Here is a 1,153,433-nt window from a genome sequence, read left to right on the forward strand (position 1 = left end):
AATTTGTGAAAAAATTGCTCCTAGAGAAATTTTTATAGAAAATTTTTGTAAAAATTTTATTTCAATAGAAAATGTCCTCAAAATTTTATTTCTGTACAAAATGTTGTCAAACTCATATTTCTATAGAAACATTTGTCAAGCATTTATTCCTAAAAAATTTTTATCAAACGAGTATTTGTTCAGAAAATTTTGTCGAAATTTTATTTCTAAAGAAAATTTGTGAAGTACTTAGTAGAAAAAATTGTCAAATTTTATTTTTATAGAAAATTTTGTCAAAATTTTATTTCTTTAGAAAATTTTGTCAAAACTTTATTTCTATAGAAAATTTTATCAAAATTTTATTTCTATAGAAAATTTGTGAAAAAATTGCTCCTAGAGAAATTTTTATAGAAAATTTTCTCAAAATTTTATTTCAATATAAAATGTCCTCAAAATTTTATTTCTGTACAAAATGTTGTCAAAATCTTATTTCTATAGAAACATTTGTCAAGCATTTATTCCTAAAAAAATTTTGTCAAACCAGTATTTGTTTAGAAAATTTTGTCGAAATTTTATTTATAAAGAAAATTTGTGAAGTACCTATTAGAGAAAATTGTCAAAATTTTATTTTTATAGAAAATTTTGTCAAAATTTTATTTCTTTAGAAAATTTTATCAAAATTTTAATTCAATAGAGAATTTGTGAAAAAATTGCTCCTAGAGAAATTTTTATAGAAAATTTTGTCAAAATTTTATTTCTATAGAAAATTTTGTCAAACTTTTATTTCAATACAAAAATTTATCAAAATTTTATTTTTTTAGAAAATTTGTCAAAATTTTAATTTTATAGAAAATTTTGTCAAAATTTTATTTCTTTAGAAAATTTTGTCAAAATGTTATTTCTTTAGAAAATTTGTGAAAATATTGCTCTTTGAAAATATTATGTCAATCAAAATTTTATTTCTATAGAATTTTTTGTCAAAATTTTTTTTCTATAGAAAATTTTGTGAAAATATTGTTTCTACAGAAAATTTGTCAAAATCTTCTTTCTATAAAAAATTTTGTCAAAATTTTATTTCTATGAAAATTTTTGTCAAATTTTTATTTCTATAGAAAATTTTGTGAACATTTTGTTTCTACAGAAAATTTGTCAAAATTTTCTTTCTATAGAAAAATTTGTCAAAATTTTCTTTCTACAGAAAAATTTTTCAAAATTTTATTTCTATGGAAATTTTTGTCAAAATTTTATTTCTATAGAAAATTTTGTCAAGATTTTATTTCTATAGAAAATTTTGCCGAAATTTTATTTCTGTAGCAAATTTTGTCTAAATTTTATTTCTGTGGACAATTTTGTGAAAATTTTATTCCTAGAAATTGTCAAAATTTTATTTCTACAGAAAATTTTGTCAAAATTTTATTTCTATAGAAATTTTTGTCAAAATTTTATTTCCATAGAAAATTTTGTCAAGATTTCATTTCTATAAAGAATTTTGTCAAAATTTTAATTCTATAGAAAATTTTGTCAAAATTTTAATTCTATAGAAAATTTTGTCAAAATTTTATTTCTATAAAAATTTTTCTCAAAATTTTATTTCGATAGAAAATTTTGTCAAAATTTTATACCTAGAGAAAATTTTATTGTTAATGAAAATTTTACCAAAAGTGTACTTGTCAAAATTTTATTTCTAGATAAAATTTCGTCAAAATTTTATTCCTATAGAAAATTTTCTCAAAATTTTATTTCCGTGGACAAAATTTTATTTCTATAGAAAATTTTGTTAGGTTATTATTTCTAGAGAAAATTTTGTTAAAATATTATTTCTAGAGAATTTTGCCAAGATTTTATTTCTAGATAAAATTTTATTCCAAGTGAAAATTTCGTCAAAATTTTATTTCTATAGAAAATTTTGTCAAAATTTTATTGCTGTGGACAAAATTTTATTTCTATAGAAAATTTTGCTAAGATATTATCTTTAGAGAAAATTTTGTTAAAATGTTATTTCTAGAGAAAATGTTGACAAGATTTTATTTCTAGATAAAATTTTATTGTTAGAGAAAATTTTGTCAAAAGAGTATTTGTCAAAATTTTATTTCAAGTGAAAATTTCGTTAAAATTTTATTTCTATAGAAAATTTAGTCATAATTTTATTTCTATAGAAAATTTTGTCATAATTTTATTTCTATAGAAAATTTTATCAAACTTTTATTTCTACACAAAACATTGTCCAAATATTATTCCCAAAGACAATTTTGTCAAAATTTTATTCCTATAGAAAATTTTCGTCTAAATTTTATTTCTATAGAAAATTTTATCAAATTTTATTTCTATACAAAACTTTGTCAAAATATTATTCCCAAAGAAAATTTTGTCAAAATTTTATTTCTATCGAAAATTTTCTCAAAATATTATTTCAATAGAAAATTTCTCAAAATTTTATTTTTATACAAAATTTTATTTTTATACAAAATTTTTAAAAATTTTATTTCTTTAGAAAATTTTCTCAAAATTTTATTTCTATAGAAAATTTGTCAAAATATTGCTCCTAGATTTCTCTAAGAGTCCAAATTTTTTTTTCTGTAGAAAATTTTATTTCTATATAAAATTATGTCGAAATTTTATTTAAATAGAATTTTTGTCAACCTTTTATTTCTATAGAAAATTTTGTCCAAATATTATTTCTATAGGAAATTTTGTAAAAATTTTATTTCCGTGGACAATTTGGTCAAAGTTTTATTTCTATAGAAAATTTTATCAAAATTTTATTTCTATAGAAATTTTTGTCAAAATTTTATTTCTAGATAAATTTTTATTGTTAAAGAAAATTTTGTCAAAAGTGTATTTGTCAAAATTATATTTCTAGATTAAATTTTGTCAACATTTTATTCCTAGTGAAAATTTTGTCGAAATTTTATTTCTATAGAAAATTTGTGAAGTACCTTTTAGGTAGAATATTTTGAAGGTATTTTGCAAAATCCAAAACATCAAGAATACTACCAATCTATACAAACAGCAAAAAATTTACCATTTTTGATAGAATTCTAACAAATGTGGTATTACAATGTACTGAATAGTCTAAAATATCGAGCTGCCACTAACCTCACTTAACGGTTGTTCTTCTACGTCCCCATTTTATGAACTGGTCGATTTTATTGGCTTTCCACTATTATTCGATGAATACAAAATTGTGGTTTTTGGGTTCATGTAACATAGTAACGACATTGCCAACTTTAATCTTAGATCAAAGTGGTGACAAGTGAACTCCCAAAGAAATTACCTATTTGAGACACTCTAAGGCAACCGTAAGTAAGAGGTATGATAATCTGAGGATTATTCATGGATAAGTTAGATTTCCAGGTTTTTTTATCCTAAGTAACATCCCTTCGAGCCTTCAAACTTCCTTCCTAGCTTTTATTCCAATTGAAAACTCTTGACAATTAGCATTCCTAAGATCATTTTAAGTTCAGCAAGAATAGATGTAGCATTAATGCAATCCTCACATTTTCATGTAATAAACCCCTGCAGCAAATTCCATAACATCGCAAGAAGGTTTCTCTTGGCCACATAAAATTCAATGTATTCACAACATTTTCTTCCCTATTTTCATGGAGGTTATATTTCATACAAAAACTTTCACATCATTACCATCAATTTCAAACATTTAAATACACTTTCTTCCTTGAATGCACAATCGATGTTGAAGTATCCACTACTATTGATAAAGTTCCCTCACCACCACCATTGTCTTGTGGCATTGTATGCCAAAGAAGTTTATCTATCCTGTTGCACTTTAACATCCTTTTGCCATTTAACTTGACAAAGGCATTCCAAGGACATATCGTTTGATACCTAAAGTATTCTTGCTAGCCCCATTGTCAGTTTGGTGTGGATGGTTGGCCAAGCTGAACTGAACTCAGCTGGGCTGAGAACTAAACGAAAAGTGTTGAGAGGGGTTTTGATTGTTAGCATAGCTCCCAAGATCCCAATGTGACCAGTATCACCACTGTCAGAACATAATTTTTCAATACGTTTCTTTTGCATTATTAAACCACTTAAAGTGAAACATGCGTACGTTTGTTTCTATTCCTTTCCTTGGAGAACATTTCATCATCATTACCTTCAGTTTGGTTTTAGCTCCATTTGTGGATCTTCTCAAAGTACATTTTGTGAAATGATGTTTGTTAGTTGGAAACATTTTCCGCACAGTCCACAGTTATACCCTACAGCATTGCTATTGAACAGGATATCGAACGAAGTTTTGTATATTTTCTATGCTCCATGCTAACAAGAAACTGTCTAAGCAGTGTTGCCAGGGAAAAGGAAAAATTTCCCTACTTTCCCCTACATTCCCAAAAAAAATTTCCCTACAATGTTTTTCGTTTCGTAGATTGGTAAAATTCTTGATGTTTTGGTAGATTAAACCTCTATAGAAATACATTTTTGGAAAAAGTTTCTACACTTTTTTTTTTAATTTTTCTATAGAAATGAAATTTTTAGAAAAAATTATATAAAAATAAAAATTTGGCAAAATTTTATATAGAACTAAAGTTTTGACAAAATTTTCTAAAGAACTCAAATTTTGACAAAATTTTCTATAAAACTAAAATTTTGCCAAAATTTTCTATATAAATAAAATTTTGACAAAATCTTCTACAGAACTAAATTTTTGACAAAATTTTCTATAGAAATACAATTTTGCAAAATTTTCTATAGAACTAAAATTTTGACAAAATCTTCTACAGAACTAAATTTTTGACAAAATTTTCTATAGAAATACAATTTTGCAAAATTTTCTATAGAAATAAAATTTTAAGAAAAATTTTCCATAGAAATAAAATTTTGACAAAATTTTCTATAGAAGTTAAATTTTGACAAAACTTTCTATAGAAATAAATTTTGACAAAATTTTCTATAGAACTAAAGTTTTGACAAAATTTAATATAGAACAAAAATTTTGACACATTTTTCTATAGAAATAAATTTTGACAAAATTTTGTATAGAACTAAATATTCACAAAATTTTCTATTAAACTAAAATTTTGACAAAATTTTCTATAGAACTAAGAAGTTGACAAAATTTTCTATAGAACTAAAATTTTGACAAAATTTTCTATAAAAATAAAATTTTGACAAAATTTTCTATATAAATAAAATTTTGACAAAATGTTTAAAGGGTGATACGGTCAAAATTGGGTCAATATAAACTTGACGTATTTCTTTCAATTTTGCATTTGAAAAAACCTGAACAACCCTCAGGTGTGCGTGTGTAGAATGTTGCTCCTATTTTGATTTTGGAATTCATTCTTCAGTTGTCAAAATGCCGTCCAAGCAAGAAGTGCAGCGTATCAAAATTTTGCTTGCGCATCGCGAAAATCCGAGCTACTCGCACGCAAAGCTGGCAAAATCGCTAACAGTTGCTAAATCAAACGTTACAAATGTAATTAAAGCCTTTGGGGAACGTTTGTCGACAGCCAGGAAGTCTGGATCGGGGGGAAATCGAAAACCGGAAGCCGCTGAGACGACAAAGAGAGTTGCCGGTAGTTTCAAGCGAAACCCTAACCTCTCTCTCCGAGATGCCGCTAATAAGCTGGGGTCTACAACCGTGCATCGAGCCAAAAAACGAGCCGGACTATCGATTTACAAGAAGGTAGTGACTCCAAATAGCGATGATAAACAAAATACGACGGCCAAAGCGCGATCCCGGAGGCTGTACACGACGATGCTGACGAAGTTTGACTGCGTGGTAATGGACGACGAAACCTACGTCAAAGCCGACTACAAGCAGCTTCCGGCACAGGAGTTTTATACGGCAAAAGGAAGGGGAAACGTAGCAGATATTTTCAAGCACATAAAACTGTCAAAGTTCGCAAAGAAATATCTGGTTTGGCAAGCCATCTGTACCTGTGGCTTGAAAAGCAGCATTTTCAAAGCTTCCGGGACTGTCAACCAAGAAATTTACGTGAAAGAGTGTTTGAATAAACGTCTGCCGCCTTTCCTGAAGAAACACGGTTGTTCCGTACTGTTTTGGCCGGATTTGGCATCTTGCCATTACGGTAAAAAGGCCATGGGGAGGTACGCCGCCGACAACGTGCAGGTGGTTCCCAAGGAGAAGAACCCTCCCAGAGCTCCGCCCAATTGAGAAATACTGGGCTATTGTCAAGCGGAACCTAAAGAAGACCAAAAAACTGCTAAGGACGAGCAGCAGTTCAAGGCAAACTGGCTTTCTGCGGCGAAGAAGGTGGACAAGGTGGCTGTACAAAATCTGATGGCAGGTGTCAAGCGTGAGGCCCGGCAATTGGGATTTGGAAAAGCGAAAGCCTAACTGACTATTTTTCCTGAATTTTATACTAATTGAACTTGAAAAAGTATATACGGCCGTAAGTTCGGCCAGGCCGAAGCTTATGTACCCTCCATCATGGATTGCGTAGAAACTTCATCTAAACACTGCCATCCACAATCGAATTACTTAAGTTGCGGTAACGCTTGCCGATGGCAAGGTATCTTAAAACCTCCTAACACCATCTTCTAAATTGTATGTAAGTCCATACGTGGTATATATTAAATCAAAAAAGATGGATCCAATAGGTATATAATTCAGTTTGACAAAGTAGACATAAAATTTTGACAAAATTTTCTACAGAAATAAAATTTTAACAAAATTTTCTATAGAAATAAAATTTTCACAAAATGTTCTATAGAAATAAAATTTTCACAAAATGTTCTATAGAAATAAAAATTTTAAGAAAATTTTGTACATAACTAAAATTTTCTATAGAAATAAAATTTTGACAAAATTTTCTATAGAAGTAAAATTTTGACAAATTTTTTTATAGAAATAAAATTTTGACAAAATTTTTTATAGAAATAAAATGTTGACAAAATTTTCTATATAAATAAAATTTTAAGAAAATTTTGTACATAACTAAAATTTTCTATAGAAATAAAATTTTGACAAAATTTTCTATAGAACTAAAATTTTGACAAAATTTTTTATAGAAATAAAATGTTTAGAAAAAAATTCTATAGAAATAAAATTTTGACAAAATTTTCTATAGAACTAAATTTTTGACAAAATTGTGACAAATTTTTCTATAGAAATAAAATTTTGACAAAATTTTCTATAGAAATAAAATGTTGACAAAATTTTCTATAGAAATACGATTTTGACAAAATTTTCTACAAAAATACAATTTCGACAAAATTTTCTATAAAAATACAATTTCGACAAAATTTTCTATAGAACTAAAATTTTGACAAAATTTTCTATAGAAATAAAATCTTGACAAAATTTTGTATAGAACTAAAATTTTGACAAAATATTCTATAGAAATAAAATTTTGTGAAAAAATTCTATTGAAATAAAATTTTAAGAAAAATTCCATAGAAACAAAATTTTGACAAAATTTTCTATAGAAATAAAATTGTGACAAAATTTTCTATAGAAATAAAATTTTGACAACATTTTGTATATAACTAAAATTTGACAAAATTTTCTATAGATAAAAATTTTGATAACAATTCTTTTTTGTTTTACAAAATTTTCAATAGAAATAAAATTTTGACAAAAATTTCTATTGAAATAATATTTTGACAAAACTTTCTATAGAAAAAAAATCTTGACAAAATTTTTTATAGAACTAAAATTATGACAAAATTTTCTATAGAACTAAAATTTTGACTAAATTTTCTATAGAAATAAAATGTTGACAAAATTTTCTATAGAAATAAAAATTTGTGGCAAAAATCTATTGAAATAAAATTTTAAGAAAACATTCCGTAGCAACAAAATTTTTACAAAATTTTCGATAGAAATACAATTTTGACTAAACTTTCTATAGAAATAAAATTTTGCAAAACATTTTGTATAGAACTAAAATTTTGACAAAATTTTCTATAAAAATAAAATTTTGATAACAATTCTTTTTTACAAAATTTTCTATAGAAATAAAATTGTGACGAAATTTTCTATAGAAATAAAATTTTACTAAATTTTCTATAGATATAAAATTTTGACAAAATTTTCTATAGACATAAAATTTAAAAAAAAATTTTCTATAGAAATAAAATTTTGACTACATTTTCTATAGAGTTAAATTTTGACAAAATTTTCTATAGAAATCCAATTTTGACAAAATTTTCAATAGAAATAAAATTTTGACAAAAAATTTCAATAGAAATAAAATTTTGAGAAAATATTCAATACAAATTAAATTTTGACTAAATTTTCTATAGAAATAAAATTTTTACAAAATTTTCAATACAAATAAAATTTTGACAAAATTTTCTTGAAATACAATTTTGACAAAATTTTCTATAGCAAAAAAAAAATTGACAAACTTTCTATTGCAATAAAATTTTGACTAATTTTCTATAGAACTAAAATTTTGATAACAATTCTTTTTTTTACAAAATTTTCTATAGAAATTAAATTTTGACAAAATTGTCTATAGAAATATAATTTTCACAAAATTTTCTATCAAAATAAAATTTTGACAAAATTGTGTATAGACATAAAATTTTTTTTGTAGAACTAAAATTTTGACAAAATTTTCTATAGAACTAAAATTTTGACAAAATTTTGTATAGAAATAAAATTTTGTTAAAAAATTCTATTTAAATAAAATTTTAAGAAAAAATTCATAGAAATAAAATTTTGGACAAAATTTTCAATAGAAATAACATTTTGTGAAAAAATTCTATTGAAATAAAATTTTAAGAAACAAATTCCATAGAAATAAAATTTTGACAAAATTTTCTATAGAAATAAAATTTTGACAAAATTTTGTGCAGAACTAACATTTTGACAAATCTTTCTACAGAAATAAAATTGTGACAGAATTTTCTATACAACTACAATTTTGACAACAGTTCCTATAGAAATAAAATTTTGACAGAATTTTCTATAGAAATACAATTTTGACAAAATTTTCAATAGAGGTAAAATTTTGACAAAATTTTCTATATAAATACAATTTTGACAAAATTGTCTATAACAAAAAAAAAATGAGAAACTTTCTATAGCAATAAAATTTTGACAAAATTTTCTAGAAAAATGAAATTTTAACAAAATTTTCTAGAGAAATGAAATTTTAACAAAATTTTCTAGAGAAATGAAATTTTGTGAAAAAATTCTATTGAAATAAACTTTTGAGGAAAAAATTCCATACAAATAAAAATTGTGTTAAGTGAAAAATTCGCTACATTTTGCTTCAACGTCCCTAAGCAACACTGCGTCTAAGCAATAAGAGCACACTTAGAAGCTTAAGAATTCTGGAGAACTAAATTTTCATTAAAACCTGTGATATGAATTCAAAATTTTGTAGGCTTTCCTATCGATAAGGCATTAGTCCTTATAAAACATAAATGAAATAAGTTTTCGTATAATTTCAATAAAAATTACTACAAGTTCTCTACCAAAATTTCATGGAAAAATTAATTATATTTCTTTCAAAAATAAATTGTTCGCAGTTACCACTAACCCGTGGACGTTTTTAAAGTGAAGACTAAAATGCAAAGGGCAAAAATTATTCGACCATTACAAAAACTCTTTTTTTTTTTTAGTTTTACCTATTCGCTTACCAAATGGCATTTTATTTTTTATACCTCAATACTTTTCAATACTTCTTGAAAATAAAAAAAATATATATTATCACTTATTGAGCATTTCTGTTCTTGTTGCCATTTTAACTTCAGGGAACAATCACCAGCTTTGATTTCAGCTGAAAGATTTTTTCTTTTATTTGATTCTCTTCGAATTCTTAGTATAAAAATTTTATTCAATCTTAAACTTCACCTTGCAAAGGTTGTATGAATGTGGTTGTGGGAAAACTGATAACACACCAAGCAACACAATAAATTTATATTATTTTATTTTTTTATACCCACCACCATATAATGGTGACGGGGGTGTTATAAGTTTGTCATTCCGTTTGTAACACATCGAAATATCGATATATATTCTCGATCAGGGAGAAATTCTTAGACGATATAACCATGTCCGTCTGGCTGTCTGTCTGTCTGCTGTAATCACGCTACAGTCTTCAATAATGAAGCAATCGTGCTGAAATTTTGCACAAACTCGTCTTTTGTCTGCAGGCAGGTCAAGTTCGAAGATATCGGTCCAGATTTTGATATAGTCCCCATATAAACCGACCTCCCGATTTGGGGTCTTGGGCTTATAGAAATCGTAGTTTTTATCCAATTTGCCGAAAATTTGAAATCTAGATGTATTTTATGACCATAAAGAGGTGTGCCAAAAATGGTGAGTATCGGTCCATGTTTTGGTATAGCCCTCATATAGACCGATCTCCCGATTTTACTTCTTGGCCTTATAAAAACCGCAGTTTTTATTCAATTTACCTGAAATTGGAAATCTAGAGGTATTGTAGGACCACAAATACGTGTGTCAAAAATGGTGAGTATCGGTCCATGTTTTGGTATAGCCCTCATATAGACCGATCTCCCGATTTTATTTCTTGGCCTTATAAAAACCGCAGTTTTTATTCAATTTACCTGAAATTGGAAATCTAGAGGTATTGTAGGACCACAAATACGTGTGCCAAAAATTGTGAGTATCGGTCCATATTTTGGTATAGCCCCCATATAGACCGATCTTCCGATTTTACTTCTTGGGCTTATAGAAACCGCAGTTTTTATCCAATTTACCTGAAATTGGAAATCGAGAAGTACTTTAAAACCGTAAAGATGTGTGCCAAAAATGGTGAGCATCGGCCCATGTTTTGGTATGGTCCCCCTATAAATCGACCTGCCGATTTGGGGTTTTGGGCTTATAGAAACCGTAGTTTTTATCCAATTTGCCTGAAATTGAAAATCTAGAGGTACTTAAGGACCATCAAAACGTGTGCCGAAAATGGTCCGTATCGTTCCATGTTTTGTTATAGCCCCCATATAGACCGATCTCCCGATTTTACATCTTGGATTTATAGAATCCCTAGTTTATTTGCCTGAAATTGGAAATCTAGAGGTATTTTAGGACCATAAAGAGGTGTGCCGAAAATGGTGAGTATCGGTCCATATTTTGGTATAGCCCCCATATAGACCGATTTCCCGATTTTGCTTCTTGGGCTTCTAGAATCCGAAGTTTTTATCCTATTTGCCTGAAATTGGAAATCTAGAGGTATTTTTGGGTCATAAAGAAGTGTGCCGAAAACGGTGAGTATCGGTACATATTTTAGTATAGCCCCCATAAGAACGATCTCCCGATTTAACTCTTTGGGTTTCTAGAAACCGTAGTTTTTATCCGATTTGCCTGAAATTGTAAATATTCTGGTATTTTAGGCTCACAAAAACGTGTATCGGATTAAGTTTTTATCGGCCTCTATATAGACCGACTTCACTTCTTGAGGGTATAGAAGGCGCGCTGATCATGAAAATGGCTTGAAACTCAATGTAAAATTTCCAGATTTTACTTCTCGGGTGAAAATCTACAGATTTAAGATTTCAAAGCAAGACGTTATTTTATAATTTTCTTGCACACTTACAGGAGATTTTAATGATTCCTCTAAAACTCAAACACAAATGGTTCTTATAAATCCAGAATCTGATATAGTCCTCATAGGTTAAATCTTTAAATTTAACTTCGCGAAGTGTCCTCAAGTCCTCAAGCCCTCCTGAAATTTCAAAGGAAACCCGAATATTTGGTTCATGGTGGTGGGTATTTAAGATTCGGCCCGGCCGAACTTACCGCTGTATATACATGTTCTCGGTCCATTTGGTAAGACCTCCATATAGACCGATATCCACCATAGGATGGGGTATATTAACTTTGTCATTCCGTTTGTAACACATCGAAATATTGCTCTAAGACCTCATAAAGTATATATATTCTGGGTCGTGGTGAAATTCTGAGTCGATCTAAGCATGTCCGCCCGTCTGTTGAAATCACGCTAACTTCCGAACGAAACAAGCTATCGACTTGAAACTTGGCACAAGTAGTTGTTATTGATGTAGGTCGGATGGTATTGGCCATATCGGTCCACATTTACGTATAGCCCCCATATAAACGGACCTCCTAATTTGGCTTGTGAGGCCTCTAAGAGAAGCAAATTTCATCCGATCCGGCTGAAATTTGGTACATGGTGTTAGTATATGGTCTCTAACAACCATGCAAAAATTGGTCCACATCGGTCCATAATTATATATAGCCCCTATATAAACCGATCCCCCGATCTGGATTGCGAGGCCTCTAAGAGAAGCAAATTCCATCCGATCCGGCTGAAATTTGGTACATGGTGTTAGTATATGGTCTCTAACAACCATGCAAAAATTGGTCCACATCGGTCCATGATTATATATAGCCCCCATATAAACCGATCACCAGATTTGACCTCCGGATCCTCTTGGAAGACCAAAATTCATCTGATTCAGTTGAAATTTGGTACGTGATGTTAGTATATGGTCGCTAACAACCACGCATGAATTGGTCGAAATCGGTCCATAATTACATATAGCCCCCATATAAACCGATCCCCAGATTTGACCTCCGGAGCCCATTGAAAGAGCAAAATTCATCCGATTCGGTTGAAATTTGGTACGTGATGTTAGTATATGGTCTCTAACAACCATGCATGAATTGGTCCATATTGGTCCATAATTCTATATAGCCCCCATATAAACCGGTCCCCAGATTTGACCTCCGGTGCCTTTTGGAGAAGCAAAATTCATCCGATCTGATTGAAATTCAGTACGTGGTGTTAGTATATGGTCTCTAACGACCATGCAGGAATTTTCGATATCAGTCCATAATTATATAACATATCTTTCAAGCAGAAATTTTCTTCAATCACAAAAGCAGATGAGAAGCTGTTTGTTAGGCAAAAGAGATATCAGCTCCTGCATCAACAATCAAGAAGCCATGGGCACTGAGGAATAGTGGGAAATGATGAAGCATATGTTCTGGTTAAGGAGGGTGGATTCTGAACCCAGAAGTTACGGAAGACTTGTACTCCTTCCAGGCATAGTCAAATTTGGTATGCAGAAAATGTAATTCTTGGCATTTTTAGGGAAATATTTCACAAAATTGTAAATAAATCAAATTCAATTGAATTTGTTACATTAGTCTGCCTTTATTTATTTTGTTTTTGTATAACAATATAATATAATTTGTATATCAAGGCACGAAATTGTTTTCCTCATTTGCATTTCAACATGGAATTCAAAGTGAAATGTTTTGGTGTCTAAAGCATTACATTCAATTACAGTAAAATCATTGAAGCATATGAATCCGTTAAACATGTATTCAGACATGTATACACTTTCTCCACCATGGTATAAGCGCTTACACTAGAGGACAAAATTGCGTGGGGTTTAAATTATAACAAAAATTTTCATCTGAAATTTTAAATATTTGAGGCGAACTTAGAACTTAGAATATTCTGTCAATTGAGATACCAAACATAACATTGCGAAGTTATCTCTTATTACTCGTAGTTCTCTGACTAGGGACCTCCTTTTGTAGCTGTTTCATTTTGCTAATAAGGTTTTCGGGAGATCTGCTTATATGAGGAATTGGGAGGTTGAGGGAAACATTAAAACTTGACCTGCATGCAGATAAAAATGAATTTGTACGAAATTTCAGAACGGGCTGATTCCAACAGACAGATGGACTAGTGTCTACAACGTCGTCTTAGAATTTTTCATTAATCGAGAAAACATTCACTTTGTATAGTCCGACACAGGGCTGTGGAGCCGGAGTCGGAGTCTTGGAGTCGGAGTCTGAAGATTTTGCTGAGTCGGAGTCGTAAAAATTTTGCTCGACTAAACCTAAACAAATTTTTTAAAACACTTTACATTTTTGTAACTAAGCAAGTTTTTACGCAAATTAGTTTCCATTGCGTTATTCGTTCGATCAATGTACATCATGATTGTAAATGAAAATCAACTTCCAATTACGGCTATCTTTTTATGTTTCCTAGAATGTTATACTAGCAGATAGGCTGGATCGATCCATTTTAATGTCCATATCAATTTATTTGAAATATTTCGAACAATTTTTCATTTTTAGGCAAAAAAAAAATGTTTTGTCAAAATTTTATTTCTACAGCAAATTTTGTCAAAATTTTATTTCTATACAAAATTTATTCAAAATTTTATTACTATAGAAATATTTTTTCTATAGAAAATTTAGTCAAAATTTTATTTCTGTAGAAATTGAGTCAAAATTTTGTTTCTATAAAATATTTTGCAAAGTTTTATTTCTATAGAAAATTTAGCAAAATTTTGTTTGTTACACAAAAATTTTTTTCACAATTTTATTTCTATTGATAATTTTATTTCTATAAAAATTTAAGTCAAAATTTTATTTCTATAGAAAATTTTGCCAAAATTTTATAGTAATAGATTTTTTTATTAGAAAATTTGGTAAAAATTTTATTTCTATAGAAAATTTTGCCAAAATTTTATGGTAATAGATTTTTTTAATAGGAAATTTGGTCAAAATTTTATATCTATAAAAAATTTTGTCAAAATTTTATTTCTATATTCAATTCAAGTGTTCTTTATTTCTTTTAGCATTACAAAAATACATATTAGTGTATACAATTAATAAGCCTTATTAAGTAAAATAAAAGAACAATACAGCATGGATTTTTAAAACCCGTCTGCCGGAAAAATGAGTTTTACGAATAGTATTAATAATTGAATTCATTTATCAAAAATTTTCTATAATTTAAAGCTTCCTTTAAAAACTTATACAAATCTAACCAGCAAAAATCTTCACCTCCATTTAGACAATGAATTATGTCATTGTGAGATAATATAGATTGATTGAAGTATTTCAAGCGTATCACATTTAGTACTGGCCATCTGCCTATGATATGATTAATAGTTTCGATTTCTCCCAAGTTACATAACGAGCATCGTTGATCTTGTGATGTAACATGTGTATTTCCGTTCAACCAAAATAGGTCCCCTCTGGCTTTCATTATATAAGTAATTTGATCGAGAGTAAAATTTTCGTTACAATACATGACACCAACGTTGAGATCTAAATGTCTATAAAATCGAGTTTCGCTTTCCTGAGCTTTTTGTAAGTTTGCATTATAAGAATGTGCAGTAATTTTATTAAGAATTTCCTGGCATGCATACAACCAATTGACTTTATTAGACGTTACGTTATTTGTGGAAATGTTATGGTTAAGAAGTTGTCTTCTAAAATCCTTAAACCAGCTTATATTTAATTCAAGGAGCTTTGATGCAAGGGTATGTGGTAATCTGCGGTCGTCAAGGTCAAACAACAGTTTTCCTAAGTATGACAAATGTCGATTGTATGTATAAATATAACCCGGTTCGTAGCCAGTTTCCAGAGATATTATATAATTTGGTGTATTTTCTGGTAACTTTAAAATTCTTTTAATAAAATAGCGGTAGAGTTTTTCTACTTCCTCAAAATAGGAATTTCCCCAAATCTCAGCACCATAACTATGTATTGACCGGCATACCGATAGAAACAGCTTCCATTTCGCCTTCAGAGGGACTGATGATTTTACAATGAAGTTACTCCATGTTGAATTTATAGACAATTTGGCTGCAACATTTTTCATGTCAAGGTGTTTTTTAAAAGTCATTTTGGGCGTCAGAATGAGTCCAAGGTATTTATATTCATTTACTATTCTAATAGATTCTCCCATAAATGACCATTTTTCGTTGTTTGCCAGACGACCTCCTTTCCTAAAGACCATGATCTCTGATTTGGCTTGATTAACTTCCATGCCCCATTTTAAACAATATGTTTGTAGGTTGTTTATCATCTGTTGCAATGTACTTGGGTCTTCTGCCAGTATTACTAAAGGGTGATTCTTTTGAGGTTAGGATTTTCATGCATTAGTATTTGACAGATCACGTGGGATTTCAGACATGGTGTCAAAGAGAAAGATGCTCAGTATGCTTTGACATTTCATCATGAATAGACTTACTAACGAGCCACAACGTCGAATTTTCAGTGAATGGGCCCTAGAAAAGTTGGCAGAAAATCCGCTTTTTTATCGACAAATTTTGTTCAGCGATGAGGCTCATTTCTGGTTGAATGGCTACGTAAATAAGCAAAATTGCCGCATTTGGAGTGAAGAGCAACCAGAAGCCGTTCAAGAACTGCCCATGCATCCCGAAAAATGCACTGTTTGGTGTGGTTTGTACGCTGGTGGAATCATTGGACCGTATTTTTTCAAAGATGCTGTTGGACGCAACGTTACGGTGAATGGCGATCGCTATCGTTCGATGCTAACAAACTTTTTGTTGCCAAAAATGGAAGAACTGAACTTGGTTGACATGTGGTTTCAACAAGATGGCGCTACATGCCACACAGCTCGCGATTCTATGGCCATTTTGAGGGAAAACTTCGGAGAACAATTCATCTCAAGAAATGGACCGGTAAGTTGGCCACCAAGATCATGCGATTTGACGCCTTTAGACTATTTTTTGTGGGGCTACGTCAAGTCTAAAGTCTACAGAAATAAGCCAGCAACTATTCCAGCTTTGGAAGACAACATTTCCGAAGAAATTCGGGCTATTCCGGCCGAAATGCTCGAAAAAGTTGCCCAAAATTGGACTTTCCGAATGGACCACCTAAGACGCAGCCGCGGTCAACATTTAAATGAAATTATCTTCAAAAAGTAAATGTCATGGACCAATCTAACGTTTCAAATAAAGAACCGATGAGATTTTGCAAATTTTACGCGTTTTTTTTTTTTTTAAAGTTATCAAGCTCTTAACAAATCACCCTTTATATCGTCCGCATACATAAGGAGACGTATATTGATGTTGTCTATGAAGAGACCTGCTTCGAGTTGGTCATGTAGATCATTCAGGTATAAAGCAAACAGAATTGGTGACAGTAAACAGCCTTGTTTAACTCCTGTGACAGTTGCGAAGTACTCTGTGCCTGTCCACACAGCCGACTTCGTACTTGCATATATCTGTTCCAGAAATCTTATAATTTTTGAAGAGAGGTCAATCTCGTGTAATTTATATATCAATAGATGTCGAGGAACTCTATCGAAAGCAGACTTAAAATCAACAAAATATGCGTAAACCTTTTTGTTCTCGTTCATCGTAATACTAATTATTGCCATCAGGTTGAAGATATTGTCTATCGTCGAGTACCCTTTTCTGAAACCAGCTTGAAATTCGTTTAAAACATGGTATCTATTCACCCATTCTGTAACTCTATCATTGATCATGCCAATCATTAATTTTCCGACACAGTTCATAAAAGTGATACCTCTATAATTGTTAACATCATTTATATTTCCTTTTTTATGTATTGGAAAAATTACTCCAGAACGAAATGATTCGTAATCATCACAGCCATTTAGAATTTGTGTAAAGCGAAGGCATAGTGTTTCTAAAAACTCGTCGGTGGCGTGTATGAAGAATTCGTAGGGAATCCGATCCTCTCCGGGCGCTTTATTTGAGCTTAGTTTTCTGAACAGATCTTTTATTTCTGTAGGCGTAAAATCTCTATCCAACAGGCTATCAACTCTCATAATGGGTGCATAATGAATGTGAACAAAGTTACATATCGGATTTAGCAACGATTCAAAGTGACTTCTTAAGGAAGCTGCGGAGATACCACAACCAAAACAAGCTTCAGTTTGTCTAATTTCATTGGCCAATTTCCACCATGCTTTGCTATCCGAAACCGTATCTAACCTCTGCTCAATTATCTTGTAATAGTCGACTTTTTTCTGTCTACATAGCCTTCCGTATAAAACTTTTTGTTCAATATACATTGATCTGTCAGCTATTCTACCTGATTTTCGGAAGGATTTTAACCTTTTCATAGTTTTTTCTCTTTCTTTCAAACACTCTTTGTCGAACCATTTGCTTTTGTAACAGGCATTTCTTACTACACTTATCGGGCATGAATCTTGTATACATTTAATAATGTCTAAAAGACATGGATTTACAGGCAGATTAGTTAAACCCATATTTAGTGAGTTTTGGTAAGCATTTTTATTTGTATTTTTCCATTTCAGTTTTGGCAATAGGCCAATTCTTTTGTCTTTGTTGTGAGTTTCAGAAGGGACTTTTAGCGTAAGCACTATAGGAAAATGATCTGACCAGATTTTGTCTTCCACTTCGAAGCTGTATATATATTTCATCATATGCATTGAGGCGACACGTAAGTCTATTACAGAATTGCCATTAGTATTTGCAAACGTAAATAAAATATTTCTATAGAAGATTTAGTCAAAATTTTTTTCAGTAGAATATTTTGCAGAATTTTATTTACTACACAAAAATTTTTCTAAAATTGTATTTTTATTGATAATTTTTTTCAAAATTTTATTTCTATAAGAAAAAATTTTCAAATTTTATTTCTATAAGAAAAAATTGTCAAATTTTATTTCTATAAGAAAAAATTGTCAAATTTTATTTCTTACTGATGCTCACTGATACTCACTGCTATAAAAAATGTATTCAAAATTTTATTACTATAGAAATATTTTTTTCTATATAAAATTTAGTCAAAATTTTATTTTTGTACAAAATTTAGTCAAAATTTTGTTTCTATAGAAAATTTTACAAAATTTTGTTTGCTACACAATTTTTATTTTAATTGTATTTCTATTGTTAATTTTTTCAAACTTTTATTTCTATAAAAAAATTTTGCCAAATCTTATTTCTATAAAAATTTTATTCAAAATTTTATTTCTATATGTTTGGTCAAAATTTGATTTCTATAGAAAATTTTCCAAACATTTTATTTCTATAGAAAATTTAGTCAAAATTTTATTTACTAGACAAAAACTTTTCCAAAATTTTATGCTCACTGATACTCACTGCTAAGTCGAAAACTTGTAAAGGGTGATTTGTTAAGAGCTTGATAACTTTAAAAAAAAAAAAAAACGCATAAAATTTGCAAAATCTCATCGGTTCTTTATTTGAAACGTTAGATTGGTCCATGACATTTACTTTTTGAAGATAATTTCATTTAAATGTTGACCGCGGCTGCGTCTTAGGTGGTCCATTCGGAAAGTCCAATTTTGGGCAACTTTTTCGAGCATTTCGGCCGGAATAGCCCGAATTTCTTCGGAAATGTTGTCTTCCAAAGCTGGAATAGTTGCTGGCTTATTTCTGTAGACTTTAGACTTGACGTAGCCCCACAAAAAATAGTCTAAAGGCGTCAAATCGCATGATCTTGGTGGCCAACTTACCGGTCCATTTCTTGAGATGAATTGTTCTCCGAAGTTTTCCCTCAAAATGGCCATAGAATCGCGAGCTGTGTGGCATGTAGCGCCATCTTGTTGAAACCACATGTCAACCAAGTTCAGTTCTTCCATTTTTGGCAACAAAAAGTTTGTTAGCATCGAACGATAGCGATCGCCATTCACCGTAACGTTGCGTCCAACAGCATCTTTGAAAAAATACGGTCCAATGATTCCACCAGCGTACAAACCACACCAAACAGTGCATTTTTCGGGATGCATGGGCAGTTCTTGAACGGCTTCTGGTTGCTCTTCACTCCAAATGCGGCAATTTTGCTTATTTACGTAGCCATTCAACCAGAAATGAGCCTCATCGCTGAACAAAATTTGTCGATAAAAAAGCGGATTTTCTGCCACTGATTTTGGTAATAAAATTCAATGATTTGCAAGCGTTGCTCGTTAGTAAGTCTATTCATGATGAAATGTCAAAGCATACTGAGCATCTTTCTCTTTGACACCATGTCTGAAATCCCACGTGATCTGTCAAATACTAATGCATGAAAATCCTAACCTCAAAAGAATCACCCTATAGAAATGACTCAAATTTTCAAATTTTTCAATGAAATAATCATAAATGCATGTTTGCGAAATTGTCTAAACAATTATAAATATTTCCCAAATATTGCCCAAGATTTTGTAGAAGTCTGATTTGAGATTTTATCAAAATGTAGATCTAAATACAAAGTTGTGCAGAGTATATTATAATCGGCCCGCCCGACTTTAGACTTTCCTTGCATTTTTATTTTTTGTTAAAATTGTGTTACGTCCCATAACGTTAGATTTAAATTTTAAGTATATAGATTTTATATAGATTTATAGATTTTGTAGAAGTATATACAATTTTGTCTAAATCGATTCAGATTCAAATTCATGCATATGGGAATATAAACCTTTATATAGCTGGAAACAAATTTAAAGAATTTGAGATAGTATCAATAATTTTGGTCCACAAATACATATACTGTTGGTATCTTCTCATATTATGATGGGAATTTATATTATTATTTTATTTATTAAACATTGCCCTAAATTTGAAATATAGAGTTCAATTGGCATCTAATGTGAAATTAAGACCTTTTTTGCACACATAAATAAATACGATACTTTATATCGATCCACTTACGGTACCCCCACAATAGAACTACAAATTGGTGGTATTAAAATGAGATTTAGTTATATTATCCGTAGTCGACTCCGGAGTCGGAGTCGGAGTCGAGCTGATGAAAAATGCTTGAGTCGGAGTCGAGCCAATTTTGCTCGACTCCGACTCAAGCATCTGGTCCGACATAGATATTTTGATGTGTTACGAACGGAATGGCAATCTTATTATACCCCCTACACCATAGGATAGCATAAAAGTTGGGTTTAAATTTGAAGATTTAATGTAAACGAGGCCTAAATTTTCTTTTTATATTTTAGCTAGAAACCATTTCTTCAATTTTGCCTTCCTGTATTCTTGGGTACTTGCATGAAAACGAATTCATTGTAGCATCTGAAAATAAAATAAAAATCTTTTAACGCCATCACTGATGTTGCCATTGTGGTAGGGTTAAGTTAAAATAGGTGTGCATGTTTAACCTTTAAGCTTCTTAAGAGCTTTTGAGCATTCTCAACACCCCGTTCCCCCTCCCTATGGTACTCATAGCCCATTTACAAATACGTATATTTGTTCTGACACTTATGCGTGAAACTGGAAGTCATAGTTAAAAAATGGGAAGTGAGAGAGGAAAGCAAAAAAAAAAATATAAAGGAATCACGAATACAACTAACTCTATAATGTCATTTTGACAGGAATTTTGAACGTTAAACTTGTAAACTGTGTAAAATGCTTCAAATAGCTAAGAACTGTATGTATGCCATACATATACAATATTTGTGATGTATATACATGCACATACACACTCACTCATGCAATGTCACTCACTCACAAAGCTGACAATGACATTTATACTTTCTCACACAGCAATTGAAGATTTTAGAAAAGTATTTGTCAATGGGGAAATTTATTATTTGGTGTTGGATTAGCTATAGAGAACAAGTATATACGGCCGTAAGTTCGGCCAGGCCGAATCTTATGTACCCTCTACCATGGATTGCGTAGAAACTTCTACTAAATACTGTCATCCACAATCGAATTATTTGGGTTGCGGTAACACTTGCCGATGGCAAGGTATCTTAAGACTTCCTAACACCGTCTTCTAAATTGTTATTTCGTCCATACGTGGTATATATTAAACTAAAAAAAAGACCGATTAAATACGTATATAATTCAGTTTGACAAAATTTTCTATGGAAATAAAATTTTGACAAAATTTTCTGTATAAATAAAATTTTGACAAAATTTCTATAGAAATAAAATTTTTACAAAATTTTCTATAGAAATAAAATTTTTACAAAATTTTCTATGGAAATAAAATTTTGACAAAATTTTCTATAGAAATAAAATTTAGATAAAATTTTCTATAGAAATAAATTTTGACACAATTTTCTATAGAAAACAAGTAAGTAAAGTAGAAAGTCGGGCGGGGCCGACTATATCATACCCTAAACCACCATTATAGAATTAGTAATCATAAGCATTTGTGGGGTAACTTGCATATTTAAGAAAATTAAGGGGTACATGTCTATGGATGCTTTGTGTCAATCTGACTATGGCTCATGGTTAGGTTAGGTTAGGTTATGTGGCAGCCCGATATATCAGGCTCACTTAGACTATTCAGTCCATTGTGATACCACAGTGGTGAACTTCTCTCTTATCACTGAGTGCTGCCCGATTCCATGTTAAGCTCAATGACAAGGGACCTCCTTTTTATAGCCGAGTCCGAACGGCGTTCCACATTCTAGTGAAACCACTTAGAGAAGCTTTGAAACCCTCAGAAATGTCACCAGCATTACTGAGGTGGGATAATCCACCGCTGAAAAACTTTTTGGTGTTCGGTCGTAGTAGGAATCGAACCCACGACCTTGTGTATGCAAGGCGGGCATGCTAACCATTGCACCACTATGGCTCATAGTCAATGTTGCCAGGGAAAATGTTCGGTTTACCCTGCAACGACAAAAAAAGTTCCCTACTTTCCCATACATTCCCTAACAAATTTTCCTACTATATTTTTCGTTAAATTTAAAAAATTTTACAAAACAAAAATGGTTCTAAGTACTTTATTATCTTAAAACATGAATATACAACGTATAGAACTTAGAATATAAATTTGTATTACCACCACGGTTGCCACAGTTGGTAGAATTCTACCCAAATTAGTAATCTTTTTTGTTAAATCTCTATAAAAATAAAATTTTAGAAAAAGTTTCTATAAGCAAATTTTTGTGAGAAATTTTTCTATAGAAATAAAATTTTAACAATAAATTTTATAGAAATAAAATTTTGAGAAAAAATTCCACAGAAATAAAATTTTGAGAAAATTTTTTATAGAAATAATATTTTGAATAAAATTACTATAGAAATACAATTTTGACAAAATATTCGATAGAAATAAAATGTTGACAAAATTTTCTACAGGAATAAAGTTTACCACACATTGTTAAAGATCAAGCCTTGCCGGCTTCTAATTTCCTCCTCTAGAGCCACCAAAATGTAAAAAATTATTACAAATTGTTTTGAGTGAAAATGTCCTACATTGTGGCCCTACGTCCCTACAAGACGCTAAATATTAGAAAACCCCTACATATAGGGAATTTCCCCTACTTAAAGCAACACTGGCTGTGTTGATATTGCGCCTACGGAGTTAGTATGCCACTAATATTGAGCCCATTATTAAAAAAGAGAAAATCGTTAAATTAGTGTGGGTAATAAATACAAATTTGTAAAAAATCGAGCAATATTCTTATGTTAGAGCTATAAGTATGTATAAGTACGATCGGCTAGTATATCAAAATTTGAAATTTGAGTAACATTGGTAACGATTGGGAAAATCGAGCGATGCATATATATGGAAGCTATATCTAAATCTGAACCAATTTGCATAATATTTTGCGGGATTGATTAATACCACAAAAGGTTACCTTGTGTAAGATTTGAGTAAGATCAGTTAAGAAATGAGGCCTGTATGGTCAAACATAAGGTTATTAGGTCTGAAATCGATGAAATTTTGTACATATAGTTAGTACTATAGAGGACTGGATCTAGCCAACTTTTAGAGTAAGATCGGTTAATAAATAAGGGTTCTATGGCCAAATTTGGGAAAATCGGGCTAAACATATATATGGGAGCTTTATCTAAATCTGAACCGATTTCAATGATTTTTGGCACATATAGTTAGTGCTACAGAAGACTACATTTAGCCAAATTTGGGTAAGATCGGTTGATAAATAAGGGTTTTATGGTCAAATTTAGAAAAATCGGGCGGTACATATATATGGGAGCTATAGCTAAATCTGAACCGATTTCGATGATTTTTTGCACATATAATTAGTGCTATAGAAGATTATATTTAGCCAACTTTGAGTAAGATCGGTTGATAAATAAAGGTTTTGTGGCCATATTTGGAAAAATCGGGCGATACATATATGTGAGAGCTATATCTAAATCTGAACCGATTTGGATGAAATTTTGCAGAATTGAAGGGCGATGGAAAAGATTACCTTTTGCCAAATTTGGTGACGATCCGTTTGAAAAATCGCGCAACGTGACCCCATTTGTCGAAATCGGGCGATACATATATATGGGAGCTATATCTAAATTTGATCCAATTTCTCCCAAATTCAATACCGCTCGTCTTTGTGCCCAAAAAACTCCCTGTACCAAATTTCATCAAAATCGGTTAATAATTGCGACCGGAATCCTGCGAACAACAAATACATAGACAGACGGACGGACACCACGCGCTAGATCGACTCAGGAGGTGATTCTGAGTCGATCGGTATATATTTTATGGGGTCTAAAATCAATATTTCTGGTAGGCACATTTTTTGGCCGATCAAACTTATTATTACTATGTGGTTTAGGGTATAAAAATTTTGACAAAATTTTTTATAGATATAAAATCTTGACGAAATTTTCTATAGAAACAAAATTTTGACAAAATTTTCTATAGTAATAAAATGTTGACAAAATTTTCTATAGAAATAAAATTATTATTTTTGGTTGGAGTGGAAATCATGATTGTGAACCGATATGGACCAATTTTTGTGTGATGGGGGATCGGCTATATATATAACTATAGATCATATACCAACATTCGATGTGTTACAAATTTCGATGTGTTACAAACGGAATGTTGAAGTTAATATACCCCCCCCTGTATGGTGGAGGGTATAAAAATACTATAAAAGAACCCAGTCTTGCTACATTTTTCTTTCGAAATAGTGGGATGGGTTGATAATTGAAACTAGACGTTGGATGCAAAAACCTTTTTGGCCAATTTTATACCCCACAAAAACTGGACAACCACATGCGATTCCTTCAGTCGATAAGCTTTTCAATGAATGCATTTATCCTTATAGTTGGAGATTCGACTTTAATATTGGTATCCTCACATAAAAGAAAATTCTATTGAACTGAGGTAGGTTAGGTTAGATGGTTGGATGGACTCACGTTTCGGAATTACCACATTCCTCATCAGCATCCTCTACTTGCAGCAAAACTTTCAACCAATTATCAGAACAAATTCTGGTAGTTCATCAAACCCAAAGTTAACAAGTGAACACTTGAACCTTTCGAACAAAGATTTATGATAGTCGGCTTTTGCCGAAAAAAATCTTTGTACAAACATTTCTCTTTTCCTTTGATATCTTCAAATCATCGATTTGAGTGCAGTTGGCAGGGATTATTTTGGGCATGCTTCCTCTTACAAGGTCTTGCAGTCTATAGGGCTTTGCCCAAATAAATTTGACATATAAGGTGTGTTCCTTTACTTTACTCGTAGTAAAAAGTAGTAAAAGAGAGAAATATTGAAAATCCTCTCAGATTTCTATAGTAAAAATTGTAAAAATGTCAAATAAAAAACAAAAGAAGCATTGTGATTTGAATAAATATTTTCAAAACATGTAGGTAAATTAAATACTTTTATATCGAAATTTTTTTGACAAATGGCAGATTTTTTGCAGGAAACTTTGAAATCCTTATTACGATAGAAAGAAGCTATGGTTTTTACTTTGTTATAAAAAGTACTCCTTTTGCAAAATTTTTAATCAAAGTAAAACTCTGGCTTCTGGGCCATAAAGTAGAGTAATAGCGCATATTATCAGTATATTATAAGGTGGGGTTTTTCCTTCCGTTTGTAACACATACAAATAACGAATTCTAACTATATAAAGTATATATAGTCTTGATCAGGGAGAAATTATAAGACGATGTCTCTCTGTCTGGCTATCTGTTGTAATCAGGCTACTTCCTTCAATAATGAACCTATAGTGCTGAAATTTTAACAGACACGTTTTTCTTCTACATGCAGGTCAATTTTGAAGATGGGACTACTTCGGCCTAAGTTTCGATTTTGCTTCCATATGAACCGACCCCGAATTGGGGTCTGCATGACATAGACATTAAAACTTTTATCCGATTTGCATGAAATTCAAAACGTAGAGGTACTTTTGGTCCATTAAAGGGTGTGCCGAATTTGGTGTGAGTCGGTCAATGTTTTGGTACTTTTTTCGAAGCAAGTGGTATTGGTTCGGCATTGTTTTGAAATTCCAAATTGTGGAGTCTACACGTTAAATCTAAAGCACAAAGGTGCACAAAATTTTCCTCCAGAATACGTAGAATTTTATAAGGAATGTATTCCTTCTAGACTCAAAATACAGACCCCACTTTGTTCAAATTTTGCAAAAAAATAAATTGTAAGGCCCTATCTCGCAAATATTAGATATATTCGCACACATACACAATCTTTTTATGGTAGTTTATAAGTTCTATCCAGCAAAGCAAAAATGATGAAAATCGGTGCATAATTGCGCGTTTGCCAAGTAACACTAAATTGCATACATCCGAGGTGTCCAACTTCCAACGTCTATAGACCAGCCCGTGAATCCACTAGGGACCTACAAACCTCTAAATATAGAGAAAAACATTTCAGCTTTGGCACAAAGAAAAAATTATGATGATATCTTAATCCATTAAAATGTTACAGATTTATTTTCAAAAAAAAAAGCGATTTGGAACTACTTTAGTTTGGAAAATTTGAAAACAAATAATTATTTTTGTCATGACATATCTACAACTTTTACTCGAAAGAATTTGTCGAGTAACTTGTAGTAAAAAAATTTTAAAAGAGACATGCATTTTGACATTGTTCTCTTAAAATTGTTTACTACTTTTACTATTTTTTGGGGTTGAGGAACGGTTTCTAGTAAAAACTAGTAAAAGTAGTAACTAGTAGTACGTAAAGGAACACAACTATAGTCTTTTCCTCTGCTGATTAAGCTACTCTTGTAGTTTAGTCAACGCAATGGTTTTTAAGCTGAGATCAAAACAACAAATATAATTGAAGTGCAAACCAACAATAACAAAACGAAATAAAATTTTGAGAAAATTTTCTATAGAAATAAAATTTTGACAACATTTTCTGTAGAAATAAAAATTTGACAAAATTTTTCTATAGAAATAAAATTTTGACGAAATTTTCTGTAGAAATAAAATGTTGATAAAATTTTCTATAGAAATAAAATTTTGACGAAATTTTCTGTAGAAATAAAATTTTGAGAAAATTTTCTAAACAAATAAAATTTTAACAAAATTTTCTATAGAAATAAAATTTTGAAAATATTTTCTATAGAAAAAAAATTCTATAGAAATAAAATTTTGACAAAATTTTCCATAGAAATAAAACTTTAAGAAAATTTTCTGTAGAAATAAAATTTTGACAAAATTTTTCTATAGAAGTAAAATTTTGAAAAAATTTTCTATAGAAATAAAATTTTGAAAGAATTTTCTATAGAAATAAAATTTTGACAAAATTTTCTATAGAAATAAAATTTTGACAAAATTTTTCTATAGAAATTAAATTTTGACAAAATTTTCTATAGAAACAAAATTTTGACAAAATTTTCTATAGAAACAAAATTTTGAGAAAATTTTCTATATAAATAAAATTTTGAAAAATTTTTCTATAGAACTAAAATTTTTAGAAAAATTTTCTATAGAAATAAAATTTTTAAAAATTTTTCTTTAGATATAAAATTTTGACAAAATTTTCGATAGAAATAAAATTTTGAAGAAATTTTCTATAATATAAAATTTTGAGAAAATTTTCTATAGAAATAAAATTTTGACGAAATTTTCTATAGAAATAAAATTTTGACAAATTTTTTCTATAGAAATAAAATTTTGAAAAAAATTTCTGTAGAAATAAAATTATTCTATAGAAATAAAATGTTGGGAAAATTTTCTATAGAAATACAATTTTGAAAAAAGTTTCTATAGAAATAAAATTTTGAGAAAATTTTCTATAGAAATAAAGTTTTGACAAAATTTTCCTATATAAATTAAATTTTGACAAAATTTTCTATAGAAACAAAATTTTGACAAAATTTTCTATAGAAACAAAATTTTGAGAAATTTTTCTATATAAATAAAATTTTGAAAAATTTTTCTATAGAACTAAAATTTTTAGAAAAATTTTCTATAGAAATAAAATTTTTAAAAATTTTTCTTTAGATATAAAATTTTGACAAAATTTTCGATAGAAATAAAATTTTGAAGAAATTTTCTATAATATAAAATTTTGAGAAAATTTTCTATAGAAAAAAAATTTGGAAAAAATTTTCATTCGTTTTGTTTGTTATTGTTGGCTTCTCTTCAATCTTTATTTTTGATCTCAGCTTAAAGCCATGCATTGACTAAACTACAAGTGTAGCTTAACCAACAGAGGAAAAGTATGCTTGTCAAATTTATTTGGGCAAAGCCCACAGAAATAAAATTTTGACGAACTTTTCTATAGAAATAAAATTTTGATGAAATTTTCTATAGAAATAAAATTTTGAACAATTTTCTGTAGAAATAAAATTATTCTATAGAAATAAGATGTTGGGAAAATTTTCTATAGAAATAAAATTTTGAGAAACTTTTCTATAGAAACAAAATTTTGAAAAAAATTTCTATATAAATAAAATTTTGAAAATTTTTTCTATAGAAATAAAATTTTGACAAAATTTTCGATAGAAATAAAACTTTGGGAAATTTTCTATAGAAATAAAATTTTGACAAAATTTTTCTATTGAAATAAAATTTTGTAAAAATGTCTATAGAAATAAAATTTTGAAAGAATTTTCTATAGAAATAAAATTTTGAGAATATTTTCTATAGAAATAAATTTTTGGGAAAATTTTCTATAGAAATAAAATTTTGACAAAATTTTCTATAGAAATAAATTTTTGAGAAAATTTTCTATAGAAATAAAATTTTGGTAAAAATCATTAAGCCGATTGTCGAAAAAATCCCCAAATTTATGGAAACTCCCCACCAAATCCCCAAGTCCCCGACTCAGAAATTTCGTCTCCGTTCACGAAAAAATATCCCCATTTTGGGGAAAATTCCATATGCTAGTAACACTGAGTGTAAAGACAAAATATTTGGAACAGGGCATGCTTTTTTTCAGAAAAGGCACAAAAAATGGTTATGTATCGTAAATATTTGTTCTTCTGTTGCAGACCCTCCACGTATATACTCTACATAATCGAAAAAAGCGTTACAGGCGTAATGGCAAACCTAATACAGACTTCATTTTAAAATAATGTTTTTTTTTTGTTTCTTAAGATTTAAAATCTCGTAATATTTATTTTTTATCTCCGTAAAATAGGTACCTCCAAAAGCATAACACATAGCCTCAACAAACCCAACGGTGTGTAACACAAAAACATCTTTACTATGAAGCAATTTTTTTGTATAAAATATACAGGTATTTGAAAACCGGCATGCTAAAACAAAACAACTCATGACATTGATTTTCTGCGCACAAAAAAAATCTTAAAATCATTTTATTTTCACATTTATTTTATATTCTCCGATATCCAAGATCTTTATCTTAAGCATATTGTTATCATTTGTCTAAACTTTCCTGCTGCATCATCCCAAAAGAGGGATATACGAAACCACATCAAATTAACATTATGATGATAATCACAAAAAAATATTATAGACCCTCCCCCAACCACTACTAACTTGCTATAAAATATGAAGTCCCATTTTATCGCCCTAATCATATATTCGAATGATATATCATCTACCTACCCCTTAAATCATCTAACCAACATCGATTTTGAAAATTTTTAACTGTCATTTAGTACCTTTTGAATGTTATCACCCATATCCTACATAGGCTGATTATGCCAGAGAAAGAAAATAAGAGAGACACGGAGGGGCATTATTCGTCGTTGTCATTGTCATTGTCATTGACATCGTCATCATCTCATAATTTATCATAAAAAATAAAGACAAGAACGAGCTTATCACTTTTAATATGAACGTAAACTTGTGATTTTCCCATTAATTTTGTGTTTAAAAAATGTCGTTGGTAATGCATAAAAGCCCCTATCTGTCTGTCTGTCTATTTGAGGCAAGCATATGCATTGAAGGAGAAAGAGGGGTAATACAAGAGCTGAGAGCATCGTTGTCCTCCTTTAGCCCTTGGCTATGATATCAGAATGACACACATATCTCTTAGCTTATCCAAAAAACAAAACACTCAGTGAGAAATAACTTGAGAGTTAAGAGATAGTAGAGGGTTTATCAATTCCGGTTAAACAACCGTTACATGGGTAGAAAAGGATTCGTAAAATTTTGACAAAATTTAAAAATAAAAATTTGATAAAATTTCCTATAAAAATAAAATTTTCTATAAAAAATACAATTTTCTACAAAAATAAAATTTTCTATAAAAATACAATTTTGACAAATTTTTTTATCGAAATAACTTTTTGAGAAATTTGTCTATAAAAATAAAATTTTTACAAAATTTTCACCAAATTGTCTATTAAAATAAGAGATTTAAAAAAACAACAAATTTCGAAAAAAAATCCATAGAAATAAAATATTGACAAAATTTTCTATAAAACTAAAATTTGGACAAAATTTTAATATTTGCACAAAAACTAAAATTTTGACAAAATTTTCTATCGAAATAGCATTCTGAGAAAATTTTCTATAAAAATAAAATTTCCACTAAATTGTCTTAAATAAGAGTTTTAAAAAATTCTCTTACAATAAAATTTCGAAAAAAAAGTTCCATAGAAATAAAATGTTGACAAAATTTTCTATAAAAATAAAATTTGGACAAAATTTTTTATAAAAATAGAATTTAGAAAAATTTCCTATCGAAACAACTTTTTGAAAATTTCTATAGAAATAAAATTTTCACAAAATTTTCTATGAAATTAATATTTTAACAAAATTTTCAAAAATCAAATTCTGACAAAATTTTATAAAACAAAATCTTGTAAAAATTTTCTAATCCATTTTCTATGATCATTTTTTACTAAAAATAAAATTTTGAAAAAAAAATTCTATAAATATCAAATTTGCACAAAGTTTTCTGTAAATAAAAAAATTTAAAAAATTTTCTTTAATAAAAAAAAATTAAGAATTTTCTATAAATAAAAAATTTTGAAAATATGTTATATAATGTAAAATCTTGACAAAATTTTCTATAACAATAAAATTTTAACAACATTTTCTGAATAAAATTTATACAAAAATATTTTGTGGAAATCGAATTTTGACAAAATGTTCTATAAATAAAATTTTTTTTCTTTAGGTCGAAAACCTTAGTTGTTAGTACCTTAATTTTTTGTATTTATTTTCATAATTTATTATGATTTTAAATAACCTAATAATAATAATAATTTGATAAAATTTTCTGTAGCAATAACATTTTGCCAATAATTTTCTATAGAAATAAATTTTTGACAAAATTTTCTACAACAATAAAATTTTGACAAAATTTTCTACGACAATGAAATTTTGCCAACGTTTTCTATAAAAATACAGTTTTCACAAAATTTTTTATAAAAATAAAATTTTGACAACGCTTTTGATAGGAATAAAATAATGACATAATTTGCTATAGAAATAAAATTATGACAACAGTTTTTATACAAATAAAATTTTGACAAAATGTTCGATAGAACATTTTGAGAAAATTTTCTATAAAAATAAAATTTTCACCAAATTGTCTATTAAAATAAGAGTTTAAAAAAATGTTCTTACAATAAAATTTCGGAAAAAAGTTCCATCGAAATAAAATGTTGACAAAATTTTCTATAAAAATAAAATTTGGAAAAAAAAATTTTATAAAAATAAAATTTAAAAAAAAATCCTATCGAAAATTTCTATAGAAATAAAATTTTCACAAAATTTTCAAAAAAAAAATTAAAATTCTGACAACATTTTATAAAACAAAATTTTTGAAAAATTTTCTAACAAATAAACTTTTGACCATTTTTTACCAAAAATAATATTTTGAAAAAAAATTCTATAAATATAAAATTTGACAAAGTTTTCTATAAATATAAAATTTGCACAAAATTTTCTGTAAATAAAAAAAATTTTAAAAATTTTTCTGTAAATAAAAAAAAAATTAAAAATTTTCTATAAATGAACAATTTTGAAAATATGTTCTATAATGTCAAATCTTGACAAAATTTTCTATAACGATAAAATTTTAACAACATTTTTTAAATACAATTTATACAAAAATATTTTATGGAAATCGAATTTTGACAAAATGTTCTATAAAAATAAAATTTTGACAAAATTTTCTGTAGAAATAAAATTTTGCCAATAATTTTCTATAGAAATAAATTTTTGACAACATTTTCTACAACAATAACAGTTTGACAAAATTTTCTACGACAATGAAATTTTGCCAAAGTTTTCTATAAAAATACAGTTTTGACAAAAATTTTTACAGAAATAAAATTTTGACAACATTTTTGATAGGAGTAAAATAATGACATAATTTGCTACAGAAATAAAATTATTTTTTATACATATAAAATGTTGACAAAATTTTCTATAAAAATAAAATTTGGAAAAAAATTTTTTATAAAAATAAAATTAAAAAAAAATCCTATCGAAAATTTCTATAGAAATAAAATTTTCACAAAATTTTCTATGAAAATAATATTTTAACAAAATTTTCAAAAAAAAAAAAAATAAATAAAATTCTGACAAAATTTTATAAAACAAAATTTTTGAAAAATTTTCTAACAAATAAACTTTTGACCATTTTTTACCAAAAATAATATTTTGAAAAAAAATTCTATAAATATAAAATTTGACAAAGTTTTCTATAAATATAAAATTTGCACAAAATTTTCTGTAAATAAAAAAAATTAAAAAATTTTTCTGTAAATAAAAAAAAAATTAATAATTTTCTATAAATGAACAATTTTGAAAATATGTTCTATAATGTCAAATCTTGACAAAATTTTCTATAACGATAAAATTTTAACAACATTTTTTAAATACAATTTATACAAAAATATTTTATAGAAATCGAATTTTGACAAAATGTTCTATATAAATAAAATTTTGACAAAATTTTCTGTAGAAATAAAATTTTGCCAATAATTTTCTCTAGAAATAAATTTTTGACAACATTTTCTACAACAATAACAGTTTGACAAAATTTTCTACGACAATGAAATTGTGCCAACGTTTTCTATAAAAATACAGTTTTGACAAAAATTTTTACAGAAATAAAATTTTGACAACATTTTTGATAGGAGTAAAATAATGACATAATTTGCTACAGAAATAAAATTATTTTTTATACATATAAAATGTTGACAAAATTTTCTATAAAAATAAAATTTGGAAAAAAATTTTTTATAAAAATAAAATTTAAAAAAAAATCCTATCGAAAATTTCTATAGAAATAAAATTTTCACAAAATTTTCTATGAAAATAATATTTTAACAAAATTTTCAAAAAAAAAAATAAATAAAATTCTGACAAAATTTTATAAAACAGTTTTGACAAAAATTTTTACAGAAATAAAATTTTGACAACATTTTTGATATGAGTAAAATAATGACATAATTTGCTACAGAAATAAAATTATTTTTTATACATATAAAATATTGACAAAATTTTCTATAAAAAATTTTCTTTTTTTCCATTCGTTGACAAAATCTTCTAAAAAAATAAAATTTTGACAAAATTCTCTAGAAATATAAAATTTTGACGAAATTTCCATTAAATATAAAATTTTGACAAAATTTCTTGTGAATGTAAAAGTTTGACAAGATTTACTAGAAATAAATAATTTTGATAAAATTTTCTAGAAATATAAAATTTTTGACTAAATTTCCTGTGAATGTAATATTTTGACAAAAAGTTTTATATATATACAATTTTTACAAAATTTTTTATATATGTATACAATTTTAAAGAAATTTTTTATAGAAATAAAATTTTACTCACATTTACTATAAATGTAAAATTTTGACAACATTTTCTATAAATATAAAATTTTGATAAAATTTTATATAAATATAAAATTTTGACAAAATTTTCCATAAATATAACATTTTGACAAAATTTTCCATAAATATAAAATTTTGACAAAATTTCCAATAAATATAAAATTTTGAAAAAATTTCTTGTGAATGTTAAAGTTTGACAAGATTTCCTAGAAATTTAAAATTTTGATAAAATTTTCTGGAAATATAAAATTTTTGACAAAATTTCCTATGAATGTAATATTTTGACAAAAATGTTTATATATAAAATTTTTACAAAATTTTATATATATAAAATTTTAACGATATTTTTTATAGAAATAAAATTGTAATCACATTTACTATAACTGTAAAATCTTGACAAAATTGTCTATAACGATAAATTGTTGACAACATTTTCCATAAAAATAAAATTTTGACAAAATTTTCCATAAATATAAAATTTTGACAAAATTTTCCATCAATATAAAATTTTGATAAAATTTCCAATAAATATAAAATGTTGACTAAATTTTCCATAAATATAAAATTGTGACAAAATTTCCAATATATATAAAATTTTGAAAAAATTTCTTGTGAATGTTAAAGTTTGACAAGATTTCCTAGAAATTTAAAATTTTGATAAAATTTTCTGGAAATATAAAATTTTTGACAAAATTTCCTGTGAATGTAACATTTTGACAAAAAATTTTATATATATAAAATTTTAACAAAATTTTTTATATATAAAATTTTAACGAAATTTTCTATAGAAATAAAATTTTAATCACATTTACTACAAATGTAAAATCTTAAAAAAATTTTCTATAACAAAAAATGTTGACAACATTTTCTATAAATATAAAATTTTGACAATATTTTCCATAAATATAAAATGTTGACAAAATTTTCTATAAATATAAAATTTTGACAAAATTTTCCATAAATATAAAATGTTGACAAAATTTTCTATAAATATAAAATTTTGACAAAATTTCCAATAAATATAAAATTTTGACAAAATTTCCTGTGAATATAAAATTTGATAAATATAAATAAAATTTTCTGTTTATGTAAAATTACAACAAAATTTTCTATAAAAATAAAATTTTTAAAAAATTTTCTATAAAATAAAATTTTGTCCTTGGTTGATTTTTGATTGACTTTTTTTTAAATATAGAAAATAAGTTTTTTTTCTTGCTGGTTTCTCAAACCGATCAATCCTCGTTAGCCACAAAAAGCCAGAATAAAGACTAAGTACTTTTGTAATGCTAAAAGCATTTGGGGGTTTCATAAAAATCCAAATGATATACAATAAAAAGTACTGAAGTAGCAAAAGGATGTGGAACACCGGCATGGGTGACAACAACAGAAACAACAAAAAATAAAGCAGAACACACACATATGGTCATTAATCATCGATATTGAAGGCATAAATCACGATTTCATACAAGCTCCCATTGATGGCAGACTCATATCCTAAAATAGGTAGATTTGCCTTTTCATGTGGCTAAAGCCAAAATCATAGAATGGATAAAAAGTCCTTTGCTTGAGATTTTTTTTTATTATCATGATTGAATGATAAGAATGACAACAATAACTAAATTGCTATTAAAAATCACAATAACAATCAAATCAAAGAATATCGTATCAAAATAAATGAAAGAGAAAAATGATTTTGGATGTTAAAGAGAAAATGAAAACTTCTTCCGAACAGTATAGATTATCAGGCAATGATCAAGTACTAATAAAGGATTTCCAACAAAAGAGAGATCATTTTGGCATTCAAAAAGATACTATCTTGAGATAAATGATTTCGTAATAAATAGGAAGATAGTTTATCAAAATGGATACCAACCACGGTTGCCACTCGAGCTAAAAGCCAACAACCAAAATATGGGGAAAATTATACCAAAATATTTTATTTCTATAGATTTTTTTTTTCAAAATTTCATTTGTATAGAAAATTTTGTCAAAATCTTATTTCTATAGATTTTTTCGAAATTTCATTTCTATAGACAATTTTGACAAAATCTTATTTCTATAGAAAATTTTGTCAAATTTAAATTTTTATAGAAAATGTTGTCAAAACTTCATTTTTATATAAAATGTTGTCCAAATTCCATTTCTATAGAATATGTTGTCAAAATTCCACTTCTATAGAATATTTTGTCAAAATTTAATTTCTATAAAAAATTTTGTCAAAATTTTATTTCTATAGAAAATTTTGTCAAAATTTCATTCCTACATAAAATTTTATTTTTATGGAAAATTTTGTCGAAATTTCATTTCAATAGAATTTTTTTTTTCAAAATTTTATTTCTATAGAAATTTTGTCAATTTTTATTTCTAAAGAAAATTTGGCAAAATTTTATTTCTATAGAAATTTTGACAAAAATTCATTTTATATAAAATTTTGTCAAAATTTTATTTGTATAGAAAATTTTGCCAAAAATTCATTTTATAGAAAATTTTGTCAAAATTGTATTTCTATATAAAATTTTGTCAAAATTTCATTTCTACATAAAATTCTTGTCAATTTTTTTTTCTATGGAAAATTTTGTCAAAATTTTTTTCTATAGAAAATTTTGTCAACTTTTTATTTCTACTGAAAAATTTGTCGAAATTTCGTTTTTATAGAAAATTTTGTTAAAAATTCATTATATAGAAAAATTTGTCAACATTGTATTTCTATAGATTTTTTCGAAATTTTATTTCTATAGACAATTTTGTCAAAATCTTATTTCTATAGAAAATTTTGTCATATCCTTTTCGATGAAATATGTTGTCAAAACTCCACTTCTATAGAATATTTTGTCAAAATTTCATATCTATAAAAAAATGTTGTCTAAATTTAATTTCTATAGAAAATTTTGTCAAAATTTCATTTCTATAGAAAATTTCGTCAAAATTGTATTTCTATAGAAAATTTTGTCAAAATTCAATTTCTATAGAAAATTTTTGTCAACATTTTATTTCTATAGAATATTTTGTCAAAATTTCATTTCTATAGAACATTTTTCAAAATTTCATTTCTATAGAATATTTTGTCAAAATTTTATTTCTATAGAATATTTTGTCCAAATTCCACTTCTATGGAATATTTTGTCAAAATTTAATTTCTAAAGAAAATTTTGTCTAAATTTTATTTCTATAGAAAATTTTGTCAAATATTCATTTCTGTAAGAAATTTTGTCAAAATTTCATTTCTATAGAAAGTTTTGTCAAAATTTCATTTCTATAGAAAATTTTGTCAACATTGTATTTCTATAGAAAATTTTGCCAAAATTCTATTTCTACAGAAAATTTTTGTCAAATTTTTATTTCTATAAAATATTTTGTCAAAATTTCATTTCTATAGAACATTTTGTCAAAATTTTATTTCTATAGAAAATTTTGTCAAAATTTTATTTCTATAGAATATTTTGTCCAAATTCCACTTCTATGGAATATTTTTGCAAAATTTAATTTCTAAAGAAAATTTTGTCTAAATTTTATTTCTATAGAAAATTTTGTCAAACATTCATTTCTATAGAATATTTTGTCAAAATTTCATTTCTATAGAACATTTTGTCAATATTTTAATTCTATAGAAAATTTTGTCAACATTGTATTTCTATAGAAAATTTTGCCAAAATTCTATTTCTACAGAAAATTTTTGTCAAAATTTTATTTCTATAGAATATTTTGTCAAAATTTCATTTCTATAGAACATTTTGTCAAAATTTTATTTCTATAGAAAATTTTGTCAAAATTTTATTTCTATAGAATATTTTGAACAAATTCCACTTCTATGAAATATTTTTTCAAAATTTAATTTCTAAAGAAAGTTTTGTCAATATTTTAATTCTATAGAAAATTTTGTCAACATTGTATTTCTAATGAAAATTTTGTTTAAATTTTATTTCTATAGAAAATTTTGTCAAATATTCATTTCTATAGAATATTTTGTCAAAATTTCATTTCTATAGAATATTTTGTCAATATTTTAATTCTATAGAAAATTTCGTCAACATTGTATTTCTATAGAAAATTTTGCCAAAATTCTATTTCTACAGAAAATTTTTGTCAAAATTTTATTTCTATAGAATATTTTGTCAAAATTTCATTTCTATAGAACATTTTGTCTAAATTTTATTTCTATAGAAAATTTTGTCAAATATTCATTTCTATAGGAAATTTTGTCAAAATTTCATTTCTATAGAAAGTTTTGTCAAAATTTTAATTCTATGGAAAATTTTGTCAAAATTTCATTCCTACAGAAGATTTTGTCAATTTTTTTTTTCTATAGAAAATTTTTTCAAAATGTTTTTCTATAAAAAATTTTGTCAACTTTTTATTTCTAAAGAAAATTTTGTCGAAATTTCATTTCAATAGAATTTTTTTCAAAATTTTAATTCTATAAAAATGTTGTCAATTTTTATTTCTAAAGAAAATTTGGAAAAATTTTATTTGTATAAAAAATTTGACAAAAATTCATTTTATATAAAATTTTGTCAAAATTTTATTTGTATAGAAAATTTTGCCAAAAATTCATTTTATAGAAAATTTTGTCAAAATTGTATTTCTATATGAAATTTAGTCAAAATTTCATTTCTACATAAAATTCTTGTCAATTTTTTTTTCTATAGAAAATTTTTTTAAAATGTTTTTCTATAGAAAATTTTGCCAACATTTTATTTCTAAAGAAAATTTTGTCAAAATTTAATTTTTATAGAAAATTTTGTTAAAAATTCATTTTATAGAAAATTTTGTCAACATTGTATTTCTATAGAAAATTTGGTCGAAATTTCCTTTCTATCAAAAATTTTGTCAAAATTTCATTTTTATAGAATTTTTTGTTCAAAATTTAATTCTTATAGGAAATTTGTCCAAAATTCGTTTTTTAGAACATTTTGTCAAAATTGTATTTCTATGAAAAATTTTTGTCAAAATTTCATTTCGACATAAAATTTGGCAAAAATTTTATTTCTAGAGAAATTTTGTCAAAATTTTTTTATAGAAAATTTGCCAAAAATTCATTTTATAGAACATTTTGTCAAAATTTTGTTTGTATAGAAAATGTTGTCAAAAATTCATTTTATAGAAAATTTTGTCAAAAATTCATTTTATAGAAAATTGTGCCAAAAATTCATTTTATAGAAAATTTTGTCAAAATTGTATTTCCATATAAAATTTTGTCAAAATTTCATTTCTACATAAAATTTTGTCAATTTTTTTTTATAGAAAATTTTGTCAAAATTTTTATTTCTAAAGAAAGTTTTGTAGGAATTTAATTTCTATCGAAAATTTTGTCAACGTTTTATCACTATAGAAAATTTTGTCAAAATTTTATTTCTAGAGAAATTTTGTCAAAATTGTATTTCTATAGAAATTTTGTCAAAATTGTATTTCTATAGAAAATTTTGTCCAAATTTCATTTTTATAGATTTTTTTTTTCTAAATTTAATTTTTATAGAAAATTTTGTCAAAAATTCGTTTTATAGAAAATTTTGTCAGAATTTCATTTCGCCATAAAATATAGTCAAAATTTTATTTCTAGAGAAATTTTGTCAAAATTTTGTTTGTATAGAAAATTTGCCAAAAATTCATTTTATAGAAAATTTTGTCAAAATTTTATTTGTATAGAAAATTTTGTCAAAAATTCATTTTATAGAAAATTTTGTCAAAATTTTTTTCTATAGAAAATTTTGTCGAAATTTAATTTCTATCGAAAATTTTGTCAACGTTTTATTACTATAAAAAATTTTGTCAAAATTTTATTTCTAGAGAAATCTTGTCAAAATTGTATTTCTATAGAAAAGTTTGTCAAAATTTCATTTTTATAGAAAATTTTTTAAAAATTTCATTTTTACAGAAAATTTTGTCAAAAATTCGTTTTGTAGAAAATTTTGTCAGAATTGTATTTCTATAGCAAATTTTGTCGAAATTTTATTTCGACATAAAATTTAGTCAACAATTTATTTCTAGAGAAATTTTGTCAAAATTTTGGTTGTACATAAAATTTGCCAAAAATTCATTTTATAGAAAATTTTGTCAAAATTTTATTTGTATAGAAAATTTTGTCAAAATTGTATTTCTATAGAAAATTTTGTCAAAATTTCATTTTTATAGAATTTTTTTTTTTAAATTTAATTTTTATAGAAAATTTTGTCAAAAATTCGTTTTATAGAAAATTTTGTCAGAATTGTATTTCTATAGAAAATTTTGTCGAAGTTTCATTTCTATCGAAAATTTTGTCAAAATTTTATTTCTAGAGAAATTTTGTCAAAATTTTATTTCTATAGAAAATGTTGTCAAAATTGTATTCCTATAGAAAATTTTGTCAAAATATCATTCCTACAGAAAATTTTGTCAAAATTCTATTTCTATAGAAAAATTTGTCAAAATTTTATTTCTACAGAAAATGTTGTCAAAATTGCATTTTATAGAATTTTTTTTTTCCAAAATTTCATTTCTATAGAAAATTTTTATTGCTGTAAATTTATCAAGTACCTCTTAGTTGTAGAGGAATATTTTGCAAAATCTACCAAAACATCAAGAAGTCTACCAAAGAGTAAAAAAATGTACCATTTTTGGTAGAATTGTAACAACTGTTGGCATCACAACCAGGGATCCGGAGCGGAGCGGAGCGGAGCGTGGAGCGGAGCGGAGCAAGCCCTTTTTTTGCCGGAGCGGGAGCGGAGCGGGAGCGGCATTTCTAAAATCCGGAGCGGAGCGGGAGCGGAGCGGTTTCCAAATGAAAAACCGCTCCGCTCCGAATAAAATATTACTTGAATGAAATGTGTAACTTTGAAATTACACTGTGTAGGTAATTTCAAATTTAGCTAGTACTTAGCGTAGTGTGAGTAAACGTTTAAAATGTACGATATGTATTTTTGTACGTACGTACATTGGGGAAAACACAACGTGTTTTTTAGTAATTGTTTTCAAAAACGGCAAATGTCAAAATATATATCTAGTATGTGTTGTAAAAGTAACAACAGTACTTTCGATCAATTTCATCCCGTATTACTACAAAGATGTTTGTAATGAACGTCAAATAAATGCAATTAAACGATCTTATTTATATTTAATTTTTTAGTTTTCTACACTGAAAAAAATATTGTCGTGAAGTCAAAGATTCCATGTCCTTAGAATAAGAATGAAAATTTTGCTTAACATGGAAGACGCATTTCTCTAAAATAAAGTTTTTTATACCCATCACCATAGAATGGTGACGGGGGTATAATAAGTTTGTCATTCCGTTTGTAACACATCGAAATATCGATTTCCGACTATATAAAGTATATATATTCTTGATCACGGAGAAATTCTAAGACGATATAACGATGTCCGTCTGTCCGTCTGTCTGTCCGTCTGTCTGTCTGTCTGTTGTAATCACGCTACAGTCTTCAATAATGAAGCAAGCGTGCTGAAATTTTGCACAACCTCGTCTTTTGTCTGCAGGCGGGTCAAGTTCGAAGATGGGTTATATCGGTCCAGGTTTTGATATAGTCCCCATATAAACCGACCTCCCGATTTGGGGTCTTGGGTTTATATAAATCGTATTTTTTATCCAATTTGCCTGAAATTTGAAATCTGGATGTATTTTATGACCGTAAAGAGGTGCGCCAAAAATAGTGAGTATCGGTCCATGTTTTGGTATAGCCCCCATATAGACCGATCTCCCGATTTTACTTCTTGGGCTTATAGAAACCGCAGTTTTTATTCAATTTACCTGAAATTGGAAATCTAGAGGTATTGTAGGACCACAAATACGTGTGCCAAAAATTGTGAGTATCGGTCCATGTTTTGGTATGGTCCCCATATAAAACGACCTCCCGATTTGGGGTCTTGGGCTTATAGAAAGCGTATTTTTTATCCAATTTGTCTGAAATTGGAAATCTAGGGGTATTTTCGGACCATAAAGAGGTGTGCTGAAAATGGTGAGTAGCGGTCCATGTTTTAGTATATCCCCCATAAGAACGATCTCCCGATTTAACTCCTTGGGTTTCTAGAAACCGTAATTTTTATCTGATTTGCCTGAAATTGTAAATATTCTGGTATTTTAGGCTCGGTCCATTTGGTAATGCCTCCATATAGACCGACTTCACTTGAATTGCTTGAAACTCAATGTAAAATTTCCAGATTTTACTTCTACATATTTAAGATTTCAAATCAAGACGCTATTTTATAATTTTCTTGCACACTTACAAGAGATGTTAATGATTCCTCTAAAACTCAAACAAAAATGGTTCTTATAAATCCAGAATCTGATATAGTCCTCATAGGTGAAATCTTTAAATTTATCTTCGGGAAGTGTCCTCAAGTCCTCAAGCCCTCCTAAAATTTCAAAGGAAACCCTAATATTTGGTTCATGGTGGTGGGTATTTAAGGTTCGGCCCGGCCGAACTTAGTGCTGTATATACTTGTTTTCTTGTCCAAAAGGCAATTGAATGAAGTTGTAATGTCCTTATAATTAAGTGATTTTACTTAAAAATGTGTATCATAACATGAAAGATAAAATTTTTGAGGTAAGGTCAACGTGACTTTAATAATTAAGAAAAATTCTTTAAAATTAATAAAATTGTCTTTAAATTTGTTTCCTTTTTGCATCTTGCCTACAAAGCAAAAAATCGTTAAAAAATAAGACATGTTTTTCAACACTTTATTTTAAAGACGTTTTTTACTTGAAACATAGCATAATTTCTACTGGAAGTCGAGTCTTAATATGGAAAAAAAATAACTCGTTAACTCGTTTTTAAAGGACTTTGATAACAACTGACGAAAAAAAATCTAAAAAAAATGAAAAATTAACATATGCTTCCTAGAATGCTTCCTTTAATGAAGTCAAAATGGATTTAATATTTCTGAAAAAATCTTCAAAATTAATAAAATATTTCAACACATTGTTTTAAAGTCATTATACCCTAAACCACATAGTGGTTAGGGTATAACAAGTTTGATCTGCCAAAAATGTGCCTACAAGAAATATTGATTTTAGACCCCATAAAATATATACCGATCGACTCAGAATCACCTCCTGAGTCGATCTAGCGCTTGGCGTCCGTCCGTCCGTCCGTCCATCCGTCCGTCTGTCCATGTATTTGTTGTTCACAGGATTTCGGTCGCAATTATTAACCGATTTTTTTTTCTCCGGAGCGGGAGCGGAGCGGAGCGAAAAAAATGGACCGCTCCGGATCCCTGATCACAACACCACATTTTTTCCATATAACCTCGATCGTTGGTTTATATTAAACGAAAAGCCAAGCGTCTTCATATTTTATCAAATTCTAAAATTTTAAAAAGTCCAGGAACATGTGGTAGGAAACCTATGAGGGCAATACATCCACAGTCATCTTACTGAAATGCTTCAAGCGGAAATTTACAAAAGGCGATACCAGCTTAGATATGTGTGTGTGTATGTGTGTGCAAGTGAAAAGTTAATTCTAGATGAAAAAGGATAGGATGCGCAACATTAGCCAAGGGCTATTCAGTGATTCAGTCACTGTCATTTCAACTCCTAAAGGAGTATGGTAGGGTAGGGTGGGTGGAATTTTTATCTTTTGTAACTTCTCTAGTGCTTAAGGCATTTTATGGTGTATGAAAGAAGATACAATTACTTTATGGAATCAGATCTGCAACATAAGGATACTCATGCATTTGTGGAATTCATTTCATTTTATGAACTGAATTAACAACAACATTTGGCAAGGCATGAACATACGCAGACACACACACACATGAGAGATGAATATACTCATCACCAACATCAACAACATTGCTGAGAGCTTCAAATGCCAAAATATGCTGTCTTTATGACCTGAACGTGATGTCAATGCTTACGATTGTATTGAGGATAATTCTGAATATCTCATACATACACAATAGAAATTTATACACATACATACATGTGCATGCATGAAGTTCAATAATAGTTGCGCATGTTTGAAGTAAGAGCAAGCAGACCTTTAGAGAGACCAGAGTGGGGTTTGAAGACACACAATTCCTCTTTCACATTTACTTTTAAGTGGAAAGGGAAATCAAAGCCTTTTCGTATAATCCCTCTCAAAAAGGCCTTCCAGATCTGACATTTTCTGATATTTTATATAGAAAAAAAATGAAATATTTTAGTATTTATTTTATATTGTGTTCTTTTGAACGCATTTGGAAAGCGATCATTTTTGGTATGAGAGCCACCGTGGTGAAATGGCCAGCATGTGTGCTTTACATACAAAAGGTAGTGAGTTCAATCCGAATTTCGACCAAACCTCATTTAAGCGCTGGATTATCCCCTCAGTAATCATGGTGAGTGAGAATCTGAGTGTTTCAAAGCTTCTCCAAGTGGTGCCACCGTAAAGTGAAATCCTGTTCGGAGTCAGCTATAAAACGGAGGTTCCTTTTCACTGAATAGGACAGCACCCATTGATAAGACAGAAGTTCACTACAACATGTGATATCACATTTTGTCAAAATTTTATTTCTATAGAAAAGTTTGTCAAAATTTTATTTCTATAGAAAAGTTTGTCAAAATTTTATTTCTATAGCAAATTTTTATTTTCTAGAAAAAAATTTTTTCATTATTTCTATAGAAAATTTTGTCAAAATTTTATTTCTATAGAAAATTTTGTCAAAAAAAAGAATTGTTACCAAAATTATAGTTCTATAGAAAATTTGTCAATTTTTTCAATAGAAAATTTTGTCAAAATGTTATTACTGTAGATATATTTGTCAAATTTTTATTTTCTATAGAAAATTTTGTCAAAATTTTTTTAGATAGAAAATTTTGCCAAAATTTTATTTCTATAGATAATTTTGTCAAAATTGTATTTCTAAATAAAATTTTGTAAAAACAGTATTTCTATACAAAATTTTGTCAAAATTTCATTTTTATCGAAAATTCTGTCAAAATTTTATTTCTAGAGAAATTTTGTCAAAATTTTATTTCTATAGAAAATTTGTCAAAATTTTATTTCGATAGAAAATTTTGCCAAAAGTTTATTTCTATAGATAAAAGTTGTCAAAATTTTATTTCTATAGAAAATTTTGTCAAAATTTGTTTATATGTAAAATTTTGCCAACAAATTTTTCTGTAGAAAATTTAGTCAAAATTTTATAGTTGTAGAAAATCTTGTCAACATTTTATTTCTATAAAAAATTTTGTCAAAATGTTACCTTAATAAAAATTTTGTCAAAATTTTATTTAAATAAAAAATTTTGTCAAAATTTTATTTCCATAGGAAATTTTGTCAACGTTTTATTCTTAAATAATTTTTTCAACATTTTATTTCGAAAGAAATTTTTGTCAAAATTTTATTTCTATAGAAATTTATTTAAATAAAAAATTTTATTTAAATAAAAAAATTTGTCAAAATTTTATTTCCATAGGAAATTTTGTCAACGTTTTATTCTTAAATAATTTTTTCAACATTTTATTTCGAAAGAAATTTTTGTCAAAATTTTATTTCTATAGAAAATTTTATCAACGTTTTATTCTTAAATAATTTTGTCACACTTTTATTTCGAAGGAAATTTTTGTCAAAATTTTATTTCTATAGAAAATTTTATCAACGTTTTATTCTTAAGAATAATTTTGTTAAAATTTTATTTCTATAGAAAATGTTGTCAAAATTTTATTCCTATAGAAAATTTTGCAAAAAGTTTATTTCTATAAAAAAAAAGTTGTCAAAATTTTATTCTATAGAAAATTTTGTCAAAATTTGTTTATATGTAAAATTTTGCCAACAAATTTTTCTATAGAAAATTAAGTCAAAATTTTATTGTTGTAGAAAATCTTGTCAAAATTTTATTTTTATAGAATATTTTGTCAAAATTTTACCTTAATAAAAATGTTGTCAAAATTTTATTTAAATAAAAAATTTTGTCAAAATTTTATTTCCATAGGAAATTTTGTCAACGTTTTATTCATAAATAATTTTTTCAAAATTTTATTTCGAAAGAAATTTTTGTCAAAATTTTATTTCTATAGAAAATTTTATCAACGTTTTATTTTTAAGAATAATTTTGTTAAAATTTTATTTCCTTAAAACTTTAGTCAAAATTTTATTTCTATAGAAAATTTTGTTAAAATTTTATTTCTATGGAAAATTTTGTCAAGGTTTTATTCTTAAGAATAATTTTGTTAAAATGTTATTTCCTTAGTAACTTTCTTCAACATTTTATTTCCAAAAAATTTTTGTCAAAATTTTATTTCTATAGAAAGTTTTATCAAAATTTTATTTCTATAGGAAATGTAGTCAAAATTTTAGTTCTGTAGAAAATTTTGTCGAAATTTTATTTCCATACAAAAGTTTGTTTTATTCTTAAAAATGGTTTTGTTAAAATTTTGTCAAAATTTTACTTCATTAGAAATTTTTATCAAAATTTTATTTCTATAGAAAATTTTGTCAAAATTTTACTTCATAAGAAAGTTTTATCAAAATTTTATTTCTATAGAAAATTTTGTCAACATTTTTTTCTATAGAAAATTTTATCAAAAGTTTGTTTCTATAGAAAATTTTGTCAAAATTTTATTTCTATAGAAAAATTTGTCAAAATTTTATTTCCATAAAAAATGTTATCAGAATTTTATTTCTATCAGCTATAAAATGGAGGTTCCTTTCCACTGAATAGGACAGCACTCATTGATAAGACAGAAGTTCACTACTTGTGATATCACATTTTGTCAAAATTTTATTTCTATAGAAAAGTTTGTCAAAGTTTTATATCTATAGCATATTTTTATTTTCTATAGAAAAATTTTGTCATTATTTCTATAGAAAATTTTGACAAAATTTTATTTCTATAGAAAATATTGCCAAAATATTATTTCTATAGAAAATTTTGTCAACATTTTATTTCTGTAGAAAATTTTGGCAAAAAAAAAATGTTACCAAAATTTTAGTTCTATAGAAAATTTGTAAATTTTTTTCTATATAAATTTTTGTCCAAATGTTATTACTGTAGATAATTTCGTCAAAATTTTTTTTCTATAGAATATTTTGTCAAAATTTTATTTCTATAGAAAATATTGTCAAAACATTATTTCTACAGAAAATTTTGTCAACATTTTACTTCATTAGCAATTTTCATCAAAATTTTACTTCTATAGAAAATGTTGTCCAAATATTATTTCTATAGCATGTTTTGTCAAAATGTTATTTCTATAGAAAATTTTGTCAAAATTTTATTTCTATCGAAAATGTTGTCAAAAAGTTATTTCTATAGAAAATTTTGTCAAAATGTTATAGTTGTAGAAAATCTTGTCAAAATTTGATTTCTATAGAAAATTTTGTCAAAATTTTACCTTAATAAAAATTTTGTCAGAATTTTATTTCTGTAGAAAATTTTGTTGAATTTTTTTCCATACAAAATTTTGTCAAAATTTAATTTCCATGAAAAATTTTGTCAACGTTTTATTTTTAAGAATAATTTTGTTAAGATTTTGTCAAAATTTTACTTCATGTGAATTTTTTATCAAAATTTTATTTCTATAGAAAATTTTTTCAAAATTTTATTTCTATAAAATGTTTTGTCAAAATGTTATTTCTATAGAAAATTTTGTCAAAATGTTATAGTTGTAGAAAATATCGTCAAAATTTTATTTCTATAGAAAATTTTGTCAAAATTTTATTTCTATTGAAAATTTTGTCTAAATTGTGTTTCTATAGAAAATTTTGTAAAAATTTCTATAGAAAATTTTGTCACGAATTTAATTTTTATAAAAAATGTTGTCAAAGTTTTACTTTAATAAAAATATTGTCAAAATTTTATTTCTATAGAAAATTTTGTTGAAATTTTATTTTCATAAAAATTTTGTCAAAATGTATTTCCATAGAAAAATTGGCAACGTTTTATTCTTAAGAATAATGTTGTTAAAATTTTACTTCATTAGCAATTTTTATCAAAATTTTACTTCTATAGAAAATTTTGTCAAAACTTTATTTCTATAGAATGTTTTGTCAAAATGTTATTTCTATAGAAAATTTTGTCAAAATTTTATTTCTATGGAAAATTTTGTCAAAATTTTATTTCTATAGAAAATTTTGTCAACATTTAATTTACATAGTAAATTTTTTCAACGTTTTTTTCTTAAGAATAATTTTGTTGAAATTTTATTTCCAAAGAAATTTTTGTCAAAATTTTATTTCTATAGAAAGTTTTGTCAAAATTTTATTTCTATAGAAAATTTTGTCAACATTGTATTCCTATAGAAAATATTGTCAAAATTTTATGTTTGGTGGAAATTTGTGATGTGATTCTTAGTAGAGGAGGAATATTTTGCAAAATCTACAAAAACATCAAGAATTTTACCACAATTTAACAACCAGTAAAAATCGACCATTTTTGGTAGAATTCTACCAACTGTGGTAACCGTGATTTATACAAAAACACAGACTAATAAAAAAATTGCCACATCTATGAATGGACCAAAATGTCCTATGGATCTCCTATTTTAGGCAAATCGAACAAAAACTGCTAAAGAATGTAAATCGAGAGGTTGGTATATATGGGAACTATATCAAAAACTGAACCTAACACCTCTTCTTAATTGATCTGCTGGCAGACAAAAAACAAATCTGGGTCAAATTTCAGCAGTATATGCTGTAGACTGACAAACGGATAGACGGACATCGTTAAAGCGTCTTAGAAATTCACCCTGATCAGAAATCTATATTTGGAGAGGTTGGTATAACAAGCCGTATATTCGAATTTCTCTAAATTCGGAAGAGTCGACAATTTGAAAATATTGTATTTCAACTTTGTTGTAATAGAGAAATTGACTTTTCTACTACTCGATTTTTCCAAATATGAAACGGCCGATTTTTCCATTATTTTAATATTTAAAAAGTCTTCTTTGGCGATTTTTATACCCACCACCATAGGATGGGGGGTATATTAACTTTGTCATTCCGTTTGTAACACATCGAAATATTGCTCTAAGACCCCATAAAGTATATATATTCTGGGTCGTGGTGAAATTCTGAGTCGATCTGAGCATGTCCGTCCGTCCATCCGTCCGTCCGTCTGTTGAAATCACGCTAACTTCCGAACGAAACAAGCTATCGACTTGAAACTTGGCACAAGTAGTTGTTATTGATGTAGGTCGGATGGTATTGCAAATGGTCCATATCGGTCCACTTTTACGTATAGCCCCCATAAAAACGGACCCCAAAATTTGGCTTGCGAGGCCTCTAAGAGAAGCAAATTTCATCCGATCCGGCTGAAATTTTGTACATGGTGTTAGTATATGGTCTCTAACAACCATTCAAAAATCGGTCCACATCGGTCCATAATTATATATAGCCCCCATATAAACCGATCCCCCGATTTGGCTTGCGAGGCCTCTAAGAGAAGCAAGTTTCATCCCATTCCGGCTGAAATTTGCTACATGGTGTTAGTATATGGTCTCTAACAACCATGCAAAAATTGGTCGACATCGGTCCATAATTATATATAGCCCCCATATAAACCGATCCCTCGATTTGGCTTGCAAGGCCTCTAAGAGAAGCAAATTTCATCCGATCCGGCTGAAATTTGCTACATGGTGTAAGTATATGGTCTCTAACAACCATGCAAAAATTGGTCGACATCGGTGCATAATTATATATAGCCCCCATATAAACCGATCCCCCGATTTGGCTTGCGAGGCCTCTAAGAGAAGCAAATTTCATCCGATCCGGCTGAAATTTGCTACATGGTGTTAGTATATGGTCTCTACCAACCATGCAAAAATTGGTCGACATCGGTCCATAATTATATATAGCCCCCATATAAACCGATCCCCCGATTTGGCTTGCGAGGCCTCTAAGAGAAGCAAATTTCATCCGATCCGGCTGAAATTTGCTACATGGTGTTAGTATATGGTCTCTAACAACCATGCAAAAATTGGTCGACATCGGTGCATAATTATATATAGCCCCCATATAAACCGATCCCCCGATTTGGCTTGCGAGGCCTCTAAGAGAAGCAAATTTCATCCGATCCGGCTGAAATTTGCTACATGGTGTTAGTATATGGTCTCTAACAACCATGCTAAAATTGGTCGACATCGGTCCATAATTATATATAGCCCCCATATAAACCGATCCCCCGATTTGGCTTGCGAGGCCTCTAAGAGAAGCAAATTTCATCCGATCCGGCTGAAATTTGCTACATGGTGTTAGTATATGGTCTCTAACAACCATGCAAAAATTGGTCGACATCGGTGCATAATTATATATAGCCCCCATATAAACCGATCCCCCGATTTGGCTTGCGAGGCCTCTAAGAGAAGCAAATTTCATCCGATCCGGCTGAAATTTGCTACATGGTGTAAGTATATGGTCTCTAACAACCATGTAAAAATTGGTCGACATCGGTGCATAATTATATATAGCCCCCATATAAACCGATCCCCCGATTTGGCTTGCGAGGCCTCTAAGAGAAGCAAATTTCATCCGCTCCGGCTGAAATTTGCTACATGGTGTAAGTATATGGTCTCTAACAACCATGCAAAAATTGGTCGACATCGGTGCATAATTATATATAGCCCCCATATAAACCGATCCCCCGATTTGGCTTGCGAGGCCTCTAAGAGAAGCAAATTTCATCCGATCCGGCTGAAATTTGCTACATGGTGTTAGTATATGGTCTCTACCAACCATGCAAAAATTGGTCGACATCGGTCCATAATTATATATAGCCCCCATATAAACCGATCCCCCGATTTGGCTTGCGAGGCCTCTAAGTGAAGCAAATTTCATCCGATCCGGCTGAAATTTGCTACATGGTGTTAGTATATGGTCTCTAACAACCATGCAAAAATTGGTCGACATCGGTGCATAATTATATATAGCCCCCATATAAACCGATCCCCCGATTTGGCTTGCGAGGCCTCTAAGAGAAGCAAATTTCATCCGATCCGGCTGAAATTTGCTACATGGTGTTAGTATATGGTCTCTAACAACCATGCAAAAATTGGTCGACATCGGTCCATAATTATATATAGCCCCCATATAAACCGATCCCCCGATTTGGCTTGCGAGGCCTCTAAGAGAAGCAAATTTCATCCGATCCGGCGGAAATTTGGTACGTGATGTTAGCATATGGTCTCTAACAACCATGCAAAAATTGGTCCACATCGGTTCATAATTATATATAGCCTCCATATAAACCGATCACCAGATTTGATCTCCGGAACCTCTTGGAAGACCAAAATTCATCTGATTCAGTTGAAATTTGGTATGTGGTGTTAATATATGACCTCAAACTCCCATGCAAAAATTGGTCGATATCGGTCCATAATTATATATAGGCCCCATATAAACCGATCCCCAGATGTGACCTCCAGAGCCCCTTGGAAGAGCAAAATTCTTGCCATTCGGTTGAAATTTGGTACGTGATGTTAGTATATGGTATCCAACAACCATGCAGGAATTGGTTCCTATCAGTCCATAATTATATATAGCTCCCATATAAACCGATCCCCAGATTTGACCTCCGGTGCCTTTTGGAGAAGCAAAATTCATCCGTTCTGCTTGAAATTTGGTACGTGGTGGTAGTATATGATATTTAACAACCATGCCAAAAGTGGTCCATATCAGTCCATAATCGTGCATAGCCCCATATAAACCGATCCCGTGATTTGGTTTTGGAACCTCTTGGAGAAGCAAATTTCATCCGAGTGAGTTGAAATTTGGTACATTGTGCTAGTATATGGTCGTTAACAACCATGCCTAACTAGGTCCATATCGGTCTATAGTTATATATGGCCCTCAGATAAATCGATCCCCAATCACACAAAAATTGGTCCATATCAAGTTCATAATTGTATATAGCCCCCATATAAGCGACCCCCATATTTCAATTCTGGCTTTCTACGTACAAAAATTCCATATCGATTCGTAATTATTTGTAGACTTAACTATACATAACTTTTTTGTCTAATATATACCATGTATGGACTAAATCACAGTCTTTCGTAGAAGTTTCTACGCAATCCGTGGTGGTGGGTACATAAGATTCGGCCTGGCCGAACTTGCGGCCGTATGTACTTGTTAAAAATTCGTCTTTTGACTACACAAATTTGGATTTTTAGATGAGCTATTTAGTAAAGTATTGTTCTTGGCGCCTTTACACAGAATACGATTAGATCTAAAGCTAGAGGGCCTGTAGAAATTACCGTCTGGGAAGCTATGCTCTTTCATATGAGTATGTATGTATGTGATGGAATGTGAATTTTTGTCGAATATCCTTCATATGCCCATATTTTGGTTTTGTCGTTTGTTTGCCATTTATTTCGCCAGATGTCTTTTTGCGGTAATCCGATAGGAAGATAGCCTGCTTTCAAGGGAGATATCTTTTGAGGATGGCAAAAAGGCTCTAACAAATTACCCGACTATTTTTAAATTTCTTTGTTCTTTATTTTAAAGCATTACATTTTAGATATTTTGTCAAATTGTTGCTCATACGCACATTACTATAGTCTTGAATTACACACAAAAAAATCTGTAGTCAGACCAAGTAATTTTAATTTCTTGTTAAAGTTGTCTTCTTATAGACAAATAAATCTTTATGGGATCCGCTGCCACGATAGTCCCCAATTGTCTGGCCTGAAATAAACGTTTCAATAAAAACTTCGTGGGTTCGTTTCCAAGGAAGGAAATTATTTTTTTTTTGAGTGTATCAATCCAATAATAAAGGGTAAAATATTCCAAGGATTTGAATCCTAAGAGGATATTCCTGATTTGGTTTAGCCTTGTCCATCCACCTGCCTCTTTGATACGAATTTTTAATTTATGATTGTTAATTTCCCCAATACTCAAACTTAAAGTGATTTTCTCTCCTTTGTCTATTAAAAGAATTTTCTTTTGCAATTATTTTTTTTTATTTCTCCACCAAAATCCTTTTATACCACATGAACTTCAACATATGTATGAGTCATTTTCAGTGCTGAATATTTGTGATGGAAATCATCATTTCATTTTTGCTTTATCCCAACAAAAAGGAAAGGGAATTCCTTATCCTTCGTTCTTCTTTATACATCGTGAGAATCATGCCTTATTGAAAATATCTCATGCAAATAGGGTATGCTGTTCATGCTCATTTCCACGCAGCTGGTAAGCCTTTTGTGGAGAAATCATGAAAATAAGATATTTTCCATACAATCGCATGCTCAAGGATTTCAAAAAGGTGGCGAAAGAAAAAAAAATATGAAACTTTTCTTTTTTTACACAATCACTGAACGAGGATTCCGTTCGATAATCCTGCCATACATGATTTTCTTATAATGAAGTCATTTAGGATTATCCTCTTAGAGTATTCATGGCAATTGTGTAGCTAAAGTATGATGATTTCAAATGTGTGTTCGCTATTATTCAATGAGAACTGCGGTAAAAGTTTAACGTTTTTTTTATGGCCATCTTCATAGATTGGTGAGGGGGTTATAATAAGTTATTCCTTCATTCTGTAACTCATCGATTCCAACTATATAGAGTACATATATCTTTGATAATTAGAACTGATCCATAAAATCACATTTTGACAACATTTTCCATAAAATAAAATTTTGATAAAATTTTCTATAGAAACAAAATTTTGACAATATTTTCGATATAATGACATTTTGACAAAACTTTCCATAACATAATTTTCGATAAAATTTCCTATATAAATAATACTTTGACAAAATTCCCTATATAAATAAAATTTTGACAAAATTTTCTATAGATATAAAATTATGAAACAATTTTCTATAGAAATAAAATGTTGAGAAGATTTTCAATAGAAACAAGTAAGGAAAGTCTAAATCGGGCAGGGCCGACTATATTATATCCTGCAGCACTTTGTAAATCCACATTATCGATACTATATCCCAACAAAAAATGGAGCACTATTTCAGCAGAATTATAAGGGAGAGAGGCAGTACCAACTGCTTACAAAACAACCGAATTAGCGCCGATTTTTGTGGGCGATGTCCCGATTTAGAGCAGCTTTTACATAGCGCTGATATAATTGCTCATTTTAATTGAAATATTGCTTAGAAGTGATATATAATCTTGAGTATAGCATTGTTGGCGTGAAGGAACACATCAGTAACATACCTTTCATGCATCTATACTGCATGAATTGGTTTCAATAACTTAAACGAATGATCATAAACTAGTTTGATTACTCGTTTACCTTATTGCCACCGATTTATGCAGTGTGGATGCACTGCCTACTTTATTGTATATAAAATTTCTATTGAAATAACATTTTGACAACATCTATATATATAAAATTCAATTTATGTTTGTTTGTTTGTTTGTATGTTCCGAGTTGGCTCCGAAACGGCTGAACCGATTTACTTGAAACTTTCTGAGATCGTAGGGGGCGTTCATGTGGTGAAAATAGGGTACCTCATTTTTTGACACCTGGTCGCGGAGAGGGACCTCCCCTTTGTCGGACTTTTTGAAAATTGGACCAAAGTTGACCGATTTGGTTGAAATTTTCGTTGAAGATTGGGGTTGGCATCTAGACAAAGATCCGCTACTTTTTATTTCGATATTTGGTGGCGGAGGGGGCCTCTCCTTTGTTCGACTTTTTTAAAGTACACTGAAAAAACTAAAATTCTCTAAATTATCTGAGTTTTACAGAGAACATGTGGTGAGGTTATGGAATTAATATGGGGTACCCGATGATTTCATATGTGGATGGGGAGGGGGACCTCCCCCTTGCCCTACTTTTTGAAACTTGGAACAAAATTATGCGATTTGCTTGAAATGATCATTGAATGTTGGGGTTGGCATGTAGACAAAAATCCGCTACATTATTTTCCGATATTTGGTCGGGGAGGGGGACCACCCCTTTGCCCAAATTTTGTTTTTTTTTTTTTTTTTGAAAGTTCAAACAAAACTAAACTCCCCCGACTGAAATTTTACAGAAAAAATGGGTTACGAAATTTATATCAGGTTCCTGATTTTTTAATAAAAATAAAAGGGCATAGGGAGACATCCGATTCTCTTAAGTACATACAGAGAAACAATTAAACTTTACCGAGTTACTTGAAATTTACAGAGGACTGGGGAGAGATCGCAACCTCCGTCAACCGTAATAGTTGATACCTGATTTTGTGATATTTGGACGGAAGAGAGGCCGCCCCTTTAGGCTTATAATTTGCTTGACATTTTCTGGGACGGGGAGGAGGTCCTCCTCTAAAACTACGAAAAAATTGAAGTTTTCTTGAAATTTACAAAAGCAGTTGGGGAAGGTTATGAACGAAGAGGCAACCTTCCTTGCCCCACACTTGAAGGAAAGTTTCAAGAATTTTCAGGGAAGGTTAGGGGTGTCGATATTGTATCGGGGAAAGTGACGTCCCTTTAAAACAATAGAGCAAAATTTAAACATCTCCGATCTATTTGAAATTTACAGGGACGTGGCAGGAGGTGATTAAATTTATACATAATTTTTAACTTAGTATATGATTTTTCGATATCTGGTTGGGGAAGGGGAAAATTGAAATAAACTTTATCGATTTACTTCGATAGAATTTATAGGGACCATTGAGTAGTTGCGAAATTAATATAGGGTACGTGATAGTCCGATATCAGGTCGGGGTGGAGCGAAGGTGGGGAGAGGGTTCCCTTTTGTCCGTTTTTTTTTTTTTTCTTAAATTGAAAGTAGAGGGTTGTCCGTAAATGGGAACTCGGTACATAATTTTATGATTTTTGTACAGGCTTCTGCCAGACTTCTTTTTAGTAAAGAACTTAAATTTACATGAAAGTGGCAGCCAACGTAGAGGGTGCATCATTTTCCAACATTTTAGCAAATGTTAATGTGGTAAAATTGTTTACTATTTTTGCTTTTTCCGATTTATTGGATGGGAAACAGTAATTCTTTGTACGTTATTATAATATAGTGCTTAATTTTCAGATATGTTGAGGAGAAGGATACTTTTCCTTGACAAACCACACTTAAAATTCACAAGAAATATAGAAGAAGGTACACCCTCTCCCGCCGTATTTGTACCTATAAACAAAAAATCATGTAGTCCAATTTGTTTAAAAGAATTCAAATCTTTTCGAATTTGTTTTCAGCACGAAGGATATAGTTGACTAAGTTAACGCAAAATATTTCTCCAAATACGCATCGGAAGGCGCAGCGAAGCGGGCCGGGTTACGCTAGTAAATAATATTTTGACAAAATTCCCTATATAAATAAAATTTTGACAAAATTTTCTTTTGATATAAAATTATGAAACAATTTTCTATAGAAATAAAATTTTGACAAGATTGTCATACAAGTAAGGAAAGTCTAAAGTCGGGCGGGCCGACTATTTTAAACCCTGCGCCACTTTGTGAATCTATATTCTCGATACTATATCCCAGCAAAAAATGGAGCAAGGTCGTGGGTTCGATTCCTGCTACGACCGAACACCAAAGTTTTTCAAAGGTGGATTATCCCACCTCAGTAATGCTGGTGACATTTCTGAGGGTTTCAAAGCTTCTCTAAGTGGTTTCACTGCAATGTGGAACGCCGTTCGGACTCGGCTCTAAAAAGGAGGTCCCTTGTCATTGAGCTTAACATGGAATCGGGCAGCACTCAGTGATAAGAGAGAAGTTCACCACTGTGGTATCACAATGGACTGAATAGTCTAAGTGAGCCTGATACATCGGGCTGCCACCTAACCTAACCTAACCTAACTAAATTTTTACTGCAGAAATATTTTTTGCTGGGTATCAAATCCGTCAAATGTGTTGGGTGCTATATATAAAGGTTTTTATCCCAAAATACATACATTTAAATCTGACTCCAACTGAACTAAATTTATTATCTATAGACTTAAAATATAAGTCGGCTAATGCCCTAGGATGGTACACTATGTTAGTACGATTTTAACCAAATTTACATTTACCGATACTATTAAACGTACTCATTGTGCAAAATTTGAAGCAATTCTGGGCAAAATCTGGTTTTTGAGGCCATATGAGTCTAAATCGGACTAAAGATATATATGGGAGCTATATCTAAATCTGAACCGATTTGGATAATATTTTACAAGTTTTTCGAGACTCATAAAATATTCGGATGTACGGAATTTGAAGAACATCGGTTGATAAATACGCCAATTATAACCAGATCGGGGATAAATATATATGCCAGCTATATCTAAATCTGAACCGATTTTTTTCCAAAATCAATAGCGATCGTCTTTGTTTCCCAAAACGACCCTGTGCCAAATTTGAGGACGATCGGACTTAAACTGCGACCTGTACTTTGCGCACAAAAATACATGAACAGACAGACAGACAAACGGACGGACAGACAGGCGGACATCTCTAAATCGACTCAGAATTTAATTCTAAGACGATCGGTATACTAAACGATGGGTCTCAGACTTTTCCTTCTTGGCGTTACATACAAATGCACAAACTTATTATACCCTGTGTCACAGTAGTGGTGAAGGGTATAATAAAATTTTGACAAAATTTTCTATAAAAATAAAATTTTGGCACAATTTTCTATAGAAATTAAAGTTTGACAAAATTTTCTATAGAAATTAAATTTTGACGAAATTTTCTATAAAAATAAAATTTTGTCAAAATTTTCTAAATAAATTAAATTTTATTGTTGTTTTTGATCTCAGCTTAAAACCATGCATTGACTAAACTACAAGTGTAGCTTAAATAAAATTGAAATAAAATTTTGTCAAATTTTTCTATAGAAATGAATTTTTGACAAAATTTTCTATAGAAATAAAATTGACAAATTTTCTATAGAAATAAATTTTTGGCAAAATTTTCTATAGAAACAAAATTGACAAATTTTCTATAGAACTAAAATTTTGGTAACATTTTCTACAGAAATAAAATTAAAAAAAAAAAATCTATAGGAATACAATTTTTACAAAATTTTCTATAGGAATAAAATTTTGACAAAATTTTCTACAGAAATAAAATTTTGACAAAATTTTCTACAGAAATAAAATTTTGACAAAATTTTCTATAGAAATAAAATATCGAAAAATTTTCTATAGAAACAAAATTGACAAAATTTTCTATAGAAACAAATTTTGACTAAATTTTCTATAGAAATAAAATTTTGATAAAATTCTCCATAGAAATGAAAATTTTAACAAAATTTTCTATAGAAAAAAGTTTTGACAAAATTTTCTACAGAAATAAAATTTTGACAAAATTTTCAATAGAAATAAAATTTTGACAAAATTTTCTATAAAAATAAAATTTTGACAAAACTTTCTATAGAAATAAAATTTTGACAAAACTTTCTATAGAAATAAAATTTTGACAAAATTTTCTATAGAAATAAAATTTTGACAAAATTTTCTATAAAAATAAAATGTTGACAAAATTTTCTATAAAAATAAAATCTTGAATGGAAAAGTTTTAAAACGTTAATTGCGCATAATTTACTCTTTTTCAAATTACTGAAGTTGAAACCATAGCAAAAAACTTCTTTTCGTCTGTAAAACTGCACAAACAAACTCATCCTATTTATACATGGTAGTTCTCCACATAGACGGGTGGGAGAATACTCATAATTTCATTAGTATTAAAGCCTTGGATGTACTTCCTACACATCTACAAAAGCCACCTAAGTAGCTGTCCTGAGGCTTCGTTAGTTCCCGCTTATATCTGTTTGATCTTCCAAATAAGCAATGTATCGATATTTATTCCTTAATTCATTGCATTCATATTTATTTCAATTGTTATGGTTTATTTGATGTTTTCACAATAAATAATTCAAAATTTCAATCATTCGTCTGTCATATGAGGAATTCACAAGCTGATAAACTCAATTTCTCAATATATACACATGGCCATGTTACAAATTCCCATGACTGATGGTCATCGTGGCGTTGTCGATAGCCTCAATTGGCTATCGCAGTCAGCAATATTGTGGATGTTGGTATTAATTTCACGAGATTATACATCAGGCGGAAGAGTATGATGCAGTCTTCTCCCATCAGACATATACAAAAATCAACATTAATTATTTTAAAATGTGAGTTCATTGCGAAAATTGCTTGAGAATATTGGACAGCTGAACATCTTAATAGGATATTGAATATGTGTACTTGGAAATGCTACAGGCTATGGTTCTGAAATGAAAATTTGTTAAAAGCACACACAAAGAAAAGCGATAAGAAAGCAAAGATTTAAAAAAATGCGCATTATTAAAGTTAATCAATTCAATTGGATTTATTATTACAAGGCCTAAGGATAACAAAATGTTCATCAAAATTCTAAATTAACATGCACTGTAACAGATAAGCTTAATGGGGATGTTGGGAATATGGGTATTATGATAGATAATTGTTGTATGATATCGGAAAACAAATACATCAATTTATTAACTTTTTCATAATCACACTCAGAACCACACTCTTTCTCTCTCTCTCTCCCTCACACTCTCCAACCATTTCCTCTTGTTGGCATTAGCAACTTAATGTATACATGTACTCATGTACTCGTATGTGCCTCTCTGTTTTCTCTCTCTCTCTCTCTCTCTCTCTCTCTCTCTAGATAGCCTCAAGTATTTTTGTAAATGCAGTAATTATGCCTGTATCTTTATTAAGCTCATTTTAATTTTATGTCATAACATTTGAGCTACAGATATGAAAATATTACTTTTGTTTGCGTAAAAGTAGTTGGCGTTGTTTGGCATCACAGTCCACAGTCACACAGGAAATTTTAATCGTTTAGCCTTTGGCTATTTAGTTGCAGTAAAATGACATTCATTTCCTTTGATCATATCACAATGTCATGCAATTAATAATTGTCTCAAATATCCACAGAGAGATAATCTATATGACTGGTTGGTTAATGCCTGTCATTGTGATTTTGTTAACCAGCTACAGGCTGTAAATAAAGTAAACTTAATTGGTTGGTGTTATGGAGTAAATTAATGTGGGTAGTAGAGAATTTTTTTTAGTCCTTAATCAAACAGTGGAATAATAAATCATCTAATCTGACAAAAAAGCATGTCCGGTTGCAAACATTTTGTCTTTATACTAATAATTTTGGGATTGATTCCGAGCCAAATATGCGGAGAATTGAAGTAAGGATACCTTTATTATACAATTCTCTTTTACAGTTGAGTTTTGTGTACTTCTTTCTTTATCACTAAAAATCACTATTTATTTGACTGGAAAACCATAAGTGCCCGAGTAAAAATTGAGATATCGGATTTGATTTGATTTAGTTTAGATATTAGTAGATCCGAAAACTAGCAAGAGCTAATCATATCCAAGTATTATGGAATTAGATCAATATTGGCTTAGATCTAATGTCTAATAAGATCCCCCATCCAGCAAAAAAATTGGGAAGTACTTCTAAAGGCACAACTTTAAAAAATAGCGAAATTTTGAAAATATTTGAGGTCAAGGTTTTAGACAAGCGTTAGATTGCATTGAAAATCATAAAAAAAAAAAACAAGTATATACGGCCGTAAGTTCGGCCAGGCCGAAACTTATGTACCCTCCACCATGGATTGCATAGAAACTTCTAATGAAAACTGTCGTCCACACTCGAAATACCTGGGTTGCGGTAACACTTGCTGATGGCAAGGTATCTTAAAACCTCCTAACACAGTCTCATAAATTGCAAGGTAGTCCATGCGTGGTATATATTAAATTAAAGAAGGCCAACTAAAGACGTATATAATTAAGTTTGACAAAATTTTTTATAGAAATAAAATTTTGACTAAAGTTTCTGTAGAAATAAAATTTTGACAAAATAAAATTTGACAACATTTTCTATAGAAGTAAAATTTGGAGAACATTTTCTATAGAAGTAAAATTTGGACAAAATTTTCTATAGAAATAAAATTTTGACAAAATTTTTTAAAGAAATAAAATTTTAACAAAATTTTCTATATAACAAAAATTTTGACAAAATTTTTTATAGTAATAAAATTTTGACAAAATTTTCTATACTAATAACATTTTGACAAAATTTTCTATAGTAATAAAATTTTGACAAATTTTTCTATAGTAATAAAAATTTGACAAAATTTTCTATAGTAATACAAATTTGACAAAATTTTCTATAGTAATAAAATTTTGGTAGATTATTTTTGGCTCGAGTGGCAACCATGACTATGAACCGATATGGACCAATTTTTGTGTGATTGAGGATCGGCTATATATAACTTTAGACCGATATGGACAAATTCCTGCATGGGTTTTAGAGACCATATACTAACACCACGTACCAAATTTCAACCGGATCGGATGAATTTTGCTCCTGCAAAAGGCTCCGGAGGTCAAATCTGGGGATCGCTTTTTATGGGGGCTATATATAATTATGGGCCGATATGGACCAATTTGTGCATGGTAGTTAGAGACTATATACTTATACCATGTACCAAATTTCAGCCGGATCGGATGAAATTTGCTTATCTTAGAGGCCCCGCAAGCCAAATCGGGGAATCGGTTTATATGGGGGTATACGTAAATATGGTCCGATATGGCCCATCAATACCATCCGGCCTATATCAATAACAACTACTTGTGCCAAGTTTCGTTGATAACTTGTTTTGTTCGGAAGTTAGCGTGATTTCAACATACCTACGGACGGACGGACATGCTTAGATCGACTCAGAATTTCACCTCGACCGATCCTATGGGGGGTATATTAAACTTGTCAAAATTTTCTTTCTATAAAAAATTTTGTCAACATTTTATTTCTATAGGAAATTTTGTTAAAAATTTAATTTCTATAAAAATTTTTGTCAAAATTTTATTTGTATAAAAAATTTTGTCAAAATTTTATTTGTATAGAAAATTTTGTCAAAATTTTATTTGTATAGAAAATTTTGTCAAAATTTTATTTCTATAGAAAATTTTGTCAAAAATTTAATTTTTATAGAAAATTTTGCCAAATTTGTATTTCTATAGAATATTTTGCCAAAATTTTATTTCTATAGAAAATTTTGTAAAAATTTTATTTCTATAGAAAATTTTGTGAAAATTTTATTTCTATAGAATATTTTGCCAAAATTTTATTTCAATAGAAAATTTTGTCAAAAATTTAATTTCTATAGAAAATTTTGTGAAAATTTTATTTCTATCGAATATTTTGCCAAAATTTTATTTCTATAGAAAATTTTGTCAAGATTGTATTACTATAGAAAAATTTGTCGAAATTTTATTTCTATAGAAAATTCAGACAAAATTTTATTTTTATAGAAAATTCTGCAAATATTTTATTTCTATGGAAGATTTTGTCAAAACTTAATTTCTATTGAAAATGTTGTCAAAATTTTATTTCTATGGAAATTTTGTCAAAATTTAATTTCTATTGAAAATGTTGTCAAAATTTTATTTCTATGGAAAGTTTTGTCAAAAATTTAATTTCTAGAGATAATTTTGTCAAAATTTTCTTTCTATTAAAAATTTTGTCAAAATTTTATTTCTATAGAAAATTTTGTTAAAAATTTAATTTCTATAAAAAATTTTGTCAAAGTTTTATTTCTATAGAAAATGTTGTCAAGATTGTATTACTATAGAAAAATTTTTCAAAATTTTATTTCTATAGAAAATGTTGTCAAAATTGTATTACTATAGAAAATTTTGTCAAAATTTTATTTCTATAAAAATATTGTCAAAATTTTATTTCTATGGAACATTTTGTCAAAATTTTATTTCTATAGAAAATTTTGTCAAAATTGTATTTCTATAAAAAATTTTGCCAAAATTTTATTTCTATAGAAAATTTTGTCAAAAACTTAATTTCTATTGAAAATGTTGTCAAAATTTTATTTCTATGGAAAGTTTTGTCAAAAATTTAATTTCTAGAGATAATTTTGTCAAAATTTTTTTTCTATTAAAAATTTTGTCAAAATTTTAGTTCTATAGAAAATTTTGTTAAAAATTTAATTTCTATAAAAAATTTTGTCAAAGTTTTATTTCTATAGAAAATTTTGTCAAGATTGTATTACTATAGAAAAATTTTTCAAAATTTTATTTCTATCGAAAATGTTGTCAAAATTGTATTACTATAGAAAATTTTGTCAAAATTTTATTTCTATAAAAAATTTTGTCAAAATTTTATTTCTATGGAACATTTTGTCAAAATTTTATTTCTATAGAAAATTTTGTCAAAATTGTATTTCTATAAAAAATTTTGCCAAAATTTTATTTCTATAGAAAATTTTGTCAAAAACTTAATTTCTATGAAAAATTTTGTTAAAAATTTAATTTCTATCAAAAATTTTGTCAAAATTTTATTTCTATCGAAAATTTTGTCTAAAAATTAGATTTCTATAGAAAATGTTCTCAAAATTTTATTTCTATAAAAAATTTTGTCAAAAATTCTATAGAAAGTATTTTAGAAATTTTATTTCTATAGAAAATTTTGTCAAAATTTTCTTTCTATAAAAATTTTTGCCAAAATTTTATTTCTATAGAAAATTTTGTTAAAAATTTTATTTCTATAAAAAATTTTGTCAAAATTTTATTTCTATAGAAAATTCTGTCAAAATTTTATTTCTATAGAAAATTATGTCAAAAATTTAATTTCCATAGAAAATTGTGTCAAAATTTTATTTCTATGGAAAATGTTGTCAACATTTTAGTTCTATGGAAAATGTTGTCAAAATTTTCTATAGAAAAGTTTGTCAAAATTTTATTTCTATAGAAAATTTATTCAAAATTTCATTTCTATAGAAAGATTTGTCAAAATTTCATTTCTATAGAATATTTAGTCCCATTTTTTTGTGAGGATTTTATTTCTATAGAAAATTTAGTCAAACTTATTTGTCATAAATTTATTTCTTTAGAAAATTTTTTCAAAATTTTTTTTCTATAGAAATAAAATTTTCTCAAAATTTTATTTCTATAGAAAATTTTACTTCTGTAAATTTTGCTCCACTTCCAGATCCAAAACGAACATTTGCATTTCTTCTTTTACTGGGTTCTTATGGTGTTGGTTAAAAAAAAATCGCCATCAAAAATCGCATAAAATGCACCACAAAACTTTTATCTTAATTTTTATCTCATTTTCCTCTTCAAGTAGCACATGCACACACACACACCCACTCCACCTCACACTCTATGTAATCTATTCATCCTGTTTTGTTGAAAACACAAAATTACAAGGAGATTATCGTTAAGCTTTTCCCTGGTATATTCAAAAATCTTTGGTACTGTGTCACTATATGTTATAAGGATTTTATTTTTTTTTGCACTATCCCTGTAGAATCATGACAGCTTATATACTTTGTACTGGATAATTTCTCTGGGTAATGGAGCTTTTGTCCCTAATACTTTAGAATGCAGTGAAATCCTGAACTTTGTATTCCAGCATTCATTCATTTTAGTCCCCCCCCTTTTATGATATCTCTGTAGCAGGAATCCTTCTCCTTGTGACAACAGAAATGACCAACGCTACATGGTAAGTTTTGTGGTTACATTGCCAATCGTGCTAATGAGTACCAACAACCTGTTGCTCTCTTCTACCTTCTCATGCTGGTGCTAGCTAGGTTCATGTGATTATACTGCACACTTCGTCTATCGTTGTCCCTAATGGATGGATGGTAGATCCTTGGCCATTTGGATAGCAGTTTGTGAATTTAACTGCTTCTTCGTTGCTTCGCTTTGGATTTTTATGTGAAAAAGTTGTAAATTTTATTACATTCAAGTGCAGCCACAATAGACAACGCATTTTTGTGGTTGTCTCTTGTCATATCTTTTGTTCCCTACCCCGCCGGGGTGGCGGCCATGATCTCTTACATTTTCCCCATAAATATTCCATGTCAGCCTTTGAGATTTAGTGATGTCGAAAGCGAATGCTGTGCCACCAGTGAGTTCGGGATGAAAAAAAAACATGTTTTATTGTGAATTTTATGGGTTTTTAATGTTTCATATTTTCATCCTTTATGACAGTTCATCCTTTTATGGCTCTTTATGCCCCAAAGTATTAGCCATGACCAGGAATATCAAGAATTAAGGAAATTATAAGAAATTGTTTAGTTCCGAAATTTTATTTTCAAAATGAGATCTAAAAAGATTATTGTTCACATTTTACGATTGTTCGCGAAAGAAGTTATCTTTTACAAGGATTGATTTAAAGTGAAGGGAGGGGGTATGGATAAGCCACCCAAGTGATTGTTTAATGCCCATATTGAAAGTTATGGGAGTGAAGTGGTATGTATGGCAGCTTTATCCTTATTTCCAATGAAGTAAAACAGAATTATAAAGTGTTTTAACAAGGCTTTCCAATGTGGTTTCACGCCCTTTAGACTCTGCAATAGGAAAAAGGTCCTTATCATTAAGCCAAAGAGAGAATAAAATGGAACCATTAGATCAAGGTGCAATTCCGAAAGTGGCATACAAATAAACGTTGAGAGACTATACACATCAAAGGATGTATAAAATTTTCTATAGAAATAAAATAAAAATTTATAAAATTTACTTCTATAGAAATAACATTTTGACAAAATTTTCTATAGCAAAAAAATGTTTACAAAATTTTCTATAGAAATAAAATTTTCTAAAGAAATAAAATTTTAACACTAATTTTTTTTTATAAAATAATGTTTTTAGAAAAATATTCTATAGAAATCAAATTTTACCACAATTTCCTATAGAAATAAAATGTTGACAGAATTTTCTATGGAAACAAAATTTTTAAAAGGTTTTTACAAAATTTTCTATATATGTTAAATAAAGTTTTGGCAAGATTTTCTATAGAAATAAAATTTTCTATAGAAATAAAATCTTCACAAAATTTTCTACAGAAATAACATTTTGACAACATTTTCTATACAAATAAAATTTTGAGAAAATTTTCTATAAAAATAAAATTTTGACAAAATTTTCTTTAGAGATAAAATTTTGACAAAATATTCTATAGGGATAAAATTTTGACAAAAATTGAATTAAAATTTTTACAAAATTTTTATATAGAAATAAAATTTTCACAAAATTTTCTATAGAAATAACATTTTGAAAAAAATTTCTATAGAAATAAAATTTGTTTATTTTTGTTAGTTGACCTTTGGAATTTTACAATTTTGGGATTATTCGTTTGGCTTGAGGTCATGGACTAACGAAAAATGCTGGTGTTGTTGTTTTTCATTACTTTATTGAAATGTTGCTGTTCTCGGATATTTCGATACACCAACGGTGATCATCTTCAGCGAGATATTACAATTTATAGATTAATTTTCTATAGAAATATAATTTTGACAAAATTTTCTATAGAAATAAAATTTTAACAAAATTTTCTATAGAAATAAAATTTTAACAAAATTATCTATAGAAATAAAATTTTAAAAAAATTTTCTATAGAAATAATATTTTAAAAAAAATTTCTATAGGAATAAAATTTTTACAACATTTTCAATAGAAATAAATTTTTGACAAAATTTTCTATAGTTGGTTAGGTTAGGTTAGGTGGCAGCCCGATATATCAGGCTCACTTAGACTATTCAGTCCACAGTGGGAACTCCTCGCTTATCACTGAGTGCTGCCCGATTCCATGTTAAGCTCAATGACTATAGAAATAAAATTTTGACAAAATTTCCTATAGAAATAAAATGTAGATAAACTTTTTTTTAGAAATAAAATTTTGACAAAAAAATCTATAGAAATAAAATGTTAACAAAACTTTCTATAGAAATAATTTTTTGACAAACTTTTCTATAGGAATAAAGTTTTGACAAAATTTTCTGTATAAATAAATTTTTGCTAAAAAGAAATATATATTTTCATATTTATGTATAGAAATAAATTTTGCAGAAATTTTCTATAGAAATAGAATTTTGCAAAAAAAGTTTTCATTTTTAAATTTGTTCGAATTTGGTCCATTTTTATCAAATTGGCCTTTCAAAATGTTCTAAGACATTTGTTTTGGTGGTCATCCTTTTCTTTTTTAAAATGAAACAAAAATATTTCTTTTTTTTGTTTCAAATGACAAAATTTTCTATAGAAATAAAATGTTGATAAAATTTCCTACAGAAATAAAATGTAGATAAATTTTTTTTTTATAAATACAATGTTGACAAACATTTCTATAGAAATAAAATTTCGACAAAATTTTCTATAGAAATAAAATTTTAACAAAATTTTCTATAGAGATAAAATATCGACAAAATGTTCTATAGAAAACAAATTTTAACAAAAGTTTCTATAAGCATTGTTGTTGTTGTTTTTTATTGCAGCTTAAAACCATACATGACTAAACTACAAGTGTAGCTTAACCAACAGACGAAAATAATGTTTGTCAAATTTATTTGGGGCAAAGCCATATAGACTGCAAGATGGTTGGATGGACGCACGTTTCGGAATCACCACATTCCTCATCAGCATCCAAACATCAGCAGCAAAACTATCAACCAACACTCAAAAAAAGTGAACTCTCTATTTCACTAAAGCCAATTTAACTTTATTTTAGTTCATGGAATTATTATGTTTAGAGAAAGTTTTCTTTACTCTAATAATTTTTTGTGTACGTTAGTTAAATTAACTAAACCCGAGGAAAAAAATATACTCCAATGAAGCATAAAGATGAACTAAATTCGTGTCTTCCACAAAATAGTTCAGAATTTCTTTAAATTTGTAAATTTTACCAAAAATGCGTCCATCATGAACTTCGTATGTCACTAAAGACATTCTTGCAATTTTTAACACCAAGTTTTTCCTTCAAACTGCAAAATTTTCTTTAACAAGTGAAAAAACTTAGTTATGTCCAATAAATTTTCTTCAATTTGTCGAAAAATATGTACTTATTTTTATGACATCGGCATGATGCCAACGTTTGTAATACTGTTTAGTGAAAATTTTCTACAAATATTCAAAATTTTCTAAAATTAACCGAAAGTGTTCTTCCTGGTGGGTTCACTGTAATGTCCAATGAATTATCAGAATAAATTCAGGCAGTCCATTAAACCCAACAATGAACCACACTCGAACCTTCCGAAAGAAGGTTTTGCATGATAGCTTATGCCACCGTGGTGCAATGGTTAGCATGCCAGCCTTGCATACACAAGGTCGTGGGTTCGATTCCTGCTTCGACCGAACACCAAAAAATTTTTCAGCGGTGGATTATCCCACCTCAGTAATGCTTGTGACATTTCTGAGGGTTTCAAAGTTTCTATAAATGGTTTCACTGGAATGTGGAACGCCGTTCGGACTCGGCTATAAAAAGGAGGTCCCTTGTCATTGAGCTTAACATGGAACCGGGCAGCACTCAGTGATAAGAGAGAAGTTCACCAATGTGGTATCACAATGGACTGAATAGTCTATGCTAACTTAACCTATGCCGAAATAAATTTGTACAAACATATCTCTTTTCCTATGCCACTGTCAAATCACCGATTTGAGTGCAGTTGGCTGGGTTTATTTTGAACGTGCAAAATTTGACAAACATTCTTTTCCCCTGTTGGTTAAGCTACACTTGTAGCTTAGTCAATGCATGGTTTTAAGCTGAAATCAACAAACAACAACAATGCTTAAAGAACAAAACCAATAATAACAAAACAAAACGAATGAAATAAAATGTTGACTAAATAAAATAAATAAAAATAAATAATAAAAATAAAGTTTTGACAAATTTTCCTATAGAAATAAAATTTCGCCAAATTTTCTATAGAAATAAAATTTTGGCAAAATTTTCTTTAGAAAAAAATTTGACAAATATTTCTTAGAATAAAATTTTGAAAACATTTTCTATAGAAATAAAATTTTGCCAAATTTTCTATAGAAAAAAATTTGACAAATATTTCCTAGAAATAAAATTTTGACAAAATTTTCTATAAACGTCAAATTTTGACAAAAAATTCTATAGAAATAAAATTTTGAAAACATTTTCTATAGAAATACAATTTTCGCAAAATTTTCTATAGGCATAACATTTTGACAAAATTTTTTATACAAATAAAATTTCAACAAAATTTTCTATAGAAATAAAATTTTCACAAAATTTTCTATAGAAACAACCTTTTGACAAAATTTTCTATAGAAATTAAATTTTGACAAAATTTTCTATAGAAATAAATTTTAGACAACATTTTCCATAGAAATAAAATTTTTGACAAAATTTTCTATAGAAATAAAATTTTGAGAAACATTTTGAAAATTTTTTCTATAGAAAAAAAAATTTTGACAAAATTTTCTATAGAAATTAAATTTTGACAAAATTTCTATAGAAATAAAATTTTGACAAAATTTTCTATAGAAATAAAATTTTGACAAAATTTTCGATAGAAATAAAATTTTGAAAAAATTTGCTATAGAAATAAAATTTTGAAAAAATTTGCTATAGAAATAAAACGTTGACAAAATTTTCTATAGAAACAAAATTTTGACAAAATTTTCTATAAAAATAAAATTTTTACAAAATTTTCTATAAAATAAAATTTTTACAAAATTTTCTATGTAAATAAAATTTTCACAAAATTTTCTATAGAAATAACATGTTGACAAAATTTTCTAAAGAAATAAAATTTTGACAAAATTTTCTATAGAAATAAAATTTTGACAAAATTTTGTGTAGAAATAAAATTTTGACAAAATTTTCTATAGAAATAAAATTTTAGACAAAAATTTCTACAGAAATAAAATTTTCTAAACAAATAAAATTTTGATAAAACATACTATAGAAATAAAATAGAAATAAAATTTAGACAAAATTTTCTGTAGACATAAAATTTTGACAAAATTTTCTGTAGATATAAAATTTTGACAAAATTTTCTATAGAATAAAATATTGAAAAAATTTTCTATAGAAATAAAATTTTCACAAAATTTTCTATAGAAATAAAATTTTCACAAAATTTTCTATAGAAATAAAATTTTCACAAAATCTTCTATAGAAATAAAATTTTCACAAAATTTTTATAGAAATAAAATTGTGACAAAATTTTCTATAGAAATAAAATTTTAGACAAAATTTTCTATATAAATAAAATTTTCACAAAATTTTCTATAGAAATAAAATTGTGACAAAATTTTCTATAGAAATAAAATTTTCACAAAATTTTCTATAGAAATAAAATTTTCAAAAAATTTTTTATAGAAATAACATTTTGACAAAATTTTCTATAGAAATAAAATTTTGAGAAAATTTTCTATAGAAATAAAATTTTCAAAAAATTTTCTATAGAAATAAAATTTTCAAAAAATTTTCTATAGAAATAAAATTTTCACAACATTTTTTATAGAAATAAAATTTTCACAAAATTTTCTATTGACATAAAATTTTGACAAAATTTTCTATAGAATAAAATATTGACAAAATTTTCTATAGAAATAAAATTTTCACAAAATTTTCTATAGAAATAAAATTTTCATAAAATTTTCTATAGAAATAAAATTTTCACAAAATTTTCTATAGAAATAAAATTTTCACAAAATTTTCTATAGAAATAAAATTTTCACAAAATTTTCTATAGAAATAAAATTTTCACAAAATTTTCTATAGAAATAAAATTTTCACAAAATTTTCTATAGAAATAAAATTTTCACAAAATTTTCTATAGAAATAAAATTTTGACAAAATTTTCTATAGAAATAAAATTTTAGACAAAATTTTCTATAGAAATAAAATTTTGACAAAATTTTCTATAGAAATAAAATTTTCACAAAATTTTCTATAGAAATAACATTTTGATAAAATTTTCTATAGAAATAAAATTTTTGAGAAAATGTTCGATAGAAATAAAATTTTAGAAAACATTTTCTACAGAAATAAAATTTTCTAAACAAATAAAATTTTGTTAAAACTTACTATAGAAATAAAATGTTGACAAAATTTTCTATAAAAATAAACTTTGAACAAAATTTTCAATAAAATAAAAATTTTGACAACATTTACTATGAAATTGAAATTTTGACAAATTTTTCTATAGAAAAAAAATTTTGATAGAAATAAAGTTTTGACACGATTTTCTATAGAAATAAAATTTTACAAAATTTCCTGTAGAAATAAAATGTAGATAAAACTTTTTTTAGAAATAAAATTTTGACAAAATTTTTTATAGAAATTGAAATTAATTTGCCTCACTTCTTTAGGTGTGATCCGAATTCAATGTTTTGGATGTAAATTACAAAAATTCTGTAATATTTTGTCTAATAAATGACTTTTATAATTTTTATAATTTTTAATGGATTCTAACGCTTCTCGGAAACGTTTGACCTCAAATATTTTCAACAAATTCACAATTTGTTCAGATTGAATTTAGCATTTTTTTCGACAAAATTTAAATGATTTTTACCATTTTATGATTTCTTACTCTTTTTTTAACCTATTTGAAACCAAAAATGTTAAAATTACCCATTAAAAGTATGAAAAAAACAAGTTATAAAAAATTTAATAAAATAACTTCCTGTGTAGTTGAAATGAAGAACATCTTTGGGAGTACATTTTTTGAAAGGGCTTTTAAAGTTGTGCTTTTGGAGGAACTTCCAAAATTTTTTGCTTAGATAGAAATAAAATATTGACATCATTTTCAATAGAAATAAATTTTTTGACAAAATTTTCTATAGGAATAAAGTTTTGACAAAATTTTCTATATAAATAGAATTTTGCATAAAAAAAAAATATTTATTCTCATATTTAAGTAGAGAAATAAATTTTGCAGAAATTTTCTATAGGAATAAAATTTTGCAAAAAGTTTTCTTTTTTAAATTTGTTTGAATTTGATCCACTATTATCAAATTGGCTTTTCAAAATTTTCTAAGACCATAACGACAAGACTTCTAACCTAGGAAAAATTCATGTCAATTTCATTGCTTCTGAACCAATTTGTACCATATTTTCCTTGGTTTTATGTGACACTTGTTTTGGTGGTCATCTTTTTCTTTTTTAAAATGAAACAAAAATAGTTTTTTTCGCCTGCCTACACTTTGATGCAATTATTAATTCGGTAAATAAATGCAGCGGCAAAATCATATAAACAAATTTCATATTAAACATTGAAATACTAAATGAAAAAGCAAGCATACCAAAAAATATAAAAAATAAATCAATTGAATCATAAAACCAATTCTAATAATAAAATGATGCCCACTTGTATCCACACTTCTTATAAATTTACCTCCCCAGAAATGATTGTTATCATTATTTATAATGGACAAAATAAACTGCCAAATGTTTTTTCTTCTTCATCGTTTTTTGTTTTAATTAATTAACATTTATTGATTTTTCACTTTCCTTTTCAACATTGTGTACAGATAGAAATGCTGCTGCCGATGATGATGATGATGGTGTTTGGCAAAATTCCATTAATGCGTTTCGTTCATATTTCAACACGTTTTTATTTCATCCATGCAACAAAAAGTCATACCAGGATGGAAGAGTGTAACATTCTCTCAACAGAAAATCAAAAGCAAAAAAAAATATCCAACTAAATTTATGGGTCTTTTTTTATGGGCACTTAATTTCAAATGATTTTATTTAGGCGGTAAGTGAAATTTTACATACGCAAATATGAATGAAATCAATTTCGTTCATTTCGAAATGAATAACTACAATCGCATAGAATTGATTTATACCCATCCAATTGAGAATTTGTTTATTTTTTTACACCGTCTACCCCTCGTGAAAACATCTCGTCGGGAGGGGAAATAGTGTTTGCTCATTTAGAATTATTTGATGGTATTTATTTTTCTTTCTGCCACAGACCAATGGCCACCAAGCAAGCCATTATCGATATTACCCTCAACTTGCTTTCATTCCATCATCGCCATCATCAATACGACTAGGACATGTTCATCATCATTTAGATTCGTTTAGTCAATCATCACCCAAACAATCGACCACAGCAGATAGCCACAAAACGATGGTTTTGTGGCTATTGGAAATTATTACACATGGCATTATATTTTACCAATCTCCCATGTATATGCGTCTATGACATATTGCTAGTAATTAATAAAAATGTATTCACTATTTTCATAGTAAATATTGATTTTGGTTTATAGCCTATGTGGTTTTTCTAATTTTGTAAAATTTCATTTGCCCACTGAATCGAAATATTTTGAAAATGATGGTAGTGTGGTAATGGCAGTTATGTCACTAATGGCAGGATTAAAACCAGCAGAATTTTGCCACATGAAATTTTTATCGCTTTTACCTTTTTTTTTTGCCAATGGCTGAGCTATTGCACTGTATAATAGTTTGCAATCGCAACGAAATTTTCAACACTTATAAAATTTTGACAAAATTTCCTATAGATATAAAATTATGACAAAATTTTCCAATGAAATAAAATTTTTACAAAATTTTCTATAGAAATAAAATTTTGACAAAATTGTCTATAGAAATAAAATTTTGATAAAATATTCTATAGAAATAAAATTTTTATAAAATGTTCATAGATATAAAATTTTGGAAAAAAATTCTTTAAAATAAATTTTTTACAAAATTTTTTACAGAAATAAAATTTTGATAAAATTTTCTATAGAAACAAAATTTTGAAAACACTTTTTGTAGAAATAAAATTTTGACAAACTTTTCTATAAATTAAATTCTATAAATAAAAATTTCTATAGCATTAAATTTTGATAAAATTTTCTGTAGAAATAAAATAAATTAAATTCTATAAATAAAAATTTCTATAGAAATAAAATTTTGATAAAATTTTCTGTAGAAATAAAATTGTGATAAAATTTTCTGTAGAAATGAAATTTTGACAAAATTTTCTTTAGAAATAAAATTTTGACAAAATTTTCTATAGAAAAAAATTTTGATAAAATTTTCTGTAGAAATAAAATTTTGATAAAATTTTCTGTAGAAATGAAATTTTGACAAAATTTTCTTTAGAAATAAAATTTTGACAATGTTTTCTATAGAAAAAAATTTTTACAAAATTGTCCATAGAAATAAAATTTTGAGAGAAGTTTCTATGAAAAAAAAAGTTGACAAAATTTTTTACAGAAATAAAATTTTGGCTAAATTTTCTACAGTTATAAAATTTGTACAAAATTTCCACAAAAAATAAAACGTTGAAAAAATTTTTTATTGAAATAAAATTTTGACAAAATTTCCTATAGAAATAAATTTTTTACGTAAACTGTAGGTGTACATTTTTTTATGTGAAATAAAAGTTTTGGACCAAAATGTTTTTCTAGATTCCGACTAAAAATCCCACTTGATGGAAAATGATGGTAGTGTGGTAATGGCAGTTATGTCACTAATGGCAGGATTAAAACCAGCAGAATTTTGCCACATGAAATTTTTATCGCTTTTACCTTTTTTTTGCCAATGACTGAGCTATTGCACTGTATAATAGTTTGCAATCGCAACGAAATTTTCAACACTTATAAAATCTTGACAAAATTTCCTATAGATATAAAATTTTGACAAAATTTTCCAAAGAAATAAAATTTTGACAAAATTTTCTACAGATATAAAATTTTGACAAAATTGTCTATAGAAATAAAATTTTGATAAAATATTCTATATAAATAAAATTTTTATAAAATGTTCTATAGAAATAAAATTTTGGAAAAAAATGCTTTAAAATAATTTTTTTAGAAAATTTTTTACAGAAATAAAATTTTGATATAATTTTCTATAGAAACAAAATTTTGAAAACACTTTTTGTAGAAATAAAATTTTGACAAACTTTTCTATAAATTAAATTCTATAAATAAAAATTTCTATAGAATTAAATTTTGATAAAATTTTCTGTAGAAATAAAATAAATTAAATTCTATCAATAAAAATTTCTATAGAAATAAAATTTTGATAAAATTTTCTGTAGAAATAAAATTTTGATAAAATTTTCTGTAGAAATGAAATTTTGACAAAATTTTCTTTAGAAATAAAATTTTGACAAAATTTTCTATAGAAAAAAATTTTGATAAAATTTTCTGTAGAAATAAAATTTTGATAAAATTTTCTGTAGAAATGAAATTTTGACAAAATTTTCTTTAGAAATAAAATTTTGACAAAATTTTCTATAGAAAAAATTTTTACAAAATTGTCTATAGAAATAAAATTTTGAGAAAAGTTTCTATGAAAAAAAACGTTGACAAAATTTTTTACAGAAATAAAATTTTGGCTAAATTTTCTACAGTTATAAAATTTGTACAAAATTTTCCAAAAAAAAAAAAAAATAAAATGTTGAAAAAATTTTCTATAGAAATAAAATTTTACAAAATTTCCTATAGAAATAAAATTTTTACGTAAACTGTAGGTGTAATTTTTTTTTATGTGAAATAAAAGTTTTGGACCAAAATGTTTTTCTAAATTCCGACTAAAAATCCCACTTGCGGACCATTTTTTAAATTTCAAAAAATATCAATAATTATATGGCTCCATATTACCCGATCTCTGATGTTTAAATAATATAATATATTTAAATAATATAATATATAAACTTATTTCATCCAGTTGAAGTTAAGCATATGTTTACGTACTCTAATAATCATAAACCATTCGGTCCACATCAGCAGTGCTGCCAGTATTTCTCTATCCCTTGTCCCAAAATTAGGACGCTTTCGACCCCAGAAATCCCCACTTTAAATAAGAGTTTCGAATAAATTTTCTTTATTTTGGCATAAAACAAAACAAAAAAAGACTCGGCTGTAGAAAATCAATAATAATTTAAAAATTGAAAAATTACAACCGTTGTCATACCGCTTAGCGGGCTGCAATAAGACCGAGATTACGAAACGAAAAATCAGGGGAGTGGTGATAGTCTTCCAAATTCTCGTGAAATGAAAATTAGAGTGCATTCAATATAATACAAAAGTAATCAAATTGGGTTGTAGACACGGTCGCCACACTAGCCAAAAATAATCTACCAAGATTTGAAGAAAATTTTACCAAAAAAACTACTTGTATAAAAAATTTGGAGAAAATTTTATCAAAAAATTATCAAACAAAAAATCTAACTTTATAGAATTGTATTTATATAAAAATTTTTTCTCAAAATGTATCAAAAATGTATTTCTATAGAAAATTTCGTCAAAATTGGAAAATTTTGTCAAAATTTTTCAAAATTGGAAAATTTTGTCAAAATTTTATTTCTATAGAAAATTTTGCCAAATTTTATTTCTAGAAAAAATTTTGTCAAAATGTTATTTCTAGAGAAAGTTTTGTAAAAATTTTATTAATAGAGAACATTTTGTCAAAATTTTATTTCTAGAGAAAATTTTTTCAAAATTTTGTTTCTAGAGAGAATTTTGTCAAAAGAGAAAATTTTGTCAAAATTTTACTTCTAGAGAAAATTTTGTCAAAATTTTCTTTCTAGAGAAAATTTTGTCAAAATTTTATTTCTATAGAAAATTTGGCAAAATTTTATTTCTGTAGCAAATTTTATCAAAATTTTATTTCTATAGAAAATTTTATCAAAATTTTATTTCTATAGACAATTTTGGCAAAATTTTATTTCTATACATAATTTTATCAATATTTTATTTCTATAGAAAATTTTATCAAAATTTTATTTCTGTTGCTTTTTTTGAATTCAGCTTAAAACTATGCATTGACTAAACAACAAGTGTAGCTTAACCAACAGAGGAAAATAATGTTTGTCAAATTTATTTGGGCAATGCCCAATAGAATTACCACATTCCTCATCAGCATCCTCTACTTGCAGCAAAACTATCAACCAATTATCAGAATAAATTCAGGCAGTTCATTAAGCCCAACAATGAACCACACTTGAACCTTCCGAAAAAAGGTTTTGTATGATAGCCGGCTTATGCCGAAATAAATTCGTACAAACATATCTCTTTTCCTTTGCCACCGTCAAATCATCGATTTGAGTGCAGTTGGCTGGGTTTATTTTGAACGTGCATCATGTAAAACCTTTTTTCGGAATGTTACAGTGTGGTTATGTCGTGGAATAAGGAGAAGCAAAGTTTTCTCTTGTTACGAATAGGATTTTTCTAAACTTTGCTTTATTTAATTTAGTTTCTGTTAATTTTAAATTTCAAATTGCAACGATCAAATTTCGTCATCACTTGTTACGGTATGGTCACACTGGGCAAACATTTGACAGAAATAAAAAAGAAATCATTAAACTAGCAAACATTTTTAGGTCATATTGAATATATAACATCACGAAAGGGGTATTTTTAAAAACAGTATCCAGAGTTTGCAAAAATGGTCGTGGAAAAAAGTTTGGCACTCATTTTGATCAAATATTTAGCCAGTGTGACCATACCCTTAGAATAATCGAGTATTTTCTTGAATTTGTTATGCTCTCTTGCTTTGTTTATTTTCATACAGGGATGGAAAATGAAATTTTTAAGAAAGTACAAACAAGGTATCTTTTTGAGCGAAAAAGTACTTTTCACTAAATTTCAACAAAATTTCCATTGGAAGATTATTGTCAAGAGCTCTTTTAGACTACATTTTGATTTCCAACTCCACAATTTTAAATATTTTTTTTTAGTTTTATATCCGCTTACAAAGACTACAGTAGTATTGTATTCGCGGTTGTCACATTTTTGACACAAATTTCTATAGAATAAAATTTTGACACAATTTTCTATAGAATAAAATTTTGACAAAATTCCTATAGAAATGAAATTTTAACAAATTTTTCTATATAAATAAAATTTTGACAAAATTTTCGATAGAAATAAAATTTTAACAAAATTTTCGATAGAAATAAAATTTTAACAAATTTTTCTATAGAAATAAAATTTTGACAAAATTTTCTGTAGAAATAAAATTTTGACAAAATTTTCTATAGAAATAAAATTTTGACAAAATTTTCTATACAAATAAAATTTTGACAAAATTTTCTATCGAAATAAAATTTTAACAAAATTTTCGATAGAAATAAAATTTTAACAAATTTTTCTATAGAAATAAAATTTTGACAAAATTTTCTGTAGAAATAAAATTTTGACAAAATTTTCTATAGAAATAAAATTTTGACAAAATTTTCTATAGAATTAAAATTTTGACAAAATTTTCTATAGAAATAAAAATTTAACAAAATTTTCTATAGAAATTAAATTTTGACAAAATTTTCTATAGAAATAAAATTTTGACAAAACTTTCTATAGAAATAAAATTTTGAAAAAATTTGCTATAGAAATAAAATTTGGACAAAATTTTCTATAGAAATAAAATTTTGACAAAATTTTCTATAGAAATAAAATTTTGACAAAATTTTCTATAGAATTAAAATTTTGACAAAATTTTCTATAGAAATAAAAATTTAACAAAATTTTCTATAGAAATTAAATTTTGACAAAATTTTCTATAGAAATAAAATTTTGACAAAACTTTCTATAGAAATAAAATTTGGACAAAATTTGCTATAGAAATAAAATTTGGACAAAATTTGCTATAGAAATAAAATTTGGACAAAATTTGCTATAGAAATAAAATTTTGACAAAATTTTCTATAGAAATAAAATTTTGACAAAACTTTCTATAGAAATAAAATTTTGAAAAAATTTGCTATAGAAATAAAATTTGGACAAAATTTGCTATAGAAATAAAATTTTGACAAAATTGTCTATAGAAATAAAATTTTGATAAAATATTCTATATAAATAAAATTTTTATAAAATGTTCTATAGAAATAAAATTTTGGAAAAAAATGCTTTAAAATAATTTTTTTAGAAAATTTTTTACAGAAATAAAATTTTGATAAAATTTTCTATAGAAACAAAATTTTGAAAACACTTTTTGTAGAAATAAAATTTTGACAAACTTTTCTATAAATTAAATTCTATAAATAAAAATTTCTATAGAATTAAATTTTGATAAAATTTTCTGTAGAAATAAAATAAATTAAATTCTATCAATAAAAATTTCTATAGAAATAAAATTTTGATAAAATTTTCTGTAGAAATAAAATTTTGATAAAATTTTCTGTAGAAATGAAATTTTGACAAAATTTTCTTTAGAAATAAAATTTTGACAAAATTTTCTATAGAAAAAAATTTTGATAAAATTTTCTGTAGAAATAAAATTTTGATAAAATTTTCTGTAGAAATGAAATTTTGACAAAATTTTCTTTAGAAATAAAATTTTGACAAAGTTTTCTATAGAAAAAATTTTTACAAAATTGTCTATAGAAATAAAATTTTGAGAAAAGTTTCTATGAAAAAAAACGTTGACAAAATTTTTTACAGAAATAAAATTTTGGCTAAATTTTCTACAGTTATAAAATTTGTACAAAATTTTCCAAAAAAAAAAATAAAATGTTAAAAAAATTTTCTATAGAAATAAAATTTTGACAAAATTTCCTATAGAAATAAAATTTTTACGTAAACTGTAGGTGTAATTTTTTTTTTTATGTGAAATAAAAGTTTTGGACCAAAATGTTTTTCTAAATTCCGACTAAAAATCCCACTTGCGGACCATTTTTCCAATTTCAAAAAATATCAATAATTATATGGCTCCATACTAACCGATCTCTGATGTTTAAATAATATAATATATTTAAATAATATAATATATAAACTTATTTCATCCAGTTGAAGTTCAGCATATGTTTACGTACTCTAATAATCATAAACCAGTTGGTCCACATCAGCAGTGCTGCCACTATTTCTCTGTCCCTTGTCCCAAAATTAGGACGCTTTCGACCCCAGAAATCTCCACTTTAAATAAGAGTTTCGAATAAATTTTCTTTATTTTGGCATAAAACAAAACAAAAAAAAACTCGGCTGTAGAAAAGCAATAATAATTTAAAAATTGAAAAATTATAACCTTTGTCATACCGCCTAGCGGAACGCAATAAAACCGAGTATACGAAACGAAAATCCAGGAGAGTGGTGATCGTCTTCAAAATGCTCATGGAATGAGAATTAGAGTGCAATCAATATAATACAAAACTAATCAAATTGGTTTGTAGACACGATTGCCACTCTAGCCAAAAATAATCTACCAAGATTTGAAGAAAATTTTATCAAAAAACTAACAAATAAAAAAATCTTATTTTGGAAAATTTTATTTGTATAGAAAATTTGGAGAAAATTTTATAAAAAAATTACCAAACAAAAAAATCTAATTTTATAGAATTGTATTTATATAAAAAATTTTCTCAACATATAAATTTTGTCAAAAATGTATTTCTATAGAAAATTTCGTCAAAAATTTATTTCTATAAAAAATTTTATTTCTATAGAAAATTTTATCAAAATTTTATATCTGTACAAAATTTAATTTCTATAGAAAATTTTGTCAAATTTTATTTCTATAAAAAAATTTTGTCAAAATTTTATTTGCAAAGAAAATTTTGTCAAAATTTCTATAGACAATTTTGTCAAAATTTCTATAGACAATTTTGTCAAAATTTTCTATAGACAATTTTGTCAAAATTTTCTATAGACAATTTTGTTAAAATTTTATTCTATAGAAATTTTTGTCAAAATTTTATTTCTAGAGAAAATTTGGCAAAATTTTATTTCTGTAGAAAATTTTATCAAAATTTTATTTCTGTAGAAAATTTTATCAAAATTTTATTTCTATTGGAAATTTTGTCAAAATTTTATGTCTATAGAAAATTTTGTCAACATTTTATTTGTATAGAAAATGTTGACAACATTTTATTTCTAAAAAAAATTTTGTCAAAATTTTCTATAGACAATTTCGTCGAAATTTTATTTCTATAGAAAAATTTGTCAAAATTTTATTTCTAAAGAAAATTTTGTCAAATTTTTATTTCTACAGAAAATTTTTCAACATTTTATTTCTATAGAAAATTTTGTCAACATTTTATTTCTATAGAGAATTTTGTCAAAATTTTATTTCTATAGAAAATCTTGTCAAAATTTTATTTCTATAGAAAATTTTGTCACAATTTTATTTCTGTAGAAATTTTTGTGAAAATTTTATCTCTAGTCCTTATGCTTTTGTTGTTGAAAACTTTTAGTTCACATCAAAAGGTTTGCGCCTCCAGTTTACGTCAAAATTTTATATCTGTAGAAAATGTTGTCAAAAATTTATTTCTATGGAAAATTTTGTCAAAATTTTATTCTTATAGAAAATTTTGTCAAAATTTTATTTCTATAGACAACTTTGTCAATAATTTTTTTATACAGCAAATTTTGTTAAAATTGTATTTATACAGAAAATTTTGTCAAAATTTTATTTCTAGAGAAAATTTTGTCAAAATTTTATTTTTTAGAGAAAGTGTTGTCAAAATTTTATTTCTGTAGAAAATTTTATTTCTATAGAAAATTTTGTCAAAATTTTATTTCTAGAGAAAATTTTGTCAAAATTTTATTTCTAGGGAAAATTTTGTCAAAATTTTATTTCTAGAGAATATTTTGTCAAAATTTTATTTCTATAGAAAATTTTGGCAAAATTTTATTTCTATAGATAATTTTATCAATATTTTATTTCAAATTTATTTGGGCAATGCGCAATAGAATTACCACATCCCTCATCAGCATCCTCTACTTGCAGCAAAACTATCAACAAATTATCAGAATAAATACAGGCAGTTCATTAAACCCAACAATGTACCACACTTGAACCTTCCGAAAAAAGGTTTTGTATGATAGCCGGCTTATGCCGAAATAAATTCGTACAAACATATCTCTTTTCCTTTGCCACCGTCAAATCATCAATTTGAGTGCAGTTGGCTGGGTTTATTTTGAACGTGCATCATGTAAAACCTTTTTTCGGAAGGTTACAGTGTGGTTATGTCGTGGAATAAGGAGAAGCAAAGTTTTCTCTTCTTAGGAATAGGATTTTTCTAGACTTTGCTTTATTTAATTTAGTTTCTGTTAATTTTAAATTTAAAATTTTAACGATCAAATTTCGTCATCACGTTTTACGGTATGGTCACACTGGGCAAATATTTGACAGAAATAAAAAAAGATATCATCAAACCAGCAAACCGTTTTAGGTCATATTGAATATATAACATCACGAAAGGGGTATTTTTAAAAACAGTATCCAGAGTTTGCAAAAATGGTCGTGGAAAAAAGTTTGGCACTCATTTTGATCAAATATTTAGCCAGTGTGACCATACCCTTAGAATAATCGAGTATTTTCTTGAATTTGTTATGCTCTCTTGCTTTGTTTATTTTCATACAGGGATGGAAAATGAAATTTTTAAGAAAGTACAAACAAGGTATCTTTTTGAGCGAAAAAGTACTTTTCACTAAATTTCAACAAAATTTCCATTGGAAGATTATTGTCAAGAGCTCTTTTAGACTACATTTTGATTTCCAACTCCACAATTTTAAATATTTTTTTTAGTTTTATATCCGCTTACAAAGACTACAGTAGTATTGTAATCGCGGTTGTCACAGTTGGTAGAATTCTTCCAAAAATGGTACTTCACAAATTTATAAATAAAAATAAATTTTTGACACAAATTTCTATAGAATAAAATTTTGACACAATTTTCTATAGAATAAAATTTTGACAAAATTCCTATAGAAATGAAATTTTAACAAATTTTTCTATACAAATAAAATTTTCGATAGAAATAAAATTTTAACAAAATTTTCGATAGAAATAAAATTTTAACAAAATTTTTCTATAGAAATAAAATTTTGACAAAATTTTCTGTAGAAATAAAATTTTGACAAAATTTTCTATAGAAATAAAATTTTGACAAAATTTTCTATAGAAATAAAATTTTGACAAAATTTTCTATAGAAATAAAATTTTAACAAAATTTTCTATAGAAATTAAATTTTGACAAAATTTTCTATAGAAATAAAATGTTGACAAAATTTTCTGTAGAAATAAAATTTTGACAAAATTTTCTATAGAAATAAAATTTTGACAAAATTTTCTATAGAAATAAAATTTTGACAAAATTTTCTATAGAAATAAAATTTTGACAAAATTTTCTAAAGAAATAAAATTTTGACAAAATTTTCTATAGAAATAATATTTTGACAATTTTTTTTTTTATAGAAATAAAATTTTGAAAATTTTTTATAGAAAATCGTTTTTTTACTCTGGCTTTTACAAAATCGAGATTGTCTTACCGCATAAACTTGCTTGTTTTGACAAATTCGTAAAAGGCAATTAGTAAATAAGTTTGTTAAAGACTTTCTCAAAATATTAAAATATTTTGTCAAAACCATTGTTCCATAAATCTAATATCGAAACTGTATACACAAAAGGTACTAAATCATTCGCGGGGGTACCACGGTACTGACCAAGGTGAAAAAGTATTGGAAAAAGTATTGGAAAAAGTACTATAGTACTGCGTTTTCCATCCCTGTTTTCATAACGAAATGTTTGTCTCTCGCTCTCTCTCACTCTCTCAAACACTTGCTCTTAACAGCCCCTTTTGTTTCTTTATTTTGTTATTCTCATTGCCTACTGTGTTATTGTTGTTGTTGTAGTAATACGAGCAGAACGACATACAGTCAGCAAAAAAAGTTGTACGCCAATCAATGTGAAATATATTGTGAAATAATATGGGAAATATACAGAGTTGAGGTCTAAAAATATATTAAACATTTTTTTTAATAGTACTTGATGTTTTTTTGTGAGTGTATGAATAACGGCATACCAATAAACCAAAGAATTTGGTAGCAGCCAGTATGCTTTTTATATTAACTGACGAGCAAAGCATTGCAACTCATGGAAAAAACAACCCCTAATTCATTGCTTTACCAATGTAGCTGTTCTGCTATTGTATGGATATGTGCTCCTACATCTGAGAATTATTCTTCACTCTCTCAATTGTTAGCTTTAGCTATTCCTAGCAAGTACTAGTGTCAGCTTAACTGTTGCTCATAGTACGAGATGCGATGTGTGTGTCATCTAATATGAGAAGAGTTGAATATAACTTTAGGTGAGTAGGATGAGTGTCAGTATGCATTGTTATCATACACCCCTCGTCATGCGTTTGGTGTGTATACCTAAACCGGTTTGTGATCTCTGACACACACACATACACAAACCAAAAACAAACTAATGGTGATGGTTTAGTATGTTAACTAAACACGTGTTTTTTAAAGCTTCACTAGTGTAGAGATGAAAATGAATTATGTAGATTATATCATCAAGGCCAATGGAGTAAGTACAGCAAATGTGGTACAGGCTGGTAATGTGGTATAGTTTTTTTATAGCTTTTTTCTCTATCTAACAACATACGTATTACTAAATCAAGCTGAATAGATTGTGGCTGTCAGAGAATGAAGCAATCAAAGATCAGTTTGAGTTTTGCAACACTTTCTTTGCGCCAATTGAAAAAAATCAAATTTACCTGTGCTCGAATGTTTTTGGTGGTTCTTAATCATTTCGTTTTGTGTGAAGCAGTGTTGCCAGGTTGGGGGGTTTCCCCCCAAATTTAGGGGTTTTTTACACGTTTAGGGGGATTTTTAGGGGTAAAATTTATTTGGGGGGATTTTTGGGGGTAAAAAATTATTTTAAACCCTATAAAGTGGGACAATTCTCAACAAAATTGGGAACAATTCTGGCATGAATTTTGAAAAAAATGAGGGAAGTCAACCCATGTTCTTAAATACAAGCAAGTAAGCAATGGCATTCTGTTTTAAACGCATCTGTTGAAGGGGCATTTTTAATATTTGATACAATTAAAAACAAATTAAGAAATGGTATTGTAATATTAAATTATTGGTCTCATAATTTCACGCCTACAATTTTGGCGAATAATGTATATATTTACTGAATTTTAATTTTTTTTTTATTATATTATTATACCCATAGAAAAATTACTTTCCTCAGGAACGAAATTTTAGACAAATAAACCCGAATTTGTGAAAAGTGGTATAATGATATTATCTACTGATTTTTATTTACTTCAAAAGAAATTTTGTTCTTCAGAAAAAAAATCTTTCAGTATATATATTTGTGTTAAATTTAATTTGTAAAGTGTATCACTGCACGATTTTTTTAACGAAATTTGGGACACCTTTTTGACTTATTAACATTCTTAAATTTTTTGGGGGTTTTTGAAAAAAGTCTAGACCAATTTAGGGGTTTTTTTCTTAAGATTTGGGGGGAAGAATCAAAAATCACCTGGCAACACTGGTGTGAAGGTATATTTTCAATTTATTAATTTTAGGATGTAAATAACTGACGAGTACTAAATAAGCATAAAATGTATGCAATTGCGATATATGCATTTATTTAAACAAAAACTACATTATGGTGTACCACATTACCCACACATTTTATAAATTCGTGCTTAATGAGTTTGTTTTAATAACTTCGCAAATATATCTGAAATTATATTATTTATTATTTTTCGCTCATAGTTGCGTGAATGGCTAACACTAGTAAAATGAATGTGGTAAAATCTTCGGAAAAACAACAAAAAATTGACTATCGAAAAACAAAGGGGCATGCCACATTTGCTGCACCTACTCAACTTGAGAGTAATGTCGAGCAAATTATGAGAAGTTTTCGTACCAGAGATGATAAATGATGTTGACGAAAAAGTACTAAAAATGTATTAAAATTGTACTTTTAAGTCAAAAGCTGCTAACATTACATAATATCAAATTTAAAGACAATTATAAAAGTATACGTATATTTAAATCTAGACCGATTTAGACAATTTTTGTTTAGATTTTCTAAAAAATCTTATTTTGCAAAATTTTATTTCTACAGAAAATTTTGTCAAAATTTTATTTCTGCAGAAAATTTTAAAAAAATTTTATTCCTACAGAAAATTTTGTCAAAATTTTATTTCTACAGAAAATTTTGTCAAAATTTTATTTGTACAGAAAATTTTGTAAACATTTTATTTCTGCAGAAAATTTTGTCAAAATTTTATTTCTATAGAAAATTTGATCAAAATTTTATTTCTATAGAAAAATTTTTCAAAATTTTATTTCTATAGAAAAATTTGTCAAAATTTTATTTCTATAGAAAAATTTGTCACAATTTTATTTCTATAGAAAAGTTTGTCTAAATTCAATTTCTATAGAAAATTTTGTCAAGATTTTATTTCTATAGAAAATTTTGTCAAAATTTTATTTCTATAGGAAATTTTGTTAAAATTTTATTTCTATAGAAAAATTTGTCAAAATTTTATTTCTATAGCAAATTTCGTTTAAATTTTATTTCTATAGAAAATTTTGTCAACATTTTATTTCTATAGGAAATTTTGTTAAAATTTTATTTCTATAGAAAAATTTGTAAAAATATTATTTCTATAGAAAAATTTGCCAATTTTATATCTCAAGAAGAATTTGTCAAAATTTTATTTCTATAGAAAAGTGTGTCTGAATTCAATTTCTATAGAAAATTTTGTCAAAATTTTATTTCGATAGTAAATTTTTCCAATTTTTTATACCCTCCACCATAGAATGGGGGTATATTAACTTTGTCATTCCGTGTGTAACACATCGAAATATTGCTCTAAGACCCTATAAAGTATATATATTCTGGGTCGTGGTGAAATTCTGAGTCGATCTGAGCATGTCCGTCCGTCCGTCTGTTGAAATCACGCTAACTTCCGAACGAAACAAGCTATCGTCTTGAAACTTGGCACAAGTAGTTGTTATTGATGTAGGTCGGATGGTATTGCAAACGGGCCATATCGGTCCACTTTTACGTATAGCCCCCATATAAACGGACCCCCAAAAATTGGCTTGCGATTGCTCTAAGAGAAGCAAATTTCATCCGATCCGGCTGAAATTTGGTACATGGTGTTAGAATATGGTCTCTGACAACCATGCAAACATTGGTCGATATCGGTCCACTTTTACGTATAGCCCCCATATAAACGGACCCCCAAAATTGGCTTGCGATTGCTCTAAGAGAAGCAAATTTCATCCGATCCGGCTGAAATTTGGTACATGGTGTTAGTATATGGTACCTAACACACATGCAAAAATTGGTCCATATCGGTCCATAATTACATATAGCCCCCATATAAACCGATCCCCCGATTTGGCTTGCGGAGCCTCTAAGAGAAGCAAATTTCATCCGATCCGGCTGAAATTTGGTACGTGGTATTAGTATATGGCATCTAACAAGCATGCCAAAATTGGTCCATAATTATATATAGCCCCCATATAAATCGATCTCCAGATTTGTCCTCCGGAGCCTCTTGGAGGAGCAAAATTCATCCGATCCGGTTGAAATTTGGAACATGGTGTTAGAATGTGGTCTCTAACAAATACGCAAGAATTGGTCCATATCGGTACATAATTATATAAAGCCCCCATATAAACCGTTCCCAGATTTGATTTCCGAAGTTTCTTGGAGGAGCAAAATTCATCCGGTTGAAATTTGCAACGTGGTGTTAGTAAAGGGTGATTCTTTTGAGGTTAGGATTTTCATGCATTAGTATTTGACAGATCACGTGGGATTTCAGACATGGTGTCAAAGAGAAAGATGCTCAGTATGCTTTGACATTTCATCATGAATAGACTTACTAACGAGCAACGCTTGCAAATCATTGAATTTTATTACCAAAATCAGTGTTCGGTTCGAAATGTGTTTCGCGCTTTACGTCCGATTTATGGTCTACATAATCGACCAAGTGAGCAAACAATTAATGCGATTGTGACAAAGTTTCGCACTCAGTTTACTTTATTGGACATTAAACCAACCACACGAATGCGTACAGTGCGTACAGAAGAGAATATTGCGTCTGTTTCTGAGAGTGTTGCTGAAGACCGTGAAATGTCGATTCGTCGCCGTTCGCAGCAATTGGGTTTGTGTTATTCGACCACATGGAAGATTTTACGCAAAGATCTTGGTGTAAAACCGTATAAAATACAGCTCGTGCAAGAACTGAAGCCGAACGATCTGCCACAACGTCGAATTTTCAGTGAATGGGCCCTAGAAAAGTTGGCAGAAAATCCGCTTTTTTATCGACAAATTTTGTTCAACGATGAGGCTCATTTCTGGTTGAATGGCTACGTAAATAAGCAAAATTGCCGCATTTGGAGTGAAGAGCAACCAGAAGCCGTTCAAGAACTGCCCATGCATCCCGAAAAATGCACTGTTTGGTGTGGTTTGTACGCTGGTGGAATCATTGGACCGTATTTTTTCAAAGATGCTGTTGGACGCAACGTTACGGTGAATGGCGATCGCTATCGGTCGATGCTAACAAACTTTTTGTTGCCAAAAATTGAAGAACTGAACTTGGTTGACATGTGGTTTCAACAAGATGGCGCTACATGCCACACAGCTCGCGATTCTATGGCCATTTTGAGGGAAAACTTCGGAGAACAATTCATCTCAAGAAATGGACCGGTAAGTTGGCCACCAAGATCATGCGATTTGACGCCTTTAGACTATTTTTTGTGGGGCTACGTCAAGTCTAAAGTCTACGGAAATAAGCCAGCAACTATTCCAGCTTTGGAAGACAACATTTCCGAAGAAATTCGGGCTATTCCGGCCGAAATGCTCGAAAAAGTTGCCCAAAATTGGACTTTCCGAATGGACCACCTAAGACGCAGCCGCGGTCAACATTTAAATGAAATTATCTTCAAAAAGTAAATGTCATGGACCAATCTAACGTTTCAAATAAAGAACCGATGAGATTTTGCACATTTTATGCGTTTTTTTTAAAAAAAAAGTTATCAAGCTCTTAACAAATCACCCTTTATAAGGCCGCTAATCAGACGTTATATTGGTCCATATCGGTTCATAATCATGGTTGCCACTCGAGCCAAAAATAATCTACCAGTAGAAGTTTCTACGCAATGCATGGTGGAGGGTACATAAGCTTCGGGCTAGCTGAACTTAACGCCGTATATACTAGTTTTCTATAGTAAATTTTGTCAAAATTTTATTTCATTGTTTTTGTTTTGTTTTTATTCAGTCTGTTTGTTTCAAAATGCATTGATCAGCTATGATGCGCGCATTCGATACTGTTGTTGTACGAGAAGTTTGAGATACCTATAAAACTCGATCTAAAATTGTTCATTTAAAGTCAAAATCTTAGTCCCCAAATAAGGTCGGATTTAACTTTGGGAACCGATTTTCATTTGTTTCATCAAATTCATCTCAAATTCTTTGACTTTCGAAACAAAAAATAATTTTTTGTAATGTCCATTATTAGAAGAATATATGGACTTTACTAAATAATAGTATATTAAAAATTGCTCCCCGAATTTTGGACCATCCTCATTCGAACTAAACTATTAAATATGATTTATGTTATTGCTATTTACACATAACAATGATTCCCAAAGTACATATTATCCTCTGTATTCAGAAATTTATTATAATTACGAATGCTGTTTACCCAATAAAATCATTTTATTGGCTCCATAGGAAAATGGAGCCAAGCTTTTAGTATTGAAGCATTAGCTACAGCAGCAGCAGCAGATGTTTTTCTATGCCATTATATCGCATTATTACATTTACTATTGTTAGTAACCTCCAACTATTTGCGTAGGGGATAAATTACTAGCTCGCTTAAACCAACTAAAATAAACTAACAAATTCAAAGATAATTGCTAATGAAATTTACGATTGGATAATAAAATTGGCAAAAAAAGGAAACTAAATATTATTGTGGTTAACAGAGATAAGGGAAATTTGTTGAATATTTTCATAGAGAAAAAAAAAAAACAATCTAATAGAAGGGACATGGTTTATTAGAAATTTAGTGTTTTGAAAGGCACTAAAAAGGCAATTTGGTGATTTTTGGAAATCAGAAAGCACTAAATTTGGTGCTAAAATTGGCATCACTGGTTTGTAAATTCTGTTTGTAAAAGCAATATCTATTAAATCAAATATTATTTTTAGATATATTTCACAAAAATATAAAATGGAAGAGAATCAGAGAAAGTGTATACAATCTTAACTAAGTTTGAGTGTATGTTAAGGAAAATACAACCATCTACTTTATTCATATTTAATGGGTGATTTTAACGCAAGGATGGGTGCTGAACAGATATTGGATAGGGATTTTTTAAGGGAATGTCCCCATATTTCAAGCTGTAGGCGGTCTAGGGACATTACTTTTAACACACAAGGAAGACAGCTACTAAATATTATTGAGGACGTCGGTGGCATCATCCTCAATGGTAGAACTGAAGGGGATATGGACGGGCAATACAGTTTTTGCGGAGCATCATGGGATTTAATACAATATATTGAAGGGCTTCAGATTCCTCCGAAACCGTATTCAGACCACATCAACGGTGCCAACTCTGACGATTTTTCGTCATTTTGACGATTTTTGATGGTAAATTTGGCCTCTGACGATTTGACGACGCTTTTAAACAACTTAGTTATGAGATGACGATTTTTTAAAATGCTCGACTCAAGTGTTTCCTTTTAAGGGTTTTTATGTTGATTTGACGATTTTTCAACGTGATGTAGTTATAAGTTGACGATTTTCATAAGTTGTAATGTAAACAAGCTATTTTGGATCTCAATAATATGACAATTTATATGTAGCTTGCTCCCAGCCGTCTCCAATGTAGAAAGAAATTCAAAGCAATCAATATAAATAAACCTAAAATTCGGAATCCCTTTCAAAAATTAAACATTGTAAGGTATTCTTTTGTCTAAAAACTATTTAAAGCAAAATAATTCTGATCGCTATGAAGCCAGTTTAGTTAAATTCACTTTATTTAGTTTTTCATTACCGATAATAGTAATCATAAGAAGTATATACGGCCGTAAGTTCGGCCAGGCCGAAGCTTATGTACCCTCCACCATGGATTGCGTAGAAACTTCTACTGAAGTCGATGGCAAGGTATCTTAAAACTTCCTAATACCGTAATATATACTACATAGTCCATACGTGGTATATATTAAACTAGAAAAGGCTGATTAAATACGTATATAATTAAGTTTAAAGTTTCTATAGAAATAAAATTTTGACGAAATAAAATTTTGACGAAATAAAATTTTGGCAACATTTTCTATAGAAGTAAAATTTGGAAATAAAATCTATAGAAATAAATTTTCTATAGAAATAAAATTTTGATAAAATTTTCTATAGAAATAAAATTTTGGCAAAATTTTCTATAGAAATAATATTTTGACAAAATTTTCTATAGAAATAAAATTTGGAAAAAATTTTCTATAGAAATAAAATTTTGACAAAATTTTCTATAGAAATAACATTTTGACAATATTTTCTATAAAAATAAAATTTTGGTAGATTATTTTTGACTCGAGTGGCAACCATGATTATGAACCGATATGGACCAATTTTTGTGTGATTGGGGATCGGCTATATATAACTCTAGACCGATATGGACCAATTTTGGCATGGTTATTAGCGACCTTATACTAACACCACGTTGCAAATTTCAACTGGATCGGATGAATTTTGCTCCTCCAAGAGGCTCCGGAGATCAAATCTGGGGAACGGTTTATATGGGGGCTATATATAATTATGGATCGATATCGACCAATTCTTGCATGGTTGTTAAAGACCATATACTAACACCACGTACCAAATTTCAACCGGATCGGATGAATTTTGCTCCTCTAAGAGGCTCCGGAGGTCAAATCTGGGGATCGGCTTATATGGGGGCTATATATAGTTATGGACCGATATCGACCAATTTTTGCATGGTCATTAGAGAACATATACCAACACCATGTACCAAATTTCAGCCGGATCGGATGAAATTTGCTTCTCTTAGAGGCTCCGCAAGCCAAATCGGGGGATCGGTTTATATGGGGGCTATATATAATTATGGATCGATGTGGACCAATTTTTGCATGGTTGTTAGAGACCACATACTAACACCATATACCAAATTTCAGCCGGATCGGATGAAATTTGCTTCTCTTAGAGGCCTCGCAAGCCAAATTTGGGGGTCCGTTTATATGGGGGCTATACGTAAAAGTGAACCGATATGGACCAATTTTTGCATGGTTGTTAGAGACCATATACTAACACCATGTAACAAATTTCAGCCTGATCGAATGAAATTTGCTTTTCTTAGAGGCCTCGCAAGCCAAATCGGGGGATCGGTTTATATGGGGTCTATATACAATTTTGAACTGATGTGGACCAATTTTTGCATGGTTGTTAGAGACCATATACTAACACCATGTACCAAATTTCAGCCGGATCGGATGAAATTTGCTTCTCTTAGAGGCCTCGCAAGCCAAATTTGGGGGTCCGTTTATATGGGGGCTATACGTAAAAGTGAACCGATATGGCCCATTTGCAATACCATCCGACCTACATCAATAGCAACTACTTGTGCCAAGTTTCAAGTCGATAGCTTGTTTCGTTCGGAAGTTAGCGTGATTTCAACAGACGGACGGACGGACGGACGGACATGCTTAGATCGACTCAGAATTTCACCACGACCCAGAATATATATACTTTATGGACTCTTAGAGCAATATTTCGATGTGTTACAAACGGAATGACAAAGTTAATATACCCCCCCCCCCCATCATATGGTGGATGGTATAAAAAAACAATTTGCTTAAATAAAAAGCTGTCAAATGTCAATTAATTAAAATAAATAAAAGACTTACCCAAATGTTTGCTCTAGGCTTTATCTAACACATGTGCAATATATATCAATATGTTGTTATTGCATTCCCACTAGTATCGTGTGCAATACGTTCTTTGTAAAATATACAACGGCTATTACCATTTAACTAATATCCCGATGTTTTTATCTTTACCACTATTCTTATTTATGAATAATGGTATTTAAACACAACAACAATATGAGCTTAACAACAAAAACCACATAATTGTTTTTTTTTCACTTAAACTCAAAATATTAAAATACATTAACTATGAATTTTCATATTTCCTCAATAACAATATCCCTTTTGCCACTCAAATTTAAAACATTTCACCGATCGCTAACGCATGAGTAAACCGAACAATGCAAAACACCGTACTGACAATGCATTTACATTTTTCGTTATTGGATACCACGAAAAACCCCTCCAACATATTAAAAACAGGGAGAGAGAAAGGGCACACAAATATGTCTTTTCTCCAAAAACCCCTTCCCCAAATGGCGATTGTGACCAGTGTTGCCAATTTGGTGCTTTTAGCACCAAATTTAGTGCTTTTTGATTTCTAAAAACCACCAAATTGCCTTTTTGGTGCCTTTTCAAAAAAAGCACCAACTTGGTGCTTTCTGGCATTTTCATTTAGTGCTTTTGGTGCTTTTTTATTTTGAACAGTATTAAGTTTAATTGATACAAAAATTTTGATTAGACTTTCAAGAGCCGAAGAAACTCAAATTTATTGCCAAATATAGAATTTGATTGTTATGAAGTTGGTATTGATTATTATACCCTCCATCATAGGATGGGGGTATATTAACTTTGTCATTCCGTTTGTAACACATCTAAATATTGCTCTAAGACCCCATAAAGTATATATATTCTGGGTCGTGGTGAAATTCTGAGTCGATCTAAGCATGTCCGTCCGTCCGTCTGTTGAAATCACGCTAACTTCCGAACGAAACAAGCTATCGACTTGAAACTTGGCACAAGTAGTTTTTATCGATGTAGGTCGGATGGTATTGAAAATGGGCCATATCGGTCCACTTTTAAGTATAGCCCCCATATAAAGGGACCCTCAGATTTGGCTTGTGGAGCCTCTAACAGAAGCATATTTCATCCGATCCGGCTGAAATTTGGTATATGGTGTTGGTATATGGTCCCTAACAATCATGCAAAAATTGGACCACATCGGTCCATAATTATATATAGCCCCCATATAAACCGATCCCCAGATTTGGCTTGTGGAGCCTCTAACAGGAACATATTTCATCCGATCCGGCTGAAATTTGGTACATGATGTTGGTATATGGTCTCTAACAACCGTGCAAAAATTGGTCCATATCGGTCCTTAATTATATATAGCCCCCATATAAACCGATCCCCAGATTTGGCTTGTGGAGCCTCTAAGAAAAGCATATTTCATCCGATCCGGCTTAAACTTGGTACATGGTGTTGGTATATGGTCTCTAACAATCATGCAAAAATTGGTCCACATCGGTCAATAATTATATATAGCCCCCATATAAACCGATCCCCAGATTTGGCTTGCGGAGCCTCAAAGAGAAGCAGATTTAATCCGATCCGGCTGAAATTTGGTACATGATGTTGGTATATGGTCTCTAACAACCATGCAATAATTGGTCCAAATCGGTCCATAATTATATATAGACCCCATATAAACCGATCTCCAGATTTGGCTTGCGAAGCCTCAAAGAGGAGCAAGTTTCATCCGATCCGGCTGAAATTTGGTACATGGTATTGGTATATGGTCTCTAACAACCGTGCAAAAATTGGTCCACATCGGTCCATAATTATATATGGCGCCCATATAAACCGATCCCCAGATTTGGGTTGCGGAGCCTCAAAGAGAAGCAAATTTCATCCGATCCGCCTGAAATTTGGTACATGATACTGGTGTATGGTCTCTAACAACCATGCAAAAATTGGTCCACATCGGTTCATAATAATATATTCATCCGATCCGGCTGAAATTTGGTACATGGTATTGGTATATGGTCTCTAACAACCGTGCAAAAATTGGTCCACATCGGTTCATAATAATATATAGCCCCCATATGAACCGATCCCCAGATTTGGCTTGCGAAGTCTCCAAGAGAAGCAAATTTCATCCAATCCGGTTGTAATTTGGAACATGGTGTTAGTATATGACCTTTAACAACCGTGCCAGAATTGGTCCATATCGGTCCATAATTATATATAGCCCCCATAAAAAACATTCTCCAGATTTGACCTCCGGAGCCTCTTGGAGGAGCAAAATTCATCCGATCCGGTTCAAATTAGGCACGTGGTGTTAGTATATGGTCGCTAACAACCATACCAAAATTGGTCCAATCACACAAAAATTGGTCCATATCGGTTCATAATCATGGTTGCCACTAGAGCCAAAAATAATCTACCAAAATTTTATTTCTATAGAAAATTTTGTCAAAATTTTATTTCTAGAGAAAATTTTGTTAAAATTTTATTCGGTTCATAATAAAATTTTCATCATTGTCAAAATTTTATTTCTATAGAAAATTTTGTCAAAATTTTATTTCTATAGAAAATTTTGTTCAAATTTTATTCGGTTCATAATCATGGTTGCCACTCGAGCCAAAAATAACCTACCAAGATTTTATTTCTATAGAAAATGTTGTCAAAAGTTTATTTCTATGGAAAATTTTGTTAAAATTTTATTTCTGTAGAAATTTTTGTCAAAATTTTCTTTTTATAGAAAATTTGTCAAAATTTTTATTTCTATAGAAAATTTTGTGAAAATTTTATTTCTATAGCAAAATTTTGTTAAATTTTTATTTCTGTAGAAAATTTTGTCAAAATTTTATGTCTACTTTGTCAAACTGAATTATATACGTATTGGATCGATCTTTTTTGATTTAATATATACCGCGTATGGACTTACATACAATTTAGAAGATGGTGTTAGGAGGTTCTAAGATACCTTGCCATCGGCAAGCGTTACCGCAACTTAAGTAATTCGATTGTGGATGGCAGTGTTTAGATGAAGTTTGTACGCAATCCATGATGGAGGGTACATAAGCTTCGGCCTGGCCGAACTTACGGCCGTATATACTTGTTATACCCTTCACCACTACTGTGGTACAGGGTATAATAAGTTTGTGCATTTGTATGTAACGCCAAGAAGGAGTAATCATAGACCAACCTTTTAGTATACGGATCGGCTTAGAATTAAATTCTGAGTCGATTTAGCGATGTCCGTCTGTCTGTCTGTCCGTCTGTCTGTCCGTCTGTCTGTCCGTCTGTCTGTCTGTCTGTCTGTCTGTCTGTTGATGTATTTTTGTGTGCAAAGTACAGCTCGCAGTTTTAGTCCGATTGTCCTAAAATTTGGTATAGGGTCCTGTTTCGGCTCAAAGACGATCCCTATTGATTTTGGAAAAAATCGGTTCAGATTTAGATATAGCTGCCATATATATTTTTCACCGATCTGGTCATAATTGGCGTGTATATCAACCGATCTTCCTCAAATTCCGTACATCCGAATATTTCATGAGTCTCGAAAAACTTGCAAAATATCAGCTAAATCGGTTCAGATTTAGATATAGCTCCCATATATAGCTTTCGCCCGATTTACACTCATTTGCCCACAGAGGCCAATTTTTTGCTCCGATTTAGTTGAAATTTTGCACAGGGAGTAGAATTAGCGTTGTAACTATGCGTGCCAAATTTGCTTGAAATCGGTTCAGATTTGGATATATCTCCCATATAAAGCTTTCGCCCGATTTACACTCATATGACCACAGAGACCAATTTTTAACTCCGATTTAGTTGAAATTTTGCACAGGGAGTAGAATTAGCATTGTAACTATGCGTGCCAAATTTGGTTGAAATCGGTTCAGATTTAGATATAGCTCCCATATATATGTTTTTCCGATTTCCACAAAAATGGTCAAAATACCAACATTTTCCTTGTAAAATCGCCACTGCTTAGTCGAAAAGCTGTAAAAATGAATCTAATTTTCCTAAACTTCTAATACATATATATCGAGCGATAAATCATAAATAAACTTTTTCGAAGTTTCCTTAAAATTGCTTCAGATTTAAACGTTTCCCATATTTTTTTTACTAACATTGTGTTCCACCCTAGTGCATTAGCCGACTTAAATTTTGAGTCTATAGATTTTGTAGAAGTCTATCAAATTCTTCCAGATCGAGTGATATTTCAATGTATGTATTTGGGACAGACCTTTATATATAGCCCCCAACACATTTGACGGATGTGATATGGTATCGAAAATTTAGATCTACAAAGTGGTGCAGGGTATAATATAGTCGGCCCCGCCCGACTTTAGACTTTCCTTACTGGTTTTTTAATTAATATTGTTATTTAAGGTATTCTGTAGGAAAGTCGAGCGATGAGTGTCGAATTTTTGAATTTGGTAAAGATGTCATTAAAAACGTTTGTATTAAATTCACAAAAGCACGCACAACTGAAATAAGCAATAGACTCCTTCCATATATTAATATTTTGAAAGTTGAAAAACATCACTGAGCAAAATGTTCGAGTTTTGCTGCTAAAGTGAAAACTGTATCAGTAAAAAAGCCATAAAATTATGCATATTTGCTGCAAATTTTATTATAACTCAATGGGGAATACCCAAAAGCAAATTTTCACAAAGTTTGTATTCCTTAAAATGAATTATTAAAGAAAAGTAATTGTGAAAATATGATTATTTTAGCAGCTAACCTCGATCTTAATACCCACCTTAACTTCTTTAATTTTCGATTTTGTGGTGGAAAGTGGTAGAATTTATAATATATGGAATTTATAATATATTTTTGGTGCTTTTCGGCCTTGGGGAGTTGGCAACACTGATTGTGACCACTTGCTCTCTCTTTACTTTGCAGATTGGCCATTTCATGGTATCCAATAGCCAAAAATTCTTTGCATCGTCAGTCCGAGTTTTTAGATTGCGATGTTCGGTTTACTTGTGCCGTGGTGATCCGTGAAAGGTTTTCATATTTGAGTTTAAGTGCCAAAAGGGATATTGTTATTGAACAAATGTAATGTTCAAACTCTCGTAATATTTTTAACGAAAGAGTGTGAGCGAGAGTTTCCGTGTTTATTATTTCAATTGATTGAGATTGTGATCCCCTCTCCCTCTTCTCTATTATGTCACACAACGATTTTGGCACACGTACACTGTTAGTTTTATATTGTATGTTTATGCTATACATGTGTTTATGTTTATGCTTACACACATTCCAACACAAATATGATTTTCGCTTAAAACAAGTCTAGTGCATTGTGGACAATTTAAGAAACTGTACTCGCTAAGGTGAAAAAGTTATTTTTTATTTGTATCGAATTTTAATCCATGAAAAGCAGTGACTTTTAAATGTGCGTATGGATATTTGCGGCGCATGATATTCGTTGGTATACATATTTACTATTAGAAATTGCTGAAGCATGTTTTTGATTATTTACCATTGGTGAACGGCTATAGTCATTGCATTGAGCCCAAATTTAAGTAAGTCTTTGATTTGTTTTAATTTGTTTTATTTGAATAAATTTATGTGTGTGTCCTTTTAATACTCTGACTTAGTACCGCTTTTTTCCCTGTTCTCCTATGAAACTCACTGTTGTTGTAGTATTTAAGCATATTGTTTTTATTGTTATACAAAATGATTGTCCAACTAAAACCAAATGCAATTTTATTCAACACAGTACGAAATTCTCCTATTCCAATTTGTATTTCTACGTTATATCTACAATGTTGAAATTTAATGTTAAATTATAATAAAACAATAACTAACTCTGTATATTGTCAAGTGAGGGAGAGATAGAGGGGTTTTTGCACGTTTATTGATTGCTTGGACCTCCCTTCCCTTTTACCTGTTGTTGTTATATACACCCACAATGTCACAAAGTTGATGCTGTTAGTTGTGGGGAGAGTGGAAGTTGGTACATTCGCAATTGTGTAAGGAATATTAGGGGAAAATAACATTTCATTCATTTAAGATTGTATGCACTTCCTCCAGCTCTGTTGTAAATTATATTTCTAATAAAAATATGTAAAAATGTATATATTTATGAAACATTACTAAAAAGTTAAAACAGGTTAATGAAATGAATTGTTTCTGCAAATATAATTTTCAAACTCTCCTAAAACTTATTTGTTGAGATCGGACCAAAATTGATCCAAAATATTATTAATTTTTAAATTTGGTCTGATGGTCGGACCAAGGTTAGGTTAGGTTAAAGTGGCAGCCCGATTAAGATTCAGGCTCACTTAGACTATTCAGTCCATTGTGATGAAGGTTAGGTTAGGTTAGGTGGCAGCCCGATGTATCAGGCTTACTTGGACTATTCAGTCCATTGTGATACCACATTGTAGAACTTCTCTTTCATCACTGAGCGCTGCCCGATTCCATGTTAAGCTCAATGACAAGGGACCTCCTTTTTATAGCCGCGTCCGAACGTCGTTCCACATTGCAGTAAAACCACTTAGAGAAGCTTTGAAACCCTCATAAATGTCACCAGCAATAATGAGATGGGATAATCCACCGCTGAAAAACTTTTTGGTATCCGGTCGAATCAGGAATCGAACCCACGACCTTGTGTATGCAAGGCGGGCATGCTAACCATTGCACCACGGTGGCTCCCTGGTCGGACCAAAAAGAATTTGATTGAGTTTGGTCCATTTTCGTCACATCGGTATTTTTTCCAAACTTTCTATAGAAATAAAATTTTAACAATATTTTCCATAGAAATAAAATTTTGTCAAAATTTTGTACAGAAATAAACTTTAATATATTTTTATATAGATGCAAAATTATGCAAAAATTTTGTATAGGAAGAAAATTTGTGTTTTTTATAGAAATAAAATTTTGCGACAACTACCTATAGAAATAAAATTTTCACAAAATTGTCTATAGAAATAAAATTTTGACAAAATTTTCTATAGAAATAAAATTTTGATAAAATTTTCTATAGAAATAAAATTTTGACAAAATTTTCTATAGAAATAAAATTGTGACAAAATTTTCTATAGAAGAAAAATTTTGACAAAAATTTCTATAGAAATAAAAGATCGACGAGATTTTCTATAGAAGCAAAATTTTGACAAAAATTTCTATTGAAATAAAATTTTGACAAAATTTTCTACAGAAATAAAATTTTGAAAAATTTTTCTACAGAAATTAAATTTTGACAAAATGTTCTATAAAAACAAAATTTTGAAAAAATTTTCTACAGAAATAACATTTTGACAAAATTTTCTATAGAAACAAAATTTTGACAAAATTTTCTACTGAAATAAAATTTTGACAAAATTTTCTATAGCAATAAAATTTGTATATTTTATTTCTATAGAAATAAAATTTAGCGACATTTTCTATTGAAGTAAAATTTTGACAAAATGTTCTATAGAAATAAAATTTAGAAAAACTATTCTACAGAAATAAACTTTAAACATTTTATATAGAAACAAAATGTTGACAACATTTTCTATAGCAATAAAATTTTGAGAAAATTTTTATATAAATAAAATTTAGACAATATTTTTTATAGAGAAAATTTTGACAAAAAATTCTATAGAAATAATATCATACAAAACTTTTTTTCGGGAGGTTCAAATGTGGTTCATTGTTGGGTTTAATGAACTGCCTGAATTTATTCTGATAATTGGTTGATAGTTTTGCTGCAAGTAGAGGATGCTGATTAGGAATGTGGTAATTCCGAAACGTGCGTCCATCCAACCATCTTGCAGTCTATAGGGCTTTGCCCAAATAAATTTGACAAACATTCTTTTCCTCTGTTGGTTAAGCTACACTTGTAGTTTAGTCAATGTATGGTTTTAAGCTGCAATAAAAACAACAACAATGAAATACAATTTTAACAAAATTTTCTACAGAAATGAAATTTTGACAAACTTTTCTGATGAACTAAACTTCTAATAAAGTTTTTTACATATATAAAATTTTAACAAATTTTTCTACAGATATAAAATTTTGACAGACATTTTCTACAGAAATAAAATTTTGACGACATTTCCTATTGCAGTAAAATTTTGACAAAATGTTCTATAAAAACAAAATTTTGAAAAAAAAATTCTATTGAAATAAAATTTTGACAAAATTTTCTATAGAAACAAAATTTTGAAAAAAATTCTATTGAAATAAAATTTTGACAAAATTTTCTATAGAAACAAAATTTTGACAAAAATTTCTATTGAAATAAAATTTTGACAAAATTTTCTATAGAAATAAAATTTTGAAAAAATTTTCTACAGAAATAAAATTTTGAAAAAATTTTCTATAGAAATCAAATTTTCACAAAAATTTCTACTGACAAAAAACTTTCTATAGAAATAAAATTTATATATTTTATTTCTATAGAAATAAAATTTGGCGACATTTTCTATTGAAGTAAAATTTTGACAAAATTTTCTATAGAAATAAAATTTAGAAAAGCTATTCCACAGAAATAAACTTTAAAAATTTTCTATATAAATAAAATTTTGAGAAAATTTTCTATGACAAAATTTTTTTATAGAGAAAATTTTGACAAAAATTTCTATAGGAAATTAAATTTTGACAAATTGTTTTACAGAAATAAAATTTGAACAAACTTTTCTATATAAATAAATAGAAACAAAAATTTGACAAAATATTCTATCGATGTAAAATTTTGGATACATTTTTACTTTTAAATGATATTAATTTAATTTTGAAAAATGGTCTGCTGCTACGATTTGGGGTCCAATTTTGGAAAAATATTGGTCCAAAATAAAATTTCATTGTGGCAACGATGATTGCCTTTACCTCTTCTGTAATGCCGTGATGCCAACTCCCGAAGGGCAAAAAGCACCAAAAATAAATTCTAACATAGCAGTTCCCATCACAAAAACTACTCCAGCCAGCAAAAATTCAATGTACCACTAAAAAAATAAACTTCCAAATATTGAAAAAAAAAAAACAACACCAAAAGCACAAAATGAAAACGCCAGAAAGCACCAAGTTCGTGCTGTTTTTGAAAAGGAGCTCAAAAAGGATATTTGGTTCTTTTTGGACATCAAAAAGCACTAAATTTGGTGTTAAAAGCAGTAAAGCAAAACAAAAAAAGTGTTGCCGGAAATGGAAAATTGGTGCAGAAGCGATGAATTTACCATGAGCTTGTCATAGGACGGATGTCCATCATCATCAGCCGTTGCACTGAATTTCCTTCTCTGCTTATGGTGTGATCCGAAATCAGTGTTTTGGAATGAATTAAAAATGCTTGTGATATTTTGACAAATAAATAATTTTTGTAAGAAATTAATTAGATTTGTGATAGACTTGAGATTCGAATACTATCCGGTGCGTTTAAAACCAATATCGATACTAACATATTGACTGATAATAAAATGACGGTATATCATAAATATGTAATGATTTCTATTTAAATTAGTTTAACCTGGAAAATAATTTTTCGTAAGAAAATCATTAAAATATTGGGACTTTATTTTCTACTGACATCAACCGATTATAACTCGAACTTAACCACTGACAAGATGTCAGAGAGAATGAAAACACAAGAGGACGAAAATTTCTCTTCTACAAAAACAACAAATGTAAACCGTATAGATGTCGCACAATGCCTGCAGCTTTGGTATAACCGATGTTGCGGCCGAAGCGCTGTTTTGATAAATTGTTTATAAAGGCATCGGTAGTTATAATTTCAAATTATCTGCCAAAAAATTTAATGATTTAATTTAATAATTTAAACGAAAACATTTTTAAAAAAGAATATTTGGTACTACATAGTAGGTTTTAAAACCTATTTTCTTTACGTTTCGTAAAGTCGGCAGAGATCTGAACTGGGTGACGCCGATGCAAACTGTATGATATTTGAGAGAAGCGCCGACAAAAACTGCATGATATTAGAGAAATTTTCCTCATGACTGCACGCAAAGAAAAAAAACGTTTGGAAAACGTGTACCAAAAATGTTTTTCTTTTGTTAGAGTTTTTTGAATTGCTTCGAAAATTTTAAACTTTTATCACCAAAAAAATTCGTTTGTTACAACATTTTTATTTCTTCAATAAAAAAAGTTATTTTTGAAACAACAACACAGTCCATTTCGTTTATATCACACACTGTTCTTTTCTGACTTTAGGTCTTTAATAAGACACATTTTGCAATTCAAAATTTAATATACTACAATGTAATGTTGAAAATTTTTTCGGAATCTTCCGAACATATCTGGAATATATGTAAAAAAAAAAACAAAAAAACTTTGGTCGAAGCAGGGATCGAACCCACGACCCTTGGCATGCAAGTCGGACGTAGCAACCACTGCTCCACGGTGCCAAACTAAATGTTTGTTTCTGTTAAATAAACTTTGTTTATTCGGTTCGTGGGCGCCGCAAGCTATGCTATATAAATATAACTTATACGGATATTTATCTATTGATGACCATAACAGGTACATAGCTCAGTGGTTAGTGTGTTGGCTTACAAAGTGCATGGTCCGCGGTTCGATTCTCCGTCCAGGCGAAAGGTAAAAAAATTTTAAAAATTTATAAAATCGTATAATTTCTTCTACATTGTTGGTATTACACGAAAAGGTGTTAAAAACTAAAAAAAGCTCGCTGATGTGAGAAAGATGTGAAGGAAAATGCAATTAGCAAGAAAACAATGTTTTTCTTTTGAGTTTGTCTTTATGAAATTGTTTTTACATCCTGGAAAAGAATAAACGTTTATCACAAAAAGTATATACTTTTCTTCCAAATACACTTCCTTACAGCGAAAAGCAAATGAGAAGCGAACTTTGTTTGTCTAAAATTTCGTTTGGGAGGAAAGAATTATTTTTTGCGTGTGTTACCTACTGACGCAGATTCCCTTCACAGTTTCGTCCGCTTGTCTGTTTATTCTCTCTGAAGATGTAGCGACATGTGTTGCCACCTGATCACTAAGAACCTATGGTAACTATATAAGGGCTTTTAATGATTTCACTTCGATCAACAATATACCTTATAGGGCCTCAATCTAATATCTGGATTTACTGAAAGTCAATATACACCCTATCCTATGGTGGATGCTATAAAAATGTCTAACTATTTATGGGTAGCCACCCATGAATAGTTAGACATTTACATTACTTACCAAAAATTTGATGTGCAAGTCTAATAAATAATTCAGTTAACTTGCCGACAACAAAAAAATATATAAATGATTTTTCTTTTGTTGAAATGAGAGCAATATATTTCATGCAAATAAATTGAATTAATACACAAGAACTACCAGCACCACCTACATTCTGTATTACCTCAATTGCATATGAAAATAGCAACTTTTTACTACCGTCTGCCTTGTATAAGTATAGAATTTTCTTAGAAGTCACATACAAAAGCTGCTATTAATTTGTGGTGCAAAGTTCGTTGATTTGGTTTAGTATGTACGGCTTTAGGACAATAACAACTACTTCACATCTTGATTCACAGGCGAAATAATTGAATTTGGTAATAAATTGTTGCAAAAACCAAAAAACAACACACACAGAACAAAGAATTGCAATAGCAAAAAAAAAATAGAACAAATGGGAGAACACAACAACAGGCCAATGAATTTCTCAAAAACCAAAACACGTTTGTTTCCCAACCAAAATTGGGATAACGTACAAAAAACATAATTCAAAGTGAAACGGTTGTGAGGTGAGTGTGTTTGTATATTCACCCCCCAAACAAGGTGAAATTGTATGTTCACCATTACTAAGGAAAGTGAAAGCAATTGTTGAATTTTTGTTCACCACTATTGACAAGTTTTCGAAAATTTTAGATAAAAGCAACAACAAGTGGTCTTTCTATGGTGTGTAGAGATATTCGTTTATTTATCTTTTGTTCATTTGTACAGATTTTCTCTTGCATTCAAATTTAAGAGAGAAAAAGTTAATTCAAAAAGCTTTTTTAAGATATTCGAAATTGTTTTTCATCAAAACTTTTAACGAATGCCAGCCATATACAACATAAACAATATTTGGTGTGTTGTGTGTTAGGCCCAAGAGAGTCACTATGCTTTACTTTGTGTATAGTTTGTTACAAGGTAATACATTGTGAGTGGTAGAGAGAGAGAGAGAGAGAGAGGGAGTACTCTTTATTTTCAGGAAGCTGGTATCTAACCATGACAATGATGACGACAATGACGAAGGCCTTTTACTTGTTTTACCACTATTGCTTTTTCTAATACAAAAATAAAGCAAAATATTTTAGGGTCCTTGTTCTTAAATCACTTCATCTCTTGCTTAACATAAATATCTATACTCTCTTTTATATTGTAATTGGAGTTTTGTTCTTTTATTTCGAATATCATACAAAAAACTGTGAATTCTTGAGATAAAAACACAGCTTATAAAGCCTTCGTTCATTCTTCGTTCCTTGCTACGCTCTCTCTGCCCCTCTCGGGAGGAGACGAAATTTAACGAATACAATCCCAAAAAGAGTGTAACAAAGAAATAACCGTAACAAAAGGGAATACCAAGAATCACAGTTCTGATGTAAAGCCACTGTGTGTGTGGTGTGTGTTGTTGCTGCTGCCTCTGCCGATGCTGCTGCGGCTGCTAATGCTTAGCTGACAAGGAGTTCAGTTAGCAGCATTTCACTTAATGCCGATAAACATTCGGAGTTTATCATCAGTATGCCGAATGGACTACGCGTATTTAGACGTGAATTTTCCCAAGTACTCCGGTATACGCGTTGGTCGCGTGAAACTTGATTCCCTCGAAAATAAAACGCAAAGGATTTAAAGGCGAAGTGAAAAATAAAATGTGAAAAAAAAAATAAAAATTTGTCAAAAAGAAAATTATAAAAATTATAATTTTTCAAGTGTTACACATTACTTGATAAAAATAAAATTTAAAAAAAAATATATAATATGTGAAAAGTATTAAAAAAAATTATCAAGTGCTAAAGTGTGTGTGAAATGTTTTAAAATCTAAAGATTTCCTTATACCTCTAAACCATCATTACAGAATCCTTAATAACCAACCACAAAAATAAGGTGAATTTCTTATTAAATTTCAAAGTGAGAGTTTAGCAAAAGTGAAATATACAAACAAACCAAATAACCTTATTACCCCCCCCAAAAAATGTAAAATGTTCATCATCAACATTATTCACATTCAATTGTTGCTTTAAATTTTTGTTCTGCTGTAAGTCCTCACCATCCACACACATTGTTAGAAAAAGTTCCTACATTAGTTTGGCCAACAATGAATGAAAAAGGAAGAATACAACCTGGTAAAAGATTGGGTGCCGGGCTCGTTTTGCTTGTGTGACATGTGTCCGTCTTTCTTTTTGTTAATACAGCTATCCCCTAATAAAGAAGCTGGGTAGTAGAAAAATTTTTGATGTGGAATTTCTTTGAATTCAAACTTTGATTATAATCTTCAAAGTTGCTTGCTGCCCTCTTGGCTTTTTTTTGCAATTTGTATGAATAGATAAGCCCCACTCGCTCCCCCCTTCAATTCATCAACTCAATACAAAATATATGTAAGTTAATGTATGTGTGTGTGTCTATAAAAAAGCCAGAGCATGGGTTTGTTGAGTGTGAACCAAGAATGAGTGAATTGTGAATGATTGTTGTTGCTTTGATGGTGTTAGAGATGAGGCCGATGATGATGTTGATATTCGCCCATTATGTGTTCTTAACTCGTGCTTTAGTTGTTGTTGCTATTGCTCTTGTAATGGTCGGGGTAGCCCTTGTCTTTTTATATGTTTAGTTGTGGGAGAAGAGAATAGTTTACCAAAGCTATTCCTTTCTCCCTAAATTAAATTAGAGCGAAAGGTGGGTGGAGGGGGTTTATTTTTTAGATGAAAATCCCTTCTACAATTAGTTAAGTGAGGGGGAAATCTAAAGATATTAACCAGATGTTGCTACTTAAAGCAATTAAGAGAAATTCTTTTGGATCTCTAACATTGACTGAAGTTGTTTTTTTTTTAATACGAGGAGTTTAAAGAGAACTATTGTGATGTTATGTTTAATGGAACTGGAATCCATTTGCTAATCAAAACTAATTTGATCATAAGTATTTTAATTCAAATTATAAAATTGCTGAAAGTATTTTTTTTTTAAGTGAAAAAAAAAAAATAATAATAATAAATTGTAGTAACTAAGACAATTAACTGAAAAAACTTAATTTCCCTAATTATTAAAAGCGAATATGTGAAAATGTCCCTTAATAAATCCGATTTACTTAGATTAAACAGAATTCTATGCAAACTCTACACGCAAAAAAATTATATTTGTTTCTACACAGAAAAAATGAATCTGTTTTATAGGAAGAATGAACTACCTTGTACGAAAATTTTACTTCACATTTTTAGATATCTACAAATCGTTGGTAAAACCAGGATCATTCAATGTCCTGGTGAACTTTTTAACTGTAAATTAAGAAATTACATCCTCGCATAGAAGAAGAAGAAATGAACTATAAGTAAAGAAGAAAATCATTGGAGCCAAATAATGACAGTTTTAATCATAGAGAAGTTTATTACAATTTTTGGGAATCTTACGAAAACTTTATCCTGCTTTATTTCATATCGAACTAATGTGTACGGTCATTGAACTTTATACCCACGTTAAGCTCATAAAATATTTGAGACATAATTAAAACGAAGAAAATTTCATTGGGCTGTGGAAAATTAAAAAAAAAAAAAAAAAAATAAATTTTAACTACAAACAAATAATTGTTTGCACTAAAAATACGTAAAAACTAGCCTTTGCTTTCAGTGTATAAATACAATTTTGTAAAAAGTTCCTTGGAAACTTTTTTGCAGAAACTTCAAATTGTACGTTCAAACTCGACTTTAAGTACAAATAGATTCATGCTTCAGTTAAAAATTATATTTAAAATAAAGTCTTGAAAGAAGTCTCCTATTTTTTTGCTTTTTATCTTCATAAAAAAAAATCGTCGCATTTAAGGACAATTTTTATGATATCTAAGACTTGTTGGTTATCTATTAAATTCAAAGCGACCTCAGTTTAAAAGAGTTTTAAGATATCCATTTAGGGTTGTATTGTTTAAATCTAAGGATTTGCGTACTTGAAACAAGGAAAATCTTAATTTATTCGTATGTTTCAGTTTTATTTTTCATAAAGAAACACGGTTGCCACTTGAGACAAAAATAATCTACCAAAATTTTTAGAAAATTTTACACAAAAATTACCAAACAAAATAATCTTATTTCGCAAAATTTTATTTCCAAAGAAAATTTTGTAAAAAAATTTTATTTCTGTAGCAAATTTTGTCAAAAAAATTTTATTTCTGTAGCAAATTTTGTCAATTTTTTTTCTATAGAAAATTGTGTCATTTTTTTTCTATAGAAGAATTTGTCAAAATTTTATTTCTATAAAAAAATTTGTTAAAATTTTATTTCTATAGAAAATGTTGTCAAAATTTTATTTCTATAAACAAATTTGTCAAAATTTTGTTTCTATAGAATATTTTGTCAACATTTGTTTTCTATAGCAAATTTTGTCAAAATTTTATTTTTATAGAAAATTTTGTCAAAATTTTATTTTTATAGAAAATTTTGTCAAACTTTTATTTCTATAGAACATTATATCGAAATTTTATTTCTATAAAAAAAAATTGTCAAAATTTTATTTCTATAGAAAATTTAGCCAAATTTTTATTTCTATAGAAAATTTTGTCAACATTTTTTTTCTATAGAAAATTTTGTCAAATTTTTATTTCTATAGAAAATTTTGTCAAAATTTTATTTCTAAAAACATTATTTTCAAAATTTTATTTCTATGAAAAAATTTTGTAAAAATTTTATTTCTATAAAAATTTTTTGTAGAAATTTTATTTCTATAAATTTTTTTTTAAAACTTTATTTCTATAGAAAATTTTATCAAAATTTTTTTTCTATAGAAAATTTTGTCAAAATTTTATTTCTATAAACAAAAATTGTTAAAATTTTATTTCTATAGAAAATTTTGTCAAAATTTTATTTCAATAGAATATTTGGTCAAAATTTTATTTCAATAGATAATTTTGTCAAAATTTTATTTTTATAGAAAATTTGGTCAAAATTTTATTTCTATAGAAAATTTTGTCAAAATTTTATTTCTATAGAAAATTTTGTCAAAATTTGTTTTCTATGGAAAATTTTGTCAACGTTTTATTTCGATAGAAAATTTTATTTCTATAAAATGTTAAAATTTTATTTTTATAGAAACTTTTGTCAAAATTTTATTTCTATAGAAAATTTTGTCAAAATTTTATTTCTATAGAAAATTTTGTCAAAATTTTATTTCTATAAACAAATTTGTCAAAATTTTATTTCTACAGAAAATTTTGTCAAAATTTTATTTCTATAAACAAATTTGTCAAAATTTTATTTCCATAGAAAATTTGTCAAAATTTTATTTCTGTAGAAAATTTTATAGAAATTTTATTTTTATAAAAAAAAATTGTTAACATTTTATTTCTATGGAAAATTATGTCAAAATTTTATTTGTATAGGAACTTTAGTCAAAATTTTATTTCGATAGATAATTTTGTCAAAATTTTATTTCTATAAAAAATGTTGTCAAAATTTTATTTCTATAGAAAATTTTGTCAAAATTTTATTTCTACAGAAAATTTTGTCAAAATTTTATTTCTATAGAAAATTTTGCCAAAATTTGTTTTCTATGGAAAATTTTGTCAACGTTTTATTTCTATAGAAAATATTATCAAAATTGTATTTCTATAAAAAAAAATTGTTAAAAGTTTATTTTTATAAAAAATTGTTATCAAAATGTTATTTCTATAGAAAATTTTGTCAAAATTTTATTTCAATAGAACATTTTGTCAAAATTTTATTTCAACGGAAAATATATTCAAAATTTTATTTCTGTAGAGAATTTTGTCAAAATTTAATTTTTATAGAAAAGTTTGTCAAAATTTTATTTCTATAGAAAATTTACGTTAGGGTGGAATATTTTGCAAAATACCAATCTACCAATGTACCAATCTACCATAACATACAGTAAAAATATCTGTAATTTTTGGTAGAATTCTACCAACTGTGCCAACCGTCTAAAGAAATAGTTTCAAATTACTTTATAAACTTGTTAGCCGAAACTTTTAATTTAATGGAGTAAATAATCCAACTTAATTTCAAGTACAAATTATCCCATGTCTGAAGTAAACAGTCTCCTTAGAGTGTATTGGAGGGACGCATTGTGGTAGAATGGTTAACATGCCCGGTGTGCATACAAAGGTTCGTGAGTTCAATCCCAAGTTTGACCGAAAATGAAAAAAAGTTTTTCGACGGTGGTTTATTTCGTCTCAGTAAAACTGATGAGATTTCTGAGTGTATCAAACTTCTCTAAACAGGTTTCACTACAATACTTCACATATGTGAAACGCCATTTGGATTCGGCTATTAAAAGGAGGTCCTTTGTCAGCGAGCTTAACATTGAATCGGGCAGAACTCATTGATAAGAGAGAAGTTCACCACTTGTGGTGGCACAACTGCCTATTACAATTTTTTATCAATATAACCTAGCACAAGTTTATATAAGATTTAGTTCTTTTTTGTGTTAGGATGACATAAATAAATAAACCTGAAGCATCGGGCTGTCACTATACCTAACCTAATATATCTATTAGAGCCAAGGTGATTTCACTTCAAAAGAGTTTTCTTTCATGTTAAGACAATCTTCTTTAGTTCGTATCACTTAAATCTAAGTACAACATACAATTAATGAATTTCATTGATTGATCGTCTTTTGGTAAAATAAAATATCTTTGTATCAAAGAAAAACGCCTTCTTTGCTACGCATATGTGGCATGAAATCTTTGGGCTTACGTCAATAATTTTTTCAGTGTATGGTACAACAATAATATATTTCTTTTTTTCCCTCGTAAACTAACATTCCAAAGAAGCACTGAGTCAGCTTAAAATCTAACATAATTTTATGCATTACACTGCCAACTGATCCATGTTCAACGTACGCTTCTGGGTGCTGAACTATGGTCTTAGTATTCCTGACAGAATTGTCTTCCGCATTCTTGTTGATATCACCGTTCTTGTTATTACGAATTCACAATGTCCTTTTCGGTTGTCCTGGATATAACTTTATGAGTTTATTTTTCTATTATAAACGCACACAAACACACACTATCCCACTGTGTGTGTATGTTTGGTAGAGTTTTTCGCTTTTATTGCTACTACGGATGATGCTGTTTGTATGGACAATCGGTATACGTTTTATAAAAGGAATCTAATATCATCTTTAATTTAGAGCATTTGTCTCTTCACCAAGCTTAGTTGGTGGTGCACAAATATGATGACAACGACCATAAGAAGCAGATGGGAGGGAGGGATAAAGATTTGCTTTTCACTAGGAAAAATTTTGGTCGTATTCAAGCTGAATTTTTCGATTTTTTTGTATGTTTGTGCCTTGTGTGTGTTCTTGTGATTCTAGCTAGTATTTATAGTTTTGTGATTTTACGGTGGTGCTTCCATTAAATCACATTAAATCCTTTTTGAATGCCAGGGTCCCTTTTCAAGAAATGAAATCATCTGAATTTAAGTTTGAGTCAAAAGGATCATTGTGGCAGCGCAGCACATTGTTAGCTACTGTGACAATGACAGCATGATTTTTAAAATCTGAGACCATTAACGGGAATTATAAGAGAATTTTTGGTGTGGTTTTGTTATGTTAACAACAACAGCAACAACCACAGCAACAACAACTTTAAGAATAAACACATGTTATCCTGTAGCTTCATTTTTGAGACCCAACAAATATAGAAATTTTTTCTTTCCCCAAAACTCCCTCAGGATATATATGGAGTGGATAGACAAAAGTTAACCATAAATATGTTAATTTTTTCTTTTGTGAATGCTCCGGTTTTTTCCTTCTTTCTTTGGGTTTGTGACCCCATACTTTAAAGAGAATTTAAACAATGTTTTCAAGCGTTTTTTGTATTAAAGAACAATTGTTTGATATTTAATTGAATTATAGCCAGATGACTGAACGGTAATTGTCCTTCTTGAGAGGGGTTAGTTTGAATGTGCATATTATAGAAACTAAAATTAAGGCGTAAATTCCTATAGAAGTTGTAACATGTTAATTTAAAAATATATAAAAAAGAAAATAGTTTCGTTGTAGAAATTCATTATGATAAAAAGGTGAAAAAACAGGCCAAAGTATTTATGATTAAAATAAAAAAAAACAATCACAATAGATTAATTGATTTTAGAGCTCATATCAATTGTTTTTAAATCGTTCGACGTTCGACTTGTTCGAATTGCTAAAGTCAACTTCTCCAATTTGGGAATAGTAGAATATATACGACTTTTTAAATGTCTGAAAAATACGTATTTTGGGACTATGGAAATCTCGTATTTGAACATTACGAATTTTGATATTGTAACCAATTATCTGTATAAAAAGCTCGAGATCACGTTTATCTTTCAGATCAATTTTTGAAATTTCAATTTTTTTCTTTAAATGTCGATTAATTATGTTGGCCAACACTACAATCCGACAGAGGTTAATTAAATTTTAAATGGTGCAATGGTTAGCATGCCCGCCTTGCACACACAGAAGTTCCTCAGTTCAATTCCTCCTTCGAGTGAACACTAACAAAATTTTTAGCGGTGGATTATCACTTCTCAGTGATACTGGTGACATTTCTGAGTGCTTCAAAGCTTATCTGAATGGTTTCACCGCAATGTGGAACGACGTTTGGATTCGGCTATAAAAAGAAGGTCCCTTGTCATTGTGGTATTACAATGGACCTGAATAGTTTAAGTTAGCCTGATACATCGGACTGCCACTATACCTATGCTTAATTCATCTAATTAATTTTTTATTGAAATTTTGTTGAATAACAGAAATTATAGTTTCAGCCAACTAAGCCAATTAAAACAAGTATATACGGCCGGAAGTTCGACCAGGCCGAAGCTTATGTACCCTCCACCATGGATTGCGTAGAAACTTCTACTGAAGACTGTCATCCACAATCGAATTACTTGGGTTGCGGTAACACTTGCCGATGGCAAGGTATCTTAAAACTTCCTAACACCGTCTTCTAAATTGCAAAGTACTCCATACGTGGTAAATATTAAACTAAACAAGTATATACGGCCGTAAGTTCGGCCAGGCCGAAGCTTATGTACCCTCCATCATGGATTGCGTAGAAACTTCTGCCATCCACAATCGAATTACTTAAGTTGCGGTAACGCTTGCCGATGGCAAGGTATCTTAAAACCTCCTAACGAAATTTTCTATAGAAATAAAATTTTCACAAAATTTTCTATAGAAATAAAAATTTTGACAAAATTTTCTATAGAAAGAAAATTTTGACAAAAATTTCTACAGAAATAAAATTTTAACAAAATTTTCTATAGAAATAAACTTTTGACAAAATATTCTATAGAAATAAAATCTTGGTAGATTATTTTTGGCTCGAGTGGCAATCATGATTATGAACCGAATAAAATTTGAACAAAATTTTCTATAGAAATAAAGTTTTGACAAAATTTTCTATAGAAATAAAATTTTGACAATGATGAAAATTTTATTATGAACCGAATAAAATTTTAACAAAATTTTCTATAGAAATAAAATTTTGACAAAATTTTCTATAGAAATAAAATTTTGACAAAATTTTTTATATAAATAAAATTTTGGTAGATTATTTTTGGCTCTAGTGGCAACAATAAGCGATATGGACCAATTTTTGTGTGATTGGACCAATTTTGGTATGGTTGTTAGCGACCATATACTAACACCACGTTCCTAATTTGAACCGAATCGGATGAATTTTGTTCCACCAAGAGGCTCCGGAGGTCAAATCTGGAGAACGTTTTATATGGGGGCTATATATAATTATGGAGCGATATGGGCCAATTTCTGCATGGTTGTGAGAGACCATATACCAACACCATATACAAAATTGCAGCCGGATCGGATGAAATATGCTTCTGGTAGAGGCTCCACAAGCCAAATCTGAGGGTCCCTTTATATGAAGGCTATACGTAAAAGTGGACCGATATGTCCCATTTTCAATATCATCCGACCTACATCGATAACAACTACTTGTGCCAAGTTTCAAGTCGATAGCTTGTTTCGTTTGGAAGTTAGCGTGATTTAAATAGACGGACGGACGGACATGCTTAGTTCGACTCAGAATTTCACCACGACCCAGAATATATATACTTTATGTGGTCTGAGAGCAATATTTCGATGTGTTACAAACGGAATGACAAAGTTAATATACCCCCATCCTATGATGGAGGGTATAAAAAGGCCGATTAAATACGTATATAATTAAGTTTGACAACATTTTTTTACAGAAATAAAATTTTGACAAAAGTTTCTATAGAAATAAAATTTTGACAAAACAAAATTTTGACAACATTCTCTACAGAAATAAAACTTTGACAAAATTTTCTATATCAATAAAATTTTGACAAAAATTTTTTTATAGAAATAAAATTTTGACAAAATTTTCAATACAAATAAACTTTTGACAAAATTTTCTATAGAACAAAAGTGTTGACAAAATTTTTCTATAGAAATAAAATGTTGACCAAATTTTCTATAGAACAAAAATTTTGACCAAATTTTCTATAGACATAAAAATTTGACAAAATTTTCTACAGTAATAAAATTTTGGTAGATTATTTTTGGCTCGAGTGGCAACCATGATTATGCACCGATATGGACCAATTTTTGTATGATTGGGGATCGGCTGTATAAAACTATAGACCGATATGGACCAATTTTGGCATGGTTGTTATAGGCCATATACTAACACCACGCTTCGAATTTCAACCGGATCGAATGAATTTTGCTCCCCCAAAAGGCTCCGGAGGACAAATCTGGGTACCGGGTTACAAGGGGGCTATATATAATTATGGACCGATATGGACCAATTCTTGCACATATTAATACCACGTACCAAATTTCAACTGGATCGGATGAATTTTGTTCCTGTAAGCGGCTCCGGAGGTCAAATCTGGGGATCGCTTTATATGGGGACTATATATAATTATGGAGCGATATGGACCAATTTCTGCATGGTTGTTGGAGACCATATACGTATACCATGTATCAAATTTCAGCCGGATCGGATGAAATTTGCTTCTCTTAGAGGTTCCGCAAGCCAAATCGGGAGATCGGTTTATATGGAGGCTACATATAATTATGGACCAATGTGGACCAATTTTTGCATGGTTGTTAGAGACAACTTACTAATACCATGTACCAAATTTCAGCCGGGTCGGATGAAATTTGCTTCTCTTAGAGGTTCCGCAAGCCAAATCGGGAGATCGGTTTGTATGGGGGCTATATGTAATTATGGACCGATATGGACCAATTTTTGCATGGTTGTTAGAGACCATATACTAACATCATGTACCAAATTTCAGCCGGATCGGATGAAATTTGCATCTCTTAGAGCAATCGAAAGCCAAATTTGAGGGTCCGTTTATATGGGGGCTATACGTAAAAGTGGGCCGATATGGACCAATTTTTGCACGGTTGTTAGAGACCATATACTAGGTTAGGTTAGGTTATGTGGCAGCCCGATGTATCAGGCCCACTTAGACTATGCAGTCCATTGTGATACCACAGTGGTGAACTTCTCTCTTATCACTGAGTGCTGCCCGATTCCATGTTAAACTCAATGACATGGGACCTCCTTTTTATAGCCGAGTCCGAACGGCGTTCCACATTCCAGTGAAACCACTTGGAGAAGCTTTGAAACCCTCAGAAATGTCACCAGCATTACTGAGGTTGGATAATCCATTACTGAGGTTGGTGTTCGGTCATAGCAGGAATCGAACCCACGACCTTGTGTATGCAAGGCGGGCATGTAACCATTGCACCACGGCGGCTCCCGACCATATACTAACATTATGTACCAAATTTCAGCCGGATTGGATGAAATTTGCTTCTCTTAGAGCAATCGCAAGCCAAATTTGGGGGTCCGTTTATATGGGGGCTGTACGTAAAAGTGGACCGATATGGCCCATTTGCAATACCATCCGACCTACATCAATAACAACTACTTGTGCCAAGTTTCAAGTCGATAGCTTGTTTCGTTCGGAAGTTAGCGTGATTTCAACAGACGGACGGACGGACATGCTCAGATCGACTCAGAATTTCACCACGACCGAATATATATATTTTATGGGGTCTTAGAGCAATATTTCGATGTGTTACAAACGGAATGACAAAGTTAATATACCCCCCATCTTAAAAAAAGAGAAATTTTGAAGTCAGATATACTTTACACGGTGAAGTAGATGACAAATAATTTTAATAGATATATTTTCATGCTGGTCAAAATTTTGTTCATCTGTCACTGATAATAGCGTATATCAAGTGGTGTCGAACCATGAAAGAGCTTACTTTACTTTTGATACCAATGATAAAATTTTTTAACATAGGCAATCATTTGCCAACATAAGTTCTTCTACATAAAAAAAGATGGTCTGTTTTTTTATATTACTACATATTGTCAAAGAAGATCTAATTGGATTAACAATAACATATGTACAAATTACAATTTTATTCGATTAGCATATGTACATTTACGGAGAACATCAATTATTACTGTTCAAACATTAATGTGACATCAATCATTTCCCATGACATTTTTATTTCCATGCCACTTTTAATGATGGTAATTCATTTTCATACCTACATACATATACAAAATGTTAAAACATGAAAATGATATATATAATTATGATACGAATTAATAATGAGTATTATCAGACAATTGAAAAAAAAAACAAAAATAATTATTACAAAAAAAAAAAAAAATACAAAAACAATTACAAGATTTTCGAAATAGTTTTATGTTAAATCACATATGATAACGAATTTGACATACATTGTTCAAAAACACAAAACTATCGGAAATAACGTCAACTTTTAGAAACAGTTTAGATTTGTATGAATTGGCTACATTTGGCATGTATTATGGCCGACAAATCCAGCAAACGATGCACGAAAGTGGCTCTGCGGTATCTTGGCCCGCTTGAAATTATCGACACTTTGGTAGTTTTTACTGACACCCGGTGTAAAATTTCAACTGATTGAAGTCTGGAGGATTTGGTAACCATTGTAGCGTACTGAGTCCTGCAATCGTTTATGTGTCTGTCGAGGGTTTGAATACTGCTTTTATACAGAAAAAAATTTTACGAAAAGTTTTCCAATTAAAATTTTAATTGAATTTTAAAATATATTCAATTAAAAATTTAGTTGATTCCGCGATTTTTTTTCATTGAAACAAAAATCAATCACAAAAATTAATAGTATCAATTAGTTTTTTAATTGACCTTCAATTAATTTATTTAATTGATATTATCATTTCTGTGATTGAAGAGATTTCAATAAAAAATTAATTGGATCAATTAATTTCGTGATTGAATCAGAACAAAAATTTTTTTGTGTAGGCTATTTTTCCGATATTAATCTGCATTTATTTTGAACCAAAATGCAAAATCCCCAACAAAAGTAAAGGCTGGTTAAAATTTCAAGGGCCGATGTTGATTTTGAATAAAACACAAACTATTAAGGAAATTATTGTAATTTTATTTTATTATGATATATTGCTATTACTCAATTATGTATGGAACAAAATATCGGCCAAATGGGCGCCGCGACCTCGGTGGCACACCTTCATCCGATGGTCCAAATTGTCGATAACGCTCAGGCATAATGGATGTTCTATGCCGTTAAGGTGCCCAATTATCTCATCCTTTAGCTCTTGAATTGTTGCTGGCTTATCGACGTACACCTTTTCTTTCAAATAACCCCAAAGAAAAAAGTCCAACGGTGTCAAATCACATGATCTTGGCGGCCAATTGACATCGCCATTACGTGAGATAACACGGCCATTGAATTTGTTGCGCAACAGAGCCATTGTTTCGTTAGCTGTGTGGCAATTGGCACCGTCCTGCTGAAACCACATATCGTCCACATCCATATCTTCCAATTCGGGCCATAAAAAGTTCGTTATCATCTCACGATAGCGAACACCATTCACAGTAACTGCCTGTCCGGCTCATTTTGGAAAAAATACGGCCCGATGATGCCGCCAGCCCATAGATCGCACGAAACAGTCACTATTTGTGGGTGCATTGGTTTTTCGACAATCACTCTTGGATTCTCATTCGCCCAAATGCGGCAATTCTGTTTATTGACGAATCCACTGAAGTGAAAATGTGCCTCATCACTGAAGATGAAGGTGCACGATATGCATTTTGATTTCAACGCCCATCCTCATAATAAGTCTGGATAACTTTAACATGTTGTTGGATTGTGTATCTCTCCATCAAATTGAGTTCAAATTGAGTAAGTCTGAAATAGAGAAATGTCAAATAAAATCCCCAGATTTGGCTTGCGGAGCCTCTAAGAGAAGCAAATTGCATCCTATCCGGCTGAAATTTGGTACATGGTGTTAGCATATGGTCTCTAATGACCATGCAAAAATTGGTCCACATCGGTCCATAATTATATATAGTCCCCATATAAACCGATCACCAGATTTGAGCTCCGGAGTCTCTTGGAAGAGCAAAGTTCATCTGATTCAGTTGAAATATGGCTTCAAACACCCATGCAAAAATTGGTCGAAATCGGTCAATAATTATAGATATAGGCCCCATATAAACCGATCCCCAGATTTGACATCCGGAGCCCTTTGGGAGAGCAAAATTCATCCGATTCGGTTGACATTTGGTACGTGATGTTAGTATATGGTATCCAACAACCATGCAGGAATTGATTCATATCAGTCCATAGTTATATATAGCCCCTATATCAACCGATCCTCAGATTTGACCTCCGGTGCCTTTTGGAGAAGCAAAATTCATCCGATCTGGTTGAAATTTGGTACGTGATGGTAGTATATGTTATTTAACAACCATGCCAAAAGTGGTCCATATCAGTCCATAATCATATATGGCCCCCATATAAACCGATCCCGTGATTTGGTTTTGGAGCCACTTGGAGGAGCAAATTTCATTCGAGTCAGTTGAAATTTGGTATATTGTACTATTATATGGCCGTTAGCAACCATGCCTAACTAGGTCCATATCAGTCAATAGTTATATACTCTGTTTTTAACATACTTGAAAAAAAAAATTAAAATTACCCATTAAAAGTATGAAAAAACTAAGTTATAAAAAATTGAATTAAAATAACTTCCTGGGTAGTTAAAATAAAGAACATCATTGAGAACGCATCTTCTGGAAGTGCTTTTAAAGTTGTGTCTTTGGAAGAAGTTAGCATATAAGAGAAATCTCCCCCGACATGATTATGACGATGATACATGTGTCCAGTCAGGCTTGTGTAGGTTGGTATCTGGCATTTTCTTTTCAATAATTTCATAATACCAATGCCTTAATCTTCATGTCCAATTAGTTCGTATGAAAATTTTAATAACATGTAGAACATGATTTCGATTTCACTGAATTGGTGAATTGATTTATTTTTCCAATTAAAAAATTAATAGATACAATTAACTCTTTAATCAAACTCGGAAGACTAAGTCAGTTGAAAACAAGTATATACGGCCGTAAGTTCGGCCAGGCCGAATCTTATGTACCCTCCACCATGGATTGCGTAGAAGCTTCTACTAAAGACGGTCATCCACACGCAAAGAAAAGAAAAACGTTTGGAAAACGTGTATCGAAAACGTTTTTCTTTTGTTAGAGTTTTTTGAATTGCTTCGAAAATTTTAAACTTTTATCACAAAAAAAAAATCGTTTATTACAAAATTTTTATTTTTTCAATAAAAAAAGTTAGTTTTGAAACAACAACACAGTCCATTTCGTTTATATCAAACACTGTTCTTTTCTGACTTTAGGTCTTTAATAAGACACATTTTACAGTTCAAAATTTAATATACTACAATGTAATGTTGAACATTTTTTCGGAATCTTCCGAACATATCTGGAATATATGTAAAAAAAAAAAACAAAAACAAAAAAACTTTGGTCGAAGCAGGGATCGAACCCACGACCCTTGGCATGCAAGTCGGACGTAGCAACCACTGCTCCACGGTGCCAAACTAAATGTTTGTTTCTGTTAAATAAACTTTGTTCATTCGGTTCGTGGGCGCCGCAAGCTATGCTATACAAATATAACTTATATGGATATTTATCTATTGATGACAATAACAGGTACATAGCTCAGTGGTTAGTGTATTGGCTTACAAATTGCATGGTCCGCGGTTCGATTCTCCGTCCAGGCGAAAGGTAAAAAAAAATTTTTTAATTTATAAAATCGTATAATTTCTTCTACATTGTTTGTACTACAGGAAAAGGTGTTAAGAACTAAAAAACCTAGTGGATATGAGAAAGATGTGAAGGAAAATGCAATTAGCAAGAAAACAATGTTTTTCTATATAACATAGAATTGTGAACACGAGTCTACCACAAATGGCAGATTTTTAACTGTTTGGTAGATTGGAAGAATTCTTGATGTTTTGAAAGATTTTGTAAAATATTCTTCTCCAACTAAGAGGCGTTTCATAAATTTTCAATAGAAATAACATTTTAATAAAATTTTCTACAGAAATAAAATTTTGACAAAATTGTCTATAGAAATAAAATTTTGACTACATTTTCTATAGAAATAAATTTTTGACAAAATTCTCTGTAGAAATTATATTTTGAAAAAATTTTCTATAGAAATATAACATTTTGACAAAAATTTCCATGCAAATAAATTATTATGGTAGATTATTTTTGGCTCGAGTGGCAATCGTGTTTTTTCTGTGATTGGCGATCGGTTTATCTGGGGGCTATATATAACTATAGATCGATACGGACCAATTTTTGCATGGTTGTTATCGGCCATAGAGTAGAGCAATGTACCAAATTTAGCCGGATCGGATGAAATTTGGCTCCTTCAAGAGGCTCGGGAGGTCAAATCTGGGGATCGGTTTATATGGGGGCTATACGTAATTATGGACCGATGTGGACCAATTTTTGCAGTGGTTGTTAGAGACCATATACCAACACCATGTACCTAATTTCAGCCGGAGAGGATGACATTTGATTCTCTTTGAGGCTCCGCAAGCCAAATCTGGGGATCGGTTTATATGGGGGCTATATGTAATTATGGACCGATGTGGACCAATTCTGGCATGGTTGTTAGAGACCATATGCTAACACCACGTACCAAATTTCAAATGGATCGGGTGAATTTTGCTCCTCCAAGAGGCTCCGCAAGCTAAATCTGATCGGTTTATATGGGGGCTATATGTAATTATGGACCGATGTGGACCAATTTTTTTCTTAATTCTTGGAGACCATATACTAACACCACGTACCAAACCTGATCGTATGAAATTTGCTTCTTTTAGAGGCTCCGGAGGTCATATCTGGGGATCGTTTTATACGGGGACTATATATACTCATGAACCGATGTGAACCAATTTTTGCATGGTTGTTAGAGACCATATACCAGCACAATGTACCTAATTTCAGCCGGATCAGATGAAATTTGCTTCTCTTTGGGGATCCGCAAGCCAAATCTTGGAACCGGTTTATATGGGCGTTATATATAATTATGGGCCGATATTGGCTAATTTTTGCATGCTTGTTGGATACCATATACTAGCCGAATCGGATAAAATTTACTTCTCTTTGAGGCTCCGCAAAGCAAATCTGGGGATCGGTTAATATGGGGGCTATATATGATTATGGACCGATGTGGACCAATTTTTGCATGATTGTTAAATACCATATACCAACACCATGTACCAAATTTCATACGGATCGGATGAAATATGCTTCTGTTGGAGGCTCCGAAAGCCAAATCCGGGGGTCCGTTTATATAGGACCTATACGTAAAAGTGGACCGATATGGCCCATTTGCAATACCATCCGACCTACATCAATAACAACTACTTGTGTCAAGTTTCAAGTCGATAGCTCAAATAAATTTTTATTTAAAAATGTAATTATTTTCATTTACTTTTTTAACTGACTTACGGCCATTTTCATGAAGCTCTGTTAGTGCTACGTTAGCTAACGAACTTTTAAACCGTGAAATCTACATATCTGTCATCTTGCGTATATATTCCATATATCAGTTAGAAACTTAACTTCTAAAGATATTTCCATTTTTCTTTCTGTTAACTGGTAGTTAAAGCCTAACGGAGCTACATGAAAATGGCCGGAAATCAGTTAAGAAAGTAAATGAAAATAATTACGTTTTTATATAAAAATTTATTTGAGTTTTTTCATCATCGTCATCAATTATATTTTCTATTGAATCAATTAAAAAATTAATTAAAATTTTCTAATGAAATCAATTAATTTTTTAATCAAGTATATTTTTTATGCCCAACTAAAATTATTATAGTATTCATGATTGAAAACATTTCAATTAAAAAATTAATTGGATCAATTAACTTCGTGATTGAGTCAGAAAAAATTTTTGTGTGTACGTAAAGGGCCAACATTTTCAAAACAACTTCCTGTTATTCAAAATCTAATTTATCGACCAATATATTCCAATCCCATTAACATCTGTTAGGCTTTTTCTTTTTTGGCGCTTTAATCTCTCTATTAAAACATGACCAATATTAGCAATAAATTAACATATAATTGTATTTATAGATGAAAACATTGTTTATGTTCTATTTTATTTCAACCAACAGACATCAACAAATATTAAATCTTCCATATAATTACTAAAGTATTATCAAAGAAACCGAGATGAAAGATTCAATAGCAAAAATCATTCATAAGTTATGGACCATAATATGAATTATGGTCTATTTTATCAAATGTATGTGTATGAGTGTATGTGTGTGTGTTTCTGTTATTAAATTGATTGAGGGTGTGTTAGTCTTAATGGCATTCGACTATGCGTTTTATTTGGGTCGAGAGCAATGTCAGAAAGAACCTTGCGCTTGAGGCAGCCACACATGTCTATTTATAAAATTTGCTTTATGACTTTGTTTTCATTGGAACATGTCGAGTTATTGACCAAAGTTTAGTAATTGTCCGTCCATCCGTCCGTCCATCCATCCGTATAGCTGTCTGTCTGCCTCTTTATGGTATGTTCTGTACATTCATGTACCCGCCTTGCTTTATATCTTTATTTGACTTTAGGCAAAACAAAGCAAAAAAATTGTATATGAAAATATATTTATGTAATGCCCGAAATATGCGGATACATAAAAATAAATAATATTATTTTGTTTTTGTTATTTTTATATTTATACGTATATGGTCCAAATGATCTGGTTTGCAATTGTGTCAACATCAGCATTCTTTAATGTTCGGAGACAACTTCAATTAGAATGATGTGCATTAGATTTGTTCTTAACTAGGGGGTTTTTGTGTGGTTCTTCGGGGGTGTGTGAGTGTGTCCTGTACAATGGAAAAAAAGTTTCACAAGGAAATATAATATCCTTCAAATTGGAAATTCTTAACTTAAAATCACCATAGGCTACATCTTGTCGTTGACAAGGCCTATTGAAGCGGTCTGTGTACTGTCTTGGTCTTAAGGTTTGAATACAATCAGTTTGTGTGTGACTACGAAACAAGGATTCAGAGAGCCAGAAGAATGGCGAGAATTTTTGAGGCCGACTTCAATTGTGTTAATTTTTTTGGAAATGGATCATGTTCCATTCGATTTAACTGAATTGGCGATTTCATTCTAAAATCATATAAAACTGTTGCGATTTCGGTTCAGTAACGAATCGGGTGCGGTATGTCTTAAAATACAAGAATACAAGTATTCACAGATTCTAGATTATATTCACGATTCAGTTCAGAACAGAGTTTAGAACAGTTTTTTTTTGTTACTTTCTGTTCATGGAGCACAATGTATTGAAAGTTAAGGGGATTAACAGCAGGATTCAAAATTGTAGAAATCTTTTCCTATTTGGTCATGCGAGAGAAAATCGGACAAATATATAGGAACCAAATTTGAACCGATTTTCTTCTGTGGTCATATGTTATGAGTGTTAATCGTTCAAAAGATATATATGTGAGCTATATCTAAATATGAATTGCTTTCAACCAAATGTGACTTGCATAGCTAGGAGTTTTATTCTACTCCCTGTGCAAATTTTCACCTTAACCGGAGTAAAACGTTTGCCTCAGTGGTCGTATGAGTGTAAACTATGCAAAAGGTTTACAATGAAGGAGCAAAACCGAGTACATGTTTTCACGTTTTACAGTATTTATTAAATAGAAAGTGTCTTGTTAGTGTTGTTATTGGGCCGTACATAACTTGAAATAAATTATATGGTCAGATGAAACAAAAAATATACCATGGAAAGCAGATGCTTAAGAATATTACCTGGTAACGACAAAGTCTATAAAAACCACTACGTCAAGCAAACCGTTAGAAATAGAAGGGGGAAGCCTCATGGTATGAGGATCAGTGCTACCGTTTGAAATTTGAGGAGTCACCGTGGTGCAATAATTAGCATGCCCGCCTTGCATACACAAGGTCGTGGGTTCGATTCCTGTTTCGACCGAACTCCAAAAAGTTTTTCAGCGGTGGATTATCCCACCTCAGTAGTGCTGGTGACATTTCTGAGGGTTTCGAAGCTTCTCTAAGTAGTTACACTGCAATGTGGAACGCCGTTCGGACTCGGCTATAAAAAGGAGGTCCATTGTCATTGAGTTTAACATGGAATCGGGCAGCACTCAGCGATAAGAGAGAAGTTCACCAATGTGGTATCACAAGGGACTGAATAGCCTAAGTGAGCCTGATACATAGGGCTGCCACCTAACCTAACCTAACCTAACCGTTTGAAATTTAGAAAAAGGCGCAAAAATACTAGCATTCTCTTAAAAAAGTCGAACGCAAGATCTGCTTTTATAGGCAAGGCCTTCCAAACATCTTTTTATTATATAAACAATCCCCTAATATATCAAGTAAAAAGAAAGTTCATTAGATAGAATTGAGTAAACCATAAATTCATATAATTTGTTAGTTTAATTTCTTTAAAATTTATTTTTACTTGAAAGGCTATCTCCTATATCCATATCCAATAAATTTTGGGCTTATATCCACGGTTGATACAGTTTGTTGAATTCTACCAAAAAGAGGTACTTCACAAATTTCCAATATAAATAATATTTTCCAATATAAATAATTTTCCTTAGAAATAAAATTTTGACAACATTTTCTATAAAAATAAAATTTTGCTCACATTTTCTATAGAAATAAAATTTTGACAAATTTTCCAACGAAATAAAATTTTGACAAAAATCTCTATAGAAATAAAATGTTGATGACAAATTGACAAAATTTTCTATAGAATTAAAATTTCGAGAAAATTTTGCTAAAGCATTAAAATTTTGATCACATTTTCTAGAAATAAAATTTTGACAAATTGTCCAACGAAATAAAATTTTGACAAAATTTTCTACAGAAATAAAATTTTTACAAAATTCTCTATAGAAATAAGATGTTGAAAAAATTTTCTATAGAAATGAAATTTTGGCAAAATTTTCTATAGAAATAAAATTTTGACAAAATTTTCTACAGAAATAAAATTTTGACAAAATTTTCTTTAGAAATAAATTTTTGAAAAAATTTTCTTTAGAAATAAATTTTTGAAAAAATTTTCTATAGATATAAAATTTTGAAAAAAAAAAATTCTATGGATATAAAATTTTATTAAAATTTTCTATAGAAATAAAACAAGTAAGGAAATTCTAAAGTCGGTTGGGCCGACTCTATTATACCCTGCACCACTTTGTATATCTAAATTTACGATACCATATTACATTCGTCAAATGTGTTGTGGGCTATATATAAAGGTTTGTCCCAAATACATACATTTAAATATCTCTCTATCTGGACAGAATTTGATAGACTTCTGCAAAATCGATAGACTCAAAATTTAAGTCGGCTAATGCACTAGGGTGGAACATAATGTTAGTAAAAAAATATGGGAAACATTTAAATCTGAAGCAATTTTAAGGAAACTTCGCAAAAGTTTATTTATGATTTATCGCTCGATATATATGTATTAGAAGTTTAGGAAAATTAGAATCATTTTTACAACTTTTCGACTAAGCAGTGGCGATTTTACAAGGAAAATGTTGGTATTTTGACCATTTTTGTCGAAATCAGAAAAACATATATATGGGAGCTATATCTAAATATGAACCGATTTCAACCAAATTTTGCACGCATAGCTACAATGCTAGTTCTACTCCCTGTGCAAAATTTCAACTAAATCGGAGTTAAAAATTGGCCTCTGTGGTCATATGAGTGTAAATTTTCTATAGAAATAAAATTTTGACAAACTTTTCTATAGAAATAAAATTTTGACAAATTCTAATGAAATATAATTTTTAGAAAATTTTCTATAGAAAAAAATTGACTAAATTTTATATATAAAAATGAAATTTTGACAAAATTTTCTATAGAAATAATATTTTGTAGAAAATTTATATAATAATTTTCTACAGAAATAATATTTTATAGAAATAAATTTTTTATAAAATTTTCTATAGAAATAAGATTATGACAAAATTTTCTATAGAAATAAAATGTTTACACAATTTTCTATAGAAATAAGATTAGACAAAAATTTGATCACAGCCTTCATTTTGTAAATATTATATGGAAACAAAATTTTGAGAAAATTTTCTATAGAATTACAATTGTGAAAAAAAAAATCTATTGAAACAAAATTTTGACAAAATTTCTATAGAAACATAATTTTGACAAAAAATTTATCGAAACCTACATTTTTTAAATTTGGTATGATTTTAAATCTTGTAGTAAATAAATAAATAAATTGGGTAAATTTTTGGATTTTTTTTTTAATTTTTAGCACGAATGGCAACAGTGCCACAAACCATATTTAAAATAAACAAAATTTATTTAAAAAATTCATAACCCAATGAAATATTGGGTCATATTGTCACTGATTTGATAAAAAATGGTGCTCTTACACCATAGTAAATTAGAGGTTTGGAGAGGTTTAATTTTGTTGATAAAATGGTTCGCTAGTTAGGATCGTAACTGTTGAAAAGTTACCTGGAAAGAAGTTATTTCCAAATTTTCATTTTGCTAACTGGCAGTTAAGCCCGTTAAAGTAAATTTAAATTCCTAGTAATAGCCAAATGTTTGGAAAATCTTACTTCCACTTGAACTTAATTACATTATTCACATCTTTAAAAATTTAATTAAGTAAAAATTCTTCAAAATTATAACTTTCATAGCAAAGAATCCCCTTTTTGAAATAATAGAAAACTGGGTAAAGAGTTGTGTTTTTTTTTTCATTTCATACAAAATATTGCCAAAAAGAGATCCTTTTCCTTATTCATTAGTTTTTCATCAGTTGAATATTTCAGACATAAAATTAATTTATCATAGCTTGAATAGCAAGCAAAAAAAAAAGGTATAAAATCATACTCTTGAATACAAAAAGCCCCAACATCATCCACCATTTAAAGTTAAAGGTCAACTAAGCTAATGAAGTTGAATTGTGATTGGCTAAGAGGATATGAGAATGCTTGGGAGTGAGTGTGAAAATTGTCTGAACTTTGTTGCCTCTCTCTCTCTCTCTATACATCCTTAAAATTTTAGCCAGTAATTTGAAGGTCAAAGGTGTGTTCAAGTATCTTTCGCCAAGGAAACTGGCCGAAATTCATCTATGGATGAGGTGTCTATGAAATTTGGATTGTTGGTGTTTTATTTTTATTTTTTTAATTTCAATAAATGCCATGGAAATAAAACTTCAAACGAGTTCTTCTTTTATCTCAATCATGAGATTTTGAGCAAATTAAGTAAACATCTAATTAGTAATTTTTATCATTTTGTTTAAATTAAGTTTAAAGTCAACACCTCCAAATAAAACAAATAAATTAAGGAAGATGGCAAAAAATTATGTTGAACATATTTTTTGATATTACAAGTGTATCTAATAACGTCCTAATTTGTCTATAGTCATTTCGAATAGCTATAAAAAATAGAAATTACTTTTATGAAAAGGCATCACTTTTTACAGAGTATTTTTCTAAAGCTGTGTACATAAAAAAAAATATGTTTATGTTGACGATGGAAAATTTTTCATAATTTTTGATTTCGAAGACAAATGGAAATTGGATGGACATTGACAGGAAATTGAAATGGCAACAATATTTTAGAATAGAATAAAGTTATCATGTAAATTAAATTCGGTGCTATGATGAGCTCGGAATAAACTCGTATTTATTGTCAAAATATTGGTATGTATAAAAATATACTAAAATTAAAAAAAAAAAAACTAAAAAAAAAAACAAATCACTGGCGCCAAATCGTTAACCTATCAATCACGCTGTAGTTCATTCTGTATGAATATTGTCGGTTAGTTCATACAACGTTAGAGACATACTTGGAATAAAGTAAATTCCATTAGGCTGGACAAAAAAGTTCTTAATTTTTTTGTTTAATAAACTAACAAAAACTTTTTTGTTGGCAATAAAAATTGAGCTTATTTTGAGTATAACTGTAATACCGAATGCAAAGCAGCATGACAACTTTAGTCTCTTCTATGAAAACAGTTTAGAATAAAATAAAGTTTTCATGCCTGTTTTCGTTCGGTGTTCCACAAATTTTAGAACCTCTTTATACCCACCACCATACGATAGGTGATAGAGGTATAAAAAGTTTGCCATTCCGTTTGTTACCCATCGAAACATCGATTTCCGACTATATAAGACACACATTATTGATAAGGGAGAAAGATATAACGGTGTCCGTCTGTCCATCTGACTTCCCGACTGGTTGTCTGCCTGTTGTAATCACGTTAGAGACTTCAATAGTGAAAGTATCCTACAGAAATTTTTATTATTTTAGGTAAAAAGCTTTGCTTAATTTCTTATATATTGGTCTAAATTTTGATATAGTCCCCACATAGACCGATTTCCTGATGTGACTTCATGAAGGCATGGAAGCACGGTTGCCACTCGAGACAAAAATAATCTACCAAAATTTGAAGAAAATTTTATTAAAAAACTATCAAATAAAAACACTTGTTTTGTCGAGTTTCATCAAGAAATGTTTTTTCACAAGAAGTGTTTTATTATATTATTTTAGAAAATTATTTATTATTTTTTGATCACTCCTCATAGCGACAATTTATTTAAGTGTATAAATATCCCTTGGGACTTTGATAGTATGGCCTAAAACAAAAATTAAAATTTTTAATCTTATTTATAGAAAATGTGTATATTTATAGAAAATTTTGTTAAAATTTTGTCAAAATTTTATTTCCATAAAAATTTTATCAAAATCTTGTTACTAGAGATTTTTTTTTCAAAATTATATTTTTATAGAAAATTTTGTCAAAATTTATTCTCATAAAAAATTTTATCAACATTTTATTTACATAGAAAATTTAGTGAAAATTTAATTTTCGTAGAAAAGTTTGTCAAAATTTTATTTCCATTGAAAATTTTGTCAACATTTTATTTTTAAGAATAATTTTGTCAAAATTTTATTTCTATAGAAAATTTTGTCAAAATTTTATTTTGTCAAAATTTTATTTCTATAGAAAATTTTGTCAAAATTTTATTTCTATAGAACATTTTGTCAAAATTTTATTTCTATACAAAATTGTGTCAAAATTTTATTTCCATAGAAAATTTTGTCAAAATTTTATTCCCATAACATAGAAAATTTTGTCGAAAATTTATTTCTATAGAAAATTTTGTTACAAAATTTATTTCTATAAAACGTTTTGCAAAAATGTATTTCTATAAAAAATTTTGTCAACATTTTATTTCCATTGAAAATTTTATCAAAATTTTATTTTTATAGAACATTTTATCAAAATTTTATTTCTATAGAAAACTTTTTGTCAAAATTGTATTTCTATAGAAAATTTTGTCAAAATTTTATTTCCATATAAAATTGTGTTAAAAATTTAATTCTGTAGAAAATTTTGTTAAAAAATGTATTTCTATAGAAAATTTTGTTAAAAATTTAGTTATATAGAAAATTTTGTTAAAAAATGTATTTCTATAGAAAATTTTGCCAAAATCTATTTTCATAAAAAAATGTTATCAAAATTTTATTTACATAGAAAATTTTGTCAAAATTTTATTTCTTCAGAAAATGTTGTCAAAATTTTATTTCTATATAAAATTTTGTCAAAATTTTATTTCTTTAGAAAATTTTATCAAAATTTTATTTCTATAGAAAATTTTTTGTCAAAATTGTATTTCTATAGACAATTTTGTCAAAACTTTATTTCTATAGAAAATTTTATCAAAATTTTATTTCTATAGAAAATTTTATCAAAATTTTATTTCCATAGAAAATTTTATCAAATTTTTTTGCAAAGAAAATTTTGTGAAAATTTAATTTTCTTAGAAAAGTTTGTCAAAATTGCATTTCTATAGAAAATTTTATTTCCATAGAGACTTTTATAAAAATTTTATTTCCATAGAAAATTTTGTGAAAATTTAATTTTCGTTTTGTCAGCATTTTATTCTTAAGAATAATTTTGTCAAAATTTCCATTGAAAATTTTATCAAAATTTTATTTCCATAGAAAATTTTATCAACATTTTATTTCTACAGAAAATTTTATCAAATTTTTTTTCAAAAGAAAATTTTGTGAAAGTTTAATTTTCGTAGAAAAGTTTGTCAACATTTTATTTCTATAGGAAATTTTATTTCCATAGAGACTTTTATCAAAATTTTATTTCCATAGAAAATTTTGCGAAAATTTAATTTTCGTTTTCTCAGCATTTTATTCTTAAGAATAATTTTGACAAAATTTTATTTCTATAGAAAATTTTGTCAAAATTTTATTTTTATAGAAAATTTTGTCAAAATTTTATTTCTATAGAAAATTTTGTCAAAATTTTATTTCTATAGAAAATTTTGTCAAAATTTTATTTCTATAGAAAATTTTGTCAAAATTTTATTTCTATAGAAAATTTTGTCAAAATTTTATTTCTGTAGAAAATTTTGTCAAAATTTTATTTCTAAAGAAAATTTTGTCAAAATTTTATTTCCATAGAAAATTTTGTCAAAATTTTATTTCCATAGAAAATTTTGTCAAAATTTTATTCCCATAACATAGAAAATTTTGTCGAAAATTTATTTCTATAGAAAATTTTGTTACAAAATTTATTTCTATAAAACGTTTTGCAAAAATGTATTTTTATAAAAAATTTTGTCAAAATTTTATTTCCATTGAAAATTTTATCAAAATTTTATTTCTATAGAACATTTTATCAAAATTTTATTTCCATAGAAAATTTTTTGTCAAAATTGTATTTCTATAGAAAATTTTGTCAAAATTTTATTTCCATATAAAATTGTGTTAAAAATTTAATTCTGTAGAAAATTTTGTTAAAAAATGTATTTCTATAGAAAATTTTGTTAAAAATTTAGTTCTATAGAAAATTTTGTAAAAAAATGTATTTCTATAGAAAATTTTGCCAAAATCTATTTTCATAAAAAAATTTTATCAAAATTTTATTTACATAGAAAATTTTGTCAAAATTTTATTTCTTCAGAAAATGTTGTCAAAATTTTATTTCTATATAAAATTTTGTCAAAATTTTATTTCTTTAGAAAATTTTATCAAAATTTTATTTCTATAGAAAATTTTTTGTCAAAATTGTATTTCTATAGACAATTTTGTCAAAACTTTATTTCTATAGAAAATTTTGTTAAAAATTTTTTTCTATAGAAAATTTTATCAAAATTTTATTTCTATAGAAAATTTTATCAAAATTTTATTTCCATAGAAAATTTTATCAAATTTTTTTTCAAAAGAAAATTTTGTGAAAATTTAATTTTCGTAGAAAAGTTTGTCAACATTTTATTTCTATAGGAAATTTTATTTCCATAGAGACTTTTATCAAAATTTTATTTCCATAGAAAATTTTGTGAAAATTTAATTTTCGTTTTCTCAGCATTTTATTCTTAAGAATAATTTTGACAAAATTTTATTTCTATAGAAAATTTTGTCAAAATTTTATTTTTATAGAAAATTTTGTCAAAATTTTATTTCTATAGAAAATTTTTTCAAAATTTTATTTCTATAGAAAATTTTGTCAAAATTTTATTTCTATAGAAAATTTTGTCAAAATTTTATTTCTATAGAAAATTTTGTCAAAATTTTATTTCTGTAGAAAATTTTGTCAAAATTTTATTTCTATAGAAAATTTTGTCAAAATTTTATTTCCATAGAAAATTTTGTCAAAATTTTATTTCCATAGAAAATTTTGTCAAAATTTTATTCCCATAACATAGAAAATTTTGTCGAAAATTTATTTCTATAGAAAATTTTGTTACAAAATTTATTTCTATAAAACGTTTTGCAAAAATGTATTTTTATAAAAAATTTTGTCAAAATTTTATTTCCATTGAAAATTTTATCAAAATTTTATTTCTATAGAACATTTTATCAAAATTTTATTTCCATAGAAAATTTTTTGTCAAAATTGTATTTCTATAGAAAATTTTGTCAAAATGTTATTTCCATATAAAATTGTGTTAAAAATTTAATTCTGTAGAAAATTTTGTTAAAAAATGTATTTCTATAGAAAATTTTGTTAAAAATTTAGTTCTATAGAAAATTTTGTTAAAAAATGTATTTCTATAGAAAATTTTGCCAAAATCTATTTTCATAAAAAAATTTTATCAAAATTTTATTTACATAGAAAATTTTGTCAAAATTTTATTTCTTCAGAAAATGTTGTCAAAATTTTATTTCTATATAAAATTTTGTCAAAATTTTATTTCTTTAGAAAATTTTATCAAAAATTTATTTCTATAGAAAATTTTTTGTCAAAATTGTATTTCTATAGACAATTTTGTCAAAACATTATTTCTATAGAAAATTTTGTTAAAAATTTTTTTCTATAGAAAATTTTATCAAAATTTTATTTCTATAGAAAATTTTATCAAAATTTTATTTCCATAGAAAATTTTATCAAATTTTTTTTTCAAAAGAAAATTTTGTGAAAATTTAATTTTCGTAGAAAAGTTTGTCAACATTTTATTTCTATAGGAAATTTTATTTCCATAGAGACTTTTATAAAAATTTTATTTCCAGAGAAAATTTTGTGAAAATTTAATTTTCGTTTTGTCAGCATTTTATTCTTAAGAATAATTTTGACAAAATTTTATTTCTATAGAAAATTTTGTCAAAATTTTATTTTTATAGAAAATTTTGTCAAAATTTTATTTCTATAGAAAATTTTGTCAAAATTTTATTTCTATAGAAAATTTTGTCAAAATTTTATTTCTATAGAAAATTTTGTCATAATTTTATTTCTATAGAAAATTGTGTCAAAATTTTATTTCTATAGAAAATTTTGTCAAAAATTTATTTCTATAGAAAATTTAAAAAAGAGATCCTTTTCCTTATTCATTAATTTTTCATCAGTTGAATATTTCAGACATAAAATTAATTTATCATAGGTTGAATAGCAAGCAAAAAATAAAAAGATATAAAACCATGCTCTTGAATACAAAAAGCCTCAACATCATTCACCATTTCAAGTTAAAGGTCAACTATGCTAATGAGTTGAATTGTGTTTGGCTAACAGAATATGAGAATTTTATTTCCATAGAAAATTTTGTTAAAAATTTATTTCTATAGAAAATTTTGATAAAAAATTTATTTCTATAAACGTTTTGTCAAAATTGCATTTCTATAGAAAATTTTGTCAAAATTGTATTTCTATAGAAAATTTTGTTAAAAATTTATTTCTATAGAATATTTTGTTAAAAAAATTATTTCTATAAAACGTTATGTCAAAATTGTATTTCTATAGAAAATTTTGTCAAAATTTTATTTCTATAGACAATTTTGTCAAAATTTTATTTCTATAGGAAATTTTGTCAAAGTTTTACTTCTATAGAAAAATTAGTCAATATTTTATTTCTATAGAAAATGTTGTTAAAATTTTATTGCTTTAGACAATTTTATCGTTACCTGATATACATATCACCCACCCTGTATATGTGTGGTCTAAATTACTCTGGCATCAGAAATACGTGGCTCACTAGTTATCGGACCAACCACGTTTTTAATTTTGTCCAACACGTTGTATCATTAAGTAACTGGCCATCGTACAATGACCTACAATTTTTGCATATGTTCACTTATATACACTATTGCACTCAGATTGTTTCCATGAATATTTGCTTAAATTCATTCACTTCAATACCATGAAAATTTTAAATTTCATCTTCGAATTTTACGTCATCCTGTTGCAGAGATTTATATGTGTGTGAGTGTACTTGGTGGACAAATGTTTATGCTACGCCACGGGAATATTTACTCAATGGAGAACCCATTTATACCCCATAGTCAATAGCACACGTACTCACTCGTATACCTCGCACTACACCGTCATCCAACATCCAGATGAATGTGAGATAAAAGTGTATAGGAAAGCATAGCATATCCACTTCCGTTCCACTCACTCTACCTGCCACTATACTATTGTAGTGTTTTGCGATTTCTTTTGTTATTGTTGCGAATGATAAATGCTTTTACTAGCTAGACATACTCACACAAACATTTACTCACTTTTTCCCCCGCTCTCAGTGGCTCTCACATAGCCATATGCCACCAAACTAAAACCATATTCATTTATTTTTATTACACTCTCATATGTGCACTAAACTCAAATGCCCATACACAAACCCTCCCACACATACAAACACACGCATATTAATATATATACGAGGAACATGTGTTTTGGCAAATGTTTGGAGACTTTCTTTATATGACTAGCAAATATGTAGTATAGGAATGTGGGAGGGGGAGGCGGGTGGTATACATATGGGATGACTTAACTCATATGACCATGAGTAACATCATTGGTATGGGCTTGGAGATGTGTATACGGTTCTCACTGTATGTCCTGCTGCTCAATGATATTTTTTGCTTTTTTTCTCGGTTGACTGTGGACCGGATATATAAATGTCTATGCGTGAGTGTCCATAATAGTTTTTGTTGCTCTCAGGAGACACTCGATGTGTACAAAGGCTCTTTCAAAATGTTTGCATGTTTAGAGAGCATCTCTTCGATTTGTAAATTAAATGCATACATTTAGTCATTATTTCATACCATAGCACACCAACCATTACATTTTTAGATATTTCCATAACTATAATTCTCATTATATCTTTGCGAAATAAATTGAATAAGGGAAAAATGTATGATAACGTACGCAATGATAACAAAGAATTGCCTGAATATTTGCCATTAGTTTGCATCTAGCAATGCTTGAATAATGTAGCAATCGTTCGTGAATAATAAAAATACATTTTCATGAATAATACAAGGAAAACGGAAATAAAAAAACTGAATCTTTATGTTTTTAAGTAATTGGTAACTAAACGGCAATTGTATCTGGGGAATAAGGAATTTGTGAAAATTTTCAAACATTCGGCAAGACCGAATCTTATGTACCCTACACCATAGATTGCATAGAAAGTTCTACTAAAGACTGTTATCAGCAATCGAATTACTTGAATTTTACCATATTGTTTGTTTTTTTTTATTTTTTAACAAAATTTTTAACAACATTTTTTATAGAAATAAAATTTTTAACAAACTTTTGTATATAAATAAAATGTTGACATCATTTTCTATAGAAATGAAATTTTGACCAAATTTTCCATAGAAATAAAATGTTGACAAACATTTTTATAGAAATAAAATTTTTACACAATTTGATATAGAAATAAAAATGTGCGAAATTTTTTTTTGGAGCACCAAATTTATAAAAAATTTTCTATATAAATAAAATTTTCACAAAATTTTCTATAGAAATATAATTTTGCTTTTTTTGTGAATACAATTGTTAACAAAGCTTTCAATAGAATTGTGACAAAATTTTCTATAGAAATAAAATATTGAAAAAATATCTATAGAAATAAAATAATGGGTTGACAAATTTTTCTATAGATATGAAATTTTGACAACATGTTCTATAGAAATAAAATGGCGAACAAATTTTCTATAGAAATAAAATTTTGACAAAATTTTCAATAGAAATAAAATATTGAAAAAAATATCTATAGAAATAAAATAATGGGTTGACAAATTTTTCTATAGAAAAAAATTGACAACATTTTCTATAGAAAGAAAATGTTGACAATGTTTTCTAAAGAAGTAAAAATTTGAAACAAATTTCTATAGAAATACAATTTTGACAAAATTTTCTATAGAAATGAAATTTTGCCAAATTTTCCTATGGAAATAAAATTTTACCAAAATTTTCGATAGAAATAAAATTTTGACAATATTTTCTATAGGAATGAAATATTGAAAAATTTATCTATAGAAATAAAATAAAGTGTTGACTAATTTTTTTATAGAAATAAAATTTTGACAAAATTTTCTATAGAAATACAATTTTAACAAAATTTTCTCTAGAAATAAAATTTTGTTTTTTTTTTTCTTTTTTAATAAAATTTTTAACAACATTTTCTACAGAAATAAAATTTTTAACAAAATTCCCTATAGAAATTAAATGTTGACAAAATCTTCTATAGAAATGAAATTTTTACAAAATCTTTTATAGAAATAAAATGTTGTCAAACTTTTTTATAGAAAAAAAAATTTTACAAAATTTTCTATAGAAATAAAAATGTGCCAAATTTTTTTTTGTTGAAATAAAATTTTTAATAAAATTTTCTATATGAATAAAATTTTGACAAAATTTTCTATAGAAATTAAATTTTTTGTTTTTGAAATAAATTTTTTATCAATACTTTCAATAGAAATACTTTTCAATAGAATACTGTTTGTCAAAATGTTATTTTTTATAGAAATAACATTTTGACAAACAGTTCTATAGAAATGAAATTTTGACATTATGTTTATTAGAGATAAGATGTCGGAAAAAAAATTTCTAGAGAAATAAAATATTGCCAAAATTATCTATAGAAATAAAATAAAGTGTTGACAAATTGTGACAAAATTTTCTATATAATAAAATTTTTACAATATTTTCTATAGAAGTAAAAAAATTTGAAAAAATTTTCTATAGAAATACAACTTTTACTAAATTTTCTATAGAAATAAAGACTTGATAAATTTTTTATAGAAATACAATTTTTAACAAAATAACGAAATAAAGTGTTGACAAAACTTTCTATGGAAATTAAATTTTGACAATATGTTCTATAGAAATTAAATGTCGAAAAAAATTTCTATAGAAATAAAATATTGACAAAATTTGCTATAGAAATAAAATATTGACAAAATTATCTATAGAAATAAAATAATGTGTTGACAAATTTTTCTATAGAAAAAAAATTATGACAAAATTTTCAATAGAAATAAAATTTTGACAATATGTTCAATAACATAGAAATACAAATTTGACCAAATTTTCTATAGAAATACAATTTTAACAAAATTTTCTCTAGAAATAAAATTTTGCTATTTCGTTGGTTTTTTTCTTTTTGAATAAAATTTTTAACAACATTTTCTACAGAAATACAATTTTTAACAAAATTCCCTATAGAAATAAAATGTTGACAAAATCTTCTATAGAAATTAAAATTTTAAAAAATTTTTTATAGAAATAAAATATTGACAAACTTTTTTATAGAAATAAAATTTTTACAAAATTTTCTATAGAAATAAAAATGTGCCAATTTTTTTTTTGTTGAAATAAAATTCTTAATAAAATTTTCTATATGAATAAAATTTTGACAAAATTTGCTATAGAAATAAAATTTTCCATTTTTGTTTTTGAAATAAATTTTTTATCCAAACTTTCAATAGAAGTAAATTTTTACCAAAATTTTTTTATAGAAATAACATTTTGACAAACAGTCTATAGAATTGAAATTTTGACATTATGTTCTCTAGAAATAAAATTTTAACAAAATTATCTATAGAAATAAAATAAAGTGTTGACAAAATTTTACAATTTTTTCAATATAAATAAAATAGAAATAAAATTTTTACTAAATTTTCTATAGAAATACAATTTTTAACAAAATTTTCTATAAAAATAAAATTTTAACGAAATTTTCTATAGAAATAAAGTGTTGACAAAATTTTCCATAGAAATACAATTTTAACACAACTTTCTTTATGAAATAAAATTTTGACACAACTTTCTATAGAAATAAAATTTTGACAAAAATTTCTATAGAAATAAAATTGTGACAAAATTTTCCATAGAAATAAAATTTTGACAAAATTTCTTATAGAAATAACATTTTGACAAATTTTTCTATAGAAATAAAATCTAGAGAAAAATTTCTATAGAAATAAAATCTTGACAAAATTTCCTATAGAAATAAAATTTTGTTAGAATTTACTATAAAAATAAATTTACTATAAAATTTTTCTATAGAAATAACATTTCAAATTTCAAAATACGTTTCATTAGGTTCGTAGATTTTGGGTAACATTTTCTAAAATTTTGGTAGATTATTTATGGCACGAGAGGCAACCGTAGCTGCAATATCGCCTTGAAGTACATAATCGGCAATAGCAATATTCGGTGCAAACGCATCAATTGAATTTGATACGAGACTCAAGCAGAAGACACCAAATACATAGAATTAAAATCTTTCAATGGATATTCGAATTTGCAATTGATGTTGAAGCATAAACCGGTTAGCCATTTGACTTTTTCTCTTAGGATTATCGTAGTGAATCAACTTTTCAGTATCGAAGTGACGGAAAAAACCCTTTCTTTTGTTGCCTTTGAAGCAGCTTTTGGCAAACTTCCCGTAAATGCTATGTGTGGGCATGAATCTTGACATATTGAAAGGCAAACAAAAAAAAAACAAACAAAAAAAAATTGTTGCTGATATTCCGAAAAATGAAATGAACGATTTGGATTGTGATCATGACATAAATAAGATTTTATTATTGTCTGATGCGTTTATTTCAAACTACACCATCTGTTGTCAACTTAAAATTACTAATTTGGATATTTTTGACTTTATTACTTGCTGGTATAGTAATATTTTATAGAAAATATTGCAAAAAAAAAATCCTTTAATTTTCGCACTTAATTTACGGAAGCGAAAATGTGATAAAATACCAGGAATTCCCAGGATCCCATTCCCCGAATAAATACTCAATCCCGAATACAATATCAGTAGGAATGATATGGGAGATATATGCAAGGCTTTTGTTGTGCCTGCCGACAGCTAGCAACTGCAGAGCTTCCCACTATACCAGTGAGGAATATTGCTTCAAGAGTCTGGTTAGTGAACATCCAAGAAAACAAGAATTACGTCAGTAGCAAAATCACCATACTTATCCAACTTCGGTACAGGTTCATATTAGGCATCGTATGAGTAGTTTTTGTTGATACACATGTTCATCATACGCTCAAGAGAACCCCCTGCTTACATTAATATTACTTATACGCAATACCTAACTAATACAAACAAACTATAAATGTTAAATTTTTATTCTTTTTTTTTAAAGAGTATAAAACTTGTCTTTATCTTCTATATCAATAAACACAAACAATGTCGATTTATATATATTCAATAGTATAGTCTAAGTCCAAGTATTCCAATTTAATTGCAAGGGTAAAATTTGTTTTGCAACATTTGGAATTAATTTTGTAGATTTTAATTTAGTCTTATTAGTTTTGGTTTTTGTTTATTTTCAAAAAACAAAAATCAATATTTTCCGCTTGAGCAACCTTAACAAAACATTGAAAATATTTCCTATATTATTCTAATAAGTTTCAACTTTAATATTGTTATTCTTTGTCTCAGCAACAGCAATACAGCTCTAAGAAATAATATTTTCCAAGAATCTGCATAATTTATGTTCAATCAAAATTTACATAAAATGTCAATAAACAACAAATATTTGAGTACATTTCTCGAAAAATGTTCCAATACAAAAAAGTTTTGGGTTTTTCTTTTCGTTTGCGGTCTGTTGACATCGTCAATAGCTTTTACCAATAATTTTTTGTTGCAAAATTTTACTAAAATAATTCAACAAATATGACAAAGTTTCTTTCATTGACTTACCACAAATATCCTTTATCCTGACGGAAAACTTTGGACCCAAATACATACTCGCTAAAAAAAGTTAAATATTCAAAAAATATGCTTATGATGAAACTTTTGATCGTTGGTATGAGGTTTGATAGAGGTTTATATTGTATTGAAAGGAGGAGCGAGAGACGGAGGCAGAGTTTCTTAGGAAGAGTATTAAATTTTCTTTTATAGCAGTTTGATTGATTTCAAAACTAACAAAATTATTTTTTATTTTATTTCATAATATGCAAATTTCTTAGAAATAAATACACGTGTTTTTGTCATTCTCAGTGGGCGTAAAAAAAGTTTTTTTTTGGATAAGGGCTTTCCTATAGAAAATGCTGTCAAAATTTTATTTCTATATAAACATTTTTTTATAGAAGATTTTGTTAAATGTTTTTAAAGAAGATTTTACTAAAACTTATCTTAAAATTTTACTTATATAGACACCTCTGTCAAAAATTTTTTTCTATTGAAAATGTTGCCAAAATTTTATTTCTATAGAAAATTTTGTCAAAATTTAGCAATAAATATTTTTCTAAAGAAATACTTGTCAAAATTTTATTCCTATATAAAATTTTTTCAAAAATTTAATTTCTTTAGGATATATTTTCTTTTTCTTCTTCTTTATTGCATATTCGAATATTTAGTCCGAATTTTATTTATCTAAAAAACTTTGTCAAGATTGTTTCTCTATAAAATTTTCTTTTTTCAAAATTTTATTTCTATAGAAAATTGTGTCAAAATTTTATTTCAATAGAAAATTTTGTCAAAATTGTATATCTTTAGAAGATTTTGTCAAAATTTAGCCATAAATATATTTCTAAAGAAATATTTGTCAAAATTTTATTCCTATATAAAATTTTGTAAAAGATTTAATTTCTATAGAATATGTTTTTTTTTCTTCATCTTTATTGCATATTCGAATATTTAGTCCGAATTTTATTTATATAAAAAACTTTGTCAAGATTGTTTCTCTATAAAATTTTCTTTTGTTTTTTCAAAATTTTACTTCAATAGAAAATTTTGTCAAAATTTTATTTCTATAGAAAATTTTGTCAAAATTTTATTTCTATAGAAAATTTTGTCGAAATTTTATTTCTATAGAAAATTTGGTCAAAATTTTATTTCCATAGAAAATTTTGTCAAAATTTTATTTCTATAGAAAAGTTTGTCAACATTTTATTTCTATAGAAAATTTTGTCAACGTTTGATTTCTGTAGAAAATTTTATCAAAATTTTATTTCTATAAATAATTTTGTCAAAATTTTATTTCCATATAAATTTTTGCCAAAATTGTATGTCTATAGAAAATTTTGTCAAAATTTTATTTCAATAGAAAATTTTGTCAAAATTTTATTTCTATAATAAATTTTATCAAAATTTTATTTCTATAGAAGATGTTGTCAACATTTTATTTCTATAGGAAATTTTGGCAAAATTTTATTTTAATAGAAAATTATTTCTATAGAAAATTTTGTCAAAATTTTATTTCCATAGAAAATTTTGCCAAAATTGTATGTCTATAGAAAATTTTGGCAAAATTTTATTTCAATAGAAAATTTTGTCAAAATTTTATTTCTATAGAAAATTATATCAAAGTTTTATTTCTATAGAAAATGTTGTCAAAATTTTATTTCTATAGAAAATTTTGTCAACATTTTATTTCTATAGAAAATTTTGTCAACATTTTATTTCTATAGAAAATTTTATCAAAATTTTACTTCTATAGAAAATTTTGTCAAATTTTATTTCTATAGAAAATTATATCAAAGTTTTATTTCTATAGAAAATTTTGTCAAAATTTTATTTCTATAGAAAATTCTATCAAAGTTTTATTTCTATAGAAAATTTTGTCAAAATTTTATTTCTATAGAAAATTTTGTCAAAATTTTATTTCTATAGAAAATTTTGTCAAAATTTTATTTCTATAGAAAATTTTGTCAACATTTTATTTTTATAGAAAATTTTGTCAGCATTTTATTTTTATAGAAAATTTTGTCAGCATTTTATTTCTGTAGAAAATTTTATCAAAATTTTATTTCTATATAAAATTTTGTCAAAATTTTATTTCCATAGAAAATTTTGCCAAAATTGTATGTCTATAGAAAATTTTGGCAAAATTTTATTTTAATAGAAAATTTTGTCAAAATTTTATTTCTATAGAAAAGTATATCAAAGTTTTATTTCTATAGAAAATTTTGTCAAAATTTTATTTCTATAGAAAATTTTGTCAAAATTTTATTTCCATAGAAAATTTAGTCAGCATTTTATTTCCATAGAAAATGTTGCCATAATTGTATGTCTATAGAAAATTTTGTCAATCTTGTCAACATTTTATTTCCGTAGAAAATTTTGTCAAAATTTTATTTCCATAGAAAATTGTGTCAAAATTTTATTTTTATAGAAAATTTTGTCAACATTTTATTTTTATAGAAAATTTTGTCAGCATTTTATTTCTGTAGAAAATTTTATCAAAATTTTATTTCTATATAAAATTTTGTCAAAATTTTATTTCCATAGAAAATTTTGCCAAAATTGTATGTCTATAGAAAATTTTGGCAAAATTTTATTTTAATAGAAAATTTTGTCAAAATTTTATTTCTATAGAAAAGTATATCAAAGTTTTATTTCTATAGAAAATTTTGTCAAAATTTTATTTCTATAGAAAATTTTGTCAAAATTTTATTTCTATAGAAAATTTTGTCAAAATTTTATTTGTATAGAAAATTTTGTCAAAATTTTATTTCTATAGAAAATTTTGTCAAAATTTTATTTCCATTGAAAATTTAGTCAACATTTTATTTCCATAGAAAATGTTGCCAAGATTGTATGTCTATAGAAAATTTTGTCAATCTTGTCAACATTTTATTTCCGTAGAAAATTTTGTCAAAATTTTATTTCCATAGAAAATTGTGTCAAAATTTTATTTCAATAGAATGTTTTACCAAAATATTGTTTCCATACCAAATATTGCCAAGATTTTATTTCCATAGTAAATTTTGCCAAAATTGTATTTCTATAGAATATTTTTAATATTTTATTTCTATTAAAAATGTTGTCATATTTTATTTCTATAGCAAATTTTACCAACATTTAATTCCTCAATGTTTTATTTCTGTGGAAAATTTTGTCAAAATTTATTTCTGTAGAAAATTTTGTTAAAATTTTATTTCTATAGAAAATTTTTTCAAAATTTTATTTCTATAGAAAATTTTATCAAAATTTTATTTCTATAGAAGATGTTGTCAACATTTTTTTCCATAGAAAATTTTGCCAAAATTGTATGTCTATAGAACATTATGTCAATATTTTATTTCAATAGAAAATTTTGTCAATCTTGTCAAAATTTTAGTTTCTTAGAAAATTTTGTAAAAATTTTATTTCTATAGAAAACGTTGTCAAAATTTTATTTTTATAGAATTTGTTATCAAAATATTATTTCCATACCAAATATTGTCAATATTTCATTTCTATAGAAAAAGGTGTCATAATTTTGTTTCTATAGAAAAATTTGTCATAATTTTATTATTTATAGAAAATTTTATCAACATTTAATTCCATAGATTTTTTTTTAATTTTAGTTCTATAGGAAATATATAAAATTTCTCAATATTTTATTTCTGTGGAAAAATTTGTCAAAATTTTATTTCTGTAGAAAATTTTGTCAAAATTGTATTTCTATAGAAAATTTTGTCATAATATGTTCTATAGAATTTTTTTTTAACATTTATTTCTATAATTTTATTTGTGAAAACTTAATTTCTATAGAAAATTTTGTCAAAATGTTATTTCTATAGAAAATTTTGTCAAAATTTTATTTCTATAGAAAATTTTGTCAAAATTTTATTCTATAGAAAATTTTGTCAAAATTTCATTCTATAGAAAATTTTGTCAAAAATTTAGTTCTATAGAAAATTGTTCTAAATTGGTCATTTGTCAAATTTTAATTTCTATAGAAATTTTGTCAAAATTTAATTTCTATAGAAAATTTTGTCAAAATTTTATTTCAATAGAAAATTTTGTCAACATTTTATTTCTATAAAAAATTTTGTCAAAATTTTATTTCAATAGAAAATTTTGTCAAAATTTTATTTCTAAAAAAATACCTCACTAGATACATTTCCTATTGACTACACTAACGAACTCTGTAACTTTTCATAACTGACATTAGAAAGTCTAGACACATGGGAACATTTGAAGACAAATAAATAAAGAAGAGCCTACACAAACAATAAATAAACTCTGAGCACAATCATCAAAGGACTATTGAACAGAGGTACGAAACGGCCATCGCCACCACCAATCAAATGTCATAAAGCAACAGTGGTGGCATATTTCCTACACATGAAAAACTAATAAATCATGTAAAGAGATCAAATAGAATAATCAATAATTCCCTTGAAATACGAATATCTAGTAACTGTGTATAGGCTGAGTTTTTAACAAAATTGTGGGACCATGGATATGCCAAAGCATAGACATTTCACTTGTGGCACTTAAAGTTGCTCAAGGATTATTTGATAAAATCAATGGAAGAAAATATGAATATATCTTTAAAAATACAGTATAAAAAAAAACTTTTATTTACAATTGATAGAAGTGTTTGAATTTGAGGATGTTTGATTTTTGTTTTATGAAATTTATGAATATTTTTCTACGAAATATTTGAGAGAGAAAGTTAAGTGGAATAGCTCTGAATTCTGGCGAAGCTTTTGTTCCCTTTGTTAGGGATAATAATATCAGTTTTGAGAAGTGAGATCATGTTTGCATATATATATCAAAAACCTCTAGATTTAGAAGTTCAGCAAATCGGATAATAAAAATGTGGTTATCGGCTAATATAGAGGAACTTTATCAAAAACCTTCGAACTCCAGACAAAGAAAAAAATCTGTGCCGAATTTCAGAACAGGATAGCATCATTATTGCATGGTGTAGCGTGATTGCAACATATAGCCATCCGGAAAGACGGACATGGTTATATCGTCTCAGAATTTGTCTCTGATCATAAATACATATATTTTATATAGCCGAAAAACTATATTTCCATATTTTACAGTTTGAATGGCAAACTTATTATACACCTATCATCATTCTATGGTGGTGGGTATACAAATCAAAGATCAGTGTAGTTCGACGATGTGTTGGCGACATCGACTTTTTGGAAACTGTCTACTCAGATTCGAAACTATAGCAAGGCAATGACAGGCATAAGGCTGCAACAGATAGTGGATTGCTTATCAGCTCTTAACTAAATTCGTGAATTTTAATAATATGGAGGCGTGTGTTGACCTGATGATAACCTACATTCATCTTCTTCTCCAAGTGAGGCTGGTATTTCTTCAATTCACCATCCAATTGAACCCCAAATTCCCAGCGTATAGGCCGTTTTATAATTTGGTTCTTCAGGTAGTCGATATGCATTTAGAGGGTGTGAATTCCACAAATCGATGGTCAATTTTCGTTGAAATTATTACACCAATAAATGACTTGAGTACTTCGAAATAGACCTGTAGGTTTTTCACACACAAAATATGACCAAAATATACCAAAAAGAGAAAGTATTCCACACACAGTTGCCAATCGTGCCAATAACAAATCTACCAAATTTTTAACAAAATTTTGCCAAAAAACTACCCAATTAAAAAATCTTATTTTTCAGTGTTTTATCAAATTTTTGTGATTTCGCCAAATTTTTATTTCTATAAAAAATTTTGCAAAATTTTATTTCTATAGAAAATTTTATCAAAATTTTATTTCTAAAGAAAATTTTGTTATATAAAAATTTTTTTCTATGGAAAATTTTGTCAAAATTTTATTTTTATAGGAAATTTTGTCAATATTTTATTTCTATACAAAATTTTGTCAAAATTGTATTTCTATAAAAATTTTTCTCAAAATTTTATTTCTATAGAAGATTTTGTCAACATATTATTCCTATAGAATATTTTGTCAAAATATTTTTTCTATAGAAAATTTTGTCAAAATTTTATTTCTATAGAAAATTTTGTCAACATGTTATTTCTATAGAAAATTTTGTCAAAATTTTATTCTATAGAGACTTTTGTCAAAATTTTATTTGTATAGAAAATTATATCAAAGTTTTATTTCTATAGAAAATTTTGTCCAAATTCTATAAAAATGTTTCTCAAAATTTTATTTCTATAGAAGATTTTGTCAACATATTATTCCTATAGAAATTTTTGTCAAAATATTTTTTCTATATACAATTTTGTCAAAATTTTATTTCTATAGAAAATTTTGTCAAAATGTTATTTTTATAGAAAATTTTGTCAAAATTGTATTCTATAGAGACTTTTGTCAATATTTTATTTGTATAGAAAATTATATCAAAGTTTTATTTCTATAGAAAATTTTGTCCAAATTTTATTTCTATAGAAAAATTTGTCAAAATTGCCAACCCAGCAAGAATTCTACCAATCTACCAAATAATAAAAAAAAATTACCATTTTTGGTACAATTCTACGTTCTCTCTTGTGCCAAAAAAAATCTACCAAAATTTAAAGAAAAAATAGAAAAAAATTGTATTTCTATAGAAAATTTTATTTTTATAGAAAATTTTATTTTTATAGAAAATTTTTTCAAAATTTTATTTCTATAGAAAATTTTGTCAAAATTTTATTTCTATAGAAAATTTTGTTAAAATTTTATTTCTATAGAAAATTTTGTCAAAATTTTATTTCTATAAAAAATTTTGTCAAAATTTTATTTCTATAGAAAATTTTGTCAAAATTTTATTTCTATAGAAAATTATATCAAAGTTTTATTTCTATAGAAAATTTTCTCAAAATTTTATTTCTATAGAAAATTATGTCAACGTTTTATTTCTATAGAAAATTTTGTCAAAATTTTATTTCTATACAAAATTATATCAAAGTTTTATTTCTATAGAAAATTTTCTCAAAATTTTATTTCTACAGAAAATTTTGTCAAAATTTTATTTCTATAGAAAATTTTGTGAACTCTTTATTTCTAAAGAAAATTTGTCAAAACTTTTTTTTCTTTAGAAAATTTTGTAAAAATTTTATTTCTCTAGAAAAGTATATAAAAGTTTTATTTCTACAGAAAATTTTGTCAAAATTGTATTTCTATAGAAAATCTTGTCAACATTTTATTTCTATAGAATTTTTTTCAACATTTTTATACCTTGCTCCACACTGTGGAACAGGGTATTATAAGTTAGTGCATATGTTTGCAACACCCAGAAGGAGACGAGATAGACACATGGTGTCTTTGGCAAAAATGCTCAGGGTGGGCTCTCGAGTCGATATAGCGATGTCCGTCTGTCCGTCTGTCCGTGAACACATTTTTGTAATCAAAGTCTAGGTCGCAGTTTTAGTCCAATCGACTTCAAATTTGGCACAAGTATGTGTTTTGGCTCAGAATAGATCCCTATTGATTTGGGAAGAAATCGGTTCAGATTTAGATATAGCTCCCATATATATATATATATATATATATATATATATATATATATATATATATATATATGTATATATATGTATATATATATATATATATATATATATATATATATATATATATATATATATATATATATATATATATATATATATATATATATATATATATATATATATATATATATATATATATATATATATTTCGCCCGATGTGGACTTATATGGCCCAGAAGCCAGAGTTTTACCCTAATTTGCTTAAAATTTTGCACAAGAAGAACAATTAGTACTATAGTCAAGTGTGCCAAATTTTATTGAAATCGGTTCAGATTTAGATATAGCTCCCATATATATCTTTCGCCCGATATGGACTAATACTTTCTCAGAAGCCAGAGTTTTACCCCAATTTGGTTGAAATTTTGCACAGGGAGTAGAATTAGCATTGTAGCTATGCGTGCCAAATTTTGTTGAAATCGGTTCAGATTTAGATATAGCTCTCATATATAGCTTTCGCCCGATTTACACTCATATGACCACAGAGACCAATTTTTTGGTCCGATTTAGTTGAAGTTTTGCACAGGGAGTAGAATAAGCATTGTTGCTATGCGTGCCAAATTTGGTTGAAATCGGTTCAGATTTAGATATAGCTCCCATATATATGTTTTTCTGATTTCGACAAAAATGGTCAAAATACAAAATACATTTTCCTTGTAAAATCGACACTGCTTAGTCGAAAAGTTGTAAAAATGACTCTAATTTTCCTAAACTTCTAATACATATATATCGAGCGATAAATCATAAATAAACTTTTTCGAAGTTTCCTTAAAATTGCTTCAGATTTAAACGTTTCCCATATTTTTTACTAACATTGTGTTCCACCCTAGTGCATTAGCCGACTTAAATTTTGAGTCTATAGATTTTGTAGAAGTCTATCAAATTCTTCCAGATCGAGTGATATTTAAATGTATGTATTTGGGACAAATCTTTATTTATAGACTCCAACACATTTGACGGATGTGATATGGTATCGAAAATTTAGATCTACAAAGTGGTGCAGGGTATAATATAGTCGGCACCGCCCGACTTTAGACTTTCCTTACTTGTTTTCTTTAAAACTTTTTGTCAATATTTGATTTGTATAGAAAATTGTTCCAAATGTAGATATTTGTTTCATTTTTGGTAGAATTCTACCAACTGTGGCAACCGTGTATCCGACGGTTGCACCTCGTGCTAAGAAATTTGCCAAACTTTGAAGAAAATTTTACCAAAAATCTACGAAATTAAAAAAAATTTTAGAATTTTAAATGCTAGGGTGCACCAAATAAGGAAAGTTACCACTTCTACAAAAAATTTTATTTCTATAGAAAATTTTCTCAAAATTTTATTTCTATAGAAAATTTTGTCGAAATTTTATTTGTATAGAAAATTTTGTCAAAACTTTATTTCTATAGAAATTTTGTTCAAAATTTTAATTCTATAGAAAATGTTCTCAAAATTTGAATTCTATAGAAAATTTAGTAATTTCTGTAGCAAATTTTGAAATTTTGTTTACCAAATAGTAAAAAATCTAGCAATTTTGCTAGAATTCTACCAACTGTGATCTCAACCCATTTATTGATATAAAATTTAATATTTGGCATAATCGCAATCTTCAAATACATCACTTTTTTTATTTTATTTATTTACAAAATTAGACTTATAGTAAAATATAAGAATAATATTAGAATAGTAGCATTGGCTACAGAGGCCATCAGCTAACTAACATAAAATAACACATCACTTTTAAATCTCTGAAAGCTTGAATAAAGCCAATAAATTTTTCTCTAATCTGTGTACCCGCACTTACCCATGCCTACTTGTTAGTTGTTCAGTGGCAATTAGATGTTTTTTTCTAGATTCATTTAATTTAACATTTTCTTCAACTTTTAATCTCTTTGCAGAGAGGAGGTCATGAACAGATAGATAATTAAAAGAGATTCAATGTTATTTTTTCTACTCCACTCCACTAAGAGAATTAAAATGGACAAACATTTTTACTCCATTTACGCCATAGCATCGTACATTGTTCGGAGCTAAGCTGTTGGTAGGTAGTTCCTATGTGTGTTTGCAAGAGAAGTTGTAATTGTACACTCTCTCATACATATGAGTATATGTTGCATACATGTAAGTAAGTATATGGACTTTCTTCAACTCCCATGTCTCTAAGATACTTAAGCTGAACAAAATCCTTGTAATGCGGTTTGTAGTCAGACTGTCAGTTTGGCATAAAAAGCAATTAAGCAGATACTAACTACACTCTTAATACCGGCACATTGCCTCACTTGGATCCTCTTAGGTAGTGCACGAGAGTGTGTATGAGTGTCTGTGTGTGACATTTTATAGTTCTTGTGTTTTTTTTTTCTCTCTCCACAAATATTTTTGTGGTGAACAGGTCTACCCTCCCCCCATTCGCTAAAAGAAGAGCTGTTTTGGTAAAATGGGGCCAGGAAAAAATCTTAAAGACATCGAGGGAATTTTGTTATTTTATTGAGCTATAATACTGCAACATGCTTCTGGGTATTATCGAAGCACTTAAAACCAATGCGAATTTCATGAAAAAGTCCACGTGGCTTTATTTTTATGATACTGCAGTCAATGCAGAATGTTCTGAACAATATTCGAGAAATTTATTGAATCTTCTTTGGTTTTTTGTTTCACTTAATTTTCTTCACAGGCATTCGACTACAAGTGCCCCATGGACATGAAATATACATTTCAGATGTTGTGCTCTTATTGCATTGCTGTGTTTTTATTTTGGATGGTCGTTATTTTCCTATTTTGTTGCATGCAAATGAAATCTTTAACATTAAGGAATTGTGTTTTTTTTTTTATTTATATATCAAAGATTCTTTAGCCTCGAAGAAAAATATTGACTATTTAAAAAATCACCAAAACCATTGTTTCTTGGTTTTATATTGAATTTATATTACTCAATTTATATTGCAAAATAATATACTTTTTGTATATTTAAGACAACAGTTTAGACTGATCCTACTATGGCAAGCTAATTTAGTTCATCATGGTTTCAATTCTAGTTTCAGAAAAAACCTCAAATCATTGTTTTTAATGGTATCTTGGTGATATTTCGAGTATGTCTTTGAACTTGGCTATCAGAAAGGACCATTGTCATTAAAATAATCATTAAGTCGATTTGTGTTGGTCGCACTTCTGCCCACTACCTAACTTGTTCAAATTACTTTTTTTTGGTTTTTAATTTTTAAATATAATTTTTATTGTTGCATTTTCTCTCTTGTGAGTTTTAGTCTTGCTTGCTTAAAATTGATTTGTTCGATATGTTTTTTTTTTTCACAAGGGGTATATATTGGCATATTAGATATTTCCAATATGTTTGAGGCTATAAAAATATTTGTGCGTGTGTGTGTTTTTTTTTTGCCAATATCATATGTTGATTTATGTTTACTTTAGTTTAATGAGATCGTTAATTAAATTTCATATTGCCAGAAGCATAAAATGAAAATTCATTGGATATTAAAAGTAAAATACATAATAAAAATGGGATTTCATAATTCCATGAAATTAAATTTACATGCCATTTAAGGGCAAGATGTATGACTTTACGTTACTTCAAATATGAAATAAGTATGGTAATAAGCCAAATTGCCAATGTTTATAAGGTAGTCTAAAAGATTTATGGTAACTGGTATAGGCGTAAGCCATATTTAAAGAGGCCCAGGAAAAATTTTTTTTCTAAAGGAACAACTTTAGAATATGTTAGGTTAGGTTAGGTGGCAGCCCGATGTATCAGGCTCACTTAGACTATTCAGTCCATTGTGATACCACATTGGTGAACTTCACTCTTATCACTGAGTGCTGCCCGATTCCATGTTAAGCTCAATGACAAGGGACCTCCTCTCTATAGCCGAGTCCGAACGGCGTTCCACATTGTAGTGAAACCACTTAGAGAAGCTTTGATACACTCAGAAATGTCACCAGCATTACTGAGGTGGGATAACCCACCGCTGAAAAACTTTTTGGTGTTCGGTCGAAGCAGGAATCGAACCCACGACCTTGTGTATGAAAGATGGGCATGCTAACCATTGCACCACGGTGGCCCCCAACTTTAGAATAACTTCTAAAGATGTTCTTTATTCTAACTACTCAGGACGTTCTTTTCAATTTTTTTTATAACTTGTTTTTTTTTTTTTGTCACATTTTTAAACTGTGATTTTATTCTTCGTTTAAAATAGATTGGAAATGCAGTAATGATTAATAAAATAGTAAAATTTTTTTAAATTTTGTCGAAAAAGTATGCTAAATCCATTTTAGAAAAATTGCGAAAATTTTGAAAATATTTGAAGTCAATCGTTTCAGACAATCGTTGCATAAAAAAATCACAAACAAAAAATATTTATTTATCAAAATCACACAATTTTTTTTTGAAATTTTAGTAAAAATTTTAAATCTATAGAAAATTTTGTCAAAAATTTATTTCTATGGAAAATTTTGTCCAAATTTTATTTCTATAGAAAATTTTGTCAAAATTTCATCTCTATAGAAAATTTTGTCAAAATTTTATTTCTATTGAAATTTTGTCAAAATTTCATTTCTATGGAAAATTTTGTCAAGATTTTATATCTATAGAAAATTTTGTCAAAAATTTATTTCTATGGAAAATTTTTGTCAAAATTTTGTTTCTATAGAAAATTTTGTCAAAATTTTATTTCTATTGAAATTTTTGTCAAAATTTTATTTCTATAGAAAGTTTTTGTTAAAATTTCATTTCTGTAGAAAGTTTATATCAAAATTTTATTTCTATAGATAATATTGTCGAAATTTCATTTCTATAGAAAATTTTGTCAAAACTCTTTTTCTATAGAAAATTGTGTCAAAATTTCATTTCTATAGAAAGTTTTTTTTTTTAATTTCATTTCTATAGAAAGTTTCTGTCAAAATTCCATTTCTATAGGAAAATTTTTCAATATTGTTCTTCTTTTGAAAATTTTGTCAAAATTTCATATCAATAGAAAATTTTGTCTACATTTCATTTCTACCGAAAATTTTGTCAACATTTTATTTCTATGGAAAATTTTGTCCAAAAATTTGCTGCAAGTAGAGGATGCTGATGAGGAATGTGGTAATTCCGAAACAGCTGTACATCCAACCATCTTTCAGTCTATAGAGCTTTGCCCAAATAAATTTGACAAGCATACTTTTCCTCTGTTGGTTAAGCTACACTTGTAGTTTAGTCAATGCATGGCTTTAGGCTGAGATCAAAAACAACAATAACGATTGAAGAGAAGCCAACAATAACAAACAAAACAAAATCCATTTCTATAGAAAATTTTTTCAAAATTTTGTTTCTATAGATAATTTTGTCAAAATCTTATTTCTATTAAAGAAAGTTTTTGTTAAATTTTCATTTCTATTAAAAATTTTGTCCAAATTTTACTTCTATAGAAAATGTTATCAAAATTTCAGCTCAATAGAAAATTTTGTCAAAATTTTATTTCTATAGAAAATTTTGTCAAAATTTCATCTCTATAGAAAATATTGTCAAAATTTTATTTCTATAGAAAATTTTTTCAAAATTTCGTCTCTATAGAAAAGTTTGTCAAGTTTTTATTTCCATAGAAAATGTTGTCAAATTTTTTTTCTATAGATAGTTTTTGTCAAAATTTCATTTCCATTGAAAATTTTATAAAAACTTTATTTCTATTGAAAATTTTGTAAAAATTTTGTCAAAATTTCATGTCTATTGCAAAATTTTGTAAAAAGGTTATTTCTATAGAAAATTTTGTCAAAATTTCATTTCTATAGAAAACTTTTTCAAAATTTTATTTCTATTGAAAATGTTGTCCAAATTTCATTTCTGTGGAAAATTTTGTCAATATTTAATATCTATAGAAAATTTTGTCGAATTGTTATTTCTATTGAAATTTTTAGTCATTTCTATAGAAAATTTTGTCAAAATTTTATTTCCATAGAAAATTTTGTCATAAATTTATTTCTATACAAAATTTTGTCAAAATTTTTTTCTACAGAAAATTTTTTCAAAACTTTATTTCTATTGAAAATTTTGTCAAAATTTTATTTCTATAGAAAATTTTGTCATAAATTTATTTCTATACAAAATTTTGTTAAATTTTTTTTCTACAGAAAATTTTGTCGAAACTTTATTTCTATTGAAAATTTTGTCAAAATTTTATTCCTATGGAAAATTTTTTCCAAATTTCATTTCTATATAAATTTTATTGCTATTTAAAATTTTGTCAAAATTTTATTTCTGTAGAAAATGTCGCCATTTTATTTTTATTGAAATTATTGTCAACATTTTATTTCTATGGAAGATTTTCTCAAAATTTCATCGCTATAGAAAATTTTGTCAAAGCTGTATTTCTGTAGAAAATTTTGTCCATATTTTATTCCTATAGAAAATTTTGTCAAAAGTTTGTCTAATTTTTATCTGTGTAGGAAATTTTGTCAAACTTTTATTTCTATTGAAATTTTTGTCAAAATTTTATTTCCATTGAAAATTTTGTCAAAATTTTATTTCTATAGAAAGTTTTTGTTAAAAATTTCATTTCTATAGAAAGTTTTTGTTGAAATTTCATTTCTATAGAAAGTTTCTGTCAAAATTCCATTTCTATAGAAAATTTTGTCAAAATTTTATTTCTGTAGAACATTTTGTCCAAATTTCATTTCTATGGAAAATTTTGCCCAAATTTAATTTCTATAAAAAATGTTAACAAAATTTCATCTCAATAGAATATTTTTGTCAATATTTAATTTCAATAGAAATTTTTTTTCAAAATTTCATCTCAATAGAAAATTTTGTCAAAATTTTATTTTTATAGAAAATGTTGTCAAAATTTTATTTCTGTAGAAAGTTTTGTCGCAATTTTATTTCTATTGAAATTGTTGTCAAAATGTTATGTCTATTGAAATTTTTGTCCAAATTTAATTTCTATAGAAAATTTTGTCAAAATGTCATCTCTATAGAAAATGTTGTCAAAATTTTATTTCTATACTAGCGTAACCCGGCCCGCTTCGCTGCGCCTTCCGAAGCATATTTGGAGGAATATTTTGCGTTAACTTAGTCAACTATATCCTTTGTGCTGAAAACAAATTCGAAAAGATTTGAATTCTTTTAAACAAATCGGACTACTTGATTTTTCGTTTATAGGTACAAATACGGCGGGAGAGGGTGTACCTTCTTCTATATTTCTTGTGAATTTTAAGTGTGGTTTGTGAAAGAAAGGTGTCTTTCTCCTCAACATATCTAAAAATTAAGCACTATATTATAATGACATACAAAGAATTACTGTTTCCCATCCAACAAATTGGAAAAAGTAAAAATAGTAAAAAATTTTACCACATTAACATTTCCTAAAATGTTGGAAAATGATGCACCCTCTACGTTGGCTGCCAATTTCATGTAAATTGAAGTTCTTTACTAAAAAGAAGTCTGGCAGAAGCCTGTGCAAAAATCATAAAATTCCCATTTACGGACAACCCTCTACTTTCAATTTAAGAAAAAAAAACGGACGAAAGGGAACCCTCCCCCCACCTTCGCTCCACTCCGACCTGATATCGGACTATCACGTACCCTATATAAATTTCGCAACTACTCAATGGTCCCTATAAATTCTATCGAAGTAAATCGAGAAAGTTTATTTCAATTTTCCCCTTCCCCAACCAGATATCGAAAAATCATATACTAATTTAAAAATCATGTATAAATTTAATCACCTCCTCCCACGTTCAAGTAGATCGGCAATGTTTAAATTTTGCTTTATTGTTTTAAAGGGACGTCACTTTCCCCGATACAATATCAACAAACACCGTAGTGAATAGCACCCCTAACCTCCCCTGAAAATTCTTGAAACTTTCCTTCAAGTGTGGGGCAAGGAAATTTGCCTCTTCGTTCATAACCTTCCCGCACTGTCTATGTAAATTTCAAGAAAACTTAAGAATTGTTTTTTGCCAGTTTTGGAGGAGGACCTCCTCCCCGACTAAATATTGAAAAGTGATGTAGCGTATCTTTTGTAAACGTCCCAGAAAATGTCAAGCAAATTATAAGCCTAAAGGGGCGGCCTCTCTTCCGTCCAAATATCACAAAATCAGGTATCAACTATTAATATCGTAACCTCTCCCCAGTCCTCAAGTAACTCGGTAAAGTTTAATTGTTTCTCTGTATGTACTTAAGAGAAGCGGATGCCTCCCTATGCCCTTTTATTTTTATTAAAAAATCAAGAACCTGCTATAAATTTCATAACCAATTTTTTCCGTAAAATTTCAGTCTGGGGAGTTTAGTTTTGTTTGTACTTTCAAACAAAAAAATGATGGCAAAGGGGTTGTCCCCCTCCCCGATCAAATATCGAAAAATAATGTAGCGGATTTTTGTCTAGATGCCAACCCCAACATTCAATGAAAATTTCAAGCAAATCGCATAATTTTGTTCCAAGTTTCAAAAAGTAGGGCAAGGGGGAGGTCCCCCACGCCATCCACATATGAAATCATCGGGTACCCCATATTAATTCCATAACCTCAAAACATGTTCTCTGTAAATCTCAGATAATTTAGAAAATTTTAGTTTTCTCACTGTACTTAAAAAAAGTCGAACAAAGGGGAGGCCCCCCTCCGCCGCCAAATATCGAAATAAAAAGTACCGGATCTTTGTTTAGATGCCAACCCCAATCTTCAATGAAAATTTCAAGCAAATCGGTCAACTTTGGTCCAATTTTCAAAAAGTCCGACGAAGGGGAGGTCCCCCTCCGCGACCAGGTGTCAAAAAATGAGGTACCCTATTTTCACTACATGAACGCCCCCTACGATCTCTGAAAGTTTCAAGTAAATCGGTTCAGCCGTTTCGGAGCCAACTCGGAACATACAAACAAACAAATAAACAAATAAACAAACATAGATTGAATTTTATATATATAGATAAATTATATTGCTATTAAAAATTATGTCAAAATTTTATTTCTGTAGAAAAGTTTGCCAAGATTTTAATTATATAGAAAATTTTGTCAATACTTTATTTCTATTGAAAATTTTTTCAAAATTATGTTTCTATGGAAAATTTTGTCCAAATTTCATTTCTATATAAATTACATAGCTATTAAAAATTTTGTCAAAATTATTTTTTCTGTAATAAAGCTTGTCGCAATTTTATTTCTATTGAAATTATTGCCAAAATTTTATTTCTATGGATTCAAAATTTCATCTCTATAGAAAATTTTGTCAAAGCTGTATTTCTATGGAAAATTTTGTCAAATTTTTTTCTATAGAAAAGTTTGTCTAATTTTTATCTCTTTAGAAAATTTTGTCAAAATTTTATTTCTACGACGCTTTTTTTGCCGGGGTGTTATAAAATAATTTTTAGAGTTTTATATAGTTCTTGTTTTTATTAATATTTTGTTTTTTTAATGGATGTGGACCCACAAATAGATCGTAAAATTGCCCTTTCACTTAAACCATTAAATAATTTGCTTTAAATACTTGTTGCCTTTTGATGTTAAATTAATGGAAATATTATTTATCCTTTTTTGCCATCATTTGGTGCACCTGTCGATAACAAATATTAAACTTTGGCCATTGTATTTTATTTATTTTTTTTTTTGGCTAATTTGTTTTTGTTTTTGATTTTATTTTATTTTGATTTGAGTTGATGACAAACACTTACTCTGCACAAAGCAACAATTACCAATTTGAACAATTTCAATGGATTTCATTGAAAATATTTTATTCTTTGTAGAGATGCATTTGAACTGATGTTGAAAATTAGAGCAAGTACTTTTAGTTTTCAAAAGCCATTTAAAAGTTAATTGTATTTAAACAAAGTTGTGTGTGTGTGTGTGTGATTCTATTGCAAAGTAAAATGTCGAAAAATTTATTAGAGCACGTATGAGCAATGCCAATTTCATTGCATTCACATCAATCATACGCCACAGCCATAGGAGCCAAACAAACAGAGCAAAGCAAAGCAAACCAACCATCATTCCATCCATTCATTCATTCATTCATTCATTCTATCCATCTAGCACATGCAATAAATCACACACTCTACCAGCTCTCGAATATTGCTTTTCTAACATTTGAATTTAAAACTTTTTTTTGGGGGAACTTTTCTGGATATAATAGCACATAAAATGAGTTCACAAATAAAAAACAAAAAATTGTAACGAAAGTAAATGGGTAGAGATTGTAATGTAATTCCCTATCCACCCACCCCACGAAATCATTAGGATCTAGACCACCCTGATTTTATTCTCGTCAAAGTTGTGAAACAAATGTCTAAAATTGACGCTTTCAAGTTTTCTTTGTGTTTCTTTTTTTTTTGCTTGGTTTTATTCGACACAAAACAAAAATCACCAATAATACAATCACACAGTGCAAACCCTTAAAAGGGGAATTTTCGAAAAAAAAAAATATTTTGCGAGTTTCAAGAATTATACCATCCTAGCCCCGTCGACATTGTTTGGGAAAACATTGCTTGCAAAGATTTATGCATTTCAAATTACGGCCAAACTTATCAAAATGTTAATTTCCTTAAATGTTTTCGACGGATGGAAATTTTATGAGACCTCTACCCTCCTCAACCACTTGCACCGTAAAACCATGAAGGCGCACGGGTAAAAAAAGAGATGAAAAATTAAATATGGACAAAAGTTTAGCAAACAATCACAAAAATTTATTTATTCAGAAATGAAATTTGTCATGACCGACCGTCTACCGGTCTAATAAGAAAACCGAGATTTTTTTCCCTCGCTGTCCTAACAGCAGCTGACTTTTCATGAATATTTTCTTGGTTTTAAAAGCGCTGGAAAGGTGACATGATGTATAACCTTTTCTTGTACAATAATATTGTAAGAATATAGCGTGAGACCAACAATATGGCAATGCTAAATAGTGTGGTGTTGGGAAATTTTTCATAAAAATTGAAATCAATTTTCAAAATGTCACAATTCTGCTAAGCTAGATATGGGAGGGGGTGGAATTTTGTCAAAATTTTATTTCTATAGGAAATTTTGTCAAAATTTTATTTGTATAGAAAATTTTGTCAAAATTATATGTGTATAGGAGGTTACGTTAGGTATAGTGACAGCCCGATATTTCAGGCTCATTACGACTATTCAGTCCCTTGTGATACCACAGTGGTGAACTTCTCTCTTATCACTAAGTGCTGCCCGATCCCATATAAAGTTCATTAACAAGGGACCTCCTTTTTATAGCCGAGTCCGAACGGCGTTCCACATCGCAGTGAAACCACTTAGAGAAGCTTTGAAAACTTCAGAAATGTCACCAGCATTACTGAGGTGGGATAATCCACCGATGAAAAACTTTTTTGATGTTTGGTCGAAACTGGGTACTGGGTAGCATGCAAGGCGGGTATGTTAACCATTGCACTACGGTGGCTCCCATTTCTATAGAAAATTTTGTGAAAATTTGAAAATTTGGAAATTTTGTCGAAATTTTATTTCTATTGAAATATTATCAAACTGTTATTTTTATAGAAGATTTTGTCAAAATTTTATTTCTATGGAAAATTTCGTCAAAACTTTATTTCCAATGAAAATTTTGTAAAACTTTTATTTCGTTAGAAAATTTAGCCAGAATTTTAGTTCCACAGAAAATTTTGTCAAACTCTTATTTTAAAGGCAATTTTATTTCTATAGAAAATTTTATGTCTTTAGAAAATTTTATTTCTATAGAAAATTTTGTCAGAATTTTATTTCTATAGAAAATTTTGTCAAAATTTTATTTCTGTGGAAAATTTTGTCAAATTTTTATTTCTATGGAAAATTTTGTCAAATTTTTATTTCGATAGAAAATTTAGCCAGAATTTTAGTTCCATAAAGCATTTTGTCAAAATTTTATTTCCATTAAATATTTTGTCACAGTTTTTTTCCTATAGAATATTTTGTCAAAATTTTATCTCTACCGAAAATTTAGTCAAAATTTTATTTCCACAGAAAATTTTGTCAAACTGTTATTTTAAAGGCAATTTTATTTCTATAGAAAATTTTGTGTCTTTAGAAAATTTTGTCAAAATTTTATTTCTTTAGAAAATTTTGTAAAAATTTTATATTTTTAGAAAATTTTGTCAAAACTTTATTTCTATAGAAAATTTTGTCAGAATTTTATTTCTATAGAAAATTTTGTTAGAATTTTATTTCTATAGAAGATTTTGTCAAAACTTTATTTCTTTAGAAAATTTTATCAAAACTTTAATTGTATAGAAAATTTTCTTAATTTTTTTTTCTATAGAAAATTTTGTCAGAATTTTATATTTTTAGAAAATTTTGTCAAAATTTTATATTTTTAGAAAATTTTGTCAAAATTTTATATTTTTAGAAAATTTTGTCAGAATTTTATTTCTATAGAAAATTTTGTTAGAATTTTATTTCTATAGAAGATTTTGTCAAAATTTTATTTCTTTAGAAAATTTTATCAAAACTTTACTTGTATAGAAAATTTTCTTAAATTTTTTTTCTATAGAAAATTTTGTCAGAATTTTATATTTTTAGAAAATTTTGTCAAAATTTTATATTTTTAGAAAATTTTGTCAAAATTTTATATTTTAAGAAAATTTTGTCAAAATTTTATATTTTTAGAAAATTTTGTCAAAACTTTATTTCTATAGAAAATTTTGTCAGCATTTTATTTCTATAGAAAATTTTGTCAGAATTTTATTTCTATAGAAGATTTTGTCAAAATTTTATTTCGTTAGAAATTTTGTCAAAATTTTATTTTTTCAGAAAAATTTTGTCAAAACTTTATTTCTATAGAAAATTTTGTCAAAACTTTATTTCTATAGAAAATTTTGTCAGAATTTTATTTCTATGGAAGATTTTGTCAAAATTTTATTTCTTTAGAAAATTTTCCCAAAACTTTACTTGTATAGAAAATTTTCTCAAAATTTTATTTCTATAGAAAATTTTGTTAAAATTTTATTTTTATAGAAAATGTTGTTAGAATTTTATTTTTATAGAAAATTTTATTTCTATAGAAAATTTTGTCAAAATTTTATTTCTATAGAAGATTTTGTCAAATTGCTATTTATAGGAAATTTTATGTCTATAGAAAATTTTGTCAAAATTTTATTTCCTTAGAAAATTTTGTCAAATTTTTATTTCGATAGAAAATTTAGCTAGAATTTTAGTTCCATAAAGCATTTTGTCAAAATTTTATTTCCATTAAATATTTTGTCACAGTTTTTTTTCCTATAGAATATTTTGTCAAAATTTTATCTCTACCGAAAATTTAGTCAAAATTTTATTTCCACAGAAAATTTTGTCAACATTTTATTTCCACAGAAAAAATTTCCTTTAAATACCAGTTTATTTAAAGGAAATTTTATTTCTATAGAAAATTTTATGTCTTTAGAAAATTTTGTCAAAATTTTATTTCTTTACAAAATTTTGTCAAAATTTTATATTTTTAGAAAATTTTGTCAAAATTTTATGTTTTTAGAAAATTTTGTCAAAATTTTATATTTTTAGAAAATTTTGTCAAAATTTTATATTTTTAGAAAATTTTGTCAGAATTTTATTTCTGTAGAAGATTTTGTCAAAATTTTATTTCTTTAGAAAATTTTATCAAAACTTTACTTGTATAGAAAAATTTCTCAAAATTTTATTTCTATAGAAAATTTTGTCAGAATTTTATTTCTATAGAAAGTTTTGTTAGAATTTTATTTTTATAGAAAATCTTATTTCTATAGAAAATTTTGGAAAAATTTTATTTCTATAAAAAAATTTGTCAAAATTTCATTTCTATAGAAAATTTTGTCAAATTGCTATTTATAGAAAATTTTATGTCTATATAAAATTTTGTCAAATTGTTATTTCCTTAGAACATTTTGTCAAAATTTTATTTCCATAGAAAATTTTGTCAAAATTTTATTTCCGTAGAAAATTTTGTCAAAATTTTATTTTTATAGGAAATTTTGTCAATATTTTTTTTTATAAAGAAAATTTTGTTAACATTTTATTTCTATAGTAAATTTTGCCAGAATTTTGCTTCCATAAAGCATAGTGTCAAAATTTTATTTCCATAAAATACTTTGTCAAAGTTTTTTTTCCTATAGAATATTTTGTAAAAAATTGATTTCAATAGACATTTTTTTTTAAATTTCATTTCTGTAAAAAAAAATTTGTAAAAATTTTATTTCTATAAATAACTTCGTTAAAATTTAATTTCTATAGAATATTTTGTCAAAATTTTATTTTTATAGAACATTTTGTCAAATTTTTATACCCTTCACCACTACTGTGGTACAGGGTATAATAATTTTGTGCATTTGTATGTAACGCCAACAAGGAGTAATCATAGATCAACCTTTTAGTATACGGTTCGGTTTAGAATTATATTCTGAGTCGATTTAGCTATGTCCGTCTGTCTGTCTGTCTGTCTGTTGATGTATTTTTGTGTGCAAAGTACAGCTCGCAGTTTTAGTCCGATTGTCGTAAAATTTGGTATAGGGTCCTGTTTCGGCTCAAAGACGATCCCTATTGATTTTGGAAAAAATCGGTTCAGTTTTAGATATAGCTGCCATATATATTTTTCACCGATCTGGTCATAATTAGCGTGTATATCAACCGATCTTCCTCAAATTCCGTACATCCGAATATTTTATGAGTCTCGAAAAACTTGCAAAATATCAGCAAAATCGGTTCAGATTTAGATATAGCTCCCATATATAGCTTTCGCCCGATTTACACTCATTTGCCCACAGAGGCCAATTTTTTGCTCCGATTTAGTTGAAATTTTGCATAGGGAGTAGAATTAGCATTATAGCTATGCGTGCCAAATTTGCTTGAAATCGGTTCAGATTTGGATATATCTCCCATATATAGCTTTCGCCCGATTTACACTCATATGACCACAGAGGCCAATTTTTAACTCCGATTTAGTTGAAATTTTGCACAGGGAGTAGAATTAGCATTGTAACTACGCGTGCCACATTTGGTTAAAATCGGTTCAGATTTGGACATATCTCCCATATATAGATTTCTTCCGATTTACACTCATATGACCACAGAGGCCAATTTTTTGCACCGATTTAGTTGAAATTTTGCACAGAGAGTAGAACTAGCATTGTTGTTATGCGTGCCAAATTTGGTTGAAATCGGTTCAGATTTAGATATAGCTCCCATATATATGTTTTTCTGATTTCGACAAAAATGGTCAAAATACCAACATTTTCCTTGTAAAATCGCCACTGCTTAGTCCAAAAGTTGTAAAAATGACTCTAATTTTCCTAAACTTCTAATACATATATATCGAGCGATAAATCATAAATAAACTTTTTCGAAGTTTCCTTAAAATTGCTTCAGATTTAAATGTTTCCCATATTTTTTTTACTAACATTGTGTTCCACCCTAGTGCATTAGCCGACTTAAATTCTGAGTCTATAGATTTGTAGAAGTCTATCAAATTCTATCCAGATCGAGTGATATTTAAATGTATGTATTTGGGACAAACCTTTATATATAGCCCCCAACACATTTGACGGATGTGATATGGAATCGAAAATTTAGATCTACAAAGTGGTGCAGGGTATAATATAGTCGGCCCCGCCCGACTTTAGACTTTCCTTACTTGTTATTTTTATAGAAAATTTTGTCAAAATTTTATTTCTATAGAAACTTTTGTCCAAATTTTATTTCTATAGAAAAATTTGTCAAAACTTTATTTCTGTATAAAATTGTGTCAACATTTTATTTCTATAGAAAATTTAGCCAGAATTTTATTATAGTCAATATTTCATTTCCATAAAATACTTTGTTAAAGTTTTTTTCCTATAGAATGTTTTGTAAAAAATTGATTTCTATAGAAATTTTTTTCAAAATTTTATTTCTGTAAAAAAAAAATTTTAAAAATTTTATGTCTATAAAAAACTTAAATAAAATTAAAAATTTGTCAAAAGTTTATTTTTATATAAATTTCTGGCAAAATTTTATTTCTATAGAAATATTTGTCCATGTTTTATTGCTAAATAAAATTTTGGCAAAATTTTATTTCTATAGAAAATGTTGTCATAATTTTATTTCTACAGAAAATTTTGTCATAATTTTATTTCTATAGAAAATTTTGTCATAATTTTATTTCTATAGACAATTTTGTCAAAATTTTATTTCTATAGAAAAATTTGTCAAAATTTTATTTCTATAGAAAATTTTGCCATAATTTTATTTCTATAGAAAATTTTGGCAAAATTTTATTTCTATAGAAAATTTTGTCAAAATTTTATTTTTATAGAAAATCTTGTCACAATTTTATTTCTATAGAAAATTTTGTCAAAATTTTATTTCGTTAAAAATTTTGTCAAAATTTTATTTCTTTAGAAAATTTTCTCAAAATGTTACTTCTATAGAAAATTTTGTCAAATTTTATTTCTATTGCAATTGTTGTCAACATTTTACTTCTATAGAAAATTTTGTCAAATAGAACATTTTGTCAATATTTTAGTTTCTTAGAAAATGTTGTCAAAATTTTATTTCTATAGAAATTTTTGTTAAAATTTTATTTCTATAGAAAATTTTGGCAAAATTTTATTTCTATAGAAAATTTTGTCATAGTTTTATTTTATAGAAAATTTTGTCATAATTTTATTTCTATTGAAAATTTTGTCAAAATTTTATTTCTATAGAAATTTTTGTTAAAATTTTATTTCTATAGAAAATTTTGGCAAAATTTTATTTCTATAGAAAATTTTGTCATAATTTTATTTTATAGAAAATTTTGTCATAATTTTATTTCTATTGAAAATTTTGTCAAAATTTTATTTTTATAGAAAATCTTGTCACAATTTTATTTCTATAGAAAATTTTGTCAAAATTTTATTTCGTTAAAAATTTTGTCAAAATTTTATTTCTTTAGAAAATTTTCTCAAAATGTTACTTCTATAGAAAATTTTGTCAAATTTTATTTCTATTGCAATTGTTGTCAACATTTTACTTCTATAGAAAATTTTGTCAAATTTTATTTCTATAGAAAATTTTGTCAAATTTTATTTCTATAGAAAATTTTGTCAAAATTTTATTTTTATAGAAAATCTTGTCACAATTTTATTTCTATAGAAAATTTTGTCAAAATTTTATTTCGTTAAAAATTTTGTCAAAATTTTATTTCTATAGAAAAATTTGTAAAAATTTAATTTCTATATAAAATTTTGACAAAATGTTATTTCTATAGAAAATTTTGGCAAAATTTTATTTCTATAGAAAATTTTGTCAAAATTTTATTTTTATAGAAAATCTTGTCACAATTTTATTTCTATAGAAAATTTTGTCAAAATTTTATTTCGTTAAAAATTTTGTCAAAATTTTATTTCTATAGAAAATTTTCTCAAAATGTTACTTCTATAGAAAATTTTGTCAAATTTTATTTCTATTGCAATTGTTGTCAACATTTTACTTCTATGGAAAATTTTGTCAAATTTTATTTCTATAGAAAATTTTGTCAAATTTTATTTCTATAGAAAATTTTGTCAAAATTTTATTTTTATAGAAAATCTTGTCACAATTTTATTTCTATAGAAAATTTTGTCAAAATTTTATTTCGTTAAAAATTTTGTCAAAATTTTATTTCTATAGAAAAATTTGTAAAAATTTAATTTCTATATAAAATTTTGACAAAATGTTATTTCTATAGAAAATTTTGGCAAAATTTTATTTCTATAGAAAATTTTGTCAAAATTTTATTTTTATAGAAAATCTTGTCACAATTTTATTTCTATAGAAAATTTTGTCAAAATTTTGTTTCGTTAAAAATTTTGTCAAAATTTTATTTCTATAGAAAATTTTCTCAAAATGTTACTTCTATAGAAAATTTTGTCAAATTTTATTTCTATTGCAATTGTTGTCAACATTTTACTTCTATAGAAAATTTTGTCAAATTTTATTTCTATAGAAAATTTTGTCAAAATTTTATTTTTATAGAACATTTTGTCAACATTTTAGTTTCTTAGAAAATGTTGTCAAAATTTTATTTCTATAGAAATTTGTGTTAAAATTTTATTTCTATAGAAAATTTTGGCAAAATTTTATTTCTATAGAAAATTTTGTCATAATTTTATTTTATAGAAAATTTTGTCATAATTTTATTTCTATTGAAAATTTTGTCAAAATTTTATTTCTATAGAAAAATTTTGTCAAAATTATATTTCTATAAAAAAAATTTTGTCAAAAAATTTATTTATATAGAAAAATTTGTAAATTTTTTTTTTATAGAAATTTTCTAATTATTCCACAGTGGCTGCTGCATCTTTAATCCAAATTTATTTGGACCTTTATCATAAAGAACATATAGCCGAAAGCCTAACTTTAAAATAAGCCAAACGGATTTATTGGCTGTACTTAACTGCTTTACAAATTGCTTGATGGATTTCGATGGATTTCATTATGGAAACAATTTTCACTTGCCCATTTTAGTGCTCTTTTTCCGCTGGTGTTATTTTTCTCAAAAAATTCATTATCACGCCCATCATCTTAGTTGCCTAAAAGCAATTGCTTATCTAACGTTATTTAGGGGGCTTTTAGCCAGATGTTACCTATCGGCGACCTCGATGTTCAGGTGAAATATGTTTGTCAACATTTTGGGGCAATTAATGGCTACACCCGTTTAATAATGCCACGCTCTTGCTCTATGTCATAAATATGCATAAGCGTTTTCACGAAACGCAAGTCGTTAAAAGCTCAACTCTTTCGAGCGTTTGTCTTTGATGAGCATAGGGAGCGGTTTAGATATAAATTTATGCAAAATCACGATTTCCTGCCAAAAAAGAAGGAAATAATGGTCATAGTTTCTTTGATGACGTTCAAAGGCAGATGGTGGTGGAGCCACCACCACTCAAACCCATAAAAGGTGAGCGTAGCTTGCGTAAAACTTCCTCAATAAAGAAGCTTTGTTTTGATCACCTTTTTTGAAGGCAAAACAATTTTGAGGAAAAATGAGAAAAATAAAATCTAAGCGACAATAAGAAAAAAAAAAACAAAAATGTATTTACTTAATTTTCATTGTCTTATATTTTTTGTTTTCGTTGGGAAAACAGTCATCTGTGAACTGTGTAATTTTCTTTGCCACCATGTAACTAAGGTTATACGATACGGCAGTCGAGGACAAAATTCAAGTAGCACACAAGTAATTATATGTCATACCTTTCCTCTGTTGGATTTCTTTCTTATTTTTCATTTCTTTCTTTTATTTCTTGTTATTTTTGAGGATTAGAAAAGATTAATGTTGAATGTTGAGCCCAACAAAAAAAAAAAAAAAAAAGAAAATGAAAACAAATTCCAGAATTTTTAGAATTTCCTCAACTTTCACAAACAAACTCACATTTTGCTCTCTTTAAGTTGAAGTGAAGAGAACTTTTCTTTATTTTTTTTTATTTAGAGCTTCTATTTTGTCTTTGTTTATTATTGGGATTAAATTCTTTTTTTGTTTTTGAAATATCCTGGCTATTTCAATGAAACAAACAAGAAAATATGTTCTACAACAAATAATGACTGTGATTTTGTGATTATGATTCCGTTTCCTGTTGCCTCAATAGCACAAAATTTGTTTTGACCAAATAGTCATTATTTTTGTAGCTTTTTGGCTTTTCAAGTTATGAGAAGAATATGAGAATTATAAGATCATTGTTTATCACAATCTTCTACGATAAAAATGTGATAGAGAAAAAAGAGATTTGCAATCCATGTAGGATCTAAGTACTTGTATTAATACAATTTGATAGTAAATGTCGTGACTTTTCGTCCGTCCGTCTCTTTATATAAGGTTGGTTCTTCCACTTTTTCAAATTTTTAAAAAAGTTGCCTTTGAGCTTTTCGATTGTTGCAAACGGGAATTTTCGATTATTTTCAACTTGGAAACGTAGGATTTTTTAAAAATTTTGAAAGTGCCTACTTTCATGTAATTCAAACAAGTATTAAAAATTCAACTTTCTGACTTTTCAAAAATAACTTTTAGACTGATTTTTTCCTAATTTGTTGAATACTTTTTTTTTTTTTACTTAATCTTAAGTACCAAATATCATGAATCAAATATCAAAGTTTCTTTTGAAAACTCTTGGTCGTACCGTTAAACTTGGAAATGTTTAGAATTAAAGGGGGATTTGATGATAGATACTCTCCGAAGCATATCGTTTCAAATAGTAGGAAGATAAATTTAAAGTTTCTTCATGGAAACTACATCTCATTTTGAATTTATAACAATTATTTTGGTTTGAGTTTTAGAGCAATCTTAAACAGTTAGTTCACGAGTGTAGGAAAATTCGACGAATAACCAAACACAAAAGTTTCTATTGAAATAAAATTTTGACAAAATTTTCTATTGAAATAAAATTTTGACAAAATTTTCTATTGAAATAAAATTTTGACAAAATTTTCTATTGAAATAAAATTTTGAAAAAATTTTCTATAGAAATAATATTTTGACAAAGAAGAAGTTTTCCATTGAAATAATATTTTGACAAAATTTTCTATAGAAATAACATTTTGACAAAATTTTCTATAGAGAAAAAATTTTGACAAAATTGTCTACATGAATAAAAATTTGAGATTTAATTTTTTTATAAATAAAATTTTGTATAGAGATAAAATTTTGCGAAAATTTTCTGAAGACACAAAAAAACATTACAACATTTTCAAAAGAAATAAAATTTTGACAAAATTTTCTTAAATTTCATAAAGAGTCAAGTCGCTAGACCATATATGACCCAAAAACTACACAATTCTTTGAATAATTTAATAAGGAAGCTTTTAGTAAAACACAACTTATGACAACAAAAATGGGCAAAATAAAAAGAAAACTTATTTGAAACCATTCAAAAGGCTTTGCAGCATATGCTGAATTTTATGGTATACATTTTTCTTGCTTAGTTCTCTTGCTTTTGTGTCGTTAACATTGAAATTTTAATCAGCTGGCAAAAAAAAAATTGGGGCATTAGAGGGTTAAAGAAATAAAAGTTTGACACAACTTTTTTGTAGAAATAAAATTTGACAAAATTTTCTTATACATATAAAATTTTAACAAAATTTTCTTATAGAAATAAAATTACTCTATAAATAAAATTTTCTATAGAAATAAAATTTAGAGAAATAAAATTTTGATAAAATATTCTAACGAAAAAAAAAATGTTGACAAAATTTTCTATAAAAATAAATTTTTTGACTAAATTTCCTATAGAAATAAAATTTTGACAAAATTTCCTATAGAAGTAAAATTTTGAGAAATTTTTCTATAGAAATACAAATTTGACAAAATTTTCTATGGAAACAAAATTATGACAAAATTTTCTATAGAAATAAAATTTTGAAATAAATTTCTGTAGAAATAAAATAGAAATAAAATTTTGACAATTTTTTCTATAGAAATATAATTTTGATAAAATTTTCTACAGAAATAAAATTTTGAAAATATTCTGTACAGAAATAAATGTTGACAATAAATATAAAATCTTTACAAAATATTTAATAGAAATAAAATTCCGACATTTTATTCTTAAGAATTAAATGTTCACAAATTTTTCTATAAAAATAAAATTGTGACAAAATTTTCTATAGAAATAAAATTTTGACAAATTTTTCTATAAAAATACAATTTTGACAAAATTTTCTATAGAAATAAATTTTTTGACTAAATTTTCTATAGAAATATAATTGTGACAAGATTTTTCTATAGAAATAAAATTGTGACAAAATTTTCTATAGACATAAAATTTTGACAAAATTTTCTATAGAACTAAAATTTTGATAAAATTTTCTATAGAAATAAAATTTTGATAAAATTTTCTATAGAAATAAAATTTTGACAAAAAATTTCTATAGAAGTAAAATTTTGAGAAAATTTTCTACAGAAATAAAATTTTGACAAAATTTTCTAAAGAAATAAAACATTGACAAAATTTTCTATAGAAGTAAAATTTTGAGAAAATTTTCTACAGGAATAAAATTTTGACAAAATTTTCTAACGAAATAAAACATTGACAAAATTTTCTATAGAGATGAAATTTTGACAATAATTTCTAAAGAAATAAAATTTTGACAAAATTTTCTACAGAAATAAAATTTTAACAAAAGTTTCTAGAGAAATAAAATTTTGACATTTTCTAAAGAAATAAAACTTTGACAAAATTTTCTATAGAGATGAAATTTTGACAAGATTTTCTAAAGAAATAAAACTTTGACAAAATTTTATATAGAAATAAAATTTTGCCAAAAATTTCTATAGAAATAAAATTTTGACAAAATTTTCTATAAAAATAAAATGTTGATAAAATGTTCTATGAAAATAAAATTTTGACAAAATTTTCTATAGAAATAAAATTTGACAAAATTTTCTATAGAAATAAAATGTTGACAACAATTTCTATAGAAATAAAATTTTGACAAAAATTTCTATAGAAATAACATTTTGTCAAAATTTTATATAGAAATAAAATTTTGCCAAAAATTTCTATAGAAATAAAATTTTGCCAAAAATTTCTATAGAAATAAAATTTTGACAAAATTTTCTATTTATTTTATTTTTATTTTTATTTTTTTATTTATTTATTTGATAAACCAGCACAACAAGATTTATATCTTATAAGTGACAGTGCTAGTTTCAAGTTGTGATACAGAAAGTAATTTTGTGATAAGACAGCGTAAAATAATGTTAAATTAACAAAAATAAATGTATATATATATATAAAAACAAGTATAAAAAAATATATAAAAAATAAATATTAACAAATTAACAAAAAAATAATATAAAAAGATAAAAAATAAAAGTGTTTTATTTACGGAGAGTTCAAGAAATCATTTAATTTTATTTTGAAAGTGTTAGCATTGCTAATTGTTTGCAAATTCGATGGTAGAGAGTTCCACAGACGGATGCTGAATATGAAAAATTGTCGTTCCGATAAAAGAGTTTTTATTCTTTGGGGTATGATTTTCATTCCTCTATTTGATCTGGCGAAACGAATATGATTATACAGGTGTGCAGGCTCCTTAGTATATATTATTTTGTGAAGAAGCAGTAAGCATTTGCTTTTAATGAGATCTTCAAATGATAAGTTGGGAATGCTGTGCGCAAAAGAAGATATGCTGTCTCGACGACGTCTCTTATACACATACCGGGCAATATTGTTATAAGCAACATTTAATTTTGAGAAGTCTCTGCTGTCACAGTTACCAAATATTTCACATCCGTATAGCATGGTTGGTATTAAGTAAGTCTTTGCTAGCAGGAGTCGGATGTGTTGAGGTGTAGAAGATTGGACTATAGAAATAAAATTTTGACAAATTTTTCTATAAAGATACAATAGTGACAAAACTTTCTATAAAAATACATTTTTTTACTAAATTTTCTATAGAAATAAAATGGTGACAAGATTTTTTATAGAAATAACGTTTTGACAAAATTGTCTATAGAAATAAAATTTTGAGAAAATTGTCTATAGAAATAAAATTTTGAGAAAATTTTCTATAGAAATAAAATTTTGACAAAATTTTCTATAGAAATAAAATTTTGGCAAAATTTTCTATAGAAATAAAATTTTGCCAAAAATTTCTATAGAAATAAAATTTTAAAAAAATTTTCTATAAAAATAAAATGTTGACAAAATGTTCTATAAAAATAAAATTTTGACAACATTTTCTAAAAAAATAAAATGTTGACAAGATGTTCTATAAAAATAAAATGTTGACAAAATTTTCTATAGAAATAAAATGTTGACAAAATTTCCTATAGAAATAAAATTTGACAAAATTTTCTATAGAAATAAAATGTTTGCAAAAATTTCTATAGAAATAAAATTTTGACAACATTTTCTATAGAAATAAAATTTTGACAAATTTTTCTATAAAAATATTTTTTTTTACTAAATTTTCAATAGAAATAAAATTGTGATCAGATTTTTTATAGAAATAACGTTTTGACAAAATTGTCTATAGAAATAAAATTTTGAGAAATTTTTTTATAGAAATAAAATTTTGACAAAAACTTCTATAGAAGTAAAATTTTGAAAAAATTTTCTATAAAAATAAAATTTTGAAAAAATTGTTTATAGAAATAAAATTGTGACAAAATTTTCTATAGAAATAAAATTTTGACAAAATTTTCTATAAAAATAAAATGTTGACAAAATGTTTTATAAAAATAAAATTTTGACAACATTTTCTAAAAAAATAAAATGTTGACAAAATGTTCTATAAAAATAAAATGTTGACAAAATTTTCTATAGAAATAAAATTTGACAAAATTTTCTATAGAAGAAAAATGTTGGCAAAAATTTCTATAGAAATTAAATTGTAACAAAATTTTCTATAGAAATAAAATTTTGACAAATTTTTCTATAAAAATACAATTTTGACAATATTTTCTATAGAAATAAAATTTTGCCAAAATTTTCTATAGAAATAACATTTTGACAAAATTTTCCAAAAAAATACAATTTTGACAAATTTTTCTATAAAAATAAAATTTTTGACTAAATTTTCTATAGAAATAAAGTTTTGACAAAATTTTCTATAGAAATAACATTGTGACAAAATTTCCTATAGAAATAAAATTGTAACAAAATTTTCTACAGAAATAAAATTTTGACAAAATTTTCTATAGAAATAAAATTTTGACAAAATATTCTATAGAAATAAAATTTTGAAAATATTTCTACAGAAATAAAATTTTGAGAAAATTTTGTACAGAAATAAATGTTGACAATAGATATAAAATTTTTACCAAATATTTAATAGAAATAAAATTCTAACAAATTTTTTTTTTAGAAATATGATGTTAACAACATTTTCCTTAAGAACAAAATGTTCACAATCTTTTCTACAGAAATAAAATATTGACATAATATTCTATAGAAATAAAATTTTTGCTCAATAGCAAATTGAAGTAAAATTTAGAGAAACTTTTCTATAGAAATAAAATTTTAAGAAAATTTTCTATAGAAATAAAATTTTGACAAAATTTTCTATAGAAATAAAATTTTGACAAAAATTTCTATCGAAGTAAAATGTTGAGAAAATTTTCTATAGAATTAAAATTTTAAGAAATTTTTCTATAGAAATAAAATTTTGACAAAATTTTCTATAGAAATAAAAATTTGCCAAAATTTTCTATAGAAATAAAAATTTGACAAAATTTTCTATAGAAATAAAATTTTGACAAAATTTTCTATAGAAATAAAATTTTGAAAAAATTTTCTATAGAAATAAAATTTTGAAAATATTTTCTATAGAAATAAAATCTTGACAAAATTTTCTATAGAAATTGTGAAGATTACAAATAGTAAACTTCGGCTTTTTTACCAAAACCACCAAGGCTAATGTATTGCTCTGGCTGTCCGTCCATCCGTCAAGTTGTTGAAAGAAAAAAGTCGCAATTTTTATTTGATGCTTTTTATCCACTTTCGATGTTTTTCTTACTATAAAACGTTGAATTAAATTTGCATAAAAGGTGACCCAGGAGTTTGATTGAATTTACCAGAGTTGGTAAGATAACCACTCTAACCCATCTCCTCTTGAAATCTGTAATATCTTCAATATAAATTTTTCTTGACTTTTAAGTTAAAGCCAAAAAGTTAATAAATTTTCTGTGATGCCATTGTTTGATACTAAATACATGGCGATACCATACAAAAAGTTTGACATTAAGTCTTCCCCAAAGACAGTCGCCGTGGCTTTGCCTTACACCTCTCACCCTGGATCCCTATCATTTTGATAGAAACCAATTTAGACATCATTAAAAACTTTTCTGTAACCATTTGCAACCCAGAAATGATTGAGAGAGAGAGATTCCAGCCATCCATTAATTTTGCCAAAACATGTGACATTCAAATGCTGACACAAAGGGCTCAATACGTTTTTTTACCCATCTTCCTAGTCTGCGGTTGTTTGGAAAGATTTCTATTCTAGTTAAATCCTTGGCAACAAAAAAAAAAAAAAAACAAAACAAACTGAAAACCGCTAAAGTTTTAAGTAAAAGCTGTCATTTTCGTGTAAAGATTTTTTTTTTTCACAAAAAATAAGTAAATGGACTAGAAGTGAGCCAAACAAAGCTCTCAGGGAATACATACAACATAGCAACAACATTGTAGCAGAATACAATAAGAGGCTATTTTGGCCAATGTACCATTTATCTTGGCCTTCAATTGGGATTTTCTTTTGTGGGCTATTTTGGGGGAATTTCTTTTAGGATTCTTGCTTTTATTTCTTGGGCATGTCTTAGGCAACAGGGAACCAACAAAAGGTGAGTTGCTTATTGCCAGTCGTACCATTATCAATGTCAGTCTTGTGGAAAAATACGACAATGAAAATAGTTTTGCATTCGAATTTACGCGAGATGAAGTTTGATGGGTTTTGTCATACTATTTGTTCCAATCTATGGATTCACCATAATGGATAATTGAAAATTCAGATGAGAAGACCGGTATCAGTTTCTTTTCACTTTAATCACAAATTTGTTTCCTTGTTTAAGCCATGATGGGTTTTTGTTACGTTTTTGTTTTACCACTAAATGCCATAGTTTTTGTTATATTGTGGCACTTATTTGTCATTTTGACATTTTATCACACCCATTGATTTGACCTGACAGTGTCAGAGGCAAATTTTCGCTCGGGCCCCAAAATAAAATTCTGAATACATTTCTGGATTAACACCGTTTTTATACCCTTCACCACTACTGTGGTACAGGGTATAATAAGTTAGTGCATTTCTATGTAACGCCAAGAAGGAGTAATCATAGACCAACCTTTTAGTATACGGATCGGCTTAGAATTAAACTCTGAGTCGATTTAGCGATGTCCGTCTGTCTGCCTGTCTGTCTGTCCGTCTGTCTGTCTGTCTGTTGATGTATTTTTGTGTGCAAAGTACAGCTCGCAGTTTTAGTCCGATTGTCCTAAAATTTGGTATAGGGTCCTGTTTCGGCTCAAAGACGATCCCTATTGATTTTGGAAAAAAATCGGTTCAGATTTAGATATAGCTGCCATATATATTTTTCACCGATCTGGTCATAATTGGCGTGTATATCAACCGATCTTCCTCAAATTCCGTACATCCGAATATTTTACGGGTCTCGAAAAACTTGCAAAATATCAGCCAAATCGGTTCAGATTTAGATATAGCTCCCATATATAGCTTTCGCCCGATTTACACTCATTTGCCCACAGAGGCCAATTTTTAACTCCGATTTAGTTGAAATTTTGCACAGGGAATAGAATTAGCATTGTAACTATGCGTACCAAATTTGGTTGAAATCGGTTCAGATTTGGATATATCTCCCATATATAGCTTTCGCCCGATTTACACTCATATGACCACAGAGGCCAATTTTTAACTCCGATTTAGTTGAAATTTTGCACAGGGAGTAGAATTAGCATTGTAACTATGCGTGCCAAATTTGGTTGAAATCGGTTCAGATTTGGATATATCTCCCATATATAGCTTTCGCCCGATTTACACTCATATGACCCCAGAGGCAAATTTTTAACTCCGATTTAGTTGAAATTTTCCACAGGGAGTAGAATTAGCATTGCAACTATGCGTGCCAAATTTGGGTGAAATCGGTTCAGATTTGGATATATCTCCCATATATAGCTTTCGCCCGATTTACACTCATATGACCACAGAGGCCAATTTTTTGCTCCGATTTAGTTGAAATTTTGCACAGAGAGTAGAATTAGCATTGTTGCTATGCGTGCCAAATTTGGTTGAAATCGGTTCAGATTTAGATTTAGCTCCCATATATATGTTTTTCTGAGTTCGACAAAAATGGTCAAAATACCAAAATTTTCCTTGTAAAATCGCCACTGCTTAGTCGAAAAGTTGTAAAAATGACTCTTATTTTCCTAAACTTCTAATACATATATATCGAGCGATAAATCATAAATAAACTTTTGCGAAGTTTCCTTAAAATTGCTTCCCATATTTTTTTTTTACCAACATTGTGTTCCACCCTAGTGCATTAGCCGACTTACATTTTGAGTCTATAGATTTTGTATTGTATTTGGGACAAAATATATAGCCCCCAACACATTTGACGGATGTGATATGGTATCGAAAATTTAGATCTACAAAGTGGTGCAGGGTATAATATAGTCGGCCCCGCCCGACTTTAGACTTTCCTTACTTGTTTTTACCTATTTATATTCAACCATGAGATGGGTCTAACGGTTGCCACTCGAGCCAAAAATAATCTACAAAAGTTTGAAGAAAATTTTACCAAAAAATATTTGCTATTATTATGAAAAATATGTTTCTTTGAATGAAATAATTTATTATTTTATTTTAGTGGTTTATTTATTATTTTATGTTCACTCTTAATAGTGACAATTTATTTGGTTGTACAAAAATCCCTGGAATTATAAATGTGTCGAAGTTGTGAATATGTTTAGCTTACTTACCCACACTGAACTTTGATAGTATAACCAACAACGAGAATTAAAATTTTTAAAGATTTTGACTTTTATATTGACATTATAGAAAATTTTATTTTATAAAATTTATCTAAATTTTATTCGTATGGAAAAATTTGTCAAAATTTCATGTCTATATAAAAACTCTTTTTAGGAAATTTCTTACAAAATTTAATTTCTATTGAAAAATTTGTCAAAATTTTATTTCTTTAGAAATTTGTTCACAAAATTTTTTTCTTTAGGAAACTTTGTCAAAATTTTATTTATACAGAAAATTTTGTCAAAATTTTATTTCTATAGAAAATTTTGTAAAAAAAATTTATAGACAATTTTGTCAAAATTTTTGTTTCTATAGAAAATTTTGTCAAATTTTATTTCTATAGAAAATTTTGTAAAAAAAATTTTATAGAAAATTTTGTCAAAATTTTATTTCTATAGGAAATTTTGTAAAAAAAAAATTATAGAAGATTTTGTCAAAATTTTATTTTAATAGAAAATTTTGTCAAAATTTTACTTCTATGGAAAAATTTGTCAACATTTTATTCTTAGAGAAAATTTTGTCAAAATTTTATTTCTATAGAAAAATTTGTCAACATTTTATTTTTATACCCACCACCCACGGAATGGTGATGGGGGTATAATAAGTTTGTCTTTCTGTTTGTAACACATCGAAATATCGATTTCCCAATGTATAAAGTATATATATTCTTGATCAGGGAAAAGAAAGACGATATAACCATGTCCGTTCGTCTGTCTGGCTGTCTTTCTGTTGTAATGACGCTACAGTCTACCATAATGAAGCAAAAATTTCAGATTTTGTCTGCAGGCAGGTCAAGCTCGAAAATGGGCTATATGGGTCCAATTTTTGTCAAAATTTCATTTCTATAGAATATTTTTTCAATAATTTAATCCTATAAAAATATTAGTAAACATTTTATTTTTATTGGCAATTTTGTCAACATTTTTATACCCTACACCATTGGGTATATTAACTTTGTCATTCTGATTGCAACAAATCGAAATATTGCTCTAAGACCCCATAAAGTATATATATTCCAAGTCGTGGTGAAATTCTGAATCGATCTAAGCATGTCCGTCCGTCTGTTGAAATCACGTTAACTTCCGAACGACACAAGCTATCGACTTGGCACAAGTAGTTGTTATTGACGTAGGTCCGATGGTATTGAAAATGGGCCATATCGAACCACTTTTACGTATAGCCCCCATATAAACCGATCCCCAGATTTGGCTTGCCGACCCTCTAAGAGAAGCAACTTTCATTTGATCCGGCTGAAATTTGGTACATGGTGTAAGTATATGGTCTCTAAGAACTGTGCAAAAATTGGTCCACATCGGTCCATAATTATATATAGCCCCCCATATAAAACGATCACCAGATTTGGCTTGCGGAGCCTCTAAGAGAAGCAAATTTCATCCGATCCGGCTGAAATTTGGTACATGTTATAAGTATATAGTCTCTAACAACCATGCAAAAATTGGTCCATATATAGCCCCCATATAAAGCGATCCCCAGATTTGACCTCTGGAGCCTCTTGCAGGAACAAAATTCATCCGATCCGTTTGAAATTTGGTACGTGGTGTTATTATATGGTCTCTAACAACCATGCAAAAATTGGTCCATATCGGTCCATAATTATATATAGCCCCCATATAAAGCGATCCCCAGATTTGACCTCCGGAGCCTCTTGCAGGAACAAAATTCATCCGATCCGGTTGAAATTTGGAACGTGGTATTATTATATGGTCTCTAAGAACTATGCAAAAATTGGTCCATATCGGTCCATAATTATATATAGCCCCCATATACACCGTTCCCCAGATTTGTCCTCCGGAGCCTCTTGGAGAAGCAAAATTCATCCGGTCCGTTTGAAATTTGGTACGTGGTGTTATTATATGGTCTCTAACTACCATGCAAAAATTGGTCCATATCGGTCCATAATTATATATAGCCCCCATATAAACCGTTCCCCACATTTGATCTCCGGACCCTCTTGGAGAAGCAAAATTCATCCGATCCGGTTGAAATTTGGAACGTGGTGTTAGTATATGGCCTATAACAACCATGCCAAAATTGGTCCATATCGGTCTATAGTTATCTATAGCCGATCCCCAATCACACAAAAATTGCCGATATGGACCAATTTTTGTGTGATTGGGGATCATAATCATGGTTGCCACTCGAAAGCCAAAAATAATCTACCAAAATTTTATTACTATAGAAAATTTTGTAAAAATTTGTGTTCTATAGAAAATTTTGTCAAAATTTTTGTTCTATAGAAAAGTTTGTCAAAATTTTATTTCTATAAAAAATTTTGTCAAAATTTTATTTCTATAGAAAATTTTGTCAACATTTTATTTCTATAGAGAATTTTGTCCAAATTTTACTTCTATAGAAAATGTTGTCAAAATTTTATTTTGTCAAAATTTTATTTCTATAGAAACTTTTGTCAAAATTTAAAAAAAATTTTGTCAAACTTAATCATATACGTATGGACTACCTTGCAATTTAGAAGACGGTGTTAGGAAGTTTTAAGATACCATACCATCGGCAAGTGTTACCGCAACCCAATTAATTCGATTTTGGATGACAGTCTTCAATAGAAGTTTCTACGCAATCCATGGTGGAGGGTAAATAAGCTTCGGCCTGGCCGAACTTACGGCCGTGTATACTTGTTTTGTATAGAAAATTTCGTCACGATTTTATCCTAGAAAAAAAAAGACTTGTCAAAATTGTATTTCTAGAGAATTTGTCATAATTTTATACTTTGAGAAAATTTTATTTTAATAGAACATTTTGTCAAAATTTTATGTCTATAGAAAATTTTGTCAAAATTTCATATCATTAGAAAATTTTGTCAAAATTGAATTTGTATAAAAAATTTTGTCAAAATTTTATTTCTAAAGAAGATTTTCCCAAAAGAAATTTCTTCTACAAAAAATTTTGACAAAATTTTATACCGAAAGAAAATTTTGGCAAAATTGAATTTGTATAAAAAATTTTGTTAACATTTTATTTCTGAATAAGATTTTGTCAAAATTTTATTTGTAAAGAAAATTTTGTCAAAATTTTATTTCTATAGAAGAATTGTGTGAAAATTTTATTTCTATAGAAAATTTTGCCAAAATTTTTATTCTACAAAATGTTGTTAAAATGTTATTTCTATAGAAAATGTTGTCAAAATTTTATTCTTGAGCAAAACTTTGTCAAGGTTTTATGTTTAGAGAAAATTAGTGTAGTAGCTTTTAGGTGAGGAGATAAATTTGTTTGTAAAATCTACCAAAACATTAAGAATTCTACCATTCTATCAAACAAATTACCATGGAGTTATTGTTCCGATTGGTCTAATATTTCGCCCCTTAGATAGTGATGGTGGTGGTGCAATGGTTATCATGCCCGCCTTGCATAATGCTGGTGCTCCGTAATTCTGGTCACAAAAAAACTCCTACTCCTATTTTCTGTGTTCTCTGTGTGTCTTGCAGGATATTACCGACGTACGGGACTGTATTTGATCCATACTTCTGTATGGCAGACCTAGAAAACTCGGTTAGTAATGCAAATATTGTACGGACAATCCTTACGGAGGAAGATAGATGGTGATAAAAAGAAGAGAAACAACTACGAGGAATCACAATAGACCAATACGGTCTAATTGGATGCAATTCGTTTTCTACGGATTGGTGTCATCCTCCATAATCTAAGCTAACCTAACGAAACTGTGAATGGTGAGGTCTATAGTGAAATGATATCCAAATTTTTGTTTACCCAATGGGTAATTTCTTTAAGAAATTAGCATAGAAATCCCAAAATGAATCATAGCTCACGGCCAGAGCTACACTAAAAGGCTATGGGAATTTGAGTTAGCCAAGCTTTTGTCAGGCGAATTATATTCAAGCTTGTGTAGATTGATTTCTGGCAAATTCTTTTCAATAACTTAATATTATCAATTCTCTTAATCTTCTTGTACAATAAGATCGAAGAAATTTTATAATAATTTAATTATTTAATAATTTAAACTATTTAAACCAGCCTGCATTGATATCAGCCTAAAGTAAAAATAGTTTCTAAATATTTTTTTTTTTAATTGCGAATTTAATAAAACTCTTGCAGTACATTTCGTACATTTTTTTGGTATTGTAATATGTCATATTTCTGTGGTTAGTTTTCTTATTGGGACTGTCATTGTCAGTTTCGTTTTTCTTTTTTTGTTATGAATCTCACATCTATCATTCGCTCAAATAGTAATTCACACTGTGTTAGCAAACAAAAGGATACACCGTAGGGTAAAATTCGTAAACAAAAACCACATAACAAAAAAAGGAATCTTTGTCCATTCAAAAGCAAGCAAGCCTTTCAGTTTATCACAGTGATGATGGCTATGTATGGGTGGTATGGGTATTTGATGTACAGTTGTTTACTTGTATTGTGATATTGTCTCTGTTTGAAAATGTCTCCAAATAGCCATGAATTTCCTTGTTTTTTTTTGCTTATTCACATTACACAATGATGAGCAAAGATCTACAGGCGATAAAAAATTGAGTGAAGAAAGATATATAAAAATTGGCGTAAAGTCACAATGATTTTGATTTTGAACATTTTTTATACATTTTTTATACAATTTTTATACCCTTCACCACTACTGTGGTACAGGGTATAATAAGTTTGTGCATTTGTATGTAACGCCAAGAAGGAGTAATCATAGACCAACCTTTTGGTATACGGATCGGCTTAGAATTAAATTCTGAGTCGATTTAGCGATGTCCGTCTGTCTGTCTGTCCGTCTGTCTGTCTGTCTGTCTGTTGATGTATTTTTGTGTGCAAAGTACAGCTCGCAGTTTTAGTCCGATTGTTCTAAAATTTGGTATAGGGTCCTGTTTCGGCTCAAAGACGATCCCTATTGATTTTGGTAAAAATCGGTTCAGATTTAGATATAGCTGCCATATATATTTTTCACCGATCTGGTCATAATTGGCGTGTATATCAAGCGATCTTCCTCAAATTCCGTACATCCGAATATTTTATGAGTCTCGAAAAACTTGCAAAATATCAGCAAAATCGGTTCAGATTTAGATATAGCTCCCATATATAGCTTTCGCCCGATTTACACTCATTTGCCCACAGAGGCCAATTTTTTGCTCCGATTTAGTTGAAATTTTGCATAGGGAGTAGAATTAGCATTGTAACTATGCGTGCCAAATTTGCTTGTAATCGGTTCAGATTTGGATATATCTCCCATATAAAGCTTTCGGACGATTTACACTCATATGACCACACGGTTGAAAAAGACTGTTTTTCATATGTTTGGCTATAAACATTATATGTTTGGAACACAAATTTTTAAACACAATATTTTTGAGTGCAAGCATATAATGTTCATAAACTAGCATAACATGTTTGGGACATATATGTTAATATGTTAGAACATATTATGTTTGGGACATGAAATGTTTGTAAATATAATATGCTTGAATGCAAACATATATTAATTTAGAAATAGCCTATAAACATATATGTGTTTAGTAGCTTGGAGCGCTATTTAACAGGGAGCGATATTGAATTAAGTTGGTGGTTGTTGCTTGTTATTACAAAATTAACATTTTATTTTTCCTTGGGCAATTGATCAGCTACTTCTTTGATCCTTACAAACTGTGTGGTCCGCTGTTCGAATCCCCGTCCGGCAAAAGGTAAAATTAAAATAAAAAAAATCATAAAATTGAATAATTTCTTCTACAATGTTTGTATTACAGAAAAAGGTGCTAAGAACTAAAAAATCTCGTGGAAGTGAGAAAGATGTCGGGGAATATACAATTGGGCAGAAACAAAATTTTGAGCATTCAGGTCGAAAACCTATGTTGTTAGAACCTATATTACCTGTTTATTTTCATAATTCATTATGATTGTAAATATATAAATAAATAAGTAAAATTTTGAGCACAATATTGTTTGGGAGAATTTTTTTAAGCATATAATATTTTTGGGTGCAAAATGCTTCCAAACATATTATATGATCACATAATAACATATTGTTTTTTGGGAGACAACATTATTGAATTTGGATGCAAAAATACAAAATGTTTGGAACTTAGACTACCCAAACATATATTGTTTAGACCAATATGCTTTCAAACATATTATATATTGGTAGAGATCAAACATATAAATGTTTGGGCAATACCCAAAAATATATATGCTTGAAGCAAAATATGTTTGGGAGTATATGTTACAGAATCGATTTTTTGTGAGCGTGCACAGAGGCCAATTGTTAACTCCGATTTAGTTGAAATTTTGCACAGGGAGTAGAATTAGCATTGTAGCTATGTGTGCCAAATTTGGTTGAAATCGGTTCAGATTTAGATATAGCTCCCATATATATGTTTTTCTGATTTCGACAAAAATGGTCAAAATACCAACATTTTCCTTGTAAAATCGCCACTGCTTAGTCGAAAATTGTAAAAATGACTCTAATACATATATATCGAGCGATAAATCATAAATAAACTTTTTCGAAGTTTCCTTAAAATTGCTTCAGATTTAAACGTTTCCCATATTTTTTTACTAACATTGTGTTCCACCCTAGTGCATTAGCCGACTTAAATTTTGAGTCTATAGATTTTGTAGAAGTCTATCAAATTCTTCCAGATCGAGTGATATTTATACCCTGCTCCACACTGTGGAACAGGGTATTATAAGTTAGTGCATATGTTTGCAACACCCAGAAGGAGACGAGATAGACACATGGTGTCTTTGGCAAAAATGCTCAGGGTGGGTTCCTGAGTCGATATAGCGATGTCCGTCTGTCCGTCTGTCCGTCTGTCCGTGAACACATTTTTGTAATCAAAGTCTAGGTCGCAGTTTTAGTCCAATCGACTTCAAATTTGGCAAAAGTATGTGTTTTGGCTCAGAATAGATCCCTATTGATTTTGGAAGAAATCGGTTCAGATTTAGATATAGCTCCCATATATATATTTCGCCCGATATGGACTTATATGGCCCCAGAAGCCAGAGTCTTACCCTAATTTGCTTAAAATTTTGCACAAGAAGAACAATTAGTACTATTGTCAAGTGTGCCAAATTTTATTGAAATCGGTTCAGATTTAGATATAGCTCCCATATATATCTTTCGCCCGATATGCACTAATATGGACCCAGCAGCCAGAGTTTTATACCGATTTGCTTGAAATATTGTATTAACATAACACTTAGTCGTGTAGTCAAGTGTGCAAAATTTGATTGAAATCGGTTCAGATTTAGATATAGCTCCCATATATATCTTTCGCCCGATATGGACTTATATGGCCCCAGAAGCCAGATTTTTGGCCGAATTTGGTTAAAATTTTGCACTAGGAGTACAATTAGTAGTATAGTCAAGTGTGCAAAATTTGATTGAAATCGGTTCAGATTTAGATATAGCTCCCATATATATCTTTCGCCCGATAGGGACTAATATGGTCCTAAAAGCTAGAGTTTTGACCCAATTTGGTTGAAATTTTGCACAGGGAGTAGATTTAGCATTGTAGCTATGTATGCCAAATTTGGTTGAAGTCGATTCAGATTTAGATATAGCTCCCATATATATCTTTCGCCCGATATGCACTTATATGGACCCAGAAGCCAGAGTTTTATCCCGATTAGCTTGAAATTTTGCACAAGGAGTACAATTGGTAGTATAGTCATGTGTGCCAAATTTGATTGAAATCGGTTCAGATTTAGATATAGCTTCCATATATATTTTTCGCTCGATATGGACTTATATGGCCCCAGAAGCCCGAGTTTTGGCCCAATTTGGTTGAAATTTTGCACAGGGAGTAGATTTAGCATTCTAGCTATGCGTGCCAAATTTGATTGAAATCGGTTCAGATTTATATATAGCTCCCATATATAGCTTTCGCCCGATTTACACTCATATGACCACAGAGGCCAATGTTTTGCTCCGATTTAGTTGAAATTTTGCACATGGAGTAGAATTAGCATTGTAGCTATGTCTGCCAAATTTGGTTGAAATCGGTTCAGATTTAGATATAGCTCCCATATATATGTTCTTCTGATTTCGACAAAAATGGTCAAAATACCAACATTTTCCTTGTAAAATCGCCACTGCTTAGTCGAAAAGTTGTAAAACTGACTCTGATTTTCCTAAACTTGTAATACATATATACGAAGCGATAAATCATAAATAAACTTTTGCGAAGTTTCCTTAAAATTGCTTCAGATTTAAATGTTTCCCATATTTTTTTACTAAAATTGTGTTCCACCCTAGTGCATTAGCCAACTTAAATTTTGAGTCTATAGATTTTGTAAAAGTCTATCAAATTCTGTCCAAATCGAATGATATTTAAATGTATGTATTTGGGACAAATCCTTGTATATAGCACCCAACACATTTGACGGATGTGATATGGTAACGAAAATTTAGATCTACAAAGTGGTGCAGGGTATAATATAGTCGGCCCCGCCCGACTTTAGACTTTCCTTACTTGTTAAATGTATGTATTTGGGACAAACCTTTATATATAGCCCCCAATACATTTGACGGATGTGATATGGTATCGAAAATTTAGATCTACAAAGTGGTGCAGGGTATAATATAGTCGGCCCCGGCCGACTTTAGACTTTCCTTACTGGTTACATTTAAAAAATGTACCTTCAAAAATGAGGCCGCAATTGTTAATCAATGGATTAGGCTCTTTTTTCAAAAAAGGCAATGACGTAGAAAAGTCTGATATAAAAACGTTTTCTGTATGAAAACTGTCGCACCATTTCAACATCAGAGTGCCACTTACGACCAAGGTTGTGGCTGTTGGTAGAATTCTGCCAAAAATGGTAGATTTTGTACTGTTTGGTAGAATTATTGACAAATAAAATTTTTTTGCAAAAACTTTATTTCTATAGAAAATTTGTGAAGTGCCTCTTAGTTGGAGAGGAATACTCTGCAAATTCTACCAAAGTTGCAGAGTATTCCTCTCCAACTAAGAGTCACTTCACAAATTTTCTATAGAAATAAAGTTTTTGCAAAAAATTTGCCACAATTTTGATAAAATTTTCAATAGAAAATTTCCTATGTAAATAAAATTTTGACAAAATTTTCTATAGAAATAAATTTTTGGCAAAATTTTCTATAGGAATAAAAATGTTGACAAAATTTTCTATAGAAATAAAATTGTGGCAAAATTTTTTATAAAAATAAAGTTTTGACATTTTTTTTTATCGCAATAAAATTTTGACACATTTTCTATAGAAATAAAATTTTGACAAAATTTTCTAAAGCAATAGCAATTTGACAACATTTTCTAAAGGGATAATATGTTGTCAAAATTTTCTATTTAAATAGAATTTGACCAAATTTTCTATATAAATAAAATTTTGACAAAATTTTCTATAGAAATAAAATTTGACAAAATATTCTCTATAGAAATAAAATTTTGACTAAATTTTCAATAGAAATAAAATTTTGCCAAAATTTTCTATTTCAATAAAATTTAACCAAATTTTTTATATAAATAAAATATTGACAAACTTTTCTATAGAAATAAAATTTTCTATAGAAATAAAATTTCCATAGAAATAAAATTTTGAAAAATTTTCTCTACAAATTTGGTTGACAAATTTTTTACAAAATATTCTATAGAAATAAAGTTTTGACAAAATTTTGTAAAGAAATAACAATTTGAAAAAATTTTCTAAAGTAATAACATTTTGAAAAAATTTTCTATAGAAAGAAAATTTACACAAAATATTCTATAGAAATAAAATTTTGACTGAATTTTCTATAGAAATAAAATTTTGACAAAATTTTCTATAGAAATAAAATTTTGACCAAATTTTCCATAGAAATAAAATTTTGACAACATTTTCGATAGAAATAAAATTTTAGCAAAACTTTTTATACAGATAACATTTTGACAAAATTTTCTAAAGGAATAATATTTTGAAAAAAAAAAAAAAAATACTATAGAAATAAAATTTTGACAAAATTTTCTATTTAAATAATATTTGACCAAATTTTCTCTAGAAATAAAATTTAACATCATTTTCTATAGAAATAATATTTTGACTAAATTTTCAATAGAAATAAAATTGTTACAAAATTTTCTATAGAAATAAAATTTTGACCAAATTTTCTATAGAAATAAAATTTACACAACATTTTCTATAGAAATAAAATTTTGACCAAATTTTCCATAAAAATAAAATTTTGACAACATTTTCGATAGAAATAAAATTTTGACAAAATTTTCTGTAGAAATAAAATTTGAGCAAATTTTTTGTAAAATAAAAATTTTCACTAAATTTTCCATAGAAATAAAATTTTTTAAAAATTTTCTATAGAAATAAAATTTTGGCAAAATTTTCTATAGGAATAAAAATGTTGACAAAATTTTCTATAGAAATATAATTGTGGCAAAATTTTTTATAAAAATAAAGTTTGACAATTTTTTTTATCGCAATAAAATTTTGACAACATTTTCTACAGAAATAAAATTGTGACAAAATTTTCTAAAGAAATAACAATTTGACAAAATTTTCTAAAGGAATAAAATTTTGAAAAAATTTTCTATAGAAATAAAATTTTGACAAAATATTCTATAGAAAAACAATTTTCTATAGAAATAAAATTTTGACTAAATTTTCAATAGAAATAAAATTTTTGCAAAATTTTCTATTTAAATAAAATTTGACCAAATTTTCTATATAAATAAAATTTTGACAAAATTTTTATAGAAATAAAATTTTGACAAAAATTTCTATAGAAATAAAATTTCCATATAAATAAAATTTTTATAGCATTTTCGATAGAAATAAAATTTTGACAAAATTTGCTATACAAATTAAATGTTGACAAAATGTTCTATAGAAATGAAATTTTAAGAAAATGTTCTATAGAAATGAAATTTTAAGAAAATTTTCTATACAAATAAAATTTTGACTAAATGTTCTATAGAAATAAAATTTTGACAAAATATTCTATAGAAATAAAATTTTGACCAAATTTTCCATAGAAATAAAAAAAAAGTTTTAACAAAATTGTCCGTACAAATAAAATTTTGACAAAATTTTCTATAGAAATAAAGTTTTGACAAAATTTTCTAAAGAAATAACAATTTGAAAAAATTGTCTAAGGGAACATTTTGAAAAAAAATTTTAATAGAAATAAAATTTACACAAAATATTCTAAAGAAATAAAATTTTGACTGCATTTTCAGTAGAAATAAAATTTTGACAAAATTTTCCACACAAATAAAATTTTAACCAAATCTTCCATAGAAATAAAATTTTGACAACATTTTCTATCGAAAAAAAAAAAATAACATTTTGACAAAATTTTCCAAAGGAATAACATTTTGAAAAAAATTTCTATAGAAATAAAATTTTGACAACATATATTATGGAAATAAAATTTTGACAAAATTTTCTATTTAAATAATAGTTGACCAAATTTTCTATAGAAATAAAATTTTCACAACATTTTCTATAGAAATAAAATTTTGACCAAATTTTCCATAAAAATAAAATTTTGAACAAATTTTCTATAGAAATAAAATTTTGACAAAATATTCTATAGAAATAAAATTTTGCCAAAATTTTCTACAGGAATAAAATTTTGCAAAAATTATCTATAGAAACAAAATTTTGGCAAAATTTTCTATAAAAATAACATTTTGACCAAATTTTCCATAGAAATAAAATTTTGACAAAATTTTCTGTAGAAATAAAATTTTGACAAAATTTTGTATAGAAATAAAATTTTGCCAAAATTTTCTATAGGAATAAAATTTTGACAAAATTTTCTATAGAAATAAAATCTTGGCAATAATTTCTATACAAATAAAATTTTGCCAAAATTTTTTATTTAAATAAAATTTGACCAAATTTTCTATAGAAATAAAATATAGAATAGAAATAAAATTTTTCCAAAATTTTCTGTAGAAATAAAATTTTGACAAAATTTTGTATAGAAATAAAATTTTGACCAATTTTTCCATAAAAATAAAATTGTTACAAAGTTATCTATAGAAATAAAATTTTGCCAAAATTGTCTACAGGAATAAAATTTTGACACAATTTTCTATAGAAATAAAAGTTTGACAAAATTTTCTATAGAAATAAAATGTTGACAAATAACTTTTTTTTTGTAGATTATTTATGGCTCGAGTGGCAACGGTGCTTCGCGAGTGATACTTTTGTGACGCTCTTTAAAAATTTTCAAAGTTAACACTCCAAATCAAGAATTTTAATTCTTAACGTCAAACACAAATGTAACCTCTTTGCAAAAGCTAGAATTCAGTATCATCTTGGAAGATCATTATGATCATTAATACTGTCACTTTTTCTGGATGGATTGGTAATTTGTACGTACCCATTGAGACGAAAATGAGCTTCGTCGCTGAAGAAAAGTTTTCGATAAAACAAATGTGGATCTTCGATCAAACGGCGATGAATCTGTGATTAATAGTCACCATTAACACATTATACCAGTGTTGCTAAAAATATAATTGATAAAAAAAATTCACCCATTATTTTAGAACCACAAATGTGTATACAGTGTTGCCAGTATTTTACATATGTTCGAGAAAAGGAAATGGGAGTTGAATGCATATTTTAGAATGTGTTTTTTCTATTGGTGTACTTCATGGATGTGTTTATTTAAGATGCGGTACTATCAACTTTAATAGCCAGCGATTAGTTTTTATTCCCTAGGAGATGAAAAAATTTACTCCGAGCACCAATATTAATAAGATGCAACATCCTTAATACCTAAATATGTAATTATTATAGATTTTCGTTTTTACCTTCATTACAGACAAACAACTATGAACGGAAACTGATGTTAAAGGCTTTGATTTGCTGCATACCGTGTCGGTCTTTGTATCAGCAAACAAATAATTTAAACGACATCGTTTTACTCAATTGACATTGGACCAGCCAACAACACACATCGATGATACATCAGAGACAGACTATTAAAAGGAAATCAAAATAAACAGAGATGCAAAACAAAATATTTGAATACATGAAAGCCTCTTCACGCTTAGATTACACTTCTGCCTATCAATTGCAACAAAGAGCTCTTTGCTATTGACGGCAATTCCGTGTTTGCATTAAACAAAGCTCCATGATTCAATTGTGGTGCGTCAAGTGTTTTTATGTGTTTACCTAAGGTGAAGGTGTAGTGCAGAACATTCATCATTCGAGGCCTCAAGAACTACATCTCTTTTGTTGGATGTGCTCTCTATTTGTTCTCTCGATATCAAAGAACATTTGCCAGTGTATGAATAAGGTGAGTGAAGCACACAAAGCTATAGATATAGATGCTGGTTATTAATTAAATGAATTTATGGGTTTTTGAGAATTTGTTTCTCTTTCTAACAGTTTTTGGATCGATATGGCAAGAGAAGGTTTTTGAGACAGTACTAAAGAGATTCCATTAGAGAGTGTAGAATAAAAAAATGTATAATAGAGCTAGCTTGAAATGACGAGATAAACACCATGTAGCGCTATATAAAATTTTATATTTAATATAAGAAGAAATTACTCTTGACCAAGGAAATCAAATATGCCTATGCTTAAACAAGCTCTCTGGGTGGTCTTCGTTAAAACATAAAACTTTAATTAGCGAAAATCGCTTTATTGCTTTCACAATAGTCCCCATTAAGATCTACACACCTTCCCAGCAAACAAGTGTCGCCAAAAAAGTAGTGAATCTATTCTTTTTGGATGTGGAAGTAGTGCAAAATTGCAAAATTGAAATCATAGGACGGATGTACACCATTTCAACAGCGGTTGCAATGAATTTGCATCATTTCTTTATGTGTGATCCGAATTCAGTGTTTTGGATATGACTTACAAAATTTTATCATATTTTGCAAAATAAATAATTTTTTATAATCATCCTAACGCCTGTCTGAAATTTTTCTAGTGTGGATTTAGCATTTTTTCGACAAAATTAAATGTTTGTACCATTTTATTAATTCTTCTATTTGAGACAAAAACATTAAATTTTTCCATTAAATATATGAAAAATGGGAATTATAAAAAAATTTAATTAAAAGAATCTCCTGTGTAATCAAAACAAAGAACATCTTTGTGAAAAGTATATTTTAAATTGTGTATTTAAAACAACTTCCAATTTTTTTTTGTTGGGCAGTTTTAAGTTTAGAGACACAACGACTTCATGTCCGCCTGTCTATGAACACATTTTTGTGATCCAAGTCTAGGTCGCAGTTTTAGTCCAATCGACTTCAAATTTCGATTGGGTCGGATCCTAGAATCCTATTGATTTTCGAAGAAATCGGTTCAGATTTAGATATAGTTCCCATATACACTTTTCGCACTTATAAGGCCCCACAATTTTACCAGGATTTTACTTGCTTTAAATTTTTGTCGTAAATTGTGCCAAATTGTAAATTGATTGAAATCGGTTATGGTTTAGATATTGCTCTCATATTTATCTTTCACCCGTTTTACACTTCAATGGCTGAGATCGGTTTTGTAAGGTAAGGTTAAAGTGACAGCGCGATTTATCTTAGGCTCAACCGTGGTAATATATACTTTATATATTACCACGGTTGTCACAATTGTCTATAGAAATAAAATTTTGACAAAATTTTCTATAGAAATAAAATTTTGACAAAATTTACTATAAATATAAAATTTTGGTAAAATTTTCTATAGAAATAAAATTATCAATAGAAATAACATTTTGACAAATATTTCTATAGAAATAAAGGTTAGCTTAAATAGGTGTAGTGCCAGCCCTATTTTTCATGCTCACTTATACTATTTAGTCCATTGTGATACCGCAGTGGTGAACTTCTCTCTTATCACTGAGTGCTGCCCGATTCTATGTTAAGCTCAATGACAAGGACCTCCTTTTCACAGCCGAGTCAAAACGGCGTTCCACATTGCAGTAAAACCACTTGGCAAAATTTTCTATAGAAATAAAATTTTGACAAAATTTTTCTATGGAAATGTAATTTTGACAAAATTTTTCTATGGAAATGTAATTTTGACTAAATTTTCTATAGAAATAAAATTTAGACAAAATTTTCTATAGAAATAAAATTTTAACAAAATTTTCTATAGAAATAAAATTTTGAAAAAAATTCTATAGGAATAAAATGTTTCCAAAATTTTCTATAGAAATAAAATTTTGACAAAATTTTCTAGAAAAATAAAATTTTGAAAAAATTCTATTGAAATAAAATTTTGACAAAATTTTCTATAGAAATAAAATTTTGACAAAATTTTCTATGGAAAAAAAATTGACAAAGTTTACTGTAGAATTAAAATTTTGACAAAATTTTCTAGAGAATTAGAATTTGGACCAAATGGTCCATAGAACTAAAATTTCGACAAAATTTTCTATACAAGTAGAATTTTCACAAAATTTTCTATCGAAATAAAAGTTTGACGAAAAATATCTATAGAAATAATAGAAATAAGTTTTCTGTAGACAAAAATTTGAAATAATTTTCTTTAGAAATAAAATTTTGTCATAATTTTCTATAGATATAACATTTTGTCAAACTTTCTATCGAAATAAAATGTTGACAAATTTTCTATACAATTAAAATTTTAAGATTTGTTTTAAAAACATTAGCAGACTGGTTAAATTAACATTTTCCAGGTCCGCCAGTAATCTAAATATATATACCCCGTAAAAATTCGCTGGTGCCTTTCACAAAGGATATTTACATATAGACGTGTTTAATTGTGTCATTTTCCTTCGCATCATGACAGCTCATATAGTAGTCATTATATTTCACGCCAATATATAGCAGATATCAGGAGGGATATCTGACGTCGCGGTGTCACTAGCATATCTAGTGTACGGTCTAAGAAAGAAAAACACATTTTTGTCAAAATTCATTTTTATTATTCAACATAGTTCCCTTCTAGAGCGATACAATGATTATAACGACCTTCCATTTTTTTGATAACATTGTAGAATGTTGCTCCTATTTTGATTTTGGAATTCACTCTTCAGTTGTCAAAATGCCGTCCAAGCAAGAAGAGCAGCGTATCAAAATTTTGCTCGCGCATCGCGAAAATCCGAGCTACTCGCACGCAAAGCTGGCAAAATTGCTAAAAGTTACCAAATCAACCGTTACAAATGTAATTAAAGTGTTTGGGGAACGTTTGTTGACAGCCAGGAAGTCTGGATCGGGGGGAAATCGAAAACCGGAAGCCGCTGAGACGACAAAGAGAGTTGCCGGTAGTTTCAAGCGAAACCCTAAACTCTCTCTCCGAGATGCCGCAAATAAGCTGGGTGTATCGTCTACAACCGCGCATCGAGCCAAAAAAACGAGCAGGACTATCGACTTACAAGAAGGTAGTGACTCCAAATCGCGATGATAAACAAAATACGACGGCCAAAGCGCGATCCCGGAGGCTGTACACGACGATGCTGACGAAGTTTGACTGCGTGGTAATGGACGACGAAACCTACGTCAAAGCCGACTACAAGCAACTTCCGGGACAGGAGTTTTATACGGCAAAAGGAAGGGGAAAGGTAGCAGATATTTGCAAGCACATAAAACTGTCAAAGTTCGCAAAGAAATATCTGGTTTGGCAAGCCATCTGTACCTGTGACTTGAAAAGCAGCATTTTCATAGCTTCCGGGACTGTCAACCAAGAAATTTACGTGAAAGAGTGTTTGAATAAACGTCTGCTGCCTTTCCTGAAGAAACACGGTTGTTCCGTACTGTTTTGGCCGGATTTGGCATCTTGCCATTACGGTAAAAAGGCCATGGAGTGGTACGCCGCCAACAACGTGCAGGTGGTTCCCAAGGACAAGAACCCTCCCAACACGCCAGAGCTCCGCCCAATTGAGAAATACTGGGCTATTGTCAAGCGGAACCTAAAGAAGACCAAAAACCTGCTAAGGACGAGCAGCAGTTCAAGGCATACTGGCTTTCTGCGGCGAAGAAGGTGGACAAGGTGTCTGTACAAAATCTGATGGCAGGTGTCAAGCGTGAGGCCCGGCAATTCGGATATGGAAAAGCGAAAGCCTAACTGAATATTTTTGCTGAATTTTATACTAATTGAACTTAAAAAAGAAATTTAATTTGATTTTTTAAATAAACGATTTCACCGATTTACACGCGTTTTCCCTTGACCAAATTTTGACCGTATCACCTTTTACTTGTCACTTCGTATTAACAATACCCAACCAAATATGATCCAAAGACAAACCAAAACCCGCTCCTTCCCAAGATTTATTTTTATTGAATTTCTTTGCGAAATTTGTTAAAATATTTATCTAGTTTCTTGTTACCCATATTTATTACTTTACAGTCTAGTGAAAGGCTTTCACATGAACGCATCTGCAAAAAATTGTCAACGCAAGCTTAATGTGTGTGGCCTTATGGTGATATAAATAAATTGATACATTTACACGTATATTGAAATTATCGATGTATGTGTAGACATGTTTATAGTCCTTTCGATGGACTTTCCCCTTCAAAAGGGGGATATTTTTTTTTGTAAAGAAAAAACTTTGCCTACGTCCCATTTTGTTTCGTATTAATGACTACGTGATTGGGTTACAAAATTGCTGTAAAAGGTAGCTCAAATGCCTGCCAAAAGGGAGAGGGTCTCTACAGTTACAAAAGTTTCCAAAGGGTGTTGGCATTTAATGTTGGGGAGATTCTAAAATCTTTATTAGATTGAAAGTATGTTACCATATTTGCTTTTCGGTTTTTTTCGAAGACACTCTTGTATATTGGTGCATAAAGATAGAAAATCGTATTTTATTTGATTTCTCACCACCAATTCCAGTAGCACATTTGTCTGCTAATGTTTTCGCATGTCCTAAAAAATCAAATCAATATTCAGAATGTCCTTTATATTCCTAATATGGATATCCAACATATGGTAACAAATCTTCTCTGACAAATTACCAACGTTAAAGGTCATTTTATTTCGTTTTCGTTGTTTCTTATTTGTCTAGAACTTTTGAAGCGAAAGAAAACTTGTAATGAAATTAAAAGTTGCCCAACAGCAGAGAGAAATTTATTTAGTAAAGTATTGGTGTGATGTGAAAAATATGTATGATTCTTGATTTTGAGATTGCTCCAAATGTTGGGACATAGTATAAATTCAGCATGAACATTGACCCAAAATCAAAATCTATGGCTAATGCTTACTAAAGATTTTGATCTAAGATCATGTGAAAATGACTGAAAAGTGAACCCATATCATATTGGTGCGCTTTACTCCACTTTGACTTTATCCCTACAATCTTAAAGCCTAGCTCGAGACCAATCGCCCTTATAATTTTAATTTTGCCTTAATCCACTATGAAGTTCTATGTAAAAGAGAGTCTCCTTCCGGAGAATGCGAAAACAGGCCCCAATCCAACAAAACCCACAATTGGGGTCGAATTTCAAGTGACATTTTGGGGTTCATTTCCATAATGCCCATAGCATTGGCGCTATGGACTCCACGAAAATCAGCCCCAAACTCTAAATCAATCAGGAACCCAAAAATTATATGGAAACAATAACATTTTTATTTTTATTGGGGAGTAACTTCATTTTATTTTTGGGGCACGTTTTCATTCCCAGCAAAGAAAAGCGTCGCCAAAAAAGTAATGAAAATATTCTTTTTGGATCCGAAAGTGGTGCAAAATTGACGCAGAAGCGATGAATTTAACATGGGCTTGTCATAGCACGGAAGTCCTCCATTTCAACAGTCGTTGCACTGAATTTGCATCACTTCTTTAGGTGGAATCCGAATTCAATGTTTTGGATTTGAATTAAGAAATTTTGTAATATTTTAAAAAATAAATAATTTTTAAAATTAAATTAAATTACGCTTATGTGGAAGGTTTGACATCAAATATTTTAATAAATTCGCAATTTTTCAGATTGGACTTAGCATTTTCTTTTCGACAAAATTTAAATGATTTGTACCATTTTATGAATTCCAACTCTATTTTTAACCTATTTGAAACAAAAAAGTTAAATTTACCCATTAAAAGTATGAAAAAACCAAGTTATAAAAAATAGAATTAAAATAACTTCCAGGGTACTTAAAATAAAGAACATCATTGGGAGTGCATCTTCTGGAAGTGCTTATAAAGTTGTGCCTTTGGAAGAACTTCCAAAATTTTTTGCTGGGTTATGAAAATAGACCCCATATTTCAAATGAAAATGAACCCCAATTTTCCATTTGAGATTAGCGTCATGGTTGCAACTCATGGCAAAATTAATTTACCAAACTTTGAAGATAATTTTAACAAAAATCTACCAAAACTTAAAATATTTTGTGGTTAGTATATACAAAGAGATTTTTCGTCAAAAAAAAAAAAATGTTTTTTAAATGTTTTAGCGACCTTTTTTGGGTAATTGTAAATTTGTGGAATTTTAAAATGTTTTACAGATTTTAGAATCTATAGAAAAATTTTGTCAACTTACTTTTACTTTTATAGAAAATTTTTCTAAAAATTTTATTTCTACGGAAAATTTTCTCAAAATTTTATTTTTATAGAAAAATTGTCAAAATTTTATTTCTATATAAAACTTTCCAAAATTGTTTCTAAAAATTTTTCTCAAAATATTATTTGTCTATAAAAATTTTCTCAAAATTTTATTTTTCTTACTTTTATTTTTATAGAAAATTTTTCTAAAAATTTTATTTCTACAGAAAATTTTCTCAAAATTTTATTTCTATAGAAAATGTTGTCAACGTTTTATTGCTATAGCAATTTTTTTCTTTATGGGACATTTTGTCAAAATTTTATTTTTCTAGAAAATTATGTCAAAATTTTATTTTTCTAGAAAATTTTGTCAAAATTTTATTTCTATCGACAAAATTTTGTCAAAATTTAATTTGTATAGAAAATTTTGTCAATGTTGTATTTCTATATATAAATTTGTCAAAATTTTATTTTCCTTCAAAATTTTATTTCTATAGAAAATTTTCTCAAAATTTTTGTGTCTACAGAATTTTTCTCAAAATTTTATTTCTATAGAAAATGTTGTCAACGTTTTATCGCTATAGAAATTTTTTTCTTTATGGAACATATTATCTAAATTTTATTTTTCTAGAAAATTTGACAAAATGTTATTTCTCTAGAAAATTTTCTCAAAATTTTATTTCTGTAGAAAATTTTGTCAAAATTTTACTTCTCTAGAAAATGTTCTCAAAATTTTATTTCTGTAGAAAATTTTGTCAAACATTTTTTTTCTAAAAAAATGTTGTCAATTTTTTATTTCTAAACAAAATTTTGTCAAAATTTAATTTGTATTGAAAATGTTGTCAATGTTTTATTTCTATATATAAATTTGTCAAAATTTTATTTTCCTACAAAATTTTGTTGCTATAGAAACTTTTCTCAAAATTTTATGTCTATAGAAAATTTTCTCAAAATTTTATTTCTATAGAAAATGTTGTCAACCTTTTATTGCTATAGCAATTTTTTTCTTTATGGAATGTCAAAATTTTATTTTTCTAGAAAATTTTCTCAAAATTTTATTTCTCAAAAAAAAATTCTCAAAATTTTATTTCTGTAGAAAATTTTCTCAAATATTTTTCTATAAAAAATGTTGTCAAAATTTTATTTCTAGACAAAATTTTGTCAAAATTTAATTTGTATACAAAATTTTGTCAATGTTTTATTTCTATATATAAATTTGTCAAAATTTTATTTTCATAAAAAATTTTATTTCTAAAGAAAATTTTCTCAAAATTTTATGTCTTTAGAAAATTTTCTCAAAATTTTATTTCTATAGGAAATGTTGTCAAAGTTTTATTGCTAAAGCAATTTTTTTCTTTATGGAACATTTTGTCAAAATTTTATTTTTCTAGAAAATTTTGTCAAAATTTTATTATTCTAGAAAATTTTGTCAAAATTTTATTTTTCTAGAAAATTTTCTCAAAATTTTATTTTTCTAGAAAATTTTCTCACAATTTTATTTCTGTAGAAAATTTTGTCAAAATTTTATTTCTCAAAATTTTATTTCTGTAGAAAATTGTGTCATTTTTTTTCTATAAAAAATGTTGTCAAAATTTTATTTCTCAAAAAAATTGTCTCAAAATTTTATTTCTGTAGAAATTTTTGTCATTTTTTTTTCTATAAAAAATGTTGTCAAAATTTTATTTCTAGACAAAATTTTGTCAAAATTTAATTTCTAGACAAAATTTTGTCAAAATTTAATTTGTATAGAAAATTTTGTCAATGTTTTATTTCTATATATAAATTTGTTAAAATTTTATTTCTATAGAGCATTTTGTAAAAATTTTATTTCTATAGAAAATTTTGCCAAAATTTTATTTCTAAGAAAATTTTTGTCAAAATTTTATTTCTATAGAAAATTTTGTAAAAATTTTATTTCTATTGAAAATTTTTCTCAAAATTTTGTATCTATTAAACATTTTGTCAACATTTTATTTCTTTATAAAACATTCCAAAATTTTATTTCTCTAGAAATATTTCGAAAATTTTATTTTCCCAGAGAAATTTTCTCAAAATTTTATTTCTCTAGAAAATTTTTTCAAAATTTTATTTCTCTAGAACTCAAAAAACTCTCAAAATGTTAGTCATATTTTATTTTATTTTTATTTTTTTTTATAGAAAATTTTGTCAACATTTTATTTCTATAGAAATTTTATTTCTATAGAAAATTTTCTCAAAAATTTTGTGTCTATAGAAAATGTTCTCAAAATTTTATTTCTATAGAAAATGTTGTCAACGTTTTATTGCTACAGCAATTTTTTTCTTTATGGAACATTTTGTCAAAATTTTATTTTTCTAGAAAATTTTGTCAAAATTTTATTTTTCTAAAAAATTTTCTCAAAATTTTATTTCTGTAGAAAATTTTGTCAAAATTTTATTTCTCAAAATTTTATTTCTGTAGAAAATTTTGTCAATTTTTTTTTTTCTATAAAAAATGTTGTAAAAATTTTATCTCTAGACAACATTTTGTCAAAATTTAATTTGTATAGAAAATTTTGTCAATGTTTTATTTCTATATATAAATTTGTTAAAATTTTATTTCTATAGAGCATTTTGTAAAATTTTTATTTCTATAGAAAATTTTGCCAAAATTTTATTTCTAAGAAAATTTTTGTCAAAATTTTATTTCTATAGAAAATTTTGTAAAAATTTTATTTCTATTGAAAATTTTTGTCAAAATTTTATTTCTATTAAACATTTTGTCAACATTTTATTTCTTTATAAAACATTCCAAAATTTTATTTCTCTAGAAATATTTCGAAAATTTTATTTTCCCAGAGAAATTTTCTCAAAATTTTATTTCTCTAGAACTTTTTTTCACAATTTTATTTCTATAGAAAATGTTGTCAAAATGTTAGTCATATTTTATTTTATTTTTTTTTTTATAGAAAATTTTGTCAACATTTTATTTTTATTAGAAATTTTGTCAACATTTTATTTCTCTAGAAAATTTTTCTACAATTTTAGTTCTATAGAAAATTATTTTAAAAAAATTGTGTTTCTGTAAAAACTTTTGTATAAATGTTACTTCTCTAGCAATTTCTTTTTAACATTTAATTTCTATATAAAATTTTGTAAAAAATACATTTCTATAGAAAATATTGTTAAAATTTTAATTCTATAGAAAATTTTGACAATTTTTTTTCTCTAGAAAAATTTTCCACAATTTTAGTTCTATAGAACATTTTCTAAAAAAAAAAAAATTCTCTATTTTATTTCTTACAAAATTTTCTCGAAATTTTATTTCTTATAAAATTTTGTCAAAATTTTATTTCTATGCCAGATTTTGTCAACATTTTATTTCTATTGAAAATTTGGCAAAATTTTATTTCTGTAGAAAATTTTTTCACCATATTAGTTCTTTAACAAATTTTGTCAAAATTTTACTTCTATAGAAAATTTGGTCAAAATTTAATATCTCTAGAAAATGTTTTCAAAATATTATTTCTACTGAAAATTTTGCCAAAATTGTATTCCTATAGAAATTTTTGTCAAAATTGTATTTCTATAGAAAATTTTGTCAATATTTTATTTCTATAGAAAAAATGTTATTTCTCTAAAAAATTTTATTTTCCTAGAGAAATTTTCTCAAAATTTTCTATAGAAATAAAATTTTTTTAAAAATTTTTTCTATAGAAAATGTTGTCAAAATTTTAGTCATAATTTTTTTTTATAGAAAATTTTCTCAAAATTTTATTTCTATAGAAAATTTTGTCATAATTTTATTTCTATAGAAATTTTTCGCAAAATTTTATTTTGACATAAAAGTTGGTCAAAACTTTAGATTTTATAGAAAATTGAAGTACAGTAATTTTCATGTTGCATTTACATTTCATTGGGGCTCATTTTCATGAAGTTCATACTCATTATAAGTCTCATGAAAATATCGTCGCCCCACATGTCTGGCCCTGTTTCGTTTAGGTTTTGGAGCTCATTTTCCTGGGACCCCATTTTCATACCGCTCCTAGCTTTAGCTGCTACGTAAGCGTGTTGGTGATTTTAATATCTCACAATGTAAATTTGGTGCGAAATTTATTCATACCTATATAAGTCCCTTCAGTTTTTAATCGATTTATACAGAAGAGCATAAATGATATGAATCAATTTTCACATGACAATTAGAGTGCCACATTTCAACTGGATCGAATGAATCTTGCTCGTCCAAGAGGCTCAGGAAGTCAAATCTGAGGATCGGCTTATATGAGGGCTATAGCTAAAAGTGTGCTGATATAACTTAACCATCCATCCGACCTACTTGGACCAAGTTTCAAATCGTTAGCTAATTTCCTTTATAAGTGAGCGTGATTTCACAGAGAGACGGACGGATGGACGGCCATCACTAGGTCGTCTCAGAATTTCGCCACGACCGACAATATAAATATAGACTTTATGGGGTCTGAGACCAATATTTACGTGTGTCACAAACGGATTGACAAAGTCTGCATATCCCCATGCTATGGTGCAGGGTATAATGAAAAAATATACGGCATTACTTAGCAACCACACTGTATATAGGCAATCACTGTTTGTTACAAACCCTATGACAAAATTATTATACCTCCTCCATAATATAGAGAATTTTATATCCAAATGAGTGATGGTTAAATGCTCAGCGATTGACATATCGCTAGCACGGATGATGGCCTGCCTGGCATCCCTCGAGACAGCAACATTTCATCATTCTCATTCTCATCATCATCAACATCAAGCATTCATTGTAGCCACAATGCCCCCGCTGTTGAAAAACTTTGGTTGATTTCTAGACTCCATTGTGGCTGTGTTGAAAGGTTGGGCGCCAATGTCACAGCATGATATTATAATCTCGATATGGATATGGAATGTGTACACTTTTGGAAACTGTTTTAAAATTAAATTTTGTTTCGAAATTTGACTTATGCTCGAATACAAGCAGTGGGCGGGGGGAGGGGCGGGGAGGTGTGAGCTTGTGAGTGTAGTTGCATGGTTTCGGGAACTCCTGGTGGCGCCATCAAAAAATTATTTTTACTACGAAATTTCACATATTGCCAACAACGACAATGTCAACAATGAATGACATCGCCGCACAACCACCCCCCTCCTCCACCAAATTGTCCATGGAATTCTCAATTTAGTTCATAATCCGAAATGCAGACAGGGGAGAAAATATCAACGATACTTTGTAGCAGATCTATGTGGGCGGAAGGCCCACAAGGGGTTGGTAGCGACACTGGCGTTTAAAGTGTCACTTTTGGGGAAATTTTCATTTGCCTTTAATGTTTTGTTTTTAATTAATGATATCCTCAAAAGTTGAATTGACGCAATGCCCCCATATGCTGTTATTAACGATGGAGCATATAAGAAACTTTGGTTCGTCATTGATTCTTTTTCAATTTTTTTATTAAGCTATTTTCAAACTATATGCTGCATTTCATGCTGAGGAAAACTTTCATGTTGAGGAAAACTTCTTTAAACTGTGGAACATTTTTTTTTCGCAAATTTAATGCTCCCAGATTATGTTAGGTGATAATTACAGGACCTTTACTATGGAAATTAAAAGACTGGAGTCACTACACCATCGAAAATGAACGAAAAGGCTTTACGAAGGTACTGTAATTTAGCAAATATTGACCGTTTAGTAAGAAAGGTTTCTGAACAGATAAGCAAACAAACAGAGATATTTAAATATTTGAAAAAGTCGACGTTCGATTTTTATACCCTCCACCATATGATGGGATGTATAGTAACTTTGTCACTCCGTTTGTAACAAAGCAAACATATTCTGAGTCGATCTAGCGACTCAGAAATAAAAGTTTCACAAAATTTTCTTTATAAATAAAATTTTGATAAAATTTTCTATACGAATAAAATTTTGATAAAATCTTCTATAGGACTAAAATTTTAAAAAATTTTCTATAGAAATAAAATTTTGACAAAATTTTCTACAGAAATAAAATTTTGACAAAATTTTCTATAGAAATAAAATTTTTACGAAATTTCCATTGAAATAAAATTTTGACAAAATTTTCTATAGTAATAAAATTTTGACAAAATATTCCATAGAAATAAAATGTTGACAAAATTTTCTATGCAAAAAAAAAGTTTGACAAAAATTTCTATGGAAATAAAATTTTGACAAAATTTTCTAAAGAAAAAAAATTTTGACAAAATTTTCCATAGAAATACATTTTTGGCAATATTTTCTAAATAAATAAAATTTTGACAAAACTTTCTATAGAAATAAAATTTTGCCCAATTTTCCAAAGAAATATATATTCTGAGTCGTTGTAAAATTCTGAGTCGATCTAACGACTCAGAAATAAAAGTTTGACAAAATTTTCTGTAGAAATAAAATTTTGATAAAATTTTCTATAGGAAAAAAAATTTTGATAAAATTTTCTATAGGAATAAAATTTTGAAAAATTTTCCAAAGAAATAAAATTTGGACAAAATTTTCCATAGAAATAAATTTTTGGTAAAATTTTCTATAGAAATAAAATCTTGACAAAAATTTTATGTAGAAATAAAGTTTTGGCAAAATTTTCTATGGAAAACAAAGTTTGACAAAATGGTAAGTTTGAATCTATGGAAATAAAATATTGACAAAATTTTCCATAGAAATAAATTTTTGAGAAAATTTTCTATAGAAATAATATTTTGAGAAAATTTTCCAAAGAAATAAAATTTTGACAAAATTTTCCAAAAAATAAATTTTCTATAAAAATAAAATTTTGACAAAATTAAAAAAGAAAATAAAAATTTGAGAAAATTTTCTATAGAAATAACATTTTGAGAAAATTTTCTATAGAAATAAAATTTGGACAAAATTTACTATAGAAATAAAATTTGGACAAAATTTTCTACAGAAATAAAATTTTGAGAAAATTTTCTATAGAAATAAAATTTTGACAAAAGTTTGATTAAATTTTCTATAGTGTTCATGAATATCAAGTTCTGCATTTTACCTACAAATCTATTAATAATATTGGCCATCACACAATTAAATTTGTTCAGAATCAAAACTATTTTAATACAAGAAATCAACAAAATCTGAGAGTACCTCGATGTAGGTTTGAAAAATGCAAACAAAGAATAGATTACTCAGGTTGTTTAAAGTACAATGAGCTACCACAATGTATAAAGTCGATCTGTACTATTTCAAGATTCAAGAAGGCATGTAAAGAGTTTCTAAGTAACAAGCTAAAAAAGAATTTTTAGATTAATATAAAATTAATTATATAACACAAAAATTATATTCACTTTGTAAATAATTTACAGTAAGAATATTAATTGGTGTCACATGCCTCTACAATGTCCTTATGGCGCTGAGGCCTAAATATTAATTTAAGTAAATAAACTATAAATAAAAAAAATAAAATTTTGAGAAAATTTTGCATAGAAATAAAATTTTGAGAAAAATTTCTATAGAAGTAAAATTTTGACAAAATTTTCCAAAGAAATAAAATTTTGACAAAATTTTCTATAGAAATAAAATTTTGAGAAAATGTTCTCTAGACATAACATTTTGAGAAAATGTTCTATAGAAATAAATTTTTTACAAAATTTTGTATAGAAATAAAATTTTGAGAAAAATTTCCATAGAAATACAGTTTTGGGAAAAATTTCTATAGAAATAAAATTTTGACAAAATTTTCCATAGAAATAAAATTTTGACAAAATTTTCTATAGAAATAAATTTTTGGCGACATTTTCTAAAGAAATAAAATTTTGACAAAATTTTATATAGCAATGAAATTTTGCCAAACTTTCCAAAGAAATAAATTTTTGACAAAATTTTCTTTAAAAATTACATTTTGACAACAATTTCTATAGAAATAAAATATTCGCAACATTTTCTGTAGAAATAAAATATTGACAAAATTTTATATAGAAATAAAATTTTGAGAAAATTTTCAATTGAAATAAAATTTTGACACAGTTTTCTATAGAAATAAAATTTTGACACAGTTTTCTATTGGAATAAAATTTTGACACAGTTTTCTATAGATATAAAATTTTGACATAATTTTCTATAGAAATAAAATTTTGACAAAATTTTCCATAGAAATAAAATTTTTATGAAACATTCCATAGAAATAAAATTTTTGACAAATTTTGACACAGTTTTCTATAGATATAAAGTTTTGACAAAATTTTCTGTAAAAATAAAATTTTGAGAAAAATTTCTATAGAAATAAAACTTTGACAAAATTTTCCAAAGAAATAAAATTTTGACAAAATTTTCTAAAAAAATTAAATTTTGACAAAATTTTCTACAGAAATACAATTTTAACAAAATTTTCTAAAAAAAATTAAATTTTGACAAAATTTTCTATAGAAATAAAATTTTGACAAAATTTTCTATAGAAATACAATTTTAGCAAAATGTTTTATAGAAATAAAATTTTGACAACACTTTCTATAGATACAAAATTTTGACAAAATTTTCTAAAAAAAAATTGAACTTTGACAAAATTCTCTACAGATATAAAATTTTGACAAAATTTTCTATAGAAATAAAATTTTGAGAAGAAATTCTATAGAAATAAAATTTGTACAAAATTTTCCAAAAAAATAAAATTTTGACAAAATTTTCCAAAAAAATAAAATTTTGACAACATTTTCTAAAAAACAATGTTGACAAAATTTTCTATAGAAATAAAATTTGGACAAAATTTTCTATAAAAATAAAATTTTGACAAAATTTTCTACAGAAATAAAAATTGGACAAAATTTTCTATAGAAATAAAATTTTGAGAAAATTTTCTATAGAAATAACAATTTGAGAAAATTGTCTACAGGAATAAAATTTTGACAAATTTTCTATAGAAATAAAATTTTGACACAGTTTTCTATTAATATAAAATTTTGACAACATTTTCTATAGAAGTAAAATTTTGACAAAATTTTTCATAGAAATAAAATTTTTATGAAGTTATCCATAGAAATTAAATTTTAACAAAATGTTTTATAGAAATAAAATTTTCTATAGAAATAAAATGTTGACCAAATATTCTATAGAAATAAAATTTTGAGAAAATTTTCTATAGAAATAATATTTTGAGAAAATTTTCTATAGAAATAAAATTTGGACAAAATTTTCTATAGAACTAAAATTTTGAGAAAATTTTATATAGAAATAAAATTTTATTATATTTCATGTTATGCGAACTTTCGACCATATATTTGCTTAAGCTGAATTTTTCACATTTCGAAAAAAATGACTTTTTACATTTTGAAAAATTAATAATAAAAAGTTCCTTTTTGCCATTCCGTTTGTAACACATTGAAATATTGCTCTAAGACCCCATAAAGTATATATATTCTGGGTCGTGGTGAAATTCTGAGTCGATCTAAGCATGTCCGTCGGTCTGTTGAAATCACGCTAACTTCCGAACGACACAAGCTATCCACTTGAAATTTGGCACAAGTAGATGTTATTGATCTAGGTTGGATGGTATTGCGAATGGGCCATATCGGACCACTTTTACGTATAGCCGCCATATCAAGCGACGCTCAGATTTGGCTTGCGGAGCCTCTAGGAGGAGCAAAATACATCCGATCCGGACAAATTTGGTACATGGTGTTAGTATATGGTCTCTAAAAACCATGCCAAAAGTTGGGCCACATCGGTCCATAATTATATATAACCCCCATATAAACCGATCCCCCGATTTGGTTGCGGAGCCTCTAAGAGAAGCACATTTCATCCGATCCGGTTGAAATTAGGTACATGGTCTTAGTATATGGTCTCTAATAACCATACCAATAACAAATTTGTCCACATCGGTACATAATTATGTATAGCCCCCATATAAACCGATCCAGAGATTTGACCTCCCGAGCCTCATGGATGAGCAAAATTCATCCGATCCGGTTTAAATTTGGTACCTGGTGAAATTTGGTACATTGCGCTAGTATATGGCCGCTTACAACCATGCCAAAATTGGTCCATAGCGGTCTATAGTTATATATAGCCAATCCCCAAAAATAATCTACCAAAATTTTATTTTTATAGAAAATGTTGTTAAAATTTTATTACTATACAAAATTTTGTCAAGATTTAATTTCTATAGAAAATTGTGTCAAAATTTTATTACTATACAAAATTTTGTCAAGATTTTATTGCTATAGAAAATTTTGTCAAAATGTTATTGCTATAGAAAACTGTATAGCCCCCATATAAACCGATCCAGAGATTTGACCTCCCGAGCCTCATGGATGAGCAAAATTCATCCGATCCGGTTTAAATTTGGTACCTGGTGAAATTTGGTACATTGCGCTAGTATATGGCCGCTTACAACCATGCCAAAATTGGTCCATAGCGGTCTATAGTTATATATAGCCAATCCCCAAAAATAATCTACCAAAATTTTATTTCTATAGAAAATGTTGTTAAAATTTTATTACTATACAAAATTTTGTCAAGATTTAATTTCTATAGAAAATTGTGTCAAAATTTTATTACTATACAAAATTTTGTCAAGATTTTATTGCTATAGAAAATTTTGTCAAAATGTTATTGCTATAGAAAACTTTTTATACCCTCCACCATAGGATGGGGGTATATTAACTTTGTCATTCCGTTTGTAACACATCGAAATATTGCTCTAAGACCCCATAAAGTATATATATTCTGGGTCGTGGTGAAATTCTGAGTCGATCTAAGCATGTCCGTCCGTCCGTCCGTCTGTCCGTCTGTCCGTCCGTCCGTCTGTCCGGCTGTCCGTCCGTCTGTGGAAATCACGCTAACTTCCGAACGAAACAAGCTATCGACTTGAAACTTGGCACAAGTAGTTGTTATTGATGTAGGTCGGATGGTATTGAAAATGGGTCATATCGGACCACGTTTACGTATAGCCCCCATATAAACCGATCCCCAAATTTGGCTTGGGGAGCCTCCCGGCGCAGCAAAATTCATCCGATCCGGTTGAAATTTGGTACGAGGTCTTAGTATACGGTCTCTAACAACCATGCAAAAATTGGTCCATATCGGTCCATAATTATATATAGCCCCCATATAAACCGATCCCCAGATTTGACCTCCGGAGCCTCTTGGAGGGGCAAAATTCATCCGATCCGATTGATATTTGGTACCTGATGTTAGTATATGGTCTCTAACAACCGTGCAAAAATTGGTCCATATCGGTCCATAATTATATATAGCCCCCATATAAACCGATCCCCAGATTTGACCTCCGGAGACTTTTGGAGGGCCAAAATTCATCCGATCCGGTTGAAATTTGGTACCTGATGTTAGTATACGGCCTCTAACAACCATACAAAAATTGGTCCATATCGGTCCATAATTATATATAGCTCCCACATAAACCGATCCCCAGATTTGACCACCGGAGCCTCTTGGAGGAGCAAAATTCATCCGATCCGGTTGAAATTTGGTACCTGATGTTAGTTTACGGCCTCTCATAACTATGCACAAATTGGTCCATATCGGTCCATAATTATATATAGACCCCATATAAACCGATCCCCAGATTTGAACTCCGGAGCCTCTTGGAAGAGCAAAATTCATCCGATCCAGTTGAAATTTGGTACATGGTGTTAGTATATGGTCTCTAACAACCATGCAAAAATTGGTCCATATCGGTCCATAATTATATATAGTTCCCATATAAACCGTCCCCATATTTGACGTCCGGAACCTCTTGGAGGAGCAAAAGTCATCCGATACGGTTGAAATTTGGTACATTTTGTCAATATATGGCCTCTAACAGCCATGTAAAAGTTGGTCTTTAGTTATATATAGCCGATGACTTATTACACAAAAATTGGTCCATATCGCCAAAAATAATCTACCAAAACTTTATTTCCATAGAAAATTTTGTCAAATTTTATTACTATAGAAAGTTTTGTCAAAATTTCATTTCTATAGAAAGTTTTGTCAAAAGTTTATTTCTATACAAATGTTTGTCAAAATTTTATTTCCATAGAAAATTTTGTCAAAATTTTATTTCTATAGAAAATTTTGTAATCTACCAAAACTTTATTTCCATAGAAAATTTTGTCAAATTTTATTACTATAGAAAGTTTTGTTAAAATTTCATTTCTACAGAAAGTTTTGTCAAAAGTTTATTTCTATAGAAATGTTTGTCAAAATTTTATTTCTATAGAAAATTTTGTAAAAAATTTATTTCTGTAGAAAATTTTGTCAACATTTTATTTCTATACAAAATTTTGTCAAAATTTTATTTCTATACAATATTTTGTCAACATTTTATTTCTATAGAAATTTTTGTCAAAATTGTGTTGCTATAGAAAATTTTGTCAACATTTTACTTCCATAGAAAATTTTGTCAACATTTTATTTGTATAGAAAATTTTGTCAAGTTTTTATTTCTATAGAAAATTTTGTCAAATTTTTATTTCTATAGAAAATTTTGTCAAAATTTTATTTCTATAGAAAATTTTGTCAAGGTTTCATTTCTATAGAAAATTTTGTCAAAATTTTATTTCTATAGAAAATTTTGTCAAACTAGATTATATACGTATTTAATCGGCCTTTTTTTGTTTAATATATACCCCGTATGGGCTAACTTACAATTTAGAAGACAGTGTTAAAAAGTTTTACGATACCTTTCCATCGGCAAGTGTTATCGCAACCCAAGTAATTCGATTGTGGATGACAGCCTTTAGTAGAAGTTCCTACGCAATCCATGGTGGAGGGTACATAAGATTCGGCCTGGCCGAACTTACGGCCGTATATACTTGTTTTTGTTTAATATATACCTGGTATGGACTAAGTTACAATTGCGAAGACGGTGTTGAGAAGTTTTAAGAACCTTGCCATCGGCAAGTGTTACCGCAACCCAAGTAATTCGATTGTGGATGACAGTCTTTAGTACAAGTTTCTATGCAATCCATGGTGGAAGATACATAACATTCGGCCTGGCCCAACTTACGGCCCTATATACTTGTTGTTTCTATATATGTATCTGTTCTGCAACATTATTACAAAACAAGCAAATCAATATCGTTATTTTGCAGTGAAAGTAGTTATTGCGAATTATCTAAGTGAAAGCGATAACCTCAGATATTTGCGGAATTTTGTGAGCTAAAGTCAAGTACAACTGAAATCCAGCTCCTTCTTCAAGCTACACCGTCACATTTAGTATAAAGGATATGCTCAAATTGTTTTGTTCCTACTTTTTTATGACAACCATATGTAGGCAATATTTCTTCCATAATTGCTTCTAACAATGTTACACACTTTCTTTTGTTATACTAGAAAACTCAATTCTTAAACATTCAAGGACATTTAGGTGGACACCTTGTTGGACCGTATTTGCAAAAAAATATTTTTTTTGTTTCATTTTTCTATGAACATTAAAGCTACTGAATAAAGGACATGACATTTGGTGATTTATTATAGTCATTATGTCCTTTTTTTATTATATGCTAAATTAAATATAGGACTTGTTTGAGGAGAGAGCGAGGATAGAGAGCGAATACTGGGAAAAACAAAATCTTGTCCTCCCACAAAATATGGTGGCACATGGCATACCATGCGTAGAAGATGTCAGCCCATTAAATCAGCTAAAGGCATAAAAGTCTCAGGAAAAATGGGCCATGGAATAGCATCACATCCACATCTTCATCATCATTATTATCGTCGTCATCGTCGCCACCGTCGTCATTGTCATCTTCTTCATGTCCCTTATAAATGCTTAAATAATCACAGAATAATTAAAAACAATTAACACACAATTAACCTTTGTTGTCACTTTGGCAGCTACTAATGGTGGTTTGTCCTATCTGTCACAACCTCCATTGCCAACCTATCTAGGGCTTCAAGCCTAGGGCGTGTATGACGCCCTATTATATCCTAACATCGCTGGTGGTCTTGTTTGTGGCATCGTTTCATCATTTGTAATGGGCATAAGTATGTGAGATTCCATCCATCCATCCACCCATACATCATTTATTGTTTGGTTGGTTGTCTTAGGAAATTCTTTGCATGTGATGGGTTTAATGACAACATTCCTCCTGCAGGAAATTCATACAATCAAGTGATTATTGTCAAGCATAACAGCCTCTGGACTCTCTGGGGATGACGTTAACCACCTATTTATGATTTCTTCCTCAAAACTGCCCAGGCAAAAATGCATCCATCATAGTTTGCCAATAAATGGTTGGTTGATGATTATGTAGTAAGCCGTGATAATTGTCTCTTAGTATTTGTGAGTGGGCACTCGGGTTTCAATTCCTTGTCAACTTTGTAAATGTAGCAAGATTTTCAAAGGAACGTCTGAATGGCTTTGTACAACCGCTTGATAATTCACAAATTTTCGTTTACACATTAATTGCATCTCTAACAATTGCTATATAAAGAGCTTATAGTCGAGAGAAGTTCTGAGAAATGAAATTTGAAATTGTATCCAGAATAGGAAGAGGTAAATACTCTAGAATTCTTATTATTTAAAATCTTTACTAAGAAAAGAAATATTTCAAATATCTGTCTTACCAAGAAGAAAATTAAACAAAGAATAAATTCAGGCCCTTCGAATTTTAAATATCCTTCCACAAGGATTGCGAAAACAAAATTTTCCATGGGGCAGTAAACATATTGACATCTTGATGTCTATACTCAAGACATATTGAATGTAGAAAATTTAGTTTCTATTCTGTATGGGCTATTTAGCGTATGGACAATTTCAGCATAAGGAAAATAGAATTCGAAGACATTTGATTTTTTGAAAATTCATTTTCGCACAATTTTGTCAAAAAATTTATTTCTAACATTTTGTCAAAAATTTATTTCTAAAATTATGTCAACATTTTACTTCTATAGAAAATTTTGTCAAAATTTTATTTTTATACCAAATTTTGTCAAAAATTTATTTCTATAGAAATTTTTTTTCAAAAATTTATTTCTATTGAAAATTTTCTCAACATTTTATTTCTATAGAAAATTTTCTCAAAATGTTATTTCTATAGAATATTTTGTCAAAATTTTATTTCTATACAAAATTTTGTCAAAATTTTATTTCTATACAAAATTTTCCCAAAATTTTATTTCTACAGAAAATTTGCTCAAAATTTTATTTCTATAGAAAATTTTCTCAAAATGTTATTTCTATAGAAAATTTTCTCAAAATTGTATTTCTATAGAAAATTTTGTCAAAATGTTATTTCTATAGAATATTTTGTCAAAATTTTATTTCTATACAAAATTTTGTCAAAATTTTATTTCTATACAAAATTTTCCCAAAATTTTATTTCTACAGAAAATTTGCTCAAAATTTTATTTCTATAGAAAATTTTGTCCAAATTTTATTTCTATAGAAAATTTTGTTAAAATTTTATTTCTATAGAAAATTTTGTCCAAATTTTATTTCTATAGAAAATTTTCTCAAAATTTTATTTCTATAGAAAATTTTCTCAAAATTTTATTTCTATAGAAAATTTTGTTAACATTTTATTTCTATGGAAAATTTTATCAAAATTTTATTTCTATAGAAAATTTTGTCAAAATTTTATTTTTTTAGAAATTTTTGTCAAAATTTTATTTCTATAAAACATTTTGTTAAAATTTTATTTCTATAGAAAATTTTGTCAAAATTTTATTTCTATAGAAACTTTTGTCAAACTTTTATTTTTTCGAATATTTTGTCAAAATTGTATTTCTAGAGAAAATTTTTTTAAAATTTAATTTTTTTTTTTTAGAAAATTTTGTCAAAATTCTATTTCCATAGAAATTTTTCTCAAAATTTTATTTCTATGGAAAATTTTCTCAAATTTTTTTTTTCTAGAGAAAATTTTGTAAAAACTGTTTTTGTTGTTTTCGTTCAGTCGTTTTGTTTTTAAATGCATATATCATCTGTGATGCACATTTCGACTGATTGTCTGTACGAGGTACACATAGTGTACCGTAGTACATGTAATGATGTATTGGCATTATTTATTAGCCTATAATTACCGGTTATTTTTATGGTGTATGGAAACGTGAAAATGTTGTCCAAAATGGTTGGGAAGACAGCTGTTTCGGATTTCCACATCCTCATCAGTTCCCTTTATTGGACGATCTACTGATCTCAATTATTAAATTATGTTGGTAAGTCATTCTTCTATTGCAAAGAACGAGCTTAAGCAATTCCAACATGTCCAAAAAATAGGTAATTGGAAGGTGAAAATGTTTTCTACTGCATTTCTTTTTTTGGACATGTTGGATTTGCTTAAGCTCGTTCTTTGCAATAGAAGAATGACTTACCAACATAGTTTAATAATTGAGATCAGTAGATCGTCCAACAAAGGGAACTGATGAGGATGTGGAAATCCGAAACAGCTGTCTTCCCAACCATTTTGGACAACATTTTCACGTTTCCATACACCATAAAAATAACCGGTAATGGTAGGCAAATAAATAATGCCATTATACACAGAAAAAAAAATTCACGAAAAATTTTCCAATTAAAAATTTAATTGCGTTTTAAAAAATATTCAATTAAAAATTTAATTGAATCAACAATTTTTTTAATTGAAACAAAAATCAATCACAAAAATTAATAGTATCAATTAATTTTTTAATTGGACCAATTAATTTTTTAATTGACCTTCAATTATTTTTTAATTGATACTATCATTTCTGAAGACATTTCAATTAAAAAATTAATTGGATCAATTAATTTCGTGATTGAATCAGAAAATTTTTTTTTGTGTGTATCATTACATGTACTACGGTACACTATGTGTACCTCGTACAGACAATCAGTCTAAATGCGCATCACAGATGATATATGCATTTTGTCAAAACTTTATTTCTATAGAAAATTTTGTCCAAATTTTATTTCTATGGAAATTTTTTTCCAAATTTTATTTCTATAGCAAATTTTGTCAAAATTTTATATCTATAGAAAACTGTGTCAAAATTTTATTTCTATAGAAAGCTGTGTCAAAATTTTATTTCAATTGAAAATTTTCGCAAAATTTTATTTCAATAGAAAATTTGCTCAAAATTTTATTTCAATAGAAAATTTGCTCAAAATTTTATGTCTATAGAAAATTTTGTCAAAATTTTATTTCTATAAAAAATGTTGTCAACATTGTATTTCTATAGAATATGTTGTCAAGAGTTTATTTCAATGAAAAATTTTGTCACAATTGTATTTCAATGAAAAATTTTGTCAAAATTGTATTTCAATGAAAAATTTTGTCAAAATTGTATTTCTAAAGAAAATTTTGTCAAAATTTAGTTCTATAAAAATTTTATCAAAATTTGATCCTATAGTTGTTGTTGTCAAAATTTTATTTCGTTGGAAAATTTTATAAAAATTGTATAGCTGCAGAAAATTATGTCATAATTGTATTTCTATAGAAAATTTTGTCAAAATTGTATTTCTATAGAAAATGTTGTCAAAATTTTATTTCTATAAAAATTTTGTCAAAATGTTATTTCTATAGAAAATTTTGTCAAAATTTTCAAAATTTTATTTATATAGAAATTTTTGTAAAAATTTTATTTATATAGACATTTTTGTAAAAATTTTATTTCTATAGAAAAAATAGAAAATTTTGTCAAAGTTTTATTTCTATAGAAAATTTTGTCAAAATTTTATTTCTATAGAAAATTTTGTCAAAATTTTATTTCTATAGAATATATTGTTAACATTTTATTTCTATGGAAAATTGTATCAAAATATTATTTCTATAAAATATTTTGTTAAAATTTTATTTCTATAGAAAATTTTGTCAAAATTTTATTTCTATAGAAAATTTTGTCAGAATTTTATTTCTATAGAAATTTTTGTCAAACTTTTTTTTTTCAAAATTGTATTTCTAGAGAAAATTTTGTTAGAATTTTATTTTTAGAAAATTTTGTCAAAATTCTATTTCCATAGAAATTTTTCTCAAAGTTTTATTTCTAAGGAAAATTTTCTCAAAATTTTATTTCTATAGAAAATTTTGTCAAAACTTTATTTCTATAGAAAACATTGTCAAAATTTTATTTCTATGGAAAATTTCATAAAAATTTTATTTCTATGGAAAATGTTGTGAAAATTTTATTTCTATAGCAAATTTTGTCAAAATTTTATATTTATAGAAAACTGTGTCAAAATTGTATTTCTATAGAAAACTGTGTCAAAATTTTATTTCAATTGAACATTTTCTCAAAAATTTATTTCAATTGAAAATTTGCTTAAAATTTTATTTTAGATTAGATTAGATGTATGTTTATTGATATATATTATTTACAATTTGGTTAACCACTATATGTACAATTCAAAGAGTTTAAGGTTTTTTTTATACTTTTTCTACTTAAACATAGCACTGGAATTAATGAATTAACTTAATGAGATTAATATTTTAATTGAAGGGAAAAATTTACAAAAACCTATACAAATTTTGTTAGTTAAAAATCTTATAAACTAGGCTCATATCTTAGGAGACTAGCTCGGAGATATGATTATATTCAGAATATGAACATTTGACATTAAAACGTTCTATTAAATCGTTTATTTTGACATGTACAAGTTCGATTCCATAAAAAATGTTGTCACAATTGTATTTCTACAGAATATGTTGTCAAAGTTTTATTTCGATGAAAAATGTTGTCAAAATTATATTTCTATAGAAAATTTTGTCAAAAATTAATTTCTAAAGAAAATTTTGTCAAAATTTAGTTCTATAAAAATTTTATCAAAATTTGATTCAATAGAAAATGTTGTCAATATTTTATTTCATTGGAAAATGTTATAAACATTTTACAGCTGTAGAAAATTTTGTCAAAATTGTATTTCTATAGAAAATTTTGTCAAAATTTTATTTCTATAGAAAATTTTGTCAAAATGTTATTTCTATAGAAAATGTTGTCAAAATTTTCAAAATTTTATTTATATAGAAATTTTTGTAAAAATTTTATTTCTATAGAAAAAATAGAAAATTTTTTTATTTCTATAGAATATTTGGTTCGTTTTTTCTTAAGATTGTTATTCCTTAGAAAATGTTTTCAAAATTTTATTTCTGTAGAAAATTTTGTAAAAATTTTATTTCATTGGAAAATTTGTCAAAATTTTATTTCTATAGAAAATGTGGTCAAAATTTTAATGATATAGCAAAATTTTCTCACAATATTAATTGTATAGAAAATTTTGTCAAAATTTTATTTCTATAGAAAATTTTGTCAAAATTTTATTTCTATAGAAAATTTTGTCAAAATTTTATTTCTATAGAAAATTTTGTCTAAATTTTATTCCTATAGAAAATTTAGTCAAAATTTTATTTCTATAGAAAATTTTGTCAAAATTTTATTTCTATAGAAAAATTTTGTTAAAATTTTATTTCTATAGAAAATTTTGTCAAAATATTAAGTCTTAGGTGGAGAGGAATAGTTTACAAAATCTATCAAAACTTCAAGAATTCATTCAATCTACCAAACAGTAAAAAATCTACCATTTGCCTAAGAATTTGGACTTGGAAATCTCAAAAAGTGGAACAAAATTTTAATTCAAGTTTTCACGAGGTAGTTAATTTTATATAAAGGTCAGTTTTGAATGTTTCACTTAATAATTTTTGATTTTCTTCTCCCACACATCGTGGCTGTAGTGGAAGTTATGAGACAGCAATAATCATTTTGGCATTTTTTCGAAACAGTGACCTTCATTTTGGTTTATAGCTCAACTGCAGTTACAGGCTAATGATGTAAAGTTTGTCAATGTCCCAGATGTGTTCTTGGTTTTTGTTTTCACTTTTTAAATTGCAGAGCATGTGATGGTAGTTTTATTTTAGCGTTTGACCAGATCTCTCTCTCTTTGTACTCTAACATCATTTGCTCCACAAATAACAACCGAGACGACACCAAACATTAGCAGCGTTGTCGTCATAATTCTTCGATATTTGAACGTCACGCACGACAAGCATTGCCAAACGTTTGTCCTTGTGCTCTGCAGTCATCGACGACGTTGATGATAATAATGATGAAGCTAATGACGATTACTTACACACCCACACACACACACATACAGTATGCTGCTTATGAATTATGACCATTGAGATCGGCATACCTCACATATATTCACACATACTTTGGGGAGGCCTAAAAAGTTTCACAAACTTTTGTTTTATTTTCATAAATTATGTTTGGTGTTGTTACTGTGATTTAAGACATGCCTTTATGATGACTTTGCTATAATAAAACCAAAAACAAAACACCACCGTGAGAGAGGGAGAGTGGGAGAGAGCTTGAGCGAGTTGGCTAGAAAGCATTAGAGTTAGGGGGCCATACATAGAGGCCAATGAAATTTATATGAGTGACTTTTAATGTCATTACAAAATGACTCGTGGAAAATCATAAATGGCTTTTTTAAATCACCAAACATGGCACGAAAAAGGGGACGGGAAAAATAAGGGACAAAAAACAAAAATGTCATCACAACATGCGGATGTTGTGTTTTTTTTAATATTAAATTTTTGTAATTTGACAAATCATATAAACGACTTTAGGGACATACTATAGAAATAAGTATCAAGATTTTTCTAGAATATTTAAATTTATATAAATTATTAATATATATTTTTTTTTGCTCTATTAAGCTCATTTTATAGGGCAGTTTTCTTTGCGATTAATTGGCCATCCAATTTACTATTAACAATGGATTCTCTCAGAGCATTACAATGATTTAGTATATACATCTAAAGCAATGTGATTAAGGAAGTTAGTAGCCTTCCTTTAGTATGAACTGAATTATAGGAAAACATTGGAGGGCATCTAGATGTCGTCTTCTGGCTGGTTAGATAACATTGGGGGAAATGGTAGACATATATGGAAATCAGATTTCTACCATCAGTTAGTGCCAATCGATCATCTACTGACTGGGAAAATTTAACAAAATATAGAATAAAAATGAGCTTTAAGAAGCTTTGAATCATTTTGGGTACCTCGGATCGTATGGAATTGTGTTGCAAATTAAATAAATTAACCAAAGGTTGCGGCGTCAACAGTCGAAAGATGACTTTTAAAATTTTGAAAAATTCAAAAAGTCGAAAATCGACTTTTTCAAACTTGGATAAAGTCGGGAAGATGAAAAGTCGTATAGACAAAAGTCGACATTTATAAATTTTGAAAACTTTGAAAAATTAAAAAAAAAAAAAAACAAACAGTATATACGGCCGTAAGTTCGGCCAGGCCGAATCTTATCTACCTTCCACCATGGATTGCATAGAAACTTGTTCTAAAGACTGTCATCCACAATAGAATTACTTGTGTTGCGGTAACACTTGCCATGGTATCTTAAAACTTCTTGACACCGTCTTCTCAATTGAAAGTTAGTCCATACGGGGTATATACGAGTATTACACGAAAAAGTCCGATTAAATACGTATATAATTCAGTTTGACAAAATTTTCTATAGAAATAAAATTTTGACAAAATTTTCTATAGAAATAAAATTTTGACAAAATTTTCTATAGAAATAAAATTTTGGCAAAATTTTCTATAGAAATAAAATTTTGACAAAATATTCTATAGAAATAAAATTTTGACAAAATTTTCTATAGAAATAAAATTTTGACAAAATTTTCTATAGAAATAAAATGTTTACACAATTTTCTATAGAAATAAAATTTTTACAATTTGAAATAAAATATTGGAAAAAAATTTGTATTGTATTAAAACTTTGACAACATTTTCTATACAAATAAAATGTAGGAAAATTTTTCTATAGAAATAAAATTTTGACAAAATTGTCTATTGTAATAACATTTTGACAAAATTTTCTATAGAAATAAAATTTTGAAAAATATTTCTATAGAAATAAAATTTTTAAAAAATTTTCTATAAAATAAAATTTTTAAAAAATTTTCTATAAAAATAAAACCTTGACAAAATTTTCTATAGAAATAAAATTTTGACAAAATTTTCTATAGAAATAACATCTTGACAAAATTTTGTACAGTAATAAAATTTTGACAAAATTTTCTATAGAAATAAAATTTTTAAAAAATTTTCTATAGAAATAAAATTTTTAAAAAAATTTCTATAGAAATAAAACCTTGACAAAATTTTCTATAGAAATAAAATTTTGACAAAATTTTCTATAGAAATGAAATCTTGACAAAATTTTGTACAGTAATAAAATTTTGAAAAAATTTTCTATAGAGAAAAAATTTTGACAATTTGAAATAAAATCTTGAAAAAAATTTGTATTGTATTAAAATTTTGACAACATTTTCTATACAAATAAAATTTTGATAAAATTTTCTATAGAAATAAAATGTTGACTAAATTATCTATTGTAATAACATTTTGACAAAATTTTCTATAGAAATAAAATTTTTACAAAAGTTTCTATTGAAATAAAATCTTGACAAAATTTTGTATGGTAATAAAATTTTGACAAAATTTTCTATAGAAGTAAAATTTGGTAAATTTTTTTTGGGAATCGGCTATATATAACTATAGACCGCTATGGTCCAAGTTTGGCATGGTTGTTAGTGGCCATATACTAGCGCAATGTACCAAATTTCACAACGACCGGATCTGGTGAATTTTGCTCTTCCAAGAGGCTCCGGAGGTCAAATCTGGGGATCGGTTAATGTGGGGGCTCTATATAAATATGAACCGATATGGACTAATATTTGCATGGTTCTTAGAAACCATATACTAACACCACGTACTAAGTTTCAACCAGATCGGATGAATTTTGCTCCTCCAAGAGGCTCCGGAGGTCAAATCTGGCCATCGTTTTATACGAGGGGTATGTATAATTATGGACCGATGTGGACCAATTTTTGCATAGTTGTTAGAGATCACCATATACCAAATTTCAACCGGATCGGATGAAATTAGCTTCTCTTTGAGGCTCCGTAAGCCAAATCTGGGGATCGGTATATATGGGGCCAATATATATTCAACAAAAAAAGGCCGATTAAATACGTATATAATTCAATTTGACAAAATTTTCTATAGAAATAACATTTTGACAAAATTTTCTATAGAAATAAAATTTTGACAAAATTTTCTATTGAAATAAAATTTAGACAAAATTTTCTATAGCAATAAAATTTTTACAAAATTTCTATAGACATAAAATTTTGACAATTTGAAACAAAATCTTGAAAAAATTTTGTATTGTATTAAAATTTTGACAAAATTTTCTATACAAATAAAATTTTGATAAAATTTTCTATAGAAATAAAAGTTTGGCAAAATTTTGTATAGAAATAAAAGTTTGACAAAATTTTCTATGAAAATAAAATTTTGACAAAATTTTCTATGAAAATAAAATTTTGACAAAATTTTCTATAGAAATAAAATTTTCGTAGATTTTTTTTTGGGAATCGGCTATATGTAACTATAGACCGATATGGACCAAGTTTGACATGGTTGTTAGCGGCCATATACTAGCACGATGTCCCAAATTTCACAACGTACCTAATTTCAACCGGATCGGATGAATTTTGCTCCTCCAAGAGCTCCGGAGGTCAAATCTGGGGATCGGTGTCAGCTTGATCGGGTGCATTTTCCTCTTCCAAGGGGCTCCGGAGGTCAAATCTGGGGATCGGTTAATATGGGGGCTCTATATAAATATGAACCGATATGGACCAATTATTGCATGGATGTTAGACACCATATACTTACACCACTTACCAAATTTCAACCGGATCGGATGAATTTTGCTCCTTCAAGACTCCGGAGGTCAAATCTGGGGATCGGTTTAAATGGGGGCTACATAGAATTATTGACCGTTATGGACCAACTCTGGCATGGTTGTTAGAGACCATATACTAACACCACGTACCAAATTTCAACCGAATCGGATGAAATTTGCTTCTCTTTGAGGCTCCGCAAGCCAAATCTGGGGATCGGTTTATATGGGGGCTATATATAATTATGGACCGATGTGGACCAATTTTGGCATAGTTGTTAGAGACCATATACCAACACCATGCACCAAATTTCAGCCAGATCGAATGAAATATGCATCTCTTAGAGGCTCGGCAAGCCATATATGGGGGTCCGTTTATATGGGGGCTATACGTAAAAGTGAACCGATATGGCCCATTTACAATACAGTCGGACCTACATCAATAACAACTACTTGTGCCAAGTTTCTGGTCGATAGTTTGTTTCGTTCGGAAGTTAGCGTGATTTCAACAGACGGACGGACGGACATGCTTATATCGACTGAGAATTTCACCAAGACACAGAATATATATACTTTGTCTTAGAGCAATATTTCGATGTGTTACAAACGGATTGACAATGTTAATATACCCCCCATCCTATGGTGGAGGGTATAAAAATGTGTAATACTTGCAAATAAAAATTTCGTTACTGGCACGAAAAACTGACCAAATCTTTGTAATTTCAAACTATATCAGAGTACACCACTTTAAGTAAAATTTTTAACTAATTTTAAAGAGTGGCGTGAAATGCAAAAGGGTTAAAAATAATAATTATTACGAGATTTTCATAAAATTCTTGGAATTTGAACTTCCTGTGTACCTGGGCGCTTAACTAAATTGACGTTCAAAATTTGTCATAACTTACCAGCTACTTTTTTTCTGCGTACTTTATAGTTATAGTCAATATAGGTCCTTGATCCAATGTAATACAAAAGATAAACATTTGCGATTATTTTTAATACACGTCCACATTCATATTCGAATTTTAGTTATTCGAGGCAAGTATCTAAAATATCAATTTATAGTAAAGGTTACATCGACCTTTCGCTTTGAGACAGTAAAAAATCCCTAAGGACAATCATGAGATATTTAATACAAACAAAATATATTTTAATTTGCTTATCCAAAGCACTATCAACACAGTCTGTATATGAAAAAGGTAACATTGAATTTATCAAACTGCATCCAGCTTAAAAGCTTTTACTAGATTTGTTTTTCTTTAAAGCTGTTCACCGAGCTCCTCCCCAACAAAATGTGATATTAAGTTACTTCATTGAAATAAATGAGAAAATTGAATTTATCCATGTGTGCTTAGATTTTTTTTAAGGTGAGTGCATTTCACAATATGAGCTATTTCACCCGCACATAGATTAGGTTGAAAAGAAGAATCAGGTTTCTCTGTTTCATGTCGGCTGACATAAAATCGAAGCCAGTATTTTGCTTGCGCTCTAATTTATTCTTCCCATCGTACTCTCCTTTTCCATCCAGAAACTATGTGTTCTAAACAAGTTCCCTGATGTGTTTCGAGCCCTGTTTCATAGCTGGGCAAGGTCCAAATCACATCTTCACCGATATCTTTAAGTCTCTTCCAAGTAAAGACGGAGCAGTGACAAAGGTAGTGTTACAAGGTCTAATCACCCTCAAAAACGATCTACATGCACCATCCTCTGCTGCTCTTATGTGGTGCAGATGTCCTTCCAATTCTAGAAGCCCGGTCATTATTGCCCCGACTCTTCTGACTTTCGTCCTAATCTCCTTGAGTAGTTCCCCAATCTTTTTCTTATCTTAATCACAGTCGCCCTTCCAACCGTTACATAGTTTGTATGTCTCCATGTCCATTCATCAATCTCGGCAGGCATTGCCTTTGCGATATTTATGTGTTCTATCTCTTATCGGCAGTTCATTTGCATATACGTTTCTTCATACTTCAATATGTCCCAACACCCATATGATGCGGATCCTGCCGTATTCTGAGTATTCGTTGATGATGCTTTTGCATTTCAATGCGGTTCGCAATCGAACCGTAATGTCTGCTATTGCCCTCCGGCAATATATGTTCACGTTTCATGGTCTCATGTTTTTTTGCGAGCCTTTTAACAAATTCCTGAAGGATTGTCTGTCGTCGGGTAATCGGAATATGATCTCGTAGACTGGATCCTCCACATGGTAGGTAGGTGGGTATAGTGGCAGCCCGATATTTCAGGCTCACTTAGACTATTCAGTCCAAAGTGGTGAACTTCTCTTTTATCACTGAGTGCTGCCCGATTCTATGTTAAGCTCAATGACAAGGGACCACCTTTTTATAGCCGAGTCCGAACTGCGTTCCACATTGCAGAGAAGCTTTGAAACAGTTAGAAATGCCACCAGCATTACTGAGGTGGGATAATCCACCGCTGAGAAACTTTTTGGTGTTTGGTTGAAACTGGGTTCAAACCCATGACCCTGTGTATGGTAGGCGGGTATGCTAACCATTGCACCACGGTGGCTCTGGGGGAATATATGGATCCTCCACATATACCCGCAGTTCCGTGGGAGACACCGTGGTGCTATGGTTAGCATGCCCGCATTAAATACAAAGGGTCGTGGGTTCAACGCCGAAGACGCTATTAACATTTCGTGTTTCAAAGCGTCTCTAAGTGGTTTCACCGCAATGTGGAACGCCGTTCGGAGTCGGCTATGAAAAGGGAGGTCTCTTGTTATTGAACTAAGCATAGGGTGGCACTCAGTATTAAGAGAAAAGTTCATCAAGTTGCCATTGTACCTAACCTAACCTATGTCCGCTCCCGTCCTCTCACCCATATTCCATCCATCGTTGCAGCAGCTATTTTCCTCTGGTATCTGTTCTGTGGTCCCATTCTCCCATGACCATCTTACTCACGTTAGAATGCCACACTCAGTAGATGATCCGTTGTAAAATTTCTTTGTTGCTTTCCTCTCCATCGATGTCCTCCCGACTATCGACGCGTATATCAGGAATGGCCTAATTACGTTCTCATTTATTCATTGCTTAACCTTTGGATTTAGACACAAGTTAGAGCGCACCGCTCTTCCGCACCCCTGTAGCCTTGTGGCCTGGTAATTTAAATAGGATTTCGATGACTAGGTCCTGCACATATACGTCCAGTCCGGTGCTCTCACACTTCTTTGATCCATCGTTGCAGCAGCCATTTGTCTTTGGTATATCTCCTGGGTTTCAATTCTCCCAGGACCATCTTACTGGAGTTAGCTATGGTAGCTATGGCCACTTCAGGTATGCGATCATGGACGGTTGCCGCATTACCTATTATTCTTTGATGGTTCGACATATATCGTGTTTTCGTCTTTTCTCCCAACATCTTTGATTTCATCTCAGCCATGAAGGCAATGCTTTTTAACTGAACCTCCAGTATCGTCTCTAAGACTCTGATTGACGTGGCATTCATTGTCCTATATATGTGAAGAAAACACGTCTGTTGTAAAATGTCTATGTTACACTTCCTCTCCATCGATGTCCACCAGACTATCGACGTGTATGTAATGATTGACCTAATTACGTTCTCATATATCCAGTACGTAACATTTGGATTCATGCCCCATTTATAGCCAACTGCTCTTCTGCACAGGGCCCAAAATCTGTTGGCTTTTTCAGTCCTCTTTTTGGTGTGGCTCTTCCACTTCACTTTCCTGTGTAAAGTTACTCCTAAGTACTTTTTTTGATCAGACACTGATATCATGCCTGCAGGATTGTGTTGCGGTCCGGTAATCGAAATAGGATTTCGCTGACTGGGTCTTCCACATATACGTCCTGTTCTCTCACCTATCTTCGATCCGTTGGTGTAGTAGCCATTTCCCTCCGGTATATCTTCTAGGGTCCCATTCTTCCATGACCATCTTACTGGCGTTAGAATCTCACTCTCAGGTAGGCGATCATGGATTGTTGTGGCACCCACTATTACTCGCACCGTCTCCCCTATTATCCTTTGATGTTTCGTGTTTTTCTTTCATTCTCTTAAGAGCTTTAATTTCATCGCAGTCTTCTCACCAATCTGAACTTCTATAGGTCCAGTATCTATTGGTCTTAAGTCCAGCTCATCCACCATCTGTCCTACTATGCTTAGATGGTTCGTGTTTCCGTCCATTCTCCCAACATCTTCATATCTTATCGCAGTCATGGCGGCTTTGATTTTGATCTGAACCTCTATAAGTCTTAAGTCCAATATCTCTTCGCTTTTTCAGTCCTATTTTTGGTGTGGTTCTTCCAATTCACTTTCCTGTAAAAAGTTACTCCTAAATCTTTTATTTGATCAGGCACTGATGTCATGCCCGCAGGCTTATGTTGTGTAATCGGAATTTCGGTGACTGGGTTCTCCACATATATGTCCTGTCCTCTCACCTATCTTCGATCCGTTGGTGTAGAAGCCATTTCCCTCCGGTATGTGTTCTAGGGTCCAATTCTCCCATGACCATCTTATTGGCGTTAGAATCTCACTGTCAGTAGGTATGGTCACCTCAGGTAAACGATCATGGATTGCTGCGGCACCCATCATTAAACGCACCGTCTCCCCTATTATCCTTTGATAGTTCGTCATGTTTCGTGTTTCCACTCATTCTCTTAAGAGCTTTAATCTCATCGCAGTCCTCTCACCAACCTGTACCTCCATAGCTGCTAAGTCCAGTATCTATAGGTCTTAAGTCCAGTCCATCCACCGTCTCTCCTACTATCCTTTGATAGTTCGTGCTTCCGTCCGTTCTCCCAACATCTTTAAATTCATCGCACTCCTGGCGGCTTCGATTTTGATCTGAACCTCTATAAGTCTTAAGTCCAGTGTCGTCTATAACAGGTTGGCTGATAAGTTTGTATTATTCAACATAGTTCCCTTCAAGAGCGATACAACGATTATACCGAACTTCCAATTTTTTGATACCATTTTGGTAGTACTCCTTCGGTTTTGCCTCAAAATAGGCCTCAGTTCGGCGATCACCTCCTCATTGCAGCCAATTTTTTTCCCTGCGAGCATCCTCTTAAGGTCTGAGAACAAGATAAAGTCGCTGGGGGCCAGATTTGCAGAATTTGGTGGGTGGGGAAGCAATTCGAAGCCAATTACCATTGTTCTCAATGACTTGTGGCACGGTGCGTTGTCTTGGTGGAACAACACTTTTTTTCTTCTTCATATGGGGCCGTTTTGCCGCGATTTCGACCTTAAAAAGCTCCAATAACGCCATATAATAGTCACTGTTGATGGTTTTTCCCTTCTCAAGATAATCGATAAAAATTATTCCATGCGCATCCCAAAATTTACTTTGCCAGCGGACTTTTGACTCTTTCCACGTTTCGGAGACGGTTCACCGGTCGCTGTCCACTCAGCCGGCTGTCGATTGGACCCAGGAGTGTAGTGATGGAGCCATGTTTCATCCATGTTTCATCTATCGACGGAAAAACTCGGGTGTATTACGAGTTAACAGCTGCAAACACCGCTCAGAATCATCAACACGTTGTTGTTTTTGGTCAAATGTGAGCTCGCGCGGCACCCATTTTGCACAGAGCTTCCGCATATCCAAATATTGATGAATAATATGACCAACACTTTCCTTTGATATCTTTAAGGCCTCTACTATTTCGATCAACTTCATTTTACGGTCATTCAAAATCATTTTGTGGATTTTTTTGATGTTTTCGTCGGTAACCACCTCTTTCGGGCGTCCACTGCGTTCACCCTCCCCCGTGCTCATTTCACCACGCTTGAATTTTGCATACCTATCAATTATTGTTGATTTCCCTGGGGCAGGTTTTACTATATAAAAAATAATATGCATTTAATACTAGCGAAGCCATCTATGTGTCAGACCGGGGATAACATGGTCTTCATTGCCTCAGTTATGCAAAGACAACACGTCCGTTGTGAAATTTCTATGTTCCACTTCCTCTCCTTCGATGTCCTTCAGACTATCGACCTATATGTCAAGATTGGCCTAATTACGCTCTCATATATCCAGAGCGTAACCTTTGGATGCAGGCCCAACTTAAATCTGACTGCTTTTCTGCATAGAGTCCAACATGTGCAGCTTTTCTCCGGCCATCTTACAGGCGTCAGAATGTGACACTCAGGAACTATGGCCACTTCACGTAGACGATCATGGATTGTTCCGTCCATTTCTTTGACTTGCACTAACCGTCTTCCTTATAAGCCTTTAATGGTTCGTCAAGTTTCTTGTTGCCTCCATTCCCTCAACATCATTAATCTCATCGCAGGCTCTAAGGACCTGGTTTTCATTGCCCCAGTTATTCCAAGAGAATATGTCCGTTGAACACGTTATAAAATGTCTATGTTGCACTAATTACACTCTCCTATATCCAGTGCGTAACCTTTGAATTCAGGCCCAATAGTCTTCAGAACAGAGCAGGCCGGTGAAGTAATTGGTAATTGGTATTAAGTTACTGCAACAAATATGCTAGGTACGAGTCTACACAAGGCTACCTATACATGTTTCCTAGTCAGCTAAATCGAATTTCCATAGCCTTAAGTACAGATCTGGCTAACGGATATCACTTTTTTTGGGTCTTATATAAAACTTTCAAGTGAAATAATATAGGTATAGTGGCAGCCCGATATTTCAGGCTCACTTAGACTATGCAGTCCATTGTAATATGGAAGAATTTAGGAGAATTATTGTTCTCAAATTATTTTATTTGGGATATTAAATATTACTGCAACACGCCTAGATCTCTAAACGTCAAAAATCCTTTGGTCCTCAATACTCAAGTGAAGCTACTCTAAAACATCCTGCTTTCTTGGAATTTCTCAAAAGCTCAAGTCCACTTCTTTTTATTTCACACAGACAATGCTATTTAACATGGAATGCATGTCATGTTAGTACACGGAATTCCACTCTTCACTTGCTGCAGTTGGAGTGGGTTGAATTTTGTTTTCTTGTATTGTGCTTAACGTATTATCCTTAATGTCAATGAATACTTACGAATACTAAAGTGCACAATCTCGTTGTACGGTTTCTGCCCCCATAGATCTGCCTTTTTCCCCCCCACATTTCCTTGCACCATATCTCCATTTCGACCCTCATCTGCTGGGAAAAATATGAATTTACTCCTTGTCATTTGGATAGTCATCATTCGTACCCCTTTTCGTTAAGAGTTGTTCCACATGCCACCACCATCACCACCACCGTTGTTAGCTGGGCTTGTTTTATTATATTTGCTGCGAAGACAATAAAGTGAATAAACAAATACAGCTAAAGATCCTCGAACCTTGAATCCATAAGATTTAAATTTTCATAGTTAGGGAAATCATTCTCCCTGTTGTATGTAGCGCTACATAAGGAAGTAGGTTAGGTTAGGTGGCAGCCCGATGTATCAGGCTCACTTAGACTATTCAGTCCATTGTGATACCACATTGGTGAACTTCTCTCTTATCACTGAGTGCTGCCCGATTCCACGTTAAGCTCAATGACAAGGGATCTCCTTTTTATAGCCGAGTCCGAACGGCGTTCCACATTGCAGTGAAACCACTTTGAGCAGTTTTGAAACCCTCAGAAATGTCACCAGCATTATTGAGGTGGGATAATTCACCGCTGAAAAACTTTTTGGTGTTCGGTCGAAGCAGGAATCGAACCCACGACCTTGTGTATGCAAGGCGGCCATGCTAACCATTGCACCACGGTGGCTCCATAAGGAAGTAAGAAAGGTGTCATAATTAGGAACTGCAAGAAAATATCTCTACCGAAATTATTCAGATTCCACTCTCTACATCAATCTAATATAAATTGCCAGCTAATCTGGATTTATTTGTCCATCCAACGTTCGTCCTTTCTTAATAAGTCTATCTGTACTTATTTGTCCATCCATCTTTCCAACTTCTACTAAGTCAATCAATATCTGTGCGTCCGTTAATTCGTCTATCTATCATTCATCCTTTCTTCTTAGGTTAATCTGTACCAATTTGTCCTCTGGAATATATGTATCGTTATTGTAGGGTATACGATTTTCGTATATACTCGTCTTCAACTCTTTTTTACTTGCTCCAGCCTTTTCACTCCCACAATCCGTTTTTTCGCTCTGCACATTTGAATTTGGGATAAAGTGAAAGATGTAGAGTACATTTGCGTGCGTATGTGGGTGTGTCTTTGTATATATGTGGTGTATAATTGTGTGCATAAGGATAAAGCAAAATATACTTGAAACAGCAGCTTTGAAGATGGTGTGTGGATAATAATAAAAACATTAAATAAAAAGAGCTTGTGAAAAAGGACTGCCAGAACCCCCAACTGAAAGGATGAAATGAGAAATAATAAAGAGAATGCAATATGTGTTGCCGAATGAATGCCATACATGTAAATAAATATAAATCGTCCATATACAGTCGCTTTCGAAGAATCTAGCCTTATGGAAAATAAGTGGAAATAAGAACATAGAGTTGTTGAGAAACTACAAGACGGCTTCTTAAATATCTACCACCAAGGATCAAACCACTCGACTCGTAGAGGGCTAATTGTAATTTCAGGTGACTTTGATAAAACATATTCCCTTAAGAAGATTGATTCAAATGGTACTGATCCTGAAGTTAAATTTATAATCTCTGTAGAGTCTCCATATAGACTATATCAGATCCTGGTATATATAAGAACCATTTTTGTTTGAATTTAAGAGGACTCTTAAGCTTTTCACCTAAGAGTGCAGGAAAATTTTTTATTATACAACGCCTTTTAACTAATTTGAAATCTAATTTGTGTAGATTTTTACCCCCATTCCAGACACCTAAAATGTCAGATCGGTGGATCGATTTATATGGGGCCTATGACAAAATAGAGACCAATAGGTGGCAGGCCGATATTTCAGGCTCACTTAATTAGACTATTCAATCCATTCTGATACCACAGAAGCCAATACACATCATATTCAGCACATCTATTTGTGGACCCAAAATATATCTGGATTTCAATTTCACAGAAAGCGGATAAAAATAACGGTGTCTACAGGCTCAAGGAAACAATTTCGAGGGTTGCCATTTTGGTCACATCGGACCAAAACTGATTAAAAACAAGTATATACGGCCGCAAGTTCGGCCAGGCCGAATCTTATGTACCCACCACCATGGATTGCGTAGAAACTTCTACGAAAGACTATCATCCACAATCGAATTACTTGGGTTGTGGTATCTTAAAACTTCTTAACATCGTTTTCTAAATTGTGATTTAGTCCATACAAGGTATATATTAGACAAAAAAGTTATGTATAGTTAAGTCTACGAATAATTACGAATCGATATGGACTTTTTGTACGTAGAGATCCAGAATTGAAATATGGGGGTCGCTTATACACGCTCACAAAAAATCGCTTCTGTAACATATACTCCCAAACATATTTTGCTTCAAGCGTATACATTTTTGGGTATTGCCCAAACATTTATATGTTTGATCTCTTCCAATATATAATATGTTTGAAAGCATATTGGTCTAAACAATATATGTTTGGGTAGTATAAGTTCCAAACATTTTGTATTTTTGCATCCAAATTCAATAATGTTGTCTTCCAAAAAACAATATGTTATTATGTGACCATATAATATGTTTGGAAGCATTTTGCACCCAAAAATATTATATGCTTAAAAAAAATTCTCCAAAACAATATTGTGCTCAAAATTTTATTTATTTATTTATATATTTACAATCATAATGAATTATGAAAATAAACAGGTAATATAGGTGCTAACAACATAGGTTTTCGACCTGAATGCTCAAAATTTTGTTTCTGCCCAATTGTATATTCCCCGACATCTTTCTCACTTCCACGAGATTTTTTAGTTCTTAGCACCTTTTTCTGTAATACAAACATTGTAGAAGAAATTAATCAATTTTATGATTTTTTTTATTTTAATTTTACCTTTTGCCGGACGGGGACTCGAACAGCGGACCACACAGTTTGTAAGGATCAAAGAAGTAGCTGATCAATTGCCCAAGGAAAAATAAAATGTTAATTTTGTAATAACAAGCAACAACCACCAACTTAATTCAATATCGCTCCCTGTTAAATAGCGCTCCAAGCTGCTAAACACATATATGTTAATAGGCTATTTCTAAATTAATATATGTTTGCATTCAAGCATATTATATTTACAAACATTTTATGTCCCAAACATAATATGTTCTAACATATTAACATATATGTCCCAAACATGTTATGCTAGTTTATGAACATTATATGCTTGCACTCAAAAATATTGTGTTAAAAAATTTGTGTTCCAAACATATAATGTTTATAGCCAAACATATGAAAAACAGTCTTTTTCAACCGTGTATGGGGGCTATATACAATTATGAACTTGATATGGACCAATTTTTGTGTGATTGGGGATCGATTTATCTGAGGGCCATATATAACTATATCTGAGGGCCATATATAACTATGGACCTAGTTATGCATGGTTGTTAACGACCATATACTAGCACAATGTACCAAATTTCAACTCACTCGGATGAAATTTGCTCCTCCAAGAGGTTCCAAAACCAAATCTCGGGATCGGTTTATATGGGGCTATGGACCACTTTTGGCATGGTTGTTAAATATCATATACTACCACCACGTACAAAATTTCAAGCAGATCGGATGAATTTTGCTTCTCCAAAAGGCACCGGAGGTCAAATCTGGGGATCGGTTTATATGGGAGCTATATATAATTATGGACTTATAGGAACCAATCCCTGCATGGTTGGTGGATACCATATACTAACTCACGTACCAAATTCCAACGGAATGGGAAGCATTTTGCTCTTCCAAGGGGCTCTGGAGGTCAAATCTGGGGATCGGTTTATATGGGGCCTATATATAATTATGGACCGATATCGACCAATTTTTGCATGGGAGTTTGAGGCCATATATTAACACCACGTACCAAATTTCAACTGAATCAGATGAATTTTGGTCTTCCAAGAGGTTCCGGAGGTCAAATCTGGTGATCGGTTTATATGGGGGCTATATATAATTATGAACCGATGTGGACCAATTTTTGCATCGTTGTTAGAGACCATATACTAACATCACGTACCAAATGTCCGCCGGATCGGATGAAATTTGCTTCTCTTAGAGGCCTCGCAAGCCAAATCGGGGGATCGGTTTATATGGGGGCTATATATAATTATGGACCGATGTGGACCAATTTTTGCAAGGTGTTTAGAGACCATATACTAACACCATGTACCAAATTTTAGCCGGATCGGATGAAATTTGCTTCTCTTAGAGGCCTCGCAAGCCAAATCGGGGGATCGGTTTATGTGGGGGCTATATATAATTATGGACCGATGTCGACCAATTTTTGCATGGTTGTTAAAGACCATATACTAACACCATGTACAAAATTTCAGCCGGATCGGATGAAATTTGCTTCTCTGAGAAACCTCGCAAGCCAAATCGGGGGATCGGTTTATATGGGGGCTATATATAATTATGGACCGATGTGGACCAATTTTTGCATGGTTGTTAGAGACCATATACTGCCACCATGTACCAAATTTCAGCCGGATCGGATGAAATTTGCTTCTCTTAGAGGCCTCGCAAGCCAAATCGGGGGATCGGTTTATATGGGGGCTATATATAATTATGGACCGATGTGGACCAATTTTTGCATGGTTGTTAGAGACCATATACCAACACCATGTACCAAATTTCAGCCGGATCGGATGAAATTTGCTTCTCTTAGAGGCCTCGCAAACCAAATTTTGGGGTCCGTTTATATGGGGGCTATACGTAAAAGTGGACCGATATGGCCCATTTGCAATACCATCCGACCTACATCAATTACAACTACATGTGCCAAGTTTCAAGTCGATAGGTTGTTTCGTTCGGAAGTTAGCGTGATTTCAACAGACGGACGGACGGACGGACGGACATGCTCAGATCGACTCAGAATTTCACCACGACCCAGAATATATATACTTTATGGGGTCTTAGAGCAATATTTCGATGTGTTACAAACGGAATGACAAAGTTAATATACCCCCCATCCTATGGTGGTGGGTATAAAAATTTAATTAATTTTTACACATGGTTCGCTGGTTTTGACAAAATTTTCTATAAAAACACAATTTAGACAAGTTTTTATACCCACCACCATAGAATGGTGACGGTGGTATAATAAGTTTATCATTCCGTTTGTAACACATCGAAATATCGTTTTCCGACTATATAAAGTATATATATTCTTGATCAGGGAGAAATTCTAAGACGATATAACGATGTCCGTCTGTCTGTCTGTCTGTTGTAATCACGCTACAGTCTTCAATAATGAAGCAATCGTGCTGAAATTTTGCACAAACTCGTCTTTTATCTGCAGGCAGGTCAAGTTCGAAGATGGGCTATATCGGTCCAGGTTTTGATATAGTCCCCATATAAAACGACCTTCCGATTTGGGGTCTTGGGCTTATAGAAACCGTAGTTTTTATCCAATTTAGAGGTATTTTATGACCATAAAGAAGTGTGCCAAAAATTGTGAGTATCGGTCCATGTTTTCGTATTGCCCACATATAGACCGATCTCCCGATTTTACTTCTTGGGCTTATAGAAACCGCAGTTTTTATTCAATTAACCTGAAATTGGAAATCTAGAGGTATTGTAGGACCACAAATACGTGTGCCAAAAATGGAGAGTATCGGTCCATATTTTGGTATAGCCCCCATATAGACCGATCTCCCGATTTTACTTCTTGGGCTTATAGAAACCGCAGTTTTTATCCAATTTACCTGAAATTGGAAATCGAGAGGTACTTTAGAACCGTAACGAGTTGTGCCAAAAATGGTGAGCATCGGTCCATGTTTTGGTATGGTCCCCATATAAACCGACCTCCCGATTTGGGGTCTTGGGCTTATAGAAACCGTAGTTTTTATCCAATTTGGCTGAAATTGAAAATCTAGAGGTACTTGAAGACCATCAAAAGGTGTGCCGAAAATGGTCCGTATCGTTCCATGTTTTGGTATAGCCCCCACATAGACCGATCTCCCGATTTTACATCTTGGGTTTATAGAATCCGTAGTTTATATACAATTTATCTGAAATTGGAAATTTGTAGGTATTTTAGAACCATAAAGAGGTGTGCCACAAATGGTGAGTATCGGTCCATGTTTTGGTACAGCCCCCATATAGACCGATATCCCGATTTTACTTCTTGGGCTTATAGAAACCGCAGTTTTTATCCAATTTACCTGAAATTGGAAATCTAAAGGTATTTTCGGGCCATAAAGAGGTGTGCCGAAAACGGTGAGTATCGGTCCATATTTTAGTATAGCCCCCATAAGAACGATCTCCCGATTTAACTCCTTGGGTTTCTAGAAACCTTAGTTTTTATCCGATTTTCCTGAAATTGTAAATATTCTGATATTTTAGGCTAACAAAAACGTGTATAGGATTAAGTTTTTATCGGTCCATTTGGTAATGCCTCCATATAGACCGACTTCACTTCTTGAGGGTATAGAAAGTGCACTGATCATGAAAATTGCTTGAAACTCAATGTAAATTTTCAACATTTTACTTCTCGGGTGAAAATCTACAGATTTAAGTTTTCAAATCAAGACGTTATTTTATAATTTTCTTGCACACTTACAAGAGATGTTAATGATTCCTCTAAAACTCAAACCAAAATGGTTCTTATAAATCCAGAATCTGATATAGTCCTCATAGGTGAAATGTTTAAATTTATCTTCGGGAAGTGTCCTCAAGTCGTCAAGCCCTCCTGAAATTTCAAAGGAAACCCTAATATTTGGTTCATGGTGGTGGGTATTTAAGATTCGGCCCGGACGAACTTAAAATGTTCCCAAAATTTTCTATGGAAATACAAATTTGCTAAAATTTTCTATAGCACTAAACTTTGCCAAAAAATTTCTAAAGGAATACAATTTTACAAACATTTTCATAGAAATAAACTTTTGCAAAAATTTTCTATAGAAATAAAACTTTGCAAATTAAATAGAAATAAAACTTTGCAAATTAAATTTGCAAACATGTTCTCTAGAAATAAAATTTTGCAAATATTTCATATAGAAATAAAGTTAGCAAATATTTTCTATAGAAATAAAAATAAAATAAAAATTTAGCAAAAATTTTCTATCGAAATAAACATTGCAAAAATTGTCTATTGAAAGAAAATTTTGCACAAATTTTTAATTTGATCAATTTTGATCGCTCTTCATCAAACTGGTATTTTGTTTTTTTAAATTTTCTGTAAAAAATAAATTTCGAAAAATGTCTACGAAAAAAATTTCACCAACATTTTCTAGGGAAATAAAATTTTCTATAGAAATAAAATTTTGCCAACAATTTCTATAGAACTAAAATGTTGACAAAATTTTGCTATGGAAACAAAATTTTGTAAAAATTCGTCCGAAGGCCGAACCAAATGGAATTTGGTCGATTTTGGTCCATTTTCGTCAAACTGGTATTATTTCAAATTTTCTTTTAAAATAAAATTTTAACAAAATTTTACATGGAAATAAAATTTTGTAAAAATTTTCCATTGAAATAAAATTTGGCAAAAATTTTCTATAGAACTAAAATTTCTCAAAAAATTTCTATAGAAATAAAATTTTGCAAAAATTGTCTATAGAAATAAAATTTTGCAAAAATTTTCTATAGAGAAAAGTTTGACAAAAATTTCTATAGAAATAACATTTTGAAAAAATTTCGCATAGAAATAAAATTAACAAAAATTTTGCTGACATTTTCTGTAAATGTCTTACAAAAATTTTCTATAGCAATAAATTTTTACAAAAAAAAAAATCTATAGAAATACAATTGTGGCAAAATTTTTATAGAAATAAAATCTTACAAAAATTTTCTATAGAAATAAAATTTTGACAAAATTTTCTATAGAAATAACATTTTGACAAAATTTTTTATGTAGAAATGAAATGTTGACAACATTTTTCTATCATTTAAACTACAAACTATTACAATCTTTATTCGAGCTTATTGGACAGGAAGATAAAGACAATTGATACTATTAAGTTACTGAAAAGAAAATGCCAGATACCAATCTCGCAAACCTTACTATACATATGTTTCGATGTTGGCCACTAAACATTTCCATAATCTTTAGTAAGATCTGGCAGGGTGAGATGATTAAATTTGGTCTTTTATGTTAATTCCTTATGAAATTCAAAATAATAGAGATTGAACCATTTTTTCATCATTTTTCTATGAAAATAAAATTTGGGCAAAATTTTCTATGGCAACAAAATTTTACCAAAATTTTCTATGGAAATAAAATTTTGCAAAAATTTTTCTATAGAAGAAAAATTTGCAAACATTTTCTATAGAAATAAAATATTGGCAAAAATTTTTTTATGAAAATAAAATTTGGGCAATATTTTCTATAGAAATAAAATTTTATAAAAATTTTCTATGGAAATAAAATTTTGCAAAAATTCTCTATATAAAGAAAATTTTCCACAAATGTCTGTAGAACTAAAATTTTGCAAAAATTTTCTATAGAAATTAAATATCGACAAAATTTTTCTAAGAATGTAAAATTTGGGCAAAATTGATAAAAATAATATTTGGGCAACATTTATTTTATAGAAATAAAATGTTATAGAAATTTTTTATAGAAATAAAATTTTTACAAAATTTTTTTATAGAAATAAACTTTTTACAAATTTTTCCAAAGAAATAAAATGTTTACAAAATTTTGCATAGAAATAAAATTTTTACAAAAATATGCATAGAAATAAAATTTTAACAAAATTTTGCATAGAAATAAAATTTTAACAAAATTTTGCATAGAAATAAAATTACGCAAAATTTTCTATAGTAATAAAATTTAAAAAACAATTTTTTGATAAATAATTTACATGTCATGATTAAAATTATCAAATCATTTTAATTGTAGATCTACTCCTGATGAAGCAATTCAATGTAATTGCGAAATATTGAAGAATAAAGAAACCAATACATACAAAAAAAAACGATCTCAAGCTTGAATAATTAGGTTAGGTTATGTGGCAGCCCGATGTATCAGGCTCACTTAGACTATTCAGTCCATTGTGATACCACAGTGGTGAACTTCTCTCTTATCACTGAGTGCTGCCCGATTCCATGTTAAGCTCAATAACAAGGGACCTCCTTTTTATAGCCGAGTCCGAACGGCGTTCCACATTCCAGTGAAACCACTTAGAGAAGCTTGAAACCCTCAGAAATGTCACCAGCATTACTGAGGTGGGATAATCCACCGCTGAAAAACTTTTTGGCGTTCGGTCGTAGCAAGAATCGAACCCACGACCTTGTGTATGCAAGGCGGGCATGCTAACCATTGCACCACGGTGGCTCCCAGCTTGAATAATTATTTTCTATTTAATAAAGGAAAGATCGAATAAAATCAAAATTTCTAGTAATAAAATTTTACAAAAATTTTATTTAGAAATAAAATTAGCAAACATTTCATATAAAAAAAAAAATTAGAACAATTTTGCAAAATCCAATTTGTGGAACGATTTTTATGGATTGGCATGGAGAAATTTAAATGTAACTGCTGGTGATATATAAAAATATATAATTTGGATAGCATTTGGGAATTTTGGGAATTGATCGAATGATCACCCCGCAGTAGTTTATATCGTTTATCGATATTGAATATTAATATCACGTACCACGTATTTGTACAATTAAATTTTAAATGCCATTTCCTTGACTTTCTGTCTGGAAACGAGGCCCTTCACAGATTTCTATTTTTGTTCTTCGATTTAATAGAATTTCCAGAAACGATTGCAGTTAGTTGCCCTACGAAAATTGCTGCCTTTTTTATTGAAAACATATTAGACCAACTTAAATTACTCGGTATAGCTTAAACAGCCAGTAAAGTAGGATAGTTGATATCTGTATGTATAATAAGATTGCCAGTACAAAAGTTCTATCTCCCACATTTTAAAGCAGTTTCAAAGATATTAAGTGGCCTATATAAATACAATTTTGTTTTTGTGGTATGGCAATCCTATTTCTTATTCAAATATATCCTTGTAAATCTGTTCACATCTTTTTACTTTTTTTACTTTATACTTTTACAAACACTTTACCCTCTCTTCAGTAAATAAACATATGTATTATCATACATTCATATATGTACACATTCATATATCTTACTCTTGTCTACACTCGTACACATACACACATATACAAATAAACTTACAAAATTATGTGCTCCCATCCGCATATCCTTTAATATCCTGCTCAAAATTTGTGAAAATTGACTTTGGCTAGAGAGCAGCTTTATAGTGTGTATTCACTTACTTACTACTTGACTGGATGAATGGCTGGAATGATTGGTGGGCCGAATGCATGGATGGGTGAATGAATATACTTTTCAATGGATTGCATTAAAATTTATAATAATAATACTTGTATTCTGGGAGGCTCTGATAAGTCAATGGGGGGCTTATGTGAAATCAGTGGTTTTAAAGTAAAAATAAAAGAATTTCCTGCTCTTGAAGTTTGCTCAGGGGTTATGAGATATAAAAATCGGAGAAAATCATCCATACACTGAAAAAAATATTTCCTCAGTTACATAGATATATTGGCCTTAACAGACGAATGTGGTTCTTACGTACCAAAGAAAATTGAATGCTTTTCTTACTTGATAAAAAGTCAACATTTTCTAGAGTAAATTTTGCCAAATACTATTTCTATAGAAAATTTTGTCGAAATTTTATGTCTATACAAAATTTTGTCAAAATTTTATTTCTATAGAAGATTTTGTAAAAATGTTATATATTTCTATAGAAAATTTGGTCAACATTTTATTTCTATCGAAAATTTTGTCAAAATTTTATTTCTATAGAAAATTTTGTCAAAATTTTGTCAAAATTTTGTCAAAATTTTATTTCTGTAGAAAATTTTGCCAAAATTTTATTTCTATAGAAAATTTTGTCAAAATTTTATTCCTATAGAAAATGTTGTCAAAATTTTATTTCTCTAGAAAATTTTGCCAAAGTTTTATTTCTATAGAAAATTTTGTCAAAAGTGTATTTCTACAGGAAATTTTGTCAAATATTTATTTCTATAGAAAATTTTGTCAAAATTTCATTTCTATAGAAAATTTTGTCAAAATTTTATTTCTATAGAAAATTTTATTTGTATAGAACATTTTGTCAAAATTTTATTTCTATAGAAAATTTTGTCAAAATTTTATTTCTATAGAAAATTTTGTCAAAATTTTATTTCTATAGAAAATTTTATTTGTATAGAACATTTTGCCAAAATTTTATTTCTATAGAAAATGTTGTTAAAATTTTATTTTTATAGAAAATTTTGTCAAAATTTTGTTAACATTTTATTTCTATAGACAATTTTGTCAAAGTTTATTTCTATAGAAAATTTTGTCAAAATTTTATTTTTATAGAAAATTTTGTCAAAATTTTATTTCTATAGAAAATTTTGTCAAAAATTTATTTCTACGGAAAATTTTGTCAACATTTTATTTCTATAAAAAATTTGGTCGAAATTTTGTTTCTATAGAAAATTTTGTCAAAATTTTATTTCTAAAGAAGATTTTGTCAAAATTTTATTTCTAAAGAAAATTTTGTTAAAATTTTATTTCTATAGAAGAATTTTGTCAAGATTTTATCAAAATTTTATTTCTATAAATAATTTTGTCAAAATTTTATTTCTATAGAAAATTTTGTCAAAATTTTATTTTTATAGAAAATTTTGTCAAAATTTTATTTCTATAGAAAATTTTGTCAAAAATTTATTTCTATGGAAAATTTTGTCAACATTTTATTTCTATAGAAAATGATGTCCAAGTTTTATTTCTATAGTAAATTTTGTCAAAATTATATTTCTATAAAAAATTTGGTCGAAATTTTATTTCTATAGAAAATTTTATCAAAATTTTATTTCAATAGAAAATTTTGTCAAAATTTAATTTATATAGAAAATCTTGTCAAACTTTCATTTCTATAAAGAATTTTGTCCAAATTTTATTTCTATAGAAAAATTTTCCTTCTATAGAAAATTTTGTAAATTTTTTTTCTCATTCTGTTCATTGGTTGATAGTTTTGCTGCAAGTAGGGAATGCTAATGAGGAATGTGGCAATTCCGAAACAGATGTCCATCCAACCATCTTGCAGTCCATAGGACTTTGTCCAAAAAAAAAAATCTTATTTCTAGTCAAATTTTTATTTCTATAGAAAATTTTGTCAAAATTTTTTTCTATAGAAAATTTTGCCAAGATTTTATTTCTATAGAAAATTTTGAAAAATTTTATTTCTATAGAAATTTTGTCAAAATTTTATTTCTATAGAAATTTTTGTCAAAATTTTATTTCTATAAAAATTTTTGTCAAAATTTTATTTCTATAGAAAATTTTGTGAAAATTTTATTTTTATAGAAAATGTTGTCTTATTTCCATAGAAATTTTGTCAAAATTTTATTTCTATAGAAAGTTTTGTCAAAATTTTATTTCGATTATTATTATTTCTATAGAAAATTGTGTCAAAATAGAAAAAAATATTAAATTTTGTTTCTACAGAAAATTTTGTCAAAATTTTGTTTCTTTTTGTTTTGTTATTTTTGGTCTTGTTCTTTAAGGATTGTTGTTGTTTTTTTTTTATTTCAGCTTAAAACAATACATTGACTAAACTACAAGTGTAGCTTAACCAACAGAGGAAACGAATGTTTGTCAAATTTATTTGGGCAAAGCCCTATAGACTGCAAGATGGTTGGATGGACGCACATTTCGGAATTACCACATTCCTCATCAGCATACTCTACTTGCAGCAAAACTATCAACCGATTATCGAATAAATTCAGGCAGTTCATTAAACCCAACAATGAGCCACACTTGAACCTTCCGAAAAAAGGTTTTGTATGATAGCCGGCTTATGCGAAACAACAAATTCGAAACAAACATATATCTTTTCCTATGCCACTGTCAAATCATCGATTTGAGTGCAGTTGGCTGGGTTTATTTTGAGCGTGCTTGCTCTTCTTTTTCCATTCGTTTTGTTATTGTTGGTTTTGTTCTTTTGTTTCTATAGAAAATTTTGTCAAAATCTTATTTCTATAGAAAATTTTGTTAAAATTTTATTTCTATAGAAAATTTCGTCAAATTGTTTTTTTTTCTATAGAAGATTTTTTCAAAATTTTCTTTTCATAGAAAATTTTTATTTCAATAGAAAATTTTGTCCAAAAATTTTTTGTCAAAATTTAATTTTGTCAAAATTTTATGTCTTAGAAAAATTTTGTCAAAATTAAATTTATTAGACAAATTTGTCAAAATTTTATTTCTATAGAAAATTTTGTTACAATTTTATTTCTTTTGAAAATTTTGTCAAAATTTTGTTTTATAGAAAATTTTGTTACAATTTTAGTTCTTTCGAAAATTTTGTTACAATTTTAGTTCTTTTGAAAATTTTGTCAGCATTTTATTTCTATTGAAAATTTTGTCAACATCGTATATATCTAATAGATTCCATAATGAAAATTATTGTCTTCAGATCTTTGATGGTTAATAATGCTCGGGAGCCACCGTGGTGCAATGGTTAGCATGCCCGCCTTGCATACACAAGGTCGTGGGTTCGATTCCTGCTACGACCGAACACCAAAAAGTTTTTCAGCGGTGGATTATCCCACCTCAGTAATGCTGGTGATATTTCTGAGGGTTTCAAAGATTCTCTAAGTGGTTTCACTGGAATGTGGAACGCCGTCCGGACTCGGCTATAAAAAGGAGGTCCCTTGTCATTGAGCTTAACATGGAATCGTGCAGCACTCAGTGATAAGAGAGAAGTTCACCACTGTGGTATCACAATGGACTGAATAGTCTAAGTGAACCTGATACATCGGGCTGCCACAAAACCAAACCAAAATAATGCTCATATTACAAATAAATATTTTGGACAATTGAATTAGTTTAATAAATATCTAATTTGGTCATTATCTCCTTTTGTGGCAATGCATTTCTCCCTTATTATATTTGGCTCTCCCCATTTCTACAAAATTACACATATCCACTACATGCTTATTTGTTGGAATGAGACATCTTTAGCATTAACACCGGCATGCATTGGCTCTTAAACAGAGAAGATTCTTGTGGTTCCTATGGAAACATCATTCTCACAAAGAACGAGGATTTTTTATAAGGCAAAATGGCCTTCATATTATCAACGGAAGCCATTATAAGCTTTTAATTAAGTTTTTTCTCTTCCTCTCCCACTCTCTCTATCTTGATTTTCTGCACTATAATTTCGTTTTATGTGGTATTTGCTTTGTATTCAAATGGCTTAGCATGCAACTGAATTTTCGTACAGGCACTTAGTGAATGGAATGGAAAATGATAATATGGGAAAAAGTTAATGACTTATTAAATTTTTGTTGCAAGTAAATTGCAGTTTTTATAAGCAATTAAACAAAGCATCCTTAAAAGAAGATTACTATGGGATAAAAGTCAACTGCTATGAACGTTTTGTGCTGGTTTCTTTGTTGGTAAAAATATTCTGAGTATTAAGAGTTTCTTTTTCCATTTCCTTGAAAGCTTTTACTTTTGAAAAAAATAATTTTTTTTTGCTTAGTTCTACAAGGCACATTAATTGAATTAATTCCTTGGGCCAATTATAAAAATGATCGATTAATCGAATTTCAAGATTACAAGAAACCGATTTAATTTCTTGTTGACAAAGTTGATTTTATTGAAAATTCGATTTGCGACTTTTGTATCCCAAGGGTATTAATGAATGGAACTTTTTTTTCAAGGACGGTGAAAGTTAAAAAAAAAAAAAAACAACAAACTTTCTTAACATCACAGATTCAGTTTTCGATGAATACAGTGAATAGCATTAACAGATAACTTTTTCTTTCACTTTTCTTTTTTATTTATAATTTGGAAATGTATTCGTTTGCTCTATGTGACAATATATGAAAGTATTCGCCTACAAAAAAAAAATATATTTTTTCACACGTATCCTTATTCCAGCGGCGAATTTGGTAACTTCCCTCAAAATTATACATCGCATCCATCGTTCAACTAAACGATTTTATTGAGGGGAATATGCCATGCCAGACGGCTTCGTTGACTCAGATATGGAAAGAACTCTGTTATCATAGTTTTTTAAATTGCTAAAAATTACAAGTAAATGCGGCCTTGCCGAATCCTAAATAACCACCGCCATGAATAATAATATAAATAATAAAATTGTTTCCTTTGAAAACTCTTCGTCGGATTACTTAAACATATAAGAATTTCAGTTGGATTTGATGACATATGCCAAGCAAACCTATATACCAAGATGGAAATCAGCATACATAATACATGGAGGCTATACCACAACATGGACCGATCCACACTGTATTCAGAACTAAAATACCTCTAGGTTTCCAATTTGAGGCAAATATAAATAAAATCCGGAGGTCGCGCTACACCAAAACATGGACCGATACCCAAAATACTTCTATAATTTGATTTTCATCAAATCGGATAAACATAAGGATATAAGATCGGGCTACATGGGAGCTGTATCAAAACGTTGACTGATATGCACCATATTCGGCGTACTTATGTGCGAAGCTAAAATACCTCCATATTTTGAATTTCAGGCATAAAGATGCCCAATAAGTCACATAGGGAGATCGGGATATATGGGAGGTACGAGTATACGAAAACATGGACCGATACACACCATAACATATTCGGAGCATTTATTTATGAACCGTAAATACCTCTACATTTTGACGCTCAAGAATTCAAATCAGGAGATTGGGCTATATGGGGGCTACATTAAAATGTGGACAAAATCACACCATATTCGGCACGCTTATTTATGTACCTAAAATACTTTTAGGTTTTGAAAAGCAGGCAAATCGTATACAAATTTCGATGTCTACCATGCTTGCCACAGTTGGTAGAATTCTACCAAAAATGGTAGATTTTTACAGTTTGGTAGATTTTGCAAAATATTCCTGTCCAACTAAGATGTACTTTGACAAAATTTTCTATAGAAATAAAATTTAGATTTTTTTTTACAAAATTTTCTATAGAAATAAAATTTTGACAAAATTTTCTATAGAAATAAAATTTTCACAAAATTTTCTACAGAAATAAAATGTTGACAAAATTTTCTACAGAAATAACATTTTGAAAAAATTTTCTTCAGCAATAAAATTTTGACAAAATATTCTATAGAAATTAAATTTTGAAAAAATTATCTATAGAAATTAAATTTTGAAAAAATTATCTATAGAAATAAAATTTTGACAAAATTTTCTATAGAAATAAAATTTTGACAAAATTTTCTTTAGAAAAAAAATTTTGACAAAATTTTCTTTAGAAATAAAATTTTTACAAAATTTTCTTTAGAAATAAAATTTTGACAACATTTTCTATAGAAATAAAATTTTGTCACAATTTTCTGTAAAAATAAAATTTTGTCACAATTTTCTGTAAAAATAAAATTTTGACAAAATTTTTATAGAAATAAAATTTTGACAAAATTTTCTTTAGACATAAAATTTTGACAAAATTTTCTCTAGAAATAAAATTTTGACAAAATTTTCTATAGAAATAAAATTTTGACAAAATTTTCTATAGAAATTAAATGTTGAAAAATTTGTTTTTTCGACAAATTTTTCTATAGAAATAAAATTTTGACAAATTTTCCATAGAAATAAAATTTTGAGAAAATTTTGTATAGAAATAAAATTTTGACAAAATTTTCTATAGAAACAAAATTAATTTTGACAAAATTTTCTTTAGAAATAAAATTTTCTTTAGAAATAAAATTTTGACAAAATTTTCTATAGAAATAAAATTTTGACAAAATTTTCTATAGAAATTAAATGTTGACGAAATTTTCTATAGAAATAAAATTTTGACAAAATTTTGTGTAGAAATACAATTTTGACAAAATTTTCTGTAGAAATAAAATTTTGACAACATCTGCTATAGAAATAAAATTTTGACAAAATTTTCTATAGAAATAAAATTTTGACAAATTTTTCTATAGAAATTACATTTTCTATAGAAATAAAATAGAAGTAAAATTTTGACAAAATTTTCTTTAGAAATAAAATTTTGACAAATATTTCTGTAGAAATAAAATTTTGACAAAATTTTCTATAGACATAATATTTTGACAAAATTTTCTGTAGAAATAAAATTTTGACAAAACTTTCTGTAGAAATAAAATGTTGACAACATTTTCTTTAGAAATAAAATTTTGACAAAATTTTCTTTAGAAATAAAATTTTGACAAAATTTTCTATAGAAATTAAATTTTGACAAAATTTTCTATAGAAATAAAATTTTTAAAAAATTTTCTGTAGATATAAAATTTTTAAAAATTTTTCTGTAGATATAAAATTTTGACAAAATTTTCTATAGAAATAAAATGTAGACAAAATTTTCTACAGAAATAAAATTTTTAGCAAAAGATAACAGGCTACAGATTTACTTATTTTTTAGTGCTTGGTAGGTTGGTAGATTTCTTGAAGTTTTGGTAGATTTTGCAAAATAGTCCTCTCCAACTAAGACGTACTTAAAATTTCTATAGAAATAAAATTTTGACAAAATTTTCTATAGAAATGAAATTTTGACAAAATATTCTATAGAAATAAAATTTTGACAAAATTTTCTTTTGAAATAAAATTTTGACAAAATTTTCTTTAGAAATAAAATTTTGACAAAATTTTCTATAAAAATAAAATTTTGACAAAATTTTCTGTAAAAATAAAATTTTGACAAAATTTTTTATAGAAATAAAATTTTGACAAAAATTTTCTATAGAAATAAAATTTTGACAACATTTTCTATAGAAATGAAATTTTGACAAAATATTCAATAGAAATAAAATTTTGACAAAATTTTTTATAGAAATAAAATTTTGACAAAATTTTCTGTAAAAATAAAATTTTGTTGTTTTTGATTTCAGCTTAAAACCATGCATTGACTAAACTACAAGTGTAGCTTAACCAACAGAGGAAAAGTACTCTTGTCAAATTTATTTGGGCAAAGCCCTATATACTGCAAAATGGTGGGATGTACAGCTGTTTCGGAATTACCACAGCCCTCATCAGCATCCTCTACTTGCAGCAAAACTATCAACCAATTATCAGAATAAATTCGGGTAATTCATTCAACCCAAAGTGAACTACACTTGAACCTTCCGAAGAAAGGTTTGATGGTCGGCTACTATCTAAACAAATTTGCAAGCATTTGACAAAATTTTCTATAGAAGTAAAATTTTGACAAAATTTTCTATAGAAATAAAATTTTGTCACAATTTTCTGTAGAAATAAAAATTTGACAAAATTTTATATAGAAATAATATTTTGACAAAATTTTCTATAGAAATTAATTTTTTTGAAAATTTTCTATAGAAATAAAATTTTGATTAAATTAAATTTTGATAAAATTAAATTTTGATAAAATTTTTTAGATTTAACTAAGCAAAGAATATCATTTGTCGGTCCTACTGAATTCAAAAACTTGTCAAGCTGATTAGAAAACATTTCTATTATATATTGATTTAAAACTGAACTGAAGTCATACTTATTGGGTAATTTGACCATGCTTTTGTAATTTAAATATTATGTAAATTATGTAGAATACTTTTGTTAAATCATTGGACATTTAAAGTTGCCATGGTTTGGTCTCTTTAAAGCCTTAAGGCGATGAGACCTCAAGATGTACATAATGTCAATTTAAAATATGAAATAAAATGATTTAAAAAAACAAATTTTTGGCAAAATCTTCTAAAGAAATTAAAATTTGACAAAATTTAGAAATAAAATTTTAGCAACATTTTTAGCAAAAAAAAACAGGCTGCCAATGTACCTAGCCTAAAAGAGGAGATAGGAGAACTAAATAATGTACTACAAATTAAAATTTTTAAAAATATAGACAATTTTGACAATATTTTATTTCTATAGAAGATGTTATCAAAATTTTACTTCTTTAGAAATGTTTGTTAAAATTAAATTAATCTATTAGGCCTACATTAGAAATGCTTTCCATCGCTAGTGGTTAGCACAACCCTTACAATGATACCTTGTGCACTTAAAAAAGGCCTCCTTAGAAGAATTCTCAGCCACTGGAATACCATTAGAATGTAAGTAGAATTATGTGCCTACATTTGTGAGAGAGCAATAGAGGGAGTGAAAGTATTTTGGATGGGTTGAGGAGTATGTGTTTGCTCATGTATCACTTTTAATTCTTTGTTTATTTATTTATTTGTCTCTTTTTCCCTTTTAATGGACATCTATAGGTATTATGATGTGTATGGTGGGTGTACGAGAGTGTGTGCATCTGTGTAGTGAATGTGCGTGCTACTCTCATTAAGAGTGTGTGTGTGCCTGTGAGTTTTGGCTTAGAGAGCCGTCTCTTAAGAGTAGGCATCAACAAAAAAGTTTGTTTAACTTTGACATTTATTCATCTTACTTTCTGTTCTAATTGATGTCATCATTTATCCGAATTGTAAATAAAAGCAAATCAAAGAAAGCCTTCTTCCCTATATATATATACCAACAAAGTTATGGAACAAAGTAAAATTATATATTACAAGATAAGAGTCCTCGCATAATTTGTTTGATAAAAAAAAACGGGGTAAATAAAGCCATAAGTAGACTCATAATAATATTTTTTTGTTTGCACTTGTGGTTGTGTGAGTATATTCAAGTGGTTTAATGTTTAAAATATTTAAAAAAATATAAAATTCTTTTGAGAACCTAATGCTATTGATACTTGAAGTATGCACTGATACACCCATAAGTGCGCAATAATTATTTAATAGCTCAAATATCATATAAATATATTGACAAACAAAAAAAAAGGAATTTTATATCTCTACCATATAATGGATGGTATTAAAAATATTCAATTTCTTTTTTATAACTTTGAAAAAATGCGTAAGAGGTTCTATAAAACAACACTCTGAGAAAAGAAGTATTCCATGGACGTGAAAGTGGGGTATTTCCAGGCATGTTAAATTTCCCTAATAATCCTTTTCGATCACAAATAGCGTTAAGATATGATTGAATTCCTACAAAATAATCGAGCTCAGCAGTCGGTTATTATATTTGCGAGCAATTTATCCTTTTTACCTTAATAAGGTCAGTGTATATTTTTACAGCCTAAATGTATGCAATGAAATACGGTTAATGTTCTGAATATTAAATGTCACAGATTTTCAAATAAATGTAGATAAAGTTAAGGTTAGAATAGTTAAGATCAATATAAAAACAGTTTTTTTCATTACGCTTGATAATACACTGCTATGAATGCATTTAATTGTTAAATGTTCTTTATGAATAAAAGTGTCACTTTTTGAGCCACTTTTTTAAAATGCATGTGCTTTTTTAAAATGCATGTGTCAATCGTGGTCACACGGTTTGTGACCACGATTGGGAGAATTCTACCACTAAATGCTAGATTTGTTATTGCTTAGTAGACTGGTAAAATTCTTGATGTTTTGGAAGATTTTGCAAAATATTTCTCTCCAACCAACTAAGGGTTACTTAGAAATAAAATTTTGACAAAATTTTCTATGGAAATTAAATTATGACAAAATTTTCTGTGGAAATAAAATTTTGACAAAATTTTCTATGGAATAAAATTTTGGCAAAATTTTCTTTGGAAACAAAATTTTCTATGGAAACAAAATTTTCTATGGAAATAAAATGTTGACAAAATTTGCAATGGAAATAAAATTTTGACAAAATTTTCTATGGAAATAAAATGTTGACAAAATTTGCAATGGAAATAAAATTTTGACAAAATTTTCTATGGAAATAAAATTTCGACAAACTTTTCTATAGAAATAAAATTCTGACAACATTTTCTATAGAAATAAAATTTTGACAAAATTTTCTATAAAAATAAAATGTTGAAAAAATTTCTATGGAAATAAAATTTTGACAAAATTTTCTATAGAAATAAAATTTTTGTTGTTGTTTTTGATTTCAGCTTAAAACCATGCATTGACTAAACTACAAATGTAGCTTAACCAGCAGAGGAAGAGAAATAAAATGTTGACAAAAATTTTCTATAGAAATAACATTTTGACAAAAATTTTCTCTGAAAATAAAATTTTGACAAAATTTTCTATAGAAATAAAATTTTTACAAAATTTTTTATAAAAATAATAATTTTACAAAATGTTTTATAGAAATAAAATTTCTTTTTCATGTTAGCCTGATACCGAAACAGGCAATTAACGTCCAAATGTACAAAATTACAACAAAATTTTCTACGGAAATAAAATATTGACAAAATTTTCTTTGGAAACAAAATTTTGACAAAATTTTCTATGGTAACAAAATTCTGACAAAATTTACTATGGAAACACAATTTTTACAAAATTTTCTATGGAAATAAAATTTAGACAAAATTTTCTATGAAAATAAAATTTTGACAAAACTTTCTATAGAAATAAAATTTTGACTAAATTTTCTATAGAAATAAAATTTTGACTAAATTTTCTATAGAAATAAAATTTTGAAAAGATTTTCTGTAAAGACGAAATTTTAACAAAATTTTCAATGGAAATAAAAATTTTAAAAAAATTTCCTTGGAAATAAAATTTCGACAAAATTTGATATGGCAATAAAATTTTGTATGGAAATGAAATTCTGACAATATAGAAATAATATTTTGACAACATTTTCTATAGAAATAAAATTTTTACAAAATTTCTATGGAAATAAAATTTTGACGACATTTTCTATGGAAATAACATTGTGACAAAATTTTCTACGAAAATTAAATTATGACAAAATTTTCTATGGAAATAAAATTTCGTCAAAAATTTCTGTAGTAATAAAATTCTGACAACATTTTCTATAGAAATAAAATTTTGACAAAATTTTCAATGGAAATAAAATGTTGACAAAATTTTCTACGAAACAAAATGTTGACAAAATTTACCGTGAACATTGATAAATTTTCTATAGAATATTTTCTATAGAAATAAAAGTTTGACAAAATTTTCTGTAGAAATAAATATCTGTAAATAAAATTTTGAAATAAAATCTTCTATAGAAATAAAATTTTTACAAAATTTTCTGTACAAATAATATTTTTACAAAATTTTTATATAAATAAAATTTCTATTTTTCATGTTAACCTTGTACCGAAACAGGCAATTAAAGAGCAAATATACAAAATTTCGAAAAAAATTTCTATGGTAATAAAATTTTAACATGATTTTCTTTGGAAACAAAATTTTGACAAAATTTTCTATGGAAACAAAATTTACTATGGAAACACAATTTTAACAAAAATTTCTATGGAAATAAGATTTAGACAAAATTTTCTATCAAATAAAATAAAATTTTCACAAAAAAAATTTTTTTTTGACAAAATTTTCTAAGGAAATAAAATTTTGACAAAATTTTCTATAGAAATAAAATTTTGACCAATGTTTTTGTAGAACTAGAATTTTGAAAAAATTCTCTGTAGAAATTAAATTTTGACAAAATTTTCCATGGAAATAAAATTTCGACAAAATTTTCTATGGAAATAAAAATTTCGACAAAATTTGATATGGAAATAAAATTTCGACAAACTTTGATATAGAAATAAAATTTTATATGGAAATAAAATTTTGACAAAATTTTCTTTGGAAACTAAATTTTGACAAAATTTTCTATGGAAACAAAATTTTTATAAAATTTTCTATGGAAATAAAATTTAGACAAAGTTTTCTATCAAATAAAATAAATTTTTCACAAAATTTTTTATGGAAAAAAAATGTTGACAAAATTTTCGATCAAATAAAATAAAATTTTGAAAAATTTTCTATGGAAATAAAATGTTGACAAAATTTTCTATGGAAATAAAATTTTTACAACATTTCTATGGAAATTAAATTTTGACGACAGTTTCTGTGGAAATAAAATTTTGAGAAAATTTTTCAATGGAAATAAAATTTTGACAAAATTTTCAATGAAAATAAAAATTTCGACAAAATTTGATATGGAAATAAAATTTTGTATGGAAATAAAATTCTGACAACATAGAAATAAAATTTTGACAAAATTTTCTATGGAAATAAATTTTTTACAACATTTCTATGGAAATAAAATTTTGACGACATTTTCTATGGAAATAAAATTTCGACAAAATTTTCTATGGAAATAAAATTTTGGAAAAAAATTTTCTTTGGAAACAAAATTTTGACAAAATTTTCTATGGAAATAAAATTTTGACAAAATTTTCTTTGGAAGCAAAATTTTCAATGGAAATAAAATTTTGACAAAATTTTCTATGCAAATAAAATTTTGACAACATTTTCTATGGTAATAAAATTTCGACAAAATTTTCTATGGGAATGAAATTTTGATAAATTTTCTATAGAATATTTTCTATAGAAATAAAAGTTTGACAAAATTTTCTGTAGAAATAAAAATCTGTAAATAAAATTTTGAAAAAAAAATCGCTATAGAAATAAAATTCATTGAATTCAGAACAAAAGTTTTGTTAGGTTATTTACGGTGGCAGCCCGATATTTCAGGCTCTCATGGGGTAGGTTGAAAAGAGCATTCGTGTTGCCTTGTCTCATGTCGGGCGACATATGTACATCTAAGCCAGTTCTCTTTTGCTCTCTGACTTCTTTTTGTCCGTCGTACCTTTCTTTTATTCCATGAGCTCTGTGTCCTTAAAGATTTCTCCAATTTGTTCCACAATTCAGTCTATTGTGATACTGGACCTCCTCTTTGTAGCCTAGGTCTCGGCTTTCAAGAGCAAAATATTTGTTTTTTTTTTGAATGGTGAACATGAAACATTTTCGTAGCAAAGGTGTTGCTTTCTCGGCAAACATATACATGGTTTCCGAAATTTTCGAGAAAATAACTTGATTGCAACAAACATATTCAATGTTCACCGTCCAAAAAAATATTTTGCTCTTGATACAGGTTTGGTATGATCTTATTCCTTCTGTGTGTGTGTGTGTGTTGGATTTGTCCTGGCAATATACGCAGCTTCTTTTTGCAGATTATTTCTGGCAATTCGACCGTTTTTTCGTCTATTCCTTCTCTGGGGGTATATTGAAAAATGAACTTGGACTAAAGCTATTGAAGTTCCATCCCCGGTTGGACACCAGAACTCAAATCACTTGTAATATACAGAAGTTAATTCGGTTTGTCTTAAATTTGTTTCCTGAGGAAAGTTTTTTTTTCTTCGTGTGTATTTTATTAAAAAAAAAAAAAATAAAATTAATTTACATTTACAAAATAATATAAACTATCCAATCAACACTAATTAATGGCCTATTTAACTAAATTAATATTTTGTTATCTTTTATTTTCAGGTAAAACAATACGTTTAAACAAATAAGAAAATCAGTGATTAAAATTGAATTTTAAAGTAATCGATAGGTAAGAATTTGTTTTGTTCTACGCATTTATCTGATATAAAGTTTTGTTCCTTATCGAAAAGTTTATAAATTTTTCAATGAAATGTTTGTCTTTATAGTTATTTGTTTCGACTTAAAAATGTGTATCTTTATATAAGAAAAAATTTTGTTGGACTAAGATCAACTTGGCTTTGAGGAATTTGAAAATTTCTTCAAAATATTTAAAACAGAATTGTGTCTTAAAAGTAACCCTTCTTCAATTCTTCGCTTCTTTGGCAATAGCAAATTATTTAGTATCAAGACAATATATTTGGAACCTGCCAAACTTTCAGTGTACCATGTGTACCACTTTAAGTATATATACTTTTTTTAGTACACATATTAAAATTTTTCTTTAGCTCTTCGATACCTTTATCACCAAGGACTGAATTTCAAGTCTTTGCCAAAAAAAAAAAAACGAAATAAGATTTAAATTTCACTCTTTTAGAATGTCTTTTTCATTTAGCAAACTACAATATGTACAGATCTCTGCTATCCTTTGGCAATTTTCCCACCTTCCTACATGATAAAATTACATTTGGTCACAATTCTTCATAGTTGACTTAGATATTTTCAACTTTCATTTCGTTTGAAGTAACATTTGTTATTGGTTTTTCGTTTTTAGTTTTTTTTTTCTCTTTTGGTACTTGATGATGATCATGTCCCTATCCACTCATCAAACAAGGTTCATATCAAAACTTCAATTTCAATTCAGTTTACATTTGACACAATAAGTCAAGTTCTACGGCCCCTTTTTATACCATCCACCATATGATGCGGAATACACAATATGGTCATACAGTTGGTAACACATGGACAGAGTGGTATTCGAAAAACTATGTTTACATTTTTAATCAATTGCGTTGGTGGGTATAAACCAGAACCTTACCTTATATATAAATCTTTGATTTTGATCAGGGAGAATATCTAGGATGATCAAATGTTACCCGTCTGTCTGGCTGGCTGTCCATCTGTTTGTTGTAATCCCGCTATAGTCTAAAGGTATTCAAAGTCCTTAAAGATATATTTCAAATGCTTTTCATTTTTCGTTATATCCCTCATATAGACAAATCTCTCGATTTGACTTCTCCAACTGTATTATCCATGATGGTGGGTATTTAAAATTCGGCCCTGCCGAATATACAACCTTATAATCTGTTTGATGTTTTTCTTCGAGTAGATATGTTTTCTCCACCTATGCGACTAACACGGATCATCAATACAAGTTCGTTAGCAATCAAAGTTGCATTTGTTGATTCATCCTTAAAACTCATGCTAAGTGGGTGTGTGTTGGTGGGTATATCTGCGTATGTGTGTAGTTGCTGCACTTCGAGTGTTGTATGCTGCCTTTGCTCTTTTCTGTAATTTTGTTCGAGTAAAAGTTTCGAAAATCAACTTATATTACATACAGGCAAAAGGCAACAAAAAAGCCAACATATTTCAGTTGAAGCACATAATCATATTAGGGGAAATGGGTTTGTTGCAAAAACTACAACAGCATCGAAAAAAACCCCAAAAAATAAAGGGTGAGAGAGAGTGCGATTTAATAGGGAGCAAAAAAGGTGTGAGGTATCAAATTTGTGTAAAACTTTGGGATTTCTTTTTTTGTTGCTCTTAGTTGAATTCAGTGCATGATTTGAAAATAAATCATGTAGTAAATTAATTTATCTCTTGTAATTGAAGGTAAGCGACAGCATGGTGCTAATTTTAGAGAGAAGCTAAACTTTAAAAAAATATACAGCAAAGAAAAAACCACAAGAAATTGAAGTTCGTCCTACCTACCTGCTGTTCCAGAGATAAACTTCATTTTCACTTCACAATTAAGGTTACAAAAATTGAAAATCTACTTTTTGTCACTAAAAATTGTATAACAAAATAAAACATGTATATACGGCCGTAAATTCGGCCAGGCCGAAGCTTATGTACCCTCCAACATGGATTCCGTAGAAACTTATACTGAAGACTGTCATCCACAGTCGAACTACTTGGGCTGCGGTAACACTTATCGATGGCAAGGTATCTTAAAACTTCTTAACACCGTAATATACACCACATAGTCCATACGTGGTATATATGAAACTAAAAAAGACCGATTAAATACGTATATAATTAAGTTTAAAGTTTCTATAGAAATAAAATTTTGACAAAATTTTCTATAAAAATAAAGTTTTGACAAAATTTTCTACAGAAATAAAATTTTAACAAAATTTTCTATAGAAATAAAATTTTCACAAAATTTTCTATCGAAATAAAATTTTAACAAAATTTTCTATAAAAAAATAAATTTTGACAACATTTTCTATAGAAATAAAATTTTGACAAATTTTTCTATAGTAATAAAATTTTAACAAAATTTTCTATAGAAATAAAATTTTGACAAAATTTTCTATAGAAATAAAATTTTAACAAAATTTTCTATAGAAATAAAATTTTCACAAAATTTTCTATAGAAATAAAATTTTGACAAAATTTTCTATAGAAATAAAATGTTAACAAAACTTTCTATATTAAAATATTTTAACAAAATTTTCGATAGAAATAAAATTTTGACAAAATTTTCTTTAGAAATAACATTTTGACAAAATTTTCTATAAAAATAAAATTTTGGTAGATTATTTTTGGCTCGAGTGGCAACCATGATTATGAACCGATATGGACCAATTTTTGTGTGATTGGGGATCGGCTATATATAACTACAGACCGATATGGACCAATTTTGGCATGGTTATTAGCGGCCCTATACTAACAACACGTTCCCAATTTCAAACGGATCGGATGAATTTTGCTCCTCCAAGAGGCTCCGGAGGACAATTCTGGGGATCGATTTATATGGGGGCTATATATAATTATGGACCGATATGGACCCACTCTTGAATGGTTGTTAGAGACCATATACTAACACCACGTACCAAATTTCAACCGGATCGAATGACGCTCCGGATGTCAAATCGGGGGATCGTTTAATATGGGGGCTATTTATAATTATGGACCGATGTGGACCAATTTTTGCATAGTTGTTAAAGACCATATACTTATACCATGTACCAAATTTCAGCCGGATGGTATGAATTTTGCTTCTCTTAAAGGATCCGCAAGCCAAATCTGTATATCGGTTAATATGTGGGCTATATAATATATATATAGTCAACATTTTATTTCTATGGAAAATTTTGTCAAAATTTTATTTCTATAGAAAATTTTGTCAAAATTTTATTTCTATTGAAAATTTTGTCAAAATGTTATTTCTATAGAAGATATTCTAAAGTGTATTCCTATAGAAAATTTACTTCCAAAAAAAAAAAAATTTGATAAAATTTTATTTCATTAGAAAATTTTGCCATCAAAATTTTTTATCTATAGAATATCTTGTCAAAAGTTTATTTCTAAATAAATTTTTTTTTCAAAATTTTATTTTTATAGAAAATTTTGTTAATATTTTAGTTCTGAAAAAATGTTGTCAAAATTTTATTTCTATAGAAAATTTTGTCAATATTTTATTTCTATAGAACATTTTGTCAAAATTTAATTCTATAGAAAATTTTGGAAAATTTTTATTTCTATAGAAACTTTTGTCAAAATTTGATTTCTATAGAAAATTTTGTCAAAATTTGATTTTTATACAGAATTTTGTCAAAATTTTAATTCTATAGAATATTATGTCAACATTTTATTTCTATGGAAAATTTTGTCAAAATTGTATTTCTATAGAAAATTTTTTATTTATAGAATATCTTGTTAAGAGTTTATTTCTATAGAAAATTTTGTCAAAATTTTATTTCTATAGAAAATGTTGTCAAAATTTTAATTCTATAGAAAATTTTGTCAAAATTTTATTTCTATAGAATATCTTGTCAATATTTTATTTCTATAGAAAATTTATTAAAAATTTTATTTTTATAGAAAATTTTGTCAAAATTTTATTTCTATAGAAAATGTTGTCAAAATTTTAATTCTATAAAAAAATTTTGTCAAAATTTTATTTCTATAGAATATCTTGTCAATATTTTATTTCTATAGAAAATTTATTAAAAATGTTATTTCTATAGAAAATTTTGTCAAAATTTTATTTCTATAGAAAATTTTGTCAAAATTTGATTTCTATAGAATATCTTGTCAATATTTTATTTCTATAGAAAATTTTGCCAAAATTTTAATTCTATAGAAAATTTTGTCAAAATTTTATTTCAATAGAAAATTTTGTCAAAATTATATTTCTATAGAAAATTTTGTCAAAATTTGATTTCTATAGAAAATTTTGTCAAAATTTGATTTCTATACAGAATTTTGTCAAAATTTTAATTCTATAGAATATAATGTCAACATTTTATTTCTATGGAAAATTTTGTCAAAATTTTATTTCGTTATTGTTGTTTTTGATCTCAGCTTAAAGCCATGCATTGACTAAACTACAAGTGTAGCTTAACCAACAGAGGAAAAGTATGCTTGTCAAATTTATATGGGCAAAGCCCTATAGACTGCAAGATGGTTGGATGTACTGCTGTTTCGGAATTACCACATTCCTCATCAGCATCCTCTACTTGCAGCAAAACTATTAACCAATTATCAGAATAAATTCGGGTAATTCACTCGGGAGGTTCAAGTGTAGTTCACTTTGGGTTGAGTGAATTACCCGAATTTATTCTGATAATTGGTTGATAGTTTTGCTGCAAGTAGAGGATGCTGATGAGGAATGTGGTAATTCCGAAACAGCTGTACATCCAACCATCTTGCAGTCTATAGGGCTTTGCCCAAATAAATTTGACAAGCATACTTTTCCTCTGTTGGTTAAGCTACACTTGTAGTTTAGTCAATGCATGGCTTTAATCTGAGATCAAAAACAACAATAACGATTGAAGAGAAGCCAACAATAACAAACAAAACGAAAACTTTATTTCTATAGAAAATTTTTTATTTATAGAATATCTTGTTAAAAGTTTATTTTCATAGAAAATTTTGTCAAAATTTTATTTCTATAGAAAATGTTGTCAAAATTTTAATTCTATAGAAAATTTTGTCAAAATTTTATTTCTATAGAAATTTTTCACAAAAATTTATTTCTAGAGAAAATTTTGTCAAAATTTAATTTCCATAGAAAATTTTGTCAAAATTTTTTCTCTATAGAATATCTTGGCAAAAATTTATTTCTATAGAAATTTTTTCAAAATTTTATTTTTATAGAAAATATTTTCAAAATTCTATCGTTATAGTCAATTTTGTCAAAATTTTATTTCTATAGAAAATTTTGTTAAAATTTTATTTCTGAAAAAATTTTGTTAAAATTTTATTTCTGAAAAAATTTTATTTCTATAGCAAATTTTGTCAAAATTTTATTTCTATAGAATATCTTGTCAATTTAATTCCTATAGAAATGTTTGTCAAAATTTAATTTCTATAGAAAATTTTGCAAAAATTGTATTTCTATAGAAAATTTTGTCAAAATTTTATTTCTATAGAATATTATGTCAAAATGTTATTTCTTTATAAAATTTTGTCAAAATTTTATTTCTATAGAAAATTTTGCCACAATTTTAATTCTATAGAAAATTTTGTCAAAAAGTTTTTTCTATAGAATATCCTGTCAAAATTTAATTCCTATAGAAATGTTTGTCAAAATTTAATTTCTATAGAAAATTTTGATAAATTTTATTTCTATAGAAAATTTTGTCAAAATTTTATTTCTATAGAATATTATGTCAAAATGTTATTTCTTTATAAAATTTTGTCAAAATTTTATTTCTATAGAAAATTTTGTCAAAATTTTATTTCTATAGAAAATGTTGTCAAAATTTTAATTCTATAGAAAATTTTGTCAAAACTTATCTCTATAGAAAATTATGTCACAATTTTAATTCTATAGACAATTTTGTCAAAACTTTATTTCTATAGAATATTATGTCAACATTTTATTTCTATAGAATATTATGTGATCATTTTATTTCTATAGAAAATTTTGTTAAAATTTTATTTCCATAGAAAATTTTGTCAAACTTTTGTGTCTATAGAAAATTTTGTCAAAATTTTATTTCTATAGAAAAATTTTGCCAAAATTTTATTTCTAGAGAAAGGTTGGTCAAAATTTTATTTCTATAGAATATTTTGTCAAAATTTTATTTCTATATAAAATTTTGTCAAAATTTTAATTCTATAGAAAATTTTGTCAAAATTTTATTTCTATATAAAATTTTGTCAAAATTTTATTTCTATAGAAAAATTTTGCCAAAATTTTATTTCTATAGAAAAGTTTGTCAAAATTTTATTTCTCAAAAAAAATTTTGTCAAAATTTGATTTCTAAAAAAATTTCGTCAAAATGTATTTCTATAAAAATCTGAAGAACTACTTAATTGGAGAGGAATGTTTTTGCAACCGTGGTCATAATAGAACCCGGTTAATTTTAGCAGAAATCGGTTCAGATTTATATATAACTTCCTTATATATCATACGCCCGATGTCCACTTATATTGCCGCAAAAGCGAGAGTTCTATCCTTATTTGGCTTAAATTTTATACAGAGCGTGATTGTGTCGTAAAATGCTCCAAATTTGGTTGAAATCGATTCAAATTTTTATGTAGCTCCCATATATATCGTTCACCCGATGTATACTCATATGACCACACACGTCAAAATTTTAGTCCGATTTACGTGAAATTTTGCACAGGGAGTAGAACTAACATGCTTACTATGCACACCAAATTTGTTCGAAACGTTTACATAGTTCCTTAAATATTGAAGAATTTTAGATGATGTTAAAAATTTTGGCCTACAAGGTGGTAAAGGTATTTCAGAGTAACACAATGAAAAATATATCGACCTCTCTGTTTTACTGATTTCACATATGTAGCTCGGAATCAATTTGGTAAAGATGTGGGAATGTCAAAATCTTTCAATCCACATTCAGCATTTATTAAAATTTGTAAATTTTACCAAAAATGCGCCCTTCTTGAACTTCGTATTGCGTTAAAAATATTCTTGCAAACTACAGATAATTAAATTTAGAAGTAAATTAATCCACATTTTTCTTAATGGTGGATTTACGGCTTTTTTTTAGGTGCATGTAAACTGTATTTATGGGTACTATATAGGCAAGTCAAATGTTCGCTCTATACCGTATATTATTAAGAAATAATTGTCTCGGAATCACACTTAAACTTTACTCCAATTTTTCCACTTCTCCGAAAATTTAACTTTCTTAGTAATTTTAAAAACCTTGGTGGTATGTAATTCACAAAAAAAAAAAAAAAAAAAAAAATCACTTAGAAATTACTGCTATATGTTTATATCCTTCATTCCTTATTTTTACATGAAGTGACCCATGGTAACTTTACATACTAGAGATTTACCAAAAAACAAAACAACAAAATGTCTCTTACTTTGATTCTTCAACTGGGGATGTCACTTCGAGGACACTAATCTGTCATTTGTTGTAGAAGAAAATAATACACATAGACAAGGACCTTGTAGAACAGTCCCTGTCATTGCACTATGTTGGTAAGGACATGTGTGTAATTTGAAGGATGTGTAAAAAAATTACTTGTTCCAAATTAGAAACTTCAGAATCAAAATTAACAAAATGGCCAAGAGTGTGAAAACAAGAATGAAATGCCAAATGAAAAGATATATTGAATGTAAAAACAAGTATGACCATAAGTTGGGTCAGGACGAGTCTTCAATAACAACCACCATGGGTTAAATATAAAAATTTCTTTCGTACAGTCTATGATAGTTTTCCAACTAAATAATTTTTATAATTTCTTACAACTTTTAATGCATTTTAACGCTTCTTTGAAAGGGTTGACCTCAAATATTTTCTAAAATTTGCAATTTTTCTATTATTTTATTAGTGTTTTTTCGACAAAACTTAAATACCATTTTGTACCATTTTAGTAATTCTTACTCCCTTTTTAACCTATTTGAAAAATTTTAAATTACCCATTAAAAAAAAAACATTTTATAAAAAATTTAGTTAAAAACACTTCCTATGTAGTTACAAACAAGAACATTTTTGGAAGTGCTTTTAAGGTTGAGTCTTTAGAACAACTTTTAATTTCTCCCTGATCATATATATTATACTGTCGGAAATCGGGTTTTCGAAGTGCTAAAGACAGAAGTTTTCCTTATTGCACTCCCATCATCATCCTTGATGGTGGGTAGAAAAAGGAGTCACCTCCAGGCCTTATTAAAACTGCATGAATCTCTTTTCCGTACAAAAAAAAAAAAAAAGAATACCCCTGCCCGTTCCCTTGGATTTTATTTAGATAGTAGATAGGGACAGTAGGAATCTCGTTTGATTATGGACTTTTTTGAGCCGAGCATAACCCAGCTAACCCTAGAAACTTTAAAGAGGAATAGAAAAGAGGAATAAAAATATGTCCCTAGCCCGTTCCCTTGGATTTTATTTAGATAGTAGATAGGGACAGTAGGAATCTCGTTTGATTATGGACCTTTTTGAGCCCAGTATTAACCAGCTAACCATAGAAACTTTAAAGCGGAATAGAAAAACTTAATCTCTGGTAAAAGCACTTAACCTAAACTAGGACACTCTAGCAAAAAACATAATGACAAACTTATTGTGCTCCCAGCACCATCCTATGATGTTGGATAGAAAAATGAGTCACCTCCAGTCCATATTAAAACTGCATGAATCTCTTTTACGTACAAACAAATATTGCAAGCCCGTTCCCTTGGATTATATATATATTATACTGTCGGAAATCGGGTTTTGGAAGTGCTAAAGACAGAAAGGAAAACTTATTGCACTCCGATCATCATCCTATGATGGTGGGTAGAAAAAGGAGTCACCTCCAGGCCTTATTAAAACTGCATGAATCTCTTTTCCGTACAAAAAAAAAAAAAAATACCCCTGCCCGTTCCCTTGGATTTTATTTAGATTGTAGATAGGAACAGTAGGAATCTCGTTTGATTATGGACCTTTTTGAGCCGAGTATAATCCAGATAACCCTAGAAACTTTAAAAAGGAGTTGAAAACAGGAATAAAAAAATATTCCTAGCCCGTTCTTGGATTTTATTTAGATAGTAGATAGGGACAGTAGGAATCTCGTTTGATTATGGACCTTTTTGAGCCCAGTATAAACCAGCTAACCATAGAAACTATAAAGCGGAATAGAAAAACTTACTCTCTGGTAAAAGCACTTAACCTAAACTAGGACACTCTAGCAAAAAACATAATGACAAACTTATTGTGCTCCCAGCACCATCCTATGATGTTGGATAGAAAAATAAGGCACCTCCAGTCCATATTAAAACTGCATGAATCTCTTTTCCGTACAAACAAATATTTCAAGCCCGTTCCCTTGGATTTTATTTAGATAGTAGATAGAAACAGTAGGAATCTCGTTTATAGAATTATGAGCTGGAACTTTATGAGTTGAGCACAAACCAGCTAACCCTAGAAACTATAAAGCGAAATGGAAAAACTTACTCTCTGGTAAACGTACTTAACTCTAGCAGCCAGCTACTATATAGATCTCTTACAATGCAGTCTATATATGCTAAAAACTTAATGGCAAACTTATTGTACTCCCATCACCATCCACCACGGTGGTGGATATAAAAAGAAGTTACCTAATATGAACATTTTATTAGATTGTGATTATGGTATGCTATATTAAAATTGTATGAATTTCTTTTCTCCATACAAACAAAATTCCAAGCTTCGTTGCCTTGGCTTTGATTTACATAGTAGATAGGGACAGTAGGAATCTCGTTTGATTATGTAGTTCTATGAGCCGAAGAAAAACCAACTTTCCCTGGATATTTTAAGGCGGTATGGGAAAAGCGACTCTATTAGACGCACTTAATCTAACATAGGACACTCCAAATATATAAATCAGTTACAATGGTGTCAATATCCAACTCTTGTCCGATGTTTTGGATGTTATATACATAAGGGAGCTATATAAAAATTAGATCAATTTTTTTGTCTGGGGTTTTGCATTGAAATTTTACCCGATATTGGCGTCTGTGTGTGAATCCTTTTTTGAATAAAGTAAAATAAAAAAACATATTAAAGTAAAATTTTAAATTTAAATATAGCTCCCATATATGCATATCACATTAACCTATTGCCCTATGTTGTTAAGTTTTCACCTATGCAGTTTCTTAAACACATAAAAAATGAATCGGGCCCAATTTTTTTTTAAAAAATATGACCCACAAATATAAACAAATCTCATAAAATTTAAGAGTTTGGAATAGTAGAAGACAAACTTGCATGGATTACGTTGAAGGGCTTAACATCGTTTTTCCTGTTCGACTTTTTGCCCCTTATATCTGTTTTTATATAAAAATCTTCTTTATAATACCAAGTACTCTTATATGGATTATACTTTAGAAAGTAAGAATATAAAACTTTATTATGTCGTGCCATAGTTCATACCTTAATCTTTTTTTTGTTCGACTTATTGCAGAACAAAGCAACAAATTTGTATGCCACAGATTATGGAACATAAATCACCAATCTGAAAAACTAAGCACTTTATTGGCAAAATCCAAGTAACCATGAACCAAGAAAATCTTGCTCATGACATTCTTTGCTGAGAAATATTGTAAATGTGAAGCTTTAATTTATTGTAAAGTAAATCCCCAAAATATATATCCATACAATGCGAATATAAATATCCTAGAGATACTCAAAAATTCTTGTTTTATACAAATGTCTTTCTGAAATACATGTTAAAATATTTATGCCTTTTCAAAGTCATTCATTTCAAAATATTCTGTTCGATATTCTCATCCATAGAACAATCCTTGATGTAATATATGACATATGGAAAAAACAAACTACCCTATATCGATGTGATTATGTGAATGAATAAAAGTCACATTCTAGAATTTTGAGTATAGTTTGATTGCCATAATAAGACTCCATGACACATGATGCTATTCTAGCGAAATCTAAAGGTCAATGTGAAAAAAAACATTTGTGTTTTTTTTTATTAACAGTCTTCTGCTGGGTCCCTAGAAAACTAGATGTTGTTTTCCCTCTTACATATTTTATTCTTGAAGCTTTCACTAATACACAACAGTCATCTATTACATCTATAATTCCAAGGGAATAGATATATTTTTATGTTCAGCTTCTTTAGCTTTTGTTACGATATTCATCATTATTACGCCAGTCTTTTTTCGTTCATCGGTATTTGGGGCAAAAATCCCTAACCTTGGGAAAAAATAGCTTTAGAAGTCAAAACATTAAATGGGAACAATATCATCATAATATGCGATGATGGCTATGACTACTAGGGTACCCAAACGCATCACTCATAAATAGAAGCGTTTTTAGTTTTTTCTTTATATTTTGATAAATATTGGGTAGCAAAAGAAATTTTGTCGTATTTCAGAAAAAAAAATTAAAAAATAAATCCACAATAGTATGGAGGGTATATTAACTTTGGGAGCCAGCGTGGTGCAATGGTTAGCATGCCCGTCGTGGGTTCAACATTTTTTCTCGCTGAGAATGTTTGATAAAATTTTCTATAAAAATAAAATGTTGACAAAATTTTCTATGGAAATAAAATTTTTACAAAATTTTCTATAGAAATAAAATTTTGAAAAATTTTTCTATAGAAATACAATTTTGACAACATTTTCTATAAAAATAAAATTTTCACAAAATTTTTTATCGAAATACAATTTTGACAAAATTATCTATAGGAATAAAATTATGAGAAAATTCTCAATAGAAGTAAAATTTTGACAAAATTTTCTATAGAATTAAAATTTTGATAAAATTTTCCATAGAAATAAAATTTTGACAAAATTTTCTGTAGGAATAAAATTTTAGCAAAATTTTCTATAAAAATAAAATTTTCACAATTTGTTTTTTTTTTATCCAAATACAATTTTGACAAAATTTTCTAAAGAAATAAAATTATGAGAAAATTCTCTATAGAAGTAAAATTTTGACAAAATTTTCTGTAGAAATAAAATTTTGACAAAATGTTCTATATAAATAAAATTTTGACAAAATTTTCTATAGAAAGAAAACTTTGACAACATTTTCTATAGAACTAAAATTTTGAAAAAATTTTCCATAAAAATAAAATTTTCACAATTTTTTTTTATCGAAATACAATTTTGGCAAAAATTTCTGAAGGAATAAAATTATGAGAAAATTCTCTATAGAAGTAAAATTTTGACAAAATTTTCTATAGAACTAAAATTTTGAAAAAAATTTCTATAGAAATAAAATTTTGACAAAATTTTCTGTAGAAATAAAATTTGAACAAAATTTTCTACTGAAAAAAAAATTGCAAAATTTAATGGGAACAATAACATATCATCATAGTATGCGATGATGGCTATGACTACTAGCGTACTCTAACGCTTCATTCATAAATAGAATCGTTTTTAGTTCTCTCTTTATATTTTAAAAAATATTGGGTAGCAGAAGATATTTAGTCGTATTTCAGAATAAATTTAAAAAATAAATCCAGAATAAGTGCAATGGGTTGCATGTCCGCCTTGCCCGTCATCGGTTCAAATTTTTTCGCTGAGAAATACAATTTTTATAAAAATTTTCTGTATAAATAAAATTTTGAGTAAATTTTCTAGAGAAATAAAATTAAAACAAATAATAAAATAAATAAACAAATAATAAACAAAAATCTACAGACAAAAAAAACATTTGACAAAAATTTCTATTGAAATTAAATTTTGACAAAATTTTCTAAAGAAATAAAATTTTGAGAAAAAATTTCTATAAAAAACAAAAATTTTGACAAAATTTGCTACAGAACAAACAAAATTGATAAAATGTTCTATAGAAAAAATAAAATTGACAAAATTTTCTATAGAAGACAAAATTGACAAAATTTTCTATAGAAAAAACAAAAATGACAAAATTTTCTATAGAAATAAAATTTTGAAAAAATTTTCTATGGAAATAAAATTTAAAGAAAATTTTCTATAGAAATAAAATTTTAAGAAAATTTTCTACTGAAAAAAAATTTACAATATTTTGTATAGAAATAAAATTTTGACAAAATTCTCTATAGAAATAAAATTTTTAAATAATTTCTATATAAACAAAATGTTCACAAAAAATTCTATAGAGATAAAATTTTTACAAAATATTCTATAGAAATCACTTTTTGGAAAGAAATTCCATAGAGATATAATTCTTTTTTATCTTTTCTATAGAAATAAAATTTTAAGAACATTTTCTATAAGCATAAAATTTTGACTAAATTTTCTATGAAAATAAAATTTTGACAAAATTTTTATAGAAATAAAATGTTCACAAAATTTTCCAAAGAGATAAAATTTTGACAAAATCTACAGAAATAAATTTTTGACAAAATTTTCTATAGAAATAAAATTTGACAAAATTTTCTATAGAATAAAAATTTGACAGAATTTTCTATAGAAAAAAAATTTGACAAAATTTTCTTAGAAATAAAATTTTGGCAAAATTTTCTTAGAAATAATTTTTTTTTTTAAAATTTGCTATAGAAAAAAAAACTGAAAAAATTTCCTTTAGAAAAAACAAAACTGACAAATTTTTCTATAGAAAAAAAAAAACAAAATTAACAAAATTTGCTACAGAAAAAAACAAAATTGACAAAATGTTCTATAGAAAAAATAAAATTGACAAAATTTTCTAAAGAAAAGACAAAATTGACAAAATTTTCTATAGAAAAAACAAAAATGACAAAATTTTCTATAGAAATAAAATTTTGAAAAAATTTCTATAGTAATAAAATTTTAAAAAAATTTTCTATAGAAATAAAATTTTAAGAAAATTTTCTACTGAAAAAAAATTGACAATATTTTGTATAGAAATAAAATTTTGACAAAATTCTCTATAGAAATAAAATTTTTAAATAATTTCTATATAAATAAAATGTTCACAAAAAAATCTATAGACATAAAATTTTGACAAAATATTCTATAGAAATCACTTTTTGGAAAAAAATTCCGTGGAGGTATAATTCTTTTTTATCTTTTCTATAGAAATAAAATTTTAAGAACATTTTCTATAAGCATAAAATTTTGACTAAATTTTCTATGAAAATAAAATTTTGACAACATTTTGACAAAATCTTCTACAGAAATAAATTTTTGACAAAATTTTCTATAGAAATTAAATTTGACAAAATTTTCTATAGCAAAAAATTTGACAGAATTTTCTATAGAAAAAAAATTTTGACAAAATTTTCTTAGAAATAAAATTTTGGCAAAATTTTCTTAGAAATAAAATTTTGACAAAATTTTTTATAGAAATAAAATTTTGGCAAAATTTGCTATAGAAATAAAAATTTGTTTTAAAAATTTGCTATAGAAAAAAAACTGAAAAAATTTCCTTTAGAAAAAACATAACTGACAAATTTTTCTATAGAAAAAAAAAACAAAATTAACAAAATTTTCTATAGAAATAAAATTTTCACTACATTTTCTATAGAAATAAAATTTTTACAAAATTTTCTATAGAAACAAAATTTGTTTAGAAATAAAATTTTGAGAAAATTTTTTAGAAATCAAATTTTGACAAAATTTTCTATAGAAATAAAATTTTGACAAAATTTTCTATAGAAATAATGTTTTTTATTTTGGTTAAATGAAACTTAAAGTGTCATCTTTCCTATATCAAGTCATACGTATGACTGATAACTTAATGTAATTAGTAGCTCTAAAGGTAAACGATTCCAACGACATCTATTGATAAAATATGAAAAACAGACTTTTTCAGCTACCTAATATAATGCGCATTTCTACATTCTATAGAAATAAAATTTTGACAAAATTTGCTGTAGAAATAAAATTTTTTAAAAAATTTAAAATATTTTTTCTATATAAAAAAAAAATTGACAAAATTTTCTATAGAAAAACCAAAACTGACAAATTTTTCTATAGAAAAAACAATATTGACAAAATTTTCTATAAAAAAAAAAACAAAATTAACAAAATTTTCTATAGAAATAAAATTTTCACTAAATTTTCTATAGAAAAAAATTGACAAAATTTTCTATAGAAATAAAATTTTGACAAAATTTTCTATAGAAACAAAATTTTGACAAAATTTGCTATAGAAAAAATTGACAAATTTTTCTATAGAAAAAACAAAATTGAAAAAATTTTCTATAGAAAAAACAAAATTAACAAAATTTTCTAGAGAAATAAAATTTTCACTAACTTTTCTATAGAAATAAAATTTTTACAAAATTTTCTTTAGAAATAAAATTTTGACAAAATTTTCTATAGAAATAAAATTTTGACAACATTTTCTATAGAAATAAAATTTTAAGAAAATTTTCTATAGACATAAAATGTTGACTAAATTTTCTATGAAAATAAAATTTTGACAAAATTTTTTATAGAAAATTTTTCTATGGAAATAAAAATTTGACAAAATTTTCTATAGAAATAAAATTTTTACAAATTTTTCTACAGAAATAAAATGTTGACAAAATTTTCTATAGAAATATTTTGTTTTTATTTAGTTAAATGAAACCTAAAGTGTCATCTTTCCTATATCAAATCATACGTATGACTGATAACTTAATGTAATTAGTAGCTCTAAAGATAACCGATTCCAACGACATATATTGATAAAATATGAAAAACAGACTTTTTCAGCTACCTAATATAATGCGCATTTCCACATTCCCATAAAATCCCCAACAGCAAAGTAAAAGCCGTTTCCCAAATGACACAAAATTCAAACCTTCCCCAATTGTATCCTTTTCTCTTATCCTTGATAGGATTCCGTGTGGCCATTGCAAGCTTCACACTTTGCGTGCCATTACATTCGAGCAGAGAACACAATATTTGTTGGCTTTCTTTACGTGCTCCTTTTTGAGGGATCAAAATCAAAAATTCATAACCCAACCACGTATAACATAGTCATGTTGTAAAAGGCATACCAAGAAACTTTAGCCATAGGGGGAGAAAGTTGTTGGGTTTTGTTGATTTTCTCTTCATCTTGGAAACTGACATCAACATCATCAGCAGCAGCATCACCACACACCGATACGATAAAGAACTCATGTGAGTATCACATCAGTACTCAAGGGAAAATATTTACAGCAATTAGGTTAACTAATTGCAGTTAAAAAGCCTGTAAAACTAACACAAAGGCCTTTGAATGGCTGGAAGATGTAGCAATTTTCGTATTTTCAAATTTTCCCTTGATGTACATTTCATTGACAGGACTTAGATCAATTAGTAATGGGGTGAAATTCTGGGAAATAAAAATTATGATTTGCTAATGGAAATAGTGAGTCAAATGACATCAAAGTATTTTCAAAAATGAAAAATTTCATTTGAATTTCCAATACAGATGCAAATTAACACGACACTGAATTCGACTGAAATGAAGCTCACCCAGAAATACAAGTAAATTGGTTTTATGTCTTCGAACGAAAAGTTAATTAAATGCTATTCCATGCTGACAATGCGTTGTTAAAACAAGGAACTTGTACAAATTTGCTATTCTATTTAACTGGCATTTACAAAATTTTTTCTTATCATAAAAGAAAAACAAAAAGTTCATCTTATGTATTTGTTGAATCAATTAAAAGTTTAATTGAATATTTTTAAAAACTCAATTAAGATTTTAATTGGAAAAATTTTCATGGAATTTTTTTCTGTGCATTTAAACGGACCACCCAATTTGACTTCTGGAATCTCATACAGGAACAAATTTCATCCGATCCGGTTGAAATTTAGCTGTCTAGTTACCATACGGAAATTGAATCATATCGATTCACTACTATTTATAGAATCTTCTATATAATCCCATTAAGGGGTGAATTTGCCTATATAAGTACTTAACCTGCCGTTTTTTTTTATACCCTCCACCATAGGATGGGGGGTATATTCACTTTGTCACTCCGATTGTAACACATCGAAATATTACTCTCAGACGTCATAAAGTATTTGCTTGCGGAGCCTCTACGATAAGCATGTTTCATCCGATCTGGCTGAAATTTGGTACGTGGTGTACTAACCATAAAAAAATTGGTCCACATCGGTCCATAATTATATATAGCCCCATATAGACCGATCCCCAGATTTGGCTTGCGGAGCCTGCAAGAGAAGCAAATTTCATCCGATTCGGTTGAAATTTGGTACGTGGTATTAGTATATGGTCTCTAATAACCATGCAAAAATTGGTCCAAATCGGTCCATAATTATATATAGCCCCCACATAAACCGATCCTCAGATTTGACCTCCGGAGCTCTTGGAGAAGCAAAATTCATCCGATCAAGTTGAAATTGGTACGTGGTGAAATTTGGTACATTGCGCTAGTATATGGGCGCTATGGGCCGATCCCCAAAAATAATCTACCAAAATTTTATTTCTATAGAAATTTTTGTCAAAATTTTATTTCTATAGAAATTTTTGTCAAAATTTTATTACTATAGAAAATTTTGTCAAAATTTTATTTCTATTGACAATTTTGTCAAAATTTTATTTCTATAGACAATTTTGTAAAAATTTTATTTCCATAGAAAATTTTGTCAACATTTTATTTCTATAGAAAAATTTTGTCAAAATTTTATTTCTATAGGAAAATTAGTGAACATTTTAATTCTATAGGAAAATGTGTCAACACTTTATTTCTATAGAAAATTTTGTCCAAATTTTATTTCAATTGAAAATTTTGTCAAAATTTTATTTCTACAGAAAATTTTTGTAAAAATTTTATTTATATAGAAAATTTTTGTCAAAATTTTATTTCTATAGAAAAATTTGTCAAAATTTTATTTCTATAGAAAATTTTGACCAAATTTTACTTCTGTATAAAATTTTGTCAAAATTTTATTTCTACAGAAAATTTTGTCAAAATTGCATTTCTATAGAAAATTTTGTCCAAACTTTATTTCTATAGAAAATTTTGTCAAAATTGTATTTCTATAAAAAATTTTGTCAAAAATTTATTGCTATACCAAATTGTGTGAAAATTTTATATCTATAGAAAATTTTGTCAAACTGAATTATATTACGTATACCGCTCCTAATTGTATATAACATCCACTTAGACCCGATCCCCAGATTTGACCTCCGGAGCTGTTGAAGAGCAAAATTCATCCGATCCAGTTGAAATTTGGTACGTGGTGAAATTTGGTACATTGCGCTAGTATATGGCCGCTAACAACCAAGCCAAAATTGGTCCATATCGGTCTATAGTTATATATATAGCCGATCCCCAAAACCAATCTACCAAAATGTTATTTCTATAGAAAATTTTGTCAAAATTGTATTACTATAAAAAGTTTTGTCAAAAAAAAAAATTTTTTTTTTCGATAAAAAATTTTGTCAACATTTTATTTCTATAGAAAATTTTGTCAAAATTTTATTTCTATAGAAAATTTTGTCAAAATTTTATTTCTATAGAAAATTTTGTCAATATTTTATTTCTATAGAAAATTGTGTAAAAATTTTATTTCTATAGAAAATTGTGTAAAAATTTTATTTCTATAGAAAATTTTGTCAAAATTTTATTTCTATAGAAAAATTTGTAGTTGTTGTTTTTTTATTTCAGCTTAAAACCATACATTGACTAAACATTCCTTCCCAACAGAGGGAAGGAATGTTTGTCAAATTTATTTGGGCAAAGCCCTATAGACTGCAAGATGGTTGGATGCACGCACGTTTCGGAATTACCACATTCCTCATCAGCAGGCTATCAATGTAAAACCTTTTTTTGGAATGTTCAAGTGTGGTTCATGGTTTGGTTTAATGAACTGCCTGAATATATTCTGATAATTGGTTGATAGTTTTGCTGCAAGTAGAGGATGCTGATGAGGAATGTGGTAATTCCGAAACGTGCGTCCATCCAACCATCTTGCAGTCTATAGGGCTTTGCCCAAATAAATTTGACAAACATTCTTTTCCTCTGTTGGTTAAGCTACACTTGTAGTTTAGTCAATGTATGGTTTTAAGCTTAAATAAAAAGCACAACAACAACAATGATTAAAGAACAAAACCAACAATAACAAAACAAAACGAATATAGAAAATTTTGTCAAAATTTTATTTCTATAGAAAATATTGTCAAAACTTTATTTCTATAGAAAATTTTGTTAAAATTTTATTTCTATAGAAAATTTTTGTCAAAATTTTATTTCTATAGAAAATTTTTGTCAAAATTTTATTTCTATAGAAAATTTTTGTCAACATTTTATTTCTATAGAAAATTTTTGTCAAAATTTTATTTCTATAGAAAAATTTGTCAAAATTCTATTTCTATAGAAAATTTTGTCAAAACTTTATTTCTATAGAAAATTTTGTCAAAATTTTATTTCTATAGAAAATTTGTGTCAAAATTTTATTTCTATAGAAAATTTTGTCAAAATTTTATTTCTATAGAAAATTTTGTCAAAATTTTATTTCTATAGAAAGTTTTGTCAAAATTTTATTTCTATAGAAAATTTTGTCAGAATTTTATTTCTATAGAAAATTTTGTCAAAATTTTATTTCTATAGAAAATTTTGTCAAAATTTTATTTCTATAGAAAATTTTGTCAAAATTTTATTTCTATAGAAAATTTTGTCAAAATTTTATTTCTATAGAAAATTTTGTCAAAATTTTATTTCTATAGAAAATTTTGTCCAAATTTTATTTCTATAGAAAATTTTGTCCAAATTTTATTTCTATAGAAAATTTTGTCCAAATTTTATTTCTATAGAAAGTTTTGTCAAAATTTTATTTCTATAGAAAATTTTGTCAAAATTTTATTTCTATAGAAAATTTTTGCACAGGGTGTAGAATGAAAATACTAAGTATGCATGTCAAATTTGGTTGAAATCTGTTCAGATTTCTATATAGATTCCATATATATGCTTTTCCGATTTGGGCAAAATACCCACATTTTCCTTATAAAATCGCCACTGCTAAGTAGAAAACTTGTAAGAGTGACTTAAATTTTCCTTTATTTCTCATACATATCTATCGACCGATAAATAATAAATACTCTTTTGCGAAGTTGCCTCAAAATTGGTTCAGATTAAAATGTTTCCCATATTTTTTTATATCCACCACCATAGAATGGTGACGGGGGTATAATAAGTTTGTCATTCCGTTTGTAACGCATCGAAATATCGATTTCCGACTATATAAAGTATATATATTCTTGATCAGGGAGAAATTCTAAGACGATATAACGATGTCCGTCTGTCCGTCTGTCTGTCTGTCTGTCTGTCTGTCTGTCTGTCTGTTGTAATCACGCTACAGTCTTCAATAATGAAGCAATCGCGCTGAAATTTTGCACAATCTCGTCTTTTGTCTGCAGGCAGGTCAAGTTCGAAGATGGGCTATATCGGTCCAGGTTTTGATATAGTCCCCATATAAACCGACCTCCCGATTTGGGGTCTTGGGCTTATAGAAATCGTAGTTTTTATCCAATTTGCCTGAAATTAGAAATGTAGAGGTATTTTATGACCATAAAGGGGTGTGCCAAAAATGGTGAGTATCGGTCCATGTTTTGGTATAGCCCCCATATAGACCGATCTCCCGATTTTACTTCTTGGGCTTATAGAAACCGCAGTTTTTATTCAATTTACCTGAAATTGGAAATCTAGAGGTATTGTAAGACCACAAATACGTGTGCCAAAAATTGTGAGTATCGGAAAATATTTTGGTATAGCCCCCATATAGACCGATCTCCCGATTTTACTTCTTGGGCTTATAGAAACCGCAGTTTTTATTCAATTTACCTGAAATTGGAAATCTAGAAGTATTGTAGGACCACAAATACGTATGCCAAAAATTGTGAGTATCGGTTCATGTTTTGGTAGGGTCCCCATATAAAAGGACCTCCCGATTTGGGGTCTTGGGCTTATAGAAACCGTAGTTTTTATCCAATTTGTCTGAAATTGGAAATCTAGTGGTATTTTAGGACCATAAAGAGGTGTGCCGAAAATGGTAAGTATCGGTCCATATTTGGTATAGCCCCCATGTAGACCGATTTCCCGATTTTAATTCTTGGGCTTCTAGAATCCGAAGTTTTTATCCTATTTGCCTGAAATTGGAAATCTAGTGGTATTTTAGGACCATAAAGAGGTGTGCCGAAAATGGTGAGTATCGGTCCATATTTTGGTATAGCCCCCATTTAGACCGATCTCCCGATTTTACTTCTTGGGCTTATAGAAACCGCAGTTTTTATTCAATTTACCTGAAATTGGAAATCTAGAGGTATTGTAGGACCACAAATACGTGTGCCAAAAATTGTGAGTATCGGTCCATGTTTTGGTATGGTCCCCATATAAAACGACCTCCCGATTTGGGGTCTTCGGCTTATAGAATCCGTAGTTTAAATACAATTTGTCTGAAATTGGAAATGTATAGGTATTTGAGGACCATAAAGAGGTGTGCCACAAATGGTGAGTATCGGTCCATGTTTTGGTATAGCCCCCATATAGACCGATATCCCGATTTTACTTCTTGGGTTTCTAGAATCCGTAGTTTTTATGCGATTTGCCTGAAATTGTAAATATTATTTTAGGCTCCCAAAAACGTGTATCGGATTAAGTTTTTATCGGTCCTTTTGGTAATGCCTCCATATAGACCGACTTCATTTCTTGAGGGTATAGAAGGCGCACTGATCATTGCTTGAAACTCAATGTAAAATTTTCAGATTTCAGATACTTCTCGGGTGAAAATCTACAGATTTAAGATTTCAAAGCAAGACGTTATTTTATAATTTTCTTGCACACTTACAAGAGATGTTAATGATTCCTCTAAAACTCAAACAAAAATGGTTCTTATAAATCCAGAATCTGATATAGACTTAATAGGTGAAATCTTTAAATTTATCTTCGGGAAGTGTCCTCAAGTCCTCAATCCCTCCTGAAATTTCAAAGGAAACCCTAATATTTGGTTCATGGTGGTGGGTATTTAAGATTCGGCCCGGCCGAACTTAGTGCTGTATATACTTGTTTTTACTAACATAGTGTACCACCCCAGGGCATTAGCCGACTTAAATTTTACGTCTATAAATTATAAAGTTTGTGCTGGAGTCAGATTTAAATGTATGTATTTGGGACAAAAACCTTTATATATGCAGCCAACACATTTGACGGATTTGATATAGTATCGAAAATGTGGATTTACAAAGTGGTGCAGTGTATATTCTAGTCGGCCCCGCCCGGCTTTAGACTTTCCTTACTTGTTGTTTGTTTTTCTAACGTAGACACCATGGTGTAGGTTTCAGCGTGACCGAACATATGGCCCTATAAACTTGTTTCTGTGTAACACCAACAAGAGAAACAATTAATAATCCTCACATGAGCACATCTAGAATTTCTATATTTGCATTTTCCTCATTTGTTTTTCTTAGAAATGTAAATGGAAAAATATTTGAAAATAAATTTCCATTAACTTAATTCAGCTGAAGCCATGAGCAATTTTTGATACTTGGCGTTATTTTCGTTATTGTTAAAATTCTATTAGTGACAGCATATTTATTTCTTTTTGTTCACATTCTAAATAATAAATACTTGTAAAAGTTCTCTTCCCTGCAAAAAGTAAAAAAAATTGATATACAATTCGATTTAAAAATGAAAGGCAATTAATGTTTTGGCATGACAAATAAATAACAATAATCCACAAAAGTTGTTCGAGATTAAATGCCACAAAAAGAAGGAGTCGGAAGAATCACAACAAATCCACAATAACTTTCAAATTTTATTTATGAGATTTCACATTAAAAATCTACAATTTCAAATTTTTTCGATTATTTTTCTTAAAAGTCCAACCACAAAGGAAGATCTTAAACCACCCATAGCCCTTAAAAAACAAAATTCGATAAAGCTCTATTACATTTTGTAACTCATGCTGAGTAGAAGATGGGTCCACCTCTCCACTTTCCACTCAGCACTAACTAAAATTTCTTTTTTGTTTTGTCCATTGTTAAAAATAACAAATCAAAATGTCAAAATGATTTAGGTAATTCGCTTTGAAATTGTTTTCTTTTTTTTTAAGAATCAATAGAATATTTGAGAAAATAAACAACAAAGAAAATGGGACGACCATATAACTTTCATACTTGTAAATGCTTTTGTTGAATTTGTGATTGATATTCCAATTGTTTGTTTTTATTTTTAAGTAAAGCGGATTTCGGTTATAGTGAAGCTGTAAAAGTACACTGAAAAATCAAACATTTTTATACCCTCCACCATAGGAGGGGGTATATTAATTTTGTCATTCCGTGTGTAACACATCAAAATATTGGTCGCCCCCATAAAGTTTATATGTTCTGGGTCGTGGTGAAATTCTGAGTTGATAAATATATATAGCCCCCATATAAACCGATCCCCAGATTTGACCACCGGAGCAAATTTGATCCGATCCGCTTGAATTTCGTCACGTGATGTTAGTATATGTCATCTAAAAAGCATGCACATATTAGTTCATATCGGTCCATAAATATATATAGTCCCCATATAAACTGATCCCCATATTTACCATACGGAGGCTCCTGAAAGAGCAAATTTTATTGTTGGCAACATACGGATTCCGGACCCATAACAGACAAAAAACAAGTAAGGAAAGTCTAAAGTCGGTCGGGGCCGACTATATTATACCCTGCACCACTTTGTAGATCTAAATTTTCGATACCAAATCACATCCGTCAAATGTGTTGGGGGCTATATATAAAGGTTTGTCCCAAACACATACATTTAAATATCACTCGATCTGGACAGAATTTGATAGACTTCTACATAATCTATAGACTCAAAATTTAAGTCGGCTAACACAATGTTAGTAAAAAACCAGCAAGGAAAGTCTAAAGTCGGGCGGGGCCGACTATATTATACCCTGCACCACTTTGTAGATCTAAATTTTCGATACCATATCACATCCGTCAAATGTGTTGGGGGCTATATATATAGGTTTGTCCCAAATACATACATTTAAATATCACTCGATATGGAAGAATTTGATAGACTTCTACAAAATCTATAGACTCAAAATTTAAGTCGGCTAATGCACTAGGGTGGAACACAATGTTAATAAAAACCAGTAAGGAAAGTCTAAAGTCGGGCGGGGCCGACTATATTATACCCTGCACCACTTTGTAGATCTAAATTTTCGATACCATATCACATCCGTCAAATGTGTTGGGGGCTATATATAAAGGTTTGTCCCAAATACATACATTTAAATATCACTCGATCTGGAAGAATTTGATAGACTTCTACAAAATCTATAGACTCAAAATTTAAGTCGGCTAATGCACTAGGGTGGAACACAATGTTAGTAAAAAATATGGGAAACATTTAAATCTGAAGCAATTTTAAGGTAACTTTGCAAAAATTTATTTATGATTTATCGCTCGATATATATGTATTAGAAGTTTAGGAAAATTAGAGTCATTTTTACAACTTTGCGACTACGCAGTGGCGATTTTACAAGGAAGTTGTTGGTATTTTGACCATTTTTGTCGAAATCAGAAAAACATATATATGGGAGCTATATCTAAATCTGAACCGATTTCAACCAAATTTGGCACGCATAGCAACAATGCTAATTCTACTCTCTGTGCAAAATTTCAACTAAATCGGAGTTAAAAATTGGCCTCTGTGGTCATATGAGTGTAAATCGGGCGAAAGCTATATATGGGAGATATATCCAAATCTGAACCGATTTCAACCAAATTTGGCAAGCATAGTTACAACGCTAATTCTACTCCATATGCAAAATTTCGACTAAATCGGAGCAACAAATTGGCCTCTGTGGTCATTTGAGTGTAAATCGGGCGAAAGCTATATATGGGAGCTATATCTAAATCTGAACCGATTTCAACCAAATTTGGCACACATAGCTACAATTCTAGTTCTACTCCCTGTGCAAAATTTCAACTAAATCGGAGAAAAAAATTGGTCTCTGTGGGCAAATAAGTGTAAATCGGGCGAAAGCTATATATGGGAGCTATATCTAAATCTGAACCGATTTGGCTGATATTTTGCAAGTTTTTCGAGACTCATAAAATATTCGCATGTACGGAATTTGAGGAAGATCGGTTGATATACACGCCAATTATGACCAGATCGGTGAAAAATATATATGGCGGCTATATCTAAATCTGAACCGATTTTTTCCAAAATTAATAGGGATCGTCTTTGAGCCGAAACAGGACCCTATACCAAATTTTAGGACAATCGGACTAAAACTGCGAGCTGTACTTTGCACACAAAAATACATCAACAGACAGACAGACAGACAGACAGACGGACAGACAGACGGACAGACAGACGGACAGACAGACAGACGGACATCGCTAAATCGACTCAGAATTTAATTCTAAGCCGATCCGTATACTAAAAGGTTGGTCTATGATTACTCCTTCTTGGCGTTACATACAAATGCACAAACTTATTATACCCTGTACCACAGTAGTGGTGAAGGGTATAAAAAATATGGGAATCGTTTAAATCTGAAGCAATTCTAAGGAAACTTCGCAAAAGTTTATTTATGATTTATCGCTCGATATGTATGTATTAGAAGTTTAGGAAAATTAGAGTCATTTTTACAACTTTTCGACTAAGGAGTGGCGACTTAACAAGGAAAATGTTGGTATTTTGACCATTTTTGTCGAAATCAGAAAACCATATATATGGGAGCTATATATAAATCTGAACCGATTTCAACCAAATTTGGCACGCATAGTTACAATGCTAATTCTACTCCCTGTGCAAAATTTCAACTAAATCGGAGTTAAAAATTGGCCTCTGTGGTCATATGAGTATAAATCGGGCGAAAGCTTTATATGGGAGATATATCCAAATCTGAACCGATTTCAAGCAAATTTGGCACGCATAGTTACAACGCTAATTCTACTCCCTGTGCAAAATTTCAACTAAATCGGAGCAAAAAAATGGCCTCTGTGGGCAAATGAGTGTAAATCGGGCGAAAGCTATATATGGGAGCTATATCTAAATCTGAACCGATTTGGCTGATATTTTGCAAGTTTTTCGAGACTCATAAAATATTCGGGTGTACGGAATTTGAGGAAGATCGGTTGATATACACGCCAATTATGACCAGATCGGTGAAAAATATATATGGCAGCTATATCTAAATCTGAACCGATTTTTTCCAAAATCAATAGGGATCGTCTTTGAGCCGAAACAGGACCCTATACCAAATTTTAGGACAATCGGACTAAAACTGCGAGCTGTACTTTGCACACAAAAATACATCAACAGACCGACGGACAGACAGACGGACAGACAGACATACAGACAGACAGACAGACAGACAGACAGACAGACATCGCTAAATCGACTCAGAATTTAATTCTAAGCCGATCCGAATACTAAAAGGTTGGTCTATGATTACTCCTTCTTGGCGTTACATACAAATGCACAAACTTATTATACCCTGTACCACAGTATTGGTGAAGGGTATAATAACAGAGAAAAGCATGAATTATATATCATCTAGAATTTTCAGAATATTCAAAACAAGAATTTTATGCAAATACTATTTACAACTTTCCCCCCAAACAACTCTTAACTAGAATTTAGTTATAATTGTACAAAAAAAAAAAAAAAGACAAAAACCGTCAGTCAGTCAGTGACACAATATGCCAAGATAGCAACTTGTAACTGGTATCACTTTCTCCCTCATTCTTTCAAAATACTCATGTGAAAAACCCCATGGAAAACTTAACAGTAGCTCACGAGGAATGACAGAATTCTATGATGATTATAATACCAATGGGGTTGTATTGCAAATGCTTATGGTGCTGATTATTGTCGACATTGATGATGAGGATGACTTTTGATTAAAACGAAAAGCAAAATATCCCACGAATAGTAATTTTGTATTCCCTTTGAAGTTGAATGAATTTTCTATGATCTCCGTTTGTTTCGTTTTTTTTTTTCTTCTAAAAAGTTGTCATCTACAAAATATAACAAAAAAAAACTATAGAGTATATAAAACAACTAGATTTTCATGGACAACAAAATGTATTAGTTAAATACACTCAAGAAAAAATTAAAAATTGAGAAAATTGAGAAAACAAATTCGAAGGCGTCCATTTTTTTTTTTTTTTTTTGAAACCTGAGTTCCCACCGCTGAATATTTTCAATGATTTAAGGGAGGTATAAAAAGTTGAACTGGTAAATTTGCGGATCGAAAAAGGTGGAATTGATGTATTTTGGAGATGCAAATAGTACTCGTAATGGATTGTAATATATAGTTATAGATAATAGATGTTCTAAAATCAGTGTTTCAAAGTAGCAATTATATCAGCGCTATGTAGGAGCTGCTCCAAATCGGGATATAGCCCACAAAAAACAACGCTGATTCGGTTGTTCGGTAAGCATTTGTTACTTCCTCTCCCCCTTACAATCGTGCTGAAATGGTGCTCCATTTTTTGCTGGGAAATAAGGATATAACATTATACACAAATGAAGCATAATGATTTATTGAATCCGTATATCCCACAAAATAGTTCAGGATTTCTTAAACTTCGTATGGTAATAAAGACATTTTTGCAATTTTTAACTCCAATTTTTTATACCCTCCACCATAGGATGTCATTCCTTTTGTAACACATCGAAATATTGCTCTAAGGCCCCATAAAGTATATATATATATATATATATATATATATATATATATATATATTGCGGGTCGTGGTAAAATTCTGAGTCGATCTAATCATGTCCGTCCGTCCGTCTGTTGAAATCACGTTAGCTTCCGAACGAATCAAGCTATCGACTTGATACTTGGCATAAGTAGTTGTTATTGATGTAGGTCGGATGATATTCAGAGATGGTCTGTATCAAACTCTTTTAGGTTTGCGACTGTCGCAAAGTTGTAAACGTCGTAAACGTCACATACGCGTCGTAAATGTAGAAAAAGTAACAAAAGTCGCAAACTGAAAATACTTTAGTCGCGTCAGCTAGGCAGCGAATTCGATGATATCCAAGACGATGGTATGTGCGAAGAAGTTTCAATTCTTAGTTCACAATTTTCGGTTTTAGTCCCCACATTTTCCCTATTGCCTTTTGCACGAGTTCAGGGTAACCGTGGACTTTCTCGTACTTTCTTAGCTTTAAGTTCAGTCTCCTGTCGAATATAACCCCAAGGTATTTTGCACACTCACCAACGGGAATTTCGATACCACCTAAGAAAATAGGCTTGATCATGGGAAAACTTTCACAAATTTCGGCAGAAACTCACAGCGAATGCTGTCAAACTAAATTAAAAAATGTTCAGGATTTCTTCTATTCAAAATTTGGTTTTCTACAGCAGGTTTACGACTTTTGCGACATACGTATTATACCGTCGCAAATGTATGTCGCAAAAGTCACAGTTTGTGACAGGCCAACCCTGATGGTTTGCAAATGGGCCATATCGGTCCACTTTTACGTATAGCCCCCATATAAACCGAGCCACAGATTTGGCTTGCGGAGGCTCTTAGAGAAGCAAATTTCATCAGATCCGGTTGAAATTTGGCCAGTGGTATTAGTATATGGTCTCTAACAACCATGCAAAAATTGGTCCATATCGGTCCATAATTATATATAGCCCCCATATAAACCGATCCCTGGATTTGGCTTGCGGACCCTCTTGGAGGAGCCAAGTTCATCCGATCCGGTTGAAATTTAGTACGTACGTGGTGTAAGTATATAGTTTCTAACAACCATGCAAAAATTGGTCCATAATTATATATATCCCCCATATAAACCTATCCCCAGAATTTACCTCTGGAGCCTCTTGGAGGAGCAAAATTCATCCGATCCGGTTGAAATTTGGTGCGTGGTGTTGGTATATGGTCTCTAACAACTATGCATAAATTGGTCCATATCGGTCCATAATTATATACAGCCCCCACAATAAACCGATCCCAGATTTGACCTTCCGGAGCCTCTTGCAGGAGCAAAATTCATTTGATCCGGTGAAAATTTGGTCCGTGGTGTTGGTATATGGTCTCTAACAACCATGCAAAAATTGGTCCTTATCGGTCCATAAATATGTATAGCGCCCATATAAACCGATCCCCAGAATTGACCTCCGGAGCCTCTTGGAGGAGAAAAATTACATTTTCTATAGAAATAAAATTTTGACAAAATTTTCTATAGAAATAATTTTTTTTAGAAATTTTTCTGTAGAGAGAAAATTTTGACAAAATTTTCTATAGAAGTAAAATTTTGATTAAATTTTTTATAAAAATAAAATTTTCTATAGAAATAAAATTTTTTAAAGAAATAGAATTTTGAGAACATATTTCATATAAATAACTTTTTTAGAAAATTATCTATAGAAATAAAATTTTGACAGAATTTTCTATAGAAATAAAATTTTGAGGAAATTTTCTATAGATATAAAATTTTGAAAAAAATTTTTATAGAAATTAATTTTTTAAAAAATTTTCTATAGAAAGAAAATTTTGATAAAATTTTTATATAAATAAAATTTTGACAAAATTTTCTATAGAATACAAATTTTCGCAAAATTTTTTACAGAAATAAAATAATGGCAAAATTTTCTATAAAAGTCTAATTTTTATTAAATTTTCTATAGAAATAACAATTTAACAGAATTTTCTTTAAAAAAAATTGACAAAATTTTCTATAGAAATAATATTTTGAAAAAATTTTCTATAGAAATAAAATTTTGAAAAAAATTTCTATCGAATTAAAATTTTGAGGAAATTTTCTATAGAAATAAAATTTTGACAACAATTTTCATAGAAATAAATTTTTTAGAAAATTTTCTATAGAAAGAAAATGTTGATCAAATTTTTTATATAAATAAAATTTTCTATAGTAATAAGAGTTTGAAAAACATTTTTATAGAAGTAAAATTTTTACAAAATTTTCTATAGAAATAAAATTTCGACAAAATTTTCTATAGAAATAAATTTTTTAGAAAATTTTCTATAGAACGAAAATTTTGATAAAATTTTTTATATAAATAAAATTTTGACAAAATTTTCTATAGAATTAAAATTTTCGCAAAAAATTTTTACAGAAATAAAATAATGACAAAATTATCTATAGAAATAAAATTTTTATTAAATATTCTATAGAAATAACATTTTGACAGAATTTTCATTAAAAAACAAAATTGACAAAATTTTCTGTAGAAATCAAATTTTGAAAAAATTTTCTATAGAAATAAAATTTTGAAAAAATTTTCTATCGAATTAACATTTTGAGGAAGTTTTCTATAGAAATAAAATTTTGACAACAATTTCTATAGAAATAAATTTTTTAGAAAATGTTCTATAGAAAGAAAATGTTGATCAAATTTTTTATATAAATAAAATTTTCTATAGAAATAAAAGTTTGAAAAACATTTCTATAGAAGTAAAATTGTTACAAAATTTTTTTTATAGAAATAAAATTTCGACAAAATTTTCTATAGAAATAAATTTTTTAAGAAATTTTCTATAGAACGAAAATTTTGATAAAATTTTTTATATAAATAAAATTTTGACAAAATTTTTTATAGAATTAAAATTTTCGCAAAATTTTTTGACAGAAATAAAATAACAAAATTATCTATAGAAGTAAAATTTTTATTAAATTTTCTATAGAAATAAAACTTTGACAGAATTTTCATTAAAAAACAAAATTGACAAAATTTTATATAGAAATAAAATTTTGAAAAAATTTTCTATGGAAATAAAATTTTGAAAAAATTTTCTATCGAATTAACATTTTGAGGAAGTTTTCTATAGAAATAAAATTTTGACAAAAATTTTTATATTAGTAAAATTTTCACAAAGTTTTCGATAGACGTAAAATTTGACATAATTTCCTATTGGAAAAATTTTGGAAAAATTTGTTATAGAAATAAACTGTTGAAGAAAATCTTTGATTACATTTTCTATAGAAATAAAATGTTGACAAAATTTTCAATAGTAATAAATTTTTATAAATTTTTTAGAAAATTTTCTATAGAAAGAAAATGTTGATCAAATTTTTTATATAAATAAAATTTTCTATAGAAATAAAATTTTTAAAAACTTTTCCACAGATGTAAAAGTTTTACAAAATTTTCTATAGAAATAAAATTTCGACAAAATTTTCTATAGAAATAAATTTTTTAGAAAATTTTCTATAGAACGAAAATTTTGATAAAATTTTGTATATAAATAAATTTTTGACAAAATTTTCTATAGAATTAAAATTTTCGCAAAATTTTTTACAGAAATAAAATAATGACAAAATTATCTATAGAAGTAAAATTTTTATTAAATTTTCTGTAGAAATAAAATTTTGACAGAATTTTCATTAAAGAAAATAAAATTTTGAAAAAAATTCTATCGAATTAAAATTTTGAGGAAGTTTTCTATAGAAATAAAATTTTAACAAAAATTTTTATATTAGTAAAATTTTTTACAAAATTTGCTATAGACGTAAAATTTTGACATAATTTCCTATAGAAAAAAATAAAATTTTGGCAAAAATTTGTTATAGAAATAAAATGCTGACAAAATTTTCTATAGAAGTAAAATTTTAATTAATTTTTCTATAGAAATAAAATTTTGATTAAATTTTCTATAGAAATAAAAATTTGACAAAAATTTCTTAGAAATAAAATTTTGAGGAAATTTTCTATAGAAATAAAATTTTGAAAAAATTTTCTATAGAAATAAATTTTTTAGAAAATTTTCTGTAGAAGTAAAATTTTGACAAAATTTCCTATAGAAAGAAATTTTGGCAAAATTTCTTATATAATGTTGACAAAATTGTCTATAGCAATAAAATTAGAGAAGCTTTGAAATACTATGAAATATAATCTTTATATCATCTTGGAATTTCTCTTGTTATTCAGAGAGTTTATTTCCCCATATTCTTTTTTCATGTACAAACAAGATTTTTGCTTGAGTTTAATACATCTAACAGACCTTTTGCTTAAAGTATTGTTATACACTCAAACAACCATTTAAATAACAAATTTCAAAAACGAAGCAATTCAAATGAATTTGTTTGTTGTCAGTTTGTCCATTTTTTGTTTTGTTTTGTGATTGTTTCTCTTTCACATTCAAATCAGTGTCATTGCAACTTTGTTAGCTCTATGACCTTTATCATTTTTATTATAATGCACAGCAGCTAACCCGAGGACCGAGTTTAGTGAGCTCTTTGACCTTCTAGCCACCGTTGTCATGATCAAACACAACCAAAACAGGAGAAATTAATACGTGGCATATAAAAGCTGAAAAAAAAACAGAAAATCATGAAATATATCTTCTTTTATTTTCCGTTTTTACGTATCAAGTCTTTTGCCGCTGACATCAGCAGCTTAAGGCAAAATATTGCATAAAATAGAAATTGCCTTTTAAGATGAATATGACTGCGAAGAACACTGATGGCATCTATGTCATCTTAAGAATCTTGCTGTTGGAGAGTGCGTGTGCCATAGTGAATTTGTTTTATGTTTACAATAAAATTGCATATCTGATTTATTTTATTGTCCTTTGTGGATGATTACGTTTTGTATTTTGCGCAATCATGATTCGCATTTCACAGTGAGACAGAGTTAAATGTAAAATGGTGAGGACTTTTTAGAGATTTCGTAAAAAATATAATATAAGGTTTGGGCGGAATAATTTAAATACTCTTCTTGCCTTTTTTAATATCCTTGTCATAGAGCTAAGTAGAGAGTCAGGCAGCTTTCATCGATAAGAGGAAAGTTCACCATATGTGACATCATAATTTATAGATGGTTCAAATAACAAATTTAAGATTTCCACTGTCAAGTCAACAATGTAATGTGAAATGTATAAAATGTAGTAAACGTCACTATCCTTTACAGGAGACGTTATCTGCCTACATCCTATATGGATTAGAAACCCAACTGGTCACCTAACTTGGCGAGATCTCGCTCATTTCCAAGTAACATTGCCATTGTCAACATGCCTCAAATTTATTTATACCTCTAATTCATATGTGTCTTCCGATAAATCATAAATTCTCTTTTGAAAAATAGCATAAAATGGCTTTAGATTCTGCTCCATCTCAGGGCATTAGCAGGTTTAAATTTAAAGTCTAGAAATTTTACTGAAATGTAAATTTTTCCAAATCGGTTCAAATTACAATATAAGGTAACGGGAATAAAAGCTATTCATACTTCTTCTAAAACAAAGAAAAAAAATATCCTTTTTATCAAAATTTGATTGTTCTAAAAAATTTGGCAACATTGTAGCTATATGAGAAGATGATGCATTCAAATTGGCAGAAATGATTCTCGTATGTAATTTCCATAAGAAATTAGTATATAAGACTTAAATTGAATCATCTCACCCAGCCAGATCTTACTAGAGACTATGGAAATGTGGATTAGCCAACACTGAAACATATGTATAGTCAGGCTTGTAAGATGGGTATCTGGCATTTTCTTTTCAATAGCATAATAACACCAATTCCTTAATATTCATGTCCAATTAGCTCGCATTTAAAATTGTAATTAATGTAAAGTAATTGATTTGGACGAAAAACCAGCCTGCGTTGATATCAGGCTAACATAAAAATAACATTTTATTACTCTACAAAATTTTGTCCAAATTTTATTTCTCTAGAAAATCTTACCAAAATTTTATTTATCTAGAAAATTTTATCAAAATTTTAGAACTCTAGAAAATTTTGCCAAAATTTTATTTATGTAGAAAATTTTGCCAAAATTTTATTTATGTAGAAAATTTTGCCAAAATTTTATTTATATAGAGAAATTTGCCAAAATTTTTTTTTATATAGAGAAATTTTCCAAAATGTTAATTCTCTGGCAAATTTTGCCAAAATTTTATTTCTATTGAAAATATTATCGAAATTTTATTTCTATAGCAAATATTGTCAAAATTTTATTTCTATAGCAAATATTGTCAAAATTTTATTTCTATAGAAAATATTGTCAAAATTTTATTTCTATAGAAAATTTTCTCAAAATTTTATATCTATAGGAAATTTTGCCAAAATTTTATTTCTGTAGAAAATTTTGTCAACGTTTTATTTCTATAGAAAATTTTGTCAAAATTTTATTTCCTTAGAAAATTTTGTCAAAATTTTAATTTTATAGAAAATTTTGTCAAAATTTTAATTTTATAGAAAATTTTGCCAAAATTTTATTTCTATAAAAATTTTGTCAAAATTTTATTTCTATAGAAAATGTTGTCAACATTTTATTTATATAGAAAATTTTGTAAAAATTTTATTTCTATAGAAAATTTTGCCAAAATTTTATCTCTATAGAAAAATTTCTTAAAATTTTATTTCCTTAGAAAATTTTGTCAAAATGTTATTTCCATAGACAATTTTGTCAAAATTTTATATCTATAGGAAATTTTGCCAAAATGTTATTTCTGTAGAAAATTTTGTCAAAGTTTTATTTATATAGAAAATTTTGTCAAAATTTTATTTCTTTAATAAATTTTGTTAAAATTTTAGTCCTATAGAAAATTTTCTCAAAATTTTATTTCCTTAGAAAATTTTCTCAAAATTTTATTTCCTTAGAAAATTTTCTCAAAATTTTATTTCCTTAGAAAATGTTCTCAAAATTTTATTTCCTTAGAAAATTTGGTCAAAATATTATATCTATTTTATTTATATAGATTTTATTTATATAGAGAAATTTGCAAAAATTTTAATTCTCTGGCAAATTTTGCCAAAATTTTATTTCTATTGAAAATATTATACAAATTTTATTTCTGTAGAAAATATTGTCAAAATTTTATTTCTATAGAAATTTTCTCAAAATTTTATTTCCTTAGAAAATTTTGTCAAAATGTTATTTCCATAGACAATTTTGTCAAATTTTTATTTCTATAGAAAATTTTGTCAAAATTTTATTTCTATAGAAAATTTTGTCAAAATTTTGCCAAAACTTTAATTCTCTGCCAAATTTTGCCAAAATTTCATTTCTACAGAAAATATTGTCGAAATTTTATTTCTATAGAAAATATTGTCGAAATTTTATTTCTATAGAAAATATTGTCAAAATTTTATCTCTATAGAAAATTTTCTCAAAATTTTATTTCCATAGACAATTTTGTCAAAATGTTATATCTATAGGAAATTTTGCCAAATTTTATTGCCAAAGTTTTATTTATATAGAAAATTTTGTCAAAATTTTATTTCTTTAATAAATTTTGTTAAAATTTTAGTCCTATAGAAAATTTTCTCAAAATTTTATTTCCTTTGAAAATTTTCTCAAAATTTTATTTTCTTAGAAAATTTGGTCAAAATATTATTTCCATAGACAATTTTGTCAAAATTTTATATCTACAGGAAATTTTGCCAAAATTTTATTTCTGTAGAAAATTTTGTCAAAATTTTATTTGTATAGAAAATTTTGTCAAAATTTTAATTTTATAGAAAATTTTGTCAAAAGTTTTTGTCCTTAGAAAGTTTTGTCCAATTTTTTTATCTATAAAGAATTTTGCCAAAATTTTATTTCCTTAGAAAATTTTCTCAAAATGTTATTTTCTTAAAAAATTTTGTCAAAATATTATTTCCATAGAAAAATTTGCCAAAATTTTATTTCTATAGAAAATTTTATCAAAATTTTATTTCTACGGAAAATGTTGTCACAATTTTATTTCTATAGAAAATTTTGTCAAAATTTTATTTCTATAGAAAATTTTGTCAAAATTTTATTTCTATCAAAACTTTGCCAAAATGTTATTTCTATATAAAATTTTGTCAAAATTTTATTTCTATAGAAAATTTAACCAAATATTTAATTCTATGGAAAATTTTGTTAAAATTTTATTCCTACAGAAAATTTTTATAGAAAATTTTGTCAAAATTTTATTTCTATAGAAAATTTTGTCAAAATTTTATTTCCTTAAAAAGCTTTGTCAAATTTTTTTATCTATAGAAAATTTTGGCAAAATTTTATTTATATAAAATATTTTCTCAAAATTTTATATCTATAGACAATTTTCTCGAAATGTTATTTCCTTAAAAAATTTTGTCAAAATGTTATTTCCATAGAAAATTTTGCCAAAATTTTATTTCTATAGAAAATTTTGCCAAAATTTTATTTCTATCAAAACTTTGCCAAAATGTTATTTCTATATAAAATTTTGTCAAAATTTTATTTCTATAGAAAATTTAACCAAATATTTAATTCTATGGAAAATTTTGTTAACATTTTATTCCTACAGAAAATTTTTATAGAAAATTTTGTCAAAATTTTATTTCTATAGAAAATTTTGTCAAAATTTTATTTCTATAGAAAATTTTGTCAAAATTTTATTTCCTTAGAAAGCTTTGTCAAATTTTTTATCTATAGAAAATTTTGGCAAAATTTTATTTATATAAAATATTTTCTCAAAATTTTATATCTATAGACAATTTTGCCAAACTTTTATTTCTATAGAAAATTTTGGCAAAATTTTATTTCTATAGAAAATTTTGTCAAAATTTTGTTTCTATAGAAAATTTTGCCAAAATTTTAATTCTGTAGAAATTTTTATCAAAATTTTTATTTCTACAGAAAATTTTGTCACAATTTTAGTTCTATAGAAAATTTTGTCAAAATTTTATTTCTATAGAACATACTGTCGAAAATTTATTTCTATCAAAATTTTGCCAAAATTATGTTTCTCTAGAAAATTTCCTCAAAATTTTATTTCTAAAAAAAATTTTGTCAAAATGTCATTTCCATAGAAAATTTTGTCAAAATTTTATTTCTATAGAAAACAACATTTTATTTCAAAAACATTTTATTTCAAAAAAAATGTTGTCAACATTTTATTTCTATAGAAAATTTTGTTTTCAAATTTTCGCTTTTCACAAATACTTTTCTAATGAAGACTTTTGTGATTATGAAATCTGAGCTCAAGCCCTTTCCATTGAGCCTAGTCTGTATATCGCACGTGGCTTAGTTTTGGCACAGTGGGCTCCGTTGTAAAAATTTGTTGAAAAAGCATTTTCAAATTTCCGCTTTTCACAAATACTTTTCTAATGAAGGCTTTTGTGATTATGAAAGCTGAGCTCAAGCCCTTTCCAATGAGCCTACTCTATATATCGCACGCGGCTTTGTTTTTAAACAATAAGCCAAATACTAAAAATCCAAATTCGAATTTGAAATCCTAAATTCGAATTTGAAAAATATTTTTGGTGTTGGTTTGTGTCTCGGCTAAGTTTTTGCTGCAAATTTCAAATTCGAATTTATCTTCACACACATCCCTTGAGTCGATCTCGCCTTGTCCGTCCGTCTGTCCGTGAACACATTGGTGTGATCAAAGTCTAGGTCGCAATTTTAGTATTGATTTTGGAAGAAATCGGTTCAGATTAAGATATAGCTTCCATATATATTCGATATGCTTTTATATGGCCCCAGAAGCCATAGTTTTACCCTGGTTTGCTTCAAATATTGTACAAGGAGTACAATTGATAGTGCCGTAAAGTATGCGAAATTTGGTTGAAATCGGTTCTGATTGAGATATAGCTCCCATATATAGCCTTTGGCCGATTTACACTGACATCAACCCAGACGCCACAGTTTTACTCCGAATTTTTGCACAAGGAGTTGAATTAACCTTCCGACTATACATGCCAAATTTGGTTGAAATCAGTTCAGATTGAGATATAGCTCCCACATATATATCTTTCACCCGATTTAGACACATATGACATCACAGGCCCCAGTTTAAATCCGATTTAGTAGAAAGAACATTCTTACTGTGCATGCTAAATAATTTAAAATTTATTTATTAAATAAATAAAAAAATATAATAAATATGCATACTAGGTTTGATCGAAATGGATTCAGATTTAAAAATAGCTCGCTTATATGTCTTTCACCCGATATTTCACTTATAAGACCCCAGAAGTCAGAGTTTTACTCCGATTTATTTCAAATGTTGCAAAGAAAGTAGAATTCACATTCTTACTATACTTGCCAAATTTGGTTGAAATTAACACAGATTTAGATATAGATCCCATATATATCATTCGCCCGATTTAGACTCGTGTGACCACCGGAAGTCATAATTTCATTCCGATTAACTTAATTTTTTTATACCCTCCACCATAGGATGGGGGGTATATTAACTTTGTCATTCCGTTTGTAACACATCGAAATATTGGTCTAAGACCCCATAAAGTATATATATTCTGGGTCGTGGTGAAATTCTGAGTCGATCTGAGCATGTCCGTCCGTCCGTCTGTTGAAATCACGCTAACTTCCGAACGAAACAAGCTATCGACTTGAAACTTGGCACAAGTAGTTGTTATTGATGTAGGTCGGATGGTATTGCAAATGGGCCATATCGGTCCACTTTTACGTATAGCCCCCATATAAACGGACCCCAAAATTTGGCTTGCGAGGCCTCTAAGAGAAGCAACTTTCATCCGATCCGGCTGAAATTTGGTACATGGTGTTAGTATATGGAAAAAATTGGTCCACATCGGTCCATAATTATATATAGCCCCCATATAAACCGATCCGCCGATTTGGCTTGCGAGGCCTCTAAGAGAAGCAAATTTCATCCGATCCGGCAGAAATTTGGTACATGGTGTTAGTATATGGCCTCTAACAACCATACAAAAATTGGTCCACATCGGTCCATAATTATATATAGCCCCCATATAAACCGATCCCCCGATTTGGCTTGCGAGGCCGCTAAGAGATGCAAATTTCATCCGATCCGGCTGAAATTTTGTACGTGATGTTAGTATATAGTCTCTAACAACCATGCAAAAATTGGTCCACATCGGTCCATTATTATATATAGGCCCCATATAAACCGATCCCCAGATTTGACTTGCGAGGCCTCTAAGAGAAGCAAATTTCATCCGATCCGGCTGAAATTTGGTACATGGTGTCAGTATATGGCCTCTAACAACCATGCAAAAATTGGTCCACATCGGTCCATAATTATATATAGCCCCCATATAAACCGATCCCCCGATTTGGCTTGCGAGGCCGCTAAGAGATGCAAATTTCTTCCCATTCGGTTGAAATTTGGTACATAGTGTTAGTATATGGTCTCTAACAACCATGCAAAAATTGGTCCACATCGGTCCATAATTATATATAGCCCCCATATAAACCGATCCCCCGATTTGGCTTGCGAGGCCGCTAAGAGATGCAAATTTCATCCGATCCGGCTGAAATTTGGTACGTGATGTTAGTATATAGTCTCTAACAACCATGCAAAAATTGGTCCACATCGGTCTATTATTATATATAGGCCCCATATAAACCGATCCCCAGATTTGATCTCCAGAGCCCCTTGGAAGAGCAAAATTCTTCCCATTCGGTTGAAATTTGGTACGTGATGTTAGTATATGGTATGTTAGTATATGGTAACAACCATGCAGGAATTGGTTCCTATCAGTCCATAGTTATATATAGCTCCCATATAAACCGATCCCCAGACTTGACCTCTGGTGCCTTTTGGAGAAGCAAAATTCATCCGATCTGCTTGAAATTTGGTACGTGGTGGTAGTATATGATATTTAACAACCATACCAAAAGTGGTCCATATCAGTCCATAATCATAAATAGTCCCCATATAAACCGATCCCGAGATTTGGTTTTGGAGCCTCTTGGAGGAGCAAATTTCATCCGAGTCAGTTGAAATTTCGTACATTGTGCTAGTATATGGCCGTTAACAACCATGTCTAACAAAGTCCATATCAAGTTCATAATTCTATATAGCCTCGGTATAAGCGACCCCCATATTTCAATTCTGGCTCTCTACGTACCGTGCAAAAGTCCATGTCGATTCGTATTTATTTGTAGACTTACCTATACATAACTTTTTTGTCTAATATATACCACGTATGGACTAACTCACAATTTAGAAAACTATGTTCAGAAGTTTTAAGATACCACAACCCAAGTAATTCGATTGTGGATGACGTCTTTCGTAGAAGTTTCTACGCATTCCACGGTGGAGGGTACATAAGATTCGGCCTGGCCGAACTTACGGCCGTATATACTTGTTTCACATAGAGTACTGGTAAAATCTTACTAATGTGTAGCAATTTTGGCTCAAGTTTAGGCAAAGTCCCCATTTATATGTTCCTTCAATTTGAGCAAATATGGCCTAAATACCCACATTTTCCTTGTAAAATCGCCATAGCCAAAAAAAAAATAAAATAAAATATACCTATAATAACAGACAGAAAAAATTTAGTTAATTTTAGAAATCTTTAACTAAACAGTATTACAGACGCTGACGCCACGCCGATATCACAAAACTAAGGAAATATTTTTTGACAAATTCAAGAAAATTTATTTAAATTTATCGCTTAAAAAAATTGTAGTTTGAAAGAAAAAATTGCAGTACAAAATTGCAAAAATGTCTTTAGTGTCATACGAAGTTCAAGATGGGCGTATTTGTAGTAAAAATTTGAAGGATTTCTAGATCTACAAATTGGTGCAGAGTATAATATAGTTGGTCGCGCCTGACTTTAGACTTTCCTTACTTGTTAAATTTATAATTTTGTTTCTCGAAAAACAAACAAAAACATCTATTTCCACTTCAGAAACCTTTGAAGCTTTAAGTTTTCTTTACTTGATTTTCATACCACAACATTTCTTTTATTGTGGTCCTTGTTATTTTGGTTTACTATCAAACCAATAGATCTACCAGCTTAACAAAGTTCATACCTGTGTATCCACCTGTTGTGGTCACCCACGTATTCTTAAAAGTTATTTCATATAGAAAGCTAAATTTAGATAACTTCGTTTTTATGTTGTCCGCATTTTTTTGTAGAATATATATGCCAAAGTTGTGTATGCATTTTTCTTGTCTGTTTTACGTAGAATCTTTTTTTATTTTATTAGAGAAACTTTTCCAAGACATTTTTTTTAACTCTTCTTTCTATTTTAGTTGCACATGAAAGTTTGTCAATTTGTTGACACTTTATTGTAAATGTATACATAAATGAAATTTATTTTTAGGAAAAATAAGATCAAGACAACCAACCATTGCTTATATAGAGAAAAATCATAACGAACTGCTGCAAACATTTTTTTACAATAATCAGAGGATGGTAAAAAGAAACGTGTATATTGCCAAATTGTAAATACCCAATACCATGGATCATCCGGAGACGAATAAGTGATGTCCATCTGTCAGTGAAGACAATTTTTGTAATGAAAATCAAGATTGCAGTTTAAGTATTTAAATTTGATCAGATTCGATTTTTCTTTGGAAATCCGATGCAGATTTAGATGTAGCTCCCATGAACACCTTTCGCTCCTTTTTCATTTCTATGGCATGAGTTTCACCTTAATTTGTTAAAATTTTTTAACAGGAAGACATTCAATAGTGTCCTCAAATATGCCAAAGTTGGATGAAATCAATTCAGGGTTAGATATAGGTCCCATATGTATCTTTCGCCTGATTTATACTCATATGCCCACTAATGTCATAAAGGGTGATACGGTCAAAATTTGGTCAAGGGAAAACGCGTGTAAATCGGTGAAATCGTTTATTTAAAAAATCAAATTAAATTTCTTTTTCAAGTTCAATTAGTATAAAATTCAGGAAAAATATTCAGTTAGGCTTTCGATTTTCCAAATCCGAATTGCCGGGCCTCACGCTTGACACCTGCCATCAGATTTTGTACAGCCACCTTGTCCACCTTCTTCGCCGCAGAAAGCCAGTTTGCCTTGAACTGCTGCTCGTCCTTAGCAGTTTTTTGGTCTTCTTTAGGTTCCGCTGGACAATAGCCCAGTATTTCTCAATTGGGCGGAGCTCTGGCGTGTTGGGAGGGTTCTTGTCCTTGGGAACCACCTGCACGTTGTTGGCGGCGTACCACTCCATGGCCTTTTTACCGTAATGGCAAGATGCCAAATCCGGCCAAAACAGTACGGAACAACCGTGTTTCTTCAGGAAAGGCAGCAGACGTTTATTCAAACACTCTTTCACGTAAATTTCTTGGTTGACAGTCCCGGAAGCTATGAAAATGCTGCTTTTCAAGCCACAGGTACAGATGGCTTGCCAAACCAGATATTTCTTTGCGAACTTTGACAGTTTTATGTACTTGAAAATATCTGCTACCTTTCCCCTTCCTTTTGCCGTGTAAAACTCCTGTCCCGGAAGCTGCTTGTAGTCGGCTTTGACGTAGGTTTCGTCGTCCATTACCACGCAGTCAAACTTCGTCAGCATCGTCGTGTACAGCCTCCGGGATCGCGCTTTGGCCGTCGTATTTTGTTTATCATCGCGATTTGGAGTCACTACCTTCTTGTAAGTCGATAGTCCGGCTCGTTTTTGGCTCGATGCACGGTTGTAGACGATACACCCAGCTTATTTGCGGCATCTCGGAGAGAGAGGTTAGGGTTTCGCTTGAAACTACCGGCAACTCTCTTTGTCGTCTCAGCGGCTTCCAGTTTTCGATTTCCCCCCGATCCAGCCATCCTGGCTGTCGACAAACGTTCCCCAAACACTTTAAATACATTTGTAACGGTTGATTTTGCAACTTTTAGCGATTTTGCCAGCTTTGCGTACGAGTAGCTCGGATTTTCGCGATGCGCGAGCAAAATTTTGATACGCTGCTCTTCTTGCTTGGACGGCATTTTGACAACTGAAGAGTGAATTCCAAAATCAAAATAGGAGCAACATTCTACACACACACACACCTTCACAATGAGGGGTGTTCAGGTTTTTAAATGCAAAATTGAAAGAAATACGTCAAGTTTATATAGACCAAATTTTGACCGTATCACCCTTTATGACTATGAATCATAAATCATTTTTGATACCATCCATCCTATGGTAGAAATCCTCCACTGAAGCATGTAACAATTAATTGAGATCTCGTTAGCAATACGAAAAGATTTTCTAATTTAAGCCAATATGAAGAAAATATTCCTTAATAGAATTTGTGATCTATATTTTATCAGAAATAGTTGTTCTCGTAGCCATAAAAATTTCATTGTTATTTAATATAATTTCTTATTTTCTTTGCAGGTAAAGAACAAAAAAAAAAGTTTCATAATTTTTGATTTTAAAAAAATCGGTAAGTTTATACAAAAGCCTATATACTAATATCCGAACAGTACCAAAACTGATAACTTTTTATTACTTCCACTCTAGGATGGAAATATAGAATATTTTATCTCTATAGAAAATTTGTCAAAACTTTTTTTTATAGAAAATGTTTTCCAAATTTTATTTCTATAGAAAATTTTGTCAAAATTTTATCTTTATAGAAAATTTTGCTAAAATTTTATTTCTACAGAAAAATTTGCCAAAATTTTATCTTTAAAGAAAATTTTATCAAAATTTTATCTCCATAGAAAATTTTGTCAAAATTTTATCTTTATAAAAAATTTTGCTAAAATTTTATTTCTACAGAAAAATTTTATCAAAATTTTATCTCCATAGAAAATTTTGTCAAAATTTTATCTCTATAGAAAATTTTGTCAAAATTTTATCTCTTTAGAAAATTTTGTCAAAATTTTATCTCTTTAGAAAATTTTGTCACAAATTTATTTTTGTGGAAAAATTTGTCAAAATTTTATTTCTTTAGAATATTTTGTTAAAGTTTTATCTCTATAGAAAAATTTGTTAAAATGTTATCTCTATAGAACAATTTGTTAAAATATTATCTCTATAGAAAATTTTGTCAAAATTTTATCTTTATACAAAATGTTGTCACAAATTTATTTCTGTGAAAAATTTTGTCAACATTTTATTTCTATAGACAATTTTCTCAAAATTTTATTTCTAAAGATTATTTTGTCAAAATTTTATTTTTATAGAAAATTTTGTTAAAACTTTATCTTTATAAAAAATGTTGTCACGAATTTATTTCTGTGGAAAATTTTGTCAACATTTTATTTCTATAGAAAATTTTCTCAAAATTTTATCTCTTTAGAAAATTTTCTCACAATTTTATTTCTAAAGATTATTTTGTCAAAATTTTATTTTTATAGAAAATTTTGTTAAAACTTTATCTCTATAGAAAATTTTGTTAAAATTTTATCTCTACAGAAAATTTTGTCAAAATTTTATCTTTATGCAAAATGTCACAAATTTATTTCTGTGGAAAATTTTGTCAACATTTTATATCTATAGAAAATTTTCTCAAAATTTTATCTCTTTAGAAAATTTTCTCAAAATTTTATTTCTAAACATAATTTTGCCAAGATTTTATTTTTAAAGATAATTTTGTCAAGATTTTATTTCTAAAGATAATTTTGTCAAGATTTTATCTCTATAAAAAATTTTGTCAAAATTTTATCTCTTTAGAAAATTTTGTCACAAATTTATTTCTGTGGAAAAATTTTTCAACATTTTATTTCTGTGGAAAATTTTGTTAAAATCTTATCTCTATAGATTTTTTTTTAATTTTATCTCTATAGAAAATTTTGTTAAAATTTTATCTCCATAGAAAATTTTGTTAAAATTTAATCTCTACAGAAAATTTTGTCAAAATTTTATCTTTATAGAAAATGTTGTCACAAATTTATTTCTGTGGAAAATTTTGTCATCATTTTATTTCTATAGAAAATTTTCTCAAAATTTTATCTCTTTAAAACATTTTCTCAAAATTTTATTTCTAAAGATAATTTTGTCAACATTTTATTTCTAAAGATAATTTTGTCAAAATTTTATTTCTATAGAAAATTTTGTCACAATTTTATCACGTTAGAAAATTTTGTTGCAAATTTATTGCTATGGAAAAATTTGTCACCATTTTATTTCTACAGAAAATTTTGTTAAAATTTTATCTCTATAGAAAATTTTGTCAAAATTTTATCTCTACAGAAAATTTTTTCAAAATTTTATTTCTAAAGATAATTTTGTCAAAAATTGATTTATATAGAAAATTTTGTCAAAATTTTATCTCCTTAGAAAATTTTGTCACAAATTTATTTCTGTGAAAAAAATTGTCAACTTTTTATTTCTACAGAAAATTTTGTTAAAATGTTACTCTATAGAACATTTTCTCAAAATTTTATTTCTTACGATAATTGTGTCAAAATTTTATCTGTATAGAAACCTTTCGGGAAATTGGTGCCAATTGCCACTGACGGACCCATCACAAAAATGGTACCGTTGCTCAAGTTAGTTGCAATTTTTAAATAGTCATAATTTATTGATTTCTGTACTCGCTTGATATTAAAATCTTTTTGGATCTGTACATTTAGTGAAACAAAATTATCAGAATAACCTGTTTTTCGACATATTTCAAATATATTCAAATATTCGACATATTATCAAATATTGGAACGCGACTAAGAGTTTGTCCGAGTGTGGGTCCTGAGAAACTGTCTATGGAGTGCTCCTGCTAAATTGTCCCAGAACATGTCCTTTGAAATGTGACGTGTCCTAATGTGTAAATTTACACCGTCAATGGCAAACCCATGTTAAAGTGACCGGTCCTTTCCATACATTTTGAACAAAACTGGGACCGGTCCATACACACCAGGGACTATTCCTGTATCGGTCCTGTGGTTGTTCCATTTCTCGTAGAGAAATTTTGTCAAAATTTTATTTCTATAGAAAATTGTGTCAAAATTGTATTTCTATAATAAATTTTGTCAAAATTTTATCTCTCAATGAAAATTTTGTCAATAATTTATTTCTATAGAAAATTTTGTTAAAATTGTATTTCTGTGGAAAATTTTATCCAAATTTTATTTCTATAGAAAATTTTGTTCAAATTTTATTTTTCTATAGAAAATTTTGTTAACATTTTATTGCTATAGAAAATTTTGTCAAAATTTTATTTCTGTACAAAATTTTGTCCAAATTATATTTCATTTGTTTTGTTTTGTTATTGTTGGTTTTGTTCTTTAAGCATTGTTGTTTTTTTTTTTTTTTTTTTTTTTATTTCAGCTTAAAACCATACATTGACTAAACTACAAGAGTAGCTTAACCAACAGAGGAAAAAAATGTTTGTCAAATTTATTTGGGCAAAGCCCTATAGACTGCAAGATGGTTGGATGGACGCACGTTTCGGAATTACCACATTCCTCATCAGCATCCTCTACTTGCAGCAAAACTATCAACCAATTATCAGAATAAATTCAGGCAGTTTATTAAACCCAACAAAAACCACACTTGAACCCTCCGAAAAAAGGTTTTACATTGATAGCCGGCTTATGCCGAAATAAATTCGAAACAAACATATCTCTTTTCCTATGCCACTGTCAAATCATCGATTTGAATTCACATGGCTGGGTTTATTTTGAGCGTGCCTCCTCTTCTTTTTCATTTGTTTTGTTTTGTTATTGTTGGTTTTGTTCTTTAAGCATTGTTGTTGTTTTTTTTTTTTTTTTTTTTTTTTTATTTCAGCTTATATTTCTATAGAAAATTTCGTCCAAATTTTATTTCTATAGAAAATTTTGTTAACATTTTATTGCTATAGAAAATTTTTGTCCAAATTTTATTTCTATAGAAAATTTTGTCAAAATTTTGTCTCTATAGAAAATAAAATAAAAAGAATGAAAGAAAGAAGAGGAAGCACGCTCAAAATAAAACCCAGCCAACTTCACTCAAATCGATGATTTGATGGTGGCAAAGGAAAAAAGAGATGTTTGTACGAATTTATTTCGGCATAAGCCGGCTATCAATGTAAAGCCATTTTTCGGAAGGTTCAAGTGTGATTTATTGTTGGGTTTAATGAACTGCCTGAATTTATTCTGATAATTGGTTGATAGTTTTGCTGCAAGTAGAGGATGCTGATGAGGAATGTGGTAATTCCAAAACGTGCATCCATCCAACCATCTTGCAGTCTATAGGGCTTTGCCCAAATAAATTTGACAAACATTCTTTTCCTCTGTTGGTTAAGCTACACTTGTAGTTTAGTCAATGTATGGTTTTAAGCTGAATTCAAAAAAACAACAACAATGATTAAAGAACTGAAATCAAATTTATTTGACAAACATTCTTTTCCTCTGTTGGTTAAGCTACTCTTGTAGTTTAGTCAATGTATGGTTTTAAGCTGAAATAAAAAAAAAAAAACAACAACAATGCTTAAAGAACAAAACCAACAATAACAAAACAAAAAAAATTTTATTTCTATAGAAAATTTTTGTCCAAATTTTATTTCTATAGAAAATTTTGTGTCTATAGAAAATTTTGTTAAAATTTTATTTCTATAGAAAATTTTGTCCAAATTATATTTCTATAGAAAATTTTGACAAAATTTTGTCTCTGTAGAACATTTTGTAAACTTTTTATTTCTATAGAAAATTTTATCAAAATTTTGTCAATATTTTATTTCTATAGAAAATTTAGTCATAATTAATTTGTTTTTATGGAAAATTTTGTCTCTATAGAAAATATTGTCAAAATTTTATTTCTTTAGAAAATTTTATCAAAATTTTGTTAAAATTTTATTTCTATAGAAAATTTAGTCATAATTAATTTATTTTTGTAGAAAATTTTGCCAAATTAGAGAAATACTCTGGCTTCTGGAGCCACATAAGTGCATATGGGTCGAAAGATATATATGGGAGCTATGCCTAAATCTGAACCGAATTCTTCCAAAATCAATTGGAATTCAAATAAGACAATAGATACTTGTGCTAAATTTGAAGTTGATTCGACTAAAACTACAATCTAGACTTTGATTTCAGAAAATGTGTTCACAGATAGAGGGACATGCAGCAATAACATATTGCAAAAGACACCATGTCTCAATCTCGTGTCCTTCTGGGTTTTCCGCCGAATGGTTCAGAATATAAAAAAAAAACTTTGATTAATATAAATATATCTCAAATCTGTAGGGATTATAGCTTTCCGTAGGAAACGAAAAATTACAGCTTTTCAACTGTTAAAAAAAAATTGGGAGTTGGTTATACATTGGGGCCATATAGCAACAAAATACCATATCTATTGGTGGATCAAAAATACTTATCCGCGAGCGAAAAACAAATCCATATCAATTTGATGGCAGTATACCTTCATTATAGAAGAATGTTGCGTGTTTATAGCACACAAATAAACGGACGGACGGACAAATAGACAGATGGTCTGAGAATTGTTTTCTTATCTAGAATGTTATGAATACGGTCAGAGACCTACTTTTGATATGCTTTACATGGAATTTTAATATTATTTGTACAATGATCCTGATCCTGTGCAATGCTTAACAAAATCATATCCTTAAATTTAACCATGGTGTGTAATAGCTTACATGCGAGGTAACAATCTCTCTCATATGAGCACTGGTGAAGGGTACAAAATTTTCATCCCAGGCAAATTTAATACAATTTTAAATTTTTGTGTGTTTGTTTTTTTTTTTACTTATTTCTTGTTTTATTTTTTTTTTTTGTTATCCTTACATGTAGATATAAAGTTCAAGTATTTTTTCACGTATGCCTTTTTAGCCTTGAGATTATTTTTGTTAAAATTTTTTTTTTGCACACGTGCTATTGTTAAGCAAAGATTTCACGTCCGTGGAATTAGCAAATAATGATGATGAAACACGCAGTGAATTTAAGTTAATTGAAAATAAGAAAGATAAGCACTGTTAAAGATGTAGCGAAAAATAAATACACTTTAGGATATTTGAATAACTGTCTGTGTATAAGCGTGTTCGTTATTTTTTGCACTTAATGGAAAGACATTAAAATTTAAAAAGTGCAAAAAAGAAATGATTTAGGTAAATTTAATGTGGAAAATAAAATAGGTATTTGATAACAGCAATTTATTAAAATTTGACAAACATGTGAGAGAGACAAAAATTTTATGAAGAAACACTGAATAAATTCAGGCAAAATATATATCTACAAACAAAAAAAAATATCACCAGAACTTTTCCAATTAAAATTTTAATTGAATTTTAAAAAATATTCAATTAAACATTTAAATGACTCAACAATTTTTTTTAATTGAAGAAAAAATCAACACGTATATACGGCCGTAAGTTCGGCCAGGCCGAAGCTTATGTACCCTCCATCATGGATTGCGTAGCAACTTCTTCTAAACACTGCCATCCACAATCGAATTACTTAAGTTGCGGTAACGCTTGCCGATGGCAAGGTATCTTAAAACCTCCTAACACCATCTTCTAAATTGTATGTAAGTCTATACGTGGTATATATTAAATCAAAAAAGATCGATCCAATACGTATATAATTCAGTTTGACAAAGTAGATATAAAATTTTGACAAAATTTTATCTAGAAATAAAATTTTGACAAAATTTTCAATAGAAATAAAATTTTGACAAAATTTTCTATAGAAATAAAAATTTTGACAAAATTTTCTATAGAAATAAAATTTTGACAAAAATTTCTTAAAGAAATGAAATTTTAACAAAATTTTCTATAGAAATAAACTTTTGACAAAATTTTCCATAGAAATAAAATTTTGGTAGATTATTTTTGGCTCTAGTGGCAACCATGATTATGAACCGAATAAAATTTGAACAAAAATTTTCTATAGAAATAAAATTTTGACAAAATTTTCTATAGAAATCAAATTTTGACAATGATGAAAATTTTATTATGAACCGAATAAAATTTTAACAAAATTTTCTCTAGAAATAAAATTTTGACAAAATTTTCTCTAGAAATAAAATTTTGACAAAATTTTCTATAGAAATAAACCTTTGACAAAATTTTCCATAGAAATAAAATTTTGGTAGATTATTTTTGGCTCTAGTGGCAACCATGATTATGAACCGATATGGACCAATTTTTGTGTGATTGGATCAATTTTGGTATGGTTGTTAGCGACCATATACTAACACTACGTTCCTAATTTGAACCGGATCGAATGAATTTTGCTCCACCAAGAGGCTCCGGAGGTCAAATCTGGAGAACGTTTTATATGGGGGCTATATATAATTATGGACCGATATAGACCAATTCTGGCACGGTTGTTAAAGATCATATACTTACACCATGTTCCAAATTACAACCGGATTGGATGAAATTTGCTTCTCTTGGAGACTTCGCAAGCCAAATCTGGGGATCGGTTTATATGGGGGCTATATATAATTATGAACCGATGTGGACCAATTTTTGCATGGTTGTTAGAGACCATATACCAATATCATGTACCAAATTTCAGGCGGATCGGATGAAATTTGCTTCTCTTTGAGACTCCGCAACCAAAATCTGGTGATCGGTTTATATGAGCGCTATATATAATTATGGACCGATGTAGACCAATTTTTGCACGGTTGTTAGAGACCATATACCAACACCATGTACCAAATTTCAGCCGGATCGGATGAAATATGCCTCCCTTAGAGGCTCCACAAGCCAAATCTGGGGATCGGTTTATATGGGGGCTATATATAATTAAGGACCGATATGGACCAATTTTTGCATGGTTGTTTGAGACCATATACCAACATCATGTACGAAATTTCAGCCGGATCGGATGCAATTTGCTTCTCTTTGAGGCTTCGCAAGCCAAATCTGGAGATCGGTTTATATGGGGGTTATATATAATTATGGACCGATGTGGACCAATTTTTGCATGGATGTTAGAGACCATATACCAACACCATGTACCAAATTTCAGCCGGATCGGATGAAATATGCCTCCCTTAGAGGCTCCACAAGCCAAATCTGGGGATCGGTTTATATGGGGGCTATATATAATTAAGGACCGATATGGACCAATTTTTGCATGGTTGTTAAAGACCATATACCAACATCATGTACCAAATTTTAGCCGGATCGGATGAAATTTTCTTCTCTTTGAGGCTCTGCAAGCCAAATCTGGGGATCGGTTTATATGGGGGCTATATATAATTATGGACCGATGTGGACCAATTTTTGCATGGTTGTTACAGACCATATAGCAACACCATGTACCAAATTTCAGCCGGATCGGTTTATATGGGGGCTATATATAATTACGGACCGATGTGGACCAATTTTTGCATGGTTGTTAGAGACCATATACCAACACCATATACCAAATTTCAGCCGGATCGGATAAAATATGCTTCTGTTAGAGGCTCCACAAGCCAAATCTGAGGGTCCATTTATATGGGGGCTATACGTAAAAGTGGACCGATATAGCCCATTTTCAATACCATCCGACCTACATCGATAACAACTACTTGTGCCAAGTTTCAAGTCGATAGCTTGTTTCGTTCGGAAGATAGCGTGATTTCAACAGACGGACGGACGGACGGACGGACATGCTCAGATCGACTCAGAATTTCACCACGACCCAGAATATATATACTTTATTTCGATGTGTTACGAACGGAATGACAAAGTTAATATACCCCCATCCTATGATGGAGGGTATAATAACAAAATTAATTGTATCAATTAATTTTTTTATTGGATCAATAAAATGTTTAATTGACTTTGGCGATTAATACTATAATTTCCGTGATTGAAGGCATTCCATTTAGAAATTAATTGGAACAATTAATTTGGTGATTGAAGACAACAACATATTTTTTCTGTGTATTAAACAAAAATTTTTAAATTACAATTTTCAATAAGAGATATTATTTTGCTATTCAAAGAAATAGAAAAATAATGGAGATTAAAGATGAAATGAGAGCCATGGAAACCACTCGTTGAATAAACACTTGTCTGGTTTTTGCTTTTGTTATCAAGGTATTTTCTGAGGGCACGTGTACAGCCTAAAAGTATACACCGAAAATATTCTATAGTAGATAATCCTAGTTAATCTACTGTATATTAAATTCCATGAAATGATTTTCTATGTAATAAAAATATGATGATTGCTGCTTAGTAGGAGATAAATTAAAAAAAAAAAAAAACTTTTTTCATAATTCTATATAAAACACTAATAAAAATGCGTCTAGCTGTTACTTTTATGTTAGTGCATATGTTTGCAACACCCAGAAGGATACGAACTAGATAGTATGATCTTACACTATAATTCAAATTGTTGTCGAAATTTTATTTCTAGAGAAAATTTTCTCAAATTTTTATTTCTATAGAAAATTTTCTCAAAATTTTATTTCTATAGGAAAACTTGTTAATTTTTATTTCTATAATAAATTTTGTCATTTTATTGTTAAAGAAAAATGTGTCTAAATTGTATTTCTTAGAAAGTTTTATTTCTATAGGAAATTGTGTAAAATGTTATTTCAATAAAAAATCAAAATTTTATTTCTATAGAAAATATTTTCAAATTTTAATTTCTATAGCAAATTGTATTAAAATTTTATTTCTAAAGAAAATTGTGTAAAATGTTATTTCAATAAAAAATCAAATTTTATTTCTATACGAAATATTGTCAAATCTTAATTTCTATAGAAAATTGTATCAAAATTTTATTTCTATAGGAAAGTTTGTCAAAATTGTATTTATTTAGAAAATTTTGTCAAAATTTTATCTATGTAGAAAATTTTGTCAAAATTGTATTTCTATAGAAAATTGAGCAAAATGTTTACTTCTATAGAAAATTTTGCGAAAAATTTTATTTCTATGGAAAGTTTTGTCAAAATTGTATTTTTATTGAAAATTTTGTCAAAATCTTATTTCTGTAGAAAATTTTGTCAAAATTTTATTTCTAGAGGAAATTTTGTCAAAATTTTATTTCTAGAGTAAATTTTGTCAATATTTTATTTCTATTTTTGTCAAAATTTTATTTCTATATATAATTTTTCAAAATTTTATTTTTATAGAATATTTGGTCAAAATTTTATTTCTATAGCAAATATTGTTACAATTTTATTTCTATAGAAAATTTTATCAACATTTTATTTCTATATAAAACTTGGTCAAAATTTTATTTCTATAGAAAACTTTCTCACAATTTTATTTCTATATATAATTTTGTCAAAATTTTATTTCTGTAGAATATTTGATCAAAATTTTATTTCTATAGAAAATATTGTTACAATTTCATTTCTATAGAAAATTTTGTCAAAATTTTATTTCTATAGAAAATATTGTTACACTTTTATTTCTATAGAAAATTTTGTCAACATTTTATTTCTATATAAAATTTGGTCATCATTTTATTTCTATAGAAAATTTTGTCAAAATCTTAATTCTATAGAAATTTTTTTTCAAAATCTTATTTCTGTAGAAAATTGTGTCAAAATTTTATTTCTATAGAAAATTTTGTCAAAATTTTATTTCTAGAGAAAATTTTGTCAACATTTTATTTCTAGAGAAAAATTTGTCAAAATTTTATTTCCATAGAAAATTTTGCCAAAATTTTATTTCTATGGAAAATTTTGCCAAAATTTTATTTCTATAGAACATTTTTCGTGTTCAATTGGGATGCCCAAATTGAAACAGATTTCTAAGAGTTTGTCCGAGACTGGTTCCTGAGGACCTGTCTATGGGGTGCTCCTGCTAAATTGTCCCAGGACGTGTCCTCTGGGATAAGCCCAAGACGCGTCCTAAAATGTAAATGTACCCCGTCAATGACAAACCCATGTTAAAGTGACTGGTCGCTTCCATAGGTTTTGGCCAGAACTGGGACTGGTCCATACACACCAGGGACTAGTCCTGTACCGGTTCTGTAATTGATCCATTTCCCGTAGCGTGTTGTCAAAAATTTATTTCTATAGAACATTTTTACAAAATTTTATTTCTATAGACAATTTTGCCAAAATCTTATTTCTGTAGAAAATTTTGTCTCTGTAAAAAGTGTTGTCAAAATTTGTTTTCTATAGGAAATTTTGTCAATATTTTATTTCTATTGAAAATTTTGTCAAAATTTTATTTCTGTAGAAAATTTTGTCAACATTTTATATCTAGAGAAAGTTCTGTCATAGTTTTATTCCTATAGAAAATTTTATCGAAATTTTATTTCTATAGGGAATTTTGTCAAAATTTTATTTTAATAGGAAATTTTGTCAAAATTTTATTTCTATAGGAAATTTTGTCAAAATTTTATTTCTAGAGAAATTTTTTTTTCAAAATTTTATTTCTATAGGAAACTTTATCAAAATTTTACTTCAATAGAAATTTTTGTCAAAATTTAATTTCTGTAGAAAATTTTTCAAAAATTTTATTTCTATAGACAATTTTTCCAACATTTTATATCTGTAGACAATTTTGTCAAAATTTTATTTCTATAGAACATTTTGTCAAAATTTTATTTCTATAGGAAATTTTATCAAAATTTTACTTCAATAGAAATTTTTGTCAAAATTTAATTTCTGTAGAAAATTTTGCAAAAATTTTATTTCTATAGACAATTTTACCAAAATTTTACTTCTGTAGAAAATTTTGTCAAAATTTTATCTCTGTAGAAAATTGTATGAATTTTTTTTTTCTATAGGAAATTTTGTCAAAATTTTGTTTCTAGAGAAAATTTTGTCAAAATTTTATTTCTATAGGAATTTTTTTCAAAATTTTATTTCTATAGAAAATTTTTCCAAAATTTTATTTCTATATAAAATTTTGTACAAATTTTATTTCAAACGAACATTTTATCAAATTTTTACTTCTATAGAAAATTTTGTCAAAATTTAATTTCTGTAGAAAATTTTGCAAAGATTTTATTTCTATGGAAAGTTTTGTCAACATTTTATTTCTATTGAAAATTTTGTCAAAATTTTATTTCTATTGAAAATTTTATCAAAATTTTATTTCTATTGAAAATTTTGTCAAAATTTTATTTCTATAGAAAATTTTGTCAAAATTTTAGTTCTATAGAAAATTCTTCCAAAATTTTATTTCTATTGAAAATTTTATCAAGATTTTATTTCTATTGAAAATTTTGTCAAAATTTTATTTCTATACAAAATTTTATTTCTATAGTTGCAGGAATACCGGGAAATTCATAATGATACCTGTTATTCGAAACCATCTTATTGCAAAAAATATATGAACATTGTTCTTTTTATACCCTCCACCATAGGATGGGGAGTATATTAACTTTGTCATTCCGTTTGTAACACATCGAAATATTGCTCTAAGACCCCATAAAGTATATATATACTGGGTCCTGGTGAAATTCTGAGTCGACCTAAGCATGTCCGTCCGTCTGTTGAAATCACGCTAACTTCCGAGCGAAACAAGCTATCGACTTGAAACTTGGCACAAGTTGTTGTTATTGATGTAGGTCGGATGGTATTGCAAATGGGCCATATCGGTCCACTTTTACGTATAGCCCCCATATAAACCGACCCCCAGATTTGACCTCCGTAGCCTCTTGGAGGAGCAAATTTCATCTGATCCGGTTGAAATTTGGTATTTGGTGTTAGTATATGGTCTCTAATAACCACTCAAAAATTGGTCCATATCGGTCCATAAATATACAGCTCCCTTATAAACCGATCCCCGGAATTGACCTCCGGAGCCTCTTGGAGGAGCAAATTTCATCCGATCCGGATGAAATTTGGTATGTGGGACACGTATATAGTCTTTAACATTCATGCAAAAATTGGTCCGTATCGGTCCATAATTTTATATATATAACCCCCATATGAACCGATCCCCAGATTTGACCTCTGTAGGCTCTTGAAGGAGTAAAATTCATCTGATCCCGTTAAAATTTGGTATGTGGTGTTAGTATATGGCCTCTAACAACCATGCAAAAATTGGCTCATATGGGTTCATAATTATATATAGACATCCCCCCCCCCCATAAACTGATCCCCAGATTTGACCTCCTGAGCCACTTGGAAGAGCAAATTTCATCCGATCCGGCTGAAATTTCATATGTGGTGTTAGTATATGGTCTCTAAAAACCATGCATAAATTGTCCATATCGGTCCATAATTATATATAGCCCTCCTATAAACCGATCCCAATATTTTGTTTTGGAGCCTATTGGAGGAGAAAATTTAACCCAATTAGTAGAGATTTGGTACATTGTGCTACTATATGGCCGCTAACAACCATGCCTAACTAGGACCATATCGGTCTATAGTTATATATAGCCCTCAGATAAACCGATCCCCAATCACACAAAAATTGGTCTATATCGGTGCATAATTGTATATAGCCCCCATATAAATCGTCCCCATATTTCAATTCTGGCTCTCTAATTATCACGCAAAAGTTCATACCGATTCGTAATTATTTGTAGACTTTCCTATATATAGCGGTCAATAACTGTATTTTATACGTATTTAATCTGCCTTTTTTGTCTATACCACATATGGACTAACTTACAATTTAGATGACGATGTCAAGAAGAATTAAGATACCTTGCCATCGGTAAGTATTACCACAACCCAAGTAATTCGATTGTGGATGACAGTCTTTCGTAGAAGTTTCTACGCAATTCATGGTGGAGGGTATATAAGATTCGGCCTGGCCGACGTTACGGTCAATTAAGCATTTTATTTACAGATTAAAATTTATTCATATACCAAAAAGCAAAACAGCTTACAAAAAAGTTTAAAATTTATATTGGGGCGAAACAAAGAAATGGCGAAAAAAAAAAAGAAAATTCCAAAAGTGAACAAAAATCCATTCCCAAAAGGTTTAATAATAAAATTATACTCGACGTTGTGTTTATCCTAAGCTTTCAAGCTATTTTAAATGTGATAAAAAAAATTAAATTAAATTATATCTATTTATATGAACCTTCACAATATTATCTAAAAACGACTTTCTCGTTTTGAGCTCCGAATATAAATAAATATGAGCTTTTTACCTTTGCCTATAAATCAATACCCAGCATATTTTCTCATTGACTTCTAGGTATATTTTATGCAAAAATATACATTCAAATTCCCATTAATAAAATTAATTGGAATTTTATTTGCCTTCGATTGAAATGGAAAGAGCTCCTTTTTATGGTTTCAAGGCTATTCTTTACGTTGGGTTATCCTCTAGGGAGAATGCCTGCAATCGATCATTCTTTTCATATTTCAATGCACTCACTCACTTATTCACGCACAGATTCCCCTGGATAATATTGTATTTTTCTGCTTTCTTTTCGAGTTAATATGATGAATGTCATATACGAAAAATTATGTGCTAGCTAAATTGAAAAGCCATAAGCATTTGACACTATGGGTAAATGATTGCTAGTTAGGAGTGAAGCGGAGAAAGAGTAGAAATCGTTAGCCATGCTCCATAAGTAATTTTAAAACAAATCTCTAGCAAATATAAAAAAAATCTTAAAAACTCTTTAAAAATTTTTAAAAAATGTTCTCCCACCCACTTGCTACTTTTTTTTTTGGTTTTTATAGAGACCAAAATCCATTGGCATTTTTATAAAGCATATTTGGTTAATGCCATTCATATATACAACAGTGATTTCCGGCCAGATTAATAGGGTGATTCAATAAAAACAAAAATTTATTTACTACCGTCACCAGTCATCAACAAAAATTCTATGGGAAATATCGATTTTCTATCAATTGCCTGTTTATCCATCATCATCATCACCATCATCACTAGCCCCATTATGTACTCCCTCGTCTATATGAACATATTTTCCAGTGATTATAGTATATGGAAATTGCCAGAAGGAAGAAGGTTATATTCTAACCAACGATGATGGCTTACATAAATATTTTCGTAGATTAAAAGTGTCAGAGGACTTTTTGCCCCCATTCTAGAGAGAGAGAGTGTATGTCGCATAATAGTGAATTTTATTAGAGTTCAATCAAGCGTTTTAAGCCTTAGCAAAAATTCCATTTAAAACGGCGCATATTATGGTTTTTTGTTGTCTTCTAGCTATACAAACACACGCACACACATACAGTGTTTATGAGCTGATGTAATTTGTTCTAATGGATCGAGGTATAGATTGTAAAGTTTCCGGAAAAAATTCAACGGTTTTTAAATTGAATAAAAATAATTTCAAAAAGTGATGGCACATTTATGCAATAAGTTTTTAAAAAAAATTACAAATTGTTTTATTTGGAAAGAAAAAAAAAATGTGAAAAATTCCCATAAGAAGCATATAAGTGAAAAACAAGTATATACGGCCGTAAGTTCAGCCAGGCCGAATCTTATGTACTCTCCACCATGGGATTGCATAGAAACTTCTACGAAAGACTGTCATCCACAATCGAATTACTTGGGTTGTGGTATCTTTAAAACTTCTTAACATCGCTTTCTAAATTGTGAGTTAGTCCATACGTGGTATATATTAGACAAAAAAGTTATGTATAGTTAAGTCTACAAATAATTACGAATCGATATGGACTTTTTGCACGGTACGTAGAGAGTCAGAATTGAAATATGCGGGTCGCTTATATGGGGGCTATATACAATTATGAACTTGATATGGACCAATTTTTGTGTGATTGGGGATCGATTTATCTGAGGGCTATATATAACTATAGACCGATATGGACTTAGTTAGGCATGGTTGTTAACGACCACATACTTGCACAATGTACCAAATTTCGACTCACTCGGATGATTTGGCTTGGTACATTGGCTCCTCCAAGAGGCTCCAAAACCAAATCTCGGGATCGGTTTATATGGGGCTATATATGATTATGGACTGATATGGACCACATTTGGCATGGTTGTTAAATATCATATACTATCACCACGTACCAAATTTCAAGCAGATCGGATGAATTTTACTTCTCCAAAAGGCACCGGAGGTCAAATCTGGGGATCGGTTTATATGGGAACTATATATATAATTATGGACTGATAGGAACCAACTCCTGCATGGTTGTTGGATACCATATACTAACATCACGTACCTAATTTCATCCGAATGGGAAGAATTTTGCTCATCCAACGGGCTCTGGAGGTCAAATCTGGTGATCGGTTTATATGGGGCCTATATATAATTATGGACCGATACCGACCAATTTTTGCATGGGAGTTTGAGGCCATATATTAACACCACGTACCAAATTTCAACTGAATCAGATGAATTTTGGTTTTCCGGAGGTCAAATCTAGTGATCGGTTTATATGGGGCCTATATATAATTATGGACCGATACCGACCAATTTTTGCATGGGAGTTTGAGGCCATATATTAAGACCACGTACCAAATTTCAACTGAATCAGATGAATTTTGGTCTTCCGGAGGTCACATCTAATGATCGGTTTATATGGGGGCTATATATAATTATGGACCGATGTGGACCAATTTTTGCATGGATGTTAGAGACCATATACTAACACCATGTACCAAATTTTAGCCGGATCGGATGAAATTTGCTTCTCTTAGAGGCTTCGCAAGCCAAATCGGGGGATCGGTTTATATGGGGGCTATATATAATTATGGACCGATGTGAACCAATTTTTGCATGGTTGTTAGAGACCATATACTAATACCATGTACCAAATTTCAGCCGGATCGAATGCAATTTGTTTCACTTAGAGGCTCTGCAAGCCAAATCGGGGGATCGGTTTATATGGGGGCTATATATAATTATGGACCGATGTGAACCAATTTTTGCATGGTTGTTAGAGACCATATACTAACACCACGTACCAAATTTCAGCCGGATCGAATTCAATTTGTTTCACTTAGAGGCTTTGCAAGCCAAATCGGGGGATCGGTTTATATGGGGGCTATATATAATTATGGACCGATATGAACCAATTTTTGCATGGTTGTTAGAGACCATATAGTAACACTATGTACCAAATTTCAGCCGGGTCGGATGAAATTTGCTTCTCTTAGAGGCCTCGCAAACCAAATTTGGGGGTCCGTTTATATGGGGGCTATACGTAAAAGTGGACCGATATGGCCCATTTGCAATACCATCTGACCTACATCAATAACAACTACTTGTGCCAAGTCGTTCGGAAGTTAGCGTTATTTCTTTCGGAAGTTAGCGTGATTTCAACAGACGGACGGACGGACATGCTCAGATCGACTCAGAATTTCACCACGACCCAGAATATATATACTTTATGGAGTCTTAGAGCAATATTTCGATGTGTTACAAACGGAATGACAAAGTTAATATACCCCCATCCTATGGTGGAGGGTATAAAAAATCTATAGATTTCAAAGATCAGGCAATTTGGAAAAAAAACTACGGTTTCTAGAAGCTGAAGAAGTAAAAACGGGAGATCGGTCTATATGGGCTCTATAGCAACCTAAATATAGACCGATACACACCACATTCGGTACACCTATTAACGGTGCTAAAATACTTCTAGATTTCCAAATTCAGGGAAATCGAATAGAAACTATGGTCTCTAGAAGCCCAAGAAATAAAGTCGGGAGATTGGTCTATATGGGGGCTATATCAAAATTTGAACCCATACTCACCATTTTCGTCACACCTGTAACGTGGTTTACTTCGTGGGCTGAGGTAGGCCAGAGGCCGTCCAGGATTACCTTTTAAGGATCCACAAACCTTAAATAATAACACACTACTTTTACTCTTTTGCGGGTTTTATTAACAATTTATTTATATAAAATACAGTTTTGGGTAAGGGCAATGAGTGGGCTGAATGGGCGGCGATGACGGTCGTGGCTATGAAAGGTAGGTTAAGCTGGGTCAGTCGATGTCGTAGACTCGGACAGTGCTGTTTGACGAATGGGCGATGTTGCCTGATGACGATGATGAAACGGTGTGGGTGAATTGACTGGACACAATGAGGAACGGTATCGGTGAGTTGACTGGATACGATGCTGAACGGTGTCGGTGAACTAACTGGATACAATGATGAACGGTGCCGGTGAATTGACTGGATACGATGGTTAATTGAATGGATACGACGATGAACGGTGTCGGTGAATTGATTGGATACGATGCTGACGGTGGGGTCGGGCCAACGATGGTCGTGTACGGTGATGACGGTGATATTGGGCCGACGGTGTTCGTATACGAAGTTGACGATGGCCGACGGTGTTCGTGCACGGTGATGACGATGATGTCGGGCCGACGGTGTACGGTGATGTCGGTTCTGTCCCTATAACGATAAGAGGGAAAGGGAAGGGAGGATTCGGCTATACTAGCACTAGGTGAAGCGGACGAACCGCTGAAGCGAACGAATCGCGGAAGCGGACGAACCGTTGAAGCGAACGAATCGCGGAAGCGGAACAACCGCGGAAGCGGAAGAACCGCTGAAGCGGACCAACCGCGGAAGCGGACGAACCTCATTGTGAGAGTGTTAGTATAGCCTGGTGGAAAAAAAAGGTAGGGAAGGAGGCGGTGGGGTGTGCTAATCTACTTCACAGTTATGATGCGAACGGATCGCGTTACAAGTATTGATGCGAACGAATCGCGTTACGATGAATCGGTTCTGCTCTCGGAAGTTCGGCAGCGGTCGTGCCACTCGCTTTACTAATCGTCCAGCTTCGGGTGATTCATGCCATCGTCGCCGAAAACCCACATTCTTAAGTCGGCCGAGACATCAACCCAATGAGAATTACCAAAGTGTATTATCAACAATGTTGGGTGATGAAAGCAGGTTTCCCTTTGATACCACTTGTACCACAAGCAAGAAAATGAACCCACAAGCAAGAAAATGGGTACTGTGGCGCACAGCTACCAAGTGGGTACAGTGGTGCGAAGGGAAAAAAGTGGCGATAATAGAAATTAAATAAATTCAAAGTATGTACGAGTAATTGGTTCGTTACACACCTCATTGTGGTCTTAAAATACATCAAGATTTTTAATTTCAGGAGCCACCGTGGTGCAATGGTTAGCATGCCCGCCTTGCATACACAAGGTCGTGGGTTCGATTCCTGCTACGACCGAACACCAAAAAGTTTTTCAGCGGTGGATTATCCCACCTCAGTAATGCTGGTGACATTTCTGAGGGTTTCAAAGCTTCTCTAAGTGGTTTCACTGGAATGTGGAACGCCGTTCGGACTCGGCTATAAAAAGGAGGTCCCTTGTCATTGAGCTTAACATGGAGTCGGGCAGCACTCAGTGATAAGAGAGAAGTTCACCACTGTGGTATCACAATGGACTGAATAGTCTAAGTGAGCCTGATACATCGGGCTGCCACATAACCTAACCTAATTTCAGACAAATTGGATAAAAACTACGGATTTTAGAAGCCCAAGAAATTAAATTGGGAGATCTGTATATATGGGGGATATATCAGAACATGAGCCGATACTCACCATTTTCGGCACACCCCATTGTGGTCTTAAAATACCTCTAGATTTTTTAATTTCAGACAAATTGGATAAAAACTACGGTTTCTATAAGCCCTGGACCCCAAATCGGGAGGTCGGATTATATGGGGACTATATCAAAACCTGAACCGATATGGCCCATCTTCGAACTTCACCTGCCTGCAGACAAAAAACGGAAATCGATATTTCGATGTGTTAAAAACGGAATGACGAACTTATTATACCTCCATCACCATTCTATTGTGGTTGGTATAAAAAAAGATTAAATACGTATACAATTCAGTTATTGACCCGTATATATATATGGAAGTCTGCTAATAATTACCAACTGATATGAAATTGTTCGCGGTAATTAGAGATTCAGAATTGAAGTAGGGGAGTCTCTTTATATGGGGGCTGTACATAATTATGGACCGATATGGACAGATTTTTGTGTAATTGGGGATCGTTTTATTATGAGGTCCATAACTATAGACCGATATGGACTAAGTTTGACATGGTTGTTAGATACCACTGCGGTGCAATGGTTAGCATGCCCGCCTGGCATACACAAGGTCGTGGGTTCGATACCTGCTTCGACCGAACACCAAAGAGTTTTTCAGCGGTGGATTATCCGACCTCAGTAATGCTGGTGACATTTCTGAGGGTTTCAAAACTTCTCTAAGTGGTTTCACTGGAATGTGGAACGCCGTTCGGACTCGGCTATAAAAAGGAGGTCCCTTGTCATTGAGCTTAACATGGAATCGGCCAGCACTCAGAGATAAGAGAGAAGTTCACCAATGTGGTATCACAATGGACTGAATAGTCAAAGGGAGCCTGATACATCGGGCTGCCACCTAACCTAACCTAGATACCATATACTTACACCACGAACCAAATTTCAACCGGATCGGACGAATTTTGCTCCTCAAAGATTCCCCGGAGGTCAAATCTGGGGATCGGTTTATATGAGGGCTATACATAATTATGGATCGATATGGACCAAATGCTTGCATGGTTATTAGAGACCATATAATAACACCACGTTCCAAATTTCAACCGGAGGCTCCGCAAGCCAAATCTATATATAATTATGGACCGATATGAAAAAAATTTTGCATGGTTGTTAGATACCATATACTTACACCACGATCCAAATTTCAGCCGGATCGGACGAATTTTGCTTCTCAAAGATTCCCCGGAGGCCAAATATGAGGATCGGTTTATATATAATTATAAACCGATATGGACCAAATGCTTGCATGGATGTTAGAGATCATATACTAACATCACATACCAAATTTCAACCGGATTAGTCGAAATTTTCTCCTCCATGGGGCTCCGGAGGTCAAATCTGGTTATCGGTTTATATGGGGGCTATATATAATTATGGACCGATATGGACCAAATTCTTGTATGGTTGTTAGAGACCATATATTAACACCACGTACCAAATTTCAACCGTATCAGTTGACATTTTCTCCTCCAAGAGACTCCGGAGGTCAAATCTGGGTATCGGTTTATATGGGGGCTATATATATAATTATGGACGGATATGAAAAATTTTTGCATGGTTGTTAGATACCTTATACTAACACCACGTACCAAATTTCAACCGGATCGGACGAATTTTGCTCCTCAAATATTCTCCGGAGGCCAAATCTGGGGATCGGTTTATATACATAATTATGGACCGATATGGATCAATTTTTGTATGGTTGGTAAATATCATTAAATAAATTAAAAATTTTATAAATGGAAAAAATTTATCACAATCCTAAAATTTCCGCACTTTTTTCATTTATTCCATACCATTTATTCCTCAGTACTGAACACAAGTCGCTTTCATTTGCGTCGAAAAAGAAAGTCCCTTTTTGACCTATCCTCGCATTGAAATGTTCATGCAATATTCATTCTATTGATACGCAATCACTTGACATTGCTAGCTTCAGTAGGAACAAAAAAACAAAAATTGCTTTGTGGTAGTACCGATGATCATAAAAGCTTTTTTCCCCCATTTTTACCATATCGTCGTATCTGCCCTTGGTGTTGAATATACCGCGACATTAAAATTTATGAACCATACTTGGCTCTGGCAAACTATCGTATCATTTGTTTTTTTTTTTGCCTATAATTCTTTACGCTTTTGATCCTGAGCCACCATGCTAACCAAGAAAGGAGACAACTTCGACTACCCTCACGCACATGATGTTCTCTGCAGGCTGGCTAAGCAAAAGGACCTATAGTATAAGAAACAGACAACTACCCGAAATTATTTCATGTATGACAGCCATTGCCATGGAGCATGAAGACGAAGTTTAAGGAGTACGAAAGTATACAAGAGACAAATTTTTTAAGAAGTCTATTTTGTATCTTAACTTTACTACAGTGACAGTGGAAATTTATTTAGTTTTTGTTTGCTCGGAGGCTGGCTATGTGCTCTACATCTTCACAGGTGTCTTTAATATGGTTTGGCTGGCCTCGTTATTAAAGTCAGCTGGAATACAATTTTGCGTTGCCAAAACAACGGCTAAAATTGTTGCTGTTTTGGTGATGCTGCTGCTTGTATTTTTTTGCCATAACCTTTTTTCTTTGTGCCGGTCTCATTTTACCTTAGCACCAAAATTACCAAAAACACTTACACTCCCACGCATCCAATTACACACGTACACATACCCTAAAATGGTATGGCAACACCAAAAACCACTCATTCACACTTTCACCTAACAGTTGATATTGTGAACCATAAGAGAAGTGCTCCGCTAACTTGAGTTTCTCTTTTTTGGTCGCTTTATTATTGTTGTTGTTTTTCTATTCTTTGTGTGTATTTCCAAGAACTCTTGTGCTTTCCTCTTTCAGAGGCTACAATATAATTTGTTGGTCTTGCTTGGTTTTGTTGTTGTTGGTTTGCTGTGTTTACTCACTGAGAAAACAAAGGTAATGTTGTTGTGGGTCTCATTGTTTTTTTTTGGGTTTGCTTAGCTAGCTAGGTGTCAATGAGAATTTTTGTTTTGTTTTTTGCCTATAAGAATGACAACAATTTTAACAAGACTCCTTTGTAGCAATGATGTTGTCAGAGATCACCAGGACTTGGAGACAAACGACTATGGTAACTAGTATGTCAGGAATAGGTTCGTAGTAGTCAGTGAACTGAAACTTTTAGATGTCACCTTGAAGTTAGAACAACAGGTTACTTTTAAATGAGAACCAGCGTTAGTGTCATTGAATCAAATGTTTGCCAATTTAAAGCAAAATAGAAAAAGAATCTGCATCGACAATTGAAAATGGTGGAAACATTAACGTTGAGTTGTAATTTAAATAGGAAGACACATGCATGGCCTCAATGCAAAAGAGAACTTGTAAACATGGAATGGAAATAGCTCATCATATGTGGCCACGGTATACAAAAATTTAATGCGGATTTGTCCATTTAATGTAATGAAAATTTTATTAAAATTATAGACACTTTTCATTTCATTTACATAATTCAAAGTCTTGTTGATGGTAATGAAAGTTCTCATTAAAGGTGAGTATTAAGTTCGAGTTTAGCCGCTAAAATCGCAATATTTTCACGATTACTTTTCTATAATAATACTTTTTAAGGAATACAAACTTTGTGAAAACTTGCTTTGGGCTATTCCCCATCAAGTTATAATAAAATCTACAACAAATATGTATAATTTTATTCCTTTTTTTACTGATTTAGTTTTCATTTTAGTGAAAAAACTCGAACTTAATACCCACCTTAATAGTCTGAAATTTTTCATTATTAAATAGAAAATACAACACAATAATGAAGATATTCATTGTATTTATAAAATTATTGTGTTGACTAAATTTTAATGACAATATTGTGTAATATTATAAATCTTATAAAGGACCTACCAATTTATACACCCTCCACCGCAGGGTGGCCATATCTCTTTATATATGTCCTAGGAGGTTAATTTGCAATCCCCCCAAAAAAATCACAATTTCGATGAAAGTCCTTCAAAAACAAAAAAAAAAAACAGATTTTTATATGAAAAACTTAATTTGGCCATATCTTCGTCCTAGAGCGAAAAGAAGGTTATTTCGTGATCACCCCAAAAAAAATCGAAATTTTTATGAAAATCTTCAAAAAAATATTTTTTTTTTATTATAAAAAAACCTAAATTGGCCATATCTCCTTAAATTTGCGTCCTAGACGAAAAGAGGGTTAATTCGTGACCATCCCCAATAATCAAAATTTTGATAAAAATCCTGAAAAATTCAAATTTTTTATATAAAAAAATTTAAGCAATATATGCGTCCTAGAGTGAAAAAAAGGTTAATTCGTGACCACCTCCAAAAAAATAAAAATTTCGATGACAACCCTCAAAAAATACTTTTTTTTATATGAAAAACTTAAATTAGCCATATCTCTTTAGATATACGTCCTAGAGCGAAAAGAAGGTTATTTCGTGATCACCCGAAAAATCACAATTTTTATGAAAATTCTCATCACAAATTCAAATTTGATTTCAATTCAAAAACTTTTTTTGTAAATTTTATTTCTATAGAAAATTTTGTCCATAGTTTAGTTCTATAGCAAATGTTCTCAAAATTTTATTTCTATAGAAAATGTTGTCAAAATTTTATTTCTATAGAAAATTTTGTCAAAATTTAATTTCTACACAAAATTTTATCAAAATTTTATTTCTTTAGAAAATTTTGTCAAAATGTTATTTCTATAGAAAATGTTGTCAAAATTTTATTTCTATAGAAATTTTTGTCAAAATTTTATTTCTATAGAAAATTTTCTCAAAATTTTATTTCTATAAAAAATTTTGTCAAAATTTTATTTCTATAGAAAATTTTGTTAATATTTTATTTCTATGCAAAATGTTGTCCAAAGATTAGTTCTATAGAAAATGCTCTCAAAATTTTATTTCTATAGAAAATGTTCTCAAAATTTTATTTTATACAAAATTTTGTCAAAATGTTATTTTTATAGAAAATTTTGTCAATATGTTATTTTTGTAGAAAATTTTGTCAAAATTTTATTTCTATGGAAAATTTTGTTAAAATTTTATTTTTATAAAAAATTTTGTCAATATTTTATTTCTATAACAAATTTTGCTAAAATTTTATTTCTATAAACAGTTTTGCCAAAATTTTTTTCTATAGAAAATTTTGTCAGAATTTTATTTCTACAGAAAATTTTCTCAAAATTTTATTTCTATAGAAAATTTTCTCAAAATTTTGTTTCTACAGAAAATTTTTTTCAAATTTTTATTTCTATACAAATTTTTTTCAAAATTTTATTTCTATACAAAATTTTGTTAAATTGTAAATTTTATAAAAAATTTTCTCAATATTTCATTTCTATAGAAAATTTTCTCAAAATTTTATTTCTGTAGTACATTTTTTCAAGTTTTTATTTCTATAGAAAATTTTGTCAAAATTTGATTTGTAACTTGACCTGCTCGATAACACACAACCTAGCTAATCACCGAGTATTTTCGTTCATGAACAAACCAAAACCTGGGTGGATTCGCGGATTGAATCAATAGCAAAGTCGTTTGTTTGTCGCGGTATCCGTATGTTGCCAGAAGATTGGAAGAAGTAGTGACCAGCAATGGACACACACTTCGATTGGTCAGTCATTTAAAACTTTTTTTGGAATAAATTCTAAAATTGGAAAAATTTTGCATTTTTAATTAGTTACAATATTTTTTCTGTGGGTGCATCTTAAATGCGAGTTATTTTTCCCAGAAAAGTCTTTAAATAATAAATTAAAATAATTATATTATTTTGCTGTAACAATACCGCAAAATTAGTAACAGATATTTATTTTTTTTAATTCAATAGAATTTACTTAATTACAAGGCTTTATTGTTTTTCCCTCTTGGAAAATATTATCGTGGAAATATTATCACTTAATTGAAAAAGTAATTGAAGATTTATATCATCATGGAGAACCTCAATATTTTCTTATATATTCTCTTTTTTTGTAATTTGCATGTGGCAATAGAATTAATGAGATCGAGATAAATCCATGGCGTTAAAAAGGTTTGCTTTGAATTGAGAGTTTGCACCAGGTTTTTGATTTGATAATGAAAATCAAATGAATTTATGTAATAAAAAAATAAACAGCAGAAACAGATACTTATAACCGATATGAAGGCAAATGGGAAGAATGTTTCCTCTTCTGGAGACTTTCAATATCACATTCTTCAAGGCGACATCCTTCACTTGTCAGCAATCGGCACTCGATTTAATATCACATGTAAACTCGGTCAATCATCATATGTGGAATTTCATTAAAACAAAGGCAATTAACAAAAGCTTTCACACATACAACTTAAAATATATATCAAAGAGCTTATACTCAAAAAACAAAAAAAAAATTGTTTAAACAGAACAATTCCATGGAATCTTAACATTTTTTTGTATTCCTCTTGGCAATTAATTCGAAATACTTTGATTGGTATTATAGGCGATTTTAAACTGGATATACATAAGCTTCAAGCAACGATCCAATTCACATACACATATAGACAATGTCTTTTGCTGAAAGCAAGGAAGATTCATTGATTCAATGGAATTTACCATAAAAGAAAAAAAGAGAAAAACATCACGGCACTCGTATTTACTTGCCTCGTATCTAAGTGGTTGAGTGGTGGTACTAGAAGCGTATTTCTGCCAAGAGCATTTTTCAATTACAAATAGTAGTTAATATGTAATGCAGCTTGGCAGATATGTAATGAAACCAAATTATGAGCTATATTCTGATAATTTTGTTGCTCAAAAGCACAAAATAACGCAAATACAATAAAAGTATAGAATCACTTAGATTGGTTCGAATTGGCTAGATTTACAAAGAACTAAGGCATGCAACCGGATGACAAAGCCATTACACGCTACTAGGAATTACTACGGCGGAATTTATAGAAACTATTGTAAACATTGTAGATCAATAGGAAATGTTGTCAACGTTTTATTTCTATAGAAAATTTTTGTCAATTTTGTCAACTATAGAAAATTTTCTCAAAATTTTATTTCTGTAGAAAACTTTGACAAAACTTTATTTCTATAGAACATTTTGACAAAATTGTATTTCTATACAAAATTTTGACAAAATGTTATACCTATAGAAAATTTTGTAAAAATTTTATTTCTATGGAAAATTTTCTTTCTATAGCAAGTTTTGTCAAAATTTTATTTCTATAGAAAATTTTGACAAAATTTTATTCCTATAGAAACTTTTATCTAAATTTGATTTCTATAAAAAATTTTCTCAAAATTTTGTTGCTGTAGAAAATTTTCTCAATTCCATTTGTATACAAAATTTTGCCAAAATATTAATTCTATAGAAAATTTTGCCAACATTTTATTTCTAAGAAAATTTTGCAAAATTTTGGTTATATAGAAAATTTTGTCAACATTTTTTTCTACAGAAAGTGTTGTCAAAATTTTATTTCTATAGAAAATGCTGTCATTATTTTATTTCCATAGAAAAATTTGTCATAATTTTAGTTCCATAGAAAATTTTATTTCTAAAGAAATTGTCAAAATTTTACTTCTATACAAAATTTGGACAAAGTTTTATTTTTGTATAAAAATTTATATATTTTTGGAAAATTTTGTTTTTCTGTTTTTGTTTTTTCTTTAGAAAAAAGGTTCATTTCTATAGAAAATATTGCCAACATTTTATTTTTGTAGAAAAGTTTGCCAAAATTTTATTTCTATAGAAAATTTTTGTCAAAATTTTATTTCTATAAAAATTTTTGACAATTTTTTTTTTTGTTTTAATACAAGATTTTGTCAAAATTTTATTTCTATAGAAATTTTCTTACAAATTATATTTCTGCAGAAAATTTACTCAAATTTTTATTTCTATAGAAAATTTAATCAAAATTTTATTTCTATTTAAAATTTTGTCAAAATTTTACTTTTAAACAAAATTTTTATTTCTATAGAAAATGGAATAACGGTGTTCTGTGGCCGAAATATTTGTTTGTCCTGAGGTTCAATACTGCACGAAGAGAAGTAATATGATCACCTTAAATATATTTCAAGTTAATATGGGGGTATATAGTGGAGGGTAGAAAAATACATTTCAAACTCTTATTTCATATTAAACAGCTACGATGAAAATATACATCATAAACCCTATACTTAACGCAACAAATTCCTTACTTTTGAAATTTTCAATGAGTATGTTTTTTCTCTTTTATTTTTGCGGATCTCAAACAGTTGGTGTAAACTCTGACGTTAATATCGCAAAATTCATACGAAAAGTTACTTAAATGTAAAAAATTTCACTTCATATGCTGCTATCAGCTGAATTTCATGCTAACTTTTGAAAAACAAAAAAGTTGTTTACTTAAGAGAGGGTTTGTGCGAGTGCGAGTAAATCAACCACAATTCCTTATAGCAGCTTGTATATGCGCCCATGGAGGTTTGGATATGTTAAAGGACCTCCATATCTCTCTCTAAAAAATAAAAAACAAATCATTTGAAAAAGTCACACACACACATGAGAAATATTAACCAGTTTGTGATTAGTCTTTTAAGGCTCATCTTTAATACACTTGTCTTTTGATAAACCTGTCCTTGGACCATACAAGTAAATTGGCGGGGGAATCAAGGCCAATGTTTTGGCAACGGGTATAGGGAAATTGAATTAACTCTTAGGGACATGGAAACAAAAATAACTAAGAAAGTCTAAAATCGGGAGAGCCCACTATATTATGTTATATACTGCCCCATTCAGTAGACCAGTATCTTCGATATCAGCTTAAGTATTGCAAATTTTGTTTTATATACCAATATACGTATGGTTAGTTATAGTGGCAGTCCGTTATTTCACGATCACTGAATGATGATCATTTGGATGATGATAATGTTCATTCGATAGAGTTACATAGGATATGTTATGTAACAAAGTAGAGCGCGATATTTTTTTTAAATTTTTTTCTTTAAAATATAAAATAAAATCTATAAAATAAATATTAATAAAATAAATATTCAATAAAATATTGTTCAAAAGCAAAAAATGTCAGAAGTAACGTCAAGTTTTTTTGAATCACTTTTGATTTGTTCTAATTATCTACCATTGGCTGGAATTACGGCATTCAAATGACCGAAGAAGCCATCACACGCTGCACGAAGGTCACTTTGCGTTATTTTGGCTTATTCTCAAAGAAGTGCCGTTTTGAAATGATCGACACTTTGATAGGTTTTCGTGTCAACATTACTCTCCAACGGATTGAGATCTGGATGTTTTGGTGGCCATTGTGTGGTAGAAATGAAGCGAGGAACCTCTTTTTTAGGCCTTGTTTGGTTGACTCGTGTAGGATGCAATTCTGATGAATCTGGAGGAACGTCGGTCCAGAGCTTCAATACAAGCTTTAGGATATTTTCTAGAAAATATTCGCCATTTATTTTGACTTCACGGACGAATACGATCGAAAAGCTACTATGGACTGCACACCATTAGCATCAGGGCGCTTGAGGTGTAAATTTTAAGCTGAACTCTATGGCAAATAAACTCTATCACTTTCTGTGTTCAAAAACTGGAATGGATGCTAATCGACTATGTGCTCCCTTTGTAAAAATTAAAGCAAATCGAGGTGAACCACTCGCTGATGGGGCCAAATAAATGCATATCTAGTGAATGGTATATATATGGGAGATATATGATAAGGTTCAATTTTGATCTAAAACACATACATATGCCAAATGTGAACTAAACCTGGGACCTAGGTTAGGTTAGGTATAATGGCAGCCCGATATTTCAGGCCTATTTAGACTATTCAGGCCATTGCCATACGATAGTGATGAATTTGTCTTTGACCCCTGAGTGCTGTCCGTTTCTATGGTTAACTCAATGACAAATGAGTCCGATCGTCGTTACACATTGCAGTGAAACCACTTAGAGAAGCTTTGAAACACTCAGAAATGTCACCACCATTAGTAAGAGGCGATTATACACCGCCGAAAAAATTTTTGGTGTTTGGTCTGTATTGGTAAAATTTTGACAAACATTTCCAAAGAAATAAAATTTTGAGAACAATTTCTATAGAAATAAAATTTTGACAAAATTTTCTATAGAAAAAATATTTTGAGGAACTTTTCTATAGAAATAAAATTTTGAGGAAATTTTCTATAGAAATAAAATTTTGAGAAAATTTTCTATAGAAATAAAATTTTGAGGAAATTTTCTATGGAAAGAAAATTTTGATAAAAGTTTTTATATAAATAAAATTTTGGCAAAATTTTCTATAGAAATAAAATTTTGAGGAACTTTTCTATAGAAATAAAATTTTGAGAAAATTTTCTATAGAAATAAAATGTTGAGGAAATTTTCTATTGAAGGAAAATTTTGATAAAATTTTTTATATAAATAAAATTTTGACAAAATTTTCTATAGAAATAAAATTTTGAGGAACTTTTCTATAGAAATAAAATTTTGAGGAAATTTTCTATAGAAATAAAATTTTGAGAAAATTTTCTATAGAAATAAAATTTTGAGGAAATTTTCTATGGAAAGAAAATTTTGATAAAATTTTTTATATAAATAAAATTTTGACAAAATTTTCTATAGAAATAAAATTTTGAGGAACTTTTCTATAGAAATAAAATTTTGAGAAAATTTTCTATAGAAATAAAATGTCGAGGAAATTTTCTATGGAAAGAAAATTTTGATAAAATTTGTTATATAAATAAAATTTTGACAAAATTTTCTATAGAAGTACAATTTTGACAAAATTTTCTATAGAAATAAAATTTTGAGGAAATTTTCTATGGAAAGAAAATGTTGATAAATTTTTTTATATAAATAAAATTTTGACAAAATTTTCTATAGAAGTAAAATGTTGACAAAATTTCCCATAGGAGTAAAATTTTGATAAAATTTCCTATAGAAGAAACATTTTGGAAAATTTTTTAGAAATAAAATTTTGATGAAATTTTCTATAGAAATAAAATTTTGAGAAAATTTTCGATAGAAATAAAATTTTGAGAAAATTTTCGATAGAAATAAAATTTTGAGAAAATTTTCGATAGAAATAAAATTTTGAGAAAATTTTCTATGGAAAGAAAATTTTCTTTAGAAATAAGATTTTGAGAAAATTTTCTATAGAAATAACATTTTGAGGAAATTTTCTATGGAAAGAAAATGTTGATAAAATTTTTTATATAAATAAAATTTTGACAAAATTTTCATAGAAGTAAAATGTTGACAAAATTTCCCATAGGAGTAAATTTTGATAAAATTTCCTATAGAAGAAAAATTTTGGAAAATTTTTTAGAAATAAAGTTTTGATGAAATTTTCTATAGAAATAAAATTTTGAGAGAATTTTCTATAGAAATAAAATTTTCTATGGAAAGAAAATTTAGAGAAAATTTTCTTTAGAAATAAGATTTTGAGAAAATTTTCTATAGAAATAAAATTTTGAGGAAATTTTCTATGGGAAGAAAATTTTGATAAAATTTTTTATTTAAATAAAATTTTGACAAAATTTTCTATAGAAGTAAAATTTTGAGAAAATTTTCTATGGAAAGAAAATTTTGATAAAATTTTTTATATAAATAAAATTTTGACAAAATTTTCTATAGAAGTAAAATGTTGACAAAATTTCCCATAGAAGTAAAATTTTGATAAAATTTTCTATAGAAGAAAAATTTTGGGAAATTTTTTTTAGAAATAAAATTTTGAGAAAATTTCCTATAGAAGAAAAATTTTGGCAAATTTTTTTAGAAATAAAATTTTGAGAAAATTTTTCGATAGAAATAAAATTATGACAAAATTTTCTATAGAAATAAAATTTTGAGGAAATTTTCTGTAGGAATAAAATTGTGAGAAAATTTTCTATAGAAATAAAATTTTGAGGAAATTTTCTATGGAAAGAAAATTTTGATAACATTTTTTATATAAATAAAATTTTGACAAAATTTTCTATAGAAATCAAAATTTTGATAAAGTTTCCTATAGAAGAAAAATTTTGGCAATTTTTTTTTTTAGAAATAAAATTTTGCAAAATTTTGTATAGAAATATAATGTTGACAAAATTTTCTAAAGAAATAAAATTTGGCAAAATTTCTACTAGAAATAAAATTTTAACAAAATTTTCAATAGAAATAAAATTTTGACTAAATAGAAATAAAATTTTGGCAAAATTTGTAGAAATCAAATGTTGACAAAGTTTTCTATGGAAAGAAAGTTTTTTTTATATAAATAAAAGTTTTACAAAATTTCATATGGAAAAAATTTTTTCAAAATTTTTTATAGAAATAAAATTTTGCCGAAATTTTTTTATAGATATAAAATTTTATCAAAATTTTTTATAGAAATAAAATTTTGGCAAAATTTTTTTTATAGAAATAAAATTTGGCAACACAACAAATAAAATTTGTCGAAATTTCTAATAGAAATAAAATTTTAATAAAATTTTGAATAGAAATAAAATTTTAATAACATTTTGTATAGAAATAAAATTTTGGCAAAATTTGTTATAGAAATAAAATGGTGACAAAATTTCCTATAGAAAAAAATTTGGAAAATTTTTTTATAGAAATAAAATTTTGACATAATTTTCTATAGAAGTAAAAATATTGAGAAAATTTTCGATAGAAAGAACATTTTGTGTATGAAGAAAATTTTGATAAAATTTTTTATATAAATAAAATATTGACAAAATTTTCTATAGAAGTAAAATTTTAGCGAAATTTCTTAAAGAAAAAAAAATTGGCAATATTTATTATAGACAAAAAAATTGACAAAATATATTATAGAAATAAAATTTTGGCAAAATTTCTAATAGAAAAAAATTTTATAAAATTTTCTATAGAAATAAAATTTTAATAAAATTTTCTGTAGAAATAAAATTTGGCAAAATTTCTAACAGAAATAAAATTTTAATAAAATCTTGAATAGAAATAAAATATTGGCAACATTTGTTATAGAAATAAAATGTTGACAAAATTTCCTATAGAAAAAAAATTTTGAAACTTTTTTTATGTAAACAAAATTTTGACAAAATTTTCTATAGAAGTAAAAATATTGAGAAAATTTTCGATAGAAAGAACATTTTGTGTATGAAGAAAATTTTGATAAAATTGTTTATATAAATAAAAAATTTTATCAAAAAAAAAGAAAAAAAGTGGCAATATTTATTATAGAAAAAAAAATTGACAAAATTTATTATAGAAATAAAATTTTGGCAAAATTTCTAATAGAAAAAAAAATTTTAATAAAATTTTCTATAGAAATAAAATTTTAATAAAATTTTTTATAGAAATAAACTTTGGCAAAATTTCTAATAGAAATAAAATTTTAACAAAATTTTCAATAGAAATAAAATTTTGACTAAATAGAAATAAAATTTTGGCAAATTTGTTATAGAAATCAAATGTTGACAAAATTTTTTATAAGAGGAAAATTTTGATAATTTTTTTTTATAAATAAAATTATGACAAAATTTTTAATAGAAATAAAATTTGGCAAATTTCCTTATAGAATTAAATTTTTGACAAAATTTTCTATAGAAATAAAATGTTGACAACATTTTCTATAGAATTAAAATTTTTCCAAAATCTTCTATAGAAATGGTTAGGTTAGGTCTAGTGGTAGCCCGATATTTCAGGCTCACTTAGACTATTCAGTCAATTGTGATGCCACAGTGGTGAACTTCTCTCTTATCACTGAGTGCTGCCCTATTCTATGTTAAGCTCAATGACAAGGGATCTCCTTCTTATAGCCGCATCTTTCATGCAGCAAACTGTGAAAGTCCTTTAAATGACATAAACTTTAGATACATGCAAGGAAAATCCTTTTTAAAGTCCACGATATCAACAAAATAACACCTAATTCAAACACCAATGGCTGTTGTATTTCTAACTCATTGCCTAACGGTATTAGGTCTCAAGCCTCTAAAAACTTGTCACATATTCATTTCGATGTGTTTTCACACACAATTTTCCACGCTATAATAATTCGGTGATACAGTTTTTTGATGAAATTCCTCCTCCACTTTAGCAATGAATGTCACAAAATTGGCTATAGAGTATGCGTATGTGAGTGTGTGTGTGTGTCGTTGAGCAAATGTATTTCATATTCAAGCATCCATTCACCACACTCACTCTTCTCACTATGGTGTGTTAGCTTATGCAAATGAGAATATTGTTAACTCATAGGTGGAGGTGAGAGTGAGTAGTGAATACTCACTATAGTGAACGTATATGTGTGTGTTGGTGTCTTTATGGTAATCCTTCGCAGCAGCATCAGTATGGGAGCTTGTTTTTTTCTGTTTGTATAGCTATGAGCTTTGGATTTCTCGTTTTTTTGGTGGGACGTAATCATATGTCTGTGTGTGTGTGTGAGTGTATGTAACACGACGTGTTTATTATAACCACCTTTATCTTTAGGTGTTTTTAGCTTGAGTTGTTTGTGACTATCAGAAGGGATGACCTATTTTTTTTTTGTTTGTTTATAAAGTAGCGAGATCCCGCAGCCTTTTGCCACCGCCAATGTATTTTAGGCATCACGATTTTTTAACATCATCACAAAACAAAGAACATGAATCATATGAAGCAACCATAAAATACTTTTTTAATGCCAACGAAACACACCAATCATTTGGCAACTTTTTCTTCGAAACATTCTTTTGGAACTAAGGCGAACAATGTTGTACGATGAGCTTTAAAACTTTGTCTGGATTTTCTTAAAAGGATTTTCAAAAAGATCATATTTTTTTAAGTATTTAATATTAATTAATTTGAGCTAAGATATTAGAGAAGCCATTAACATATGAAGGCAGGAAACTCAAATAACAAAAGGTGGCGCAAATCATTCATAAGCCTTACGAAATTAGCTAAATACATTGAGCTCCACGGAAAAAAATAATGTGTATCCAGTTCCAAAGATTTTGATTTGTATGAGCGCTATTCGGCACGCTTGTTTATAGACATTTAAATACCTCTAAATTTTGAATTTAATGCAAATCGGACAAAAATTCGTATATCTAGACGCGCAAGAAGTTAAATTGGATGATCAGTCTAAATGGGGGCTATACCAAGTTAGAGACCGATACACACCATATTTAGCTTATGTTACTTATGTATGGATTGCCGATGTCAAGCAAATCAGATAAAAATATCGTTGTCTAGAAGCCGAAGAAGTCAAATCGGGAAAACGGTCCATATGGAGGCAGTAATGCAACATGTCCCAATACTCACCATATTCAGAAAACTTGTTTATGGACCTAAAATACGTCTAGATTTTCAATTTTAGGCCAATCGGTCTATATGGGGGCTGTATCAAATCACGGTTCGATTCACATCATATTCTACACACATATTACAAATTTTAAATACTTCTAGATTTAGATTTTCAAGGCCCAATTTATATGGGGGCTATATCAAAACCTGGACCGATATAGCCCATTTTCGAAATTTCAACCACGGTTGCCTCTCGATCCAAAAAAAATCTACCAAAATTTGGAGAAAATTTTATTAAAAACCAACCAAACAAAAAATTGTTAGTTTGAAAAATATTATTTCTAACGAAAATTTTGTCAACATTTTTATTTCAATAAGAAATGGTGTCAAATTTTTTTCTACAGGAAATGTTGTCAAAATTTTATTTCTATACAATTTTTTTTTTCAAAATTTTAGTTTTATCGAAATTTTTTTCAAAACTTTATTTCTATAGAAAATTTTGTCAACATTTTATTTCAATAACATATTTTTTCAAAATTTTATTTCTATAGAAAGATTTATTTCTATAGAAAATTCTGTCAAAATTTTATTTCTATAGAAAATTTTGTCAAAATTTTATTTCTATAGAAAATTTGTCAAAATTTTATTTCTATAGATTTTTTTTTCAAAATTTTACCGAAATTTTATTTTTATAGAAAATTTTGTCCAAAAGTTTTTTCTATTTTTCTATAAAAAATTTTGTCAAAATTTTATTTCTACAAAAAATTTTGTCCAAATTCTATTTCTATAGAAACATTTTTCAAAATTTTATTTCTATGGAAATTTTTCCCAAAACTTTTATTAAAGTTTTATTTCTATAGAAAATTTTGTCCACATTCTATTTCTATAGAAAATTTTTTTCAAAATTTTATTTCTATGGAAAGTTTTGTCTAAACTTTTATTAAAGTTTTATTTCTATGGAAAATTTTGTTATAGAAAGTTTTGTCAAAATTTCATTTTTGTCGAACATTTTTTCAAAATTTTAAACATAGAATGTCTTGTCAAAATTTTATTTCTATAGAAAATTTTATCAAAATTTTAGTTCTATCGAATATTTTTTCAAAACTTTATCTCTATAGAAAATTTTGTCAAAATTTTATTTCTATGGAAATTTTTCTCAAAACTTTTATTAAAGTTTTATTTCTATAGAAAATTTTGTCCAAATTCTATTTCTATAGAAATTTTCGTTCAAAATTTTATTTCTATAGAAAATTTTGTCAAAATTTTATTTCTATAGAAATATTGTCAAAATTTTATTTCTATAAATTTTTTTTTTTTAATTTTATTTCTATGGAAATTTTTGTCAAAACTTTTATTAAAGTTTTATTTCTATAGAAAATTTTGTCAAAATTTTATTTCAATAAAAAATTTTGTCAAAACTTTATTTCTATAGAAAATTTTGTCAAAATTTGATTTCTATAGAAAATTTTGTCAACATTTTATTTCAAAAACAAATTTTGTAAAAATTTTATTTTTATGGAAAATTTTGTAAATATTTTATATCTATAGAAAATTCTCTCAAAATTTTATTTCTATGAAAATTTTATCAAAATTTTATTTATATCGAAAATTTTTTCAAAATTTTATTTCTATGGAAAATTTTGTAAAAATGTAATTGCTATAGAAAATGTTTTAAAAGTTTTATTTCTATAGAAAATTTTGTCAAGATTTTAGTTTTAAAGAAAATTTTATCAAAATTTTATTCCTATAGAAAATTTTGTCAAAAGTGTATTTCTATAGAAAATTTTGTCAAAATTTTTTTTCTATAGAAAATTTTGTCAAAATTTTATTTCTATAGACAATTTTGTCAAAATTTTATTTCTATAAAAAATTTTGTCAAAATTTTATTTCTATAGAAAATTTTGTCAAAATATTATTTCTATAGAAAATTTTGTCAAAATTTTATTTCTATAGATTTTTTTTTCAAAATTTTACCGAAATTTTATTTTTATAGAAAATTTTGTCCAAAAGTTTATTTCTAAACAAATTTGCCAAAATTTGATTTTTAAAGAAAATTTTGTCAAAATTTTATTTCTATAGAAAATGTTGTCAAAATTTTATTTCTATAAAAAATTTTGCCAAAATTTGATTTCTAAAGAAAATTTTGTCAAAATTTTATTTCTATAGAAAATGTTGTCAAAATTTTTTTTCTATAAAAAATTTTGCCAAAATTTGACTTCTATAGGAAATTTTATCAAAATTTTATTTCTATAGATACTTTTGTCAAACTTTGTGTCTATAGAACATTATCTCAAAAGTTCATTTCTATGGAAATTTTTCTCAAAACTTTTATTAAAGTTTTATTTCTATAGAACATTTTGTCCAAATTCTATTTCTATAGAAATTTTCTTTCAAAATTTTATTTCTATAGAAAATTTTGTCAAAATTTTATTTCTATAGAAATATTGTCAAAATTTTATTTCTATAATTTTTTTTTTAATTTTATTTCTATGGAAATTTTTGTCAAAACTTTTATTAAAGTTTTATTTCTATGGAAAATTTTGTCAAAATTTTATTTCAATAAAAAATTTTGTCAAAACTTTATTTCTATAGAAAATTTTGTCAAAATTTGATTTCTATAGAAAATTTTGTCAACATTTTATTTCAAAAACAAATTTTGCAAAAATTTTATTTTTATGGGAAATTTTGTAAATATTTTATATCTATAGAAAATTCTCTCAAAATTTTATTTCTATGAAAATTTTATCAAAATTTTATTTATATCGAAAATTTTTTCAAAATTTTATTTCTATGGAAAATTTTGTGACAATGTAATTGCTATAGAAAATGTTTTAAAAGTTTTATTTCTATAGAAAATTTTGTCAAGATTTTAGTTTTAAAATTTTAAAATTTTATTGCTGTAGACAATTTTGTCAAAATTTTATTTCTATAGAAAATTTTGTCAAAATTTTATTTCTATAGATTTTTTTTTTTTCAAAATTTTACCGAAATTTTATTTTTATAGAAAATTTTGTCCAAAAGTTTATTTCTAAACAAATTTGCCAAATTTGATTTTTAAAGAAAATTTTATCAAAATTTTATTTCTATAGAAAATGTTGTCAAAATTTTATTTTTATAAAAAATTTTGCCAAAATTTGATTTCTAAAGAAAATTTTGTCAAAATTTTATTTCTATAGAAAATGTTGTCAAAATTTTATTTCTATAAAAAATTTTGCCAAAATTTGATTTCTAAAGAAAATTTTGTCAAAATTTTATTTATATAGGAAATTGTGTCAAAATTTTATTTCTATAGAAAATTTTGTCAAAATTTTATTTCTACAGAAAACATTGTCAAAATTTTATTGCCGTAGAAAATTTTTTTCAAAATTTTATTTCTATAGAAAATATAGTCAAAATTTTATCTTTATAGAAAATTTTGTTAACATTTGTTATCTATAGAAATTGTTGTAAAAAATTTATTTCTAAAGAAAATTTTGTTAAAATTTGTCAGATATCAGTCTGAAATTTTGTTTTTTGTTTGCATACAGGTCAAGTTCGGTGAGCCTAAGAAGGTGTGTATCGCATAACCTCTATATAGACCGAACTCGCGATTTGGGTTCAAGATTTTCTGTAAACAACAATTTTTATCAGATTTACTTGAAAGTGTAAATCTTGGAATATATTATCTAATTTGAATTAAAAAATTAAAACATTAAAATAAAATTTAACTATAAAAAATATTTATTTGCAATATTGAGCGTAAACTACGAATTTTCACGTTGTACCTGTCCTGGTATACCGGATTTTGATCAATTTCCCGTAGGGATATTTGATCCATGTGGGCGAGTATTTACGATTCGGTCTGGCCTATCTTACTGCCATATATACTTGCTGTAGTTGATTTTTAAATTTTACTTTTTTAGCTATTGGAAATTACAATATGATGGATTAGTGGTGATTCTTTATACTTTAATTGTTCGTTTAAAATGTTTCAAAATTCAAGCTTAAATTACTAAGAAAAAAAATATTATTGAGAAGCCAAAGTCTAAACATATTTAATATTCACCCTGGCTGTCTCTATTAGCCAGGTAGGAATTGCAAAAATTTCATATAAATCAAATTGGCTTTCATGTCAGATACATAAGTGATTTGTTTAAAATTCAATTGAATTTCAACTAAACCGAATACAAAAGCATACAAGTCAAAAATACATGCCAAAAACCCTATGTTATAGGAATAGTATAATTCGAAAAAGAAAAGATAAAAAATATAATAAATTAAAAATTTGTCATTAATATTTTTTAATTAATTTTTTTAATATATTGATTTTTAAGAAAAATATTATTTTTCTTAGTTCACATTTTTTTCTATTATTTATTTAATTTTTATTTACGTCATTTTTAAATATAGGAATTTTATTTAACTGACATGTATCCATATACATTTCTATTCAATTCAGTATTGGATTAGTTTCATCAAATACTTTTCAGATATTTAATGCTCCATGGGTTTGATGCATCTCATGTTTCCAGCAGTATTAGCCATTTTCTAATGGTCGTTTACTATTAAACCCTCTGATGGTCTATGCACCGCCATTGCATGGCCACATTGCTTACCAAGTCAATGGCTGGAACTAATACTAGGTTTTTATAAAAGTTTGTAGTCCATATAGGAATCTATTTTATTATAAAGCAAAAACAAAAATCAAACATGAAAAAATTCGTATATGTTATTTTACTATATGAAAATAATAAAAAAAAACTATAAAGGCTTAGAGTTGACTGAGGACGTAGAAAAAAAAAGAAATTCAAATTGAATATTTCAAATTTTATCGTAAAAACTTTCATCAAACCAAACATTTATATAAAACATTCAGCCTGAATGCCTGTGGTTTTAGTTATATAGAAAAATAATTGTTTTAGCAATGTGATGTGATGTAAAAGTTGTAGCATTTTGATCTATTGCATGCAAAAATAGAGTTCGTGGTGGTATTCAGTCGTGATAGTGTGATTGTTTTCTATTTAGACGGAAAATAACAAGTGACTATAGTTAGGGCTCTTCAACATTTAAATGTCAATAAGAAGAAGTAAGAAGGATTTCATAAATTTTCTATAGAAATAGTATTTTGACGAATTTTTCAATAGAAATAATATTTTACAAAATTTTCTATAGAAATAAAATTTTTACAAAATTTTTTTATAGAAATAAAATTTTGTCAAAATTTTCGATAGAAATAAAATTTTGATAAAAACTTTTCTAGAGATATAAAATTTTACAAAATTTTCTATAGAAATACAATTTTGACAAAGTTTTCTATAGTAATAAAATGTTGACAAAATTTTCTATAGAAATAATATTTTGACAAAATTTTCTTTAGAAATAAAATTTTGCTAAAATGTTTGTATAGAAATAATATTTTGACAAAATTTTCTTTAGAAATGAATTTTTGATAAAAATGTTCTAGAGAAATAAAAATTTTACAAATTTTATTTTAAATTTTACAAAATTTTCTATAGAAATAAAATTTTGGCAAAGTTTTCGACAGAAATAACATTTTGACAAAATTGTCTATTGGCATAAAATTTTGACAAAATTCTCTATAAAAATACATCTTTAACAAAATTTTCTACCGAAATAAAATGTTGACAAAATTTTCTATAGAAATAAAATTTTGTCAAAATTTTCGATAGAAATAAAATTTTAACAAAATTTTCTATACAAATAAAATTTTGACAAAATTTTCTACAGCAATAAAATTTTAACAAAATATTCTTTAGAAATAAAATTTTAACAAAATTTCCTACAAAAATAATGTTTTGATCAAATTTTCTATAGAAATAAATTTTTAACAAAATTTTCTTTAGAAATCAAATTTTGACAAAATTTTCTTTAAAAATAAAATTTTGATAAAATTTTTATAGAAATAATATTTTGACAAAATTTTCTTTAGAAATAATATTTTGACAAAATTTTCGTTAGAAATAAAATTTTGCTAAAATTTTTGTATAGAAATAATATTTTGAAAAAAATTTCTTTAGAAATAAAATTTTGATAAAAATTTTCTAGAGCAATAAAAATTTTACAAATTTTATTTCAAATTTTACAAAATTTTCTATAAAAATACACCTTTAACAAAATTTTCTACAGAAATAAAATTTTGACAAAATTTTCTATAGAAATAAAATTTTGACAAAATTTTCTGTAGAAATAAAATTTTGACAAAATTTTCTAAAGAACTAAAGTTTTGTCAAAATTTTCGATAGAAATAAAATTTTGCCAAAATTTTTTATGATATAATGTTTTGACAAAATTTTCTATAGAAATAATGGTTTGACAAAATGTTCTTTAGAAATAAAATTTTAACAAAATTATCTTTAGAAATAAAAATTGGATAATAATTTCTATAGCAATAAAATTTTGACAACAGTTTTTATAGAAATATTTTGACAAAATTTTCAATAGAAATAAAATTTTGATAAAAATACCTATAGCAATAACATTTTGACAAAATTTTTTATAGAAATAAGACAAGATTTTCTAGAGAAATAAAATTCTGACAAAATTTTCAATAGAAATAATATTTTGAGAAAATTTTCTATAAAAATAAAATTGTGACAAAATTTTCTAGAGAAATAAAATTTTGACAAAATTTTCTATAGAAATAAAATTTTGACAAAATTTTCAGTAGAAATAGTATTTTGACAAAATTTTCTATAAAAATAAAATTGTGACAAAATTTTCTAGAGATATAAAATTTTGACAAAATTTTCTATAGAAATAAAATTTTGACAAAATTTTCTATAGCAATAAAATTTTTACAAAATTGTTTATAAAAAAAATTTTGTCAAAATATTATGACAAAATTTTTTTTAGAAATTAAATTTTGATAAAAGTGTTCTAGAGAAATAAAATTTTGACAACGTTTTCTATAGAAATAAAATTTTGGCAACATTTTCTATAGAAATAAAATTTTGACAAAATTTTCCATAGAAATAAAATTTTGACAAAGTTTTCTATAGAAATAACATTTTGATAAAATTTTCTAGAGAAATAATATTTTGACAATATTTTCTAGAGAAATACAATTTTGACTACATTTTCTAGAGAAATAAAATTGTGACAAAATTTTCAATAGAAATAGAATTGTGACAAAATTTTCTATAGAAAAAATATTTTGACAAAATTTTCTATAGAAATACTATTTTGACAAAATTTTCTAGAGAAATAAAATTTTGACAAAAATTTCTATAGAAATAAAGTTTTGACAAAATTTTCCATATCAATAAAATTTTAACAAAATTTTTTATAGAAATAATATTTTGACAAAATTTTCTTTAGAAATGAAATTTTGACAAAGTTTTCTATAGAAATAAAATTTTGACAAAATTTTCTATAGGAATAAAATTTTGACAAAATATTATTGTGACAAAATTTTCAATAGAAATAGAATTGTGACAAAATTTTCTATAGAAAAAATATTTTGACAAAATTTTCTATAGAAATAATATTTTGACAAAATTTTCTATAGAAATAAAATTTTGACAACATTTTCTATAGAAATAAAATTTTGACAAAATTTTCTATAGAAAAAATATTTTGACAAAATTTTCTTTAGAAATGAAATTTTGACAAAGTTTTCTATAGAAATAAAATTTTGAGAAAATTTTCTATAGAAATAAAATTTTAAGAAAATTTTTTATAAAAATAAAATTTTGAAATAAAATTAAAATTTTGTTCTATAGAAATAAACATTTTTTAAAGAATTAAAATATGGAGACAATTTTTAAAAGACATAAAACTTTGGAAAAAATTTTGTATGAAAATAAAATTTTCTATAGAAGTAACATTTTGAGACATTTTTCGATAGAAATAAAATTTTGACTACATTTTCTAGAGAAATAAAATTGTGACAAAATTTTCAATAGAAATAGAATTGTGACAAAATTTTCTATAGAAATAATATTTTGACAAAATTTTCTAGAGAAATAAAATTCTGACAAAAATTTCCGTAGAAGTAATATTTTGACAAAATTTTCTATAAAAATAAAATTTTGACAAAGTTTTCTATCGAAATAAAATTTTGACAAAGTTTTCTATCGAAATAAAATTTTGACAAAGTTTTCTATCGAAATAAAATTTTGACAAAATTTTTTATATAAAAATAAATCTATGACAAATTTTTCTATAAAAATAAATCTATGACAAAATTTTCTACAGAAATAACATTTTGACACAATTTTCTATTGAAATAAAATTTTAACAAAATTTTCTTTAGAAATTAAATTTTAATGAAGTTTTCTATAGAAATTAGTTTTTTACAAAATTTTAAAAATAACATTTTGACAAAATTTTCTTTAGAAATAAAATGTTTTCAAAATATCCTATAGAAAAACAAGTAAGTAAAGTCTAAAGTCGGGCGCGGACGACTATATTATACCCTTCACCACTATGTAGGCCAAAATTTGTGTTATCATCTCAACTACTTCACATTTGCTGGAAGCTATATAAAGGAGACAATTTGTTTAGTTCTACAAAATCTCTAGAATTAAAATTTAAATCGGCTAACGCTATCCACTTAATTGGAAGAAATTTCCATTGAAAATGGGTCTACCATATTTCTCCAACTCTGGTGTACGTATATATGGGAGCTATATATAATCTGAATTTTGACTAAATTTGAAATGTATATTTAGAATAATAATTCTGCTATCTATGCGAAATTTCACGTAAATGGGAGTATAACGTTGGCCCCCCTGGTCATATGAGTGCAAATCGGACGGAAGATATATATGGGAGCCATATCTTAATCTGAACCGATTTCAACCAAATTTGGCACAATTACCGATACTACTAAACGTACTCCTTGTGCGAAATTTGAAGCAAATCACGGCAAAACCCTGGATTTTATGGCCATATAAGTTCAAATCGGACGAAAGATATATATGGGAGCTATATCTAAATTTCAACCGATTTCAATCAAATTTCCCAAACTTTGGTAGAATGTCAATTCTACCCTCTGTTCAAAATTTCACGAAGATCGGTAGTAAACTTTGGCCTCTGTGGTCATATGAGTCCAAATCGGACGAAAGATATATATGGGAGCTATATCTAAATCTGAATCGATTTTGACCATATTTGGCACATACAATAGTATCGTTAAAAGTACCGCTTGTGCAAAATCTGAAGTAAGTCAGGGCAAAACTCTGGCTTTTGAGACCATATAAGTCCAAATCGGGCGAAAGATATATATGTGAGCTATATATAAATCTGAACCGATTTTAACAAAATTTGACACACATAACGATACTATTAAACGTACCCCTTGTGCAAAATTTGAAGCAAATTACGGCAAAACTCTGGCTTTTGTAGCCATATAAGTTCAAATCGGACGAAAGATATATATGGGAGCTATATCTAAATTTCAACCGATTTCAATCAATTTTCCCAAACGTTGGTAGAATGTCAATTCTACCCTCTGTGCAAAATTTCACGAAGATCGGTAGTAAACTTTGGCCTCTGTGGTCATATGAGTCTAAATCGGACGAAATATATATATGGGAGCTATATCTAAATCTGAACCGATTTGGGTGATATTTTGCAAGATTTTCGAGATTCATAAAATATTTGGATGTACGGTATTTCAAGAAAATCGGTTGATAAACACGCTAACTATGACCAAATCGGGGATAAATATATATGGCAGATATATCTAAATCTGAACCGATTTTTTCCAAAACCTATAGCGATTGTCTCTGTCCCACGAAACGGCCCTATGCCAAATTTGAGGACGATCGGACTGAAACTGCGAGCTGTACTTTGTGCACAAAATCACATATACAGACAGACGGACGGACAGACAGACAGACGGACATCGCTAAATCGACTCAGAATTTAATTCTAAGCCGATCGGTATACTAAAAGATGGGTCTATGACCACTATTTCGTGGTGTTACATACAAATGCATAAACTTATTATACCCTGTACCACAGTAGTGGTGAAGTGTATAAAAAATTCACAAAATTTTCTATAGAAAGAAAATTGTAACAAAATTTTCTAAAATTTTATAATTTACTTAATCCTGAAATTGCGCAAAGGCAATCCTCGTAGATTCCATTAACATTCTTTTTCTAGCCATATACAAATATATAGCTACTTGTTGTTTGTCAAACATTGTGCCGCAAAGCACCTCTTCTTCATTACCCCAAAAACAAATACTTTGTTTAATGTCACTGCTAGAACTACCTCAATATTATACGCTACTCTAGCAACGAAAAGTCTATGCAAATTTATTGCTGTTATGCAGTTTTAATTCTAATTACAAAACAAACAAATGGAAAAGAAAAGCAATATCATACGCTCCAGTGACCCATATGCATATGTATGAGTACATAGAAGTACTCAAATATTTTGTCTTAGAGAGTGGATGGGTGATACTGAGAGGGAGAGCGAAGCAGAGCACCCTATTGGTGAAAGAATGGCAAGCATGAAATGCCTGCATTTGATTATAAATGTATGAGTAAAAAATATTTGTATATTGTTTATTATATGGCTTTTTCTATTTGCAGTGCATATCTTGAAATTTATGTGAATTGTCAATTTGAACAAAACTTATTCAAGACTTTTTCAAGTCCCTGCACACACACACACACACACTCTTTATATACTATGACAAATGACGGCCTGTGAGTAATATAAACTTTGAAAATTGTATGCAGAAATGTGTGTTTGTGTGTGTGTGTGAGAGAGAAATTATAGCAATTATAATTGCAAACACATTTGCCCCCGACTACAAGAAGTGTACTAACTTTTGCTTTAGTTATTCATGACATGGCTTGGGTATTTGCTTGTTTGTTTGCTGTGCGCGAGTGTGTGTGTGTGTGCGTGTTTGTATTGTGCATGCAATAAACTCATTTTAAAGCACATTGCCTATATGTGTGCATTTGTTCAACACTCATAGACATTATGTATATGTTAGATTTATATGAAGTAATTGGAGAGCATTTTGTGGTTTAATAGCAACTAAAACTGAATACGGAATAATTTAAAACTAAAGAGGAGAATTTTTATACAAATTGTTTATACCTAATAAACATTTTAGTTGTATATAAAATGTATTTAATGATCATTTAAAATAAATATAATATACATTTTACACATATGAATATTTTATAAATGGGAGAGCATGTTACTCGCAAGCTGTTTAAACACAGAATTGAGTGAATAGCCAACAATTGCAGGGGAAATGGACATGACATTAATTAATCTACGTATGTATATATAAAATCCGAGTTTCTATGTTCCATGTAAGCTCGGAAACTGCATAACTGATTCACTTGAGATTTTCATGGAACGCAAATGAAGTTGGTATGAAAAAAATGTTTATTTTTATACCCTCCACCATAGGATGGGGGTATATTAACTTTGTCATTCCGTTTGTAACACATCGAAATATTGCTCTAAGACCCCATAAAGTATATATATTCTGGATCGTGGTGAAATTCTGAGCCGATCTGAGCATGTCCGTCCGTCCGTCTGTTGAAATCACGCTAACTTCCGAACGAAACAAGCTATCTACTTGAAACTTGGCACAAGTAGTTGTTATTGATGTAGGTCGGATGGTATTGCAAATGGGCCATATCGGTCCACTTTTACGTATAGCCCCCATATAAACGGACCCCCAAATTTGGCTTGCGATTGCTCTAAGAGAAGCAAATTTCATCCGATCCGGTTGAAATTTGGTACATCGTGTTAGTATATGGTCTCTAACAACCATGCAAAAATTGGTCCATATTGGTCCATAATTATATATAGCCCCCATATAAGCCGATTCCCAGATTTGACCTCCGGAGCTTCTTAGAGGAGCAAAATTCATCCGATCCGGTTGAAATTTGGTACGTGGTGTCGGTCTCTAACACCATAGCAACAATGCCAAAATTGGTCCATATCGGTCCATAACTATATATAGCCCCCATATAAATCGATCCCCAGATTTGTCCTCAGAAGCCTCTTGGAGGAGCAACATTCATCCGATCGGGTTGAAATTTGGAGCCCCCATATAAACGGACCCCCAGATTTGGCTTGCGGAGCCTATAAGAGTAGCATATTTCATCCGATCCGGCTGAAATTTGGTACATGGTGTAAGTATATGTTCTCTAACAACCACGCAAAAATTGGTCCATATCGGTCCATAATTATATATAGCCCCCATATAAACCGATCCCCAAATTTGAACTCCGGACCCTCTTTGAGGAGCAAAATTCATCCGATCCGGTTGAAATTGGGTACGTGGCGTAAGTACATGGTCTCTAACAACCACGCCTAAATTGGTCCATATCGGTCCATAATTATATATAGCCCCCATATAAATCGATCCCCAGATTTGGTTTGCGGATCCTCTACGAGAAGCAAATTTCATCCGATTCGGCTAAAATTTGGTGCATGGTATTAGTATATGGTCTCTAACTACCATTCAAAAATTGTTCCATATCGGTCCATAATTATATATAGCCCCCATATAAACCGATTCCCAGATATGACCTCCGGAGCCTCTTAGAGGAGCAAAATTCATCCAATCCGGTTGAAATTTGATACGTGGTGCTAGTATATGGTCTCTAACAACCATGCCAAAATTGGTCCATATCGGTCCATAATTCTATATAGCCCCCATATAAACCGATTCCCAGATTTGACCTCCGGTGCCTTTTGGAGGAGCGAAATTCATCCGATCCGGTTGAAATTTGCAACGTGGTGTTAGTCACAGGTTGGCTGATAAGTCCCCGGTCTGACACATAGATGGCGTCGCTAGTATTAAATGCATATTATTTTTATATAGTACCAACCTTCAAATCAATTAGTTTGTGAGATAGAGCGTCTTTTGTGAGCAACTTTTGTTATTGTGAAAAAAAAAATGGAAAAAAAAGGAATTTCGTGTTTTGATAAAATACTGTTTTCTGAAGGGGAAAAATACAGTGGAAGCAAAAACTTGGCGTGATAATGATGATTATGAAATTCAATTGTGATTCATGTCATTTGAAATGTAATTCCCCTAGGAGTAATAGGGGATTTATTGGCTAAACCCACTTTCGATAATAGATTTAAAAACCCATTTCCAATAGTGCTATTTGGAAAACACAATATCTTGTGGGAAAACTTATATATAGCTAGTAGGTCTGAGAAGTTTTTGGGGTCTATACCTAAAAACATTAAAATATTGGGTAATTGAAAAATTCATTTCGTATTTTGGCAATAGATGTCGTTGGAGTCGCCTAAGTAGTACACATAAAAAAATCTTTCCTCCCAAATGGGGACAAAAATTTGTATGTAAGAAAAGTGTGTTATAGTTGCAATAAACATCGACGTCTTTTAAAGGATGTAAAAACAATTAAATAGAGCCTAGATCAATTTTTTCCGGATTTTCCGCCTAGTTTGATTTATGCTTTATTTAGCATTCAACAAAATCTTCTGTAATGCAAATAATGTAGAAGCACACATCAAATTTCATAATTTTGTATACCCTCCACCATACTAACATTAGAATTCCGTTTTTAACGCATCTGAAACCACCTCATAATGTACAAGGTGGCTGATATCTAATGTAACAAAGTAAAGCAATATATAACAGGTTGGCTGATAAGTCCCTGGTCTGACACATAGATGGAGTCGCTAGTATTAAAAGCATATTATTATTATTTATATAGTACCAACCTTCAAATGATTCGTGTCAAAATTTGACGTCTGTAAGTCAATTAGTTTGTGAGATAGAGCGTCTTTTGTGAAGCAACAAAACCAAAAAATGGAAAAAAAGGAATTTCGTGTTTTGATAAAATACTGTTTTCTGAAGGGAAAAAATATGGTGGAAGCAAAAACTTGGTTTGATAATGAGTTTCCGGACTCTGCCCCAGAGAAATCAACAATAATTGATTGGTATGCAAAATTCAAGCGTGGTGAAATGAGCACGGAGGACGGTGAACGCAGTGGACGCCCGAAAGAGGTGGTTACAGACGAAAACATCAAAAAAATCCACAAAATGATTTTGAATGACCGTAAAATGAAGTTGATCGAGATAGCAGAGGCCTCAAAGATATCAAAGGAACGTGTTGGTCATATCATCCATCAATATTTGGATATGCGGAAGCTCTGTGCAAAATGGGTGCCACGCGAGCTCACATTTGACCAAAAACAACTACGTGTTGATGATTCTGAACGGTGTTTGCAGCTGTTAACTCGTAATACACCCTACTTTTTCCGTCGATATGTGACAATGGATGAAACATGGCTCCATTACTACACTCCTGAGTCCAATCGACAGTCGGCTGAGTGGACAGCGACCGGTGAACCGTCTCCGAACCGTGGAAAGACTCAAAAGTCCGCTGGCAAAGTAATGGCCTCTGTTTTTTGGGATGCGCATGGAATAATTTTTATCGATTATCTTGAGAAGGGAAAAACCATCAACAGTGACTATTATATGGCGTTATTGGAGCGTTTGAAGGTCGAAATCGCGGCAAAACGGCCCCATGTGATGAAGAAAAAAGTGTTGTTCCACCAAGACAACGCACCGTGCCACAAGTCATTGAGAACGATGGCAAAAATTCATGAATTGGGCTTCTAATTGCTTCCCCACCCACCGTATTCTCCAGATCTGGCCCCCAGTGACTTTTTCTTGTTCTCAGACCTCAAAAAGATGCTCGCAGGGAAAAAAGTTGGCTGCAATGAAAAGGTGATCGCCGAAACTGAGGCCTATTTTGAGGCAAAACCGAAGGAGTACTACCAAAATGGTATCAAAAAATTGGAAGGTCGTTATAATCGTTGTATCGCTCTTGAAGGGAACTATGTTGAATAATAAAAACGATTTTGACAAAAAAATGTGTTTTTCTTTGTTAGACCGGGGACTTATCAGCCAACCTGTTATATGGGCTCTAACAACCATGCCAAAATTGGTCCATATCGGTCCATAATTATACATAGCCCCCATAAAAACCGTTCCCCAGATTTGATCTCCGAAGCCTCTTAGAGAAGCAAAATTCATCCGATCCGGTTGAAATTTGTAACGTGGTGTTAGTATAAGGCCGCTAATAACTATGCCAAAATTGGTCCATATCGCTGTATAGTTATATATAGCCGATCCCCAATCACACAAAAATTGGTCCATATCGGTTGATAATCATGGTTGCCACTCGAGCCAAAAATAATCTACCAAAATTTAATTTTTATAGAAAATTTTGTCAAAAATTTATTTCTATAGAAAATTTTGCCAAAAATAATCTACCAAAATTTAATTTTTATAGAAAATTTTGTCAAAAATTTATTTCTATAGAAAATTTTGTTAATTTTTTTTTTTTCTATAGAAGAATTTTTTCCAAATTTTACTTCTATAGAATTATTAGATGAATGGCTTTGTAAGATTTTGAGAAGGGAAAAAGTCAATATGATTTTTTGGTTCAATTCAATATATTCAACTTTTTTGAAGTGATTATTTTTTATAAATAATTTCATATTGTTAAATAATCTAAATTTTCTAAAATTAACCAAAATTTTTTTTGTACCTGCTGGGTTCACTGTTTTTTCAGTGCTCTTCTTTTTTGAAACTCCTTTGTAATTGAATGCCACAGTTTCATTTATTTGTTCTCTTTCTAATAGTAAAAATCATAAATTCATATCACATTTCTATTTTTATTTACAGGTAAATGCTGTCGTCTAATATGAAAGACATTCATACTACGAACTTTTAAATATTTCTATTAATTAAGCAATAATATGATATATATGCTAGTAGCTAATCAAGTGCAACATACAGCGATAAATTTAATTGATGATTATCAAAGCAAAGCATTTATTGCGCTTTCTAACCATATCAATAAATTCTTGCTAATTCACATTGATTGACATTTTCAAAATGGTAAGTAGGATATCAATATACATATCATGAATAGATGGAATATATAGAACAAAAAAACATTAAAATAAAAAACAATAAATTTAAAATGAGTATAGAATGAATACAAACATTAAATTTAAAAAATTCATCTGTATAGCATTGAATATTAAGTATGTACGGCCAGACCGAATTTTATCGCTAAATCTACTCATAATTTCACCACGAAACATATACACTTTATATATACACTTTAAGGGAATATATACACTTTAAGGGGTCTGAGACCAATATTTCGATGTGTTACATAAGGAATGACAAACTTAGTCTACCCTCCATCCTATAGTGGAGGGTTTAAAAACAAAATTTTTAACGCAATAATATTTAATTTAACTGAAATTTGGATTGAAGGTAAAGTAGCCCCAAATATAGGCGATGACTTATTGTGAAGATTTGGCATATTTGGTTTAAAGTTTTTTTAATAATAAACAAATCTATATGGCCGTAAGTTCGGCCAGGCCGAATCTTATGTACCCTCCACCATGGATTGCAATCGAATTACTTGGGTTACGGTAAAACTTGCCGATGGCAAGGTATCTTAAAACTTCTTAACACCGTCTTCTCAATTGTAAGTTAGTCCATACGGGGTATATATTAAACACAAATATATGGCAGCTATATCTAAATCTGAACCGATTTTTTCCAAAATCAATAGGGATCGTCTTTGAGCCGAAACAGGACCCTATACCAAATTTTAGGACAATCGGACTAAAACTGTGAGCTGTACTTTGCACACAAAAATACATCAACAGACAGACGGACAGACAGACAGACGGACATCGCTAAATGGACTCAGAATTTAATTCTACGACGATCGGTATACTAAACGATGGGTCTCAGACTTTTCCTTCTTGGCGTTACATACAAATGCACAAACTTATTATACCCTGTACCACAGTAGTGGTGAAGGGTATAAAAAGGCCGATTAAGTACGTATATAATTCAGTTTGACATAATATTGTATAGAAATTAAATTTTGACAAAATTTTCTATAGAAATAAAATTTGGACAAAATTTTCTATAGAAATAAAATTTGGACAAAATTTTCTATATAAATAAAATTTTGACAAAATTTTCTATAGAAATAAAATTTTGACAAAATTTTCTATAGAAATAAAATTTTGACAATTTCTTTGTAGAATATCGGCTATATATCACTATAAACCGATATGGACCAATTTTGGCATGGTTGTTAGCAGCCATATACTAGTACAATGTATCAAATTTCACCACGTACCAAATTTTAACCAGATCGGATGAATTTTGCTCCTCCAAGAGCTCCGGAAGTCAAATCTGGGGATCGGTTTAAATGGGGGTTATATAAAATTAACACCGGTATTGACCAATTCCTGTATGGTTGTTAGAGACCATATACTAACATGACGTACCAAATTTCAACCGAATCGGATGAATTTTGCCCATCCATGAGGCTCCGGAGGTCAAATCTGGGGATCGGTTTATATGAGGGCTATATACAATTATGGTCCGATGTGGACCAATTTTTGCATGGTTGTTAGATATGCTACCATATACCATATACACCATGTACCAAATTTCAGCCCGATCGGATGGATTTTGCTTCTCTTAGAGGCTCCGCAAGCCAAATCGGAGGATCGGTTTATATAGGAGGCTATATATAATTATTTACCGATGTGGACCAATTTTTGCGTAGTTGTTAGAGACCATATACCAACACCATGTACCAAATTTCAACCGGATCGGATGAAATTTGCTTCTCTTAGAGGCTCCGCAAGCCAAATCGAAGGATCGGTTTATATGAGGGCTATATACAATTGTGGTTCGATGTGGACCAATTTTTACATGGTTGTTAGACATGCTACCATATACTTACACCATGTACCAAATTTCAGCCCGATCGGATGAATTTTGCTTCTCTTAGAGGCTCCGCAAGCCAAATCGGAGGATCGGTTTATATAGGAGGCTATATATAATTATTTACCGATGTGGACCAATTTTTGCATGGTTGTTAGAAACCATATACTTACACCATGTACCAAATTTCAACCCGATCGGATGAATTTTGCTTCTCTTAGAGGCTCCGCAAGCCAAATCGAATGATCGGTTTATATGGGGGCTATATACAATTATGGACCGATGTGGACCAATTTTTGCATAGTTGTTAAAGACCATATACCAACACCATGTACCAAATTTCAGCCGGATCGGATGAAACTTGCTTCTCTTAGAGGCTCCGCAAGCCAAATCAGGGATCGGCTTATATGGGGGCTATATATAATTATGGACCGATGTGGACCAATTTTTGCGTAGTTGTTAGAGACCATATACCAACACCATGTACCAAATTTCAGCCGGATCGGATGAAGTTTGCTTCTCTTAGAGGCTCCGCAAACCAAATCGGGGGATCACCACTACTGTGGTACAGGGTATAAAAAATGTGTGCATTTGTATGTAACGCCAAGAAGGAGTAATCATAGACCAACCTTTTAATATACGGATCGGCTTAGAATTAATTTCTGAGTCGATTTAGCGACGTCCGTCTGTCTGTCTGTCCGTCTGTCTGTCTGTTGATGTATTTTTGTGTGCAAAGTACAGCTCGAAGTTTTTGTCCGATTGTCCTAAAATTTGGTATAGGGTCCTGTTTCGGCTCAAAGACGATCCCTATTGATTTTGGAAAAAATCGGCTCAGATTTAGATATAGCTGCCATATATATTTTTCACCGATCTGGTCATAATTGGCGTGTATATCAACTGATCTTCCTCAAATTCCGTACATCCGAATATTTTATGGGTCTCGAAAAACTTGCAAAATATCAGCCAAATCGGTTCCCATATATAGCTTTCGCCCGATTTACACTCATTTGCCCACAGAGGCCAATTTTTAACTCCGATTTTGTTGAAATTTTGCACAGGGAGTAGAATTGGCATTGTACCCATGCGTACCAAATTTGATTGAAATCGGTTCAGATTTAGATATATCTCCCATATATAGCTTTCGCCCGATTTACACTCATATGACCACAGAGGCCAATTTTTAACTCCGATTTAGTTGAAATTTTGCACAGGGAGTAGAATTAGCATTGTAGCCATGCGTGCCAAATTTGGTTGCAATCGGTTCAGATTTAGATATATCTCCCATATATAGCTTTCGCCCGATTTACACTCATTTGCCCACAGAGGCCAATTTTTAACTCCGATTTTGTTGAAATTTTGCACAGGGAGTAGAATTGTCATTGTACCCATGCGTACCAAATTTGATTGAAATCGGTTCAGATTTAGATATATCTCCCATATATAGCTTTCGCCCGATATACACTCATATGACCACAGAGGCCAATTTTTAACTCCGATTTAGTTGAAATTTTGCACAGGGAGTAGAATTGGCATTGTAGCCATGCGTGCCAAATGTGGTTGAAATCGGTTCAGATTTAGATATATCTTCCATATATAGCTTTCGCCCGATTTTCACTCATATGACTACAGAGGCCAATTTTTTTGCTCCAATTTAGTTGAAATTTTGCACAGGGAGTAGAATTAGCATTGTAGCTATGCGTGCCAAATTTGGTTGAAATCGGTTCAGATTTAGATATAGCTCCCATATATATGTTTTTCTGATTTCGACAAAAATGTTCAAAATACCAACAGTTTCCGTGTAAAATCGCCACTGCTTAGTCCAAAAGTTGTAAAAATGACTCTAATGTTCCTAAACTTCTAATACATATATATCGAGCGATAAATCGTAAATAAACTTTTGCGAAGTTTCCTTAAAATTGCTTCAGATTTAAATGTTTCACATATTTTTTTACTAATATTGTGTTCCACCCTAGTGCATTAGCCGACTTAAATTTTGAGTCTATAGATTTTGTAGAAGTCTATCAAATTCTGTCCAGATCGAGTGATATCTAAATGTATGTATTTGGGACAAACCTCTATATAGTCAGCACCCAACACATTTGACGGATGTGATATGGTATCGAAAATTTAGATCTACAATGTGGTGCAGGGTATAATATAGTCGGCCCCGCCCGACTTTAGACTTTCCTTACTTGTTATTTATTTTATTCTATTAAATTTTATTTTTGCAAAGTTTTATTCTAGAGACAATTTTTACAAAATCCCTAACCAACTACCAATTCGAAACAAAATCATTTAACTGAGTACTATTATAATTAATTTGTTAGAAAAGTTTGTAATTTTTTTTAGAAAAATTTTAAAAAATTACCAATGTGATGAAAATGGACCAAAATCTATCAAATGTAAAACTTAAAACTTAAACCACTTTTGGTACGATCGGACCAAAATGTCATCCCGAGACTCACCGAACCTGCTAGCCTTTAGCCCTGTGGAGCATTTCATCTCTTTGGATAGTTGATTTTTTCCCCATTTGCAGAAATGCAACAAAGAATAACCGCTAGGCTGACTAAAATGAAATATGAACAATTAATGTGTTAAGTGCTCTTTTAATTACACTTTCAACAGGCGTATTTAATTATGAGAAACAAATAGCCTTAACCGCTGTTTGGCTCACTCACTCTCTATTGCTCTCTCTCTCTATATCTGCCTCTCTGTGTGCTTCATTCTCATCGTCACTTGTAAATTGAATTAAAAATTAAATGCAGCAATGTTGGTAAACAACAGCCTCATAGTGAGTATGGAAAAGAAAAAACAACAATAACAGCGACAACGATTGTTGCAACCATAGTTGCCATTTTGGTCCGTTCGGACCAAAATTTGTCCAAAAAATTATTAATTTTTAAATCCGATGGTCCGATGGTCGGATCCAATGGAATTTGATTGGTTTTGGTCCATCTTCGTCAAATCGGTATTTTTATTTTTTTCAAAATTTTCTATAGAAATAGAATTTCGACAAAATTTTCTTTAGATATAAAATTTTAACAAAATTTTCTATAAAACAAAAATTTTGCGATAACTTTCTGTAGAAATAAAAGTTTGACAAAATATTGACAAAATTTTGTATAGAACTAAAATTTTGCCTAATTTTCTATAGAAATACAAGCTTGACTAAATTTTTTATAGAAATGAAATGTTGCAAAATTTCCTAAAGAAATGAAATTTTGCAAAAATTTCCTAATGAAATGAAATTGTGACAAAATTTTCTAAAGAAATAAAATTTTGGCTAATTTTTCTATAAAAATAAAATTTTGACAATTTTTTCTATAAAATTAAATTATTGACAAAATTTTCAAACAAACTGAAATTTTGACAAAATTTTCTCTAGAAAAAAAATTTTGACAAAATTTTCTCTAGAAATAAAATTTTGACAAAATTTTCTAGAGAAATAAAATTTTAACAAAATGTTCTTTAGAAATAACATTTTAAAAAAATTTTCTTTAGAAATTATATTTTGATGAAGTTTTCTATAGAAATTAAATTTTTACAAAACTTAAAAAAAAAATTTGACAAAATTTTCTATAAAAAATTTTTTTTTCACAAAATTTTCTATAAATTTTTTTTTTGACAAAATTTTCTATATAAGTAAAATGTTGATAATATTTTCTATAGAAATAATATTTTGACAAAATTTTCAAAGGAACTAAAATTTTAACAATGTTTTCTAAAGAAATAAAATTTTGACAAAATTGTCTATGGAAATAAAATAATGACAACATTTTATATGGAATTTTGACAAAATTGTGTATATAAATAAAATTTTTACAAAACATTCTATAAAAAGAAAATTTTGACTAATTTTTCTATTGAAATGAAATTTGACAAAATTTTCTATTAAAATAAAATTATGAAAAAATTTTCTATAGAAAACAAATTTTGACAAATTTTTCGATATAAATAATTTTCTATAGAAATAAAGTTTTAACAAAATGTTCTTTAGAAATAAAATTTTCATAAAATTTTCTATAGAAATAAAATTTTGACAAAATTTTCTATAGAAATAAAATGTTGAAAATATTTTCTATAGAAATAACATTTTGACTAAATTTTCAAAGAAACTAAAATTTTAACAACGTTTCTAAAGAAATAAAATTTTGACAAAATTTTCAATGGAAATAAAATAATGACAATATTTTATATTGAATTTTAACAAAATTGTGTATATAAATAAAATGTTTAGAAAATATTCTATAAAAAGAAAATGTTGACTAATTTTTCTATTGAAATAAAATTTGACAAAATTTTCTATTAAAAAAAAATTTTGAAAAAAATTTCTATAGAAAAAACATTTTGACAAATTTTTCGATATAAATAAAATGTTGACAAAATGTTCTGTAGAAATATAGTTCTGACTAAAATTTTCTATAGAAATAACATTTTGACAAAATTTTGTTTAGAAATAAAATTTTAACAACATTTTCTATAGAAATAAAATGTTGACAAAATTTTTTGTGGAATTTTGACAAAATTATCGATATGAATGCAAAGCATTCTATAAAAAGGATTTTTTTTAATTTTCTATTGAAATAAAATTTGATAAAATTTTCTATAGAATTAAAATTTTTAGAAAATTTTCTATAGAAATAAACCATTCTATAAAAAGAAAATTTTTGCTAAATTTTCTATTGAAATAAAATTTTCTGTAGAATTAAAATTTTTGGAAAATTTCCTATAGAAATAAAATTTTTAGAAAATTTTCCAAATAAATAAAATTTTGACAAACTTTTCTCTAGAAATAGAATTTTGACAAAATTGTCTAATGAACTAAAATTTTAAGAATGTTTTCTAAAGAAATAAAATTTTGACAAAATTTTCTATGAAAATAAAAATTTTGACAAAATTTTCTCTGGAAATAAAATTTTGACAAAATTTTCTATAGAAGTAAAATTTTGACAAAATTTTCTGTAGAAATAAAATTTTAACAAAATGGTTTTTAGAAATAAAATTTTCACAAAATTTTCTCTAGAAATAAAATTTTGACAAAATTATCTCTAGAAATAAAATTTTACAAAATTTTCTATAGAAATAAAATTTTTAAACAATTTTCTATACAAATAAATTTTTGATAATAATTTTATATAGAAATAAAATTTTGACAAAATTTTCCCCAGAAATAAAATTTTGACAAAATTTTCTCTAGAAATAAAATTTTGACAAAATTTTCTATAGAAATAAAATTTTAACAAAATGTTCTTTACAAATAAAATTTTCACAAAATGTTCTCTAGAAATAAAATTTTGACAAAATTTTCTCTTGATATAAAATTTTGAGAATATTTTCTATAGAAAAAAATTTTTACAAAATTTTCTATAGAAATAAAATTTTAACAAAGTGTTCTTTAGAAATAACATTTTAACAAAATTTTCTGTAGAAATTAAATTTTGATGAAGTTTTCTATCGAAATCAAATTTTTACAAAACTTTAAAAATAAAATTTTGACAAAATTTTCTATAGAAAACAATTTTTGACAAAATTTTCTAATGAACTAATAAACTATGTGTTCTAAAGAAATAAAATTTTGACAAAATTTTCTATCGAAATAAAATTATGACAACATTTTATATGGAATTTTGACAAAATTGTCTATATAAATAAAATTTTTGCAAAACATTCTATAAAAAGAAAATTTTGAATAAATTTTTTATTGAAATAAAATTTTCTATAGAAAAAAAAATTGACAAATTTTCCTATAGAAATCAAATGTTGACAAAATTTTCTATGGAATTTTGACAAAATTGTCTATATAAATAAAATTTTTCCAATGCATTCTATAAAAAGAAAAAGTTGACTAATTTTTCTATTGAAATAAAGTTTGAGAAAATTTTCTATAGAATTAAAATTTTTAGAAAACTTTATATAGAAATAAAATTTTTACACAGTTTTCTATAGAAATAAATTTTTGACAAAATTTTCAATAGAAATAAATTTTGACAAAATTTTCTATAGAAATAAAATGTTGACAAAATTTTCTATAGAACTAAAATTTTGACAAAATTTTCAATAGAAATAAAATTTTGACAAAAATTTTTTTATAGAAATAAAATTTTGACAAAAGTTTCTATAGAAATAAAATTTTGACAAAATTTTCCCTAGAAATAAAATTTTGACAAAATTTTCTCTAGAAATAAAATTTTGACAAAATTTTCTATAGAAATAAAATTTTGACAAAATTTTCTATAGAAATAAAATTTTAACAAAATGTTCTTTACAAATAAAATTTTCACAAAATTTTCTCTAGAAATAAAATTTTGACAAAATTTTCTCTAGATATAAAATTTTGAGAATATTTTCTATAGAAATAAAATTTTGACAAAATTTTCTATAGAAATAAAATTTTAACAAAGTGTTCTTTAGAAATAACATTTTAACAAAATTTTCTTTAGAAATTAAATTTTGATGAAGTTTTCTATCGAAATCAAATTTTTACAAAACTTTAAAAATAAAATTTTGACAAAATTTTCTATAGAAAAAAATTTTTGACAAAATTTTCTAATAAACTAATAAACTATGTTTTCTAAAGAAATAAAATTTTGACAAAATTTTCTATCGAAATAAAATTACGACAACATTTTATATGGAATTTTGACAAAATTGTTTATATAAATAAAAACATTCTATAAAAAGAAAAATTTGACTAAATTTTCTATTGAAATAAAGTTTGAGAAAATTTTCTATAGAATTAAAATTTTTAGAAAATTTTATATAGAAATAAAATTTTTACACAGTTTTCTATAGAAATACATTTTTGACAAAATTGTCTATAGAAATAAAATGCTGACAAAATTTTCAATAGAAATAAATTTTGACAAAATTTTCTATAGAAATAAAATATTGACAAAATTTTCTATAGAAATAAAATTTTGACAAAATTTTCTATAGAAATAAAATTTTAACAAAATTTTCTAATGAACTAAAATTAAAAAAAAAGAATTCTATAGAAATAAAATGTTGACAAAATGTTGTGTAGAAATAAAATGTGGGCAAAATGTTCTTAGAAATAAAATGTTGACAAAATTTTTCGATGGAAATAAAATTTTGACAAAATTTTCTATATAAATAAAATTTTTGCTAAATATTCTATAAAAAGAAAAATTTGACTAAATTTTCTATTGAAATAAAATATGAGAACATTTTCTATAGAAATAAAATTTTTAGACAATTTTGTATAGAAATAAAATTTTGACAAAGTTTTCTATAGAAATAAAATTTTGACGATGTTTTCTATAGAAATAAAATGTTGATAAAATTTTCTATAGAAATAAAAATTTTGAATAGAAATAAAAATTTCACAAAATTTTCTATTGAAGTAAAATTTTGCAAGAATTTTAACTTTTAAGTGATATTAACTTAATTTGGAAAAATGGTCCGCTGGTACTAATTTTTGTCCAGTTTTGGCAAAATATTGGTCCAAAATAAAGAATCATTGTGGCAACTCTGGTTGCAACACACAAAAGAAGCCCACTCAAAGTGAATAGCAAATGTTATGTTGCTTGCGGCTTTACTCGCTATTTAATAAAATCACGAGACAAAAAGGACATTTGACAAATTATATCTTGTGTTTAACGATATGAGAATTAGCTTTGTGACGAAACTTTAAAGACGAATTTTTTTAAAGTTACTTGACTTTCAAAAACATTATCGTAAACTTTAAAATGTAATCAATAAGTTTATGTAAATATGGGCTTTAAGGTTAAAATTTTTTTTTTTTTTGAAATAATACATTTTTTGAAGTGTTGATTTTTCTGTCCTTAAAATTCGAAATCGAAAAAAAAACAAATTAAAATAAACTGGAAATTTTGGGCTAGAGCACAAAACGTAGAACCCTGGAGGGCAGAAAGATTTACACATTGAAATCTTAATGACTTATATGCATGGGCTTTTGCCCCTACTGTTTGTAGCTTCATTTTCCTTCGTTTGTAAACTAAAGCTTAGCTATCTAATACTCATAAATTCACAATGTTTTCTGTCAAGCTTCTTATGCTAACATTCACACTAGCTATAATGGAAAAAATTACACGGCGGAAGTTCACTTTGTTGACATATCCTGCGTAAGATTTCTTGTGTTTTTGGGGTCACAAAAGAAAGCAAATTGTTTACATTTTTAATAAACATCATCTAAAAGTGCCAAGGATAACAATGCCCAAGTCAAAAAATATCTATGATAAGATTGCAGATAAAGCTACACATTATTGTGTTGTTTGTGATGAAGGCACAATGACCTAGAGCTGGATGTACGTACGTATGGCTTAAAGGCAATTTTCTAGGAATGAATTTTTGTGTTTGTTCTATTACTATAAACGCTTTTGACTATGAGATATTTCCGGTCTTAATGTAGTGTCGCAAACAGGAAATGGATATATAAGAGTGGGAGATAGAGAGTGAGTGATTTCGTGTTTGTATGCATTTGATGTGTATGACTAGGGGAGTTTATATACTCATACAGGAATGTTCATAAATTTTTATCTGATGGCATACAAAATTAGTTTTTTCCTGATCTATATCCTGCATCTATACCAAATATTTTATAGCTATCAAAGGCGTTCATTGGTTATGGCAATTGTGGTTTGTTGTTGCTGTGTGATATACACATTTTAACAAAAATCCATCAAAATAATAGGTGGTCTATTTATGATCTCAAACGATGAGTTCAAAAGTATTGTAATAAAAATTTATTAATATTATATTTATATATTAAATAATATATTAAATTTATTTTTTTGGTAAATGGCGAAAAGCATGGCCTTCAGGAGATAGGGTTAGATCCACAGAACTATCAGCCGATATTTTAGTTGTTATAAATACCATTAAACCTTATCCTGTACTAGTGGGTCAAAATTGGCCAAACCAATTTTTTTATAAGAATTTTATTCTAAAGAACTAGTTGAGTTTAAAGCTCTGTTTGGTTGAGCCCTATAAAAAAAAGTTCCAAAACAATGTTTAAAATACATATATATGAATAAATGTATATTAGGCAAATTTTACCCACTAATACAATATGTGGTATTTTTTTAAGTACAGAATAAGGGTTAAGCATTGCTAAAGAGGCAAGTGAAAATTTAAAAAATATCAAAATTTATTTATTCTAAATTCTCAATAGTTTTCTTTTATTCTTCTTAATTTACTTTTTTGCAATTTTGCTATGTTGATTATGTTTTTTTTTTTCATTAAAATTTTAATTAAAAACTAATATATGGTGACATTTTTATAACCCATACACTAATTTAGTACTCTACTATTTGGGATACTTGCATATTTGCAACCAAACTATCATCGCGTACCAATTTTGCCTTTTGGCAATTTTGCCTTCAGTATTGGTTTCTTGTGATGTGGAAATCATAAATAACACCAACTAGAACACTTGTGCGCTAACACCACTGCCACGATTACTAATATATATATCGAGAATATTACTTCGTCCCTGAATATCCAGCAGGAAATTTGTTTAACAACTGCTTTAGGAAATATTAAGGGTTGGATTAGAGTGGGTATGCTAAAGCAAAAATTTTAATTCTACAAAAGACGGTAGACCCCAACCGACTGGATTGTAACTGTTGCCGATGGCAAAGTAAATTTCATCCTGAGCAGGTGAAATTTTTTTTACCATCAGCCTCAAGAAGTAGAAAATTTTGTCAAAAATGTAATTCTATAGAAAATTTTGTCAAAAATTTAATTCTACAGAAAATTTTGTCAAAATTGTATTTCTATAGAAAATTTCAAAATTTTATTCTACAGAAATAAAAAGAAATTTTAGTTCTTTAAAAAACCTAAAAGTTTCAAATTGTCAAAATCTTCTATAAAAATAAAATTTTGGCAAAATCTTCTATGGAAATAAAATTTTGACAACATTTTCTATAGAAAGAAAAATTTTACAAAATTTTCTATGGAAATAAAATTTAACAAATTTTTCTACAGAAATAACATTTTGACCAAAGTTTCTATAGAAATAAAATTTTGACAACATTTTCTATAGAAATAAAATTTTAACAAAATTTTTGCAGAAATAAAACTTTGACAAAATTTTCAATAGAAATAGAAATTTGACAAAATTTGCTATAGATATAAAAATTTGACAAAATTTTCTATGGAAAAAAAAAATTGACAAAATTTTCTATAGAAATAAAAATTTTACAAAATTTTCTATAGAGCAGGTGAATTTTTTTTAACATCAGCCTCTAGAAGTCACACTTGCGAATCGGTTTACATAATTTTATTACTGTAGAAAGGTTTGTCAAAAATTTTATTTCTATAGAGAATTTTGTCAAAAAATTTTGACAAAATTTTCTTTAGAAATAAAATTTTGACAAAATTTTCTTTAGAAATAAAATTTTGACAAAATTTTCTATGGAAATAAAATTTTGACAAAATTTTCTATGGAAATAAAATTTTGACAAAATTTTCTATGGAAATAAAATTTTGACAAAATTTTCTATGGAAATAAAATTTTGACAAAATGTTTCTATAGAAATAAAATTTTTACAAAATTTTTGCAGAAATAAAATTTTGAGAAAATTTTCTATACAAATAAAATTTTGACAAAATTTTCTATAGAAATAAAGTTTTGACAAAATTTTGTATAGAAATAAAATTTTGACAAAATTTTCTATACAAATAAAATTTTGAGAAAATTTTCTATAGAAATAAAATTTTGACAAAATTTTCTATAGAAACAAAATTTTGATAAAATTTTCTATAGAAATAAAATTTTGACAAAATTTTCTATAAAAATAAAATTTTGACAAAATTTTCTATAAAAATAAAATATTGACAAAATTTTCAATTGAAATCAAATTTTGACAAAATTTTCTATAGAAATAAAATTTTGACAAAATTTTCTATAGAAATAAAACTTTAGTAAATTTTCGATAAAAATAAAACTTTGATAAAACTTCCTATAGAAATAAAATTTTGAAAACATAGAAAATAAAATGTTCACAAAATTTTCGATAGATATCAAATTTTGACAAAATTTTCTACGAAAATAAAATTTTGACAAAATTTTCTATAAAAATAAAATATTGACAAAATTTTCAATTGAAATCAAATTTTGACAACATTTTCTGTAGAAATAAAATTTTGACAAAATTTCGATAGATATAAAATTTTGACAAAATTTTCTATAGAAAAAAAATTTTGACAAAATTTTCTATAAAAATAAAATTTTGACAAAATTTTCTATAGAAATAAAATTTTAACCAAATTTTCTATACAAATAAAATATTGACAAAATTTTCTATAGAAATAAAATTTTGACAAAATTTTCTATAGAAATAAAATTTTGAAAAAATTTTCTATAGAAATAAAATTTTGACAAAATTTTCCTTAGAAATAAAATTTTGACAAAATTTTCTATAAAAATAAAACTTTGATAAAGCTTCCTATAGAAATAAAATTTTGAAAATATAAAAGATAAAATATTGACAAAATTTTCGATAGATATCAAAGTTTGACAAAATTTTCTATAGAAATAAAATTTTGACAAAATTTTCTATAGAAATAAAATTTTGACAAAATTTTCTATAGAAATAAAATTTTGACAAAAATTTCTATAAAAATAAAATTGTGCCAAAATTTTCTATAGAAATAAAATTTTGACAAAATTTTCTATAAAAATAAAAGCTTGACAAAATTTTCTATAGAAATAAAATTTTGACAAAATTTTCTATAGAAATAAAATTTTGACAAAATTTTCTATAGAAATAAAATTTTGACAAAATTTTCTAAAGGAATAAAATTTTAAAAAATTTTCTATAGAAATGAAATTTTGACAAAATTTTCTATAGAAATAAAATTTTGAAAAAATTTTCTATAGAAATAAAGTTTTGACAAAAGTTTCTATAGAAATAAAATTTTGACAAAATTTTCTGTAGAAATAAAATTTTGACAAAATTTTCTATAGAAATAAAATTTTGACAAAATTTTCTATAAAAATAAAATTTTGACAAATTTTTCTATAGAAATAAAATTTTGACAAAATTTTCTATAGAAATAAAATTTTGACAAAATTTTCTATAGAAATAAAATTTTGACAAAATTTTCTATAGAAATAAAATTTTGACAAAATTTTCTATAGAAATAAAGAAACCAAATTTTGACAAAATGTTCGATAAAACTAAAACTTTGACAAAATTTTCTATAAAAATAAAATTTTGGCAAAATTTTCTATAAAAATAAAATTTTGGCAAAATTTTCTATAGAAATAAAATTTTGACAAAATTTTCTACAGAAATAAAATTTTGACACAATTTTCTATAGAAATAAAATTTTGACAAAATTTTCAATAGAAATAAAATTTTGACAAAATTTAGTATAGAAATAAAATTATGACAAAATTTTCTATAGAAATAAAATTTTGGTAGATTATTTTTGGCTCGAGTGGCAGCAATCATTATGAACCAATATGGACCAATTTTTTTGTGATTGGGGATCGGCTATATATGACTATAGATTGATATGGACCAATTTTGGCATGGTTATTAGCGGCCTTATACTAACACCATGTACCAAATTTCAACCGGATCATATGAATTTTGCTCCTCCAAGAGGCTCCGGGGATTAAATCTGTGGATGGGTTTAAATGGAGGTCAAATATAATTATGGACCGATATGGACCAATTTCTTCATGGCCAGATGGGATGAAATATGCTTCTCTTAGATTCTCCGCAAGCCAAATCTGGGGATCGGTTTATATGGGGGCTATATATAATTATGGATCGATATGGACCAATTTTTGCATGGTTATTGGATACCATATACTAATTTCATGTACCAAATTTCAGCCGGATCGGATGAAATATATACTAACACCATGTACCAAATTTCATCCAGATGGGATAAAATATGCTTCTCTTAGAGGCTCCGCCAGCCAAATCTGGGGGTCCGTTTATATGCACCCTCAAAAAATCGCTTCTGTATCATATACCGCAAACACATTTTGCTTCAAGCATATATATTTTCAGGATTGGTGCAAACAAATTATTGTTTGTATTGTTCAAACATTTTATGTTTCACCTTAGGACATACACTGGTAGTAAAAATTTTAATGAAATGCACTTTGTGTGGATATATTTTTAAGGCGTCAATTGATTACTTCCATTATTTTACTTGCAGCATACTCTTCTCTTCTCTCTTTCTAAACACATATATGTTTATAGGCTTTTTCCAAATTTATATATATTTGCATCTAAGCATATTATATTTACAAACATTTTATGTCCCAAACATAATATGTTGTAACATATTAACATATATGTCCAAAACATATGCTAGTTTATGAACATTATATGCTTGCACTTAAAAATATTGTGTTAAAAAATTTGAGTTCCAAATATATAATTTTTACACACAAACATATGAAAAACAGTCATTTTCGTCCGTGTTGGGGCTATATGTAAAAGTGGACCGATATGGTCCATTTGCAATACCGTCTGACCTACATCAATAACAACTACTTGTGCCAAGTTTCAAGTCGAAAGCTTGTTTCGTTCGGAAGTTAGCGTGATTTCAACAGACGGACGGACGGACATGCTCACATCGTCTCAGAGTTTCACCACGACCCAGAATATATATACTTTATGGGGTCTTAGAGCAATATTTCGATGTGTTACAAACGGAATGACAAAGTTAATATACCGCCCATCCTATGGTGGAGGGTATACAAAAAAAGTATATACAGGCGCAAGTTTGGCCAGTCCAAAACTTAAATCCCTGCCATGATGGATCCAACATAATAGTTACCTTTGAAAAACCCTTCGCGTGGGTGGAAGGAAATACTCTTCCTTCAGAAGATCGATTCAATATCCGGAAATCAATATTTCGATGTATTACAAAAGCTTACTATACCCTCAACACCAACTATCAACGTATTAATTCGTATGAAATTTCAACTAAATTATATTTCCTACATTAAGATTTGCACAAAGCGTTATTAAAACAAGGAAAATAAAACAACCTTGTATACTATTTAACTACCATTCAAGAAATTACTCTTTCTCCTGAAAGAAAAAAGTGAACAGCAATAGATAGGAAATTGTTACAAAACTTTAGCATAAAATTTCTTTGTTTTTTGTGTAAATTTCGAAAAGAAATGTATAACACTATAAACTTTAATTAATTTTTTCTTATGTTTCTTTTCCACGAATTTTTATTCTCATACAATTGTAGTTTTCTTTTTTTTTATATTACAGCTTATTGCCAACATTATTTACCAATTTTACACCTAATTGATTTTGGTCATAAACATAAATTCCTTGATTCTTTCATTGCTGTTGCTACAGAAAAAATTCCGTTTTTTTCTCTTGCTATAAGGAAAAATCATAAAAATACCAGATTCATTTTCTATTGAATTGAATTCAATTGAATGAGTAAACATTTGTATTTATTGATTTGTCAAATATTATCCTGATTTCTGCTATGTTATTCTCTTCTTAGGTGTGAATGTTTGCCAGTACCGTCACACACTTAAGCGGAGGAAACACATATAGGCAGTTAAAGTGCAAAATGTCTTAAAAACTATTTTCATTTTTTCTATATTTTCTTAAAAGTGTTTGTATTATAAAGAAAAAGTATTTGAAAGCATACTATATATACATCGACGGACAGCATGAGTATATCTGATCTCCCCTATTCTGAACAAAGTAAATATACATATATTACTTCGGTACTTCGGCAGAGCGGAATACTATATTCCTGCCACCATGGGTCAAATATAATAGTTTTCTTTGAAACCTCATCGCGGATTTGCAATTTCCGAAAAATCAGATAAAATTTGGACCGATTCACACATCTATTTATGGCCATAAATTACTTCTATGTTTGCAATTTCAGGGAAATCAGATGCCATTTTCGGTGTTTGGAGGTTCATAAAACTATTTCTGGGGGTGGATTAGTATTTATTTACATGGCTAATAGCAGACGGGACATTACAAAATATAACATTTCAATTAATTACAATTCTATATTCCAAGTGGGCCAGAATAGACCTTTTAGGTCGGTAAGGACCACAGCGAGTCAGAAGGAACTCCTAAGTTAGTTATTCGAGATGGGTCAGTAGGGACCCCGTTGAGCCAGTAGGGGCTCAAATATATGACGTCTATATCAAAACCTGTACCTGCTTGCAGACAAACATGAAATCTGTGACACGGTTGCCACTCGAGCCAAAAATAATCTACTAAACTTTGTAAAAAAATTTTACAAAAATCTACCAAATATAAAAAATCTTACTATGAAATTATTGATAATTTTGATTTTGATTAGTACGAAAAAAATGTATTTTTCCTCCAAAAGAAACGTTTTATTATTTTATTTTTGAAGTTTATTTCAGTATTTGAAATATTATATATTATGATCATTCTATTAGCGAAATTCTTCGGGTTTATAAATATACCTAGAATTGTAAATGTGTCGAGTTTTACATATATTAAAATTTTGTCAAAATATTATTCCTAAAGAAATTTTTTAAATTTTTTTTCTATGGAAATTTTTTTAAATATTTTACTTCTATGGAAAATTTTGTCAAAATTTTATTTTTATAGAAAATTTGGTCGAAATTTTATTTCTATAAAAAATTTTGTCAAAATTTTAGTTCTATAAAAAATTTTGTCATAATTTTATTTGTATATAAAATATTGTTAAAATTTTATTTCTTTATAAAATTTTGTCAAATTTTTTTTCTATGGAAAATTTTGACACAATTTTATTTCTATAGAAAATTTTGTCAAAATTTTATTTCCATAGAAAATCTTGTCTGTAGAAAATTTTGTCAAAATTTTATTTCTATAGAAAATTTTTTCATAATTTAATGCTATAGAAAATTTTGTCAAGATTTATTTCTATAGAAAAATTCGTCAAAATTTACTGCTATAGAAAATTTTGTCAAAATTGTATTTCTATAGAAAATTTTGTCAATATTTTATTTTTATAGAAAATTTCGTCAAAATTTTATTTCTATAAAAAATGTTGTCAAGATTTTATTTCATTAGAAAATTTTGTCAAAATTTTATTTCTATAAAGAATTTTGTCAAGATTTTATTTCTTTAGAACATTTTGTCAAAATTTAATGATATAGAAATTTTTTGTTAAAATTTTATTTTTATAGAAAATTTTGTCAGTATGTTATTTTTATAGATTTTGAATTTTGTCATAATTTTAGATCTATAGAAGATTTTGTCAAGATTTGATTTCTATAGAAAATTTGTCAAAATTTTAGTTCATAGAAAATTTTACGAAACTTTTATTTCTATATAAAATTTTGACAAAAATTTTTTCCAAATTTTATTTCTATGGAAAATTTTGTCATAATTTTATTTCTATATAAAATTTTGTTAAAATGTTATTTCTTTATAAAATTTTGTCAAAATTTTATTTCTGTAAAAAATTTTGTCAAAATTTTATTTCAATTAAAAATTTTGTCAATATTTTATTTTTATAGAAAATTTTGTCAAGATTTTATTTGAATAGAAAATTTTGTCAAAATTTAATGCTATAGAAAATTTTGTCAAGATTTTTCCAAATTTTATTTCTATGGAAAATTTTGTCATAATTTTATTTCTATATAAAATTTTGTTAAAATGTTATTTCTTTATAAAATTTTGTCAAAATTTTATTTCTGTAAAAAATTTTGTCAAGATTTTATTTCTATAGAAAATTTTGTCAAGATTTTATTTGAATAGAAAATTTTGTCAAAATTTAATGCTATAGAAAATTTTGTCAAGATTTTATTTCTATAGAAAATTTTGTCAAAATTTAATTCTATATAAAAATTTGTCAAAATGTTATTTCTATAGAAAATTTTGTCATAATTTAATGGTATAGAAAATTTTGTCAAGATTGTATTTCTATAGAAAATTCTGTCAATATTTTATTTTTATAGAAGATTTTGTCAAGATTTTATTTGTATAGAAAATTCTGTCAATATTTTATTTTTATAGAAAATTTTGTCAAAATATAGTGCTATAGAAAATTTTGGCAAAATTTTATTTCTATAGAAAATTTAGTCAACATTTTAGTTCTATAGAAAATTTTGTCATAATTTTATTTCTATAGAAAATGTTGTCCAAATTTTATTTCTATAGAAAATTTTGTCAAATTTAATTTCTATAGAAAATTTTGTCAAAATTTTATTTCTATAGAAAATTTTGTCATAATTTAATGCTAAAAAATTTTGTCAAGATTTTATTTCTATAGAAAATTCTGTCAATATTTTATTTTTATAGAAAATTTTGTCAAAATATAATGCTATAGAAAATTTTGTCAAAATTTTATTTCTATAGAAAATTTTGTAAAAATTTTATTTTTATAGAAAATTTCGTCAATATTTTATTTTTATAGAAAATTTTGTCAAAATTTTATTTCTCTAGAAAATTTTATCAAACTTTTATTTCTATAGAAAATTTTGTCAAATTTTTATTTCTATAGAAAATTTTGTCATAATTTTAGTTCTATAGACAATTTTGTCAAAATTGTATTTCCATAGACAATTTTGTCTAAATGGCAACCATGATCGGTTAACAATTTCAGCACCATGGCGTCGTTGATTGTAACAAATAGGCAAATAAGCGGACAAACGGACATAGATATAGCTCCCATATAACCTTCACCCGATTTATACTCTATGGCCACCGAGGGTCAAAATTTCACTCCGAGTTAGATACGATTTAGATACAGCTCCCATATATAACTCTCGTCCGATGTGACCGCTGTAGCTCAAAATTGCACTTCGATTTACGTGGAATTTTCCACAGAGAGAAAAATCGAAATTTGCCAAATGTGTGCCAAATTTGGTTAAAATCGGTTCAAAATTTTAAAAATCTCTCATAAGTATATATGTTCTTCCAATTTGGTCAAATACCCTTGCATCCATCGACCGATATATCCTAAATGCATTTTTGCCCTAAAATGGCTTTAGATTAAAATATTTCCCATATTTTTATTTATTTTTTTTTTTTCTGTGTGTATGTTGAAATCAGATTTAGATATATTGAACGGTTCTAAAAATGTAGATGTACAAAGTGGTGCAAGGTATAATATAGTCGGTTACGCCCGACTTTAGACTTCACTTATTTGTATTATTTTACATAATTTCATTCTCAACAAAAGGCTGTTTAAGTCATTTTGTATTCCATTTAGTAAGCTAAGGAAATAATTTGGGGAAGCAACTTTGAACAACTTAAAGAAAAATTCAATTAAATCGAATGCCATTTAATGTTGCACTATAAAAATGTTTCAAATTCCATTATTTTCCCTCATCTTGGTTTTGGTTTTGTCGAATATATACATTTCCAAGATAAGAGCTTTCCAAATTGGTGGGTACACAATTGAAACGGTGTGAAATTCATACGAAAATGAAATACAAAATGTACATCAATACATTGAATCAAAATGGGTGAAATTGAAGAGAAAAAAAATCAAACAAAATTTTTTCTTATTGAATTTCATCTGTTGGAAAATTAAATTTTAAATAAGTCCATCAAAAAAAAAAAACATAAGAGCTCAACAAAGGTTTCGCAAATAAATAAACTGAAAGAAAAAAACACATACACACACACAAAAACAATGCTACAAAACAACGAGAACAAAATTCAAACCAAAATAATTGTATTGGGTTATATGTGTACATCTATATGGGCAAGGACAATGTATGATGGAAAATTTATATGTGTCCCCCTCTATGTTTTTTGCCAATTTTATGAAAATGCTACGCACAAAACCATAGGGTCACACAATCGCGCTCCACTTCTTCCCCCAGTACAATATATTGATATACCCTCATATCAATTCACAAACACACACAAACATATTCTGATTTGTTCTTGTGTCGTTTAACAATGAAGGCCATGGTCTTACAAATGCCACCAGATTGCCAGCCCATAGTCAACCTGAAACTCTGTTATACGCTTCAATAACCTCCATGTGATATTGCATAAATATGACCAACCATCATGGCTTTAGTTTTAATTTCGTTCACTTTGCTTCTCACTCTCTCCCTCTCTCTGTATCATATTACCTTCACCTTATCGTTGGTTTAGTATAAAAACAGTGGTGGGAACTTTTAATGCGGTATAATAAAGGTAAAATGCTTTTAACCTACCAGTCACTCAGCCATTCATTCATCCATCCATCCATTCATTTAGCCATGCATTCCCTTTGGCAAGCATTACCACATATATTCTCCCAAAGTCCCCCCAGCCACAAATTCCATAAGTCTTTCGAACTAACCTGTAGTCTGTTTATTCACTGTCGCATATGCAATGAGTTGTCCAAACGGAAATTTACCATAGTTTGTCTTTGGGTTTTTATGTCCTTAAGGGTCTGTCCATCACTCTAATGGGTATAGCAATGTTCGTAATGATAGCAAATCTGAAGAAGGAATAAAAAAAGACGAAAACTCAGGAAAACCAATCTCTTCTTAAACATAGAAAATTTTCTCACAATTTTATTTCTATAGGAAATTTTGTCAAAATTAGATTTCTATAGAAAATTTTGTGAAAATTTTATTTCCATAGAAAATTTTGTCAAAATTAGATTTCTACAGAAAAAATCGATGATTTGACAGTGGCATAGGAAAAGAGATATGTTTGTTTCGAATTTATTTCGGCATAAGCCGGCTATCAATGTAAAACCTTTTTTCGGAGGGTTCAAGTGTGGTTTTTGTTGGGTTTAATAAACTGCCTGAATTTATTCTGATAATTGGTTGATAGTTTTGCTGCAAGTAGAGGATGCTGATGAGGAATGTGGTAATTCCGAAACGTGCGTCCATCCAACCATCTTGCAGTCTATAGGGCTTTGCCCAAAGAAATTTGACAAACATTCTTTTCCTCTGTTGGTTAAGCTACTCTTGTAGTTTAGTCAATGTATGGTTTTAAGCTGAAATAAAAAACAACAACAATGCTTAAAGAACAAAACCAACAATAACAAAACAAAAAAAGTTTATTCCTATAGAAAATTTTATCAAAATTGTATTTCTATCGAAAATTTTGTGAAATTTTTATTTTTATAGAAAATTTTATTAAAATATTATTTCTATAGAAAATTTTGTCAACATTTTATTCCTATAGAAAATTTTATCAAAAATTTATTTCTATAGAAAATTTTGTCAAAATTTTATTTCTATAGAAAATTTTATGAAATTTTTATTTCTATAGAAAATTTTGTGAAATTTTTATTTTTGTAAAAAGTTTTGTCAAAATATTAATTCTATAAAAAATATTGTCACAATTTTATTCCTATAGAAAATTTTATCAACATTTTATTTCTATAGAAAATTTTTTCAAAATTTTATTTCTATAGAAAATTTTGTCAAAATATTATTTCTATAAAAAATTTTGTCACAATTGTATTCCTATAGAACATTTTATCAAAAATTTATTTCTATAGAAAATGTTTTCAAAATTTTATTTCTGTAGAAAATTTTGTCAAAATATTATTTCTATAGAAAACTTTGTCTATATCATATTTCTATGGAAAGTTTTGTCACAATTTTATTACTATAACATTTCTATTCTATTCCTATAGAAAATTTTGTCAAAATTTCTTTTCTATAGGAAATTTTGCCAAAATTTCATTTCTATAGGAAATTTTGTCAAAATTTCATTCCTATAGGAATTTTGCCAAAATTTCATTTCTATAGGAAATTTTCTCAAAATTTTATTTCTATACAAAATTTTCTCAAAATTTTATTTCTGTACAAAATATTGTTAAAATTTATTTGTATAGAAAATTTTGTCAAAGTTTATTTCTATAGAAAATTTTGTCATAATTTTATTTCTATAGAAAATTTTGTAAACATTTTATTTCTCTTTAGTTTTACAGAAAATATTGCCAACATTTTATTTCTATAGAAAATTTTGCCAAAATTTCATTTCTATAGGAAATTTTCTCAAAATATTATTTCTATAGAGAATATGCAACAATATTATTTCTATAGAAAACTTTGTCTAAATTTTATTTCTATAGGAAATTTTCTCAAATTTTTATTTCTATAGAAAATTTTGTTAAAATTTTACTTCTGTAGAAAATTTTGTCAAAATTTTATTTCTATAGAAAATTTTGTCAAAATATTATTTCTATAAAAAATTTTGTCACAATTTTATTCCTATAGAAATTTTTATCAAAAATTCATTTCTATAGAAAATGTTTTCAAAATTTTATTTCTATAGAAAATTTTGTCAAAATTTTATTTCTGTAGAAAATTTTGTCAAAATTTTATTTCTATTTTATTTCTATAGTAAGTTCTATCAAAATTGTATTTTTTAGAAAATTTTATTTCTGTAGAAAATTTTGTCTAAAATTTTCTCAAAATTGTATTTCTATAGAAAATTTTGTCAAAATGTTATTTCTATAGAACATTTTGTGGAAATTTTATTTATATAGAAAATTTTGTCAAAGCTAGATTTCTATAGAAAATTTTGTGAAAATTTTATTTTCATAGAAAATTTTGTCAAAATTTTATTTCTATAGAAAATTTTGTCAAAATTTTATTTTTATAGAAAATTTTGTCAAAATTTTATTTCTATAGAAAATTTTGTCAAAATTTTATTTCTATAGAAAATTTTGTCATAATTTCATTTCTATAGGAAATTTTGTCAAAATTTCATTTCTATAGGAATTTTACCAAAATTTCATTTCTATAGGAAATTTTCTCAACATATTATTTCTATACAAAATTTTGTTAAAATTTATTTGTATAGAAAATTTTGTCAAAATTTATTTCTATAGAAAATTTTGTCAAAACTTTATTTCTATAGAAAGTTTTGTAAAAATTTTATTTCTCTTTAGTTTTACAGAAAATATTGCCAACATTTTAATTCTGTAGAAAATTTTGCCAAAATGTCATTTCTATAGGAAATTTTCTTAAAATTTTATTTCTATAGAAAATTTTGTCTAAATTTCATTTCTATAGAAAATTTTCTCAAAATTTTATTTCTATAGAAAATTTTGTTAAACTCTTATTTTTATAGAAAATTTTGTCAAAATTTTATTTTTATAGAAAATTTTGTCAAACTTTTATTTCTATAGAAAATTTTGTCGAAATTTTATTTCTATAGAAAATTTTGTCATAATTTCATTTCTATAGGAAATTTTGTCAAAATTTCATTTCTATAGGAATTTTACCAAAATTTCGTTTCTATAGGAAATTTTCTCAACATATTATTTCTATACAAAATTTTGTTAAAATTTATTTGTATAGAAAATTTTGTCAAAATTTATTTGTATAGAAAATTTTGTCAAAACTTTATTTCTATAGAAAGTTTTGTAAAAATTTTATTTCTCTTTAGTTTTACAGAAAATATTGCCAACATTTTATTTCTGTAGAAAATTTTGCCAAAATGTCATTTCTATAGGAAATTTTCTTAAAATTTTATTTCTATAGAAAATTTTGTCTAAATTTCATTTCTATAGGAAATTTTCTCAAAATTTTATTTCTATAGAAAATTTTGTTAAAATTTTACTTCTGTAGAAAATTTTGCCAAAATTTCATTTCTATAGAAAATTTTGTCAAAATATTATTTCTATAAAAAATTTTGTCACAATTTTATTCCTATAGAAATTTTTATCAAAAATTTATTTCTATAGAAAATGTTTTCAAAATTTTATTTCTATAGAAAATTTCGTCAAAATTTTATTTCTGTAGAAAATTTTGTCAAAATTTTATTTCTATTTTATTTCTAAAGTAAGTTCTATCAAAATTGTATTTTTTAGAAAATTTTGTTTCTATAGAAAATTTTGTCTAAAATTTTCTCAAAATTGTATTTCTATAGAAAATTTTGTCAAAATGTTTTTTCGTTGTTTTAATTAGTTGACCTTTAAACTTTTAATTATATTTGCTTAGTTCGGCTTGAGGTCATGTGAATAAAAACAGATGTTGTTGTTTTTTGAGTTGTATTTTTATATTTAAAATTTTCCAATATTTCGAGACATCTCCGATGCTCGGGAGTATATTTATTTCAGTTGTAAATATACTCCCTTGTAAAGAAGTTCACTGTTCTTTAAATTTAAATTAATTTCCCTGAAGACGAGCATCGGAGATGTCTCGAAATATTGGAAAATTTTAAATATAAAAATACAACTCAAAAAACAACAACATCTGTTTTTATTCACATGACCTCAAGCCGAACTAAGCAAATATAATTAAAATGTTATTTCTATAGAACATTTTGTGGAAATTTTATTTCTATAGAAAATTTTGTCAAAACTAGATTTCTATAGAAAATTTTGTGAAAATTTTATTTTCATAGAAAATTTTGTCAAAATTTTATTTCTATAGAAAATTTTGTCAAAATTTTATTTTTATAGAAGATTTTGTCAAAATTTTATTTCTATAGAAAATTTTGTCAAAATTTTATTTCTATACAAAATTTCCTCAAAATTTTATTTCTGCACAAAATTTTGTCAAAATTTATTTGTATAGAAAATACTGTCAAAATTTATTTCTATAAAAAATGTTGTCAATATTTTATTTCTCTTTAGTTTTACAGAAAATATTGCCAACAGTTTATTTCTACAGAAAATTTTGCAAAAATTTCATTTCTATAGGAAATTTTCTCAAAATATTATTTCTATAGAGAATTTGTCACAATATTATTTCTATTGGAAACTTTGTCTAAATTTCATTTCTATAGGAAATTTTCTCAAAATTTTATTTTTGCAGAAAATTTTTTCAAAATTTTATTTCAAAAATTTTGTCAAAATTTTATTTCTATAGAAAATTTTTTCAAATTTTTATTTCTATAGAAAATTTTGTCAAAATTTTATTTCTATAGAAAATTTTGTCAAAATTTTATTTCTATAGAAAAAATTGTGAAGATTTTTTTCTACAGAAAAACTTGTCTAGATCTTATTTGTATGGAAAATGTTGTCATAATTTTATTACTATAGAATATATCTAGTCTATTCCTATAGGAGATTTTGCCAAAATTTCATTTCTATAGGAAATTTTGTCAAAATTTCATTTCTATAGGAAATTTTGTCAAAATTTCATTTCTATGGGAAATTTTCTCAAAATTTTATTTCTATACAAAATTTTCTCAAAATTTTATTTCTATACAAAATTTTCTCAAAATTTTATTTCTATATTTTCTCAAAATTTTATTTCTATAGAAAATTTTGTCAAAATTTTACTTCTGTAGAAAATTTTGTCAAAATTTTACTTCTATAGAAAATTTTGTCAACATTTTATTTGTATAGAAAATTTTGTTAAAATTTTATTTCTATAGAAAATTTTGTCAAAAATTTATTTCTACAGAAAATTTTGTCAAAATTTTATTTTTATAGAAAATTTTGTCAAAATTTCGTTACTATAGAACATTTATTTTCTGTTTCTATAAAAAAAAATTGTCAAAATTTTATTTCCATAGAAACTTTTGTCAAAATTTTATTTCTATATCCAATATTCCCAAAATTTTATTTCTATAGACAATTTTCCCAAAATTTTATTTCTATAGAAAATTTTGTCAAAATGTTATTTCAATAAAAAAATTTGTCAAACTTTTATTTGTATAGAAAATTTTCTCAAAATTCTATTTCTATAGAAAATTTTATCAAAATTTTATTTTTATAGAAAATTTTATCAAAAATTTATTTCTATAGAAAATTTTGTCAAAATTTTACTTCTACCGAAAATTTTGTCAAAAATTTATTTCTTTAGAAAATTTTGTCACAATGTTACTTTTATAAAATATTTGAACAAAATTTTATTTCTATAAAAAATTTTGTCGAAATTTCATTTTTATAAGAAATTTTGTCAAAATTTCATTTATATAGAATATTTTTGTAAAATTTTATTTCTATAGAATATTTTGTAATATTTAATTTTATAGAAAATTATGTCAACAATTTATTTCTTTAGAAAATTCTACTTCTATAGAAAGTTTTTTTCTTCAAAATTTTATTTCTATAGACAGAAAATTTTGTCACAATTGTATTTCTATAGAAAATTTTGTCAAAATTTTATTTTTAAAGAAAATTTTATAAAAAATTTATTTCTATAGAAAATTTTGTCAAAATTTGAGTTCGATAGTAAATTTTATCAAAATTTTATTTCTATAGAAAATTGTGTTAAAATTTTATTTCTACATAAATATAGTTAGTCTGAGAATGGTGTAGGGTATAATATACTTGGTAAAATTCCTATAGAAATGAAATTTTGAGAAAATTTCCTATAGAAATGAAATTTTGACAAAATTTCCTATAGAAAATGAAATTTTGACAAAATATCCTATAGGAATATACTAGATATGTTCTATAGTAAGATCTAGACAAAATTTTCTATAGAAAAAAATTTTAACAATTTTTTCTATAGAAATAAAATTTTGACAAAATTTTCTATAGAAATAAAATTTTGACAAAACTTTCTATAGAAATAAAAGTTTGACAAAATTTTCTATAGAAATAAAATTTTGACAAAATTTTCTATTGAAATAAAATTTTTACAAAATTTATAAAAAAATTATTTCTATAGAAAATTTTGTCAAAATTTGAGGTCTATAGTAAATTTTATCAAAATTTTATTTCTATAGAAAATTGTATTAAACTTTTATTTCTACAGAAATATAGTTAGTCTGAGTGTTTCCACCTTATTTTTACTAAATGTGTGCTAAAATTCCAAACACACATGTTACAACAACCATGAAACTATAACTCTATCCTGACAACACCTGAGTTTCAATAATACCAGGACAAAGACTCTTATGCGTTTTCGACATAGCCTACATTTCTATTCCTGTGTGGATGTGTATGTGTGTGTGCCCAATATTTATGAGCTAATAAAATCACAGAAATGACCTTCACACTTTTAAACAAACGAACGCATCCATATTCAACGCAAACACACACATAGCTAACAATCCTTTAAACACACATACACTAGCATTAAATAACACCAACAACAGAAAAAGGAACTGCCATGTGCAAGCACAAGGTAAGGTCATGATTATCAGAATGTAAGGGAGGAACTAAAAGAAATTTATTATTTCCACTAGACTGATTGGAAAATCACTTCCACATTTTTTCATTTTCGCACTTGGTGTAAAGGATATATGGACACACATACTCACACACACACAGACGTACACATTGACACTTACTGAAAATTCAGATCTATGGTGATGATAGGGATGGTGATAGTATGGCTTGTGTGGATAGATGTGTGTGTGAATGTTATCATACAGATTGATATACCTACTAACTTTGGTTTATATATGAAAATGAAAGTTAAAGCAAAAAGTCTTTTTTGGGAAATCAACCAACCCTTTTTCTCTGAATCACTGGCACTCAAGCACAATATTTTATTTGATGAATTCTGTGGAAAAAGGATCTGAAATGGTCAACCAATTATGGCCTTTAAAGGTGAACAGGAAATCAAGGCAGGAAAGTATGAAGGCTTGGCTCTTCAACATACATAAATGTGTCTGTTTATATGTGCAGTCTTATTCTTATTTTCTTTTTTATTTTGATAACCGAACATATTGATAGAAGTTTTTACTTCAATGGTCAAATCATTGATATATATGGATGCGTATGAGTGATATGGGTTTCTTTAAACTGCATTGGAATCTGAATCTGATCTTTCGATGGAAATCGATATATTTTTTAAGGATTTTAAATGAATTTCTATGAAGTTAATTACTAAATATTAAAGAATATTGGTCAACAGGTCTGGTAATAGATATTTTAAAAGTTTTTGTTTTTTATAACCTTAACATAGGTTAAAATATCCATACTTTCAGTGACCCTTTTCCTTCCATAATTACCATCAAAAATTTATTGGACGAGTCTCGTTGTAGTCACAGCTCGAGCCAATAGGAATTTTAAATTTGTTGGTACCATGTAGCACCTGCGATAGCGTAGTCTTTTCTGACTTCAGGCTCTTCTAGACATCCAGCCAAAAATAGAATTGAGGATATTGAATCATATTGTTGATAGATTTGCAACAATTATCAATGCCCGTGTACAATTTAACAAACGCGGCAAATGCGGAAAATTTTCTATAGACGAAATCTGGCAACGCCATGAGCGAATAGTTGATTTTATTGTGTAGCTCTGCAATAAATTAAATAAAAACGATAAAACCGAGCTTAAACAATATTAACGTGTGTTATTATAACTGATTCTTGTGCTTTGGCTATTGGTGTAGCTGTCTTTATTGGAGTTCGAGTCAACAGTTCCTGCTATTTTCTTCAACTTACGTTTTAAGCTGATCAAAGTGCATTTGTTGCTGCTGTCAGTTTTATTTCTCGCACGTGTCTCTAGCTATGGCTCCGTCAAAAGATCCCCAAATTAAATGCCCAATGTGTGACAAGAACGTTAACAACAAAAAAGGCTCAGTACAATGCTTTAATTGCTCGCTGTGGGTGCATCTTGACTGTGCTGATATAACTGACCGACATCTTGCAGCCCTGCGTGAGTCCGCGTCATTGTTTTTTAAATGTGATGGGTGTGTGGAGAGTAACACCAGAGATAATGGAGTAACAGGTGGTGACGTTACACTACATTCTAAAATTGATAAGATTCTGTCTGTGATGGAAGCTGACAAGCTGAGCTTAAATATGAAAATTGACTCTATGGTTGCTGAAATTCGAAAAGAGTTGTCTGTGGCTATTACTGACCTTCGTAAAGAAGTGGATGGTTGTAAAAATGATGTCGGTAAACTTAATGCTGTTTGTGGGAAAAAATTTGCAATGTGGTCAGTTGAAAGCAATTCTTTGCATCGGAAGATGAATAGACATGATATCAAAATTAATGGACTACCAGTTGGGCTGGAAAATCTTGCTGATTGTGTTGTTGCTATTGGGCGTTTTTATGACGTCTCTCTTGAGAAGAAGGATATGGCCAACGTTTTTTACATCAATAAAGGTCAGTCTGTGATTGTAAAGTTCCACTCAGTCCTTGTTCGAGATGAAATTATGTCTAAATACTTCAAATCAAAGGACCTAAAAGTTAAAGATGTTATTGGTGGTGAGCTTTGTAGCCGTGTTTACTTAGGTGATCACTTGACACCAGCAGCTAATCGTTTGAGCTTTTTATGTCGTCGAATTCTTAAAGAGAACAAAATATCTAAGTTTCTACTGCTGCACTCTGATGATCCTAAGGCGAAGTTGACTTTCATTGATGGTTCTGTCTCTGTTTGTGGCTATGAAGACTGTGTGAAAATACTTAACCAGTAGACCGTTTGGAGATGTTGCTTGGTATTACACTATGTACTTATGATCCCATAATATTGTTTTGTTACTATTCTATTAGTTTCTTTATACATTTTATTTAATTTTATGTGAGCTGCATTAGTTTTAATGAATATTATGAATTTTTATTTAATTTTTTTCTATAATTTAATAACTTTATTATGTTTTATAACATGGCTCCCCAAATTTTTTATGCATTTTGATGGATCTTGAGATAAATCTCGGCCCTTTGATCAGTAGCTCGGCCTATCTTAACAGGAAATTGAGGAATCATAGACACAATTTCACATTCGGACATCTCAATTGCCAAAGCATTCGTCCCTCTAGCTATAGTGTCACAATTGATGAGCTTAAAAACATTCTTGTTGATAGTGGAATTGATGCTTTCGGTATATCAGAGACATGGTTGAAGTCTAGTGTTTCAACTAAATCTGTATCTATTAATGGTTACTCATTTATTCGTAATGACCGTCCTGTGACCAGGGGAGGCGGCGTTGGCATTTTTATATCTAGAAAGCTTAAATACAAGACTGTTTTTAAATCTGATAGCTTTGGTGACTGTGAGTCTTTGTTTCTTGAAATTCAACGAGGACCTGCTAGATTATTGTTTGGTGTCGTGTACCTACCTCATGGCAATCTTGATGAATTTGTCAATACGCATACTGATTTAATGTCGAGGTATTCGGAAATAGTTATTGTTGGTGATTTTAATCGTAACATGTTCAATATCTCTCAGTCCAATATTATGAGAAATGTCAGTCATGGCTTAGGCTTGTCGGTATCGCATAATTGTTTGCCAACGCACTATGATGTTGCCCACAACACATGCTCTTTAATTGACTTCTTTCTATTGAGTAATCCAGCTAAGCTGAAACTTTCTTCTCAGGGTCAGTGCGCTTCTATTTCGCATCATGCGCTGATTTTTGGATCTTATGATTTCGATATTACATATTTGAGTACATATGTTGGATTTCGTGACTATAGGCGTATTAACTGGGATGGTATTATGAATTATTTGACTTCATTTGATTCTACTTCGTTATATGCTTCAATGGACGTTGATTTTCAGCTTTCTGTTATCAATGATCTCATTTCAAGTCTTTTCACTTTTGTTCCTTTTGTTCGTAGAAGTGTATCTCATGTGAGGGATCCCTGGTTGAGCTCGAGGGAGGTTGTAGTCTCTAGGTCTTTAATGGACCTTGCTCATAGGGAGTATAGACAACATCCATCCGAGGATAATTTGCGTATTTTTAGACTTTATAGAAATAGGGCGAAGTCCATCATGAGGAAAATGCGAAGGGAGTATTGTATGCGTGATTTTGACCATATGTCTAATGCGCAGATGTGGAGTACGCTACGCTCTTATGGTTGTTTTGCGGAGGATGCTGTGCCAGAGACAGATGTTGAAACTTTGAATGAGTTTTTTGTTGGCGACTCGGTTTCTAATTCCTTCAGTGATGATAGTATTGATGTGAGTGAACGTTTTGATGAGTTCTCGTTCGATTGTATTTATGAGGATGATATTTATGATGCGGTTCAACGTGTTAGGTCTGGATCTGTAGGTGTCGATGGTATTCCAATTAAGTTTATCAGGATTATTTTGCCCTATATTTTGAGATATATTTTATACTTATTCAATACTATCGTTACTACATCTGTTTACCCAATGGCTTGGAAACTAGCTAGGGTGGTTCCCGTACCTAAGACGGCTAGATCTGGTAATATTGATAACTTTCGCCCCATAAGCATCTTGCCTGAACTATCTAAAATTTTTGAAAGTATAATATTGAAGACTACTCTGAACTTTGTTAATGATTGTGATATGATTAGTTCTCATCAGTATGGGTTCCGAAATGGATACAGTACCACCTCCAACCTTCTGCATATGACTGATGCTATAAGAAGTGCTACTGATATTGGGTTATGTAGTAGTTTGGTTACATTAGATTTGTCTAAGGCTTTTGACCGCATTGACCACCATAAACTAATACGGAAACTAGCCACTAACTATCGATTTTCTATTACAGCATGTAGGCTTTTCAAATCCTATATTTCAGGCCGCAGTCAATATGTTTGCATTAGTGGAGTGAATTCGTCTATACGTTCTGTTACCTCTGGAGTACCCCAGGGGTCCATACTTGGACCTCTTCTGTTCGTTCTTTTTATAAATGATGTTGTTAATCACATTGATAACTCGCATTGCATACCATTTTTATACGCTGACGATATTCATCTACTCTTTAGTTGTACTAGTGTTGAAGGGTTACAGAGTCAGGTCAATCGTACTATGGACGTCATTAAATGTTGGCTGGATGATAATGGTTTGCATATTAATGCTCATAAGAGCAAAGCATTGTGCTTCGGTTCCCAATGGGCTACACATCCTGAGTTTGTTATCTGTTATGATGGTGCAAGGATTGACATTGTTGAGAGCATGAGATGTCTTGGTGTTACAATTGATAATAGACTTGATTTTTCTGCCCATTTTAATTTACTTACATCCAGGATCATATTACTGCTTCGTAGACTATATTCCACGAATTCTTATTTTCCCTGCAATATTAGGAAGAGGATAGCGTTAGGGTTGCTTATGCCTCATGTGTACTATGGATTGGAAGTGACATCTGGTACATCTGCATCTAACTTCTCTCGAGTTCGCCAACTTGTACATACTATTGTTCGCTATGTAAAGGGTGATTTGTTAAGAGCTTGATAACTTTTTTTTTAAAAAAAACGCATAAAATTTGCAAAATCTCATCGGTTCTTTATTTGAAACGTTAGATTGGTCCATGACATTTACTTTTTGAAGATAATTTCATTTAAATGTTGACCGCGGCTGTGTCTTAGGTGGTCCATTCGGAAAGTCCAATTTTGGGCAACTTTTTCGAGCATTTCGGCCGGAATAGCCCGAATTTCTTCGGAAATGTTGTCTTCCAAAGCTGGAATAGTTGCTGGCTTATTTCTGTAGACTTTAGACTTGACGTAGCCCCACAAAAAATAGTCTAAAGGCGTCAAATCGCATGATCTTGGTGGCCAACTTACCGGTCCATTTCTTGAGATGAATTGTTCTCCGAAGTTTTCCCTCAAAATGGCCATAGAATCGCGAGCTGTGTGGCATGTAGCGCCATCTTGTTGAAACCACATGTCAACCAAGTTCAGTTCTTCCATTTTTGGCAACAAAAAGTTTGTTAGCATCGAACGATAGCGATCGCCATTCACCGTAACGTTGCGTCCAACAGCATCTTTGAAAAAATACGGTCCAATGATTCCACCAGCGTACAAACCACACCAAACAGTGCATTTTTCGGGATGCATGGGCAGTTCTTGAACGGCTTCTGGTTGCTCTTCACTCCAAATGCGGCAATTTTGCTTATTTACGTAGCCATTCAACCAGAAATGAGCCTCATCGCTGAACAAAATTTGTCGATAAACACATTTCGAACCGAACACTGATTTTGGTAATAAAATTCAATGATTTGCAAGCGTTGCTCGTTAGTAAGTCTATTCATGATGAAATGTCAAAGCATACTGAGCATCTTTCTCTTTGACACCATGTCTGAAATCCCACGTGATCTGTCAAATACTAATGCATGAAAATCCTAACCTCAAAAGAATCACCCTTTATATAGACTTCGACGCCATGACCATGTGTCTCGTTTTGTATCATCATTTTTGGGGTTTCCATTTGATTCACTGGTTGATGTTAAGTTGTTGACCCTTTTTTACGGGATTATTAAGTCTGGATTGCCACCCCTTTTAAGAAGTTATTTTGTTTTTACCAGGACAAGTAGGAACCCCCAGATTCTGATTCCTAATATGCACAGTCAATTTTATGAACGATCATTTTTAGTGAGAGTTGCGCGTTTGTGGAATCGACTGCCACTATTTTTGCGCAATTTTTCTTTTTCAAAGAGGGTATTTAAAATTAAGCTTATTGACCACATTAACAGTGGGCAATAGTCTGTTACTACTGATTGGGCTATGAATTTTGTTTTTTGAATTTTATTGATTTCGTTAATATTGCGGCTGGGGAGCCGTGGCTATTTCTATATATACTTATATATCTAATAATGGATTTGTGATATTATTATATGTTTATTATTGTTATTATGCATATCAACTATTGATGACTTGTAATATAGTTTATTGGCCCGTTGGGCTTATTGTATTACAGTGTGAAATAAATGAAATGAAATGAAATGAAATGAAATAAAATTTTGACAAAATTTTCTATAGAAATAAAATTTTGAGAAAATTTTGTATAGAAATACAATTTGGACAAAATTGTCTATCTACCCAAAATGGTAGATTTTTTTCAGTTTGGTAGATTGGTAGGATTCCTGATGTTTTGAAAAATATTTGACAAAATTTTCTATAGAAATAACATTGTGAAAGTTTTTTCTGTAGTAATAAAATTTTGGCAAAATTTTCTATAGAAATAAAACTTTGACAAAATTTTCTATAGAAATAAAATTTTGAAAAATTTTCTATAGAAATAAGCTTTTGAGAAAATTTTCTATAGAAATGAAATTTTGAGAAAATTTTCTACAGATATAAAATTTTGACAAAATTTCTTATAGAAATAAAATGTTGAAAAAAGAGTTTTATAGGAATAAAATTTTGACAAAATTTTCTTTAGAAATACAATTTTGACAAACTTTTCTACAGAAATAAAATTTTGACAAACTTTTCTATAGAAATAAAATTTTGACAAAATGTTCTATATAAAAAAAAATTTGACAAAATTTTCTATATAAATAAAATTTTAACTAAATTTTCTTTAGAAATAGAAATTTAATAAAATTTCTATTTCTAAAGAAATAGAAACTTCTATTGAAATATATTTTTATCAAGATTTTCTATGGAAACTAAATTTTAACAAAATTTTCTATAGCAATAAGATTTTATCAAAATTTTCTGTAGAAAGAGAAATTTAACAAAGTTTTCTATAGAAATAACATTTTGACAAAATTCTCTGTAGAGCTAAAATCTCGACAAAATTTTCTACAGAAATAAAGTTTTGAAACAATGTTATATAGAAATAAAATTTTTACAAAATTTTTAATTGAAATACAATTTTGAGAAAATTTCCTATAAAAATAAAATTTTGACAACATTTTCTATAGAAATAAAATTTTGACAAAATTTTCTATATAAATAAAATTTTGACTAAATTTTCTTTAGAAATAGAAATTTAATAAAATTGTCTATAGAAATAATATTTTGACAACAACTTCTATAGAAATACATTTTTATCAAGATTTTCTATGGAAACTAAATTTTAACAAAATTTTCTATAGCAATAACATTTTATCAAAATTTTCTGTAGAAAGAGAAATTTAACAAAGTTTTCTATAGAAATAACATTTTGACAAAATTTTCTGTAGAACTAAAATTTCGACAAAATTTTCTATAGAAATAAAGTTTTGAAAAAAATTTATATAGAAATAAAATTTTTACAAAATTTTTAATTGAAATACAATTTTGAGAAAATTTCCTATAAAAATAAAATTTTGACAACATTTTCTATAGAAATAAAATTTTGATAACCTTTTCTATAGAAATAAAATTTGGTAGATTGGTAGGATTCCTGATGTTTTGGAAGATTTTGCATAATACTTGACAATAGAAATAAAAAATTAAAATTTTGACAAAATTTTCTATAGAAATAAGATTTTGAGAAAATGTTCTATAGAAATGAAATTTTGAGAAAATTTTCTATAGAAATAAAATTTTTACAAATTTTTTTATAGATATAAAATCTTGACAAAAATAAAATTTTACCAAAATTTTCTATATAAATAAATTTTTGACAAAATTTTCTATAGAAATAAAATTTTGACAAAATTTCTTATAGAAATAAAATTTTGACAAAATTTTTTTATAGGAATAAAATTTTGACAAAATTTTCTTTAGGAATAGAAATTTAATAAAATTTTCTATAGAAATAAAATTTTGACAACATTTTCTAAAGAAATAAAATTTTATCAAAATTTTCAATAGAAATAAAATTTTGACAAAATTTTCAATAGAAATAAAATTTTGACAAAATTTTCAATAGAAATAAAATTTTGACACAATTTCCTATAGAAATAAAATTTTGACAAAATTTCCTATAGAAATAAAATATTGACAAAATTTTCTAGATAAATAAAATTTTGAGAAAATTTTCAATAGAAATAAAATGTTAACAAACTTTTCTATAGAAATAAAATTTCGATAAACTTTTCTGTATAAATAAAATTTTGACAAAATTTTCTATATAAATAAAATTTGGACAAAATTTTCTATAGAAATAAAATTTTGACATTTTTTTAGGAATAAAATTTTCTATAAAAATAAAATTTTAAGATTAAGCAGATTTACTTAGATGATGAGACAAAATTAGATATAATTATATATAATTCCACATATGACGAGATCTAACATCAGATCCAGTTATATATAGGGATAGAAATAATCAAAAAAAAAAAATTCTGACAAATTTTCTAAATACTTGACAAAGTTTCCTATAGAAATAAAAAATTAAAATTTTGACAAAATATTCTATAGAAATAAGATTTTAAAAAAATGTTCTATAGATTATCATTTTTACACAAATTTGTCTATAAATATAAAATTTTGGCAAACTTTTTTTTATAGAAATAAAAGTTTGACAAAATTTTGTATACAAATACAATTTTTATCAAAATTTCTATAGAATCCAAAATTTAACAAAATTTTGTATAGAAATAATATTTTATCAAAATTTTCTGTAGAAATAGGAATTTAACAAAATTTTGTATAGAAATAAAATTTTGTCACATTTTTCTATATAAATAAAATTTTGAAAAAATTTTCTATAGAAATAAAATTTTGACAAAACTTCTTATAGAATTAAAATTTTGACAAAATTTTTTTATGAGAATAAAATTTTGACAAAATTTTCTTTAGAAATAAAATTTTGACAAACTCTTCTTCAGAAAGAAAATTTTGACAAACTTTTCTTTGGAAATAAAATTTTGACAACATTTTCTATATAAATAAAATTTTGAAAATTTTTTTTTATAAGAATGAAATTTTGACAAAATTTTTTTATAAGAATAAAATTTTGACAAAATTTTCTTTAGAAATAGAAATTTAACAAAATTGTCTATAGAAATAATATTTTGACAACAACTTCTATAGAAATATAATTTTATCAAGATTTTCTATAGAAACTAAATTTTAACTAAATTTTCTATAGAAATAAGATTTATAGAATAAGATTTTTATTTTCTGTAGAAAGAGAAATTTAACAAAGTTTTCTGTAGAAATAAAATTTTGACAAAATTTTCTATAGAAATATTTTTTTTGTTTTGTTATTGTTTGTTTTTTTTCCTTTAATCATTGTTGTTTTTTTTTGTTGATTTCAGCTTAAAACAATGCATTGACTAAACTACAAGTGTAGCTTAACCAACAGAGGACAAGAATGTTTGTCAAATTTTTTGGGCAAAGCCCTATAGACTGCAATATGGTTGGATGGACGCACGTTTCGGAATTACCACATTCCTCATCAGCATCCTCTACTTGCATCAAAACTATCAACCAATTATCAGAATAAATTCAAGCAGTTCATCAAACCCAACAATGAACCACACTTGAACCTTCCGAAAAAAGGTTTTACATGATAGCCGGCTTATGCCGAAATAAATTCGTACAAACATATCTCTTTTCCTCTGCCACCGTCAAATCATCGATTTGAGTGCAGTTGATAATTGGTTGATAGTTTTGCTGCAAGTAGAAGATGCTGATGAGGAATGTGGTAATTCCGAAACGTTCGTCCATCCCACCATCTTGCAGTCCATAGGGCTTTACCCAAATAAATTTAACAAACATTCTTGTCCTCTGTTTGTTAAGCTACACCTGTAGCTTAGTTAATGCATGGTTTTAAGCTGAAATCAAAAAAACGACAACAATGATTAAAGGAAAAAAAACAACAATATCAAAACAAAACAAAGTAATAAAATTTTGACAAAATTTTCTATAGAAATTAAATGTTGACAAAATTTTCTATAGAAATGAAATTTTGACAAGATTTTCTATAGAAATACAATTTTGACAAATATTTCTATAGAAATAATATTTTGACAAAACTTTCTATAGAAATAAAATTTTGACAAAATTTTCTATCGAAATAAAATTTTGTTGTTTTTGATGTCAGCTTAAAACCATGCATTGACTAAACTACAAGTGTAGCTTAACCAACAGAGGAAAAGTATGCTTGTCAAATTTGTTTGGGCAAAGCCCTATAGACTGCAAGATGGTTGGATGGACGCACGTTTCGGAATTACCACATTCCTCATCAGCATCCTCTACTTGCTGCAAAATTTTATAACAATTTTCTAGAAACTAAATTTTTACAATATTTTCTATAGAAATAAGATTTTATCAAAATTTTCTGTAGAAATAGAAATTTAACAAAGTTTTCTATAAAAATAAAATTTTGACAAAATTTTCTATAGAAATAAAATTTTGATAAACTTTTCTATAGAAATAAAATTTTGAGAAAATTTTCGATAGAAATAAAATTTTATCAAAATTTTCTATAGAAACTAAATTTTAACGAAATTTTTTATAGAAGTAAGATTTTATTAAAAATTTTCTGTAGAAATAGAAATTTAACACAGTTTTCTATAGAAATAAAATTTTGACAACATTTTATATAGAATTAAAATTTTGACAAAATTTTCAATTGAAATAAAATTTTGAAGCAATTTTCTATAGAAATAAAATTTTGAAGAAATTTTCTATAGAAATAAAATTTTGAGAAAATTTTCTATAGAAATAAAATTTTGAGAAAATTTTCTACAGAAATAAAATTTTGAGAAAATTTTCTTAGAAATAAAATTTTGAGAAAATTTTCTATAGAAATAAAATTTAGAATGTAGAAATGAAATTTTGATAAACTTTTCTACAGAAATAAAATTGTGACAAAATTTTCTATAGACATAAAATGTTGACAAAATTTTCTATAGACATAAAATTTTGACAAAATTTTCTATAGAAATAAAATTTTGACAAAATTTTCTATAAAAATGAAATTTTGACAAAATTTTCTATATCCGTGTAAAAATTGGGGGATCTAATTAGATATGGTTAGATCTCAAAATTGGCCACTTTAGATCTAAGCAGATTTACCTAGATGATGATGATGAGACAAAATTAGATATAATTATATATAATTCCACATATGACGAGATCTAGCATCAGATCCAATTATATATAGGGATAGAAATAATCATATCTAAGACATTAGATCTAGGTCAATATTGAGATCTGATCAGATATAATCCCATAGTAATTAGATATTATTAGATATTACCATTTTCCGGATCTACTCATATGTAATTGTATCAAATTAGATCTCCCAAGTTTTAGTGGGGTAGAGAAAAACTTCTGACTATATTTTCTATAGGAATAAAATTTTGACACAATTTTCTATAGAAATAAAATTTTTTGAAAAATAAGATTTTTTTGTTTGTAGTTTTTAGTAAAATTTTGGTTGATTATTTTTGGCTTCCTTGCTAGTAACGCAAAACCGTTTACTGAATTTGGTAACTTAATCAGACATCGATGAATGGGGTCCCAATTTGGGATAAGCAATTCATAAAAGACATCTATTATGGTAATAGGGAAATGATATTCCGATTCTTGAAAATTGGCTAGTTCAGCTTGATAGTTGTATGACGCTATATTTGATCTTCTTGAGTATAATTTTGAGATCAACAATTTGTAAATTCTATAAATTCATATCCACCACAATTTTCTACGTCATATTTAATTTCAGTATATATTTCCTTACCATTAAAACCTATGGAAATTTTCTAGGGTCATTAGTTACCGTTAGTGATTTAAACTGAAATTCATCCAGAGTGTTCAATGGAAAAGGGCATCTATAAATAAGTGAGCGATTGAAAAAAGATTGAAAATGGTGGCCACCATTTTTCGCACATTACTCGTAGGTACTATGACCATCGCACCAACTCATCACGTTGCAGTAATAAATAGCGATTTCAATGTCATCACTTATTGCAGAATAGTTCCCAGGTATTTTATGGCAAACTATGGGGCTATTGATACTATCATCAGTGGAGCCATCATCATCAACAACGGAGATTGCCAAGAACATTTGGTTCTAGCTGTTCTGGCTCTTCGACGTCATAGGTTTTACCATTTTGTAGGTACCATTTTGAACAGCAACAATATTTTTTCACATCTATTCATTTACCTCAAGCCAGTGGAATAAAAGTCCTGTCATTGATGTTACCATTTTTTGTTGTTAGGGGTGGTGCTTTGGTCTTTAGACGGAAGTCCAAAGCTTTATGGTGCTCAGTCGCCCTATTAAAGTCTATACAAAGGAAACGGAAGTTACGCGATTACTAACGGACAGAATACACCTGTTTGAGGGAGAGCCAGTGCGAGAGAGAGAGAGAAGAAATGAGAGGAGGGAAAACCTATCCCACAACCACTACACGAATGGGAGATTTTAATGGAAGTCTTTCAACACACACACACGCGCGGACACATATAAAAGTCAACCTCACTCGCATTGCTTCTATATTATTAAATAGAGTCCTTTGGTATGTATGCACATATATAATGAGACGATTTGTTGGTTCTGTTGAATAAATCAGCAATTATTCCCTCTCTCTCTCATACTTCGCTGTGGCTTTCGCACTAACCCATCATGCCAAAGAAAACATCAATTTCGTTTTAGTTGTTTATCGACAGCATTAGAACGATTCTTTCTCTCGAAGTCGTCCTTGTCATTTATCTCTTAACGTTTGGTCCGTTTCTATTTTGTGGTTGTCTATTTACATTAACTTTCAATATTATCACACCATCAATGCCACCACTATCAGTTGATAGAGCAGTGGAGTTAGATTTTTTTTGTAAGAAGGACCCTAGCACCTTAAGTTGACTTTTTACTGTTGTGGCATTGTTGTCTTTGGTTATGTACTTTTCTTCCTTGTCTACTATTTAACTTAAACTGTTGCAATATCTATGAATGAATTCACAAGCCAAATAGTGGAAAGTGTATTATTAGTAACCCAGCAAATAAATGTTGTGGTAGGAAATTGTTGAATAAATTATTTCTTTTGATTACATTCACTTAGATATCGTAAAAGTCATGACTCATGAAGCCCACAATGCTACACAATGGACTGAATAGTCTAAGTGAGCCTGAAATATCGGGTTGCCGGTCTACCATACCTATCCTAAGCGCGGTTGTCAAAAATGATAGATTTTTTACTGCTTGGTAGTTTGGTAGAATTCTTGATGTTTTGGTAGAATTTGCCAAATATTCCTCTCCAACTAAGTGTTACTCAATAAATTTTCTATAGAAATAAGATGTTGACAAAATTTTCTATAAAAATAAAATTTTGACAACATTTTCTATAGAAATAAAATGACATGACGAGATCTAACATCTGATCCCATTATATATAGGGATAGAAATAATCATATCTAAGACATAAGATCTAGGCCAATATTGAGATCTGATCAGATCTATGATATTTACAAAATTTTCTATAGAGATAACATTTTTACAAAAATTTCTATAGAAATAAAATTTTGATAAACTTTTCTATAGAAATAAAATTTAGAATATAGAAATGACATTTTGATAATATTTTCTACAAAAATAAAATTTTGACAAAATTTTCTATAGAAATAAAATATTGAAAAAATTTTCTATAGAAATAAAATTTTGAGAAAATTTTTTATAGAAATAAAATTTAGAATGTAGAAATGACATTTTGATAAAATTTTCTATATAAATAAAATTTTGACAACATTTTCTATAGAAATAAAATTTTGACAACATTTTCTATAGAAACAAAATTGTGGCAAAATATTCTATTAAAATAAAATTTTGGCTAAATTTTCAATAGAATTTAAATTTTGGAAAATTTTTCTATAGAAGTAAAATTTTGACAAAATTTTCTAAAGAAATAAAATGCTGACGAAATTTTCTGTAGAAATGAAACTTTGATAAAATTTTCTTTAGAAATAAATTTTGACAAAATTTTCTAAAGAAATAAAATTTTTATAATTTTTTTTAATAAAATTTTAAAAAATTTTCTATAGATATAAAATTTTGACAAAATTTTCTATGGAAATATAGTTTTGACAAAATTTTCTATAGAAATGAAATTTTGAAAAAAATTTCGATATGAATAAAATTTTGACACAATTTTCTATAGCTCAAAATTTTTGACAAAATTTAAAAAAAAATCATTACAAAATTTTCTATCGAAATAAAATTTTAACAAATTTTTCTATAGAAATAAAATTTTGACAAAATTTTCTATAGAAATGTAATGTTGACAAAATTTTCTGTAGAAATAAAATTTTGACAAAATTTTCTAAAAAAAAAATAAAATGTTGACAAAATTTTCTGTAGAAATGAAACCGTGACAAAATTTTCTTTAGAAGTAGAATTTTGACAAAATTTTCTAAAGAAATAAAATGTTGACAACATTTTCTATAGAACTAAAATTTTGAAAAATTTTTATATAGAAATAAAATTTTGACAGAATTTTCGATAGAAATGAAATTTTGACAAAATTTTCTGTAGAATTAAAATTTTGACAAAATTTTCTATAGAAATAAAATTTTGACAAAATTTTTTAAACAAATGAAACTTATACAAAATTTTCTTTAGAAATTTTGACAAAATTTTCTGTAGAAATAAAATTTTGACAAAATTATATATAGAAATAAAATTTTTACAAAATTTTCTATAGAAATAAAATTTTGAAAAAATTTTATATAGAAATAAAATTTTGACAAAATTTTCTATGGCAATAAAAGTTTGACAAAACTGTCTGTACAAAGAAATTTTTGTTAAAATTTTCTGTAGAAATAAAATTTTGACAAGATTTTCTATAGAAATTAAATTTTTATATTTTTTTTTTTAATAAAATTTTAGCAAATTTTCTATAGAAATAAAATGTTTATAATTGTTTTTTTTTTTTTGTTTTGAGAAAAAAAAACAAATTTTACCAATTTTCTAAAGAAATAAACATTAGACTAAATTTTCCATAGGAAAAAATTTTTGATAAAATCTTCAATAGAAATAAAATTTTGTAAATAGAAATAAAATTTTGACAACATTTTCTATAGAAATAAAACTTTGATAAAATTTTCTGTAGAAATAAAATATTGATAAAATTTTCTGTAGAAATACAATTTTGACAAAATTTTCTATAGAAGTAACATTTTGACAAAATTTTCTAAAGAAATAAAATGTCGACAAAATTTTCTGTAGAAATGAAAAAAGAAATAAACATTAGACTAAATTTTCCATAGGAAAAAATTTTTGATAAAATTTTAATAGAAATAAAATTTTGTAAATAGAAATAAAATTTTGACAACATTTTCTATAGAAATAAAATTTTAATAAAATTTTCTGTAGAAATAAAATTTTGATGAAATTTTCTGTAGAAATACAATTTTGACAAATATTTCTATAGAAGTAAAATTTTGACACAATTTTCTAAAGAAATAAAATGTCGACAAAATTTTCTGTAGAAATGAAACATAGACAAAATTTTCTTTAGGAATACAATTTTGACAAAATTTTCTAAAGAAATAAAATTTTGATACAATTTTCTGTAGAAATAAAACTTTGACAAAATTTTCTATAGAAATAAAATTTTGACAAAATTTTATATAGAAATAAAATTTTGTAAAAATTTCAATATAGAAATAAATATTTCTCAAAATTTTTATAGAAATAGGATTTTATCAACATTTTCTCTTGAAATTGAAATTTAACAAAATTTTCTATAGAAATAAAACTTTGAAAAATTTTCTATAGAAATAAGATTTTGGCAAAAATTTTTATGTAAATAAAATTGTGACTAAATTTTCTGTAGAAATAAAATTTTGACAAAATTTTCTAAGGAAATGAAAATTTGAAAAATTTTTTAAGGAAATGAAAATTTGAAAAATTTTTTAAGGAAATGAAAATTTGAAAAATTTTCTGTAGAAATAAAATTTTGAAAAAATTTTCTATATAAAGAAAATTTTGCAACATTTTTTAAAAAAATAAAGTTTTGACAAAATTTTTTTTGGAAATTAAATTTTGACAAAATTTTCTGTAGAAATAAAATGTTGACAAAATTTTTATAGAGATAAAATGTTTACAAAATTTTCTATAGAAATAAAATTTTAACAAAATATTCTGAAGATATGAAATTCTGACAAAATTTTCTATGGAAATGAAACCTTGACAAAATTTTCTATAGAAATAAAATGTTGTCAAAAATTTCTATATAGAAATAAACTTTTCTCAAAATTTTCTATAGAAATAAAATTTTGGCAACATTTTCTATAGAAACAACAACTTTGACAAAATTTTCGTTAGAAATAAAACTTTAACAAAATATTCTTTAAAAAAAAATTTTGACAAATTTTTCTAAAGAAATAAAATCTTGACAGTTTTTTTTTTATATAGCAATAACATTTTGACAAAATTTTCTATATAAAGAAAAGTTTTGCAAAATTTTTTATAAAACTAAAATGTTGCCAAAATTTTCTTGGGAAGTAAATTTTTGACAAATTTTTCTATAGAAATAATATTTTGAAGAAATTTTCTATAGAAATAAAATTTTGAAGAAATTTGCTATAGAAATAAAATTCTGACAAAATTTTTAATAGAAATAAAATTTTGAAAATTTTTTATTTTTCTTCAATTTCTTCGTCATTACAAATTTTTGACTGGGTTTCAACGATCACATGAAATACTATGTCCGTGCAACTATGGAAGCCAGTCGTAATATTGGTTGAACATTTACACCTTAATGGGCCAGCCTTTTGCGCCACTAAAAGTCCACCAGCCAACATGGCTATTAAATCTGTTATCATTTTGAGTTTTCCAGGGGGAGGGAGAATTGTAGCATTAAAGTGTTGGCCATTTACGTTTCGATGTGTTTGTGCATTAAATCAAACTCACCCATACACCGACACACACACTCTCATCCTTCAAACGTAAGCATAAAATCCATAGTAAAGGTAAGACACTCAAGAATTGCAATTTACGATAATGAACCATCATTTGCTGTGTGTTTGTTGGAATATTTGTATTTTCTTTTATGCCAGAGGAGGACTACATTTCCTTTTCTTTGACTGGAGATATGTATGCCCCGCTCTCCTTTCGCTACCTCTCTCTTTCTCTTTGTTGCTTTACCACTTACTTATTTCTTTCTCTTCCCTCTATCATCAAAAGCTCACCGCCATAAAGACCGGATGTTCAAACGCCCTGTTTATGGGGGATTTCCTTTGAGCTGAATATTTATTGGACTTGCCTACGTAGGCCATGCGTACGGTAGTCCTTGAGTCAAGTGCTTTTAGGCTACTTCAATGCGAGTTTAATTAAAACTAAAAGGGTGTCAGCAATAAGCAGAAATGGAATTACCTTTAGTGGACATCCTTAACATCCCCTCTTGCAGCTGCATCAGCATAAAAATCCAAATGCCATTATATTGATATGATGACCAGACAGAGAGGCGGAAAATTTTGTAAACAGGAATGACTGTTACGAGGGTAGTCTTGTATATTGCGGGAATGACCATCAAAAAGAAATATTAATCATAAAAAATCGATTTATTGTTTTTCAAAATATTCCCCATTATAACATATAAACTTTTACATGCGTTTGAACCCATTTTCGAAGAAAATTTGCCACTCCGATTTGGGTATCTCCAAAACATTCATTCCGAAGGCATCAACAGCTTCTTCGGGTGTCGAAAAACGTCAAATAAAACGAAGTCAATCGGTGCAGGTCGGTACTATACTGAGGATGAGCCATCAAATCGATGTTTTGAGTACTCAAAAGTGCAGTTGTTTGAGCTGATGTGTGAGAGCTCGCATTGTCGTGGTGAAGAGTGATCTTCCTTTGTTAGTTTTACAGATTTCTTGGAAGAAAATTGACAAACAAATGGTTGTATATTACAGAATTGAATGTTCTGCGGTGTTGTGATGGTGCGATAGCAACATGTCCACTTTTTCCGACAGGCCATCATTTTTTTGGAAGTGCCTGAGAATGTTTTCTATAGAATAGAAATCTTGACAAAATTTTCTATAGAAATAAAATTTGACAAAAATTTTCTATAGAAATAAAATTTTGACAAAATTTTCTATAGATATTAAACTTTAAAAAAATTTCTATAGAAATAAAATTTTACAAAAATTTTCTATAGAAATAAAGTGTACAAAGTTTTCTATAGAAATAAATTTTCCAAAGAAATAAAAATTTCACAATTTTCTATAGAAATAAAATTTTGACCAAATTTTCTATAGAAATAAAATTTTCTATAGAAATAAAAATTTGACAAAATTTTCTATAGAAATAAAAATTTGACAAAGTTTTCTATAGAAATAAAATTTTGACAACATTTTCTATAGAAATACAATCTTGACAAAATGTTCTATAGAAATAAAACTTTGACCAAATTTTCTATAGAAATAACATTTTGACAAAATTTTCTATAAGAACAAGATTTCCTATAGAAATAAAATTTGACAAAAGATTTCTATAGAAATTAAATTTTTACAAAATTTTCTATATAAATAAAATTCTGACAAAATTTTCAATAGAAATACAATTTTGACAAAATTTTCTGTAGAAATTAAAATTTGACAAATTTCTATGGAATACAATTTTCACAAAATTTTCAATAGAAATAAAACGTTGATAAATTTTTTTCTAGAAACAAAATTTTGAAAAACGAAATCTTTAGAAATAAAATTTAAAAAAAAATTCTACAAAAATAAAATTTTTACAAAATTTTCTATACAAATAAAATGTTGACTAGATTTTCTACAAAAACAAATCTTAACAAAAATTTTTATAAAAATAAAATTTTGACAAAATTTTCGATGAAAATAAAACTTAGACAAAATTTTCGATGAAAATAAAATTTAGACAAAATTTTCGATCAGAATAAAATTTTGACAAAATTTTCTATAGAAATAAAATTTTGACAAAATTTTCTATACAAATAAAATTTGACAAAAGTTTCTCTACAAATAAAATTACGACAAAATTTTCTATAAAAATAATATTTTGACAAAATTTTCTATAGAAATAAAATTTTGACAAAATTTTCTATAGAAATAAAATTTGACAAAAGTTTCTCTACAAATAAAATTTCGACAAAATTTTCTACAGAAATAAAATGTTGACAAAATTTTGTATAGAAACAAAGCTTTGACAAAATTTTCTGTAGAAATAAAATTTTGATAAAATTGTCTATAGAAATACAAATTTGACAAAATTTCCTATAGAAATAAAAATTTGACAAAATTTTCTATACAAATAAAAATTTAGAAAATTTTTCTATAGAAATAAAATCTTACCAAAATTTCCTATAAAAATAAAATTTGGACAAAATTTTCTATTAGAATAAAATTTCGACAAAATTTTCTACACAAATAAAATTTGACAAAATTTGTTATAGAAATAAAATTTTGACAAAATTTTGTATACAAAATTTTCTATAGAAATAAAATTTTTGAAAATTTTCTAAAGAAAAAAAATTTGATAAAATTTTCTATAGAAATAAAATTTTGAGAAAATTTTCTATAGAAATTAAAATTTAGAAAAATTTTCTATAGAAATAAAAATTTAGAAAAATTTTCTATAGAAATAAAATTTTAGAAAATTTTTCTATAGAAATAAAATCTTAGCAAAATTTCCTATAAAAACAAAATTTAGACAAAATTTTCTATAAAAATAAAATTTTGACAATATTTTCTATAGAAATAAAATTTTGACAATATTTTCTATAGAAATAAAATTTTGACAAAATTTTCTATAGAAAGAAAATTTTGGCAAAATTTTCTATCAAATTAAAATTTGACAAAATTTTCTATACAAATAAAAATTTAGAAAAATTTTCTATAGCAATAAAGTCTTACCAAAATTTCCTATAAAAATAAAACATAGACAAAATTTTCTATCAGAATAAAATTTTGGCAAAATTTTCTATAGGAATAAAATTTTGACAAAAGTATATCTACAAATAAAATTTCGACAAAATTTTCTACACAAATAAGATTTGACAAAATTTAGTTTAGAAATAAAACTTTTACAAAATTGTGTATAGAAATAAAATTTTGACAAAATTTTATATAGAAATAAAATTTTGACAAAATTTTCTATAGAAATTAAAATTTAGAAAAATATTCTATAGAAGTAAAAATGTAGAAAATTTTTCAATAGAAATAAAATAAAAAAAATCTTAGCAAAATTTCCTATAAAGGTAAAATTTAGACAACATTTTCTATAAAAATAAAATTTTGACAAAAATTTTCGGTCAAATTAAAATTTTATAGAAATAAAATTTTGACAAAATTTTGTATAGAAACAAAATTTTGACAAAATTTTGTATAGAAAAAAAATTTTGTATAGAAATAAAATTTTGTATATAAATAAAATATTGACAAAATTTTATATAGAAATAAAATTATGACAAAATTTTGTATAGAAATAAAATGTTGACAAAATTTTGTATAAAAATAAAATTTTGACAAAATTTTCTATAGAAATAAAATTTTGACAAAATTTTGTATAGAAATAAAATTTTGACAAAATTTTATATAGAAATAAAATTTTGTATATAAATAAAATATTGACAAAATTTTATATAGAAATAAAATTTTGTCAACATTTTGTATAGAAATAAAATGTTGACAAAATTTTGTATAAAAATAAAATTTTGACAAAATTTTGTATAGGAATAAAATTTTGACAAAATTTTATATAGAAATAAAATTTTGACAAAATTTTGTATAGAAATAAAATCTTAGAAATTTTTTTTTGTTAGAAATAAAATCTTAGCAAAATTTCCTATAAAAATAAAAATTTTCTACACAAATAAAATTTGACAAAATTTTGTATAGAAATAAAATTTTGACAAAATTTTGTATAGTAATAAAATTTTGACAAAATTTTAGATAGAAATAAAATTTTGACAAAATTTTGTATAGAAATAAAATTTTGACAAAATTTTGTATAACAATAAAATTTTAGAAAAATTTTCTATAGATATAAAACTTTAGAAAATTTTTTTTAGAAATAAAATCTTTACAAAATTTAGACAAGATTTCCTATAAAAATAAAATTTTGACAAAATTTTCGGCCAAAATAAATTTTCTAACAAAATAGAAATAGAAATCAAATTTTGGCAAAAGTTTCTCTACAAATAAAATTTCGACAAAATTTTCTATGGAAATAAAATTTTGACAAAAGTTTGTATAAAAATAAAATTTTGACAAAATTTTGTATAGAAATAAAATTTTGAAAAAATTTTCTATAGAAATACAATAAAATATTTGACAAAATTTTCTATAAAAATAAAAATTTTGCCAAAATATTCTATAGAAATAAAATTTTTCCAAAATACATCAGGCTCAAAAGTCCAATGGATAAAGATCTGGAGATTTTGATGACCATTGTGTATAGAAATGAAACGAAGAAGCTCCGTTTTAAGTCATTCTTGGTTGAAGCGTGCTGAATGCGATGGTGCTGAGTCCTTTTGGAATGTCCGTGGTCTGCGGGCGAAATATTTGTGTGATCAGGGCTTTAATACTTTCTTTAGTACATTTTCCCTATAATATAGATTGTTACCCCAATTTTGTTTCATGATCCTTTAAAAATCCAAAATTGTTTTATGGTGCAAACTATTTTGGGGTGAACGGTTTACCATTTATCTGAGCATAATATCAGGGTCGAACGATAGCTCTTTCAACGAAACTCTACTTGATTAAATTCATATTTTTAAAGAAAATAAGTGCGCTTACGTTTAAAATCACTCCTAGCGATATCAACGTCTATTTATAGGTCTACAAAACAATTCAAGAAGTTTTTTGTTCTTACCCCAAAAAATTAACAAGAAAACGCTCTTCACTGAAAGCAATCAATCGAATTAATTATGCTCAAAATGTCTTCCATATAACCATAGCAAAAAAAAGCAAGACCTTCCCTTCGAAATAAATAATTACAATTTTGACTTTCACCTAAGTACGGAGGCATAGCGTTAATTAAGGACTGTTGTTTTTTTTTTTGTTTTTGTTTCACATCACCCAAAGAAACTTCAGGGATTCATTGGGGCAGCTATCACAAAATAACAACACCACAATTCGTAATTGAAGAAAGGAACCGAAACCGAACAATTTATAATGTGAACACTTCTAATGAGCGCGTGAACGAAAGCATAAAAAAATGGGAATGAAATCCATATTTTAATTGGGACGGTAAAACCTTTGGGTAACCCAACATCAATTAGAACCCAAACAAAAAAACAAGCACAACAAACAAGGCGAGAAAAGTGGTCATTAGAAGTATTTTTCATTTGCTGTGGGTTGCAGAAGGAAGGTAATCCCTTCCTTATCATAACACCAGCAATGAGAGTAGTAAATACCATGAAAGTATCAAAGTGTGAACAAGGACCATTCTCAAGTAACCAAAGCAAACAAAACCAGAAAATGAAAATAAGCCATAATTAAAAATCTTTAGCTGCCTGTTGAATTTGTATTCACTTCGATTTTCCATAATCCCTGAACCGTGGAATTTTTGTAAAAAACAAAAATATTAGAATTTGTTTTCATGCTCGTGCCAACATTGGTGGGGTCACCATCGAAATAAATGAACTTGGGGTAAAAGAGGATTTTCGTGTTAAAAGTATAATACTTTTGGTTTTGATCAAAACTGGTATTACAAACTGGGAATTATATGCTTTTAATTACCCAAAGAGCCGAAAATTCTCATTTCCTCCTATCTTTACTATGCTCTTTTCAAGCAAAGGGTGCAAGAAATATATACAAATAGCATGAAACCTGTAAGGTTAGTATTTATAAAATTTTTAAAAACCTGAAACTATGAAAAGAATTATGACCGACAAATAAGAAATTTTAGTACAAATTAATGTGACTTCTATAGGAAATTTGGTGAAAATTACATTTTTATACCAAAGTTTCTTTTAAAAATTTAATTTCTATAAAAAATTTTGTCAAAATTTCATTTCTATAGGAATTTTTTTCGAAATAGGAAATTTTGTCATCATTTTATTTGTATAGGAATTTTGTCAAAATTTCATTTCTAAAGGAAATTTTGTCAAATTTTGATTTCTACAGGAAATTTTGTCAAAATTTCATTTCTAGAGAAAATTTTGTCACAATTTGCTTTTTAGAGGAAATTTTGTCAAAATTTCAATTTTATACCAAAATTTCTTAAAATTTAATTGGTATAAAAAATTTTGTCAAATATACATAGGATTTTTTTTCGAAATAGGAAATTTTGTCATCATTTTATTTCTATAGAAATTTTGTCAAAATTTCATTTCTATAGGAATTTTATCAAAAAAAAATTTATAGAAAATTTTGTCAAAATTTTATTTCTACAGAAAATTTTGTTAAAATTCTATTTCTATAGGATATTTTGTTTGTTTTTTATTGCTACAGAAAACTTTGTCCAAATTTTATTTCTACATGAATTTTGTCGAAATTTCATTTCTATGGGAAATTTTATCAAAATTTCATTGCTATACAAAATTTTGCAAAATTTTATTTCTATAGAAAAATTTGTCAAGATTTTATTTCTATAGGAAATTTTCTTAAAATTTTATTTCTATAGGAAATTTTGTCAAAACTTTATTTCTATAGGAAATTTTGTCAAAATTTCATTTCTATAGGAAATTTTGTACAGATTTCATTTCTTTAGAAAATTTTGTAAAAATTTTGTCAAGATTTTATTTCTATAGGAAATTTTGTCAAAATTTCATTTCTATAGGAAATTTTGTCACAATTTCATTTCTATAGGAAATTTTGTCAAAATTTCATTACTATAGGAAATTTTTTCAAAATTTCATTTCTATAGCATATTTTGCCAAAATTTCATTCCTATAGGACATTTTGCGAAAATTTTATTTGTATAGGTAATTTTGTCAAAATTTTATTTGTATAGAAAATTTCGTCAAGATATTAATTTCTATAGGAAATTTTATAAAAATTTCATTTGTATAAGAAATTTTGTAACAATTTCATTTCTATAGGAAATTTTGTCAAAACTTCATTTCTATAGAAAATTTTGTCCAAATTTCATTTCTATATTTGTATAGGAAATTTTGTAACAATTTCATTTCTATAGGAAATTTTGTCAAAATTTCATTTCTATAGGAAATTTTGTAAACATTTCATTTCTATAGGAAATTTTGTCAAAATTTCATTTCTATAGGAAATTTTGTAAACATTTCATTTCTATAGGAAATTTTGTCAAAATTTCATTTCTATAGGAAATTTTGTCAAAATTTCATTTCTATAGGAAACGTTGTCAAAATTTTATTTGTATAGGAAATTTTGTCAAAATTTTATTTGTATAGGAAATTTTGTCAAAATTTCATTTGTATAGGAAATTTTGTCAAAATTCTATTTCCATTGGATATTTTGTTTGTTTTTTATAGTTATAGAAAATTTTTGTCAAAATTTCAACTCTATAGGATTTTTTTTTCCAAATAGGAACTTTGGTAAACATTTCATTTCTAAAGGAAATTTTGTCAAAATTTCATTGCTCTAAGAAATTTTGTCAAAATTTCATTTCTATAGGAAATTAAGTCAAAATTTCATTTCTATAGAAAATTTTGTCAAAATTTAATTTCTATAGAAATTTTATCACAATTTTATTCATATACAAAATTTTCTAAAAATATCGTTTCTACAGGAAATTTTGTCAAAAATTCAATTATATAGAAAATTTTTGTCAAAATTTCAACTCTATAGGAATTTTTTTTCCAAATAGGAACTTTTGTAAACATTTCATTTCTAAAGGAAATTTTGTCAAAATTTCATTGCTCTAAGAAATTTTGTCAAAATTTCATTTCTATAGGAAATTAAGTCAAAATTTCATTTCTATAGAAAATTTTGTCAAAATTTAATTTCTATAGAAATTTTATCACAATTTTATTCATATACAAAATTTTCTAAAAATATCGTTTCTATAGGAAATTTTTTCAAAAATTCAATTCTATAAAAAAAAAATTTCAAAATTTCATTTCTATACAAAATTTTGTCAAAATTTCATTTCAATACAAAATTTTGTCAAAAATTCACTTCTATACCATATTTTACCAAAATTTCATTTCTGTAGGACATTTCGCCAAAGTTTCATTTCTATAGGAATTTTATCAAAAAATTTTTATTTCTATAGAAAATTTTGTAAAAATTTTGTTTCTATAGAACATTTTGTAAAAATTTTATTTCTACAGAAAGTTTTGTCAAAATTCTATTTCTATAGGATATTTTGTTTGTTTTTTTTATTGCTATAGATAATTTTGTCAAGATTTTATTCCTATTGAAAATTTTGTCAACATTTTATTTCTATTGAAAATTTTGTCAACATTTTATTTCTATAGGAAAGTTTGTCAAAATTTTATTTCTTTAGAAAATTTTGTCAAAATTTTGTTTCTATAGAATACTTTACTTCTATAGAAAATTTCATCAAATTTTATTTCTATAGAAAATTTTGTCAAAATTTTGTTTCTATAGAAAATTTTGTCAAAATATAGAACATTTTATTTCTTTAGAAAATATTGTTTCTATAGGAAATTATGTCAGCTAATTTTTGTCAAAATTTCATTTCTATAGGAAATTTTTTAAAAATTTTATTTTTTGTCAAAATTTTATTTCTATCGAAAACTTATTCAACATTTTATTTCTATAAATAATTTTGTGAAAATTCTATTTCTATTTTTTTACCAAAATTTAATTTTAGTAGGAAGTTTTGTCAAATTTTTTACCCCAAATTTTCTTAAAATTTCATTTCTTTAAGAAATTTTGTCATAATTTCATTTCTATAAGAAATTTTGCCAAAATTTCAAATCCATAGGAAATTATATCAATATGTAATTTCTATAGGAAATTTTGTCAAAATTTAACTTCTATAGGACATTTTGTCAAAATTTCATTTCTATTGGAATTTTGTCAAAATTTCATTTTTATAGAAAATTTCAAAAATTAATTTTTACACCAAATTTTCTTAAAATTTCCTTGCTATAGGAAATTTTTCAAAAATTTCAATTCTATAGGAAATTTGGCAAAATTTTTAATTTTATAGGAAATTTTGTCAAATGTCATTTTTAATGTTTATTTTATTTAATTATTTTTTTTTATTTTATTTATTTTATTAATTATTATTTTAATGTTTCTCCATCCTATGGTGTTGGGTTTAAAAATTGAATTTCATATTATATAAAAATATCCTTTAAATTTCTATTTTCTTATTACTAATGTTCCATATCACACATCATCGTATTCAACTTAACACGTGTATGGCATGGAATCTTTTTTTTTTTTTGTTAAATTTAGTATGAATTATGAAAAGACATTGTTGGAGATGGAAAAAAATAATCTAAAAAGAATAAACGATGACACGCATCAAGGATGGCATCACGACATCCACACAAAATTGTGCATTTGAAAATGCAACCAAACCGTATTCTTTCTCTCTCTCCCTGTTCCTTATTCACTCATTCACTTCTTTGAATATTTTTTGTATTAAATATCACTTTTTCTTCGTTTATTTTATTATACTCTTATTTTTGTATTCTCGCGTGTGTGTAGCAGAGTGTTCGTGAGTTCAAGTGTGCGTGAAGACCAGAATGTATTGTCATCTGTTTTAATATAATTTTGCTTAAACGAGCATTTTATTCATCATCAACAGATTTTACATTCATTTTTCCGCCAACTGGAATAAAACTGAAATTTTTACACTTGCTTTACGTTTAATCCCACTGGCGACAATGCGAAAGGAGATAAAAGCAATTTTGTAAAAAATTTAACAAAACATATTTCGATAATGGAATAGTTTAAGATTTCGATAGATATATATAATATATCGAATATATCATCGAACTGAGACATAAACATGGAAGATAAAATTGTGCAGTAAAGCTGGTTAGAAACAAAACAATAATAATTAATCAGAAAATTAAAAAAGGCTGTTTGCACTGGTCTTTAACTGTAATAGACATCGACACATATCACATGACCAACATTTTCTTCCCACAAAAAAAAAAAAAAATTGAAAATAATGTTCGTTGGTCTAGAAAGAAAGACTTATCTCCTCGCGTGTAGTTTTTATGTTGTTCTCTTAATCCCTCAAAGTACATTATTTTATAATGCCTTCAAAAAAAGTTGTGCAAATCACAAAAAAACATAAGTCTTATTACAACCTAATAGTATTTATTCCATAACTATAAGAAATAAGATTTAAATGATGTTGCCGCATTGCTGACACCACAATTCCAATGCAGCGAAAACCCAAAATTCAAATCTCCAAAAAGATTTGCAAAGAGCATCACCTGCGGGGCAAAAGCCGCTCAGTAACAGCAAACCAAAAATGACTGCAAAGAGTTGCGTAAATTACAGATGTTAACAAAGGCAATAAAACGAGATTACTTTTCAGCATTGTGGCTTAAGCGCAACAAAACTCGTTACATTCACATTTCATTCGAAAGTTGGGCACAAAAAAAAAACAAAAGGAAAAGCGCAAATCTTCTTCATAAATCCTAGAAGAAGTCATACACAAAATATCCTGCAGTTATAAAGGCCTTCGAACAAAAAAAAGGAAAAAATTCACTAACAAACAACAGAAACCGCAACCAACAGGAGGCTGTTTAATGCCAGCGGGTTTCTTTATTTTCGTTCGTTTTTCATAGCTTCTCATTTTCATTTCTCATTTTGCAGCTGCTTTTGTTATTGCTTGTTTTCCATTGGTACCTGTTTTTCAAGAATTTGGGCTGTCTTGTGTTTCGTTGTGTGTTTCAATTCGTCGTACTCTTTAGTTTTATGAATATGGGCATATTTCCGTTTTGTTCTCATTGCCACTCATTTCCGCAGAATTTAAATTTATACCAGAATTTTATGGCATACAAAACTGCGGAAACGCATAAAATACCCCAAAGCAAGTCAGAAAACTTTAATAAAACATTTTTCTCTTTGTTTGTATGGTATGGTACGAAGCAAAATTGAATATTCTTCTACTTAGATTTTTCCATATCTACATGAACATAGTTGGAAAATATTCTAATATGATGATGCAGGAAAGGAAAACCCATGAGATAGCACGTGCTAGCGCAAACAAACCCATTGAATTGTAGTGAAAAAAAAAGAAGTGTGAGCATTCGTATTTGATAAAAAGAAAAGTTTTGACGCATCAGCAAAAAGATTTGAAATATTTGGTATTCCATTCATACCAATAAGTCTCAGTGATATAACAGAAATGAGAAAGTAAGGAAGAAACTTGGATTTTTTAAGGTATTTCAATAAAGTCGGACTGGATCGACTTTATTATACCTTTGTGACACTCTGAACAAGCGAAAACTTCTCTCCTCTAGAGTTGGGTAGTTCGCGAAGCAACTAAAGGGTGATACGGTCAAAATTTAGTCAAGGGAAAACGCGTGTAAATCGGTGAAATCGTTTATTATACCCTCCATCATAGGATGGGAGTATATTAACTTTGTCATTCCGTTTGTAACACATCGAAATATTGCTCTAAAACCCCATAAAGTATATATATTCTGGGTCGTGGTGAAATTCTGAGTCGATCTAAGCATGTCCGTCCGTCCGTCCGTCTGTTGAAATCACGCTAACTTCCGAACGAAACAAGCTATCGACTTGAAACTTGGCACAAGTAGTTGTTATCGATGTAGGTCGGATGGTATTGAAAATGGGCCATATCGGTCCACTTTTACGTATAGCCCCCATATAAAGGGACCCTCAGATTTGGCTTGTGGAGCCTCTAACAGAAGCATATTTCATCCGATCCGGCTGAAATTTGGTACATGATGTTGGTATATAGTTTCTAACAACCATCCAAAAATTGGTCCACATCAGTCCATAATTATATATAACCCCCATATAAACCGATCCCCAGATTTGGCTAGCGGAGCCTAAAAGAGAAGCAAATTTCATCCGATCCGGCTGAAATTTAGTACATGGTGTTGGTATATGGTCTCTAACAACCATGCAAAAATTGGTCCACATCGGTCCATAATTATATATAGCCCCCATATAAACCGATCCCCAGATTTGGCTTGCGGAGCCTCAAAGAGAAGAAAATTTCATCCGATCCGGCTGAAATTTGGTACATGGTGTTGGTATATGGTCTCTAACAATCACGCAAAAATTGGTACACATCGGTCCATAATTATATATAGCCCCCATATAAACCGATCCCCAGATTTGGCTTGCGGAGCCTCAAAGAGAAGCAAATTTCATCCGATCCGGCCGAAATTTGGTACATGATGTTGGTATATGGTCTCTAACAACCGTGCGAAAATCGGTCCACATCGGTCCATAATTATATATAGCGCCCATATAAACCGATCCCCAGATTTGGGTTGCGGAGTCTCAAAGAGAAGCAAATTTCATCCGATCAGCCTGAAATTTGGTACATGATATTGGTATATGGTCTCCAACAACCATGCAAAAATTGGTCCACATCGGTTCATAATTATATAGCGCCCATATTTACCGATCCCCAGATTTGGCTTGCGGAGCCTCAAAGAGAAGCAAATTTCATCCGATCCGCCTGAAATTTGGTACATGATATTGGTATATGGTCTCCAACAACCATGCAAAAATTGGTCCACATCGGTTCATAATTATATATAGCCCCCATATAAACCGATCCCCAGATTTGGCTTGCGAAGTCTCCAAGACAAGCAAATTTCATCCAATCCGGTTGTAATTTTGAACATGGTGTTAGTATATGATCTTTAACAACCGTGCCAGAATTGGTCCATATCGGTCCATAATTATATATATCCCCTATATAAAACGTTCTGCAGATTTGACCTCCGGATACTCTTGGAGGAGCAAAATTCATCCGATCCGGTTCAAATTAGGAACGTGGTGTTAGTATATGGTCGCTAACAACCATACCAAAATTGATCCAATCACACAAAAATTGGTCCATATCGGTTCATAATCATGGTTGCCATTAGAGCCAAAAATAATCTACCAAAATTTTATTTCTATAGAAAATTTTGTCAAAATTTTATTTCTAGAGAAAATTTTGTCAAAATTTTATTTCTAGAGAAAATTTTGTTAAAATTTTATTCGGTTCATAATAAAATTTTCATCATTGTCAAAATTTTATTTCTATAGAAAATTTTGTCAAAATTTTATTTCTATAGAAAATTTTGTTCAAATTTTATTCGGTTCATAATCATGGTTGCCACTCGAGCCAAAAATAATCTACCAAGATTTTATTTCTATAGAAAATTTTGTCAAAAGTTTATTTCTATAGAAAATTTTGTTAAAATTTTATTTCTGTAAAATTTTTTGTCAAAATTTTCTTTCTATAGAAAATTTTGTCAAAATTTTTATTTCTATAGAAAATTTTGTGAAAATTTTATTTCTATAGAAAATTTTGTTAAAATTTTATTTTTGTAGAAAATTTTGTCAAAATTTTATATCTACTTTATCAAACTGAATTATATTGGATCGATCTTTTGTGATTTAATATATACCACGTATGGACTTACATAAAATTTAGAAGATGGTGTTAGTAGGTGTTAAGATACCTTGCCATCGGCAAGCGTTACCGCAACTTAAGTAATTCGATTCTGGATGGCAGTGTTTAGAAGAAGTTTCTACGCAATCCATGATGGAGGGTACATAAGCTTCGGCCTGGCCGAACTTACGGCCGTATATACTTGTTTAAAAAATCAAATTAAATTTCTTTTTCAAGTTCACTTAGTATAAAATTCAGAAAAAATATTCAGTTAGGCTTTCGCTTTTCCAAATCCGAATTGCCGGGCTTCACGCTTGACACCTGCCATCAGATTTTGTACAGCCACCTTGTCCACCTTCTTCGCCGCAGAAAGCCAGTTTGCCTTGAACTGCTGTCGTCCTTAGCAGTTTTTTTGGTCTTCTTTAAGTTCCGCTTGACAATAGCCCAGTATTTCTCAATTGGGCGGTGCTCTGGCGTGTGGGGAGGGTTCTTGTCCATGGGAACCAACTGCACGTTGTTGGCGGCGTACCAAATGCCAAATCCGGCCAAAACAGTACGGAACAACCGTGTTTCTTCAGGAAAGGCAGCAGACGTTTATTCAAACACTCTTTCACGTAAATTTCTTGGTTGACAACCCCGGAAGCTATGAAAATGCTGCTTTTCAAGCCACAGGTACAGATGGCTTGCCAAACCAGATATTTCTTTGCGAACTTTGACAGTTTTATGTGCTTGAAAATATCTGCTACCTTTCCCCTTCCTTTTGCCGTATAAAACTCCTGTCCCGGAAGCTGCTTGTAGTCGGCTTTGACGTAGGTTTCGTCGTCCATTACCACGCAGTCAAACTTTGTCAGCATCGTCGTGTACAGTCTCCGGGACCGCGCTTTGGCCGTCGCATTTTGTTTATCATGGCGATTTGGAGTCACTACCTTCTTGTATGTCGATAGTCCGGCTCGTTTTTTGGCTCGATGCACGGTTGTAGACGATACACCCAGCTTATTTGCGGCATCTCGGAGAGAGAGGTTAGGGTTTCGCTTGAAACTACCGGCAACTCTCTTTGTCGTCTCAGCGGCTTCCGTTTTTCGATTTTCCCCCCGATCCATACTTCCTGGCTGTCGACAAACGTTCCCCAAACACTTTAATTACATTTGTAACGGTTGATTTGGCAACTTTTAGCGATTTTGCCAGCTTTGCGTGCGAGTAGCTCGGATTTTCGCGATGCGCGAGCAAAATGTTGATACGCTGCTCTTCTTGCTTGGACGGCATTTTGACAACTGAAGAGTGAATTCCAAAATCAGTGGATAGGAGCAACATTCTACACACACACACCTTCAAAATGAGGGGTGTTCAGGTTTTTTAAATGCAAAATTGAAAGAAATACGTCAAGTTTATATTGACCAAATTTTGACCGTATCACCCTTTAGTTCAATTGAACGGATCACTGAAATAAACGGGCTGAACTTATTCTCATCAATCGCTACATGTCAGTTTAGCTAACTAAGCACATTGGATCACTTTGTTCGCTCAGTAATATTCGCTTTCCTTCGCAATGTCACAATTATCATTCTTTAAACTCATATTGCTTTTTTTTGACAAATAAATTATTTGGAATAAATTTTGTAGGTTTTTTTTTAGGCTATAGAAAAATCCATGCAAAGATAATACTTGTAATATATGATGAACTTGACAGGGAGCCACAAACGAACTTGACTGATAATAAACTAGTGAACTAACTGAACAAACTAGTTCACTGATCAGAAAAGAGCTAAGGAGAGCGATCATTTCATTGAACTAAATGGTGATACGGTCAAAATTTGGTCAATACAAACTTGACGTATTTCTTTCAATTTTGCATTTAATAAACCTGAACACCCCTCATTTTGAAGGTGTGTGTGTAGAATGTTGCTCCTATTTTGATTTTGGAATTCACTCTTCAGTTGTCAAAATGCCGTCCAAGCAAGAAGAGCAGCGTATCAAAATTTTGTTCGCGCATCGCGAAAATCCGAGCTACTCGCACGCAAAGCTGGCAAAATTGCTAAAAGTTGCCAAATCAACCGTTACAAATGTAATTAAAGTGTTTGGGGAACGTTTTTCGACAGCCAGGAAGTCTGGATCGGGGGGAAATCGAAAATCGAAAGCCGCTGAGACGACAAAGAGGGTTGCCGCTAGTTTCAAGCGAAACCCTAACCTCTCTCTCCGAGATGCCGCAAATAAGCTGGATGTATCGTCTACAACCGTGCATCGAGCCAAAAAACGAGCCGGACTATCGACTTACAAGAAGGTAGCGACTCCAAATCGCGATGATAAACAAAATACGACGGCCAAAGCGCGATCCCGGAGGCTGTACACGACGATGCTGACGAAGTTTGACTGCGTGGTAATGGACGACGAAACCTACGTCAAAGCCGACTACAAGCAGCTTCCGGGACAGGAGTTTTATACGGCAAAAGGAAGGGGAAAGGTAGCAGATATTTTCAAGCACATAAAACTGTCAAAGTTCGCAAAGAAATATCTGGTTTGGCAAGCCATCTGTACCTGTGGCAGCATTTTCATAGCTTCCGGGACTGTCAACCAAGAAATTTACGTGAAAGAGTGTTTGAATAAACGTCTGCTGCCTTTCCTGAAGAAACACGGTTGTTCCGTACTGTTTTGGCCGGATTTGGCATCTTGCCATTACGGTAAAAAGGCCATGGAGTGGTACGCCGCCAACAACGTGCAGGTGGCTCCCAAGGACAAGAACCCTCCCAACACGCCAGAGCTCCGCCGAATTGAGAAATACTGGGCTATTGTCAAGCGGAACCTAAAGAAGACCAAAAAAACTGCTAAGGACGACAGCAGTTCAAGGCAAACTGGCTTTCTGCGGCGAAGAAGGTGGACAAGGTGGCTGTACAAAATCTGATGGCAGGTGTCAAGCGTGAGGCCCGGCAATTCGGATTTGGAAAAGCGAAAGCCTAACTGAATATTTTTCCTGAATTTTATACTAATTGAACTTGAAAAAGAAATTTAATTTGATTTTTTAAATAAACGATTTCACCGATTTACACGCGTTTTCCCTTGACCAATTTTTGACCGTATCACCCTTTAGTCGACGACAACGCCAGGCCACAATTCGTCAAAACAGCACTCGAAGATCTCGAATAGGAGGATCTTAAGTATCCATCGTATTCTACGGATCTTGCACCTATCAACCTATCACCTGTTTGGCTTTCTATCATACTAATTGAGCGGTGTTACTTTCGTTAGCGAAAAGGTCATAAAATCTGGCTAAACAACCTCCTCGACACCAGACCTGCTGGGTTTTGGTCAACATCCGCATCAGCAAAATGGTTCAGAGGTGGGAGGAGGTCGGACAATTAATCGTAGAATAACTCACTGTATTTATTGTTTTGTGCTCAAATAAATCTTTATAAAAAAAAAAACTACGAGAATACAGTGTCAATAAAAACCAAACTCATTGACTCAATCTTAAGAAAATTTCATTTATGTATTGTGATCTGAATACAATTTCAAAATGTATAGAATTTGCCCTCTGCAATATATTTCAATTTATATTTGAGCGACTTTTAAAGTCAAAGTGCATTGCATTGAATTTCATTTATTTTTACAATCGACCTTAACATGAACTTGCTGGGGCCTTTTATCAGTTGTCAAAGTCAAAGCTTAAATGACCTTCTAAACACATCCGTATTTACTACACCACATAGGGCTCATATTCTCTAGTCTATTGCTGAGGTTCAAGTACACAACAACAACAAACACAGGGGTGAATGTGTCAGAAGGTCAACACTTGGGCCATTTACTTCTGTCATATTCAAGCACATTCGTGAATGAATTTTTCCCTTTAGGAAATTTTGAAGAACGTTGCATGGTGTAGTGATTATGTGCATTGTATATGAGAACATTCGTTGTGTGTTTGTAGGAGGATTTTTATATATGCATGTGTGTGGGTGTGTGGAAGCACTTATATATGTCCACCATGGACTACTTCACATTGTAGCTGATACCTAGTGATGTGATATTGCTATTGTGGTGGTGCTGGTGATGATGGTGTAATGTTCATGTTTTGCATGTAAACGCGAAAACGTTTTGGCCCAATGGCTTTGATGAAGGATATTAAAAGTTCTCCCGTGTCTCTTGACTCTGTATATGCCGATGTCAATAACTGAGAAGCACACGAAAGCACATCCAAATGCTTTTCAGACAGACGGATGGCGTCTGTACATTGCTGCCTTGTCAATTAACTGAACACCTTTATGTTAAAGAATAAACACTGACACTGTTGCTCGGCTAACCGATACTTTCGCCGAGTCTGTTGTAAACATTTGCTATAAGACCGGATATTGTCAATGAACATGATGTCCAAAACAAAACGAAGCTTAGTCGCAACTATGCAACATATTTAAGGATATTTTGTGTCACAATATATATGTATGACAACATAGAATTTTGTGTTAACGTTTATTAGAGGGTACTTGGATATGTATGGGCTTTTCAAAAAGAGGTGTGTTGTTTTTATACCCACCACCATAGAATGGTGACAGGGGTATAATAAGTTTGTCATTCCGTTTGTAACACATCGAAATATCGATTTCCGATTATATAAAGTATATATATTCTTGATCAGGGAGAAATTCTAAGACGATATAACAATGTCCGTCTGTCTGTCTGTCTGTCTGTCTGTTGTAATCACGCTACAGTCTTCAATAATGAAGCAATCGTGCTGAAATTTTGCACAATCTCGTCTTTTGTCTGCAGGCAGGTCAAGTTCGAATATGGGCTATATCGGTCCAGGTTTTGATATAGTCCCCATATAAACCGACCTCCCGATTTGGGGTCTTGGGCTTATAGAAATCGTATTTTTTATCCAATTTGCCTGAAATTTGAAATCTGGAGGTATTTTATGACCATAAAGAGGTGTGCCAAAAATGGTGAGTATCGGTCCACGTTTTGGTATAGCCCCCATATAGACCGATCTCCCGATTTTACTTCTTGGGCTTATAGAAACCGCAGTTTTTATTCAATTTGCCTGAAATTGGAAATCTAGAGGTATTGTAGGACCACAAATACGTGTGCCAAAAATTGTGAGTATCGGTCCATATTTTGGTATAGCCCCCATATAGACCGATCTCCCGATTTTATTTCTTGGGCTTATAGAAACCGCAGTTTTTATTCAATTTGCCTGAAATTGGAAATCTAGAGGTATTGTAGGACCACAAATACGTGTGCCAAAAATTGTGAGTATCGGTCCATATTTTGGTATAGCCCCCATATAGACCGATCTCCCGATTTTATTTCTTGGGCTTATAGAAAACGCAGTTTTTATTCAATTTACCTGAAATTGGAAATCTAGAGGTATTGTAGGACCACAAATACGTGTGCCAAAAATTGTGAGTATCGGTCCATATTTTGGTATAGCCCCCATATAGACCGATCTCCCGATTTTACTTCTTGGGCTTATAGAAACCGCAGTTTTTATCCAATTTGTCTGAAATTGGAAATCTAGAGGTATTTTAGGACCATAAAGAGGTGTGCTGAAAATGGTGAGTATCGGTCCATATTTTGGTATAGCCCCCATATAGACCGATTTCCCAATTTTACTTCTTGGGCTTCTAGAATCCGAAGTTTTTATCTGATATGCCTGCAATTGTAAATATTCTGGTATTTTAAGTTAAGTTTTTATCGGTCCAATTGGTAATGCCTCCATATAGACCGACTACACTTCTTGAGGGTGTAGAAGGCGCACTGATCATGAAAATTGCTTGAAACTCAATGTAAAATTTCCAGATTTTACATCTACAGATTTAAGATTTCAAATCAAGACGTTATTTTATAATTTTCTTGCACACTTACAAGAGATGTTAATGATTCCTCTAAAACTCAAACAAAAATGATTCTTATAAATCCAGAATCTGATATAGTCCTCATAGGTGAAATCTTTAAATTTATCTTCGGGAAGTGTCCTCAAGTCCTCAAGCCCTCCTGAAATTTCAAAGGAAACCCTAATATTTGGTTCATGGTGGTGGGTATTTAAGATTCGGCCCGGCCGAACTTACTGCTGTATATACTTGTTGATTTTGGTATTCAAAAAATATTTTTGTTTTAGAAATAAATGGTCGTGTTCCATTACACAAATGATAAAAAAAATAATTTTATTCTAGACGGCCACAAAGGAAACTCCCATTTGCTCATTCAAGAGTAAATAAACTCCCATTTATGATAAACGATGCTCTTTAATCTTTATACCCTGAACTCTGTGGAACATGGCATTATAAGTTAGTGCATATGTTTGCAATACTCAGAAGGAGCCGAGATAGACACATTGTGTCCTTGGCAATACTGCTCAGGGCCTGTCCCTGAGTCGATCTAGCAGTGTCCGCCTGTCTGTGAACACATTTTTGTAATCAAAGTCTAGGTCCCAATTTTAGTCCAATCGACTTTGAACTCCATTGTACACAAGAATCTAGCATCGGTCGTTACGGCGCCTCATACGATCCATCATCGGCGACACTTGAGATCTGGTGGCCAATCGAGTTTGTAAATTTTTAGCTGTCCTCTTTTTGAAATAAACTCGATCATTTTGTTTCTTCATAAACAGCTCCATGCGGAATGGCCTCTCATAGGAAAAAACCAACTTCGGTAACTGACCACTTTCGCAACCCCTTGGCTCTTTCCAAACTAACTTTTTTGTGGATCGGTGATCTCTTGTCTTTGTATACACACCACCATAGAATGGTGATGGTGGTATAATAAGTTTGTCACTTCGTTTGTAACACATCGAAATATATATTTCCGACTATATTCTAATATATAACAAGTAAGGAAAGTCTAAAGTCGGGCGGGGCCGACTATATTATACCCTGCACCACTTTGTAGGTCTAACTTTTCGATACAATATCACATCCGTCAGATTTGTTGGGGGCTATATATAAAGGTTTGTCCCAAATACATACATTTAAATGTCACTCGATCTGGACAGAATTTGATAGACTTCTACAAAATCAAAAATCTACTCAAAATTTAAGTTGACTAATGCACTAGGGTGGAACACAATGTTAGTAAAAAACAAGTAAGGAAAGTCTAAAGTCGGGCGGGGCCGACTATATTATACCCTGCACCACTTTGTAGATCTAAATTTTCGATACAATATCACATCCGTCAAATGTTTTGGGGGCTATATATAAAGGTTTGTCCCAAATGCATACATTTAAATATCACTCGATCTGGACAGAATTTGATAGACTTCTACAAAATCAAAAATCTACTCAAAATTTAAGTTGGCTAATGCACTAGGGTGGAACAAAATGTTAGTAAAAAAAAAATATGGGAAACATTTAAATCTGAAGCAATTTTAAGGAAACTTCAAAAAAGTTTATTTATGATTTATCGCTCGATATATATTTAGTAGAAGTTTAGGAAAATAAGAGGCATTTTTACAACCTTTCGACTAAGCAGTGGCGATTTTACAAGGAAAATGTTGGTATTTTGACCATTTTTGTCGAAATCAGAAAAACATATATATGGAAGCTATATCTAAATCTGAACCGATTTCAACCAAATTTGGCACACATAGCTACAATGCTAATTCTAATCCCTGTGCAAAATTTCAACTAAATCGGAGTTAAAAATTGGCCTCTGTGGTCATATGAGTGTAAATCGGGCGAAAGCTATATATATATGGGAGATATATCCAAATCTGAACCGATTTCCACCAAATTTGGCACGCATAGTAACAATGCTAATTCTACTCCCTGTGCAAAATTTCAACTAAATCGGAGTTAAAAATTGGCCTCTGTGGACATATGAGTGTAAATCGGACGAAAGCTATATATGGGAGATATATCTAAATCTGAACCGATTTCAACCAAATTTGGCACGCATAGCAACAATGCTAATTCTACTCTCTGTACAAAATTTCAACTAAATCGGAGTTAAAAATTGGCCTCTGTGGACATATGAGTGTAAATCGGGCGAAAGGTATAAAGGGTGATTTGTTAAGAGCTTGATAACTTTAAAAAAAAAAAAACGCATAAAATTTGCAAAATCTCATCGGTTCTTTATTTGAAACGTTAGATTGGTCCATGACATTTACTTTTTGAAGATAATTTCATTTAAATGTTGACCGCGGCTGCGTCTTAGGTGGTCCATTCGGAAAGTCCAATTTTGGGCAACTTTTTCGAGCATTTCGGCCGGAATAGCCCGAATTTCTTCGGAAATGTTGTCTTCCAAAGCTGGAATAGTTGCTGGCTTATTTCTGTAGACTTTAGACTTGACGTAGCCCCACAAAAAATAGTCTAAAGGCGTCAAATCGCATGATCTTGGTGGCCAACTTACCGGTCCATTTCTTGAGATGAATTGTTCTCCGAAGTTTTCCCTCAAAATGGCCATAGAATCGCGAGCTGTGTGGCATGTAGCGCCATCTTGTTGAAACCACATGTCAACCAAGTTCAGTTCTTCCATTTTTGACAACAAAAAGTTTGTTAGCATCGAACGATAGCGATCGCCATTCACCGTAACGTTGCGTCCAACAGCATCTTTGAAAAAATACGGTCCAATGATTCCACCAGCGTACAAACCACACCAAACAGTGCATTTTTCGGGATGCATGGGCAGTTCTTGAACGGCTTCTGGTTGCTCTTCACTCCAAATGCGGCAATTTTGCTTATTTACGTAGCCATTCAACCAGAAATGAGCCTCATTGCTGAACAAAATTTGTCGATAAAAAAGCGGATTTTCTGCCAACTTTTCTGGGGCCCATTCACTGAAAATTCGACGTTGTGGCAGATCGTTCGGCTTCAGTTCTTGCACGAGCTGTATTTTATACGGTTTTACACCAAGATCTTTGCGTAAAATCTTCCATGTGGTCGAATAACACAAACCCAATTGCTGCGAACGGCGACGAATCGACATTTCACGGTCTTCAGCAACACTCTCAGAAACAGACGCAATATTCTCTTCTGTACGCACTGTACGCATTCGTGTGGTTGGTTTAATGTCCAATAAAGTAAACTGAGTGCGAAACTTGGTCACAATCGCATTAATTGTTTGCTCACTTGGTCGATTATGTAGACCATAAATCGGACGTAAAGCGCGAAACACATTTCGAACCGAACACTGATTTTGGTAATAAAATTCAATGATTTGCAAGCGTTGCTCGTTAGTAAGTCTATTCATGATGAAATGTCAAAGCATACTGAGCATCTTTCTCTTTGACACCATGTCTGAAATCCCACGTGATCTGTCAAATACTAATGCATGAAAATCCTAACCTCAAAAGAATCACCCTTTATATGGGAGATATATTTAAATCTGAACCGATTTCAACCAAATTTGGCACGCATGGCTACAATGCTAATTCTACTCCCTGTGCAAAATTTCAACTAAATCGGAGTTAAAAATTGGCCTCTGTGGTCATATGAGTGTAAATCGGGCGAAAGCTATATATGGGAGCTATATCTAAATCTGAACCGATTTTGCTGATATTTTGCAAGTTTTTCGATACTCATAAAATATTCGGATGTACGGAATTTGAGGAAGATCGGTTGATATACACGCCAATTATGACCAGATCGGTGAAAAATATATATGGCAGCTATATCTAAATCTGAACCGATTTTTTCCAAAATCAATATGGATCGTCTTTGAGCCGAAACAGGACCCTATACCAAATTTTAGGATAATCGGACTAAAACTGCGAGCTGTACTTTGCAAACAAAAATACATCAACAGACAGACAGACAGACGGACAGACGGACAGACAGACGGACAGACAGACAGACAGACAGACGGACAGACAGACAGACGGCCATCGCTAAATCGACTCAGAATTTAATTTTAAGCCGATCCGTATACTAAAAGGTTGGTCTATGATTACTCCTTCTTGGCGTTATATACAAATGCACAAACTTATTATACCCTGTACCACAGTAGTGGTGAAGGGTATAAAAATATGGGAAACATTTAAATCTGAAGCAATTTTAAGGAAACTTCGCAAAAGTTTATTTATGATTTATCGCTCGATATATATGTATTAGAAGTTTAGGAAAATTAGAGTAATTTTTACAACTTTTCGACTAAGCAGTGGCGATTTTCAAAGGAAAATGTTGGTATTTTGAGCATTTTTGTCGAAATCAGAAAAAAATATATATATGGGAGCTATATCTAAATCTGAACTGATTTCAACCAAATTTTGCACGCATAGCAACAATGCTAATTCTACTCTCTGTGCAAAATTTCAACTAAATCGGAGCACAAAATTGGCCTCTATGGTCATGTGAGTGTAACTCGGCCGAAAGCTATATATGGGAGCTATATCTAAATCTGAACCAATTTCAACCAAATTTGGCACGCATAGCTACAATGCTAGTTCTACTCCCTGTGCAAAATTTCAATTAAATCGGAGTAAAAGATTGGCCACTGTGGTCATATGAGTGTAAATCGGGCGAACGATATATATAGGAGCTATATCTAAATCTAAACCGATTTCAATAAAATTTGGCACACTTGACTATAGTACTAATTTTTCTCCTTGTGCAAAATTTTAAGCAAATTAGGGTAAAACGCTGGCTTATGGGGCCATATAAGTCCATATCGGGCGAAATATATATATATGGGAGCTATATCTAAATCTGAACCGATTTCTTCCGAAATCAATAGGGTTCTATTCTGAGCAAAAACACATACTTGTGCCAAATTTGAAGTCGATTGGACTAAAACTGCGACCTAGACTTTGATTACAAAAATGTGTTCACGTACGGACGGACAGACGGACATGGCTATATCGACTCAGGAGCACACCCTGAGCATTTTTGCCAAAGACACCATGTGTCTATCTCGTCTCCTTATGGGCGTTGCAAACATATGCACTAACTTATAATACCCTGTTCCACAGTGTGACGCAGGGTATACAAATATTTTTTATAAATCCAGAATCTGGTCTAGTTTTCATAGGTAGAATTTTTAAATGTATCTTCTGATCTGATTCATGGTGGTGGGTATTTAAGATTCGGCCCGGTTGTAACTTCAGTGGTTCTGAATGTTTAAAATCTTCTCTAAGTAGTTTCATCACAATGTGTAACGCCGTTCGAACCCGGCCGTGAATACGAAGTCCATAAAATCATGGAGTGATAATGATATGAGAGATGTGCACCGCTTTTGGTAACCCTAACCCAACGTAATCTAAATCTGGTTGTAATACATATCAGCCACACTGTTTATCTATCTTTGCAGCACTTACTTCTAAAGCGTTCGTTTTCTTTTCATTCTTCTTGCACTAATTATTTGTCCTCATTCAGAGTTCGCTTATTAGCCCCTGTATTTTTAGATGAATTTTTAAAATGGATAATGTATTTGCCACTGAGATCAGATTCATGGCATCGAACGCTAATTTAAGGTAACTATATTTTTAGCTATATTGTTATGATATTTAAACGTTCCTCTCAAAGTGCAGAACAAAACTTCTCTAATATATGGGACATTGCAATTTTAAAACTACCTTCCAATTTTTTCTTTATTTTTCGAGTTGTCCTTATACCAGTTCTCCTGTTTCCAATTTACTGCAAACAAATCTAAACCACATGGATATAGGAATATGTTTATAAAATCAAAATCTCTCATCTATCAGAACAAAGTGGATATTTGTTGCATAGGTGATAAGTGTTTTGGGAATATGGGAAATAAATTTATTTATTCACAGACCCCAGTAATATCATAGAATGCAAAAAAGGCAACCAAAACAAGAAATTCCTACTACCTATATATTCATGTATCGCCACCACATATTGCCAAAGATATCTTGAACAATTTCTTTTTCCTTTATTCCCATTTTGCCGTATCAGCTACACAATATAAAAAAAAAACACCACAAATGTCTATGATGCCAAATGAGGCACAAAAAAATGCACATTCTCTAGAGGGAAAGCTCTTGTAACACATGATGAGACATGAATTCTAGTGTTATTCTTGTTATTACTCTTCTTGTTTTGTTTTGTATGCATGGCTTTCATTTGCCTTCGAGTGGAATAAATATAGATCATGTTAAGTAGTCTATTACAATTCCAATCCAAGGAATTGGACATGGCAATATCTGAAGTAGAATTCATAGGCGTGAATATCATAAACTCAAGATGGATTTAGTGGATTTAATATTATGGTCAACATTTTTTGTTTTTTTTTTCTTTATTTTTTCTTTCTGACCATATCCTATATCATTCGATCACTATTGAAGCAAAATTAACTTTGCTCAAGGCCACTCAGTTATCAATGTATGCTGAAAAAATATTTTATTTCAATGTATGCTGAAAAAATATTTTCTTGTCTTCAATCACGAAATTACTTGATTCCATTAATTTTTAATTTAAATGTCTTCAATCACAGAAATTATAGTATCAGTCAATTACGTAAATTAAACAGTTAATTGCTCCAATTAAAAAATTAATTGATACAACTAAAGACTGTGATTGATTTTTATTTCAATTAAAAAACTTGTTGAACCAATTAAAGTTTTTATTGAATATTTTTTTTTAATTCAATTAATAATTTAGTAAAAAAAATGTTGATGATATTTTTTTCTATGTAATTAAAACTACATGAAATACAAGTCAAAAACAAGGTTTTTGGACTTTTTATATGCTATACTACTAATGGTAATAGAGAATGGAACTCTAGTATTTGGGACAAACCTTTATATATATCACCCAATACATTTGACGGATGTGATATGGTATCGAAATTTAGATCTATAAAGTGGTGCAGGGTATAATATAGTCGGCCCCGCCCGACTTTAGACGTTCCTTACTTGTTTATAGCAGAATCAGACATAATTTCTTACCACAGTGCTGAAATTCTTTCTTGTCAGCGAGTGAGTGCTTTATTTCTATAGAAAATTTTGTCAAATTCTTATTTCTATAAAAACTTTTGTCAAAATTTTAGTTCTACAGAAAATATTGTCCAAATTTTATTTCTATAGAAAATTTGGTCAAAATTTTATTCTTATAGAAAATTTTATCAAAACTTTATTTCTTAAAAAATGTTATCAAAATTTAATTTCTTTAGAAAATTTTATCAAAAGTTTATTTCTATAGAACATTTTGTCAAAATTTTATTTCTATAGAAAATTTTATCTAAATTAAATTTCTATAGAAAATTTTGTCAAAATTTTATTTCTATAGAAAATTTTGTCAAAATTTTATTTCTAGAGAAAATTTTGTCAAAATTTTATTTCTACATACAATTTTGTCAAAATTTTATTTCTATGGAAAATTTCGTCAAAATTTTATTTATATAGAAAATTTTGTCAAAATGTAATTTCTATAGAAAATCTTATCAAAATTTAATTTCTATAGAAAATTTGGTCAACATTTTATTTCTAAAGAAAATTTTGTTAGAATGTAATTTCTATAGAAAATTTTGTTAAACTTTTATTTCTATAGAAAGTTTTGTCAAAATTGTATTTCTTTAGAAAATTTTGTCAAAATTTTATTTCTATAGAAAATTTGGTCAAAATTTTATTCTTATAGCAAATTTTATCAAAATTTTAATTCAATCGAAAATTTTATAAAAATTTTATTACTATCAAAAATATTGTAAAAATTTTATCTCTTAAGAAAATTTTGTCCAAATTTTATTTCTATAGAAAATTTGGTCAAAATTTTATTCTTATAGAAAATTTTATCAAAACTTTATTTCTTAAAAAATTTTATCAATATTTAATTTCTTTAGAAAATTTTATCAAAAGTTTATTTCTATAGAACATTTTGTCAAAATTTTATTTCTATAGACAATTTTGTCAAAATTTTATTTCTATAGAAGATTTTATCAAAATTTAATTTCTATAGAAAATTTTGTCAAAATTTTATCTCTATAGAAAATTTTGTCAAAATTTTGTTTCTATAGAAAAGTTTGCCAAAATTTTATTTTTATAGAAAATTTTGCCAAAATTGTTTATTTCTATAAAAAATTTTGTTCTATAGAAATTTTATTCTTGTATAAAATTTTGTCAAAATTTTATTTCTATAGAAAATTTTATCAAAATTTTATTTCTATAGAAAATGTTGTCAAAATTTTTATCTATAGAAAATTTTGTCAAATTTTTATTTCTAAAGGAAATTTTTTCAAAATTTTATTTCTATAGAAAATTTTGTCAAAAGTTTATTTCTACAGAAAAATTTTGTCAACATTTTATTTCTACAGAAGGGAGCCACCGTGGGCAATGGTTAGCATGCCCGCCGTGCAGACACAAGGTCGTGGGTTCGTTTCCTGCTACGACCGAACACCAAAAAGTTTTTCAGCGGTGGATTATCCCACCTCAGTAATGCTGGTGATATTCCTGAGGGTTTCAAAGCTTCTCTAAGTGGTTTTCATTGGAATATGGAATGCCGTTCGGACTCGGCTATAAAAAGGAGGTCCCTTGTCATTGAGCTTAACATGGAATCGGGCAGCACTCAGTGATAAGAGAGAATTTCACCGCTGTGATATCACAATGGACTGAATAGTCTAAGTGAGCCTGATACATCGGGCTGCAACATAACCTAACCTAACCTAAACTTATTTCTACAGAAAATTTTGTCAAAATATTATTCTGGTAGAAAATTTTGTCAACATTCTATTTCTATAGAAAATGTTGTCAATTTGTTTTTTCTATAGAGAATTTTGTCAAAATTTTACTTCTATAGAAAAGTTTGTCAAAATTTTATTTCTATAGAAAATTTTGTCAAAATTTTATATCTCTAGAAAATTTGTCAAAATTTTATTTCTAAGAAAATTTTGTCAAAATTTTATTTCTAAAGAAAATTTTGTTAAAATTTAATTTCTGTAGAAAATTTTGTCAATTTTTTTCTATAGAAATTTTTTCCAAAATTTTATTTCTAAAAAAAATTTACTTCTGTAGAAAATGTTGTCAATTTTTTTTTTTGCTATATAAAATTTGGTCGAATTTTAATTCTTATAGAATATTTTTTCAAAATTTTATTTCTATAGAAAATTTGGTCAAAATGGTATTCTGGAAGAACATTTTGGTATAATTTTCTATAAAAAAATATGGTCAACATTTTTTTCTATAGAAAATTTTGCCAAATTTTTATTTCTATAAAGAAATATTTCTATAGAAAACTTTGTCTTTATTGTATTGCTATAAAAAATTTTGTCGAAATTTTATAAAAAAGTTTTATAGAATACTTTTGTCAAAATTTTATTTCTATAGAAAATATTCCCAAAATTTTATTTCTATAGAAAATTTTGTCAAAATTTTGTTTCTATATGAAATTTTGTCAAAATTGTATTTCTATAGAAAATTTTATTAAAATGTTATTTCTATGGAAATTTCTTTCAAAATTTTATTTCTATAGAATTTTTTTCAAAACTTTATTTCTATAGAAAATTCGTGAAGTACCTCTTAGTTGGAAAGGAATATTCTGCAAAATCTACCAAAGCATCAAGAATTCCACTAATTTACCAAACAGTAAAAATTCTGTTTTGGTACAATTCTACCAACTGTGGCAACCGTGGTTGCATCCATTCTCACGATATTTTCAACACACGAGCAAATTTTATAGCACTAGAGCATCAATTTCGATAAAATGGGGCCTTCACTTTTTGGATCATTTTTGGTGATATTACGGCTTCTTTTCGGCCACGATTTGGACGTGATGAAACACTGTCAGTATCGCGGTAACGAGCAATGGTATACGAAACAAAAGATGGATCTAATGGTAGTCATTTTGGGTTTTCCAGCCAAATAGAATCCGACGGGAAATGGATCCACCCCTGAACTGGTTAAAACGTATGGAAAGGACCGGTCACCTCAACATGGGGTTGTCATTGGCAAGATAAATTTACACTTCTGTGACACGTCTTGGACCCATTCCACAAGGTAACATCTTGTTACACGTTTGTAGGACCAAAACATAGACAGGTCCTCATGAAAAAGTTCGGGACAAATCGCACCAGAAAGGAAATAAACTTTTGGAAAATGTTGAACAATAGACAACTTTATTTCAATAAATGCGTACACCCATAGAACAAATCATGAACGGCGTGCACGTTCAAAAACGATCCGTTCATGAAAGGGAATTAGCACACATGTGGTGTCAAACGGGGAATAGACAGTGTCAATCTGACAACGATAAAATGGCACCATGCGTTGTTAAAACAACAACCAGCGTTCATAATCTGAAAACCTAATGGTTACGAATTTTTAAAAAAATAAGTAAGGAAAGTCTAAAGTCGGGCGGGGCCGACTATATTATACCCTGCACCACTTTGTAGATCTAAATTTTCGTTACCATATCACATCCGTCAAATGTGTTGGGTGCTATATACAAGGATTTGTCCCTAATACATACATTTAAATATCATTCGATTTGGACAGAATTTGATAGACTTTTACAAAATCTATAGACTCAAAATTTAAGTTGGCTAATGCACTAGGGTGGAACACAATTTTAGTAAAAAAATATGGGAAACATTTAAATCTGAAGCAATTTTAAGGAAACTTCGCAAAAGTTTATTTATGATTTATCGCTCGATATATATGTATTACAAGTTTAGGAAAATTATAGTCAGTTTTACAACTTTTCGACTAAACAGTGGCGATTTTACAAGGAAAATGTTGGTATTTTGACCATTTTTGTCGAAATCAGAAGAACATATATATGGGAGCTATATCTAAATCTGAACCGATTTCAACCAAATTTGGAAGACATAGCTACAATGCTAATTCTACTCCATGTGCAAAATTTCAACTAAATCGGAGCAAAACATTGGCCTCTGTGGTCATATGAGTGTAAATCGGGCGAAAGCTATATATGGGAGCTATATATAAATCTGAACCGATTTCAATCAAATTTGGCACGCATAGCTAGAATGCTAAATCTACTTCCTGTGCAAAATTTCAAACAAATTGGGCCAAAACTCGGGCTTCTGGGGCCATATAAGTCCATATCGGGCGAAAAATATATATGGAAGCTATATCTAAATCTGAACCGATTTCAATCAAATTCGGCACACATGACTATACTACCAATTGTACTCCTTGCGCAAAATTTCAAGCTAATCGGGATAAAAGTCTGGCTTCTGGGTCCATATAAGTGCATATCGGGCGAAAGATATATATGGGAGCTATATCTAAATCTGAATCGACTTCAACCAAATTTGGCATACATAGCTACAATGCTAAATCTACTCCCTGTGCAAAATTTCAACCAAATTGGGTCAAAACTCTAGCTTTTAGGACCATATTAGTCCATATCGGGCGAAAGATATATATGGGAGCTATATCTAAATCTGAACCGATTTCAATCAAATTTTGCACACTTGACTATACTACTAACTGTACTCCTAGTGCAAAATTTCAACTAAATTCGGCCAAAAATCTGGCTTCTGGGGCCATATAAGTCCATATCGGGCGAAAGATATATATGGGAGCTATATCTAAATCTGAACCGATTTCAATCAAATTTTGCACACTTGACTATACGACTAAGTGTTATGTTAATACAATATTTCAAGCAAATCGGTATAAAACTCTGGCTGCTGGGTCCATATTAGTGCATATCGGGCGAAAGATATATATGGGAGCTATATCTAAATCTGAACCGATTTCAATAAAATTTGGCACACTTGACTATAGTACTAATTGTTCTTCTTGTGCAAAATTTTAAGCAAATTAGGGTAAGACTCTGGCTTCTGGGGCCATATAAGTCCATATCGGGCGAAATATATATATGGGAGCTATATCTAAATCTGAACCGATTTCTTCCAAAATCAATAGGGATCTATTCTGAGCCAAGACACATTCTTGTGCCAAATTTGAAGTCGATTGGACTAAAACTGCGACCTAGACTTTGATTGCAAAAATGTGTTCACGGACAGACGGACAGACGGACATCACTATATCGACTCAGGAACCCACCCTGAGCATTTTTGCCAAAGACACCATGTGTCTATCTCGTCTCCTTCTGGGTGTTGCAAACATATGCACTAACTTATAATACCCTGTTCCACAGTGTGGAGCAGGGTATAAAAATCCTCTACCGTGACTCGAACTTGGATTGTCTTCTTCATACGCATTAACTTTCGCCTTGGCGCATTGCACCACCGACGGAGTTGCAATAAGAATGTCTAACGAATATTTTTTCATGGCCAAAGTAAAATGAAAGCCGTCCATGAAATCGTGAACGTCCGTGGACGAAACCATGAACATTCTGTTTTGAGTTTTCGTGAATGTTTCCGTTTCATTTCGTTATCGTCCGTTCACAATTTGGGAACGTAATTTTTTCTATTTTTAACTGAAACACCGGTCACGGCCCTGTAATAGCTCTTTCAGTAATAATTTGCATCAATTCTCCGTAGGGATAGTAAACACGCTTAAATTCCATGAAGAATAACTTTATTTCTCAATGCTATAGATCAAAATACTTTCAAAAGGTTGTTACTGATAAAATTAACTGTCATTGGTATAAATCGGTCAGCTATTAGACGAGAGGTCAGCCTGAAGTTGGATACAATACATATCAACCACGCTGTGTATTACGATAGTTCCCATACATTACGTTTCCTTCACATAATGAGATTAGGAAGACGCTTTCCTAAGTCTCCTAAAAATGCATAATATTTTGCCTCAATTGGGCACACAACGCAAACATAATTATTTCGACAAAATTTCATTAACTTCGAAAATAAACAAAAATTTCTTTTGTTGGGATATTTTGATGAGTTTGGTCTTTTGACAAAACATCATTTATTAGATTGTCCTAGGGCAATCTAATATAATTTAATTTTTCATTAAATTTTATATGAAGTTTATTTTCAAATATTTTTGTGTTGGTTTGTAAAAAAAAAAAAAAATGACGCCTCAAAGTAATTTAATTTTGTCTTTGTTTTCGTTTTACAGATATTTTTCCAATGAATGGCAATTCTGGAAATTCTATCGCCTGTTTTTTTTTCGCTCGCTCTCTCACAATAACATGCATTTGTCTGGTATTAAAATACTTTTACACCGAAAATCCCCTAAGCCAAGTCACACAATCATTTGCCATTGACTATAACGGATATTAGTGGGAGGCTACCACCAACAAACCAGTCAATAAATAAGGTTAACTTGAAATGAAGTGCGGGTACTTGGAAGCTTTGAGTTTGAACAAAATTTAATGAAATTGAGATAAAATCAAAGAAAACAAGCCCCACAGCAAACGGAAACGGATGATGAAGGAAGACTGAAGAAAACAACAACAGCAGCAGCAGTAGCTGCAATGAGAGAGCGAAGAACAAATATTATTAAGAGGCGGGCGAGAAGTAATCTACAAAAATCAATAAAGGCCAGAGGGTGAAGACCAAGTGAACACCAATGGTGGGTGGGGGGTTCAGAGGAAAAGCAACAGTGGCATTTCGTTTGAAGCTGTAAAATCAACAAAAGCATGTTTGAAAATAAAACAAAACAACCATCAGCACTACCGCCACCGAAAACAACAACACCATTACTATTAGTAACCTTAATGCCAAAAACCGCGACATTAACAACAAGACTACGACGAGGAGCCCTAAGAGCATTTCACCTTACTCAAAATTTAGAAACTACCAGGCTTTCACGTTATCCTGATAGTAGCTAACAAGCAACAAGAGAGCACCACTTAAAAAGTCATTAGATTAAGAATTGTTACCGTTACACATCCGTATCCGTTTCCTGTGTAAGCTCTGACTGAGTTTGAAATTCATGCACTCACACACCCACCCTCACACATTCTCTTGTTTATGTAAAGAGAACCATAACCACAATTAAATATTCCCTCTCTCTCTCGCTGTAGCTCTGGTTAACAATCAATGCTGCTAACCCCAAAACAAGGTCATTGGAAAAACGCGCCAAATTTCTGTTGAATGTGAAGGTAAAGCCATACCACCAATAAATCTTCGAGAGACACCACATTCCTAATACTCAAATACAAAAAAAAAAAAAAAACAACAGAGAGAAAAAAGAGAGCAAATCAAACACAAAGGCCATTATAGACAGACAGCAAGACAACCAAATTAAATAAAAAAAAAAAAAAAACAATAACAACAACAAAAGCTGTGACTTTCTTTTCCCTCTCTTGTTTTCTATCGGTAACAAAGAACTGCTGAATTTAAGGTTGTCCAAGTCCCCCTGCATTAACGTATTTCCATGATGAATAATCGAATAAGAGCCTTTAGAAAATTGAAAAATTATTTTACCATGTAAATCACATTTCTCATTGGTTTTCCATCGCGATTATCAGTATCACGAATTTTTAGCTGTTTCCGCGGTTTCCCACCAACACAAAAACAAACAAAGTTGAGCTAAAAAAAAAACAGTACCCGCAATATTCCGTGACGATTGTTTGTTTCGTTTTGTTGTCTTCATTGGTTTTTATTTCTTATCGGATATCGCGTGTCCTACCGCGCGCAAATGTGTGTGTGTGTTTGTTTACATCGCTCGCCAACAAACTCTACTACGTGATATTTTTCGTTCGTTTTTTCATACGCTTGCTTATTTTCTCACATCCCGGAAGTTGTGTGCTGTAATCCCATTTCCGGCTCATGTTTAATATGGCACGTAAACCTAAATTTGATGGTAAGTTATCACCTATTCAATCATTTTAATGCTTCATTCTATTTCCATACATAACAAAACTACACTTCAATCAGCATTTTATGAAACCATAATGGGGCGGGTGTGTGTTTTTGTTTCCACCGACTATTTTTTTAAGATAATCTCTGTGCCAGGTGTGTTTTTGTCGCCCATAATAGTTACGATTGTCAGTTTTGTTGTTGTCCCCACCCAATAAATTACATGAATTCAACATAAGATGTAACATGCAAAGGTCAACAAAAAACAATAATGTCCACGGCTATAAATTGGTAACGTTTTATTTGTTTTGATATAGTTTGTTGTTGGCTTATATTTACAAATTATTATTTTATATGTATCACAGGGAATTCCCATAATCTCTCACCTAATATAAACACACAAATTTTTATAGCCTACGTCATAGTATGGGAGGGACCACATTGATTTGGTTAATCTGTGTGCAACGCATAGCAATATTGGTATCTGACACCATGAAATGTATATATTCTTTAAATACTATATATTTTTCAAATTTTATATAGAAATAACATTTTGAAAAAAATTAAAAAAAAAAATTGACCAAATTGTCTATAGAAATAAAATTTTGACAAAATTTTCCATATAAATAAAATTTTGACAAAATTCGGTATAGATATAAAATTTTGATAAAATTTTCTATACAAATAAAATTTTGACAAAATTTTCCATACAAATAAAATTTTGAGAAAATTTTCTATAGAAATAAAATTTTGAGAAAATTTTTTATAAAAATAAAATTTTGAAATAAAATTAAAATTTTGTTCTATAGAAAAAAACATTTTTTAAAGAATTAAAATATGGAGACAATTTTTAAAAGACATAAAACTTTGGAAAAAATTTTGTATGAAAATAAAATTTTCTATAGAAGTAACATTTTGAGACATTTTTCGATAGAAATAAAATTTTGACAAAATTTTCTATAGAAATAAAATTTTGACAAAAATTTCTATAGAAATACAATTTTGATAAAATTTTCTATAGAAATATAATTTTGACAAAATTTTCTATAGAAATAAGATTTTGACAAAATTTTATATAGAAATACAATTTTGACAAAATTTTCTATAGAAATACAATTTTGACAAAATTTTCTATAGAAATAAAAATTGGAAACATTGTTTTTAGTAATAAAATTTTGAAAAAAAAAAATTCTACAGCAATAAAATTTTGACAAAATTTTCTATAGAAATAAAGTCTTGACAAAATTTTCTATAGAAATAAAATTTTGCCAAAATTTTCTATAGAACTTTTTTTATAAAATATTGACAAAATTTTCTATAGAAATAAAATTTTGACAAAAATTTCTATAGAAATACAATTTTGACAAAATTTTCTATAGAAATAAAACTTGGAAACATTGTTTTTAGTAATAAAATTTTGACAAAATTTTTTATAGAAATAAAATTTTCAGAAAATTTTCTGTAGAAATAAAGCTTTGAGAAAATTTTTAATAGAAATAAATGTTGACAACATTTTCTATAGAAATAAAATTTTGCCAAAATTTTCTATAAAAATAAAATTTTGAGAAAATATTCTATAGAAATAAAATTTTAACAAAATTTTCTATAGAAATAAAATTTTGACAAAATTTTCTATAGAAATAAAATTTTGAAAAAAAATTCTATTGAAATAAAATTGTGACAAAATTTTCCATAGAAATAAAATTGTGACAAAATTTTCTATAGAAATAAAATTTTGACAAATATTTCTATAGAACTAAAATTTTGAGAAAAATTCTATAGAAATAAAATGTCTAAAAAAAATTTCTAAATTTTCCAAGAAATAAAATTTTGACATAGTTTCTATAGAAATAAAATTTTGGCAATATATTCTATAGAATTAAAATTTTGAAAAAAATTTCTATAAAAATAAAATTTTGAGAAAATATTTTATAGAATTAAAATTTTATTTGTTGTTTTGATCTCAGCTAAACTACAAGAGTAGCTTAACCAACAGAGGAAAATAATAGTTGTCAAATTTATTTGGGCAAAGCCATAATGTTGCAACGGTTACCATGCCCACAAGGTTCGACTCCTGCTTCGACCGAAAACCAAAAAGTTTTTCGACGGTGGATTATCCCACCTCAGTATTGATGGTGACATTTCTGATGGTTTGAACGCTTTTCTAAGTGGTTTCACTGCAATGTGGAACGCCGTTCGGACTCGTCTATAAAAAGGAGGTCCCTAGTCATTGAGCTTAACATGGAATCGGGCAGCACTCAGTGATAAGAGAGAGGTTCACCACTGTGGTATCACAATGGACTAAATAGTCTAAGACTGTGGTCCAACTAGGCAAATATTTGACCAAAACGAGTGTCAAACTTTTTTCCAGGAACATTTACGAAATATGTGGATACCATTTTGGAAAACACTTCTCTCGTGACGTTAAATATCCAATATGAACTAAAAATGTTTTCTGGTTTGAATGTGGCGAGGAATTCTTTTTTTATTTCTGTCACATATTTGCTCAGTGTGACCGTACCGTAAGTGAGCCTGATACATCGGGCTGCCACATAACCTAGCCTAACCTAACCTTTGGGCAAAGCCCTATAGACTGCAAGATGGTTGGATGGACGCGCGATTCGGAATTACCACATTCCTCATCAGTATCCTCTACTTGCAGCAAAACTATCAACCAATTATCAGAACGAATTCGGGTAGTTCACTAAACCCAAAGTGAACCACACTTGAACTTTCCGAAAAAAGGTTTATGATAGTCGGCGTTTGTCCAAATAAATCATTGTACATAATTTTGATAGAAATAAAACTTTCCATAGAAGTAAAATTTTGACTAAATTGTCTACAGAAATAAAATTTTGAAAAAAAAAATTCTATAGAAATAACATTTTGAGAAAAATTTCTATAGAAATAAAATTTTAAAAAATGTTTACAAAATTTTCTATAGAAATAAAATTTGGATAAAATTTTCTATAGAAATAAAATTTTGACAAAATTTTCGAGAGAAATAAAATTTTGAGAAAATTTTCTATAGAAATAAAATTTCGAGAAAATTTTCTATAGAATTTTTTTTTTTGAAATAAAATTTTGACAAAACTTTTTATAGAAATAAAATTTTGACAAAATTTTCTATGGAAATAAAATTTCGAGAAAATTTTCTATAGAAATAAAATGTTGACAAAATTTTCTATAGAAATAAAATTTTGGCAACATTTGCTATAAAAAAATTTTTTTGACAAAAGTTTTTATAAGAATAAAATTTTGACAAAATTTTCTATAGAAATAAATTTTTCTATAAAAATAACATGTTGACAAAATTTTGTATAGAAATAAAATTTTGTGAAAATTTTCTTTAGAAATTGCATTTTTACAACTTTTTCTATAGAAGTAAAATTGTGACAACATTTTCTATAGAAATAAAATTTCGAGAAAATTTTCTATAGAAATAAAATATAGAAATAAAATTTCGAGAAAATTTTCTATAGAAATAAAATTTCGAGAAAATGTTCTATAGAAATAAAATTTCGAGAAAATTTTCTATAGAAATAAAATTTTGACAAAATTTTTACACAATTTGCTATAGAAATAAAATTTTGACAAAATTTGCTATAAAATTAAAATTTTGACAAAATTTTCTATGGAAATATAATTTTAACAAAATTTTTTATAAAAATAAAATTTTGAGAAAATTTTCTATAAAAATAAAATGTTGACAAAATTTTTTATAGAAATAAAATTTTGAGAAAATTTTCTATAAAAATTAAATTTTTACAACTTTTTCTATAGAAATAAAATTTTGAGAAAATTTTCTATAGAAGTAAAATTTTGACAAAATTTTCTATAGAAGTAAAATTTTTACACAATTTTCTATAGAAATAAAATTTTGACAAAATTTGCTATAAAATTAAAATTTTGACAAAATTTTCTTTAGAAATATAATTTTGAATAAATTTTCTATAGAAATAAAATGTTGACAACATTTTCTATAGAAATAAAATTTTGGCAACATTTGCTATAAAAATAAAATTTTGACAAAATTTTTCATAAAAATAAAATTTTGAGAAAATTTTCTATAGAAATAAAATTTTCTATAAAAATAAAATGTTGACAAAATTTTGTATAGAAATAAAATTTTGAGAAATTCTTCTATAGAAATTAAATTTGTACAACTTTTTCTATAGAAATTTTTGAGAAAATTTTCTATAGAAGTAAAATTTTTACAAAATTTTTTATAGAAAAAAAAATTTCGAGAAAATTTTCTATAGAAATAACATTTCGGGAAATTTTTTTATAGAAATAAAATTTTGACAATTTTTTTTTATAGAAATAAAATTTTGAGAAAATTTTCTATAGAAATAAAATTTTAAGAAAATTTTCTATAGAAATAAAATTTTGATAAAATTTTTTATAGAAATAAAATTTTGACAAAATTTTTTATAGAAATAAAATTTTGACAAAATTTTCTATAGAAATAAAATTTTGACAAAATTTTCTATAGAAATAAAATTTGACAAAATTTGCTATAGAAGTAAAATGTTTACACAATTTTCTATAAAATTAAAATTTTAAAATTAAAATATAGAAATACAATTTTGAGAAAAATTGATATAGAAATAAAATTTTGACAAAATTTTCTATAGAAATATAATTTTGAAAAAAATTTCTATAGAAATAAAATGTTGACAAAATTTTCCATAAAAATAAAATTTTAACAAAATTTTCTATACCAATAAAATTTTGACATTTTTTTAAAGTATGATTTTTTTTAATTGGTAGTTTTTAGGTAAAATTCTATCCAAACGTTGGTAGATTATTTTTGGTTCCAAGGGCAACCGTAGTAGCAGCCCGCTACTTAAAGTTCATTTAGACGTTTCAACCTATTGTGATAACACAATAGTGAACTTCTATCTTATCACTGCGATCTGCCCGATTCTATGTTTAGCTCAATGAGAGAAGTGTCACCAGCATTACTGAGAAGGGATAATCCACCGCTGAAAGTCTTTATGGTATTCGTTGGAATCTGAAATTTTTACCAAATTTGTGAAGCTGTGTCCTCTGGGCCAACTAAATCGATATTGGTTAAAAATTTTATATATGGAACCTGAGACGATTTCAACCAAATTTGGCACTAATTGCTAAAATGCTACTCTAGGGTTTTTACAAGTGAGGCATTTTGGAGCTAAAGGATGACACTTACATGTTCCAATGTGTCAATCATCTTCAGACGGGATTTCGCCAAAAATGGTCCAACATACCGCAGAGGCATTTGCGTGTAAGGTGTTATGGCTTTGCTGGCCGTTTGAAGATCATAATTCGTGGAAAAGTTAACCAATACCAACAAATCTAAACTGATTCTAAATTTTAAGGTTATTCAAAGACACATGCACTTATACTTTGTTGCATTACATACATTCAGCCACCCTTTGTATACAGAATATGAATGTGCACAATTATCCTCTTAAAGTTCATCTTAAAATTTTTTAAAAAGTCTATTTTTAAAATTTTGAGGTGACCTTAATTTTTTTCCAATTTAAAAAAAATCGAATGGTCTAAAATTCGAATTTTGCAAATTTTGAAATATTCGAAAATTGTTTTCTAAATTTTCAAAAAAATCGATAAATCGATTTTTGTGATTTCAATCTCTACTAAAAAAAATAACATTGGTCCATATAAGCGGATCCCCATGTTTGACATTTTGAGCCACTCCGACCAAAAGTTTTTATACAATCCGTCAAAAATTTGACATATGATGTCACCATAAAACAATTTAGTAATTTACAGATAGATAAGAATTCATTCATATCGAATGAATGGGGTTTTCTAGGTCCCATTTACCAATTTTTATGTGGAGCAAAATCTTTATCTGAACCAACTTTTATTAAAAATCACTTGTTCAATAAAGACAGTGGAATCCACACAGTTTTTTTGTCATGGTTACTATCAATCAATCATCCTTTATGCATTACCGATTGCGGATAATTGAAAGTTTAAAACTCCCATTTTTTTGCTCTCCATTTTCTCTTCCCATACAGATGCTTTGGATTACATATTCATTGCCAATGATAAAAATCCCAATACCTATGTCATATCACCAGCCCACACGCCCGGTATTCTATTGGCCACAACGACAACAGCAGCAACAACAACAACCAGGACAATGCCATCAATCGGCCATAGCAATAACGATAATAGCAGCAACCGTTTTGTGAATGCCCTCACGGGGGTTGCCGCATTAACTGCTGTATCCGTCACTGCCACATCTGCTGTCATGGACTCAAGCATTAGCTCGAACAGCAATAGCAACTACAATCGACTACCTGCAATCAACACTTTCCCATCCGAATCGCTTATAGCCCATAGTGATAATAATATCGGCAACACCATGCAGTATAGTAGTGTGGCGGTCGATTTAGGTTCGCTGCTCCTTAATGGTTCACTGATGAATGATTCCAGTCTGCTGGCAGACATAATCAATGGCAACGATACTATGGGCAACGCAACCAGTAGCAATATGACCCATCCTGAGGATGTGGGAGAACTGATACGAATGGCAGCAACATCCGTGATCCTGGGTCTGATGATCTTAATAACCATTATAGGTAAGTGATTGAAGTCTCGATATGTAGATATATAGGGGGACAGTAAGAGTTAAAGGGGAAGGGGAACATTTACTTGGATCCAAAGATTAGGGACTTTGGATTGATTCAGAGCTAAATATCGGCAGCTGCCTAGCTTTAAATCTAGGTTCTATAAAATTAAAATTAGGATATCGGTCTCATTTATCGATATATTAACAGCGTTTTCGATATATTAGCAGTCGAAAATTTCATAGAAATTTTGTCTTTCGATAAAATTTCATACAAATTTTGAGAAAAAAATTTCATAGACATTTTGTCTTTAGAGCAAATTTTATAGAAATTTAGTTTTTAAATAAAATGTCATAGAAATTTTGTCTTTAGATAAAATATAACAGACATTTTTTCTTTAAATAAAATGTCACAGAAATTTTGTCTCTATAAAATTTTATAGAAATTTTGTCTTGACTTTAGATAAAATTTCATAGAAATCTTGCCTTTAGAGAACATTTCATAGAAATTTTGTATTTAGATAAAATTTCATAGAAATTTTGTCTTTAGATAAAATTTAATAGACATTTTGTTTTTAGATAAAATTTTATAGAAATTTTGTCTTTTGATAAAATTTTATAGAAATTGCGTCTTTTGATAAAATTTCATACAAAATTTGTCTTTAGATAAAATTTCATAGAAAATACATAGAAATTTTGACTTTGCATAAAATTTCATAGAAATTTTGTCTTTAGAGAAAATTTCATATAAATTTTATCTTTAGATAAATTTCATAGATTTTGTCTTCAACTAAAATTTTACAAAAATTTTGTATTCAAATTAACTTTCATTGAAATGGTGTCTTTAAATAAAAGTTCATAGAAATTTTGACTTTAGAGAAAATTTCATAGAAATCTTGTCTTTTGATAAAATTTCAAAGAAATCTTATCTTTATTTATTTATTTATAGAAATTTTCTCTTTCGATAAAAATTTCATAAAAAAATTTTAAGACCAAATTACATACAATTTTTGTTTTTCGATAAAATTTTATACACATTTTGTCATTATATAAAATTTCACAGTATTTAAATAATCTTTAATAGAAATGTTGCCGTTAGATAAAATTTCATTGAAAATTTCATAGAAATTTTGTCTTTCGATAAAATTTCATACAAATTTTGAGAAAAAATTTCATAGACATTTTGTCTTTAGAGCAAATTTTATAGAAATTTATTTTTAAATAAAATTTCATAGAAATTTTGTCTTTAGATAAAATATAACAGTTTTTTTTTTTAATAAAATATCACAGAAATTTTGTCTCGATAAAATTTTATAGAAATTTTGTTTTCATATAAAATTTCGCAGAATTTTTTTCTTTAAATAAACTTCCATAGAAATTTTGTCTTTAGATAAAATTTCATAGAATCGTGACTTTAGATAAAATTTCATAGATTTTTTTTTAATAAAATTTCATAAGATAACATTTTATAGAAATTTGTTCTTTAGATAAAATTTCATAGAATCGTGACTTTAGATAAAATTTCATAGAAATCTTGCCTTTAGAGAACATTTCATAGAAATTTTGTATTTAGATAAAATTTCATAGAAATTTTGTCTTTAGATAAAATTTAATAGAAATTTTTTCTTTAGATAAAATTTCATAGAAAAACTTTTAGACAAAATTGCATAGAAATTTTTGCATTGAAATTTTGTCTTTCAATTAAATTTCGTAGAAATTTTGACCTTAGAGAAAATTTCATAGAATATATATAAATATAAAATTTCATAGAAATTTTGTCGATAGATAACATTTCATAGAAATTTTGTCTTTATGTAAAATTTCATAGAAATTTTATCTTTATATAAAATTTCATAGAAATTTTATCTTTATATAAAATTTAATAGAAATTTTGTCTTTATATAAAATTTAATAGAAATTTTGTCTTTAGATAAAATTTAATAGAAATTTTGTCTTCAGATAAAATTTCATAGAAATTTTGTAGAAAAAATTTCATAGAAATTTTGTCATTAAATAAAACTTCATAGAATTTTGTCTTTAGATATAATTTCTTAAAAATTTTGTCTTTAAATAAAATTTCATAGAAATTTTATCTTTAGATAAAATTTCATAGAAAAACTTTTAGACGAAATTGCATAGACATTATTTCATTGAAATTTTGTGTTTCAATTAAATTTCGTAGTAATTTTGTCTTTAAATAAAATTTCATAGAAATATTGTCTTAAGATAAAATTTCATAGAAATTTAAGATAAAATTTCATAGAAATTTTGTCTTTAGAGAAAATTTCATAGAAATTTTGTCTTTAGGGAAAATTTCATAGAAATTTTGTCTTTAGAGAAAATTTCATAACAAAATTTGTCTTTAAATTAAATTTTATAGTCATCACATAAAATTTCGTAGCAATTTTGTCTTTAAATAAAATTTCATAGAAATTTTGTCGTAAGATAAAATTTCATAGTCATCAAATAAAAATTCATAGAAATTTCGTCTTTAGATAAAATTTAATAGAAATTTTGTCGTTAGATAAAATTTCATAAAAATTTTGTCTGTAAATTATAGAAATTTTGTCTTTAGGGAAAATTTCATAGAAATTTTGTCTTTCGATAAAATTTCATACAAATTTTGAGAAAAAATTTCATAGACATTTTGTCTTTAGAGCAAATTTTATAGAAATTTATTTTTAAATAAAATTTCATAGAAATTTTGTCTTTAGATAAAATATAACAGATTTTTTTTTTTAAATAAAATATCACAGAAATTTTGTCTCGATAAAATTTTATAGAAATTTTGTTTTCATATAAAATTTCACAGAATTTTTTTCTTTAAATAAACTTTCATAGAAATTTTGTCTTTAGATAAAATTTCATAGAATCGTGACTTTAGATAAAATTTCATAGATTTTTTTTAATAAAATCTCATAAGATAACATTTTATAGAAATTTGTTCTTTAGATAAAATTTCATAGAATCGTGACTTTAGATAAAATTTCATAGAAATCTTGCCTTTAGAGAACATTTCATAGACATTTTGTATTTAGATAAAATTTCATAGAAATTTTGTCTTTAGATAAAATTTAATACAAATTTTTTCTTTAGATAAAATTTCATAGAAAAATTTTTAGACAAAATTGCATAGAAATTTTTTCATTGAAATTTTGTCTTTCAATTAAATTTCGTAGAAATTTTGACTTTAGAGAAAATTTCATAGAATATATATAAATATAAAATTTCATAGAAATTTTGTCGATAGATAACATTTCATAGAAATTTTGTCTTTATATAAAATTTCATAGAAATTTTGTCTTTATATAAAATTTCATAGAAATTTTGTTTTTATATAAAATTTAATAGAAATTTTGTCTTTAGATAAAATTTAATAGAAATTTTGTCTTCAGATAAAATTTCATAGAAATTTTTTAGAATAAATTTCATAGAAATTTTGTCATTAAATAAAACTTCATAGAATTTTGTCTTTAGATAAAATTTCTTAAAAATTTTGACTTTAAATAAAATTTCATAGAAATTTTGTCTTTAGATAAAATTTCATAAAATTTTTTTTCTGTTGTTGTTTGATAGTTGACCTTTAAACTGTTAATTATATTTGTTTAGTTTGGCTTGAGGCAAAACTAAATAAAACTTCATAGAAATTTCGTCTTTAGATAAAATTTCATAGAATTTTTGTCTTTAACTAAAATTTCATAGAAATTTTGTCTTTAGATAAAATTTCATAGAAAAACTTTTAGACAAAATTGCATAGAAATTTTTTCATTTAAATTTTGTCTTTCAATTAAATTTCGAAGAAATTTTGACTTTAGAGAAACTTTTATAGAATATATATAAATATAAAATTTCATAGAAATTTTGTCAATAGATAACATTTCATACAGTTTTTGTCTTTGTATAAAATTTCATAGAAACTTTGTATTTAGATAAAATTTTATAGAAATTTTTTTTAGAAGAAATTTCATAGAAATTTTGTCATTAAATAAAACTTCATAGAAATTTTGTCTTTAGATAAAATCCCATAGATATTTTGTCTATAGATGACATTTCATAGAAATTTTTTCTTTCGATAAAATTTCAATCATTTTGTTTCTTTAAATAAAATTTCATAAAAATTTGGTCTTTAGATAAAATTTCATAGACATTTTTTTCTTTAAATAAAATTTCATAAGAATTTTGTCTTGCGATAAAATTTCATAGAATGTTTGTCTTTACATAAAATTTCATAGAAATTTTGTCTTTAAATAAAATGTCAAAGAAAGTTTGCTTTCGATAACATTTCGATTAAATTTCGTAGAAATTTTGACTTTAGAGAAAATTTCATAGAATATATATATAAATATAAAATTTCATAGACATTTTGTCTATAGATAACATTTCATAGAAATTTTGTCTTTATATAAAATTTAATTTTAAATTTTGTCTTAAGATAAAATTTAATAGAAAATGTCAAAAGTTTCATAGATTGTCTTTAAATAAAATTTCATAGAAATTTTTCTTTAAAAAAAAATCACCGAAATTTTGTCTTTCAATAAAATTTTATGGAAATTTTGTCTTTAAATATAATTTAAAAAAAAAATAATTTAAATTCAACAAAAATTGTTAATTTTCGTAATTTGTAAAAATTTCCAAAAAAACGAAGTTCAACTTTAAGCAGCCACATAGCATAATTTCTATAGATAGTCGAAAGGAACTCAATTGTAAGCGGTAAAAATTATTAGAAGACATCCGAATGCATTTAAATAGATTTTTTTACACTCCATCTTTCGATTTTTAGTATTATATTAGACTAAAGCGGTATAGTATAAGCGGCATATTTTTATTTCAGCCAGTTTAAAACTTGGAATCTGAGATGGTTGACATTGTCGTAATTTTCAAAATTATATATCAAAATTAGGATATATGAAGAGCCTTTCTTATTTAGATACCCAGATACCCACCAAAAGGCCCCATATGAACGCTTTTTCTTCACTACTCCAATGCTGGATATATATTTAAGTGATGTGAATATAATTTCATGTATACATCCCTATTAACGATTATAAATTTTTCATATATTTCATATCCTTTGGCCATTACTGATTAACACAGAAGCAACTTAAAAACAATTATAATTGCATAAAAATTTGTTAAATCCAGAATAACTATGGCAATGTAAAAGGACAATATAATCACAATATGAAAGGATATTGCTCAATATTATATGCAAATGATAATTAAGAATAATACTATAGTGGAATGAATACTATAGTGGAAAGAGAGAGAGAGAGAGAGAGAGATCTGAATTAAGTCCTTTATAATTTACATTACGAATAATATTAAATTAATTCAACTTAAATTTAAAATTTTGAGCTTTTTTTTTAAATTTGACTTTATATTAAATTCTTTCAAATTGAGTATTTTTAATAAAAAATTAAATGTAAATATTGATTAGAATGGCCACATCATTATTACAAAATAAAATTACTTTATCCTATGCCAATTTCACCTGTATTTTCTATCTCATTTTTTATATTTCCCATAATTGGGTATCTTATACTAAAATAGAAAGTTATACCCTGGAACTTCTTTACTAATATGGGTTTATATAACCAAAAATAATAACAATTCTTTTTCATATCATTACATTTCAATCTGTAATTAGCAGCATTAGGACAAATGGAGTAAACGAAGTCGAAAATGTAAGCATATTTGAATAAAATTAAACACTAAAGTAGGTCGATGGACAATTGTGAAAGTAAAATTATAACCAAAAATTGTAATTGGAGGCAATTCAATTTTTTTATTCCTATAGTTGTCAAATGTTGTCAAAATTTTATTTCTATAAAATACTTGGTCTAAGTTTTATTTCTATGGAAAATTTTCTAAAAATTGCATTCATATAGAAAATTTTGTAAAAACTTTATTTCTGAAGAAAATTTTGTGAAAATACTATTTATATAGAAAATTTTGTCATAATTTTATTTCTATAGAAAATATTGTCAAAATTTTATCTTTATAGAAAAATTTGTCAAAATTTTATTTCTATAAAATATTTTCTCCAAATTTTATTTGTATAGAAAATTATGTCGAGATTTTATTTTTATAGAAAATTTTGTCAAATTTTTATTTCTATAGAAAATTTTGTCAAATTTTTATTTCTATAGAAAATTTTTTCAAAATTTTATTTCTGTAGAAAATTTTGTCAAAATTTTATTTCTATAGAAAATTTTGTCAAAATTTTATTTCTATAAAATATTTTATCCAAATTTTATTTCTATAGAAAATTTTGTCATAATTGTATTTGACAGAAAATTTTGTCAAGATTTTATTTATATATAGAAGATTTTGTCAAAATTTTCTTTATATAGAAAATTTTGTCAAAATTTTATTTCCGTAGAAAATTTTGTCAAAATTTCATTTCTATAGAAAATTTTGTCAAGATTTCATTTCTATAGAAAACGTTGTCAAAATTTCATTTCTACAGAAAATTTTGTCAAAATTTCATTTCTATTGAAAATTTTCTCAAAATTTTATTTGCATAGAAAATTTTGTCGAAATTTTATATATATAGACAATTTTTTAAACATTTTATTTCTAAAGAAAATTTTGTCACAATTTTATTTCTATAAAATATTTTATCCAAATTTTATTTCTATAGAAAATTTTGCTATAATTGTATTTTTATAGAAAATTTCGTCAACCTTTTATTTCTATATAGAACATTTTGTCAAAATTTTATTTCTATAGAATATTTTGCCACAATTGTATTTTGATAGAAAATTTTGTCAAGTTTTTATTTTTATATAGAAGATTTTGTCAAAATTTCATTTCTATAGAAAACGTTGTCATAATTTTGTTTCTATAGCAAATTTTGTCAAAATTTAATTTCTGTAGAAGATTTTGTCAAAATTTTATTTCTATTGAAAATTTTCTCAAAATTTTATTTGTATAGAAAATTTTGTCGAAATTTTATATTTATAGAAAATTTTTTCAACATTTTATTTCTATAGAAAATTTTGCCACAATTTTATTTCTATAAAATATTTTATCCAAATTTTATTTCTATAGAAAATTTTGCTATAATTGTATTTTTATAGAAAATTTCGTCAACCTTTTATTTCTATATAGAACATTTTATTTCTATAGAAAATTTTGTCAAAATTTAATTTCTATGGAAAATTTTGTCAAAATTTTATTTCTATGGAATATTTTGTAAAAATTTTATTTCTATAGAATATTTTGTCATAATTTTATTTTTATAGAAAATGTTGACAAAATTTTATTTCTATAGAAAATTTTGTCAAAATTTTATTTCTATAGAAAAGTTTCTCAAATTTTATTTCTATAGAAAATTTTGTCATAATTGTATTTTGATAGAAAATTTTGTCAAGTTTTTATTTTTATATAGAAGATTTTGTCAAAATTTTCTTTTTATAGAAAATTTTGTCAAAATTTTATTTCTATAGAAAATTTTGTCAAAATTTCATTTCTATAGAAAATTTTTCAAGATTTCATTTCTATAGAAAACGTTGTCATAATTTTATTTCTATAGAAAATGTTGTCAAAATTTCATTTCTATAGAAAATTTTGTCAAATTTTATCTCTATTGAAAATTTTCTCAAAATTTTGTCGAAATTTTATATTTATAAAAAATTTTGTCAACATTTTATATCTATAGAAAATTTTGTCACAATTTTATTTCTATAAAATATTTTATCCAAATTTTATTTCTATAGAAAATTTTGCTATAATTGTATTTTTATAGAAAATTTCGTCAACATTTTATTTCTATATAGAACATTTTGTCAAAATTTTATTTCTATAGAATATTTTGCCATAATTGTATTTTGATAGAAAATTTTATCAACATTTTATTTCTATAGACAAGTTTGTCAAAATTTTATGTTTATAGAAAATTCTGCCACAATTTTATTTTATAGAAAATTTGGACAAAATTTTATTTCTATAGAAAATTTTGTTAAAATTTTATTTCTATAGAAAATTTTGTCAAAATTTTATTTCTATAGAAAATATTGTCATAATTATATTTTTATAGAAAATTTTGTCAAGATTTTTTTTATATAGAAAATTTTGTCAAAATTTTATTTCTATAGAAAATTTTGTAAAATTTTATTTCTATAGAAAATTTTGTCAAAATTTCATTTCTATAGAAAATTTTATCAAAATTTCATTTCTATAGAAAACGTTTCATAATTTTGTTTCTATAGCAAATTTTGTCAAAATTTCATTTCAATAGAAAATTTTGTCAAAATTATATTTCTATTGAAAATTTTCTCAAAATTTTATTTGTATAGAAAATTTTGTCGAAATTTTATTTTTACAGAAAAATTTGTCAAAATGTTATGTCTATAGAAAATATTGTCAAAATTTTATTTCTGTAGAACATTTTGTCAAAATTTTATTTCTATAAAATATTTTATCCAAATTTTATTTCTATAGAAAATTTTGTCAACATTTTATTTCTATATAGAAAATTTTGTCAAAATTTTATTTCTAGGGAATATTTTGTCAAAATTTTATTTCTATAGAAAATTTTGTCAAAATTTTATTTCAATAGAAAATTTTGTCAAAATTTTATTTCTATAGAAAATTTTGTCAAAATTTTATTTCTATAGAAAATTTTATCAAAATTTTATTTCTATAGAAAATTTGCTCAAATTTTATTTCTATAGAAAATTTTGTCAAAATTTTATTTCTATAGAAAATTTTCTCAAATTTTATTTCTATAGAAAATTTTGTCAAAATTTTATTTCTATAGAAAATTTTGTCAAAATTGTATTTCTATAGAAAATGTTGTCAAAATTTTAGTTTTATAGAAAATTTTGTCAAAAAATTTTTTTTTTATAGAAAATTTTGCCAAAATTGCAAATTGGCGTTTAATACATCTCTCATGAAAACACCACCTTAGTGTAACCTTCTTATATTTAAATCGGATATTTCATCAAAATACTTATAACGAGCTATTCATATTTAGCTTTTATTCTTCATAGAGACATAGACAGTACCATCATCATCATTCACATCGACAGCCAGCAACGAATGAAACGGAGCACAATAATAGTATTAAGTTATTAAATTCTATCTCGTTTCGTTTTTTCATCGCCTTCTGTTGCTGTTGAGTGATGAATACCATCCAAATGAAGTTAAGAATATGAAAAAAGCTTTAGGGGTATGCCAGAGTTATAGAACTCTTAGACATTGATGAGTTCATACCTTATTGTGTTATTAACTCCTGACTGTTGATATTACTTAGGTGGGAGGAGGAGGCGCTGTGAAGCGGGGACAATTGATGTAAAAGTAATTTGATTAAATTGTTTCATATTTGAAACTTGAAAATTACCTTAATTATTTCACTGGCGTACAAATTGTTTGAAATAAATTTTGATGGAGGACAGATGGCGGGTGGATGATGGAGATTTCCATTATGTTGCAATATCATATGGTGATTGTCATCTTTTATTTGATTAAAATTGTATTGTCAAATCCAATTGTCTATTATAAATTTACATTGCTGCTATTGCAAAATGGAAGTGAAACCGAAATAGTCGGCTTATCATCTATCCTAGGTTAGGTTAGGTTAGGTTAGGTGGCAGCCCGATGTATCAGGCTCACTCAGATTATTCAGTCCATTGTGATACCACAGTCTATATCTATCCTATGGTATAATTTTACAGTTTTTTTTTTTTTGGAGCAATCACTAATTTCAGATTAATTAGATAAGGTTTTGAAAAAAATTATAAACATATTTAAATTCTATGTTAAGTAATATTGGACATCAGACGAGAAGAGTTACAACATTGTAGACTACCCAGCAAAATAAAATTTTGGAAGCTGTTGTAAAGGCACAACTTTAAGGAACTTCCAAAAATGTTCTCCCGAATAAGTTCCCTATGGGTAATTGGTGCAAATTGACACTAACGGATATAATTTAACAAATTTTAAATTTATCTTCAGCAACTCTACCCTGCGAACTGATTATCTTATGCGAGGGGTATGTTGTATCAAATTTGCCTGAAATTATACAAAATTGTTGAACCCAAATGTCCATGTCAAAATCCTTAAATGTCTTTAATTTACTACATACCCCATATAAACCGATTTTTTTAATCCGTCATTAAAATTACAAGGACGCGTCTTTAAAGGAGGCATGCGTTCCATGTCGGTGGGTATATAAAATACGGCCCATCACAACTTGCAGTCAATTTTATCATCCAGGCGGTATTCAGCCTACATCGTACTACTGATACATAGTATTTTGATTCAACTTCACATAGCTCGCAATTATAAATTTACCATAGAATTAACAGAAGTTTTAAACAAACCTCAGCCATATAGAACGATGTCAATTATTTCGTGGTTGCCCCCTCCCCCCTCTCTCAGATACTCACGCACACAAAAACAAAGTTAATCGTTGTCCTTGCGGATCATGTACAAGCCAAGCAATTATTTTTTATTGATTTTTAATTGGTCTTTTGATATAATGCCAATTAAAAGACATCGACTTATTTCCATGTAGTTTATGATAAATCGTGAAGTAGTTAATTGGAAAAAGTAAAACAAAAAAAAATCGCTTATGATTCCAATGATTTCATTTCACTATACTATTTCATTTGAACTCAATTACAACGAAGTATTATGGTATTACACGAAATATGAGTTCCTTAAAAATGTTGTAAAAAACTCAATAATATAATTTTTGGGGGTAGCCCAATAAGCACTAAGCTTTAAAAAACAGCCAACGCACTAAATTTGATTGCGAGCTTCCAAATTCATATTTTTTAATTTGGTAGATTTTTTTGATAATTTTGGTAGATAATTCTACTCACGAGTGGTAACCTTTTTTATATTCCACAAAAAGGGTTTACTGGCATAAAATAAACACATTTTATTTTTGTGCAATACAACATCAATTGATAGATAGAACAACACTATTTACGTATGTGGATTTCAAATTAATCCAATCAATTTATTTTATTCAACAAAACGAAACAAACAAAAGAAATTTCTTTGTACAGCCAATTGGGTCGTCCCTACGAAAGATAATAGTGCCATATGAGAAACCATCGAGAGGTTTAGCCATTTAAAATGTAATCAATTTAAGAAAATTGCAAAATAGAAAATTAATCAAGACAACCACAACCCATTGGCATTTGCTAAATTACAATTCAATTGGATATAGATTGCAATGTGTTCTATCGATAACTTCATAACACTTTTTACTGAATTAAATAAAAAAACAACAAGCGAAGTAGAAAGTCGGGCGGGGCCGAGTATATGATATCCTAAACCACTCCTACTAAATTTGTAAACTTAAGTAGAATTCTACCAAAAATTGTAGATTTTTTACTGCTTGGTAGATTGGTAGAATTATTGATGTTTTAGTAGATTTTGCTAAATATTCCACCTCAACTAAGAAATACTTCACCCATTTCATCTAGAAATACAATTTTGACGAAATTTTCTATAGAATTAAAATTTTGATAAAATTTTCTATAGAATTAAAATTTTGATAAAATCTTCTAAAGAAATAAAATTGTGACAACATTTTCTACAGAAATAAAATTTTGACATGATATTCTATAGAAAAAAAATTTTGACAAAATTTCCCATAGAAATAAAATTTTGACATAATGTTCTATAGAAATAAAATTTTGACAAAGTTTCCCATAGAAATAAAATTTTGACAAATCTTCTATAGAAACAAAAATTTTGAGAAAATGTTTATAGAAATAAAATTTCAAAAAAATTTTCTATAGAAATAAAATTTAAAAAAAAAAATTTCTATAGAAATAAAATTTTGGAAACATTTTCTATAGAAATAAAATTTTGGAAACATTTTCTATAGAAATAAAATTTTGACAAAATTTTCTATAGAACAAAAATTTTTCAAAATTTTTTATAGAAATAAAATATCGACAAATTTTCTATAGAAATAAAATTTTGGCAATGTTTTTTTTATAGAACTAAAATTTATACAAATTTTTCTGTAGAAATAAAATATTGACAAAATTTTCTATAGAAATAAATTTTTGACAAAATTTTTTATAAAAATAAAATTTTGACAAAATTTTCTATAAAAATAAAATTTTGACAAAATTTTCTAAGAAAAAAAGTGTTGACAAAATATTCTATAGAAATAAAATTTCGACAAAATTTTCTATAGAAATATAATTTTGACAAAATTTTAAACAGAGTTAAAATTTTTACAAATTTTTCTGTAGAAATAAAATGTTGGCCACATTTTCTATAGAAGTAAAATTTTAACAAAATTTTCTATAGAAATAAAATTTTGACAAAATTTTCTATAAATATACAATTTTGACAAAATTTTATATAGAAATAGCATTTTGGCAAAATTTTCTATAAAAATAAAATTTTGACAAAATTTTCTAAGAAAAACAATGTTGACAACATTTTCTATAGAAATAAAATTTCGACGAGATTTTCTATAGCACTATAATTTTGACAAAATTTTAAACAACATTTTCTATAGAAATAAAATTTCGACAAGATTTTCTATAGCACTATAATTTTGACAAAATTTTAAACAGAATTAAAAATTTTACAAATTTTTCTGCAGAAATAAAATATTGACAACATTTTCTATAGAAAAAAAAAAATTGATAAAATTTTCTATAGAAATAAAATTTGTTCTAAAGAATAAAATTTTGACAAAATATTCTACAGAAATTAAATTTTGACAAGATATTCTACAGAAATAAAGTTTTGACAAAATTTCCCATAGAAAAAAAAATTTTTGACTAATGTTCCATAGAAATAAAATTTTGAAAAGTTTTTCAATAGAAATAAATTTTTGACAAAATGTCCCATAGAAATGAAATTTTAGCAAAATTTTCTAAAGAAATAAAATTTTTGGAAACATTTTCTATAAAATAAAATTTTGGAAACATTTTCAATAGAAATAAAATTTTGACAACATTTTTTATAGAAAAAAAATTTGACAAAATTTTATATAGAAATAAAATGTTGTCAAAATTTACTATAAAAATAAAATTTTGACAAAATTTTCTAAGAAAAAAAAATGTTAGCAACATTTTCTATAGAAGTAAAATTTCGACAAAATTTTCTATAGCAATATAATTTTGACAAAATTTTAAACAGAATTAAGAATGATACCCATTTTTCTGTAGAAATAAAATATTGACAAAATTTTCTATAGAAATAAAATTTTGAGAAAATTTTCTATAGAAATAAAATTGTGAGAAAATTTTCTATAGAAATAAAATTTTGACAAAATTTTCTTCAGAAATAAAATTTTGGCAAAATATTCTACAGAAATTAAATTTTGACAAGATATTCTATAGAAATAAAATTTTGACAAAATTTCTCATAGAAATAAAATTTTGACATAATATTCTAAAGAAATAAAATTTTGCAAAAATTTTCAATAGAAATACATTTTTGACAAAATGTCCCATAGAAATGAAATTTTAGCAAAATTTTCTAAAGAAATAAAATTTTGACAAAAATTTTCTATAGAAATAAAATGTTGACAAAAAATTTCTATAGAAATGAAATTTTGCAAAACTTTTCAATAGAAATAAATTTTTGGCAAAATTTTCTACAGAAATAAAATTTTGGAAACATTTTCTATAGAAATAAAATTTTGACAAAATTCTCTATAGAAAAAAAATTAGACAAATTTTTCTTTAGAAATAAAATTGTGAGAAAAATTTCTATAGAAATAAAATTTTGACAAAATTTTCTTCAGAAATAAAATTTTGGCAAAATATTCTACAGAAATTAAATTTTGACAAGATATTCTATAGAAATAAAATTTTGACAAAATTTCTCATAGAAATAAAATTTTGACATAATGTTCTAAAGAAATAAAATTTTGCAAAAATTTTCAATAGAAATACATTTTTGACAAAATGTACCATAGAAATGAAATTTGAGCAAAATTTTCTAAAGAAATAAAATTTTGACAAAATTTTCTATAGAAATAAAATTTTGACAAAAATTTTCTATAGAAATAAAATTTTGCAAAACTTTTCAATAGAAATAAATTTTTGGCAAAATTTTCTACAGAAATAAAATTTGGGAAACATTTTCTATAGAAATAAAATTTTGACAAAATTTTCTATAGAAAAAAATTTTGACAAATGTTTCTTTAGAAATAAAATTGTGGCAACAGTTTCTATAGAACTAAAGTTTTTACAAATGTTTCTGTTGAAATAAAATATTGACAAAATTTTCCATAGAAATACAATTTTGGCCAAATTTTCGATAGAAGTAAAATTTTAACAAAATTTTCTATAGAATCAAAATTTTGACAAAATTTTCTATAAAAATACAATTTTGACAAAATTTTATATAAAGGGTGATTCTTTTGAGGTTAGGATTTTCATGCATTAGTATTTGACAGATCACGTGGGATTTCAGACATGGTGTCAAAGAGAAAGATGCTCAGTATGCTTTGACATTTCATCATGAATAGACGAACGATCTGCCACAACGTCGAATTTTCAGTGAATGGGCCCTAGAAAAGTTGGCAGAAAATCCGCTTTTTTATCGACAAATTTTGTTCAGCGATGAGGCTCATTTCTGGTTGAATGGCTACGTAAATAAGCAAAATTGCCGCATTTGGAGTGAAGAGCAACCAGAAGCCGTTCAAGAACTGCCCATGCATCCCGAAAAATGCACTGTTTGGTGTGGTTTGTACGCTGGTGGAATCATTGGACCGTATTTTTTCAAAGATGCTGTTGGACGCAACGTTACGGTGAATGGCGATCGCTATCGTTCGATGCTAACAAACTTTTTGTTGCCAAAAATGGAAGAACTGAACTTGGTTGACATGTGGTTTCAACAAGATGGCCCAAAATTGGACCTTCCGAATGGACCACCTAAGACGCAGCCGCGGTCAACATTTAAATGAAATTATCTTCAAAAAGTAAATGTCATGGACCAATCTAACGTTTCAAATAAAGTACCGATGAGATTTTGCAAATTTTATGCGTTTTTTTTAAAAAAAAAGTTATCAAGCTCTTAACAAATCACCCTTTAGATATAAAATTTTGGTAAAATTTTCTATAAAAATAAAAGTTTGACAAAATTTTCTAAGAAAAAGAATGTGGACAACATTTTCTATAGAAATAAAATTTCGACAAAATTTTCTATAGAGATATAATTTTGAATAAATTTTAAACGGAACTAAAATTTTGACAAATTTTTCTGTAGACATCAAATATTGACAAAATTTTCTGTAGAAATAAAATCTTTACAAAATTTTCTATAGAAATAAAATTTAAAAAAAAAATCTATAGAAATAAAATTTTTAAAAAATTTTCTATAGAAATAAAATTTTTACAAAATTTTCTATAGAAATAAAATTTTTACAAAATTTTCTATAGAAATAAAATTTTGAAAGTTTTTGCAAAAAATCGATAGAAAAAAAATTTGATAAAAGTTTCTATAGAAATAAAAATTTGACAAAATTTTCTATGAAAATAAAATTTTGACAAAATATTCGATAGAAATAAAATTACGAATTACGAAAAATTTTGTATAGAAATAAAATTTTGATAAATTTTTTTACAAAAATAAAGTTTTGACAACAGAAATAAAATTTAAAAAAAAATCTATACAAATAAAAATTGAAATAAAATTTTTACAAAATTTCCTATAGAAACAAAATTTTGACAAAATTTACAAATAAAATTTTGAGAAAAGTCTCTATGGAAATAAAATTTGAACAAAATTTTCTTTAAATTCTTTTTTTTATTTTAATTTTCGTGCAAGATCGTGTAAAACATTTAAAATTCGACACATTTACAATTCAAGTGATATTTGTACGCCCAAAAAATGTTTGCATTTAGAAGGGATCATAATATATAATTTTACAAATTCGGAAGGAATTTGCAATATTTTTATAGAAATTTTAAAATAAACTAATAAAAAATTTCTTTGGAAGAGAAAACATTGTTTCAAATTTTTGACCAAAAATTTCAAAAAAGGATTTTTTAAATTTGGTAGAATTTTGGTAAAATTTTCTTTGAAGTTTAGTAGATTAATTTTGGCACGAGTGGCAACCGTGGCCCTTAGTAGATATAACATATGTGTGTATGTCTGTCTGTCTTGGAACGCATTTTGGTAATCAAAGTCGAGGTCGCACTTTTAGTTTAATCGACTTAAAATTTGACACAACTATATGCTTTGGGTTAGAATAGAACCCTATTGAGTTTCGAAGACATGGGTTGAGATATAAATATATTTCCCATATATATATATATATTTTTCCAGATTTAGAGGCCAAAATATCACTCCGAAAGTTTTTAACAAAGAGTGCAATGTAAAAATCGGCACAGGTTTATGCAAAGCTCCTATATAATATTTGTTCTCCGGAATTTGTTGTTCTCCGGAATAAGTCAAAACATTGTAAAAATTACCCAAATTTTCTTATAACTCAAATACATATCTTTTAATATTTTCTAATTTTTTTTCGCATATCAAAGTTATTATACCAGAATTTTTATTTTCTGAAAAAAATTAAACTTATATTACCATGATTCTTTGATGAAAGTATATTCGCCAAAAAAACTAGATGTGTATGGATCCATTATTTCATAAAGCTCCCATAAGAAGCAATTGCTTCTTTTCCACCAGTATCCTTAAACTCTTAATTTTTTGTGGCTTAAAATCTTAGGCTCAAAAGCTCTTATATAGAGGGATAAATTCTACTGAAGCTATGGAATAAACTGCCCAATACGAACATGAAACAAAACGAAATAATAAATTATTCACAATGAGGCATCCATAGACGAAATACAATGCAAGTCAAATGGCAAGAAAAGGAAAAACAAAAAACAATACCAAACAGAGAGTATAAATAGCTTCATTATTTCGGGCTAGAAAGACTAAGCCAGAATTCCAGCACTCTTGCCATTATGTGGTTCTCCTTGGAAGGTAGTTTTTTGTGGCATTTCATTTCAAATAACTTTTTTCCTAGGCTTTTTTTTTCTCCTAAAGACAAAAAACAATGCTAAAATGGCTCATAGATGGGCAGCAATTGGTGCCGTGGGTGATTCAGTTCGTTTTGTTTTTGTTTCTAAAATACACGTACTCGGATTTAAATACACTCAAAAAAGACATCATCTAAAAGTCTTAAAAAAATTCTTTAAAAAATAAAAAGAAACATTTTTAATTTTTTATCAATAATTTAAAAAAAAATTCTCAACTAAAAAAAAATAATTTATATTTTTTAAAAGGTATTGACAGTATTCTCAGAATATTTAAAAGCCTAAAAGCATAAAATAAAGAATTTAAGTTTTAATTTGTTAAAAGAATTCTTAGAAAATAAAAATAAAAATAAAAGTAAAAATTTTAAGTTTAATTTTTTATCAACAATTTCAAATAAATGTATTTTTCAAACAAAAAAAAAAAAGAGATATGTTTGTTTCGAATTTATTTCGGCATAAGCCAGCTTTCATGTAAAACCTTTTTTGACAAAAATTTCTACAGAAATAAAATTTTTATAAAATTTTCTAAAAAATAAAATTTTTACCAAATTTTTTATAGAAATAAACTTAATATTTTATAGAAATAAAATTTTGACAAATTTTTTTTAGAAATAAAATCTTTATAAAAATGTTATATAACAAGTATATAATGCAGTAAATTCGGCCGGGCCGAATTTTAAATACCCACCACCATGAATCAAATATGATAGTTTACTTTGAAAACTTTTCGTCGTAGTGGGTACCATTTGCCACTCACATATTTGTGATCTTAAAATACCTCCAGATTTTCAAACAAATCGGTTAGAAAACATAGTCTCTAGACGCCCAAGAAGTAAAAATCGAGAGATCAGTCTATATGGGGGTTATACCAAAAAATGGGCCGATATACCTCAATTTCGGCACACTTATTTGTGGTCTAAAAATACCTCTAGATTTCGAATTTCAGCAAATCGGGTAATAAATACAGTTTATAGAAGCTCAAGAAATTCAGGCAAAGCGGATGGTAAATATTGTTTCTAGAAGCCCAAGAAGCAAAATCGGGAGATCGGTCTATATGGGGGCTATACCAAAAAATTGACCGATGGGCACCATTTTCGGCACACCTTTTTATGGTCCCAAAATACCTCTAGATTTCCAATTTGAGGTAAATCGGATGGTAAATATAGTTTCTAGACGCCCAAGAAGCAAAATCTGGAGATCGGTCTATATGGGGGCTATATCAAAACATGGACCGATAAAGACAATTTTCGACACACCTCCTTATGGTCCTAAAATACCTCTAGATTTTAAATTTCAGACAAATCTGATAAAAACTACGGTTTCTATAAGCCCAAGACACCAAATCGGGAGGTCGTTTTATATGGAGACCATACCAAAACATGAACCGATACTCACAATTTTTGGCACACGTATTTGCGGTCCTACAATACCTCTAGATTTCCAATTTCAGGTAAATTGAATAAAAACTACGGTTCCTATAAGCCCAAGAAGCAAAATCGGGAGATCGGTCTATATGGGGGCTATACCAAAACATGGACCGATACGGCCCATTTTCGACACACCTCTTTATGGTCCAAAAATACCTCTAGATTTCCAATTTCAGGCAAATCTGATAAAAACTACGGTTTTTATAGGCCCAAGACCCCAAATCGGGAGGTTGGTTTATATGGGGACTATATCAAAACTTAAACCGATATAGCCCATCTTCGAACTTGACCTGCCTGCAAACAAAAAACTAATCTGTGCCAAATTTGGGGACGATAGCGCCATTATTGAAGGCTGTAGCGTGATTACAACAGACAGACAGACAGACAGACGGACATGCTTATATCGTCTTAGAATTTCTCCCTGATCAAGAATATATATACTTTATATAGTCGGAAATCGATATTTCGATGTGTTACAAACGGAATGACAAACTTATTATACCCCCGTCACCATTTTATGGTGGTGGGTATATAAAGACTATATAAAGTATACATATTCTTGATCAGGGAGAAATTCTAAGACGATATGACCATGTCCGTCTGTCTGTCTGATTGCCCGTATGTCTGTCTGTTGTAATCACGCTACAGTCTTCAATAATGAAGCAATCGTGCTGAAATTTTGCACAAACTCGTCTTTTGTCTGCAGGCAAGTCAAGTTCGAAGATGGGCTATATCGGTCAAGGTTTTGATATAGTCCCCATATAAACCGACCTCCCGATTTGGGGTCTTGGGCTTATAGAAATCGTAGTTTTTATCCAATTTGCCTTATATTTTAAATCTAGAGGTATTTTATGACCATAAAGAGGTGTGTCAAAAATGGTGAGTATCGGTCCATGTTTTGGTATAGCCTCCATATAGACCGATCTCTCGATTTTACTTCGTGGGCTTATAGAAATCGTAGTTTTTATTCAATTTGCCTGAAATTGAAAATCTATAGGTATTTTAGGACCATAAAGAGGTGTACCTCAAATGGGGTGTATCGGTCCATGTTTTGGTATAGCCCCCATATAGACCGATCTCTCGATTTTATTTCTTGGGCTTATAGAAACCGTAGTTTTTATCCAATTTGCCTGAAATGGAAAATCTAGAGGTATTTTAGGACCATAAAGAGGTGTGCCAAAATTGTTGAGTATCGGTCCATGTTTTGGTATTAGCCCCATATATACCGATCTCCCGATTTTACTTCTTGGGCTTAAAGAAACCGCAGTTTTTATTCAATTTACCTGAAATTGGAAATCTAGAGGTATTGTAGGACCACAAATACGTGTGCCAAAAATTGTGAGTATCGGTCCATAGTTTGGTATGGTCCCCATATAAAACGGCCTCCCGATTTAGGGTCTTAGGCTTATAGAGACCGTAGTTTTTATCCAATTTGTCTGAAATTGGAAATCTAGAGATATTTTAGGACCATAAAGAGGTGTGCTGAAAATGGTGAGTATCGGTCCATAGTTTGGTATAGTCCCCATATAGACCGATTTCCCGATTTTACTTCTTGGGCTTCTAGAAGCCGAAGTTTTTATCCTATTTGCCAGAAATGGGAAATCTAGAGGTATTTTCGGGTCAGAGATGTACCGAAAACGGTGAGTATCGGTCCATATTTTAGTATAGCCCCATAAGAACGATCTCCCGATTAAACTCCTTGGGTTTCTAGAAACCGTAGTTTTTATCTGATTTGCCTGAAATTGTAAATATTCTGGTATTTTAGGCTCACAAAAACGTGTATCGGATTAAGTTTTTATCGGTCCATTTGGTAATGCCTCCATATATACCGACTTCACTTCTTGAGGGTGTAGAAGGCGAACTGATCATGAAAATTGCTTGAAACTCAATGTAAAATTTCCAGATTTTACTTCTACAGATTTAAGATTTCAAATCAAGATGTTATTTTATAATTTTCTTGCACACTTACAAGAGATGTTAATGATTCCTCTAAAACTCAAACAAAAATGGTTCTTATAAATCCAGAATCTGATATAGTCCTCATAGGTGAAATCTTTAAATTTATCTTCGGGAAGTGTCCTCAAGTCCTCCTGAAATTTCAAAGGAAACCCTAATATTTGGTTAAGGCCGAATCTTAAATACCCACCACGTATTTAAGATTCGTCCCGGCCGAACTTACTGCTGTATATACTTGTTTTTTACTAACATGGATTCCACCCTAGTGCATTAGCCGACTTATATTTTGAGTCTATAAATTTTGTAGAAGTCTATCAAATTCTGTCCAGATCGAGTGATATTTAAATGTGTGTATTTGGAACAAATCTTTATATATAGCACCCAACTCATTTGACGGATATGATATGGTATCGAAAATTTTGATCTACAAAGTGGTCCATAATTATATCGAGTCCCCATATAGTCCCAGATTTGACTTCCGGAGCCTATTGGAGAAGCCAAATTCATCCGATCAGGTTAAAATTGTGTACAAGGTGTTAGTATATGGTCTCTAACAGCCATGCAAAATTTGGTCCATATCGGTCTATAAATATATATAGCCTCCGTATAAACCGATCCCCAGATTTGAACTCCGGAGCCTCTTGGAGGAGCAAAATACATCCGATCCGATTGGAGAAGCCAAATACATCCGATCCGGTTAAACTAGTGTACGAGGTGTTAGTATATGGTCTCTAACAACCATGCAAATTGGTCCATGTCGGTCCATAATTATATATAGCCCCCATATAATACGATCCAGAGATTTGGTTTGCGGATCCTCTAAGAGAAGCAAATTTCATCCGATCCGGTGGAAATTTGGTACGTGGTGTAAGTATATAATCTCCGCTAACAACCATGCCAAACTTGGTCGAAATCTGTCTATAGTCATATATAGCCCCCAGATAAACCGATCCCCAAACACACAAAAATAGATCCATATCGGTTCATTAGTGTATATATCTAACACGACTCCATATTTCAATTCTGTTTCTCTAATTACCGTGCAAAAGTTCATATCAGATTGTAATTATTTCTAGACTTCCCTATATATCGACCAAGAATTGAAACCCAAGTAATTCGATTTTTGATGACAATATTTATTAGAAGTTTCTACGCAATCCATTGTGGAGAGTACATAAGATTCGGCCTGTTGTTGTTGTAACAGTTTTTAATGTAGTTTCATCCATTTTGTTCTATGCCTGTGTAGCCAGCTGGTAGCCAGATCAAGGAACTCTGCGACAAGGATCGGGTGTGTCCAGAGTGATCTGGTAGTGAGGCGGGTAGGCTTAGCAGAGCAAGCAAAAAGGTGACCAATGTCATGTGGCCCTTGATTACAGATGGGACCCACGTCAGCTACGCAGCTATTAATCACTGATAAGTATGAATTGAGGCGGCTACATTTGCCTGACTTCGGCCGGCCCGATCTTACGGCCGTATATGCTTATTTTGCAAATAGTAAAAACTATATTTTTATAAAGTACTTATAGAGCATTACAAAAACTTAAAACATAAAAAAATAATTTTTAACTTTTATCAAAAATTTGTAAAACGAAAAAAATTAAGTTTTAATTTTTTATTAAGAATTTCATAAAAAAAACCTTATAAAATAAAAGAAACTATTTTTATATATTCATATAAAATTCATACAAAAACAAGTAAGGAAAGTCTAAAGTCGGGCGGGGCCGACTATATTATATTATATATATGCACCATTTTGTAGATCTAAATTGTCGATACCATATCACATCCGTCAAATGTGTTGGGGGCTATATATAAAGGTTTGTCCCAAATACATACATTTAAATATCACTCGATCTGGACAGAATTTGATAGACTTCTACAAAATCTATAGACTCAAAATTTAAGTCGGCTAATGCACTGGGGTAGAACACAATGTTAGTAAAAAAATATGGGAAACATTTAAATCTGAAGCAATTTTAGGGAAACTTCGCAAAAGTTTATTTATGATTTATCGCTCGATATACTTGTATTAGAAGTTTAGGAAAATTAGATTCATTTTCGGCTTTTCGGCTAAGCAGTGGCGATTTTGCAAGGAAAATTTTGGTATTTTGACCATTTTTGTCGAAATCAACAAAACATATATATGGGAGCTATATCGAAATCTGAACCGATTTCAACCAAATTTGGCACGCATAGCTACAATTCTAATTCTACTCCCTGTGCAAAATTTCAACTAAATCGAAGTTAAAAATTGGCCTCAGTGGTCATATGAGTGTAAATCGGACGAAAGCTATATATGGGAGCTATATCGAAATCTGAACCGATTTCAACCAAATTTGGCACGCATAGTAACAACGCTAATTCTACTCCCTGTGCAAAATTTCAACTAAGTCGGAGCAAAAAATTGGCCTCTGTGGTCATATGAGTGTAAATCGGGCGAACGATATATATGGGAGCTATATCTAAATCTGAACCGATTTCAATCAAATTTGGCACACATGACTATACTACTAATTGTACTCCTAGTGCAAAATTTCAACCAAATTGGGCCAAAACTCTGGTTTCTGGGGCCATATAAGTGTATATCGGGCGAAAGATATATACGGGAGCTATATCTAAATCTGAACCGATTTCTTCCAAAATCAATAGGGTTCTATTCTGACCCAAAAAAGTAACACTTGCCAAATTTGAAGGCGATTGGACTTATATTGCGACCTAGACTTTGATCACAAAAATGTGTTCACAGACAGACGGACGGACAGACGGATATAGTTATATCGACTCAGGGAACCACCCTGAGCATTATTGCCAAAGACACCATATGTCTACCTCGTCTTCTTCTGGGTATTACAAACATATGCACTAATATCGTAACCTCTCCTCAGTCCTCTGTAAATTTCAAGTAACTCGGTAAAGTTTAATTGTTTCTCTGTATGTACTTAAGAGAAGGGGATGTCTCCCTATGCCCTTTTATTTTTATTAAAAAATCAGGAACCTGATATAAATTTCATAACCTCACCCATTTTTTTCGTAAAATTTCACCCATTTTTTTCGTAAAAAATTTTGTTTTCACTGTACTTTAAAAAAAAAGTTGGGCAAAGGGGTGCACCACGTCCCCGACCAAGTACCGAAAAATAGTGTAGCGGATTTTTGTCTAGATGCCAACCCCAACATTCAATGAAAATTTCAAGCAAATCGCATAATTTTGTTCCAAGTTTAAAAAAGTAGGGCAAGGGGGAGGTCCCCCTCCCCGTCCACATATGAAATCATCAGGTACCCCATATAAATTCCAAAACCTCACCGCATGTTCTCTGTAAATCTTAGATAATTTAGAGAATTTTAGTTTTTTCACTGTACTTTAAAAAAAGTCAAACAAAGGGGAGGCCCCCTTCCGCCACCAAATATCGAAATATAGCATAAAGTAGCAGATATTTTTAACTTTTATCAAAAATGTTTAAAAGGAAACAAACTAAGTTTTAATTTTTTATTAACAATTTCATAAAAAAACCTTATAAAATAAAAGAAAATATTTTTATATATTCATATTAAAAAAAAAAATCTTGAAATATAAAAGAAAAAATTAAAATTTTAATTTTTTTTATCAAATATTTCAAAATAATAAATATTTTATATTTTTTATGAATTTTTATACATTTGTTCTTATCAGTGTATATAAGCAAAACTTCCTTTTCTTGGCCATTATAAAGGCTCCCCCATAGTTTTTCGTTTTTATACCCACCACCATAAAATGGTGACGGGGGTATAATAAGTTTGTCATTCCGTTTGTAACACATCGAAATATCGATTTCCGACTATACAAAGTATATATATTCTTGATCAGGGAGAAATTCTAAGACGATATAAGCATGTCCGTCTGTCTGTCTGTCTGTTGTAATCACGCTACAGCCTTCAATAATGGCGCTATCGTCCCGAAATTTGGCACAGATTAGTTTTTTGTTTGCAGGCAGGTCAAGTTCGAAGATGGGCTATATCGGTCCAAGTTTTGATATAGTCCCCATATAAACCGACCTCCCGATTTGGGGTATTGGGCCTATAAAAACCATAGTTTTTACCAGATTTGCTTGAAATTGAACATCTAGAGGTATTTTGGGACCATAAAGAGGTGTGTCGAAAATGGTCCGTATCGGTCCATGTTTTAGTATAGCCCCCATATAGACCGATCTCCCGATTTTGCTTCTTATGCGTCTATAAACAGTATTTTCTATCCGATTTGTCTGAAATTGAAAATATAGAGGTATTTTAGGACCATAAGGAGGTGTGTCGAAAATCGTTCGTATGGGTCCATGTTTTGATATAGCCCCCATATAGACCGATCTGCCGATTTTGCTTCTTGGGCGTCTAGAAACTATATTTACCATCCGATTTGCCTGAAATTGGAAATCTAGAGGTATTGTGAGACTATAAAGAGGTGTGTCGAAAATGGTCCATATCGGTCCATATTTTGGTATAGCCCCCATATAGACCGATCTCCCGATTTTGCTTCTTACGCGTCTAGAAACAGTATTTTCTATCCGATTTGTATGAAATTGAAAATCTAAAGGTATTTTGGGACCATAAAGAGGTGTGTCGAAAATGGTCCGCATAGGTCCATGTTTTGATACAGCCCCCATATAAACCAATCTCTCGATTTGGAGTCTTGGGCCTATAAAAACCGTAGTTTTTATCCAATTTGCCTGAAATTGAAAATATAGAGGTATTTGAGGACCATAAAAGGTGTGCCGAAAATGGTGCTCATCGGTCCATGTTTTGATATAGCCCCCATAGAGACTGATTTCCCGATTTTGCTTCTTGGGCTTCTAGAAACTATATTTTCTATCCGATTTTCCTGAAATTGAAAATGTAGAGTTCTTTTCGGACCATAAAAAGGTGTGCCGAAAATGGTGCCCATCGGTCCATTTTTTGGTATAGCCCCCATATAGACCGATCTCCCATTTTGCTTCTTGGGCTTCTAGAAACTATATTTAACATCCGCTTTGCCTGAAATTCTTCAGCTACAATAAACTGTATTTATTACATGAATTGCCTGAAATTCGAAATCTAGAGGGATTTTTAGACCACATATAAGAGTGCCGAAATTGAGGGATATCAGTTCATTTTTTGGTATATAGACTGATCTCTCGATTTTTACTTCTTGGGAGTCTAGAGACTATATTTTCTGGCCGATTTGTTTGAAATTTAAAATCTGGAGGTATTTTAAGATCACAAATATGTGAGTAGCAAATGGTGCCTATCGGTCCATGTTTTGGTATAGCCTCCATATACACCGATCTCCCGGCTTTATTTCTTGGGCTTCTAGAATCCGTAGTGTTTATCCGATTTGCTGGAAATTAGTAATCTATAATAAAATTTTAGACAAACGAAATTTCTTTTTCTTATAAAGTGTTTTCGTTTATTCAACGATTGTCTCTAAAATTTGTGTCAAAAGAAAACTTTGCTTGTCTAAAATTACGTTTCTCAAAAAAGAAAACACTTCTTTCAGGGTAAAGCAGGCGCACTGATCATGAAAATTGCTTCAAACTGAAAGTAAAAGTTCCAGATTTTACTCATCGTATTTAAATAAATGCGGAAAAATCTACAGATTTAAGATTTTAAGTCAAAGCGTAATTTCAACATATACACGATATGTTTATATTTTCTCTAAAACTCAAATAAAATTGGTTCTCATAAATCCAGAATCTTATCTGGCCTTCATAGGTAGAATCTTTAAAGTTTGTCTTCGGGAGCTGGCTCGTTTGGGAGAAGATTTGTCATCAAACCCCCTACAATTCTATATATTATCAAGTAACCCACTACGACGAAAAGTTTTCATAGTAAACTATTATACTTGATTCATGGTGGTGGGTATTAAAAATTCGGCCCGGCCGAATTTACTGCTGTATATACTTGTTTTTTTTTTTCTCTCTTTTTTGTTTCTAATACCCAAGGCGCACCGACAGCAATGCCAACGACCGAGCACAGAATATCTGGAGGCTCTATGTTTGCCTAAGTTGGTGATTAAAGCTGGATTACCTTTTGCATGTTTACACACTCGGCTTTTGTAGCAAGATTAGAGCTCATTAAGGATGTACAAAGAAGATATGCCACTATAATGGTATGTGAATATTCACGTATGTCTGTCATATGGCCCCGAAACTCAACTTAAGGTTAAGCAAATTGCGGCACATTGTAAAGCATGTGAAATAAGTAACTCAAATGATGACTATGATGACTGTGATGAGTATGCGATGTGGAATCCCATGGTTTAAGACATCACTCCAATCGTATGTTTAGTGAATATTTGAGAATGACATGAAACATAGCCACTTTACATTTAAAAAGACCCACATATTTCGCCTCCTACTACTTCTCGTCCTCCTCCTCCTCCCCCTATGGAAGAAAGATGCCTACATTTTCCAGACAACCCTTCTAGAGTCGAAACATTTGGCTATTAAGCTAAGAAACGTGTATTTTATTTTAAGTATCCCCAAACTAATTTGGCAGCAAGACATGTGTTATATATGTGGTTGTGGGTGGGTTGTGTGCGTATATATACGTGTGTCTTTTTTTTTGTGTGTAAATGACTGAGGCCATTTCATTGTTATCCTTGATGCTCTAATGCTAATTTACAGTTACCATACTAATACCTAAAGTTTTACCAATTCTTAATGTTTTGCGGTAAGTGAATATGGTCATAGCTTAGAAATGACCCAATTATTACCAAGTTGCTTATGAGCCCAAGTTACTTACAAACTAAGGCAATACACTTTTATGTGAGTTTTCTGAAAATGTAGTGAAATTAGGTGAAAGCTAGTTTGAGAGAAAATTTTTTCGCATCCATAGAAAGAATTCTTGAGTAAACAGAGTCGAGACTAAATTTTTAAACTTGAACTGCTGGCTGGCAAAAAATAAAATCCAATAGACTCGTCATTGTTGGCTGTAGCGTGATTACAAGAGACAGAGAGCTATGTGGATATTAGTAGGTCGCTTTTTAATTTCTTTTAAAATTTTGCATTATTTTGCTTGTTTCTTACAATTCAGAAAATTTATTGCGAATCCTGAGTATAACAAGAATTTTTATGTATCACCTCAAACGAACTTCATGTGAAGTGGAAATTAGTCCATTTTTAGAAGATTATTTTTAGATTTCAATGTACCTATATTGAAAGTAATGCCTCAGGTAGAACTTCCAAATTATTTTGCTGCTAGTGTGATCCCTTGAATTATTTTTTCTGTACCCAGCACAATCCATTATGGTATCAAATTAAATGTCTTCTGTATACCAATTTAATATTTCATAACGATATTCCTTTAATGTCATTGCCATTAATGTTTCTGCACATTTCGCACAATTTCGTTCATTTGCGATAGCCTTATTGTAATGAGCAACGATGGCAAGCAATTAAATTAAGACAATTCATAAATAAATTCATATAAGCAATGTGATATCGACTGCATCGAATACAATTCATTTTATTTATCTCTGAAACTCCAATAAATATTCGAATATTGGCAACTAATGGCTTGGGTTGTGATGCGGTATGTATGTATGTGTTTGGGTGTGGGTGTGTGTATGTTTAATTGCTTCTTGTATGGTAAATATTGATTATTTGTCTTGTATTTATATGTAAATGAGTGGTGTATAAATGTATTTCGCTTCAATTTCAATATTATCTTTTATTTAAAACACATAAGTTCGAGCTGGTCGAATCTATATATACCATATATCTATAGAAATTTTTGTCAAAATTTTATTTCTATAGACAATTTTGTCAATATTTTATTTCTATGGAAAGTTTTGTCAAATTTTTATTTCTATAGAAAATTTTGTCAAAACTTTATTTCTATAGAAAATTTTGTGTAAATTTTATTTCTATAGAAAATTTTGTCAAAATTTTATTTCTATAGAAAACTTTGTCAAATTTTTGTCAAAATTTTATTTCTAAAAAATTTTGTCAAAATTTTATTTCTATAGAAAATTTTGTCAACATTTTATTTTATTTCTATGGAAAATTTTGTCAAAATTTTATTTCTATAGAAAATTTTGTCAACATTTTATTTCTATAGAAAATTTTGTCAAAATTTTATTTCTATAGAAAATTTTGTCAACATTTTATTTTATTTCTATAGAAAATTTTGTCAAAGTTTCATTTCTATTGAAAATTTTGTTAAGATTGTATTTCTATAGAAAATTTTGTCAAAATTTTAGTTCTATGGAAATTTTTGTCAAAATTTTATTTCTATAGAAAATTTTGTCAAAATTTTATTTCTATGGCAATTTTTGTCAAAATTTTATTTCAAAAGAAAATTTTGTCAAAATTTTATTTAAAAAAAATTTTGTCAAAATTTTATTTAAAAAAAATTTTGTCAAAATATTATTTCTGTAGAAAATTTTGTTAAAATTTTATTTCTATAGGAACATGTTGTCAAAACGTTATTTCTATAGAAAATTTTGTAAACATTTTATTTCCATAGGAAAATTTTGTCAAAATTTTAATTCTATAGAAAATTTTGTCAAAATTTTACTTCTATAGAAAATTTTGTCAAAATTTTATTTTTATAGGAAAAGTTTGTCAAAATTTTATTTCCATAGGAAAAATTTGTCAAAATTTTATTTTTATGGAAAATGTTGTCAAAACTTTATATCTACATAAAATTTTATCAAAATTTTATTTCTATAGAAAATTTCGTCAAAATCTCATTTCAATAGAAAATTTTATCAAAATGTTATTTCTGTAGAAAATTTTGTCAAAACGTTATTTCTATAGAAAATTTTGTCAAAATTTTATTTCTATAGAAAATTTTGTCAAAATTTTATTTCTGTAGAAAATTTTGTCAAAATATTACTTCCATAGGACAATTTTGTAAAAATTTTATTTCCATAGGAAAATTTTGTCAAAATTTTATTTCTATGGAAAATGTTGTCAAAACTTTATGTCTACATAAAATTTTATCAAAATTTTATTGCTATAGAAAATTTTGTCAAAATTTTATTTCTATAGAAAATTTTGTCAAAATCTCATTTCTTTTGAAAATTTTGTCAAAATTTTATTTCTATAGAAAATTTTGTCAAAATTTATTTCTACAGAACATTTTGTAAAAATGTTATTTCCATAGGAAAATTTTGTCAAAATTGTATTCCTATAGACAATTTTGTCAAAATTTTATTTCCATAGAATATTTTGTCAAAATTGTATTTCTATAGAAAATATTGTCAAAATTGTACTTCTATAGAAAATTTTGTCAAATTTTTATTTCTATAGAAAATATTGTCAAAATTGTACTTCTATAGAAAATTTTGTCAAAATTTTATTTCTATAGAATACTTTGTAAAAATTTTATTTCTATAGAAAATTTTGTCAAAATTTTATTTCTATAGAAATTATTGTCAAAATTGTACTTCTATAGAAAATTTTGTAAAAATTTTATTTCTATAGAAAATTTTGTCAAAATTTTATTTCCATAGGAAAGTTTTGTCAAAATTTTGTTTTTGTAGAAAATTTGTCAAATTTTTATTTCTATAGAAAATTTTCTCAAAATTGTATTTCTATAGAAAATATTGTCAAAATTGTACTTCTATAGAAAATTTTATCAAAACTTTATTTTCTATAGAAGATTTTGTCAAAATTTTATTTCTATAGAAAATTTTGTCAAAATCTCATTTCTTTTGAAAATGTCGTCAAAATGTTATTTCTATAGAAAATTTTGTCAAAATTTATTTCTACAGAACATTTTGTAAAAATTTTATTTCCGTAGGAAAATTTTGTCAAAATTGTATTTCTATAGACAATTTTATCAAAATTTTATTTCTATAGAATATTTTGTAAACATTTTATTTCCATAGAAAAATTTTGTCAAAATTTTATTTCTATAGAAAATTTTGTCAAAATTTTATTTCAATAGAAAATTTTGTCAAAATTGTATTTCTATCGAAAATATTGTCAAAATTGTACTTCTATAGAAAATGTTGTCAAATTTTTATTTTTATACAAAATATTGTCAAAATTGTACTTCTATAGAAAATGTTGTGAAAATTTTATTTCTATAGAATATTTTGTAAAAATTTTATTTCTATAGAAAATTTTGTCAAAATTTTATTTCTATAGACAATTTTGTCAAAATTTTATTTCTATAGAATATTTTGTAAAAATTTTATTTCCATAGGAAAATTTTGTCAACTTTTTATTTCCATAGGAAAGTTTTGTCAAAATTTTATTTTTATAGAAAATTTTGTCAAATTTTTATTTCTATAGAAAATTTTCTCAAAATTTTATTTCTATAAAAAATATTGTCAAATTTGTACTTCTATAGAAAATTTTATCAAAACATTATTTTCTATAGAAAATTTTGTCAAAATTTTATTTCTATAGAAAATTTTGTCAATTTTTTATTTCTGTAGAAAATTTTATCAAAACTTCATTTCTTTATTCATTGTTGTTGTTTTTGATTTCAGCTTAAAACCTTGCATTGACTAAACTACAAGTGTAGCTTAACCAACAGATGAAAAATATGCTTGTCAAATTTATTTAGGCAAAGCCCTATAGACTGCAAGATGATTGGATGTACAGCTGTTTCGGAATTACCACATTCCTCATTAGCATCCTCTACTTGCAGCAAAACTATCAACCAATTATCAGAATAAATTCGGGTAATTCACTCAACCCAAAGTGAACTACTCTTGAACCTTCCGAAAAAAGGTTTGATAGTCGGCTACTGTCTAAACAGAATTCCTTAAGCGCATTTTAAGGAATCGCTTTGTTTAGCCAACAGCGTGCTTGGGTCGACTGATCCTAATTTCTTTACCTCCGTTTGATGCAGTTACCTTGGAAAAGGTTCGACTTGTCAAAGTGTCGCCACTTGTCGACCCGTCTAAATACAGGTCGACTAATTGGGCCTAACTCATTGACCAAATTTATAACTCCATTCGATACCCGTCCCCAGGGCCCTGAAGTTAGCAATCCAGTGGATGTCTTTGAATTTCGCTGCATGGTGGCTTAATATCCCACCACACTTTAAATTCGTAGTAGGTACTTATTACGATGAGTTTATCCGCTATTAAAAAACACGTCCGTTCCGTTTTACGGTTGAATGAAATACTAGAGATATGCTTGCAAATTTGTTTATGCAGTAGCCGACTATCAAACCTTTTTTGCGAAAGGTTCAAGTGTGGTTCACTTTGGGTTGAGTGAATTACCCGAATTTATTCTGATAATTGGTTGATAGTTTTGCTGCAAGTAGAAAATGCTGATGAGGAATGTGGTAATTTTGAAACAGCTGTACATCCAATCATCTTGCAGTTTTTAGGGCTTTGCCCAAAAAAATTTGACAAGCATACTTTTCCTCTGTTGGTTAAGCTACACTTGTAGTTTATTCAATGCATAGTTTTAAGCTGAAACCAAAAACAACAACAATGATTAAAGGAAAAAAAAATAAAACCAACAATAACAAAACAAAAAAAAACAGTATTTCTATAGGAAATTTTTTCTAAACTTTATTTCTATAGAAAATTTGTCAAAATTTTATTTCAAAAGAAAATTTTGTCAAAATTTTATTTCAAAAGAAAATTTTGTCAAAATTTTATTTCTATGGAAAACATTGTCAAAACGTTATTTCTATAGAAAGTTATGTCAAAATATTATTTCTATAGAACATTTTTGTCAAAATTTTATTTTTATAGAAAATTTTGTCAAAATTTTATTTCTATAGAAAATGTTGTCATATTTTTATTTCTATAGAAAATTTTCTCAAAATTTTATTTCTATGGAAAATTTTGTCAAAATTTTATTTCTATCGAAAATTTCGTCAACATTTTATTTCTAGTGAAAACTTTGTCAAATTTTTATTTCATTTGAATATTTTTTCTAAATTGTATTTCTATAGAAAATTTGTCAAAATTTTATTTCAAAAGAAAATTTTGTCAAAATTTTATTTCAAAAGAAAATTTTGTCAAAATTTCATTTCTATAGAAAATGTTGTCAAAACGTTATTTCTATAGAAAGTTTTGTCAAAATTTTACTACTATAGAACATTTTTCTATAGAAAATTTTGTCAACATGTTATTTCTATAGAAAATTTTGTCAAAATTTTATTTCTGTAGAAAATTTTGTCAAAATTTTATTTCTATAGAAAATTTTGTCAAATTGTTATTTCTATAGAAAATTTTCTCAAAATGTTATTTCTATGGAAAATTTTGTCAAAATTTTATTTCTATAGAAAATGTTGTCAAAATTTTATTTCTATATAAAATTTTATCAAAATTTTATTTCTATTGAAAATTTTGTCAAAACTTTATGTCTACATAAAATTTTATCAAAACTTTATGTCTACATAAAATTTTATCAAAATTTTATTTCTATGGAAAATTTCGTCAAAATCTCATTTCTATTGAAAATTTTGTCAAAATTTTATTTCTATAAAAATTTTTGTCAAAATTTTATTTCCATAGAAAATTTTGTCAAAATTTTATTTCCATAGAAAATTTTGTCAAAATTTAATTTCCATAGAAAATTTTGACAAAATTTTATTTCCATAGAAAATTTTGTCAAAATTTTATTTCCATAGAAAATTTTGTCAAAATTTTATTTCCATAGAAAATTTTGTCAAAATTTTATTTCCATAGAAAATTTTGTCAAAATTTTATTTCCATAGAAAATTTTGTCAAAATTTTATTTCTTTAGAAAATTTTGTCAAAATTTTATTTCTATAGTTTATTTTGTCAAAAATTTAATTCTATAGCAAAAAATTCATTCATGTAAAATTCATTGGCTTTGAACCAATTGTGCACCACATCCGCATCCAAAAACAATCTTTTTCCCTGCTTTTTTGGATATGCTCTTTTTCGCTGAGGCTCAATTCCACAAAGAACTGCAATTGTAATTTTATATCACATTTATAGTTTCAAAGCAAACAAAGAAACCCCTATTTTATTCTCCAAAGATTCCCTTAAATTTAGTTGAAAAATTAAAAGTTTTTCTTTTTTCTCTTAACAATTTCGATTAGGTATTCAGCTGTTTTTCAATTAACGCGAACAAATTTTCCATCGTAAAAACCATTTAGGAAAATATTTTTGCTTAAGGCAATAAGCATTCACTGCCGCCACTATTACCAATGGCTATTCCCCAATCCATCGTCACATTCAATTTATCCAAAATGTGCGAAAATGTCTTGCGAGGCATTCGTAGTTGCCTTCATGCTGCTGCTGCTGCTGCTGTTGCTCACACTCTCTATGGAACATGGAACTGAATTCTTCTATAAACATTTAAGTTTCCTCTTTGCGGAATTAAGTTGTAAAAGTTTGTTGCTTCTGTTACACTGGGATGATGATTGCAATGTTGGTGAAACGGGCATATTAAACTTTTATGTCATTTCACTTCAATCCCCAGCAAGAGGCAAAGAAATTTTATTCGTCTCTTGCGTCAAGAAACAATTTTTTCGTAGTTTTCAGCGAAAAACGAAAGTTCACCAAGATGGATAGCCAGCCAGAGTGTTTGGCATAAAACATGACAGCTCTGAATGTTTGTCAAGTTAGTGGAATGGGGAGGGGGGATGTATGGTGGAGCGGTCGGTGATTGTAGGAATAAATTTTGATGGCAGTCGGAATATGAAAGCTTTACGATTATTCTGATTTCAAATGGAATTGCAACGAATCAGCGTTTTCTGAAGCATCCCACTCTGTATTCTAAATGGGTAGAGCTAAAGAAGTGATTACCATTCGAGAACACTTTATGAAAATTGAAATGAATGAAGTTTTCTTATTATTTCAATGCGAGCTTTGTCTTTGCAAGAATATTAAACGAAAACTTTTGTAGTGTGAGTTAGCATGGAAATCAGTATTGGGAAACCAATTGCAATCGTAATGAATTGGAAGAGAACTCGGTGAAAATTGTATTGAAGTGAAAAAAAATCACAATACATATGTAAAAGTTTTGACTTGAAAATTTTAATAAGTTGAAGAGAAAAATTGAGCCGCAAGTGGAAAAACATAAAAAAATAAGTGGGGTTGGCCAGGCCGAATCTTATGTATCATTCACCATGTATTGCATAGTTCCACAAAAGACTATCATCCACAATCGAATCACTTGGGATATGGTAAATTTTGTCGATGGCAACGTATCTTAATACCTCTTAAAAAAGCCAGAAACTGCCTATATAAGCCCATTCTTGAAACATTTTCTATAGAAATAAAATTTTAACAACATTTTCTATAGAAATAAAATGTTCATTCATTTTGTTTTGTTATTGTTGGCTTTTTTCTTTAATCATTGTTGTTGTTTTTGATTTCAGCTTAAAACCATGCATTGACTAAACTACAAGTGTAGCTTAACCAACAGAGGGAAGGAATGTTTGTCAAATTTATTTGGGCAAAGCCCTATAGACTGCAAGATGGTTGGATGGACGCACGTTTCGGAATTACCACATTCCTCATCAGCATCCTCTACTTGCAGAAAAACTATCAACCAATTATCAGAATAAATTCAGGCAGTTCACTAAACCCAAAAGTAAATCACACTTGAACCTTCTGAAAAAGGTTTACATGATAGCCGGCTTATGCTGAAATAAATTCTTTTCCTCCGTTGGTTAAGCTACACTTGTAGTTTAGTCAATGCATGGTTTTAAGCTGAAATCAAAAACAAACCCAATAAATAAAATTTTGACAAAATTTTCTATAAAAATAAAATTTTAACAAAATTTTCTATACAAATAAAATTTTGAAAAAATTTTCTATAGAAATAAAATGTTGACAAAATTTTCTATAGAAGTACAATTTTGACAATATTTTCTATCGAAATAAAATTGAGAAAATTTTCTATAGAAATAAAAATTTGACAAAATTTTCTATATTAATAAAATTTTGACAAAATTTTCCTATGGAAATAAATTTTTGAGAAAATGTTATTTAGAAATAAAATTTTGACAATATTTTCTATAGAAATAAAATTTTGACAAAATTTTCTAACGAAATAAAATTTTGATAAAATTTTTTATAGAAATAAAATTTGGCAAAATTTTCTATAGAAATAAAATTTTGACCAAATGTCTTTCGATACAAAATTTTAACAAAATTTTCTTTAGAAATAAAGTTTTGACAAAATTTTCTATAGAAATAAATTTTCGATTTTTTCTGTATAAATGTAATTTTGACAAACTTTTGTATAGAAATAAAATTTTCAAAAACTTTTCTATAGAAATAAAATTTTAAAAATATTTTCTATAAAAATAAAAATTTGAGACAAAATAAAAATTTGTGACAATTTTCTATAGAAATAAAATTTTGATCAAATGTCTTTCTATAAAAAAAATTAACAAAATTTTCTTTAAAAATAAAATTTTTACAAAATTTTTTAAAGAAATAAATTTTCGATATTTTCTATAGAAATGTAATTTTGACAAAAATTTCCATAGAAATAAAATTTTAACAAAACTTTCTATAGAAATAAAATTTTGGCAAAATTTTTTATAGAAATAAAATTTTGACCAAATTTTCTATGGAAATAAAAATTTTGACAAAATTTTCTATAGAATAAATTTTTGAAAAAATTTTCTATAGAAATAAAATTTTGACAAAATTTTTGATAGAAATAAAATTTTTACAAAATTTTTATAGAAATAAAAGTTTTACAAAGTTTTCTACAGACATAAAATTTTGACAAAATTTTCTATAGACATAAAATTTTGATAATAGTTTCTATAAAAATAAAATTTTGACAAAATTTTCTAAAGGGTGATACGGTCAAAATTTGGTCAAGGGAAAACGCGTGTAAATCGGTGAAATCGTTTATTTAAAAAATCAAATTATATTTCTTTTTCAAGTTCAATTAGTATAAAATTCAGGAAAAATATTCAGTTAGGCTTTCGCTTTTCCAAATCCGAATTGCCGGGCCTCACGCTTGACACCTGCCATCAGATTTAGTACAGCCACCTTGTCCACCTTCTTCGCCGCAGAAAGCCAGTTTGCCTTGAACTGCTGCTCGTCCTTAGCAGTTTTTTTGGTCTTCTTTACGTTCCGCTTGACAATAGCCCAGTATTTCTCAATTGTGCGGAGCTCTGGCGTGTTGGGAGGGTTCTTGTCCTTGGGAACCACCTGCACGTTGTTGGCGGCGTACCACTCCATGGCCTTTTTACCGTAATGGCAAGATGCCAAATCCGGCCAAAACAGTACGGAACAACCGTGTTTCTTCAGGAAAGGCAGCAGACGTTTATTCAAACACTCTTTAACGTAAATTTCTTGGTTGACAGTCCCGGAAGCTATGAAAATGCTGTTTTTCAAGCCACAGGTACAGATGGCTTGCCAAACCAGATATTTCTTTGCGAACTTTGACAGTTTTAGGTGCTTGAAAATATCTGCTACCTTTCCCCTTCCTTTTGCCGTATAAAACTGCTGTCCTGAAAGTTGCTTGTAGTCGGCTTTGACGTAGGTTTCGTCGTCCATTATCAAACTTCGTCAGCAACGTCGAGTACAGCCACCGGGATCGCGCTTTGGCCGTCGTATTTTGTTTATCATCGCGATTTGGTGTCACTACCTTCTTGTAAGTCGATTATCCGGCTCGTTTTTTTGGCTCGATGCACGGTTGTAGACGATACACCCAGCTTATTTGCGGCATCTCGGAGAGACAGGTTAGGGTTTCGCTTGAAACTACCGGCAACTCTCTTTGTCGTCTCAGCGGCTTCCGGTTTTCGATTTCCCCCCGATCCAGACTTCCTGGCTGTCGATAAACGTTCCCCAAATACTTTAATTACATTTGTAACGGTTGATTTGGCAACTTTTAGCGATTTTGCCAGCTTTGCGTGCGAGTAGCTCGGATTTTCGCGATGCGCGAGCAAAAATTTTTGATACGCTACTCTTCTTGCTTGGACGGCATTTTGACAATTGAAGAGTGAATTTCAAAAATCAAAATAGGAGCAACATTCTACACACACACCTTCAAAATGAGGGGTGTTCAGGTTTTTAAATGCAAAATTGAAAGAAATACGTCAAGTTTATATTGACCAAATTTTGACCATATCATCCTTTAAAGAAATAAAATTTTGACAACATTTTCTATAGAAATAAAATTTTGACAAAAACTTCTATAGAAATAAAATTTTGACAAAATGTCTTCCGATAAAAAATTTTGACAAAATTTTCTATAGAGATAAATTTTCGATATTTTCTATAGAAATGTAATTTTGAGAAAATTATCTATAGAAATAAAATTTTGACAAAATTTTCTATAGAAATAAAATTTTGACAAAATTTTCTATAGAAATAAAATTTTGATAAAACTTTCTATAGAAATAAAATGTTGACAACATTTTCTGTAGAAATAAAATTTTGACAAAATTTTCTATAGAAATAAAATTTTGACACAATTTTTATTTTAAAATAAATTATAGAAATATAGAAATAACATTTTGACAAAATTTTCTATAGAAAGAAAATGTTGACGAAATTTTCTATAGAAATAAAATTTTGACAAAATCTTCTATAGATAAAAATTTAGACAAAATTTTCTATAGCAATAAAATTTTGACAAAATTTTCTAATGAAATAAAATTTTTAAAAAAATTTCTATAGAAATAAAATTTTGAAAAAATTTTCTATAAAAAATTTTTTGACAAATGTCTTTCGATAAAAAAAGAGTTTTGACAAAAATTTCTTTAGAAATAAAGTGTTGACAAAATTTTCTAAAGAAATAAAATTTTTGAATGTTTGTCAAATTTATTTGGGCAAAGCCTATAGACTGCAAGATGGTTGGATGGACGCACGTTTTGGAATTACCACATTCCTCATCAGCATCCTCTACTTGCAGCAAAACTATCAACCAATTATCAGAATAATTGCAGGCAGTTCATTAAATTATTTAATAAATTTTTTATAGAAATAAAATTTTGACAAAATTCTCTATAGAAATACAATTGTGACAAAGTTTTCTATAGAAATAAAATATTGACAAAATTTTTTATAGAAATAAAATTTTGACAAAATTTTCTATAGAAATAAAATTTTGACAAAATTTTTTATAGAATTAAAATTTTGACAAAATTTTCTATAGAGATAAAATTTTAATAAATTTTTATTGAAATAAAATTTTTACAAAATTCTCTATAGAAATAAAATTTTGACAAAATTTTCTATAGAAATAAAATAATGACAAAATTTTTTATAGAAATAAAATTTTGACAAAATTTTCTATAGAAATAAAATTTTGACAAAATTTTTTATAGAAATAAAATTTTTACAAAATTTTCTATAGAAATAAAATTTTGACAAAATTTTCTATAGAAATAAAATTTTGACAAATGAACGGGCGATAAGACCCAGGACACATGGGGATGTGAACATAGAGAACGCAAACTCCATAGACACAACATGGGCCGAGTTAGATGGATGAACAGGGGAGAAACATAAAGCGATGTGGACCAATGCAACCTTTCTAAATTTGTAATTTTGCTTTTAAAATAAGATTTATGCGCATACTACAAGTCGACTTAGAAAATTTTGTATATCGAAGTAAGGCATTCGAAAGGTGATCTAAATGACTTAGTCCACCACGCGTACGCTCTTTGTCCCATTCAACGCTCCATTTCTTTACTTCAGTGAATACGAATTCAAACCCATTGTGTAGTGTATATAAGCTTCACCTTGACCGAACTCAAGGCAAGACGCTCTCACATTTTGTATTATTTTCTGTTGTGTTTTCTTTTCAATTTCAATTACATGAAATGAAATTTCTTTCATCTATCTTTTCACTTGGCATAAGGATAGTCATGGCCACAATTCCCACTGCCGATTAAAATTAATTTCTCCAAGTTTGCAGCGAGTCAATTTGTGCAATTAAACATTGTAATGATTTGGAAAAGTTTATTGAAAATGGCAGCTGTTATTACTGATACTGTAAGCAGTTACGACAACTGTGCCATGATGATGAGGGCGATGACGATGACGGAAATGGAGGCAAAGGTAGAGGTTCGAGGAATCTAGCCGATGGAATTGTTGCTTCTGCCACATTTTGCCATTGATACTTACTCGTATCATTCTGTGGAATGATTTCGCTATAGAAATTCTCGACCTGTTTAAAACACTTCCTTCAACTTTTGGTTAAATTATACAACTGCTGAGGAAATGAACAAAGTTTGATGAATTAAAAATAAAATGAACAAAAAACAACATAAACCTTGAGAATTATGAAACAAGTAATAATTGAAATATGGTCAGCAAAAAAAAACAGCAAAACGCTAAATGAAAAACTTCATCATCAGAGTAAATTAATTAAGTCCGTTGTTTGCTATTATTCTTATTTTTTACTACCATGGGCCAACAACAATTTGCCCATCGTTGTTAAAACCTCTCTCAATGGTACTTTATTTAATTGCTATTGGTTCATCCATCTTTAAGCTTAAATGTTTGATTAACACTTCAACATTTTAATGGCAGTTTGCGATAACAGCCTATAAAGAACACATTTTCTACAGGGTTTTTGTATGAAAATAGCAGTTGAGTTTTAATGGAGTATAGTAAACTTGGTAAATATTTATTTTATATTGTCAATTCATTTGGAATTCATTACTTTGCCTGCTATGTATTTTTAATACTATGGGCAATGGCTACTGACAAATGTATAGCAAATAAATTTGTCATTAGCAATCAGGAGATTTAAGAGGAAATAGAATTGGATTTTATAGATACGAGATTCGTATACCATTCTACATCGATACTCTGCACTAATACTATTACAATATAAAACATATGTTTGAATGCAGGATGTTACGGGAAATGTGTACCACTTCCTGTGCTGGATACTGGCATTATCCTCTCGACGAAACATCTGGCCGTCTGTTGTAATCACGCTACAGCCTTCAATAATGAGACTATCGTTATCGAAGTTTGGCAGATATCAGTGTTTTGTCTGGACGCAGGTTAAAATCGAAGATAGACTTTATCGGTCCGGGTTTTTTAAATAACCCCCATATATACCGATCCTCTGATTTGGTCTCTTGAGTGTCTAGCAATTTCAATACGATATGCCTTAAATTGGAAATCTAGAGCTATTTTAGGTTCACAAAAGAGAGTGATATAAATATGGTGTATATCGGTGCATGGTTTTGTATAACCCCCGACCTCCTTATATGATTTCTTAGGCTTCTAGATATCCTCATTTGTATCCACTGTGGCTGAAATTCAAAATGTAGAGGTATTTTAAGGCCACTCAGAGGTATGCCACATATGATGTGTATCGGTCCATGTCTTGGTATAACTGCCATATAGACCGATTTCCTTATTTGAGATCTTTAGCATCTAGACAACGGAATTTTCATTATATTGCCATTAAATTGGAAATATAGAACAAGTTTAGGGCCACAAAGATTTATGCCAAATATGGTGTATATTGGTCCATGGTTTCATATAGTCCGATTTCCCTTATATCCAAAATGTAGAGGTGTTTTAGTTTCACAAAGAGGTATGCCGAATATTGTGTGTATCGGTCCTTGTGCTGGTATAACCAACACCTGTGTTAAGTTAGGGTTTTATCGGGCAACCTTTTGGTAAAGACCCCATACACAGATTTTCCCAATTTGACTTTCTGGGCTAAAAGACATTGAAAGTTTTCATCAATTTGCCTGAAAATCGTTCGAAATCTAGACATATTTAAGGTCCACGAAAATATGTGTTGAATTTCGTTTACAACGGTCCATGTTTTGGCAAGTCCCCCGACCGACCGAAATCCCGTTTTGAATTCTTGGGCATCTAGACACCGTATCGGTAATCGGAAAAATATTCTACAGAAATAAAATTTCTTCTAAAGAAATAGAAAATTTTTTCTATAGAAATAAAAATTTAACAAACTTTTCTATAGAAATAACATGTTGATAACATTTTCTGTAGAAATAAAATTTTCTATAAAAATAAAATTTTGCCAAAATTTTGTATAGAAATAAAATTTTGACAAAATTTTCTATAGAAATAAATTTTTAACAACATTATCTATGGAAAAAAATTTTGACAAAATTTTCTATAGAAATAAAATGTTGACAAAATTTTCTACAGAAATGAAATTTTGACAAAATTTTCTATAGAAATAAAATTTTGACAAAATGTTCTATAGAAATAAAATTTTGACAAAATTTTCTATAAAAATATAATTTTGACAAAATTTTCTAGAGAAGTAAAATTTTGAGAAAATTTTCTACAGAAATAAATTTTGAGAAAATTTTCTATAGACCTAAAATTTTGACCAAATTTTCTATAGAAATAAAATTTTGATAATATTTTCTATAGAAAAAAATTTTAACTAATTTTTCTATAGAAAAAAAAATTGACAATATTTTCCACAGAAATAAAATTTTAACAAAATCTTCTATAGAATTAAAATTTTGAAAAAAAATTCTATAGAAATAAGATTTTGACACAATGTTCAATAGAAATAACATATAACATATTACATAAATTTTCTATAGAAATAAAATTTTGTCAAAATTTTCTGTAGAAATAAAATATTGACAAAATTTTCTATAGAATTTTTTGACAAAATTTCCTATAGAAATTTAATTTTGACAAAATTTTCTGAAGAAATAAAATTTGGCAAAATTTTCTAAAAAAAAAAATGTTGACAAAATTATTTATAAAAATAAAATATTGACAAAATTTTCTATAAAACTATATTTTTGACAAAATTTTCTAGAGAAGTAAAATTTTGAGAAAATTTTCTACCGAAATAAAATTTTGAGAAAATTTTATATAGAAATAAAATGTTGATACAATTTTCTATAGAAATAAAATTTTGACAAAATTTACTATACAAATAAAATTTTGACAAAATTTTCTATAGAACTAAAATGTTGACAAAATTTTCTATAGAAATAAAATGTTGACAAAATTTTCTATAGAAATAAAATTTTGACAAAATTTACTATACAAATAAAATTTTGACAACATTTCTTATAGAAATAAAAATTTTTACAAAATTTTCTATAGAAATAAAATTTTGACAAAATTTTCTATAGAAATAAAATTTTGATAATATTTTCCATAGAAATAAAATTTTGACTAATGTTTATATAGAAAAAAAAATTTGATAATATTTTCCATTGAAATAAAATTTTAACAAAGTTTTCTATAGAATTAAAATTTTGACAAAAATTTCTATAGAAATAAGATTTTGACAAAATGTTCAATAGAAATAACATATAACATATTACATAAATTTTCTATAGAAATAAAATTTTGCTAAAATTTTCTATAGAAATAAAATATTGACAAAATTTTCTGTAGAAATAAAATATTGACAAAATTTTCTATAGAATTTTTTGACATAATTTCCTATAGAAATATAGTTTTGACAAAATTTTCTGTAGAAATAAAATTTGGCAAAATTTTCTAAAAAAATGTTGACAAAATTTTCTAGAGAAGTAAAATTTTGAGAAAATTATCTACAGAAGTACAATTTTGACAAAATTTTCTATAGAAATGAAATTTTGACAAAATTTACTATACATATAAAATTTAGACAACATTTTTTATAGAAATAAAATATTAAAACAATTTTCTATAGAAATAAAATTTTGACAAAATTTTCTATAGAAAAAAAATGTTGACAAAATTTTCTATAAAAATAAAATTTTGATAAATCTCTCTATAGAAATAAAATTTTGACAAAATTTTCTATAGAAATAAAATATTGATAATATTATTCATAGAAATAAAATTTTGACTAATTTTTCTATAGAAAAAAATTTTGATAATATTTTCTATAGAAATAAAATTTTAACAAAATTTTCTGTAGAATTAAAATTTTGACAAAATTTTCTATCGAAATAAAATTTTGACAAAATTTTCTATCGAAATAAAATTTTGACAAAATTTTATAAAATTTTGAGAAAACTTGCTATAGAAATAAATTTTTGACATTTTCTATAGAAATAAAATTTTTATAATATTTTCCAAAAATTTTTATAATATTTCGACAAAATTTTCTATGGAAATAAAATTTTGACAAAATTTTCTATAGAAATAAAATTTTGACAACATTTTCTATAGAAATAAAAATTTAACAAGCTGTTCTATAGAAATAACATGTTGATAACATTTTCCGTAGAAATAAAATTTTCTACAAAAATAACATTTTTCCAAAATTTTGTATAGAAATAAAATTTTAACAAAATTTTCTATAGAAATAAATTTTTAACAACATTTTCTATAGAAAAAATTTTGACAAAATTTTCTATAGAAATAAAATGTTGACAAAATTTTCATCAGAAATGAAATTTTGACAAAATTTTCTATAGAAATAAAATTTTGACAAAATGTTCTATAGAAATAAAATTTTGACAAAATTTTCTATAAAAATAAAATTTTGACAAAATTTTCTAGAGAAGTAAAATTTTGAGGAAATTTTCTACAGAAATAAATTTTGAGAAAATTTTCTATAGAACTAAAATTTTGACAAAATTTTCTATAGAAATAAAATTTTCTATAGAAAAAAATTTTAACTAATTTTTCTATAGAAAAAAAATTTGACAATATTTTCCACAGAAATAAAATTTTAACAAAATCTTCTATAGAATTAAAATTTTGAAAAAAATTTCTATAGAAATAAGATTTTGACACAATGTTCAATAGAAATAACATATAACATATTACATAAATTTTCTATAGAAATAAAATTTTGTCAAAATTTTCTGTAGAAATAAAATATTGACAAAATTTTCTATAGAATTTTTTGACAAAATTTCCTATAGAAATTTAATTTTGACAAAATTTTCTGAAGAAATAAAATTTGGCAAAATTTTCTAAAAAAAAATGTTGACAAAATTATTTATAAAAATAAAATATTGACAAAATTTTCTATAAAACTATATTTTTGACAAAATTTTCTAGAGAAGTAAAATTTTGAGAAAATTTTCTACCGAAATAAAATTTTGAGAAAATTTTATATAGAAATAAAATGTTGATACAATTTTCTATAGAAAAAAATTTTAACTAATTTTTCTATAGAAAAAAAAATTGACAATATTTTCCATAGATAAATAAAATTTTAACAAAATTTTCTATAGAATTAAAATTTTGACAAAATTTTCTATAGAAATAAGATTTTGACAAAATGTTCAATAGAAATAACATATAACATATTACATAAATTTTCTGTAGAAATAAAATTTCGACAACATTTTCTATAGAAATAAAATTTTGACAAAATATTCTATAGAAATAAAATTTTGATAAAACTCTCTATAGAATAAAAATTTTGACAAACTTTTCTATAGAAATAAAATTTGGACAAAATGTTCTATCGAAATAAAATTTTTACAAAATTTTCTATAGAAATAAAATTTTGACAAACTTTTCTAAGGAAATAAAATTTTCACAAAATTTTCTATAGAAATAAAATTTTTATAACATTTTCTATAGAAATAAAATTTTGACAAAATTTTCTATAGAAATAAAATTTTGATAATATTTTCCATAGAAATAAAAATTTAACAAAATTTTCTATAGAAAATAAAATTTTGACAAAATTTTCTATAGAAATAAAATTTTGACAAAATTTTCTATAGAAATAAATGTTTGACAAAATTTTCTATAGAAATAAAATTGTGACAAAAATTTCCATAGGAATAATATTTTTACAAAATTTTCTACAGAAATAACAATTGTGACAAAATTTTATATAAAAAAAAATTTTCTATAGAATTAAAATGTTGACAAAATTTTTTATAGAAATAAAATTTTGACTAATTTTTCTATAGAAAAAAAATTTTGATAATATTTACCATAGAAATAAAATGTTAACAAAATTTTCTATAGAATTTAAATTTCACAAAATTTTCTATAGAAATAAGGTTTTGACAAAATGTTCAATAGAAATAACATATAGCATAAATTTTCTATAGAAATAAAATATTGACAAAATTTTCTGTATAAATAAAATATTGACAAAATTTTCTATAGAATTTTTTGACATAATTTCCTATAGAAATATAATTTGGCAAAATTTTCTGTAGAAATTAAATTTGGCTAAATTTTCTAAAAAAATGTTGACAAAATTTTTTATAAAAATAAAATTTTGACAAAATTTTCTATAAAAATATAATTTTGACAAAATTTTCTAGTGAAGTAAAATTTTGAGAAAATTATTTACAGAAATAAAATTTTGAGAAAATTTTCTATAGAAATAAAATTTTGATAATATTTTCTATAGAAATAAAATTTTGAAAAAATTTTCTTCTATAGAATTAAAGTTCTGAGAAAATTTTCTATAGAATTAAAATTGACGGTATTTTCTATAGAAATAACATATTGACAAAATATTCTATAGAAATAACATTTTTACAAAATTTTCTATAGAAATAAAACTGTGATAAAATTTTCTATAGAAATAAAATTTTGATAAAAAATTTTAACAAAATCTTCTATAGAATTAAAATTTTGAAAAAAACTTCTATAGAAATAAGATTTTGACACAATGTTCAATAGAAATAACATATAACATATTACATAAATTTTCTATAGAAATAAAATTTTGTCAAAATTTTCTGTAGAAATAAAATATTGACAAAATTTTCTATAGAATTTTTTGACAAAATTTCCTATAGAAATTTAATTTTGACAAAATTTTCTGAAGAAATAAAATTTGGCAAAATTTTCTAAAAAAAATGTTGACAAAATTATTTATAAAAATAAAATATTGACAAAATTTTCTATAAAACTATATTTTTGACAAAATTTTCTAGAGAAGTAAAATTTTGAGAAAATTTTCTACCGAAATAAAATTTTGAGAAAATTTTATATAGAAATAAAATGTTGATACAATTTTCTATAGAAAAAAATTTTAACTAATTTTTCTATAGAAAAAAAAATTGACAATATTTGCCATAGATAAATAAAATTTTAACAAAATTTTCTATAGAATTAAAATTTTGACAACATTTTCTATAGAAATAAGATTTTGACAAAATGTTCAATAGAAATAACATATAACATATTACATAAATTTTCTGTAGAAATAAAATTTTAACAAAATTTTCTATAGAATTTAAATTTCACAAAATTTTCTATAGAAATAAGGTTTTGACAAAATGTTCAATAGAAATAACATATAGCATAAATTTTCTATAGAAATAAAATATTGACAAAATTTTCTGTAGAAATAAAATATTGACAAAATTTTCTATAGAATTTTTTGACATAATTTCCTATAGAAATATAATTTGGCAAAATTTTCTGTAGAAATTAAATTTGGCTAAATTTTCTAAAAAAATGTTGACAAAATTTTTTATAAAAATAAAATTTTGACAAAATTTTCTATAAAAATATAATTTTGACAAAATTTTCTAGTGAAGTAAAATTTTGAGAAAATTATTTACAGAAATAAAATTTTGAGAAAATTTTCTATAGAAATAAAATTTTGATAATATTTTCTATAGAAATAAAATTTTGAAAAAAATTTCTTCTATAGAATTAAAGTTCTGAGAAAATTTTCTATAGAATTAAAATTGACGGTATTTTCTATAGAAATAACATATTGACAAAATATTCTATAGAAATAACATTTTTACAAAATTTTCTATAGAAATAAAACTGTGATAAAATTTTCTATAGAAATAAAATTTTGATAAAATTTTCTATAGAAATAAAATTTTGACAAAATTTACTAAACAAATAAATTTTTCACAACATTTTTTATAGAAATAAAATTTTGACAAAATTTTCTATAGAAATAAAATTGTGACAAAATTTTCTATAGAAATAAAATGTTGACAAAATTTTCAATCGAAATAAAATTTTGACAAAATTTTATAAAATTTTGATAAAACTTTCTATAGAAATAAAATTTTGACAACATTTTCTATAGAAATAAAATTTTGATAATATTTTCCATAGAATTAAAATTTTGGCAAAATTTTTTGTAGAAATATAATTTTGACAACATTTTCTATAGAAATAAAATTTTAACAAAATTTTCTATAGAAATAAAATTTGACAAAATTTCTATAGAAATAAAATTTTGACAGAATTTGCTATAGAAATAAAATTTTGACAAAATCTATATATATAAAATTCAATCTATGTTTGTTTATTTGTTTGTATGTTCCGAGTTGGCTCCGAAACGGCTGAACCGATTTACTTGAAACTTTCAGAGATCGTAGGGGGCGTTCATGTGGTGAAAATAGGGTACCTTATTTTTTGACACCTGGTCGAGGAGGGGGACCTACCCTTTGTCGGACTTTTTGAAAATTGAACCAAAGTTGACCGATTTGCTTGAAATTTTCATTGAAGGTTGAGGTTGGCATCTAGATAAAGATCCGCTACTTTATATTTCGATATTTGGTGGCGGAGGGGGACCACCCCTTTGTTCGACTTTTTTTAAAGTACAGTAAAAAACTAAAATTCTCTAAATTTTCTGAGATTTACAGAGAACATACGGTGAGGTTATGGAATTAATATGGGGTACCTGATGATTTCATATGTGGACGGGGAGGGGGACCTACCCCTTGCCCTACTTTTAGAAACTTGGAACAAAATTATGCGATTTGCTTGAAATTTTCATTGAATGTTGGGGTTGGCATCTAGACAAAAATCCGCTACACTATTTTTCGGTATTTGGTCGGGGACGTGGTCCACCCCTTTGCCCGACTTTTTTCAAAATTACAGTGAAAACAAAACTAAACTTCCCCGACTGAAATTTTACGGAAAAAATGGCTGAGGTTATGAAATTTATATCAGGTTCCTGATTTTTTAATAAAAAGAAAAGGGCATAGGGAGACATCCTTCCCCGACTAAAATTTTACGGTAAAAATGGGTGAGGTTATGAAATTTATATCAGGTTCCTCATTTTTTAATAAAAAGAAAAGGGCATAGGGAGACATCCGCTTCTCTTAAGTACATACAGTGAAATAATTAAACTTTACCGAGTTACTTGAAATTTACAGAGGACTGGGGAGAGGTTACGATATTAATAGTTGATACCTGATATTTGAATGAAAGAGAGGTCGCCCCTTTAGGCTTATAATTTGCTTGACATTTTCTGGGACGTTTACAAAAGATACGCTTCATCACTTTTCGATATTTGGTCGGGGAGGAGGTCCTCCTCTAAAACTGCAAAAAAAAACAACAATTCTTAAGTTTTCTTGAAATTTACATAGGCAGTGGGGGAAGTTTATGAACGAAGTGGCAACCTTCCTTGCCCCATACTTGAAGGAAAGTTTCAAGAACTTTCAGGGAAGGTTATGAGTGCTATTCACTATGGGGTTTGTCGATATTGTATCGGGGAAAGTGACGTCCCTTTAAAACAATAGAGCAAAATTTAAACATCGCCGATCTACTTGAAATTTACAGGGAACGTGGGAGGAGGTGATTAAATTTATACATGATTTTTAAATTAGTATATGATTTTTCTAAATCTGATTGGGGAAAGAGAAAATTGAAAGAGGGTTATCCGTAAATGGGAACTCGGTACATAATTTTAAGATTTTTCCCCAGGCTTCCGCCAGGCTTCTTTTTAGTAAAGATCTTAAATTTACATGAAATTGGAAGCCAACGTAGAGGGTGCTTCATTTTCACACATTTTAGCAAATCTTAATGTGGTAAAATTTTTTACTACTTTTGCTTTTTCCGATTTATTGGATGGGAAACAGTAAACTTTGTATGCTATTATAATACAGTGCTTAATATTCAGATATGTTGAGGAGGAGGATACCTTTCCTTGACAAACCACACTTAAAATTCACAAGAAATATAGAAGATTGTCCAACTACTTGAATACAGGGTACACCCTCTCCCCGACATTTTTTAAGACGAACCGTTTTAACATAAATATGCATATTCGCCGTATTTTTACCTATAAACGAAAAAGCAAGTAGTCCGATTGGTTTGAAAGAATTCAAATCTTTTCGAATTTGTTTTCAGCACGATGGATATGGTTGACTAAGTTAAAATGTTCCTAAAATACGTTTCGGAAGGCGCAGCGAAGCGGGCCGGGTTACGCTAGTATCTAATATAAATCATATCCCCCGTTATGGAAATGATGAAACTTCTATAGTTAGGCATGTATAGATTGGTATCTGGCATTTTCTTTTTAGAAAATTTAATCAAATGCTCAATTTTCTTTGTTCAGGAAACATTGTAACATATATAATTTTAATATATAGTTATAGAAGCTGATCTTTTTCTATCAAATAATATTGTATAACTAAAGTATAAATGTTAGAAAATTTATAATTTTAATTTGTCTTCCACCCATAACCTTCTAGGGAATTTTCCCAAATTAAATTCTTTATGGTGACAAAAACTTGTAAAGTTCATTGATTTGGAAAATAGAGTAAATGTCAAGCACATTAAAGAGATTATCTTCTATACAAAGATGACTTTTATATTTCAATGACATTTATTTCATACATATTTTTATAATGAAAAACAACAAAAAATAAATAAATAAATAAATAATGTTTCTCATTGCCTTAATTTGTGTGTTTTCTCTTCTCTTTTTTGGTCATCAACATTACAAACATTCCGGATGTGCTTTATGTTCGTATTCTATCTGCTTGTGTATGACCATACTTTTCTATGGCATCTGTTGATTGCATGATGACTTTATTAAAACAAAACTTCAATTATCATTCTCGAATGCTTGCGTGTATGGGTGTGTTTGTGTGGGTAAATGTCCTTTGGCAACATCTTCGTCATGTATGTTTGTCAACGACAATGATGCCGACTATGATATGAACAACTGCATTGCTTTAACAAAACTGCTGCTGAAACATATACAACTGTATAAATAACAACAAACATACACACGCGCACACACTATCATGGTATTTATGTTGACGTCATGCATTCTATAAACCGAACTCTGCTTTTAATACTGGCTTTGGGGGCCCATCTGATTCGCCACCACCACCTGCTCAACTTACGAATCTCAATGCTACCACATCGTACTATTACCACTGAATTATTACCCAAACATATTTTTCACACATTGCCCCAATCCGGACAAATGCTATTGCTCTGTGTGCGTGTGTGTGTTCGTCTTTCACATTGTCAATGTTGCCATCAACATCATGCTCTGCTGCCAAATGATAACTTTCTCAATGTCTGTCCATGGGCAAATGCTTGAATGAACAATTACGAATGTACTCAAAAATATGCCATGCACACTCGCACACACACACATGCATACACAAATCTACGATTCACCAAACATACGCCGACCATGTCTCATTCTCTCTCAAATGAATAAATGAAAATCGTATTGCACATTCTCACAACTTGTTGTACGATGGTGTGTATATGGCATGCAACTGTCTTTCTTCGACTATCTGGTGAACTCATTGCATTGGTGAACGCTTATGCGTGTGTGCGTATATATATGTTTGTGTACATTTTTATGGATATGCTTGTTGTTCTTCTTCTTCTTCTACCCGGCAACAGGCAATGTTTTTGTGATAGCCGCCATCATTCTGGAACGACATTTGCAGAATGTTGCTAATTACTTGGTAGCATCCTTGGCCGTTGCAGATCTCTTCGTAGCATGCCTTGTCATGCCATTGGGAGCAGTTTATGAGGTAAGTACAACTATTCGCATTGTTATGCATTGATTTGGTTTACATGAAATGGTTACCTTTGCTTCCTGGGCAATAGCACAATTGCGATTTTGGGCAGCAAATTGACGATTGCATTAGAGATTGTAGTCGGAATCAATAAAGCGACATTTAATTTTTACACCCACCATCATCGAATGGTGATGGGGGTACAATAAGTTTGTCATTCCGTTTGTAACACATCGAAGTATCTATTTCCGACTATATAAAGTATATAAAGGGTGGTAAAAATTTCAAGGGCCGATGTTGATTTTGAATAAAACACAAACTATTTAGGAAATTATTGTAATTTTATTTTATTATTATATATTGGTATTACTCAATTATGTATGGAACAAAATATCGGCCAAATGGGCGCCGCGACCTCGGTGGCACACCTTCATCCGATGGTCCAAATTTTCGATGACGCTGAGGTATAATGGAGGTTCTATGCCGTTAATGTGCCGAATTATCTTATCCTTTAGCTCCTGAATTGTTGCTGGCTTATCGACGTACACCTTTTCTTTCAAATAACCCCAAAGAAAAAAGTCTAATGGTGTCAAATTAGACGTGTGCACGTGACACGAAATTGTCGTGACTCACGAACATTTTCGTGATTCGTGCGTGAGTCGTGAGTCACGCTCATGACAATAGCGTGAGTGTGCGTGAGCGTGATTAACAAACCAAATTGTCGTGCGTGAGCGTGAGTCACGAAAATAATATCTTCGTGAGTGTGCGTGAGTAAAGAATTACACTCACGAAAATATTCCTGCTCTCCAACATAAAACGCTTAAGAGTTAAATTCAATTAAAATTTTAGTGACACCTGGGATGTTAAGAGTTTAATAACACTCTCGATTTTAATAATGCTCATGTTTTCAGACACTTCGGTAAGGTAAATTAATCATAAAATTATTCGTGAGTCACGATATTTTTCGTGAGTCACGATATTTTTCGTGAGTCACGGTATTTTTCATGAGTCACGACGTTTACGTGCGTGAGTGTGCGTGAGTACAAATTTTCTTTTCGTGAGTGTGCGTGAGCGTGAGTCCTACAAAAAAATATCGTGCGTGAGTGTGCGTGAGTATGATTTTTCAGTCGTGAGTGTGCGTGAGCGTGAGTAAACTATTACTCACGTGCATGTGTAAAATCGTATTTTTTTCATGAGTCACGACGTTTTCGTGCGTGAGTGTGCGTGAGTACAAATTTTCTTTTCGTGAGTGTGCGTGAGTCCTACAAAAAAATAACGTGCGTGAGTATGATTTTTCAGTCGTGAGTGTGCGTGAGCGTGAGTAAACTATTACTCACGTGCACACCTCTATGTCAAATCTCATGATCTTGGCGGCCAATTGACATCGCCATTACGTGAGATAACACGGCCATTGAATTTGTTGCGCAACAGAGCCATTGTTTCGTTAGCAGTGTGGCAAGTGCCACCGTCCTGCTGAAACCACATATCGTCCACATCCATATCTTCCAATTCGGGCCATAAAAAGTTCGTTATCATCTCACGATAGCGAACACCATTCACAGTAACTGCCTGACATTTTTTCCAAAATGAGGCCGGTCTTTGTGGGTGCATTGGTTTTCGACAATCACTCTTCTCATTCGCCAAATGCGGTAATTCTGTTTATTGACGAATCCACTGAGGTGAAAATGTGCCTCATCACTCAAGAGGATTTTCTTCGAAAATTGATCATCCACTGTTGCCATTTCTTGGAACCATTTAACACGTAGTTGGATTGTGTATCTCTCCATGGTTCAAATTGAGTAAGTCTGAAATAGAGAAATGTCAAATAAAATTCGGAAAAAAGCTTGGCGTTTAGGTGTGGTTCAAATTCAATATCGGCCCTTACAATTTAACCACCCTTTATATTCTTGATAAGGGAGAAATTCTAAGACGATATAAGCATGTCCGTCTGTCTGTTGTAATCACGTTACAATCTTCAATAAAGGAGCTATCATTCTGAAATTTGATACAGATTCGTCTTTTGTCTTCACGCAGGCCAAGTTCGAAGATGGGCTATATCGGTTCAGGTTTTGATATAGCTCCCATATAAATCGATCACCCGATTTGGGGCCTTGGGCTTATAGATACCGTAGTTTTTATCCAATTTGCCTGAAATTGGGAATCTAAAGGTATTTTAGGACCATAAAGAGGTGTGCCAAAAATGGTGAATAGCGGACCATGTTTTTATATAGCCCCCATATAGACCGATCTCCCAATTTTATTTCCTGGGCTTCTAGAATCCGTAGTTTTTATCCAATTTGCCCGAAATTGGAAATCTAGAGGTATTCTTGGACCATAAAGAGGAGTGCCGAAAATGGTGAATATCGGACCATGTTTTGATACAGCCCCCATATAGACCGATCTCCCGATTTTACTTCTTGGGCTTCTAGAATCCGTAGTTTTTACCCAATTTGCCTGAAATTGGAAATTTAGAGGTATTCTAGGACCATAAAGAGGAGTGCCGAAAATGGTGAATATCGGACCATGTTTTGATACAGCCCCCATATAGACCGATCTCCCGATTTTACTTCCTGGGCTTCTAGAATCCGTAGTTTTTACCCAATTTGCCTGAAATTGGATAGGACCATAAAGAGGAAAGGCGAAAATGGTGAATATCGGACCATGTTTTGATACAGCCCCCATATAGACCGATCTCCCGATTTTACTTCCTGGGCTCCTAGAATCCTTAGTTTTTATCCAATTTGCATGAAATTGGAAATCTAGAGGTATTCTTGGACCGTAAATTAGTGTGCCGAAAATGGTGAGTATTGGTCTATGTTTTTATATAGCCCCCATATAGACCGATCTCCCGATTTTACTTCCTGGGCATCTAGAATCCGTAGTTTTTATCCAATTTGCCTGAAATTGGAAATTTAGAGGTATTCTAGGGCCATAAAGAGGTGTGCCGAAAATGGTGAGTATCGGTCCTTATGTTGATATAGCCCCCATATAGACCGATCACTCGATTTTACTTCTTGGGCTTTGAAATCCGTAGTTTTTATCCAATTTGTCTGAAATTGGAAATCTTTAGGTATTCTTGGACCATAAAGAGGTGTGCCGAAAATGGTGAGTATCGGTCTATGTGTTGGTATAGCCCCCATATAGACCGATCTCCCAATTTTACTTCTTGGGCTTTGAAATCCGTAGTTTTATCCAATTTGTCTGTAATTGGAAATCTAGAGGTATTTTAGGACCATAAAAAGGTGTGGCGAAAATGGTGAGTATCGGTCAATGTTTTTATATAGCCCCCATATAGACCGATCTCCCGATTTTACTTCTTGGACTTCTAGAATCCGTAGTTTTTATCCAATTTGTCTGAAATTTGAAATTTAGAGGTATTCTAGGGCCATAAAGAGGAGTGCTGAAAATCGTGAGTATGGGTCCATGTGTTGGTATAGCCCCCATATAGACCGGTCTCCCGATTTTACTTCCTGGGCTTCTAGAATCCGTAGTTTTTATCCAATTTGACTGAAATTGGAAATTTAGAGGTATTCTTGGACCATGAAGAAGTGTGCCGAAAATGGTGAGTATCGGTCCATATTTTGATATAGCCCCCATATAGACCGATCTCCCGATTTTACTTCCTGGGCTTCTAGAATTCGTAGTTTTTATTCAATTTGCCTGAAATTTGAAATTTAGAGGTAGTTTAGGACCATAAAGAGGAGTGGCGAAAATGGTGAGTATCGGTCCATATTTTGATATAGCCCCCATATAGACCGATCTCCCGATTTTACTTCCTGGGCTTCTAGAATCCGTAGTTTTTATTCAATTTGCCTGAAATTGGAAATTTAGGGGTATTCTAGGGCCATAAAGAGGAGTGCCGAAAATGGTGAGTATCGGACCATGTTTTTATATAGCCCCCATATAGACCGATCTCCCGATTTTACTTCCTGGGCCTCTAGAATCCGTAGTAGCAACTTGGATACATTTGCCTGAAATTGGAAATCTAGAGGTATTCTAGGAACATGAAGAGGTGTGTCGAATATATTGTGTATCGCTACAGTTTTTGATATAGCTCCGTTATAAACTGGTCCTCCGATTTTGGGTCTAGATTCTAGAACTAGAACTACAGATTTTAGATTTCAAATCAAGGCGTTATTTCATCATTTTCTTCCACACTTACAAGAGATGTTTATGATTCCTCTAAAACTCGTACTGGGAAGCGTACTGGTTGAACTGATATCCTTGGGAAAATATCTGTCATCAAACCCCCCTTGAAATTTTCAAAAGAAACTATTATATTTGAATCATGGTTGTGGGTATTTAAGATTCCGGGTATAATAACTTTGAGCTGCCAAAAAATGTGCCTACCAGAAATATTGACTTTAGACCCCATAAAATATATACCAATTGACTCGCCATCACCTCCTGAGTCGATCTAGCGCTTGGTGTCCGTCCGTCCATGTATTTGTTGGTCGCAGAATTCCGGTCGCAATTATTAACCGATTTTGATAAAATGTTTTATGTGGCGTTTTTTTTTGGTACGAGGACGACCGCTATTGAATTTGGTAAAAATCGGATCAAATTTAGATATAGCTCCCATATATATGTATCGCCCGATTTCGATAAATGAAGTCAGATTGCGTTCATTTACTAACCGATCGGCGTCAAATTTGCCACAAAGTAATCCAATAGACCGACCTTTAAGTCTGCCAAATTTCATTGAAATCGGTTCAGAATTAGATATAGCTCCCATATATATGTATCGCCCGATTTTCCCAAATTTGGCCATAAGTCCCTTATTTATCAACCGATCTGACTTAAAATTGGACAAATCTAATTTTCTATAACACTTACTATATTTGCAAAAAATCGTCGAAACCGGTTCAGATTTAGCTATAGCTCCCATATATATGTATCGCCCGATTTTGAGAAATTTGGCCATAAAACCCTTATTTATCTACCGATCATACTCAAATTTGGCTTACTATAATGTTCTATAGTACTGACTATATGTGCAAAATATCATCCAAATCGGTTCAGATTTAAATATAGCTCTCATATATATGTAGCGCCCAATTTTCAAAAATTTGCCCCTTATAACTTTTTGACCGTAGTGGCCTCATTTATAAACCGAATTTACTCAAATTTAGCACAAGGTAATCTCCTGTAATATCAAAACCTGCAAAATATCATCCAAATCGGTTCAAATTTAGATATAGCTCCCATATATATGTATTGCCCGTTTTTAAAAAAAATACCCCTTATTTCTGATCATAATAGCCTTATTTAGTACCCGATCTTACTCTAATTTAGCACAAGGTAACCTTCTGTGGTATCAATCAAATCTGGTAAATATCATCGAAATCGGTTTAGATTTAGATATAGCTCCAATATATATGCATCGATCGATTTTTCCAATTTTGGCCATAATACTCTTATTTATAAATATTTAATAAATTAAATAATATTAATTAATTAATATTTATTAACCAATGTTGCTCAAATTTCAACTGTACATGTATGAGCTGATCGTTTTTAGGCGTACATGTAGCTCGTACATAAATCTATTATCCTATTTTCAGAAATTTGGCTTTATTACCCACACTAATTGAGCGATTTCATTTTTTTTAATAATGGACTCAATATTAGTGGCATAGTAAACCTGTAGGGTCAGAAACAACTATCGCTCTTAATATCAGACATTTCTGTTCAGATTGCGATAAAACTCCCATGTACCTCTTAGTGTTCTTAAATGCGGGTTTTCCCCAAACCTATACCATTGATACCCCACAAACAATGTCTACTAATTCAGTAGGGGTGGTTTAGGGTATGATATAGTCGGCCCCGCCCGACTTTCTGCTTTACTCACGTCTTTCAATTTAAATATAACCACTATTAGTCAATGTGATTATATATAAATATATAATAAATATTTTATATAACTTATTCCTCTTTACTTCTTTTTTTATTTTCTTCATGATACATGATTTGCGGTCTTCATTCATTGATAACCAAAGATAAGTCAAGGTTGGATATTGGGTCCGGAATTATGTGACATCTGGACTTCGATAGATGTTCTGTGTTGCACAGCATCGATATTGCATCTGGTGGCCATTGCTGTAGATCGGTAAGTTCAATTAACAAATAAATATATTAGAACTATTTCAAAATTATTAAAACAAATCGTTGTTAACATTTAATGGAATAATAAAGATTCAAAAATTCAATCATTTCTCAACCTAAAAAAAATCGCAAATTCACGCTTTTGATTTAAACATGACGTACTTCTCATCCACGAGTCACGTGAGTTCTCGTGAAACACCACAATCTGGTGTCACTTGCATATTTTACTGGAAGGTGTAAACATTATGCCCAAGTCAACATCAAAATACCACCTAAGCGTATGAGTTGTGGAAATTATCGGTCTGACGTACAATACGTATCCGCCACAATGGTCATTGGCATTGAAATATCACATGCTGAAATCTTTACGACCTTTGGAGTAGGTTTGAAAAAGTTGACACTTTTGTACTTTTTCGACACTATTTGAGTTGAATAAGTACCATGGTATCCTCGAGACATATTTACCTTTAATTTTTCTCATCTTTCTTCAAATTCATAAATTAAAATATGAACTCTAGTCAAAATCAATTTATCTTTACAATCAGCTGGGACATTCTCTGAAATCTAATAGATATTTTCATTTGCGAATGCCTAGAGTCTGTTGTCGATGATTGTCTATGCAGAGAATATAAAATATAACGATGATAAATACGGAATGATATAGAACCTAAGGTCATACATTGTTTTAAATTATCATCTTCGGCTTAGTCGGCCAGGCCTTCAGTACACGGTTACCACAGTTGGTAGAATTCTACCAAAAATGGTAGATTTTTCACTGTTTGCGTAAAATTTCTCTCCAACTAAGAGGTACGTTAATTGTTCTATTGAAATAAAATTTTGAGAAAATTTTATATAGAAATAAAATTTTGATAAATGTTTCAAGAGAAATAAAATTATGGAAAAAATTGCTATAGAAATACAATTTTCTATAGAAATACAATTTGAAAAAAATTTTCTATAGAAATAAAATTTTTTTCAAGAAAAAGTAAAAGGTTAAAAAATTTTTTTCTATTCGAATAAAATTTTGAAATTTATTTACGAATAGCATTTTTGAGAAAATTTGCTATAGAAAAAAATTAAGAAAATTTTCCTTAGAAATAAAATTTTCAGAACATTTTCAATAGGAATAAAATTTTAACAAAATTTTCTATAAAAATAAAATTTTGATAAAAGTTTCAAGAGAAATATTTTAAAAAATTTTGCTATAGAAAAAAAATATTAAGAAAATTTTCTATAGAAATAACATTTCAAAAAAGTTTTCTATAGAAATAACATTTTGAGAAAATTTGCTATAGAAATAAAATTTTGAAAATATTTTATATGGAAATAAAATTTTGAGAAAATTTGCTATAGAAATAAAATTTTGATAAAATTATATATAGAAATAAAATTTTGAGGAAATTTTCTATAGAAATAAAATTTTAATGAAATTTTCTATAGAAATAAAACTTTGAGGAAATTTTCTATAGAAATAAAACTTTCTATAAGTAAGCAAAATTTTGAAAAAAATTTCTTGAGAAAAAAGTTTGAATGTTCGTTTCGAATAAAATGTTGAAATAAATTTATATACCAATAACATTTTTGAGAAAATTTGCTATAGAAAAAATTAAGAAAATTTTCTATAGAAATAAAATTTTGATAAAAGTTTCAAGAGAAATAAAATTTTGAGAAAATTTGCTATAGAAATAAAATTTTAAGAAAATTTTCGATGGAAATAAAATTTTAACCAAATTTTCTATAAAATAAAATTTTGAGAAAATTTGCTATAGAAATAAAATTTTGAGAAAATTTTCTATAGAAATAAAATTTTGACAAAATTTTCTATAGAAATAAAATTTTGAGGCAATTTTCTATAGAAATAAAATTTTCAGGAAATTTTCTACAGAAATAAAATTTTGAGGAACTTTTCTATAGAAATAAAATTTTCTATAAGTAAGCAAAATTTTGAAAAAATTTTCTTGAGGAAAAAAGTTTGAAAAATGTTCTATTCGAATAAAATGTTGAAATAAATTTATATACGAATAACATTTTTGAGAAAATTTGCTATAGAAAAAAAATTAAGAAGATTTTTTTTTGGAAAAATAAAATTTTAAGAAAATTTTCAATAGAAATAAAAATGTAAAAAAATTTTCTATAGAAATAAAATTTTGATAAAAGTTTCAAGAGAAATAAAAATTTAAGAAAATTTTCTATAAAATAAAATGTTGAGAAAATTTGCTATAGAAATAAAATTTTGAACAAATTTTATATTGAAATAAAATTTTGAGAAAATTTTATATAAAAAAAAATTTGATAAAAGTTTCAAGAGAAATAAATTTTTGAGAAAATTTGCTATAGAAATAAAATTTTAAGAACATTTTCTATAAAAAAAAAATTTAAGGAAATTTTGTATATAAATGAAATTTTAAGAAAATTTTCAATAGAAATAATATTTTAACAAAATTTTCTATAGAAATAAAATTTTGATAAAAGTTTCAAGAGAAATAAAATTTTGAGAAAATTTGCTATAGAAATAAAATTTTAAGAAAATTTTCTATAGAAATAAAATTTTAACCAAATTTTCTATAAAATAAAATTTTGAGAAAATTTGCTATAGAAATAAAATTTTGACAAAATTTTCTATAGAAATATAGAAAAAATATATTTTATATAGAAATAAAATTTTGGCAAAATTATATATAGAAATAAAATTTTGAGGAAATTTTCTATATAAATAAAAATTTGAGGAAATTTTCAATAGAAATAAAAATGTAACAAAATTTTCTATAGAAATAAAATTTTGATAAAAATTTCAAGAGAAATAAAATTTTGAGAAAATTTGCTATAGAAATAAAATTTTGAGGAAATTTTTTATAGAAATAAAATTTTCTATAAGTAAGCAAAATTTTGAAAAAAATTTCTTGAGAAAAAAAGTTTGAAAAAATGTTACATTCGAATAAAATGTTGAAATAAATTTATATACGAATAACATTTTTGAGAAATTTTGCTATAGAAAAAAATTAAGAAAATTTTCTATAGAAATAAAATTTTAAGAAAATTTTCAATAGAAATAAAAATGTAACAACATTTTCTATAGAAATAAAATTTTGATAAAAGTTTCAAGAGAAATAACATTTTGAGAAAATTTTCTATAAAAAAAATTTAACAAAATTTTCTATAAAATAAAATTTTGAGAAAATTTGCTATAGAAATAAAATTGTGAACAAATTTTATATCGAAATAAAATTTTGAGAAAATTTTATATAGAAAAAAATTTTGATAAAAGTTTCAAGAGAAATAAAATTTTGAGAAAATTTGCTATAGAAATAAAATTTTAAGAACATTTTCTATAAAAATAAAATTTTAAGGAAATTTTGTATAGAAACGAAATTTTAAGAAAATTTTCTATAGAAATAACATTTTAAGAAAATTTTTTATAGAAATAAAATTTTGACTAAATTCTCTATAAGTAAGCAAAATTTTGAAAAAAATTTCTGGAGAAAAAAGTTTGAAAAAATGTTCTATACGAATAAAATATTGAAATAAATTTATATACGAATAAAATTTTGTACAAATTTTATATAGAAATAAAATTTTGAGAAAATTTTACAAAGGAACAAAATTTGAAAAAATGTTCTATACGAATAAAATTTTGTAAAAATTTTCTATACGAATAACATTTTGTGAAAATTTTTTATAGAAATAAATTTTTGAGAAAATTTTCTATAAGTAAACAAAATGCAAGAAAATTTTCTATATAAATAAATTTTTGAGAAAATTTTCTATATAAATTAAAGTATGAGGAAATTTGTTATAGAAATAAAATTTTGAGGAAATTTTCTATAGAAATATAAGTTTGAGAAAATTTTCTAGAGGAATAAAATTTGACAAAATGTTCTATTTGAATAAAATTTTGAAAAAATTCTATACGACTAAAATTTTGAAAAAAAGTCTCTATAGAAATAACATTTTGAAAAAATTTTCTATAGAAATAAAATTTTGAAAAAATTTTCTATATGTAAATATTTTTTTTTTTATATAGAAATAAAATTTAGCTAAACTTGTTAAAACGTATAAAATTGAAAAAATTCATTTCAAAAAATTGTGGCTTATAGGAGGGATTATTCATCCATTCGAAGAAAAAAATATATATTTTTTTACAAACTTATTTTTATTGTATTCGACCTGTATTTGATTTTTCCAATTAATGTATTATTTTTTAATGAAAAACTTCAAAATTGTTTAAATTTGGTTAGGTTAAAGAGGCAGCCCGATTAAGGCTCACTTAGACTATTCAGTCCATTGTGATATAAACTTTGTAGATTGTGGTAAATTTTTTTTCAAATATTCGTAGATTATATTTGGCACGAGCTTGAGTGGTTCCAGCCTTTACCTGGTGCAATCAATATAACCAAATAAAAATAAATATTTTCCACATTATATTCGAGGTCCGTATTTGGCTCACATGAACAATATATTAATTTCAGCATTATTTTATAAATTAACAATTTCAATTTGTATAGTAGGCGGGTATTATAGTGGATAGTTTTCTCAACAACGGCTTGAGGTCTGCATCTAAATAAAAAGTACATTTTGATGTAGAAAAGTATTCTTCCAAAGCGGACTCAGTACAATTTCAAGAATACTATTTGCCACCCATGCTTAGGGGTATGAAGCCATAGTCAATGATGAAAGGACCTCAATAATCCATTGATTTGTATTCGATATTGTATTGCTGCTCACTGTAGATATAGATGTTTTTTTGTGACTTTCATAATAAATTGCTTCTTTGTGGTTTTATTTATAATTCCGCTTATATATCACAATCTCTTTCACCACTTAATTTTATATGTTATTCAAAAAAATAAAAAAACAGTAATATAAATTGGAAAAATAAATCCAACATTTGATGGTCCATAAAATCATTATGTTTCGATATTTATCCAAATCGTATAACAGCCAACAAAAAAACTCGCATATATGACACCCAACCTCAAAAACGTGTGTCTGCCATTATAATGAACATATTTTAAATTGATGGAGCATATGTTGTTTCCGGCAAAAAAAAAGAGAGAAGAAAAAATAAATTATATACTTTGAAGCACTACTGTGAAACAAGGGTATTATAGGCAAATGCCTGTGTTGGTAACATTTAGATTTTAGGACATTTTCGACTCATAAAGTCTTATGAAAAAAAACGATCTTGGATACTGTGCTAGTACGATACGAAGTTTCTACAAAATTAACTTCGGAAGCCTCACGGAGAAAAAAAAACATTCGTATGAAATTTGGGCATCTATTTGCCAAGTGGAAATTGTTTCATAGCTCTTCGTAATTATTTATGGAATCATCTAAAGGGGCTTATATTGAGATTTATTCTGCCTTTTTACCTAATATAGACTCTGCAGAAAAAATGGAAGTTGTTCCACAAACATTTCTCGTTAAGACCATCGCCGGATCCTGATCAGTACAAATCGCGTCGGTGTTGCCAGATTGCGTTTTGATAAAGTGACGCTTTTTAGATTCACAATAGCAATTTTTTTAACGAATAACTTAAAAACGAATAACTTGAGATTCAAAGAGGTACAGTATCATAAATAGTCGAAGCAGTAAATATTTATTACTATTTAAGCATTCCATACATAAACGAGTATATACGGCCGTAAGTTCGGCCATGCCGAATCTTATGTACCCTCCACCATGGATTGCGTAGAAACTTCAACGAAAGACCGTCAACCACAATCGAATTACTTGGTTTGTGGTAATACGTTCCGATGGCAAGGTATCTTAATTCTTCTTGACATCGTCTTCTAAATTGTAAGTTAGTCCTTACGTGGTATATATTAGACAAAAAATAGGCAGATTAAATACGTATAAAATACAGTTATTGACCGCTATATATAGGAAAGTTCACAAATAATTACGAACCGGTATGAACTTTTGCGTGATAATTAGAGAGCCAGAATTGAAATATGCGAGACGATTTATATGGGGGCCATATACAATTATGAACCGATATGAACCAATTTTTGTGTGATTCGGGATTGGTTTATATGAGGGCTATATATAACTACAGACTGATATGGACCTAGTTAGGTATGGTTGTTAGCGGCCATATAAAGGGTGATACGGTTAAAATTTGGTCAAGGGAAAACGCGTGTAAATCGGTGAAATCGTTTATTTAAAAAATCAAATTAAATTTCTTTTTCAAGTTCAATTAGTATAAAATTCAGGAAAAATATTCAGTTAGGCTTTCGCTTTTCCAAATCCGAATTGCCGGGCCTCACGCTTGACACCTGCCATCAGATTTTGTACAGCCACCTTGTCCACCTTCTTCGCCGCAGAAAGCCAGTTTACCTTGAACTGCTGCTCGTCCTTAGCAGTTTTTTGGTCTTCTTTAGGTTCCGCTTGACAATAGCCCAGTATTTCTCAATTGGGCGGAGCTCTGGCGTGTTGGGAGAGTTTTTGTCCTTGGGAACCACCTGCACGTTGTTGGCGGCGTACCACTCCATGGCCTTTTTACCGTAATGACAAGATGCCAAATCCGGCCAAAACAGTACGGAACAACCGTGTTTCTTCAGGAAAGGCAGCAGACGTTTATTCAAACACTCTTTCACGTAAATTTCTTGGTTGACAGTCCCGGAAGCTATGAAAATGCTGCTTTTTAAGCCACAGGTACAGATGGCTTGCCAAACCAGTTATTTCTTTGCGAACTTTGACAGTTTTATGTGCTTGAAAATATCTGCTAGCTTTCACCTTCCTTTTGCCGTATAAAACTCCTGTCCCGGAAGCTGCATGTAGTCGGCTTTGACGTAGGTTTCGTCGTCCATTACCACGCAGTCAAACTTCGTCAGCATAGTCGTGTATAGCCTCCAGGATCGCGCTTTGGCCGTCTTATTTTGTTTATCATCGCGATTTGGAGTCACTACCTTCTTGTAAGTCGATAGTCCGGCACGTTTTTTGGCTCGATGCACGGTTGTAGTCGATACACCCAGCTTATTTGCGGCATCTCGGAGAGAGAGGTTAGGGTTTCGCTTGAAACTACTGGCAACTCTCTTTGTCGTCTCAGCGGCTTCCGGTTTTCGATTTCCCCCCGATCCAGACTTCCTGGCTGTCGACAAACGTTCCCCAAACACTTTAATTACATTTGTAACGGAGCCACCGTGGTGCAATGGTTAGCATGCCCGCCTTGTATACACAAGGTCGTGGGTTCGATTGCTGCTTTGACCGAACACCAAAAAGTTTTTCAGCGGTGGATTATCCCACCTCAGTAATGCTGGTGACATTTCTGAGGGTTTCAAAACTTCTCTAAGTGGTTTCACTGCAATGTGGAACGCCGTTCGGACTCGGCTATAAAAAGGAGGTCCCTTGTCATTGAGCTTAACATGGAATCGGGCAGCACTCAGTGATAAGAGAGAAGTTCACCAATGTGGTATCACAATGGACTGAATAGTCTAAGTGAGCCTGATACATCGGGCTGCCACCTAACCTAACCTAACCTAACGGTTGATTTGCCAACTTTTAGCGATTTTGCCAGCTTTGCGTGCGAGTAGCTCGGATTTTCGCGATGCGCGAGCAAAATTTTGATACGCTGCTCTTCTTGCTTGGACGGCATTTTGACAACTGAAGGGTGAATTCCAAAATCAAAATAAGAGCAACATTCTACACACACACACACCTTCAAAATGAGGGGTGTTCAGGTTTTTTTAAATGCAAAATTGAAATAAATACGTCAAGTTTATATTGACCAAATTTTGACCGTATCACTTTTTATGAACCGATATGAACCAATTTTTGTGTGATTGGGGATCGGTTTATCTGAGGGCTATATATAACTATAGACCGATATGGACCTAATTAGACATGGCTGTTAGCGACCATATACTAGCACAATGTACCAAATCTCAACTAATTGGGTTAAATTTGCTCCTCCAAGAGGCTCCAATACCAAATCTGGGGATCGGTTTATATGGGGACTATAAATGATTATGGACCAATTTTAGCATGGTTGTTAAAGACCATATACATGCTCCTCCAAGAGGCTCCCGAGATCAAATCTGGGGATCGGTTCATATGGGGGCTATATATAATTATGGACCGATATGAACCAATTTTTCCATGGTTGTTAGAGACCATATACCAACATCATGTACCAAATTCCAGCCGGATCGGATGAAGTTTGCTCCTCTAAGAGGCTCCCGAGGTCAAATCTGGGGATCGGTTAATATGGGGGCTATATATAATTATGGACCGATACGGACCAATTTTTGCACGGTTGTTAGATACCATATACTAACTCCACGTACCAAATTGTAACCGGATCGGATGAATTTTGCTCCTCCAAGAGTCTCAGGAGATCAAATCTGGAGATCGGTCTAAATGGGGGCTATATATAATTATGGACCGCTATAAACCAATTTTTGCATGGTTGTTAGATACCATATACTAACACCACGTACCAAATTGCAACCGGATCGGATGAATTTTGCTCCTCCAAGAGGCTCAGGAGATCAAATCTGGGGATCGGTCTAAATGGGGGCTATATATAATTATGGACCGCTATAAACCAATTTTTCCATGGTTGTTAGAGACCATATACTAACATCATGTACCAAATTCCAGCCGGATCGGATGAATTTTGCTCCTCTAAGAGGCTCCGGAGGTCAAATCTGGGGATCGGTTTATATGGGGGATATATATAATTACGAACCGATATGAACCAATTTTTCCATGGTTGTTAGAGACCATATACTAACACCATGTACCAAATTTCAGCCAGATCGGATGAAATATGCTACTCTCAGAGGCTCCGCAAGCTAAATCTTGGGGTTCGTTTATATGGGGGCTATATATAATTATGGACCGATACGGACCAATTTTTCCATGGTTGTTAGATACGATATGGGAGCCACTGTGGTGCACTGGTTAGCATGCCGCCTTGCATACACAAGGTCGTGGGTTCGATTCCTGCTACGACCGAACACCAAAAAGTTTTTCAGCGGTGGATTATCTCACCTCAGTAATGCTGGTGAGATTTCTGAGGGTTTCAAAGCTTCTCTAAGTGGTTTCACTGGAATGTGGAACGCCGTTCGGACTCGGCTATAAAAAGGAGGTCCCTTGTCATTGAGCTTAACATGAAATCGGGCAGCACTCAGTGATAAGAGAGAAGTTCACCACTGTGGTATCTCAATGGACTGAATAGTCTAAGTGAGCCTAATACATCGGGCTGCCACATAACCTAACCTAACCTAACCTAGATACCATATACTAACACCATATACCAAATTCCAGCCGGATCGGATGAAATTAGCTTCACTTAGAGTCTCCGCAAGGTAAATCTGGGGATCGGTTTATATGGGGGCTATATATAATGATGGACCAATATGAACCAATTTTTCCATGGTTGTTAGAGACCATATATTACCACCATGTACCAAATTCCAGCGGGATCTGATGAAATAAGCTTCACTTAGAGGCTCCGCAAGGTAAATCTGGGGATCGGTTTATATGGGGGCTATATATAATTATGGACCGATATGAACCAATTTTTCCATGGTTATTAGAGACCATATACTAACACCATGTACCAAATTTCAGCCAGATCGAATGAAATATGCTACTCTTAGAGGCTCCGCAAGCAAAATCTGGGGGTCTGTTTATATGGTTGCTATACGTAAAAGTGGACCGATATGACCCATTTGTAATGCCATCCGACCTACATCAATAACAACTACTTGTGCCAAGTTTCAAGTCGATAGCTTGTTTCGTTCGGAAGTTTGCGTGATTTCAACAGACGGACGGACATGCTTAGATCGACTCAGAATTTCACCACGACCCAGAATATATATTTATGGGGTCTTACAGCAATATTTCGATGTGTTACAAACAGAATGACAAAGTTAATATACCCCCCATCCTATGGTGGAGGGTATAAAAATTAAAACTATGTCTTGTCATTGGCAACAGTTACCACAACCCTCCCCCCAAAGCAATTCGATTGTGGATGACAGTTTTTAGTAGAACTTTGTATGCAATCCATTAGCATGCCCGCCTTGCATACACAAGGTCGTGGGTTCGATTCCTGCTACGACCGAACACCAAAAAGTTTTTCAGCGGTGGATTATCTCACCTCAGTAATGCTGGTGACATTTCTGAGGGTTTCAAAGCTTCTCTAAGTGGTTTCACTGGAATGTGGAACGCCGTTCGGACTCGGCTATAAAAAGGAGGTCCCTTGTCATTGAGCTTAACATGAAATCGGGCAGCACTCAGTGATAAGAGAGAAGTTCACCACTGTGGTATCACAATGGACTGAATAGTCTAAGTGAGCCTGATACATCGGGCTGCCACCTAACCTATTGTATAGGGTATGAAAGCTTCGTCCTGACCGAACTTTCCGCCTGTATATATAGATGTTTTTTATACTAAAACAACACATGCTTATGCGTTGTTAATGTATTTGGGCATTTGTAATGCTTATGCGGGTATGTGTTCACAGACGCATACGCACGCACTCACTCACTGATACGAGTATCTATGATTTTACCATCATCATTAATCATTTTGTTTTATATAGAGTTGTCATTTGGAGAATTTTCAATTTTTCTAAAATTTCTTTCCGCAAAGAAATAAAGAAGAAACAAGAAATTCTCCATCAATTATTTAACAAACTGCCAATGATGGTGTACGCTTGCATGTGTCGAAAGTGATGATTTCAAAATCACAAATCAATAAAGCTCTTGTTTATCACAACAAGTCTATGAAATATTTATGTATGAAGTGTTACGTGGAAAAGAATTGTAGTATATAGAAAATAAAAAATAATGTAGATCCAGATCTAAAGAAGGCAAATAGAGACTTAAATTTATACATGCATCACATACATGTTATTATTTCAAAGTCAGTTGTGAGGTCTGTGGGTTAAGGTATAGTGGCAGCCCGTTATTTTAGGCTCACTTAAATTATTCAGTCCACAAGTGGTATAATAAGGAGTCTGAAAATCAATGAATCTAAACAAGTAAATATGACCGAATTTTCGACCAGGCACGATTGTTAGAGGACATAGACTAACATCACGTACCAAATTGCAAGCAGATCAGATGAGATTTGCCCTTCTAGGTGTCTCCGTAAGGCAAATCTGGAAATCGGTTTATACGAGGGCCAATATGGTCCATTTGCATTACCATCCGACATTCAAGTTGATAGCTTGTATCGTTCAGAACTTGGAGTGATTTTCACAGACGGACGGATATCGTAACATAACGTAAATAAAGAAATTATCGATTTTAGGATAAAGATCAGCTAGAAGTATGGCGAAAGCTAGCAATGTATGAGAGACGAGTTCTGATTTATTTCATATTCAGGACCAGAGATTGAAGCCGAACCATTTTCGTTGGCGGAGACGACTTGATGGCTACGTCTATTCGGCGGCGGACAATTATTTATTTAAAAAAAAAAAACAATTTGATTACCTAATGGTTATCGACTTAATTGTACAACCAATAGTAAATAGCAAATGTACATTTCATTAAAATTTTGTGAGCAACATTTCTCAATATGATTATAGCAACCCAGCAAAAAAATTGAAAGTTCTTCCAAAGGCACAACTTTAAAAGCACTTCCAGAAGATGCAATCCCAATGGAAGTTCTTTTAATTTAATTTGTTATAACTTAGTTTTTTCATAGTCTTAATAAGTAATTTTATCTTTTTATACCCTCCACCATAGGATGGGGGTATATTAACTTTGTCATTCCGTTTGTAACACATAGAAATATTGCTCTAAGATCCCATAAAGTATATATATTCAAGATCGTGGTGAAATTCTAAGTCGATCTAAGCATGTCCGTCCGTCCGTCTGTTGAAATCACGCTAACTTCCGAACGAAACAAGCTATAGACTTCAAACTTGGCACATGTAGTTGTTATTGATGTTGGTCGGATGATATTGCAAATGGCCAATATCGGTCCACTTTTACGTATAGCTCCCATATAAACGGATCCCCAAATTTGACTTGCGAAGCCTATAAGTGTAGCATGTTTCATCCGATCTGGCTGAAATTTAGTACATGGTGTAAGAATATGGTCGTTAACAACCATGCAAAAATTGGTCCATATCGGTCCATAATTATATATAGCCCCCATATAAACCGATCCCCAGATTTGACCTCCGGAGCCTCTTAGAGGAGCAAAACTTATCCGATCCGGTTGAAATTTGGTACGTGGTGTTAGTATATGAGCTCTAACAACCATGCACAAATTGGTCTACATAAGTCCATACTTATATATAGTCCCCATATAAACCGATTCCCAGATTTGACCTCCGGAGCCTCTTGCAGGAGCAATATTTATCCGATCCAGTTGAAATTTGATACGTGGTGTTAGTATATGGTCTCTAACAACCATGCAAAAATTGGTCCATATCGGTTCATAATCATGGTTGCCACTCGAGCCAAAAATAAACTACCAAAATTTTATTTCTATAGTAAATTTTGTCAAATTTTTTTTTTTTATGGAAAATTTTGTCAAAATTTTATTTCTATAGAAAATGGTGTCAACATTTTATTTTTTCAAAATTTTATTTCTATAGAAACTTTTATCAAAATTTTATTTCTATAGAAAATTTTGTCAAACTTAATTATATACGTATTTATTCGGCCTTTTTATACCCTCCACCATAGGATGGGGGGTATATTAACTTTGTCATTCCGTTCGTAACATATCGAAATATTGCTCTAAGACCTCATAAAGTATATATATTCTGGGTCGTGGTGAAATTCTGAGTCGATCTGAGCATGTCCGTCCGTACGTCCGTCTGTTGAAATCACGATACCTTCCGCACGAAACAAGCTATCGACTTCAAACCTGGCACATGTAGTTGTTATATCTGTAGGTCGGATGGTATTGCAAATGGGCCATATCGATCCACTTTTACGTACTGCCCCCATATAAACGGACCCCCAGATTTGACTTGCGAAGCCTGTAAGTGTAGCATATTTCATCGGATCTGGCTGAAATTTGGTACATGATGTAGTATATGGTCTTTAACAACCATGCAAAAGTTGGTCCATATCGGTCTATAATTATATATAGGCCCCATACAAACCGATCCCCAGATTTGAATTCCGGTGCCTCTTAGAGGAGCAAAATTCATCTGATCCGGTTGAAATTTGGTACGTGGTGTTAGTATATGAGCTCTAACAACCATGCAAAAATTGGTCCATATCGGTCCATAATTATATATAGTCCCCATATAAACCGATCCCCAGATTTGACCTCCGGAGACTCTTGGAGGAGCAAAAGTCATCCGATCGGGTTGAAATTTGGAACGTGGTGTAAGTATATGAGCTCTAACAACCATGCAAAAATTGGTCCATATCGGTCCATAATTATATATAGCCCCATATAAACTGATCCCCAGATGTGACCTCCGGAGCCTCTTGCAGGAGCAAAATTTATCCGATCCGGTTGAAATTTGGTACGTGGTGTTAGTATATGGTCTCTAACAACCATGCAAAAATTGGTCCATATCGGTTCATAATCATGGTTGCCACTCGAGCCAAAAATAAACTACCAAAATTTTATTTCTATAGAAAATTTTGTCAAAATTTTATTTTTATGGAAAATTTTGTCAAAATTTTATTTCTATAGAAAATGTTGTCAAAATTTTATTTCTATTGAAAATTTTATCAAATTTTATTTCTATAGAAAATTTTGGCAAAATTTTATTTCTATTGAAAATTTTGTCAAATTTTATTTCTATAGAAAATTTTGGCAAAATTTTATTTCTATAGAAAATTTGGTCAATATTTTATTTCTATAGAAAATTTTGACAAAATTTTGTGTATATTGAAAATTTTGACAAAATTTTGTTTCTATAGAAAATTTTGTCAAATTTTATTTCTCTAGAAAACTTTGGCAAAATTTTATTTCTACAGAAAATTTTGTCAATATTTTATTTCTATAGAAAATTTTGACAAAATTTTATTTCTATAGAAAATTTTGTCAATATTATATTTCTATAGAAAATTTTGACAAAATTTTGTTTATATAGAAAATTTTGACAAAATTTTGTTTTTACAGAAAATTTTGTCAAATTTTATTTCTATAGAAAATTTTGTCAATATTTTATTACTATAGAAAATTTTGACAAAATTTTGTTTCTATAGAAAATTTTGTTAAAATTGTATTTCTATAGAAAATTTTCTCCAAATTTTACTTCTATAGAAAATATTGTCAAAATTTTATTTTTTTTAAATTTTTATTTCTATAGAAACTTTTACAAAATTTTATTTCTATAGAAAATTATCCAATCCTAAATCCAATTTGAAAAAATTGTAATAGTATATAATTGTATAAGTACATGGTCTTTAACAACCATGCAAAAATTGGTGCATATCGGTCCATAATTATATATAGCCCCCATATAAACCGATCCCCAGATTTGACCTCCGGAGCCTCTTAGAGGAGCAAAATTCATCCGATCCGTTTGAAATTTGATACGTGGTGTTAGTATATGGTCTCTAACAACCTTGCAAGAATAGGTCTATTTGTTATATATAGCCTATTCCCCAATCACACAAAAATTGGTCCATATCGGTTCATATTCATGGTTGCCACTCGAGCCAAAAATAAACTACCAAAATTTTATTTCTATAGAAAATTTTGGCAAAATTTTATTTCTATAAAAAATGTTGTCAACATTTTATTTCTATTGAAAATTTTGTCAAAATTTTATTTCTATTAAAAATTTTGTCAAAATTTTATTTCTATAGAAAATTTTGTCAAAATTTTATTTCTATAGAAAATTTTGACAAAATTTTATTTCTGAAAATTTTCTCTAAATTTTCTTCTATAGAAAATGTTGTCAAAAAAAAATTTTTTTTTCAAAATTTTATTTCTATAGAAACTTTTATCAACATTTTATTTCTATAGAAAATTATCCAATCCTAAATCCGATTTGAAAAAATTGTGAGTTTTTGCAAATAATTGATGTCAAAAGTTTCAGACAAGCGTTAAAATCTATTAAAAATAATAAAAAATTATAAAAATTATTTATTTGACCAAATATCACAGAATTTTATTTCTATAAAAAATTTTGTCAAATTTTACTTCTATAGAAAATTTTGTCAATATTTTATTTCTATAGAATATTTTGACAAAATTTTATTTCTATAGAAAATTTTGCCAATATTTTATTTCTATAGAAAATTTTGACAAAATTTTGTTTCTATAGAAAATTTTGTTAAAATTTTATTTCTGAAAATTTTCTCCAAATTTTACTTCTATAGCAAATGTTGTCAAAATTTTATTTTTCAAAATTTTATTTCTATTTCCAATTTCCAAAAATGGTGAATTTTAGAAAATATTTGATGTCAAACGTTTCGGACAAGCGTTAAAATCCATTAAAAATGATAAAAAATTATAAAAATTATTTATTTGACAAAATATCACAGAATTTTTTTAATTTACATCGAAAACATTGAATTCGGATCACACCTTAAGAAGTGATGCAAATTCAGTGCACAGGCTGTTGAAATGGAGGACTTCCGCCCTATGACAAGCCCATATTAAATTCATCGCTTCTGTGTCAATTATGCACCACTTCCGGATCCAAAAAGAAAATTTTCATTACTTTTTTCGACGTTTTTTTGATGGGCAACAAAAAAGCTTTACCAAAAACTCGGATGAAATTTGCTCCACCAAGAGGCTCCAAAACCAAATCTCGGGATCGGTTTATATGGGGGATATATATGATTATGGACTGATATGGACCACTTTTGGCATTGCTGTTAAATATCATATACTACCATCACGTACCAAATTTCAACCAGATCGGATGAATTTTGCTTCTCCAAAAGGTACCGGAGGTAAAATCTGGGGATCGGTTTACATGGGGGCTACATATAATTATGGACTGATATGAACCAATTCCTGCATGGTTGTTGGATACCATATACTAACATCACGTACCAAATTTCAACCGAATCGGATGAATTTGCTCTTCCAAGGGGCTCCGGAGGTCAAATCTGGGGATCGTTTTATATGGGGGCTGTATATAATTATGGACCGATTTCGACCAATTTTGGCATGGGTGTTTGAGGCCATATATTAACACCACGTACCAAATTTCATTTGAATCAGATGAAGTTTGGTCTTCCAAGAGGCTCCGGAGGTTAAATCTGGTGATCGGTTTATATGGACCGATGTGGACCATTTTTTGCATGGTCATTAGAGACCATATACTAACACCATGTTCCAAATTTCAGCCGGATCGGATGAAATTTTCTTTTCTTAAAGGCTCCGCAAGCCAAATCAGGGGATCGATTTATATGGGGGCTATATATAATTATTAACCGATGTGGACCAATTTTTGCATAGTTGTTAGAGACCATATACTTACACCATCTACCAAATTTCAGCCTGATCGGATGAAATTTGCTTCTCTTAGAGGCTCCGCAAGACAAATCGGGGGATCGGTTTATATGAGGGCTATATATAATTATAGACCGATGTGGACCAATTTTGGCACGGTTGTTATAGATCATATGCTGACACCATGTACCAAATTTCAGCTGGATCGGATGAAATTTGCTTCTCTTAGAGTCCCCGCAAGACAAATCGGGGGATCGGTTTATATGGGGGCTATACATAAAAGTAGACCGATATGGCCCATTTGCAATACCATCCGACCTACATCAATAGCAACTACTTGTGCCAAGTTTCAAGACGATAGCTTGTTTCGTTCGGAAGTTAGCGTGATTTCAACAGACGGACGGACGAACATGCTCAGATCGACTCAGAATTTCACCACGACCCAGAATATATATACTTAATGGGGTCTTAGAGCAATATTTCGATGTGTTACAAACGGAATGATAAAGTTAATATACCCCCATCCTATGGTGGAGGGCATAAAAAAGCGAGTTATAAAAAATTGACTCAAATGAACTTCCTGTGCAGTTATAATAAAGAACATCGTTGGGAGAACATTTTTGTATGTGCTTCTAAAGTAAAGCCTGTAGAAGAACTTCCAGATAATTTTTTCTCTGGGTAATTATAAAGCCATCTCTGTAGAATCTAAAACCACTTAACTTAAATAATTTATTATGACACCGCAAAATCGATTGATGACAGGTGGCTAAATGTGGTTGCAAAACTGTGACACAAACCCATTATAATTACCCTCATGTACTACCACCAGATGCTTAAGCACATGATTGTTGGTAAACCTGCCAATAATTTACAATTTGATTATCGAAATATTCACATAACAATAATTACAGTCATTAGTGCTATATTACCTATAAAACTCTCTATTATAATTCATTTATAAAGTTTTTCAAAACTAATTTTTACGATTTAATTGAAATTTTTCTATTGATATCGCCATGCTGTCAAATGGGGGGAGGATAAATATTTAGATGATATTGTAAAATTTTGATATGTTATGAGAATCAAAGGGTTGTGTAGGTCAATGAATTTCAATGATTCAGGTCAATGGCCGGCCCAAATATCCTATTACTTCAATGGTAGGTTATTTACGTATTTATACATAAAATGTTTGGAGCTAATTTTATAATGACGACAATAGAATTTAAGTTATGAACAATTTTGATGTATGTCAACAAATCCTTTTTTGGACCCATCTAAGGTATATTCTAATAAACCCCCTCATTAAAATTGTTCCTTCAAAAATTGTTCCTTATCTGAATAGTCACAAAAATTAGTTCACAATTTATTAGACTTTTTACAATTTGTACGATGTTGCATGAATTACAAGAACAAACTATGTAGTCTAATTAGATGTTATTGTTATTTTATGATCAATTTAAAACACAAGCACTTTGGTTAAGTATGTGTGCGTGTGTATGTTTATGACCAAATATTACCGACAAATGCGTTTAATGATAGGGAAGACCACACATGCTCAATCGCATAGTTGGACAAAAGGCATTTGAATAATTTTTTTTTCTGAAGTAGCCATTATGTAGTAACAATGTGTTCTCGTAATTAAAGCAAAGTTCTTTAATTGCTCTTTAATGACTAGAAGCATAATAGATAAGGACCATTGGTTTGGGAAAAAAGTACCAGAGAATACACGTTGAAAAGAATTTAAAATTAAATTTTATACCCTCCGCCATAGGATGGGGGTATATTAACTTTGTCATTCCGTTTGTAACACATAGAAATAGTGCTCTAAGACCCCATAAAGTATATATAATGTGGATCGTGGTGAAATTCTGAGTCGATCTGAGCATGTCCGTCCGTCTGTTGAAATCACGCTAACTTCCGAACGAAACAAGCTATCGACTCGAAACTTGGCACAAATAGTTTTTTACTGATGTAGGTCAGATGGTATTGCAAATGGGCCATATCGGTCCACTTTTACGTATAGCCCCCATATAAACGGACCCCCAAATTTGGCTTGCGATTGCTCTAAGAGAAGCTAATTTCATCCGATCCGGCTGAAATTTTGTACATGGTGTTAGTATATGGTCTCTAACAACCATGCAAAATTTGGTCCATATCGGTCACTTTTACGTATAGCCCCCATATAAACGGACCCCCCAAATTTGGCTTGCGATTGCTCTGAGAGACGCAAATTTGGTACATGGTGTTAGTATATGGTCTCTAACAACCGTGCAAAAATTGGTCCACATCGGTCCATAATTATATATAGCCCCATATAAACCGATCCCCCCAATTTGGCTTGCGGAGCCTCTAAGAGAAGCAAATTTCATCCAATCCGTCTGAAATTTGGTACATGGTGTTGGTATATGTTCCCTAATGACCATGCCCTCATATAAACCGATCCCCAGATTTGACCTCCGGAGCCTCTTAGAGGAGCAAAAGTCATCCGATCCGATTGACATTTGGTACGTGGTGTTAGTATATTGTGTCTAACATCCATGCCAAAATTGGTCCATATCGGTCCATAATTATATATAGCCCCCATATTAGCCGATCCCCAGATTTGATTTCCGGAGCCTCTTAGAGGAGAAAAATTCATCCGATCCGGTTGAAATTTGGTACGTGGTGTTAGTATATGGTCTCTAACAACCATGCAAGAATTGGTCCATATCGGTTCATAATTATATATAGCCCCCATATAAATCGATCCCCAGATGTGTCCTCCGGAGCCTCTTGGAGGAGCAAATTCATCCGATCCGGTTGAAATTTGAAACATGGTGTTAGAATGTGGTGTCTAACAAACACGCAAGAATTGGTCCATATCGGTTCATAACTATATATATCCCCCATATAAACCGATCCCCAGATTTGATCTCCGGAGCCTCTTGGAGGAGCAAAATTCATCCGATCCGGTTGAAATTTGCAACGTGTTAGTATAAGGCCGCAACTAACCATGCCAAAATTGCTCCATATCGGTCTATAGTTATATATAGCCGATCCCCAATCACACAAAAATTGGTTCATATCGGTTCATAATCATGGTTGCCACACGAGCTAAAAATAATCTACCAAAATTTTATATTTATAGAAAACATTGTCAAAATTTTGTCAAAAATTTATTTCTATAGAAAATGTTGTCAAAATTTTATTTCTATAGAAAATGTTATTTCTATAGAAAATTTTGTCAAAATTTTATTTCTATAGAAAATTTTTTGTAAAGATTTTATTTCTATAGAAAATTTTTTGTCAAAATTTTATTTCTATAGAAAATTTTATCAAAATTTTATTTGTATAGAAAATTTTTTCCAAATTTTATTCTATAGAAAATTTTTTTCCATATTTTACTTCTATAGAAAATGTTGTCAAAATTTTATTTCTATAGAAACTTTAAACTTAATTATATACGTATTTAATCGGCCTTTTTAGTTTAATATATACTACGTATGGATTATGTGGTATATATTACCGTGTTAGGAAGTTTTAAGATACCTTGCCATCGGCACGTGTTACCGCAACCCAAGTAATTCGATTGTGGATGACAGTCTTCAGTAGAAGTTTCTACGCAATCCATGGTGGAGGGTACATAAGCTTTCGTAGAAGTTTCTACGCAATCCACCATGAAACTTATACGAAAGACTGACATACACAATCGAATTACTAGGATTGTGGTAATACAAGGTATCTTAATTCTTCTCAACATCGTATTCTAAATTGTAAGTTAGTCCATACGTGGTATATATTAGACAAAAAAAATACGTATAAAATACACTTTTTGACCGCTATATATAGAAAAGTCCACAAATAATTACGAACCGGTATGAACCTTGCGTGATAATTTGAGAGCCAGAATTGGGCAAAATTCCAATCTGGGCAAAATTTGTTAGACTTTTACAAAATCTATAGACTTAAAATTGAACTTGTTCAATGCCCTGGAGTGCATCACAATGTTAGTGACAAAATATGGGAAACATTTATATCTGAGCCAAGTTTGATGCAAATTCGTAAAAGTGTATTTATGATTTATCGGTCGACAGATATGTATTACAAATATAGAAAAAATGGAGTCATTTTTACAAGTTTTCGTCTTATTATTGGAGATTTACAAGGAAAATGTGGATATTTTGGCCACTTTTTTCCCAAATCGGAAAAACATATACATGGAAGCTATATCTAAATCTGAGCCGATTTCAACCAAAATTGACATACCTAGTAACTATGTTAATTTTATTCCCTGTGCAAAATTTCACGTAAATCGGATGACAACATTGGCCACTGTGGTCATATTAATGTAAATCGGGTAAAATATATATTTGGGAGCTATATCTAAATCTAAACCGATTTCAATAAAATTTAGCACACTTGACTATACTTTTAATTTTACTCCTTATGCAAAATGTCAAGCTAATCAGGGTAAAACTGTGGCGTCTGGGGTCATATACATAAGTGCACATCGGTGCGAAAGATATATATGGGAGTTATACGAAATTTTTCTTTTGCGTTAGTTTACCCTGCTAATATTGTACCTTTTCCACTTGCTCTTAGCATTCAGTGAGAAGTTTCTTAAAATAGATTAAGTATCCCACATATCGACAGTGTGAAATCGAATCCCCACATATAAATTAATATCAACATGAAAAGGATATACATACATTGTCTATTTTCCTCCAATTAGGAAAACTCATTGTAAAAATGAGCACAATGTAACAATAGCAACAAAATTCATTTCATTCATTTCTTAATTTGATATTGACTTAATTAGAAGACTTGTTGAAATTTAATTTCACAACAAATACAAAGAATTTGCCATTCTAGTTTGTCACTGAGATCAGTCAATCGTAAATGAACATAAACTTTAATGAGGTCTCAATTTTACTGCTATTGATGCCAGAATATTTGGTTACAAAGGATTATCGAGGCATTATTTAGTTAAGGAGACAATGAAAATCAATAGAATTTCAATTGATTTCTGTTGAAATCTTAATTAAGAATATACATATATGGAGGAAGGTGCCAATTACTAAATAAGAATATTTAGCATATATATATACATTTGTATGGAAATTAATTTTGAATTATTTATTAGTAAAAATGTAAACAAAAGATAAATAATTAAGCCATATGAATAATCCAAATATTTTCCTTTGTTTTATTTAAAAGGAATTTTTATAATTATATACATATGTCAATAGATGGAAATGTGACATTTTATGCTTCATTCCCAATTTTATAAAATTTAATAACAAACACCAATATCTCATACATAAAAATATTTGTAGTTATTGTATCTTGGTTTAAGAAAATATGGACTGAACTGAGAAAAAACAAGTATATACGGCCGTAAGTTCGGCCAGCCCGAATCGTATGTACCCTCCACCATGGATTGCGTAGAAACTTCTACGAACGACTGTCATCCACAATCGAATTAACTTGGGTTGCGGTATCACTTGCCGATGGCAAGGTATCTTAAAACTCCTAACACCGTCTTCTAAATTGCAAGGTAGTCCATATGTGGTATATATTAAACTAAAAAAGGCCGATTAAGTTGACAAAATTTTATATACAAATAAAAGTCAAAATAAAATTTTGACAACATTTTCTATATAAATAAAATTTTAACAAAATTTTCTATAGAAATAAAATTTTGTCAAAATTTTATAGAGAAGCAAAATTTTGACAAAATTTTCTATAGAAATAACACCACGTACGAAATTTTGACAAAATTCTCTATAGAAATAAAATTTTCACAACATTTTCTATAGAAATAAAATTTTGCCAAATTTTCTATAGAAATAAAATTTTGCCAAATTTTCTATAGAAATAAAATTTGACAAAATTTCTATAGGAATAAAATTTTGACAAAGTTTTCCATAAAAATAAAACTTTGACAAATTTCTATAAAAATAAAATTTTGTCAAAATTTTCTATAGAAATAAAATTTTGACAAAATTTTCTATAGAAATAAAATTTTAACAAAATTTTCTATTGAAATAACATTTTAACAAAATTTTCTATAGAAATAAAATGTTCACAACATTTTCTATTGAAACAACATTTTGACAAAATTTTCTATAGAAATAAAATTTTCACAACATTTTCTGTAGAAATAAAATTTTGCCAAATTTTCTATAGAAATAAAATTTGACAAAATTTCTATAGGAATAAAATTTTGACAACATTTTCTATAGAAATAACATTTTGACAAAATTTTCTATAGAAATAAAATTTTCACAACATTTTCTATAGAAATAAAATTTTGCCAAATTTTCTATAGAAATAAAATTTGACAAAATTTCTATAGGAATAAAATTTTGACAAAATTTTCCATAAAAATAAAATTTTGTCAAAATTTTCTATAGAAATAAAATTTTGTCAAAATTTTCTATAGAAATAAAATTTTGACAAAATTTTCTATAGAAATAAAATTTTGACAAAATTGTCTATTGAAATAACATTTTGACAAAATTTTCTATAGAAATAAAATTTTCACAACATTTTCTATAGAAATAAAATTTTACCAAATTTTCTATAAAAATAAAATTTTGCCAAAATTTTTCATAAAAATAAAATTTAAAAAAAATTTTCTATAAAAATAAAATTTTGGTAGATTATTTTTGGCTCGAGTGGCAACCATGATTATCCGTTATGGACCAATTTTTGTGTGACTGGGGATCGGCTATATATAACTATAGACCTATATAAACCAATTTTGGTATGGTTATTAGCGGCCATATACTAACACCACGTTGCAAATTTCAATCGAATCGGATGTATTTTGCTTCTCCAAGAGGCTCCGGAAATCAAACGGTTTATATGGGGGCTATATATAATTATGGACCGATATGGACCAATTCTTGCGTGTTTGTTAGAGACGATAGTCCACATCCAATTTTTGCATGGTTCATCCGATTCCGTTGAAATTTGGTAACACCACGTTGCAAATTTCAATCGAATCGGATGTATTTATAATTTTGCTCCTCCAAGAGTTTCCGGAGGTCAAATCTGGGGATCGATTTATATGGGGGCTATATATAATTATGGACCGATATGGACCAATTCTAGCGCGTTTGTTAGAGACCATATACTAACACCACGTTCCAAATTTCAAACGGATCGGATGCGTTTTGACCCTCCAAGAGGCTCCGGAGGACAAATCTGAGGATCGCTTTATATGGGGGCTATATAATTATAGACCGATATGGACCAATTCTTGCGCGTTTGTTAGAGACCATATACTAACACCACGTACCAAATTTCAACCGGATCAGATAAATTTTGCTCCTGCAAGAGGCGCCGGAGGCCAAATCTGGGGATCGGTTTATATGGGGGCTATATATAATTATGGACCGATATGGACCAATTTTTGCATGGTTGTTGGATACCATATACTAACACCACGTTCACAATTTAAAACGGAGCGGATGCGTTTTGACCCTCCAAGAGGCTCCGGAGGACAAATCTGGGGATCGGTTTATAATGGGGCTATATATAATTATGGCCCGATATAGACCAATTCGTGCATGGTTGTTAGAGACCATATACTAACACCACGTTGCAAATTTCAACCGGATCGGATGAATTTTGCTCCTCCAAGAGTTTCCGGAGGTCAAATCTGAGGATCGATTTACGCGTTTGTTAGAGACCATTTACTAACACCACGTTCCAAATTTCAAACGGATCGGATGCGTTGTGACCCTCCAAGAGGCTCCGGAGGACAAATCTATGGATCGGTTTATATGGGGGATTATATAATTATGGACCGATATGGACCAAGTCGTGCAAGGTTGTTAGAGACCATATACTAACACCACGTACCAAATTTCAACCGGATCGGATGAATTTTGCTCCTCTAAGAGGAACCGCAAGCCAAATCGGGAATCGGTTTATATGGGGGCTATATATAATTATGGACCGATATCGACCAATTTTTGCATGGTTGATAGAGACTACATACTAACACCATGTACCAAATTTCAACCGGATCGGATGAAATTTGCTTCTCTTAGAGGCTCCGCAAGCCAAATCGGGGGATCAGTTTATATGGGGGCTATATGTAATTATGGACCGATGTGAACCAATTTTTGCATGGTTATTAGAGACCATATACTAACACCATGTACTAAATTTCAGCCGGATCGGAATAAAATTGCTTCTCTTAGAGCTTTCGCAAGCCAAATTTGGGGGTCCGTTTATATGGGGACTCTACGTAAAAGTGGACCGATATGGCCTATTTGCAATACCATCCGACCTACATCAATAACAACTATTTGTGCCAAGTTTCAAGTCGATAGCTTGTTTCGTTCGGAAGTTAGCGTGATTTCAACAGGCGGACGGACGGACATGCTTAGATTGACTCAGATTTCACCATGACCCAGAATATATATACTTTATGGGGTCTTAGAGCAATATTTCGATGTGTTACAAACGGAATGACAAAGTTAATATACCCCCCACCCTATGGTGGGGGGTATAAAAAGATACGAATATAATTCAGTTTGACAAAATTTTCTATAGAAATAAAATTTTGACAACATTTTCTATAGAAGCAAAATTTGGACAAATTTTTCTATAGAAATAAAATTTTAACAAAATTTTCTATAGAAATAAAATTCTAACAAAATTTTCTATAGAAATAAAAATTTCTATAGAAATAAAATTTTAACAAAATTTTCTATAGAAATAAAATTTGACATAATTTTCTATAGGAATAAAATTTTAACAAAATTTTCCATAAAAATAAAATTTTGACAAAATTTTCTATAGAAATAAAATTTAAATAAATTTTTAAGGGGACTATTGCCAATAGGTCATAAACGGCAAACTTATTGAATTATGCCATCCTATAGCAAAAAAGTTATGTTTTAACAAGACAATATGGAATGGCCCTCATATTCACTCAATCTCAAACCATATAAACCATTTAAGATGTGTGTCTCTAGGCTACCATAGTAGTTAAATTCCCAATTCGGTCTTTCATAAATACAACTGAATGCGTGAGCCACACATGCCCCACAAGCTTTTCCCTGGTAATTCCATATAAAAATGTCAAGGTGTTATGAACGGTCACTTGTATATCACTTGTATATCACTTCAAGAGATACCAAAGAATATGAAATTCTACTAAAGTGCATGTGTGGTCAAGCGAGTTAATAGGATTTGAGGAATGTATAAAACAAACAAGAAAATGTCTCTCACAATGGAGATTCTAAAGCAGAGAAGCAATACTAAATTCAAATTTAAGCTGCTTAGGTAGATTTAAAATTATGACCATTTAGATGAACTTTATGATGTTTTGGACATTTAAATTAAACATGAGTTTAGTTCTTTAAATCTTTGGCATAGGATTTTGTATCATGTAGTCAACAAAGTATTGTCGTATTTCTAATTAAACTTGAAAAAAAAAATTGGTATACCCACCATTATAGAATGGTATAATCAGTTTTTCATTCCATTTGTAACACATCAAAAAGTGAATGTACGATTTTATAAAGTGTAGTGGCTGATATGTATTGCAAGCAAGCCAAGCCATGAATGGCTTCAACCGGAGATTTCTCGCGTCATTTCTACCGCGTAATAGCCACCAAAATTCCCTGATCTCAATCCGTAGATTTTTTGCGCTTGGGACATTTTGGAGTATAAGGTTGGCACCTGAGATGGTTCAAGTAGCATGTTTTTGGGTTCTCTACTGACAAAAAGTTGTAAACGTCGAAAACGTCATATATTTGTATAAAACGTAAAAAAACGTAATAAATGTCATAAATACTTACAGAATACTTAGATTTGATTTCTAACTATTTTTATACCCTCCACCATAGGATGGGGGGTATATTAGCTTTGTCATTCCGTTTGTAACACATCGAAATATTGCTCTAAGACCCCACAAAGTATACATATTCTGGGTCGTGGTGAGATTCTGAGTCGATCTGAGCATGTCCGTCCATCCGTCCGTCTGTTGAAATCATGCTAACTTCCGAACGAAACAAGCTATCGACTTGAAACTTGGCACAAGTAGTTGCTATTGATGTAGGTCGGACGGTATTGCCAATGAGCCATATTGGACCACTTTTACGTATAGCCCCCATATAAACCGACCCCCATATTTGGCTTGCAGACCCTCTAAGAGAAGCAAATTTCATCCGATCCGGCTGAAATTTGGTACATGGTGTCAGCATATGATCTGTAACAACCATACAAAAATTGGTCCACATCGGTTCATAATTATATATAGCCTCCATATAAACCGATCCCCCGATTTGGCTTGCGGAGCCTCTAAGAGAAGCAAATTTCATCCGATCCGGTTGAAATTTGGTACATGGTGTTAGTATAAGGTCTCTAACAACCATGCACAAAATGGTCCATATCGGTCCACTTTTACGTATAGCCCCCATATAAACGGACCCCCAAATTTGGCTTGCGATTGCTCTAAGAGAAGCAAATTTCATACGATCCAGCTGAAATTTGGTACATGGTGTGAGTATATGGTTTCTAACAACCATGCAAAAATTGGTCCACATCGGTCCATAATTATATATAGCCCCCATATAAACCGATCCCCCGATTTGGTTTGTGGAGACTCTAAGAGAAGAAAATTTCATCCGATCCGGCTGAAATTTGGTACATGGTGTTACTATATGGTCTCTAACAACCATGCAAAAATTGGTCCACCTCGGTCCATAATTATATATAGCCCCCATATAAACCGATCCCCTGATTTGTTTTGCGGAGCCTCTTAGAGAAGCAAATTTCATCCGATCCGGTTGAAATTTGGTACATGGTGTTACTATATGGTTTCTAACAACCATGCAAAAATTGGTCCACATCGGTCCCTAATTATATAAAGCCCCCATATAAACCAATCACCAGATTTGACCTCCGGAGCCTCTTGGAAGACAAAAATTCATCTGATTCAGTTGAAATTTGGTACGTGGTGTTAATATAAGGCCACAAACATCCATGCAAAAATTGGTCGAAATCAATCAATAATTATATATATGCCCCGTATAAACCGATCCCCAGATTTGGCGTGCGGAGCCTCTAATAAACGAAAATTTCATCCGATCCGGCTGAAATTTGGTACTTGGTTTTGGTATATGTTCTCTAATGACCATGCAAAAATTGGTCCATACCGGTCCGTAAGTATATATAGGCCCCATATAAATCGATCCCCAGATTTGTCCTCCGGAGCCTCTTGGAGGAGCAAAATTCATCCGATCCGGTTGAGATTTGGAATATGGTGTTAGAATGTGGTCTCTAACAAACACGCAAGAATTGGTCCATATCGGTCCATAATTACATATAGCCCCCATATAAACCGTTCTCCAGATTTGATCTCAGGAGCCTCTTGGAGGAGCAAAATTCATCCGATCCGGTTGAAATTTACAACGTGGTGTTAGTATAAGGCCGCTAATATCCATGCCAAAATTGGTACATATCGGTCTATAGTTATATATAGCCGATCCCCAATCACACAAAAATTGATCCATATCGGTTCATATTCATGGTTGCCACTCGAGCCAAAAATAATCTATCAAAATTTTATTGTTATGGAAAACATTGTAAAAATTTTATTTCTATAGAAAATTTTGTAAAAATTTTATTTCTATAGAAAATTTTTTCCAAGTGTTACCGCAACCCAAGTAATTCCATTGTGGGTGACAGTCTTCAGTTGAAGTTTCTACGCAATCCATGGTGGAGGGTACATAAGCTTCGCCATGGCCGAACTTACGGCCGTATATATTTGTTTTTTATTAAACCCTAGAAAATGCCATATGGAAGATTTTTTTCTAATATTTTGAATTTTTTATTCAAAAGTAATTTGCAATTTTTCTTCCAAAGAACCCGGAAATGCAACGCAACCATAGAATGGTGATGGGGGTATAATAAGTTTGAAGATGAGCTATATCTGTCCAAGTTTTGATATAGTCCCCATATAAACCGACTTCCCGATTTGGGGTCATGGGCTTAATGAAACCATATTTTTTATCCAATTTGCCTGAAATTGAAAATCTAGAGGAAATTGAGGACCACAAAAAGGTGTGCCGAAAATTGTGACCATCGGTCCATGCTTTGGTATGGCCCCCATATAGACCGATCTCCCAATTTTTATTCTTGGGCTTTTATAAACTGTATTTTCTATCCGATTTGCCTGAAATCGGAAAACGAGAGGTATTCTGGGACTATAAAGAGGTGTGTCGAAAATGGTCCGTATCGGTCCATGTTTTGGTATAGCCCCCCATATAGACCGATCTCCCGATTTTACTTCTTGGGCGTCTAGAGACTATATTTTCTAGCCGATTTGCCTGAAATTGAAAATCTAGAGGAACTTGAGGACCATAAAAAGGTGTGCCGAAAATGGTGCCATGTCTTTGTATAGCCGCCATATAGACCGATCTCCCAATTTTTATTCTTGGGCTTTTATAAACTGCATTTTCTATCCGATTTGCCTCAAATTGGAAAACGAGAGGTATTCTGGGACCATAAAGAGGTGTGGCGAAAATGGTCCGTATCGGTCCATGTTTTGGTATAGTCCCCATATAGACCGATCTCCCGATTTTACATCTTGGGCGTCTATAGACTATATTTTCTAGCCGATTTGCTTGAAATTGAAAATATAGAGGTATTTTAAGATCACAAATAGGTGTGTCGCATATGGTGCCTATCGGTTCATGTTTTGGTATAGCCCCCATATAGACCTATCTCTCGGCTTTATTCCTTGGGCTTCTAGAATCCGTAGTTTTTATCCAATTTGCCGGAAATGAGAAATCTAGACGTGTTTTAGGACCATATAGAGGTGTGTCGAAAATGGTCCGTATCGGTCCATGTTTTGGTATAGCCCCTATATAGACTGATCTCCCGATTTTATTTCTTGGGCTTCTAGAATTCGAAGTTTTCACCCAATTCGTCTGAAAGTGGAATTCTAGACGTATTTGAGGAACATTAAGAGGTGGTGAGTATTGGGCCATGTTTATTCTAGGATTTCTGGTGTCGACCCATGTTTTAATATAGCATCCACATAGACCGATCTCCAGATTTAACTCCTTGGGCTTCTACATGGACGAAAAAAACTGTTTTTCATATGTTTGGGTGTAAAAATTATATGTTTGGAACTCAAATTTGTTAACACAATATTTTTAAGTGCAAGCATATGTTAGAACATCCCAGCAAAAAAAGAGCTTCCAAAAAAGTTGTTTGGAACCCCAATCTGTGATCCGGAAGTAGTGCAAACTTGGATCATCTCCAATGAATTTTACATGAGCTTGTCATAGGACGGAAGTACTCCCTTTTTGGATCCTTTGCATTGCTTTAGAAGTTGTGCCCTGGAAGTTAATTTGAATGAAGAAATTTAAAAAGCGAAAAAAAATTTTTTTTTCAACCAATTTCACTTTTTTTCATCCATATGTTTTATTACACAATTATTTTCCTATTATCTAATTTTTACAATTTGAAAAACTTTTTCGCTCCGACAGGGGTTGAACCTGGGTTTGCTGGCACGATAACAGAACGCCTTAACACACTCAGCCACAAACGCCATTGCACATAACGCGTCGAAAGGTCAATTCAAATGTTTATGATATGATCGTAATACGACACCAAGGAATAACATTTTAATTGCTTCTCAAGATGTTCTTTATTAGTATGAACGAAAAAATAAGAAACACAGGTTCAAATCTCACCAGCGGCAATTTTTTTAACAAATATTTTTCTAAAAAATTATTTTTCTATGTCATGCATCGTTTTTATTTTTTATTTTCGGCATATATTTTCGTATTTTTTCCATTAAAAATCAACAAAAAAATTAAAAATTCTCGTAATTTGCAAAACCTTCTCAAAAGAACTTCCATGGAAGCGAAAAAGTCAAACGGCACAGATTCAAATCCCAGCGCGGATGAAATTTTTTTTATTTATTTTTTTTGATTATTTCTTTACTTTTTTTATTAATGTCTATTTTTTTAGTTTTTTTATCAGTTTTCTATTTTTATGTAAAATTTAATAGTACAAAATTTGCACTTAAAATAGCCTGATTGCGTTCTTTCTAATACTTGTCCAGAAGGACTGCATCGGAAGTAGAAAAAATCATTGGGGGATCCCAAGACGCGCCTTAGAAGAAATGTTTGTGCACTTGTCCAAAAGGACTGCATCGGAAGTGGAAAAAAATTGTTGGGGGATCCCACGATGCGCTTTAGAAGAAATGTTTGTGGACTTGTCCAAAAGGACTGCATCGGAAGTTTGAAAAAACTCGATGGGGGATTCTGGGATGGGCTTTAAAAGAAATGTTTGTGAAACAACTTCCAATTTTTTTTTTGCTGGGATATTATGTTTGGGACATAAAATCTTTGTACATATAATATGTTTGGATGCAAACATATATTAATTTAGAAATGGCATATAAACATATATGTGTTTAGAAAATAAATAGAAAATAATGGAAGTAAACAACTGGCGCCTTAAAAATATATCTACACAAAGAAAATTTCATTAAATTTTTTTTCTACCAGTGTATGCCCCAAGGTGAAACATAATATATTTGAACAATACAAACTATATTTTGTTTGGACCAATCCTGAAAATATATATGCTTGAAGAATAATGTGTTTGGGGTATATGTTACAGAAGCGATTTTCTTTGAGGGTGTAGAAACCGTAGTTTTTATCCGATTTGATAACTTCTTGAGGGTATACCCAAAACAAACAAAAAAAATATTTTCCTCTGGAATGAAATTTTAGACAAACGAAATATTCCTGTCGTATCAAGTATTTTCGTTTAGAGCAAACTAAGCCGAATTTTTGATAAGCGGAAGGAAATTTGTCATCAAACCCCCTAAATTCTATATATTATCCAGAAACTCGCTACGACAAAGAGTTTTCAAAGTAAACTATTATATTTGATTCATGGTGGTGGGTATTTAAGATTCGGCCCGGCCGAACTTACTGCTATATATACTTGTTTTTTATACCGCTATTACAAATTTAGTGACAGATTCATATCAACATTTGATACGATGGACACCAGAAAAACACATCCCCGCATCTATTGATAAAAACAATAATTTCCCACTACAGATACCCGAATCTGTAAAAACAATTTCAAAATGCCATTCCATTCAAACTTTTGTCAATGTTTACAAAATTCTTGGCCATTTAGTCGTACAATAATTTGACCATGTTTTTTTGTTTCTTATTCATTGTGGATTTCCATGAGCGTTCGCAAATGTAAAGGCCACCAAACAAAGTCCACAAACCATGACCAAGAACACTAACACACCGCAGGTGATTTTGGGGAAATAGTAAAATGAGAATACTACAAAAACTCGGATTAAAGTCGAATTTTGGGGTAGTGGTTATTTCTTTAAGATTTTTTTTTTTTTTGTTTTCTCATTCCCATTGAGCTCATTCGAGAGCTTAAACTGTTAATGTGGGGACAAACAGAAGAATGCATAACACATATCCCCACTCAAACCCCTCTTCAACCAACATTGTGTTTTAGATTCCTAAATTGTATGGTTTTTATGGCTGGTTTGCAAAGAGAAACGAATGCGTTTTTCGTGAGCACTAGTATATGATGTGATATTCGCATCATGTTCTCCATGCTGACCACCATAAAAACCATTGCCTTCAGGCAAACACAGAGCACAGGAATCATCAAAAAAACAATGTCTCTCATATTCACACTAAACACACACATACCTTCGTATGCTTAAACTTGACTGTCCCCACCATGTTCTTGCTGTTTACAACCAAGCACACATCATAAAAGTTTTTACTATAAGAAAAAAAAAACTTCCTATAAGGTAGTGAAATTTTATTATAATGTCAGTAGTGTGGTTAGCTGAATGACATAGTAATGAAATGCAAGCCCATGTATTAGAGTGGGCACATAATTTTCATTAGATCCTCATATGTATGGTTTAAAATTTCATCTTTTTTTGAAAAATGTCATCACTAAGGGAAATTTTTGAAAATGTTCATCCCTACAGGAAATTTTTTGAAAAATGTCATCTCTATAGGAAATTTTTGAAAAATTTCATCTCTATTGGAAAGTTTGGAAAAATTTCATCTCTATAGGAAATTTTTGAAAAATTTCATCTCTATAGAAAATTTTTGAAAAATTTCATCTCTATAGAAAATTTTTCAAAAATTTCATCTCTTTAGGAAATTTTTCAAAAATTTCATTTCTATAGGAAATTTTTCAAAAATTTCATCTCTATATGAAATTTTTCAAAAATTTCATCTCTATAGGAAATTTTTTAAAAATTTCATCTCTATAGGAAATTTTTGAAAAATTTCATTTCTATAGGACATTTTTTAAAAATTTCATCTCTATAGGAAATTTTGGAAAAATTTCATTTCTCTAGGAAATTTTTGAAAAATTTCATCTATATAGGAAATTTTTGAAAAATTTCATCTCTATAGGAAATTTTGAAAACGTTCATATTTATAGGAAATTTTTCAAAAATTTTATCTCTATAGGAAGTTTTTCAAAAATTTCATCTCTATAAGAAATTTTTCATAAATTTCATCTCTCTAGGAAATTTTTGAAAAATTTCATCTCTCTAGGAAATTTTTGAAAAATTTCATCTCTATAGGAAATTTTTGAAAAATTTCATCTCTATAGGAAATTTTTGAAAAATTTCATCTCTATAGGAAATTTTTCAAAAGTTTCATCTCTATAGGAAATTTTTTAAAAATTTCATCTCTATAGGAAATTTTCCAAAAATTACACCTCTATAGGAAATTTTCCAAAACTTCATCTCTATAGGAAATTTTCCAAAAATTTCATATCTATAGGAAATTTTTGAAAAATTTTCATCTCTGTAGGAAATTTTTGAAAAATTTCATCTCTATAGGAAATTTTTTGAAAAATTTCATCCCTAGGAAATTTTGAAAAAAATTTTCAAAAATATCATCTCTTTAGGAAATTTTGGAAAAATTTCATTTCTATAGGAAATTTTTCAAAAATATCATCCCTATAGGAATTTTTTGAAAAATCTCATCCCTATAGGAAATTTTTGAAACATTTCATATATATAGGAAATTTTTGAAAAATTTCATCTCTATAGAAAATTTGTGAAAAATTTCATCTCTATAGGAAGTTTTTCAAAAATTTCATCTCTATAAGAAATTTTTCATAAATTTCATCTCTCTAGGAAATTTTTGAAAAATTTCATCTCTATAGGAAATTTTTGAAAAATTTCATCTCTATAGGAAATTTTTGAAAAATTTCATCTCTATAGGAAATTTTCCAAAAATTACACCTCTATAGGAAATTTTTGAAAAATTTCATCTCTATAAGAAATTTTTGACAAATTTCATCTCTATAGGAAATTTTCCAAAAATTACACCTCTATAGGAAATTTTCCAAAAACTTCATCTCTATAGGAATTTTTTTAAAAAGCTCATCTCTATAGGAAATTTTTGAAAAATTTCATCTCTATAGGAAATTTTTGAAAAATTTCATCTTTATAACAAATTTTTCAAAAATTTCATCTCTATAGGAAATTTTTCAAAAATTTCATCTCTATAGGAAATTCTTCAAAAATTTGATCTCTATAGGAAATTTTTGAAAAATTTCATCCCTAGGAAATTTTTGAAAAAAATTTTCAAAAATATCATCTCTATAGGAAATTTTGGAAAAATTTCATTTCTATAGGAAATTTTTCAAAAATATCATCCCTATAGGAATTTTTTGAAAAATCTCATCCCTATTGGAAATTTTTGAAACATATCATATCTATAGGAAATTTTTGAAAAATTTACTCTATAGGAAATTCCGAGTCGATCTCAGAATGTCCGTTCGTGTGTTGAAATCACGCTAACTTCTGAACGAAACAAGCTATCGACTTGAAACTTGGCACAAGTAGTTGCTATTGATGTAGGTCGGATGGTATTGCAAATGGGCCACTTTTATCGGTCCACTTTTACGTACAGCCCCCATATAAACGGACCCACAAATTTAGCTTGCAGACCCTCTAAGAGAAGCAAATTTCATCCGATCCGGCTGAAATTTGGTACATGCAGTTAGTATATGGTCCTTAACAACTATTCAAAAATTGGTCCACATCGGTCCATAATTATATATATAGCCCCCATATGAACCGATCCCCAGATTTGGCTTGCGGAGCCTCAAAGAGAAGCAAATTTCATCCGATCCAGTTGAAATTTGGAACATGGTGTCAGTATATGGTCTCTAACAACCGTGCCAGAAATGGTCCATATCGGTCCATAATTATATATAGCCCCCATATAAACCGTTCTCCAGATTTGACCTGAGGAGCCTCTTGGAAGAGCAAAATTCATCCGATCCGGTTTAAATGTGGAAAGTGGTGTTAGTATATTGTCTCTAACATCCCCGCAAAAATTGGTCCACATCGGTTCACAATTATATATAGCCCGCATATAAACCGATCCCAAGATTTGACCTCCGGAGCTTCTTGGAGGAGCAAAATTCATCCGATCCGGTTCAAATTTGGAACGTGGTGTTAGTATATGGCCGCTAACAACCATACAAAAATTGGTCCATATGGGTCTATAGTTATATAGAGCAAATCTCCAATCACACAAAAATTGGTCCATGTTGGTTCATAATCATGGTTGCAACTCGAGCCAAAAATAATCTACCAAAATTTTATTTCTATAGAAGACGGTGTTAGGAGGTTTATATACCTTGCCATCGACAAGCGTTACTGCAACTCAAGTAATTCGATTGTAGATGGCAGTGTTTAGAATAAGTTTCTACGCAATCCATGGTGGAGGGTACATAAGCTTCGGCCAGGCCGAACTTACGGCCGTATATACTTGTTTTTTTTTTTTTTTTGATTTTCAAAAAATTTAATCTCTATAGGAATTTTTTGAAAAATTTTATCTCCATTGCAAATTTTTCAAAAATAACATCTCTATAAAAAATTTTTTCAAAAATTTCTTTTCTCTAGGAAATTTTTCAAAAATATCATCGCTATAGATTTTTTTTAAATCTCATCTCTATAGAAAATTTTTAAAAAATTTCATCCCTATAGATTTTTTTTTTTAAATTTCATCTCTATAAGAAATTTTTCAAAAATTTCATCTCTATACGAAATATTTCAAAATTTTATCTCTATAAGAAATTTTGGAAAAATGTCACTTCTCTAGGAAAATTTTCAAAAATATCCCTATTGGATGTTTTTTTTTAATTTTCAAAAAATTTTATCTCTATAGGAAATTTTTGGAAAATTTCATCTCTATAGGGAATTTTGAAAAAATTTCATCTCTATAGGAAATTTTGGAAAAATTTCATTTCTCTAGGAATTTTTTCAAAAATAGATTTTTAGATTTTTTTTGTAATTTCATCACTATAGGAAATTTTTCAAAAATTTCATCCCTATAGATTTTTTTTTTAATTTCGTCTCTATAAGAAATTTTTCTAAAATTTCATCTCTATAGGGAGTTTTTCAAAAATTTCATCTCTATACGAAATTTTTCAAAAATTTCGTCTCTATAGGAAATTATTCAAAAATTTCATCTCAATACGAATTTTAAACATTTTATCTCTACAGGGAATTTTTGATAAATTTCATCTCAGTTGGATTTTTTGTTTTGAAACTTGTCATCTCCATAGCAAATTTTTTTAAAAATTTCATCTATTTATGATTTTTTTAAATTGCATATCATATTTTTTTTTTTTGTCTTTATAGGATAGGAAATTTCTTCAAATTGTTACTGTATTGGAAATTTTCATAAAATCTCATATTTTTAAAAATTTATATTTTTAGAAAAAATTTTAAAAGTCCTTTTCATAGGAAATTTGGCACTAGAAATTTTTTAAACGTAGTTTTTAAAGGAAATTTAAAAATTTCATCACTTTACGTTTTTCTTTTTTTTAGATTAAAAGTTAGGTTAAAGTGGCAGCCCGATTTGGTTTCAGGTTCACATAGGTTAGGTTAGGTTAGGTGGCAGCCCGATGTATCAGGCTCACTTAGACTATTCAGTCCATTGTGATACCACATTGGTGAACTTCTCTCTTATCACTGATTGCTGCCCGATTCCATGTTAAGCTCAATGACAAGGGACCTGCTTTTTATAGCTGAGTCCGAACGGCTTTCCATATTGCAGTGAAACCACTTAGAGAAGCTTTGAAACCCTCAGAAATGTCACCAGCATTACTGAGGTGGGCTCACTTAGACTATTCAGTCAATTTTTTTTTAGTTTTTATCTGTTGGAAATCTTTTTAAAAATACATTTTTGAAAGGTTTTTTTTTTTTGTAATTACATCTTTATACGAAAATTTTTAAAAATTAATCTCTTTAAGATTTTTGTTTTAATTTCGTCTCTTTAAGATTTTGTATTATTCCGTCACTTTACGAATTTTTTCCTTAGGTGTAGGTGTTGGCAAGTGACAAATCAAGTTTTTACTTCTCTTGGCTTCAACTTGTAGGGTACTCACTTTCCTTGCTTTTGAATCATTCCCAATAGTTTCAATCGTTTGTAACTTTGAACGATTTGGCAAATTTGGTTTTCTACGATTCGTAATCGAGTTTGCCTCCAATACAACTTCTTCAGATGTCCTGGAAAATTCTTAGTCTTCCACATCAAAATCACCATATCTAAAATGCACAAATCATTACTTCAAATGGACAGATAGTCACACAACTTGCAATCGAACTCAATCATACCATAAGGATCTATAAAACTGCCTTACTCTTGGTCTTCTCTGTCTTTATTTCGTCACGCCAGTCACCCTAGAACAAACATGTCCTTACACCCTAGTGTTACAGCGAAGGATTCAATTTTCACTTCAATGTTGGTATTTGATAAAGACTGACCATTAGTATGGCTGTAGTCGATAGACCGAAATTGAAAAAATCTACTTAGACATACAAAGTAGTACCTCCGATGTTTTGACAAAATTACTGGACACCAATGATTTGGAGTACTCTTAGTACCTATGCTGCAGTTGTGGTTAATTTGTGGCCTAGTTAGGAATGTGTTTGATGGCGTAAGCTATGTCGTCGTGTCCCATAATTCCACCAATATCATTGTTTGTTTCGAAATGATGGTCATTGCGATTAGAAAACTCTGTCGTTAATGAGGTTTTTTCGCACCTATACAAGTTTGATAAAACCACACACACACACATACACACGCATGACAATAATGTCGACTGGTACAAGTACGGCTTGTCATTATCTCCAATGCTATTGCTGTTCACCTTGTGGCATTTTCATATGGAATTGTGCGATTTGTTTGTGATGTTCCTCGAGTAATTGGGCACTAGTACAAGTGAAACACTAAAGCTGGCCACAAAGGGATTTTCTCATTTTAATTAATCGACACCCGTGTGTTTTTCTACGAAACTATGGTATTGAAAAACATGTCGTTAGGGATTACGAATGTGGTTTCTAATTGAAACTATGCTTAATTATGTTGTATATGGCCCCATTACAAATGGATCAAATGATGGTGGGGGGGGGGGGGCTGTTAATGTGGTGACTATTTTAGGAAAATTGAGGTAAAAAGTACCGTCATTTTTACAAAAATGTTGTATGGGGAAATATATAGTTAAAAAAAGATTTAATTTTATTATTATAATTATTACTTATTTTTAAAAACCATAATACTATTAAGTTTTCAATTTTCTTTTAATTTGAAATTTTCAACATATTTATGTTATACAAAATACACAAGATATTTTATATCATATTCCCTATCTCTTTTTTACTTACAGGTAAGTCAATGAAACTAGTTTTCCAAAATTAATAAGTAAGTAAAAATAAAATAATATATATTTTTTTTCAAGCAAATCAATGGTGATGTATTCTCCAAACTAATACTTATTGTAGAGCTATACAGCCTATTAGATTAATTTTATTACGTCAACCATATATTGGACTACAACTTTATCCAAGCACATGAACCTGTTTGTAATGTAATCACTGTGAATAATTTACAACTCGTGCATTATAAATAATTATTAATGTTGAAATAAGTTTATATTAATTGTTTACATATCATTGTTTGTCAACCTACTGGCATTCAGGAAAAATGTTTAACCATAGAAAAGAATTATACCGAAACTAAAACTTTTCATTTCTGGAAAATCATAATTGATTCTAAAATTTTTACCAAAATTTATACAAAAACCAGTAAGGAAAGTCTAAAGTCGGGCGGGGCCGACTATATTATACCCTGCACCACTTTGTAGATCTAAATTTTCGATACCATATCACATCCGTCAAATGTGTTGGGGGCTATATATAAAGGTTTGTCCCAAATACATACATTTAAATATCACTCGATCTGGACAGAATTTGATAGACTCTACAAAATCTATAGACTTAAAATTTAAGTCGGCTAATGCACTAGGGTGGAACACAATGTTAGTAAAAAATATGGGAAACATATAAATCTGAAGCAATTTTAAGGAAATTTCGCAAAAGTTTATTTATGATTTATCGCTCGATATATATGTATAAGAAGTTTAAGAAAATTAGGGTCATTTTTTCAACTATTCGACTAAGCAGTGGCGATTTTACAAGGAAAATGTTGGTATTTTGACAATTTTTGTCGAAATCAGAAAAACATATATATGGGAGCTATATCTAAATCTGAACCGATTCCAATCAAATTTGGCACGCATAGCAACAATGCTAATTCTACTCCCTGTGCAAAATTTCAACCAAATCGGAGCAAAAAATTAGCCTCTGTGGTCATATGAGTGTAAATCGGGCGAAAGCTATATATGGGAGCTATATAAAAATCTGAACCGATTTCCACCAAATTTGACACACATAGCTATAATGCTAATTCTACTCCCTGTGCAAAATTTCATCTAAATCGGAGCAAAAAATTTGCCTCTGTGGACAAAGGAGTGTAAATCGGGCGAAAGCTATATATGGGAGGTATATCTAAATCTGAACCGATTTGGATGATATTTTGCAAGTTTTTCGAGACTCATAAAATATTGAGATGTACGGAATTTGAGGAAGATCGGTTGATATACACGCCAATTATGACCAGATCGGTGAAAAATATATATGGCAGCTATATCTAAATCTGAACCGATTTTTTCCAAAATCAATAGGGATCGTCTTTGAGCCGAAACAGGACCCCATACCAAATTTTAGGACAATCGGACTAAAACTGCGAGCTGTACTTTGCACACAAAAATACATCAACAGACAGACAGGCAGACAGACGGACAGACAGACAGACAGACGGACATCGCTAAATCGACTCAGAATTTAATTCTAAGACGATCGGTATACTAAACGATGGGTCTCAGACTTTTCCTTCTTGGCGTTACATACAAATGCACAAACTTATTATACCCTGTACCACAGTACTGGTGAAGGGTATAAAAACCAAAATAAATACGTATAAAAATTAAATTTTGAAAAAATTTCCTATAGAGATGAAAATTTTAAAACATTTCCAAACATTTTAAGAGAACTTAAAAAAATCTAATAGAGAAGAAAGTTAAAACAAAATCTTAGTGAATTCTATAGGCTTCTTTTTTTGAAATTAAAATAAAAAAAAAAATCCTATAGAGATGAAATAATTAAGAAAATTCTACAGAGAAAAAATTTTTCATAGAGTTGAAAGTTTAAAAAAAATTCAGTAGTTATAAAATTTAAAGAAAAAGGCATATAAAGATGAATATATCCTAGTGAATCCATGTAGGGATGACATTTTTCAAAATTCCCTGTAGAGATGAAGTTTTTCAAAAAAAAAAAAAAAACATCCTACAGATATGAAATGTTTCAATCAAAAAAAAAAAAAAAAAAAATCCTACGCTAAAAAAACAGTTACCCCACCAGGAAAGAAAAATATCAAGCCGATATCACAAAAATTTTTCGACAAATTCAAGAAAATTTTTTAGACATAATTTTTTTCACTTTTTAAAGAAAATCTTGTAGTTTGAAAAAAAAATTGGAGTTCAAAATTGCAAGGATGCTTTTAGTGTCATACAAAGTTCAAGATTTACAAAATTTAAACAAATAATGAAATAATGAGAAGTACGAATTTTTAGTGACTAAAGTACACAAAAAATTATTAGAGTACAGGAAACTTTAAAATATAATAATTCCATGAACTAAAATAAAGTTATAGTGGCATTAGTGAAGTAGAGGGTTCACTTTTTGTTGAGTGTTGTGAATTCTACAGGTTTCTTTTTTTTTTTTTTAATTAAAATTTATAAAAATTTCCTATGGAGATGAAATATTAAAACAAATATATAGAGAAGAAATTTTTTACATACTTCCTATATAGAGAAGATTTTTTTCTAAAATTTCATATAGAAAACAAATGTTTCATAAATTTTCTTAAAGATGATTTTTAATGTGAATTCTACAAGTTTTGTTTTTTTTTTTTGGAAATTAATTTATAAAAATTTCTTATGGAGATGAAATATTAAAAAATATTTATAGAGAAGAATTTTTTCTATAATTTCATATCGAAAATAAATGTTTCATAAATTTCCTTAAAGATGATTTTTAATGTGAATTCTACAAGTTTCTTTTTTTTTTTGGAAATGAATTTATAAAAATTTCCTATGGAGATGAAATATTAAAACAAATCTATAGAGAAGAACTTGTTTACAAACTTTCTATATAAAGAAGATTTTTTTCTATAATTTCATATAGAAAATAAATGTTTCATAAATTTCCTTAAAGATGATTTTTAATGTGAATTCTACAGGTTTTTTTTTTTTGAAATGAATTTATAAAAATTTCTTATGGAGATGAAATATTAAAACAAATCTATAGAGAAGAAATTTTTTACATAGTTCCTATATAGAGAAGAAATTTTTCTTAAATTTCATATAGAAAATTAATGTTTCATAAATTTCCTCAAAGATGATTTTTATTATTTTTTTACAGATAATTTTTAAAAAAATTCTTGTAGAAATAAATTTTTTGAAAAATTTCTTGTAGAGATTAACGTTTGAAAATAAAATCCTACTACATTTATTATTTCCTATGGAGATAAAATTTTTCAAAAAATTCTTATAGAGATGAAATTTTTAAAAATTTCTTATAGATATGAAAATTTTCAAAAATTTTAATTAAAAAAAAATTAAAATTTTCAAAAATTTTCTATTAAGATGGAATTGTTACAAAGTTACCTACAGAGCAAAATTTTTGAGATGACATTTTTCAAAAAAATTCCTAGAGATGTAATTTATCAAAAAATTTCCTAGAGATGTCATTTTGCAAAAATTCCCTATAGCGATGAAATTATTGAAAAATTTCCTATAGAGATAAATTTTTGAAAAATTTCCTATCGAGATGAAATTTTTCAAAAATTCCCTATGGCGATGGAATTATTGAAAAACTTCTTATAAAGATGAAACTTTTAAAAACTTACCTAGAGAGATGAAATTTTTGAAAAATTTCTTATAGAGATGAAATTTTTGAAAACTTTCTTAGAGAGACGATATTTTTAAAAAATTTCCTTTAGAGATGAAATTTTTTAAAAAAAAAATCCTACTATATTTATTATTGAAAAATTTTCCTATAGAGATAAAATTTTTCAAAAAATTCTTATAGAGATGAAATTTTTAAAAATTTCTTATAGATATGAAAATGTTCAAAAATTTTAATATAAAAAAAATTGAAAATTTTCAAAATATTTTTATTGAGATGGAATTGTTGAAACGTTACCTACAGAGCAAAATTTTTGAGATGAAATTTTTCCTAGAGATGTCATTTTTTAAAAATTCCCTATAGCGATGAAATTATTGAAAAATTTCCTATAGAGATAAATTTTTGAAAAATTTCCTATCGAGATGAAATTTTTCAAAAATTCCCTATGTCGATGAAATTATTGGAAAATTTCCTATAGAGATGAAATTTTTTAAAAATTTCCTATCGAGATGAAATTTTTCAAAAATTTCCTATCGAGATGAAATTTTTCAAAAATTCCCTATGGCGATGAAATTTTTTGAAAACTTTCGTAGAGAGATGAATTTTTTAAAAAATTTCCTTTAGAGATGACATTGCTTAAAATTTTCGCATAGAGATGAAATTATTGAAAAACTCTTATAAAGATGAAACTTTTGAAAACTTTCCTAGAGAGATGAAATTTTTGAAAAACTTCTTATAGAGATGAAATTTTTGAAAACTTTCGTAGAGAGATGAAATTTTTAAAAAATTTCCTTTAGAGATGACATTTTTTAAAAATTTCCCATAGAGATGAAATTTTTGAAAAACTTCTTATAAAGATGAAATTTTTGAAAACTTTCCTTTAGAGATTAAATTTTTGAAAAATTTCTTATGGAGATTAAATTTTTGAAAAATTTCTTATGGAGATGAAATTTTTGAAAAATTTCCTTTAGAGATGAAATTTTTGAAAAATATCCCATAGAGACGAAATTTTTGAAAAACTTCTTATAAGGATGAAATTTTTGAATAACTTCTTATAAAGATGAGATTAAATCTTTGAAAAATTTCTTATGGAGATTAAATTTTTAAAAAATTTCCTATAAAGATGAAGTTTTTTTAAAAATTTCCTATAGAGATGAAATTTTTCAAAAATTTTCTATAAGATGCAATTTTTCAAAAAATTTTCTAGAGATGTCAGTTTTCAAAAATTCCCTATAGCGATGGAATTATTGAAAAATTTCCTATAGAGATAAATTTTTGAAAATTTTTTTTGTAGATATTAACTTTTTGAAAAAAAATCCTACTATATTTATTATTGAAAAATTTTCCTATAGAGAAAAAATTTTTCAAAAAATTCTTGTAGAGATGAAATTTTTAAAAATTTCTTATAGGTATGAAAATTTTCAAAAATTTTAATTTAAAAAAAAATTAAAATTTTCTATTGAGATGGAATTGTTGAAAAGTTACCAACAGAGACGAAATTTTTGAAAAATTTTCTATAGAGATGAAAATTTTCAAAAAATTTCCTAGATATGTAATTTTTCAAAAATTCCATATAGCGATGAAATTATGGAAAAGTTTCCTATAGAGATAAATTTTTGAAAAATTTCCTGTCGAGATGAAATTTTTCAAAAATTTCCTATGGCGATGAAATTATTGAACAATTTCCTATAGAGATGAAACTTTTGAAAAATTTCCTAGAGAGACGACATTTTTAAAAAATTTCCTTTAGAGATGAAATTTTTTAAAAATTTCCCATAGAGATGAAATTTTTGAAAACTTTCTTAGAGAGATGAAATTTTTGAAAAATTTCTTATAGAGATGCAATTTTTGAAAACTTTCCTAGAAAGATGACCTTTTTAAAAATTTTTTTTAAAAATTTCGTATAGAGATGAAGTTTATTTAAAAATTTCCTATAAGATGAAATTTTTCAAAAATTTTCTATAGAGATGAAATTTTTCAAAAAATTTTCTAGAGATGTCATTTTTCAAAAATTCCCTATAGCGATGAAAATTTTCCTATAGAGATAAATTTTTGAAAAATTTCCTATCGAGATGAAATTTTTCAAAAATTTTCTTTAGAGATGAAATTTTTGAAAAACTTCTTATAAAGATGAAATTTTTGAAAAATTTCCTATAGAAGTGAAATATGTGAAAACTTTCCTACGAAGATGAAAATTTTCAAACAATTTCTTATAGAGGTGAAATTTTGAAAATTTTCGTATAGAGATGCCATTTTTCAAAAAATGTCCTATAGAGATGAAGTTTTTCAAAAATTCCCTACAGAGATGTAATTATTGAAAAATTCCCTATAGAGATGAAATTTTTCAAAAAAACTATAGAGGCGAACTTTTTCAAGAATCCCTATAGGGATGAAATTATTGAAAAGTTTCCTATAGAGATAATTTTTTTTAAAAATTTCCTATAGAGATGAAATTTTCGAAAACTTTCCTATAGATATGATTTGTTTAAAAAATTTCCTACAAAGGTGAAATTTTTGAAAAATTTCCTATAGAGATTAATTTTTTTTTTAAATTTCCTACAGAGATGAACATTTTGGAAAATTTCCTATGGAAATTAAATTTTTAACAAAATTCCAATAGAGATGAATTTCTTCACAAATTCCTTAGAGATGCACTTTTGTTATTGTTTTTTTTTTCATTTTACACAATTTTATTATTTAAATATGAACTTATTTAGTCTTTAAATGTAAAATGAACTCGATACGAATCGCAAACGCATCCACTTATTTCCGCTTATTAAAAATGTCATAAATTAATAGCATACGTATATTAAATTCATGAATTGAATTCAATATGTTGATTGACATATGTTTAACATACGGAATTTTCTTATCAATAAACCTTCGAACGCACACTCTGTAGCAGTCAGTGAGAGAACAAAGTGTTTCTTATGTAGCGAATATACATGATGTATGTTTGCTATTAGTATGGAATATAAAGATATGACATTTTGGCAAATGTGTTACTGTATACATACTATACTTATGTTAATAACATATAATACATAATAAATGAACATTGATCCATGGAACGTATGGCGGCATCCCAAAACAAAAACTAAACAAAGAAAATGTCCCTTGTCCTTGATTCCAGGAACAACACTATGCCAATAAATGGTATATTGATAATCTTATCAGTAATCACAAAAGAAGTGGCATGTGAAATCACTAAAAATAAATGTCCCCTGAAAAACACATTTTTTTTGCAAGAAAACAAAAACTCAAAAAATACATGCAGCCTGTCCCACAAAATCAATTCGATTTTTTTCAACACAAAGGAGAAAGCTACAAATTATTTATATGATAAGAAAATATTGAATAAATATAGGGCAAAAAACGAATATTACATGTCATCATTCCTGATTGACAAAATACCCATAGAAATGAAGTTTGAGAAAATTTTCTATAGAAATGAAATTTTGACAAAAATTTTCTATAGGAATGAAATTTGAAAAAAATTTCGTTAAGAAATGAAATTTTGACAAAAATTTTCTATAGGAATGAGCTTTTGAAAATTAAATTTCTATTAAATTAATTTTATTAAATTTAATAGAAATTAAATTTCTATTAAAATTAAATTTTGACAAAATTTTCTATAGAAATGAAATTTTGACAAAATTTGCTAAGAAATGAAATTTTGACAAAATTTCCTATAGAAATGAAAAGAATTCTTATAGAAATGAAATTTGGAAAAATTTACTTAAAAAATGAAATTTTGACAAAATTCTCTATAGGAATGAACTTTTGAAAAAAAAAATTCTATTAAAACTACATTTTGAAAAAATTTACTATTAAAATTAAATTTTGACAAAATTTTCTATAGAAATGAAATTTTGACAAAATTTGCTATAGAAATGAAATTTGACAAAATTTCCTCTAGAAATGGAAAAAATTCTTATAGAAATGAAATTTTGCCAAATTCTCTATAGGAATAAACTTTTGAAAAATTTTCTATTGAAATTACATTTTGCCAAAATTTCTATTAAAATAAAATTTTGACAAAATTTTCTATAGGAATGAAATTTTGACAAAATTTGCTATAGAAATGAAATTTTGACAAAATTTCCTATAGAAATGGAAAAAATTCTTATAGAAATGAAATTTGGAAAAAATTCCTTAAAAAATGAAATTTTGACAAAATTCTCTATAGGAATGAACTTTTGAAAAATTTTCTATTGAAATTACATTTTGACAAAATTTCTATTAAAATAAAATTTTGACAAAATTTCCTATAGAAATGAAATTTTGAAAAAATTTGCTATAGAAATTAAATTTTGACAAAATTTCCTATAGAAATGAAATTTTAGCAAAATTTCTTACAGAAATGAAATTTTGAAAAATTCTTATAGAAATGAAATTTGGAAAAATTTACTTAAAAAATGAAATTTTGACAAAATTCTCTATAGGAATGAACTTTTGAAAAAAAAATCTATTAAAACTACATTTTGAAAAAATTTACTATTAAAATTAAATTTTGACAAAATTTTCTATAGAAATGAAATTTGACAAAATTTCCTCTAGAAATGGAAAAAATTCTTATAGAAATGAAATTTTGCCAAATTCTCTATAGGAATAAACTTTTGAAAAATTTTCTATTGAAATTACATTTTGACAAAATTTCTATTAAAATAAAATTTTGACAAAATTTTCTATAGAAATGAAATTTTGACAAAATTTGCTATAGAAATGAAATTTTGACAAAATTTCCTATAGAAATGGAAAAAATTCTTATAGAAATGAAATTTGGAAAAAATTCCTTAAAAAATGAAATTTTGACAAAATTCTCTATAGGACTGAACTTTTGAAAAATTTTCTATTGAAATTACATTTTGACAAAATTTCTATTAAAATAAAATTTTGACAAAATTTCCTATAGAAATGAAATTTTGACAAAATTTGCTATAGAAATGAAATTTTGACAAAATTTCCTATAGAAATGAAATTTTAGCAAAATTTCTTACAGAAATGAAATTTTGAAAAATTCTTATAGAAATGAAATTTGAAAAAAATTCCCTAAGAAATTAAATTTTAACAAAATTTTCTATAGGAATGAACTTTTGAAAAAATTTCTATTGAAATTAAATTTTTAAAATTAAATTTTGACAAAATTTTTTGAAAAATTTTCTATTGAAATTACATTTTGACAAAATTTCTATTAAAATAAAGTGTTGACATCATTTTCTGGAGCAATGAACTTTTGAGTTTCCTATAGAAATTAAATTTGGACGGAGTTTCCTATAGAAATGAAATTTGGACAGAGTTTCCTATAGAAGTGAAATTTTGACAAAATTTGCTATAGAAATGAAATTTTGACAAAATTTCCTATAGACAAGTAATTTTGACAAATTTTCCTATAGGCAAGAATTTTTGACAAAATTTCATATAGGCAAGAAATTTTGACAAACTGTCCTACAGATAAAAATTTTGACAAAATTTCCTATAGAAATTAAATTTGGACAAAAATTCCAATAAAAATTAAATTTTGACAAAATTTTCTATAGGAATGAACTTTTGAAAAAATTTTTATTGAAATTAAATTTTGACAAAATTTTCTATTAAAATTAAATTATGACAAAATTTCTATTAAAACAAAATGTTGACATAATTTTCTATAGGAATGAAATTTTGACAGAGTTTCCTATAGAAACGAAATTTGGACGGAGTTTCCTATAGAAATGAAATTTGGATAGAGTTTCCTATAGAAATGAAATTTTGACAAAATTTGATATAGAAATGAAATTTTGACAAAATTTCCTACAGAAATGAAATTTTGGCAAAATTTCCTATAGACAAGAAATTTTGGCAAAATTTCCTATGGAAATGAAATCTTGACAAAATTTTCTATGGAAATGAATTTTGACAAAATTTCCTATGGAAATGAAATCTTGATAAAATTTTCTATAGACAAGAAATTTTGACAAATTTTCCTATAGACAAGAATTTTTGACAAAATTTTCATATAGGCACGAAATTTTGACAAAATTTACTATAGAAATTAAAGATGGACAAAAATTCCAATGGAAATATAATTTTGACAAAATTTCCAATGGAAATTAAATTTTGACAAAAATTCCTATCGAAATGAAATTATGACAAAATTTTCTATGTAACTTAAAATTTCCTAGAGAAATGAAATTTTGACAAAATTTCCTATGGAAATTAAATCTTGACAAAATTTCCTATGGAAATTAATTTTGACAACATCTCCTATTGAAATTAAATTTTGACAAAGTTTCCTGTCCTACAGATAAAAATTTTGATAAAATTTCCTATAGAAATTAAATTTGGACAAAAATTCCAATAAAAATTAAATTTTGACAAAATTTTCTATAGGAATGAACTTTTGAAAAAATTTTTATTGAAATTAAATTTTGACAAAATTTTCTATTAAAATTAAATTTTGACAAAATTTCTATTAAAACAAAATGTTGACATAATTTTCTATAGGAATGAAATTTTGACAGAGTTTCCTATTGAAACGAAATTTGGACGGAGTTTCCTATAGAAATGAAATTTGGACAGAGTTTCCTATAGAAATGAAATTTTGACAAAATTTGATATAGAAATGAAATTTTGACAAAATTTCCTACAGAAATGAAATTTTGGCAAAATTTCCTATAGACAAGAAATTTTGGCAAAATTTCCTATGGAAATGAAATCTTGACAAAATTTTCTATGGAAATGAATTTTGACAAAATTTCCTATGGAAATGAAATCTTGATAAAATTTTCTATAGACAAGAAATTTTGACAAATTTTCCTATAGACAAGAATTTTTGACAAAATTTTCATATAGGCACGAAATTTTGACAAAATTTTCTTTAGAAATTAAATTTGGACAAAAATTCCAAAGGAAATATAAGTTTGACAAAATTTCCAATGGAAATTAAATTTTGACAAAAATTCCAATCGAAATGAAATTATGACAAATTTTCTATGTAAATTAAAATTTCCTAGAGAAATGAAATTTTGACAAAATTTCCTATGGAAATGAAATCTTGACAAAATTTCCTATGGAAATTAATTTTGACTAAATTTCCTACTGAAATGAAATTGTGACAAATTTTCCTATAGACAAGAATTTTTGACAAAATTTCCTATAGGCAAGAAATTTTGACAAACTGTCCTATAGATATTAAATTTTGCCAAAATTTTCTTTAGAAATTAAATTTGGACAAAAATTCCAAAGGAAATATAAGTTTGACAAAATTTCAAATGGAAATGAAATTTTGACAAAAACTCCTACAGAAATGAAATCTTGACAAAATTTCCTATGGAAATTAATATTGACAAAATTTCCTATTGAAATGAAATTTTGATAAAGTCTCCTATAGCAATGAAATTTTGACAACATTTCCTACTAAAATGAAATTTTGACAAAATTTCCTATAGGCACGAAATTTTGACAAACTGTCCTAAAGATACAAAATTTTGACAAACTGTCCTAAAGATACAAAATTTTGACAAAATTTTTTATGGAAATGACATTTTGACAAAATTTCCTATAACAATGAAATTTTGACAAAATTTTCGCCAAATTGCTATGTCTGTCTGTTATTGCCTATTGATTCTTTTTCGATTATGTTTAGTGATAGTGTATTTGGTTTGCATCTACCAAAAGCTTAAGCATAAGGTTGATATAAACGAAAATATATTAAAATGTCATTGCCATTATTTTTTATGGATTTTATATGTTGATGAATTTGAATGCCATCATACGAATCTGTTATATCACAAACAAATACCAAGATATCATCAGAATAAAAACTAGACACAAAACTCAAATAGCTAAGGACATCACAAGACATAGAAATATTCGTAAAACTTACCGAAAAGACAGAAGCGCCCACTCACGCATTTGAAGACAAAACAAAAAAACCTAAGACATCTCTTCGTTGTAGTTAACTTATCTCCGTTACAATGTTGCATGTTAACGATTTGATAATGGCAATGATGTAGATGACGATGGTGGCAATGATGGTGATGGCAAGAATTATTGTGTGCCATAGATAAAATTCCCATATCTCCTCTTGCCATATTACTCTACTTAAACGCACACTTTTCTTGATAAGGATGTTGAGTATATCTTGTTGACAGGAAATGACAAACAATGTTTGTTCTATGTCTTGTGTGATGTATTATCGCACGTGCGGGAATTTGTAGTTAGGTACTTGTGCATGGCTCAGTGTTTCGTGTGTGTGTGTGTAGCAGGAAACAAAACAGAATTGTCCTAGTTGGTGTTTAGGCAATGTTCGAAATTTGGCCAAAAGTTTAAGTTTGAAATTTGTTTTTAAACAAGCTTGTTCTAAGGATAATATAATATAATAATTTTCCTTAAAATATCAAACAAATGGAATAATTAATTACAGAAGAATCCACAAAAATCGGAAGTAGCGAAAAAGATAAAATCCCCAAGCAACGTATGTATAGAATTTTTTACCGCGTGACTATGTAAACTCAGTAATGCTGGTGACATTGCTGAGGGTTTCAAAGCTTCTCTAAGTGGTTTCACTGCAATGTAGAACGCCGTTCGGACTCGGCTATAAAAAGGAGGTCCCTTGTCATTGAGCTTAACATGGAATCGGGCAGCACTCAGCGATAAGAGAGAAGTTCACCAATGTGGCATTACAATGGACTGAATAGTCTAAGTGAGCCTGATACATCGGGCTGCCACCTAACCTAACCTAAGCTATGTAAACTGCATATATAACGTTGTTTGTTCAAAAAGTTGGATACAAGGAGGTTTATTATTTTGTTAAAATTTTCTCTAGGAATAACATTTTGACAAAACTTTGTATAGAAATTAAATTTACTTTGTAAAATATAATATCTCGTTGAAGATAATCACCGATGGTGTATCGATATATCCGAGAACAGCAATATTTCAATAAAAAGTAATGAAAAATATTACCACCAGCATTTTTCATTAGTCCATGACCTCAAGCCAAAGAAATAATCCCAAAATTGTGAAATTTAATTTTGACAAAATTTAGTATAGAAATAAAAATCAAAATTTTCAATAGAAATAAAATTTTTGGCAAAGTTTTCTATAGAAATAAAAATTTGACAAAATTTTCTATCGAATCAAAATATTGGGAAAATTTTCTATAGAAATAAAATTTTGACAAAATTTACTATAGAAATAAAATTGTGACAAAATTTTCTACAGAAATAAAATATTGGCAAAATTTTCTACAGAAATAAAATTTTGCACAATTTTCTATAGGAATAAAATTTCGACAAAATTTTCTATAGAAATTAAATTTCTACAAAAGTTTCTATAAAAATAAAATTTTGACAAAATTTTCTATGGAAATAAAATTTTGACAAAATTTTCTATGGAAATAAAATTTTGACAAAATTTTCTATAGAACTAAAATTTTGACAAAATTTTCTATAGAACTAAAATTTTGACAAAATTTTCTATAGAAACTAATTTTTTTCTGTAGATATAACATTTTGTAAACAGTTTCCATAGAAATAAAATTTTGACAAACTTTTCTATAGAAAAAAAAAATTTAACAACATTTTCTATGGAAATAAAATTTTGCCAAACTTTTCTATAAAAATAAAATTTTGTCAAAATTTTATTTCCATAGAAAATTTTGTAAACATTTTATTTCTATAGAAACTGTTTAAACAATTTTATATCTACAGAAAAAAACAATTTAGTTTCAATTAGAAATTTTGATGTTATTCGATCTGTTTTTTATCCAATAGAGTGCAATAAAAGTAATAGACGAACGTAGTGATACTACTCTAGTTTTAAGCTTTATGTGTTGTTGTTGTGTTACACTTGAATGTTTTGCATACATCGACTCCTGATGAAGCAATTCAATGTAATTGCGAAATATTGAAAAATAAAGAAACCAATACATACAAAAAACGATCTCAAGCTTGATTAATTATTTTCTATTTTTATACCCTCCACCATAGGATGGGGGTATATTAACTTTGTCATTCCGTTTGTAACACATCGAAATATTGCTCTAAGACCCCATAAAGTATATATATTCTGGGTCGTGGTGAAATTCTGAGTCGATCTGAGCATGTCCGTCCGTCCGTCCGTCCGTCTGTTGAAATCACGCTAACTTCCGAACGAATGAAGCTATCGACTTGAAACTTGGCACAAGTAGTTGTTATTGATGTAGGTCGGATGGTATTGCAAATGGGCCATATCGGTCCACTTTTACGTATAGCCCCCATATAAACGGACCCCAAAATTTGGCTTGCGAGGCCTCTAAGAGAAGCAAATTTCATCCGATCCGGCTGAAATTTGGTACATGGTGTTAGTATATGGTCTCTAACAACCATGCAAAAATTGGTCCACATCGGTCCATAATTATATATAGCCCCCATATAAACCGATCCCCCGATTTGGCTTGCGAGGCCTCTAAGAGTAGCAAATTTCATCCGATCCGGCTGAAATTTGGTACATTGTGTCAGTATATGGTCTCTAGCAACCATGCAAAAATTGGTCCACATCGGTCCTAATTATATATAGCCCCCATATAAACCGATCCCCCGATTTGACTTGCGAGGCCTCTAAGAGAAGCAAATTTCATCCGATCCTGCAGAAATTTGGTACATGGTGTTAGTATATGGCCTCTAACAACCATGCAAAAATTGGTCCACATCGGTCCATAATTATATATAGCCCCCATATAAACCGATCCCCCGATTTGGGTTGCGAGGCCTCTAAGAGAAGCAAATTTCATCCGATCCTGCAGAAATTCGGTACGTGATGTTAGTATATAGTCTCTAACAACCATGCAAAAATTGGTCCACATCGGTCCATAATTATATATAGCCCCCATATAAACCGATCACCAGATTTGACCTCCGGAGCCTCTTGGAAGACCAAAATTCATCTGATTCAGTTGAAATTTGGTACGTGGTGTTAATATATGGCCTCAAACTCCCATGTAAAAATTGGTCGATATCGGTCCATAATTATATATAGGCCCCATATAAACCGATCCCCAGATTTGATCTCCAGAGCCCCTTGGAAGAGCAAAATTCTTCCCATTCGGTTGAAATTTGGTACATGATGTTAGTATATGGTATCCAACAACCATGCAGGAATTGGTTCCTATCAGTCCATAATTATATATAGCTCCCATATAAACCGATCCCCAGATTTGACCTCTGGTGCCTTTTGGAGAAGCAAAATTCATCCGATCTGCTTGAAATTTGGTACTTGGTGGTCCATATCAGTCCATAATCATATATAGTCACCATATAAACCGATCCCGAGATTTGGTTTTGGAGCCTCTTGGAGGAGCAACTTTCATCCGAGTCAGTTGAAATTTCGTACATTGTGCTAGTATATGGCCGTTAACAAACATGCCTAACTAGGTCCATATCGGTCTATAGTTATATATCGCCCTCAGATAAATCGATCCCCAATCACACATAAATTGGTCCATATCAGTAATTGTATATGGCCCCCATATAAGCGACCCCCATATTTCAATTCTGGCTCCCTACGTACTGTGCAAAAGTCCATATCGATTCGTAATTATTTGTATTATTTTGTATCACGTATGGACTAACTCACAATTTAGAAAACGATTTAAGATACCACAACCCAAATAATTCGATTGTGGATGACAGTCTTTCGTAGAAGTTTCTACGCAATCCATGGTGGAGGGTACATAAGATTCGGCCTGGCCGAACTTACGGCCGTTTATACTTGTTCAATTTAGTTTCTATATAAAATTTTGTCAAAATTTTAGTTCTGTAGAAAATGTTGTCAAAATTTTATTTCCATAAAAAATTTTGTCACAATTTTATTTTTATAGAAAATTTTGTAAAAATTTAATTTCTATAAAAATTTTGTCAAAATTTTATTTCTAAATAAAAGTTTGTCGAAATTTTATTTTTATACAAAATTTTGCAAAATTTTGATTTGACAGTGGCATAGAAAAAGAGATATGTTTGTTTTGAATTTATTTCGGCATACGCCGGCTATCATACAAAACCTTTTTTCGGAGGGTTCAAGTGTGGTTCATTGTTGGGTTTAATGAACTGCTTGAATTTATTCTGATAATTGGTTGATAGTTTTGCTGCAAGTAGTGGATGCTGATGAGGAATGTGGTAATTCCGAAACGTGCGTCCATCCAACCATCTTGCAGTCTATAGGGCTTTGCCCTATTAAATTTGACAAACATTCTTTTCCTCTGTTGGTTAAGCTACACTTGTAGTTTAGTCAATGTATGGTTTTAAGCTGCAATAAAAAAACAACAATGCTTAAAGAACAAAACCAACAATAACAAAACAAAATTTTACTTCTGTAGAAAATTTTGTCAATATTTTATTTCTGTAGAAAATTTTATTTCTATAGAAAATTTTGTCAAAATTTTATTTTGCTAGAAAATTTTGTCAAAATTTTATTCCTATAGAAACTTTTGTCAAAAATTTATTTCTATAGAAAATTTTGTAAAAATTTTATGTCTATGGTAAATTTTGTCTAAATTTTATCTATAGAAATGAAATTTTTGTTTTCTATAGAAATAAAATTTTGTATAGAAATACAATTTTGACAAAATTTTCTATAGAAATAAAATTTTTGTACAATTTTCTACAAAAATAAAATTTTGACAAAAGTTCCTATAGAATTAAAATTTTGACAAAATTGTCTATAGAAATAAAATTTTGACAAATTTTTCTATAGAAATAAATTTTTGAAAAAATTTTCTATAGAAATAACATTTTGAAAACATTTTCGATAGCGATAAAATTTTGACAAAATTTTATATAGAAATAAAATTTTGATAAAATTTTCTCTAGAAATAAAATGTTGACAAAATTTTCCATAGAAATTAAATTTTGACAAAATTTTCTATAGAAATATATTTTTTGACAACATTTGCTATAAAATTAAAATGTTTGATAAAATTTTCTATAAAATAAAAATAAAATTTTGACAAAATTTTCTACAGAAATAAAATTTTGACGCAAGTTTGTATAGGAATAAAATTTTGACAAAATTTTCTATAGAAATAAAATTTTGACAAAATTTTCTATAAAAATAACGCACAATACAATGGACCAATGCTATTGGAAAACAAAATTAAAAGTTAAAAAGGAGGACAAATCAAATTTAGTATACCAAATAAAATGTAATGGAGACGGGTCCGACATATGCCAAAAGGTATATGTTGGTACTACAGGAACTAAATTAAAGACGAGAATTTCATCCCACAAATCTGACCACAAGGCTAGAGATAAGCCATTGGATCAAAAGACGGCACTCGCAACCCACTGTACACAAACTGGACACAGCCCGAATTTTGACGATGTAGATGTATTAGTGCAAGAGAGTAATCCGTTCCGACGATATACCTTAGAGATGCTTTATATCACCGACGTTCCCAGCGAGAAGAGATTAAACTTTAAAACAGACACAGACAAATGTTCTCAAATGTATAGATACATCATAAAAAACACGGACGCAGACATATTTAGTTGGCAATCAAATTTTCTAAAAAGCAGACATAATCACTCTCTACAATTTTTTGATTATTTCCTAAAAATACTTTAATGTTAATATAAATTGTTTGTGTTACTCGTACATTGTGTACTAATATTTGTTATTTATGTAGATCCCCGTCGAAGACTAACGATGTTAGTCGAAATATTGGAGAATAAAGTTAACAAGTAATCAAAAATCGTAAAAAGGATTTTTTTTAAAAGGACCTCAAGCCGAAATAATAAAATAAAATAAAAATAAAATTTCGACAAAATTTTCTATAGAAATAAAATTTGGACAAAATTTTCTATAGAAATAAAAGTTTGACAAATTTTTCCATAGAAATAAATTTTCGACAAAATTTTCTATAGAAATATAATTTCGACAAAATTTTCTATAGAAATAAAATTTTGACAAAATTTTCCATAGAAATAAAACTTTCATAAAATTTTCTATAGAAATTAAATTTTGACAGAATTTTCTATAGAAATAAAATTTTTGACAACATTTTGTATAGAAATACAATTTTGAAGAAATTTTCTACAGAAATAAAATTTAGATACAATTTTCTATAGAATAAAAATTTCGTCAAAAATGTTTCAAAAATTTTCTATAGAAATAAAATTTTGGCAAAATTTTCTAAAGAAATAAAATTTTGGCAAAATTTTCTAAAGAAATCAAATTTTGACAAAATTTTGACAAATTTTTCTATAGAAATAAAATTTTGACAAAATTTGCTGAGGTATGAAATTTGGGAAAAATTTTCTATAGAAATTACATTTTGACAAAATTTTCTATAGAAAATAAAATTTTGTCAAATTTTTCTATAAAAATAAAATTTTCACAAAATTTTCTAAAGAAATAAATTTTGGACAAAATTTTCTATAGAAATAAAACTTTGACAAAATTTTCTATAAAAATACAATTTTGCAAAATTTTCTGTAGAACTAAAATGTTGACTATGGTCAACTATAGAAATAAAATTTTGATAAAATTTTCCATAAAAATACAAATTTGAGAAAATTTTCTATAGAAATAAAATTTTAATAAAAATTTCCATAGAAACAAAATTTTTCTCTGTTGGTTAAGCTACACTTGTAGTTTAGTCAATGTATGGTTTTAAGCTGAGATCAAAAACAACAATAATGTTTGAAAAGAAACCAACAATAACAAACAAAACGAAACAAAATTTTGACAAAATTTTCTATAGAAATAAATTCTTGACAAAATTTTCTATGGAAAGAAAATTTAAAAAAAAAATGTCTATAGAAATAAAATTTTAACAACGTTTTCTACAGAAATAAAACTTTGTAAAAAAAAATTTTTAGTTGATAGTTTTTTTTTGTAAAATTTTGGTATATTATTTTTGGCTCGATTGGAAACCTTGTTCGTAACATAAATCAAATTCCTCATTTTCATCCCCAATATAAATATGTATAAGGTTCTTTTATTCGAAAAAATTATTTAACTTACTTTTTCAACAACAAAAATAAATAAATAAATAAATAAATAAAAATTTTCCTATTTGTGTATAGTCCATATCGAACAATACAAATTATATCAAAAAGCTTTAAACTCTTTATTGTCCAAATATTGATAAAAATGAATAAAATTTTCATTTTACTGACTTATAACGAAGGCAAACAAATTCTCATTTAAATTGAGGACATTTTAAATTGCTATTTGGCTGAGGGCTTTATCGATACAGTAGCATATTGTTTTGTGTTTTACCCTCTTATTTCTCCATTTAATATGACTTATATATTTTTTTCTTTTTTTTTCAATTTTCTCCCCCTCACAATTCACATTGATGTTGTCCAATGGTATTTTTTTTTTTAGGTCGCCTTTTTTTGTTTTTTGTTGTTCCTTTCTATAAAGCCCTTAGGACAATAAAAGAATTTTCATATTTTCCTATTCACAATAATACCCCAGCAATGATGTGTCTCGCGCAAAACCAAAACCAAACACTCACCCATACAAAACCACAACAGTGAGTGAAGTGAGATGCGGTCTATATAAAAAAATTATGAGGGTATTTCATTCATCTACGGCGGTTAAGGATTAGATGATGATGATACCATACCGTGGAATTGAAGTAGAGTACAATAGATTATCTCCATAGAGCCCATGACTTTGCTGGGATTACATAGAAAATGAGACAAACATAGAAGAGCATTTGACGGAATAATTTTCTATAGGCAAATTAATGTCTTCAATCATATAACATAACTCTGCTGATATAAAATTCTTTTGTTGGTATTAAAATTATTTGATCTCATTTTTTTCGAAAGACTATTTTTTTCTTATTTGTAATTGTAAAGGGTGATTCTTTTGAGGTTAGGATTTTCATGCATTAGTATTTGACAGATCACGTGGGATTTCAGACATGGTGTCAAAGAGAAAGATGCTCAGTATGCTTTGACATTTCATCATGAATAGACTTACTAACGAGCCACAACGTCGAATTTTCAGTGAATGGGCCCTAGAAAAGTTGGCAGAAAATCCGCTTTTTTATCGACAAATTTTGTTCAGCAATGAGGCTCATTTCTGGTTGAATGGCTACGTAAATAAGCAAAATTGCCGCATTTGGAGTGAAGAGCAGCCAGAAGCCGTTCAAGAACTGCCCATGCATCCCGAAAAATGCACTGTTTGGTGTGGTTTGTACGCTGGTGGAATCATTGGACCGTATTTTTTCAAAGATGCTGTTGGACGCAACGTTACGGTGAATGGCTATCGTTCGATGCTAACAAACTTTTTGTTGCCAAAAATGGAAGAACTGAACTTGGTTGACATGTGGTTTCAACAAGATGGCGCTACATGCCACACAGCTCGCGATTCTATGGCCATTTTGAGGGAAAACTTCGGAGAACAATTCATCTCAAGAAATGGACCGGTAAGTTGGCCACCAAGATCATGCGATTTGACGCCTTTAGACTATTTTTTGTGGGGCTACGTCAAGTCTAAAGTCTACAGAAATAAGCCAGCAACTATTCCAGCTTTGGAAGACAACATTTCCGAAGAAATTCGGGCTATTCCGGCCGAAATGCTCGAAAAAGTTGCCCAAAATTGGACTTTCCGAATGGACCACCTAAGACGCAGCCGCGGTCAACATTTAAATGAAATTATCTTCAAAAAGTAAATGTCATGGACCAATCTAACGTTTCAAATAAAGAACCGATGAGATTTTGCAAATTTTATGCGTTTTTTTTTAAAAAAAGTTATCAAGCTCTTAACAAATCACCCTTTATTAAAAATTTTCACTTTTGCTCATCATAATGTTTGAAAATTTATTAATTTTGCTTTGTACCACTAACACCACAATTATAAAAATAAAATTCTGAAGGTGCTACACTATATCAAATAAATAAATAACAAGTATATACAGCAGTAAGTTCGGCCGGGCCGAACCTTAAATACCCACCACCATGAACCAAATATTAGGGTTTCCTTTGAAATTTCAGGAGGGCTTGAGGACTTGGGGACACTTCCCGAAGATAAATTTAAAGATTTCACCTATGAGGACTATATCAGATTCTGGATTTATAAGAACCATTTTTGTTTGAGTTTTAGAGGAATCATTAACATCTCTTGTAAGTGTGCAAGAAAATTATAAAATAACGTCTTGATTTGAAATCTTAAATCTGTAGAAGTAAAATCTGGAAATTTTACATTGAGTTTCAAGCAATTTTCATGATCAGTGCGCCTTCTATACCCTCAAGAAGTTAAGTCGGTCTATATGGAGGCATTACCAAATGGACCGATAAAAACTTAATCCGATACACGTTTTTGTGAGTCTAAAATACCAGAATATTTCCAATTTCAGGCAAATCGGATAAAAACTACGGTTTCTAGAAACCCAAGGAGTTAAATCGGGAGATCTTTCTTAGGAGGCTTTACTAAAATATGGACCGATACTCACCGTTTTCGGCACACTTCTTTATGGCCCGAAAATACCTCTAGATTTCCAATTTCAGGCAAATTGGATAAAAACTTCAGATTCTAGAAGCCCAAGAAGTAAAATCGGGATATCGGTCTATATGGGGGTTATACCAAAACATGGATCGATACTCACCATTTGTGGCACACCTCTTTTTATAGTCCTAAAATACCTATAAATTTCCAATTTCAGCCAAATTGTATATAAACTACGGATTCTAGAAGCCCAAGAAGAAAAATCGGGAAATCGGTCTATATGGGGGCTATACCAAAATATGGACCGATACTCACCATTTTCGGCACACCTCTTTATGGTCCTAAAATACCTCTAGATTTCTAATTTTGGACAAATTGGATAAAAACTACGATTTCTATAAGCCCAAGACCCCAAATCGGGATGTCGTTTTATATGGTGACCATACCAAAACATGGGCCGATACTCACAATTTTTGGCACACATATTTGTGGTCCTACAACACCTCTAGATTTCCAATTTCAGGTAAATTGAATAAAAACTGCGGTTTCTATAAGCCCAAGAAGTAAAATCGGGAGATCGGTCTATATGGGGGCTATACCAAAATATGGACCGATACTCACAATTTTTGGCAGACGTATTAGTGGTCCTACAATACCTCTAGATTTCCAATTTCAAGTAAATTGAATTAAAACTGCGGTTTCTATAAGCCCAAGAAGTAAAATCGGGAGATCGGTCTATATGGGGGCTATACCAAAACATGGACCGATATTCACCATTTTTGGCACACCTCTTTATGGTCATAAAATACCTCTAGATTTCAAATTTCAGGCAAATTGGAGAAAAACTACGATTTCTATAAGCCCAAGACCCCAAATCGGGAGGTCGGTTTATGTGGGGACTATATCAAAACCTGGACCGATGTAGCCCATCTTCGAACTTGACCTGCCTGCAGACAAAAGACGAGTTTGTGCAAAATTTCAGCTCGATTGCTTCATTATTGAAGACTGTAGCGTGATTACAACAGACAGACAGACAGACAGACAGACAGACAGACAGACAGACGGACAGACGGACATGCTTATATCGTCTTAGAATTTCTCCCTGATCAAGAATATATATACTTTATATAGTCGGAAATCGATATTTCGATGTGTTACAAACGGAATGACAAACTTATTATACCCCCGTCACCATTCTATGGTGGTGGGTATAAAAATATAAAATAAACGGTATGGTATCACCTATCTTTATTATTGATGTAGGTCCTATGGTATTGGACCACTTTTAGGTATAGTCGCAATATAAATCGACCATCAGATTTGAATTCCGAATAGTCTTGGAAGATTCGATCCCCAGATTTGCATTCCGAACCCTCTTTGGAGTTCAAATATCATTGGATTCGTGTACAAATTGGTCCATATGGGTCCATAAGTGCTATATATACCCATCATCCAATTCGCGATGTTAATAGAGGTCCTCCAACAACCATGTAAAAATTGGTCCCTATCGATCAGTAATTAGATATGCCCCCCAGATTTTCTCCGAAGAGCATGGTAACTTTCATGCAATCCAAACGAAATTTAAATTTTTTGAAATTTTGATTCATATAGGGTACATACGATTCGGTCTGGGCAAGTATAAAACAATCACACTATCACGAGTAAAATTATTTCCTAATGCAAAGAAAATCCTTTTATAATATTTCTAAAAATTATAACAAACTGAAATTGGTTGCAATACATACCAGCCACTCTGTATGAATTATTGCATGAATTAAACTTAAAAATAAATGCCTTTTATAGAAAACATCGGTCTGATATTTAATGACTAGTTCCCTACTGATGTTGTTTATCGCCTTTGTCTATTTTTTACCTCAGTCAATGTCAGCTAACTGGCAATGCCCAACAAGGACGAAAATCAATGAAGGGACAAAGGGTGGTGATGGTTTTGTTGAAGGTCTTTCAAAAAAAAACTCTTTTATTTATGGTTAAGCTTGTAATGTCACTAACAACAAATATTCATTTAAAATGAAATACAAATCGGTAGGGGATGCTAAAGCTGTTTGAACAAAAAGGAAACCACAGTGTAACCAACCGATTTTCCATAGGACAGCAAAAATATAGGGACATAGAAATCAGACCATAGTAAACAAAAAAACCAAAACTTTTTTCTGGCATATTCTCTGTTTTTTTATTTTATTTTAGCAAAACAAAAGTCCGAATCGGACATACACAAGAACAATGGCAGTAAAGCCCTCATTTTTTTAGTCCTGATAGTAGCCACACACACAAATCCTTTTGTCTTTCTTTAGGCAGTGTCGAAGCAGTACCATTTCTAATGCTTACGTATACACACATACACTCTTACAAACCATGGACATTCTTCTCGCACCCAATGTTGATGCCAATGAGCCGATTTAATGAAGTTATTTGTATGGTGTTGCCATGCTTATTGCTGGGTTTATGTGGTTACCCATTCGGATGTTTAGATTTTCATTTCATATTTCGAATATTAAAATTGTGAATATGTACGAGTATTTGTATGATGGTGTCCTTTATGTTTGTTTGTTTGTTTGTTTGTTTGTTTTGATTGTTGAACATTTCTATGCTATTGTTTATATTTATCTTGGGACTTAAATCCTGTTTACCATGTCCTTTGTTTAGATAGCTGCCTTCGACAATTGTGTTTTCTCATACTGAACAGTTTTTCCTGACTTATATCTCAGCTTGTATGGTTCGATATTAAATATGAACTTGACATTTTATAAGTACATTTTATACATTCCAAAAGTTTGAGAATTTATTCGGATAATAATTATATGTTCTATAGAAATAAAATTTTGAGCAAATTTTCTATAGAAAAAAAAATTGAGAACATTTTCTGTAGAAATAAAATTTTGAAAAAATTTGCAATAGAAATAAAATTTTGAGAAAATTTTCTACACAAATAAAATTCTGATAAAATTTTCTATAGAAACAAAATTTTGACAAAATTTTCTATAGAAATAGAATTTTGAGAAAAAGTTCAATAAAAATAAAATTTTGACAACATTTTCTATAGAAATAACATTTTGACACACTTTTATATAGAAATAAAATTTTGATACAATTTGATATAGAAACAAAATTTTGACACAAATTTCTATAGAAATAGAATTTTGAGAAAAATTTCAATAAAAATAGAATTTTGACAACATTTTCTATAGAAATAAAATTTTGACAAAATTTTCTATACAAGTAAAATTTTGACACAATTTTATATAGAAAAAAAAAAAATGTTTATACAACTTTATATAGAAATAAAATTTTGACACAAATTTCTATAGAAGTAAAATTTTAGCTAAATTTTCTATAGAAATAAAATTTTCTATAGAAATTTGAAATCTAAATTTTGACAAAATTTTCTATGGAAATTTAATTTTAACATTCATTTGGTCTATAGAAATAAAATTTTGACAAAATTTTCGTTAGAAATAAAATTTTGACAAAATTTTCGTTAGAAATAAAATTTTGACAAAATTTTTTTTAGAAAGAAAATTTTGAGAAAATTTTCTATAGAAATAAAATTTTGAGAAAATTTTCTATACAAATAAAGTTTTGACAAAATTTTCTATAGAAATAAAATTTTGACAAAACTTTCTATAGAAATAGAATTTTGAGAAAAAGTTCAATAAAAATAAAATTTTGACAACATTTTCTATAGAAATAAAATTTTGACAAAATTTTTTATACAAATAAAATTTTGACAAAATTTTCTATACAAATAAAATTTTGACAAAATTTTCTATAGAAATAACATTTTGACACACTTTTATATAGAAATAAAATTTTGATACAATTTTATATAGAAATAAAATTTTGACACAAATTTCTATAGAAATAGAATTTTGAGAAAAATTTCAACAAAAATAGAATTTTGACAACATTTTCTATAGAAATAAAATTTTGACAAAATTTTCTATACAAGTAAAATTTTGACACAATTTTATATAGAAATAGAATTTTGAGAAAAAGTTCAATAAAAATAAAATTTTTACAACATTTTCTATAGAAATAACATTTTGACACACTTTTATATAGAAATAAAATTTTGATACAATTTTATATAGAAACAAAATTTTGACACAAATTTCTATAGAAATAGAATTTTGAGAAAAATTTCAATAAAAATAGAATTTTGACAACATTTTCTATAGAAATAAAATTTTGACAAAATTTTCTATACAAGTAAAATTTTGACACAATTTTATATAGAAAAAAAATGTTTATACAACTTTATATAGACATAAAATTTTGACACAAATTTCTATAGAAGTAAAATTTTAGCTAAATTTTCTATAAAAATAAAATTTTCTATAGAAATTTGAAATCTAAATTTTGACCAAATTTTCTATGGAAATTTAATTTTAACATTCATTTGGTCTATAGAAATAAAATTTTGAGAAAATTTTCTATAGAAATAAAATTTTGAGAAAATTTTCTATACAAATAAAGTTTTGACAAAATTTTCTATAGAAATAAAATTTTTACAAAACTTTCTATAGAAATAGAATTTTGAGAAAAAGTTCAATAAAAATAAAATTTTGACAACATTTTCTATAGAAATAAAATTTTGACAAAATTTTCTATACAAATAAAATTTTGACAAAATTTTCTATACAAATAAAATTTTGACAAAATTTTCTATAGAAATAACATTTTGACACACTTTTATATAGAAATAAAATTTTGATACAATTTTATATAGAAATAAAATTTTGACACAGATTTCTATAGAAATAGAATTTTGAGAAAAATTTCAATAAAAATAGAATTTTGACAGCATTTTCTATAGAAATAAAATTTTGACAAAATTTTCTATACAAGTAAAATTTTGACACAATTTTATATAGAAAAAAAATGTTGATACAACTTTATATAGAAATAAAATTTTGACACAAATTTCTATAGAAGTAAAATTTTAGCTAAATTTTCTATAAAAATAAAATTTTCTATAGAAATTTGAAATCTAAATTTTGACAAAATTTTCTATGGAAATTCAATTTTAACATTCATTTGGTCTATAGAAATAAAATTTTGACAAAATTTTCGTTAGAAATAAAATTTTGACAAAATTTTTTTTAGAAAGAAAATTTTGAGAAAATTTTCTATAGAAATAAAATTTTGAGAAAATTTTCTATAGAAATAAAATTTTGAAAAAATTTTCTATACAAATAAAGTTTTGACAAAATTTTCTATAGAAATAAAATTTTGACAAAACTTTCATAGAAATAGAATTTTGAGAAAAAGTTCAATAAAAATAAAGTTTTGACAACATTTTCTATAGAAATAAAATTTTGACAAAATTTTCTATACAAATAAAATTTTGACAAAATTTTCTATAGAAATAACATTTTGACACACTTTTATATAGAAATAAAATTTTGATACAATTTTATATAGAAATAAAATTTTGACACAAATTTCTATAGAAATAAAATTTTGACAACATTTTCTATACAAATAAAATTTTGACAAAACTTTCTATAGAAATAGAATTTTGAGAAAAATTTCAATAAAAATAGAATTTTGACAACATTCTCTATAGAAATAAAATTTTGACACAATTTTATATAGAAATAAAATTTTGATACAATTTTATATAGAAATAAAATTTTGACACAAATTTCTATAGAAGTAAAATTTTAGCAAAATTGTCTATAGAAATAAAATTTTGATGCAATTTAATATAGAAAAAAAACTTTGACAAAACTTTTTATAGAAATAAAATTTTGACAAAATTTTCTATAGAAATTTGAAATCTAAATTTTGAAAATTTTTCTATGGAAATTTAATTTTAACATTCATTTGGTCTATAGAAATAAAATTTTGACAACATTTTTTTTAGAAAGAAAATTTTTACACAATTTTCTAGAGGTATAAGTTTTTGTCAAAACTTTCTATAGAATTAAAATTTTTACAGAACTTTCTAAGAAATTGAAATTTTGACAACATTTTCTATAGAAATAGGGAGCCACCATGGTGCAATAGTTAGCATGCCCGCCTTGCATACACAAGGTCGTGTGTTCGATTCCAGCTTCGACCGAACACCAAAAAGTTTTTCATCGGTGGATTATCCCACCTCAGTAATGCTGGTGACATTTCTGAGGGTTTCAAAGCTTCTCTAAGTGGTTTCACTGCAATGTGGAACGCCGTTTGGACTCGGCTATAAAAAGGAGGTCCCTTGTCATTGAGCTTAACATGGAATCGGGCAGCACTCAGTGATAAGAGAGAAGTTCACCAATGTGGTATCACAATGGACTGAATAGTCTAAGTGAGTCTGATACATCGGGCTGCCACCTAACCTAACCTAACCTAACCTTCTATAGAAATAAAATTTTGACAAAATTTTCTTTAGAAATAAAATTTTGACAAAATTTTCTGTAGAAATAAAATTATGACAAAATTTTATGTAAAAATAAAAATTTGACAAACTTTTCTGTAGTATTAAAATTTTTACGAAATTTTCTATACAAATAAAATTTTGCGGAAATTTTTTATGGAAATAAAATTTTGACATATTTTTCTATAGAAATCAATTTATGACAAAATTTTCTATGGAAATTCAATTTTAACATTCATTTGTTCTATAGAAATAAAATTTTGACACAATTTTCTATAGAAATAAAATTTTGACAAAACTTTCAATAGAAATAAAAGTTTGACAAAATTTTCTATAGAAATAAAAGATTGACAAAATTTTCTATAGAAATACAATTTTGACAAAATTTTCTTTAGAAATAAAATTTTGACAAACTTTTCTGTGGAATTAAAATTTTTACAAAATATTCTATAGAAATAAAATTTTGAGGAAGGCTTCTATAGAAATAACATTTTGCCAAATTTTTCTATAGAAATTAAATTTTGATAAAACTTTCTATGGAAATAAAATTTTGAGAAAATTTAATGTAGAAATAATATTTTTACAAAATTTTCTATAGAAATAACATTTTGACAAACCTTTCTGTAGAAATAAAATATTGACAAAATTTTCTATAGGAATAAAATATTGACAAAATTTTCTATGTAAATAAAATTTTGACACAATTTTCAATAGAAATAAAATTTTGATATAATTTCCGATAGAAATAAAATTTTGACAAAACTTTCTATAGAAATAAAATTTTGACACAAATTGCTATAGAAATAAAATTTTGTTGTTTTGATCTCAGCTGTAAAACCATTGCGTTGACTAAACTACAAGAGTAGCTTAACCAACAGAGGAAAAGAGATATGTTTGTACAAAGATTTAATTCGGCAAAATCCCACTATCATAAACCCTTTTTCGGAAGGTTCAAGTGTGGTTCACTTTGGGTTTGGTGGACTTCCAGAATTTGTTCTGATAGTTTTGCTGCAAGTAGAGGATGCTGATGAGGAATGTGGTAATTCCGAAACGTGCGTCCATCCAACCATCTTGCAGTCTATAGGGCTTTGCCCAAATAAATTTGACAAACATTATTTTCTCTGCTGGTTAAACTACTCTTGTAGTTTACTCAACGCAATGGTTTTAAAGCTGAGATTAAAACAACAAATATGATTAAAGTACAAACCAACAATAAAAAAAATAAATAACAGTTTGATTAAAATTTTCTATAAAATTAAAATGTTGGCAAAATAAATAAAATTTTGATACAATTTTATATAGAAATATCACAATGGACTGAATAGTCTAAGTGAGCCTGAATCTTAATCGGGCTGCCACTTTAACCTATAGAAATAAAATTTTGACAAAATTTTCTATTGAAATAAAATTTCGAGAAAATTTTCTATACACAAAAAATTTTGACAAAATTGTCTATAGACACAAATTTCTTTAGAAATAAAATTTTGAGAAAAATCTTCTATGAAATTAAAATTTTGACAAAATTTTCTATAGAAATAAAATGTTGACACAATTTTATATAGAAATAAAATTATCACAAAATTTTCTATAGAAATAAAATTTTGAGAAAATTTTCTATAGAAATAAAATTTTGACAAAATTTTCTATAGAAAAAAAATTTGAAAAAATTTTCTATAGAAATAAAATGTTAACACAAATTTCTATAGAAATAAAATATTGATAAAATTTTCTATAAAATTAAAATTTTGACACAATTTGTTAGAGAAAAAAATGTTGACATAATTTTTTTATGGAAATAAAACTTTGACACAAATTTCTATAGAAATAAAATTTTGATACAATTTTCTAGAGAAATAAAATTCTGACAAAATTTTCGATAGAAATGGAATTTTGACAAAATTTGCTATAGAAATAAAATTTTTTATACAAATAAAATTTTGACAACATTTTCTATGGAAAGAAAATTTTGACAAAATTTTCTATAGAAATAAAATTTGACAAAATTTTCTTGAGAAATTAAATTTTGACAAAATTAGCTATGGAAATACAATTTTAACAAAATTTGCTATAAAATAAAGTTTTGACAAAATTTTCTAGAGAAATTTGCCAACCACCCTTATGTCTTTGAAGTAAAGCAAATTTTCCTTAAAGTAAAACATTATAGGTAAAGCTAGGTTAAGTGAGGTATAGTGGCAGCCCATAATTTTACGCTCACTGTGATTGTTCCTTCCATTGTGGTACCAAATTGGTGAACTTCTCTTTTATCCGTAATTGCTGCTCGATTCTATGTTTAGCTCAATGACAAGGGAACTCCTTTTTATATCCGAGGTCGAATGAGAGAAGCTTTGCAACACTCAGAAATGTCACCAGCAGTACTGAATTTTTTTTTTTGTTCTGGCAAAACTGGGATTGAAGCCAGGACCCTTTGTAGGCAAGTCGGGCATGCTAGCCATTACATCACGATGACTGCGACCTCGTTCCACCGGCTGATTTCTTTATGCCCCTTCGTCGAAAATTGCACGGTCTGGTGTTGACGACTTTGTTGAACAATACTTTAAGGACATCTTTGCTATTAAAGGCGACATCAGTCATTTGGTTTGACATTTCCCTTTCAACCGGATAAGATAACCCAGCAAAAAAAATGTGTCGCCATAAAAGTAATGAAAATGTTCGTTTTGGATCCGGAAGTAGTGCAAAATTGGCGCAGAAGCGATGAATTTACCATGGGCTTGTCATAGGACGGATGTCCACCATTTCAAGAGCCATTGCACTGAATTTGCATCACTTCTTACGCTGTGATTCGAATTCAGTGTTTTGGATGTGAATTAAAAAATGTTGTCATATTTTGCCAAATAAAAAATTTTGATAATTTTTGTATGATTTTTAATGCATTCTAACGCTTAGGTGAAACGTTTGAATTAAAATATTTCGTAAAATTCGCAATATTTCTTGAAGGGATTTAGATGTTTTTGGACAAATTTTCAATAATTTGTACCATTTTGTTAATGCTTACTCAGTTTTTAACTTTTTTGATAACAAAAAAAAAATTAAATTTACCCATTAAAAATAAGAAAAAAGCGAGTTATAAATAATTGAATTAAAAGAACTTCCTGTGTAGTTAAAATAAAGAACATCTTTGGGAGTACATTTTTTGGAATTGTGCCTTTGGAAGAACTTCCAAGTTTTTTTTTTTTTTTTGCTGGGAATTTAGACGGTTCACTTCGACATAGCAGAGCTCCTTGTTGGCAATTAAATTATCCAAAGAGGAGAATATATATTGGAATATATACACTTTCCTAAGATTAGAATATATTCAAGTCAATTTCGTCTAATACAATACTAAATGGCTAAAATTAAGTATGTACTGTTTGAACCATGGGTCGTATAATCAATATTGTAACCGATAATATTCCACATACAACCCACTGGCTAACATTTCAATTGAACAAAATCGCTCGGTATAAATAAATTCGTATTCATTCGTAATGTCTTAATTTCTACACTATAAAAATATGTACGTGATATAAAAGACTACACAATCTAAATTTTAGGAGGCGCACTTCACAAAATATTTAGGAAAATTTTTTTTTAAATAATGAAATTTTAGTTTAAAAAAGTGTATAATTTTTGCTTCACAAATTTCCTTCATTAAATTTAGGACACCAATTTTGAAAATTTTCGTCATTCCATTAAAGTTGCATGTCCCATGTTGAAGGCCATAATTCATGCCAAAGGTAGTTAATTGGAACAAATCGGAAGCGATTTTAAAATTTTATGTAATTTTCGATATTTTTCGACAATGAACAATAAAATTGAAAAAAATATACGGCTTTACTTTGTTTCATTACATATCAGTGTTATCGAAATATTTTTAAAATAATTCACCAATTTGCTACATCATTTCGTCCAACTCCAAAGTATACTCGTATGTAAAAATAATAGAGAATAAGGGTCATATAAATATTTAAAACTCTATTTAATGACATCATGTCAATGATAAATTAATAAATTTTAATTTTCACTATTTATCGTTATCTGGTTATTATTGTAACACCAATATAACAACCACACAAAGCATAGCCATCACTAACGCAACCAAGGACAGGGCTTTGTTCGGACTTTGGTCTCAAATACAACAGAAAATTATAAAAATCATTTTACCATTTAAATTTTAATGATATTCAAGAATTTAATACCCATCAAAAATATAAAAATTACTCATATAGACTATCACAAACACCCAGACACACTCACAAATAATAATGTGAAAAATATTAAAAATGGCATTATGAGATTTTCATGAAAATGCAATAATGCTCAGAAAAATAAAACAAACCCACACAACACAAATAAAATGCTGACCATTCCAAATATCCATAGTCACTCACAGAAAATTTTAATAAAAATTGTTTTTAAAGGTCATTTCGTTGTTTCATGAAAATTTATAATTTAAATGTCTCACTCGAAGGAGAACCAAACAAAGACTTTACAAGGGCATCAACATGACAATTCCTCTATGGAAGCTGACAAGGCAATGAATGAATGAATGTGAAGATGAAGATGGTGTCCCAGCGTAAGTCCTCATATTGTCTTTGGTTAAATTTGTGACCTCATCTTCTCCTCAGCTGCATGACACTTTGCAGTCTTTTGCAAATTCGTTCGTTCTCCTTTTTTCGATTTCGTTGCCTTTCGTTTTCATGTCAAATTTTTAAAATTTGTTCATCAGCAAGAAGGATGTTTCGCAGAGAACAATTTTCATTTCAGGAAATTTTCATTTATATGGGAAAATGGTAAACCACCATGTTGCTTCCATGTTGATGACAAGACAATTATTTTGTGCTCATCCAAGAGAAATTAATTGATTTGAAAGACTCGATGGAGGCATTAGCAACGATGGGATCCAAAAATTATGCATATGTTTCTTAAAAAAAAGAAGACATGGACAATGTGGCTTGGCCGAAGCTCATATGAAGTGTATTGGCACAAAAATGGTTATCTTCGATACAATGACCACTATGAAACAGTTTTGAAGAGTAACTAAATAAAATTTGTTTATATGTCAGATAATATTTTAAAATAAGAAGAAAGGCACTGATATCGGCGTGTTCGAAGCCCGTATATTTTTGTGCAACTAAAATATAACGATCAAAATGTGATTTCACAATAATCGTAATTTAAGGCAAACCGGATTACAAATCCGGTTTGTCGAATGCCAAAAAGTCAAATTGGGAGATCAGTAAAAATGAAGGCTTTAGCAACACAATAATCGTTACATAACTAATTCGAGAGAAATGTTTGTGAACCCAAAGTAGGTTTCCAATTTGCAGGAAATCGGATAAAAATTCCGCTGTGTCGAAGCCTAAGAAATCAAATCGGGATATTGGTCTATATGGGGACTATACCAAAACATGAACCGATATACACTAAATTCCAGATAGATTTTTTGGACCTAAAATCTAGAATACCTATTGCTGGCAAATCGAATAAAAATTCCGTTGCATCAAAGCCGGCTTTTAGCAAAATATGAACTGATATAAACCAAAAGCGAGGCAGACCTTTGTGGACCCAAAATACCATTAGGTAAGGTTAGGTTAGGTGGCAGCCCGATGTATCAGGCTCACTTAGACTTAGACTTCTCTCTTATCACTGAGTGCTGCCCGATTCCATGTTAAGTTCAATGACAATGGACCTCCTTTTTATAGCCGAGTCCGAACGGCATTCCACATTGCAGTGAAACCACTTAGAGAAGTTTTGAAACCCTCAGCAATGTCACCAGCATTACTGAGGTGGGATAATCCACCGCTGAAAAACTGGTTGGTGTTCGGTCGAAAATTTTATTTCTATAGAAAATTTTGTCAAAATTTTATTTCTATTAAAAATTTTGTCAAAATTTTATTTCTATAGAAAATTTTGTCAAAATTTGATTTCTTTCGAAAATTTTGTCAAAATTTTATTTCTTTAGTAAATTTTGTCAAAATTTTTTTTTCTAAAGAAAATTTTGTCAAAATTTATTTCTATAGAAAATTTAGTCAAAATTTTATTAAAATTGTATTTCTATAGAAAATTTTATTTCTATAAAAAATTTTGTCAAAATTTTATTTTTATAAAAAAAATTAAAATTGTATTTCTATAGAAAATTTTGTCCAAATTTTATTTCTATAGAAAATTTTGTCAAAGATTATATTTCTATAGAAAATTTCGTCAAAATTTTATTTTATTTCTATCGAAAATTTTGTCAAAATTTTATTTCTATAGAAAATTTTGTCCAAATTTAATTTCTATAGAACATTTTGTCAAAATTTTATTTCTATAGAAGATTTTGTTAAAATTTTATATCTATAGAAAATTTTGTCCAAATTTTATTTCTATATAGAATTTTGTCAAAATTTTATTTTAATAGCGATTTTTGTCAAAAATTAATTTCTATAAAAAATGTTGTCAAAATTTTATTTCTATAGAAAATTTTGTCAAAAATTTTATTTCTATAGACAATTTTGTCAAAAATTTTATTTCTATAGAAATTTTTGTCAAAAATTTTATTTCTATAGATAATTTTGTCAAAATTTTATTTTATTTCTATAGAAAATTTTGTCAAAATTTTATTTCTATAGAAATTTTTTTCAAAATTTTATTTCTAAAGAAAATTTTGTCAAAATTTTATTTCTACAGGAAATATTGTCATAATTTTATTTCTATATAAAATTTTGTCAAATATTTTTATTCTCGCGAAATTTTTTTCAAAATTGTATTTCTATAGAAAATTTTGTCAACATTTTATTTCTATAGAAAATTTTGTCAAAATTTTATTGCATAGAAAATTTTGTCCAAATTTTATTTCTATAGAGAATTTTTTTCAAAATTTTATTTTTGTCAAAATTTAATTTCTATAAAAAATTTTGTCCAAATTTTATTTCTATAGAAAAGTTTGTCCAAATTTTATTTCCATAGAAAATTTTGTCAAAATTTTATTTCTATAGAAAATTTTTTCAAAATTTTATTTCTAAAGAAAATTTGTCAAAATTTTGTCAAAATTTTATTTCTAAAGAAAATTTTGTCAAAATTATATTTCTATAGAAAATTTTATTAAAATTGTATTTCTATAAAAAATTTTTTCAAATTTTTATTTCTATAGAAAATTTTGTCAAAATTTTATTTCTATAGAAAATTTTGTCAAAATTTTATTTCTATACAAAATTTTGTCAAAATTTTATTTCTAAAGAAAATTTTATTAAAATTGTATTTCTATAGAAAATTTTGTCAAAATTTTATTTCTATATAAAATATTTGTCAAAATTTTATTTCTATATAAAATGTTGTCAACATTTTATTTCTATAGAAAATTTTGTCCAGATTTTATTTCTTAAAGCCATGCATTGACTAAACTACAAGTGTAGCTTAACCAACAGAGGAAAAGTATGCTTGTCAAATTTATTTGGGCAAAGCCCTATAGACTGCAAGATGGTTGGATGTACAGCTGTTTCGGAATTACCACATTCCTCATCAGCATCCTCTACTTGCAGCAAAACTATCAACCAATTATCAGAATAAATTCGGGTAATTCACTCAACCCAAAGTGAACTACACGTGAACCTCCCGAAAAAGGGTTTGATAGTCGGCTACTGCCGAGGAATGTGGTAATTCCAACCATCTTGCAGTCTATAGGGCTTTGCCCAAATAAATTTGACAAGCATACTTTTCCTCTGTTGGTTAAGCTACACTGGTAGTTTAGTCAATGCATGGCTTTAAGCTGAGATCAAAAACAACAATAACGATTGAAGAGAAGCCAACAATAACAAACAAAACGAATACAGATTTTATTTCTGTGGAAAATTTTGTCAAAAATTTTGTTTCTATAGAAAATTTTGTCAAAATTTTATTTCTATAGAAAACTTTTTCATAATTTTATTTCTAAAGAAAATTTGTCAAAATTTTGTTTCTAAAGAAAATTTTGTCAAAATTTTATTTTTAAAGAAAATTTTGTCAAAATTATATTTCTATAGAAAATTTTATTAAAATTGTATTTCTATAGAAAATTTTATTAAAATTGTATTTCTATTGAAAATTTTATCCAAATTTTATTTCTATAAAAAATTTTTTCAAAATTTTATTTCTATAAAAAAATTGTCAAAATTTTATTTCTATAAAAAAAATTGTCAAAATTTTATTTCTATAAAAAAATGTGTCAAAATTTTATTTCTATAGGAAATTTTGTCAACATTTTATTTCTATAGAAAATTTTGTCAAAAATTTATTTCTATAGAAAAATTTTGTCCAATTTATTTTTTCTATAGAAAATTTTGTCAACATTTTATTTCTATAGAAAATCTTGTCAAAATTTAATTTTGTCAAAATTTTATTTCTATAGAAAATTTTGTCAAAATTTTAGTTCTATAGAAAATGTTACCAAAAAATTATTTCTATAGAAAATTTTGCCAAAAATTTATTTCAATAGAAAAATTTGTCAAAATTTTATTTCTGTAGGAAATTTTGTCAAAATAGTCGAAAATGGATATTTCGATGTCAACGGAATGACAATTTTATTATACCTCCATCACCATTCTAAAGTGGTGGGTATAAAAATTAAAAAAGATTTTACAAATATATTGAGCCGGTTTTTGGAATTTTAAGTAGTACAGAAAATTTTTCGAGGAAAGGTAAAAAACACTAACCCACTACATTTCATTTTTGTTTATATACGGGGGGTCGTGACCATGTTGCAAAACTGGGTTTCATAAATGTTTTGTCATAAATTCTATATATGAATATACTAAAAGTATAACATAAATTTGGTAGTATTTTTATCTGTCAATCTTTCGATCAACGCGAAGTTTCTTAATTAAAATACAAAATGTAACTTTCTCTTTTTGTCAACGTCAGCCGAAGTATCAACATCGCTCAAAGGATGGTAAAATAAATTGTACTTATAAAACTGAACTTGGTCTCGCTTTATTTTTCTCCCCGCTATAGGTAATCATTTCCTACAGTGCTCGATAGGATTTGAATTAGATTTCTACTCTCTGAAATCTACGCGCCTAAGAAGTCATTAGCTATGACTTCTCCCTTTTATTTTGTTAAAAGAAAGTGATCTGCCACTTTCTGCCAAGGTTTTAGTTTTCTATTGTTTACAGAAAGTCTCATACTACTTTCTTCATTTCTCATTTATGTATTAACACCTACGTATTGCAATAGTGAAAAAGTGCATATATGATAAAAAGTGTATGACAAATATTTCTTAAGAAAAACAAAATCTGTCTATAAAGTGTCGATCACAGTTCCAACATATACTTCTGTTTTTCAAATTGAAGAAAAATTGGCTGGGTGATTCCCTATGGCTTAACAATATTTTCGTGGAAAATGATATGTTAAATTTCGCTAAGTGATTGTGCTGAAATATTAAATTCTCTAAGCCATGCAAAAGCTCATTTCACTCTTGCTTAATTTCAACAAGATAATTATAAAGGAGTTCTTCTCAGTAACCAAAGTTTCCTATAAATCATCCTTTTCAGTAGCCATGAATTGTTACATTCCAGTGTTAGCTAAGTGGTGAAACATTGGATTCACGATTTTTTATGCTGATGTTCAACTCCAGCAATTCGCAAATCAATTGTTGGTGCCATTCCAAAAGTCACCAATATATTTCAATATGTTAAACCTTGTTTAACAATAATATATATGATACGCTGCATTTAGTTTAAACTCTTATATACTAAAAGTATAACATAAATTTGGTAGTATTTTTATCTGTCAATCTTTCGATCAACGCGAAGTTTCTTAATTAAAATACAAAATGTAACTTTCTTTTTTTGTCAACGTCAGCCGAAGTATCAACATCGCTCAAAGGATGGTAAAATAAATTGTACTTATAAAACTGAACTTGGTCTCGCTTGCCCGCTATAGGTAATCATTTCCTACATTGCTCGATAGGATTTGTAGTAGATTTCTACTCTCTGAAATCTACGCGCCTAAGAAGTCATTAGCTATGACTTCTCCCTTTTATTTTGTTAAAAGAAAGTGATCTGCCACTTTCTGCCAAGGTTTTAGTTTTCTCTTTTTTACAGAAAGTCTCATACTACTTTCTTCATGGTCCATTCGAGCCTCCTTTGAAACAGCCTTCTGGATTTCATCTCAATTCGCGCTGACGGAGACAAAGAGCACAAAATATCCAAGTTGGTATTTTGTTTTCACCGCTAAAAATTATACAGTCCACTCTACTCTCAATACGCTCATATTTACGCTCTCAAATCATAAAAGCAAGTATTAAATTATCTCTCAAATAATTTAATCACACTCTTTAAATTAATCGTTCAATTTAATTGTGCAAACTTAACACATCTTCAACATCAAACAGCAAAATTTGGTTCTCTCAGAACACTATGTGCTGTCACAAACATATGCGCGCAATACCATTCGGTTTTCGCATATGTTCCCATCTCATTTATGTTGTAACATCTACACAAAATTGTGAAAAAGTGCATGTATGATAAATAAAAGTGAATGTGAAAAGTTCCTTTTATAAATTGTATATAATGTTTCAAACACAATTCCAACATATATTCCTGTGATTTACAAAAACCAAAAAAAAATGCTGGATGATTCGCTAATGCTACAAAAATTGTCGTGGAAAATAATGTGTCAAATGTGGCTATGTGATTACTAAATCAAAATCTTCTTCCACTCTTTCTTAATTTCAAGAATATATGTATGAAACAGATCCTCGTATTAAACAAGGTTCCCTCTAATTAATCCTCCTTAATAGCCATGAATGGATACGTTCCAGTATTAGCTAAGTGCTTAAACATTGTATTCATGAATTTTTATGCTCATGTTCAATTCCAGTAATTCCCAAATCAATTTTTGTTGCCATTCCAAAATTCACTTATATATTTCAAATTAAAATTTTGCCCTTCCCATGGAAAAAAAAAATCAAATTAAGTATTATTTTAAAATAATTGATTTTGTGATCACTCTTTCACTCATTTCCAGCCGAACAAATATTGGAAAAAATATTGGTATTTGTGAATACATGATATTGCATGTAAAACATAATAACCTTCTTCTATCGAACCCACTTCTAGTGAAGCTAGATGAAACTATGTGCTTGTGGTGTACAGCAAGCAACAGTGGCTCACAATACAGAGAACTCAAGTTCAATCCCGGCTCCATTAAAAGTATACATTTTTATTTCGAACATTTTATTTAATTTCACTGTTGCAATTAAAATAACCCATCTCAGTGTTAGCATATATTGGTAAAATATATCCCAACGGTCAATGATACGCCATGCAATGACTAATCGAACCCACTTCCTATTTAGCTAACTGGGTACAATATTCCTCCGTAGCCTAGAGCGTACGCATTTGACTCACAACTCTGATGACCTGGGTTCAACTCCGCTGATCGTCAACAATTTTTTTTCAACTAATTTTTTTTTATTTTATTTTATTCACTATTTCATTCAACTTAACTTAAAATTGTCATATCCCATCTCAAAATGCGTATACATAAACCCACTTGCGGCTAACGAACTCATAAACTTGTATTGGCTACAGGTGTGTAATGATGTTGATAGCTCGAACGATTCACCTCGAACTCTCGTTCAGAAGGTTCTATCCCTACCACGGAAGAAGTTTTTTCTTCACTCAAAAAATTTAAGGAGTAATTATATTGACTTATTTGTTTATCATCGGCTTGTAATTTACATCCATCACATCAAATATCAACAATGTTTATTATTTCTAATACAATTACAACGCTATAAATAAAACACCATAAACCAACGTTAATCGATGAACGGCAGTGGCTCGGCGTATGAACGTTCAACTCCCATGACATACGTCCCGGGTTCAACTCCTACTTTTACCCAATAAATTACACGAAATTTTTATATCTATTCTTACAGAAGGATAAGAATACATTGACTCAAATACATGAAATTATAAATACAGCATAACTTTTCTTCGCCCCGGGGAAGCCTTTGCATAAAGCAAATGGCATATATTTGACGCTCTTTGTTATATGGACATTACCTGGAGCTGTTGTTGTCGTAAGCTATAAATAACCCCTTAATAAATAATATTTCTCCATAATCACACGGGAAAAGGTAATCATCGGATCCGAATGACTCGCAAGCCTTTGTAGGTGGCTTTTCTACACTCTGGGAAGCTACGCACCTTTCAAGGAAGTTGTTACTCGCTATGACTTCAATGTGACGAATGGAGTTAACGAACTAATTGTTTCTTTCTTTTAGAAGTCCATCTACACACACAGTTCAGTAGCCCAGATGATGCATCTCCAACCCATAAACGAAGAGACATAGGTTCAACTCCCACTCCGGTCGAAGAAGTTTTTTTCAGTTGGTCATATCATCCTCCACATCATCTCTTTCTCTTTGAAGGACATTAACACCGAAGAAATGAACAGCCCGAGCCCCGCACTAACCGATTCGGTCAACCAAACTACTACAATCACATTCATCATCATCTTCTCTCTTCATTGGCCTTTTCAGGCCAAGGGGGGGAGTATGTTAAACCTTGTTTAACAATAATATATATGATACGCTGCATTTAGTTTAAACTCTTATATACTAAAAGTATAACATAAATTTGGTAGTATTTTTATCTGTCAATCTTTCGATCAACGCGAAGTTTCTTAATTAAAATACAAAATGTAACTTTCTTATATACTAAAAGTATAACATAAATTTGGTAGTATTTTTATCTGTCAATCTTTCGATCAACGCGAAGTTTCTTAATTAAAATACAAAATGTAACTTTCTTTTTTTGTCAACGTCAGCCGAAGTATCAACATCGCTCAAGGGATGGTAAAATAAATTATACTTATAAAACTGAACTTGGTCTCGCTTTATTTTTCTGCCCGCTATAGGTAATCATTTCCTACATTGCTCGATAGGATTTGTAGTAGATTTCTACTCTCTGAAATCTACGCGCCTAAGAAGTCATTAGCTATGACTTCTCCCTTTTATTTTGTTAAAAGAAAGTGATCTGCCACTTTCTGCCAAGGTTTTAGTTTTCTCTTTTTTACAGAAAGTCTCATATTTCTTTCTCTATATATATATATATATATATATATATATATATATATATATATATATATATATATATATATATATATATATATATATATATATATATATATATATATATATATATATATATATATATATATATATATATATATATATATATATATATATATATATATATATATATATATATATATATATATATATATATATATATATATATATATATATATATATATATATTCTTGGTGTATGTGTAAGATGATCGAAGGGAATTTTATAAATTTAATGTATTGACAAGAACGAGTTTGACAACTTATTCTTCTTCTTTCAGAGGTCTTCACTTTAAAATTAAATTTCTTCAAGCAAAACATTTTGCTGTTGGCCTTAACTTTTCAAAAACAGAAATTGTGAATAAAATATGATTTCAAATCTATAATTTAACAGACAAGTCAGTTTAGACATTTTGTCTCTCTGCAAAAGGATTGTAAACATCAACTGATATTCTTCTCCTTTTGCAGGATGTCAAGGACCAATCCATTTTCTCCATTTTTTCTTCAAATGTTGAAAAAAAGGAATCTTATTAATGCTCAGCATGGGAGGGAGGGAGTAGGTCATATTTAATGAATATCACAAAGAAGGAATATTGCCATCAACGGCAAATAAAACCAGCATCTCAACAAACAAAAATTACATTTTTATCATGCTACATGGATGGAATGGTCCTTCTACAAAAATAAGGATGTAGTGAACAGTGTGTGTGTTTGTATTATGACCATCAAGTTTAAAGTTCCATTCAGTTTTTGTTTGTTTCTGTTTTTTGCTGTATAATGGTCCTGGTTATGTTTTAAAATTCATTTTTTTTTTGTTTTTGTTCACTGAGTCACTAAACGAAGCGCAAAATCTCGAAAAAGAGGGCCAAACATTAACATAATATAATTAACTGATAGAATGGTTGGCGGCCGGTCGGCCAGTCGTGCTAAATGACTGAGTGAAGTTGCTGAAAGCTACCATGAAGCGTGAGTCCAAAAGAGATCCATAAAACCCCAGCGACATTTGTGTTGACAACATCAATGTGGGGGGCCTGTAATCAACAACAACAACAATAGAAATGGCCCTTTAAGTCGCCAAAGATTTTCTCAGCGGGTTATATTTAGTCTTTTTGTCCTTCAAAGCGGTAGATAACAAAAAAACAAGGAAATGACATTTTATTTTACATTTTCTTTTCACAACCATTCCCCACCAAATGCCTGTTACACTAAAATGATAATACATTTAAAATGAACATTTTATAGAGTGTCGTTTTTAATTTTTTCCCGTTTTCTTTTAAGAAAATGTCGATAATGTTGGTTGAAGTTATGAAAAAGCAATAACAACGACGCGGTAGTCTTTTTTGAATAGCCTCATGGTTATGTCCATAAACATTAACTAGGAAAAGGACATAGGAAATCTGTTTATGTAAAAAGTTTTGCATGTTTTAATAGCCTTTGTGGTAAAGTCAACGAAATCATATTTTCTTAAGCGTTTTTTTTCTGTCCACTCTAACAAACAGTGATCCCAGCTTTAAGATTTATAGTAAATTTGAAAAAAAAAAATTAAAATAATGATTTAATTCAATTTCATCCTTATACTGCAATTTTTAAGAAGCAGGAATATTTGAGCATTATTTTAAACATTGCAGGAAATTTCAAGGGAGAAAATATTAAAAAAACTAAAGTTTTGACAAAATTTTCTACAGAAATAAAGTTTTTACAAAATTTTCTATTGAAATAAAGATATGACAAAATTTTCTATAAAACTAAAATTTTGACAAAATTCTCTATAGAAACAAAATTTGGACAACAATTTCTATAGAAATAAAATTTTCACAAAATTTTTTATAGAAATTAAATTTTCCCAAAAATCTCTATAAAAATAAAATCTTGACAAAATTCTTTATAGGAATAAAATTTGGACAAAATTTTCTATAGAAATAAAATTTTGACAAAATGTTCTATAGAAATAAAATTGTGATAATATTTTCTATAGAAATAAAATTTTGACACAATTTTCTATAGAAATACAATTTTGAAAAAAATTTGTATAGAAATAAAATTTTGACAATGTTTTCTATAGAGATAAAATTTTGACAAATACTTTTTAGAAATAAAATTTTGACAAAATTTCCTATAGAAATAAAATTCTGACAAAATATTTTTTAGAAATAAAATTTTGACAAAAATTTTTGTAGAAATAAAATTTTGACAAAATTTTCTATCGAATAAAATTTTGACAAAATTTTTTATAGAAATTAAATTTTGACAAAAATCTCTATAAAAATAAAATTTGGACAAAATTTCCTATAGAAATAAAATTTTGACAAAATTTTCTATAGAAATAAAATTTTGAAACAATGTTCTATAAAAATAAAATTTTGACAACATTTTCTATAGATAAAAATTTTGCCATAATCTTCTATAGAAATAACATTTTGACAAAATTTTCTATAGATATAAAATTTTGACAAAATCTTCTATAAAAACAAAATATAGATATAAAATTTTGACAATTTTTTTTATTGAAATAAAACTTTTGAAAAAATTGTCTATAGAAATAAAATGTTTAAAAAATTTTCTATAGAATTAAATTTTGACAAAATTTTTTATAGAAATAAAATTTTGAAAAAAAATTTCTATAGAAATAAAATTTTGAGAAAATTTTCTATAGAAATAAAATTTTGACAAAATTTTCTATAGAAATAAAATTTTGACAAAATTTTCTATAGAAATAAAATTTTGGTAATATTTTCTATAGAGATAAAATTTTGACAAAATTTTTGTTAGAAATAAAATTTTGACAAAAATTTTTGTAGAAATAAAATGTTGACAAAAATTTCTATCAAATAAAATTTTGACAGAATTTTTTAAAAAATATAAATTTTGACAAAAATCTCTATAAAAATAAAATTTTGACAAAATTCTCAATAGAAATAAAATTTGGACAAAATTTTCTATAGAAATAAAATTTTGACAAAATTTTTTATAGAATAACATTTGACAAAATTTTCTATAGAAGTAAAATTTTGACAGCATTTTCTATAGATATAAAATGTTGACAAAATCTTCTATAGAAACAAAATTTTGACAAAATTTTCTATAGAAATAAAATTTTGAGAAAATTTTTTATAGAAAAAAAATTTTGACAATTTTTTTATTGAAATAAAACTTTTGACAAAATTGTCTATAGAAATAAAATTTTGAAAAAATTTTCTATAGAATTAAATTTTGACAAAATTTTCTATAGAAATAAAAATTTGAAATAAAAATTCTATAGAAATAAAATTTTGACAAAATTTTCTATAGAAATAAAAATATGATAATATTTTCTATAGATTTAAAATGTTGACAAAATTGTCTATAGGAATAACATTTTGAAAAAATTTTCTATAGAAATAAAATTTTGACAATATTTTCTATAGAGATAAAATTTTGACAAAATTTTCTATAGAAATAAAATTTTGAAAAAATTTTCTATAGAAATAAAACTATGCCAATATTTTCTATAGAGATAAAATTTTGACATTTTTTTTATAGAAATAAAATTTTTGACAAAATTTTCTATAGAAATACAATTTTGACAAAATTTTCTATAGAAATTAAATTTTAAAAAAATTTTCTATAGAAATAAAATTTTGACAAAATGTTGTATAGAAATAAAATTTTTAAAAAATTTTCTATAGAAATAAAATTTTGACAAAATGTTGTATAGAAATAAAATTTTGAAAAATTTTTTTTATTTTTTTATTTCTATAGAAATAAAAATTGGACAAAATTTTCTATACAAATAAATTGTTGACAAAATTTTCTATAGAAAAAAAATTTTAGAAAAATTTTTTTTATAGAAATAAAATTTTGACAAAACTTTCTATAGAAATAAAATTTTGAAAAAATGTTCTGTACAAATAAAATTTTGACAACATTTACTATTGAAATGAAATTTTCGCAAAATTTTGTATAGAAATAAAATTTGGACAAAATTTTCTATAGAAATAAAATTTTGATAATATTTTCTATAGAAATAAAATAATAACAAAATTTTCTATAGAAATAAAATTTGGACAAAATTTTCTATAAAAATAAAATTTTGTCATAATTTTCTATAGAAATAAAATTTTGACAATTTTTTTTTATAGAAATAAAATTTTGACAAAATTTTTTATAGAAATAAAATTTTGACAAAATTTTCTATAGAAATAAAATTTGGACAAAATTTTCTATAGAAATAAAATTTTGACAAAATTTTCTATAGAAATAAAATGTTGAAAAAATTTTTTATAGAAATAAAAATTTTTTATGGGGGTTATATATAATTATGGACCGATATGGACCAATTTTGGCATGGTTGTTAGAGACCATATAGTAGCATAATGTACCAAATTTCAGCCGGATCGGATGAAAGTTGCTTCTCTTAGAGGATTCGCAAACCAAATTTGGGGGTCCGTTTATATGGGGGCTATACGTAAAAGTGGACAGATATTACCCATTTGCAATACCATCCGACCTACATCAATACATTTGCAATACCATCCGACCTACATCAGCCACAGTGGTGCAATGGTTAGCATGCCCGCCTTGCACACACAAGGTCGTGGGTTCGATTCCTGCTACGACCGAACACCAAAAAGTTTTTCAGCGGTGGATTATCCCACCTCAGTAATGCTGGTGACATTTCTGAGGGTTACAAAGCTTCTCTAAGTGGTTTCACTGAAATGTGGAACGCCGTTCAGACTCGGCTATAAAAAGAAGGTCCCTTGTCATTGAGCTTAACATGGAATCGGGCAGCACTCAGTGATAAGAGAGAAGTTCACCACTGTGGTATCACAATGGACTGAATAGTCTAAGTGAGCCTTATACATCGGGCTGCCACATAACCTAACCTAACCTACATCAATAACAAATACTTGTGCCAAGTCGATAGCTTTTTTCGTTCGGAAGTTAGCGTGATTTCAACAGACGGACGAACGGACATGCTCAGATCAACTCAGAATTTCACCACGACCCAGAATATATATACTTTATGGGGTCTTAGAGCAATATTTCGATGTGTTACAAACGGAATTACAAAGTTAATATACTCCCCATCTTTTGGTGGAAGGTATAAAAAAATAATAATGGTTCAGCAAAAAAAAATTGGAAATTGTTCTGAAGAGACAACTTTAAAAGCACTTCCAAAAATGTCCTTTATTTTAAATACACAGGAAATTCTTTAGATTTAATTTTTTATAATACGCTTTTTTAATATTTTTAATGGGTAGTTTTAACTTTTTTTGTAGATTAAAAAGTAAGAATTAATAAAATTGTAGAAATTATTTAAGTTTTGTCGAAAAAACTGCATAAATTATTAAAAAAATACGAATTTTTGAAAATATTTGTTGTCAAAGGTTTCGGGCAAGGTCTAGAATGCATTAGAAATCATACAAAATTATACAAATTATTTATTTGATAAAATATCACAATATTGTTTAATTCACATCCAAAGCACTGAATTTGGTTGCTTTGACAAGCTCATCACTTCTTCGCCAATTTTGCACCACTTCCGGATCAAAAAAGAGCATTTGCACTAGTTTTTTTTTGCGTTGCTTTTTTGCTGGAAATTAAATTAAAAATGAAAATCACGGTTTAATTTATAGCACCAAAAGCGTTTTGCAATCATATCTTATCTCCGTTCATCAGTTTCTGCAAACGTTAAATGTTTGTTGCCATTTATTAAGTTTAATTGAATTCTACCAGCTCTACATAAATCTAAACAGATTTATTTTGTATAACACAGAGAGCGAGTAAAAAAAGTTTACAAATCTATTTGTGTGTACGTGTATCCTTGTAGTAAAGCTTGCACACACACATATCCAGTTAAATTTAAATTGAAATGAAACTGAAATTTTTTCGGTTATGTCTTCTTCGTTTTAGAACAAAACAGAGGATATTTTTTATCCAAGTGAAATTTATGGATTTTCTTAACAATCATGTCTTGCTACTTGTTCTCGTACAACATCCGGCAATGCTGCTTCCAAAAATAAAGGGTATATGTTACTTAAACGGAAAAGGATTTATGTCTATATTAGATTACAACAAGTATATACGGCCGTAAGTTCGGCCAGGCCGAATTTTATGTACCCTCCACCATGGATTGCGTAGAGACTTATACTAAAGACGGTCATCCGTCTTGGGTTGCGGCCGATGGCAAGGCATTTGAAAACTTCTTAACATAATCTTCTAAATTGTAAGTTAGTCCATGCGGGATATATAGTAGACAAAAGAAAAGTAGATTAAATACGTATATATTCAGTTCTTGACCGGTATATATAGGGAAGAAATAATTAAAGGGTGATACGGTCAAAATTTGGTCAATATAAACTTGACGTATTTCTTTCAATTTTGCATTTAAAAAACCTGAACACCCCTCATTTTGAAGGTGTGTGTGTGTGTAGAATGTTGCTCCTATTTTGATTTTGGAATTCACTCTTCAGTTGTCAAAATGCCGTCCAAGCAAGAAGAGCAGCGTATCAAAATTTTGCTCGCGCATCGCGCAAATCCGAGCTACTCGCACTCAAAGCTGGCAAAATCGCTAAAAGTTGCCAAATCAACTGTTACAAATGTAATTAGAGTATTTGGGGAACGTTTGTCGACAGCCAGGAAGTCTGGATCAGGGGGAAATCGAAAACCGGAAGCCGCTGAGACGACAAAGAGAGTTGCCGGTAGTTTCAAACGAAATCCTAACCTCTCTCTCCGAGATGCCACAAATAAGCTGGGTGTATCGTCAACAACCGTGCATCGAGCCAAAAAACGAGCCGGACTATCGACTTACAAGAAGGTATTGACTCCAAATCGCGATGATAAACAAAATACGATGGCCAAAGCGCGATCCCGGAGGCTGTACACGACGATGCTGACGAAGTTTGACTGCGTGGTAATGGACGACGAAACCTACGTCAAAGCCGACTACAAGCATCTTCCGGGACAGGAGTTTTATACGGCAAAAGGAAGGGGAAAGGTAGCAGATATTTTCAAGCACATAAAACTGTCAAAGTTCCCAAAGAAATATCTGGTTTGGCAAGCCATCTGTACCTGTGGCTTGAAAAGCAGCATTCTCATAGCTTCCGGGACTGTCAACCAAGAAATTTACGTGAAAGAGTGTTTGAATAAACGTCTGCTGCCTTTCCTGAAGAAACACGGTTGTTCCGTACTGCTTTGGCCGGATTTGGCATCTTGCAATTACGGTAAAAAGGCCATGGAGTGGTACACCGCCAACAACGTGCAGGTGGTTCCCAAGGACAAGAACCCTCCCAACACGCCAGAGCTCCGCCCAATTGAGAAATACTCGGCTATTGCCAAGCGGAATCTAAAGAAGACCAAAAAAACTGCTAAGGACGAGCAGCAGTTCAAGGTAAACTGGCTTTCTGCGGCGAAGAAGGTGGACAAGGTGGCTGTACAAAATCTGATGGCAGGGGTCAAGCGTGAGGCCCGGCAATTCGGATTTGGAAAAGCGAAAGCCTTACTGAATATTTTTCCTGAATTTTATACTAATTGAACTTGAAAAAGAAATTTAATTTGATTTTTTAAATAAACGATTTCACCGATTTACACGCGTTTTCCTTGGCCAAATTTTGACCGTATCACCCTTTACGAACCGATATGAACTTTTGTGCGGTAATTATAGAGCCAGAATTGAAATATGGGGGTCGCTTTATATGGGGGCTGTATACAATTATGAACACGATTCTACCAAAAATGGTAGATTTTTTACTGTTTGGTACACTGAAAAAAGCATACCCGGTTCCAAAGATGTTGTCTTTACTTCTGAGCCAAACATGCGGAGAATACAAGTAAGGATACTTTTAAGACACAATTCTCTTTTAAATTTTGGTTTTGTGTACTTGCTGCTGGGAAGCAAATTTAAATATTTCGCTTTTTTAGCTTTTTTTCCTTCATATGCTATCAAAGTCCTTTAAAAACGAGTTAACGATAACCTTATTTTCCAAATTAAGACTCGACTTCCAGTAAAAATTATGCTATGTTTCAAGTAAAAAACGTCTTTAAAATAAAGTGTCCTATATTTGAACGATGTTTTGCTTTGTAGTCAAGATGTAAAAAGACAACAAAGACAATTTCATTAAATTTAAAGAATTTTTCTGTATTATTAAAGTCAAGTTGACCTTAGCCCAAACATTTTTTCTTTCATGTTATTATACCCATTTTAAGTGAAATCACTTAATTATAAGGACAATACGACTTCATTGAAAAGTTTATCGACTGGACAAGGAAAACAACGTTATATTAGAGAGATGCGTCTTCTATGCTAAGCAAAATTTGCATTCGTATTTGACCACACGACAACATTTGTTTCAGTATAGATTGTTAAAATTCTTGATGTTTTGGAAGATTTTGAACAATATTCCTCTCCAACTACGAGGTGCTTCATAAATTTTCTATAGAAATACAATTTTGACAAAATTTTCTATAGAAATAAAATGTTGACAACATTTTCTATGGCAATAAAATTTGGGTAGATTATTTTTGGCTCGAGTGGCAATCGTGATTTTTTCGTGATTGGGGATCGGTTTATTTGGGGGCTATATATAATATAGATCGATACGGACCAATTTTGGCATGGTTGTTATCGGCCATACACTAGCGAAATGTACCAAATTTCAACCGGATCGGATGAATTTTGTTCCTTCAACAGTCTCCGGAGGTCAAATATGGGGGTCGGTTTATATGGGGGCTACAAATAATTATGAACCGATATGGACCAATTCTGGCATGGTTGTTAGAGACCATATACTAACACCACGTGTTGAAGTTTCAACCGGATTGGATGAATTTTACTCCTTCAAGAGGCTCCGCAAGCCAAATCTGGGGATCGGTTTGTATAAGGGTTATATATAAATATGGACCGATAGGGACCAATTCTGGCATGGTTATTAGAGACCATATACTAACACCACGTACTAAGTTTCAACCGGATCGGATGAATTTTGCTTCTTCAAGAGGCTCCGGAGGTCAAATATGGGGATCGGTATATAAGAGCGATATATACCCAGCAAAAAAAGCGTCATATATACCCAGCAAAAAAAGCAGTGGTGCAAAATTTACTCAGAACATGGGCTTGTCATAAGATGGAAGTCATCCATTTCAACAGACGTTGCACTGAATTTGCATCACTTCTTTAGGTGTGATCCGAATTCAATGTTTTGGATGTAAATTAAAAAATTCTGTGATATTTTGTCAAATAAATAATTTTTATAACTTTATATAATTTTTAATAGATTCTAAAGCTTGTCGGAAACGTTTGACCTTAAATATTTTCAAAAATTCACATTTTTTTCAGATTGGATTTAGCATTTTTTTCCACAAAATTTAAATGATTTGTACCATTTTATGAATTCTTACTCAGTTTTTAAAGTATTTGAAACAAAAAAGTTAAAATTACCCATTAAAAGTATGAAAAAATCAAGTTATAAAAAATTGAATTAAAAGAACTTCCTGGGTAGTTAAAATAAAGAACATCATTGGGAGTGCATCTTCTGGAAGTGCTTTTAAAGTTGTGCCTTTGGAAGAACTTCCAATTTTTTTTGCCGGGATAATTATGGACCAATTCTGGCATGTTTGTTAACGACTTATACCAACAGCATGTACCAAATTTCAGCCGGATCGGATGAAATTTGCTTCTCTTAGAGGCTCCGCAAACCACATCTGGGGATCGGTTTAAATGGGGCTATATATAATTATGGACCGATGTGGACCAATTTGTGCATGGTTGTTAGAGGCCATATACCTACTACATGTACCAAATTTCAGCCGCATCGGATGAAATTTGCTTCTCTTATGGCCCATTTGCAATACCATCTGACCTAACATACATCAATAACAACTACTTGTGCCAAATTTCAAGTCGATAGCTTGTTTCGGTCGGAAGTTAGCGAGATTTCAACAAACGGACGGACGGACGGACGATCATGCTTATATCGACTCAGAATTTCACCACGACCCAGAATATATATACTCTATGGGGTCTTAGAGCAATATTTCGATGTGTTACAAACGGCATGACAAAGTTATGGTGGAAGGTATAAAAAAAACTAGAATTAACTCTATTGAGGATGAGAAGTTCATTTCGAATATCAAACAATTTCTACGATAATAATAGAATAATCAAATAAATATTATTATGACTTTTAATTATATGAAGAATGTTGAATTCCCCAGTATGTTAAACAAAAACAAGTAAGGAAAGTCTAAAGTCGGGCGGGGCCGACTATATTATACCCTGCACCACATAGTAGATCTAAATTTCGATACCATATCACATCCGTCAAACGTGTTGGGGGCTATATATAAAGGTTTGTCCCAAATACATACATTTAAATATCACTCGATCTGAACAGAATTTGATAGACTTCTACCAAATCTATAGACTCAAAATTTAAGTTGGCTAATGCACTAGGGTGGAACACAACGTTAGTAAAAAGGTATTTGAAACAATTAAATCTGAAACAATTTTAAGGAAACTTCGCAAAAGTTTATTTATGATTTATCGCTCGATATATATGTATTCGCAGTTTAGGAAAATTAGAGTCATTTTTACAACTTTTCGACTAAGCAGTGGCGATTTAACAAGGAAAATGTTGGTGTTTTGACCATTTTTGTCGAAATCAGAAAAACATATATATGGGAGCTATATCTAAATCTGAACCGATTTCAATCAAATTTGGCACACATGACTATATTACTAATTGTACTCCTAGTGCCAAATTTCAACCAAATTGGGCCAAAACTCTAGCTTCTGGGGCCATATAGATCCATATCGGGCGAAAAATATATATGGAAGCTATATCTAAATCTGAACCGATTTCAATCAAATTTGGCATACATGACTATACTACCAATTGTACTCCTTGTGCAAATTTTCAAGCTAATCGGGATAAAACACTTGCTTCTGGGTCCATATAAGTGCATATCGGGCGAAAGATATATATGGGAGCTATATCTAAATCTCGACTGATTTCAACCAAATTTGGCAGGCATAGCTACAATGCTAAATCTACTCCCTGTGCAAAATTTCAACCAAATTGGACCAAAACTCTGGCTTTTAGGACCATATTAGTCCATATCGGGCGAAAGATATATATGGGAGCTATATCTAAATCTGAATCGATTTCAATCAAATTTTGCACACTTGACTATACTACTAATTGTACTCCTAGTGCAAAATTTCAACCAAATTCGGCCCAAAATCTAGCTTCTGGGGCCATATAAGTCCATATCGGGCGAAAGATATATATGGGAGCTATATCTAAATCTGAACCGATTTCAATCAAATTTTGCACACTTGACTATACGACTAAGTGTTATGTTTGTACAAAATTTCAAGCAAATCGGTATAAAACTCTGGCTGCTGGGTCCATATTAGTGCATATCGGGCGAAAGATATATATGGGAGCTATATCTAAATCTGAACCGATTTCTTCCAAAATCAATAGAGTTCTATTCTGACCCAAATTAGGAACATGTGCCAAATTTTAAGGCGATAGGACTTAAATTGCGACCTAGACTTTGATCACAAAAATGTGTTCACAGACAGACGGACGGACGGAGGGACGGACGGACGGACGGACAGACGGACATGGTTATATCGACTCAGAGACCCACCCTGAGCATTATTGCCAAAGACACCATGTGTCTATCTCGTTTCCGTCTGGGTGTTACAAACATATGCACTAACTTATAATACCCTGTTCCACAGTGTGGCACAGGGTATAAAAAGTAGACCATTTCGCCTGACAGTGCTTTCAAAATTGTTCTTCTTCAATTTACCAAACTTACCTTTGCCTTCAAGTTCTCTCATTTTAAATATCTGATTCCTTATTACATTGCACAATTTATCAAATGCTCTATGTTTGATATGATTATTAATGTATTCACTTGGCACTTTTAAATATTTACAATGTTTAGATATTTCATCCACAGAATTTGAATATGTAACAATAACCAATTCATTATTAGTAGTATAGCTTTTGTCTATTTGACAAAGCCAAAGGTAAATTACTGCATAAATCAAATTTGATAAAAATCAATTTATACAAAATGATTTATGTTACATTCCTTATTGATGTACAAAAAGGCAATTAAGTAAATTTTCAACAGGATGTTTGTTTACATTGTTGCCCAAATTTAACATGGGCATCCTCATCAGCATCATCGAGAGTATCAGAATCAACACCACATATCTTATCGTAGTCCTTGAAATCATTATCAATATCATCTCGAGCAAGTGAAGTGGCACTATCATCACATCTCATGAATATACAAATATTTACGATGTCATTTTTCACAAAGGTATGAGCAACAACAACAACAACAACGACAATCACAATTTACTTGACAACGATACGATTATGAATATCGATATCATTAGGATTTTTCAAATGATGTCATGGTCATGTTGAACAATATATCATTGATAATCTTAATGTTTGAAATAAATCACCACAAGAGCAAATCTAAAATGTTCTATGGTAAATATTCAACTTAATTGTAGGATGTCTTGGGAAAAGTTAATCAAAATAATTGAATGAGATGGGATGAGGTATTCCGTACAGGAGCCTGATGTACACTGATGTTCATAAGCACAAAGCTTCCTTGTCCTTAAATTACAGGAACCCTTCCATTATTCATCAGGTCTATAAATACTTACTTACTCGATACTTCGGTCAGAAGATTCATTTTTAAATACTGGAGCGATGTTGCTAGGGGAATTTTATCATGTAACATTTTTTGGCACAATGCATATATCGGAGAGCAATGTTTAATTTTCAGTTTTCGATAACTTTGGTCTGAATACAAAAAATAGTTACTCATTACTAAGTTTTATAAAAATCTACGAGACACGAGCAAATAGCAATACCGACGGATTGACGGACGGATATCCGGTGCTAGCTAGTCTTATGAGGTTATTCCGAAAAAAATGGATATACATCAACATACAACAACTATATATGGTCGAATATTCGGCCAGCCGAATTTTATGTACCCTCCACCATGGATTAAAAAAGGATACAAAAGGCCTATTAAACTCCTATATAAGACTCTTTAGTTCTTTATCAGTTTATATTGAGGAGCCTATAATAATTATGAGTCAATATGAACTAACTTTCACATGGGCCAAATTTCAATCGCCTCGGATGAAATTTGTTCCTTCATGTGGCTTTAACTAGAAGTTAATCTTTGGAGTTCGGTTTATATGGGGGCTATATATAATTATACACCAATATGGACCAATTTGTACACGATTATTGGAAGACATATACTAAGATTATGTACCGAATTTCAATTAGATCGAATGAAATGTAATCCTCCCACAGGGTCCGGTGGTGAAATCTGGGGATATGTTTGTATGGTGGCTAAACCTAACAATAGTCATATATATCACATTTGCAATGGCATCCGATCTACATTGTGTTGTTGTTTAGAATTTCACCACGACCCAGACTATACAATTTTTATGGTGCCTGAAAATTATATTTCGATGTGCATGTCAAAATTTTATTTCTATAGAAAATTTTGTCAAAGTTTGAGTTCTATAGAAAATTATGCCAAATTCCGATATTTCTAGAAAATTTTGTCAAAATTTTATTTCTATAGAAAATTTTATCAAAATTTCATTTCTATAGAAAATTTTATCAAAATTTCATTTCTATAGAAAAGTTTGTCAAAATTTCATTTCTATAGAAAATTTTGTCAAAATTTTATTTTTCTAGAAAATTTTGTCAAAATTCTATTTTTCTAGAAAATTTTGTCAAAATTTTATTTCTATAGAAAATTTTATCAAAATTTCATTTCTATAGAAAAGTTTGTTAAAATTTAATTTCTATAGAAAATTTTGTCAAAATTTTATTTCTTTAGAAAATTTTTTGAAAATTTTATTTCTATAGAAAATTTTTTGAAAATTTTATTTCTATAGAAAATTTTCTCAAAATTTTATTTCTATAGAAAATTTTTTCAAAATTTTATTTTTATAGAAAATTTTCTAATTATTTTTGTCTAAACTTTATTTCTATAGAAAAGTTTGTCAAAATTTTATTACTATAGACATTTTTCCAAAAATGTATTTCTGTAGAATATTTTATAAAAATCTTATTTCTATAGAAAATTTTGTCAAAATTTCAATTATGCCAAAATCTTATTTCTTTAAAAAATTTTGTCAAAATTTTATTTCTAAAGAAAATTTTGTCAAAATTTTATTTCTATAGGAAATTTTGTCAAAATTTTATTTCCATAGAAAATTTTATCAAAATTTCATTTCTATAGAAAAGTTTGTCAAAATTTTATTTCTAAAGAAAATTTTATCAAAATTTTATTTTTCTAGAAAATTTTGTCAAAATTTTATTTCTATAGAAAATTTTATCAAAATTTCATTTCTATAGAAAAGTTTGTCAAAATTTTATTTCTATAGCAGATTTTGTCGAAATTTTATTTCTCTGGAAAATTTTTTGAAAATTTTATTTCTATAGAAAATTTTCTCAAAATTTTATTTCTATAGAAAATTTTCTCAACATTTTATTTCTATAGAAAATGTTCTCTTTTTTTTGTCTACATTTTATTTCTATTGAAAAGTTTGTCAAAATTTTATTACTATAGACATTTTTGCCAAAAATGTATTTCTGTAGAATATTTTATCAAAATTTTATTTCTATAGAAAATTTTGTCAAAATTTCAATTCTATAGAAAGTTGTGGCAAAATCTTATTTCTTTAAAAAATTTTGTCAAAATTTTATTTCTATAGAAAATTTTGTCAAAATTTTATTTCTATAGAAAATTTTGTCAAAATTTATTTCTATAGAAAATTTTATCAAAATTTCATTTCTATAGAAAAGATTGTCAAAATTTTATCTCTAAAGAAAATTTTGTCAAAATTTAATTTTTCTAGAAAATTTTGTCAAAATTTTATTTCTATAGAAAATTTTATCAAAATTTCATTTCTATAGAAAATTTTTTCAAAATTTTATTTTTATAGAAAATTTTCTAATTATTTTTGTCTAAACTTTATTTCTATAGAAAAGTTTGTCAAAATTTTATTACTATAGACATTTTTCCAAAAATGTATTTCTGTAGAATATTTTATAAAAATCTTATTTCTATAGAAAATTTTGTCAAAATTTCAATTCTATAGCCAATTATGCCAAAATCTTATTTCTTTAAAAAATTTTGTCAAAATTTTATTTCTAAAGAAAATTTTGTCAAAATTTTATTTCTATAGGAAATTTTGTCAAAATTTTATTTCCATAGAAAATTTTATCAAAATTTCATTTCTATAGAAAAGTTTGTCAAAATTTTATTTCTAAAGAAAATTTTATCAAAATTTTATTTTTCTAGAAAATTTTGTCAAAATTTTATTTCTATAGAAAATTTTATCAAAATTTCATTTCTATAGAAAAGTTTGTCAAAATTTTATTTCTATAGCAGATTTTGTCGAAATTTTATTTCTCTGGAAAATTTTTTGAAAATTTTATTTCTATAGAAAATTTTCTCAAAATTTTATTTCTATAGAAAATTTTCTCAACATTTTATTTCTATAGAAAATGTTCTCTTTTTTTTTGTCTACATTTTATTTCTATAGAAAAGTTTGTCAAAATTTTATTACTATAGACATTTTTGCCAAAAATGTATTTCTGTAGAATATTTTATCAAAATTTTATTTCTATAGAATATTTTGTCAAAATTTCAATTCTATAGAAAGTTGTGGCAAAATCTTATTTCTTTAAAAAATTTTGTCAAAATTTTATTTCTATAGAAAATTTTGTCAAAATTTTATTTCTATAGAAAATTTTGTCAAAATTTTATTTCTATAGAAAATTTTATCAAAATTTCATTTCTATAGAAAAGATTGTCAAAATTTTATCTCTAAAGAAAATTTTGTCAAAATTTAATTTTTCTAGAAAATTTTGTCAAAATTTTATTTCTATAGAAAATTTTATCAAAATTTCATTTCTATAGAAAATTTTATCAAAATTTCATTTCTATATAAAAGTTTGTCAAAATTTTATTTCTATAGCAGATTTTATCGAAATTTTATTTCTATAGAAAATTTCGTCAAAATTTTATTTCTCTAGAAAATTTTTTGAAAATTTTATTTCTCTAGAAAATTTTTTGAAAATTGTATTTCTATAGAAAATTTTCTCAAAATTTTATTTCTACAGAAAATTGTCTCATTTTTTTGACTAAATTTTGTTTCTATAGAAAAGTTTGTCAAAATTTTATTACTATAGACATTTTTGCCAAAAATGTATTTCTGTAGAATATTTTATCAAAATTTTATTTCTACAGAAAATTTTGTCAAAATTTTATTTCTATAGAAAATTTTGTCAAAATTTTATTTCTATGAAAAATTTTGTCAAAATTTTCTTTCTATAGAAAAATTTGCCCAATTTTATTTCTATAGAAAATTTTATCAAAATTTAATTTCTATTGAAAAATTTGTCAAAATTTTATTTCTATAGAAAATTTTCTCAATCTTTCATACCCTGCGCCACACTGTGGAACAGTTAAGTTAAGTAAGTTAGTTCATATGTGTGCAACACCCAGAAGGAAACGAGATAGACACGAGACACGAGATAGGTGTAGTTGGCAATAATGCTCAGGGCGGATCCCTGTGTCGATTTAGCCATGTCCGTCAGTCTGTCCGTCCGTCTGTCTGTGAACACATTTTTGTGATCAAAGTCTAGGTCGCAGTTTCTATAGAAAACTTTGTCAAAATTTTATTTCCATAGAAAATTTTATCAAAATTTCATTTCTACAGAAAAATTTGTCAAAATTTTATTTCTAAAGAAAATTTTGTCAAAATTTTATTTTTCTAGAAAATTTTCTCAAAATTTTATTTCTATAGAAAATTTTATCAAAATTTCATTTCATTTCATAGAAAAGTTTGTCAAAATTTTATTTCTATAGAAAAGTTTATCAAAATTTCATTTCTATTGAAAAGTTTGTCAAAATTTTATTTCTATAGCAGATTTTGTCAACATTTTTTTCTGTAGAAAATTTTGTCAAAAGTTTACATTTTTTGTCAAAAATGTATATGTTATCAAAATTTTATTTCTATAGAAAATTTTGCAAAAATGTTGTTTCTATAGAAAATTTTGTCAAAATTTTATTTCTATAGAAAATGTTGTCAAAATTTTATTTCTATAGAAAATTTAGTTAAAATTTTATTTCTGTAAAAAATTTTGTCAAAATTTTACCACTGTAGAAATTTTTGTGAAAATTTTATTTCTATAGAAAATGGTTTTTCAAAATTTTATTTCTATAGAAATTTTTTTTTTCAAAATTTTATTTCTATAGAAAATTTTGTCAACATTTTATTTCTATAGAAAATTTTGTCGAAATTTTATTTCTATAGAAAATTTTGTCAAAATTTTATTTCCCTATAGAATATTTTATCAAAATTTTATTTCTATAGAAAATTTTGTCACAATTTTATTTCTCTAGAAAATTTTATCAACTTTTTATTTCTATAGAAAAATTTTTTGAGGGTGTACCAACCGTGGCAACTGTGGTTGTAACCTTTTTTCCGCTACTTTTTGAAGGCAATGCAACACTGCCAGTATCGCGTTCCAGTATCAGTTGAACCATAGTGCTGTGGCCCTTCTTAACAAATTGGGCGAATCTAATCCTGAACGGGATTTCACTCCTACCAAATATCAAATATGGTGTACCTCTACGATTATCAAATTAGAGTCTCTATTCTCTTTTCTCCAGAACTCCCTCAAGTTATATGAGTGTTTCAAGTGATTCTATACAGTTAAATTAATTAAAAAAGCTTGGAACTAACTAATAGGGAATCGTAATCACAAAACCTTTTTACAATTCCGACTTGCTTAAAATTTGGAAATGTCGACTTCCTGACTTTTCTCAATTTTCTCAAAAACCTGTAAAACTTCTTAACACTTTCAATTAAAATTTATTAGGCAACATTCAGCATTGTCATAACTGCCATCAAATATGACCACCCGGCTTTGGCTCATTCTGTCATACTTTTCTAATTAAAAACAATAACTAATTTCGTTATGGAGTTGAAAAATGTCAGCTAAGTCCAACTTTCAAAGTGTCAAAAATATTAAATTTATCCAAAAAATGCATAAAATACCACAAACAATTGTGACAGTGAAACAACTTTTTTGGCAGTACAAAATAACAAAACCATGAAACGCATTTGGGAATGCAAATCGAGAGAATGTTCATGATAGTTGGAAAACCACTAAACGGTGATTATGTTCTGTTTTGAGCCAAAAAAAAAACCCCGTCCTAGTCCGTTAAACGCAAATTTCAAAATAAACCATGATTAATGTTGCCGCATAATGCGCAATGGCCAATTGATGTTTTTGCCAATGTGCTTGACATTGTCTGCAGCCGATATCAAAAAATACAAATGACAAGCTTGTGCAGAAAAATATTGGACATAAATGCTGCATTCATATCCTCACAAAAACAAAATCCCGTCGAATTTGTAGAGAGGGTTTTGCCAACGGCATTTAGTCAACCGAGAGACGAATGTTGCTTAAGCAAAAATCCAATAAATGATGGACATATATGCCAATAGCGAACAAACCTTATGGATGAAATTCGTATGAATAAAATGTTCACGGAAGCATTCCAGTGGCCGAAATCCAATAGTCACACACCCGTTCGGCCGAAAGCATAATCCATGGATATGAAACAATCGAATTCCAATGGACTAAAGAGTAATGGTCTAAAGTCAAATTGATAAAAAACAAACCACCTCCACTTAACAAAAGGTCACAAACGAAAGGCCAACACAAGTATGAACTAAGATTTCCATTGCAGGTTCATTGAAAGCAATCTCTGGAGAATATTATAGGCACACAACTCCAATGGAGAAAAATCCAAAAATTAATAATCTACTGCAAAAAATTCCAATGCCATATGGAGGCCAAATATATTAAAGGTGAATGAAATCTCAGGTCTATCTCATTTGGTTAAAAAGTAGTGAGCAAATTGTTCGAAGAATATCAAGAAACCTAGCTACTTATCAGATAAACAAAATTGTAGCAAATCAATTTGACGCGAAGCCCTTTGAAGATAGTCCTTATGGAAGTCAAAACACTTATGTTCAATGTGTACAATTCCATTGACATTGAAAAGTCTATTGAACAGTATTCTAAAGTCCAATGGATTGAAGTCGAACGAATGGAATCCTAATGGAAAGTGTTCTAATGGTCATATGTCTATTGGACAGATGTACAATAAACAGGACTCCAATGGATAGATGCCCAATTGGCAGAAGTTAAATGGACAGAAGTTTAGACTAAAGTCGTGGTTTCGATTCCTGCTTTCACCGAACACCAAAAAGTTTTTACCACGGTGGATTATCCCACCTCAGTAATAATGGTGACATTTCTGAGGGTTTCAAAGCTTCTCTGAGTGGCTTCACTGCAATGTGGAACGCCGTTCGCACCCGGCTATAAAAAGGAGGTCCCTTGTCATTGAGCTTAACATGGAATCGGGCAGCACTTAGTGATAAGAAGAAGTTCACCAATGTGGTATTACAGTGGACTGAATAGTCTAAGTGAGCCTGATACATCGGACTGCCACCTAACCTAACCTAGACTAAAGTCGAATATATTGTCTTGTTGTACTGGAAGTACTTTTGACAACATTAATGGACAGAAGTCGAATGAAATAAAATCCAACGGACAAAAGACCAATGGACCTGAATTCAATGGCAAGGAGTCCAGCGGACAATTGTCCAGTGGATAAAATTCCAAAGGACGGAATATCAATGGTCACGGGTCCCATGGACGGGAGACAGGAGACAGTGGACAGAAGTCTAATGGTCAGTATTACAAAGTACCGAAGTCTAATCGTAAGGAGTCAATTCGACAAAATTCTAATGGACAGAAGTCTCATGGATAGAACTCTACTGAACGGTTGCCGAATTGACCCAAGTCTAATGGACTCGAGGCCTATGGAAACAAGTCCAATGGTCGAAGGGAATGAAGTCCAATTGACCTGAATTCAGTGGAAAGTAGCCCGACGGACAATATTCTAGTGGAAAAAACTACAATGGACATAAGTTCAATGGACTGGAATGCAGTAAACAGAAGACAGTTGACAGGAGTCCAGTGGCCAGTATCACAAAATATCAAAGTCAAATGGTCAGAAGGTAATTATATAAAATTCTAAAGGACAGAAGTCGAATGGATAGAACTCTAATAAACAGATGACCAATCGACCCAAGTCTAATGGACTCGAGGCCAATGGAAAGAAGTCCAATGATCGAAGGGATGGAAATCCAACGGACAGAAATCCAATTGGCCTGAATCCAATTGAAAGGAATCCGACGAACAATATTCCAGTGGAAAAAGTCCGATGAACAGAAATTCAATAGTAACGAGACCTATGGACAAGATTGCAGTGAATAGGAGACATTGGACAGAAGTCCAGCTGATAGTATTAAAAAAGATCCACGTTCAATGATCAGTAGTCTCGTGAGTAGAGTCTATGCGATAAAATTCTAATGGACAGAATTAACATACTACTATGGACAGATATCTAGTGGACAGAAGCTCAATGAATAGAAATCTGGACATAAGTCATATGGATAAAAGTTCAACTGCCAGAATTCGACAGTTAAGTACCACAATGAACGTAAATCCCGAGAACACATATGTAGCCGAAGTCTGAATACTAAGTCGAATGAGCATGACTCGAATAAGTCCAATAAGGATAAGTTCAGGTGACAGATGTGTAATTGATAGAAATCAAATCGACATTAGTCCAATGGAGAAAATACAAAAGGATACAATTCCAATGGATACAATTCATATGACAGAAGTCTAATAGACCGAAGTCCAATGGACATAATCACAAAAGTTTAGGGCCACTAAAGTAAACATCTAACTGCCACGAGTCCAATGGACATAGCCTAGTGAACAAAAGGCACCACTCTGAAAATTGCGAAATGTTGGTTGACATCATCGAGAATATAAAGAAATTGTAGTTTTCTTATCCTCCTCTTCCATGGTAAACAACCCCACTACACTAAGGGGAATTAAATATTTCACTCAAGAAAATGAAACTCTAAAGTGTTTGGAAAATTACTTAGCAACTTGTCAACAATTCTGTGGCTCGTTCTCTCTCTCTCGTTTTACTTAGCTTTGTTAGTGCAGTCGTTAATACCATTTAAATAGTTGGCACTTCATTGGTACCCCTTTGCCTTCTCTAGTATTTAGCATCAGAAGACCTAGAGCTTTGGTGACCTTTCTATGCTATTTTGCTATTCACTGACATAGAAAAGAAAGGACATCACTGAGAAATGTTACCGTGTTGCAAATGAATTCTGAAGGTTTTGCGAGAGCTTGTTCTCTTCCACTCTACGGTATTTAAGCATAAAACTAATGACTATGTATCACCGATTTGTTTTCTTGTTCGTGCATAGAAAAATATTTCCCTACCTTTACTTGTAGCCAGCACAACAACTACAGCTATAGTCTAAGACAGACAGGCCAATGTCTCATCAAAGACGATGTTGGTAATGATGATGATGGTGATGCGAACCAATGTTGTTGGCCATTAGCAAAAGTGTTTGTAACTATTTATCATCCGGCGGATGTCAGTAGTAAAATGCTTGATTCTTCTCCTGGATTAAACAGCATTAGAGAAAATATAAGCAGCCTCTGAAGGATGTTGGGCGATGGGGAGGGAGAGCTCAAATGATACCAGCTTGGCCTTTGTTTTTATTTTTTTGCCTAACTTAATTTTTTTTCTATTTTGTTCGAACTACAAATTTGATTTAGTTAATGCATCACCAATCATTAATAACAAAATCGTTAGCTAAAGCTTTTAAGCATTTTCACACTCTTTTTAATTGACAGGGCGTATTAGGGAAACGTAAATTATTTACAGGAAACTTGCCAAGGGTATTGGAACATAAAGGGAATTAAGCTTTTCTCTAAGTAAATAATGGTGTGAACACTTAACTATGAGAGGAGATAAGATAAGACGGGTGTCAGCTCACATAAAGACATGAGGAAATATTTTTCGAGGGGCTTTATCTGAACACTAGGGAAAGAATTTGATCAGTTTTTTTATACAGTTTAAAGCCTTAGATCGAAGTAGATTACTACCACCGGTTTCATGCATCAAATTTGTATGAATATTAACAAGTAGCAAATAAATTTATTTTATCCTATCCACGATTACAATTTACATCTTGGTTTGCTAAAAAAAAAGTACTTTCCTTATAACACAAATCCTTGCGAAAGTGAACAAGAACAAGATGGCTCACTTAGACTATTCGGTCCATTGTGATACCACAGTGGTGAGCTTCTCTCTTATCACTGAGTGCTGCCCGATTCCATGTTAAGCTCAATGACAAGTGATCCCCTTTTTACAGCCGAGTCCGAACGGCGTTCAACATTGCAGTGAAAACACTTGGAGAAACTTTGAAACACTCAGAAATGTCACCAGCATTACTGACGTGGGATAAGCCACGGGTGGAAAATTGTTTGGGGTTTGGTCGGAGCAGGAATCGAACCCACGACCTTGTGTCTGCATGGCGAACATGCTAACCATTGCACCACGGTGGTGGGATCTACTGTTCCCACTGAGTTCTTCGCATCTACAGTAGCACCACTGAGCTATTCACAGACTTAATCAAAACTATAGTTGCTCCTACTTAAGTTTTCGAACTTATAATTTCCCCTTTGAGTTATTGGAGTGTATAGCTCTGCGGATCTACCGTTCCATCACTGAGTTGTTAGGCTCTACAGTTCCACCATGGAGTTCTCTAAAACTGCAGTTCTCCCCCACTGAATCATTCGGATCAATAACTTCCCATTACAAGTTTTTCTAATGTACAGCGATCGAGTTCGACGGATCTACAGTTCTACCACCGGATTGGAACAGTTTCCCTTTTCGAGTTTTTCTGATGTACAGCTCTAGAGTTCAGCAGATTTATAGTTCTACCACTTAGCTGTTGGGATCTACAGTTCTCTTTTTCAGTTCATGGATTTTACAGCTCTTAATACAGTTCCACAGATCTGCAGTTCCATCACAGATTTTTGTTAGGAATCTGCAGCACCAGCACTGAGTTCTTCGAATTTACAATACCACAACTAAGTCTTTTAGACTTACATTTCCCTAACCAAGTTCTTCGCATATATAATTTTTCGTATCTACAGTTCCATCGCTGAGTTCTTCGAAACTGCGGTCCCACCACTGGTTTATTCGGATCTATAACTCCACGATTGAGTTCATTCGAGCTATAGTCCCCCCACTGAGTTCTTCAGATCTATAGTAGCATCACAGTGATCTTCGCAGAGCATGAGTTTTTCGGATCTAAATTTTCCCTCGGATATACAGTTCCGCTTTTGAGATCTTCGGATCTACAGTTCCTTCACTGAGTTCTTTGGATCTATGATTCCCCACTGATTTCATCGGATCTACAATAGCACCACTGAGTTCTTCACAGATTTCATTGAAACTATAGTTAATCCCGCTGAAGTCGTTCTACAGTTCCCTTTTTGAGTTCTTCGTATGTACAGCTCCTGAGTTCTGCGGATCTACACCTCGACCACTGGGTTGTTAGAAGTTACAGGTCCACCACTGTCTTGTAAGGAAATACATTTCTTAGTTTCTACAGTTTCCCTTTTTAGATCTTGGGATCTAAAATTCCCCTTTTGAATGCTTCGGCTGAACATCTCCTTAGTTCTGCGAACCTACAGTTCCACTTGTGAGTTATTAAGATCTCAATATCCACCATGGAGTTTTTCGAAACTACAGTTCTACGTTATTGAATTATTCGTATCTCCTATTCCCCTTTTGCGTTCTTTGGATGTACAGCCCTCGAGATCCGCCGATCGATGATGAGAACTTGGTCTTCATCACGGAGTTTTTCGGATCTACAGTACCACCACTGAGAGCTTCAATTGTATGCAATCACCACTGAGTTTTTCAGACCAACATTTCCATAACAGAGTTCTTCACATATAAAGTTTTTCGGATATACAGTTCCATCACTGAGATCTTCGAAAGTGTACTTCCACTACTGATTTCTTCGGATCTGTAGTTCCCGTACTGTATTCTTCAGATCTATAGTAGTACCCTGACATATTCACCGAGTTCACCGAAACTATAATTTCCGCTACTGAATTCTTCGATTCTCTTACTGAGTGCTTCCGTTTCAACAGTTTCATCACTGATTTCTTGGGATCTACAGCACCATAATTGGGATCTACAGCAATCTACAATTCCTTGACGAAGTTTTTCGGATCGAATTTTCCCCCTACAAAGATGTTAGGATCTATTTCTATTTTTCGCATCTACAGTACCACCACAGAGGTCTTCGGATCTACACTACCACCATTGATTTCTACGAATACACAATACTGTCACTGAGTTCTGCCGACCTCTATTCCATAATTGAGTTCTTTGGATCGACAGTTTGGATCTACATGCCTACATTAATACTAAAACCGACCGCACCAGCGACTCAAAGCTATTACAGGTATTACCGATCCCAAAGATAGAACTAGCAAGTTCGGCAATCTAAGAGGAAGAAACAAAAACAAACTGAAGTTCTCCGGTTTTACAAATCACCTGGAAACTAACCAACAATTGGCCAACTCGAATACCAGGAACACAAAGGGCTCCTCACCTTTGCATAAAGGTAAAGACAGTCCGTCCAATGAAGGACTAAGTAGAATTGATCTAATATTATAATCACATTAAGATTAGCAATATATAAAGTCACAGTTAAACAATGTTTAGCAAGACAGCCTTGTATGCAAAACGGTCAAGGATTCAATGGCCGATCTCTATATATCTGAGTTTTTCAAAGCTTCTTTATATGGTTTCACCGCTATGTAAAATGCGATCAAACTCCGCTCCTTGTTATTTAGCCATTCATGGAAGCAGATAGCACTCAGTCATAAAGGGTAATACGGTCAAAATTTGGTCAATGTAAACTTGACGTATTTCTTTCAATTTTGCATTTAAAAACACCCCTCATTTTGAAGGTGTGTGTGTGTAGAATGTTGCTCCTATTTTGATTTTGGAATTCACTCTTCAGTTGTCAAAATGCCGTCCAAGCAAGAAGAGCAGCGTAACAAAATTTTGCTCGCGCATCGCATAAATCCGAGCTACTCGCACGCAAAGCTGGCAAAATCGCTAAAAGTTGCCAAATCAACCGTTACAAATGTAATTAAAGTATTTGGGGAACGTTTGTCGACAGCCAGGAAGTCTGGATCGGGTAGAAATCGAAAACCGGAAGCCGCTGAGACGACAAAGAGAGTTGCCGGTAGTTTCAAGCGAAACCCTAAACTCTCTCTCTCCGAGATGCCGCAAATAAGCTGGGTGTATCGTCTACAACCGTGCATCGAGCCAAAAAACGAGCCGGACTATCGACTTACAAGAAGGTAGTGACTTCAAATCGCGATGATAAACAAAATACGACGGCCAAAGCGCGATCCCGGAGGCTGTACACGACGATGCTGACGAAGTTTGACTGCGTGGTAATGGACGACGAAACCTACGTCAAAGCCGACTACAAGCAGCTTTCGGGACAGGAGTTTTATACGGCAAAAGGAAGGGGAAAGGTAGCTGATATTTTCAAGTTCATAAAACTGTCAAAGTTCGCAAAGAAATATCTGGTTTGGCAAGCCATCTGTACCTGTGGCTTGAAAAGCAGCATTTTCATAGCTTCCGGGACTGTCAACCAAGAAATTTACGTGAAAGAGTGTTTGAATAAACGTCTGCTGCCTTTCCTGAAGAAACCCGGTTGTTCCGTACTGTTTTGGCGGGATTTGGCATCTTGCCATTACGGTAAATAGGTCATGGAGCGGTACGCCGCCAACAATGTGCAGATGGTTCCCCAGGACAAGAACCCTCCCAACACGCCAGAGCTCCGCCCAATTGAAAAATACAGGGCTATTGTCAAGCGGAACCTAAAGAAGACCAAAAAAACTGCTAAGGGCGAGCAGCAGTTCAAGGTGGCTGTACAAAATCTGATGGCAGGTGTCAAGCGTGAGGCCCGGCAATTCGGATTTGGACAAGCGAAAGCCTAACTGAATATTTTTCCTGAATTTTATACTAATTGAACTTGAAAAAGAAATTTAATTTGATTTTTTAAATAAACGATTTCACCGATTTACACGCGTTTTCCCTTGACCAAATTTTGACCGTATCACCCTTTAAGAGGGAAGTTTTGTTAGCGCAATGTGCTCAATACTCTAAGTGAGCCAAAAAAGGGCTTCCACTATACTTAACGTAACTGAACCTACCATATATAGTGAAACTCTTATTAAAGAAAGCTATATTTTGTTCAACGACAGAGGATCTAATATTTATGGTCAATACCAGACATCACATCAAATTAGGTGAGAAAAAAAAATTAAAAGAATCATTGAAACTCACTTTAATTGAGGTTCCGGCCGGCTTCACTTCCCCCACCCCTCATCCTAAATACTTACATTCTAGATTCTAAGTTAGTAAATAAAAAAAATAAATGTAGAATAAATTTACCTATTGTTTTACATCCCATACCCTTGAAAATTTCTAAACGATCCCCTTTATAAACATAAATCTCTAAACGCAACACAAAATTATGATGGTGGTGGTGGGATACTTAATAAAATAAAATTCGAAAAAAAAACTCTAATTTATGTTTAGAAAAGTCAGATTAAAATAAATGCAAATGAACAACGAACTCATTATGCGAATCACCGAACTATAAACAAACTAAATTATTTAGAACAAAAGGACTAAAGTTGGTTTAGCAAAATTTGTGGTTACGCGCGTACATATGCAGCATCCACAACACAAATATCTAATGCCAAAATTGGAGGATAAAGGAAATTGTTTTACAACAACGACTATGTCAAACCACACCAAATAGTAATGGCCGCATTTATATGAACAAATTAGTTTATTGTTTAAAAACTAATTGAACTTTATGTTGCTAAAATATTTCAATTATTCTTAAATGGATGTGTATTAGAATATTATTACAGATTTTTTATTTATCGCAGAAAAAAATGATGATGATTAGGAAATAGGAAATGGCATGTGAAATTTCCATTTATGAGTTATGGTAAATGTGTGTGTGTATGTGTGTGAGTTACAACATCAATATTATCAAAATTTTATTTCTATAGAAAAAAATTTTCAAAATTTTATTTCCATAGAACATTTTCTCAAAATTTCATTTCTATAGAAAATTTTGTCAAAATTTTATTTCTATAGAAAATTTTGTCAAAATTTTATTTCTATAGAAAATTTTGTCAACATTTTATTTCTATAAAAACTTTTGTCAAAGTTTTATTTCCATAAAAAATTTTGTAAAAATTTTATTTCTATAGAAAATTTGGTCAATATTTTATTTCTATAGAAAATTTGGTCAAAATTTTATTTCTATAGAAAATTTTGTCAAAATTTTATTTCTATAGAAATTTTTGTTAAAATTTTATTTCTTTAGAAAATTTTGTCAAAATTTTATTTCTATAGATTTTTTTTTTTTTATTTTTTTCTATAAAAAATTTTGTCAAAATTTTATTTCTATAGAAAATTTTGTCAACATTTTACTTGTATAGAAAATTTTGTCACAATTTTTTTTCTATAGAAAATTTTGTCATAGTTTTTATTTTCTATAGAAAATTTTGTCAAAATTTTATTTCTATAGAAAATTATGTCAAAATTTTATTTTTTCTTTTTATTTCTATAGAAAATTTTATCAAAATTTTATTTCTAGAATTTTTTTCCAAAATTTTTTTGAAACTAATTTCGTTTGAGGTTCCTGCAGGCTGCACTTTCATCCAAAAGTATTTATATTCTGGATTCTAAAATTATAAAATTTTATTTCTATAGAGTTTTTTTCTTTTTATTTCTATAGAATTTTTTCAGAATTTTATTTCTATAAAAAATTTTGTCAAAATTTTATTTCCATATAAAATTTTGTCAAATTTTTATTGCTATAGAAAATTTTGTCAATATTTTATTTCTATAGAAAATTTTGACAAAATTTTACTTTTATAGAAAATTTTGACAAATTTTTATTTCTATAGATTTTTTTTTAATTTTATTTCTATAAAAAATTTTGTCAAAATTTTATATCTATAGAAAATTTTGTCAAAATATTATTTCAACAGAAAATTTTGTCAAAATTTTATTTCTATAGAAAATTTTGTCAAAATTTTATTTGTATAGAAAATTTTGTCACAATTTTGTTTTCTATAGAAAATTTTGTCACAGTTTTTATTTCCTATAGAAAATTTTGTCAAGATTTTATTTCTATAGAAAATTTTGTCAAAATTTTATTTCTTTAGAAAAGTTTGTCAAAATTTTATTTCTATAGAAAATTTTGTCAAAACTTTGTTTGTATATAAAATTTTATATAAATTTTATTTCTATAGAAAATTTTTTAAAAATATTATTTCTATGGAATTTTTTGAAACTAATTTCGTTTGAGGTTCCGGCCGGCTTCACTTTCCCCACCCCGTATCCAAAAGTATTTATATTCTGGATTCTAAAATTATAAAATGTTGACAAAATTTTATTTCTATAGAAAATTTGGTCAACATTTTATTTCTATAAAAAAATTTTGTCAAAATTTTATTTCTATAGAAAATTTTGTCAAAATTTTATTTCTATAGAAAATTTTGTCAAAATTTTATTTGTATAGAAAATTTTGTCACAATTTTTTTTCTATAGAAAATTTTGTCACAGTTTTTATTTCCTATAGAAAATTTTGTCAAGATTTTATTTCTATAGAAAATTTTGTCAAAATTTTATTTCTTTAGAAAAGTTTGTCAAAATTTTATTTCTATAGAAAATTTTGTCAAAACTTTGTTTGTATATAAAATTTTATATAAATTTTATTTCTATAGAAATTTTTTTCAAAATATTATTTCTATGGAATTTTTTTAAACTAATTTCGTTTGAGGTTCCGGCCGGCTTCACTTTCCCCACCCCGTATCCAAAAGTATTTATATTCTGGATTCTAAAAAAAAATTATAAAATGTTGTCAAAATTTTATTTCTACAGATTTTTTTTTCAATTTTTTTTTCTGTAGAAACTTTTGTCAAAATTTTATTTCTATATAATTTTTTTCAACATTTTTTCACTTTCCCCACCCCGTATCCAGAAGTATTTAAATTCTGGATTCTAAAATTATAAAATGTTATCAAAATTTTATTTCTATAGAATTTTTTTTTTAAATTTTTTTTTCTCTAGAAACTTAACTAATTATAATTAATAATTTAATTAATACACAATTTCCTTTCGAGTGGGTTCCCTACTTTTAGATTAGAGTTTAAAAATAAAAATAAAAAAAATATTTTCCTAAGATTTACAATTACACATGCATATGGCAAAATTGTCAAATATTTGCAAACAAAATCTGAAATGGCTACAAACCTCTATTACTCTTCACGAAACCGATTTAGCTCCGTGGGACAGACAAACCAAAAATTATTCACATAGCTCTTTTCTCGCTCTCTCTCTCTCTCTCTCAACCAAAAGCTGATAAATCATTCGCTATTACCAATGTCGTCGCAGAGCAAACAATGTGTCACAATGCGCTCGTTTATTTGCAAAACGGACAAATTTGAATCAATTGAATTTCAATTCAATTTAATCTTTTGCCATCATGTCCAATGACAAAAGGGGGAAAATGGGAAAACCACCAATATTTTTATTTATTAAATTTTCGTTTTTTTTTTTTTTTGTGGCAAGTGGATTGACATAAATTAAATCTTTGCTCTTCTATGGTAGCAACAATTTTTTGGGATATCTATAGGCTAACACTTTCTGTGGGGATCCAACAAACGCACTATACTTCTTAGTGGCCTTTAGAAAATGTCAGTTCAATGTTGGCTGAAACTAAACCTGCAAAGGCAAATGTGAAATACCTAAAAAAAAATTCTACAAAAAATGAAAATAACAGAAAAGAAGACTAAAAAACCAGCAAACCGAACAAGCTTTACTAAAAACTGACAACCAATGGTTTTTTGTAAAGGGAAGATACTTTTTCATATTGGAAAGCACTTTTCTCTCTGCGTTTTTTTATTATTTTTTTTTTTTTTTTTTTGAAATGGTGGCCAGTTGTTGTGGTCAACATCTGTGGCATTGTTCTTAACCACAGCCGAAAAACAAAAATACAACAAACAAATTTCCAACTCGAAATTGTTTTTCCATTACTATGAATAGCATTTTTCACTCATCTCCCTCCCCTACGTAGACCATATGGATACTGTGAATTCCCAAAAAGTAGGGACAAAAAGACAGAGAGCATTCACAGCCACTAGTGTCACCTGCAACTGTCCCCAAACAACAAAAGGCTCCAAAGCCTATATTTTCCCGTTATCAATTTTTGAGGATGGATTATTGTTTTTTGTCTATGTGCCCCAAAAATGTGAACCCAAATGCAGTGGTCTGTCCACGGTGACACGGGGATTAAAAGATACTCTCGTCAAGATAAAGTTAATGGGTATGACAACTTTAAGTGTGGTCCTCACAACGGTAGATTGTGGTATGATTGAAAAAAAGGAAAACAATGAACCAAAGAGGTGGTAAAACGAAAAGTATAAAAGCAATGGTCAAACTTTTTTGTAAAATGATCAAAATTTACTATTTTGATGGTATAGAGTAAACATCCGTAAGCACTATATTTTTTTCTAACACCATAACCAATATATGATCAGGCTATAACTGTCAGAAATATTAGTCTTTGAGCTAGCCTATGCATTGGGCATTATAAAGTTGGTACCATTGTACTAAATTTGGACAAAATTACCTATTTGGTACAATGCGAGTAACTCAGTGCGACTTCAAAATTCCAAAAAATTGTATTGAAATTGACCATCAGTTTATGCTTGAGAAAAAAGCTTGCCTGGTTCCAGAGATGTTGTCTGTGCACTAACTAACTAATTTTGATATTGATTCCGAACCAAAGAAGGCGAGAATTGAAGTAAGGATATTTTTTGGATACAATTCGGTTGTTCCTCCATCCGTCTTATTCTAACAGACGGACGGACGAAGATCTCTCGACCGACTCAGAATTTCACCACGACACAGTATATTTCACGACGACACAGTATATACGATATAATAATGAGGCTTGAAAGCTATCGTGGTGCAATGGTTAGCATGTCCGCCGTGCATTCTTAGGGTCATGGGTTCAATCCCAGTTTCGACCAAAAACAAAAAAGTTTTTCATGTTTGAATGTTTCAGGACAGTTTCTAAGCTTCTCTATGTGGTTTCACCGTAATGTGGAACGCCATTCGTACTTGACCATAAAAAAAGATCGCTTCTCTTTGAGCTAAAGACAGAATCGGGCTGTCCTCAATGATATAAGAGAAGTTCATCACTGTGGTATCAAAATAGTCTGAATTGTGAAAGTCAGTCGGCTGCCACTATACCTAACATATCCTAACCATGGTGTCTGAGACCAATATTTCGATGTGTAACAAACCGAACACCCCATTTCGATGATGGAGGTTATAAAAATGATCTATCTCTTGTTGCCCGTTCCTCGCAACAAAGGGAAGAAATTTGAAAAAAAATAAAATAAAATAAAATAAAATAATAACAAGTATATACAGCACTAAGTTCGGCCGGGCCGAATCTTAAATACCCACCACCATGAACCAAATATTAGGGGTTCTTTTGAAATTTCAGGAGGGCTTGAGGACTTGAGGACACTTCCCGAAGATAAATTTAAAGATTTCACCTATGAGGACTATATCAGATTCTGGATTTATAAGAACCATTTTTGTTTGAGTTTTAGAGGAATCATCAACATCTCTTGTGAGTGTGCAAGAAAATTATAAAATAATGTCTTGATTTGAAATCTTAAATCTGTAGAAGTAAAATGTGGAAACTTTACATTGAGTTTCAAGCAATTTTCATGATCAGTGCGCCTTCTACACCCTCAAGAAGTGAAGTCGGTCTATATGAAGGCATTACCAAATGGGCCGATAAAAACTTAATCCCATACACGTTTTTGTGAGCCTAAAATACCAGAATATTTACAATTTCAGGCAAATCAGATAAAAACTACGGTTTCTAGAAACCCAAGGAGTTAAATAGGGAGATCGTTCTTATGGGGGCTATACTAAAATATGGACCGATACTCACCGTTTTCGGCACACCTCTTTATGACCCGAAAATACCTCTAGATTTCCAATTTCAGGCAAATAGGATAAAAACTTCGGATTCTAGAAGCCCAAGAAATAAAATCGGGAAATCGGTCTATATGGGGGCTACACGAAAATATGGACCGATACTCACCGTTTTTGGCACACCTCTTTATGACCCGAAAATACCTCTAGATTTCCAATTTCAGGCAAATTGGATAAAAATTACGGATTCTAGAAGCCCAAGAAGTAAAATCGGGAGATCGGTCTATATGGGGGCTATACCAAAACATGGACCGATACTCACCATTTTTGGTACACCTTTTTATGGTCTTAAAACACCTCCAGATTTTAAATTTCGTGCATATTGGATAAAAACTACGGTTTTTATAAGCCAAAGAAATAAAATCGGGAGATCGGTCTATATGGGGGCTATACCAAACCATGGACCGATACTCACCATTTTTAGCACACCTCTTTGTGGTCTTAAAACACCTCTAGGTTTTAAATTTCAGGCAAATTGGATAAAAATTACGGATTCTGGAAGCCCAAGAAATAAAATCGGGAGATCAGTCTATATGGGGGCTATGCCAAAACATGGACCGATACTCACCATTTTGGGCACACCTTTTTATAGTCCTAAAATACTTCCAGATTTTAAATTTCAGGCAAATTGGATGAAAACTACGGTTTCTATAAGCCAAAGACCCCAAATTGGGAGGTCGGTTTATATGGGGACTATATCAAAACCTGGACCGATATAGCCCATCTTCGAACTTGACCTGCCTGCAGACAAAAGACGAGTTTGTGCAAAATTTCAGCACGATTGCTTCATTATTGAAGAATGTAGAGTGATTACAACAGACAGACAGACAGACAGACAGACAGACAGACAGACGGACATGCTTATATCGTCTTAGAATTTCTCCCTGATGAAGAATATATATACTTTATATAGTCGGAAATCGATATTTCAATGCGTTACAAACGGAATGACAAACTTATTATACCCCCGTCACCATTCTATGGTGGTGGGTATAAAAACCTAATCCGATACACGTTATTGTGAGCCTAAAATACCAGAATATTTACAATTTCAGGCAAATCAGATAAAAACTACGGTTTCTAGAAACCCAAGGAGTTAAATCGGGAGATCGTTCTTATGGGGGCTATACTGAAATATGGACCGATACTCACCGTTTTCGGCACACCTCTTTATGACCCGAAAATACCTCTAGATTTCCAATTTCAGGCAAATAGGATAAAAACTTCGGATTCTAGAAGCCCAAGAAGTAAAATCGGGAAATCAGTCTATATGGGGGCTATACCAAAATATGGACCGATCCTCACCATTTTCGGCACACTTCTTTATGGTCCTAAAATACCTCTAGATTTCCAATTTCAGACAAATTGGATAAAAAATAAGGTTTCTATAAGCCCAAGACCCCAAATCGGGAGGTCGTTTTATATGGGGAACATACCAAAACATGGACCGATACTCACAATTTTTGGCACACGTATTTGTGGTCCTACAATACCTCTAGAATTCCAATTTCCGGTAAATTGAATAAAAACTGCGATTTCTATAAGCCAAAGAAGTAAAATCGGGAGATGGGTCTTTATGGGGGCTATACCAAAATATGGACCGATACTCACAATTTTTGGCACACGTATTTGTGGTCCTACAATACCTCTAGATTTCCAATTTCCGGTAAATTGAATAAAAACTGCGATTTCTATAAGCCAAAGAATTAAATCGGGAGATGGGTCTATATGGGGGCTATACCAAAATATGGACCAATACTCACAATTTTCGGCACACGTATTTGTGGTCCGACAATACCTCTAGATTTCCAATTTCAGGTAAATTGAATAAAAACTGCGGCTTCTATAAGCCCAAGAAGTAAAATCGGGAGATCGGTCTATATGGGGGCTATGCCAAAACGTGGACCGATACTCACCATTTTTGGCACACCTCTTTATGGTCACAAAATACCTCCAGATTTCAAATTTCAGGCAAATTGGATAAAAACTACGGTTTCTATAAGCCCAAGACCCCAAATCGGGAGGTCGGTTTATATGGGGACTATATCAAAACCTGGACCGATACAGCCCATCTTCGAACTTGACCTGCCTGCAGACAAAAGACGAGTTTGTGCAAAATTTCAGCACGATTGCTTCATTATTGAAGACTGTAGCGTGATTACAACAGACAGACAGACAGACAGACGGACAGACGGACATCGCTATATCGTCTTAGAATTTCTCCCTGATCAAGAATATATATACTTTATATAGTCGGAAATCGATATTTCGATGCGTTACAAACGGAATGACAAACTTATTATACCCCCGTCACCATTCTATGGTGGTGGGTATAAAAATTCACCAATATGTGTATTAGAAAAAATGAAATTTTAACAAGTATATAGGGCCGCAAGTTCGGCCAGGCCGAATCTTATGTACCCACCACCATGGATTGCGTAGAAACTTCTACGAAAGACTGTCATCCACAATCGAATTACTTGGGTTGTGGTATCTTAAAACTTCTTATTCCTGCATGGTTGTTGGATACCATATACAAACATCACGTACCAAATTTCAACCGAATGGGAAGTATTTTGCTCTTCCAAGGGGCTCTGGAGGTCAAATCTGGGGATCGGTTTATATGGGGCCTATATATAATTATGGACCGATATCGACCAATTTTTGCATGGGAGTTTGAGGCCATATATTAACACCACGTACCAAATTTCAACTGAATCAGATGAATTTTGGTCTTCCAAGAGGTTCCGGAGGTCAAATCTGGTGATCGGTTTATATGGGGGCTATATATAATTATGAGCCGATGTGGACCAATTTTTGCATGGTAGATAGAGACCATATACTAACATCACGTACCAAATTTCAGCCATATCGGATGAAATTTGCTTCTCTTAGAGGCCTCGCAAGCCAAATCGGGGGATCGGTTTATATGGGGGCTATATATAATTATGGACCGATGTGGACCAATTTTTGCATGGTTGTTCGAGACCATATACTAACACCATGTACCAAATTTCAGCCGGATCGGATGAAATTTGCTTCTCTTAGAGGCCTCGCAAGCCAAATCGGGGGATCGGTTTATATGGGGGCTATATATAATTATGGACCGATGTGGACCAATTTTTGCATGGTTGTTAGAGACCATATACTGACACCATGTACCAAATTTCAGCCGGATCGGATGAAATTTGCTTCTCTTAGTGGCCTCGAAAGCCAAATCGGGGGATCGGTTTATATGGGGGCTATATATAATTATGGACCGATGTGGACCAATTTTTGCATGGTTGTTAGAGACCATATACTAACACTATGTACCAAATTTCAGCCGGATCGGATGAAATTTGCTTCTCTTAGGGGCCTCGCAAGCCAAATCGGGGGATCGGTTTATATGGGGGCTATATATAATTATGGACCGATGTGGACCAATTTTTGCATGGTTGTTAGAGACCATATACTAACACCATGTACCAAATTTCAGCCGGATCGGATGAAATTTGCTTCTCTTAGAGGCCTCGCAAGCCAAATTTTGGGGTCCGTTTATATGGGGGCTATACGTAAAAGTGGACCGATATGGCCCATTTGCAATACCATCCGACCTACATCAATAACAACTACTTGTGCCAAGTTTCAAGTCGATAGCTTGCTTCGTTCGGAAGTTAGCGTGATTTCAACAGACGGACGGACGGACGGACGGACGGACGGACGGACATGCTCAGATCGACTCAGAATTTCACCACGACCCAGAATATATATACTTTATGGGGTCTTAGAGCAATATTTCGATGTGTTACAAACGGAATGACAAAGTTAATATACCCCCCATCCTATGGTGGTGGGTATAAAAATGTTAAGCTGAACAATCCAGTAAAACCTCTGGTGAATTTTCAGCAGCTTTGCAAGGGCGATTTTTCAAGTGAATCGACAAATCTTTAATAAATATTATTTTTGTTTTTTGGTTTGTTTTTTGGAAATGTAAATTAGCTTGAAAAAGCAAATATTTTTAAAGCCCAAAAATGTAGTGTAGAAAGTTAGTAATGGGAACGCAATAGTATATATAACAGCTATGACAAATTTCTGAAATGACCAACTTTGGGGCCTTTGGGAACCTGCCAATAGACTGTTGGATCATCATACTATTTGGAGCATAATTTGGTTCAGATATAAATATACAAGAGAGATCTGTGATTCGATTCCAATTCTAATTCTCATAAAGCGCTCACCTCAGCCAAATAGCGTTTGGATGTGGTATCAAAGTTGCCACAGTTGGTAGAATTTTAACATAAATGGTACATTTTTTACTGTTTGGTAGATTGATAGAATTCTTGGTTGTTTTGGTAGATTTTGCAAAATATTCCTCGCCCTCTAAGAGATACTACAATTTTGTAGAGAAATAAAATTTTGGTAAAATTTTCTATAGAAATAAAATTTTGACAAAATTTTTTATAGAAATAAAATATTGGCAAAATTTCCTATAGAAATAAAATTTTTACAAAATTTTCTATAGAAATAAAATTTTGATAAAATTTTCTATAGAAATTAAATTTTGACAAAATTTTCTATAGAAATTAAATTTTGACAAAGTTTTCCATAGAAATAAAATTTTGACAAAATTTTCTATAGAAATAAAATGTTGGCTAAATTTTCTATAGAAATAAAACTTTGACAAAATTTTCTAGAGGTATAGAAATTACATTTTGACAAAATTTTCTATAGAATTAAAATTTTGGCAAATTTTTCTATAGAAATAAAATTTTGGCAAAATTTTCTATAGAAATACAATTTTTACAAAATTTTCAATAGAAATAAAATTTTGACAAAATTTTCTAGAGATATGAAAAATAAAATTTTGGAAAAATTTCCTTTAGAAATTAAATTTTGATAAAATTTTCCATAGAAATAAAATTTTGACTAAATTTTCTATAGAAATAAAATCTTGAGAACATTATCTAGATATATGAAATTTGGGAAAAATTTCCTATAGAAATGAAATGTTGACAAAATTTCTAGAGATATGAAATTTGCGAAAAAAAATTTCTATAGAAATGAAATTTTGACAAATTTTTTATAGAAATAAAATTTTGTAAAAATTTTCTATAGAAATAAAATTTAGGCAAAGTTTTCTGTAGATACAAAATTTTGGTAAAATTTTATAGAAATAAAATTTTTGCAAAATTTTCTATAGAAATAAAATTTTAAAAATATTTTTGAGTGTTGTTGACCTATTTTATGTTTATTCTGATTATTAATTTTGTTCGGCTTGAGGTCATAGAAACAATCGATTATTGATTTGTTTTAATATTTATTTCCAATATTTCGGTTAGTGCCACTAACCATCTTCTGGGATTTTGTATGTGAGTTCGTGTGATGCTGTTCGTTCTGCAAGCCACCGTACAGTGTACGGTGGCTTGCAGAACGAACAGCATCACACGAACTCACATACAAAATCCCAGAAGATGGTTAGTGGCACTAACCGAAATATTGGAAATAAATATTAAAACAAATCAATAATCGATTGTTTCTATGACCTCAAGCCGAACAAAATTAATAATCGAAATAAAATTTTGGCGAAATTTCTATAGAAATAAAATTTTGACAAAATTTTCTAGAGTTATGAAATTTGGGTAAAATTTTCTATAGAAATTACATTTTGACAAAATTTTCTATAGAAATAAAATTTTGGAAAAATTTCCTTGAAATTAAATTTTGATAAAATTTTCCATAGAAATAAAATCTTGACAAAATTTTCGAGAGATATGAAATTTGGAAAAAATTTTCTATAGAAATGAAATGTTGACAAAATTTCTAGAGATATTAAATTTGGAAAAAAATTTCTATAAAAATAAAATTTTGGCAAAATTTTCTATAGAAATTAAATTTTGACAAAATTTTCCATAGAAATACAATTTTGACTAAATTTTCTATAGAAATAAAATGTTGGCTAAATTTTCTATAGAAATAAAATTTTGACAAAATTTTCTATAAAAATAAAATTTTGGCGAAATTTCCAATAGAAATAAAATTTTGACAAAATTTTGTATAGAAATGAAACATCGGCAAAATGTTCTATAAAATAAAATTTTGGCAAAATTTTCAATAGAAGTGACACTTTGACAAAATTTTCCAAAGAAATTAAATTTTGACAACACTTTCTATAGAAATAAAATTTTGTCAAAATTTTCTAGAGATATGAAATTTTGACAAAATTTTCTAGAGATATGAAATTTTGACAAAATTTTTTAAAGATATGAAATTTGGGAAAAATATTCTATAGAAATTAACTCTTGACAAAATTTTCTATAGAAATAAAATTTTGACAAAATTTTCTATAGAAATAAAATTTTGTCAAAATTTCTAGAGATATGAAATTTGGGATAATTTTTCTGTTGAAATGAAATTGTGACAAGATTTTCTATGGAAATAAAATTTTGGCTAAATTTTCTATAGAAATGAAATTTTGACAAAATTTTTCATAGAACTTAAATGTTGACAAAATTTTCTATGGAAAAAAAAAATTGACAACATTTTCTACAGAAATAAATTTTTGACAAAATTATCTATAAAAATAAAATGTCTGACAAATTTTTCTATAGAAATGACATTTTAACAAAATTTTCCATAGAAATAAAATTTTCACAAAATTTTCCATAGAAATAAAATGTTGGCTAATTTTTCTATAGAAATAAAATTTTTACAAAATTTTCTATAGAAATAAAATTTTGACGAAATTTTCAATAGAAATAAAATTTTAATACCAATTTTCTATAGCAATAACATTTTAACAAAATTGTCTACAGCAATAAAATTTGAGCTAAAAGAGCTACAAGTACGTATTTATACGTACTTGTAGCTCTTACATAAGAATATTGCTCGATTTTTACAAATTTGGATTTATTACCCGCACCAATTCAACGATTTTCTCTTTTTTAATAGTGGGCTCAATATTAGTGGCGTACTAACTCCGTAGGTGCAATATCAACACAGCCAGTATTGCTAGAAGTAGGGGAAATTCCCTATATGTAGGTTTATTCTAATATTTAGCGTCTTGTAGGGACGTAGGGCCACAAAGTAAGGACATTTTCACCCAACACAATTTGTAATAATTTTTACATTTTGGTGGCTTTAGAGGAGGAAATTAGAAGCCGGCAAGGCTTGATCTTTAAATATGTGTGGTATCAACAGTAACCACTCGTGCCAAAAAAATTCTAACAAAATTTGAAAATTACCACAAATCTACCCAACAAATATTTCTACAGAAATTCATGTCAAAACTTTATTCCTGTAGAAAATTTTGTCAACATTTTATTTCTATAAAAAATTATGTCAAAATTGTATTTCTATAGAATTTTTTTCAAAATTTTATTTCTCTAAAAAATTTTCTCAAAATTTTATTTCTATGGAATTTTTTCTCAAAATTTTATTTCTATAGAATTTATATCAAAATTTTATTTCTATAGAAAAATTTCTCAAAAAAAAAAAATTTTATAGAAACTTTTCCAATATTTTATTTCTATAGAGATTAAAAAAAATACTATTTTTGGTAGAATTCTACCAACTGTGGCAACCGTGTTGGTAATACAAATTTATGTTCTAGGTTATATACGTTGCATTTTCATGTTTTAAGATAATAAAGTACTTAGAACCATTTTTGTTTTGTAAAATTTATTAAATTTAACGAAAAATATAGTAGGGAAAATTGTTTGTATGTATGGGAAAGTAGGCAACTTTTTTCGTCCTTGTAGGGTAAACCGAACATTTTCCCTGGCAACACTGACTAGAGCTATAGTCAGATTGAGACAAAGCACCCATAAACATGTACCCCTTAATTTTCTTAAATATGCAACTGCGGTTTATCTCCCAGACCTATAACAATGTTACCCCACAAATGCTTATGATTACCAATTCAGTAAGGGTGGTTTAGGTATGATATAGTCGGCCCCGCCCGACTTTCTACTTTACTTCCTTGTTTAATCTAACATAGGCTCCATATGGACTAACATACACTTTAGAAGACAATTTTAAGAAGGTTTAATATACTGTGTTTACAACCCAAGTTATTCGATTATTGATGACAGCCTGTAGTAAAATTTTGTAGGCAATTGATGGTGGAGCGGAAATAAAATTGGGACTGGCCGAACTTTCTACCGTATATACTTTTTTATAATTCTGGCTTTTGAACGACGAGAGTTTTGTTTTTTTTTTTTCCTTAAAAATATCTCTGGGGAATACATTATCGTTAATCGCAGCTTGGCTTGTTAAAAACAAAACTCTTACTTCTCCTGTTAAAACTTTTGTATAATAAAATAGATTTTTGGTTGCGATTTGGATTTGTACCAAAAATACAACAATAAAATTTAATTATACTACTTACTCAATTCAAAGGTTTCGAAAATTGATATGGATAGAATAACATAGTTGACATTTCAAGGTTGAAATACTCCTAGTTGATTATTCCATTGTTTAAAAGTAAATGTATCCTATTATTTATTCGATATTATCCTATTTTCATATGCAAACATATTTCAATAGATTTCGCAGAATACACATTCAATCGAACTCTATGTGACCACCATCATAACAAAATTTGATATCTATGGTTATGTGCCATACAAATAATTTCCAGCTTGAAAATTGGTTTCATTTTTCAAGCCGCTTTAAATGGCTTATCATAATGCGATCAATACATGAGACCACTACCAGAACAATGTGCAAAAAATGGGCGTTTTTTTTTCAAGCATTTAAACTATAATCCGAGAGGCGTTTCCCACACACACAGACATGCTCGAACAATAGGCGTTAATAGTTGTGTGTGTGTCTGTCATGTGAAGTGTTATAAATGCAAGAGTAGTGGTAATTGAAATAAATTGCCGTTGTTGGTGTTGGCAATGATTGTGGTATTGGTTATGGTTGTGGTTGTCAAACAATTTAACTTATGTGGGTAAATGGACAAATGCACACACACCCATGTGTGTTTGTCTTTAATCTTTTGCATATATATATAAAGCATAACAAAATCGCTTAATTATTTGACAGAGATATTTGATCACTTGTCCACTATATTCCTAATTGGCCAGATTTGAAGAGAAATCAAGTAGGGAAAGTCTACAGTCGGGCGAGGCCGACTATACCATACCCTTCACCACACTGTACATCACCAGATCATGCGTCAACGATCGAAACAAGTGGTAATCGGAGGATGAAATATCGGCGACTGGGGTATAACTCCCCATTTGCAAATTAGTTTTTAAGTGTTTTGCAACAAGTAGCCGAACCATAGGTTAGGTTAGGTTAGGTGGCACCCCGATGTATCAGGCTCACTTAGACTATTCAGTCCATTGTGATACCACAGTGGTGAACTTCTTTCTTAACACTGAGTGCTGCCCGATTCCATGTTAAGCTCAAACTTTTTGGTGTTCGGTCGAAGCAGGAATCGAACCCACGACCTTATGTATGCAAGGCGGGCATGCTAACCATTGCACCACGGTGGCTCCCTAGGTGCCGAACCATGCTGCAAAATCACCTTGTCGTGCCTTTCCAAATATTGTAGCCTTTTATCGCGATCTGCTCTGTTCAAACGCATCAATTGAGTTCTACACAAAGGTATTATGATCGTTTCTCTCGGTTACAGTAGCACCCACCAAATACACAGCATAAGCTTCTTATCATGGATATTCGGCGATGCAATCATTTGATGCTTTTCTCTTGGGATTGGGATGCAGGGCTGTGGAGTCGGAGTCTTGGAGTCGGAGTCTTGAAGTCGGAGTCGTAAAACTTTTGCTCGACTCTGGCTAAACTAAATTTTTTAAAATACTTCACATTTTTCTAACTAAACAAGTTTTTACGCAAATTACCGTCCGTTTTGTCACTTATTCGATCAATGTTCCTTATGACTGTAAATGAAACGCAACTTCCAATTATGAAGATCATTTTATGTTTCCTAGAATGTTAGACTAGCAGATGGGCTGAATCGATCAATTTCAATGCCCACAGCCATAACAATTTATTTGAAATATTTCGAAAAATCGATTTTAGTTTTTTAATTTTATTTTAAGAAAATGTTGTCAATATTTTATTTCTAAAGTAAATTTTGTCAACATTTTGTTTCTTTAGAAAATTTTGTCAAAATTTTATTTCTATGGAAAATTTTGTCAAAATTTTATTTCTTTAGAAAATTTTTTCAAAATCTTATTTCTATAGAAAATTTTCTAAAAATTTCAATTCTATAGAAAATTTTCTAAAAATTTTAATTCTATAGAAAATTTTCTAAATATTTTATTTCTAGAGAAAATTTTTAAAAAAATTTTATTTCTATAGAAAATTTTTTAAAAATTTTATTTCTATACAATTTTTTTTTTTCAAAATTTTATTTCTTAGAAAAAATTTTTCAAAATTTTATTTCCATAGAAAATTGTATCAATATTTTATTTCTATAGAAACGTTTGTCAACATCTTATTTCTATTGAAAATTTTGTCAAAACTTTAGTTCCATAGAAAATTTTATTAAAATTTTATTTCTATAGAAAATTTTGCAAAATTTTATTTATATAGAAAATTTAGTCAAATTTTAGGAAATTTTGTCAAAATTTAATTTCTATAAAAAATTTTGTCAAAATTTAATTTCTACAAAAAATTTTGTCAAAATTTTATTTCTATTGAAAATTTTGTCAAAATTTTAATTCTATAGAAAATTATATTAAAATTTTATTTCTATAGAAAATGTTGTCAAAATTTTATTTCTATAGAAAATTTTGTTATATTTTTTTTGTTATAATATATTCCTATAGAAAATTTTGTTATTATTTTATTTCTGTAGAAAATTTTGTCCATATTTTATTTCTATAGAAGATTTTGTCAAAATTATATTTGTATAGTAAATTTTGTCAAAATTTTATTTTTATAGACAATTTTGTCAAAATGTTAGTTCTATAAAAAATTTCTTTTTTGATTTCAGCTTAAAACCATGCATTGACTAAACTACACGTATAGCTTAATTAACAGAGGAAAACAATGTTTTGTCAAATTTATTTGGGCAAAGCTCTGCAGACTGCAAGATGGTTGGATGGACGCCTGTTTCGGAATTACCTCATTCCTCATCAGCATCCTCTACTTGCAGCAAAACTATCAACCAATTATCAGAATAACTTCAGGCAGTTCACTAAACCCAAAGTGAAGCGTACTTGAATCTACCGAAAAAAGGTTTATGATAGCCGGCCTTTGCCGAAATAAATTTGTACAAACATATATTCTTCAAAGTTTAATTTCTATAGAAAAAATTGTCTGTACAAAATTGTCTGAAATTGTTCTATACAAATTTCTTTCAAAATTTTATTTCTATAGAATTTTTTCAAAATTTTGATTCCATAGAAAATTTTATCAATATTTTATTTCTATAGAAAATTTGGTCAAAATTTTATTTTATAGAAAATTTAGCCAAAATTTAGGAAATTTTGTCAAAATTTTATTTCTATCGAAAATTTTGTCAAGAGTTTAGTTCTATAGAAAATTTTGTCAAAAATTTATTTTATAAGGAATTTTGTCAAAATTTTATTTCAAAAATTTTCTAAAAATTTTATTTCTTTACTAAATTTTGTTAAAATTTTATTTCTATAGAAAATTTTATTAAAAATTTAGTTCTATAGAAAATGTTGTCAAAATTTTATTTCTATAAAAAATTTTGTTATAATTTTATTTCTATAGAAAATTTTGTCAAAATTTTATTTGTATAGAAAATTTTGTCAAAATTTTATTTCTATAAAAAATTTTGTTATAATTTTATTTCTATAGAAAATGTTGTCAAAATTTTATTTGTATAGAAAATTTTGTCAAAATTTGAGTTCTATAGAAAATTTTAGTTCTATAGAATTTTTTTTTTTTCAAAATTTTAGTTCTATAGAAATTTTTTTTTTCAAAATTTTATTTTTACAGAAAATTTTCTATAGACAATTTCGTCAAAATTTTGTTTCTTTAGAACATTTTGTTAAAATTTTATTTCTATAGAAAATTTTGCTAAAATTTTATTTTTATAGAAAAATTTGTCAAAATTTCATTTCTATAGAAAATTTTGTAAAAATTTTATTTATATAGGTAATTTTATCAAAATTTGGTTTCCTTAGAAAATTTTGTAAAAATTTTACTTTTATAGAAAATTTTGTCAAATTTTATTTTCGAAGGTAAATTTTGTCAAAATGTTAGTTCTATAGATTTTTTTTCAAAATTTTATTTCTATAGAAAATTTTGTCAAAATTTTATTTCTATAGCAAATTTTGTTTCTTTAGAAAATTTAGTTTCTATAGAAAGTTTTCTAAAACTTTTATTTCTATAGAATTTTTTTTCAAAATTTTTTTTCTATATAAACATTTTTTCAAAATTTTACTTCCATAGAAAATTTTGTCAAAATTTTATTTCGTTGAAAAAAATTTTCAAAATTTTATTGCTATACAAAATTTTGTCAATATGTTATTTCTATAGAAAATTTTGTCAAAATTTTATTTCTGTAGAAAATTTTGCAAAATTTTATTTCTATAGAAAATTTAGCCAAAATTAAGTAAATTTTGTCAAAATTTTATTTCTGTAAAAAATTTTGTCAAATTTTTATTTCTATTGAAAATTTTGTCAAAAATTCATTTCTATTGAAAATTTTGTCAATATTTTAGTTCTATAGAAAATGTTGTCAATATTTTATTTCGTTGAAAAAAATTTTCAAAATTTTATTTCTATACAAAATTTTGTCAATATGTTATTTCTATAGAATATTTTTTCAAAATTTTAGTTCTATAGAAAATTTTGTCAATATGTTATTTCTATAGAATATTTTGTCAAAATTTTAGTTCTATAGAAAATTTTGTCACAATTTTAGTTCTATAGAAATTTTTTTCAAAATTTTGTTTTTATAGAAAATGTTCGATAGACAATTTTGCCAAAATTTTGTTTCTGTAGAAAATTTTGTTAAAATTTTATTTCTATAGAAAATTTTGCTAAAATTTTATTTTTATAGAAAAGTTTGTCAAAATTTCATTTCTATAGAAAATGTTATCAAAATTTTATTTCTATAGAAAATTTTGTCAACATGTTATTTCTATAGGTAATTTTGTCAAAATTTTGTTTCTTTAGAAAATTTTGTAAAAATTTTATTTCTATAGATATTTTGGTCAAAATTTTACTTTTATAGAAAATTTTGTCAAAATTTTATTTCTATAAAAAAATTTGTCAAAATTGTATTTCTATAGAAAATTTTGTCAAAATGTTAGTTCTATAGAAATTTTTATAAAATTTTATTTCTATAGAAAATTTTGTCAAAATTCTATTTCTAAAAAAAATTTTGTGAAAATTTTTTTTCTAAAGAAAATTTTGTCAACATTTTATTTCTTTAGTAAATTTTGTCAAAATTTTGTTTCTTTAGAAAATTTTGTTGAAATGTTATTTCTATAGAAAAATTTTGTCAAAATTGTATTTGTCAAAAATTTATTTTATAAGGAATTTTGTCAAAATTTTATTTCAAAAATTTTCAAAAAATTTTATTTCTATACTAAATTTTGTTAAAATTTTATTTCTATAGAAAATTTTATTAAAAATTTAGTTCTATAGAAAATGTTGTCAAAATTTTATTTCTATAAAAAATTTTGTTATAATTTTATTTCTATAGAAAATTTTGTCAAAATTTTATTTCTATAAAAAATTTTGTTATAATTTTATTTCTATAGAAATTTTTGTCAAAATTTTATTTGTATAGAAAATTTTGTCAAAATTTGAGTTCTATAGATTTATTTTTCAAAATTTATAGAAAATTTTGTCAAAATGTTAGTTTATAGAAATTTTTATAAAATTTTATTTCTATAGAAAATTTTGTCAAAATTCTATTTCTAAAAAAAATTTTGTGAAAATTTTTTTTCTAAAGAAAATTTTGTCAAAATTTTATTTCTATAGTAAATTTTGTCAAAATTTTGTTTCTTTAGAAAATTTTGTTGAAATGTTATTTCTATAGAAAAATTTTGTCAAAATTGTATTTCTATAGAAAATTTTCTAAAAATTTTATTTCTATAGTTGTATTGATCAAAATTTTATTGCTATAGTAAAAACGTTATTTCTATAGGAAATGTTTGTCAAAATGTTATTTTTATAGATATTTTGGTCTAAATTTTATTAAATTTTGTCAATATTTTATTTCTATAGAATTTTGTGTCAAATTTTTATTTTTATAGCAAATTTTCTCAAAATTTTATTTCTTACTCATGCTCACTGATACTCAGTCGAAAACTAGTAAAAATGACTCAAATTTTCCTATACCTCTAATACATATTTATCGACTAAAAATTTATAAGAATTTCCTATATTTATATCCTGCTCCACGCTGTGCCCAAGACATTAGCCATGCTCAAGATTTTGTAGAAGTCTGACAACATTTTGTCCAAATCGGGTCAGTTTTCCCATTAGCCAATATTTGCTAATGGGAAGATATCCTTTTATATAAAGCACTTAAAAATTTGAAGGATTAGAAATTTTATCGAAATATAGATCTAAATACAGTTGTGCAGGGTATATTATAGTCGGCCCCGCCTGACTTTAGACTTTCTTTACTTGGTTTTACTAAAATTTTGTTTCGTTCCATAACGATAGATTTAAATTTTAAGTACGGAGATTTTAATTTTTAAACTATTTTATCTAAATCGATTCAAATTCAAATTCATTCATAGGGGAATATAAACCTTTATATAGCTCGCAAAATATTTAAAGGATTTGAGATGGTATCAATAATTTTGTTTCACAATGTGTTGAAGGGTATAATACAATGAGCCCCGTCCAACTTTGAACTTTCTTTACTTGTTTATAAATACATACAATGAAGACAGTTGGTATCTGCTACGATTGTGATGGGTATTTACATCATTATTTTATTTATTAAACATAGGACCGACATTGCCTTAAATGCCTTGAAATATAGAGTTCACAATAGAGCTACAAATTAGTGGTATTAAAATGAGATTTAATTATATTACCCGGAGTCTACTCGGGAGTAGGAGTAGAGGCTGATGAAAAATGCTGGAGTCAGAGTCGAGCAAAATTGGCTCGACTCTACAGCCCTGCCATTAACGATGCGATGCAAAAAAACCTTTCCTTTGTTGCCTTTTGCGCATCTGTTCGGTACCACCCAATTTTAGGCATTCCCTTCTTACCTAACCTCCTTATTTGTTTTTATTACATCATCGCCAGAATTAAATTAATAATTTTAATTTTCATCAATTGTGCTGGTGAAAACCTATTAACAATTATTGAAGTGAAAACTTAAAAGCGATAAAAAACCCGCCGTTTATTATATCTATTTTTAGAGAATTTAATACGTTTATTTATATGAAAAGATGACATTGAAAAAAAAACGTTTGTTTTTTGCGCTTAAAGTTATCAACATTTCAAATTCAAATTGTGTATTTATTTCAATTATACGGACGGTGAACATAAAAAACCCTTATTTCCCAAACAAATTTATAGTTTATTGTATCAGTTTTTTTTATCTAATGGAAATGGAAAAGTTTTTCAGCTATATGGTTTTGTATATGATAGGGATTGTAATCAAAATTACAAAGAGAATTTTTCGATGTTTGCAAAATTTAACCGAGTCCACTTTTGCAAAAGATATCTTCTTGATCTGTTCGCAATTATGAGAATTCGCTTTTTCGACTAATTAATATTTTAGAAAGTCGACTTAAGCTGTTATTGACTTCTCATTTCGATTTTTTTTTGGAAAATTTTGTTTCCTTACAAAATTTTGTTAAAATTTTATTTCTATAGAAAATTTTGCTAAAATTTTATTTTTGTAGAAAATATTGTCAAAATTTTATTTCTATAGAAAATTTTGTCAATATTTTGTTTCTTTTGAAAATTTTGTTGAAATTTTATTTCTATAGATATTTTGGTCAAAATTGTACTTTTATAGAAAATTTTGTCAAAATTTTACTCAGAATTACAAAGTCAATTTTTCGATGTTTTCAAAATTTAACCGAGTCCACTTTCGACCTTTCGAATTTTCTTTTCTTTGAAAGGATAATTTTTGTCTTTCTATTTATCAGTACGAAGAAAGTTTTGACGTTTCGACTTTTGACTTTTTTTATATGTCGTCAATATTAAAACACTACATACTCCCCTCTTTCACTTCAAGCTCAACTTTTTGCTTCTTCGATAAAAGTCATTCAGTCGATTTTGGTCACTATAGAAGTAATTAAGCCTATTGTAATGAGAATCAAAACGTTATTAAAAAAATATGGGAAACGTTTAAATCTGAAGCAATTTTAAGGAAACTTCGAAAAAGTTTATTTATGATTTATCGCTCGATATATATGTATTAGAAGTTTAGGAAAATTAGAGTCATTTTTACAACTTTTCGACTAAGCAGTGGCGATTTTACAAGGAAATTGTTGGTATTTTGACCATTTTTGTCGAAATCAGAAAAACATATATATGGGAGCTATATCTAAATCTGAACCGATTTCAACCAAATTTGGCACGCATAGCAACAACGCTAATTCTGCTCCCTGTGCACAATTTCAACTAAATCGGAGCAAAAAATTGGCCTCTGTGGTCATATGAGTGTAAATCGGGCGAAAGCTATATATGGGAGCTATATATAAATCTGAACCGATTTCAACCAAATTTTGAACGCATAGCTACAATGCTAATTCTACTCCCTGTGCAAAATTTCAACCAAATTGGGGTAAAACTCTGGCTTCTGGGACCGTATTAGTCCATATCGGGTGAAAGATATATATAGGAGCTATATCTAAATCTGAACCGATTTCAATAAAATTTAGCACACTTGACTATAGTACTAATTGTTCTTCTTGTGCAAAATTTTAAGCAAATTAGGGTAAAACTCTGGCTTCTGGGGTCATATAAGTCCATATCGGGCGAAATATATATATGGGAGCTATATCTAAATCTGAACCGATTTCTTCCAAAATCAATAGGGATCTATTCTGAGCCAAAACACATACTTGTGCCAAATTTGATTGGACTAAAACTGCGACCTAGACTTTGATTACAAAAATGTGTTCACGGACAGACGGACATCGCTATATCGACTCAAGAGCCCACCCTGAGCATTTTTGCCAAAGACACCATGTGTCTATCTCGTCTCCTTCTAGGTGTTGCAAACATATGCACTAACTTATAATACCCTGTTCCACAGTGTGGAGCAGGGTATAAAAATTTGACAAAATTGTCTATAGAAATAAAATTTTGACAAAATTTTCTATAGAAATAACATTCTGACAATGTTTTCTATAAAAATAAAATTTTGGTAGATTATTTTTGGCTCGAGTGGCAACCATGATTATGAACCGATATGGACCACTTTTTGTGTGAATGGGGATCGGCTATATATAACTATAGACCGATACGGACCAATTTTGGCGTGGTTATTAGCGGCCTTATACTAACACAACGTTGCAAATTTCAGCCGGATCGGATGAATTTTGTTCCTCCAAGAGGCTCCGGAGATCAAATCTGGGCAACGGTTTATATGGGGGCTATACATAATTATGGACCGATATGGTTCAATTCTTGCGTGTTTCTTAGAGACCACATTATAACACCATGTTCCAAATTTCAACCGGATCGGATGAATTTTGGTCCTCCAAGAGGGAGCCACCGTGGTGCAATGGTTAGCATGCCCGCCTTGCATACACAAGGTCGTGGGTTCGATTCCTGCTACGACCGAACACCAAAAAGTTTTTCAGCGGTGGATTATCCCACCTCAGTAATGCTGGTGACATTTCTGAGGGTTTCAAAGCTTCTCTAAGTGGTTTCACTGGAATGTGGAACGCCGTTCGGACTCGGCTATAAAAAGGAGGTCCCTTGTCATTGAGCTTAACATGGAATCGGGCAGCACTCAGTGATAAGAGAGAAGTTCACCACTGTGGTATCACAATGGACTGAATAGTCTAAGTGAGCCTGATACATCGGGCTGCCACATAACCTAACCTAACCTAAGAGGCTCCGGAGGTCAAATTAGGGGATCGGTTTATATGGGGGCTATATGTAATTATGGACCGATATGGGCCAATTTTTGCATGGTTGTTAGAGACCATATACTAACACCACGTACCAAATTTCAACCGGAACGGATGAATTTTGCTTCTCTTAGAGACTCCGCAAGCCAAATCTGGGGATCGATTTATATGGGGGCTATATATAATTATGGACCGATATGGACCAATTCTTGCATGGTTGTTAGAGACCATATACTAACACCACGTTTTGCATGATGTATGGTTGCATGGTTGTTAGAAACCATATACTAACACCATGTACCAAATTTCAGCCGGATCGGATGAAATTTGCTTCTCTTAGAGCAATCGTAAGCCAAATTTGGGGGTCCGTTTATATGGGGGCTATACGTAAAAGTGGACCGATATGGACCAATTTTTGCATGGTTGTTAGAGACCATATACTAGCACCATGTACCAAATTTCAGCCGGATCGGATGAAATTTGCTTCTCTTAGAGCAATCGCAAGCCAAATTTGGGGGTCCGTATATATGGGGGCTATACGTAAAAGTGGACCGATATGGCCCATTTGCAATACCATCCGACCTACATCAATAACAACTACTTGTGCCAAATTTCAAGTCGAAAGCTTGTTTCGTTTGGAAGTGAGCGTGATTTCAACAGACGGACGGACGGACGGACATGCTCAGATCGACTCAGAATTTCACCACGACCCAGAACATATATATATTATGGGGACTTAGAGCAATATTTCGTTGTGTTACAAACGGAATGAGGGTATAAAAAGGCGGACTTCAAGTTTTTATCCCTATTTTGGCTGACATAATTTTGGATTGGCCGATTTGGTTCAATTGTCAAAAAAAAAAACCAAAAGTCGATTTATCAAATTTAAAAATTTCGATTTTTATACCCTCCACCATAGGATGGGGGTATATTAACTTTGTCATTCCGTTTGTAACACATCGAAATATTGCTCTAAGACCCCATAAAGTATATATATTCTGGGTCGAGGTGAAATTCTGAGTCGATCTGAGCATGTCCGTCCGTCCGTCCGTCTGTTGAAATCACGCTAACTTCCGAACGAAATAAGCTATCGACTTGAAACTTGGCACAAGTAGTTGTTATTGATGTAGGTCATATGGTTTTGCAAATGGGCCATATCGATCCACTTTTACGTATAGCCCCCATATAAACGGACCCCCAAATTTGGCTTGTGATTGCTCTAAGAGAAGCAAATTTCATCCGATCCGGCTGAAATTTGGTACATGGTGTTAGTATATGGTCTCTACCAACCATGCAAAAATTGGTCCATATCGGTCTACTTTTACGTATAGCCCCTATATAAACGGACCCCCAAATTTGGATTGCGATCGCTCTAAGAAAAGCAAATTTCATCCGATCCGGCTGAAATTTGGTACATGGTGTTAGTATATGGTTTCTAACAACCATGCAAGAATTGGTCCACATCGGTCCATAATTATATATAGCCCCCATATAAACCGATCCCCCTATTTGGCTTGCGGAGCCTCTAAGAGAAGCAAATTTCATCCGATCCGTCTGAAATTTCGTACATGCTATTGGTATATGTTCTCTAACAACCATGCAAAAAGTGGTCTACATCGGTCCATAATTATATATAGCCCCATACAAACCGATCCCCCGATTTGGCTTGCGGAACCTCTAAGAAACGAAAATTTCATCCGATACGGCTGAAATTTGGTACATGGTGTTGGTATATGTTCTCTAATGACCATGCAAAAATTGGTCCATATCGGTCCATAATTATATATAGTCCCCATATAAACCGTTTACCAGATTTGATCTCCGGAGCCTCTTGGAGGAGCAAAATTCATCCGATCCGGTTGAAATTTACAACGTGGTGTTAGTATAAGGCCGCTAATATCCATGCCAAAATTGGTCCATATCGGTCTATAGTTATATATAGCCAATCCCCAATCACACAAAAATTGGTCCATATCGGTTCATATTCATGGTTGCCCCTCGAGCCAAAACTAATCTACCAAAATTTTATTTTTATGGAAAACATTGTCAAAATGTTATTTCTATAGAAAATTTTGTAAAAATTTTATTTCTATAGAAAATTTTGTAAAAATTTTATTTCTATAGAAAATTTTGTAAAAATTTTATTTCTATAGAAAATTTTGTCAAAATTTTATTTCTATAGAAAATTTTGTCAAAATTTTATTTCTATAGAAAGTTTTGTCAAAATTTTATGTCTATCGAAATTTTTTTCCAAATTTTATTTCTATAGAAAATTTTTTCCAAAAGTTACTTCTATAGAAAATGTTGTCAAAATTTTATTTTGTCAAAATTTTATTTCTATAGAAACTGTAAACTTAATTATATACGTATATAATCGACCTTTCTTAGTTTAATATATACTACGTATGGACTACCTTGTAATTTAGAAGACGATGTTAGGAAGTTTTAAGATACCTTGCCATAGGCAAGTGTTACCGCAACCCAAGTAATTCGATTGTGGATGACAGTCTTAAGTAGAAGTTTCTACGCAATCCATGGTGGAGGGTACATAAGCTTCGGCCTGGCCGAACTTACGGCCGTATATACTTGTTTTATCTCTATTTCGGCCAACATAAAAATTGGCTTAGTCAATTTGGGTTATTGTTAAAAAAATCCAATAGTCGATTTTGAAGATTACGAAATATCGCTTTCGATTTTGTATCCTTATTTAAATTTGGTCGATTTGTATTGTTTTTCACAAAATCCCAATGTCGAACAGATGAATTTGAAAATTATAAAAAAAATCGATGTACAATATTTGTATCTCTATGTTAGCTAGCATAAAAGTTAGATTAGTCCATTTGATTCGTTATGCGACAAATGCAAAAAGTCGATTTACAACTTTTACATCCCTAGTACGTTCCTATTGGGTTTATAGGAAATCGTTGTATTTCAGTATTGGTTTTATTTAGCAAAAACGAACATTACAAATTTTTTTCTCAATAATCATAGAGTATCTGTTTTGCAATTGTTGTCATCTGTAAATTTCCATGAAAAACAATTGTAAAGAACCAATTTGTGGCAAATTCCCGGAATTGCATTTCAGTTCTTGGAAAAACTGTTTAATCTGTTTAAATTATTGGTTTTAAGTTTTTGTTTATACTCCTTTGTGATGACAACTGGGTAGAATTTTTATGAGGAGATTTAATTTAAAAAAAAAAATGAACGCATTTGTTTATAACAAACTTTATTTAAAAATTTTTTTATACATAAGCACATCTTTTAATTTATCGTGAATTTTTTGAGGCTATAAACTTGATGTTTCTTCACAATATTGATTTTATATTGATTTTTTTTTTTTTAGTTTTTGTTATTTATTACAATTAATTTTTGTAATTTATTATGAAAATTGCTGCATAAGGCGTTGATATCCTGTTATTAATTACTAGCATACCCAAATATATTTTCCTAATCTTTTCCATAATAATTTGCATTGAAATTGTTTTTCTTACTACTCGTATCTCATTGCAATAGATTTTAATTGAAAACACAATCATCTCATATATGTTGCATTTGTACAAATAACAAAACAAAAAAAAACAAGAAACAGAAAAACATTTTTTTTTACATTTTTTTGTATGCTCTTCTGTAATTCATAGCCGCAATTATGTTCTATGTAAATCCCAAAAGCCGGCTTGAAATTGTGTGGGTTCTTTTTTTGTGTATGTTTTACAGTGTCTGGTAGATTATGATAAAATTCTACGATCTCAATACAAATCCCAATTCACAAAGCAATCAATCTAAAACAAACGCTAACTCTCTAACGCCAAGAAAAATATAGAGTGAAGATGAAATTGTTGGAGAGCTACTAGCGTGCTCTTTTTAATTTAGTATCAAGGAGATAATTTCATTTTTTTTCGCTTTTATTAAAAACTGAGCATGGTAATATTTACGATGTCATTCAGAGAACAATATTTTATACATCAAGCCAACAAGACTCTGAGAAAGGCGAAGACGAAGCTCATCTAGAAACTCCCCGGAAAAAAGTAAATTGAAAATGAACTAGCTCGAGCGAAACTTGAACTAAATTATATGCCGCTTTATGACATTTCCACAATGCATTATTGAAATAAGGAAAATGTTTTAGCAACGCCTCTAAAGATTTTACAATGTCTCATAAACGAAAAAAGTAACTATGTTAAAAGAAGAGAAAATATCATTGACGACAAATCATGACCACATTCGCAGCCCATATGTTCATTCTTACTATTTTTGAACATTAAACGAAAATGTTTATCTGCTATAGTTTATATTGAATTTTTTATGCCACCATTTAATTTCATAATTTAGTCGTTTAGTCTATAGATTTCTTGAGGGCAAGGAAAATTGCATTGGGCTGTGGAAAATTAAAAAATAATAATAGATTTTACTAAAAGCAAATATTGTATTATTATTATCATTTTTTATACCCTCCACCATAGGATGGGGGTTATATTAACTTTGTCATTCCGTTTGCAACCCATCGAAATATTGCTCTAAGACCTCATAAAGTATATATATTCTGGGTCGTGGTGAAATTCTGAGTCGATCCAAGCATGTCCGTCCGTCCGTCCGTCAGTTGAAATCACGCTAACTTCCGAACGAAACAAGTTATCGACTTGAAATTTGGCATAAGTAGTTGCTATTGATGTAGGTCGGATGGTATTGCAAATGGGCCATATCGGTCCACTTTTACGTATAGCCCCCATATAAATGGGGGCTATAAGAGTTGTTGTTGTTGTTACAGTTTATTGTGATTTCATCCATTTTTATGTTATACGCTTTGGTACTTCAGCTTGTGGCCAGATCGAAGAACTCTGCGACTAAGGTGGGATGCGACCAGAGTGACCTGGCGGTAAGTCGGGTTGGTTTAGCTGGGCAAGAGAAAAGATGACGCGTGTCGTGTGGCCCTTGGTTGCAAATTGGACATACGTCAGCTATGCTGCTATCAATCACTGATAAATAGGAATTGAGGCGGCTGCACTTGCCTGATCTTAACTGGGCTAAAACTACCCTAGTCTGCCGTGGGAGGTCTCTTTCCTCCGGTGCTATGGGCGGTGGGCGTACTCCGAGAGCAGGATTAACCTTGCAGCTTCTCACCGCTTCAGCTACAGTATCCTCATGAATCCTGTTCAAACCTGCCTGTTACGCTGCTTGATCTAGAGGTTCTCTTTTGTAGCGCTGGATCTCGCGCTCTAGATTATGTATATCAACCCTTACGTTCCTGGGTGGTGGTTGTGCATCCATGAGATGGTGGTTTGGATGATTACTGCGATAACAACCCAGGAGATACTGCTTTGACAACATGTAGTTGTGTCTTCGCACAGGGATGATCTTTGTCTCCACATAAAGGTGATCCAGGGGTGTGCTGCGGAGACATCCAGTCGCAGTTCTAAGGGCAGCGTTCTGACAGGTTTGAATGTTATTCCACTGCGTATCACTAGTCTGCGGTGTCCACACTGGCGCTGCATAGTTTACCACTGACCGGCCAATTGCCTTATAGGTAGTTAACAAGGTTTCTTTGTCCGCACCCCAAGTACTGCCGGCAAGTGACTTGAGGACCTTGTTTCTACCACGGAGCTTATTACAAATTGCAGTGGCATGGGCAGACGAACTGAAAAGACTGTCGAATGTGACCCCAAGAATTTTGGGGTAATTTGTGGTCGGAATTATTTCGCCATCGACACTAATATTCAACTGCCTGGGCACTTCTGCCGTCCTTGTAGTGAATAGTGTGGCTGAGGATTTGGTGGGGAAATCCTCAAGTTTCTCGAAGTGAAATAACTGGTAAGATTAGCTAAGTAGACATTTAAACGATCGCATATGTCATCAACATTGGGCCCAGATACCAAGATCGTACAGTCATCCCCCATATAAACCGATCCCAGATTTGACCTCCGGAGCCTCTGGCAGGAGAAAAATTCATCCGATCCGGTTGAAATTTGGTACATGGGGTTAGTATATGGTCTCTAACAACCATGCCAAAATTGGTCCATATCTGTTCATAATTATATATAGCCCCCATATAAACCGATCCACAGATTTGGTTTGCGGATCCTCTAAGAGAAGCAAATTTCATCCGATCCGGCTGAAATTTGGTACATGGTGTAAGTATATGGTCTCCAACTACCGTGCAAAAATTGGTCCATATCGGTCCATAATTATATATAGCCCCCATATAAACCGATCCCCAGATTTGACCTCCGGAGCCTCTTAGAGGAGCAAAATTCATCCGATCCGGTTGAAATTTGGTACGCGGTGTTAGTATAAGGCCGCTAATAACCATGCCAAAATTGGTCCATATCGGTTTATAGTTAAATATAGCCGATCCCCAATCATACAAAAATCACATCGGTTCGTAATCATGGTCGCCACTCGAGCCAAAAATAATCTACCAAAATTTTATTTTTATAGAAAGTTTTGTTAAAATTTTATTTCTATAGAAAATTTTGTCAAAATTGTATTTCTATAGAAAATTTTGTAAACATTTTATTTCTATAGAAAATTTTGTCAGAATTTTATTTCTATAGAAAATTTTATCCAAATTTTATTTCTATAGAAAATTTTTTCCAAATTTTACTTCTATAGCAAATATTGTCAAAATTTTATTTTGTCAAAATTTTATTTCTATAGAAACTTTAAACTTAATTATATACGTATTCAATCGGACTTTTTTAGTTTAATATATACCACGTATGGACTATGTGGTATATATTATGGAGTTAGGAAGTTTTAAGATACCTTGCCATCGGCAAGTGTTACCGCAACCCAAGTAATTCGATTGTGGATGACAGTCTTCAGTAGAAGTTTCTACGCAATCCATGGTGGAGGGTACGAACTTACGGTCGCATATACTTGTTTTTTTCAATAAAAATCTGGCCTCTGGTCTTTTATCTTTGGGGATTCTAATCTGAAGCAAAACATCTTCTTCTCGATCTTTCGAACGTTTCAAAATTTAGAAATAGTCGACGTAAAGACTTTGCGACATTTTCAAAATCTGTAAAATTATATTTTCAGCCTTTCGACTTTTGTAAAATTTGGATATATCTATCCACTGACTATGGGGAGCCGAAGCTCATAAAATCCTACACTAGGGATTGCAATCAGATGCAAAAGGAGATTTTTTCACATCGACTTTCGAGTTGTTTAAAAAAAATTGGAAAAATCGACTTTTCGATCTCTACACAGAAAGAAAAGTTTTCTTTTCTGAGAAATGAAATTTTGGATAAGCAGAGTTTTCTTTTGACGCTAAAAAAATTTCTTTTAAGGCAAATAAAAAATATCAGAGACAATCGTTGAATCGCTTATCACAAATTCGGCTTTATTTGCTCGAAAAGACAATACATTATAACAAAGGGGAACTTGGTTTGTCTAAAATTTCATTCCGGGGGAAAGTATTTTTTCTTTGGATGTAGGTCATTTAAATGTTTTGAACAGAAGACCTTTTCGCATTTTGGAAAAGTCGAAAAATCGACTGAGTGTGGGGAGCAAGAAGATCATCTAGCCTCCAATAAATTTACAATCAGATGTAAAGAGTCAAGTTTTCGGCCATTGAAAAGTTTAGAAAAGCAGACTTTTCTTTGAAAATTTGGAAAAGCCAGCTTTTCGTCCATTTTTTGACTGTTTAAAAATTTGGAAAAATCGACTGCGACCGGTATGTCGACGCTCATATACCTTCCACTAGGGATTATAATCAGATACAAAATGTCGAGATTTCAAACATTCGGTCATAGAAAAGTTTAAAAAAGTCGACTTTTTGAAAATTTGGAAAAGTCGCCATTTTGAAAATATCGTACAATCGACTTTTTGGAAAAAACGACTTTTTGGAAAAATCGGCTTTTTGGAAAAATCGGCAAAATTTGGAAAAAATCGGCTGAGTACAGGCAGGCCGTAGCTCGTGTAGCCTGCTCTAGGGTTTGTTTTCAGATACAGAAAGCCGACTCTTAACCATTCGCTTATTTTAAAGTTATTTAGAAAAGTGGACTTTACAAATCGATTTTTCGAGTTATCGAATTTTTTATTTTTTAAAAATGTTCTATCATTTCAAAATCTGGAAAATAAGACTATTCTACCATTTTGTACCATGTCTATATTTGAAGAACTCGACTGAGTACAGGACGAAGCCCGTTTAGAGATTGCAATCTTATGTAAAGCGTCGACTTTTTCGACCATTCATTCGGTCATATAAAAATTTGGAAAAGTCGATTTTTTAATCATTTTTTTTTTTACTTAAAAGCTTCGATGGGTTGGTCGACGCTTATATAGCCCCCAGTAGGGTTTGTCATTTTCCAACTTTTTTTGATTTCGGAAAAAATCGATTGAGTACGGGGAGACCGCAGCTCATCTAGCCTCCATTCCAGAAATTCTAATCAGATGAAAAAAGTCGAATCTTCGAGTTTTTGACTTTTTTGAAATTTTTTCGACTGAGTACGGGAAGACCAAAGCTCGTGTAGCTTCCACTAGGGATTATAATCAGATACAAGCCGTCGACTTATAGGGTAATTAAAAATTTGTTAAAGTAAATTTTTCGGTCAGTTTTTGATTTTTCAAAATTTGGCAAAATTGACTGAGTACGGGGAGAACGAAACCCATATAGCTCCACTATGGATTTTAATCACATGTAAAATGTAAAATTTTTGAGTTTTCGATATTTTCAAAATTGGGAAAATTTCTGAGGATACGACTGAGTACCGGAAGGCCAAAGCTCATCTAGTATCCTCTAGAAATTGTAATCAAATGCAAAATCTGGAATTTTTGGGTTATTTAAATATTTGGAAATTAGATTTTTTACTTTTAGACCATTTTTTAACTTATTTACAAATTGGGAGAAATCGACTGAGTTAGCCTTCACTAGAGATTGTACACATATGTCAAAAGTTAACTTTTTGGGACATTTAAAAAAAAGTCGACCTTTCGACTATTTTTTGACTTTTGATATTTGCAAAAATCGACTGAGTACGAGAAGGCCAAGTACATCTAGCCTCCAAGAGGGATTGTAAAAAATATCTAAAAGAACGGAAATGTCGACTTTTTTTCTTATTAAAAATTTGGAAATATCGACTGTCTGAGAATTTGCCTTCTGCTTTTAATAGTATAGACATGAACATTTCCAAATTTTGAAAAAGCTAAATAATTGCCACATAAGGGAGTGGGCATGAACATTAGCACAACCCTATTTTAAACCATTTCGTGTTTTAGTGAAAATGTGATTTCATTTCAGTAATCAAAGTCTGCGGTTGGTTATTTAATATTTTTAAAAATTTACTAAAAACCATAAAGAATTTAATATTTAAAATATACGACAATTTACTCAAAATTCTTCTCCATCATTCATAAAGCTTTACACCTGCCAAAGTTTCGAAACGTGAGTGATATTTTTCTTTCAGTTTTTTTTTTTGCGGTAAGCCCCAAAAAGAATTTCTACCGTAGAATACCAAACAAAAACCGAACAAAAAACATGCACATCTGAAATGAAAAGTAGAACAGCAAACAAATGAAACGGATACACGGAAGCAAGTCAACCAACCATTCCATAAAAAAAAGTGGAGTAGACCAAAGTAAAGTAAAATGATATGCATTTTGGTCCATTGCATTGGCATTTTTTTGTGAAAGTGAAATGGCAAAACCATCATTTTGCTGTGCCATTATTTCGAAGGAACTCAAGCATTTTCCTAGGAAATCTTAGTCGGAGGTTGTTCGAATTTCCATATGTATGAATACTGATGTAGTGTGTCTGGTACTCTCTTACCTCTCTCTCTCTCTCTGTCTGTGTTTGGATTGAACAAACGATAGGAATTTTTACTTTTTTGTTTCCTTGCCGATTTGTGATGATTTAAAACTGCCAAGAGTTTTGTTTTTGTGTTAGTATAATGTGATTATAACTTATAACATACAAGGATGAATGCTTAAGAAGCTGATTATGATTAGTTATTTCGAATTTGTGTTATGGCACATTACCACAGAACAAGGGATACAAACTCCGAAAATTTACTTTTCAAGAAAAAAATCGAAGTCGAAAAGTGAAGTCGACTTTTTGTAAATCAATTTTTTTTCATCTTGTTGGAAAAGTATTTAAAAGGATCGAAAAGAACAAAAATATTTTGACACATTTCCAGCGAGATTATAGACACGTTGAAATTTTTGACAACCTTAATCTCCATAATGCCGCAGGTGCAAAAATCCCACGGATTAAAATCCGTAGATTTTATTGGCCACTGAGCGTTAGAAATTAAGCGAGGATTCTCCATTTCAAGCCGTTCCTGGTTGACACGTGATGAGCACGGCTGCCATTCGAGTCAAAAATAATTTACCAAAATTTGGAGAAAATTCTACCACAACTACAGTTACCAAACAAAAAAAATCTTCTATAGAAAATTTTGTCAAAATTTTATTTCTATAGAAAATTTTGTCAAAATTTTATTTCTATAGAAAATTTTGTCAAAATTTTATTTCTATAGAAAATTTTGTCAAAATGTTATTTCTATAGAAAATAATGTCAAAATTTTATTTTTATAGAAAATTTTATCAAAAGTTTATTTCTATAGAAAATTTTGTCAAAATTTTATTTCTATAGAAAATAATGTCAAAATTTTATTTCTATAGAAAATTTTATCAAAAGTTTATTTCTATAGAAAATTTTGTCAAAATGTTATTTCTATAGAAAATAATGTCAAAATTTTATTTCAATGGAAAATTTTGTTAAAATTTTATTTCTATAGAAAATTTTGTCAAAATTTTATTTCTATAGAAAATTTTGTCAAAATTTTAGTTCAATAGAAAATTTTGTCAAAATTTTATTTTTATAGAAAATTTTGTAAAAATTTTAGTTCAATAGAAAATTTTGTCAAAATTTTATTTCTATAGAAAATTTTGTCAAAATTTTATTTCAATGGAAAATTTTGTTAAAATTGTATTTCTATAGAAAATTGTGTCGAAATTTTATTTCTATAGAAAATTTTGTCAAAATTTTATTTCTAGAGATTATTTTGTCAAAATTTTATTTCTATAGAAAATTTTGTCAAAATTTTAGTTATATAGAATATTTTGTAAAAATTTTAGTTCAATTGAAAATTTTGTGAAAATTTTATTTCTATAGAAAATTTTGTCAAAATTTTATTTCTATAGAAAATTTTGTCAAAATTTTATTTCTATAGAAAATTTTGTCAAAATTTTATTTCTATAGAAAAGTTTGTCAAAATTTTATTTCTATAGAAAATTTTATCAAAATTTTATTTCTTTAGAAAATTTTATCAAGATTTTATTTCTTTAGAAAATGTTGTCAAAATTTTATTTCTATAGAAAATTTTGTCACAATTTTATTGCTATAGAAAATTTTGTCACAATTTTATTTCTATAGAAAATTTTGCCAAAAATTTATTTTTATAGAAAATGTTGTCAAAATTTTATTTTTATAGAAAATTTTATTAAAATTTTATTTCTATAGAAAATGTTGTCACATATTTATTTCTATAGAAAATTTTGTCAAAGTTTTATTTCTATAGAAGATTTTTTCAAACTTTTAGTTATATAGAAAATTTTGTAAAAATTTTAGTTCAATAGAAAATTTTGTAAAAATTTTAGTTATATAGAAAATTTTGTAAAAATTTTAGTTCAATAGAAAATTTTGTCAAAATTTTATTTCTATAGAAAATTTTGTCAAAATTTGATTTCAATAAAAATTTTTGTCAAAATTTTATTTCTATAGAAAATTTTGTCAAAATTTTATTTCTATAGAAAATATTATCAACATTTTATTTCTATAGAAAATTTTGTCAAAATTGTATTTCTATAGAAAATTTTATCAAAATTTTATTTGTATAGAAAATTTTGTCTAAATTTTTATTTCTATAGAAAATTTTGTCTAAATTTTTATTTCTATAGAAAATTTTGTCAAAATTGTATTTCTTTAGAAATTTTTTTCAAAATTTTATATTTATAGAAAATTTTGTCAAAATTGTATTTCTACAGAAAATTTTGTCAAAATTTTATTTCTTTAAGAATTATTTTTCATAGTTTCGGCTATAGGTCGATTAAAAAACGTAGATATGATGTTTTTCTTTTATTTTTATTTCCAATATTTCGGTTGACTTCGTCAAAACCGTTTTCAAGGATTTGTTCTGGTGTACACAGCTTCACACTCTGTTTTATAATTATCGATAATTATCCAGAAAAAAAAAATTATTTCTATAGAAAATTTTGTCAAAATTTTATTTCTATAGAAATTTTTGTCAACATTTTATTTCTAGAGAAAATTTTGTCAAAATTTTATTTCTAGAGAAAATTTTGTCAAGATTTTATTTCTAGAGAAAATTTTGTCAAAATTTTATTTCTAGAGAAAATTTTGTCAGAATTTTATTTCTTGAGAAAATGTTGTCAAAATTTTATTTCTATAAAAAATTTTGTCAAAATTTTATTTCTATAGAAAATTTTGTCTAAATTTTTATTTCTATAGAAAATTTTGTCAAAATTTTGTTTCTTTAGAAAATTTTCCAAAATTTTATTTCTAGAGAAAATTTTGTCAAAATTTTACTTCTAGGGAAAATTTTGTCAAACTTTTATTTCTATAGAAAATTTTGTCAAAATTTTATTTCTATAGAAAATTTTGTCAAAATTTTATTTCTATAGAAAATTTTATCAAAATTTTATTTCTATAGAAAATTTTGTCAAAATTTTATTTCTATCGACAATTTTGTCAAAATTTTATTTCTATAGAAAATTTTATCAAAATTTTATTTCTATAGAAAATGTTATCAAAATTTTATTTCTATCGAAAATTTTGTCAAAATTTTTTTTCTACAGAAAATTTTATCAACATTTTATTTCTATATAAAATAATGTCAAAATTTTATTTCTATAGACAATTTTGTCAAAATTTTATTTCTATAGAAAATCTTCAAAGTCCACCAAAAGATCTAGAATTCTACCAATCTACCAAACATTAAAAAATCTACCATTTTTGGTAGAATTCTACCAACTTTGGCAACCGTGGTGATGAGTCATTTGGAATGTCCATATGTGCCCATATATGTTCGAATTTAATAGATCAACATGATTTTGTTGAAATTAACTGGCTCTCAGGACAACAACCTGAAGTTGGTTGCAACACATATCGTCCACATTGAAGAGACATGCACTGAATATGAAATTATTCGGTTTAGCCGTAGCTCAATTTTTTTGTTTTTTTTAAATTTCGAAATTTCGATTTTCTGCATATTTATAAAAAGTCTAAAATCGAAAATTCGATCGAAAAGTCGACTTGTCAAATTCTAAGAAAAAATTTACCTTTTGGTTTTGTATTACAATCCCTACTCAGAACATGCAGAGAATGAATATGATCACTGCCTAAAGCAAAATATAATTTTTGGATTAGGAACATGGAACATTTGTGTAGAAAAAATGTTGTTTTCTCGCCAGACTTAAAATGTTCGCGAAATCAAATATATAATGTTCGAGAAAATAATAAAAATAACATTTTGCTCGAGGAGGTGATAATATTCCTTCTCTGGGTGACAAGAGGAATAAATTTCTCAAAAATTCTAAAAAGTCGTAATATCGAATTTTCCAGTTCTTGATAAAGTCGATTTTTTTATTCCAATCACTACTTCAAATGTGCTTCATTTCAACAGCAGCTGATTTACGAAGAAAACATAATTTAATATTATTTAAAAACATTAAACAAAAAAAAAATGCAAACCTAATTCCTTATATAGCTCTTATAAATTACTCTAGCAAATTAAATTTTGAAATACCATCATCATCAACTTTAGCATTTAAAGCTGTAAAAACACTCAACGCACACACACACACCATCACCACCTTAGATTTTCATATAGCTCCAGTAAAATGTTACGATTTGAAAACAACTTTCAAAGAAGAACCATAAATCATTTAACATTAATGTAATACGAATTACTATTTGAAAGAACAATTGTTGTAGACATTCGCAACAACGAAAAGATCATGACAATATTACAAAATTACATTACTCAAGGTATTCCTAATAAAATTAACTTCTACATTCCATTTTACATGCCGCCACGAATACCAATGGGGGCAAAAAGAAATGCATACACGCACAAGAGACAGTCCTCGAAAATCTTGATATGTGATATGCATAGAAATTAATTTTATTTATGATGCTTTTAATATGCAAAGACATATTTGTATTTCGAGTGAATGTTTTTTCTTGGGGGGGAAATTATGTTTATTTACATTTAGGTATATTAGAATGTAATGTCGAGAAAAATTTTAAGAAAATGAAAACAAATAAGATAGCAGCACTAGTCAATCAAGAATAACATTTTGACAAAATTTTCTATAGAAATAAAATTTTGACAAAATTTTCCCTAGAAATAAAATTTTGAGAAAATTTTCAATAGAAGTAAAATTTTGACAAAATTTTCTATAGAAGTAAAAGCTTGACAAAATTTTCTATAGAAATAAGATTTTGACAAAATTTTATATAAAAATATAATTTTGACAAAATTTTCTATAAAAATAAAATTTTGACAAAATTTTCTATAAAAATAAAATTTTGGCAAAATTTTTTATAGAAATGAAATTTTGACAAAATTTTCAATAAAAATAAAACTTTGACAAAATTTTCTACAGAAATAAAATTTTGACAAAATTTTCTATAGATATAAAATTTCAATAAAATTTTCTATGTAGCATCTATAACACATTTCAACAAAATTTTATATGAAATTTAAATTTTGTAAAAATTTTCTAAAGAAATAAAATTTTGACAAAATTTTCTCCATAAATAAAATTTTGAACATATTCTAAATATAGAAATAAAATTTTGACAAAATTTCATTTCTATAGAAAATTTCATATAGAAATAAAATTTTGACAAAATTTTCTATAGAAATTAAATTTTGACAAAATTTTCTATAGAAATAAAATTTTGACAAAATCTTCTACAGAAATAAAATTTTGACAAAATTTTATATAAAAATAAAATTTTGTAAAATTTTTTATAGAAATGAAATTTTGACAACATTTTGTATAGATATAATATTTTGATACAAAACACTCAACGCACACACAAACACCACCACCACAACTTTAGATTGTCAAATATTTATTTTTATAGAAAAAATAAAATTTTGACAAAATTGTCTATAAAAATAAAATTTTGACAAAATTTTCTACAGAAATACAATTTTGACAAAATTTTCTATAGATATAAAATTTCAACAAAATTTTCTATGTAACATATATAACACATTTCAACAAAATTTTATATGGAATTAAAATTTTGTAAAAATTATCTAAAGAAATAAAATTTTGACAGAATTTTCTTCATAAATAAAATTTTGAACATTTTCAAAATATAGAAATAAAATTTTGACAAAATTTTATTTCTATAGAAAATTTTCTCTAGAACTAAAATTTTGACAAAATTTTCTCTAGAAATAAAATTTTAACAAAATGTTCTATAGAAGTAAAATTTTGACAAAATTTTCTATAGAAATAAAATTTTGACAAAATTTTCTATAGAAATAAAATTTTGACAAAATTTTCTATAGAAACAAAATTTTTACAAAATTTTATATAAAAATAAAATTTTGACAAAATTTTCTATAGCAATAAAATTTTGACAAAATTTTCGACAGAAATAAAATGTTGACAAAATTTTTAATAGAAATGAAACATTGGCAAAATTTTCCATAAAAATAAAATTTTGGCATTTTTTTTTTAAATGAAATTTTGACAAAATTTTCTATAAAAATAAATTATTTTATAGATATGAAACATTGGCAAAATTTTCTTTAAAATTAAAATTTTGGCAAAATTTTTTATAGAAATGAAATTTTGACAAAATTTTCTATAAAAATAAAATTTTGACAAAAATTTCTATAAAAATAAAATTTTGACACAATTTTCTATAAAAATAAAATTTTGACAAAATTTTCTATAAAAATAAAATTTTGACAAAATTTTCTACAGAAATAAAATTTTGACAAAATTTTCTATAAATATAAAATTTCATCAAAATTTTCCATGTATAAACATATTTCAAAAAAATTTTATATGGAATTTAAATTTTGACAAAATTTTCTATAGAAATAGAATTTTGACAAAATTTTCTACAGAAATAAAATTTTGACAAAATTTTCTATAGATATAAAATTTTAACAAAATTTTCTATGTATATAACACATTCCAACAAAATTTTAAATGGAAGTTAAATTTTGTCAAAATTTTCTATAGAAATAAAATTTTGACAAAATTTTCTCCATAAATAAAATTTTGACAAAATTTTCTTCATAAAAAAATTTTGACAAAATTTTCTATAGAAATAGTATTTTGACAAAATTTTCTATAGAAATAAAACTTTGACAAAATTTTCTATAGAAATAAAATTTTGACAAAATTTTCTCTAGAAATAAAATTTTGACATAATTTTGTTTAGAAATAAAATTTTTACAAAATTTTGTATAGAAATAAAATTTTCGCAAAATTTTCTATAGGAACAAAATTTTGACAAAATTTTGTATAGAAATAAAATTTTCGCCAAATTTTCTATAGAAATAAAATTTTGACAAAAATTTCAACAGAAATAAAATTTTGAAAAAAATTTTCTTTAGAAATAACATTTTGATAATATTTTCTATGGGAATAAAATATTGACAAAATTTTCTATAGAAAAAAAATTATGACAAAATTTTATATAGGAATAAAATTTTGACCAAATTTTCTATAGAAATAAAATGTTGACAAAATTGTTTATAGAAAACAGATATTGACAAAATTATCTATAGCAATACAATTTTGACCAAATTTTCTATAGAAATTAAATTTTGACTAAATTTACAGAAAACACAAATTTTACAAAATTTCCTATAGAAATACAATTTTGACAAAATTTTCTATAGATATAAAATTTCAACAAAATTTTCTATAGAAAAAAAATTTGACAAAATTTTCTATAGGAATAAAATTTTGACCAAATTTTTTATAGAAATAAAATTTTGACAAAATTTTCTTTGTAAAAAAAATTTGTTAAAATAAAATGAAATAAAATTTTGAGAACATGTACAACATTTTGACAAATTCTTCACTAGAAATAAAACTTTGACAAAATGTTCTCAAGAAATAAAATTTTCACAAAATTTTCTATAGAAATAAAATTTCTACAAAATTTTCTATAAAATTCCAATGAATTAGAACTATAAAGCTGAGAATAAATAAACGTATTTTTTATAGTAACTTGTTATAAATATTTAATATTATAAATATTTAACTTGTTTTTTTTCAATTCTTTACAGATATTGGGCTGTTACAAATATCAACTATATGCATTCACGGACAAGTAAACGTGTCCTTCTTATGATATTTTTTGTATGGACTGCCGCTGTTATAGTCTCTTTAGCACCACAATTTGGTTGGAAAGATCCAGATTATTTGCAACGCATAGAACAACAAAAATGTATGGTATCACAAGATGTCTCGTATCAGGTAAGTGAAGATGAAAATAAGCTTTAAGTAACCCAAGGGAAAAGTGGCTACCGCCACCATAGAATGGAGATGGGGATAGAAAAAATTTGCCATTCCATTTGCAACACATCGGAAAATCGATTTCCGCATATATAAAGAATATATTCTCGACTGAGATTCCATCATCGCTTTCAGCGGCCTCGAGAGGACTCTTACGGCAAGTTCCAGGTTCATCTGTGTGTGCCTTCGCTTCTGCTGGGAAGGTAGGCTTTCCCTTGGCAATTCGACCAAGGTGTATAAATCGAAGGTCTGCTGCGTTGATGATGTCTCGGAACAACTTCTGGGCAACATGGACATATGAGTGGTGCTGGAGCTCAAGCAGTGATCAGTGTATTCTCTAAAACTGTCCCATTTTTCTTTCTTATTGTTGATAAACGTTCGGCAATCACAGCTTATGAAATAGGAAGTTCGGCCAATGATGAGAATAATGGGGAAGTGGTATGAACGCAGTGCAATGACGGCTTGCCATTTATGAGACAGTGAACCGCTAAAGATATATCGGGCGAACTGCTGCTGTTTTGAGGCATATCTTCAAGGTCAGAGTCGTTAGTTTGAATTGAGCGAACCATACTTAGTCACACTGAAGACACATTTTCTGCAGATAATAAAAATGTCCGAAACGGCTTCGTCTGTTTTTTAACCTGGATGAGAGACAAGAAAAAATGCTGGATATTTTTCTGAGCCTGATATTGGCCAACCAAAAACACACAAATAAAAGCTCTTCCACATTAACGAATAAACTTCGCTAAATACCAAAATAAATCGTTTTAAAATAAATGTAACGCAAAACGAACTTATGTAATAACTCAATAAAAAATATTACTTAAAATTTCCATATAATTTTGCATATCATATGTAAACAAATTTATTGCATTACAAATTAAATTGAAAATAAATGCGTTTACACATGAGAGAGACTAGTGAAAATCAATTTCATATGAATACTCCATTAAAAACATATGCTCTTTGAAAAAATATAAATGTTTTGTAAATAAATAAAGACTTCGATATTAACTCACACAAAGACACACACTCGCAAAAGAATACTGGCCATGGCCAATGACAACACCATGTGGTCCAATTGGGTATCATCAATTGATTGAATGTATTGGTCATTTATTTTTCCCACACATGTATAGAAGTGGAAACACATAAACACTCTAGTGCAGAAATGATTGTAGACGTATCTGGTCACATTAAAGCTCATTTTTTTATCATCAACCATAGAATATGGGATATAATAAAGTTGTTTTTTTTTTTTTTTTTGCAAAAATTGGAAATAATAGTCCGACCGATAGTAACTCTTTTTCCTTCGTTTGTTTTGCCCGTATTTACTTTCTGAACATCAATTGCCGCAATTTTCGTTGAAATCGAAGTCGCAATTTCTATCAAAGATACTTAAATTATTTTTATTTTGTTTTATTTTGGATCTATAAAGAGATACGTCATGTTCGGATCTTAGATTGATAAAACCCTCTAATAGCCCGATCTGCTGAGTTTACTAACTGCAAATCTCCAAGTCGGAATTTTCATTCGATTTGGCTGAAATTCAAATCTAGTTTTATTAAGCAGCATATGGCACACGCAACCTTTAGAAATTCCAAAAAAATATCGTCGCTTTTTGTCAAATTCTCTATTGCGACCATAATGAAATTCTCTAAGCCAATTGATATCGATAGTGATGTGAAGGGGCAAAGTCACAATACATAGCATACGCTATGTAGAAGACGATACTGGACTTAGTAACTATAGAGGTTCAGATAAAAAGCGTAGATTGAAGGTGTTAAGAGAATGGACTTAAACACAAAATATTATGAACCATCGAAGGATAATAGGAGAGATAATCTATAGCAAATTTTATCAAAAAAAAATTTTATAGAAAAGTTTGTTAAAATTATATATCTATAGAAAATCTTGTCAATATTTTATTTCTACAGAAAATTTTGTCAAAATTTTATTTTTATAGAAAATGTTGTTAAAATTTTATGACTGTAAAAAATTTTGTCAATAATGTCTTTTTATAGAAAATTTTGCCAACATTTTATTTCTAAACAAAATATGCACAAAATTTTATTTCTATAGAAAATTTTGTCAACATTTTTATTTCTATAAAAAATTTTGTCAAAATTTCATTTCTATAGAAAATTTTGTCAAAATTGTATTTCTATAGAAAATTTTGTAAAAATTTTATTTCTATAGAAAATTTTGTCAAAATTTTATTTCTATAGAAAATGTTGTCAAAATTTTGTTTTTATAGAAAAATGTTGCTAAAATTTTATGACTGTAAAAAATTTTGTCAATAATGTGTTTCTATAGAAAATTTTGCCAAAATTTTATTTCTTAACAAAATATGCACAAAATTTTATTTCTATAGAAAATTTCGTCAACATTTTTATTTCTATAGAAAATTTTGTCAAAATTTTATTTCTATTGAAAATTTTGTCAAAATTTTATTTCTATAGAAAATTTTGTCAAAATTTTATTTCTATATACAATTTTTTCAAAATTTTATTTCTATAGGAAATTTTATCTAAATTTTATTTCTATAGAAAATTTTGTCAAATTTTATTTTTATAGAAAATTTTGTCAAAATTTTATTTCTATAGAAAGTTTTGTCAAAATTTTATTTTTATAGAAAATGTTGTTAAAATTGTATGACTGTAAAAAATTTTGTCAATAAAGTATTTCTATAGAAAATTTTGCCAACATTTTATTTCTAAACAAAACATGCACAAAATTTTATTTCTATAGAAAATTTTGTCAACATTTTTATTTTTATAGAAAATTTTGTCAAAATTTTATTTCTATAGAAATTTTTGTCAAAATTTTATTTCTATAGAAAAGTTTGTCAAAATTTTATTTCTATATTTTGTCAAAACTTTATTTCTATAGAAAATTTTGTGAAAATTTGATTTGTATGGAAAATTTTGTGAAAATTTTATTTTTATCGAAAATGTTGTCAAACTTTTATGACTGTAAAAAATTTTGTCAATAATGTATTTCTATAGAAAATTTTGCCAAAATTTTATTTCTAAACAAAACTTGCACAAAATTTTATTTCTATAGAAAATTTTGCCAAAATTTTATTTGTATATAAAATTTTGTCTAAATTTTAATTCTATAGAAAATTTATCAACATTTTAGTCCTATAGATTTTTTTTCAAAATTTTATTTCTATAGAAAATTTTGTAAAAATTGTAGTTCTATAGAAAATTTTAGTTCTATAGAAAATTTTTTGAAAATTTTATTTCGATACAAAATTTTGTCAAAATTGTATTTCTATAGATGTTTTTTTTTCAAAATTTTATTTCTATACAAAATTTTGTCAAAATTGTATTTCTATAGATGTTTTTTTTTCAAAATTTTATTTCTATAGAAAATTTTGTCAAAATTTTGTTTCTATAGAAAATTTTGTCAAAATTTTATTTGTATGGAAAATTTTGTCAAAATTTTATTTTTATAGATGGTTAGGTTAGGTTAGGTGGCAGCCCGATGTAACAGGTTCACTTAAACTATTCAGTCCATTGTGATACCACATTGGTGAACTTCTCTCTTATCACTGAGTGCTGCCCGATTCCATGTTAAGCTCCATGACAAGTCACCTCCTTTTTATAGCTGAGTCCGAACGGCGTTCTACATTGCAGTGAAACCACTTAGAGAAGCTCTGAAACCCTCAGAAATGTCACCAGCATTACTGAGGTGGGATAATCCATCGCTAAAAAACTTTTTGGTGTTCGGTCGAAGCAGCAATCGAACCCACGACCTTGTGTATGCAAGGCGGGTATGCTGACCATTGCACCACGGTGGCTCCCATTTATAGATAATGTTGTCAAAATTTTATGTCTGTAAAAAATTTTGTCAATAATGTATTTCTATAGAAAATTTTGCCAAATTTTATTTCTAAACAAATTTGGACAAAATTTTATTTTATATAGAAAATTTTGTCTAAATTTTAGTTCTATAGAAAATTTATCAAAATTTTAGCTCTATAGAATTTTTTTTTTTCAAAATTTTATTTCAATAGAAAATTTATCAAAATTTTAGTTCTATAGATTTTTGTTCAAAATTTTATTTCTATAGAAAATATTGTCGAAATTTTATGTGTATAAAAAATTTTGTCAAAATTTTATTTCTATAGAAAATTTTGTCAAAATTTTATTTCTATAGAAAATTTTGTCAAAATTGTAGTTCTATAGGAAATTTTGTCAAAATTTTATTTCGATTGAAAATTTATCAAAATTTTATTTCTATGGAAATGGAAATTTTGTCAAAATGTTATTTCTATAGAAAATTTTGTCAAAATTTTACTTCTATAGAAAATTTTGTCAAAATTGTATTTCTATAGAAAATTTTGTCAAAATTTTATGACTGTAAAAAATTTTATCAATAATGTATTTTTATAGTCAATTTTGCCAAAATGTTATTTCTAAACAAAATTTGCACAAAATTGTATTTCTATAGAAAATTTTGCCAAAATTTTATTTGTATAGAAAATTTTGTCAAAATTTTAGTTCTATAGAAATGTTTTTCAAAATTTTATTTCTATAGACAATTTTGTTAATAAATTTATTTCTATAGAAAATTTGCACAAAATTTTATTTCTATAGAAAATTTTGCCAAAATTTTATTTCTATAGAAAATTTTGTCTAAAGTTTAGTTCTACAGAAAATTTTGTCTAAATTTTAGTTCTACAGAAAATTTTGTCATAATGTTATTTCTATAGAAAATTTTGTCACAATGTTATTTCTATAGAAAATTTTATCAAAATTTTATTTCTATAAAAAATTTTGTCAAAATTGTAGTTCTATAGAAAATTTTGTAAAAATTTTAGTTTTATAGAAAATTTTGCAAAATTTTTTTTATAAAAAATTTTATCAAAATTTTAGTTCTATGGGAAACTTTCCTAAATTTTATTTCTTGTTGTTTTTTTATTGCAACTTAAAACCATACATTGACTAAACTACAAGTGTAGCTTAACCAACTGAGGAAAAGAATGTTTGTCAAATTTATTTGGGCAAGATGGTTGGATGGACGCACGTTTCGGAATTACCACATTCCTCATCAGCATCCTGATGAATATTAGTGCTAATGTTAAATATTTTATTTTATTTTTTCTCATTTTTTTAATAAAATTCAATTCTTTTGTCCGCAGGTCTTTGCCACTTGTTGCACATTCTACGTGCCACTGTTGGTCATATTGGTCTTGTATTGGAAAATCTATCAGACAGCACGAAAACGCATACATCGACGCCGGCCAAAGCCCATCGATGTAACTGGCAATAACAATCAGGTATGTATTGAAATATTTATGTGTAATGGTAAAAATAAATGTGACCGGATCAAAACGATATCCCCCTTCAAACAATGGAGAGCATTGTAATGCAAAATGTCCGTAGGGTGTGAATTAACATTCATTGAATCTGGTCAATTGCAATGTCTTTTATATTCACATGGCTTTTGATTAGAAATTTTCCATGCCAACAGGGCAATAGGAAACAGTGAAATTCTATACATAGAAAATAATCGACAATTCAATTTTATGCCATAGATGTAGAAGGAATATTATACATAAAATCGAGTTTTATATATGGCAGATCATTGGAACTAAAGAGTTTTCCAATAAGAGGTGCTATTTTGGTATGTAATGGGGGAAAACATGTTTAAGATAAACGACCGAATATAAATTCCATATTGTTAAAAATGCAATATCAGCTAAGTGGTCATCTTTAGTCTTGTTTAAACAAGTAAGTAAAGTAGAAAGTCGGGCGGGGCCGACTATATCATACCCTAAACCACCATTACAGAATTAGTAATCATAAGCATTTGTGGGGTAACATATAGGTCTGGGAGATAAACCGCAGTTGCATATTTAAGAAAATTAAGGAGTACATGTCTATGGGTACTTTATGTCAATCTGACTATAGCTCATAGTCAATGTTGCCAGGGAAAATGTTCGGTTTAACCTACAAGGACAAAAAAAAGTTCCCTACTTTCCCATACATTCAAAAACAATTTTCCCTACTATATTTTTCGTTAAATTTAAAAAAAAATTACAAAACAAAAATGGTTCTAAGTACTTTATTATCTTAAAACATGAATATGCAACGTATATAACTTGGAATATAAATTTGTATTACCACCACGGTTACCACAGTTGGTAGAATTTTACCCAAATTAGTAATCTTTTTTGTTAAATCTCTATAAAAATAAAATTGTGGAAAACGTTTCTATAAACAAATTTTTGTGATTAATTTTTCTATAGAAATAAAATTTTGACAATAAATTCTATAGAAATAAAATTTTTAGAAAAAATTCCACAGAAATAAAATTTTGAGAAATTTTTTTTGAAATAATATTTTGAACAAAAATTTCTATAGAAATACAATTTTGACAAAATGTTCTATAGAAATAAAATGTTGACAAAATTTTCTACAGGAATAAAGTTTACCACATATTGTTAAAGATCAAGCCTTGCCGGCTTCTAATTTCCTCCTCTAGAGCCACCAAAATGTAAAAATTATTACAAATTGTGTTGAGTGAAAATGTGGCCCTACACTGTGGCCCTACGTCCCTACAAGACGCTAAATATTAGAAAAACCCTACATATAGGGAATTTCCCCTACTTCTAGCAACACTGGCTGTGTTGATATTGCACCTACGGAGTTAGTATGCCACTAATATTGAGCCTATTATTAAACAAGTATATACGACCGTAAGTTCGGCCAGGCCGAAGCTTATGTACCCTCCATCATGGATTGCGTAGAAACTTCTTCTAAACACTGTCATCCACAATCGAATTACTTAAGTTGCGGTAACGCTTGCCGATGGCAAGGTATCTTAAAACCTCCTAACACCATCTTCTAAATTGTATGTAAGTCCATACGTGGTATATATTAAATCAAAAAAGATCGATCCAATACGTATATAATTCAGTTTGACAAAGTAGACATACAATTTTTACAAAATTTTCTACAGAAATAAAATTTTAACAAAATTTTCTATAGAAATAAAATTTTCACAAAATTTTCTATAGAAATAAAAATTTTGACAAAATTTTCTATAGAAAGAAAATTTTGACAAAAATTTCTACAGAAATAAAATTTTAACAAAATTTTCTATAGAAATAAACTTTTGACAAAATTTTCTATAGAAATAAAATCTTGGTAGATTATTTTTGGCAACCATGATTATGAACCGAAGAAAATTTGAACAAAATGTTCTATAGAAATAAAATGTTGACAAAATTTTCTATAGAAATAAAATTCTGACAATGATGAAAATTTTATTATGAACCGAATAAAATTTTTACATAATTTTCTCTAGAAATAAAATTTTGACAAAATTTTCTATAGAAATAAAATGTTGGTAGATTATTTTTGGCTCTAGTGGCAACCATGATTATGAACTGATATGGACCAATTTGTGTGTGATTGGACCAATTTTGGTATGGTTGTTAGCGACCATATACTAACACCACGTTCCTAATTTGAACCGGATCGGATGAATTTTGATTTTCCAAGAGGCTCCGGAGGTCAAATCTGGAGAACGTTTTATATGGGGGCTATGGAACAATTGGACCGATATGGACCACTTCTGCCACGGTTGTTAAAGATCATGTTCCAAATTACAGCCGGATTGGATGAAATTTGCTTCTCTTGGAGACTTCGCAAGCCAAATCTGGGGATCGGTTTATATGGGGGCTATATATAATTATGAACCGATGTGGACCAATTTTTGCATGGTTGTTAGAGACCATATACCAATATCATGTACCAAATTTCAGGCGGATCGGATGAAATTTGCTTCTCTTTGAGGCTCAGCAACCCAAATCTGGGGATCGGTTTATATGGGCGCTATATATAATTATGGACCGATGTGGACCAATTTTCGCACGGTCGTTAGAGACCATATACCAATACCATGTACCAAATTTCAGCCGGATCGGTTGAAATTTGCTTCTCTTTGAGGCTTCGCAAGCCAAATCTGGAGATCGGTTTATATGGGGTCTATATATAATTATGGACCGATGCGGACCAATTTTTGCATGGTTGTTAGAGACCATATACCAACATCATTTCAGCCGGATCGGATGAAATTTGCTTCTCTTTTAGGCTCCGCAAGCCAAATCTGGGGATCGGTTTATATGGGGGCTATATATAATTATGGACCGATGTGGACCAATTTTTGCATGGTTGTTAGAGACCATATACCAACACCATATACCAAATTTCAGCCGGATCGGATGAAATATGCTTCTGTTAGAGGCTCCACAAGCCAAATCTGAGGGTCCCTTTATATGGGGGCTATACGTAAAAGTGGACCGATATGGCCCATTTTCAATACCATCCGACCTACATCGATAGCAACTACTTGTGCCAAGTTTCAAGTCGATAGCTTGTTTCGTTCGGAAATTAGCGTGATTTCAACAGACGGACGGACGGACGGACATGCTTAGATCGACTCAGAATTTCACCACGACCCAGAATATATATACTTTATGGGGTCTTAGAGCAATATTTCGATGTGTTACAAACGGAATGACAAAGTTAATATACCCCCATCCTATGATGGAGGGTATAAAAAGAGAAAATCGTTGAATTAGTGTGGGTAATAAATACAAATTTGTAAAAATCGAGCAATATTCTTATGTAAGAGCTACAAGTACGTATAAGTACGATCGGCTAGTACATCAAAATTTGAAAATTATAAATCTAGAAGTATTTTACGTCCACAAATAGAGAGTATTTTGGTACATGATTTGGTTATCTCTACAGAACAATGTTTCTCCGATTTTTCTGAATTTGGAAATGTATTGGTATTTTAGGTTCATTAAGCGATATATCAAATTTGGTTTATATACACTGGTCATCCGATTACTTTGTCATCCAAATTGCCTGAAATTCGAAATAAAAATTACCTATTTTACTTTTCGCACTCATTCGAGTGATAGGAATTACTGCAGAATCGTCATTTGCAAGTCTCTAGTCAACCACGGTTTGCACACAAATTTTTGAAGTTCAATCCACTGTCCAGTAGTAACAATTTTTGTATTTTTTTTTTTGCAGACATTGATGATGTATTTCGCAATGAATGAATGAAATTAACTGAAGTGGACGATGATGAAGTTTTAATATTGATGGGTGAATGAATGATAAATTATTTCAGTGTTCGTTAGTTAAGTGTTTACATGATAAACAAACCTTTCTATCCATTTAGGATTTGATTATGCCAGAACTGATGGACACATGGACTCATAGCAAAAAAAAAAACAACACACACGTACACTAAGAGGGGGGAAATCGACAGTATGTTTTCCATTAGAAATTTACGTTGTATGGTATTCCATTCGATATAATAAAAAATTGAATTCCAAGAACCAAATTTCCGTAAGGCTCCACAAATAATATATGAGGATCGTTCGATATAGACCAATTTTTGCATATACTAACATTACGTATCTCTCACCTCTTCTTTTGAATGTTGCTATAAACAACTTTCTGGTTTCCCTAGAAAAAGAAAGGATAAAAGTGGTGGCATACGCAGACGATGTGGCTCTAGCAGTCAGGGGAAAATTCCCATCCACAATCAGAGATGCCATACAGAGAGCCCTCCAGATGACTGAGAAATGGGCGGAGGAGAATGGTCTTGGAGTAAATCCTGCAAAGACGGAATTTGTCAAGAACTGCAAAGATCGAAAAACTCCCACGGTTACGCCCATATCCTTAGGGGGTATTGAAATTCCCTTTGTGCAAAATACCTTGACGTTATTCTGGAAAGGAAGCTGAACTTTACGCTTAATATTGAAGAAAGAGCGGGAAAGCGACGATAGCTTTGTACTCGTGCAAAAAGGCAATAGGAAACCAGTAAGGAAAGTCTAAAGTCGGGCGGGGCCGACTATATTATACCCTGCACCACTTTGTAGATCTAAATTTTCGATACCTTATCACATCCGTCAAATGTGTTGGGGGCTATATATAAAGGTTTGTCCCAAATACATACATTTAAATATCACTCGATCTGGAAGAATTTGATAGACTTCTACAAAATCTATAGACTCAAAATTTAAGTCGGCTAATGCACTAGGGTGGAACACAATGTTAGTAAAAAATATGGGAAACGTTTAAATCTGAACCAATTTTAAGGAAACTTCGAAAAAGTTTATTTATGATTTATCGCTCGATATATATGTATTAGAAGTTTAGGAAAATTAGAGTCATTCTTACAACTTTTCGACTAAGCAGTGGCGATTTTACAAGGAAAATGTTGGTATTTTAACCATTTTTGTCGAAATCAGAAAAACATATATATGGGAGCTATATCTAAATCTGAACCGATTTCAACCAAATTTGGCACGCATAGCTACAATGCTAATTCTACTCCCTGTGCAAAATTTCAACTAAATCGGAGTTAAAAATTGGCCTCTGTGGTCATATGAGTGTAAATCGGGCGAAAGCTATATATGGGAGATATATCTAAATCTGAACCGATTTCAACCAAATTTGGCACGCATAGCTACAATGCTAATTCTACTCCCTGTGCAAAATTTCAACTAAATCGGAGTTAAAAATTGGCCTCTACGGTCATATAAGTGTAAATCGGGCGAAAGCTATATATGGGAGATATATCTAAATCTGAACCGATTTCAACCTAATTTGGCACGCATAGCTACAATGCTAATTCTACTCCCTGTGCAAAATTTCAACTAAATCGGAGCAAAAAATTGGCCTCTGTGGGCAAATGAGTGTAAATCGGGCGAAAGCTATATATGGGAGCTATATCTAAATCTGAACCGATTTCAACCAAATTTGGCACGCATAGCTACAATGCTAATTCTACTCCCTGTGCAAAATTTTAACTAAATCGGAGCAACAAATTGGCCTCTGTGGTCATATGAGTGTAAATCGGGCGAAAGCTATATATGGGAGCTATATCTAAATCTGAACCGATTTCAACCAAATTTGACACGCATAGCTACAATGCTAATTCTACTCCCTGTGCAAAATTTCAACTAAATCGGGGCAAAAAATTGGCCTCTGTGGGCAAATGAGTGTAAATCGGACGAAAGCTATATATGGGAGCTATATCTAAATCTGAACCGATTTGGCTGATATTTTGCAAGTTTTTCGAGACTCATAAAATATTCGGATGTACGGAATTTGAGGAAGATCGGTTGATATACACGCCAATTATGACCAGATCGGTGAAAAATATATATGGCAGCTATATCTAAATCTGAACCGATTTTTTCCAAAATCAATAGGGATCGTCTTTGAGCCGAAACAGGACCCTATACCAAATTTTTGGACAATCGGACTAAAACTGCGAGCTGTACTTTGCACACAAAAATACATCAACAGACAGACAGACGGACAGACAGACAGACAGACAGACGGACATCGCTAAATCGACTCAGAATTTAATTCTAAGACGATCGGTATACTAAACGATGCGTCTCAGACTTTTCCTTCTTGGCGTTACATACAAATGCACAAACTTATTATACCCTGTACCACAGTAGTGGTGAAGGGTATAAAAATTGAATTCCAAATGCTGAAAAAAACAAACATTTTTAGTTTTCATCGCAATCCCCTATCCAATTTAGTTGTGGTGAAAGTAGAGATGATTTATCTATTTTCCTCACACAAATTTTTTTTCTAATTCAATCCCAAAATAATTGATCCAATTAATGTTTAAATTGAAATGTATTCAATCGCAGAAATGATAGTATCAATTAAAAATTTACTTGAAAGACAATTACAACATTAATTGATCCAATTAAAAAATTAATTGATACTATTATTTTTTGTTTCGATTAAAAAATTTGTTGAATCAATTAAATTGTTAATTGAATATTTTTTTTTCAACTCAATTAAGACTTTACCAGAAATGTAACCAGCATTACTGAGAGGAGATAACCCACTAGAGAAATCCATTACTTTGTATGGAAGACGGCCATGCAAACCATTGCACCACCGATATGAGCCAATTTTCGCAATTAGAGAACCAAATTTCCGTAAGGCTCCACAGATCATATATGAGGATCGTTCGATATAACAGGTTGGCTGATAAGTCCCCGGTCTGACACATATATGGCGTCGCTAGTATTAAATGCATATTATTATTATATAGTACCAACCTTCAAATGATTCGTGTCAAAATTTGACGTCTGTAAGTCAATTAGTTTGTGCGATAGAGCGTCTTTTGTGAAGCAACTTTTGTTATTGTGAAAAAAATGGAAAAAAAGAAATTTCGTGTTTTCATAAAATACTGTTTTCTGAAGGGAAAAAATACGGTGGAAGCAAAAACTTGGCTCGATGATGAATTTCCGGACTCCGCCCCAGGGAAATCAACAATAATTGATTGGTATGCAAAATTCAAGCGTGGCGATATGAGCACGGAGGACGGTGAACGCAGTGGACGCCCGAAAGAGGTGGTTACCGACGAAAACATCAAAAAAAATCCACAAAATGATTTTGAATGACCGTAAAATGAAGTTGATCGAGATAGCAGGGGCCTTAAAGGTATCAAAGGAACGTGTTGGTCATATCATTCATCAATATTTGGATATGCGGAAGCTCTGTACAAAATGGGTGCCGCGCGAGCCCACATTTGACCAAAAACAACGTGTTGATGATTCTGAGCGGTGTTTGCAGCTGCTAACTCGTAATACACCCGACTTTTTCCGTCGATATGTGACAATGGATGAAACATGGCTCAATCACTACACTTCTGAGTCCAATCGACAGTCGGCTGAGTGGACAGCGACCGGTGAACCGTCTCCGATGCGTGGAAAGACTCAAAAGTCCGCTGGCAAAGTAATGGTCTCTGTTTTTTGGGATGCGCATGGAATAATTTTTATCGATTATCTTGAGAAGGGAAAACCCATGAACAGTGACTATTATATGGCGTTATTGGAGCGTTTGAAGGTCGAAATCGCGGCAAAACGACCCCATATGAAGAAGAAAAAAGTGTTGTTCCACCAAGACAACGCACCGTGCCACAAGTCATTGAGAACGATGGCAAAAATTCATGAATTGGGCTTCGAATTGCTTCCCCACCCACCGTACTCTCCAGATCTGGCCCCCAGCGATTTTTTCTTGTTCTCAGACCTCAAAAGGATGCTCGAAGGGAAAAAATTTGGCTGTAATGAGGGGGTGATCGCCGAAACTGAGGCCTATTTGGAGGCAAAACCGAAGGAGTACTACCAAAATGTTATCAAAAAATTGGAAGGTCTTTATAATCGTTGTATCGCTCTTGAAGGGAACTATGTTGAATAATAAAAAGGAATTTTGACAAAAAAATATTTTTTTCTTTGTTAGACCAGGAACTTTTCAGCCAACCTGTTATATAGCCCCCAGATAAACCGATCCCCAATCACAGAATAATCACGATTGCCACTCGAGCCAAAAATAAAATGTCAACATTTTATATTTCTATAGAAAATTTTGTCAGAATTTTATTTCTATAGAAAATTTTATCAAAATGTTATTTCTATAGAAAAATTATGAAACATTTCATAGTTGGAGAGGAATATTTTGCAAAATCTTCCAAAATATCAAGAATTCTACTTATCTACCAAACAGTAAGAAATCTGCCATTTTTGGTAGACTCGTGTTCATAATTGTAAAGGGTGGTTAAAATTTCAAGGGCCGATGTTGATTTTGAATAAAACACAAACTATTTAGGAAATTATTGTAATTTTATTTTATTATGATATATTGGTATTACTCAATTATGTATGGAACAAAATATCGGCCAAATCGGCGCCGCGACCTCGGTGGCACACCTTCATCCGATGGTCCAAAGTTTCGATGACGCTGAGGCATAATGGATGTTCTATGCCGTTAATGTGCCGAATTACCTCATCCTTTAGCTCTTGAATTGCTGCTGGCTTATCGACGTACACCTTTTCTTTCAAATAACCCCAAAGAAAAAAGTCCAACGGTGTCAAATCATATGATCTTGGCGGCCAATTAACATCGCCATTACGTGAGATAACACGGCCATTGAATTTGTTGCGCAAAAGAGCCATTGTTTCGTTAGCTGTGTGGCAAGTGGCACCGTCCTGCTGAAACCACATATCGTCCACATCCATATCTTCCAATTCGGACCATAAAAAGTTCGTTATCATCTCACGATAGCGAACACCATTCACAGTAACTGTCTGACCGGCCTCATTTTGGAAAAAAATACGGCCCGATGATGCCGCCAGCCAATAAACCGCACCAAACAGTCACTCTTTGTGGGTGCATTGGTTTTTCCACAATCACTCTTGGATTCTCATTCACCCAAATGCGACAATTCTGTTTATTGACGAATCCACTGAGGTGAAAATGTGCCTCATCACTGAAGATGATTTTCTTCGAATTGACATCATCCACTGTTGCCATTTCTTGGAACCATTCTGCCCATTCACGGCGTCCATGGTTCAAATTGAGTAAGTCTGACATAGAGAAATGTCAAAATTCGAAAAAAAAAACTTGGCGTTTAGGTGTGGTTCACATTCAACATTGGCCCTTACAATTTAACCACCCTTTATATAACCCCCCATATAAAGCGATCCCCATATTTCAATTCTGGCTCTATAATTACGGCACAAAAGTTCATATCGGTTCGTAATTATTTCTTCCCTATATATACCGGTCAAGAACTGAATATATACGTATTTAATCGACCTTTCTTTTGTCTAATATATATCCGGCATGGACTAACTTACAATTTAGAAGAGGTTTTAAGATGCCTTGTCATCGGCCTGCAACCCAAGTAATTCAATTGTGGATGACCGTCTTTAGTAGAAGTTTCTAAGCAATCCATGGTGGAGGGTACATAAGATTCGGCCTGGCCGAACTTACGGCCGTTTATACTTGTTTTAGGTTGCTGGTAACATTTTAAAAATGCGCATTCTGTACGAACAAAATGAAGGCAAAGCACTTTTTTTAAAAAAAAGAAAATACCATTAGTTTACTATAGTGGAGGTTATAAGAGACCGCTCATAATAACGTGAACGTCAATCGACGAAACCGTGAACCTTAGGGTTTGATATTTTGTTAACGCATCTATTTTGCTTCGTTACTGGCGTTTTGATGGCTTAGAAGCTACTTATCTTCCTTTTCGATATTGTAAAACTTACGCCATATTTTCGATCCACTCTAATATATATTTCCAACACTCCAGTATTTAAAGACCATTTTCGGCAAAAAAAAAACAAACGGACATACTTCCTCATATACACAAACACATATTTGTATATTCCCGCGAATAGATACACACATCCGAAGCAAATACAAATGTTTTGGATAGCTTCACACTTATGTGTGTGTGTGTGTGTATTCCCATATGTCAGACTATGAAACTAACATACCTGTGAATCATTTATTATCGACGTCCTGCCACCGCACCTTTTGCTCGATGGCCAAAGGCAATTCTCTTTGCGAACGTCATGTTTCGTTGTCGTCGTCGTATCGTTTTTTGCACTTTTAAATGCCAAACATCGTTAAATTGATGGATGAATGTGTTAACATGCTGGTAATTGAAAAAGGCAATATCTATCTGACCAAAAAACAACAAGGCTCACCATCGACGTGTGTACGGCCAGTGTAGCCAGTATAGCTAAAACAACAACTACAACATAAATCTAGCCCCACAACAAAACAGTAACTCTGTCAATTCCAGAAAGTTAAGTGAGACAGTAGGTAAGTGTGTTATGCGTAAGAAATATACAGCAACCACACTTACACACATACACACGCGCGCTCTCACTCTCTCTCTCTCTCTCTCTCTCTCTCTCTCTCTGACACATGTAGATAATTTAAACTTAAAACAACACAATTTCAGGAGAAACGAAAAACCAACTGACCACACCATTGGGCAACCGAATCACAGAAAGTTGGTTGACCATATGGCTGTTCAGACAAATGGGCCAACTGACAGATGGACTCAGATGGATTGCTGGTCATCAAACATGAGAAAGTGAAAGTATAGAGGGAGAATATAGAGAGCTAGAGAGAGAGATAAATGAATAAACTGTTTAGTGATACCATTGTATGCTCCCAAAATAGCTAAAATGGTCACTCATGGTATTCTTGAAACCAAGAAAACCACAAAATTCACTTTTCAGCGGGTATACTCGAATAGATTTTGAAAAATTGTTGAAAATGTTTTATGGCACGAGATATTTACTCTGGTTGTTTAAAATTCCTGGAAATTCTTCAAAGGAAATTTAGATGGCGTTACTAAGAGATTGAAGTTGAATGAAGAAGTTTTCTCAAAAACCCATATCCAACCAACATCATAGTATTAATAGCGCAGAAAGCGAGTTCCGTTACAAGTTGAATGTAAGGTCCGTCATATGCAGCCATCATATGACAATTAATTTTTTATCGGCAATATAGAAAATAATCCTGAACATAAAGATTAAACAATAAAAAAAATTGTCTTCAATCAATTGAAGTTTATTCAATAACAGAAATGAATAAACTTTAACAACCAAGGAAAGTCTATAGTCGGGCTGGGCCAACTAAGGTATACCCTATTCCACTTTGTAGATCTATATTTTCGAGCATATTTCAAAATCTTCAAATTTGTGTCAGATTTATATTTCCATATACAAATATTTAAATATGAAGAAATTTAGATAACAGTTTTTAAAACATCTACAAAATTTCTAGACTTCTAGAGAATCAGCTAATTCCCTCGGGTGGAGTACAATGTCTGTAAAAAATCTAAAAAATATTTAAATCTAAAGCCATTTTTATGGAATTTCGCACAAGCGAAAGATAAAAGATTTATCCGTCGATAAATATGTATAAGAAGAAAATCTGAGTCAAGTTTTCAACTTAGCAAATGCCATTTTACAAGGATTTGTGTCAATTTTGAAGTCGATAGGACTTAAAACTGCGTCTTAGATTGTCGATCACCAAAATGTGTACACAGACAGACAGACGAACGAAGAGATCGACTCATGGGTACGGTTGCCATAGTTGGTAGAATTTTACCAAAACTGGTAGATTGTTTTATTGTTTGGTAGATTGATCGAATTCCGGATGATTTGGTAGATTTTGCAAAATATCCCTCCCGAACCAAGACGTACATCACAAATTTTCCATAGAAATAAAATTTCGGCAATATTTGCTATATAAATGAGTTTTTGACAAAATTTTCTATAGAAATAAAATTTTGACAAAATTTTCTATAGAAATAAAATTTTGACAAAATTTTCTATAGCAATAAAATTTTGACAGAATTTTCTATAGAAATAAAATTTTGACAACATTTTATATAGAAATAAAATTTTGACAAATATTTCTATAGAACAAAAATTTTGACAAAATTTTTTATAGAAATACAATTTTGACAAAATTTTCTATAGAAATAAAATTTTGACAAAATTTTCTATAGAAATAAAATGTTGACAAAATTTTCTATAGAAATAAAATTTTGACCAAATGTTCTGTAGAAATAACATTTTGACAAATATTTCTATAGAAATAAAATTTTGACAAAATCCTCTATAGAAATAAAATTTTGACAAAATTATCTATAGAAATAAAATTTTGATAAAATTATCAATAGAAATAAAATTGAGAAAAGTTTCTATAGAAATCACATGTTGACATAATTTTGACAAAATTCTCTATATAAATAAAATTTTGACAAAAGTTTCAATAGAAATAAAATGTTGACAAAAGTTTCTATAGAAATAGAATTTTGGCAAAATTCTCTATAGAACTAAAATTTTGACAAAATTTTCTATAGAAATAAAATTTTGACAAAATTTTTACCATATTATCTACAGAAATAAAATTTTGACAAAATTTTCTATAGAAATAAAATTTTGACAAAATTCTCTATAGAACTAAAATTTTGACAAAATTTTCTATAGAAATAAAATTTTGATAAAATTATAAATAGAAATAACATTTTTATAAAATTTCTATAGAAATAAAATTTTGACAAAATTTCTATAGAAACAAAATTTTGACAAAATTTTGCTATAGAAATAAAATTTTGACAAAATTATCTACAGAAATTAAATTTTGATAAAATTATCAATAGAAATAACATTTTGATAAAATTTTCTATAGAAATAAAATTTTGACAAAATTTTCTATAGAAATAAAATTTTGACAAAAGTTTCCATCGAAATAAAATTTTGACAAAAGTTTCTATAGAAATAAAATGTTGACATAATTTTGACAATGTTCTCTATAGAAAAAAAATTTTGACAAAAGTTTCTATAGAAATAAAATTTTGACAAAAGTTTCGATAGAAATAAAATTTTGACAAAAGTTTCTATAGAAATAACATTTTGAATATTTTATCTACAGAAATAAAATTTTGAAAAAAGTTTCTATAGATAAAAAATGACAAAATTCTCCATGAAAATAAAATTTTGACAAAATTCTCCATAGAAATAAAATTTTGACAAAATATCCTATAGAAATAAAATTTTGACAAAATTCTCCATGAAAATAAAATTTTGACAAAATTCTCCATAGAAATAAAATTTTGACAAAATGCTCTATAGAAATAATATTTTGACAAACTTTTCTATAGAAATAAAATTTTGACAAAATTATCTATAGAACCAAATTTTGCTATAGAAATAAAATTTTGATAAAATATCTATAGAAATAACATTTTGATAAAATTTTCTATAGAAATAAAATGTTGACAAAATCCTCTATAGAAATAAAATTTTGACAAAATTATCTATAGAAATAAAATTTTGATAAAATTATCAATAGAAATAAAATTTTGACAAAAGTTTCAATAGAAATAAAATCTTGACAAAAGTTTCTATAGAAATAAAATGTTGACATAATTTTGACAATATTATCTATAGAAAAAAATTTTGACAAAATTCTCTATAGAAATAAAATTTTGACAAAAATCTCTATAGAAATAAAATTTTGACAAAAGTTTCTGTAGAAATAAAATTTTGACAAAAGTTTCTATAGAAATAAAATTTTGACAAAAGTTTCATTAGAAATAAAATTTTGACAAAAGTTTCTATAGAAATAAAATTTTAACAAAATTTTGACAATGTCATCTACAGAAATAAAATTTTGAGAAAACTCTCTATAGTAATAAAATTTTGACAAAAGTTACTATAGAAATAAAATTTTGACAATATTATCTACAGTAAAAAAAAATTTACAAAATTCTCTACAAAAAAAAATTGACAAAATTCTCTACAAAAAAAATTGACAAAATTAACTATAGAAATAAAATTTTGACAAAAGTTTCTATAGAAATGGGAGCCACCGTGGTGCAATGATTAGCATGTCCGCCGTGCATACACAAGGTCTTGGGTTCGATTCCTGCTTCGACCGAACACCAAAAAGTTTTTCAGCGGTGGATTATCCCACCTCAGTAATGCTGGTGACATTTCTGAGGTTTTCTCTAAGTGGTTTCACTGCAATGTGGACGTTCGGACTCGGCTATAAAAAGGAGGTCCCTTGTCATTGAGCTTAACATGGAATCGGGCAGCACTCAGTGATAAGAGAGAAGTTCACCAATGTGGTATCGCAGTGGACTGAATAGTCTACGTGAGCCTGATACATCGGGCTGCCACCTAACCTAACCTAACCTTCTATAGAAATAAAATTTTGACAAAATTTCTATAGAAATAATAATTTGACAAAATTTTGCTCTATAAATTTTTCCTGTAGTAATAAAATGTTTAACAAAATTTTCTATAGAAATAACATTTTTGACAAAATTTTGGTCGATTGGTCGAAAGTACAAATTTTTTAAAAAACTTAAAGTTTACAAAAATAAAATTTCCAATGTTTAAAAGATGCGAAAAGTCGACGTTTTTCAAATTATGAAGAAACTAAAATCAATTTTTCCATATTTGGAAAAGAATCGAAAAATCGTCTATTCCAAATTTGGTAAGGATCAAGAATGGACTTTTCGAATTGTGGAAAAAAATCAAAAAATTTAGAAATATTGTCCTGGGAGTTTAGGATGTCAGAACAGATCGAATATAAATGATAGAATGTAGATGGGATGCATAATTCATAAATCGAGATTTCTTTCGACTGCTGCTCAACACAGTGTTGCCAGGTTTGGGGTTTTCCCCCCAAAATTTAGGGGGTTTTTTCAAGTTTAGGGGGATTTTTAGGGGTAAACTTTATTTGGGGGGATTTTTGGGGGTAAACAATTATTTCAGACCTTATAAAGTGAAGCAATTCTCAAGCAAATTCGGAACAATTCTAGCATGAGTTATGAGAAAGAAAGATGCGGAAAGTCAACAAGAAGATCCTAAATACAAACAAGTATGCAATAGCATTATGTTCGTTATCTTTTTTAAACTCTTCTGTTGAAAGGGCATTTTTAATATTTGACAAATTTAAAAACAATCGTATTTTAACTTAGCAGCTGAAAGCTTTTTAAGAGTAAGCCCGTTTTTTAAATTGATATACATATTGTATTATTACATCCAAAGAAAAAATAATTTGCTCAGGGATGAAATTTTAAACAAACGAAAATCTCTTTTGTTTTAAAGTATTTTCTTAAATAGCAAATTTTATTTTTTATTTACTTCAAACGAAAAAAAATTTAGCATCAAAAGAAAACTTAGTTTGTCTAAAATTTCGTTCCTCAGGAAAGAACTCTTCTATCAGGATATATATTTGTGTTAAATTTAATTTTTAAAGTGTATCACTACAGGATTTTTTTCACGAAATTTTGGGACCACTTTTTGTACTTTTTATGTTCTGAAATTTTTTGGGGGTTTTTGAAAAAAGCTTAGACCAATTTAGGGGTTTTTTTTCTTAAATTTGGGGGGAAGAATCAAAAATCACCTGGCAACACTGGCTCAACAGCATAATCCTGCTAACTAAAGTCGGGGGAAAAACTCACAAGGAAACTCGATCCCAAAAGACGAAAGTTAATTTATTGAAATTTTAGGAACAAACTTTAAAAAGTCAAAAAATCTATTTTTACAAAGTTTAATAAAAGCAAAATTTGACATATTTTAATTTGAAAAAGTTGTCATATCAAAATTTGGAAAAAATCAAAAAGTCGACTTTTCCAATTTTAAGAAAATAACACACGGACGGAGAGGAAATGCGGATATTATTATATAAATGGAGGCTGAAGATATGAAACAGGTCTGCTGTCGAAAGATGGACGAGAACACCATGAGTGAAATTTTAATGGGGATTATTAGGATGTTAGTGATAACATAAGGGCGGGAATGAGAACCACGACAGGCCAACTAAAATTTAAGCTACATATATAACGAAAGGCGACTTGTGAGAATAAGAAGACACTTAACACACTAGCTATGCTAGCTAGCACTGACAGCAATATTGACCTAATATGAAAGTTTATGAATTTCAGGACGCGAAATCTACCCAAAATTCAGGACAAATTAAAAAAAATCATAATCTTTGCTTTTAGTTTTTTTACCTCCTTTAAATTCTTATGTCTTTGAATTAAGTCAAATTTTCTTCAATATAAAGGAAAATGTTTTTGATTGAAATACAAAAAATGATTGAAGATATTAATTAAAGATAAAAAAGTTTCAAAAATATAGGTTAAGACTTATTGTAAGGATTTTTCATTTTTGAACTATCTGAAATAACCCTACGGGAAATTGGTGATAACTGCCACTGAGGTCTCACCCACGGCTCTCAAAAAAAATTTTTGTTTCTTAATTTTAAGGAATCCACATCTTTGTCTTGGAATCAAAAGCACAATCCTCAAAAGGAAGTTTTAAAACTTTGGATCTAAGTAATCTCTTTTTAGTGTACTATCTACATGTCAGACCAGGGAACTTTCAGTCGACCTGTTGACTTTCTTCTACCCATCAGCAATTGTTATACCATCTAAAATTATTCTAAAATTTCCAAATTGCTTCATTTCAATTCAATTTCATTTCCTCGCTACGACACACCTTCCATACTGATCAAATGATGATACATATTTGATACACTCACAATCATCAGTATGCGCTCCAAACTATCATGCGGTTGAAATCAATTTGTTAGAATTGAACTCATGTCAATATCCTTAAGGAATTGCTAATACCTATGTATCTATAGCTAACATCCAAAAACTAAAGTCATTTGGCAAATGGTTTTGTTTAAATTGATTTAATTTATATCAATAGCCAGGACATGGAAGGCAAATCGAAACCAGCAACAATTTTTCATCTCTTACCTTTGGCCTTAATCTTGTAAATGGAATTGAAATGAAATGGTAGTGAAGCAAAAGTGAATTCAGTTTTTAGGTGTTTTTGATTTAAATGAATTTTAAATAAATTATGAAAACCTTAATGCTAAAAGTTCTGTCTATAGTCTCAATCGATATCCTATGAAAATTTAAACTTGGCTATTTATTGTATTATAAAATCTATTTCATTTGCATTAAGGATGAAAAATGTTTATAGTTGAATGTTTATTTTAAACTTTTATGGTTAGTGGTTTTTGGATAACCACAAAGCAAAGGCATAGTTTCGACCATGTGGGCTAACTCAAATGATTTATTTGGGTTTTGCAGCTTGCCAGTCTTTCAGTGGGAAACCATACTCGTATATGTATGTGGGATTCTATTTCGCCATTAAAAACAAAATTCTATTACCAACAACAATTTGCGGTTGAAATTAAGTGATTTTATAAAATTATTTGTGTTGAAAAATCGTATACTAGCTAAACAATTTGCCCAGATGGAAATTTTTGTTTTAGGATCAAATATGTAGTTATCCTAATTAATAAATTCACCATGCAAATGAAACTAAATAATGAAATAGAGATCTGAAATAAAGGGACAGAAATCTGGAAATGAAGAAATATAACACGTCATTGCAAAACATTATTTCTATAACAAATTTGTTCATAATTTTATTTCTATAGAAAATTTTATAAAAATTTTATTTCTAGAGGAAATTTTGTCAAAATTTTATTTCTATAGAAAATTTTGTCAAAATTTTATTTCTATAACAAACTTGGTCAAAATTTTATTTCTATAGAAAATTTTGTCAAAATTTTACTTCGATAGAAAATTTTGTCAAAATTTTATTTCTGTAGAAAATTTTTTTAAAACGTTATTTCTATAGAAAATTTTGTCAAAATTTTATTTCTATAGAAAATTTTCTGAAAATGTAAGTTCTATAGAAAATTTTTACAAAATGTTATTTCGATAAAAAATTTTATAAAAAATTTTATTTCTATAGAAATTTTTGTCAAAATTTTATTTCTATAGAAAATTTTATTTCTATAGAAATTTTTGTCAAAATTTTATTTCTATAGACTATTTTGTCAACATTTTGTTTTTGAAGACAATTTTGTCAAAATTTTGTTTGTTTGGACCATTTTGTCCACATTTTATTTCTGTAGATAATTTTGTCAACATTTTATTTTTATAGACAATTTTGTCAAAATTTTATTTCGATAGCAAATTTTGTCAAAATTTTATTTCTGTAGAAAATTTTGTCAAAATTTTATTTCTCTAGAAAATTTTGTCAAAATGCTATTTCTATAGAAATTTTTTTTTTAAATTTTATTTCTATAGAAAATTTTGTCAAAATTTTATTTCTATAGAAAATTTTGTCAAAATTTTATTTCTATAGGAAATTTTGTTAAAATTTTATTTTTTTTTTAAATTTGGTCAAAATTTTACTTGTATAGCTAATTTTGTTAAAATTTTAGTTCTATAGACAATTTTGTCAAAATTTTATTTCTGTGGAAAATTTTGTCAAAATTGTATTTCCATAAAAAATTTTGTAAAAAATTTATTCGTATAGAAAATTTTGTCAAAATTTTATTTCTATAGAAAATTTCGACACAATTTGATTTCTACAGAAAATTTTGTCTAAATTTTATTTTTATAGACAATTTTTTCAAAATGTTATTGCTATAGAAAATTTTATAAAATTTTATTTGTACAGAAAATTTTATCAAAATTTTATTTTTACAGAAAATTTTGTCAACATTTTTTTTCTATAGAAAATATTGTCAAAATTTTATTTCCTTAGAAAATTTTGTCAAAATTTTATTTCAATAGAAAATCTTGTCAACATTTTTTTCTATAGAAAATTTTGTCAAAATTTTATTTCTGTAGAATTTTTTTTTTAAATTTTATTTCTATAGAAAATTTGGTCAAAATTTTATTTCTATAGGACATTTAGTTAAAATTTTATTTTTTTAGAAAATTTTGTCAAAATTTTATTTCTATAGAAAATTCTGACAAAATTTTATCTCTATAGAAAATTTTGTGAAAATTTAAGTTTTATAGAAAATTTTGTCAAAATTTTAGTTTTATAGAATCTTTCCTCATCATTTTATTTCTATATAAAATTTTATAAAACTTTTATTTCAATAGGAAATTTGGTGAAAATTTTATTTCTATAAGAAATTTTGTTAAAATTTTATTTCTATAGACAATTTTGTCAAAATTTTATTTTGATCGACAATTTTGTCAAAATTTTATTTCTATAGAAAATTTTGTCAAAATTTTATTTCTATAGAAAATTTCGACACAATTTGATTTCTACAGAAAATTTTGTCTAAATTTTATTTTTATAGACAATTTTTTCAAAATGTTATTGCTATAGAAAATTTTATAAAATTTTATTTGTACAGAAAATTTTATCAAAATTTTATTTTTACAGAAAATTTTGTCAACATTTTTTTTCTATAGAAAATATTGTCAAAATTTTATTTCCTTAGAAAATTTTGTCAAAATTTTATTTCAATAGAAAATCTTGTCAACATTTTTTTCTATAGAAAATTTTGTCAAAATTTTATTTCTGTAGAATTTTTTTTTAAATTTTATTTCTATAGAAAATTTGGTCAAAATTTTATTTCTATAGGACATTTAGTTAAAATTTTATTTTTTTAGAAAATTTTGTCAAAATTTTATTTCTATAGAAAATTCTGACAAAATTTTATCTCTATAGAAAATTTTGTGAAAATTTAAGTTTTATAGAAAATTTTGTCAAAATTTTAGTTTTATAGAATCTTTCCTCATCATTTTATTTCTATATAAAATTTTATAAAACTTTTATTTCAATAGGAAATTTGGTGAAAATTTTATTTCTATAAGAAATTTTGTTAAAATTTTATTTCTATAGACAATTTTGTCAAAATTTTATTTTGATCGACAATTTTGTCAAAATTTTATTTCTATAGAAAATTTTGTCAAAATTTTACTGCTATAGAAAATTTTATAAAATTTTATTTCTATAGAAAATTTTATCAAAATTTTATTTTTACAGAAAATTTTGTTAACACTTTTTTTCCATAGAAAATTTTGTCAAAATTTTATTGCTATAGAAAATTTTATAAAATTTTATTTTGATAGAAAATTTTCTGAAGATTTTAGTTTTACAGAACATTTTGTCAAATTTTTTATTCTATAGAAAATTTTGTCACAATTTTATTTCTATAGAAAATTTTGTCACAATTTTATTTCTATAGAAATTTGTTTTCATAATTTTATTTCTATAGAAAATTTTAACAAAATTTGATTTCCTAGAAAATTTTATAAAAATTTGATTTCCTAGAAAATTTTGTCAAAATTTTATTTCTATAGAAAAGTTTGTCAAAATTTTATTTATATAGAAAATGTTGTCACAATTTTATTTCTATAGAAAATTTTGTCAAAATTTTACATCTATTGAAAATTTTGTGAAAATTTTACTTCTATAGAAAATTTTTTAAAAATTTTATTTCTATAGAAAATTTGGTCAAAATTTTATTTCTATAGAAACTTCGTTAAAATTTTATTTCTATAGAAAATTTTGTCAAAAATTGTATTTCTATAGAAAATTGTGTCAAAAATTGTATTTCTATAGAAAACTATGTAGAAATTTTATTTCTATAGACAATTTTGTCAAAATTTTATTTCTATAGAAAATTTTGTCAAAATTTTATTTCTATAGAAAATTTTGTCAAAATTTTATTTTTTACAGAAAATTTTGTCAACATTTTTTTCTATAAAAATTTTTGTCAAAATTTTATTTTTATAGAAAATTTTGTACAAATTTTATTTCTATAGAAAATTTTGTACAAATTTTATTTCTATAGAAAATTTTGTCAAAATTTTACTTTTATAGAAGATTTTGTGAAAGTTTTATTTCAATAGATAATTTTGTCAAATTTTTATTTCTATAGAAAATTTTGTCAAAATTTCATTTTTATAACAATTTTTTCAAAATTTTTTTTTGTATAGCAAATTTTGTCAAAATTATATTGCTACAGAAAATTTTATAAAATTTTATTTCTATAGACAATTTTCTCAAAATTTTATTGGTATAGAAAATTTTATTTCGATAGAAAATTTTGTCCACATTTTATTTCTATAGACAATTTTGTCAAAATTTTTTTTCGATTGAAAATTTTGTCCACATTTTATTTCTATAGAAAATTTTGTGAAAAATTTTATTTCTCTAGAACATTTTGTCAAAATTTTATTTCTCTAGAAAATTTTGTCAAAATTTTATTTCTCTAGAAAATTTTGTCAAAATTCTATTTCTATAGAAAATTTTTTATGAATTCTATATCTATAGAAAAATTTTTAAAAATTGTATTTCTATAGAAAATCTTGTCAAAATTCTATTTCTATTTTTCTATTCTATTTTTTAAAAATTTTATTTCTATAGACAATTTTCTCTATAGAAAATGTTGTGAAAATTTTATTTCTATAGAAAATTTTGTAAAAATTTTTATTTCTATAGTTCTCAAAATTTTATTTTTATAGAAAATGTTGTCAAAAATTTATTACCTAGAAAATTTTATCAAAATTTTATTTCTATAGAAAATTTTGTCAAAATTTTTCTTCGATATAAAATTTTGTGAAAATTTTATTTCTATAGAAAATTTTGTTAAAATTTAATTCTATAGAAAAAATTTTTTTTTTAAATTCTGTTTCTATAGAAATTTTTTTAAAAATTTTATTTTTATAGGAAATTTTGTCAAAATTTTATTTCTATAGAAAATTTTGTCAAAATTTTATTTCTATAGGAAATTTTGTCAATATTTCATTTCTATAGAAAATTTTGTCAAAGCACATATTTCCATTAATTAAAAAACTAATTTTAGCACTTACTTTATAGTGCTACAAGAAAATACATTTACCTTAGCTTTTTAAATTCTCGGTATGAATGACATAAACAGATTACACCTACATATATTCAAACGGTCTCAAACGGTATATGTAATAGCTTAAAGGAAATCCTTAAGATTTCCTTTCATTTGATGTTGACGGCAACCCAAAGAAATTTTTAAATACTTCATCTCAGACTCTTTCATAGTCAAGTCTCTTTTATAGCACAGTCTTTTTCATGTGCCGATGTTTTTGCAAAAGGTGCTAGGGTGGAGGGACGCCTACATTAAATCGAATATATAGTAAACCACAAGAAAAAATAAACATTCTTGGCATGTCCTTTGGCATTGCATGTAAAACGAAATATTCACGAAATTGAAGAGTACTTGAAACTGCGGCTCAAAAGATGAAAGTATCTCTTCAACCACACACTAAGATGGCACATATCCAAATAGACGAAGTGATGAACACATTCCTCTTTAAATGAACTCTACTTTTCAGTTGCTGGGAAATGTTTTTTTTTTTTTTTTGAAGCGGCATATTTCAATGATATTTTCATATTTAAGCAAAGAAATATTATAGAGAATATTAAATGGGACTTTTCATTGGCTTTGAAAAGGAAATTTTTCAAAGTAATAATCAGCTCTCTCTCTCCCTCTCTCTCTCTCTCTCTTGGATAAAAAAATGAGTACAATAATCTTTAATAAATTTTTAGAAGGATTTGTTTCGTTGGTTTTAGTGGCTCTGATTTCCGATATGAATACCCAGTTGAGTAGAGTCCTTCATATTCATCTGCCCGCTATTCGCTGTTCATCAGATTGAAATTTGGGTTTATTTTTTCCAAAAAAAAACATTATTGAATTTTCTTAAATATTGCCATTTAATTGAATCAGATGTTTACATTTTGTCCAAGTCTATCAAAAAAACGGGTAAGTGTATATTCTTTTGTTTAACTTTTCAACAATAATCAAGAGTAAATAAAAAATAATGAGTACTGGGTTGTAACCAGGTGAACTTCCATAGCTTCGCATATAATTGGCTCTTTTCCCCATTATCTTTGTAAGTGTTGGTTCTATTTACAAGTCAGTCTGTCAGTTACTGCAGTGCATTCATTAAAATTACAAAAGGAGATATTAAAATTCGCGAAAATCATCAAATTAGAAGTTAATTAGATGACTTCCTTAAAGAAAATCACCTTTGAAGTGCAACTGTGTGTGTGTGAGAGAAACACCTCTAGAGGTAGTGACTGGCAACCAACCGCCATTCATTCTTCCATCTACCGTAAAAGACAAACAAAAGTCGAGGTCTTTATTTGTGTTTTTGTTGCTGTTGTTGAGAGTAGCTGAAGATGAAACACAAATACTTGCATACCAACGACACCAAACATAATTAAGGCAAACGGAAATGAGGGCGACAACAACAGGATACGGGTAGGTGTACTATATTCATTTGTTTTTGTTGTTTTTTTTTTCTTCGTCTACTCTTTTGGCAAAAAAGAAAATAACCGAAATTTGCCATCAAAAATGTAATTTCTGTTAGCATACACGTGTCTCTATATTTATATATATTTAATTTTATTAATATATACATTGAAAGAGTGTATGCCAAATATTCACCAAAATTAAAACATTCAATGCAAAAGAAATTCCAATGTACAGTGCTAAATATATGTAATATTTTTATGTGTTATAATAAAGGAGTGGAACGATATTAAAGACATGTACAAGTGATTATTTAGAAATAAAATTTTGACAATACTTCCTATAGAAATAAAATTTTGTTAAAATTTTCTACAGAAATAAAATTTTGACAAAATTTTCTATAGAAATAAAATTTTGCCAAAATTTTCTATAGAAATAAAATTTTGCCAAGTGATTATTTAGAAATAAAATTTTGACAAGATTTCCTACAGAAATAAAATTTTGACAAAATTTTCTACAGAAATAAAATTTTGACAAAATTTTCTATAGATTTAAAATTTGGACAAAATTTTCTATAGAAATAAAATTTTGCCAAAATCTTCTATAGAAATAAGATTTTGACACAATTTACTATAGAAATAAAATATTGAGAACATCTTGACAAAATATTCTATAGAAATAAAATTTTGACAACATTTTCTACAGAAATAAAATTTTGACAAAATTTTTTATGGAAACAAAAGTTTTATATAGAAATAAAGTTTTGACAAAATTCTCTATAGACATAACATTTTGACAAAATTTTCTTTAGAAATAAAATTTTGGGAAAATTTTCTATAAAAATAAAATTTTGACAAATTTTTATATAGAAATATAATTTCCTATGGAAATAAAATTTTTACAAAATTTTCTATAAAAATAAAAGTTTGAGAAAATTTTCTATAAAAATAAAAGTTTGAGAAAATTTTCTATAGAACTAAAATGTTGATAAAATTTTCTATAGAATAAAATTTTGACAAAATTTTCTATGGAAATAAAATTATGACAAAATTTTCTATAGAAATAAAATTTTGACAAAATTTTCTACAGAAATAAAATTTTGACAAAATTTTCTATAGAAATAAAATTTGGACAAAATTTTCTATAGAAATAAAATTTGGACAAAATTTTCTATAGAAATAAAATTTTGACAAAATTTTCTATAGAAATAAAATATTGCCAAAATTTTCTGTAGAAACAAAATTTTGACAAAATTTTCTATAGAAATAAAATTTTGACAAAATTTTCTACAGAAATAAAATTTTGACAAAATTTTTTATGGAAACAAAATTTTCTATAGAAATAAAGTTTTGAGAAAATTTTCTATAAAAATAACATTTTGACAAATTTTTATATAGAAATATAATTTCCTATGGAAATAAAATTTTTACAAAAATTTCTATAAAAATAAAAGTTTGAGAAAATTTTCTATAAAAATAAAAGTTTGAGAAAATTTTCTATGGAAATAAAATGTTGACAAAATTTTCTATGGAAATAAAATTATGACAAAATTTTTTATAGAAATAAAATTTTGACAAAATTTTCTATAGAAATAAAATTTTGACAAAATTTTCTATAGGAAAAAAGTTTTGACAAAATTTTCTAAAGAAATAAAATTTTGACAAACTTGTTTATTTTCTATAGAAATTAAATTTTAACAAAATTTTCTACAGAAATAAAGTTTTGACAAAATTGTCTATAAAAAAAATATTTTTCTTTATTGAGCCTTTTTGGGTTACAATGGTTTACAATGCTTTTTTATATTCTTGAACATTTTGTTAAATACTTAAGACTACAGTGTAATATTTTAATAATGTATAATTGTCTTACAACTCCATGCTTTGTTGAGTAATTTTGTTGTCGTTATTTATTTTAATAAAATTAACTATATAAAGGAATAATGCTCTTGCTCCCGGAGCTTTTACGTTGTGATTGTCTATAAAAATAAAATTTTGACAAAATTTTGTATAGAAATAAAATTTTGACGAAATTTTGTATAGAAATAAAATTTTGACAAAATTTTCTATAGATGTAAAATTTTAGCACAACTTACTATAGAAATAAAATTTTGAGAACATTTTGACAAAATTTTCTATAGAAATAAAATTATGACAAAATTTTGTATAGAAATAAAATGTTGCCAAAATTTTCTACAGAAATAACATTTTGAAAAAAATTTTCTATAGAAATAAAATTTTGACGAAGATTTTCTAAAGAAATAAAATTTTGACAAAATTTTCTAAAGAAATAAAATTTTGACAAAATTTTCTATAGAAATAAAATTTTGACAAAATTTTCTATAAAAATAAAATTTTGACAATATTTTCTATAGAATAAAATTTTGAAAAAATTTTCTATAGACATAAAATTTTGAGAAAATTTTGACAAAATTTTCTATAGAAATAAAATTTTGAAAAAATTTTCTATAGAAGTAAAATTTTGGCACAATTTACTACATAAATAAAATTTTGAGAAAATTTTGACAAAGTTTTCTATAGAAATAAAATTTTGACAAAATTTTCTACAGAAATAAAGAAATAAAATTTTGACAAAATTTTCTACAGAAATAAAATTTTGACAAAATTTTTTATGGAAACAAAATTTTCTATAGAAATAAAGTTTTGAGAAAATTTTCTATAAAAATAACATTTTGACAAATTTTTATATAGAAATATAATTTCCTATGGAAATAAAATTTTTACAAAAATTTCTATAAAAATAAAAGTTTGAGAAAATTTTCTATAAAAATAAAAGTTTGAGAAAATTTTCTATGGAAATAAAATGTTGACAAAATTTTCTATGGAAATAAAATTATGACAAAATTTTTTATAGAAATAAAATTTTGACAAAATTTTCTATAGAAATAAAATTTTGACAAAATTTTCTATAGGAAAAAAGTTTTGACAAAATTTTCTAAAGAAATAAAATTTTGACAAACTTGTTTATTTTCTATAGAAATTAAATTTTAACAAAATTTTCTACAGAAATAAAGTTTTGACAAAATTGTCTATAAAAAAAATATTTTTCTTTATTGAGCCTTTTTGGGTTACAATGGTTTACAATGCTTTTTTATATTCTTGAACATTTTGTTAAATACTTAAGACTACAGTGTAATATTTTAATAATGTATAATTGTCTTACAACTCCATGCTTTGTTGAGTAATTTTGTTGTCGTTATTTATTTTAATAAAATTAACTATATAAAGGAATAATGCTCTTGCTCCCGGAGCTTTTACGTTGTGATTGTCTATAAAAATAAAATTTTGACAAAATTTTGTATAGAAATAAAATTTTGACGAAATTTTGTATAGAAATAAAATTTTGACAAAATTTTCTATAGATGTAAAATTTTAGCACAACTTACTATAGAAATAATATTTTGAGAACATTTTGACAAAATTTTCTATAGAAATAAAATTATGACAAAATTTTGTATAGAAATAAAATGTTGCCAAAATTTTCTATAGAAATAACATTTTGAAAAAAATTTTCTATAGAAATAAAATTTTGACGAAGATTTTCTAAAGAAATAAAATTTTGACAAAATTTTCTAAAGAAATAAAATTTTGACAAAATTTTCTATAGAAATAAAATTTTGACAAAATTTTCTATAAAAATAAAATTTTGACAAAATTTTCTATAGAATAAAATTTTGAAAAAATTTTCTATAGACATAAAATTTTGAGAAAATTTTGACAAAATTTTCTATTGAAATAAAATTTTGAAAAAATTTTCTATAGAAGTAAAATTTTGGCACAATTTACTACAGAAATAAAATTTTGAGAAAATTTTGACAAAGTTTTCTATAGAAATAAAATTTTGACAAAATTTTCTACAGAAATAAAATTTTGACAAAATTTTCTATAGAAATAAAATTTTGACAAAATTTTCTATAGAAATAAAATTTTGAAAAAATTTTCTATAGAAGTAAAATTTTGGCACAATTTACTATAGAAATAAAATGTTGAGAAAATTTTGACAAAATTTTCTATAGAAATAAAATTTTGACAACATTTTCTACAGAAATAAAATTTTGACAAAAATTTGGACAAAATTTTCTATAGAAATAAAATTTTGACAAAATTTTCCACAGAAATAAAATTTGGACAAAATTTTCTATAGAAATAAAATTTTGACACAATTTACTATAGAAATAAAATTTGGACAAAAGTTTCTATAGAAATATAATCATTACACCCTAATATATGTGATAATATCCCATTTACATGCGTTCCATTTACGCATTGGCAAAATCAAAAGCTACGCATTGAAGGACAAGAAGATGATTGCCATTATGATGATTGCGATGACGATGGCAACGATGATTGCAATGAATATGACTTTACAAGAAAATTTCCATTTTCTTTCATTGAAATAAAAACATTTGGTAATGTTTTCACGCAATTTTAGCACGCAACATATGTTTGGCGTTGTTGTTGAAAACAATTTTCGGAAAAGACAAAAACATCTGGAGTCATTGTATCAAAAATTATGTTCATCTTTAGGGTGAAAAAGGGGTGTGGAATAAACATTCGTGTTTGTTTTTCGTTCCTTGTTTGTTTTTTTTTTGTTTTTTGTTTGGCAAAAAGTAAATAACAATTATGAATAAACATAAGAAAAATAAATATGAAGAGGCATATTATGTCGACTAATTAAAATGGAAAAAATATATAAATAATTTAACAGATTAACATACAAAATAATAGCATAATATTAAGTTGCTTCGAAAAAGTGATTATATCTGGGACAATAATAGGTTAAGATGTAAAAAAACCTTTACGTGGAAGCCGAAATATTTAACTGAAAACAACAACACAACATTTTTATGTTTTCGGGGGAGCAACTTCATTTTCAGGTTAATTTTTTCGGGTGTCCAACCTTCGGAAGGGGTTCAAGATTTTCTTCTATGGACAGGGGGCTAACACCAATCCCAAGATATTCCTAGACAGTAACACATATATTTTTTTTGTTGTCTAAAAACTTCACGATCTTTTAAATCAAAGGCGAAAAGAAGCTCTAATTTTATCTTGAATCGATTTTCATGCTTAAATTAAATTTTTTGAGGGCTCATATTTATTATAAAGTGTCCTCACAGTGGTTCCAAATCACTTTTTTTGGAATAATTCTGCAATTTTTGAATGGATAAAGACAGCAAAATAATTGTTTCTTTGTATGAAAGCTGAGGTATTTCCCCCTAAGTATGCCACAATGGGAGTTCCTAGTTGGTCAACAGGCGGGTGCATGAAATTTTGTTTTAGCTGCCACATCCGCAATTGTCAAAAAAAGGTCGCATGTTCCGAATACCTCAAATAATATGCGAGATATGGGACGTACAAGTTATTTTTTCAAAACTTAAAAAAGTGGTATCAGTATTTTAGACTTAGAAGAATCACATTTTGGCGAATTTCCCTTATTGCATTGCCTAAAAATAAGCATTAAAAGAAAACAATTTTGTGTCTATGTGCTTTAGATTAAAAAATTATGTCAAAATTTTATTTCTATAAAAATTTTTTTCAAAATTTTATTTCTATCGAAAATGTTGTCAAAATTTTATTTCTATAGAAAATTTTGTCAAAATTTTATTTCTATAGAAAATTTTTTCAAAGTGTTATTTCTATAGAAAATGTTTTCAAAATTTTATTTCTATAGAAAATTATGTCAAAATTTTATTTCTATATAAAATTTTGTCAAAATTTAATTTCTATAGAAAATTTTGTCAAAATTTTATTTCTATCGAAAATTTTGTCAAAATTTTATTTCTATCGAAAATTTTGTCAAAATTTTTTTTCTATAGAAAATTATGTCAAAATTTTAATTCTATAGAAATTTTTTCAAAATTTTATTTCTACAGAAAATTTTGTCAACATTTTATTTCTATAGAATTATTTTCAAAAATTTTATTTCTATAGAAACTTTTCTCAACAATTTTATTTTTATAGAAAATTTTGTCAAAATTTTATTTCTATAGAAAATTATGTCAAAATTTTATTTCTATATAAAATTTTGTCAAAATTTGATTTCTATAGAAAATTTTGTCAAAATTTTTTTTCTATAGAAAATTATGTCAAAATGTTAATTCTATAGAAATTTTTTCAAAATTTTATTTCTATCGAAAATGTTGTCAAAATTTTATTTCTATAGAAAATTTTGTCAAAATTTTATTTCTATAGAAAATTTTTTCAAAATGTTATTTCTATAGAAAATTTTTTCAAAATTTTATTTCTATAGAAAATTATGTCAAAATTTTATTTCTATATAAAATTTTGTCAAAAATTGATTTCTATAGAAAATTTTGTCAAAATTTTATTTCTATCGAAAATTTTGTCAAAATTTTTTTCTATAGAAAATTATGTCAAAATTTTAATTCTATAGAAATTTTTTCAAAATTTTATTTCTACAGAAAATTTTGTCAACATTTTATTTCTATAGAAATTTTTTTCAAAAATTTTATTTCCATAGAAACTTTTCTCAACGATTTTATTTCTATAGAAAATTTTGTCAACATTTTATTTCTATCTAAAATTTTGTCAAAATTTTATTTCTATAGAAAATTTTGTCAAAATTTTATTTCTATAGAAAATTTTGTCAAAATTTTATTTCTATCTAAAATTTTGTGAAAATTTTATTTCTATCTAAAATTTTGTGAAAATTTTATTTCTATAGAAAATTTTGTCAAAATTTTATTTCTATAGAAATTTTTTTCAAAATTTTATTTCTACCGAATATTTTGTCAAACTTTTATTTCTATAGAATTTTTTTTTTCAAAATTTTATTTATATAGAAATTTTTTACAAGATTTTATTTCTAAAGAAAATTTTGTCAAAATTTTATTTCTATAGAAAATTTTGTCAAAATTTTATTTCTATAGAAATTTTTTACAAGATTTTATTTCTAAAGAAAATTTTGTCAAAATTTTATTTCTATCGAATATTTTGTCAAAATTTTATTTCTATCGAAAATTTTGTCAAAATTTTATTTCTATAGAAATTTTTGTCAACATTTTATTTCTATAGAAAATTTTGCCAACATTTTATTTATATCGCAAATTTTTTCAAAATTTTATTTCTGTATCCATCTAAAATTTTGTCAAAATTTTATTTTTATCGAAAATTCTGCCAACATTTTATTTTTGTAGAAAATTCTGCCAACATTTTATTTCTATAGAAAATTTTGTCAAAATTATATTTCTATAGAAAATTTTGTCAACATTTTATTTCTATCGATAATTTTGTCAAATAGTTTTTTCTATAGAAAATTATGTCAAAATTTTAATTTTATAGAAAATTTTGTCAAAATTTTATTTCTATAGAAAATTTTGTAAAAATTTTATTTTTATAGAAAATTCTGTCAACATTTTATTTCTATAGAAAATTTTGTCAAAATCTTATTTCTATAGAAAATTTTGTCAACATTTTATTTTTATCGCAAATTTTTTCAAAATTTTATTTCTATAGAAAATTTTGTAAAAAGTTTATTTCTATAGAAAATTTTGTCAAAATTATATTTCGACAGAAAATTTTGTCAAAATTTTATTTATATAAAAATTTTTCAAAATTTTATTTCTACAGAAAATTTTGTCAAAATTTTTTTTTTATAGAAAATTTTGTCAAAATTTTATTTCTATCTAAAATTTTGTCAAAATTTTATTTCTATAGAAAATTTTGTCAAAATTTTATTTCTATAGAAAATTTTGTCAAAATTATATTTCGATCTAAAATTTTGTCAAAATTTTATTTCTATAGAAATATAGGGAGTCACCGTGGTGCAATGGTTAGCATGCCCGCCTTGCATACACAAGGTCGTGGGTTCGATTCCTGCTACGACCAAACACCAAAAAGTTTTTCAGCGGTGGATTATCCCACCTCAGTAATACTGGTGACATTTCTGAGGGTTTCAAAGCTTCTCTAAGTGGTTTCACTGGAATGTGGATCGCCGTTCGGACTCGGCTATGAAAAGGAGGTCCCTTGTCATTGAGCTTAACATGGAATCGGGCAGCACTCAGTGATAAGAGAGAAGTTCACCACTGTGGTATCACAATGGACTGAATAGTCTAAGTGAGCCTGATACATCGGGCTGCCACATAACCTAACCCAACCTAACCTATTTCTATAGAAAATTTTGTCACAATTTTATTGCTATAGAAAATTTTGTCAAAATTTTATTTCTATAGTTTTTTTTCACGATTTTATTTCTAAAGAAAATTTTGTCAAAATTTTATTTCTGTCGAAAATTTTGTCAACATTTTTTTTTTGAAAATTATGTCAAAATTTTTATTTCTATAGAAAATTTTATCAAAATTTTATTTCTATATCTGTCTAAAATTTTGTCAAAATTTTATTTTTATAGAAAATTCTGTAAAATTTTGTAAAAATTTTATTTCATCGAAAATTTTGTAAAAAGTTATTTCTATAGAAAATTTTGTCAAAATTTTATTTCTATAGAAAATTTTGTCAAAATTTTATTTCTACAGAAAATGTTGCCAAAATTTTATTTCTATAGAAATTTTTTTCAAAATTTTATTTCTATAGAATTTTTTTTCAAAATTTTATTTCCATCAAAAATCATAAAAATTTTATTTCTATCGAAAATTTTGTAAAAATTTTATTTCTATAGACAATTTGTTAAAATTTTATTTCTAATGTGTTACAAACCGAATGACAAACTTATTATAACCCTTCTTACCATCCTTTGGTGGTGGGTACAATAAAACAATTTTTAGTTTGCAACAAAAATTAATTACATTTAGCACCAGTCTAATGATGGACTTCTTTTTGTGAATATACTGACAGTTTTTGCACGTCCAAAGAAAATTGGAACATTTCCTGCAACATCATTATTAGTGCCATCATCGTGACAATCGTTTTACATACAGTTTTGTTTTCCAAGTGCAATTTTCACTCAACAGTAACAGGTTGGGCTAAATGTTTAAGAAAAACTGGTACATTAGTTGGGATGTCTTCTTTCTACGTGCTCTTTCATAGCTTCAAATATGAAAAAATACAAGCAAGAATCGCCATAACTTGTTTAGCGACTGTTAAATCTACGAATATCAGGTGGAGTTTGCATGTACATAGTTTGTTATTAATATATCACCCGATTGTCTTAAATCTTGCCATATTATCGACTTTATTAAACGATCAAAATTTTTATTTCATTTAGTTAACTTAAATTTCCCAGAAAAAACATTTGGAAGTTGTTCTAAGGGCACAACTTTATTTTCACTACACAGGAAGTTATTTTAATTCATTTTTGTATAGCCAGGTTTTTTCATATTTTTAACAGAGTAAAAATTAATAAAATAGCACAAATTATGTAAATGTTGTTGAAAAAATGTTAAATTCATTCTAGATTAACGTTTCAGACAAGCGTTAGAATGCAATTAAAAAATTATAAAAAATATATATTTGTCAAGAAATCACAAAATTTTTAAATTCACATCATAAACACTGAATTCGGATCACACCTTAAGAAGTGAGGCAAATTCAGTGCAACGGCCGTTGAAATGGTGGACATCCGTGCTATAATAAGCCCATGTTAAATTCATCGCTTCTGGGCCAAGTTTTGCAACACTTCCGGATCCAAAACGAACATTTTCACAATTTTTAGCGACGTTTAAAAAAGATTATGTGTAATAAATTTTCTCGAATTTGACGAAAAATATTTACTTATTATTGTCATATCAGAATTTGTTACAGAGCTGAATTAATTTTTTTTTAATTAACCAAAATCTAGGTTTTGCTGTGTTTGTTGTTTTTTTTTTTTGAGTGTAGTTGTTGTTGGTTTCCTTTTCCTACATTCGGAATACTTTATCAACATCACCATCAGAATCTTCTTCATGCCATCTATCTCTATGCAATTTACACTTTAACTAAAGTGTTAAAGTGCCGACTTGCGGTTTGCTTTCCATTTCTTTTTTTTCTACCATACTCACGCACAGTCCCTTAGTTCACATGAAACATAAGATGCACATTTACAATAGCAGTTTAATGGAAAATGCATTGCTACAACTACAACTACCCATTTATATTCGCCCAAGAACTGAGCTACAATCAACCTCAATTGCCAAGTCCATAAATAATTGCTTACAGTGCACCCAAGTACGTGTGAGTGAGTTTGGGAATGCATATATGTGTGTTGGTTTTTTGCTTCAATATTTACCAAATGCTATGCGTGAGCCAGTAAGTGAATGAGGGTATGTATATGCGTTTGTGTGTTTTTTGGCGAGAGTAAGTGATATGAGGAACCAACCAAATGATGGTCGCGAGACTATCAACAGCAGCTTGCATTCATAAAAATGTCGGTGTGTGTGTGCATGTCATGTGTTGTGAGTATCAGTTCGTGTAGTTGCATGCAATATTCTCAGTAAAGTGGTAAAACAATTACTCTCACATTAATTAATGTTTTTGTGACGCAAGTGGGTCTCAAGAGTGTTGTTATATGCTTTTTACTCACTCGTTATTAGCATTCTAGGTAATGTGATTCTTCCTCTTCTCTTCCTCTACTCTTCTTCGCTCAGATTTTCAGGTCAGTTCCTTAAGTAAAGATGTTGATATGGTATTTTTCTTTCATTTTTTTGTGTGCCTTAAATTCGTTGTAGAAAATGTTTCTAGTCTGCCGCTTCTGTTTTCTCAACAATATTTATTTAAGTTGAGCAATGGGATTTAAGATGAGTATGCACTGTGGTTTTATTGTCCTTCATTGCCTTGTACATAAAAGAAAATATATAATTTTGTCAAAATTTTATTTTTATAGAAAATTTTCTCTAAATTTTATTTTATTTATAGAAAATCTTGTCAAAATGTTATTTCTATAGAAAATTTTGTCAAAATTTTATTACTATTGAAAATTTTGTCAAAATTTTATTTCTATAGAAAATGTTGTCAACATTGTATTTCTATAGAAAATTTTGTCAAAATTTTATTTCTATGGAAAATTTTGACAAAATTTTATTTCTATGGAAAATTTTTGTCAAAATTTTATTTCTATAGAAAATTTTGTCAAAATTTTATTTCTATAGAAAATTTTTGTCAAAATTTTATTTCTATAGAAAATTTTGACAAAATTTTATTTCTATGGAAAATTTTGACAAAATTTTATTTCTATAGAAAATTTTGTCAAAATTTAATTTCTATAGAAAATTTTTGTCAAAATTTTATTTCTATAGAAAAGTTTGTCAAAAATTTTATTTCTATAGAAAATTTTGTCCAAATTATAACTGCTATAGAAAATTTTGTCAAAATTTTATTTCTATGGAAAATTTTGTCAAAATTTTATTTCTATAGAAAATTTTTGTCAAAATTTTATTTCTATAGAAAATTTTGTCAAAAATTTTATTTCTTGTCTTTAGAAGTTTTGTTAAAATGTTATTTCTATAGAAAATTTTGTCAATTTTCTAAAGAAATTTTTGTTTTTCAAGTAGGGTTCATTGTTGTGTTTAATGAACTGCCTGAATTTATTCTGATAATTGGTTGATAGTTTTGCTGCAAGTAGAGGATGCTGATGAGGAATGTGGTAATTCCGAAACGTGCGTCCATCCAACCATCTTGCAGTCTATATGGCTTTGCCCAAATAAATTTGACAAACATTATTTTCCTCTGTTGGTTAAGCTACACTTGTAGTTTAGTCAATGCATTGTTTTAAGCTGAAATCAAAAAACAACAACAATTTTATTTCAATAGAAAATTTTGTCAAAATTTTATTTCTATAGAAAATATTGTCAAAATTTTATTTCTATAGAAAATTTTGTCAAAATTTTATTTCTATAGAAAATTTTTTAACAATTTGATTTCTATAGAAAATGTCAAAATTTTATTTTTATAGAAGATTTTGTCAAAATTTTATTTCTATAGAAAATTTTGTCAACATTTCATTTCTATAGAAAATTTTGTCAACATTTTATTTCTATAGAAAATATTGTCAAAATTTTCAAAATGTTGACAATATTTTATTTCCTTGGAAAATTTTGTCAACATTTTATTTCCACAGAAAATTTCATCAAAATTTTATTTCCACAGAAAATTTTATCAAAATTTTATTTCCATAGAAAATGTTGAAAAAAAATGTATTTCTATAGAAAATTTGGTCAAAATTTTATTTCTATGGAAAATTTTGTCAAAATTTTATTCCTATAGAAAATTGTTGTCAACATCTGATATCTATAGAACATTTTGTAAAAATTTTATTTTTATAGAAAATTCTGTCAAAGTTTTATTTTTATAGAAAATTTTGTCAAAATTTTATTTCCACAGAAAATTTTGTCAAAATTTTATTTCCATAGAAAATGTTGACAAAAATGTATTTCTATAGAAAATTTTGTCAAAATTTTATTTCTATGGAAAATTTTGTCAAAATTTTATTTCTATAGAAAATTTTTGTCAACATCTTATTTCTATAGAAAATTTTGCCAAAATTTTATTTCCATAGAAAATTTTGTAAAAATTTTATTTCCACAGAAAATTTTGTCAAAATTTTATTTCCATAGAAAATGTTGACAAAAATGTATTTCTAGAGAAAATTTTGTCAAAATTTTATTTCTATAGAAAATTCTATTTCTATGAAAAATTTTGTCAAAATTTTATTTCCATAGAAAATGTTGAAAAAAATGTATTTCTATAGAAAATTTGGTCAAAATTTTATTTCTATAGAAAATTTTTGTCAAGGTTTTACTTTTGAAGAAAATTTTTTCAAGCTTTTATGCCTACAAACAAAATGTGTCAAAAGAAAATTTGTCATAGAAAATTTTGTCAAAATTTTATTTCCATAGAAAATTTTGTCAAAATTTTATTTCCACAGAAAATTTTGCCAAAATTTTATTTCTATAGAAAATTTTGTCAGAAATTTATTTTTATGGAAAATTTTGTCATAATTTTATTTCTATAGAAAATTTTGTCAAAAATTTATTTTTATAGAAAATTTTGTCAAAATTTTATTTCTTTAGAATATTTTGCCAAAAATTTATTTCTATAGAAAATTTTGTCAAGATTTTATTTCTATAGAAAATTTTGTCAAGATTTTATTTCTATAGAAAATTTTGTCAAAACTTTCTTTCTAAAATTTTATTTCTATAAAAAATTTTGTCAAAATTTTATTTCTATAAAAAATGTTGTCAAAGTTTTTGTCAAGCTTTTCTTCCTACAAACAAAATTTGTCAAAATTTTATTTCTATAGAAAATTTTGTCAAAAATTTATTTCTATAAAAAATTTTGTCAAAATTTTATTTCTGTAGAAAATTATTGCTAAAATTTTATTTCTATAGAAAATTTTGTCAAAATTTTATTTCTATAGAAAATTTTGTCAAAATTTTTCTATTTCTATAGAAAAAACGAAATTAATAAGAAATATGTTATTTGGATAAACAATAAAGCGATTTCCAATTATTAATATTTGTTTTTGTTCTCTAATCTTCGAAAATAAAAGGCAACCCTCGTATATTATTGTTTTTACATTTTTAGCTTATATTTTTAAGCATATATTCGGAACTAATTCTGTTAAACATATGCTCCTTATACCCACATACCACAATGTTAAACTATGGCGCAAAGTCAGTTTCTCACATAAGTCTTTTACACATAATCAACATATATAGTAACCTCAAAATGCATTTGTCATTGTGATCATTTTAAATTCCTAACGCTTAATATTTCAATTATTCCAAGGTCTTACATTACCCCAATTTTTACTTTTAAATCACCCACAGCAATAACCGCAATGCCTTAAATCAATTTAGTTCCATTGAATATTCTATGAATCATAACATCCGGTCTTGATTGAATCATTTCTCTCTTTTGGTCAGCTATAATCAGTTTATTGTACTCGCTTCTTACATTTGTAATCATACTTTCTGGATAGTCAAAGATCAAATGAACTAATTGATGCTTTTAAAATTGTTCTTCATCAGATATATGATGAGGAGCTTTTCCAATGAATCTTGATGTGTCTGTAAGACACTTCAATGGTACAAATTTAATTGAAATGTGATGTAAGAGAATTTGAACCTGAAGCCAAGTAACTGCATATTGTATTGCAATTCGTAGAAGTAAACCATAGTGTTGATGTTGCTATTGATAAAATGGTGATGATAAAGGCTTCTGGAAAAAATGTATTAATGTTTAGAAATTTTACACTTTATATTTTAAAACTAAAAAAGAAATTGGAGCTTTTCTCGTCACATGATCACAATTCAAGAATCAAGTTTTCTGAATGAATTTTATAGTTTTTTTAATCGAATTATTTGGGTTGTAGTAACGCTTGTCTTAATCCATACATACAATAATTTTTTTCTGAATCAAATTAATTGGTCCAATTAATTTTTTAATTGAAATGAGTTCCATCACAAAAATGATATTATCGATCACAGTTTTAATTAAGCATAAAAAAATTGATAAAAAAAATAATTGAATTAATTAGAACATTTATATTAATTTTTTAATTGATTTAATTAAAAATTCAATTGATGTTGACTGCAAACTAAATTAATTTCTTTATAAAAACTTAACTATTTTCAGTTACTTTCTTTACTGACTTACGGCCATTTTAATGTAGCTCCGTTAGTGGTACGTTAGCTAACGAACTTTTAAACTGTACTATGTACATATCTGTTATCTTGCCTATATATTCCATATGCCAGTTAGGAACTTAACTGCTAAAAAATTTTCAGTTAAAGTTAACCGGAGAGAAGATATTTCGATTTTACTTTCTGTTAACTGGGAGCTAAAGTCTAACGGAGATACATGATAATGACCGTTAGTGTTTCAAGTTTGATAAAAAAAAAATATTTTTATACCCTCCACCATGGGATGGGGGTATAGTAACTTTGTCATTCCGTTTCTAATACATCGAAATATTGCTCTAAGACCCCATAAAGCATATATATTCTGGGTCGTGGCGAAATTCTGAGTCGATCTGAGCATGTCCGTCCATCCGTCTATTGAAATCACGCTAACATCCGAACGAAACAAGCTATCGACTTGAAACTTGGCACAAGTAGTTGTTATTGATGTAGGTCGGATGGTATTGCAAATGGGCCATATCGGTCAACTTTTACGTATAGGCCCCATATAAACGGACCCCCAAATTTGGCTTGCGAGGCCTCTAAGAGAAGCAAATTTCATCCGATCCTGCTGAAATTTGGTACATGGTGTTAGTATATGGTCTCTAACAACCATGCAAAAATTGGTCCACATCGGTGCATAATTATATATAGCCCCCATATAAACCGATCCCCCGATTTGGCTTGCGAGGCCTCTGAGAGAAGCAAATTTCATCCGATCCGGCTGAAATTTTGTACATGGTATTAGTATATGGTCTCTAACAACCATGCAAAAATTGGTCCACATCGGTCCATAATTATATAGCCCCCATATAAACCGATCCCCAGATTTGGCTTGCGAGGCCTCTAAAGAGAAGCAAATTTCATCCCATCCGGCTGAAATTTGGTACATGGTGTTAGTATATGGTCTCTAACAACCATGCTAAAATTGGTCCACATCGGTCCATAATTATATATAGCCCCCATATAAACCGATCCCCCAAATTTGGCTTGCGAGGCCTCTAAGAGAAGCAAATTTCATCCGATCCGAATGAAATTTGGTATATGGTGTTAGTATATGGTCTCTAACAACCATGCAAAAATCGGTCCACATCGGTCCATAATTATATATAGGCCCCATATAAACCAATCCCCCGATTTGGCTTGCGGAGCCTCTAAGATAAGCAAATTGCATCCGATCCGAATGAAATTTGGTAAATGGTGTTAGTATATGGTCTCTAAAAACCATGAAAAAATTGGTCCACATCGGTCCATAATTATATATAGCCCCCATATAAACCGATCCCCCGATTTTTCCTCCGAAGCCTCTTGGAGGAGCAAAATTCATCCGATCGGGTTGAAATTTGGAACGTGGCGTTAGAATGTGGTCTCTAACAAACTCGCAAGATTTGGTCCATATCGGTCCATAATTATATATAGCCCCCATATAAACCGTTCCCCAGATTTGATCTCCGAAGCCTCTTGGAGAAGCATAATTCATCCGATCCGGTTGAAATTTGCAACGTGGTATTAGTATAAGGCCGCTAACAACCATGCCAAAATTGGTCCATATCGGTCTATAGTTATATATAGCCGATCCCCAATCACACAAAAATTGGTCCATATCGGTTCATAATCATGGTTGCCACTTGAGCCAAAAATAATCTACCAAAATTTTATTTTTATAGAAAATTTTGTCAAAATGTTATTTCTATAGAAAATTTTGTCAAAATGTTATTTCTATAGAAAATTTTGTCAAAATTTTATTTCTATAGAAAATTTTTTCCAAAATTTACTTCTATAGAAAATGTTGTCAAAATTTTGTTTTGTCAAAATTTTATTTCTATAGAAACTTTAAACTTAATTATATACGTTTTCATTAGGCCTTTTTTAGGCAAGTGTTACCGCAACCCAAGTAATTCGATTGTGGGTGACAGTCTTCAGTAGAAGTTTCTACGCAATCCATGGTGTTGGGTACATAACTTGTTTATACTTGTTTTAATCTAAAGTTTGTCTTATTTCAAATACAGTCGACTTAAATGGTGGGACGCAATTGTTTAAGATACGTGTCCCTAATTTAGCGAAACAAGTTTTAAAACAAAGATTATGAATTTTTCTCTTTCTGCTTAAAATTTTTTTTATTTTATTGATAAATTTCGTGTCATAAAATTAAGGCTGCAGAAGCTTACATATTAGATGAATTGCTGAATTCCTATATTTAATACCACTTGTATAGTTTTAATTCTATAGCTTACAAATAGGATTTCCCCTCTGCAAATAAATTTCGAATTCAATCTATACTTAATTAAAACGAAGCAAAATATATCAATAACTCTTTTAGTTCAATCCTTAAATTATTGTTGCATGTTGCAGGTTATTTCACCTCTCAGTTAATATTTCAATTTTTCACCTTGAATACCAAATCTAATGTGTCTGATATTAAATAGCCCCTTACACAGAAAATACATTAAATCAAATTATACAAAAGTATTTACATGTATCTTATATTAGTTTATACAAAAATTTCTAACCTAGTCACAAATTAGAACATTCACATGGCCTTAGGATTTAAAGAGAACAAATGCAACTACATTTTTTTTGCATTTCCATTAGACTAAAGCCTTGTAAATTTTGTGTACTATAGCTTCAGGTCAAATGGCTGTATAAGCTGCCAAAAATATTCTTTTTTAAATAATTTATTAAAACTATCAAAAGAAGAGATAGTACACATCAACAACAAGAACAACTTTATCATTCCAACAAGTTGTTAAATTATTTTTGAAAAAATTCCATTTAGAGAAGCCGTAAAGCCTGGCAGCTTTTTGTATGGCAAAATGCTGTTACGAGAGTATTATCCAAAGCTTAAGCGTTTTTTTTGTTTTGCAGCTCCTCGAAGCCTTTGGCGGCAAACAACAAGCAAAAGCACTACTAAATAAACATCTAAATGAAAGTTAAAGTCCATGCTAAAACAAATAACAATCTAAAATACGAGCGAAAGATTTTGCCATTTTAAATGGATTTCTCCTACTTTTTTTGTCGTTTTTTTGTTTTTAGCTATTCACAAAAATATGTGTGAATGTCTGCAAAACTAGGGTAGCGCCTAAGGCATGATAACTTTCTAACTTTGTTTTCTGTTTTTTTAACAAAAAAATAAAAAGTTATGAGAATCTTGTGATTTGTTGTTTTTTTCATAGAAAGGGCAAGTTAAGTTCCTGTTTTCTACAACAAGATGTAAATTGTTCATAGAAAGTTTTTTTGGAAAAACCAAAAACATAAATCGACCGCAAGCCTTTTTTAATTGAATTGTGTAAATCAATGGTTCCATGAAAGACACTTTCCGAATTTATATAATTTATACAAAATTTTCTATAGAAATAAAATTTTGACAAAATGTTCTACATAAATAAAGCTTTGACAAAAATTTCTAAAGAAATAAAATTTAGACGAAATTTTCTATAGAAATAAAATGTTAACAAATTTTTCAACAGAAATAAAATTTTGACTAAATTTTCTATGGAAATAAAGTTTTGAGAAAATTTTCTATAAAAATAAAATTTTGAAAAAAAATTCTATAGAAATAAAATGTTGACAAAATTTTCTATAGATATAAAATTTTCAATAGAAATAAAGTTTTGTGAAAAGTTTCTATAAGTATCAAATTTTGAAAAAATTTTCTATAGAAATGAAATTTTGAGAAAATTTTCTATAGAAAAAAAATTTTAACAAAATTTTCTTTAGAAATAATTTTTGATAAAATTTTCTCCAATTTTACACAATTTTCTATTGAAATAAAATTTTGACAAAATTTTCTATAAAAAAATTTTTGATAAAATTTTCTATAGAAAAACTTTTTGACAAAATTTTCTATAGTAATAAATTTTTGACTAAATTTTCTATAGAAATAAAATTTTGACAAAATTTTATATAGAAAAATAGTTTTACACAATTTTCTATTGAAATAAAATTTTGAAAAAAATTTCTATAGAAATGAAATTTCGACAAAAATTTCTATAGAAATAAAATTTTGAAAAAAATTTCTATCGAAATAAAATTTTGACACAATTTTCTATAGAAATAAAGTTTAGACAAAATTTTCTATAGAATTAAAATTTCGACAAAAATTTCTATAGAAATAAAATTTTGACAAAATTTTCTATAGAATTAAAATTTTGACAAAATTTTCTATAGAAATAAAATTTTGACAAAACTCTTCTATAGTAAAAAAATCCTGAAAAAGATTTCTGTAGAAATAAAATTTTTACAAAATTTTTTTTAGAAATAAAATGTTGGCAAAATTTTCTATAGATGTAAAATTTTGACAAAATTTTCTATAGAAATAAAATTTTGACAAAATTTTCTCTAGAAAAATACGTTTACTCAATTTTTTATTGAAATAAAATTTTGAGAAAATTTTCTATAGAAATAAAATGTTGATAAAATTTTCTATAGAAAAACTTTTTGACAAAATTTTCTATTGATTTTTTTTTTGTTTTTATTCAGTCTGTTTGCTCCAAAATGCATTGATCAGCTATGATGCGCGCAGTCGAGTGTGTTGTTGTACGAAGTACATTATTGTACTCTAGTACATGTAATGATATTATGGCTCATATATATGAGTCCATCATTAATATCATTACTTATGATGTCCATAACATCATAAAAAAATGAGTAATGATAGGCTCATATATATGACCCATAATATCATTACATGTACTAGAGTACAATAATGTACTTCGTACAACAACAGTCTCGAATGCGCGCATCATAGCTGATCAATGCATTTCAAAATTTTCTACAGTAAAAAAATTTTCTATAGTAAATAATTTTAGTAATAAATTTTCTATAGAAAAAAATTGTGACAAAATTTTCTATAGAAGTAATATTTTGACAAAATTTTCTATAGAAATAAAATTTTGAGAAAATTTTCTATAGAAATAAAATGTTGACAAAATTTTCTATAGAACTAAAATTTTGAAAAAATTTTCTACAAAAAAAAACAAAAATTGACAAAATTTTCTATAGAAATAAAATTTTGACACAATTTTCTATAGAAATAGCATTTTGACAAAATTTTCTATAAAAGAAAAATTTTGACAAAATTTTTAATAGAAATAAAATTTTGAAAAATTGTCTATAGAAATAAAGTTTTGATAAAATCTTCTATGGAAATAAAATTTTGACAAAATTTTCTATAGCATTAAAATTTTGACAAAATTTTCTATAGCAATAAAATTTTGACAAAATTTTCTATAGAAATAAAATTTTGACAAAATTTTCTATAGAAATAAAATTTTGACAAAATTTTCTATAGAAATAAAATTTTGACAAAATTTTCTATAGAAATAAAATTTTGACAAAATTTTCTATAGAAATAAAATTTTGACAAAATTTTCAATAGAAATAAAATTTTGATAAAATGTTCAATAGAAATAAAATTTTGACAAAATTTTCTATAGAAATATAATTTTGACAAAATTTTCTATAGCAATAAAATTTTGACAAAATTTTCTATAGAAATAAATATGTGACAAAATTTTCTATAAAAATAAAATATTGAAAGATTTTCTATAGAAATGAAATTTTGAGAAAATTTTCTATACAAATAAAGTTTTGACAAAATTTTCTATAGAAATTAAATGTTAACAAAATTTTCTATAGAAATAAAATTTTGACACAATTTTCTATAGAAATAACATTTGGACAAAATTTTCTACAAATAAAATGGTGACAAAATTTTCTATAAAAGTAAAATTTTGAGAAAATTTTCTATAGAAATAAAATTTTGACAAAATTTTTTATAGAAATAAAATTTTGACAACATTTTCTTTACAAATAAAATTTTGACACAACTCTTCTATAGTAAAAAATCTTGAATAAAATTTTTGTAGATACAAAATTTAAAAAAAAAAAATTTTTTTTAAATAAAATGTTGACAAAATTTTCTAAAGAAGTAAAATTTTGACAAAATTTTCTATTGAAGTAGAATTTTGACAAAATTTTCTATAGAAATAAAATTTTGACAAAATTTTCTCTAGAAAAATAGTTTTACACAGTTTTCTATTGAAATAAAATTTTGACAAAATTTTCTGTAGAAAAACTTTTTGACAGAAATAAAATTTTGACAAAATTTTCTACAGAAAAAAATTTTGACAAAATTTTCAATAGTAATACAATTTTGACAAAATTTTCTATAGAAATAAAATTTTGACAAAATTTTCTATAGAAATAATATTTTGACAAAATTTTCTATGGAAGTAAAATTTTGATAAAATTCTCTATAGAAATAACATTTTGAGGAAATTTTCGATAGAAATAAAATTTTGCAAAATTTTCTATAGAAATAAAATTTTGACAAAATTTTTTTATTGAAATAAAATTTTGACAATATTTTCTATAGAAGTAAAATTTTGACATTTTCTATAGAAATAAAATTTTGACAACAGTTTGTTAAAAAAAAAAATTTTGACAAAATTTTCTTTAGATATAAAATTTTAAGAAAATTTTCTATAGAAATAAAATTTTGAGAAAATTTTCTTTTGAAATTAAATTTTGAGAAAATATTCTATAGAAATAAAAATTTTACAAAATTTTTAACCACAAAAGTTTGATAAAACACTGCAAAATAAGATTTTTCTATTTGGTAGTATTTTGGTAAATTTTTGCTAAAAATTTGGTAGATTGTTTTTGTCTCGGATGGCAACCGAGCAAATTCAGAGCAGTATTTTTATTTAGGTAAAGGATGATGTGAATGTCCATACTCACAATATTTTATTTTTTATAAGAGATTTCAATCACTTTTTTTGTCTTGTTTTTTTCAATTCAAATCTGACCACATATGCATTGAGCATTGCTGTAAGAGCCAAAGTTTGTGAATGTGAATGTAGATATGTATATTATATAAATGTGTGAATATATGCTTGTGTATGGGTATATGTTTTTTGTTTGTAATAAACAAGTGCTATGTCAGTTAAAAAGAAAAATGTTTTATTTGTCTAACTCACCAAATAAAAATGAAGCAATGTCAGCATTTATTCTCACCAAAAAAAAGGATAAAAAGCATCATACACACACACTCACATAAAACGAAGAAAGCTTACGAACAAAACAACAAAAAATCAGTATAAAAACCCCGTTTAGTTCTCATCTTTATCACAAAATGACCACTTTGACTCAAGAGATTTTGTCCTATTTACAGCATTCTCACAAAGATTTAAGTTAACAAAGCCAAAAACACATACACAGACAGGCATATGTGTCAGAATTCGGACATGACTATTAGATGGTTGTAGAAGAAACATAGTCAAGGACCTTTCAGGAAATAAAAGGAAAATCGGCATATAAACAAAAAAAGAAAAAAGGAGTAAGACGAAGAATGTCCAAATTTTCGTTGAATGTGTAAAATGCTTTAAACGGGGCATGTCATACACGACAGTATTAAATCTTTCATAAATAGGAAATGGTATTTGCCTTTGTGTGGACATAAGGATCTAAGAAGCAGTGTATTAGTGGGCTTTTTGTGCACCATTGAAAGTGAAAAGTGAATCCGTCACAGTACTTAGGAGCGAGGATATAGGAATTATTTTGAAAAGCTTTACGAGTTACAAAATGAATTGTAAAGTTTTTTATTTTAGTTTTAAAATAAAATTAGAAATAAATTTTAAAATTCAATAAACAAAAACATGACGCCAACTGACACCACTCATATTTAAATATCCTCGAATATTTTGAAAATAGCCAAAATTTAGACACATTTTAAAATATTTTTTCAAAATATTTATACACATTTTTTGTTTACACAATTTTTTTTAGAACAACGCTAAAATACCTGAGGTTTAAGATTCCATAATAAAAGTATTGCTTTTGACTTGCGAAAAACTATATATTAAACTCCGAAATATACCGAATTTCAAAAATACACTACTTTGCGCGAATAGCTCAAAAAATACTTAACTTTAACACAATGCAGCTTGACAAGTAAACAACATATGACATTCAAATCTTCAGTAGTGTTGTAGAATTTTATATACTTTAATCGGAGACTAAGTATTTTTCAAAAAACAAAAAATCATTTTTCAATTAATGTCCATTTTTTGCGATTTTACCCGTCTGTGCGGCGGTGGCTTGACGGCTAAGCTGAAATAAATTTGACCATTCGGACATTATAAAATCAATCCGATGTTACCCGAATGTCAATGAGATTAATTGTACAACCAATCATACAATTACATTGCATTCAAATTTTCTCAGCTGAATTTTTGCAATTTTTTTTAGCAATTTAATACCCAGCAAAAAAAACGTCGTAAAAAAAGTAGTGAAAATGTTCTTTTTGGATCCGGAAGTGGTGCCAAATAGACGCAGAAGCCATCAATTTAACATGGGCTTGTCATAGAACGGATGTCCACCATTTCAACAGCCGCTGCACTGAATTTACATCACTTCTGAAGGTGTGAGGCAAATGCAGTGTTTTGGATGTGAATTAAGAATTTTTGTGATATTTTGGCAAATGAATAATTTTTAAATTTTTTTTATGATTTTTAATGCATTATAATGCTTGTCTGGAATGTCCACACGTGGTATATATTTAACTAAAAAAGGCCGATTAAATACGTATATAATTAAGTTTAAAGTTTCTATAGAAATAAAATTTTGACAACATTTTCTATAGAAGTAAAATTTGAAAAAAATTTTCTATAGAAATAAAATTTGAAAAAAATTTACTATAGAAATAAAATTTGGAAAAAATTTACTATAGAAATAAAATTTTGACAAATTTTTCTTTAGAAGTAAAATTTTGACAAAATTTTCTATAGAAATAAAATTTTGACAAAATTTTCTATAGAAATAAAATTTTGACAAAATTTTCTCTAGAAATAAAATATTGACAAAATTTTCTATAGAACTAAAATTTTGACAAAATTTTCTATAGAAATAACATTTTGACAATGTTTTCTATAAAAATAAAATTTTGGTAGATTATTTTTGGCTCGAGTGGAAACCATGATTTTGAACCGATATGGACCAATTTTTGTGTGATTGGGGATCGGCTATATATAACTATAGACCGATATGGACCAATTATGGCAAGGTTATTAGCGGCCTTATACTAACACCACGTTGCAAATTTCAACCGGATCGGATGAATTTTGCTCCTCTAAGAGGCTCCGGAGATCAAATCTGGGAACGGTTTATATGGGGGCTACATATAATAATGGACCGATATGGACCAATACTTGCGTGCTTGTTAGAGACCACATTCTAACACCATGTTTAAATTTCAACCGGATCGGATGAATTTTACTCCTCCAAGGAGCTCCTGAGGTCAAATCTGGGGATCGGTTTATATGGGGGCTATATATAATTATGGACCGATTTCAACCAATTTTTGCATGACAATTAGAGACCGTATACTTACACCATGTACCAAATTTCAGCCGGATCGGATGAAATTTGTTTCTCTTAGAGGCTCCGCAAGCCAAATTTTGGGATCGGTTTATATGGGGGCTATATGTAATTATTGACCGATGTGGACCAATTTTTGCATAGTTGTTAAAGACAATATACTAACACCATGTACCAAATTTCAGCCGGATCGGACGAAACTTTCTTCTCTTAGAGGATCCGCAAGCCAAATCTGGGGATCGGTTTATATGGGGGCTATATGTAATTATTGACCGATGTGGACCAATTTTTGCATAGTTATTAGAGACCATATACTTACACCATGCACCAAATTTCAGCCGGATCGGATGAAATTTGCTTCTCTTAGAGGCTCCGCAAGTCAAATCTGGGGATCGGTTTATATGGAGGCTATATGTAATTATTGACCGATGTGGACCACTTTTTACACGGTTGTTAGAGACCACATACTTACACCATATACCAAATTTCATTCGGATCGGATGCAATTTGCTTCTCTTAGAGGCTGCGCAAGCCAAATCGGGGGAACGGTTTATATGGGGGCTATATATAATTATTGACCGATGTGGACCAATTTTTGCATAGTTGTTAGAGACCATATACTAACACCATGTACCAAATTTCAGCCGGATCGGATGAAACTTTCTTCTCTTAGAGGCTCCGCAAGCCAAATCTGGGGATCGGTTTATATGGGGGCTATATATAATAATGGGCCGATGTGGACCAATTTTTGCATGGTCATTAGAGACCATATACTAACACCATGTACCAAATTTCATTGGGATCGGATGAAATTTGCTTCTCTTAGAGGCTCCGCAAGCCAAATTTGGGGGTCCGTTTATATGTGGGCTACACGTAAAAGTGGACCGATATGGCCCATTTACAATACCATCCGACCTACATCAATACCAACTACTTGTGCCAAGTTTCAAGTCGATAGCTTGTTGTGGGTATAAAAATTGTTGAATAAAGGGTGATACGGTCAAAATTTGGTCAAGGGAAAACGCGTGTAAATCGGTGAAATCGTTTATTAAAAAAAATCAAATTAAATTTCTTTTTCAAGTTCAATTAGTATAAAATTCAGGAAAAATATTCAGTTAGGCTTTCGCTTTTCCAAATCCGAATAGCCGGGCCTCACGCTTGACACCTGCCCATAGATTTTGTACAGCCACCTTGTCCACCTTCTTCGCCGCAGAAAGCCAGTTTGCCTTGAACTGCTGCTCGTCCTTAGCAGGTTTTTGGTCTTCTTTAGGTTCCGCTTGACAATAGCCGAGTATTTCTCAATTGGGCGGAGCTCTGGCGTGTTGGGAGGGTTCTTGTCCTTGGGAACCACCTGCACGTTGTTGGCGGCGTACCACTCCATGGCCTTTTTACCTTAATGGAATATGCCAAATCCGACCAAAACAGTAGGGAACAACCTTGTTCCTTCAGGAAAGGCAGCAGACGTTTATTCAAACACTCTTTCACGTAAATTTTTTGGTTGACAGTCCCGGAAGCTATGAAAATGCTGCTTTTCAAGCCACAGGTACATATGGCTTGCCAAACCAGATATTTCTTTGCGAACTTTGACAGTTTTATGTGCTTGAAAATATCTTCTACCTTTCATCTTCCTTTTGCCGTATAAAACTCCTGTCCCGGAAGCTGCTTGTAGTCGGCTTTGACGTAGGTTTCGTCGTCCATTACCACGCAGTCAAACTTCGTCAGCATCGTCGTGTACAGCCTCCGGGATCGCGCTTTGGCCGTTGTATTTTGTTTATCATCGCGATTTGGAGTCACTACCTTCTTGTAAGTCGATAGTCCGGCTCGTTTTTTGGCTCGATGCACGGTTGTAGACGATACACCCAGCTTATTTGCGGCATCTCGGAGAGAGAGGTTAGGGTTTCGCTTGAAACTACCGGCAACTCTCTTTGTCGTCTCAGCGGCTTCCGGTTTTCGATTTTCCCCCGATCCAGACTTTCTGGCTGTCGACAAACTTTCCCCAAACCCTTTAGTTACATTTGTAACGGTTGATTTGGCAACTTTTAGCGATTTTGCCAGCTTTGCGTGCGAGTAGCTCGGATTTTCGCGATGCGCGAGCAAAATTTTGATACACTGCTCTTCTTGCTTGGACGGCATTTTGACAACTGAAGAGTGAATTCCAAAATCAAAATAGGAGCAACATTCTACACATTGAACACACCTTCAAAATGAGGGGTGTTTTACGTGGTTTACGGCCAAAGGTATGTTATGTTACCCATACTACACCACTATTTCTTCAAATTTCTCTTCTATCTTTCCAAGTATTTTTCCTCTCAAACTCCCTTGTGACTACTTTTTATCCCTTTCTGTCCAGCCATAACCATTAAATTTTTATTTAAATTTAGGTGAAATAATTTTCGTATTTTAAGGGTTTACCATAACATACCCCTGTCCTTCACATAGAAGTTCATGACATGGTCTACAAACACATTGTTGAGACTTCTGGATGAGTCGAGGTCGTTTTGGTCAAATGTCAAATACTCAAAGTATTCCCGTAAAGGATGCTTAAAAATGGTCCAAAACTATTTTTGTAATGGTAGAAACTTTCCTAGCCAAAGGTAAATAACAAAAACGAGAAGTGGTTTAGCAGTATGTGCAAGAGCTGGACACTAGTATGGACCCAAGAAAGGACTATAAAAACAGGCTCTGCTATGCTCAAACCTTTTTAAAATACCAACATTTAATGACAAGGACTCCATCCATCCATCCATCAAAACATTCCGTGCGACACCATTGATTTCCCCAGACATTCTTATGAACTTAATGACATTTGCCACGTGTTTCCAGGTATGCCAAGACCACAATGAAATTATTCCATTCCCATTGGTAATAAAAAAAGGTACAAAATATACATGGAAAAAGGCCAAGACAACATAAACAAATTCCCATTCCCAATCGTTTGTTTCCATATGCAAATGGATTTGTTGGTTGTTGTTTTTTTTTTCTTCCAACATTTCTAACATAAGAAAGTCTACAAAAGCTACAATGACATGTAAGAGAGAGAGACTATGCCTTAAGACCCCCATCACATAGATGATTAAAGAACTGAAGATGATGGGTGGTTAGCCTTCTTTATTGCATAGCAAGAAAGAGCTTTAGCTAAGACATTTTTATGTACTGCCATAACGATATTAAATGATTTTTTTTATTTTAGATTATTAACAGGTTGGCTTGTAAGTCCCCGGTCTAACAAAGAAAAACACATTTTTTGTCAAAATTCGTTTTTGTTATTCAACATAGTTCCCTTCAAGAGCGATACAACGATTATAATGACCTTCCAATTTTTTGATACCATTTTGGTAGTACTCCTTCGGTTTTGCCTCAAAAAAGGCCTCAGTTTCGGTGATTGCATTGCAGCCAAATTTTTTCCCTGCGAGCATCCTTTTGAGGTCTGAGAACAAGAAAAAGTCACTGGGGCCAGATCTGGAGAATACGGGGGCCAGATCTGCTGAGACACAGGAGCTTCTAATACATATGGGCTATACCTAAATCTAAATCGATTTAAATCAAACTCGACACACTTGACGATACCATCAAATAAACTCCTTGTGTAAAATTTGAAGCAAATGAGAGAAAAAATCTGGCTTCTGGAGCCGTATAAGTACATATCGGGTGCAAAATATATATGAAGGCTATATCTATATCTGAACCGATTTATATCCAAAAAAATGCGATTTGGAACCATTGTGAATCGAACCAAGGGCTAGATTGATTCAGAAGATGGTTCTCAGTCGACCGGTATATATTTTATATATCAATATTTCTGATAAACACATTTTTTGGCAGATCAAAGTTATAATATCTCGACAACTATATGGTTTAGGGTATAAAATGTGGTACACTTCTTCAAAAGAAACCAGTAAGGAAAAGGTCTACAGTCAGGCTAGGTTAAAGGTTAAAGTGGCAGCCCGATTAAGATTCAGGCTCTCTTAGACTATTCCGTCCATTGTGATAAGGCTAGGACGAGTATATTATACCATGTACCATTTTGAAGATCTACATTTTCGACCATATCAAGTACTTCAAATTTTCATCGAAACTTTATTTTTTGGGAGTGGACACGTATTAACGTCATTTTCGCTCTAGGACCCATATTTAAGGATCTATAGCCAAAATAAGTTTTTCATATAAAAATTTGAATTTTTCGAGGATTTTCATTGAAATTTTGATTTTGGGGGTGGTCGCGAATTGAAGTTCTTTTCACTCTAGGACACATATTTAAGGTTTTTTGGGGGGTGGTCACGAATTATCATCCTTTTCGCTCTAGGAGATATGGCCAACTTAAGTTTTTCATATACACAGAAAAAAATTTCACGAAAAATCTTCCAATTAAAATTTTAATTGAGTTTTAAACAAGTATATACGGCCGTAAGTTCGGCCAGGCCGAATCTTATGTACCCTCCACCATGGAATGCGTAGAAACTTCTACGAAAGACTGTCATCCACAAATTTCAACTCACTCGGATGAAATTTGCTCCTCCAAGAGGCTCCAAAACCAAATCTCGGGATCGGTTTATATGGGAGCTATATATGATTATGGACTGATATGGGCCACTTTTGGCATGGTTGTTAAATATCATATACTACCACCACGTACCAAATTTCAACCAGATCGGATGAATTTTGCTTCTCCAAAAGGCACTGGAGGTCAAATCTGGCGATCGGTTTATATGGGAGCTATATATAATTATGGACTGATAGGAACCAATTCCTGTATGGTTGTTGGATACCATATACTAACATCACGTACCAAATTTAAACCGAATGGGAAGAATTTTGCTCTTCCAAGGTGATCCGGGGGTCAAATCTGGGGATCTGTTTATATGGGGCCTATATATAATTATGGACCGATATCGACCAATTTTTGCATGGGTGTTTGAGGCCATATATTAACATCGCGTACCAAATTTCAACTGAATCAGATGAATTTTGGTCTTCCAAGAGGCTCCGGAGGTCAAATCTGGTGATCGGTTTATATGGGGGCTATATATAATTATGGACCGATATGGACTAATTTTTGCATGGTCTTTAGAGACCATATACTACCATCATGTACCAAATTTCAGCCGGATCGAATGAAATTTGTTTCTCTTAGGGCTCTGCAAGCCAAATAGGGGGATCGGTGTATATGGGGGCTATATCTAAGTATGGACCGATTTCGACCAATTTTTGCACGGGTGTTTGAGGCCATATACTAACACCATGTACCAAATTTCAGCCGGATCGGATGAAATTTGCTTCTCTTAGAGGCTCCGCAAGCCAAATCTGGGGATCGGTTTATATGGGGGCAATATATAATTATTGACCTATGTGGACCAATTTTTGCATAGTTGCTAGAGATCATATACCAACACCATGTACCAAATTTCAGCCAGATCGGATGAAATTTGCTTCTCTTAGAGGCTCCGCAAGCCAAATCTGGGGATCGGTTTATATGGGGGCTATTTATAATTATAGACCGATGTGGACCAATTTTTGCATGGTGGTTAGAGACCATATACTAACACCATGTACCAAATTTCAGCCGGATCGGATGAAATTTGCTTCTCATAGAGGGTCTGCAAGCCAAATTTGGGGGTCCGTTTATATGGGGGCTATACGTAAAAGTAGACCGATATGGCCCATTTGCAATACCATCCGACCTAAATCAATAACAAGTTAGCGGAAGTTAGCGTGATTTTAACAGACGGACGGATGGACGGACGGACGTACGGACGGACATGCCCAGATCGATTCAGAATTTCACCACGACCCAGAATATATATGCTTTATGGGGTCTTAGACCCCAAATAATGACCTTCAAATAATTTTTTAATTGATACTATCATTTCTGTGATTGAAGACATTTCAATTAAAAAATTAATTGAATCAATTGATTTCGCGATTGAACCAGAAAAAAAAATTTTTGTGTGTAATAAAAAAACTAATTTTTAAGTAGTTTTATGAAACATTTGATTTTTTGGGGGTGGAATTAATCTTTTATGGGGATGGTCACGTAGTACGTCCTTTCCGCTCTAGGATTATCATTGAAATTTTGATATGGCCAATTTAAGTTTTTCATATAAAAAATTCTTTTTTGAGGATTTTTATCAAACATTTGATTTTTTTGGGAGTGGTCACGTATTAACGTCTTTTTCGCTCTGGAACGCATATTCAAAGAGTTATGGCCAAAATAAGTTTTTCATATAAAAATTCTAATTTTTCGAGGATTTTCATCGAAATTTTGATTTCTATACCCTCCACCATAGGATTGGGGGTACATTAACTTTGTCATTCCATTTGTAACACATCGAACTATTGCTCTAAGACCCCATAAAGTATATATATTCTGGGTCGTGGTGAAATTCTGAGTCGATCTGAGCATGTCCATCCGTCCGTCCGTCTGTTGAAATCACGCTAACTTCCGAACGAAACAAACCATCGACTTGAAACTTGGCACAAGTAGTCGTTATTGATGTAAGTCGGATGGTATTGCAAATGAGGCTTACCGGTCCACTTTTACGTATAGCCCCCATATAAACGGACCCCCAAAGTTGGCTTGCGGATCCTCTAAGAGAAGCAAATTTCATCCGATCCGGCTGAAATTTGATACATGGTGTAAGTATATGGTCTCTAACAACCATGCAAAAATTGGTCCATAATTATATACAGCCCCCATATAAACCGATCCCCCGATTTGGCTTGCGTAGTCTCTAAGAGAAGCAAATTTCATCCGATCCGGCTGAAATTTGGTACATGGTGTTAGTATATGGTCTCTAATGACCACGTAAAAATTGGTCCATATAGGTCCATAATTATATCCCCAGATTTGTCCTCCGGAGCCTCTTGGAGGAGCAAAATTCATCCGATCGGGTTGAAATTTGGTACGTGGTGTTAGTATATGGTCTCTAACAACCATGCAAGAGTTGGTCCATATCGGTCCATAATTATATATAGCCCCCATATAAAACGATCCCCAGATTTGACCTCCGCAGCCTATTGGAAGACCAAAATTCGTCCGATTCGGTTGAAATTTGGTACATGGTGTTAGTATACGGTCTCTAACAACTATGCAAAAATTGGTCCATATCGGTCCAGAATTATATATAGCCCGCATATAAACCGATCCCCCGATTTGGCTTGCGGAGCCTCTAAGAGAAGCAAATTTCATCCGATCAGGCTGAAATTTGGAACATGGTGTTAGTATATTGTCTCTAACAACAATGCCAAAATTGGTCCATATCGGTCCAGAAATTTATATAGCGCCCATATAAAACGATCCCCAGATTTGACCTCCGGAGCCTATTGGAGGAGCAAAATTCATCCGATCCCGTTGAAATTTGGTACATGGTATTAGTATATGGTCTCTAACTACCACGCAAAAATTGGTCTATAGCGGTCCATAATTATATATAGCCCCCATATAAACCGATCACCAGATTTGACCTCCGGAGCCTCTTGGAAGACCAAAATTCGTCCGATTCTGTTGAAATTTGGTACATGGTGTTAGTATATGGTCTCTAACAACTATGCGAAAATTGGTCCATATCGGTCCAGAATTATATATAGCCCGCATATAAACCGATCCCCCGATTTGGCTTGCGGAGCCTCTAAGAGAAGCAAATTTCAACCGATCAGGCTGAAATTTGGTACATGGTGTATATTGTCTCTAACAACCATGCAAAAATTGGTCCATATCGGTCCAGAATTATATATAGCCCCCATATAAATCGATCCTCAGATTTGTCCTCCGGAGCCTCTTGGAGAAGCCAAATTCATCCGATCGGGTTGAAATTTGGAACGTGGTGTTAGAATGTGGTCTCTACCAAACACGCAAGAATTGGTGCATATCGGTCCATAATTATATATAGCCCCAAATATAAACCGTTCCCCAGATTTGATCTCCGAAGCCTCTTGGAGAAGCAAAATTCATCCGATCCGTTTGAAATTTGCAACGTGGTGTTAGTATATATATACAAAAATTGGTCCATATCGGTTCATATTCGTGGTTTCCACTCGAGCCAAAAATAATTTACCCAAATTTTTATTTTTATAGAAAATTTTGTCAAAATGTTATTTCTATAGAAAATTTTGTCAAAATCTTATTCCTATAGAAAATTTTGTTAAAATTTTATTCCTATAGAAAATTTTGTTAAAATTTTATTTCTATAGAAAATTTTTTTCCAAATATTACTTCTATAGAAAATCTTGTCAAAATTTTATTTCTATAGAAACTTTAAACTTAATTATATACGTATTTAATCGGCCTTTTTTAGTTTAATATATATCACGTATGGACTATGTGGTATATATTACGGTTTTAGGAAGTTTTAAGATATCTTGCCATAGGCATGTGTTACCGCAACCCAAGTAATTCGATTGTGTATGACAGTCTACAGTAGAAGTTTTTACGCAATCCATGGTGGAGGGTACATAAGCTTCGGCCTGATCGAACTTACGGCCGTATATACTTGTTATTTTTATATAAAAGTTTTTATTACCATATACATATATTTAAATATTAATTGATTTGAACAACAAGTATAATAAAACACTTCTACAAAATTTCCAGACTTAAAACTTATACCGGGAAATGTCCTGGGACGGAGCAAAAATTTGGGAAATATTTAAATCTAAAAAAATTGGACTGCGACCTAGACCACCGTATGCAAAAAGTGGCACAAACATCCCACATTTTAAATTTGTGTTCCGAATATTTTGCTATTATTTTCCTTCATAACATTCAGGAAATTGGAAAATAGATTTTGCTTTCCTTCTTTTATGGCCTCAATTTGGTTTTAAATTTTTGACCCAAAAAAAAGTTTTCCTCTGTAAATTTCACCAAAAAGTTTTCAACTCTTAAACCTCTCGATAAATATGTACATCATTGCAGTCAATGACTCGACTCTGTCCTCTAAGGTTATATCCAAGGTAAATCATTAATCATTTATCTTTGGTAACCACAAAGTACTTGGAAACTCTTCGACACTTGTGGATGATAATCCGTTACCACAACTTTCTGACTATTAGGGATGATGGCAAAATATTTTCGAATCCTTTTCCAAAAAGGAAGACAAACAAAACAAAGAAACCACAGACTGACGTAGCCACATTAACCACTAGCGTTTCCCTTCTCCATTTTTTTTTTTTTTTGTAATGTGTAACACGAACAATTTTGATTACTAATCACCATATAATTCAAGATGCTACTACGAGTGATGAACCAATTGCCATTGGCTAAGTAAAGTTTCAGGGAAAATGTAAACCACAATTTGTGGCTAAAAGTCAAAGGAAGCAAAAACCAAAGTCCCAACACCTCTACACAGCAATTCTCTATCTATCTTCGTTTTACTCTCTAAATGATTGAACAAATATTATGCTTTAATTACAGTAATGGGAGTTCTTGTGTCCTTGTGGTCTCATCTGTTACCTCAACAATGCGTAATAGTTGACCCTTACGCCTTACGATTGGAAAAAGTATAATTGAAAGAGCGAGGGGTTGGGTTGGTTTTTTCCAAAACTCTTATGACCTTGCATAAAAAAGTTACAAATTTTCTTTTGCCCTTCTATTTGCTAGGGTCCCTAATGATGAGTTTGTGTAAGTGGGTGTTTTATGCAAAATTTCGAAGAAAGTCCTAGTCACACGCATATTTCAAACATAAATATTAAATAGAAATTAGCATGAATTTGTTCGAGTTTGTTTAGTGAAACGCAATGACCTTGCTCACAACCTTGTCGCATATTCATACTCCCCAAAAACATAGATTACGGTGTAACAACTCCCACTCCCGTTACCGTTCACATCCTTATGAGATTATTTCCTAATTTACGTTATAAAAATCGATACACGAGTCATTCCATAACGAGTGGGATGAAGATAAGTTTTTAAAAAATTTTCCATAGAAATAAAATTTTAATAAAATTTTCTATGGAAATAAAATTTAAACAAAATTTTCTTTTAAAATAAAATTTAAAAAAAATTATAGAAATTTTTTTATAGAAATAAAAATTTGCCAAATTTTCTATAGAAATAAAATTTTGACAAAATTTTCTATTAAAACAAAATTTTGACAACATTTTCTATCAAAACAAAATTCTGACAAAATTTTCTATATAAATAAAATTTTGGCAAATTTTTCTACAAAAATAAAATGTTGACAAAATTTTGTAAAGAAATAAAATTTTGACAAAATTTTCTATAGAAATAAAATTTTAACAATATTTTCTATAGAAATAAAATTTTGACAAAATTTCCTCTAGAAAAAAAAAATTTTACAAAATTTCCTCTGGAAATAAATTTTTGGTAAAATTTCCTATAGTAATACATTTTTGACAAAATTTTCTATAGAAATAAAATTTTGACAAAATTTTCTATAGAAATAAACTGTTGACAAAATTTTCTAAAGAAATAAAATTTTGACAAAATTTTCTATAAAAATAAAATTTTGACAAAATTTTCTATAAAAATAAAATTTTGACAAAATTTTCTATAAAAATAAAAATTGACAAAATTTTCTATAGATATATAATTTTGAAACAAATGTTCATATAGATATAACAATTTTGACAACATTTTTTATAGACATACAATTTTGACAAAATTTTCTATAGAAATAAAATTTTAACAAAATTTTCTGTAAAAACAAAATCTGTGAAAATAAAATTTTGAAAAAATTTCCATATAGATATAACAATTTTGAAAAAAGTTTTCTATAGACTTTTTAATTTTTTAGAAATAAAATTTTAACAAAATTTTCTATAGAAATAAAATTTTGATCAATTTTTTTTTATAAAAGGAGAAGAGATATGTTTGTTTCGAATTTATTTCGGCATAAGCCGGCTATCAATCCTTTTTATAACACCTTTTTTCGGAGGGTTCAAGTGTGGTTTTTGTTGGGTTTAATAAACTGCCTGAATTTATTCTGATAATTGGTTGATAGTTTTGCTGCAAGTAGAGGATGCTGATGAGGAATGTGGTAATTCCGAAACGTGCGTCCATCCAACCATCTTGCAGTCTATAGGGCTTTGCCCAAATAAATTTGACAAACATTCTTTTCCTCTGTTGCTTAAGCTACACTTGTAGTTCAGTCAATGTATGGTTTTAAGCTGCAATAAAAAACACCAACAATGCTAAAAGTAAAATTTTGAAAAAAACTATAGAAATAAATTTTGCACAAAATTTTCTTAGAAATAAAATTTTGACAAAATTTTCAATAAAAATTAAATGTTTACAAATTTTTCTCTAGAAATAATATTTTGAATAATTTTCTATAGAAATAAACTGTTGACAAAATTTTCCAAAGAAATAAAATTTTGACAAAATTTTCTATAGAAATAAAATTTTGACAAAATATTCTATAAAAACAAAATTTTGACAAAATTTTCTTTAAAAGTAAAATGTTGACAATGTTTTCTATAAAAATAAAATTTTGTCAAAATTTTCTATAGAACTTAAATTTTGACAAAATTTTCTATAGAAATAAGCTGTTGGCAAAATTTTCTATAGAAATTAAACTTTGAAAAAATTCCAAAAATAAACTGTTGACAAAATTTTCTATAGAAATAAAATTTTGATAAAAATTTTTATAGAAATAAAATATTGGCAAAATTTTCTATAGAAATAAAATTTTGGCAAAATTTTCCATAGAAATAAAATATGACCAAATTTTCTATAGAAATGAAATTATGACAAAATTTTCTATAGAAATAAAATTTTGACAAAACAGATTTTCTATAGAAATAAAATTTTGACAAAATTTTTTATAAATGTAAAATTCTGAAAAAAAAATCTATAGAAATAAAGTTTGCACAAAATTTTCTTAGAAATAAAATTTTGACAAAATTTTCTATAAAAATTAAATGTTTACAAATTGTTCTAATAAAATTTTGACCACATTTTCTATAGAAATGAAATTTTGACAAAATATTCTTTAAAAATAAAATTTTGACAAAATATTCTATAAAAATAAATTTTTGACAAAATTTCCTATAGTAATACATTTTTGACAAAATTTTCTTTAAAAGTAAAATGTTGACAATGTTTTCTATAGAAATAATATTTTGTAAAAATTTGCTATAGAAATAAAATTAAGTCAAAATTTTCTATAGAAATTAAACTTTGACAAAATTTTCTATAGAAATAAACTGTTGACAAAATTTTCTATAGAAATAAAATTTTGATAAAAATTTTTATAGAAATAAAATTTTCTGTAGAAATAAAATGTTGGCAAAATTTTCCATAGAAATAAAATTATGACCAAATTTTCTATGGAAATGAAATTATGACAAAATTTTCTATAGAAATAAACTTTTGACAAAATATTCTATAAAAATAATTTTGTACAAAATTCCCTATAGTAATAAATTTTTGACAAAATTGTCCTTAGAAGTAAAATTTTGACAAAGTTCCGTCAATATTTTCTATTGAAATAAAATTTTGTCAAAATTTTCTATAGGAATAAAATTTTGAAAAAATTTTTTATAGAAATAAAATGTTGACAAAATTTTCTATAAAATAAAATTTTGACAAAATTTTCTATAAAATAAAATTTTGACAAAATTTTCTATAGAAATAAAATTTTGACAAAATATTCTATAAAAATAAAATTTTGATAAAAATTTTTATAGAAATAAAATATTGGCAAAATTTTCTATAGAAATAAAATTTTGGCAAAATTTTCCATAGAAATAAAATATGACCAAATTTTCTATAGAAATGAAATTATGACAAAATTTTCTATAGAAATAAAATTTTGACAAAACAAATTTTCTATAGAAATAAAATTTTGACAAAATTTTTTATAAATGTAAAATTCTGAAAAAAAATCTATAGAAATAAAGTTTGCACAAAATTTTCTTAGAAATAAAATTTTGACAAAATTTTCTATAAAAATTAAATGTTTACAAATTGTTCTAATAAAATTTTGACCACATTTTCTATAGAAATGAAATTTTGACAAAATATTCTTTAAAAATAAAATTTTGACAAAATATTCTATAAAAATAAATTTTTGACAAAATTTCCTATAGTAATACATTTTTGACAAAATTTTCTTTAAAAGTAAAATGTTGACAATGCTTTCTATAGAAATAATATTTTGTAAAAATTTGCTATAGAAATAAAATTAAGTCAAAATTTTCTATAGAAATTAAACTTTGACAAAATTTTCTATAGAAATAAAATTTTGATAAAAATTTTTATAGAAATAAAATTTTCTGTAGAAATAAAATTTTGGCAAAATTTTCCATAGAAATAAAATTATGACCAAATTTTCTATGGAAATGAAATTATGACAAAATTTTCTATAGAAATAAAATTTTGACAAAATATTCTATAAAAATAATTTTTTACAAAATTCCCTATAGTAATAAATTTTTGACAAAATTGTCCTTAGAAGTAAAATTTTGACAAAGTTCCGTCAATATTTTCTATTGAAATAAAATTTTGTCAAAATTTTCTATAGGAATAAAATTTTGAAAAAATTTTTTATAGAAATAAAATGTTGACAAAATTTTCTATAAAATAAAATTTTGACAAAATTTTCTATAAAATAAAATTTTGACAAAATTTTCTATAGAAATAAAATTTTGACAAAATATTCTATAAAAATAAATTTTTGACAAAATTTCCTATATTAATAAATTTTTGACAAAATTTTCTATAGAAATAAAAAGTTGACCAAATTTTGTATACAAATGACATTTTGACAAAATTTTCTATAGAAATAAAATTTTGACAAAATTTTCTATAGAAATAAATTTTTGAAAAAATTTCCTATAGTAATAAATTTTTGACAAAATTTTCTATAGAAATAAAATTCCGTCAATATTTTCTGTAGAAAGTAAAATTTGTCAAAATTTTCTATAGGTTTTATTCCTATACCTATTGTAAAAATTTTCTATAAAAACAAAATTGTAAAAATTTTCTATAAATATAAAATTTTGTCAAAATTTTCGATAGAAATAAAATTTTGCCAAAATTTCCTATAGAAATAAAATTTTGTCAAAATTTTCGATAGAAATATAGTATTGACAAAATTTTCTATGGGAATAAAGTTTTAACCAAACTGCCACCCTATTTTTATTTTATTATTATCTTATGTATGATTTAAAATATATCCAAATTTCATTATTATTTCTATAACGTTATTTGTATTGATCAATTTTAATATAATGTTTATGTCTACTGAGGAAAATATAAAAATAAAAATCTTTTTAATTTTAGTACCCATTTGATATGCAATCACTAATTCCCAAAGTTTGTCCATTACACAATTAAAAAGAAAATATACTACTTTACACAAATTTGTAATTTGAATTTCCTCAATTTATTTCCATGAATTTCCCATAAGTATGTAATGACCAATCATGACCGTCCAATCAAAACATCATTAGAATTATAGCTAACACATATTTGAACAAATGGTCAAATGTACATTGTACCAGGAAGGCAATAGTCAACATGAGGTCAGTTAGCCTTCACATCATTTGGATGACCAATACCAATACTATCTGTTAACATTTCCATTTGTTGATTGCTTCATGTTCGTTCTAATGTGTCCCAAATGTTGATGTGTACAACATTTTTCTATCCTCGTGTCGTGTCAACCAAAACATTGACCTTGGTTCTAATTCCACAATCTTTTTGGCATTGGATATATCCCCAACCTCTCTTATCTCTTTCTCTACCAAGGAGCAAAGTAATATATTCAAGGTTTCCCAAATTACTTAATAATTTATTAATGTTGTGGAACTTTGTTTATTAGTTTACAAATTGAAGCATGTTAAACTTGTGCCTGGTGGTTGTCGTGGTGAACTTTCTTTTGTCTAGGATCGATTTATTATGACATTTTAATTAGAATTGAAAAGTTTCAAAGGATTCCCACCAAGGGGACTAAACTATCATTATTGTTAGTATAAATATTTATTTTACCGAACAATGGGTTGTATGAGTTATATTAATATTATTGTACATGGTATCGTATAATTTATATTTAATGATAATCGTAATCATACGACCTACGGTATAGGAAACATTTTTTGAGGATGTTTTAACTCAAAGACATACAAGAACGGACAAACAAGTACATAACAAATAATATAAAATAAAATACTGACGTATTTTTACCAGTCTTCAGTTTTTAAAATGATCTGAAAATTTTTGTATTTTTCTCTTGAAGATATGTAGAAAATAAGGGGCCATGATGAAACATACTCCCCCAAGAAGACCGATTCAATGTTAAAGTTATGGCGACTATATCAAATTCTGGATTCATAACAACGATTTTTGCTTGAGTTTTTGAGGAATTTTAAACATCTTGCTCTAGGACGTTTAGTTTAGGATATGGATGTTTCGATTCGATGGTATCCAGAAGCCGAAGAAGTCAAATTGGCATGGAGGTTATACCACAAAATAAATGCAGACCTAATATCCCTATTTATTTCTAATTTCATGGAAAGAAAATTGCTAGAAGTTCAAGAAACCTAATTGTGAGACCAGTATATAGTGTAGCCCATCTTCGGATTTTATCTTCTTGCATATAAAGGGTGATACGGTCAAAATTTGGTCAAGGGAAAACGCGTGTAAATCGGTGAAATCGTTTATTTAAAAAATCAAATTAAATTTATTTTTCAAGTTTAATTAGTATAAAATTCAGGAAAAATATTCAGTTAGGCTTTCGCTTTTCCAAATCCGAATTGCCGGGCCTCACGCTTGACACCTGACATCAGATTTTGTACAGCCACCTTGTCCACCTTCTTCGCCGCAGAAAGCCAGTTTGCCTTGAACTGCTGCTCGTCCTTAGCAGTTTTTTTAGTCTTCTTTAGGTTCCGATTGACGATAGCCCAGTATTTCTCAATTGGAGCTCTAGCGTGCTCTAGCGTGTTGGGAGGGTTCTTGTCCTTGGGAACCACGTGCACGTTGTTGGCGGCGTACCACTCCATGGCCTTTTTACCGTAATGGCAAGATGCCAAATCCGGCCAAAACAGTACGGAACAACCGTGTTTCTTCAGGAAAGGCAGCAGACGTTTATTCAAACACTCTTTCACGTAAATTTCTTGGTTGACAGTCCCGGAAGCTATGAAAATGCTGCTTTTCAAGCCACAGGTACAGATGGCTTGCCAAACCAGATATTTCTTTGCGAACTTAGACAGTTTTATGTGCTTGAAAATATTTGCTACCTTTCCCCTTCCTTTTGCCGTATAAAACTCCTGTCCCGGAAGGTGCTTGTAGTCGGCTTTGACGTAGGTTTCGTCGTCCATTACCACGCAGTCAAACTTCGTCAGCATCGTCGTGTACAGCCTCCGGGATCGCGCTTCGGCCGTCGTATTTTGTTTATCATCGCGATTTGGAGTCACTACCTTCTTGTAAGTCGATAGTCCGGCTCGTTTTTTGGCTCGATGCACGGTTGTAGACGATACACCCAGCTTATTTGCGGCATCTCGGAAAGAGAGGTTAGGGTTTCGCTTGAAACTACCGGCAACTCTCTTTGTCGTGTCAGCTGCTTCCGGTTTTCGATTTCCCCCCGATCCAGACTTCCTGGCTGTCGACAAACGTTCCCCAAACACTTTAATTACATTTGTAACGGTTGATTTGGAAACTTTTAGCGCTTTTACCAGCTTTGCGTACGAGTAGCTCGGATTTTCGCGATGCGCGAGCAAAATTTTGATACGCTACTCTTCTTGCTTGGACGGCATTTTGACAACTGAAGAGTGAATTCCAAAATCAAAGGATAGGAGCAACATTCTACACACACACACATGAGGGGTGTTCAGGTTTTTTAAATGCAAAATTGGAAGAAATACGTCAAGTTTATATTGACCAAATTTTGACCGTATCACCCTTTAAAAAGCGAATATTTGCCCGACTGCAGAACGATAGCTCCAATATTGTGAGTTGTGGCGTAATTACAACAAACAGATAAACTGAAAAACGGACAGATGAATATCGCTAGATAGTCTTAGAATTTCTCCCTCATCAAGAATTTTTATACTTTACGAGTATAAAGTAGGAATATTTCAATATTCCGATGTGCTACAAACGAAATGGCAAATTTATTATGCCCCCATCACCTTCCTATGATGGTGGGTACAAAAACTAAAAACAAATTCAGTACCAAAAAACATTCGCTCAACAAATGACAACAATAACTCACAAAAATCATTCATATATTCTACATTCCCCAGCATGTCCTTACTTTCATTCATTACAAATTGCCCTTGCAAAAGGTATATACCCACATCCCTGATCAGAGGAAATCTCTTCGTCTTTACTAACCAAAATTTGCCTCATAATCTCGTAATAAACAAAAACCCCCCAACACATACATGTATATATATTTTTTTTTTTTAATTAAAAGTAAGCAATAAAAAATTAAATAACATTGTTAATGGGTGACATGGAATTATTCGTCAGGTCCACTACCACCACCACCACACAGCATGAATGTTGTCCATATGTTGTACGAAACATCCGTAGAGTAGTAGTTGGGAGAAAATCCATACAAAAAGTTTTGTGTCCTTTAAATAAGGAAATTAATTGTGTTAAACACACTGTAAAATAAACAACAACAGCAACAAAGTGGGAGCAAACACATGCTCTCGTACACATCACACACATACACACTCGCTTTGTTACAAGCACCCACATCGATCGAGTGTTAAAAAAAAGCAAACAACAAAAAATACCCAACGACATGAGTAAAAAAAAAAATGGTGTATGAAAAATTATTTCACAAATTATAAAGTCCATAAAATTCATTAAAATTTATTATCGAAAGGAAACAAAAACTTCTCATTTCGGATGGTGGTTGGATGGATGTTGAATGTTGTTGGTCTCAATGGATTCTTCATTCACAAATGACCATGGATTGAGGTCCCCTTGTATCGTACTTATGGCCTTCTGCTGTTGATGATCATGGTGTTGATGATGACCAAGCCCTATATATGACCACAATGCTAATAAAAAATACAACAACTCTGATGTTTCAGTTTTCTCAATTACATATAGAAGGTTCACCAAAAATTTTCATTACCAACAAACACACGCACACATTTATCCTAATGTGTTGGGTATGGCAGTGTGTGGATGTGTGACCATGAAAATAAGCCAACAACAAATTGTTATTTATGTTATGAGAATTGTTTCATTTTCATAAATATATGTATTAGGGTGTAACGGAACTATGATGTAGATCTTGGGAGAACCGTGGTGCAATGATTAGCACGCCCGCCTTACATACACAAGGTCGTGGCTTCAAACCCAGTTTCGACCAACCACCAAAAAATTTTTCAGCGGTGGATTATCCCACCTCAGTAATGCTGGTGACATTTCTGAGGGTTTCAAAGCTTCTCTAAGTGGCTTCACTGCACTGTGGAACGCCGTTCGAACTCGGCTATAAAACGGAGGTCCCTTGTCATTGAGCTTAACATCCCAGCAAAAAAAAAAATTGGAATTTGTTCCACAAACATTTCTTTAAAGCGCAACTCGGAATCCCCCATCAATTTTTTCTACTTCCGACGCAGTCCTTTTGGAAAGTCTACAAACATTTCCTTTAAAACGCATCCCGGGATCCCCTATCGATCGCAGTCCTTTTGGATGAGACTTAGAAAGTACCGAATTAAACCGTTTTAAGTGAAAATTTAAGTTTTGGACAATTAAATTTCGCAAAAAAGAATAAAAAATCAATAAAAAGGTAAAGAAATAAAAAGAACATTCCCGCTGGGATTTAAATCTCTGCCGTTTGATTTTTTCACTTCAATGGAAGTTCTTTTGAGAAGGGTTTTCAAATTACGATCATATTTTTTTATTTTTTATTTTTAATGGAAAAAATATATTTATACAAAAATATATGCCGAAAAAAAAATAACAAAATAAAACGATGTATAATATAAATAATTTTTGAGAAACATATTTAATAAAAAAGCCATTTTAGTTTATGATCAGTTGTTTAAATTTATAAAACGATATAAACCAATATTTGCATGGTAATTAGAGGGACAAATATCAATCGGATCGAACGAAATTTGAACCTGCCCGACGCTTCCTAGGTTACATGGGGACTATGTTTAAATAAACAGCGATATGGACGAACTTTGCATAGTTGTTAGAGGACATATTCTAACATCGCGTAACAAATTTCAAACGCCTTGTATAAAATTTGTTATTCCAAAAGCCACATAAAAACCGATCCCCAGGGCTTTTATGAGGGCATCACATAATTATGGACCGATATTTACCGAAATTTAGCATGGTTGTTAGACGGCATACAAAATTTCGAAGCGAATGAAATTTTCTCTTCCAAGATGTTCTCGCTGTCAAATCTGGGGGTCGGCTTATATGGGGGCATATATATAATTATAAACCGATATGGACCAATTTTTGCATGATTGTTAGAGGGCATATTCTAACACCATAATCGGATTCTCAATACCAAGAGGCTCCGCAAATCCAATATATGGGTCGGTTTAGATTTTAACAGACGGACTGAATCGCTAAATCGAAACAGAATTTCGCAACCACCCAGAATATACATTGTGACACACATAAGTATTGCCATAGCACCCTAATCCAAATAGTGGTCGGGGTAACTGCAAAAAAAATGTCGGGGTAACTGCAAAAAAAATGATGTTAAGCCCCATTAAATATATACCGATCGACTCAGAATCACCTTCTGAGTCGGTTTAGCCCTTGGTATTCATCTGTCTGTCCATGTATTGATTGTTCGCAGTATTCCGGTCGCTATTATTAAGCGATTTTGATTAAATTTGGTACAGTGTTGATGGAAGAATGGGGGAGTATAGGTACAAATACAAAAGTATAGTCCATTCAATGTCTAGACGGCTTGATGCTGTTATAAAAAAAAATGGAATGCCCTACAAGTACTAAATATACAAAAACAAAAATTTATAATTACCTTTGCAAATAATTTTGTTCCTCAAAAACTGTGCCATTTTCAATTTTTTACAAATTAAATATTTAAAAAACAAACACTTTTCTAAAATAAAACAAGTATATACGGTCGTAAGTTCGGCCAGGCCGAAGCTTATGTACCCTCCACCATGGATTCCGTAGAAACTTTTTCTAAACACTGCCATCCACAATCAAATTACTTAAGTTGCGGTAACGCTTGCCGATGGCAAAGTATCTTAAAACCTCTTAACACCATCTTCTAAATTGTATGTAAGTCCATACGTGGTATATATTAAATCAAAAAAGATCGATCAAATACGTATGTAATTCAGTTTGACAAAATTGACATAAAATTTTAACAAAATTTTCTATAGAAATAAAATTTTAACAAAATTTTCTATAGAAATAAAATTTTCACAAAATTTTCTATACAAATAAAAATTTTAACAAAATTTTCTACAGAAAGAAAATTTTGACAAAAATTTCTACAGAAATAAAATTTTAACAAAATTATCTATAGAAATAAAATTTTGACAAAATTTTCTATAGAAATAAAATCTTGGTAGATTATTTTTGGCTCGAGTGGCAACCATGATTATGAACCGAATAAAATTTGAACAAAATTTTCTATAGAAATAAAATTTTGACAAAATTTTCTATAGATATAAAATTTTGACAATGATGAAAATTTGTTTATGAACCGAATAAAATTTTAACAAAATTTTCTATAGAAATAAAATTTTGAGAAAATTTTCTATAGAAACAAAATTTTGATAGATTCTTTTTGGCTCGAGTGGCACCCTTGATTATGAACCGATATGGACCAATTTTGGTGTGATTGGAGATCGGCTATATGGTTGTTAGCGGCCATATACTAACACCACGTTCCAAATTAGAACCAGATCGGATGAATTTTGCTCCTCCAAGAGGCTCTGGAGGTCAAATCTGGAGAACGTTTTATATGGGGGCTTTATATAATTATGGACTGATATGGACCAATTCTGGCACGATTGTTAAAGATCATATATTAACACCATGTTCCAAATTACAACCGGATTGGATGAAATTTGCTTCTCTTGGAGACTTCGCAAGCCAAATCTGGGGATCGGTTTATATGGGGGCTATATATAATTATGAACCGATGTGGACCAATTTTTGCATGGTTGTTAGAGACCATATACCAACATCATGTACCAAATTTCAGGCGCATCGGATGAAATTTGCTTCTCTTTGAGGCTCCGCAACGCAAATCTGGGGATCGGTTTATATGGGGGCTATATATAATTATGAACCGATGTGGACCAATTTTTGCACGGTTATTAGAGACCATATACCAACACCATGTACCAAATTTCAGCCAGATCGGATGAAATTTGCTTCTCTTTGAGGCTCCGCAACGCAAATCTGGGGATCGGTTTATATGGGGGCTATATATAATTAAGGACCGATGTGGACCAATTTGTGCATGGTTTTTAGAGACCATATACCAACACAATTACAAAATTTCAGCCAGATCGGATGAAATATGCTTCTGTTAGAGGCTCCACAAGCCAAATCTGGGGATCGGTTTATATGGGGGCTATATATAATTATTGACCGATGTGGATCAATTTTTGCATGGTTGTTAGAGACCATATACCAACACAATTACAAAATTTCAGCCAGATCGGATGAAATATGCTTCTGTTAGAGGCTCCACAAGCCAAATCTGGGGATCGGTTTATATGAGGGCTATATATAATTATGAACCGATGTGGACCAATTTTTGCATGGTTGTTAGAGACCATATACCAACATCATGTACCAAATTTCAGCCAGATCGGGTGAAATTTGCTTCTCTTTGAGGCTCCGCAACGCAAATCTGGGGATCGGTTTATATGGGGGCTATATATAATTAAGGACCGATGTGGACCAATTTGTGCATGGTTGTTAGAGACCATATACCAACACAATTACAAAATTTCAGCCAGATCGGATGAAATATGCTTCTGTTAGAGGCTCCACAAGCCAAATCTGGGGATCGGTTTATATGGGGGCTATATATAATTATTGACCGATGTGGATCAATTTTTGCATGGTTGTTAGAGACCATATACCAACACAATTACAAAATTTCAGCCAGATCGGATGAAATATGCTTCTGTTAGAGGCTCCACAAGCCAAATCTGGGGATCGGTTTATATGGGGGCTATATATAATTATTGACCGATGTGGACCAATTTTTGCATGGTTGTTAGATACCATATACCAACATCATGTACCAAATTTCAGCCGGATCGGATGAAATTTGGTACACCTCTCCTCCCAAATGTGGACACAATTTAGGCAACCGTGAATGTCCACTTCTGTGAGGTTTCACTGTATATCAAATTTGGTACACCGACAAAAAGTAAACTGTTTTATAGGAAGAATTAACTAATCATGTGAAAATTGAACTTGATTGTATTCCACAATTTGAGATTTCCACAAAGCGTTGTTAAAACCAGAAAATTTGTAATGCACTGTTCTACTTTTTAACTGTAGTTCACGAAATTACATCCTCTCATAGAAAAAAAAAAAATGAACTAAAGTAGAGAAGAAAGTCATTGGCGCCAAATCAGGACCATTTTAACCATACAGTAGTTCATTCCTACTAATTTAGGGAATCGTACAAAATGTTTCTTTTGTTCAATATGAACTAGAGCAAAAGAAACATTTCGTACAATATTGAACTTATGGTTACGGTCATTAAACTTACGTTTAGTTCATAAAATCTATCAGACATACTTGAAAAAAGTTAGATTTCGTTAAGCTGTGGAAAATTTCGAAAAAAAAATATTTACTTATTTAAATTATTATTTAATTCTTTGCAATGAAAATAAGATAAGTAAGATAGTTTAACTACGGATTTTTTTCTGTGCATAGCTTATCGAGGACTAGAATAATACCGTTATGAAGCAAATCGGTTAAAAATTACAGCTTCCATGTCCAAAAGAAGTCAAATCGAGAAACATGAACCGATATCTAGCATAGCTCTTTTCAAATCTAGCATAGCTCTTTTCAAATCTAGCATAGCTCTTTTCATGACTAAATAAACCTCTAGATTACACATTTCAAGCAAATCGGATTAAATTATGACTAACGTGCCTTTAAGAAGTCAAATCGGAAGATCGGTCCAAATGGGAGCTATATCTAAACAGTATTGTCAAATTTCAGCACCATAGCTTAATTATTGAAGTATGCAACATGCTTACAACACCGATAGACGGACAGGCATCGTTATATCGTCTTAGAAAATCTATATTTCAATTTTCCCTCACACTCGTATAAATAAAATTTTCCCTACTTTAAATAAAGGACCCTTCTACGAAATTAACTTACTAACATCACAGCATGCAAACACATTCACCAAATTGCTGTCAAAAAAAAAAAAACATAAATCAACGTGCTTAAAATTTACAAACACATTCAAATAATCAGACCCTTTAACTGTAGTAGTTAGCATAGTAAATTTAAACATTTGTAATTGTTTACAAATGGGAAGCAAAGGAGGCTTCACCAACTACATACTACATTTGATAGTGTGCATCTAAAGATGTGGTTTTTACATAATTCATTATTGTTATCGTAGTCATAGTCGTAGTTATAGTCATAGTCATAGTCATTGTCAGTGCCATTACTGTTGGTGCTGTTGCCTTTTGCCTTTAGCAACAATTCCATATTCTGGTGTTTATGACAGGAACTTGTCGTACATGATTAACCCAAGCTTTATAGAAATGTTACAATTCATGTATTTATAATTCTACCAAAAATGTTAAGACTTCATGTATGTGATTGTGGTTTCCATTTACCGAAACTCTAGAATGATGTGATAGCTTAAGCAGTCCAGTTTTGATTATATGCAAGTGGACATGTCTGTAAATGTGTGTTCGTATGTGTTTATGTTGATAATTTAATTAGTAATACAAAAATCCTTCAGGCAAATGAAAAAGAAACAATCAAATGTTATCACAACGTATACACATTGTTTCTCTGAATTCTCCATTTTTCACTCTCTTTCTCTCGCTTTGTATCTATTAGCAGACACACATAGACACGCAGTGTTGCCAGTATTTTTCTACCTTTTATGATGTTTTCATCCCAAAAAATCCCCAATTTAAATTAAAATGTCTCACAACAATTCCCAATACATCAGAGATGCTCTGTATTAAGCTGTTTTAGGTTTGCGACTGTCGCAAAGTTGTAAACGTCACATACGCGTCGTAAATGTAAGAAAAGTAGCTAACGTCGCAAAGTCAAAATACTTCAGTCCCTTCAGCTAGGCAGCAAATGATATCCAAGATGATGATATGTGCGAAGAAATTTAAATTCTCAGGAAGTTATTATCGAGTTTAAAAAAACTTGAGAATAGAGTTATTTCAATTGGAGACTCCAAGCCGAAATTACAATGAACTACTTGATGGTGCAGTAAACGAGACGGCCGGTATTCGCTCATCCTTTCTTTCCAAAATTTCTGCAGAAACTAGAAGGAAAGAAGACTTGCAAAAGTGAATTTTTGTTTAGAGAGAATTTTATAAAATCACGTTTTGGCTTATTAGAACCAATTTCCATACAAATTAAAATTTTTAAATATTGTAGCAAGTCATTCGCTGATGCCACTGGACATTATGGAACACGTAAACCAAGAATAGTTTGGAATGAGAGATGTGAAACTAGTGGAGTTTTGAACAAAGCATTTTTTTGCATCCCTTTTATCGGGAAGCCTAACTAAATTAAATTAAAAAATATTCACAATTTCTTTAATTCAAAATTAGGTTTTTTACATTAGGTTTACGACTTTTGGGACATACGTATTATACCGTAGTAAAAGTATGTCGCAAAAGTCACAGTTTGCGACAGGCCAACCCTGCAATACATTTTTGACAAGTTTTTTTGAAAAAAAATAAAGCAAAAGCCTCTGCTGTAGAAAATCAGTAATAAATACAAATTTAAATTTTGACAAAATTTTCTATAGAAATGGAATTTTGACAAAATTTTCTAACGGTTGGCTTATAAGTCCCCGGTCTAACAAAGAAAAACACATTTTTTTGTCAAAATTCGTTTTTATTATTCAACATAGTTCCCTTCAAGAGCGATACAACGATTATAACAACCTTCCAATTTTTTGATACCATTTTGGTAGTACTCCTTCGGTTTGGCCTCAAACTAGGCCTCAGTTTCGGCGATCACCTCTTTATTGCAGCCAAATTTTTTCCCTGCGAGCATCCTTTTGTGGTCTGAGAACAAGAAAAAGTCGCTGGGGGCCAGATCTGGAGAATACGGTGGGTGGGGAAGCAATTCGACGCCCAATTCACGAATTTGTGCTAATTCGACCTTCAAACGCTCCAATAACGCCATATAATAGTCACTGTTGATGGTTTTTCCCTTCTCAAGATAATCGATAAAAATTATTCCATGCGCATCCCAAAAAACAGAGGCAATTACTTTGCCAGCGGACTTTTGAGTCTTTCCACGCTTCGGGGACGGTTCACCGGTCGCTGTCCACTCAGCCGACTGTCGATTGGACTCAGGAGTGTAATGATGGAGCTATGTTTCATCCATTGTCACATATTGACGGAAAAACTCGGGTGTATTATGAGTTAACAGCTGCAAACACCGCTCAGAATCATCAACACGTTGTTGTTTTTGGTCAAATGTGAGCTCGAGCGGCACCCATTTTGAACAGAGCTTCCGCATATCCAAATATTAATGAATGATATGACCAACACGTTCCTCTGATATCTTTAAGGCCTCTGCTATCACGATCAACTTCATTTTACGGTCATTCAAAATCATTTTGGGAAATTTTTTGATGTTTTCGTCGGTAACCACCTCTTTCGGGCGTCCATTGCGTTCACCGTCCTCCGTGCTCATTTCACCAAGCTTGAATTTTGCATACCAATCAATTATTGTTGATTTCCCTGGGGCAGAGTCCGGAAACTCATTATCAAGCCAAGTTTTTGTTTCCACCGTATTTTTTCCCTTCAGAAAACAGTATTTTATGAAAACACGAAATTCCTTTTTTTCCATTTTTTTCACAATAACAAAAGTTGCTTCACAAAAGACGCTCTATCTCACAAACTAATTGACTTACAGACGTCAAATTTTAGCACGAATCATTTGAAGGTTGGTACAATATAAAAATTATATGGATTTAATACTAGCGACGCCATCTATGTGTCAGACCAGGGACTTATCAGACAACCGTTAGCATTATATAGAAATAAAATTTAAAAAAAAATTCTATATAGAAATATACATTTAACAAAATTTTCCATATAGAAATAAAATTTTGACAGAATTTTCTATAGAAATAGAATTTTGACACAATTTTCTTTTGAAAAACAATTTTAACACAATTTTCTATATAGAAATAAAATTTGGACAAAATGTTCTATATAGATATAAAATGTTGACAAAATTTTCTATAGAAATAGAATTTTGGCACAATTTTCTTTAGAAAAACAAGTTTAACACAATTTTCTATATAGAAATAAAATTTTGACAAATGTTCTATATAGAAATAAAATGTTGACAAAATTTTCTATATATAAATAAAATTTTGACAAAATTTTCTATTTAGAAATAAAATGTTGACAAAATTTAATATAGAAATAACATTTTGACAAAATTTCTATGAAAATAGAATATTGACAGAATTTTTTATACAAAAAAAATTGACAATATTTTCTATAGAAATAGAATTTTGACAAAATTTTCTATATAGAAAAAATTTTTGAAAAATTTTCTATATAGAAATAAAATTTTGACATTTTCTATTTAGAGCTAAAATTTTGACAAAATTTTCTATATAGAAATAAAATTTTGAAAAAATGTTCTATAGAAATAAACTTTTAACAAATTTTCTATATAGAACTAAAATTTTGCCAAAATTTTCTAAATAGAAATAAAATTTTGACAAATTTTTCTATGCAAATAGAATATTGACAAAATTCTTTATAGAAATAAAATGTTGACAAAATTGTCTATAGAAATAGAATTTTGACAAAAATTTCTGTATGGAAATAAAATATTCAAAAAAAAACGTTCTATACAAAAATAGAATAATTATAAAATTTTCTATATAGAAATAAAATGTTGACAACATTTTATATAGAAATCAAATGTTGACAAAATTTCTAAAGAAATAGAATTTTGACAGAATTTTTATACAAAAAAATTTTTTGACAATATTTTCTATAGAAATAGAATTTTGACAAAATTTTCTATATAGAAATAAAATTTTGAAAATTTTTCTAAATAGAAATAAAATTTTGACAAAATTTTCTTTAGAAATACAATTTTAACAACATTTTCTATATAGAACTAAACTTTTGACAAAATTTTCTATATAGAAATAAAATTTTGAAAAATATTTTCTATAGAAATAAAATTTTGAAAAACATTTTCTTCAGAAATAAAATTTTGAAAAACTTTTCTATATCGAAATAAAATTTTGACAGAATTTTTTATAGAAATAGAATTTTGACAAATTTTTCTATAGAAATACAATTTTGACAAAATTTTCTATGGAAATAGAATTTTGACGGAATTTTTTACAGAATTAGAATTTTGACAAAATTTTCTATAGACATAGAATTTTGACAAAATTTTCTATAGAAATAGAATGTTTACAAAATTTTCTATAGAAATACAATTTTGCCAAAATTTTCTATAGAAATAAAATTTTAACAAAATCTTCTATAGAAAGAAAATTTTAATAAAATCTTCTATAGAAATAGAATTTTGACAGAATTTTCTATGGAAATAAAATTTTGACAAAATTTTTCTATAGAAATAAAATTTTGACAGAATTTTCTATGGAAATAAAATTTTGAAAAAGAAATCTATAGAAATAAAATTTTGACAAAAATTTTCTATAGAAATAAAAATTTTTTAAAAAAGGTTAAGCCGATTTCATGAAAAAATACTCACAAAGATTCTCAAATCTTTGTGGGTATCACCAAATCTCAAAGTCCCCAACTCATAAATTTCGTCCCCACTCACGAAAAAATATCTCCAATTTGATGGAAAATCCCCAATCTTGGCAACACTGTAGATACCCCATGGGCAAGAGAATATTCAACTGTCAAGATAAATAACAGAGTAGTGTTTATGGCACCAAAAATTCTGCATATGATTGAGAATAATGCCACATGTAACATACATACGTATGTATATTACAAAATACTTACACTTCAAAAGTAAAAAGACATAAAGATTTATTTAAAATGGGATGTGAAAATTAAAAATTCATGTAACCTCTCAGTTATCGTATATATTTGATGTCATGTTAAAAAAAAAACAATTATCTTATTAAATTAGTTGGAAACATTTCAATATCAGAGTATACAAATTTTTCCTACATGAAAACTAGAGAATTCAACGATGAAATTGAAACTGCACTTAATCAAATACTATCAATATTCTTATATTATTGAAACAATTTTCATTATACTTCCACTATCAATTGCAATTCAAATTAAATTTCAGAAAAAAATAATAACCTCACAAAGCAATATTTTTATTAATGCCCATAGCTATGATGGCTTCAACAATTGCCTTTTTAAAATATTAGTATGCTAGTCAATATCAGTTAAAAGTTCTTTGTTTTTTATTTTTCTTTTTTGTTTATATTCACCAAAAATCCCATAACCAATATTTTGTTTACTATGGCTTCAATTTTTTTTTTTTTTTTTTGTACGATTTTGTTTTTTTAACAAACAAACTATGTGGTTTAAACAATACAATACGCTAAACAAATAGTACTGAATACTAGCTAAGTAAAAACCAAAAAAAAAATCTTAAAACTATTTGAGGTTCCGTGAAAACTTTTTATATAGAATTGCAGTCTAATGGAAGATTGTACAAAAAGTTAAAAAAAAAACTGTAAATAATACCTACAAATAGAAATGTTTTATATGAGCATACAATTGAGAAATGTTGGTGGTGGTCAATAACTATAAGCCAAAAGAAAAACGTTTTATGGTGAATTCAATTTTTTGAGAATAAGAGATAAAAAGTGAATCAAATAGGACAATAATGCGGGAAATAGATAGAACGTTTATGCAAAGTATTTAGTGGGATTGAAAAATAATCACCACCTAGAAACTGCTCCAGCTAAGTTGAACGATTGAGTCTACAACAATATGATCACCTCCTAGAGCAAAATGTTTTTTTTTTTTTTTTTGTTTGGACGGTGAACATATAAAATGTTGTCGGACATATCATCTGATTTCGACAAAAATTTTATGTTTAGTGAGAAAAAATTAACATTTTTCTGTAGGAGATTATCATATTCCTTCTCTGAAATTGAAACAACTCATTGAAGAAAAATTCCCAGAACCGAATAATTAAAATGTTTTCGTTTTTTCATCATAACAACACTATGTCACACACATTGTGTAGGATTTGACCAAAAAATGAGAGAGCTGGCTGAGAATTTTTTGATGCATCAAACATATATTATAGCCCTGACCAGAGAATGAAGGTGCCGAGTCGCTCCACCGACCATTTGGTGCCAGTCGACGCAGCCGCCGAATATGCCGACTCATGTCGTCTCAAATTTAGCCGCTAATTAATCAAAAATATTAATTTAAATCAGAAAAATATATTAGTAATTATTGTATGATTAGCCAAAGTTTTGAACATTCCACCTGCAATCAATCAATATCAAATTACTATAATAATTTTGGAAAAATTTAGCACAGACAATTTTAATGAAATTTAAATTAGTTGGACAACTAATCTCATTACCATTCGGATAAATTCAAATTGATTTTATAATTAATAATTATCCTCCACCGACAATTAAAGATAACTAAAACTATTATTTTAAACCCTTGGGGAAACTAAAAAGGCGATTCTTAATTGGAATAATGACCTATTCCAATTAAGAATAAAATATTTAAAAATATTGCAAATTTTTAAAAATTAATACAACTTTACTTCATATAAGTATTACAGATCCACCGAATAATCGGCTTCGGCATTCGACTAACAATTGATAATCGGCCACAAGTTGACCTATTGAAGCCTTTTAGATTTTTTATTTTAATTGTCAAAAAAAAAACATGAGTGTTACAGGGTGTCCATATGTAATGCAATAAAGTAAAGCTCCATATATTTTTAATTTTTTTATTATTTTATTGTTGAAAAACAAAATAACTTCAAATAGTAGAATCAGTTTAGTTTTGCTCGAATTGTCTATCTTTAAAACAAAATATTGTCTTTCAAAGACCAACAAAGACGTCAAAAAAAAAAATGAGTGTTACAGGGTGTCCATATGTAATGCAATAAAGTAAAGCTCCATATATTTTTCATTTTTTTTTATTATTTTATTGTTGAAAAACAAAATAACTTCAAATAGTAGAATCAGTTTAGTTTTGCTCGAATTGTCTATCTTTAAAACAAAATATTGTCTTTCAAAGACCAACAAAGACATCACACGTTGCACGAAACTGGCTCTGCTCTGAGATGATTGATACTTTGGTATATTTTTAGTTCCAACCTTACCCTCCAAAATGTCCCCAGGCTCAATAGTCCAATGGATTGAGATGCGGAGATTTTGGTGGTCATTGGCAGTGGGAATGAAGCGAAAAACATATTTTTTAAGACATTCTTCGTTGACGGATGCTGAGTTCTTTTGAAATGTCCATGATTTGTGGTGGAAATATTTGTCTGCCCAGGATATCAATATTCGGACTTACCGTGGTACAATGGTTAGCATGCCCAACTGGCATATAAATGGTCATGAGTTTTGTTCTCATCTAGGACCTGGATAACAATAACGAAAATAGCATCTGTGGTAGATGAAGTCCTGGTATTCAAATCAAGTCTAGTAAATGCGACAAAAATCAAAAAAATGTTTTTTTTTTCTGCAGTGGATTATTCCACCTTAGTAATGCTGGTGACATTTCATTCCAAGCTTCACTAAGTGGTTTCACCATAATGTGATACGCCGTTCAGTCGGTGGGTTCCTTGTCATTGAGATTAAAACATGAAATTGAGCAGCACTCAGTGATAAGAGAGAAGCTCATCACAATAGACTGAATAGTCGAAGCAAGTCTGAACTGAGTCTGAATGGACTGCCACTATAACTAACTCAATCCAATACTGCCTGAAAGACATTTTTCCGACAATATTGGGAATGACCTCCTGTTCGATGAATACTAACGGGGAACGCTCATCGGCCATTACGGCGTTCCACACCGTTACCAATGGCGGCGCTTGAGTTCATGTGACCAATCGAAAATGTATCGTTTTCTTTGAAATGTAAATCCGATCATTTTCGTTGTTCATAAACTGCTCAATTTGGAATGGCTTCTAATCTGAGAAAATCAAATTAGGTATGTTAACTGGCCACTTTCGTGCAAGCGAAGCAACACCTTGGCACTTTTCAGTATAACCTTTGTTGTGCATCTATAAACTCTTTCACTTTTTGGAGCTCCAATGGCTTTAGTCCATTCATATTTTTAAATATGCACAAATTTTTTTCCGATTCAATCACAAAATTAATTGATCCAATTAATTTTTTTTTTAATTGAAATGTCTTCACTCACAGAAATAATAATATCAATTAAAAAACAAGTAAGGAAAGTCTAAAGTCGGGCGGGGACGACTATATTATACCCTGCACCACTTTGTAAATCCACATTTTCGATACTATATCAAATACGTCAAATGTGTTGGGTGCTATATATAAAGGTTTTCGTCCCAAATACATATATCTAAATCTGAACCGATTTCAATCAAATTTGGCACACCTTACTACAGTACTTATTGTTCTCCTGGTGCAACATTTCAAGCAAATTAGGGTAAAACTCTGGCTTCTGGGGACATATAAGTCCATATCGGGCGAAAGATATATATGGGAGCTACATCTAAATCTGAACCGATTTCAATCAAATTTTGCCCACTTGACTATACGACCAAGTGTTATGTTTGTGCAAAATTTCAAGCAAATCAGGATAAAACTCTGGCTTCTGGGTTCATATAAGTGCATATCGGGCGAAATATATATATATGGGAGCTATATCTAAATCGGAACCGATCAAATCAATAGGGTTCTATTCTGATCCAAAGCAGAAACTTGTACCAAATTTGAAGCCGATAGGACTTAAACTGCGACCTAGACTTTGATCACAAAAATGTGTTCACAGACAGACGGACATGGCTAAATCGACTCAGGGACCCACCCTGAGCATTATTGCCAAAGACACCATGTGTCTATCTCGTCTCCTTCTGAGTGTTGTAAATATATGCACTAACTTATAAAACCCTGTTCCACAGTGTGGCGCAGGGTATAATTCATTGAAGGTCAATTAACAAAATTAATTGATACTATTAATTTTTGTGATTGATTTTTTTTTCAATTAAAAAAATTTGTTAAATCAATTTTGATTTTTAATTGATTGTTTTTTTTAAACTCAATAAAAATTTTAATTGAAATAATTTTTGTGAATTTTTTTTCTGTGTGTGTTGCATACATTCTCGCTATATGTTCAGCTCACGAGCAAATTTTCTACCTCGGCGGTGTGGCTTTCAATCAAATCTTGTCTTCACTTTACGGATCATTTTCTCATCCCCTTTTTGAACGCGATGCAACACATTTCGTATCACTGTCATGAGCAATGGTACAAGCAACAAAAAGTTTATCAAATGCTGAAAAGCGTTAACGATAGCCACTTGTGGGTTTCCAACGAAATATAAAGCAATCACAATATAACGCTTGAATTCCATCACAAAATACTCCCCACTACCCTACATTTCAACACATTTACTTAAGATGGCTACGAGAAAGTTAACTATCCTCTATCGATCTCTCTCAGTCTCTTTTCTTACAAATTCAATACCCTACATTCCATCACATTACATCATAACTCAAGATGCCTGCGAAAAACTTTACTGTCCTATCCCTCTCAGTCTCTCTTCTTACAAATTCAATATCATTCCTCATAGATGAATTGGAATTTAATTGAAAAGATTTACAGATAATTTTTATAAGTCAGTATAAAGACAAAAACCAGCAGAGAATAAATTTGTCAGCTGTCAGAGGAGCGGCTTACAGATGATAGTAACCTGAAGTGCGTTGTCTCTATATGCTCCTCACTACTCTACATTTCCCTATATTACTCCATAACTAAAGATGCCCACAAAACAATTATCTTTCTTCTCTCTCTATCAGTCTCTCTTCATACAAATTCAATGTAATTTCTCACAGAGGAATAGAAGTTTATGATAATCGCGCTTAATTGAAAAGATTTTCACAGACTTCTAACAATAAAAGAAGTCCAAAAAAACACCACAGAATAGAAATAAACTTTTACCGGATGCCTCTCAATAATAAATCGTAATCGTCTTCTTCATCATTGGGTTCTTTATTTTATGTAGAACAAAAAAAATAAAACAAACGTTTGCAATAAAAGAAACAAAAAGAAATCGAATAAAATTCCCTATAAAACCACAAGGAGGCAAAAAGAAAAGAAATTAAATGCTGATTCCAAAACCACTGGTGTTGGCATTGATCATAGGAGAATATGCTGCATTAATTTCTTTTTTTTTTTTGTGGTGGAAAAGTTTCAATAGGATTGTAACGGCTATACGGGATAATGAAAGAAACATCTCTGAAAGTAACAGCATGAACTAATAACAACAAATGAGTTGACTCAATAGATACTAAGTTCACCATAATAGAAATTATCAATGGGCCCAGGGGCGGCCTATACACATATGCTCCCACGGCCATGTCTATTCCATACATTAACAACATTACACCTTCGAGATTAAAGTGTCATAAATGGTTGAGATATTTAATTGGTCATCAACTAATTAAGATTAACTGAAATTGATATGGTAAATTTTATTATGCATATATAAATGTTTTGTGATATTCATACCTTAGGGGGTATTTAGGAATATTTAATAAATTTTTTCGTTGTCAAATTAAACTCAGAGCTGTATTTAAATGAGAGCCGATTCGAATTTGTTGTCGTGTGACAATGATATCTATGTCATTGCGATATACCGATAGACACAAAAAAGTGCATAATTTATTATTGCAAAAATAAATTATTTGGCTTTAGTTTAATTATACACACCACCATAGTATGTTGATGAGGAAGAATAATAAAATTGCCATTCCGTTTGTAACAAATATTTCAACCATACAAAACTAAAAAAACAAGTATATACGACGGTAAGTTCGGCAAGGGCGAATCCTATGTACCCTTCACCATGGATTGCATAGAAATTTGTACTAAAGACTGTCATCCACAATCGAATTACTTGGGTTGTGGTATCTTAAAACTTCTTAACATCGTTTTCTAAATTGTGAGTTAGTCCATACGTGGTAGGGAGCCAGAATTGAAATATGGCGGTCGCTTATATGGGTGCTATATACAATTATGAACTTGATATGGACCAATTTTTGTGTGATTGGGGATCGATTTATCTGAGGGCTATATATATTAACTATAGACCGATATGGACCTAGTTAGGCATAGTTGTTAACGGCCACATACCAGCACAATGTACCAAATTTCAACTGACTCGGTTAACATTTGCTCCTCCAAGAGGCTCCAAAACCAAATCTCGGGATCGGTTTATTTATTTATTTATTTATTATATGGGGGCTATATATCATTATGGACTGATATGGACCACTTTTGGCATGGCTGTTAAATATCATCACGTACCAAATTTCAACCAGATCGGATGAATTTTGCTTCTCCAAATGGCACCGGAGGTCAAATCTGGGGATCGGTATATATGGGGGCTATATATAATTATGGACTGATATGAAACAATTCCTGCATGGTTGTTGGATACCATATACTAACATCACGTACCAAATTTCAACTGAATCGGATGAATTTTCCTCTTCCAAGGGGCTCCGGAGGTCAAATCTGGGAATCGGTTTATATGGGGGTTATATATAATTATGGACCGATTTCGACTAATTTTTGCATGGGTGTGTGTTTGAGGCAATATATTAACATCACGTACCAAATTTCAACTGAATCAGATGAATTTTTGTCTTCCAAGAGGCTCCGGAGGTCATATCTTGAGATCGGTTTATATGGGGGCTATATATAATTATGAACCGATGTGGACCATTTTTTACATGGTCATTAGAGACCATATACTAACACCATGTACCAAATTTCAACCGAATCAGATGAATTTTGGTCTTCCAAGAGGCTCCGGAGGTCAAATCTTGAGATTGGTTTATATGGGGGCTATATATAATTATGGACCGATGTGGACCATTTTTTGCATGGTCATTAGAGACTATATACTAACACCATGTACAAAATTTCAGGCGGATCGGATGAAATTTGCATCTCTTAGAGGCTCCGCAAGCCAAATCTGGGGATCGGTTTATATGGGGGCTATATATAATTATGGACCGATGTGGACCAATTTGTTGACCAATGTTGTTAAAGATCATATGCTGACACCATGTACCAAATTTCAGCTGGATCGGGTGAAATTTGCTTCTCTTAGAGTCCCCGCAAGCCAAATTTGGGGGTCCGTTTATATGGGGGCTATACGTAAAAGTGGACCGATATGGCCCATTTTCAATACCATCTGACCTACATCAATAGCAACTACTTGTGCCAAGTTCCAAGTCGATAGCTTGTTTCGTTCGGAAGTTAGAGTGATTTCAACAGACGGACGGACGGACATACTCAGATCGACTCAGAATTTCACCACGACCCAGAATATATATACTTTATGGGGTCTTAGAGCAATATTTCGATGTGTTACAAACGGAATGACAAAGTTAATTATACCCTCGGGAGCCACCGTGGTGCAATGGTTAGCATGCCCGCCTTGCATACACAAGGTCGTGGGTTCGATTCCTGCTACGACCGAACACCAAAAAGTTTTTCAGCGGTGGATTATCCCACCTCAGTAATGCTGGTGACATTTCTGAGGGTTTCGAAGCTTCTCTAAGTGGTTTCACTGCAATGTGGAACGCCGTTCGGACTCGGCTATAAAAAGGAGGTCCCTTGTCATTGAGCTTAACATGGAATCGGGCAGCACTCAGTGATAAGAGAGAAGTTCACCAATGTGGTATCACAATGGACTGAATAGTCTAAGTGAGCCTGATACATCGGGCTGCCACCTAACCTAACCTAACCTAATTATACCCTCCCCATCCTATGGTGGAGGGTATAATTAATAGTATCAATTAATATTTTAATTGGATCAATTAATTGTTTTAATCGACTTTCTATTCAGTTTTTAATTGATACTATCATTTCTGCGATTGAAGATATTTAAATTAAAAATTAACTCAATTAATTTCGTGATTAATTTCGTGATTGAAGACAAAAAAAAACTTTTTTTTTTGTGTAAGAAGAAAGAACTCTACAAAAAACCTCCTTTTTAAGCTGACGCACTTTTTCAGTGAGTGCGATGCTTCTTTCCGTGAAATCATGATATATTGTGCCTATTTTAAAGTTTTGTTACGAAAAGATATTATACGAATAGACCCACTCTATTGTTTCTCCATTAAATAATTATTAATTTTTCTATAACCGATTATTTGATTTTCATACTCAATGCTTTGTATTGACTTTAATATATGGCCCCACTGCAAGAATTTTTCTTTACTATATCCTTAGAGTTGAATTTCTATTCTTTCTTTGAAGAAAAAATCCTAATCCTTTATTTTTTTGTTTGGTAGCTTTTCTTTTAATAAAACGACAAAAAAATTTTTATTCAAATGAATGCTAGTTGGCATTTTTCCTCCCACAAAAAAACGAAAACCCCTAGAGAAAAAGTCCATCACTTGTGGTTGCGATTGTTATACACAGAAAAAAATTGTTAAACTAACGCTAAATTAAACTTATTTTTATTGTAAAAAAATTATTTGTTAGTAGTTAAATTTGATTACTTTTTGCGATATTTTCCACAGCCCAATGAAATTTTCATTTTTTTAAGTATGTCTCAAATATTTTATGAACTAAACGTGAGTATAAATTTCGATGACCGTACACATAAGTTCAATATGAACTAAAGCCAATGAAAATTTTCGTATGATTCCCCAAAAATAGTAAGAATGAACTACTGTATGGTTAAGATGGTCATGATTTGGCGCCAATGATTTTCTTCTTAACTTTTAGTTATTATTTTCTTCTATTAGAGGTTGAAATTTCGTGAACTGCTGTTAAAAAGTACAACAGGGCATTAAAATTTCCTGGTTTTAACAACGCTTTGTGGAAATCTCAAAATGTGGAGTAAAATTTATTTCAATTTTCGTACGAGTTAGTTTATTCTTCCTATAAAAAAGTTTACTTTTTTTTCGGTGTACCATATCGAAGACAAACAATAACTTTTTCTCTGGCACTTTAGAAATAACTCTGGGCCAAAAGGACTTCTGCAAATGCCTTACAAATTAAATCTTCTCAAAGCAACAGCAAGGAAATTTATCAAGCACCCACCCAATAAAACGAAAAAAAGGAATGTGTGCATTTGTATGATTAGACTATGTCAATAATAACCAATAACCAATATTCCGGGCCTCTTTCCAACCCCTCGCCACCCCAAAAAAGTAACTGACTGCATTTTAACATGCTGGCATATTGCCATGAAAATGAACCCAATCAATCCATAACTCAATCTATGACCACAAATAAATATTGACCCCAAAAAAGCAATAAACCCTAAATACTTTTATCCCAAAGAGAATAAAAAATGGGAGAGTGAGAGAGAGAAAGAGAGAAGAGTGAGGAAGAGTACAAGCATAGCCAGGCTGAAAGAAAAGACTACCCCAAAAATGAAATTCATAACGAAAAACTGCCACATTGCATACGAAGGACAATAAACTCCAATTACGCTCAAAGGCCACCACATTTCACAAAAAGCTAACAGAAATTTAAAGATACGAGCATAGGTTGAGTTAATATTGAATGCTTGGTTATGCGGTCCTTTAGTCAAAGCCTTAGGGTAAAAGGTCTTCAAAGAGTCTACACAAGTCTCCCAATGGGGTGTGTATAGTAATAAACATGGGAATGTGTTTATGTGGGTGTGCGAGTGTGCGAGTGTTGTTAGCTCTCTTGTGGCTCTAAGAACAACAAAACAAGAAAACGGAAACAAAAGTCTATGTCTACTATAAAACAAACCCGAATATTTAAAAACAAAAAAAAAACCTCTCATAATTTCGTAAGTGACCAAAAAACCTTCTTGTTGTCTACATCATCATCACCATCGTCATCGTCAGTGTGTTCTAAAAGGCCAATCGAAGAAAATATTTGTCAAACAACACTTTAAACAGAAAACTAACTATGTTCATGTCTCCTAATAAAGAAAATTTTGAATATTTAGTAGTCACCAAGAAGCAAAAGGACATATTTATACATGTGTTCAAGTATCCACAAAATACCAATAACTTTTAAGTTCTTCTAGGGGTAAATTCATGAGTGTGGTTAATATAAGGACTCACTGTTTCTCGTATTACAATTTAAGCAACAACATAAATGCCTATAAGGTTAACAGTAGAAATTCCTTGAATGGAAATATTTTTCTAGCGAAATTACTTATATGGTTCCAGAAGACAGAGTTTTACCATGATTTTGATTAAATTATGCACAAGGAGTACAATTGACACTGCCGTCAAGTGTGCTAAAGTTGGTTGAAATCGGATCAGACTTAAATATAGCTTCCATATATATCTTTCACCCAGAGAGGACCCGAGTAAAATTTTTTTTTGGGTTTTCTACTGTCAAAAATTTGAAAACGTCATATACCTGCATAAAACGTAAATAACGTAATAAATGTCAAAAATACTTAAAGGATGCTTAGAGTTGATTTCAAAAACTATTTTAATGTCCTAAATAAAATCTTAACAAAATTTTCTATAGAAATAAAATTTTTACAAAATTTTCTATAGAAGTACAATTTTCAAAAAATTTCCTATAGAAACAAAATTTTGAGAAAATTTTTAATAAAAATAATATTTTTACAAAAAATTATATAAAAATAGAATTTTGACGAAATTTTCTATAGAAGCAAAATTTTAAGAAAATTTTCAATAAAAAGAAAATTTTTACAAAAATTTCTATAAAAATAGAATTTTGACGAAATTTTCTATAGAAATAAAATTTTGACAAAATTTTCTATAGAAATCAAATTTTGACAAAATTTTCTCTAGAAATAAAATTTTGACAAAATTTTGTATAGCAATAAAATTTTGACAAAATTTTCTATAGAAATAAAATTTTCACAAAGTTATCTATCGAAATAAAATTTGGACCAAATTTCAAAAGAAATAAAATCTTGCCAATATTTTCTATAGAAATAAAATTTTGACAATATTTTGTATAGAAATAAAAATTTGACAAAAAATTTCTATAGAAAGAAAATCTTGCCAAAATTTTCTTTAGAAATAAAATTTGGACAAACCTTCAATAGAAATAAAATTTTTGAAAAAAATTTCTATAGAAATAAAATTAGGACAAAATTTCTATAGAAATTAATTTATGAGAAAATTTTCTTTAGAAATAAAATTTTGACAAAATTTTCTATAGAATTAAAATTTTTACAAAATTATCTATAGAAGTACAATTTTTAAATAATTTTCCATAGAAACAAAATTTTGAGAAAATTTTCACTAAAAATAAAATTTTTACAAAAATTTCTATAAAAAATAGAGTTTTGACGAAATTTTCTATAGAAGTAACATTTCAAATAAAATTTTAACAAAACTTTCTATAGAAATAAAATTTTTGAAAAAAATGTTATACAGAAATAAAATTTTGACAAAATTTTCTATAGAAATAAAATTTTGACATAAATTTTCTATAGAAATAAAATTTGAACCAAATTTCAATAGAAATAAAATCTTGCCAATATTTTCTATAGAAATAAAATTTGGACAAAATTTTCTATAGAAATAAATTTTTGACAAAATTTTGCATGGAAATAAAATTTTGACAATATTTTCTATAGGAATAAAATTTTGACAATATTTTCTATAGAAATAAAAAATTGACAAAAAATTTCTATAGAAAGAAAATCTTGCCAAAATTTTCTTTAGAAATAAAATTTGGACAAAATTTCAATAGAAATAAAATTTTTACAAAATTTTTTATAAATAAAATTAGGACAAAATTTCTATAGAAATTAATTTTTGACAAAATTTTCTTTAAAAATGAAATTTTGACAAAATTTTCTATAGAAATAAAATTTGGACAAAATTTTCTATCGAAATAAAATTTGGACAAAATTCAATTTTCAATAAATTTTCTATAGAAACAAAATTTTCAATAAAAATAAAATTTTTACAAAAATTACTATAAAAATTGAATTTTGACGAAATTTTCTATAGAAGTAACATTTGGACAAAATTTTCTATAGAAATAAAATTTTAACAAAATTTTCTATAGAAATAAAATTTTTGACAAAAATGTTATATAGAAATAAAATTTTGAAAAAATTTTCTATAGAAATAAAATTTTGACAACATTTCTATAGAAATAAAATTTTGACAAAATTTTCTATAGAAATAAAATGTTGACAAAAATTTTCTATAGAAATAAAATTTGGACCAAATTTCAATAGAAAGAAAATCTTGCCAATATTTTCTATAGAAATAAAATTTGGACAAAATTTTCTATCGAAATAAAATTTGGACAAAATTTTCTATAGAAATAACATTTTTTGTTATTGTTTTGATCTCAGCTTTAAAGCCATTGTGTTGACAAAACTACAAGAGTAGCTTACCCAACAGAGGAAAAGAATGTTTGTCAAATTTATTTGGGCAAGGCCCTATAGACTGCAAAATGATTGGGTGGACGCATGTTTCACAATTACCACATTTCTCATCAGCATCCTCTACTTGCACCAAAACTATCAACCAATTATCAGAATAAATTCAGGCAGTTCGCTAACCCAAAGTGAACCACACTTGAGCCTTCCGAAAAAAGGTTTATAAAAGCCGGCTTATACCGAAATAAATTCATACAAACATCCCTATTTTCCTTTGCCACCACCAAATCATCGATTTGAGTGCAGTTGGCTGGGTTTATTTTGAGCGTGCTTCCTCCTACTTCATTCGTGTTTTGTTTTTTATTGTTTGTTTGTACTGTATCATATTTTTTGTTTTGATCTCAGCTTTAAAACCATTGTGTTGACTAAACCACAAGAGTAGCTTAACCAACAGAGGAAAAGAATGTTTGTCAAATTTATTTGGGCAAAGCCCTATAGACTGCAAGATTGTTGGATGGACGCACGTTTCGGAATTGCCACATTCCTCATCAGCATCCTCTACTTGCAGCAAAACTATCAACCAATTATCTGAATAAATTCAGGCAAATCGCTAAACCCAAAAACGAACCACACTTGAGCCTTCCGAAAAAGGGTTTAGAGAAAGAAAGAAAATCTTACCAAAATTTTCTTAAGAAATAAAATTTTGACAACCTTCCAATAGAAATAAACTTTTGACAAAATTTTCTATAGAAATAAAATTAGCACAAAATTTCTATAGAAATTAATTTTAGACAAAATTTTCTTTAAAAATAAATTTTTGCCAAATTTTCTATAGAAAAAAATTTGGACACAATTTTGTATGGAAATAAAATTTTGACAAAACTTTCTATAGGAATACATTTTTGACAAAATTTCAGTAGAAATAAAATTTGGACAATATTTTCTATAGAAATTAATTTTTGACAATATTTTGTATGGTAATAAAATATTGACAAAATTTTCTATAGGAATAAAATTTTATATTTCATGTTAGCCTGATAATGAAACAGGCAATTGACGTCCAAATGCATTATATCTAATTATACAATTATTTTTCGAGCTTTATGGACAGATATAGATTAAGGAACATGATTAATAGAGCCATTGAAAAGAAAACGCCAGATACCAATCTATACACGCCTGGACTGTACATGTTTCGGTTCGGGCGAATGAACCTTTCCACAGCCTTTAGTATAGTCTGGCTGGGAGAGATAACTCAATTTTGGGCCCTTTATGCTAACTCCTTATGGAGAAAACATTTGGGAAATTTCCTCTTACAAATTGAATCATCTTTTCTCCCACTGTACATCATCTTTTCATATAACTTACAAGTCCCTTAATCTTATTTTTATTTCGTTTTGTTACATAGTAATGCAACAACACGAAATTTATTTTTAGAAAGCTAATTTGTTAGAATTCACCTAAGTGGTGAACAGTCGAACAATGCTTGTTGTTTCTACAGTCAACTACAACATATGACAATTAACAGAAACTGGTTTCCAGGATACAACAACAATTCTAACGCGTACATTAGTCGTGTTTTTCCTAGTTTTACGACGGGCTCATCGTTGCTTATTATATTTCATGTTAGCCTGATAATGAAACAGGCAATTGACGTCCAAATGCATTATATCTAATTATACAATTATTTCATTATCAGGCTAACATGAAATATAATAAGCAACGATGAGCCCGTCGTAAAACTAGGAAAAACACGACTAATGTACGCGTTAGAATTGTTGTTGTATCCTGGAAACCAGTTTCTGTTAATTGTCATATGTTGTAGTTGACTGTAGAAACAACAAGCATTGTTCGACTGTTCACCACTTAGGTGAATTCTAACAAATTAGCTTTCTAAAAATAAATTTCGTGTTGTTGCATTACTATGTAACAAAACGAAATAAAAATAAGATTAAGGGACTTGTAAGTTATATGAAAAGATGATGTACAGTGGGAGAAAAGATGATTCAATTTGTAAGAGGAAATTTCCCAAATGTTTTCTCCATAAGGAGTTAGCATAAAGGGCCCAAAATTGAGTTATCTCTCCCAGCCAGACTATACTAAAGGCTGTGGAAAGGTTCATTCGCCCGAACCGAAACATGTACAGTCCAGGCGTGTATAGATTGGTATCTGGCGTTTTCTTTTCAATGGCTCTATTAATCATGTTCCTTAATCTATATCTGTCCATAAAGCTCGAAAAATAATTGTATAATTAGATATAATGCATTTGGACGTCAATTGCCTGTTTCATTATCAGGCTAACATGAAATATAATAAGCAACGATGAGCCCGTCGTAAAACTAGGAAAAACACGACTAATGTACGCGTTAGAATTGTTGTTGTATCCTGGAAACCAGTTTCTGTTAATTGTCATATGTTGTAGTTGACTGTAGAAACAACAAGCATTGTTCGACTGTTCACCACTTAGGTGAATTCTAACAAATTAGCTTTCTAAAAATAAATTTCGTGTTGTTGCATTACTATGTAACAAAACGAAATAAAAATAAGATTAAGGGACTTGTAAGTTATATGAAAAGATGATGTACAGTGGGAGAAAAGATGATTCAATTTGTAAGAGGAAATTTCCCAAATGTTTTCTCCATAAGGAGTTAGCATAAAGGGCCCAAAATTGAGTTATCTCTCCCAGCCAGACTATACTAAAGGCTGTGGAAAGGTTCATTCGCCCGAACCGAAACATGTACAGTCCAGGCGTGTATAGATTGGTATCTGGCGTTTTCTTTTCAATGGCTCTATTAATCATGTTCCTTAATCTATATCTGTCCATAAAGCTCGAAAAATAATTGTATAATTAGATATAATGCATTTGGACGTCAATTGCCTGTTTCATTATCAGGCTAACATGAAATATAATAAGCAACGATGAGCCCGTCGTAAAACTAGGAAAAACACGACTAATGTACGCGTTAGAATTGTTGTTGTATCCTGGAAACCAGTTTCTGTTAATTGTCATATGTTGTAGTTGACTGTAGAAACAACAAGCATTGTTCGACTGTTCACCACTTAGGTGAATTCTAACAAATTAGCTTTCTAAAAATAAATTTCGTGTTGTTGCATTACTATGTAACAAAACGAAATAAAAATAAGATTAAGGGACTTGTAAGTTATATGAAAAGATGATGTACAGTGGGAGAAAAGATGATTCAATTTGTAAGAGGAAATTTCCCAAATGTTTTCTCCATAAGGAGTTAGCATAAAGGGCCCAAAATTGAGTTATCTCTCCCAGCCAGACTATACTAAAGGCTGTGGAAAGGTTCATTCGCCCGAACCGAAACATGTACAGTCCAGGTGTGTATAGATTGGTATCTGGCGTTTTCTTTTCAATGGCTCTATTAATCATGTTCCTTAATCTATATCTGTCCATAAAGCTCGAAAAATAATTGTATAATTAGATATAATGCATTTGGACGTCAATTGCCTGTTTCATTATCAGGCTAACATGAAATATAATAAGCAACGATGAGCCCGTCGTAAAACTAGGAAAAACACGACTAATGTACGCGTTAGAATTGTTGTTGTATCCTGGAAACCAGTTTCTGTTAATTGTCATATGTTGTAGTTGACTGTAGAAACAACAAGCATTGTTCGACTGTTCACCACTTAGGTGAATTCTAACAAATTAGCTTTCTAAAAATAAATTTCGTGTTGTTGCATTACTATGTAACAAAACGAAATAAAAATAAGATTAAGGGACTTGTAAGTTATATGAAAAGATGATGTACAGTGGGAGAAAAGATGATTCAATTTGTAAGAGGAAATTTCCCAAATGTTTTCTCCATAAGGAGTTAGCATAAAGGGCCCAAAATTGAGTTATCTCTCCCAGCCAGACTATACTAAAGGCTGTGGAAAGGTTCATTCGCCCGAACCGAAACATGTACAGTCCAGGCGTGTATAGATTGGTATCTGGCGTTTTCTTTTCAATGGCTCTATTAATCATGTTCCTTAATCTATATCTGTCCATAAAGCTCGAAAAATAATTGTATAATTAGGAATAAAATTTTGACAAAGTTTTCTATAGAAACAAAATTTTGACAAAAATTTTTTATAGAAATAAATTTTTGCCAAAATTTTCTATAGAAAAAAAAATTGACAAAATTTTGTATGGAAATAAAATTTTGACAAAATTTTCTATAAGAATAAATTTTTGACAAAATTTCAATAGAAATAAAATTTGGACAAAATTTTCTATAGAAATGAATTTTTGACAAAGTTTTGTATGGTAATAAAATTTTGACAAAATTTTCTATAGGAATAAAATTTTGACAAAATTTTCTATAGAAATAAAATTTTGACAAAATTTTCTATAGAAATAAAATCTTGCCAAAATTTTCTATATAAATGAAATTTGGACAAAATTTCAATAGAAATAAAATTTGACAAAATTTTCTACAGAAATAAAATATGGACAAAATTTTCTATAGAAATAAATTTTTGATAAAATTTTGTATGGAAATAAAATTTTGACAAAATTTCTGTAGAAATAAAATTTGGACAAAATTTTATATTGGAAATAAAATTTTGCCAAAATTTCAATAGACACAAAATTAGGACAAAATTTCAATAGAAATAAAATTAGGACAAAATAAAATAAATTTTTGACAAAATTTTCTATAGAAATAAAGTTTAAACATATGTTGGGTTTAGGTTAGGTGGCAGCCTGATATATCAGGCTCACTTAGGCTATTCAGTCCATTGTGATACCACATTGGTGAACTTCTCTCTTATCACTGAGTGCTGCCCGATTCCATGTTAAGCTCAATGACAAGGGACCTCCTTTTTATAGCCGAGTCCGAACGGCGTTCCACATTGCAGTAAAAGCACTTAAAGAAGCTTTGAAACCCTCAGAAATGTCACCAGCATTACTGAGGTGGGATAATTCACCACTGAAAAACTAAAAATTTAACATAACTTTCTGATGAAATAAATGCTTGCAAAAATATAGTTTTTTGGTAGTTTTTGTTAAAATTTTCTTAAAATAATGGTAGATTATTTTTGTCTTGAGTGGTAACCGTGAACAGCATACATTCAATATTGCATGAACATTTTAGGTCGAAAACCTTAGTTGTTAGTACCTTCATTTTTTTGTATTTATTTTCATAATTTATTATGATTTTAAATAAACTAATAATAATAATAATTTGAAAAAAATTTGTTCGCGTTGGATCCCACACAATTTGCCAAAAAAAGGCGATGAATCTTGGATTTATGTATGAGCCCGAAAGTAAACAGCAGTCGACTGTGTGGGTGTTTCAAGATGAGCCAAATCCAATAAAATATGGTCGCACATGAAGCTTTTCCAAGCAAATTATCGCCTGTTTTTTTTTTCAGAAAAACTGGACATATCGCAATCGCACAACTAGAATGACGTAGAACAGTCAATTCAGAGAGGCATACAACCATTTGCCTTCCAAGAAACCAAGAAAACCAGCCGCCGAAGACGGATCACTCTTCACCACGAAAGGTCCACGTTTTTCGATGCCTGACGAATCAGTTGATGCGTTCAGAATCCATATCTCTCAAAAGTGGAAAATTTTCATGAGACATTTTCTATATTATAATAGTGAAAGCTACCTTACATTATTATTAAAAGTGGACTCGTCCTAAATGTGGACAAAATTTAGTCGGCCGTGAGGCCTCACTGTATTTGTCTTTGTTCTCTAATCCTGAAATATGAAAAAACAACTATGAACTTGATAGTTAATAGTCGTGTGTAAAACCACAAATTCACGAAATTATTCACTCACTCCAACATCTCTAGTACCAATCATGTTGGTACAAATCACCCTAATCTCTCTTCTGAAATCAATGAAAAGGCAACAAATACAAATTCGTACATAATTATCCAGCACAACTTGGCATCTGTTAACCAAATTACATGACATAAACAAAACTCCGTTCTCACAAAACTGATTCAAATATTCCTCACAACAACAAGAACAACTATAATAGAAAAGTGGTAAAAGTTAATGCATCTTGAAATAAAACATTGTTGATGTTTTGCATAATTTCCGTAAATTGTTTGAGGCAATTCCCAAAACGAATTGCAAACAGTTGCTGTCCTCACTAATGTTTCTCACTGCTGTAATTCCCAAGCAAATTTATGCATTTTACTTTCGTTTTTTTATTGTTGTTGGTTGATTTTGGTCTTTGCCTTTTTCGCCTTATCCGGGTCTTTTGCTTGAAGTTTGGCCATTTATTGTTTACCACTCATAATTTTCCGGGTCTTGGCCCTTGTTGAGTTCCTTGGCTTTCGTTTGTCGTAAGATTGAAAATGGAAACGAAGAGAAGAGATTGCAAGAAGACAAAAGGACCAAGAAGGATAAGTTACAGGACAAATCAATGGTTGGTCATATCAAGTGGCAAAAGTAACCAAACACCAGAAACCATCACAAAGGTTTCTTGGATTCATTGAGGATTTTATTCAAGTCGTATTGCTTGGTTTTGGTGATTGGCGAAAGGGGGAAATAGGAAATGATGCAAATCATTTAGATATCCTATAGAGGGTTATTGGGGGGTAAATATAAAATTGAATGCATCATCCAATAGAATTTTGGTTCAATAGCTACCATCATGGGCTTTGCAAGCAGAGGGTCATGGGTTCAGTCTTCGATTTGGAGAAGAAAAAAATTACTTTTCGACAATATTTAAATTAGTGAGTTTCCACTGGTATTCTGAATTCGTCTCCGTTTGGTATTCCGAAAAATAATATGTGTAATTACGTATCCTTTAATTGTCCTTAGTTTAGATTAGGTTAGGTATAGTGAGCCATTATTTCAGGCTCACTTGGACTATTCAGTCCACAGTGGTGAACATCTCTCTTATCCATATTTAGCTTAACGGTAAGGGACCTCCTTTTTATAGCCGAGTTAGAATTTCACATTGCTGTGACAGCGCTAGAAAAGCTTGGAAACACTCAGAAATGTCACCAGCATTACTAGGAGGCCATAATTCACCACTAAAACTGGAATTGAACCCATGACCCTTTGTATGCAAGCAGGGCATGCCGTCCATTTTACCACATTGGCTCCCACCTTGAACCGCATTTCTGCTATATACCATAAGTATATGGCAAAATTTTTGTTATGTATCATATCTGTCCTGTGTTTAATAGAGTGACCGCAACTTATATGGGGCAAAAAAATGTTGGAAACTTGTTCGCCTTAACCCCACAAAACGAATCCCCTTTCCAGATATTGGGATAGCCAAAATTTGAGCCCGATTAAACGACGTTAACACGTGCCGCTCGTCGCTGAGTCAAACCGAGTTACGCCAGCCTTTAGCTTCGAAAACGTGACCTGGTGGCACTAGGAGCATTCGCCTTAACCCCACAAAACGAATCCCGTTTCCAGATATTAGGATAGCCAAAATTTGAGCCCGATTAAACGACGTTAGCACGTGCCGCTCGTCGCTCAAAATTTGAAAAAAACTAATTTTTTGGCCAAATTTTGCAAATTGCCTACACAATAAAATCCAGTTCTTTTGTTTTTAACCAGGAAAAACTTAGCATTCAACTATTGCTATTTTTGAAAAGTCAAATTTTGACGTCGCAGTTTTGCGGAAATTTGTTAACGTAGAGAGAGCCGCATCACAATCCCTTTCAATACAAAGCCAACTTTTCCCATAGAGCTCCATTAGTCCATTTGGCATTTATACCGAATTTCAAAATTTGTAACCAATACTAAAATTTTGAGGTCCAATCAAGCTTCACATTTCAGGTTTTTGTAAAAAACCGTGACACCCCATTTACATTCCTATAGAAGGGAGGCCCCTGATAAAAAATGTTTTTACATTTTTATTAGAGCATGGGATAGTAAAATTTCACTATAATATATGCAGCATCTCTTTTCTTCCCAAAAAAAATACTAGTTTGTTCCCTTGACTTTGAGTTCGATAGTATATAGGGACAATAGGAATCTCTATTATTTATGGAGCTCTATTAGCCGAGCATAAACCAGGCTCTCTAGAAACTTTGGGACGGCTTGGACAAAAATACTCTTTGGTAAACGCACCTAACCAAACCTAGGACGCTCAAAAGCTAAAGAAAAACATTTAAGCCTGTTCCCTTGACTTTAATTTCGATAATAGATAGGGACAGTAGGAATCTCGTTTGATTATGGGAGATTATGAGCAGCGCATAAACCAGCTCTTTCTTCAAACCTTAAGGCTGAATTGAAAAAATAATTCTCTGGTAACGGCATCCAACTTATCTTAGGACACTCATGAAGCCAAACAAAAGCGAGCCTGTTCCCTTGACTTTGATTTCGATAATAGATAGGGGCAGATGGAATCTCATTTGAGTATGGAGCTTTATGAGCCTAGCATAAGCCAGCACCTCCTAGAAACTTTAAGTCGACATGGAAGAAATTACTCTTTGGTAAATGCACCTGGCCTAACCTAGGACGCTACAGAAGCCAAAAAAAACACATTCAAGTCTATTCTCTTGACTTTGATTTCGATAATAGATAGGGACAGTAGGAATTTCGTTTGCATATGGGAGATTATGAGCAACGCATAAACCAGCTCCTTCTACAAAACTTAATGCTGAATTGAAAAAATAATTCTCTGGTAACGTCATCCAACCTAGTCTCAAGACACTCAAGAAGCCAAAAAAAAGCAAGCCATTCCCTTGACTTTGATTTCGATAGGGACAGGTGGAATCTCATTTGATTATGGAGCTATATAAGCCGAGCATAGACATATAAACCTTAGAAACGCACATATCTTAACCTAGAATGCTCAAAAAGCCAAAAAAAAATCAAGACGGTTCCCTTGACTTTGGTTTCGATAGTAGATAAGGTCAGTAGGAATCTCGTTTGATTATAGGGAACTACAATCTGAACATAAACCAGCTCCATCTAGGTTAGGTAAGGTGGCAGCCCGATGTATCAGGCTAACTTAGACTATTCAGTCCATGGTGATACCACATTGGTGAACTTCTCTCTTATCACTGAGTGCTGCCCGATTCCATGTTAAGCTCAATGACAAGGGACCTCCTTTTTATAGCCGAGTCCGAACGCCGTTCCACATTGCAGTCAAACCACTTAGAGAAGCTCTGAAACCTCAGAAATGTCACCAGCATTACTGAGGTGGGATAATCCACCGCTGAAAAACTTTCAGGAGTCGAACCCACGTCCTTGTGTGGGGGCGGGGATGCTAACCATTGCACCACGGTGGCTCCCAACCAGCTCCATCTATGTTAGAAAATTTAAGGCTGTATGGGAAAGAAATTCTCTGATCGCCCAAAAAAATCAATCCTGGTCCCTTGACTTTTAGTTCGATAGTAGATAGGGACAGTAGGAATCTCGTTTGAGCTTTTTGAGTCGAGCATATACCAGCTCTCCCTAGAAACTTCAAATCGGCAAAAAAATACTGTTAGGTAAAGGCACCTTTTGAGCTTTTTGAGTCGAGCATATACCAGCTCTCCCTAAAAAAACAAACAATTATGCATATATACTGCGTTTTTGAGCTCTAGCATTTTAAGCAATGCGGAAAAAATTCGAAATATCTGAAATTTCTATATATCTCAAATTTTAAAACAACAACACAAATCGTGAGAATTTTACTTTCATTTTTGGCTCAAATCTATATATGAACATAACTATTCTGCATATCGACGTACGCTCAAAATCCCTGGCTAACTATATAACACTTCGCCTGGTCTGACTCTATAGAGGAAAGTGATTATAATACTCCATCAGATAGACAAACAGACGAACAGACGAACATATTTAGATCTTCTTCAAATTTTGTTTTTTTTTTTTCTCTCAAATAATTTCAAGCCCATATCATTGACTGTGGTTTTGACGATAGTATATGGGGACTGTAGGAATCTCGTTAAACATATATGGCTAACTCCCATGTTCTGGTTTACGAATTCGCGTAAACACAAAATTTTCATGTATCCACCGCTGTTGAACGATTCAATATTTTATCAAGAAATTTCATCAAATTACATTCTTAAAGACCTATGTGTAAAACTTTCGTTTTCTATGGTAATATGGTTCGAAAAAATAGACAGATAGAGGAAACTTATGGGTTTTGCGATTTCATAAACCAGAACAAGGGGGTGTGTAACTATATCTTACATTAAAAGGACACTTTTTTAACTTATAGCTATAACCATAGTCTAGGTGTAGCTCGCTACTCCACTCCTGGGACCTATTACCAATTATGGGCCCCTTTTGACATCGATATCAATCAATAACAACACATATTAGAATAATATTAAACTTTTCTCCATACCCCTATTGGGGCGTTTACCACCACAGCATAAAACTGAAACTTTCCTTTATTTTGGCCATTCAATTAGAAAAAAATGTCACTGGTCATAGGAAACCTGAATGTCATGATTTCATTTTGGCTTTTTGGTCTTTCATTGATTGTGGTTTTGTTCTTTATTCTCCCTCATCCTGGCAAACAAAAGAATCAATATTTGTTATTTGTTTGTTATTTATGTTGTTTGTATACATAGGGCAGGGCATAGATGATAGGCAAGAAGGTGTATACCATCAAATCCCACTGGCCCTTGCCCCCCATTTCCCACCCAATTTTTTGTGAATGCGTGTAAGATTTAATCGCCTTTTATTTGATTCTTCTATTTTTTCTTTTTGCAGCCCGATGTTAATGCAGAGAAAAAACGAAAACGTCTCAGGTTACGTTTTGGCAAATTCACAAATGCGAAAACCAATAAGACCATGGTTCGTGGTACCGCATTGGGTTTGGTTGAAGGAAACTCAACAAATACCGTGAATACGGTCGAAGTAGAAGACACAGAGTTTAGTAGCAGTAATGTCGATAGTAAAAGTCGAGCTGGCATTGAAGTGACCAACAACACCACCGCCACAACCTCCACAACTACAGGCCACCATCCCCACCATCATAGTCATCATAGTCATGGAGCCACAGCAACAGCTACAACTTGTGTGGCGGGGACGTCGTCTGCGGCAACTGCCAACACCATGAGCAACAGTAACACCAATGCCAATATCAACACCAATTTAAATAATACCGACGAAGAGGTAAAGTATCCAATTACCATACAATTTCAAAATACAACCTTACAACCACATGTAGTCCGATTCTGGCCATGTCTATTGAGCTTTCAATGGGAATTTATGCGATTGTAATAGTTGTTTGTGGTAGAGGGGGGAGGGAAGGAGAGCAATAGTTGGCAGGGAGATGAGGACGAACGGAATTGTACACAGAGAATCAGAACTGGCACGAAAAATGGATTCATTTGAAGAACAATGAAACGAGTTAAGATCTACCATAAGTTTTATGGTCGTAGTGAGCAACTGTGAGGCCTTATCAGAAAAGTATGAGACGTTGGTCTAGTACAATCCGAAGAAGTTTCTGCACAGTTTCGTGGCAGTCGAGTAAACATGGATCCACTGATCTTCGCCGGAGCCTATGAATCAGTCAGAATGGCGAAGGTGGTTCGAAGAAGGCAAAGGCTAACTGTAGTCCGCTCACTATAATCGGACTTTCGGTCTATATTCTGGAATAGCCCCCTATATGAGAACATTGTGTAGGTTAGATATGGTGGCAACCCCTTAGTTTAGGCTCACTCAGACTATGACAATAATACAAAATTCCCAATTCTATATCGTTCAGAAGTTAAATCCAGAGATCTGTCGATATTGGAGTTATACCACAACATGAACCGATATGATTCAAATTTTGCATATCTCCTTATGGATCTTAAAAACACTTTATATGCAATTACAATTATTAGATTGTTATTATAGCATACAATTTTAAAGTTTCAATTTGCTTTCCTCCCAAAACAGAAAACATCAATCCAATTCCCTTGGCCTTGATATGGCAAAGTAGTAGGTAGGGGCAGTAGGAATCTCGTTTGATTAGGGTCCTTTAAGAAACATTTCCTTTCTCATTACCAGAGGGCATCTTCCCACCATCTTTCTCGAGGATGGGAAAAAATGCTTTAAATACATAGTATAGTTCCAATTACTTTTAAATAACTTTATATGTAAAATTTCAGTCAAAGCGGATAAATATTACAGTTAAAGCGGATATATAAATTAAAATTTTCATTTTCTCAAGCAATTAAATACTTGAAAATGGGCAGATACGTAAGATATTGGGCAGAATTATAGGAAAAATTGAAAGTAAATGTATTTTTTCAGATTAGCATTATTTGAGAAAAAAAACCCCAATGGGCTATTTGCGACATGTTCATCAGTTTCCTATAAAAAAAGATGAATCTGTTAATAATAGACTGTAATTATACCATTCCATTTAAAAGTATCAATCGGATATATGCAGCATTTCTTTTCCTCTCAGAAAAAAATCCAAGCCCGTTCCCCTGGCTTTGATATGGCAAAGTAGTAGGTAGGGGCAGTAGGAATCTCGTTTGATTAGAGACCTTTAAGAAATATTTCCTTTCTCATTACCACAGAGCATAACCCATCTCTTGCGAGAAACTTTCAAACAGGATGAAAAAAATCTCTTTAAATATCCGAATAGTAACAATTTGTTTTGATTCGGGACCTTTAAGAAATATTTCTTTTCTCATTACCACAGAGCATAAACCATCTCTTGCGAGAAACTTTCTAGCAGGATGGAAAAAATCATTTCAAATACACGTATAGTAACAATTACTTTTAAATACCTTTATATTTCCCATTTTTTTCAAAGCGGATAAATATTGCGGTTTCCATTTCCTCAATAGTGAAAATTAAAAGAACATTTAATTATTTGGAATAGAATTCTAACGAACTTCACGATTTTGACCATATATTTGGTCGATTGCGATCAAAAGTTTGATATCAAATCAGCTCGATATATCAGCATTAAGAAAAAATCGCCATAGGGCATTTGCGACATGGCCATCGGATTTTTATAAAAAACATGCATCTGATATGAAAATTTTATAAGATTGTGATTATAGAATGCCATTTTAAAATTTCAATTCGATACCACTTCGACCATCTACTTTCCTCTCAAAAAATGCCAAACCCATTCCCTAGTCTTTGACTTGGCAATGTAGTAGGTAGGGACAGTAGGAATCTCGTTTGCTTTTGAACCTTTAAGGAACAACTACTTTCTTATCTTTACATATTATAAGCCATCTTCTGCGAATCAGGATAGAAAAAAACACACTTTAAACACAATCACTTTTAAATACATTTATAATTCTATTTTTTATTCAAAGCAGATAAATATTGCGGGTTTCATTTCCTCATGTAGTTAAGTCGGTATATACTAAAATATGGACCGATATTGGGTGAGTTTCTGTGAGAAATTGAAAGAAATTTTAATTATTTGGAATAGCATTGCAACGAACTTCAAGATTTTGGCCGGATATTAGTTGAGTTGCCACCAAATGCTTGGGGTTAGATCAGCTTTATATTTCAGCTTCCTGAAAAAAACCGCGTAGGATATTAGCGACATTCTCATATTAGGTTGTGAATATAGACTGAAAATTTAAATTTTCACTAGGATATATGAAGCATCTAATTTCCTCCCAAAAAAACCAAATCCATTTCTGTTTAGGTTTCATAACATGTTCCATCTGTGGTTTGTGCATTTAGGGTAGATAGAGTTTATGGCTAGTAATTAAAATAAAATCAAGAACTTATTGAATGTGCAACCGCGACTGATAACGCACAAAGTTCTGCACATGCATGGGCATCAAACCTTATCTAAGCTATAACAAATACCGAATAGCTTTGAATAAATTTGATCTTATCTTTGTCTTGCATTTAAAAACATTTAGATTGTAGATGTTTTAATAAAGCAGTGTCTTACAAGCATTCAAAATGTAAATATAGTGTTCGTTGTCTTTACAATTCCCTTGACTTGACAAAAATAGTAGGTATGGACAGTAGGAATCTCGTTTGATTGTAACAGGCAGACGGACCGACGTCGTTAGATCACCTTGGCATTTTTCTTCTGTGAAGAATGTATATACTTCATATAGTGCAAATCGATTTTTCGACGTACTATAAAAGGAATGGCTAACTTATTATATCCCCATCACAATTTTGTGGTGATGATATAAAACCTCTCTTGGATGGGAGAAACAATATAGGACAAACATTTTCGAATTAAATTCCTTGTATGGCAAACGATTTAGAATTGCCGTAACAAAGGCAAGACACTTGTAACACCAGTTTCAATCAGCTTTAGCATTGAGAATTTCTAAAAATTGGCACAAAAAATGTAATTTGCAATAAAAGGTGGTACATTAATTTTAACCATCTAATGCCCCATTTTTTCTGTCAGCTGATGAAATAGTCAAGGTTTATGACATAATAACGGTAAAATCCAGTATATGCTGCCAAGTCTCTTGTAGAACTGTGACTACGTTTTGTTCTTATTATACCCTGCGCCACACTGTGGAACAGGGTATTATTTATTTTTTTTTTGTCGTGTTTATTTATTCAAAATTTACTATATAATATATAACTACAATAAACAATAGTATATAATATTTAGTCTCTTAATACTTAGTCCCCTAGTCGGGCTCTCGAGTACAATAATTATGGTTGAAATTTTTATTTGAAAATTTATGATATTAGTTTTATTCTTTCATGTTTGTAAATCTATTGTCTATTGTATTGTATTGTATTGGCATGGTCTATCGGTCTATAGTTATATATAGCCGATCCCCAATCACACAAAAGTTGGTCCATATCGCCAAAAAATCTACCAAAATTTTATTTCTATAGAAGATTTTGTCAACGTTTTATTTCTATACAAATTTTTGTCAAACTGAATTATTTACGTATTTATACCCTGCTCCACACTGTGGAACAGGGTATTATAAGTTAGTGCATATGTTTGCAACACCCAGAAGGAGACGAGATAGACACATGGTGTCTTTGGCAAACATGCTCAGGGTGGGCTCCTGAGTCGATATAGCCATGTCCGTGAACACATTTTTGTAATCAAAGTCTAGGTCGCAGTTTTAGTCCAATCGACTTCAAATTTGGTACAAGTATGTGTTTTGGCTCAGAATAGAACCCTATTGATTATGGAAGAAATCGGTTCAGATTTAGATATAGCTCCCATATATATATTTCGCCCGATATGGACTTATATGGACCGAGAATTAGCATTGTAGCTATTCGTGCCAAATTTGGTTGATATAGATATAGCTCCAATATATAGCTTTCGGCCGATTTACACTCATATGACCACAGAGGCCAATTTTTTGCTCCGATTTAATTAAAATTTTGCGCAGGGAGTAGAATTAGCATTGTAGCTATGCGTGCCAAATTTGGTTGAAATCGGTTCAGATTTAGATATAGCTCGAATATATAGCTTTCGGCCGATTTACACTCATATGACCACAGAGGCCAATTTTTAACTCCGATTTAGTTGAAATTTTGCACAGGGAGTAGAATTAGCATTGTTGCTATGCGTGCCAAATTTGTAATAGGTTCAGATTTAGATAAAGCTCCCATATATATGTTTTTCTGATTTCGACAAAAAGGGTCAAAATACCAACATTTTCCTTGTAAAATCGCCACTGCTTAGTCGAAAAGTTGTACAAATGACTCTAATTTTCCTAAACTTCTAATACATATATCATAAATAAACTTTTGCGATATATCATAAATAAACTTTTGCGAAGTTTCCTTAAAATTGCTTCAGATTTAAATGTTTCCCATATTTATACCCTGCGCCACACTGTTGAACAGGGTATTATAAGTTAGTACATATGTTTTTTTTACTAACATTGTGTTCCACACTAGTGCATTAGCCGACATAAATTTTGAGTCTATAGATTTTGTAGAAGTCTATCAAATTCTGTCCAGATCGAGTGATATTTAAATGTATGTATTTGGGACAAACCTTTATATATAGCCCCCAACACATTTGACGGATTTGATATGGTATCGAAAATTTAGATCTACAAAGTGGTGCAGGGTATAATATAGTCGGCCCTGCCCGACTTTAGGCTTTCCTTACTTGTTTTTCACTAAAGAATTGAAAATTAAAAAAAAAAAAACATATTTCAGACTTTTCTGTATGTTTCTTTAACACCATAGATTTTTCTAAGTGTATAAACCTTTGTGAGATTATGTATTTGCAAATGTCGAATGTATTAATGGGAAATTGAAGAACACCGCAATCTTTTCCACAAAACCCATACCCGCACACCACATACAATTTCTCTTTCACACGCACACACACACACGCACACCTATACATAGTCTCTTTTTAAATCCTATGGACATTGTGCTCATTTAGGTTCACTTCGTAACTATGCGTACACCAATTGAACATGAGTATGGGCTTATGAAGCCGATTACAGTTGATTCTGTTTTTCCTCCTTTTTTTGTCGGACGGATTTTCTTTTTTATCCTTAGTCGAAGCTACAAGCGGATTCAATTTGCCCATCGTTCTGTATTCATCCTAATTGGCATAATGAGGGTTGTATTTATGTGCATTAAACATGTCATGTCCTTAATAGAATTGTATATGGTCACCATATCGAATGTGAATGCCAAGAAAGCGAAACTCGATAACATTGACGATACAACCTTGGGTTGGAGTGTGAGAGAGAGGGAGAGGGCGATGTGAGTGGCTGCCATAAAATGCTAAATGCTTATTTCACAAACTTACGCATTAATTGAACTTCCATTTATTTGATTTGATACGCATTTTTCACGTACGTTTGTTTTTTTTGTTGCATGTTATAGGTCATGAAAGGGCAAATGTTGCAGTAAAGAGAATTCTATTGTTCTGCTTGAATTGCGTGTCAAAACTTGAAAGCAACATATTTTTCTTAGAGATTTTTATTGGAATAGCTTCATGGGTATTAAAGCCTAGTTTGTGCTTTCCAATCCAAAAAATCAATCCAGAAGTTATATTGATTTCTTCCCTTTTATTTGCTCCAAGATGTTTCTTATATATGTCCCAGACCTCGGAATTTTTCGTGAATGGAGGTAAAAATTATTTTTGGTCGTAATTGATCACGGCATATTGCAGGATTTTAAAACACAAAAAAATGGAATTTAGGATTCCCTTTACAAAAAGGACTTCATTGAAAAATATTGTTGTAAGCTCCCAAATTGAATGCAAGGTTTGCTTAACCCAGAATAGATTTGCCTAGCACGGAGCTACCGTGATGCAATGGTTGGCATGCCCGTCTTGCATAAAAAGGGTTATGTACTCAATCCCAGTTTCGACCGAACAGCAAAAAACAATTCAGTGGTGGATTATCCCCGCTCAGTAATGCTGGTGATATTTCTGAGTGTTTCAAAGCTTCTCTAAGTGGTTTCACCGTAAGGTGAAATGCCGATCGGACTCGGCTATAAAAAGGATATATTTTTTCTTTAAGTTAAAGTCGAGTGGGATAGCACTCAGTGACAAGAGCGAAGTTCATCACTGTGGTACCACAACGGAATGAATAGTCTAAGTCAGCCCGAAATAACAGGCTGCCATTTTACCTATCCAAATCCACCCCATTGACAGTTTTGAATTTTTAACTGCCATTTACGAAATTCTTCCTTCTCATAAAAACAAGTATGAATGAAAAAACATAAAGAAACAAAACTATTGGCACCAAATCAGTACAATCTCAGTAAAAAAAGGCATCGCCAAAAAAGTAGTGAAGATGTTCTTTCTGAATCCGGAAGTGGTGCAAACTTGGCATAGAAGCGATGAATTGTCATAGGATGAATGTTCAACATTTCAACACCCGTTGCAGTGAATTTGAATCACTTTTTAGGGCACGATCTGAATTCAGTGCTTTAGATGTGAATTTAAAAATTTTGTGATATTTTGCAAATAATAAATTTTTAAAGTTTTTTTTATGATTTTTAATACATTCTAACGTTTGCCTGAAAAGTTTGACCTCAAATAATTCCAAAAATTCCAAAAAGGTCGATTAAATACGTATATAATTCAGTTTGACAAAATTTTCTATAGAAATAAAATTCTGACAAAATTTTCTATAGAAATAAAATTTTGACAAAATTTTCGATAGAAATAAAATTTTAACAAAATTTTCTATAGAAATAAAATTCTGGCAAACTTTTCTATAGAAATAAAATTTTGACACAATTTTCTATAGAAATAAAATTTTTACAAAATTTTCTATAGAAATTAAATTTTAGCAATATTTTCTATAGAAATAAAATTTTGACAAAATTTTGTATTGAAATAAAATTTTAACAAAATTTTCTATAGAAATAATATTCTTTCGTTTTGTTTGTTATTGTTGGCTTCTCTTCAATCGTTATTGTTGTTTTTGATCTCAGCTTAAAGTCATGCATTGACTAAACTACAAGTGTAGCTTAACCAACAGAGGAAAAGTATGCTTGTCAAATATATTTGAGCAAAGCCCTATAGAAATAATATTCTGACAAAATTTTCTATAGAAATAAAATTTTGACAAAATTTTCGATAGAAATAAAATTTTGACAAAATTTTCGTTAGAAATAAAATTTTGACAAAGTTTTCGATAGAAATAAAGCTTTGACAAAATTTTCTATAGAAACAAAATTTTGACAAAATTGTCTATATACATAAAATTCTATAGAAATAAAATTTCGGTAGATTATTTCTGGCGATATGGACCAATTTTTCTGTGATTGGGATCTTATGTACCTTTGACCATGGATTGCATAGAAACTTCTGCTAAAGGCTGGCATCCACAATCGAATTACTTGGGTTGCGGTAACACTTGTCGATGGCAAGGTATCTTAACACTTTTTAACACCGTCTTCAAAATTGTAAGTTAGTCAATACGGGGTATATATTAAACAAAACAAAAAGGTCGATTAAATACGTATATAATTCAGTTTGACAAATTTTTCTTTAGAAATACAATTTTGACAAACTTTTCTATAGAAATAAAATTTGGACAAAATTTTCTATAGAAATAAAAGTTGGACAAAATTTTCTATAGAAATAAAATTCGGACAAAATTGTCTATAGAAATAAAATTTTGACAAAATTTTCTATAGAAATAAAATTTTGACAAAATTTTCAATAGAAATAAAATTCGGACAAAATTTTTTCAGAAATAAAATTTTGACAAAATTTTCTATAGAAATAAAATGTTGACAAAATTTTCTGTAGAAATAAAATTTTGACAAAATTTTCAATAGAAATAAAATTCGTACAAAATTTTTTTAGAAATAAAGTTTTGACAAAATTTTCTATAGAAATAAAATTTTGACAAAATTTTCTATAGAAATAAAATTTTGACAAAATTTTCTATAGAAATATAATTTTGACAAAATTTTATATAGAAATAAAATTTTGACAAAATTTTCTATAGAAATAAAATTTTGACAAAATTTTCTATAGAAATAAAATTTTGACAAAATTTTGTATAGGAATAAAATGACAATTTTATATAGAAATAAAATTTTGACATAATTTTGTATAGAAATAAAATTTTGACAAAATTTTCTATAGAAATACAATTTTGACAAAATTTTGTATAGAAATAAAATGACAAAATTTTATATAGAAATAAAATTTTGAAAAATTTTTTTAAAGAAATGAAATTTTGACAAAATTTTCTATAGAAATAAAATTTTAACAAAATTGTCTATAAAAATAAAATTCTGACAACATTTTCTGTCGAAATAAAATTTTGACTAAAGTTTCTTTAGAAATAAAATTTTGACAAACTTTTCTATAGAAATAAAATTCTGGCAAAATTTTCTATAGAAATAAAATTCTGACAAAATTTTCTATAGAAATAAAATTTTGAAAAAAAAATTCTATAGAAATAAAATTTTGACAAAAATTTCTATAGAAATACAATTTTGGTAGATTATTTTTGGCGATATGAACCAATTTTTGTGTGATTGGGGATCGACTATATATAAATATAGACCGATATGGATCAATTTTGACATGGTTGTTAGCCATATACTTACGCCACGTACCAAATTTCAACCGGATCGGATGAATTTTCCTCTTCCAAGAGGCTCCGGAGGTCAAATCTGGGCATCGGTTTATATGGGGCTATACGTAAAAGTGGTCCAATATGGTCCATTTGCAATACCGTGCGACCTACATTATTAAAAACTACTTATGCCAAGTTTCACGTCGAGAGCTTGTTTCGTTCGGAAGTTAGCGTGATTTGAACGGATGGACGGACATGCTAAGATCGACTCAGAATTTCACCACGACCCAGAATATATATATTTTATGGGGTCTTAGAACAATATTTGGATGTGTTATAAACGGAATGACGAAGTTATGTACCCCCATCCTATGGTGGAGGATATAAAAAAAATAAATTAAAACAAAATAACCCATCAAAAAAAAGCGTTGCCAAAAAAGTAATAAAAATGTTCTTTTTGGATCCGGAAGTGGTGCAAAATTGACGCAGAAGCGATGATTTTAACATGGGCTTGTCATAAGACGGAAGCCCTACATTTCAAAAGCCATTGCACTGAATTTGCGTCACTTTTTTTAGGTGTGATCCGAATTGAATGTTTTGGATGTAAATTAAAAAATTCTGTGATATTTGGTTAAAAAATATATAAAAAGAAGTTTTAAAATTGTTTATGATTTTAATGTATTCTGACGCTTGTCTAAAACGTTTGACCTCAAATATTTTCAAAAATTCACAATTTTTTTCAGATTGGATTTAGAATTTTTTCAACAAAATTTAAATGATTTGTACCATTTTATGAATTCTTACTCTGTTTTTAACCCATTTGAAATAAAAACAAGTATATACGGCCGTAAGTTCGGCCAGGCCGAATCTTATGTACCCTCCACCATGGATTGCGTAGGAACTTCTACTAAAGGCTGTCATCCACAATCGAATTACTTGGGTTGCGATAACACTTGCCGATGGCAAGGTATCGTAAAACTTTTTAACACTGTCTTCTAAATTGTAAGTTAGCCCATACGGGGTATATATTAAACAAAAAAAGGCCGATTAAATACGTATATAATCTAGTTTGACAAAATTTTCTATAGAAATAAAATTTTGACAAAATTTTCTATAGAAATAAAAATTTGACAAAATTTTCTATAGAAATAAAAACTTGACAAAATTTTCTATAGAAATAAAATGTTGACAAAATTTTCTATGGAAGTAAAATGTTGACAAAATTTTCTATAGCAATACAATTTTGACAAAAATTTCTATAGAAATAAAATGTTGACAAAATTTTGTATAGAAATGAAATTTTGACAAAACTTAGTATAGAAATAAAATGTTGACAAAACTTTCTACAGAAATAAATTTTTTACAAAATTTTCTATAGAAATAAAATTTTGACAAACATTTCTATAGAATAAACTTTTGACAAAACTTTCTATAGAAATGAAATTTTAACAAAACTTTCTATAGTAATAAAATTTGACAAAATTTTCTATGGAAATAAAGTTTTGGTAGATTACAAAATTTTCTATAGAAATAAAATTTTGACAAAATTTTCTATGGAAATAAAATTTTGACAAACATTTGTATAGAAATAAACTTTTGACAAAACTTTCTATAGAAATGAAATTTTGACAAAACTTTCTACAGTAATAAAATTTGACAAAATTTTCTATGGAAATAAAGTTTTGGTAGATTATTTTTAGCGATATGGACCAATTTTTGTGTAATAAGTCATCGGATATATATAACTAAAGACCGATATGGACCAATTTTTACATGGCTGTTAGAGGCCATATATTGACAAAATGTACCAAATTTCAACCGTATCGGATGACTTTTGCTCCTCCAAGAGGTTCCGGACGTCAAATCTGGGGACGGTTTATATGGGAACTATATATAATTATGGACCGATATGGACCAATTTTTGCATGGTTGTTAGAGACCATATACTAACACCATGTACCAAATTTCAACTGGATCGGATGAATTTTGCTCTTCCAAGAGGCTCCGGAGGTCAAATCTGGGGATCGGTTTATATGGGGGCTATATATAATTATGGACCGATATGGACCAATTTTTGCATGGTTATTAGAGGCCGTAAACTAACATCAGGTACCAAATTTCAACCGGATCGGATGAATTTTGCCCCTCCACGAGGCTCCGGAGGTCAAATCTGGGGATCGGTTTATATGGGGGCTATATATAATTATGGACCGATATGGACCAATTTTTGCATGGTTGTTAAAAACCGTATACTAAGACCACGTACTAAATTTCATCCGGATCGGATGAATTTTGCTCCTCCAAGAGGCTCCGGTGGTCAAATCTGGGGATCGGTTTATATGGGAGCTATATATAATTATGGACCGATATGGACCAATTTTTGCATGGTTGTTAGAGGCCGTATACTAACATCAGGTACCAAATTTCAACCGGATTGGATGAATTTTGCCCCTCCAAAAGTCTCCGGAGGTCAAATCTGGGGATCGGTTTATATGGGGGCTATATATAATTATGGACCGATATGGACCAATTTTTGCATGGCTGTTAGAGATCATATACTTACACCACGTACTAAATTTCAACCGGATCGGATTAATTTTGCTGCTCCGGGAGGCTCCCCAAGCCAAATTTGGGGATCGGTTTATATGGGGGCTATACGTAAACGTGGTCCGATATGGCCCATTTTCAATACCATCCGACCTACATCAATAACAACTACTTGTGCCAAGTTTCAAGTCGATAGCTTGTTTCGTTCGGAAGTTAGCGTGATTTCCACAGACGGACGGACAGCCGGACAGACGGACAGACGGACGGACGGACAGACGGACGGACGGACGGACATGCTTAGATCGACTCAGAATTTCACCACGACCCAGAATATATATACTTTATGGGGTCTTAGAGCAATATTTCGATGTGTTACAAACGGAATGACAAAGTTAATATACCCCCATCCTATGGTGGAGGGTATAAAAATTAAAATTACCCATTAAAAATATGAAAAAAGCATGTTGTAAAAAATTGAATTAAAAGAATTCTCTATGTTGTTAAAATAAAGAACATCATTGGGAGTACATCTTCTGGAAGTGCTGTTAAAGTTGTGCCTTTGGAAGAACTTCCAAATTTTTTGCGGGGAAGTTTTTTGCTATAAACATAAACTATTTTTAACAGCTTGTACGAATGCAAATTCGTTAAATGGAATCGGTATCCCAATGTTAATTTTATAGACTCTTCAGTTAAAGCTCTAAAAATGTGTGTTTTTCTTTTATTAAAAAAAAAAAAACAGCATCCTTGGCTGCGAATCTATACCTAAAATATCATCAAGGCAAGGTTAACATGTTCAGATACAACTAAACTTTTTTTGGTGTAGAGCAGATGTAGATTATAACATTATTGAACTCGTCTTACTTGTTTACAATAAAGGATTACAAAGAATTTTATTTCCAAGAAAATCCTTGTTTCTTTTCAAGTTCCAAATTGCTACTAAAATTTTAAACAAATGCCTATATCCTTCAGATTTTTCCAAATGTTGCCATAAAAGTTTCTCTTAACAATTTGGTGTAAATCATCTTGTCATTAACAATTTATTATCTAAAAACATGGTATATTTTATGGCAAAACCACTTTCTTTTTTCAAAATAGGAGCTATTTGCCCAAGGACCCTCCAACCTCTTTTTACCATAGAGAATAAATATTTATCGGGTAATAATTTTGGAGTTGAGACCACCTTTTTATTTTACCTTTAATTTAGTATTGGCCATACATACACCCCTTTTTTGTGGAAGTGGCAGGCCATAAAAAAGTTTTACTTTCAAACATCATCGACGGAACACTTCAACCAGTAAATTGTACATCACAAGTATTTTTAACATCATTCTTCGTAAACAGAAGAAATGGAAAACAATTGTCCCACCGGCCCCCTCCCCATTTGAAATTTTGCTAGGAAAAAGTGGAAAGAAAAGAAATAAATTCGAAGGGGGGAGAAAATGAAAAACAACAACAATAACAACAAATTGAACATAAAATTCACCTGACATTTATGGTTAATTTATAACGAAATGGTAGGTGGAAAATATTGTTTTTTTTTTTGTTTTTGTTGTTTGTCGAAGCAAATTAAATAAAGCTTCCATCATCATCATTTCTACAGAGCGAAAAAATACCAGCCAGTGCTAAATTTTATGACATTTAATACCAAAGTGGTAACTTGTGAACAATCCATCCATCCAACCATCCGTTCATCTAAAACCCTTACCTTTAATATCCCTCCCTCTCTCTCTATAACCCACAATAGCTATCAGCCAAGCAGAAATATGCGTTGCTTAACTTAAGCAACCATTCCATTCCAGTTATCCATAACCGAACAGAAGTTGGTCATAAAATTTTCCATTTAATATGAAATTGAGCCGTCGTCGGTGAAGGCAACCATGGATTATGGCTTATTATAATCATTTCAACGGCCAATCGTTTACCTTTTCATAATTCAATTGAGTGGTTACCTCTACGCCCACAATTTTCTTGCCTACATTTATGGCTATTCAATTTACTCTGACAACTAAGTCTTAAAACAGTTGATATTTCTTTTCAAATTCTGTTTCTGATTCCAATTCAAGGCTATATTTTTATAGTCATCTACCATAGGTATAAGGGTATACTAGGTTTGTCATTGCTTATGGACTGCAAAAATGATATGGTCTTCAAATTTTGAATAAGTGTAATTTTTCCTCTGCCTTACTTCAATTGGCCCTTATGTCGTCTCATCCACCTAACCCTCCATCTGACTTACTGGTCATCTATCCATTGCATGTTAGATTAGGTTATGTTAGGTGTAGTGGCAATCCGTTCTATGAAGGGTTTGACTCCTTTGTGATACCACAAGTAGTCAACTTCTCTTTAGTCAATGAGAGCTGCCAAATTCTGTGTTTACATCAACAACAGGGGACCTTATTTTTACAGACGAGTCCAAACGGCGTTATACATTATGGTGAAACCACTTAAAGAAGCTTTGAAACACTCCGAAATGTCACCATCTTCACAGCACCGCTGCAACTCATTTTGATGTTTGGTTGAAATTTTGATTGAACCTACGACTCCCTTTATGGGGAGTGAACATGCTATCCTTTGCTCCACGGTGCCTTCTATAGAAAATTTTGTCAACATTTTATTTCTGTAGAAATATTCTTCAAAATTTTATTTTTATAGAAAATTTTGTCAAAATTTTATTTTTATAGAAAATTTTGTCAAAATTTTATTTTTATAAAAAATTTTGTCAAAATTTTATTTCTATAGAAAATTTTGTCAACATTTTATTTCTATAAAAAATGTTGTCAAAATTTTATTTTTATAAAATTATTGTCAAAATTTTATTTCTATAGAAAATTTTGTCAAAATTTTATTTTTATAGAAAATTTTGTCAAAATTTTATTTTTATAGAAAATTTTGTTAAAAAATTTTTTTTTTCGTTTTGTTCTGTTATTGTTGGTTTTTTTCCTTTAATCGTTGTTGTTGTTTTTTTCTTTCAGCTTAAAACCATACATTGACTAAACTACAAGTGTAGCTTAACCAACAGAGGAAAATAATGTTTGTCAAATTTATTTGGGCAAAGCCCTATAGACTGCAAGATGGTTGCATGGACGCACGTTTCGGAATTACCACATTCATCATCAGCATCCCCTACTTGCAGCAAAACTATGAACCACTTATCACAATAAATTCAGGCAGTTCACTAAACCCAAAAGTGAACCACACTTGCACCTTCCGAAAAAAGGTTTTACATGATAGCCGGCTTAAATCGAAATAGCCGAAGTAAGCCGGCTATAGAAAGTTTTGTCAAAATTGTATTTCTATTTAATTTCTTTAGAAAATGTTGTCAAAGTTTTATTTCTATTGAAAATGCTGTCAAAATTTTATTTCTATTGAAAATTTTGGCAAAATTTTATTTCTATGGAAAATTTAATTTCTATAGAAAAATTTGTCAAAATTTTATTTCTATAGAAATTTTGTCAACGTTTTATTTCTATAGAAAATTTTGTCAACATTTTATTTCTATAGAAAAATTTTGTCACAATTTTATTTCTATAGAAAATTTTGTCAAAATTGTATTTCTGTAGAAAATTTTGTAAAAATTTTATTTCTATGGAAAATTTTGTCAAAATTTAATTTCTATAGAAAATTTCTATTTCTATAGCAATTTTTTTTTTAAATTTTATTTCTATAGAAAATTTTGTCAAAATTGTGTTTCTATGGAAAATTTTGTCAAAATTTTATTTCTATAGAAAATTTTGTCGGAATTTTATTTCTATAAAAAATGTTGTCGGAATTTTATTTCTATAGAAAATTTTGTCAAATTTTTTTAAAATTTTATTTCTATACAAAGTTTTGTCAAAATTTTATTTCTATAGCAAATTTTGTCAAAATTTTATTTCTATAGAAAATTTAGTAAAAATTTATTTCTATAGAAAATTTTGCCAAAATTGTATTTCTATAGAAAATTTTGTCAAAATTTTATTTCTAAAGAAAATTTGTCACAATTGTATTTGTACGGAAAATGTTGTAAAAATTTTATTTCTATAGAAAATTTTGTCAAAATTGTATTTCTATAGAAAATTTTGTCAAAATTTTATTTCTATAGAAAAATTTGTCGAAAATTTATTTCTATAGAAAATTTTGTCGGAATTTTATTTCTATAGAAAATTTTGTCAACATTTTATTTCTATACAATGTTTTGTCCCAATTTTATTTCTATACAAAATTTTGTCAAAAATTTTATCTCTATAGCAAATTTTGTCAAAATTTTATTTCTATAGAAAATTTTGTCGAAATTTTATTTCTGTAGAAAACTTCGTCAAAATTGTATTTCTATAGAAAATTTTGTCAAAATTTTATTTCTATAGAAAATTTTGTCGAAATTTTATTTCTGTAGAAAACTTCGTCAAAATTGTATTTCTATAGAAAATTTAGTCAAAATTTTATTTCTATAGAAAATTTTGTCAAAATTGTATTTCTAATTTTGTCAAAAATTTATTTCTAAGAGTTTTTTTTTTCAAAACTTTGTCAAAGTTTTATTTCTGTAGAAAATTTTGTCAAAATTTTATTTCTATAGAAAATTTTGTCAAAACTTTATTTCTATAGAAAATTTTGTCGAAGTTTTATTTCTATAGAAAATTTTTGTCGAAATTTTATTTCTATAGAAAATTTTGTAAAAGATTTATTTTTATTGAAAATTTTGCCAAAATTTTATTTCTATAGAAAATTTTGTCAAAATTTTATTTCCATAGAAAATTTTGTCAAAATTTTATTTCTATAAAAAATTTTGTTAAAATTTTATTTCTATAGAAATTTTTTTGTTTATCTCTCTCAACTTAGTTGGAGAGGAATATTTTATCAAATCTACCAAAACATCAAGAATTCTACCAATCTACCAAACAGTAAAAAATCTACCATTTTTGGCAGAGTTGTACTAACTGTGGCAACCGTGCCTTCTATCCTTCCGTCCATCCTATATTACCCGACCGGCCCCTTGAGCTTCACTCACAAGTTCCGTATGGTTGATATATATACCTTCGATTGGCCAAACCGCTCGTCTGACTGCTGACATATTTATTCCAGTGACAGTTCATTTTATTGTTTATAGGCTTACAAAAGCACTTCGATCAATTGCATTCAGAAATAAAGTTATTCAGCATGAAATGCAAGCGTGATATTGTGATCATTTTATTTTTGACTTAAAACCCACAAGTAGATATATTTTGATAGCCGTAACAACACCAGAAATGATCCGAAAAGTGAAGTTCGGATTTGATCGAAATCCACGCCACAGTTACCTCATTTGATTTTCGCCTATGATTAGCCATTCCAAATTGTGCAATTTGCCAACAAACAAAATGATCGGGCTTAGAAGCCAGTTGAAAAATTATACCTTCGATTGGGCAGCGGAACTCAATGATGTGACAGCTGTAACGGGCTATAACGACTGCCACCACTGCTTCCTTGAATTCACCTGATCCATCAAACATCTCAAAATTTCCGTATAACGTCCGCTCCCGTCACAGGGCTTTGAAATGAAGGCGTTCATTGGGCTCCTTTGATTGTGGTTTCCTCTTCGATTTCTCCCCTTTCGCGCCCGAAAACTTTATGTTCTAAGCTTTATTTTCCCCCATAGGTGTCCACATATCATTCGATCTCTTTCTGAACTTTTTTCTTGGTTTTTTTCTGCTGGGCTAAGTGCACTCGCTTGTTCTTGGGGGTCTGATGGGATATTTGCCGCAAGTCCCTAATATATCCTTCTCGGCATACCGGCTTCCCTCTCATTCTCTGCCACCTTCAAAGTTTTCCGGTAGTTACGGAGAACATTAAGTAGTTCATCTATCTCGGCCTTCATCTTGCAATTAACTACGGCTTGGGAACCAGCGTGGTGCAATGGTTAGGATGTCCGCCTTGCATACACAGGGTCGTGGGTTCAAACCCAGTTTTGACCAAACACCAAAAAGTTTTTGAGCGGTGGATTATCCCACCTCAGTAATGTTGTTGACATTTCTGAGTGTTTCAAAGCTTCTCTAAATGGTTTCACTGCAGTGTGGAACGCCGTTCATACTCGGCTATAAAAAGGAGGTCCCTTGTCATTGAGCTTAACATGGAATCGGGCAGAGAAGTGGACTGAATAGTCTAAGTGAGCCTGAAATATCGGTCTGTCACTATACCTAACCTAATATAACCTAACTAGGACTTCCTCTCCTGATTTCTTTTCTCATAATGAACTCGTGCTTTGGCGAGCTGTAACTTGGAAAAAGTTCCCTGAAATTGGAGGTAAACTCTATTTTCCCTCGCATGCTCGGAGTTTCGCCTTCCTTTGGGATTGGGATCTACTATAATACTACGTAGTGTATATATACCAATCTCTCCTTCATTAGCAGGTACCGTGCCGGTAGGACACTCCATTTTTGCCGACGACCGCATTATCCGAGAGCTGCTAGCTCCCTATCTCATACTCTCCCATCAGATGTATTGTTTATCGGAGTATTCATTCGGTATGGGTCACAACTTGCAGCCGTTATCTGTGTCCGATATTGTAGTTGCCTTTTTGAGTGATCCCGAGGGTCAAGCAGTGGGGTTCTCGCGAGTGTTGACACAAGACCTTATGTGTACTTGTGTTCTGAGCTTGGTCGGGCACCAATACGAATGTGGTATCAATAGAACCTACATTGCCAACTTAATGTTTAAGTGACACAGAGAGTTCTCCAAACACTGGTGGGGGTTTGACGTGATTGGAGTAGTTGTGACATGAGCCTGAATGCCATTTCCCTTAAATGTCACATATACCGATCCATGGTTAGGTTTGATTCATCAATCATAGACCATATTCGTAATTCCGTGTCAATACCATTCATATATTCTCCGTCTTTGATTAGGGAGTCCATGGGGGCATTACTCCTCTTACTGGACCTACCTATAGGCACCCTTGTGGGAGAATTTCTACTTAAATGGCGGCATCGCCTTTTAATAGCACGTCCTCAATCTCCGCCGCTGTTGATTGGGGACTGCTTATTTTCCACAGAGGTCGTCCAGTGATCCATCAGCTGCTGTCCCCGATGCTATATCCAGGTCTTAAAAAATACAAAAGTGTCGATCATCTCAAAACAGCGCTTCGCTGAGAATGGCCCAAAATACTGCAGAGTCAGTTTTGTGCAGAGTGTGATTGCTTTGTCGGCCGTTTGGAGGCCGACGAAGTCGTGCCAAAAGTAGTCATCATTGAAAAACTCTGGACGGCTTCATTCTGTGAATCTGACCCTCAGTGATTATCAACCGTTGCCTTCATGTCAAACATGTTTACTATTGAAAATTTCGCTTCAATATTCAGCTCCTTCCCCTCATATATTCAGCTCCTGTTTTTGTAAGCGCCTAAATTAAACGACAAGCGAAATCCTTAGTGAACCGTATCTAAAATTCTGCCTAACCCAACATAAGTTGATGTTTACCTTTCTCCCTTGCTTCATTTTGATATTTGGCCATAAATTTGTAGCTTAATTTTTATGGCATTACCAGAAACTTTAGTGCTTGATTCTATCGACCTTACCCTATGTTTCACCATTTATTTTTCGTCAGGGGTGCAAGAGAGGTTTCAATTTCTTTTATTTTTCTTGTTTTTATGATTATGAACACCAATTGAATACAGTTCATCGAAATTCTATGTAATGAAGCCATGATGAAACAAATATTTGTTCTAGGAATTTTTGTTTCTTTGATTTCAAGTGGTGTGAGGAGATTCTAAGGACGCCATTGGACTGACGAGTATTTGGAATTTTGTGATTTCTCGTAATAGAACCCGTAAATTGTTATTCAAATAATTTTCTCCGATTTTTTTGGGGGGGAAATACACCTTAGGTGTTATAAATCCTAGAATTTGAAGAACTTCAGGTGAGAATTTATATTTGGAATTTATAAATAGGGTTTTTGTTGTTCTGCCAAGGAAAAGAATTTCTCATGGACAAAGGAAAATAAGTTTTGGCTTATTCTATGTCAATTGTATATACGAGGGTCTGATATGTAATGGAACAAATAAAAGGGCGATATTTGTTCATTTTTTGTTTTAAATTTTATCGTTCAAAAGCAAAAATGTCGACTATAAGATTAATTTTTATAATCAATTTATATTTAGTTCGAATTGGCTAACTTTGACACCAATTTTGGCATTGAAACGACCGAAAAAAACATCACACGATGCATTACTTTGCTATGCGCTATCTTCAGCTGATCGACAGGATCAGGAGAAGCCTGTGATAATTACTTGTCGCAGTTTTTCGAAAGTTTTATTCTGATGCAAAAATGTCTCTAACTGAAAAAAGACAGCTGCTATTTTAAAATAGGCCAAGAAACCAAAAAGCAGACGATTTTATAGTACTTCTGCAGGGAACGGATACTACCAGGCTCTGCAGGAGGGCACAAGGGATCCTAAGAATGTCATATGACTGGGCAAAACTAAGGAGTCTGAATGTTAACCCGGAATTATGCCTATTCACCCGAACTAAAATTGCCCAATATATCGAACCGAGTATTTTGGGTCAGACGATTCCAGTGTCTGATAAAATAAAGTATTTGGGAATAACCTTAGACAGGAAAGTGAATTGGAAGAGTCACATAAAAAGAGAGGACTGAGAAAGCCTGCAGATTGTCGGCACTTTCCAAAGGTGACTCAATGGATATATGAGAGCGTAATAAGACCAGTCACGGCAAACGAGTCGATAGACTGGAGGACATCTATGGAGAGGAAGCGTAACATATACATTTTACGACACGGCCAAGGGAAATGTTGCCTTAACATAACTGAAATGTTCTCTCACCACTGTGGTATCAAAAAGGACTGATTAGTCTAATTGAGCCTGAAATATCGGGTTGCCACTATACCTAACCTATCATAACTGAAGCAATGAAGACCACGCCAATCAGAAGAAGATACTTGACATAAGACCAATAGGTCAGGTCAAAAGCGAAACTGCCCTAGCTGCTATATGATTGAAGATGTTAGTAGAATGGACGGACGCACGAACCATCAAAGGACCTAACCTAACCTAGCTCCGAGTGTGGCATATCAACGTCAGTAGGTTAGGTTAGGTGGCAGCCCGATGTATCAGGCTCACTTAGACTATTCAGTCCATTGTGATACCACTTTGGTGAACTTCTCTCTTATCACTGAGTGCTGCCCGATTCCATGTTAAGCTCAATGACAAGGGACCTCCTTTTTATAGCCGAGTCCGAACGGCGTTCCACCTTGCAGTGAAACCACTTAGAGAAGTTTGAAACCCTCAGAAACGTCACCAGCATTACTGAGGTGGGATAATCAACCGCTGGAAAACTTTTTTGGTCTTCTGTCGAAGCAGGAATCGAACCCACGACCTTGTGTATGCAAGGCGGACATGCTAACCATTGCACCACGGTGGCTCCCCGACGCCAATAAGACAATACTGGACGCTAGTAAGACAATACTGGAACGCCAGTACGACAATCCGGGAATAATGGGGCCCCAAAAGAGATACCAGAGGGAAATAGCTGCTACTCCGATGGATCGACGGAACTGGGCATCTATATGGAGGATCCAGACACCGAGATCCTATTTCGATTAAAGGACCACATACCATAACCTTGGAATAACCATAGACAGAAAAATCAATTGGAATAGCCACATCAAAGAGAGGACTGATAGAGTCTACTGTGGGCACTGTGCTGAAAAGTGGTGGGCTCTCAATCCAAAGGTGACACACTGGAATGAGAGCCCAAGTATAACATAGACATTTTGCAACGGGTCCAACGGTCTTAACATAACTCGGGCAGTGAAGACCACGTCAACCAGAGACATAGCTGCGATGAGATCGAAGATGTTGGGAGAATGGTCAGAAACACAAAACATGACGAACAATCAAAGGATAAAAGGAGAAACCGTAATGACGGACGCAGCAGACAACCCATGATCGTATACCTGAGGTGGCCATAGCCGCCAAGTGTTATATTCTGATGGCAGTAAAATAGTCCTGGCAAAATGGGATCCCAAAACAGATACCACAGAGAAATAACTGTCACACCGAGAGATCGAAGGGAGGAAGGGTGTGGGCATATGTGAGGAGGACCCAGACACCGAAATTCCATTCCGATTGCCAGATCGCAACACCATCCTGCAGGCTAGGAATAACACGAGCCCACAATATGTGAAATTTTTCACAGATTGGCGCAACAATAGATTATCGCATACCTGAGATGACCATAGCTTCCGAATGTGGTATTCTAATGCAAGTCCCGGGAGAATGGGGCCCGGAAGAATGGGACCCCAGAACAGATACCAGAAGGAAATAACTGCTTCCGATTACCTGACCACATCATAATCCTGCATGCAGCAGTACATACCATAACCGAATTTGTAAATTGGCTCGGAAATAAAACGAGACCACAAAAAGTCAACATTGTCACAGATTACGGGAGGGCAATGAAGGTAATAGCCCAAATTACGGTTTGATCCCGAACTGTATTAGAATGCAAAAGATTGATCAACTAATATGGCAGGGTTCACATCATATGGGTGGGAACGTAAAGGCAAATTAACTGGCGATAAGAGCTAGGACACAAAGAGAAGTGAACTTAGAGAACGCGAGGCCCATAGAGGCAACGCGGGCCGAGTTGGATGAATGGACACGGGAAACGCATAAGGCGATGTGGACCAATGTAACTTTCGGAAGGACGAAGAAATTACTACCAGACAAACCAGACATCTACTCATGAAAAGTAGGACGACAGTCAGAGGGCTGTGGGAATAATGACTGGGCACGGAGAACTAAGAGCACATCTTTGCGACATAGTGGCAGTAGAGGATGGTGTATGAAGGGTGTGGTTTGAGGATGATTAAACCTTGGAACACTAAATTTTTCAAAGACCTGACTTTATTACACAAAGTGTCAGCGGAATAGCGGCAGTAGCGGATGGTACATGAAGGGCGTGATTTGAGGATGATGAAACCTTGGAACAGACATTTTTTAAATGACCTGACTTTACTACACAAAGTGTCTGTGAAGAGGTGATTTGGGAAACAGGGACTGGGACGAAATTGGGGAATTCCTTAAGGACACCGAGTTCTTCGAACGATGGCTAATGTGTATGGCAACCGATATGAAACAGTGATACCTGGATTCTCTTTTCAAGCTTATCTAAAGAAGATTTCAAAAGTGTTGAAGATGTGTTCCCAGTTTACAAGGACAAATTGATCACAGTTCCGTAGTATTTCCTTTTGTGTAGAGATACTCATTTCAAAGTCAAATTTCCTAATACCTCATTCACATTACACTTTCAAAATTCCCTTTAACTACATTTCAACTGTCATTTGGATTTCAAATCCACTTTAAGTAGATTCCGATTCTAAAGTGAATGGACTATAATTATAAAGACAAAATGCCTTCATTCATCCGAATACTGGCTTATGGGTATGTCAGTCAACATGAAATAGGGAAACCTGGATCCTCTTTTCTACCTAACCCAAGGACGATTTCAATAATATTGAAGATTTATTCCCAGTTTTCAAGGACAAATTGATCTCAGTTCCGTAGTTTTTCCTTTTATGTAGAGATACACATTTCAAAGACAAATCTCCTATCTCTTAGGACAAAATGCCTTCATTTAACAACCTTTGATAAAAAATATTTGTATGAGCGAAATAATTTCGCTATGCTAGATTAGGTTAGGTTAGGTGGCAGCCCGATGTATCAGGCTCACTTAGACTATTCAGTCCATTGTGATACCACATGGGTGAACTTCTCTCTTATCACTGAGTGCTGCCCATATTCCATATTAAGCTCAATGACAATCGACCTCCTTTTTATAGCCGAGTCCGAACGGCGTTCCACATTGCAGTGAAACCACTTAGAAAAGCTTTGAAACGCTCAGAAATGTCACCAGCATTACTGAGGTGGGATAATCCACTGCTGAAAAACTTTTTGGTTTTCGGTCGAAGCAGGAATCGAACCCATGACCTTGTGTATGCAAGGCGGGCATGCTAACCATTGCACCACGGTGGCTCCCAATGGTGCATAAGCAAAATTCGTATTTTAAAGAAAATAAATATTTGAGCTCAAGACAATATTTTTTGCAATGTACCCAGGCCCCAGTGGTTTGTGGCAAAATCTTTAGATTAAGATTAATTCCAATCCAATAGAATGCATTTGGTTTTTCTTTTGACAAAAAGGAAAATGATTGCATAACTTTTTCCAAAGATAAAGTCCGTGCCAGACAATTCTTTGAATCTCTGATATGCCGATAATTGATATTGATATAGGCCATTGAGGTAAAGTTTCATGAAACAAAAACTTACCCATCTATTGTAGTTCCTTTTTCTTTTGCATATTCTTATGCAAGAACAACAAAAAAAAATGATTTCAAAACACTTCAAACCTTTAACCCCTCAACTAATCCTAGCGATCAAAACAAACATCCTTTAATGTTACTTAAACCCCTTAACCCTTTTGCTGGGACTCCATTGTTTCAGAAAATCCAAGCAACCTTTAGATATGGCTTTTGCCTTATCAGTAACGGAGTGTTATCAATTGCCTTTCCAAAGAGTTTGCTCCAAGCACTTGAATAACCAGTCAAAAGATTGACCACCACCATACCAAAGAACCATTCAAATGAATGAACTTTAATAAGGGGATCAAAAAAAGATAAAAATAAATTAATTCTTAAGGTTAAGGCAGAAGATAGTAAAGAAAATATTACCTTTGACCAGGAAACGGATACCTTAACACCATATCAGCTTCAGCATGAAAAAAAACGACGAAAACAAAAACCCAAAGAATATACAATTCAGCCCATCTTTGTCCTTTAGAGAAAAGCTAAACTAATTCAAGCAAGCGGAAGGATATCAAACAAAAAGACAAAAAATAATGAAGGCCTAAGAGCCAGAAAACTGCGAAGAGGTAGGTTGAGAAAGGATAGGTTTCACGGGATCGTTAGCCAGCGTTAAATTAACTTAATGCCCACGTTTATGTTAATTCAAATTGTTTAGGCCGTTTTCTGTTACTCAAATAGCTTTTCTTTTCACCTTTTTCTGATCTCCCTCACTCTATCTCTCTCTCTCCCTCCGTTTGGCCTTTGTTCTTGTTTGGTGTCGACATCTTTCGACAAAGTCCATTTTCAGTTTTTTCCTCCCCATGAAATTTCAAAACAAACTGGTGTTTGGGCTATACATACATTAATATGGAGCATTACGTGCATGATTTTATGGTTACTTTTACTCTGATTTTATGCATTATTGGTTATATTACAATAACTAACGATTACAACTAAGAGGTAGTTTTCTCCAAATCCATTTCTTATTTTCCAAAAGGGCTTATCGCATATTCTAAATGAATTGTGAGAAATGTGAAATGTTTGCCATGAACATAAAATTCTGAAAACGAAATATATTTTTTTTTTGTTTAGTGAGAAAAGTGGAAAATGGAAAGCTTTAAGAAAGTAGAAACCCAGCACGGATTAAAGTTTAGCAAATCAAAAAATAAACAAGTACATACGGCCGCAAGTTCGGCCAGGCCGAATCTTATGTACCCACCACCATGGATTGCGTAGACTATCCCACCTCAGTAATGCTGGTGACATTTCTGAGGGTTTCAAAGCTTCTCTAAGTGGTTTCACTGGAATGTGGAACGCCGTTCGGACTCGGCTATAAAAAGGAGGTCCCTTGTCATTGAGCTTAATATGGAATCGGGCAGCACTCAGTGATAAGAGAGAAGTTCACCACTGTGGTATCACAATGGACTGAATAGTCTAAGTGAGCTTGATACATCGGGCTGCCACATAACCTAACCTAACCTAAGTCTACAAATAATTACGAATCGATATGGACTTTTTGTACGTAGAGAGCAAGAATTGAAATATGGGGGTCGCTTATATGGGGGCTATATACAATTATGAACTTGATATGGACCAATTTTTGTGTGATTGGGGATCGATTTATCTGAGGGCCATATATAACTATAGACCGATATGGACCTAGTTAGGCATGGTTGTTAACGACCATATACTAGCACAATGTACCAAATTTCAACTCACTCGGATGAAATTTGCTCCTCCAAGAGGTTCCAAAACCAAATCTCGGGATCGGTTTATATGGGGCTCTGTACGATTATGGACTGATATGGACCACTTTTGGCATGGTTGTTAAATATCATATACTACCACCACGTACAAAATTTCAAGCAGATCGGATGAATTTTGTTTCTCCAAAAGGCACCGGAGGTCAAAGCTGGGGATCGGTTTATATGGGAGTTATATATAATTATGGACTGATAGGAACCAATTCCTGCATGGTTGTTGGATACCATATACTAACATCACGTACCAAATTTCAACCGAATGGCAAGAATTTTGCTCTTCCAAGGGGCTCTGGAGGTCAAATCTGGGGATCGGTTTATATGGGGCCTATATATAATTATGGACCGATATCGACCAATTTTTGCATGGGAGTTTTAGGCCATATATTAACACAACATACCAAATTTCAACTGAATCAGATGAAATTTGGTCTTCCAATAGGTTCCGGAGGTCAAATCTGGTGATCGGTTTATATGGGCGTTATATATAATTATGAACCGATGTGGACCAATTTTTGCATGGTTGTTATAGACCATATACTTACATCATGTACAAAATTTCAGCCGGATCGGATGAAATTTGCTTCTCTTAGCGGCCTCGCAAGCCATATTGGGGGATCGGTTTATATGGGGGATATATATAATTATGGACCGATGTGGACCAATTTTTGCATGGTTGTTAGAGACCATACACTGACACCATGTACCAAATTTCAGCCGGATCGGATGAAATTTGCTTCTCTTAGGGGCCTCGCAAGCCAAATCGGGGGTATCGGTTTATATGGGGGCTATATATAATTATGGACCGATGTGGACCAATTTTTGCATGGTTGTTAGAGACCATATACTAACACCATGTACCAAATTTCAACTCACTCGGATGAAATTTGTTCCTCCAAGAGGTTCCAAAACCAAATCTCGGGATCGGTTTATATGGGGCTCTGTACGATTATGGACTGATATGGACCACTTTTGGCATGGTTGTTAAATATCATATACTACCACCACGTTCCAAATTTCAAGCAGATCGGATGAATTTTGTTTCTCCAAAAGGCACCGGAGGTCAAAGCTGGGGATCGGTTTATATGGGAGTTATATATAATTATGGACTGATAGGAACCAATTCCTGCATGGTTGTTGGATACCATATACTAACATCACGTACCAAATTTCAACCGAATGGCAAGAATTTTGCTCTTCCAAGGGGCTCTGGAGGTCAAATCTGGGGATCGGTTTATATGGGGCCTATATATAATTATGGACCGATATCGACCAATTTTTGCATGGGAGTTTTAGGCCATATATTAACACAACATACCAAATTTCAACTGAATCAGATGAATTTTGGTCTTCCAATAGGTTCCGGAGGTCAAATCTGGTGATCGGTTTATATGTGCGTTATATATAATTATGAACCGATGTGGACCAATTTTTGCATGGTTGTTATAGACCATATACTTACATCATGTACAAAATTTCAGCCGGATCGGATGAAATTTGCTTCTCTTAGCGGCCTCGCAAGCCAAATTGGGGGATCGGTTTATATGGGGGATATATATAATTATGGACCGATGTGGACCAATTTTTGCATGGTTGTTAGAGACCATATACTGACACCATGTACCAAATTTCAGCCGGATCGGATGAAATTTGTTTCTCTTAGGGGCCTCGCAAGCCAAATCGGGGGTATCGGTTTATATGGGGGCTATATATAATTATGGACCGATGTGGACCAATTTTTGCATGGTTGTTAGAGACCATATACTAACACCATGTACCAAATTTCAGCCGGATCGGATGAAATTTGCTTCTCTTAGAGGCCTCGCAAGCCAAATTTTGGGGTCCGTTTATATGGGGGCTATACGTAAAAGTGGACCGATATGGCCCATTTGCAATACCATCCGACCTACATCAATAACAACTACTTGTGCCAAGTTTCAAGTCGATAGCTTGTTTCGTTCGGAAGTTAGCGTGATTTCAACAGACGGACGGACGGACGGACGGACATGCTCAGATCGACTCAGAATTTCACCACGACCCAGAATATATATACTTTATGGGGTCTTAGAGCAATATTTCGATGTGTTACAAACGGAATGACAAAGTTAATATACCCCCCATCCTATGGTGGTGGGTATAAAAATATAACCTATTTTTTGGATGAAATATTCGAAAAACCAATTTTTTATCGAAAATCTAGAGAAATTGAGCTTGATTTTATCTACAACCTTCAACATCGAGTTAAATTGACAAATCGACTTTTCATTTTGCTACTAATCAATTATATCAACCGTCATGCAATAGCGATAAGAGGTTGTAAACAAAGTAATGACGCTTTCGTCCAGAAAATTGATTGTCTACAAGCAGGTCAAGTTCGAAGATGGGCTATATTGGAAATAACCATATAAACAGACACCCCAATTTGGGGTTTGTCAAAATTGTATTTCTATGGAAAATTTTGTTAAAATTTTATTTCTATAGAAAATTTTGTAAAAATTTTATTTCTATAGAAAATTTTGTAAAAATTTTATTTCTATAGAAAAGTTTGTAAAAGTTTTATTTCTAAAGAAAATTTTGTAAAAATTTTATTTCTATAGAAAATTTTGACAAATTGTTTTTTCCGAAACGGCTATCAATCCATCTTGCAATCCATAGAGTCAATACCGATATTTGGGATTTGTCTCAATTTTATTTCTATAAAAAATTTTGTTAAAATTTTATTTCTATACAAAATTTGGTAAAAATTTTATTCCAATAAACATTTTTGTCAAAATTTTTATAGAAAATTTTGGTCAAAATTTTGTTTGCATCGAAAAATTCGTCACAATTTTATCTCTATAGAAAATTTTGTCAAAATTTTATTTCTATAGCAAATTTTGTAAAAATTTTGTTTCTATAGCAAATTTTGTCAAAATTGTATTTCTATAGAAAATTTTGTCAAATTTTTATTTAAAAAAATTTGTAAAAATTGTATTTCTATAGAAAACTTTGTAAAAATTTTATTTCTATAGAAAAGTTTGTAAAAGTTTTATTTTTAAAGAAAATTTTGTAAAAATTTTATTTCTATACAAAATTTTGTCAACGTTTTATTTATGTAGAAAATTTTGTCAAAATTTTATTTCTATAGAAAATTTTGACAAATTGTTTTTTCCGAAACGGCTATCCATCCAGCCATCTTGCAGTCTATATAGTCAATACCGCAATTTGGGTTTTGTCACAATTTTATTTCTATACAAAATGTTGTTAAAATTTTATTTCTATAGAAAATTTGGTCAAAATTTTATTCCAATAAACATTTTTGTCCAAATTTTTATAGAAAATTTTGGTCAAAAATTTTTTTCTATCGAATTGTGAGATAGAAATAAAATAGAAATAAAATTGTGACGAATCACAATTTTATTTCTATAGAAAATTTTGTAAAATTTTTATTTCTATAGAAAATTTTGTCAACATTTTATTTCTATAGAAAATTTTGTCAAAGTTTTATTTCTATAGAAAATTTTGTCACAATTTTATCAAAATTTTATTTGATAAAAATTTTATTTTTATAGAAAAATTTTATTTTTATAGAAAATTTTGTCAATATTTATTTCTATAGAAAATTTTGACAAATTGTTTTTTCTGAAATGGCTATCCATCCAGCCATCTTGCAGTCTATATAGTCGATACCCCAATTTGGGTTTTGTCAGAATTTTATTTCTATAGAAAATTTTGTCAAAATTTTATTTCTATAGAAAATTTTATCAATATTTATTTCTATAGAAAATTTTGTCAATATTTATTTCAATAGAAAATTTTGACTAATTGTTTTTTCCGAATCGGCTGTCCATCTAGCCATCTTGCAGTCTATAGAGCTTTGCCCAAATAAACTTGACAAATAGACTTTTCCTCTGTTGGTTAAGCTTCTCTTGTAGTATAGTTTTCTGCTGAAATCAAACCAAGAAATAAATTTGTTTTGTATAGAAAATTTTGTCAATTTTTTTTCTATAAAAGTTTTTGTTAAAATTTTATTTCTATAGAAAATTTTGTCAAATTTTTATTTCTATAGAAATTTTTGTTAAAATTTTATTTCAATCGAAAATTTTGTCAAAACTTTATTTCTATCGAAATTGTTGTCAAAATTTTAATTCTATAGAAAATTTTGTCAACCTTTTATTTATACAGGAAATTTTGTCAAAATTTTATTTCTCTAGAAAATTTTGTCAAAATTTTATTTATAGAAAATTTTGTCAAAATTTTATTTCTATAGATTTTTTTTTTTCAAAATTTTATTTCCATAGAAAATTTTGTTAAAATTTTATTTCTATAGAAATTTTTGTAAAAAAAATATTTATATAGAAAATTTTGTCAAATTTTTATTTCCGTAGAAAATTTTCCCAAAAATTTTATTTCTATAGAACATTTTGTCAACATTTTTTGTCTATAGGAAATGTTGTCAAAATTTTATTTGCATAGAAAATTTTGTCAAAACTTTATTTCTATAGAAATTTTGTCAAAATTTTATTTCTGCAGGAAATTTTATCAAAATATTATTTCTATAGACATTTTTAGAACAATTTTTCCAAATTTTATTTCAATAGAATATTTTATAAAAATTTTATTTATATAAAAAATTTTGACAAATTGTTTTTCCGTTTGTTTTATTTCTATAGAAAATTTTGTCAATATTTATTTCTATAGAAAATTTTGACAAATTGGTTTTTCCGAAACCATCCAGCCATCTTGCAGTCTATAGAACTTTGCCCAACTAAATATGACAAATACACTTTTCCTCTGTTGGTTAAGCTTCTCTTGTAGTTTAGTCTACGAAATGGTTTTCAGCTGAAATCAAAACAACAAATAAATTGTTTTTCTATAGAAATATTTGTCAAAATTTTTATTTCTATACAGATTTTTGTTAAAATTTTATTTCTATAGAAAATTTTGTCAAGTTTTTATTTCTATAGATATTTTTGTCCAAATTTTATTTCTATCGTAAATTTTGTCAAAATTTTATTTCTATCGAAATTTTTGTCAAAATTTTAAATTTATAGAAAATTTTGTCAAAATTTTATTTCTATAGAAAACTTTTCAAAATTTTAATTCTACGGAAAATAATGTCAAATTTTTATTTGTATAGAAATGTTTGTGAAATTGTTTTCTCTAGACAATTTTGTCAAAATTTCATTTCTCTAGAAAATTTTGTCAAAATTTTATTTCTATAGAAAATTTTGTCAAAATTTTATTTCCGTAGAAAATTTTCCCAAGAATTTTATTTCTATAGAAAATTTTGTCAAAATTTTATTTCTATAGATATTTTGTCAAAGAAAGTTTTAGAAAGTTTTATAAAAAGTGTATTTCGTGATTTTATAAATTGATAAAGGTCGAATCAAAAGAAAACTAATAAAATTTAAAATTTTCTATAGAAAATTGTGACAAAATTTAATTTCTGTAGAAAATTTTGTCAACATTTTATTTCTATCTAAATTTTTGTCACAATTTTATTTCTATAGAAAATTTCGGCAAAATTTTATTTCTATAAAAAAATTTTGTCAAAGTTTTATAAAAATTTACGAAATGTTGTCAAAATTTTATTTCTATAGCAAATTTTATCAAAATGTTATTTCTACAGGAAATTTTATCAAAATGTTATTTCTATAGAAATTTTTAGAACAATTTTTCCAAATTTTATTTCAATAGAAAGTTTTATCAAAATTGTATCTCTAAAAAAAATTTTGTCAGCATTTTATTTCTATAGAAAATTTTGTCAAAATTTTATTTCTATAAAAAATTTTGTCAAAATTTTATTTCTATAGAAAATTTTGACAAATTGTTTTTTACGAAACGGCTGTCCATCCAGCCATCTTGCAGTCGATAGAGCTTTGCCCAAATAAATTTAACAAATACACTTTTCCTCTGTTGGTTAAGCTTCTCTTGTAGTTTAGTCTACGAAATGGTTTTCAGCTGAAACCAAAACAACAAATAAATTGTTTATCTATAAAAATTTTTGTCAAAATTTTATTGCTATAGAAAATTTTGTCAAATTTTTATTTCTATAGAAATTTTTTTCAAAATTTTATTTCTATCGTAAATTTTGTCAAAATTTTATTTCTATCGAAATTTTTGTCAAAATTTTAATTCTACGGAAAATATTGTGAAATTTTTTGTATAGAAAATTTTGTGAAATTGTTTTCTCTAGAAAATTTCGTTAAAATTTTATTTCTGTAGAAAATTTTGTGAAAATTTTATTTCTATAGAAAATTTTGTGAAAATTTTATTTCTATAGAAATTTTTGTCAAAATGTTATTTCTATAGAAAGTTTTATAAAAATTTTATTTCGTGAAATGTATTTCGTGAATTTATAAATTGATAAAGGTCTAATCAAAAGAAAACTAATAAAATTTAAAATTCTATTACTATAGAAAATTTTGTCAAATTTTATTTCTATATACATTTTTGTCACAATTTTATTTCCATAAAAAATTTCGGCAAAATTTTATTTCTATAGAAAATTTTGTCAAAATTTTATTTCCGTATAAAATTTTCCCAAGAATTTTATTTCTATAGAAAATTTTGTAAAAAATTTTTTTCTATAGGAAAGGTTGTCAAAATTTGGTTTCTATAGATAATTTTGTCAAAACTTCACTTTTAAAAAATTTTGTCAAAATCTCATTTCTACAGGAAACTTTATCAAAATGTTATTTCTATAGAAAATTTTAGAACAAATTTTCCAAATTTTATTTCAATAGAAAGTTTTATCAAAATTGTATTTCTATAGAAAATTTTTTCAAAATTTTATTTATATAGAAAAACTTTTCAAAATTTTATTTCAATAGAAAATTTTGTCAAAATTTTATTTCTATAAAAAGTTTTGTCAAAATTTTATTTCTATTGAAAATTTTGTCAAAATTTTATTTCTATAGAAAATTTTGTCAAAATTTTGTTTCTATAGAAAACTTTCCCAAGAATTTTATTTCTATAGATTTTTTTTAAAATTGTTTGTCTATTGGAAATGTTGTCAAAATTTTATTTCTATAGAAAATTTTGTCAAATTTTTTCTATAAAAATTTTTGTAAAAATTATATTTTTATCGAAAGTTTTGTCAAAATTTTAATTCTATAGAAAATTTTGTCAACATTTTATTTATATAGAAAAACTTTTCAAAATTTTATTTCAATAGAAAGTTTTATAAAAATTGTATTTCTATGGAAAATTTTGTCAAAATTTCATTTCGTGAAATGTATTTCGTTAATTTGTATATTAATAAAGGTCGAATCAAAAGAAAACTAATAAATATTACAATTGTATTTCTATAGAAAAATTTGTCAAAATTTTATTTCTATAGAAAATTTTGTCAAAATTTTATTTCTTTAAAAAATTTTGTCAAAATTTTATTTCTATAGAAAATTTTGTCAAAATTTTATTTCTTTAAAAAATTTTGTCAAAATTTTATTTCTATAGAAAATTTTGTCAAAATTTTATTTCTATAGAAAATGTTGTCAAAATTTTATTTCTATAGAAAATTTATTCAAAATTTTATTTCTCTAGAAAATTTTGTGAAAATTTTATTTCTCTAGAAAATGTTTTGAAAATTTTATTTCTATAGAAATTTATTCAAAATTTTATGTCTTTAGAAATTTTTGTCAAAATTTTATTTCTATAGAAACTTTTGTCAAATTTTTTTCTACAGAAATTTTTGTAAAAATTTTATTTTTATCGAAAATTTTGTCAAAATTTTAATTCTATAGGAAATTTGGCAAAATTTAAATTCTATAGAAAATTTTGTCAACATTTTATTTATATAGAAAAAATTTTCAAAATTTTATTTCAATAGAAAGTTTTATAAAAATTGTATTTCTATGGAAAATTTTGTCAAAATTTTATTTCGTGAAATGTATTTCTGAATTTGTATATTAATAAAGGTTGAATCAAAAGAAAACTAATAAATATTAAAATTGTATTTCTATAGAAAAATTTGTCAAAATTGTATTTCTATAGAAAATTTTGTTAAAATTTTATGTCAAAATTTTATTTCTATAGAAAATTTTGTTAAAATTTTATGTCAAAATTTTATTTCTATAGAAAATTTTGTTAAAATTTCATTTCTGTGGAAATTTTTGTCAATTTTTTTTTCTATAGAAAATTTTGTCAAAATTTTATTTCTATAGTAAATTCAAAATGATTACATAAACGAAAATGGCTCTTATAACTCCATAATCTTATGTAGACCGAATATCACATTGACTTTCTGAAACCTTTTCCTCTAACTGTTGGATATCTTTATTAAATATTACTTTAATATTCTACATGAAATTTGCTACATACACAGAAAAATATCACCAAAATATTTCCAATCAAAATGTTGATTGATGTTAAAAACGTAATCAAAAACGAAATTAATTGATACAATTACCTTTTTAGTTAAATTAAAAAATAAAGTAAAGAAAAGAAAAGAAAGTGATTAAAATTTTTTACATTTTTGCTTACCATAAAATATTAATTATCCCTATTAATATTTTAATTAAATAAAAAAAAAACTAATTGGAAATAATTAATTTCATACTTTGGTTTATTAAATTTTGAAAAATCAAACTAATAGATTAATTTCGAGGTTGAATCAGAAATATAGTTATCTGTTTAACTTGCCTTGTGGTCTGCAACATCAATAGTGGATGTAGGTAAGGACTGGAATATTTCTCAAATTTCACCAATCTATGAAAACTTTAAGAAGATTTTTTTTATATACTTTCATCCCATTCTAATATCCATGCCAATATATACAAATCCCAATATATTTCGATATCGCTTTGATCATACCAATGGATGAAAATAAATTGTATTTTAACATACATCTCTCCACAAAAGGTGCTCATTGAAATGCAACAATAAAACGGAAACAGCATTTAAGTGTGAGTGGCCTTGAGAATAGAATATGATAAGAATTTGTGTAAAGCCAACAAAATGACAGGACATAAGAAATCCTTAGAACAACAGGACAAACGAAATTACACATACATATATGTACATATAAATTGTATTCAAACCTATACACCTGTTTAATATTAATGTCAATTCCCAAAGAAAAGCTATGTATATACATTTATACATACATATAAAATACATAACACGAACTTGAAATAAATGGTTCACTTGCAGTTGTCAACATATGAGTGGACAGTGGTTTGATAGGGGGATATAGATCAAAATTATCAAACATAAAAGTATGTATTTATGATATGAATTTAGCAAGATCAAATTGATTGGTCGGGCCAAACATAGATCATATATAATAATTTATAATAATTTACTAGCAAATAGGTAGTATTTAAGGTTGAAACTTACTCCCTTACGGTTCCCCAAGTTAAATTTTGAGGAATAGAAATAAAGTTATGTAAAGAATTCTATAGACATAATATTGACAAAATTTTCTATAGAAATACAATTTTGACAAAATTTCTTTTAGCAATAAAATTTTGAGAAAAGTTTCTATAGAAATAAAATTCTTACCAATTTCTCTATAGAATTAAAATTTTGACAAAATTTTCTATAGAAATGATATTTTGATAAAATTTTCTATAGAAATACAATTTTGACAAATTTTTTTTATATTTCATGTTAGCCTGATACCGAAACAGGCAATTGACGTCCAAATGCATTATATCTAAATATACAATTATTTTTCGAGCTTTATGGACAGATATAGATTAAGGAACATGGTTAATAGAGCCATTGAAAAGAAAACGCCAGATACAAATCTATACACGCCTGGACTGTAGATGTTTCGGTTCGGGCGAATGAACCTTCCCACAGCCTTTAGTATAGATCTGGCTGGGAGAGATAACTCAATTTTGGGCCCTTTATGCTAACTCCTTATGGAGAAAACATTTTTTTAGCAATAAAATGTTGAGAACATTTTATTAAAATTTTGAGAAAATTTCCTATAGAACTAAAATTTTGAAAAATTTTTCTATACTCGTAGAAATAAAATTATGAGAAAATTTTCTATACAAAATACAATTTTGACAAAATTTTCTATATACAACGCATCAGCAACGCATCATCTTTTAAGAAGAGTATTCAAAATTTATTTCAAAATTAGAATATTTAATATTAAAATTTTGCTTGTAGATATAATATTGGCTAACAATTTCAATCATCAAGAATGTAATGGATTTGAATATTAAAAGTAATTTTCCTCATTTTTTTCTTTAATATTAATATTAATATTAATTTTTATTTTATTTACTTAAATTTTTCTTTTTTTCTTTAATCTTTAAAATTTAATTATTGTGTATACTTATAATAAGTCGGAGATGTTTTAACATTTATAATCCTGCACTGTAATTATAAGATTTTAATCTTGTTGTGTAGGTACTCAATAAAATGAAATGAAATGAAAAATAATATTTTGACAAAATTTTCTATAGAAATAATATTTTGACAAAATGTTCTATAGCGATAAAATTTTGTGAAAATGTTCCATAGAAATAAAATTCTGGCTAATTTTCTATAGAAATGCTATTTTGATAAAAATTTTTTAGCACTAAGATGTTGAGAAAATTTTCCATAGAAATAAAATTCTAACAAAGTTTTCTATAGAATTAAAATTTTGAGAAAATTTTCTAAAAAAAAGAGAAAATTTTCTATATAAATAAAATCTTGAGAAAATTGTTATAGAAATAAAATGTTGAGAAAAATTGCTCCAGAAACCAAATTATGGGAACATTTTCTATGGAAATAAAATTTTGAGGAAATTTCCTATAGAAATAAAATTTTAACAAAATTTTCTATAGAAATAAAATTTTGAGAAAAATGTCTATAGAACTAAAATTTTGAGAAAATTTCTAGAGGAATATTGTATTCCTCTAACAAAATTTTCTATAGAAATAACTTCTGACAATTTTTTCTATAGAATTAAAATTTGACAAAATTTTCTATAGAAATAAAATTTTGACAAAATTTCTTATAGAAACAATATTTTGACAAAATTTTCTATAGAAATAATATTATGACAAAATTTTCTATAGCAAAAATTGAGAAAATTTTCTACAGAAACGACATTTTGAGAAAATTTTCTAAAAAAAAAATTGAAACTATTTTCTATAGAAATAAAATCTTGAGAAAATTGTTATAGAATAAAATGTTGAGAAAAATATCTACAGAAATACAATTTTGGGAAAATTTCCTACGGAAATAAAATTTTGACAAAATTTTCTCTAGAAATAAAATTTTGCCAAATTTTCTATAGAAGTAATATTTTAACAAAATTGTCTATAAAAATAACATTTTGACAAAATTTTCTATAGAAATAAAATTTCGAGAAAAAATTTTCTATAAAAATAATATTTTAACAAAATTTTCTATAGAAATCACATTTTGCCAAAATTTTCTATAGAAATAAAACTTTGACAAAATTTGCTATAGAGATAATATTTTGACAAAAGTTTCTAAAGAAAACGTTCTATAGAAACAAGCAACTGGCAAATTGTTCTATAGAATTCAAATTTTGACAAAATTTTTTATAGAAATAATATTTTGACAAAATTTTCTTGAGAAATACAATTTTGACAAAATTTTCTTGAGAAATAATATTTTGACAAAATTTCCTACAGCTATAATATTTGGACAAAAATTTCTATAGCAATAAAATTTTGAGTAAATTGTCTATAGAAATAAAAGTTTGAGAAAAATTTCTATAGAGGTGACATTTTGAGAAAATTTTCTAAAAAAAAAATTGAGACTATTTTCTATATAAATAAAATCTTGAGAAAATTGTTATAGAATAAAATGTTGAGAGAAATATCTGCAGAAATACAATTTTGGGAAAATTTCCTACGGAAATAAAATTTTGACAAAATTTTCTATAGAAATACAATTTTGCCAAATTTTCTATAGGAATAATATTTTAACAAAATTTTCTATAGAAATAACATTTTGACAAAATTTTCTACAGAAATAAAATTTCGAGAAAAAATTCTATAGAACTAAAATTTTGAGAAAATTTTCTATAGGAATACAATTTTGACAAAATTTTCTATAGAAATAATATTTTGGCAAAATTTTCTATAGAAATACAATTTTGACAAAATTTTTATAGCAATAAAATTTTTTATAGCAATAAAAGTTTGAGACAATTTTCTATAGAAATGACATTATGAGAAAATTTTCTAAAAAAAAAATTGAGACTATTTTCTATATAAATAAAATCTTGAGAAAATTTTTATAGAAATAAAATGTTGAGAAAAATATCTACAGAAATAAAATTTTGCGAAAATTTCCTACGAAAATAACATTTTGACAAAATTTTTTATAGAAATAATATTTTAAGAAAATTTTCTATAGAAATAACATTTTGAAAATATTTTCTATAGAAATAAAATTTTGAGAAAAATTTCTGTAGAACTAAAATTTTAAGAAAAATTTCTATAGGAATACAATTTTTGCAAAATTTTCTATAGAAATAAACATCTGAGAAATCTTTCTAAAAAATTAAAATGTTCAATCGTTTTGTTTTGTTATTGTTGGTTTTTGTTCTTTAATCATTGTTGTTGTTGTTTTTATGATTTCAGCTTAAAACCATACATTGACTAAACTACAAGTGTAGCTTAACCAACAGAGGAAAAGAATGTTTGTCAAATTTATTTGGGCAAAGCCCTATAGCCCTGCAAGATGGTTGGATGGACGCACGTTTCGGAATTACCACATTCCTCATCAGCATCCACTACTTGCAGTAAAACTATCAACCAATTATCAGAATAAATTCAGGCAGTTCATTAAACCCAACAATAAACCACACTTGAACCCTCCGAAAAAAGGCTTTACATTGACAGCCATTGATAGTCAAATTGATAAAATTTGACAAAATTTTCTACAGATATAATATTTTGACAAAAGTTTCTATAGAAATAATATTTTGACAAAATTTTCTAAAGAAATACAATTTTGGCAAAATTTTCTTTAGAAATGACATTTTGACAAAATTTCCTACAGGTATTTCCTACAGCGATTAAATTTTGAAATATCTCTACAGAAATAAAATTTTGACACAATTTTCTATACAAATAAAACCTTGATAACATTTTCTATAAAAATAAAATTTTGTCAAAATTTTCTATAAAAATAACATTTTGACAAAATTTTCTATATAAATATTTTTTTTTTTTAATTTTCTATAGAAACACAATTTTGACAAAATTTTCTATTGAAACAAAATTTTGACGTAATTTTCTATAGAAATAAAATTTTGACAAAATTTTCTATAGAAATAAAATTTTGACAAAATTTTTTATAGAAATAAAATGTTCAGCAAATTGAGAAAAATTTCTAACAAAAATTTTGAGCAAATTTGCTATATAAATGAAATTATTTCAAATTAGCCTGATACCAAAACAGACGATTGACGTCCAAATGCTTGATTTTAATTTACAATTAATTATTATTCGAGCTTTATGGACAAAAAAGATTAAGGAACTTCGACCAACAGATTCATTGAAAAGAAAACGCCAGATACAAATCTGTACACGAGTGACTGTACATGTTCCCGCTCGGGCGATTGAACTTTTCTACAGTGTTTAGTACAGATCTAGGGAGCCACCGTGGTGCAATGGTTAGCATGCCCGCCTTGCATACACAAGGTGGTGGATTCGATTCCTGCTTCCACCGAACACCAAAAAGTTTTGCAGAGGTGGATTATCCCACCTCAGTAATGCTGGTGAAATTTCTGAGTGTTTAAAAGCTTCTCTAAGTGGTTTCACTGCAATGTGGAACGCCATTCGGACTCGGCTATAAAAAGGAGGTGCCTTGTCATTGGGCTTAACAAGGAATCGGGCAACACTCAGTGTTAAGAGAGAAGTTCACCACTGTGGTATCACAATGGACTGAGTAGTCTAAGTGAGCCTGATATATCGGGCTGCCACCTAATCTAATCTATCTTTCCCAGCCAGATCCAAATAATTTTTCTAGAATTTTATGGTGGAAAAAAATTCAAAATTCCAATATAAACGTTGTTAGATTCAATCGAATGAAGTGTATATGTGCACAAATTTAATATGCCTTACATATACCTTGATATAGCATCCAATAGCTGCTTAGATCCACAGTGTTTTGTGCATTTTCCACAAGGACAGTTAAATATTTATTCAAAGCTTTGGTTTCAAAAGCATTTCTAATGGATATAATGTCGTTTTTCGTGTATAATACATAATAAGTTTTGTAAACACATATCGTAGTAACGGAAAAACAATTTTCAAGAAAAAGCATTTGTGATTAAAGTTCTAAATTAAGACTGGTCATCTGGTATTCGAACTAAACCTACTGAAGGTGTTTACATGGGCAATTTTTTCCCACTTACCTACAATTGGAAATCTTGAAGTATTTTAGATCCATATGGAGATATTACAAATGGAGTTTCTGCCAAGTATGTTATAATGGCATATTTAATTGCTTTTTCTTCGTATTCGGATTTTTAAGTTCTTCAGCATTTCAAATGCCCAAGAGTCACATTTTATTATATTCTGTTGTCGATATATTTATTATGTACAACCAATATTTGATTACTTAGCCTATTCCTGCCAATCTATGGGGTTTCTTAAGCTTTGGCCATTTAGTGATTTGTTGATTTAATTTAAATTTTTGGAATTTAATTTAAAATTGTTATCATTGCCCATGAGGTATGCAAATGTTTTGCCTATTATGATAATAATCTCCATATTCCTGAGGGTATTCCATTGACTTCCGATGAAACAAAGAATTTTTATTTCATTTAATTCTTTTCTAATGAAATTTCGCTTGGCCCGTTTTTATGCAAGGAATTTCAATTTGCCAAAAACAAGCACTTCATCGAAATCCTATTGTTCGAGCTTATCCCAGACATAGGAGAATATTCTAGAGAAATGTTGCCATAGTACAGTACAAAAAAAAAAACTAACAAACAAACAAATTATACGACTACCATTTCAAACCACAACTTTACCAAAAATCTTCTTGAAGATTGTGAATTTATTGGAATTTGTTAGTAAAAATCCATTGGTATTATGCCTTGAGAACTATAGAGGTTTTTATTTCGAAAACAAAAAAATGGATGAAAAATAGATGAAAACTTAAATAAAGGGATCATAAATTCATTCGTGGTTTTTTAATTTCCACAGGAATAGAAAATGCAAAACTAGTAGGGAATTACTATGAAATGCAGATAGCATTTGAAGGAAATAATGCACATTTTTAGTCTCCAATATAGAGAAATAGGTGATGTCTTTCATGACTTTTGAAGATGCTTCTTAGTTGAAATATTGCATAATTTGGACATGAACCATGCTAAAATTGGTCCACATCGGTCCATAATTATATATAGCCCCCATATAAACCGATCCCCAGGTTTGACCTCCGGAGCCCCTTGGAAGAGCAAAATTCATCCGAGTCGGTTGAAATTTGGTACGTGATGTTAGTATATGATATTTAACAACCATGCAGGAATTGGTCCATATCAGTCCATAATTATATATAGCCCACATATAAACCGATCCCGAGATTTGGTTTTGGAGCCTCTTGGAGGAGCAAATTTCATCCGAGTCAGTTGAAATTTGTTACATAGTTCTCCCAGCAAAAAAATTTGGAAGTTCTTCCAAAGGCACAACTTTAAAAGTACTTCCAGAAGATGCACTTCCATTGATGTTCTTTATTTTAACTACCCAGGAAGTTCTTTAATTCAATTTTTTATAACTTGATTTGTTCATACTTTTAGCGGGTAATTTTTACTTTTTTTGTTTCAAATAGGTTAAAAACAGAGTAAGAATTCATAAAATGGTACAAATCATTTAAATTTTGTCGAAAAAAATGCTAAATTCATTCTGAAAAAATTGTGAATTTTTGAAAATATTTGAGGTCAAACGTTTCCAACAAGCGTAAGAATCCATTAAAAGTTATAAAAAATTATAAAAATTATTTATTTGACAAAATATAACAGAATTTTTTAATTTACATCAAAAACACTGAATTCGGATTACACCTAAAGAAGTGATGCAAATTCAGTGCAACGGCTGTTGAAATGGAGGACTTCCGTCCTATGACAAGCCCATGTTAAATTCATCGCTTCTGCGTCAATTATGCACCACTTCCGGATCCAAAAAGAACATTTTCATTACTTTTTTGGCGACGCTTTTTTTGCTGGGGCTAGTATATGGCCATTAACAACCATGCCTAACTAGGTCCATATCTATCTATAGTTATATATAGCCTTCAGATAAATCGATCTCCAATCACACAAAAATGGGTCCATATCAAGTTCATAATTGTATATAACCCCCAATATAAGCGACCCCAATATTTCAATTCTATCTCCCTTAGTACCGTGCAAAAGTCCATAGCGATTCGTAATTAAGTGTATATTTACCTATACATACCTTTTTTTGTCTAATATATACTACGTATGGACTAACTTACAATATAGAAGACGATGTTAAGAAGTTTTAAGATACGTTACGAAGTTTTAAGATACGGTAAGTATTACCACAACCCAAGTAATTCGCTTGTGGATGACAGTCTTTCGTAGAAGTTTCTACGCAATCCATAGTTGTGTTCGGTCGAAGCAGGAATCGAACCCACGACCTTTTTTATGCAAGGCGGGCATGCTAACCATTTCACCACGGTGGCTCCTAGAGCCAAGGAGTTGCTTCGCTTGCTTCGTGCAGTGGTCAATTACCGGATTAAGCCTATACAAATTGAGCTGTTTGCTAACAAACAACATTCAGGTCAGCGGGAAATATACACTTTCGATTGACCACCAGAAGTCAAGCGCCGCTGATGGTAATGGCCATTACATCGCCGTAATGGCCAATGGTCACTCCCAGAGAATGAAGCCGCCATGTCGCGCCAACGACCAATTTTTGCTAGTCCAATTTTTTCCAGCCGACCAATTTTTGCCCGTCAAAAAATAAAAGTGATTTAAATCAGAAAAAATATTAATAATTGTTGTATTTTTTGTCAAAACTTTTAACTTTTCATCCAAAATCCGTCAGTATCAAGTTGCTATAATAATTTTGCAAAAAAATTTGCTCAGAAAATTTGAGCTAAACAACAGCTAATTTTGCCAAGTTTCAAGCTGAAAGCTTGTTTCGTTCGGAAGTTAAAGTGATTTGATCAGACGGACCGATAAACATTGTCAGATCGACTCAAAATATTACCACGCCCCAGAATATATACACTTTATAGTGTGCGAGACCAATATTTCGATGTATTACAAATAGAATGACAAAGTTAGTAAACCCCCCCATCCCATATAGTGGAGGGTATAAAAATATGGTGCTTTACTTTGTTACATTTTCATATCAGCCCCTCTCTAATAATATTGAAGCTTTCTTCTATAGCTTTAAGGAATAATAAAAATTTATGGTAAAAGCCAAAAATAAAATCAACAAAAAAAAATAAAATTCATAAAATTTGCTTTTCTAATTTAGGTTTGAAAATTTTCTTCTAAATTTTTTATTTAAAATTTTTCAGCTTAAAAAAACGTAATATATATAATAAAAACAAAAAGATCACAATCAACCACTTTGTTATATCCATAGATAAAACAACAGCGCACATTTTAATGCCATTCTGTATTGCATTTGAAATTCCAATATTCTCCATCTCCAATAAACATCTCCTGCTACTAAAGCACGCCCTCTTTATCAAGAACAATTTATGAAGTAAATTAGATATTATAAAAACCCTCCCAAACTCCTACTACTTGTAAGGGATATTGAGGCGCATTGGAATTTGATATGCCATGTACAGATCCTTCGGTCAATCATATTTACATTGCTATGCTGGGAAACACGCAATTTTTTTTTTATTATGAGCAAAACGTAGCATTTTTTCAATGCTGAAGATTGGGGATGATAATTCATCAGAGTGTGAGAAGGGGGAGGTGGCGTCAAAGCCGTGGTATACTTGGAAGCTAATGAAATGGTTTATGATAAAAGACCATTAAAAACAAACAAAATATTTATCAATAATAAGAGAGAATACTTCATTCGGTAGCATTAAATTAGCATAAATTTACGATCATCGCTACTCAGGTACAGTAATGCTTAATAAATAAACATGAAATTTATAACATCTTTTGTATTGCTTTGCGTTTATTACCATGGTGATTGTGGCCACACCATTACCCTGGACATGGACCATCATCATCTACCTCAGTACGTTTCATTGTCATTGATGGTCTCTGCCATCCATCTACGATGACCATATTTCTCCAATTCATATAGGCCTTTTATCTCTTCATGGGCATGGAGAAAGTCCATTGTTTTACCATCGGAGTGTGGTAGTAAACTACGCAGCAGCATGACCATGGTTTTCGCATATATGAATGATTTGGTAAACTTCCTTTATGATGGCTGAATGAATAATTGGCATTTATAGGTTGTTTTAATACCCTTCACCATGGGCCGTATAATAAGTCCGTCATTCTATTTGTACACTGTTAGAAAAATATGTTTTTCATATGTTCCCATATAAACAAAATGTGTTTCGGGCAGAATTTTTAAACACAATATATTTAAGAGCAAACATGTAATGTTCCTAAACTAACACTAAATGTTTGGGACACATATTTTAATACGTTAGAATATATTATATTTGGAGCATGAATGTTTCATAAAAATAATATGTGTGAATGTAAACATATATAAATTTACAAATTTCGAGTAAACATATATATGTTGAGATATATTATTCAGAGAGCGACAGAGAGAGAGAGAGAGTATAGAGAAAGAAATAGAGATGGAAACCAGGAGAGTTGACGAAAGATATCAACATAACACAGCGAGAGAATGAAAAGAGAGCAATTTCTGTGAAACCGCTTGTACGTTGTTTCGGAAAACAGTTTTATGATAAGGCCAAAAATTTGATATGTATGTTTTTGTTAAATAATGTTATGTTTGCATGAGCTCGTGGGCTGCAAACTATGCTATATAAATGTAACTTATAACGATAATTGTCTACTGGTGACTATAACAGCTACGTGGCCCAGTGGATAGTGTGTTGGCTTACAAACTGTATGGTCCTCGGTTCGATTCTCCGTCCAGGCGAAAGGTAAAATTTAACAAATTTATAAAATTGAATAATTTCTTCAACATTATTTGTATTACAGAAAAAGGTGCCAAGAACTAAAAAATTTCGTGGAAGTGAAAATTATGTGAGGCAATGAGCACAATCCTCTTTAGGGAAAATTCTTCCAAGCATATAATATTTTTGGGCTCAAAATGTTTCCAACCATATATTATGTTCACATAAAACAAACATATTAATGTTTCGGCAGTATCCAATAATATATGTGTTTCCTGCAAAATATGTTTGAAACATATGTTAGAGAAGCGATTTTTTTTTGAGGGTGTAACCTAAAGAATTTTTATTGATTGCAATCGTAAACATGAAAAAATTATAACATGCTAATACAGTATTAATGTGGACACCAAAGACCTGCACAAGCCTATTCGACGTAATCGATGTTCTAATGAAGGCAATATACTCCACGATTACTTCGAATATTTCGATAAATGAATAGAACAAAAACACTGTAAAGCGATTACAGTGTCAAGCATCGCAGACAGGGCTGCCAATTTTGCCGATTTATCGGCATTTTGACGATTTTTTACTCAAAAAATAGCAAATACCGATTTTCCGATTTTTGCCCCAAAAATGACGATATTAGCTCGGTTCAAAAATTTGCACTAGTATATCTATAGAAAATTTTTTCAAAATTGTATTTCTATAAAAAAAATTAGTCAACATTTTATTTCTATAGAGAAATTTCTCAAAATTTTATTTATATAGAAAACTTTCTCAAGCCTATCTGTAGAAAACTTTTGCACATTTTTATTTCTTTAGAATATTCTTGCAAAAATTTATTTCTATAAAACATTTTTGGCAATTATTTTCTATAGTAAATTTTTGCAAAAATGTATTTCTATGAGCATTTTTGTATTTCTAAGACAATTTTGCAAATTGTCAAATTTTGGAAAATCGGGCAACACATATGTAAATATTAAAGATCTTTATTTTTACTTTTAAATAAAAAACTTACTGAAGTATAACTATATATTAAAAAAATATTTTTTATATTTTTTGTATTATGTTTTTTTTTTATTTTATTTCTTGTACAAGACTGAATTCATTATGATTTTGTTATTGAAATGCATAGTTGTGTTAATTTTCTGTTCTTTATATGAAATAAATATTTTTGTTTTTAACCAAAAATTTAGTTTGGTTTTAATATTATTAAAAGTGCAGATTTTTTTGACGATTTTTAAAATGGAAGGGACGATTATGACGATTTTTTCGGATAAAAGTGACGATTATTCTTGAAACTTTATTGGCAGCCCTGATTGCAGAGCCATCACATTCAAAAGGAATCGTTGTGCAGGTCTTTTAAATATTTTGGTTTTGTTGTAATCGTCACGATTCGAGTAAAACATAACATTTTTAGTGAAGACAGAATATTTTGCTTTAACTTCGTATGCGACACGAATTAACTATCAACCGAAAATCAAACACGATCATCGATCAGTTGATTGGCAGAAGTCAGTGAATTCAGGCTGTTAGTGGGTCTGTGCATTTTATTATATGGGCCAACAACAAACAAAATAGGAATGAAGAGTGTGTGTGTGTTGCATACTCTTATAGTTGAGAGAACGAAATAACTTCATCTACCCAGCAATGGAAATTATGAAACGAAGGGAATTGGAATTCTGAGTACATTCGAATACTTCAGAAAAAATTTTGGTTCTTGCTTTATTGAGTTCTATTTGTTCTGTTTCATCATTTGTAGGTTTACTCGTTTGAAAAATGGACAATGAAGTTAATATTCGAATTCTGTGGCGTGTGCTTGAAGTAATTGCTTGTGTATTCGTTGCAGAGATTTGGTGGACACTAATTTGGGCTATTTTTTAGACAAACGACCATAGGGTGGTCGAGGGAATAAAATATATATAGAGGATTGCTTATGCATTATGCAGCAGAGTACAGCGCTATATTTTTTTTTTTTGTATACCCTCTACCATAGGATGAGGGGTATATTAACTTAGCCATTCCGTTTGTAACACATTGAAATATTGCTCTTAGACCCCATAAAGTATAACATATTTATTCTGGGTGGTGGTGAAATTCTGAGTCGATCTAAGCATGTCCGTCCGTCTATCCGTCTGTTGAAATCACGCTAACTTCCGAACGAAACAAGCTATCGACTTCAAACTTGGCACAAGTAGTTGTTATTGATGTAGATCGGGCCATATCGGTCCACTTTTACGTATAGCCCCCATATAAACGGACCCCCAGATTTGGCTTGCGGAGCCTAAGGGGGTAGCACATTTCATACGATCCAGCTGAAATTTGGTACATAATGTAAGTATATGGTCTCTAACAACCATGCAAAAATTGGTCCATATCGGTTCATAATTATATATAGCCCCCATATAAACCGATCCCCAGATTTGACCTTCGGAGCCTCTTAGAGGAGCAAAATTCATCTAATCTGGTTAAAATTTGGTACGTGGTGTTAGTATATGGTCTCTAATAACCATGCAAAAAGTTGGTCCATATCGGTCAATAATTATATATAGCCCCCATATAAACCGATCCCCAGATTTGCTTTGCGGATCCTGTAAGAGAAGCAAATTTCATCCGATCCGGCTGAAATTTGGTACATGGTATTAGTATATGGTCTCTAACAACCATGCAAAAATTGGCCCATATCGGTCCATAATTATATATTTGATCTCCGGAGCCCCAGATTTGATCTCCGGAGCCTCTTGGAGGAGCAAAATTCATCCGATCCGGTTGAAATTTGCAACGTGGTGTTAGTATAAGGCCGCTAATAACCATGCCAAAATTGGTCCATATCGGTCTATAGTTATATGTAGCCGATCCCCAATCACACTAAAAATTGGTCCATATCGGTTCATGGTCATGATTGCCACTCGAGCCAAAAATAATCTACCAAAATTTTATTTTTATAGAAAATTTTGTCAAAATTTTATTTCTATAGAAAATTTTGTTAAAATTTTATTTCTATAGAAAATTTTGTTAAAATTTTATTTCTATAGAAAATTGTTTCCAAATTTTACTTCTATAGAAAATGTTGTCAAAATTTTATTTCTATAGAAAATGTTGTCAAAATTTTATTTTGTCAAAATTTTATTTCAAAGAAACTTTAAACTTAATTATATACGTATTTAATCGGCCATTTTTAGTTTAATATATACCACGTATGGACTATGTGGCATATATTACGGTATGAGGAAGTTTTAAGATACCTTGCCATCGGCAAGTGTTACCGCAACCCGATTGTGGATGACAGTCTTCAGTAGAAGTTTCTACGCAATTCATGGTGGAGGGTACATAAGCTTCGGCCTGGCCGAACTTACGGCCGTATATACTTGTTAATTAATTTTATTGTTCAAAAGCGAAAAAATATCGGAAATAACATCAAATTTTATAGTCAGTTAAGATTTGTCCGAATTGGCTACATTATGTACGAATTATGGCCTTCAAATTGCCAATAAAGCAATCACACGAAAATAAGTCCACGGAGGGCTGCAACGATAGTCATATGTAGGCTTCCAGCCAAATATTAAGCACCCAGCAAAAAAATTGGAAGTTCTTCTCAAAGCACAACTTTAAAAGCACTTCCAAAAATGTCCTCCCAAAGAGATTCTATATTTTAATTGCAGAGGAAGTTCAATTGAGTCAATTTTTTTTCAAATGGGTTAAAACATATTAAGAATTAATAAAATGGTACAAATTATTAAAATTTTTTCGAAAAAATGCTAAATACTTTCTAGAAAAATTGCGAATTATTGAAAACTTTTGATGTTAAAAAATGCCAGACACGCGTTATGATGCATTAAAAATCATAAAAAAAAACATTTAAAAATTATTTATTTCTTAAAATATCAAAAAATTTCTTAAACCTCATCCAAAACACTGTATTGGAATCACACCTTAAGAAGTGATGCAAATTCAGTTCAACGGCTGTTGAAATGGCCAATTTCGCACCACTTCTGGATCCAAGAAGAACATTTTCAGTACTTTTTGGCGACACTTTTTTTGCTGGGCAATCACACTATCATGCTTGAGTTCCATTACACATATTTTTGTTTCTGAGTGCAATACATCAAAATGCTTTTGTAAGCTTGTAAACAATAAAATGAACTGTAACTGGAATAAATCTGCAATACGTATAGCCACTTAAGATTTGGAGTCGATCCTGGGCTGTTGGTGAAGGTCTTGTCTTTCTCTTAGGCCCATCTCTTCAGATATAATAAGGTCTATTTTAAGGAATATTGTGCCCCAAAATTGCAAAGATTTTGTTGCTCGTGTGACACGTAGCGCAGTCTTGTTGATAGTAAACATTATCAACAACATTATCATTCAACTCCGAAAATCATGTTCATACAATACATAGTTCTTTCAAACGAACATATGTAACGCCTGAAAGTATGCAACAATTTATATAATTATGGATCGATCGTAGGGAAACCAGGTTACCTCTTGTAATTGTTAGTATAATTTATATCTAATTAAAAAAAAAGTTTTACTAAAGGGTGATTTGTTAAGAGCTTGATAACTTTTTTTTTTTAAAAACGCATAAAATTTGCAAAATCTCATCGGTTCTTTATTTGAAACGTTAGATTGGTCCATGACATTTACTTTTTGAAGATAATTTCATTTAAATGTTGACCGCGGCTGCGTCTTAGGTGGTCCATTCGGAAAGTCCAATTTTGGGCAACTTTTTCGAGCATTTCGGCCGGAATAGCCCGAATTTCTTCGGAAATGTTGTCTTCCAAAGCTGGAATAGTTGCTGGCTTATTTCTGTAGACTTTAGACTTGACGTAGCCCCACAAAAAATAGTCTAAAGGCGTCAAATCGCATGATCTTGGTGGCCAACTTACCGGTCCATTTCTTGAGATGAATTGTTCTCCGAAGTTTTCCCTCAAAATGGCCATAGAATCGCGAGCTGTGTGGCATGTAGCGCCATCTTGTTGAAACCACATGTCAACCAAGTTCAGTTCTTCCATTTTTGGCAACAAAAAGTTTGTTAGCATCGAACGATAGCGATCGCCATTCACCGTAACGTTGCGTCCAACAGCATCTTTGAAAAAATACGGTCGAATGATTCCACCAGCGTACAAACCACACCAAACAGTGCATTTTTCAGGATGCATGGGCAGTTCTTGAACGGCTTCTGGTTGCTCTTCACTCCAAATGCGGCAATTTTGCTTATTTACGTAGCCATTCAACCAGAAATGAGCCTCATCGCTGAACAAAATTTGTCGATAAAAAAGCGGATTTTCTGCCACTGATTTTGGTAATAAAATTCAATGATTTGCAAGCGTTGCTCGTTAGTAAGTCTATTCATGATGAAATGTCAAAGCATACTGAGCATCTTTCTCTTTGACACCATGTCTGAAATCCCACGTGATCTGTCAAATACTAATGCATGAAAATCCTAACCTCAAAAGAATCACCCTTTACATCTCTATTGAAAAAGTTAATCGAAATGTGTTCAATTCTTTTTTTTATACCCTGCTCCACACTGTGGAACAGGTGCATATGTTTGCAACACCCAGAAGGAGACGAGATAGACACATGGTGTCTTTGGCAAAAATGCTCAGGGTGGGCTCCTGAGTCGATATAGCGATGTCCGTCTGTCCGTCTGTCCGTGAACACAATTTTGTAATCAAAGTCTAGGTCGCAGTTTTAGTCCAATCGACTTCAAATTTCGCACAAGTATGTGTTTTGGCTCAGAATAGATCCCTATTGATTTTGGAAGAAATCGGTTCAGATTTAGATATAGCTCCCATATATATATTTCGCCCGATATGGACTTATATGGCCCCAGAAGCCAGAGTTTTACCCTAATTTGCTTAAAATTTTGCACAAGAAGAACAATTAGCACTATAGTCAAGTGTGCCAAATTTTATTGAAATCGGTTCAGATTTAGATATAGCTCCCATATATATCTTTCGCCCGATATGGACTAATACGGTCCCAGAAGCCAGAGTTTTACTCCAATTTGGTTGAAATTTTGCACAGGGAGTAGAATTAGCATTGTAGCTATGCGTGCCAAATTTGGTTGAAATCGGTTCAGATTTAGATATAGCTCCCATATATAGCTTTCGCCCGATTTACACTCATATGACCACAGAGGCCAATTTTTAACTCCGATTTAGTTGAAATTTTGTAGTACAGGAAGTAGAATAAGCATTGTTGCTATGCGTGCCAAATTTGGTTGAAATCGGTTCAGATTTAGATATTGCTCCCATATATAGTTTTCGCCCGATTTACACTCACATGACCACAGAGGCCAATTTTTAACTCCGATTTAGTTGAAATTTTGCACAGGGAGTAGAATTAGCATTGTTGCTATGCGTGCTAAATTTGGTTGAAATCGGTTCAGATTTAGATATAGCTCCCATATATAGCTTTCGCCCGATTTACACTCATATGACCACAGAGGCCAATTTTTAACTCCGATTTAGTTGAAATTTTGCACAGGGAGTAGAATTAGCATTGTTGCTATGCGTGCCAAATTTGGTTGAAATCGGTTCAGATTTAGATATAGGTCCCATAAATATGTTTTTCTGATTTCGACAAAAATGGTCAAAATACCAACATTTTCCTTGTTAAATCGCCACTGCTTAGTCGAAAAGTTATAAAAATGACTCTGATTTTCATAAACTTCTAATACATATATATCGAGCGATAAATCATAAATAAACTTTTGCGAAGTTTCCTTAAAATTGCTTCAGATTTAAATGTTTCCCATATTTTTTACTAACATTGTGTTCCATCCTAGTGCATTAGCAGACTTAAATTTTGAGTCTATAAATTTTGTAGAAGTCTATCAAATTCTGTCCAGATCGAGTGATACGTAAATGTATGTATTTGGGACAAACCTTTATATATAGCCCCCAACACATTTGACGGATGTGATATGGTATCGAAAATTTAGATCTACAGAGTGGTGCAGGGTATAATATAGTCGGCCCCGCCCGACTTTAGACTTTCCTTACTTGTTTTATTTATAAAACATAAATTATTTTAAAATTAATCACACACATTTTATTGCATTTTTTGTCGAAATTTTCAATGCTTATGCTGAAATGAAATTCCGTATACATTTCACTTGAATTTAAATGCCTTATAAATACATAAAAATTATTATGAGAACTCCACATCAGAACATAAATAAAAAAAATCATAAATATTTCATATGATTTACTAGACCTACATGATTTAATTCTGAAAGTGATTTATTCATAGATACTTCTTATCTCAACAACAACCCCCGCAGCAATTTATCTACACCCCAACCCCCCTTAAGAATTAACTATACACGAAGTATTGCAAATGAAACAATATTTAATGAAAATACGTGCAGTAATTCTCAAATGATTCATAGCTTTATGCCGCCTTTCAAAATCTCTTACCACTAACATCGAATTTATCCATTTTTTGTGGCAAGAGAAAAATTATATTGCAAGAGGATGTAATAAATAATGTTTGTTATAATTTTATTGTATAACAGTGGCATAAATCGTAACTATGCAATTAAAAATGTGACTTTTGATAGCCATTATATTTTATGAAAGTTCAAAAACAAAAATATTAAAGTCTACTTTTGGGAGTTTTCGATAAGGGCCAATATATAATAATAAAATAAGCCTAAATATTAAATAAGTTATAAAACTTAAGTTATTTGTATTCTAAAATATAATAAAATTTAATTTTGAATTGATATTGAAATTTTTCTACAGTCTCCTAAAAGTATGCACATGATTTTATTTGCAAGATAGCCTTCAGGTATATAATAACTTACATAAATATCAATTTAAATATATTAATTTAATTAAAACTATGGACTATGAGCCGTTGCTTATACCAACGAAAAGTGTTGTATTATAATGAAAACGTCTAGAAACATTTGTTATAAAGAATCAGTGATAAAATATTGCAAGGCCAATCCTAGTGAATTATTGGTATAAAATTTTAAAGAATTAATTTTTCCTTGATTTTCATCGACCTTTTTGATTAGAATAATAAATTAATTTTGACAAAAATTCTTCAAGACCATTTTATATTTTAAAGAATTTTTTTTCAAGAATTTTTTTAAAGAATTTTTTCCCATTCGGCGTATTATTTTTATTGTGGTCATATCTGGCTTAAAATATACATGTGAGCTAGACCTCGAGCTTACCCAATATGGCTGACAATTTCTACCTTATAGAGAAATCTTAAAGTTACTACTGTGGGCTGCCACTTTAACCTAACTTACCCTATCATGGACTGAATAGCCTAAGTGAGCCTGAAACTTAATCGGGCTACCAATTTAACCTTCTACTGTGGGCTAAAAAGCTAAGTAAGATAATTTAACTAAATTTTCGCTCGAAATCTATACATCGTGACTGTCACTGGCACTATATCAAATGTCCCATCAAAGTTTTCATAAAAAACAATTAAGGAAAGTCTAAAATCGGGCGGTTCCGACTATTTTATACCCTGTACCATTTTTTGGATCCACATTTTCGATACTATCTAAAATCCTTCCAGTTTTTTGGGTTCTATATCTAAAGGTTTACATTCCCAATTTTTTTTAGACTTCCACAAAATCTCTTGGCTTCAAATTAAAATCGGCTAATGCCCTGGGTCGAAGCCCAATGTTAAAAAAAAAAAAAACAAGTATATTCGGCCGTAAGTTCGGTCAGGCCGAATCTTATGTACCCTCCACCATGGATTGCGTAGAAACTTCTACTGAAGACTGTCATCCACAATCGAATTACTTGGGTTGCGGTAACACTTGCCGATGGCAAGGTATCATAAAACTTCCTAACACCGTAATATATACCACATAGTCCATACGTGGTATATATTAAACTAAAAAGGACGATTAAATACGTATATAATTAAGTTTCAAGTTTCTATAGAAATAAACTTTTGACAAAATAAAATTTTGACAACATTTTCTATAGAAGTAAAATTTGGAAACAATTTTCTATAGAAGTAAAATTTGGAAACAATTTTCTATAGAAATAAAATTTTGACAAAATCTTCTATAGAAATAAAATTTTGACAAAATTTTCTATAGAAATAAAATTTTGACAAAATGTTCTATAGAAATAAAATTTTGACAATGTTTTCTATAAAAATAATATTTTGACAATGTTTTCTATAAAAATAATATTTTGGTAGATTATTTTAGGCTCGAGTGGCAACCATGATTATGAACCGATAAGGACCAATTTTTGTGTGATTGGGGATCGCCTATATATAACTATAGACCGAAAATCTGGGGATCGATTTATATGGGGGCTATATATAATTATGGACCGATATGGACCAATTTTTGTATGGTTGTTAGAGACCAAATACTAACACCGCGTACGCAATTTCAACCGGATCGGATGAATTTTGCTCCTCTAAGAGGCTCCGGAGGTCAAATCTGGGGATGGGCTTATATGGGGGCTATATATAATTATGGACCGATATGGACCAATTTTGGCATGGTTGTTAGAGACAATATACTAACACCACGGACCAAATTTCAATCGGATCGGATGACTTTTGCTCCTCTAAGAGGCTCCGGAGGTCAAATCTGGGGATCGGTTTATATGGGGGCTATATATAATTATGGGCCGATGTGGACCAATTTTTGCATGGTCATTAGAGAACATATACCAACACCATGTACCAAATTTCAGCCGGATCGGATGAAATTTGCTTCTCTTAAAGGCTCCGCAAGCAATCGGGGGATCGGTTTATAGTGGCGGCTATATATAATTATGGACCAATTTTTGCATGATTGTTAGAGACTATATAAAGGGTGATTTGTTAAGAGCTTGATAACTTTTTTTAAAAAAAAACGCATAAAATTTGCAAAATCTCATCGGTTCTTTATTTGAAACGTTAGATTAGTCCATGACATTTACTTTTTGAAGATAATTTCATTTAAATGTTGACCGCGGCTGCGTCTTAGGTGGTCCATTCGGAAAGTCCAATTTTGGGCAACTTTTTCGAGCATTTCGGCCGGAATAGCCCGAATTTCTTCGGAAATGTTGTCTTCCAAAGCTGGAATAGTTGCTGGCTTATTTCTGTAGACTTTAGACTTGACGTAGCCCCACAAAAAATAGTCTAAAGGCGTCAAATCGCATGATCTTGGTGGCCAACTTACCGGTCCATTTCTTGAGATGAATTGTTCTCCGAAGTTTTCCCTCAAAATGGCCATAGAATCGCGAGCTGTGTGGCATGTAGCGCCATCTTGTTGAAACCACATGTCAACCAAGTTCAGTTCTTCCATTTTTGGCAACAAAAAGTTTGTTAGCATCGAACGATAGCGATCGCCATTCACCGTAACGTTGCGTCCAACAGCATCTTTGAAAAAATACGGTCCAATGATTCCACCAGCGTACAAACCACACCAAACAGTGCATTTTTCGGGATGCATGGGCAGTTCTTGAACGGCTTCTGGTTGCTCTTCACTCCAAATGCGGCAATTTTGCTTATTTACGTAGCCATTCAACCAGAAATGAGCCTCATCGCTGAACAAAATTTGTCGATAAAAAAGCGGATTTTCTGCCAACTTTTCTAGGGCCCATTCACTGAAAATTCGACGTTGTGGCTCGTTAGTAAGTCTATTCATGATGAAATGTCAAAGCATACTGAGCATCTATCTCTTTGGCACCATGTCTGAAATCCCACGTGATCTGTCAAATACTAATGCATGAAAATCCTAACCTCAAAAGAATCACCCTTTACTAACAACAAAATTTCAGCCGGATCGGATGAAATTCGCTGCACTTAGAGGATCGGCAAGCCAAATTTGGGGGGTCCGTTTATATGGGGGCTATACGTAAAAGTGGACCGATATGGCCCATTTGCAATACCATCCGACCTACATCAATAACAACTACTTGCGCCAAGTTCCAAGCCGATAGCTTGTTTCGTTCGGAAGTTACCGTGATTTCAACAGACGGACGGACGGACATGCTTAGATCGACTCAGAATTTCACCACGACCCAGGATATATATACTCGTAGACGAAAACGCATTGATGATACTGAATCGTCAATGTCACGAACGCTTTTTCTTTAGGTGTCGTGCAAAATTTAAAGCAAATCAGGCTGAAATTCTGGCTTTTGGGGTTATATAATTGAATATCGAGCGAAAGATATATATGAGAGCTATATCTACACTGAACCGATTTCTTCTATTCTGACCCAAAACAAAAAATTGTATTAAATTTGAAGTCGATAGGACTAAAACTGCAACCTGGACTTTGATTACAAAAATGTGTTCCCAGAGAGACGGACGGAAGACAAAAATCAAATAATAACAAAATAAAATCAAATTACAAATACTTAATTTGTTTTGATTTTTTTAAATCCAATTTGGAAAGGCTTTTAATTTTTAAAATAAAGGTAATGACATAAAACGCTAGCGCCGCCATACATGTCTCCACATGTATAATTCGCGATTAACGAGATGCTACCAAAAATCTCTGTAAACAAAATTTATAAAACTCCTCCCATATATGTCTCCCATTTATATTCAAGATAAGCTGGTACCAATAGGCCATATATTGGTCTGGGCTGAAAGTCACCATGCTATGCTACTGAAAATCTAATTTATTCATTTCTGCGATTACTGGTCGAAAAGCTTTCATTCAATATGGAGAGTGACCCTCCACCATCCATCCATTCAGGAAAAATCCATTCACAAAAATTATCATTAGTAAAGTGCATTTGATCATTATGAGTAATACGCGCCCATATTCAAGACCGGAGTATTAACGCTTGAGGCAATAAGGTCGTTTATCTATCGTTTATCTATACACTCACACAAACACACTCAAAGCTCTCATATAGGGGACCATCAAACAATGTTGTTCATCCTTTGTATGATCTATTGTTGTGTGTGTGTGTGTGTGTAATTATGTTGTTGTTGTTGTGATTGGACTGGTGCTGGTGCCATTGTTGGGAAGTCGGATTCGAGCCTTAATAATGGCATTTATAAAACCAACCAAACACAAAACAGGGATTCATTTGTGGCGCCATTTACTTGAATTTATGGCACAGCTAACACACTTTTCAGTCACTCGGGACTCGCGAGATTGATACACGGATAAAATTAATTCGTATTAGGAAAAGTAAGTTTTCAAAAAAACACAATACTTATACAAGAAAATTTAATTGGTTACACCTAATTTTATTTTATTGATTGTATGAACATTTATTTTAAATTTATATAATTTTGTTTTATTTTTTTTTTATACCCACCACCATAGGATGGGGGTATATTAACTTTGTCATTCCGTTTGTAACACATCGAAATATTGCTCTAAGACCCCATAAAGTATATATATTCTGGGTCGTGGTGAAATTCTGAGTCGATCTGAGCATGTCCGTCCGTCCGTCTGTTGAAATCACGCTAACTTCCGAACGAAACAAGCTATCGACTTGAAACTTGGCACAAGTAGTTGTTATTGATGTAGGTCGGATGGTATTGCAAATGGGCCATATCGGTCCACTTTTACGTATAGCCCCCATATAAACGGACCCCAAAATTTGGCTTGCGAGGCCTCTAAGAGAAGCAAATTTCATCCGATCCGGCTGAAATTTGGTTCATGGTGTTAGTATATGGTCTCTAACAACCATGCAAAAATTGGTCCACATCGGTTCATAATTATATATAGCCCCCATATAAACCGATCCCCCGATTCGGCTTGCGAGGCCCCTAAGAGAAGCAAATTTCATCCGATCCGGCTAAAATTTGGTACATGGTATCAGTATATGGTCTCTAACAACCACGCAAAAATTGGTCCACATCGGTCCATAATTATATATAGTCCCCATATAAACCGATCCCCCGATTTGGCTTGCGAGGCCTCTAAGAGAAGCAAATTTCATCCGATCCGGCTGAAATTTGGTACATGGTGTAAGTATATGGTCTCTAACAACCATGCAAAAATTGGTCCACATCGGTCCATAATTATATATAGCCCCCATATAAACCGATCCCCCGATTTGGCTTGCGAGGCCTCTAAGAGAAGCAAATTTCATCCAATCCGGCTGAAATTTGGTACGTGATGTTAGTATATGGTCTTTGACAACCATGCAAAAATTGGTCCACATCGGTTCATAATTATATATAGCCCCCATATAAACCGATCACCAGATTTGACCTCCGGAACCTCTTGGAAGACCAAAATTCATCTGATTCAGTTGAAATTTGGTACGTGGTGTTTATACATGGCCTCAAACTCCCATGCAAAAATTGGTCGATATCGGTCCATAATTATATATAGGCCCCATATAAACCGATCCCCAGATTTGACCTCCAGAGCCCCTTGGAAGAGCAAAATTCTTCCCATTCGGTTGGAATTTGGTACGTGATGTTAGTATATGGTATCCAACAACCATGCAGGAATTGGTTCCTATCAGTCCATAATTATATATAGCTCCCATATAAACCGATCCCCAGATTTGACCTCCGGTGCCTTTTGGAGAAGCAAAATTCATCCGATCTGCTTGAAATTTGGTACGTGGTGGTAGTATATGATATTTAACAACCATACCAAAAGTGGTCCATATTAGTCCATAATCGTACATAGCCCCATATAAACCGATCCCGAGATTTGGTTTTGGAACCTCTTGGAGCAGCAAATTTCATCCGAGTGAGTTGAAATTTGGTACATTGTGCTAGTACATGGTCGTTAACAACCATGCTTAACTAGGTCCATATCGGTCTATAGTTATATATGGCCCTCAGATAAATCGATCCCCAATCACACAAAAATTGGTCCATATCAAGTTCATAATTGTAAAGGGTGATTCTTTTGAGGTTAGGATTTTCATGCATTAGTATTTGACAGATCACGTGGGATTTCAGACATGGTGTCAAAGAGAAAGATGCTCAGTATGCTTTGACATTTCATCATGAATAGACTTACTAACGAGCCACAACGTCGAATTTTCAGTGAATGGGCCCTAGAAAAGTTGGCAGAAAATCCGCTTTTTTATCGACAAATTTTGTTCAGCGATGAGGCTCATTTCTGGTTGAATGGCTACGTAAATAAGCAAAATTGCCGCATTTGGAGTGAAGAGCAACCAGAAGCCGTTCAAGAACTGCCCATGCATCCCGAAAAATGCACTGTTTGGTGTGGTTTGTACGCTGGTGGAATCATTGGACCGTATTTTTTCAAAGATGCTGTTGGACGCAACGTTACGGTGAATGGCGATCGCTATCGTTGGATGCTAACAAACTTTTTGTTGCCAAAAATGGAAGAACTGAACTTGGTTGACATGTGGTTTCAACAAGATGGCGCTACATGCCACACAGCTCGCGATTCTATGGACATTTTGAGGGAAAAGTTCGGAGAACAATTCATCTCAAGAAATGGACCGGTAAGTTGGCCACCAAGATCATGCGATTTGACGCCTTTAGACTATTTTTTGTGGGGCTACGTCAAGTCTAAAGTCTACAGAAATAAGCCAGCAACTATTCCAGCTTTGGAAGACAACATTTCCGAAGAAATTCGGGCTATTCCGGCCGAAATGCTCGAAAAAGTTGCCCAAAATTGGACTTTCCGAATGGACCACCTAAGACGCAGCCGCGGTCAACATTTAACTGAAATTATCTTCAAAAAGTAAATGTCATGGACCAATCTAACGTTTCAAATAAAGAACCGATGAGATTTTGCAAATTTTATGCGTTTTTTTTTTTTTTTAAAAGTTATCAAGCTCTTAACAAATCACCCTTTATATAGCCCACATATAAGCGACCCCCATATTTCAATTCTGGCTCTCTACGTACAAAAATTCCATATCGATTCGTAATTATTTGTAGACTTAACTATACATAACTTTTTTTTGTCTAATATATACCATGTATGGACTAAATCACAATTTAGAAAACGATGTTAAGAAGTTTTAAGATACCACAACCCAAGTAATTCGATTGTGGATGATAGTCTTTCGTAGAAGTTTCTACGCAATCCATGGTGGTGGGTACATAAGATTCGGCCTGGCCGAACTTGTTTAGTTTAATATATACTACGTATGGACTACCTTCTAATTTAGAAGACGGTGTTAAGAAGTTTTAAGATACCTTGCCATCGGCAAGTGTTACCGCAACCCAAGTAATTCGATTGTGGATGACAGTCTTCAGTAGAAGTTTCTATGCAATCCATGGTGGAGGGTACATAAGCTTCGGCCTGGCCGTATATACTTGTTTTAATTTATTTTTTATATAATATACAAATTTAATCGAATTTATTTTACTTTAATTTTATTTTTGCTTAATTTATTATTATTTTTTATTTTGTTCTATTTTTCTTTAAGTGTATTACCAGTAATTCTCCATTTGTATAACAATTTCTTTCATCACTCTCTTGGTGGCACTTAACTTCATTCGCCTGCCTGGTCAGGATAATTGCAAATGGACAAGTACTACTTTATTGTTGCTATTATTAAGGCTACGATTCCTGCTGCTGCTGCTACTGCCGCCGCCACTTCAGTTATATGAAAGGATACTGGGCATGCTGTCATTGTTGATGCTAAACTTGGTTAGCTGGCTTTAATCCAGACAACAGTCATTTATTCATTTCATCTTCCTTTACTCGACCAATGGTACTTGGCTCACATTTGCCCCAATAAGGTTGATCATAGCCGGGTCAGGCATGTCCTTTCATTATATTATTATATTATATTGTTGCTTCTAGGGCATCTGTTACTTTTATGGTTGGTTAATTTTTGCTATGTAATTGTAATCATTTATTTATTTTTATTTATTTTATATACAACACTGAGAAAAAACTACACCTGTGAAAATCAAATCATTCCTCTTTTATGTAATTTAGTTTATACAATTTTATATATAAATAAAATTTTAACAACATTTTCTATAGATAAGAAATTTTGAGAAAATTTACTGTATTTATTTGTAAATGAAAATTTGACAAAAATTTCCTATAGAAATGAACTTTTGACAAAATTTCCTATAGAAATTAACTTTTTAAAAAATTTCCTCTAAAAAGGAAATTTAAACAAAATTGGCTATAGAAATGAAATTTTGACAAAATTGCCTACGAAATGAAATTTTGACAAAATTTCCTACAGAAATATAATGTTAACAAAATTATCTATAGAAATGAAATTTTGACAATATTATCTATAGAAATGAAATTTTGACAAAATTTCCTATGGAAATGAAATTTTGACAAAATTTCCTATAGAAATTAAATTTTGACAAAATTTCCTATAAAAATTAATTTTTGATAAAATTTTCTATAGAAATGAAATTTTGACAAAATTTCCTATAGAAATGAAATTTTGACAAAATTTCCTATAGAAATGAAATTTTGACAAAATTTCCTATAGAAATGAAATTTTGACAAAATTTCCTATAGAAATGAAATTTTGACAAAATTTCCTATAGAAATGAAATTTTGACAAAATGTCCTATAGAAATGAAATTTTGACAAAATTTCTTATAGAAATTTAATTTTGACAAAATTTCCCATAGAACTTAAATTTTGACAAAATTTCCTAAAGATATGAAATTTTGACACAATTTCCTATAGAAATGAAATTTTGACAAAATTTCCTATAGAAATAAAATTTTGACAAAATCTCCTATAAAAATTAATTTTTGATAAAATTTTCTAAAGAAATTTCACTTTTACAAAATTTTCTATACAAAACTCATTTTGACAAAATTTCCTATAGAAATAAAGTGTTAAAAAAATTATCTATAGAAATGAAATTTTGACAAAATTTCCTATAGAAATTAAATTTTGACAAAATTTCCTTAGAAATGACATTTTGACAAAATTTCCTACAGAAATATAATGTTAACAAAATTATCTATAGAAATGAAATTTTGACAAAATTATCTATAGAAATGAAATTTTGACAAAATTTCCTATGGAAATGAAATTTTGACAAAATTTCCTATAGAAATTAAATTTTGACAAAATTTCCTATAAAAATTAATTTTTGATAAAATTTTCTATAGAAATGAAATTTTGACAAAATTTCCTATAGAAATGAAATTTTGACAAAATTTCCTATAGAAATGAAATTTTGACAAAATTTCCTATAGAAATGAAATTTTGACAAAATTTCCTATAGAAATGAAATTTTGACAAAATGTCCTATAGAAATGAAATTTTGACAAAATTTCCTATAGAAATGAAATTTTGACAAAATTTCCTATAGAAATTAAATTTTTACAAACTTTCCTATAGAAATGAAATTTTGACAAAAATTTTTCTATAGAAATGAAATTTTGACAAAATTTCCTAGAGAAATGAAATTTTGACAAAATTTCTATAGAAATGAAATTTTGACAAAATTTCCTATAGAAACGAAATTTTGACAAAATTTCCTATAGAAATGAAATTTTGACAAAAATTTCCTATAGAAATGAAATGTTGACAAAATTTCCTATAGAAATGAAATTTTGCAAAATTTTTATAGAAATGAAGTTTTGGCAAAATTTCCTATGGAAATGAAATTTTGACAAAATTTCCTATAGAAATGAAATTTTGACAAAATTTCCTATAGAAATGAAATTTTGAGAAAATTTCCTATAGAAATGAAATTTTGACAAAATTTGCTATAAAAATGAAATTTTGACAAAATTTCCTATAGAAATAAAATTTTGACAAAATTTCTTATAGAAATTAAATTTTGACAAAATTTCCTATAGAAATGAAATTTTGACAAAATTACCTATAGAAATAAAATTTTGACAAAATTTCCTATAGAAATGAAATTTTGACAAAATTTCCTATAGAAATGAAATTTTGACAAAATTTCTTATAGAAATTAAATTTTGACAAAATTTCCTATAGAAATGAAATTTTGACAAAATTTCCTATAGAAATAAAATTTTGATAAAATTTTCTATAGAAATTTCATTTTGACAAAATTTTCTATAGAAATGAAAATGTAGAAAATGAAATTTTTAACTTCCCATAGAATTAAAATTTCCAAAAAAAATCCTATAGAAGTTCAAATTCTGACACAACTTCCTATAGAAGTAAAATTTTGCAAAAATTTTCTACAGTTATCTTTTTGCTTATATCAATGTACAACAACTGAATAAAAATATAATTCCCAGTTTTGTGTAAATGATTGTTTACACCACCACAAATTAGCATTTTAAATCAGTGTCGGACACACAAATCATTCAAATTGCAACCATAAATTGTAAATACAAATTCCTTAAGAATTATTTTACCAACCGTAGCCCATCACCAACACTACCTTAATTTCCTTACGATGAATTTGCCTTGAAATACTCCCCTAGCTGCAAAGCCAAAAACAAGTCGGAATAAGGTCTGATGTCCTAATTTTATTTTGTTAAATAATTCATAATATGAGGTCTTCATGTTTTAGAATATATTCATAATAATGTAGGGAGATGTTATATTTACAGATATTTCTTCGAATAAGATGTATGCAGGGCACTCTGTTATTGGTATTTCATGGAAAATTTGTATTACGGAAATGTCGTAATATTTTCCTGTGAATTTCATGAATCATGTCAACTGAAATATAACACTGCATACTAATTTTTATACCTAGTCGTTTGGAAATTTATAGGAAAATAAAAATGTAACATATTTTATTTTCAAAATTCATTATTCGATTTGATTGATGTAGCAAGGTAGAGAGAGAATCTTTACTCAAAGTTGTCTATGAAGAATATTAATATTAAATAATAATATTATTATTTAATATTAAATTAAAATTAAATAAAATATAGATTTTTCACTAGGAACCACCGTGGTGCAATGGTTAGCATGCCCGCCTTGCATACACAAGGTCGTGGGTTCGATTCCTGCTTCGACCTAACACCAAAACGTTTTTCATTGGTGGATTATCCCACATCAGTAATGCTGGTGACATTTCTGGAGGTTTCAAAGCTTCTCTAAGTGGTTTCACTGCATTGTGGAACGCCGTTCGGACTCGGCTATAAAAAATCAGTGTCGGTCCCTTGTTATTGAGCTTAACATGGAATCGGGCAGCACTCAGTGATAAGAGAGAAGTTCACCAATGTGGTATCACAATGGACTGAATAGTCTAAGTGAGCCCGATAACCTAACCTAACCTAATGTATATCTTATTCTCTAAAATTCCCAAGGCTCAAAATCCAACAGATCGAAATCCGGAAATTTTGGTGGCCATTATGCGGTAGAAATGAAGCGACGAACCTCTTCACACACCTTCATCCCTCGACACGGCGGACAATTCGACAATTCGTCCGTCCGTCCAATTCTAAGGTCGAATTGTTCGTATCGAGGGTTGGAAGTGTACATTCGCCCATCCAGTATCTCCTCTATTACTCACCCACCAACTGGTTTACTTGCCCCAGTGATCATTTGAAAATTTGCACTTTCGATTGGCCACAAGACCTCAAGCACCGCCGATGGCAATGGTGTCAGCGGGTCTTGCATACAAAAGGTCTTGGATTCAATCCCAGTTTAGACAAAAAGTTTTCCACCGGTAGAATATCCCATTCAGTAAAGCAGCGAACCTCTTCACATACCTTCATCCCTCGACACCGGGGACAATTCGACAATGCCATAGGAATTGTAGATGTCTGTACGGCACAGTCCGTCCGCCCTTCCAATTCTATGGTCGAATTGTCCTTGTCGAGGGGTCGCATTCGCCCACCCAGTATCTCTTATACTGCTCACCCACGGGTTCACTTGCCCCAAGGATCATTTGAAAATTTGCACTTTCGATTCGTGTCGAGGGTTGGAAGTGTACATTCGCCCACCCAGTATCTCCTCTATTACCCACCCACCCACTGGTTTACTTGCCCCAGGGATCATTTGGAAATTTGCACTTTCAATTGGCCACCAGAACTCAAGAACCGCCGATGGCAATAGTGTGGGCGGGTCTTGCATACAAAAGGTCATGGATTTAATCCCAGTTCCGACAAAAAGTTTTTCAGCGGTGGAATATCCCATTCTGTAAAGCGACGAACCTCTTCACACACCTTCATCCCTCGATACGGCGGACAATTCGACAATTCCGAAGGAATTGTACATATCTACACGACACAGTCCCTCTGTCCATCCAATTCTAAGATGGAATTGTTGCATTCGCGCAGCCAGTATTTCCTATACTGGTCACCCAAGTTACTATTAAACCCACGGGTTTACATACCCAAGAGATCATCTGATAACTTGCACTTTCGATTGGCCACAAGACCTCAAGCACCGCCGATGGCAATGGTGTGGGCGGGTCTTGCATACAAAAGGTCATAGATTCAATCCCAGTTTCGACCAAACACCACAAAGTTTTTCAGCGGTGGAAGTCATGGATTCAATCCCAGTTTCGACAAAAAGTTTTTCAGCGGTGGTATATCCCATTCAGCAAAGCAACGAACCTCTTCACACACCTTCACCCCTCGACGCGGCGGACAACTCCACAATGCCAAAGGAATTGTAGATGCCTGCACGGCACAGTCCGTGCGTCCTTCCAATTCTATGGTCGAATTGTCCTTGTCGAAGGGGTGCATTCGCCCACCCAGTATCTCTTATACTGCTCACCCACGGGTTTACTTGTCCCAGGGATCATTTGAAAATTTGCACTTTCGATTGGCCAAAAGACCTCAAACACCGCCGATGGCAATGTTGTGGGCGGGTCTTGCATACAAAAGGTCATTGATTCAATTCCAGTTTCGACAAAAAGTTTTCCAGCGGTAGAATATCCCATTCAGTAAAGCAACGAACCTCTTCACACACCTTCATCCCTCGACACGGCGGACAATTCGACAATTCGACAATTCCGAAGGAATTGTTGATATCTACACGGCACAGTCCGTCTGCCCATCCAGTTCTAAGATGGAATTGTTGCATTCGCGCAGCCAGTATTTCCTATACTAGTCACCCAAGTTACTATTAAACCCACGGGTTTACATACCCAAGAAATCATCTGATAATTTACACTTTCGAATGGCCACAAAACCTCAATCACCGCCCATGGCAATGGTGTGGGTGGGTCTTGCATACAAAATGTCATGAATTCAATCCGAGTTTCGATAAAAAGTTTTTCAGTGGTGGAATATCCCATTCAGTAAAGCAACGAACCTCTTCACACACCTTCACCCCTCGACACGGCGGACAATTCGACAATTCCGAAGGAATTGTAGATATCTACACGCCACAGTCCGTCTGTCCATCCAATTCTAAAATAGAATTGTTGCATTCGCGCAGCCAGTATTTCCTATACTGCTCACCCACGTTACATACCCAAGAGATCATCTGATAATTTACACTTTCGAATGGCCAAAAGACCTCAAGCATCATCGATGGCAATGGTGTGGTCGGGTCTTGCATACAAAGATTCATGGATCCACCAAACATCAAAAAAATTTTCAGCGGTGGATTATCCCTCGACAAGACGGATAATTCGACAATTCCGAAGGAATTGTAGATCTTTGCACGGCACAGTCAATCCGTTCATCCAATTCTAAGGTCCGAATTGTCGAAGGGCCCTTATTTTTATAAGAGAGTCCGAAAGGGGTGCCACTTATTTATACATAGACAATTTTTTAAACTCCCAAAAATGTCACCAGCACTAATGACAGGAAATAAATTAGCTCAGAAAATCATTCTTTATAATGTTTAAGCCATGACCGCTCTTTACGCAAGCTTTCGTCCATAGCGGTGGTCCAGGAAAATTTCTGAACCAATACAATCCCAATATACTCCACTGAAATCCATGACCGCGTTTTTTTGTCTTTGCCATTCATCGTAACCCTTTGCTATGGCTATAGTATTACTTATTACAATTACTTAACATTACCTCATTGCTCTGGGAAACCAGGTTGAACATGAAACATTATTAATTGCTAGAAGTCATTTAATCTCAAAGCATTGTCCTTAATCATTGTTCTCGTCTTACTTGCAGGTTGCTTCAACATCATCAACACAAATTGCCACTGTATCCCACCTGGTAGCTTTAGCTCATCAACAGCATGCCTCAGCGAAAGCACAACAAAGCAGATGTCTGACGCAACCCGTCACTGTGGTGGAGAATCCTTTGGAGCCATTGAAAGATGGCACAACGTCGCCAACCTCACCAGCCTCATGTACAGTAAACCTAACAACGACCGTGGCAATAAATGGTGGAGCTGATGGTGATGATGCTGCAGCAGCAGCAGCACCTATAGACACTGCCCACAATAATCATCATCAACATAATCATGATGCCACCGAAGTGTTGGCCGATCCACAATTGCAACAGCAATTGGAGCAGGTGCAGCAGCAAGCAAAAACTGATGCGACAGCAGCAACCAGTGCGACAAATAAAGTAATGGGTGGTGCTTCCAATGCCACCACAATTACATCCATATCAGCCTTATCGCCTCAAACGCCAACCACAACAATAACACCACCTGGTTCGGGTCCTGTTCCACATAGTTCACATGCAACATCGGCTTCCGTTGCTGCTTCCAGTCAACAGGTAACACCCCTGCCACGACCTAAAAATCCCCAGCAACAACAACAACAATTGTCCAGCATAGCGAATCCCATGCATAAGGTGACTAAACGAAAAGAAACCCTTGAAGCGAAACGTGAACGAAAAGCCGCCAAAACGCTAGCCATTATAACGGGAGCTTTTGTTGTCTGTTGGCTGCCGTTCTTTGTGATGGCCCTATTGCTGCCACTGTGTGAAGCCTGTGAAATTAATGATGGCATAGCCTCATTGTTCCTTTGGTTGGGCTATTTCAATTCCACACTGAATCCTGTCATCTATACCATCTTTAGTCCGGAATTTCGTCAAGCCTTTAAGCGAATATTGTTTGGTGCCCATCGACCGGTTCATTATCGTAGTGGCAAATTATAAAAATAGAAGAGAGCTGTTTAAAAGATGAAAAGCTTGAGGTATGTATTGCCGAAAAGTCGAAGATTTTTAATTTTAGGAATAGTTTGGTGATGAGTCCAAGGAGTACAGCTCAACATTTAAATGGCTTAGGAAATTTAAGAAGAGTTAAAAAAGTTATAGAGCATGAGTACAATAATATAAGTATATTATCTGCGAGGATGATCTCATAAGTACTTGTTCTCCCCGCAAGATGTAAGATTGAGTTAAAGAACAAGTTCAATAGAAAGGGTATGCGTTAGTGGAAAACAAAAAAATACCAGAGAGTAATAACTGGTACACCTATGGATCGAAGATTGATGGGAATACGGGACAGGGCTCATACATCACATATGAGCCCTGTCCCTACTTCCATCACGGAAGTCTGAAATTCTGACCCCAGAAAGGTTTTGGTCTAGTGGAACCCCAAAATATTCCCGGGGAAAATAACAGATACACCGATGTATCGAAGATTGATAAGAATACGTGACAGGGCACATGCATGATGGAACCAGGCACAGAGATCCTACTACGATTGCCTGATCACAGCACAGTCTTCCACGCAGAAGTTTTAAATGATTCAGAAAACGAGAACTTTCACGAGTAACCGGTGCAATGAAATTTATTCACGGTGAATACATGAAGTCTAATGGAAACTATACTCCATTAATTTGAATATGGCTGGATCCGCATTATGTGTTTGTTTGCAAATGCCGTTTTAAGAGAAAACGTAAAGGCTATAAGAGCTAGGCCACTAAGGGAAGTGAACGTAGAAAACGCAAATCAAATATACGTGGACGTAATTGGAAGAATGGGCAAACGAAGAACCCTGGTTAGGTTAGGGTTAGTGGAAGGAATCAACCTTTGGAAATGTGACAAAAGTAACTCCAACAAGAAAAAGACAGGAGGGCGACTGACAGAAGGGCCTGAGAAATTATGATCGGGGCCTCCGTTTTATAGCCAATTCCGAAAGTAAACACTCAGCTATGTCACCATATTTACGGAGAGGAGATAATCCATCGCTAAAAAAACCTTTGATATTCAGTCAAAATTGAGATTGAACTCACGACCCTGTAAGGTATTCATGCTAACCATTGCACCACGGTGGTTTTTGTGGGAGACCCATACAACGGTGTACAATAGTACAACGATCGGAAGTGATCAAAAGGAAACGAACTGCAGGACCACGGATGGTCGGACGACAATCAAGACAATGACAGGAGCGCCACTCAAACAGTAGGACGACTGACAGAAGGGCCTTGGGAATCATGATCGGGGACCTTCGTTTTATAGCCGATTCCGAACGGAAACACTCAGATTCAACCCATTATACTACAAGTTGAGAGCCTAGGGAATCATGATCGGGCAATCTAGAATTTGGATCAATGAATGAGAAGAGAGCTCCGTTTTGTAGCTGAGTCCGAAACACTCATGTATGTCACGAGATTTTCGGAAAGCAGACAACCCACCGCTAAAAAACTATTCTTGTTCAGTCGAAACTGAGATTGAATTCACTCAGTTAAGCTTGCTAACCGTTGCACCACGTTGGCTTCCCTGGGAGGCCCGGTTCCCTGGGAGAAACGGTTTACAATAGCACAACGATTGGAAGTGAAAAAGGGAGAAGAATTGGAGGACCACTGATATTAGGAGGGAAGCTAAAAGAATCTGGCCATGCCCCTAGATATTAGCTCAATGATAAGGGACCTATGTTTCTTAGCCGAGTCCGAACGGAAATACTCAAAAATTTCAGCAACATTACTGAGAAGGGATAAACCACAACTGAACCATTTTTGAGTTCGTTTGAACTCGTGACCTTGCCAGGGGAGCATGCTAACCATTTCACCACGATGGCTCCCATGGGAGATCCATAAAATGGTGTGGAATAGTGCAACTTTCCAAAGGGGACGTAAATGTTTGAGATGATCCAAATCAAGAAAAAGACTAGAGGACCGCAGCAAAATAGTAGAACGATAACCAAAAGGGTCATGGAAATTATGGCTGGGCACATACGCGTTAGCTCAATGATAAGGATAAGTTTTGTAGCTGAGTCTCAACGAAAATATTCTGATATGTCAGCAGCATTACGGATAGGGAAGAAAGCATCGCTGGAAAACATTTTTTATTTTCGGTCGAAAGTGAGATTGAACCCAAGATTTATTGTCGATGACATTGTTAACTTCGACTGAGAAAAATTATGGTAACTCGCTGACATGTAGACCTTCAATGCGACGCCTGGCTCTCCTTTTCACTCTATCACACTCGTGGTCGCTATCGGTTGCTTTGCTTATCTCTTCGGATCAGTCACCGTCACGTAGCCAAAGTTGACCGAGATACCATCATCCCTTGTAGCAGGGTTCGATAGTGATCTTACTGGGGAGCACAACATACCTGTGCCTAGGTTACATTGCTTTGAGATGATCTAACCATGTCTTCCGCTTCAGAGTTAGCCCGACGGTGCTTATCATGTTCGTCTACGAGTCCCTCCGCTTCCGCTGGGACGTTTGGCCTCACCTGAGCATTTCAAGCGGGTGCTCCGTTGATGATGTCTTGTAACACCTTCTCGGCCATATGAACATATGGAGGGAAGGGAGCCGTCGCAGTTGTTTTTTTTTTTTTTTGGTTTTGGTGCTCAGAAGTTTCGAAATCCGTGAGTAGGTCAATGGTGAGAATTATGGGTCGATGGACTGGTGATGGTTTAATGACAGACTGCCAGGACATGTCATGTCGCTGGGATCAGACCGACGGTCAATGGGGCTATGGTCTGATCCCAACGAAATTATGTGCTGCCAGGACAATTTCGTGGAAACATCTTCGCTCTCTACACAACATACCTGTGCCTAGGTTACATTACTTGATATGCTCCAACCATGTCTTCCGCTTGTGCTCATCGTCTGTCGTCTCTACATTCAGAGTTAGCACGACGGTGCTTATCATGTTCGTCTACGAGTCCCTCCGCTTCCGCTGGGACGTTTGGCCTCATCTGAGCAATTCAACCAGCTGATATGAAGCAAGCGGGTCTCCGTTGATGATGTCTTGTAACACCCTCTCGGCCATATGAACATAAGAAGGGAAGGGAGCCGTCGCAGTTGGCTTTTTTTTTTGGTTTTGGCGCTCAGAAGTCGGTCAATGGTGAGAATTATGGGTCGATGGTCTGGTGGTGGTTTAATGACAGACTGCCAGCACATGTCATGTCGCTGGGATCAGACCGACGGTCAATGGGGCTATGGTCTGATCCCAGGTATAGTCTGATCCCAACGAAATTATGTGCTGCCAGGACAATCTCGTGGAAGCATCTTCGCTCTCTACACAACATACCTGTGCCTAGGTTACATTGCTTGCTCTCGGCCATATGAACATAAGAAGGGAAGGGAGCCGTCGCATTTGGCTTTTTTGGGTTTTGGCGCTCAGAAGTTTCGAAATCCGGAGTCGGTCAATGGTGAGAATTATGGGTTGATGGTCTGCCCAGGACATGTCATTTCGCCGGGATCAGACCATCGGTCAATGGGGCTATGGTCTGATCCCAGCGAAATTATGTGCTGCCAGGACAATCTCGTGGAAGCATCTTCGCTCTCTACACAACATACCTGTGCCTAGGTTACATTGCTTGAGGTGCTCTAACCATGTCTTCCGCTTGTGCTCATCGTCTGTCGTCTCTACATGCAGAGTTAGCACGACGGTGCTTATCATGTTCGTCTACTATTCCCTTCGCTTCCGCTGGGACGTTTGGCCTCTCCTGAGCAATTCAACCAGCGGATATGAAGCAAGCGGGTGCTCCGTGATGATGTCTTGTAACACCCTCTCGGCCATATGAACATAAGAAGTGGAGGGAGCCGTCGCAGTTGGCTTTTGTTGGGTTTTAGCGCTCAGAAGTTTCGAAATCCGGTGGTGGTTTAATGACAGCACATGTCATTTCGCTGGGATCAGACCATCGGTCAATGGTTAGAATTATGGGGCTATGATCTGACCCCAGCGAAATTATGTGCTGCCAGGACAATCTCGTGGAAGCATCTTCGCTATCTAAAAAAAATTTTGAATCATTGATCTCGTCCGTCTAAGTTATTGCTCTCAGGGTCACTATGTAGTAACCCAAACAAGAAACCCAACTGGAGAGCCATTGAAAGACAGTACGAAGATAGCCAGAAGGGCCTTGGGAATAATTACTCGGCAACTAGAGTTTAGGACATATTTGTGCCGAAGAAGAGCAGCGCAATTATGATTGTTCTTGCGGGGTATTTTGTGGATAACCGGACTTTGGAGCCATGCTGGAGGCGATTCAAAGTTTGACCCAACTTAGGAACATGACAAATTTAGGATTCAGAAACAGGGAATTATTTTAAAAATAAAGGGTGAAGCGCATAGCAACATGGGCCATTTCATCAACTTAACCTACATACAAGAAACTTTGCGAATCAAAAGTGTCTTAACGTACAAGTTCCACGATATTTTCCCAGGATTTGATGTTTTCGATATTTTTCTCTTTTCGCGAAGTTTTCATGCCTGAAACTATACAACACAAATGTAAATCACTTGAATGACCAGAAAAACTTTTCTTCAGATGTAAGTAGAAAATCATGTTACACTCTCTACACAAATTCACGTATTAGAATCTAATTTGGTTAAAAGGATAGATGGTGGCTATATGTAAATCCACCACCTAGCTCTACATACAACCTTCTAGGGCGATGACAATACAAAAATGGGGATTCATATCCAAATATGCACAAGTACATTTTGTACTGTCGTCCTTTATGCAGCACCATTGTAGATGGAATTATGAATTTCACAAACGTATTGCCAACATCCTTTACTGAGCTATACAGCTTCCCCATGCACTTCTATGATATTTCCTCATTCTTTCACTTCTACTCAAATGTTGTCTGCATTGTTGTAACCAAAATGGAACTTCTTTGTATATCCGTTTTCCTGTGGCACAAATAGAAAAGGGGAAAAAAACACTGAATATGCATAAGAAAAGAATTTTTATTCTTTCGCCATTGTCCCCAGTCAAATGGAATGAATGTGGAAACTGTCATGGTATTGGGTATCCCATTTTCTTTTTGTCCTCTCATCGAAAATGTATTGCGAGATATTCTTCTTCTGACATTATTGAGTTGAGTGTTGTACATCGACATGGTGCTATAAGAAGAATAGATATCTACTTTTAGCAGATTTGCAAATCGTTCCAAGAAAAACGAAACAAGACTACAATTTTTCTCTGTCCTGCCATATAGGAAATAGGAAACAGATAACAGTGTCATTGAAAAATTTACAAAAAAACAAGAAAGGTTTGTCCAAGTGATATAACAGTGGTACAGAGGCAGTGGCGCATGTATGACATTTTCGAACAATTATACCTCCGTGGTACATTTTTGTTGTGCCACTAAATGCCATTTTTTAATTTTTGTGGCACTTTTTAATCAATTTTTTTATTATTATTCCAAATTCGCTTAAAACTGGTTATGAGATCGACGTAATAACGCGTCGATCTCATAACATGGAGTTTACATTATTAATTAATAGAGTATTGTTGAGCGCTTGAGCCTTTCTCAATATGTTTCACATAGAGACGTGTACCGCCCCAAAGTATGCAAAGAACGATTTTTTTTTATTGTGTACCCAATCAGTGTTACCGCTGTGATACCTTAGTGGCAAATTTGCCGCTTTTTAGGTGTTGACAACTATTTGCCATTAAATGCTAAACGTTTTACGTTTTCGTGCCACCTTTTTCCATGTTGTGCCAATTTTTAAATTTAATTTTTAGGGAAATGTTTTCGAAAATTTAGATACCGAATCTTATTAAAATGACGGCGTATTCGGTGTAGACAATTTTGTGCTACCAAATGCTGTACTTTTTTTCTGACACCTTTTAGCCATTTTGTGTCACTTTCTTTAATTTTTAATTTATAGGATTCCATCAAAATTACAGATTGATCGGTGTTGATAAGTGCCATATTTCTTATATTTTTCTGACCTTTTTGCAATTTTGTGCCACTAATTTCATTTTTGGGGCAATAGCTTACGTAAATGTTAATTAACTTTTGAGCCCTTTTTCCTTCTCAAACTATAGTACCTTCTCAAACCATAGTGCTATGAAGCTGCCAATTGTGATGCCTGGAAATAGGCAAAGACATTTTGCTGTAGCAGGTAAAAGTGGTTCTCCCAAAAAATTTTCAATTTTAAGGATTGATTTTCGATGAAATGAAAAAAACGATTGTTGTGTTCGTGGAGATCAAATTTTGGACAAAAAATATTACATAGCCCATTAAGCTCGAAATCTAATAAAAGTGGATTTGATATATTTTTTATAAAGCAAATGACAGTTGAAATCTAGTTGGTGTTTTGAAATAAGTGTGCCACCTTATATTGCAAGTGAAACTTTTTTTGCCACTTTCAACGGTACTGTTGTACCCCGTTAACCGCCATTTCAAGGAGTGTATTTCAATGAAATATATAAAACAGTATGTGACTTTTTGTGCTACTTTTTGAAGAAATGAGAGTACTTCTGTTTCTGGAGGAAAACTCCTTTTGTACCACTTTGTAGAAATTCTCAAAGTTCCCGGTGCACAGAGGCCCTAATAATATACCACTAAATCGAATCAATCGTACAATGTATACTTTACCAGCATTGGTAAGCACAATGATGCCATGGTTACGATGCCCGCCTTGCATACAAAGAGTCCTGGGTTCAATCGCAGTTTCGACCAAACACCACAAATATTTTTCGGTAGTGGTTTATCCACTCTTAGTAATGTTGGTGGCAATTCAATGCATCTCAAAGTGATGAGAGCAGTTGGACTCGGCTCACTCACGAATTAACCTATTTTTCGATCTAGGACCACGGTGCCACAGTTTGTAGAATTCTACCAAAAATGGTAGAAATTTTGAAAAAATTTTCTATAGATATGAAATTTTGAGAAAATTTTCTATAGAAATTTTGAGAAAATTTTCTATAGAAATTTTGACAAAATTTTCTATAGAAATAAAATTTTGATAAAATTTTGTGTAGAAAAAAAATTGACAAAATTTTCTATAGAATTTTCTATAAAATTTTGACGATATTTTCTATAGAAATAAAATTTTGACAAAATTTTGACTAAATTTTCTATAGAAATAAAATTTTTTGTAGAGTTTGTAAGGCTTGAGGTCATGTACTAAAAAAACAAAATAAAATCTTAGTTTTTTACAGTGCTTTATTTTTGTTTTCATTCCAATATTTCGAACACCATCGTTGTCCGTCTTCAGGGAAATAAAATTAAAAAAAAAATTCAATAGACATAAAATTTTGATAAATTTTTCTATAGAAAAAAAAATTGACTACATTTTCTATAGAAATAAAAGTTTGACGAAATAAAATGTTGACAAAATTTTATATCCAAATAAAATTTTGACAAAATTTCTCTATAGAAATAAAATTTTGACAAAATTTTCAATAGAAATAAAACAAAAATTCTATAGAAATAAAATTTTGAAAAAATTTCCTATAGAACTAAAATCGTGACAAAATTGACTATAGAACTAAACTTTTGACAAAATTGTCTATAGAAATCAAATTTTTGCAAAATTTTCTATCGAAATAAAATTTTGACAAAATTTTTCTATAGAAATAAAATTTTAACAAAATTTTCAATAGAAATAAAATTTTGACAAAATCTTCTAAAGACATAAAATTTTGATAAATTTTTCTATAGAAAAAAAATTGACAACATTATCTATAGAAATAAAATTTTGAATTTTCTATAGAAATAAAATGTTGGCAAAATTTTCTATCGAAATAAAATTTTGACAAACTTTTTCTATAGAAATAAAATTTTAACAAAATTTTCAATAGAAATAAAATTTTAACAACATTTTCTATAGACATAAAATTTTAATAAATTTTTCTATAGAAAATAAAATTGACAACATTTTCTATAGAAATAAAATTTTGACGAAATAAAATTTTGAATTTTCTATAGAAATAAAATTTTGACAAAATTTTATATCCAACTAAAATTTTGTCAAATTTTCAATAGAAATAACAAAAAATTCTATAGAAATAAAATTTTGAAAAATTTCCTATAGAACTAAAATTTGGACAAAATTGTCTATAGAACTAAAATTTTGACAAAATTGTCTATAGAAATAAAATTTTGATAAATTTTTGTATAGAAAAAAAATTGACAACATTTTCTATAGAAATAAAATTTTGACGAAATACAATTTTGAATTCTCTATAGAAATAAAATTTTGACACAACTTTATATCCAAATAAAATTTTGCAAAAACTTTATATCCAAATAAAATTTTGACAACATTTTCTATAGAAATAAAATTTTGACAAAATTTTCAATAGAAATAAAATTTTGATAAATTTTTCTATAGAAAATAAAATTGACAACATTTTCTATAGAAATAAAATTTTGACGAAATACAATTTTGAATTCTCTATAGAAATAAAATGTTGACAAAACTTTATATCCAAATAAAATTTTGCAAAAACTTTATATCCAAATAAAATTTTGACAACATTTTCTATAGAAATAAAATTTTGACAAAATTTTCAATAGAAATAAAATTTTGATAAATTTTTCTATAGAAAATAAAATTGACAACATTTTCTATAGAAATAAAATTTTGACAAAATAAAATTTTGAATTTTCTATAGAAATAAAATTTTGACAAAATTTTATATCCAAATCAAATTTTGTCAAATTTTCGAGAAATAAAAAAAATTTGTATAGAAATAACATTTTGAAAAAATTTCCTATAGAACTAAAATTTTGACAAAATTGTCTATAGAAATAAAATTTTGACAAAATTGTCTATAGAAATAAAATGTTGGCAAAATTTTCTACCGAAATAAAATTTTGAAAATATTTTTCTATAGAAATAAAATTTTAACAAAATTTTCAATAGAAATAAAATTTTGACAAAATTTCCTATAGACATAAAATTTTGATAAATTTTTGTATAGAAAAAAAATTGACAACATTTTCTATAGAAATAAAATTTTGACGAAATAAAATTTTGAATTTTCTATAGAAATAAAATTCTGAGTAAATTTTCTATAGAAATAAAATTATTACCAAAATTTCTATAGAAATAAAATTTTGACCAAATTTTCTATAGAAACAAAATGTTAACAAAATTTTCTATAGAAATAAAATGTTCACAAAATTTTCTATAGAAATAAAATTTTGACAAAATTTTCTATCGAATAAAATTTTGACAAATTTTTCTATAGAAATAAAATTTTGACAAAATTTTCAATAGAAATAAAATGTTGACCAAATTTTCTATAGAAATAAAATTTTGACAAATTTTTCTATAGAAATTAAATGTTGACAAAATTTTCAATAGAAATAAAATGTTGACAAAATTTTCTATAGAAATAAAATGTGGACAAAATTTTCTAAAGAAATAAAATATTGACAAAATTTTCTATAGAAATAATATTTTAAAAAAAATTTTTTTACAAAAAAAATTTTGACAAAATTTTCTATAGAAATAAAGTTTTGAAAAATGTTCTATTGAAATAAAATTTTCTATAGAAATAACATATTGCCAAAATTATCTATAGAAATAAAATTTTGACAAAATTTTCTATAGAAATACATTTTAGACAAAATTTTCCTTAGAAAAATTTTGACAAAATTTTCTATAGAAAAAACATTTTGGCAAAATGTTCTATAGAAATAAAATTTTGACAAAATTTTCTATAGGAATACATTTTAGACAAAATTTACTATAGAAATAAAATTTTGACAAAAGTGTCTATAGAAATAAAATTTTGACAAAAATGTGTATAGAAATAAAAATTTGACAAATTTTTCTATAGAAATAAAAATTTGACAAAATTTTCTATAGAAATAAAATTTTGATAAAATAAAATTGGGTAGATTTGTGGTAAAATTTTCTTCAAATGTTGGTAGTATATTTTTAGCACGAGTGGAAACCGTGTCTAGGACCCATATTTATGGAAATATGGCTAAAATAAGTTTTGAGTAAAAAAATTTGATTTTTCGAGGATTTTTATCGAAATCTATATTTTCCATGTAGGGCGCATATTTAAGGAGATATGGCCCAAAATGGTGCAAATTGTATCAGAAGCAATGAATTTTACATAGGCCATCAACTGAGAAATTGATTGGTACACTTTTCACATATTTTTTGGAGATTTATTTTATTTATGCTTCCTGTTTATCGAATACCAAAGATGTTCAGAGAAGTCTGAGTAAGAACATGCGATTTTTATATCACTTCAATAAAGATTTTTATGAAGTGTAAATTATATCCATATATAGCAAGGGTATTTGGGATTTAAGGACGTGTTTTGCTGAGCATTTCTCTGATTTCCATGACGTTTACTAGGTGCCTAGAGAGAGTCATGCATCGCAATTATAATTTACCCCCTTAATTTAATTTATTGACTATTTTCCTAGACTATGAATGAATGAATGAATCTTCTTTATTGATAAATTCTTTTCTATAGCTAACAAAATTGATAAATCATAACTTTTATAAATTATAGGTTATAAATTTGTTTTTAATCAATTGAAGATTTTACGACTATGCCTTCAAAAACACTGTTCCAAAATATCTTATCCATTAAGTCTTCTTAGCGAAAAAAATGAGAAAGGCGTTCCAAAATATATTGTAACCTTCACTATTTGCATTTTTTTTAACTTTCTACTGTGCATTGCTACAACCTCCCTTTATTGGTTATCAATGATAAGAGTGGGTCACTTAGTCGATGTCAATTTATTACTTTTTTATTATTATGTAGGGGGAGGGGGGTAAAAAAGGTTATCATCGTTTTATCTCAACGACTTAACGATATTGCTTTTTGAATATTGCAAATGTCACTAAAATCGACAAGCAATGTGGACAGGATATATATTTAATATATTCATGATTTGGGTTACATTCCGTTCTGAAACACAACGCATACCATCAACATTGCCACCATCACACCACAGATGTAGATAAAACTTTTCTATGCCATATTACCATACACGCACACACACAGACAACATCCAATGGCTAGACAAGTCACAAATATTGACTTGATTTGTAAATGGAAATGTTTTTTTAAATGGTATATGTTTTTCGATAGGGTTTTCATTTTGCTTGAAAAAAAGGAGGATAACAAGCCGATGAAAATTGAAAATAAATTATAGAACAATGAATAAATTTACATATTTATATTTCTTCTTTATACATCGATGGGGTCACAGTATTGTAACGAATATAATTAAAAAAAAAATCTTTTCATATCTGGATATAATTAAATCAAAGCATGGCGATTAATTTTGTAAAGTTTTTTCAAGAAATAACATACATCTAATTCGTTTGTGGCTATTTTAATAATAAAATATTTAGGTAATAAATTAACCCAATCGGCTCAATACTTTTGAGTGATTAAATAAAGTATGTGTGGCTGATATGTAATGCAACAAAGTAAGGACTGCTTTATTTACTTTTACCACTCCCTGCGAAGCACCGTCTTGAAATGATCGACACTTTGATATTTTTAGTGGCAATCTGACTCTCCCAAATAACCTAGATGTAAGAGTCCTACGGATTGATATATTTTTTTTTAACTAATATTATTTATTCATAATAATTCAATATTGTATTGTTAACAATTATTCGCCCCCAGCGCCTTATAGGCTTATAGAGACTTATCTGACAACTAACTAAAGTTCAACTATTATTTATAAATTATCTGAATATTCAAATTCACAAAAATTCTTCCAGATTTTCTCTAATATACTTTTTCAAATTATTTTTAAAAGTATATATTCCTGAAATATTATTCAGACTGTGAGGTAATGTATTGTTGCTGTTGTTGTTACAGTTTTTAATATAATTTCATCCAATTTGTTCAATGCTTTGGTACTTCAGCTGGTGTCCAGATCTAGGAACTCTGCGACAAGGGTGGAGTGCGTCCAGAGTGATCTGGTGGTGGGTTGGGTAGGTTTAGCTGGACAAGCGAAAATGTGACGAGTGTCATGTGGCCCTTGGTTACAGATGGGACACACGACAGCTACGCTGCTATCAATTACTGATAGGTAGGAATTGAGGCGGCTGCACTTGCCTGATCTTAATTGGGCTAAAACTATCCTGGTATGCCTTGGGAGATCTCTTTCCTTCGGTGCTATGGGCGGTGGTCGGACTCCGAGAACAAGATTAACCTAGTAGCTTCTCACCGCTTCAGCTACAGTGTCCTCATGAGTCTTGTTCAGACCCTTCTGATATGCTGCCTGATCTAGAGGCTCACTTTGTGACCTGGACTGTGGAGTCGGAGTGTGAAGATTTTGTTGGAGTCGTAAAACTTTTACTCGACTCCTACTCCGGATAAACAAAAATTTTTAAAACACTTCACATTTTTGTAACAAAACAAGTTTTTTACGCAAATTAGTTTCCATTGCGTTACTCATTCGATCAATGTACGGTATAACTGTAAATGAAAAGCAACTTCTAATTATGGTGGTCATTTTAAGTTTTCTAGAATGTTAGGCTAGCAAATGGCAATCGATCCATTTTAATGCCCACCACCATAACAATTTATTTGAAATATTTCGAACAATCGATTTTATTTTTTTTTTTATTTTATTTTAAGACCATATACCTATATACATATGTCGAATATTGGCAGAAAATTTTTTCAAAAATGTATTTCTATAGAAATATTTCGTCAAAATTTTATTTCTATAGAAAATTTTGTAAACATTTTATTTCTATAAAAAATTTAGTCAACATTTTATTTCTATAGAAAATTTTGCAAAATTTTATTTCTATTGATAATTTTTTCAAAAATTAATTCCTATAGAAAATTTTGTCAAAATTTTATTTCTATAGAAAATTTTGTCAAAATTTTATTTCTATAGAAAATTTTGTAAAAATATTATTTTTATAAAAAGTTTTGTCAAAATTTTATTTCTATACAAAATTTCGTCAAAATTTTATTTCTATAGAAAATTTTGTAAACATTTTATTTCTATAGAAAATTTTGTAAAAATTTTATTTCTATAAAAAATTAAGTCAACATTTTATTTCTATAGACAATTTTGGAAATTTTATTTCTATTGATAATTTTTTCAAAAATTAATTTCTATAGAAAATGTTGTCAAAATTTTATTTCGATAGAAAATTTTGTAAAAATATTATTTTTATAAACAATTGAGTCAAAATTTTATTTCTATAGAAAATTTTGCAAAATATTATTTCCATAGAATAGTTTGCAAAATTTTATTTCTATTAAAAATTTTTCCAAAAATTAATTTCTATAAAAAATTTTATTTCTATACAAGATTTTTTTCAAAACGTTATTTCTATAGAAAATTTAGTAAAAGTTTTATTTCTATAGAAAAATTTGTAAAAATTGTATTTCTATAAAAATTTAGTCAACATTTCATTTCTATAAAAAATTTTGCAAAATTTTATTTCTATTGATATCTTTGTCAAAAACTAATTTCTAAAGAAAATTTTGTCAAAATTTTATTTCTACAGAAAATTTTGTTAAATTTTTATTTCTATAGAAAATTTTGCCAAAATTTTATTTCTATAGAAAATTTTGTCAAAATTTGATTTCTATAGAAAATTTTGTAAACATGTTATTTTTATAAAAAATTTAGTTAAAAATTTTTTTTCTAGAGAAAATTTTTTAAAAGTTTTATTCTATAGAAAAATATTATTTCCGTAGAATATTTTGCAAAATTTTATTTCTATTAATAATTTTTCCAAAAATTTATTTCTATAGAAAATTTTGTAAAAATTTTATTTCTATAAATAATTTAGTCAAAATTTGATTTCTATAGAAAATTTGGCAAAATTTTATTTCCATAGAATATTTTGCAAAATTTTATTTATATTGATAATTTTTCCAAAAATTAATTTCTATAGAAAATTTAGTAAAAATTTTATTTCTATAAAAATGTTTGTCAAAATTTTATTTCTATAGAAAATTTTGTAAATATTTTATTTCTATACAAAATTTGATCAACATTTCTATAGAATATTTTGCAAAATTTTATTTCTATTGATAATTTTTTTCAAAAACTAATTTCTATAGAAAATTTTGTCAAAATTTTATTTTTATAGAAAATTTTGTCGAAATTTTATTTCTATAGAAAATTTTTTCAAAATTATATTTCTATAGAAAATTTTGTCAAAATTTTATTTCTACAGAAAATTTTGTCAATTTTTTTTTTCTATAGAAAATGTTGTCAAAATTTTATTTATATTGATAATTTGTCCAAAAATTAATTTCTATAGAAAATTTCGTCAAAATTTTATTTCTATAGAAAATTTTGTAAAAGTTGTATTTCTATAGAAAATTTTGTAAAAATTGTATTTCTATAAAAAAATTTAGTTAACATTTTATTTCTATAGAAAATTTTGCAAAGCTACACTTGTAGTTTAGTCAATGTATGGTTTTAAGCTGCAATAAAAACAACAACAATGCTTAAAGAACAAAACCAACAATAAAAAACAAAAAGAATGGAAAAAGAAGAGGAAGCACGTTCAAAATAAACCCAGCCAACTGAATTCAAATCGATGATTTGACAGTGGCATAGGAAAAGAGATATGTTTGTTTTGAATTTATTTCGGCATAAGCCGGTTATCATACAAAACCTTTTTTTCGGGAGGTTCAAGTGTGGTTCATTGTTGGGTTTAATGAACTGCTTGAATTTATTTTGATAATTGGTTGATAGTTTTGCTGCAAGTAGAGGATGCTGATGAGGAATGTGGTAATTCCGAAACGTGCGTCCATCCAACTATCTTGCAGTCTATAGGGCTTTGCCCAAATAAATTTGACAAACATTCTTTTCCTCTGTTGGTTAAGCTACACTTGTAATTTAGTCAATGTATGGTTTTAAGCTGCAATAAAAACAACAACAATGCTTAAAGAACAAAACTAACAATAACAAAACAAAAAGAATGGAAAAATTGTATTTCCATAAAATATTTTGCAAAACTTTATTTCTATTGATAATTTTTTTTTTCAAAAATTAATTTGTATAGAAAATTTTGTAAAAATTTTATTTCTATAGAAGATTTTGTCAAAATTTTATTTCTATAGAAAATTTTGTCAAAATTTTATTTCTATAGAAAATTTTGTAAAAGTTTTATTTCTGTAGAAAATTTTGCTAAATATTATTTCCATAGAATATTTTGCAAAATTTTATTTATATTAAAAATTTTTCCAAAAATTTATTTCTATAGAAAATTTTGTAAAAATTTTATTTCTATAAATAATTTAGTCAAAATTTTATTTTTATAGAAAATTTTGCAAAATTTTATTTATATTGATAATTTTTTCAAAAATTAATTTCTATAGGAAATTTTGTCAAAATTTTATTTCTATAAAAAATTTTGTCAAAATTTTATTTCTATAGACAATTTTGCGAAATATTATTTCCATAGAATATTTTGCAAAATATTATTTCCATAGAATATTTTGCAAAATTTTATTTCTATTGTTAATTTTTTCAAAAATTAATTTGAGATTTTGAAGTTGTGCAGACTATATTATAGTCGGCCCCGCCCGACTTCAGACTTTTCTTTGATTTGATATTTACTAAAATTGTGTTTCGTCCCATAACGTTAGATTTAAATTTTAAGTACATAGATTTTGTAAAAGTGTATACAATTTTGTCTAAATCGGTTCAGATTAAAAGTCATGCATATGGGAATATAAGCCTTTATATAACTCGAAACAAATTTATAGGATTTAAGGTGGTATCAATAATTTTGGTCCACAATGTGTTGAAGGGTATACTACAAAGAGCCCCGTCCGACTTTGAACTTACTTACTTGTCTATAAATACTGGTAGTGACTTGGTCCAGCATATCAAATTCTTTGTTTCTTGACTTCCAACCGGCATCTTACTGCTCAATTTGATGAGTCCGGTCGATGATGAGCACGGTCGATGAATTCAAGCGTGGAGCGTCTATCGGCTCTTGCAGCTGTCCACACCAGTACTATCGAAGGCGCTTGAGTTCTGGTGGCCAATCGATAAAAATTTCTAGCTGATATCGTTGCCAAGTATACCCGATCATTCTCTTTATTCACAAACTGCTCAATTTGAAGTAGCTTCTAATCGAAGAAAACCAATATCAATAACTGGCCACAATTGAAGTATATTGCATCTGTCTTTCTGGTTTCCGCGACGAAAAACCCGCTCGTTTTTTTACTCAATCCGCGAATTGACCCAATTTTTGGCTTCCTCATAAGAGTGAACATATTATCCAGCCAGGCCATAAGTCATCGACCGAAACTAGTGGTAATCAGAAGGATCAATGTCTGGGCTTAGACTTTCAATTTGGAGTGTTCCAACAAAAAAGTTTTAGCGGTTTTTGCAACATGGGGTCGAGTGTTATTGTACTGCCAGATCACTTTACCAAGCATTTCTAAATATTGTACTTGTTTACCACTTAATGCTCAGCTCAAACGCATTATGTTAGTTGAATTCGACACAAACCTCCTATGATCATTTCCCGGTTGCAGCAGCTCATAGTACACCACCCCCAGCAAGTTCCACCAAATACACAGCATTAGCGTCATTCCATGGATATACGGCTTTGTCGTTGATGTTGAAGCATATGGCCGGGGAAATGCTGACCAAATGATTCAAACTGAAAACGATTGCTATGGAATGAGGATATGACGTGAATATAATTTCAGTATTGTCTGATACTACACCACTTGTTGCCAATACCACATTACTAATTTACGCACCCACTATAATAGGTGATGAATGCGAAAACCGCCATATAATCACTTTTTACCAAACATCTACAAAATTATCACATCAATTCTATTAGGCATAAATAAAACAGCTTCCTCTCTTTAATGAATGGCAAATTTTTTTATTTGGATTTTATGATGGTGCATTTTCTAAGATTTGTTATAACCAAAGAGTTATGAAATGCCTCGCCAAACAACTACGAAATTATCAATTCCATTAGGCAGAAATAAAGCAGCTGCTTTGTCTTGATGCGAGAAACCTTTTTTAATTGGATTTTATGTTGCAATCTATGGTACATATAGTCCTGGTCCAAATCACTTTTTTCCGAAAATAATTAAGTCAGCCGTTCTATGACTCGCTATGGCTTTACTCAATGTATGTTGTCGTCACTGCAGTGCTGACCAGAACTCAAAATTACGCAGTTTGAAAATTGCTATTGACAATCAATATTCGTCGCTAATGGTCTCTGTACAAAATCATACCTTTGATGACCATCTAAACATTGATGTGTTCGGTCAATTAGTGCTAGCAATCAGGTATATGTGGCGTATGAGTGTTGCTACAATATAAACAACATTTACCCATATCGATTACTCATACGCACCAATGTACTGTGCTGCAAAATTTGAAATACGTGTGAAATACAAAAATTCTTTCCTTCAAAGCGAAATTTTAGACCAAAGAAGTTTTTTATTGGCCATTGCCGCATTTGTTCCAAACAAACTTTATATAGACTTAAAGGAAGAACTTCAATAACAAAAGAGAACTTACTTGGTCCAAAAATACACATTTTCGGCGTCAGCATGCAGATTGGTACTTTCATATTTACGGGATAGGTCACAATTTGTTCGTTTGGGTGGTAGAGATTCACATATTGTAGATCTGACTTGTGGTGTACCACAGGGCTCTGTGTTGGGCCCACTATTCTTTATATTGTTTATAAATGACTTAGTTGACTGTTTAGAGGGTGACATAGTGAGACCATTTGTTTATGCGGATGATGTCCAATTGGTTTTTTCTTGTGATAGGTCCGTGTCTCATTCTCTAGGAGTTATCATTAGCGCCAATCTTTCTGCCCTTTCTGACTGGTTAGACAATAATGATCTTGTAGCTAATCCCAACAAGACCAAGGCGATTATGTTTCGTACGGGCCATAGATCGGGTTTGCATCCAACGATTTATATGCGCGGTGTGGCCATTGATTATGTGGATAGCATTAAATGTCTAGGTGTGATTATAGATCCGTGCTTAGATTTTGGGGATCATATTGATTCTATCTCGAATAGGATAACACTTGGACTTAGGAAATTGTATAACTGTGGGTTGAATTTGCCACTTTACGCCAGGCGCACAATTGCTTTTGCTCTTCTTATGACACAGGTGAACTACTGTTTGGAGTTGGTATCGTGCACTCAGAATCTTAATAGACATAAAATTAGGCTCATTGTGAATAGGATAGTTCGGTATGTATTCGGGGTCAGATGGCACGAACATGTGAGTGGAAAAGTAAAGGAGTTTCTAGGTTGCAGTGTTGATGGTTATATTTCAATTCGGAAATTGCTGTTTTTTTACAGGGCAATAAAAAGGTCGATGCCTTCTGATCTTATATCTAAATTTGTTTTCTCTCGTTCAGTACGGAACCCGCAAATCATTATACCATTTATTCATTGTTCCACATTTGAGAGATCATTTGTGGTATCCATAACCAGGATATGGAATGCCTTGCCGATAGTGCTCAGGAATTTCAATTTCACGGTTGTTCAGTTCAGGAATGAATTGTTGCTTAGATTCCAAAATGAGTAATTGATAATGTTTTATAGTAGCCAAGGGTCTCATTAATAGGGATATATATAGTTGTCGCCCGAACCTTAAGCCATATATATGAATAGATAAATAGTTATAGATAGATGGTCATGTTAATCCATGGAATTAATATGTATTTATTTGAATTTAGTACTTTTATAGTGATATATAGAATTAAGAATTAAGATTTACTAAAATGGCAGTACACTATTATTGGCCTCATTTGGCTTATTGTATTGTCTCAATAAATTGAAATTGAAATAAATTGAAAATTCGTTTCCTAGAAATAAAATTATTGTTTAGGATTATTATCGAAATTGCCATCGCTAGTATTTGAATTATTTAATTTCGTGAAACGGACTATTCACGAATTGTATACTGATTTGTAGTATGGACGATAAAAGAAAATAAATTCGATGCTAGTAAATTAAGACCGGAATCCTAAAAAACCTCAATGAATATATGAGAGGGTAACTTGGCCAATCCTGGACCAGGAAAACACTAACAACACTGCATAGAAGCAACCCGACTGTAGTTGGGTAAATAGGCACAGAAAACACATAAACAATGTGGAAAAGTGTAACCATCGGAAGGGGTACGACTGTGCTATGGGTTTACCTAAATAACAAAAAACTGCTGGTGAACTACTGAAAACGAGTAGAATAACAACCAGAAGGGCAGCTGGAGTCAGACATTGGAACACTATTTAATTTACTGTACACAAAAAAATTTCACGAACATTTTTCCAATTAAAATTTTAATTGAGTTTTAAAAAATATATCAATTACAAATTTAATTGATTCAACAAATTTTTTAATTGAAACAAAAATCAATCACAAAAATAATAGTATCAATTAATTTTTTAATTGGATCAATTAAAAAATTAATTGACCTTCAAATAATTTTTTAATTGATACTATTATTTCTGTGATTGAAGATATTTCAATTAAAAATTAATTGGATCAATTAATTTCGTGATTGAATCAGAAAATTTTTTTTTTGTGTGTGGCTTCACTTTTGTTGAGTATAGAGACCATCATCTGGGGATAAAGGTTATTCATTAAAGTCGGCGAGTTCCTGGAATAAAGACTGTTATGATGCAATGAAAAAGATATAGTCGTGAGGTCAAAGATTTCATGTCTTTAAAATACGAATGCAAATTTTGGTTACTATAGAAGACGCATTTCTCTAATATAAAGTTTTTTCCTTGTTCAAAAGTCGATAAGCTTTTCAATGAAGTCATATAGTTCTTATAATTAAGTGATTACACTTAAAAATGGGTATCATAACATGAAAGAAAAAATGTTTTGGCAAGGTCAACTTGACTTTAATAATTCCGAAAAATTCTTTAAATTTAATGAAAATGCCTTTAAATTTGTTGTCTTTTTGCATCTTGACTACAAAGCAAAAAATCGTTCAAATTCAAATCAGTTTTTTTAAAGAAGTTTTTTCTTGAAACAAAGCTGAAAAAGCGAAAAATTAAAATTTGCTTCCTAGAAGCACGTACACAAAACCCAAATTTAAAAGAGAATTGTGTCTTAAAAGTATCCTTACTTGTATTCTCCGCTTCTTTGGCTTGGAATCAATACCAAATTTTTTAAACTAAAGACAAAATCTTTGGAACCGGACATGTTTTTTTTCAGTGTGGCAAAAAGGAGTTAGAAGGAGTTACAACAAGCTAAATATTGGCTTGGGTGTATGTTAGCCAATATGATGCAGGAAATCCTAGATGCTCCTTTAAACTAATTATGATAACTAGATAATAGTAATGGAGTTAACAGTTTTTATACCCTATGTGGAATAGGGTATTACAAGTTAGTGTATATTTTTGCAACACTCAGAAGGAGACGAAATAGACACGTGGTATCTTTGACAATAATGTTCAGGGTCGTTCTCTTAGTCGGTTTAGCGATATCCGTCTGTCTGTGAACACATTTTTGTAATCAAAGTTTACGTCACAAATTTAGTCCAATCATGTTTTGGGTTAAAATCGATCCCTAGTGGCAGCCCGATATTCTAGGCTTACTTAGACTATTCAGTTCATTGTGATACCACAGTGGTGAACTTCTTTCTAATCGCTGACTGCTGCACGATTCTTTGTTCAACTAAATGACAAAGGAGGTCTGAATGCCAATGCCGTTCCACATCGCGATGAAACCACTCAAAGAAGCTTTGAAACACTCAGAAATGTCATTAGCATTACACACAAAAAATTATTTATTAGATTCAATCATAAAATTAATTGATCCAATTAATTTTTTAATTGAAATGTCTTCAATCACGAACATGATAGTATCAATCACAGTTTTAATTGAGAATTCAAAAAAATACTTGATTACAAACTTAATTGATTTCATTAGCAAATTTCAATTAATATTTTAATTGATTCAATTAAATTTTCAATTGACGTTGATTTCAAAATTCAATTAATTTTTCAATTAAAAACGAAACTATTTCAAAAAAAATTTACATTTTAAGAATTAAAAAAAATATACATCCATAATTTTTTAACTGTCATACTCTTCTGAGTTTGATTAAAAAGTTAATTGTATTGATTAAATTTGTAATTGAGAATTTAAAAACTGTCAATTATTAACTTAATTGACTTAATATTTCTAGTTTGATTAAAAGGTTAATGGTATCAATTAATTTTTTTAATCGAAAAAGTTTTCAACTTCAATCAAGTTTTTAATTGACAATATTTTGGTGATATTTTTTTCTGTGTATTGATGGTGGCATTTTGCATGCAAATCATGTATGCTAACCTTGGTGGCTACCAAAAATCGATCCCTACTTCCATCAAAACATTTTCCATCATTTCAGGAATGCAATATGGAATTAATTAAATTTTGTACCACTACTTCCCATTCTGCTTCTACAATCGATTCTTTTTATAAAGGGATGAGAATTCCAGAGCTGATTCTTGTATTCTCTTGATGCCATTCACAATTCGAAAACAATCCAAAGGGCAATGGATTGTTTGAAATCCGATTTTTTTTTTTTTGAGTCAGAGAAATTATGGGAATTTAATAGCACATTTATTCTGAAGAATAGTATGATCCGAGGCAAGCATATAGACCAAAAATTGAAATGGTGTTTAAAAGTAGTTGTATTCAACTACGTTTCTAAAAGAATGAGTTCTTTTTGTTGGATTACATTTGAAAAAAATCTCTCGCTCGATATATATTTATGTACTCCAAGAGGCAAGAGTTTCATCTTCAAATTGCCCTAAGACTACACTTGATATTGTCGTCAAGTATTCCAAAAATTTGGTTCAAATCGGTTCAGATTTAGATATAACTTCCATAGATATATAGAGTCCCAATTATCCTTAAGTGCATAAATTCACCCCAGAAGCCAGGGTTTCATCTTTATTTGCTTCAAATGTATCATTAAATGGTACATCTTTGCAATTTCTTTAATGAGTGGTTTGGTCGTATGGGAGCCACCGTGGTGTAATGGTTAGCATGCCCGCCTTGCATACACAAGGTCGTGGATTCGATTCCTGCTTCGACCGAACACAAAAAAGTTTTTCAGCGGTGGTCTATCCCACCTCAGTAATGCTGGTGACATTTCTGAGGGTTTCAAAGCTTCTTTAAATGGTTTCACTGCAATGCACTATGGGCGGAAATCGCAAACAGCGGCAAAAAGTCAAATTTTCAAAATGAAAAATTATTGGATGTTCCAATTGAAATTACTATAGAACATCTTGGAGAGTACAAATCTAAAGTTAATTTAAAACTTGGCAACCCCGTTCAGGAGAAAAAGGCTGCCAATGTTTACCAAAATTTATGCAAGTTGCGTGTAATCAAGGAGAGCAAAAATTTAAAAACTTCGTGCTTAATTTTTTTTCGCAATAAAAGTGAATAAAGAAAACTTTTAAATGTAGATTCTAAGAGGAGGTTTAGTAGTTCAAAATGTTGTAAAAACTTTAAAAAATATTTTTATTTTTGAACTTGAATTTGTGGATTCAAAAGTGCTGTTTATATGTGAAAATTTTAGTACATACGTATATTTGCGAGGAATAGAACTAGAAATGTTAACGATTGTTAATGAATATTTTTGCTTATAATTGTTCGTGAGAAAGTATACTTTTACGTACTGTAAAGTTTGTCTGCCCAAATTTGCCCATACTAAAATAAATGTAAGGGTTTTATAGTCAAATTTGGGAAAATCGGGTGATACATATATATGGGAGCTATATCTAAATCTGAACCGAATTTGATGAAATTTTGCACACTTTAAGGTTATAATAAAAAATTACTTTGTGTTAAATTTGAAGACAATCGGTTAGTAAATAAGCACAGTATGGACTCATTTGTCGAAATCGGGCGATACATGTAAATGGGGGCTATATCTAACTTAGATCCAATTTTTTCCAAATTAAACAGTGTTTGTCCATTGACCAAGATAACACGTTGCACCAAATTTTATCAAAATCGCTTAATAATGCGACCGGAATCCTGCGAACAACAAAACACAGACGGACGGAATTGGAGTTAGATACCGAAGAAAGTGATTTTGATGGTTAATATTTGTTTAATATTAATTAATAAAATTAATTTAATAAAATGACAACTGGTTTATACTATTTACATCAAGTTCTGGGGATAATGCGCTTTCTTAATAAGGAAAATAAGCAAGCATAAATTAAACTCCATCTAAGAGTATATTCTATAGTACTCCAAGTGGAATTACAATTTCGACCCCTCTATAGTAACGCGTCTGGAATAAGGGGGATTGACTCCCTTTTTGTTGGTAACATTTGATTTTGATAAGATATATCGATATATCATGTTTGGCGATACTACATTGATTGTAAATAATTTTTGCCGCAAATTTTCAATTTCCGCCCATAGTGCAATGTGTCATTGAGCTTAACATGGAATCGGGCAGCACTCAGTGATAAGAGAGAAGTTTACCAATGTGGTATCACAATGGACTGAAGAGTCTAAGTGAGCCTGATACATCGGGCTGCCACCTAACCTAACCTTCGTCGTATGGGAAGTCTTCCGATATTTAAATCACAACAAAAATTTAACGAAAAGTATAGTACAATTAATTAACATTTAATTCAAGTGCACTAAATATAAGCTTATACATTTCCCCATACATTATTTATAAGTGTAAGAAAAATAGACATTACAATGTTTTTGAAAATCCTACATGCCATCACTTTCCGGAATATTCAAGCATGGTTTTATTCCTGAGAATCTGGGAAGCTTAGATTTCAACATATACTAATCCGATTGTCTACTGATCTATTTGTTGTACATTTGATAGAGGTCTAACTTCATAAAATCTTCAAGAAATGTTTATATAATTTAATCGTATTAACTGGCAAATTTTTTTCAATTCCTTCAATAAGACGTTTCATCGTAAGGAAAGTCTATCGAAACTTAAATCCTAACAAACATTTTAGGAAAATGGTGGTTCTGTCTATTCAATTCAATTGCACCAAAAAATATTCTTCTCTATTGTCCCACACATTTATAAACGTAAAGATGAATATAGAAAAATATGTACATAGAAAAAAAGTAAACTGGTTTATAGCAAGAATGAACCATGTCGTGCGAAAAATTGAACTAAATTATACTCCATATTTTGAGATTTCCACAAAGCGTTGTTGAAACCAGGAAAATTTAATGCCCCGGTGTACTTTTTAACTACAACCCACGAAATTACACCCTCTCATAGAAGAAAAATTAACTAAAAGTAAAGAACAAAATCATTGGCGCCTAATCATAACAATTTTAACCATACTGTAGTTAATTCTTACAATTTTTGGGAATCGTACGAGAATTTCCGTTGCCTTAGTTCATATTGAACTAAGGTGTGCGGTCATTGAATTATGTACCCACGTTTAGTTCGTAAAATTTTTGAGACATACTTAAAAAAAAGGAAAATTTAATTGAGCTGCGGAAATTTTCGAAAAAAGTAATAAAATTTAATTACAAACAAATAATTTTTTCCAATAAAAATAAATTAAATTTAGCGTTAGTTTAACTACGGAAATTTTGTTCGGTGTATGTGCTAATATGCATATGTACACACAACAATGTCTCAAAAAAAATCCAAACCCCTAGGTGTGCTAGATGAAATCTCTTCCATAATCTGCCAATTCAATATCTTTTTGATAAAAAACTTCTCAGTACATATTCATGTACACACAATCAGTTATTCTTTAAAGACGATATGCAAATTTATCACAACGGTTTTGAGCTATGAGAGATTTTTGGTCCACGACAATGCTTACGGCAGATGACAGAATGTTATCGCTAGAAAATCCAATTATGCAAGTTTACATTCACGTGTAAGTGTAACATGACTACTTCTGGAAGAGAAGGGCGGGCGTGCGAGGCTAAAGTAGTTGAAGTGTGTAAGTTGCATTATAGCAATTTGGCTCTAGTGTCGCTATAAATGCAATGTGCAGATTGAAGAGAGTGAGAGTGTGAGGGTGTGTGTAAGTATTTGTGTATGCTATAATATTTGCTTAAATGTGATGTCAATCAAGTGCACTTGACACAACAATATTTTGTCATTGGCATTTTGTGATGTATATGTGAGATACCCTCACTCTCTCTCTCTCTGTCTGTCGTTGTACTTTGTATCTGATGCATTCACAATATTGTTATTTCAAAAACAAATATCATAACAAACATCATTTGCCTAAACGCATATGATGTACTCTGCATATAAACAGACGCCCATGCTCACACACACACATACAAAAACTCTCCTATCTATTTTAACATATATGAAATTTGTAGCAAAAACAACATCCCGCTAACTATATAGCTACTAATTTAAAAACACCCCTACTTACGCTCCGCATTACACCCCATGTGTTTTAGCGGAGAGTTTAACGAGAACATGTCGCTGAATATAACCAATAGACTATTCTCTGCATTATCGATAACCACCAATTTGGTAGCTGAAAATTCACACATAATTTGTACACACTTCTCTACCCACTGAAAAGGATAGTGAAAAAATGCTAATTAAGTTATGACTATACAAACAACAAGACGCATTTACTTTCAAATTGGCACTTCTTTTGTCGCTGCATTGTTAGGCGTATGTGTTGTTATGGAGGTCCAATCCTGCTAGAAAGTAAATAAACTGCACCTGAAATTTGAAAATAAATATGAAATAAATATAGTTGCTATATAATAGAATTATTACTAATTTTTTACTTACATTTTTCTTTCGTTTTGATTACCCTATGAGAACTCCGTGTCCGACCAAACCATTTGCAACCCAGAGAACAACTAAACAAATTATGAGAAGTGGAATTTTTGTGACGTCTTCTAGCGGGACTTTGCTTATTTTTGTTCAGTAAACCAAACTTCACCTTACGATTATATCATATCTTTTTATGCATTACGCGTAACCACCGAAACTCTATTCCGATCATAAGTGTGTGTTTTTGTTTAGTTTTGCTAGAGACACTATTTTGTACATTACTTTTAGATACCAAAATTAAATGGTCCCTGGATTATATTTTGAATTTCTCTCTCATTTATTTTCTGTGAGAGAGACAGCGTCTTTATTATCGATTTCATGCTCAACTGGTAATGCCCAATATAATCTATCGATTATTTAACAGATTACTTTATGGTGCTGAATTGGATGTAATGGAAGGGTACATTATATACATACAGAAAACGGGTCTTTAGTACTTTTTGAACTCATTATTCTATACCATAATAACCTCCTGAACATTGGGAGTGCTTATATAGGTAGGGAAAATGCGACAATAGCTATTTGCCGAACAAGCGGGATATGACAATAACAAACACACATGTATTTACATTTATACTTACAACAATGGAATTTGTAACAAAAGTGTTTTGAAATATCCCTGACCCATCAATTGTTATAACCTTTTTGCATGTTTCACAAGCTAGCATATCCCAAAGAGCTTTACTCAAGCGTTAGCTGGAACATATAAAAAAAAAAATATTTATCATGAAAATATTGGCATTTTTTAATATTCGGTCTTATTTCTTTACTCACTTTACTACTATGAAGATATATGTGAGGAAGGAAAATGCATAAGAATTATTATTGCAATTCTGTTTAAAAAGTTTCAAATCAAACACAAATAAATTCTTTTTTGCACAATCGATTTTGAAATCGATCAATTTCATGGAAAATTTATACTTCTATTTGTATTGGTATAAAATTTATGTTATAGTTGAAAATAAAAGGGTAAAATGGGTTCAATTGTTCGAATCACAATGAATTGCATGGATTCATGAGCTGATTTAAAGCAAAAAGTAGAAATTTGGATCGATAGGAGGGAACAAAAATTATGCCCCCTACATGGAAAAAAATCCGTAGTTAAAATAAAGCTAAATTTAATTTATTTTATTATTTTTTTCGAAATTTTCCACAGCGTAATGAAATTTTCCTTTCTTTTAAATTTGTCTCAAACAATTTATGAACTAAACATGGGTATAAAGTTCAATGGGTATAAAGTTCAATAGTAAGAATGATCTACTATATGGTTTAAATGATCATGATATGGCGCCATTGATTTCTTTCTTTATTTTTAGTTAATTTTTTCTTCTATAAGAGGGTATAATTACGTGAGTCGTAGTTAAAAAGTACATTAGGGTATTAAATATTCCTGGTTTTAACAACGCTTTTTGTAAATCTCAAAAAGTGGAGTATAATTTAGTTCAATTTTCGCACGACGTAGTTCATTATTGCTATAAAACAGTTTACTCTTTTTTTGTGTATTCACAAAAATTATTGGTAGCGCAAATTAAAATTGCGAGATTTTATTTTGAACTGTTTGAGAATTTATTCTAGAAAAAACTTCTATGAATCGAGCCAATTTTTGGCTTTCTCATAAGGACGAAAATATTGACCGTCTAGGACATGTGTCATCGATCGAAATAATTGATAATCAAAAGGACCAATGTTTGATGCGTATGGAATAGCACACCGCATTTATGTATTTCCAAATAAGTTTTTAGGGATTTTGCAACATGTAGCCTAGTGGTACAAAATCTCGTGACAGTTTATCACGCAATGGTCGACTCAAATGCATCATTAAAGTTCGATACAAAGCTTCTGTTATTGCTCGGTTTGCAGCAGTCATATTGCGCCACTCCATGCCGGTCCCACCAAATACACAGCATAAGCTTCTTTCCATTAATAGACGGCCTTAACGATACGTGGAGCAAATTTATACTGAGTATGTACAAAAACTGCAATAAATCGCATGAAGCACTTTTCCCTTTCCCGATAATATTCGGCATTTTGACTACACGGTCGGTGACGCGACGAATATCGGCCCTTTTGGCGGCCCCCATCATTACCATAGACAGCGCTTGAGTTCTGGTGGACAATAGAAGGTGTTAATTTTCAGCTGGCCTCTTTCGCAAGTAGACCAGCCCACTTTTTATTTTCAAGAAGTCATTACTTCACATCGGAGAAAACCAAATTCGGTACACGAAAAAAAATAATTCTTTCCTCCCAAACGAAATTTTAGATAAAACAAGTATATACGGCCGTTAGTTCGGCCGGGCCGAATCTTATGTACCCTCCACCATGGATTGCGTAGAAATTTCTACTAAAGACTGTCATCCATAATCGAATTACTTGGGCTGTGGTAATACTTGCGAACTTAAAACTCTTCTAAATTATAAGTTAGTCCACACGGGTTATATATTAGACAAAAAACCGATTAAATACGTATATAATTCAGTTCTTGATCGGTATATATAGGGGAATCTATAAATAGTTAAGTACCGATATTAACTGTTGCGTGGTTTTTAGAGAGTCAGAAGTGAAATATGGGGTTGGTTTTATGTAGGAGCTATATATAATTATGGACCGATATGGACTAATTTTGGCATGTTTGTTAGCGGCCTAGCACAAAGTACCAAAATTCCACTGAATCAGGTGAAATTTGCTCCCCCAAGAGTCCGGAGCCTCTGGGAATCAGTTTATATGGGGGCTATATATAATTACGGACCGATTTGAACCAATTTTTGCACGGTTGTTAGAGACCATATACTAACACCACGTACCAAATTTCAACTTGATCGGATGAAATTTCCTCCTTCAAGAGGCTCCGCAAGTCAAATCTGGGGATCAGTTTATATGGTGGCTATATATAATTATGGACCGATTTGGACCAATTTTTGCACGGTTGTTAGAGACCATATACTAACATCACGTAGCACATTTCAACCGGATTGGATGAATTTTGCTCCTCCAAAACTATCCGGAGGTCAAATCGGGGGATCGGTTTATATGGGGGCTATATATAATTATGGACCGATTTGAACCAATTTTTGCACGATTTGAACCAATTTTGCAATTTTAGATACCATATACTAACACCACGTACCAAATTTCAACTTGATCGGATGAATTTGGCTCCTCCAAGAAGCTCCTGAGGTCAATTCTAGGGATCGGTTTATATGGGGGCTATATATAATTATGGACCGATATGGACCAATTTATGCATCGTTGTTAGAAACTATATACCTACACCACGTACTAAATTTCAACCGGATCGGTTGAATTTGGCTCCTCCAAAAGGCTCCGCAAGCCAAATCTGGTCGTTGGTTTATATGGGGGCTATACGTAAAAGTGGTCCGATGTGGCCCATTTGCTATACCATCCAACCAACATCAATAAAAACTGCTTAAGCCAAGTTTCAAGTCGATAACTTGTTTCGTTCCGAAGTTAGCGTGATTTCAACTAGAGGTGTGCACGTGTGTAATAGTTTACTCACGGTCACGCACACTCACGACGGAAAAATCTTACTCACGCACACTCACGCACGATATTGTTTAGTAGAACTCACGCACACTCAATCACGAAAATAACGTGACTCACGAACAATTTTTTGAGTAATTTACCTTAGCGACGTGTCTGAAAACATGAGCATTATTAAAGTCGAGAATGTTATTACAATCTTAACATCCCAGGTGTCACTAAAATTGTAAATGAATTTAACTCTTCAGCGTTTTATGTTGGTGAGCGGGATTATTTTCGTGAGCGTAAATCTTTACTCACGCACACTCACGAAGATAATATTTTCGTGACTCACGCACGACATGTTGGTTTGTTAATCACGCTCACACACACTCACGCCGTTGCCATGAGGGTGAGTCACGACAATTTCGTGTCACGTGCACACCTCTAATTTCAACAGACGGACGGACGGACGGACGGACATGCTCAGATCGACTCAGAATTTCACCACGACCCAGAATATATATACTCTATGGGGTCTTAGAGCAATATTTTGATGTGTTAGAAACGGAATGACAAAGTTAATATACCCCCTCCCCCCCATCCAATGGTAGAGAAGTTTGTTTTTTTTTTGTGATAAACGTTGATTCTTTTTCAGGATGTAAAAACAATTTCATAAAGACGAACTCAAAAAAATCATTTCTGGCTAATTGCATCTTCCCTCACATCTTTCTCACTTCCACGAGTTTTTTTTTAGTTCTTAGCACCTTTTTCTGTAATACAAACAATGTAGAAGAAGTTATTCAATTTAATAAATTTTTAAATTTTATCTTTCGCCTGGACGGAGAATCGAGTAGCGGACCATACAGTTTTTAAGCCAACACACTATCCACTGTGCTACGCAGCTGTTTTTATCATCAACAGCCAATTATCGCTATAGCCATCAACGCATAAGCAACGCAATCAAACAGTTATATTTATATAGCATAATTTTCGGCGCCCACGAGCCGATTAAAGAAACTTTATTTTAACAGAAAAATACATGTATGTTATTTGGCTACAGTGGAGTAACCATTGTTACATGTCCGCCGTGCGTACAAAGGGTCGTGAGTTCAATCTTTGCTTCCAAAAAGTTTTTTCAGATATATTCCAAGAATGCTCCGAAAAGATGAAAATGCTCCAAATGTGTCTTAATAAAAAAAAATAAATAAAGTCATAAAGTCAGAAAAGAACAGTTCTTGATGTAAAGGCAATGGACTGTGTTTTTGGATCAAAAAATATTATTTTTTTATTGCAAAAATAAAAATTTTGTAACACAATTTTTTTTTTTTTTTTTTTTTTGTTTTGGTGATAAATGTTTGAAAGTTTCGAAGAGGAGGCCCTTGTCATTGAGCTAGATATATAATCAGGCAGCACTCATTGATAAGAGAGAAAGTAACCCCCTGAGGTACCACAATGGACTAAATAGTATCAATGAGCTTAAACAACGGGCTGCCATTATAAAGTTGGAAATTTTCGAAGAGGAGGTCCCTTGTCATTGAGCTAAATATATAATCGGACAGCATTCATTGATAAGAGAGAAAGTAACCAGCTGAGGTACCACAATGGACTCAATAGTCTCAATGAACTTAAAATAACTGGCTGCCACTATAACTAACATAACCTAACCTAAATAGAGGCACTACAAAAAAATTTGAGATTTTGAGCAGCGTGCCCAATGTTAACTTTATTTTATGCTTCCTCATGCCTTCCACTAAACGATAAATTGATAATAATCCCAACTAGTACATGTTGACTTCTTATCCTCCACATAAATAATAAAAGCCAAAATAGAAAATAGAAAATTATCTTCACTTCAAGTATGAAAATGATTTAAACGATTATTATACCGTTTTTGGGGCAAATACATTTGTATGGTATTTTCATGCTAGGAGTCAACAGCGAAATGAAATAGAAATCATTTCAAATGGTTTATGATGTTTAGTTTAGTTCAAGGCACATTGGAATAAATAAACACTTACGATATTTTCCGCTTTCCTCCCTTGAATATACTGGCCACTCTATATTTTATCCTCTTACAAGTATCCTTTTATATAAATGTCTAGTCTTGGAAATTTTTCATGGATAAATAGTAGAATAATTTAGTTGGCTTTTTTTTTGTTTGTGGGTTCCGCATTATGATAAATCCATTCGATAAGGCCCATAATTCATAGCTCTGAAACATCCTATGCAAATGAGCGCAATGTTTAGTAAAAGCCAAAGTGTGAGTTAAATTTATCTGAACTTAATGGCACACTTTTATCTTTGAGTTCTCAAAGGCAAATGTAACAATGCTCATTATACTTCATTAAAATACAACAAACCGGCTCATTTTCGGATTCTTACAATTTCTCTTCTCTCTCGCTCTGTCTTCTTCTTCTTATTTTAAATGATGAACAGTGTGACCATATATGAAAAAATGTATTGCAGCGTATGTAGCATAAAAATAATGCTAAAAAAAGTCTGTTAGAATGCCAAAAAATAATATTACATTTAAAACATTTTATTTTTAACATATGGTATTGGAAGAGGTCTCTGTTCAAAAAAAAAGTATTGCATTTTTGGACTGTCGATAGAATAATGCAAAAAACGCTAAATTACTAATTAGAATATATGAAATCTAAGAAAAATCTTAAATGAAAAATTTTCTATAAAACTTTTTTTTTTGAATTTGTCGAAAAATATTTACTCATTTTTAGGGAAATCATCGTGTTTCTGTGTTTGTAATACAGTTTATTCAAAAATTAAGCTAATTTTTCGATAATTAACCAAAATTTTCCTTCCTGATGGATTCACGGTATTTTAGTGCATCAGAGAAATGCGTCCTTTAACATGAGATTTTCTTTTCATTATGGTTACACAAAATCATTTTTGGAGTTGTTACCATTTTTCTTGCCCACAGCGGCCGAAATATCATTTCGGTATATATTTTGACACCACGGTCGATGAATACGAGTTCCAATTTTTTCATTATTTTAACTATTCAACTCCTTCGAATTTAATGTTATTGCTCAAATGAAGCTTAAAATGCCATTTATCCAACACCATGTACCTACAATGTGAACCCTTAATAAAAGAAAATTTTAGGTTTATTTTAGAAAATGGTAATTAATTTATTTCTATTGTGACCCAAAACAGGAACTTGTGCCAAATTTGAAGGCGATTGGACTTAAACTGCGACCTAGACTTTGATCACAAAAATGTGTTCATAAACAAACGGACGGACGGACAGACAGACAGACGGACATGGCTAGATCGACTCAGGGACCCACCCTGAGCATTATTGCATAATAACATAATACCCTGCTCCACAGTGTGGCGCAGGGTATAAATAGCAAATGCCGATTTTCCGATTTTTGCCCCCAAAAAAGACGATATTAACTCCGCTCAAAATTTTTGAATAGAAGCAGTTCGTTTACACGTTTAGAGCCAGCAAAAAAAGAGAGTTTCTGTTAAAAATTTCATACAAGTAGGAGCTATACATCTAATCCACCAAAATTAAAAGAAAATTTTACCAAAAATCGACCAAATTAAAAAAAAAAATATTTTGAAGTTGTTGATCAAATTTTTGTGGTTAGTATATAAAAAAATGTTGTTTTATTCCAAAGAAATTTTTATATTGAATTTTTAGAAAATTTTGTGAACATTTTATTTCTATAGAAATTTTTGTCAAAATTTTTATTTTACCAAAAATTTACCAAATTAAGAAAAATATATTTTGAAGTTGTTGATCAAATTTTTGTCGTTAGTATATAAAAAAATTTTGTTTTATTCCAAAGAAATTTTTATATTGAATTTTTAGAAAATTTTGTCAAAATTTTATTTCTATAGAAAATTTTGTCCAAATTTTATTTCTATAGAAAATTGTGTCCAAATTTTATTTCTGTAGAAAATTGTGTCAAAATTTTATTTCTTTAGAAAATTTTGTCAAAATTTCATTTCCATCGAAAAATTTCTCAAAATTTTATTTCTATCGAAAATTTTATCAAAATTTCATTTCTACAGAAGATTTTATCAAAATTTTATTTCTATAGAAAATTTTGTCCAAATTTTATTTCTATAGAAAATTGTGTCCAAATTTTATTTCTGTAGAAAATTATGTCAAAATTTTAATTCTATAGAAAATTTTGTCAAAATTTTAGTTCTTTAGAAAAATTTCTCAAAATTTTATTTTTATCGAAAATTTTCTCAAAAATTTATTTCTATAGAAAATTTTGTCAAAATTTTATTTCTAGAGAAAATTTTATCAAAATTTTATTTATACAGAAGATTTTATCAAAATTTTATTTCTATAGAAAATTTTGTCGAAATTTTATTTCCATAGGAAATTTTGTCGAAATTTTATTTCTATAGAAAATTTTTTCAAAATTTTATTTCTATAGAAAATTTTGTCAAAATCGTTGCCCGATTATATACGTAAATATTAGAGATTTTTATTTTTAAATAAAAACTTACATCCAATCATAAAAATGTTGTTTTTTGTGATTTGTGATTTTATTTCTATAGAAAATTTTGTCCAAATTTTATTTCTATAGAAAATTGTGTCCAAATTTTATTTCTGTAGAAAATTGTGTCAAAATTTTATTTCTTTAGAAAATTTTGTCAAAATTTTATTTCTATAAAAAATTTTGTCAAAATTTCATTTCTATCGAAAAATTTCTCAAAATTTTATTTCTATCGAAAATTTTTGTCAAAATTTCATTTCTACAGAAGATTTTATCAAAATTTTATTTCTATAGAAAATTGTGTCCAAATTTTATTTCTGTAGAAAATTGTGTCAAAATTTTATTTCTATAGAAAATTTTGTCAAAATTTTAGTTCTATAGAAAAATTTCTCAAAATTTTATTTTTATCGAAAATTTTCTCAAAATTTTATTTCTATAGAAAATTTTGTCAAAATTTTATTTCTAGAGAAAATTTTATCAAAATTTTATTTCTTCAGAAGATTTTATCAAAATTTTATTTCTATAGAAAATTTTGTCGAAATTTTATTTCCATAGGAAATTTTGTCGAAATTTTATTTCTATAGAAAATTTTTTCAAAATTTTATTTCTATAGAAAATTTTGTCAAAATCGTTGCCCGATTATATACGTAAATATTAGAGATCTTTATTTCTATTTTTAAATAAAAACTTAAATCCAATCATAAAAATGTTTTTTTTTTTTTTTAATTTTATTTTTATACAAAACTGAATAATAGAATAATGAAAAATAGAAGAGGCGATTATGACAATTTCTTATTTTATTCCTTTAGTTATTAGATATTTTTTGGAAATTTTTATTTATCCATTACAGGGACAAAATGTTTGTTTTTAGAAGATAATAATAAAAATAAAATATTTCCATAATCCGGTATAATAAACCGCATTATTTTACCAAAAATTGACCAAATTAAAAAAATATATTTTGAAGTTGTTGATCAAATTTTTGTCGTTAGTATATAAAAAAATTTTGTTTTATTCCAAAGAAATTTTTATATTGAATTTTTAGAAAATTTTGTGAACATTTTATTTCTATAGAAAATTTTGTCCAAATTTTATTTCTATAGAAAATTGTGTCCAAATTTTATTTCTGTAGAAATTGTGTCAAAATTTTATTTCTATAGAAAATTTTGTCAAAATTTCATTTCTATCGAAAAATTTCTCAAAATTTTATTTCTATCGAAAATTTTATCAAAATTTCATTTCTACAGAAGATTTTATCAAAATTTTATTTCTATAGAAAATTGTGTCCAAATTTTATTTCTGTAGAAAATTGTGTCAAAATTTTATTTCTATAGAAAATTTTGTCAAAATTTTAGTTCTATAGAAAAATTTCTCAAAATTTTATTTTTATCGAAAATTTTCTCAAAATTTTATTTCTATAGAAAATTTTGTCAAAATTTTATTTCTAGAAAAAATTTTATCAAAATTTTATTTCTTCAGAAGATTTTATCAAAATTTTATTTCTATAGAAAATTTTGTCGAAATTTTATTTCCATAGGAAATTTTGTCGAAATTTTATTTCTATAGAAAATTTTTTCAAAATTTTATTTCTATAGAAAATTTTGTCAAAATCGTTGCCCGATTATATACGTAAATATTAGAGATCTTTATTTCTATTTTTAAATAAAAACTTAAATCCAATCATAAAAATGTTTTTTTTTTTAATTTTATTTTTATACAAAACTGAATTTAATTTTCTGTTCTTTATATAAAATTAATACTTTTGCTTTTAATCAAAAAATTAGTTTGTTTTAATATTATTTACATTTGAGATGTTTTGAAGATTTTTAAAATAGAAGAGGCGATTATGACAATTTCTTATTTTATTCCTTTAGTTATTAGATATTTTTTGGAAATTTTTATTTATCCATTACAGGGACAAAATGTTTGTTTTTAGAAGATAATAATAAAAATAAAATATTTCCATAATCCGGTATAATAAACCGCACGAGGAAAGGGCATTTATCCAAGGAATGGACATGGGTTAATAATTGTTAAAAAGTGGCACAAAAATTACACACTTTTTATAATGAAAAAAAAATCAAATTAAAAGCATTTTATATGAGTTTTTTACGAAATGTTTGAATTTTTGGGGTTTTGAAATTAAGTACACGAAAAATGCTTAATTAATCTGCAAAAATGCTAAAATGGTAACACTGACTATGATAGCCGTAGCCGTAACGGCATTCTACTGGACTCTTGAAATTGACCATGAGGTTTGTATTTCAATGATTCCTTTGCTTAGTTTGTATCTCGCTCTCTCCTCCTCTCTCTCTCTCTCTCTCTCTATGACTCTTGATTTTCAAATTGTCTGACTAACTGTAGATGTCAGTCGTGAATAAGTGCTACTGTTTCCGTAACCACTTGTATTGTCTTCTTTATTTTCTCTGCTAGAGCGCTGTCATAATTGCATGCCCATACTGTAGTGGTTGATATGAAATGATGTCCTCCTTCTGTTTTAAGTGTAGTGAATGCACAATTGCTGCTGCTTATCATGAGTGAAACAGCAACTAGCTGACAGTATGACGAAGTAGCTTTCCAACAACATCAAATACCATATATACAACTCAATGAGGAACGTATACGATAGTAAAAATTCAGAATTCTTTGCCAGATGATGGCGGTATGATGAGTTGAATTAAATGCAAATTTAAATAATTCAAATCACTGTTGATTTTCTAAATAAATTTTTTTTATGCGCAAACATCTGCATTTAGATTCAATTATTTAATTTGCAAGTGAGAATTCTAGAATTGCAATTAATTTAATCTGTTTTGTTGAAAGAGTATGCAATTCTCCAAGTATGGAAAATAAAAATACGCATTAAATTTATTCTCTATTTTCGTTGCATATTTTCAGGCGGCACAAGTAGCCGCTGAAAACATTATAGCATGATAGGCTCAAAATATACTAAAGGGAGTATAAATTTGATGATATGTTAAGGCACCGATTACATTCGGAATATATCGATTACCGGGGTAAAAAACGGAATTAATAAAAAAGTGAAACAATATGCTAACAAGGCGGCAAAACAATATGAGAAGTGCAACATAGAAATTTTAAAACGGGATTCGAATGGACATGTCTTGGCATAACTCGGGCAATCACGTCAACTAAAGCCTTGGAGATGATACAAGACAATATTCAGATAAAAAAGCGAAGCCGTCATGGCTGCGATGAGATGGAAGATGTTGGGAGAATGAACGGAAACACGTGCATGACGAACCATCAAAGGATAATAGGGGCGGCAATGGGTGTAATAGTGGATCCCCCACCAACAATCCGCGGTCATATATGTGAGGTGGGCATAGTTGCCGCGTATGACATTCTGACGCCAGGAAGTGGGTCCTATGAGAAGGGACCCCAGAACAGATACCACAAGGAAATAAATGCTACACCGATAGATCTAGAATGGGTGAGAGGACGGGTCTGGGCATATATGTGGATGACTCAGACACCGAGATCCTCTTCCGATTACCGAACCACAGCACAATTCTACAGGAAGAATTGCATGGCAAATCGGAATGTGTTAATTGGCTCGGAAATAATACGAGGCCACAAACATAAACAATTTCAGAGATTGCCGGAAGGCAATGAAAACAAAAGCGGACACTACGTTTCCATCGCGAACCGTAATATAATGCAAAAGAATGATCAACGAATACTCGGAATACGACAGGATCCTCATCATGTGGGTGCCGGGACATACCGGAATAAGAGATATCGTAAAGGCGATTAGAGCTGGGACTCATAGGGAAGCTAAGAGCTAGGACTCAAATAGAAGTCAACTTAGAGAACCCAATCCCATAGAGACAACGCAGGAGGAGTTGGAAAAGTGGACACGTGAAACACTTAAAGCAATGTGCACCAATGCAACTGTCGGAAGGACAACGAAACTACTATGGGGTGACCAAGACATGAAAAAAGTACTATTTAGACAAAGAATCAGCCATATCGGCCAAGAGGTGATTTCTAGCCCAGCCAAAAAACTGGGACGGGAAACATATAAGGGAATTTGTTAAGGATATAGAGCCACCGTTGTGCAATGGTTAGCATGCCCGCCTTACACACAAAGGATCGTGGGTTCGATTCCTGCTTCGACCGAACACCAAAAAGTTTTTCAGCGGTGGATTATACCCTCTCAGCAATACTGATGACATTTCTGAGTGTTTCAAAGCTTCTCTAAGTGGTTTCACTGCAATGTGGGACGCCGTTCGGACTCGGCTATAAAAAGGAGGTCCCTTCTCATTAACATGGAATCGGGCAGAACTCAGTGATAAGAGAGAAGTTTACCAGTGTGTTATCACCATGGATTGAATAGTGCGTTATCACATACTGAACCTGAAATATTGGATTACCACCTAACCTGACCTAAGGACATATAGTGCCGGGAATTAAAGAAGGAAAAAAGAAACTATGGGAAAAGGAAGTTAGAGCTCACAACAAGCCAAATACTTGCTTATATGTCAGCTGACATGAGGCAGGGAACCCTGGGTCCACTTTTCAATCTAACCTACCTTATGTGACATAATATTATTTGTATCACTGAAGATAGACGACTCCAACGACATCTCTTGACAAAATATGAAAAGACTTTTTTGTCATTGAAGGCAGGGGAGAAAAATATATTGTTTGAAAATAGTCAAACTCATAAACGCGTGGCCATTTCCACGTCATTAGCTATTAGTCTTTAAAATCTACATCCCCAAAAATCATTCCCAGTGTTATTCTCACCCACAATATCTACCCTACCTTACCTCGTATACACTACACCTTAAAGGAATTTCTTTCAATGCAACCAAATCACAACGGTAATCTTTGATAAATTCATCTGCTTGGAATCAGTTATAACCGCGAGTAATTCCTTTTATATCTAGCCGGAAAACTTAAAACCTACAAAGATACAACCACAAAGAGTTTCATAATCTTTGGTATGGTTTCCATTGTCTACAAATATGACTTTAGGCAATGAGCTCTAAGAAGAGATAAAGTGAAAATTTTCTTTTCACCGGTTCTATCAATGTGGCATTTTATTGTGTCTTTCTGTGGCTTGGTGGGAGATTCAGATGTGGCATCTTTTCACTTCACTCAGGTCTTAATGAAATTAGTGCAAAAGAAAAACCTTGCCACTTGACGTTGTATTTACATTTCGTTTAATGTCATAAAGAAGACCATTGTATGGGTGCTACTCATTCTACTGCTAGAATTTTCACAAGGTTTCCTTTTGGATTTCCAGAGTTTCTTTGAATGACAAACACAAACCCCAATACCCCTGAAAAAAAAAAGAAACAGCGAAAACATTTCTTAATACCCACGCCTTGTCATCTGTTCAAGGATTATGAAGACTTGAAGAATACTAGACGGATGTCAACACTAACTCAACAATGCTTTGACTTCCTATATAATTTTACACTCACTCCACCATCATTCAATGGCCCATCTAGGGTTTCCTTTGGAAAACCAAAGCACATTTCTACAGGTATTAACGGTATTTGAATATAAAATAAGGTATTCCAAAGGCATTCCAACCATACCTCAGTCTAAGCAATCGACATTATTGCGGACGCAGCATTCCCTGCGGGAATATTATATCAAAAAAGTGAAAACATACGAATGTGAAATCATCATAATTCCAAACTACTTTACTGCAATCATTAGCAGGCAATCGAATTGAATTCATTTCCAATGAATATCCCAATGTTGCGAAACATTGATGTGGCTTTGGTTAGCATAAGCGAAGCTAACATACATTCAAGTCAAGAGGGTGTTTGGCGTTTTCTGGCATATTGTGGGTTCTAGGTATCGAAATGTGAATTGATTGCAGGGATAAAAAATTCAAACACCTTTTTAGCAAAAAAAAAACATTTTTAGCCAGGCTGAATTGAAGTTTTCCTATAGAAAACATTATTCAGCCTGGCTGAATTTAAAATTTCTTATAACAAACTTCTTTCAGCCTGAGTTAGAATTTAAATTTTCCTATACTTAACTTTATTCAGTCTGACGGAATTTATGCTTTTCAATAGAAAACATTATTCACCATGGCTGAATTTAAATTTTTCGTATAGAAAACTTTATTCAGCCTGGCTGAATTTAAGTTTTTCTATGGAAAACTCCATTTAATCTGTCTGAATTTAATTTTACAGTATAGAAAAATTTTATATACAATTAGGATTTTGTTAAATTTTTTTAGAATTAAAATTTTGACAAATTTTTCTATAGAAAACCAAATTTTGACCAAATTTTCTATAGAAATAAAATGTTGACAAAATTTTCTATAGAAATTAAATACTGACAAAATTTTCTATAGAAATAAAATTTTGACAAAATTTTTCTATAGAAAACCAAATTTTTACAAAATTTTCTTTAGAAATAAAATGTTGACAAAATTTTCTTTAGAAATGAAATTTTGACAAAATTTTTTATAGACAACCAAATTTTTACAAAATGTTCTAATAAAATTTTGACAAAATTTTCTATAGAAATAAAATTTTGACAAATTTTTCTATAGAAATAAAATTTTGACAAAATTTTCTATAGAAATAACATTTTGACAAAATTTTCTATAGAAAAAAAATATTGACCAAATTTTCTATAGAAATCAAATTTTGACAAAATTTTCTATAGAAATTAAATTTTTACAAAATTTTCTATAAAAATAAAATTTTGACAAAATTTTCTATAGAAATAAATTTTTTACAAACTTTTCTATAGATATAGAAATAAAATTTTGAAAACATTTTCTATAGAAATGAAATTTTGACAAAATTTTCTATAGAAATAAAATTTTGACAAAATTTTCTATGAATAAAATATTTGACAAAATTTTCTATAGAAATAAAATTTTGACAAAATTTTCTATAGAAATAAAATGTTGACAACATTTTCTATAGAAATAAAGTTATGACAAAATATAGAAATAAAATTTTGAAAAAATTTTCTATAAAAAAATTTTTGATAAAATTTTATATAGAAATAACATATTGACTAATTTTTCTATAGAAATAAATAATTGACAAACATTTTCTACACAAATAAAATGTTGACAAAATTTCCTACAGAAATGAAATATTGACAAAATTTTCTATAAAAATAAAATTTTGATAAAATTTTCAATAGAAATAAAATTTTGACAAACTTTTCTATAGAAATAAAATTTTGACAAACTTTTCTATAGAAATAAAATTTTGACAAAATTTTCTATAGAAATAAAATGTTGACAAAATTTTCTATAGAAATAAAATGTTGACAGAATTTTCTATAGAAATAAAATTTTGGCAAAATATAGAAATACAATTTTGAAAAAATTTTCTATACAAAGAAAATTTTGATGAAAAATTTGATGATGAATATTGACAAAATTTTCTATAAAAAAAAAATTGATAAAATTTTCTATAGAAATAAAATTTTGACAAATTTTTCTATAGAAATAAAATTTTGACAAACTTTTCTATAGAAATAAAACTTTCATAAAATTTTCTATAGAAATAAAATTTTGACAAATTTTTCTATAGAAATAAAATTTTGGCAAAATTTTCTATAGAAATAAAACTTTCATAAAATTTTCTATAGAAATAAAATTTTGATAAAATTTTCTATAGAAATAAAATTATGGCAAAATTTTCTATATAAATACAATTTAGAAAAAATTTCCATAGAAATAAAATTTTGACAAAATTTTCTATACAAATAAAATTTTTACAAAATTTTCTGTAGAAATAAAATTTTGACAAAATATAGAAATAAAATTTTGAAAAAGTTTTCTATAGAAAGAAAATTTTGATAAAATTTTCTATAGAAATAACATTTTGACTAACTTTTCTATAGAAATAAAATATTGACGAACATTTGCTATACACGCTCACAAAAAATCGCTTCTGTAACATATACTCCCAAACATATTTTGCTTCAAGCATATACATTTTTGGGTATTGCCCACACAATTATATGTTTGATCTCTTCCAATATATAATATGTTTGAAAGCATATTAGTCTAAACAATATATGTTTGGGTAGTCTAAGTTCCAAACATTTTGTATTTTTGCATCCAAATTCAATAATGTTGTCTTCCAAAAAAAACAATATGTTATTATGTGAACATATAATATGTTTGGAAGCATTTGGCACCCAAAAATATTATATGCTTAAAAAAAATTCTCCCAAACAATATTGTGCTCAAAATTTTATTTATTTATTTATATATTTACAATCATAATGAATTATGAAAATAAACAGGTAATATAGGTGCTAACAACATAGGTTTTCTATCTGAATGCTCAAAATTTTGTTTCTGCCCAATTGTATATTCCCCGACATCTTTCTCACGAGATTTATTAGTTCTTAGCACCTTTTTCTGTAATACAAACATTGTAGAAGAAATTATTCAATTTTATGATTTTTTTTCATTTTAATTTTACCTTTTGCCGGACGGGGATTCGAACAGCGGACCACACAGTTTGTAAGGATCAAAAAAGTAGCTGATCAATTGCCCAAGGAAAAATAAAATGTTAATTTTGTAATAACAAGCAACAACCACCAACTTAATTCAATATCGCTCCCTGTTAAATAGCGCTCCAAGCTACTAAACACATATATGTTTATAGGCTATTTCTAAATTAATATATGTTTGCATCCAAGCATATTATATTTAAAAACATTTTATGTCCCAAACATAATATGTTCTAACATATTAACATATATGTCCCAAACATGTTATGCTAGTTTATGAACATTATATGCTTGCACTCAAAAATATTGTGTTTAAAAATTTGTGTTCCAAACATATAATGTTTATAGCCAAACATATGAAAAACAGTCTTTTTCATCCGTGTACAAATAAAACATTTGCTATACAAATAAAATTTCCTACAGAAATGAAATATTGACAAATTTTTCTATAAAAAAAATGATAAAATTTTCTATAGAAATAAAACTTTGACAAACTTTTCTATAGAAATAAAATTTTGACAAACTTTTCTATAGAAATAAAATTTTGACAAAATGTTCTATAGAAATAAAATTTTTACAAACTTTTCTATAGAAATAAAGTTTTGACAACATTTTCTATAGAAATAAAATTTTGACAAAATTTTCTATAGAAATAAAACTTTGACAAACTTTTCTATAGAAATAAAATTTTGGCAAAATTTTCTATACAAATAAAATTTTGATAAAATTTTCTATAAAAAATAAAATTTTTGATAAAATTTTCTATAGAAATAAAATTTGGATGAAATTTTCTATAGAAATAAAATTTCGACAAAATTTTCTGTAGAAATAAAATTTTGACAAAATTTTCTACAAAAAAAAAAAAAATTTAAAAATTTTGTATAGAAATAAAATTTTGACAAAATTTGGTATAGAAATAAAATTTTGACAAAATTTTGTATAGAAATAAAATTTTTACAAACTTTTCTATAGAAATAAAATTTTGACAACATTTTCTATAGAAATAAAATTTTGACAAACTTTTCTATAAAAATAAAATTTTGACAAAATTTTCTATAGAAATAAAACTTTGATAAACTTTTCTATAGAAATAAAATTTTGACAAATTTTTCTATAGAAATAAAATTTTGGCAAAATTTTCTATATAAATACAATTTTGACAAAATTTTCTATAGAAATAAAATTTTGACAAAATTTTCTATAAAACTAAAATTTTGATAAAGTTTTCTATAAAAATAAAATTTTGACAAAATTTTCTATAGAAATAAAATTTTGACAAAATTTTCTACAAAAATAAAATTTTTTAAAAATTTTGTATAGAAATAAAATGTTGACAAAATTTTGTATAGAAAAAAATTTTGACAAAATTTTCTATAAAAATAAAATTTTGACAAAATACTCTATGGAAATAAAATTTTGACAAAATTTTCTATAGGAATAATATTTTGACAAAATTTTGCTATAGAAAAGCAAATTTTTACAAAATGTTCTAAAGAAATAACAAGCATACTTTTCCTCTGTTGTTTAAGCTACACTTGTAGTTTAGTCAATGCATGGCTTTAAGCTGAGATAAAAAACAACAATAACGATTGAAGAGAAGCCAACAATAACAAACAAAACGAATGAAGATAGAGGAAGCACGCTCAAAAACAAACCCAGCCAACTACATTTAAATCGATAATTAGAGTTTGGCAAAGGAAAAGAGCTATGCTTGCAAATTTGTTTAGGCAGTAGCCGACTATCAAACCTTTTTTCGGAAGGTTCAAGTGCAGTTCACTTTGGGTTGAGTGAATTACCCGAATTTATTCTGATAATTGGTTGATAATTTTGCTGCAAGTAGAGGATGCTGATGAGGAATGTGGTAATTCCGAAACAGCCAACCATCTTGCAGTCTATAGGGCTTTGCCCAAATAAAATTTGACAAGCATACTTTTCCTCTGTTGGTTAAGCTACACTTGTAGTTTAGTTATGCATGGCTTTAAGCTGAGATCAAAAACAACAATAACGAAATAACATTTTGACAAAAAATTCTATAGAAATAAAATTTTGACAAAATTTTCTATAGAAATAGAATTTTGAAAAAATTTTCTATATAAATAAAATTTTAACAAAATTTTCTATAGAAGTAAAATTTTGATAAAATTTTCTATTGGGATACAATTTTGATGAAATTTTCTATAGAAATAAAATTTTGATGAAATTTTCTGTAGAAATAAAATTTTGACAAAATTTTCTGTAGAAATAAAATTTTGACAATATATTATATAGACAAAAAATTCTATAGAAATAAAATTTTGACAAAATTTTCTATAGAAATAGAATTTTGAAAAAATTTTCTATATAAATAAAATTTTAACAAAATTTTCTATAGAAGTAAAATTTTATTTATCTATTGGAATACAATTTTGATGAAATTTTCTATAGAAATAAAATTTTGATGAAATTTTCTGTAGAAATAAAATTTTGATAAAATTTTCTATACAAATAAAATTTTGTCAAAGTTTTACATAGAATTTTCTATAGAAATAAAATTTTCAAAGGGTCGATATTCAACTGTGATCTAATAGGAAAGCTCTGTGATATTTAGTTTTTAATCTGATTATTTTCTGCAGTTATTTAAAAGTTTTATGTTTGTCTAGTGAATAAGAAAACTTTAAAATTGTAATAGAGAATAACCTGACGAAAGATTAAATATTCAATAAAAAACACAATCCCTGAATAAGCTGGAAACATCCAGCGAAACGTTGGATTACAAAAATGTGTTCATAACACAAATGAAAGTTTCCAAAACACTTAACTTTTTTCTGTTTATACCGCTATTTTTGTGCTAGGCTAAGAAGTTTCCGAACCGCCCTCGTAGTGGCAACATATTCCTCGTAGGTAAATTGAACGATCTTAATATAATCTGACCACATAAATGTGTTGGAATATGATGATTTGGAATAGCATTTATTGCTTAGTACTACATTTCTTACAATACCACTGTCTCACAATTCATTGTTGTACTCTCCACCAAGTGAAAGAAATTTCATTGAAGAAAGAAATATGAAATCATCTCAATGGAAGTAGTCAACTTAAATAGCAAATGAGCCAATAACAAATGCAAAAAGAAACAACCATTCATTTAAAACCAACTCAACAATAACGAAATAATAAATGAAGGAAAAAGGAATACTGCATAAATACAATGAGAATGGATGAATGCTTTCAATGACCACCATATAAAATGGGCCATATTTACGAAAAAATATATATTTTAACGCTAGCATTAGTTACATACGAGATGTGAATACAGAAGAATAATTCTCCTTATTCACATTTACATATGAATTGATGCAAAATGTATGGAAAGAGGAATATTATTCACGTAGCAAAGATAAATGTTTTAAATGGATTTATTATTCCATTGTTTATATGTAGACTCAGCATTGCGGCGATAACAAAAATATTTATGTAAATATATAGAAATTTTTCGTCATAAAACAATTTCGAAATTTGGAATAAAACAATGCAAATACATATATTTCGACTAGGACTAGGAAGCAAATAACTCATGACATGATTTTGGGATCGATCAGTGAATGATTTATCATTTGAGGCCTAAGGATGCTATTATAGGCACGTTTTCGCGCATTTCAAAGCTATTATACCATTATTGTAGATCAAAAACCTTTGCTGTTAGCACCTAATCTTTTTATACCCTCCACCATAGGATGGAGGTATATTAACTTTGTCATTCCGTTTGTAACAAATCGAAGTATTGCTCTAAGACCCCATAAAGTACATACCCAGCAAAAAATGGAGCACTATTTCAGCAGGATTGTAACATAATGGAGAGAGACAGTACCAACTGCATACAAAACAACCGAATCAGCGCTGATTTCTGTGGGCGATGTCCCGATTTAGAGCAGCTTCTACATAGCGCTGATATAATTGCTCATTTTAATAGAAATATTGCTCAGAAGTGATAAAATCTTGAGTATAGTATTGTTGGCGTGAAGGAAAAGAGCACTACCTTTCATACATAACATATATACCGCATAAATTGGTTGCAATAACGTAAACGAATGATCATAAACTAGTTTGAATACTCGTTTACGTTATTGCCAACGATCCATGCAGTGTGGATGCACTGCCTACTTTATTGTATACAAAAAAGCGCAACTAAACTCTTACTGCTGAAGTATTTTTTGCTGGGTATATTCTGGGTCGTGGTGAAATTCTGAGTCGATCTAGCAACGTCCGTCCGTCTGTTGAAATCACACTATCTTCCGAATGAAATAACCTATTGACTGCACAAGTAGTTAATATTGCTGTAGGTCAGATGTATTGCAAAAGGGCCATATCGGACCACTTTTACGTATAGTCCCCATATAACCCAGCAAAAAATACTTCAGCAGTAAGAGTTTAGTTGCACTTTTTGGTATACAATAAAGTAGGCAGTGCATCCACACTGCATGAATCGGTGGCAATAATGTAAACGAATAATCAAACTAGTTTATGATCATTCGTTTACGTTATTGCAACCAATTTATTCATTCCAGATTGGACCTCCGGAGCCTCTTGGAGGAGCAAAATTCATCCGAAATTTGGTACGTCGTGTTAGTATATGGTCTCTAACAACCATGGAAAAATTGGTTCATATCGGTCCATAATTATATATAGCCCCATATAAACCGATCCCCAGATTTGACCTCCGAAGCCTCTTGGAGGAGCAAATTTCATCCGATCCGGTTGAAATTTGGTACGTGGTGTTAGTATATGGTCTCTAACAACCATGCTAAAATTGCTCCATATCGGCCCATAATTATATATAGCCCCCATATAAATCGATCCCAAGATTTGACCTCCGGGACCTCTTGGAGGAGCAAACTTCATCCGATTCGGTTGAAATTTGGTACATTGCCCTGGTATATGGCGGCTAACAACCATTCCAAAATGGGTCCATATCGATCTATAGGTATATATAGCCGATCCTAAATCACACCAAAATGGTCCATATCGCCAAAAAATCTACCAAAATTTTATTTGTATAGAAAATCTTGTCAAAATTTTATTACTATAGAAAATTTTGTCAAACTTATATTTCTCCATAATTATATATAGCCTCCATATAAACCTATCCCCAGATTTGACCTCCGAAGCCTATGTTCCGATATAAACAAAATGTGTTTCGGGCACAATTTTAAAATACAATATATTTAAGTGCAAACATGTAATGTTCCTAAACTAACACTAAATGTTTGGGACATCTATATTAATATGTTAGAATATATTATGTTTGGGGCATGAATGTTTCATAAAAATCATATGTGTGAATGCAAACATATAAATTTACAAATTTCGACTAAACATACATATGTTGTGATATTTTATTCAAAGCGACAGAGAGAGAGTATAGAAAAAGAAATAGAGACGGAAACCGGGAGAGTTGACGAAAGATATCAACATAACACAGCGAAAGAATCAAAAGAGAACAATTTCTGTGAAACCGCTTGTATGTTGTTTCGGTCTAAATATTATTTAATTTGAATAAAGAGAATAGACATTCGGAACCAAGAGAATAGACATTTGAAAAACAAACAGCATATGTTTTCGCCTTGAGAGCAGCATTTTATGTTATGTATGTGTGGACATGTGTTTTGTTTATCATATTGGCATTATGGGCACAATTTTTTCTTGGTTCGTTAAAAGAAATCAGGGGTCTTCATAAAAATAACGAAAGGGCACTATACTCTTTTTAGATTTGGGACAGTAAAATGAAATAAGGAGGAAATAGTGAAAAATACACAGTAAAATGTATAAAAACAAAGTTTAGTTCCTCTTTATTAATAAGTAGTCCACGAGGAGTTGACGGACACCATCAAATATAAAGGCGGCATTAAGTTCGAGTTTTACAGCTAAAACAATTTAAAAAGTTTATTTTCTTTAAAATGAATTATTAAAGAAAAATAAAAGGCATTTTAGAGCGATGGTGTTAAATGCTAGTAAAAAACTGTTCACGCCTAAATAAATTTATGTTTATATTATAAAATTATTTATGTATGTTTATACTCGACTCCACGTTCTTCTTTTGTTAGAGTTTTTGAATTCCTTCCAAATTTTAAAGTTTTATACCAAAATCTGTTTTTTGTTACAAAATTGTTATTTTTGCAATAAAAAATATTTTATCCAAAAATCAGTCAATTTCGTTTATATCAAGCACTGTTACTGACTATAAATCTTTAATAACCCACATTTCGAAGTTTCCCTTTTGCATGCAAGGCAGACATGCTAACCACTGCTCCACGTGGCAAACAAATGTATGTTTCTGTTAAATAATGTTATGTTTGCATGGGCTCGTGGGCGCTGCAAACTATGCTATATAAATGTAACTTATAACGATAATTATCTAATGGTGACTATAACAGCTACGTAGCCCAGTGGATAGTCTGTTGGCTTACAAACTGTATGGTCCTCGGTTCGATTCTTCGTGCAGGCGAAAGGTAAAATTTAAAAAATTTATAAAAGTGAATAATTTCTTCAACATTATTTGTATTACAGAAAAAGGTGCCAAGAACTAAAAAATTTCGTGGATGTGAAAATTACGAGTATGTTAGGGAATGAGCACAATCGTGTTTGGGAAAAATTCTTCCAAGCATATAATATTTTTGGCTCAAAATGCTTCCAAACATATAATATGTTCACATAAAACAAACATACTAATGTTTCGGCAGTATCCAATAATATATGTGTGTTTGGAACATATGTTAAAGAAGCGATTTTTTTTGAGGGTGTATATGGTCTTTAACAATCATGCTAAAATTGCTCCATATCTGTCCATAATTATATATAGACCCCATATAAATCGATCCCCAGATTTGACCTCCAGAACCTCTTTGAGGAACAAAATTCATCCGATTCGGTTGAAATTTGGTACATTGCGCTAGTGCAAGGCGGCCAAAATTGGCATTTATCGGTCTATAGTTATATATAGCCGATCCCCAATCACACAAAAGTTGGTCCATATCGCCAAAAAATCTACCAAAATTTTATTTCTATGGAAATTTTTGTCAAAATTTTATTTCTATACAAATTTTTGTCAAACTGAATTATATACGTATTTAATTGGCATTTTGTTTTTGTTTAATATATACATCGTATGGACTAACTTACAACTTAGAAGACGGTGTTAAGAAGTTTTAAGATACCTTGCCATCGGCAAGTGTTACCGCAACCCAAGTAATTCGATTGTGGATGGCAGTTTTTAGTAGAAGTTTGTATGCTATCTATGGTGGAGGGTACAAGATTCGGCCTGGTATATACTTGTTAAGTTTATTTTGTTGTTATTATTTTAGTATATACATCAATTATTTATATTCTTTCCTTTGTTTAATATTTTCAGATACCCCAAGGACCACATACAAATAAAAGATTTTTCCCCTCCCGCTATAACCAAAAATGTACAAGTGTTAGATAAGAGCGGTTTCTTCAAACTCATCAACTAAATCAATAGTTAAAAAATAATCAAAATGTTTAAAACAGATAACAAGTAAATAATGTGTATGTATGTATAGAAAAAAATAATTCAAATAAATATTGTATATATATTAAATAGTAATCCTATATATATAGAATATATAAATATTAGTTGAAAACAAGCTAACTTTATAAGTTATGTTATAATAAAAGAAAAAATGTGAAATATTCAAAACATATTTGAAATATGTTAATGCTCATCTACTTAAGTAAAAAAAATAGGTAAACTCTTCTATATACATATAAATATATATATATATAACTTATCAAAATGTTAAAGATAATGTTCTTACTAATTGTTAACGGAATTCTAAAGAATTTGTAAAAAAAAAACAGTATTGATAAAATTCTTCTACGAGGAAATCATCTATTTTACTTGAAATTATATTTTTGTAATTTTTTTGTATTATTGTGCTAAATCTAAATCTAAATTTGCCTATATTGAATTTAGTTTAATTACTTAAATGAAAATGAAGTGGCAAAATAGTCCAAGAAATTTAAAAATCTTAAAAATCATAAGTTTCCACAATTTTCTAAGCGAAGAAACTACTTTTTAACCTGCCGCCGCTACATTAATGTCAATGATGTATATAGCGACTACAAACATATTACAAATCTTTGAATACCCGCTTTTGCTAGTATTTTTCTTATAGATACTTGGTCCCCATACAATTCCCCACAACAATTTTTAACTATTGACATTTGATGTCACGGAATAGGAAGAGTTGGCTCCCCCAATTTTTTGAAAAGACCAACCAAAAATTGTTATCTATTGGCATTTGAATTCATGGAATAGGAGAAATATATTGTCCACATCAGTGAGGAACTCTGATGAGGGGACATCTAGGCCCGAATCCTCACGAAGTGATCACAAGTACAGAAAAATGTCTTACTTAAAACTTAGGCCCCCAAAATAAACCCCTTTGTCCGCTTCTAGCCAAAATGCTCTATTGGGACCCTATGCCATGGAATATGGAGGACCAAAGATCTTATTTATAATTTGACGATTCGCCTTTATTTCCTTTTAATAATGTTAAATGTTAAAAAAAATCATGTAAACCTGATTTATTATACTGAACCGATTTCAAAAAAACTCCCCACAGAAATCTTCAAATTTATGGAAATTCCTCCAACAAATCCCCAAGTCCCAAATGTCATCCTATCCATGAAAAAATATTCTGAACACTGGTACAGCTAAAAGAGTCTACCAAAATTGACTTGAGTCCACAGACTTTGTAAATTCCCAAGTATTGTAGAAATAATTACACTAGTTTACAAATAAAAAAAATTTTCATGTACCCTTGATGAGAGACAACTTTTCTTATGTATTTTGATTTGCTGAATTCGAAAAAAATTAAAAAATTTTTTTTCGAATTCATTTTATTTCATTTTTAGTTTTTCGCTCTTTTTTCACTAAACAAATTATATCTCGAGTTAGAAATTTCCGATTATATCATTGTTGGTACTTAAATGAACGATAATAAGATGATAATCATTTATAATCTGTCTATCTGTGTGGTTCAAAAAATATCGATGCGAAAAGGCCAAATTAAAAAAAAAATCTGTAATATATTGTTAATTAGGCCAGGTTTGGCTTTGTATATATTACTTTGGAGAATAATAAATGAAATTAAATTAATGAAAAAAAAAAACAAGTATATAACAAGTATAGTTAGGCCGGGCCGAATCTTAAATATCCACCACCATGAACCAAATATTAGGGTTTCCTTTGAAATTTCAGGAGGGCTTGAGGACAGATCAAGCAGAGCAGTTCAACCACTACACTTCCCGAAGATAAATTTAAAGATTTCACCTATGAGGACTATAGCATATTCTGGATTTATAAGAACCATTTTTATTTGAGTTTTAGAGGACTCATTAACATCTCTTGTAAGAGGCATTACCAAATGGACCGATAAAAACTTAATCCGATACATGTTTTTGTGAGCCTAAAATACCAGAATATTTACAATTTCAAGCAAATCAGATAAAAACTACGGTTTCTAGAAACCCAAGGAGTTAAATCGGGAGATCGTTGTTATGGGGGTTATACTAAAATATGGACCGATACTCACCGTTTTCAGCACACCTCTTTATGACCCGAAAATACCTCTAGATTTCCAATTTCAGGCAAATAGGATAAAAACTTCGGATTCTAGAAGCCCAAGAAGTAAAATCGGGAAATCGGTCTATATGGGGGCTATACCAAAATATGGACCGATACTCACCATTTTCGGAACACCTCTTTATGGTCCTAAAATACCTCTAGATTTCCAATTTCAGACAAATTGGATAAAAACTACGGTTTCTATAAGCCCAAGACCCCAAATAGGGAGGTTGTTTTATATGGGGACCATGCCAAAACATGGACCGATAGTCACCATTTTTGGCACACGTATTTGTGGTCCTACAGTACCTCTAGATTTCCAATTACTGGTAAATTGAATAAAAACTGCGGTTTGTATAAGCCCAAGAAGTAAAATCGGGAGATCGGTCTATATGGGGGCTACATGGGGGCTATACCAAAACGTGGACCGATACTCACGTATTTGTGGTCCTACAGTACCTCTAGATTTCCAATCTCAGGTAAATTGAACAAAAACTGTGGTTTCTATAAGCCCAAGAAGTAAAATCGGGAGATCGGTCTATATGGGGGCTATACCAAAACATGGACCGATACTCACCATTTTTGGCACACATCTTTATGGTCATAAAATACCTCTAGATTTCAAATTTCAGGCAAATTGGATAAAAACTACGATTTCTATAAGCCCAAGACCCCAAATCGGGATGTCGGTTTATATGGGGACTATATCAAAACCTGGACCGATATAGCCCATCTTCGAACTTGACCTGCCTTCAGACAAAAGACGAATTCAGCACGATTGCTTCATTATTGAAGACTGTAGCGTGATTACAACAGACAGCCAGACAGACAGACGGACATCGTTATATCGCCTTAGAATTTCTCCCTGATCAATAATATATATACTTTATATAGTCGGAAATCGACATTTCAATGTGTTACAAACGAAATGACAAACTTATTATAGCCCCGTCACCATTCTATGGTGGTGGGTATAAAAATACTGATAAAAATAAAAAGTTTAAATTGGAAAAAATTTTTGTTTTTTAGTTTTTATACCCTGCGCTACACTGTGGAACAGGGTATTATAAGTTAGTGCATATGTTTGCCAGAAGGAGACGAGATAGACACATGGTGTCTTTGGCAAAAATGCTCAGGGTAGGCTCTTGAGTCGATATAGCGATGTCCGTCTGTCCGTGAACAAATTTTTGTAATCAAAGTCTAGGTCGCAGTTTTAGTCCAATCGACTTCAAATTTGGCACAAGTATGTGTTTTGGCTCAGAATAGATCCCTATTGATTTTAGAAGAAATCGGTTCAGATTTAGATATAGCTCCCATATATATATTTCGCCCGATATGGACTTATATGGCCCCGGAAGCCAGAGTTTTACCCTAATTTGCTTAAAATTTTACACAAGAAGAACAATTAGTACTATAGTCAAATGTGCCAAATTTTATTGAAATCGGTTCAGATTTAGATATAGCTTCCATATATATCTTTCGCCCGATATGGATTAATACGGTCCCAGAAGCCAGAGTTTGAGAGTTGAGAAATTTTGCACAGGCAGTAGAATTAGGGTTGTAGCTATGCGTGCCAAATTTGGTTGAAATCGGTTCAAATTTAGATATAGCTCCAATATATAGCTTTCGGCCGATTTACACCCATATGACCACAGAGGCCAATTTTTTGCTCCGATTTAGTTAAAATTTTGCACAGGGAGTAGAATTAGCATTGTAGCTATGCGTGCCAAATTTGGTTGAAATCGGTTCAGATTTAGATATATCTCCCATATATAGCTTTCGCCCGATTTACACTCATATGACCACAGAGGCCAATTTTTAACTCCGATTTAGTTGAAATTTTGCACAGGGAGTAGAATTAGCATTGTAGCTATGCCTGCCAAATTTGGTTGAAATCGGTTCGGATTTAGTTATAGCTCACATATATATGTGTTTCTGATTTCGACAAAAATGGTCAAAATACCAACATTTTCCTTGTAAAATCGCCACTGCTTAGTCGAAAAGTTTTAAAAATAACTCTAATTTTCCTAAACTTCTAATACATGTATATCGAGCGATAAATCATAAATAAACTTTTGCGAAGTTTCCTTAAAATTGCTTCAGATTTAAATGTTTCCCATATTTGTTTACTAACATTGTGTTCCACCCTAATGCATTAGCCGACTTAAATTTTGACTCTATAGATTTTGTAGAAGTCTATCAAATTCTGTACAAATCGAGTGATATTTAAATTTATGTATTTGGGACAAACCTTTATATATAGCACCCAACACATTTGACGGATGTGATATGGTATCGAAAATTGTGATCTACAAAGTGGTGCAGGGTATAATATAGTCGGCTCCGCCCGACTTTAGACTTTCCTTACTTGTTTTTTTACTAACATTGTGTTCCACCCTAATGCATTAGCCGACTTAAATTTTGACTCTATAGATTTTGTAGAAGTCTATCAAATTCTGTACAGATCGAGTGATATTTAAATGTATGTATTTGGGACAAACCTTTATATATAGCCCCCAACACATTTGACGGATGTGATATGGTATCGAAAATTTAGATCTACAAGGTGGTGCAGGGTATAATATAGTCGGCCTCGCCCGACTTTAGACTTTCTTTACTTGTTTTTTTTTTTAATTTCTTCATCCAAATGAACTTCCATGACATAACTTCTAGAACAATGCAAAGGATCTAAAAATGCAGTATTTCCGTCCTATAACAAGCCCATGTACACGCAGAGAAGGAATATGATTTCCTCAAACCTGTTTCAAGAGCAAAATATTATTTTTGTATGGTGACCATGTAACAGGTTTGTCACTAATATGTTGTTTTCTCGTCAAATATAACCTGCTTGCCGAAATCAGAAACATGATTTCCGGGAAAATAACATGGTTGCGAAGACCATGTTACATGGTCACCACCCAAAAATAACATTTTGCTCTTAAAACATGTTTGAGATGATCATATTCATTCTCTGGGTGTAAAATTCATTGGATATATTCCAAGTTTGCACTACTTCCACATCACAAATTGGGGGTCCACACTACTTTTTTGGATGCTTTTTGTTTGCTGGGTATACATAACATATATGCGGTTATGATCAAAAATTTAAAAAGTTCAAAATTCCGAAAATCGACTTTTTGAGAGTATTTAAAAATGCGAAAAATTGATTTTTAAAAAGTCGACTTTTTAAATTTTCAGAGAGATGAAAAGTCAATAAGTTTGCTTTGAAAAGTTTACAGAACCAATTTTTTTCTGTGGCTTTATTCTAAAAAAGTGAGCCCAATATTAAAGAGTTTTTGCAGCAGAGCAAATTTCTTTAAATGCATATTTGATAGTATTCGATGATATGTGGAATGACCGAATCTGTTTGTAGTTCATTGCTGCCATGCCGCACTAGGCTCAATATTTCCATTTTATTGTAATACATTTTTTTAACTTATAAATTTTATATGTTTTAAATTTTATTTAAATAATCTTTTTTATTTAATATAAAAGAATTCGAAACCTAATAAATGAAATGAATGCAAATTTTAAAAAAAAAAAAAACCTGTAATTATTTTTCTTCTATGGAATCACTGTAACTGAAAATCAAATAATTTGTTACTATCAAAGAACTTACAAAATAAAAAAATAAAAAACTAAACTAAATTAGTCTTAACTCTATATGAGGGAAATAGTCGTCTTTTTTATAACAAACAAAGAATAAAGCAACAAAACAACAAAACAAAACAAAACTATACAAACAACAAGCTTAATTGAACATAATCAAAATGTTAACTAATTTCAAAAAAAAAAAAAACTTTTTTATGATATTCAAGGATTCTAACTAACTAACACAATACTAATATAACAACTAGGGTAAAATTCGTTTAAAGTTAACGAAATGTTTCGAGTATAATGTAATTATTTTCTCGACAAAACAAAATCAACTACAAAAGGACTAATGTATATTTTGTGTAAATTATTATTATTTTTCTGTTCACTTTAGATTTTAATTTAGTTAATCTACTCTTTCAAATAAAAATCAAAAACACCAACATTAAAGTTGGCCATTGAAACCATATAAGCTATAACACAAAAATTGTTTAAAAACAAATTAAAAATATTTCAAACAAAAATTGTTGTTAACATTGAGAAACCTACATACATAATAAAAATACTCTATAATTTAGTTTAGTAAACAAAAAAACTATATTATTAATTAGAAATCATAAGTATGTATTTATGACAAAATTAATATAAACAAAATATATACAAATATAAAATAATCATAATTTGCAGGTATCCAAAATGAAAGCAACACAACAAGCAAGTAATAAAAAAGAAACTATTTAAAAACAAAAAGTATGAAAAAAAAACAAAAAAAAAATCAAAAGTTTTTGGTTTAATTTCATACAGCCAAAACAATTCGGGAAAAATGGGTAAAACACATATTTTAAATATATTCACAAACACATGCACACACACACACACACTCATACATATACATAGAAATTAAAGTTGAAGGCTTATAAAATATGTCAAATGTAAATTTCAACATTAACATCAGTAAAACATTAACCTGTACTCAAACAAAACCATATGAACAAAAATAAAAATAATAAAATTAGTTTTAAACAACTCCTACTACAGTAAACATCAAACAATTGTACACATCAAGTTCTAATTAAATATGTGAATGTTACATATGTATGTACATATTTTATATGTATACTTACTACTATATATATGTATTGAATTTATTTAATAAATAACATCAATATAACCAGGACAAGTGTTAAACTTAAACCATTCACTCATTCACATAAACCCACACACACACATATATATACTCTTATAGAACAAATACTAGGGAGTCTATGAATTAAATCATATAAAAAACACTTCAAACCCATACATACTATACATATTTTAATATATGCCAATAACAACAGTGCTAGTTTCTTATTTTTACGATTGTATGGCTTGATTTATTTCGATAACTTTTCAAAATTTTTTTTTTTAATATTTTTATTTTAAGAAAATTTTTTTACAGCTGCAAAGCAATTACTCATCTATAGACATTTTTACTTTTATTGGTAATAAAAGTAAAAATGTAAAAATTGGTTTTTAGATAAATGGAATTTTTATAAAAAATCGAAAAGTCGAAATTTTGTCTTATCAATTTTTTTTGTTTTACAAAATCGTCTCAAGTCGGCTTTTGAGTATGCCACAATTGGCTTCCAACTTAAAAATCAAATATTGATTAAAAATTCGAGTCGATTATAGACACCTGGGGATAGTAATGAAAATCAAAAAGTCGGCTTCTGAATTCTTTTAAAATTAAAAAAAACGGAATTTTGTTTTTATACCCTCCACCATAGGATGGGGGGTATATTAACTTTGTCAGCCACCGTGGTGCAATGGTTAGCATGTCCGCCTTGCATACACAAGGTCGTGGGTTCGATTCCTGCTACGACCGAACACCAAAAAGTTTTTCAGCGGTGGTTTATCCCACCTCAGTAATGCTGGTGACATTTCTGAGGGTTTCAAAGCTTCTCTAAGTGGTTTCACTGGAATGTGGAACGCCGTTCGGACTCGGCTATAAAAAGGAGGTACCTTGTCATTGAGCTTAACATGGAATCGGGCAGCACTCAGTGATAAGAGAGAAGTTCACCACTGTGGTATCACAATGGACTGAATAGTCTAAGTGAGCCTGATACATCGGGCTGCCACATAACCTAACCTAACCTAACCTAACTTTGTCATTTCGTTTGTAACACATCGAAATATTGCTCTAAGACCACATAAAGTATATATATTCTGGGTCGTGGTGAAATTCTGAGTCGATTTGAGCATGTCCGTCCGTCTGTTGAAATCACGCTAACTTCCGAACGAAACAAGCTATCGACTTGAAACTTGGCAAAAGTAGTTGTTATTGATGTAGGTCGGATGGTATTGCAAATGGGCCATATCGGTCCACTTTTACGTATAGCCGCCATATAAACGGACCCCCAGATTTGGCTTGCGGAGCCTCTAAGAGAAGCAAATTTCATCCGATCCGGCTGAAATTTGGTACATGGTGTTAGTATATGGTCTCTAACAACCATGCAAAAATTGGTGCACATCGGCATTAATTGTATGAAAAATACTTACGGCTGCGATTATTTCTGACATTTTACCACTTATAATTGTATCTTATTTAAAGGACGATTATCGCATAGAAATTTTCGTGTTTGCTTTATGAAATTAAATAATTTTACAACAAAAATATTTTAATATTAAAAAGCAATAACAAAACAAATATTGAAAAATTTTTAACATGTCTATAGGTTGTTACAGTTCTACTAGAGATAAAAGATTAAAAAATTGTTTTTTTTTTTTAATTAATGGAGTTTTTTAATCCAAAACACAAAGTCTTGGAATATTCAATTTCGTCTCATCGACTTTTCCAAAATTGACTCAAACTGTTACTGACCCCAATCGGGTAATCGGCTTTAACGTTGCCAAAATTGGCTTGCAAATCAAAAATCGAACATTCGATTAAAAATTAAATTTTCACTGTCTAATATACCAACACACTTGGAATTCTAAAGAAAATCAAAATATTGACTATTTTTCACAATATTAAATAAATGGAAGTCGGTGTTTTTAAAATATTCAATTTCATCTTATCAACTTTTCCAAAATCATCTCAAATTGTTGTTGACCACAATCGGCTCTAAATGTTGGCAAAATTTGGTTAAAAATTAAAAATCAAGCATGCGATTAAAAATTCGAGTTTCGCAATCTAATCTATCAATGCACTAGGGATTGTCAAAACGTTTTTCTAATAATAAATAAATGGAATTTTAATATTTAGAAAGTCGATTTTCCAAAATGTAGAAATTAAAACTTGGAAAATCGACTTCGGCTATAGCGAATTTTCAAAAGTTTACTTTGAACGTGTCAACTACACGATTGCCACTCGAGCCATAGGTTAGGTTAGGTTAGGTGGCAGCCCGATATATCAGGCTCACTTAAACTATTCATTCCATTGTGATACCACATTGGTGAACTTCTCTCTTATCACTGAGTGCGGTGGCTCCCACTCAAGCCATAAAAAATCTATCAGCATTTGAAGAAAAATTTACCAAAAAAAAAACTACCAAACAAAAAATCTTATTCCGCAAAATGTTAATTCTATAGAAAATTTTATTTCTATAGAAAATTTTGTGAAATTTTTATTTCTATAGAAAATGTTGTGAAAATTTTGATTTCTATAGAAGATTTTGTCAACATTTTATTTCTATAGAAAAGTTTGTCAAAATTTATTTCTATAGAAAATTTTGTCAAAATTTTATTTCTATAGAAAATTTTGTCAAAATTTTATTTCTTTAGAAAATTTTGTGAAAATTTTATTTCTATAGAAAATTTTGTGAAAATTTTATTTCTATAGACAATTTTGTGAAAATTTTATTTCTATAGACAATTTGGTCAAAATTTTATTCCAATAGAAAATTTTGTCAAAATTTTATTTCTATAGAAAATTTGGTCAAAATTTTATTCCTATAGAAAATATGGTCAAAATTTTATTTCTATAGAAAAATTTGCCAACATTTAATTTCTATGGAAAATTTTGCCAAAATTGTAATTTTGTCTAAATTTTATTCCTCTAGAAAATTTGGTCAAAATTTAATTTCTATAGAAAATTTTGCCAACATTTAATTTCTATGCAAAATTTTGTCAAAATTTTATTTCTATAGAAAATTTTGCCAAGATTTTATTTCTATAGACAATTTTGTCAAAACTTTATTTATATATAAAATATTCTCAAAATTTTATTTCTATAGAAAATTTTATCAAAATTTCATTTCTATAGAAAATTTTGTCAAAATTTTATTTCTATAGAAAATTTTGTCAAAATTTTATTTCTATAGAAAATTTTGCCAAAATGTTATTTCTATGGAGATTTTTTTATTTCTTTAGAAAATTTTGTCAAAATTTTATTTCTATAGAAAATTTTGTCAAAATTTTATTTCTATAGAAAATTTTGTCAAAATTGTATTTCTATAGAATATTTTGTCAAAATTGTATTTCTATAGAATATTTAGTCAAAATTTCGTTTCTGTAAAAAAATTGTCAAAATTTTAATTCTATAGAAAATTTTGTCAAAATTATATTTCTATAGAATATTTTGTCGAAATTGTATTTCAATAGAAAATATTGTCAAAATTTTATTTCTTAGAAAATTTTGTCAAAATTCTATTTCTATAGAATATTTTTTCACAATTTTATTTCTATAGAAAATTTTGTCAAAATGTTAATTTTGGCGAAAATTTTATTTCTATAGAAAATTTTGCCAACATTTAATTTTTATGGAAAATTTTGTCAAAATTGTATTTGTATAGAAAATTTTGTCAAAATTTTATTCCTGTAGAAAATTTGGTCAAAATTTAATTTCTATAGAAAATTTCGCCAACATTTAATTTCTATGGAAAATTTTGTCAAAATTTTATTTCTATTGAAAAATTTGCCAAGATTTTATTTCTATAGACAATTTTGTCAAAACTTTATTTATATATAAAATATTCTCAAAATTTTATTTCTATAGAAAATTTTATCAAAATTTCATTTCTATAGAAAATTTTGTCAAAATTTTATTTCTATAGAAAATTTTGTCAAAATTGTATTTCTATAGAAAATTTTGCCAAAATGTTATTTCTATGGAATTTTTTTTATTTCCTTAGAAAATTTTATTTCTATAGAAAATTTTGTCAAAATTTTATTTCTATAGAAAATTTTGTCAAAATTGTATTTCTATAGAAAATTTTGTCAAAATTTTTTTCCATAGAATATTTAGTCAAAATTTCGTTTCTGTAAAAATATTGTCAAAATTTTAATTCTATAGAAAATTTTGTGAAAATTTTATTTCTATAGAAAATGTTGTCCAAATTTTATTTCTATAGAAAATTTTGTCAAAATTTTATTTCTATACAGAATTTTGACAAAATTTTATTTCTATACAGAATTTTGTCAAAATTTTTATTCTATACAGGATTTTGTCAACATTTTATTTCTTTAGAAAATTTTGTCAAAATTTTATTTCTATAGAAAATTTTGTCAAAATTTTATTTCTATAGAAAATTTTGTCAAAATTTTATTTCTATAGAAAATTTTGTCAAAATTTTATTTCTATAGAAAATTTTGTCAAAATTTTATTTCTATAGAAAATTTTGTCATAATTTTATTTTTATAGAAAAATTTTGTCAAAATGTTATTTCTGTAGAAAATTTGGCGAAAATTTTATTTCTATAGACAATTTTGCCAACATTTAATTTTTATGGAAAATTTTGTTAAAATTTTATTTCTATAGAAAATTTTGTCAAAATTTTATTTCTATAGAAAATTTTGTCAAAATTTTATTTCTATAGAAAATTTTGTCAAAATTTTATTTCTATAGAAAATTTTGTCAAAATTTTATTTTTATAGAAAATTTTGTCAAAATGTTATTTCTGTAGAAAATTTGGCGAAAATTTTATTTCTATAGACAATTTTGCCAACATTTAATTTTTATGGAAAATTTTGTTAAAATTTTATTTCTATAGAAAATTTTTACAAAATTTTATTTCTATAGAAAATTTTGCCAAGATTTTATTTCTATAGAAAATTTTGCCAAAATTTTATTTCTATAGAAAATTTTGCAAACATTTAATTTCTATGGAAAATTTTGTCAAAATGTTATTTCTATAGAAAATTTTGCCATTATTTTATTTTTATAGACAATTTGTCAAAACCTTATTTCTATATAAAATATTCTCAAAATTTTATTTCTATAGAAAATGTTATCAACATTTTATTTCTAATTCTAAAATTTTGTCAAAATTTTATTTCTATAGAAAATTTTGCCAAAATGTTATTTCTATGGAAAATTTTTTTATTTTTTTGGAAAATGTTGTCAACATTTTATTTCTATAGAAAATTTGGTCAAAATTTTATTCCTTTAGAAAATTTGGTCAAAATTTTATAGCTACAGAAAATTTAGCCAACATTTAATTTCTATGGAAGATTTTGTCAAAATTTTATTTCTATAGAAAATTTTGCCAAAATTTTATTTATATAGACAATGTTGTAAAAATTTTATTCCTATAGAAAATTTGGACAAAATTTTATTTGCATAGAAAATTTTGCCAACATTTAATTTCTATGGAAAATTTTGTCAAAATTTTATTTCTATAGAAAATTTTGTCAACATTTTCTTACCATAGAAAATTTTGTCAAAAATTTAATTTCAATAGAAGGTTTTATGAAAATTTTATTTCAATAGAAATGTTGTCAACATTTTATTTCTATAGACATTTTTTTCAAAATTTAATTTCAATAGAAAAGTTTGTCAAAATTTTATTTCTATAGAAAATTTTATTTCTAAAAAAACTAAATTTGATTAACATTTTATTTCTATAGAAAATTTTACTTGCCACAGGTTATTATAGTCCAAAACATGTCTGGTTACATAGGTAACTATTGGATACATAGTTTAGTTTATCATGAAAATTATCATAAAATTTTAAAATTTGGTTTAGCCATTACCATTATGTCCTGCTAATACGATCTGTTGGCTAACTGCTCCGTAATCTTAAAATTATAAAAAGGTCTATGTGGTGCAGTCTTATACTTTCCCATTTTAATTTAGACCATCGTCTCTTAAACATAGCAATAAAACTATTGATATTTATCATCATCTGAATAGCAACTTCCAAACACTTTCAAAGTAAATCAAACATACACTACATTATCTTCATATGCACTGTAAAAACATGCAACTTCATCACATATATATATTATAGATATACACTAACATGCTACAAATAATATATATAGAAATAAATAGTAATAAAGATGTTAAAATAGTTATGAAAATCTATTATTAAATTTTTACATTTCTCTGACTAAGTTTGTTACAAATATGTCTGTTATATTAATTTCCATAAAAAATCCACGATCTCCAGAGCCCCGAGATTGTAGAATTTTATGTGTTAAAAATAATATATAATAATATTCTGTAACGTTGCCTCTATATTATATTATCATATTGTCATAAATAATTTTTAGGTTTTTTTTTTAAAACAAAATCTATTGTAATAGTATTAAAGTTATATTATACTTTTTTTTTTAATTTGTAAGAAAATTAAATTAATCGAAAAAGAATTAATAATAAAAAAATAATATTGAATATAAACTGATGAATTTCAATTAATGTGGAAAAATTGCACGCAAGAAGGTAATGTATGTTATTTATAATTGCGTGGAGTCTAGAAATGTTTAAAACTGGAATCTAGAAATGATCAAAGTGTTCTTTTATAAAATTTGGAAAAGGCAATTGTCGATTATTTGTGTGAAGCGCCTAGTTATATTAATAATGGTAAATAAACACGGGAGCCACCTAGGTATAATGGTTAGCATGCCCGCTTTGCACATAAAACGTCATAGCTTCAATCCCAGTTTTGACCATCGGTTGGTTAAACCATTTTAGTAATGCTGCTGGCATTTCTGAGTGTATCAAAGCTCCTCTACAGGGTTTCAATCACTTATAAGCCAAGATTTAGTCCCTGACAGTTCATTTTATTGTTTACAAGTTACAAATTCCTTTTGATCTATTGAATTCAGAAATATATTTATTCCTGATGGCATTCATGCGTGAGACTGTCATTGCTTTATATTTGGATGGAAAACCACAACGTTAGAGCATTTAAATGTGAATAAATAGTTTGTTTCACGTACTATTGCACGGTAACAACACCAAAAATTATCTGAAAAGTGGAAGAGCTCAGCCATGCACAACAAAATTAGACTGGAAAGATGCTGAAAATTTACAAATTCGATTGGCCGCCACAAATTAAATAAAATAAATGCCGAATATTATATCCCAAAGTCTTATTGACGCCCCGTGCAGACCGCAGACATGGCTGCTAATCGAGCCATAAGTAACCTACCAACATTTGGAGAAAATTTTAGCAAAAAAACTACCAAACAAAAATAAAATTAGATTGAAAATTTTTATTTCTGTATCAAACAAATTATTCCTAAACTACAAGATTGTTTAAAACTACAAGAAGAGTTTAACCAGCAGAAGAAAAGTATTTCTATAGAACATTTTGTCCAAATTTCATTTATATAGAAAATTTTGTTAAAATTTTATTTTTATAGAAAATATTATCTCTATAGAAAATTTTCTATAGAAATAAAATTTTGACAATATTTTCTATTGAAATAAGATCTTGACCAAATATTCTATAGAAATGAAATTTTGTCAAAATTTTATTTCTATAGAAAATTTGGTCTAGATTTTATTTCAATAGAAAATTTTGTCAAAATTTTATTTCTATAGAAAATTTTTTCTATATAGAAAATTTTGTCAACATTTTATTTCAATAGAAAATTTTGTCAACATTTTATTTCTATAGAAAATTTTTTCTCTATAGAATATTTTGTCAAAATTTTATTTCTATAGAAAATTTTGTCAATATTTTATTTCTATAGAAAATTTTGTCAAAATTTTATTTCTATATGAAATTTTGTCAAAATTGTATTTCTATAGAAAATTTGGTTTAGATTTTATTTCAATAGAAAATTTTGTCAAAATTTTATTTCTATAGAAAATTTTTTCTCTATAGAATATTTTGTCAACATTTTATTTCTATAGAAAATTTTGTCAACATTTTATTTCTATAGAAAATTTAGTCAAAATTTTATTTCTATAGAAAATTTTGTCATTATTTTATTTCTATAGAAAATTTTGTTAAAATTTTATTTCTATAGAAAATTTTGTCAAAATTTTATTTCTATAGAAGATTTTGTCAAAATTTTATTTCTATAAAAAAATTTGCAAAATTTTATTTCTATAGAAAATTTTGTCAAAATTTGATTTCAATAGAAAATATTGTCAAAATTTTATTTCTATAGAAAATTTTGTCAAAATTTTATTTCTCTAGGAAATTTTGTCAAAAGTTTATTTCTATAGAAAATTTGGTCAAGATTGTATTTCAATAGAAAATTTTGTCAAAATTTTATTTCTATAGAAAATGTTTTCTCTATAGAAAATTTTGTCAACATTTTATTTCTATAGAAAATTTAGTCAAAATTTTATTTCTATAGAAAATTTTGTCAAAATTTTATTTCTATAGAAAATTTGGTCAAGATTTTATTTCAACAGAAAATATTGTCAAAATTTTATTTCTATAGAAAATTTTGTCAAAATTTTATTTCTATAGAAAATTTTATCAACATTTTATTTCTATAGAAAATTTTGTCAAAATTTTATTTCTATAGAAAATTTGGTCAAGATTTTATTTCTATAGAAAATTTTTTCTGTATAGAAAATTTTGTCAATATTTTATTTCTATAGAAAATTTTGTCAAAATTTTATTTCTATAGAAAATTTTGGCAAAATTTAATTTCTATAGAAAATTTTGGCAAAATTTAATTTCTATGGAAAATGTTGTCAAAATTTTATTTCTATAGAAAATTTTGTCAAAATTTTATTTCTATAGAAAATTTGGTCAAGATTATATTTATATATTGGAGAGGAATATTCTACAAAATCTACCAAAACATCAATAATTCTACCAATTTACCAAGGGCATAAGTCATGCCAATTCACATTAGGAAAAAATAGCACTTTACTTTGTTGAATTACTTATCAGCCTTCCTGTAAGTGGTTTCACTGATACATCGCACGGAGTTGCGTTTACAAAGAGGTTCCTTCTTGTCATTGAGATATACATTGAATCGGGCAGCTTTTATATTGTACCACTTGTGGTACCACAGTGTACTGAATAGCTTAAATGAGTCCAAAATAACTGACTGCCACGATACTTAACCTAACCTAGTCTAAACACAAGGATAAAAATATCTATTTTCTTTTAAATCGTCACATTTTCACTCATAATCTTTCAATGCAAATTAATCCGGAATTTAAATAAAGGTAATCACTCAACAGAATCTCATAGACTACCCAATTGTTGCATATCCTTGAAATCTATAGAAAAATTTTTATCTATAGAAAATTTTGTCAACATTTTATTTCTATAGAAAATTTAGTCAAAATTTTATTTCTATAGAAAATTTTGTCAAGATTTTATTTCTATAGAAAATTTTGTCAACATTTTATTTCTATAGAAAATTTTGTCAATATTTTCTTTCTATAGAAAATTTTGTCAAAATTTTATTTCTATAGAAAATTTTGTCAAAATTTTATTTCTATAGAAAATTTGGTCAAGATTTTATTTCAATAGAAACTTTTGTTAAAATTCTATTTCTATAGAAATTTTTTTCTCTATAGAATATTTTGTCAACATTTTATTTCTATAGAAAATTTTGTTAACATTTTATTTCTATAGAAATTTTTGTCAAAATTTTATTTCTATAGAAAATTTTGTCAACATTTTATTTCTATAGAAAATTTAGTCAAAATTTTATTTCTATAGAAAATTTTGTCAAAATTTTATTTCTATAGAAAATTTGGTCAAGATTTTATTTCAACAGAAAATATTGTCAAAATTTTATTTCTATAGAAAATTTTGGCAAAATTTAATTTCTATAGAAAATTTTATCAACATTTTATTTCTATAGAAAATTTTGTCAAAATTTTATTTCTATAGAAAATTTTGTCAACATTTTATTTCTATAGAAAATTTTGTCAATATTTTATTTCTATAGAAAATTTTGTCAAAATTTTATTTCTATAGAAAATTTTGTCAAAATTTTATTTCTATAGAAAATTTTGGCAAAATTTAATTTCTATAGAAAATTTTGGCAAAATTTAATTTCTATAGAAAATTTTGTCAAAATTTTATTTCTATAGAAAATTTGGTCAAGATTATATTTATATATTGGAGAGGAATATTCTACAAAATCTACCAAAACATCAAAAAAAAAAATTCTACCAATTTACCAAGGGCATAAGTCATGCCAATTCACATTAGGAAAAAATAGCACTTTACTTTGTTGAATTACTTATCAGCCTTCCTGTAAGTGGTTTCACTGATACATCGCACGGAGTCGCCTTTACAAAGAGGTTTCTTCTTGTCATTGAGATATACATTGAATCGGGCAGCTTTTATATGGTACCACTTGTGGTACCACAGTGTACTGAATAGCTTAAATGAGTCCAAAATAACTGACTGCCACGATACTTAACCTAACCTAGTCTAAACACAAGGATAAAAATATCTATTTTCTTTTAAATCGTCACATTTTCATTCATAATCTTTCAATGCAAATTAATCCGGAATTTAAATAAAGGTAATCACTCAACAGAATCTCATAGACTACCCAATTGTTGCATATCCTTGAAATCTGTAGAATTTTTTTTCTCTATAGAAAATTTTGTCATCATTTTATTTCTATAGAAAATTTTGTCAACATTTTATTTCTATAGAAAATTTAGTCAAAATTTTATTTCTATAGAAAATTTTGTCAAGATTTTATTTCTATAGAAAATTTGGTCAAGATTTTATTTTTATAGAAGTTTTTTTCAAAATTTTATTTCTATAGAAAATTTGGTCAAGATTTTATTTCAATAGAAACTTTTGTTAAAATTCTATTTCTATAGAAAAAATTTTCTCTATAGAAAATTTTGTCAACATTTTATTTCTATAGAAAATTTTGTCAACATTTTATTTCTATAGAAATTTTTGTCAAAATTTTATTTCTATAGAAAATTTTGTCAACATTTTATTTCAACAGAAAATATTGTCAACATTTTATTTCTATAGAAAATTTTGACAAAATTTAATTTCTATAGAAAATTTTATCAACATTTTATTTCTATAGAAAATTTTGTCAAAATTTTATTTCTATAGAAAATTTGGTCAAGATTTTATTTCTATAGAAAATTTTGTCAATATTTTATTTCTATAGAAAATTTTGTCAAAATTTTATTTCTATAGAAAATTTTGGCAAAATTTAATTTCTATAGAAAATTTTATCAACATTTTATTTCTATAGAAAATTTTGTCAAAATTTTATTTCTATAGAAAATTTTGTCAAAATTTTATTTCTATAGAAAATTTTGTCAAAATTTTATTTCTATAGAAAATTTTGTCAAAATTTTATTTCTATAGAACATTTAGTCAAGATTATATTTATATATTGGAGAGGAATATTCTACAAAATCTACCAAAACATCAAAAAAAAATTCTACCAATTTACCAAGGGCATAAGTCATGCCAATTCACATTAGGAAAAAATAGCACTTTACTTTGTTGAATTACTTATCAGCCTTCCTGTAAGTGGTTTCACTGATACATCGCACGGAGTCGCCTTTACAAAGAGGTTCCTTCTTGTCATTGAGATATACATTGAATCGGGCAGCATTTATATGGTACCACTTGTGGTACCATAGTGTACTGAATAGCTTAAATGAGTCCAAAATAACTGACTGCCACGATACTTAACCTAACCTAGTCTAAACACAAGGATAAAAATATCTATTTTTTTTTAAATCGTCACATTTTCACTCATAATCTTTCAGTGCAAATTTATCCGGAATTTAAATAAAGGTAGTCACTCAACAGAATCTCATAGACTACCCAATTGTTGCATATCCTTGAAATCTACTTGATTTCAATTTTCGTGCATATATAGGTTTTTAAAAAATGTAATTTATATATGTTTCATACCTATAAGTGAGTACTATGTTCAAGGTTTTCACCAAAACACTGAATTAAAAGTCAAAAATATATGTAAGCACGATTACATTGTTATCAAGTCTTGTTAAATTATATATCTAAATTAATTGTGTCAAAAAAAAACTGTGAAAACGAACTGGGTTTAGCTTGAAAAGTTGACATAGTACTTACCTTACGGTACTCCGTTTGTGCGGTTTTTGTCTGTACTAAGTCGTTACTACATCGTAAAAGTGTGTACTCCTATCGTGCCATTACCATTTTGACCTAACTTTCCATTTTTGGGAATCTCGCTTTTGTATTAAATCTCTAAGAAGCATGATTTCGACCATGCCCACAAACATGTTTTCAAAGAATTGACTTAGAATTCAATTTGAGAAATTACAGAAAAAAATCACATTCTTCACACATATTGCAATACATTGGCAACAAATTCTTAAATTGAAATTAATTATTTTGTTTCACATATAGTAGAGAATATCATAAAAGTTAAGTATTTGTAAGGCAAGTGGGATTTGTATTGAATACAATCAAATTAAAGTCACTCTTAAATTGTTGGTGATACAAATTTAAATAGAAATGCCCATTCTTGTGTTTATTGGGTAGTGTGTGAGATGCTTACCCAACTAACAGCTGATTCGTCTTGCTACGCTTTGTAAAAAGTTGACAACATTGTTACGAATTTGGCGCAAAATGAGAAAGACAGCAACAAATAACAAAATATTAGCAATAACAACAAAGCAAATTCCTTTTGATCTTTCTCCTCGTTATTTTTTTCTTTCACTGCATGGATTGTAACAAATTTTTTGTTTAATTTTGTACATGATTTTGTGTTATTTTTACGTCATAATATCCCTAATGTATTGTTAAGTTTGAAAACAATAGAGTCCGAAAATGTTAAATCTTAATTGTGTTATATGTGCAGAATTATTTTCCCAAGCGGACGATGTCCATGTTACCACCTGTGGCCATCTGTTTCATATTGTATGCCTTAAAACATGGATTCAAAGGTATGAATGTTGAAGCTCTAATTAATTTAAATCATTAAAATCACTTGGTTTTTTTTGTGTGAATTCTTTAGATCGAAAACTTGTCCACAATGTCGCAACAAATGCACGGAGCGAAATATCTTTCGTGTATATTTCAACTTGGCCAATTTGGATGTGAGTCGTATCGATGTTGGCTCACTGCAAGAACAATTGGACAATGCAAACTTGCAATTGAAAATGAAGGAAAGGGAATTGAGTAAAGCTGAAGAACAAATAAAGAGTTCCAAGGAAACTCAGAAGAAATGCATGTAAGTGATCTTTAAGGGGGGATAATAAGGATAATCTTAATATGGAATGACAGTTTTTGTTATTCTATGTAGCCAAACAATGTTACAAGCATATTGAGTTTGCTTTAAAATATCTTAATATTCGGTAGAATTTATACATCTAGCTCGTGGCATTTGTTTTTGTATATCTGAAGGGCATTTGTCCGCATTGGTTTTAATTTACGGCACATAACGCCTGAACCCCTGTGAACTCATCCAGGCGAAGCAGCTCGCGTCCTTGAATTGGGTGTGAACAATGTCATTAACACTTAAAACCCTCCACCATAGGATGGGAGTATATTAACTTTGTCATTCCGTTTGTAACAAATCGAAATATTGCTCTAAGACCCCACAAAGTATATATATTCTGGGTCGTGATGAAATTCTCAGTCGATCTAAGCATGTCCGTCCGTCCGTCTGTTGAAATCACGCTAACTTCCGAACGAAACAAGCTATCGACTTGAAACTTGGCACATGTAGTTGTTATTGATGTAGGTCGGGTGGTATTGCAAATAGGCCATATCGGTCCACTTGTACGTATAGCCCCCATATAAACGGACCCCCAGATTTGGCTTGCGAATCTTCTAAGAGAAGCAAATTTCATCCCATCCGGCTCAAATTTGGTACATGGTGTTGGTATATGGTCTCTAACAACTAAGCAAAAATTGGTCCACATCGATTTATAATTATATATAGCCCCCATATAAACCGATCCCCCGATTTGGCTTGCGAAGCCTCTAAGAGAAGCAAATTTCATCCGATCCGGCTGAAATTTGGTACATTGTGTTAGTATATTGTCTCTAATAACCACGCAAAAATTGGTCCACATCTGTCCATAATTATATATACCCCCCATATAAACGGATCCCCAAATTTGACCTCCGGAGCCTCTTGGAAGACCAAAATTCATCTGATTCAGTTTAAATTTGCTACGTGGTGTTAATATATGGCCTCAAACTCCCATGCAAAAATTGGTCGAAATCATTCCATAATTATATATATCCCCCATATAAACCGATCCCCAGATTTGACCTCCGGAGCCCCTTGGAAGAGCAAAATTCATCCGATTCGGTTGAAATTTGGTACGTGATGTTAGTATATGGTATCCAACAACCATGCAGGAATTGGTTCATATCTGTCCATAATTATATATAGCCCCATATAAACCCATCCCGAGATTTGGTTTTGGAGCCTCTTGGAGAAGCAAAATTCATCCGATCTGGTTGAAATTTGGTACGTGGTGTTATTATATGATATTTAACAACCATGCCAAAAGTGGTCCATATCAGTCCATAATCATATATAGCCCCCATACACAGAAAAAAAATTCACGAAAATTTTTCCAATTAAAATCTTAATTGAGTTTTAAAAAATATTCAATTAAAAATTAAATTAAATCAACAAATTTTTTAATTGAAATAAAAATCAATCACACAAATTAATAGTATTAATTAAATTTTTAATTGAATCAATTAATTTTTTAATTGACTGCCAATTAATTTTTTAATTGATACTATCATTTCTGTGATTGAAGACACTTCAATTAAAAAATTAATTGGATCAATTAATATCGTGATTGAATCAGAAAAAATTTTTTTGTGTGTATAAACCGATCCCGAGATTTGGTTTTGGAGCCTCTTGGAGGAGGAAATTTCATCCGAGTCAGTTGAAATTTGGTACATTGTGCTTGTATATGGCCGTTAACAACCATGTGTAACTAGGTCCACGTACCGTGCAAAAGTCCATATCGATTCGTAATTATTTTTAGACTTACCTATACATAACTTTATTGTCTAATATATACCACGTATGGACTAACAATTTTCAAAACGATGTTAAGAAGTTTTAAGATACCTTGCCATCGGTAAGTATTACCACAACGCAAGTAATTCGATTGTGGATGACAGTCTTTCGCACAAGTTTCTACGCAATCCATGGTGGAGGGTACATAAGATTCGGCCTGGCCGAACTTACGGCCGTATATACTTGTTATTTCTTGCCAACCACTTTGTCTATGCTTACATGTTAGCTCTTGGTAATGTTATATGCAAGTACCATCTCCATAGGACATTTACACACAAAAAATTTTTTTTCTGATTCAATCACGAAATTAATTGATCCAATTAATTTTTTAATTGAAATGTCTTCAATCACGAAAATGATAGTATCAATCACAGTTTTAATTGGGCATAGAAAAAAGTCTTGATTAAAAAATTAATTGATTTCATTACCAAATTTCAATTAATTTTTTAATTGATTCAATTAAAAATTTAATTGATGTTGATTGCAAAACTCAATTAATTTATTAATTAAAAAAAGGTAACTATTTTCAATTACCTTTTGAATTGGCTTAGAATTTTTATTTGGATTAACAATTGATTGTTTGAAAAAAAAATTTTAATTAAAAATTTAAAAAAATGTTAATCACTTTTTTAACTGACTTAGTCTTCCGAATATGATTAAAAGTTTATTGTATCAATTAACTTTTTAATTAAAAATTTTAAAAGTTTCAATCATTGACTTAATTACCTTAATGTTTCTATCTTGATTAAAAAGTTAATTGTACCAATTAATTTATTAATTGAAAAAAATTTCAACTTCAATTAACTTTTTAATTGGAAATATTTTGGTGATATTTTTTTCTGTGTACCAATATTTCCATTTAATAGTAATTGCTTACCAATTATGAACTTGAAGTTACAAGTCTATTTGACATTGAGAGTTTTTGCTGGGTTAATTTTAGCAAACAATATGTTTTTTTTTATTCCCGAACGAATTCCAAATTTTAGGCAAAATAAAATGTAGCAACAAATTAATATATTTCTAATGTTTAAAACACTTTATTTTTCCCATAGGAAAACAATAGCTGGTCTAGAAAAAGAAGTGAAAAGTAACAGTTTCATCGTACTGAATTACGTAGAAAAGGTATAAAATAAAAATATAAAAATAATAAACACATATAATTTAACCGTATATATTTCAGATAAAAATGTTACAAAATCAGGTTAAAGTAATGGAAAGCCTTCGCGCTGAGGTCACAAATTTAAAAGCCCAAATTGAGTCAATGAATGGTATCAATACATTGCTTACATCATCAATGACTGAGGCAGAAAAATTACTTAAAAACGAAAGTGATCCCAAAGTATTATCCGTATGGATAACAACATTAAAAAGGTACTATTTTAATTCGAATTCTTTGTTTTTATGACTTTCTACATTTATATGCAATATTTGTAGGGAACTAAGAGTATGTGAACATAAAAAAGCTGACATTCGAAATCAATTAAAAGCTGTGCAGACAGATTTACGCAAGGAGTTGGATTTAAAAAAGTATGTTGCAATATGATTTTGTTATTAAATAAGACCTAAAAATGATTTTCTAAAAAAATTGCAGAAGTCTAGAAGAACGTATTATTCAGCTTGAAAGTGAAAATTATAATCTATTGGAAAAGGTAAGTAGTGTTAGGATACGCAACCTTTGTCATGTTCATTGTGAAACGTTGATTTGTTTACAGCTATCCTAGAAATACAAATATTACTCGCCTTTTGACTATTTTCAAAGTCGCGTCAAATAGATTTTTGATGTCAAAAAAAAAAACTAATCGGTCTTTGATATTGTCTAAAGTCGTCTAATCAAATTTTAGTCTGGCCAAACTCGATTTTGCCAACCTAAAATCCAACATTTCAAACAATTACAACTTTCTCTTTTGTCAACTGAAGTTTTGAAGATATAGCAGATTTTTCTGTCATGTCCACTAACAAACTTTTAAATATTTTTCATATAATTTACATTCTTATTGCATTATTTAATGGATAACTCAATTTTTTCTAATTTTAAAAATTTTGTTATATTTATTCCAAACACTTTCTAGGTAAAAGCTTTGGAGACAAAAACCTCTACACAACAAACCAAAGATTTTGCTAGTCCCAGTTTAAATACTTCCACTGTGCCATCCTATGTTAGAGCAAAAGAGGAAAAACGTTATACCATTTCGCCAACTATTGTAAGCAAGCTAATTTAATAAATTTAAATATACTTTTAAGAGTTCAATTTTAAATTTTTTTAGAAAGAAAATATTAAGAAAATTGAAGAGTCATCTTCTCCCTATCTTAATATCAAATCTAGTAGTTTGGGTTTAGTTCCATTATTTAAACGTAATAATGAAAATCCCACCAAGCCTGAGGTTGGACCCAAAGTCACCACATCGAAAATTACAACATTGAAAATTTCCCCCTCCAAAAGTTCGGGAGCGATACGTAAAGCCAAAAGTGATTTAGGAGAAAAGGTAAAATTAATTCAAATTTTATTTGTTATTCTAATAATAAATAATCCTTCTTTTTTACCAAAAAAAAAGTACACAATATTTAAAAAACCTAGATTAGGCTTGACATCATCTTCACTAGCCGCATCAACACTTGCAATGAAACCTCTAGCATCGAATTACGTTTTCAATGGTTTTGGTGGTTCGGAACGAATCGATCCATTTTCTAAAGATATGGAAAATGATGATGACATAGTGGAAATTACAGACCAGAAACTGTCAACAGAAGGTGTGATACCCACAACAAAATTGAGTCTAAACAATCGCCTCAAAAAGGGTGGTCTACGTAATTTTAAATTAGCCAAATAGTGATTTAGGTGTTTTGTCTATTCTGTATGTTAGTTAATTCGGTATTATCTCTTATAACAATATATATAGAACCGAAATTTGTTCATGGGGTGTACTGAAATTTATAGAAAACAAATCTCCCTTATAAACGTATAAATTCATAGAAAAAAGTACAAATAATAGAGCCGATGTTTGGAGTTAAATGTTTGCCTTTTTACTTCAGCGAACATAGATACATATTATTTGGTTCCAATAATTAAACCCTATTTATTTTTTTTATTATATTCCAGCCCATATTCTTATAGGCTGGAAAACCAAGTTCGTTTTCTACTATATTAACATAAACATTGCTATTGTATTCAAATACTGCTTTGGATTTTTTTGTTTGTTTTTGTTTTTTTATTAGCAAATGTTGACTGCTCTTGGGATTTTCAGCAGACTCTTTGCTGTTTAATTATATTTTTCTGTTGTGTCTACTAAGCGATTTCTTTGAGTGCAATCTCTACTAGTTTTTAATATAACAAGTTCATGCGAATATCTCAATACTTGTTTTTTACACAGAGAAAAATAGCACCAATATTTTTGAATGACTATTAAATTAAAAAATTAATCGAATAATTTATAATTTTAATCAAAAATCAATAAGACTTAAAGAGAGATTTTCTTTTTTATTTTTAAATCATTGAAGCATTTTTAATTTTTATATAAAATTTAATTCCCGAAATAAGTTAATATAAATGTTATTCATCAAAACATCTTTGAAGTACTTGTAGAAGATAGCACAAATTTCAGCACACCCTCAAAAAAAGGTTTACAACGATGTGGTAATTGTTTTGTTTCTCATAGAAATGTTATAATTATAAGTAGAAATTTTAAGGAATTATACTTCCGCTTTTTTGTGTTTCCTTAATGTCTCCGGTGTAATAGTGGGATCTATGTACAAGCATAATACAATAAAAAATAGAACAAAAAATAAATCTAATAAAAATTATTTATATAAAAAATATATCTGAATGTTTCTGGGAAATTTATTTAAGTAAAAATGTTTTCCATCATGATTTTTATTAAGGCATAAAAGTTTCTCATTTAATTTTAATGAATTTTTCCGACCGGCATGAACCACAGTTACTAACCAATAACAAGGGTTTGCAGAAAATAGACATAGACCTACAAGAACGTTGCAGGTAATTGAAATTAGATACCGTACCGTAGAGAATTTGTAAAGTAACACACTTTTTATAGAGAAATTGTGATAGTAACAATCTATTATTTATTTATCAGTGTTTTATAGAAAAAAGTTCTTTTAATTTAGACCCTATAGTCATTAAGGTGGCTATTAAATTCGAGTTTAGCCGCTAAAGTGAAAAATAAATCAGTAAAAAAGTCATAAAATTATACATATTTGTTGCAGATTTCATTATAACTTGATGGGGAATAGCCCAAAACAAATTTTTACAAAGTTTGTAATCCTTAAAATGAATTATTAAAGAAAAGTAATTGTGAAAAATGACGTTTTTAGTGGCTAAATTCGAACTTAATACCCACCTTTACTTGAAATCTAACATTCAAAAGATTAACACGATGTATCTACAATAGAACATTACGTTGCATACTTTTAGGCGGAGCATATTTTCTTCATGAAAATATCAAGTTCCTCGCCGTGTGAGACATGTGTATCTCCGTGGGAAGACATCGCTAATAAGGTCAATAAGTAGAGCACTATGTGGATGATATTCATAGCAACAAAAATAAAGAAAACTATTTTTAAGTATTTCACTTGTTTCATATAAAGTTTTTATTAAATATTCTTCGGGTTACAAAAAAAAATTAAGCATAATGTAAAAATATAAAATATTAGCCAAAAATTATAACAATAAGTTGATGTTAAATACTCGTGCAATAGATTCCATATGAATGCATTATTATATGTAATATAAAGTTAGTCTTTCCTTCGTGGATATAAAATATCATTCATTTTATTTTAGGATTTTCTTTTCGGCAGTGCCAGTCCATTCTTCCTTTAAATCCACCTTACAGCCTAAATCACGTAAAGCGGCTTTAATGTCGGTGGTCACTGATGGATGGTCGACCAAGGCAGTGTTAAGAATATCTTCAATTCCATATGAAAGCCAAGTATCGCATTGTTCTCTTGAACGTGAAACCATATTTCTGACAGCCCAGGCACCATTACGCTTTAGTTTTGGGGCAAAAAAAAAAAAAATAGGAACTCAAAAATATCCGAAATACATCAAATATTCACTTACCTGAATTATTTTACTTTTTGGATGTCTTCGTAGCGCTTCAACAATTGGTTCAGCAATACCTGTATCAAACAGGGTTTTACTATTATCTTTAACACGTAATGTTAATGTTGAAATACAGGCTAAGGCAGCACTTACGACAGCCTCATTGGCCTTATTAGGAGAATTTAAAGAAAAATTGCATAAACACAATACAATATTCAAAATATTTCACCTACCATATGGGTTTGAATAAGCTCTTTGAGTACTGGGGCCACACCTGCTTGGACTATGTGATTTTTAACAGCATCGTGACCGGCTAAAGCTCTTAGCAGTTTTAATGCTTCACGATTAAGGCGTACCGAGTTCAGATTATCACTCTGAAATAGGTAAATGTTCATATAACATGGAACAAATCAATGATCTTGACTTTTCGATTTCTTACCATGGCTTGTAGAACCAATTTTATACAACCTGCCTCGTCGACAGTAACACAGAACTCTTGGCGAACCGCCAATGATCCTATGGTCAACATTAAATCAGCTAAAATATTAACATCTTCAAATTCACCCAAAAGTTGAGTTAAAACAACGATAAATTCTGATGCTAATTGTCGTGCATGTTCATGGGCACATCCAAATTCGACACGTATATCATCGTCCAAAACTAAAAAGCGTAGTACGGCCAATACATCGCGTAAAATTTTAGAATTTTCCTTGGAAACATATGGTTTCAAATGCTGTGTAATACTAGCTTTGATTATATTCTGGCGGTTGATCTCATGCATGACACAGCATTTTTGTAGCCATTGAAGTGTGAGGGAAACTACTTTTTCTTTTTCGGCATAAAGATCCAGCAGAGCTTTTGTATATGTTAGAGCTGCAGCATCAAATATATCCGGCTGTGTATGGTATAGACTATTCAGGGCTTTCAAAGACGCTTCCAATATATCAGTATCTGCATTCGAATCTTTCTGCTCCAATTGTTGCTCAACTATTTTCAGAATATAACTGTGGGCTTCATATTTCGAAGCCAATACACGGTGAGGTATCGATTTCTGACATTCGGCTTCTAGGGTTTTAAGTATATCCAATAGCTTTTCTTTTTCAGTGGATTTTTGATCCACGTATTGTTTCAGTTCATCAATTGTTTCATTGAGTATTGGCTTTCCTGTTTCGGTATTGATGTCCAAATTTTTGATTATATTGGCCAGATTTATTCCCTGTTACAAACAATAGACAGTGACTCATATTGTTAATGATGCGGAAATAGGTAAATTGCTCCATCGCCCACCTGGACCAACTTTGAAACAAAATTAGCCCTAATAAATATCTTTCTTACCTGAGCCTCAAATTGTTTTATGGTTTCTTGCTTGGCTTCCTCCGGCTCCATTGAAAATTCAATAATGTTCTCTTTGACGACATCATCGAAAGTTTCTTGGGAAATAACTTTAGCCATTGTTATGTTCGGCAGCTCGTTGTGCAATGAAACAAAGAAACTTAATTACTTCTAATACCAAAGTGAAGTTTAATGAACTCCCACACGGTGTTTTTTAGGTAAAATGAACAACAACTGTTGGGCTGCTTTTTTAACTTTTGCGCGAAACGCTTATGTTTTAATCATCGAAGAAGGTATTTTTACAATTTTGTTATTAATCAAATATACAAAATTAATTTAGAATTTTATTTGATGTCGAGTGAGAGACAAACTGAGAAATTGTTCGGTGTTTGACAATTCTCCTTTTTGTTTTGATTACCTCATTTTCTTCTCACAGCGTTGCCATCTGCAATAACTCAATGTTATACCAGATTTTTCGAGAAATTCTAGTTTTTCAAAAAATGTTGTCCAAATAAAATTAAAAAATGAATGGCACATCCCAACAAACACAAGGATGAGCATTCTTCGTAGGTAACGCCATATCAATTTGATAGTGAATCCCATCTTCAACATTAGTTCAAATGGCCTTGCATATTACTTGCCTTCTACAAATTTTCCAATGGGTTTGAAGCATTAAAATTAAATTTAGTTTGCTACTATGTTGAGAAATTGTTGCTAACGTGCTGAATTCTACTGTTGAGGGTAATGGTTGTTTTTTATTGAGAACGCGATTTTCTTAACAATTTCTCTAATTGAATTCTAAGCTAATTATTTGAAAAATATTTGAAAGCGTATTGAATATAAGCATTTCTCCAACGCTTGTGTTTATTGGGACAAAGGTGGGTATTAAGTTCGAGTTTAGCCGCTAAAATCGCTAAAGTGAAAACTAAATCAGTAAAATAGGCATAAAATTTTACATATTTGTTGCAAATTTTATTATAACTTGATGGGGAATAGCACAAAGCAAATTTTCACAAAGTTTGTATTCCTTAAAATGGATTATTAAAGAAAAGTAATCGTGAAAAAATGGCGAATTTAGCGGCTAAACTCGAACTTAATACCAACCTTTAGCCTAAATTTTTTCTAAATAGCACTCGTATTATCGCGAAGCTGTATCACGCCACGTTACTAAAGTAAATAGTTGGTGCTTTCAAGTGTATACATAAGATTTCATAAAAATAGTTATTACTCTCAATTCATTTATAAAATATCACTGAATGTCGCTATCGCCCCAAAATCCAAAACAGCTATTGTCGTTTTCCTAGTGATGCTGATGAGAGTGTCTAGCACCAGTGTTTTTTTTTTACCTTAAAGGTGGGTATTAAGTTCGAGTTTAAGGTGAGTATTAAGTTCGAGTTTAGCCGCTAAAATCGATCAAATGAAAACTAAATCAGTAAGAAAAAGGTATAAAATTATAAATATTTGTTGCAAATTTTATTATAACTTGATGGGGAAAAGCCCAACGCAAATTTTCACAAAGTTTGTATTCCTTAAAGTGGATTATAAAAAAAGTAATCGAACTCAATAAAAGAATAGCCGCTAAAATCGTAATTTTTCACGATTACTTTTTTAATAATCCATTTTAAGGAATACAAACATTGTGAAAATTTGCTTTGGGATATTCCCCATCAAGTTATAATAAAATCTGCGACGAGTATGACATTTTTTACTCATTCAGTTTTCACTTTAGTGAAAATTAGCGGCTAAACTCGAACTTAATACTCACCTTAATCGAGGCTGTATTCCATATTGAATGTCGACATTTTTTCACCAATATACATTTCATTACTTTAAATGTAATGTTTTCAGGAGAAATTTTAGCTCTTCTTGAAATAATTTATAACCCTGCCAATATTTTTTCGAATTTGACCGCACTTCTTAGAATCCCCACCTCGTCGAAAACAGTCGTATACAATATTCAGATCTCATCGGAAAAGCTCATTGAGAAGTTATTAAATTAAATGGTTGTTACAGTATCTTTACTATGCTTCTGCTAAAAAAAATAAGGGTACCCAATAAAGAAAATATATGATTTAATTAAAATATTTCTTTAAGATCTGTACATTCATTAATTCTGATTTTGTTTAAAATATTGCGATTCTTATGCTATGTTCCCACTGACTCGTTTTACGCATTCGTTTTTCCAAAACATATTGTTACGAATTTGATAATTATAGATATAAGTTTATTTAAATTAGTTTCCGTTAATTTAAAATTTCAAATTGTAACGATAAAATTTCGCTATCACTTGTTGGAATCATCTATTCATTTTCTAGTATTTTCCTGAATTTCTTTTATGTTCTTTTGTTTGCTTACCGAAATGTTAGTTCTTACTCTCTCATAGAATAGCAACCCCTTTGCTTTGTTATTCTGCATTCTCATTTCATCTCATTGTCTATTGTCATTGTTGTTGTAGTAATGCGAGCATATATCTATGTGAGTGTGTATGTGTTTGGCAGCCACCAGACGAATAACTTAATGATCGTAGATCCTTCTAGCATTGTCTAAGAATGTTCTGGCGTTGCCAGAATATTGTAGTGCTACCAGAATGTTCTCGTATTGCCACACCGTCATATATAAAAGCGCTCGCATGCTGCTAACGAGGCAGTCTTAATTAAAGCGTCAAACGAATAACTTCAGTGTGAACGAATCGTAAAGTGTGAAGTCATAGTAAATAAATTGTAGATTGTCGTTATTTAAAAGAACTGTGTTTTAATTGTCCGGTAATTAAAAACGCCTAAATATAAAAAACGTAACAATTGGTGTCAGAAGTGGGATAACGAAAAAAAATCTACAATGAAGTTTAATGAGCTTCGAGTGGAAGACTTAAAAAAGGAATTGAGCAAACTGGAGCTGCCGACAACAGGCAATAAGGCCCAGCTTCAAAAGCGTCTACTGGAAGAGTTTGAACGGCGTAATATGGACATTGCGACGCATGAGTTTGATTATAAGGAAGACATTGATGAATCAATACTCGCCAATACAAGCAGTGTAGAAACTCCATCTGTGGCTTCGAGTGTTGTGGATTACACATCAATGCTCAATGTTTTGAGCAAAATGATGGAAGCAAATTCTAGAAAAATGGAAGAAAAATTCGACGAAAATTCTAGAAAAATCATGGATGAGAATTCTAGAAAATTGGAAGAAAAATTCGACGAAAATTCAAAAAAGATGGACGAAAATTCTAGAATTCTCAATGAAAAACTACAACAAATTTCTGAAGGCATGGAAAAACGTGTGGACCATATAGAAAATCAAATTGTGGAATTGGATAAGAAAGTTCTTTCTGTGGATGAGAAAATTATGGTTCATGATGAGAAGTTTCTGCACATCGAGAAAAAAATGTCAGAGCTGGAAATTAAAGGTGGTCCAGTGCGCGTCATCGAGGGCTCAAAAATCAAAACTCCTGTTTTCGATGGCTCAACGTCATTTGATGTCTTCAAATTCCAATTCGAAATGGTTGCTTGTAGAAATTTGTGGAATGACGATGATAAAGCAATTGAACTTCTATTGGCATTAAAGGGCAATGCTGCTGATGTGATACAAAGCATTCCCGCTGCTTCTAGAAATAACTATAATGAAGTAATAGCGGCACTCCAACGCAAGTATGGCGGAGAGCATAAGCAGGACATCTTCAGAATGGAATTGAGAGGAAGAATCCAGAAATCGAACGAAACCCTACAAGATTTCGCAACAGAAGTTGAGCGGCTAGTGCTTTTGACATACCCAGGTGAGAGTCATCCTCTTGTGGACCGCATCAAGATTGAGACCTTCGTCAATGGAATTCGAGACCCAGATATAAAATGTGCAACATATGCGTCACAAAAGGCTACATTCGCTGAAACAGTTACATTCGCACTTGCACAAGAGACTGCAAGATTGCTAGCGCGGCCTCAAATTCACAAGGTACGTAAAGTAGAGACAGAGTGTGACGAACCAAAGTCCGTTATTGAGTCGATGAAAGAGGCCATGAAGCAGGCAATGCAAGAAATGAAGCAAGAGGCAAATAAATCCCGGATCAAATGCTATAACTGTGATAAGCCGGGACATCTAGCTCGACAATGCAAAGCACGACGCAAACGGTCAAGGTCCACATCACCATCTCCATTAAACAATAGCCATAAGAAGGTGACCCCACAGTCAAGTGAGTCACCTTTAAACTAAATCGAGCTAGTTCAGCGGGGCAAGAGCTGGCTCCCACAGACGATGGCCCCACCATCTCCATAGCAATAGTTCAACAGAAAAATAACAATTTAACTATTGCGGGTGTTATTAATGGCGACAAGCGTACTTTGACGTTGGATACTGGTGCATCAAAGTCTATCATTAGATCTGATTTAGTAAAAGGAAAAGTTACACCACTGATTGGAGTCAAGCTACGCCCGGCTACAGGGGAACCCGCAACCGTATATGGAAAGGTCGCCGTAAAATTAACTATTGCTAACAAATCCGTTACTTATGATTTCATTGTGGCCGATATAGTAGACGAAGTTATAATTGGAGCGGATTTCATGATTGCTTTTGGCCTCAATCTGGATATGAAGCGTCGTGTAATGACATGGTGCGATGCCGAAATAACGGTAAACGTGGGATACGACGAGAATACACCTGTCAGACGTTTGACAACGTGCCAGTCAGAGTCTATACCACCGAATGCCGAAGCAATTATATGGGTTTCTATGAATGGAGATTGTGAAGTCGGCCAATTGTGGGTTGTTGAACCAGCAGAAAACAAAAGCAACAACATCTTGATAGCAAATGCCCTGGTAACACCGAACGAAGAGAGACTAATACCAGTTCGGGTCTTGAACTTGTCTGACAATCATGAGCAAATTGTAAAATTTTCTGATATTGGAAAATGTACACCAGCCGAGGCAATAGTCAATTTGGAAGGCAACTCATCAAAGACACATGGAGCAGTGAGAAAACACTTAGAAGGGTATTTCGAGGCTTGGACACGTCATCTATCGCCGTCAGAGAGAAATAAAGCCAAGCAATTGTTGTGGAAAAACGCCTCTGCTTTTGCTTCTGAAAAGGGAAATCAAGGAAGAACATCTGTAGTGAAACATGAAATTAAAACCGCAGAAGAAAGGCCCATAAAACAGGCACCACGAAGTGTTCCCCTGGCAAAAAGAGGCGAAGTTCAAAAGCTCATAAAGGAAATGGCGGAGAGTGGAGTGATCGAGCCATCATCAAGTCCTTGGTGTTCCCCAGTTGTGCTGGTCAAAAAGAAAGATGGAAGTACCCGATTCTGCGTGGACTACAGAAAACTGAATGATGTCACCAAAAAGGACAGTTATCCGCTTCCACGCATTGATGACACGTTGGACACACTAGCCGGAACAACATGGTTTTCTACGCTTGATTTGCAGAGTGGATATTGGCAAGTAGAGATCGCCGAGAAAGACAAGGAAAAGACGGCTTTTGGCGTTAATGGCGGTCTCTGGCAATTCAATGTAATGCCGTTCGGGCTCTGCAACGCTCCGGCTACCTTCGAAAGATTGATGGAGCGTGTACTGAAGGGGTTGCACTGGAAGTCGTGCTTGATATACTTGGACGACATCATAGTGATGGGCAAAACATTTGACGAGCACCTTAAGAACTTGAAAGACGTTATCCAGCAATTGTCAGCCGCTGGTCTACGCCTTAACGCAAAGAAATGCTCCCTTTTCCAGCGGGAAGTTAAATACCTGGGTCATCATGTGACTGCAGAGGGCATATCCACCGATGAAGACAAAATCCAAGCTGTCAGAGATTGGCCACGACCCCGAAATCTCCACGAATTAAGAAGTTTCCTTGGGTTATGTACATATTACCGACGATTCGTCCCAAACTTCGCCAGCATCGCCGCTAGTCTCCATACATTGACGCAAAAAGGTCAGAAGTTCCAGTGGAGCGACGAACAGGAGGATTCATTCCAACATTTAAAAGAACTTTTATGTTCAGCTCCTGTTCTAGCGTATCCTATTCCGGGCGAAAAATTTGTTTTGGATACAGATGCTAGCGCGCATGGTATTGGAGGTGTGCTATCCCAACAGATAGACGGCAAGGAGAAGGTCATCGGATATTTCAGCCGAACGTTGTCCAAGCCCGAAAAGAACTACTGTGTAACGCGACGAGAGCTGCTAGCCGTCATAGAGGGTGTAAAACATTATCATAAATATTTGTATGGACAACACTTCTTGCTCAGGACTGATCACTCAGCTCTACGATGGTTGCTCCAATTCAAGAATCCGGAAGCTCAACTGGCACGTTGGATCGAGAGGCTCCAAAGCTATGATTTCAGTATCGAGCATAGAAAAGGTGGAAAACACGGTAACGCTGACGCTTTGTCACGTCGACCTTGCAGTATAGAATGCAAGCACTGCTCGAAAGCTGAACATAAGGAGGAGATTGTTGATATTCGGCTGTTACACATCGAATCTGGAGTGGACTGGCCAACAGAACAGCGTAAAGATCCCATTTTGAACAAAATTATTTCAGCAAAGGAAGAGAACAAGAAGCCCAGTAAGAAAGACATAGCAGCCGAAAGTCCACTTATGAAATCATACTGGGCTCAATGGGATAGTTTAGTTCTAGTCAATGGATCCCTGCAACGTAAATGGGAAAGCGAAGATGGCAAGAGCAGCCGAAATTTGATCATCGTTCCAGATTCCAAAATAAGAGACGTTTTGGCGGAGTTCCATAATGGTCCCAGTGGAGGTCATCTGGGAATAACCAAAACCGCCGAGAAAGTGAAGCAACGATTCTACTGGGTTGGATGCCAGAAATCAATTGCTGAATGGGTAGCCAATTGCGAGAAGTGCATGAAGGCGAAAGGTCCAACAAGGAAAATTCGAGGTCCTATGCAAGAATATAGACCAGGAGCCCCGTTTGAAAGAATAGCAATGGACGTGGCAGGCCCTTTCCCAGTAAGTGATTCTGGAAACCGTTATGTCCTTGTGGTCATGGATTACTTCAGCAAATGGCCGGAGGTGTATGCAATTCCAAACCAAGAGGCAAAAACGATTGTGGATGTGGTCAACAAAAACTGGATATGTCGCTACGGTGTGCCGTCCGAGATTCACTCAGACCAGGGAAGAAATTTTGAATCGGCCATATTCAAAGAGATGTGTGAATCCCTTGGTATCAAGAAAACGAGGACTACGCCATTACATCCACAATCCGACGGCATGGTAGAAAGGTTTAATCGCACCCTGGAGGAACATCTTCGAAAAGTGGTGGACAACGGCCAGAGGGACTGGGACGAGCATATACCAAAGTTTTTGCTGTCGTATAGATCTGCCATTCATGATTCCACCTCTCGAACACCGGCCAATGTTCTATTCGGAACTGAGTTGAAGTTGCCTGGAGATCTGATATTCGACGCTAAACCTAATGCGCTCGCCATGGAAGAAAACAGAAACGACATCCCAAACACTTTCGGTGAAGTTCACGAATCAGTGCGCAACAAAATAAAAATGGTCAGCAACAGAATGAAGGCGAGATACGATCGTGCTGTAAATACTGAGGGCTTCCAAGAAGAAGAATTGGTTCTGCTATTTAACCCGCAACGAAAGAAAGGATTGTGTCCTAAACTGCAAACACAGTGGGAAGGCCCATACAAAGTCATCAAGAAGATTAATGATGTTGTATACCGGATTCAGAAGGACGACAGCCCTAGATCGAAGATGAAAGTTGTACATCTGGAACGATTGGCTCCTTACGGAACAGGTTCTGTGCCTGTTCGGGACGAACAGGCTTAAGCGGGAGGCAGTGTTACGAATTTGATAATTATAGATATAAGTTTATTTAAATTAGTTTCCGTTAATTTAAAATTTCAAATTGTAACGATAAAATTTCGCTATCACTTGTTGGAATCATCTATTCATTTTCTAGTATTTTCCTGAATTTCTTTTATGTTCTTTTGTTTGCTTACCGAAATGTTAGTTCTTACTCTCTCATAGAATAGCAACCCCTTTGCTTTGTTATTCTGCATTCTCATTTCATCTCATTGTCTATTGTCATTGTTGTTGTAGTAATGCGAGCATATATCTATGTGAGTGTGTATGTGTTTGGCAGCCACCAGACGAATAACTTAATGATCGTAGATCCTTCTAGCATTGTCTAAGAATGTTCTGGCGTTGCCAGAATATTGTAGTGCTACCAGAATGTTCTCGTATTGCCACACCGTCATATATAAAAGCGCTCGCATGCTGCTAACGAGGCAGTCTTAATTAAAGCGTCAAACGAATAACTTCAGTGTGAACGAATCGTAAAGTGTGAAGTCATAGTAAATAAATTGTAGATTGTCGTTATTTAAAAGAACTGTGTTTTAATTGTCCGGTAATTAAAAACGCCTAAATATAAAAAACGTAACAATATCACCGTTCACACCGTGTTGAGATGTTTTAGTTTGACAGTTACCATTGAAACTAGAAATTCACATTTACTCAAAATTCACATATATGCAACGTATGTTCAAATTTAATTTAAGTTATTTAAGTTATTTTCACATGTCCATGTTCTTTAAAGCCTTTGTTTATTCCTTTTTTCTATGAAATTTATTTCAATATTTTGAAAAGGGTATCTTATTCGGGGTATATTCCAATTAGGTGGGTTCACATTTTAAAATTGACGTGTTTTTGAGGAGAAGTTGTGTTTTGGACTTGATTTTTTATATGGGGAAAACGACTCGTTTTGAAATGCTTATAAAGGGAAAACATTTCAAACCCCAAAACATTCTTGGTGAGAACGCCATGTTAGTGTTCTAGCGACTGCCAGTCACTGTGTTTTACTAATTAAGAATTGTAGTTTTAAAATCATTGACTTTGTGTTTCGGGGTTTCCCTACAGGGTGTTGATGTCAGTTTATCGAACAATATTGCCACCTTATTCGAAGTGTTATAATATGTGGCAGCACTAAATTAACAATAAAAAAAGTGAATTGACAAGGCGTACAGAATTACAGAGTTCAAGAAGTGAATTAACAATAGTTCGTTTGGAATTATTCGCTACAAGGCCATATTATCTTTATTTATAAATTTTTTAAAACAAGGAGCAAGTAGTTAGAGAACAAACAATATGGAAGATTGGGGTATGCATACATAGATATGATGACAAATGGCCAAAGGAATTTATGAACTATTCCCCTTCTCACAATAGCAAATATGTGACCATGTGCTCTTCCTGGCAATGGTCGAAATCATTCAACATTTTTTTTATTAACCTTGTGTGTGACATATTCAGAAATATTTAATTTTCCTTTGAAAGAATTATGTTGTTTGATTGGTTATTATGCAAACATTGTCTTTTTGTTGATAATGGTCTAAGACGAACGCGACTTGTCACTAATATTGTTTTCATATTTGTGTGTTTCTAGAAAGTGCTGCAGACAAGCCTATAGTTATACCTGACAAAATAAATAAGTGGGCTGGCGAAGACGAAGAAGATGATATCAAGGTACGTGAGAAATTTTGAAGTTCTACCAAAGCCAATTTGCCAATTTTGGGTTCTGTTGATTAGTCTTTGTTTAAAATTTTGGTTGATGGCGTTGCATTCGACCATATTGACACGTGTATGCTTTTGCGACATAATGCTGTGTGAGGGTGCATACAAAAACAATTGTTACTTTTTTTTAGTGCAAACTTGTAGTTAGTATAGAAAGTGGTATCCAACAAGTTTTGTTATAATAATATTAATTTTTTAATATTTCTATGCTTATAGGACAGCTGGGAAGATGAGGAGGAGAAAAAGGATGAGGAAAAGGTTCAAGAAACACCAAAAGAGCCAGTGAAAGTAAAACCAAACAAAGCTTTGAAAGCTAAATTGGAAGAACAAGCGGTATGTATGATAATATGTTGTAACAATGAATTCACTGAAAAAGTATTCGGAAAAAAGACTCGAAAAACTGTTCAAAAATGAATGCAGTGTCCCCCTAAAGCCCATTTTCAAGGAAAGCAGTCATTCGATTACAAGACAATATGGGTATTTTCTAAAATTTCGCTATACCGAACTCCCAGTTCCATATCTGAGTATATTTTTATGCGATTTTCCTAAAATTTTGGGTCTAATGTTCTTTACATCCTCACAGCCACAAAACAATTTTAAGAAATAACTCCATAATGCAAATTTGTATACACATTTGATTTCTTGCAAGTCCAGAAGACAAGTTTTAAAGAATTCCAAAACAATTTGCAAAAGAATTCGCAGTTCGACAAAAGGAATTGTCAAAAAAAAAAAATAAATAATAATAATAAATAAATAAATTCTCCACATAAAAGAAGAAAAAGTGAGCAAAACTTCGAGTCCATAAACACCAAATACTAGTGTTGAGTTGAAAATCTGAAATCGCTCCTTGCTTTTATACGCAATTCTTCAAAGTAGAGAAAATAAAAATATTGGACTGCAAAGTTTTCCAATTTTTTCTCTTTTTTTTTTGCAAAAATTTAACATTTTCGGTAATGCATTCCTTGCAAATATATGGATTTTTATCATTATGTTTTCAAATTGGGATTCATAACTATATTTTTGATTATATTACTTTCTAGCGACTGGCAGAAGAGGAAGAAGCCAAACGGATAGCCAATATGACTCCAGAAGAAAAAATTGCTGAAAAATTACGTTTACAAAAAATTCAAGAAGAATCCGATTTAAGAAGTGCTTTAGAAACATTTGGTGTTCAAGATGTTGGAACTGGTTTAGATTCTTTCAATCCTCAGACTCAAGCTGAATTTAAAGAATTTGGAGCGGCGCTTAGTTGGAAATTGTCACAATTTAAAGAGTCGCCACATTACCCGCATTTCATTGAAGATTTAGTACGAAGTATATGTGCTACTTGTAAGTACCAACTTAGCAATACAAACAGAAAAATGCAAATACTTTATAATCACAAATTTTGTTAACCTTTTCAGTACCTCTTGCTGAAGTGAAAAAAGTGAAAATGGCTGTAGAAGCTTTGCATAGTGAAAAAGTAAAAATGGAAAAACAAAGTGCTAAGAAGTCAAGTGGCAAAGGCAAGGGTATCACTATTAAAGCTGAAAACGATGTAAGTAAACGTTTTTGTACTTTTTTATATATACTAAAATCAATGAGAAATGGGTGCGAAACGAGCTTTTTGTTGCAAATTTCGCAATTTCAATGCATACCTATGACAATTTAATCTGAGTATTCTCATGCAAAAAACAAAATAAAACTTTGAGTGATTGAAAATTGGCCATCCACAGTATATTCCCAAAGAAAAGAAAAAAAAAGATGAATTGCGTGAGACATTAAGAAAATCAAAGCAACCAACCCACATATGCATAAATGGCACTTTAAAAAATTACTAAAAACGCATACCAAAAAAACGGTTCCAAAAAAAAAAAAAAAAACATACCAAAAAAACGGTTCCACAAAAACAAACCAAAAACGCATATAAAAAAACGGTTCAAAAAAAAACTCATACCAAACAAACGTGTGACATTTTTAATTATCTGATGAGCAATATGTAAAACATAGTATTTTCTGTATTTTATAAATTTACCTTTTCTTTTTCTTGCAGGATATTGAAGTTTACAACAAATATGGCGATGATTACAATGACTACGATGATTTCATGTAAATTCTAATCAATCTCCAATCATTTCTTCAGTTCTGATACCCCCCTTAATTTTTAAAATAATCGCAAGATGGTTGAGTCCTACAAATAATCCTCATCAGCGAATATAATTTGTTATGGTGTTCATGAGTTTCTCCAAGAAAATTTTAGCACACAGGAATTTTTAACTTGACGTTAAAAGCCATTATTAACACACGACGATAAATGGTCTTCTTTTGTTAAATTTACATACATTTTATTTTTGAAGATCTAATATACATATTTACCGTATAATTATTTTTAAAATGAACAAGGAAGAAAAAAACAAAAACAAAGAAAAAATAAATGAAATAGTCACAGAAGGGGTTAAAAACAAAACGACGATTTGTAAATCGAATCATCATGTACATAAGCAGTTATGCAATCATATGCATACACTAAAAAACATCATTTATTTTTTTCATGTTGATTATTTATGTAACAGTCAAATTGAAGGATTATTATATATACATACATATATTTAATTTTTGCTTTTATGTGAATTATTTTATTTTTTCTTGTATAAATAATATATATTTAATAGTAAAACATAATTTACAAAGGAGCAAAAAATGTCATTGATTTTGTATTGGTTTATGTATTCTAGTGTAATGTAAGTATGTGCTAAACGTTTGGTTTCCACAGCGAAACTTGGAAAATAAAAAGTGAATATAAAAATCTAGTTTGAAAAAATCAACATTTGTCTTTTGAAATTGTGGGAAACCCCATATATCGATTAAAATTTCATGGTTATTGAAACTAGATTAGTAAATATATTCGGATATGTTTTTGATTTTCCATCAAATAGAGTTCACCTTCCGCTTTGATTCCCCCCCCCCCCCCCCCCCATAAAAAAAATTTGGTTGTGTGTTAAGAAAAGCCAAAAATTTAAAAATACTTCATGTTTTAAAATAAATGAATAATCATACACTGACTGCTTTACTTTCGAATTGATCGAATTCGAGTGACTGCTTTACACCCATATTCGGATATCCACTTCAATTTCACTTCCACTATTCACGTCAAAACCACGAACGTGAAAATTTGGTGTCCTCAATTCCAAGTTCTTTTTTGAACTTTTCTGTAACCAGCTGGTTGCACAAATCACCCAAAAAATCACTAAGGCGAAAATCAAAATAAATGGAATCAATAGACTTATTTTAATTTACTATTTGTTTCTTTAATAAAAATTACATATTTTTAATAAAATTCGTGAATTAAATATAAAACATTTTAAATTTTTACGCGAGTATTTTTTTTAAACGGAAATACATCCATCTTGGACATAATTCAACTTTCACCAAGACTTTTGCAAGTGAATTGATTTCACGAAACTTCCGGTGGAAGTGAATTGTAGGACACCAAAATCGTAGAATTGATTCACACTCACCTGGACGTGAATTTGCGAACATGGGCATTAGTTTCGAATTGGTCTTCGTACGATTTACACGAACAGGGCCTTCAACCTTTCGATTTTCTGCCACATTAAGGCTGTTAGGTTTAAACGTATATTATAGGGTGCATACGTTGTGTCACTGAACGAATGTTTAGCCAATTATAAAGTTCGAAATTTGAGCTATGTGAGGCAATTCAAAATATGATCGTATTTTGTTTTGCTGAAATAAGACTGCATTATTTTTGGAAATTTATTAAAGTACCAGTCGGTGTAGTTATCATAACTTCCCCCTCGCGGTTGTTTTGCAAATTAACTTTTCGTCCTCAGATGGGAAAACTATTCACATGATTTTTATTTTTGATGGAAGCACTAACTGTATTAGATCTTCTCTTTTTGTCAGAACGATCCATAGACATTTAAAAGTATAAAATGTTTTATTTCATAATTCTTTTTCTTATTACATTTTAAAATGTAAATGTTCTAAAGTAAAAATTATTTATTTTATAATGAGACACAGTCCTCTTAGTATGGCTTAACTTTATGCGATTTAGATTTTTTAGCCTTTAATTTGTTGGCTCCAGATTCTGAAGCATTACCATCAATGTTTTCCTGGGGAGACCACAAAGTTATAATACTGCCTTCTCCAGCTGTTAATAATACATTCGATTTCGTATCGTAGAGACTTTCACGTACAATTTGTTTATTGCCATCGAAATTTGCATAGGGAGAGAGTTTTTTATTTTGATAAATTAGAGACCTCATTATTTCTCTGCAAATGAACAAATTAATGTTTAAAGAGAATAACATTAAATTTAGGCATTATTCGATTGTTCATACCCTTTGTTAAGATTAGATCCAGTCAGTAGAAGTATATTACTGTCAGACGTGTTATGGGCATTTATTAAATTACAATTGGCTGGCGTAGATCTTTTTATTGATTCGGTTATTTGATCTCTATTAAATTCAGATATTAAATCGCCTTCTTCCGATTCGTAAACTTTAAAATCATTTGTATGGGTTATACAAGATATTATGTCTTTATTATAAACATTTTTATGCCTGAAAAAAAAACGAGATATAAGGAATAATATATGAGAAAATAAAATATACATATACGTTTAAAGGTTCTCTTAAATTAATTTTAATAGTTATGTACATATATTTTGTCTAAAATTGAGGAATGACCACTTATGAGAAGTTAATTTTAATGTGATAATATCGATATATTATGGCATTAATATTAGCACCAAGAAAATTGTCCTCTGTTGGGATCTATCCATTTTTAACAATTTGACATTTTCCTATTTTGGTTTTGTCATCATATTAATCTACTTGCTATTCATTTCCTTTGCTTACCAATTAATTTTATGTACACTACTTTCTGTATTAATAGTTATTTGCAAGGCATCTTCCTCCGTGGCTTCCCTTAAATCAAAGGTATTTATTAAACCATCTGTAGATCCAGAAGCCAAACTATCCGGATTTTGAGGATGAAAACGCAGTGTAGTTACATCTTCTTGATGGCAATCGAAATAATCACCCATTGGCTTCCGTTCACGTATATCGTAGAAATTTAAGTACACATTGCTATGGACCTCTTCGGTGCCCGTACACAATAATCGACTATTGGCATTTCGATCGAATGATGCAATACATTTAGGTGCATTAGGTTGCTGTCCATCTTCTGGATTACGCTCAAATCGTGTCTGTTCCTTTTGTGTGCGAAGATCGAATAGACGAACAATGCCATTGGTTGTTCCAACCAGTAATGTATTAGGAGTTTCATCCAAGAAACGAACACCACAAATCTTTATCTCTTTTTGTGGTATATTCTGTGAAGGTATTTGTACAAATTGTTGCAAACCTCTTTCGGAACTTATATCAAATAAATGCACCGACGTATCAGTTAAACCAGCAGCTATGCGTGTAAGAGCACTATAAAACGAAAGATTGTTTCGTGGTGAGAAACTTTAAATGTAGGAGTGGACACTTACTCGTCTTTATCTAAACTTAATACATATTCCTTCTTTAGTGACAAAGCTGTCTCATCAAATAGTCTATATTTATGGCCATAACTCTGCTCCAATTCGAAAGCTGTACATGTATCGTTATCTTCAAGAATTTCTTCGGATTCATCTTCTTCACTACTTGGTAGTGGTACATTGTCATCTGTGTATGAAACAAAGTAATATTAAATTAATAAAATACTAAAAATCATAAATATTTGTTTCGTACCGCAAGACATTTTACTAAACAAAACGTTTGAACAAACAAAACTCCAAATGAAAACATAAGTAGTTTGAAAACAACAACCAACACGTGCAGGAATTTAATAGTGGTGGGGTGTGATATCGATAACAAGTTTAAGAACTAGAAGAAACACAATCACATGGGAAATAATGCCAATTTTAAACGAAGCTAAAAAGTGTCAACTTTTTGGTTAAATAAATTTTGATTCGGAGAGCCAACCAAGTTCGTTTGTTCTAGTTTCTCGGTGGTAAATGAGACAGAGTTACCAGTGATTCATACATTTTTCCTTCGCCACGTTGCAAATATAGAATGTATTTTAATAATTACAACAAATAAAAAGAAATTACACTTGTTAATTTGTACACAAAAACATCAAATAAAATATAAGCAGACACAAAACAGTGCATGATATTTCCTGCATGTTTTGCGTTCGTTCGTCAATAGTCGTCATACAAAAATGCAATTTTTACAACTCTCTAGAAATTTTATATAATAACATTCGGTAACCCTGATTTGACTTCCCATGATTTCAATTGACTTGGCAACCCTCTTCGTCATAATCACATGTTATCGACTATCGATAACTGTAAACTTTTCAAAAACTGTCCCTGTGATCTCTATTAAAAGCAGACTTCTGCAAAATTAGAACATATATGCGCCAAATTATTTTGTGTTTGTAATAAATTTTAAGTTATAACAAATCCGAGTCATGTCTTTCTTTGGTGCGAATAATTCGCTGGGTGCGACAAGTACGCCGGCTAAACGTGAGTTTTCATTTCGTTGTTAAGTGTTTACCTAGTCGCGTAGTGTGCATAGAAAGGGAAAAGTAATACTTTCATTGGAATTTTCAGCCTCTGGTTTGTTTTCTTCATTTGGAACAGGAGGAACTGCAGCAACAACCGGTACGGCGTTTGGGTCGACAGCACCAACATTTGGTACCGGAGGTTTTGGACAGACTGCTGCCACATCTGCTCCTACGTTGGGAGGATTTGGTGGTTTCGGATCTACCAACACAAGTACAACCACAGCACCCACATTAGGTGGCTTTGGTGCGTTTGGTGCTAGCAATACGGCAACGTCGGCTGCGCCAAGTTTGTTTGGTACTGGAACGGCTACTTCAACCGGTTTCGGAGGATTTGGAACAGCAACGGCCACCTCACAAGCTCCAGCTTTCGGAGGTTTCGGAACTACATCTACTAGTAATGTGGCAGGTGGATTTGGAGGTTTTGGAGCAGCATCCACTACATCGACAGCTCCAGCTTTTGGAGGGTTCGGGACTCAACAAAATACCACAGGTGGTTTTGGATCATTTGGAACAGGTAAGTTAACGGATTTTGTTTTGTATCTATATATAGCTTTGTTTTCCTTACCCGTTTAGCATTTGGAAAGCCAGCTACTAATACCACCGTAACACCAGGGTTTGGAGGTTTCGGTGGTAACACTGGTTTTATGATGGGTCAACAGCAACAACAACCTCCACCTATATCAGCAGATGAGGCTTTCGCTCAATCAATTTTCAATGTATCCATTTATGGCGATGAACGTGATACTATTATAGCCAAATGGAATTATTTACAAGCAATGTGGGGTATTGGAAAGTCATTTTATTCTCAAACCGCAGCCCCCGTTGAAATAACCCCACAAAATTATTTGTGCCGATTCAAAGCAATGGGCTACAGTCGACTACCTGGCAAAGACAACAAAGTCGGTTTAGTGGGTTTATGTTTCAATAAGACATTATCTGAAGTCAAAGGGCAACAACATCAAATTATAACCACTTTGAATGGTATTTTTGGCAATAGGCCAAATTTGCAAACTCACGTTGAGTCAAGTAAAGAAAATGAGGAAAAGAAGTGTCAACTTGTCATTTATGTTGAGGAAAGATCACAATTAGCCCCCAACGATACAAAACGCATATTGGCAACCGACTTGGCAAACTATCTTAGCCAGGCCAATGTAAAAAATCAATTAAATAATATGGGCGTTACAGATGTTTTAGCTCTAGTCCTTCCTGACGAAGATCAACTCAAAGAATATCTGGAAAATCCCCCGAAAGGTGTAGATCCTCGTATGTGGCGTCAAGCGAAATTAGACAATCCAGATCCCTCGAAGTTTATACCGGTGCCTATGATAGGTTTCAATGATCTGAAATGGCGTATAAAATGTCAAGAGAACGAAACAGAAACCCACAATTTGTATTTACAGAAAGTTGAAAATGATTTATCAGAATTGAGACAAAGACATACTGCAGCAACTGCTAAGATAATGGAATATAAGAGAAAATTGGCTGAATTAAGTCATAAAATTTTAAAGGTATTTGTCACAAATAGCATGAAATAATTGCCAGTTTCATTATATATTATATTCTTTTAGATAATTGTAAAACAGGAATGTACACGAAAGGTTGGTTTAGCATTAACACCCGAAGAAGAAGCATTGCGTTCAAAATTAGAAAATATGCAAGCTCTAATATCGGCTCCCACACAATTCAAAGGTCGTCTTAGTGAACTTCTCTCTCAAATGCGCATGCAACGGAATCAGTATGCCTTAACCGGTGGCAGTGAATATACAATTGACAAAGATTGTGAAGAAGAAATGAAATCATTCTTGAGTATGCAGCAAAAGGCAATGGAAGTCCTTACTGACACTGTAACGAAGGATCTAAAGGCCCTACAGATTATTATCGATGGCATGCCAGAATTAATAAGAGCTTAATGGACACATCCATTTGATTAGGTAATAGTTTGTTTTGTCTTAAGTTATTTTACATGGAGTTTTGATTGATTACCATCGAGCAGAAATAAACAATGGGAGGCATAAATCGCACCACGATCAATTTTGTTCTCAATAAATTATTGCATTTATTTCTTCAAACACTATATGAAATCCATTTCAATGAAATTTTCTATAAAAATTCCATTTCAATTAAAATTTTCTATGAAAATTTGATTTCAATGAAATTTTCTATGAAAATTCCATTTCAATGAAATTTTTGATGAAAATTCCATTTCAATGAACATTTTTACAAAAATTCCATTGCAATGAAATTTTGTATGAAAATTCCATTGCAATGAAATTTTGTGTGAAACTTCCATTGCAATGAAATTTTCTATGAAAATTTCATTCCTTTTAAAATTTTTCTATGAAAATTCGATTTCAATGAAAATTTTGACAAAAATTCCATTGCAATGAAATTTTGTATGAAAATTCCATTGCAATGAAATTTTGTATGAAACTTCCATTTCAATGAAATTTTCTAAGAACATTCAATTTCAATGACATTTTCTATGAAAATTCGATTTTAATGAAATTTTCTATCAAAATTCTATTTCAATGTAATTTTCTATGAAAATTCTATTTCAATGAAATTTTTTATGAAAATACCATTTCAATGAAATTTTTGACAAAAATTCCATTGCAATGAAATTTTGTATGAAAATTCCATTCCAATGAAATTTTCTCTGAAAATTGAAATGGAAATTGTATGAAAATTCCATTTCAATGAAATTTTCTCCGAAAATTCCATTCCAATGAAATTTTCTCTGAAAATTCCATTTCAATGAAATTTTCTATGAAAAGTCCATTTCAATGAAATTTTCTGTGAAAATTCCATTTCAATGAAATTTTCTATGAAAATTCCATTTCAACGAAAGATTCTATGAAAATTTCGTTTCAATGAACTTTTCTATGAAAATTACATTTCATTTAAAATTTTCTATGAAAATTCGATTTCAAGAAATTTTCTATGAAAATTCTATTTCAATTAAACTTGTCTATGAAAATTTCATTCCAATTAAACTTTTCTGTGAAAATTCCATTTTAAAGAACTTTTTTTTTTTTGAAGCATAGCAGGTCCTGGATTTTAAAACTTACATAGGCAGGAAGTGGATATCCCTTGGTCCCTTTTAATTTTTCCACTGTTATTACTTAACTTTGATAACAAATATTACCCATGAGATTTTATATTAAAAGCAGAGAAAGTAGACATTCATTATACCCCCATAAAAGGGTGAATTAGGTGTGGACTCTGAATAAAACTATAGACTTGTATTTCCTTGTGACATCTCAAATTGCTTTTTCATGCACACATCATATCACCTAACTTTGAACTTGTCTCTTTGTCTTTGCAACACGAAATCTTAAGAGCAGTAGACAATGTAAGGAAAGATAGAAACAGGTTCACATCCCCATACATATAATCACAGAGCTAGCTGGTGTCATTACATCTAGTTTTGTAATTTTGTACAACAAAGCTGTTGTTCATTCGATGTCAATAAACTCTTCAGATGAAAAAATGATCGACTGAAACAACTATTTACACACAATTAGTTTTATAATCAAATTGAACTCATTACACACATAAGCTATGGAGGGGGCATTACATTTAACTTGGGAGGGGACAAAAAAGACACGACCGAAACAAATCAAAAAGAAAAAACAGGTTGCAGACAGTATGCACCTACGACGTTTTAACACAAATAATACTCTTGTTGCTTCCCTTACACTGCTGACATGCAGCGTCTGCAAGTCTATCTTGGAAGTTTAGTTGCAACTTTTCTGTTACATTAACATGAATATTATTGAGATTTACTGGCCATTGTACAAGTGTCTATGTATGTCTCTGTGCTTCCACGCAACATTAAGGAAAACTTTTCTAGCAATTGAAGGTGGTATTTCATATTCTCCACTATAGGCTTGAGTGGGTATACTAACTTGGACATGCAGTTTGTTGCGCATCGAAATATTGATCCGAGAGCCCATATATTTTCAGCCGATATTGCTTTGTCTGATCGTTCATCTGTGCACATGCTAAAATCACACAACGTTTCGCAAATTCTAATACAAAATTTACGGCATATAAATAATCATTCCCCCAATTTTTTGCAACTTATTGGAAGTGTTTTTTTCATCCGATACGCTTGAAATTATAAAATTTATGGCATTAAATTATGTCATTAAATATCAATAATAAATAATCATTTCATCAATTTCGAACACATTATTGGAAATTTTCCCCTAATAATCTTAAGAGATATTTCCTAAAATTCGTGAAAAGGTCCTTAGTGGTGAGTTGACATAGCATATCTCATTGTGGAGTTCATGCCCCTTCGATTTAATTTTTATTTGGCTACTTCCAACCAGCACGATATGTATATAATTTTCCATAGTCATGTTGAATGAGCCCCTTTTCCTTCTGTGACCCTAACTAATACGTACTCTAGGATTTTGTTGTTGACAAGGTCTCTATTACAGCATTTTGATCCCACTTAGTTTGCTAGATACATTTTAATGACTGATAAGAAGAGAACGCCTCCTACGCCTTTAAACCTACAAGTCGCTTATTCAATCATTATCTGATCCATTCATTGCAATTTTGTTATTGCTTTGCCACACTTTCTCCCGTTCAGTCCCTCCTCCATATTTACGAAAGTGAATATAATTTTGGAAGCTTTAGTGCCTAGTTTTCAATGTTGTTCGATGTTGATAATTCATACCAATTGCAGGGAAAACAACAACAAAAATTATCAACAAAGAACCTTAAACTGATATAGAACTTTTTCTATGTTATCTTCTAGATGTTTTGGTCTATATTCTTTCCCAATACATATATCCCTTATTTTAACCATTTTCTCCGTTATACTTGCTATGCAGCGAAACTAAAATTCGGCTCGACCGAATTCTCGCCATCTTTCTCTTACTCATAAAATATGGACTATGGAAAAATCTCTGAAAGAAATTGAAAACAGGTTAATTTTTCCAAGCATACATGTTTTCTCAGCTTTCAGTTGCATTGCTTCTTACAATATGCAGTTTTTCCCAAAGCCCACGATGAATGATAATGGCGATGGTGGGGCATGTGTCTTTTGTCCCGTATATTTGACAGAGACTTCCGAGCTTCCGTTAAAACACAAAACCCGCTATAACATAGTGGTTTTTTGATATAAATGCAACTGTGACTTATATCAAGATCTATTTTAGTAGTAGCCAGTGGTGATGCAAGTGGATTACATAAAAATACACAAAACAAAATTGAGAGTGAAAATAGATTATACAAGGATATAATTTCGACTACCAAAAAGAGTCAGTAAAAATGTTTTGCAAAGTGTTAATAGTGAGTGTGAATAAAAACAATAAAATCTATGGATATTTCTTTATAGAAAATTCTTTTAATATTTATTTATGCTAAAGGTATTCCTTGTGCTGTATGTTTCTATACTGGAGGGTTCTCCACCTCCTACAGGCCGCTTTAAAAATCCTCCGGCATCCAATCATAATGATTTATCATCTCATATCATTACTATTGAGCGTTTAGAGGCCCTTCTAAGGAGAGCAAGTGAAATTTTCAAACCTCATCTGGAAGAACGGCATATGCATGATTTACCCTCATCGGAAAGTCAACAAGTAGCTGTACCTTTGGAATTTATGCAACCCCCTAGTCAACCGTATAATTTCTACCTACCACTTTTCGATTATGATCAGAACATCGAAGACACTCATACCAAGTTGGATGATAAAAATCGTCATTTGGAAAAAATTACCCCTCCACCGAAACCCAAAGATGGTAGTGGTAAAGTTGCAAACAATTTTTATGAAATGAAACCAAGAAAGTCACCAAAAAAATTCAATGCCGATAACAAACTTATCAATATTAAATGGTACAATAATTACGAAAAACAATTGACCTCTCCACATACTAAGCAAGCGGTTAATATACCTAAAGATGAATATTTGATAAATGATGAACGTAATCGTATTAATTTTGATGATTCGTTTTTTGGTGTCGATATGAAAGTACCCGATAGAAATAATAAACTGGAGAAATCAAATAATAATGATTCAATGGATAAACAAAATTATGATTATTTTAATCAAGGAGAAGAGGATTTAATAGCTGCAGCTACGTTTCAAATCCCTTTGATACGAAGTTTTACAGCATCATCAAGGAGAATATAAATAACCCTAAGCAATGATTTAAGTCAATAGTTTAATAGAAGTAGATTACATCCAAATATGTAGTTTTTTAATATAATATATAAATATATTTGTGTATATTTTTAGTACAAAAAGTCTATTTTTTTATTTACATTAACATGATATGGCAAAAACACAAAAAATCGCATCTGAGAACAAAAAACCAAAACAAAAGACAATTCATTTCTATTACATTATTTAGATAAAAAATAGACCATTAATAAGCTGCTACTGCTCCACTCTTTACTTCCTCGCCAGTTAAACCTTTCCTAACCACTTTTTCAATATCATCCAATAATCCAGAAGCTCCAAAACGAAATAGGGAGGGTTGTAACCATTTCATGCCCAATGTTTCTTTAACTAATGTCATCCAAGTAATAGCCTCACGTACAGTTCGTACACCGCCGGCTGGTTTGAGACCAACTACCTGTCCGGTTTTCCTTAGAAAATCTTGTATGGCCCATATCATGACTAGACCAACAGGAATTGTTGCATTTACCGACTCCTTGCCGGTGGAAGTCTTAATGAAATCAGCACCAGCCATCATGCAAACCATAGATGCCTTGTAAACCTGTAAAAATACAAATACTTAACATAAATCTTTATGTAAAGTAGAGATTGTTAACTTCTAACATACATAAAAAAATCCAACTAACATGACAAAATTGCTATACAATTTTTAACTAAAGAGTACAAGATGGCCTTGTTTATAGGATTTCAAATATTCAAGTCCCCTTAGGGCTCTACTGAAAATGTATTATCCCATATTTGAATATCATATTGGTCACTTTCTCTATAAATTTTTATTGGGCTTTTTAAAGCACAACTAATCCATCTTAATTCGTATATATTTTCTTGTACACAAAGTAGTATTGAGACGTTCTCCTCAGATATTTTTAAAACTCACATTTTCCATTGATCCTAATTCTCCTATGGCTAAAATTGTCTTTAAATGAGCTCGATCGCCGCATGCCTTTCTCATTTCACAAACTTCATCGTATAGTTTCCTCCATTGTTCGGTCAAAGCCAATTGACGATTTATAACAATATCAATTTCCCGGGCACCTGATTCAATGGCGTATGTTATCTCTTCCAATCTTGTTTTCAAGCCATACTGGCCCGTGGGAAAGCCTGTGGCCACTGCCGCAATAGGAACATCATTTACACATTTCAATTGCTCAAAACAGCGGCGAGCATCAGCCACTCTAGCTGGATAGACACACACGGCTCCAGTATGAATGTGCTTTTGTAAATTTGTATCTATTTTAGTTTCCAGCAAATGCAATGGAAATGGAAAAGCGGCTCTATGGCAAAGACGTCTCACGTTGGCTTCTGTATCATCCCCGGCTAATGTCGTAAGATCAGTGAGTGTTAAGGCTTTTAAAGCCCAAACTACTTCGTTGAATCCACTAACTTTGCCCCGATCTGATATTTCTTTGGAAATTTCTTCCAATTGCCTCAAAGATATGGTTATATTCAAGAACTCATTGTCTATATCGAGAGAAAAATAGAAATGTAACAAGGATTTTACTATGAGTTTTTGAAACTTACCAAATGGAATTATCTGATTCACTTTCATTTTGTATGTCCGGTCTTTTGCAATTAATTAAAAAATTAAAGAATGTGCACGATCTTCTGATAAACTAAAATAAATCAATCGTGATCTTATCACTAATTAAATATACTTAAAAATAGACGTATGATGGACTTTATGTGTCAAAAGTTATACTGTGCTCAATGAAAAGGTCATTGAGGAGTTCAACTAGTTAAAAATTTCAAGTCCTCGAATACATAAACATACATTTTATGTAAAGCCTGACATAACATGGATGCAATGATCAAAGGAATCAATTCGATAAAACATACGTTTAAAACATGCGTATACGATATCGTAATTTTGTAAATAGCCCCTGCCAGCATTTCAAAGTTCCATTTCATGTCCACAGACTAGTAAGGGACACTACAACAATCGACAACTGTGATTGGGGAAACGTATCAAAAAGTACGAAATGTGCATAAAAGTATTTTGTCCTCACTTTTACAAGAGCCATTTTATAATTTGTAAAACACCAAGTGTAACTACTTTCTTATAATTTATTAACAAAAAGGAAATTAAAGTGCTAAAATCAGTTATTGCGCTTAAAATTGTGTCTTACAGACTAAGTTTTTCCGGACGGAATGTCTGTGTTTGTTAAGAATCTTATACTACGTTCGCACTAGACACGAAATCCTCCTAGATCTCAGTAGATTTGCAATAGGCAAATATAAGCTGGATTTCAACAAAATCTCTTTCAAAATCCCTTGCCTTGTACAACTGTGGTTTTAGTACTACAAATGCGCTTTTTGCAACCCTGCCCCAATTTTCCTTGTAGATGAAACTGTGTGTGCGTGTACACATACTGGTTTGGGTTTGTATTGATATATTTACAAACAGCTGTTAAATTCTCATATCTACGAAATCTTGTTATTTTGCCAGTCCGAACACTTGGAATTGATTGATCCCATAAACATGCATTGATGAACAATTTTCGATTTTCCAAATGGAATAAAGTGATAGTTTTTCAGATATTTTTATAGACACGCTGCATCCATCAAGAATAAACACTGATATACGCTGGAGCATCAACCGAATGTAGCATAATTGCAACTTATAAATCCACATAATTTCTTTTTTAAAAGTTAGTACTATGTTTCTTTTCGAGGCTTTTCGAGTTGAAATTTTCGCGGTTACTTTATTAAAACAGTTCAATATCCCTGCCAGCATTTCAAAGATCCATTTCATCCTCATCGCTACCACAGACTCGTAAATGTCACTACAAGAATCGCAAACTGTCATGGGAGAAGCATATCAAAAAGTACAAAATGTACATGAAAGTATTTTGCCATCACTACTGTTAGAATAGCCATTTCATATTTTGTGAAACGCCAGGCGCAACGAAAACCGAATATAGTACTCACCTTAAGGCATTATGTTCTATATGTGTTTTTATTCATATAAATGTTGTTCCTGGAATAATTTATACATTTTTATTCGAATTAATAAACATCTAACAATCTATTTTACCTACAATGATTCTTTTACAACTATCTTAAAATTCACTTTTTCTAATAGTTTGAAGGGGCTCTTATTGGCGTCGTTCCAAATTTATCTTAAAAGGCACCTACTAATTGGACTCATGCGATACTTTTTTGTAGTAACTTGGCGTGGTACAATTTCTCAATAGTGACGGCTCTTTTGCGACGAGTTTTGGATATCGTATACGACTGTTTTGGACGTGGTTGGATTCTCACAAGTGCCGCCAAATTAAAACAATGTTGACAGGGGCTAGTAAAAAGTTTCTGTTTCATTAAATAACAAGATATAACATGTTATTATTCAACTCCAATATTAAGTATTGAAACATCATGCTATATTGTCATTAAAAACTATTGGAAACATCAAAAGAGGAAATTTTTGTCTACAAGCTTATTGTATTTGACGCCACGGAAAGAAATGTTTCGCTTACCGCTTACCGCCTATCGCTATGGTTATAATTATTTACTTCATAGTGAAATATCGAAAAACTCAAAAAATAAATGTTTTCGCATTTCGATTTTTGTTCTATTTTATTTGTTATCGATAAAAAATTCCTTGGCTTTAACCTACTAGAAATCGGTTGTACTTTTATCGACAGTAAAATATCGAAATGTTTTCGCATTTGGCGAAATAGAAATTAGAGATTAATTTTCGTTGGTGCTTTCATTGGTATTAACTGAGAAAAAAACAAGCATAAACTTTTCTATTTTCGCTAATTATCCGGAAAGTGTCACATCGAAAAAAATGTAAGTTTATGAAACGAACAGGTTTTTGGCAATTTTCACCCTTGAATTTTGTGAACTTTGTAAAACTGGCTCACGATGTTTATTTCCATTGATATTGTGCGCTTCCCTCCAATTCCATTAATATTTTCGATCCCCACAGGAGACAAACACGAAAAAATGAGGTACAAGAAGAAATGCTCATGAAATTAATGAAGAAGCATCCTGATATGGCAAAAGGAGCCGGCGGCAAAGAAATGAAGGAAACTTATGATGTTTTATGGGAACAATTTGCGCATAAATTAAATGCTCATGGTCCGCCCACAAAAGACGGTTATAATTGGAGAAGGGTAAATTTGATAACATAAATCTATGCGTAAATTAATCTACTAATCCATGTTTTATTCCCATGTAGTCCTGGTTCGACGGCATAAGATACATTCGGAAAAAAATAAAGTATGTACATGAGAAAAGTTCAGGCAGCTCCTGTTGTAGGGTCCACTTGAATGGTGTGGAACAGGAAATAGCAAAACTGTGTGGGTTATATGAGGAATTAGAGAACCAAAATGGTGTCGATGACAGCCAATGGAGTATTTTTATTGAGGAAGAAAATGATGGTGAACAAGCTGCAAAGCGCCTATGTATCAGCTCCGATCAGAATGATGGAGATATTTATATAATGAGTGAAGACTCTCTACAAGATGATGATTTAGCACAACCATTCCCTTTAAAGATAACAGAGAATAATAGTACAAAAACTATCCAAGAAGACAATTCAACTGATAAACAAAACAATCAATATAAGAAAATTACTGTAAATCTATGTTTGGATCGTATAGATAGAAATTTGGTCAGCCTTTGCAAACTACAAGAAGAGCTGAATAATGAACGAAAACGTCACAACAAAGTAATGGAAGAGTTAACGCGCGAAAGCAACATGATAAAAATGCGAAAATTGGAATTGCAAGAATTACAATTTAAACGAGAACAGGAAAGACTTCAACATAAAAAGGGAAAATAGACGAATGTTGTAAATTAGAATAAGTAATATAAGTTTTAATTTAGAATGAGGACCATTTTTATCAATAAAAAAAAAATATTTTTTTCACTTGCATATAATTGGTTTTCCCATGGAGTTTCAGTTGAGAATTAAAATTGGAGATGTACATATTATACAACTCCATTTTGGTATGACGATATTTTCTTAAATTTTTGTATTTTGGTATGTTCTATTCCAATATGATAATGCTTCGAACATGAAAGCTGTTCTTAAAATATATAAAATTTCATCTTACAAGCCTCGAAGTATAATTGTGTTTATGTAACCAGTTTTGTCTAGGACATTTGAACTCTGGCCATTTAAGATAAAATTTCGCTGGTGATAACAAAGTTCACTATTAAGATTTTAGATATTACGATTTTCTAAAATTTTAATAATCACACTTTACTTCCATTCCCATTTAGGGTTAATTGTGCCTGCATCATAATACGGTATGTATGTATATTAACGTAAATTTTCTTTTATTTCGTTTAACAATTATCTATTTTATAGAGACAAAAATTTAGCTAAATATATTCAAAAATAAAAATCAGCAAGTTAAAATGGAACATAATTGAATACTAAGAAGGATCTGCCATATTGTAGAATTTCAAGATAAGCATCCAACAAATGGAATTTGCTGTTAATAAAAAAAAAAAAATAATAATAAAACAATTGTCGGTCTATAAACAATAGATTGAATTTAAAGTTTCGATTTATAGCTAACAACTGTGTGTAATTCTACGTTCATACTCATCGCTTCATTTTACTTTTGAATTTACCCTTTTGTTTGAAAGTAAAAATTTATCGTACACTGTGACCGTTGCAAAAAAGGGATTGTATAACATGCACGGTGTGTTTATAAAATTTTTTTGGAAAAAACCATTCACATTTTTACATATTTTCTAACCCACCGCATCGATTATTTGAGATACAGGCATTCGATCTGGGATGTCGAAATTAATAAAAACAATGCTTTTGAATACAAATATAGCATCAATGTTGTTTCAATATAGACCATCCTTCTGTATTGTATAAATAATATATGAACTGATATTAGACTTCGTGAATCTAAAATTTTGAACTATTTTAAGTACTGAAGCAATTCGGTAATTTTTAGAAATTAAAATGTCTACAATTTGCCTTTCATGTAGGGAAAAAAATCTTTGCTAGAGCTTTAACGATGTTTGGCCCACTGTTCCCAGTATTCCTTCTTTTGCATTTCGTATAAACGAGAAATTGTACGATCAAAGGCAAACATTTCCTCTTCGCCCGTAAATACACTGGCCGATGTGTCAGTCTGCAAACAAAGAAAATAAAGAATCATAAAATATTGTTTCCATGGGTGGCAAATTACTTTTAGAAAACAAAACCTACATCTCCAAGTTTTAAGTCATCCATTAACATACGTTGTTCATCGGCTAGATCTTTGGGTTTATCGGTAAAGCTAAACAACTGATCCAAAGGAACTTCAGCAGATATCACAACTCTTACACGATTATCATATAGGGTATCGATAAGAGTAATAAATCGTCGCATTTGGGATTTTAAGAGTAATGTTAATTGAGGTACATCATGGATTAGAACCGTATGGAAAAATTGACCAATTTGTATGTAATCACTACCACCCAAGGGCTGTAAAAAATTTTATAAAAAGGGGTTTTTATGACGAAACCGTAATTCTTTGTATTGTAATTCTTACCCTGTTACATAGTTCTTCAAAATTACTATCCAAAACTTGGCCGCATGTTCTTTGGAAAGTTAAATCACGACCAAAATGTGTTATTGTCCTTGGTCGAATTATGTCATTCTCTTGTGAGCATAAAATCTTAAACATTCGTTCCATTTGGGATTTGGCATCGGTTTTTGTAGTTCTAGAAATCAAAACAAGAATCAATTCCAATATTAAAAGATTTGATTTTCAAAAATATTTACACAAAATAATTTGTATCTCCCGATTGAGCAATTCTTCTATAATCGACTCCACTATCCATGGCTGCTACATTGCAACGATTCAAAAGCACTCCAATGAAGGGTATAAAATTACTTCGTTGTAAGCCATTTTTATACAAATCGTTTGGATGACGATTACTCGTGGCTATACAAACAATGCCCTCATTAAAGAGATGGGTAAAAAGACTCTTTAAAATCATTGCATCGGCAATGTCGGTGACCTGAAATTCATCGAAACATATCAGCCATGATTCGTTAGCTATCATTTCAGCAACTGGTAGTGTAGGATCAAAAGGTAGAGGTTTCTCCGAGTTGAAAGCGCGATCTTGAGGTCCTCTTTCTTGTTTCACTTTGTGTATGAGACCATGTACTTTGGACATAAATGAATTGAAATGGACACGTTGCTTTTTGGGGATCTGAAATAATGAAATGGATTTTATTAATCATTTAAGTAACAGTTGTGTGCGTATATTGATTACATCGTCACAGCAACTGTAGAACATATCCATTAAGGTTGTTTTTCCACCACCCACACTGCCGTATATATACATTCCCTTTGGAGCCGTTGTGTTTAGAAGTTCAATTTTAGGAGCACTTTGTTCTTTCTTCATAAATCTGCCAAAAAAACCACCACCACTTGAAGTTTCGACTCTCACAGGTTTAGGTTGATAATTTTTCAAGGTGTTGTATAAATCCTCCAGTTCCTGAGTTGTTTTCTTCTGAACTTTATCCGGTAAGAGTTCTTTCGATTCAATTCGTTGTTCATATGCCTGCATGGGCGTTAAGAAACGCCTGCTCAACTGTTGAGGACTACATAGCGCCGACGATAACAACAGAATCTGCTGTTGGGAATCCACCAAACGGACCAGAACTTTGGGGGATAACATCTTTTATTTACGGTCTTATGTAAGTCGTTTATTTGCGTTCCAGCAGAATTGAGGCGGCCAATGCAATATAATTTTCAAAATTTGTCAACTAATTTCAACTAACATATTACATAAATTCGCGGGGCTATGAACGCAGTAGTTGTTTTGTTTTACACGTCTGTTTTCAAGAACGAGGCAGCCAGGTCTTTCGTCTTCGACCGTGAAAATAATAAATTTTGGCAACGATTCTTCTTCCTTCTAGTACGTAAACAAACACAGCTGTTAACTTTTAGTACTCATGCGATTTGCAAACACATGGCATAGCAAAAGTATCAGGTAATGACATTTCTACAATGTCTATGAAAGCATTTGTGAATTTCTCTTATATAAATTGTTTTCCTTGGCCAAAAGTCGACAAAGTCGTTTTGTCCTTATAGTTAAGTGATTCAACTTAAAAATGGATATCTTTACATGAAAGAAAATTTTGTTAGGCTAGGGTCAATTCTGAAAAATTCTTAAAAAACCCGAAAAAACGAATTCAAATTGGACTCGGAATCAACACGAAAATCATTAGCGTACAAAATCTTTGGAACCGGGCATGCTTTTTTCAGTGCATGCAAGAAAAAATTAAGAATATAAAGTTTTTAAAAAATACAATAAAAAATATCATATTGATAGGATCAAAACATTATTAAACGCGCGATAAAAACAAATCTGCTATTTATTAATGGAATGGAATTAGATTTACAAAAATTGAGCAATAGGTTTGTTTCCAATAAAAGTTTTACTCTTTTGGGTAAAATTAGCAAAAATGTACACGTTCAAAAATTTATCATTAATTCAGCGGTTTTAAACCGATTAAACGAAACATGTTGATATTTTCTAAAGCACTTCTATGTGACATTGTGCAATATATCGTACATTGGATTTGTTGATAATAACCAGCTGTTAAACGGAGGACTTCCAGTAAAAATTTGTGATAGTAATCAAAACGTATCGAGTACGCAAACAGAGTTAATATTAGAGAGTATTAAGAAAACAGAGGACGAAAATTTCTCTTCTACAAAAACAACAAATGTCAACCGTATAGATGTCGCACAATGCCTGCAGATTTGGTATTATCGACGTTGCGGTCGAAGCTCTGTTATGATAATTTGTTTATAAAGGCATCGGCAGTTATAATTTCAAATTGTCTGCCAAAAAAATTTAAGAGAATGAAAAGATTTATATAAAATAACATTTGTTATTACAAAGTAGGTTCTAAATCATATTTTCCTTACGTTTCATTAAGCCGGCAGAGAACTGAACTGGGTGACGCCGACGCAAACTGTATGATATTTGAGAGAAGCGTCGACAAAAACTACATGATATTAGAGAAATTTTCCTCATGACGCCACCTTCTCTCTTGTTCTCTTAATACTCTCTGTTAATATTACTTAGAGATTGTTACAGTCTGGCAGAAAAAAGAATAAAAATGCATACAATTAAATTAATATGCATTTTAAGTGAAATAAAGCTGTTAAGTTTGTTAAATTTCAATCAAAAATGTGACTTTTGACAAAAAAAAAATAGCTTTTTATACCCTGCGCCACACTGTGGAACAGGTCCGTCTGTCGGTGAACACATTCCCTGCCAACATTTTTTGAATTTGGGGGCGCTTCTGAGAATCCCCAGTACGTCGAAAACAATCATATACGACATCAAAAACACGTCGGAAAAGCGCCGTCACTATTGAGAAGTTGTACCACGCCAAGTTACTACAAAAATGTTTCGCATGAGTGCAATTATTAGGTGCCTTTATAGATCAATTTAGAACGACGCCAATAAGGGACCCTCCAAACAATCAGAAAAAGTGCATTTTAAGATAGTTGTAAAAGAATCATTGTGGTCGAGTAAAACACGTTTGTTTAGATATTTATTAATTTGATTAAACATTTACAAATTCTTAAAAATATAACATTTATACAACTATCACATTACATTTAACATAATTTTTGGCATTAATGATGATGTTGAGTTACAAGTAGCGAGTTACATGTTGCTGCGTCTATCAACCAGTGTTTTTATTCCATGGAGGCAGCGTGTCTGTAAAATATCTGAAAAACAATCACTTTATTCCATTTGGAAAATCACCAAATTGTTCACCAATATACCTTTCACAATTTTAAGCGTATAATCTATGTTTTCAGAACTTTATTTTCGTTTTTATTTAATTAAAATATAACAAGCTGGTTGCGCTTGGCGTTTCACAAAAAAATGGTTTTTTTTACAGTAGGGATGGCAAATTACTTGCATGTACTTTTTGATGTACCTTTTCATGATGGTTGAAGTGACATTTACGAGTCTGTGGTAACGATGAGGTTGAAATGGAACTTTGAAATGCTGGCAGGGCATATACGATATCAAAAACTCGTCGGAAAAGCGCCGTCACTATTGAGAAGTTGTACCACGCCAAGTTACTACAAAAAGGTTTCGCATGAGTGCAATTATTAGGTGCCTTTATAGATCAATTTAGAACGACGCCAATAAGAGACCCTCCAAACAATCAGAAAAAGCACATTTTAAGATAGTGGTAAAAGAATCATTGTGGTCGAGTAAAACACGTTTGTTTAGATATTTATTAATTTGATTAATCATTTACAAATTCTTAAAAATATAACATTTATACCACTATCACATCACATTTAACATAATTTTTTGCATTAATGATGATGTAGAGTTACAAGTAGCGAGTTACATATTGCAGCGTCTATCAGCCAGTGTTTTTATTCGATGGAGGCAGCGTGTCTGTAAAATATTTGAAAAACAATCACTTTATTCCATTTGGAAAATCAAAAATTGTTCACCAATATACCTTTCACAATTTTAAGCGTAAAATCTATGTTTGCAGAACTTTATTTTCGTTTTTATTTAAATAAAATATAACAAGCTGGTTGCGCTTGGCGTTTCACAAAAAATAAAATGGCTTTTGTAAAAGTAGTGATGGCAAAATACATGTATGAAGTACATTTTGTACTTTATGATATGCTGCCCCCCATCACAGTAGGATGGTTGTAGTGACATTTACGAGTCTGTGGTAGCGATGAAGATGAAATGGAACTTTGAAATGCTGGCAGGGTTTTTGTAATCAAAGTCTAGGTCGCAGTTTTAGTCCAATCGACTTCAAATTTGGCACAAGTATGTGTATTGGCTCAAAATAGAACCCTATTGATTGTGGAAGAAATCGGTTCAGATTTAGATATAGCTCCCAAATATATCTTTCGCTCGATATGGACTAATACGGTCCCAGAAGCCAGAGTTTTACCCCAATTTGGTTGAAATTTTGCACAGGGAGTAGAATTAGCATTGTAGCTATGCGTGCCAAATTTGGTTGAAATCGGTTCAGATTTAGATATAGCTCCCATATATATCGTTCGCCCGATTTACACTCATATGACCACAGAGGCCAATTTTTAACTCCGATTTAGTTGAAATTTTGCACAGGGAGTACAATTAGCATTGTAGCTATGCGGTTGAAATCGGTTCAGATTTAGATATATCTCTCATATATAGCTTTCGCCCGATTTACACTCATATGACCACAGAGGCCAATTTTTAACTCCGATTTTGTTGAAATTTTGCACAGGGAGTAGAATTACCATTGTTGCTTGCTATGCGTGCCTAATTTGGTTGAAATCGGTTCAGATTTAGATATAGCTCCCATATATAGCTTTCGCCCGATTTACACTCATATGACCACAGATGGCAATTTTCAACTCCGATTTAGTTGAAATTTTGCACAGGGAGTAGAATTAGCATTGTTGCTATGCGTGCCAAATTTGGTTGAAATCGGTTCAGATTTAGATATAGCTCCTATATATATCGTTCGCCCGATTTACACTCATATGACCACAGAGGCCAATTTTTAACCCCGATTTAGTTGAAATTTTGCACAGGGAGTAGAATTAGCATTATAGCTATGCGTGCCAAATTTAGTTGAAATCGGTTCAGATTTAGATATAGCTCCCATATATATGTTTTTCTGATTTCGACAAAAATGGTCAAAATACCAACATTTTCCTTGTAAAATCGCCACTGCTTAGTCGGAAAGTTGTAAAAATGACTCTAATTTTCCTAAACGCGATAAATCATAAATAAACTTTTGCGAAGTTTCCTTAAAATTGCTTCAGATTTAAATGTTTCCCATATTTTTTTACCAACATTGTGTTCCACCCTAGTGCATTAGCCGACTTAAATTTTGAGTCTATAGATTTTGTAGAAGTCTATCAAATTCTGTCCAGATCGAGTGATATTTAAATGTATGTATTTGGGACAAAGCTTTATATATGGCCCCCCAACACATTTGACGGATGTGATATGGTATCGAAAATGTAGATCTACAAAGTGGTGCAGGGTATAATATAGTCGGCCCCGCCCGACTTTAGACTTTCCTTACTTGTTATTACTGATTTAGTTTTCACTTTAGCGATGTTAGCGTCTAAACTCGTCATTTTTTCACGATTACTTTTCTTTAATAATCCATTTTAAGGAATACAAACTTTGTGAAAATTTGCTTTGGGCTTTTCCCCATCAAGTTATAATAAAATTTGCAACAAATACGTATAATTTCATGCCGTTTTCTTACTGATTTATTTTTCACTTTAGCGATTTTAGCGACTAAACTCGAACTTAATACTCACCTTAAAGGTGCACAAAAAAAAAAATTTTCTGATTCAATCACCAAATTAATTGATCCAATTAATTTTTTAATTGAAATGTCTTCAATCACGAAAATGATAGTATCAATCACAGTTTTAATTGGGCATAGAAAAAATTCTTGATTAAAAAATTAATTGATTTTTTCAGCAAATTTCAATTAATTTTTTAATTGATTCAATTAAAAATTTAATTGATGTTGATTGCAAAACTCAATTAATTTATTAATTAAAAAAGGTAACTATTTTTAATTACTTTCTGAATTGGCTTAGAGTTTTTATTTGGATTAACAAATGATTGTTTGAAATACAATTTAATTAGTCTTCCGAATTAGATTAAAAAGTTAATTGTATCAATTAATTTTTTAATTACAAATTTTAAAATTTTCAATCATTGACTTAATTAACTTAATGTTTCTATCATGATTAAAAAGTTAATTGTATCAATTAATTTATTAATTGAAAAAATTTTCAACTTCAATTAACTTTTTAATTGGAAATATTTTGGTGATATTTTTTTCTGTGTGAGTATTAAGTTCGAGTTTAGGCGCTAAAATCGCCATTTTTTCACGATTACTTTTCTCAAATAATCCACTAAAAAGAATATAAACTTTGGGAAATGTTGCTTTGGGATATTCCCCATCAAGTCTTAAAAAAATTTTCATCAAAGAGGTAAAATTCCATACTGTTTTTACTGATTTAATTTCGGTTTTAGCGGCTAAACACGAACTTAATACTCACCTTAATAAAATTGTTTATTAAAGTGCCGGTTTTTATGGAAAATAATTAGCTATGCTAATGCTATTTATATATAAAAGCGATTTTGCCTTTGTTCATACCCAAAGAAGGAATATGATCGCCTCAAACATGTTTCATGACCATAATATTATTTTTGGATGGTGAACATGTAACATATTTGTCGTTTTATTTTTTTTATGTTTACAATTTATGTATCTGATTTCAGCAAGCATGGTTATGTTTGGTGGGTATAATAAATATCTTAGGGGTATAGCTGATCTATTGTAACATAAAGGGCCGGTTTCTCATAGTCCTGATAAAGTAGGTGATAACTAACAAGTACTTTAATTTATCGTTAGTTTAAACTGCATGTTAACTAATATGGATTTCTCATACTCATTCAAAAGTTAAGTATAAAAATGTGGCAACGATTTGCGAAATATGGCAATATTACAACTCCATCATCTGTTTTATGAATTTGTGAAGTATAAACAATGAACCAACAAAAAAGAAAGCGTGGGAAAAATTTCACTTCAACAGAAGAAACATTACTCATAGAGCTCGTTGAAGAAAATAAAGCCGTGCTAGAGAACAAGAAGTCGGATGCCGTCACATGGAAACAGAAAGCGGATGCTTGGGAAAAGCTTTCTCAACAGTTTTCCAGTCAAACAGGAGAAATTCGTCCATGGAAGGCTCTCCGAGACAAGTATGAAAATTTAAAAAGGCAAACAAAAGTGGAGCTCGCCGCCGAAAAAAGGGAAACATACCGAACCGGAGGAGGAGTTCGCGCAAATTCGTCTGTATCAGCGATATCAGAAAAAATTTCTGGAATGATTGGTCAATCGGGCACAGGGCTATATAACCCTTTTGACAATGATGGTAAGTAAATATGTTGAGTATGAATATTCTAAAATCTACCTAATTGGAACACTTGTGATTGTGAGTTGTTTATATGAGGAGATTTTTTATTAATGACCTTTTCCTGTATATAACGAAAGCGAATAAAATCTTAAGCCACTTGAAAATGCACATTTTTGATAATCGATGATTCTCATACAAACGAAACAAACATTCAAACATTCGAAAATACAAAAAAAAAAATAATTTAGTGATTTTCTTACAACCGCGTTTTTGTACAATATACAGGAACAGGGCGTAAATGACATTAATTACATTTCTTTGCGCAATTTTCAATATGGTCTTTTCTATTTCAGAAAACAATAACGAATCTATGTACAATGAAGAAACGTCGGAAGTTGTTGAGTGCTATTTGGAAGAGGTAATAAACAATTATATTAAAATATATTACTGTTTTTCACGCATGTATATGAATCTATAGGAAAATTCCAATGATGTATACGATGAGGTAGAGTATGTCGAAGACGCTGCACCTAAGTGGAACCCCATGGTACTTAAAGAAAAAGTTTCGAAAAAACTTCAATCAACTAAAACCCCGCGAAGAAAGCCTACGATGGAAGAAGAAAAGATAAAGCTAATTCAAATACAACAGCAATTTTATGAAAATGAAAATTTGAGAGCTGACGAGAAGCATCAGTATGAACTACAATCAATTCAATACAAAAATGAACTACTTCAGTTGGAAATTGAAGAAAAAAAACGTCGCCTCACAATGTAATTTTTACTAAGTATTTTTCCCAATATTATTTAGTTTGTAAGTATAACAACACTATGACGCAAAATTCCACTTTTTGTCTCCAAACAAAAAAATCACTTATACCAGTGGAAAGTACACGATGAGAGGAGAAAAGTAATTTGTGGATTTTGCCAGATTGGTTGCCGTTTGTCTTTTTTCCAATTTTCATATGGCCATAGCTCAAAAGATGCTGTCAATTCATTTTTGACGTATTCAGCAAAGTTGAAGCTCTTGACTCGGCCAATAAAAATATAAAATATAAATTCAAAATCTCAAAATTGTCGATAAAATTACCACTTTTATCACCGATTTTTTCAGTTTATAAGATTAACATTTTCTAACTTAATATATCCAGCACTTTTGTTGGCCAAGTCAAGAGCTTCAACTATTATGAATACCTCAAAAATGAATTCAAAGCATTTTTCCAGCTATGGTCATACGAAAATTGGAAACAGTGCTCAAAATCGAAGTTGGCGACAAAACTTGAGATGCTCATAAAAGACGAACGGCAACCGATCTAGCAAAATCCAGACATCCTCTCATCGAGTACTTTCGGCTGGGATAAGTGATTTTTTGTTTGGATTTTTTGTGTTGCACTGTGTAATCAAACCAAAACTTTGATTCAATTTAAAATTGAAGAAAAAATGTTAAGTTTTTATTAAACGTTTATTCATACTAATGATAGATTTTTAAGTTTTTGTTAAAGGCTGAAATATGTACAATAAAAAATTGAAGAACAAATGTTAAGTTTTTGTAAACGTTTATTCATACTAATGATAGATTTTTAAGTTTTTGTTAAAGGCTGAAATATGTACAATATTAGTTTAAAACTATACAAATTTGCAAATAAAAAGTACCTTCCGAAATAGCTGGAAATCAATGTTGTTCTAGCATAAGCATTCCTGTTATTTGTTATTTCGAATGATGATTCATCTTCATTCCAGGTCTCGACAGGCAAGGGTAAGTGTTCTTCGGGAGGGTCGGCCTCTTTCTGTACTATAGCAATGTTGTGTAACACTGCGCACGCAATAATCACGCTCATTGTGGTGCTTAATTTTAACCTCAGACCCATAGATAGTACTGGAAATCGACGTTTCCAAACTCCAAAGCTTCTTTCAACAACATTTCTTGTCCTTATTTGTGACTCATTGTACAATTTTTCGCTTTCCGTTATGGGATTCTGTACAGGAGTCATCATGTAGTTTGATACCTTGTATCCACTATCGCCTAAAATATAGCAGTTTCGAAACTCTTCGTTGTCCAATCTAAATTTAATTTTGCTGTTATTGAATATATTGCTATCGTGAGATGATCCTGGCCATCGAGCGACAATGTCTTCAAACATTAGATTGGCATTACAAATCGCCTGTACATTAAGAGAGAAGTATCCCTTTCTATTTCTAAAAATTTCTGCATCGTCGCCGCCCGGAGATTGTATACGTATGTGTGTACAGTCAATTGCTCCAATTACTTTTGGAAATTTTGCAATTTTATAAAAGTCTGCTATTGTTTGTTGCAATGTATCATGTTCAAATTTAATGTATTCTTTCGACAAGGATGCGATGGCACTGGACACTTCTTTCACACATCGACTGGCTGTTGGTATGCTTACTCCACAAAAATCTCCAACGGTTATAAGAAAACTTCCACTTGCATAGAAGCGAAGGGCCAGTAAAAGTTTGAGATCAGGCGTAATTGCGTGATTCCTAGGAAAAGTATAATGAAACTATGGGAGCAAGAACTTTGGTATTTTATCTTACCTGCCAGTAGCAGACTTTAACTGATTTTTGATTTTAATGAGGATGTAAAAAAAGGTTTTTTTCGATATTCTAAATCTCTTCATAAACTCTTTATCATCCATTTCAGAAATGTAATTTGGTCTACATTTATAAAGTCTCGCAGAATGCACACGTGGTTCGGCATCATCCATTATATTTTCCATAGAAAAAATATCAAAAATTCTTTTATTCATGCCAAACACTACACTCGTTATTAATTAAGAAATTGTTATCAAAAACCGCGGTAAACAAATTTAAACTGCTGATCAGACAGATCATATGTTTGTATTTATCGGGTCGATAAGTTACTAACCGGAGCCCATCTTCCGGTTAGTGACTTATAGGCAGGATTAGTACTAAGCATACATTCAGAAAAACAAATGTCATTAACAAGAGGAATATCGATCCGATAAAATATAACCGCCGTATGAGAAACCGGCCCAAAGATTGTCAATTATGGTAATCAGTTGCCCATTGTTAAGTTTTGCAAACTATGTTCTATTGTTAGTGAGTGATACTATTATTGTATTTATTGAAAACGAGTAATTCATACGTTTGATATAATACGGCAGAAACTTCACTTTCATATGAAGAATTTGTTTTTACTTTTAACTTAAGGCCAAATTTATAAAACAATAAAACAAAACTAAACACTAGCTTTTGAACTACAAATATAAATTTTAAAAATTTAAAACGGAATGCAAGACATTTCTAAATGAATCCAAACGTCTGAGGACTGATAGTATTCAGGATGCTTTTGATGAATAATTTCAGAAAGCGGGTTATATTTAAACAGCTTTCCTGCCCAAAAAGCGATATATCGTAGAGATTATACGAAATATATCAATAGCTTAATTTACAATTAATTGTTAGGAATCAATTACTTTTCTACATTGACGAAGCTTGTTTCCATGGCATGAAATAACTTTTTTTATACTCTTCACCATAGGATGGGGGTATATTAACTTTGACATTCAGTTTGTAACACATCGAAGACCCCATAAAGTATATATATTCTGGGTAGTGGTGAAATTCTGAGTCGATCTGAGCATGTCCGTCCGTCCGTCCGTCTGTTGAAATCACGCTAACTTCCGAACGAAACAAGCTATCGACTTGAAACTTTGCACAAGTAGTTGTTATTGATGTAGGTCGGATGGTGTTGCAAATGGGCCATATCGATCCACTTTTACGTCTAGCCCCCATATAAACGGACCCCCAAATTTGGCTTGCGATTGCTCTAAGAGAAGCAAATTTCATCCGATCCGGCTGAAATTTGGTACATGGTCTTAGCATATGATCTCTAACAACCATGCAAAAATTGGTCCACATCGTTCCATAATTACATATAGCCCCCATATAAACCGATCCCCCGATTTGGCTTGCGGATCCTCTAAGAGAAGCAAATTTCATCCGATCCGGCTGAAATTTGGTACATGGTATTAGTATATGGTCTCTAACAACCATGCAAAAATTGGTCCACATCGGTCAATAATTATATATAGCCCCCATATAAACCGATCGCCCGATTTGACCTCCGGAGCCTCTTGGAAGACCAAAATTCATCTGATTCAGGTGAAATTTGGTACGTGATGTTAGTATATGGTATCCAACAACCATGCAGGAATTGGTTCATATATATATCTAAATCTATATCTAAATCTGAACCGATTTCAACCAAATTTGGCACACATAGCTACAATGCTAATTCTACTCCCTGTGCAAAATTTCAATTAAATCGGAGTAAAAAATTGTCCACTGTGGTCATATGAGTGTAAATCGGGCGAACGATATATATGGGAGCCATATCTAAATCTGAACCGATTTCAATAAAATTTGGCACACTTGACTACACTGCAAAATTTCAACCAAACTGGAGTAAAACTCTGGCTTCTGGGACCGTATTAGTCCATATCGGGCGAAAGATATATATGGGAGCTATATCTAAATCTGAACCGATTTCAATAAAATTTGACACACCATGCAGGAATTGGTTCATATCAGTCCATAATTATATATAGTCCCCATATAAACCGATCCCCAGATTTGACCTCCGGATCCCCTTGGAAGAGCAAAATTCATCCGATCTGGTTGAAATTTGGTACGTGGTGGTAGTATATATATGAATATCATAATATTTAACAACCATGCCAAAAGTGGTCCATATCAGTCCATAATCATATATAGCCCCCATATAAACCAATCCCCAGATTTGGTTTTGGAGCCTCTTGGAGGAGCAAATTTCATCCGAGTCAGTTGAAATTTGGTACATTGTGCTAGTATGTGGCCGTACATAACCATGCCTAACTAGGTCCATATCGGTCTATAGTTATATATATCCCTCAGATAAATCGATCCCCAATCACACAAAAATTGGTGCATATCAAGTTCATAATTCTATATAGCCCCGATATAAGCGACCCCCATATTTAAATTCTGGCTCTCTACGTACCGTGCAAAAGTCCATGTCGTGTTCAAATCGGTGTTTACATGACATCGCGATTTATTAGCGTGACTCTGCGCAGCTGATGATATTTCTTCTACAATAGGCTTCACTTGTAAATCTCTGTGAAGATCATTGTTTATAAATGATTCATTTGAATTTGTATAATTTTGGCTCGAATATGCATAAACAATTTCCAATTTGTTTACATACAACTGTTTTTGGGTGTGCATTGTCATTCCAATAATGGATATGCCCCAAGTGTTTACAAAGATGTCGCAAGATTTTGAAAACAAATCATGAATTCATTTGTTACTTCTTAACAAATGATGCATACATTCTAAGCACATCCAAGCAGATTTGCAATATGTAGGTGAGTTAAATGCAAATTTATAAAAAAAATATATTTGGTTAAAAACATAAGATATTACTTCCTACAGATTAGACGATATATAGTAATACACTGAAAAAAAAAAAAAAACATTGACATAACAAATGGTTAAAATTTCAAGGGCCGTATTGATTTTGAATAAAATACAAACTATTTAGGAAATTATTGTAATTTTATTTTATTATGATATATTGGTATTACTCAATTATGTATGGAACAAAATATCGGTCAAATGGGCGCCGCGACCTCGATGGCACACATTCATCCGATGGTCCAAATTTTCGATGATGCTGAGGCATAATGGAGGTTCTATGCCGTTAATGTGCCGAATTATCTCATCCTTTAGCTCTTGAATTGTTGCTGGCTTATCGACGTACACCTTTTCTTTCAAATAACCCCAAAGAAAAAAGTCCAACCAAATCACATGATCTTGGCGGCCAATTGACATCGCCACTACGTGAGATAACACGGCCATTGAATTTGTTGCGCAAAAGAGCCATTGTTTCGTTAGCTGTGTGGCAAGTGGCACCGTCCTGCTGAAACCACATATCGTCCACATCCATATCTTCCAATTCGGGCCATAAAAAATTTGTTATCATCTCACGATAGCGAACACCATTCACAGTAACTGCCTGACCGGCCTTATTTTGGGGAAAAAATACGGCCCGATGATGCCGCCAGCCCATAAACCGCACCAAACAGTCACTCTTTGTGGGTGCATTGGTTTTTCGACAATCATTCTTGGATTCTCATTCGCCCAAATGCGGCAATTCTGTTTATTGACGAATCCACTGAGGTGAAAATGTGCCTCCTCACTGAAGATGATTTTCTTCGAAAATTGATCATCCACTGTTGCCATTTCTTGGAACCATTTAACACGTTGTTGGATTGTGTATCTCTCCATGGTTCTAATTGAGTAAGTCTGAAATAGAGAAATGTCAAATAAAATTCGGAAAAAAACTTGGCGTTTAGGTATGGTTCACATTCAACTTCGGCCCTTACAATTTAACCACCCTTTATAATAACTACTTTATAGGCAACAAAATGTGAATTAAGGACAAATAACTTTCATATAAATATATTCGTTTTAGATTGCAGCAAATTTTCCGTTTAAGAAAAAATCTTTCTTACAGAATACAAAGTCTTCCATTTCGGAAAACACATTTCCGACATGCGATAAATATTCCATTCAGAAAATTTTCGATTTAAAAAAAATGTCTACTTATTTTTTCTACACGCAAAAAATAATTCTTTCCTCCCAAACGAAATTTTAGAGAAACAAAGATCGTTTCTCGTTTGCTTTTCACTGTAAGGAAGTTTATTTGGAAGAAAAGTATATACATTTATGTGATGAACGTTTATTCTTCAGCAGGATGTAAAAACAATTTGAAAAACACTAACTCAAAAAAATCTTTTCTGGCTAATTGCATTATCCCACACATCTTTCTCACTTCCACGAGTTTTTTTTAGTTCTTAGCAACTTTTTCAGTAATATAAACAATATAGAAGAAATTATTCGATTTTATAAATTATACCTTTCGCCTGGACGGAGAATCGAACCGGGGACTATACAATTCATAAGCCAACACACTATCCACCGGGCTACGTAGCTGTTATTGTCATCAACAGTCAAACAGGTATATTTATATAGCATAGTTTTCGGCGCGCACGAGCCATTATTTAACAGAAACATTTATTTAGTTGGGCTCCGTGGAACAATGGTTAGTACATCCGCCTTATATACCAAGGGTCGTGGGTTCGATACCTGCTTCGACCGAACACCAAAAAGTTTTTTTTTACATACACAGAAAAAAAGTAGCTCGTAATTTATAACAAATTTTGAACTTCAATTTAGTTAAGCGCATTTCTACCCAGATAGTTAAAATGTCAAAAATTTTATGAAAATTTCGTATAAATTATTATTTTTAACTATTTTGCAGTTCACGCGACTCTTCAAAGTTAGTTAAAAATTTTACTTAAAGTAGTGTACTCTGATATAGTTCGAAATTACATTTTGTAAGTTTTTCGTGCCAGTAACGAAATTTTTACTTACACGTAGTACAAAATTTGTATACCCTCCACCATAGGATGGGGGTATATTAACTTTGTCATTCCGTTTGTAACACATCGAAATATTGCTCTAAGACCCCATAAAGTATATATATTCTGGGTCGTGGTGAAATTCTGAGTCGAGCTGAGTATGTCCGTCTGTTGAAATCACGCTAACTTCCGAACGAAACAAGCTATCGACTTGAAACTTTGCACAAGTAGTGGTCATTGATGTAGGTCGGATGGTATTGCAAATGGGCCATATCGGTCCACTTTTACGTGTAGCCCCCATATAAACGGACCCCCAAATTTGGCTTGCGGGGACTCTAAGAGAAGTAAATTTCATCCGATCCGGCTGAAATTGGGTACATGGTGTCAGCATATGATCTCTAACAACCATGCAAAAATTGGTCCACATCGGTCCATAATTATATATACCCCCATATAAACCGATCCCTCGATTTGGCTTGCGGAGCCTCTAAGAGAAGCAAATTTCATCCGATCCGGCTGAAATTTGGTACAAGGTTTTGGTATGTGGTCTCTAATGACCATGCAAAAAATGGTCCATATCGGTCCATAATTATATATAGCCCCCATATCAAACGATCACCAGATTTGACCTCCGGAGCCTCTTGGAAGACCAAAATTCATCTGATTCAGTTGAAATTTGGAACGTGGTGTTAATATATGACCTCAAACACCCATGCAAGAATTGGTCGAAATCGGTCCATAATTATACATAGCCCCCATATAAACCGATCCCCAGATTTGACCTCCGGAGCCCCTTGAAGAGCAAAATTCATCCGATTCGGTTGAAATTTGGTACGTGATGTTAGTATATGTTATCCAACAACCATGCAGGAATTGGTTCATATCAGTCCATAATTATATATAACCCCCATATAAACCGATCCCCAGATTTGACCTCCGGTGCCTTTTGGAGAAGCAAAATTCATCCGATCTGGTTGAAATTTGGTACGTGGTGGTTAGGTTAGGTTAGGTTAGGTGGCAGCCTGATGTATCAGGCTCACTTAGACTATTCAGTCCATTGTGATACCACATTGGTGAACTTCTCTCTTATCACTGAGTGATGCCCGATTCCATGTTAAGCTCAATGACAAGGGACCTCCTTTTTATAGCCGAGTCCGAACGGCGTTCCACATTGCAGTGAAACCACTTATAGAAGCTTTGAAACCCTCAGAAATGTCACCAGCATTACTGAGGTGGGATAATCCACCGCTGAAAAACTTTTTGGTGTTCGGTCGAAGCAGTAATCGAACCCACGACCTTGTGTATGCAAGGCGGGCATGCTAACCATGGCACCACGGTGGCACACGTGGTAGTAGTATATGATATTTAACAGCCATGCCAAAAGTGGTCCATATCAGTCCATAATCATATATAGCCCCCATATAAACCGATCCCGAGATTAGGTTTTGGAGCCTCTTGGAGGAGCAAATTTCATCCGAGTCAGTTGAAATTTGGTACATTGTGCTAGTATATGGCCGTTAACAACCATGTCTAACTAGATGCATATCGGTCTATAGTTATATATAGCCCTCAGATAAATCGATCCCCAATCACAAAAAATTGGTCCATATCAAGTTCATAATTGTATATAGGCCCCATATAAGCGACCCCCATATTTCAATTCTGGCTCTCTTCCACGTATCGACTAACTCACAATTTAGAAAACGATGTTAAGAAGTTTTTAGATACCACACGCTCACAAAAAATCGCTTCTGTAACATATACTCCCAAACATATTTTGCTTCAAGCATATATATTTTTGGGTATTGCCCAAACATTTATATGTTTGATCTGTTCCAATATATAATATGATTGAAAGCATATTGGTCTAAACAATATATGTTTGGGTAGTCTAAGTTCCAAACATTTTGTATTTTTGCATCCAAATTCAATAATGTTGGCTTCCAAAAAACAATATGTTATTATGTGAACATATAATATGTTTGGAAGCATTTTGCACCCAAAAATATTATATGCTTAAAAAAATTCTCCCAAACAATATTGTGCTCAAAATTTTATTTATTTATTTATATATTTACAATCATAATGAATTATGAAAATAAACAGGTAATATAGGTGCTAACAACATAGGTTTTCGACCTGAATGCTCAAAATTTTGTTTCTGCCCAATTGTATATTCCCCCACATCTTTCTCACTTCCACGAGAATTTTTTATTTCTTAGCACCTTTTTCTGTAATACAAACATTGTAGAAGAAATTATTCAATTGTATGATTTTTTTTTTATTTTAATTTTACCTTTTGCCGGACGGGGATTCGAACAGCGGACCACACAGTTTGTAAGGATCAAAGAAGTAGCTGATCAATTGCCCAAGGAAAAATAAAATGTTAATTTTGTAATAACAAGCAACAACCACCAACTTAATTCAATATCGCTCCCTGTTAAATAGCGCTCCAAGCTACTAAACACATATATGTTTATAGGCTATTTCTAAATTAATATATGTTTGCATCCAAGCATATTATATTTACAAACATTTTATGTCCCAAACATAATATGTTCTAACATATTAACATATATGTCCCAAACATGTTATGCAAGTTTATGAACATTATATGCTTGCACTCAAAAATATTGTGTTTAAAAATTTGTGTTCCAAACATATAATGTTTATAGCCAAACATATGAAAAACAGTCTTTTTCACCCGTGCACAACCAAAGTAATTCGATTGTGGATGACAATGGAAAATGGTTTTGGAAAAATGTTTGACACTAATTTTGGTCAAATATTTGCCTAGTGTGACCATAGCCTTACTCTTTTTTAACGTATTAAAAAAATTAGCCATTAAACATACGAAAAAAAAAACGGTTATAAAAATTGAATTAAAACAACTTCCTGCATAGTTAAAGTAATTAATTTCTTTGTGAGGACATTTTTGGAAGTGCATTTTAAGTTGTGCCTTTAGAACAACACCCAAATTTTTTTGCTGGGAAAAAGTGTGGAACTACTTTTAGTTGCTTTTTTATAAACGAATTGTCTAGTTATGGTGAAGTCTGATTTTTTCTGATCATTTTTATAAAATTAATTGAACCTATAACTTCAGTCTATTAATTTTTGCTAGGGGGCTATAGCCCCCCTGGACAATTTTCTAGCTACGCTAATGGATCCGATGGTTGTAGATCATCGTTAAGCGGCTGTTACATCTATGTAACGAGCGTCACACTTTCTTATGTGTTTTGGCGTTTTCTCATTTCAATTCTGTCCCAGAAGTACCTTACCGCTTCTGTAGCGAAATACACTACAAAAATTTTTCAAACACCCGAGCCTGATTGATATGGACTCAATCCGCGGTAGATCCGGGAACTTTAACGTTGGTGTCATGAAAACCGTGTTTTCCACTAATTCGCTTCATAACTTCCCGGTTTTTTATCCATATGCATTGGTGATTTTTCTGTTTGTGTGTACACTAAGTAGATCGAGGAATTTTATCCAACTCATCTGCATGTTCCGCTAAATAGAAAAGTCCATTTTGAACTTCCAAATTCGATTTTCCATATATAACTCCACAGAGAGTAGAGTAGAGTAGAGTAGAGTAGAGTGGTCGATATTTTTCGATACATTCCTGGCCACAGACAACAATATATGAATGCAAAATATGTACCATAAATCATTCACTCACCTTTGGGGCCATTATCGATTAGTGTGATAATGCGCAAATCTTGTCAACAAATCGTTAAGGAAGCACACACATTCATATTCATTTACTATCCATGGTGTCATAGTCATTTCGATTGGATGGCAAGAAACCAGTTTCTAGGTCAGATACTATTGCTCCAACACTTTTTCTCGTCTTCTTGTTTTTGTTTATATTGCAACTTTTGTTAACTCATGACAAGAATGAATGAATAGCCAGCTCAGTTACTACAAAGGAAGAAAAAAAGAAAAGAAAATCATAAGACTCACTCTCCATGGATATTGTTGACCACATACATAGTTGGCTGTTGCTTGGTCATATTAACCATTTGTTTAGTTTCTTTAACTGTTGGGTAGTCTTTTCTATTTTGATTTTCTAAACAAAATCATAGTTTTGTTTTTTATCTAGGAAGGAGCAAGTGATGAGGGCACAGTATTTCGTTTATTGATTCTTGAGTTTGAATAGATTCTTTAAATTAATCGTCATAGTTTTTTTTTTTTTAGCTGAAAATATTACCATGACTCTATGTGCCTGATCATGATTCCCTGATGATCAATAATGTTGTCGCAAACGCAAAAAAAAAACCTTTGGAAAATGTGTATCGTTTTTATTTTGTTAGAATTTTTTGAATTTCTTCGAAAATTTCAAACTTTTATCACCAAAAAAAGTTTTTGTTACAAAATTTTTTTTGCAAAAAAAAAAAATTATTTTTGTTTTAAAAACACAGTCCATATCGTTTATCTCCAGCACTGTTTTTTCTAACTTTAAGTCATTAATAAGACACATTTCGAGGTTTCACAGTAAAAATTTAGTACAGAAGTATGTAATGTGGAACGTCTTTTCGGAATTTTCAGGGCAGTTTTGGTACATATGTAAATTGCATTATTTCGAATCGGGGATTGAACTCACAAACCTTTGTAGTTTTTTTTTCGTTTCCAAAAAGAAAAACTTTTTGGTATTCGGTCGAAATAGGGATTGAACCCACGACCTTTTGTATGCAAGGCGGGCATGCTAACGATTACTCCACATTGGCCAACTAACGGTATATTTCTGTTAAATAAAATTTCTTTACATCGGTTCGTGTGCGCCCAAAACTATGACCTTTACATGTACTGCTTAATTGTATGCCATGCTTGCGCGTTGATGGCTACAGCGATAATTGTCTGTTGATGACAATGATGGCTACGTAACCCAGTGGATAGTGCGTTGGCATACAAACTGTATGGTCCGCGGTTCGAACGCGGAAGTGCGAAAGATATGAAGGAAAATGCAATTAACCCGGAAAGGAATTTTCTTTTAGTTAGTTTTCAAGAATTTGTCGTGCAAAAGAATCAATCAACAAACAAGTATGTACGGCCGTAAGTTCGGCCAGGCCGAATCTTATGTACCCTCCACCATAGGTTAGGTTAGGTTAGGTTATGTGGCAGCCCGATGTATCAGGCTGACTTAGACTATTCAGTCCATTGTGATACCACAGTGGTGAACTTCTCTCTTATCACTGAGTGCTGCCCGATTCCATGTTAAACTCAATGACAAAGGACCTCCTTTTTATAGCCGAGTCCGAACGGCGTCCCACCTTGCAGTGAAACCACTTAGAGAAGTTTTGAAACCCTCAGAAATGTCACCAGCATTACTGAGGTGGGATAATCCACCGCTGAAAAACTTTTTGGTGTTTGGTCGAAGCAGGAATCGAACCCACGACCTTGTGTATGCAAGGCGGGCATGCTAACCATTGCACCACGGTGGCTCCCTAACCTCCACCATGGATTGCGTAGAAACTTCTGCGAAAGACTGTCATCCACAATCGAATTACTTGTGTTGTGGTAATACTTACCGATGGCAAGGTATCTTAAAACTTCTTATCATCGTTTTCTAAATTGTGAGTTATACGTGGTATATATTAGACAAAAAAGTTACGTATAGGTAAGTCTACAAATTATTACGAATCGATATGGACTTTTGCACAGTACGTGGAGAGCCAGAATTGAAATATTGGGGTCGCTTATATGGGGGCTACAATTATGAACTTGATATGGACCAATTTTTGGGGATCGATTTATCTGAGGGCTGTATATAACTATAGACCGATATGGACCTAGTTAGGCATGGTTGTTAACGGCCATATACTAGCACAATGTACAAAATTTCAACTAACTCCAATGAAATTTGCTCCTCCAAGAGGCTCCAAAACCAAATCTCGGGATCGGTTTATATGGGGGCTATATATGATTATGGACTGATATGAACCAATTCCTGCCTGGTTGTTGGATACCATATACTAACATCACGTACCAAATTTCAACCGAATCGGATGACTTTTGCTCTTCCAAGGGGCTCCGGAGGTCAAATCTGGGGATCGGTTTATATATAATTATGGACCGATTTCGACCAATTTTTGCGTGGGTGTTTGACCACGTACCACGTACCAAATTTCAACTGAATCAGATGAAATTTGGTCTTCCAAGAGGCTCCGGAGGTCAAATCTGGGGATCGGTTTATATGGTTGCTATATATAATAATGGACCGACATGGACCAATTTTTGCAATGTTATTAGAGACCTTATACTAACACCATGTACCAAATTTCAGCCTGATCGGATGACATTTGCTTCGCTTAGAGGCTCCGCAAGCCAAATCGGGGGATCGGTTTATGTGGGGGCTATATATAATTATGGACCGATGTGGACCAATTTTTGCATGATTGTTAGAGATCATATACTAACACCATGTACCAAATTTCAGCCGGATTGGATGAAATTTGCTTCTCTTAGGGGCTCCGCAAGTCAAATCTGGGGTCGGTTTACATGGGGGCTATACGTAAAAGTGGACCGATATGGCCCATTTGCAATACCATCCGACCTACATCAATAATGCTGGTGACATTTCTGAGTGTTTCAAAGCATCTCTAAGTGGTTTCACTACAATGTGGAACGCCGTTCGGACTCGGCTATAAAAAGTAGGTCCCTTGTCATTGAGCTTAACATGGAATCGGGCAGCACTCAGTGATAAGAGATAAGTTCACCATGTGGTATTAAAGGGTGATTCTTTTGAGGTTAGGATTTTCATGCATTAGTATTTGACAGATCACGTGGGATTTCAGACATGGTGTCAAAGAGAAAGATGCTCAGTATGCTTTGACATTTCATCATGAATAGACTTACGATCTGCCACAACGTCGAATTTTCAGTGGATGGGCCCTAGAAAAGTTGGCAGAAAATCCGCTTTTTTATCGACAAATTTTGTTCAGCGATGAGGCTCATTTCTGGTTGAATGGCTACGTAAATAAGCAAAATTGCCGCATTTGGAGTGAAGAGCAACCAGAAGCCGTTCAAGAACTGCCCATGCATCCCGAAAAATGCACTGTTTGGTGTGGTTTGTACGCTGGTGGAATCATTGGACCGTATTTTCTCAAAGATGCTGTTGGACGCAACGTTACGGTGAATGGCGATCGCTATCGTTCGATGCTAACAAACTTTTTGTTGCCAAAAATGGAAGAACTGAACTTGGTTGACATGTGGTTTCAACAAGATGGCGCTACATGCCACACAGCTCGCGATTCTATGGCCATTTTGAAGGAAAACTTCGGAGAACAATTCATCTCAAGAAATGGACCGGTAAGTTGGCCACCAAGATCATGCGATTTGACGCCTTTAGACTATTTTTTGTGGGGCTACGTCAAGTCTAAAGTCTACAGAAATAAGCCAGCAACTATTCCAGCTTTGGAAGACAACATTTCCGAAGAAATTCGGGCTATTCCGGCCGAAATGCTCGAAAAAGTTGCCCAAAATTGGACTTTCCGAATGGACCACCTAAGACGCAGCCGCGGTCAACATTTAAATGAAATTATCTTCAAAAAGTAAATGTCATGGACCAATCTAACGTTTCAAATAAAGAACCGATGAGATTTTGCAAATTTTATGCGTTTTTAAAAAAAAAAAAGTTATCAAGCTCTTAACAAATCACCCTTTACAATGGACTGAATAGTCTAAGTGAGCCTGATACATCGGGCTGCTACCTAACCTAACCTACATCAATAACAACTACTTGTGCCAAGTTTCAAGTCGATAGCTTGTTTCGTTCGGAAGTTAGCGTGATTTCAACAGACAGACGGACGAACATGCTTAGATCGACTTAGAATTTCACCACGACCCAGAATATATATACTTCATGGGGTCTTAGAGCAATATTTCGATGTGTTACAAACGGAATGACAAAGTTAATATACCCCCATTCTATGGTGGAGGGTATTAAAATATATACATTTACGATATTTGTTTGTCTAAAATTTCGTTTGGGAGGAAAGAATTATTATTTTGCGTGTACTTCTGTAATTCCATAGGCATGTTATTGGTTGGTATTTCCCGCCGCTGCTTTCAGTATACTCCCTTTTTCGTAAATACATGGGTGACTCCTCCAATATGAGAGGTGATATCATCCACTATTCGCCGTAAGGTCTTCCGAGGAACCTCAGCACGAGGAAGTTCCCCTTGATTACGCAGCTCTTTATTTGGTCGTTTCTATCTGCCTGATGGCCTTAAGGTACCTTGTCAGATGTTTAAGGTGCTTGAATCCTTCATAAAACGGTTCCCAATGGAATCTGGTTGGAAGATAGCAACACACACACTTCTCAACATCAATATTCCTCTTTTGTAATGATGGTTTGGTATCTGGGGCGATCTAGCCGTACCTCAATAGTTCCACAGCACTTTTATTATACGGATAACCCCGTCCCAGCAAAAAATGAAGCACTATTTCAGCAGGATTGTAAGGGAGAGAGGCAGTAGCAACTGCTTACAAAACAACCGAATCAGCGCTGATTTTTGTGGACGATGTCCCGATTTAGAGCTGCTTCTACATAGCGCTGATATAATCGCTCATTTTAATGGAAATATTGCTAAGAAGTGATATATAATCTTGAGTATAGCATTGTTGGTGTGAAGGAAAACAGCACTACCTTTCATGCATCTCTACTGCATGAATTGGTTGCAATAATGTAAACGAATGATCATAAACGTTATTGCTGTCGATTCATGCAGTGTGGATGCACTGCCTACTTTATTGTATACCAAAAAGCGCAACTAAACTCTTACTGCTGAAGTATTTTTGCTGGGGCATTATTTTCATCTCCCTTCCGACCAATACACTCAGGATATTACTCTTCCTATTATATATTGGGTTGACACCAACACTGTGAAAAATGATTTTATGCACAATTTGCCGAAGGGTCTTCACACAAGACTATAATATTAGATTGACTCCAACCCTGTGAGAAATGATTTCATCCACTATTTGCCGTAGGATCTTCAAACAAGTTTAAAACATGAGGAAAGTTCCCCTTGAATTCGCAGCTCTTTATTTGGTTTTCTATGTCTGTCTGATGGTCTTAAGGTGGAGACTCTTAACTGAGTTGGCGTTGGAAAATGCCACTCTTCAACATCAGTCTTCTCCTTCCGTGAAGATGGTTTGTTATGTATTGCCTACTTCAATTTCGCGAATGATTCAATCCTTCATTGAATTCTGCGTATTTGAAACATAATTGTGGTAGTACTCTGTTGTCTTAGTATACCGGAAAGCGAGATGCCTTTTTGTTCCTTCACCAAATCTGATCCTCTTTTTCTTTTCCCATGGGATTGAAAGAAGTCTAAAAATTCTCCTTAAGATAGTCTTACGCCGATGCCTTCTTATAAATAATTCGGTTCATATTTTTTACTTTCCTTTGTAACCTTGGTATTTTTATAAAAAAAATGAAGTTATCCGAATGGTAATGAAATTAGTTGTAACATCAATCTTAAAACAAAATTTACATTTGAGACAAATTTTCTAAGCTAATTTTTTGCAAAATTATTATTGCAATTTGATACTGAAGAATTGTGGGTGGAAGGTTAAACAATTTGGAAAAACAAAAAATATAAATCAATATATTTGGTATAAATCAAAATTTTTGATTAATTGGCGGCTAAATTTGAGTCAAAATAAGTGAATATATTCGGCGGCGGCATCGTCTGGCAAAAAATATGGTCGTCGCCTTCATTCTCTGGATTCCAAAGAAGGAATATGATCACAGCAAACATGTTTCAAGAGCATACTGTTTTATTTGGGCGGGGGACATGTAACATGTTTGTCGCAACCATCAAGCATGTTATATTGGCCGAGAAAACAATATTTTTGCGACAGAAATATATCATTTTCCCCGTCCAAAAATAAAATTGTGCTCTTGAAACACGTTTGAGGTGATCATATTCCTTCACTGCGTGTAATCTGGTCAGTAAATCCAATCAATAAATGTGGATGGTACATTTTCACTTCATGCACTTGATCGTTGGGTGGAAAAAATCTGATCAATTTCGTAAGACTGTGCATTTGTTGAATTGTCTTCATGTTGGAGAAACGTAAAACAAAAACATCGTGAATTCACTTTTGTCCGATGATTTTATACATCATTTAATTTTGTTCCCTCTATTAGGTTTTAGAGATATTAATTACATCTTTTATGCCAATACCAATGAGTGTTACTCCTGCAACAATCAAGAGCTTCAAAAGTTTTATGAATGTGTGTATACAACAAAAGAAAAACCTTATGATTTTATATGCATTTTTAATTATTTTAAAATATGAAAATATGGTAATTATATGACAGGGATGGCAAACCTTTACTAAGAGGTCTTAGTTTTTTTCTAAATATTCTGTGGTAAGAGACTGCAGAAGCGCGATTTCTAAAAAAGAGCTACAAAAAAACAATGATTGGAAAAACCCTAGTTTTGATCTGGAAGTAGAACATCTCCAATGAACTTTTTTATACCCTCCACCATAGGATGGGGGTATATTAACTTTGTCATTCCGTTTGTACCACATCGAAATATTGCTCTAAGACCCCATAAAGTATATATATTCGGGGTTGTGGTGAAATTCTGAGTCGATCTGAGCATGTCCGTCCGTCTGTTGAAATAACGCTAACTTCCGAACGAAACCAGCTATCCACTTGAAATTTGGCATAAGTAGTTGTTATTGATGTAGGTCGGATCGTATTGCAAATGGGCCATATCGGTCCACTTTTACGTATAGCCCCCATATAAACATACCCCCAAATTTGGCTTGCGGGTCCTCTAAGAGAAGCAAATTTCATCCGATCCGGCTGAAACTTGGTACATGGTGTTAGTATATGGTCTCTAACAACCATGCAAAAATTGGTCCACATCGGTCCATAATTATATATAGCCCCCATATAAACCGATCCCCCGATTTGGCTTGAGGAGCCTCTAAGAGAAGCAAATTTCATCCGATCCGGCTGCAATGGTGTCAGCATATGATCTCTAACAACCGTGCAAAAATTGGTCCACATCGATCCATAATTATATATAGCCCTCATATAAACCGATCCCCCGATTTGGCTTGCGGAGCCTCTAAGAGAAGCAAATTTCATCCGATCCGGCTGAAATTTGGTACATGGTGTTAGTATATGATCTTTAACGACCATGCAAAGATTGGTTCACATCGGTCCATTATTATATATAGCCCCCATATAAACCGATCACCAGATTGGACCTTCGGAGCCTCTTGGAAGACAAAAATTCATCTGATTCAGTTGACATTTGGAACGTGGTGTTAATATATGGCCTCAAACACCCATGCAAAAATTGGTCGAAATCAGTCCATAATTATATAGCCCCCATATAAACCGATCCCCAGATTTGACCTCCGGAGGCCCTTGGAAGAGCAAAATCCATCCGATTCGGTTGAAATTTGGTACGTGGTGGTAGTATATGATATTTAACAACCATGCCAAAAGTGGTCATATGGACCACACATCGGTCCATAATTATATATAGCCCCCATATAAACCGATCCCCAGATTTGACCTCCGGAGGCCCTTGGGAGAGCAAAATCCATCCGATTCGGTTGAAATTTGGTACGTGGTGGTAGTATATGATATTTAACAACCATGCCAAAAGTGGTCATATGGACCACACATCGGTCCATAATTATATATAGCCCCCATATAAACCGATCCCCAGATTTGACTTCCGGTGCCTTTTGGAGAAGCAAAATTCATCCGATCCGGCTGAAATTTGGTACATGGTGTCAGCATATGATCTCTAACAACCATGCAAAAATTGGTCTACATCGATCCATAATTATATTTAGCCCCCTTATAAACCGATCCCCAGATTTGACTTCCGGTGCCTTTTGGAGAAGCAAAATTCATCCGATCTGGTTGAAATTTGGTACGTGGTGGTAGTATATGACTTTTAACAACCATACCAAAAGTGGTCCATATCAGTCCATAATCATATATAGCCCCCATATAAACCGATCCCGAGATTTAGTTTTGGAGCCTCTTGGAGGAGCAAATTTCATCCGAGTCAGTTTAAATTTGGTACATTGAGCTAGTATATGGCCGTTAACAACCATGCCTAACTAGGTCCATATCGGTCTATAGTTATATATAGCCCTCAGATAAATCGATCCCCAATCACACAAAAATTGGTCCATATCAAGTTCATAATTGTATGTTATATAGCCCCCATATAAGCGACCCCCATATTTCAATTCTGGCTCTCTACGTACCGTGCAAAAGTCCATATCGATTCGTAATTATTTGTAGACATACCAATACATACCTTTTTTGTCTAATATATACCACGTATGGACTAACTCACAATTTAGAAAACGATGTTAAGAAGTTTTAAGATACCACAACCCAAGTAATTCGATTGTGGATGACAGTCTTTCGTAGAAGTATCTACGCAATCCATGGTGGAGGGTATATAAGATTCGGCCTGGCCGAACTTACGGCCGTATATATAAAAAATTAAATTTTTAATGTATGGTAACTGTCATTGTTTTTTTTTATTGAATTTCTATTCATTTTTGCAACATTAAATTGTTTAAAATTTAATTTTTCACTTAACACGGTCATATAGCATATCTTATAAGATTTGTGTCCCGAAGAACTTCATTACAAATAAAAAAATGATAGAGGATCCCGCACGGTTGAAAAAGACTGTTTTTCATATGTTTGGCTATAAACATTATATGTTTGGAACACAAATTTTTAAACACAATATTTTTGAGTGCAAGCATATAATGTTCATAAACTAGCATAACATGTTTGGGACATATATGTTAATATGTTAGAACATATTATGTTTGGGACATAAAATGTTTGTAAATATAATATGCTTGGATGCAAACATATATTAATTTAGAAATAGCCTATAAACATATATGTGTTTAGTAGCTTGGAGCGCTATTTAACAGGGAGCGATATTGAATTAAGTTGGTGGTTGTTGCTTGTTATTACAAAATTAACATTTTATTTTTCCTTGGGCAATTGATCAGCTACTTCTTTGATCCTTACAAACTGTGTGGTCCGCTGTTCGAATCCCCGTCCGGCAAAAGGTAAAATTAAAATAAAAAAATCATACAATTGAATAATTTCTTCTACAATGTTTGTATTACAGAAAAAGGTGCTAAGAACTAAAAAATCTCGTGGAAGTGCGAAAGATGTGGGGGAATATACAATTGGGCAGAAACAAAATTTTGAGCATTCAGGTCGAAAACCTATGTTGTCAGCACCTATATTACCTGTTTATTTTCATAATTCATTATGATTGTAAATATATAAATAAATAAATAAAATTTTGAGAATTTTTTTTTAAGCATATAATAATTTTGGGTGCAAAATGCTTCCAAACATATTATATGTTCATATAATAACATATTGTTGTTTTGGAAGACAACATTATTGAATTTGGATGCAAAAATACAAAATGTTTGGAACTTAGGCTACCCAAACATATATTGTTTAGACCAATATGCTTTCAAACATATTATATATTGGAAGAGATCAAACATATAAATGTTTGGGCAATACCCAAAAATGTATATGCTTGAAGCAAAATATGTTTGGGAGTATATGTTACAGAAGCGATTTTTTGTGAGCGTGCGGGATGCGGGCTACTCTCGCAATATCGTTAAATTAAATTATAATTCTCATATATAACTGATAAGTCCCCGGGATGCGGGCTACTCTCGCAATATCGTTAAATTAAATTATAATTCTCATATATAACTGATAAGTCCCCGGTCTGACACATACACTGTTAGAAAAATATGTTTTTCATATGTTTCGATATAAACAAAATGTGTTTCGGGCACAATTTTTAAACACAATATATTTAAGTGCAAACATGTAATGTTCTCAAACTAACACTAAATGTTTGGAACACATATGTTAATATGTTAGAATATATTATGTTTGGGGCATGCATGTTTCATAAAAATTATATGTGTGAATGTAAACATATATAAATTTACAAATTTCGAGTAAACATATATATGTTGTGATATTTTATTCAGAGAGCGACAGAGAGAGAGAGAGAGTATAGAGAAAGAAATAGAGATAAAAACCAGGAGGGTCGACGAAAGATATCAAATTAACACAGCGAGAGAATCAAAAGAGAGCAATTTCTGTGAAACAGCTTATGTGTTGTTTCGGAAACTGCTTTATGATAAGGCCAAAAATTGTATATGCTTAAGTCTAAATATTATTTAATTTAAGCCTAATTATTATTTAATTTGTGTATATTATAAAATTATTTATGTATGTTTATACTCGACCCCACGTTCTTCCTTTGTTAGAGTTTTTGAATTCCTTCCAAAATTTCAAACTTTTATACCAAAACCAGTTTTTTATTACAAAATTGTTATTTTTGCAATAAAAAAATAATATCTTAGCCAAAAGCTCAGTCCATTTCGTTTATATCAAGCACTGTTTCTGACTGTAAATCTTTAATAACCCACATTTCGAAGTTTCATTATAAAAATTTAATATTGTATAAATATACATGTGTAAATTAAAAAAAAATTGGTGTTTGGTCGGAGCAGGGATTGAACCCACGACCCTTTGCATGTACGGCAGACATGCTAACCACTGCTCCACGTTGCCAACACATGTATGTTTCTGTTAAATAATGTTATGTTTGCATGGGCTCGTGGGCGCTGCAAACTATGCTATATAAATGTAACTTATAACGATAATTGTCTACTGGTGACTATAACTGCTACGTAGCTCAGTGGTAGTGTGTTGGCTTACAAACTGTATGGTCCTCGGTTCGATTCTCCGTCCAGGCGAAAGGTAAAATTTAAAAAAATTATAAAATTGAATAATTTCTTCAACATTATTTGTATTACAGAAAAAGGTGCCAAGAACTAAAAAATTTCGTGGAAGTGAAAATTATGTTAGGGAATGAGCACAATCTTCTTTGGGGAAAATTCTTCCAAGCATATAATATTTTTGGGCTCAAAATGCTTCCAAACATATTATATGTTCACATAAAACAAACATATTAATGTTTCGGCAGTATCCAATAATATATGTGCTTCCTGCAAAATATGTTTGGAACATATGTTAGAGAGGCGATTTTTTTTGAGGGTGTATGTAGATGGCGTCGCTAGTATTAAATGCATATTATTTTTATATAGTACCAACCTTCAAATGATTCGTGTCAAAGTTTGACGTCTGTAAGTCAATTAGTTTGTGAGATAGAGCGTCTTTTGTGAAGCAACTTTTGTTATTGTGAAAAAAATGGAATTTCGTGTTTTGATAAAATACTGTTTTCTGGAGGGGAAAAATACGGTGGAAGCAAAAACTTGGCTTGATAATGAGTTTCCGGACTCTGTCCCAGGGAAATCAACAATAATTGATTGGTATGCAAAATTGAAGCGTGGTGAAATGAGCACGGAGGACGGTGAACGCAGTGGACACCCGAAAGAGGTGGTTACCGACGAAAACATCAAAAAATCCACAAAATGATTTTGAATGACCGTAAAATGAAGTTGATCGAGATAGCAGAGGCCTTAAAGATATCAAAGGAACGTGTTGGTCATATCATTCATCAATATTTGGATATGCGGAAGCTCTGTGCAAAATGGCTGCCGCGCGAGCTCACATTTGACCAAAAACAACAACGTGTTGATGATTCTGAGCGGTGTTTGCAGCTGTTAACTCGTAATACACCTGAGTTTTTCCGTCGATATGTGACAATGGATGAAACATGGCTCCATCACTACACTCCTGAGTCCAATCGACAGTCGGCTCAGTGGACAGCGACCGGTGAACCGTCTCCGAAGCGTGGAAAGACTCAAAAGTCTGCTGGCAAAGTAATGGCCTCTGTTTTTTGGGATGCGCATGGAACAATTTTTATCGATTATCTTGAGAAGGGAAAAACCATCAACAGTGACTATTATATGGCGTTATTGGAGCGTTTGAAGGACGAAATCGCTGCAAAACGACCCCATATGAAGAAGAAAAAAGTGTTGTTCCACCAAGACAACAAACCGTGCCACAAGTCATTGAGAACGGTGGCAAAAATTCATGAATTGGGTTTCGAATTGCTCCCTCACCCACCGTATTCTTCAGATCTGGCCCCCAGCGATTTTTCTTGTTCTCAGACCTCAAAAGGATGCTCGCAGGGAAAAAACTTGGTTGAAATGAAGAGGTGATCGCCGAAACTGAGGCCTATTTTGAGGCAAAACCGAAGGAGTACTACCAAAAGGGTATCAAAAAATTGGAAGGTCGTTATAATCGTTGTATCGCTCTTGAAGGGAACTATGTTGAAAAATAAAACCGAATTTTGACAAAAAAATGTGTTTTTCTTTGTTAGACCGGGGACTTATCAGCCAACCTGTTAATTTCCATATTAACACATAAGACCCAAATTGAATCATCTCACCCCGACAGATCTACACTAAAGGCTATAGGTTAGGTTAGGGGGCAGCCCGATGTATCAGGCTCACTTAGACTATTCAGTCCATTGTGATACCACATTGGTGAACTTCTCTCTTATCACTGAGTGCTGCCCGATTACATGTTAAGCTCAATGACAAGGGACCTCCTTTTTATGGCCGAGACCGAATGGCGTTCCACATTGCAGTGAAACTACTTAGAGAAGCTTTGAAACCCTGAGTAATGTCACCAACATTACTGAGGTGGGATAATCCACCGCTGAAAAACTTTTTGGTGTTCGGTCGAAGCAGGAATCGGACCCAGGACCTTATGTATATAAGGTGGGCATGCTAACCATTGCACCACGGTGGCTACACTAAAGGCTATGGAAATTCAACTTAGACAGCGATGAAACATATGTGTAGTCTTGCAGTTTCTTTTCAAAAAATTAATAATACCAATTACTGAATATTCATGTCCAATAATTGATATGAATTTCTGTCAACCCCATTTGGGGGTCCCAGGTCACTCCTTAGAGCTATTAGAATTGTACCTTAAGTGAGCAGCGGTTAGAGCTATTAGTATTGTACCTTAGGAGAGGAGCGGTTATCATCTAATTGCGAGGTTATCGTGGCACTGACATATTCTCTAGATTGGCCACATATGATATTTTCTATTTATAAATATTTGTCTATGGTCAACCGGCATTGCCGGCACAAAAAAATCTATTAACAATGAATGAATGAATGAAAAGATGAAGAAAATTGTGTTACATTGTGAAAAGAAAGAAAAAGAATACAACAAAAACATACCACAACTACAATAGAAATTGTACAGAAATTAACGGCTGCTTCTTGTGTGTGGAAAACAACAGAAGATCAATTGGCTGACCAAGCGTCTGACTATCTAACTATCTAGACTTAAGCAGAAGAAATGATGGAGACTCAATGTTTCTAGCAGAGGCATCATCGGGCTGGCAACTTAAATTGGCAGCATGAAGCTATTGACTGAGTTTTGACCACAAATGGGGTTTGCAACAAATAAACCAATGATTGAAATATCAGTTCAAACAAAGATGCTGACGGGTAATCATGATGAACGCGCAATTTCGTGATAATCGATAAGAAACGGAATAATATAGCAATTCCATACGGAATTAAAATAATGAAACGAAGATTCGAACGTTAAAAAATAAATAAAGAACATATATAAGCAATTACACCATTTCCCATTGAAATTGAATATCTAATTAAAAACATATATTGGATATAAGAAAAAAGTGTATATTAATTATAACAAATGAAACAACAAATTATTCGAGTGTAAATTAAATCAATCCCACATAAGATTGTCCTTTGCAATTAATAATATCACCTTAACATCGAAGTTATCCTACAGATGTTTTTTTCGTGTAACCATACTGAATAGGTTTAGGATTAACTTGGAGTGTATTATTTATAATTGTCTTACACAGAGAAAAATATTACCAAAATATTTCCAATTAAAAAGTTAATTGAATGTGAAAACTTTTTCAATTAAAAAATTAATTGATATAATTAACTTTTTAATCAAACTATAAACATTAAGTCAATTAGGTTAATCATTGAAAATTTTTAATCAAGCTCGGAAAGCTAAATCAGTTCAAAAATTGAATTTTGAATTTTTAATATTTTTTTTTAATTATTTTTAATTGATTTTTTTAATTTTTAATAAAAAATTAATTGATAGAATAAATTTATTAATCAAAATAAAAACACAAACTTAGTTAAGAAATTTTTTTTAATTGACTTTTTTAATTTTTAATAAAAAATTACTTGATAGAATAAATTTTTTAATCAAAATAAAAGCACAAACTTAGTTAAGAGAAAATAGTGAAAATGTTGGCGGTTTTTATTAAAAACAAAATAATTGTTCTAATTTGTTCTAATAAAAAAATAATCGAGTGATTGAAAATAGTTACGCCCATAATTGAAACATTAATTGATACAATATTTTTTTAATCAAACACAAAAAAGTGGGGACTAAAACCGAAAATTGTGTATTGGCTATACACGGCAGTGGTTAGACCTATAATGCTATATGGTGTTGTAGTCTGGTGGTCGGCACTTCAGCAACCGACAGGTTTAGATAAAGTTCAGCGTATGGCGTGCTTGTGTATCTCAGGCGCATTCAGTAAGACAGGAATAGATTCCCTTAATGTCATGCTGCATCTATTGCCTTTAGACATTTTGGTCAAACAGTCAGCTGCAACAACGGCTGTGCGTTCGCGCGAGCTATCGCTGTGATCGGAAAAAATGTACGGTCACAGTTCGGTCCTCAAAATAATGCCAGATGTGCCTAGTGGATTACACTCTGGCGAAACCACTTTTCGACAAAAAGTTTGAAACTCCCAAAACTTCCCAACAGTGAGGCGTGGTGTACACAGACCCCGGGGAATTAACGATATATAGATTTCTACACTGATGGCTCCAAATTGGATGGCCAAGTGGGTTTCGGAGTATATTCTAAAGATCTGGAACTTCGAATAGCGAAAATATTACCTAATCACTGTAGTGTTTTTCAGGCTGAAATATTAGCAATAAGAGAGGTGGCGAATTGGCTGAGAAGTAGTGTTCCAAAAAATGTTGACTCAGACAGTCAACCTGTAATAAAATCCTTGGATTCTGTGTTCTTTAACTCGAAAACGGTCATCGACTGCCGCAAATCTCTCAATGAGATGGCTGAGCAGTACAATATTCACCTAATATGGGTGCCTAGCCATAGGAACATATCGGGGAACTGTCAAGCAGATGAGTTAGCAAGGTTAGGAACTACCTTACATATTCCAGGGGAACTAGAATCTGTTGGTATGTCTTAGGCTACCTGTAAGCTCTTACTGCGTGAGAAGGCTGTCACGATGGCAAATTTTCGATGGGAGAATTGCAAGGGTTGTAACGACACCAAGCAAATATGGCCCTATTTAAACTTGAACCGCACACTAGATATGCTAGTGTTCTGAAGACGTCAGATATCACTTCTGATATCTGCTATAACGGGTCGCTGCCTGATAGGCGAATTTTGCAAAAACTTTTGGTGCGAAGTATAGTGACTACTGTATGAGCTGTCATTATGCGGAGGAAAAGGAATCAATTAAACACCTCTTGTGCGAGTGTCCTGCATTTGGTGCAAAGGCGTAAGCGAATTTTAGGGGCATATAGCTTTAGATTACTGGCGGACCCGGAAAACGTTAACTTAAGCCGACTGTTAATGTTTTTGGAACAATCTGGTTGGTTCAACAAAAGAAAATAATAGTGAAGGTTCAGTGGTTAAAACTAGAAGTGCCCATATGTAATAGGTACTTTTAGTTAAATGTGGTATCACAATGGACTGAATAGTCTAAGTGACCTTGAAACTTAATCGGGCTGCAACTTTAACCTAAACCTAACCTAATTAAAAAATTAATAGTTTTTTGGAATCAATATCAATTAAATGTTTAATTGAATCAATTAAAAAATTGATTGAAATTTTGAAATCAAATCAATTAAATTTTTAATTGAATTCATAAAAAATTAAATGTAATTTTGAAATCAAAAATTTTCAAATATTTTTTAATACAATTAAAACTGTGATTGATATTATCATTTACGTGATTGAAGACAATTAAAATTAAAAAATAATTGATTTTTAGAATCAACATCAATTAAATGTTTAATTGAATCAATTAAAAAATTAATTGTTTTTTGCAATAAACATCAATTAAATTTTAATTGAATCAATTAAAAAATTATTTATTTTTTTATTTTTAATCAAATATTTTTTTAATACAATTACAACAGCGATTGATACTATCATTTTCGTGATTGAAGACAATTAAAATTAAAAAATAATTGATTTTTGGAATCAACATCAATAAAATGTTTAATTGATTCAGTTAAAAAATATTTTTTTGCAAACAACATCAATTAAATTTTTAATTGAATCAATTAAAAAATTGATTGAAATTTTGAAATTAAATCAATTAATTTTTTAATCAAATATTTTTATGCCCAATAAAACTATGATTGATACTATAATTTCCATGATTGAAGACATTTCAATTAACAAATTAATTAGATCAATTAATTTCGTGATTGAATCAGACATTATTTTTTTTTGATTTTGAAATCAAATCAATTAATTTTTTAATCAAATATTTTTTATGCCCAATAAAACTATGATTGATACTATAATTTTCGTGATTGAAGACATATCAATTAACAAAATTAATTATATCAACTAATTTCGTGATTGAATCAGACATTACTTTTTTTTATTTGTAGTATTTAATTATAAAAAATCTGTGAAAAAAAAAACGAAAATATAAATTACCGAAAAGAACCACTCTTTAAATATAGAATGCATATCTAATATTTAAATCTTAGTTCGTTTTAGTTTACTAATCTAAATTCCATCGAATGGTTTGGTAAATTTCTTTTGGAAATGGTGTAGAATAATTTTCAATTATAATTCTAACTTCACGTATGATCTTTATCGCACTCCATGGTTGTGGAAACATATTCGCAATCATCGTGAAATAAAACGTTGAACTACTTCCATAGCTAGCAAGCGGAATGAAAAAATAATATACTTGGTTTTCATGGTGTTACGGTCAGAAACTGGAACAAAATAAAAAAAATTGAAATAAAAAAACGACACATATCGAATAAAAAATAAACCGTTTTTTGAATGATTTGCAAGTGCTACAAATCTGTTCCACTGGTATAAGAAGATCGAATGATAAACATGTGGAAACGATATCGATTACTGGTCATATTAGCTCACATGCATATTGCCAGTGCAATCAGTGTACAGGTTCCGGAGTCTCTAATACCTTCAGAAGAAGTAGCAGTACCGGAATCTGCTGCTCTAAAATCACCATTTAAACAAACATCGACTTCCGTGAAGCCATCAACATTACTTTTGCCTTCGGGATTTGATCCTCAGTTACCACCGCTGCAACCTATGTTGTATCCTTTTGTAGTACCATCCTCAACTAAACCTACCCCAGCGACAAGAAAGTCAATTGGACCCTTCATAACACCTGGATGGATACCCATTTCATCTTCAAATAACATCAAGGATATTCCTCAATCGATAACAACATCAACAAGCCACAGGCCTAATACAGCTCCTGTTTTGGAAGATCGCATCTCAAAATATGTTTTAGAGAGTAATGAAAATGGTCCTGTTTTCGAATCAATCGTATATGGTACTTGGAAGCCAGATCCGCCTTTACAACCGGTTTCAAAGCTCAATGGTACAATTGCAGGAAAAACATCAACAACATCTTTAGTGTTTAGTGATGGCAATGGAGGTATTTTGGACAATGCAATGCAAGATGGAAAAGTTTCCAATAAAACCATTAGCAGACAACATGGTGAGTGATCGAGTGAATTTACTTTCATTTGGTTGACATTTGTGTTATGGGTGAATGTTTGTCTTTTTTTTCCGTTGTATTTTGTAATGAAAAGGCATTGGAGAAGAAGTTGCTAGATGTTTCTAGTGATGTTAATGACCATATTATGGTAGCATCATTCACTTGTTACCCGGAAAGAGAGTGAAGGAAAAAGTACATCAATTTAAGTAGTTTTTCTATTATATTGATGCTGTATAATAGCCATGTTTTTTTTGCATAAATGAAATCTTTAAATTAGAATTTTTGAAATTTTATTAGGCATGTATTCATTGAAAATTAGATCGTTTTTTATTGAAAATTGTTTTTCGTATAATCTTTTTATGCCGTTTGGAAGAAAGAATTTCCACACCTTATCGTAGAGATGAAAGCAGAAGTGCTTTGCTCTTCTTGATATAAGAGAAGTCTTGCTGGTCCCTTTTGAGTTATTTGAAATACTTTGTATTAAAATCTTTTCAATTAAAATTTTAATTTAATTTAAAAAGATATTCAATTAAACAAGTAAGGAAAGTCTAAAGTCGGGCGGGGCCGACTATATTATACCCTGCACCACTTTGTAGATCTAAATTTTCGATACCATATCACATCCGTCAAATGTGTTGGGGGCTATATTTAAAGGTTTGTCCCAAATACATACATTTAAATATCACTCGATCTGGACAGAATTTGATAGACTTCTACAAAATCTATAGACTCAAAATTTAAGTCGGCTAATGCACTAGGGTGGGACACAATGTTAGTAAAAAATATGGGAAACATTTAAATCTGAAACAATTTTAAGGAAACTTCGCAAAAGTTTATTTATGATTTATCGCTCGATATATATGTATTAGAAGTTTAGGAAAATTAGAGTCATTTTTACAACTTTTCCACTAAGAAGTGGCGATTTTACAAGGAAAATGTTGGTATTTTTACCATTTTTGTCGAAATCAGAAAAAAATATATATGGGAGCTTTATATATGGGAGAATTTTGCACGCATAGCTACAATGCTAATTCTACTCCCTGTGCAAAATTTCAACTACATCGGAGTTAAAAATTGGCCTCTGTGGTCATATGAGTGTAAATCGGGCGAAAGCTATATATGGGAGATATATTTAAATCTGAACCTACTCCCTGTGCAAAATTTCAACTAAATCGCAGTTAAAAATTGGCCTCTGTGGTCATATGAGTGTAAATCGGGCGAAAGCTATATATGGGAACCGATTTCAACCAAATTTGGCACGCATAGCTAGAATGCTATTTCTACTCCCTGTGCAAAATTTAAATTAAATCGGAGCAAAAAATTGGCCTCTGTGGTTCTATGAGTGTAAATCGGGCGAAAACTATATATGGGAGCTATATCTAAATCTGAATCGATTTCAATAAAATTTGACACACTTGACTATAGTACTAATTGTTCTTCTTGTGCAAAATTTCAACCAAATTGCGACAAAACTCTGGCTTCTGGCTTATGGGAGCTATATCTAAATCTGAACCGATTTCTTCCAAAATCAATAGGGTTCTATTCTGAGCCAAAACACATACTTGTGCTAAAGTCGATTGGACTAAAACTGCGACCTAGACTTTGATTACAAAAATGTGTTCACGGACAGACGGACATGACTATATCGACTCAGAAGCCCACTTTGACCATTTTTGCCAAAGACACCACGTGTCTATCTCGTCTCCTTCTGGGTGTTGCAAACATATGCACTCACTTATAATACCCTGTTCCACAGTGTGGCGCAGGGTATAAAATTTTATTAATTCCATTAAAAAATTAAAATTGAATGAAAAATTATTTAATTTTTTAATCAATATAAAAATCAATCACAACAAGTATATATGGCCGTAAGATCGGCCAGGCCGAATCTTATGTACCCTCCACCATGCATTGCGAAGAAACTTCTACGAAAGACTGTCATCCTTAATCGAATTTCTTGGGTTGTGGTATCTTAACTAACTGTTGAAATCACGCTAACTTCCGAACGAAACAAGCTATCGACTTGAAACTTTGCACAAGTAGTTGTTATTGAAGTAGGTCGGATGGTATTGCAAATGGGCCATATCGGTCCACTTTTACGTATAGCCCCCATATAAACGGACCCTCAAATTTGGCTTGCGAATCCTCTAAGAGAAGCAATTTCATCCCATCCGGCTGAAATTTGGTACATGGTGTTACTATATGGTATCTAACAACCATGCAAAAATTGGTCCACATCGGCCCATAACTATATATAGCCCCCATATAAACCGATCACCAGATTTGACCTCCGGAGCCTCTTGGAAGACCAAAATTCATCTGATTCAGTTGAAATTTGGTACGTGGTGTTAATATATGGCCTCAAACACCCATGCAGGAATTGGTTCATATCAGTCCATATAATCATATATAGCCCCCATATAAACCGATCCCGAGATTTGGTTTTGGAGCCTCATGGAGGAGCAAATTTCATCCGAGTCAGTTGAATTTTGGAACATTGTGCTAGTATATGGCCGTTAACAACCATGCCTAACTAGGTCCATATCGGTCTATTGTTATATATAGCCCTCAGATAAATCGATCCTCACTTACACAAAAATTGGTCCATATAAGCGACCCCCATATTTCAATTCTGGCTCTCTACGTATTGTCTAGTATATACACGCAAAAAAAAAAAAAAAACGTTTGGAAAACGTGTACCGAAAACGTTTTTCTTTTGTTAGAGTTTTTTGAATTGCTTCGAAAATGTTAAACTTTTATCACCAAAAAAATTTGTTTGTTACAAAATTTTTATTTTTTCAATAAAAAAAGTTATTTTTGAAACAACAACACAGTCCATTTCGTTTATATCAAACACTGTTCTTTACTGACTTTAGGTCTTTAATAAGACACATTTTAAAGTTCAAAATTTAATATACTACAATGTAATGTTGAACATTTTTTCGGAATCTTCCGAACATATCTGGAATAATGTTAAAAAAAAAACAAAAAACAAAAAAAAAACTTTGGTCGAAGCAGGGATCGAACCCACGACCCTTGGCATGCAAGTCGGACGTAGTAACCACTGCTCCACTGTGCCATACTAAATGTTTGTTTCTGTTAAATAAACTTTGTTTATTCGGTTCGTGGGCGCCGCAAGCTATGCTATATAAATATAACTTATATGGATATTTATCTATTGATGACCATAACAGGTACATAGCTCAGTGGTTAGTGTGTTGGCTTACAAAGTGCATGGTCCGCGGTTCGATTCTCCGTCCAGGCGAAAGGTAAAAAAAAATTAAAAAATTTATAAAATCGTATAATTTCTTCTACATTGTTGGTATTACAGGAAAAGGTGTTAAGAACTAAAAAGCCTCGTGGATGTGAGAAAGATGTGAGGGAAAATGCAATTAGCAAGAAAACAATGTTTTTTTTTGTGTTTGTCTTTATGAAAATGTTTTTACATCCTGGAAAAGAATAAACGTTTATCACAAAAAGTATATACTTTTCTTCCAAATACACCTCCTTACAGCGAAAAGCAAATGAGAAACGAACTTTGTTTGTCTAAAATTTCGTTTGGGAGGAAAGAATTATTTTTTTGCGTGTACCACGTATGGACTAACTCACAATTTAGAAAACGATGTTTAGCAGTCTTAAGATACCACAACCCAAGTAATTCGATTGTGGATGACAGTCTTTCGTAGAAGTTTCTACGTTATCCATGGTGGAGGGTACATAAGATTCGGCCTGGCCGAACTTACGGCCATATATACTTGTTTTCTTTGGGTGTACTATTCAATCTCTCAATTATGTTGGCGAAAGCCATGAAGGTCTTCAGCCAAATAATAGTTTTCATTGGCAGAACGAAATTATACGACTTTATGTAAAAAATATTTTATGTTTGAAAAATCGAAGCTGATTGAAAAGGGAATGTGATGTAGATTTTTTATGCCAAAAATGCATCAAAAAGGTTGCGACGTAAAAACTCGAAATTTCAATAATCACGAAAGTCGAAAATCGGTTTTTTTAAATTTGGAAATAATCGCCCATTGCAAAATTTAACTAATTAAAATTTGGTCTATATCGAAAAGCAATACATATGTATTTTTTTTGTTTTTCTGTGGATTAATTCTTTCTATTATGTTCTGGATCTCATTTAAAATAATAAAATTCCTTTGGCTAAAGAACCCCCAATTAACCCTCTTTTCTGGCCTTTCTTCTTTCGTAGGTGGTTTTATCGACAATAATCAACCGACAACAATAAAATTTGAAAATGATGTCCATGAAATGTCAGCAACGGAATTAATCGAACAAAAATCCTCTAAAGAATCTAAAGACAATGATGAACGCAAACCAAGTTCTTTTAATAAGGCCCATAAGAAACAAGGTCGTCAAAAAATACGTTTCAAATCTACGACTGCAGCAAAATCCACCAATACAGCATCGTCGTCATCATCATCACCGTCGTCAGCAGCAGCAGCAGCAACTACAAAGACTGGAACGACAACAATTGCTACCACATTAAAGGCAGCAACAACATCCCACCGAACCAAACCCATTTACAGTACAGAACAAAGTTCGATGACAACAATGGAAGATGGCATCATAAAAGTCAACAGTACCAATATTCCAATGGAGGTGGTTAGACAGATTAATGATTCCATTGAAATTAAGTACAATCATAAACAAACCTCAAGACATTCCATCGAGATGACAGCAGCACATGAACATTACGACAATCATCGTAATGACGATGAAATTGTAACTGCAGGCGATGATGATGATGATGATGACGATTATGTGGAGTTGGTTACCAAAAAATTAGGTAAAACTCAAAAAGACCAACAAGAATTACAGGAAGATGAAGATATCAGTGTGATTCGTATGAATTGGCCCACAGACTTCATGGAAGTAACACTCACTTCAAAGAATAATAAATCGGAGGTGCTCTCAGAAGAATATGAGAACGAGTCATCCTCACAAACATCACACACGAATAGTGATGAATCGGCGGAATCATCGGAATTGCCTATGGCCTTGAGTGCATTGAATATACCACCTTCGTTATGGCCGAAATTACCAGGCAATATCACCAAATTGGGAACACCTTATGCTGCCCAAAGTTCGCGTGAAGAACCGGCCATTTGTGTCCCCATAACTGTGAGGGAATTCAATATGATGAATTCCAATGAGGTTGTAAATATCGAAAGAGTCTTTTGCTTTCCCATGCCAAATGGTATTAGTATACCCAAGGATCTTAACAAGGGGCCAGGTACTACACAAAGAACCAGCAGTAGTAGTGTTAATCGTGGTCGCGGTACTTCAAGTCCGGTAATACGGGCCAGTATTCAAAATTATGAAGAGTATTTTGAATCGCATTCGACAAATGCCTCTAGTGTTTGTCGACTGAATGATTTGCATTGGTTATGTTGTATCTTAGCATTTGCCTTTAAATTATTTCTTAAATACTATTAATTGAAAATGAATTTATTAAACTTATAATTTAATATTAATAAAAATAATTTAATTAATGTAAATTTATACTCAGGTTAAATAAAATATATTTATGCAATAATATAAATAAATAAATTTAAAAAAAATTATAAAACTTTTGCTGGAAGGGTAAATAATGTATTTAGCCTAGTGCGTCTTAAAGTATAATGTCAGCCTTAAAACTAAACGAATTGAAAATGAAAAAGTAAGTAATGTCTAAAGTCGGGTGGGGCCGACTATATTATACCCTGCACCACTTGGCACAATGTTAGTAAAAACACAAAAAAACGAATCTTAAATACCCACCACTATTAATCAAATATTATAGTTTCCTGTGAAAATTTCAGGGGGATTTGATGACAAGCAGATCAGTTCAACCAGTACACTTCCCGAAGATATATTCAAGATTTTACCTATGAATACTAGATCAGATTCTGGATTTTTAAGAACCATATTTGTTTGAGTTTTAGAGGAATCATAGATATCGTGTGCAAGTGTGCAAGAAAACGATGAAATAACGCCTTGATTTAAAATCTAACATCTATAGATTTTGACCCCCATTATTTAAATGATTGCCAGAAGTAAAATCTGGAAACTATAATTCAGTTTCAAGCAATTTTCATTATCAATGCACATGGACCGATATTCACCATTTTCGGCACACCTCTTTATGTTCCTAAAATACTTCTAGATTTAAAATTTCATGCAAATTTGAAAAAAACCATGGTTTCCAAAAGCCCAAGAAGTAAAATCGGGAGATCGGTCTATTTGGGAGATAAACCAAAACATGGACCAATACACGCTAATTAGATAAAAACTACGGATTCTAGAAGCCTAAAAAATAAAATCATTTCTTGCACACCTATTTATATTCATAAAAACCTCCAGATTTTCGATTTCAGGCAAAGTGGACGACAATTACGGTTTCTATAAGCCCAAAAAGTAATATCGGGAGATCGGTCTATCTGATGGCTATATTAAAACATGGACCTATACTCACCATTTTCGGCATACTTTTTTATGGTCCTAAAATACCTCTAGATTTCCAATTCGAGGCAAGTTGGTTAAAAACTACGGTTTCTATAAGCCCAAGAATAAAATCTGGAGATCGGGGGCTATATGAAAACATGGTCCGATACTCATCATTTTCAGCACACCTCTTTAGGGTTTTAAAATACCTCTTGATTTCTAATTTCAGGCAAATTGGATAAAAACTACAGATTTTAAACGCCCAAGAAGTAAAAACTGGAGATCGGTCTATATGGGGGCTATACCAAACCATGGACCGATACTCACCATTTTCGGCACACCTCTTTATTGTTCTAAAATACCTCTAGATTTCCAATTTCAGGCAAATTGGATAAAAACTACGGATTCTATAAGCCCAAGACCCCATATCGGGAGATCGATCCATATGGGGGATATACCAAAACCTGGACCGATACTCACCTCTTTATGGTCCTAAAATACCTCTAGATTTCAAATTTCAACCAAATTGGATAATAACTACGGATTCTAGAAGCCCAAGAAGTAAAATCGGGAAATCGGTCTATATGGGGGCTATACCTAAACATCAACCGATAGTCACCATTTTTGGCACACCTCTTTATTAAAATATCTCTAGATTTCCAATTTCAGGCGAATTGGATAGAAACTATCGATTCTAGAAGCCCTAGAAATATAATCTTGAGATCGGTCTATATGGGGGCTATACCAAAACATGGACCGATACTCACCATTTTTGGCACACCTCTTGTGGCACACCTCTTGTGGTCTAGATTTCCAATTTCAGGCAAATTGGATAGAAACTAAGGTTTTTATAAGCCCAAGACCCCAAATCGGGAGGTCGGTTTATATGGGGACTATGTCAAAACTTGGACCGATATAGCCCATCTTCGAACTTGACCTGCCTGCAGACAAAAGACGAGTTTGTGCAAAATTTCAGCACGATTGCTTTATTATTGAAGACTGTAGCGTGATTACAACAGACAGCCAGACAGACAGGCGGACATGGCTATATCGTCTTAGAATTTCTCCCTGATAAAGAATATATATACTTTATATAGTCGGAAATCGATATTTCGATGTGCTACAAACGGTATGACAAACTTACTATACCCCCGTCACCATTCTATGGTGGTGGGTATAAAAACAAGTGAGTAAAGTAGTAAACCACCCCTACTGAATTACGAAACATTGTTTGGGGGTATCAATGGTATAGTTATAGTCAGTACTATAAAAGATAAGAGTAAGCCAAATTTGAGTAAGATCGGTTGATAAATAAGGGTTTTATGGTCAAATTTGTGAAAGTCGGGCGATACATATATATGGGTCTAAGTCTGAACCGATTTCGATGAAATTTACCAAACTTAAAGGGTGGTCAAATTTGACTCCGATCGGTTAGTAAATGAACGCAATCTGACCCCATTTATCGAAATTGGGCGATACATATATATGAGCGTTATATCTAAATTTGATCCGATGTTTTCCAAATTCAATAGCGTTCCTTCCTATGCCAAAAAAACGCCACGTACCAAATTTCATTAAAATAGGTTAATAATTGCGACAGAAATCCTGCGAACAACAAATGCAAGGACGGACGGACGGACACCAAGCGCTAGATCAACTCAGGAGGTGATACTGAGTCGATCGGTATATATTTTATGGGGTCTAAAATCAATATTTCTGGTAGGCACATTTTTTTGGCAGATCAAAGTTATTATACCCCGATCACTATGTGGTTTAGCGCAAATAGCGCTCATGGGTTAAAATCGTTCTGAGTACGTATAACCTAAAAACTGTCAAGCGTTACGATAAAGCTGACAGCTACCAGAGTGAAACACTGGGGTCGCCAATCCCGAAATATAAAATGCAACGCTTGTATTTAAAATATTATAAGAATTTCACCTTTTATGCCCTAAACCACTACTATGTAGTCGGGGCACGTATTTTTTTGGCAAAAGCTATTGAATTTAAATATCTACAAATTTAATTATAGATTGCCCAATTTTTATACCCTCCATCATAGGATGGGGGTATATTAACTTTGTCATTCCGTTTGTAACACATCGAAATATTGCTCTAAGACCCCATAAAGTATATATATTCTGGGTCGTGGTGAAATTCTGAGTCGATCTAAGCATGTCCGTCCGTCCGTCCGTATCGACTTGAAACTTGGCACAAGTAGTTGTTATCGATGTAGGTCGGATGGTATTGAAAATGGGCCATATCGATCCACTTTTACGTATAGCCCCCATATAAAGGGATCCTCAGATTTGGCTTGTGGAGCCTCTAACAGAAGCATATTTCATCCGATCCGGCTGAAATTTGGTACATGGTGTTGGTATATGGTCTCTAACAATCATGCAAAAATTGGTCCTCATCGGTCCATAATTATATATAGCCCCCATATAAACCGATCCCCAGATTTGGCCTGTGGAGCCTCTAAGAGAAGCATATTTCATCCGATCCGGCTGAAATTTGGTATATGGTGTTGGTATATGGTCTCTAACAACCATGCAAAAATTGGTCCACATCGGTCCTTAATTATATATAGCCCCCATATAAACCGATCCCCCGATTTGGCTTGTGGAGCCTCTAAGAGAAGCAAATTTCATCCGATAGGGCTGAAATTTGGTACATGATGTTGGTATATGGTCTCTAACAACCATGCAAAAATTGGTCCACATCGGTCCATAATTATATATAGCCCCCATATAAACCGATCCCCAGATTTGGCTTGTGGAGCCTCTAAGAGAAGCATATTTCATCCGATCCGGCTGAAATTTGGTACATGGTGTTGGTATATGGTCTCTAACAACCATGCAAAAATTGGTCCACATCGGTCCTTAATTATATATAGCCCCCATATAAACCGATCCCCAGATTTGGCTTGTGGAGCCTCTAAGAGAAACATATTTCATCCGATCCGGCTGAAATTTGGTACATGGTGTTGGTATATGGTCTCTAACAATCATGCAAAAATTGGTCCACATCGGTCCATAATTATATATAGCCCCCATATAAACCGATCTCCAGATTTGGCTTGCGAAGCCTCAAAGAGAAGCAAATTGCATCCGATCCGGCTGAAATTTGGTACATGGTATTGGTAGCAACCGTGCAAAATTTGGTCCACATCGGTCCATAATTATATATAGCGCACATATAAACCGATCCCCAGATTTGGGTTGCGGAGCCTCTAAGAGAAGCAAATTTCATCCGATCCGGCTGAAATTTGGTACATGGTATTGGTATATGGTCTCTAGCAACCGTGCAAAAATTGGTCCATATCGGTCCATAATTATATATAGCCCCCATATAAAACGTTCTCCAGATTTGACCTCCGGAGCCTCTTGGAGGAGCAAAATTCATCCGATCTGGTTCATATTAGGAACGTGGTGTTAGTATATGGTCGCTAACAACCATACTAAAATTGGTCCAATCACACAAAAATTGGTCCATATCGGTTCATAATCATGTTTGCCACTAGAGCCACAAATAATCTACCAAAATTTTATTTCTATAGAAAATTTAGTCAAAATTTTATTTCGAGAGAAAATTTTGTTAAAATTTTATTCGGTTCATAATAAAATTTTCATTATTGTCAAAATTTTATTTCTATAGAAAATTTTGTCAAAATTTTATTTCTATAGAAAATTTTGTCAAAATTTTATTTCTATAGAAAATTTTGTCAAAATTTTATTTCTATAGAAAATTTTGTCAAAATTTTATTTCTAGAGAAATTTTTTTTAAAATTTTATTCGGTTCATAATAAAATTTTCATCATTGTCAAAATTTTATTTCTATAGAAAATTTTGTCAAAATTTTATTTCTATAGAAAATTTTGTCAAAATTTTATTTCTATAGAAAATTTTGTTCAAATTTTATTCGGTTCATAATCATGGTTGCCACTCGAGCCAAAAGTAATCTACCAAGATTTTATTTCTATAGAAAATTTTGTCAAAAGGTGATTTCTATAGAAAATTTTGTTAAAATTTTATTTCTGTAGACATTTTTGTCAAAATTTTCTTTCTATAGAAAATTTTGTGAAAATTTTTATTTCTATAGAAAATTTTGTGAAAATTTTATTTCTATAGAAAATTTTGTTAAAATTTTATTTCTGTAGAAAATTTTGTCAAAAATTTATGTCTACTTTGTCAAACTGAATTATATACGTATTGGATCGATCTTTTTTGATTTAATATATACCACGTATGGACTTATATACAATTTAGAAGATGGTATTAGGAGGTTTTAAGATACCTTGCCATCGGCAAGCGTTACCGCAACTTAAGTAATTCGATTGTGGGTGGCAGTGTTTAGAAGAAGTTTCTACGCAATCCATGATGGAGGGTACATAAGCTTCGGCCTGGCCGAACTTACGGCCGTATATACTTGTTATAAATAGAATCATGTTACGTTCATTTCTTTATCGACGATGACACCAAAGTTTACCAAATGTCAAAATGACAGATATGTTAAATGATAGCTACATGATATGTGATGGTGGATATTCTCAACTTTCTCTCTCTGAAATCACCTTAACGCGGGATGATATCTCCGGAATTTTCCAATGTCTACCTGTCACGTATTCCACCACCTCCTGACGGAGTTGGCATTGGATCAAATGCGGGTGACAATCATGGAAGACGGGCTCCTTCTTGACAGTTACAACGTCTGCAAACGGTGAAACATCTACCTTACGAGTACTTATCTTACCTTGATATTAAAGAAAAAAGAATTCCATTTGGGTTTTATTATTTATTTATTTTTTTTTTTATGAATGTGAGTATTTTGTTTTCTTTCAGTAATTAAATGTCTTTGTACATTAATGCAAAATACAATAGATGTCATGATTGTTAATGGAATGAATGATTGGAACGAACGATAATAGTATGCTGATGCTGATATGTTAGTAAACAATACAATATTAGATTGCAGCATAGATTCACATAGATTTTGTTTACATTGGATTTCAAATTTGTTTTTGAATATATCTCAAAATGATGGAGAAAACAGATATCAGATGTGTGTATACCAATACACCGAACTTAAAACAAATCACAGTCTTGGTTTTTTTATTTTATGGGGGTTTTGTTAGATTTCGATATTGGTTTTGGAAGTTTTTTTTTTCTAATTTTTTACAAAAAGGTTAATTACGAGAAAGATCGATGTTACCTGTTATATTTATAGGGTGGAGATGTGTTTGAGTGTGTGTGTGTGTGTTTAATTTCTATTATACAAAGTCATATATTCTATACAAAAACATTTTATTGATTTTCCAATGGACCCACATATTGACCATTCTGATTGGCCAAACGTATATTTTCCAAACGTTTGGCAAATTCTGGATCACTTTTAGCTCTTTGTTCCAAACGTTCCTGCTGCTGTTTAATGCCGGCATAGATTTGATCTAATCCCTTTTGAATTTCATCTGGTATAGCAGGTGGTGTAGGAATATGATCTCCTGTTGCTCGGAATCCTCGTTCATCGGCTGTATATTGAACATTAATGGTCTCTCCCTCTGGTGATTGATAGGAATATTGGCCATGCTGAACCAATACACCATTGGGATTAGTTTCAGAGAAGTCTTTAAGGAATCCAGATTCTTCGTGGATTATATTATTACCGGTTTCATATTCAGTTTTATAACTTCCATCTTCGCTCTGCTCTTTGTTGTATTTCAAGATGGGTATCCATGTTGAAGTTTCACGACGTGGATCAGGTTTTTCATCAAGCGGAATGTTATTTGCATTGGGATGGGGTAAATTATTGTGGTTTCGATGTTGAGGTTTAGCAGAGCAGGATATTAGAAACGCGCAAAGGCATGCGATAGACCACTGAAAATAGATGCAAAATTAAGAAAATTAGTATTCAATAATAATTTTAATGGATCGAAAAATATTTTTTTTCGAAAACGCGATGTATTTTAAGTCAAGACATATGTAGCTAACACACCCAGAGAAGGAATATGATCACCTCAACCATGTTTCGAGAGCAAAATGTTATTTTTGGGCGGAGAACATGTAACATGTTGGCGGCAACCATGTTATTTTCTCAAAAAGCATATGTCCGACTTCGGCAATCATGTATATGTTTGCAGAGAAAACAACATTTTTGCGACAAAAATGTTCCATGGTCACCGTCCAAAAATAACATTTTGCTCTCGAAACATGGTTGAGGTGATCATATTCCTTCTCTGCGTGCACCCGGAAGAAGAATGTATTCTAAATGGTTAATGTATCAAAATACTAGAACCCTCAAACTCAACGATTCAGTATTTGGAAGCATATAAAATCGGTCCGTCCATCTGTTATTCGTTAATCAAACTTCTTAAAATACGCTGAAATTTAAAAAATATATGGCTTTCACACCACAGTTCACTATTAATCTTACAATCAGGTTTAAATTTCATTCAATTTTTTTAGCTAAATTTTTGCAATACTATTATAGCAGCTTGGTATTGATTAATTGTGGGTAGAAGGTTCAAAATTTTGTGGAAAAATACAACAAGATTAATACATTTTCCTGATTTTAATTAAAATTTTTAATTAATTGGCGACTAAATCTGAGTCGACATATTCGGCGGAAGCGTCGGCTGGCAACAAATGGTGGGCGGCGGCTACAATCGGTGGCCCGACTCCGCGGCTTCATTCTCTGATATGCACATATAATGATGGAAAATCTGATATGTATTCTAAAGCAACTTACAAATCTGTTATCCTATAAACATAAAACATTTTTTTTCTAAAGTAGCCCAATGGCTATGAGTTTAATCATACAACAAATTTTTTATAAAATTTACAATACATTCCTATTTGTTGAGCGAGATTTTTGTTAAATTATTGTATTAAATGATGGTGGGTGGAAGGATAACAATTTTGGCAATAATACAATAATTATAAATATTTTTTGATTTAAATAAATATTTTTGATTAAATTTGAGACGAGATAAAGGGCGATACGGTCAAAATTTGGTCAAGGGAAAACGCGTGTAAATCGGTGAAATCGTTTATTTAAAAAATCAAATTAAATTTCTTTTTCAGGTTCAATTAGTATAAAATTCAGGAAAAATATTCAGTTAGGCTTTCGCTTTTCCAAAACCGAATTGCCGGGCCTCATGCTTGACACCTGCCATCAGATTTTGTAAAGCCACCTTGTCCACCTTCTTCGCCGCAGAAAGCCAGTTTGCCTAGAACTGCTGCTCGTCCTTAGCAGTTTTTTTGGTCTTCTTTAGGTTCCGCTTGACAATAGTCCCGTATTTCTCAATTGGGCGGAGCTCTGGCGTGTTGGGAGGGTTCTTGTCCTTGGGAACCACCTGCACGTTGTTGGCGGCGTACCACTCCATGGCCTTTTTACCGTAATGGCAAGATGCGAAATCCGGCCAAAACAGTACGGAACAACCGTGATTCTTCAGGAAAGGCGTTTATTCAAACACTCTTTCACGTAAATTTCTTGGTTGACAGTCCCGGAAGCTATGAAAATGCTGCTTTTCAAGCCACAGGTACAGATGGCTTGCCAAACCAGATATTTCTTTGCGAACTTTGACAGTTTTATGTGCTTGAAAATATCTGCTACCTTTCCCCTTCCTTTTGCCGTATAAAACTCCTGTCCCGGAAGCTGCTTGTAGTCGGCTTTGACGTAGGTTTCGTCGTCCATTACCACGCAGTCAAACTTCGTCAGCATAGTCGTGTACAGCCTCCGGGATCGCGCTTTGGCCGTCGTATTTTGTTTATCATCGCGAGTCACTACCTTCTTGTAAGTCGAAAGTCCGGCTCGTTTTTTGGCTCGATACACGGTTGTAGACGATATACCCTGGTTATTTGCGGCATCTCGGAGAGAGGTTAGGGTTTCGCTTGAAACTACCGGCAACTCTCTTTGTCGTCTCAGCGGCTTCCGGTTTTCGATTTCCCCCCGATCCAGATTTCCTGGCTGTCGACAAACGTTCCCCAAACACTTTAATTACATTTGTAACGGTTGATTTGGCAACTTTTAGCGATTTTGCCAGCTTTGCGTGCGAGTAGCTCGGATTTTCGCGATGCGCGAGCAAAATTTTGATACGCTGCTCTTCTTGCTTGGACGGCATTTTGACAACTGAAGAGTGAATTCCAAAATCAAAATAGGAGCAACATTCTACACACGAGTTTATATTGACCAAATTTTGACCGCATCACCCTTTATATGAAATTTCTGTGATTTACATTTGCCAACCGATTTATAGACCGATCACCCGATTTTATTTCTTGAAAAAGTTGCAGTTTTTGTACTAATCGGGTTATTCCAGAGCCATCAGAGGGTGTTAAATGGTTCAATTAATTTGGGAAAATCAAGCGATGCATATATATGGAAGCTATATGTAAATCTGAACCAATTTACATAATATTCTGCGGGTTTGATTAATACCACAAAAGGTTACCTTTTGCAAAATTTGAGTAAGATCAGTTAAGAAATGAGGCCTCTATGGTCAAACATAAGGTTATTAGGAGCAAATTTTACAAAATCGGGCGATACATATATGGGAGCTATATCTACATCTGAACCGATTTCGATGAAATTTGGCACATATATTTAGTACTATAGAGGACTGGATCCAGCCAACTTTGAGTAAGATCGGTTAATAAATAAATAATAATAAATAATAAAATCGGGCTATACATATATATGGGAGCTATATCTGAACCGATTTCGATGATTTTTTGCACATATAGTTAGTGCTATAGAAGATTACATTGAGCCAAATTTGAGTATGATCGGTTGATAATATATATATAAGGGTTTTACGGCCAAATTTAGAAAAATCGGGCGGTACATATATATGGGAGCTATGGCTAAATCTGAACCGATTTCGATGATTTTTTTGCAAATATAGTAAGTGCTATAGAAGATTACATTTAGCCAACTTTGAGTAAGATCGGTTGATAAATAAGGGTTTTGTGGCCAAATTTGGGAAAATCGGGCGATACATATATATGAGAGCTATATCTAAATCTGAACCGATTTGGATGAAATTTTGCAGACTTGTAGGGCGATGAAAAAGATTGCCTTTGGCCAAATTTGGTGACGATCCGTTTGAAACAAAGCGCAACGTGACCCCATTCGTCGAAATCGGGCGATACATATATATGGGAGCTATATCTAAATTTGATCCGATTTCTTCCAAATTCAATAGCGTTCGTCCTTGTGCCCAAAAAAATCCGTGTACCAAATTTCATCAAAATTGGTTAATAATTGCGACCGGAATCCTGTGAACAACAAATACATGTACAGATGGACGGACGGACACCCAGTGCTAGATCGACTCAGGTGGTGATTCTGAGTCCACCGGTATATATTTTATGGGGTCTAAAATCAATATTTCTGGTGGGCACATTTTTTGGCAGATCAAACTTATTATACCCTGACCACTATGTGGTTTGGGGTATAATAATTCTTTCCTCCGAAGCGAGACTTTAAAACCAACCAAGTTTTCTTTTCTAGTTTGAATTGTCTCCTTAAAGGAAATCAAATCTTTATTTGTGGAACCCGTTGTCACGTTTGTCCCCACCTAACTTTCTTTGGCCTGAAAGAAACAACTTTGTTGGTCTAAAATTTCGTCTCCGAGAAAAGAAATTATTTTTTGCGTATATGGTAGGTTCTACAATTTTATGTCTTTGACATTTAGCAATTTTAATATCTAACCAATTTGATTTAAATTTAAAATGACATTCACTGAGTATTATTTTAGACCATACGTTTTTACCGGGGCACAATATAATGGTTGATACGACCAATACAGTATCGAGCAAAATATGTTTAATAAATTCGTTTATATGTTTGCTATAAATTCGGATTTAGTTCATGAATAATAATTTATTTTCTAGGACACGAAATTTTAGAGCGGTAAAATTTTGGTTTGTTGTTAAAGCTGTTTTCTTTAGATAAAATCAAATTCATCAAATTCAAAAGTGACATAAACAGAAATTGTTTCCCTTTACAGAAGAAATCTTCATTGGTATAAAATTTCGTTTTGAAGGAAAGACTTAATGCTTTATGTGTAGATGATTACGATTTGCCCGAACGTGATATACGATAGAACAAAGGATTTTTTTTGGACATTGCTAGTTTTGAATAAGAAGTATTGTCGTATGCAAATTATATAGTTTTTGTTTCATTTTTATTGCGGTATAAAACACAATTTTTAATATTTTCCATTTTCCAATATATTTTTTTTTGATTTTTTGAAATTTTTGGAGAATTGTATAAATAAGGCTTTTAAAATCCACTCTTTGTTTATTTTGTAAATTTATTGTTATTACATACACATTTATCTTTAAAACGTTCTAATATTTTGCTATAGTTTTTTTTTTTAACATATGTAACTTTAACCTTTCCACCTTTTTTCTCATATACATTTCAAAATTTGCGACATACATCCATTAGATGGTTAAAAACAAGTTTTTTAATACTTAATATTGCCCGCTCTTATTTCTGAGGATATTTAAGAGGAACCTGTTCCGCAGGCTTCAAAATCTACTTACAAATACTTTCATTTTTAATGTTTGAGTTATTTTTTTCTTCTACAAACAAAAATTATTGCCTCCTTATAGGGATTTTATGTTCACTTCACTTTAGATGAGATTAGGAATAATGTGGCGCGTTACCGTTTCTTACGCTTTTGCGGTTTTGGAGGAGTGAAAGCAAAATTCGAAAAAAGACTGTTCAACAGTTAGCCCTATTTAAGCTATTTATAGTGTTACGACTGCGCCTCCTGGTGAGCCAACCAAAAATTGTCTGTGGCTGACAATTGCCACAATAGAGCAAGCTCAACAGCTGTGGATGCCTCTTAGCCTACCACATATTTGCTGACACTGATGCTGGCTGAGACGATGGCGTCAAAGTTGCAGCGGTCGATGCATACTCACTTTTAGAGTAATGTTTGTTTGGGATGACCATACCAACTCAAAATAAAAAAAAAAAACAAACTAATAAGACTAGACCAAGTATATAACGAAATATTGGGTTCCAACTATGTTCTTGAGAAATGTAAAACGATCCATCCCAGCAAAAAAAAATTTGGAAGTTCTTCCAAAGGCACAACTTTAAAAGCACTTCCAGAAGATGCGCTGCCAATGATGTTCTTTATTTCAACTACCCAGGAAGTTCTTTTAATTCAATTTCTTAAAACTTGGTTTTTTCATACTTTTAATAGGTAATTCTAACTTTGTTTGTTTCAAATAGGTTAAAAAAGAGTAAGAATTCATAAAATGATACAAATCATTTAAATTTTGTCGAAAAAAAAATGGTAAATCCAATCTGAAAAAATTGTGCATTTTTGAAAATATTTGAGGTCAAACGTTTTCGACAAGCGTTAGAATCCATTCAAAATTTTAAAAGTTATTTATTTGACAAAATATCACAGAATTTGTTAATTTACATCAAAAACATTGAATTCGGATAAAGAAGTGAATCAAGTTCAGTGCAACGGCTGTTCAAATGGAGGTCTTCCGTCCTATAACAAGCCCATGTTAAATTCATCGTTTCTGCGTCAATTTTGCACCACTTCCGGATCCAAAAAGAACATTTTCATTACTTTTTTGGCGACGCTTTTTTTTTGCTGGGATGCATTACCAACACAAATAATCTGCAGGCTAGGTCCTATACCACCCAAAAATAACATTTTGCTCTTAAAACATGTTTGAGGTGATCATATTCCTTCTCTGGGTGTATCTGTTGCTATTACACTTTCGGACGATTAAAGATGTGAACATTATTTTTATTTCGGTAGGTTATAGTATATTGTAGATGGGTGATTTGAGATCAAATTAAGGGGTACAATCCGGTATCTTGTTATGATTTCCGGGTCGTGGTGGAATTCCGAGCCCATGTAGTTATGTCCGTCCGCCTGTTGAAATCATAAATCGATCCCCAGATTTGGCTTCCGGAACTTCTTGGAGGAGCCTACACCCTCAAAAAAAAAAAAAAAAAAAAACAAAATCGCTTCTGTAACATGTACCCCAAACATATATATTTTCAGGATTGGTCATTGGCGGAGCTAGAAATTTTCTCTGGGGGGGGCTATGCCCCCCCCAGACACCCTTCAAAATTTTGTCGAAATTTCCGAAGCGATAAATTACGCCTATTGATAAAACTATACATCCTCAATTTTATTGCGGTGTTAAAGGCAATATGCAGCAAAATCAATCAAAAACAAAAAAAAAAACTCAATCACAAAAATTAGTTGTATCAATTAATTTTTTAATTGGCTTTGATGATTGATACTATCATTTTTTTTTATTGAATACATTTCAATTAAAAACAAGTAAGTAAAGTCTAAAGTCGGGCGGAACCGACTATATTATACCCTTCAACACTATGTAGACAAACATTTGTGTTACCATCTCAACTACTTAAAATTTGCTGGGAGCAATATAAAGGTTTGCATTTCCAGATACAAATACTTTTAATGGAAACAATTTTTTGTACTTCTACAAAAACTCTAGAATTAAAATTTAAATCGGCTAACGCCCTGGGATGATACACAATGTTAGTAAAAAATATGGGAAATATGAAGCGAGAGAAATTTTAATGCAATTGTACAAAAGAGATTTATGATTTTTCAGGCGATACATATGTATTCGAGATATAGGACAATTAGAGTAATATTTGCAATTTTTGCTACTCAGCAGTGGCGATTTTACAAGGATATTGGTTAGATCTCGCCAAGATATGTGTAGGGCGACTTGGAGCCTTATTTAAAACTCATCCGTTCTGTGGAAATTTTGGCATTGCAGTGTGTAGGATATGGCTAAGATATGGGGAAATCATCACAGAATTTTGTGTAAACTGTGAGAATTTTGGCCATATTTGTATTCTCTGTGGAAACTATCCAGTCAATTGGAGGAAAATCCCATTGAAAATGGGTCTAAAATATTAAACAGTCGACCATATTTCCCCAACTCTGGTGTACGTATATATGGGAGCTATATACAACCTGAACCAATTTTGACTTAATTTGGCATGCATAGTTAGAATAGTAATTCTGCTATCTATGCGAAATTTCACGTAAATGGGAGTATAACTTTGGGCCCCCTGGTCATATGAGTGCAAATCGGACGGGAGATATATATGGGAGCCATATCTAAATCTGAATCGATTTCAACCAAATTTGGCACAATTACCTATACTACTAAACGTACTCCTTGTACGAAATTTGAAGCAAATCACGGCAAAACCCTGGATTTTGAGGCCATATAAGTTCAAATCGGACGAAAGATATATATGGGAGCTATATCTAAATGTGAACCGATTTCAATCAAGTGTACCAAGCATTGGTAGAATGCCAATTCTACCCTCTGTGCAAAATTTCATGAAGATCGGTAGTAAACTTTGGGCTCTGTGGTCATATGAGTCTAAATCGGACGAAAGATATATATGGTAGCTATATCTAAATCTGAACCGATTTGGCTGATATTTTGCAAGATTTGCGAGATTCATTAAATATTTGGATGTACAGTATTTCAAGAAAATCGGTTGATAAACACGCTAACTATGAACACATCGTAGATAATTATATATGGCAGCTATATCTAAATCTGAACCGATTTTTTTCCAAAACCAATAGCAATTGTCTCTGTCTCAAGAAACGGCCCTATGCCAAATTTGAGGACGATCGGACTTAAATTGCGAGCTGTACTTTGTGCACAAAATTACATATACAGACAGACGGACGGACAGACTGACAGACAGACGGACATCGCTAAATCGACTCAGATTTTAATTCTTACCCGATCGGTATACTAAAAGATGGGTTTATGACCACTATTTCTTGGCGTTATATACAAATGCACAAACTTATTATACCCTGTACTACAGTAGTGGTGAAGGGTATAATTAATTAGATCAATTAATTTCATGGTTGAAGACAAAAAATATTTTATTGTGTGTGGGAGCCGGTTCCACGACACCGCTATAAATAATCAAATAGCAACTTACCATTATTTAATATAACAAAAAATAAAAGCATTGCTTTAAGTATGTGTTTGAAAAATATTTTATTTAAAATGTGTGTTTTAAAACAGGACTAGAAATCATAAAGCAAAACATAAACTTAACATATTCATCGTGTATAAAAAATACTAAGAATAAAAAAATTAAATAAAAGGCAAAAAATAAATTGAATATTATAAAACGTCTATCTTCGATTAGTTTTTAAAAATTCTGTGAGAACAGAATACAACGAAGCAACTGTTGAGAGCAGCGGTGCCAACTCTGTGGATTTTTCGTGATTTTGACGATTTTAGATGGTAAATTGGGCATGTGACGATTCATGATTTTAATCAACGTAGTTATAAATTGACTATTTTTGAAAATGTGCGTCTCAAGTTTCCTTTTAGTGTTTTTATTACGTGTTTTTAGTTGTAATGTAAATATCAATACTAAAAAATATGCTTAACATACTCTCTCTGCCACAATCTTAATTGGATTAAACACATCGCAAAGCTTGAATTAAAATATAAAACAACTGTAGCTTTGATTATTCTGGGGGGGCAAGAACTATTCTGGGGGGGGCATAGCCCCCCCCCAGCACCCCCCTAGCTACGCCAATGGGATTGGTCCAAACAAAATATTGTTTGTATTGTTCAAACATATTATTTTTCACCTTATGGCATACATTGGTAGTAAAAAATTTTAATGAAATTTTCTTTTCGTGGATAGATTTTTAAGGCGCCAATTGGTTACTTCCATTATTTTACTTGCAGCATACTCTCTAGGTCTCTCTTTCTAAACACATATATGTTTATAGGCTATTCCCAGCGGCGTAGTTCATGTGCTTGGAAGGCCTTTTTCCAGGCCTGTCTAGACATTACAGAGGCCTGCTTAGGACATTACACCTTCTTTTCCATTTAACATAGAGTGAGATTGGAGGGCAAGGCCTTCTTTGTAGCTTTCATAAAAGAGCGTTCACCAGCCCTCTAAACAGAAGGAGTTCTACTGGGGTGTATATTAGAATTCCTACATAATTACCGAAAATAGAACCACACCTCCCCCCTTCTTATTACAGGCGTGTTGCAGCGATACACGAAGAAGGCGTACTCGAAAGAATAAAAAATCAGGGAATTTTCAGGCCTGTCGAAGAAGGCCTGCAGAACCATATGTTGTAGAATTGTTTAAGAAGGGCTTCCCTGTACCTTCCCAAAATAATGCCTTCATGATCAATAAAAAACAGGGTTATAAATTTATGCTTTTATTTAAAAATATGTATTACTAAATTAAAAGGTTTACACACGCTCACAAAAAATCGCTTCTGTAACATATACTCCCAAACATATTTTGCTTCAAGCATATACATTTTTGGCTATTGCCCAAACATTTATATGTTTGATCTCTTCCAATATATAATATGTTTGAAAGCATATTGGTCTAAACAATATATGTTTGGGTAGTGTAAGTTCCAAACATTTTGTATTTTTGCATCCAAATTCAATAATGTTGTCTTCCAAAAAACAATATGTTATTATGTGAACATATAATATGTTTGGAAGCATTTTGCACCCAAAAATATTATATGCTTAAAAAAAATTCTCCTAAACAATATTGTGCTCAAAATTTTATTTATTTATTTATATATTTACAATCATAACGAATTATGAAAATAAACAGGTAATATAGGTGCTAACAACATAGGTTTTCGACCTGAATGCTCAAAATTTTGTTTCTGCCCAATTGTATATTCCCCCACATCTTTCTCACTTCCACGAGATTTTTTAGTTCTTAGCACCTTTTTCTGTAATACAAACATTGTAGAAGAAATTATTCAATTGTATGATTTTTTTTATTTTAATTTTACCTTTTGCCGGACGGGGATTCGAACAGCGGACCGCACAGTTTGTAAGGATCAAAGAAGTAGCTGATCAATTGTCCAAGGAAAAATAAAATGTTAATTTTGTAATAACAAGCAACAACCACAAACTTAATTCAATATCGCTCCCTGTTAAATAGCGCTCCAAGCTACTAAACACATATATGTTTATAGGCTATTTCTAAATTAATATATGTTTGCATCCAAGCATATTATATTTAAAAACATTTTATGTCCCAAACATAATATGTTCTAACATATTAACATATATGTCCCAAACATGTTATGCTAGTTTATGAACATTATATGCTTGCACTCGAAAATATTGTGTTTAAAAATTTGTGTTCCAAACATATAATGTTTATAGCCAAACATATGAAAAACAGTCTTTTTCATCCGTGCAGTTATTAAAATAATAATTAAAAACAATAAATAATTCATAGCAATAAAATAACTAAGCTATTATAATATTAGTTTTCATTGACTTGTATATTTTGTAAGCATTTTGCTTTGTACATTTTGTTTTTCTCTTTTTTAAACGCTTTCTTTATTGTATTTTTGTAAACATCAAACGTGCTCAATTCTTCAGCAGACGCTTTAAAAAATAGAGTCAATGTTTTTGAAATATTTAAAGGATTCTTTTCCTTGGAATCCATCATAATTAAGCTCTTTTACAATGTTTTCGCCAATCAAATATTTAAAATTCTTTTGAAATCCTCCTCTTTGTATAATTTTTTTACAGCTTGTAAAATTTCATTATCGTCTTCTTCTTCTAATTTGCTCTCTAAGCTACGCAATTGGGAAATAGGTGGTAGAAGATCTTTTCTTACTATTTTGGTCCACAATCTCTTTAAAATAAATTTTAATGATAGACAATTCCGTAGCTATTACTTTGTTTGAATTGTCAAGTTTTTCCTTCAACTCGTTTATTTGTTTCGCCTGAAGTTCATTTTGTGTTTGCATATCTCCCAATTTGTTGTCAAGATCTGGAAAAATTAAAATTAATTTAAAGAAAAATGTAAATAAAACACTTGTCTTTGGCTGATTTCCAACGTCACCTGTTTTTAGTTTTTTAATAATTTCTTCTCTTTCGAGTTTAATACGTCTTTTTAGAGTTGAGCGACTCATATTTTAACTTACCTCTAAAAGTTTAACTTTTAAAAATTTCACAATTTTAAGAACACAAAACAAGAAACGGTTAACGTTAATTACACAAAGACAATTAATGAAAATATTTTCTGACATAAATAGTTATAAATTTCAAATGTTGCTATGTTTAATTTTTGTTTTTGTTTAGGGGTAGAAAATTTTAAAGTACAATTCCCATTCTTAATAGCTTATTTTTGGAAGTGGAAAGCAATGCAATGACATGCCCATTCATTTCTATTTGTAAGTCGGGGATTGTCATCATATAAAATAACCATTTGACTTCCAAAGGCATTACAAATGCATTCTGATTATAAATTAATAGGAATGTAAACAATTTTAAAGCTCTCTTTTAAACGAGAGCACAAGACAACTCTCTTGATAGGAATGTAAACAATTTTAAAGCTCCCTTTTAAACGAGAGCACAAGACAACTCTCTTGCTACATAATTTTAACACCCATGCTATACAACTTCTATAAAGAAGGCAAAGAGAATGTCCGGGTGTATAAAATGAAAAAGTAAATGAAACGCAAAGCTTAATTACAGGCCTGGTTTTAGAATGCCTACGATGAATGTAAAATCAGTACACATGCATGTCTTATAAACACAACTCCTTCCAATTTAAGGCATTTAACATGCCTGAATTTGTAAGGTCCTTCTCGATTCAGCCGCAGGGTTTCCAAATTAATATATGTTTGCATCTAAGCATATTATATTTACAAACATTTTATTTTCTAACATATTAACATATATGTCCCAAACATATTATGTTAGTTTATGAAGATTATATGCTTGCACTTACAAATATTGTGTTAACAAATTTGAGTTCTAATTTTTACACCCAAACATATGAAAAACAGTCTTTTTCGTCCGTGTATTTCATCCGTTCCGATTGAAATTTTTTACATGTTACGTCAATATGCCTTCCCGCACACGCTCACAAAAAATCGCTTCTGTAACATATACTCCCAAACATATTTTGCTTCAAGCATATATATTTTTGGGTATTGCCCAAACATTTATATGTTTGATCTCTTCCAATATATAATATGTTTGAAAGCATATTGGTCTAAACAATATATGTTTGGGTAGTCTAAGTTCCAAACATTTTGTATTTTTGCATCCAAATTCAATAATGTTGTCTTCCAAAAACCAATATGTTATTATGTGAACATATAATATGTTTGGAAGCATTTTGCACCCAAAAATATTATATGCTTAAAAAAAAATTCTCCCAAACAATATTGTGCTCAAAATTTTATTTATTTATTTATATATTTACAATCATAATGAATTATGAAAATAAACAGGTAATATAGATGCTAACAACATAGGTTTTCGACGTGAATGCTCAAAATTTTGTTTCTGCCTAATTGTATATTCCCCCACATCTTTCTCACTTCCACGAGATTTTTTAGTTCTTAGCACCTTTTTCTGTAATACAAACATTGTAGAAGAAATTATTCAATTGTATGATTTTTTTTATTTTAATTTTACCTTTTGCTGGACGGGGATTCGAACAGCGGACCACACAGTTTGTAAGGATCAAAGAAGTAGCTGATCAATTGACCAAGGAAAAATAAAATGTTAATTTTGTAATAACAAGCAACAACCACCAACTTAATTCAATATCGCTCCCTGTTAAATAGCGCTCCAATCTACTAAACACATATATGTTTATAGGCTATTTCTAAATTAATATATGTTTGCATCCAAGCATATTATATTTACAAACATTTTTTGTCCCAAACATAATATGTTCTAACATATTAACATATATGTCCCAAACATGTTATGCTAGTTTATGAACATTATATGCTTGCACTCAAAAATATTGTGTTTAAAAATTTGTGTTCCAAACATATAATGTTTATAGCCAAACATATGAAAAACAGTCTTTTTCATCCGTGCAGCCATAGAAAAATTCCTGCTTATCGCTTCATAGTTAATCATCTGGCCACCTTTAAACACCTATTTGCGGAGAGTTGATTTACCCTAACTGCAGTTTTTGGCGGATTTTAGTCTTGTGTGAGAGTCATATGAAATTGCAAATGTGTTAGTTACCGGTATATGCCAATAGACAAGTCAATCAACCACTATACAGTTCGAGTAGTTCATCGTTTGTCTGTCTGTTGTTTTACTACTGGTGTACAATGCTACGGTAATTGTTGCATTCATTCACTAATTTTAAGATGAGTCCGCGGAGTTTAAGAGAAATGCAATGATATTTTCAAACCAAAATAGGATTGCAAACAAAAAATGGAAATAAGAAAGTTCTAAAATCCTCTTTAGCAAATATAAAATTATTAATATGGGTTTTAGTCCAAAATATTTGGTTCTATCATAAAAAAAGAAACAAAAACAAAAAACCAAAATTAAAATCAAAAATCAAAAAATATTTTATGGAGGTTGATCACGCGAGAAACCTCCGGAACACTTATGTTACAATCTGACAATTGGACTTTAAAATTTAAAGTAAATGCAGAGGGAGATCGTGCGGTAATAATAAGGTTCCTCATTGTTTATATATGGTCTTCTTTCCTGATCCCATTGGACCCTTTATTCCTAATATCTACATAACTGAATTGATTTACTTTAAATTTACAGAAGAGGAAATGGGGATTTTCTGAAATGAAAGTGTGAGGGTACGGGAGGCGCTTGTCGTCCCTTAAAAAATAAATGCAACCTAATTTACTTAGACCACATCCTCAATTTGAATCTGGGTGTGGCATTACTTATAGAATTTTCCAAAACATTCCGATATATCATTCAACATTACTGAGAAGCTATAAAATATATTGATTTTCATGAAACGCTCCAAAGAAGTAAAGGACTATTTTAGAATAATTTTGCTAAAATATTCTACTAATTGGATCTACGAGTAGATACAAAAAAAAAAAAAATTAAAAAATGTATAAAGGTGTTCTTTTCTTCCTAAAGCGAATTTAAATAATTTTATTTATTTATTGATTAATTGCATTTACAGTAACAATATAAACATAATTATAATTTAATTGTAATTTACTTTTTTATGAAAATGATCTGGGGGCTAATCACGGCATTCGATATCGAGAACTTTTGGTCGAGATCTAAATTTTTCGGCAGTCGATATCGAGTTCTTTTGATCGATAATTTTTTCGATTGGTAAATTGTAATCGTAAAACATTTTTCACTTGTTTTTTTACATTGTCTTCGCCATATAGGAATAGTAAATATATAAGTTTTAGTTCGAATTGTTGGTAGTTCGTAGTAAATTTACATGTATTGAACATATTTTGAATATTTAGGACTAATGCAATACCAATAAACGTTATAAAAAAAATGGTCATAGTCGAGTTCGGGAGCGAGCATCCTTGCTTGGCAAAGAACCATATATAAAGTGCACATGCTAGATCGATATCCAAGAGATTGTGATCAACCAATTACCGTACCATTCCGTGACAACATAACGCTTCTGGACCACCTTGTAAGAATAGTGGATGATGAAGGCTTCCACTGGCAAAAAGTTTTAAGACGGCAGACAATTGTAAAGCGATAGAATGTCACCAAAAATTATTTTCCATTTGAACGCCTCCTTCCGAAATCGTCTATTGAGCCTCCAAAGGTGACTTTCTAACAGTGCACACCATTTCAATCCCATGTACTTACACCAATAACAATGTGCACTTTTATTCCTTATATGTCGCCGAATTATTTTATATTCACCTCATCCTCCAATTAGGAAGGAATTCGGAGGAATGTAAAAAGAGATATATATTCATAAGATATAATGCAATACAATTTACTTTTTACTTTGAAGTCTTCAAAAACGTGTGTTTTTCTACATTCTGGAGACATTACATCAAATTTCGATCGAATGCCGTGATCCAAACATTTAATCGTATCCACGATTTTTTCGATACGATTATGAATTCGATATCGAATGCCGTAAGTAGCCTCTGAATTAGTGTTACACGTGGGTATTTCAGTGTTTTCTAATTAGAGTAGAATATTGATTTGTATGAAATAGAAAAAAAAAAACAAAAGACTTAAGACACAAACCTCCTAAAGATTCGATTCAAGTTTATGGGATCAAATTCATTTGCTTTTCTGGGCTAGTCAATAAAGCAAGACTCTATTTGCGAATCTCTAAATGTCGGAGATCGTGGTTAACTATGCCGTTATTCACGTACAGCTTCCACAACAAATAAAAGAAAAAACAAAAGCGAAAACAAAACCAAAAACAAAAAAATACTTAGAGAATACACTAAAACCAGATTTAAACTTTAATGTTTCACAAATACCAACTCATAGAAGATCACACACACATACACAATAATATACCAATATCAAAACAAAATTGAGAAAGTGCATTGATGTGTACATTGATATATGCATACATAAACATTTTGTATAACTATATTTATATGATAATGCCATTATGGTTAAAAAGTCATTAATTTAGTATTTCAATGAGATTTCGCATAGTCAACGTGCTTCTGCTCCTCTGTAATGGCATCCATTATTTTATTCATTCACATTCCTTACCATCCCAGCCAATCTAAAGCAATCCATTTCAGTTCAAAGTAACCATCTCAGTGAATGTCTTTTAAGATCATAGTTTATTGCGACCATTTGTTGAAGGTTTTGTGTGGGCGAGGGGTATGGAGCCCTCTTTCAAAGCAACTAGTCGTAAAAAGGTGAATTGAAATGCCACATTGCAATACTAGTAATCATGGTGTTCCCAATAAATTGAAATTAAATTGAGGTTTTAAAGAAATGGAAGTATATTTATTGCCAAATGTCTTCATTTTCCGAGGAAGCATTTTTTTGCGCAAAATAAAATGCTGTAGAAAATTGTTCATTATAGTTAGAGTCTGGTTAATTTTTTTGCTCTGTTTTTTTTTTTTTTTATTTTGTAGTCGAAAAATGCTATTAAAAGGTTAAACAAAATTTTGCCATAAAATTTTGTTAAAATTTGTATACCATTTAAATGGGGTCATTGTAGGCTGAGGGGTAACATTTGTAGAGATCAAATAAAATGTAAAACAAATTGAATTTATATTTCCTAGCTTACATTTTTTCTATGCTATTTGAATGTTTTTCCATATTAAGAAATCTTTCGTATTGAAAGCGTGTAAACATATTTATGATAGGCATGAAAATTGTATATGAGACATTTTGTGTTTGTGCGTAGTAGACTTTCTTCAATATTGACTAGTCGTCTTTTGAATTTTTTGAACGTGGACTAAACGAACTTCAAAACAAGAATATGTAGCTGTAAATTCCGACCAAGCCGAATATTATGTGCCCTCTCCATGTAGTGCATAGAAAGCGAAATTTCAATCGGATCAGACGAAATTTATTTCTCCAAGAGGCTATATAATAATATGGGCCAATTTGGACAAAATTTTTCATGGATATTAGAGGGCATATACTAACACCACGTACCACATTTCAAAATGTGCACCTCCAGAAAGCTCCTGAAATCCAATCTGGGGATGGGTTTATTTGGGGGCTGATATTGACCAATTTGTGCATGTTGGTAGATGTTACAGACTAATCGGATGAAATTTTCACCTCCAGGAAGCTCCGGAAATCAAATCTGGAAATCGGTTAATATGGGGCTTTATAATTATGAACCGACATGAACCAATTTTTGCACGATTGTTAAAGGGAACATCAAATACCTAATTTCATCCGGATCGGATGAATTTTGCTTCTCCAAGAGGCTCCGCAAGCCAAATGAGGGGTTGGTTTATATAGGGCTATACCAAAACGTGGTCCCATATGGATCATTTGCAATACATCAATAACAACTATTTGGGCAAAGTTTCAAGTCCTATCGACTTGTTTTGTTTTAAAGTCGCGGCGTCAAAAGTCGAATTTTCAATACTCGCAAAAGTCGAAAATGGAATTTTCAAAATTTTAAAAAATCGACAGGAAAAAATAATAAATTTCAACATTTTAGTAATTGGAAAGTGCTCAGCAATGTCCCAGCGAAAGAACTGCTGAATTTTCGGCAGCATTGTAAGGGAAGTTGAAGTCAATCAGCGCTTACCAGTGCGAGGAATTCACTGATGATTTTATAAGGAAATGTCCCATTTGAATGAACTTCTTCATTGTGTGAAATTCAGCACTTTCAGAAGCAGTAAATTTATTTTTGACAAAATTTTCTATAGAAATAAAATTTTGACAAAATTTTCTATAAAATTAAAATTTTACAAATTTTCGATAAAATTAAAATTTTGACAAATTTTCTCTAGAAATAGAATTTTGTGTTCTTCTTTATTCCCTATCAACTAATTTATTTTTGCTAATATATCTTCGCACAAAGTCGTTCGTTCGTAAGAAGTCGTGATAAAAAAAAACACACAAAAAGCCATTGCTTACAGAAATGCAACTTGGTAAAATTTTCTATAGAAATAATATGTTGACAACATTTTCTATAGAAATAAAATTTTGACAAAATGTTCTATAGAAATTAAATTTTGAGAAAATTTTCTGTAGAAATAAAATTGTGACAAAATTTCTTATAGAAATAAAATTTTGACAAAATTTTCTATAGAAAAAAAATTTTGATAAAATTTTCTATAGAAATAAAATTTTGACAAAATTTTCTATAGAAATAATATGTTGACAAAATTTTCTATAGAAATAGAATTTTGACAAAATTTTCTATAGAAATAAAAATTTGACAAAATTTTCTATAAAATTAAAATTTTGAAAAAAAAATCTATAGAAATACAATTTTGACAAAATTTTCTATAGAAATAAAAATTTGACAAAATTTTCTATAGAAATAAAAATTTTACAAAATTTTCCATAGAAATAAAATTTTGACAAAATTGTCTATAGAAATAAAATTTTGACAAAATTTTCTATAGAAATAAAATTTTTAACAAAATGTTCTATAGAAATAAAATTTTGACAGCATTTTCAATAGAAATAAAATTTTGACAAACATTTTTATAGAAATAAAATTTTGATAAAATTTTCTATAGAAATAAATTTTGACAAAAATTTATATAGAACTAAATTTGGACAACAGAAATAACATTTTGACAAACGAACTCGAAGGAACGTGCACCCGCTTACTTTAGTGGTTCAATAAAAAAACTATTAAGTGAGTCGCCCGCGCTGAATTCATCACTTAAAACTTTGCGCAGAACAGTATTGCATACAGTATGGACACTATAATTTAGGTGCTTTCAATTTTATATTTCTTTTACAGGGGTAGAGGTGTTCTTCTTTATTCCCTATCAACTATTTATTTTTGCTAATATATCTTCGAACAAAATCGTTCGTTCGTAAGAAGTCGTGATAAAAAACACAAAAAGCCATTGCTTACAGAAATGCAACTTGGTAAAATTTTCTATAGAAATAAAATGTTGACAACATTTTCTATAGAAATAAAATTTGACAAAATGTTCTATAGAAATTAAATTTTGACAACATTTTCTATAGAAATAAAATTTTGACAAAATTTTCTATAGAAATAAAATTTTGACAAAATTTTCTATAAAATTAAAATTTTGACAAATTTTCTATAAAATTAAAATTTTGTGTTCTTCTTTATTCCAAACAAAACAAAATCGTTCGTTCGTAAGAAGTCGTGATAAAAAACACAAAAAGCCATTGCTTACAGAAATGCAACTTGGTAAAATTTTCTATAGAAATAATATGTTGACAACACTTTCTATAGAAATAAAATTTTGACAAAATTTTCTATAAAATTAAAATTTTGACATATTTTCTCTAGAAATAAAATTTTGACAAACATTTTTATAGAAATAAAATTTTGACAAAATTTTCTATAGAAATAAATTTTGACAATATTTTCTATAGAAATAAAACTTTGACAAAATGTTTAGTAGAAAAAAAAATTGACAAAATTTTCTATAGAAATAAATTTTGGCGAAACTTTCTATAGACATAAAATATGGACAAAAGAAATATGTTAACATTTTGAGAAAAATTTTTATAGAAATAAAATTTTGACAAATGGTGGAATATCCTCACACAAAATTGCTCTTTTAGTGTGGTATGACCCATACGTACTCGAACGTAAATGCGAAATGTCGTTTTCGTTTTGCCTGAAATTTAACAATAAACAAATACGGCATAAAAAGTTGAATAACCGCTTTGCCGGTAGATTTTTGTCGTTGCTACAGCTTCTGTTTATTATTTTTGTTTTACTGCTGTTTGCCGCTTAAAATGCTTCTCCGCTCCGTTGATGATTTTTTGGGTACCGCATTTCGTTTGTTGCCGCTGCACGAGTCTGTTGTAAGTCATATAATATTGTTGTGAGCATTATGATTGTTGCCCATGCGCAAAATAACAAAATGTGTTGCTGATGCAATATGATTCTTATATGGGAATCCGTTTCCAAAACAAGTTTTCTTAGATTTTCTGCAAATAGATGTTATTTTGGTGGTGGCATCTTCCGCACCCACCAAAAATCTAGTTCAATTAGGACTTGTTTTTGCAACGTTTTAAGAGTGTGCCAGTTCTATTACAAAGTATGATTCAATAGATACAATTCATAAAGATGGGAGTTTTATCAAAAGATAAAATATGGTAGATTCAATCCAAGTTTGTGAAAATTAAGTAAATTTAGGATTTCCAGTTTTCATTAAAAATCCCTCATTGAAAGTATTTTTTACTTTAAGGCCGTTACTAAGATCGCAATATCGCGCTAAAACAGTAATTTTTTCACAATTACTTTTCTTTAATAGAATACTTTAAAGGAAATAAAAATAATCAATTATTGCTTTGGATTCTTCACCACAGTTATAATAAAAATTTTGTCAAAAATTTATGATTTTATTGTGGTTTTACAGATTTATTTTCGATTTTAGCGGCTAAACTCGAACTTAGTACCCAACTTTAAAGAAAATTGTAACTAATGTTGGCCTATTTTCAGTCGGTGAGAGGGTCAGCTAGAAAATGCTATGGTATTCAAAGAGGAAAGCAATGTTACCAGTATTTTTCTGGCTCTTGTCCCCAAATTACGATGTGCACGTCCCCAAAAATACACAGTTTAAATTTTAAATCCTCACAAAAATTCCCAATACATTTTTAAAATATTTTTTGAAAAAAAATAAAGCAAAATGCTCTTGCTTCCAAATTTTGAAGTAGTGGAGAAAATTTTCTATATAGAAAAAAAAATTTGAGAAATTTGTCTATATGGAAAAAAATTTGACAAAATGTTCTATAAAGACATACAATTTTAACAAAAATTTCTATATAGAAATAAATTTTTGACAAATTTTTCTATATAGAAATTCAATTTTGACAAAATTTTCTATATAGAAATAATATTTTGAAAACATCTTCTATATAGAAATACAATTTTGACACAATTTTCTATATAGAAATTAAATTTTGACAAAATTTTCTTTATAGAAAAAAAAATTTAACAAAATGTTCTAAAGGGTGATTTGTTAAGAGCTTGATAACTTTTTTTAAAAAAAAAACGCATAAAATTTGCAAAATCTCATCGGTTCTTTATTTGAAACGTTAGATTGGTCCATGACATTTACTTTTTGAAGATAATTTCATTTAAATGTTGACCGCGGCTGCGTCTTAGGTGGTCCATTCGGAAAGTCCAATTTTGGGCAACTTTTTCGAGCATTTCGGCCGGAATAGCCCGAATTTCTTCGGAAATGTTGTCTTCCAAAGCTGGAATAGTTGCTGGCTTATTTCTGTAGACTTTAGACTTGACGTAGCCCCACAAAAAATAGTCTAAAGGCGTCAAATCGCATGATCTTGGTGGCCAACTTACCGGTCCATTTCTTGAGATGAATTGTTCTCCGAAGTTTTCCCTCAAAATGGCCATAGAATCGCGAGCTGTGTGGCATGTAGCGCCATCTTGTTGAAACCACATGTCAACCAAGTTCAGTTCTTCCATTTTTGGCAACAAAAAGTTTGTTAGCATCGAACGATAGCGATCGCCATTCACCGTAACGTTGCGTCCAACAGCATCTTTGAAAAAATACGGTCCAATGATTCCACCAGCGTACAAACCACACCAAACAGTGCATTTTTCGGGATGCATGGGCAGTTCTTGAACGGCTTCTGGTTGCTCTTCACTCCAAATGCGGCAATTTTGCTTATTTACGTAGCCATTCAACCAGAAATGAGCCTCATCGCTGAACAAAATTTGTCGATAAAAAAGCGGATTTTCTGCCAACTTTTCTAGGGCCCATTCACTGAAAATTCGACGTTGTGGCAGATCGTTCGTCTATTCATGATGAAATGTCAAAGCATACTGAGCATCTTTCTCTTTGACACCATGTCTGAAATCCCACGTGATCTGTCAAATACTAATGCATGAAAATCCTAACCTCAAAAGAATCACCCTTTATATAGAAAAAAAAATTGACAAAATTTTCTATGTAGAAATAAAATTTTATGTAGAAAAAAAATTTGACAAAATTTTCTATATAGAAATACAATTTTGACAAAATTTTCTATATAGAATTAAGATTTTGATAACATTTTCTATAGAAATAAAACTTTTACAAAATTTTCTATAAAGAAATAAAATTTTGACAAAATTTTCTATAGAAATAAAATTTTGGAAAAAATAAATAAAGTTCTGACAAAAACTTTTTTTGATAAAATGACGACAATATTTTCTATAGAAATAAAATTTTGACAAAATTTTCTATAGAAATACAATTTTGACAAAATTTGCTACAAAAATAAAATTTAGACAAAATTTTCTATAGAAGTAAAATTTTGACAAAATTTTCAATAGAAATAAAATTTTCACAAAATTTTCTATAGAAATAAAATTTTCACAAAATTTTCTATAGAAATAAAATTTTCACAAAATTTTCTATAGAAATAAAATTTTGACGAAATTTTCTATATAGAATTAAAAGTTTGACAAAAGTATGTATAGAAATAAAATGTTGACAAAATTTTCTATACAAATAAAATTTTGACAAAATTTTCTATATAGAAATAAAATTTTGACAAAAGTATCTATAGAAATAAAATTTTGACAAAATTTTCTGTAGAAATAAAATTTTGACAAAATTTTCTGTAGAAATAAAATTTTGACAAAATTTTCTATAGAAATAAAATTGTGACAAAACTTTTTCTATAGAAATAAAATTTTGACAAAATTTTCTATAGAAATAAAATTTTGACAAAATTTTCTATAGAAATAAAATTTTGACAAAATTTTCTATAGAAATAAAATTTTGACAAAATTTTCTATATAGAAATAAAATTTTGATTATCAACATTTCAAAGAAAAAAACGTAGAAAACAAAAAGGTGGCTTTTAGTGCCACCATCAAAAAAAGTGGATGCCACTTTGAACAACGGTAACATACGTTCGTACTCATCTATAAAATTTTTCTCTGTCATCGATAAAAGTGAACCTTATCCAAGCCTTACCTACCATGGTCTGAAAATAATATTTCCATGTGCTACAAACCCTATGACAAACTTTTCATACCCACCCATTATATAATGGAGGATATTAAAAAAAATCAGCCAAAGTTATCGGCCATTGACATCTTGTTCTTATTTACATAGTGACCCACTTGAAGCGACGATAGGTGAATGACTGACCAAACAACGGTTATGTATGCTTTAAGTAAACCTCCAAAAACTTGTTTGCCTCTCTCGAAACGAAATGAAAAGTGAAGTCATGAAAATTTAAACAACAATGTGATGTTGTAAGAACATTGCGTTTTTGGTTTGCTTTTTTTCAGTTAACTACAGGAGATCGTCAATGGTGTGAGATTTACGCCAATGTTGTATTCCTTTTTTAGTTCGAAACAGAAATTTTGTGGCAAGACCTTGAGTATTGACAGTTTGAAAAAGTCTATTAGGTTTTTGATAATTGATGTTTATTTTGGGTAGACTTTTTGTTTGGCCATAATTAATGATCTGGTTAACATTTAAGTTAGACTTGTGATGGACATAATTGGTGAATTCCTTTTACAATGCCGTTTATAAAACATTGTGAAGTTGAATAAGAAAATGTAGCAGAAAGCTTGGCAGGGCGGAATGTTATGTACCATCTATGGAGGTATAAATTGTGGGTCTTGAACTAAGTTTACGAACACTAATCGTACGTAGAATTTATAGATAAAATATCCACACTGTAAAAACAGTGAACCCACCAGGAAGAAAAAATTTGGTTCAAGGAAACTTCTCAATACATAATAATTCCACGAACTAAAATAAAGTTAAATTGGCTTTAGTGAAATAGAGGGTTGGCTTTTTTTTGATTGTGTATACCATAAGCTCCTTTCCATGGATATTCGGTTACGAGAGGTTATCACCACGGTTGCCACTCAAGCCCAACGTAGTCTACCAAAATGTTAAGAAAATTTTTCCAAACAAAAAAATTTTATTTTGTTAAAATTTTATTTTGTCAAAATTTTATTTCTATAGAAAATTTTGTCAACATTTTATTTCTATAGAAAAATATGTCAAAATTTTATGTCTATAGAAAATTTTGTCAAAATTTTATTTCTATAGAAAATTATGTCAAAATTTTATGTCTATAGAAAATTTTGTCAAAATTGTATATCCATAGAAAATTTTGTCAAAATGTTATTTCTATAGAAAATTTTGTCAAAATTTTATTTCTAGAGAATTTTGTCAAACATTTTTTTTCTGTAGAAAATTTTGTCAAACATTTTTTTTCTATAGAAAATTTTGTCAAAATTTTATGTCTAAAGAAAATTTTATAAATTTTATTTCTATAGAAAATTTTGTCAAAATTTTATTTCTATAGAAAATTTTGTCAACGTTTTATTTCTAGAGAAAATTTTGTCAAAATTTTATTTCTATTGAAAGTTTTGTCAAAATTTTATTTCTATAGAAAATTTTGTCTAAATTTTATTTCTATTGAAAATTTTTTAAATTTTTTTTTCTAAAAAAAATTTATTTTGTCAAAATTTTATTTCTATAGAAAATTTTGTCAAAATTTTATTTTTATAGAAAAATATGTCAAAATTTTATGTTTTTAGAAAATTTTGTCAAGATTTTATTTCTATAGAAAATTTTGTCAAAATTTTATTTCTATAGAAAATTTTGTCGAAATTTTATTTCTGTAGAAAATTTTGTCAACATTACATTTCTATATTTCTATTTTGTAAAAATTTTATTTCTAAAGAAAAATTTTGTCGAAATTTTATTTCTGTAGAAAATTTTGTCAACATTTCATTTCTATAGAAATTTTTGTCAAAATTTTATTTCTATACAAAAATTTTGTCAAAATTTTATTTCTATAGAAAATTTTGTCAAAATTTTATTTCTTAGAGATTTTGTCCAATTTTTTTTTCTGTAGAAAATCGACCACATATTGGTAGAAGTCTACCAGCTGTGGTAACCTTGTATTTATTTTGTCAAAATTTTATTTCTATAGAATATTTTGTCAAAATTTTATTTCTATAGAAAATTTTTTCAAAATTTTATTTCTACAGGAAATTTTGTCACAATTTTATTTCTATAGAAAATTTTGTCAAAATTTTATTTCTATAGAAAATTTTGTCAAAATTTTATTTCTATAAAAAATTTTGTAAAAATTTTATTTCTATAAAAAATTTTGTAAAAATTTTATTTCTATAGAAAATTTTGTCAAAATTTTATTCCTATAGAAAATTTTGTCAAACATTTTTTTCTATAGAAAATTTTGTCAAAATTTTATGTCTATAGAAAATTTTATAAATTTTATTTTTATAGAAAATTTTGTCAAAATTTTATTTCTATAGAAAATTTTGTCAACGTTTTATTTCTAGAGAAAATTTTGTTAAAATTTTATTTCTATTGAAATTTTTTTTTAATTTTATTTCTATAGAAAAATATGTCAAAATTTTAGTCTATAGAAAATTTTGTCAAAATTTTATTTCTATAGAAAATTATGTCAAAATTTTTTGTCTATAGAAAATTTTGTCAAAATTTTATTTCTATAGAAAATTTTGTCAAAATTTTATTTTCATTCGTTTTGTTTGTTATTGTTGGCTTCTCTTCAATCGTTATTGTTGTTTTTTTTTTGATCTCAGCTTAAAGCCATGCATTGACTAAACTACAAGTGTAGCTTAACCAACAGAGGAAAAGTATGCTTGTCAAATTTATTTGGGCAAAGCCCTATAGACTGCAAGATGGTTGGATGTACAGCTGTTTCGGAATTACCACATTCCTCATCAGCATCCTCTACTTGCAGCAAAACTATCAACCAATTATCAGAATAAATTCGGGTAATTCACTCAACCCAACGTGAACTACACTTGAACCTCCCGAAAAAGGGTTTGATAGTCGGCTACTGCCTAAACAAATTTGCCAGCATATCTCTTTTCCTTTGCCAAACTCAAATCATCGATTTGTATGTATTTGGCTGGGTTTGTTTTTGAGCGTGCTTCCTCTATCTTCATTCGTTTTGTTTGTTATTGTTGGCTTCTCTTCAATCGTTATTGTTGTTTTTTTTTTTTTGATCTCAGCTTAAAGCCATGCATTGACTAAACTACAAGTGTAGCTTAACCAACAGAGGAAAAGTATGCTTGTCAAATTTATTTGGGCAAAGCCCTATAGACTGCAAGATGGGGTTGAGTGAATTACCCGAATTTATTCTGATAATTGGTTGATAGTTTTGCTGCAAGTAGAGGATGCTGATGAGGAATGTGGTAATTCCGAAACAGCTGTACATCCAACCATCTTGCAGTCTATAGGGCTTTGCCCAAATAAATTTGACAAGCATACTTTTCCTCTGTTGGTTAAGCTACACTTGTAGCTTAGTCAATGCATGGCTTTAAGCTGAGATCAAAAAACAAAAAAACAACAATAACGATTGAAGAGAAGCCAACAATAACAAACAAAACGAATGAAGATAGAGGAAGCACGCTCAAAAACAAACCCAGCCAAATACATACAAATCGATGATTTGAGTTTGGCAAAGGAAAAGAGATATGCTGGCAAATTTGTTTAGGCAGTAGCCGACTATCAAACCCTTTTTCGGGAGGTTCAAGTGTAGTTCACGTTGGGTTGAGTGAATTACCCGAATTTATTCTGATAATTGGTTGATAGTTTTGCTGCAAGTAGAGGATGCTGATGAGGAATGTGGTAATTCCGAAACAGCTGTACATCCAACCATCTTGCAGTCTATAGGGCTTTGCCCAAATAAATTTGACAAGCATACTTTTCCTCTGTTGGTTAAGCTACACTTGTAGCTTAGTCAATGCATGGCTTTAAGCTGAGATCAAAAAACAAAAAAACAACAATAACGATTGAAGAGAAGCCAACAATAACAAACAAAACGAATGAAGATAGAGGAAGCACGCTCAAAAACAAACCCAGCCAAATACATACAAATCGATGATTTGAGTTTGGCAAAGGAAAAGAGATATGCTGGCAAATTTGTTTAGGCAGTAGCCGACTATCAAACCCTTTTTCGGGAGGTTCAAGTGTAGTTCACGTTGGGTTGAGTGAATTACCCGAATTTATTCTGATAATTGGTTGATAGTTTTGCTGCAAGTAGAGGATGCTGATGAGGAATGTGGTAATTCCGAAACAGCTGTACATCCAACCATCTTGCAGTCTATAGGGCTTTGCCCAAATAAATTTGACAAGCATACTTTTCCTCTGTTGGTTAAGCTACACTTGTAGTTTAGTCAATGCATGGCTTTAAGCTGAGATCAAAAAAAAAAAAAAAACAACAATAACGATTGAAGAGAAGCCAACAATAGCAAACAAAACGAATGAAGATAGAGGAAGCACGCTCAAAAACAAACCCAGCCAAATACATACAAATCGATGATTTGAGTTTGGCAAAGGAAAAGAGATATGCTGGCAAATTTGTTTAGGCAGTAGCCGACTATCAAACCCTTTTTCGGGAGGTTCAAGTGTAGTTCACGTTGGGTTGAGTGAATTACCCGAATCTATTCTGATAATTGGTTGATAGTTTTGCTGCAAGTAGAGGATGCTGATGAGGAATGTGGTAATTCCGAAACAGCTGTACATCCAACCTTCTTGCAGTCTATAGGGCTTTGCCCAAATAAATTTGACAAGCATACTTTTCCTCTGTTGGTTAAGCTACACTTGTAGTTTAGTCAATGCATGGCTTTAAGCTGAGATCAAAAAAAAAAAAAAAAACAACAATAAAATTTTATTTCTATAGAACATTTTGTCAAAATTTTATTCCTATAGAAAATTTTGTCAAACATTTTTTTGCTATAGAAAATTTTGTCAAAATTTTATGTCTATAGAAAATTTTATAAATTTTATTTCTATAGAAAATTATGTCAAAATTCTATTTCTATATAACATTTTGTCAAAATTTTATTTCTATAGAAAATTTTGTCAAAATTTTATTTCTATAGAACATTTTGTCAAAATTTTATTTCTATAGAAAATTTTGTCAAAATGTTATTTCTATAGAACATTTTGTCAAAATTTTATTTCTATAGAAAATTTTGTCAAAATTTTATTTTTATTGCAAATTTTTTAAAAATTTATTTCTAAAAAAAAATTCTAATATGTCAAAATTGTATGTCTATGGAAAATGTTGTTAAACATTTTTTTTCTATAGACAATTTTGTCAAAATTTTATGTCTATAGACATTTTTTTTAATTTTATTTCTATAGAGAATTTTGTCAAAATTTTATATCTATAGAAAATTTTGTAAAAATTTTATGTCGATAGAACATATTTTTTTTTAAATTTTATTTCTATAGAAAATGTTGTCAAAATTTTATTTCTATAGAAAATTTTGTCAAAATTTTATTTCTATACAAAATTTTGTCAAAATTTTATTCCTATAGAAGATTTTGTCAAAATTGTATTTCTATAGAACATTTTGTCAAAATTTTATTTCTATAGAAAATTTTGTCAAAATTTTATGTCGATAGAAATTTTTTTTTAAATTTTATTTCTATAGAAAAAATTGTCAAAATTTTATTTCTATAGAAAATTTTGTCAAAGTTTTATTTCTATGAAACATTTTTGAAGTTCCTTTTAGTTGGAGTGTAATAATTTGCAAAATCTACCAAAAAATCAAGAATCCTATCAATATAGCAAACAGTAAAAATATGTACCAGTTTTTGTAGAATTCTACCAACTGTGGCAACTGTGGATATCACCCCGTTTCTATTCTTGTTTTTTTTTTTTGTTAATTTCGATTACTGCTTTGCGAATTAAAAAGGGTATTGAACGGTGTCGATAAAAGTCGGTAGTTACGACCAAACAAAAAAAGTTTTTAGTGGTGATTTTGACCGAAAAAAACCTCACTTGTGGTATCACAATGGACGGAATAGTCTAAGTAAGCCTGAAATATCGGGATGCCACTATACAATTTATTAAATATACTTGCTATATTTAATAAATTGTATAAAAAATTTGCTATAAAAATTGCACCAATTTTGTTTATATGAACATATTTTGTGTTTCATACCTCGTAGCAAATATTACAACTTTTGGGAGTATCCGGTTTATTTGGTATTAATGTTCAGGTTTCTTAAATCTTCTTAATCTTAACACAGTAAAAAGTAGATAATAAATAATAATAGTACATACATGTCTGCAGTGGATGGCAGCTGATATTTACGAGCTATGTTAATACATACTCATATCAATGTCTGTTTAAATTAAATACTCTTTCGCTAGAAAGAACGTTCCCACAATTATCTTACTCTAGAAAGAACATCTCAATTTGCATGCGAAAATTTGCCTCTTTAAATTCCTCTCACATTTATGTTTTCAAACATAACAAAGATATCCGTTTCTGTGCTAGCAATGATTATGCAGACATAACCATTGAAAAATGTCAACTGTCTCCCGTTAGCGGATGAATATTGTTACCAATTGATGGTGATGCTTACCTTCATTTGTATTCATCGCATTGGTTTTGCTATCACATCCCAGATACATACCCATCTTTACCATTTATACCGTTTCAATCAAATATTTCTAGTACTTGAATCAATGCTCTACAAATGTCCAATTGTTAACGATGTTGTTTGATATCGTGTTATTTTAGTGGCATGTTTAGAATGTACGATTTGGAATGATGTTTTCATTAGAAGAGACCACAGCATGACACATAACGCGAATTGTAGATCTACGTACATAATGTTCAAAATTCACTTGATATCTGTGTTTGTGTGAGTGATGAAGATTTTTAATGCGTCCAGAAATATGGCATAGTTTTAGGCGTTTGCAAAATTGCTATGGAACACGAAGTGATTTTTTCTACAATGAATGAATGAAAAATAAAATATTTAAATTAAATTTAATTTTTTATAATCTACGTTTACTTAAACTTAAATTAATTGTGAAAAATCAAATTTCGAGGTAATGTAATTTACACTTAAATTTTTAGAAAATCGTGTGGAAAATGTTCTATGAATTGAAAATTAAAATTTTTAATTTGGTAAAGAAAAATTAAAATTTTGTCAAAAATTTGTATCAACACGTAATAAACAGGTGATAATGACGACATCGAATATTTGGTATCGTAAACCAAATTTACTGAATGCTAGACCTTCGGTACATTTGGAGGGTATTTTCGAATATAAGACTTGGGACAAATAGTTGATGGGGGTCTTACTATAAGGAAGCTAATTATTAATTTTGAGATATGTAAACAAAGGTAATATAGGAAATGAAGCTACATATAAAATGTTGACAAAATTTTCTATAGAAATACAATTTTTCTATAGAAATAAAGTTTCTATAGAAATTAAATTTTTTAAAAGTTTCTATAGAAATAAAATTTTTTAAAAATTTTCTATAGAATTAAAACTTTGACAAAATTTTCTATAGAAATGAAATGTTGACAAAATTTTCTATAGAAATAAAATTTTGACAAAATTTTCTGTAGAAATAAAATTTTGACAAAATTTTCTATAGCAATAAAATTTTGACAAAATTTCCTATAGAAATAAAATTTTGACAAAATTTTTTATAGAAATAAAATTTTGACTAAATTTCCTATAGCAATAAAATTTTGACTAAATTTCCTATAGCAATAAAATTTTGACAAAATTTTCTATAAAAATGAAATGTTGACAAAATTTTCTATAGAAATAAAATTTTGACTAAATTTCCTATAGCAATAAAATTTTGACAAAATTTCCTAGAGAAATAAAATTTTGACAAAATTTTCTATAGAAATAAAATTTTGACTAAATTTCCTATAGCAATAAAATTTTGACTAAATTTCCTAGAGAAATAAAATGTTGACAAAATTTTCTATAGAAATAAAATTTTGACAAAATTTGCTATAGAAATAAAATTTTGACAAAATTTGCTATAGAAATAAAATTTTGACAAAATTTTCTATAGAAATAAAATTTAGACGAAATTTTCTATTGAAATAAAATTTAGACAAAATTTTCTATAGAATTAAAATTTAGACAAAATTTCCTATAGCAATAAAATTTTGACAAAATTTCCTAGAAAAATAAAATTTTGACTAAATTTCCTATAGAAATAACATTTTTACGAAATTTTCTAAAGAAATAAAAGTTTGGCAAAATTTTCTGTAGAAATAAAATTTTGACGAAAGTTTCTGTAAAATCGATTTGGCAAAATTTTCTATAGAAATAAAATTTTGACAAAATTTTCTAAAGAAATAAAATTTCGACGAAATTTTCTATAGAAATTAAATTTTGCCAAATTTTCTATAGAAATTAAATTTTGACAAAATTTTCTACAGAAATTAAATTTTGACAAAATTTTCTATAGAGATAAAGTTGTGAGAAATTTTCTATAGAAATAAAATTTTGACGAAAGTTTCTATAAAATATATTTGACAAATTTTTCTATAGAAATAAAATCGTGACAAAATTTTCTATAGAAATAAAATTTTGACTAAATTTCCTATATCAATAAAATTTTGACAAAATTTCCTAGAGAAATAAAATTTTGACAGAATTTCCTATAGAAATAACATTTTTACGAAATTTTCTAAAGAAATAAAAGTTAGGCTAAATTTTGACGAAAGTTTCTATAAAATCGATTTTGACAAAATTTTCTATAGAAATGAAACTTTGACAAAATTTTTTAAAGAAATAAAATTTCGACAAAATTTTCTATAGAAATTAAATTTTGCCAAATTTTCTATAGGAATTAAATTTTGACAAAATTTTCTACAGAAATTAAATTTTGACAAAATTTTCTATAGAGATAAAATTGTGAGAAATTTTCTATAAAAATTAAATTTTGACCAAATATTCAATAGAAATAAGATTTTGACAAAATTTTCTATAGAAATAAAATTTTGACGAAAGTTTCTATAGAAATAAAATGTTGAGGAAAGTTTCTATAAAATCAATTTTGACAAATTTTTCTATAGAAATAAAATCGTGACAAAATTACATTATAGAAATAAAATTTTTGACAATTTTTTTTTAGAAATAAAATTTTCTATAGAAATAAAACTTTGTAAAAGTTTCTGTAGAAATAACATTTTAACAAAATTTTCTATAGAAATAAAATTTCGACAAAATTTTGTATAGAAATAAAATGTTGACAAAATTTTCTATAGAAGTAAAATTTCGACAAAATTTTGTATAGAAATAAAATGTTGACAAGTTTTTCTATAGAAATAAAATTTTGGCAAAATTTGGCTATAAATAAAATGTTGACAAAATTGTCTATAGAAACAACATTTTGACAAAACTTTCTATAGAAATGAAATTTTGAAACAATTTTAGAGAGAAACAAAATTTTGGCAAAATTTTCAATAAAAATAAAAATGTGATAAAATTTCTACAGAAATGAAATTTTGACAAAATTCTCTATAGAAATAAAATTTTGCCAAATTTTCTTTAGAAATATAATTTCGACAAAATTTTCTATAGACATAAAATTCTGAAAAAGTGTCAAAGAGAAAGATGCTCAGTATGCTTTGACATTTCATCATGAATAGACTTACTAACGAGCAACGCTTGCAAATCATTGAATTTTATTACCAAAATCAGTGGCAGAAAATCCGCTTTTTTATCGACAAATTTTGTTCAGCGATGAGGCTCATTTCTGGTTGAATGGCTACGTAAATAAGCAAAATTGCCGCATTTGGAGTGAAGAGCAACCAGAAGCCGTTCAAGAACTGCCCATGCATCCCGAAAAATGCACTGTTTGGTGTGGTTTGTACGCTGGTGGAATCATTGGACCGTATTTTTTCAAAGATGCTGTTGGACGCAACGTTACGGTGAATGGCGATCGCTATCGTTCGATGCTAACAAACTTTTTGTTGCCAAAAATGGAAGAACTGAACTTGGTTGACATGTGGTTTCAACAAGATGGCGCTACATGCCACACAGCTCGCGATTCTATGGCCATTTTGAGGGAAAACTTCGGAGAACAATTCATCTCAAGAAATGGACCGGTAAGTTGGCCACCAAGATCATGCGATTTGACGCCTTTAGACTATTTTTTGTGGGGCTACGTCAAGTCTAAAGTCTACAGAAATAAGCCAGTAACTATTCCAGCTTTGGAAGACAACATTTCCGAAGAAATTCGGGCTATTCCGGCCGAAATGCTCGAAAAAGTTGCCCAAAATTGGACTTTCCGAATGGACCACCTAAGACGCAGCCGCGGTCAACATTTAAATGAAATTATCTTCAAAAAGTAAATGTCATGGACCAATCTAACGTTTCAAATAAAGAACCGATGAGATTTTGCAAATTTTATGCGTTTTTTTTAAAAAAAAAGTTATCAAGCTCTTAACAAATCACCCTTTATAAAATTCAAATTATGTTTGTTTATTTGTTTGTTTGTTTATTTGTATGTTCCGGGTTGGCGCGAAAACGGCTGAACCGATTTACTTGAAACTTTCAGAGATCGTGGGGGGCACTCATGTGCTGAAAATAGGGTACCTCATTTTTTTACATATGGTCGCGGAGGGGGACCTCCCCTTTGTCGGACTTTTTGAAAATTGGACCAAAGTTGACCGATTTGCTTGAAATTTTCATTGAAGGTTGGGTTTGGCATCTAGACAAAGATCCGCAACTTTATATTTCGATATTTGGTGGCGGAGGGGGACCTCCCCTTTGTTCGACTTTTTTTTAAGTACAGTGAAAAAACTAAAATTTTCTAAATTATCTGAGATTTACAGAGAACATGCGGTGAGGTTATGGAATTAATATGGGGTACCTGATGGTTTCATATGTGGACGGGGAGGGGGACCTCCCCCTTGCCCTACTTTTTTAAACTTGGTAACAAAATTATGCGATTTGCTTGAAATTTTCATTGAATGTTGGGGTTGGCATCTAGATAAAAATCAGCTACATTATTTTTCGATATTTGGTCGGGGAGGGGGACCACCCCTTTGCCCAATTTTTTTTTTAAGTACAGTGAAAACAAAACTAAACTCCCCCGACTGAAATTTTACGGAAAAATTAGTGAGGTTATGATATTTATATCAGGTTCCTAATTTTTTAATAAAAATAAAAGGACATAGGGAAACATCCGCTTCTCTTAAGTAACTACATACAGAGAAGCAATTAAACTTTACCGAGTTACTTGAAATTTACAGAGGACTGGGGAGAGGTTACGATATTAATAGTTGATACCTGATTTTGTGATATTTGGACGGAAGAGAGGCCGCCCCTTTAGGCTTATAATTTGCTTGACATTTTCTGGGACGTTTACAAAAGATACGCTACATCACTTTCCGATATTTAGTCGGGGAGGAGGTCCTCCTCTAAAACTGCAAAAAAAAAACAACAACAATTCATAAGTTTTCTTGAAATTTACATAGGCAGTGGGGGAAGGTTATGAACGAAGAGGCAACCTTCCTTGCCCCACACTTGAAGGAAAGTTTCAAGAATTTTCATTTTCAGTGCTATTCACTACGGTGTTTGTCGATATTGTATCGGGGAAAGTGACGTCCCTTTAAAACAATAGAGCAAAATTTAAACATCGCCGATCTACTTGAAATTTACAGGGAACGTGGGAGGAGGTGATTAAATTTATACATGATTTTTAAATTAGTATATGATTTTTCGATATCTGGTTGGGGAAGGGGAAAATTGAAATAAACTTTGTCGATTTACTTCTATAGAATTTATGGGGACCATTGAGTAGTTGTGAAATTAATATAGGGTGCGTGATAGTCCGATATCAGGTCGGAGTGGAGCGAAGGTGGGGAGAGGGTTCTCTTTTGTCCGTTTTTTTTTTTTTTTGCTTAAATTGAAAGTAGAGGGTTGTCCGTAAATGGGAACTCGGTACATAATTTTATGATTTTTGCACAGGCTGAAATTTACATGAAATTGGCAGCCAACGTAGAGGGTGCATAATTTTCCAACATTTTAGCGAATGTTAATGTGGTAAAAATTTTTACTACTTTTGCTTTTTCCGATTTATTGGATGGGAAACAGTAATTCTTTGTATGTTATTATAATATAGTGCTTAATTTTCAGATATATTGAGGAGAAGGATACCTTTCCTTGACAAACCACACTTAAAATTCACAAGAAATATAGAAGATTGTCTACTTGAATACAGAACATTATTTACATTTTTGGAGGAAAGGGTACACCCTCTCCCCGACATTTTTGAAGACGAACCGTTTTACATATGCGTATCCGCCGTATTTGTACCTATAAACGAAAAAGTAAGTAGTCCGAGTTGTTTGAAAGAATTCAAATCTTTTCGAAGTTGTTCTCAGCATGAAGGATATGGTTGATTAAGTTGACGCAAAATGTTCCTACAAATACGCTTCGGAAGGCGCAGCGAAGCGGGCCGGGTTACGCTAGTTTTCTATAAAGTCAATATCTTCAATAATTAAAATGTTCAATTTAAGTTGCCGTTAACACGTTTTCAAAGGACTATGATAGCACTGGAAGAAAAAAGCAGAAAACCCAAACAAATTAATATTTGTTTAGATCAAAATTATTATATCCTGATCGCATAGAGGTTATTATAACACATTTTATTATAAAAATATGCTCTAATTGTACTTAATACATATTATCAGTTTAAATTGCAATATTGACATGTTAAGGGTTCCTCTAAAAAAAAAAAAAAATAACGTGTACCATTATTAAGAAGTAATCGATACTTGACAATTGATATACCATATTAGTCCAATGTCAACTGGATCACGTATCATCAGCATGTGAGTACTTTAGTGTGAAACTTATGGTGATTTACGAAAATACTCAAATTTACTGATATGATCTTGAATTTAATTGAATTTGGTTTGATTTCTTGAGAATTCTTAAGTAGCAGTTAAGCCAATAAACCTTCGATAATCATAGGTAATTGATCGTAGATCATAACAACATTTTATGCTAAGAAACCTTACAAATTTAATGATAAACGAAGTTTGGTATGATGACAGATTATCATGGATAATGGTAGATTTTAAAGATGTTTAGATTTTAATGTGGTTTAAAATGGTATTAACACTTTGGTCACATTCATTTTTTCGTACCGATAAGTAATACCTTGAAGAAAAGATATTTGAAAATGTTTTATTGATTTTAAAGCCTACATAGTGTGGTGGTAAATTTTTCAAATATTAGGGTGTGCTAATGAAATATTAATTTACATTTTTTCAGAATTTTGGAAAACCCTAATTTCATTGTCATTATCATTAATAATTTACACTTGCATTTAATAAACGACCATAATTTTTGTTATTTAATGCTTCGTAACCATTTTGCCAACATTTCAAGCAATATCATTACGGGTCCACAATATTCGCCCAATTTGGCTATGTGTGGCTTCTGGCTATTTCCAAAACCATTCCGGGAAGGCGTTTCGAACCGATTGAGGAGACAAAATCGAAGATGGCATTGATGCCAAATTCCGAAAAGGGACTACGTGGGATGTACTCACAGTAGAAGGCCTCTGTAATGGCGATGATCTCGACTGATATGTGTTCCCAGCGACGGACAAAGGCCTGCCACTTATATCACCTTGCAATCGCGTAAACCTACTTTGGACTGTGCCCACGGACGAAGGCAGGCTACCTTTATCGTTTTAAGTTCGCGTTAGGCCACTTTGGATCCATTTATAGGATTATGACGCCATTTCGAATTTGTTGCACCAAAATGCTATTCTGAACAACAAACGGGTGTACACTTGCCACCATGTTCAAACCACAGAAAACGAAAATAGGCCCCCTTTAAACACGAAACTCAATCCGAAAAAAGAAATTTGGAGTTCATTTAAAATATTAGGGTTTATTTTCACAATGCTTAATGTTTGTTTTCCATACAAATTTTTGGGGTCCTACTTCAGATTAGATTTTGAGACTCATTTTCAATGGGGTCACAAGGCGGTGGCATAAGCGGGTGCGTTATCGTGGTAGGTTAGGTTAGGTGGCAGCCCGATGTATCAGGCTCACTTAGACTATTCAGTCCATTGTGATACCACATTGGTGAACTTCTCTCTTATCACTGAGTGCTGCCCGATTCCATGTTAAGCAGTTAGCAGAGTCCGAACGGCGTTCCACATTGCAGTGAAACCACTTAGAGAAGCTTTGAAACCCTCAGAAATGTCACCAGCATTACTGAGGTGGGATAATTCACCGCTGAAAAATTTTTGGTGTTCGGTCGAAGCAGGAATCGAACCCACGACCTTGTGTATGCAAGGCGGGCATGCTAACCATTGCACCACGGTGGCTCCCAATCGTTATCGTGGTAGAATATTCTGTTTTACTTCAGGATGCTGGTTTAATTTGACATGCTTGCTGTTTCGGTGTTTCTTGAGCCCATTTAACCGTCTTCCAATATGATGTTGTGTATTTTTGTCCTACATTGTAACCGTCTTCGGGTCATCTGACGGTAACTATCGAACTGCGTGAGGGAGAATTTCACCATATTTGGTGCCACAAAGACCTTGTTATAGTTTTTATATTTTGGCCTACAAATTGTTGCCTATTTATTGGAGCATCGCTGATTGTCCTTTTTTGTTATTTATCGGACCACCCTAGTGTCAAAGAGTTCTGATTGATTCTAAGTTAAAATCAATGATAAGTGCCCCGAAGGGAAGCTACTGGGAGAAACTCTGAAAAAAAAAATATAAAATTGGTGGTGTTAAACCCAAACTGGGGATCACCATAGAATACAAATCTCGATTTTCAAGTGTGGCGGCTCAAAATTATTTAAAATTTTACTAAGTTCGTATTCTCATAAAATAGTTCATTATTTCTTCAAATTTGTAAATTTTACTACAAAAGCATCCATCATGAACTTCGTATGTCACTAAAGACATTCTTGCAATTTTGAACTCCAATTTTTTCCTTCAAACTATAAAATTTTCTTTAAAAAGTGAAAAAAAAAATATTTATGTCTAATAAATTTTCTTGAATTAGTCGAAAAATATTTACTTATTTTTGTGATATCGGTGTGATGCCAGCGCTTGTAATACTGTTTAGTTAACAATTTCTAAAACTATTCAACATTTTCTAAAATTAACCAAAAGATTTCTTCCTGGTGGGTTCACTGTTTTTTCAGTGTATACTGTGTCGTCCATCGGACAGAAAGATGGTCTTGCTATGAGGTTCTCATGAACATTACATTATAAAATTAAATTAAATAAAAATATAAATAAAATTATAAAAAAATTTTAGCTTTATTAATATAATTTTAATATAAACAAGTAAATACGGCCGTAACTTCGGCCAGGCCGAAGCTTATGTACCCTCCACCTTGGATTGCGTAGAAACTTCTACTGAAGCCCATGGCAAGGTATCTTAAAACTTCCTAACAACGTAATATATACCACATAGTCCATACGTGGTATATATTAAACTACAAAAGGGCCGATTAAATACGTATATAATTAAGTTTAAAGTTTCCATAGAAATAAAATTTTGACAAATTTTGACAACATTTTATATAGAAGTAAAATTTTGACAAAAATTCTATAGAAATAACATTTTGACAAAATTTTCTATAGAAATAAAATTTTGTCAAAATTTTATTTCTGTAGAAATAACATTTTGACAATGTTTTCTATAAAAATAAAATTTTGGTAGATTATTTTTGGCTCAAGTGGCAACCATGATTATGAACCGATATGGACCAATTTTTGTGTGATTGGAGATCGGCTATATATAACTATGGACCAATTTTGGCATGGTTATTAGCGGCCTTATACTAATACCACGTTGCAAATTTCAACCGGAGCGGATGAATTTTGCTCCTCCAAGAGGCTCCGGAGATCAAATCTGGGGAACGGTTTATATGGGGGCTATATATAATTATGGACCGATATGGACCAGTTCTTGCGTGTTTGTTAGAGACTACATTCTAACACCATGTTCCAAATTTCATCCGGATCGGATGAAATTTGCTTCTCTTAGAGGCTCCGCAAGCCAAATCGGGGGATCGGTTTATATTTGGGCTATATATAATTATGGACCGATGTGGACCAATTTTTGCATGGTTGTTAGAGACCATATACTAACACCATGTACCAAATTTCAGCCGGATCGGATGAAATTTGCTTCTCTTAGAGCAATCGTAAGCCAAATTTGGGGGTCCGTTTATATGGGGGCTATACGTAAAACTGGACCGATATGGACCAATTTTTGCATGGTTTTTAGAGACCATATACTAACACCATGTACCAAATTTCAACCTGATCGGATGAAATTTGCTTCTCTTATAGCAATCGTAAGCCAAATTTAGGGGTCCGTTTATATGGGGGCTATACGTAAAAGTGGACCGATATGGCCCATTTGCAATACCATCCGACCTACATCAATAACAACTACTTGTGCCAAGTTTCAAGTCGATAGCTTTTTTCGTTCGGAAGTTAGCGTGATTTCAACAGACGGACGGACGGACGGTCGAACATGCTCAGATCGACTCAGAATTTCACCACGACCCAGAATATATATACACTATGGGGTTAATATACCCCCATGCTATGGTGGAGGGTAAACATTTTTTTCTGACTATTTCAAAAAGTGAGAAGAAAAGCTAGCTTTGGGTCTTGAGACAAGTTTTACTGAGAACAGTGAAAAGTTACGTGAATTCGAGGAAGAAATGTAAAAATTCCACTCTCTTTAACTGAGGGAGTTATCAAAATAAACTTAGGCAGTAAATAAATTCATAGTTAAACTAATGCTACATTTAACTTATTTTTATTGCAAAAAATATTTGGAGTCAAATTTTATTATTTTTTAGAAACCGTGAAGTGACATTTTCCTTATCCTAAGTATTTCTCAAAAATTTTACGAACTAAACGTGGATGTAAAGTTCAATGTGAACTAAGCAGAAGAACATTTTTGTGCTATCCCCAAAAATAGTAAGAATGTATTGTTAAAATTATCATGATTTAAAATTTCAAATGATTTTTTCTTTACTTTTAGTTTATTATTCTTCTATGAGAGGGTGTAATTTCGTAAATTGTAGTTCAAAAGCATAACAGGTCATTACTATTTCCTTGTTTTGACAATGCATTGCGGAACATTCAAAAAGTGGGCTTAAATTTAGTTCAATTTTCGCACGAGTTCATTTTTCTCATCAAACGGTTTACTTTTTTCTATGTAAGTTTATCTCAAGGTGAGCTCATTTTTGTTTGAGTGTAGTTTAAGATCTTTTAAAGAATCTGATAAGAACCCAATTCCAACTTATAGAAATTTCGGTGCTATTTTGACATTGCACTTTGTATCTGTTTATATATTTATATTCTGGGAAAACTTAATGTCAATGATCATCATTTATCACATATGGTATATTTCTCGGAACACCCTGCATTACTCATAGCACAATAATTTGAGACTATAAAATATGACACTTAAACCAATGACACCATGAAACCTGACTTCCATTGATGTCTGCACTTGATAAGAAGCTGGAATACTTGAATTCAAAGGCAATAAACAATGGCACAAACAAAAGAAAAGTTATCATCAGATAAGATGAGAGATGGGATGAGCTCAACAGCTATGTTTGTATGTATGAATGTATGTTTAATGTGTGTACACGCATGCGTGCAAATCATTCAATGCAATAACGCATACTCAACGGATCATGTTTGCTCAATGACCTTAACCATACAACAAGTGTTTGTTACTATCAGACCCATCAAGAGAAGATTTTGTGGGTAGGGATGTCAGCATGGAATTGGTTTTAAATTTTTAACTATAAACAAATTAATTTTGTTTTGTGACATTTTATAAAGCAATGGTAGCAGGGTTCTTTTTGCATTTCCTTGGAATTGTTTTTAAATTTTAAATATATACAATTAATTTTATTTTTTGACATTTTATAAAGCAATGGTAGCAGGATTCTTTTTGCATTTCCTTTTTTTGGAAATCCCGTGATTTCCACTTTGGTCTTCTATTTGTAATAAATGAATGGAATATTTTGTTTATTGTTTTCTTAATTTAATTTTATTTTTTATTTACGCATTGAGTTATTTTATGATTACATCATGACAACTTAGAATGAATAAAAAAAAACTGTATTATACACAAAATCGTGAATAGCATTCGATTATCGGTCGCTAGTATCTTAAAATTAAGTGGAAAAAACTAAATCTTAAGACTTAACTTAAACTTAATGTTATGACTTGGTCTAGATGGCATCTTCTATTGTGGTGGCTGTGGTAAATGATCACCTTGTGGTTGGAAACCATTCTCATCGGCCACATAACGTAGGGTAATGATATTACCCTCGGGATCCATATAACTGTATGAGCCAGTTTGTACCAAAATCAATTCTTCATGTTCATCGATAACCTGACCATCTTCTGTTTCGGTACGGGGTACCAAGATCTTCTTCATATAACCAACATTTTCCACTTTAATGCCATTTGAGGTTTCATAACTGAAATTAAAAAAAAAATATTTTGCAAAAATTAATTAGGAATTGTGAAAATATTGAAATGGTATAAATATTTAATATAATTTTTTTTTATGTTTTGGAAAACTCAAAAGTAATACATATAAAGGGATAGATGGTTTGGTTTCGGACTTTAATATGAATTCATTTCCTGAAATGTGTCCAATTTAAGAATTCTAAATTAATATTCAGTAAGGAGAGTATAATTCATGGTTGCCCAATTTTTTTTTTGGCGTTATAAGAGGTTAATTATAATGTCCTTATATACCCAGCAAAAACATTTGGAAGTACTTCTACAAGCACAAATTTAAAAGCACTTCCAAAAATGTTCTCTCAATGATGTTCTTTATTTTAACTACACAGGAAGTTCTTTTAATTCAATTTTTTATAACTCGCTTTTTTCATATTTTTAATGTGTAATTTTAACTTTTTTTCTTTCAAATAGATTAAAAACAGAGTAAGAATTAATAAAATGGGACAAATTATGCAAATTTTGTCGATAAACATTCTAAATCCATTCTAGAAAAAATGCGATTTTTTTTAAATATTTGAGGTCAAACATTTCAGACAAGCCTTAGGATGCATTAAAAATCCAAAAAAAAAAAAACTAAAAAACATGATAAACATTCTAAATCCATTCTAGAAAAAAATGCGATTTTTTTTATTTAGAAAAAATTTCATTTTTTTAAATATTTGAGGTCAAACGTTTTAGACAAGCCTTAGAATGCATTAAAAATCCTTAAAAAATTATAACAATTATTTTTGTGTCAAAATGTCAACAAATTTTTTTATTAACATCCAAAACACTAAATTCGGATCACACACTAAAAAGTGATTCAAATTCAAAGCAACGGCTGTTCAAATGGTGGACATCCGTCCCATGACAAGCCCGTGTTAAATTCATCGCTTCTGCGCCAATTTTGAACCACTTCCGGATCCAAAAAGAAAATTTCCACTTCCTTTTTTGGCGACGTTTTTTTTTTCTTGGTAGTAAACGCTCCATGATAATTGTCCACTTTTGAGTGATGTCCAGTTTTCAAAGTGTCCAAGTTTGAGTCTTTCGACGACGAGTGTTGCAAAGTAACTTTTTTGAATGACGCATTCCAGAAAATAAATGTAGAAGTTCTTCATAATTTATTTCATTATTTTTAATGCTATAATACAAAAATTATCAGGTAAAAATTTCAACCTGTATTTTGACAATAAAAAATTAAAGGATAAAAGGACGGCCGATCATATATCTACACTGAAAAAATATTGACATAATATGAATGATTATGCAGCCTAAAATGTGCTACTTGGATATGAAATTTGCACAAAATTAAGGACAAAATTCTTTAAAATAGGTAAAATTTAATTAAGACAAATTCATAAACTTTATTTTTCCATAAATTTTGCATAAGAATTTTTGAAATTTGTCATATGCCTTTGCAGCAATGCAAATTTAGCTTAATATAAAGAAAATCATTTTTGAATGAAAATTACACAGAAAAAATTATCCCCAAAATATTTCCAATTAAATAAATTAATTGATACATTTAACTTTTTAATCAAGATGGAAACATTAATTTCATTAAGTCAATGATAGAAAATTTAAAATTTTTTAATTAAAAAATTAATTGATACAATTAACTTTTTAATCGAACTCGGCAGTTTTTTTAATAAAACTCGGTCTGGTTTTAATCAAACTAAGTCAATTAAAAAAGGGATGGAATTTTTTTTTTTAAATTTTAACTAAAAAATTTATTTCAAACAATCATTTTTTAATCAAACTAATAGCACTAGGTCGATTAAAAAATTAATTGAAAATAGTTACGTTTTTAATGAAAAAAAAAAAATAATAATAATTGAGTTTTGCAATCAATATCAATTAAATTTTTAATTGAATCAATTAAAAATTGGAATTTGCTAATGAAATAAATTAATTTTTTAATCAAGTATTTTTTAATGTCCAACTAAAATTGTGATTGATACGAACATTTTCGTAATTGAAGGCATTTTACTTAAAAAATTAATTGGATTAATTAATTTCGTGATTGAATCAGATTTTTATTTGTGTAAGTTTTACATTAAGGTGCCAATATAGGCCACGGCTTAGTTAGATATGGTATTCGAATTAAGAAAGCATTTCATATTTCGCACACCCAGAAAAAAGTGCCTTCGAAACTAAAGGAAAAAATTTTCATCAATATAGTTTATCCATTTTATTTCCATTAAGGTAAATTTTTGTGAAAAATAATAAAATGTACTCGTTTCAGTAAAAAAATCCTAAACTGTAAGCAGTTAGGAATAGTTCATTAACTAGAATAAGGCATGGAATTTTACTCATACTATTTTCTTCGCTGGGTATAAGAATTTACTACTGAAAAAGAAAATTTTATTCACCGATAACAAAGCATTCGTAAAAATAAACAAAAACCGAACTAAAACCAAGTTTCCTCAAAATTAGTAAAATTTCTTATAAAATGATAATTGCGACATCCTTTATAATAGAAAGTTTTTCATACATACGAACAACACTTGGCATAGAAAAATATTTTAGTTCATTCGTACTAAGAAGTATGCAATCCTTTCAAAACTTAAGGAAACACACTTGTTAGAATATAGGAAATTTTCCTAAATTTCTATTGTCTACCTGTAATCGATGTGTTTGCGCGTGGGTGTAATCGATATATTTGCGCGTCGGTTGTTTTTTTAGTTGGAATCGCGTTGTTTTGGTATACGGAGAGATTGTTAAAAAATAATATGGTAAAATAATATAATAAATAACAAATAAAATATATAAAATATTTGTTATTTTAAATTAGTGAGAAAATTTTTCGTTTTTTTAAATAAATCTATCAATGTTCGTGATAGTGTATAAAGAAAGAAAACACCAGCAGAATAACAACCCTTTCATTTGTCTTCATTTTGGAATCTTCAATTATCAGGTAATATTCAGTGACGCTAACCTTTTGCAACAAAAATGTTTTATGATTTTTTATATTTGTAGGTATTGAAATTGTAAAAGGAGGACAAAATCGTTAGGCAGCAACTTATTAAAAGTGAAAAGTACAAGAAGAAGAAAAAGTGCGTTTTACAGTTGATAATATCACACGGAAATTGGAAATAGTGGAATAATAAACTAATATTTCAAAGAGATTCGATTCTGTTGATTCTTAATAAATATATTCAATATATTAATAAAACATGTCTTTTATTGAAGATAAAATTGCTTATAGAAATAAATAAAATTGTATTTAAAATCGAAGGTAAGCAGTTCTAATTATGAAGTAAAAGTTTTACCACAAATGTGTAAGATTTGTCCAAATGAATGAAAAAATTTCAATAAAATCATTCCATATATGAATTCAAATTTTTTCATTCTGTAGTATAGTGGTATATAAACATGGGAAAATGTTAACTAATATATGGAATGCATTATTCCTAATTTCTACGAAAATCACATCGTTCAAACAAATAAAAATGTCTTTGGTGCTATACGCAGTTCAACTTTCTTCACAATGAGTTCATTTTAACTTAAAGAAGGGGTCACTTTTTTCTGGGTGCAGTGTCTGTTACAATTTGGAATTTTATTTGTGCATGAATAGCTTTATTAATGTGTAGCAAAATGTGTACGAAAATTCTATAAATGAGATTCGCATCCTAATTTTATTTTTATAGAGCCCCTACGAATGTCTTTATTTTGAAGAAGCTCGGAATTAATGTCAAAATCCTTAAGCGCAGGCCAAAATCGTTTTGATTCCGAGTATTGTTTTTTTTAGTGTAGGGCAGATATATTTGTAGGTTCAGTCCATTACCTCTCGAACACGAGAAGGTTTTAGTTAAAAAATAAAAATAATTTGACAATTCAAATATTATTTTAATCCAAAGATTTTTCGTTAGAATTTCATGAAAAATGTTTTTACATCAAAAACATACGATTTTAAAGGGGGCACGCAAATGAGAAAATTTTATAGCAAAAATTACGAAATACTTTACTATAAAATAGGATTTAATATGAATCGAAAGATGAAAGTGGCGTTAAGTGAGACGAGCCGGCGCAGGCGGCTCATATTTCTTTACAGACTTCCTTCTTTTTTTTTCTTCAACCAAAATTTTTCTAATTTAATTTTTTTTCACACTGTTTGTTTCTATGATTTATAACAACCCATAAAAAAAGCGTCACCAAAAATGTAATGAAAATGTTCTTTTTGGATCCGGAAGTGGTGCAAAATTGACGCAGAAGCGATCAATTTAACATGGACATGTCATAGGATGGATGTCCGCCATTTCAGCAGCCGTTGCACAGAATTTGCATCACTTCTTAAGGTGTGATGCGAATCTAGTGATTTGGATGTGAATAAAGAAATTTTGTGATATTTTGATGAATAAATAATTTTTAAAATTTTTTATGATTTTGAATGCATTGTAACGCTTGTTTGGAACGTTTGACATCAAATATTTTTTAAAAATTCGCAATTTTTCTAGAAAGGATTTAGCATTTTTTTCGGGAAAATTTAAATAATTTGCACTATTTTAATAATTTTTAATCTGATTTTAATCCATTTGAAACAATAAAATTTTAAATTTCCCATTAAAAATATGAAAAAAGTGAGTTATAAAAAATTGGCTCAAATGAACTTCCTGAGCAGTTAAAATAAAGAACATCTTTGGGAGGACAGTTTTGGAAGTGTTTTTAAAGCTGTGCCTTAAGAAGAACTTCCATTTTTTTTTGCTGGGATGGCTTGAATATTGTGGGGCACAAAATCTTCGTAAATACAACAGAAATTTTTTGTTCGATGCACCTATTTGTAATCCAAGGACTATTCCAAATATATTTATAAATCCATTGAACTTTAATCAGTTCTCCAGTTTCCATAGATTTTCCCCAATTAATCAGCTATGCCTACCTGCTGTTGAAGCTGCCATCGGGATTATTCACATCGACTTGATTGATAATTGTGGCAGGAGTAGTTGAAGTTGTGGCAATTTCAGCCTGTTGTTCATTAGCTGGCCGAGCTAAGACATAGGCGAATAATAAAGCAGTTAAAGCAATCACTGTGAATCTGAACATTTTGTATTTTTATTTTCAAAACAGTTTTTCGATTAAATTTTTTTTTAATAAAAATACTTTTTAATTTTTAAATATTTAATTAAATTGTTTTGTTTTAATTAATCGTTAAGAACGCACTAGAATTCTTATTTGCACTTGAATTGTTAGTTGACAATGTGGTACTGATGCCATTCAGTTGGCGGACTACACCATTTATACTGAACGCACTCCTATAGGGCACAAAAACAAAACCACCCCAACTGAAACGTAAGTAAATGAAGAATCCAACAATTCAAAAAAATAAAGTGCCACCACCACACCAAGAGCAAAAAGTAACGAAAACTCACAAAAATATGAGGAAAAAGTACTGATTTGTGCTTATGATCGTTAAATAGAAGCTACAATAACGACGAAGGCGGTGGCGATAATAACAACAGGTACTTCTTACACACACACACACACACTTACATGCGTAAAGTATATAAGAATTCATACTCATTTTACACTGGACATCCCCACCCGCTATGGCCACCATACTGCTCTGCATACTCTCACACTCACTCATCTATTCATCCATCCATCCATCCATTCAAGCAAGAGAAGAAGACTCATATATGATGGGCGCGCTAGATAGTAGCACATAAAACTACCAAAGTTTAACTTAACAATCAACCGCCAAAAAGACATATACTCTAGGTTCTGTAGTTGTTGTTGTTGTTGTCGGCATAAATCGAGAAATTTTACCCGAAACATGTGCAAAATTCAAAATTTGTATCAACGTCTCGAAGGTACTGCATTAAAGGGGTACAGTAGTAAATGTTGTTGCTTGGCACATTGGGTTGGTATTTACTAAATGTGGTAATATTGATTTCTCACAAGCAGAAAATATAAATAGCAACAATATTTATCCCAAGAACTTTACCACAAATTGGAGGTTTAGAAAACTGGGACCTATTAACCTATTAATGTGTTGTATTTTTCTGAAATGCGCTGTGACATTTTCGCAATCATTAACGATACCAACAATCGATTGAGAGGTTGTTCTACCCAATTTTGTTTTCAAGGAAAAAAAGTTAAAGGAATCCGAAATATTTTATAAGAAAAACAAGCAAGGAAAGCCTAAAGTCGGGCGGGCCGACTATATTATACCCTTTGTAGATCTAAATTTTCGATACCATATCACATCCGTCAAATGTGTTGGGGGCTATATGTAAAGGTTTGTCCCAAATACATACATTTAAATATCACTCGATCTGGACAGAATTTGATAGACTTCTACAAAATCTATAGACTCAAAATTTAAGTCGGCTAATGCACTAGGGTGGAACACAATGTTAGTAAAAAATATGGGAAACATTTAAATCTGAAGCAATTTTAAGGAAACTTCGCAAAAGTTTATTTATGATTTATCACTCTATAGAAATTTATTAGAAGTTTAGGAAAATTAGAGTCATTTTTACAAGTTTTCGACTAAGCAGTGGCGATTTTACAAGGAAAATTTTGGTATTTTGACCATTTTTGGCGAAATCAGAAAAACATATAATGGGAGCTATATCTAAATCTGAACCGATTTCAACCAAATTTGGCACGCATAGCTACAATGCTAATTCTACTCCCTGCGCAAAATTTCAACAAAATCGGAGTTAAAAATTGGCCTCTGTGGTCATATGAGTGTAAATCGGGCGAAAGCTATATATGGGAGCTAAATCTAAATCTGAACCGATTTCAACCAAATTTGGCACACTTGACTATAGTACAAATTGTTCTTTTTGTGCAAAATTTTAAGCAAATTAGGGTAAAACTCTGGCTTCTGGGGCCATATAAGTCCATATCGGGCGAAATATATATATGGGAGCTATATCTATATCTGAACCGATTTCTTCCAAAATCAATAGGGTTCTATTCTGAGCCAAAACACATACTTGTGCCAAATTTTAAGTCGACTAAAACTGCGAGCTAGACTTTGATTACAAAAATGTGTTCACGGACAGACGGACATGGCTATATCGACTCAGGAGCTCACCCTGAGCATTTTTGCCAAAGACACCATGTGTCTATCTCGTCTCCTTCTGGGTGTTGCAAACATATGCACTAACTTATAATACCCTGTTCCACAGTGTGGCACAGGGTATACAAATCTTAAAAAGATATTTTACACCAAGATATGGTATTTATGGTCGGGCACTGGGTCACCGATATTTATCCCAGCAAAAAAATATGGAAGTTCTTCTTAAGGCACAACTTTAAAAGCACTTCCAAAAATGTCCTCCCAAAGATGTTCTTTATTTAAACTGCACAGGAAGTTCATTTGAGTCAATTTTTATACCCCCCACCATAGGATGGGGGTATATTAACTTTGTCATTCCGTTTGTAACACATCGAAATATTGCTCTAAGACCCCATAAAGTATATATATTCTGGGTCATGGTGAAATTCTGAGTCGATCTAAGCATGTCCGTCCGTCCGACTGTTGAAATCACGCTAACTTCCGAACGAAAGAAGCTATCGACTTCAAACTTGGCACAAGTAGTTGTTATTGATGTAGGTCGGATGGTATTGCAAATGGGCCATATCGATCCACTTTTACGTATAGCCCCCATATAAACGGACCCCCAGATTTGGCTTGCGGAGCCTATAAGAGTAGCATATTTCATCCGATCAGGCTGAAATTTGGTACAATTTGTAAGTATATGGTCTCTAACAACCATGGTAAAATTGGTCCATATCGGTTCATAATTACATATAGCCCCCATATAAACCGCTCCCCATATTTGGTTTGCGGATACTCTAAGAGAAGCAAATTTCATCCGATCCGGCTGAAATTTGGTACGTGGTGTTAGTATATGGTCTCTAACAACCATGCAAAAATTGGTCCATATCGGTTAATAATTATATATAGTCCCCCTATAAACCGCTCCCCAGATTTGGTTTGCGGATTCTCCAAGAGAAGCAAATTTCATCCGATCCGGCTGAAATTTGGTACATGGTATTTGTATATGGTATCTAACAACCATGCAAAAATTGGTCCATATCGGTCCATAATTATATATAGCCCCCATATACATCGATCCCCAGATTTGTCCTCCGGTGCCTCTTAGAGGAGGAACGTGGTGTTAGAATGTGGTGTCTTACAAACACGCAACAATTGGTCCATATCGGTCCATAATTGTATATAGCCCCCATATAAATCGATCCCCAGATTTGACCTCCCAGATTTCTATAGAAACTTTAAACTTAATTATATACGTATTTAATCGGCCTTTTTTAGTTTAATATATACCACGTATGGACTATGTGGTATATATTACGGTGTTAGGAAGTTTTAAGATACCTTGCCATCGGCAAGTGTTACTGCAAGCCAAGTAATTCGATTGTGGATGACAGTCTTCAGTAGAAGTTTCTACGCAATCCATGGTGGAGGGTACATAAGCTTCGGCCTGACCGTACTTACGGCCGTAAATACTTGTTTATAACTCGCTTTTTCATATTTTGAATGGGAAATTAAAATTTTTGTTCAAATGGGTTAAAATCAGATAAAAATTATTAAAATAATGCAAATTATTTCAATTTTGCCGAAAAAAATGCTAAATCCTTTCCAGAAAAATTGCGAATTTTTGAAAATATTTTGTTTCAAACGTTCCAGACAAGCGTTATAATGCATTAAAAATCATAAAAAATTTTAAAAATTATGTATTCGTCAAAATATCACAAAATTTCTTTATTCACATCCAAATCACTGGATTCGCATCCCACCTTAAGAAGTGATGCAAATTTAGTGCAACGTCTGTTGAAATGGTGGACATCCGTCATATGACAAGCCCATGTTAAAATCATCGCTACAGCGCCAATTTTTCACCACTTCCGGATCCAAAGATAACATTTTCACTACTTTTTTGGCGACGATTTTTTTGCTGGGCTTGCGGATCCTCTTGGAGGAGCAAATTCCATCTGATCTGACTGAAATTTTGTTACGTGGGCCCATATCGGTTCATAATTATATATAGCCCTCATATAAACCGATCCCCAGATTTTGCTTGCGGATCCTCTTGGAGGAGCAACTATGAACCGATATGGACTAATTTTTGCGGTTGTTAGAGACCATATATTAACACCACGTACCAAGTTTCAACCGGATCGGATGAATTTTGCTCCTCCAAGAAGCTCCGGAAGTCCAATCTGGGGATCGGTATATATGGGGGCTATATATAATTATGGACCGATATAGAACAATTTTTGCATGGTTGTTAGAGACCATATAGTAACACCACTTTCCAAATTTCAACAGGATCGGATGAAATTTGCTTCTTTAAGAGGCTCCGCAAAGCAAATTTGGGGGTCGGTTTATATTGGGTCTATACGTAAAAGTGGTTCGATATGGTCCATTTCCAATACCATCCGATCTAGATCAACTTTGGTGAAATATTCTCTTATCTCTGAGTGCTGCCCGATTACATGTTAAGCTCAATGACAAGGGACCCCCTTTTTCTAGTCGAGTCCGAACGGCGTTCCACCATGCAGTGAAAACACTTAGAGAAGCTTTGAAACCCTCAGAAATGTCACCATCATTAATGAGGTGGGATAATCCACCGATGAAAAACTTTTTGGTGTTCGGTCGAAGCAGGAATCGAACCCACGACCTTGTGTATGCAAGTTGGGCATGCTAACCATTGCACCACGGTGCAATGGTCCAATAAGTACATAGCTTAAAAAATAAATATTTGTAAAATTGGCAATTTACTTTTTCAACATAGTCTCTGTTTAATACGGTATTGGGGTCAGCGATGCCCCAACTGTTTAACCCATTTGAAAATTATGAAATAAAAATGTAGAAGATTGTTCACTAAGTATTTAGCCTTAAAAAGAAATGTTTAGAAAAGTGGCGATGCTTGGCGTTTTGTTTTCTTGAGACCTCTGTGGCTGGACTAATCACACCTCGTGAGTCATACAGGGCACATACGATGTATAAAAACACTCAACTCTCCAGATCGAGATATCAAAACTGTTAGTTTTTGCATAAAATTCTATGAAATTTGGCAAGACTAATTTATAAATAACATAATCAGTTGCCAGTTTCGTTTTGTAGCAATATCAACCCACTGTGCAGTTGTTATGACTAAAGGCTATTATGATTTTGTTCGTTTTCTGCGACTGATGTTATAGTCTGTCACCACTCATCTCCAGACCAAAGAGCAGATAGTGAGCACTGCACTGCCTTCATGCACAGGTGAAATATTTATGACCACGGCTTGGGAAAAGACGCATCATCGCTTCATCTCTGAATTAGGACGTGTCGGTTACGAAAAGTTTTTTTTTCTGTTTTTTGTTTTTTTTTCTAAGAATCTGTTTTGGATGAAGGATATCTGTGGTTTTTTGGTTTCTTTGATTAATAAAAGTTTATGGTGATTTTTTTTCATATGGAGGGGCTTTTTTCTTTTTCATCATATGTTAGATAATATTGTGGGTATTAAGTGATTTCCCAAAAAATTAAGAAATTTAAACCATGAAGCAGAGATTTAAGCAGATGTGATGAAAATTCCAGAAAAATATTGACAATGACATCGAAAACTTTAGATTTCATTCAAGAAATTGTAAAATCCCAGCAAGACAATTTGGAAGCACTTTTGAAACTATCCTCCCAAATAGGTTTTTTATTTTAACTATACAGGAAGTTCGTTTAATTAAATTTTTTGTTATTCGCTGTTTTCATATTTTAAATGGGTAATTATTATTTTTTTAACTTTACAAATATGTTAAAAACAGAGTAAGAATTTACAAAATTGGCACCATGCCAATTATTAAATTTTGACGAAAAAAAATTCTAAATCCTATCTAGAAAAATTGCGAATTTTTGAAAAAATTTGAGGTTAAATCATCATAAAAAATTATTTAATTTTGTACCACTTTCGGTTCCAAAAATAACATTTTTACTCCTTTTTTGGCGACGCTTTTTTGCTGGGATGTTTTGATCTTAGAAATACTTTTTTAATGCGAGCAATTTTTTGGAAAACAGGTTATAGTTATTGACACCTACAATGGTGAAGGCTATGGCTTGGTTTAGGTTAGGTTTAAGTGGTAAATCCCTCTAATCCAGGCTCACTTAGACGTTTTGTGCCGTTGAAGCTTCTGTAGAACCAACCAGATTTTTCATAAACCTCCCACAAGTAATGTAAAGCTATATGCTCCCAAAATTTACTTATGTCTCACACAAAATGCAGGATACTCACACAAGACAGTGAACTTCTTAGAAGTAGATACTTAAGGTCTCCTAAATTTTATCCATATTTGGGAAGTTAACAGTTATGAGAGGTTACTTTTAATGTAACATAGAAAGCGTCTCACGAAAAGTATCTCCTTTTGATTATAATGTTTGAATACATGCTTGAGATAGTGTTCAAGTTTGAGAGGTTTCACTGTAGTATAGACCAGATCATCATTCTATTGTATCTTGTTCCGATACAATAGAATTAAATTCTGAAACGTTTTAAAATTGGGACAATTTGGTATGTTACATCCCTCGAATATTAAAGTAAACTTCCCAAGAATCCCAACATTAATCTCTAACAACTGGACAGGTATTTCTTCATATATTTCGTACAATTTCATTTTCAATACAAAATACAAATTATAAATATTTATTTATTTTATTTAAAAATTACTTCATAACAGCTGTTGTCATAAGTTATTACTTGTGTATTCTAAGTATAACATACATTCATCAGTTTCTCCCATTATCTTTCTTTCTTTGGGTTTGAAGTTGGTTGAAAATTAATTTTAGTTAGAATTTCATGCATAACAGAAGTCAATAAGCTAGTTAACACCTTTTTAAGTAGTTAAGTAAATTTCGGATAGCTATAGTAGAAACTATTTGGTGATTTGTGAATTTTTGTATTTTTAGTATTTATTAAATACTGTGACTACTGCATATGATGAGTGGTAGGTAGATACGTAAGATGTGTTATAATAGCAAACGTTTCATAATGGAAATGCATTAAATATAATTGCGAATATAATGCTTGATTGAAGTGTATTGATTTAGTTGTAGATTAAAAATTAAACAATTAGAAACAAAACAAGTAAGTAAAGTCTAAAGTCGGGCGGGGCCGACTATATTATACCCTTCACCCCTATGTAGGCCAAAATTTGTGTTACCATCTCAACTACTTCACATTTCAATGAAGCTATATAAAGGAGACAATTTTTTTACTTCTACAAAATCTCTAGAATTAAAATTTAAATCGGCTAATGCTATCCAGTTAATTGGAGGAAACTTCCATTGAAAATGGGTCTAAAATGTGTAACAGTCTACCATATTTCCCCAACTCTGGTGTACGTATATATGGGAGCTATATATAATCTGAACCGATTTTGGCTAAATTTGACATGTATAGTTAGAATAATAATTCTGCTATCTATGCGAAATTTCACGTAAATGGGGGTATAACTTTGGCCTCCCTGTTCATATGAGTGCAAATCGGACGGAAGATATATATGGGAGCCATATCTAAATCTGAACCGATTTCAACCAAATTTGGCACAATTACCGATACTACTAAATGCAAAATTGGAAACAAATCACGGCAAAACCCTGGATTTTGAGGCCATATAAGTTCAAATCGGACGAAAGATATATATGGAGCTATAAATCTGAATCGATTTTGACCATATTTGGCACATACAATAGTATCGTTAAAAGTACCGCTTGTGCAAAATTTGAAGTAAGCCAGGGCAAAACTCTGGCTTTTGAGACCATATAAGTCCAAGGGCGAAAGATATATATGTGAGCTATATCTAAATCTGAACCGATTTTAACAAAATTTGACACACTTAACGATACTATTAAACATACCCCTTGTGCAAAATTTGAAGAAAATCCCGGCAAAACTCTGGCTTTTGTGGCCATATAAGTTCAAATCGGACGAAAGATATATATGGGAGCTATATCTAAATTTGAACCGATTTCAATCAAATTTACCAAGCATTGGTAGAATGTCAATTCTACTGTCTGTGCAAAATTTCACGAAGATCTGTAGTAAACTTTGGCCTCTGTGGTCATATGAGTCTAAATCGGACGAAAGATATATATGGGAGCTATATCTAAATCTTAACCGATTTGGCTGATATTTTGCAAGATTTTCGAGATTCATAAAATATTTGGATGTACGGTATTTCAAGAAAATCGGTTGATAAACACGCTAATTATGACCAAATTGGGTATAAATATATATGGCAGCTATATCTAAATCTGAACCGATTTTTTCCAAAACCAATAGCGATTGTTTCTGTCCCAAGAAACGGCCCTATGCCAAATTTGAGGACGATCGGACTTAAATTGCGAGCTGTACTTTGTGCACAAAATTACATATACAGACAGACGGACATCGCTAATTTAATTCTAAGCCGATCGGTATACTAAAAGTCTATGACCACTATTTCTTGGCGTTACACTAATATGCAAGACTATGCAACCTAAATTGTGGATATGCAATTTGCATAATTTCTCTAAAGTTAAAAAAGTTAATAATACGTGCTTCAAGATTTCTTTTTTAAATTTCGTACACGAATTCTTGAAATTTGCTTCCCATCGTAAAATTCGTATTTCTTTGAAGGAAGATAAATTTCCTTTAAAGTCAAGAAACACATTTTTGATTTAAGGAAATAATCTTTAGATTGAAATATTGCATCTTTGGTCTATAAGGATATTTTTAATCATTTTTTAATTAAATCGAAATATTGCTCTAAGACCCCATAAATATATTCTGGGTCGTGGTGAAATTCTGAAGTCTGATGGTATTGCAAATGGGCCATATCGGACCACTTTTACGTATTGCCCCCATATAAACCGACCCCCAGATTTGGCTTGCGGAGCCTCTTAGAGAAGCAAATTTCATCCGATCCGGATGAAATTTGATACGTGGTGTTAGTATATAGTCTCTAACAACCATGCAAAAATTGATCTATATCGGTCCATAATTATGTATAGCCCCCATATAAACCGATCCCCAGATTTGATTTCCGGAGCATCTTAGAGGAGAAAAATTCATTCGATCCGGTTGAAACTTGGTACGTGGTGTAAGTATATGGTCTCTAACAACCATGCAAAAATTGGTCCATATCGGTCCATAATTATATATAACCCCCATATAAACCGATCCCCAGATTTGATTTCCGGAGCTTCTTGGAGGAGAAAAATTCATTCGATCGGGTTGAAACTTGGTACGTCGTGTAAGTATATGGTCTCTAACAACCATGCAAAAATTGGTCCATATCGGTCCATAATTATATATAGTCCCCATATAAACGTATCCCAGATTTGAACTCCGGAGCTTCTTGAAGGAGCAAAATTTATATGATCCGGATGAAATTTGATACGTGGTGTTAGTATATGATATCTAATACCGATGCAAAATTTGGCCCATATTCGTCCATAATTATATATAGCCCCCATACAAAGCGATCCCCAGATTTTGCTTGCGGATGCTCTTGGTGGAACAATATATATAGCATAATTATATATAGCACTCATATCAACCGATTCCCAAAGTTGGCTTCGGAGCCACTTATAGAGGCAAATTTCATCCGATCCGGATGAAATTTGGTACATGGGTTCATATCAGTCCACAATTATATATAGCCCCCATATAAACCGACCACCAGATTTGAACTCCGCAGCTTCTTGAAGGATCAAAATTTATCCGATCCGGTTAAAATTTGATACGTGGTGTTAGTATGTGGTCTCTAACAATCATGCAAAAATTAGTCCATATCCGTCCATAATTATATATAGCCCCCAGATCCCCAGATTTTGCTTGTGGATCGTCTGTTGTTCCTCCAACTTTCATCCGATCCGATTGAAATTTGGCAGGTGGTGTTAGTATATGGATTCTAAAAATCAAGTAAAAATTGGTCCACATCGGCCTGAAATTATATATAGCCTATATAGTAGTAGTTTCTAGGCAATCCATGGTTGAGGGTACATAAGATTCGGTCTGGCCGAACTTATGGCCGTATATACTTGTTTGCTTTGTAGTATCTGTTATAATTTGTATTTGTACACTGAGATTTATTTTTATTTGTTCTAAATTTAATAAAAAATTTTTTTGAAGCAAAGATTATAAGCTTTCTTTTACTTTAAATTTTATTATGTTAAAGAAATTTGTCCATAATATGTCATGAGCATCTCAATGTCAAAGAGGAATAAGTTAAGGGCTACACACAAACAATTGTTTTCTGATTCAATCACGAAATTAATTGATCCAATTAATTTTTTAATTGAAATGTCTTCAATCACAGAAATAATAGCACCAATTAAAAAATTAATTGAAGTTCAATTAAAAATTAATTGATACTATTAATTTTTGTGATTTATTTTTGTTTCAATAAAAACATTTGTTAAACCAATTACATTTTTAATTGAATATTTTTTAAAACTCTGTTAACATTTTAATTGGAAAAAACGTTCGTGAAATTTTTTTCTGTGTACAAGGAAACATCTTCTCTAAGGAATTTTAGGAAAATATATATGTATAATAATTCGAACGACTTCTACGGCAGGCAATTGTTGGTTGTCCTAACTAACAAAAAAAAAATGCAATGTCAATTGGTATAAAACCAAATAATTCGATCGGAAAAAAATATTGGTTGACACAACAAATTTGTTTTCTGTGTGCAGATGGTGAACTTCTTTCTTGTAGCATCAATGAGGGCTTTTCGATTCTATATTAAATTCAATGATAAGAGAGTCGAGTAGTATGTCTGAGGAACGAAATTTTAGACTAACGGAAACTTCGTTATAACGTTGACATAGTTTCCTTAAAAGCAAAGAAAAATGATTTTGGATATCCTATGGATATAAATGGTAACTTATTATACTCCATTTTCAAACAAAACTGAGTGGTTCAGTTTTCTACAAAATTAATAGTAACCCTATTATTGTTGGTGAGCGTTGTGGTAACTTGTGGTACACATATTATATGTTTGCCTTGAAAAAAGTAGATTAATGTCCTAAAATTATGCCAATCCACAATGATCATCATATAGTACATATCTTTTGTCTTCATATGGACAAATATTTGTAGTCTTCTTTCTCCTCCTCGAACTCAATCAAATTTCCACAGATCTTTCAATAATATGAATATTTATATTCATGAAATCATTCGCATGATAATTGCTTGTTCAAATTATCAGATATCATGTTGACAACACAACAATAATATTTCTTCTTACAAAGAATCGCAATGAACAATTTGGACTTTCTTCAAAAAAATTCCCAAGAAGATGATAATAAATTTCAAGAAATGATCTTTTTATTCTTATACTGCCCTTATTTCTTTTTTGGCAAATTCTCATTAGATTTGAATAAAAATCCTATTTAGATAGAAGTGATCAAAATATTTTCCGTTACATGAATTTTGATAAAAACAAACATCAAGAGCACCATAAATTATGCGTTCACACAGTTAGCCGAAAAAAAAACAAATTCCCAAATTCAATTAAATCAAAACAAAAAATAAATTATATAATTTATTCACGGCGATCGTACTTTTTCGATACACTGAAATATTTGTGCTATAACATTGCGGATGGGTAGCTTGGTGGATGGTCGTTTAATTCGTAATGGGGCGAGATCAGAACACTCCCACCCTTATCGTTAATCTGTAATAAAACCATTCGTATTTTCCATGCTAAACACGTTCTAATAATATAGCTAATAAAAAATGGTGACGGTTTATTGTGATAATTGTATTAGAAAAACCAAAAATTTTTTTTAAAGAATTTTTTTTGAGCTCCTTTTGGCTATTTATGGTTTGTAGGTTAATTGGTTATTGGGGGATTTTGTGTGGAATTTACATTGTAATAGAAATGTGGGAAAGTACTTTAGAACGAAAATTTAGTAGAAAAGTGGCCAAAAATAATCTACCAAAATTTTGAGAACATTTTACAAAAAAAAAAAACTACCAACCAACAAAATTTTATTTTCATAGAAAATTGTGTTAAAATTTTATTTCTATAGAAAATTTGGCAATATTTTATTTTTATAGAAAATTTTGTAAAAATTTTATTTCTATAGAAAATTTTGTCAAAATTTTATTTCATTATAAATTTTGATTTTATTCGATCTTTCTTTTATCCAATAGAAAATAAATAATCAAGCTTGAGATCGTTTTTCGTATGTATTGGTTTCTTTATTTTTCAATATTTCGCAATTACATTGAATTGCTTCATCAGGAGTCGATCTACAATAAAAGTGTTTTGATAATTTTTAATCATGACATGTAAAATTCTTTCTCAAAATTGTTTTTCAAATTGCAAATAATTTTAGTGGTTTATGCTAATAACAACTATTGGTTTTAGTTTACAAATTTTTATAAATAATTAAAGATTTTAACAATTGTATATTAACAAGTATCAGTTATTATCATAAACCACTAAAATTATTTGCAATTTGAAAAACAATTTTGAGAAAGAATTTTACATGTCATGATTAAAAATTATCAAAACACTTTTATTGTAGATCGACTCCTGATGAAGCAATTCAATGTAATTGCGAAATATTGAAAAATAAAGAAACCAATACATACAAAAAACGATCTCAAGCTTTATTAATTATTTTCTATTAAAATTTTATTTCTATAGAAAATTTTGTCAAAATTTTATATCTATGGCAAATTTGGTCAAAATTTTATTTCTATAGAAAATTTGGTCAAAATTTTATTTCTAAAGAAAATTTTGTCAAATTTTTATTTCTAAAGAAAATTTTGTCAAAATTTTATTTTTATAGAAAATTTTGTCAAAATTTTATTTCTATAGAAAATTTTGTCAAATTTTTATTTCTAAAGAAAATTTTGTCAAAATTTTATTTTTATAGAAAATTTTGTCAAAATTTTATTTCTATAGAAAATTTTGTCAAAATTTTGTTTTTATATTTCACTACACAAAAAAGTTTACATGGATTCTTTAGATTGGATTTCGACCTTCCCAAAAGGATTTTGATACTGAGCTAAATAATATATATAATAAATGAATATTTAAAGGAATTTTTGAGGGCGCTATGTAGTTTTAAATAAAGGCTCTACCAACCAAAAAAATGTTATTTTGCAAAATTTTATTTCCAAAGAAGATTGTGTCAAAATTTTATTTCGATAGAAAATTTTGTCAAAATTTTATTTCTATAGAAAATTTTGTCAAAATTTTATTTCTATAGAAAATTGTGTCAACATTTTATTTCGATAGAAAATTTTGTCAAAATTTTATTTCTATAGAAAATTTTGTCAAAATTTTATTTCTATAGAAAATTGTGTCAACATTTTATTCCTATAGAAAATTTCGTCAAAATTTTATTTCTATATTTCACCCAACAAAAAAGTTTACATGGATTCTTTAGATTGGATTTCGACCTTCCCTAAAGGATTCGCTAGTGATACTGAACTAAATAATATATATAATAAATGAATATTTAACATAAATAACTTTTTGAGGGCGCTATGTAGTTTTAAATAAAGGTTCTATAAAATTGGTATCCAGTTCCTATTTATCAAATTTTCATTTTCTTTTTGTGAAATAAATGCTAGTTTTCAACTGATTTCTTAAACGTTAAGATATACAGAGAAAAAATTCACTAAAATTGTTCCAATTAAGTCTTATTTGAGTTTTAAAAAATATTCAATTAAAAATTTCATTGATTCAACAAAATTACAAAAATTAATTTTTGAATTGACTTTCAATAAATTTTTTAATTGATACTATCATTACTGTTATTAAAGACATTTCGTACTTACAAAACGAACACAATTTCAACTGAGTCGGATGAAATTTTCTCCTCCAGGAGGCTCAATAAATAAAATCTGGGAATCGGCTATATCTGTGGGCTATATATAATTATGGACCTATATGGACCAATTTGTGAAAGAATGTTTGAGACCATATGCTAAAACCACGCATCAAATTTCAACCGGATCGGATGAAATTTGCTTCTCTAAGAGGCTGCGCAAGCCAAATCTGGTAGTCGGTTTATACACACAAAAAAAGTTTTTGCTGGTTCAATCACGAAATTAATTGAACCAATTAATTTTTTAATTGAAATGTCTTCAATCACAGAAATGATAGCATTAATTAAAAAATTAGTTGAAAGTCAATTAAAAAATTAATTGATCCAATTAAAAAATTAGTTGATACTATTAATTTTTGTGATTGATTTTTGTTTCAATTAAAAAATTTGTTGAAACTATTACATTTTTAATTGAATATTTTTTTAAACTCAATTAATGCTTTAATTTGAAATTTTTCCGTGAAATTTTTTCTGTGTATGGGGGCTATACGTAAAAGTGGTCCGATATGACCCATTTGAAATACCATCCGACCTACATCAATAACAACTACTTGTGTCAACCCTACGGGAAATGGATCAACCCTAGGACCGGTACAGGGTTAGTCCCTGGTGTGTATGGACCAGTCACAGTTCTGCTCCAAGCGTATGAAATGGACCGGTCACTTTAACATGGGTTTGCCATTGGCTGGGACTCATCCCAAAGGACACGTCCAGGAAGAACTTAGTAGGACTAGTGCTCATGAAACAGTCTGCACAGAAAAAAATTCACGAAAATTTTTCCAATTAAAATCTTAATTGAGTTTTAAAAAATATTCAATTAAAAATTTAATTGATTCAATAAATTTTTTAATTGAAACAAAAATCAATCATACAAATTAATAGTATCAATTAATTTTTTAATTGAATCAATTAATTTTTTAATTGATATTATAATTTCTGTGATTGAAGACATTTCACTTACAAAATTAATTCGATCACTTAATTTCGTGATTGAATCGGAAAAAAAATTTTTGTGTGTGGGACAAACTTTTAGGACCCTGTTTCCATCCGTATCGCACCAGAAAGGAATATGTTGAACAATAAATAATTCTGATAGTTGTATTTACTACAAAGTGTGGATTCAAAAAGATTTTAATATCAAGTGAGTATAAAAATCAATAAATTACTCGTACATGACAATTAAAAATGTTGATAAACTAGAGCCCTAATACCAGTCCTGTAATGGATCCATTAGTGGCAATTTGCACTAATTTCCCGTAGGGAAGTTTCGAGTCGATAGCTTGTTTCATTCGGAAGTTTGCGTGATTTCCACAGACAGACGGACGGACGGACATCGATAGATCGACTCAGAATTTCACCACGACCCCGAATATATATACTTTATGTGATCTTTGACCAAAATTCCGATATGTTACAAACGGAATGACAAGGCTAATATACCCCCATCCTATGGTGGTGGTATATTAAATATATTTAAAAATTTGTGTATAATTCTCAAATACCATGTAGCCTACTGATTCATATAAAAGTGCGTGACAAAAATTTGTTCCGAATTTTTGTGGAATAAATAACGGTGAATAAAAAGTGTAATAATAACTTATTATTATGAATAATAGCAAATATTGACATGAATATTAATTGATTTAAGTTAAAGTTAAACCCAAACAACTATTCCCAGTGGAAAACGGCATGACAACCAAACGTTTCATTCATATATTTAGCCTATAAACTTGAGTTCAATATTTGTCTCTACAAGCGTGAAGTATAGAACTTTTTTATGATAAAATGCCTATTTATTATTATATATATGATTATTAGTTTATTATAGATGGCAGGTGAATAAACTCTAATCAGTTAGATGAAGATAGTCGAAAACTTCATCTGAAATGGATGATTTAATTTCGTCAGTTTAATTCAATATTTACAAATTGAAACAGATTTTTGTATTTTAAAAATATTTGTATTTATTATCAGTCGAATCTTTATATACATGTGAGCGGGTGTTTTTTGTTTTTTAATTTGTGTGAGCGTTTTTTCTTCAGTTTTTTTTTTGTTATAGGTTTCACCATATACTACTTTTTGTGATAAACAAATTTACAATTCGTTCTTTGTTTTTTTCTCATTTTATCTTAAATCACAATTGGTTAATGACTAAATTACACATGGACTCTTAATAATTAATGCGGTTTTATATGTCCGATTAACGATGTTTTTTCTTATCGGCTTCAGGATTATAGGGATGTTCTTCGAGATATTTCAAAGTTTTCAATACTGATTCAGGAATTGGTGGAGGTGTGGGTAAATGAGCACCAACGGGACGATAACCATTTTCATCGGCTGTGTAGGAAATGGAATATTCTTCTCCATCATCGGAAACGAAGGCAAATCTTCCTTGAATGGCTTCACCATCATGTTCAGAATCTACATGTTTCAAAATACCATCTTGACTGGCCTTAGAACCATCTCCCAATTCATAGCTGTAGGGAAAATGAAAGATAAATAAAAAGATATAAAATTTGGTTGGAAATATAATTGGAATGGGTTCTAATTTGGTTTTTCGGGAAATGAGTTTTCTGATGATTATATCATTGCCATATAAACGGAGGTGGTGGAAAAGAGTTCAGTAAACAAAAAAGAAAAACAAAAATTCCAATTTAGCATTACGAATTAGCAATGCTCCACCATTTTCAAATCGTATGAAAAATAAGTTTTCTTGAAACTTGCAAAATTGTTGGAGATGACCACCGCAGTTGAATGTTATTGTGCCTGCTTTGAAAAAAAGCAATGATTTTGTCATTACTCTAATGATTTTGGTATTGCTTCCGAGCCAAAGAAGCGGAAAATTTAAGTAAAGAGAAATTTAAGACAAAATTCTCCTTTAAATTTAATTTTTGCGTACTTAATTCTAGGAAACAAATTTTAATTAGTTCCTTTTCCAGCTTTTTACTTCATGTGCTATTGGAGTACTTTAAAATCATGTTCACGCACCCAGAGTAGGAATATGATCACATCAAACATGTTTCAAGAGCACCATGTTACTTTTTCACAGCGTACATGGTCGCTTTTTGTCGCAAAAATATTCTTTTCTCGTCAAACATAACATGATTTCCCAAATCAGATACATAATCTCCGAGAAAAGAACATGGTTTCGACAAACATGCTACATGTTTTCCGTGAAAAAGTAACATTTTGTTCTTGGAACATGGTTGGGATGATCATATTCCTTCTCTGCGTGCGACAACTTAAGTTTTCAAATTCAGTCGACTCGACTACAAGTAGAAATTATGCTATGTTTCAAATAAAAAAAGTCTTCAAAATAAAGTGTTGAACATTTTTTCCTATCTGTAAAAGCTTTTTTACTTTGTACTCAAGGTGCAAAAAGTCAGCAAATTTAGAAAAAAAATATTAATTTTGAAGAATTTGTTAGAATTATCAAAGCCAAGTTGACCTTATTTAAACAAAATTTTCTTTCATTTTATAATACGCAATTTTAGGTCGAGTCACATAACTATAAGGATAAAACGACTGCATCATGAACTACAATAAAGTTAAATTGGCTTTAGTGCAATAGAGGATTCACGGGTTTTTGAGTTTAACATATTTTTAATTAGTGTTTGATTGGTTTCAAATCCTAAAATTTAATAGTTGGGGCGAATATCAAATAATTAATATTTATTCCCATTTTCAAGATTATTTTGCTTTTCTAGTATTTGTTACTTATTTTTAACTATAAATAAACCTTCAAATATCTTTCAAATATTTTTTCAGTCTCTTGTTAGTGTTTAATGCAAGATCGAAAACATTTGATGGAAAAACAATTTTTGTACGAGTAATTTTGTTGTGCTACAATTAAAAACTTTTTAATTAATTTAAGGTCATGATTTTGTATCAACAATATCACAAAAAAAATAACACTTTCGGTTTCATATATACTTTCAGTTTAAGTTTCACACTATCGTTTGATTTAGTTACATCACTTAAAGATTCTCGAAGTGGCTTAGATATATAATTTGTTTATTTTTCTCATTTCCTTGCTAATTAAATTAGGTGTTCTGTTTTTTTTTTACTACTAAGCAACAGAGGAACATATTCTTACTGGTAATGATATTTGCCATCGTATTCCACTACAGATTCATTTGAGATCACATCAACATCACCGGCATACACTGAGACACCAAACAATGCCAAGGCACACACCAAACCAACGATTACTTTCATTTTCCTTAGGTGTACTAAAAATGGACGTAAAATTTAAACAAGCGATTTAAACAAAAACTAAACCAGAGGACCGAAGTGCACGAATGATACGCTTTTTGCTTATGAAACAACCTTATATACTAACCAACCTAGCCATGATTAAAAAAAGTGGCAAACACAAAGCTCAACGTATATATAAAAATTCCTGAAATGAACGAAGCAAAAATTTCATTTTCATAGATTGGAAAAAAGAAATATCCGAAATTCTGATCAATAAATTAATAAAATATTGAACTTGTTTTTTTTATTTTCATTTTTGACTCGTGGTTTCAGTTTAAGCGATTCGTTTAGAAAGACTTAGGAAACAAACTTGCATGGGCACGAGTTTGTTGCTTAAGTCTTTCATGTGTGGGAGAGTGTTCTGCGTAGTTTTGAATATGAAAACGAAGTGATAAAGCCTGGTAGTGCCTGGCGGGTTAGTTCTATTCTAAAAATTCTATAAATTAGGTGTGAATTTTAACACAACGCTTAAAGACAGTTGTGGTCTCTACTACAACTCTTCTATCAGTCAGACAAAATATTTAAATCGTATGAATTTGTTGGTTTTAAGATAAAATGTAGAGCACTATGATGTTGTGATTGTCTGTGATGTTGTGATTATTCCATAGCCATAACGAATGAAGGAAATTTGCATTTTTTGGCAAACGTTTACCCTTTTAGCCACTGCTACAACAAAAAAAATTAAAATCGCCACAGCCAAATGGTGTGGTTTATTTGCTAAAACTATATAAAAACACTATGATTTGCACTTTATGACACTTCCGGCTTCCGAAATATGACAAAGTTAAAACTGTAGTTAAAATCTTTGGAAATATGGATAATTCGAGATGATTTTTTAATTGCGTTTCGGATCTTTTTGAAAATTAAGGAAGGTGTGAAGGTGTTCTAAATGCCCCTTAGAATGTCAAGATCTATTCCAAAATTACCATCAATTCTCACCCCATAATTGTTGACTAAATTTAAATTATATTTATTGCATGTCATGTGACCAAGACGTGTGGCTAAAGTTAGTGGTTATTGAAGATGATCATTAATCATTCTCTATTTCTACTGAGAATTAATCATAAAGATTATATAATTTTTTTAAAGAGTTAAGCGAAACATATTTAGTTGAAGAAAAAAACAACAAACAAGCTTGACATTTTGTGTTTTTTTATTGACAATTTGCTATTGTCTTTTTAATTCATTAAATTATGTATATGTATCATAAATTAAATTATGTATTTGTTTTCTCATAAATTTAGAGTTTTATATATGAGTATGGATAAGAATTTCGAATTCTATGGAATTCAAAGTTCTAGAAAAAAAGAAAGCTGTATAACTACTTTCTAGCCAATAAAATCCTCTATATAATGGTCATAATTCTTCTTGTTAATTTGGCTAATGACATTATCGAGCAAGGTTGACATTCTTTTTAGAGTATGTGTGTGTGTGATGCGTGTTAGTTTTGTGGTTTTCAGTTCGATACATATAAAGGGTGATTCTTTTGAGGTTAGGATTTTCATGCATTAGTATTTGACAGATCACGTGGGATTTCAGACATGGTGTCAAAGAGAAAGATGCTCAGTATGCTTTGACATTTCATCATGAATAGACTTACGATCTGCCACAACGTCGAATTTTCAGTGAATGGGCCCTAGAAAAGTTGGCAGAAAATCCGCTTTTTTATCGACAAATTTTGTTCAGCGATGAGGCTCATTTCTGGTTGAATGGCTACGTAAATAAGCAAAATTGCCGCATTTGGAGTGAAGAGCAACCAGAAGCCGTTCAAGAACTGCCCATGCATCCCGAAAAATGCACTGTTTGGTGTGGTTTGTACGCTGGTGGAATCATTGGACCGTATTTTTTCAAAGATGCTGTTGGACGCAACGTTACGGTGAATGGCGATCGCTATCGTTCGATGCTAACAAACTTTTTGTTGCCAAAAATGGAAGAACTGAACTTGGTTGACATGTGGTTTCAACAAGATGGCGCTACATGCCACACAGCTCGCGATTCTATGGCCATTTTGAGGGAAAACTTCGGAGAACAATTCATCTCATGAAATGGACCGGTAAGTTGGCCACCAAGATCATGCGATTTGACGCCTTTAGACTATTTTTTGTGGGGCTACGTCAAGTCTAAAGTCTACAGAAATAAGCCAGCAACTATTCCAGCTTTGGAAGACAACATTTCCGAAGAAATTCGGGCTATTCCGGCCGAAATGCTCGAAAAAGTTGCCCAAAATTGGACTTTCCGAATGGACCACCTAAGACGCAGCCGCGGTCAACATTTAAATGAAATTATCTTCAAAAAGTAAATGTCATGGACCAATCTAACGTTTCAAATAAAGAACCGATGAGATTTTGCAAATTTTATGCGTTTTTTTTAAAAAAAAAGTTATCAAGCTCTTAACATATCACCCTTTAGAACGAATTGGCATAGTGGCGTCAGTATAATTTCAAAATTTGCAATAAAATTAGCAATTATAGTTCAAATGATTATGAATACATGAATATTAAGATTTTTAGCAAATTTTCTAGAAGTGATTCGTTTCTATACATATCAGAAAATATATTAAAAAAAATTGATGGTAGAAAAATACATGAAATTTAGCTTGAATTCGTATTTGAAAATTTGCAATAATGGAAAATGATTGGACTCCAAGCTTTTGTGAAATTGTAAAAATTTTTGGTACTCTTATACTAAAAGAAGTGGAATATGACAAGTCATTCTATTTCTAACGAATCGAAATAGTAGTCAACAATATAAAGTATAATGTATATGGTCTTAAACGTCTAGGATTATTTGACGGTTTTCGTCCTACTGTTTTTTATCTGTCCGTCCATCTGTTTCTATGTATTAATCCCCCTGGTTCTATTAAGCACAAAAGACTTAAGTAGGAAACTCGTGTACGTGCAAGTTTGTTTCCTAAGTTTTTCTACACGAATCATTTGTCTTCTTCAGTTTCTAAACATCATTTTTCAACTCACAAAGTTGTTGAGTTTGCAAAGGCGATATTTTAAGCTAAAAAAAGATTAAAACTGTTCAAATATGAGTGAAAATAATTAAGAATTTTGCAATATTTTTAATTTTTTACAGATGGGAACAATATTTAGAATCTTTGTATACTTAAAAATATCAGAAATTTAAAAATTAGCCTTTGAGTTGTTCCATCTTGGTCGGACGACTATTTTGTCCTTTACTGTCAACGTAACGTAATGAGATTAAAAGAAATAATTGATAAAGGGAATGGCCAGACCGATTAACAGAACGGGAATGTCTTTACGATATCATGGTGAAAGATGCATTTTTTCATAATTTCATCTTAGAATCGCAAAGTATAACCCTGTGATTGTATCACTCTACACCTGGTAGTTCATTTCTATGATAATAGGCTAAAAATGTGAGTTCCAAACATATAATTTTTACACCGTAACATATGAAAAACTCTCTTTTTCGTATACTTCGGAGCTCAGTCGCTTGGTGCAATCCATTGTTTCGACTATTCCTTGATCGTATTCCGATATGTGCCATTGGATCAGTATCAAAAGCGGGAAGCGCCAGCGAAAAATTTTCCTTGATATAACGAAAAATTTCCATTAATACAATGAAAATATTCGTTATTTGTACGAAACATTACGTTGATTAACAGAAAATTCGTTATAGTAACGAAAAATTTCGTTGTATAAACGAATTTATTTCATTGGCTCATTTTTAACAACATGTTTCGTTAATATAATGAAACTTTTTCTATTAGTGTATGTGGATTTTTCGATTGTTTTAGAACCCTGCCCTTAGGCCCCACTCACGGTTGCCACAGTTGCTAGAATTCTACCAAAAATGGTATATTCTGTTTGGTAGATTGGTAAAATTCTTGATGTTTTGGTAGATTTTGCACAATATTCATCTCCAACTAAGGGCGTTTTCGATTCGCAAAAAATATGTTGCCTTGGTGTTACACTACTTTTTCCCTAATTGACATTTCGGCCAAATTATAGTGTAATTCTAAAGTTATTATTAATTCACAATATTGTGAGGTATAAAGTATCCAAAATCTATGACAGTGTCCTTGATATCTTGCAATCAATTTCGAGAATATTGCACCTTTTTTCCCAATCGAAATCGCCATAAGAGATACTTAAATTTCAATCAATTAAATGTTAACAAAATTTTATATAGAATTAACAATACAATTTTAACAAATTTTTCTATAGAAATAAAATTTTGCAAACATTTGCCATAAATAAAATTTTGCAAACTTTTTTTTTAGAAATAAAATTTTTACAAATTTTTGTATAGAGCTAAAATTTTGCAAAAAATTTCTATAGAAATAAAATTTTGCAAAAATTTTCTATAGAAAAACAAGTAAGGAAAGTCTAAAGTCGGACGGGGCCGACTATATTATACTCTGCACCACTTTGTAGATCTAAATTTTCGATACCATATCACATCCGTCAAATGTGTTGGGGGCTATATATAAAGGTTTGTCCCAAATACATACATTTAAATATCACTCGATCTGGACAGAATTTGATAGACTTCTACAAAATCTATAGACTCAAAATTTAAGTCGGCTAAAGCACTAGGGTGGAACACAATGTTAGTAAAAACAAATAAGTAAAGTCTAAAGTCGGGCGGGGCCGACTTTATTATACCCTGCACCACTTTGTAGATCTAAATTTTCGATACCATATCACATCCGTCAAATGTGTTGGGGGCTATATATAAAGATTTGTCCCAAATACATACATTTAAATATCACTCGATCTGGACAGAATTTGATAGACTTCTACAAAATCTATAGACTCAAAATTGAAGTCGGCTAATGCACTAGGGTGGAACACATGTGGGAAACATTTAAATCTGAATCAATTTTAAGGAAACTTCGCAAAAGTTTATTTATGATTTATCGCTCGATATATACGTATTAGAAGTATAGGAAAATTAGAGTAATTTTTACAACTTTTCGACTAAGCAGTGGCGATTTTACAAGGAAAATGTTGGTATTTTGACCATTTTAGTCGAAATCAGAAAAACATATATATGGGAGCTATATCTAAATCTGAACCGATTTGAACCAAATTTGGCACGCATAGCTATAATGCTAATTCTACTCCCTATGCAAAATTTCAACTAATTCGGAGTTAAAAATTGGCCTCTGTGGTCATATGAGTGTAAATCGGGCGAAAGCTATGTATGGGAGCTATATCTAAATCTGAACCGATTTCAACCAAATTTGGCACGCATAGCTATAATGCTAATTCTACTCCCTATGCAAAATTTCAACTAATTCGGAGTTAAAAATTGGCCTCTGTGGTCATATGAGTGTAAATCGGGCGAAAGCTATGTATGGGAGCTATATCTAAATCTGAACCGATTTCAACCAAATTTGGCACGCATAGCTACAATGCTAATTCTACTCCCTGTGTAAAATCTCAATTAAATCGGAGTAAAAGATTGGCCACTGTGGTCATATGAGTGTAAATTGGGCGAACGATATATATGGGAGCTATATCTAAATCTGAACCGATTTCAATAAAATTTGGCACACTTGACTACACTACTAATTGTACTCCTAGTGCAAAATTTCAACCAAATTGGGGTAAAACTCTGGCTTCTGGGACTATATTAGTTTATATCGGGCGAAAGATATATATGGGAGCTATATCTAAATCTGAACCGATTTCAATAAAATTTGGCACACTTGACTATAGTACTAATTCTTGTGCAATATTTTAGGCAAATTAGGGTAAAAATCTGGCTTCTTGGGTCATATAAATTCATATCGGGCAAAATATATATGGGAGCTATATATAAATCTGAACCGATTTCTTCCAAAATCAATAGGGTTCTATTCTGAGCCAAAACACATACTTGTGCCAAATTTGAAGTCGATTGGACTAAAACTGCGACCTAGACTTTGACTTTGACCGTTCCTTTGACTGTTCCACAGTGTGGCGCAGGGTATAAAAATTGAGGAAATTTTCCATGAAATAAAATTTTGCACAAATTTTATATAGAAATCAAATTTTGCAAAAATTTTATATAGAAATAAAATTTTGCAAAAATTTTCTATAGAAATAAAATTTGGCAACATTTTCTAAAGAAATAAAATATTAACAAAATTTCCTATACAAATAAATTTTTAACAAAATTTCCTATAGAAATAAAATTGTGCAAAAATTTCCTGTAGAAAAAAATTTTGCAAACATTTTTTTAATTAATAAAATCTTAACAAAATTTCTTATATAAATTTCCTTCAAAATAAGAGTTTTTATATTTGGTAAAATTTTTTCAGATTTTGGTGGATTGTATATGGCATGAGTGGCAACCGTGGACCTACTTCCAAACATGGTAAAAAATAACACTTGTTCAATCTGCGTGAAATTTCACAAAATTTCTCTTGGCATAACTTTCATAAAGGTAAGGTTTTGCGACCATATTCGTAGATGCCGCTGTTGGTATGAAAGACTTCCAAAGATAAACTTTGGGTTTGAAAAATGTAATTTAATTTATAAATGGAATTCTATATTCCATGTTGAAAGAATTTTAGGAAAAATTTTCACTTTTTTTTATTTTTAGGGTGACATTTTTTGGATGAAAATTAAAATGAACATTCTAGAGAAGCGGACCGTAGGTTAGGTTAGGTATAGTGGCAGCCCGATATGTTAGTCTCACTTAGACTATTCAGTCCATTGTGATACCGCAATGGTGAACTTTTCTTTTATCACTGAGTGCTGCCCGATTCTATGTTAACAGGTTGGCTGATAAGTCCCCGGTCTAACAAAGAAAAACACATTTTTTTGTCAAAATTCGTTTTTATTAATCAACATAGTTCCCTTCAAGAGCGATACAACGATTATAACGACCTTCCAATTTTTTGATACCATTTTGGTAGTACTACTTCGGTTTTGGGGGCCAGACCTGGAGAATACGGTGGGTGGGAAAGCAATTCGAATCCCAATTAATGAATATTTGCCATCGTTCGCAATGACTTGTGGCACGGTGCGTTGTCTTGGTGGAACAACACGTTTTTCTTCTTCATATGGGGCCGTTTTGCCGCGATTTCGACCTTCAAACACTCCAATAACGCAATATAATAGTCACAGTTGATGGGTTTTCCCTTCTCAAGATAATCGATAAAAATTATTCCATGCGCATCCCAAAAAACGGAGGCCATTACTTTGCCAGCGGACTTTTGAGTCCTTCCACGCTTCGGAGACGGTTCACCGGTCGCTGTCCACTCATTCGACTGTCGATTGGACTCAGGAGTGTAGTGATGGAGCCATGTTTCATCCATTGTAACATATCGACGGAAAAACTCGGATGTATTACGAGTTAACAGCTGCAAACACTGCTCAGAATCATCAAGACGTTGTTGTTTTTGGTTAAATGTGAGCTCGCGCGGCACCCATTTTGCACAGAGCTTCCGCATATCCAAATATTGATGAATGATATGACCAACACGTTCCTTTGATATCTTTAAGGCCTCTGCTTTCTCGATCAACCCACGACCCTGTGTATGCAAGGCGGGCAAGCTAACCATTGCACCACGGTGGCTCCCTGACCGTGGCTCCCGATGGCTCCTGACCGTTGCTCGCGGACCGCAATCGCAAGTAATTTTATAAAACCCCTTTTTTGGGCAAACGAAAACTTAATAATTATATAAAGGAGTCACTAAAGCCAATTTAACTTATTATTAGTCCAAGGAAATTATAATTATATTCTATCTAAATTTTTCCAAATATTAGAAAGATTCCTTCACTTGAATATTGTTTTCTGTTCGTTGGGTAAATGAATTAAAAACAGAAATTTTTTCCTTTGTTTGTAAAAAGAATTAAGAACTGGGAATAATTTATACACAAATGAAACATAAATATTTACTAAAGTCGTATTTGCAACAAAATAGAACTAAAAATAAGTCCTGAATTTTTCGAAAAATGATCGTTAATTTTAAAATTAACCTACATTTTCTGCCCAGATGGGTTCATTTTGTTTGGAGTGTATATTTTAAAACCGGTCTTAAAATATCCCAATTACTTTTTTGTAATTATTTAATATTTTAGTAGCTTGTTTTTTATACCCACCACCATAGAATGGTGATGGAGGTATAATAAGTTTGTCATTCCGTGTGTAACACATCGAAATATCGATTTTCGACTATATAAAGTATATATATTCTTGATCAGGGAGAACTTCTAAGACGATATAAGCATGTCCGTCTGTCTGTTGTAATCACGCTACAGCCTTCAATAATGGCGCTATCGTCCTGAAATTTGGCACAGATTCGTGTTTTGTTTGCAGGCAGGTCAAGTTCGAAGATGTGCTATACGGTCCATGTTTTGATATAGTCCCCATATAACCCGACTTCCCAATTTGGGGTCTTGTGCTTTAAAAAAACGTAGTTTTTATCCAATTTGCCTGAAATTGAAAATCGAGAGGCATTTGAGGACCATAAAAAGGTGTGCCGAAAATGGTGTCCATCGGTCCATGTTTTGATATAGCCCCCATATAGACCGATTTCCCGATTTTACTTCTATTCGATTTGCTTGAAATTGAAAATCTAGGACCATAAAGAGGTGTGTCGAAAATGGGGGGTATCGGTCCATGTTTTGGTATAGCCGTGGACCGATCTCCCGATTTTTATACCCTCCACCATAGGATAGGGGTATATTAAGTTTGTCATTCCGTTTGTAACACATCGAAATATTGTTCTAAGACCCCATAAAGTATATATAATCTGGGTCGTGGTGAAATTCTGAGTCGATCTGAGCATGTCCGTCCGTCCGTCTGTTGAAATCACGCCAACTTCCGAACGAAACAAGCTATCGACTTGAAACTTGGCACAAGTAGTTGTTATTGATGTAGGTCCAATGGTATTGCAAATGGGCCATATCGGTCCACTTTTACGTATAGCCCCAATATAAACGGACCCAAAATTTGGCTTGCAAACCATCCGATCCGGCTGAAATTTGGTACATGGTGTTTGTATATGGTCTCTAACAACCACAACAAAATTGGTCCACATCGGTCCATAATTATATATAGCCCCCATATAAACCGATCCCCCGATATGGCTTTCGGGCCTCTAAGAGAAGCAAATTTCATCCGATCCGCCTGAAATTTGGTACATGGTGTAAGTATATGGTCTTTAACATTTATGCAAAAATTGGTCCACATCGGTCAATAATTATATATAGCCCCCATATAAACCGATCCCCCGGAGCCTTTAAGAGAAGCAAATGTCATCCGATCAGCCTGAAATTTGGTACATGGCATTAGTATATGGTCTCTAATAACTATGCAAAAATTGATCCACATCGGTCCATAATTATATATAGCCCCCATATAAACCGATCCCCAGATTTGACCTCCGGAGCCTCTTGGAAGATCAAAATTCATCTGATTCAGTTGAAATTTGGTACGTGATGTTAGTATATGGCCTCAAACACTCATGCACAAATTGGTCGAAATCGGTTCATAATTATATATAGCCCCCATATAAACCGATCCCCAGAGTTGACCACCGGAGTCCCTTGGAAGAGCAAAATTCATCCGATTCGTTTTAAATTTGGTACGTGATGTTGGTATATGGTATCCAACAACCATGCAGGAATTGGTTCATATCAGTCCATAATTATATGTAGCCCCCCTATAAACCCATCCCCAGATTTGACCTCCGGTGGATAAGCAAAATTCATCCGATCTGATTGAAATTTCGTACGTGGTGTTAGTATATGGTCTCTAACAACCATGCAGGTATTGTTCCATATCAGTCCATAATTATATATAGCCCCCATATAAACCGATTCCGAGATTTGGTTTTGGAGCCTCTTGGAGGAGCAAATTTCATTCGAGTCAGTTGAAATTTGGTACATTGTGCTGGTATATGGCCGTTAAAAACCATGCCTAACTAGGTCCATATTGGTCTATAGTTATATATATATATAGCCATCAGATAAATCGATCCCAATCACACAAAAATTGATCCATATCAAGTTCATAATTGTAGCCGCCATATAAGCGACCCCCATATTTCAATTCTGGCTCTCCACCTACCGCGCAAAAGTCCATATCGATTCGTAATTATTTGTAGACTTCCCTATATATACCTTTTTTGTCTAATATATACCACGTATGGACTAACTCACAATTTAGAAAGCGAGTTTAAGACGTGTTAAGATACCTTGCCATCAGTAAGTATTACCACAACGCAAGTAATTCGATTGTGGATGACAGTCTTTCGCAGAAGTTTCTACGCAATCCATGGTAGAGGGTACATAAGGTTCGGCCTGGCCGAAATTACGGCCGTATATACTTGTTATTCTTGGGCTTCTATAAACTGTATTTTTACCCGATTTGCCTGAAATTGGAAATCTAGATTTATTTTTGGACCACAAATAGGTGTGTCGAAATTGAGGTGTATCGGTCCATTTTTTGGTATAACCCCCGTATAGACCGATCTACCGATTTTACTTCTTGGGTTTCTAGAGACCATATTTTCTAGCCGATTTGCTAGAAATTGAAAATCTAGAGGTATTTTAAGATAACAAATACGTGTGTTGCAATTGGTGCCTATCGGTCCATGGTTTGGTATAGCCCCTATATAGACTGATCTCCCAATTTTATTTCTTGGGCTTCTAAAATTCGTAGTTTTCACCTAATTCGTCTGAAAGTGGAATTCTAGAGGTATTTGAGGAATAGTAGGAGGTGGTCAGTATTGGTATAGCCCCCATATAGACCTAACTCCCGAATTTATTTGTAGGACTTCTGGAATCCGACTGACCGCAAATATGTCAGCCTAATATGGTGTGTGTCGACCCATGTTTTAGTATAGCCTCCTCATAGACCGATTTCCAGATTTAATTCCTTGGGCTTCTAGAAACGATAGTCTTTACCCGATTTGCACAAAAATATTAATATACTGTATTCATTTAAATAATGGCGGAAAAAATCTACAGATTTAAGATATCAAATCAAGGCGTTATTTCATCATATACACGATATGTTTATGATTTCTCTAAAACTCAATCAAAATTGGTTCTCATAAATCCAGAATCTTATCTAGTCGTCATAGGTAGAATCTTTCAATTTTTTGTTCGGGAAGCGTACTGGTTGAACTGATTTGCTTGGGAGATGATTTGCCATCAAACCCCCCGAAAATTCTATATATTATCAAGTAACCCGCTACGACGAAGAGTTTTCAAAGTAAACTATTATATTTGATTCATGGTGGTGGGTATTTAAGATTCGGCCCGGCCGAACTTACTGCTGTATATACTTGTTATTATTAAAACTCCTTCAAATTTATTTTTGTAAAGAATCATTTATTCTTTATTTGCATACTTATAAATTATTTACACAATTATAAACATATAACAAAACAAAACAAAAAAAAAATAATAAATCGATAATAAAAAATAAAACATTAGATAAACAAAATTTTTAATTCATAAATATTTACATAGTACACATACAAGGTCAATGTTGTAGAATTTCGTTGTGTATGTTTATGACTGCATAAAAAATGTTAATAATTTTCCTGTAAGTTCTATTTGTTCGTATATATGTAGTATAACTCTTCGTTTGAAAAAAAAAAACAACTCTCATTTCATTAAATCATCGATCAATCAATCGTTCAGCAGTGAAGTGATATCACATGTATCCGAAATGGCAAAGTTTCGGCGACTAATAAGAAAACAAGGACATCATATCATAAAAAATCTCCAAATTAGGAGAAAACTTATTCATTATTGAGGGGGAAGAGAGAGAGAGAGAGCGAAAGATAGGGAAGGACAGTGAGTGTAAGAGAAAATTATCTTCAAAAGAGCCTTATAAAAAGTTTACTTAAGTAAAAAGAGAGTTTTAATATCATAGCTTCGTAAAAAGAGAATATCACAAGAGAGTAAAATATGTAGAAATAGAATAAGTGAGATTTCTCAAAGTGTTGTTGTTTTTTTTTTTTTGGTGTTTTATATGGCTCATTCAGTCAGTGTTGTTTGGTGTTATGCATTTTTTTGTTCGTTTTGATTATAGGGTCTTACAAAAAACCTCACTTTATTTTGTGATAGGCAGTTTTGAAACAGTGTTGTGAGTTTGAAATGTGTGTGCATGTGACAGCTGAGTTAAGTGCTTCAGTGATATTCTATATTTCAAAGGATACGAGCTTAAGTGTGACTTAAATTTAGCTGGAATTTGAAATTTTTTCTCTCTTATGTTTTTGTAGTTTCGTTTCGTTTTTTTTTTGGTAAAGAGCATTCTCGAAAATCCCTTCTTTGCTTTTGTCCGTCTTTGTTTTCTGTTCGAAAAAGGCTCTGTTTGTTTTTTTTTTGGAATTTATGTAGTGATATTGGTTTTCAGTTAATTTCATTAGTATTTTGTATCGGTAGAAAAATTTGCAGCGTTTGCAGCTTAACGACGTTTGGAAGGAGGCAAGCTCAACAAGTAATCCAAAGCCTTTTGGATTGCTGGTGGAATTGGTGGAGGAGTGGGCAAATGATCTCCTTGTGGTTGGAAACCATTCTCATCATCGGCAGCATAGTTCAAAGTGATTAGATTACCTTCAGGTGAGGTATATGAAACTGAGCCCTTGGCAATGATGACATCGCTGGTATCGGGAGATGTAGCCTTCTTTAGGGTGCCTGTTTCTTCGCCTTTAATGCCATTGGCGGTTTCATAGCTGCAAAGATAGAAAGAGAGAGGGGGAAATTTTAAAAATACTGTTGGAAAAATATATCGAAATTGTTTTAAGGCAATTTATAATAACTAAAAATAATAAAATAAAATGAAAAAAATACGTAAGAACAAAACACATGCAATGAATATTAGGTATAGGCTATGAGTGATAGTTTTGAATGCAAAATTGAGCTATCTCGCCCACATACTTTTGGTGATGTGTCAATATTTGTAGATTTTCGTCAATTTATTCCGTTGTGTTGCTTAAGGGTATAATTAAGTCGGCTCAGCCAGCCTTTAAATGTAAATTTCTGATGCTAAAAGATGAAATATTTTTTATTCAATTATATTAATGGATATTGACATATATATCGTCAGCAAAGTGATTAAATATCAGTAAAATGTGTTGATATTGTCACATAAACTATGGGTTCATTAAAACCAAATCGACTTTAAATCAGATCAAATCACAATTAACATAAATCAATGACAAACAAACTGGTAAACTAGACTTGATTTTTTGAAGGAAATTACTCGAAATAGCGAAGATTGTTAAAAAAAAAAAAATCTACAAAATGGCAAATGGTGTATTAGATAAAAAATGACAAATAAAAAACTAAAATGCATAGAAAGTAAAGGTGTGGACAAAAATGATCAAAAAATGTGATGACAATTAATGGTGGAATTTAGAGGTTTTAAAACAAAACACCTATATCGGTAAATGAATATTTTAAAGAGAGTTAAAATAGCAGCATAACTTTGGTATATTTCATATAGTTAAATGTCTTAAAACGATATCAATAATGCACGATAAATTCTGTAGTTTTACAAGTTTGCCCTTTAACGTGAAAACCATTGAAATACTCAAAAAATATAAAATACAAATATTTTTAGTTTGATGCTCTTACTAACACTGTGATTCATTTAATTATTTTTTGAATTTAATTTTGTGGTTATCCTTAAAACCTGGTCAATGTCAATTTTTGTATTTCCTTGAATCTTGGCAATTTCTTACCATGACCATTTACCTTTTTTTTGTACATAAAATTTAACTCGTAATTAATAACAGCTTAAAGTGTGTTTTTATATTGAAATAAAAAAAACAATATCATTACCACTACCAGTTTATAATTAAAAAAACCTTTGATATATAAAGCATATAAAAAGTTTAATATAAAAATATATTTTAAATTTATTGTATTAAATGGCATAATGGTAAAATATTGCAAGGTGAGTAAATGTTATTCGTTAAAGTAAACACTCGTTAAGAATATCAAATACTGCAGACTTTTGATATGTAATAATTTGTTACAAATTATTTTCTTTGAACAAGGGTCGTGTATCCAAAGTTTCCTATAGAAATAAATTTTTAACAAAATTTTCTATAGACATTTTGACAATTTTTTTTTTATATTTCTATAATAAAATTTTGACGAAATTTTGTATGTTCAACCGGATTGGATGAATTTTGTTCCTTCAAGAGGCTCCAGAGGTAAAATGTGGAGATCGGTTTATATGGGGGCTATATATAATTATGGACCGATATGGACCAAATCTAGCATGTTGGTTAGAGACCATATACTAACACCACGTACCAAATTTCAACCAGATCGAACGAATTTTGTTCCTTCAAGAGGCTCCGGAGCTAAAATCTGCGGATCGGTTTATGTGGGGGCTATATAATTATGGACCGATATGGACCAAATCTGGCATGTTTGTTAGAGACCATATACTAACACCACGTACCAAATTTCAACCGGATCGGATGGAGTTTGCTCTCCCAAGAGGCTCCGGAGGTTAAATCTGGGGATCGGTTTATATAGGGGCTATATATAATTATGAACCGTTATGGATCAATTCTGGCGTGGTTGTTAGAGACCATATACCAAAGCTATGTACAAAATTTCAGCCGGATCGGATGAAATTTGCTTCTCTTAAAGGATCCGCAAGCTAAATCTGGGGATCGGTTTATATGGGCGCTATATATAATAATGAACCGTTATGGACCAATTTTTTCCTGGTTGTTAGAGACCGATTACTAACACCATGTACAATTTTAACAAAATTTTCTACAGATATTAAATTCTGAAAAAATTTTCTATAGAAATAACATTTTGATAAAATTTTCTATAGAAATAAATGTTTAACAAAATTTTATATAGAAAGAAAATTTTCTAAAGAAATAAAAGGTTGAAAAAGTTTCTATAGAAATAAAACTTTGACAAAATTTTCTATAGAAATATAAAATGTTGACGAAAATTTGTATTTTCAACCGGATCGGATCAATTTTGTTTCTTCAAGAGGCTCCGGAGGTAAAATCTGGGGATGGGTTTATATGGGGGCTATATATAATTATAGATCGATATGGACCAATTCTGGCATGGTTGTTAGAGACCATATACTAACACCACGTATTAAATTTCAACCGGATCGGATGGAGTTTGCTCCTCCAAGAGGTTAAATCTGGGGATCGGTTTATATGGGGGCTATATATTATTATGGACCGATGTGGACAAATTTTTACTAGGTTGTTTGAGACCATATTCTTATACCATGTACAAATTTCAGACGGATCGGATGAAATTTGCTTCTCTTTGAGGCTCCGCAAGCCAAATCTGGGGATCGGTTTATATGGGCGCTATATATAATTATGAACCGATGTGGACCAATTTTTGCATGGCTGTTAGACACCATATACCAACACTATGTACAAAATTTCAGCCGAATCGGATCCAATTTGCTTCTCTTTGAGGCTCCGCAAGCCAAATTTGGGGTTCGGTTTATACACCTAGAGAAGGAATATGATCACCTCAAACAGGTTTTAAGAGCAAAATGTTATTTTTGGGTGGTGACCATGTAACATGGTTTTCGCAACCATGTTATTCTCTGGGAAATCATGTATCTGATTTCGGCAAGCAGGTTATATTTGACGAGAAAATAACATTTTAGGGACAAGCATGTTACATGGACACCATACAAAAATAAAATTTTGCTCTTGATACATGTTTGAGGTGATCATATTCCTTCTCTGCGTGTATGGGGGCTATATGTAATTATGGACCGATGTGGACCAATTTTTGCAAGCTTTTTAGAATCCATATACCAACACTATGTAGCAAATTTCAGCCAGATCGGATGAAATATGCTTCTCTTAGAGGCTCCGCAAGCCAAATCTGGGGGTCCATTTATATGGGGTCTATACGTAAAAGTGGTCCGATATGGCCCATCTGCAAAACCATCTTACCTACATCAATAACAACTACTTATGCCAAGTTTCAAGTCGATAGCGTGTTCCGTTCGGAAGTCAGCGTGATTTCAACAGACAGACGGACGGACGGACATGCTTAGATCGACTCAGAATTTCATCACGACCCAGAATATATTTACTTTATGGGGTCTTAGAGCAATATTTCGATGTGCTACAAACGGAATGGCTAAGTTAATATACCCCCCATCCTATGGTGGAGGGTATACAAATGAGAAAAATTCGTAATTTTTTACAATTTTAAGGTCAAAAATAAGTTTTTTGATTTCTTATTATAATATTGGGAGCCACCGTGGTGCAATGGTTAGCATGCCCGCCTTGCATACACAAGGTCGTGGGTTCGATTCCTGCTACGACCGAACACCAAAAAGTTTTTCAGCGGTGGATTATCCCACCTCAGTAATGCTGGTGACATTTCTGAGGATTTCAAAGCTTCTCTAAGTGGTTTCACTAGAATGTGGAACGCCGTTCGGACTCGGCTATAAAAAGGAGGTCCCTTGTCATTGAGCTTAACATGGAATCGGGCAGCACTCAGTGATAAGAGAGAAGTTCACCACTGTGGTATCACAATGGACTGAATAGTCTAAGTGAGCCTGATACATCGGGCTGCCACATAACCTAACCTAACCTATTATAATATGTGAGAGAGGGAGATCCTATTCTATCGAGTCACTGAATCAAGTTTTGTTTTGCAAAGTTTTTTTTTTTTTTTTTACAAATCGAAAACTCGACTTTTCCAATTTTAGAAAAAATCGAAAGGGAAATAAGTTGACCTTTCATAATTTTCAAAAATGTGAAATTTTTCAATTTTTTCAAATTTCAAAAAATTTTTTAAAAAGGCGAATGGTCAAAAAGTTGACTTCTTATTGCAACCCTTACTCAGAAGTAATTGTTGCACCGACGGATCATATATAGGCGAGAAACCTAGATTGCCAGCATGATTGACGGATCCAGACACTGAGATCGTATTCCCATTACATCGCTGATTCACTTTTGTTTTTGGATGTTAAAGCACGCAGCGACATTTAGGTTCTGTGCACCGTGACTCTTCTCCCTCGTTGGCTACCATCACAAATTGTTCAATAAGTTTTAAAGTGATTGCTGCAAAAATGGAGCAATTAAAGCTGAGCAAGATAGCTGAGACAGTGGGCTTTGTAAAAGATTGCGTGAATCATACTTTCCATACAATTAGATGCAGCTCACTCTGAGATTCTTACAAAGTACTGGACATTGCTGTTTAAGGAGAAGTTTCCCCGACATCATTCTCTACTTGCACCTAACTATCAACCAATTATCAAAATCACAATAATCAAAAACTTAGGGCACTGTCCTTAACACAGAAATTTTTGAATTTATTTTAAAATTATTATCGGTCATTCCTCCTCTTATTCCTCAAGAGTATCGATAATTATCTCAAACTGATAAAACACCAATTTAAAATGGAAAAATTGTGCAGTTTTTAAATCACATATGAATATTATTGACATAAATCTTCAAATAATTGCAAAACTAAAATGAGCTCAAAAAAATTTAAATGAAACGAAATTTAATTTAGTTCAAATGTCTGTCAAATATTTATTTGTAAAAACAAAACAACGAGACTCTCAAAGAGCAAAACATGTAGACACAGACAACATTTATAGGGGAATGTGGAACAATAAAAGCCCCATTAAATTTAAATAACACGCGTCGCTAAACTATTCTTATATTTATCATTATTCCATAAAAGGGGGAATCGTTTAGATATACAGAAAGGAATTAATAAATGTTAAATCCATTATTTATATGTTTGATTAGAATTGAATCAAAACCCGAATATGGATACACTGTTTATTGCTTCATTTCCCCTAAGCAAAATTCTGATGACTGATGCGATCATCATATTAGCACATTTAATATTAATAAATGTCTGAGTGTGTATTAAGATAATAAGAATTTCTATTTAAATGTTATCTAATCTGATTGGCGCTTGATGTTGAAAAAGCTGTAGAACTATATTTTAAATCAAATTGGATTCTTTTTTAAACTTTCTTAAAAAAACACACACATAATAATAACTAAACATCTAACCAGTTCTTTTAAACAAACAGTGAGATGTAGCCATTTTACGAATTAGGTAGCACTCTTTCATTTGTCTTAGATCTTCAGGCCCAAAAAACATACAAAAGAAAAGAAATTAATCATTCTCTTGTTGTGTTAACACACTTCGTATGTAAATTATTATGGAACCTGACATTCGATGTCATTGTTCACCAATAATCCCATTTGTATAGCCAGATTATGATGACGATGGTCTTGCTTATATCGTATTTTATGTCCATTCCTATGTCTTGTGGATGACGTTTTTTTGGCACCTCCGTTTCTTCCGTCTTTTTTTTGGCATTAATATTTTAGATTTAGACGATTTTGTTTACGGAAGTGTTTTATAACTGTCATAACATTGGTAAATGGAATATATTAAGTTGAAGAAAAACAAAATCACGATCACTTGGTTTCATATTTTATGAGGTTTTATTCACGCCTGCCATTTATTGTGACAAATAGAGAACGGTTTGATTTTTGTTTTTGTAGTAAAAAAAAAAACTATGTAAAAGTATAAAAATAAATTCAAAGTTTCATATTTAGAAAGACATTTTCAAAAATGTTTTTATAGCGAGGGGTTAGTGATACAGTTCAATAAACTCTTAGCTGTTTTAATAAACATAGACTACAGTTATAAATGGTAGGTAATTCGGAGTTTTGGCCTCCTTAATGGCTTTCAGGTATAAATAGACAAGCAAATTTTCATTTTAAAATTATTTCAGAAGGTTTAGTTTACCACGTGGTACGATTGGATACAACTGAGGTAATTTGTGAAATCCTTGAGCTCTAGCATTGTGAAATACACTCTAAATAAAAGTTTTAAATTATTTTGAACTATAAAAAAATATTGAAAGAATTTTCTAATATAAATCCATTTTAGAAAATCTTATTGAGCTCTTCAAAAGGAAAAAAAAACATTTCTGTTTAAAAAATTCCAAAGCGATATTTTTATAAGGTTAAGTAATGGTTACGTTTCTTAATGCTCTCTAATATATATTTTTTTTGCTTCCTCCGGTAGACAATTGGTCAAAATTTCAGATGCCAGCCAATTAAAAGAAATTTGAAGCTTTTGAATGCATTATAAGAGGTTTGTGTCTTAAGTCTTTTCCATATTCGCGCCTGAAGTTATGCTACAAGTTCATTCAATAAAATATATGTATAGAAATTGAACTACATATTACAAATCCTCATAGTTGTCAAAATCTCATTTTTGTCTTTCCCATCAAAAGCACATAAAAGTGTATTGCAATGGAATTTAATTTGGAATTACCTTGAAAGTTGATTGTGTCTTAAGTCTTTTGATTTTGCTTGAAATAATTCTATGAAAATATATAGGGTTTGTGTCTTAAGTCTTTAGATATTTATGCTGTTTGCCCAAAAATATGCTACAAAATAGCTTTATAAACCGGCGTTTGGCTGGGTAATGTGTAAATAAACGCCGTCATTTGTTTCTAACCCGGCTTTTGCCCGCGTAATGTATTTTTGTAGATTTATGGTTTGTGGCTAGTGTATGGTAGGTGTAATGTAATGTTAAATTAGTAAATAATTTATTATTATTATTTTATAATTGATCAAATTATGGAATTGGGAATTTAATATGTTTATGATTTTTTTTTTGTAATAACTAAATATTAAGATTATTGATTTATTCAATCGTTGATAGATTAAATATAAAATTGGATCTTGAATACTTACGCATAATTATATGAACCATCTGGTTCAATATTAGATTCTTGACTAACAATGGCAATGGGATCTTGAGGTCTAGCCAGGACCATGGAGGCAGCGCAGGCTACAATTAAAATGGAGAGTTCCTGAAAATAATTATAAATTGTAATACTTTATTAAATGTTGATATATATTTGGATTGATATAAAAATATTTAAACAAAAATAAAGGTCACCAAATGCATTTTAAATGACAACTAAAAAATGGCCTTAAAATCTTAGCCGATTTCCATCTCTTAATGCTTCGTAGTTTCTCTATGTAACATATACTATTTACAGTAGGCTTGGTAATTATTTTGTTTTTGTTTTTGTTTCCAATTTCAATTATCTATCTTTAATTAAGATTGATGATACATTGTGACTATGCCAATGGGCTTGGTTTGTGATTTAGGTTTTATGAAGATTTCAGCTTTGCTGATTCTCTAATTGTCTGGTTAACAATGAATTTTATTTATTTGGCTTTAGTAGAGATGGCATTTTTCTCAAAGTTTTTTTTCTAAAAAACAAAAAAAAAAAAAAACAAACAAGTAGAATAAACAAAGGTAAAAAATGTTCTATAATGTGTAGAATGATCAAAACACCGGGTTTTTGAAAGTGAGTTTTTCCTACAGTTAAAAAAACCGGATAGTTTTCCGAAACCAGAGGAGGGTGTTTTTTGAAAAAAAGTAAACCCGTGGATCAACTGGTATTCATAAAAGCATATATATAATTTTAAAAGGATGACCTTAAACATATTAGATGTACGTTTCACCTATTTGGAAGCGTTTCAATTGCAGTTTATTAAAATACCGGATGATATTGCAGACATTTGACATTGAACTGAAAATGCAAAAACCGAGAGGCGTTGAAACCCCTAATCTGTTCCTCCAGATTAGGTGTTCGACGCGAAAAAAATATTAACAGGGACACAGTCATCATCATCCAAACATCCAGAAGATCTTAACGTTGATAAGATTTGGGTATCATGCATTCTACCAAACATACTACAGTAAGAAAATTTTACAGTAGAAAATTTTGTCAAAATTTTATTTCTAAATAAAATTAGGTCAACATTTTATTCCTATAGAAAATTTTGTCAAAATTTTGTATCTATAGAAAATTTTGTCAAAAGTTTATTTCTACAGAAAATTGTGTCAAAATATTATTTCTATATTTTTTTTATTAAAGTATTATTTCCATAGAAAATTTTGTCAAAATTTTATTTCTATTGAAAATGTTGTCAAAAATTTAGTTATAGAAAATTTTGTAAAAATTTTATTTCTATAGAAAATTATATCAAATTTTTTTTCTATAGAAAATTTTTTCAAAATTTTATTTCTGTAGAAAATTTTGTAAAAATTTTATTTCTACAGAAAATTATATCAAAAATTTTATTTCTATAGAAAATAATATCAAAAATTGTATATCTGTAGAAAATTTTGTCGAATATTACCTACAAAAAATTTTGTCAAAATATTATTTCTATAATTTTTTTTTTTTTCAAAATATTATTTCTATAGAAAATTTTGTCAAAATTTTATTTCTATAGAAAATTTTGTCAAAATTGTATTTCTATTGAAAATGTTGTCAGAACTTTATTTCTATAGAAAATTTTGTAAAAATTTTATTTCTATAGAAAATTATATCAAAATTTTATTTCTTTAGAAAATTTTGTCCAAATTTTATTTCTATAGAAAATTATATCAAAAATTGCATATCTATAGAAAATTTTGTCAAAATGTTATTTCTATAGGAAATTATATCAAATATTTTATATCTATAGAAAATTTTGTCAAAATATTATTTCTATAAATTTTTTCTCAAAATATTATTTCTATAGAAAATTTTGTCAAAATTGTATTTCTATAGAAAATTTTGTCAAAATTTTATATCTATAGAAAATTTTCCCAAAATTTTATTTCTATAGAAAATTATATCAAAAATTTGACATCTATAGTAAATTTTGTCAAAATTTTATTTCTACAGAAAATTTTGTCAAAATATTATTTCTATATTTTTTTTTTCAAAATATTATATTTATAGAAAATTTTGTCAAAATTTTATTTCTATTGAAAATGTTGTCAAAACTTTATTTCTATAGAACATTATATCAAACATTTTATATCTATAGAAAATTTTATTTTTATAGAAAATTTTGTCAAAATTTTATTTCTACAGAAAATTTTGTCAAGATATTATTTCTATAGAAAATTTTGTCAAAATTTTATTTCTATAGAAAATTTTGTCAAAATTGTATTTCTATTGAAAATGTTGTCAGAACTTTAATTCTATAGAAAATTTTGTAAAAATTTTATTTCTATAGAAAATTATATAAAAATTTTATTTCTTTAGAAAATTTTGTCAAAATTTTATTTCTATAGAAAATTATATCAAAAATTGCATATCTATAGAAAATTTTGTAAAAATGTTATTTCTATAGGAAATTATATCAAATATTTTATATCTATAGAAAATTTTGTCAAAATATTATTTCTATAAATTTTTTCTCAAAATATTATTTCTATAGAAAATTTTGTCAAAATTGTATTTCTATAGAAAATTTTGTCAAAATTTTATATCTATAGAAAATTTTCCCAAAATTTTATTTCTGTAGAAAATTATATCAAAAATTTGATATCTATAGTAAATTTTGTCAAAATTTTATTTCTACAGAAAATTTTGTCAAAATATTATTTCTATATTTTTTTTTTTAAATATTATTTTTATAGAAAATTTTGTCAAAATTTTATTTCTATTGAAAATGTTGTCAAAACTTTATTTCTATAGAACATTATATCAAACATTTTATATCTATAGAAAATTTTATTTTTATAGAAAATTTTGTCAAAATTTTATTTCTATAGAAAATTTTGTCAAAATTTTATTTCTATAGAAAATTTTGTCAAAATTTTATATCTATAGAAAATTTTCCCAAAATTTTATTTCTTTGAAAATTATATCAAAAATTTGATATCTATAGTAAATTTTGTCAAAATTTTATTTCTACAGAGAATTTTGTCAAAATCTTACTTTTATGGAAAATTTTGTCAAAATTTTATTTCTATTGAAAAATTTTGTCAAAATTTTATTTCTATGGAAAATTTTGTCACAATTTTATTTCTATAAAAAATTTTGTCAAAATTTTATTTTTATAGAAAATTTTGTAAATTTTTTTTTTCTACCGGGCCACCTAAAATAAGATTATCATTAAAACCGCCATCGGTGCAGGAAAATAAATCGATTTTATTTATAATACTAAGTTTATAGTAAATACAAAATTAGTATAAAAAATGGAAAAAACATTGGCAACTGAGCTCATCAATTAAAATCCATCTATTTTTACCACTCCAACAATGTGGAAAGTTGTGTGTGGCAACTTCAATTTAAATTATTTTGGAAATTTTAAAAGTTTTTAATAACGTATTGGCTAAATGTATCAAATTTACAGGTTTCTACATTGAACAATGTGTGTCCGTTTTTTATTTTTGGTAAAGTTTTGGGTCACTTTCATAAGCCCTTACCATTATATGAAATTTTTGGTCAAAATCAAGAGCAGGGTTTTACATATACCATAGGCCTGCCGCCAGATTTGTACAAATATTAGCTTCTCGTGGTCTAAAGGTATGGCTTCTATTGGCTTATATCTTAATCATGAAATGCTACAACCACAGGGATTTCTTAATTTTTTTTTTTCTGTGTTTACCGTCAAACTTTAGCTTATTCTCACTTGTTCGATTTAAAGGGTCTGGGTTTCCTCTTTCCTCATAAATTTAATCATAGCTTCGTCTCTGTCCTAAGTTATTAATATTTATGGTTTTCCTTAATAAGGTGTCATGTCTCCAATATTTATTTGCATTCCTAATGGTTGTTTTAATGATGCTACTAGAAATTAATTAAATCCTAGGGTTTTAACGATAGAGCGTTACATATACTGATATTTTATTTTGTCTTTAGGTGTGTGAGTGGGTTTTGCAGCTTCACATTTTTATTTTTATTATTCTTACAATGTATCTAGGAAATGCCATAGGTTGGGCTTAAAAATAAAAAAATACAAAAATAAAAACAAAATCAAATGAAAATAACTGTTAAAAATGTTAGTTGCCCATAAAACCCAACACATATAAACAAATAAACATATGATATGTGCCATGTAACTTCAATCCATTGAGTTTATGGCTATGTTTTTGTTTCTCAATAGGTTTGTTGGGGGTTTTTATTAGCTCACATTTAATTTGACACTTTTGGTTAAATATCAATTAGGTTAGGGTGTGTTTACACCAAAAAATTGGATACCATTGTTTTAAATTAACATTAAAAGTTATAGGGTTATTATTCTCACTCAAGGAGAGATATATGAGTACTATGTAAGGGGGTATTTATTTTTATGTTACACAAATATTTTGTCATAACATGGTACAGAATTAAGTAGGGCGAGGTACGAAATTGAGAATTAAATAATAATTTTTGAGACTAAACTTAAAATTCATATATATATGTAATAAAGTTTTTAACGTCTACAAATTGAAATGAAAAGATAAGAAAAGGCCATACTGAAAGTGAACCCACCAATTTAACTCTATTTAAGTTCATGGAAATCACAATGGAACTTGAAATAAAGAGCTGTTACTATACCTAAGTTCATGTAAATTTTATTTATTTATTAATTGATTAATTACATTTAAAATAAAATTATAAATATAATTGTAAGCTTTGACTGCTAGGGTCTTAAATTTAATATGGAAATTGTTATGTTTTATTTAACACTTCTACAACACTGAAAAAATATTTACGTAATATTAAAGATTACGCAACCTCAAGTTTAGGATGCGAAATTTACAAAATATTAAGGACAAATTTCTTTAAAATAATTAATTTTTAATTAAAATAAAGTTTGTAATAATTGCCCCAAAATTTTTTTTCATTACATTTAGGGTACTAATTTTGTAAATTTGGGTCCCTCCGTTAAAATCCCATATCTTTGAACTAAGGCTAATTTTCCTTAAAGTAAAGAAACACATTTTTGCTTTAAAGAAATTGTCCTTAAATTCACTGAAATATTGAAACTTTAGATTTAAGATAAAAATGCTTCTAATATATAGGCTAAGACTTATTTTGAGGATTTAGCGTTTTTGGTTTAAAGTTTTTTTGGAATTGAGAAAACATTTTTTACTTTGAAGTATCCGTTATAATTTGGATTTTTAAACTGGCATTTGTTTGTATGTGAGTACCATTATTAATAACATAAAATGCGAAAAGAGAATGAAAATTTGATAAATGAGATCTGTATTCTAATTTTAATTTTATTGGTCCTAGAGTTAAAGCCAGATAGGTCACAAAAAATTTCTTTATTTTAAAGAAGCCACATCTTTGGCTCGGAATCAATACCAAAATCCTTAGGGGAAGGTCAAAATCTTTGGACCCAATTAAACTTTTTTTAGTGAATATGAGAATGTTTCCTTCACATTAATAATTTTTTGTGTATGTTAGTTTAAAGATCTAAAGAGTGGGAAAACTATACAAAAATGAAGCATTAAGATTTACTAAATTCGTATTTCCTACAAAATAATATAACCACAAATGCGTCCATTTTTAACTTCGTATTGTGCTCATGGTTAAAGGTTAAAGTTGCAGCCCGATTAAGTTTCAGGCTCACTTAGACTATTCAGTCCATTGTGCTAATGAAATGAAACTTTTGCAAATTTTAACTCTAATTTTTTCCTTCAGACTACGATATTTTTTGTAAGTGAAAAAAATAATTATACGGAAACAATGTACCAAAACAAGTATATACGGCCGTAAGTTCGGCCAGGCCGAATCTTATGTACCCTCCACCATGGATTGCTTAGAAAGTTTTACTAAAGATGGCCATCCTCAATTAAATTACTTGGGTTGCGGTCGATGGCAAGGCATCTTAAAACTTCTTAACATCATCTTCTAAATTGTAAGTTAGTCCATGCGAGATATATAGTAGACGAAAGAAAGGTCGATTAAATACGTAAATTTTTTACTGTTTGGTAGATTGGTAGAATTCTTGATGTTTTGGAAGATTTTGTAAAATATTCCTATCCAACTATGAAATGCTTCATAAATTTTCTACAGAAATACTATTTTGACAACATTTTCTATAGAAATAAATTTTTGACAAAATTTTGTATAGAAATTATGTTTTAAATTTACTATAGAAATAAAATTTTGACAAAACTTTCTATAGAAATATAAAATTTTGACAAAATTTTTTATAGAAATATAAAATTTTGACAAAATTTTCTATGGCAATAAAATTTTGGTAGATTATTTTTGGCTCGAATGGCAATCGTGATTTTTCTGTGATTGGGGATCGGTTTATATGGGAGCTATATATAATTATGAACCGATGTGGACCAATTTGTGCATGGTTTTTAGAGACCATATACCAACACCATGTACAAAATTTCAGCCAGATCGGATGAAATATGCTTCTCTTAGAGGCTTCGCAAGCCGTTTATATGGGGGCTATACGTAGAAGTGAACCGGTATGGCCCATTTGCAATACCATCTGATCTACATCAATAACAAGTCGATAGCTTGTTTCGTTCGGAAATTAGGGTGATATCAACAGACGGACAGACGGACGGACATGCTTAGATCGACTCAGAATTTCACCACGACCCAGAATATATATACTCTATTGGGTCTTAGAGCAATATTTTATGTGTTACAAACGGAATGACAAAGTTAATATACCCCTATCCTATGGTGGAGGTTATAAAAAGCAATGAAAATATTATTTTTGGATCAGTATTTTCAAAATTGATTTAAAAAAATACAAAAATAATTTTTTTCTTTACTTTTTCGATTTTTATCTCTACGTAAAGATTTTTGAATAATACCAGCCAAATAATTTTTGGAAATTTCTATTAGTTTATTTGTCTTTGCTGTGTTTTATGCACGAAATAAAATTCAGAAAATTTGAATTTATTACTGGAACTGCCTATAACAAAGGATTTTTATATATAACCTCAAAAGAACTTTTTGTGAAGTGAAAATTAAATTTATCTCTAAAAGAGCTTTTTTGGATGACTTAGGAACTTTTTTGATGGGATATTTTTTTCAATTTATCGAAAAATATTAACTTTTGTTACGATATCGGCGTTTGTAATACAGTTGAGCTAAAGTTTTCTAAAATTAGCCTAAATTTTCCTTACTAGTGGTGACAAATTTTTAATTGAAGGCATATACTGATATCATGTACAAAATTGCAACTGGGAATCAGTTTTCAAATTCTAATCTGGGAATCAGCTTATAAGGATGGTATATATAATTATGGATGATATGGGCCTGATATGTATAGCAGTTAAACGATAGATACCGCAGTTAATACAATAGACAAATTTCAAGTGAATTGGATAGAAATTGCGGCTTCAGGAGGCTCCAGAAATCGGGATTGGTTTGTGTGGTGGTTATACTTAAAAATTGATGATATGGGCCTGATATGCATAGCAGTTAATCGATAGATACCGACATCGTATGACAATTTTCAACTGAATTGGATAAAAATTGCGGCTTCAGGAGGCTCAAAAAATCGGGATCGGTTTGTGTGGTGGTTATACCTAAAAATCCAATAGGGCCTAATTGCAATACCATCCAACATACATCAATAACAACTTTTTGTGCCTACTTTCAAGCCAATAGCTTATTTTGTTCGAAAGTTGACATGGTTTTCAACAGGCGGACAGACAGATATCACCAGATTGACCCGGCATTTTTGTAGGATCTGAGACCAATATTTCGACACGGTACTCCCTCCGGGGGAGAAGGTGGTATTATACCAAAACTTCTAGTATAGATTTATTTAAATCCATATACATGGTTTTCAACAGGCGGACAGACAGATATCACCAGATTGACCCGGCATTTTTGTAGGATCTGAGACCAATATTTCGACACGGTACTCCCTCCGGGGGAGAAGGTGGTATTATACCAAAACTTCTAGTATAGATTTATTTAAATCCATATACAGATTAATATATAAAATCAATCTCCAGGATTTATATCCCGGCCATATGGAAGTTGCAATTTTCATTCGATTTCTTTAAAGGTGAGAAGTTGAATAAGCTTTCTGCACTGAAATGATACGTTGTTCTTGTTGAGAAATCAAGAACGAAAATAGGATATTTTTATTGCCTTAAAACGAGTAAAATAGATCAGAGATTGGATGGTATCCAATTGCCGGTTTTATATTTCTATGTTCTCAAGAAATAAAATTGAGCTTGTAGTCTATAGGAAGGGGTTACCGAACAAAAGAATGTCAATTTCCAAATTTCAAGCTATTCAAATGACGACCAAATATGATGCATTGTCGGGGAATGTTTAACAGATCGTGGGCACAAGGCGAATAGAAGAATTTGGCTGTGTTTACAAGTTTGTTAAAGACTTCACATTCAAAAATTATTAATCCTTATTTTCAAATATTTCGCCAGAAAATGGAATTTATACCTTAAATCCTACGAAGCACTATGGTTCTATGACATTTTATGCAATGGAGAGGCTTCAATAATATTTTTATTTTCAAATATCATCAGATTTATGTTAGTTTTAGTCATTCTTGTTTACAAAATATTTTCCTTTTAATATTTTTTTTTTATATTTAATATACTCTAATATCACTATGAATATTGAATGTAATTGTCAGTGCTTTTTTTGCCACTCAGTAGTCTCTATTCACAAACACACAAACTTACAAATTTCATTTTATTTTGTTATTTAATTACGATTCCACTAATCGAACTACAATTAATTTGTGTATTTTTGGTCCCGGTTTTCGGATATCTTTAGATTGTTGATCTTCAGATGTATAAAGATGTCCTTTCAAGAATTTTTTTTATAAATAAAAACTTCTTGCAGAGATCTTTAGAAGTTGTTAATTGAACGAGAGAATTTTTTATGATTTGAAATGCCGGCTACCAGTGCTATATATACGACCGAAAAGATGCAACCTAGTCAAATGCATGGCAATATCAAATGCAACAACCACAGCCAGCAGTTGCTCTGAGATGAAAATTACACAGAAATGCAATGAAACAACACCACCACCACTACGAACAACAACAACACCAAGAGCAAGCACTGTAACAACACAAAGACGATGATGTCGATAACAACAGCAACAAATGCAACAGATGGGAGACCAAAAGCAAAATAAATGCATCATACTTATACATATAATACGAAGGTAAGGTTAGTTTGAAATATGTTAGGCCTTGTACTTTAAGAACTTTGATAAGTGTGTCTCTCCCTTTTTGAGGAATTCGTTTATATGGAAAACGGAATTTCGTTATATTTTCATAAATTTCTACAGTTTTTTTTTGTTTTTTAAATTTATTTATTGATATTTAATATAAGCTTGTGTACAATAGAATATTTTTTATACCCTCCAACATAGCATGGGGGATATTGACTTTGTCATTCCGTTTGTAACACATCCAAATATTGCTCTAAGAGCCACCGTGGTGCAATGGTTAGCATGCCCGCCTTGCATACACAAAGTCGTGGGTTCGATTCCTGCTTCGACCGAACACCAAACAGTTTTTCAGCGGTGGATTATCCCACCTCAGTAATGCTGGTGACATTTTTGAGGGTTTCAAAGCTTCTCTATGTTAAGTGGTTTCAATGCAATGTGGAACGCCGTTCGGACTCGGCTATAAAAGGAGGTACCTTGTCAGTGAGCTTAACATGGAATGGGCAGCACTCAGTGATAAGAGAAGTTCACCAATGTGGTACCACAATGGACTGAATAGTCTAAGTGAGCCTTATACATCTGGCTGCCACCTAACCTAACCTATTGCTCTAATACCCCATAAAGTATATATATTCTGGGTCGTGGTGAAATTCTGAGTCGATCTAATCATGTTTGTCGGTCCGTCCGTCTGTTGAAATCACGCTAACTTCCGAACGAAACAAGCTATAGACTTGAAACTTGGCACAAGTAGTTGTTATTGATGTAGGTCAGATGGTATTGTACATGGGCCATATCGGTCCACTTTTACGTATAGCCTCCATATAAACGGACCCCCAGATTTGGCTTGCGGATCCTTTAAGAGAAGCAAATTTCATCCGATCCGGCTGAAATTTGGTAGATGGTGTTAGCATATGATCTTTAACAACCATGCAAACATTGGTCCACATCGGTCCATAATTATATATAGCCCTCATATAAACCGATACCCCGATTTGGCTTGCGGAGCCTATAAGAAGACCAAAATTCATCTGATTCAGTTGAAATTTCGTACGTGGTGTTAACATATGGCCTCAAACACGCATGCAAAAATTGGTCGAAATCGGTCCATAATTATATATATAGCCCCCATATAAAACGATCGCCAGATTTGACCTCCGGAGCCCCTTGGAAGAGAAAAATTCATCTGATTTAGTTGAAATTTCGTACGTGGTGTTAATATGTCGCCTCAAATACTCATGTAAAAATTGGTCAAAATCGGTCCATAATTATATATAGCCCCCATATAAACCGATCCCCAGAGTTGACCTCCGGAGCCTCGTGTAAGAGCAAAATTCATCTGATTCAGTTGAAATTTCGTACCCGATCCGTCTGAAATTTGGCACATGGTGTTAGCATATTATCTCTAATAACCATGCAAAAATTGGTCCACATCGGTCCATAATTATATATAGCCCCCATATATACCGATCCCCGGATTTGGCTTGCGGAGCCTCTAAGAGAAGCAAATTTCATCCGATCCGGCTGAAATTTGGTACATGGTGTTAGTATATGATCTCTAACAACTATGCAAAAATTGGTCCACCTCGGTCAATAATTATATATAGCCCCCATATAAACCGATCCCCAGATTTGGCTTGCGGAGCCTTTAAGAGAAGCAAATTTCATCCGATCCGGCTGAAATTTGGTACATGGTGTAACCATATGGTCTCTAACAACTATGCAAAAATTGGTCCACATGGGTCCATAATTATATATAGCCCCCATATAAACTCCGGAGTCCCTTGGAAGAGCAAAATTGATCTGATTCAGTTGAAATTTGATACTTTATGTTGGTATATGGTATCCAACAACCATGCAGGAATTGGTTCATATTAGTCCATAATTATATATAGCCCCCATATAAACCAATCACTAGATTTGGCTTGCGGAGCCTCTAACAAAAGCAAATTTCATTCGGTCTGGCTGAAATTTCGTACATGGTGTAAGTATATGGTCTCTAACAATTATGCAAAAATTGGTCCACATCGGTTCATAATTATTTATAGCCCCCATATAAACCGATGACCAGATTTGAAGCCTCTTGGAAGACCAAATTTCATCTGATTCAATTGAAATTTGGTACATGGGTTAGTATATGGTATCTAATAACTAAGCAAAAATTGGTCCACATCGGTCCATAATTATATATAGCCACCATATAAACCGATCCCAGATTTGACCTCCGGAGCCCCTTGGAAGAGCAAAATTCATTCGATTCGGTTGAAATTTGGTACGTGATGTTAGTATATGGTATCCAACAACCATGCTGGAATTGGCTCATATCAGTCCATAATTATATATAGCCCCCATATAAACCGATCCCGAGATTTGGTTTTGGAGCCCCTTGGAGAAGCAAAATTCATCCGATCTGGTTGAAATTTGGTACGTGGTGTTAGTATGTGATATTTAACAACCATGCCTAAAGTGGTCCATATCAGTCCATAATCATATATAGCCCCCATATAAACCGATCCCGAGATTTGGTTTTGGAGCCTCTTGGAGGAGCAAATTTCATCCGAGTCAGTTAAAATTTGATGCATTGTGCTAGTATATGGCCGTTAACAACCATGCCTAATTAGTTCCATATCGGTCTATGGAACTAAATATCAAATAAATCGATCCCTAATCACACAATTGAATATAGCCCCCATATAAGCGAACCCCATATTTCAATTCTGGCTCTCTATGTACCGTGAAAATGTCCATATCGATTCGTAATTATTTGTAGACTTACTTTTTTGTCTAATATATACCACGTATGGACTAACTCATAATTTAGAAAACGATGTTAAGATTGCAATACGGTGGCTCTAACACTAGCTAGATTTTATTGCGTCGTGTTTTTCCTGTACGATTTTATCAGCTGAGAAAATGAGGCATTTGACTGAAACTGGGATTGAACCCATGACCCTTTGTATGCAAGGCGGGCATGCTAACATTTGCCCCACGGTGGCTCTAGAATGAGCTAGATTTTACTGCATCGTGTTTTTCCTGTATGATTTGATCAGGTGAGAAAGTGTGGCATTGCGGAGTTTAGTTTTTAATAAATTTTGTGAGAAAAATTAAAAAATAATTAAATTAAAATTGATCGAAGTTTAGTTTATTAATTTTTATTTTTTTTGTAAAAAGGCCCTTGGAAATTAATCAATGTCCCACTTTTACACCTTTGGCACGGCAAAAGAAAACCACTTTATAAAAAGCTAAACAGAAAAAAACCAAATCACTAAAAAAACCTTAGGAAAACATTACACAAACGAGCCATATGATATGAAGGAGAGAAAAGCAGTGCTAGACAAAATTAAATATTTTTTGTTTTTTTTTGCAAAACACAAAAAAAACAAACACGCCTAATAGTTAAGTGATGAGTTGAACTTAAAGAAAAAAAGCAGAGCTCTATTACCCCACAAATCATTAGACATAGCAATTATAGGAAACTGTTGACACCCTACCACCACCATATGTGAGTATTACAAAATGGTTTATTTAATTAGTAGTCTTGACCTAATGTTTTAGGTGTTTTTTAAATAAATATTAAATTTTTTAATCTCCACTCTTCAGAATTTTTCACCTGAAAATAAATTAAAATTACAAAACGAGCATAAAATTAATAAAAAAAATATTTTAAAATATAAAAAACCCAATGTATTAAAATTTTTATTGCATTTATATCAATGCTAGTTTATTTAAAACTAGTATTAATTAGAAATATAATTCGATAGAAAAAAAATGAAATTCTTTCTGACCATAGCATCTATAGATTTTAATACAAGCCCATGCATTAATGTCACCATGACAATTTTCCTACATTATTAATGGAATTTCTTTTAGATGTACAAAGAAACCAGTTCATATTATCACAAAATCTTTGGAATGTCACTTAATATAAAATCATAATTCTATAATGCAAAACTTGTGTATAATACGCACTATTGAAAAAAAAAACGAAAATGAATAAAATAACACCACAAATAGGTGGTGAGGTAGTACAATCGCCAGTATTATTATGCAAAAATTCTAATAAAATGTGTCACACAATAAATAAGAACCATTGCAAAACGGATAGTTTGGGATATACAACTAAATAATCTCCCCATCCTGTGAAAAAGAGGATGCAAATTTTACGCTGGAAAAAGTCCGTAGTAAAACTAATGCTAAATTTAACTTATGTTTATTACATTTTTTAAAATTTTTTTTTTCTCGAAATATTCCACACTTATTGAAATTTTCCTTCACATAACATCAATATGAACAAACGCAGAAGAAAATTTTCGTACATGCCCAAAAATAGTAAGAATGAACTAATGCATGGTCAAAATGGTCATGATTTTGCGTCAATGATTTTTTTTACTTTTAGTTCAATTTTTTCTGCTATCAGAGGATGTAATTTCGTGAAGTGAAGATAAAAAGTACACCAGGTCATTAAAGATTCCTGGATCTAACAATACTTTCCTGGATCTAACAATTTTTCCTATAAAACAGTTTACCTTTCTTCTGTGATGTTATTTAAAATGCTGAAAATTTTTTTTTCAAAATTTTATTTCTATAGAAAATTTTGTCAAAATTTTATTTCTAAAGAAAGTTTTGTCAAAATTTTATTTCTAAAGAAAGTTTTGTCAAAATTTTATTTCTATAGAAAATTTTGTCAAAATTTTATTTCTATAGAAAATTTTGTCAAAATTTGATTTCTATAGAAAATTTTGTCAAAATTTTATTTCTAAAGAAAGTTTTGTCAAAATGTTATTTCTATCGAAAATTTTGTAAAATTTTTATTTCTATAGAAAATTTGTCAACATTTTGTTTCTTTAAAAAATTTTTCCAAAATTTTTTTTCTAAAGAAATTTTTGGTCAAAATTTTAATTCGAAAGAAAGTTTTGTCAAAATTTTATATCTAAAGAAATTTTTGGTCAAAATTTTATTTCTAAATTATTTTATTAACATGGAATCGGACAGCAATCAGTGATAAGAGAGAAGTTCGCCAATGTATTATCACAATGGACTGAATAGTCTAAGTGAGCCTGATACATCGGGCTGCCACCTAACCTAACCTAACCTAACCTTGTCAAAATTTTATTTTATAAAAAATTTTGCAAACATTTTATTTTTATAGAATTTTGCAAAATTTTATTTGAATAGAAAATTTTGCCAAAATTTTATTTCTATAGTACACCAGGTTATTAAAGTTTCCTGGATCTAATAATTTTTCCTATAAAACAGTTTACCTTTCTTCTGTGTATAGGACGATCTGGAGATAAAACATACACCCTCACAAAAAAATCGCTTCTGTAACATATACTCCCAAACATATTTTGCTTCAAGCATATACATTTTTGGGTATTGCCCAAACATTTATATGTTTGATCTCTTCCAATATATAATATGTTTGAAAGCATATTGGTCTAAACAATATATGTTTGGGTAGTCTAAGTTCCAAACATTTTGTATTTTTGCATCCAAGTTCAATAATGTTGTCTTCCAAAAAACAATATATTATTATGTGACCATATAATATGTTTGGAAGCATTTTGCACCCAAAAATATTATATGCTTAGAAGAAATTCTCCCAAACAATATTGTGCTCAAAATTTTATTTATTTATTTATATATTTACAATCATAATGAATTATGAAAATAAACAGGTAATATAGGTGCTAACAACATAGGTTTTCGACCTGAATGCTCAAAATTTTGTTTCTGCCCAATTGTATATTCCCTCACATCTTTCTCACTTGATGATGTACACGGATGAAAAAGACTGTTTTTCATATGTTTGGCTATAAACATTATATGTTTGGAACACAAATTTTTAAACACAATATTTTTGAGTGCAAGCATATAATGTTCATAAACTAGCATAACATGTTTGGGACATATATGTTAATATGTTAGAACATATTATGTTTGGGACATAAAATGCTTGTAAATATAATATGCTTGGATGCAAACATATATTAATTTAGAAATAGCCTATAAACATATATGTGTTTAGTAGCTTGGAGCGCTATTTAACAGGGAGCGATATTGAATTAAGTTGGTGGTTGTTGCTAGTTATTACAAAATTAACATTTTATTTTTCCTTGGGCAATTGATCAGCTACTTCTTTGATCCTTACAAACTGTGTGGTCCGCTGTTCGAATCCCCGTCCGGCAAAAGGTAAAATTAAAATAAAAAAAATCATACAATTGAATAATTTCTTCTACAATGTTTGTATTACAGAAAAAGGTGCTAAGAACTAAAAAATCTCGTGGAAGTGAGAAAGATGTGGGGGAATATACTATTGGGCAGAAACAAAATTTTGAGCATTCAGGTCGAAAACCTATGTTGTTAGCACCTATATTACCTGTTCATTTTCATAATTCATTATGATTGTAAATATATAAATAAATAAATAAAATTTTGAGCACAATATTGTTTGGGAGAATTTTTTTTAAGCATATAATATTTTTGGGTGCAAAATGCTTCCAAACATATTATATGTTCACATAATAACATATTGTTTTTTGGACGACAACATTATTGAATTTGGATGCAAAAATACAAAATGTTTGGAACTTAGACTACCCAAACATATATTGTTTAGACCAATATGCTTTCAAACATATTATATATTGGTAGAGATCAAACATATAAATGTTTGGGCAATACCCAAAAATGTATATGCTTGAAGCAAAATATGTTTGGGAGTATATGTTACAGAAGCGATTTTTTGTGAGCGTGTAGAGAACGGATTTTATTTAAAAAACTGAAAGGAATATATAAATATATTACATTTTGGGACAACCGAACAAAGTGGAGCTTTTAGTCGCTCTAGAAGCTCGGTTGCCATTTGTCAAAATTTTATTTCTATAGAAAATTTCGTCAAAATTTTATTTCTAAGGAAGATTTTGTCAAAATTTTGTCAAAATTTTATTCCTAAAGAAAATTTTGTCAAAATTCTATTTCTAAAAAAATTTTGTCAAAATTTTATTTCTAAAGAAAATTTTATTCCTAAGAAAATTTAGAAAATTTTGTCAAAATTTTATTTCAATAGAAAATTTTGGCAAAATTTTATATCTATAGAAAACTTTGTCAAAATTTTATTTCTATGGACAATTTTGGCAAAATTTTATTTCTATAGAACATTTTGCCAAAATTTTATTTCTATAGAGAATTTTGTCAAAATTTTATTTCTATAGAAAAATTTGTCAAAATTTTATTTCTATAAAAAATTTTGTCAAAATTTTATAGAAATAAAAAAAAATTGTCAAAAACTTTGTCAAAATTTTATTTTTATAGAAAATTTTGTAAAATTTTATTTCTATAGAAAATTTTGTCAAAATTTTATTTGTATAGAAAATTTTGTAAAAATTTTATTTCGATAGAAAATTTTGTCAAAATTTTATTTCTGTAGAAAATTTTATTCCTAAGAAAATTTAGAAAATTTTATCAATATTTTATTTCTATAGAAAATTTTGTCAAAATTTTATTTCTATCGAAAATTTGGGCAAAATTTTGTCAAAATTTTTTTTCTATAACAAATTTGTCAAAATTTTATTTCTATAGAAAATTTTGTCAAAATTTTATTTCTATAGAAAAGTTTGTCAAAATTTTATTTCTATAGAAAAGTTTGTCAAAATTTTATTTGTATAGAAAATTTTATTTCTATAGAAAATGTTGTCAAAATTTTATTTCTATAGAAAACTTTGTCAAAAATTTTATTTCTATAGAAAATTTTGTCAAAATGTTATTTCTAAAGAAATCTTTGGTCAAAATTTTTTCTAAAGAAATTTTTGGTCAAAATTGTATTTCTAACGAAATTTTTGGTCAAAGTATTAATTGTATAGAAACTTTGTCAAAATTTTATTTCTATAGAAAAATTTGTCAAAATTTTATTTCTTTAGAAATTTTTGGTCAAAATTTTATTTCTATAGAAAATTTTGTCAAAATTTTATTTCTATAGATTGTTTCGTCAAAATTTTATTTCTATAGAAAATTTTGTCAAAATTTTATTTCTATAGAAAAATTTGTCAAAATTTTATTTCTATAAAAAATTTTGTCAAAATTTTATAGAAATAAAAAAAAATTGTCAAAAACTTTGTCAAAATTTTATTTTTATAGAAAATTTTGTAAAATTTTATTTCTATAGAAAATTTTGTCAAAATTTTATTTGTATAGAAAATTTTGTAAAAATTTTATTTCGATAGAAAATTTTGTCAAAATTTCTATAGAAAACTTTGTCAAAAATTTATTTCTATTAAAAATTAGTGAGGTATTTTTTAGTTGGAGAAAAATATTTAGCAAAATCTATCAAAACGTCAAGAATTCTACCAATCTACCAAACAGTAAAAATTCTACTACTTTTGGTAGAATTCTACCAAATGTGGCCAGAAGTTTAATGAAGAGATCATTTTTAAGGGTTATGTTATTACGACACAATCAAATTTATAGTTAATTAAAATTAAGTTTTATTAATCAACTTGCAAGTTTATAAGCCATTGCATTGGCTTACTATATTATTAATTTATCGGATATTGTTCATAATTTTCTTCCAGTGCAATATTGCTTTTCTCAATGTAGAGATCGTCTAAAGTCATCTAATATTAATACCAATTCAGTTATCAGTTTTATATTTGTTTTTCACAAATAGGAATGATTTATATTTGCAAATTCCTTAGTGATTAATTGCCTTTTCAAATGGATATACTATAACATTTTAAATTCAATATTATCAGATGATCTCCGAAGATCGGTCAAGTTTATATAAAGGAAATTTGAATTTAATTATAGAAATTGGCAATTAATTTATGTGTAAATCTAATAAATTAAATTATTCCGTTTTAATTGAGTTATTGTACAAATTAATATCACGACTTTTTATTTGGTATTTTTGTTGTGTGGCATAAGGCAGTCTCCTATAGAGGTGTCAAAATATGTGCACATCTAATTTTTTTTTTAGATTTCCTAGGCTTTTTTTGTCGTATGTTGGAATTATAAATGTCGTCGTTGGGCATAGTAACATTTTGCTATTGATAAAAGTTGGCCATAAAATCATCGATAGGTGACCAAATAAAACTGTAATTTTTTATTTATTCTCCGGTCACACAAGGAAAAAAATTTAGTTTTAATTTAGTTTAGTTTGAAAAAATTACATATATTTACACTAAAAAAAGAGAAGCCTCTAGGACACTAAAGCCAATTTATCCATATTTTCGTTCATGAAAATTATTATAGTTTAGTTGAAATTCCCCAAAATTAGAAAGTTTCCTTTACTTTAATAATTTGTTGTGCACGTCAGTTAAATGATCTAAAACATAGGGCAAGTTATACACAAAAGTGTTACTATATTGGTATTTCCCATAAAATAGTTCAGAATTTTGTAATATTTTGTAACATTACCACAATAGCGCCCATCTTGAACTTCTATGGCACTAGATTTTTTTTTTTTAATTTTGAACTTCGAATTATTTCTTTCAAACTACGTAATTTTCTTTAACAATTGAAACCAATCATTTTTTTTTAATTATTGAAATTTTTTTTGTTATATCGGTATTATTATTGTATTTATTTGTAAATTACTAGAAAGCTACTAAAAAACTAATAAAATATACTTTAGTTAAATTTCCTAGAATTTACCTTCCTGGTGTGTTCATTGTTTTGAGTGTATAAATAAGCGAATTTAAATGTATTAAGGAAATATTTTTGCCCTATTTTCTTCTATTGATAGGAAACATCAATATTTATATATAAAAAAGTAGTCAACAAATTTTAATTATTTTTTTTTACTAGTTTTCTAAGTATAAACATTGACGACAAAGGCCTGTGATTTCCTATCACCAATATTTAAATTTGGAAAAAAAAATTAATAATTTTTTTTAGTATTTTTCTAAGTGTAAATAAATACGACACATGCCACAAGTCTTAAATTTGCTAAATATGGTATTTATCACACATTATGGGTAAACTAGTACCGATTAGTGTGCAACTTAAAAATAAATATTTGAAATGTCTGAAAATTATCAACTGCAGTTTGTCTTCGATACGGACGTTTTGACCAAGTGAACTTTAAATACAAAATTTATAGACCCTCTAAATTGTGGATTATGGTAAATACTATTGTAATATTTGAATTTTATTGGAGTAGGGCATATGTGTCCACAACACATATTTAGGCAATGTACAGGAGAAAATATTCAGGTGTTAACATAGTGGATTGCTATTGGGGAACAGAAAACGTTCATGACGCTCTGTTATCAGAGAATGAAGCCGACCCACTTTTTTGCCGATATAAATTTGTCTATTCGACGGCGTACAATTATCCATTATAAGATCAATTTGAAGTTTTCCGAATTACAATGAGATTAGTCGTGCAACAAATCTTACAATCAATTTACATTTCATTCAAATTTTCTGAATAAATTTTTTGTAACAATTATTGGTGGAAAGTTCAAAATTTTGCCAAAAATATAAAAATTATTAATACATTTTTCTGATATTTTATTTATTATTTTAGAGAAAAATACAATTTTGAGAAAATATAAATCAATATTTTTAATTAATTGGCGGCTAAATTTGAGTCGAGATAAGTTGACATTGTCGGCGGCGGCATCGACTGCCACAAACTGATCGGCGGGGCTACTCTCCGGCTTCATTCTCTGCCTGTTATTGTTCTACCAGTGTAGTGTATTAATCGTCCAATAAGTTAATGAATCCCTACAATAGATCGACTACAATGGGACATTTGCATTTCTGATCTGATGGTGAGACTGTACGCAGAATAAAAATAAACTGCTTTTTGCGAAAAATGAAATACCTCGTGTGTAAATTGAGTAAAATTGTATTCCATTTTTTTTTGAGATTTTCAAAATGCGTTGTTAAAATAACCCCTAATAGAAATTTTATGAAATTCTTCTGTTTCATAAAAGCAAAATTCAAATAAATGTAAAAACATCATTGTCGCCAAAAACGTTACGGTATTAAAACCGCTATAGTTCATTTTAATTATTTTTGACAATGGTACGGAAAATTTCTTCTGTCTTATATTTTATTTATACCCACATTTAGTTCATAAATTCGGGAGCCACCGTGGTGCAATGGTTAGCATGCCCGCCTTGCATACACAAGGTCGTGGGTTCGATTCCTGCTACGACCGAACACCAAAACGTTTTTCGGCGGTGGATTATCCCACCTCAGTAATGCTGGTGACATTTCTGAGGGTTTCAAAGCTTCTCTAAGTGGTTTCACTGGAATGTGGAACGCCGTTCGGACTCGGCTATAAAAAGGAGGTCCCTTGTCATTGAGCTTAACATGGAATCGGGCAGCACTCAGTGATAAGAGAGAAGTTCACCACTGTGGTATCACAATGGACTGAATAGTCTAAGTGAGCCTGATACATCGGGCTACCACATAACCTAACCTAGTTCATAAATTTTATGGGACATTCTTGGAATAAATGAAAATTCATTGGACTGGGGAAAAATTTCTTAAGCAATTTTAACACGTGTATACGGCCGTAAGTTCGGCTAGGGCGAATCTTATGTACCCTCCACCATGGATTGCGTAGAAACTTCTACGAAAGACTGTCATCCACAATCGAATTACTTGGGTTGTGGTATCTTAAAACTTCTTAACATCGTTTTCTAAATTGTGAGTTAGCCCATACGTGGTAGAGAGCCAGAATTGAAATATGGGGGTCGCTTATATGGGGGCTATATACAATTATGAACTTGATATGGACCAATTTTTTGTGATTGGTAACTATAGATTGATAACTATAGACCGATATGGACCTAGTTAGGCATGGTTGTTAACGGCCATATACTAGCACAATGTACCAAATTTCAACTGATTCGGATGAAATTTGCTCCTCCAAGAGGCTCCAAAACCAAATCTCGGGATCGGTTTATATGGGGGCTATATATGATTATGGACTGATATGGACCACTTTAGGCATGGTTGTTAAATATCATATACTACCACCACGTACCAAATTTCAACCAGATCGGATGAATTTTGCTTCTCCAAAAGGCTCAGGAGGTCAAATCTCGGGATCGGTTTATATGGGGCTATATATAATTATGGACTGATATGAAGCAATTCCTGCATGGTTGTTGGATAACATATACTAACATCACGTACCAAATTTCAACCGAATCGGATGAATTTTGCTCTTCCAAGGGGCTCCGTAGGTCGAATCTGGGGATCGGTTTATATGGGGGTTATATATAATTATGGACCGATTTCGACCAATTTTTGCATGGGTGTCTATATATTAACACCACGTACCAAATTTCAAATGAATCAGATGAATTTTGGTCTTCCAAGAGGCTGTGGAGGTCAAATCTGGTGATCGGTTCATATGGGGGCTATATATAATTATGGACCGATATGCATGGTCATTAGAGACCCTATACTAACACCATGTACCAAATTTCCGCCGGATCGGATGAAATTTGCTTCTCTTAGAGGCTCCGCAAGCCAAACCGGGGATCGGTTTATATGGGGGCTATATATAATTATTGACCGATGTGGACCAATTTTTGCATGGTTGTTAGAGATCATATGCTGACACCATTTACCTAATGTCAGCCGGATCGGATGCAATTTGCTTCTGTTAGAGTTTGGGGGTCCGTTTATATGGGGGCTATACGTAAAAGTGGACCGATATGGCCCATTTGCAATACCATCCGACCTACATCAATAACAACTACTTGTGCCAAGTTTCAAGTCGATAGCTTGTTTCGTTCGGAAGTTAGCGTGATTTCAACAGACGGACGGACGGACAGGCTCAGATCGACTCAGAATTTCACCACGACCCGGAATATATATACTTTATGTATATATAGAGTAATATTTCGATGTGTTACACACGGAATGACAAAGTTATGTTAATATACCCCCATTCTATGGTGGAGGGTATAAAAATAAACTAAAACAAAATATTTTGTTTGCAATAAACATAACTTCATTTTAACATCAATTTATAATGGACTTTTTCTATATAGGGCCAGCTAACGATAGACGTTTGTCATGTGATCTTGATTACGGATGGTACCAACTCAGTAATATTGCTTAAAATTCCGGATACGTAGTAGTTAAGGCGGTTACATTTGCCTTGTCTCGTATGGACCAGCTCTAACATATAAAGTCAAGTTCTTTGGTACTATGAGCGATTTCGATCGTTTCGACTGTAGCATCCTCCGGATTAGTCAGACCTCTCTCTCTCTCTAACGCTGAACTCCATACTTTACATAATGATAATTTTTCAGTTAGGTTTTGAAAATACTAAGCTATGTCTCCAAATTGACGACACCACGATAATATTTTTTCACCGTATATAGGGCGAAAAAATATTACCCTGGAAGGAACAATGTTTAAATTAACACAAAATTAAAAACAAATTTCTTCAAAATAAGGAAATTTTACTTAAAACAAGTTCCTACTCATTGCTTTAAGATTTGTCCTCTTTAAAATTGGGAAACGAATCTTAGAAATTTGTATCCCTCAATTATGTCATAAATTTAAAGTAAATTTTTCTTAAACTACCCAGCAAAAAAAGCGTGGTCAAAAAAGTAGTTAAAATGTTTATTTTGGATTCGGAAGTAGTACAAAATGGACGCAGTAGCGATGAATTTAACATGAGCTTGACAAAGGACGGATGTCCACCATTTCAACAGCCGTTGCACTGAATTTGCATCACTTTTTAAGGTTTGGTTCAGTGTTTTCGATGTGAATTAAAAATTTTTGTGCCAAATAAATATTTTTTATTAGCTGATGGCCTTTGTAGCCAATGCCACTTTTCCTTCTAATATTATTCGTATATTATACTATAAGTCTAATTTTGTAAATAATTAAATAAATAAATAAATAATTTTTATGCTTTTTAATGCATGTCAGAAACTTTTGACCTTAAATGTTTTCAAATTTTGTAGACAAAATTTAAATAATTTGTACCATTTTGTTAATTCTTACTCTTTTTTTAACCTATCTGAAAAAAAAAATTAAAAAAGAGTTAAAATTACACATTAAAAATATAAAAAAAAATCGAGTTATAATTGAATTAAAAGGACATCCAGTGTAGTTAAAATAAATAACACCTTTGGGAGAACATTTCTGGAAGTGCATTTGAAGTTGTGCCTTTAGAAGAACTTCCGAATTTTTTAGCTATCACACAAAAAATTTTTTTTCTGATTCAATAACGAAATTAGTTGATCCAATTAATTTTTTAATTGAAATGTTTTCAATGACAGAAATGATAATATCAATTAAAAAATTAATTGAAGGTAAATTAAAAAATTAATTGATCCAATTAAAAAATTAATTGATACTATTAATTTTTGTGATTGATTTTTGTTTCAATTAAAAAATTTGTTGAATCAATACAATTTTAAATTGAATAGTTTTTAAAACTCAAGTAAAATTTTAATTGGAAAAATTTTCGTAAATTTTTTTTTCTGTTTAGGTAAAGAATAACATTTTTGATTTAAAGAAATAAACTTTAAATTAGATGTGATGTGAATGGATTAATGATAACAAAGCTTCAAAAATAGTCTAATATTGGTTTGAGAACTTTGCATCTTTGGTTTTATTTTGAGATCTGTATCCTAATATTAAATTTATAAAGCCTAGATTTAATTATAGCTAAATCTCTAAAAAAGTCTTTATTTTGAAGAAGTAGCGGCATCATGGGCTAAAAATCAACATCAAAATCCTTAAGGGAGTACCATAGATGATTCTGTCAAGTATGTAAACTAAATTTGAATCAATTAAACAAAAAATTTCATAACATTAGATGATTGAATTATCCTCTGTAACTGATTGAATTTATAAAATTTTGAATCAACAATTTTTTTCATTGAATTTTTTTTTTTATGAAGAAAATAAAACAAGAAAATAAATTCAAGTAAATTTTTTTCTGTGTAGCAATTCAAATCCTTTTTAAAGTAGGTCTTTACTAATCTCTACAATCATCTGTTTAGGAGTTTAAATGAAATTTCTTTTCTATTTTATTTTGTGTGGAAATTTATGTCAAAATCTATTTAATCTCGACTTTGTCATCGGTGACACAGAATCGACGCTACATGAATCAAAAAAATCGCAAAATGGAAAAAATTGGAAAACATAGAAAACAAGTTAAGTATGCCGAAACCAAAACGAAAAATGATGTATTTTAGATGTCTAGAGTCAAGTAATTTTCTTTGATAGAGTGAGGTCAAAATGTCAAAGTTACACTGGCACAACTGGCATTAGTTGCGCTCAGGCTTAGGCGTCGATTGGTTTGATGCGCAACAATATTCAGTGCCCGTTTATCGGGGGCTGCCTATAATCCATGGCGGCGAACAATGTGAACGGTTGATTGTAAAGAGTGTGGCATGGAATTCAATACAGCGAATGATTTCAATGTAATGTGCACAATTTCGTGACAAGATTGTCCCAAAGATAGTATTGTCTTCTTCTTAACTTCTAAGCCGTGGTTTGTCGTCTGCTTTAACTTCTGCTATATCTTCAGAGTTGGTAAAAAAGTTTTTTTTTTGTTTTGGTGAAGTTTTATTTTAGATGCCTACGATTTTTTTTCATTTTTTTGCAATTTACCTCCTTTGGTCTATTCGCCTTATCAGCGACAACGACAACAAGAAACGCAAACCCGGCAAATGCAAAGATGACGACAATGCTTCAGCCGCTATTCTTTATGAAAATGTTATAAAGCCCTAGGCTAAAACGTGTTAAATTTAAATGTAAATTAAAATGAAAATTCTACAATGTATGGATAAAGAATTTATCTTTATCAAGTTTGTTTCTTAAGTCTTTTGTTTGTGTGAGAGATATTACCATTAACCAAAGGAAGGAAATGAAATTTTTCACTGAGTAAGAGAGAGAATATAAATGTAGTCTATAAGAAGCAGAATTTTAACTTTAACTTTTTTTATAAAAAAAAAAAAACAAAAATAGAAAGCAGATGGGAGGAATAATATCGTAGATCGAAGTTTGTATAGAACTGCATGTTGGAAATATTTAATTCAGACTGGCTGAATATAGTTTTCTATTAAAAACTTTAATTCATACTGGCTGAATAGAGTTTATACCACAATTTTAATTCAGCCAAGCTGAATAGGGTTTCTATAGGAAATTTTTAATTCTGCTTGGTTGAATAGATTTTTCTATAGGATAACTATAATTCTGGCAGGCTGAATAAAGTTTTCTATAGAAATAATTTTAATTCGGCCTGGCTGAACAGTGTTTTTTGTAGGAAAACTTTATTTCAGCCTGGCTGAATACTGCTTTCTATAGGACAACTTTTATTCAGCGTGGCTGAATAGAATTTTCTATAGGAAATCTATAATTCAGACTGTCTGAAAAGAGTTTTCTAAAGGAAAAATTTTATTCAGCGTGGCTGAATAGAATTTTCTATAGGAAAAATTTAATTCAGCCTGGCTGAATTGAGTTTTCTATAGGAAAACTTTAATTCTGCCTGGCTGAATAGAGTTTTCTAAAGGAGAACATTAATTCGGCCAGGCTGAATAGTGTTTTCTAAAGGAAAATTTTAATTCAGCCTGGGCGAAAAGTGTTTTCTATAAGAAAATTTTAATTCAGCCTAGCTAAATAGAGTTTTCGATAGGAGTTTTCTATATAGAGTTTTCTATACGAAAACTTCAATTCAGCCTGGTTGAATAATAGTTTTCTGCAGAAAAACTTTAATACAATCTGGCTGAGTAGAGTTTTCTATAAGAAAACTTTAATTCAGCCTGGCTGAATAGAGTTTTCTATTAGAAAACTTTAATTCAGCCTGGCTGAATAGAGTTTTCTATTAGTAAACTTTAATTCAGCCTGGATGAATAGAGTTTTCTATTAGAAAACTTTAATTCAGCCAGGCTGAATAGAGTTTTCTATTAGTAAACTTTAATTCAGCCTGGCTGAATAGAGTTTTCTATTAGTAAACTTTAATTCAGCCTGGCTAAATAGAGTTTTCTATAGGAAAACTTTTATTCAGCTTGGCTGAATAGAGTTTTCTATAAGAAAACTTTAATTCAGCCTGTCTGAATAGAGTTTCCTATAGGAAAACTTTAATTCAGCCTGGCTAAATAGAGTTTTCTATAGGAAAACTTTAATTCAGCTTAGCTGAATAGAGTTTTCTATAGGAAAACTTTAATTCAGCCTGGCTGAATAGAGTTTTCTATAGGAAAACTTTAATTCAGCCTGGCTGAATAGAGATTTCTATAGGAAAACTTTAATTCAGCCTGGCTGAATAGAGTTTTATATAGGAAAACTTTAATTCAGCCTGGCTGAATAGAGTTTTCTATAGAAAAACTTTAATACAGCCTGGCTGAATAGAGTTTTCTATAGAAAAACTTTAATACAGCCTGGCTGAATAGGGGTTTCTATAGGTAAACTATAATTCAGCTTGGCTGAATTAAAGTTGAAAAGAATTTTCTAACATTTAATGCAAGATATCATGAGATTGTGTTAATTTGTCTGATATTTAATAATTGAAATTTGTCTTTACTCTGTTAGGTCTTCTTCTCTTTTTCTTTTAGATCAATTAACCATATTCATATGCATTATTTATTTTTTCTATATATTACCTTATAGAATATATAAAATTAATCATTGATTACCAAGAAGAAAAAAAACAAAATATGTTGTAATGCAAGTGTTAATTTAATGTTTAAACGTTTGATTCTGTACAAAGCAAATAGTTTGCAATGTTGGTTTTTTTATGACCATAAACTCAAATGTCAGTTGTTTAGTTGGTGTTTGCCTTCTGTGAATCTCTATATCTTCTTGATTCTTAACTAAGAATACCATTAAAAATGCATTTTAATATTTAATTTTATAACGAAAGCAACAAAAATAAATATCTCGCCCTCAATTGTTTTCCGACTGCGTCACCACCCCCCTTAAACTTGCCACAAACTGAATATGACGAGACAATGGAGAGATATGTGCGATTTCTATCGCTGCAGTACAAAGTATTGGGGGGCTGGAAGATTATAGCCAAAATTATTTGCGGTAGCTGTATCATGATCACTGCCAGATTTTTTAAGATATTCATTTGCATTAGAAAGATAATTATGGTAATTTGCTGTTGGATTATTATTTTACGGAGATTTAAGTTAAAAATAACTTTTTTAAAATTTTGCTGAGGACTGTAGTTAAAACGCTTACATTTGGAAGGTTATTTACAACGAAAAAAATTATTGGATTCGCATATTGATTTTTCAAAATCAAAGTTTAGTAAATAAATATTTTCGACAATACTTTTTTTAGTTTAATTTTTATTCGAATTTGCTTTGTAGATGACGAAAAACTACTGTAGTTGATTTGATGAAAGTTATTACTTTTTAAATTTGTTCCGATGCTCAGACCAACTGGAATTTGGTTGATTTTGGTCCATTTTCGCCAAATCGATATTTTTTCAAAATTTTAACAGAAATAAAAATTTTGTATAGGACGAAAATTTTGTAAAAATTTTATATAGAAATAAAATTTTGCAATAACTTACTATAGAAATAAAAGTTTAACAAATTTTGTATAGAAATAAAATTTTGTCAAAATTTTCTATGGAAATTAAATTTTAGCAAAATTATCTAAAGAAATGACATTTTGACAAAATTTTCTATAGAAATAAAATTATAACAAAGTTTTATATAGAAATAAAATTTTGAGAAAATATTCTATGTAAATATAATGTTGAGAACATTTTCTATAGAACTAAAATTTTGACAAAATTTTCTATAGAATTAAAATTTTGGCAAAATTTTCTATAAAAATAAAATTTAGCACAATTTTCTATAAAAATAAAATATTTACAAAATTTTCTGCAGAAATAAAATGTTAACAAAATTTTCTATAGAAATAAAATTTTGAAAAAATTTTCTATAGAACTAAAATTTTGGCAAAATTTTCTATATAAATAATATTTTGACACAATTTTCTATAAAAATAAAATTTGTACAAAATTTTCTACAGAAATAAAATGTTGACAAAATTTTCTATAGAAATAAAATTTTGACAAAATTTTCTATATTAATAAATAAAATTATTAATAAATAAAATTTTGAGAAAATTTTCTATATAAATAAAATTTTGAAAACATTTTCTATAGAACTTAAATTTTGGCAAAAGTTTTTGAAAAAATTTTCTATAGAAAAAAAATTTGACAAAATTTTCTATGGATATACAATTTTGAAAAAAAATTTCTATAGAAATAAAATTGTGACAACGTTTTCTATATAAATAAAATTTTGAGAAAATTTTCTATAGAACTAAAATTTTGGCAAAAGTTTTTGAAAAAAATTTTTTAGAAATAACATTTTGACAAAATTTTCTATAAAAATAAAATTTTGTCAAAATTTTCTATAAAAATACAATTTTGACACAATGTGCTATAGAAATAAAATTTTTTTCAAAAATTTCTACAGGAATAAAATGTTGACAAAATTTTCCATAGAAATAAAATTTTGAAAAAATTTTCTATAGAAATACAATTTTTACAAAATTTTCTACAGAAATAAAATTTTGACAAAATTTTCTCTAGAAATAAAATTTTGACAAAATTTTCTCTAGAAATAAAATTTTGCAAAAATTTTCTATAGAAATAAAATTTTTACAAAATTTTCTAAAGAAATAACATTTTGAAAAAATTTTCTATACAAATAAAATTTTGAGAAAATTTTCTATACGAATAAAATTTTTACAAAATTTTCCACGGAAATAAAATTTTGACAATATTTTCCCTAGAAATAAAATTTTGCAAAAATTTTCTATAGAATTAAAATTTTGACACAATTTTCTATAGAAATAAAATTTTGGCAAAAGTTTTTGAAAAAATTTTCTATAGAAATAAAATTTGTACAAAATTTTCTATAGAAAAAAAATTTTGAAAAAAATTTCTATAGAAATAAAATTTTGACAAAAATTTTTATAGAAATAAAATTGTGACAAAGTTATATATATATATATAGAAATAAATAAAATTTTGAGAAAATTTTCTATATAAATAAAATTTTGACAACATTTTCTATAGAACTTAAATTCTGGCAAAAGTTTTTGAAAAAATTTTCTATAGAAAAAAAAAATGTTGACAAAATTTTCTATAGATATAAAATTGTGAGAAAATATTTCTCTAGAACTAAAATTGTGACAACGTTTTCTATATAAATAAAATTTTGAGAAAATTGTCTATAGAAATAAAATTTTGACAGAATTTTCTACAGAAATAAAATATTGACAAAACTTTCTATAGAAATAAAATTTTTACAAAATTTTCTACAGAAATCAAATGTTGACAAAATTTTCTATAGAAATAAAATTTTTACAAAATTTTCTACAGAAATAAAATGTTGATAAAATTTTCCATAGGAATAAAATTTTGAAAAAATTTTCTATAGAAACAATATTTTGACAAAATTTTCTATAGAAATAAAATTGTGAAAAAGTTTTCTATATAAATAAAATTTTGAGAAAATTTTCTATAGAACTAAAATATTGGCAAAAGTTTTTGAAAAAATTTTCTATAAAAATAAAATTTTGGCAAAATTTTCTATACAAATAAAATTTTGACACAATTTTCTATAGAAATAAAATTTTTACAAAATTTTCTACAGAAATAAAATGTTGACAAAATTTTCTATAGAAATAAAATTTTGAAAAAAATTTGTATAGAAATAATATTTTGACAAATTTTTCTATAGAAATAAAATTGTGAATAAGTTGTCTATATAAATAACATTTTGAGAAAATTTTCCATATAAATAAAATTTTGAGAAAATTTTTTGTAGAACTAAAATTTTGTCAAAAGTTTTTGACAAACTTTTCTATAAAATAAAATTGTGGCAAAATTTTCTATAGAAATAAAATTTTGACAGAATTTTCTACAGAAATAAAATTTTGACAACATTTTCTATAGAAATAAAATTTTTACAACATTTTTTATCGAAATAAAATTTTTAAAAAAATTTCTACAGAAATACAATTTTTACAAAATTTTTATAGAAATAAAATGTTGATGCAATTTTCTGTAGAAATGAAATGTTGACAAAATTTTCTGTAGAAAAAAATAGATATAAAAATTTGACAAAAACTTAAGCTACACTTGAAGTTTAGTCAATGCATGAGTTTAAGCTGAAATCAAAGACAACAACAAAGAATTAAGTAAAATGTTGACAAAATTTTCTATAGGAATAAAATGTTTACAAAATTTTCTATAGGAATAAAATGTTTACAAAATTGTCTATAGAAATAAAATTTTTACAACATTTTCTATAGAAATAAAATATTGACAAAATTTTCTATAGAAATAAAATTTTGTATAAAATTTTCTATAAAAATGAAATTTTGACAAAATTTTCTATAGAAATAAAATTTTTACAACATTTTTTATAGAAATAAAATTTTCTACAGAAATACAATTTTTGCAAATTTTTCTATATAAATAAAATTTTGACAAATTTTTCTATACAAATACAATTTTGATAAAATTTTCTATAGAAACAAATAGATATAAAAATTTGACAAAATTTTCTATCGAAGTAAAATTTTGGAAAAATTTTAACTTTTAAATGATATTATTGTAATTTTGAAAAATGGTCCTCTGTTAGGAATTTGGGTCCAATTTTGAATAAATCTTGGTCCAAAATAAAAATTCATTGTGGCAACGCTGGTGTTCATCCAAGCAATTGCTGGTCTTCATCCAATTAATTGTCAATATGATTTCATTAGGAAGTCCAATCAACGGAATGGACTACACACTATGAATCAGCTCTACTGTGTGAAGAGAGTAACAGTCCACCGAAATGGAAAATGACACTGAACATTGACTATAACAAAACGTTCTTAGGAAAATTCAAGAACGAAATCTCGAAAAATAGTGCAGCATTTGAAGAAACATAACATAAATCAATGAACCATAGAACAATAATCTATGAGAAAATTCATGGAGTCAAATGTGGCTATTGGTTTATATAAAGAAGTGTAAACAAATTTAAAAGGGTTCTAGAAGATAAATATGGCTCTACTACCTGATTAGATACACGTTCAGTCAAGCTTCATTTACATCTATTTGCCACCTATTGCAATTAGAAGTAATTGTGTTTTTGAATATTATGCTCGATTTTTTGTTTCAGTGATCATTTGTCCACTATATGTTTAGTTCAGTTTTAGTTTAGTTTAAATTTTTTAAATCTAATGTAAGAAGTGCTAAGTCGCCTACGTCTATCTGATTGGCATTCGTTTTAATTCATTTTGTTTTTTTTTTCAATGGAGATTTTTTTTGTAAATATCACACTGCATAGGTTTGTTTTTCAATCTTTAATTACCTCGTAAAAGAGGATTACTGTGTGGATAATATTTGATATTCTTCTTTTGATGGTGCTGATGATGTTGACAATGTTAGTGGTGGCGTTATTTTGCTGATTTGTCTCGCTGACTGACATATGACAATTTAGCATTTTTTCTTTCGTTTAATTCTTTTTTTTTCATTTGCGGTGTTCTTTTGAGCACTTCTAGTAGTATTGATACTATAGTGCTAACATCATTGCTGTTGGCATTTTCCAATTGTCCCATGTGTCATTTGCAATGATGCTATATTTTTTTGTGATATTGCAATGTGATTATCTTTTTTTGCGATTTTCTCTCGTAATAATTGTTTAATTTTATGCCTGAGAATTGGTTTGCTGCTGCAAACAAAAACTTCACACTGCCGATTTAGTCAATTTTTCATGACGATTCTAAAGTGATGACGATTGTGTGGCAAACAAGGTGTTAAGTGAAATCCATTCATCTTATTTTGATTGTTTTGTTGGTTCTAGGGTACTCTATAATATGACATATGACTTAAAGTCCTAAGTCGGGTTTTGATATGAACCAAGAAAAAAATATTGTTTTTGGCAAACAATGCAGAGGAATGTATAATTGTGTGTTTTAGTTTTGTTTGTGATTCTTGTGAATGAATAGATTTATGCAACATCTTCATAAGAATCTAAGTGAAGAGAATATAGAAATATATTTTTTTGTAGTGGTAGATGTTTGAATTCTGAGGAACATATAGTTCCCGGCAAAATTCGTTTTACTTCCTTTGAAGTTAGTGGAACAAATATTCCATTAAAACAAGAATTGTTTGTTGTTTGTATGAAGGAATGTTATTGAATTTGGGCTAGATTATACAATTTTTCCCTATTCAACTTGGGACGTTGGAACCCCTTAAAATGGTAAAACGTTAGATTATTAATATTTCAGGCTGAAAAATATTACCGTGATTAGGTAACCTCTTCTCCATTTTAAATTCTAACTCCAAAACCGACGTGTCCATGAAATTAGGAGCCGTCGGTGTAGAAATCAATACTCGTATATGTATATGAACAATACAAACAATATTTTGTTGGGACCAATCCAATAAATGTGTTTGGGAGTATATGTTACACGATTTTTGTGGGTGCGTTCTGTGACCCTGCTTTTTTCCTACCACAGCGACAGTTCACGCCAATGCACAATTTTCGGTTTTAGTCCCTATTGACTTTCTGTACGTGTACAAGACTATCGTGGCTTTTCTTCAATACTGAGCTTAAAATTCAGGAAATGGGCTTAAAAATATTTAAATTTTACCACAAATTAGCACATTGTGAACGTTTTATGGCTCTCCATTTGTCCTTTAAAGTACAAAACTTTTCTTTATCTGGCAAAAAAAAATGTCCAATAAATTTTCTTGAATTGTTAAAAAAAATATTTCTTTTGTGATATCTGAAAAATTCTAAAATGAACGTACATTTTTTTCTTCGTGGGTTCTCACTTTTTTGTGTGTACGAAACAGTTTATTATACCCTGCGCCACACTGTGGAACAGGGTATTATAAGTTAGTGCATATGTTTGCAACACCCAGAAGGAGACGAGATAGACACATTGTGTCTTTGGCAAAAATGTTCAGGGTGGGCTCCTGAGTCGATATAGCCATGTCCGTCTGTCCGTGATCATATTTTTGTAATCAAAGTCTAGGTCGTAGTTTTAGTCCAATCGACTTCAGATTTGACCTGAAGTCGATTGGATGATTTTGGAAGAAATCGGTTCAGATTTAGATATAGCTCCCATATATAGCTTTGGCCCGATTTATATATATATATATATTTCGCCCGATATGGACTTATATGGCCCCAGAAGCCAGCGTTTTACCCTAATTTGCTTAAAATTTTGCACAAGAAGAACAATTAGTACTATAGTCAAGTGCCAAATTTTATTGAAATCGGTTCAGATTTAGATATAGCTCCCATATATAGCTTTGGCCCGATTTACACTCATATGACCACAGTGGCCAATCTTTTAATCCGATTTAATTGAAATTTTGCACAGGGAATAGAAATAGCATTGTAGCTATGCGTGCCAAATTTTATTGAAATCGGTTCAGATTTAGATATAGCTCCCATATATATCGTTCGCCCGATTTACACTCATATGACCACAGTTGCCAATCTTTTACTCCGATTTAATATAAATTTTGCGCAGGGAGTAGAATTAGCATTGTAGCTATGGGTGCCAAATTTGGATAAAATCGGTTCAGATTTAGATATAGCTTGCATATATAGTTTTCGCCCGATTTACACTCATATGACCACAAAGGCCAATTTGTTGCTCCGATTTAGTTGAAATTTTGCACAGGGAGTAGAATTAGCATTGTTACTATGCGTGGCAAATTTTATTGAAATCGGTTAAGATTTAGATATATCTCCCATATATAGCTTTCGCCCGATTTACACTCATATGACCACAGAGACAAATTTTTAACACCGATTTAGTTGAAATTTTGCACAGGGAGTAGAATTAGTATTGTAGCTATGCGTGCCAAATTTGGTTGAAATCGATTCAGATTTAGATATAGCTCCCATATATAGCTTTCGCCCGATTTACACTCATATGACCACAGAGGCCAATTTTTAACTCCGATTTAGTTGAAATTTTGCACAGGGAGTAGAATTAGCATTGTTACTATGCGTGGCAAATTTGGTTGAAATCGGTTCAGATTTAGATATATCTCCCATATATAGCTTTCGCCCGATTTATACTCATATGACCACAGGGGCAATTTTTAACACCGATATAGTTGAAATTTTGCACAGGGAGTAGAATTAGCATTGTAGCTATGCTTGCTAAATTTGGCCAAATTTTATTGAAATAGGTTCAGATTTAGATATAGCTCCAATATATAGCTTTCGCCCGATTTACACCCATATGACCACAGAGGCCAATTTTTTGCTCCGATTTAGTTGAAATTTTGCACAGGGAGTAGAATTAGCATTGTAGCTATGCGTGCCAAATTTGGTTTAAATCGGTTCAGATTTAGATATATCTCCCATATATAGCTTTCGCCCGATTTACACTCATATGACCACAGAGACCAATTTTTAACACCGATTTAGTTGAAATTTTGCACAGGGAGTAGAATTAGCATTGTAGCTATGCAAGCCAAATTTGGTTGAAATCGGTTCAGATTTAGATATAGCTCCCAAAATACCAACATTTTCCTTGTAAGATCGTCGAAAAGTTGTAAAAATGACTCTAATTTTCCTAAACTTCTAATACATATATATCGAGCGATAAATCATAAATAAACTTTTGCGAAGTTTCCTTAAATAGCTTCAGATTTAAATGTTTCCCATATTTTTTTACTAACATTGTGTTCCACCCTTGTGCTTTAGCCGACTTAAATTTTGAGTCTATAGATTTTGTAGAAGTCTATCAAATTCTGTCCAGATCGATATATACTTTTTGTGCTAAACGTTTATTCTTTTCCAGGATGTAAAAAAATTTCATAAAGACTAACTCAAAAAAAAAAAAACATTGTTTTCTGAATAATTGCATTTTCCCTCACATCTTTCTCCCATCCACGAGGTTTTTTAGTTCTTAACACCTTTTCCTGTAATATCAATAATGTAGAAGATATTAAACGATTTTATAAATTTTAAAATTTTTTTTACCTTTCGCCTGGACGGAGAATCGAACCGTGGACCATGCACTTTGTAAGCCAACACACTAACCACTGAGCTATGTACCTGTTATGATCATCAATAGATAATTATACATATAAGTTATATTTATATAGCATAGCTTGAGGCGCCCACGAATCGAATAAACAAAGTTTATTTAACAGAAACAAACATTTGGCACCGTGGAGCAGTCGTGGGTTCGATTCCTGCTTCGACCAAAGTTTTTTTTGTTTTTTTTTTTACATATATTCCATATATGTTCGGAAGATTCCGAAAAAATGTTAAACATTACATTGTACTATATTAAATTTTGAACTGTAAAATGTGTCTTATTACAGACCTAAGGTCAGAAAAGAACAGTGTTTGATATAAACGAAATGAACTGTGTTGTTGTTCCAAAAATAACTTTTTTTATTGAAAAAATTAAAAAATTTGTAACAAACGAATTTTTTTGGTGATAAAAGTTTAAAATTTTCGAAGCAATTCAAAAAACTCTAACAAAAGAAAAACGTTTTTTTGCGTGTAGACAAACAGGAAAATTTCGAAAAAACAGGAAAATTTCGAAAATAAATATGAATAAAAAATTTTGTCATTAAACATAGCGTATTTTATCGATAATATACAGCTGAACTTTTTCTCTGTATCATTGTGGAATCTTTTATTTGTATGGTAATAAGTTCACATAGCATTTAAAATCCACATTTCAAATTGTACCATTTAGAATAGAATAAACAACAAAATTCTTACAGCTGAGAAAATTATCATATACGTTAGACAATTATCACTTAATATTGTCACTGTACAATTTTATCCTCATTTGTGTATTAATGTAACTAAAATGGCACAATTAAATATATATACGGCTAAAATGCCACATGTAATCGCCTTAGCTGTCAATTATCTATTTAACAAAAGTTTGTTGCTTAAGTCTTTTGTTTTGTCATGTATATTGGCTTTGCCTTGCCTTCATTTTGGTTAGAAATTTTGGTTAAAAGAACAATAATAATAAACAAAAACAAATACTCACATTTTGGGATATTTTCCATATCCGATTGGTGTGCGTATATGGTTTTATGGTAGATATCATTAACCACAATAAATCAGTTGACTCATATGCGTTTGGTTCGTTGAACAGATGTCTATGATAGAGGCTATATCTGTGTATTTTTACAACACCTCTTAATATGTAAATTAGCTTGCAAATGATATGACTACACCTAGTGGGAACCTTGACTTCAAAAACAGTCAAACAGTTAGTAAGATGCAAAAAAGCAATCAACTACCACTACCTCCAAATTAGTTTAATTAAATGGAAGTATGATAAACCGTAAACGTAATGACCCCGTTTGCGGCATCAACCACGAATACAGAGAAGAGCTACAATGCAACACAGAATAAAACATAAAGTGACATTGTGATTTTTCTCTTACCATCCTCTAGTAATTATGAATTATTTACGGTGTTGAAAAAAACCAAAAAAAAAAACTATCAACAATCTAACCATTTTTGTAAACAAGAACCTCAATGACATGTTCATCTCCTTAGCGGATCTGGGTAATGATATCATTTTCCATTATTTGTAATGATACTTTTCTATAAGACATTTGTTCTATTACATTGATAATTGACAACCTTGATTAGTTATTATGTTATGACTTGAAGCTAATAAAATTAACTCTTCCAATTATTATTGTTTTTTATCTTCAGATGAGATATCTTTGCAAAAACAAAAAAAAAAGTTTGTAACAATTACAATCTACCTAATTTGTAGAACATGGTGTCACGCAATATTAAAGTGTTCTTGGTTACCATCTTGATGATGTTATACACCAGATACAATACAATTCTTCAAACGCAGGAGAAACGAGAAAAATCAAAACGTCACGGATGCAATTGGAGATGCTGCCGCAAGGTCACGGTTTTTTCTACCTCTTTTTTACTATAGTAAAATCAGAGTACAAAATAAATTGAACAATTAAGTCCATAAATCATCATTTTTTCATGTGAGAATATTGCACAATGGGTTTTTAGAAGACAATGATATGGTTTCTATAAGAGAAATTTTTTTTTTGTACATAATGTGGCCGAATCTTATGTACCCTCCACCATGGATTGCATAGAAACTTGTACTAAAGACTGGCATCCACAATCGAATTACTTGTGTTGCGGTAACACTTGCCGACTTCTTAACACCGTCTTCTCAATTGTAAGTTAGTCCATACGGGGTAGGTTAGGTTATGTGGCAGCCCGATGTATCAGGCTCATTTAGACTATTCAGTCCATTGTGATACCACAGTGGTGAACTTCTCTCTTATCACTGAGTGCTGCCCGATTCCATGTTAAGCTCAATGACAAGGGACCTAACAGGTTGGCTGAAAAGTACCCGGTCTAACAAAGAAAAATACATTTTTTTGTCAAAAATCGTTTTTATTATTCAACATACTTCCCTTCAAGAGCGGTACGATTATAACGACCTTCCAAGTTTTTGATACCATTTTGGTAGTACTCCCTCGGTTTTGCCTCAAAATAAGCCTCACCGGCGATCACCTCTTCATTGCAGCCAAATTTTTTCCCTGCGAGCATCCTTTTGAGGTCTGAGAACAAGAAAAAGTTGTTGGGAGCCAGATGTGGAGAATACGGTGGGTGGGGAAACAATTCGAAGCCCAATTCATGAATTTTTGCCATCGTTCTCAATGACTTGTGGCACGGTGCGTTGTCTTGGTGGAACAACACTTGTTTCTTCTTCATATGGGGCCGTTTTGCCGCGATTTCGACCTTCAAACGCTCCAATAACGCCAGTGGACTTTTGAGTCTTTCCACGCTTCGGAGACGGTTCACCGGTCGCTGTCGATTGGGCTCAGGAGTGTAGTGATGGAGCCATGTTTCATCCATTGTCACATATCGACGGAAAAACGCGGGTGTATTACGAGCTAACAGCCGCAAACACCGCTCAGATTCATCAACACGTTGTTGTTTTTAGTCAAATGTGAGCTCGCGCGGCACCCATTTTGCACAGAGCTTCCGCATATCCAAATATTGATGAATGATATGACCAACACGTTCCTTTGATATCTTTAAGGCCTCTGCTATCTCGATCAACTTCATTTTACGGTCATTCAAAACCATTTTGTGGATTTTTTTATGTTTTCGTCGGTAACCGTCCTCCGTGCTCTTTTCACCACGCTTGAATTTTGCATACCAATCAATTATTATTGATTTCCCTGGGACAGTGTCCGGAAACTCATTATCAAGCCAAGTTTTTGTTTCCACCGTATTTTTTCCCTTCAGAAAACAGAATTTTATCAAAACACGAAATTCCTTTTTTCCATTTTTTTCACAATAACAAAAGTTGCTTCACAAAAGACGCTCTATCTCACAAACTAATTGAGTTACAGACGTCAAATTTTGACACGAATCATTTGAAGGTTGGTACTATATAAAAATAATATGCATTTAATACTAGCGACGCCATCTATGTGTCAGACCGGCGACTTATCAGCCAACCTGTTACTTATTATAGCCGAACGGCGTTCCACATTCCAGTGAAACCACTTAGAGAAGCTTTGAAACCCTCAAAAATGTCACCAGCATTACAGAGGTGGGATAATCCACCGCTGAAAATTTTTTTGGTGTTCGGTCGTAGCAGGAATTGAAACCACGACCTTGTGTATGCAAGGCGGGCATGCTAACCATTGCACCACGGTGCCTCCGGGGGTATTATTAAACAAAAAAAGGCCGATTAAATCGTATATAATTCAGTTTTAAAAAATTTTCTATAGAAATAAAATTTTGACAAAATTTTCTATAGAAATAAACTTTTGACAAAATTTTCTATAGAAATAATATTTTGATAAAATTTCCTATAGAAATAATATCTTGGAAAAATTTTGTATTGTAACAAAATTTTGACAGAATTTGGTATAGTAATAAAATTTGGACAAAATTTTCTGCAGAAATAAAATTTTGGTAGATTTTTTTTGGTGATCGGCTATATATAACTATAGACCGATATGGACTAAGTTCGGCGTGTTTGTTAGCGGCTATATACTAGCGCAATGTACCAAATTTCACAACGTACCAAATTTCAACCGGATCGGATGAATTTTGCTCCTCCAAGAGCTCCGGAGGTCAAATCTGTGGATCGGTTTATATGGGGGCTATATATAATTATGGACCGATATAGACCAATTTTTGCATGGTTGTTAGAAACCATATACTGACACCATGTACAAAATTTCAGCCGGATCGAATGAAATTTGCTTCTTTTAGAGGCTCCGCAAGCCAAATCTGGGGATCGGTTTATATGGGGGCTATATATAATTATGGACCGATGTGGACCAATTTTTGCATGGTTGTTAGAGATCATATGCTGACACCATGTATCAAATTTCAACCGGATCGGATGAACTTTGCTTCTCTTAGAGGCTCCGCAAGCCAAATCTGGGGATCGGTTTATATGGGGGCTATATATAATTATGGACCGATGTGGACCAATTTTTGCATGGTTGTTAGAGATCATATGCTGACACCATATACCAAATTTCAACCGCATCGGATGAAATTTGCTTCTCTTAGAGGATCGGCAACCCAAAATTGGGGGTCCGTTACTATACGTAAAAGTGGTTATACCTAAAAGTTGACCGATATGGCGCATTTGCAATACCATCCGACCTACATCAATAGCAACTACTTGTGCCAAGTTTCAAGTCGATAGCTTGTTTCGTTCGGAAGTTAGCGTGATTTCAACAGATGGACGGACGGACGGACATGCTCAGATCGACTCAGAATTTCACCACGACCCAGAATATATATACTTTATGGGGTCTTTGAGCAATATTTCGATGTGTTACAAACGGAATGACAAAGTTAATATACCCCCATCCTATGGTGGATGGTATAAAAAGTTATTTGTTGGGTATAAAATCCTTCTGGAGAGATCATGTGCTGTACTACACAGAAAAAAAAATTTACGAAAATTTTTCCAAATAAAATCTTAATTGAGTTTTAAAAAATATTCAATTAAAAATTTAATTGATTCAACAAATTTTTTAATTGAAATAAAAATCAATCACACAAATTAATACTATCAATTAAGTTTTTAATTGGATCAATTAATTTTTTAATTGATACTATCATTTCTGTGATTGAAGACATTTCAATTAAAAAATTAGTTGGATCAATTAATTTCGTGATTGAATCAGAAAAATATTTTTTTGTGTGTAATTCATTCAGTACATTTTAGTGAGATACTCACACTACAATTCCCAATAAGACGATCTGTCATCAATATAGAGATTCAAAAATTGACATTCAGAATATCTCTATGTTATATGCCTTAGGAAATTCTTCATGTCCCCTGAGTATGTTAGTGGAGAGAAGTATATCATAGTCTTCCACTCCATTCCAAAAGTTTTAAACCAAGACCAATACCCATGAATGTGCACTGAAAAAAAAGCATGCTCGGTTCCAAAGATTTTGTCTTTACTTTAAAAATTTTGGTATTGATTCCGAGCCAAAGAAGCGGAGAATACAAGTAAGGATACTTTTAAGACACAATTCTCCTTTCAATTTGGGTTTTGTGTACTTGCTTCTAGGAAGCAAATTTTTATTTTTCGCTTTTGCAGCTTTTTTTCTTCATATGCTATCAAAGTCCTTTAAAAACGAGTTAACGACAACTTTATTTTCTAAATTAAGACTAGACTTTCTGTAGAAATATGATTTGTTTCAAGTAAGAAACGTCTTTAAAATAAAGTGTTGAAAATCATATCCTATATTTGAATGATTTTTTGCTTTTTAGTCAAGATGCAAAAAGGCAACAAATTTAAAGACAATTTCATTAAATTTGAAGGATTTTTCTGAATTATTAAAGTCAAGTTGACCTTAGCCCAAACATTTTTTTTCATGTTATGATACCCATTTTTAAGTGAAATCTCTTAATTATAAGGACAATGCGACTTCTTTGAAAAGTTAATCGACTTTTGGACAAGGAAAAAACTTTATATTATTAGCGAAATGCGTCTTCTATATTAAGCAAAATGTGCATTCGTATTTTAAAGACATGAAATTTTTGACCTCACGACAATATTTTTTTCAATGTGAATTTATATGGTATTTTTTTATGTCAAAAATGAATGTACTGGTAAGACTTGATAACCAGAAATAAGTCCGACCTTTTAATTCCATATCTTCACTGGGATCCTATCTTTAATCGATTCTTGAGGAGACGATTACGTAGTTTTGGAGAGTAACGTTTTTGGTTCTCTAGAAGATTCACCTTTACCTACATCTCCCCCTGCTGGTTATACTGCATAAACAGTATTGTTACTGGATATATCCCCATATATCCGATCCGATTTATTTTGTGAACTTCTATAGCAAATGCTTATTTTTTCCAATACTTTCCAATACTTTAATAACATTTAGTACAAAACAATAAATTCTAATTGTAAAATGTCAGTCATCAATCTTCGTGCATAAACGATAACTTGCCGTTTAATTGTCTGTTGACAATAGCAAGTTAACAATAATCAGTAGCAAGATATCGGTAATCAATTACACTTTAATTAATGCTTAAATTATTTTATGAATAATTATACCCCATTGTGTTTACGGTTAATATATCATAGTAAAGTAAAATATATTCTAGATCAAGTGACTATGCTCCAAAAGCTTTGTATCTTCGTTAGCAGACCATAAACGAGGACAAGTGAAAAATTTCAGTGAAATAAATTAAGAATAAATTTTTTTTTTGCAAAATACAGTGTCATTTGAAATGGAAAATTGACTCAGTCGGGAGGTTGTTTAACGGCACAACTTTGAAGGTGGTGTTATGCAAAAAAAAAAAAAAAAACAAACAAACATCTCTAAAGTATTTCCATACTTTAAGATATACAATTTCCATTTGAATATTTCATAGCTATGGAGTTAAGACGTCCCCTCCCCATATTTCCAGCATAGAACATTTAATACTTCAAGTGTATGTTCTGATTATTAATGGATGCTTGCTTGACTAATGAATGCTTGACGTTTTGCCCAGTATACTACGGAAGAACCATGGCATAGTAATGCCACCATTGAAATGCTCAACTCATGGGGTGATTTTTACACTTTTGGCTCCTTGACCATGACAATTGCTTTAGTTTCATTTGAAAATGCCATCCATATATTAATCGTTGCTTTTTTTATTTTATTTGCATCTGCATTGTCTTTTAGCTCAATTATAAAATCTAGTATCCATCCATCCATCGAGTTTGCTGAGGAGTTACTGAAGCGCCATAAAATCGAATTGTAATGCAATTTGAAAATATTCGAATAAGCAGTCGGCAACAAACTTGTTAATGAACAATTATTCTTTTAGTGGCCATTTGATGATCATTTGATTTTATGAACAGACACATGGACACTAAGCGAGACATTCAACGAAACTTACATGGTAATGGGCATTAAATGGTTATAGATTACACAGTAAAGATGTGAACACAATGAAATTTAATTTTTAAAAATATTTTGTTAATTTTATTTGAAAAAAAAAATTGCGGCAAAATTATTTTTGAAAAGATTATATATAAATAAAATTCTATCGAAATTTTTATTAATATTGGCATTATTCTGAAAATATGGTTTTGGGTTTTTTTTATTATTCTATATTGTCAAAATATTTTTTTTAATTTTATTTGTAAACAAAAAAAAACCGGAACATTTTTTTTGAAAATTTATTACATATTTTTAATTAACAAAATTTCAACGAAATTTTATTGCTATGGACATTACTCTGAAAATATGTTTTTGTGTTTTTGATTATTATGGGATTTCTTAAAGCCATATGTCAACTAAACTACAAGAGAAGCTTAACCAATGGAGGAAGTATATCTTTGTCACATTGATCAGGACAGACCCTTTAGACTGCAAGACGGTGATATGGACGATTTTTTATTTGTTTTTAAAGAAAATACTTTGCAACAATAGGGAATTTCGTTTGTATACAATTTCTTTACGGAGGAAAGTATTTTTTCTTTATGTGCGGTTCAGGGCAACTCATTATTTTTTGGGTATCCCAAAACTTTTCCTGAAAAAATTTTCGAAAAACAAGCTCTTGGGTTTCTATGCACGGTTGCCACAGTTGGTAGAATTCTACAAAAAAATGATAGATTTTCTACTGTTTTCTAGATTGGTAAAATTCTTGATATTTTGTTAGATTGTGCAAAATATCCCAGCAAAATCTCCTATTACCAGGTATGAGTACAAGTATGCCTGCGCCAAATTGGTAACAACTTCCTCGTACATATATCAGTAGTAATACTTTTACACGGGCATGACATTGGAGGAAAGTACTTCCGTGCAAGCATACCAGCAGTCGAAAAATAAGTACTTCTTCGCAAGCATACCAGCTCTCCAAAAATAATATCTTTACCATAAAGATACCCAAAAAGTGCGAACTCACACCTGTTGTTTTGTAATTCAACACACTATTGCACGCTCCACGACATGAATCTTTTCTATGATGTTATTTTGTAATATAAATTATGTACAATACAACTTTAGAAAACGAAGGTATATTTTATTGACAATTTTTTTCTGAAATGTAATTTGGAATTACTTATCGCTACTATTAACGGTGCCCACTGTAGAGCCGAACCTGGACCTCAAGATATGATTTTCATTACCGGTATTAATAGAAGAATCACTTTTTGCCTACACTGGTAAGTTGTTATTTTTAAACCCCAGGTAATACTGCAAGTAGTAACTTTTTGATTACCGGTATTACTGAAAGAATCACTAGTGCTTACCCAGTTTTTGCTGGGATACCTCTTCAACTAAAAGGGACATAAATTTTCTATAGAAAAATAATTTTGACAAAATTTTCTAAAAAAAAAATTGGCAAAATTTTTTATAGAAATCAAATTATTGCAAAGTTTTCTAAAGAAACAAATTTTGGCAAAATTTTTTATAGAAATGAAATTTTTGCAAAATTTTCTATAGAAATAAAATTTTGACAAAATTTTCCATAGAAATAAAATTATGACAAAATTTACTATAAAAATAAAATTTTGCCAAAATTTGCGATAGAAATAATATCTTGACAAAATTTTCTATAGATATAAAATTTTGACAAAATTTTCTTAGGAATAAAATTTTCTATAGAAATAAAATATTGACAAATTTTTCTATAGAAATAAAATTTTGACAAAATTGTCTATTGAATTTTGACAAAATTTTCTATGAAAATGAAATTTTGACAAAATTTTTCTATAGGAATAAAATTTTTAAAAAAATTTATAAATTTTGCTAAAATTTCCCATAAAAATAAAATTTTGCCAAAATTTTCCAAAGAAATAAAATTTTGACAAAACTTTCTTTAGAAATAAAATTTTGACAAAAATTTCTATAGAAATAGTATTTTGAAAAAATTTTTTAGAAATAATATTTTGACAAAAATTTCTGTAGAAATAAAATTTTGACAAAATTTTCTATAACAAGTATATACAGCACTAAGTTCGGCCGGGCAGAATCATAAATACCCACCACCATGAACCAAATATTAGGGTTTCCTTTGAAATTTCAGGAGGGCTTGAGGACTTGAGGATTTATAAGAACCATTTTTTTTGGAGTCTTAGAGGAATCATTAACATCTCTTGTAAGTGTGCAAGAAAATTATAAAATAACGTCTTGATTTGAAATCTTAGATCTGTAGAAGTAAAATCTGGAAATTTTACATTGAGTTTCAAGCAATTTTCATGATCAGTGCGCCTTCTACACCCTCAAGAAGTGAAGTCGGTCTATATGGAGGCATTACCAAATGGACTGATAAAAACTTAATCCGATACACGTTTTTGTGAGCCTAAAATACCAGAATATTTACAATTTCAGGCAAATCAGATAAAAACTACGGTTTCTAGAAACCCAAGGAGTTAAATCGGGAGATCGTTCTTATGGGGGCTATACTAAAATATGGACCGATACTCACCGTTTTCGGCACACCTCTTTATCGTCCTAAAATACCTCTAGATTTCCAATTTCAGGCAGATAGAATAAAAACTTCGGATTCTAGAAGCCCAAGAAGTAAAATCGGCCTATATGGGGGCTATACCAAAATATGGACCGATACTCACAATTTTTGGCACACGTATTTGTGGTCCTACAATACCTCTAGATTTCCAATTTCAGGCAAATTGAATAAAAACTGCGGTTTCTATAAGCCCAAGAAGTAAAATCAGGAGATCAGTCTATATGGGGGCTATACCAAAATATGGACCGTTACTCACAATTTTTGGCACACGTATTTGTGGTCCTAAAATACCTAAAAATTTCCAATTTCAGGGAAATTGGATTGAAACTAAGGTTTTGATAAGCCGAAGACCCCAAACCGGGAGGACGGTTTATATGGGGACTATATCAAAACCTGAACCGATATAGCCCATCTTCGAACTTGACCTGCCTGCAGACAAAAGACGAGTTTGTGCAAAATTTCAGCACAATTGCTTCATTATTGAAGGCCGTAGCGTGATTACAACAGACATACAGACAGACGGACAGACGGACATCGTTATATCGTCTTAGAATTTCTGCCTGATCAAGAATATATATACTTTATATAGTCGGAAATCGATATTTCGATGTGTTACAAACGGAACGACAAACTTATTATACCCCCGTCACCATTCTATGGTGGTGGGTATAAAAATAAAATGTTTATAAAATTTTCAATAGAAATAAAATTTTTATAAAATTTTCTATAGAAATAAAATTTTGACAAAATTTTCTATAGAAATAAAATTTTGACAAAATTTTCTATAGAAATAAAATTTTGAAAAAAGTTTCTAGAGAAATAACATTTTGATAAAATTTTCTACAGAAATGAAATTATGACAAAATTTTCTATCGAAATAAAATTTTGACAAAATTTTCTATAGAAATAAAATTTTGACGAAATTTTTTGTAAAAATAAAATTTTGACAAAATTTTTCTATAGAAATAAAATTTGGATAAAATTTTTCTATAGAAATAAAATTTTGACAAAACTTTTTTATTGAAATAAAATTTTGTCAAATTTTCTATAGAAATAAAATTATGACAAAATTTTCTATCGAAATAAAATTATGACAAAATTTTCTATAGAAATAAAATTTTGACGAAATTTTTTGTAAAAATAAAATTTTGACAATATTTTCTATAGAAATAAAATTTTGACAATATTTTTCTATAGAAATAAAATTTAGACTAAATTTTTCTATAGAAATAAAATTTTGACAAATTTTCTATAGAAATGAAATTTTGACAAATTTTTTCTATAGAAATAAAATTTTAACAAAATGTTTCTATAGAAATAAAATTTGGACAAAATTTTTCTATAGAAATTAAATTTTGTCAAATTTTCTATAGAAACAAAATTTTGACACAATTTTCTATAGAAATAAAATTTTGACAAAATTTTCTCTAGAAATAAAATTTTGATACAATTTTCTGTAGAAATAAAATGTTGACAAAATGTTCTGTAGAAAAAAAATTTAAACATTTTTCACAGAAATAAATTTTTTACAAAATTTCTCTCAGAAATTTTTGCAATTAAAAAATATAATTTTTTACCACTTCCGGATTCAAAAATAACATTTCCAATTTTCTTTTGATTAAGCTTTTGTTTGGTGAGAAGACCAATTTTCCACGACTTCACAATGAATGCTCTCAGTGTAGTAGCTCTTGCCATAGCCAGAATTGAACCATCCCGATTGCCATTCATTCAAACTTCTATTGAATTCTTTCTATTGACTACTAATGTGGTGGCGGCAATGGTCTAGTGTCCCCGCTGTTGCGATTCCAATTCCAACAAACAACTTTGTACCAAACTTCAAACTTGTGACATTTGCAAAACTGCTACCACTACCAATGAAAAAGAGAGGTGAAACCAGTTTGGTATTAATTTATGCCCATCTTGACATTAGCCATCTTTAGCAAAATGTTGGCCGCTCGTGCTGATTCCTTACCCGCCACACAATTATTTATAATTTTTTTTTTGTGCTTACTCTCTGCTGCTGTCTTCCATTGGCGGCGGTGGTGGACTTTTGGTTAAGTTTATGCAGATGTTTTAACAACCAAAACGAGAAACAGAGCTAAGGTGGGACCAATTGTAATAGTGTCCATGGATATGTCAATTATTTCTGGGTCGATTGATCGATGACCACGTTGCAGCAGATATTTGGTCATATTCCTATGAGAGATTACCTGGTGTGTGGGGTACGATTCGTAAGTGATATTGACAAATTTGTCAAAGGCAGATGTCATATTTTTGTGAGATTTATGCGAAAAATTTCGGATATACCCGAAACATGAAGGAGATGCCCATAATAGGTGTATATCCAAAATGCCAATCAAAAATCGATTTTCGATTAAAGATGAAAATACGGACAGGCGTGTATGACTAGGTCGCCTTAAAATTTTACCAAAATCACTTTATAGGGTCCTATGCTGAAAGGTAGACAATTTGTTTTTCTAATTAATTACCACACAGAAAAAAAAATGAAGTATGTTATCTCATGAGAAAATTTATCTAAATTGTTTCTAATTTGTTCAAATAACGACAATCTTCTGTAATTTGTGAATAATTTTAAAGTAAAAATTAACTAAAAGCAAAGAAAAAATTCATTGGTGCAAAATCATTACCACAACCACAGATCACAAAAATGTAACATGTTTGCCGCAATTTTTGCAAATTTTCTTAATAAAATAAACTACAACAAAGTCAATACCATAATTGTTGTTCTTGCACAACTTCTGTTTCTGAGCACAAAATTTTTTCAGTGGATTTAAAAATTTTTAATTTTCCAATAAAAATTTTATGAGTATTTTGTAACGATCTTACAATGCTATCGACGATGTTGTTTTTTTACAATTTTTTTTTTTGAGGTCATTTCGTTTATGTTTGACAATAAAATATAATGCGTGAACCCATATTTTGTAAGATGTCATTGATGGATTTCGGTTCTTGAAAATTGTTTTGCAATATGCGATTTTTTTTTTGGCAACAGCATTGTTGCATTTGTTGGAGTCTGTTATGTTGGCGATGCTGGTCATGACTTTTTGATATTTCGAGTATCGAAATTTATTGCTGGAATGTAATGAAGATGTTCCACTATGTTAGTACGTTTTCAGAATTTTTGTTCAATTGGTCAATGATCATAAAAAATATACTGCGTTGAATCAAGACTTTTGACTATTTTTCAAAAGCATATACGGTGGTTTTCTTTAAACGGTTGAATTGGCAAATTATTACGGCAGGGTTAAATGTTTATGTTTTTTTATAGAAAAAATATCATGTATTGAAACATGTCAAAATAAAGTTATTGACTAAGGAAACAAGTAAAAACGTAGTTCGAACCAGTGATAGCGTTGTGGCGTTTTTAGTGGCATATTTGCCACATTTTCTAGCCGTGATACTTTTGTGCCTCTAAATGCCATATTTTTATGTTCCACCTTTTCGTCATACTGTAACACTTTTTAATTACATGAATTTAAACTGTAATATTTTTATACCCACCACCAATTTTAAATCTAGAGGTACTCTAGGACCCTAAAGACGTGTACCGAAAATGGTGAGTACCGGTCCATGTTTTGATATAGCCACCACATAGACCGATCTCCCGATTTTACTTCTTGGTTTTCTAGAATCCGTAATTTTTACCCAATTTGCCTCAAATCAGAAATCTAGAGGTATTCTAGGACCTTAAAGTGGTGTGCCGAAAATGGTGAGTATGGGTCCATGTTTTGATATAGCCCCCATATAGACCGATCTCCCGATTTTACTTCTTGGGCTTCTAGAATCCGTAGTTTTTATCCAATTTGCCTGAAATTGGAAATCTAGAGGTATTTTAGGTACATAAATAGGCGTGCCGAAAATGGTGAGTATCGGTCCATGTTTTGGTAAAGCCCCTATATAGACCGATTTCCCGATTTTATTTCTTGGGCTTCTAGAATCCGAAGTTTTTATCCAATTTGCCTGAAATTGGAAATCTGGAGGTATTTTTGGACCATAAAGAGGTGTGCCGAAAATTGTGAGTATCGGTCCATGTTTTGGTATATCCCCCATATATACCGATGTCCAGATTTACTTCTTGGGTTTCTAGAATCCGTAGTTTTTATCCAATTTGCCTGAAATTGGAAATCTAGAGGTATTCTACGAACATAAAAAGGTGTGCCGAATATATTGAGTATCGGTACAGTTTTTGATATAGCCCCCTTATAAACCGGCCCTCCGATTTGGGGTCTAGATTCTAGAACTACAATTAAATGTGCTGAATACTGTGTGTACCCTTCCATGTTTTGGTATAGCCCCCATTACACCGAACTCCCGATTTAACTCCTAGGGTTTCTAGAAATTGTAGTTTTTATACGATTTGCCACAAATTGAAAATATACTGGCATTTTAGAGCCATAACAAAGTGTATATGATTTAGTTTTATTGTTCCATTTGGTAAGGCCTCCCTATAGACCGATTACACTTATTGAGGGTATAGAAGGCGTACTGATCATGAATATTGCTTAAAACTGAATGAATAATTTCCAGATTTTACTTCTCGTAGTTATTTAAATAATTCGGATGAAAATTCGCAGATTTAAGATTTCAAATCCAGGCGTTATTTCATCATTTTCTTGCACACTTACAAGAGATTTTTATGATTCCTCTAAAACTCAAACAAAAAATGGTTCTTATAAATTCAGAATCTGATCTAGTCTTCATGGGTAAAATCTTTACATTTATCTGTGGGAAGCGTACTGATTGAACTGATCTGCTTGGGAAAATATTTGTCATCAAATCCCCCTGAAATTTTCAAAGGAAACTAGAATATTTGATGCATGGTGGTGGGTATTTAAGATTCGGCCCGGCCGAACGTACTACTATATATACTTGTTTGTAGATATGTTGATCCTAAATACCTTTAAAATCACAGTTATGACCGGTATCTTAAAAACTAATCGAATTTACTATTCGAATGCTACAGGGTAGCGGATATGTAATGAAACAATTTTTTTTTAAATTTTATTGTTCATAAGGAAAAAAAATTGGTAAATAATATCAAATTTCAGATTTATTCGAATTGGCTACCTTTGGTGCGAATAATGGCCTTTAGACGACACAGCCATCGCTGCATGCATAAACATAATTCCAACATTTTTGATAAACAAATATCGTATCCCATTTGCTTTTCGCTGTAAGGAAGATTGTTTGAAGAAAAGTTTGCACTTCTTGTAAAAAAACGTTGATTCTTTTACAGAATGCTTTTACATCCATTTTATGAAGTGATAAAAATTTGAAATTTTCGAAGAAATTTAAAAACTCTAACAAACGAGCAACATTCGCGATACACATTTTTCAAACATTTCTTTCTTTGCGGCAGGCGCTACGGTTCCATTCCCGGCTAAGCGTCGTGTCTTTGGTATTTATAGTGCCAACCTTACACTTCAAAATGCCAAACGGCGCATAAGTCCAACGAATTGAGATCTAAAAATTTTTGTGGCCATTGTGCGGTAGAAATAAAGTGAGGAACCCCTTTTTAAAGTCATTCTTTGTAGACGTGTTAGGTTAGGTTAGGTTAGGTTAAGTGGCTGCCCGATGTATCAAGCTCACTTAAACTATTCTGTCCATTGTGATACCACAGTGGTGAACTTCTCTCTTATCACTGAGTGCTGCCCGATTCCATGTTAAGCTCACCTCCTTTTTATAGCCGAGTCCGAACGGCGTTCCACATTGCAGTGAAACCACTTAGAGAAGCTTTGAAACACTCAGAAATGTCACCAGCATTACTGAGGTGATATAATCCACCGCTGAAAAACTTTTTGGTGTTCGGTCGAAGCAGGAATCGAACCACGACCTCGTGTATGCAAGGCGGGCATACTAGCCACGGTGACATGTTCTGCGTGCTATTGGGCTAAGTCCTGTTGGAATGTCCGTGGTCTGCTGCCGAGATGCCTAGGGCTTCAATTCTGTCTTTAGGACTTTTTCGCCTATAATAGATTTGATCAGTCGATGAATACAAACGTTTTCGGCCATTACTGCGGTCCACACCATCTGCGGACCCTGGTGTGGTGTTCAGGTGTGCAATCGAAGGTGTACATTTTCAGCTGACCTTTTGGTGAAGTAAATCAATTTTGAATGGCTTCTCGTCGCAGAAACCCAATTAGGCAACTGGCACTTTCGTGCAAGCCAGGTAACTCCTTGGATCTTTTGCAGTCAAAATTTTTTTACGAATCGGCGAGCTCTTGCACTTTCTGAAACTTCAATGGCTTTATTCCAAGCTCAGTTTTTAATACCTGTTCAGCTCACCAGCAGGTGTCATGGAATTCGACCAAACCAATCTTCAGTTTTCGGATCATTTCTGGTGTTGTTACTGTTTTGTTGTGCACTGGAGCCATTTGTGGTTTTCCATCCGAATATTGAATTCCATCACGAATATCTTTATTTCTGAATGCAATAGATCAAAATGCTTTTGTCAGCTTGTAAACAATAAAATGGAATGTCGCTGGATAAAACTATAAGCTGTCAGATGACCGGTTTAGAAATGATAGAAACTTGATGTTGGTGGCAATGCATATCATCCACACTGTATTGTTCTTAGCATATATTCACAGTTAATTTCTATTTACGTTTCTCCTTATTCTGATATGATCAGGCTACTTTTCTTTAGTGTATTCTCTTGATTTACTTATTCATGTTCCCAGCAGCGTTGCCACAATAAATTTTTACTTTGGACCAAGATTTTTCCAAAATTGGACCAAAATTTCTACCAGCGGACCATTTTTCCAAATTGAATTAATATTATTCAAAAGTTAAAAATTTTCCTAAATTTTACTTCGATAGAAAATTTTGTCAAATTGTTATTTCTATTCAAAATTTTTATATCTATTCAAAATTTTTATATCTATAGAAAATTTTTTAAAAATTTTATTTCTATAGAAATTTTTGTTTATATTTTATTTCTGTACAAAATTTCGTAAATTTTAATTCTATAGAAAATTTTATCAAAATTCTATTTCAATAGAAAATTATATCAAAATTTTATTTCAATAGAAAATTTTGTCCAAATTTTACTTCTATACAAAATTTTGTAAAAATTTCATTTCTATAGAGCCAAAATTTTATTACCATAAAAAGTTATCGCAAAATTTTATTTCTATATAAAATTTGTATCTTTACAAACATTTTTTAAAGTTTATTTCTGTACAAAATTTTATTTCTATAGAAATTTTTGTCAACATTTTATTTCTATAGACGATTTTGAAAAAAATACAGATTTGACGAAAATAGACCAAATTCTATTTGGTCCGACCATCGGACCAAATTTAGAAATTAATAATTTTTTGGAGAAATTTAGATCCAAAATGGCAAACTAGGGTTTCCATTTTGGACCAACATTTTCAGGGCCAGTATTATTAAAGAGACATCTAACACAAACCGTTTCCGCCTGCACTATCTGCCTGAAGGATTATTCTTTGGTCCAAAAAGCAAACCGGATGGATTTTCGTATCTGGACCCACCAAATATTTCCATCTGATATCTGTCCAAACCGTTGCAAGCGTTAGGAATTTTCACTCAGCGGTCATAGTCCAATGGGGTATGCTATCATGAGTTTCTACTTCCACTGCTACTCCAACTTATTCTCCAATTAACGTTTGATGGTTAATATTGTTTGGTGTTTCTGTCCATTCTCCCAATATATTCAATTTATAACTTAATTTTGTTATACATTTTCATAAAATTTTTCCTTGAGCATCTCCAAAGTACCACACATGGTGCCTATTAATACTAAAATATACACATATAGCCCATATCCGACTAAGTGTTCTTAGTTATTCCAAAAATTCAAAAGACCTCTTAAAAACAGAAACATCAGACCACACCATTGATTAATTCATAAGTCATAAATCCCTTTTGTAATCCAATAAAAATAGGCCTTTTTGACACCTTAAAATTAAGAGTAAACCCCATTCGTCCAAACACCAATAGATAAAACCAAAATGAAAATGTATGCCAAACAATGGACATGTATTTCAAACAAATTTGCTTTAATAGAAAACCGAAAAGACTACAATCAACAGAGCGACAAAAATCGATGAATTTCAAATCAAAATTTTTAAATTGTTTCATTTAACATAATTTAACAATGAATTTACCATATCTAAAAAGATATGATCGTTGAAAAACATCCAAATCTACTTATATCCAGTCATAAAGATAATAAATTAAAAGACAATGAAATAAAATTAGACACTGCATAAATTTCCAGCGATGAAGATGGAAGCATAAGTGACGGGCGTTTTTCGAATAGAAAAACGCACTCGTTATTTAACACAGTGGGGGATAAGGAAATAGTGGTTAGTGTATAATAACTTTGCTCAAAAAACTGTGCCGACACGAGGTATTTACCAATCCATTCAGAATTACCTCTTGAGCACGGTTGAAATACAAGCCAAAAACTATCTACAAAAATTTGAAGAAAAATTTACCAAATAAAAAAACAATCTTATTATGCAGTGGTTATTATGAAAAAATTGTTTCTTTAAAAGAAATGTTTTATTATTTTGGAAGTTTATTTATTTATTTATTATTTAATGATGACTCCAAATAACGACAATTTATTGGGGTGTATAAATATACCAAGAATTGAAAATGTGTTGAAATTTTAAATATTTTTTTTTAATTTTGTCAAAAACCTATAGAAAATTTTGCCAAGATTTTATTTCTTCTGAAAATTTTGTCAAAAATTATTTTCTATAGAAAATTTTGTTAAAATTTTATTTCTAGAGAAAATTTTGTCAAAAATTTACATCTATAGGGAGCCACCGTGGTGAAGTGGTTAGCATGCCCGCCTTGCATTCACAAGGTCGTGGGTTCGATTCCTGCTTCGACCAAACACCAAAAAGTTTTTCAGCGGTGGATTATCCCACCTCAGTAATGCTGGTGACATTTCTGAGGGTTTCAAAGCTTCTCTAAGGGGTTTCACTGCAATGTGGAACGCCGTTCGGACTCGGCTATAAAAAGGAGGTCCCTTGTCATAGAGCTTAACATGGAATCGGGCAGCACTCCGTGATAAGAGAGAAGTTCACCAATGTGGTATCACAATGGACTGAATAGTCTAAGTGAGTCTGATACATCGGGCTGCCACCTAACCTAACCTACTTCTATAGAAAATTTTGTCAAAATTTTATTTCTTAGAAAATTTTGTCGAAATATTTCTTTAGAAAATTTTGTCAACATTTTATTTCAATAGAAAATTTTGTCAACATTTTATTTCTATAGAAAATTTTGCTAAGATTTTATTTCTATAGAAAATTTTGTCAAAATTTTATTTCTATAGAAAATTTTGTCAACATTTGATTTCCAAAGACAATTAAGTCAAAATTTTATTTCTATCGAAAATTTTGCCAAAATTTTATTTCTATAGAAAATTTTGTTAAAATTGTATTTCTATAGAAAATTTTTGTCTAAATTTTATTTTTATGGAATATTTTGTCAAAATTTTATTTGTATAGAAAATTTTATCAACATTTTATTTCTATAGAAAATTTTGTCAACACATTTTCCATAGAAAATTTAATTCAGTCGAAAATTATGTCAAAATGTTATTTCTATAGAAAATTTTGTCAAAATTTTATTTCTATAGAAAATTTTGTCAATATTTTATTTCTAAAGAATATTTTGTCAAAATTTCATTTCTATAGAATATTTTGTCAAAATTTCATTTCTATAGAAAATTTTGCCAAAATTTTATTTTTATGGAATATTTTGTCAAAATTTTATTTCTATAGAAAATGTTGTCAAAATTTTATTTCTATGGAATATTTTGTCAATATTTTATTTCTATAGGAAATTTTGTCAAAATTTTATTTGTATAGAAAATTTTATCAATATTTTATTTCTGTAGAAAATTTTGTTGTAGTTTTATTTCAAAAGAAAATTTGCAAAATTTTATTTCTACAGACAATTAATTTTTAATTTAATTTTATTTCAATAAAAAATGTTGTCAAAATTTTATTTCTATAGAAAATTTTGTCAAAATTTTATTTCTATAGAAAATGTTGTCAAAATTCTATTCCTTTAGAAAATTTTGTCAACATTTTATTTCTATAGAAAATTTTGTCAAAATTTTATTTGTATGGAAAATTTTATCAAAATTTTATTTCTATGGAATATTTTGTCAATATTTTATTTCTATAGGAAATTCTGTCAAAATTTTATTTGTATAGAAAATTTTATTTCTATAGAAAATTTTGGCAACACTTTTTCTATAGAAAATTTAATTCATGCGAAAATTATATCAAAATTTTATTTCTGGAGAAAATTTTGTCAAAATTTTATTTCTATAGAAAATTTTATCAAGATTTTTTTTTATAGAAAATTTTGTCAACATTTCTAAAGAAAATTTTTTCAAAATTTTCTTCCATTAGAAAATTTTGTCAAAATTTTATTTCTATAGAAAATATTGTCTAAATTTTATTTCTAGAAAAAATTTCGTCAATATTTTATTTCTATAGGAAATTTTGTCAAAATTTTATTTGTATAGAAAATGTTTTCAAAATTTTATTTCTATAGAAAAGCTAGTCAAAATTTTATTTTTATACAAAAATTTATCAAAAAAAAAAATTTTTTATAGACAACTTTCTTAAAATTTTATTAATTTAGATAATTTATTTCTATGGAAATTTTGTCACAATTTTATTTCTATAGAAAATTTTATCACAAAATTTTTAAAATTTTTATTTCTGTAAGAAATTGTGTTAAAAATTTAATTTTATAGAAAATTTTCTCAACATTTTATTTCTTTGGCAAATTTTCTCAAAATTTTGTTTCCATAGACAATTTTCTCAAAATTTTATTTCTATGGATAATTATGACAAACATTTTATTTCTAGAGAAAATTTTATTTCTATAGAAAATTTTGTTAAGATTTTATTTCTAGAGAAAATGTTGATAACATTTTATTTCTACCGAATTTTTTTCAAAATTTTTGCTTTAGAAAATTTTGTCAAAATTGTATTTCTAGAGAAATTTTTGTTAAAATTTTAGTTCTATAAAAAATTTTGTTAAGATTTTATTTCTAGAGAAAATTTTGATAACATTTCATTTCTACCGAAATTTTTTTCAAAATTTTATTGCTTTAGAAAATTTTGTCAAAATTGTATTTCTATAGAAAATTTTGTCAAAATTTTATCTAGTTTTTGATGTCCGTCCTCCCGTCTGGGCATGTATTTGGTGTTCATAGGATTCTGGTAGCAATTATTTACCTACTATGATGAAATTTAGTAGAGGGTGCTTTTTTGACAAAGGTATAAGTGTATAACCCTATTACCCAAATTTGGCTATTAAACGCTTCTTTTTTACCCGATCTTACTCAAATTCGGAATATTTTTATAAATCTACCTATAAATCCAAATGTACCGCTTAAGGTTTTAAACGCCGTCATAGATATATAAGTGCGAAGCACTCGTAGAGAAGAAACATGATGATTGTCTACAATAGTCTAATTTATTTAAAAAAAAATCCCCATTATGCCAATGAAGCATAATATAAAATAAACTTTATTCATAAAAACATATCTGAACGATACTGAACAGCAGTGGTGTGTGGCGTTGATATGTGATACCAAATAGGAGGCATCAAATGATTATAATTTATGTTAATTTCCACCTGAACGCATTTATTTAAAAGCAAACAATTGTATTTTGTCATCTTGAATTAGAGATCAGATCAAATAAATCCCAAATTTATGCAAAATATCAGATCACTGATAACAATGGAAAACTCATAACAGACAAATTGGATGTAAATGACTCTACGATATTCTACTGCTCTATGAATGGTTAGAGTATTCAGGCGAAACTATGTTTCCTATATTTGTGATGTGAATGGTGAAATCGAAATATTTTGGCAATATATTTTATGGAGTTCTTTTGCGAAATTAATTTGAATTAATTGAACTGGTTTTCTAATTTTTATCTGAAACTGCGAAAACGATTATCTTATAAACAAACAATAAAGATACATAGGGATTAAGACATTATTCTATAATTAAATGCATTTGATTAAGGTGTAGACACCTCCAGGAAATAGGTATGGATGGCATAAGTGACAGTAGAATTTTGAGGGCCCTATTAACGGATGATCTCAAAATTGGCCTTTCCGTATCTAGCTGTTGGCCAAATGATTGACCAACAGTTACACAAAATATTTGATACAACTAATTTTTGTCATTGTCATTAAAGTAATTATTGAATCAATCAAATTTTACATTGAATATATTCAATTAAAATTTTAATTGGCAAAATGTTCGTGATATTTTTTTCTGTGTACGCATACTCGTATATAAAGTCAATTCAGTGCAATAAAATTTTGAATTTCAATAAAACCAATTTGCACGCAAATACAGGTCGTTGTCATTTCGCATTATAAACAGAAATTTAAATTTCCTATATTTGCCATAATTGGAATGAAAATCCATAAATAATCCAGACAATAAAAATTAAATTCAAATTATTTTGCTCGTTTCATTTGAGGAAAGATATTTACATACAAATTTGATTATAAAACTAGAAAATTAGCTGCCACATACTTTGCTACCAATTGCCGGTCGAATTAGTGCCGAAACCAATCAAAATTATAATATCGAAATATGTTAAGGTGTTTTTGTTAAATTTTAGATACGCCCATTTGTGACACACTCTAACTTCGTTGAAACCAGACCTATTACCATTAATGCTTTTGAAAGAGACAGGCTTTACCATTGCTATTGGGAGGAGTTTTTTTTTGATCAATTTGCATAAAAATTTTGCGTTTTCTCCATTGGGGGTTTCAAACATAATAATCAACATAAGTTTATGTTGAAAACATATTCAGTTTTTTATTCAATCGTTTTTCATTCTTTTTGAACAATGTGTTTGAACTGAATGCATTTAATTTTGAATTTGCTTTAGGTGTCATTTATTTGTATAACTTATGCATATTATTGTTGGCTGGGAATTTTAATGGCCTAACACAATTTTCTAATTGAGATAACAAGGATCTTGTTAATCTTGTTTTTATAATAATGAAAATATGTTTAATATTTTAACAATTTATTTATAATTTTAAAAAATGTATATATTCGATGCTAAATAAGATTTATGATATCCAATAAAGAGTTAATGACACCACATACCCTACACTATATAGTACATTAATTTTTATACCTTCCACTATAGCATGGGGGTATACTAACTGTGTCATTCCCGGGTTGTGGTTAATTCTCAGCACGGTTGCCACGCGAGCCAAAAATAATCTTCTAAAATTTTACCAAAAAACTACCAAACAAAAAATTTATTGTGCAAAATTGTATTTCTATAGAAAATTTCGTCAAAATTTTATTTCTAAGAAAATTTTATCAAAATTTTCTTTTTTTCTATAAAAAAAAAATTTCAAAATTTTATTTCCATAGCAAATGTCTTCAAAACTTTATTACTATAGAAAATTTTATTTCTATAGCAAATTTTGTCAAAATTTTACGTCTATAGTAAATTTTGATGAAATTTTATTTCTATGGAAAATGTCAAAATGTTATTCCTTTAGAAATTTTTGTCAATATTTTATTTCTTTAGAAAATGTTGTAAATATTTTATTCCTTTAGAAAATTTTGTCAATATTTAGTTCTATAGAAAATTTTGTTTAAATTTTATTTGTATAGAAAATTTTTGACAAAATTTAATTTCATTCGGTTTTTTATTATTGGTTTGTACTTCAATCATATTTGTTGTTTTGATCTCAACTTTAAAATCATTGCGTTGTCTAAACTACAAGAGTAGCTTAACCAACAGAGGAAAATAATGTTTGTCAAATTTATTTGGGCAAAGCCCTATAGACTGCAAGATGGTTGGATGGACGCACGTTTCGGTATTACCACATTCGTTATCAGCATCCTCTACTTGCAGATGAAATTATGTTTCAATGGAAAATGTTGTCCAAATTTATTTGTATAGAAAATTTTTTACAAAATTTAATTTCTATAGAAAATTTAGTCAAAATTTTATTTCTGTAGTAAATTTTGACAAAATTTTATTTCTATAAAAAATTTAGTCAAAATTTTATTTCTATAAAAAATGTTGTTCAAATTTTATTTCTATAGAAAATTTTTGTCAAAATATTAGTTCTACACATTTTATTTCTGCAGAAAATTTTTTTAATATTTTATTTCTATAGAAAATTTTGTCAAAATTTTATTTCTATAGCAAATTTTGTCAAAATTTTACGTCTATAGTAAATTTTGATGAAATTTTATTTCTATGGAAAATGTCAACATTTTTTTCCTTTATAAAATTTTGTCAATATTTATTTCTTTAGAAAATTTTGTAAATATTTTATTCTATAGAAAAATTTGTTAAAGTTTTAGTTCTATAGAAAATTTTGTCAAAATGTTATTTGTATAGAAAATTTTTGACAAAATTTAATTTCTATAGAAAAGTTGGTCAAAATTTTATTTCTATAGAACATTTTGTCAAAAATTTATTTCTATAGCAAATGTTGTCAAAATTTAATTTCGATAGAAAATTTTGTGGAGATTTTGTTTCTACGGAAGTTATATCAAAATTTGATTTCTATAGAAATTTTATCAAAATTTTCTTTTTACAGAAAATTTTGTCAAAATTTTATTTCTATAACAAATAATTTTCAAAATTTTATTTCCATAGCAAATGTTTTCTAAATTTTATTACTATAGAAAATTTTATTTCTATAGCAAATTTTGTCAAAATTTTACGTCTATAGTAAATTTTGATGAAATTTTATTTCTATGGAAAATGTCAAAATGTTATTCCTTTAGAAATTTTTGTCAATATTTTATTTCTTTAGAAAATTTTGTAAATATTTTATTCCTTTAGTAAATTTTGTCAATATTTAGTTCTATAGAAAATTCTGTTTAAATTTTATTTGTATAGAAAATTTTTGACAAAATTTAATTTCATTCGGTTTTTTATTATTGGTATGTACTCCAATCATATTTGTAGTTTTGATCTCAACTTTAAAATCATTGCGTTGTCTAAATTACAAGAGTAGCTTAACCAACATAGGAAGAGAATGTTTGTCAAATTTATTTGGGCAAAGCCCTATAGACTGCAAGATGGTTGGATGGACGCACGTTTCGGTATTACCACATTCGTTATCAGCATCCTCTACTTGCAGATGAAATTTTGTTTCAATGGAAAATGTTGTCCAAATTTATTTGTATAGAAAATTTTTTACAAAATTTAATTTCTATAGAAAATTTAGTCAAAATTTTATTTCTGTAGTAAATTTTGACAAAATTTTATTTCTATAAAAAATTTAGTCAAAATTTTATTTCTATAAAAAATGTTGTTCAAATTTTATTTCTATAGAAAATTTTTGTCAAAATATTAGTTCTACACATTTTATTTCTGCAGAAAATTTTTTTAATATTTTATTTCTATAGAAAATTTTGTCAAAATTTTATTTCTATAGCAAATTTTGTCAAAATTTTACGTCTATAGTAAATTTTGATGAAATTTTATTTCTATGGAAAATGTCAAAATTTTATTCCTTTAGAAAATTTTGTCAATATTTTACTTCTTTAAAAAATTTTGTAAATATTTTATCCCTTTAGAAAATTTTGTCAATATGTAGTTCTATAGAAAATTTTGTTTAAATTTTATTTGTATAGAAAATTTTTTACAAAATTTAATTTTATTCGGTTTTTTATTGTTGGTTTGTACTTCAATCATATTTGTTGTTTTGATCTCAACTTTAAAATTATTGCGTTGTCTAAACTACAAGAATAGCTTAACCAACAGAGGAAAAGAAGGGTTGTCAAATTTATTTGGGCAAAGCCCTATAGACTGCAAGATGGTTGGATGGACGCTTGTTTCGGTATTACCACATTCATCCTCTACCACAGCATCCTCTACTTGCAGATGAAATGTTGTCCAAATTTATTTGTATAGAAAATTTTTTACAAAATTTAATTTCTATAGAAAATTTAGTCAAAATTTTATTTCTGTAGAAAATTTTGACAAAATTTTATTTCTATAAAAAATTTTGTCACAATTTTATTTCTATAAAAAATTTTGTTCAAATTTTATTTTTATAGAAAATTTTTGTCAAAATATTATTTCTACACATTCTATTTTTATAGAAAATTTTGTCAACATTTTATTTCTATAGAAAATTTTGTCAAAATTTTATTTCTATAGAAAATTTTCTCAAAATTTTATTTCTATAGAAAATTTTCTCAAAATTTTATTTCTATAGAAAATTTTGTCAAAATTTTATTTCTACAGAAAATTTTGTCAAAATTTTATTTCTATAGAAAATTTTGTCAAAATTTTATTTCTTTAGAAAATTTTGTCAACATTTTATATCTATAGAAAATGTTGTCAAAATTTTGCCAAAATTTTATATCTATAGAAAATTTTGTCAACATTTTATTTCTATAGAAAATTTTAGGGGATACGAATTATCAGAATCTATAAAAGAAGTAGATTGGGAATTACTGCTAGATACTGTTTTTATACCCTGCGCCACACTGTGGAACAGGGTATTATAAGTTAGTGCATATGTTTGTAACACCCAGAAGGAGACGAGATAGACACATGGTGTCTTTGGCAATAATGCTCAGTGTGGGTCCCTGAGTCGATATAACCATGTCCGTCAGTCCGTCTGTCCGTCCGTCTGTCTGTGAACACATTTTTGTGATCAAAGTCTAGGTCGCAATTTAAGTCCAATCGCCTTCAAATTTGGCACATGTTCCTAATTTGGGTCAGAATAGAACCCTATTGATTTTGGAAGAAATCGGTTCGGATTTAGATATAGCTCCCATATATATCTTTCGCCCGATATGCACTAATATGGACCCAGCAGCCAGAGTTTTATACCGATTTGCTTGAAATTTTGTACATACATAACACTTAGTCGTATAGTTAAGTGTGCAAAATTTGATTGAAATCGGTTCAGATTAAGATATAGCTCCCATATATATATCTTTCGCCCGATATGGACTAATATGGTCCTAAAAGCCAGAGTTTTGGCCCAATTTGGTTGAAATTTTGCACAGGGGGTAGATTTAGTATTGTAGCTATACGTGCCGAATTTGTTTGAAATCGATTCAGATTTAGATATAGCTCCCATATATATCTTTCGCCCGATATGCACTTATATGGACCCAGAAGCCAGAGTTTTATCCCAATTAGCTTGAAATTTTGCACAAGGAGTACAATTAGTAGTATAGTCATGTGTGCCAAATTTGAATGAAATCGGTTCAGATTTAGATATAGCTTCCATATTTATTTTTCGCCCCATATGGACTTATATGGCCCCAGAAGCCAGATTTTTGGCCCAATTTGGTTGAAATTTTGCACTAGGAGTACAATTAGTAATATAGTCATGTGTGCCAAATTTGATTGAAATCGGTGCAGATTTAGATATAGTTCCCATATATATGTTTTTCTGATTTCGACAAAAATGGTCAAAATACCAACATTTGCCTTGTTAAATCGCCACTGCTTAGTCGCAAAGTTGTAAAAATGACTCTAATTTTCCTAGACTTCTAATACATATATATCGAGCGATAAATCATAAATAAACTTTTGCGAAGTTTCCTTAAAATTGCTTCAGATTTAAATGTTTCCCATATTTTTTTACTAAAATTGTGTTCCACCCTAGTGCATTAGCCAACTTAAATTTTGAGTCTATAGATTTTGTAGAAGTCTATCAAATTCTGTCCAGATCGAGTGATATGTAAATGTATGTATTTGGGACAAACCTTTATATATAGCACCCAACACATTTGACGGATGTGATATGGTATCGAAAATTTAGACCTACAAAGTGGTGCAGGGTATAATATAGTCGGCCCCGCCCGACTTTAGACTTTCCTTACTTGTTTATTTCTTATTTTTTTTGCTTAATTAACATAACCTCCTTTTTCTTAGTTTCTAAGGATATGTTTTAACATTTATTTTATATGATTTAATAACTTTTGAAAGTTTATGTTAAATGTGTTGCTATAATGGGAAACCAGATACATTTTAATTAATTGATGGAAGAATACTGAAAAACATGATTCCACACTATTGAACTTTAGAAGATATTTTTAGACATTTATAGATTTATAACTTCTAATTAATTGCAAATTGAACTAATTGAATTGGACAAATGAGAAAATTATTTCGAGCGGAACATAGTTTAATTAGTATGTCATAATTGAGTACATGTGCCGTTAAAAAAGCTTAATGTTTTATGATTTTCTCATCTATAAAAAAACGAAAAAAAAATGTGTATAAGTTTGAAAAATTTTAATATGCATTTCTATTTTAGTTATTAATTAATGAAAGTATATAAAAACAAGTATATACGGCCGTAAGTTCGGCCATGCCGAATCTTATGTACCCTCCACCATGGATTGCGTAGAAACTTCTACGAAAGAATGTCATCCACAATCGAATTACTTGGGTTGTGGTATCTTAAAACATCTTAACATCGTTTTCTAAATTGTGAGTTCGTCCATACGTGGTATATATTAGACAAAAAAGGTATGTATAGGTAGTCTACAAATAGTTGGTCTAACATACAATAGTCTACAATATGTAGTTTTTTGCGCGAACCAGAATTGAAATATGGAGGTCGCTTATGTGGGGGCTACATACAATTATGAACTTGATATGGACCAATTTTTGTGTGATTAGGGATCGATTTATCTGAGGGCTATATATAACTATAGACCGATTTAGTTAGACATGGTTGTTAACGGCCATATATTAGCACAATGTACCAAATTTCAACATACTGCTCCTCCAAGAGGCTCCAAAACCAAATCTAGGGATCGGTTTATATGGGCCATATATGATTATGGACTGATATGGACCACTTTTGGCATGGTTGTTAAATATCATATACTACCACCACATACAAAATTTCAACTGAATCAGATGAATTTTGGTCTTCCAAGAGGCTGCGGAGGTCAAATCTGGTGATCGGTTTATATGGGGGCTATATTTAATTATGGACCGGTGTAGACCAATTTTTGCATGGTCATTAGAGACCATATACTTACACCATGTACTAAATTTCAGGCGGATCGGATGAAATTTGCTACTCTTAGAGGCTCCGCAAGCCAAATCGGGGGATCGGTTTATATGGGGGCTATATATAATTATGGACCGATGTGGACCAATTTTTGCATGGTTGTTAGATACCATATACTAACACTATGTACCAAATTTCAACCGAATCGGGTGAAATTTGCTTCTCTTAGAGGATCTGCTAGCCAAATTTGGGGGTCCGTATATATGGGGGCTATACGTAAAAGTGGACCGATATGGCCCATTTGCAATACCATCCGACCTACATCAATAACAACTACTTGTGCCAAGTTTCAAGTCGATAGCTTGTTCCGTTCGGAAGTTAGCGTGATTTCAAAAGACGGACGGACGGACGGACGGACGGACATGCTCAGATCGATTCAGAATTTCACCACGACCCAGAATATATATACTTTATGGGATCTTAGAGCAATATTTCGATGTGTTACACACGGAATGACAAAGTTAATATACCCCCCATCCTATGGTGGAGGGTATAAAAATATTCCGCTGACCAATTGTAGGATAACCCTTAAACATATTGTGCTACTTTTTACAATATTTATTAAATGGACTTGTTGTAAGCTGGATGTGCCCCATTTCCACAGCCTTTGCACTAAATTTGCATCACTTCTTAGGATGCGATTTTTAGGATGGATCTGAATTAAAAATTCGTTCTTGTTTGAATCGTTCAAATTCATTGAAAATATTTCTAGGATGGATTAATTACATTTTTTTTGTATACCACAGTGAAGTTTGTCGTGTTGTAGTTCAAGCGTAATAGTCAATTTAAAGCAAGATAAGTACCAATATGCCAGTATGACCTGAAGAAAGGAAATACAGATTACATTAGTGTAGCTTGTAAGAGCAATAGTCAAGACGAAAAATGAGTATATCGAGACATTTTTTTATTGGTAACATTTCCAGTCAGCTACCCTGTATAGACACATGTTTACTATATAGCCCATTGAGAAGTATTTGCATTGTTTTATCTTACTTGAATGAAATATTCTACAAAAATATACAAAGAAATAGAGGCGCAGCATCAATGGATCAATGGATCAAGTGATTAAAAATTCATATTTAGACAATAAACGGAAATTAAGGTAGTACCAAAATGAATTAGCAAAAAACAATAATCTTAGAAGTTTAATAGAGATGTATGTTTTAGCACAATTAAATCTAATTCGATAGATTTTAGCATATGACAAATATAGCACTAACAAAATAATACAGTCGAAACATTTTCTGGATGACGAAAATGTGATTTTTGGCAAGAGTTTTTATTAAAGAGACTATAAATTGTTGAATAGCATTGAGAAGTGTTACAGTTTCGATTGAGTAGTGATTCCGAGACATTCAAAGCAAAAAAAAAAACATAAAGTATTCGCAATGGTAATATAGAAAATAAAATTCATCAATAAAGTAAAAGTGAAAAATTTGAAAAAGAAAAGAATTACTATGGATAACAATAATCTTTACATTCAAATTCCTCAAACATTAAAAAATAAAATTTTAATAAAAATATATTTTTCGCAAATATAGTGTTTAACGGTTTCAGAATTACAAAGTATTTGAAAGACATATTTTTACTGTGTGTTTGTCTATTTAGTTAATATCCTAATGGTCAGTTCTCCAGTTTCCAGAGAGTTTGAGTTTGTTAACTTTCTTTCTGAAATTTAGCTCAGGCTTAGTTGGAAATCCAAACCTATAACACAACGTCTAAGGATATTGTTTATATGCCACATAATATACTTTTGTAACAATGGTTTCTTGGATTAAAGCGGCCTCCGTAATTCATAAGCGCATCAATCTACCTCATCTTGCTACGGAATCCATTAGGACTAACTTATCAGGAAGTGGGACAGATTACTTCAGCGCAATATTTGACCACGTAGTCAGGAAAACTATGTTCCCTCTGCAATTTCGATCCTGAATAGTTGTTTCAACCTCAAATGATAATATAGCTGTTGGTATAGGCTCCTACGAAAAATTCCATTATTATAACTTTTTTTACGTCAGGTGTAGTAAAAAGTAACCAACTAGGTGAGATAGTCGATTTTCCAAGCTTCTCTTGAAACAAATTTTTTGCCAAGAAAATTATTCGCCATGGGCAAGAACAGCGAGTAATCACTTGTTGTCACTTCCAGACTATAGGGTGAACCAGGAGCTTCTGGTGAGTCATTATTGATGTATGTGGCCCGGCGTTGTCCTGGTAGAATACAATTACTTAGCTTGGGGGTCATCTTTCAGACGGTCCAATTGAGGACAGTAAAGTTTTGAGTTAAGAGTTTTGCCGAAAGTGAGCAGCTCATAATAGACAATTCCCTACCAATCCCAGCAAACACTCGGATAAACCTTTCTCGCCATCAATCCTAGCTTGACCGCCAATTATACTGGTTCCCTGGTAATCCCAGCAAACCTTCCTTTCCGTGAATAATAGCTTGGCCACCCATTACACTGGCTCACCGCCTTTCGACTACGACCGTCTGAAGTTATGGTTGGTAAAACATTGCTTACGGCCGCCAGCCTCCAATCTAAAGATTTGGATTTATGGGGCATTTTGAAAAGTAAGTGTGGCACTACACTTACTTTTTAAAATGCCCCAGGCCCAAGAGTTCAACGAATTGAGATCAGGAGAATTTGGTGGCCATTGTGCGATAGAAGTGTAACGAGGAACCTCCGTTTTGAGCCAGTTTTAGTTGTCGTGCCGAATACTATGGGGCCGAGTTCGGGTGTAATGTCCATGCTGCGGCCGCAATGTTTATTTGCCTAGTGCTTCAATACTGTCTTTGGAATTTTTTTCCGATAATATTCGGCTTTTAGTTTGACCCTACGATCGATGGATACAAGCGGGGAGCAACCGTTGGCCTCTTGAGCACGTAAATAATCTACCACAATTTAGAGACATTTTTAGCAAAAACCTACCAAACAATTTTTTCCCAATTTCGTTAGTATAGAAATTTTTATTTTATCAAAATTTTATTTCTAATATAGAAACTTTTGTCAGAATTTTATTTCTATAGAAAATTTTGTTAAAATTTTATTTCTATAGAAAATTTTGTAAAAATTTTATTTCTATAGAAAATTTTGTCAAAATTTTATTTCTAAGAAAATTTTGTCAAAATTTTATTACTATAGAAAATTTTGTCATAATTTTATTTCTATAGAAAATTTTGTAATAACTTTATTTCTATAGAAAATTTTGTCAAAATTTAATTTCTATAGAAAATTTTGTTAAAATTTTATTGCTATAAAAAATTTGTCAAAATTTTATTTCTATAGAAAATTTTGTGAACATTTTATTTCTATAGAAAATGTTGTCAAAATTTTATTTCTATAAAAAAATTTGTCAAAATTTTATTTCTATAGAAAAATTTGTCAAAATTTTATTTCTATAGAAAATATTGTCAAAATTTTATTTCTATAGAAAATTTTGTCAAAATTTAATTTCTATAAAAAAATTTTGTCAACATTTTATTTTTATACAAAATTTTGTCTAATATTTTATTTCTATAGGAAATTTTGTAAAAATTTTTTTTTGTATTGAAAATACTGTCAAAATTTTATTTCTATAGAAAATTTTGTCAAAATTTTATTTCTGTAGAAAATTTTGTCATAATTTTATTTCTATAGAAAATTTTGTCAAAATTTAATTTCTATAGAAAATTTTGTCAAAATTTAATTCTATAGAAAATTTTGTCAAAATTTTATTGCTTTAAAAAAATTTTTCAATTATTTTATTTCTATAGAAAATTTTGTCAAATATTTTATTTCTATAGAAAATTTTGTCAAAATTTTTTCTCTGTTGGTTCAGCTACACTTGTAGTTTAGTCAATGCATGGCTTTAAGCTGAGATCAAAAACAACAATAAAAATTGAAAAGAAGCCAACAATAACAAACAAAACGAATGAAGATAGAGGAAGCACGCTCAAAAACAAACCCAGCCAACTACATTCAAATCGATGATTTGAGTTTGGTAAAGGAAAAGAGATATGCTTGCAAATTTGTTTAGGCAGTAGCCGACTATCAAACCTTTTTTCGGAAGGTTCAGGTGCAGTTCACTTTGGGTTGAGTGAATTACCCGAATTTATTCTGATAATTGGTTGATAGTTTTGCTGCAAGTAGCGGATGCTGATGAGGAATGTGGTAATTCCGAAACAGCTGTACATCCAACCATCTTGCAGTCTATAGGGCTTTGCCCAAATAAATTTGACAAGCATACTTTTCCTCTGTTTGTTAAGCTACACTTGTAGTTTAGTCAATGCATGAGATCAAAAACAACAATAAAAATTTAATTTCTATAGAAAATTTTGTTAAAATTTTATTGCTATAAAAAATTTGTCAAAATTATATTTCTATAGAAAATTTTGTCAAAATTTTATTTCTGTAGAAAATTTTGTCAAAATTGTATTTCTATAAAAAAAATTGTCAAAATTTTATTTTTATAGAAAATTTTGTCAAATATTTTATTTCTATAGCAAATTTTGTCAAAATTTTATTTCTATAGAAAAGTTTGTCAAAATTTTATTTCTGTAGAAAATTTCGTAAAAATTGTATTTCTATAGAATTTTTGTCAAAATTTTATTTCTGTAGAAAATTTTGTCAAAATTGTATTTTTATAGAATTTTCTATAGAAAATTTTGTCATAATTTTATTTCTATAGAAAATTTTGTCAAAATTTAATTTCTATAGAAAATTTTGTCAAAATTTAATTTCTATAGAAAATTTTGTCAAAATTTAATTTCTATAGAAAATTTTGTAAAAATTTTATTGCTATAAAAAAATTTGTCAAAATTTTATTTCTGTAGAAAATTTTGTCAAAATTTTATTTTTTAGAATTTTCTATAGAAAATTTTGTCATAATTTTATTTCTATAGAAAATTTTGTAAAATATTAATTTCTATAGAAAATTTTGTAAAAATTTTATCTCTATAGAAAATTTTTTCAAAAAATTATTCCTATAGAAAATTTTGTCAAAATTTAATTGCTATAAAAAAATTTGTCAAAATTTTATTTCTATAGAAAATTTTGTGAAAATTTTATTTCTATAGAAAATTTTGGGAAAATGTTATTCCTATAGAAAATTTTGTGAAAATTTTATTTCTATAGAAAATTTAGTCAAACTTTTACTTCTATAGACAATTTTGTCACAATTTTATTTCTGTAGAAAATTTTGTAAAAATATTATTTCTATAAAAAAATTTGTCAAATATTTTATTTCTATAGGAAATTTTGTCAAGATTTTGTTTCTATAGAACATTTTGTCAAGATTTTGTTTCTATAGAAAATTTTGTCAAAGCTTTATTTATATAGAAAATATGTGAAGTACCTCTTAATTAGAGAGGAATATGTGGCAAAATCTACCAAAACGTCAAGAATTCTAGCAATCTACCAAACAGTAAAAAATCTATCAGTTTTGATAGAATTCGACCGTTCTCTTGAGTCTTGATGGTCAATCGCAGATGTAAATTTTCAGCTGTCCTCTTTAACAAGTAAACGCTTGTACACAAACTGCTTGGCTCTTTCCACTGTAACTTTTTTCATGCATCAGTAAACTCTTGCAATCCGTTTTTGCGATATGTTCAGTTCATGAGCAAGGTTTCTACCAGCCACCGTGGTGCAATGGTGAGCATGCCCGCCTTGCATACACAAGGTCGTGTGTTCGATTTCTGCTACGACCGAACACCATAAAGTTTTTCGGCGGTGGATTATCCCCCCTCAGTAATGATGGTAACATTTCTGAGGGTTTCAAAGCTTCTCTAAGTGGTTTCACTGGAATGTGTAACGCCGTTCGGACTCGTCTATAAAAAGGAGGTCCAGTGTCATTGAGCATAACATGGAATCGGGCAGCACTCAGTGATAAGAGATAAGTTCACCACTGTGGTATCACAATGGACGGAATAGTCCAAGTGAGCCTGATACATCGGGCTGCCACATAACCTAACCTAACCTAAGGTTTCTACCATTACGCCATGAATTTCGATCAAATATGGCCTTAGCTTTTCGGATCACTTTTGGACAGGATTTAACGTTGTTTCGAGAAATGGTACGAGAAACAAAAGATTTATTGACACTTAAATCCTGGTGAACTCTCTTTTTATAGCCACTTGTGGTTTTCGAAGCAATCATACATGAATTCCATCCCGAATAATTTTATTTCTGTTTTAGCTTGTAAGCAATAAAATTAATTGTCACTGGATTAAATGAATTTCATTACAATACATATCCACACTTTACAAAGAAATGTCAGTTTAAAAATCCAAATTTTAACGGAGACTTTGATGTAAAAACCTTTTGTTAATTTCAAAACAAAATGTAAACCAAAGACACAAAATCCTCAAAATAAGTCTTAGCCTATCTTCGAAGCTTTTTTGCGTTTAAAGCCAAGGTATTAAAATCTCATTTAATTTAAAGTTGAAAAAATTGTATCCACTTAAAGAAAAATTGTTTCACTTTCAAGGCATATGACTTTAACGGAGTTATGCAAATTTCAAAGATTCGTGTCCTTAATTTAATGAAAAACTATTCTAGAGCAAAAATAAGGAAATTTCTTATAATTAAAATTTCTTTATTTTAAAGAAAATTGTTCTTACTATTGTGCAAGTTATTCCACATTCCCTGATAGGTCCAGATGTACATAGATTCTCAAAACTATAACATGATTGGAGAATTTCTATCTTTTCAATGAGTGCTGTCCACTTCTTTAATCAGCTCAGTGATAAAAATCTACCGTCTGATTACGAACCCGATCTCCTTTTAGTCGTTTTAGAAACATTTGATCTCTAAACATCAATTTTTTTCTTTCCAGAAATTCTTCATTTCTTTGATTGCTCTTGCCGCTTTGGGCGTTATTGCTTCTGCTAGTCCCGTCAATAATGGTCAATATAATCCGGGACAATATTATAATGGTCAATACTTTAAGAATCGTGATTATTACAATCAACGTCGTTACTACGATTCGCTATTGAAGAAATACAATGCCAATGTTGCTGCCCAAGAATCTCGTATTGTTGAGCATAAAGTTGTTCCAGCAGTTGATGGAAACTTTGCCTATGAATTTGATACCGACAATGGAATTCATACTGATGCTCGTGGTACCAGTATTTATCTTGGAGCCGATGAACCAGGACAAAAAATTGATGGTTCCTTTGCTTATATTAGCCCTGAGGGTCTTCGTGTAGGTGTCCGTTATACTGCCGATGAAAATGGATATCGTCCAGTTTATACTTGTAAGATGGAAGAGAGTTTCTTTTATATTGGATTTTAATTAATGTAATATTTATTTTGTTTTAATTATTTTTTCAGATGATGGTATTGATGCTATCCGCTATGCCAATGCTCCAGAACCAGCTGATGTAGAAATCACAAAAATCCATTAACTCAACTTCAGAAATTTTTCATAGATTTAATTTGATTGAGAAAATGGTAACCATTTTCGATCGACATAAGTATCAAGTAAATAAATGTTATTAATCCTATCCAAATTTCCCCATCCCAAGCTCTTCCCTTTATACACCAAAACAATGTACAAAGATTTTTTTACAATAAAGTGCAAAGCTCACGTGTCTTCTATGATGATGATTTTTGTATATCATTACATATAGTTTGTAGTTTTAAATATGATGGGATTTTAATGAAACAAGGAAAGTATAAAGTTGGACACCGACAATACGAGGGTTCTCCAATACATTCTTACGCTCATCATATAATGGAAGAGAAATATATGTAGAACATTCTCAAAAAACGGCTGATACTGAATTTTTTCCCGATCGATTGATATTTTGGTTTTTAGTGCGAATGAAACAGTTGTATCTGCCAAGTGGTCAGACTCAGTGTTTTTCGTTGTCCAGTTTGTTGACTTATGTGTAGTGGTGCCAACTGTTTTGGGCTGAAAATCGTCAATTTTTAAAATATTTTTCGTCAAAAGTTCGTTAATTCGTCCCAAAAAATTCGTCGAAAAATCGTCACACATAAAACAGCTGAAAAAAGATTTAGCAATAAATTAAAAATTTTATTCGAACAAAACCATAAGAAAAGGCTTTAATTCATTTTAGTTCCATAAAAAATGCCGTTTAACTCTCCAACTAAGTAATCAACTTTTAATTAATTTAAAGTAATATTTCTGATTGTGAATTCATGTACTACATTAACAACATTTTCTTGGCAGACAAATTTCCTATTCTTCAAGCGAATTTAAATCCTTGTTACTCGCTCGTGTAAAATTTTTTATTATTATTTCTATTATCGGTAATAGCAATCAGAATTATTTAGTTTTAAATAGTTTTTTTTTTTGACAAAAGAATACCATGCAATGTTTAAGTTTAAAAGGAATTCCGCATTTTAGGTTTATGTATATTGATTGCTTTGAAATTTCTGTCTATGTTGGAGACGGTTGGGAGCAAGCTACATATAAATTGTCATATTCTGAGATTAAAAAAAGCTTGTTTACATTACAACTGATGAAAATCGCCAAATCGTCATAAAAAACGTTAAAAAGAAACACTTGTGTCGAGCATTATAAAAAATCGTCAACTCATAACTACGTTGTTTAAAATCGTCGTCAAATCATCAGAGGTCAAATTTACCATCAAAAATCGTCAAAATTACGATAAATCGTCAGAGTTGGCACCGCTGCTTATGTGGGCGATTTAAGTGCTAAAATCGAGCACTCATAGGAAAATGTAGGAAATTCGATATAGGATTTTAGATTCTGTGGCCGTACAATCACTGTTGCCACTCGAGCCAAAAATAATGTATCAACATGTAGAGCAAATTCTACCAAAAAACTACCAAACAAATCTTCTATAAAAAATTTTGTCAAAATTTTATTTCTATAGAAAATTTTGTCAAAATTTTATTTCTATAGAAAATTTTGGCAAAATTTTATTTTGATAGAAAATTTTAGCAAAATTTTATTTCTATAGAAAATTTTGGCAAAATTTTATTTCTATACACAATTTTGTCAAAATTGTATGTCTATTGAAATTTTTGTCAAAATTTTATTTCTATAAAAAAATTTTGATAACATTTTTTTCTATGAAAAATTTTGATAACATTTTTTTTTCTATAGAAAATTTTGACAAAATTTTATTTGTATAGAGAATATTGACAAATGTTTCTTAAATACTCGTACATATTTCTATACTCTACATTAGTATGGAATCACATCATAATATTGGACCTAGGCCCCATAGTATGTATAGCGGTCGACTGTGTTGCCCTGTATGTCTGTCTGTTGGTCCATTTACTTGTTGTTCGTTAGAGGGAGAGAGACAGTAAGAGTAGTGGAAATTTTTTAATCGGCCTGTTTGAAATTTAGCAGTGTTTTGGAACAAGAACGAAAGCATGTTAATAAAAGCAAAGAAGTGATGTTCGAGAAACTACGATTTTCCGAGATACCTTACTGATATAATGGAATATTGTAGGGAAAACGATTGTCGAGACAGGTACAATTTTAGTAAAATTTACTCATTTGAGAGACTTATGAACTCAATTTAAGTAAACTTCTGCCATTTTAGGAAAATATGAACTATTTTATTTTTTAGTAAAATTGTGCACTATATTTGTATACAACTTAGTTGACGCCATTAAAGTTAGCAAACAATTATTCAAATAAGGAACATTTACTCATATTGTGCAAAATTTAACTAATTCAACTAATCTTCATGAACTAAATTAAAGTTCAGTTGGCATTAGAGCCCCTTTTTTCTGGGTGTGGATTACTTTGAAATTGTTCTCTTTGGATCAGAAAGCACGGTTGCCACTTGTGCGAAAAATAATCTACAAAACTTTGAAGAAATTTTTACCACAAATCTACCATATTTAAAAAAAGCCTTATTTTGAAGTTGTTAGTATACCGCTCCTATCAGCGACAATTTTATGAGTACCATGATGGACTGAATATTCTAAGTGAACCTGAAACGTAATGCCACTACCACTTTAACCTAACTTAACCTAACCTATGAAATTGCACGAAAATTAAAATTTGTTAAAGTAATTGAATTTGGAGGAAATTTTGTTAAAATTTTAATTTTATAAAATTTTTTCTAAATTTCTAAAAAAAAATTGTATAGAAAAAAATTTTCTAAAAATTTTAGTTTTATACAAAAATTTTTAACAATTTTATTTCAAATTTTCAAAAAAAAAATATTTTTAAACAAAACAGTAAAAAATCTACACTTTTTCGTAGATATTTTACTAGCATTTTTGGTAGATTTTTTACTTCCGTGTCCGGAAGTCTTGCCAAATCGGATCAGTAGCATTTAATTTTACACGGGCTTGTAGTAGGCTGGTAGTCATACTTTGAAGTATCCATTTCGCACCAGTTCTTCTGATGTTATGCTAATGCATTAATTTGGATTTCAGTTTAAAAAATAAAACAAAACAATTTCAATGTTAGTGGCTACACTAAAAAGTCCTGAAATATACTGGCACAGTTTTCATCCGAAATTTCAAATCTTCCAAGAAATGTATCGGCACATTTTTTAATTACTGTAACCTCAAGATAACTTCGTATGTAGTGAAAATAAGCTTATCTCTGCAAGAGCATTTTTGGATGTACACAGAAAAAAAGTAAACTGTTTTTTAGGAAAAATGAACTATGTCGTGCCAAAATTTAACTAAATTTCTGCTCCACATTTTGAGATTTCCCCAAAGTGTTGTTAAAACCAAGAAAATTGAATGCCCTGGTGTACTTTTAGACTGCAATTCATGAAGTTACACCCTCCTATAGAGGAAAAAATTAACTTAAAGTAAAGACCAAAATCCTTGGTGTCAAATCATGACCATTTTAACCATACAGCAGTTTATTCTTATTATTTTTTGGGATCGTACGAAAATTTTCTTCTGCTTTAGTTCATATTCAATTTATGTGTACGGTCATTGAACTTTATACCCACGTTTAGTTTATAAAATATTTACGACATACTTAAAAAAGAGGAAAATTTCATTGGGCTGTGGAAAATTTCGCAAAAAATAATAAAATTTAACTACCAACAAATAATTTTTTTTTTGCTATAGAAATAAGTTACATTTATCGTTAGTTTAGCTATGGACATTTTTTTGATGTACATTATATATTCTATAGCACTAACTGTATGTGCAAAATTTTATCGAAATGGGTTCAGATTGAGATATAGCTCCCATATATATGTATGCCCGATTTTCCCAAATTTGGCCATAGAACCCTTATTTATTATCAGATCTTACTCAAAGTTGGCTACATTCAGTCCTCTATAGTACTAACGGTATGTGAAAAATTTCATTGAAATCAGTTCAGATGTGGATATAGCTCCCATATATGTATCACCCGATTTTGAAAAATTCGCCCCTAATAACCTTATGTTTGACCATACAGGCCTCATTTCTTAACTGATCTAAGTCAAATTTTACACAAGGTAAACTTTTGTGGTATTAATTAAACCCGCAAAATATTATGCAAATTGGTTCAGATTTACATATATCTTCTATATATATGCATCGCTCGATTTTCCCAAATCTGGCCATAATACTCTTATTTATTAACCAATGTTACTCAAATTTCAAATTTTGATGTACTAGCCGATCGTATTTATACGTACTTGTAGCTCTTACATAAGAATATTGCTCGATTTTTACAAATTTGGATTTATTACCCACACTAATTGAACGATTTTCTCTTTTTTAATAATGGGCTCAATATTAGTGGCATGCTAACTACGTAGGTGCAATATCAACTACAGCCAGTGTTGTTAGAAGTAGGGGAAATTCCCTATATGTAGGTTTTTTCTAATATTTAGCGTCATGTAGGGACGTAGGGCCACACTGAAAAAAATATTGTCGTGAGGTCAAAGATTTTATGTCTTTAAAATACGAATACAAATTTTGCTTAGCATAGAAGACGCATTTCTCTAAAATAAAGTTATTTTCCTTGTCCAAAAGTCGATAAACTTTTCAATGAAGTCGTATTGTCCTTATAATTAAGCGATTTGACTTAAAAATGGGTATCTTAACATGAAAGAAAACATTTATAGGCTAAGGTCAACTTGACTTTAATAATTCAGGAAAATTCTTTAAATTTAATGAAATTGTCTTTAAATTTGTTGTCTTTTTGCATCTTGACTGCAAAGCAAAAAATCGTTCAAATATAGGACATGTTTTTCAAAACTTTATTTTAAAGAAGTTTTTTACTTCAAACATAGCATAATTTCTACTGGAAGTCGAGTCCTAATTTGGAAAATAAAGTTGCCGTTAACTCGAAAAAAAGCTGAGAAAGCGAAAAATTAAAATTTGCTTCCTAGAAGCAAGTACACAAAACCCAAATTTAAAAGAGAATTGTGTCTTAAAAGTATCCTTACTTGTATTCTCCGCTTCTTTGGCTCGGAATCAATACCAAATTTTTTAAAGCAAAGACAAAATCTTTGGAACCGGGCATGCTTTTTTTTCAGTGCACAATGTAGGGACATTTTGTAATAATTTTTACATTTTGGTGGCTCTAGAGGAGAAAATTAGAAGCCGGCAAGGCTTGATCTTTAACAATGTGTGGTAACAACAGTTACCACTCGTGCCAAAAAAAAATCTAATAAAATTTGAAGATTACCGCAAATCTACCAAACAAATATTTCTATAGAAATTTTTGTCAAAACTTTATTCCTGTTGAGAATTTTGTCAACATTTTATTTCTATAGAAAATTTTGTCAAAATTGTATTTCTATAGAAATTTTTATACCCTCCACCATAGGATGTGGTGTATATTAACTTTGTCATTCCGTTTGTAACACATCGAAATATTGCTCTAAGACCCCATAAAGTATATATATTCTGGGTCATGGTGAAATTCTGAGTCGATCTGAGCATGTCCGTCCGTCCGTCCGTCTGTTGAAATCACGCTAACTTCCGAACGAAACAAGCTATCGACTTGAAACTTGGCACAAGTAGTTGTTATTGATGTAGTTCGGATGGTATTGCAAATGGGCCATATCGGTCCACTTTTACGTATAGCCCCCATATAAACGGACCCCCAAATTTGGCTTGCGATTGCTCTAAGAGAAGCAAATTTCATCCGATCCGGCTGAAATTTGGTACATGGTGTTAGTATATGGTCTCTAACAACCATGCAGAAATTGGTCCATATCGGTTCATAATTATATATAGCCCCCATATAAACCGATCCCCCGATTTGACTTGCGGAGCCTCTAAAAGAATCAAATTTCATCCGATCCGGCTGAAATTTGGTACATGGTGTTAGTATATGGTCTCTAACAACCATGCAAAAATTGGTTGACATCGGTCCATAATTATATATAGCCCCCATATAAACCGATCTAACAACCATGCAGAAATTGGTCCATATCGGTTCATAATTATATATAGCCCCCATATAAACCGATCCCCCGATTTGGCTTGCGGAGCCTCTAAGAGAAGCAAATTTCATCCGATCCGGCTGAAATTTGGTACATGGTGTTAGTATATGGTCTCTAACAACTATGCAAAACTTGGTCCATATCGGTCCATAACTATATATAGCCCCCATATAAACCGATCACCAGATTTGACCTTAGGAGCCTCTTAGAAGACCAAAATGCATCTGATTCAGTTGAAATTTGGTACGTGATGTTAATATATGGCCTCAAACACCCATGCAAAAATTGGTCGATATCGGTCCATAATTATATATAGGCCCCATATAAACCGATCCCCAGATTTGACCTCCGGAGCACCTTGGTAGAGCAAAATTCTTCCCATTCGGTTGAAATTTGGTACGTGATGTTAGTAAAGGGTATCCAACAACCATGCAGGAATTGGTTCCTATCAGTCCATAATAATATATAGCTCCCATATAAACCGATTCCCAGATTTGACCTCCGGTGCCTTTTGGAGAAGCAAAATTCATCCGATCTGGTTGAAATTTGGTACATGGTGTTAGCATATGATATTTAACAACCATGTGAGTTGAAATTTGTGGATGACAGTCTTTCGTAGAAGTTTCTACGCAATCCATGGTGGAGGGTACATAAGATTCGGCCTGGCCGAACTTACGGCCGTATATACTTGTTTCTATAAAAATTTTTTCTCAAAATTTTATTTCTATGGAATTTTTTTCGCAAAATTTTATTTCTATAGAATTTATTATGAAAATTTTATTTCTATGGAAAAATTTCTCAAAAAAGATTTTGTTTATAGAAACTTTTCCAAAATTTTATTTCTATAGAGATTTAACAAATAAAATTATTATTTTTGGTTGAATTCTACCAAGTGTGGCAACCGTGGTGGTAATACAAATTTATTTTCTAGGTTATATATGTTGCATTTTCGTGTTTTAAGATAATAAAGTACTTATAACGATTTTTATTTTGTAAAATTTGTTTCAATTTAACGGAAAATATTGTAGAGAAAATTGTTTGGGAATGTATGGGAAAGTAGGGAACTTTTTTTGTCCTTGTAGGGTAAACCGAACATTTTCCCTGGCAACACTGACTATGAGATATAGTCAGATTAAGGGCGTTTTCGATTCGCAAAAAATATGTTGCCCTGGTGTTACACTACTTTTTCCCGTATTGTATTTTCGCTCAAATAATAGCATCATTCCAAAGTTATTGTTTGTGAGGGATACAGGATCCAAAATCTATGACAGTGTCCTTTATATTTGCCAATCAATTTCGAGAATGTTGCACCTTTTTTCCCAATCGAAATCGCCATAAGACAAAGCACCCACACTGAAAAAACAGTGAACCGACCAGGAAGAAAACTTTCCGTTAATTTCAGAAAATTTTGAATATTTGTAGAAAATTTTAACTAAACAGTATTACAAACGTTGGCATCACGCCGATGTCATAAAAATAAGTAAATATTTTTCGACAAATAAAAGAAAATTTATTAGACATAACTAGGGTTTTTCACTTGTGAAAGAAAATTTTGTAGTTTGAAGGAAAAACTTGGAGTTCAAAATTGCAAGAATGTCTTTAGTGACACACGAAGTTCATGATGCACACATTTTTGGTAAAATTTACAAATTTAAAGAAATTCGGAACTATTTTGTGGAAGACACGAATTTAGTTAATCTTTATGCTTCATTTGAGTATATTTTTTCCTCGGTTTTAGTTAATTTAACTAAAGTACACAAAAAATTATTAGAGTAACGAAAACTTTCTCTAAACATAATAATTCCATGAACTAAAATAAAGTTAAATTGGCTTTAGTCAAATAGAGAGTTCACTTTTTTGAGTGTAGCGACGTAGCGCCGCAATGTAGGGACGTTTTGTAATAATTTTTACATTTTGGTGGCTCTAGAGGAGGAAATTGGAAGCCGGCAAGGCTTGATCTTTAACAATGTATGGTAACAACAGTTACCACTCGTGCCAAAAAAAAATCTAACAAAATTTGAAGATTACCACAAATCTACCAAATATTTCTATAGAAATTTTTGTCAAAACTTTATTCCTGTTGAGAATTTTGTCAACATTTTATTTCTATAGAAAATTTTGTCAAAATTGTATTTCTATAGAAATTTTTTCAATAAAAAATTTTCTCAAAATTTTATTTCTATGGAATTTGTTATCAAAATTTTATTTCCATAGAATTTATTATCAAAATTTTATTTCTATAGAAAAAGTTCTCAAAAAAATTTTGTTTATAAAAACTTTTTCCAAAATTTTATTTCTATAGAGATTTAACAAATAAAATTATTATTTTTGGTTGAATTCTACCAAGTGTGGCAACCGAGGTGGTAGTACAAATTTATTTTCTAGGTTATATACGTTGCATTTTCGTGTTTCGTGTAGGATAATAAGGTACTTATAACCATTTTTATTTTGTAAAATTTGTTTAAATTTAACGAAAAATATTGTGGGGAAAATTGTTTGGGAATGTATGGGAAAGTAGGGAACTTTTTTTTGTCTTTGTAGGGTAAACCGAACATTTTCCCTGGCAACACTGACTATGAGATATAGTCAGATTGAGACATAGCAACCATAACCATGTACCCCTTAATTTTCTTAAATATGCAAGTGCGGCTTATTTCCCAGACCTATATCAATGTTACCTCACAGATGCTTATGATTAGTAATTCAGCAAGAGTGGTTTAGGGTGTGATATAGTCGGCCCCACCCGACTTTCTACTTTATTTACTTGTTTGATAATGGACTCAATATAAGTTGCATCCTAAATCTGTAGGTGCAAAATCAACTATAGCTGCTTATATCAGACATTTCTTTCCAGATTGTGATAAAACTCCCATAAACGTTTACTCCCAAACCTCTTTCAATGATACTCCGCAAATGCTTATGTCTAATAATTCAGTAGGGGTGGTTTAGGGTATAATATAGTCGGCCCCGCCCGACTTTCTACTTTACTTAGTTGTATTAAACATAACGATAATAACGATTTTCTACATCTCAGTCTAACGATTAAACTTCATAGTACATTTTCTTCGTCTCAAACTAAGACTAGGCATTCTATAAATTTTTTAAGTCGCTAATGTAATTTACAGCAATTTGGCCCACGGAAAGCCATTTAGCTGAAAATTAGACCGGATTTAACTGTGAAAGCTATTCTTTGTACCCCTTTCTTTTTTTATAGAAAAACTTACAGTTTACAGTAGGTGTTACAGATTTAAAATCTATTTGGTATCGGTTTCCATATCAAAGTAGAAGAAAACAGACACCAAGAATATAAAAAGATTTTGCATAGACTCATGAATGAATTTAAAATTCATAGAAATGAATGAGCGGAAATTAAAACTAGCCAAAATTGATGCAAAAACAATATAGCCCAAAGAAATTTTGCTTAGGCTCATATCGACACCACATGAGGCAGTTATGAATTCAAAATAAAAATAAAAACATTTTTTTTGGCAATTCAAAACAAAATATGACAATCATGCGGAACATGGTTTTGGGATATTTGCAAATTTCGGCAGCATCGAGGTATAAATTGTTGAATTAGCTTAAGAAATGTTACAGTTCTAGCTCAGAAGTATTCCAGTGACATACACAAAAGAAATTCCCTTAAAACAAAAAATCATAATGGTAAAAAATTTTTGGAAAAAAAAATCGGTTTATTTTAATCACTTTTTAAATTTTATTTTTTTTTTTTTGTAGAAATACTTACTTTATTTGATGGTTTTTGTATTCTTATGGGCTGTGGTGTCCACCAATCCAATCAATGATGGTCAATATCGCCCTAATCAATTCTATTACAATGGTCACTACTATAAGAATCGTGATTTTTATAATCAACGTCGTTACTATGATGCTCTCTTAAAGAAATACAATGCCAATGTAGCTGCCCAGGAATCTCGTATTGTTGAACAAAAAGTAGTACCTGCTGTTGATGGTAATTTTGAGTATGCTTTTGATACAGACAATGGTATCCATATGGATGCTCAGGGTTCCAGTGTGAAGGTTGGCCCCTACGATGAAGGTCAAAAGATTCAAGGATCATTTGCATATATCACCCCTGAGGGTCTTCGAGTTGGTGTCCGCTATACAGCCGATGAAACTGGATATCATCCTGTATATACCTGTAAGTTATTGACAGTATTTGGAGTGGTGTGAAGGCAATATTTTCTAATGAAATTTAATATTTTTCCCCACTGGTATAGATGATGGAATTGATGCTGTCCGTTATGCCAATGCCCAACCTGCTGCTGATGTCGCTGTCACCAAAATCAATTAAACGTTAAGTTTAGCCCTTTCTGTGGTTTAACGGATTCCTATAGTTGTAGTTTTAGTTAATGGATTTATTTTTAATAAATGTCTGGATTTGATGAGTACATAGTTTTGTGAAAATTTTATTTTAAACAAGTATATACAGTAGTAAGTTCGGCAGGGCCGAATCTTAAATACCCACCACCATGGATCAAATATAATAGTTTCCTTCGAAAATTTCAGGGGGGTTTGATGACAGATATTTTCCCAAGCAGATCAGTTCAACCAGTACGCTTCCCACAGATAAAAGTAAAGATTTTACCTATGAAGACTAGATCAGATTCTGAATTTATAAGAACCATTTTTTGTTTGAGTTTTAGAGGAATCATAAACATCGTGTGCAAGTGTGCAAGAAAATGATGAAATAACGCCTTGATTTGAAATCTAAAATATGTAGATTTTCATCCCAATTATTTAAATGATTACGAGAAGTAAAATCTGGAAATGTTACATTCAGTTTCAAGCAATTTTCATGGTCAGTGCTAAATCATATACACTTTGTAATGGGTCTAAAATGCCAGTATATTTTCAATTTGTGGCAAATCGGATAAAAACTATGGATTCTAGAAGCCTAAGAAGTAAAATCGGGAGTTCGGTGTAACGGGGCTATACCAAAACATGGAAGGTAACACACAGTATTCAGCACATTTAATTGTAGTTCTAGAATCTAGACCCCAACTCGGAGGGCCGGTTCATAAGGGGGCTATATCAAAAACTGTACCGATACTCAATATATTCGGCACATCTCTTTATGGTCCTAGAATACCTCTAGATTTCCAATTTCAGGCAAATTGGGTAATAACTACGGATTCTAGAAGCCTAAGAAGTAAAATCGGGAGATCGATCTATATGGGGGCTATATCGAAACATGGTCCGATAATCACAATTTTCGGCACATCTCTTTATTTTTCTGGAATACCTCTAGATTTCCAATTTCAGGCAAATTGGGTAATAACTGCGGATTCTAGAAGCCTAAGAAGTAAAATCGGGAGATCGGTCTATATGGGGGCTATATCAAAACCTGGACCGATGATCACCATTTTCGGCACATTTCTTTATTTTTCTAGAATACCTCAACATTTTCAATTTCAGGCAAATTGGATAAAAAGTACGAAGTAAAATCGGGAGATCGGTCTATATGGGGGCTATATCAAAACATCGATCGGTACTCACCATTTTCTACACACATCTTTATGGTCCTAGAGTACCTCTAGATTTCAAATTTCAGGCAAATTGGATAAAACCTACGGATTCTAGAAGTCCAAGAAGTAAAATCGGGTGATCGGTCTATATGGGGGCTACATCAAACCATGGACCGATACTCACCATTTTCGGCACATCTCTTTAAGGTCTTAGGATACCATTAGATTTCCGATTTGAGGTAAATTGGGTAAAAATTCCGGATTCTAGAGGACCAAGAAGTAAAATCGAGAGATCGGTCTATATGGTGGCTATATCAAAACATGGACCGGTACTCACCATTTGCGGCACACGTCTTTAGAGTCCTAGGTTTCCTGTAGATTTCAAATTTCAGGGAAATTGGATTAAAACTATGGATTCTAGAAGCCCAAGAAATAAAATCGGGAGATCGGTCTATATGGGGGCTATATCAAAACATGGACCGATACACCCCATTTTCGGCACATCTCTTTAAGGTCTTAGGATACCATTAGATTTCCGATTTGAGGTAAATTGGGTAAAAATTACGGATTCTAGAGAACCAAGAAGTAAAATCGGGAGATCGGTCTATATGGTGGCTATATCAAAACATGGACCGGTACTCACCATTTTCGGCACACGTCTTTAGGGTCCTAGAGTACCTCTAGATTTCAAATTTCAGGTAAATTGGATTAAAACTATGGATTCTAGAAGCCCAAGAAATAAAATCGGGAGATCGGTCTATATGGGGGCTATATCAAAACATGGACCGATACACCCCATTTTCAGCACATCTCTTTATGGTTCTAGAATACGTCTAGATTTCCAATTTCAGACAAATCGGATAGAAAATACACTTTCTAGACGACCAAGAAACAAAATCGGGAAATCGGTCTATTTTGGGGGCAATACCAAAACATGGACCGATAGTTACCATTTTCGGTATACTTTTTGAAGGTTCTAAAATACCTCTAGTTTTCTAATTTCAGGCAAATTGGATAAAAAATACAGTTTTTATAAGCCCAAGGCCTCAAATCGAGAGGTCGGTTTATATGGGGACTATATCAAAACTTGCACCGATATAGCCCATCTTCGAACTTGACCTGCCTGCAAATAAAAGTCGAATCTGTGCAAAATTTCAGGATGATAGCGCCATTATTGAAAGCTGTAGCGTGATCACAACAGACAGACAGACGGACAGACGGACATGCTTATATCGTCCTAGAATTTCTACCTGATCAAGAATATATATGGTTAGGTTAGGTTAGGTGGTAACCCGATGTATCAGGCTCACTTAGACTATTCAGTCCATTGTGATACCACAGTGGTGAACTTCTCTCTTATCACTGAGTGCTGCCCGATTCCATGTTAAGCTCAATGACAAGGGACCTCCTTTTTATAGCCGAGTCCGAACGGCGTTCCACATTGCAGAAATGTCACCAGCTTTACTAAGGTGGGATAATCCACCGCTGAAAAACTTTTTGGTGTTCGGTCGAAGCAGGAATCGAACCCACGACCCTGTGTATGCAAGGCGGGCATGCTAACCATTGCACCACGTTGGCTCCTAACGGACATCGCAAAATTGCCCAGCAAAAAAAAATTGGAACTTTTTCCTAAGTCATTACTTTTAATGTACATCCAAAAATGATGTTCTAGAGATGGACTTTATTTTAACTTCACAATAAGTTTGTTTGAGGTGGTATATAAAAACTCTACGTTTTACTCAGTTTTCGCAATAAATTTAAATTTTCTGAATTTTAACGGGTATAAAGAAATGTACGACCAAACAAAATAATGGAATTTTCTTTATTAATATTTTATATGTTTCCTTAAATGTTTTAGGTCATTTTGAATAAAAGAAGATTTTTTAATAATTATAAAGGATCGTTGAGTTTGCTCCTAAACGTTCTTAGTTTTCGTGACGATCTATTCATGACCCTATTATAAATTTATTTTATGTAAAGAGTCATTGGATATGTACTGCATTTAAAATTTTAGAAACGCCTAAAAATATGCTCTTTTCATGATCTTTGAATCTAATGATCATTAATGAAACAATCAAGAGCCTCATCTTAAGAAAATTGTTTTATCAAATGCTATTAAATGCTTGTAAACCGGGTAATATCAAATAATATGTACATTTCCGATCATATACTGCGATCAATAGGAAGCATATTTTCACACTAAAAAAAAGTTAACTTGGATTCAAAGATTTTGACCTTCCCTTATGGCTTTTGGTATTGATTCCGAGCCAAAGATGGGGCATCTTTAAAATAAAGAAATATTTTAGCGACCCAAATGACTGTAAATCTAAAACAAGTAAGGAAAGTCTAAAGTCGGGCGGGCCGACTATATTATACCCTGCACCACTTTGTAGATCTAAATTTTCGATACCATATCACATCCGTCAAATGTGTTGGGGCCTATATATAAAGGTTTGTCCCAAATACATACATTTAAATATCACTCGATCTGACAGAATTTGATAGACTTCTACAAAATCCATAGACTCAAAATTTAAGTCGGCTAATGCACTAGGGTGGAACACAATGTTTGCAAAAAACACCACTTTGTAGATCTAAATTTTCGATACCATATCACATCCGTCAAATGTGTTGGGGGCAATATATAAAGGTTTGTCCCAAATACATACATTTAAATATCACTCGATCCGGACAGAATTTGATAGACGTCTACAAAATCTATAGATTCAAAATTAAAGTCGGCTAATGCACTACGGTGTAACACAATGTTAGTAAAAAAATATGGGAAACATTTAAATCTGAAGTAATTTTAAGGAAACTTCGCAAAAGTTTATTTATGATTTATCGCTCGATATATATGTATTAGAAGTTTAGGAAAGTTAGAGTCATTTTTACAACTTTTCGACTAAGCAGTGGCGATTTTACAAGGAAAATGTTGGTATTTTGACCATTTTTGTCGAAATCAGAAAAACATATATATGGGAGCTATATCTAAATCTAAACCGATTTCAAATTTGGCACGCATAGCAACAATGCTAATTCTACTCCCTGTGCAAAATTTCAACTAAATCGGAGTTAAAAATTGGCCTCTGTGGTCATATGAGTGTAAATCGGGCGAAAGCTATATATGGGAGCTATATCTAAATGTGAACCGATTTCAACCAAATTTTGCACGAATAGCTACAATGCTAATTCTACTCCCTGTACAAAATTTCAACTAAATCGGAGCAAAAAATTGGCCTCTGTTGTCATATGAGTGTAAATCGGGCGAAAGCTATATATGGGAGCTATATCTAAATCTAAACCGATTTCAATCAAATTTGGCACGCATAGCTATAATGCTAATTCTACTCCCTGTGCAAAATTTCAATTAAATCGGAGTAAAAGATTGGCCACTGTGGTCATATGAGTGTAAATCGGGCGAACGATATATATGGGAGCTATATCTAAATCTGAACCGATTTCAATAAAATTTGGCATACTTGACTACACTACTAATTGTACTCCTAGTGCAAAATTTCAACCAAATTGGGGTAAAACTCTAGCTTCTGGGACCGTATTCGTCCATATCGAGCGAAAGATATATATGGGAGCTATATCTAAATCTGAACCGATTTCACTAAAATTTGGCACACTTGACTCTAGCACTAATTGTTCTTCTTGTGCAAAATTTTAAGCAAATCAGGGTAAAACTCTGGCTTCTGGGGCCATATAAGTCCATATCGGGCGAAATATATATATGGGAGCTATATCTAAATCTGAACCGATTTCACCCAAAATCAATAGGGATCTATTCTGAGCCAAAACACATACTTGTGCCACATTTGAAGTCGATTGGACTAAAACTGCGACCTAGACTTTGATTACAAAAATGTGTTCACGGACAGATGGACAGACGGACATCGCTATATCGACTCAAGATCCCACCCTGAGCATTTTTTCCAAAGACACCATGTGTCTATCTCGTCTCCTTTTGGGTATTGCAAACATATACACTAACTTATAATACCCTGTTCCACAGTATAATTAAAATTAGGATACAAATCTCATTTATCAAATTTTCATTCTCTGTTGGGACAATGACAATGTTCATTAATGGATAACATTAAAGAAGAGTTTCATTGTATTTATGAAATTGTATCGTTGGCTCATTTTAGTGACAAATATAGTTAATATTACCAAGCGTTTTCTACCAGTGTACGAGTACCATCATTTTTGTGATCGAATGAATTTCATTTAAAATTTAATTGGATACTTTAATTTTGTGATTGAAGCCAAAAATATGTTTTTTAAAAATATGTATGCATTGGAATACGTAGAAAATAATCAAGTACTACACTGAAAAAAAAGCATACTCGGTTCAAAAGATTTTGTCTTTACTTTAAAAAATTTGGTATTGATTCCGAGCCAAAGAAGCGGAGAATACAAGATACTTTTAAGACACAATTCTCTTTTAAATTTAGGTTTGCTTCTAGGAAGCAAATTTTAATTTTTCGCTTTCTCAGCTTTTTTTCTTCATATGCTATCAAAGTCCTTTAAAAACGAGTTAACGGCAACTTTATTTTCCAAATTAGGACTCGACTTCCAGTAGAAATTATGCTATGTTTGAAGTAAAAAACTTCTTTAAAATAAAGTTTTGAAAAACATGTCCTATATTTGAACGATTTTTTGCTTTGTAGTCAAGATGCAAAAAGACAACAAATTTAAAGACAATTTCATTAAATTTAAGGAATTTTTCTGAATTATTAAAGTCAAGTTGACATTTCAGGTTAAGATACCCATTTTTAAGTGAAATCACTTAATTATAAGGACAATACGACTTCATTGAAAAGTTTATCGACTTTTGGACAGGGAAAATAACTTTATTTTAGAGAAATGCGTCTTCTATGCTAAGCAAAATTTGTATTCGTATTTTAAAGACATGAAATCTTTGACCTCACGACAATATTTTTTTCAGTGTACTAAATGGAGACAAACCGACGGTAAGGTCTTGTTACTGTAAATTGGCCGATAGATATTATAGTTGTGCACGGGACTCAATTTGTCATAACTCATATCGCAAATTTGTGTACTTGCATATTATAATTAAAACACTATTTAATTTTTTTTTCGTTTCCATTTTTGGATTTATTCTGCTCATTTATTACACATATTTTGATGTTGTTAAGTTGTGATGGTTGAAATATCATACTTCGTCAAATTTCCAAGTTAATTTTATCCATTCTAATTCGATCTAGTGACAGTGACATCAGCGGCCGGTGGGGATTTTGAATATCTAGTAGATTCAACACCATCAACTATAAACAAAATGAACATTTAAATTTCTTAAAACATTTCAAAAATTGTAAATATTTCAACTTACATGTATATACTGGACGATATCCATTTTCATCGGCCGTGTAGTGGACACTAACTCTTAAACCTTCTGGAGTTATATAGGCAAAGGAACCTTCTATCTTTTGACCTCCCTCCTCATTGCCAACTTTTATTGTTGACCCGTGGGCATCAGCATGTATACCATTTTCGGTATCAAATTCATAGGCAAAATTGCCATCAATAGCAGGTTCTAATTTTTGTTCAACAATACGAGAATCTTTACCCAATACATCCGATCTATATTGTTTAAATAAATTATCATTGTAGTAACGTTGATTGTAGTAATCTCTGTTTTTATAGTAACGACCATCGTAATAATTATTGGCATGATATTGACCTCGGTGATCTTTATCTTCATCGGCAGCCAAAATGCACAAAGTGCACAATGAGGCCAGGATCGTAAGTGTAACAAAAATTTTCTAAAATTTTTAAAGATGGATTCAAATATCAATACAAAATTTTAATATTTAGATGAGTTAAATTACCATAGCGAATTTTTTGAAGACCAGATTGAAACAAGAACTTTATTGAAACTGAACATTTTTTGGCTTTCGTATTCAGAATTTATAGTTTTGCTTAAATTTCGTTTAGTATTTAGTCATCCTGAGATTCATTAATTACTTATTCCTTACTAACATACTTGAATGACCAAAATTTTGTTGTTTGTTATTATTACTGTGATTACCATGTATTTGGATTGCTTTTCTAAATATGTATTGCTCCAAGTTGAATTCATTCTGTTTTTTTTTGCATTTAACCAAAAATGCTTTTCATTTCCGTTAGTTTAATTCTATGAATTTTTAATTTAGGTCTTAGATGATGATTTTGTTCTAGCTAAGCAAAGTTTATTTTGGGTCACCGAGTAAATAAGTAGAAACAAGTATATACGGCCAGGCTGAATCTCATGTACCCTCCACCATGGATTGCGCAGAAGCTTCTACTATAGATTCCTCAACTCGAAAACGGCCATCGACTGCCGCAAGTCTCTCAATGAGATGGCTGAGCAGCACAATATTCACCTAATATGGGTGCCTGGCCATAGGAACATACCGGGGAACTGCGAAGCAGATGTGTTAGCAAGGCTAGGAACTACCTTACATATTCCAGGGGAACTAGAATCTGTTGGTTTGCCTCTGGCTACCTGCAAGCTCTTACTGCGTGAGAAGGCTGTTATGATGGCCAATATTCGATGGGAAAATTGCAAGGGTTGTAACGACACCAAGCAAATATGGCCCCATTTAAACTTAAACAGCACACTAGATATGCTAGTGTTCTGGAGACGCCAGATATCACTCCTGATATCTACTATAACGGGTCGCTGCCTGATAGGCGATTTTGCAAAAACTATTCGTGCGAAGTATAATGACTATTGTATGAGCTGTCATGATGCGGAGGAAAAGGAATCAATAAAACACCTCTTGTGTGAGTGTCCTGCATTTTGTGTAAGGCGTAAGCAAATTTTAGGGGCATATAGCTTCAGATTACTGGCGGACCTGGAAAACGTTAACTTAAGCAGTCTGCTAATGTTTTTGGAAAAATCTAGTTGGTTCAACAGAAGAAAATAATCGAGAAGGTTCAGCGGTTAAAACTAGAAGAGCCCATATGTAATAGGTACTTTTACTTAATGTGGTATCACAATAGACTGAATAGTCTAAGTGAGCCGGAATCTTAATCAGGCTGCCACTTTAACCTAACCTAACCTTCTACTACAGACTGTCATCCACAATCGACTTACTTGGGTTGCGGTAACGCCTGCCGATGGCAAAGTATCTTAAAACTTCTTAACACCGTCTTCTAAATTGTAAGTTAGTCCATATGGGGTATATATTAAAAAAAGGCCGATTAAATTCGTATATAATTCAGTTTGATAAAATTTTCTATAGAAATAAAATTTTGACATAATTTTCTATAAAAGTAAAATTTTGACAAAATTTTCTATAAAAAAAAATTCGAAATAAAATTTTTAAAAAATTTTGAAGAAATTTTCTATAGAAATACAAATTTGACAAAATTTTCTATAGAAATAAAATTTTGAAAAACTTTCTATATAAATAAAATTTTGAAAAACTTTCTATAGAAATAACATTTTGACAACATTTTCTATAGAAATAAAATCTTGACAAAATTTTCTATAGAAATAAAATGTTGGTAGATTATTTTTGGCGATATGGACCAATTTTTGTGTGATTGGGGATCGGCTATATATAACTTTAGACCGATATGGACAAATTTTTGCATGATTGTCATAGGCCATATATTAACACCGCGAACCAAATTTCAACCGGATCCGGTGAATTTTGCTCTTCCAAGATGCTCCGAAGGTCAAAACTGGGGGTCGGTTTAAATGTGGGCTATATATAAATATGGACCAATATTTTTGCATGGTTGTTAGAGATCATATGCAGACACCACGTACCAAATTTCAACCGGATCGGATGAAATTTGCTTCTCTAAGAGGCTCCGCAAGCCAAATTTATACGTAAAAGTGGTCCAATATAGCCCATTTGCATTACCAGCCGACTTACATCAAACAACTACTTGTGGCAAATTTCAAGTCGATAACTTGTTTCGTTCGGAAGTTAACGTGATTTCAACAGAAGGACGGACGGACGGACATGCTTAGATAGACTCAGAATTTCACCACGACCCAGAATATATACGTTATGGGGTCTTGTAACACATCGGAATATCGATTTCCGACTATATAAAATATATATATTCTTGATCAGGGAGAAATTCTAAGACCATATAACCATGTCCGTCTGTCTGTCTGGCTGTCTGTCTGTTGTAATCACGCTACAGTCTTCAATAATAAAGCAATCGTGCTGAAATTTCGCACAAACTCTTTTTGTCTGCAGGCAGGTCAAGTTCGAAGATGGACTATGTCGGTCCAGGTTTTGATATAGTCCCCATATAAACCGACCTTCCGATTGGGGGGTCTTGGGCTTATAAAAATCTTAGTTTCTATCCAATTTGCCTGAAATTGGGAATCTAGAGGTATTTTATGACCACAAAGAGGTATGCCAAAAATGGTGAGTATCGGTCCATGTTTTGGTACAGCCCCCATATAGACCGATCTCCCGATTATATTTCTAGAGCTTCTAGAATCGATAGTTTCTATCCAATTCCCCTGAAATTGGAAATCTAGAGTTATTTTAGCACCATAAAGACGTGTGTCGAAAATGGTGAGTACCGGTCGATGTTTTGATATAGCCCCCATATAGATCGTTCTCCAGATTTTACTTCTTGGGCTTCTAGAATCCGTAGTTATTATCCAATTTGGTTGAAATTTGAAATCTAGAGGCATTGTAGGACGATAAAGAGGTGTGCTAAAAATGGTGAGTATCGGTCCAGGTTTTGGTATATCCCCCATATAGGCCGATCTCCCGATTTGGGGTCTTGGGCTTATAGAATCCGTAGTTTTTATCCAATTTGCCTGAAATTGGAAATATAGAAGTATTTTAGAACAATAAAGAGGTGTGCCGAAAATGGTAAGTATCGGTCCATGTATTGGCATAGCCCCCATATAGGCCGATCTCTAGTTTTTATACCCTCCACCATAGGATGGGGGTATATTAAGTTTGTCATTCCGTTTGTAACACATCGAAATATTGCTCTAAGACCCCATAAAGTATATATATTCTGGGTCGTGGTGAAATTCTGAGTCGATCTAAGCATGTCCGTCCGTCCGTCCGTCCGTCCGTCTGTCCGTCTGTCCGACTGTCCGTCCGTCCGTCTGTCCGTCTGTCCGGCTGTCCGTCCGTCTGTGGAAATCACGCTAACTTCCGAACGAAACAAGCTATCGACTTGAAACTTGGCACAAGTAGTTGTTATTGATGTAGGTCGGATGGTATTGAAAATGGGCCATATCGGACCACGTTTACGTATAGCCCCCATATAAACCGATCCCCAAATTTGGCTTGGGGAGCCTCCCGGAGCAGCAAAATTCATCCGATCCGGTTGAAATTTGGTACGTGGTCTTAGTATACGGTCTCTAACAACCATGCAAAAATTGGTCCATATCGGTCCATAATTATATATAGCCCCCATATAAACCGATCCCCAGATTTGACCTCCGGAGCCTCTTTGAGGGGCAAAATTCATCCGATCCGATTGAAATTTGGTACCTGATGTTAGTATACGGCCTCTAACAACCATGCAAAAATTGGTCCATATCGGTCTATAATTATATATAGCCCCCATATAAACCGATCCCCAGATTTGACCTCCGGAGCCTCTTGGAGGGGCAAAATTCATCCGATCCGATTGAAATTTGGTACCTGATGTTAGTATATGGTCTCTAACAACCATGCAAAAATTGGTCCATATCGGTTTATAATTATATATAGCCCCCATATAAACCGATCCCCAGATTTGACCTCCGGAGCCTCTTGGAAGAGCCAAATTCATCCGATCCAGTTGAAATTTGGTACATGGTGTTAGTATATGGTCTCTAACAACCATAATTATATATAGTTCCCATATAAACCGTCCCCAGATTTGACGTCCGGAACCTCTTGGAGGAGCAAAAGTCATCCGATACGGTTGAAATTTGGTACATTTTGTCAATATATGGCCTCTAACAGCCATGTAAAAATTGGTCCATATCGGTCTTTAGTTATATATAGCCGATGACTTATTACACAAAAATTGGTCCATATCGCCAAAAATAATCTACCAAAACTTTATTTCCATAGAAAATTTTGTCAAATTTTATTACTATAGAAAGTTTTGTCAAAATTTCATTTCTATAGAAAGTTTTGTCAAAAGTTTATTTCTATACAAATGTTTGTCAAAATTTTATTTCCATAGAAAATTTTGTAAAAATTTTATTTCTATAGACAATTTTGTAATCAACCAAAACTTTATTTCCATAGAAAATTTTGTCAAATTTTATTACTATAGAAAGTTTTGTTAAAATTTCATTTCTATAGAAAGTTTTGTCAAAAGTTTATTTCTATAGAAATGTTTGTCAAAATTTTATTTCTATAGAAAATTTTGTAAAAAATTTATTTCTGTAGAAAATTTTGTCAACATTTTATTTCTATACAAAATTTTGTCAAAATTTTATTTCTATACAAAATTTTGTCAACATTTTATTTCTATAGAAATTTTTGTCAACATTTTACTTCCATAGAAAATTTTGTCAACATTTTATTTCTATAGAAAATTTTGTCAAGTTTTTATTTCTATATAAAATTTTGTCAAATTTTTATTTCTATAGAAAATTTTGTCAAAATTTTATTTCTATAGAAAATTTTGTCAAAATTTTATTTCTATAGAAAATTTTGTCAAGGTTTCATTTCTATAGAAAATTTTGTCAAAATTTTATTTCTATAGAAAATTTTGTCAAACTAGATTATATACGTATTTAATCGGCCTTTTTTTGTTTAATATATACCCCGTATGGGCTAACTTACAATTTAGAAGACAGTGTTAAAAAGTTTTACGATACCTTGCCATCGGCAAGTGTTATCGCAACCCAAGTAATTCGATTGTGGATGACAGCCTTTAGTAGAAGTTCCTACGCAATCCATGGTGGAGGGTACATAAGATTCGGCCTGGCCGAACTTACGGCCGTATATACTTGTTACTTCTAAAATCTGTGGTTTTTATCCAATTTGCCTGAAATTAGAAATCTAGAAGTATTTTAAAACCCTAAAGAGTTATGATGAAAATTATGAGTATCGGACAATGTTTTTATATAGCCCTCATATAGACAGATCTCCAGATTTTATTCTTGAGGTTATAGAAACCGTAGTTTTTATCCAACTTGCCTCAAATTGGAAATCTAGAGATACTTTAGGACCATAAAAAGTATGCCGATGTTTTGAAATAGCCATCAGATAGACCGATCTCCCGATATTACTTTTTGGGCTTCTAGAAACCGTAATTGTTGTCAACTTTGCCTGAAAATCTGGAGGTTTTCAGGAATACAAATAGGTGTGGAAGAAATGATTTTATTTTTTAGGTTTCTGGAATCCGTAGTTTTTATCCAATTTGCCTGAAATGAGAAATCTACAGGTATTTTAGGACCTTAAATATGAGTGCCGAAAATGGCGTGTATTGGTCCATGTTTTGGTTTATATCCCAAATAGACCGATCTCCCGATTTTACTTCTTGGGCTTTTAGAAACCATAGTTTTTATCAAATATAGAAGTATTTTAGGAACATAAAGAGGTGTGCCGAAAATGGTGAATATCGTTCCATGTGCACTGATAATGAAAATTGCTTGAAACGGAATTATAGTTTCCAGATTTTACTTCTGGTAATCATTTAAATAATGAGGGTAAAATCTACAGATGTTAGATTTTAAATCAAGGCGTTATTTCATTTTCATTTTCTTGTACACTTGCACACGATGTTTATGATTCCTCTAAAACTCAAACAAATATGGTTCTTATAAATCCAGAATCTGATCTACACGCACAGAAAAACCATGTTTGGACATGGTTGCCGCATCCATTTAATGCTTATCTAGAGCATGTAATTGTCGCGAAAACCATGTATTTTGTCTGTGTAAAAATAGTTTTCGAGCGGAGAAAAATGTATGGTGGCTATAAGCATTTGAATGGTTCTCAAATACCGCAAACATGTTCTATCATTTAAATGATAAAATTTGAGACCATTAAATGGTCGGGAAAATCATGTACCTGACCATTCAATTTTTTTAACTTTTTTACAGGGAAAAAAGCATTTTTACAGGTTAAGTATAGACATGTCTAGAACCATTACATGGCCATAAAGACCATTTACATTTTTTTCGTGACCATTTAATTTTTTAACTTTTTTGCAGCGAAAAGAATTTTATAAAAACATTGAGCAGGTACACACGATTTTCATTTTGCGCGTCAGTCGTGTGTTGATTGTTTCTTGGAATGGACGGAGAATACGGATTTACTGTGTTTTGTGTTAATTTATGTATTCAGAAGTGACACCTGGTTTTATGTGAACACAAAAAAGGAAAGTGTAATTGAAAAAAAATGTACTTGTTTTTTGTTCTGCATTTTGCTATATGGATCATTTATTTTTATTTGCAGTTACATGATGGGCACGATGTAAATATGGAATAATTACTTATTGTTGAAATTGAAATAAAATAGAGTGTGTAAAAATATATGATGTTTGCTTTAATGACATTATAAATACAAATAAACAATGAATTAGTTTATAAATAAATAAAAACAAACAAATAAAGTTAATTTTGTGTTTTCTTTTCTCAAGTGGCGTCCTTTTTTCGACGATGAAAAAAGCTTTTTCATAAAGATCAAAACATTTTAGGTTGTGACCATATTCTTTTAACTAGAAGAAAAACATTTTTAATGAATACCATAACATTTTAAATCGTGACCATTGTCTTTTCATTCAAACAAAATTCTTTTTATCAATATAATAACATTTTAGATGAGGGCAATTATATTTTTCTTAGAACCATGTTCACTGAGCCAACATGGTTGCAGGTTAAAATGTTACATGGTCGCCGCAAAAATAGCTCCTATCATATTATTTTGCTCTTCGAATATGATTGTGACAATCATGTTTCTTCTCTGCGTGTAGTCTTCATAGGTAAAATCTTTGAATTTATCTTCGGGAAGTGTACTGGTTGAACTGATCTGCTTGCCACCAAATCCCTCTGAAATTTTCACAGGAAACTATAATATTTGATTCATGGTGGTGAGTATTTAAGATTCGGCCCGGCCGATCTTACTGCTTTATATACTTGTTTTTCTTGAGTTTTAAACATGTTTTTTTTTATTTTTTTTTTGCAGATTTTATTGTTCTTCTACATGAATAATGTATTTATTTCAAAAACATTTTCTTCTCTATCCATTGTATACCTAACATTGCTGAAATCATTATATTTGAAAAGAAAGTAAAACAATTAATTCAATTAATTTCCTTCGTTGCTCTTGGTTACAGTGACATCGGCAGCAGGTGAAGGCTTAGAGTATCTTACCGCATCAATTCCATCAACTGTGAAAAAAAACACATTACTTTAGAAATATTGACCAATTTCAAAATTCTACCAACTTACAGGTATAAACAGGGCGATATCCATTTTCATCAGATGTATAGTGGACACCAACACGGAGGCCTTCGGGAGTAACAAAAGCAAAGGAACCATCAATCTTCTGACCTTCTTCATCGGATCCAACTTTGATATTTGTACCATGAGCATCCATGTGAATACCATTTTCAGTATCAAATTCATAAGCGAAATTTCCATCTATAGCTGGTTCTAATTTTTGTTCAACTATACGAGAATCTTTACCCAAAATATCCGATCTGTATTGTTTCAGTAAATTATCATTGTAGTAGCGTTGATTGTATTTATCACGGTTATTATAATAACGGCCATCATAATAAGGATCGGGACGATATTGACTACGAGTAATTTTTTCCTTGTATTCGTCAGCAGCTAAAATGCTTAGAGCACACACGGAGACAAGGACAAATAGGGATATGAAAATGTTCTGGAAAAATATATGTATGTTTAAAATTTATATTTATTTAATTTTTTTTATAATATTTAAATTACCATTGTCGTTTTCAAAGAAAGTTGGATGATATAGTATTGAGAAAATACTTGATGATACTGTATCGTATTCAAATCTTAGCATCAATTTATAGTTCACCTGAATAAGAAACAGGCCAAATATTTTTCGTATTTGCTGTTATAATTTAAATTTTTATTAAAATTTCAACATATCTTTAATTGAAATTTTATAATACTTGAACATGTCTCAATTACTATGAATTTCCGTTCAACACTTATGCAGTTAATTGAATGGATGTTTAAAACTTTTTGGTATGTTCAATCACCATAACTGTCCATATTATGATAATTAAATTAAACAAAGAGCATTGTATTCTAACTTTGTGGGAAGTAGACTTGGAATCAATTGAAAAGATGCTTCCTTTTGAGTGCATTTAGTCTTGTGCTTTGCACAAGTGTTAAATGACCCATATGTTCCTGGTCCTTTTCCCTGGGGTATTTCGGATGGCTTTCTCAATGCAAATGTACTAACCAGTTTCAGAAGCCTCGCAGTAGATGCTAGATCCCCAGTATGTCTTAGGTCATACTAACCAAACTACTTGGTAAATTCCTGGTAATCTAATTTTCCAATAAGAGTAGAATAGAATCCAAGGGTTTAAATGAGCCTACCGCCATGCAAATATTTGCAAAATTTAATATTTCAGCTATTTGGTCTCTAGGTCTCATTCCCGCATATTTTTTGTACTCTTTTGAATTTCACTCAAAAATGGGCATCATCCCATCCCAGCAAAAAAAAATTGGAAGTTGTCCCACAAACATTTCTTTTAAAGCCCATCCCAGAATCCCCCATCGAGTTTTTCAACTTCCGATGCAGTCCTTTTGGACAAGTCCACAAACATTTCTTCTAAAGGGCATCTTGGGATCCCCCAATGATTTTTTTCCACTTCCGATGCAGTCCTTTTGGAAAAGTGCACAAACATATCTTCTAAAGTGCATCTTGGGATCCCCCAAAGATTTTTTTCTACTTCCGATGCAGTCCTTGTGGACAAGTATTAAAAAGAATGCAATCCGGCTGTTTTAAGTGCAAATTTTGAACAATTAAATTTTACAAAAAAAAATGAAAACTAATAAAAAAAAAATAGAAAATTAATTAAACAGTAAAAAAAATAATAATGAAAAAATAAAATAAATTTCATCTCCGCTGGGATTTGAATCTGTGCCGTTTGACTTTTTCGCTTCCATGGAAGTTCTTTTGAGAGGTTTAGCAAATTACCAGAATTTTTAATTTTTTTGTTGATTTTTAATGGAAAAAATATATTTATACACAAATATATGCCAAAAATAAAAAATAAAAATGATGCATAACAGAAAAATGACCCATATGTTCCTGGTCCTTTTCCCTGAGGTATTTACCCTTCGGACGGATATACTAGCCAGTTTCTGGAGCCTCGCAGTAGATGCTGTATCCCCAATATGCGTTAGCTCTTTCTAACTAATCTACTTGGTGAATTCCTGGCATATTCATAGGGTCATATTATGGGGGTAGATGGGTAATCTATAGGATCCAAGGATTTAACTGAGCCTAACGCCATGCAAATAGTTGCAAAATTTAATATCTCAGCTATTTGATCTCTAGGTAGTTATTCCCCCCTTGGTTTTTGTACTCTTTTGAATTTCACTCAAAAATAGGCTTGTTAGTATTCATCATCCCATCCCAGCAAAAAAAATTGGAAGTTGTCCCACAAACATTTCTTTTAAAGCCCATCCCAGAATCCCCCATCGAGTTTTTCAACTTCCGATGCAGTCCTTTTGGACAAGTCCACAAACATTTCTTCTAAAGGGCATCTTGGGATCACCCAATGATTTTTTTCCACTTCCGATGCAGTCCTTTTGGAAAAGTGCACAAACATATCTTCTAAAGCGCATCTTGGGATCCCCCAAAGATTTTTTTCTACTTCCGATGCAGTCCTTGTGGACAAGTATTAGAAAGAATGCAATCCGGCTGTTTTAAGTGCAAATTTTGAACAATTAAATTTTACAAAAAAAAAAAAATTGAAAACTAATAAAAAAAAAATAGAAAATTAATTAAACAGTAAAAAAATAATAATGAAAAAATAAAATAAATTTCATCCCCGCTGGGATTTGAATCTGTGCCGTTTGACTTTTTCGCTTCCATGGAAGTTCTTTTGAGAAGGTTTAGCAAATTACCAGAATTTTTAATTTTTTTGTTGATTTTTAATGGAAAAAATATATTTATACACAAATATATGCCAAAAATAAAAAATAAAAATGATGCATAACAGAAAAAAAATAATTTTTTAGAAAAATATTTGATAAAAAATTGCCGCTGGTGAGATTTGAACCTGCGTTTCTTATTTTTTCGTTCATACTAATAAAGAACATCTCGAGAAGCAATTAGAATGTTATTCCTTGGTGTCGTATTACGATCATATCACAAACATTTGAATTGACCTTTCGACGCTTTATGTTCAATGGCGTTTGTGTTCTGTTCTGTTATGGTGCCAACAAACCCAAGTTCAACCCCTGGTCGGAGCGAAAAAGTTTTTCAAATTGTAATAATTAAATAATAGGGAAATAATAGTATAATAAAACATATGAATGAAAAGTGAAATTGATTGAAATTTTTTTTCGCTTTTAATTTTCTTCATTTAAATTAACTTCCAGGGCACAACTTCTAAAGCAATGCAAAGGATCCAAAAAGGGAGTACTCCATCCTATGACAAGCCCATGTAAAATTCATTGGAGATGATCTGAGTTTGCACTACTTCCGGATCACAGATTGGGGATCCAAACTAATTTTTTGGAAGCTCTTTTTTTGCTGGGATGCATTGTTATTTAGCTTTATCACCATAACATGAACAATTGTGGTGAGTTAACCGTATTTAAGAAAATATTAACAACTATCTAATTTTCAATTTACTATAACTAGAAATAAACGGAAATTAAAAACAATTTTGACTGTTTAGGAATATTAGATTTTAAAATCAGGAAACGCAAATTTGTAGATATTTTGCAATTGTGATAAAATTAAATAAAATATAATTGCAAATATAGTTTATCTTTTTGATTGTTCAGTGCAGTCGACAGGAAAATGGAACTATAAATTGACTCCAAAATTTTGAATATGATACAGTAACACTAAGCGATCTTTCAGTAGTATACCATCTAACTTTCTTTTGAAATCACAATGGTAATGTAAATGTTCTTAAAATTCATAAATCTAAATTTTAAACAAAAGACTTTTTTAGAAAATTTGCATATCCATATGTGTCCTTGCCTTCGTGTGCACTCTTGGTACCTTAGCTGCTGATGAAAATAAGGAAAAACTTACTCGCAGCCAATATCGCCCTGATCCTTATTATGATGGCCGTTATTATAATAACCGTGATAAATATAATCAACGCTACTACAATGAGAATTTACTAAAACAATACAGATCGGATATTTTGGGTAAAGATTCACGTATAATAGAACAAAAATTGGAACCTGCCATAGATGGCAATTTCGCTTATGAATTTGATACGGAAAATGGTATTCACATGGATGCTCATGGTACAAATATCAAAGATGGTTCCCACGATGAAGGTCAAAAGATTGATGGTTCCTTCGCTTTTGTTACTCCCGAAGGTCTTCGTGTTGGTGTTCATTATACCTCAGATGAAAATGGCTATCGTCCTGTATATACTTGTAAGTGAAATGAAATCTTGTTGTGTTTTTTCTCAAGTAAAATTTTAAAATATTTGAAAATGTGTTTGTTTTCAGTTGATGGCATCGATTCTGTTAGATATTCTAAACCATCACCAGCTGCTGATGTTACTGTCACTAAGGCCAATGAGGGAAATTGAATATGTTATAGATCCTGAATGCCGTACGCTAATTTCTTTTCCATAATCACTTTAATACCTAAAAATTTTTGTAATTAATAAAAAAATTGAAAATAAAATATAATAAATATGAATTGAATTAAATCAAAAACAATCAAATATTTAGTACTTTGTTAGAATTTCTTTGGAGAGTGTAAACGGAAATTTAGGAATGTTTTTTCTGTAATAGATTTTGGTTGACCAAATTATTTCTCTCTCTCTCTCTAAGTGTGTCCCTAAATGCCACGAAAAGAGTCATGTAGAAGTTCGCCTTATTTGTTTTGGTTCCAATCATCAGTGTTTCCAGTATTGGAGATTTTTCCCCAAATTGGGGATATTTTTCGTGAATGGGGACAAATTTTGTGAGTTGGCGACTTGGGGATTTGGTGGGGAATTTCCATAAATTTGGGGATTTTTTTCGAGAAATCGGTTTAATCTTTTTTAATAAAATTTTATTTCTATATGAAATTTTGCCAAAATTATATTTCTATAGACAATTTTGTGAAAATTTTATTTATTTTGTCAAAATTTTATTTCTATAGAAAATGTTGTCACAATTTTATTTCTATAGAAAATGTTGTCACAATTTTATTTCTATAGAAAATGTTGTCACAATTTTATTTCTTTAGAAAATTTTGTCAAAATTTTATTTCTATTTAGCAAATTTTGTCAAAATTTTATTTCTATAGAAAATTTTGTCACAATTTTATTTCCATAGAAAATTTTGTCAAACTTCTAGTTTTATAGAAATTATTATCAAAATTTTATTTCTATAGAAAATTTTCTCAAAATTTTTGTTTTATATAGAAAATTTTTGTCAAAATTTTATTCCTATAGAAAATGTTGTAAAAATTTTATTTCTATAGAGAATTTTATAAAAATTTTATTTCATTTTATAATTTTGTAAAAATGTTATTTCTATAGAAAATTTTGTCAAAAATGTTTTTTCTATAGAAAATTTTGTCAAAATTTTATTTCTATAGAAAATTTTGTCACAATTTTATTTCTATAGAAAATTTTGTCAAAATTTTATTCCTATAGAAAATTTTGTTAACATTTTATTTCTAGAGAAAATATTGTCAAAATTTTATTTCTATATAGAAAATTTTGTCAAAATTTATGTGACGGGATTTTTCGAGAAATCGGTTTAATCTTTTTTAACAAAATTTTATTTCTATAGGAAGTTTTGCCAAAATTCTATTTCTATAGACAATTTTGTGAACATTTTATTTCTATAGAAAGTTTTGTCAAAATTGTATTTCTATAGAAAATTTTCTAAAAATTTTCTTTCTATAGAAAATTTTGTCAAACTTTTAGTTTTATAGAAATTTTTATTAAAATTTTTGTTTTATATAGAAAATTTTTGTCAAAATTTTATTCCTATAGAAAATTTTGTAAAAATTTTATTTCTATAGAGAATTTTGTAAAAATTTTATTTCTATAAAAAGTTTTGTCAAAATTTTATTTCTATAGAAAATTTCCTCAAAATTTTATTTCTATAGAAAATTTTGTCACAATTTTATTTCTAGAGAAAATATTGTCAAAATTTTATTTCTATATAGAAAATTTTGTCAAAATTTTATTTCTATAATTTTTTTTTTGTTTTAAAAAATTGTCAAAGATGTGATGGGGATTTTTCGAGAAATCGGTTTAATCTTTTTTAACAAAATTTTATTTCTATAGGAAGTTTTGTCAAAATTTTATTTCTATAAAAAATTTTTTCAAAATTTTATGTCTATAGAAAATTTTGTCAAAATTTTATTTCTATAGAAAATTTTGTCACAATTTTATTTCTATAGAAATTTTTCTGAAAAAAAATTTTATATAGATAATTTTGTCAAAATTTTATTTCTATAGACAATTTTGCCAAAATTTTATTCCTATAGAAAATTTTGTTAAAGTTTTTTCTATAGAAAAGTTTGTCAAAATTTTATTTCTATATAGACAAATTTGCCAAAATTTTTTTACTACAGAAAGTTGTGTAAAATTTTATTTCTATAGAAAATTTTATTAAAATTTTATTTCTATAGAAAATTTTGTCAAAATTTGATTTCTATACAGATTTTTTTTTTTTTCAAAAAAAATTGTCAAAAATGTGATGGGTATTTTTGTGAGGAATTTAAATTTAAATTTTGGATTTTTGGGGACGGAAACATGCTAATTTGGGGACAAGAGCCAGAAAAATACTGACAACAATGCCAATCATTTAGGCTTATCCACTGAAACAATTTGACTGTTCTATGGTATAATCCTCGACATATTGAATATGCCAACATATTCATACATATACTAATGTTATCAATGATCATAAATTCAATCGGAGAATTATTAATTTAAAAATACAAAAACACATCATTGGTTCATGATATTCGTTACACAGAAAAAAAATCCGATGTTGAACTTATGCTGAATTAACTTATTTTTATAGCAAACAAAACATTTTATTTTAGTTTATTAAAAAAAAAGAAACTTTCCCCAACCTAATTAAATTTTCGTTATTCCAAGTATGTTTCAGTTTTTATATTAACTTTATCATTCCGTTTGTAACACATCGTAATATTGCTCCAAGACCCCATAAAGTATATGTATATATTCTGGGTCATGGTGAAATTCTGAGTTGATCTAGCCATGTACGTCCGTCCGTCTGTTGAAATCATACTTACTTTCGAACGAAATAAGCTATCGTTATTGATGTACGTCGGATGGTATTGCAAATGGGCCATATCGGACCACTTTTACGTGTAGCCCCCATATAAACCGACCCCCAGATTTGTCTGGCTGAGCCTGTTAGAGAAGCAAATTTCATCCGAAATCTGGTTGAAATTTGGTACGGTGGTGTATGGTCCTTAACAACATTCAAAAATAATTATATATAGCCCCCATATAAACCGATCCCCAGATATAGCTTGCGGAGCCCCTAAGAGAAGCCAATTTCATCCGATCCGTCTGGAATTTGGTACATGGTGTTAGTATATGGTCTCTAACAACCATGCAAAAATTGGTCCATATCGGTCCATAATTATATATAGCCCCCATATAAACCGATCCCCAGATTTGACTTGCGGATCCTCTAAGAGAAGCAAGTTTCATCCGATCCGTCTGAAATTTGGTACATAGTGTTAGTATGTAACAACCATGGAAAAATTGGTCGACATCGGTCTATAATTATATATAGCCCCCATATAAACCGATCTCCAGATTTAGCTTGCGAAACCCCTAAGAGAAGCCAATTTCATCCGATCCGTCTGGAATTTGGTACATGGTGAATTGCTTGGTGAATTGCTTCAGGTCTCTAACAACCATACAAAAATTGGTCCATATCGGTCCATAATTATATATAGCCCCCATATAAACCGATCTCCAGATTGGGCTTACAGAGCCTGTAAGAGAAGCAAATTTCATTTGATCTGGCTGAAATTTGGTACATGATGTTGGTATAGGGTCTCTAACAACCAATCAAAAATTGGACCAAATCGGTCCATAATTATATACAGCCCTCATATAAACCGATACCCAGATTTGACCTCCGGATCCTCTTGGAGGAGCAAATTTCACCCGATTCAGTTGAAGTTTTGTGTTTTGTGTAACTATATGAACACTAATAACCATGCAAAAATTTGTCCATATCGGTCCATAGTTATTTATAGCCCCCATATAAATTGATCTCTAGATTTGAACTCCGGAGCCTTTTTGGATAAGCAAAATTCATCCTATCCGGTTGAAACTTGATACGCGGTCTTTAACTACCATGCCAAAATTGGTACATATCGGTCAATAGTTATATATAGGCCTCAGATAAATCGATGTCCAATCACATCGGTCCACATCGGTTCATAATTGTATATAGCTCGCGTGTAAAGCGACCCCCACATTTCAATTCTGGCTCTTTAATTACCGCGCAAAAGTCCATATCGGTTCGTAATTATTTGTAGACTTACTTATATATACCTTTTGTGTCCAATATATACCACGTATGGACTAACTTACAATTTTGAAAACGATGTTAGGTTAGGTTAGGTGGCAGCCCGATGTATCAGGCTCACTTAGACTATTCAGTCCATTGTGATACCATATTGTTGCTCGATTCCATGTTAAGCTCAATGACAAGGGACCTCCTTTTTATAGCCGATTCCGAACGGCGTTCCACATTGCAGTGAAACCACTTAGAGAAGCTTTGAAACTCTCAGAAATGTCACCAGCATTACTGAGGTGGGATAATCCACCGCTGAAAAATTTTTGGTGTTCGTTCGAAGCAGGAATCGAACCCACGACCTTGTGTATGCAAGGCGGGCATGCTAACCTTTGCACCACGATGTTAAGTATTACCACAACCCAAGTAATTCGATTGTGGTTGACAGTCTTTCGTAGAAGTTTCTACGCAATCCATGGTGGAGAGTACATAAGATTCGGCCTGGCCGAACTTACGGCCGTATATACTTGTTAATTTTCTTTTTCAATATGGGAAATATAGATAAACTTGGATTTATAGTCTCAATTCATACACTTCTCGTTTTTATTTCGCTGAATAATTTCGTTTACATGAAAATCTACGTGCTTGATCCTAAAAAAAATTAATTCGCTAGATTTTTCAGTACTTTTTTTTATTTTTTATATGTATTAAATCGGAAATTGAATTTATTTCTGAGTATTGGAAAATATTGCTATTTAAAGCCCTTAATTTGATTTATTGACAGAGACATCAGCAGCTGGTGCAGCATTGGAATATCTAGCAGCTTCAACTCCATCAACTGAAAATAAGAAAATTGAAAATGACACCATTAGAATAATGAAATAAAACAAAATAGTTTTTTTTCTAACTTACAAGTATAAACAGGACGATATCCATTTTCATCCGATGTATAACGAACACTAACTCGAAGACCTTCAGGAGTAACGAAAGCAAAAGAGCCATCTATCTTTTGACCTTCCTCATCAGAGCCAACTTTGATATTTGCACCATGGGCATCCATATGAATACCATTTTCAGAATCAAATTCATAAGCAAAGTTGCCATCAATAGCTGGTTCCAATTTTTGTTCTACTATACGAGAATCTTTACCCAAAATATCCGACCTGTATTGCTTGAACAAATTATCCTGATAATAACGTTGATTGTTATAGTCACGATTTTTATAATAACGACCATCATATTGATCGGGACGATATTGGCCACGATTAACTTGTTCTTTATTATCCTCAGCAGCGAAAACGCTTAGGGAATACACTGCCATAACGGCTACCAGGAAAATGAGGGATTTCTGTTAAATAAAATTAGTTAGATTGGATTTTTCTGCTTTGCAAAATGCAACTTCACCATTTTTTATTTTCGTAGAATTCTGAAGTAGATTATATTCAAAGTTTATTTCATATAAAACTATAGTTATTTCATCAACTGCATGCTTTATTTATAGTTGACAGAAACATTTTTTCCTGAATATAAAACCGTAATTTTGTCCACCAAAAATATATTTCAATTCATTATGTCATAATTTGTGCATTTCCCCAAATATGTCTTTATTTCAATTGAAGCTAATCTTTGGTGTTGGCTTGTGTGTATATATGCTATAATTTCCGTTCTTTTATGATTTGAAATGTTTAACTTATTCAATAGTCTTCATGATTTTCTTAAATGGAATATTCGTTTATAGAAATAAGTAAAGTAAACAAAAGCAGTGTCCGGATTTATGAAAAAATTTTTGGCGCATTACTTTATGTTTTTTTTGCTGACATAGTTGATCTCCAACTGCATTGTTGGGACACTAACTTAGAAAAATTAGCAATTCGTAAATGATTTTTTTTAAGAAAAATAAAATATTTGTGAAAATTTAGGGTTTTTCAAAAACTGTTATCGTAGACTGTAAGTGATAGAATTTTGAACTATTTTTTTATTTTTTTTTTTCGAAATTCTCCATAAGAATGTTGACCCAAAACTGTTATTAACCATATTTATTATTTAAAAAAAAAAGGAACTCTTGGAATTCGGAGGGGCCGAATTTTTCTCGGCCGAACCGATATGAACTTTTGTGCGGCAATTATAGAGCCAGAATTGGAATATGCACTGAAAAAAATATTGTCGTGAGGCCAAAGATTTCATGTCCTCAAAATACGAATGCAAATTTTGCTTAGCATAGAAGATGAATTTTTCCAATATAAAGTTTTTTTCCTTGTCCAAAAGTCGATAAACTTTTCAATGAAGTCGTATTGTCCTAATAATTAAGTGATTTTACTTAAAAATAGGTATCATAACATGAAAGAAAAATTTTTTGGGGTAAGGTCTACTTGACTTTATCAATTCAGAAAAATTCTTTAAAATTAATGAACTTGTCTTTAAATTTGTGTATTTTACTTGCAATTTCTACTGGAAGTAGAGCCTGAATTTTAAAATAATGTTGTCGTTAACTCGTTATTAAAGGACTGAAAAAAAATCTAAAAAAAAAACGAAAAATCAAAATTTGCTTCCTAGAAGCAAGTACACAAAACCCAAATTTAAAGGAGAATTGTGCCTTAAAATGGCGCATGCTTTTTTGTCAGTGTGGGGGTCGCTTTATACGGGGTGGGCTATATACAAGTATGAACACGAGTCTTCCAAAAATGGCCGATTTTTTACTGTAGATTGGTGGAATTCTTGATGTTTTGGAAGATTTTGCAAAATATTCCTCTCCAACTATGAAATGCTTCATAAATTTTCTACAGAAATAAAATTCTGACAAAATTTTCTATAGATATAAAATTTTGACAAATTTTTGTATAGAAATTATATTTTGGCAAAATTTTCTAAAGACATAAAATGTTGACAAAATTTTCTATAGAAATAAAATTTTGACAAAATTTTCTATAGAAATATAAAATTTTGACAAAATTTTCTATGGCAATATAATTTTGGTAAATTATTTTTGGCTCGAGTGGCAATGGTGAGTTTTTTGTGATTGGGGATCGGTTTATTGTGGGGCTATATATAATATAGATCGATACGGACCAATTTAGGCATGGTTGTTTTCGGCCATACACTAGCGACATGTACCAAATTTCAACCGGATAGGATGAATTTTGCTCCTTCAAGAGGCTCCGGAAGTCAAATCTGGGAATCGGTTTATATGGCGCTATATATAATTATGAACCGATATGGACCAATTTTTGCATGGTTGTTAGAGACCATATACTTACACCACGTACTAAGTTTAAACCGGGTCGGATGAATTTTGCTCCTCCAAGTGGCTCCAGAGGTCAAATCTGGGGATCGATTCATATAAGGGCTGTATATAATTATGAACCGATATGGACCAATTCTGGCATGGTTGCTGGAGACCATATACTTACACCACGTACCAAATCTCAACCGGATCGGATGAAATTTGCTTCTCTTAGAGGCTTCGCAAGCCAAATTTGGGGATATGTTTATATGGGGGCTATATATATTTATGAACCGATGTGGACCCATTTTTTCATGGTTCTTAGAGACTATATACCAACACCATGTTCCAAATTTCAGCCCGATCGGATAAAATTTGCTTCTCTTAGATCTGGGGATCGGTTTATATGGGGGCTATATATAATTATTGACCGATGTGGACCAATTTTTACATGGTTGTTCGAGGCAATATACCAACATCATGTACCAAATTTCAGCCGGATCGGATGAAATTTGTTTCTCTTTGAGGCTCCGCAAGCCAAATCTGGGAATCGGTTTATATGGGGGCTATATATAATCATGGACCGATGTGGACTAATTTTTGCATGATTGTCAGAGACCAGCCAGATCGGCTTTGAGGCTCCGCAAGCCAAATCTGGGGATCGGTTTATATGGAGGCTATATATAATCATGGACCGATGTGGACTAATTTTTGCATGATTGTTAGAGACCATATACCAACACGATGTACCAAATTTCAGCAAGATCGGATGAAATAGGCTTCTCTTAGAGGCTCCGCAAGCCAAATCTGGGGGTGTCCGTTTATACGGGGGCTATACGTAGTGAACCGATATGGTCCATTTCCAATACCATCCGACCTACGTCAATAACAACTAGGTTAGGTTAGGTTAGGGGGCAGCCCGATGTATCAGGCTCACTTAGACTATTCAGTCCATTGTGATACCACATTGGTGAACTTCTCTCTTATCACTTATCGAGTGCTGCCCGATTCCATGTTAAGCTCAATGACAAGGGACCTCCTTTTTATAGCAGAGTCCGAACGGCGTTCTACCTTGCAGTGAACCCACTTAGAGAAGCTTTGAAACCCTCAGAAATGTCACCAGCATTACTGAGGTGTGATAAGCCACCGCTGAAAAACTTTTTGGTGTTCGGTCGAAGCAGGAATCGAACCCACGACCTTGTGTATGCAAGGCGGACATGCTAACCATTGCACCACGGTGGCTCCCCAATAACAACTACTTGTGCTAAGTTTCAAGTCGATAGCTTGTTTCGTTTGGAAGTTAACGTGATTTCAACATACGGACGGACGGACATGCTTAGATCGACTCAGAATGTCACCACGACCCAGAATATACTTTATGGGATCTTAGAGCAATATTTCGATGTGTTACAAACGGAATGACACAGTTAATATACCCCCATCCTATGGTGGAGGGTATAAAAATGCTAACCAAAATTCGCATTCATATTTTAGAGACATGAAATCTTTTGCGTCGCTACAATATCTTTTTCAGTGTATCACATGTTGTGGATATGATTCACGTTATCATATGAAATGCTTATTCTCTAGGCTACATCGCGCACATTGCATCTTTGATCTTCCATTACGAGATTGTGGCTTATGCTCACTTTATCCTCCATGATAGCCTCGTTAATTTTTTTATGATAGCTATCGAAGGATAAAAGAATCTGAACATTATCATTGCAGCGAAATTTTGCCTCTAAAGCCTGGGACGAATCAGAGAATTCCTTCCTTAAATTCTATAATTTTTTTTTTTTTCAAATTGACTATAAAGCTAAAACGTAGTCAAAAATAGGAGGGATCTTTCAGAATTTTTTTAAGATGCTATAAAAAATTTTGCCATTTACTGAAAGTCGAGTCTGAATGGAGATGTTTAAATTATGAAAAAAAAAACTAGCTTCGACAGTATATAATTCATTTCCGTCATGACTCTCAAATAAAATCGCGTTTTTGAAAATTGCATAAATCACAATCCCAAGTAAAATGTATTGCAAATGTAAATTTATTTTGGCACGCCTAAAAATATGGGGTTTCTTATATAAAAAAAGTTTTATTTGTTTTAGAAAACTGCAGCGATATGATTGTGTGGATTAAAAAGCTTTTTTATTTAATACGCGCCTAAATGTATGCTAATAAATTCATACATAATTCATACCTAAGAAAAATTCGATTTCATTCCGTCAATAACACAGTGCATACGTACAATTGTAAAAAAATACAATTGTATAAGATTTAATCTTGAATTGTCTTGTATATATTCAAATACACAACCATCAATTTTAGATAAAAAAATTTCTACAATCATGGTCTTGCTTAATTTCTTTTGGTAAATTTATTTCTCACTGGTATTTAAAGTATTTTAGGGCCTTAAATATGTGTACCGAATATGGTATGTATACAAACCATATTCGGCCGAACTAAAATTGATATATCGGTCTATGTTTTCTCCTCATTTCATTTGATGGAAATGGATATCTAGAGGTATTTTTGACCCAGAAATACTTGTGTCGAAGATAGTTTTTATGGTTTTATTTTACGGTAAACCTTTTTGCCGATTTCACTTCCTGATTAGATACAAATTAATGCGATATTTTTTATCATTTTTTTGCACTCTGACAAGAGATATTTAAGATTCCTCTAAAAATTCATAGAAAAATGGCTCTTAAAAATACAGAATCGGATGTAATCTCCATGTATGAAAACATTTTATTTATCTTCGGGAAACGTATCATTTGAACCGATTTTCTTGAGGTACTATGTTTCATCAAATCCACCAACAATTTTCTATTTTTTCAATCTTTTTTTACACACCACCATTGAATGGGGTAAAGGGGTATAATAAGTTTGTCATTCCGTTTGTAACACATCGAAATATCGATTTCCGACTATATAAAATATATATATTCTTGATTAGCGAGCAATTCTAAGACGATATAAGCATGTCCGTCTGTCTGTCTGTTGTAATCACGCTACAGTCTACAATAATGGAGCAATCGTCCCGAAATTTGACACAGAATCGTCTTTTGTCTGCACGCAAGCCAAGATGGACTATATCGGTCCAAGTTTTGATATAGCTCCCATATAAACCGCTCGCACGATTTGGGGTCATGGGCTTATAGAAACCGTAGTTTTTATCCAATTTGTCTGAAATTGGAAATCTAAAGATATTCTAGGACCATAAAGAAGTGTGCCGAAAATGGTGATTATCAGAATATGTTTTGATATATATCGGGCCAAGTTTTGATATAGCTTCCATATAAACCGCTCGCACGATTTG

General features: G+C 29.9%; 20 protein-coding genes and 2 long non-coding RNA genes across 23 annotated transcripts; 11 read left to right on the forward strand and 11 right to left on the reverse strand.

Moving 5' to 3' along the window:
* The first annotated feature begins 104,670 nt into the window (after positions 1–104,670).
* Positions 104,671–852,310, forward strand: 5-HT1A (5-hydroxytryptamine (serotonin) receptor 1A). The gene is made up of 11 exons (XM_075312823.1): positions 104,671–104,868; positions 187,509–187,985; positions 419,503–421,194; positions 427,220–427,786; positions 478,542–478,675; positions 484,660–484,769; positions 630,851–631,040; positions 636,232–636,369; positions 734,853–735,257; positions 801,639–802,615; positions 852,206–852,310. Exons 3-10 carry the CDS (start codon positions 421,161–421,163, stop codon positions 802,575–802,577), a joined length of 2,517 nt encoding a protein of 838 aa, XP_075168938.1. The 5' UTR covers positions 104,671–104,868; positions 187,509–187,985; positions 419,503–421,160; the 3' UTR covers positions 802,578–802,615; positions 852,206–852,310.
* Positions 372,276–382,340, forward strand: LOC142240120 (uncharacterized). Its single transcript, XM_075311832.1, has 2 exons — positions 372,276–374,766; positions 382,057–382,340. Exons 1-2 carry the CDS (start codon positions 372,276–372,278, stop codon positions 382,338–382,340), a joined length of 2,775 nt encoding a protein of 924 aa, XP_075167947.1.
* A 19,497-nt stretch (positions 852,311–871,807) lies between the features above and the next one.
* On the forward strand, positions 871,808–878,023 carry nopo (TRAF interacting protein no poles). Its single transcript, XM_075311295.1, has 9 exons — positions 871,808–872,102; positions 872,174–872,389; positions 875,263–875,332; positions 875,391–875,581; positions 875,645–875,737; positions 875,802–875,859; positions 876,280–876,411; positions 876,475–876,693; positions 876,763–878,023. Exons 1-9 carry the CDS (start codon positions 871,987–871,989, stop codon positions 877,036–877,038), a joined length of 1,371 nt encoding a protein of 456 aa, XP_075167410.1. The 5' UTR covers positions 871,808–871,986; the 3' UTR covers positions 877,039–878,023.
* Positions 878,024–878,788: 765 nt separating this feature from the next.
* LOC142239021 (armadillo repeat-containing protein 6 homolog) lies at positions 878,789–880,993 on the reverse strand. Its single transcript, XM_075310789.1, has 5 exons — positions 880,599–880,993; positions 879,703–880,479; positions 879,497–879,637; positions 879,282–879,431; positions 878,789–879,209 (listed from the first exon to the last, which is right to left on the reverse strand). Exons 1-5 carry the CDS (start codon positions 880,713–880,715, stop codon positions 878,994–878,996), a joined length of 1,401 nt encoding a protein of 466 aa, XP_075166904.1. The 5' UTR covers positions 880,716–880,993; the 3' UTR covers positions 878,789–878,993.
* An 8,556-nt stretch (positions 880,994–889,549) lies between these two features.
* Positions 889,550–892,802, forward strand: eIF3j (eukaryotic translation initiation factor 3 subunit j). Its single transcript, XM_075310441.1, has 6 exons — positions 889,550–889,709; positions 889,995–890,074; positions 890,339–890,455; positions 891,163–891,451; positions 891,526–891,659; positions 892,155–892,802. The coding sequence occupies exons 1-6, from the start codon at positions 889,697–889,699 to the stop codon at positions 892,212–892,214; spliced, it is 693 nt and encodes a 230-aa protein (XP_075166556.1). The 5' UTR covers positions 889,550–889,696; the 3' UTR covers positions 892,215–892,802.
* Positions 892,803–894,040: 1,238 nt separating this feature from the next.
* LOC142240419 (WD repeat-containing protein 89) lies at positions 894,041–896,120 on the reverse strand. The gene is made up of 5 exons (XM_075312129.1): positions 895,861–896,120; positions 895,620–895,794; positions 894,982–895,560; positions 894,463–894,684; positions 894,041–894,394 (listed from the first exon to the last, which is right to left on the reverse strand). Exons 1-5 carry the CDS (start codon positions 895,868–895,870, stop codon positions 894,148–894,150), a joined length of 1,233 nt encoding a protein of 410 aa, XP_075168244.1. The 5' UTR covers positions 895,871–896,120; the 3' UTR covers positions 894,041–894,147.
* A 333-nt stretch (positions 896,121–896,453) lies between these two features.
* Positions 896,454–898,727, forward strand: Nup54 (nuclear pore complex protein Nup54). Of its 2 annotated transcripts, none has more exons than XM_075310818.1 (4): positions 896,454–896,639; positions 896,757–897,194; positions 897,254–898,188; positions 898,249–898,727. In XM_075310818.1, the coding sequence occupies exons 1-4, from the start codon at positions 896,585–896,587 to the stop codon at positions 898,588–898,590; spliced, it is 1,770 nt and encodes a 589-aa protein (XP_075166933.1). In that variant the 5' UTR covers positions 896,454–896,584; the 3' UTR covers positions 898,591–898,727. The 2 variants fall into 2 exon arrangements, with proteins under 2 accessions (XP_075166933.1, XP_075166932.1); XM_075310817.1 differs by having other exon boundaries at positions 896,455–896,639; positions 896,727–897,194.
* A 2,904-nt stretch (positions 898,728–901,631) lies between these two features.
* Positions 901,632–902,942, forward strand: LOC142238847 (uncharacterized). Its single transcript, XM_075310574.1, has 2 exons — positions 901,632–901,987; positions 902,065–902,942. Exons 1-2 carry the CDS (start codon positions 901,967–901,969, stop codon positions 902,827–902,829), a joined length of 786 nt encoding a protein of 261 aa, XP_075166689.1. The 5' UTR covers positions 901,632–901,966; the 3' UTR covers positions 902,830–902,942.
* On the reverse strand, positions 902,890–904,556 carry Dera (deoxyribose-phosphate aldolase). Its single transcript, XM_075310573.1, has 3 exons — positions 904,399–904,556; positions 903,755–904,338; positions 902,890–903,418 (listed from the first exon to the last, which is right to left on the reverse strand). Exons 1-3 carry the CDS (start codon positions 904,424–904,426, stop codon positions 903,065–903,067), a joined length of 966 nt encoding a protein of 321 aa, XP_075166688.1. The 5' UTR covers positions 904,427–904,556; the 3' UTR covers positions 902,890–903,064.
* Positions 904,557–906,506: 1,950 nt separating this feature from the next.
* Positions 906,507–907,764, forward strand: LOC142237980 (uncharacterized). The gene is made up of 3 exons (XM_075309464.1): positions 906,507–906,669; positions 906,809–906,995; positions 907,061–907,764. Coding segments are annotated over exons 1-3 (795 nt in total). The 5' UTR covers positions 906,507–906,667; the 3' UTR covers positions 907,667–907,764.
* Positions 907,765–908,141: 377 nt separating this feature from the next.
* LOC142237981 (putative ATPase N2B) lies at positions 908,142–910,748 on the reverse strand. Its single transcript, XM_075309465.1, has 5 exons — positions 910,117–910,748; positions 909,620–910,053; positions 909,387–909,558; positions 909,062–909,319; positions 908,142–908,984 (listed from the first exon to the last, which is right to left on the reverse strand). Exons 1-5 carry the CDS (start codon positions 910,522–910,524, stop codon positions 908,862–908,864), a joined length of 1,395 nt encoding a protein of 464 aa, XP_075165580.1. The 5' UTR covers positions 910,525–910,748; the 3' UTR covers positions 908,142–908,861.
* Positions 910,749–912,385: 1,637 nt separating this feature from the next.
* LOC142241651 (uncharacterized) lies at positions 912,386–912,854 on the reverse strand. The gene is made up of 2 exons (XR_012723743.1): positions 912,657–912,854; positions 912,386–912,599 (listed from the first exon to the last, which is right to left on the reverse strand). It is a non-coding gene; the product is annotated as an uncharacterized LOC142241651 (long non-coding RNA).
* A 233-nt stretch (positions 912,855–913,087) lies between these two features.
* LOC142241914 (uncharacterized) lies at positions 913,088–913,617 on the reverse strand. The gene is made up of 2 exons (XR_012723867.1): positions 913,358–913,617; positions 913,088–913,290 (listed from the first exon to the last, which is right to left on the reverse strand). It is a non-coding gene; the product is annotated as an uncharacterized LOC142241914 (long non-coding RNA).
* Positions 913,618–916,234: 2,617 nt separating this feature from the next.
* LOC142240870 (myb/SANT-like DNA-binding domain-containing protein 3) lies at positions 916,235–918,485 on the forward strand. The gene is made up of 3 exons (XM_075312619.1): positions 916,235–916,814; positions 917,150–917,214; positions 917,275–918,485. The coding sequence occupies exons 1-3, from the start codon at positions 916,430–916,432 to the stop codon at positions 917,569–917,571; spliced, it is 747 nt and encodes a 248-aa protein (XP_075168734.1). The 5' UTR covers positions 916,235–916,429; the 3' UTR covers positions 917,572–918,485.
* A 26,719-nt stretch (positions 918,486–945,204) lies between these two features.
* On the forward strand, positions 945,205–951,579 carry LOC142241148 (uncharacterized). The gene is made up of 2 exons (XM_075312901.1): positions 945,205–946,054; positions 950,265–951,579. The coding sequence occupies exons 1-2, from the start codon at positions 945,412–945,414 to the stop codon at positions 951,509–951,511; spliced, it is 1,890 nt and encodes a 629-aa protein (XP_075169016.1). The 5' UTR covers positions 945,205–945,411; the 3' UTR covers positions 951,512–951,579.
* A 5,695-nt stretch (positions 951,580–957,274) lies between these two features.
* Cpr49Ah (cuticular protein 49Ah) lies at positions 957,275–963,236 on the reverse strand. Its single transcript, XM_075312109.1, has 2 exons — positions 963,046–963,236; positions 957,275–958,368 (listed from the first exon to the last, which is right to left on the reverse strand). Exons 1-2 carry the CDS (start codon positions 963,055–963,057, stop codon positions 957,799–957,801), a joined length of 582 nt encoding a protein of 193 aa, XP_075168224.1. The 5' UTR covers positions 963,058–963,236; the 3' UTR covers positions 957,275–957,798.
* A 35,557-nt stretch (positions 963,237–998,793) lies between these two features.
* Cpr49Ag (Cuticular protein 49Ag) lies at positions 998,794–1,004,476 on the reverse strand. Its single transcript, XM_075310802.1, has 2 exons — positions 1,004,165–1,004,476; positions 998,794–999,257 (listed from the first exon to the last, which is right to left on the reverse strand). Exons 1-2 carry the CDS (start codon positions 1,004,326–1,004,328, stop codon positions 999,020–999,022), a joined length of 402 nt encoding a protein of 133 aa, XP_075166917.1. The 5' UTR covers positions 1,004,329–1,004,476; the 3' UTR covers positions 998,794–999,019.
* A 15,594-nt stretch (positions 1,004,477–1,020,070) lies between these two features.
* Cpr49Af (Cuticular protein 49Af) lies at positions 1,020,071–1,022,445 on the reverse strand. The gene is made up of 2 exons (XM_075313685.1): positions 1,022,229–1,022,445; positions 1,020,071–1,020,609 (listed from the first exon to the last, which is right to left on the reverse strand). Exons 1-2 carry the CDS (start codon positions 1,022,348–1,022,350, stop codon positions 1,020,333–1,020,335), a joined length of 399 nt encoding a protein of 132 aa, XP_075169800.1. The 5' UTR covers positions 1,022,351–1,022,445; the 3' UTR covers positions 1,020,071–1,020,332.
* Positions 1,022,446–1,033,677: 11,232 nt separating this feature from the next.
* On the reverse strand, positions 1,033,678–1,051,017 carry Cpr49Ae (Cuticular protein 49Ae). The gene is made up of 3 exons (XM_075313686.1): positions 1,050,820–1,051,017; positions 1,042,089–1,042,207; positions 1,033,678–1,035,050 (listed from the first exon to the last, which is right to left on the reverse strand). Exons 1-3 carry the CDS (start codon positions 1,050,826–1,050,828, stop codon positions 1,034,783–1,034,785), a joined length of 396 nt encoding a protein of 131 aa, XP_075169801.1. The 5' UTR covers positions 1,050,829–1,051,017; the 3' UTR covers positions 1,033,678–1,034,782.
* LOC142241856 (uncharacterized) lies at positions 1,051,013–1,114,000 on the forward strand. Its single transcript, XM_075313684.1, has 3 exons — positions 1,051,013–1,051,310; positions 1,113,210–1,113,630; positions 1,113,707–1,114,000. The coding sequence occupies exons 1-3, from the start codon at positions 1,051,281–1,051,283 to the stop codon at positions 1,113,778–1,113,780; spliced, it is 525 nt and encodes a 174-aa protein (XP_075169799.1). The 5' UTR covers positions 1,051,013–1,051,280; the 3' UTR covers positions 1,113,781–1,114,000.
* Positions 1,114,001–1,141,975: 27,975 nt separating this feature from the next.
* On the forward strand, positions 1,141,976–1,142,966 carry LOC142240121 (pupal cuticle protein Edg-78E-like). Its single transcript, XM_075311833.1, has 3 exons — positions 1,141,976–1,141,988; positions 1,142,425–1,142,808; positions 1,142,884–1,142,966. The coding sequence occupies exons 1-3, from the start codon at positions 1,141,976–1,141,978 to the stop codon at positions 1,142,964–1,142,966; spliced, it is 480 nt and encodes a 159-aa protein (XP_075167948.1).
* A 4,692-nt stretch (positions 1,142,967–1,147,658) lies between these two features.
* Positions 1,147,659–1,148,215, reverse strand: LOC142240123 (uncharacterized). The gene is made up of 2 exons (XM_075311834.1): positions 1,147,807–1,148,215; positions 1,147,659–1,147,732 (listed from the first exon to the last, which is right to left on the reverse strand). Exons 1-2 carry the CDS (start codon positions 1,148,213–1,148,215, stop codon positions 1,147,659–1,147,661), a joined length of 483 nt encoding a protein of 160 aa, XP_075167949.1.
* Between the last annotated feature and the right edge of the window lie 5,218 nt (positions 1,148,216–1,153,433).

This window comes from Haematobia irritans, chromosome 5 (assembly GCF_050003625.1).
Source record: "Haematobia irritans isolate KBUSLIRL chromosome 5, ASM5000362v1, whole genome shotgun sequence".
Taxonomy (NCBI): Eukaryota; Metazoa; Arthropoda; class Insecta; order Diptera; family Muscidae; genus Haematobia; species Haematobia irritans.

Bases quoted from the DNA above. Each gene is read 5' to 3' on its own strand.
- LOC142240120 (XM_075311832.1), top strand. From the start codon at position 372,276: ATGGATCTTGAGATAAATCTCGGCCCTTTGATCAGTAGCTCGGCCTAT. The intron at 374,767-382,056 runs GTGATTTGTTAA...CATTACTCGTAG, and splicing joins TATTGTTCGCTATGTAAAGG to GTACTATGACCATCGCACCA.
- 5-HT1A (XM_075312823.1), top strand. From the start codon at position 421,161: ATGTTTAATATGGCACGTAAACCTAAATTTGATG. The intron at 421,195-427,219 runs GTAAGTTATCAC...CTTCCCATACAG, and splicing joins ACGTAAACCTAAATTTGATG to ATGCTTTGGATTACATATTC. The intron at 636,370-734,852 runs GTATGTATTGAA...TTCTTTTTGCAG, and splicing joins TAACTGGCAATAACAATCAG to CCCGATGTTAATGCAGAGAA.
- nopo (XM_075311295.1), top strand. From the start codon at position 871,987: ATGTTAAATCTTAATTGTGTTATATGTGCAGAATTATTTTCCCAAGCG. The intron at 872,103-872,173 runs GTATGAATGTTG...TGAATTCTTTAG, and splicing joins CTTAAAACATGGATTCAAAG to ATCGAAAACTTGTCCACAAT. The intron at 875,333-875,390 runs GTATAAAATAAA...TATATATTTCAG, and splicing joins TACTGAATTACGTAGAAAAG to ATAAAAATGTTACAAAATCA.
- LOC142239021 (XM_075310789.1), bottom strand. From the start codon at position 880,715: ATGGCTAAAGTTATTTCCCAAGAAACTTTCGATGATGTCGTCAAAGAG. The intron at 879,638-879,702 runs GTAAGAAATCGA...TACCTATTTCAG, and splicing joins AATTGGTTCTACAAGCCATG to AGTGATAATCTGAACTCGGT. The intron at 879,432-879,496 runs GTAGGTGAAATA...TCTCCTAATAAG, and splicing joins AGCTTATTCAAACCCATATG to GCCAATGAGGCTGTCGTAAG.
- eIF3j (XM_075310441.1), top strand. The intron at 890,456-891,162 runs GTATGTATGATA...ATTACTTTCTAG, and splicing joins CTAAATTGGAAGAACAAGCG to CGACTGGCAGAAGAGGAAGA. The intron at 891,452-891,525 runs GTAAGTACCAAC...TAACCTTTTCAG, and splicing joins ACGAAGTATATGTGCTACTT to TACCTCTTGCTGAAGTGAAA.
- LOC142240419 (XM_075312129.1), bottom strand. The intron at 895,561-895,619 runs GTAAGTGTCCAC...TTCGTTTTATAG, and splicing joins TTAAGTTTAGATAAAGACGA to TGCTCTTACACGCATAGCTG. The intron at 894,685-894,981 runs GTAAGCAAAGGA...TTTTTTTTTCAG, and splicing joins AGTGTACATAAAATTAATTG to GCATAAAAATGTTTATAATA.
- Nup54 (XM_075310817.1), top strand. From the start codon at position 896,585: ATGTCTTTCTTTGGTGCGAATAATTCGCTGGGTGCGACAAGTACGCCG. The intron at 897,195-897,253 runs GTAAGTTAACGG...TTACCCGTTTAG, and splicing joins TTTTGGATCATTTGGAACAG to CATTTGGAAAGCCAGCTACT. The intron at 898,189-898,248 runs GTATTTGTCACA...ATATTCTTTTAG, and splicing joins TAAGTCATAAAATTTTAAAG to ATAATTGTAAAACAGGAATG.
- LOC142238847 (XM_075310574.1), top strand. From the start codon at position 901,967: ATGTTTTGCAAAGTGTTAATA. The intron at 901,988-902,064 runs GTGAGTGTGAAT...TTTATGCTAAAG, and splicing joins TGTTTTGCAAAGTGTTAATA to GTATTCCTTGTGCTGTATGT.
- Dera (XM_075310573.1), bottom strand. From the start codon at position 904,426: ATGAAAGTGAATCAGATAATTCCATTTG. The intron at 904,339-904,398 runs GTAAGTTTCAAA...CTCTCGATATAG, and splicing joins GAATCAGATAATTCCATTTG to ACAATGAGTTCTTGAATATA. The intron at 903,419-903,754 runs GTGAGTTTTAAA...GTATTTTTACAG, and splicing joins AATTAGGATCAATGGAAAAT to GTTTACAAGGCATCTATGGT.
- LOC142237980 (XM_075309464.1), top strand. The intron at 906,996-907,060 runs GTAAATTTGATA...ATTCCCATGTAG, and splicing joins ACGGTTATAATTGGAGAAGG to TCCTGGTTCGACGGCATAAG.
- LOC142237981 (XM_075309465.1), bottom strand. From the start codon at position 910,524: ATGTTATCCCCCAAAGTTCTGGTCCGTTTGGTGGATTCCCAACAGCAG. The intron at 910,054-910,116 runs GTAATCAATATA...TCATTATTTCAG, and splicing joins TCTACAGTTGCTGTGACGAT to ATCCCCAAAAAGCAACGTGT. The intron at 909,320-909,386 runs GTAAGAATTACA...AATTTTTTACAG, and splicing joins TTGAAGAACTATGTAACAGG to CCCTTGGGTGGTAGTGATTA.
- LOC142240870 (XM_075312619.1), top strand. From the start codon at position 916,430: ATGAACCAACAAAAAAGAAAGCGTGGGAAAAATTTCACTTCAACAGAA. The intron at 916,815-917,149 runs GTAAGTAAATAT...TTTCTATTTCAG, and splicing joins TAACCCTTTTGACAATGATG to AAAACAATAACGAATCTATG. The intron at 917,215-917,274 runs GTAATAAACAAT...ATGAATCTATAG, and splicing joins TTGAGTGCTATTTGGAAGAG to GAAAATTCCAATGATGTATA.
- LOC142241148 (XM_075312901.1), top strand. From the start codon at position 945,412: ATGATAAACATGTGGAAACGATATCGATTACTGGTCATATTAGCTCAC. The intron at 946,055-950,264 runs GTGAGTGATCGA...CTTCTTTCGTAG, and splicing joins AACCATTAGCAGACAACATG to GTGGTTTTATCGACAATAAT.
- Cpr49Ag (XM_075310802.1), bottom strand. From the start codon at position 1,004,328: ATGTTCAGATTCACAGTGATTGCTTTAACTGCTTTATTATTCGCCTAT. The intron at 999,258-1,004,164 runs GTAGGCATAGCT...TTTTAATTTCAG, and splicing joins GATGGCAGCTTCAACAGCAG to TTATGAAACCTCAAATGGCA.
- Cpr49Af (XM_075313685.1), bottom strand. From the start codon at position 1,022,350: ATGAAAGTAATCGTTGGTTTGGTGTGTGCCTTGGCATTGTTTGGTGTC. The intron at 1,020,610-1,022,228 runs GTAAGAATATGT...TTTTCCCTACAG, and splicing joins GATGGCAAATATCATTACCA to CTATGAATTGGGAGATGGTT.
- Cpr49Ae (XM_075313686.1), bottom strand. The intron at 1,035,051-1,042,088 runs GTAAGTATTCAA...CTATCTTTGCAG, and splicing joins GATGGTTCATATAATTATGC to CTATGAAACCGCCAATGGCA.
- LOC142241856 (XM_075313684.1), top strand. From the start codon at position 1,051,281: ATGCATCATACTTATACATATAATACGAAG. The intron at 1,051,311-1,113,209 runs GTAAGGTTAGTT...TTTTCTTTCCAG, and splicing joins CTTATACATATAATACGAAG to AAATTCTTCATTTCTTTGAT. The intron at 1,113,631-1,113,706 runs GTAAGATGGAAG...TTATTTTTTCAG, and splicing joins ATATCGTCCAGTTTATACTT to ATGATGGTATTGATGCTATC.
- LOC142240121 (XM_075311833.1), top strand. The intron at 1,142,809-1,142,883 runs GTAAGTGAAATG...GTTTGTTTTCAG, and splicing joins CTATCGTCCTGTATATACTT to TTGATGGCATCGATTCTGTT.
- LOC142240123 (XM_075311834.1), bottom strand. From the start codon at position 1,148,215: ATGGCAGTGTATTCCCTAAGCGTTTTCGCTGCTGAGGATAATAAAGAA. The intron at 1,147,733-1,147,806 runs GTAAGTTAGAAA...TCTTATTTTCAG, and splicing joins ATATCGTCCTGTTTATACTT to TTGATGGAGTTGAAGCTGCT.